The 1,093,875-nt window shown below is 45.1% G+C and overlaps 8 protein-coding genes and 11 pseudogenes across 8 annotated transcripts; 4 read left to right on the top strand and 15 right to left on the bottom strand.

The window, feature by feature from the left end:
• Window positions 1-4,241: 4,241 nt before the first annotated feature.
• LOC136620114 (zinc finger protein 721-like) lies at window positions 4,242-41,685 on the bottom strand (annotated as a pseudogene).
• Window positions 41,686-45,893: 4,208 nt separating this feature from the next.
• On the bottom strand, window positions 45,894-141,601 carry LOC136620113 (zinc finger protein 850-like; annotated as a pseudogene).
• Window positions 141,602-154,909: 13,308 nt separating this feature from the next.
• Window positions 154,910-258,724, bottom strand: LOC136620565 (zinc finger protein 271-like). The gene is made up of 12 exons (XM_066595409.1): window positions 258,537-258,724; window positions 258,258-258,425; window positions 258,051-258,174; window positions 257,848-257,945; window positions 255,188-255,245; window positions 232,164-232,306; window positions 231,885-232,052; window positions 192,547-192,670; window positions 192,336-192,433; window positions 190,396-190,453; window positions 181,448-182,486; window positions 154,910-156,023 (listed from the first exon to the last, which is right to left on the bottom strand). Exons 1-12 carry the CDS (start codon window positions 258,699-258,701, stop codon window positions 154,949-154,951), a joined length of 3,318 nt encoding a protein of 1,105 aa, XP_066451506.1. The 5' UTR covers window positions 258,702-258,724; the 3' UTR covers window positions 154,910-154,948.
• On the bottom strand, window positions 245,834-273,936 carry LOC136620556 (zinc finger protein 84-like; annotated as a pseudogene).
• A 13,706-nt stretch (window positions 273,937-287,642) lies between these two features.
• On the bottom strand, window positions 287,643-328,642 carry LOC136620566 (zinc finger protein 585A-like; annotated as a pseudogene).
• A 9,799-nt stretch (window positions 328,643-338,441) lies between these two features.
• Window positions 338,442-521,249, bottom strand: LOC136620112 (zinc finger protein 850-like; annotated as a pseudogene).
• On the bottom strand, window positions 375,921-381,368 carry LOC136620564 (gastrula zinc finger protein XlCGF8.2DB-like; annotated as a pseudogene).
• On the bottom strand, window positions 404,080-417,359 carry LOC136620559 (gastrula zinc finger protein XlCGF57.1-like; annotated as a pseudogene).
• Window positions 477,646-484,044, bottom strand: LOC136620557 (oocyte zinc finger protein XlCOF6-like; annotated as a pseudogene).
• On the bottom strand, window positions 497,865-503,690 carry LOC136620563 (gastrula zinc finger protein XlCGF66.1-like). The gene is made up of 7 exons (XM_066595408.1): window positions 503,621-503,690; window positions 502,388-502,530; window positions 502,109-502,276; window positions 501,902-502,025; window positions 501,498-501,595; window positions 500,307-500,364; window positions 497,865-498,235 (listed from the first exon to the last, which is right to left on the bottom strand). The coding sequence occupies exons 1-7, from the start codon at window positions 503,676-503,678 to the stop codon at window positions 498,228-498,230; spliced, it is 657 nt and encodes a 218-aa protein (XP_066451505.1). The 5' UTR covers window positions 503,679-503,690; the 3' UTR covers window positions 497,865-498,227.
• LOC136620558 (zinc finger protein 84-like) lies at window positions 514,690-517,126 on the bottom strand (annotated as a pseudogene).
• A 14,902-nt stretch (window positions 521,250-536,151) lies between the features above and the next one.
• On the bottom strand, window positions 536,152-1,070,618 carry LOC136620111 (uncharacterized). The gene is given in 28 exon segments (XM_066594833.1): window positions 536,152-538,219; window positions 538,221-540,424; window positions 553,082-553,139; window positions 554,329-554,426; window positions 554,540-554,663; window positions 554,747-554,914; window positions 555,026-555,168; window positions 555,959-555,990; window positions 569,161-571,249; window positions 574,005-574,062; window positions 575,620-575,717; window positions 575,831-575,954; window positions 576,035-576,202; window positions 576,314-576,456; window positions 602,361-602,407; window positions 602,648-604,097; window positions 659,504-659,564; window positions 661,951-662,048; window positions 662,160-662,283; window positions 720,251-720,418; window positions 720,543-720,685; window positions 725,981-726,032; window positions 727,206-727,303; window positions 1,064,152-1,064,275; window positions 1,064,360-1,064,527; window positions 1,064,639-1,064,781; window positions 1,065,009-1,065,124; window positions 1,070,524-1,070,618. Coding segments are annotated over 26 exon segments (8,445 nt in total). The 5' UTR covers window positions 1,064,756-1,064,781; window positions 1,065,009-1,065,124; window positions 1,070,524-1,070,618; the 3' UTR covers window positions 536,152-537,931.
• On the bottom strand, window positions 628,246-643,177 carry LOC136620533 (zinc finger protein 271-like; annotated as a pseudogene).
• On the bottom strand, window positions 682,797-704,866 carry LOC136620542 (zinc finger protein 773-like; annotated as a pseudogene).
• LOC136620537 (oocyte zinc finger protein XlCOF6-like) lies at window positions 758,397-794,923 on the bottom strand. The gene is made up of 9 exons (XM_066595388.1): window positions 794,881-794,923; window positions 781,657-781,799; window positions 781,171-781,545; window positions 768,337-768,470; window positions 768,058-768,225; window positions 767,851-767,974; window positions 766,544-766,641; window positions 762,753-762,804; window positions 758,397-759,815 (listed from the first exon to the last, which is right to left on the bottom strand). The coding sequence occupies exons 3-9, from the start codon at window positions 781,316-781,318 to the stop codon at window positions 758,437-758,439; spliced, it is 2,103 nt and encodes a 700-aa protein (XP_066451485.1). The 5' UTR covers window positions 781,319-781,545; window positions 781,657-781,799; window positions 794,881-794,923; the 3' UTR covers window positions 758,397-758,436.
• Window positions 829,126-845,693, top strand: LOC136620540 (gastrula zinc finger protein XlCGF57.1-like). Its single transcript, XM_066595389.1, has 7 exons — window positions 829,126-829,257; window positions 837,538-837,680; window positions 837,792-837,959; window positions 838,043-838,166; window positions 838,271-838,368; window positions 839,886-839,943; window positions 841,780-845,693. Exons 2-7 carry the CDS (start codon window positions 837,573-837,575, stop codon window positions 843,063-843,065), a joined length of 1,842 nt encoding a protein of 613 aa, XP_066451486.1. The 5' UTR covers window positions 829,126-829,257; window positions 837,538-837,572; the 3' UTR covers window positions 843,066-845,693.
• Window positions 853,476-883,921, top strand: LOC136619661 (zinc finger protein 721-like). The gene is made up of 13 exons (XM_066594426.1): window positions 853,476-853,539; window positions 854,638-854,780; window positions 854,892-855,059; window positions 855,143-855,266; window positions 855,380-855,477; window positions 856,113-856,170; window positions 860,725-861,886; window positions 865,314-865,320; window positions 876,857-876,973; window positions 877,085-877,252; window positions 877,336-877,668; window positions 878,541-878,598; window positions 881,177-883,921. Exons 1-13 carry the CDS (start codon window positions 853,518-853,520, stop codon window positions 882,820-882,822), a joined length of 4,104 nt encoding a protein of 1,367 aa, XP_066450523.1. The 5' UTR covers window positions 853,476-853,517; the 3' UTR covers window positions 882,823-883,921.
• On the top strand, window positions 904,794-1,032,575 carry LOC136619660 (zinc finger protein 208-like). The gene is made up of 25 exons (XM_066594425.1): window positions 904,794-904,811; window positions 922,214-922,356; window positions 922,466-922,633; window positions 922,715-922,838; window positions 922,950-923,047; window positions 924,150-924,207; window positions 929,874-930,016; window positions 930,128-930,295; window positions 980,149-980,272; window positions 980,384-980,481; window positions 988,233-988,290; window positions 990,730-990,863; window positions 990,975-991,142; window positions 991,226-991,349; window positions 996,205-997,908; window positions 1,006,576-1,006,818; window positions 1,012,057-1,012,203; window positions 1,019,328-1,019,551; window positions 1,020,355-1,020,471; window positions 1,020,583-1,020,610; window positions 1,020,700-1,020,750; window positions 1,020,834-1,020,956; window positions 1,021,061-1,021,158; window positions 1,023,097-1,023,154; window positions 1,030,617-1,032,575. Exons 2-25 carry the CDS (start codon window positions 922,249-922,251, stop codon window positions 1,031,831-1,031,833), a joined length of 5,583 nt encoding a protein of 1,860 aa, XP_066450522.1. The 5' UTR covers window positions 904,794-904,811; window positions 922,214-922,248; the 3' UTR covers window positions 1,031,834-1,032,575.
• Window positions 1,070,619-1,070,775: 157 nt separating the features above from the next.
• On the top strand, window positions 1,070,776-1,083,537 carry LOC136620541 (oocyte zinc finger protein XlCOF22-like). Its single transcript, XM_066595390.1, has 7 exons — window positions 1,070,776-1,070,853; window positions 1,073,695-1,073,837; window positions 1,073,949-1,074,116; window positions 1,074,201-1,074,324; window positions 1,074,438-1,074,535; window positions 1,076,560-1,076,617; window positions 1,081,364-1,083,537. The coding sequence occupies exons 2-7, from the start codon at window positions 1,073,760-1,073,762 to the stop codon at window positions 1,082,662-1,082,664; spliced, it is 1,827 nt and encodes a 608-aa protein (XP_066451487.1). The 5' UTR covers window positions 1,070,776-1,070,853; window positions 1,073,695-1,073,759; the 3' UTR covers window positions 1,082,665-1,083,537.
• The last annotated feature ends 10,338 nt before the right edge of the window (window positions 1,083,538-1,093,875 follow it).

Here is a 1,093,875-nt window from a genome sequence, read left to right as displayed (position 1 = left end):
CTATATCCACTCTTGGCTTCATTACTGTAACTCATTAACGATCAGTCTTCCCCTCACTAAACTGTCCCCTCTCCAATCCATCCTGAATGCAGTAGCCTGACTTATCTTTTCAGCCAGCTGATACACTGATGCCTCCACCCTGTACCAGTCACAACTCTGATGCCTCCACCCTGTACCAGTCACAACACTGATGCCTCCACCTTGTACCAGTCACAACTCTGATGCCTCCACCTTGTACCAGTCACAACACTGATGCCTCCACCTTGTACCAGTCACAACACTGATGCCTCCACCCTGTACCAGTCACAACACTGATGCCTCCACCCTCTACCAGTCACAACACTGATGCCTCCACCCTGTACCAGTCACAACACTGATGCCTCCACCCTGTACCAGTCACAACACTGATGCCTCCACCCTGTACCAGTCACAACACTGATGCCTCCACCCTGTACCAGTCACAACACTGATGCCTCCACCCTGTACCAGTCACAACACTGATGCCTCCACCCTGTACCAGTCACAACACTGATGCCTCCACCCTGTACCAGTCACAACACTGATGCCTCCACCCTGTACCAGTCACAACACTGATGCCTCCACCCTGTACCAGTCACAACACTGATGCCTCCACCCTGTACCAGTCACAACACTGATGCCTCCACCCTGTACCAGTCACAACACTGATGCCTCCACCTTGTACCAGTCACAACACTGATGCCTCCACCTTGTGCCAGTCACTGTGGCTGCCTCTCAAATACAGAATACAATTTAAACTTCTCCCTCTCATCTATAAAACTCCCCCCAGATCTGTGCCAACCCACACCTACTCCCTCATCTGTCTACCACTGTAACTGTGCTCTCAGCTCCGCTAATAACCTTGGACAAAGTTCCCATTTAATCTGAACCTTCCACTCTCGTCTCCAGTTCTCTAACCAAACAGGTTAATTCCGAGCACCCCGTGTTAAGCATGCCCTAAATACACATTAGGGAAGCCTACCATGTTCCCTAATCTAACTCTTCTCCTTTTACCCCACTTCTACACCTCCCTTGGAAACCAGACATCCTTCTTCCCACTGCATGCTCCAAGCGCCATACACCCTGATGCACTTCATACCTGTATATACACAGATACGGCTAGTGATTGGCGCATACAGCTTTATGTATATATGTATAGTATTTTAGTACCACTTTTATCTACATGTGCTTTATCGACTATATCAAGGGCTTTGACTGCGTCGACAATGACAAGCTATGGCAGACCCTACAAAAGCTGGGCGTATCGGCACATTTAGTCAAGCTAATAAAATCGCTTTATACTAATCAGGAAGCCACTATGAGAATACAGTACGGGGACACAGATTTGTTTGGGATCAGCAAAGGTGTCCGAAAGGGCTGCATCCTCTCACTCATTATGCGGATGACACAATTGTGCTTGCAGAACCAGAAGCAGGTCTGAAGCAGCTGATATGGAAGATTAAAACTGAAAATGAAAAAAAGGGCCTCTACCTGAATTTAAAAAAAGATTAAAATTATGACAACTGCAAAAAATGGCTAAATTCAAATCCAAATCAATAATGAGGTCATAGAATGCATGCGAGACTTCATCTTCCTTGGTTCAAAAATTCACCAGTCTGGAGAATCTGTGCCAGAGATAAAACGTAGGATAGTATTGGGGTGAAGAGCATGCTAAACATGGGCAAAATCTGAAAATGTAGGGATATCAGTATGCAACTAAACACAGGATAGTGCAAACCACTGTTTTCCCCATAGCCATGTATGGATGTGAAAGCTGGACTGCGAAAAAATAGATAGGAGGATTGATACATTGGAGCTGTGGTGCTGGCGAAAGCTGCTGCGTATGCCTTGGATGGAGAGAGTAACAGACAGAGAAGTCCTGAATCGTATAAGACCCGATATATTACTGGAGGGCAAGATGACCGGCTCAGACTCACGTATTTTGGCCATGTAATGCAAGCAGAGTCGCTAGAAAAATCTGTAATGCTTGGACAGCTCAGTGGCAAAAGAAGACAGACCACATTGTGTGCAGGTTGCTGCTACAAAACAGGAACAGTGCGTGTTTTTGACTAAGCAGGTAGCAGACTTAATTCGTCAGCCAACTGGTGGCACCAATCAGGCAGTGATGGATCTTTGTAGAATACTGTTGTAACCACAGGCCATTAAACTCACTGAAGGCCATAGGATGTCCAACACACAACTAAATACTTTGTTTATAATCAAATGGTCATTTGAAGTATAACATGGGGGTTTAAGTAGATATAACAGATGATGTTTGATGTTACTTGGCAATATGAAGGGAGCAAAAGTGAGCCTGGTAACTACAGGCCAGTAAGTCTCACTTCAGTAACGGGAAAAATTTTCGAGGGGATTCTGAGAGACGCCATCGATGAGTACCTCAAGGAGATTAAGGGAATAACTCCTCACCAGCATGGATTCATGAAGGGTCGCTCATGTCAGACAAATCTGATCAGTTTCTACGATGAAGTAAGCTCTAAGCTGGACCAGGGAGAATCTATTGATCTTGTATATCTGGACTTCTCTAAAGCCTTTGACACCGTGCCACATAATAGGCTAATATACAAAATGAGGCAGCTCGGACTGGGCGAAAACGTGTGTAAGTGGGTAAAAAATTGGCTCAACGATAGAAAGCAGAGGGTGGTAATAAATGGTTCGTACTCTGATTGGACCACAGTCGCTAGCGGGGTGCCACAGGGTTCAGTATTAGGCCCCACTCTGTTCAACATATTTATTAATGACCTGATAGAGGGGCTGCACAGCAAAATATCAATATTTGCAGATGACACAAAATTATACAATATAATTAATGCAACGGAGGACAATGTGCGGCTACAAACGGACCTGGATAAGCTGGGGGCTTGGGCAGAAAAATGGCAAATGAAGTTCAATGTTGAAAAATGTAAGACTATGCACATGGGCAAGAGGAACGGATGTCACAAATATTCACTTAATGGGGTACCACTAGGGAAAAGTGATATGGAAAAGGATCTGGGGGTATTAGTGGATAATAGACTAAGCTGGAGTAACCAATGCCAGTCAGCCGCTGCAAAGGCAAATAAAGTCTTGGGGTGCACCAAAAGAGGTATAGGGGCGAAGGACGAGAACATTATCCTTCCATTATATAAGGCACTTGTCAGACCTCACATGGAATACTGCGTACAATTCTGGACACCGGTGCTCAGGAAAGATGTCTCAGTGCTTGAGGGGGTTCAAAGAAGAGCGACTAAACTAATACATGGAATGACGGGACTGGAATACCCAGAGAGGCTGTCCAAATTGGGACTATTTACTCTAGAAAAAAGAAGGTTAAGAGGCGACCAAATAACCATGTATAAGTACATGAGGGGACAACACATGGATCTCTCCCGCGATCTGTTTACACCCAGGACCACGACGGTAACAAGAGGACATCCGCTACGATTAGAGGAAAGTAGGTTTCATCACCAACACAGAAAGGGGTTCTTTACTGTAAGAGCAGTTAGACTGTGGAACTCTCTACCGGAGGAAGTGGTGATGGCAAAATCCATAGAGGAGTTTAAAAGGGGACTTGATGTCTTTCTGGAGAAGGATATTACAGGATATAAATTTTAGGTTAAGTGTCAATCCTGGTATATAGGCAGGTAGGAACTATTAGGGGTTGATCCAGGGAACAGTCTGATTGCCATTAGGAAGTCGGGAAGGAATTTTTTCCCCAAAAGGGCTAATTGACTTCTGGCCTTGGGGTTTTTTGCCTTCCTCTGGATCAACACAGTAGGATAGACAGGCTGGACTAGATGGACAATGTCTTCATTCGGCCTTACATACTATGTTACTATGTTACATTGTGTGCAGGTTGCTGCTACAAAACAGGAACAGTGAGTGTTTTTGACTAAGCAGGTAGCAGACTTAATTCGTCAGCCAACTGGTGGCACCAATCAGGCAGTGATGGATCTTTGTAGAATACTGTTGTAACCACAGGCCATTAAACTCACTGAAGGCCATATGATGTCCAACACACAACTAAATACTTTGTTTATAATCAAATGGTCATTTGAAGTATAACATGGGGGTTTAAGTAGATATAACAGATGATGTTTGATGTTACTTGGCAATATGAAGGAGAATGGATTAAACAAGGAAATGATAGGAAAAGATCTGATTTTGTATAATTTTTTTTATTTTTATTTTGTTTTATAGCAATATGATTAGCAAAAAGTCAATACAAAATTATATATAAAAAAAATGCTATATATATTGAATATATATAATTTTCAGCAGTCCACAAGATAATGCACACTGGCTCCTAAAATTTGTCTAACATGATCATTTAATTTAAGATATTAAATTCATAAGTTCATCAGTTTAATTTGATGCTGAAACTTCAACTTTTACTGTTCTTCTCTCCAAATGTTTGTAGGCAACACCACATATAATTGAAGATACATTATTCCTGCTGGTTTATTCACCACATATGAGCACACAGCATACAGTGGCAGTGCTTACACAACCAGAGTGTCCTGATTGATTTGCACAGGTCCTCTTTAAAAATTCAGCCTGTAACACTGTTTTGTGGCAGAAGTCCTCCAGGGCTTAGGATATACTTCAGCTTGCATCCTTAGGCTGGGTTCACACAGAAATAAAATCACGCGGAAATCCGGGGAATGACCGCACAGACAAAAACGCAACATTTCTGTGGGAGAAACGCAGCTTCAAAACCCACGGCCTTTCTCCGCGGGTCTTGGAGTGGCTTCGCCACCTGCATTCCGCTGCGGCCATTTCTCCCCATAGAGAGGAGAGAGGCCTCTGCGGGAACGGAGAAGGAATCGGCATGCTGTGGATTTGCATTCCGCGCCACATGTCAATTTCAGTGTGGCTTGGCCGCAGTGTGTGGATGAGATTTTTCAATGTCGTCCAATTTGCTGGCTAATCCCAGGATTAAAACTGCGGGCGGAATTTCCGTGCAGAAATTACGCCCTGTGTGAACCCAGTCTTAGACAATAGGTCCTACAATAAGAGTTCACTCACATGTAACATTTACAACAATCTAAGCATTAAAATGCCTTCTCTGTTCTGTGAGTCCAGTGATGCTTATGAAGAATTTCCTGCTAAAACTTTTCCCAGATTTCGAACAAGAAAATGGCTTCTCTCCATGTCACTTCTTAAATGTTCCACAATTTATGATTTTTGTCTAAGACTTTTCCCAAACGGTTACCATAAAATTGGCTTTTCCCCTCTGCGAGTTCTCCGATTGTTTAACAAGAACCAATTTTCAATTAATGTATTTCCCACGTTATGAATATGAAAAGAGCTTCTATGCCATGTGAGTTTTCTGATGTTTGAAAAGACCCGATTTCTGTCTAAAACATTTGCCACATTTTGAACATGGAAATGGCTTCTCTCCTGTGTGACTTCTTAAATGCTCCACAAGATATGATTTCAAACTAAAACATTTCTCACATTCTGAACAAGAAAATGGCTTTTCCCCTGTGTGAGTTTTTAGATGTCCCACAAGAATTGATTTCTGAGTAAAACATTTCCCACATTTGGGACATGAAAATGGCTTCTCCCCTGTGTGAGTTCTTTTATGTTTAACAAGATTTGATTTCCTGGTAAAACATTTCCCGCATTCTGAACATGGAAATGGCTTCTCCCCTATGTGAGTTCTCCGATGCTTAACAAGATCAGATTTTTGTCGAAAACATTTTCCACATTCTGAGCATGAAAAAGGTTTCTCCCCTGTATGAGTTTTTAGATGTGCAGAAAGATTTGTTTTCTGATTAAAACATTTCCCACATTCAGGACAGGAAAATGGCTTTTCCCCTGTATGAGTTCTCTGATGCTTAGAAAGACCTGAGTTTTGGTGAAAACGTTTTCCACATTCTGAACAGGAAAATCGCTTCTCCCCTGTGTGAGTTTTTAAATGTTGCACAAGATTTGTTTTCTGATTAAAACACTTCCCGCATTCTGAACATGAAAATGGTTTCTCAGCTGTGTGAGATATCAGCTGATGTTTAACAAGACTTGGCTTTTTGATAAAACATTTGTCACACTGCGAACATGAGAATGGCTTCTCTCCTGTGTGAGTTCTTTGATGTTCCACAAGATATAATTTCCTACTAAAACATTTCCCACATTCAGGACATGAAAATGGCTTTTCCCCTGTGTGAGTTTTCAGATGTTTAAGAAGACTAGATTTCTGGATAAAACATTTACCACATTCTGAACATGAAAATTTTTTCTCCCCTGTATGAATACATAGATGTTTCACAAGATATGGTTTCTGACTAAAACATTTCCCACATTCAGGACATGAAAATGGCTTCTCCCCTGTATGAATTCTCTGATGGTTAACAAGACCTGATTTTTGTCCAAAACACTTTCCACATTCTGAACAAGGAAATTGCTTCTCCCCTTTGTGCGTTTTTAAATGTTGCACAAGATCAGTTTTCTGAATAAAACATTTCCCACATTCTGAACATGAAAATGGTTTCTCAGATGTGTGAGTTCTCAGTTTATGTTTAGCAAGACTTTCTTTCTTAATAAAACATTTCCCACATTCAGAACATGAAAACGACTTCTCCCTTGTGTGAGTTCTTAGGTGATTCACAAGAACAGATTTCCGATAAAAACATTTCTCACAGTGAGGACAAGAAAATAGCCTTTCATTGCTATGAATTCTCTCCTGAACTGAAAGTTTAGCTTTCCTTTTAAAATGCTTTTTAGATTGAAATATTTTCCCCCGTCTACGACCAGTTTTTTGTTTGTCAGTCATCGATTGGTTAGGTGAAGGGCTCTTGTTACCAGACGTATTGGAGGATAGATCGCTAGTATGAAGCACTAAGGGTACATTAGGAGTTACTGAATTAGCTTTCGTAGTGCTATCTACTTCATGATCTGGAGATACATCGAAATGTCCATGGGAGCCTCTTATCAAATCCTCACCTGGAAAAAGAATATTTTTTATTTTCCCAAACTAAAACTGTTTTTTTTAATTAAAAAATGTATCTTTATTGAGACAATTACAAGCTAACAAGAAAATTAAGTAAGGTTGACATGCAAGAAAGCACAATAATATATGATATAATATAATATATGATTTCATTAAAGCACATGTACTTGCATAAAAGTGATGAAAGGCAAAGAAATCATCATAATATTTGTGAGAACTTTATCTGCGGAGGTCCCAAAACATCTATGTAGAACAGTCAACAAACATCTCTTACATTGCATCAAACATTTCCCATCAGCCTATGAACACCATTCCTTCAATATAGCATGGTGCTTGCAACATCATGGGGGTACGTGGAAAATTTTTCAGGACTAAAAGGATGCATTAAATAGAAGGGCAATTTTGAAGGAAAACCTGCTTCAATCTGCCAGAAATGTGAGACTGGAGCGGAGGTTCACTTTCCAGCAGGACAATGACCCCAAACATATATTGTAAGGATACAATAGATCAGATCTAAGGGGAAGCATTGAAATGTGTTGTGCTGGCCAAATCAAAGCCTAAACTTCAATCCAACTGTTAAGCTGTAGCATGACTTGAAGACTGCTGGACTCCAGCAGAAGTGAAAGACATTGGAGCAGTTTTACCTGGAAAAATTGGTAAAAATCCCAGAATCCAGATGTAATGACATAACTCAAGAGACTTGCATGTGTAATTGCAGCCAAAGGTGGTTCCACAAAGTATTGAATTTCAGGAAGTGAATACTTATGCACATTAAAAGTTTACTTTTGGAATTGGGAAAGAATTTTATTTCCTTAAATGAGGAAATTTGGCTTCTACCTCATTGGGAATTTTTTTTTACTTCCTCTAGCTTAACATTGGGGGGTAATAGGCTAAACTTAATGGACATAAAACTTTCTTCAGCCTAACGTACTATATTACTACGTATTAATTACAGAATATACACAGTCAAATCGCATTACTATGACCATCCCCTACTTTCGACATCGGCAGCGCGTAGTCCATGCAGGAAGTAACATGCTGTGGTCTGGCTTTGTGGGTATATAAGGTGAACGATATTCTGTCTGCTCACTTATCACTCATTGTTATCATGGGTAAAAGGGATGACTTACCACATTTGCAAACAAATGCTTATTGGCTTTCTGGGCAAGGGTAGAAGTATTTCTCAAACAGCGTAGTTTGTGAACTGTTCGTGTGCTGCTGTGGTGAAAAGTGTATGAGTGGACAAATGGCACCATTGGGAATAACCGATGTGGAAATTGCAGAACACCACATGCCATTGATGTGAGAGATGAACGTCGGCTACGAAGGTGTGCAAGGGCAGGCCTATATTGTACAATGGAGCAGCTCACCATGAAAATGAATCAGGGGGGTGCCAGACATCTGTCTAAAACAACAGTTCAGCGAACCCTACTGCGTATGGGGCTCGAAAGCCGACAGATGATCACTGCAACTATGCTAACAAAGTTCTATCAAAAGAAAAGGCATCAATTTGCACGGCAATATCGGAATTAAACCACCGCTGATTGTCAAAGGGTTGCTTTCTCTTAAGAGTTGCATTTTCGTCTTCATCAAGTGGATTGACATTGGCGTGTCAGGCGAGAAACAACACCCTGCAACCATTGCTGGAGGAATACAAGCTGGTGGTGGCAGCATTACAGTCTTGGGAGTTTTCGTAGCGATCTTTGGGTTCATTCATCCATGGGGTTATAAATCCATCCTTACAGATTATGTACACAGTTTGCCTTCCCTGTGGCAGGTGAGATCTTCCAGCAAGACAATGCAACATGTCACATAGCTAGAAATGTCCAACCATTGTTGGACGAGCACACCCAAGACTTCCAAGTACTTTCCTGTCCCCTAATTCCACAGACGTGAACTCAATTGAACATCTGTGGGACCACCTTAAGCACTGTATTTGCTCTATGGATGCTCCCCAATGGATCATCCAGCAACTGTGAAATGCACTGCAGTCAGCATGGCTCCGAATACCTGAGATAACCTACCAGCCCATCACTAAGTCATTTCCAGCCCGTCTAGATGCTGACAAAGTGGTTACTCTTGATTTTAACTGGTGGTCATAATAATGTGACTTGACTCTGTATGTAAATTATATTTAGCTGTGTTGAATGTAGAGTAGAGGAAAATGCACATTAGAGATGGAGGGGGGGGATGACAAGTTTCAGATTCACGTGGGACGAAGGTGTCATTAGAAAGAAAACCCTTGTAGGTCCAAATATACAGTGGAGATAAGTATACACTGAAGGCTCCTCTGTGTGACTGTGTGTAGAGTGGATTATGCTTGTGAATGCTGGAGAACAAATGTCAATATCAGGAGGAGTAATAGACTAAGACAAATACTATGAATTATGCAGTGCCACATTATATGAACAGAGTCATGTAGTGATTACACTAACGCACATAACAGCTGTATTATTGTAATTTTCTTGTTCCCTGGTATTATTTCTGTACAATATCTTGCAGTGAAAGATTTCTTTGTACACAATGTTTTTTTTGTAAAGATTTAGCCAGAATTGAGAAGTCATTTGTCTTGCTTGCTCTGGTCCATGGACAATTTTATATCATTAAAACTATTTTTTTGGAGGTATTGTGGGACACAGTTTTAAGAAGTGAGTCGTCACCAATATGTTTAGTCTCTTATATATAAGGATAATGAAACTCTCTTACCATCCACTGAAATGGATATGGTTTTATCGAGTCCACTTGTCGTTCCTTCAGAACTTTCCTGCAAGAATACCACAATAAGACATGAGAAACAAGAAGACCCCTAGTTTATCTTCTATCCAGGCGAAGGTCCAAACCCCCTAGAAGGCATGAAGCAATCTGCCCTAAATAGAGAAGGATCTGCTCAAATGGCGATCAGACCGGATTTACACAACAAATATTTCAACTACTTAGTGACCCAGCCTGTTTGCGCCTTAGCGACAAAGCCAAATTTTGGAAATCTGACATATGACACTTGAACATAGAATAAAGGCCCATTTAGACGGGACGAATGTCAGGCAAACGATGCCTGACACTCGTCGCGACACATACTCGCTCTCATACTGCTGCACAGTAGCAAGTATCGCAGGCTCACAGCGGGGCGGCTAGAAGAGATTTCTCTACTCGCGCTGCCCCGCCCCTCTCCATTGACTTAACATAGTGGCCGTTCAATACTGAACGACTGCCATTTACACTGAGTGATCAGCGATTTGCTCTTCATCTATTGTTTACGCAGATCATTTAGTGTAAAGAGCTGCCGTTCAGTATTAAACGGCCACTATGTTAAGTCAATAGAGAGGAGCGGGGGGAGTGTGAGAAAAGAAATTTCCTGCAGCCTCCCCGCCCCTCTACTGGCTGCTCTGTGAGCGAGCCAGTGATATGAGTGTATACGGGGACAAGTTATCTGGTATCGTTTGCCCGACATTCATCCCGTCTAAATGGGCCTTAACTCCGTAAAAGTGTTGCATATCCAAGTGATTCTGACATTGTTTTTTTGCCACATATTGTACTTTAATTAATGGTAAAAATAGACTGATAGAATTTGTGTATATTTATTAAAAGCGCCAAAATTGGGATTTTTTTTTAAATTGACATTTTTTCACATTTTCAACTGCAATATCTCAAATATGTGCAAACAAACTACACATTTTTGAGTATATATATATTTCCATCTGTTTACTTTATTCTGGAAGCACATTGGAAAAACCTTTTTTTAACCATTTAGGAAATGAACAAATTTAACATTGATTAACAACATTTCAAGGAACACTTTGTTTTCCTACACCAAGCCAAGATTGCAAAGGCTCATAGGTGTCAGAATGATAGATACCCCCACAAATAACCCCATTTTAAAAATGACACCCCTTAATATTATCACAGATTTTTTTCTATAGTGCACATGAAAATGAGTATTTGTGCCCCAAACGGATACCCCTGCCTCATGGTCTTGACCCCGACTCTGTTTCCTGATTAGTCTCATTATAAAAGCTTGACCCTTGCACTAGTGCGTGATTATTGTGCTCCACTGCCTTTATCAAGCTGTATCTCCTAACCTGCTCCTCTCCTGTAAACTGTAACTACCTGCTGACGACTCCTGGCTCTCTTTCCGACTACGCTATCTCCCTTATCCATATGTACTGCAACTGAGACTTCCCGATAACAACTCCTGGATTTCCATCTGACTATGTTTTCCACCTCATCCATTTGTACCACAAACGTGACTACCTGCTGGCAACTTCCAGTTTCCTCCTGACTACTTTCTGACCCCGCATGGCTACTATACCCGCAGACACCTACCCGCTAAGACGTTACAGTTATGCTGAGCAACATGACAGTAATTTTGAAGGACCTTCATTAGCCGCATCAGGTTTCCAATCACATAGAATTGATTGACCTCATAAGAGACCTAAATCTTCCAAAGAAAGCATCTGAGTTGTTAACTTCTCGATTGGCAGAAAAAAAGTTTGCCGTTACCAGGAACTAAAAAAAAATCCCAGTATACCGCAACAGAAGAAGAAGAGTTTCTGTGATCCTTCACAAGAGAAAATGATTTTGTTTTCTGCAACAACGTGCAAGGGGTACTCATGAAACTGAATGTGAGCGAATACACACCAAGCGAATGGTGGTTGTTCTTACATAGCTCCAAACGCAACCTAAAATGTGTACTTTTACATAACGGAAACAGATTCATGTCACTTCCTTTTGGTTATTCAGTTAGTATGTAGGAAGATCAGGTAACAATAGCAACAGTCCTACAGAAGATAGTGTATCGTGATCATCAATGGATCATCTGTGTAGATTTGAAAATGGTGAATTTCCTTCTAGGGCAGCAGGGCGGGTACACCAAGTACCCATGTTTTCTCTGTCTGTGGGACAGAAGAGCTAAAGATCTAAACAAGGTGAGAAGACCATAGCCTTTGAGAAAACACATGGTTCCTGGGAAAATATATCACCACAGTACCTTTGGTGGACAGAGAAAATATCATATAGCCACCATTGCCCATAAAGTTGGTTTGATGAAGCAATTTGTAAAGGATTTCCAGAGTGATGGAAAGGGTTTCGACTACATATGTAGAAAATTTCCTGAGCTGAGCATGGAGGAATTAAAAGCAGGTATATTTGATGGACCGCGAATCAGGGAACTCATGAAAGACCACTGTTTTCCAGATCCTATGAACAATACTGAGGCATGTGCATGGTCATTGTTCTGTATGGCTGTAAGAATTTTCTTGGAAACAATGCTACTAACTACAGTGCACTCGTGGAGAATATGCTCACTGCATTTTGTACACTTAGTGCAACTTGTTACTCATGTTGCAACTATCTGTACAGTCATTTGGATCGATTTCCATTGTATCTAGGTAATTTCAGCAACGAACAGAGGGAACAATTTTACCCCCGAAATAAGTATCATGGAAGAATGATACCATTAACGATGGGATACACATATGATGGCAAAATACTGTTGGAACATCCATTACAAATGTCAAGGAACATTGCGTTGTAGAAAATCACTGAAACAGGGGTTCGTGTCCCAACGAAGAAACTTTTGTTTGTAGTTCATTTTCTAAGCTTCATGGAATATTCCATTACCATATCTTGTTAAATAATATATACTTACTAATAGGTAATGGTCACATAATATTGAAATAAAATAGTTTGTAGTGAAAATGAGACCTGATGGGCAAAAACTAATGCCATTTTCAGAATCTACAATCCAGAAATATCCAAAAAATGTTCTAAGATCTTAGGCACCAAAAGTTGTGTTCCCCAGTGTAATCAAGTTGGTGATTGTAGCTTCTCACCTGCTAATTGTCGCAGTTTGTCGGACAGAGCGCTCCTGTTAAACGGTCTAAATTTGCAGTCTACTCCCATGGTGTTGTCGGTAAAAGTAATTATCCTAAGGTCCTGAGATAGCTTACTCTATGAAAGGTAAAATCTGACAAAACGCATCGAAACAAATGGATCTCCAGACTCAAAAATGTGATGAAAATTTTTATCTTAGTGAACTTATAGGACGCTTTTCATTTTCACTGATGGGAGGAAATGGTGGTCAGTGCTGAATCTTCTAATATAGAGAAAGTGATCTCGGACCCTAAAGATCATTACTAGGGATGAGCGAGTATACTCGCTAAGGCACTACTCGCTCCAGTAATGTGCCTTAGCCGAGTATCTCCCGGCTCGTCCCGAAAGATTCGGGTGCCGCCGCGGGGCGGGGAGCTGCGGGGGAGAGCAGGGAGGAACGGAGGGGAGATCTCTCTCTCCCTCTCTCCCGCCCGCTCTGCCCCGCTCCCCGCCGCAACTCACCTGTCAGCTGTGGCGGCCCCCGAATCTTTAGAGACGAGCAGGGAGATACTCGGCTAAGGCACATTACTCGAGCGAGTAGTGCCTTAGCGAGTATACTCACTCATCCCTAATCATTACTTTTACTGACAACATCATGTTAGCAGGATGAATGTTTAAGCTGTTGGACAAACAGCAGCGATTAGTAGATGAGGAAATACAACTTGATTAGCAGCTTCATTCTATTGGAGCTTTGGAGACTTGTGTATGATAAACAATAGTTCAGTGAAGAGTCTTTTGACAAACTATTATAGATAACTAACTTATTAGCATTTTTTCACATAACTTTGCTGCATGAAATACCTGGAGTCTATCTTGCAGTGGACATTTTACTTATTAACAGCAGTTCTGAGGTTATTCAGCAACATCACAGCTTTTACAGCAAAATATCCTGTTATCACTGCTGAAGACTGAATCTTGTTTCCTCCTTAGAAGTCTGTTCTCAACACTAAATAAATCTCATAACCTTTAATCTTTCCTTATCAATGAGGTTCTCCAAGCCTCTTGTCACATTTCTTGCTCCTCTGTACTTTTTTCCAACCCCAGTGCCCAAAACTTGCATATCATAAATGAGGCAGTCTTAGAGTTCTGTGAAAAAGGTGGAAGTTTATGAACCCTGTAGCGTGGATCATGGTTTCTTTTATGAAACCACAAATTTGAAGCCGCTACTGACCACAGCCAACAATAACCAGATGATACAGAGCATACTGTATACTACACTGCTGCTGGAGAAGACTACGTGGATTGCAGAAATATCAGCCTTATCTACCTGATGATCCGGTGGGACATGTTCTGTTTCCTTAGGGCAATCCTGGGAATATAGAGGACTGGGACATCTCTCTGGGGGATTTCTCTGACTGGATTCATCTATAGGAAATAACCAGAGAGACTGAATACATTGTATATCTGATGATCAGATGAGGGCGAGTCAAGTCGATCTCAAAACTGTTTTGTCCTCTACAATTAAGGAAGGTCTCTTACCCAATGATGTGAGGGGCTGCTGATCCTCCATCATGACATCCTTGTACAGATTCTTTTGTCCTTCTAAATACTCCCACTCCTCCATGGAGAAATGGACAGTGACGTCCTGACACCTTATAGGAACCTGTCACACACAATATACCGTCATCCTCCAGACTCCTCCCTTGGTGGTATATAACGTCCCCCATTCCCAGCAGCGCTCACCTCTCCAGTCAGCAGCTCAGTGATCCTGTGGGTAAGTTCTAGGATCTTCTGCTCATGTATCAGTGAATGAGGTGAAGGCTCGGTGATGGGGCCCTGGGTCCTGCTCCATTCTCCTGACACATGGGGTGTCATACACTCACCAGATGACTTCTTCACTACTGTGTAATCCTGTGTATGGTGAGACACTGATTAATACATGGAGGCTAAGAATCCTTCACCTTTCACATCATTCCCCTGTTTATTACTAGAGATAAGAGTGACATCATGTGAAGCTCTCACCTCTCCAGTTATCAAGTGGATGATTTCGAGGGTGAGGTCTAATATCCTTCGAACCATGTGGTCTCTGTCCTTGTTCATCTTTGGTAAATCACTGATGGAAAGGACCATTGTCTTTAACTGTGTTAATGCAAAAATCAATAATTGCTATACAATTACCTTTTTGGGGTCCAAATTCAATGTTAGAGGTAAGCTGAGCTCAGGAGATTAACATTAAACCACACAGCATGGGATGTGATCCTAAGTAATCTGTTTATTGATTGACAGACAGCGGAGTTTATAGAGGAACATGATCTAATTACAATAATTCAAATCTATTATCATAAGCATGCAAGATAAGGAATTTAACATCGGGAAAGGGAAAGAAAGAGAGATAATTATTCCCCTCTACTTTTACTTGGTCAGACTTCATCTGCAATACTGTGTCCAGTTCTCGGCACCCCACTTTAAAAAAAGACATAGACAAACTGGAGCAAGTTCAGAGAAGAGTTACCAGGATGGTGAGCGATCTGCAAATCATGTCCTCTGAGGAACGGTTAAAGGATCTGGGAATGTTTAGCTTTCAGAAAAAAAGGCTGAGAGGAGACTTAATAGCTGTCTACAAATATCTGAAGGTTTGTCACAGTGCAGAGGGATCTATGCATTTTTTCTATCTTGTGCAGCTGGATAAAAACGACGAACTGGTTGTTAGGCTACCTGCATCAGCTGTGTAAAATGACTCAGATTAACCCCCTAGGGCCAGTTATTATATTAGTCAAACAGCACTATGTAATGCCTTTTTTCAGTCCACTACACGTGGCTGCCCAGTCATCAGATTTATCACCAATAGAACATGTATAGGACTGTCTGGGACACCAACATCCACAGCCTATGAGTTTACACGATCTAGAGCCTCAGTTACAGCAAATGTGTAGGATACACCTCAGGTTACCATAACGAACCTGTGTGCCTCCATGCCCGACCATATCACATTTTGTATCCAATCTAGAGATGGTTAAACATTGTCCTAGAGCCTCCATTACCGCCCATATCACATCTTGTATCCAAGCTAGAGGCAGTACAACAAAGTACTAGAGCCTCCATGCCCCCCAGTAACAATAGTGACCGCCACAGTGGCCCCCAGTAACAATAGTAACCCCCTCAGGGTACTGGTGTATCTTGACGCCACCAGGAAATACTGGTGGAGTCAAGATTGATAGGGAGTGACTCCCTTGTACCTGATTGGTTGCATAGTGGGATGGACTCCAGGTTCTGGCAGCCCACTAACAAAGGATTTATGCTCCTGCTCCAAGCTACTTCCACGCTGCCCGGCGTATTGGAAATACAAACCACGGCCCCTACTGCAGCCAGGCATCCCCAGCAAGACAGTGCCATGAAGTTCCTTCCCCGGACACACAACATTCACCGCAGAGGAGGGGCACCTCAGCGGGGAAACGACAGCGGAGTGAAATGCCTTCCCTGAGAGCACCGCAGCACGCAGACCACAGCACCGTGGGACAGACACTGTAAGTCGTCGGGCGCAGCATCCCGCTATAGGATGGAAAATCTGGGAGTGCGGGGGATAGTGAGTGACTGCCGGCGCAGGCGGCCGCTGAGTACTGGAACAGGACAGCTGGAGCGATCACAACACAGTGACAGCCGGCGGCGCCACAGTACCGAAGGAGGATAACAGAAGGCAGCCCATAGAGCGTGGGGGGAGAGTTACTCACTGCTGCAGGGAGGACACAGCACCGGGAGACAGTGAGTGACAGCCACCACACGCACGTACGCACTGCACTGCAAACACTGAGGCCAGGGACCAGAGTCACACGCCTGGGAAGAAATGCATCCTAGGACCTTCCAGGACTTTCCATTCTTGCACCAATTGGGAGCTAGGGGTGTGAGACGGGTGTTCCTCCATGGAATCCCTGTCAAACCTCTAGCTTCCGGTGGCATCAAGATACACCAGTACCCCCTATCAGTAGCCCCTAGTAACAATATTGACCCCCTCAGTAGCCCCTAGTAACAATAGTAACCCTTCAGTAGTCCCTAGTAACAACAGTGACTCCCTCAGTAGCACCCCCCCCCCACACGTACCCATATATTTAACTTCTCCTTGCAGTCAGGGCTGCTGCTCCTCTTCTCGGTGCTGATACCGGATGCACACTGATGTCAATGTGTGAGCCCAGCACGTTTCCTCCCTTGCTCTCTCCTGTGGATCATAGGAGGAGAGGACTCAGGGGAGGAGGATCCACATTGACGTCAAAATGTGCGCCCGAGTTCAGTGCCGCTGTGCGATTACCGGCCAGAGAGCACCCGGACCGGTAATCTGATTAGCTCAGGGTCCCAAAGGCTGGTAATCGCTTGCCTCTGGGCCCCCTCAGCGCATTAACCTGGTCGCCTCTGATGACCCCTAACGGTACTCCTGTGCACATAACTACCCCTAATAATATACCATATTTTAGAACTGTATCCACCAGTGAAGTAACTGCAACTAATATCCATTCTGAGCTGTGGTGCTGGCGAAAGCTGCTGCGTATATCCTTGACAGCAAGAGTGACAAGTCCTGACTCGTATAAGACCCAGTATGTCACTGGAGGGCAAGATGAACAGGCTCGGATTCATGTATTTTGGCGAGGAGAGGCCCTAGAAAAGTCTATAATGCATGGACAGATCAGTGGCAAAAGAAGACCTGGTCACCAAAGAACACGATGGCTGATACTTTCAAAGCTGGTACTGGCATGATACTGGTGTATCTTGTCTAAACCGAATATATTGGTGGAGACATGGGTTGGTAGGGCTTAGTGACAGTGTAGCGTCCCATAGGATGACCCCGGACACAAGACATATGTTGAGGAGATGTGAGGGTAAGATGTGCACTTGTCACTGTGGCACTTACCAGGCTCCCTCCCGGAGGAACACACATAGCCTTGGCCAGAGCAGCGCTGAGCCTCTTCCGGACACCCCTAGGAGAGGGATGGCCAATAAACATAAGACCAGGAGATAAGGTTGTCACGGGTGACGCCACCGTTCCCTTTCTACCAGTATAGGACTTTGTCGGAAGAAAGAAAAGAGACCTCACTTGGATAACTTCAAGTGACTTAGGTCTCTGGGAACGGTCAGGGCCTGGCAGAACTTTACTTGGTAATAAACTCAGTACAAGGTAAGAATACAGGTGCATAAGACGGCCGTGCAGGCAATAAACAGTAGATTGGAGGTCAGGGCGGAAAACACAGGATGAAACCTGTTCTGCAGACTACATTAACTGACAGGAGCCGCTCCTGGTCAGGGAACTGTCCAGAGGAGGATAGGGGTAGGAATATTCCAGAGACACTCTTCAGCAAAAGTACCTCTGCATGGGGGTCTCGGCTGTTGCTTCTCACGCTCACTCTCAAAACTCTCTCACTCCTTAGCGCTTACTCTCTTCCAAGATTTCTGGAATGGGGAAACCGCTCTCTTTTCCATTCTTCACCACATGGGAGTTGAAGGTACCCCCATGTGGCTGGCACTCTTACTCAGGAACCCCGAAGAAATGGAACACAACTTGAACTTTTTCTATCGCCCTTGCCAAATACTCAAAAACAATCATACTTATAGACAACATGGATTACGTGGCTAGACAAATATAGATACATTGCAAGCATCTCCCAGGCTCATGCAAACACTTAACTGCTCAGTTGCTGCAGCTGTGCAATATACATAACAGAATGACTAGATAATTTGCACAGCGCACCTACAAAAGACATGACATTATGGAGGGGGCTAGGAATGGATCTACTGGGCCACTACAACAGGTCATGCTCCCAGATGTATGGATTGGCTGTTGCACACCTCTTAGTGCCCATCCCCCTGAGAAGCTAACACATCACCGCCCACACTAGATTGTGCGCTCCCATCCCCACCTGACAGTCTCCTACACCGTGCCCCTGACAAGCTCCCACATATGACGGCCAGACTGCCATGTTTGTTCACGTCCGCCCAACCAGGCAGCCCCGAGGTCTGTCTCCTTGCTCTGCGCCGCTCCCGTCCCCCCCATTAGCTGGCCCCGCAGTAAGTCTCCTTCCTGTGGCTGTCCAACTAGGTCACTCTACACTCCTGTCCCCCAGATCAGCTGTCCCCGCTGTGAGCGTCCTGGCTGTGGTCCGCTGCTTTTGAACGCTGGCACTGCTGGTGTAGCCGCCGACAACCCCGATGACACTACGATCGCTGGTGTCCCTGCTGCTGCAGGATGGAGCCGATGGCAGTCCATGGGGGTGATTGTTAGCGCAAGAGCCGGTAGGGAAGAAGGGACAGTGACTGTGACAGTAGCCAGGAGGGGAAAGGATGATGGTAGAGCTGTGAACATAGTTGCCGCAGGTTAGCACAGCGGGAGGCAGCTTAGATCGGTGAGGGTGTGTATCCGGCAGCCAATCCGGAGCTGTGGGCATTTCCTCTAGCTCCGCCAGGCCAGCCCATGTCTCCACCCATAACTCTGGTGGAGACAAGATACACCAGTACCCTGGCATGGATATCACATAACTGAAAGAAGCAGTGCAAAACCAAAAAACATGGAGGGAGCTCGTCTTTAGGGTCACCGAGGGTTGTATATGACTAAACGGCTTACAACAACATCAGATCTGCACATGGTCTGGAATAACAATGGTGGAGCTGGATGACCAAAATATGTCCGTACTATCACAGGTAAAACATCCACGGCACTCGAGGCAAAGATCCGCAATTAATAACTCAGATTTTTTTCTATTTATCAAAGCAGTCACATCAAGGCACAGGTTTCATAACGCTTCCGTCACAGAGCAATACTCTGGATATAATATCAAAGTCATGTCCATCAGGGGGAGGACAGTATCCCCTGTCCTCCCCAACGGCCACGACCTGGATGGTATATGTAGAGAGCTATGTGAACAGTTTGCAAGGCGACCCTAGGAGAAAGCTGGCTCCCTTCACCACATAGCTGTAAGCGTAAACCGCTGTGGGTGCCCAAACGGTTTACAACTGTAGAGCCGGCCGTGACCCTGGGTACTGCCACGTATGGCGGCGAAATTCTACTGCGCATGACGTGTCATCACGCAGGAACTTTTGTTATTTATTTTCCCCGCACCGTCACTTAGTGATAACATGTTTACCCACTGCCCATACGTAATTTATTTGCATATGTTTGCATGTATATTCGTGTCCATAGAGAACAATGGGCTCTATTTCGCATACATATGTGGCAAGATAGAACATGCTGCGTTCTTTTTTGCACCCGTGTACTACGTAATTCTAACACGCCAATGTGCGCGAACTGCACAAGGCAATGTAATGGATTACCTGCGAGTTACATCATATGTGCAGAGCCCGCGTAATGCGCAGTGAGCCTACAATCGTGTGAGCCTGGACTTAGGCTATTGTCACGGCTGCGGTTTCTCCTTCACCTGTATCCTAATATTGGGCTTACCTTGCGCAACTTTTTTTCCACGGTAGTTAGTTCCTTTGTAGAACGCACGCATTCATGCAGCGCTGACTTCAAGGTGTTTGCAATCCATCTGACATGTGATTCATTCCACATATGAAAAACTCGTGTCCGAGGCGTAATTGATGTTAGCAGCCAAAGTATTGACTCGCCAACGAGAAAATGCTGACGTTGACTACCTGCTGATGTAATCAGGAGAGAACTTCATGGAACTCCTCCCACACAGGTTACTGGTCACATGGTCATGACATCATCAAAGGTCCTTTATCCCACTAGGATCTACCTGTCTCGTAATTCTGGGAGGCCCCGCCCCTTCCAGTGACATCATATCTACCAGCAACAATGTAGGCAGACCGGTAGCAAGGAGAGGAGACTGCAGGAGCTTCTACCAGGCGCAGCCTCCATTCCCCCGCAGCTAGTTTCGGCCTTGGTGTCGCGGCTTCATCTCTCAGTTCTGACCTCTGACCCTTTATGTGGTGATAATGCTGGGATGGTTTACTTGAGCGGCTTTTAGATGGAACTATTATAATAATTACAAATTCAAAAAAAACAACGTGAATGATAACCGTTCTGTCTAACCGCGAGCCGACGAGAATCTTCAGTTCTTGTGCAAACGATGTATTCTGCCTGGGCGCATCGAACAAGTTAGCGATGACGTCACTCACTCGTTCACACGATAATCGGCTCGTCTAAAAGGACCCTTATAAAGTGATTCTGACAGACTCATTGTGATACATTGTACTTTATGTTGCACACAGCGCCAAATATGCCAGCAATGTAGAGCTAAGTGCTGGGCTGCACCAGCAAGTTTAGTCCGGGAATTATCAGTAATCCATGAATACCAATGGCTGCTAGCTAGAGATGAGCGAGTATACTCGCTAACGCACATTACTCGAGTGAGTAGTGCCTTAGCCGAGTATCTCCCCGCTCGTCTCTAAATATTCGGGGGTCGGCGGGGGAGACCCTTCTCTTTCCCCTGCTCCCCGCCGCAACTCACCTGTCACCCGCGCTGGCCCCCGAATCTTTAGAGACGAGCGGGGAGATACTCGGCTAAGGCACTACTCGCTCTAGTAATGTGCCTTAGCAAGTATACTCGCTCATCTCTAAAGATTCGGTGCGGGTGACAGGTAAGTTGCGGCGGGGAGAGAGGGAGAGAGAGATCTCCCCTCCGTTCCTCCCCGCCGCTCCCCGCCCCCCGAACCTTTAGAGACGAGCGGGGAGATACTCGGCTAAGGCACTACTCGCTCGAGCAATGTGCCTTAGCGAGTATACTCGCTCATCTCTACTGCTAGCGCATGAGTAATTTTGCCCTTAGTGGTACATTTAGTTTTTTTAGCTTTTATATTTTTTTTGTGAAAAAAAAAAATCAACTTTCAGAACATTTTGAATTTTTCTACCACTAATACCAACATCACACAGGCATATGCATATTTGGGCGTGCATAAGCGCAGTGTATTTGTGGAATAACCAATGCTTTTTTGCATGTACTTTGGCGCATTTGACTGTATTTTTTCCACACTCAAGAGCAGGTACATTTATGTGTGGCAATTTTGTATTCACGCAATGTAGCATCCTACAAAACATCGCTAATGTGCAGGAACCAATTGGAAAGCACGGGCTTCACATACATGCGATTTGTAGCGCTGTCGCAATCTCGAGAAAATCGTGCGATGTTGTGGCCGGCGTGAAAGTGGCCTAATGTCCGCAGAATAAAATGCGAGATATTCAGAAAGACGTTTCTCAGAACTCATTCAGCACTTAGAAACAAAGTCCGCAAAGAAAGTGGAGGGGAAATTTTTTTGACAAGTTTTCCACAATAAACCATTTCTTTCTGTAACACATCAGGATACCAGAGAAACAAATCTCACAGTGATAGATTGCAGAGCAGCAGCCGAGGTGCAAAGCAAAGTTGAGTACTCACATCAGGTATATAGCGTGAAGTCCTTTACTCTGACACACAAATCCACTGCATAGCGACGTTTCGACTGCGTGTAGCAGTCTTTTTCAAGCATATACAAATGCACCTACATACATATAGAAACCCACCACCAATCACATTTAAAAGACACACCTCAGTCACCCCAAGGGCCAATTCATCCCGGGGTGTAGTGAGCATTTTAACCCCTAGCTATTTCCTGGAAATTAATGGGCAGATGATGGTGCAGAGTGAATATTGCCATTTTTGACCTACAGACTTCAGTGCCAAATATTTTGTGATCAGTTTGCACTAGAGATGAGCGAACATACTTGTTTCGAGTAATTACTCGATCGAGCACCGCGATTTTCGAGTACTTCAGTACTCGGGTGAAAAGATTCGGGGGGTGACGGGGGGCAGGGGGAGGCGTGGCGGCACGGGGGGTAGCAGCAGGGAACAGGGGAGAGCCCTCTCTCTCTCCCTCTCCCCCCCCACTGCAACCCCCCACTCACCCACGGCGCCCCCCGAATCTTTTCGCCCGAGTACGGAAGTACTCGAAAATCGCGGTACTCGAGCGAAAAAGGGGCGTGGCCGAGTACGCTCGCTCATCTCTAGTTTGCACCACTGTGAAGAGACCGTTCTCTAATTATTATACTGTAGTTCCTACTTTAAGAAACACCCTACAAGGGTTTCAACTCCTTAATGATGCGGCCCCTTTATTTTTTTCCATTTTCATTTTATCCTCCTCCCTTTAAAAAATCGTAACTCCTTTATTTATCCATCGATGTCGCTGTATGAGGATTTTTTTTGCAGGATGAGTTGTATTTTTCAATGGTGCTATTTAATGTACCATATAATGTACTAAAATAAACTTTTAAAAAAATTCTAAGTGGGGTAAAATGAGGAGAAAAAAACTGACATTCCACCATCTTTCGGTGCGTTTTGTTTCTCCGGCACACAAACTGAAACAAAAATGACCTGATAACTTTATTCTATGGGTCAGTACAATTACTATGATACCAAACTTGTGTACCTTTTTTTTGCTGTACTACATTTATTTTTTTTTCAAACACATTTTAAAAAAATTTTTGCCGCCATCTTCTGCGCGCAATAACTTTCTAATTTTTCCTTTGATGTAGTTGTGTGAGGGCTTATTTTTTGCAAGACATCCTGTAGTTTACATTGATACCATTTTGGAATACATACGACTTTTGTTTTAGCAAAATATTTATTAATTTTATGATGTTCCAAAATATATCAATCAAGAATTACAACATTACAGTCATGTGTGAAGTCCAGCGGCAAGTAGATTGAACAGATAAATCAGGAGTTACATTACCAGATGTAATTTCTAATAAACATGGGAAGTAAAATAAAAGTAAAGTGCTAATTTTCACTCCTTTAATTACTGCAATTCCTAATCAGATAAATCAGTATAAACATTAGAGAACCATAAATAAGAGTAACGAGCGGGGGAACACAAGAGGAACACATAAGGAAAAAAATGAAAGGGAAGAAAGGGATGAGGCTGTAATATGTTTATTATGTGGGTGAACCTGAAAAGGAAAAATAAAAATGAACTTTTTCGATTAACCTGGCTGGAACCATGCTCCTCATAAATCTGTTGGGGGAGTAGATGAAATGCTCGAAGGTAAACTAGACTGCCCTGGAAGGGTCAAAGCTATGGCTGTAGGGTTCCATAGGCGCATAGTCTGCAAATAATGGTACCAGGACTAGCTCCTTTTTATTGACCATGATCCAAGATAATTTAGTTTTCACAAAGTCAATACTAACTGAGGTTTTCCTCAAGGAGTGGGCGATTGTGATCCGTGCAGCTAGGAAGCAATAGGATATCCATTTGTGGGTGTGTTTAGGGATGTTAGGAATTCATTTACCTAGTAGAGCTTCTAATAGCGATTTTTGTAGTGACAAGTTTGTAATAGAAAATATTAAAGTATATACCTGGATCCAGAACCTATGAAGCCTAGGGCAATTCCACCAAATGTGTAGGATGGAACCTTCACCTCCACATCTTTTAAATCATAAGCCTGACATCCCAGGGAACATACTGGCCAGTCATCTCTGAACCATATACCATCACATTAAAATTTTATAGCCTGCCTCTGTTACTGCTACATTAATAGAAAGCTTTGCGGTTGAAATGGCTATTTTATGCCAGTCCAAGATAGGCAATTCCTCGCCCAGCTCTTCCTCCCATCTTCTCATATATTTGAGTTTATCCGTAGGTGTTGTAAAGTGGGAGTACAATTTGGCAATTTTCCCAGGACCCCTGGCGTTTGAGTCGCACAGGCACTCAAAAGTAGTTCGTTCGGAAAGGTTTCGTCTATTCTCCGTGAGTGCTAAAACATAGTGTTTAATTTGCTGAAGACGAAACATCTCCGAGCCTGAAATAGAGTGAACAGCCCGGAAAAACTCAAACTGTCTGAAGCCAAGTCTATCCACAAAATCAACTATTCTGGTGAGATCCCTCTCTATCCACCATCCAAACTCCTTTTGGTTTATACCCGGGGGAAAGGTGGGATTACCAAAGATACTGGATATGGGGAGGTGCCTAGATATCAGTTTATATCTTTTAGAGAGAGAGTTTATCCCAGAGAGCCAGGGAGGAAGAAAGGGTGGGATTCATGATTGCTTTTTTATGTTCCTTCCTATGCCAAAAGATTTCTTCGAGTAGTAGGGGAAAGACTGCCTGTGCCTCAATTAATACCCAAAGTGGTTTATCATGACGGGAGAAGATGGAGACTAATTAAGCTAATTGGGCTGCATGATAATATTTTATGATATTGAGGACCCCCAAGCCTTCCACGCTCCGAGGCGTGTATAGGGTAGATTGCTGAATATGTCTAGATTTGTTAGACCAAATGAAAGCCAAAAGTTTGGACTGTAAGCTTTTCAAATCTACAGCCGGGATAGGAATGGGCAAAGCACGGAAGAGATGTAGAATTTTTGGAAGCCATGACATTTTGATAGAATGGATTCTACCTAACCAGGATAAGTTGTATGATGCTACAAGTGTTTAGGTCTTGCTCTAAATTCTTAATTAAGGGGGGATAGTTTGCTGGGTATAGGGTCTCAAAAGAGTTTGTAAGATATATACCTAAATAAGGAAGGCTCTTTGTGACCCATTAAAAATTAAAATTAAGTTTCAGGAGTTTAAGCATTGGGGGAGATAAATTTAAATTAGGAGCCAACGAATTGACTCTGAGGCCTGATATTGTTCCAAATTTATCCAGAATCTGATATATGTTAGGGGGAGAAGAAACAAATAACACTACATCATCTGCATAAAGAGCACATTTATGTTTCTGTCCCCCAATGTGGATACCCCTGACATTCACATTTGCTCTTCCTCAACCGGCACCTCCCCTTCCAGAATGTTCCTATGTTCTGGTGTTAGTCTAGGTAGGACCTTGTCTAACAATTTCTTGCACATTTGCTGTGGGAAGTGTCCTTTCGTATATAAGCTATTGTAAAAAACAACCAAATTCTCTACCAATCTCTACTGGGTTTTGACTCCCATTCTGGAGACGTGGGTTAGGGAGAGCTGATAGAAAGGGTCTGGGGGCCAGACCGATTCAAAAGTCTACCCTGTCGGTCTCCTTTTGAGAAAAAATTTTATCTGAACTATATTAGTTATGTTTCCACTATCGTAGGTAGGCAAAGGTTAAGCTCAGTACGGACTTTAGTTATCTCTGACAACAGAGCTGGAGAGGGGTTATCTTTATGCCGTTCAATTAAAGAAGACTAATGGGACACTTTTTGCTGAAGCTACGTCGAGCCTTTATCTTGGAAGCTAGTTGGATTAATCTTCCTCTGACCACCACCTTGTGTGGCTCCCAGTTGGTAGCGAATGAGGTATTTGCAGAGAGGTTATGTGCAAAGAAGTCTTCAATAGTGTCAAGAACTTCCCTTTGCACCATCTCATGGTTGAGGAGGGACTCTTCAATCGTCAATATCCCGTAGTTTTATAGCTGACGAGTTCTGTAAAGGATATTAGATACATGGAATGGTCTGACCAGTAGCATGTTAGAATTTTTGCTTGGGCAATTTTGGGGATGAATCTGGTTTGTATGAAAATATGAAATATTCTGGTATATAGATTATGAGCTACAGAATAATAAGTATAATCTCTTCCCGAGGGATGTGAGTTTCGTCAAATGTTTACAAGGTCAAAGGAGTGCAGGAGCGTTGCAAAACGGTGAGCAGGAGCTGATAAGGGAATAAGTTTAGATTTTTCCGAATTCGATATATCAAGGGAAATAACCAGAGCTACATTAGAATCCCCACTTACAATGATTGGACCTTTCGAAGTGAGGGAGCCAAGTGGATAGAACATTATGCAAAAATAGAAGTTATTTAGTGTTGAGGGCATAATAGTTTAGCAGTGTAACTAGAGAGCCATTAAGAGTGCCTGAGACTATTAAGAACCTACCCTCAGGGTCTCTGTGGATCTTCCCAATACCTCTCTTCTTCTTCCGTGCGGAAGCCAAGTAGTGTGTTGATGCGGTGAAAGAATGCTGGAGTGGAAGAAGGGGCATAGTGCATCTCCTGGAGGAAAAAAACGTCTGTCCAACTCTTACAGTAGCATTCAAAAGACTTGCGTCTTTTGATAGGAGAATTTAATCTCTGTACATGGTGTGAAATAAAGGCAACAGGTTTAGTAGCCATATTTGTGCCAGATAGTACAATGCCCATAAGGATACATAGTAGAGAGCCAGAGGTCAGAAATAATTTGAAGGGATCAATCTAGGTTACCCAGCCATAAAGGAAAAAGCCTAAAGCTCTGTAAGTAGGGGAAGGGAAAGAGACAATAGGAAAGAAAACAGACAACATAGAAGGATTCTGGGCGGCAGCCGGAACATAGCAGAGCGGAGAAAACGCCGGGAGGAGGTGAGCCACGGTGGTCACTGCAGGGGTATGGCTTGCATTCCACTGCGCAAATTCTCACAGCTGGATCAGACCCGGCTGTCTGCAGGGGGCCTTCTAGTTGTGTGACATGTTGCATTATCTTGCTGAAAGACCCCATCTTCCCAGGGAAGACAAATAGTATGAATGGGTGTACGTGATCTGCAAGGATGGATCCAGAACCAAATTGGTTCAGTGTACCTTCCACATGGTTGAGCGGCCCTGAGAATGCCAGAGAAAAAAACCCAGACCATAACGCTGCCATCACTAGCTTGTGTTCTTCTAGCAATGGCTGCAGGGCGTTTGTTCTCTGATGTTTTCTGCCTGAAACAACAACGTCCATCCGTTTGATGAAGCAGAAAACTCGACTGATGGCCGTTTCCCGGTCAGCGGTGGTCCAATTCTGGATACAGCCATGCAAATTGAAGCCTTTTCTTCCACTGCACCTTTCTTATCAGAGGTGCAGTGACCATCTGTCTGCTTCGGAGCCCCGTGCGCAATAGGGTTGTCTCAGCTGTTGTTTACAAACATCTGGTAGTCCCCTGGTTCATTTTCATGGTGGGCTGCTCCATTGCAGAGTATCAGTCGGCCCTCGCACATCTTTATAGCCGATGTTTATCTCTCACATCAATGGCATGTGGTGCAATGCAGTTTCCACGTCGGTCATTCCCAACTGTGCCATTTTCGCACTTATGATACACTTTCATCACAGCAACATGCGAACAGATCACAAACTGTGCTGTTTGAGAAATACTGTCACCCTTGGCCCAAAAGCCAATAATTATTGGCTATTGATAATTATAATCATCCCTTTTTGCAGTTCTGATAAATCACTTCTTTTACCCAAGATAACAAGTGATAAGTGAGCAGACAACCTATCACACACTTTATATGCCCACCAAGCCCGTCCACCACACATCACTTCCTTCTTGGGCAACGTGCTGCCGACATCAAAAGTAGGAGGTGGTCATAATAATTTGTAACTCGACTGAGCATGTGGATGTAAATTGCTGTTTCGACACAGCATGATTCAGAAGGTAAGGAGTGCGTTTCGGCTTTTGGAGGGCACATTTTTCCAGATTTTTGTGGATATCATGTCAGTTTTGCAGAACCCCAGAAACCACGAGAAGTGACCCCTTTTAGAAAATACACCGACTCCAGTGTTGCAGATTTTCTTACCTTTAAGGGCTCATCCACATGAGTCAATTTGCACAGCTAACTTACACGCTCAAAAAAATTGTTACTATTAGTACCAATGGTTTCCTATCGAAATGTTCAGACAAAGGAATCTTAGCTATGGGGCTACTGTGGGGGCACTATTATTGCTGGGCTGGTATAGCTAATACTATGGTGCATCTGTGGGGGTCACTATTATTGCTGGCCTGGAATAGGGGAGCATTAATACTATTGGGGCTACTAAGGGGGTCACTATTATTGCTGGGTCTACTGTGGGAGGGTCAGTTTTATTGCTGGGGTTACTGTGGGGGTCACTGTTACTACTGAGCCAAATGTAGGGGTCACTATTACTGCTGGGGCTACTGTGGGGTGTCATTATTATTGCTAGGGCTACTGTGGGGGGGTCACTATTACTGCTGGGGCTGGTATAGGGGTCACTATTACTAATGAGGCCACTCTGCACGTGGCAGCATAGCTCCAGCTGACTTAGGAGATGTTTACACATGGCTGAAATGCTGTGGAATGTCAGCAGCAGAAATTTTCATAGAAAATTCCACATTAAAAAAACCTGTCAAAATCTGTACCATTGGGAAGCCTACGGAGGAGTTAAGGGGAGTGCCACATAGTATAAAATCAACTGCGGATACATGGTTTATTTCCAGTCAAAATCTGGAGCAAATGGTACGTATTTTGACTGCTTTTTTGGATGCAGAAATGCTGCAGAATTTGCTCTGTCTTTTTCTGAAACGGCCCCGTTTTTTTCATAACGATGGAGGTAAAAATCATACATCGTGATAAGCCCCGCCCCCTGACCACACCACTTTGTCGCGCTTTGTCCCTGGAAAAATCTGGTCACCTTAGTACTCCTGTAAAAGGAGTTAGCGGTTGTCTAGCCTTTAAATATCTGATTGATAGCGGTCCGCCAATAGGAATTCTCAACAATCAACAGAGTGAAGGGACCATGATGCTCCTGACAGCATCACAGCTCCATATATATATATATATATATATATATATATATATATATATATATATATATATATATATATATATATATATATATATATATATCTCAGTATGGTTTTGCTCATAGAATGCCGTATTATTTATAGTGGCCTTTGAATACTACAGGCTTGTCACATTCACTCCAATAGTAGTACTGAGAATGATAGAAATAATATGGCATTCTGAGTTAGAATGAACACGATCGTGTTCAGGTATAAACACCGTCAATCAGCTGATAGGCTAGGAGGCCAAGTGATAGACCCCCACCGATCAGATATTTTATGGCTGGATAACCCCTTGACCCCCTCAGTAACTGACATATGTTGTGTCTCAATGACTAGCCAAAATTTTTTTTCCATCACTGCGTTCCAAGAATCATAACCATATTTGTGTAGCATAGTTGGCCTTTCAAACTGATATAGCTTAGTAATTAATCAATGCAGCGCGACAGCCATTATGTTGGTGCTGTTACATTTGTAAACATTTAAGTTCCCAATCTGACCCTAAACATCATAACTGGAAATGTTGGATTATAATCTACCATAAAACATTACCCCATATAGGGTTGTCACCAGGCCAGTAACTGAGTCCGAAGGCCGGTGCTGCTATTTATTTTTTATTGGCCATATTGATGGACAGTAAAAAATAGCTGTCAGCTGCAAGCACCTTCGACTGGGCAGCAATCCGCTTGTGTAGAGTTTGTTGATCACTAGACGCCTCTATGGTGCAAAAAGGTTTTGCCTAGTTAACAGAGTTTGAGAGGGGGCACATTATTGGGATACAAGAAGCTGGAGGGTCATAGCGACAAATTGTCCTCCACCGAGACCATTCTGACCAGACAGGGGGCATACAAAAATCACAAAAACGTGGCCATATACTCACGATACGCTAATGCAAAAACAAAAAAGAAAAGAACAGGAAGTAGCACCACATTCCTCAGCATGCAGACAACCAATCATACAGATACAGACTCTATTTTATCAGGGAACTCTCTGAATATTTTCTATCACTATTTTGTTTAAATATTTGGCCATGTTTTTATGCTGGTTAATAAAATTTAACCATTTTCATGGCTGCGCACGCTCTTTATTGTGTGGCTTTTCTCTCTTTTGCATTTTGACATGATTGACGAAAAATACAAATACAATGCTGATTCTCCAGCTTAAGTGACTGAAAATACACGGATGCTTAACATGGATTAGCTACAACAGCAGATGACCAGTTTGAGAGTCATTGCAGTTTAGGGGAAAAAAAGCAAACTCCAGTGTGTGAAAGAGCTGAAAATGAGGTCACTGAGCAGTGGGAAAACATTGGTCAGATGAATCCAGACTCCTTTTGCACTATGGTGATGGGAGAGTCAGAATTTGGTGCAAGCAGAATGGAGAGATCAACCCTCTCTGTCATTTGTCAATGGTGTAAGCTAGTGGAGGTGGACTAACTGTGTCGGTGGACTAATTGTAGCACAAGTGTGTTCAGTATCCTGCAAAATGATGATTTCAACACCTATTGGAATCTATGCAATGATGAATTGATGAAGTTCTTAAGACTAGAAGGAAGTCCAACATGATATTAGAGATTTGTCTCCAAGCAAGTAGCCATTTAGTGTATAATGTGGGGTTTACATAGATGTAAAAAAAAGGTTTGAGGTTACTTGGGCTTGTGAGGGAGAGCAGCTTACACCAAGAGAGGGTATGGAGAGTAAGACATCATAACATTTTTTTATGGGCAATGTTTTTTACCTTGCTTTATGGCAATGTTTTTTTCGTTAGGCACAGTAGCAGTGGTTATGCAATCAGTGTCTTAATAGATTTGCACAGGTCCTCCTTAAAAATCCTGTCTGCAATACTGTTTTGTGGCCGCGAGGGGTTATATATAAAAAGCATCCTTAGGCAGTTGGTCTTACAATAAGAGCCCACACCTGTAACATTGTGTTCTCCATTCAGTAAGTTCTTTGATCTTTAACAAGAATCAAAATTTCCTGCTAAAACATTTTCCACATTGTGAACATGAGCATGGCTTTTCCTCTGTGTGAAATCTTAAATGTTCCACAAGAACCGATTTTTGGTTAAAGCGATTTCTATATTGTGAACAGGAGTATGGCTTCTCCTCTATGTGCCTTTTTACATGTTCCACAAGAAAGATTTCTATGTAAAACATTTCACACATTTGACAAAAGGAAAATGCTTTTTCTCTGTGTGAGTTCGCTGTTGTTTTACAAGATTTGATTTCATAATAAAACAATTGCCACATTCTCAACAGAAAAAGGTTTCTCCCCTGTGTGAGTTCGCTGGTGCTTAACAAGATATTACTTTTGGCTAAAACATTTTTCACATTCTGAGCAGGAATATTACATTTACCCTGAGTGAATACTTAGATGTTTCACAAAATATGATTTCTGTCTAAAACATTTTCCACATTCTGAACATGAAAACGGCTTCTCCCCTGTGTGGCGTCTTAGATGTTCCAAAAGATATGATTTCTGTCTGAAACCTTTTCCACATTCTGAACATGAGAAAGGCTTCTCCCCTGTATGAGTTCTCTGATGCTTAACAAGATCTGATTTTTGGCTACAACTTTTGCCACATTCTGAACATGAAAATGGCTTCTCCCCTGTGTGACTTCTCAGATGTTCCACAAGATGCGGTTTCCAACTAAAACATTTCCCACATTCAGGACATGAAAATGGCTTCTCCCCTGTGTGAGTTCTCTGATGTTTAAGAAGAATTGATTTCTGGTTGAAACATTTACCACATTCTGAACATGAAAATGGCTTCTCCTCTGTGTGAATTCTTAGATGTCCCACAAGACTTGATTTTTGTCTAAAACATTTCCCACATTCTGAACATGAAAATGGCTTTTCCCCTGTGTGAGTTCTTAAATGTTCCACAAGATATGATTTCCATCTAAAACATTTTCCACACTCAGGACATGAAAATGGCTTCTCCTCTGAGTGGACACTTAGATGTTTCACAAGTTTTGATTTCTGGCTAAAACTTTTCCCACATTCTGAACATGAAAATGGCATTTCATAAAAAAGTTTAGATTTCCTTTTAAACTGCTTCCCACCTTGAAATAGTTCCTCTTGTCCATGAACAGGTCTATGTTTGTTAATCAGTGACTGGTTAGATGAAGGTTGATTGTGACCAGGGGCATCAGAGAATAGATCGCTTGTCTGAAGCACTAAGGGTACATTAGGAGTTATTGAATTAATTTGTGTGGTGTAATCTTCTACATCCTGATATAGGGATACATCAAGATGTCCAGGGGAGCCTCTTATCCAATCTGCACCTGGAAAAGGAAGCAAAAATTTTCATATTTTCCAAAACTAAACAATTGATATTTTATTAAGCAATCAAGCTTTATTAGACAATAGTAAGCAAGCAATGAAATATAAAGGAAAGTTAGCTTGCAAGAAAGCAGGATAACATATGATTTAAGTAAAGCACATGTACTTGCAGTGATGGAAGACCAACGTACTCACAAACACATCATAGTGTTTGTAACTACCTCCTAGTAGAGGTAGTGAGAGGTTTTTCTCTATAGACCATATACTATAATTTATCACAATGTTAATAGACAATAATGTTTACATTTTTTTGGGCAAATTCCATAAAAGAGTTATGTCCCCCTATGACCACTTCACAGATAGGAATAGACTCCAGAAAAAAAGCCCCATATGACAGACTCCCTCAACACATGGAAGAAGAATCTCTGGTCATGGTGATAAATGCTACGTGTGGCGCAAATTCAACACTTTCCATCACCCACAGTGAAGCATGGTAGCAGCAACATCATGGATGGGGCATGGAAATGTGTTCCGGAGTGAAGCTAAAAATAAATAGTATTAAATACAGGATGATGCTTAGAGGGGTTGTCCCGCGCCGAAACGGGTTTTTTTTTTTTCAATAGCCCCCCCGTTCGGCGCGAGACAAACCCGATGCAGGGGTAAAAAAAACAAAAAACGTCCAGTACTTACCCGAATCCCCGCGCTCCCGCGACTTCTTACTTACCTTAGTAAGATGGCCGCCGGGATCTTCACCCACGATGCACCGCGGGTCTTCTCCCATGGTGCACCGTGGGCTCTGTGCGCTCCATTGCCGATTCCAGCCTCCTGATTGGCTGGAATCGGCACACGTGACGGAGCGGAGCTACAAGGAGCAGCTCTCCGGCACGAGCGGCCCCATTCAGAAAAGAAGAAGACCGGACTGCGCAAGCGCGTCTAATCGGGCGATTAGACGCTGAAATTAGACCGCACCATGGAGACGGGGACGCTAGCAACGGAACAGGTAAGTGAATAACTTCTGTATGGCTCATAATTAATACACGATGTACATTACAAAGTGCATTAATATGGCCATACAGAAGTATATAACCCCACTTGATTTCGCGGGACAACCCCTTTAAGGTAGACCTGCTTCAGTCTGCCAGAGAAGCGAGTCATAAAGAGCGGGTCACCTTCCAGCACAGGGGTGCACAACCCCAATCCTCAAGGCAGACCAACAGGTCATGTTTTCTGGATTTCCTCAGTATTGCACAGGTGATGTAATTGTCAGAGCCTTAGACACTGCAACAGCTGTACTTACTATAGGATATCCTGAAAACATGATCTGTTGGGAGTCCCTGGAGGACTGGAGTCGTGCAACCTTTGCCAGCAGGACAATGACCCTATAAATACTTCCAAAGCTATACTGGAGGGGTGTAAAAAGAAACATAGAAGTGTTTTGGAGTCACAGCCTAGACCTCAATCCAATTGAGGATCTGTGCCATAACTTGAAGACTACTGGACACTAATGCAACCAGCTAAGTGGAAGCAATTGGAAGACTTTTACCTGGAAAATGGGTAAAAATCCCAGTAACAAGATGTGCTGAGCTAATAGAGACAAACCTCAAGGGACTTGTATCTGTAATTGTAGCAACAGGTGGTTCCACAAAATATTTTCATATCAAGTTATACAATATACATGGATAATACAATATATGTAGAGTACATCAGTGTGCGGAGCATTACTACCACTAATGTGGAAATCCTAAAGTAGTTGCTTTGAATGTGAAATAATTCAAACATGGGTAAATGCCCATTAGAGATGGGGGAACCCCCTTCACACTGTGTAGGAGGAAGACGTCATTAGAGAGAAAACCCCTGTGAGTTCACATGTACAGTGGAGAGAAGTATACATTGAAGGCTCCTCCATGTGCCTGTGTGTGGAGTGGGTTAAACATGGAAATGCTGGAGAAACAATTGCAGTATTGGGAGGAGTAATAGACTAAGGCGCACACCCCGAAATATTCAGTACCACATTATATGCTCCAAGTCATGTAGAGATCACACCAACACACGACAGCTGTGCTATTACAGGGATCCTTGCTGAAGTGTTACTACTGAGAACGAGGAAATAAGGGAGATAGAACAATATCTCTGCAGGGTCACCTAATAGAAGGCAGCATTCCTGCAAGTCAATGTCAGACTCTTTATACAAGCCTTGTTACAATGAAGTATTACTACCGAAAACGAGGAAATAAGGGAGATAGAACAATATCTCCGCAGGGTCACCTAATAGAAGGCAGCATTCCTGCAAGTCAATGTCAGACTCTTTATACAAGCCTTGTTACAATGAAGTGTTACTACCGAGAATGAGGAAATGCATCAGGACTTACACTGAGAAAAAAAATATATGAGTAGGGAGACTTTTTGGCAAAGCCTATTTTTTAGGCATCCGAATTATGTGAATAGCCGATAGCTGTCCTTGAAGTGAATCTGTTATCTTTTTGCAACCCTTACTGAGATAAGGTGGTGTCATGCACACTGATCACAGTAATATGTCTGAGGTGCGTATCTGTGCTGCAGTTTGGGCGAAACTTGCATTTTATTATCAGCAGCCAGACATAAACCTATTCATGAGCTGCAGCTAGCCTTGCCCACCCTGCCTTCCAGCCTCTCTTAGGCAGACTGCCTCCAATCAGAGACTAGAGGGTGGTTTTACTGATGACTAGCCTGCAGCTCATGAATATCCAGGACTACTTCAAGTAGTCCTCTGTGCATGTACTGATAACAGAGCATGCAAGTTTTTCCTCCAACTACTACATGGATTGACATTGTAATAAGTGTTACTGTCATTATGTTATGCTGCCCTCAAAAAAAAGGTGCAAAAAGATGATGACAGAGTCTCTTTTAAGGGGTTTTATCATTAGAAAAAAATAAAATAAAAATCAATATTTATCTATTCCTCCCCAGGCAGTCTTCTTACCATATCGTCTCCTCACCGATATTCTCCTGGCTCCTCCAGTCCCAAAGGTCACCTCACCTGCAGTTGGCCTGATCTTGTTCTATAGCATCCATTCGCTACAGTCCACCTCCTAGTAGGGAATGCCAAATCCTGGGCAGCCTGCTTTTGTACCCAGATGCGGGCTTTTGCCGCTATTTTTCATATAGCTAAAGCAGGTTGCTGAGTATTCAGCATTCCGTGCTAGATGGTGAATGCTACGTCACTATTGACCGGGTACACTGACCTGCATAAAGCAGAATGCCGCGAATGGACACTAAATCACAGGAAATAGAAGAATTGGACAGATTGAGATGACATGACCCTGGGGAATGGAGGAGCCAGGAGAAGATCAGTAAGGAAAAGATGTGGTAAGAAGACAGCCGGGGGAGGAATAGGCAAGTATAGATTTTGTTTTTTCTAATGACAGAACCCCTTTAAAATACTGCATTTCCCTAGTGATGCTGGCCATGGCTTCCCTCAGCTGATTGTCTTAGGTGTCAAAAGCAGAACCCATGGCAATAAGCTGTTCACCTCGGGACCCTTCTTATATTCAGAGAGACAGTGTAGCGCATTACTGTATTAAGTGGGTGAGAGCTGAGACAAGCTGTCATGGAAATCTAGGCTGGATGCAGAAGAAAAGGAAAGAGAATGTTTATAGAAGAGTCATCTGTGAATCGCTCAATATGTATTCTGCCTCTGACCAGTACTGGAGTCTACTGTATGGTCTGCAGCGCTGATGTGTGATACAAGTCTAGTCTGTGAAACAACTCCCATCATACATTACCATGCTTCAGGTTAAACCGATAGCTGTAGTTTCACAAGGTAGAAACAGATTGTAGAGGTTAAACAGACTTTGCAGTTATCATTGTGACGAGATTGATACTGTTGTTCTATTTATGTACCGAGCTTGCTTCTGAGGCCGTATTTATGAACCGGGTTTGGTTCTGGCACTACATGTGTTAAAATTGGATCTGTACAATGAAGACTAAACTTTTATATTCAGCTTACCCCCTACTATATTATTTTTTCATTAGCTCCATCTATCACCAATGTGGTTAGTTGTGTTGGCCCCACCTCCTGCCAATATGGACTCACCTATAACACAAGGCCATTTTTACTTTTTTTTCCAGGCCCCCTTTAAGGAAAAATTACTGTCACAAATTGTATATCAGTTTTATTATAAATATCAATGTCCCCCCCCCCCCCAAATGATTTTGCTAAATAAACTAATGAATTAATTTAAAAATGCGGCATAGACAGATATAAATGCCATGACCTCCCACAAGAGTCAGTTCTTCACTTCTGTATTTTGCTATCCAGACATGCACTGCATCTTCCCATGATGCACCACGGCTGTATACACTGTCAGAATGCAAGGCGTCGCTTGATATAATGAGCTCCTGCATTCTGTACTTTTGGGCCTGCACATTGATTTTTAAAAAGATTTAATAAAGTATACACATTTGGTATCATAGTAATCGCACTGACCCATAGAATAAAGTTATCATGTCATTTTTGTTGCAGTTTGTGCGCCGTAGAAACAAGACACAGTGAAAGATGTTGGAATGTTGGGTTTTTTTCATTTTAACCCCACTTAGAATTTTTTAAACGTTTTTCAGTACATTATATGGTATATTAAATAGCACCATTGAAAAATACCACTAGTCCTGCAAAAAAATATAAAATGCAAAATGTGGAAGCAATAGAGGATGACTAGTAATTATTAGGAAATTATAGTACCAGTGTTTCTGGTGGTGCAATGCGCCACACAGCTTTGCTACATGCATGTCACACACACAGCTGTGACACATAGGCGTGTGACAGACACACACAACTGTGCTACATGCCATGCACCTGACAGACACAGCCCTGCTATATGACATGCGCCTCACAGACAGAGCTTTGGTACATGACATGCACCTCACAGACACGACATGCACATGGTACAAACACAGCTCTGCTACATTATATACATGTGACAGACACAGCTGTGCTACATGACATACATTAGACCAATAGCCACTAGCAGCTTTACTACATTTATGCTGACTGCACACATGACACACTATGTGAACTTCAGAATGGCTCCTCCCACAGCAGTGACATCACCACAGGTCCTTCAGCCTGCCGGATCTCTGTGGTGATGCTAGGTCAGTGTCTCCTCTCAGGACCGCTGAGTTGTGCCTGATATAATAACCACTTAGATGTATTCTTGGTGTGTTAGGACCTGCCATAACAGCGCCAAGGGGCAGGGCTATGAGACTCACTCACATACTTACATACATACAAACAGACAAGTGGTTGTTAGTAGTTTGATAATCCTCTGAGGGCAAGAGACACGGAGCCCGTTCTGTATGTTGCACATAGTGGTTATTGTTTGTGGTTTTTATTGTCTTTTTAAGTAAGGTTTTTGTTTTATTTTTGTTTCTTTTGATTTGCAGATCTGTCATCAGCAATGAATGATTTCTTTGTATACAATGCTTTTTGTAAAGATTTTGCCAGAATCAGGAAGTCCTTTGTCTTGCTCTGGTCCATAGACAATTTAAACTTTTAGATTATGAAAGTGTCCTTTTCGGAGACGAAGGTGGGGGGCATATATATATTTTAAGAAGTGAGTCATCAGCACATTGCCTTTCTATGTAAGGATGATGAAGCTCTTACCATTCACGGACACTGATATGGGATTATCGAGGCCCCTCATCGCTCCACCAGAACTTTCCTGCAAAGTAAAGAGATGACAAAGAAGTAAAAGGTCCCACATTATCTTATATCCAGACAGAGATAGAAAACCCCTCGACGACAGGAACCAATCTGCCCTAATAGGAGAAGGATCTGCTCAAGTGGGGATCAAACTGGATCAACATTCAACCAAGGATCAAATATTACAAAACATTGGCAGTACTGTGTAGTTGGATCCACAAATGGGCGGTGCCGCCTACCATGACACCAATATAAATACAGAATTAAACAGCACTGCTTGCGCTCTCTTAAATATGTCGCTGCCAATAAATTAGTTGTCCAAAATAGTTTGTCAGAAGATACAAAACTGAGCTCTAATTTACCACAAAAAGACTCTGGAGCTCCAACAGACAGAAACTGATCAAGTTGGTGATTGTAGCTCCTCACATACTAATCGCCATGGTTTGTCTGACAGCGCGGCCCGTGAAGCAGCTTACATGTTTCTGTCTGCCCCCATGGTGTTGTCAGTAACAGTAATTATCCGGACGGCTGGAAATCACTTTCTCTATGAAAACGAAAATCTGATGAAACCCATCGGAACAAAAAGACCCAATGTGTTTCTGCGGAATTTGTTCCTCTTCCTCAGGGACTCCTGATGAAGAAAACCAAATTGCTCATTAATGTGTTGGAAGTTTCTGTCCTAGTGCGCCCCCTGTAGTCTGTGACATCGCATACTACCTGTAGAACACTTTTCTTTTTCAATGGCAGAGGAGCTGATGGCCGGTGCTGAATCTCTCGATATAGAGAAGGTTATCTCGGGGCCGAAGGATCAGGACTGTTACTGACAACACTATGGAGGCAGAACATGTAAGCTGTTGAGCCGTCGGACAAACAGAGGCAGCTAATAGGTGAGGAAATACAATCACCAACATGATTATCAGCTTGAGGCTATATTTATACGGGTGAGTGAGATATCAGTGCAAAAAACTTGAACCAATTTCACACTTATGAATCTGCACTTTTTTTCTGTGCTTGCAATGTACTTTGCCAAAAAAACACATCGCTGCACATGTCATTTTCACGTGAAAATGAAATGTTGTTTCAAAGGTAAAAATTAAGAAACACATTGCACTTGGGTAGTAAAAATCTTCATTCATCTGACTGTAGAAGATTTGCAGAATTTTCAGCTTCATCTACCTGATGATCCAGTGGGACATGTTCCTTTTCCTCTGGACAATCCTGGGAATATAGAGGACTGGGACATCTCTCTGGGGGATTTCTCTGACTGGATCCATCTATAGGAAATAACCAGAGACTGAATACATTGTATATCTGATGATCAGATGGTGGCGAGACTAGCCGACCCTCAAAACTGTCCCCTACAATAAAGGAAGATCTCCTCTTACCCGGTGATGTGAGGGGCTGCTGATCCTCCATCATGACCTCCTTGTACAGATCCTTGTGTCCTTCTAAATACTCCCACTCCTCCATGGAGAAATAGACAGTGACGTCCTGACACCTTATAGGAACCTGACACACACAATATACCGTCATCCTCCAGACTCCTCCCTTGGCGGTATTATATAATGTCCCCCATTCCCAGCAGCGCTCACCTCTCCGGTCAGCAGCTCAGTGATCCTGTGGGTAAGTTCTAGGATCTTCTGCTCATGTATCAGTGAATGAGGTGAAGGCTCGGCGATGGGGCTCTGGGTCCGGCTCCGTCCTCCAGACACACGGGGGGTCAAACACTCACCAGACCACTTCTTCACTACTGTGTAATCCTGTGGATGGTGAGACACTGATCACTACATGGAGGCTAAGAATCCTTCACCTTTCCCGTCATTCCTCTGTTTATTACTAGAGATAAGAGTGACATCATGTGAAGCTCTCACCTCCCCAGTTATCCAGTAGATGATCTCCAGGGTGAGGTCTAATATCCGGGCAGCCATGTGGTCTCTGTCCTTCTCCATCTTTGGTGGGTCATTGATGGAAAGGACCATCGTCTTTATCTGTGAGAGTCCTGTACCTAAGGAACCTGAGGGAGACAAGAACATCTTCCATGAAGGGATTATAGAGGATTAGTGGCAACGTACAATGGAGATGTCTTATTTACAGATTACTGACCATAATATGACATATTAGCCCATTGTGCCCCTGTTATATAGTGAGTACAGGGTCACGCAGGATACACTGCAGTGCACCACATACAGCAGCCAGTTCTCATCTTCCAGGACACTATAAATCTCCCTCTTAGGGCTCCCACACACTTGCGTTTTTCTTGCACGTTTTTTTTCACGCGAATGTCAATGTGACTTTCTAATGTTAAAAATGTATCGCAAGTTGGTGCTTTTCAACTTCACCCTAAGGGTGCCTACCCACTAGCTTTTTTTTCCACTGCGAATTCACAGCGTTTTTTTTCTAATTGTCAATGGGACTTTCTAATGTTAAAAACGCAACACACAAAAAACATTTTTTGTACGTTGCGTTTTTAACATTAGAAAGTCCCATTGACAATTGGAAAAAAAACGCAGCAAATTCGCAGAGGAAAAAAAATTCACAGCTAAAAAAACGCTGGTGGGTAGGCACCCTTACCCTGAAGTAAAGCCCTGATTCTCCAAGACATCAGCAGGAGCCGCAGTTTCCAATATGATTTGTTCTGCAGGAAGTCCCTTTCCACCGTCTAACATTTATATCAGTCTACATTAGAAGATGGCGCTCCGGTTGTTGCTGCCGTTAAAAGGGGTTTTCCCAGCAGCGCTGTCAGTCAGAGTCGGATACAATGAGGTTGGAGCAGAAGCCGCATGCACCGATCCCTGTATAGTGGCCGGCGTATGTAACTAGGCGCAGGGCTCACTGATGTCAATGAGAGGTCTGCCTGCAGTTACGGGTGTAGGAGTATCCCGGCACTGACAGCCGGCGCCGCCTGGAAAACCCCTTTAAGTATTCACAGATATTTGGATAAAGTCCCTGCTGGCGGGCAGACAGATGTCAGAAGATACAGAACATTGCAGCTGGCTGTATACGGGGCGGTGCAGCCGTGTATACACAGTATTAGGCAGGCAGTGTACATGGGAGCCCCGACGAGGGCGGTCAGAGCACACAACACCCCTAATAATACACCGCACCCCCCTAATAATACACCGCATCCAAGAACTGTAACCACCAGTGATGGAACTGCAACTAATATCAGTGCTGCACATTGTCTGCAATAACTACGGTGCAGCTGGAGGACCAAAATACCTCCGGACCATCACAGCAAAACATCCGCAGCAAAGATTAGCCATGAAGAACCGGGATTTTATCTATTTCTCCAATATGCGATTCATTCCACATCTGACAAACTGGTATCCGAGGCGCAACTAACGGCAGGAGATAAATGCAGCCGCCGCAGTGCTGACACACGGACGGTTACCTCTAACTGACCTGGACTGACCGTCATACAGCCCAATGCACAGACTCATGCAGCGCACATACCTCTACTACCTGCTGACCTCATCAGGAGAGAACTTCAAGAAACTCCTCCCACACACGTGACTGGTCACATGATCATGACATCATCACAGGTCCTTTACCCCAGTAGGATCCAGCATCTCCTGGAGGCCCCGCCCATCCTGTGACATCACTACCAGCCCGGCTATAATAGGCAGCCCAGTAGTGAGGTGAGGGGGCTGCAGGGGCTTCTACCAGGTGCAGCCTCCATTCCCACCGCAGCTTTGGCCTTGGTGACGCGGCTTCATCTCTCAGTTCTGACCTCTGGCCCTTTATGAGATGAATGGTTTTACTTAAAGTGCTTTTAGATGGAACTATTAGGCTTGGGTTACACGGGACTGAATATCTGCAGCTGAACCACATGGGAATTCTGTGAGATTTCCCCAATGTGGTGTGGATTTTGAAGCACTTTTTCAGCCTGTATTCAGCAGGAATTCGCAGGAGAAAGGGCGCCAAAATTCATAAAAGTTCGATTACGCCATCCCCACAGATAGCACTCCTGTCTATGCTTCCTGGTTCAGTGTCTACTATCAAAAAAAGACCTGCTACAGTACTTTTTGACAGCCGCATACCCAGTTCTACCTAGTGTTATAGTAATAATATATGTATTCTATTGTATATGCATCTTGTGATATGTTTCGCACATCAGCCTAGGCAAACATGTTTATATATATATATATATTAGTATATCTACCTTATTAGTAAACATCTGGCAGCTTAGTGGTTAATGTGCTCAATATTATACACTGGTATGTGCAAGCAAGATGTTGTTATACACTCCCTGGCACCTTTCCCAAGAGAAAAGCTGTCTGAGAGCCCTGGGACCCCCTCCTTTGGATTCTTTATGCCGAGCAGGGATATTGATAAGTCTATTCTAGTTTTGTATATAAGAAATCATGAGTTTAGTGGCAACATACACCTTAAGGCATTAACATATGTTAATCATTAGAGTCATTACAAGCTAAGCAAATCATGAGTTCTAATGATTCCAGGGGGCATGTATAATGTTGCTGCGTCATTTGGGGTATATATCTACCAGGATGCTATTAATAAAGCAGAAGCGTACTGATGTGGATGAATTTTGTGTCACTGTCAGTTACTGGCATGCATGCATGCACTTCTTAATATAATCAATTTTGAGCAGACAGTTAAGTCTAGAGGAAAATCATTGATTTTTCCCATTACACTAGATATTAGAAAACACAAAAGACCATGACAATGGTGGAGTGGACATAGGAGGTTAGCGAGTTGATGTCTATGGCGGAGTTGGTGGAGGAGGAGTCCCTAGCTACACTTCCAGAAATCTCTGGAATGTAGAAGACTGATTGGAAATTCGCAGACATCATTCTAGGATTGAGCTTTCTTTTTATCTATAGTGTCAAATGAGAAATAATGACTTTGAATGGATGTAGACAAACACTTTATTATTCCATATTCCCTTATATTATGCATTCTTCTATTCCCACTGATGTGTGTATGGGTGAATATTCACCCCCCCCCCCTTTATTTTCTTTTTTGTATTCTTTATTTCTTTCTTTCCCCTTTTAGAACAAACTAATTTTGGTACTCATACTAAGACTCTCAGGAAAGCTTAGAAATAAGGTTTAGAGAAGTGAAATTTTTGGTTCATTTGATCTGAGACACTGATCGAGATCTATTAGCGTAATATGGAATTTATCATTGATGTTGCTTAACTATCTGATTGTGTTAGATTGTAATTGATAGTTGGTTTAATGAAAGGTACAAGCAATGTGAATAATTGTAAATGTTTATTTTGGGTTCTGTTAAAACTAAAATGCTTCAATAAAAAGTGATTAAGCACATTTTATTATGGGGTTTAGCCAGTAGTGAGCATTTTTAACCCACAGGTGATTCAGGAATTTATTTACCAGAAATGAAGAAGCATGCCTGGCCCAGTGCTTTAATGATGCCCAACCAAGCGCTTCAATGGACACCACGATCTAATGAGTCCTGCAGCCCACAGAGCACACCCTCTGAGGGGACCGCACCAGTTTCACCCCCTGAATCTGGCCCAACCATTGCAGACATTCTGAAAGCGATTACGGAATCCCATTCTGACCTTATGGAAAAAATTGATGCTTTGCAACCAGACTTCAGTCTGCTGAGGGCGGATATTCAAACGCTGAGTGAGCGGACAACCAAGAATGAGATCTGAGTCTCTAATTTAGCACTACATCACTCTCGGACCGGGTGTAGACCATTAGCGCCAGCTTCGCAGCGCAGCAGAAGAAAATAGATGACATGGAGAATTGGCTGCATCGGCATAACCTCAGATTCATAGGATTGCCGGAGGGAGAAGAGGGCAAAAACTCCTGCGAGTTCTTGGAATTGCCCCTCAAGCAGGCATATTAGCCAGAGTCCCTTTCACCTCTGTTTTGTGTGGAAAGATCCCATCATATTCCATCTAGAACCCCATGTCCATGTCTGCCAAATTTCCCCTGGGCAGGGGCACACAACTAGGCTGCCCCCTGCCTTGCTTGCCCTTTCTATAGAGCCCCTTGCCATCCAGGTCTGGACCTTACTGGTAATAAAGGCATTCAAGACGCACAATTATGAAGAGCGCATAGCACTATAGGCCAATGACATTGTTCTCTTTCTCCAGGACCCAGAGTCGTCACTTGACTCTTTACTCATCATTTTTGACACATTTTGCTTACAACCGGGCATTAGGGCTAACTGGGACAAAACTCACTTAACTGCAATAGACCCTGCAGCAGCTGAGCTCCCTATGCCTGCTTCACTGGGATGGGCAGCCCAGACAACTTATTTGGGTATAAGAGTGTCAGTGAAGGTCTCTACCTTCTATGACTTAAATTTAGCCCCCTCCTGGACTGGGCTGAGAAAGTGGCGATGCACTGGGCCTTTCTCCTGCTTAGTCTAGTCATCAGAGTCAATTTGTTAAAAATGAAACTGCTTCTGAAATTTTTGTATGTCCCGATAATTCCCCTGTCCTGTTTCAGATGGGGGAATCGGCATTGGCCGCAGACATGCTGAATTCCTAGCTGGTGTGTTGGTCCACCCTGGGTGTTGGGTTGGACCGACAATTTCTCTTGATGTGTCCAGGTTTGTTGCAATTGTAAGAAATAACTTGACAGTGGGCCTGCGAGTTCACAGGCTGCGCAATGTTGATGCCGGCGTTGGTGGTCTACTGGCACGCAATACCCGTTGCAATCTGTAAAAGGATCTCAGGGCCCAATAACTGCCACTCGGGTTAGTAATTGGGCTGGTATGTGTGGCTGGATCCCAGTATCAGTCCAGTATTACTTAACATGGACGTAATATTTCTCAGCAGATTCCCCGTTCTCTTGTTTGCAATCCTAGAGAGACAGGGATTGTTGCACCAACTGGGCTTGTGACCATTGAGTGAGGCGCTCTATGAAGAGTGGGCCAGAATCAAAGCTAGTGTCATCACCAGGGGTTACCAATTAGTACCAATTACTAGTTTATGCAAAATAATTGCTCAAAAGCCATCTTTTGAGTGATCATCTTTGTGTTTAAATGGGCCTTAACACCGGCCCCGGTAAACACTGTGCATATGGAACTCCTTTGGAATTTCTTGTTAATTTATCCCATTGCTGTCTTGACTCATATACTTTACCAATCATGAAAAAAGGGGACATTAAAAAAAAAAATGTATAAAATCACCGAGACACAACTGCAAAAAAAAATAAATATATAGGTATGAACACTACATTCCTCAGCATACAGACAACCAATCAGATACGGACTCTATTTTGTCAGGGAGCTCCCTGAATATTTTCCATTATCACTATTTTGTTTAAATATTTGGCTGTTTTGTGCTGGTTAATAAAATATACCCTTTTTCATGGGTGCGCACGCTCTTTATTGTGTCGCTTTTCTCTCTTTTGCATTTTGACATGATTGATGAAAAAGATTCAGCAAAAAAGGGATCCTATAGAAGTAAACTCCTTGAAAGAGTTTGAGGAGGATGTCAAGAATCATCCTGACAGGCGCAGCAGAGTCTAGAAAATTGCAGTCAAATACAATGCTGATGCTCCACCTTAAAGTGTCCGAAAACACACCTCATGGTTGCTGAACACGGATGGGCTATAACAGCAGATGACCAGTTTAAGAGTCATTGCCATTTATAAAAAAAAAAAAAAAAGGCAAAACTCCAGAGTGCAAAAGAGCTGAAAAATCAGATGACTGAGCAGTGAAATCTATTGCTCAGATGAATCCAGACTCCTTTTGCACTATGGTGATGGGAGAGTCAGAATTTGGTGCAAACAGCATGGAGAGATCAACCCTCTCTGTCATTTGTCAATGGTGTAAGCTCGTGGAGGTGGACTAATTGTAGCACACGGGGGATCGGTATCCTGCAAAATGATGATTTCAACACCTATTGGAATCTATGCAATGATGAATTGCAGACTTTCTTAAGACCAAAAGAAGTCCAAACATGCTATAAGATGTTTGTTTCTAAACAAGTAGCCATTTAGTGTATAGTGTGGGGATTTATGTAAATGTGAAAAAAAAATATTTGAGGTTACTTGCGCTTGTGAGGTAGAGGGGGTTACACCAAGAAAAGATATGGAGTGTAAGAGATCATAACACTTTGTTATGTGTAGTGTTTTTTATTTTGTTTTATGGCAATTTTTTTCATTAGGCGCAGTGGTTATGAAACAAGAGTGTCCAAATTGATTTGCACAGGTTCTCCTCAAAAATCTTGCCTGCAACACCGTTTTGTGGCCATGAGGGGTTAAGTTATACACAGAAAGCATCCGGTGAAGGTGATTTCACACAGACAAGAAAGCTGCGCTATTTTCGCATGATGCAAGCGTTAGCTAAAAAGCAGATTATGAAACCAATGACTTAGGCCGCCTGCACACGAGCGTTCCGGATTCCGCTAGCGGATTTTCACGCGCGTATGGTACCTAAATGTGCTTGCGGATAGGTGCGGATGCGTGAAAAATCACGCGCGGATATACGCGGATGTGTTGTGGAAAAAACCGCGCAGAAAAACCAGCAGACACCCCTTATTGTGCGAGCACCGTTAAATTATTCTGGCAACATGCTTTCACCCGGTGAGCAGATGTCTTTGTGGGCATGGTTGATCCATGTAACTTTTTTCAGGCGCTTCTCCAGTGTGACTTTATTTCAGTCACTGCAAAAAAATTCACAAGAGGAAGGCCGCCTGCACACGGGCGGAAATCCCGCGGCGGTATTTCCGCCGCTGAAAGTCTGCATAGGAGTGCATTACAATACGCACTCCTATGCAGACGGCCGCGGTTTGGCCGCGCGGCAAACAAACCGCGGCATGTCCTATTTTTGTGCGGGGCTCGCACTCACCCGGCCGCCGGCTACGGTCTGCGCATGCGCCGGCTGCGCGGCAGCCGGCACATGAAAGAGCCGGGGCCGCCAGGCGCGGGTGAGCACGCGCTCGTCACTGCAGGCTCTCGGGTCGGGTCCCGCAGCGAGAATTCTCGCCGACGGATTCGACCCGCTCGTCTGCAGGCGGCCGAATTCATTACTACAGATTTTGCATTCTTAGATCCTGCATTGGCAAGAAATACTACCTATCTCCCTCTACAAATTTGCCTGTGAAGCTCTGCTGTGTGTTGGGACGCCTCCTACCATGCCTACTTCCTGTAGTCATAGCAACCAGTGACCAGTGAAAAAACGCACCCATTCACTTGTATTGGAGGCTTCACGCGCAGAATCCGACCCAAATTAGAACAGGTCGCAGATTTTTTCACGCGCGTGAAAAAACGCGATACAAATCCGTCCGTCTGGGGACAACTGCGGATCCTCATAGCAGTATATTGGCTGCGGTCTGGGGCAGATAATGTGCCTAAAATAACGCGCTGGAAATTCCGTTCGTGTGCAGGCACCCTATGGTTTCCTTCCCATAGGAGTCGTTCTTGCGCGATTGTACTGCGAGTGTAAGCGGTGCAAGATTATTCTAAACAAAAAAGCATCACTAATGCTCAAAAATTGTGTGCTCAAAGCCGCGATTTTAACATGATTTTCGAAATTGCGATCACCCATGTGAAACTAACCTTAAGCAGTCGGTCCAACAATAAAAGTCTACGTCTATAACATTGTCTTCTCTATTCGGTAAGTTTTGTGATGTTTAACAAGAATCAAAATTTCCGACTTAGGCCGGCTTCACACGAGCGTGACGGGCTCCGCTGCGAAATATTCCGCAGTGAAGCCCGTCATGGCGCCCCCCAGAGACCCCATACTTACCAGCGGAAGATAGCGTGAAGACGCTTCCCCGCCCACCGCCGCCGCGTCATGTGACACGCCCACCGCGTCACATGACGCGGCCGGCCGCGTCACGTGACGCCCCGGCCGCGTCATATGACGCGTGGTGGTAGGCGGGGTAGCGTTTTTTCACGCTATCTTCCGCTGGTTGCAGCGGGAGATAGCGTGAACGGACGGCTTCCATTGACTGCAATGGAAGCCGTCAGCGCGTACACCCGCGGCAAATAGAACATGCTGCGGGTGAGGACGGGAGATTTCACGGTGCGAAATTCCACGGTGGAATTCCGCACCGTGAGCATTGTGCTATTAGGTTCAATAGAATCTAATAGCTGGGGGCAACGCAGCGGATTTTTGCCGCGAATTTACGTGGCGTAAATCCGTTCGTGGGAAGGAGGCCTAAAACATTTTCAACAATGTTTCTCCCCCGTGTGAGTTCGCTGATGTTTTACAAGATTTGATTTCATGATAAAACATTTGCCACATTCAGAACAAGAAAATGGTTTCTCGCCGGTGTGAGTTCGCTGATGCTTAACAAGATCTGATTTTTGGCTAAAACATTTGCCACATTCTGAACAGGAAAAAGGCTTCTCCCCTGTGTGAGTTCTTAGATGTTCCACAAGATATGATTTCCAACTAAAACATTTCCCACATTCAGGACATGAAAATGGCTTCTCCCCTGTGTGAGTTCTCAGATGTTTTAGAAGAATCGATTTCTGGTTAAAACTTTTCCCACAGACTAAACATGAAAATGGCTTCTCCTCTGTGTGAATTCGTAGATGTCCCACAAGACTTGATTTATCTCTAAAACATTTCCCACATTCTGAACATGAAAATGGCTTCTCCTCTGTGTGAATTCTTAGATGTCCCACAAGACATGATTTTTCTCTAAAACATTTCCCACATTCTGAACATGAAAATGGCTTCTCCCCTGTATGAGTTCTTTGATGCTTAACAAGATCTGATTTTTGTCCAAAACATTTTCCACATTCTGAACATGAAAAATGCTTCTCTCCTTTGTGAGTTCTCTGATGTTTAAGAAGAAATGATTTCTGGTTAAAACTTCCCCCACATACTGAACATGAAAAAGACATTTCATTGCTCGGATTTCTCTTCTGAAAAGAAAGTTTAGATTTCCTTTTAAAATGCTTCCCGCTTTTAAAAAGTTCCTCTTGTCCATGTCTGTTAATCAGTGATTGGTTAGATGGAGGTTGATTGTAACCAGCAGCATTGGAGAATAGAGTGCTTGTTTGGAGCACTGAGGGTACATTAGGAGTTATTGAATGTATTTGTGTGGTGTAATCCTCTACTTCCTGATATAGAGATACATCGAGATGTCCAGGGGAGCCTCTTATCCAATCTTCACCTGGAGAAGAAAGCAAAACTTTCTTATTTTCCAAAACGAAACAATTGAGTTTTTATTAAGCAATCAAGCTTCATTAAGACAATAGTAAGCAAGGAAGGAAATATAAAGGGAAGTTGGCTTGCAGGAAAGCAGGATAACATATGATTTAAGTAAAGCACATGTACTTTCAGTGATGGAAGACCAAAGTACTCACAAACACATTGTAGTGTTTGTAAGTACTTTGTTGGCAGAGTTTCCATAAACTAATTCCTAGTAGAGGTAGTGACAGGTTTTTCTCTATAGACCATATACTATAATATATCACAATGTTAATACACAACAATGTTTAAACTTTTTTGGGCAAATTTCATAAAAGAGGTATGTACCCCTAGGACCACTTCACAGAGTCGGGCTTTATGGAATAGGGTCCAGAAAAAAAGCCACATATGACAGACTCCCTCAACACATGGAAGAAGCATCTCTGGCCATGATGATAAATGCTATGTGTGGCGCAAATTCAACACTTCCCATCACCCACAGTGAAGCATGGTAGTAGCAACATCATGGATGGGGCATGGAAATTTGTTCAGGAGTGAAGGAAAAATTGATAGCATTAAATACAGTACAATGCTTAAGGTAGACCTGCTTCGGTCTGCCAGAGAGGTGAATCTAAAAGAGAGGTTCACCTTCCAGCACAGGGGTGCACAACCCCAATCCTCAAGGCAAACCAACAGGTCATGTTTTCTGGATTTCTTCAGTATTGCACAGGTGATGTAATTGTCAGAGCCTCAGATACTGCAACAGATGCATATACTATAGGATATCCTGAAAACATGACCTGTTGAGAGTCCCTCGAAGGACTGGAGTTGTGCATCCCTGTTCCAGCAGGACAATGACCCTATAAATGTTTCCAAAGCTATACTAGAGGGGTGTAAAAAGAAACATTGAAGTGTTTTGGAGTCACAGCCTACACCTTAATCCAATTGAGGATCTGTGGCATGACTTGAAGACTGCTGAACACTAATGCAACCATCTAATTGGAAGCAATTGGAAGACTTTTACCTGGAAAATGGGTAAAAATCCCTGTTTCAAGATGTGCTGAGCTAACAGAAACACACCTCAAGGGACTTGCATCTGTAATTGTAGAAAGAGGTGGTTCCACAAATTAATACAAAATAATAAGTTATACAATATACATAGATAATAGAATATATGTAAAGTACATCAGAGTGCGGAGCATTACTACCGCTAATGTGGAAATCCTAAAGTAGTTGCTTTGAATGTGGAATAGAGGAAAATGCCCATTAGAGATGGGGGGACACCCTTCACACTCTGTAGGAGGAAGACGTCATTAGAGAGAAACCCCCTGTGAGTTCACATGTACAGTGGAGAGAAGTATACATTGAAGGCTCCTCCATGTGCCTGTGTGTGGAGTGGGTTGAATATGTAAATGCTGAAAAAAAAATTGCAGTATTGGGAGGAGTAATAGACTAAGACGCACACCCCGAAATATTCAGTACCACATTATATGCTGAAAGTCCTGTAAAGATCACACCAACACACGACAGCTGTGGTATTGGTTCAGGTAGCTGACTCAAGGTTGATTCAGCCTTCCATCCTTCCGAGGTCGGTAAAATGAGTACTCAGCTTGCTGGGGGGGGGGGGGTAATAAATAAATTACCTGAAAGTGCTGCGGAATAAGTTGGCGCTATACAAATAACAAGTCCCTTCCCTTATTACAGGGATCCTTGATGAAGTGTTACTACCGAGGATGAAGAAATGCATCACAGGACTTATACTGGGAGAAAAAGAGGGGAGTAGGGGGAGCCACTTTTTCGCAAAGTGTATTTTTTAGGCACCCAAATCATGTGAATAGCAGTCCTTAAAGTGAAGCGGTCACTATCTTTTTAGCAACTCTTACGGAGAGCAAAATAACGTGGTGTCATGCACACCGATTACAGTGAAATATCTGGAATGCTTATCTGTGCACACAAAAAGGGACTTATCCCTGTAATGTAAGGAGCTGTAAGACTTTCTCACATGTACAGACCGCAGACAAGATACAAATCCCCACCACACAACGGGACTTTAAGATCCCGGGGACATTCACATGTTCCACATCTGATGTTGTATATCTGTTCCTGTGTAGTAAATGTCCTGTTGGTGGCCTTTACATTGGAAAAACAGGACGAAAACTTAAAGCACAGATGAGATCTTATCGCCACACACAATTAAATAGAGAAAGACAGAATTACCTGTGGCCAAGCATTTTTATAGTCACAGACACGACATAGAAGATACGAAAGTTATGATACTGAAAGGCAATTTCACGTCACAAAGCCATAGAAGAATTTGGGAACATACTTTTATAACAACTTTTGACACTTTCAATAGAGGGCTAAATTATTCACAGGGATTTATGCATTAGTGGGAAGTATGAGAAATCTATAGCAGAGATAACACTGCTGGCCCGGTACCCCCCCCCCCCCCCCCCCGCACCCAACACTAATTCATGGACGATAAAACCTTTTCAGTGACTTATTAAAGATGTTTCTATTTCTGTGTTTTTAAGTGCAAATTATTCACATCCATGTCTGTGCCTTATCATAAGTATGTGTGTATAAATATGCATGCTTCTTCAGATCTATTTCATTTAAGCCTGAAGAACCACCCTGTGTTGATTCGGAAGTTCGCATTAACATGATGTATTTTTGTTAGCAATTAAAAGGTATCATAACTAGAAGATCACATGGTTTCTCTTGCTGGGAACAATCACATTTTGCTCTGCTGGCTAACACAGTACCAAACTTTTTCATTACACGGATGTAAGCAATGATGGTGACGTCATCAAAGGTCCTAAACCAGCAGCCATGTGCTTACAACTCCAATTCCTTTCACTCTATTATATAAGTAAATAGCGTATTGTGCCACCAGAAACACAGGTACTAGAATTTCCTGAACTGGCTAAATATTCCCTGTATTTAGGACCTGATTACTAGGGGGTTAAAAAATCTCTCCCAGCTTTGGTAAATAAACAGACACTGGGGAGACTGCCCTCTATTGCTTTCCACTGCTCTTGCGTTTTTTCTGTATTTTCTGCTGGGGCAACTGTGAGAGTCAGTATTACTACTGGGGCAACTATCATGTGTGATACTATCTGCCAAGCTGATGTGTCTAAGCCTATCCTATTACTAACCTGTTTTTATTAAATCACTCTAGGGTCAACTATAATATGAGGAGTCTGCTATGGAAGCTGGGAGGCCTGGCGACAGAGAATGATTGGTGCAAGAAGATAATGGCAGTGACCTATCAGAAGAGAAGGTCTCTGTGAGGCAAAGGCCAAGCAACAGGCTGTGATTGGTGGAGGTTTGAGCGGGAAGAAGAGAGGAGATATCATTAAGTCAAGCTGCAGAATCCTGTCAGTTTTCCTCACAGCATCCAAGGTTGCCCCGCCCACCCGCCCAATGTTTTTTCGTGATGTGAATGCTTTGTCGCGGCAATTTAAACGGGGGATGTCGCCCGCCTCCTGCGGGTGGACAGAAAGGTTATTAAAAGGACTTTGGTGGAGTAGACTGGAGTATGCCAGACTAAGTCTACAGGTTATATTGTATTTGATTTTATTATATTTGGTAGACTTGAGGTGGACGGACTGAGTCTACGTGTTATATCGGTTATGATATTTAATATGTTTTACCCAGTTTAAATAAATGCCGCGGCCTTTTAATCCAGATTCGGACTTCGTGTATGTTATTTTTCACGGTATGATAAAAGATATTTGTAGCCTAAGATTCCATGTCCCGTATTGTAGAGTAAACTTAGAGGAGGTGGGAGCTGGACGGGGCCAGGAGAGACTGACGTTTAGTTCAATGGAGGTGGGCGGGGCCTAGAGGGGAGCTGTGCAGGGTCAGGAGAGACAGACTTTTAATTCAATGGAGGTGGGCGGGGCCAGGAGAGACAGACGTTTAATTCAATGGAGGTGGGCGGGGCCTAGACGGGAGCTGTGCAGGGTCAGGAGAGACTGCTTTTCATGTCAATATGTCCTGCTGTCATCGGGAGCGCGCACACAGAGGAGGGAGGTTCAGGGGATTGTGTGATTGCAGCACAACGGCGCCATCTTTGAAAACTGCTTTCAACATCAGTTTACAAAGTAAGAAAAAGACATTACAGGTAACTTGCCGGCTGTTTTGAACCCATGTATGCTGTGTTTGAGAATGGTTAGTGCAAGGAAAGCATTATTATTATAAAAAAGTTTCACCCTGCGTGGCCGGACAACCCCTTTAAGCAGTTATAGTAACTCCAATAGACGTGAACTGGAGTCACCTAAACAGCGCAGCAGCTATGCTATTTCTACATCTCAGAAGGTCTGGAATCAGTGCAGCACTTTTATGGGAATTACATAACTAGCATACAGCAGTACGCCCGGCTGTGTCAGTAACACCTGCCCACCTCCGTTCCAGAACTGAGGCCTACATATATCAGACACTTATGTGGATATCCTGTGGATATGTCCAACATGGGAATACTGCATTAAAGTAAGGTGATCAGAATTTCCCACGGTCAAAGCAGGACAGAGGGTTGTGCTCAAGGGGCCGGGCCTATCGCAACATATGATTTTACCTCTGTCGTTATAAAAAAGTTCATCACCAGTTCAAAAAGACAGAACAAATTCCGCAGCATTTCTGCATCCAAAAATCTGTCAAAATCTGCACCATTGGTGTGAATTTTGACTGAAAATTAGCCACATATTCACAACTGATTTTATACCATGCGGCGCTCCCCCTCACCTCCTCCGTAGGCTTCCTGCTGTCAGCACTCCCCTGCTTCCGGTTCACAGCGGCATGTACTGGCCTCACCTGACCAGCATCACCTCACCCAGTGGTACCGCACCTGACCAAATCGCTGGAAACTGAAAGCTGGGGAGCACTTACTGTGGGAAGCCTATGGAGGAGGTGAGGGGATGCGTCGCATAGTAAGAAGTCAGCTGCGGATACACGGCTGATTTTCAGTCAAACTCCACAGCAATGGTACAGATTTTGACTGTTTTTTGGATGCAGAAATGCTGCGGAATTTGCCATGGAAAGTTCTGCTGCAGACATTCCACCACATGCAAACCATAAGTCAGCTTGATTTATGCTGCCACATGCAGTTTCCTAATAGTAATAGTGTCCCGCACAGTGGTCTCGATAGTAATAGTGTCCCCCATAGTGGCCTCAGTAGTAATAGTGACCCCCCCCCCCACAGTGGCCCTCAGCACTGTGAAGGACAGCAGCCCTCAGTAGTAATAGTGTCCTCCACGGTGGCCCGCAGTAGTAATAGTGGCCCCGACAGAAACCTTCAGTACTAATAGTGACCCCCACAGTGGCCCTCAGTAGTAATAGTGACCTCCACAGTAACCTCAGTAGTAATATTGACCCCCGACAGTGGCCTTCAGTAGTAATAGTGACTCCCACAGTAGCCCTCAGTAGTAATAGTGACCCTCAGTAGTAATAGTGAACCCCCCCAGTGGCCCTCAGTAGTAATAGTGAACCCCCCCAGTGACCCTCAGTAGTAATAGTGAACCCCCCCAGTGGCCCTCAGTAGTAATAGTGAACCCCCCCAGTGGCCCTCAGTAGTAATAGTGAACCCCCCCAGTGGCCCTCAGTAGTAATAGTGAACCCCCCCAGTGGCCCTCAGTAGTAATATTAACCCCCACAGTGGCCCTCAATAGTAACAGTGTACTCCACAGTAGCCCTCAGTGATAATACTATTATTACTGGGGCTGATATAAGGGACATTATTAATAGTGTCCCTTATATCAACCACAGTGGTAACAGTGACCCCCCCACAGTAGTAGTAGAGCCCCCATGAAACCAATATACTTACCATCTGGTTTTCAGAACACCGCTACTCCTCTTCGCTGCTGCGAGAGGAAGCGTTTGTGTCCGCAGCAGTGCCTCCTCCCTTCTCCACTCCTCTTGCAGAACTAAAGAGGAAAGGTCAGGGGATGGGGGGGGAGAGATCCTGGATGCACACACTACCGTCAGTGTGTGCATCTGCTGCAGCACCGCAAAGTGATTACCGACTGGAGAGCTGCAGCGCCCCGGCTTGTAATCAATATGGTGACCAGATGTCCCAAAAGCGGGACAAAGGCAGGACAAATGGTTGTGCCGCAAGGTAAATGAACCAACTACACTTATGACCATGTGGCTGCTGTAATGCATCTCTCTAAATGGCTTTTACCAGAACAGAGCAGCATCTCAGTTATGATGGCCGCCCCCATAATTATGTACAGAAAATACATCATAAGAGAAAAAAGTATGTCAGTATGTGGTTTTCTTAAAGGGAACCTGTCATGTCCCCACAGCACCATAAACTAAGTTACAGTGCTACAGGGATGTGACAGGGAGTTGGGTGAGGTATCTTTTAGACTCATCTGCTCCCACGATCCAGCAGTGTCCCCTCTGTAGTTGGCACAGCCTTAAAATTTGACTCTTTTCAGAGTCCCGTGCTCTTCCATAGACTTGAAGAGCGCAGACAGGAGTCAGAAAGAGAGTCAGAATTTCATGTTGCACGCTAACTTCAAAGGGAAACACAGCTGGATCGCGGGAGTGGCTGAGTAAAAGTAAAATATATCACCTGTAGAGATGAGCGAACGTACTCGTCCGAGCTTGATATTCGTGCGAATATTAGGGTGTTCGGGATGCTCGTTACTCGTAACGAGCACCACGCGGTGTTCCGGTTACTTTCAGTTTCCTCTCTGAGACGTTAGCGCGCTTTTCTGGCCAATTGAAAGACAGGGAAGGCATTACAACTTCCCCCTGTGACGTTCAAGCCCTACACCACCCCCCTGCAGTGAGTGGCTGGGGAGATCTGATGTCACCCGAGTATAAAAGTCGGCCCCTCCCGCGGCTCGCCACACATGCCTTGTGACTTAGCTGAGGGAAAGTGCTGCTGCTGGTGCTGCTGTAGGGAGAGCGTTAGGAGTCAGTGTAGGCTTCAAGAACCCCAACGGCCCTTCTCAGGGCCACATCTACTAGTGTGCAGTACTGTGTTAGCACAGTATTTTTTTTTTTTTTGGATCTGCAGAGCATTGCGCCCAGCAATAGGGACAGAAGTGGGGGTTAGGCAGGGAGAGTGTTAGGAGTTAGTGTAGGCTTCAAGAACCCCAACGGTCCTTTCTAGGGCCACTTCTATCCGTGTGCAGTACTGTCCAGGCTGCTGCTAGCAGTGTTGCATATTTTTTTTTTTTCCTCAAAAACGGCTGTGCAGACCATTGCACCCGGCATTAATACTACAGGGATAGAATTGTGTAGGCAGGGCCAGAAGACATTTATTATTCCTTGAATACACGCAGTGGGGTCTTCCCTTTGCTAAAAAGGAAAAAAATTATATTTTGCCTGCCTGTGTCAGTCCTAAGGTCTCCGTGTACGTGTGTGCTGCGTGTACAACATACAAAAATCAGACGCAACCAGCTACGCTTTACTGCAGCCTAGCGCCATTGTCTTTCCTGACTGGCAAATACCTGCTCTGCTAGAGTTAATAACTCTGCTACACTATAGTTGTGTGACACTTTTTGAGGGCCACACCACAGATATTAAACTTCTTGTTCATTGAATATACGCAGTGGGGTCTTCCCTTTGCAAAAAAGCGAAAACATTATATTTGGCCTGCAGGCTTGCGCCAATTTATTTCCTGCCTGGGAAATCAAATCACTGGTAATACAGCATGCTGAGGGGTAGGGGTAAGCCTAAAGGACGTGGACGTGGACGTGGCCGAGGACGCGGAGGGCCAAGTGAGGGTGTGGGCACAGGCCGAGCTCCTGATCCAGGTGTGTCGCAGCCGACTGCTGCGCGATTAGGAGAGAGGCACGTTTCTGGCATCCCCACATTCATCGCCCAATTAATGGGTCCACGCGGGAGACCTTTATTAGAAAATGAGCAGTGTGAGCAGGTCCTGTCCTGGATGGCAGAAAGTGCTTCGAGCAAGCTATCATCCACCCACAGTTCTGCGCCGTCCAGTGCTGCAAATCCGAATCCTCTGTCTGCTGCTCCTCCTTCCTCCCAGCCTCCTCACTCCACTACAATGACACCTGCTCAGGAGCGGGAACACTCCCAGGAACTGTTCTCGGGCCCCTGCTTAGATTGGGCAGCAGTGGTTCCTCTCCCACCAGAGGAGTTTATCGTCACTGATGCCCAACCATTCGAAAGTTCCCGGGGTCCGGGGAAAGAGGCTGGGGACTTCCGCCAACTGTCTCAAGAACTTTCTGTGGGTGAGGAGGACGATGACGATGAGACACAGTTGTCTTGCAGTGAGGTAGTAGTAAGGGCAGTAAGTCCAAGGGAGCAGCGCACAGAGGATTCGGAGGAAGAGCAGCAGGACGATGAGGTGACTGACCCCACCTGGTGTGCAACGCCTACTCAGGACAGGTCTTCAGAGGGGGAGGCAAGGGCATCAGCAGGGCAGGTTGCAAGAGGCAGTGCGGTGGCCAGGGGTAGAGGCAGGGCCAGACCGAATAATCCACCAAGTGTTTCCCAAAGCACACCCTCGCGCCATGCCACCCTGCAGAGGCCGAGGTGCTCTAAGGTCTGGCAGTTTTTCACAGAGACGCCTGACGACCGACGAACAGTGGTGTGCAACCTTTGTCGCGCCAAGATCAGCCGGGGAGCCACCACCAACAGCCTCACCACCACCAGCATGCGCAGACATATGATGGCCAAGCACCCCACAAGGTGGGACAAAGGCCGTTCACCGCCTCCGGTTTGCACCGCTGCCTCTCCCCCTGTGCCCCAACCGGCCACTGAGATCCAACCTCCCTCTCAGGACACAGGCACAACCGTCTCATGGCCTGCACCCACAGCCTCACCTCCGCTGTCCTCGGCCCCATCCACCAATGTCTCGCACCGCACAGTCCAGCCGTCGCTAGCGCAACTGTTGGAGCGCAAGCGCAAGTACGCCACCACGCACCCGCACGCTCAATCGTTAACCGTCCACATAGCTAAATTTATCAGCCTTGAGATGCTGCCGTATAGGGTTGTGGAAACGGAGTCCTTCAAAGCTATGATGGCGGCGGCGGCCCCGCGCTACTCTGTTCCCAGTCGCCACTACTTTTCCCGATGTGCCGTCCCAGCCCTGCACGACCACGTCTCCCGCAACATTGTACGCGCCCTCACCAATGCGGTTAGTGGCAAGGTCCACTTAACTACGGACACGTGGACAAGCACAGGCGGGCAGGGCCACTACATCTCCCTGACGGCACATTGGGTGAATTTAGTGGAGGCTGGGACAGAGTCAGAGCCTGGGACCGCTCACGTCCTACCCACCCCCAGAATTGCGGGCCCCAGCTCGGTGGTGGTATCTGCGGCGGTGTATGCTTCTTCCACTAAAGCACCCTCCTCCTCCTCCTCCTCCTCAACCTCTGTCTCGCAATCTAGATGTGTCAGCAGCAGCAGGACGTCGCCAGCAGTCGGTGTCGCGCGGCGTGGCAGCACAGCGGTGGGCAAGCGTCAGCAGGCCGTGCTGAAACTACTCAGCTTAGGAGATAGGAGGCACACGGCCCATGAACTGCTGCAGGGTCTGACAGAGCAGACCGACCGTTGGCTTGCGCCGCTGAGCCTCCAACCGGGCATGGTCGTGTGTGACAACGGCCGTAACCTGGTGGCGGCTCTGCAGCTCGGCAGCCTCACGCACGTGCCATGCCTGGCCCACGTCTTTAATTTGGTGGTTCAGCGCTTTCTGAAAAGCTACCCACGCTTGTCAGACCTGCTCGTAAAGGTGCGCCGGCTCTGCGCACATTTCCGCAAGTCCCACACGGACGCTGCCACCCTGCGCACCCTGCAACATCGCTTTAATCTGCCAGTGCACCGACTGCTGTGCGACGTGCCCACACGGTGGAACTCTACGCTCCACATGTTGGCTAGGCTCTATGAGCAGCGTAGAGCTATAGTGGAATACCAACTCCAACATGGGCGGCGCAGTGGGAGTCAGCCTCCTCAATTCTTTTCAGAAGAGTGGGCCTGGTTGGCAGACATCTGCCAGGTCCTTCGAAACTTTGATCAGTCTACCCAGGTGGTGAGCGGCGATGCTGCAATCATTAGCGTCACCATTCCTCTGCTATGCATCTTGAGAAGTTCCCTGCAAACCATAAAGGCAGCCGCTTTGCGCTCGGAAACAGAGCCGGGGGAAGACAGTATGTCGCTGGATAGTCAGAGCACCCTCCTGTCTATATCTCAGCGCGTTCAGGAGGAGGAGGAGGAGGATGAGGAGGAGGGGGAAGAGACAGCTTGGCCCACTGCTGACGGTACCCATGCTGCTTGCCTGTCATCATTTCAGCGTGTATGGCCTGAGGAGGAGGAGGAGGAGGAGGAGGATCCTGAAAGTGATCTTCCTAGTGCGGACAGCCATGTGTTGTGTACAGGTACCCTGGCACACATGGCTGACTTCATGTTAGGATGCCTTTCTCGTGACCCTCGCATTCAACGCATTCTGGCCACTACGGATTACTGGGTGTACACACTGCTCGACCCACGCTATAAGGAGAACCTTCCCAGTCTCATTCCCGAAGAGGAAAGGGGTTCGAGAGTGTTGCTATACCACAGGACCCTGGCGGACAAGCTGATGGTAAAATTCCCATCCGACAGCGCTAGTGGCAGAAGGCGCAGTTCCGAGGGCCGTAGCAGGGGAGGTGCGTAGATCGAGCAGCATGTACAGCCCAGACAATGCAACAGTCTTTAAGGGCCTGGCCAGCTTTATGGCTCCCCAGCAAGACTGTGTCACCACTCCCCAGTCAAGGCTGAGTCGGCGGGAGCACTGTAAAAGGATGGTGAGGGAGTACGTAGCCGATCGCACGACCATCCTCGGTGACGCCTCTGCCCCCTACAACTACTGGGTGTCGAAGCTGGACACGTGGCCTGAACTAGCGCTGTATGCCCTGGAGGTGCTTGCTTGTCCTGCGGCTAGCGTCTTGTCGGAGAGGGTGTTTAGTGCGGCTGGGGGAATCATCACAGATAAGCGTACCCGCCTGTCAACCGACAGTGCCGAGAGGCTAACACTCATCAAGATGAACAAAGCCTGGATTTCGCCAGACTTCTCTTCTCCACCAGCGCACAGCAGCGATACGTAAGCAATACGTAGGCTGCACCCGCGGATGGAAGCTACGTTCTCTCTCACCATCCAAAACGGGGACATTTCTGCTTCATCAATCTGTGTCTAATATTCCTCCTCCTGCTCCTCCTCCTGAAACCTCACGTAATCACGCTGAACGGGCAATTTTTCTTAGGGCCACAAGGCTCACTCATAATTTTTCTAAACAAATTTTAGATGTTTCAATGCTCTTAAAAGCGTTGAAACTTTAACTTGAACCAATTTTTCGTTAAACTGGGCTGCCTCCAGGCCTAGTTACCACTTAAGCCACATTAACCAAAGCGATTAATGGGTTTCACCTGCCCTCTTGGTTGGCCATGGCCAATTTTTTTCAGGTACATTAGTACTGTTGATACAGCAATTTTTGTGGGCCCTCGCCTACAGTGTAATCAAATAAATTTTTAGCCCACCTGCATTAAGCACGACATTACTACCTCAGCTGTGTTGGGCAATGCAATGGGATATTTCTATGTACCGCCGGTGGGTTCCTGGCACCCACCCTTGCTGTAGGTGCACACGGAGTTTTTACTACATCTGTACACTTGAAAAGAACCCCAGTCTGACTGGGGCATGCAGTGTGGGCCGAAGCCCACCTGCATTAAGCACGACATTACTACCTCAGCTGTGTTGGGCAATGCAATGGGATATTTCTATGTCCCGCCGGTGGCTTCCTGGCACCCACCCATGCTGTGGGTCCACAGGGAATTATAAATGCATCTGTGTCCACTTGTAAAGAACCCCAGTCTGACTGGGGCATGCAGAGACACCTTGACAGAATGAATAGTGTGTGACACATAGGTTCCCCATTGCTATGCCCACGTGTGCAGCTCCTGATGGCGGTGGCACAGGATTCTATTTCTCATTGCTTCTGTACAGCATTGTGGGCTATCGCCCCGCCCCTTTTAAAGAGGGTCGCTGCCTAGCCGTGCCAACCTCTGCAGTGTGTGCCTGCGGTTCCTCCTCATGGCAGAGGCACTTCTAAATAGACATGAGGGTGGTGAGGCATGAGGGCAGCTGAAGGCTGCGCAGGGACACTTTGGTGTGTGCTGTGGGGGGGAGGGGGGGGGGCGGTTGGGCAGCATGTAACACAGGAGAAGTGGCAGTGGAGTGTCATGCAGGCAGTGATTGTGCTTTGTTGGAGGTAGTGTGGTGCTTAGCTAAGGTATGCCATGCTAATGAGGGCTTTTCAGAAGTAAAAGTTTTTGGGAGGGGGGGGGGGGGGGGGCCCACTCTTGCCGCTATTGTGGCTTAATAGTGGGACCTGTGAACTTGAGATGCAGCCCAACATGTAGCCCCTCGCCTGCCCTATCCGTTGCTGTGTCGTTCCCATCACTTTCTTGAATTGCCCAGATTTTCACACAAGGAAACCTTAGCGAGCATCGGCGAAATACAAAAATGCTCCGGTCGCCCATTGACTTCAATGGGGTTCGTTACTCGAAATGAACCCTCGAGCATCGCGATAATTTCGTCCCGAGTAACGAGCACCCGAGCATTTTGGTGCTCGCTCATCTCTAATCACCTGGCTTCCCATCACGTCCCCTAACAGCACCATAACTTACTCTATGGTGATTTGGAGATGTAACATGTTTCTTTTAATGAGAATTGTACTTGCAATAACACGCCAGGCCAGCAATGAACAATTTCTTTGCATACAATGATTTTTGTAAAGATTTTGTAAGGATAATAAACTTTTACTTACTTTTCACTGACACGGATATGGGATTATCGAGGCCACTCATCGCTCCACCAGAACTTTCCTGCAAAGTAAAGAGATGACAAAGAAGTAAAAGGCCCCACATTATCTTATATCCAGACAGAGGTGGAAAACCCCTCGACGACAGGAACCAATCTGCCCTGAAAGGAGAAGGATCTGCTGAAGTGGGGATCAGACTGGATCAACATTCATCCAAGGACCAAATATTACAAACCATTGGCAGTACTGTCTAGTTGTATCCGATAAAGTGGAGTGCCACAAATGTGCGGTGCCGCCTACCATGGAACCAATATAAATACAGAATTAAACAGCACGGCTTGCACTCTTTTAAATATGTCGCTGCCAATAAATCAGTTGTCCTAAATAGTTTGTCAGAAGATACAAAACTGAGCTCTAATTTACCACAAAAAGACTCTGGAGCTCCAACAGACAGAAACTGATGCAGTTGGTGATTGTAGCTCCTCATATAATAATCGCCATGGTTTGTCTGACAGAGCGGCCCGTGAAGCAGCTTACATGTTTCTGTCTGCCCCCATGGTGTTGTCAGTAACAGTAATTATCCCAACGGCCGGAAATCACTTTCTCTACAAGAATCTGATGAAACACATCGGAACAAAAAGACCCAATGTGTTTCTGCAGAATTTTTTCCTCTTCTTCAGGGACTCCTGATGAAGGAAACCAAACTGCTCATTAAAGGGGTTGTCCCGCGCCGAAACTGTTTTTTTAAAAATTCAATAGGCCCCCCGTTCAGCGCGAGACAAACCCAATGCATGGGTTAAAAAAAAAAAGTTTAGTACTTACCCGAATCCCCGCGCTGCGGCGACTTCTTACTTACCTTACCAAGATGGCCGCCGGGATCTTCACCCACGATGCACCGCGGGTCTTCTCCCATGGTGCACCGTGGGCTCTGTGCGGTCCATTGCTGATTCCAGCCTCCTGATTGGCTGGAATCGGCACACGTGACGGGGCAGAGCTACGAGGACCAGCTCTCCGGAACGAGCGGCCCTATTCACCAGGGAGAAGACCGGACTGCGCAAGCGCGTCTAATCGGGCGATTAGACGCTGAAATTAGACGGCACCATGGAGACGAGGACGCTAGCAACGGAACAGGTAAGTGAATAACTTCTGTATGGCTCATAATTAATGCACGATGTATATTACAAAGTGCATTAATATGGCCATACAGAAGTGCTGAACCGCACTTGCTTTCGCGGGACAACCCCTTTAACCCTTTTCTTTTTCAATGATAAGAGGAGCTGATGGCCGGTGCTGAATCTCTCGATATAGAGAAGGTTATCTCTGGATGAAGGATCAGGACTGTTACTGACAACACTATGGAAGCAGAATAACATGTGAGCTGTTGAGCCGTCGGACAAACAGAGGCAGCTAATAGGTGAGGAAATACAATCACCAACATGATTATCAGCTTGAGGCTGTATTTATACGGGTGAGTGAGATATCAGTCCCAAAAGCTCCAACCGATATCACAATTGTAAACCTGCAATTTTTTTCTTTGCTTGCCATGTGTTTTGCAAAAAAATGCACCACTGCACATGCCATTTTCACACGCATGAAAACTGAATGTTGTTTCAAAAGTAAAAATTAAAAAACGCATTGCACTTGGGTAGTAGAAATCTACATTCATCTGTCTGTAGAAGATTTGCAGAATTCTCACTTCATCTACCTGATGATCCAGTGGGACATGTTCCTCTTCCTCTGGACAATCCTGGGAATATAGAGGACTGGGACATCTCTCTGGGGGATTTCTCTGACTGGATCCATCTATAGGAAATAACCAGAGACTGAATACATTGTATATCTGATGATCAGATGATGGTGAGACTAGCCGACCCTTAAACCTGTCCTCCACAATAAAGGAAGGTCTCCTCTTACCCAGTGATGTGAGGGGCTGCTGATCCTCCATCATGATATCCTTGTACAGATCCTTGTGTCCTTCTAAATACTCCCACTCCTCCATGGAGAAATAGACAGTGACGTCCTGACACCTTATAGGAACCTGACACACACAATATACCGTCATCCTCCAGACTCCTCCCTTGACGGTATTATATAATGTCCCCCATTCCCAGCAGCGCTCACCTCTCTGGTCAGCAGCTCAGTGATCCTGCGGGTCAGTTCTAGGATCTTCTGCTCATGTATCAGTGAATGAGGTGAAGGCTCGGTGATGGGGCTCTGGGTCCGGCTCTGTCCTCCTGACACATGGGAGGTCACAGACTCACCAGACCACTTCTTCACTACTGTGTAATCCTGTGGATGGTGAGACACTGATCACTACATGGAGGCTAAGAATCCTTCACCTTTCCCATCATTCCCCTGTTTATTAATAGAGACTAGTAATTATTAAGAAATTCTAGTACCAGTGTTCCTGGTGGTGCAATGCGCCATACAGTTGTGCTCCATGGTCCATCCATCATGATTCCCACACATTATACACACAGCTCTACTACATCCGTCTTGATTCCCACACATTACACACACAGCTCTGCTACATCCATGCTGACCCCACACATCACACACACAGCACATAACACACACAGCTCTGCTACATTTTGATTCACACACACAATTCTTCTACATGGTACATCCATTATGATCCCCACACATCCCACAAACAGCTCTACTACACCCTTCCTGACCCCACACATTACACACACAGCACATGACACATATAGCTCTGCTACATTCTGATTCACACACAACACTACTATATCCATCCTGATTCACATGCATGATACACAGAGCACATGACACACACAGCTCTGCTACATTCTGATGCGCACACATCGCGCACACAGCTCTGCTACATCCACATCCATCCTGATTACAACAAATCACCAGACTCCTGGATACAGTGATACGCCCCTAGTCATCTGATTCCTGACTCCACCCACACAGGTGGTCACATGCCAGTGATCTCATCACAGGTCCTGGTAGTAGCTGCTGTCGGCTTATCCAGTATACAGTACTTTATACCAAACTGCACAATGGCTCCTCCCACAACAGTGATGTCACTGCAGGTCCTTCAGCCCACCGGATTTCTGTGGTAGCGGTAGGTCAGTGTCTTTTGTCAGGACCGCTCAGTTGTGTCTGAGATAATAGCAGCTTAGTTGTATTCTCATTTTGTTATTTTTGTTCTCCCCTTTTCAAGAGCCCTAACTTTGTTGTTCTTCTGTTGGTCAGGCTCTGTGTTTTATATATGTTATAGGACCTTCAATGACATCACCAGGGGTGGAGCAATGACATTACCAGGGGGCGGAGAATCAGAAGCACTCACATACTCACCGACAATTGGTTGTTAGTTTGATAAAAATGACATCATAAGAAACTCTCACCTCTCCAGTTATCCAGTAGATGATCTCCAGGGTGAGGTCTAATATTCGGGCAGCCATGTGGTCTCTGTCCTTCTCCATCCTTGGTGGGTCATTGATGGAAAGGACCATCGTCTTTATCTGTGAGAGTCCTGAGCCTAGGGAACCTGAAGGAAACAATAACATCATCCATGAAGGGTCTCACTACTAGGGTATTATAGAGGATTAGCGTACAATGGAGATGTCTTATTTACAGATTACTGACCATAATATGACATATTAGCCCATTGTCCCTCTGTTATATAGTGAGTACAGGGTCACACAGGATACACTGCAGTGCACCACATACAGAAGCCAGTTCTCATCTTCCAGGACACTTAACCTCTCTCCCTTACCCTGAAGTAATGCCCTGATCCTCCAAGACATCAGCAGGAGCCGCAGTTTCCAATATGATCTGTTCTGCAGGAAATCCCTTTGCATCTTCTAACATTTCTATCAGTCCACATTAGAAGATGCGCTCGGGTGTTGCTGCCCTTGAAAGGGGTTTCCAGGCAGTGCTGTCTGTCAGAGCTGAAAGCAATGGAATTGGAGCGGAAGCCACGTGTCCAATCCCTGTATAGTGGCCAGCGCTTGTAACTGCAGTGCAGGCGCAGATCTCATTGATTTCAATTTGAGGTTGGCCTGCAGCTACAGGTGTCGGTGTATCCCTGCGCTGGCAGCCGGTGCCGCCTGGAAAACCCCTATAAGCATTCACAGATATTTGGAAAGAGTTCCGGCTGGTGATGACAGAAAGAAGTCAGAACATACAGAACTTTGCAGCTGGCTGTATACGGGGCGGTGCGGCCCTCACTGACTGACCCACTAACTGATAGACAAAAATGTGTACCAGCAATACTCACTGACCGACTGACTCACTCGCCACTAATTCTCTAACCTCCAGGTGTTGTACCAACATGAAATTTGGCAAGACCATTGTTTACATGCTATATAGGAAAAGTAAAGGGGTCACAACTTGATTATTCAATGCTAAGTGCAAAAGTATTGGCACCCCTATGTAATGTACCTAATCTAATTCTCTAACTTCACAGGGTCGTACAAACATGAAATTTGGCACGACCATTCTTTAGTTTCTAAATAGGAAAAGTAAAGGGGTCACGACTCGATTATTCAATACTAATTGCAGAAGTAAGTGCACCACTATGTAATGTAACTTCCTGGTTTCGTACAAGCCTGAAATTTGGTGGAAGCATCTTTTAGGTCCTAAGAGAGGAGAGTGGGGGGGGGGGGGGGGGGAGGTGGCACATTCTGCAGAGGGACATCGGTACATGCAGCCTGAAGAGAATCTATTGTTCCTCTATGTGTATACATATTTTATTCCTCAGTTCCTCTAAAGTAACCTTGACTTAATAACATTTTCTGTGCAAATAACACATAATCACCTGTATCAAATTAACTCAGGTGAAGCCGGGTATATCAGCTAGTACACAATATTAGGCATGTAGTGTACATGGGAGCCCCGACGAGGGCGGTCAGAGCACATAACCCCCTAATAATACACCGCGTCCAAGAACTGTAACCACCAGTGATGGAACTGCAACTAATATCAGTGCTGCACATTGTCTGCAATAACTACGGTGCAGCTGGAGGACCAAAATACCTCCGGACCATCACAGCAAAACATCCGCAGCAAAGATCAGCCATGAAGAACCGGGATTTTATCTATTTCTCCAATATGCGATTCATTCCACATCTGACAAACTGGTATCCGAGGCGCAACTAACGCCAGGAGATAAATGCAGCCGCCGCAGTACTGACACACGGACGGTTACCTCTAACTGACCTGGACTGACCGTCATACAGCCCAATGCACAGACTCATGCAGCGCACACACCTCTACTACCTGCTGACCTCATCAGGAGAGAACTTCAAGAAACTCCTCCCACACACATGACTGGTCACATGGTCATGACATCATCACAGGTCCTTTACCCCAGTAGGATCCAGCATCTCCTGGAGGCCCCGCCCCTTCCTGTGACATCACTACCAGCCCAGCTATAATAGGCAGCCCAGTAGTGAGGTTAGGGGGCTGCAGGCGCTTCTACCAGGCGCAGCCTCCATTCCCCCGCAGCTAGTTTTGGCCTTGGTGACGCGGCTTCATCTCTCCGTTCTGACCTCTGGCCCTTTATGTGTTGATAACGCTGGGATGGTTTTATTTGAGGGGCTTTTAGATGGAACTATTATAATAATTATCGCATGAACGAATGTGAACAATAACCGTTCTGTCTAACCGCGAGCCGACGAGAATCTGTGCTTTTCGTTTGCTAATTTCCTGCCGGCATATAAACCACAGTTGTCTCGTTCGCCAATTGTTTGGTTAAACAGCGCTCATTCTCTCCCTCTCATTCACTTATACAGCGACTGGGAAAGAATGAACGATTCTCCTTTGAACGAGCAGCGATGTATCTGCCGGTATAAACAGGAGAGCGAACGAGATAACAAGTTCAGTCCGGTAATAATCAGTAAACCTCAAGTACCGATGGCTGCCGGCGCATGAGTAATAGCGCCCCTAGTGGTACATTTTGGTTTTCCTCTTTTGCATTTTTTTTTTTTTGTGAGAAAATTTCAACTTTCAGAAAACTTGTAAAAAGTGATTTTCAAAATTAGAATTTTTCTACCAATAAAAGCAACGTCACAGGAGCGTATTTGTAGCTGAGCAATGATTTACATGATACACTTCGGTGTATTTTACTCTACTTTTTTCCACTTGAAAGTACGTGTGCATTTGTGTGTGGCAAAAAAAAATCTAAATGCAATTGAAATAGCTAATTAGTGTAATGTGTTCCAGATTTGTTCTTTTTCTTGCATAATTAAGCGGTGTTTCATGCACCTTCTGTACATCCCCATTGACTTCTATGGGGAACTTTGCACAATAAATGGTATATATACCGGCATGTGAGAGAACCCACTGAAATCAATGGGTTCTATTCTCTACGTATTGCATGCACAAATATATGAATCTGACCTAATCATACTGTATAAAATAGCTTCTAAGTAACATTTCCCATATGTCTATTTTATGGTGTCCATTTTTTTTTCTCAGGGCTGCAAAAGCGTATAGGTTTAGGCAGAGGCGTAACTTGAAGCTCCAGGGCCCCGATGCAAAACCTGTAACAGGGCCCCCAACTATAATGCTTTATTCATAGTACTGGGCTCCCTATATGGAGAAGAGAGGCCTTATGGGCCCCCTAAGGCTCCTGGGCCCGGGTACAACCACATCCCCTGCACCCTCTATAGTTACGCCCCTGGGTTTAGCCCTCCTGCACACAGGCGGATTTGCATTGTGGATTCTGCAGTGGGTGTCCGCCTCCGGACTCCGCAGGAAATGCTGCTCGATAGCATACTATGGCAAATTGCTATTTCATCTCCCTGAGTAGAAATCGATTGCGCTACGCACAGACTGCTTCCTTTGAAGTCAATGGAAGCCATCTGTCCCACGGCACTTGTGAAGTGAGCACTGCGGCAGTATCGCCAGATCAGAATCCTCACCTAGCGCCGGCGGCTACTGCACATGCCCAACAGAGTGTTGGCCGGCACATCTGCAGCGCAGAAAGAAGCCGCCAGACAGGTACATGGGGGTCACCGGCCAGGCAGCGGGTCAAACGCCTCTCCGGTAAGCCCACATGTGGGGTCCGACGCGCCCGTGTCCAGGAGGCCTTAGCAATAATTTATTACAATTTTAAAGAAACTGTTGAGAATGTAATGATTTTTGGGAAATTTTCATCAACACTTTTCGGAAGCCGTATGAGGGCTTGTTTGTTGCGTGGCGAACTGTAGTTTTTATTGGTGCCATTTTTGGGTACATAGACTATATAGCAAAACTTTTATAAATTTTTTATGATAGCGGGGAGAGAAAGCATCCACTATGCTATTGGTCTGGTTTTTTTTTTACGGAGTTAATCATGCAGCATAAATGATACTACATTTTTTCTGGAAATGAGGACGATTGCAACAATACCAAAATAATTTTATTTAGTTTTTTCCCCTTTTCTGCAATAAAACCCTTTTCCCCCTTTTTTGGAAATTATTTTTTTTTTCTAAATCGCTGCATTTAAAGTCCTATGACCGTTTAAATTTTCCATGGATGGAGCTCTGGGAGGGCTTATTTTTCTGCGTGACAAGCTGTAGTTTTTTTTGGTACAATTTTGGGGTATATATGGCTTTTTGATCACTTTTATTGCCCTTTTTTGAGGCAAAATGAAAAAATAAGCATTTTGCATCCGTTTTTTTAGAGGTGTTTTTTTTACACTTTTTGTTGTGTAGGATAAAACGTGTGTTCAATTTGTAGTACGAGTAGTTACGGATATGACGATACCAAATATGTGGGATTTAAATTTTTTTTTGCGCACGCAAAATGAACCCTTATAAATGAACCAATGTGCTCCTATAGAAGTATTCATATGCGCAGAATTAGGGGTGCAAAATGCCACACACCTAAAATAAATAGAACATGCACTATCTTCGGTGCACGATGGGCAGGAGCTTCCATTGACTCCTATGAGAGCAGGAGTTAATGGCAACTCCTACCGACGGAATAGCTTTCTCGCTGCTTACAGGAGGATATTTAAAAGGAGCTGGCCAGAAACAACTTTTAAATGTCCTGGCCGGTGCCCTCCTAACTGTTGTCATGATGTGAGAGACATTACACTTCGACAAACGCCCTGATCAAAGGAGGAGAGTGGGCACTTACAGTTTTGCTGGTTTACATGTTGGAGCGGAGGAGTATAACCTTGGATCGGAGGAGTATAACCTTGGATCAGGGAATTGCGTTGTCTGAACGGGCGAGTCCCCACAACGATCCGCTACCTACTAGTCCCTCCTCCAGGCCATACTGCTCATCACATGATATACTGCCGGCCTGGAGGCATGAGGATGTACTAAACAGAGCAGCAGTGAGCAGGCGCTATTGTTAACTCCACCTCTGTCCCTCTCTAATCTGATCTTCTCTTATGCTGCCTGCAGCTAGGCCTGCACCCAGCAGTGAGCGACACGGCCCAGCGCAGACCAGCAGCAGCCACCCCAGCGAGACCTGGTCATCAATTTAAGGCTGGTAGTGTGTCTCAGGTGGGATCTGATTATTTGAACACACATGTAGTAAATACTGCGGATGTGATACATATATATTACACAACATGTTTTTATTTATTCTGCAGTAAAGTTTAAAGGGGTTGCACCAAATTTCCATTTGGCAGTAAAGTTGCTGAACTCATCATAACATATTACTTGCACAATAAATTTACAATCACTAATCTTCTTGGTTTGTTCCCTTCCCACTTTGATAGTCCCACTGCTTTAGCAGAGCTGGTCCTTTAACAATTCCCATGAGCACACTGTGACCTTGTGTGTGCGGGGCTCCTCCCACCAGACTCCTCTTGCTGCATGAGAACCTGTGTCCATCAGTAAAATAGTACAGAAATGTTGTGTCTGTCATTTTATTTATGCTACTGCCTCTCTTTTCATACTGGTGCTCCCATACGTGTACAGGAAGTAGATATATATTCTACATTAACAAATAATAGTAAAACGCCTAAAAATAATCCAATTTTAAAGACACTGAATTTGAATTGGCATAAGCGAAATTAACCATTTGGTGTTAATTCTCAAGAATATGTAAACCTTTATTACAACGTAGACGGACAAACACCTATATTTAAAAACCCAGTCTGCAAAGGTCAGTCCATAAACATGGCAGTATCAAGACTGCTTCTATATAATATAATAGTTTGGTAACTGAAGTCGTCTATGGAGGATGGCCAATCCTATATTCGTAGTACAGATAAACTTTCTGACTATCAGAGACTGATCTCTAAAAACTAGCTGTATAACTCCTAATAGTAAAGCTCCAACATGTTTCACTGTCTAAACAGCATCATCGGCTATAGCTAACACCTTGTCTCCCTGATGATGCTGTTTAGATAGTGAAACATGTTGGAGCTTTACTATTAGGAGTTATACAGCTAGTTTTTAGATATCAGTCTCTGCTAGTCAAAGTTTATTTCTACTACGAATATAGGATTGGCCATTCTTCATAGATGACTTCAGTTACCAAACTATTAGATTATATGGAAGCAGTCTTAATACTGTCTTGTTTATGGACTGACCTTTGCAGACTGGGTTTTTAGATATAGGTGTTTGTCCGTCTACGTTATAATAAAGGTTTATATTTTATTGGGAATACCAAAGGGTTAATATTGCTTATGCCAATTCAAATTCAGTATATTCTACATTGTGAACATGAGCATTGCTTTTCCTCTATGTAAAATCTTAAATGTTCCACAAGAACAGACTTCTGGTTAAAGCAATTTCTACATTGTTAACATGAATATGGCTTCTCCTCTGTGTGCCTTTTAATATGTTCTATGTGACTTGATTTCTATGTAAAACCTTTTTACCACATTTGAGAAAAGGCAAATGCTTCTCCACTGTGTGAGTTCTCTGATGTTTAAGAAGAATCGATTTCTGGTTAAAACGTTTCCCACATTCTGAACATGAAAATGTTTTCTCCTCTGTGTGAGTTCTTAGATGAACCACAAACTTTGTTTTCTGTTTAAAACATTTGCCACAGACTGAACATGAAAATCGCTTTTCCCCTGTGTGGCTTTTTAGATGTTCCACAAGATATGATCTCCAACTAAAACATTTCCCACATTCAGGACATGAAAACGGTTTCTCTCCTGTGTGAATTCTCCGATGCTTAAGAAGAACTGATTTCTGACTAAAACTTTTCTCACATTCTGAACATGAAAATGGCTTCTCCCCTGTGTGAGTTCCCTGATGTCTAACAAGATAAGATTTCAGGTTAAAACTTTTCCCACATTCTGAGCATGAAAATGGCTTCTCCCCTGTGTGGCTTTTTAGATGGTCCAAAAGATTTGATTTCCAACTAAAACATTTCTCACATTCGGGACATGAAAATGGCTTCTCCCCTGTGTGAACTCTCTGATGTTGAAGAAGAACTGATTTCCAACTAAAACGTTTCTCACATTCTGAACATGAAAATGGCTTCTCCCCTGTGTGAGTTCTCTGATGTCTATCAAGATAAGATTTCCGGTTAAAACTTTTCCCACAGAGTGAACATGAAAATGGCTTCTCCCCTGTGTGAATTCTTAGATGCCCCACCAGACTTGCTTTGTGTTTAAAACATTTGCCACATTCAGGACATGAAAATGGCCTTTCATTGCTAGGATTTCTGTTCTGAAAAGAAAGTTTAGATTTTCTTTTAATCTGCTTCCCGCATTGAAATAGTTCCCCTTGTCCATGAACAGGTCTATGTTTGTTAATCAGTGATTGGTTAGATGAAGGTTGATTGTGACCAGCAGCATCAGAGAATAGATCGCTACTCTGAAGCACTAAGGGTACATTAGGAGTTATTGAATTTATTTGTGTGGTGTAATCTTCTACTTCCTGATATAGAGATACATTGAGATGTCCAGGGGAGCCTCTTATCCAATCTTCAGCTGGAAAAGAAAGCAAATATTTTATATTTTCCAAAATTAAACAATTGAGTTTTTATTAAACAATGAAGCTTTAAGACAATAGAAAGCAAGCAAGGAAATATGTATAAAGGAAAGTTGGTTTTCAAGAAAGCAGGCTAACATAGGATTTAAGTAAGGCTGCCTGTCCACGGGTGATTTTTCACTGCGTTTCCCGCGGTGATAATCCAGCCGCAGGGAACGCTTTCCATTGACTACTTTGGAAAGCGCAGCCCCGCTGTCCATGAGTGGAGAATCATAGCGATCCTCCATCAGCTCTCCCGGGTGGCGGCTCGCGTGGCAGGGATCGGACGCAGGATATCGCTACGCTCATGGACAGGAGCCCTTTAGCACATGTTCAAACACATTGTAAGTACTTTGTTTGCAGAGTTTCTATAAACTAATTCCTAGTAGAGGTAGTGACAGGTTTTTCTCTAAAGACCATATACTATATATTACAATGTTAATGGACAACAACGATTTAACATTTTTTGGCAAATTCCATAAAAGAAGTATGTCCCCCTAGGACCACTTCACAGAGCGGGGCTTTATGGAATAGGGTCCAGAAAAAAAGCCACATATGACAGACTCCCTCAACACATGGAAGAAGGATCTCTGGCCATAATAATAAATGTGTGTGGTGCAAATTCAACACTTCCCATCACCCACAGTGAAGCATGGTAGTAGCAACATCATGGATGGGGCATGGAAATTTGTTCGGGAGTGAAGGAAAATTTGACAGCATTAAATACAGGACAACGCTTAAGGCAGACCTGGTTCAGTCTGCCAGAGATGTGAATCTAGAAGAGAGGTTCACCTACTAGCACAGGGGTGCACAACCCCAATCCTCAAGGCAGACCAACAGATCATGTTTTCTGGATTTCATCATTATTGCACAGGGGATGTAACTGTGCAAACATGACCTTATATATATATATATATATATATATATATATATATATATATATATATATATATATATATATATACACATACACACATACACGAATGTATTTCTGTCTTTCTGTTTGTCCTTTATGCATTACTACAGCATTCATCCGATCGCCATGAAATTGGGGAAGTTGTTGAGTACACTCCCGCGAAGGTTTCTGGCATAGTACATCTATCCTACGATAGGTGGCGTGTGTGTGGGCAAAGTTGTCCAAACATGCGAATTTATCATATGGGAGGAATACACAATGGCTCAGAAAAAAGGATTGGACACGCTTGATCGTACCCTGCAAGATTTGAGGGGAAATGGACAGCCCTTCGGTGGAGCACTCATTTTATTGTTTGGTCATTTTCGACAAACTCTGCCAGTTATGCCACGTTCAACACCCGCTGATGAACTTAATGCATGTCTCAAATCATCAGTTCTATAGCGACATGTAAAGAAATTGACTTTGAAAATGAAATATGAGTGTTCAACTCCAAAATGATGCATCCGCCGAACGTTTCGCAAAACAACTGCTGGATGTTGGGAATGGGAAGATTGCAATCGACAGATCTACACAATGTATCACATTGCCAACAAACTTTTGTAAGATGACATTAACCAAACAGAAATTGATTTAAAAGGTTTTCCCAAATATTGCGCGGAATTACAAAAATCATCAGTGGCTCCGTACACGTGCTATATTAGCAGCTACAATCAATGATGTCAATGCCATCAATTTCAGCATTCAAAACAGGAGACCAGGCGAAGCGACAATGTCTAAGTCCACCGATACTGTGATTAATCAAGACGAAGTTGTCAATTACCCAACGGAATTCTTGAATTCACTCGATTTTCCAGGTATGCCACCGCACATTTTATCATTAAAAATTGGCGCGCCTATCATTCTTCTCCGAAACATCAATCCACCACGACTTTGCAACGGTACAATGTCTACGAAGCTACAATTTTGAATGGGAAATTCAAGGGGGAAGATATACTGATGTCATTGAATTGATGTGATTGGCTAACCCAGCGCGGCCTTCAATTGGCTGACGCTGGCTAGCCAATCAGAGCATTATTTTTGCTGGAAGCGGGGAATTCAAGCCCCACTTCCAGAAAGAAATGCTCTGCCAGCACGGAGGACATCGCGGCAGCCTGCAGGAGCGAGGGAGACCCGCAAGTGCACCGGAACGCTGGTGGTGGTTGAGTATTATACCCCCTCCAGTGCGATTACCAGCAGGGAGCTGCAGCACCGGTCAAGTTTGCAAATTACCAGTCGGCTGGCAACCCTACCTACAATATCAGAGGGTGAGAGCCCACTGCGAGGCAAGGGAACAATGGTGGATTACAAAAAACTGGCAATCAAGGTGGCATAGTTATTATCCCCTGATATTCAGGAAACATTAGTGAATACAGTCGCAGGTTCATTACGTCATCTTCAAGAGGTGATGACGCAACACGGCAGCCACCTAGATGCCTTAGAGCAGGAAATTGAGGATATGTCATCAGAATATAATTCCACATCCCAGCATGTAGAGAACCTCTAGAGAGATAACCAAAAACTTTGGGACCGCATGGAAGACCTGGAAAATAGATCCAGACAAAGCACTCTACGTATTATAGGAGTTCCGGAGTCATATTTGCCAAAGGGCTTACACCAGCTATGCAATCTCATGATTCCCAATGCACTTGGTGTTTTCACACCTGCAAACCGGAGCGTGCGCACCGCTTAGGTCCGGATACCAGAGTCTCAATGGATAGCTCCTGTATAAAAATGTGACCTAGGCCAATTATAGTAAAATATTTAGACTACACTGATAAATCATTAATTCTTCAAGACTTCAAAGGCCGACGGAACGCGCTGGAGATCGGGGGACATAAAATCTTATGCAGAGATCCAACGTAAACAAAAGGACTTATCAGCAATTTGTTCGGCGTTATATAGGAAAGAACTTAAGTTTGCACTAATGTATCTGGCGGTCCTGAAAGTATACAAAAGAGATGGGACTACACTAACGTTCCATGCTCCAGAAAAGGCAGAGAATAAACTTCGCCTGACATCGCCTCAAATCTCGCCGACCCGCCAAGGAGATGAACATCATCGGTAAGTCCTGGAATCTGCGGCATGGGACAGCATCACTGGAGGGACAGGAAAAACACTGGTGTTTGGTGGAGGGGAGGTGCCTTTTATGCTCTGCCTTTTCCTGTCCCATCAGGTCAGCAGGTGAGCAACCACCAAGTGTATGCGGTCATGATGTCAGAGGGAAAATCATTTGATAACATTTCTTGGAGTTGGTTGGAGAGAGTTATGGACAAGAATGGCTTTAAAGGTCCCTTCTACTCTTATATTTGGAACCTTTACACTTTAGTGTATTAGCCCAAATATATACTCCGGGCTTTCTGTCCCCAAGGTTTCCTCTATAGAATGGTACTAGGCAAGGGTGCCCCCTTTCCCAAATCCTTTTCAACATCGCAATAGAACTACGGATACACATGCTAGAAGGAAGCGAGGAAATAGAAGGAATCAAAATCCAAAATAAGACTATAAAGCTATGTTATTTGCTCATTATATCTTGCTGGCACTTGCACAACCACATATGGACCTGGCATGGATCTTTGCTCTCCTAGAGACATTTGGGAAATAATCAGGGTTTAAGGTCAACACCACAAAGTGCGAACTACTAGATATTTCTTTCCAAAGCATCTTATACAATATTGACATTAAAAAAAACCCTGTCACCATGGTTAGGAATTCTATTAAATACCTGGGTATAAATATAGGTAAGGTACCCAAGAGCTTATATAAACTAAACTATCCCCCAGGTAATACACAAAATCATAAGTGAACTTCAGAGAATAACCTCCCACTATCATTTTTGGGGAGAGGTCTTGAAAAATGTATGATGTCTAGAAATAGAGGGGGGAGGGGGTTTAAACTTCCCAGACATACGTACATATAGCGTAGCTAGTCTAGTGAAACTCTCGTTAGATTAGTTACATGGATCTGATTATTTTTCAAATTACAAGCTTGAGACGGAACTACTACATCAATGGAAGTTAAACGTTCTCATACACTCGAGCTTTGCTAACCTCCCACCCGAGGTCAAATACTCAAATATGGCAAGAGATACTATTGCAGCCTGGAAAATCATGCGCAAAGCTTATAAACTATTGTTTAAAGTGTCAAAACATATGGATTTTGTGGGGAAACCCAAAATTTAGAGAAGGGCGGGTAAATAAAATGTTTGAAAAATGGCGTGGTAGGGTATTGAGAAGGTCCAACATCTCCATCATAAAGAGCCCAGGTATAAAACATTCAAAGAAAAGCAGGAAACCTACGACGTATTTTCTGACGTATGCACAATTACGGAGATTTTTACCCACAAAGTTAAATGATATTTCTAAAGAGGCGATAAATAACCCAACTGATCTACTTATAAGGAACCCTCCACTGAGGCACTCCATATCTGACCTTTATCATCGATTTAGGGAAGGGTGGAAACTATTAGATAACGATCAAATATTCAAAAAAAGGGCAAGACCCAGAGAGATACCCCGAAAACTTGTTCAAAGTTGGGATGCAGTAAGAAAAGCTATAACAAATGAAAGGTGGCAGGAAACCCATTTCAAAATAATTCATGGGGCGATATACGGCTTTATTACTCCACTGCACCCTGGGAACCCAGACAGAATACAAGTATGCCCTAGATGCTCGCAATCCAAACCTGACCTTCTACACGGTTTTTGGCATTGTGCTAAAATTCAATGGTTTTGGGAAGAGGTCCAAGCGCTGGTGCGAGAGATGGAGGGGTGGGGGGTGGGGGGAGGGGGTATCTATTCCCCTGACTCTACAGGCTTGTGTGTTCCATTCTTTTCCTAATTATGGTAAAACACGCTAAAATAATTCACACTATTCTTCTAATAGGCAAAAGGTGCCTCTCAGCAATCTGACTACAAGCAATCCCACCGACACTTCAAGATATAATACAGCAATTAAAGTATCAACTAAAAATGGAGAGAATGGAAATAGAAAAGTGTGCAGAGTCAAAAGCAACAAGGTTTTTTGCAAAATGACAAGCTTTTATAGAAAAATTTCTAGATGAGATTATAGCATGTATGACGCCATTTAGAAATACATCTTGGTACTGTATCCAGACAGACAGCAACCGCCTGGGGAGACTTAGATTAATATAAATCACATCCCTTTTACACTATTAATGCCATTAATACACACAACAAGCTATTCATGGGCAAATTTAGTGGTGGACAGTGAAGTCAGTGTGCACCGACAGATTACTCGAATTGTACATTAGATATATATCAGCTGGAGGTATATTTTGTTTTATTGTACCCAGAATTTGCAAGATAATAAGAATAATATTCTTTATTTGTATAGCGCCAACTTATTCCGCAGCGCTTTCAGGCATGGATAAATGCAAAACAAAACAACAATTGCAACAATTACAATGTGAGGTACATTGGGTTAGACACAAATGGGTTGAGGGTGGTACAGGAGGTGTAGGGGTTGGGGAACACAGGCAATAGGAAATTTCATGTACAGATCATTTATTAGAAGGTAAACAGGGTGGGGCACCATAGGGAGGGGCGAGGAACTAGGTCAGGAGATTAGGTATGCTTCCCTGAAGAGGTGCGTTTTTAGGCACGCCTGAAATTTCGTGCAGCGGGAATTGTCCGGATGCCTTGGGGTAGAGCATTCCAGAGGATGGGTGCTGCTCTGTTGAAGTCCTGTAGGCGAGCATGTGAGGTTCGTATTACAGGGGTGTTTAGTCTGAGTGTGTTAGCCGATCGGAGTGAGCGGGCTGGGTGGTGTACTGACAGGAGGGAGGCGATGTATGGTGGCGCAGCGCCATGCAGAGCTTTGTGAGTGAGGTAGAGGAGTTTAAATTTAGTTCTGCAGTGGATGGGCAGCCAATGCAGTGACTGTCATAATGCAGAGGCGTCTGAATAACGACTGGATAGAAAAATGAGTCTAGCTGCTGTATTTAGTATGGATTGGAGTGGAGCGAGTCTAGTGCGGGGGAGGCCGATGAGTAGCGAGTTTCAGTAGTCAAGCCGGGAGTGGATGAGGGCAACCATGAGCGTCTTTAACGTGTCCGTGGTTAGGAACGGACGTATTTTAGCAATATTTCTGAGATGCATGTGGCATGTTTGGGCCAGAGATTGGATATGGGGGGTACAGGAGAGGTCAGAGTCCAGTGTGACCCCAAGGCATCGGGCATGCCGTCTGGGGGTTATGATGGTGCTAGACACCGGAATGGAGATGTTGAGGGGAGGTCCGTTAAAAGGTGGAAAAACAAGGAGGTCAGTTTTAGAGAGATTTAGTTTGAGAAAAAGGGAGGACATAGTGTTAGAGACAGCAGACAGACAGTCGGTGATATTTTGGAGGAATGGTCCAGAGATCTCACGAGAGGAGGTGTATAGTTGGGTGTCATCAGCGTAGAGATGGTATTGGAGGCCAAATGGTTCGTCCAATTGGGGCAGTATAGATAGAGAAGAGAAGGGGACCAAGGACCGAGCCCTGGGGTACCCCAACAGCAAGAGGAAGTGGAGCAGAGATAGAACCAGCAAATGAAACACTGAAAGAGCAGTCAGAAAGGTAGGAAGAGAACCAGGAGAGAGCAGTATCCTTTAGACCAATAGAGTGGAGCATAGTGAGAAGGTCGACAATGTCAAATGCAGCAGACAGGTCAAGGAGGATTAGTAGCGAGTAGTCACCTCTTGACTTTGCAGTCATCAGGTCATTTGTTACTTTTGTAAGGGCAGTTTCGGTCGAGTGTAGAGAGCGGAAACCAGACTGCAGGGGGTCAAGGAGCGAGTTGTCAGAGAGAAAGCGAGTAAGGCGGGAGTAGACCAGGCGTTCCAGTAATTTGGAGATGAAGGGGAGGTTTGAGACGGGTCGGTAGTTGGCAGCATCAGTTGGGTCCAGGGTTGGTTTTTTAAGCAGAGGGGATATAATGGAGTGTTTGAATGAGGAGGGAAAAGTGCCAGAGGTTAGGGAGAGGTTGCAGATTGTAGTGAGGTGAGTAATGAGAGCTGGGGAAAGGGAGCAGAGGAGGTGAGAGGGGAGAGGGTCGCTAGCGCAGGTGGTGGGGCGGGCAGCGGAAAGGAGCCTGGAGACTTCTTTCTCTGTCGTTGGTTCTAGCGTAGATAGTGAGTAGGTGCTGGATGGAGTGCTGATGAAACTGGGATTGGGGCTAACCATGCAGCTTTCAGAGATTTATTTTTGAATGTTGTCGATTTTTTCTTTGAAATAGGCAGCTAGTTCTCCAGCAGTTAGGTCTGTCGCAGGGGCCTGTTCTTTGGGGCTGAGGAGGGAGTGAAAGGTCTCAAAGAGTTGTTTGGGGTTGTGGGATAGTGAGGAGACAAGGGAGGTGAAATAAACTTTTTTGGCATGGTGAAGGGCTAGGTTGTAAGTTTTAAGCATGAATTTGAAGTGGAGGAAGTCTGCCGGCAGCTTTGATTTTCTCCACAGCCGCTCGGGGCACCTAGAGCACCGCCGGATGAAGTGCGTTTGGGACGTGAGCCAGGGTTGCCGTGGTCTGCGTTTGATGGCTCGTGTCATGGGTTGTGCCGCTTCATCCAGGGCACGGCTGAGGGTGGTGTGGTAGTATTCAGCTGCCAGGTTAGGGCAGGGGAGGCGAGAGATAGGGGATAGGGAGGACTGAATAGTTTCGGCAAACTGTTTATTGCGGACAGACTGGAGGTTCCTAGAGGTGCGATAGATAGGAGGGTCAGGAGAGATGCTAGGGTGCCTGATGGAGAAAGAGAGAAGGTTGTGATCTGAGAGTGGAAGTGGGGAGTTAGTAAAGTGAGAAGCAGAGTAGAGATGGAGGAAAACTAAATCGAAAGTGTTACCATCTCTATGAGTGGGGGAGTCAGAGATTAGTGATAAGCCAAGGGAGGAGGTAGGTGTTAAAAGCCGGGAGGCAGATGAGGAGCTAGAGTCGTTAGAAAGGATGTTGAAATCACCAAGGATGAGGGTTGGGATTTCACAGGATAGGAACTGGGGGAGCCAGGCAGCAAAGTGGTCCAGGAACAGGCGGGTGGGACCTGGGGGCCGGTAAATAACTGCAACACGCAGAGGAAGTGGGCGGAAGAGTCGCAGGGTGTGGACTCCGAAGGAGTGGAAGGTAAGCGAGGGAGCTGAGGGAATGACCTGGAAGGTACAGTTTGGGGAGAGGATGATGCCTACTCCTCCGCCGTGCTTGTTGTCCGAATTGGGGGTGTGGGAGAACTGCAGGCCATCATAGGACAATGCAGCGGGGGATGTAGAATCGGACTGCTGTATCCAGGTTTTCGTGAGGGCGAGCAAGTTCAAGCGTTTACTGGTGAAAAGGTCATGAATAGTTGGGAGTTTGTTACATGCAGATTGGGAGTTCCATAGGACGCATTTGAATGGGGCGGGGGGGGGTGCATTTTGGTAGAAAACAGTACGGGGTGGGCCTGGGTTGGGGGATATGTCCCCTGCAGTTAGGAGTAGCAGGGTAGCAAGGGTGAGCGCATGGTTAGGGGATTTGTGTGGGTGGCTGAGGTGTTTCTTTGCAGTATTGGGGGTTGAAGGCGTCTTAGGAAGTTGAACAGTGCATGGGAGCCATACATAGGTGAGGAGAGGAGGGAGGGGCTGATGTGGATGGAGGGTGTTGGGCCTGGGCGTTGGAAGAAAGTGTTAAGGCTTGAAAAGAGGATAGTGAAGGAGATTAGTGCAAAGAGGTGAGTATTTTCCTCCAGGCTTTGGACAAATGTGCATGTTACCTGTCTCCTGCTCCTTCGAACTGCGCAAGATGTTGTAATGTCGTCATTTTGTGAAAAATTACGATAAAAAAAGTTTAAAAAAAGGGAAACACCGTTGAATTGCGAGGGCGGCTATGAATAAGACAAATACATCAGCCGGCTTCCTGTTATGCCCCCTAACAGCACCATAACTTAGTCTACAGTGCTGTCGTGATGCAACACGTTCCTTTCAATGAGGGTTATACCTGCAATACCGCGCCAGGCCACTGCATTGTTTATGGCACTATCAGCTTCCTGCTCCATACAGGGTGACAGCGGTCCAGCAAACAGCTGGCTGGCCAGTATCCCAGGTAGAAAAAAAATCGGCCAGTCAGCTACTAATGTCCTAACCTGTGGCTAGCTTATCAATTTTACAGAGCTAAAAAAAAGTCCTATGGAATACAAAATGTGGAAGCAAGAGAGGATGATAATCCTCCGAGGGCAAGAGACGTGGACCCCCCTCTGCATGTTGCCACTTAGGGTTTATGGTTTGTGTTTTTAATGATTTTTTAAATGTTTTTTTCTTGTTTCTTTTGACTTACAGATCTGTCATCAGTAATGAATGATTTCTTTGTATACATTTTTTTTTTGTAAAGATTTTGCCAGAATCAGGAAGTCCTTTGTCTTGCTCCGGTCCATGGACAGTTTAATCTTTTAGATCATGAAATTGTCCTTTTTGGAGGTGAAGGTGGGGGCACATATATATTTTAGGAAGCGAGTCATCAGCACATTGCCTTTCTATGTAAGGATGATGAAACTCTCTTACCTTTCACTGACACTGATATGGGATTATCGAGGCCACTCATCGCTCCACCAGAACTTGCCTGCAAAGTAAAGAGATGACAAAGAAGTAAAAGGCCCCACATTATCTTATACCCAGACAGAGGTGGAAAACCCCTCGACGACACGAACCAATCTGCCCTGAAAGGAGAAGGATCTGCTCAAGTGGGGATCAAACTGGATCAACATTCAACCAAGGATCAAATATTACAAAACATTGGCGGTACTGTCTAGTTGTATCCGATAAAGTGGAGTGTCACAAATGGGCGGTGCCGCCTACCATGGCACCAATATAAATACATAATTAAACAGCACTGCTGGCGCTCTCTTAAATATGTCGCTGCCAATAAATCAGTTGTCCTAAATAGTTTGTCAGAAGATACAAAACTGAGCTCTAATTTACCACAAAAAGACTCTGGAGCTCCAACAGACAGAAACTGATCAAGTTGGTGATTGTAGCTTCTCACATACTAATCGCCATGGTTTATCTGACAGAGCGGCCCGTGAAGCAGCTTACATGTTTCTGTCTGCCCCCATGGTGTTGTCAGTAACAGTAATTATCCCAACGGCCAGAAATCACTTTCTCTATGAAAACAAAAATCTGATGAAACACATTAGAACAAAAAGACCCAATGTGTTTCTGCGGAATTTGTTCCTCTTCTTCAAGGGACTCCTGATGAGAGAAACCAAAATGCTCATTATTGTGTTGGAAGTTTATCTCCTAGAGCGCCCCCTGTAGTCTGTGACATCCCAACTACCTGTAGGACCCTTTTCTTTTTTAATGGCAGAGGAGCTGATGGTCGGTGCTGAATCTCTTGATATATAGAAGGTTATCTCGGGACCGAAGGATCAGGACTGTTACTGACAACACTATGGAGGCAGAATAACATGTAAGTTGTTGAGCCGTCGGACAAACAGAGGCAGCTGATAGGTGAGGAATTACAATCACCAACATGATTATCAGCTTGAGGCTCTATTTATACGGGTGAGTGAGATATGAGTCCGAAAAGCTCCAACTGATATCACACTTGTAAACCTGCAATTTTTTTCTTTGTTTGCAATGTGTTTTGCAAAAAAAATGCGTCGCTGCACGTCATTATCACGTGCATAAAAACTGAATGTTGTTTCAAAAGTAAAAATGAAAAAACACATTGCACTTGGGTAGTAAAAATCTTCATTCATCTGTCTGTAGAAGATTTGCAGAATTCTCAGCTTCATCTACCTGATGATCCAGTGGGACATGTTCCTCTTTCTCTGGACAATCCTGGGAATATAGAGGACTGGGACATCTCTCTGGGGGATTTCTCTGGCTGGATCCATCTATAGGAAATAACCAGAGACTGAATACATGGTATATCTGATGATCAGATGATGGCAAGACTAGTCGACCCTCAAAACTGTCCCCTACAATGAAGGGAGGTCTCTTCTTACCCGGTGATGTGAGGGGCTGCTGATCCTTCATCATGACGTCCTTGTACAGATCCTTGTGTCCTTCTAAATACTCCCACTCCTCCATGGAGAAATAGACAGTGACGTCCTGACACCTTATAGGAACCTGACACACACAATATACCATCATCCTCCCGACTCCTCCCTTGGCGGTATTATATAATGTCCCCCATTCCCTGCAGCGCTCACCTCTCTGGTCAGCAGCTCAGTGATCCTGTGGGTAAGTTCTAGGATCTTCTGCTCATGTATCAGTGAATGAGGTGAAGGCTCAGTGATGGGGCTCTGAGTCCGGCTCCGTCCTCTTGACACACAGGGTGTCACACACTCACCAGATGACTTCTTCACTACTGTGTAATCCTGTGGATGGTGAAACACTGATCACTACATGGAGGCTAAGAATGCTTCACCTTTCCCGTAATTCCTCTGTTTATTATTAGAGACTAATAATTATTAGGAAATTATGGTACCAGTGTTTCTGGTGGTGCAATGCGCCATACAGTTGTGCTACATAGTACATCCATTATGTTACCCACACATCACACACACACAGCTCTACTACATCCATGCTGACCCCACACACAGTACATATCACACACAGCTCTGCTACATACATATCCATCATGATTTACACACAATACCAGACTCCTGGATAAAGAGATGAGTCATGTGATTCCCGACTCCACCCACACATGTGGTCACATGCCAGTGATATCCTCACAGGTCCTGGTAGTAGCTGCTGTCTTCTTATCCAGTGTACAGCACTTTCTACCAAACTGCACAATGGCTCCTCCCACAACAGTGATGTCATCACGGGTCCTTCAGCCCACCGGATTTCTGTGGTGGCGGTAGGCCAGTGTCTTCTGTCAGGACTGCTCAGCTGTGTCTGAGATAACAACAGCTTAGTTGTATTCTCATTTTGTTATTTTTGTTCTCCCCTTTTCAAGAGCCCTAACTTTGTTGTTCTTCTGTTGGTCAGACTCTGTGTTTTATATATGTTAGAGGACATTCGATGAACTCACCAGGGGTGGAGCAAAGACATCACCAGGGGGCGGAGCATCAACTCCACTCACATACTCACTGACAAGTGGTCATTAGTAGTTTAATAAGATTGATATCATATGAAGCTCTCACCTTCCCAGTTATCCAGTAGATGATCTCCAGGGTGAGGTCTAATATCCGGGCAGCCACGTGGTCTCTGTCCTTCTCCATCCTTGGTGGGTCATTGATGGAAAGGACCATCGTCTTTATCTGTGAGAGTCCTGTACCTAAGGAACCTGAGGGAGACAAGAACATCTTCCATGAAGTGTCTCACTACTAGGGGATTATAGAGAATTAGTGACAGCATACAATAGAGATGTCTTATTTACCAGTTTACTGACCATATTATAACATATTAGTCCATGGTCCCCCTGTTATATAGTGCATATAGGGTCACACTGGATACACTGCAGAGGGGATTTTCCAGGCAGCGGGATACAATGGGGTTGGAGCGAAAGCAATTGTAACTGCAGGCACAGGTCTTACTGATTTCAAATAGAGCTCCGCCTGCAGTTCTGAGTGCCAGTGTATCTTGGCACTGACAGCTGGAGCTGTCTGGAAATCCCCTATAAGTATTCACAGATATTTGGAAAAAGTTCCGACTGGTGATGACAGAAAGAATTCAGAACATACAGAACATTGTAGCTGGCTGTATATGTATACACACACACACACATATATGTGTGTATGGCAGACTCACTGACTGATAGAGACAAAGATGTGTAATGTGTACCAGCAGGACTACTGACTGACTTGCCACTAATTCTCTAACTTCCCGTTGTCGTACCAACATGATATTTGGCAAGACCATTCTTTACATACTAAATAGGAAAAGTAAAGGGGTCACAACTCGATTATTCAATGCTAAGTGCAAAAATATTGGCACCACTATTTAACGTACCTAATCTAATTATCTAACTTGCCGGTGTTGTACAAACCTGAAATTTGGCACAAGCATTCTTTAGGTCACAAATAGGAAAAGTAAAGGGGTCACAACTAGAGATGAGCGAGCACCAAAATGCTCGGGTGCTCGTTACTCGGGACGAACTTTTCGCGATGCTCGAGGGTTCGTTTCGAGTAACGAACCCCATTGAAGTCAATGGGCGACCCGAGCATTTTTGTATTTCGCCGATGCTCGCTAAGGTTTTCATGTGTGAAAATCTGGGCAATTCAAGAAAGTGATGGGAACGACACAGCAACGGATAGGGCAGGCGAGGGGCTACATGTTGGGCTGCATCTCAAGTTCACAGGTCCCACTATTAAGCCACAATAGCGGCAAGAGTGGGCCCCCCCCCCTCCCAAAAACTTTTACTTCTGAAAAGCCCTCATTAGCATGGCATACCTTTGCTAAGCACCACACTCCCTCCAACAAAGCACAATCACTGCCTGCATGACACTCCGCTGCCACTTCTCCTGGGTTACATGCTGCCCACCCCGCCCTCCCCCCCACAGCGCACACCAAAGTGTCCCTGCGCAGCCTTCAGCTGCCCTCATGCCACACCACCCTCATGTCTATTTAGAAGTGCATCTGCCATGAGGAGGAACCGCAGGCACTCACTGCAGAGGGTTGGCACGGCTAGGCAGCGACCCTCTTTAAAAGGGGCGGGGCGATAGCCCACAATGCTGTACAGAAGCAATGAGAAATATAATCCTGTGCCACCACCATCAGGAGCTGCACATGTGGGCATAGCAATGGGGAACCTATGTGCCACACACTATTCATTCTGTCAAGGTGTCTCTGCATGCCCCAGTCAGACCGCGGTTTTTAATTCATAGACACAGGCAGGTACAACTCCCTATTGTGAAGTCCCTGTCGACCGACAGCATGGGTGGCTCCCTGGAACCCACCGGCGATACACAAAAATATCTCATTGCATTGCCCAACACAGCTGAGGTAGTAATGTCGTGCTTAATGCAGGTGGGCTTCGGCCCACACTGCATGCCCCAGTCAGACTGGGGTTCTTTACAAGTGGAAACAGATGCATTTATAATTCCCTGTGGACCCACAGCATGGGTGGGTGCCAGGAAGCCACCGGCGGTACATTAAAATATCCCATTGCATTGCCCAACACAGCTGAGGTAGTAATGTTGTGCTTAATACAGGTGGGCTTCGGCCCACACTGCATGCCCCAGTCTGACTGGGGTTCTTTACAAGTGGAATCAGATGCATTTATAATTCCCTGTGGACCCACAGCATGGGTGGGCGCCAGGAAGCCACCGGCGGTACACAGAAATATCACATTGCATTGCCCAACACAGCGGATGTAACGTCAGCTGTAATGCAGGTGGGCTAAAAATTCATTTCATTACACTGTAGGCGAGGGCCCACAAAAATTGCTGTATCAACAGTACTAATGTACATCAAAAAAATTGGCCATGGCCACCCAAGAGGGCAGGTGAAACCCATTAATCGCTTTGGTTAATGTGGCTTAAGTGGTAACTAGGCCTGGAGGCAGCCCAGTTTAACGAAAAATTGGTTCAAGTTAAAGTTTCAACGCTTTTAAGAGCATTGAAACTTATAAAAATTGTTTAGAAAAATTATGAGTGAGCCTTGTGGCCCTAAGAAAAATTGCCCGTTCAGCGTGATTACGTGAGGTTTCAGGAGGAGGAGCAGGAGGAGGAGGAATATTAGACACAGATTGATGAAGCAGAAATGTCCCCGTTTTGGATGGTGAGAGAGAACGTAGCTTCCATCCGCGGGTGCAGCCTACGTATTGCTTACGTATCGCTGCTGTCCGCTGGTGGAGAAGAGAAGTCTGGGGAAATCCAGGCTTTGTTCATCTTGATGAGTGTTAGCCTGTCGGCACTGTCGGTTGACAGGCGGGTACGCTTATCTGTGATGATTCCCCCAGCCGCACTAAACACCCTCTCCGACAAGACGCTAGCCGCAGGACAAGCAAGCACCTTCAGGGCATACAGCGCTAGTTCAGGCCACGTGTCCAGCTTCGACACCCAGTAGTTGTAGGGGGCAGAGGCGTCACCGAGGATGGTCGTGCGATCGGCTACGTACTCCCTCACCATCCTTTTACAGTGCTCCCGCCGACTCAGCCTTGACTGGGGAGCGGTGACACAGTCTTGCTGGGGAGCCATAAAGCTGGCCAGGCCCTTAAAGACTGTTGCACTGCCTGGGCTGTACATGCTGCTCGATCTACGCACCTCCCCTGCTACCTGGCCCTCGGAACTGCGCCTTCTGCCACTACCGCTGTCGGATGGGAATTTTACCATCAGCTTGTCCGCCAGGGTCCTGTGGTATAGCAACACTCTCGAACCCCTTTCCTCTTCGGGAATGAGAGTGGGAAGGTTCTCCTTATAGCGTGGGTCGAGCAGTGTGTACACCCAGTAATCCGTAGTGGCCAGAATGCGTTGAATGCGAGGGTCACGAGAAAGGCATCCTAACATGAAGTCAGCCATGTGTGCCAGGGTACCTGTACGCAACACATGGCTGTCCACACTAGGAAGATCACTTTCAGGATCCTCCTCCTCCTCCTCAGGCCATACAAGCTGAAATGATGACAGGCAAGCAGCATGGGTACCGTCAGCAGTGGGCCAAGCTGTCTCTTCCCCCTCCTCCTCATCCTCCTCATGCTCCTCCTCCTCCTCCTGAACGCGCTGAGATATAGACAGGAGGGTGCTCTGACTATCCAGCGACATACTGTCTTCCCCCGGCTCGGTTTCCGAGCGCAAAGCGGCTGCCTTTATGGTTTGCAGGGAACTTCTCAAGATGCATAGCAGAGGAATGGTGACGCTAATGATTGCAGCATCGCCGCTCACCACCTGGGTAGACTGCTCAAAGTTTCGAAGGACCTGGCAGATGTCTGCCAACCAGGCCCACTCTTCTGAAAAGAATTGAGGAGGCTGACTCCCACTGCGCCGCCCATGTTGGAGTTGGTATTCCACTATAGCTCTACGCTGCTCATAGAGCCTAGCCAACATGTGGAGCGTAGAGTTCCACCGTGTGGGCACGTCGCACAGCAGTCGGTGCACTGGCAGATTAAAGCGATGTTGCAGGGTGCGCAGGGTGGCAGCGTCCGTGTGGGACTTGCGGAAATGTGCGCAGAGCCGGCGCACCTTTACGAGCAGGTCTGACAAGCATGGGTAGCTTTTCAGAAAGTGCTGAACCACCAAATTAAAGACGTGGGCCAGGCATGGCACGTGCGTGAGGCTGCCGAGCTGCAGAGCCGCCACCAGGTTACGGCCGTTGTCACACACGACCATGCCCGGTTGGAGGCTCAGCGGCGCAAGCCAACGGTCCGTCTGCTCTGTCAGACCCTGCAGCAATTCGTGGGCCGTGTGCCTCCTATCTCCTAAGCTAAGTAGTTTCAGCACGGCCTGCTGACGCTTGCCCACCGCTGTGCTGTCACGCCGCGCGACACCGACTGCTGGCGACGTCCTGCTGCTGCTGACACATCTAGATTGCGAGACAGAGGTTGAGGAGGAGGAGGAGGGCGCTTTAGTGGAAGAAGCATACACCGCCGCAGATACCACCACCGAGCTGTGGCCCGCAATTCTGGGGGTGGGTAGGACGTGAGCGGTCCCAGGCTCTGACTTTGTCCCAGCCTCCACTAAATTCACCCAATGTGCCGTCAGGGAGATGTAGTGGCCCTGCCCGCCTGTGCTTGTCCACGTGTCCGTAGTTAAGTGGACCTTGCCACTAACTGCATTGGTGAGGGCGCGTACAATGTTGCGGGAGACGTGGTCGTGCAGGGCTGGGACGGCACATCGGGAAAAGTAGTGGCGACTGGGAACTGAGTAGCGCGGGGCCGCCATCACCATCATAGCTTTGAAGGACTCCGTTTCCACAACCCTATATGGCAGCATCTCAAGGCTGATAAATTTGGCTATGTGGACGGTTAACGATTGAGCGTGCGGGTGCGTGGTGGCGTACTTGCGCTTGCGCTCCAACACTTGCGCTAGCGACGGCTGGACTGTGCGGTGCGAGACATTGCTGGATGGGGCCGAGGACAGCGGAGGTGAGGGTGTGGGTGCAGGCCATGAGACGGTTGTGCCCGTGTCCTGAGAGGGAGGTTGGATCTCAGTGGCAGGTTGGGGCACAGGGGGAGAGGCAGCGGTGCAAACCGGAGGCGGTGAACGGCCTTCGTCCCACCTTGTGGGGTGCTTGGCCATCATATGTCTGCGCATGCTGGTGGTGGTGAGGCTGTTGGTGGTGGCTCCCCGGCTGATCTTGGCGCGACAAAGGTTGCACACCACTGTTCGTCGGTTGTCAGGCGTCTCGGTGAAAAACTGCCAGACCTTAGAGCACCTCGGCCTCTGCAGGGTGGCATGGCGCGAGGGGGCGCTTTGGGAAACACTTGGTGGATTATTCGGTCTGGCCCTGCCTCTACCCCTGGCCACCGCACTGCCTCTTGCAACCTGCCCTGCTGCTGCCCGTGCCTCCCCCTCTGAAGACCTGTCCTGTGTAGGCGTTGCACACCAGGTGGGGTCAGTCACCTCATCGTCCTGCTGCTCTTCCTCCGAATCCTCTGTGCGCTGCTCCCTCGGACTTACTGCCCTTACTACTACCTCACTGCAAGACAACTGTGTCTCATCGTCATCGTCCTCCTCACCCACTGAAAGGTCTTGAGACAGTTGCCGGAAGTCCCCAGCCTCATCCCCCGGACCCCGGGAACTTTCCAATGGTTGGGCATCAGTGACGATAAACTCCTCTGGTGGTAGAGGAACCACTGCTGCCCAATCTGAGCAGGGGCCCGAGAAAAGTTCCTGGGAGTGTTCCCGCTCCTGAGCATGTGTCATTGTAGTGGAGTGAGGAGGCTGGGAGGAAGGAGGAGCAGCAGACAGAGGATTCGGATTTGCAGCAGTGGACGGCGCAGAACTGTGGCTGGACGATAGGTTGCTCGAAGCACTTTCTGCCATCCAGGACAGGACCTGCTCACACTGCTCATTTTCTAATAAAGGTCTCCCGCGTGGACCCATTAATTGGGCGATGAATGTGGGGACGCCAGAAACGTGCCTCTCTCCTAATCGCGCAGCAGTCGGCTGCGACACACCTGGATCAGGAGCTCGGCCTGTGCCCACACCCTGACTTGGCCCTCCGCGTCCTCGGCCGCGTCCACGTCCTCTAGGCCTACCCCTACCCCTCAGCATGCTGTATTACCAGTGATTTGATTTCCCAGGCAGGAAATAAATTGGCGCAAGCCTGCAGGTCAAATATAATTTTTTCGCTTTTTTGCAAAGGGAAGGCCCCACTGCGTATATTCAATGAACAATACGTTTAATAACTGTGGTGTGGCCCTGAAAAAGTGTCACACAACTTTAGTGTAGCAGAGTTATTAACTCTGGCAGAGCAGGTATTTGCCAGTCAGGAAAGACAATGGCGCAAGCCTGCAGTAAACCGTAGCTGGTTGCGTCTGATTTTTGTACGTTCTCCACGCAGCACACACGTACACGGAGACCTTAGGACTGACACAGGCAGGCCAAATATAATTTTTTCGCTTTTTTGCAAAGGGAAGGCCCCACTGCGTATAATCAATGAACAATACGTTTAATAACTGTGGTGTGGCCCTGAAAAAGTGTCACACAACTTTAGTGTAGCAGAGTTATTAACTCTGGCAGAGCAGGTATTTGCCAGTCAGGAAAGACAATGGCGCAAGCCTGCAGTAAACCGTAGCTGGTTGCGTCTGATTTTTGTACGTTCTCCACGCAGCACACACGTACACGGAGACCTTAGGACTGACACAGGCAGGCCAAATATAATTTTTTCGCTTTTTTGCAAAGGGAAGGCCCCACTGCGTATATTCAATGAACAATAACTGTGTTGTGGCCCTGCCTACACAATTCTGTCCCTGTAGTATCAATGGAGGGTGCAATGCTCTGCACAGACGATTTTTAGAAAGGAAAAAAAATGCAACACTGCTAACAGCAGCCAGCACAGTACTGCACACGGTTAAATTTGGCCCTAGAAAGGACCGTTGAGGTTCTTGAAGGCTACACTCACTCCTAACACTCTCCCTGCCTAAGCACCACTTCTGTCTCTAATGCCGGGTGCAATGCTCTGCACTGCCGATTTTGAGGAAAAAAAAAAAAAAAAAACAACTGCTAGCAGCAGCCTGCACACAGGCAGATGTGGCCCTAAGAAGGACCTTTGGGGTTCTTGAAGCCTACACTCACTACTAACACTCTCCCTACAGCAGCTCAGGCACCAGCAGCACTGTCCCTCAGCTAAGTCACAAGGCATGTGTGGCGAGCCGCGGGAGGGGCCGACTTTTATACACTCACAGCAGGGGGGTGGTATAGGGCTTGAACGTCACAGGGGGAAGTTGTAATGCCTTCCCTGTCTTTCAATTGGCCAGAAAAGCGCGCTAACGTCTCAGAGAGGAAACTGAAAGTAACCAGAACACCGCGTGGTACTCGTTACGAGTAATGAGCATCCCGAACACCGTAATATTCGCACGAATATCAAGCTCGGACGAGTACGTTCGCTCATCTCTAGTCACAACTCGATTATTCAATGCTAATTGCAAAAGTAAGTGCACCCCTATGAAGTGTACCTAGTCTAATTCTCTAACTTCCCAGCACCCCTATGTAATGTACCTAATCTAATTCTCTAACTTCCTAGTGTCGTACAAACATGAAATTTTGCTGGACCATTCTTTAGGTCCTAAATAGGAAACATAAAGGGGTCACAACTTGATTATTTAATGCTAAGTGCGAAAGTAAGTGCATCCTTATGTAATGTTCTTCCTGGTGTCGTACAAGCTTGAAATTTGGCACAAGCATTCTTTACATTCTAAATAGGAAAAATAAAGGAGTCACAATTTGATTATTCAATGCTAAGTGCAAAAGTATTGGCACCCCTGTGTAATGTACCTAACCTAATTCTCTAACTTTCCGTTGTTGTACCAACACGAAATTTGGCGAGACCATTCTTTACATCCTAAATAGGAAAAGTAAATGGATCCCAACTCGATTATTCATTGCTAAGAGCAAAAGTATTGGCAACCCTTATGTACTGTACCTAACCTAATTCTCATAACTTTCCAGTGTCCTAGAAGCATAAAATTTGGCACAACCATTCTCTAGGTCCTTAAAAGGAAAAGTGAAGGGTTCACAATTCGATTATTCAATACTAATTGCAAAAGTAAGTGCACCACTACGTAATGTAACTTCCCAGTGTCGTACAAGCGTGAAATTTGGCGCAAGCATTTTTTAGGTCCTAAGTAGAGATGAGCGAGTATACTCGCTAAGGCACATTACTCGAGCGAGTAGTGCCTTAGCCGAGTATCTCCCCGCTTGTCTGTAAAGATTCGGGGGCCGGCGGGGGAGAGTGGAGAGGAACAGAGGAGAGTTCTAGTACACAACATCGGGCAGCCAGTGTACATGGGAGCCCCGTATCACACCCAGCACTCAATAAACCAATCACAGCCATTCAGTGATGTTATTCACTGAATGGCTATGGATGATGATGCACCGGCTGTGATTGGCTGGCGCTCGATCCAATCACAGAGCTTACTTACACATTGCTAACAGCGGGGGGAATTCAAAGCCGGCAGGGAGATGACAGCGGGGAGAATTCTCAAGCAGCTTGCTGCACCGCAGGGGAGACCATCGCGCTGGGGACATAGATGCCACCTGGGAGGTGAGTATGGCCTTTTTGGTTTTTTTTACCTCACTCGAGTATAAGCCGAGGGGGGCTTTTTCAACATTAAAAAAATGTACTAAAAAACTCGGCTTATACTTGAGTATATACAGTAAACCCCCCATAATAATACACCGCATCCAAGAACTGTAACCACCAGTGATGGAACTGCAACTAATATTAGATCTGCACATTGTCTGCAATAACTACGGTGCAGCTGGAGGACCAAAATACCTCCGGACCATCACAGCAAAACATCCGCAGCAAAGATTAGCCATGAAGAACCGGGATTTTATCTATTTCTCCAATATGCGATTCATTCCACATCTGACAAACTGGTATCCGAGGCGCAACTAACGGCAGGAGATAAATGCAGCCGCCGCAGTACTGACACACGGACATTTACCTCTAACTGACCTCCGCCAATGAGAAAGAGGTTTTTTTTTCCAATTGTCAATGGGACTTTCTAATGTTAAAAACGCAACACACAAAAAACGCAAGTTGCCATTTTTGCATTTTTTGTGCGTTGCGTTTTTAACATTAGAAAGTCCCATTGACAATCGGAAAAAAAAAACGCAGCGAATTCGCAGAGGAAAAAAAATTCACAGCTAAAAAAACGCTGGTAGGTAGGCACCCTTACCCTGAAGTAATGCCCTGATCCTCCAAGACATCAGCAGGAGCCGCAGTTTCCAATATGATTTGTTCTGCAGGAAATCCCTTTCCACCGTCTAACATTTCTATCAGTCTACATTAGAAGATGGCGCTCCGGGTGTTACTGCCCTTAGGGGGGTTTTCCAGGCAGCGCTGTCAGTCAGAGGCGGAATACAATGGGGTTGGAGCAGAAGCCGCGTATGCCGATCCCTGTATAGTGGGAGGCACAGCGCTCACTGATGTCAATGAGAGGTCCGCCTGCAGTTACGGGTCTCGGAGTATCCCGGCACTGACAGCTGGCGCCGCCTGGAAAACCCCTTTAAGTATTCACAGATATTTGGATAAAGTCCCTGCTGGCGGACAGACAGATGTCAGAAGATACAGAACATTGCAGCTGGCTGTATACGGGGCGGTGCGGCCGTGTATACACAGTATTAGGCAGGCAGTGTACATGGGAGCCCCGACGAGGGCGGTCAGAGGACATAACCCCCTAATAATACACTGCACCCCCTAATAATACACCGCACCCCCTAATAATACACCGCACCCCCCCTAATAATACACCGCACCCCCCCTAATAATACACCGCACCCCCCTAATAATACACCGCACCCCCCTAATAATACACCGCACCCCCCTAATAATACACCGCATCAAGAACTGTAACCACCAGTGATGGAACTGCAACTAATATCAGTGCTGCACATTGTCTGCAATAACTACGGTGCAGCTGGAGGACCAAAATACCTCCGGACCATCACAGCAAAACATCCGCAGCAAAGATCAGCCATGAAGAACCGGGATTTTATCTATTTCTCCAATATGTGATTCATTCCACATCTGACAAACTGGTATCCGAGGCGCAACTAACGGCAGGAGATAAATGCAGCCGCCGCAATACGGACACACGGACGGTTACCTCTAACTGACCTGGACTGACCGTCATACAGCCCAATGCACAGACTCATGCAGCGCACACACCTCTACTACCTGCTGACCTCATCAGGAGAGAACTTCAAGAAACTCCTCCCACACACGTGACTGGTCACATGGTCATGACATCATCACAGGTCCTTTACCCCAGTAGGATCCAGCATCTCCTGGAGGCCCCGCCCTTTCCTGTGACATCACTACCAGCCCGGCTATAATGTAGGCAGCCCAGTAGTGAGGTGAGGGGGCTGCAGGGGCTTCTACTAGCTGCAGCCTCCATTCCCCCTGCAGCTAGTTTTGGCCTTGGTGACACGGCTTCATCTCTCAGTTCTGACCTCTGCACACAGGCGGATTTTCATTGCAGATTCTGCGGTGGCGTCTACCTTCAGACTCCGCAGGAAATGCTGCCCGATAGCATGCTATGGCAAATCACTATTTCATCTCCACGAGTGGAATTCGATTGTGCTGCGCACAGCCGGCTTCCATTGAAGTTAATGGAAGCCATCCATCCCACAGTACTTTTGTAGTACTGCGGAAGTATGGCGGGATATGCGTCATCACCTAGCGTCGGCGGCTACTGCACATGTGTTGTAGAAGCCGAAATCCAACACGATACCAGGGACATAGGAAATGAAGATTTATTCAATGTCGACATGAATGAGTCTAGGAGACATAAAGGTTCTCAAATCCGGACTGCCTTGTGACATCACAGCAGATTCTTAAATACTAGATAGGCAGTCTTATTGGAATCTAACACCTATTGGCTCATCTAATCTCTTAAACCAGTTACAAGTACAGAAAGTAAGTGGTAGTCGAAGCTAAGGGGGGCAGCAGGGGGATCCCAACATCTATTTTACACTCTGCTCTTCATACGTACAAAGTTGTGAATTCCTGTGCTTCTCCTAGTACAGCATTGCACGGTCTCCATGACTACGACTTACGTCACACAGCAAAAGTTTACATTCTTGAGAAAAGGAGATTGCATTCCCATGTTCATAGTTGGGGAACTGAAAGATTATGTGAAGTTAGTGTACAGTAGATATATTTCATTTGTTAGATACTTATAATTCCGTTTATACTTATGTGTAAAAGGACAATATATGTTTAATATGCTTCAGCCTTTGGGCTGGTAACAGAGAAACAATCGCTTATAAGACCTCATACTACACATGTGCGATGGAGTGTTGGCTGGCACATCCACAGCGCAGAAAGAAGCCGCCGGACAGGCACAGAGGGGTCACCGGCCAGGCACCGGGTCGAACTTCACTCCGGGAATCCCACATGCGGGTCCGACCCGCCCGTGTCCAGGAGGCCTTAACGATAATTTATTACAGTTTTAAAGACACCGTTGAGGACGCAATGATTTTTGGGCGATTTTCATCTACACTTTTTGAAAGCCGTATAAGGGCTTGTTTGTTGCGTGGCGAACAGTAGTTTTTATTGGTGCCATTTTTGGGTAAAAAGACTATATAGCAAAACTTTACATTTTTTTATGATAGCGGGGAGAGAAAGCATCCACCATGCCATTGTTCTGTTTTACAGAGGTAATCATGCAGCATAAATGATACAACATTTTTTTTGCGAATCAGAACGATTGCAACACTACCAAAATGATTTCATTTAGGTTTTTTCCCCTTTTCTGTAATAAAACCCCTTTTCTTGGAAAAAATTTTTTTTTCTAAATCGCTGCATTTAAAGTCCTCTGACCTTTTTAGTTTTCCATGGATGGAGCTCTAATAGGGCTTATTATTCTGCGTGACAAGCTGTAGTGTTTTTGGTATAATTTTGGGGTCTTTACGGCTTTTTGATCATTTTTATTGCGTTTTTGTGAGGCAAAATGAAAAAATAAGCATTTTGCATCCGTTTTTTTAGAGGTTTTTTTTAATACTTTTTGCTGTGTAGGATAAAACGTGTGTTCAATTTGTAGTACGAGTAGTTACGGATATGACGATACCAAATATGTGGGTTTTTAATTTTTTTTATCTTTAAATAAAAAAAGATGAGCGTGCTTTTTGCGCACGCAAAATGAACCCTTATAAATGAACCATTGGGTTCCTATAGAAGTATTCATATGCGCGGAATTAGGGGTGCAAAACGCCACGCACCTAAGAAAGATAGAACCTGCACTATCTTCGGTGCACGATGGGCAGGAGCTTCCATTGACTCATATGGGAGCAGGAGTTAATGGCAACTCCTACCGACGGAATAGCTTCCCCGCTGCTTACAGCAGGACATTTAAAAGGTGCTGGCCAGAAGCACCCTTTAAATGTCCTGCTGTCAGCAGAGGGGTATTTCAAGCATTGGGAGGCAGTAGGGGACTCCCCGCAATTCTCTCCGCAAGGCATTTCCATATTGCAGGGAGAGAGAGGGGATGGGGTTACAGGGCTTCCTCTTGAGAGCATGGGAAGAGGGGCGGGGCTAGACAAATCACCCTCTGGACACGCCCACCCCCGCACTGTTTACTATAGGGATTCTCACAGAGAATCCCTATAGCCCCATCCACTCACTCTCCACTATGGAGATATCCCTTGGGATATTCCCATATCAGGGAAATTTAGCTGAGTTATGGAGGATCTCCCCAAAGCAGAAGGAGTGGACGGACCTATGGGGGATTTCCCCATAGCAAGGGACAGAGAGCAGAGCAATGGGGGATTAACCCTTTGCCCAGTTCCATCTCTCCGTGCTATGGGGAAATCCCCCATAGTTTCGCTGACTCTCCCTGCTTTGGGGAAATCTCAAAGCCCTGCTGGTCTTCTCTCACCTCCTGGAGTAGCAGCGGTTCTCGAAGCGCAGCAGCTGCAGTGAACAGGCAATGTTTCATGCAATGCGGATATGAAACTTTGCCCGTTCAAGTGTTTTCAGCACATGCGAGTGGCGCATTTTTTTGTGCGCTTGTCTGACCGAGGCCAAATAGAGGGAAAACCACAAAAAAAGGGGTTTTTTTTAACGTATTGTTTCTTTTTTCATTTTTCCTTTTTTTCACAATTTTAAACTTCTTTTTACACTTTTTATATCCCTCTTGGGGATTTGTACCATAGCTGCTATGATAAAGTGTGGTGTACAGAATTTAGTAGTTTCTAGTTGTTTCTGAGTGATCTATGTATGTCTTGTGCCTATGTAAAGTCAGTGTCTTCTATGTGAGTGAGTTTGATGTGTATTGCATAGCTGCAGCACTGAATGGGTTACTGTCTGGGTTATGGCTGGAAAATATCTTGTTATATGTCATGGGACCTTGTTTTATGTATGTGTTTGCAAGGTGCATGAGAGGAGTTTTTACTGTCTGTAGGTGAGTCTTCTTGGAGTTGGCAAGAGAGGAGCCTGCCTGCACACAGACACCTTCAGTCTGGGTGCAGTGAAGATGGAAGAGGCTAAATGAATGCAATGTGTATGTCCTCAGCACAGTTGACTCAGGCCTCTATGCTAAAGACTTGGAGAACTGCAAGTATGTGAGAGCCCACCGTGCAGCGCTGAGTGCCTAGCTTTGAGCGTGTGTACTGGTGGAGAGTTGGAGAGAGAGAGAAGCAGAGTGTCCGGGAACAGAACTCTATAGATAACTTGGCGTGTGGATTCGTCTGTCATTCTGTGATTCCTCTGTCTGACACCAGTTGGGTTACCCTTTTAATAGCCTGTCCTCAGTTTCTTTGATGGGTCGCTGTACTACCCTCATGGTGGTAGATGGTAGAGCCCCGTGACAAGGCCCAAACTCTACCCCACTATCTCCTAGGCTGAGGGCCCACTCCTCAGGCGCTGCAAAAGCATTGCAGGACTTCTGTCCTGCAATGTCTTATCGCTTGTATTAGTGATTACAGGCAGTCCTGTTTCCATGGTAACCGGTCGGGCCCCCATGATTACATCACAGAGGTCCAATGACAGCACAGAGGGAGCATGCTCCCTTTGGAACCCTTTTGCTACGATCGTGTGGGCAAACTAAGCACGGGGCCCACACGATCGCAACCAAAAAGGACTGGGTACGCACACGGGTTTCTGGCAACTGGCCCTGGCTATAGGGAGGTTGATCTGGCCCTACCTAAGTGGGGACATTGCCCCAATAAGGGCAGCCCAGCGGTCTTCGGATCTCGGCCCTAGCTGATCCTAGGAGCCATGCACCAGAACAGGACGCATTCACATGCCACATGACAGGGACTGAACAACAGGACACACTGAGCCAGAATACACAGCGTACAGCAGCCACAATGTAAACACTAATAGCAGATGATAAGATGAATATAAATGCGAGGTGTTAGTTCGTACATTGGCCAATGAACTTAAGCTGTAAGCCCTGGCAAGGCCCCTCGTATCTTGCAGTCCCTACACTAGCAAGACACATCTACTAGAGGGCCCTAGGGGCTAACCCAGCGCAGACATAGCAAACAAACTCAGCAGACCAAACTGACACAAAATAAACATACAAACGGACATGAACTGCAAGGCACAGATCGCACAGCAAGCTGCAACAAAACACAGATAGCAGGTCACACAGCAAACTTCAACAGACAAGGATTCATGACTACTCCCCCTAAACACCAGACAGACCAGGAGCTGGGTTTATATGTGAGTACAGACCCAGGGGATTGGCTAGCAGGAAATACTACACCCAGCCAGCTCAATCAATTAACCCTGTGAGGGCTGTGCTGCTGGAAGCACAGTAGTACAACATGTCTCAGCAGCACACGTAACACCTTGACATGCTGCAATCCACATAAGATTGTGGCGTGTAAAGGGATAACAGCGGGGTTTGCTGTCACGATGCACCCCTGCTGTTGCAGCAGGAAGTTGGCTATCGGTGACAACCGGCTCCCGCTACCAGATAGCGTGGGATCTCTTCTGATCTTGCGCTATCCACAGGGCATAACTGTATATCCTTTTGTGTTAAGTAACAGGGAGCCAGGATGTACAGTTACGCCCTGTGGCATTAAGGGGTTAAAGATTTCCCCTGACCCACTTCTATTTATCACAGGATGCTGAAACTACACACGTGTAATCATATAAGTCTCTATAGGTCACGTGCCAATTTGCAACTCTGAACTGATAATGGTGCTGAAGCGGTGCGAGGCCTGATAATGGACCAGTGGAATACAGAGCAGTCATCAATTTCCTTTACTTGGAAGGCCGCACAGCAAGGGAGACGTTCGATTAGATAAGAGGTTTATGGGGAGGATTCCCCATGATATGATGTAGTCAAGAACTGTCATCGTCAATTCAAAGGTGGTCGGACTTTGATGGAAACAGCTCCAATTCCAGGGTGACCCCACTCCGCTACCGATGAACACACATCCAGCAAGTGGAGGCCACCCTTTTGGAAAATCGCTGCGCAACCATTCGGAACCAAAAAGGCAAGATTAGTGTGGGGTCCATGGAAAAAATCATCCAAGACCATCTTCATATGCATAAGGTATCCACTTCCTGTATTCCCTGGCTGCTCACACCTTTCCAGAAGCAGGAAGGAGTCAAATGCTCCCAGGCTCTTTTAACGATGTGACCAGGAGGACTTTCTCAAGGGACTGATCACACAGGATGAAAGCTGGGTCCATCACTATGATCCAAAGATTAATGTCCAATCGATGCAATGGAAGTATGCGGACTCACCGCCTCCAAAGAAGGCACGTGCCAACCCTCGGCAGGCATGGTCATGCACAGTTTTTTGGGACCAGCACGGAGCAGTCTTGATGGATTTCCTAGCAAAGGGTACCACGATTACAGGGGCATACTATGCTTCACTGTTGCGGAAATTGTGGGAGGCCATCAAAACCAAGAGACGTGGCATGCTCACCAAAGGTGTCCGCCTTCTGTAAGACAATACCCCAGTTCAGAACTCACGTGTTGCTCAGATGGAAATTCTACTGCATTCCCCTTATTCACCCGACCTCGCACCATTGGATTTCCACCTCTTTCCAACAATGAACTCATTTTTGAAGGGCAAGCAATTCCCAGATGATGAGACTCTGATTTCTAAAGTCACAGCGTGGAGCAACCTGTCGACTTCTACAAGTGAGGGGTTTACAGTTGCTTAAAAAGATGGGAGGAGTGTGTGTCCCTATGTGGCACCGATGTAGAGAAGGGCTAATAACTGCGCCAAGTTTCGTTGCTCTCAGTCCATGGGAAGTGGGTCAGGGGAAATCTTTCATGAACGCCCCTCGTATTAGAAATCCTCATAAATTAACCCATTTTAAAAACTACAAGCCTCAAAGCTTTCAAAATGGCATTTAGAGACCTTTCACACGAGCGCGGACGTTTCTGCATCACAATGTTATCCCTATGGGACTTGGCCTCTGCACCTGTTAAAATCTGCATGTCTTTACTTCAAAACCGCAAGATTAAATTCCGAAAAAGATAGCTGATTCAGCACTAAGGACGTCTTGCGGAATTGCTGTTGCGGATTTCTAACATAACGGAGATATAATTCTGCAATTAAAATCCGCAGAATGAAATGCAAGACGTTCCCGTAGAACACATTCTGCAGTTAAAAACAAAGTCCGCACTAATTGACAAAATTTGCATTTGTGATAAGTTCTGCTAACAATGCCCTTCCATCTGAAAGGTCTCTTAGGAAGTTTGTTAACCCTTTACGTGTTTCACAGAAAATGGAGGTAATTTTTTTTTGGCAGGTTTTCCATAATAAACCATTTTTTCTGTAACACATCAGGATATCAGAGAAGCAAATCTCAACATTTGTTGCCGATTTTGCAGTTTTTAAAAATATTCCACATGTGGTGCTAGTGTGGAACACGACTCCAACACGGGCCTCAGAAATGTAGGGGCACATTATGGATTTTGGGGCATTTTTATTGTGATGTTTTTCACCCATCATTTTAGGTTTGCAGAGGCCTTAAAATATAAGAAGAAACTGCCCTTCACAGAAACACCCCATTTTGGAAACTACCACCCTCCAAGATTTCATCCCGGGGTGTAGTGAGCATTTTAACCCCCCAGCTGTTTCCTGATGCAAAGTGAATATTAACATTTTGATCTAAAGAATTCAGTGCCAAATATGCTGTAATCAGCGCCACTGTGAAGAGACCGCTGTCTAATTATTATACTGCAGCTCCTAATTTTATAAACACCCTACATGGGTTTTAAAGAGCTTTTATGGGCATTTAACCCCTTGCAGTACTGATGACCTCAGAATAGGTCATCAGTAGCTCTATGGGTGGGGATCCGCCGCTCAGGACCCCTGGCGATCACTTGATCTCAGCCGCTACACTTACTGCAGCAGGCTGAAGGTTAACAGCTCCATCCGCATTGGGTTTAGAGCCAGAAATGCTATAGCAGGTATAGCTCTGATTGATTTCAGTGAGAGCAAAGTCTTCTATTACGCTTCTCGCTCTGACCCCAATGCGGATGTCCAGTCCAGCTGCAATGAGTGTGAAGACTGAGATCAGGTGATAGCTGAGGGTCCCTGAGGGCAGTGGACTTCCACCGATTAACTGCTGATGACCTGTCCTGAGGATAGGTCATCAGTACTGCAAGGGGTTAAATGCCCACCAAACCCCTTTATTTTTAGCTAGAAAAAATACGACAGGGTTCAGGGGTGAAAGAGTACCGCGTGGATTTCAGGGCTAATTTGGAGATTTACACAACACTGGCCAACAATTGCATTTGCCATCAGCTGAAATGAAAAAAAAAACCTTGAGAAGTTACTCTCTTTTGGAAACTACTAGAAATGAGCGTGCGAACTCGGCCGAGCCCCTTTTTCACCCGAGTACCGCGATTTTCGAGTACTTCCATACTCGGGCGAAAAGATTCGGGGGGTGCCATGGGTGAGTGGGGGGTTGCAGCAGGGAGTGGGGGGAGTGGGAGAGAGAGAGGGCTCCCCCCTGTTCCCCGCTGCTACCCCCCGCGCCGCCCCCCGGCACCCCTCGAATCTTTTCACCCGAGTACTGAAGTACTCGAAAATCGCAGTGTTCGATCGAGTAATTATTTGAAACGAGTATGTTCGCTCATCTCTAGAAACTACACCTCTTAAGTAGAGATGAGCGAGCACCAAAATGCTCGGGTGCTCATTACTCGAACTGAACTTTTTGTAATGCTCGAGAACTCGTTTTGAGTAGCGAACCCCTTTAAAGTCAATGGGAGGCTCAAGCATTTTTCAAGGTGACTCATGCTCTGCATAGGGGAGGGTGTGTTATTCACCGGAAAACATCAGAAAGTGATGGAAACACCACAGAAATGGATAGGGAACAGCAGGGGCAGCATGCATGGATGTATCTGAGACTCCCAGGTCGCACTATTAAGCCAAATTGTGGGCAAGAGTCTGGTGATCACCTCCCCCTACCAATTTAGTTGGGCTAGACCATAATCAGCAAGGCACACGCGCTGGCACATCTTAGCTAAGCACCACACTAGGTGGAACGAAGGCCAATCACCGCCTGCGGGTGACACCACTGCCTCTTCTCCTGTGTTACATGCTGGCATTGCTGTCCAATCCCCCCCTTCCTAGGACGCAGGCATGAGCCTGCATCCACAGTGTACTGAAATTTTTCCCAGCGCAGCATCCAGCTGTCTTCATCCCAGACGGGGTAAGGCGTACCCCTTCACCTACTCAGTAGTCCACAGCATACTGAAATTTTTCCCAGCGCAGCATTCAGCTGTCCGCATGCCACACGGTCGTTTGATAGCCACACCGCTCTCATGTCTATTTATAAGTGCGTATTGGATGAGGAGGAACAGGCGACACACACTGCAGAGGGTTGGCAGGGCCTGGCAGCGACCCTCTTTGAAATTGTGGGCGATAGCCCACAATGCTAATGAGAATTACTGATAAATAGAGATGAGCGAACACCAAAATGTTCGGGTGCTCGTTATTCGGAACGAACTTCCCGCGATGCTCGAGGGTTCGTTTCGAACAACGAACCCCATTGAAGTCAATGGGCGACCAGAGCATTTTTGTATTTCGCCGATGCTCGCTAAGGTTTTCATGTGTGAAAATCTGGGCAATTCAACAAAGTGATGGGAACGACACAGCAACGGATAGGGCAGGCGAGGGGCTACATGTTGGGCTGCATCTCAAGTTCACAGGTCCCACTATTAAGCCACAATACCGGCAAGAGTGGGCCCCCCCCCATCCCAACAACTTTTACTTCTGAAAAGCCCTCATTAGCATGGCATACCTTTGCTAAGCACCACACTACCTCCAACAAAGCACAATCACTGCCTGCATGACACTCCACTGACACTTCTCCTGGGTTACATGCTGCCCAACCGCACCCCCTCCCCCCCACAGCGCACACCAAAGTGTCCCTGGGCAGCCTTCAGCTGCCCTCATGCCACACCACGCTCATGTCTATTTAGAATTGCGTCTGCCATGACGAGGGACCGCAGGCACACACTGCAGAGGTTGGCACGGCTAGGCAGCGACCCTCTTTAAAAGTGGCGGAGCGATAGCCCACAATGCTGTACAGAAGCAATGAGAAATAGAATCCTGTGCCACCGCCATCAGGAGCTGTACACGTGGGCATAGCAATGGGGAACCTATGTGCCACACACTATTCATTCTGTCAAGGTGTCTGCATGCCCCAGTCAGACCGGGCTTTTTAATTCATAGACACAGGCAGGTACAACTCCCTATTGTGAAGTCCCTGTCGACCCACAGCATGGGTGGCTCCCTGGAACCCACCGGCGGTACACAGAAATATCCCATTGCATTGCCCAACACAGCTGAGGTAGTAATGTCGTGTTTAATGCAGGTGGGCTTCGGCCCACACTGCATGCCCCAGTCTGACTGGGGTTCTTTATAAGTGTACAGATGTAGTAAAAACTCCGTGTGCACCTACAGCATGGGTGGGTGCCAGGAAGCCACCGGCGGTACATAGAAATATCCCATTGCATTGCCCAACACAGCTGAGGTAGTAATGTTGTGCTTAACCCTTTCCAATCCAATTTGTATATGGTTTTCCTAGGGGGCTTACTCTTTTTCTGCCGTTATACAACGGCGCTATATGCTGGCTAAAGCCAGTACTGCATGAGCTGACACGTAGGATAGGCTCCGACAGCAGAGAGGCTGGCAATATACAGTAAGAGAACCCCGACGGACGTCTACCAACAACGGAGCTGTACAGCCTTAAACCCTAATGTCTTCACAGGTCACACAGTGGACTGGAAAGGGTTAATGCAGGTGGGTTTCGGCCCACACTGCATGCCCCAGTCAGACTGGGTTTCTTTATAAGTGGAAACAGATGCATTTATAATTCCCTGTGGACCCACAGCATGGGTGGGTGCCAGGAAGCCACCAGCGGTACATAGAAATATCCCATTGCATTGCCCAACACAGCTGAGGTAGTTATGTCGTGCGTAATACAGGTGGGCTTCGGCCCACACTGCATGCCCCAGTCAGACTGGGGCTCTTTAGAAGTGTACAGATGTATTAAAAACTCCGTGTGCACCTACAGCATGGGTGGCTCCCTGGAACCCACCGGCGGTACATAAAAATATCCCATTGCATTGCCCAACACAGCTGAGGTAGTAATGTCGTGCTTAATGCAGGTGGGCTTCGGCCCACACTGCATGCCCCAGTCAGACTGGGGTTCTTTACAAGTGGACACATGTAGGTTAAACTCCCTGTGGACCCACTGCCTGGGTGGGTGCCAGGAAGCCACCGGCGGTACATAGAAATATCCCATTGCATTGCCCAACACAGCTGAGGTAGTAATGTCGTGCGTAATACAGGTGGGCTTCGGCCCACACTGCATGCCCCAGTCAGACTGGGGTTCTTTAGAAGTGTACAGATGTATTAAAAACTCCGTGTGCACCTACAGCATGGGTGGCTCCCTGGAACCCACCGGCGGTACATAAAAATATCCCATTGCATTGCCCAACACAGCTGAGGTAGTAATGTCGTGCTTAATGCAGGTGGGCTTCGGCCCACACTGCATGCCCCAGTCAGACTGGGGTTCTTTACAAGTGGACACATGTAGGTTAAACTCCCTGTGGACCCACTGCCTGGGTGGGTGCCAGGAAGCCACCGGCGGTACATAGAAATATCCCATTGCATTGCCCAACACAGCTGAGGTAGTAATGTCGTGCGTAATACAGGTGGGCTTCGGCCCACACTGCATGCCCCAGTCAGACGGGTTCTTTAGAAGTGTACAGATGTATTAAAAACTCAGTGTGCACCTACAGCATGGGTGGCTCCCTGGAACCCACCGGCGGTACATAAAAATATCCCATTGCATTGCCCAACACAGCTGAGGTAACGTCAGCTGTAATGCAGGTGGGCTAAAAATTAATTTGATTACACTGTAGGCGAGGGCCCACAAAAATTGCTGTATCAACAGTACTAATGTACATCCCAAAAATTTGCCATGGCTAGCCAAGAGGGCAGGTGAAACCCATTAATCGCTTTGGTTAATGTGGCTTAAGTGGTAACTAGGCCTGGAGGCAGCCCAGTGTAACGAAAAATTGGTTCAAGTTAAAGTTCCAATGCTTTTAAGCGCATTGAAACTTATAAAAATTGTTCTGAAAAATTATATGACTGAGCCTTGTGGCCCTAAGAAAAATTGCCCGTTCAGCGTGATTACGTGAGGTTTCAGGAGGAGGAGCAGGAGGAGGAGGAGGAGGAATATTAGACACAGATTGATGAAGCAGAAATGTCCCCGTTTTGGATGGTGAGAGAGAACGTAGCTTCCATCCGCGGGTGCAGCCTACGTATTGCTTACGTATCGCTGCTGTCCGCTGGTGGAGAACAGAAGTCTGGGGAAATCCAGCCTTTGTTCATCTTGATGAGTGTTAGCCTGTCGGCACTGTCGGTTGACAAGCGGCTACGCTTATCTGTGATGATTCCCCCAGCCGCACTAAACACCCTCTCCGACAAGACGCTAGCCGCAGGACAAGCAAGCACCTCCAGGGCATACAGCGCGAGTTCAGGCCACGTGTCCAGCTTCGACACCCAGTAGTTGTAGGGGGCAGAGGCGTCACCAAGGATGGTCGTGCGATCCGCTACGTACTCCCTCACCATCCTTTTACAGTGCTCCCGCCGACTCAGCCGTGACTGGGGAGCGGTGACACAGTCTTGGTGGGGAGCCATAAAGCTGGCCAGGCCCTTAAAGACTGTTGCTCTGCCTGGGATGTACATGCTGCTCGATCTACGCACATCCCCTGCTACCTTGCCCTCGGTACTGCGCCTTCTGCCACTAGCGCTGTCGGCTGGGAATTTTACCATCAGCTTGTCTGCAAGGGTCCTGTGGTATAGCAACACTCTCGAACCCCTTTCCTCTTCGGGAATCAGAGTGGGCAGGTTCTCCTTATACCGTGGATCGAGCAGTGTGTACACCCAGTAATCCGTCGTGGCCAGAATGCGTGCAACGCGAGGGTCACGAGAAAGGCATCCTAACATGAAGTCAGCCATGTGTGCCAGGGTACCTGTACGCAACACATGGCTGTCTTCACTAGGAAGATCACTTTCAGGATCCTCCTCCTCCTCCTCCTCCTCCTCAGGCCATACACGCTGAAAGGATGACAGGCAATCAGCCGGTGTACCGTCAGCAGCGGGCCAAGCTGTCTCTTCCCCCTCCTCCTCATCCTCCTCATGCTCCTCCTCCTCCTCCTGTACGCGCTGAGAAATAGACAGGAGGGTGCCCTGACTATCCAGCGGCATACTGTCTTCCCCCGCCCCCGTTTCCGAGCGCAAAGCAGCTGCCTTTATGGTTTGCAGGGAATTTCTCAAGATGCATAGCAGAGGAATGGTGACGCTAATGATTGTAGCATCGCCGCTCACCACCTGGGTAGACTCCTCAAAATTACCAAGGACATGGCAGATGTCTGCCAACCAGGCCCACTCTTCTGAAAGGAATTGAGGAGGCTGACTCCCACTGCGCCGCCCATGTTGGAGTTGGTATTCGACTATAGCTCTACGTTGTTCATAGAGCCTGGCCAACATGTGGAGCGTAGAGTTCCACCGTGTGGGCACGTCGCACAGCAGTCGGTGCACTGGCAGCTTAAAGTGATGTTGCAGGGTGCGCAGGGTGGCAGCGTCCGTGTGGGACTTGCGGAAATGTGCGCAGAGCCAGCGCGCCTTTACGAGCAGGTCTGACAAGCGTGGGTAGCTTTTCAGAAACCGCTGAACCACCAAATTAAAGACGTGGGCCAGGCATGGCACGTGCGTGAGGCTGCCGAGCTGCAGAGCCGCCACCAGGTTACGGCCGTTGTCACACACGACCATGCCCGGTTGGAGGCTCAGCGGCGCAAGCCAGCGGTCGGTCTGCTGTGTCAGACCCTGCAGCAGTTCGTGGGCCGTGTGCCTCTTATCGCCTAAGCTGAGTAGTTTCAGCACGGCCTGCTGACGCTTGCCCACCGCTGTGCTGCCACACCGCGCGACACCGACTGCTGGCGACATGCTGCTGCTAACACATCTTGATTGCGAGACAGAGGAGGAGGAGGAGGAGGGTGCTTTAGTGGAGGAAGCATACACCTCCGCAGATACCACCACCGAGCTGGGGCCCGCAATTCTGGGGGTGGGTAGGACGTGAGCGGTCCCAGGCTCTGACTCTGTCCCAGCCTCCACTAAATTCACCCAATGTGCCGTCAGGGAGATGTAGTGGCCCTGCCCGCCTGTGCTTGTCCACGTGTCCGTAGTTAAGTGGACCGTGGCAGTAACCGCGTTGGTGAGGGCGCGTACAATGTTGCGGGAGACGTGGTCGTGCAGGGCTGGGACGGCACATCGGGAAAAGTAGTGGCGACTGGGAACTGAGTAGCGCGGGGCCGCCGCCTCCATGATACTTTTGAAGGACTCCGTTTCCACAACCCTATACGGCAGCATCTCAAGGCTGATGAATTTTGCTATGCGGACGGTTAACGTTTGAGCGTGCGGGTGCGTGGCGGCGTACTTGCGCTTGCGCTCCAACAGTTGCGCAAGCGACGGCTGGACGGTGCGCTGAACTACACTGCTGGATGGGGCCGAGGACAGCGGAGGTGAGGGTGTGGGTGCAGGCCAGGAGACGGTAGTGCCTGTGTCCTGAGAGGGGGGTTGCATCTCAGTGGCAGGTTGGGGCACAGGGGGAGAGGCAGGGGTGCAAACCGGAGGCGCTGAACGGCCTTCGTCCCACCTTGCGGGGTGCTTGGCCATCATATGTCTGCGCATGGTGGTGGTGGTGAGGCTGTTGGTGTTGGCTCCCCGGCTGAGCTTTGCGCGACAAAGGTTGCACACCACTGTTCGTCGGTCGTCAGGCGTCTCTGTGAAAAACTGCCAGACCTTAGAGCACCTCGGCCTCTGCAGGGTGGCATGGCGCGAGGGGGCGCTTTGGGAAACACTTGGTGGATTATTCGGTCTGGCCCTGCCTCTACCCCTGGCCACCGCACTGCCTCTTGCAACCTGCCCTGCTGATGCCCTTGACTCCCCCTCTGAAGACCTGTCCTCCTGAGTAAGCGTTGCACACCAGGTGGGGTCAGTCACCTCATCGTCCTGCTGCTCTTCCTCCGAATCCTCTGTGCGCTGCTCCCTCGGACTTACTGCCCTTACTACTACCTCACTGCAAGACAACTGTGTCTGATCGTCATCGTCCTCCTCACCCACAGAAAGTTGTTGAGACAGTTGGCGGAAGTCCCCAGCCTCTTCCCCCGGACCCCGGGAACTTTCGAATGGTTGGGCATCAGTGACGATAAACTCCTCTGGTGGGAGAGGAACCGCTGCTGCCCAATCTAAGCAGGGGCCCGAGAACAGTTCCTGGGAGTGTTCCCGCTCCTGAGCAGGTGTTATTGTAGTGGAGTGAGGAGGCTGGGAGGAAGGAGGAGCAGCAGACAGAGGATTCGGATTGGCAGCAGTGGACGGCGCAGAACTGCGGGTAGACGATAGGTTGCTCGAAGCACTTTCTGCCATCCAGGACAGGACCTGCTCACACTGCTCATTTTCTAATAACCGTCTCCCGCGTGGACCCATTAATTGGGCGATGAATGTGGGGACGCCAGAAACGTGCCTCTCTCCTAATCGCGCAGCAGTCGGCTGCGACACACCGGGATCAGGAGCTCGGGCTGTGCCCACACCCTGACTTGGCCCTCCGCGTCCTCAGCCGCGTCCACGTCCTCTAGGCCTACCCCTACCCCTCAGCATGCTGTATTACCAGTGATTTGATTTCACAGGCAGGAAATAAATTGGCGCAAGACTGCAGGCCAAATATAATTTTTGCCCTTTTTGGAAAACGAAAGGCCCCACTGCCTCTAGTGAATGAATTATCTAAGTTTAATAACTGTGCTGTGTCCCTGCTAATGTGTCACAGAACGTGAGGGTAGCAGAGTTATTATAACTCTGGCAGAGCAGGTATTTTTTTTCCCAATTAAGGAAAGCAAATGGCGAAGCCAGCAGTAAAGCGTAGCTGGGTGCGTCTGATTTAGCAATGTTGTTCACGCAGCTCACACGTGTCCACAGCCCTTAGGACGGACAGAGGCTGGACAAATAGATTTGTTTTCAGTTTTTTTCCACCAAAAGGCAGCACTGCGTATATTCAATGAACATGAGAAGTTTAATAACTGTGCTGTGTCCCTGCTTATGTGTCACAGAACGTGAGGGTAGCAGAGTTATTATAACTCTGGCAGAGCAGGTATTTTTTTCCCAATTAAGGAAAGCAAATGGCGAAGCCAGCAGTAAAGCGTAGCTGGGTGCGTCTGATTTAGCAATGTTGTTCACGCAGCTCACACGTGTCCACAGCCCTTAGGACGGACAGAGGCTGGACAAATAGATTTGTTTTCAGTTTTTTTCCACCAAAAGGCAGCACTGCGTATATTCAATGAACATGAGAAGTTTAATAACTGTGCTGTGTCCCTGCTTATGTGTCACAGAACGTGAGGGTAGCAGAGTTATTATAACTCTGGCAGAGCAGGTATTTTTTTCCCAATTAAGGAAAGCAAATGGCGAAGCCAGCAGTAAAGCGTAGCTGGGTGCGTCTGATTTAGCAATGTTGTTCACGCAGCTCACACGTGTCCACAGCCCTTAGGACGGACAGAGGCTGGACAAATAGATTTGTTTTCAGTTTTTTTCCACCAAAAGGCAGCACTGCGTATATTCAATGAACATGAGAAGTTTAATAACTGTGCTGTGTCCCTGCTTATGTGTCACAGAACGTGAGGGTAGCAGAGTTATTATAACTCTGGCAGAGCAGGTATTTTTTTCCCAATTAAGGAAAGCAAATGGCGAAGCCAGCAGTAAAGCATAGCTGGGTGCGTCTGATTTTTACAGGTTGCAGACGCAGCTCACACGTGTCCACCGGCGTTAGGCCGGACAGAGGCAGGACAAATTTAATTATTTTCCGTTTTTTGGCACCAAAAGGCAGCACTGCGTATATTCAATGAATAACAACTGTGTTGTCGCCCTGCCTATACAATTCTTTCCCTGCAGTATCAATGGAGGGTGCAATGGTCTGCAGAGGCGATTTTGAGAAGCAAAAAAAAATGCAGCACAGCTAACAGCAGCCTGGACAGTACTGCACACGGATAAATATGGCCCTAGAAAGGACCGTTGAGGTTCTTGAAGGCTACACTCACTCCTAACACTCTCCCTGCCTATGCAGCACTTCTGTCCCTAATGCCGAGTGCAATGCTCTGCACTGCCGATTTTGAGAAAAAAAAAATTTGCCACTGCTAACAGCAGCCAACACACAGCTATCAGTGGCCCTAATAAGGACCTTTGGGGGGTCTTGAAGCCTACACTAACTACCAATTCTTTCCCTACAGCAGCTCCGGTACAAACAGCACTGTCCCTCATCTAACTCACCAGGCATCTGAGGCGAGCCGCGGGAGGGGCCGACTTTTATGTTCGGGTGACACCTGATCTTCCCAGCCACTCACAGCAGGGGGGTGGTATAGGGCTTGAACGTCACAGGGGGAAGTTGTAATGCCTTCCCTGTCTTTCAATTGGCCAGAAAAGCGCGCAAACGTCTCAGGGAAGTAAGTGAAAGTAACCAGAACACCGCATGGTGTTCGTTACGAATAACGAACATCCCGAACACCCTAATATTCGCACGAATATCCAGCTCGGACGAACGCGTTCGCTCATCTCTACTGATAAATTAACGTATGATCATAATTCCAATCCCATGCCACCTCCGTCACAAAATTTCATGAGCCACAAATGTGTGCATAAAGGGGACTCAGATGCCAGTACTTCTACACATCTCCACAATTCAACAACCCATTCTAAAACAAAAGATTTGTTTACCAAGAGTGCTGGTGCACCCTTGAAAGATTTGTTTTCCAAGATTTTTTGAGCAGCAACTCGTACTTGCTTAATGGGATTCAGGTGGCGGTACACCGACGGGCAAGCTACCGCCTGTCCCAGCCCCTGCCTCTCCCCGAGGGGCTTGTTAACCAGTGCCCCAGGAAAAGACAGCATGAACTGTAAAAAAATTAGTGGCCAAAGATGGACACCGCACTGGGATATGTTTCCGTACACTGTGCGACCCTTTTAAAATTGTGCTTCATAGCTGACAAATCGCAGACAAATTAATGTATGATTGTAAGTGCCATCCCATGTCACCTCTGTCGCAGCATTTCATTAGCCACAAATGCTAGCATATGGGGGACTCAGAGGCCAGTACCTCTACATTTTTAATGACGAAAACAACCCATTTTAACAAGAATACATTTTTTTAACCAAGATTGCAGGTGAGAACCTGAAAGATTTTTTGAGCGAGAGTGCAGGGTATTTGTTTACCAAGAGTATAGGCGAACCCCTGAAACATTTGTTTACCAAGAGTATAGGCAAACCCCTGAAACATTTGTGTACCAAGAGTATAGGTGTACCCCTGAAAGATTTGTTTACTCAGAGTACAGGTGAACCCCTGAAATATTTTTTTTAACATAGAGCTCACACTTGCTTAATGGGATCCACGTGGCGGTCCACCGACACGCAAGCTACCGCCTGTCCCAGCCCCTGCCTCTCCCCAAGGAACTTTTTAACCAGTGCCCCAGGGAAAGACAGCATGTACTATGAAGAAATTAGAGTAGCCAAACCAGGACAATTCATTCTGTCTCCGTGTCAGATAGCTGCACACTGTGCTGTGATACATTTGTGGACTCTGTGGGCGTTTGAAGCTGGAACCAGCACGTTTGCTGAACTCTAGTGGTGAACCTCTTCAAAATTGGGGGCGAGAATCTGGAGGCGGCCATCAGAAAAAATAGTTATGACTGAGCATGGAGGCAGCCCTCCGAAAAAAATAGTTTTTACCTAGCCTTTTGGCCCTCTGAAGAATTGGCTGTTCAGCGTGCTGAGATGCTGGTTTAGGAGGAGGAGGAGGAAAATCAGAGAAGGATAGACCAAGCTACTTCTACCCTTTTTGGGGGTGATAGAGGGTGCATGGTTCTCCAGTTTCAGCTTAAAGATACTTCATGTAAAGCTGCTTTCCACCGCTGGAGAAGAGACGTCTGGGGAAATCTAGGCTTTGTTCATCCTAATAAGTGCAAGCCGGTCGGCGCTGTCAGTTGACAGGTGGGTCCGCTTATCCGTGATAAGTCCCCCAGCAGTACTAAACCCCCTCTCTGATAACATGCTAGCAGCAGGGCAGGCCAGCACCTCCAAGGCTTAGAGCGCAAGTTCGTGCCACGTGTCCATCTTTGACACCCGATAGTTGTATGGAGCAGAGGGATCATGGAGGATGTTGGTACGGTTGGCTATGTACTCCCTCACCATTTTTTTACACTGTTCCCTCCTACTCAGCCTAGAAACAGTCTGGCTGGGGAGCCATAAAACTGGCAAATGCCTTGGAGAGTGTTCCCCTGCCTGCGCTGGACATGCTACTTGTTCCCCTCATCTCCTCTGATAGTTGGCCCACTGATCTACATCCTCTACCGCTAGCATTGTCAGATGGGAAGTTTAGTATCAGCTTTTCTACCAGGGCCTTGCGGTATTTCATCAATCTCATACTCCTTTCCTCTTTGGGAATGAGAGTGAAAAGTTCTCCTTATACCATGGGTCGAGAAGGGTGAACACCCAGTAATCCGTGTTGGCAAGAATGTGTCTAACACGAGGGTCACGGGAAAGGCAGCTTAACATGAAGTCAGCCATGTGTGCCAGAGTCCCAGTATGGAACAAATCGCTGTCCTCACTAGGAGGATGACTCTCAGTCTCCTCCTCTTCAGCCCAAACACACTGAAGAGATGTGGGGGAAGTAGCACGGGTACCCTCCTCCAATACCCTCTGAGAAACAGACCTAAGGGTGTTCTGGCTATCAAGCGATGTATTGTCATCCCCCATCTCCTGTTCTATCCACAAAGCATCGGCCTTAATGCTTAGCAGCAACCTTCTCAGCAGCCAAAGCAGCGGGATGGTTATACTGATAATGGCGGCATCACCGCTCACCATTTGTGTTGGCTCCTCAAAGTCTCCTCAGACATCCATGCCCACTCCTCTGTGAAGAAGTGCAGAGGCTGACTACCACTCCGACAGGCATGTTGCAGCTGGTATTCAGCAATGGCTCTACGCTGCTCGTAAACCCTGGCCAACATGCGCAAAATTGAATTCCAGCACGTGGAATCGTCACACAACAGTCAGTGAACTGGCAGCTGCAAGCGCTGTTGCAGTGTCCTGAGGGTGGCAGCATCTGTGGTGGACTTTCTGAAATGTGCGCACATGTGATACACCTTGCTGAGCAGCTCAGATAAATTGGGGCTGTTTTTAAGAAAGTGGTGAACCACCAGATTGAACATGTGGGCCAGGGATGACACATGTGTTAGTCTGCCAAGCTGCAGAGCCGCCACCAGGTTACGCCCATTGTCACAGGCGACCATGCCTGGTTGGAGGTTCAGCAGCGAAAGCCACAGATCTGTCTGCTCCATCAAACCCTGTAAGAGCTCTTGGGTGGTGTGCCTCTTGTCACCTAAGCTCCAGAGTTTCAGCACGGCCTGTTGACGCTTCCCCATGGCAGTGCTGCAGCGCCTGGAGCTACCAACTGAAGGTGACATGCTCACAGATGGTAATTGAGAGGTGGAGGAGGAGGGGGGGGGGTTGGAGGAGGTGGCATAATAAGCTGGAGAAACCATCACTGAAGTACGACCCGCAATCCTCGGTGTGGGTAGCACGTGAGCGGACCCAGGGTCAGACTCGGTCCCAGCCTCCACCAGGTTAACTCAATGTGCCATCAAGGAGATGTAGTGTCCCTACCCGCCAGCACTTGTCCACGTGTCGGTGGTTAAATGGACCTCAGTAACCACGTTGCTGAGGGCACGGTTGATATTCCGTGTCATGTGCTGGTGTAGGGCAGGGATGGCACAGTGGGAATAATAGTGGCGACTGGGGACCGAGTGACACATGAGGTTGTGCGAAGCCTCCGTTTCTACATGGCGGCATCCAGGCTCAGCAGTTTGGAGATTTGCAAGTTTAGCGATTGTGCATGCGGATGGGTGGCTACATATTTGCGCTTGCGCTCTAATGTTTTTTTTATGGACAGCTGAACTCTGGGCTGGGACACATTGGTGGAGGCAGTGGAATACCGTGCAGGTGAAGGGCTGGGTGCAGGGCGGGAGAAGCTCTTGCCTGCGATCTGGGAGGGGAATTGCATCTCAGTGCATGCGACACAGGGGAAGTGGTGTGACCCGCAGGCAGTGAATGGCCTTCATTCCACCTCATCGGGGGCTTAGCTATCATATGCCTGCGCATACTGGTGGTGGTCAAGCTGGTAGTGGTGGCTTCCCTCATGATCTTGGGGTGGCACAGGTTGCACACCAATGTTCGTCGGTCATCCGCACTCTCATTAAAAAGCCTCCAGACCCTTGAACACCTAGCCCTCTGCACGGGAGCTTGATGTGAGGAGGTTCTGTGGGGAACAGTTGGTGGATTACTTGTTCTGGCCCTTCTTCTCCCTCTGGCCACCCCACTGCCTCTTCCAACCTGTTCTGGTGCTGCAATTGCCTCCCCCTCTGAAGTGCTGTCTTCAGTAGGCTTACCAACCCAGGTTGGGTCAGTCACCTCATTATCCACCAGCCCTTCCTCTGAATCCTTAATCCCGCAGACTTGCTGCCCTAACACCCTCACTGACAGACAACTGTGTCTCATCATCATCATCATCATCAAATACCTCTTGAGACACTACTTGCAAGTCCCCACCCTCATCACCCTGAGACTGTGAAAGGTCCAAATTTTGGGCATCAGTCACGACAAACTCCTCAGGTGGCTCATAAACCATTGTTTGCGACTCAGGGAAGGGACCTGAGAACAGTTCCTGTGAGTGTGCCTGTTCTGAATCTCTCCTTTTCCTGGAGTGACGAGGCTGGGAAGAAAGAGGATCAGCGTGAGGATTCACAGGTCCAGTCCCTTGGCTAGCGTGAGTTGACTGCGTAGAACACTGGGTGGTGGATAAATTACTGGACGCGTTACCACTATCCACGTCATCACATAATCGCACTGTTGTGGTTTTATACTGCAACTGTGAGATGAAGCTAGTTAGTGTAGATACGTGGCATTCTACTTCTCCCTCAGCAGCAGGCACTGTTTCACCCCGCCGAGGACCTCGGCCTCTGCCCACACCCTCATTCGGACGCCCACATTCACGCCCCTTACCCATAGTCTTGATCATGTTGTATAATGCACTGCGTCAAAATGCTAGGCAAACTGCGAGGTATTTTGCGTATGCTTTAAGCCAAAAATAGACTGAGAAAAATCTGTACATTCTTGTTATAGAGTGTGGATAGACAGAACACACACTGGGGTATTTTGTGTATACTATAGTAAAAAATATACTGGGAAAAATCTGTACAGTCTTGTACAAAAACAAATAAAAAAATGAAAAATGAGAGTTTTGTTAGTTCCTATATAGTCTGTGTACACCACTAGCAGTATACTGTATAGAACCGGTAACAGTATGCAGTATACAGCCGGGATGCTTGTGAATGCTTTGTGCGGACTACTGGTCCCAGGCAGCCAAAGTGCTGATGCACAAAAGTGGAGTTGCAGTTCTAAAAATGACTGTTGGGTTCTTTGAAAATGGATCCCTCTGTCCCTCTCTAATCTGATCTTCTCTTATGCTGCCTGCAGCTAGGCCTGCACCCAGCAACAAGCAGTGAGCGACACGGCCCAGCGCAGACCAGCAGCAGCCACCCCAGCGAGACCAGGTCATCCATTCAAGGCTGGTAGTGTGTCTCAGGTGGGATCTGATTACTTGAACACACATGTAGTAAACACCACAGATGTAATACATATATTTATATGTGATACAACATATTTTTATTTTACAGTAAAGTTTAAAGGGGTTGCACCAAATTTCCATTTGGCAGTAAAGTTACCGAAATCATGATAACATTTTACTTGCACAATTAATGCACATTCACTAACCTCCTCGGTTTGTTCCCTTCCCACTTTTTTTTATACCCCCACTTAGAGGCGTAACTTGAAGCTCCCGGGCCCCGATGCAAAACTTGTAACAGGGCCCCCAACTATAATGCTTTACTCATAGTACTGGATTCCCTATATGGAGATGAGAGGCCTTATGGGCCCCCTAAGGCTCCTGGGCCCGGGTGCAACCGCACCCCCTGCATCCTCTATAGTTACACCCCTGTCCCCACTGCTCTAGCATCGCTGTCCCTTTAAAAAACTTCTGTGAGTTGTCGTGGAGCAATTAGCTACTAGAAACAACTCCCATGAGCACACTGTGACCTTGTGTGTGCGGGGCTCCTCCCACCAGACTCCTCTTGCTGCATGAGCGCCTATGTCCATCAGTAAAATAATACAGAAATGTTGTGTCTGTCATTTTATTTATGCTTCTGCATCTCTTTTCATACTGGTGCTCCCATACGTGTACAGGAAGTAGATATATATTCTACATTAACAAATAATACTAAAATGCCTAAAAATAATCCAGGTTTAAAGATACTGAATTTGAATTGCCATAAGCAAAATTAACCCTTTGGTATTAATTCTCAATAAAATGTAAACCTTTATTACAATGTAGACGGACAAACACCTATATTTAAAAACCCAGCCTGCAAAGGTCAGTCCATAAACATGGCAGTATCAAGACTGCTTCCATATAATCTAATAGTTTGGTAACTGAAGTCATCTATGGAGGATGGCCAATCCTATATTCGTAGTATAGATAAACTTTCTGACCATCAGGGACTGATCTCTAAAAACTAGCTGTATAACTCCTAATAGTAAAGCTTCAACATGTTTCGCTATCTAAACAGCATCATCAGGGAGACAAGGTGTTAGCTATAGCTGATGATGCTGTTTAGACAGTGAAACATGTTGGAGCTTTACTATTAGGAGTTATACAGCTAGTTTTTAGATATCAGTCTCTGATAGTAGAGGTAAACTTTCTGACTGACTAAGAATATAGGATTGGCCATCCTCCATAGATGACTTCAGTTACCAAACTATTAGATTATATGGAAGTAGTCTTGATACTGCCATGTTTATGGACTGACCTTTGCAGACTGGGTTTTTAGATATAGGTGTTTGTCCGTCTACGTTATAATAAATGCATTACTGAAAACGGCCATTAGTTACTGAGTGAGGAGTGCATGTAGATGCATCCTCTCACCATGCAGGTAGCTGACTACCAAAAGCAGCGAATTACACCTGTGCAGGACACTGATGAGACAGCCACTCACACTGCCTCTTGATATAGAGGGGGGTGGCTGCTTGGCGTATACTCCCACACATAGTGGGAGTATACGCCAAGCAGCCACCCCCTTCTATATCAAGAGGCAGTGTGAGTGGGTGTCTCATCAGTGTCCTGCACAGGTGTAATTCGCTCCTCCATTTGGTAGTCAGCTACCTGCATGGTGAGAGGATGCATCTACATGCACTCCTCACTCAGTAAGTAATGGCTGTTTTCTGTGATTGTTTTTAATTTTTTTATATTTTCCCTTCTGTGATGCATTTATATTAGTGTAGGGACCCACTACAACGCAAGGAACCGTGAAGTGGTTAGTGGGCTCATGTATCTTGGCCAAAATCCAACCAATGCCTTGTATTTATTATCTATCATTCACGCGCAGCGTGGCTTTAAGACTCCAGGGGAAGCCCAAGGTGGCAGTACCAACGTGGTTCATTGATGGAAGTGCAGGGCAACCCGCCGAACTATTATGGCATCAATAATAGGTTGCTGGTCTGCATAGTGAACTACATATATCAGAATGGTCTGGTACTTTGTATCCACTATGTGTGGGAGTATATGCCAGTAAACCACCCCCCTCTATATTAAGAGGCAGTGTGAGTGGCTGTCGAATCGGTGTCCTGCACAGGTATAATTCGCTCCTCCATTTAGTAGTCAGCTACCTGCATGGTGAGAGGATGCATCTATATGCACTCCTCACTCAGTAAGTAATGGCCTTTTTCTGTGATTGTACGTTATAATGAAGGTTTATATTTTATTGAGAATACCAAAGGGTTAATATTGCTTATGCCAATTCAAATTCAGTATATTCTACATTGTGAACATGAGCATGGCATTTCCTCTGTGTGAAATCTTAAATGTTCCACAAGAACCGACTTCTGGTTAAAGCGTTTTCGACATTGTTAACATGAGTATGGCTTCTCCTCTGTGTGCCTTTTTATATGTTCTACAAGACTTGATTTCTATGTAAAACCTTTTTACTACATTTGAGAAAAGGCTAATGCTTCTCCACTGTGTGAGCTCTCTGATGCCTAACAAGATATGATTTTTGGCAAAAACATTTGCCACATTCTGAGCATGAAAATGGCTTCTCCCCTGTGTGAGTTCTCTGATGCCTAACAAGATCTGATTTTTGGCTAAAACATTTTCCACATTCTGAGCATGAAAATGGCTTTTCTCCTGTGTGGCTTTTTAGATGGCCCAAAAGATTTGATTGCCAACTAAAACATTTCTCACATTCGGGACATGAAAATGGCTTCTCCCCTGTGTGAACTCTCTGATGTTGAAGAAGAACTGATTTCTTACTAAAACTTTTCCCACATTCTGAACATGAAAATGGCTTCTCCTCTGTGTGAGATCTCAGATGAATAATCAAGTACGATTTTTGGCTAAAATATTTTCCACATTCTGAACATAAAAATGGCTTCTCCCCTGTGTGAGTTCTCTGATGTCTAAGAAGAGTCGATTTCTGGTTAAAACTTTTCCCACAGACTGAACATGAAAATGGCTTCTCCTCTATGTGAGTTCTCAGATGTCCCACAAGATTTGATTTTTCCCAAAAACATTTCCCACATTCTGAACATGAAAATGTCTTCTCCTCTGTGTGAGTTCTTAGATGCCCCGCAAGCGTTGCTTTCTGTTTAAAACATTTTCCACAGACTGAACATAAAAATGGCTTTTCTCCGGTGTGGCTTTTTAGATGTTCCACAAGATATGATCTGCAACTAAAACATTTCCCACATTCAGGACATGAAAACGGTTTCTCTCCTGTGTGAATACTCCGATGCTTAAGAAGAATTGATTTCTGACTAAAACGTTTCTCACATTCTGAACATGAAAATGGCTTCTCCCCTGTGTGAGTTCTTTGATGCTTAACAAGATAAGATTTCAGGTTAAAACTTTTCCCACAGACTGAACATGAAAATGGCTTCTCCCCTGTGTGAATTCTTAGATGCCCCACCAGACTTACTTTGTGTTTAAAACATTTGTCACATTGTGAACATGAAAATCGCCTTTCATTGCTAGGATTCCTGTTTTGAAAAGAAAGTTTAGATTTCCTTTTAATCTGCTTCCCGCATTGAAATAGTTCCCCTTGTCCATGAACAGGTCTATGTTTGTTAATCAGTGATTGGTTAGATGAAGGTTGATTGTGACCAGGGGCATCGGAGAATAGCTCGCTTGTCTGAAGCACTAAGGGTTCATTAGGAGTTATTGAACTTATTTGTGTGGTGTAGTCTTCTTCTTCCTGATATAGAGATACATTGAGATGTCCAGGGGAGCCTCTTATCCAATCTGCACCTGGAAAAGAAAGCAAAAACTTTATATTTTCCAAAACTAAACAATTGAGTTTTTATTAAACAATGAAGCTTTATTAAGACAATAGAAAGCAAGCAAGGAAATATGTATAAAGGAAAGTTGGTTTGCAAGAAAGCAGGCTAACATAGGATTTAAGTAAGGCTGCCTGTCCACGGGTGATTTTTCACTGTGCTTCCCGTGGTGATAATCCGGCAGCAGGGAACGCAGTGAACGCTTTCCATAGACTACTTTGGAAAGCACAGCCCCACTGTCCATGAGTGGAGAATCATAGCGATCCTCTATCAGCTCTCCCGGGTGGCGGCTCGCGCACAGGGATCGGATGCTGGATATATCTCTCTATCTCATATCTATCTTTCTCTCTCATATCTATCTCTTTCTCTCATATCTCTCGCTCTCATATCGCTCTCTCTCATATCGCTCTCTCATATCTCTCTCTCACATATCTCTCTCATATCTATTTCCCTCTCATATCTCTCTCTCTTTCTTTCTCTCTCATATCTCTCTCTCTCTCTCATATCTATCTCATATCTCTCTCATATCTATCTATCTCTCATATCTATCTCTCTCTCTCTCTCCCATATCTATCGCTCTCTCATATCTCTCTCTCATATCTATCTCTTTCTCTCATATCTATCTCTCATATCTCTCTCTCATATCTATCTCTCATATCTATCTATCTATCTATCTATCTATCTCTCTCATATCTCTCTTTCTGTCTCTCATATCTCTCTCTCTCATATTTCTATCGCTCTCTCATATCTCGCTCTCTCATATCTATCTCTCTTATATCTATCTCTCTCTTTCTCATATCTATCTCTCTCTTATATCTCTCTTATCTCTCTCTCTCTCTCATATATCTCTCTCCCTCTCATATCTATCTATCTCTCTCACTCATATCTATCTATCTCTCTCACTCATATCTCTCTCATATCTCTCTCTCTCATATCTCTCTCTCTCATATCTATTTCTCCCTCTCATATCTATCTATCTCTCTCTCCCCTATCTCTCTCTCATATCTATCTCTATCTCATATCTCTCTCTCATATCTATCTCTCCCTCATCTCTCTCTCTTATCTCTCTCTCTCATATATCTCTCTCTCTCTCATATCTCTCTCTCATATCTCTCTCTCTCTCATATGTCTTTCTCTCATATCGCTCTCTTAAATCTCTTTCTTAAATCTCTTTCTTAAATCTCTCATATCTATCTCTCACTCTCATATCTCTCTCTCTCTCTCTCATATCTATCTATCTTTCTCATATCTCTCTCTCCCATATCCGGTTTTATATATTGATGTGTTGATAAGAATAGATGAGTCACCCTTTGGGTGGCTATATTGGATCCGGTATTTGGGGATTGACTATTAGTTGTGCTATTAGCAGTGTGTTTTTTCCATGCTTAGATGCTGCTTGTTTTTCCCAGGTGCTATGATAACTCTGCGGTTTGTGTAATACATGCACTATACTACACCCCGTTAGTATCTTTAGCCCACTTTATATCATCATCTAAATTTACACAGTGGCAGATATCGCCCGATTAAGGTTTTCCAGCTCTGCTGCATCTGGTCAGCTGACCGGAACAGATGAGGCTTGATAGCTGCTGTGCAGAAGCACTGTGTTAACGCGGTGACTGACACATTCGGATGGGTGACGCCCCTATTCTGATGCGATAGGTCAGCTGATCAGGACGGCTGGGTCAGCTGATGCGTCATGTGACGCGGGTGAGTGACATCATCATGGTGCGCGGCGCTGTTTTGCCGACACTGACCTAAGGAGGTACTGATGCTGGAGGACTTTGCTATGCAGCTGAGTGGGGGAACATGCGATAGGCTCCCTTGATACACCTGTAAGTAGGTTTCAATTAACTGTGGGTGTGCACTTTTGTGGTGATTGGTTGTTGACACTATTTAATGTGACCAGGGTTGCCTGTGGTATATGCCTGAGAAAGGCCATAGACACTTTGGTCGAAACGTCGTCTTTCATGTGGACTACGATTAAAGAAATGTATTTTGTCATTTAAACGACTGGTAAGGAGATTGATTCCTACGTGCTGCCTCTCATCGTGTCTCTCCCATATCTCTCTCTCTCTCTCATATCTCTCTCTCTCTCATATCTCTCTCTCTCTCATATCTCTCTCATATCTCTCTCTCTCTCATATCTCTCTCATATCTCTCTCTCTCATATCTCTCTCTCTCTCATATCTCTCTCTCTCTCTCATATCTCTCTCTCTCTCTCATATCTCTCTCTCTCTCTCATATCTCTATCTCTCTCTCATATCTCTCTCTCTCTCTCATATCTCTCTCTCTCTCTCTCTCTCATATCTCTCTCTCTCTCATATCTCTCTCTCTCTCTCTCATATCTCTCTCTCTCTCTCTCATATCTCTCTCTCTCTCTCTCATATCTCTCTCTCTCTCTCTCATATCTCTCTCTCTCTCTCTCTCTCATATCTCTCTCTCTCTCTCTCATATCTCTCTCATATCTCTCTCTCTCATATCTCTCTCTCTCTCATATCTCTCTCTCTCTCATATCTCTCTCTCTCTCATATCTCTCTCTCTCTCATATCTCTCTCTCTCTCATATCTCTCTCTCTCTCATATCTCTCTCTCTCTCTCATATCTCTCTCTCTTATATATCTCTCTCTCTCTCATATAGCTAATACCACACTGTATGGAGATATTCATCCAAAAAATGAGCAATTTTAAAGCAAAGCAGTCAGATGAACACAAAAACAGTCCCGAAATTAAATTCAAGGACTGGCATCATGAATAAGACAACATCCTCACTCTCTATACCCCTGTCATCTCCTACAATTAGGATTGCCACCTTTGTCATGAAAAAATACCAACCATTGTAAAAAAAAGGGCATGGCATATTATTTGACCTCTGGCCACCCGGTGGCCTCTAGTGATCGCAGCCTCGCTGGCTGCTGCATCACTTGACACAGTGGCCCCAGTTGAAATAGCGATCCCCACAGTGGCCTCAGTAGAAATAGCAAATTACATGTTGGCTGGCAACCCTATCTGCAATATCAGAGGGTGAGAGCCCACTGCGCGGCGAAGGAACAATGGTGGATTAGAAAAAAACTGGCAATCAAGGTGGCAAAGTTATCATCCCCTGATATTCAGGAAACATTAGTGAATACAGTCGCAGGTTCATTACGTCATCTTCAAGAGGTGATGACGCAACACGGCAGCCACCTAGATGCCTTAGAGCAGGAAATTAAGAATATGTCATTAGAATATAATTCAACATGCCAGCATGTAGAGAACCTCAAGGGAGATAACCAAAAACTTTGGGACCGTATGGAAGACCTGGAAAATAGATCCAGACGAAACAATCTACGTATTATAGGAGTTCCTGAGACATATTTGCCAAAGGGCTTACACCAGCTATGCAATCTCATGTTTCCCAATGCACTTGGTGTTTTCACACCTGCAAACCGGAGCGTGCGCACCGCTTAGGTCCGGATACCAGAGTCTCAATGGATAACTCCTGTATAAAAATGTGACCTAGCCCAATTATAGTAAAATATTTAGACTACACCGATAAATCATTAATTCTTCAAAACTTCAAAGGCCGATGGAACGCGCTGGAGATCGGGGGATATAAAATCTTAATTTTTGCGGATTTCTCTGCAGAGATCCAACGTAAACGAAAGGCCTTTTCAGCAATTTGTTCGGCGTTATATAGGAAACAACTTAAATTTGCACTGATGTATCTGGCGGTCCTGAAAGTATACAAAAGAGATGGCATTACACTAACTTTCCATGACCCAGAAAAGGCAGAGAATGAACTTCGCCTGACATCGCCTCAAATCTCACCGACCCGCCAAGGAGATGAACATCATCGAGAGAGCACTACAGATGACAGACAGGGAGCCAATCCAAGCCCTTCGGTAGCACCAAAAGAGCAATGCCGAAAGCCTGCGGATACACCAACATCAAAGGCTTGAAGATCAGTGAGGAGAGTTTAAATATGGGGAATGGAGTTGCAAGTTTATCTTTAACAAGGACTGTAAAGAGACACTAGAAGAAGCATTTATGATTTACATGTCCTTTTTAGTTGTTTTTATCGTAAGGAATGGAGAGAGTAACGCTAATGATGATATTTGATGAGCATGGAGTTGGTATGGGATAAGGAACAAAGCGCGGGTATTACCGGTGAATATCTGGAGAGGAGTGAGTTATTAGTTTGAAGACAATATTGGAGACTCCTCTCCAACTTCTTTACCGTAAAAGTAGGAGCAAGGAAGCAATTTAATGAGACACTGCCGTAATTATAAAACATCAGGCAGAATAATTCTTATGTGACTCACGAAGTGGAATGAAGGGAAGTCAATTTATACACTCTGTTTTCGGAGATATGCTAGTCATTTTCCCTTAAAAGAGACTGCTTCTACATTTCTTTAGTATCGCCACGCCGCGTTAGATGCGGAGCGGAAGGTAATTGTTATTAGTTCTATAGAATTGCTATTCTTCTGGTTAGAGGAAGGTTTCTAAATTTGTGAAGCTGTTGGTGATTTGCCGTAGACGCATATTGCTTATATAGACTAACGCCATTATGCACATCATTTCCGGGAACATAAAAGGACTTAGATCTCCACAAAAGCACTTGCTAGTATTGCGACAACTAAAGCGACTGAAAGTTGATATTGCCCTACTCCCAGAGACACACTTAACTGAAAATGATTATTTCCGCATGTGGGTGGGTGAGATTAACGGTTCACCTGCGGTACACTCGAAGGCGGGAGTCTTACTGCTCAATAAGAAGGGGCTGGGTGTAACCGTAGTTGACCATTGGCATGATTCTAATGGTAGGATCTTACATGTTCACATAAAAAACTATTTAGAAGACATTAGTTTTTATAATGTATACGGCCCTAACAGTAACAATAAACAATTCCTTAGAGATGTGATATCCCTAAACTGATGGGAGGTGACTTTAATTCTGTGCTCAATACGGCCGAAGATCGTTGTACTCATGCTGCGGGTGGAAATACCTTAAGATACCATGATGCCACATTCTATAATTTTACTAACACGCAACAATTTAGGGATGTGTGGCGGGAAACCAATCCTGAAGGCCGAGAATTCACACATTATTCCTACGCACATGACTCCTGGTCCGGAATTGATTATATATTACTGGCCCCTAGCTTATTGCCTAGAGTTACTAATGCAAGTATTGCAGAACTTGTGATCTCGGACTATGCCCTGGTGATGTTGACACTACATGATAAAATTCCCAGGGGTTTGGCTGGCATTGTTATGGGGGTGGTGGCTGGAATGCATATCGGAGAATGAGGCACATTCTGATAATCCTCAACTGTTAAGACTGTTATTAGAGGCAAATTGATTGCATATACAATCTCGCTAAAAAGAAAGATCACACATAAAATTGGCCAATATAGCTCCCTCTTGGGGTTGGCATACACACATTTCAATCTAACCCAAACCTACAGAACAAATAGCTATGGATGGAGGCCAAAGACTCTTATGAAATGTGGCTACACAAAGAAGAGCAATTGGCATAGACATACAATGAAGCTCGTTTATTTAAATTCGGAAACAAGGCGGGCAAAGTTATGGCTAAACTAGCAAAGGGTCCACTTGCGATATCTAATATACTAGGTCTGAAAGATCAATCTGGTAAAATGCAATCTCATCCAGCATAAATAAACAATATCTTTTACAAATTTTATTCGCAACTATACACCCAAAGCCTGATCCAACCAGACGCCCCAATGACTATACACCCTGACATCTCACTGACTTCATTGAACGAAGAACAATGCGCCTTCCTGAACGCCTCAGGTAGAACTACAAGAAACCATATCAAATCAAAAAAATAACAAGGCTCAGGGACCAGATGGATATACGGGAGAGTTCTTTAAAATACTAGAAGATCACATGACACCATTATTGGAAACACCATTCAATGGCTACATGCAGGGGAACCTATTCCATCAGATATGAACACAGCCCATATTAAATTACACCCCAAACCAGGTAAAGACCCCACGGACGCGAACGCCTACCGTCCAACAACACCGATTTAAAGTTGATAGCTAAAATTATGGCAGCCCATTTAGCCATCTTACTACCACATTTGATTTCTCCCCTACAGAATGGCTTCGTAAAGGATAGACCCACCACAACAAATATGGAGGAAAATATTAACAATTCTTGATGATATTAAAATCCACCCAGTGGCTCGTCCCTTTTCGGCACTACTGACGATAGATGCTGAAAAAGCATTTGATAACGTTTTTTGGAGTTGGTTGGAGAGAGTTATGGACAAGAATGGCTTTAAAAGTCCCTTCTACTCTTATATTTGGAACCTTTACACCTTAGTGTAATATATTAGCAATATATACAGTATACTCCAGGCTTTCTGTCCCCAAGGTTTCCTCTATAGAACGGTACCAGGCAAGGGTGCCCCCTTTCCCCACTCCTTTTCAACATCGCAATAGAATCACTGATACACATGCTGGAGCGAAGCGAGGAACTAGAAGGAATCAAAATCTGAAATAAGACTATCAAATCTATGATTATATCTTGCTGGCACTTGCACAACCACATACGGACCTGTCGCGGGTCTTTGCTCTCCTAGAGACATTTGGGAAATAATCAGGGTTTAAGGTCAACAGCACAAAGTGCGAGCTACTAGATATTTCTTCCCAAAGCATCTTATACAATATTGACATTAAGAAAACCCTCTCACCATGGTTAGGAATTCTATTAAATACCTGGGTATAAATATAGGTAAGGTACCCAAGAGCTTATATAAACTAAACTATCCCCCAGGTAATACACAAAATCATAAGTGAACTTCAGAGATGGAATAAGCTCCCACTATCATTTTTGGGGAGATGTCACCAAATTAAAATGATTAGCTTCCGGAAACGTCTTTATCAGCTACAGACTATACCACTCTTATTAAAAAGACAAGATATAGGAGAGCTACATACAAACGTCCCCATATTGTCTTGAAAAAACTTCTGATGTCTAGAAATACAGGCGGAGGGGGTTTAAACTTCCCAGACATACGTACATATAGCGTAGCTAGTCTAGTGAGACTCTCGTTAGATTAGTTACATGGATCTGATTATTTTTCAAATTACAAGCTTGAGACGGAACTACTAAATCCCTAGAGGTTAAACGCTCTCATACACACGAGATTTGCTAACCTTCCACCCGAGGTCAAATACTCAAATATGGCAAGATATACTATTGCAGCCTGGAAAATCATGCGCAAAGCTTATAAACTATTGTTTAAAGTGTCAAAACATATGGGTTTTGTGGGGAAACCCAGAATTTAGAGAAGGGCAGGTAAATAAAATGTTTGAAAAATGGCGTGGTAGGGTAGTGAGAAGGCCCAACATCTCCTCCATCATAAAGAGCCAAGGTATAAAACATTCAAGGAAATGCAGGAAACATTTTCTGGCGTATGCACAATTACGGGGATTTTTACGCACAAGGTTAAATGATATTTCTAAAGAGGTGATAAATAACCCAATTGATCTACTTATAAGGAACCCTCCATTGAGGCACTCCATATCTGACCCTCCACTGAGGCACTCCATATCTGACATTTATCATCGATTTAGGGAAGGGTGGAAACTATTAGATAACGATCAAATATTCAAAAGATGAGCAAGACCCAGAGATACCCCGAAAACTTGTTCAAAGTTGGGATGCAGTAAGAAAAGCTATGACAAATGAAAGGTGGTGGGAAACCCATTTCATAATAATTCATGGGGCGATATATGGCTCTAACATTCCACCGCACCCTGGGAACCCAGACAGAACACAAGTATGCCCTAGATGCTCGCAACCCAAATCTGACCTTCTACACGGTCTTTGGCATTGTGCTAAAATGCAAAGGTTTTGGGAAGAGGTCCAAGCGCTGGTGCGAGAGATGGAGGGGTGGGGGATGGGGGGAGGGGGTATCTATTCCCCTGACTCTACAGGCTTATGTGTTCCATTCTTTTCCTAATTATGGTAAAACATACTAAAATAATTACACTATTCTTATAATAAGCAAAAGGTGTCTCTCAGCAATCTGACTACAAGCAATCCCACCGACACTTCAAGATATAATACAGCAATTAAAGTATCAACTAAAAATGGAGAGAATAGAAATAGAGAAGTGTGCAGAGTCACAAGCAACAAGGTATTTCGCAAAATGGCAAGCTTTTATAGAAAAATTTCTAGATGAGATTCTAGCATGTATGACGCCATTTAGAAATACATCTTGGTACTGTATCCAGACAGACAGCAACCGCCTGGGGAGACTTAGATTAATATAAACCAACATCCCTTTTACACTACTAACCCTTTCCAATCCATTTATTTTTTCTCACCCATTCTCCCCAGCTCCAAATAAATTGCAGCTGGGGAGAATGGGTGAGAAAAAATACATTTCCCTGCACCCTCCTGAACTGACAGAGTTCAGGAGGGTGCAGGTGCTCACTGCACTGTGGGGAATCTTGCTTACCTGTCCGGTGTTTTCCACATTCTCCTTCTGCCTCCCGGCTCGGCGATCATGTGACCGCTGGGGTCAGGTGGCATCCAGCGGTCACATGATCGCTGAGCCGGGAGACAGAAGGGAGAATGCGGAAGACACCGGACAGGTAAGCAGGTTCCCCCACGGTGCAGGCTCCCGGTTCGGCGTTCATGTGACTGCTGGGGGTCAGGTAACACCGGCGGTCACATGATCGCCGGCCGGAATCTCTATGCATTGCATAGCGCTAATTGAGCGCTATGTAATGTGTAAAGGAGAAGGCAGAAAGGGTTAAAAACCCTTTCTGCCTTCTCCTCAGGGGTCCTCGATGAGGACCAGTGCAGAAGTGTATCTGCACCTGATGTGTCTGACGATCGGGTGCAGATCCACTCCTGCACTGCAGTGTCGTGCCTGCCCCGACATCGGAGCTGTAGAGGGAAATTATGATGTCGGGGCAGGCCCGACATTGGATTGGAAAGGGTTAATGCCATTAATACACACAACAAGCTATTCATGGGTAAATTTAGTGGTAGACAGTGAAGTCACTGTACACCGACGGATTACTCGAATTGTACATTAGATATATATCAGCTGGAGGTATATTTTGTTTTATTGTACCCATAATTTCAAAGATGTTGTAATGTCATAATTTTGTGAAAAATTACAATAAAAAAGTTTAAAAAAAAGGGGAACACTGTTGACTTGCGGGAGCAGCTGAGAATAAGAAAAGTATATCCCCCAGCTTCCCGTCACGTCCCCTAACAGCACCATAACTTAGTCTACGGTGCTCTGGTGACGCAACACGTTCCTTTTAATGAGGGTTATACCTGTAATACCACGCCAGGTCACTGCATTGTGTATGGCGCTATCAGCTTCCTGCTCCATACAGGGTGACAGCGGACCAGCAAACAGTTGGTAGTAGATCTCGGCCAGTCAGCTATTGATGACCTAACCTGTGGCTAGTTTATCAATTTTACAGAGCTAAAAAAAAGTCCTATAGAATAAAAAATGTGGAAGCAATAGAGAATGATAATCCTCTGAGGGCAAGAGACGCGGACCCCCTTCTGCATGTTGCCACTTAGAGTTTATTGTTTGTGTTTTTTATGATTTTTTATTTGTTTTTTTCTTGTTTCTTTTGATTTACAGATCTGTCATCAGCAATGAACGATTTCTTTCCACACAATGTTTTTTGTAAAGATTTTGCCAGAATCAGGAAGTCCTTTGTCTTGCTCCGGTCCATGGACAATTTAAACTTTTAGATCATCAAAGTGTCCTTTTCAGAGGAGAAGGTGGGGGCACATATATATTTTAGGAAGTGAGTCATCAGCACATTGCCTTTCTATGTAAGGATGATGAAACTCTCTTACCTTTCACTGACACTGATATGGGATTATCGAGGCCACTCATCGCTCCACCAGAACTTTCCTGCAAAGTAAAGAGATGACAAAGAAGTAAAAGGCCCCACATTATCTTATATCCAGACAGAGGTGGAAAACCCCTCGACGACAGGAACCAATCTGCCCTGAAAGGACAAGGATCTGCTCAAGTGGGGATCAAACTGGATCAACATTCATCCAAGGATCAAATATTACAAAACATTGGCAGTGCTGTCTGGGTGTATCCGATAAAGTGGAGTGCCACAAATGGGCGGTGCCGCCTACAATGGCACCAATATAAATACAGAATTAAACAGCATGGCTTGCGCTCTCTTAAATATGTCGCTGCCAATAAATCAGTTGTCCTAAATAGTTTGTCAGAAGATACAAAACTGAGCTCTAATTTACCACAAAAAGACTCTGGAGCTCCAACAGACAGAAACTGATCAAGTTGGTGATTGTAGCTCCTCACATACTAATCGCCATGGTTTGTCTGACAGAGCGGCCCGTGAAGCAGCTTACATGTTTCTGTCTGCCCCCATGGTGTTGTCAGTAACAGTAATTATCCCAACGGCCAGAAATCACTTTCTCTACAAAAACCTGATGAAACACATCGGAACAAAAAGACCCAATGTGTTTCTGCAGAATTTGTTCCTCTTCTTCAGGGACTCCTGATGAAGGAAACCAAATTGCTCATTAATGTGTTGGAAGTTCTTCTCCTAGTGCGCCCCCTGTAGTCTGTGACATCCCAACTACCTGTAGAACCCTTTTCTTTTTCAATGGCAGAGGAGCTGATGGTCGGTGCTGAACCTCTCGATATAGAGAAGGTTACTTGAGGATCGAAGGATCAGGACTTTTACTGACAACACTATGGAAGCAAAATAACATTTGAGCTGTTGAGCCGTCGGACAAACAGAGGCAGCTAATAGGCGTGAAACTACAATCACCAACATGATTATCAGTTTGAGGCTCTATTTACACGGGTGAGTGCAATATCAGTCCGAAAAGCTCCAACCGATATCACACTTGTAAATCTACAAATTTTTTTCTTTGCTTGCATTGTGTTTTGCAAAAAAAATGCATCACTGCACATTTCATTATCACGTGCATTAAAACCGAATGTTGTTTCAAAAGTAAAAATGTAAAACATTGCACTTGGGTAGTAGAAAGCTCCATTACATCTGTCTGTAGAGGATGTACAGAATTCTCAGCTTTATCTACCTGATGATCCAGTGGGACATGTTCCTCTTCCTCTGGACAATCCTGGGAATATAGAGGACTGGGACATCTCTCTGGTGGATTTCTCTGACTGGATCCATCTATAGGAAATAACCAGAGACTGAATACATTATATATCTGATGATCAGGTGATAGCGAGACTAGCCGACCATCAAAACTGTCCTCAACAATAAAGGGAGGTCTCTTCCTACCCGGTGATGTGAGGGGTTGCTGATCCTCCATCATGACATCCTTGTACAGATCCTTGTGTCCTTCTAAATACTCCCACTCCTCCATGGAGAAATAGACAGTGACGTCCTGACACCTTATAGGAACCTGACACACACAATATACCGTCATCCTCCAGACTCCTCCCTTGGCGTTATTATATAATGTCCCCCATTCCCAGCAGTCCTCACCTCTCCGGTCAGCAGCTCAGTGATCCTTTGGGTCAGTTCCAGGATGTTCTGCTTATGTATGGGTGAAAGAGGTGAAAGCTCGGTGATGGGGCTCTGGGTCCGGCTCTGTCCTCCTGACACATGGGGAGTCACACACTCACCAGATGACTTCTTTACTACTGTGTAATCCTGTGTATGGTGAAACACTGATCACTACATGGAGGCTAACAATCCTTCACCTTTCCAGTCATTCCCCTGTTTATTAATAGCGACTAGTAATTATTAGGAAATTATAGTACCAGTGTTTCTGGTGGTGCAATGCGCCATACAGTTGTGCTACATGGTACATCCATTATGATCCCAACACATCACATACACACAGCTCTACTACATCCATCCTGATTCACACACTTTATACACACAGCTCTACTACATTCCACACACAGTTCTACTACATCCATCTTGATTCCCACATATTACACACACACAGCTCTACTACATCCATACTGACCCCACACATCATACACACACAGCACATAAGACACATAGCTTTGCTACATTCTGATTCACACACAACTCTTCTACATGGTACATGCATTATGATCCCCACACATTACACGCATGGCACTAGTACATGCATCTCGATTCCCACACATTACACACAGTTCTACCACATCCATCTTATTTCATATATAGCATATTACACACACACAGCTCTGCTACATGGTACATCCATTATGATCCACACACATCCCACAAACAGCTCTACTACATCCTGATTTACACACATCACCAGACTCCTGGATACAGTGATGACTCATGTGATTCCTGACTTCACCCACACAGGTGGTCACATGACAGTAATATCATCACAGGTCCTGGTAGTAGCTGCTGTCGGCTTATCAGTATAGAATGCTTTCTACCAAACTGCACAATGGCTCCTCCCACAACAGTGACGTCTCTGCAGGTCCTTCAGCCCACCGGATTTCTGTGGTGGCGATAGGTCGGTGCCTTCTGTCAGGACCGTTCAGTTGTGTTTGAGATAATAACAGCTTGGTTGTATTCTCATTTTGTTATTTTTGTTCTCCCCTTTTCAAGAGCCATAACTTTGTTGTTCTTCTGTTGGTCAGACTCTGTGTTTTATATATGTTAGAGGACATTCGATGAAATCACCAAGGGTGGAGCAATGACATCACCAGGGGGCGGAGCATCAACACCACTCACATACTCACTGACAAGTGGTCATTGGTAGTTTAATAAGATTGACATATAAAGCTCTCACCTTCCCAGTTATCCAATAGATGATCTCCAGGGTGAGGTCTAATATCCGGGCAGCCATGTGGTCTCTGTCCTTCTCCATCCTTGGTGGGTCATTGATGGAAAGGACCATTGTCTTTATCTGGAGGGGCCTGTACCTAAGGAACCTGAGGGAGACAAGAACATCTTCCATGAAGTGTCTCACTATGAGGGGATTATAAAGGATTAGTGGCAGCATACAATGGAGATGTCTTATTTACGAATTACTGACCTTAATATAACATATTAGTCCATTGTCCCCCTGGTATATAGCGAGTACAGGGACACACAGAATACACTGCAGAGGGGGTTGTCCAGACAGCACTGTCGGTCAGAGCCGGGATACAATGGGGTCGGAGTGGAAGCGCTTGTAACTGCAAGCACAGGTCTCACTAATTTCAATTAGAGCTCCGCCTGCAGTTCTGAGTGCCGGTGTATCTTGGCACTGACAGCTCGTGCTGTCTGGAAATCCCCTATAAGTATTCACAGATATTTGGAAAAAGTTCTGGCTAGAAATGACTGAAAGAAGTCAGAACATACAGAACATTGCAGCCGGCAGTATATGGGGCGGAGCAGCCGTGTAACCATAAATACATACATATATATAATATAACTAGAGATGAGCGAACGTACTCGTCCGAGCTTGATACTCGTTCGAGTATTAGCGTGTTCGAGATGCTCGTTACTCGAGACGAGTACCACGCGATGTTCGAGTTACTTTCACTTTCATCTCTGAGACGTTAGCGCGCTTTTCTGGCCAATAGAAAGACAGGGAAGGCATTACAACTTCCCCCTGCGACGTTCAAGCCCTATACCACCCCCCTGCAGTGAGTGGCTGGCGAGATCAAGTGTCACCCGAGTACCTAAATCGGCCCCTCCCGCGGCTCGCCACAGATGCATTCTGACATAGTTCAGGGACAGTGCTGCTGGTGCTGGAGCTGCTATAGGGAGAGCGTTAGGAGTTATTTTAGGCTTCAAGAACCCCAACGGTCCTTCTTAGGGCCACATCTAACCGTGTGCAGTAGTGTGGAGGCTGCTTTTTGCAGTGTTGCACTTTTTTTTTTTTTGCATATCGGCCGTGCAGAGCATTGCGTCCTGCAGTAATTTTACATTGTCCAGGGCCAGTAGTGGTGAGGCAGGGACAGAAGACATATTTAGTGTATATAGGCAGTGGGCCTTTCCAAAAACATTTGGGAAAAAAATCTATTTGGGCTGCCTGTGACCGTCCTCAGTGTACTGGGTCTCTGCTGGGGGTAGTTGTCCTAATTCATACGCAGCCAGCTAAGTGTTACAGCAGGCTTGCGCAAAATTCTTTCCTGCCTCTGTGTTGCCTCTTACATCACCGCTGTATTCCTGTCCACAAGTGTACTGGGTCTCTGCTGGGGGTAGTTGTCCTAATTCATACGCAGCCAGCTAAGTGTTACAGCAGGCTTGCGCAAAATTCTTTCCTGCCCCTGCTGTGCGTTCCGTAAGCGAAGTCAGCCTCCAACCACAGGCCAATAAGCGGCACATTTAATTACAGCGTTCTGTTTCTGCACTACTGGTAATACAGCATGCTGAGGGGTAGGGGTAGGCCTAGAGGACGTGGACGCGGGCGAGGACGCGGAGGCCCAAGTCAGGGTGTGGGCACAGGCCGAGCCAGTGCGGTGGCCAGGGGTAGATGCAGGGCCAGACCGAATAATCCACCAACTGTTTTCCAAAGCGCCCCCTCGCGCCATGCCACCATGCAGAGGCCAAGGTGCTCTAAGGTGTGGCAGTTTTTCACAGACGCCTGACGACCGACGAACAGTGGTGTGCAACCTTTGTCGCGCCAAGATCAGCTGGGGAGCCACCACCACCAGCATGCGCAGGCATATGATGGCCAAGCACCCCACAAGGTGGGACGAAGGCCGTTCACCACCTCCGGTTTGCACCACTGCCTCTCCCCCTGTGCCCCAACCTGCCACTGAGATCCAACCCCCCTCTGAGGACACAGGCTCGAGTGCCTACCGGCCTGCACCCACACCCTCACCTCCGCTGTCCTCGGCCCCATCCAGCAATGTCTCTCAGCACAGCGTCCAGACGTCGCTAGCACAACTGTTTGAGCGCAAGTACGCCGCCACGCACCCGCACGCTCAAGCGTTAAACGTGCACATAGCCAAATTGATCAGCCTGGAGATGCTGCCGTATAGGCTTGTGGAAACGGAGGCTTTCAAAAGCATGATGGCGGCGGCGGCCCCGCGCTACTCGGTTCCCAGTCGCCACTACTTTTCCCGATGTGCCGTCCCAGCCCTGCACGACCACGTCTCCCGCAACATTGTACGCGCCCTCACCAACGCGGTTACTGCCAAGGTCTACTTAACAACGGACACGTGGACAAACACAGGCGGGCAGGGCCACTATATCTCCCTGACGGCACATTGGGTGAATTTAGTGGAGGCTGGGACAGAGTCAGAGCCTGGGACTGCTCACGTCCTACCCACCCCCAGAATTGCGGGCCCCAGCTCGGTGCTGGTATCTGCGGCGGTGTATGCTTCCTCCACTAAACCACCCTCCTCCTCGTCCAACGCAACCTCTGTCTCGCAATCAAGATGTGTCAGCAGCAGCACATCGCCAGCAGTCGGTGTCGCGCGGTGTGGCAGCACAGCGGTGGGCAAGCGTCAGCAGGCCGTGCTGAAACTACTCAGCTTAGGCGATAAGAGGCACACGGCCCACGAACTGCTGCAGGGTCTGACAGAGCAGACCGACCGCTGGCTTTCGCCGCTGAGCCTCCAGCCAGGCATGGTCGTGTGTGACAACGGCCGTAACCTGGTGGCGGCTCTGCAGCTCGGCAGCCTCACGCACGTGCCATGCCTGGCCCATGTCTTTAATTTGGTGGTTCAGCGCTTTCTGAAAAGCTACCCACACTTGTCATACCTGCTCGGAAAGGTGCGCCGGCTCTGCGCACATTTCCGCAAGTCCAAGACGGACGCTGCCACCCTGCGGACCCTGCAACATCGGTTTAATCTGCCAGTGCACCGACTGCTGTGCGACGTGCCCAAATGGTGGAACTCTACGCTCCACATGTTGGCCAGACTCTATGAGCAGCGTAGAGCTATAGTGGAATACCAACTCCAACATCGGCGGCGTAGTGGGAGTGAGCCTCCTCAATTCTTTACAGAAGAGTGGGCCTGGTTGGCAGCCATCTGCCAGGTCCTTGGAAACTTTGAGGAGTCTACCCAGATGGTGAGCGGGGATGCTGCAATCATTAGCATCACCATTCCTCTGCTATGCCTCTTGAGAAGTTCCCTGCAAAGCATAAAGGCAGACGCTTTGCGCTTGGAAACGGAGGCGGGGGAAGACAGTATGTCGCTGGATAGTCAGAGCACCCTAATAACTATATCTCAGCGCGTTGAGGAGGAGGGGGAGGAGCATGAGGAGGAGGGGGAAGAGACAGCTTGGCCCACTGCTGAGGGTACCCATGCTGCTTGCCTGTCATCCTTTCAGCGTGTATGGCCGGAGGAGGAGGAGGAGGAGGATCCTGAAAGTGATCTTCCTAGTGAGGACAGCCATGTGTTGCGTACAGGTACCCTGGCACACATGGCGGACTTCAGGTTAGGATGCCTTTCTCGAGACCCTCGCGTTACACGCATTCTGGCCACTACGGATTACTGGGTGTACACACTGCTCGACCCACGGCATAAGGAGAACCTTTCCACTCTCATACCCGAAGAGGAAAGGGGTTCGAGAGTGATGCTATACCACAGGACCCTGGCGGACAAACTGATGGTAACATTCCCATCCGACAGCGCTAGTGGCAGAAGGTGCAGTTCCGAGGGCCAGGTAGCAGGAGAGGCGCAGAGATCAGGCAGCATGTACAGCACAGGCAGGGGAACATTCTCCAAGGCCTTTGCCAGCTTTATGGCTCCCCAGCAAGACTGTGTCACCGCTCCCCAGTCAAGGCTGAGTTGGCGGGAGCACTGTAAAAGGATGGTGAGGGAGTACGTAGCCGATCGCACGACCGTCCTCGGTGACGCCTCTGCCCCCTACAACTACTGGGTGTCGAGAGTGTGTTTAGTGCGGCTGGGGGAATCATCACGGTTAAGCGTACCCGCCTGTCAACCGACAGTGCCGACAGGCTTACATTCATCTAGATGAACAAAGCCTGGATTTCCCCAGACTTCTCTTCTCCACCAGCGGACAGCAGCGATACCTAAGCAATACGTAGGCTGCACCCGCGGATGGAAGCATCGTTCTCTATCACCATCAAAAACGGGGACCTTTTTGCTTCATCAATCTGTGTATTCTATTCATCCTCCCCCTCCTGCTCCTCCTCCTGAAACCTCACGTAATCACGCCAAACGGGCAATTTTTCTTAGGCCCACAAGGCTCAGTCATATAATTTTTGTAAACAATTTTTATACGTTTCAATGCTCATTAAAGCGTTGAAACTTTCACCTCAACCAATTTTTATTTTTACTGGGCTGCCTCCAGGCCTAGTTACCAATTAAGCCACATTAACCAAAGCGATTAATGGGTTTCACCTGCCCTCTTGGTTGGGCATGGGCAATTTTTCTGAGGTACATTAGTACTGTTGGTACACCAATTTTTTGGGGCCCTCGCCTACAGTGTAATCCAATTAATTTTTTGCCCACCTGCATTAAAGCTGACGTTACATCAGCTGTGATGGGCAATGCAATGGGATATATTTATGTACCGCCGGTAGCTTCCTGGCACCCACCCATGCTGTGGGTCCACAGGGAGTTGTAACTGCATGTGTCCACTTCTAAAGAACCCCAGTCTGACTGGGGCATGCAGTGTGGGCCGAAGCCCACCTGCATTTAATCGGACGTTACCTCAGCTGTGATGGGCACTGCAATGGGATATAGTTATGTACCGCCGGTGGCTTCCTGGCACCCACCTATGCTGTCGGTCCACACGGAGTTGTAACTCCATGTGTACACTTCTAAAGAACCCCAGTCTGACTGGGGCATGCAGTGTGGGCCGAAGACCACCTGCATTTAATAGGACGTTACCTCAGCTGTGATGGGCACTGCAATGAGATACATTTATGTACAGCCGGTGGGTTCCAGGGAGCCACCGATGCTGTGGGTGCACACGGAATTCCCATTGCGGAGTTGTACCTGCCTGTGACTATTTATAAAAAACCGCGGTCTGACTGGGGCATGCAGACACCTTGACAGAATGAATAGTGTGTGGCACATAGGTTTCCCATTGCTATGCCCACGTGTGCAGCTCCTGATGGCGGTGGCACAGGATTATATTTCTCATGGCTTCTGTACAGCATTGTGGGCTATCACCCCGCCTCTTTTAAAGAGGGTCGCTGCCTGGCCGTGCTAACCCTCTGCAGTGTGTGCCTGCGGTTCCTCCTCATGGCAGACGCACTTATAAATAGACATGAGGGTGGTGTGGCATGAGTGCAGCTGAAGGCTGCGCAGGGACACTTTGGTGTGCGCTGTGGACACTGGGTCGTGCGGGGGGGTTGGGCAGCATGTAACCCAGGAGAAGTGGCAGCGGAGTGTCATGCAGGCAGTGATTGTGCTTTGCTGGAGGTAGTGTGGTGCTTAGCTAAGGTATGCATTGCTAATGAGGGCTTTTCAGATGTAAAAGTTGTTGGGAGGGGGGAGGGGGCCCACTCTTGCCGCTATTGTGGCTTAATAGTGGGACCTGGGAACTTGAGATGCAGCCCAACATGTAGCCCCTCGCCTACCCTATCCGTTTCTGTGTCGTTCCCATCACTTTCTTGAATTGCCCAGATTTTCACAAATGAAAACCTTAGCGAGCATCGGCGATATACAAAAATGCTCGGGTCGCCCATTGACTTCAATGGGGTTCGTTACTCGACACGAACCCTCGAGCATCGCGATAATTTCGTCCCGAGTAACGAGCACCCGAGCATTTTGGTGCTCGCTCATCTCTAAATATAAAGTATGTCAGACTCACTGACTGATGGAGACAAAGATGTGTAATGTGTACCAGCAGGACTGACTGACTTGCCACTAATTCTCTAACTTCTCGTTGTTGTACCAACATAAAATTTGGCAAGACCATTCTTTACATACTAAATAGGAAAATTAAAGGGGTCACAACTCGATTATTCAATGCTAAGTGCAAAAATATTGGCACCCCTATGTAACGTACCTAATCTAATTCTCTAACTTCCCGGTGTTGTACAAACTTGAAATTTATCCCGAGCATTCTTTAGGTCGCAAATAGGAAAAGTAAAGGGGTCATAACTCGATTATTCAATGCTAATTGCAAAAGTAAGTGCACCCCTATGTAATGTAACTTCCGATGTCGTACAAGCGTGAAATTTGGCACGAGCATTCTTTACATCCTAAATAGTAAAAATAAAGGAGTCACAATTTGATTACTCAATGCTAAGTGCAAAAGTATTGGCACCCCTGTGTAATGTACCTAATCTAATTCTCTAACTTTCCGTTGTTGTAGCAACACGATATTTGGCGAGACCATTCTTTACGTCCTAAATTGGAAAATTAAATGGGTCCCAACTCGATTATTTAATGCTAAGTGCAAAAGTATTGGCACCCCTATGTAATGTACCTAACCAAATTCTCTTAAATTTCCAGTGTCATACAAACATGAAATTTGGCACAACCATTCTCTAGGTCCTAAATAGGAAAAGCAAAGGGGGCACAACTCGATTATTCAATACAAATTGCAAAAGTAAGTGCACCACTATGTGATGTAACTTCCCCATGTCGTACAAGCGTGAAATTTGGTGCAAGCATTTTTTAGGTCCTAAGTGAGGAGAGTGGGAAGGGTGGCACATGCAGCCGAGTAGAATCTAAAGCTTCTCTATATGTATACATATTTTATTCCTCGGTTCCTCTAAAATAACCTTGACTTCATAACATTTTCTGTGCGAACAACACGTAAACACCGGTTTCAAATTAACTCAGACTAAGCCGGGTATATCAGCCAGTACACAACATTAGACAGGCAGTGTACATGGGAGCCCCGTATCACACCCGGCACTCGATAAACCTATCACAGCCATTCAGTGATGTCATTCACTGAATGGCTATGGATAATGAAGCGCCGGCGGTGATTGGCTGGTGCTCCATCCAATCACAGACATTACTTACACATTGCTAACAGCGGGGGAATTCAAAGCCGGCAGGGAGATGACAGCGGGGAGAATTCTCAAGCAGCTTGCTCCACCGCCGGGGAGACCATCGCGCTGGGAACAGATGCCATCTGGGAGGTGAGTATTGCCTTTTTTTTTTTCTTTTTACCTCACTCTAGTATAAGTTGAGGGGGGCTTTTTCAACATAAAAAAAATGTGCTGAAGAACTCGGCTTTTATATATATATATATATATATATATATATATATATATATATATATATATATATATTAGCGTATATATATATATATGTGTGTATATATAGATATATAGAAAGATAGATATATATATATGTATATATATATATATATATATATATATATATATATATATACACATACATATACACACACATATACACACATATATATACGGTACTCTCCCCTAATAATACACCGCATCCAAGAACTGTAACCACCAGTGATGGAACTGCAACTAATATCAGTTCTGCACATTGTCTGCAATAACTACGGTGCAGCTGGAGGACCAAAATACCTCCGGACCATCACAGCAAAACATCCGCAGCAAAGATCAGCCATGAAGAACCGGGATTTTATCTATTTCTCCAATATGCGATTCATTCCACATCTGACAAACTGGTATCCGAGGCGCAACTAACGGCAGGAGATAAATGCAGCCGCCGCAGTACGGACACACGGACGGTTACCTCTAACTGACCTGGACTGACCGTCATACAGCCCAATGCACAGACTCATGCAGCGCACACGGCTCTGCTACCTGCTGACCTCATCAGGAGAGAACTTCAAGAAACTCCTCCTACACACGTGACTGGTCACATGGTCATGACATCATCACAGGTCCTTTACCCCAGTAGGATCCAGCATCTCCCGTCTACCACTAAGGCTGGAGACTATATCTGTGTCCTTGTTTGTTATTTTCATGGGGATGGGGAATTTTTCCTAGCCTTGGTGAGATTGTTCACTGGGGTTAATTTGAGTATTTTTGTAGCACTCTCATCTCTGAGGGCTTTACTTTATTTCAGCTCCTCCATACTGCTCTCCTTTTTTACAGTTGTTCTGGAGGCACACAAATGTTGCTTTTCATGTTTAGACAACCAGTGCTCCAAACATCCTCCTTTTGAGCCATCTGTAAAACTTTCCAAAGGTTTGATTTTTTTCTCATGGGTTCCTGATGAGTCGCTCTCGTGACGAAACGCGTAGAACCACAAACTGAACCGATATTTGAACATGAACTAAATTTTGTAGCCATATCTGAACCTCCAGCGAACCGACTTGCTGGTCCAACTCACTGAATCCAATATCCATGTTGAGTTGGAACCAGAATTCGATTCACCACTCAAACTTTTTCCTTATCTCCATTTGGAGTTGGCTTCTCAGACTAGGGGCTAAACGGCTTTAGGTCATGTTATATGCTGACCCCACACTTTTGTCGGTATACCCAGTCCTGAACATTCCTAAACAAAGGGGGTTATCTACCAGACCTCCAATGCCCCTATTTTAGCATTGCAACACCTCACACCTATGATGAGTCATGTAATCTCTATATATGATTGCTGAGTATTATCCTCCCACATTGCCGTTTTCTACCTGGCAGGGATTTTGTACTTTTAGAGAGGTGGAGACATATATATATTGATCACCGCCTCTTTTACGTAGGTGAAAGGGGAGCGTTCTGTAGGCTATTGTCAGCACCTTTTTTGTAGGTGCTCAGGATAGTACATAGCCTACTGCTAGCATATATGCACGTGGGTGATGCAACTTTTTTGCCTCAGCCTCACTTGATACATGTTTGTTGGTCTTTTGCTACTGGTCCCAAAAACCATATTCAAAGTTTTTAAATTGTATTTAATAATGTAGTTAGAGGGGTCCTCTCCCGTGACACTAAGAAAGATTGAACCTGCACTATCTTCGGTGCATGATGGGCAGGAGCTTCCATTGACTCCTATGGGAGCAGGAGTTAATGGCAACTCCTACCGATGGAATAGCTTCCCTGCTGCTTACAGCAGGACATTTAAAAGGTGCTGGCCAGAAGCACCCTTTAAGTGTCCTGCTGTCAGCAGAGGGGTATTCCTCCTGCCCCCTGCTGGGCAATTACCAAGCAACGGGGGGCAGTAGGGGACACCCCTCACCTCTCTCCGCAAGGGATTTCCCTATTGCAGGGAGAGAGAGGGGATGGGGTTACAGGGCTTCCCTCGAGAGCATGGGAAGAGGGGCTGGGCTAGACGAATCACCCTCTAGACACGCTCACGCCCCTACTGTTTACTATAGGGATTCTCACAGAGAATTCCTATAGCCCCATTCACTCACTCTCCACTATGGAGATATCCCTCGGGATATCCCCATATCAAGGAAACTTAGCTGAGTTATGGGGGAATCTCCCCAGAGCATAAAGAGTGAACGGACCTATGGGGGATTTCCTCATAGCAAGGGACAGAGAGCGGAGCAATGGGGGATTAACCCTTCGTCCAGTTCCATCTCTCTGTTCTATGGGGAAATCCCCCATAGTTTCGCTGACTCTCCTTGATTTGGGGAAATCCCGAAAGTCCCTCGGGTCTTGGGGGAAAAACACAAATAGGGTTTTTTAAAAAACATTTTGTTTCCTTTACATTTTATTTTCACTATTTTTCATTTCTTTTTACACTTTTTATATCCCTGTTGGGGATTTGTACCATAGCTGCTATGATAAAGTGTGGTGTACAGAATTTAGTGTGCAGTAGTTTCTAGACGTTTCTGAGTGATCTATGTATGTCTTGTGCCTATGTAAAGTCAGTGTCTTCTATGTGAGTGAGTTTGATGTGTATTGCATAGCTGCAGCACTGAATGGGTTACTGTCTGGGTTATGGCTGGAAAATGTATCTTGTTATATGTCACGGGACCTTGTTTTATATATGTGTTTGCAAGGTGCATGAGAGGAGCTTTTACTGTCTATAGGTGAGTCTTCTTGGAGTTGGCAAGAGAGGAGCCTGCCTGCACACAGACACCTTCAGTCTGGGTGCAGTGAAGATGGAAGAGGCTAAATGAATGCGATGTGTATGTCCTCGGCACACTCTACCCAGGGCTCTATGCTAAAGACTTGGAGAACTGCAAGTATGTGAGAGCCCACCGTGCAGCCCTGAGTGCCTAGCTTTGAGCGTGTGTACTGGTAGAGAGCTGGAGAGAGAGAAGGAGAGTGGCTGCAAACAGAACTCCACAGATAACTTGGCGTGTGGATTCGTCTGTCATTCTGTGATTCCTCCCTGTCACACCACTAATTCTTCCGCACTAGTGTCCTAACGGTGGATAGAAATTGTTATGGATTGTTTCCAAGTTGTTCTACAAGTAAATAGGCTTTAGCAACCCTCCCAGTTCTGCCTTAAATCGTTAATTCTGTGTGTGTGGACTCTTTATTGACATCGTCGGGATTAACAGCAGAGAACGGAACAGTGGCATCACACGTGACAAGAACTGGAGGTAAACCACAGCTGGGTTACCCTTTCAATAGCCTGTCCTCAGTTTCTTTGATGGGTCACTGTGCTACCCTTAGGGTGGTAGATGGTAGAGCCCCGTGACAAGGCCCAAACTGTACCCCACTATCCCCTAGGCTGAGGGCCCACTCCTCGGGCCCTGCAAAAGCATTGCAGGACTTCTGTCCTGCAATGCCTTATCGCCTGTATTAGCGATTATAGGCACTGGCAAAACAGGACGCCTATATCTGGCATCCTGTTTCCATGGCAACCCGTCGGGCCTCCATGATTACATCGCAGGGGTCCAAAGACAGCACAGAGGGTGCATGCTCCCTTTGTGATTCCTTTACATGCTGCAATCCAGATAAGATTGTGGCGTGTATACGGATAACAGCGGGGTTTGCTGTCCTGATGCACCCCCGCTGTTGCAGCAGGAAGTCGGCTATCAGTGACAACCGTCTCCAGCTGCCAGATAGTACGGGATCTCTTCTGAACTTGCACTATCCACTGGGCATAACTGTACATCCTTTTGTGTTAAGTACCAGGGAGCCAGGACGTACAGTTAGGCCCTGTGGCATTAAGGGGTTAAAGATTTCCCCTGACCCTATTTATCACAGGATGCTGAAACTGCACATGTGTAATGATAGAAGTCTCTATAGGTCACGTGCCAATTTGCAACTCTGAACTGATAATGGTGCTGAAGCCGTGCGAGGCCTGATAATGGACCAGTGGAATACAGAGCAGTCATCAAGTTCCTTTACTTGGAAGGCCGCACAGCAAGGGAGATGGTCGATGAGATAAAAGAGGTTTATGGGGAGGATTCCCCATGATATGACGTAGTCAAAGACTGGCATAGTCAATTCAAATGTGGTCGGACTTTGATGGAAATAGCTCCAATTCCAGGGTGACCCCACTCCACTACCGATGAACACACATCCGGCAAGTGGAGGCCACCCCTTTGGAAAATCGCTGCGCAAGCATTCGGAACCAGAAAGGCAAGATTAGTGTGGGGTCCATGGAAAAAATCATCCAAGACCATCTTCTTATGCATAAGGTATCCACTTCCTGTATTCCCTGGCTGCTCACACCTTTCCAAAAGCAGGAAGGAGTCAAATGCTCCCAGGCTCTTTTAACGATGTGACATGGAAACCAAGAGGACTTTTTCAACAGACTGATCACAAAGGATGAAAGCTGGGTCCATCACTATGATCCGGAGATTAGAGTCCAATCACAGAAAATGGCCGTTACTTACTGAGTGAGGAGTGCATATAGATGCATCCTCCTCTCACCATGCAGGTAGCTGACTACCAAAATGCATGGTGAACTACATATATCAAAATGGTCTGGCACCCTGTATCCACTATGTGTGGGAGTGTACACCAAGCATCCACCCCCCTCATTATCAAGAGGCAGTGTGACTGGTTGTTATATCGGTGTCCTGTACAGGTGTTATTGGCTCCTCCATTTGGTAGTGAGCTACCTGCATGGTGAGAGGATGCATCTATATGCACTCCTCAGTCAGTAAGTAACGGACATTTTCTGATATTGTTTTTAATTTTTAATTTCCCCTTCGGAGATTAGAGTCCAGTCGATGCAATGAAAGTATGTGGACTCACTGCCTCCAAAGAAGGCAAGATTATGCTCACAGTTTTTTGGTACCAGCACAAAGTAGTCTTGATGGATTTCCTAGCAAAGGGTACCACGATTACAGGGGCATACTATGCTTCACTGCTGCGGAAATTGTGGGAGGCCATCAGAACGAAGACACGTGACATGCTCACCAAAGGTATTCGCCTTCTGTAAGACAATACCCCAGTTCAGAACTCACGTGTTGCTTAGATGGAAATTCTACTGCATTCCCGTTATTCACCCGATCTTGCACCATTGGACTTCCACCTCTTTCCAACAATGAACTCATTTTTGAAGGGCAAGCATTTTCTAAATGATGAGACTCTGATTTCAAAAGTCACAACGTGGAGCAACCTGTCGACTTCTACAAGCGAGGTGTTTACAGTTGCTTAAAAAGGTGGGAGAAGTGTGTCTCCCTATGTGGCACCGATGTGACAAGTCCATGGGAAGTGGGTCTGGGGAAGTCTTTCATGAACGACCCTCGTATTAGAAATCCTCATAAATTAACCCATTTTAAAAACTACAAGCCTCAAAGCTTTCAAAATGGCATTTAGAGACCTTTCACACGAGTGTGGACATTTCTGCATCACAATGTTATCCCTATGGGGCTTGGCCTCCGCACCTGTTAAAATCTGCATGTTTTTACTTCAAAGCCACAAGATTAAATTCTGAAAACATTGCTGATTCGGCATTAAGGACATCTTAAGGAATTGCTGTTGCGGATTTCTAACATACTGGAGATATAATTCTGCAATTAAATTCGGCAGAATGAAATGCAAGATATTCAGCAAAACGTTCCGTAGAACACATTCTGCAGTTAAAAACAAAGTCCGCACTAATTGAAAAAAATTTGCATTTGCGATATGTTCTACGAACAATGCCCTTCCATCTGAAAGGTCTCTTAGGAAGTTTGTTAACAATTTACGTGTTTTACAGAAAGTGGAGGTAATTTTTTTTGGCAGGTTTTCCATAATAAACCATTTTTTCTGTAACACATCAGGAGCTATCAGAAAAACAAATCTCAACATTTGTTTCCAATTCTGCAGTTTTTAAAAATATATTCCACATGTGGTGCTAGTGTGGAACATGACTCCAACACAGGCCATATTTTGGGGCATTTTTTATTGTGATGTTTTTCACCCACCATTTTAGTTTTGCAGAGGACTCGAGATATAAGAAGAAACCCCACTGTCCAGTCCCGCTGCAATGAGTGTGAGGACTAAGATCAGGTGATAGCTGAGGGTCCCTGAGGACAGTGGACATCCACCGATTAGCTGCTGATGACCTGTCCTGGGGATAGGTTATCAGTACTGCAAGGGGTTAAATGCCCACCAAACCCCTTTATTTTTAGCTAGAAAAAATACAACAGGGTTCAGGGGTGAAAGAGTACCGTGTGGATTTGAGGGCTAATTTGGAGATTTACACAGCACTGGCCAACAATTGCATTGGCCATCAGCTGAAATGGAAAAAAAAAATCTTGAGAAGTTACTCTCTTTTGGAAACTACACCTCTTAAGTAGAGATGAGCGAGCACCAAGATGCTCGGGTGCTCATTACTTGAACCAAACTTTTTGTAATGCTCGAGAGCTCATTTTGAGTAAAGATCCCCTTTGAAGTCAATGGGAGACTCAAGCATTTTCCAAGGTGACCCATGCTCTGCATAGGGGAGGGTGTGTGATTCACCTGAAAACATCAGAAAGGGATGGAAACACCACAGAAATGGATAGGGAACAGCAGGGGCAGCGTGCATGGATGTATCTGAGGCTCCCAGGTCGCATTATTAAGCCAAATTGTGGGCAGGAGCCTGGTGTTCACTCCCCCTAACAATTTAGTTGGGCTAGACCATAATCAGCAAGGCACACGTGCTGGCACATCTTAGCTAAGCACCACACTAGGTGGAACGAAGGCCAATCACCGCCTGCGGGTGACACCACTGCCTCTTCTCCTGTGTTACACGCTGGTATTGCTGTCCAATCCCCCCTTCCCCAGGACGCAGGCATGAGCCTGTGTCCACAGTGTACTGAAATTTTTCCCAGCGCAGCGTCCAGCTGTCCTCATCCCAGACGGGGTAAGGCGCACCCCTTCGCCTACTCAATAGTTCACAGCATACTGAAATATTTCCCAGCGCAGCGTCCAGCTGTCCCATTCCAGATGGGGTAAGGCACACCCCTTCGCCTACTCAGTAGCCAACAGCGTACTGAAATTTTTCCCAGCGCAGCGTTCAGCTGTCCTCATGCCACACAGTCGCTTGATAGCCACACCACCCTCATGTCTATTTATAAGTGCGTATTGGATGAGGAGGAACAGGAGACACACACTGCAGAGGGTTGGCAGGGCCTGGCAGCGACCCTCTTTGAAATTGTGGGCGATAGCCCACAATGCTAATGAGAATTGCTGATAAATTAACGTATGATCATAATTCCAATCCCATGCCACCTCCGTCACAAAATTTCATGAGCCACAGATGTGGGCATAAAGGGGACTCAAATGCCAGTACTTCTACACATCTCCACAATTCAACAACCCATTCTAAAACAAAAGATTTTTTTTACCCAGAGTGCAGGTAAATCCCTGAAAGATTTGTTTAATAAGAATATAGGTGAACCTCTAAAAGGATTTCATTACCAAGAGTATAGGTGCACCCTTGAAAGATCTGTTTACCAAGATTTGTTGAGCGACAACTCGTACTTGCTTAAAGGGATTCAGGTGGCAGTACACCGACAGGCAAGCTACCACCTGTCCTAGCCCCTGCCTCTTTCCGAGGGGCTTGTTAACCAGTGCCCCAGTAAAAGACAGCATGAACTGTAAAGAAATTAGTGGCCAAAGATGGACACCGCGCTGGCATACATTTCCGTACACCGTGTCACCCTTTTAAAATTGCGCTTCATAGCTGACAAATCGCAGACAAATTAATGCATGATTGTAAGTGCCATCCCATGTCACCTCTGTCGCAGCATTTCATTAGCCACAAACGCCAGCATATGGGGGACTCAGAGACCAGTACCTCTACATTTTTAATGATGAAAACAACCCATTTTAAAAAGAAGAATTTTGTTTTACCAAGACTGCAGGTGAGAACCTGAAAGATTTTTTGAGCGAGAGTGCAGGGTATTTGTTTACCAAGAGTATAGGTGAACCCCTGAAAGATTTGTTTACCAAGAGTATAGGCGAACCCCTGAAACATTTGTTTACCAAGAGTATAGGCGAACCCCTGAAAAATTTGTGTACCAAGAGTATAGGTGTACCCATGAAAGATTTGTTTACCCAGAGTGCAGGTGAACCCCTGAAATATTTTTTTAACATAGAGCTCACTTAATGGGATCCAGGTGGCGGTCCACCAACAGGCAAGCTACCGCCTGTCACAGCCCCTGCCTCTCCCCGAGGGGCTTTTTAACCTGTGCTCCAGGGAAAGACAGCATGTACTATGAAGAAATTAGAGTGGCCAAACCAGAACAATTCATTCTGTCTCGGTGTCAGATAGCTGGACACTGCGCTGTGATACATTTATGGACTCTGTGGGCGTATGAAGCTGGAACCAGCACGTTTGCTGAACTCAAAATTGGGGGGTGAGAACCTGGAGGCGGCCATCAGAAAAAATTGTTTTGACAGAGACTAGAGGGAGCCCTGCGAAAAAAATAGTTTTTACCTAGCCTTTTGGCCCTCTGAAGAATTGGCTGTTAAGCATGCTGAGATGCTGGTTTAGGAGGAGGAGGAAAATCAGAGAAGGATAGACCAAGCTACTTCTACCCTTTTATGGGGTGATAGAGGGTGCCTGGTTCTCCAGTTTCAGCTTAAAGATACTTAATGTTAAGCTGCTTTCCACTGGTGGAGAAGAGAAGTCTGGAGAAATCCAGGGTTTGTTCATCTTAATAAGTGCAAGCAGGTCGGCGCTGTCAGTTAACAGGCGGGTATGCTTATTTGTGATAATCCCCCCCAGCAGCACTAAACACCCTCTCTGATAACATGCTAGCACAGGGCAGGCCAGCACCTCCAAGGCGTATAGCGCAAGTTTATGCCACTTGTCCAGCTTTGACACCCAATAGTTGTATGGAGCAGAGGGATCACGGAGGACATTGGTATGGTTGGCTATGTACTCCCTCACCATTTTTTTACACTGTTCCCTCCTACTGAGCCTGGACTGGGGAGTGGTGACACAGTCTGGCTGGGGAGCCATAAAACTGGCAAAGGCCTTGGAGAGTGTTCCCCTGCTGCGCTGGACATGCTTCCTGTTCCCCTCATCTCCCCTGATAGTTGGCCCACTGAACTACATCCTCTACCATTAGCATTGTCAGATGGGAAGTTTAGTATCAGCTTTTCCACCAGGGCCTTGTGGTATTTCATCACTCTTGTACTCCTTTCCTCTTCGGAAATGAGAGTGGAAAGGTTCTCCTTATACCATGGGTCGAGAAGGGTGAACACCCAGTAATCCGTGTTGGCCAGAATGCGTCTAACGCGAGGGTCATGGGAAAGGCAGCTTAACATGAAGTCAGCCATATGTGCCAGAGTCCCAGTATGCAACACATCGCTGTCCTCACTAGAAGAATGACTCTCAGTCTCCTCCTCCTCCTCTTCAGCCCATACACACTAAACAGATGTGGGGGAAGTAGCATGGGTGCCCTCTGCAGTGAGGGCAGCAGTCTCTTCCCCCTCCTCCAATACCCGCTGAGAAACAGACCTGAGGGTGTTCTGGCTATCAAGCGATGTATTGTCATCCCCCTCTCCTGTTCTATCCACACAGCATTGGCCTTAATGCTTAGCAGCCACCTTCTCAGCAGCCAAAGTAGCGGGATGGTTATCCTGATAATGGCGGCATCGCTGCTCACTATTTGTGTTGACTCCTCAAAGTCTCCTCAGACATCCATGCTCACTCCTCTGTGAAGAAGTGCAGAAGCTGACTACCACTCCGACAGGCATGTTGCAGCTGGTATTCAACAATGGCTCTACGCTGCTCGTAAACCCTGGCCAACATGCGCAAAGTTGAATTCCAGCTGGTGGAATCGTCACACAACAGTTGGAGAACAGGCGGCTGCAAGTGCTGTTGCAGTGTCCTGAGGGTGGCTGTATCTGTGGTGGACTTTCTGAAATGTGCGCACACGCGACGCACCTTGCTGAGCAGCTCAGACAAATTGGGGTTGTTTTTAAGAAAGCAGTGAACCACCAGATTAAACATGTGGGCCAGGCATGGCACATGTGTTAGTCTGCCAAACTGCAGAGCCGCCACCAGGTTACGCCCATTGTCACAGACGACCATACCTGGTTGGAGGTTCAGCAGCGAAAGCCACAGATCTGTCTGCTCCATCAAACCCTGTAACAGCTCTTGCGTGATGTGCCTCTTGTCACCTAAGCTCCGGAGTTTCAGCATGGCCTGTTGACGCTTCCCTATGGCAGTAATTGAGAGGTAGAGGTGGAGGAGGAGGAGGGGTTGGAGGAGGTGGCATAATAAGCTGGAGAAACCAACACCAAAGTAGGACCCTCAATCCTCGGTGTGGGTAGCTTGTGAGCGGACCCAGGGTCAGACTCGATCCCAGCCTCCACCAGGTTAACCCAATGTGCCATCAGTGTAATGTCCCTGCCCGCCAGCACTTGTCCACGTCTCGGTGGTTAAGTGGACCTTCTCAGTAACCACGTTGGTGAGGGCACGGTTGATATTTCATGACATGTGCTGGTGTAGGGCAGGGACGGCACATTGGGAAAAATAGTGGCGACTGGGGACCGAGTAGCGAGTGACGGCCACCACCATGAGGTTGCGGAAAGCCTCCGTTTTTACCAGCCTATATGGCAGCATCCAGGCTCAGCAGTTTGGAGATATGCACATTTAGCAATTGTGCATGCGGGTGGGTGGCTACATATTTGCACTTGTGCTCTAATGTGTGCCTTATGCGCGGGGACACATTGGTGGAGGCAGTGGAATACCATGCAGGTGAAGGGGTGGGTGCAGGGCGGGAGATGCTCGTGCCTGCGATCTCGGAGGGGAATTGCATCTCAGTGCCAGCATGTGTCACAGGGGAAGAGGCAGTGATGTGACCCGCAGGCGGTGAATGGCCTTCGTTCCACCTCATCGGGTGCTTAGCTATCATATGCCTGCGCATACTGGTGGTGGTCAAGCTGGTAGTGGTGGCTTCCCTCATGATCTTGGGTGGTACAGGTTGCACACCACTTTTCAGTCGGTCATCTGCTCTCTCATTAAAAAACCTCCTGACCCTCAAACACCTAGCCCTCTGGATGGGAGCTTGATGCAAGGAGGTGCTGTGGGGAACAGTTGGGGGATTTCTTGTTCTGGCCCTGCTTCTCCCTCTGACCACCCCACTGCCTCCTACAACCTGTTCTGGTGCTGCAATTCCCTCCCCCTCTGAAGCGCTGTCTTCAGTAGGCTTACCAACCCACGTCGGGTCAGTCACCTCATCATCCACCAGCTCTTCCTCTGAATCCTCAGTCTGCCCCGCCCTCAGACTTACTGCCCTAACAACCTCACTGACAGACAACTGTGTCTCATCATCATCATCAAATACCTCTTAAGACACTACTTGGAAGTCCCCACCCTGATACTGTGAAAGGTCCAAATTTTGGGCATCAGTCACGACAAACTCCTCAGGTGGCTCATAAACTGTTGTTTGCGACTCGGGAAAGGGACCTGAGAACAGTTCCTGTGAGTATGCCTGTTCTGAATCTCTCCTTTTCCTGGAGTGACCAGGCTGCGAAGAAAGAGGATCCACGTGAGGATTCACAGGTCCAGTCCCTTGGCTAGCGTGAGTGGACTGCGTTTTAATAATGGTGTACCACACGGACCTGCAAACTGTGAGATGAAGCTAGGGAGTGTAGATAGATGGCGTTCTACTTTTGCCTCAGCAGCAGGCACTGTTTCACCCCACCGAGGACCTCGGCCTCTGCCCACACCCTCATTCGGACACCCACATCCACTCCCTCGACCCTTACCGTAGTCTTGATCATGTTGTATAATGTACTGCGTCAAAATGCTACGCAAACTGCGAGGTATTTTGCGTATGCTTTAAGCCAAAAATAGAGTGAGAAAAATCTGTATATTCTTGTATTAAAAAAAAATGAAAAGTGAGAGGAGTTTTGTTAGTTCCTATATAGTCTTTGTACACCACTAGCAGTATACTGTATAGAACCGGTAACAGTATGCAGTATACAGCCGGAATGCTTGTGAATGCTTTGTGCGCATTACTGGACCCAGGCAGCCAAACTGCTGATGCATAAAAGTGGAGTTGTAGTCATAAAAAGGACTGTTGGGTTCTTTGAAACTGGATCCCTGCCTAAACGCTCCTTCTAACCTACACTAACGCTCTCCCTCATTCACAGCAGCTCTGTCCCTCAGCTAATCCAGCCTCCGTGTGATCACAGGTCACCTGATCCGGCCAGCCATTCACTGCTATAGTTGTGCACAAGGTTGGCACGTCAAAGCAGGAGATGCCAATGCCTCCCCTACATGTTCATTGGCTAAAAAAGCCGCTAAACATGTGGGGAGGAGAGAATGAAATTTTCTCGAACACCACGCGGTACTTGCTCGAGTAACGAGTACTTTCGAGTTTGCTAATGCTCGGACGAGCATGCTCGCTCATCTCTAGTCTTGACCTATCTTTGGTTTGCACAGCGCAGGAAAATCCATGGACCCCTATGGGAGCTGGAAAAAAAGGCAGGGGGAGGGAGTTTAGCTGTGTCCATCACTCAGACAGGTGCCAGTATTTCACACATTAGAAGTCACTAGGAGGATTTCTACTGACTGAGGAAATTATGAACAGCAGCGCAGTTTTTCTGCAACATGCCGCTGCAAATGGTGTGAATGGGTAATATATCGCTAATAAAGTTCTGGACTCAATGTAAGAAAATCGTCCATTCATGCAATTATTTGCATAGTTAGCTGCGATTTTTTTTGAACACAGAGTTTTTGCGCGAGTAGGTCCCTCGTGTGAGCGAGCCCTGGGAAAGAAGTATTTTTATTATTTTCTTTAAAGAATCTGATCACAAAGAATATATAAACTAGAAACATAATCGGCACGAATTGGCCATTTATTACATCCGGAAGATTCCTGTTTGGACATTCGCTCTGTCCTTCAGTATATACAGGGCCGGCTGCTGTCGGTGACAAGTAACTACATGCAGCCAGCCTGTGTATATAAGCGACAGCGCTAGCGGCCCAATCGGTGCCTTCCTAACTGATGTCATGATGTGAGACATTACACTTGGACAAACGCCCTGATCAAAGGAGGAGGTGGAGTCCCAGGGTGGGCACTTACAGTTTAGCGGGTTTGCTTGTTGGAGCGGATTTGAATTGCCATAAGCAAAATTAACCCTTTGGTATTAATTCTCAATAAAATGTAAAGCTTTATTGTAACATAGATGGACAAACACCTATATTTAAAAAAACCCAGCCTGCAAAGCTACCCAGTCCATAAACATGGGAGTATCAAGACTGCTTCTATATAATATAATAGTTTGGTAACTGAAGTCATCTATGGGAGGATGGCCAATCCTATATTCGTAGTACAGATAAACTTTCTGACCATCAGTGACTGATATCTAAAAACTAGCTGTATAACTCCTAATAGAAAAGCTCCAACATGTTTCGCTGTCTAAACAGCATCATCAGGGAGACAAGGTGTTAGCTATAGCTGATGATGCTGTTTGGACAGCGAAACATGTTGGAGCTTTACTATTAGGAGTTATACAGCTAGTTTTTAGATATCAGTCTCTGATAGTAGAGGTAAACTTTCTGACTGACTAAGAATATAGGATTGGCCATCCTCCATAGATGAATTCAGTTACCAAACTATTAGATTATATGGAAGTAGTCTTGATACTGCCATGTTTATGGACTAACCTTTGCAGACTGGGTTTTTAGATATTGGTGTTTGTCAGTCTGTTATATAATAAAGGTTTATATTTTAGTGAAAATTAATACCAAAGGGTTAATATTGCTTATGGCAATTCAAATTCAGTATATTCTACATTGTGAACATGAGTATGGCTTCTCCTTTGTCTGCCTTTTTATATGTTCTTCAAGACTTGATTTCTATGTAAAACCTTTTTACTACTTTTGAGAATAGGCAAATGCTTCTCCACTGTGTGAGTTCTGTGATGTTTAACAAGATCTGATTTTTGGCTAAAACATTTGCCACATTCTGAGCATGAAAATGGCTTCTCCCCTGTGTGAGTTCTCTGATGCCTAACAAGATTAGATTTTTGGCTGAAACATTTTCCACATTCTGAGCATGACAACGGCTTTTCTCCTGTGTGGCTTCTTAGATGGTCCAAAAGATTGGATTTCCAACTAAAACATTTCTCACATTCGGGACATGAAAATGGCTTTTCCCCTGTGTGAATTTTCTGATGGTGAAAAAGAACTGATTTCTGATTAAAACTTTTCCCGCATTCTGAACATGAAAATTTCTTCTCCTCTGTGTGAGATCTCAGATGACTAAGCATATATGATTTTTGGCTAAAACATTTTCCACATTCTGAACATGAAAACGGTTTCTCCCCTGTGTGAGTTCTCTGATGTTTAAGAAGAGTCGATTTCTGGTTAAAATGTTTCCCACAGACTGAACAAGAAAATGGCTTCTCCTCTGTGTGAATTCGCAGATGTCCCATAAGATTTGACTTTTCTCTAAAACCTTTCCCACATTCTGAACATGAAAAAGGCTTCTCCTCTGTGTGAGTTCTTAGATGAACCACAAGCTTTGTTTTCTGTTTAAAACATTTGCCACATTCTGAACATGAAAATGGCTTTTCTCCTGTGTGGCTTCTTAGATGTTCCATAAGATATGATCTCCAACTGAAACATTTTCCACATTCAGGACATGAAAACGGCTTCTCTCCTGTGTGAATTCTCTGATGCTTAAGAAGAATTGATTTCTGACTAAAACGTTTTCCACATTCTGAACATGAGTATGGCTTCTCCCCTGTGTGAATTCTCTGATGCTTAACAAGATACGATTTAAGGTTAAAACTTTTCTCACAGACTGAACATGAAAATGGCTTCTCCTGTGTGTGAATTCTTAGATGCCCCACAAGACTTGCTTTCTGTTTAAAACATTTGCCACATTCTGAACATGAAAATGGCCTTTCATTGCTAGGATTTCTGTTCTGAAAAGAAAGTTTAGATTTCCTTTTAAAATGCTTCTCACTTTCAAATAGTTCCCCTTGTCCATGAACAGGTCTATGTTTGTTAATCAGTGATTGGTTAGATGAAGGATGATTGAGACCAGCACCATCGAAGAATTGATTGCTAGTCTGAAGGGCTAAGGGTACATTCGGAGTTATTGAATATATTTGTGTGGTGTAATCTTCTTCTTCCTGATACAGAGATACATTGAGATGTCCATGGGAGCCTCTTATCCAATCTTCGCCTGGAAAAGAAAGCAAAAATTTCGTATTTTCAAAAATTAAACAATTGAGTTTTTATTAAACAATGAAGCTTTATTAAGGCAATAGTAAGCAAACAAGGAAATATGTATAAAGGAGAGTTGGCTTGCAAGAAAGCAGGCTAACATAGGATTTAAGTAAGGCTGCCTGTCCACGGGCGATTTTCAATGCGTTTCCCGCAGCGATAATCCAGCTGCGGGGAATGCAGTGAACGCTTTCCCTAGACTACTATGGAAAGTGCAGCCCCGCTGTCCAGGATGGGAAAACCATAGCGATTCTCCGCTCACGGGATTTAAATCGCAGCATGCTGCGATTTGCCGCGATTCATTGTGGTTAGCCTATCTGTCAGATATGCTCAGCACACGGAGCCGTCAGCTCTCCCCTGCTCCCGTATGGCGATCTGCCGCAATATATCGCTACGCCCATGGACAGGAGTCCTTCAGCACATGTACTTGCAGTGATGAAAAACTAAAGTACTCACTAACACATTGTAAGCACTTTGTTGGCAGGGTTTCCATAAACTAATTCCTAGTAGAGGTAGTGACAGGTTTTTCTCTAAAGACCACGTACTATAATATATCATAATTATCATAGACAACAATGATTTAAAATTTGGGGGCAAATTCCATAGAGGTATGTCCCCCTAGGACCACTTCACAGAGTGAGGCTTTATGGAATAGGGTCCAGAAAAAAGCCACATATGACAGACTCCCTCAACCCATGATAATAAATGCAGCACAAATTCAACACTTCCCATCACCCACAGTGAAGCATGGTAGCAGCAACATCATGGATGGGGCATGGAAATGTGTTCGGGAGTGAAAGAAAAATACAGGACTATGCTTAAGGTATAGACCCGCTTCAGTCTGCCAGAAATGAAAACCAGAGGTACACCTTCCTGCATAGGGGTGCACAACTCCAGGGCAGACCAACAGGCCATGTTTTCTGGATTTCCTCATTATTGCACAGGTGATGTAATTGTCAGAGCCTCAGACACTGCAACAGATGTACTTACTATGGGATATCCTGAAAACATAACCTGCTGGGAGTCCCTGGAGGACTGGAGTTGTGCACCCCTGTTCCTGCAGGCCAACGACCCTATAAATACTTCCAAAGATAAAACTAGAGGGTGTAAAAAGAAATATGAAAGTGTTTTAGAGTCAAAGCCTAGACCTCAATCTAAGGGCTTTTACCCACTAGCGTTTTTTTTAACACCGCGATATCACTGTGTTTTTTTTCAGTGGGACTTTCTAGTGTTAAAAATCGCACCGCACAAAAATTGCAAAAGCACAATCTTGCGATTTTTGTGCGATGTGATTTTAACATTTGAAAGTCTCATTGAAAAAAAATGCAGCGATATCGCAGTGTTAAAGAAACTCTATTGGGTAAAAGCCCCAATTGAGGATCTGTGGCATGACTTGAAGACTGCTGTCCACTAGAGATGAGCGAGCATACTCAGCCACGCCCTTTTTCGCCCGAGCGCCGCGATTTTCGAGTACTTCCGTACTTGGGCGAAAAGATTCGGGGGGCGCCATGGGTGAGTGGGGGGGAGAGGGAGAGAGAGCTCTCTCCTGTTCCCCGCTGCTACCCCCCGTTCCGCCACGCCAACCCCCACCCCCCCCGAATCTTTTCACCCGAGTACGGAAGTACTCGAAAATCGCGGTGCTCGATCGAGTAATTACTCGAAACTAGTACGTTCGCTCATCTCTACTGTCCACTAATGCAACTATCTGATTAGAAGCAATTGGAAGACTTTTACCCGGAAATCCCAGTGTCAAGATGTGCTGAGCTAATAGAGACAAACCTCAAGGGACTTATATCTGTAATTGCAGCAAAAGGAGGTTCCACAAATGATTATTTTTGTATTAAATTATACATAATAGAATATACACTATATGGACAAAAGTATTTTTCAGAAAAAGTGCTTTATCCTTCTGTTTAGTAATGTGTCGGCCGTCCTTTTGCTTGTATTACAGCGGTAACCCGTCGAGGCATGCTCTCCACAAGTTCTCAGTAAGTCTGGGCAGGAATAGCTCGCCATTCCTCGTGCCAGGCTGTGAGAAGAGATAGCTGTGAGGATGGGTGTTGGGGGCGTACCCGTCGCTCTATTTTGTCCCACAAGGGCTCGATTGGATGAATGAATAATTATTATAAAATGAGCAGCTTTTTCTGTTTACCCATGCCCTTCCCAGCATGCAGTTCGGCTAACCCAGTATTTGCTGGTTTGTTGATTGTAGAATACATAAGTGTGCTGAGTATTACTACCGCTAATATGGAAATCCTAAAGTAGATACTTTGAATGTGGAATAGAAAAAAAAGGAAATTAGAGATGGGGGAACCCCCTTCACACTGTAGGAGGAAGACGTCATTAGAGAGAAAAGCGCTGTGAGTTCACATGTACAGTGGAGAGAAGTATACATTGACGGCTCCTCCATGTGCCTGTGTGTGGAGTGGGTTAAACATGGAAATGCTGGAGAAACAATTGCAGTATTGGGAGGAGTAATAGACTAAGGCGCACACCCCGAAATATTCAGTACCACATTATATGCTGAAAGCCATGTAGAGATCACACCAACACACGACAGCTGTGCTATTACAGGGATCCTTGGTGAAGTGTTACTACTGAGAACGAGGAAATAAGGGAGATAGAACAATATCTCTGCAGGGTCACCTAATAGAAGGCAGCATTCCTGCAAATCAATGTCAGACTCTTTATACAAGCCTTGTTACAATGAAGTGTTACTACTGAGAACGAGGAATCAGGACTTATACTGAGGAAAAAATAGATGAGTAGAGAGACTCTTTTTGGCAAAGCCTATTTTTTAGGCATCCGAATCATGTGAATAGTGAAGGTGTCACTATCTTTTTGCAACCCTTACTGAGAACAAAATAGGGCAGTGTCATGCACACTGCTTACAGTGATATATGTGGGGTGCGTATCTGTGCTGTAGTTTGGGAGAAACTTGCATTTTTATTAGCAGCAGCCAGACATAGACCTAGTCCTCCATATTCATAAGCTGCAGCTAGCCTTGCCCACCCTGCCTTTTAGCTACTGATAGGCAGCATTCTCATGGATGCACAGTAATAGGCAGACAGCTGGCAATCAGTGGCTGGAGGGCGGCTTTACTGATGACTAACCTGCAGCTCATGAATATCCAGGACTACTTCAAGTAGTCCTCTGTGCATATGCTCCATGTCCTACTAAAGCAGGCTACAGAGGACTCAGCATTCCCCGTTAGGCAGTGAACTCTACATCACTATTGACTGGGTACACGGACCTGCCGGAAGCAGAATACCGCAAATCTACACTGCATCAGAGGAAATAGAAGAATCGTCCAGCTTCAGGTGACCCTGGTGACAGGAGTAGCCAGGAGAAGATTGGTAAGGAAAAGATGTGATAAGAAGACAGCCGGGGAAGGGAATAGGCAAGTATAGAATTTTTTTTTTTCCTAATGACAGAACCCCTTTAAAATACTGCATTTCCCTAGTGATGCTGGCCATGGCTTCCCTCGCTCATTGTCGGAGGTGCCAAAAACAGAACCCAGGGCAATAAGCTGTTCACCTCGGGACCCTTCTTATATTCAGAGAGACAGTGTAGCGCATTACTGTACTAAGTGGGTGAGGGCTGGGACAAGCTGTCATGGAAATCTGGGGTGGATGCAGAAGAAAAGGAAAGAGAATGTTTATAGAAGAGTCACCTGTGAATCGCTATGTATTCTGCCTCTGATCAGTGCTGGAGTCTACTGTATGGTCTGCAGCGCTGATGTGTGATACAAGTCTAGTCTGTGAGACATCTCCCATCATACATTACCATGCTTCAGGTCAAACTTATAGCTGTAGTTTCACAAGGTAGAAACAGATTGTAGAGGTTAAACAGACTTTGCAGTTATTCATTGTGCCGAGTTCAATAATGGTGTCCTATTTATGAACAAAGTTTGGTTCTGGCATGACGTGTTAAAACTTTTATATTCAGCTTACACCCTACTATTGTATTTTCGCATTAGCTCTATGTATCATCAATGTGGCTAGTTGTGGCTATTGGCCCCACCTCCTGCCAATATGGACTCACCTATAACATGTGGTCACTTTTACTTTTTACCAAGGCCCCTTTAGCCCTTGTTCACATGAGCGTTATTTTGCATGTACCTATGTGCGCACAAAATAGCGCTTCTATTAGAACCATTGGTTCGCAATGGTGTATTCACATGTCCATCTTTTGCATGTGTGCAAATTCGCGCACCTGCAAAAGATAGGACAACTGCGCGCAGGGAAGTGTTCAGTGACAAGGGGACTCCTCGCAGGGAGCAAAGAATCCCATGCCACACTTGTAACAGCTATGGAAGAGAATTGCAATGTTCTCCCATTGCTTTCAATAGGGCTGCCTCTGCTGAAAGCAATGGGATGCAGGCAACCACTGCAGTAATTTTCTGGGAAGGGCCTTAAATGTAAGCCCTTCCCTGAGAATTATCCTTATCTTGTGTAAAGAATAAAAAAATTATATACTCACCTCTCCGCCTCTAGCGCATCTTGCCGCTTGGCTCCCCGATACTGTACTGAACTGAAGCTCTTTCAGCATGCGGGGATTTAAAATCCCCACCTCCTGAAAGGGCTGTGTCTGATTGGCTGAGCGCTTAGCCATTCATTGAATGACAGCTGAGCACTGCCTGCGATTGGTCACAGCCAATCAGAGGCAGCGCTCAGCCATTCATTGAACTTACAACCCATTAACCCCTTGAGTGGCACGCCCGGAAAATTTCTGGGGACGAGCTCCACTGCTCATAGCAACACAGCCCGGAAGATTTCCAAGCTATGTATCACTATGGGAGCTGCAGAGCACAATGCCACAAGCTGTGACAGTGTGCTCTGCCTGCACAGACCCACACAGAGCAGTGCAGGACTTTGAAAAACCAGCAGAAGATATTGCCAACATGTCGGCAATGTCCTGCTTTGTTTACAAGTTGCCATAGAGACCATCGGCTTGTCAGAAGCAAGCCGATGGTCTCTGTGGCAGGGAGAGCTGGTTGTTAGCTGTCAGAGGACAGCTAGGTACTAGCTCTTACAGCAGAGATCAGAGAAAACCTCCGATCTCTGCTGTGTTAACCCTTTACATGCTGCAGTCATGTAGCATGTAAAGGGCTGTCACCATCGGACCCCCGGAATGTGATCAGGGGTCCTAATGGGTCCCTGTGGAAGTCCCCTAAAGGGACAAAAAAAAAAAAATTAAAAAAATTTTTTTTTAAAAAAGTTAAAGTTAAAAAAAAAAAAAAAAAAACACTTGTCTCCCTTTACTTTGTAAAAAAATCAAAAATACAATCACACATGTGGTATCCGTGTGCGTCGTAATGACCCAGAGAAGGAAGTTAATACATTATTTAACCCCTTAAGGACATGGCCCCTTTTTTTCTTTTTTCCCCATTTCTTTTTTTCCTCCCCCCTGTTTAAAAAATCACAACTTGTCCCGCAAAAAACAAGCCCTCATATGGCCATGTCAATGGAAAAATGAAAAAGTTATGGCTCTTGAGACGCAACTGCAAAACTAGTTGAAATTCAATGATTAGACCATTTTAAAAAACCTGCCCTGGTGGGCACGACAGGGTGGTAGGAAACCTGCCACTCAAGGGGTTAAAGGGGTGGTGCAAGTATATTTTTTGTTTCCCGTGCATTAACCCCTTAGTGACAGGGCCTGTTTTGGCCATAAGGAGGAAACAATTTTTGTAGGATTTTCATATCTTTTTCTCTTTATAATCCATAACTTTTTTATTTTTGTACAGACACGGCCATATGAGAGCTTGTTTTTTTGCATGGCAAACTGTAGTTTTTATAGTTACAATTTCAGGGTACACAATATATTGTAAAACCTTTATACATTTTTTGTTGGAGGGCATGGAGAGGAAGCATTGCGCAATTCTTTCCAGTGTTAAATCATACAGCACAAAAGGGCTAAAAATATCAAAATTAGCATACACTCACCTCTCCATGCTGTGTCCCATGCTGCTGATCCGGAGGCTGCCCTCTGAATCATGTTTACAGGCTGCCCTGGCATGGTTAAAGACATCACAGGTGCAGCAGCCAATGACAGCTCAGCACTCGATCGCCGAGCTCTGTTATTGGCTGCAGTGCCTGTGATGTGCCGTAAACCAGACAGGAATGCATTGGTTACATGGATCTGATTATTTTTCAAATTACAAGCTTGAGACGGAACTACTACATCCCTGGAGGTTAAACGCTCTCATACACACGAGCTTTGCTAACCTCCTACCTGAAGTCAAATACTCAAATATGGCAAGACACACTATTGCAGCCTGAAAAATCACGCACAAAGTTTATTAAACTATCGCTTAAAGTGTCAAAACATAGTTTTGTGGGGACACCCAGAATTAAGAGAAGGGCGGGTAAATAGATTGTTTGAAAAATGGCGTGGTAGGGGTATTGAGAAGGTCCAACATCTCCTCCATCATAAGGAGCCCAGGTATAAAACCGTCGAGGAAATGCAGGAAACCTACGACGCATTTTCTGCTGTATGCACAATTACGGGGATTTTTACGCACAATGTTAAATGATATTTCTAAAGAGGCGATAAATAACCCAATTGATCTACTTATAAGGAACCCTCCACTCAGGCACTCCATAGCTGACCCTCCACTCAGGCACTCCATAGCTGACCCTCCACTCAGGCACTCCATAGCTGACCCTCCACTCAGGCACTCCATAGCTGACCCTCCACTCAGGCACTCCATAGCTGACCCTCCACTCAGGCACTCCATAGCTGACCATCGATTTAGGGATGGGTGGAAACTATCAGATAACAATCAAATATTCAAAAGATGAGCACGGGAACTACAAGACCCAGAGATACCCCGAAAACTTGTTCAAAGTTGGGATGCAGTAAGAAAAGCTATGACAAATGAAAGGTGGTGGGAAACCCATTTCAAAATAATTCATGGGGCGATATACGGCTTTATTACTCCACCGCACCCTGGGAACCCAGACAGAATACAAGTATGCCCTAGGTGCTCGCAATCCAAATCTGACCTTCTACACGGTCTTTGGCATTGTGCTAAAATGCAAAAGTTTTGGGAACAGGTCCAAACGCTGGTGCGAGAGATGGAGGGGGGGGGGGGGGGGGGTGGGGTTGTCCAGACATTCACACGTATTGGGGGGGGGGGGGGTCACGGAATTTTTAAGCCAGCTGTTGGGAATGCCGGTTCCATTTGATCCGGCCATGTGTTTGCTGGGTATTCTAGATGAGGAGCGCTGGCAATTTCATGACAGGGTATTCCTTACAAGGTATTATTTCTGGCCCGCAAGGTGATAGCTCTACGCTGGATGGATAGGCGAACTCTGACGCACTCTAAGTGGCAGAATATTGTCAACTCTATCTTACCGTACGAGAGGATAGTTTATAAAAATAGAAAATGTCCAGATAAGTTTATTACGGTGGGGGGGGGGGGGGGGGGGGGTTCAACAGATACAACCCTCGCACAAGATCTGTTCCAAGGCCTACTGAATGGAGCCATGTCTAGGTCCGCTTCGTAACGCGGGTGCTAACTGCTGATTTCTACTGACACTGGCGACAAATGAACTAATACACCGTATCTATATGTATGTTGTGCGCAATGTATCCGTGCGTTTTTTTCTTTAATTTTGAGGAGTTGAAGATGTATGCAAAATTATCTATTTATATCCTGTATGGTATATCATTGTTCAATAAAATGAGTTTTAAAAAAAGTATCAACTAAAAATGGAGAAAATGGAAATAGAGAAGTGTGCAGAAGCACAAGCAACACTTTTTTTGCAAAATGGCAAGCTTTTATAGAAAAATTCTAGACTCATACGAGATTATAGCGTGTATGACGCCATTTAGAAATACATCTTGGTACTGTATCCAGACAGACACCAACCGCCTGGGGAGACTTAGATTAATATAAATCACATCCCTTTTACACTATTAATGCCATTAATACACACAACAAGCTATTCATGGGCAAATTTAGTGGTGGACAGTGAAGTCACCGTACACCGATAGATTACTCGAATTGTACATTAGATATACATCAGCTGGAGCTATATTTTGTTTTATTGTACCCAGAATTTCAAAGATGTTGTAATGTCATAATTTTGTGAAACATTACGATAAAAAATAGTTTAAAAAAAGGGGGGGGGGGGGGGGAACACCATTGAGTTGCAGGAGCGGCTGCAAATAAGAAAAGTACATCACCCGGTTTCCCGTCACGTCCCCTAACAGCACCACAACTAAGTTTACGGTGCTGTGGTGACACAGCATGTTCCTTTTAATGAGGGTTACACCTGCAATACCACGCCAGGCCCCTGCATTGTGTATGGCGCTATTAGCTACCTGCTCTATACAGGGTGACAGTGGTCCAGCAAACAGTTGGCTGGCCAGTATCCCAGGTAGTAGACCTCGGCCAGTCAGCTATTGATGACCTAACCTGTGGCTAGCTCATCAGTTTTACAGAGCTAAAAAAGTCCTATGAAATGCAAAATGTGGAAGCAATAGAGAATGATAATCCTCCGAGGGCAAAAGACACGGACCCCCTTTTGCATGTTGCCACTTAGAGTTTATTATTTGTGTTTTTTTATGATCTTATTTTTAATACGTTTTTTGCTTTTTTTCTTGTTTCTTTTGATTTACAGATCTGTTATCAGCAATGAACGATTTCTTTGTATACAATGTTTTTTGTAAAGATTTTGCCAGAATCAGGAAGTCATTTGTCTTGCTCCGGTCCATGGACAATTTAAACCTTTAGATCATCAAAGTGTCCTTTTCAGAGACGAAGGTGGGGGCACATATATATATTAAGAAGCGAGTCATCAGCACATTGCCTTTCTATGTAAGGATGATGAAACTCTCTTACCTTTCACTGACACTGATATGGGATTATCGAGGCCACTCATCGCTCCACCAGAACTTTCCTGCAAAGTAAAGAGATGACAAAGAAGTAAAAGGTCCCACATTATCTTATATCCAGACAGAGGTGGAAAACCCCTCGACGACAGGAACCAATCTGCCCTGAAAGGAGAAGGATCTGCTCAAGTGGGGATCAAACTGGATCAACATTCAACCAAGGATCAAATATTACAAACCATCGGCAGTACTGTCTAGTTGTATCCGATAAAGTGGAGTGCCACAAATGGGCGGTGCCGCCTACCATGGCACCAATATAAATACAGAATTAAACAGCACTGCTTGCGCTCTCTTAAATATGTCGCTGCCAATAAATCAGTTGTCCTAAATAGTTTGTCAGAAGATACAAAACTGAGCTCTAATTTACCACAAAAAGACTCTGGAGCTCCAACAGACAGAAACTGATCCAGTTGGTGATTGTAGCTCCTCACATACTAATCGCCATGGTTTGTCTGACAGAGCGGCCCGTGAAGCCGCTTACATGTTTCTGTCTGCCCCCATGGTGTTGTCAGTAACAGTAATTATCCCAACGGACGGAAATCACTTTCTCTACAAAAACCTGATGAAACACATCGGAGCAAAAAGACCCAATGTGTTTCTGCGGAATTTGTTCCTCTTCTTGAGGAACTCCTGATGTCCTGATGAAGGAAAACCAAATTGCTCACAAATGTGTTGGACGTTTCTGTCCTAGTGCGCCCCCTGTAGTCTGTGACATCGTATACTACCTGTAGAACCCTTTTCTTTTTCAATGGCAGAGCAGCTGTTGGCCGGTGCTGAATCTCTCAATATAGAGAAGGTTATCTGGGGGCCGAAGGATCAGGACTTTACTGACAACACTATGGAAGCAGAATAACATTTACCATATTTTTCACTTTATAAGACGCACTTTTTTTCCTCCCAAAGCGGGAGAAAAAAGTTGCTGCGTCTTATAAAGTGAATGTGCAGAAATTCGTAACATCGGCATTTGCTCACACGATCGCGTTTAGTAAATCGAGGCCGTGCAAAGAAACTTTGCGCTAACTAAATCGCCATTGTGCAAATGTGCGATCACTTACCAGTTTTCTCTCCTCCCCACTGCCCCCCATACATGCCGCTGATTGGTAGGGAGTCCTGGCAGGAACTACTGCTGCTTCTCAGTCTCCACTAATCGGCTTTCTCCCTTCCTCCTGCTGAAGAAGTGCTGCTGTGACATGGAGCTCATGGTGCTTCAGACCTCTACTGTTCCTTCTGCTCCATTGCCCGGCACTAACCCTGCGCTGTCCCTGGGTGAGCTCAAAATATTTTTTCTTCACTTTCCTACTCTAAAACAGGGGTGCGTCTTATCATCCGGTGTGTCTTATAAAGCGAAAAATACGGTAAGCTGTTGAGCCGTCGGACAAACAGAGGCAGTTTATAAGTGTAGAATTACAATCACCAGCATAATCGTAAGCTTGAGGCTCTATTTATACGGGTGAGTGAGATATCAGTCCGAAAAGCTCCAACCGATATCACACTTGTAAATCTACAATTCTTTTCTGTGCTTGCAATGTGTTTTGAAAAAACAAAAAAATGCATCACTGCACATGACATTATAATGCACGTGAAAATTGAATGTTGTTTCAAAGGTAAAAGGGTAATAATGCATTGCACTTCGGTAGTAGAAATCTTCATTCATCTGTCTGTAGAAAATCTGCAGGATTCTCAGCTTCATCTACCTGATGATCCGATGGGACATGTTCCTCTTCCTCTGGACAATCCTGGGAATATAGAGGACTGGGACATCTCTCTGGGGGATTTCTCTGACTGGATCCATCTATAGGAAATAACCAGAGACTGAATACATTATATATCTGATGATCAGATGATGGTGAGACTAGCCGACCCTCAAAACTGTCCCCTACAATAAATGAAGGTCTCCTCTTACCCGGTGATGTGAGGGGCTGCTGATCCTCCATCATGACGTCCTTGTACAGATCCTTGTGTCCTTCTAAATACTCCCACTCCTCCATGGAGAAATAGACAGTGACGTCCTGACACCTTACAGGAACCTGACACACACAATATACCGTCATCCTCCAGACTCCTCCCTTGGCGGTATTATATAATGTCCCCCATTCCCAGCAGCGCTCACCTCTCCAGTCAGCAGCTCAGTGATCCTGTGGGTAAGTTCTAGGATCTTCTGCTCATGTATCAGTGAATGACGTGAAGGCTCGGTGATGGGGCTCTGGGTCCGGCTCCATCCTCCTGACACACTGGGGGTCACACACTCACCAGACCACTTCTTCACTACTGTGTAATCCTGTGGATGGTGAGACACTGATCACTACATGGAGGCTAAGAATCCTTCACCTTTCCCGTCATTCCCCTGTTTATTACTAGAGATATGAGTGACATCATGTGGAGCTCTCACCTCCCCAGTTATCCAGTAGATGATCTCCAGGGTGAGGTCTAATATCCGGGCAGCCATGTGGTCTCTGTCCTTCTCCATCCTTGGTGGGTCATTGATGGAAAGGACCATCGTCTTTATCTGTGAGAGTCCTGAGCCTAAGGAACCTGAGGGAGACAAGAACATCTTCCATGAAGGGTCTCACTTAGAGGATTATAGAGGATTAGTGACAGCATACAATGGAGATGTCTTATATACCAGATTACTGACCATAATATGACATATGAGCCCATTGGCCCCCTCTTATATAGTGAATACAGGGTCACATAGGATCTCTTCTCATCTTCCAGGACACTATAAATCTCCCCCTTACCCAGAAGTAATGGCCTGTTCCTTAAAGACATCAGCAGGAGCAGCAGTTTCCAATACTGATCTGTTCTGCAGCAAATTCCTTTCCACCATCTAACATTTGTATTAGTTTATATTAGAAGATTGCGCTCCGGTTGTTGTTGCCCTTAAAAGGGGTTTCCATCAAAATAGCATCCAAAAGAGCCCTAGAAAGAAGACGAGGGCGACTTCCTATAAATAGGCTAACAAACCCGATCGTCTACTAGCAGCCAACCTCCGAAACAGGGCACAAATTAATAACTTTCAAAATAAATACTCCTTCGGGGGGGAAAAAAAAATCAACATCTAACCCCGACCTCATTTACAACACCTTCCATGAATATTACAGCACATTATATAAAGGCCAAGAGGGTAACGCACCTTCCCCAGATATAACATTCCTCAGGGTACTGAAACCTCCCACCCTATTAAATACCCAGAGAGACTTACTGAATACCAAGGTTTCTGAAGAAATCATAGACACCATTAAAAACCTTAAACTAGGTAAGCGGATTCAACGCCCTTTATTACAAAAATTCTAAAGATATACTAGTCCAACCCCTGAAAAAAATATTCCAGGACCGCATGGAAGAGGAGACTCCTCCGAATGAGTTCCTGGATTCCCAACTCACGGTGATCCCTAAAGAAGATAAAGACTATCTAGCCCCCCAAATTATAGACCTATTTCACTGCTTAATCTGGACTACAAGATCTTTACGGCCATTTTGGCTGCAATACTGAACCGTTTGCTCCCAGCCTTAGTCCATAAAGATCAGGTGGGGTTTATATCGGCAGAAATAGCCCCAGACAACATCAGTAAGGTGTTAAACATTATAGATCATGTCTCCAGGGTAAATGCCCAGATGACCCTCTTAACGTTAGTTTTAGGAAAAGCCTATAATACACTGTCCTGGAGCTATCTGGTTTGGGTCCTACAACGCATCGGAATCCAGAGGCCTTTCCTCTCCGCACTCTCGGCTATATACTCCACGCTTCCTAAACTGCCCACAACAAAAGCAACTCCACACAGGGATGCCCCCTGTTCCCGGCTCTATTTGCCTTGGCGATCGAACGCCTGGCAGCGGCCATTTGTAATAACCTGAACGTAAGGGAGGTGAAGTTAGGGGATGATGAATATAAAGTAAGCCCATTCACAGATGACCTTCTATTGACCATATCCCAACCTTTAATGATCTTACCAAAATTACTGTCTAAATTAGACACTTGGGCAGCTCTTTCAGGCCTTCGAGGAAATATAGATAAATCAGAAATATCTTACATCAATACCCCCGAAAATGTGAAAAAGTTGAATGATCGTAATTTCCAATTCCAACACAAACAATATTATATTACATACCTGGAGGTCAACATGACCACTTCAATACATTCTATACAAGTGGAACTATCCCCCACTTCTTAAGATACTTACATCAGACCTGTTAAAATGGGATAGGACCTACCTGTCATTGGTAGGTAGGATTAATGCAATTAAAATGGTCACCTTGCCATCTTTTTAGAGGTTTACCAATATCTGTCCCTCTGCCCACTCTCTGCAATTTCCAGCGCACCTTATTCAAGTTTATCTGGGCCAGAAAATGCTAACAGATCAAGCAAACTGTAGTGCATTATCATAGATGACTAGGAGTTCTATTGGTGCCACTGGCGTAACTATAGAGGGTGCAGAGGATGCGGTTGCACCCCGGCCCAGGAGCCTTAGGGGGCCCAGAAGGCCTCTCTTCTCCATATAGGGAGCCCAGTACTATGAATAAAGCATTATAGTTGGGGCCCTGTTACAGGTTTGCATTGGGGCCCAGGAGCTTCAAGTTACGCCTCTGATTGGTGCCCAAACTTACCATATAAAAGGTTAAAAATTACATTCAAACCGCCCATACAGGAATACCTACTAATCTTGTTCCACTTTCGTCATTTCCAGTCCCTGCCCCACCCCCCACTCCCCAAACTCACTCCATTTTAATATCTATGTGCTAACGACCCCTGCCAGAGAGAAACCCTCTCATATATACACAGTATGCTGAATCAACCTGTACCCGGGGAAAAAAACCTTTATGAGAAGGTGGGAGGAGGACCTGGGGATGGAGATGAGTCTAGAGAGATGGCAGCACTGCTGTCCACGATCACTAAGGGCAGCCGCCAAGTTTCCCTTATGGAACTGAGTACTGCAGATAATTCATCAGCTGTACCCATCCTTCTCGACGCTCTGTTTTAGGGGTTGCTGGGAGGTAAGGGGTATTAGTGTATCTTGACGCCACCAGGAACTCCTGGTGGAGTCAAGATTGACAAGGGAGGGAAGGGGGGGGGGGGGTGACGCACCCTGTACCTGATTGACTGCACATGTGGTAGGTCTGTAGGCCCTACAAGAATCCGAGGTGGCAGCGGTAAGCGCGGGATGGAATTGGTAGTGGTGAGCGGTAGGAGCCCCGCTGAGCGAACAGAGAGGCTGCGTGGTCGGCTGCCAAAGAGCTGACTGGTGGCTGCTGAGAGACAGGGCTCCAGCGTCGGGCGGCCGGCTCTTCCAGCCGCCGAAGCGCAAGCGCCGCCTGCGTTACTATTGCGATCGGTGACCGGACGTCAGGGATCACAGAGTTGCGTCGCCCGACACAACGTTGAGAGCCGTCTGCCTGGACACAGCGCTGAGCCGGCGGGCGGCCCAGAGTCGAGGACATCTCTTTTGGTAACAGAAATGGATGCAGCCTGTGCATTGATGTGTGGATATGAGGGAGATGGAATAAATCCTCCACAGTGCCACCTATTGAAAGGCAGCATTCCTGAAAAGATAGCGTTTCTGACCCCCGTCCCAGGCCTCTCACTAGCAAAGCCAGACTCCTACTGTACACTGATGAAGGGCAAAAACCCTGAAACAGCTGTCTGTGCATGGGGTCTGGCTTTGCTTTTAATTCCCAGTCATTGTAACAAGGCTTGTATAAAAAGTCTGACTTTGGCTTGAAGGAATGCTGCCTTTCAATAGGTGGCACTGTGCAGGATTTATTCCATCTCCCTCATTTGCATATTACCCAGAGGAGCGTGCATGGCCATTTGAGTCTCCTCACTTCGTTTATAGTTGCTCTCCCTAAGGAAAAGATAGCGTTTCGGAACTCATATCTAAATACTAGAGAATTGATATGAACCCTTGACAACCCCGTGTTTATTTGTATACCCTCTGTTAACCCTTCCCAGTACTTCATTTATGCAAAATACAAAGTTCTTATAAAATATAAAAGTACTTCAAGACATCCACAACTGGCCTCTTGAGGAAGGACTTAAAGCTGTTGTACACATCTAGAAATCTATATATATAAAATTGAATGTATGTATGTCTGTGTGTCTGTTTGTCCTTTATGCGCTACTACACCATTCATCCGATCGCCATGAAACTTTGGGAAGTTGTTGAGTCACTCCTGGGAAGATTATAGGCATAGTACAACTATCCTACGATAAATGGCGCGCGTGCGTCATCGACAGTTATGCCCCACCCCCACGTAGATCGTTCGATTTCCATCATTGCCACTAATTCTCTCACTTCGCGATGTTGTAGAAACATGAAATTTGGCATGAGCATTGATTATGTCATAAATAGGAAAAGTTAATAGGTCCCAACTTGATTATTCAATTCAATGCGCAAAAGAATTAGCGTCCAAATTTTACGTACGGAATGTAATTCTCTCACTTCCTGATATATATAAATGTATGTCTGTCTGTCTGTCTGTCCTTTATGCGCTACTACACCATTCATCCGATCGCCATGAGACTTTGGGAAGTTGCTGAGTACACTCCTGGGAAGATTACTGGCATAGTACATCTATCCTACGATAGGTGGCGCGCGGGCGAGCGTCGTCGACAGTTATGCCCCGCAGACAAAGATCGTTTGATTTCCATCTCAAGCACAAAAGCAAAAGGCATTACGAGCAACGGGATGCGTGTTCAACTACAAAATGATGCATCCGCCGAACGTTTCGCAAGACAATTGCTGGATATTGGGAATGCTGAGGTAACATGAAAACTGCGCTGTGATTGGTTGCTATTTCTTATACTGCTGAGGTAACATAAAAGCTGTGCTGTGATTGGTTGCTACTTATACTACTGAGGTTGCATGAAAGCTGTGCTGCGATTCGTTGTTATATATTATACCACTGAGGTAACATGAATGCAGCGCTGTGATTGGTTGCTATATATAATACCGCAGAGGTAAAATGAATGCAGCGCTGTGATTGGTTGCTATTTTTGATATTGCTGAGGCAGACTAAAAGTTGCACTGTGATTGGCTGTTATTTCTCTTACTGCTGAGGTAACATGAAAGCTGCGCTGTGATTGGTTGTTATATTTTATACTGCTGAGGTAACATGAAAGCTGCACTGTGATTGGTTGTTATATTTTATACTGCTGAGGCAACATGAAAGCTGCGCTGTGATTGGTTGTTATATTTTATACTGCTAAGGTAACATGAAAGCTGCGCTGTGATTGGTTGTTATATTTCATACTGCTAAGGTAACATGAAAGCTGCGCTGTGATTGGTTGGTATATATTATACTGAGGTAACATGAAAGCTGCGCTGTGATTGGGTGTTATATATTATAAAGCTGAGGTAACATGTAAGCTGCACTGCGATTGGTTGTTATATATTATACCGCTGAGGTAACATGAAAGCTGCACTGTGATTGGTTGTTATCTAGATATATAAAAACGAATGAATGTCTGTCTGTCTGTCTGTCTGTCTGTCTGTCTTCGCAGCAACGCGCGACGGGTAAGCTAGTCTTTAATAAAAATCATTGGCAGTGCCGTCAGTCAGAGCCGGATACAATGGGGTTGGAGTTGAAGCCACGTGCGCGGATCCCTGTATAGTGGCCGGCGCTTGAACCTGCAGGCACAAGTCGCACTGATGTCAATGAGAGGTCCGCCTGCAGTTACAGGTTTTGGTGTATCCCGGTATTGACAGCCGTCGCCGCCTGGAAAACCCCTGTAAGTGTTCACAGATATTTGGATAAAGTCCCTGCTGGCGACAGAAAGATGTCAGAAGATACAGAACATTGCAGCTGGCTGTATACGGGGCGGTGCGGTCGTGTATACACAGTATTAGGCAGGCAGTGTACATGGGAGCCCCGACGAGGGCGGTCAGAGGACATAACCCCCTAATAATACACCGCACCCCCCTAATAATACACCGCACCCCCCTAATAATACACCGCACCCCCCCTAATAATACACCGCACCCCCCCTAATAATACACCGCACCACCCTAATAATACACCGCACCCCCCTAATAATACACCGCACCCCCCTAATAATACACCGCGTCCAAGAACTGCAACCACCAGTGATGGAACTGCAACTAATATCAGTGCTGCACATTGTCTGCAATAACTACGGTGCAGCTGGAGGACCAAAATACCTCCGGACCATCACAGCAAAACATCCGCAGCAAAGATCAGCCATGAAGAAGCGGGATTTTATCTATTTCTCCAATATGCGATTCATTCCACATCTGACAAACTGGTATCCGAGGCGCAACTAACGCCAGGAGATAAATGCAGCCGCCGCAGTACTGACACACGGACGGTTACCTCTAACTGACCTGGACTGACCGTCATACAGCCCAATGCACAGACTCATGCAGCGCACACACCTCTACTACCTGCTGACATCATCAGGAGAGAACTTCAAGAAACTCCTCCCACACACGTGACTGGTCACATGGTCATGACATCATCACAGGTCCTTTACCCCAGTAGGATCCAGCATCTCCCATCCTGTAGGCATGATATTAACTTTTTCTTCCCCACTTCTGCCCTAATCAGCAATTCCAGCAACCTGATTGGTTGTTTAGGTTGGCTGTATGTGCAGGTGAAGCAGTGAAGCCCGTGCTGAGCTGTCAGTGGCGGTCACTGGAGCACGGTGCTTACTGGCGTAACTATAGAGGATGCGGTTGCACCCGGGCCCAGGATCTTAGGGGGCCCATAATGCCTCTCTTCTCCATGTAGAGAGCCTATTACTATGACTAAAGCATTATAGTTGGGGGCCCCGGAGCTTCAAGTTATGCCTCTGCGTTAAGGGGTTAAGAGAAGTTGGGGGACCCCAAGATAAACTTTTGCACCCGGGCCCCTGAGCCTTTAGCCTTTACCTACGTCACTGACGAAGGCTCTTTGCAGCCGATACGCGTCTGGTTAGAGATGTGTACACCTGGCAATGTGTACACCCCCTCCCCCCGCAAGTAAATTTACAATTCAGTGACCCCCACCCCCCGCAAGTAAATTGACAGTCCGCTGCCCCCCCCCCTGCAAGTAAATTGACAGTCCGCTGCCCCCCCCCCCCCCATGCAAGTAAATTGACAGTCCGCCAGGAAAACTGTAAAAAATAAAACAGAGCCATGTCTCTTATGCAAAGAGTTCTTATGGCTGAGCGAGAAAATCATCCTTCAGGGGCGCTCTTCTTCCTAGCTCATACCACCGGTTCTCTCTGTTTTCTGCATCAGCAGTAGCTACTGCAGCACCTCCTGACGGCAACGCACTGTCATCCTCCAACTCTGGAAGACTGGTTGTAGATAGGGTGGAAGCTGTTGGAGATACAGTGCTTCTCCTCCGCAGTGTCTGTGGAAGCAAACGGGCTGGATTCTGCCTTTCTCCTATAGGCTGGGTTCACACAGGGTGGATTTGCCACGGAAATTTCCTCTGGAATTTCGCCGCGGCAAATCCGCCTGCGGCCACTAGTCCTAGGCTTAGCCAGCCACTACGGGATGGCGAATCCGTAGGGGCAAAGCCGGCAGTGGGAGCGCCGTCTGCAATAGAAAAGCGTGCGGCCACGCCGCTTGAAAACCTGCAGCTACATGCCGCGGGTTTTGAAGCAGCGGTTTCCCGATGGAAATCTTGCGTTTTTTTCGCTGCGGCCAAACCGCGAGATTTCTGTCCGAAATCCGCCCAGTGTGAACCCAGCCATAAAGTAGAAACTGAAGTTGGCATCTCCGTACATTATGACAAACAGACATAAAAGTTCTGGGATGTATTCCCTGACCACTCTGTTACCCCGGTGTATTAAGATCCATACCGGGTGGGATGCCTGAGCATTGGAGCAGGTCCTGCAGAGCCCTCCAAGTCCTCTGATGCAGCAAACGTAGGCAGCTTTATAATCCGCAGGTCCTCCTCTCAGTATCCAGGAAGCCTCCAAGGAACTTGTTCAATCGCTGCTCCTGGAATTCTGCGCAGCCTATTTGTTCTTGAAGTGGGATCCATATTGTTGCTAGTCTGGCCAATAATGCTTTAAGCCCAGGAGTCTACAGCCACAGCTAACTCCTCCCACTGTGGGCACCAGCAAGTCTATGAAGCAGGGGTAGTCCCCCCCCCACTTTGCACCATGCCAGGGAGTTGTCATTTTGGCACCAAGTTACTTTGGCGGGAATTACTTGGCAGGAGTGAGTCACAGAGAAGAGCATAAAGACCTGATTGGCGCCATCTTGGGTGGCCCCACTAAAACTTGTGTGAGCGTCCATTAACTTAATTAGGCACATCAAAAAAATGGTTGTCATGTCCTGTGAGGGACACTAACTTCTGCAACACCCATGCGTGGGATACTGCAGGGAAATGGCTCTCCACTAGGGTTGCCACCTTTGTCCCGAAAAAATACCGTCCGTGATAAAAAGGGGCATTGGGGGCGTGGCTTATCACAGCATTTTTTTCTCCTTTATCTCCTGGATCCCATCCAGCAGCTGTGCGGGATCCAGGCCAGCGTATTCCCGCAAGTAGATGATGTTTAGTGTGATTCACACGCCATCTACTCGCGTGGGTGTCAAAATTACGTACCTCTGTGTGGGGATCCTGTTGGCGGATGGCCATAGTAGAAAAATAAGTGCCTGTAGTGTGAACGGGTACCTGGATTGTATGAAGTAGGATGTTGGGGGTTGTGCGCACTCTTTCTCTGTACTGGACTCACTCCTATTACATCCACTCTACATTCACTACGGGTAGTCGTTCCTCTTCTTCCATCTTCACCAACATGGAAGCTGATGGTGCTCCCATGCAGCTCTGTGTTAGCTCCGAGCAGCAGGTAAGATGAAATCCTGCTCCAACACAGATAGAATACCCTCTCCTGCCCTCAGACACTCTCTTTTATCACCTCACTTGTACCACATGACACAGCAAGATAGATACATTCAGCAACAGACAGAGCTGACAGGCAATGGTTTTAAAGGAGTTAACCCTTCAGACGCTGCAGCTTTGCTACACATATACAGAAAATAGACATGACAGATTTGGCACAGTGCATCCACATAGGACAATTATGTATGACAATTATGGAGGGAACCAGGATGTTACTTTGGGACACTACACCTCCATTCCCACCGCAGCTAGTTTTGGCCTTGGTGACGCGGCTTCATCTCGCAGTTCTGACCTCTGGCCCTTTATCTTGTGATAACTTTGGAATGTTTTTACTTGAGGTGTTTTTAGATAGAACTACTACAATAATTATCATTCATATGAACACCAACGAGAACCGTTCTGTCTTAGAGCGAGTCAACGACCAACGAGAAGCTTCACTTTTCATTCGCCGTTCTTTTTTGCAGGCATAATAACCATAGTTGGCTTATTCGCCAATTCCGTATCATGTCAGGTTTTTTCGCAAATCAGGAAAATGTGATAATCTTTTTAATGACATTCATTTATGACAACGTTTATAACATGTAAAATTCAAAAATACCCAACATTTACCACTTGGCTCCCCTTGAAATTTCCTCTTTGTGGATTTTCTTCGGAGGTCGTCCGTACTGTCTCTTTTCAACATCCAGCAACAGTCAGCCATCATAGGTGCAGTCCACTTTCCCCGATATATCTCTTTTCCATCACTTTAATATCCTGATGAAAGCGCTCGCCATGTTCTTCCGTAAAATCACCAAGATTGTCAGGAAAGTAATTTAGATGAGCATCAAGAAAGTGAACTTTGATGCTCATGTTACAACCAGCAGTTGATAGGATTCCAACATCTCGTCGACTAAACTGGTGGAATTTAGAGCTTTCGTGTTCCCCAAAAAGTTTTGTACCACATTCTGAATGCACTCCATGCTCGCATTTCGCACTCACCCGTGGTTTTCTCAAATATGTTGTCAGCCATTATTTTTCATATTTGTGGGCCTATAAAAATGCCGGGTTTGATTTTTTTCAGAAGTGAATGATGGAAACTTAACACCGAGGTACTGAAGGCATTTACTGTCACTGCCTAACCCCTTCCCGCTCCAGGACGTACTGTTACGTCCCGGGAGCCTGGTACTTCCCGCAAAAGGACGTACCGGTACGTCCTGGAGATAGCACGGGATCACATAAGATCCCGCGCTATCCCGCAGCGGGAGCCGGCTGTCAGTCACAGCCGGCGTCCCGCTCCAACAGCGGGGGGACATCGGAGATGCGCCCGCCGCTGTTAACCCCTTCCCTGCCGCGATCTAAGTAGATCGCGGCAGGGAAAGAGTTCACAGAGGGATCGCGATACCTGTGTGTCTCCGGCTGGCTCTCGCGCTGTCATCGCGAGAGCCCGGCCTGTCACCATGGCAACAGGACGCCAGACACTGGCGTCCTGTATTGCCTGTGCCTATAATCGCTGTACAAGCGATAAGGCATGGCAGAGCAGTAGCTCTGCCATGCCTTATGACAGCGATCATAGGCACAGTGATCTAAGTCCCTCAGAGGGATTCAAATAGTATAAAAAAAGAAAAGAAAAGTGTAAAAAAAAGAAAAATGTAAAAAAAAAATGTAAAAAAACCCCTTTTTTATGCTTTTTCTAATATTAGCATAAAAAAAGGGAAAAAAAACCTAAAACCCCACATATTGGATATTGACGCATCCGTAACGACGTGTACAAAAAGTTGAACACGCTTTTTATTTTGTACGACAAAAAGCGTAAAAAAAAACGCTAAAAAACAGAGGCAAAATGCTAATTTTTAGCATTTTGCCTCACAAAAAATGCAATAAAAGTGATCAAAAAAGCCGCACATTTCCCAAAATGGTACCAATAAAAACTACAGCTCGTCTCGCAAAAAATAAGCCCTCATAGAGCTCCGTACATGGAAAAATAAAAAAGTTACATGACTTTGAATGCAGCTATAGAGAAAAAAAAAAGATTTCCAAAAAAAAGGGGGTTTTATTGCAAAAAAGTGTAAAAACCTAAAAAAAATATAACAATTTTGGTATCGTTGTTACCATACCGACCCGCAGAAAAAATTTAGTGTGTCATTTATGCTGCATGATTAACGCTGTAAAAAAAAAAAAAAAAAATCTATGGCAGAATTGATGCGTTTTCTCTCCGTTATCATTAAAAAAAAAAAAAAAAAAATTTTACGATATTGTCTATATACCCAAAAGTGGCACCAATAAAAACTACAGATCGCCACGCAAAAAACAAGCCCTTATACGGCCGCGTCCACGGAAAAATAAAAAAGTTATGGCTTTTGAAAAATGGAGATGGAAAAATACCAAAAAAAATCGCTTGGTCCTCAACGCCAAAATAGGCCGTGTCATTAAGGGGTTAAAGCGGTCTCGAATTGTTTCATTAAGCTTAGTTTTATGTGTAATGGTGGCCACAGTATTTTCGAGGGATCAACCAGTGGAAATGAAGCAATGTTTTTTTCGCCAGGTGTGATGGTACTTCTGACTGGCCACTGCTTTTGAACCCAATGTTCAGTCCTTGCTCTGAAGGTCCATTCACACAAAAAGCAAGGAAATTTGGAATATTGCAATCACCTTGAAATCGCCGCACACAGACCATTCATGAAGCCTGTACTGCACACTTTCCAGCAGAAATGTAAGGTTTTCGTATGTCTCTTTCATAGTCCCAGAATGTGCTACTGGAATGGATGGATGGATGTTACTATTGTGTAATAAAACACCTTTTAAACTGCATTTGCTGGCATCTATGAACAACCTCCACTCTCCTGAATTGTGATTAACGTTGAAGTATTTTATGATTGCCGCGATGTCTCGACAATATACCAAACCGCCTTCCTCAGCAAAAAAAGGAAGCAATTCTGCTTCTCGGTGTCTGTACCAGGAGAATCTCGCATTAGGATACAGTAAATTCTTTTCATGAAGTTGTGATCCTAACAACTCTGATGCGTCTTTAGGTAAGTTCAGATTGCGAACCAAATCAGTCAGCTGATGCTGGCTAAATGGCATTGGAGTTTCATCCCCCATATTGACTGGTTAGTATATCTCATCACTTGCATCACCGTCTGAATAGCTGTCTGTTGGGGGCTTGACATTGGAGAGGGATGGCACAGGTATGGATTCACTATGGGGCACTGGTCTCATGCAGATGGCATATTGGGATAATCAATGTTACACTTACTGGTACTGGTATGGCCCACGATCCTTACTGTGCAGAAGTAGCAGTCATCACCGATGATTCAGGAATTTAGCCATTCCTATCCACATAGATGTTGTTTTTTGCCACTAAAGACACCCCATATCTTATTAGGCGATCTCTCCTGGGTATGGCAGTGTCTTATACAGAGTCAAGTCACACTATTATGACCACTAGCTAATATCTGGAGTAACCGCCGTGTGCTGTACGGACAGCTGCTAGACAGGCTGGAATTGACTCAGTGAAGTGACCCCTTTTAGAAACTACACTGTCAAGGGTGTTGCAGATTCTCTTATCTGTGAGGGCTCATTCTCATGAGGGAATTTGACTTACACGCGCAAAAAGATTGTGACTATTAGAACCAATGGCTTCCAACATTCAAACAAGGAATTGTAGATACGCAAAAAAAAAAAAAAGCACCTAAAAAGATCAGTGACTGAAATACAGCGACTGAAATTCCCTAGGTATGGAGAGGGGGTTTAGCTGCGTTCAACGCTCAGAAAATCAGACACGTGCCTGTATATTACACATTAGAAGTCATTAGCAGGATTTCTACCGACCAAGGGAATTCCGAACAGCAGCGCAGTCTTTCTGCAACACACCGCTGCAGATCGCGTGAAAAGGTAATTTTAACGCTAATGAAGCTCGTCCATTCGTGCATTTTTTTGTGGAGTTACCCGCTATTTTTTTTGAACGCAGAGTTTTTGCGTCATTAGGTCCCTTGTGTGAACAAGCCCCGAGAAAGAAGTATTTCTATTATTTTCTTTGCAGTGTATTACATTGGGAAAATTCCCAATGGGCCGAATGCTCTGTGCGCAAGCTGTTGTTCTTCATTACATACAGGGCCGGCTGCTGTCAGTGACAAGTAACTACATGAAGCCGGCCCTTTGCATACAAATGACAGCGCCAGCGGCCCGCCCGCCAGCTGATGTTACAATATGAGAGATATTACACTTGGACAAATGCTCTGATTGAAGGGAGGAGGTGGAGTCCGAGGGTGGGCACTTACAGTTTAGCTTATTGGAGCGGAGGAGTATAACCTTGGATCAGGGAATTGCGTTGTCTGAACGGGTGAGTCCCCACAATGATCCGCTACCTACTAGTCCCTCCTCCAGGCCATACTGCTCATCACATGATATACTGCCGGCCTGGAGGCATCAGGATGTACTAAACAGAGCAGCAGTGAGCAGGCGCTATTGTCAACTCCACCTCTGTCCCTCTCTAATCTGATCTTCTCTTATGCTGCCTGCAGCTAGATCTGCACCCAGCAGCAAGCAGTGAGCGGCGTGGCCTAGCGCAGACCAGCAGCAGCCACCCCAGCGAGACCTGGTCATCAATTCAAGGTTAGTAGTGTGTCTCAGGTGAGATCTGATTACTTGAACACACATGTAGTAAACACTGCTGATGTGATACATGTATATTACACATTTTTATTTATTTTGCAGTAAAGTTTAAAAGGGTTGTACCAAATTTCCATTTGGCAGTAAAGTTGCTGAAATCACCATAACATTTTACTTGCACAATAAATGTACATTCACTAACCTCCTCTGTCTGTTCCCTTTCACTTTGTTATCCCCACTGCTCTAGCAAAGCTGGCCCTTTAAAACACTTCTGTGGGCAGTTGTGGAGCTATGAAGTACTAAAAACAACAACTCCCATGAGCACACTGTGACCTTGTGTGTGCAGGGCTCCTCCCACCAGACTCATCTTGCTGCATGAGAACCTGTGTCCAGAAGCATCAGTAAAATGGTACAGAAATGTTGTGTCTGTCATATTAAATGTGATTATTCTCAGTAAGAGAAACCAAGTAATCTTGTAGATATGATACCTTTTAATGGCTAACAAAAATACATGATGTTATATCGAGCTTTTGAACCTACATAGGGTTCTTCATCAGGCTTAGATCTAAAGAAACAGCTCTTTATACATACATATGAACAGGCACAGACCTGGTGTGATTAATGGCTTTTCCCTGTGTGAATTCTCTGATGTTTAACAAGAACTGATTTTTTTCTCCTTAGTGTGAGTTCTCAGATGAATAACCATATATGATTTTTGGCTAAAACATTTCCCACATTCAGGACATGAAAATGGCTTCTCCCCTGTGTGAGTTCTTTTATGTTTAAGAAGAATCGATTTCTGGTTAAAACTTTTCCCACAGACTGAACATGAAAATGGCTTCTCCTCTGTGTGAATTCTTAGATGTCCCACAAGACTTGATTTATCTCTAAAACATTTCCCACATTCTGAACATGAAAAAGGCTTCTCCTCTGTGTGAGTTCTTAGATGCCCCGCAAGATTTCTTTTCTGTTTATAACATTTGCCACATTCTGAGCATGAAAATGGCTTTTCTCCTGTGTGGCTTCTTAGATGTTCCACAAGATATGATCTCCAGCTGAAACATTTTCCACATTCAGAACATGAAAATGGCTTCTCTCCTGTGTGAATTCTCTGATGCTTAAGAAGAATTGATTTCTGACTAAACCGCTTCCCACATTCTGAACATGAAAATTTCTTCTCTGTGTGAGTTCTCAGATGATTAACCATATATGATTTCTGGCTAAAACATTTGCCACATTCTGAACATGAAAATGGCTTCTCGCCTGTGTGACTTCTTAGATGTGCCACAAAATATGATTTCCAACTAAAACATTTTCCACATTCAGGACATGAAAACGGCTTCTCCCCTGTGTGAGTTCTCTGATGCTTAACAAGATTTGATTTCTGGTTAAAACTTTTCCCACAGACTGAACATGAAAATGGCCTCTCCTCTGTGTGAATTCTTAGATGCCCCACAAGATTTGTTTTCTGCTTAAAACATTTCCCACATTCTGAACATGGAAATGGCCTTTCATTGCTAGGATTTCTGTTCTGAAAAGAAAGTTTAGAATCCTTTTTAAAATGCTTCCCACATTGAAATAGTTCCCCTTGTCCATGAACAGATCTATGTTTGTTAATCAGTGATTGGTTAGACAAAGGTTGATTGTGACCAGCAGCATCGGAGAATAGCTCGCTAGTCTGAAGCACTTTGGGTACATTAGGAGTTATTGTATTTATTTGTGTGGTGTAATCTTCTACTTCCTGATATAGAGATACATCGAGATGTCCAGGGGAGCCTCTTATCCAATCTGCACCTGGAAAAGAAAGCAAAAATTTCTTATTTTCGAAAACTAAACAATTGACTTTTTATTAGGCAATCAAGCTTTATTAAGACAATAGGAAGCAAGGAAATATAAAGTAAAGTTGGCTTGCAAGAAAGTAGGATAACATGTGATTTAAATAAAGCACATGTATTTACAGTGATGGAAGACCAAAGTACTCACAACCATATTGTGATGTTTGTAAGTACTTTGTTGGTGGAGTTTTCATAAACTAGTTCCTAGTAGAGGTAGTGAGAGGTTTTTCTCTATAGACCATGTACTATAATTAGGGATGAGCGAGTATACTCGCTAAAGCACTACTCGTTCGAGTAATGTGCTTTAGCCGAGTATCTCTCTGCTCGTCCCTGAAAATTCGGGGGCTGGCGCGGGGAGGAACGGAGGAGGGGAGATCTCTCTCTCCCGCCCGCTCTCCCCTGCTCCCCGCCGCGACTCACCTGTCAGCTGCGGCGGCTCCCGAATCTTCAGGGACGAGCAGGGAGATACTCGGCTAAAGCACATTACTCGAGCGAGTAGTGCTTTAGCAAGTATACTCGCTCATCCCTAACTAGAATATATCACAATGTTAATAAGACAACAACGATTTAAAATTTTGGGGCAAATTTCATAAAAGTCGTATGTCCCCCTAGGACCACTTCACGGAGTGGGGCTTTAAGGAATAGAGTCCAGAAAAGAAAGCCCCATATGACAGACTCCCTTCAACACATGGAAGAAGGATCTCTGGTCATGATGATAAATGCTATGTGTGGCACAAATTCAACACTTCCCATCACCCACAGTGAAGCATGGTAGTAGCAACATCATGGATGGGGCATGGAAATGTGTTCGGGAGTGAAAGTAAAATTGATAACATTAAATGCAGGACAATGCTTAAGGTAGACCTGCTTCAGTCTGCCAGAAATGTGAGTCTAAAAGAGAGGTTCACCTTCCAGCACAGGGGTGCACAACCCCAATCCTCAAGGCAAACCAACAGGTCATATTTTCTGGATTTTCTCAGTATTGCACAGGTGATGTAATTGTCAGAGCCTCAGACTCTGCAACAGATGTACTTACTATAGGATATCCTGAAAACATGACCTGTTGGGAGTCCCTTGAGGACTGGAGTTCTGCAACCCTGTCCTAGCAGGAAAAAGACCCTATAAGGCCTAATTCCCTATTGAACATAATAGCTCAATGTACATGCTGCGGAATTCCAACACATGAAATACCCACAGCATATCTTATTTGCCGCGGGTATACTTGCCACGCCAACTGCCAGCCGCGTCATATGACGCTGCCGGCGCATCATGCGCTGTACTGCACATTCGCGCCTAAGCGTCATGCGGGACTTTGCCCAATGGATCTGGAGGAGAGTATGGGGTCTTTGGGGGGGGCGCCGTGACGGACTCTGCTGCGGTATTCCGCTTGCGGAGCCCGTCACGGCCGTGTGCATAAGGCCTAAAGGCTTCGAAAGCTATACTGGAGGGGTGTAAAAAGAAACATGGAAGGGTTTTGGAGTCATAGCCTAGACCTCAATCCAATTGAGGATCTGTGGCATGACTTGAAGACTGCTGAACACTAATGCAACCATCTAAGTGGAAGCAATTGGAAGACTTTTACCTGGAAAATGGGTAAATATCCCAGTAACAAGATGTGCTGAGCTAACAGAAACACACCTCAAGGGACTTGCATCTGTAATTGCAGCAAAAGGTGGTTCCACAAATTATTATTTTGTATTAAATTATACAATATACATAGATAATAGAATATACACTATGGACAAAAGTATATTGTTTTTCAATATTATTCTATTTAGTATCATGTCGGCCGTCCTTTTGCTTGTATTACAGCGGTAACCCGTCGAGGCATACTCTCCACAAGTTCTCAGTAGGTCTGGGCAGGAATAGCTCGCCATTTCTCATGCCAGGCTGTGAGAAGAGATAGTTGTGAGGATGGGTGTTGGTGACGTGTCGTACCCGTCGCTCCAGTTCGTCCGACAAGGGCTTGATTGGATGAATGAATAGTTATTACAAAATGAGCATTTTTATTTTTACCCATGGCCTTCCCAGCATACCGTTCGGCAAACTCAGTATTTGCTGATTTCCTGCAGTGTCCAAATACTTTTGTCCATATAGTGGATGTAAAGCACATCAGTGGCGGAGCATTACTACCACTAATATTCAAATTCTAAATGAGTGGCTTTGAATGTGGAATAGAGGAAAATGCCCATTAGAGATGGGGGAACACCCTTCAGACTCTGTAGGAGGAAGACGTCATTAGAGAGAAAACCCCTGTGAGTTCACATGTACAGTGGAGAGAAGTATACATTGATGGCTCCTCCATGTGCCTGGGTGGGGAGTGGGTTAAACATGGAAATGCTGGAGAAACAATTGCAGTATTGGGAGGAGTAATAGACTAAGGCGCACACCCCGAAATATTCAGTACCACATTATATGCTCCAAGTCATGTAGAGATCACACCAACACACGACAGCTGTGCTATTACAGGGATCCTTGCTGAAGTGTTACTACTGAGAACGAGGAAATAAGGGAGATAGAACAATATCTCTGCAGGGTCACCTAATAGAAGGCAGCATTCCTGCAAGTCAATGTCAGACTCTTTATACAAGCCTTGTTACAATGAAGTGTTACTACCGAGAACGAGGAATCAGGACTTATACTGAGGAAAAAATAGATGAGTAGAGAGACTCCTTTTGGTGAAGCCTATTTTTTAGGTATCCGAATCATGTAAATAACCTCTTTAAGGTGAATCAATCGCTATCCTTTTGCAACTTTTACTGTGAGCAAAATAAGGCAGCGTCATGCACACTGATCACAGTAATATGTCTGGGGTGCGTATCTGTGCTGCAGTTTGGGAGAAACTTGCATTTTATTATCAGCAGCCAGACCTAGTCCTCCATATTCATGAGCTGCAGCTAGCCTTGCCCTCCCTGACTTCCAGCTACTGATAGGCAGATTTCTCTCTATGCACAATAATAGGCAGACAGCTGGCAATCAGAGAATAGAGGCTGGTTTTACTGATGACTAGCCTGCAGCTCATGAATATCCAGGACTACTTCAAGTATTCCTCTGTGAATGTGCTGAAGACTGAGAACATGCCGTTTTCCCCCCAACTACTACATGGATACACATTAGTAAAAAAAAATTCTATACTTTCCTCCCCAGGCAGTCTTCTTACCACATCTTGTCCTCACCGAGCTCCTCCAGCCAGCCACTCCTCTTCATCCTTTTATATAGCGTCCATTCGCTACAGTTTGCTTCCCAGCAGGGATTGCTGCATCCTCGACATCCTGCTTTAGCGAGCAGGCACAAGCTATTGATGCTTGTCTTCATATAGCTAAAGCAGGCTGCAGAGGATTCAGCATTCCCCGTTAGGCAGTGAACGCTACATCACTAGTGACTGGGTACACTGATCTGCAGGAAGCAGAATACCGCTGCATCACAGGAAATAGAAGAATCAGATGGATTGAGGTGACGTGATCCTTCGGACGGGAGGAGCCAGGAGAAGATTGGTAAGGAAAAATGTGGAAAGAAGATGCGGGAGGGGGAGGGGGAAATGGGCAAGTATAGAATTTTTTCCTAATGACAGAACCCCTTTAAAATAATGCATTTCCCTAGTGATGCTGGCCATGGCTTTTCTCAGCTGATTGTCTGAGGTGCCAAAAACAGAACCCAAGGCAATAAGCTGTTCACCTCGGGACCCTTTTTATATTCAGAGAAACAGTGTATTAGTATTACTATATCAAGTGGGTGAGGGCTGGGACAAGCTATCATGGAAATCTGGGCTGGATGCAGAAGAAAAGGAAAGAGAATGTTTATAGAAGAGTCACCTGTGAATCGCTCACTGTGTATTCTGCCTCTGACCAGTACTGGAGTCTACTGTATGGTCTCCAGCAGTGATGTGTGATACAAGTCTAGTCTGTGAGACATCTGCCATCATACATTACCATGCTTCAGGTTAAACTGATAGCTGTAGTTTCACATGGTAGAAACATATTGTAGAGGTTAAACGGACTTTGCAGTTGATAATTTTGCCGAATTCGATACTGTTGTCCTATTTATGTACAGAGCTTGCTTCTGGGGCCGTATTCATGAACTGGGTTTGGTTCTGGCACTACATGTGTTAAAGTTGGAGCTGTACAATGAAGACTAAAAACTTTTATATTCAGCTTACCCCCTACTATAGTATTTTTGCATTAGCTCCATATATGTGGCTGGTTGTGTTGGCCCTACCTCCTGCCAATATGGGCTCACCTATAACATAAGTTCACTTTTACTTTTTCTCCAGGGCCCCTTTAGAGAGGAACTACCCCCACAAACTGAATATTTTATTAAAAAGATCAATGGCCCCCAAAAATGATTTTGCTAAATATAACTCATTAATTACAAAATGCTGCATAAGAAAGATATAAATGCCATGACCCCCCACAAGAGTCAGATCTTCACTTCTGTATTTTGCCATCAACACATGCACTGCACCTTCCCATAATGCACCACGGCTGTATACACTGTCAGAATTCAAGACTTCGCTTGTTCTAATGAGCTCCTGCATGCTTTTCTTTTGGACCCGTAGATTGAGTTAAAAATCAAAACTTTATTAAATCATTCTAAATGGCCCATTAGTGAAAGGCGGAGTCAGAAATGTATGTCCTTCCTCGGACTATTTTTATGTCACCTAGTTTTTAAGCTTTTAAATATTTAAGAAGGGGATCTAGCCAAGTCACCTTGAAGCAGCTACATACTATCATAACTTAGGACCAGACCAGTAGGGGGCAAAACGGGTCTTTACAGATGATGAAAAATAGTTAAAGCGTATCTGTAGTGTCACGCTGGAGTGCTTGTGCTCGTTTGGCCATTTTGGTCTGTTTACGGCAGCTAAGGACAGCCACATATATAGTGTTATGGACGGACGTCTGCAGCAGCTGGGAGGAGCCAAAAACATCCAATTGAGAACAAGACACTCCAGCATGAAAGTGCAGGTACTGTTTAATATGCATTGAACTTGCTATTCACCCTCTAGGACCAAGTCCTAATGGAGAAGGGGAACTAACCAAATCACTGAACTGGCTAAATCTTCCTTGTATTTAGGACCTGATTACTAGGGGGCTAAAATATCCCTGCCAGTTTTGGGAAACAGATGCTGTACAGTTAGTTATTTCTCATTCATGGTAAGAACCAGATCCTTATGTAGAAGAGGAGTTACTCACATTAAAGGGACAGTCCAAGTATATTTTTGGTTTCCTGTACAATAACCCCCTAGTGACATGGCCTGTTTTGGCCCCAATGACGCAACGATTTCTGTAGGACTTCATCTCTATTTTTCAAAATCCGTAACTTTTTTATTTTTGCGTAGACACGGCCATCTGAGGGCTTGTTTTTAGCGTGGCAAACTGTAGTTTTATTGGTACAATTTTTGAGTACATAGACTATATTGCAAAACTTTTATAAATTTTTTTGGAGGGCATGGAGAACAAATACATCAATTTTGTCATTTTTATACAGCATTAAATCATACAGCATAAAGGGTTTAAAATAACAAATCAGCATATACTCACCTTTCTCCGCTGATCCGGGGCTCCCCACTGATGTCATGTTTCAGGATGCCCCAGCCGGTTTAAAGACATCACAGGTGCGGCAGCCAATGACAGCTCAGCACTCGATCGTTGAGCTTTGTTATTGGCTGCAGTGCCTTTCATGTGCCGTAAACCAGACAAGACTGCAGCCTGTAAATAAACAGAGCAGCAGAGGGCTGAGCACCGGTAAGGAACACAGCAAGTATATGCCGATTCGTTACTTTACTGCATGGGTAACATACTTTTACTGAAAAAATATAATTCAGAGCGCCCCTTGAAAGGAGTATTCCCACCTTGGCCCCTGGCCTCATCCGCTGCAATCCACCTCCTAGGCAGGCGAGGGGGTGAGCGGTTTTACGGAAATAGCCGCGTACCCTGTGTTAAGCAGTAATAGTAACTCCAATAGACGTGAATTGGAGCTACCTAAACAGCGCAGCAGCTATGCTATTTCCACATCTCAGAAGGTCTGGAATCAGTGCAGCACTTCTATGGGAATTACATAACTAGCATACAGCAGTACGCCCGGCTGTGTCAGTAACACCTGCCACCTCCATTCCAGAACTGAGGCCTACATATATCAGACACTTATGTGGATATACTGTGGATATGTCCAACATGGGAATACTGCATTAACAATAAGTAATGGTAACAGCTCATCTGCATGGATCACAGAGCTCGCCCACAATCCTCTTCCATAGAGGTAAATGAACCAACTACACTTATGGCCATGTGGCTGCTGTAATGCATCTAACAGAGCAGCATCTCAGTTATGATGGCCGCCCCCACAATCATGTACAGAAAATACATCATAAAAGAAAAAAAACTATGTCAGTATGTGGTTTTACTTAAAGGGAACCTGTCATGTCCCCACGACACCATAAACTAAGTCACAGTGCTGTTAGGGAATGTGACAGGGAGTTGGGCGAGGTATATTTTATACTCACCTGCTCCCACGATCCAGCGGTGTCCCCTCTGCAGTTGGCACGGCATGAAAATCTGACTCTTTTCAGAGTCCCGTGGTCTTCCATAGACTTAAAGAGCGCAGACAGGAGTCAGAAAGAAAGTCAAAATTTAGTGTTGCATGCTAACTTCAAAGGGGAAACACTGCTGGATGGAAAATACATCACCCAGCTTCCCGTCATATCCCCTAACAGCACCATAACAATCTACGGTGCTGTGGAGATGTGACACGTTCCTTTTAATGAAAGTTGTACCTACAATACCACGCCAGGCCACTGCACTGTGTATGGTGCCATCTACGTCCTGCTCCATACAGGATGGAAGTGATCTAGTGAACAGCTGGCTGGCCAGTATCCCAGGTAGTAGACCTCGGCCAGTCAGCTATTGATGATCCAACCTGTGGCTAGCTCATCAGTTTTACAGAGCTAAAAAAGTCCTGTGAAATACAAAATGTGGAAGCAATAGAGAATGATAATCCTCCGAGGGCAAGAGACATGGACCCCCTTCTGCAGGTTTTTTTATGGTCTTTTTTGATTAAAGGGGTTGTCCCGCGCCGAAACGGGTTTTTTTTTTTTTTTTGCATAGGCCCCCCGTTCAGCGCAGGACAAACCCAAGGGATGTGTTGAAATTAAAAAAAAAAAATTTACTTACCCGAATCGCCTCTCTGCAACTTCTTTCTTCTTTTCCTCCAAGATGGCCGCCGGGATCTTCACCCACGATGCACCGCGGGTCTTCTCCCATGGTGCACCGTGGGCTCTGTGCGGTCCATTGCCGATTCCAGCCTCCTGATTGGCTGGAATCGGCACACGTGATGGGGTGGGGCTACGTGATGATGCGTAGAAGGGGGCGGAGTCAGAACACCACTCGTGCCCGGACCGACCAGAAGGGAGAAGACCCTTCTGCGCAAGCGCGTCTAATCGGGCGATTAGACGCTGAAATTAGACGGCACCATGGAGACGGGGACGCCAGCGCAGGGAAGGTGAGTATATAACTTCTGTATGGCACATATTTCATGCACGATGTATATTACAAAGTGCATGTATATGGCCATACAGAAGTGTTTAACTTAGCTTGTCATCGCGGGACAACCCCTTTAAGGTTTTTTGTTTTTTTTCTTGTTTCTTTTGATTTATAGATCTGTCATCAGCAATGAACGATTTCTTTGCATACAATGCTTTTTTTAAAGATTTTGCCAAAATCAGGAAGTCCTTTGTCTTGCTCCGGTCCATGGACGATTTAAACTTTTAGATCATCAAAGTGTCCTTTTCAGAGGAGAAATTGGGGGCACATATATTTTAAGAAGTGAGTCATCACACATTGCCTTTCTATGTAAGGATGATGAAACTCTCTTACCTTTCACTGACACTGATATGGGATTATCGAGGCCACTCATCGCTCCACCAGAACTTTCCTGCAAAGTAAAGAGATGACAAAGAAGTAAAAGGCCCCACATTATCTTATATCCAGACAGAGGTGGAAAACCCCTCGACGACAGGAACCAATCTGCCCTAAAAGGAGAAGGATCTGCTCAAGTGGGGATCAAACTGGATCAACATTCAACCAAGGATCAAATATTACAAACCATTGGCAGTACTGTCTAGTTGTATCCGATAAAGTGGAGTGCCACAAATGGGCGGTGCCGCCTACCATGGCACCAATATAAATACAGAATTAAACAGCACGGCTTGCGCTCTCTTAAATATGTCGCTGCCAATAAATCAGTTGTCCTAAATAGTTTGTCAGAAGATACAAAACTGAGCTCTAATTTACCACAAAAAGACTCTGGAGCTCCAACAGACAGAAACTGATCAAGTTGGTGATTGTAGCTCCTCACATACTAATCGCCATGGTTTGTCGGACAGAGCGGCCCGTGAAGCAGCTTACATGTTTCTGTCTGCCCCCATGGTGTTGTCAGTAACAGTAATTATCCCAACGGCCGGAAATCACTTTCTCTACAAAAACAAGAATCTGATGAAACACATCGGAACAAAAAGACCCAATGTGTTTCTGCTGAATTTGTTCCTCTTCTTCAGGAACTCCTGATGAAGGAAAACCAAATAGTTCATTAAAGGGGTTGTCCCGCGGCAGCAAGTGGGTCTATACACTTCTGTATGGCCATATTAATGCACTTTGTAATGTACATTGTGCATTAATTATGAGCCATACAGAAGTTATAAAAAGTTTTTCACTTACCTGTTCCGTTGCTGGCGTCCTCGTCTCCATGGTTGCCGTCTAATTTTCGCCGTCTAATGGCCACATTAGACGCGCTTGCGCAGTCCGGGTCTTCTTATCTTCTCAATGGGGCTCCGTGTAGCTCCGCCCCGTCACGTGCCGATTCCAGCCAATCAGGAGGCTGGAATCGGCAATGGACCGCACAGAAGAGCTGCGGTCCACGGAGGGAGAAGACCCCGGCGGCCATCTTCAACCGGTAAGTAAGAAGTCACCGGAGCGCGGGGATTCAGGTAAGCGCTGTGCTGTTTTTTTTTAAAGTCCCTGCATCGGGGTTGTCTCGCGCCGAACAAGGGGGGGGGGGTTGAAAAAAAAACAACCCGTTTCAGGCCGGGACAACCCCTTTAATGTGTTGGAAGTTTTTGTCCTAGTGCTCCCCCTAGTGGTCTGTGACATCGCAACTACTTGTACAACCCTTTTCTTTTTCAATGGCAAGAGGAGCTGATGGCCGGTGCTGAATCTCCCGATATAGAGAAGGTTATCTTGGGGCCAAAGGATCAGGACTGTTACTGACAACACTATGGAAGTAGAATAACATGCAAGACAAACAGAGACAGTTCATAGGTGTGAAACTACAATCACAAACATGATTATCAGCTTGAGGCTCTATTTATACGGGTTAGTTGAATATCAGTTCAAAAAACTTGAACCATTATCATACTTGTAAACCTAATTTTAAAGATAAAAATTAAAAAACACATTGCACTTGGGTAGTAAAGGTAAAGTAACCTAGTATAAGCACCAAGGTACTTACTCCTCAGGTGATGTCACATTGTGACGTTTTCTTGGCAGACTGTTTTGCTGGGTGGTTTGCCGTTGCTTTCCACAGTCATCTTTTTACCCCCAGCAAGCTGGGTAGTGATTTTACCGACCTCGGAAGGATGGAAGGCTAAGTCAGAGTTTAGCCACACAGTGATTGAACCTGCTACCTTCAGGTCGTGAGTGAGAGCTTAGTACTGCAATTCTGCTGCCTTATCAATCTGCACAACACAAGGCTCATTTGGTAGTAGAAATCTTCATTTATCTGCCTGTAGAAGATTTGATGAAATCTCAGCTTCATCTACCTGATGATCCAGTGGGACACGTTCCTCTTCCTCTGGACAATCCTGGGAATATAGAGGACTGGGACATCTCTCTGGGGGATTTCTCTGATTGGATCCATCTATAGGAAATAACCAGAGAGACTAAATACATTACATATCTGATGGTCAGATGATGACGAGACTAGCCGACCCTCAAAACTGTACCCTACAATAAAGAAATGTCTCCTCTTACCCGCTGATGTGAGGGGCTGCTGATCCGCCATCATGACATCCTTGTACAGATCCTTGTGTCCTTCTAAATACTCCCACTCCTCCATGGAGAAATAGACAGTGACGTCCTGACACCTTATAGGAACCTGACACACACAATATACCGTCATCCTCCAGACTCCTCCCTTGGCGGTATTATATAATGCCCCCCATTCCCAGCAGGGCTCACCTCTCTGGTCAGCAGCTCAGTGATCCTGTGGGTAAGTTCTAGGATCTTCTGCTCATGTATCAGTGAATGAGGTGAAGGCTCAGTGATGGAGCTCTGGGTCCGGCTCCATCCTCCTGACACACGGGGGGTCACACACTCACCAGACCACTTCTTCACTACTGTGTAATCCTGTGGATGGTGAGACACTGATCACTACATGGAGGCTAAGTGAATCCTTCACCTTTCCCGTCATTCCCCTGTTTATTACTAGAGATAAGAGTGACATCATGTGAAGCTCTCACCTCCCCAGTTATCCAGTAGATGACCTCCAGGGTGAGGTCTAATATCCGGGCAGCCATGTGGTCTCTGTCCTTCTCCATCCTTGGTGGGTCATTCATAGAAAGGACCATTGTCTTTATTTGTGAGAGTCCTGAGCCTAAGGAACTTGAGGGAGACAAGGACATCTTCCATGAAGTGTCTCACTACCAGGGGATTATAGAGGACTAGCCCAGGTACTGATACGGAACGCGTGCAATACAAAACGTGACTAGTAAGAAAAGATTATATCAGAACCTATACATAAATACGTGGAAGGACACCGATGCCGATTAATGCTATGTGAATGTATTAACTTAAAATAGACAAATTCAATGATCCTTGCATTGATTCTCGAGTCGGCCGATGCTGCAGCTACTCGAGCGGCTGCTACTTTAATTGTGGCTGTTGTCCTTCTTTTCAAACAGGTCTTTCGCTTGGCATCTTATATCTAAAACACAAAATCTGTTTGTTTGTGTCGTATATAAATCCCCAGTTCTGGTCCGATTTAAGTAAAATTTGGAATTTTTTGTTGCCAATAGCAACCAATAATATCTCAGTTTTCATTTGTTATTCTGCGGAGGTAAAACGAAAGCTGCTCTGTCATTGGTTGCTATATACTATACTGCTGAGGTCAAATAAAAGCTGTGCTGTGATTGGCTGCTATAGGCAACAGCTTTTAATCCTCTTACTGTTGAGGTAAAATGAAACCTGTGCTGTGATTGGTTGCTATGGGCAACCGTTTTTCTATCCTCAGTGCTGCGATATAATGAAAGCTTCTCTGTGATTGGTTGCTGTGGGCAACAGTATGTAATCCTCTTACTGTTGAGGTAAAACGAAAGCTGCTTTGTGATTGGTTACTATGGACACCAAAAACTGATTTTTACTGTTTGTTGATTTACTGTTAGACAGTTTTGATAAATGAGGGCCGGTGTTCATCTATTTGCTCCAGGTCTTCCTGTCTGGGGAGATATAATTTTTGCAAACTGTTATCCACAGGGACATTAACCCCTTCCCGCTGCAGGGCGTAAGTTTACGTCCTGGCAGCCTGGTACTTCCCGCAACAGGACGTAAACTTTCGTCCTGTAAGTCACAGCCGGTGTCCCGCTGCAACAGCGGGGGGGCATCGGAGATGCGCCCCCCCCCGCTGTTAACCCCTTCCCTGCCGCGATCTAAGTAGATTGCGTCAGGGAAAGAGTTCACAGAGGGAGCGGACTCCCTCTGTGTCTCCGGCTGGCTCTCGCGATAACATCGCGAGAGCCCGGCCTGTCACCATGGTAACAGGACGCCAGACACTGGCGTCCTGTATTGCCTATGCCTGAGATCGCTGTATAAGCGATAAGGCATGGCAGAGCAGTAGCTCTGCCATGCCTTATGACAGCGATCATCAGGGCAGTGGTTAAAGTCCCTCAGAGGGACACAAACAGTGTAAAAAAAACAAAGATTAAAAAAATGAATTAAAAAAAATGTAGACAAAGAGTAGAGTAAAAAAATACATTTTTTAATGCTTTTTCTCAGATTAGCATAAAAAAAGGTAAAAAAAAAATAAAACCCCACATATTTGGTATTGTCGCGTCCGTAACGATGCGTACAATAAGTTGCACATGCTTTTGACTGTGCATGGAAAAAAACGCTAAAAAACTGAGGCAAAATGCAAGTTTTTAGCATTTTGCCTCACTAAAAACGCAATAAAAGTGATCAAAAAAGCCAAATGTACCGCAAAAAGGTACCAGTAAAAACTACAGCTCGTCTTCGCAAAAAATAAGCCCTCATAGAGCTCCGTACATCGAAAAATAAAAAAGTTACAGGACTTTGAATGCAGCAATTTAGAATAGAAAAAAGATTTCCAAAAAAAAGGGTTTTTGTTGCAGAAAAGTGGGAAAACCTAAAAAAAAATGTAAGAATTTTGGTATCGTTGTAACCGTACCGGTCCGCAGAAAAAAATGGAATGTGTCATTTATGCTGCATGATTAACGCTGTAAAAAAGAAATAAAAAAATCTATGGCAGAATTGATGCGTTTTCTCTCCCTGCTATCATAAAAAAAAAGTTTTACAATATAGTCTATGTACCCAAAAGTGGCACCGATAAAAACTACAGTTCGCCACGCAAAAAACAAACCCTCATACGGCCGCGTCGACGGAAAAATAAAAAAGTTATGACTTTTGATAAACGGAGAGGAAAATCCGCCAAAAATTGTTGCGTCTTTAAGCCCAAAATAGGCCGTGTCATGAATGGGTTAAAGGCTGAATTAGGAAGGACAAACTAGGCAAATGATTGGTGGCTCCACCAGGGTTAGACTGGGGCTGAAAGCAGGCTGAAAGACAAATTTTCATGCTCAGTATGACTCTTCTAGTGGTAATTACTTGCCAGCCAATCACAACCGGTGCTCAATGAGCCAATCATAGCAATTCAGTGAATGACATCACTGAGTGGCTGTGATTGGCTCATCGAGCGAAGGCTGGGACTAGCTGGCGCTCGATCCAATCGTGCTTGCTTTGCTGGAGGCGGGGTATTCAAAGCCCTGTCACAAGAAAGAAGCTGAGATGTCAGAGCGGAGGACACTGCAGTTTGCCGCAGCACCGCCGGAGACCATCGCGAGGCATCGGGACGCCGCTGACCAGGTGAGTATTGATTTTTTTAATGCAGGTTAGCTAGGTCTTATTTTCAGGGGAGGGCTTATATTTCAAGCCTCTCACGAAAACTGAGGTAGGTCTTATTATTGGGGTAGGTCCTATTATCGGGAAAACACAGTATATGAAAGGATTGATGCCATCAGAACAAATTCCTTAACCAATTTCCTAGGTACCTGGCAACCCTGGACTGATCATCTTGGAGTTCCAGGATTATGTTATAATTATAATCTATCCTCTACCTCGTCACCCTACCAGAAACCAACCCTTCATAACTCATGTCTAAATACTAGAGAACTGATATGGATCCTTGACAACCCCGTGTTCATTTGTATACCCTCTGTTAACCCTTCCCAGCACTCCATTTATGTGAGTATAAAGTACTTCAAGTCAGCCACAACCGGCCTCCTGCGGGGACTTAAAGATGTCGTACACCAGGATTTTATGTCTAGAAATCTTTAATAAAAATCGCTGAAGTTAAAGGGGTTTTCCAGGCAGCACCGTCAGTCAGAGCCAGATACAATGGGGTTGGAGTGGAAGCCGCGTGCTCCGATCCCTGTATAGTGGTTGGCGCTTGTAACTGCAGGCCTCACGGATTTCAATAAGAGGTCCTCCTGCAGTTACAGGTGTCGGTGTATCCCGGCACTGACAGCCGGCGCCGCCTGGAAAACCCCTTCAAGTATTCACAGATATTTGGATAAAGTCCCTGCTGGCGACGACAGACAGATGTCAGAGGATACAGAACATTGCAGCTGGCTGTATACGGGGAGGTGCGGCCGTGTATACACAGTATTAGGCAGGCAGTGTACATGGGGGCCCCGACGAGGGCGGTCAGAGCACATAACCCCCTAATAATATACCGCACCCCCCTAATAATACACCACATCCTCCTAATACACCGCACCCCCCTAATAATACACCGCACCCCCCCTAATAATACACCGCACCCCCCCTAATAATACACCGCATCCAAGAACTGCAACCACCAGTGATGGAACTGCAACTAATATCAGTGCTGCACATTGTCTGCAATAACTACGGTGCAGCTGGAGGACCAAAATACCTCCGGACCATCACAGCAAAACATCCGCAGCAAAGATCAGCCATGAAGAACCGGGATTTTATCTATTTCTCCAATATGCGATTCATTCCACATCCGACAAACTGGTATCCGAGGCGCAACTAACGGCAGGAGATAAATGCAGCCGCCGCAGTACGGACACACGGACGGTTACCTCTAACTGACCTGGACTGACCGTCATACAGCCCAATGCACAGACTCATGCAGCGCACACACCTCTACTACCTGCTGACCTCATCAGGAGAGAACTTCAAGAAACTCCTCCCACACACATGACTGGTCACATGGTCATGACATCATCACAGGTCCTTTACCCCAGTAGGATCCAGCATCTCCTGGAGGCCCCGCCCCTTCCTGTGACATCACTACCAGCCCGGCTATAATGCAGGCAGCCCAGTAGGGTCCAGCATCTCCCATCCTGTAGGCATGATATTAACGGTTTCTTCCCCACTTCTGCCCTAATCAGCAATTCCATGAATGTGAAAGATGAAGAAGACAAGTGCCAGGTCCGGGGAGAAGCTGCAGTGGAGCTCCGGACGGCGCCTCTAGGGAATGTTTGCTTTTTAAAAAATATTTTTCAACAGTTAGGGTATATTTTCGGGGTAGGGCTTATATTTCAAGTCCCTTCACAGATATAGATTAAAATATAATGACATTTATTGAAAATTTCTAAAATTGTGGGCTCACATATAACACTTATAGACAATACGTATTGTCTATAAGTGTTATATGTGAGCCCACAATTTTAGAAATTTTCAATAAATGTCATTATATTTTAATCTATATCTGTGAAGGGTTTCAGTTAAATTTATATAGATCTCTATACCACTGTGATTTGGTTTATATTTCAAGTCCCCCCCGCCCGCAGGTGGTGCTACAAAATTGTGGTATTGCTGCAGGAAGACGCAACGATATCGCACTGTGCAGCGACGCAATATTGCAGAGATTTTCTCGCCTATGTGAAGGATGCCTAAACCTGACAAAGTCCTATGCCTCGTTATATGTATAAAATTACATCCCACTCCTTCGCAAATTCAGACTACTTCTTGAAAGTTGGGATCGATACCATATCTCATGGACCGGAAGAGTGAATTCTCTGAAGAGGACATTTCTCCCTACACTCCTTTACTTCTTTGGAACTCTTCCAGTACATGTACTTGGGCTTATCCTGAAGACACTACAGCAGATGACCCTCCGTTATATCTGGAATAACTCCATTCCTAGGGTGTCGCATTCCACCTGGTTTAGAATTTCCACCCTCCACTAACCGCCCTCATCCTGAAATCTCTATCTCAGTATGTGGCGCCACCATAACTCCTAGACAACACGCCCGCTGCCTTGGGGTCATATTCGACTCTGATGTCTCTTTTACCCCCTACATCCAATCTCTGGCCCGAACATGTCAGCTGCACCTCAACAACATCGTAAGAATCCGCTCTTTTCTCACTGAGGACGCACTAAAAATGCTTACTGTTGCCCTCATCCACTCCCGGCTCGATTATTGCAAATCACTGCTGATCGGCCTCCCCTGCACCAGACTCTACCCTCTCCAATCCATCCTGAATGCGGCAGCCAGGCTCATCTTCCTGTCCAGCCACTACTCAGACGCCTCTGCCCTGTGCCGGTCACTGCACTGGCTGCACATTAAATACAGAATTCAATTTAAACTCGCTACCTTCATCCACAAAGCCCTCCACAGCGCAGCGCTCCCCTATATCGCCTCTCTCATCTCAATCCATCATCCAGCCCGGGCTCTGCGCTCTGCTAATGAAACAAGACTGAGCGCCCCTTTAATTCAAACTTCTCATTCCCGCCTCCAAGACTTCTCCAGAGCAGCACCGGTCCTCTGGAACGCACTACCAAAGGCTATCCGGGCAATCCAGGACTCGCAGAACTTCAGGCGTGCTCTAAAAACGCACCTCCTCAGGGAGGCATACCGCATTCCCTAAACAAACTCCTCTGTACGCTGCCTGATAACATGCGCCCTGACCTACTGACTGCAATCCCTGCTAGCCATCATAAACCGCTCCTGTAGTCATACCGATTCTGCCATCATATGGCTAAATGTCTGACCATAGTCTATGTGTATAACATCGCTCACTCTCCACCTCGCCATACTGTGCACATCTCCAGCCCCTTTACCTTCTGTATCCCCCCCCCACTATTCGTAGTATGTAAGCTCGTTGGAGCAGGACCCTCACCCCTATTGTTTCCATCAACTGATTACTATATAACTGTGGTTCTGTAATGTTTGTCTTTCTGTATCCCCCTGTCTATGTAAGCGCTGCGGAATATGTTGGCGCTATACAAATAAAGTTTATCATTATTATTACATAGACTGCAGAGTGGATTAGGAGTCCGAAAACTATTAAAATACTACTAGGTAGCCTAGCTAGCCTCCCTCCACTCCACAATTAATGCCCCTCTGACTTGCTCTAGAAGCCATGGAGATACATCCTCTCACAGTAGATTCGATCTTATGGATTTCCCCAACACATAGGCCTGCGATTTCTGACCTCATTATAAAGCCCTCCCTTAAAGTTTAGGATGCCATGAAATACTCTGGAAAGCTGATCTCCGCTCATACCATTCTTGCATGACCCTCTTTTTCTGCAAGGCCATGACTCCCCCCTTTGCTTTAAGATTGGGACAAACAAATGTATTTCCAAAATATACCATTTACTCTCATTGAATGGCATGGTTACATTCCCCACCCTTCAGAAGAATAATGACTTACCGCCTTCCAAAATATTTTATTACCTACAACTTAAGAATTTCGTATCCTCTCTTCTCCAGAACACAACCTCCCCATTAATCATAAACCCCTTTGAAACATTTTGTTTGATGTATCCATGGGCAAAAGGCCTCATCTCACAAATCTACTGGAGACTCGTACATACCTCGTACCGCACATAACTGTCATATGTATCTAGATGGGAACGAGCTATAGGTAATACCCTAGAGGAGGATGAGTGGTCCCAGATATGGAAATAACCCAATTGTGGTGCCCATAATACTCTGTTAGAAACATTATATAAAATACTACTATGCTGGTACTTAGTTCCCACCAGAATAGCACATGCGGTTCCTGGCTACTCTAAGGAGTGTTTCCAGGGGTTGCTCCTCCCCAGGAGACATGTTCTACATATGGGGGTCTTGCCCTCGAGTCAAAAGACTCTAAATTAAGACATATTCCTAATTTATTCAGTAACCTATCATAACTTATGTAAAAAGTCATGAAAGGCCTTCCTGATTAAGCGGATCAAAAATATATCCCCATCCTCCAGAAAGCTAATCTTGTTCTTTTTGGCAGCAAGACAAACTATTGGTCACTCCCAGCGTAAGACTTCCTTGGACTTCCGAGATCAAGCGCCATATGAACTGGTACTTGAGCAATGAAAAATTAGCATTGAATAGAAGACAAGTATGATAGATTTCTGAGGATTTGCACCCCATGGATAGATTATATGAGGCCCACGAACCTCTCTATAAATACAATACCCAAAGCAGTCTTATAGCTCCCCCACCTCTGGGTCGCTACCCCGAGAAAGAAGAACCCCCTCTTCACGTCTGGAACATCCCCCCTCCATCCTTCCTCCCTCTTGACCTATATCTTGCCTGTGGCCAGACCATTGATATCAGTAAATCGCTTCTACGAGAAATATAACAAGGAAAATCAGAGAAAAATCAGGTTATACTGGAACACCATAACCTTGTTGTTACGGCAAAAACACATGGCCGTTTAGGGAAAGCTGAGTATACCTTGTGAATGACGTCACATGACCCATGCTACGGCGATAGCCTGCTGAGGGATAACAGAGTGTACCCTGCGACTGAAGTCCAGGTGGCCCGTGCAGTAGGGCTGTCCACACAAAGACTTCAGTACGTCATATGACGGAGGAATTAAATGACAGAGCCCACACAGTTATGGATTCATCAAAGAATTCCTACCTGACCTCAGTCAGGCGGCTTTTTTTTTTTTTTTTATAGCCCCCTTACATTGGGGTGTCACAACATCATCATTCAATCCAACATTTTTCATAGGTCTATTTAACCCTTCTTCATGTCCATTGGTTACATCTCATTATACCAAGAAGTATCATAGTTCTTTGGACAGTTCTCAATCCCACCTTTGATTGGTTACTTCTTAGACATTACATGGCATTCTTTGGATACATTCTGATTCTTCATTTGCAGACCTTCAAGAAACTATTAAGTCACAGTGAATAACCTCTTGACTGAGTGCCAAGAGGTCAAGTAGAAACTTCTTATCTCATCTCAGCATATGTGTCCCTGTACATAGCTAAGAACATAGTCATGTGATTTATCTAATACATTTCATGATTATCCTGTGGCGTAGGTATTAATTCAAACATCACTTGTATATACACACATACATACATATATATATATACATATCTAGTCCATGAGTACTTTATATGTTATTATTACATTAAAGGCATCAACGCTGCCTATTGACCTTCTTGATAGTCTTATCTTATCTTGACATGTCTCTCGGTATAAAAAAAAAAGGAAAAAAGATAGGACATCAGTGACTGAAATTCACAATTGCGTGAAAATATAGGTCTTGACCTATGTGTCCATATCTTGTCCATAGACTCCCATGGGAGCTGGAAAAAAGGGAGGGGAAGGGAATTTAGCTGCGTCCAATGCTTGGAAAAGTAGACAGGTGCCTGTATTTTACACAATACAAGTCATTCGAAGGATTTCTACCAATCAAGGGAATTCTGAACAGCAGGGCATATTTTCTGCAACACGCCGTTGCAGATCACGTGAATGGGCAAATTAAATGCTATTGAAGCTTGGGACTTGATGGAAGAAAATTGGCCATTCATAAGATTTTTTGCCGAGTTAGCCGCGATTTTTTTTTTTGTGCGTAAAATTTCATCATGGGATGTGATACATATATACCAGTGGCTAAGCATTTTTTTGGTCATGGACACAACATACAACACATAAGAGTTATCATACTGAAGGGCAACTTCAAGTCATAGCGTCACAGAAGAATTTCAGAGTATAAACTTATGCCCTCAACTTGATGCCCTCAAAAATGGAACGAACCACGGAGGGGGCTCTTTGCATCAGTGGAGAACAACTCCCATGAGCACACTGTGACCTTGTGTGTGCGGGGCTCCTCCCACCAGACTCATCTTACTGCATGAGACCCAGTGTCCAGAAGCATCAGTAAAATGGTACGGAAATGTTGTGTCTGTGTCATTTTATTTATGCCACTGAATCTTTTTTTTTTTTTTTTTAAACTAGTGCTCCCATATATGTATACAGGAAGCAAAGCTGCACTGTGATTGGTTGCTATGGGCGTCAAGGACATTGTTACTCTTAGAATGTATTCAAACTGGCGAGTGCGAATTCGGTCTGAGAAACTTGGACTGATATCGAACTCCTAAACATGCTTTTTTTTTTTTTTTCTCATGTGAATGAGAGGAGATTTCGCACTCGCATGAAAATCGCATCTACATGCTAGTAAGATTAAATTTTTTTTTCGCTCACATTGAAAATAATGGGCAAAAATAAAATATCTTTGGAAAAAATACTAGAATTTTCTGCAGCCATAACTTATTATTTTTTGGGGGCACGACCTCTAGTTTGCTTTTTTATCAAGCTGCATTTCCCTCTACTCTCCCTGCATCGCTGATAAAATTACTATGTAGCGGTAATGATAGAGGTCACTGTGTGGCAGTTTATTTTTTTGTGCGCAGGAGTGGTGTTCATAAAGTATGCCTTGAAACTTATGTACCTTTTCATCTAATACACTGGCATTGCTCCTTGGACGAGGTTGAGCGCAGCACTGCAGCCGTCTGCACACCACTTCCTAAACTTAATGTAGCATTGTGCTGGTAAAGTAAATATCTGGGGTCCCATTTTTTGTTTTGCCCAGGGGCCCACTTTGTCTAACCCCGGCCCTGCTAAACACTGTGTGTATGGAGCTACTTTGGAATTTCGTATTAATGTATTCCATGGCTGTCTTGACTATCAAAAAGTGGCCATATACTCACCGATACACTAATGCAAAAACAAAAATAACAGGTAGGAGCACCACATTCCTCAGCATGCAGACAACCAAATAGATGCAAACTCAATCTTGTCAGGGATCTCCCTAAATATTTTCTATTATCGCTATTTTGTTAAAATATTTGGCCATGTTTTGTGCTGGGTAATAAAATCTAACCTTTTTCATGACTGCGCACGCTCTTTATTGTGGGGCTTTTCTCTCTTTTGCATTTTGACATGATTGATGAAAATGATTCAATAAAAAAGGATCCTGTGGATGTAAAGTCCTTGAACGGGATTCACTGGAGCAGAAACAGTGTACTCTCTCTTTAAAGCCCTTCACAGTATAGATGGTTAAAATATAATCTTTATTACTAACTTGTTAAAACATACAGGGCTCAGACTGACATAGAAAAAATACAAAAAGCCACACACTGTGGGTATAACGAGATGGGAAGATACCCAATCGTGAGGAGGACAAGGGTACCAAACATACTCAACATGCAATAGGCCTAATTAGTAAATGATTAGTCAATGAAAGAAGGAATTGTCTGCCCCACTAGTAGATCTCAGGTTGAGGCTGTATTCCCACGAACGTATATCGGCTCGGTTTTCACGTCGAGCCGATCTAAGTCGTCCTCATCTGCAGGGGGGGGGGGAGAGGATGGAAGAGCCAGGAGCAGGAACAGAGCTTCCGCCTGCTCTCTGCTTTCTCTCCGCCCCTCTGCACTATTTGCAATGAAAGGAGGTGAGATGGGGGCAGGGCTGAGTTCTGAGAATTAGCCCCACCCCTGTTCTGCCTCTCCCCATTGCAAATAGTGCAGAGGGGCGGAGAGGAGGCAGAGAGGGGGCGGGGGCTCAGTTCCTGCTCCTGGCTCTTCCATCCTCCCCCCCCCCCCCGCAGATGAGGACGACGTATATCGGCTCGGCGTGGGAATGCAGCCTGAATACAGTTTTCTGATCAAACTGGATAAACCCCGATTGGGGGCTTATGGTAATTATACGAAAAGAAGAGTATAAGGAGCTCATAGCACGAGCCTCTAGTACAACGATAACGAAGGTCCCTTATGTGCAAACTCCACTACTATTACTTACGACCAAATGCTAGGACTCAATAGAACTAGTTAATGGTTTATTACACGATTCAATCTAGGATCAGTTTACCAGTTCAGAAAAATGATTTATTGAATGGTTCAATGTGAAAAATCATTTCATGGTTCAATAGAAAAGCATGATTAATTGGATAATTCAGTTAGTTCATTTGATGGTTCAGTTTAATAATTCATTTCATGGTTCAACGCATGCTCACATACTTCATCTGGAACCAATTGTTAAATTCGGAATAGAATCACGCTTAAGAAGACATATGCTAGCTACAAGCTAGGATAACACAGTGTGGATAGATACTTAAAAAGGCTAATGATCAGTTATCCTAGGTAGAGCTGATCCTGACAAAAAATGCTTGGCTACAGTAACCCGCCTAAATGATAACACAGGCAAAATGGTTAAAAATAAGCAAACCGTAGGCGTGTTAGTGGTTCGTAAATTGGCACCTGTGTGGCAAAGATAAGGGACTATCCTCAAATGTGGAAGCCCACAAGGAGGAGAAAGATAGCCTATCACCAAAGAGACAAAAGGTTTCAATAAAGACTTATGGAACACCCTGCAAACCCTCCATGTAGCTGGCAATCGGATGAGAGCACGGGGAAGTGGAAGAGGCCACCCAAACGAAGAGCATTTTTTAAGCTCACCGATTTCACAATATATGATCAGAAATAAGGGAGGGGCAGTTAACAACTCCTCAATAATGGATATTAGTGATGTGAATATAACATCTAGAAGATCAGAGTCTAAGAGAGATGGGGACCTATTGCCACCACTAGCACCCCCACAGATTACAAATGAAGAGAAACTTCAAATTATAAACATGTCATCAAGAGGGCTATCCGATGAGGAGCAGTCAGTACTCAAAAAAGGTCTATTATTTATTCCAACAAACAAATTCGACTCCTTTGGTTGGACAAGAGATATCTCCCTTTTTTTGCGAAAAATTTGCTGGAAAAAAATTTTCTCCAGTCAAAATAGAAAGAAATGTCAAGAACTAGGTTTAGATATAAGTGATATAGAAGCACTAAATACCCTGGAAGCCTTGGAACAAGAGAATGCTAGAGATCCAAGTGAGGGGCCATTTACAGATCTTAGGTCAAAAAATACCAGCTTGCCACCCTCAGGAGATTCCCCCTTTATTGATCTTTTTGAGGGAATGGTGAATGAGGAATTGACGAGACTGGGAAAAGGGAAAAGCTATAAATATCAAAATCTAACAGCAAGGGAGAAAAAGGCCCTAGTAGCATTGGAGGAAGATAGCACAATTGTTATTAAGCCCTCCGACAAGGGGGGCAACATTGTCATCATGGATTTGGAAATATATAGAAAAATGTGCCTCACTATCCTGGGGGACAAGCAAAGTTATGAAATCTTACCTGGTGGTGACCCCACAGACAAGTTTTCCAAATTATGGGATATACTATTACCAGCTAGGGAGAGCAATTTGATAGGAGAAAAGGAGTTCCAATTTCTATACTCACGAAACCCGCAAATCATGACTTTTTATAGCTTACCGAAAATACACAAGGGCTTTGCACCATTGAAAGGCAGGCCTATTGTGTCGGGCATAGAAAGTCTAACCCAAGGTCTTAGTAAGTATTTGGACACTTTACTACGACCATTCATGGAAGCGTTGCCTGCCTATGTCCAGGATACCACTGATGTCCTAAGGAAATTAGAGGGTCTCTCCGTATCAGCAGAAACTAAATTGGCGAGCTTGGATGTAGAGGCACTATATAGCTCGATCCCTCACGAGGGTGGACTAAAAGCAGTGGAATTCTATCTAAACCAGAGAGTCCATCTTAAATCCCACAACAGATTTGTGTTACAATTACTCTCGTTCTTCGGAAAAACTACTTCCTCTTTGAAGGGAAACACTTCCACCAGCTCAGGGGTAGAGCAATGGGGAGCCCATGTGCCCCCAGTTATGCCAACTTGTACCTGGGCTGGTGGGAGGAAACATCAGTGTTTAGTGAAGAGAACGAGAGTTGGACTGGAACCATAGATCTCTGGATAAGATTTATTGATGATATTCTGATCTTATGGACAGGTACGTGCGAGACATTCCATGAGTTTGTACAACACTTGAACAATAATACCTTGGGTTTGTTTTTTACGGTGGAAATAGATCCCGTGAGCATATCATTTTTGGACCTTCGGATTGAAAAAACAACAACTGGGACCTTGGAAACAACAATTTTCCAGAAGCCAACAGCGACAAAACGCTACTCCATTTTGAAAGCCACCATCCCTTGCCACTCAAGAAAGGGATAACGAAAGGCCAGATGATAAGGGCCAGAAGAAATTGTTCCAAAAATGAGGACTTTCAAGATAAGGCACAACAGATGTCACACCGCTTCAGAAAGAGAGGATACCCGGAGGAGGTCATTACAGCGGCCACCGACTTTGTGAATGAGTCAAGAAGAGAGGATTTCCTGGGTAATTGGTCGAACAAAGTAGGGGATAACAAAATTCGAATAATAGGAATGTTTGAGGATAGATCAAAAGAAATCAAGCAAATTCTTCAAAAATACTGGAGCATCTTATTGAAGGATAATGACTTGGCCGTCCATCTACATGATAAACCACGTATCACGTATAAATGTGGAAGAAATTTACGTGATCGTCTGGTGCATAGCCATCTATCTACACCTACACCTTCAAGCACATGGCTATCCAGTAATCCCCTAAAAGGTTTTTTTAAATGTCCAGGATGTAAAGCCTGTCAGTACATGCAGAGGGGGGCCTCTTTTAAAAGCTCAGTGACGGGTAAGGAATATCAAATACGCGATTTTATTAATTGCAGAACAAGCGGGGTTGTTTATCTGGCAACCTGCCCGTGCCCCCTCGATTACATCGGGAAAACCACCAAGCAGCTCCGAAGAAGGGTCCTGGCTCATATCGGTAATATTAACCGCAATGAACAAACAAGTATAGCAAACCACATCAGAGAGGTGCATAATAATGATCCGAAGGCAGTGGTATTCCAGGGCATTGAAGTTATCAGAACAAATGGCAGGAGAAGCAATCTGGATCAAAAACTCCTGCAAAAGAAGAGCAGATGGATTTACAGAATGGAATCATGTAACCCGAAGGGTTTCAATGAATGCCTATCGTTCACAGCATTCATTTGACCTTCTTGTGCCGGTGTCTTGGATTATGATAGAACTGGGACTCTCCCAAATTAGAACGTATGGTGTGAAGGTGGGATGTGAAATAGGGATTATTTGAATGCCCTACACTCCGACCTAAGCCGTTATTTCAGGTAGGGACACTATAATAGTGGCCCCCCATAATTTGGTGAGATGTGAACTCTTTATTGGATGTGTTTTCCATCGAGGATTTGAAATCATGGGTCTTGGCCACTTCGTTAGAACGGATGCGCTATTAATTTACCAAACAGTTTGGAAGGAATGATGTAAATATAGGATACGGTTCATTGGTCTCGGTATTGGATGTGCTTATCGACACTCCACTAAGGTTATGAGACCAGGTTATTATAGTAGCATGGATGTAAAGATAATCAATAAAACAGTCCTGAATTAATAGCGGAAATATAGGACATGAAACAGGGGCTTTCTAGTAATACTTAGCATTACCCGGTGAGGATACATACATATGCGTATTGTCATACGATGGACAGACACAGGATTTAAAATAGTGGTCTCCCAGGAATATTTGGTATCACCCAGTGTGGAGATATACATATGTATGGTTAAATCATGAACATCTTAAATATCATTCATGCGTAAGAGACGGTCCTATGATAGGACTTTATCCACATAGCCCTAATCACCGCAGTACATCAAGATGACATAAAGAATCTTTATGGTGAAGAAGAGTTTGGGCTGACAATAATAAGAGATCTAATCATGGACCTTTGCGACTGAATTAATGTAATCTGTGTTTTAATGATATGCATTCAGTACCATTATAAGTGGCCATACTCACCTACGTAATGTGTGATATCCCTATGTGGATTTGATGAACATGTATAAAACCAATTATAGTACCTCTTGTAAATTTAAAGTACCTCTTGTGACATTAAATTTAATTGGATTCAACATATTGGCATTGTAATATACAGACTGTGTCCCAGCCTTATGGCAATAGGACCACTGGTAAGAGGGGTGCGCACCCAAATGTGAAGTTAGGGTCAGTTAGGGATAGTTTGGGGACTATTGTTCTTTCAGTGTCTGTGCTGTGGAGGTGGACATAGTAAACGTGGAATATATTGTGAAATCCAACTTGAATTGTTCCAACTATACTGTGTATTGTGCTTGTCCTTATTCCTGTTCTTTTACCATTAACTTGCCTTTATTAACCTGTAGTAAATACATTTTTCTTAACTTGACCACCCCGTGTGCATCCTTTCTGGTTGCGGAGACCAAACCACCTGCCTTGCTCTCGGTTCACAAATTGGCGTTAGTCGGCAGGATCCGCTTTCCAGAATGGACGGCAACGCACCAGTTAGAGGGGATGGTGCCAGAGGAGGAATGCCAGCAGGAGCTATAGTGAGTCAGTTAGTTAAATTTGATGGCAATAATATGTCTGTGAGTATGTGGGTGGAGCAGATAAGAATGGTCCAGCGAATGTACCAGAGCGCACCAGAAGTACTAGTAGAGCTAGCAATATTGACGTTACAAGGTGATGCTAAGACCACAGTGATATTAAGGCCATTCGATCAAAGGCAGACATTTGACCAAGTGGTACAGATTCTAGAAACCATCTATGGAGAAACAGCATTGCTGGGATCCCTGCAGGCTCGATTCTTCCAGAGAGTGCAACAGGAGAATGAAAGTCTCCCCCAATATGCAAATGCCCTACAAGAACTGATCCGAGATATTCAAGGGAAGGAAAGAGTCTCACCGGCCTTCTGTAACCCTGATCGGACTCTCCATGACCAGTTTGTTCTGGGGATCCGCGACGGCAGTTTGACTGTTGCTATGCAGGACTTTATACGACGAGAGACTAATGCTAAATTTCATGACGTGCAGGTAGAGGCCATCTCACGTGCCAATAGTATTGTCCCAAAGCCCCAGACCGCAGTTTGAGTCACTTTGTTGCAGGGGGCTAGCTCCAGTCTAGAAACAGTAGAAAGAGTGCCAGCTAAAGAAATTCTAACAGTAATGCAGAAATTGCAAGAGCAAATGGAACGCTTCCAAACCTGTTGTGATGAAAACTCTATGAGAATTGCAGACTTCCAGAGAACTAGAGATGAAGGAGTGGGCCGTCCACACCAAGAAGGTCAGAACCACCCACAACCCCGCTGGAGGGATGAGAACAGGACCTACCGAAGGGGTCCCAATAATTTAGTATAGCGCTCAGGAGAAACTGAAGGGGCTTACCGAAGGGGCCCAAATCGATGTCCAGAACGACGGGAAATACGCTGCTGGGAGTGTGGACGGATGGGCCACGTTGCTGCCAGATGTCCAGACCAGTGACAAGCTTATGAGAGACTGCCGTTAAACTAAGGTCCCCTGCTGCTGTAGGGCACGGAGTAGGGGAGACTGAGAAGGAGATTATGTGGGGAAAATGCCCTGATGATGACCTAATTGCTGCAAGTCCTGTCATCCAAATGGAATTAGAAGGTATTCCGGTTATCGGGATGATAGACACAGGTTCTCAAGTAACGACTTTGAGTAGAGATTGTTATGAACGGTACTTCCGACAACATGTGAAATATGATCCCCATACATTCGTACGAGTGGTAGCAGCCAACCAGTTACCAGTCCCAGTAGTGGGAGTGACCTGGATGAATGTCCGGTTATGTGGTCAAGATCTAGGTAAGAAAGGCATTGTGGTGGTACAGGAGCCACATGAAGTAAAGGCCCCTGTCATTTTGGGGATGAATGTGCTTAAAGAATTGGATCAGATCCTCTTTGAAAAGGAAGGTCATGGTTATTGGAAACAAACTACCACCCATCGGCCTACTCGAGCAGCATTCCAGCGGCTGATCCGGATATGTAGCTTACAGGAAAGCTGGATGCACAGCGTCCTCTGGCACGAATTTCTGTCCCTATGCATACAAAAGTTACACTGCCACCCCGTCGGGAGATGATAGTGTCCATGCCTGTAGGCACCTGTCGGAAATTAGAAGGCATAGCTGTCTTGGTAGAACCACTGCCGGCAGCCGAAGGAGGTGTTGATCCGCTAGTAGCCCGTTCCTTGGCAATAGTTCGCAATGGGAGAGTACCACTCTGATGTGTAAACACCCGGGACCAGAGTGTAGATCTGACACCAGGAAGGATGCTGGCTAACATCTATGTAACTCCGGAAGAAGTAAAGGGGGTAACGCCAATGCATCTGAAGCCGGCTGAAAGAGATGAGTGGACCATAACCATGTCTATGGGAGAAGATGAGGGTCCCTCCTCTGAATGGAATGGCTGTGCAATTCGAGAACAGATGAAGATGGAGACTTATTTGTGTTCTCCAAAACAGGTCCAGAAGATAGATAAGCTGTTGTGGGAAAACAGAGCCACTTTCACGCGTTACGCTGAAGATTTTGGATGTACAACTGGGGTCTGCCATGAGATTCCCACAGGAGACACCCCTCCAATTAGAGAGCGCTACCGACAAATTCCTCCACGGTTGTATCAGGAAGTGAAAGAACTGTTGACTAAGATGCTGCAAGGTGGGATCATCCGAGAAAGCCAAAGTCCCTGGGCAGCTCCAGTGGTGTTAGTAAAAAAAAAAAAGATGGGTCTCTTCGGTTTTGTGTAGACTATCGGAAGTTAAATTCCTGCACCGTGAGAGATTCCTACCCCTTACCCCAGATTGAGGAGTCCCTCTCAGCGCTAGGGAGAGCTCGGTATTTCTCCTCACTAGATCTGGCTAATGGGTATTGGCAGCTGCCGATGGCTGAGAAAGACAAGGAGAAGACAGCTTTCATCTTGCCCATGGGACTATATGAATTTAACCGGATGCCCTTCGGGCTGACAAATGCACCCGGAACGTTCCAGAGATTGATGGAGAAATGTCTCGGTGACTTTAACTTTGAGTTCACTCTCATCTACTTGGATGACATTATAGTGTATTCTGCAACCTTTGAAGACCATCTCTACCAACTGGGTCAAGTATTTTGACGATTGCGAGAACATGGGCTCAAATTAAAACCCAGCAAATGTCGGTTGTTCCAATCTGAAATTGATTACTTGGGTCATCGCGTATCAGGAGAAGGGGTGAGACCGTCGAGGGACAAGATAGCGGCTATTCAGGATTGGCCAACACCAACTACCCTGCGAGAAGTGAGGGCGTTTCTTGGGGTAGCCGGTTACTATCGACGGTTTATTAAGGATTTTGCCAGGGTAGCAGCACCACTAAATGCCCTCCTACGGGGCACATCCGGTGGTCTGAAGAACCGGCCTGTGAAATGGGGAACTGAACAGGAAAAAGCCTTCCGGGAATTGAAGGATGCTCTGACAACGACCCCAATCTTGGCGTACGCTGATTACCACTTACCGTTCCAGCTATATACGGATGAGAGCCTGTATGGTCTTGGAGCAGTGCTTTCCCAGGTTCAGGATGGCCAGGAGCGGGTTATAGCATACACCAGCCGGTCTTTGCGGGATTCTGAAAGAAATCCTGAGAATTATAGTTCATTTAAGTTGGAGCTGTTGGCACTAGTATGGGCCATGACTGAGAAATTCTCTGAATACTTGACTGGGGCTGAAGTTTTAGTACTGACTGATAACAACCCATTAGCTCATCTGGAAAATGCCAAGCTTGGGGCTTTAGAGCAGAGGTGGATAGCCCGAATGTCTAAGTTCAATTATCACATTAAGTATCGGTCCAAGACAGAGACCCAGAATGCTGATGGACTTTCTAGGGTAACTACCCAGACCCCCACAGGAGATGTGGATCACGAGTTAGAGCATGTGGAGATGCCTGACTTCAGCAGATTTTCACAGGCCTTGGCCACCGCTAATCAGTGTGAAATGGAAGGGACTGAAGTGGCTCCTTTCTTTGGTCCCTCAAGACAGGAATGGGCACAGATGCAGCAGGCCCATGAGGGGCTGGCACGGATGATCAAGTTTGTTGAGGAAGGCAAGAAGCCCTGTAGAGAGGAAAGAGAACGACTGACACGGGAGATATTATCAGTTCTGAGTCAGTGGGAGAAGTTGGAGATGAAAAATGGAGTTCTATGCCGAAAGGTTTATCTACCTTATGAAATCGACGTTCGATACCAAATTGTGGTGCCTAGTGAACTGGCTCGCTCATTGGCGATGGAGGCTCATAACAAGAATGGTCACTTTGGTCACGAGAAGACCTTTAGTTGGTTACAGCGTCTGATTTACTGCCATGGTCTCCGTCAAATGGTTGAAGAAGTATGCCGCAGCTGTCGAACTTGTGAGATCCATAAGGCAATAGAACAGAGGGCTCCCCTGCAAACCATAGTGACCAAGGAACCTTTGGAAATCGTCATGATAGACTATCTAATGGTGGGCCCATCCAACAGCGGGCATCAGTATTGCCTCGTAATGGTGGACCACTTCACTAAATTTGCAGTGGTAACCACCACCAAGGACCAGACAGCTGAGTCAGCAGCTCGGGCTCTGTGTCAAGATTTCATTCGAGTGTATGGGTGTCCTCAACGCATCCACTCCGATCAGGGAGCCTGCTTTGAGGGCCATGTAATGAAGGAAGTTCAACGTATCTATGGAATAAAGAAGTCGCACACAACTCCATACCATCCGCAAGGGAACGGGACCTGTGAAAGATTCAACAGAACTCTGCTACAGATGCTGCGGACGCTGGAGGAAGACAAGAAGTTACAATGGCCTCGGTTCTTGTCTGAGATGGTCTGGGCCTATAATAATCAGGTCCATTCTACAACAGGGTACTCCCCTTATACTCTCTTCTTTGGGCGTTCTGGGTGAAGTATGGGAGAATTACAGCTGACTGATGTGGATGGGTTCCCTCCAAGGGATCCAAACTCCTGGGTACGAGCACATCGGCAGAGACTTGAGACGATCCATCGATCATTCTGATAAGACCCCAGTGCAAGAAGCACCATTGCAGCCAGGTGACCTGGTTCTGGTGCGTGTCAAGAAGCCCCAAGGGAAGTTGGAAAGCAGATGGGAGGCTGTGCCATATCGTGTTGTTTGCCGCAAGTATGCCAATGGGCCAGTGTACCAAGTCCAGAAGAAAGGAGCTGATTGTGTTTTAGTACTTCACAGAAATATGCTGCGCCTATGTCATTCTAAAGAAACAAATTGTACCAGAACTGCCACCGTCAACGAGCTCCCACAGTCCGAGACTGGTGGTGTGGAATGGGCCTATGACGATGAGGATGATTGCTGGCCGATCCTTGCTCCTGAGGATGTTCCACTGGTGACTACTGAGCCTCCAGCCTGTGCCCCCACTGGTGCGGAGTCTGCTAGTACTTCTCAGCCCATGGCTGAAGTGCCCCAGAGTATTTCACAGGTCCTCAGACGGACCACTAGGACAAATGCTGGCACCCCCCCTGTTCGGTATTTGCAGGATGAGTTTGTTTGGCCTGCCATACAACGGTACACTACCACTTTGCGCATAAAAGTACAACCCTCTGGATATTCAGTCATTGGCAGGGACTGCCAATCTTAAAGTGGGGGGTGGGGGGGGGGGGGGAATATGTAATATACAGACTGTGTCCCAGCCTTATGGCAATAGGAGTGCTGCTTCTGTGCATATACTTGTCCTAATATACAGCCCAATGATGTGTCAAGTTTCATTTGTTTATACTGTGTTTAAAATTGAGTGTATATGTGTTTCTGTGATTCTGGTCAGCAGCCCCTGCAATGGGAATGTGATGCTTGAGGGACACACCCATATGAGGTCAGCCTGCCAGTATGAGAAGGAAGCAGGATGTGACGACACACAGAGAGCAGCAGCCATCTTTGCAGAGTGAGAACCACGTGCCTGTGCTGCATTGAGAGTGTGTGGAGATCTTAGAGGACGTTCCTGTGCAGCTAACCTGTGTGTAATTCAGTCCAGAGGCAGACAGAGTATAAAGAGACAGTATGTTCAGTGGAGACATGCTGAAAGGACTGTGCCCAGTGGCTAACCAGTAATACTGACATTGTGGCTGTGGACATTGCCACCAAAGTTAAAGACTGGCAGTGCTGTTGAGTACCGGACGGTAACTGCACAACCCTGGCTTATATCACACCGCGGTGTATGGATTCTGCAGGACTGTCAGTGTGCTGAGCTACTTGCTGTTGGATCCCATTTCATCCATTTTGTTTTCCCGCCTGCTGAGAAGGATTTTATTGCCTCGGATATTGTGATAACCGTGCTGAGAGGACGCTTCGCTATACAAGAAAGGGACGACATTGGGCCCCAACGCGCGCTTCTACAAACTGTAAGCAGTCCACCCGTACCACTGGTAAGAGGGGTGCGCACCCAAATGTGAAGTTAGGGTCAGTTAGGGATAGTTTGGGGACTATTGTTCTTTCAGTGACTGTGCTGTGGAGGTGGACATAGTAAACGTGGAATATATTGAGAAATCCAACTTGAATTATTCCAACTATACTGTGTATTGTGCTTGTCCTTATTCCTGTTCTTTTACCATTAACTTGCCTTTATTAACCTGTAGTAAATACATTTTTCTTAAAGGGGTTGTCTCGCGAAAGCAAGTGGGGTTATACACTTCTGTATGGCCATATTAATGCACTTTGTAATATACATCGTGCATTAAATATGAGCCATACAGAAGTTATTCACTTACCTGCTCCGTTGCTGGCGTCCCCGTCTCCATGGCTCTGTCTAATTTCACTGGCTTCTTGCTTTTTTAGACGCGCTTGCGCTGTGCGGTCTTCTGCCTGGTGAATGGGGCCGCTCGTGCCGGAGAGCTGCTCACCGCGTCATCGTAGCTCCGCCCCGTCACGTGTGCCGATTCCAGCCAATCAGGAGGCTGGAATCGGCAATGGAACGCAAGGAAGGAGAAGAAAATCCACGATGCACCATGGGAGAAGACCCGCGGTCCACCGTGGGAGAAGACCAGCGGCGCCATCTTTAAAAGAAGAATAGAAGAAGCTGCAGAATGCTGATGCAGGTAAGTGCAATGTGCTTTTTAAAAACTAACCTGTGCTTTCTTTTCAACAGGGCAGAATGCGGGGGTAAGTGAAAAAATTTTTTTTTCGCTTTCGCCGCGAGACAACCCCTTTAACTTGACCACCCTGTGTACATCCTTTCTGGTTGCGGAGACCAAACCACCTGCCTTGCTCTCGGTTCACAGCATATTTATGCGTTTTCCAATATTATCTTGCAACTTTGCCATCTTTATATCGCTCTGGGAGGTAATATATGTCTGGGGCGTTTAGGCAACCTATTGGGAGCGTGGTTATGCCGGGGCTCTGCGCTGGGACTCAGTGTAGGTACGCCCCGACATGCTGCGGAGGGTCTCCATAGTTACGCGTCCTCTGTGCGTCATCGCGGCGTTACGTGACCGGACTGGCAGGGGGATCCCGCGCATACGCTATCTTGCCAACATCGCGAGATCTCGGGACCGTGGGAGAGTCTCGACTTATCCCGCTGATTGGAGCATAGAGGACGAGCCCCCACAGAGAGAGGCGGGGTTACAGGTAGAAAACCCCTGATCCAGAGGAGACATACCATCTCTGCTCATTTTATGTGTGACAGAAGTGAGGGCTGCTTCACATCACCTCTTATATTCCATCCTGATGATACAGCCATAGTATCTGGCTGATTGAAACGCGTTGATGGATAATATAATACAAGAACTTGGTTACTCCTAACAATTAGATTGATGGCATTGAATTGCACTAGCAACATAGTAGTATATGCCAGGCAGGGAGAAAGGTGCAGCGAACATATGGGGCTGATTGAGTAAATAATCTGAGATCATTTCACAGCTAGTAGTCGCAACTACATGGTCTTCTGTATAGTCTCACCCGCCGTGAATCCTGCATAGTGTCCCGCCATGAAGGAGTTGGACTTTATTATCCTCCCTACTTGTTGGTTGACACTTGCAGCAATGGTGGTGTAAGAATAAACACCACATTGTGAGAGTATCTGAAATATAGCCATAATTAACAGATACAGAGTTGACTCCATAAAGTCCACAATTGGGACTTATGTGGTGATTCCAGACCTAGGCACTAAACTAATCTCGCTATACATCTATCTGATACTGATGGGGATTAGAGAAATTGTATCTCTGCAAGTACTTAATGGGCAATAGGTGACTTTGATACAGAAATAGTCCGCTACTGACTGGGAGCCCCCCAAATGGTCACAGGGTCATCATCGAAACTACTGACTCAATACAACATCCTATTGGCCATTATATTGACATGCTTATTATGATAGATAGGGGACCATAGGTATCATCATATACAGCTTGATCCTGGTTTAAGGTCTATTACCCCTATTATAGATTGAATCAATAAGCCCCATAAGTTTTGTTAATGGTATTATCCAACATAGCGGGAGGAAGACAGGAGCGACATATCCTTATCTAGCAGGTGTTAGGTGAGAGGTGAAGACAGATTTATTTGCAGTTTAAAACACTGAGATAAACTAAGTGTCAATACTCACCTCATTGATCCTTTTTTATTTAGTGTGTGACTATGGTCACATTAAACATATATGCAATTTACGCCTTTTAAAATTATCCAATAAAAGTTATATTTTATTTTTAGTTGTCCCTTCAGTGATTAGCTGGCAAACCCAGTTCATAGGCGAGAGGGTTCACTACACGTGTGATGACAAAGGCCCCCACATAATGCAACGCCAGTTTCAAGGACGGGACCCTTAATTTGAGATTTTTAGAAGACAGGTATACCTTCTGTCCCACCCTGTAAGATTCAGATACTGACAGACTCCTCCCACTATGCAACTGCATACGAGCCCCCGCTGCTTCCAAGTTTTTCTGTACCTCTTTCCATACTCCCTGCAGCATATCTGTGGCAACGTCAGCTGCAGGACAGACAGATGGAGTAGGGATCGCTGTAAGGAAGCGAGGATGCTGACCGTATACACAAAAGAATGGAGATACCCCAGTGGAAGAGCAAGTGCGGTTGTTTAGCGCAAACTCTGCCCACGGCAGGAACTCTGCCCACTGATGAGCTTTTTCGCTAGCAAACAACCGTAAATATTGCACTAAATCCTGGTTCTTCCGCTCAGTCTGACCATTGGTTTGCGGGTGGAATGCTGACGAGAAGGAAAGCGATGTTCCCAGGTTTCTGCAGATGGCTCGCCAAAACTGTGCCACAAACTGAACCCCACGATCAGATACAATGTTTTGGGGAACCCCATGTAGGCAAATAATTTCTTTTACAAAAATTTTGGCAAATTCTATTGCCGAAGGTAGCTTCTTTAACACCACAAAATGTGCTATCTTTGAGAACCGGTCGACAACCACTAAGATGGTGGTGAACTACTAGGATTTCGGTAGATCAGTGATAAAATCTACCGATAACTATGACCTCGGACGGGAAGGTAACGGTAATGGTCTCAGAAGACCCTCCAGAGGACGCTGCCGACTTATTGCGTGCACAGACAGAGCATTCCTTAACAAAGTCGCGGATCTCCAGAGACATGCCTGGCCACCAGAAGTGTCTAGAACAAAGATCCAGGGTCCCCTGAAACTCTGGATGGCCTGCGAAAACCAATGAATGAGATTCTTCAATGACTCTGAGACGTAAGGTCTCCGGCACCCATGAAGGAGCATCCTGCTGACAGTTCTGTAGTTGAAAGACGAAGTTAGATTCTACAGCTGCCACCACCACCCCAGGTGCCAAGATATTCTCGGGAGTTATAGTCTCATTTTCCGGTGCCTCGAAACTCTGTGACAGGGCATCCGCCTTCACGTTCTTCTCTCCTGGGATATATGTCACATCGAAATTAAACCTGGCGAGAAACAACGCCCACCTGGCTTGATGAGCTGTGAGTCTTTTAGCATTGGCGAGATATACCAAATTCTTCTGATCGGTATACACAGTAATGGGGTGTCTAGGCCCCTCAAGATGGTGTTGCCACTCTTCTAAAGCCCGGTTACCCACGTCGAAGTTGCGTTCTGCTAAACTAAACTTCCGCAAAAAGAACGCACATGGACTATACCCTGGTATTCCACTGACTTCCTGAGACAATATAGCTCTTGCCCCCACCTCAGACGCATCTACCTCAATGAAAGAGGGTCGTCACGCATCCGGCTGTACTAGCACCGGGGTAGTGGTAAACGCTCGTTTTAGATGACTAAAAGCCTCTAGGGCCGCAGGTGACCATTTTACCAAGTCGGACCCCTTCTTAGTCAGATCGGTCAAGGGTTGAGCGATAACCGAGTAATTCTTAATAAATTTACGGTAAAAGTTGGTGAAACCCAAAAACCGCTGGAGAGCCTTAAGTTTGTCTGGTCTGACCCATTGGTAGATTGCTGCTACTTTATCAGACTCCATCCAAATCTCCGTGGGTGAAATCACATAACCCAGGAAGGATACTTATTTAGTACCAAATGTACATTTCTCCAACTTGACGTTCATAAAAACTTGGAACACAGCGGGGGCGTTACATAGTCCGAAGGGCATGACCAGACATTCAAAATGTCCTAACGGGGTGTTGAACGCGGTCTTCCATTCGTCTCCCTCTCAAATGCAAATTAAATTGTAAGCCCCCCTTAAGTCCAGTTTGGAAAACCAGTGGGCCCCTACCACCTGATTCAACAAGTCCGGAATCAGGGGCAAGGAGCACTGGTTCTTCACTGTGATTTTATTCAAAGCCCGATAAGCCACACAAGGCCTCAATGTCCCATCCCTCTCAACAAAGAAAACTTGCCCCGGTAGGGGACCTGGACGGCCTGATATGTCGCTTTGCCAGAGACTCCGAGATATAGGACTTAAGGGCTTCATGCTCTTGCACCGACAAATTGAAAATGGCTCCCTTAGGGATGGGACTGTCAGGAATCAGATCAATTTTTTGGAGAATACGCCCTCAAAAGCCAACAAATACTCCGGGACCAGTACGGTATCTGCTGAGCACACGGCTATAGTAGTTAAAGGGGTTGTCCCGCGCCGAAACGGGTTTTTTTTTTTTCAAACCCCCCCCCCCCCCCGTTCGGCGCGAGACAACCCCGATGCAGGGGTTAAAAAAGAACACCGGACAGCGCTTACCTGAATCCCCGCGCTCCGGTGACTTCTTACTTACCTGCTGAAGATGGCCGCCGGCATCTTCTCCCTCGGTGGACCGCAGGGCTTCTGTGCGGTCCATTGCCGATTCCAGCCTCCTGATTGGCTGGAATCGGCACGTGACGGGGCGGAGCTACACGGAGCCCCATTGAGAAGAGGAGAAGACCCGGAGTGCGCAAGCGCGTCTAATTTGGCCATTAGACAGCGAAAATTAGACGGCAACCATGGAGACGGGGACGCCAGCAACGGAGCAGGTAAGTGAAAAACTTTTGATAACTTCTGTATGGCTCATAATTAATGCACAATGTACATTACAAAGTGCATTAATATGGCCATACAGAAGTGTATAGACCCACTTGCTGCCGCGGGACAACCCCTTTAAGTGATTATGACAGGACGACGCCCAATGTGTCAATTCCCGGGTGAACCAATCAAGTTGGGGGTTGTGCAGTGCCAACCAGGGCATACCAAGTACCACATCAACAGACATTTTTTCCATAATCAGGAAAGACAGATTCTCAGATTGGAGAGCACCCACAGTGAACTGTAGAATAGGAGTCCTCCATTGGACTACACCTGCGGAGAGAGAGGGGGTCGAATCAATACTGATGAAGCGTATGGGGGGCTTCAGCATGGAAAATTCGGTCATAAGAGGTCTGACAAAATTTAAATTAATCAAATTGGCGGCAGCACCGAAATCAGTAAAAGCTTGACCAAACCGAGTGAAATACCGGAAGCCAATCTGACAAGGCACCAACAACTTAGGGAGTACCTGTGATCCTAGGTGATTCTCCTGACAATCGCCTAGGATCTGTAGTCCTTCCACCAGTTCAGACTGATGTCGCTGTTGCTTCTGTGGACAGGTTGCTACCCAATGTCTGGATTCCCCACAGCAGAGGCAAAGACGGTGAGTTATCCGGAACCGTCGCCGTTCCCTGGGACTTAGCTGGTCCACTTCCATAGGCTCGGCCCCAGGAGTTGCCATGGGAAAAGTGGGAGCGGGTCTGCAGAACTCCCTAGTTTTACAGGCCTAACGTTCCTTTTCTCTAGATCTCAGTCTCCTGTCAGCCTTTACTGCCAATTCCATCGCCTCATTAAGTGTTGCGGGAGCGGGATGGGAAATAATTAGATCCTTGACAGCATCAGAAAGACCCAACACATCTTTAAGGGCACCTTCGTTCCATGAGGTTTCACCGGCATACTGTCTAAACGTAGAGCCATAGTCTTCAGCACACTGCTGCCCCTGATGCAAAGCCATGAGGTGAGACACTGCTAACCTCGCCCGGTCCGGCTCATTAAAAATACCCCCTAGTTCCCGAAAAAACGAATCAACAGACTACAGGCAAGCCGAACTCTCAGGTAAAGAGTAGGTCCATGTCTAGGGGGGGGGGGACCCCGCAGTAGGGACATAATCAATCCCACCTTCTGGGACTCTGAGCAGGAGGATCCGGGCCGCTTTTGGAAATATAGTCTACATGCCTGCTAAAAAACAAAAAACTTGCTTCTCTCCCCGGAAAACACCTCAGGGAGAGGACACAGGCTTAGGGATAGACGGGGCGTCAGGAACCTGCGCCAACACCCGCTGCTTCTGGGCCACCATACGGCCGGAGAGGTCTTGGATCACGCCCTCTAGATCCTGCAACTGACTAGCAAGGACACTCAGTCCCCATAGGGGTTTACATAGATGTAAAAAAAAGTTTGAGGTTACTTGGGCTTGTGAGGAAGGGGTTACACTAAAAGAGGATAGGGAGAGTAAGATCATAACATTTTGCTATGCGTAATTTTTTTAATTTTGCTTTATGGCAATGTTTTTTTTTCATTGTTTATGCAATCAGTGGCAGTGGTTATGCAATCAGAGTATCCTAATAGATTTACACAGGTTCTTCTTAAAAATCCTGCCTACAACACTGGTTTGTGGCCACGAGGGGTTAAGTTATACACAGAAAGCATCCTTAGGGTGGCTTCACACATACGAGAAAATCGTGCGACTTTTTGCTGATGCGAGAGTCAATATAAATAGCAGATTAGGAAAGCAATGATTTAGAATGGTTTCCTTCCCATCTGCGATTTTTCATTGATACAATTTTGAGAGAACAAAAAAAAAATCACGTCATGCTCTATCTTTCTGCGATGTGAAATATTTTTTTATCTTCCAAGTTTCCCTATAAAGCCTGGGATTTAAACATTAGAAAGTCCCATTGACTTTTCTCGTGCGATTTTAATGCGGGTGGCAGGGAAGCAAGATTATTCTAAAATAAAGCGTAGCTTAGGCTTAAAAATCATGGAAACAAAGCAGCGATTTTCTCGTGGCAAAAGCGCGATCCCCCTGTGTGAGACTACCCTTTGGCAGTCGGTCCTACAATAAGAGTCCACACCTGTAACATTGTTTTCTCTATCACTAAGTTCTAAGGCCAACAATTGCAGTGGCTCTCAGTTGAATTAAAAAAAAACCTTTAGAAGATTTTAAATAAGAGCCACACGTGTAACATTGTCTTCTCTATTCGGTAAGTTCTTTGATGTTTAACAATAATCAAAATTTCCTACTTAAAACATTTTCAACATTGTGAACATGAGCATGGCTTTTCCTCTGTACGAATCGTATATGTTCCACAAGAACTGATTTTTAAAAGCGATTTTTTACATTGTGAACATAAGTATAGCTTCTGCTCTGTGTGCCTTTTTATATGTTCTACAAGATTTCTAGGTAGAACACTTCCCATTTTTGAGAAAAGGAAAATGCTTCTCCCCTGTGTGAGAAGAATGTTGATGTTTAACAAGTTTTGATTTCATGATTAAACATTTCCCACATTATGAACAATAAAAAGGCTTCTCCCGTGCGAATCCTTAGATGTTCCACAAGATGTGATTTCCAACTAAAACAATTCCCACATTCAGGACATGAAAATGGCTTCTCCCCTGTGCGAGTTCTCTAATGTTTAAGAAGATTCGACCCCTGGTTAAAACTTTTCCCACAGTCTGAATGTGAAAATGGCTTCTCTTCTGTGTGAATTCTCTGATGTGTAACAAGATCTGATTTTTGGCTAAAACATTTCCCACCTTCTGAAGATGAAAAAGGCTTCTTCCCAGCATGAGTTCTCTGATGCTTAACAAGATGTGATTTTTGGCTAAAACATTTTCCACATTCTGAACATGAAAATGGCTTCTCACCTGTGTGACTTATTAGATGTTTCACAAGATATGATTTCCAACTAAAACATTTCCCACATTCTGAACAAGAAAATGGTTTCTCCCCCGTGTGAGTTCTCTGATGTTTAAGAAGAATTGATTTCTGATTAAAACTTTTCCCACATTCTGAACATGAAAATGGCTTCTCCTCTGTGTGAATTCTTAGATGTCCCACAAGACTTGATTTTTGGCTAAAACATTTCCCACATTCTGAACATGAAAATGGCTTCTCCCCTGTGTGAGTTCTTAGATGTTCCACAAGATATAATTTCCAACTGAAACATTTCCCACATTCTGGACATGAAAACGGCTTCTCTTCTGAGTGAATACTGAGATGTTTCACAAGAATTGATTTCTGACTAAAACTTTTCCCACATTCCGAACAAGAAAATGGCCTTTCATTCCTGTGATTTCTGTTCTGAAAAGACAGTTCAGATTTCCTTCTAAAATGCTTCCCACATTGAAAAAGTTCCTCTTTTCCATGTTTGTTAATCAGTGATTCGTTAGATAAAGGTTGATTGTGACCAGCAGCATCAAAGAATAGATCGCTTGTCTGAAGCACTGAGGGAACATTAGGAGTTAGGGAATTTATTTGTGTGGTGTAATCTTCTACTTCCTGATATAGAGATACATCGAGATGTCCATAGGAGCCTCTTATCCAATCTTCACCTGGAAAAGAAAGCAAAAATTTCTTATTTTCCAAAACTAAACAATTGAGTTTTTATTAAGCAATCAAACTTTATTAAGACAATAGGAAGCAATGTGTGTCTAAGGGCTTATTCACACGAGCATATATCAGCCGGAATTTTCCCCATCTGCACGATATACGCTCCCATTTGATTTATTGAATTTCAATGCATCAGATCACACAGGCGTATTCCCACAGTGTAAAAGCACCCGGCTGGGCACTTTTACACTGGGCAAGAAGGATACTCCTGGAACTATCTTCCTGGCCGGACTACGGCCACTGCCATGGACTCCTATGGGAGCCAATGACAGTGGCCAGAGAAGGGAGATGGTAGGGAGTTTAGCAGCATGACGGCTAAACTCCCTCCCCCTTCTTTTCTGCCCTTTGCCGCTGTTTGCAATGGGAGGGGGCAGGGTGGGGACGGAGCTTAGCTTTGCCCCTCTCGTATCCCTCCAATTACTGGCTGTGGACAAGGGGTGGGAGCTTGGATCTGCCCCTGTTCCGCCCCCTCCCATTGCAAACAGCTGGAGGGGAGGGGAGAGGAGGTGTGGCGGTGAGAGGGATGCCCCAACAGCATTTATGCTGAACCTGTGCATCACATGGTAGCGTATATCGGCCGGCTGTGAAAACGGCGGCCGATATACAGTCGTGTGAATAAGCCCTGAAAGAGAGGTTTTCCTTCCAGCACAGTGGTGCACAACTCCAATCCTCAAAGCAGACCAACAGGTCATGTTTTCTGGATTTCCTCAGTATTGCACAGGTAATGTAATTGTCAGTGCCTTAGACACTTTAATAGATATACGTTTTATAGGATATCCTGTTGGGGAGTCCCTTGAGGACTGGAGTTGTGCACCCCTGTTCCAGCAGGACAATGACCCTATAAATGTTTCCAAAGCTATACTGGAGGGTTGTAAAAAGAAATATGGAAGTATTTTGGAGTCATAGCATTGACCTCAATCCAATTGATGATCTGTGGCATGACTTGAAGACTGCTGGACACTAATGCAACCATCTAAGTGGAAGCAATTGGAAGACTTACCTGGAAAATAGGTAAAAATCCCAGTATTAAGAGGTGCTGAGCTAATAAAGACATACCTCAAGGGACTTGCATCTGTAATTGCAGCAAAATGTGGTTCCACAAATTTATTATTTTGTGTTAAATGATACAATCTACATAGATAATAGAATATATGCAAAGTACATCAGTGTCTGGAGCATTACTACCGCCAATATGGAAATCCTCAAGTAGTTGCTTTGAATGTGGAATAGAGAAAAATGCACATTAGAGATGAGGGAACACCACATGAGTTCACATGTACAGTGGAGAGAAGTATACATTGAAGGCTCCTCCTTTGCCTGTGTGTGGAGTGGGTTAAATATGTAAATGTTGGAGAAAAGAATTGCTGTATTGGGAGGAGTAATTGACTAAGGTGCACACCCTGAAATATTAAGTACCACATTATATGCTCAAAGTCATATAAAGATCACACCAACACACGACAGCTGTGTTATTACAGGAATCCTTGATGAAGTGTTACTACCAAGAATGAGCAGCAGAGGTCGTGGGCTAAATTAGCGGGAACACCCATCCGGCTGGCCGCGATCGAGTTCTGGAGCTTCAGGACTCCTCAGCTTCACATCAGAGGTCTTGGTAGAGACCCCCAAGCCCTGGGGGAGAAGGTAATGGACCCACCCTTGGGGCGCTTAGTCCCTTGCCACGACACCAGTACCAGCCTCTTCATCCCAACCAAATTACTCCCCAGATGCTATACTTCTAACTAGATTTAAAGAGATGCTGTCCAGCGAGCTCTCCAAAACTACGGCGACTATTGCTAAAACCCTCGGGCAAGATGTATCAGAGATTGGGGGAAGACTGGATTCCTTGGATTCTAAAGTGGATTCCACAGTGCACAGAGTAAACAAGAACTTCAAGATAGTAGCTGACCTACAAGAACGCCTGGAAGCGGCTAACATGAAAATAGAGGATCTTGAAAACAGATCTAGAAGAAAAGTTTTTTTTAGGATTACCAGAAAGTATCATGGACATACCTAAAGCAGTCTCTGACCTCTTCCTATCCCTCATTCCAAACATTGAGTCTACTCATATGGAACTGTGTAGAGCCCAATGGGCCCTGGCAGTACAGCACAAGGAAGGTCCCTTCAAGATATCATTGTAAAACCTAACTATTTCTCCATTAAAGAGAAGGTTATGCAAGCTTCTAGAGCTAGTTGATTTATCTCCATTGCAGGCCACAAGGTTCAAATTTTCTCAAATATTTTCCCCAGAACGATTCAGAGGCGCAAAGCACTGTAACCCCAACTGCTCTTTCTGGCAAACAATACAGATTCCAATTCTTTGCTGAAGGTGAATCTCTTCTCATTCAACTTGGCCTCCTCTCTAAAGAGCCTTCCCTGCCAGCCAGCTGGACGAATGATTCAAGACCAATCTCACTGCTATGGAAGTCTACAACTAAGCAGAAAGCAGAACCTACAACCTGAACTTTAGTGGTTACGATATCTTATAAGGGATCCCCCTTGTATTGCTATACAAATGTAGAGCTAACTCCCCTTTCTTTTTCCTATTTTGTACTGAATGCCCTTCAACAATACCTTCATTAATGGATATTTGTTGGCCATGCATGCCTCATAGACATCTTAATAGTTATATTCTCGGTTAGAACTTAACAGTTGCTTTACTTGTATTTAGTTTGATGTCAATATGTATGCACTTGAAGGTGATTGGTGCTTCAGGAGCTTTTGCTCCCTACCATGATGAACTTATAGATAATTGTCATATCCACTACTCTCCATCTCACGTTGCATTTGTGACACTGATATGGGATTATTGAGGCCACTCATCACACCACCAGAACTTTCCTGCAAATTAAAGAGATGACAAAGAAGAAAAAGGCCCTACATTATCTTACATCCAGACAGAGGAGGAAAACCCCTCGACGACACAAACCAATCTGCCCTAAAAGGAGAAGAATCCGCTCAAGTGGTGATCAAACTGGATCAACATTCAACCAAGGATCAAATATTTCAAAACATTGGCAGTACTGTCTAGTTGTATCCGATAAAGTGGAGTGCCACAAATGCGCGGTGCCGCCTACCATGGCACCAATATAAATACATAAATTTAAAAAAATAACACTTTTTCTAGATCATCTTTACCACTGGTTCTCTCTTATATACCTTAAAAGGCATTTTTTAGATCTAGCCTACTAAACCTATTTCTTTTGTCTCACACAATGTCCAGGAGTTTAATTCGCCTATCAAAAGATGCAAAGCCTTTGAATACTACCATAGGATTCAGGCAGACTTTGTTTTCCTCCAGAAGACTCATTTTGCCACCGCCTCCAATTCAACATTCTTCCACCTCAGCTACCTAATGCACTACCTGGCTTCCACGTGGGAGAAAAAAAAAAAAAGAAGAAGTGTGGGGGCTCTGGATATCCAGACATACTTCTCTCGTCCTACAAAAGATTCACCGAGACCCTGAGGGTAGGTTTTTAATAGTTTCAGCTGCACTTAATGGCTCAGACGTCCCACTTGTTAAGTATTATTCCCCCAACACCAAACAACTTCCATTCTTGCAAAAACGCTTTTCCTTTTGGCTTTTCCACTTTGAAGGCCCAATTGTTGTGGGTGGATACTCCAATTTAGCTCTGGATGTTTCCCTTGATAAATCAAATGCGGATAAAACTAAATTATTTCCCCCTACTGTTCCTGCTCATCGATTTCCTAAACTACTGCATTCCTTTGACCTGGTTGATATCTGGCGGAACCTATACCCCTTGCATAAAGATTATACATATTACTCTGTAGCGCACAATTTATACACCAGAATAGACCATGTTGTCACACAAACCAGATTTATCCGCAAAATCGCCCAAGTAAAAATTCTGACTTGTCCCTGGTCAGACCCTTCTCCATACTTAATTTCAGTTACAGAATGCACCAGCTATTTAACCACGGGGTACTGGTAGATAAATGAATCTCTCATCAATAAGAAATTTGGGCAAAATGAGATTCTGGATACCATTGAGGACTTCTTTGTGCATATCCTTCCTGAAGACACCTCATATGCCACCAATTTGGAGGCCCATAAGGTGGTAATCAGAGGGAGATTCATTCAATTAGCTTCCAAAATAAAAGGCTTAATAGGCACAGGAAATACAGTAAAAAGAAGCCCATATTTATTTCCTGTTAGAAGATCATAAAAATAACCTCTCTTTGGAACTTCTATCTGAAATTTCCAAAGCGTGTGCTGAACTCAATCTATGCCTAAATACCACAGCAGAAAAACAATTAGGATTCCTAGATTGAAACCAGAACATAGGGATATTCTCAAGAGGGAGGTGACAGTGGAGGAGGCTTGGGTAGCAGTAAAATCACTTAAACCTTCCAGAGACCCTGGCCCAGATGGCTTTTCAAATATATATTATAAGTAGAGATGAGCGAGCATATACAATAAGGCAAATTACTCGAGCAAGTAGTGCCTTATTCGAGTACCTGCCCGCTCGTCTCTAAAGATTTGGCTGCCGGCAGGGGGTGGGGGAGAGCAGGGAGGAACGGAGCGGAGATCTCTCTCTCACTCTCCTCCCCCCCCCCCCCCCCGCTGCCCCCTGTTCACCGCCGCAACTCACCGCTCACCTGCGCCGGCTGAATCTTTAGAGACGAGCGGGCAGGTACTCGAATAAGGCACTACTTGCTCGAGTAGTTTGCCTTATCGAGTATGCTCGCTCATCTCTAATTATAAGTAATTTTTCACACCCCTGGGCAGTCCCATGGTTGGGTTTTTTAACTCCCTTCTACAAACCTCATTTTTATCCCCCATAGCTAACAAAGCCTTTATTCACGTAATCCCCAAATATAACAAGGATCACTCTATTTGTGAAAACTATTGCACCAATCTCCTTAATTAATAGTGACCTGAACATTTTCTCTAAAATCATTTCCATCAGACTTAGGCTGCATTCCCACGAACGTATATCGGCTCGGTTTTCACGCCGAGCCGATATACGTTGTCCTCGTGTGCAGGGGGGGGGGGGGGGGGAGGAGGATGGAAGAGCCAGGAGCAGGAACTGAGCTCCCGCCCCCTCTGCCTCAACTCCACTGCTCTGCACTATTTGCAATGCAAGGAGGTGGGACGGGGCCAAGTTCTGAGAATTAGCCCCGCCCCACCTCTCCCCATTGCAAATAGTGCAGAGGGGCGGAGAGGAGGCAGAGAGGGGGTGGGAGCTCAGTTCCTGCTCCTGGCTCTTCTATCCTCCCAACCCTGCACACGAGGACAACGTGTATCAGCTCGGCGTGAAAACCGAGCCGATATACGTTCGTGGGAATGCACCCTTAACATGTTCATTAATCAGTATATTAAAACAGACCAGGTTGGGTTCATTCCTGGTTGGCAAGCCACCGATCAAACAAGAGAGGCTATTGATATTATCTTGGCTGTGCGATCTAGCTGGGCCTCCTCCTTGACCCAGATTTACGCAAGGCCTTTGATTCAGTCTCTTGGCAATATTTATTTTTCATTCTTGAGGGCATGGGTTTTGAAATGTGACCTTCACTTACCTGCAGAAAGGAATGCGAGGAGTGCAGGCTTCATAACAACCCTGCATGCATGCAGTGAGATGAAACTGGAGGCACTGCAGAAGCTCAGCAAGGAGAAGATGTGGTGAGGAGACTGATGGTGGAGGAATAGGCAAGTATAGATTTTTTTTTTATGACAAAACCCCTTTAATCAATTGAAACTTAACTTTAATTTTCATTGGGTCACAAAAAGCCTTTCTTACCTGGGCATACGTCTCACTGAGCCTTTTGAGATATTATAGCAAGCTAACTTTCCCTTCCTAATTAAAAACTTAGAACAAGACGTAAATACATGGGCTTCCTACAATCTATCATAGTTAGGCTGCATTCAGACGAACGTATATCGGCTCGGTTTTCACGCCGAGCCGATATACGTTGTCCTCGTGTGCAGGGGGGGGGGGGGAATGGAAGAGCCAGGAGCAGGAACTGAGCTCCCGCCCCCTCTCTGCCTCCTCTCCACCCCTCTGCACTATTTGCAATGGGGAGAGGCGGGCTGGGGGCGGAGCTAAGTTTCGAGAATTAGCCCCGCCCCCGGTCCGCCTCTCCCCATTGCAAATAGTGCAGAGGGGCAGAGAGGAGGCAGAGAGGGGGCGGGAGCTCAGTTCCTGCTCCTGGCTCTTCCATCCTCCCCCCCCTGCACACGAGGGCAACATATATCGGCTCGGCGTGAAAACCGAGCCGATATAAGTTGTCCTCGTGTGCAGGGGTAGAGGGGGGGGGGGGAAGGATGGAAGAGCAGATAATCACTCAAAGGACAGTTTGAGAGACAGCTTTGAGCGATTATTTTGCTTAAAAATAATTGGTATTTAAGTAGCTACTCAGCTACTTAAATACCAATTATGTATGCAAATGAAGCCTTCACTGAACGCAGCTAATAGCCAGAGGCCATTATCTGCGCTTAGATCCTTTGTTCTCCATGGGGAAACAATGCTATCAGAACTCCCCGTGGAGAATTAATGATAAAAGTGATGGATGATTTTTAGGTGAGCTTGATTTTAACGATCAGCTAAAAGTGCCCGAAATGCGGGTGCCCCGCGCCCATTTACACGCATCGATTATCGATTAGCAAATTTTTAGCAATAATCGTCCAGCGTAAATGGGCCTTTAAAACATACTATAAAATGCAAAATGTGCAAGCAAAAGAGAATGATTATCCTCCGAGTGCAAGAGACAATGTTGCCACATAGTGTTTATTGTTCGTGTTTTTATGGTCTTTTTTGATATGGTATTTTGTTTTTTTTCTTCTTTCTTTTGATTTACAGATCTGTCATCAGGAATGAACGATTTCTTTCCATACAATGTTTTTTGTAAAGATTTTGCCAGAATCAGGAAGTCATTTGTCTTGCTCTGATCATGGGCAGTTTAAACTTTTAGATCATGAAATTGTCCTTTTCAGTGGGGGCACATATATTTTTTAGGAAGCGAGTCATCAGCACATTGCCTTTCTATGTAAGGATGATGAAACTCTCTTACCATTCACTGACACTGATATGGGATTATCGAGGCCCCTCATCGCTCCACCAGAACTTTCCTGCAAAGTAAAAAGATGACAAAGAAGTAAAAGGCCCCACATTATCTTATATCCAGACAGAGGTGGAAAACCCCTCGACGACAGGAACCAATCTGCCCTGAAAGGAGAAGGATCTGCTCAAGTGGGGATCAAACTGGATCAACATTCAACCAAGGATCAAATATTACAAAACATTGGCAGTACTGTCTAGTTGTATCCGATAAAGTGGAGTGCCACAAATGGGCGGTGCCGCCTACCATGGCACCCATATAAATACAGAATTAAACAGCACGGCTGGCGCTCTCTTAAATATGTCGCTGCCAATAAATCAGTTGTCCTAAATAGTTTGTCAGAAGATACAAAACTGAGCTCTAATTTACCACAAAAAGACTCTGGAGCTCCAACAGACAGAAACTGATCAAGTTGGTGATTGTAGCTCCTCACATACTAATCGCCATGGTTTGTCGGACAGAGCAGCCCGTGAAGCAGCTTACATGTTTCTGTCTGCCCCCATGGTGTTGTCAGTAACAGTAATTATCCCAACGGCCGGAAATCACTTTCTCCATGAAAACAAAAATCAGATGAAACACATCGGAACAAATAGACCCAATATGTTTCTGTGGAATTTGTTCCTCTTCTTCAGGGACTCCTGATGAAGGAAACCAAATTGCTCATTAATGTGTTGGAAGTTCTTCTCCTAGTGCGCCCCCTGTAGTCTGTGACATCCCAACTACCTGTAGAACCCTTTTCTTTTTCAATGGCAAGAGGAGCTGATGGTCGGTGCTGAATCTCTCGATATAGAGAGGGTTATCTCGGGACCGAAGGATCAGGACTGTTACTGACAACACTATGGAAGCGGAATAAAAAGTAAGCTGTCGAGCCGTCGGACAAACAGAGGCAGTTAACTCTTTCCAATCCAATTTGTATCCTGGTTTTCCTAGGGGGCTTACTCTTTTTCTGCAGTTATACAATGGCGCTATATGCTGGCTAAAGCCAGTACTGCATGAGGTGACACGTTGGATAGTCTGTGACAGCAGAGAGGCTGGCAATATATAGGAAGAGAACCCCGACGGATGTCTTCCAACAGTGGGGCTGTACAGCCTTAAATCATAATGTCTTCAGAGGTCAGAGAGTGGATTGGAAAGGGTTATTAGGTAGGGAATTACAATCACCAACATGATTATCAGGTTGAGGCTATATTTATACAGGTGAGTGCGATATCAGTCCGAAAAGCTCCAACCGATATCACACTTATAAACCTGCAATTCTTTTCTGTGCTTGCAATGAGCTTCCCCCCCCCCAAAAAAAAAGCATAGTTGCGAATGCCATTTGGCGTGCATGAAAATTGAATGTTGTTTCAAAGGTAAAAAAAATAAAATAAAATAAAAAAACACATTGCACTTGGGTGGTAGAAATTTCTATTCATCTGTCTGTAGAAGATTTGCAGAATTCTCAGTTTTGTCTACCTGATGATCCAGTGGGACATGTTCCTCTTCCTCTGGACAATCCTGGGAATATAGAGGACTGGGACATCTCTCTGGGGGACTTCTCTGACTGGATCCATCTATGGGAAATAACCAGAGAGACTGAATACATTATATATCTGATGATCAGATGATGGTGAGTCTAGCCGACCATCAAAACTGTCCTCTACAATCAATGAAGGCCTCCTCTTACCCGGTGATGTGAGGGGCTGCTGATCCTCCATCATGACCTCCTTGTACAGATCCTTGTGTCCTTCTAAATACTCCCACTCCTCCATTGAGAAATAGACAGTGACGTCCTGACACCTTATAGGCACCTGACACACACAATATACCGTCATCCTCCAGACTCCTCCCTTGGCGTTATTATATAATGTCCCCCATTCCCAGCAGCGCTCACCTCTCCAGTCAGCAACTCGGTGATCCTGTGGGTAAGTTCTAGGATCTTCTGCTCATGTATCAGTGAATGAGGTGAAGGCTCAGTGATGGGGCTCTGGGTCCGGCTAACTCCTCCTGACACATGGGGGGTCCCACACTCACCAGACCACTTCTTCACTACTGTGTAATCCTGTGGATGGTGAGACACTGATCACTACATGGAGGCTAAGAATCCTTCACCTTTCCCGTCATTCCCCTGTTTATTACTAGAGATAAGAGTGACATCATGTGAAGCTCTCACCTCCCCAGTTATCCAGTAGATGATCTCCAGGGTAAGGTCTAATATCCGGGCAGCCATGTGGTCTCTGTCCTTCTCCATCCTTGGTGGGTCATTGATGGAAAGGACCATCGTCTTTATCTGTGAGAGTCCTGAGCCTAAGGAACCTGAGGGAGACAACAACATCTTCCATGAAGTGTCTCACTACTAGGGGATTATAGAGGATTAGTGACAGCATACAATGGAGAGGTCTTATTTACAGACTGCTGACCCTAATATGACATCTTAGTCCATTGTCTCCCTGTTATATAGCAAGTACAGGGTCACACAGGATACGCTGTAGGGCACCACATACAGCAGCCAGTTCTCAGCTTCCAGGGCACTATAAATCTCCCCCAATGAGAGGTCCACCTGCAGTTACAGGTGTAGGAGTATCCCGGCACTGACAGCCGGAGCTGCCTGGAAAACCCCTTTAAGTATTCACAGATATTTGGATAAAGTCCCTGCTGGCGACAGAAAGATGGTTACCTCTAACTGACCTGGACTGACCGTCATACAGCCCAATGCACAGACTCATGCAGCGCACACACCTCTACTACCTGCTGACCTCATCAGGAGAGAACTTCAAGAAACTCCTCCCACACACGTGACTGGTCACATGGTCATGACATCATCACAGGTCCTTTACCCCAGTAGGATCCAGCATCTCCTGGAGGCCCCGCCCATCCTGTGACATCACTACCAGCCCGGCTATAATAGGCAGCCCAGTAGTGAGGTGAGGGGGCTGCAGGCACGTCTACCAGGCGCAGCCTCCATGCCCCTGCAGCTAGTTTTGGCCTTGGTGACGCGGCTTCATCTCTCAGTTCTGACCTCTGGCTCTTTATGTGGTGATAACGCTGGGATGGTTTTACTTGAGGGGCTTTTAGATGGAACTATTATAATAAGGCCTCCTTCCCACGAACGGATTTCCGCCGCGTAATTCGCGGCGAAAATCCGCTGCGTTGCCCGCAGCTATTAGGTTCTATTGAACCTAATAGCTCAGGGCACACGGTGCGGAATTCCACCGCGAAATTCCGCACCGTGAAATCTCCCGTCCTCACCCGCGGCATGCTCTATTTGCCGCGGGTGTACGCACTGACGGCTTCCATTGCAGTCAATGGAAGCCATCCGTTCACGCTATCTCCCGCTGTAACACATCGGAAGATAGCGTGAAAACGCTTTCCCGCCTACCGCCGCCGCGTCATGTGACGCGGCGGCGGTGGGCGGGGAAGCGTAATGCCGGAGCGAAGACGCCGGATCCGCTTGTAAGTATGGGGTCTCTGGGGGGCGCCGTGACGGGCTTCACTGCGGAATATTCCGCGGCGGAGCCCGTCACGCTCGTGTGCAGCCGTCCTAAGTCTCCTTCCAACAAAAACAGTTCTGTCTAAACAACATTGTTGGCTCATTCGCTCATTGTGCGGTTAAACAGCGCTCATTCTCTCCCTCTCATTCACTTATACAGCGACTGGGAAAGAATGAACGAGCCAGCGATGTATCTGCCGGTATAAACAGGCGTGTGAATAAGTTAAGTTCAGTCTGGCAATTATCAGTAAACCTCAAGTACCAGTGGCTGCCAGCACATGAGTTATAGCGCCCCTAGTGGTACATTTTGAATGCAATTTTCAAAATTAGATTTTTTCTACCAATACGACCGCCGTCACACGAGCGTATGTGTAGTTGCACACGCATAAGTTAAAAGTATTTGCAGAATGAACAATGATTTTTTTTTGCACACGCTTCAGCATATTTAATGCCCACCCATCTGTGAAGAACTGCGGACTACCACTCCGACGGCCATGTTGCAGCTGGTATACTACAATGGCTCTACGCTGCTCATAAACCCTGGCCAACATGTGCAACGTTGAATTCCAGCTCATGGGCACGTCGTACAACAGTCGATGGACTGGCAGCTGGAAGCAATGTTGCAGTGTCCTGAGGGTGGCAACATCTGTGGTGGACTTTCGGAAATGTGCGCACATGCGGCGCACCTTGCTGAGCAGGTCAGACAAATTGGGGTAGTTTTTAAGAAAGCGCTGAACCACCAGATTGAACACGTGGGCCAGGCATGGCACATGTGTTAGTCTGCCAAGCTGCAGAGCCGCCACCAGGTTATGCCCATTGTCACACACGACCATGCCTGGTTGGAGGTTCAGCGGCGAAAGCCACAGATCTGTCTCCTCCGTCAAACCCTATAACAGCTCTTGGGTGGTGTGCCTTTTGTCACCTAAGCTCAGGAGTTTCAGCACAGCCTGCTGACGATTCCTCATGGCAGTGTTGCAGCGCCTCCAGCTGATGGCGACGTGCTCACACATGGCAATTGAGAGGTGGAGGAGGAGGAGGGGGGTTTGGAGGAGGTGGCATAATAAGCAGGGAAACCATGACCGAGGTAGGACCCACAATCCTCGGTGTGGGTAGCACGTGAGCAGACCCAGGGTCAGACTCGGTCCCATCCTCCACCAGGTTAGCCCAAAGTGCGGTCAGGGAGATGTAGTGTCCCTGCCCGCCAGCACCTGTCCTCGTGTCGGTAGTTAAGTGGACCTTCCAAGTAACCGCGTTAGTGAGGGCACAGTTGATATTCTGTGATACGTGCTGGTGTAGGGCGGGGACGGCGCAGCGAGAAAAATAGTGGCGACTGGGGACCGAGGGATGGCCACCTCCATAAGGTTGCAGAAAGCCTCAGTTTCTACCAGCCTATATGGCAGCATCTCCAGGCTCAGCAGTTTGGAGATATGCACGTTTAGCGATTGTGCATCCGGGTGGGTGGCTGCATATTTCCACTTGTGTTCCAATGTTTGGGTTATCGACAGCTGAACGCTGCAGGGGACACATTGGTGGAGGCAGTGGAGAACCGTGGAGGTGAAGAGGTGGGTGCAGGGCGGGAGACGCTCATGCCTGCGTCCTGGGAGGGGGATTGCATCTCAGTGCCAGCAAGTGACACAGGGGAAGAGGCAGTGGTGTGACCCGCAGGCGGTAAATGGCCTTCGTTCTACCTCGTCGTGTGCTTAGCCATCATATGCCTGCGCATGCTGGTGGTGGTCAGGCTGGTACTGGTGGCTCTCCTTGCTGATCTTGGTGCAGCACAGGTTGCACACCACTGTTTGTCGGTCATCCTAGCCCTCTGCATGGAGGCTTGCCACAAGGAGGTGCTGTGGGGAACAGATAGGGGATTATTTGCTCTGGCTCTGCTTTTCGCTCTGGCCACCCCACTGCCTCTTCCAAGCTGTTCTGGTGCTGCACTTGCCTCCCCTCTGAAGCCCTGTCTTCAGTAGGCTTAGCAACCCAGGTGGGGTCAGTCACCTCATCCTCCACCAGCTCTTCCTCTGAATCCTCGGTCTGCTCCTCCCTCAGACTTACTGCCCTAACAACAACCTCACTGACAGACAACTGTGTCTCATCATCATCATCATCATCATCCACAAATAGCTCTTGAGACACTACTTGGAAGTCCCCAGCTTTTTCACCCTGAGTCTGTGAAAGGTCCACATTTTGGGCATCAGTCACGCCAAACTCCTCAGGTGGCTGATAAACTTTTTTTTTCGACTCAGGGCAGGGACGCGAGAACCGTTTCTGGGAGTATGCCTGTTCTGAATCTCTCCTTTTCCTGGAGTGACCAGGCTAGGAGGAAGGAGGAGCAGCCTGAGGATTGACCGATCCAGTCCCTTGGCTAGTGTGAGTGGACTGCATGGAAGACTGGGTGTTGGATAAATTACTGGACGCGTTACTCGCTATCCACGTGATCACCTGATTGCACTGTTGTGCTTTTAATAATGGTCTACCACGCGGACCTGCAAAATGTGAGATGAAGCTAGGGAGCGTAGATACGCGGCACTCTACTAATCCCTCAGCAGCAGGCAGTGTTTCACCCCGCCCAGGACCTCGGCCTCTGCCCACACCCTCATTTGGACGCCCTCGACCTTGACCCTTACCCCTAGTCTTCATCATGTTTTAGAATGCACTTGGTTAAAATGCTAAGCAAATTGTGAGGTATTTGGCGCACACTTATAACCCAAAATATACACAATAAACAGTGTATACTGTTAGATAGCGTAGATTGACAGCACCCACACACAGGTATATACCATACGCTTTCAGCGGGCAAAAAAATGAAAAATGATAGGAGTTTTGTTACTTCCTATTTACTCTTTGTACACCACTAGCAGTATACTGCATAAAACCGGTAAGAGTATGCAGTATACAGCCGGGATGCTTGAGAATATATTGTGCGCACTACTGCTCCCAGCCCGCCAAACTGCTGATGCACACAATGAGAGGAGTTGTAGCCCTGGAAAGGACTGTTGGGTTCTTGGAGCAAGGATCCCTGCCTAACTGCAACCTCTACCCTACACTATCGCTTTCCCTATAGCAGCAGCTCTATCGCTCAGCTCGGGCAGCCTGCGTGTGAGGCGAGCCTCAGGTGACCTGAGCTTTTATACTTGTAGGTCACCTGATCAGCCCAGCGAGTCACTGCTATAGACATGCACAGGTTGGCATGTCACAGCAGGAAGTGGTAAAGCCTTCCTGCATGTTTATTGGCTAAAAAATTTCGGTAAACATGCTGGGAGTGTTACCATGCAGCAGTGTGCGGGGTCCGGAGGCCAGGGCGCGTGTCCCCCGGCTTGTTGTCCGGCTGCCGGGGGCGCGGGTGCCTTGCTGGCGTGGGCGGCGTGGTGCTGGGGGCGTGCGCACCTGTGAGTGCAGCTGCCGTGCACGAGCTCCCTTTTATTATGATTCTTTTGAGAGTTGGCTGTCTCCCTCTCTCCGCCCCTGGGCGGAGGCTTTTGTTTGAAGGTCTTGCAGAGACTAGCAAACACTGCCAGTTATTGGTTTCCCTCAGTGTGCTAGCTAGTCTGCCTCTGTTGTTCTCCTGCCTCTGTCATCTTGTCTGCTATACTTTGCTATTATCTGCCAGGTTTTTCCATCTGCCTCTGTTCTGCTTAGTATTATTCGTGTTGGTTATTTACATCTACCTTACTGTAAATATTCTACCCCTTCCATCCAGGTACGCCAGCGTCCCTTTTTCGGTCCCTAGTTAGTGTAGGGACCGCCGCCCAGTTGCCCGCCTCTGGTAAGCCAGGAGTAGAGGCAAGCAGGCAGGGACAGGGGTTGTGGGTAAGATCTAGGGCACCCGGGCTGGCATATCAAGGGTAGTATACTGTAACATAATAACTGGCCTTTAAAATTGCTCTCCAATGGAGGTCATGAGTACCCTCGCAAGTCAGTTGTAGGATTTAGTAGTCGTGATCCAAGACCTGTCCGGTCGTATGGTGGCCCAGGAGCAGCGGGAATTAGTGCATGTTTCTACCGCCCTTTCTATTCCTGAGCCCAAGTGTCCTCTTCCTGAGGTTTTTTCATGGGAGAGGAGCAAGTTTTTCTTTTTTTTTCAGCAGGCACATAGATTGTATTTTCGGATGCGGCCCCGCTCCTCCGGCTCAGAATCCCAGAAAGTTTGATTGATTATGTCTTTACTTCTGGGTCCCCACCAGACATGGGCCTACTCCTTACCCGAGAGTTCGGCTTGGCTGCAGTTGGTTGATTTGTTTTTTTTGGGAACTTGGAGGTATTTTTGATGAGCCAGACCGTGCGGGGTTGGCGGTATCTCATCTCATGTCTCTACGTCAGGGGCAGCAGTGAGTAGAGGACTATTGCTCTAAATTTAGACTGTATGCAGGTGAAACCTCTTGGAACGATAACACTCTTAAAGATGTGTTTTTGTTGGGTCTTTCTGATGCTGTCAAGGATCTACTCATTTCTCATCCCGCTCCCGTGACACTCAATAATGCAATGGAATTGGCGGTCAAAGCTGACAGGAGGCTGAAAAGGTTAGGCCCGTAAGGCAAGGGAATCCGGCAGACCGGCTCCCCCTTCTCCCATGCCAACTTCTAGTGCCGAGCCTATGGAAGTGGATCAGCTAAGTCCCAAGGAACGGCGACGGTTCTGGATGACTCATCGCCTCTGCCTCTATTGTGGGAAAGCCAGACATCGTGTAGCGACCTGTCCTCAAAAGCGTCTACAACATCAGTCTGAACCGGCGGAAAACTTTAGATCCTAGGCGATTTTTAGGAGGATCGCCTAGGGTCACAGGTACTCCCTAAGTTGTTGGTGCCTTGTCAGATTGGCTTCCGGAATTTCACTCAGTCCGGTCAAGCTTTTATTGATTCGGGTGCTGCCGCCAATTTGATTAGTTTAGATTTTGTCAGACCTCTGATGACTGAATTCTTGGCGTTAAAGACTCTCATATGCTTCACTAGTATTGATTCTACCCCTCTGTTTGCAGGGGTTGTACAATGGAGGACTCCCATGTTACAGTTCACTGTGGGTGTTCTCCATTCTGAGAATCTGTCGTTCTTGGTAATGGAAAGGATGTCTGTTGATGTAGTGCTTGGTATGCCCTGGTTGGCACTGAACAATCCCTGATTTGATTGGTCCACTTGGGAATTGACACATTGAGGGTTGTGCTGTCATAGTCACTTAGCTACTACTTCCATGTGTTCAGCAGATGCCATACTTATTCCTGAGTATTTGTCTGAGCTTCATGATGTATTTTCCAAGAGACTGTCTGAGACTTTGCCTCCCCATAGGGAGTGGGACTGTGGTATTGATTTGATCCTCGACAGTCCCATCCCTAAGGGAGCAATTTTCAATTTGTCTGGGCGTCAGTACGAAGCCCTTAAGTCCTATACTTGAGTCTCTGGCCAAACGACATATCAGGCCATCTAGTTCCCCTGCCAGGTCTCTTCTTTATAGAGAAGAAGGATGGGACATTGAGGCCTTGCGTGGATTATCTGGCTTTGAATAAAATTACAGTGAAGAACCATTGCTCCTTTCCCCTGATTCCTGATTTATTGAATCAGGTGGTAGGGGCCCACTGGTTTTCCAAATCGGACTTTAGGGGGGCTTACAACTTAATTCGCATGCGAAAAGGGAGGTGAGTTGAAGACCATGTTCAACACCTCGTTCGGACATTTTTAATGTCTAGTCATGCCCTTCAGACTTTGTAATGCCCCCGCTGTGTTCCAGGGATTTATGAACGCGGTCTTCCACGACTTCATGGGGGTATTTTTGGTCATATATCTCGATGACATTCTGGTGTACTCACTAGACTGGGACTCACATGTGAGGCTGGTTCTGACCCGTTTGTGTGAGTACCAACATTTTGTCAAGTTGGAGAAATGCATTTTTGGTACTAAACAAGTGTCTTTTCTTGGTTATGTGATTTCACGCACGGAGATTCAAATGGAGTCTGAGAAAGTGGCGTCAATCTCCCAATGGGTCAGACCAGATAACCTGAAAGCTCTCCAGCGGTTTTTAGGGTTTTGCAAATTTTTACCATAGATTCATTAAGAATTATTCTGTTATTGCTCAACCCATGACCGATTTTACCAAGAAGGGTGCTGACTTGGTAAGAGGTTCGCCAGAGGCCCGAGAGGCTTTTAGTCATCTCAAAAGGGCATTTACTGGTGCCCCGGTGCTAGTACAGCCTGACGCACGGCGACCATTCTTTATTGAGGACGATGAGTCTGAGGTGGGGGCGGGGGCTGTATTGTCTCAGGAAGTCAGCAGGAGACCTGGGTATAGTCCATGTGCCTTCTTCTGATGTCGCTACAGATGCGCTGCAGGGGGTATAGAAAGAAGTACAGAAGAACCTGGAAGCAATGGGGGCTCGTATTCAGTTGCGTAGTGGGAGGAGTCTGTCAGTATCTGAACCTTACAGGATGGGACAGAAGGTATATTTGTTTTCTAGAAATCTCAAATTAAAGGTTCCATCTTGGTAACTGGTGCCGTGTTACGTGGGTCCCTTTGTCATCACGCGGGTAGTAAATCTGCTTGCTTATGAACTTGATTTGCCAGCTACATGGAGGGTTCACAGGGTTTTTTATAAGTCATTACTGAAACCTTTTGTCCCTTACCCACAGAAATTTACTGACACTTGCACGCAGGCACTTATACACGGAAACTTACTGACACATGCAGGCAATTACCCCGAGACACTTACTGGCACTTATGCACAGGCACTTACCCACAGACATTAACTGACACTTACACACAGGCACTTACCTACAGACACTTACTGACACAGGTAGGCACTTACCCACAGACATTACTGACACTTATGCACAGGCACTTACCCACAGACGCATACACACAAGCACTTACCCACAGACGCATACACACAGGCACTTACCCACAGACTTTTACTGACACTTACACACAGGCACTTACCCACAGGCACTTACCGACACTTACACGCAGGCACTTACTGTCACTTACACGCAGGCACTTACCCCACAGGCACTTACTGACACACACGCAGGCAGGCACTTACTGACACTTACACACAGGCACTAACTGACACTTACACACAGGCACTAACTGACACTTATACACAGGCACTAACTGACACTTATACACAGGCACTAACTGACACTTACACACAGGCACTAACTGACACTTACACACAGGCACTAACTGACACTTACACACAGGCACTTACTGACACTTACACACAGGCACTTACTGACACTTACACACAGGCACTTACTGACACTTACACACAGGCACTTACTGACACTTACACACAGGCACTTACTGACACTTACCCATAGACACTTAGTGACACACGCAGGCACTTACCCAGAGACACTTACTGACACTTACGCACAGGCACTTATTCACAGACACTTACATACAGGCAGTTACCCACAGACACTTACTTACACTTACTGGCAGGCACTTACCCACAGGCAATTACTGACACTTACCCACAGGCAATTACTGACACTTACACACAGGCAATTACTGACACTTACATAGAGGCACTTACCCACAGACCCTTACTGACACTAAGGCCTCCTTCCCACGAACGGATTTACGCCGCGTAAATCCGTGGCAAAAATCCGCTGCGTTGGCCCCTGCTATTAGGTTCTATTGAACTTAATAGCACAATGCTCACGATGCGTAATTCCACCGCGGAATTACGCACCGTGAAATCTCCCGTTCTCACCCGCAGCATGTTCTATTTGCTGCGGGTGTACGCGCTGACGGCTTCCATTGCAGTCAATGGAAGCCGTCCGTTCACGCTATCTCCCGCTGCAACCAGCGGAAGATAGCGTGAAAAAACGCTTCCCCGCCTACCGCCGCGCGTCATATGACGCGGCCGGCGTGTCACGTGACACGGCCGGCCGCGTCACGTGACGCGGTGGGTGTGTCACATGACGCGACGGCGGTGGACGGGGAAGCGTCTTCACGCTATCTTCCGCTGGTAAGTATGGGGTCTCTGGGGGGGCGCCGTGACGGGCTTCACTGCGGAATATTACGCGGCGGAGCACGTCACGCTCGTGGGAAGGAGGCCTTAGGCCTCCTTCCCACGAACGCATTTCCGCCGCGTAATTCGCGGCGAAAATCCGCTGCGTTGCCCGCAGCTATTAGGTTCTATTGAACCTAATAGCTTAGGGCACACGGTGCGGAATTCCGCACCGTGAAATCTCCCGTTTTCACCCGCGGCTTGCTCTATTTGCCGCAGGTGTACGTGCTGACGGCTTCCATTGCAGTCAATGGAAGCCGTCCATTCACGCTATCTCCCGCTGTAACGCAGCGGAAGATAGAGTGAAAACGCTTTCCCGCCTACTGCCGCCGCGTCATGTGACGCGGTGGGCGTGTCATGTGACGCGGCGGCGGTGGGCGGGGAAACGTCATGCGGGACCCAGAACGGCGGATCCGCTGGTAAGTATGGGGTCTCTGGGGGGGGCGCCGTGACGGGCTTCCCCGCGGAATATTCCGTGGCGGAGCCCGTGTGCAGCCGGCCTTACACGCAGGCACTTACTGACACACACAGGCACTTACTGACACTTACATGCAGGCACTTACTCAATGACACTTACTGACACACACAGGCACTTACCCACAAACACATACAGACAGACACTTACTGACACTTACACACAGGCACTTACCCAGAGACTTTTACTGCCACTTACATGCAGGCATCGCTGCGCTCCATTAAAGCCGCCGTAAGTGACACTAATCCGACAGGAAGGCACGTCAGGATTGAGAAGCCGAGACCAACCGGACACTCCACACATACACGGGGAGGTAACCTTTATTTGTATATATTGTGTGTTATCTGTAAGATGTTTTATACTTGATAAAGGCTTCTTAGGAGGCCGAAACGAGTTGTATAATAAACCTACAGAAACTTTGAAAACACCATCCAAATCTGATTTAGGCCGCCTCCACACGGGCGGAAATCCCACGGCGGGATTTCCAGTGGGATTTCCGCCGCTCAAAGCCTGCATAGGAGTGCATTACAATACGCACTTCTATGCAGACGGCCGCGGTTTGGCCACGCGAAATCTCGCGCGGCAAACAAACCGCGGCATGTCCTATTTTTGTGCGGGGCTCGCAGAGCCTCGCACAGAAACGTCACTCACGCAGCCGCCGGCTCCGGTCTGCGCATGCGCCGGCAGCTGGCATATGAAAGAGCCGGGGCCGCCGGGCGCGGGCGAGTACGCGCTCGTCTCTGCAGGCGCTCAGGTCGGGTCTCGCGGCGAGAATTCTCGCCGCTGGATCCGACCCACTCGTCTGCAGGCGGCCTTACTATACGCCTTCTGGGATTGAGGAGTGCTCCATACCTGGCACCCCTACGAAGTAAGTTATCCATTATATCCATACTGCTGGAGCGCCAGGAGGCCTTTTTTCATTGTTGTCTAGCACTCTTTCTTGTTCTCTGGTATCTATATACCTAAAGCTACCTCGTGACGCTCTCCCCCAGGGATGTCGATCTGACCAGCACTACCTTGTGACGCTCTCCCCGAGGGATGTCGGTCTGACCAGCACTACCTTGTGACGCTCTCCCCCAGGGATGTCGGTCTGACCAGCACTATTGGATCTCCCATTGAATTCCATAAATTGAATACAATCTTGACCACTCTCTGCTCTCCAGGATTTCTGACGTTTCGGGACACCAGGAGGGTCCCGTTACGTCTGGGTGAGTCCCTAACGTTGTTTGAGAAATTCTTTGTATCTAAATCATTCTCCTTAACCATTATAGCGCTAATATTCTGTTTCTTGTTTTGCAATTAGAAACAGGATGTGTTACCATACAGTGCGGCATGGGGTCCCGCGGTCGGCGCGCGTCGCTCCGGCGTCGGCTCCAGCAGCCTGGAGCCCTGTGTCGAGGTCATCCCAGCAGCTTGGGTTGGCCAGTGGGCGGCGGCGTGGGCGTGCCCGCCTGTAGGGTGCCGCCCGCACTCCTCTGTGCTTCTTATACAGCAGTGGGTGGAGTTGCCTCCTCCCACTCTCCGCCCCTGGGCGGAACCTTGTGGTTAAAAGACTGGCAGTGAACTGAGCTCATTGCCAGTTATTGGTTCTGCATGCACCTAGCCAGTCTGTCTGTGGTTCCCCTCAGTCAGTCCCTAGTTGTCGGTCAGCTCCCTCTGGTCCCCTATCACTCTGTCTGTTTGTGTTGGTTCTGTTTGCCTCTAACCTGGTCTGGCCCAGTCAGCACTAGTTGCTATCCTGCACCCTGCCAGTTTGCCTGTGAGCTCCATCTCCAGCCTTGTCAGTTTTGTTGGTCTGATTCATCTGCCTCCTCTGTCGGCACTCTGTCCCCCCCATTAGGTAGTTTCCTGCTTGTCAGCCGCCAGGTCCCCAGCCAGAGCAGGGACCGCCGTCCAGTTGTCCGCCTGGGGTTAGCCAGGGCCGAGGCAAGTAGGCAGGGACAGTGGGGTGCGGGAAGATCAGGGCATCCCACTTGGCACTCGGGGGGCATGGTGCCGTAACATAATAACTGGCCCTTAAAATATTGTTTTTCTTTTCATGGCGGCGATCAGCGCCCTTGCAAACCAGCTGCAAGACCTGGTGCCGGTGATCCGGGATTTGTCAGCCCGCATGGTGGCCCAGGAGCAGTGGGCATTGTCGCAGGAGCAGAACGCCTCTACCTGTCCCGAACCCAAGTGCCCTCTTCCCGAGGTGTTCTCTGGGGAGAGGAACAAGTTTTTCGTTTTCCAACAGGCGTGTCGCCTGTTTTTTCGGATGCGTCCCCGTTCTTCCGGCTCGGAGGTCCAGAGGGTCGGGCTTATAATGTCCCTACTGCGGGGCTCTGCCCAGACTTGGGCCTTTTCCATTCCCGAGGGTTCCCCCTCCCTGCAGTCGGTGGACTCCTTTTTTCAGGAACTCGGGGGTATCTTCGATGAACCGGACCGAGTGGGGTTGGCGGTTGCGCGGTTGCTGGCGCTGCATCAGGGGTCGCTTTGTGTGGAGGATTATTGCTCCAATTTCAGACGCCATGCGGGTGATACTGCATGGAACGATAGCGCCCTGAAAGACGTTTTTATGCAAGGTCTCTCAGACGCGGTCAAAGAACTGTTGATCTCCCATCCCGTTCCCGGGTCCTTAAAGGAGGCTATGGAGTTAGCAGTGAAGGCAGATAGGAGGCTCAGGGCTGGGAAGCAAGATAGACCGACCCATAGAGTCAGGGAGGTCATTTGTCCTGTTCCCTCCCCGTCCGTACCAGTCTCTGTTCCCGAACCTATGGAACTGGACCCGCTGGACCCCAAGGAGCGACGCCGGATTCGGTTATTACATAATCTCTGTCTCTACTGCGGGAAAGCTGGACATCGGGTGATAACTTGCCCCTGGAGGCCTCAGCGTCCACAGTCTGAAACGGCAGAAAGACTTCCAGTCCTAGGCGACTGCAGGGAGAGTCGCCTAGGACCTCAGGTACGTCCTAGACTTCTGATACCCTGCCAGGTTAGATTCCGGAACTTCTCCCGCCTAGGGCAGGCGTTTATTGATTCCGGAGCAGCTGCTAACCTGATAAGCATGCGTCTCGTTGAGCCCCTGAGGGCTGAATTTGTGGCGCTGAAGACGCCAATTCGTTTTGCTAGCATTGATGCTACTCCTCTTGCTTCGGGCTTGGTACGATGGAGGACCCCAGTGTTACAACTCATGGTGGGGGGTCGCCATTTGGAAGGTCTATCATTCCTGGTGATGGAGAAAATGTCGGTAGACATGGTACTAGGGAGGCCGTGGCTGGCGTTGCACAACCCCCAATTCGATTGGGCCACTGGGGAGCTAACCCAGTGGGGGCCGTCCTGCCATAGCCATCGTGCTCCCACTCCCCCCTGCTCAGTCGAACAGAAGGGGTACCGGTCCTCTGGAAATCGCAAAAGGAGGGGGTCGCACGGGGTGCCATAAGTCTTTGTCGAAACCTGTTGTCTCTTCGGTGATGAGCCCGAATTTGAGCTCGAATTCATAGACTCATTCGTATTTCTTAGATTATACCAAATCAATCTGAGTATAAACTTATGAGTCTATCTATATCTCGTTAGATCATATCAGTTGATCTATTTATGATCATATATACTACTTGCAAACACAATAAGTTGATGAGCTTTGTATCTCATTCGTACTTCTTTGATCACGTCTATTGACCATATACACCATCTGTCAAGATCACAGGGTGTTCCAGTCATTTAGTACCATCGGGACCCCGTGACTAAAAACAAAAAATAAGGAACTGTTGTGTGGAAGAGATATTGTGACATCCCTTTGTGTTTATGTTATGTGAGTCTCTATAGCCCATATATGTTTTTTTTAAAGGATCTTAATAAAAATTATAATTTTAGTCTATATCTGTGAAGGTCCTACTTGAAAACCTGCCTACAACACTGTTTTGTGGCCTCAAGGGGTTACATTTTTTTTTTTTAAAGGAACGTTTATTGGGCATGTCATACATCACAATACAAAACAAGGAAGAGTCATCAAGAATACTTCACAAAATTACAACATTACAGTTTTTTCACTCCTTTCAGGGTTTAAAATACCCCCTTTTTTCTTTTTTTTTCTTTTGAACAACTTTGGCCATTATTACAAAGGAGACCAAGACTCCCAACCTGGGGAATCGTAACAAATAGGAAGAATAACTATAAACTAAACCCACAGCTCCAGTACCAATATTGTGTATACATATTGTCCATGCAAGTCACAACAACCAATAGATAAAAGACCTTAAGTTTTCCCAGAAAGAGGAGTTAATCAGATATGTCCAGCGGAGTATTGGGGCAGTCAACCCACCGACCCCATCTCTTGGTGAACTTGGCAGGGCATCCCCTAGTATAAACCCAATTTATATAGAGGGGCAACACAGTTTAACTCACATAGCCAGGCAGTCCTAGTGTTTTTTTTAATGTTTCCAATTAAGTAATATTACCTTTTTAGCATAGAAAAAAAATAATTTGTATAGAGTGCTTGCTGCCACATCGACCGAAATGTCTTCCCCAAGGCCGAAAAGACAGACCTTAGGGTGGAGGATACGCGGTGCTCCCAGATGCGTCTCCATGAACTCAAGAACATCCTTCCAATAGGCTTGTAAAACATGACACTCCCAGAACATATGCATAGTTGTGCCTGTATCCATGAAGCACCTTGGGCAGTCTGAACTAGGAGATAAGCCCATAGTGTTTAAACGGCGAGGAGTATAATAGACTCTATGAAGATCTCTAGATTAGAGACTCGCGTCTCTCGCAGGTTGTGGAATCTACCCGTAGCGGGCCGAAGTCCAACCCCAGGGCATCAAGCTTCTCAGTATGAGCAGATCCACAGTCTGTTATGGCCCTAAGTACGTCCGCAATAGTTGGACCTGGGGTGGTGGGACCAGGGGGGGGGGGGGGACCCTTGATGTGAGCTGGACGCATGAGGTTGAGTTTCTTCCATAGCGCCAGGTTTCACAAGTTGCTGTACTCTATTGGTGAGCTTCATTTATTTTGTAGGGGGGCCATATAGGCAGAGGGTGTAATTGAAGTATAGAGAAACGTATTCAGAAGCAGGTCAGGAGCAGCCAGCAAAGTTTGTCAGGGGTGCCTGTCACTCACCCGGCTGTCTCTGCAGGAGTAGAGCAGAGGGAGCGGTGCACAGCCGCGGCGCCTCCAGGAGTCCTAGGTTAGCCCCCCTCACAGCCCGGACAGCAAGAGAGTTGTAGCTGGGCTTTCCACAGGGCGCAAGCACCCGGTAATCCAGCCCACGGATTCTCTCGCTTCTGCAGGCCGCAGCAGATCTCACAGGGTCTGTTCATAGTAAGACCGCAGAAGGTCCTAAAAGGTCTCCAATTGGTCCCCAAGGGCAGAAAAGATGGTGCAGGATCTGGTAGGCAGAGTATGGTCCTTTTTCAAGCAGGATTTTAGGGCTTTTCCCCTGGTTAGATGGAGGAACACTTTCTCATGTGTCTTGTCTCTCTGACAGCTAGGCCAGCCCCCCACCCCAGTTCTCTGATGCTTAACAAGACTCTTTTTGTGGCTAAAAAACCTCCCACATTCTGAACATGAAAATGGCTTTTCCCTGGTGTGAGTTCTTTTATGCTGAACAAGATTTTTGTCCAAAACATTTCCCACATTCTGAACATGAAAATGGCTTCTCCCCTGTGTGAGTTTTCAGATGTGCCACAAGATGCTGTTTCAAGCTAAAACATTTTCCGCATTCTGAACATGAAAATGGCTATGCCCCTGAATGAATACTTAGATGTCCCACAAGACTTAATTTTTCGCTAAAACATTTCCCACATTCTGAACATGAAAATGCCTTCTCCCCTGTGTGAGTTCTCTGATGCTTAACAAGACTTGATTTTTGTCTAAAACATTTCCTACATTCTGAACATGAAAATGGCTTCTCCCCTGTGTGAGTTCTCTGATGCCTAACAAGACTTGATTTTTGGCTAAAACATTCCCCACATTCTGAACATGAAAATGGCTTCTCCCCTGTGTGAGTTCTCTCATGCTTAACAAGATTTGATTTTTGGCTAAAACATTTTCCACATTCTGAACATGAAAATGACTTTTCCCCTATGTGACACTTTAGATGTTCCACAAGATGCGATTTCCAACTAAAACATTTCCCACATTCAGGACACGAAAACGGCTTCGCATCTAAGTGAATACTTAGATGTCCCACAAGACTTGATTTTTGGTGAAAACATTTCCCACATTCTGAACATGAAAACGACTTCTCACCTGTGTGCATTCTCTGATGCTTAACAAGATCTTATTTTTGGCTAAAGCATTTGCCACATTCTGAACATGAAAATGGCTTTCTCCCTGTGTGACTTATTAGATGCTTCTCAAGATTTGATTTCCAACTAAAACATTTGCCACATTCTGAACATGAAAATGGCTTCTCCTCTGTGTGAATTCTTAGATGTCCCACAAGACTTGGTTTTTGTCTAAAACATTTCCCACATTCTGAACATGAAAAAGGCTTCTCCCCGGTGTGAATTCTCTTATGCTTAACAAGATCTGATTTTTGGCTAAAACATTTGTCACATTCTGAACATGAAAATGGCTTCTCCTCCGTGTGAATTCTTAGATGGCCCACAAGACTTGATTTTCGTCTAAAACATTTACCACATTCTGAACATGAAAGAGGCTTCTTCCTTTTGTGAACTGTCTGATGCTTAACAAGATCAGACTTTTGGCTAAAACATTTCCCACATTTTGAACATGAGAATGGCTTTTCCCCTGTGTGACTTTTTAGATGTTCTACAAGATTTGAATCTTGTCTAAAACATTTCCCACATTCTGAACACAAAAATGGCTTCTTCCCCGTGTGAGTTTTCTGATGCTTAACAAAATAAGATTTTAGGCTAAAACATTTTCCACATTTTGAACATGAAAATGGCTTCTCCACTGTGTGAGTTCTTAAATGTTCCACAAGATTTGATTTCTGACTAAAACTTTTCCCACATTCAGGACATGAAAATGGCCTCTCCCCTGTGTGAATTTTCTGATGTTTCACAAGGATTGATTTCTGGCTAAAACTTTTTCCACATTCTGGACATGAAAATGGCCTTTCATTGCTAGGATTTCTGTTCTGAAAAGAAAGTTTAGATTTCCTTTTAGAATGCTTCCCACATTGAAATAGTTCCTCTTTTCCATGTTTGTTAATCAGTGATTGGTCAGATGAAGGTTGATTGTGACCAGCAGCATCAGAGAATAGATCGCTACTCTGAAGCACTAAGGGTACATTAGGGGTTATTGAATTTATTTGTGTGGTGTTATCTTCTCGTTCCTGATCTAGAGATACATGGGAGCCTCTTATCCAATCTTCACCTGGAAAAGAAAGCAATCAAGCTTTATTAAGACAACAGTAATAAAGCAAGGAAATATAAAGGAAAATTGGCTTGCAGGAAAGCAGAAAAACATATGACTAAGCCCTATTGCACACGGCAAGGCTAGATTCCACATGCAGTGGAATCCGACACTGTGAGCAGTGACGAACATGCATAACTGTTCCTTTGAGTTTTCATCTGTAATGTAGTTGGTCCGTGTGGCAAGCCGTCAGACATGCACAGTACAGATTTTTCATTTTCAAACTCCAACTTTTCCCGCGTCATCGTCTAGCAATGATGCGGAATCCGCTACCTTTCCGCAATGCCATTGTAGAAGAACCGCGGATTGGATGGCTTCCATTGCAGTCAAGCATGCTGCAATTTTTTCTCCCCTAGCGGAAACGGCAATTGCTTTCCACAAGTGTGGAGGAAGAATCGATTTCCCATAGCATGCTCTGGGCGCTATTTGTTGGCGGAGTTTCCATAAACTAATCCCTAGTGATGGTAGTGACAGTTATTTCTCTGTAGACCATATACTATAATATATCACAATGTTAATAGACAATAGCGTTTAAAAATTTCCATAAAAGAGGTATTTCCACATAGGACCACTTTACAGAGTGAGACTTTATGAATTAGGGTCCAGAAGAAAAGCCACACATAACAGACTTCCTCAACACATGGAAGAAGGATCTCTGGTCATGATGATAAATGCTATGGGAGCGCAAATTCAACACTTCCCATCACCCACAGTGAATTATGGTAGTAGCAAGTTATTCTGTAAAAAGAAACATTGAAGTGTTTTGGAGTCACAGCCTGGACCTCAATCTGATTGAGGATCTGTGGCATGACTTGAAGACTGCTGAACACTAATGCAACCATCTGATTGGAAGCAATTGGAAGACTTTTACCTGGAAAATGGGTAAAAATCCCAGTATTAAGATGTGCTGAGCTTATAGAGACATACCTCAAGGGATTCTTTTGTATTAAATTATACAATATACATAGATAATAGAATATATGTAGAGTACATCAGTGTGCAGAGCATTACTACCGCTAATATGGAAATCCTAAATTAGTTGATTCAAATGTGGACTAGAAGGAAAATGCCCATTAGAAATGGAGGAACACCCTTCACACTCTGTAAGGAGGAAGACCTCATTAGAGAGAAAACCCCTGTGAGTTCACATGTACAGTGGAGAGAAGTATACATTGAAGGCGCCTCCATGTGTCTGTGTGTGGAGTGGGTTAAACATGGAAATGCTGGAGAAACAATTGCAGTATTGGGAGGAGTAATAGACTAAGGCGCACACCCCGAAATATTCAGTACCACATTATATGCTCAAAGCCATGTAGAGATCACACCAACACACAACAGCTGTGTTATTACAGGGATCCTTGATGAAGTGTTACTACCGAGAACGAGGAATCAGGACTAATACTGAGAAAAAAAATAGATGAGTAGAGAGACTCTTTTTGGCAACACATATACTTTTCGTTCAAAGCCTATTTTTTCGGCATCCGAATCATGTCAATAGCCGTCCTTAAAGTGAAGCTGTCACTATCTCTTTGAAACCCTTAGGCCTCATGTCCACGGGGAAAATCAGATCCGCTGCAGATTCTCCATGTAGAATCTGCAGCGGGTCCCTCCTGCCCTGCGGACATGAGCGCCGAAAATAGCAATTTAAAAGAATTTACCTTTCCGTAGCGGGCGGCGAAGATCAGCTGTTCCTCACGGCCGGATCTTCATTTTCGGCCGGCGGATGAATTCCTGACGCCGGCGGCACATCGCCGGCACGTCGTCGACGTGCCGCGCGCATGCGCCGGGCACATCCGCCGAGCCGAAGTAAGGGAGATGCAGCCGTGAGGAAGAGCAGAGCTTCGCGGCCCGCTGCGGGTGAGTAAATGCTTTAAATTCCTATTTTAGGTCTCCCGCGGATCCGGACGGCTTCCATAGGCTTCAATAGAAGCCCGCGGGAGCCGTCCCCGCGGGAGACCCGCATGAAAATGGAGCATGGTCCAGATTTTTTCATGCTCCATTTTTTTTAAAATCACTTTTATTGACGATCCGCGGGTATTTATGTACCCGCGGGTGGTCAATGCATCCCTATGGGGTGCGGATCCGCGCGCGGGAGATCCGCTGCGGATTTTAAATGTCATTTTGCCCGTGGACATGAGCCCTTACCGAGAGCAAAATAAAGTGTCATGCACACTGATCACAGTGATATGTCTGGGGTGCGTATCTGTGCTGCAGTTTGGGAGAAACTTACATTTTAATAACACCTCCAGGCAGCCAGATCCTCCTCTTCCTGTTATATAGCATCCATTCACCACAGTTCACTTCCTAGCAGGATATGCCGAATCCTCGGCAGTGTGCTTTAGCATGCAGGCGTAGGCTGTTGCCTTTTTTCTTCATATAGCTAAAGCAGGCTGCTGAGCATCCAGCATTACCTGTTAGGCAGTGAACGCTACGTCACTAGTGACTAGGTACACTGACCTGCAGAATGGCGCAAATGTAAGCTACATCACAGAAAATAGAAGAATCTGCTGGATTGAGATGACATGACCATGGGGACTGGAGGAGCCAGGAGAAGATCGGTAAGGAAAAGATGTGGTAAGAAGACTGCTGAGAAAAGAAATAGGGAAGCTTAGAATTTTTTTTCCTAATGATAGGAAACCCCTTTAAAATACTGCATTTCCTTAGTAATGCTGGCCATGGCTTCCCTCAGCTCATTGTCTTAGATGCCAAAAGCAGAACCCAGGGCAATAAGCTGTTCACCTCGGGACCCTTTTTATATTCAGAGAAACAGTGCAGTGGCATTACTCTATTAGGTGGGTGAGGGCTGGGACAAGCTATCGTGGAAATCTGGGGTGGATGCAGAAGAAAAGAAAGAATGTTTATAGAAGAGTCACCTGTGAATCGCTCACTGTGTATTCTGCCTCTGACCAGTACTGGAGTCTACTCTATGGTCTGCAGCAGTGATGTGTGATACAAGTCTAGTTTGTGAGACATCTCCCATCATACATTACCATGCTTCAGGTTAAACTGATAGCTGTAGTTTCACAAGGTAGAAACATATTGTAGTGGCTAAATGGACTTAGCAGTTGATCATTGTGCTGAGTTCAATACTGTTGTCATATTTATGTACAGAGCTTGCTTCTGAGGCCGTAATTATGAACCGGGTTTGGTTCTGGCACTACATGTGTTACAGTTGGATCTGTACAATGAAGACCAAACTTTATATTCAGCTGACCCCCCTACTATTGTATTTTTGCATTAGCTCCATATATGTGGCTGGTTGTGTTGGCCCCACCTCCTGCCAATATGGACTCACCTACAACATTAGCCACTTTTATTTTTTTTCCAGGGGAAAAAAGAGGAACTACCGCCACAAACTGCATAGCAATTTTATTATAAAGATCAATGGCCCCCAAAATGATTTTGGTAAATGTAACTCATTAATTAAAAAATGCTGCATAAACAGATATAAATGCCATGACCTCCCACAAGAGTCAGTGCTGCACTTCTATATTTTGCTATCCAGGCATGCACTGCACCTTCCCATGATGCAACATGGCTGTATGCACTGTCAGAATGCAAGACATCGCTTGTTAACTGCACTTTCATGCTGAAGAGTTTGTGCTCCGTCGGCCATTTTCGTCTCCTTCTGGCAGCTGAAGACAGTCCCATATATAGTGTTATACGGTGATGTCTCCAGCTACTGGGAAGAGCGGAAAACGTCCAATGGAGCACGAACACTCCAGCGTGAAAGTGCAGGTAATTTTTAATATACATTAAACTTGCTATTCCCCCAATCCCCATAGGACCAAGTCCTAATGGAGAAGGGGAACTAACCAAATCACTGAACTGGCTAAATATTCCTTGTATTTAGGACCTGATTGCTAGGGGGCTAAAATATCCCTCCCAGTTTTGGGAAATAGACAGATGCTGTACAGTTGGTTATTTCTCATTTATGGCAAGAACCAGGTCCTTATGCAACGGGTAGGGTGAAGGGGCAAAAGTAATGGTGTTGTATATCTGGGACGCCAAATCCTGCAATAGCATTGAGAAATGAACAGTGAGGCTTGAGTATGCCCAGAGGCCTAGTGGTGGTGGGTCACAATTGCTCTTCTGTCTCCTCTCGGTGCATCCAAAACGCGGCCTGCTCCAGCTGCATGCAGGGGTGAAATTAGTCACTGTGCTAAGAAGGTTTATAACTTACTGTTCACGCAACGCCAGTGCCACTTCCAAGCAACAAGTCATTATAGTCGAATAAACAAGTCCACAGGCAAAGGGTAGTTTTCAAACCGGGGCTTACGTTTTTTTACTCAAGGTCTCCAACATTGATTTTTCAAAAGTAACATAATTACAGTTTTTGACATAACATCTTTGGCATTTCTTGCCTAATATACAGTCATTGCTAGTCTCAGTTATCTGATGAGAGTTCCTTTGAGGAGTAAATCCTACAGCTCACAGGAATTTGGCGCGGTCTGGGCTCAGTTGGAAGCGTCAGAGCCTCAGCCTCCTGCCTACATGGTCCTTCACCTGACTACATCTCTCCACCACCTTTCTTCTCTTCTCTCTAACCCGACTCCAGGAACTCCAAGCACCAATCATGCCACACTAAGAAGATTACGGAGAACAGACACCACGAAGTTTGATGACACCAACATCAGACATCGACCTAATATTGACCCAGACAGAGCCAATACACATAATACAACACATACCCACCACAGGAGACAGATATTAATGTGCTGGAGGGTCCCTTACTCTGGGGCCACATCACATAAACAGCGCAGCAAGCTATGCTATTTCCACATCTGCTCTTCCTTAGAGGTAAATGAACGGACTACAGTTATGTCCATGTGGCTGCTGTAATGCATCTCTCTCAATGGCTTTTACCAGAAGAGAGCAGCATCTCAGTTATGATGGCCGCCCCCATAATCATGTACAGAAAATACTTCATAAAGGAAAAAAGTATGTCAGTATGTGGTTTTACTTAAAGGGAACCTGGCATGTCCCTACAGCACCATAAATCAAGTTACAGTGTTAGGGGATGTGACAGGGAGTTTGGTGAGGTATATTTTATACTCACCTGCTCCCATGATCAAGGGGTGTCCCCTCTGTAGATGGTACGGTATGAAAATCCGACTCTTTTTAAAGTCCCTTACTCTTCCATAGACTTAAAGAGCGCACAGGACTCTGAAAAACAGTCCTGGATCATGGGAGTGGCGGAGTATAAGAAAAATACATCCCCCAGCTTCCCGTCAGGTCCCCTAACAGCACCATAACTTAGTCTACGGTGCTGTGGAGATGCAACACTTTCCCTTTAATGAATTGTGCCTGTTATACCACCCCTGCCCACTTTACTGTGTATGGTGCCATCTGCCTGCGACTCCATACTGGGTGACAGTGGTCCAGCAAATAGCTGGCTGGCCGGTATCCCAGGTAGTAGACCTTGGCCAGTCAGCTACTGATGACCGAACCTGTGGCTAGCTCATCAGTTTTACAGAGCTAAAAACGTCCTATAAAATGCTAAATATGCAAGCAATAGAGGATGATAATCCTCCGAGGGCAAGAGACATAGACCCCCTTCTGCATGTTGCCACTTAGTGTTTATTTTTTGTGTTTTTTTATGGTAATTTTTTGATTAAGGTTTTTGGTTTTTCTTGTTTCTTTTGACTTACAGATCTGTCATCAGCAATGAACAATTTCTTTGTTTATAATGTTTTTCGTAAAGATTTTGCCAGAATCAGGAAGTCCTTTGTCTTGCTCCGGTCCATGGACAATTTAAACCTTTAGATTACCTAAGTGTCCTTTTTGGAGGAGAAGGTGGGGGCACATATATATTTTAAGAAGCGAGTCATCAGCACATTGTCTTACTATGTAAGGATGATGAAACTCTCTTACCATTCACTGACACTGATATGGGATAATCGAGGCCACTCATCGCTCCACCAGAACTTTCCTGCAAAGTAAAGAGATGACAAAGAAGTAAAAGGCCCCACATTATCTTATATCCAGACAGAGGTGGAAAACCACTCGACGACATGAACCAATCTGCCCTGCTTTTTTTAAAAAACAGAGGGGATATGATGGAGTGTTTCAAAGAGGAGGGGAAAGTGTCAGAGGTTAGGGAGAGGTTGTAGATTGTTGTGAGGTGAGTAAGGAGAGCTGGGGAAAGGGACCGGAGGAGGTGAGAGGGGAGAGGGTTGCTAGCGCAGGTGGTGGGGTGGGCCTCGGAAAACAGCCTGGAGACTTCTTCCTCTGTCGTCAGTTCTAACGTAGAAAGTGAGTAAGTGCTGGATGCAGTGCTGAGGAGACTGGGATCGGAGCTAGCCGTGCAGTTTGCAGAGATTTCTTTGTGGATGTTGTCAATTTTGTCTTTGAAACAGGCAGCTAGTTCTCCAGCAGTCAGATCCGTCATGGGGGCCTGTTCTTTGGGGCTGAGGAGGGAGTGTTAGGTCTCGAAGAGTCGTTTGGGGTTGTGGGATAGTGAGGAGACAAGGGAGGTGAAATAAACTTGTTCGGCATGGTGAAGGGCGAGGTCATAAGTTTAAAGCATGAATTTGAAGTGGAGGAAGTCTGCGGGCACCTTTGATTTTTTCCACAGTCGCTTGGCACACCTAGAGTACCTCTGGATGAAGCGCGTTTGGGACGTGAGCCAAGGTTGCGATGGTCTGTGGTTGACGGCACGGCATGGTGCTGCTTCATCCAGGGCCCGGCTGAGGGTGGTGTGGTAGTGTTCGGCTGCCAGGTTAGGGCAGGGGAGCAATGAGATAGGGGACAGGGAGAACTGAATGCATCACAGAAGGGGAAATATAAAAACAATCACATAAAGCGGCCAATACTTACTGAATAAGGAATGCATATAGATGCATCCTCTCACCATGCAGGTGGCTGACTACCAAATGAGGGAGCTAAATGCACCTGTGCAGGACTCCGATGAGACAGCCACTCTCACTGCCTCTTGATATAGAGGGGGGTGGCTGCTTGGAGTATACTCCCACACAGAGTGGATACAAAGTGGCAGACCATTCTGATACATGTAGTTCACCATGCAGACCAGCAACCTATTAATGATGCTATAATAATTTGGTGGGTTGCCCTGCACTTCAGACAGTGAACCACATTGGTACTGTCTCCCTGGGCTCCTCCTGGAGTCTTAAGGCCACACTGCATGTGAATGATAGATAATAAATGCAAGGCATTAGTTGGAATTTGGCCAAGATACATCAGCCCACTAACCACTTCACGGTTCCTTGTGTTGTAGTGGGTCCCTACACTAATATAAATACATCACAGAAGGGGAAATATAAAAACATTAAAAACAATGACAGAAAGCAGCCACGTTAGGGCAGGGGAGGAATGAGATAAGGTATAGGGAGGACTGAATGGTCTCAGCAAACTGTTGGGTGCAGATGGACTGGAGGTTCCTAGACGGTCAGGGGAGATATTAGAGTGCATGATGAAGAAAGAGAGGAGGTTGTGATCTGAGAGTGAAAGGGGAGTTAGTAAAGTGGAAGGCAGAGCAGAGACGGAGGAAGATTAAATCGAGAGTGCTGCCATCTCTGTGAGTGGGGGAGTCAGAGATTAGCGATAGGCCAAGGGAGGAGGTAAGCGTTAAAAGCCGGGAGGCAGATGAGAAGCTGGGGTCGTTAGTAGGGATGATGAAATAGCCAAGGATGAGAGTTGTGATTTCACAGGATAGGAAGTGGGAGAGCCAGGCACTGAAGTGGTCTAGGAAAAGGTGGGTGGGACCTGGAGGCCGGCAAATGACTGTGACACGCTGGGGAATTGGGCAGAAGAGTCGCAGGGTGTGGACTTTGAATGACTGGAAGGTGAGCGAAGGAGCTGAGGGAATGACCTGGAAGGTACAGTTAGGCAAGAGGATGACTCCTACTCCTCCGCCGCGCCTGTTGTCCAATCTTGGGGTGTTGGAAAACTGCAGGCCATCATAGGACAATGCAGCAGGGGAGGTAGAATCAAAATGCTGTATCCAGGTGTCGGGGAGGGCGAGCAGGTTAAAGTGTTTAGTGGTGAAGAGGTCATGGATAGTTGGGAGTTTGTTGCATGTGGATTGGGAGTTCCATAGGGCGCATTTGAATGGGGCAAGGGGGCATTTTGATAGAGAGCAGTATGGGTTGGGCCTGGGTTAGGGGAAATGTCCCCTGTGGCTAAGAGTAGCAGGGTAGCGGGGGTGAGCACATGGTTAGGGGATTTATGCGGGTGGCCGAGGTGTTTCTTGGCAGTATAGGGGGGTTGGAGGCGACTGAGGAAGTTGAAAAGTGCATGGGAGCTGTGTATGGGTGAGGAAATGACAAAGGGGCTGATGGGAATGGAGTGAGTTGGGGCTGGGCGTTGGAAGAGAGTGTTAAAGCTTAAAAGAAGGATAGTGATGGTGATCAGTGCAAAGAGTAGAGTATTTTCCTCCAGACTATGGACAGTTGTGGAATTTACTTGTCTCCTGCTCTGTCGAACTGCGCTGTATAACTGCATTATTCAACAGCATAGGACACTTGTTTCTGGACACATCAGGCGAGGCAAAGAGGCTATAGCTGATGATCTACCTGATGATCCAGTAGGACATGTTCCTCTTCTTCTGGGCAATCCAGGGAATATAGAGGACTGGGACATCTCTCTGGGGAATTTCTCTGATTGGATCCATCTATAGCAAATAACCAGAGAGACTGAATACATTGTATATCTGATGATGGCGAGACTAGCCAACCCTCAAAACAGTCCTTTACAATAAATGAAGGTCTCCTCTTACCCGGTGATGTGAGGGGCTGTTGATCCTCCATCATGACGTCCTTGTACAGATCCTTGTGTCCTTCTAAATACTCCCACTCCTCCATGGAGAAATAGACAGTGATGTCCTGACACCTTATAGGAACCTGACACAAACAGTGTACCATCATCCTCCAGACTCCTAACTTGGCGGTATTATATAATGTCCCCCATTCCCAGCAGCGCTCACCTCTCTGGTCAGCAGCTCAGTGATCCTGTGGGTAAGTTCTAGAATCTTCTGCTCGTGTATCAGTGAATGAGGTGAATGCTCAGTGATGGGGCTCTGGGTCTGGCTTCGTCCTCCTGACACATGAGGGGTCACACACTCACCAGATGACTTCTTCACTACTGTGTAATCCTGTGGATGGTGAGACACTGATCACTACATGGAGGCTAAGAATCCTTCACCTTTCCCGTCATTCCCCTGTTTATTACTAGAGATAAGAGTGACATCATGTGAAGCTCTCACCTCCCCAGTTATCAAGTAGATGATCTCCAGGGTGAGTTCTAATATCTGGGCAGCCATGTGGTCTCTGTCCTTCTCCATCCTTGGTGGGTCATTGATGGAAAGGACCATCGTCTTTATCTGTGAGAGTCCTGTACTGAAGGAACCTGAGGGAGGCAAGAACATCATCCATGAAGGGTCTCACTACTAGGGGATTATAGAGGATTAGTGACAGCATACAATGGAGATGTCTTATTTACTAGATTACTGACAATAATATGACACATTAGTCTATTCTTCCCCTGTTATATAGTAAGTACAGGGTAACATAGTAACATACATAGTAACATGGTATGTTAGGTTGAAGGAAAACAATGTACATCTAGTTCAGTCTGTTTTCATCCCATTGTTGATCCAAAGGAAGGCAAAATAACATAAATGAGCTAGAAGCGAATTTAGCCTTTTTTGGGGAAAAAATTCCTTCCTGACTCCATAATGGCAGTCAGAATAATCTCGGATCAACGTTTAAAAGATCTGACTCCGAGACCCGGATCAACAACCCTGTTGGTTATTTATATCCTGCAATATCATGGCGCTCTAAAAAGATGTCTATTCCCCTCTTAAACTCCTCTACTGATTTTGTCATCACAACGTCCTCAGGCAAAGTGTTCCACAGTCTCACTGCTCTTACAATAAAGAACCCCTTTCTATGTTGGTGATGAAACCTCCTTTCCTCTAACCGTAGAGGATGCCCTCTTCTTACCGTCGCAGTCCTGGGTATAACCAAATCATGGGAGAGATCCTTGTATTGTCCTCTAATGTATTTATACATAATTATTTGGTTGCTCATTAACCATCTTTTTCCAGGGTGAATAACCTCAACTTTGATAGCCTCTCTGGGTATTCCAGTCCTCTCACTTAGTTTAATAATTTAGTTTCCTGTCTTTGAACCCCATCAAGCACTGTAACATCTTTCCTGAGCACTGGTGTCCAAAACTGTCCACAGTATTCCATGTGGGGCCTGAGAAGTGCCTTATATGGTGGAAGCATAATGTTCTTGTCCCTCGCCCCTATACCTCTTTTAATGCACTTCAAGGCTTTTTATTTCTTTTTGCAGCAGCTGACTGGCATTGATTGCTCCAGTTAAGTCTACAAACAACTAGTACCCCAAGGTCTTTTTCCATATCGCTTTTCCCTAGCAGTACCCCATTTAATGCATATATTGTTGATATCTGATTCTCCTGCCCATGTGCATAACCTTACATCACACAGGATACACTGCAGTGCACCACATATATTCTCATCTTCCAGGACACTATAACTCTCCCCCTTACCCTGAAGTAATGCCCTGATCCTCCAAGACATCATCAGGAGCCGCAGTTTCCAATACCAATCTGTTCTGTAGGTAATCCCAGTATACAATGGGGTTGGAATTAAAGCCACATGTTCCGATCTCTGTATAGTAGCCGTCGCTTGTAATTGCAGGCATAGGTCTCACTGATTTCAATGAAAGGTCCACCTGCAGTTATGAGCGCCGCTGTATCCCAGCACTAACAACTGGCGCTGCCTGGAAAACCCCTTTAACCCATTTAGGACCAAGCACAGTAAAGTTACAGCGCTTGGTCCTGGGCTTTAATCTCAGCTCACGGCGGGGATTAAGGTCTCTGCTTCTGCAATCAGTAGCAGAGGGGGTTGTTAGCTTTTAGTAACAATTGAGAACCCTCAAGGAGAAGGCTGGAGGATTTTTAAACCCTTTCTGCCTTCTACTTTCTTTAGTACACAGTGCTCAATGAAGTCTATGTACTAAAATGTGAAAGTCAAAGTGTTTCTTCTACTACGCAAGCTGGCAGTCAGAGGACCGCCAGGATCCCCTGGCACAGCAGAGCTGCAGGGTCCAAGCAGACCCTGATCAGCTCTACCAGTGACTATTGTCACTACAGGGGATGTTTTTCCCTGGAACTGGGGCTCCTATGGATGCCCTAGCTACAGTGGAAAAGTGTGTAATAAAAAAAAAATATGTGAATGTCCCCCAGAGGTCTTATATGACATCATGGGGAACATAGATAGTAAAAAATAATAATTTCATAAATAAAATTAAAAAATTACAGAATAAAATAAAAATATATACATAAAAAAGCAAATAACTAGAGCTGAGCGAACGTACTCATTAAGGGCGATTTCGCAATCGAGCATTGCTATTTTCGAGTACCTGGCTACTCGGATGAAAAGATTCGTGGGCGCCGGGGGTGAGCGGGGGGTTGCAGAGAGGAGTGGGGGGGGGGGGGGGGGGGGAGAGGAGTGGGGGGGAGAGAGAGAGATAGAGCTCCCCCCTGTTCCCCTGTACTTACATGTATGTTGTGCGCAATGTATCCGTGTCTTAGTCCTTTAATTTTTAGGAATCTATGATGTATGTAAAGTTAACTATTCATACGCTGTATGGTATATTTATTTTTCAATAAAACAAGTTTAAAGAAAAAATAAAAAAAACTGAAAAAAGTCAATGAAAAAGATATTTAAAAAAGTAACCCTTAATGTCACGGGGAAAAAAACACAGCAAAAATAATTTGCAGCCTTGTATACAAAGTATTAAGCAGGCAGAGTACATGGGAGCCCCGACGAGGGCGGTCAGAGCACATAACCCCTTAATAATACACCGTATCCAAGAACTGTAACCACCAGTGATGGAACTGCAACTAATATCAGTGCTGCACATTGTCTGCAATAACTACGGTGCAGCTGGAGGACCAAAATACCTCCGGACCATCACAGCAAAACATCCGCAGCAAAGATCAGCCATGAAGAACCGGGATTTTATCTATTTCTCCAATATGCGATTCATTCCACATCTGACAAACTGGTATCCGAGGCGCAACTAACGACAGGAGATAAATGCAGCCGCCGCAGTACTGACACACGGCCGGTTACCTCTAACTGACCTGGACTGACCGTCATACAGCCCAATGCACAGACTCATGCAGCGCACACACCTCTACTACCTGCGGACCTCATCAGGAAAGAACTTCAAGAAACTCCTCTCACACACCTGACTAGTCACATGGTCATGACATCATCACAGGTGCTTTACCCCACGCATATATTGATATTTCGCAGGATATAAGCAGCATAGACGATTCCAGTAACCTCATTGGTTGTTGGCCACCACGTAGATACACCTCGTGCACGCGGATACTGTTATACAGCTGTGCACAAGGAGCTGTGCACAAGAATCACTCGATCAGAGATGTGGCCATGTTTTACTCATGCTGAGAGGAAGGTATCTGACATAGGATGCCCGGGCAAGCTGCTGCATGTGGCCATGTATGGTCCATGTGGGCGTAAACATGACCAAACATCGCCCTCTCAGCATGAGAAAACATGGCCGCAGCCAGCAACTTACCTAGGCAGCTTATGTCTCATTGACTTCTGGCCCTTTATGTGGTGATTGGTTTTACTTGAAGGGCTTTTAGACAAGACTATTAGGCTTGGGTTACACGGGACGGAAATCTCACGGAATATCTGCACCAGGACTGCATGCAAATTTTGTGCGACTTCTGCAATTTGACGCGGGTTTTGAAGCGGCTCTTCCGCCTGTATTCCGCTGTGGAAATCTCTCCCCATAGAGACAAGAGAGTCCGCAGCAGAAACGGCGCCAACGATGACATGCTGCAGATTTGAATTCTGCGTCTCGTGTCACTTTCCGTGTGGTTTGTCCGCAGCGGACTGTCGGCAGCGTGTGATTGAGATTTTTGCAAATCGCATCCACTTTGCTTCTAAGTCTCATTTTTAAAAATGCATGCGGATGATCCGCACGGAAATGGTGCAGCTCCACCCATCTGACCCCAGCCTTATCATTCAAATGAACACTAACCGTTCTGTCTAACCGCGAGCCAACGAGAATCTACACTTTTCATTCATTGTTTATTTTATGCAGCATACAAACCACAGTTGTCTCCTTCGCTAATTGTGCGGTTAAACAGCGCTCATTCTCTCCCTCTCATTCACTTATACAGTGACTGGGAAAGAATGAATGATTCTCCTTTGAACGAGCCAGCGATGTATCTGCCGGTATAAACAGGCTGCAGGTTGAGGGAACGAGCTAGCGATGACATCACCTGTTCGTCCAAACGATAATCGTCTCATCTAAAAAAAAAAACTTGCAAACGTCCGCAGACTTCCTCCACTACAAATTCATGCTCAGAACCTACAACCTCGCCCTCCACCATGCCAAACAAGTCTATTTCACCTCTCTAGTCTCCTCACTATCCCACAACCCTAAAAGGCTCTTTGATACTTTTCACTCCCTTCTCGGCCCTAAACCACAGCCCCCGGTGACGGATCTCAGTGCCGAAGAGCTGGCTGCTTATTTCAAAAAGAAAATTGATGACATCCGTCAGGAAATAACTTCCCAACCCCAGACTAGCCCTGACCCTAGTCTTGTGAGCACTGCATCTAGCTCCTGCTCACTGTCTGTACTCAGACCAGCGACAGAGGAAGAAGTCTCCAAATTGCTCTTCTCTGCTCGCCCCACCACCTGCGCTAGCGACCCCCTCCCCTCACACCTCCTCCGTTCCTTCTCCCCAGTGGTCATCTCCCATCTCACCACTGTATTCAACCTCTCTCTGACCTCTGGCATCTTTCCCTCTTCTTTCAAACACGCCATCATATCCCCACTGCTAAAGAAGCCGACTCTGGACGCGACTGATGCTGCCAACTACCGACCCATCTCAAACCTCCCCTTCATCTCCAAACTACTAGAACGGCGGGTTTACTCCCGCATTGTAAGCTACCTATCAGAGCACTCTCTCCTAGACCCCCTACAGTCTGGCTTTCGACCTCAACACTCGACAGAAACTGCCCTTACAAGGGTATCCAATGACCTACTGACAGCCAAATCGAGGGGTGATTACTCCCTACTGATCCTCCTCGACTTCTCCGCAGCATTTGACACTGTTGACCACAAACTCCTCCTCAGTATGCTACGCTCCATTGGCCTAAAGGATACTGCCCTCTCCTGGTTCTCTTCCTACCTATCTGACCGCTCTTTCAGTGTCTCCTTTGCTGGCTCTACCTCCCCTCCTCTTCCCCTTGCTGTTGGGGTCCCCCAGGGCTCTGTCCTCGGCCCTCTTCTTTTCTCTATCTACACAGCCCCTTTTGGACAAACCATCAGGAGATTTGGCCTCCAATACCACCTCTACGCTGATGACACCCAGCTATACACCTCTTCCCGTGACATCTCTGCACCTTTACTCCAAAACATCACTAACTGTCTGTCCGCTGTCTCTAACACCATGTCCTCTCTCTACCTAAAACTAAACCTCTCTAAAACTGACCTGCTGGTATTTCCACCCTCCACTAACCGACCTCCTCCTTACATCTCCATCTCAGTGTGTGGCACCACCATAACTCCTAGACAACATGCCCGCTGCCTTGGAATCATATTTGATTCTGATCTCTCTTTTACTGTTGCCCTCATCCACTCCCGGCTCGATTATTGCAACTCGTTGCTGATCGGCCTCCCCTGCACCAGACTCTACCCTCTCCAATCCATCCTGAATGCGGCAGCCAGGCTCATCTTCCTGTCCAGCCGCTACTCGTACGCCTCTGCCCTGTGCCGGTCACTGCACTGGCTGCCCGTTAAATACAGAGTTCAATTTAAACTCGCCACCTTCATCCACAAAGCCCTCCACAGTGCAGCGCCCCCCTATATCGCCTCCCTCATCTCAATCCATCAACCAGCCCGGGCTCTCCGCTCTGCTAACGAAACCAGATTTAGCGCCCCTTTAATTCGAACTTCTCATTCCCGCCTCCAAGACTTCTCTAGAGCAGCACCGGTCCTCTGGAACGCACTACCAAAGGCTACCTGAGCAATCCAGGACTCGCAGAACTTCAGGCGTGCTCTAACAATGCACCTCTTCAGGGAGGCATATTGAATTCCCTAAACAAACCCCTCTGTACTCCGCCTGATAACATGCTCCCTGACCTACTGACTGCAATCCCTGCTAGCCATCATAAACCGCTCCTGCAGCCATACTGTTTCTGCTGTCACACGGTTAAATGTCTGACCATTGTCTATGTGTATATCACCCCCCACTCTCCACCTCGCCATACAGTGCACATCTCCAGCCCCTTTACCTTCTGTATCACCCCATTACTTGTAGTATGTAAGCTCGTTGGAGCAGGACCCGCACCCCTATTGTTTCAATCAATTGATTACTTTGTAACCGTGGTTCTGTAATGTTTGTACTTTTGTCTTTCTGTATCCCCCGTCTATGTAAGCGCTGCGGAATATGTTGGCGCTATACAAATAAAGTTTATTATTATTAGTAATTATTGGGAAATGATATAGTACCAGTGTTTCTGGTGGTGCCACACAGCTCTGCTACATGCACATCACACACACACACAGCTCTGCTACATGCACATCAGACACACACACACAGCTCTTTTACATACATTCTTTATTCAATAGGGATGAAAAGCAGCACAGCAGAGTCCTGCACACCCTGATCACCCGCTGGTCATGTGACCCTGGACTGCTCTCAAACAGGTGACCGTGATGGTTTGATCGCTTCTGCAGTATGCCATAGCATTACATCATACTGCGATCGGGCATGGCTTGATAGGCATTATACTATGACAGCACTGGGGTCTTTCAGAAGACCCAAGGCTGCCATGACACCCGCACGGCTCCCTGCGATCTCACCCCTGAAACACTGATCAGAGCTGTTGCCGCTAGGTGTAAGATGTAAGATACAGTTAGCGCCCGTGGTATATGAAGAGAGATCGCCTCGCTATCTTTCTTCATGCATAGACCACTGATACAGGCTGTCAAGAGGCGTATAAGCGGTCGTTAAGGGGCTAAACTTTAAGAATTTTTTTTTTTGTAAGTAATTTTTCATATTAGAACTTTTCTAGAGATAATGCTAATGTCACACGAGGTCATACGTATTTGCGTGCGCATAAACACAGCAAATTTGCAAAATGACCAATACTTTCTTGCGAGCGCTTTGGCGTATTATACTGAACTGTTTTTACACCTAAGGGCATGGGCATTTGCATGTGGAAAATGTAAAAAAATGCATTTAAATAGTTAATTAGTCTAATGAGTTCAGTTCTAGGTGTTCTTTTTGCTGTACAATGACGCCATGTTTCACCTCTATGGGGACTTTTGCGCAAATTACAGGAACATAAAGTATGCTGCACGACCAAAATGTGCTGGAAAAATGCAGTATGTGAAAGTAACCATTGAACTCAGTGGGTTCTACGCACTACATATTACATGTGCAAATACCCCCGTGTGAATCCGGCCCACCATACTACGGAAAATAGCTGCTAAGCACATCTCCCATCTGTCTAGTTTATGTCGGCATCAGTTTGTAAATGTCCAATTTTCTTGTTCAGGGCTGCAGAAGGCTGAAAAATTTAGCAGTCCAAAAAACTATTTTTTAAGGGACCAATTAAGTTTTGAAGTGGCTTTGAATGGAATATATTTGAGAAATCCACATAAATCAATCCATTTTAAAAACTGCAAGCCTGAAAGAGTCCAAAATGGCATTTAGAGACCTTTCACACGAGCGCGGACATTTCTGCATCACAATGTTATCCCTATGGTCTCGTGTCCACGGGCAAAATAATAATTAAAATACCCGCGGATGGTCAATAAAAGTGAATTAGAAAAAATATGGAGCATGAAAAAATCCGGACTATGCTCCATTTGGTGCGGGTCTCCCGCGGGGACGGCTCCCGCAGGCTTCTATTGCAGCCTATTGAAGCCGTCCGGATCCACGGGAAACCTAAAATCAGAATATACTCACCTGCTCCGGATCTTCCCTTCTTCGCGGCTTGATCTTCTCTCCGTCGTGGCCGGATCTTCTTTCTTCTGGCCGGCGCATGCGCGCGGCACGCAGCCGGCGTGCCGTGCACATCTGCCGGGCCAAAGAAAGAAGATCCGGCCGCGATGGAGAGAAGATCAAGCCGCGAAGAAGGGAAGATCCGGAGCGTGCGGAGAGGTAATTGCTATTTTCAGCCCTCATGTCCGCGGGGCAGGAGGGACCCGCTACGGATTCTCCATGGAGAATCCGTAGTGGGCCTGATTTTCCCCGTGGACATGAGACCTATGGGGCTTGGATTCTGAACCTGTTAAAATCTGCATGTCTTTATTCAAAACCATAAAATTAAATTCCCCCAAACTTCCTGCTGCGGCATTAAGGACTCTTGCGGAATTGTTGCTGCGGACTTCTAACATACTGGAGATGTAATTCTGCAATTAACGTCCGCAGAATAAAATGCAAGATATTCAGCGAGACGTTCCGTAGAACACATTCTGCAGTTAGAAATAAAGTCCGCACTAATTGACAAAATCCACATCAGTGATGCGTTCTGCGCACAATGCCGTCCCAAGTGAAAGTTCTCTTAGGAGGTCTGTTAACCCTTTACTCGTTTCACAGAAAGTGGAGGGGATTTTTTTTTTTTTTGCAGGTTTTCCATTAAAAAAGATTTTTTCTGTAACACATCAGGAGATATCAGAGAAACAAATCTCAATATTTGTCGATTCTGCAGTTTAAAAAAATACTCCACATGTGGCGTTAGTGTGGAACACGACTCCAACACAGGCCTCAGAAATGTAGGAGCGCATTATGGATTTGGGGGCATTTTTATGTGATGTTTTTCACCCACCATTTTAGGTTTGCAGAGGGCTCAAGATATAAAAAAAAAAACACCTTCACAAAAAGACCCTGTTTTGGAAACTACCACCCTCAAAGAATTCATCTCGGGGTGTAGTGAGCATTTTAACCCCCATCTGTTTTCTGGAATGGAATGCGCAGATGATGATGCAAAGTGAATATTGCCATTTTTGACCTACAGACTTCAGTGCAAAAAATGTTGTGATCAGTGAAGAGACCGCTCTCTAATTATTATACTGTAGTTCATAATTTTAGAAACACCAGCAGGCGGGGTGTTAACAGCTCCATCTATGTTGGGTTCAGAACTAGAAGTGCTATAGAATATACAGTTGTGATTGGTTTCAGTTGAAGCAAAAACCTCTATTATGCTTCTCGCTCTGACCCCATTGTGGATGTCCAGCCCCGCTGCAATGAGTGTGAGGACTGAGATCAGGTGATAGCTGACGGTACCCAGCAGTGGACTTCCGCCGATCAACTATTGGATGACCTGTCCTGAGGATAAGTCATCAGTACTGCAAGGGGTTAAATGCCCGGCCAATCCCTATAAATTTTAGCTAGAAATTATGACAGGGTTCAGTGGTGAAAGATCACAGTGTGGAGTTGAGGGTTAATTTGGGGTTTTACACAGCACTGGCCAACAATTGCAGTGGCTCTCAGTTGAATTAAAAAAAAACCTTTAGAAGATTTTAAATAAGAGCCACACGTGTAACATTGTCTTCTCTATTCAGTAAGTTCTTTGATGTTTAACAATAATCAAAATTTCCTACTTAAAAAATTTTCAACATTGTGAACATGAGCATGGCTTCTCCTCTGTGTGAAATCTTAAATGTTCAACAAGAACCAATTTTTGATTTAAGCGATTTCTATAGTGTTAATATGAGTATAACTTCTCCTCTTTGTGCCTTTTTATATGTTCTACAAGACTTGTTTTCTATGTAAAATATTTCCCACATTTGCGAAAAGGAAAATTAATCTCTTCTGTGTGAGTTCTCTGATGTTTAACAAGATTTGATTTCTGGCTAAAACATTTGCCACATTCTGAACATGAAAACGGCTTCTCTCTTGTGTGACATTTTAGATGTTCCACAAGATATGATTTCCAACTAAAACATTTCCCGCAGTCAGGACATGAAAACGGCTTCTCCCCTGTGTGAGTTCTCTGATGCTTAAGAAGATCTGATTTTTGGCTAAAACATTTCCCACATTCTGAACATGAAAATGGCTTCTCCCCTGTGTGAGTTCGCTGATGCCTAACAGAAGCTGATTTATGGCTAAAACATTTCCCACATTCAGAACATGAAAATGGCTTTTCCCCTGTGTGACTTTTTAGATGTTCCATAAGATATGATTTCCAATTAAAACATTTCCCACATTCAGGACATGAAAATGGCCTTCCATTGCTTTGATTTCTGTTCTGAAAAGAAAGTTTAGATTTCCTTTTAAATTGCTTCCCACATTGAAATAGTTCCTCTTGTCCACGAACAGGTCTATGTTTGTTAATCAGGGAATGATTAGATGAAGGATGATCGTGACCAGCAGCATTGGAGAATAGATCATTAGTCTGCAGTACTAAGGGTACATTAGGAGATATTGAATATATTTGTGTGGTGTAATCATCTTCTTCCTGATATAGAGATACATTGAGATGTCCAGGGGAGCCTCTTATCCAATCTGCACCTAGAAAAGAAAGCAAAACTTTCTCTAAAACTAAACAATTGAGTTTTTATTAAGCAATCAAGCTTCATTAAGACAATAGTAAGCAAGCAAGGAAATATAAAGGAAAGTTGGCCTGCAGGAAAGCAGGATAACATATGATTTAAGTAAAGCCCATGTACTTGCAGTGATGGAAGACCAAAGTACTCACAAACATATTGTGATCTTTGTAAGTACTTTGTTGGCAGAGTTTCCATAAACTAATTCCTAGTAGAGGTAGTGACAGGTTTTTCTCTAAAGACCATATACTATAATATATCACAATGTTAATCGACAACAATGTTTAAAACATTTTTGGCAAATTCCATAAAAGTAGTATGCCCCCTTAGGACCACTTCATAGAGTCTGGCTTTATGGAATAAGGTCCAGAAGAAAAAAAAAAAACACATATGATAGATTCCCTCAAGACATGCAAGAAGGATCTCTGGCCATGATGATAAATGCTATGTGTGGCATAAATTAAACACTTCCCGTCATCCACAGTGAAGCATGGTAGTAGCAACATCATGGATGGGGCATGGAAACTTGTTCGGAAGTGAAGGAAAAATTGATAGCATTAAATACAATGCTGTCTTTCCGACCTCCAAAACTGCCTACTTGCATCCCCCAGAGTGGGGACGCTGAGTTAAAGGGGCTCTACGAGCGGATATGAAGCTGCGGAGGCCTCCGGCCTACTGCGGCCTAGTTGAGCATTAGAAGCCGCAGGCTAAATTAATGGAGACACCCATGATCATGTTCCGGAGCTTCGGTTTCCTTCAGCCTCACATCAAAGGCCTTGGTAGAGACCCCCCCAGACCTCGGGGAGAAGGTGAGCGACCCACCCTAGGGGCACAGAGTCCTGAAAATCTTGGCCTGACCACCGCTTGGTGGGCCCATTCCACAACTTCCTGGGGTGGACTTGTGGCTGCATCATCATCACAAGCTTTGTAGAGCTGCATCAGAAAACCTTTGGAGGGACCAGTCAGCCTCTCAGCAGCAGGACACCATTCCCAGTACAGAGAGCAAGCAGCCGCACACCACCAGCGAATCCTTTAGTCCACGGTGCCACACTAATGCTACGCCACTTTGGTGAACCCAGACAGCCATCTACTGTGGCCATGTAGTCACAGAGCTGCGTATCTCTGCACGGTCACATTCAACTAACACCAGAATCAGTGTGAAAAGTTCACGCAATCTTAACCGTTCACTTTGCATTCCATGTTATTTTGTTTGAATTGCCAGAGGAGGCTGTAAGAAGATCAAAACACCACTAAAATAGTAGAAAACGAGCAGTAAAAGACTTTCTAGCTCTACCAGCTCCAACTACGAGCTCTAATATACATGACAAACAGTGTTCACCCATGAGACAGCAAACAGGCTTAACGCGGAGATTATCCTCAGCCTCAAACCAAATGACACCTGATACTTGTTCTCTAACTCCACATTTTCCCGACTCAGACTTTGTCACTGGAGTTGTATGGTCAAAAAGGTACTGACCTCACACCTGAAATGCAAAAGACCAGAAAACCCTTGCCGTGCCACCAGTACCAGCCTCTCCGTGCCAACCAAATTATTTGATACTGTCTAGTGAGCTCTCCAAAACTCCAGTGACTATAACTAAAACCTTCAGGCAAGAAGTCTGGATTCCTTGGATTCTAAAAGTGGAATAAACCAAAACTCCAAGATGGTAGCTGACCTACAAGAACGCCTGGAAGCTGCTAACATGGAAATAGAAGATCTTGAAAACAAATCTAGAAGATAACTGTTACGTATTTGGGTGTAAAACCCCTGTGTCATTCCTCCGACCAAGGGAAACCACCTGGCAGGACAGCTGACTCAGAGACTGGATACTCACTCCTTGGCATGTAGCTTGGTACGAGGCAGAGACTGGGACTGACCTAGCCCTGACCTGGATTGGGGTAATGAAGTCCCTGCTTAAAAGAACAGAGTAATTGTCCTGATAAGGATGGAACTGAGCTGGACCCTGGGTGCTGAACAACCCTGTCAAGGCCCTAACCAAAACAGGATGTACCAAGCAGAAACAGGAACCGAGGATGAGAGCAGGAACAGAGGGCATGTCTCATATGCATCTTTATAGTTATAATCTCAGTTAGAGGTTCACAGTTGATTTACTTGCATTTAGTTTGATGTCGTTATTTATGCACCTTGAACGTGATTGGTGCTTCAGGAGCTTATGCTCCCAACCATGATGAACTGGTGGTTAAAAGTCATATCAACCATCCCGCTATCGTACGTCACATTTGTGACACTACTTTGGGGAATATATTCCCCCACTTTTACAGTTAATTTTTTAGTATTTTCGTATTCTCGGTCTGCCCCTGTCTCATGTCTGTTTTCTTTCCTTTTGTGCACACCCCCTCTTCTTTTCAGGGCTCTAGGCATTGTCCCTTATGGCAGTGTAACCTGGATGGATTTTTTTTAGGTCATTTTGGCCCTGGTTCTCTCTCATGTATATTAAAAGGCATTTTTATATTTATTCTGAATAGGTCTACTAATCCTATTTCTTTTGTCTCACACAATATCCAGGGGTTTAATTTGCCTCAAACCAGAAGTTTAATTAAATGGCGCAAAGCCTTTGAATACTACCATAGGTTTCAGGCAGACATTGTTTCCCTCCAGGAGACGTATTTTGCCCCTGCCTCCATTCCGATATTCTTCCATCGCAGCTACCAAATACACTACCTGGCTTCCGCACAGGAGAGAAAAAAAAGAGATGTGGGGCTCTGGATATCCAGACATACTTCTTTCACCTAACAAAAGATTCACCGAGACACTGAGGGTAGGTTTTCAATAGTCTCAGGTGCACGAAACTGCTCACAAGTCACACTTGTTAACTATTACACCAAACAACTTCCATTCTTGCATAACCTCTTTTCCTATTGGCTCCCCAACTTTGAAGGCCCATTTGTTGTGGGTGGAGACTCCAATTTAGTTCTGGGTGTTTCCCTCAATTAATCAAATGCAGATGAAACTTAACTCATTCACGATACAGCTCCTGTGCACTGATTCACTAAACTCCTGCATTCCTTTGACCTGGTTAATATCTGGCATAACTTTACCCCTTGGATAGATATAATTCCTATTATACATCTATAGCGCACAATTTATACACCAGAATAGACCATGTTTTCACAGAAACTAGATTTATGCCCAAAATCACCCAAGCTAAAATTCTGACTTGTCCCTGGTCAGACGATTCTCTGTACCTAATTTCATTTACATAGTTGGCCAGCTATAAAACCATGCTATGCTGGCAGTTGAATGAATCTCGCCTCAATAACGAATTTGTGTAAAAGGAGATTCTAGATACCATTGAGGACTTCTTTGTGCAATTGGGAGGCCAATAAGGCGGTAATCAGAGGGAGATTCATTCAATTAGCTTCCAACCTTAAGGCTCAATGGGTACAGGAACTATAGCAAAAAGAGGTCCACTATTTCTTCTTTGTTAGAACACTATAAAAATAACCGCTCTTTGGAGCTTCCATCTAAAATTTCCAAAGTGCGAACTGAACTCAATCGATACCGAATTACCACAGCAGATAAACATTTAAAGGGGTTGTCCCGCGAAACAAAGTTGGGGTATACACTTCTGTATGGCCATATTAATGCACTTTGTAATGTATATTGTGCATTAATTATGAGCCATACAGAAGTTATTCACTTACCTGTTCCGTTGCTAGCGTCCTCGTCTCCATGGTGCCGTCTAATTTTCAGCGTCTAATCGCCCGATTAGACGCGCTTGCGCAGTCCGGTCTTCTCCGTGTTGAATGGGGATGCTCGTGCTGGAGAGCTGCTCCTCGTAGCTCCGCCCCGTCACGTGTGCCGATTCCAGCCAATCAGAAGGCTGGAATCGGCAATGGACCGCACAGAAGACCTGCGGTCCACCGAGGGTGAAGATCCCAGCGGCCATCTTCGCAAGGTAAGTAAGAAGTCACCGGAGCGCGGGGATTCGGGTAAGTACTATCCGTTTTTTTTTTCAACACATGCATTGGGTTTGTCTCGCGCCGAACGGGGGGGCTATTGAAAAAAAAAAAAACCGTTTCGGCGCGGGACAACCCCTTTAAGATGGTCATGAGTGAGAGCTTAGGACTGCATACTGCTGCCTTAACACTCTGCACCATACACGAGACCCCAGATACTTATTCGTCTCTCATGGAGATCGATAGGGTAGATTATTGTCTTAACACCTGACTCCCAGGCCCTTCCTGCAAGCTCTCCCCAATTTACGCCTTCCGAATAGTAACCTGAGCCAAAATCCAGTAGAGTTTGGAAGAGCATTTGGTCAATTCTACAATAGCCTTTACACTAAAGAACAGTTCCCACAGTAAATGTGCCAGAAATTGCTCGATAAGGTCTTTCCCAGATTGACACCAGAACATAGGAATATTCTTGAGAGGGAGGTGACAATGGAGAAAGCTTGGGTAGCAGTAAAATCACTTAAACCTTCCAGAGCCCCTGGCCCAGATGGCTTTTCAAATATGTATTGTAAGAAATTTTTTGCACCCCTGGCTGAGCATAAGACAAATGCATCACTCCTCTAACAGCGCCATAACTTAGTCTACGGTGCTTTGGAGATGTGACACGTTCCTTTAATGAGAGTTGTATCTGCAATACCACACCAGGGCACTGCAAAAAGTATGGAGCTATCTGCCTTATGCTCCATATAGGGATTCTTTTGATTTACACATCTATCATTAGCAATGAACGATTTATTTGTATACAATGTTTTTTGTAAAGATTTTGCCAGAATCAGGAAGTCATTTGTCTTGCTCTGGTCCATAGACAATTTAAACTTTTAGATCATCAAAGTGTCCTTTTCGGAGGAGAAGGTGGGGGGCACATATATATTTTTAAGAAGTGAGTCATCAGCACATTGCCTTTCTATGTAAGGATGATGAAACTCTCTTACCATTCACTGACACTGATATGGGATTATCGAGGCCACTCATCGCTCCACCAGAACTTTCCTGCAAAGTAAAGAGATGACAAAGAAGTAAAAGGCCCCACATTATCTTATATCCAGACAGAGGTGGGAAACCCCTCGACGACACGATCCAATCTGCCCTAAAAGGAGAAGGATCTGCTCAAGTGGGGATCAAACTGGATCAACATTCATCCAAGGATCAAATATTACAAACCATTGGCAGTACTGTCTAGTTGTATCCGATAAAGTGGAGTGCCACAAATGGGCGGTGCCGCCTACCATGGCACCCATATAAATACAGAATTAAACAGCACTGCTTGCGCTCTCTTAAATATGTCGCTGCCAATAAATCAGTTGTCCTAAATAGTTTGTCAGAAGATACAAAACTGAGCTCTAATTTACCACAAAAAGACTCTGGAGCTCCAACAGACGGAAACTGATCAAGTTGGTGATTGTAGCTCCTCACATACTAATCGCCATGGTTTGTCTGACAGAGCGGCCCATGAAGCCGCTTACATGTTTCTGTCTGCCCCCATGGTGTTGTCAGTAACAGTAATTATCCCAACGGCCAGAAATCACTTTCTCTATGAAAACAAAAATCTGATGAAACACATCGGAACAAAAAGACCCAATGTGTTTCTGCGGAATTTGTTCCTCTTCTTCAGGGACTCCTGATGAAGGAAACCGAATTGCTCATTAATGTGTTGGACGTTTTTGTCCTAGTGCGCCCCCTGTAGTCTGTGACATCGCATACTACCTGTAGAACCCTTTTCTTTTTCAATGGCAGAGGAGCTGATGGCTGGTGCTGAATCTCTCGATATAGAGAAGGTTATCTCAGGGCCGAAGGATCAGGACTGTTACTGACAACACTATGGAAGCAGAATAACATGTAAGCTGTTAAGCCGTCGGACAAACAGAGGCAGCTAATAGGTGAGGAAATACAATCACCAACATGATTATCAGCTTGAGGCTGTATTTATATCGGTGAGTGAGATATCAGTCCAAAAAGCTCAAACCGATATCACACTTGTGAACCTGCAATTTTTTTCTGTGTTTGCAATGTTTTTGCAAAAAAAAAATAATGCATCACTGCACATGACATTATCACGCGCGGGAACATTAAATGTTGTTTTAACCCCTTCCCGTGTCAGGGTATGTATGAAGAGAGGTCGCAGGGCGACCTTTCTGCATACAGCGCGGGCGTCAGCTGTTTATAGCAGGCAATAGCCGCGATCGTCTATTAACCCTTTAAATGCCACTGTTAATTCTGTGAGATCGGGGGAGGCGTGCAGGTGTCATGGCTGCCAGGGACCTTCTGAAAGGCCCCAGGGCTGCCTTCAGAGACTGCCTATCAAGCCATCCCCGTGGGGTGGCTTGATAGGCTGCCCGTCAGAATGCAGTATGACGTAATGCTATAGCATTACATCATATTGCAGGGGCGATCAAAGCATTGCATATTGTAGTCCCCCAGGGGGACTTAAAAATTAAGTTTAAAAAAAGGATCAATAAAGTTTTTTTATTTGTAGAAAAAAAAAGTAATAAAAGTTTAAATCATCCCCTTTTGCCATATCTGTAGTTAAAAATCTTAATCATTAAATAAAAATACATATTTGGTATCTCCGTGTCCATGAAAGTCCAATCTATCAAATTAGCACATTATTTTCCCCACACGGTGAACGTTGTCCGAAAAAAAATAAATAAAGAACGCCAGAAATGTACTTTTTCAGTCACCCCATCTCCCAGAAAAACGCAATAAAAAAAGCGATCAAAAAGTCGTATGTATTCCAAATTAGTACTAACAGAAAATACAGGACATCCTGCAAAAAATGAGCCCTTGCTCAATTACGTAGACGGAAAAATTAAAAAGTTATCACGCGCACAAAATGACCGCAGAAAAGAGTAGTATAGTAAAAAAAAAAAACTATACAAGTTTGGTATCTTAGTAATCGTACTGACCCATAGAATAAAGTTATCATGCCATTTTTGTTGCAGTTTGTGCGCCGCAGTGACGCAAGCAAGACGCAGTGAAAGATCACGAATGTCTTTTTTTTTCATTTTACTCCACTTAGAATTTTTTAAAAGTTTTTCAGTACATTATAGGGTACTTTTAATAGCACCATTGAAAAATACAACTCGTCCCGCAAAAAACAAGCCCTCATTTTTTTAAAGGGGAAATTCAAAAACGAAAATGGGGAAAAAAAGGGCCACGTTATGAAGGGGTTAAAGGTAAAACATTGCACTTGGGTAGTAGAAATCTTGATTCATCTCTGAGAAGATTTGCAGAAATCTCAGCTTCATCTACCTGATGATCCAGTGGGACATGTTCCTCTTCCTCTGGACGATCCTGGGAATACAGAGGACTGGGACATCTCTCTGGGGGATTTCTCTGACTGGATCCATCTATAGGAGATAACCAGAGACTGAATACATTATATATCTGATGATCAGATGATGGTGAGTCTAGCCGACCCTCAAAACTGTCCTCTACAAGCAATGAAGGCCTCCTCTTACCCGGTGATGTGAGGGGCTGCTGATCCTCCATCATGACGTCTTTGTACAGATCCTTGTGTCCTTCTAAATACTCCCACTCCTCCATGGAGAAATAGACAGTGACGTCCTGACACCTTATAGGAACCTGACACACACAATATATCGTCATCCTCCAGACTCCTCCCTTGGCGTTATTATATAACTAGCGGATATGCCCGGATTCGCCCGAGTTAATTTGATACAGGTGTTTATGTGTTGTTTGCATGGAAAATGTTATGATGTCAAGGTTACTTCACAAGAAACGAAGAATAAAATATGTATACACATAAAGGAGTGTTAGATTCTCCTCGGGCTGCATGTACTGATGTCCATCTGCAGAATGTGCCACCAACTATTCTCTTCATTTATCACCTAAGGAATCCTCGCGCCAAATTTCACGCTTGTACAACACTGGAAAGTTACATTACATAGGGGTGCACTTACTTTTGGAATTATGATTGAATAATCGAGTTGTGACCCCATTACTTTTCCTATTTAGGACTTAAAGAATGGTTGTGCCAAATTTCATACTTCTATGACACCGGGAAGAAATATTATATAGGGGTGCACGTAATTCTGCAATTAGCATTGAATAATCGAGTTGTGACCCCTTTACTGTTCCTATTTAGAACATAGAGAATGGTTGTGCCAAATTTCATGTTTTTATGACACCAGCAAGTTAGAGAATTGGATTAGGTACATTACATAGGGGTGCCAGTACTTTGACACTGGGAAAAAATATTATATAGGGGTGCACTTACTTTTGCAATTAGCATTAATTTTTGAATTGTGACCTCTTTACTTTTCCTATTTAGGACCTAAAGAATGGTTGTGCCAAATTTCACGTTTTCACCGGAAAGTTAGAGAATTAGTGGCGGGTCAGTCAGTCAGTGAGGGCTTTCACCATATATAGATGTCCCCCATTCCAAGCAGCGCTCACCTCTCCGGACAGCAGCTCAGTTATCCTGTGGGTAAGTTCTAGGACCTTCTGCTCATGTATCAGTGAATGCAGTGAAGGCTCAGTGATGGGGCTCTGGGTCTGGCTCTGTCCTCCTGACACACGGGGGGTCACACACTCACCAGATGACTTCTTCACTACCGTGTAATCCTGTGGATGGTGAGACACTGATCACTACATGGAGGCTAAGAATCCTTCACCTTTCCTGTCATTCCCCTGTTTATTACTAGAGATAAGAGTGACATCATGTGAAGCTCTCACCTCCCCAGTTATCCAGTAGATGATCTCCAGGGTGAGGTCTAATATTCGGGCAGCCATATGGTCTCTGTCCTTCTCCATCTTTGGTGGGTTATTGATGGAAGGAACTATCGTCTTTATCTGTGAGAGTCCTGAGCCTAAGGAACCAGAGGGAGATAAGAACATCTTCCATGAAGTGTCTCACTACTAGTGGATTATACAGGATTAGTGACAGCGTACAATGGAGATGTCTTATTTACAGATTACAAATTACTGACCATAATATGACATATTAGTCCATTGTCCCCGTTATATAGCGAGTACAGGATCACACAGGATTCACTGCAGTGCACCACATACAGCAGGGGTTTTCCAGGCAGAACCAGGACACAATGGGGTTGGAACAGAAGCCGTGTGCTCCGTTCCCTGTATAGTGGGCGGCACTTGTAACTGCAGTCACAGGGTTTACAGATGTCAATGAGAGGTCCACCTGCAGTTACGGGTGTCGCTGTAATAATAATAATAATAAACTTTATTTGTATAGCGCCAACATATTCCGCAGCGCTTACATAGACAGGGGAATACAGAAAGACAAAAGTACAAAAAAATTACAGAACCACGGTTACAATCGTAATCAGTTGGTGGAAACAATAGGGGTGAGGGTCCTGCTCCAACGAGCTTACATACTACAAGTAATGGGGTGATACAAAAGGTAAAATGGCTGGAGATGTGCACAGTATGGCGAGGTGGAGAGTGAGGGATTCTATACACATAGACAATAGTCAGATATTTGGCCGTGTGACGGCAGAATCGTTATGACTGCAGGGCTGGTTTATGACAGCTAGCAGGGATTGCAGTCAATAGGTCAGGGAGCATGTTATCAGGTGGCATACAGAGGAGTCGGTTTAGGGAATGCGGTATGCCTCCCTAAAGAGGTGCGTTTTTAGAGCACGCCTGAAGTTTTTCGAGTCCTGGATTGCCCGGGTATCCTTTGGTAATGCGTTCCAGAGGGCTGGTGCTGCTCTGGAGAAGTCTTGGAGGGGTGTGCAGTCTAGTTTCGTTTGCAGAGCGGAGAGCCCGGGCTGGATGATGGATTGAGATGAGGGAGGCGATATAGGGTGGCGCTGCGCTGTGGAGGGCTTTATGGATGAAGGTAGTAAGTTTAAATTGAATTCTGTGTTTAACGGGCAGCCAGTGCAGTGACTGGCACAGGGCAGAGGCGTCCGAGTAGCGGCTGGACAGGAAGATGAGCCTGGCTGCCGCATTCAGGATGGACTGGAGAGGGTAGAGCCTGGTGCAGGGGAGGCCGATCAGCAACGAGTTGCAATAATCGAGCCGTGAGTGGATGAGGGCAACAATAAGCGTTTTCAGCGTGTCTATGGTGAGAAAAGAGCGGATTCTTGCGATGTTCTTGAGGTGCAGCTGACATGTTCGGGTTAGAGATTGGATGTAGGGGGTAAATGATAGATCAGAGTCGAATATGACCCCAAGGCAGCGGGCGTGTTGTCTAGGAGTTATGGTGGCGCCACACACTGAGATGGAGATGTCAGGAGGAGGTCGGTTAGTGGAAGGAGGAAATACCAGTAAGTCCGTTTTAGAGAGGTTTAGTTTTAGGTAGAGAGAGGACATGGTGTTGGAGACAGCAGACAGTCGGTGATGTTTTGGAGGAAAGGTGCAGAGATGTCACGGGCAGAGGTGTATATAGCTGGGTGTCATCAGCATATCCTGTCACTGACAGCCGGCGCCACCGAGAAAACCCCTTTAATTATTCACAGATATTTGGATAAAGTTCCTGCTGGCGACGACAGAAAGAGGTCAGAAGATACAGAACATTGCAGCTGGCTGTATACGGGGCGGTGCGGCCGTGTATAAACAGTATTAGGCAGGCAGTGTACATGAGAGCCCCGACGAGGGTGGTCAGAGCACACAACACCCCTAATAATACACCGCACCCCCCTAATAATACACCGCATCCAAGAACTGGAACCACCAGTGATGGAACTGCAACTAATATCAGTTCTGCACATTGTCTGCAATAACTACGGTGCAGCTGGAGGACCAAAATACCTCCGGACCATCACAGCAAAACATCCGCAGCAAAGATCAGCCATGAAGAACCGGGATTTTATCTATTTCTCCAAGATGCGATTCATTCCACATCTGACAAACTGGTATCCGAGGCGCAACTAACGGCAGGAGATAAATACAGCCGCCGCAGTACTGACACACGGACGGTTACCTCTAACTGACCTGGACTGACCGTCATACAGCCCAATGCACAGACTCATGCAGCGCACACACCTCTACTACCTGCGGACCTCATCAGGAGAGAACTTCAAGAAACTCCTCCCACACACATGACTGGTCACATGGTCATGACGTCATCACAGGTCCTTTACCATCTCCCATCCTGGAGGCCCCGCCCCTTCCTGTGACATCACGACCAGCCCGGCTATAATAGGCAGCCCAGTAGTGAGGTGAGGGGGCTGCAGGGGCTTCTACTAGCTGCAGCCTCCATTCCCCTGCAGCTAGTTTTGGCCTTGGTGACGCGGCTTCATCTCTCAGTTCTGACCTCTGGCCCTTTATGTGGTGATTGGTTTTACCTAAAGTGCTTTCAGATGGAACTATTAGGCTTGGGACAGAAATCTCACAGAATATCCACAGTGGGAACACACAGAAATTCTGTGAGATTTCTGCTAATTGGCGCAGGGTTTTTAAGCTGTTTTTAGTCTGTAATCCGCAGTGGAATTCTCTCCCCATAGAGAGAAGAGAGTCCGCAGCGGAAACGGCGCTAAAATTGACATATTGGTGCCGTTTCCACAAAAAAAAATAAAAATTAAATCCCACATATTTGGTATTCACGCGTCCGTAACGTAGCGTACAATAAATTGAATATGTCTTTTATCCTGCACGGCAAAAAACGTTTAAAAAAACAGTAAAAAAATGAGGCAAAATTGCCTCCCCAAAACGCAATAAAAGTGATTAAAAAAAACGTATGTACCCCAAAATGGTACCAATAAAAACTACCGCTCATCTCGCAAAAATATAAGCCCTCACAGAGCTCCGTCCATGGAAAAATAAAAAAGTTATAGGACTTTGAATGCAGCGATTTAGAAAAAAATAAGAAATTCTTAAAAAAGGATTTTTATTGTGGAAAAGTGGAAAAACCTAAAAAAAAAAAATAGAATTTTGGTATCGTTGTAACCGTACCGACCTGCAGAAAAAAATGTATTGTGTCATTTATGCTGCATAATTAACGCTTTAAAAAAAAAATCTATGGCAGAATTGATGCGTTTTTCTCTCCCTCCGATCATAAAAAAAATAATAAAATTTTACAATATAGTCTATGTACCCAAAAATGGTACCACTAAAAACTACAGTTCGCCACGCAAAAAACAAGCCCCTAAACGGCCGCGTCCACGGAAAAATAAAAAAGTTATGACTTTTGAAAAATGGAGATGAAAAAATACCAAAAATCGGTTGGTCCTCAACGCCAAAATAGGCCATGTCATTAAGGGGTTAATAAACTTTGCACTTATAGTTTTGCTAAAAATCACATCACTGGACTCGTGTCAAGTTATTTCCACCATCTTGATAGAAGTCCAACTCAAGCGCTGGCGTCACCCGTGCCAAATACAAATTTAAAGAAGATCACCCTCTAGCCCCGGCCACCCATGATTTGCTAAAGGGATTCTCTGTGAGAATCCATATAGCTCCGCCCACTCACTCTCCACTCTGGGGATATGGCTCGGGATTTCCCCATAGCAGGGAGATTTAGCACAGCTATAAGGGATCTCCCCAGAGCAGGGAAAGTGAGAAAACCTACGGGGTATTTCCCCCAGTAAGGGACAGAGAGCGGAGCAATGGGGGATTAACTCTTCGCCCGGCTCTGTCTCTCTGTGCTATAGGGAAAGCCCCCATAGCTCCTTTAACTCTCCCTGCTTTGGGGAAATCCTGAAGCCCTACAGGGCTTCTTCGCTCTCCTCCTGAAGCAGCTGCACATATGAAACATTGACCGTTCACGTGTTTTCAGCACATGCGAGCGGCGCATATGTTTGCGCTCCTGTAGGCGTGCAAAAAACACGCTCATCTGCCCAACGCCTAAGAGTGAATGCACATAGGCGGATTTAAATTGCGGAATCCGTAGCTGATGCGCGCCTCTGGATTCTGCAGAAAATACCACCCATAGCATGCAATGAAAAAGTGAGTCTTCATGCACCGAGCGGCAACCAATTGTGGTTTCTGCTCGCAGTTGAAAAATCATGCTCCATTTTTGTGCGGGCTCCACATGGACAGCTTTCATTGAAGTCCATGGTTGCCGACCCACCCCAAGCTTATCTGGAATGTCAATTCTGGATCGGCTGCAGGTACCAGTGTCATTGCTTAGCAATGGCGCGTGAAATTCTAAACTGTACATGTGCGACAGCTGGACCATCTGCAGTACAGAAAAAGAAAGAAGACGACAGGTACGCACAGTCACCAGATGTGGTCAGGGACAGATTCCGCTGTGGGAATACGGACCTGCTGTGTGCATGCAGCCCAAGTGTCCGAAAACACACCTTATGGTTGCTTAAGACAGATGCACTATAACAGAAGAGTTGGATAGTCTTTCTGTGAAGGAAGAAAAAAAAAGTGTGCAAAAGATCTGAAAATTAGGTGACTGAGCAGTGGAAAAACATTGGTCAGATGAATCCAGACTCCTTTTGATGGGACTATCAGAATTTGGTGCAAGCAGAGTGGAGAAATCAACCCTCTCTGTCATTTGTCAATGGTGTAAGCTCAGGGAGGAGGACTAATTCTGTGGGTGGACTAATTGTAGCACACGTGGGTTCAGTATCCTTCAACATGCTATAAGAGGTTTGTCTCCAAGCAAGTAGCCATTTAGCGTATAATATGAGTTTACGTAGATGTAAAATCAAAAAAGATTGAGGTTACTTGGGCTTGTGAGGAAGAGGGGGTTACACCAAGAGAGGGTATGGAGAGTAAGAGATCATAACATTTTATTATGCACAATTTTCTTTTAAATTTTCCTTTTAAGGATTGTTTTTTTTTCTCGTTCGGCACAGTGGCAGTGGTTATACAATCAGAGTATTCCAATAGATTTCAACAGTTACTCCTTAAAAATCCTGCGTGCAACACTGTTTTGTGGCCTTGAAGGGTTAAGCTATACACAGCTAGCATCCTTAGGGTGACTACCCACTAGCGGTTTTTTTCCGCTGCATTTTTTTCCCAATTGTCAATGGGATTTTCTAATGTTAAAAACGCAACGCAACTTGCGTTTTTGGTGTGTTGCATTTTTAACATTAGAAAGTCCCATTGACAATTTGAAAAAAAAAAAAACGAATTTGCAGCGGAAAATAAACGGTAGTGGGTAGTCCCCCTAAGGCAGTCAGTCCTACAATTAGAGTCCATACCTGTAACATTGTCTTCGATAAGTTCATTGATGTTTAATAGAGATGAGCGAACATACTCGGCCACGCCCCTTTTTCGCCCAAGCACCGCGATTTTCGAGTACTTCAGTACTCGGGTGCAAAGACTCGGGAGGCCCCGTGGGTGAGTGGGGGGTTGCAGCGGGGAGAGAGAGAGAGGGCTCCCCCCTGTTCCCTGCTGCTACCCCCCGCTCCGCCACGCAACCCCCCGAATCTTTGCACCCGAGTACTGAAGTACTCGAAAATCGCGGTGCTCGATCGAGCAAGTGCTCGAAATGAGTAGATTCGCTCATCTCTAATGTTTAACAAGAATCCAAATTTCCTGCTAAAACATTTTCAACATTGTGAACATGAGCATGGCTTTTCCTCTCTGTGAAATCTTGGATGTTCTACAAGAACCGATTTTTGGTTAAAGCGATTTCTACATTGTGAAGATGAGTACGGCTTCGCCTCTGTGTGCCTTTTTAAAAAAATTCTCTCCATCATTTTCAATTTTTCAGACAACAACATTCGTGATCCAAGAATATTTGCATACGGCAATACTGTAAAATCAGAGTTATTATCCTGACGGAGAGTTTATAACAACCAGCAAAGATTAAAAGAGAAAGAACACAAAACCCCAAACCTACACCCGACATATATGAATCTTTAAGCAAGTGGTTGGCTAATCCCATTTCTCTAAGAAAACATATGAAAAATGCATGTTTAATCCACCTGATACATTTAAGAGCTGGACTAGACATTTGGTTCCGTCTTCTAGTCCCTGAGAAATAAGAGAAAATCTGTGAATAAAACCACATCACCCGATGATGGGCTAAATCTAAGACTAAGGACAAGACACAACTACATAATCCACTGCATAGTGTTAAGCCCCATTGCTATCATGGGCGCAGCGATCTGTCACCAGAGTCTCGGAATGCAGGATCTCGCCAGGTTGCGCAACCACTAATGTTTTGTATACCGATAAGGGCATATCACTGTGATGTAGGAGGAAGAAGGTCGGCGTTTTAGGAAGGAGATATTGTGTAAATTTAGAGGTAATCCGCGAGACCTCTGTCCAGAGCTCACCAGCACAGGACAGTCCCAAAAAAACATGCAAAAGAGTCCCTTGTTCAGACCTACATCTCCAACACAGAGGTGAGACCAACAGGAACATCTTGTGTAAGCGGGAGAGCACCCTATAGAAGCATGAGAGGATTCCTTAAATCCTGATTCCTGGACCATACTAGATATGGAAGAGAAATGTATGTTGTGAAGGTTTTTTCCCTTTCCTTCAGAGAAAATATGATTTCAAGATCTTCTTCCCATTTCTGTACATAGCCTGGGGGCTATGACCCAGGTTGCAAGTTAAGTATATCATAGACACATGACAGTCTGTGTCTGGAGGGTACCTCAGTACTGCAGATGGACTCGAACTGAGTTTTTGGGTGTGTGAAGGCATTGGGGTGAGGTAGAGACCTAAGAAAGTGTCTCAGTTGTATCATCTGCCAAAACAGTAACAGAGTCAGGTCCATCATCCCCGTTAATGAGTCTGCCGGTAGCCATGGGCCATCGAGCAGTTGTAAAGAGCCTGGTAGTATTCAAAGAATACTAAGCGCCGTTATAGCTGACAGGACATTGCTCCCATGCCATGCGCTAAATCTCTTCTTTCTGTCTATAGAAATGAACCCGGCATATTACATCTCTTGGGAAATTAGGGTTCCGAGCTCTTCCTCCTTGTAGACAATGGGCTCTGTCTAATTCTATCACCCTATCTTCTGGCCGGAGTACAAGCTTGTTGAAAATGGCGGTCTCATGTTCATATAGAGCATCTGGCGGAATGTCCTCGGAGAGGCATCTTAACCCCTTAACGACTGCCCCATCGGGAAACTACGTCCTGCTGTTGCAGGACGTGTATGGAGGGAGGTAGCGCCGCTATCTCCCTCCATACAGCGCGGGCATCAGTTGTTTATTACAGCTGACACCCGCGGGCAATAGCTGCGCTCGGCCGTTCGCGGCTATTAACCCTTTAAATGCCGCTGTCAATTCTGACAGCGGTATTTAAATCCCCCGAACGCTGTTCGGGGGTCCCGCACGGCCCCCCCACGGTGAGATCGGGGGAGCTGTGCAGGTGTCATGGCAGCCGGGGGTCTAATGAATGGCCCCAGGGCTGCCTTAGCAGACTGCCTATCAAGCCATCCACACAGGGTGGCTTCATAGACTGCCTGTAAAAAAGCAGTATGACGTAATGCTATAGCATTACGTCATACTGCAGGAGCGATCAAAGCATCGCATGTTAAAGTCCCCCAGGGGGACTTCAAAGTAAAGTAAAAAAAAAGATAAATAAAGTTTTTTTAATTGTTAAAAAAAAAAGTTATAAAAGTTTAAATCACCCCCTTTTGCCATATCCATTATTAAAAAATCAAAATCATAAAATAAAAATATGTATTTGATATCGCCGCGTCCGTAAAAGTCCGAACTATCAAAGTAGTGCATTATTTTTCCCGCACGGTGAACGTCGTGTGAAAAAAAAAAAAAAGAACGCCAGAAATACACTTTTTTTAGTTACCCTGTCTCCCAGAAAAAACGCAATAAAAAGTGATCAAAAAGTCATATGTATTCCAAATTGATACTATCGGAAACTTCAGGACATCCCGCAAAAAATGAGCCCTTGCTCAACTACATCGACGGAAACATAAAAAAGGTATTGCGCGCACAAAATGACCGCAGAAAATAATTGAAAAAAATGAAATATCTTTAAAAAAAAAAAAAAAGTACTACAGCAAAAACAATACTATATAAGTTTGGTATCATAGTAATCGTACTGACCCATAGAATAAAAATATCAGGTCGTTTTTGTTGCAATTTGTGTGCTGTAGAAACAGGACGCACCAAAAGATGGTGGAATGTCGTTTTTTTTCCATTTCTCTCCGCTAAGAATTTTTAAAAAGTTTTTCAGTATATTATATGGTACAATAAATAGTGCCATTATAAAATACAACTCATCCCGCAAAAAACAAGCCCTCACACAGCGACGCCGATGGATAAATAAAGGAGCTACGATTTTTTAAAAGGGAGTAAGAAAAAACAAAAATGGAAAAAAGCAAAAAAGCTCCGTCACTAAGGGGTTAATTTAAGGTTATTGCGACGGCCTCTATTTTTGATATTATCAAGATGGAAAATCAGTTTCCTGAGTTGCTTCTGCTGGTTGTTGAAAGTCCATAGATGGGGCCCCAGCGTTCTGCTCCAGGGCGATAATACGTTCTGTCAGATCATGCACAGTGGTTAACCACGGATATTGCGTATGTGTGCTTTTCTTCAAGGCACCAAAGTTGCATTTCAAGATTCACTTTGGTTGGGAGGGCGCGGAACATGACCCAAAGAGTCTGCAAGGTTTGGGAGTCATCTAATGGCTGTTCAGGTATGTTTGACAGTGCTGCTGTGTAAGGTGGTGTCAGTGTGCAGGTGCCTGGAGTGGAGGTGCTGGTACTCATGTTTCCCTCTGAGGCCTTAGTCAGACGGGCGTTTTTAGCCGCGATTTGCGCATGCGCATGCGTCCGGCGATTTTTTAAAACCATTGCTTTGCAATGGTATCGGACACATGAGCGCTTTTTATGCGCTCGTCCGATAAATTATAGAACAAAAAAAAAAAAATCGCAGATCGCACCTATCTGCGATTCCTGTTCTCTTCTGTATATGCGCTCAATGGGGCCGGCGGCAGCAGCACCGACCCCATTGAGAACATATAGAAGACAAATCATTCTTCTCTGCCACAGCTGTAACAGCTGTGGCAGAGAAGAACGATGTTTGCCCATTGAATTCAATGGAGCGGCAATACAGCCGCTCCATTGAAAGCAATGGGCTGCCGGAGTGCGCGGGGTGAATTGTCGGGAAGGGGTTAAATATATAAGCCCTTCCCGGCAATTCATCCTAAAATGTGTTAAAATAAAAAAAATTGTATACTCACCTTTCCGCTGCAGCCGGAGTCCAGCCGCGGCCACTGTCAGTTCTCCTGAACTGCTTCTCGGCACTATTCAGCCGGCGGGGGTTTAAAATCCCCGGCTGCTGAATGATCTGCCTCTGATTGGTCACAGCCCTGACCAATCAGAGGCTGAAAACACTCACACACCCATTCATGAATTCATGAATGGGTGAGTGACTGCTGCCTCTCAGCGCTGAGCCAATCAGGGGCAGGTCTGACTCACATCCATTCATGAATTCATGAATGGGTGTGAGTGAGGCATGCCTCTGATTGGCTCAGCGCTGAGCCAATCAGAGGGCAGGTCTGACTCACACCCCCTTCACACCCACTGCAGGACGGCCGCACGGAGCTCCGGCTGCAGGCAGAAGGTAAGTATACAATTTTTTTTAATTTTTACACATTTTAGGATGCATTGCAGGTAAGGGCTTATATATTTAAGCCCTTACCGACAATTCATCCCGGGCTCGCCCGCAGCGCATTGCTTTCAATGGAGACAGCAGTATTGCCGTCTCCATTGAATGCACTGCGCTGGACAGCTCCGGCCCGTTTCTAATGAAACGCAGCTAGGAGCAGATTTTCGGGCGACTTGCGCGCACCGGTCACGCGATTTGCGGATGCGCATCGGTCATGCGATCCGCAAATCGCGCGAAAAAACGCCCGTCTGACTGAGCCCTAAAGGGATTGTAGTGGGGAAGATGGGAGCAGTAGTGCCTCCACTTTCTACTCTGCCCAGGCCAGTCATGCCTTCATATGGTAGGTGCAGGGCTGCGTCTTGTCTGCAGCAGCTCCTTCTCTCCAGGGGGCTGTGATCATGTCTGGCAGGCAATTAATGATGTGTGGCTAGCCAGAGGATTCTCTGAGGGAGCTGGAAAACAAGGTGGTGTCCCCTGCTGCAAAACCCTGTCCCCCTCACTGACCATGCCCCTGTGCTGATAGTCCCAGTGTGCGAGCAGGACAGCCGCGTCCCCGCTGCAGTGGGGAGCCCACTCCATGTGGTGGTCCGGTACCATGTTGGCAGAGCGCTTAGGAGTGTAGGCGGTCCCCACTCTGGTCAGGAGGTGGCTCAGCGGAGTGCTGGTGGTGACTGCAGGCGATTCTCCCTTCCTTCTTCCTCCTCTCATCATGGATGAGGAGCGCAGTGCCTGGCTGCAGGGATGGCTGTCTGGTAGGTAGTGGCAGCGGAGCTCCGGGATTTGCGTCCTTACTCCTCCATGTTCAGCCACGCCCCCCTCAGTGTGCCTTTTATATGTTCTATAAGATTTGATTTCTATATAAAATATTTCCCACATTTGAGAAAAGGAAAAATCTTCTGTCCTGTGTGAGTTCTCTGATATTTAACAAGATTTGATTTATGGCTAAAACATTTGCCACATTCTGAACATGAAAAAAGCCTCTCCCCTGTGTGACTTTTTAGATGTTTCACAAGATGTGGTTTGCAACGAAAACATTTGCCACATTCAGGACATTAAAATGGCTTCGCCCCTGTGTGAGTTCTCTGATGGTTAACAAGATTTGATTTTTGGCTAAAACATTTGTCACATTCTGAACAGGAAAATGGCTTCTCCCCTGTGTGACTTTTTAGATGTTCCACGAGATTTGGTTTACCACTAAAACATTTCCCACATTCAGGACATGAAAACGGCTTCTCTCCTGTGTGAGTTCTCTGATGGTTAACAAGATTTGATTTTTGGCTAAAACATTTGTCACATTCTGAACAAGAAAATGGCTTTTCCCCTGTGTGACGTTTTAGATGTGTCACAAGATGCGATTTCAAACTAAAACATCTCCCACATTCAGGACATGAAAATGGCTTCTCCCCTGTGTGAGTTCTCTGATGGTTAAGAAGATTTGATTTCTGGTTAAAACATTTGCTACATTCTGAACATGAAAATGGCTTCTCCCCTGTGTGAGTTCGCTGATGCTGAAGAAGATCTGATTTTTGGCTAAAACATTTTCCACATTCTGAACATGAAAAATGCTTCTCTCCTGTGTGAGTTCTGTGATGTTTAAGAAGACTTGATTTCTGCTTAAAACATTTGCCACATTCTGCACATGAAAATGGCTTCCCCTCTTTGTGAATTTTCTGATGCTGAACAAGATCAGACTTTTGTCTAAAACATTTACCACATTCTGAACATGAAAACGGCTTCTCCTCTGTGTGAGTTTTTTGATGCTTAAGAAGATCAGATTTTTGGCTAAAACATTTTGTGCATTCTGAACACGAAAAAGGCTTCTCCCCTGTGTGAATTCGCTGATGCCTAATGAGATCTGATTTATGGCTAAAACATTTGCCACATTCAGAACATGAAAATGGCTTCTCCTCTGTGTGAGTTCTTTGATGCTTACTAAGACAAGATTTTTGACTAAAACATTTTTCACATTTTGAACATGAAAATGGCTTTTCTCCTGTGTGAGTTCTTAGATGTTCCACAAGATAGGATTTCCAACGAAAACATTTTCTACATTCAGGACATGAAAATGGCTTTTCTCTTGTGTGAATTCTCTGATGCTTTAGAAGAATTGATTTCTGGCTAAAACTTTTCCCACATTCTGAACATGAAAATGGCCTTTCATTGCTAGGATTTCTGTTCTGAAAAGAAAGTTTAGATTTCCTTTTAAAAGGCTTCCCACGTTGAAATAGTTCCCCTTGTCCATGAACAGGTCCATGTTTGTTAATCACTGATTGGTTAGATGAAGGTTGATCATGATCAGCAGCATCGAAGAATAGCTCGCTAGTCTGAAGCACTAAGGGTACATTAGGAGTTATTGAATTTATTTGTGTGGTAGCTTCTTCTTCCTGATATAGAGATACATCCAGATGTCCACGGGCGCCTCTTATCCAATCTTTACCTGAAAGATAAAGCAAAAATTTTTTATTTTCCAAAACTAAACAATTAAACTTTTATTAAGCAATCAAGCTTTATTAAAGACAATAGTAATCAAGGGAGGAAATATACAGTGAAGCTGGCCTATTCCCTACAGCCAACAAAGCCTTTATTCAATCCCTAAACATAACACGGATTACTCTGTTTGCAAAAACTATTGCCCAATCTCCTTAATGATCTAAAGATTCTCTCTCAAATTATGTCCATCAGATTTAACATATTCATTATTCAGTATATTCACCCCACCAGGTTGGATTCATGCCTGATCGGAAAACATGACAGGCTATTGATATTATCTTGGCTGTGCGATCTGACTGGGACGGGCAGGCAAACAGGCGAGGTTTAGCCTAGATTTGGTCTCTTGGCAATATTTATTTTTCATTCTTGAGGGCATTGATTTCAGAATGAAATTCAGAGCCCTAATTCAAGCTCTTTACTCATGCTCTTCATCTTCAGTCTGGATTTGTGGCTTTGCATCTGAAAAAAGTTATTAAGAAGGGTATGAGGCAGGGATGCCCTTTACTGCCTTTTCTAATTCCATTAGCAATTGAACAGTTAGCTTATATGCCTAGAGCCAGTGAGTGTGTTACTGGCCATTCACATAGGGGGACATGAACACAAGTGCACCCTATATGCAGATGATGTGTTGTTGTCCATCTCCTTAAACTGGACTGGAAAGGGTTAATGATATTAGAGACTCCAAGACTCTGGTGCTTCGAGGCACATATAGGGTAGACTGTTGGATATGCCTGGAATTGTTAGACCAGATGAACGTCAACAATTTGGAGTGAACTCAGGTCTCAGAGTTAATGATACCAAATTGCAGGCTCTAAAGCTAAACTTACCCCCCTCCCATGCTTAAGCTATTGAGTCTATTTTGAGACATTATACCGAACTAACTTTTCCCCCCGATTAAAAACCTAGAACAAGAACCTAAATACATGGACTTCCTACAATCTACCATGGTTGGGCAGAATCCATTACATTAAAATGACATGGCTTCCAAAAATCTATATCCTTTCCATGCTTTGCCCATTCCTCTCCCAGAAGCAGACTTGAAATGTTTACAATCCAAATTGTTGACGTTCATCTGGTCTAACAATTCCAGGCATATCCAACAGTCTACCCTATATGTGCCTCGAAGCACCAGAGTCTTGGAGTCTCTAATATCATTAACCCTTTCCAGTCCAATGTCGGGCCTGCCGCGACATCATAATTTCCCCCCACAGGCCCGACACTGCAGTGCAGGGGTGTATCTGCACCCGATCGTCAGACACATCGGGTGCAGATGCACTCCTGCACTGATCCTCTTCGTGGACCCCCGAGGAGAAGGCAGAAAGGGTTTTTAACCCTTTCTGCCTTCTCCTTTACACACTACATAGCGCTCAATTAGCGCTATGCAATGCATAGAGATTCCGGCCGGCGATCATGTGACCGCCGGTGTTACCTGACCCCCGGCGGTCACATGAACGACGAGCCGGGAGCCTGCACTGTGGGAGGACCTGCTTACCTGACCGGCGTCTTGCGCATTCTCCTTCTGTCTCCTGGCCCGGCGATCATGTGACCGCCAGGTGCCACCTGACCCCAGCGGTCACATGATCACCGAGTCGGGAGGCAGAAGGAGAATGCAGAAGACGCTGGACAGGTAAGCAGGTCCCTCCCTGCACCCTCCTGAACTCTGTCAGTTCAGGAGGGTGCAGAGAAAATTTATTTGGAGCTGGGGAGAATGGGTGAGAAAATATAAATGGATTGGAAAGGGTTAAATATTGCTATGCAGCTCAACTAGCACCATTAACCTCCAATTTCTCCCACCATTATAAACCCCAATCTATATCAATTGAGACACAGGCAGTTACCCCCCAAGCACTGGAAGACATGTTTTGGCACAGAACGGAATACAAAAAAAGCAATCTTGAATCCAGCCCTGTCTTCCTCCCTGGCACTCTGGGATAGATGATCAAAAAGATATAGCCTGATATCTAAACATCACCCCATGTCCTGTATATTTAGTAATCCTGTCCTCGCCCCAGGTATAAACAAAACCGACTTTGGAGATATCACCAGAATGATTGATTTTGTGGATAGACTAGGCTTCAGACAACATGAATTCTTGTGTGCTGTTCACTCCATCCCAGATTTTTTGTCTATAGCAAATTAAGCATTATGTATTGGCTCTTACCGAAAATAGACAAAATCTGGCTGAGTTAATCTTCGAAAGCCTACAAAGGTCTCCTGCCAATATGGACTCACCTACAACATGAGGGCACTTTCACTTTTTATCTAAGGCCCCTTTAAAGAGGAACTACAGCCCAAACTGCATATCAGTTTTATTATAAAGATCAATGGGCACCAAAAAGGATTTTGCTAAATATAACTCGTAAATTTAAAAATGCCACATAAAAAGATGTAAATGCCATGACCCCCCGCAAGAGTCAGTTCTGCACTTCTGTATTTTGCTATCTAGACATGCACTGCACCCTCCCATGATGCACCATGGCTGTATACACTGTCAGCTCTTGCATTCTTTTCTTTAGGACCCACAGATTGACTTTAAAAAGGATTTAATAAAGTTTTACTTTTAATGGCCTATTAGTGAAAGGCGGGGTCACTATTGGGGTTTTCTTCACATGCGGGATTTATTTCCTTCCTCAATTTATTTTAGGTCACCTAGTTTTTAAGCTTTTAAATAAGGGGATCTAGCCAAGTCACATTGGAGCAGCTACATACTATCATAATTAAGGACCAGACCAGTAGGGGGCAGAATGGGTCCTTTAACTATTTTCCATAATCTATGAGTACCTGTACTTTCATGCAGGAGCATTTGTGCTTCGTCGGAGATTTTCGGCTCCCTCTGACATCATGTTTACAGGCTGCCCCAGCTGCTGTAAAGACATCACAGATGTGGCAGCCAATGACAGCTCAGTGCTTGATCGGTGACCTCTGTTATTGGCTGCAGTGCCTGTCATGTGCCGTAAACCAGACAGGACTGTAGCCTGTAAATAATCAGAGCAGCAGAGGGCTGAGCACCAGAGAGGCACACAGCAAAAGCGGGGAATATATGCTGATTCGTTATTTCACTGCATGGGTAATATAGTTTTACTGAAAAAATATAACTCAGAACACCCCTTGAAAGAGTATTCCATCTTGGCCCCTGAACCCATCCCACTGCTATCCTCCTGCCAAACAGGCAAGGGGGTGACAGGTTTTATGGAAATAGTCATAGGCGTACCGGCCCTTGCGCTTGAGGGGGCCCAGGGGCCCCCCTCCAGCATATACTGCTTCACTTTCACTTTGCGCTGTCGGCCGCCGCTTGCTAAGTTAGTGCGGTCCGGCCAGCCGACAGCACGAGCCAGAAAGTAGAGTAGGAGAAGGGAGGGGGAGGACTTGAAGAGAAGACAGGGGAAGAGGAGGGGGTAGGGGGAAAGAGCAGAGAAGACACAGAAGCAGACTCACCGCACATAGGCACAGCACAGCAAGCCATCGAGTGGAGCAGGGATGAGGTCATCTCCCTGCTGCTTCCTCCTGCCGACACTGCGTACAGCTGCTCTCCTCAGCAGAGAGGTAGTCCGGGCACCAGGGTATGTATCTGCTTGTCTGCCTGTCTGTATGTCTTTCTATGTGTCTGTCTATCTATCTTGCCTGGTCTCATATCCATCCAGCTCCCCATCCATCTCCCATCTATCTCTCTATTATCTGTCTATCTATCTATCTCTGAATCTCTCTCATATCTATGCATCTCTCTCTCTTAGGCCTCATGGCCACTTGCACGCACGGTGCTGAATCCCGCAGTGAAATCCGTACATGCCCACGGACATGGAGAGGGAAAATACATTATACTTACCTCTCTGGATGCTGAGGGGCTCCCCTCTGTGCAGGCCTGATCTTCTTTCTTCCGGTCGGCGGGTGTGCCACGTGCATGTGCACCAATATTTTTAAAAATCTCCTGTTCTCCCGCGTTTCCACGGCACAGCACAACAACAGCTGTGGCTGTGCCGCAGATACGAACAGCTTCCATAGGCTTTAATAGAAGCCGTCCGTGTGGCAGATCCGCAGGAAAATAGAGCATGCTGCGATTTCTTCCTGTGCGTGTGACCCGCACTCTGGGAAGGAATCCCATCTGCATGCTTTTAGCTGCCCTAGCGATGCCAATGTATCCCTATGGGCAGCAAGATGCACGGATCTCCCGTGCGGGGGCCACATGTGGATTTTATAAATAAAATACGCAAGTGGACATTGGCCCTCAGGCATAGCTAAGGGGCGAGGGGGAAAAGGGCCTGAGGGGGGCCTCGAGCTGAACTTTTGCACCCAGGCCCCTGAGCCTTTAGGTACGCCCCTGAAAATAGCCATACACCCCGTGTTAAGCAGTTATAGTAACTCCAATAGACGTGAACTGGAGTCACCTAAACAGCGCAGCAGCTATGCTATTTCTACATCTCAGAATGTCTGGACACAGAGCAGCACTTCTATGGGAATTACATAACTAGCATACAGCAGTACGCCCGGCTGTGTCAGTAACACCTGCCACCTCCGTTCCAGAACTGAGGCCTACATATATCAGACATGTATGTGGATATCCTGTGGATATGTCCAACATGGGAATACTGCATTAACAATAAGAAATGGTCACAGCTCATCTGCATGGATCACAGAGCTCGCCCACAATCCTCTTCCATAGAGGTAAATGAACTGACTAGTTATAGCCATGTGGCTTCCGTAATGCATCTCTCTCAATGGCTTTTACCGAAACAGAGCAGCATCTCAGTTATGATGGCCGCCCCCATAATCATGTACAGAAAATATATCATAAAAGAAAAAAAACTATGTTAGTATCTGGTTTTACTTAAAGGGAACCTGTCATGTCCCCACAGCACCATAAACTGTGACAGGGAGTTGGGTGAGGTATATTTTATACTCACCTGCTCCCACGATCCAGCGGTGTCCCCTCTGCAGTTGACATGGCATGAAAATCTGATTTTTCTTTTAGAGTCCCGTGCTCTTCAAGTCTATGGAAGAGAACGGGACTCTGAAAAAGAGTCAAAATTTCATGTTACTACTTTCAAAGGGGAACATCACTGGATCGCAGGGGCGGCTGAGTATAAGAAAAATACATCACCCAGCTTCCCATCATATCCCCTAACAGCACCATAACTTAGTCTATGGTGCTGTGGAGATGTGACACGTTCCTTTTAATGAGAGTTGCTCCTGCTATACCACACCAGGCCACTGCACAACGTATGGAGCTATCTGCCTTGTGCTCCATACAGGGTGACAGCGGTCCAGCAAACAGTTGGCTGGCCAGTATCCCAGTAGACCTCGGCCAGTCAGCTATTGATGACCTAACCTGCGGCTAGCTCATCAATAGCAAAGAGCTAAAGAAAGTCCTGTGAAATGCAAAATATGGAAGCAATAGAGGATGATAATACTTTGGGGGCAAGAGACATGGACCCCCTTCTGCATGTTACCACATAGTGTTTATTGTTTGTGGTTTTTATGGTCTTTTTTAATTAAGGCTTTTTTTTTCTTGTTTCTTTTGATTTACAGATCTGTCATCAGCAATGAACGATTCCTTTGTATACAATGCTTTTCGTAAAGATTTTGCCAGAATCAGGAAGTCATTTGTCTTGCTCTGGTCCATGGGCAGTTTAAACCTTTAGATTATGAAAGTGTCCTTTTCAGAGGAGAAGGTGGGGGGCACATATATATTTTAAGAAGCGAGTCATCAGCAGATTGCCTTTCTATGTAAGGATGATGAAACTCTCTTACCATTCACTGACACTGATATGGGATTATGGAGGCCACTCATCGCTCCACCAGAACTTTCCTGCAAAGTAAAGAGATGACAAAGAAGTAAAAGGCCCCACATTATCTTATATCCAGACAGAGGTGGAAAACCCCTCGACGACAGGAACCAATCTGCCCTGAAAGGAGAAGGATCTGCTCAAGTGGGGATCAAACTGGATCAACATTCAACCAAGGATCCAATATTACAAACCATTGGCAGTACTGTCTAGTTGTATCCGATAAAGTGGAGTGCCACAAATGGGCGGTGCCGCCTACCATGGCACCAATATAAATACAGAATTAAACAGCACGGCTGGCGCTCCCTTAAATATGTCGCTGCCAATAAATCAGTTGTCCTAAATAGTTTGTCAGAAGATACAAAACTGAGCTCTAATTTACCACAAAAAGACTCTGGAGCTCCAACAGACAGAAACTGATCCAGTTGGCGATTGTAGCTCCTCACATACTAATCGCCATGGTTTGTCTGACAGAGCGGCCCGTGAAGCAGCTTACATGTTTTTGTCTGCCCCCATGGTGTTGTCAGTAACAGTAATTATCCCAACGGACGGAAATCACTTTCTCTACAAAAACCTGATGAAACACATCGGAACAAATAGACCCAATGTGTTTCTGCGGAATTTGTTCCTCTTCTTCAGCGACTCCTGATGAAGGAAACCAAATTACTCATTAATGTGTTGGAAGTTTTTGTCCTAGTGCGCCCCCTGTAGTCTGGGACATCCCAACTACCTGTAGAACCCTTTTCTTTTTCAATGATGAGAAGAGCTGATGGCCGATGCTGAATCTCCCGATATAGAGAAGGTTATCTCGGGGCGAAGGATCAGGACTGTTACTGACAACACTATGGAGGCAGAATAACATGTAAGCTGTTGAGCCGTCGGACAAACAGAGGCAGCTAATAGGTGAGGAAATACAATCACCAACATCATTATCAGCTTGAGGCTGTATTTATACGGGTGAGAGATATCAGTCCGAAAAGCTCCAACCGATATCACACTTGCAAACCTGGAATATTTTTCTATGTTTGCATTGTGTTTTGCAAAAAAATAAAAAGCATCACTGCGCATGCCATTTTCACATATGTGAAAAACGAAGGTAAAAATTAAAAAACACATTGCACTTGGGTAGTAGAAATCTTCATTCATCTGTCTGTAGAAGATTTGCAGAAATCTCAGCTTCATCTACCTGATGATCTGGTGGGACATGTTCCTTTTCCTCTGGACAATCCTGCGAATATAGAGGACTGGGACATCTCTCTGGGGGATTTCTCTGACTGAATCCATCTATAGGAAATAACCAGAGACTGAATACATTATGTATCTGATGATCAGATGATGGCAAGACTAGCCGACCCTCAAAACTGTCCTCTACAATCAATGAAGGCCTCCTCTTACCCGGTGATGTGAGGGGCTGCTGATCCTCCATCATGACATCCTTGTACAGATCCTTGTGTCCTTCTAAATACTCCCACTCCTCCATGGAGAAATAGACAGTGACGTCCTGACACCTTATAGGAACCTGACACACACAATATACTGTCATCCTCCAGACTCCTCCCTTGGGGGTATTATATAATGTCCCCCATTCCCAGCAGCGCTCACCTCTCCGGTCAGCAGCTCAGTGATCCTGTGGGTAAGTTCTAGGATCTTCTGCTCATGTATCAGTGAATGAGGTGAAGGCTTGGTGATGGGGCTCTGGGTCTGGCTCCGTCCTTCTGACACACAGGGTGTCACACACTCACCAGATGACTTCTTCACTACTGTGTAATCCTGTGGATGGTGAGACACTGATCACTACATGGAGGCTAAGAATCCTTCACCTTTCCCATCATTCCCCTCTTTATTACAAGAGATAAGAGTGACATCCTGTGAAGCTCTCACCTCCCCAGTTATCCAGTAGATGATCTCCAGGGTGAGGTCTAATATCTGGGCAGCCATGTGGTCTCTGTCCTTCTCCATCCTTGGTGGGTCATTGAAGGAAAGGACCATCGTCTTTATCTGTGAGAGTCCTGTGCCTAAGGAACCTGAGGGAGATAAGAACATCTTCCATGAAGCGTCTCACTACTAGCGGATTAGCCCGGGTACCTGATACAGAACACGTGCAATACAAAATGTAACGTTTTAAAGGGGTTGTCCCGCGATAGCAAGTGGGGTGCAGCACTTCTGTATGGCCATATTAATGCACTTTGTAATATACATCGTGCATTAAATATTGGCCATACAGAAGTTATACACTTACCCCCTCCGCCTCCGATGCTGGCGTCCCCGTCTCCATGGTGCCAACGAAAGCCGCCTTCTCCCTGGATTAGACGCGCTTACGCTGAAGGGGCGGCTCCGGCTTGCTCGCGCCGCGCAGGTCTTCTGCGCATGCGCAGAAGACCTCTGTGGCGCGAGTATGCCAGAGACGGCCAGAAGAGGGCAGACTGCGCAAGCACGTCTAATCCAGGAAGAAGGTGGCTTTGGTTGGCGCCATGGAGACGAGGACGCCAATACCGGAGGGGGTAAGTGTATAACTTCTGTATGGCCAATATTTAATGCACGATGTATATTACAAAGTGCATTAACCCCTTAGTGACCAAGCCTGTTTACGCCTTAATGACCAGGCCAAATTTTGCAAATCTGACACGTGTCACTTTAGCATGGAAAAAGACCAGAAAGGTTTTGCATATCCAAGCGATTCTGACATTGTTTTTTTGCCACATATTGTACTTCATTTAGGTGGAAAAAAAAGACCGATAGAATTTGTGTTTATTTATTAAAAGCGCCAAAATTGGGAAAATTTTGAAGAAATCGTAATTTTTTCACATTTCCAACTGCAATATCTCAAATATGTGCAAACATAATATAGAAATTTTTGCTAAGATTTATATTTCCATCCGTTTATTTTGGGCGCACATTGGAAAAACTTTGTTTTTTTTTTAACCATTTAGGAGACGTACAAATGTAACATTACTTTTCAGTATTTTGAGGAACACTTTGTTTTCCTACACCAATTCAAGATTGGAAAGGCTCATAGGAGTCAAAATGATAGATACCCCCACAAGTGACCCCATTTTAAAAACTACACCCTTTAACGTATTCACTGAGGGGTGTCATGAGTATTTTAACCCCACAGTTTTTTTTCAGGAGTCAATGCAATTTAGAAGAGAAAAACAAAAATTTCATATTTTTGCAAATATGTCATTTTAAAGACAGGACTTTTTTCTATAGTACACATGAAAATTAGGATTTGCACCCCAGAATGGATACCCCTGTTTGTCCCGTGCTCGGAAACATACCCATTGTGGCCCTAATCTTACGTTTGGATGCACAATGGGGCCCAAAATGAAAGGAGCAATCGGTGGCTTTCGGAACAGAAATTTTGCTTGAAGGAGATTTAGGCCCCATTGCCCACTTGTAGAGCCATTGAGTGACCAAAACGATGGAGAACCCCCACAAGTGACCCCATTTTGAAAAGTATACCCCCTAACGAATTTATCTAGGGGTACGATGACTTTTTTGACTTCACAGTTTTTGAATGAATCTAAGCCAAGCCGAAGGAAAAAAATTACAATTTTCATTTTTTTGGTAATTCTGTCATTTTAAAAGCAGTTTTTTTGTACAGCACATATATGAATGAAGACTTGCACCCCAAAATGGATACCCCTGTTTCTCCCGTGCTCAGAAACATACCCATTGTGGCCCTAATCATATGTCTGGATGCACAATGGGGCCCAAAATGAAAGAAGCAAGCGGTGGCTTTCAGAACAGAAATTTTGCTTGAAGGAGATTTAGTCCCCATAGCCCACTTGTAGAGCCCTTGAGTGACCAAAACGATGGAGAACCCCCACAAGTGACCCCATTTTGAAAAGTATACCCCCTAACGAATTTATCTAGGGGTACGATGACTTTTTTGACTTCACAGTTTTTGAATGAATCTAAGCCAAGCCGAAGGAAAAAAAATACGATTTTCATTTTTTTGGTAATTCTGTCATTTCAAAAGCAGTTTTTTTGGTACCGCACATATATGAATGAAGACTTGCACCCCAAAATGGATACCCCTGTTTGTCCTGTGCTCAGAAACATACCCATTGTGGCCCTAGTATTACGTCTATATGCACAATGGGGCCCAAAATGAAAGGAGCAACCGGTGGCTTTCGGAACAGAAATCTTGCTTGAAGGAGATTTAGGCCCTATTGCACACTTGTAGAGCCATTGAGTGACCAAAACGATGGAGAACCCCCACAAGTGACCCTATTTTGAAAAGTAGACCCCCTAACGAATTTATTTAGGGGTATGATGACTTTTTTGACTTCACAGTTTTTGAATGAATCTAAGCCAAGCAGAAGGAAAAAATTATGATTTTCATTTTTTTGGCAATTGTGTCAATTTAAAAACAGTTTTTTTTGGAAAGTGTACATAGGAATGAAGACATTCACCCCAAAATGGATACCCCTGTTTGTCCCGTTTTCAGAAACATACCCATTGTGGCCCTAATCTACTTAAAGGAAACATAGCTAGGCCTATAATGGAAGGAGCACCCGTTGGATTTCAGGGTACAACGGAATAAATTCCAGTCCCCATTGCCCACATGTAGAGCCATTGAGCGTCCAAAACGATAGAGAACCCCCACAAATGACCCCATTTTAAAAACTAGACCCCTTAACAAATTCATCTAGGGGGGTACTGCATATTTTGACCCCAAAGTATTTGAATGAATCTAAGCAAAGCAAAAGGAAAAAATTACAATTTTCATTTGTTTGGCAATTTTGTCAATTTAAAAACTGTTTTTTTTTAACAGTGTACATAGGAATGAAGACTTTCACCCCAAAATGGATACCCCTGTTTGTCCCGTGTTCAGAAACATACCCATTGTGGCCCTAATCTACTTACAGGACACATGGCTAGGCCCATAATGGAGGGAATGCCCGCTGGATTTCAGGGCAGAACTGAATAAATTCCAGGCCCCATTGCCCACTTATACGGAAAAAAATTTGACTTCCTAAAAATAATCCCCCCCCCGCCACATCCCCATTTTTTGGCATTCCCTAAATATTAGATAAAGGTAATAATATAAACTGCGTTTTATGTCCGAAGACAGGGGTAATTACGGAGGCTGGTTGGGTTGGGCACATGGGGCAAGAAAAGCGGGTATCCCCCCCCCCCTCCTCATGTATTTTGGGGGGTATTTCGTAACCTCAGTGGCGGGGATGGGGTGTAGAAAGTGGCGCTGTGAGGCTTTGTAATCTTGCTGCGGTGCAGCGGTCTCACAGAGAAGGCGCTCAACAAGCTGCTCCTGGAACTGCAGGAAGACGAACGTTCCCGGGGCTTCTTGTAAATTACGGATTACAGGTAGCGGTCTGAATAACGCCGGGCTCACGTAGCCGTAGGCGGAATCCGCTTGCCGAGGCCCGCAGCGGATCCCAGCTGTGAGCCCGGCTGTGACCCTGCGTACGGTTGCGTAATGTACTGCGCATAACTGCCTACTCACACAGGCGGTTTTTTGTTTGCATTTCCCGTGCCGTCGCTTAGAGATGACCCGGGTACCCGCAGCCCGTACACAATGTGTTTGCATATGGGATGCGAGTATATCCGCGGTCATAGAGCATAATGGGCTCTAGGTCGCAGATATTCGTGGTAAAATATAGCATGCTGTGTTCTGTTTCTGCGAGTGGATTATGTAATTCCGACCCGCTAATTGGGGGGAATTGTGTAATCCAATGCATGCGATTGATCCGTGGATTACCGCTGATCAAGCGCATGCAGAACCCGTAATTCCTCTCTGGTCATGTGTGACCGGCCTAATGTTAGATCGCTACTTTATCATGTGACCGGGGACCGCTCAGCGAGGCCGCCAGTCACTGCTCCAAGCACTCAGTGACAGTTGGTCGCTGGGAGCAAGGAGATTTAAAATTTCCTGGGCTTCCCGGCTCCTGCGAATGTGTCAGGCATTTTGCCGGCGGGCGCATGCGCAGCAGCCGGAAGGGTCCATGGAGGATAATCGCATCTGGATTCAAATGCGGAAGCCTCCGAGAAGATGTTTCATCTCCCCCAACCGATCGCATCGGTGAGGGGAAATGAAACTGCCACTTTTTAAAGAACTTTTACGTGATCACCATTATGCATTGGATAACGGCGATCATGTGACCAGTAACCGCATACTGCGGCTCCCCGTGACATCTCCAGGCTCTTGGCTACCTTTTGTAGCCAGCAGCAGGGAGATTTTATATTTCTTGGGCAATATTTCACTTTTGCGCATGCGTCCGCCATCATGCTGACGGGCGCATGCGCCGAAGCTGGGGTAAGATCCGCGGATCAACATCCCACCAGGGAACAAATCCGGTACCTTGGGTACGTAATTTCATCCCCCCTTACGGATACGATCCATAAGGGGAGATGAAACTTTAACTTTTTAAACTTTTTTTAACTTTTAAAGGGGTTGTTCCGCACCGAAACGGTTTTTTTTTTTTTTCAAACCCCCCCCCCGTTCGGCGCGAGACAACCCCGATGCAGGGGTTAAAAAAGAACACCGGAGAGTGCTTACCTGAATCCCCGCGCTCCGGTGACTTCTTACCTGCTGAAGATGGCCGCCGGGATCTTCTCCCTCGGTGGACCGCAGCTCTTCTGTGCGGTCCATTGCCGATTCCAGCCTCCTGATTGGCTGGAATCGGCACGTGACGGGGCGGAGCTACACGGAGCCGGCATCCAGCACGAGCGGCCCCATTGAGGAAAGAAGAAGACCCAGACTGCGCAAGCGCATCTAATTTGGCCATTAGAAGCCGAAAATTAGTCGGCTCCATGGAAACGAGGACGCTAGCAATGGAACAGGTAAGTGAAAAACTTCTTATAACTTCTGTATGGCTCATAATTAACGCACAATGTACATTACAAAGTGCATTAATATGGCCATACAGAAGTGTATAGACCCACTTGCTGCCGCGGGACAACCCCTTTAACTTTTTTTTTTTTTTTTTTACTTTTTAACTTTATATGATCACGGTTATCTGATGGATAACGGTGATCATATCACTGGTAACCGCATACAGCGGTCCCCAGTCATATCTCCCTGTACTCGGCTATCTGTGACAGCCGGGTGCAGGGAGATTTTGAATTTGCCGGGCTCGCCGGCCTTCTGCGCATGCGCGCCGCATCGGCACATCGCAGAAGCCAGCGGGGGGTCCCGACACCGGCCGGAGGACATCGGCGGACCTGAGGTGAGTATTTTCACCTCCCCTCCTGGATCCGATCCAAGAGGGGAGGTGAAACTTTTCTTTTTTTACACTTTTTTTCACTTTTCCGCGATCGTCGTTATCCATTGTATAACGGCGATCGCGGTACCGGGGACCGCTCACCGCAGTCAACGCTGACATCTCCTGCCTCCCGGCTACCTACAGGAGCCGGGAGCCAGGAGATTTTAAGTCTCCCACGCCGCCGGGCCTTCTGCGCATGCGGCTGACGTAATGCCGCCTGGCGCGCATGCGCAGAAGGACGGCTACGGCGCCTGGAGCATCGGGACAGCGGAGAGTCGTGCGGCGGACCTCGGTGAGTAATTTCAGCTGCTCCGATGGATCCGATCCATCAGAGCAGCTGAATCTTTAACTTTTATAGCACTTTTATTTACTTTTTTGCGATCGGCGCTATCCATTGCATAGCGCCGATCGCAATGCCGGGGGGGGGGGCTCCGAACAGCCCGGGATGACAGCTCCATGCTGTCAGCTACCTGCGGACACCGACAGCATGGAGCTGTCACGTCCACAGCCCGAGGGGCATTATTTTCTGCAGGACACATGTTTTTACGTCCTCAGAGAATAAAGCCCACTTCGGGAGGACGTAAAAACACTATGGGCTGGTCGTTAAAGGGTTAATATGGCCATACAGAAGTGCTTAACCCCACTTGCTATCGTGGGACAACCCTTTTAAGTAAGAAAAGGTGATATCAGAATGTACGTATAAATATATCGAAGGATGCCGATGCTGATTAATGCTATGTTAAAGTATTAACTTAAAATAGACAAATTCAATGATCCTTGTGTTGAATCTCGAGTCGGCTGTTAATTTGCTCCGTAGATGCAGCTACTCAAGCAGCTGCTACTTTAAGTGCAGCTGTTGTCCTTCTGCCCAAACAGGTCTTTTGCTTGATTGGCATCTTAGATCTTAAACCCCAACTCTAGTTGTAAATGTTGGCATTTTTTGTTGCCAATAGCAACCAGTAATAGCTCAGCTTTCAATTGCTATTCTGCACATAACCCCCCTGATAATACACCGCACCCCCCTAATAATACACCGCACCCCCCTAATAATACACCGCACCCCCCTAATAATACACCGCATCCAAGAACTGTAACCACCAGTGATGGAACTGCAACTAATATCAGTTCTGCACATTGTCTGCAATAACTACGGTGCAGCTGGAGGACCAAAATACCTCCGGACCATCACAGCAAAACATCCGCAGCAAAGATCAGCCATGAAGAAGCGGGATTTTATCTATTTCTCCAATATGCGATTCATTCCACATCTGACAAACTGGTATCCGAGGCGCAGCTAACGGCAGGAGATAAATGCAGCCGCCGCAGTGCTGACACACGGACGGTTACCTCTAACTGACCTGGACTGACCGTCATACAGCCCAATGCACAGACTCATGCAGCGCACACACCTCTACTACCTGCTGACCTCATCAGGAGAGAACTTCAAGAAACTCCTCCCACACATGTGACCGGTCACATGGTCATGACATCATCACAGGTCCTTTACCATCTCCCATCCTGGAGGCCCCGCCTCTTCCGGTGACATCACTACCAGCTCGGCTATAATAGGCAGCCCAGTAGTGAGGTGAGGGGGCTGCAGGGCTGTGAACAATAACCGTCCTCTGTAACTGTGAGCCGACGGCCAGCGAGCATCTACACTTTTCTTTCATTCATTTTATGCAGCATATAAACCACAGTTGTCTCGTTCGCTCATTGTGCGGTTAAACAGCGCTCATTCTCTCCCTCTCATTCACTTCTACAGCGACTGGGAAAGAATGAACGAGCCAGCGATGTATCTGCCGGTATAAACAGACGTGCGAAGGAGATAACGAGTTTAGTCCGGTAATAATCAGTAAACCTCATGCACCAATGGCTGCCAGCGCATGAGGAATAGCGCCCCTAGTGGTGCATTTTGGTTTTTAGTTTTTTGTGAAAAAAAACTTCAACTTTCAAAATATTTTGAAAAAGCAATTTTCCAAATTAGAACTTTCCTAGCAATAAGACCGACGTCACACGAGCGTATACATGAGATGTAGTTGCTGAATGAACAATCATTTTTTGCGTTCGCTTTGGGGTATTTTATTCTACATGGCTAATTATCGTAATGAGTTCCAGATTTTTTCCCTGCACCATTACGCAGTGTTTCACGCCCCTCCTAATGTATTCTGCATGCATTTGCGCATCCCTATTGACTTCTATGGGGACTTTTGCACATAAAATAGAGTATTGTCCAGAGATTAGAGTCCAGTCGCTGCAATGGAAGTATTTGGATTCACCGCCTCCAAAGAAGGCACGTGCCCAACCCTCGGCAGGCAAGGTCATGCTCACAGTCTTTTGGGACCAGCACGGAGCAGTCTTGATGGATTTCCTAGCAAAGGGTACCACGATTACAGGGGCATACTATGCTTCACTGCTGCGGAAATTGCGGGAGGCCATCAAAACCAAGAGAGGTGGCATGCTCACCAAAGGTGTCCGCCTTCTGTAAGGCATTGCCCCAGTTCACAACTCACAATGTTGCCCAGATGGAAATTCTACCACATCCCCCTTATTCACCCGACCTCGCACCATCGGACTTCCACCTCTTTCCAACAATGAACTCATTTTCGAAGGGCAAGCAATTTCCAGATGATGAGACTAATTTCCAAAGTCACAGCGTGGAGCAACCTGTCGACTTCTACAAGCAAGGGGTTTACAGTTGCTTAAAAGGATGGGAGAAGTATGTGTCCCTATGTGGCACCGATGTAGAGAAGGGCTAATAACTGTGACAAGTCCATGGGAGGTGGGCCAGGGGAAATCTTTCATAAACGCCCCTCGTATTAGAAATCCTAATAAATTAACCCTTTTTTTAAAACTACAAGCCTCAAAGCTTTCAAAATGGCATTTAGAGACCTTTCACACGAGTGCGGACATTTCTGCATCACAATGTTATCCCTATGGGACTTGGCCTCCGCATCTGTTAAAATCTGCATGTCTTTACTTCAAAACTGCAAGATTAAATTCCGAAAACTTCCTGCTGCGGCATTAAGGACTCTTGTGAAATTGCTGTTGCGGATTTCTAACAAACTGGAGATATAATTCTGCACTTAAAGTCCCCAGAATAAAATGCAAGATATTCAGGGAGACGTTCCGTAGAACACATTGTGCAGTTAAAAACAAAGTCCGCACTAATTGACAAAATCCACATCTGAGATGCGCTCTGTGGACAATTCCGTCCCATGTGAAATGTCTCTTCGGCGGTCTGTTGACCCTTTACGTGTTTCACAAAGTGGAGGTGAAGTTTTTTTTGTAAGTTTTCCAGAATAAACCCTTTTTTCTGTAACACATCAGGATATCAGAGAAAAATCTCAATATTTATTACCGATTCTGCAGTTTCAAAAAATATTCCACATGTGGCGCTAGTGTGGGACACGACTCCAACACGGGCCTCAGAAATGTAGGCGCACATTATGAAATTTGTGGCCTTTTTTATTGTGATGTTTTTCACCCACTATTTTAGGTTTGCAGAGGACTCGAGATGTAAGAAGAAGCCACGCTTCACAGAAAGACCCCATTTTGGAAGCTACCACCCTCCAAGAATTCATCCCAGTGTAATAGGCCAAATTAACTCCCTGTCCGGAATATACCCAGGGTTAAAAGGGCCTAGGCTAGATTATACCCAGAGTATATTATGGCCTAGGCCAAACTATATCCTAGGGTTTCAAATAGCCTAGGTCAGACTATACCCCTCCAGGCCAAAATATATCCCTCTAACGGGTATCGGGCAAATGATGCCCAACACTTGTCCCCGCATACACACTAGTATCGCTGGCTTGCTCACAGAGCGTCCAGCAGGGGAATGGGGCAACTAGAGGAGATTTCTCTCCTCTCGCTTCCCTGCCCCTCTCCATTAACTTAACATAGTTGCCGTACAATACTGAACAGCTGCTATTTACACTGAACAATCAGCATTCAGAATTTGATGTAGCCTAAATGATGGACGATGAATGTTCAGTGTAAACAGCAGCCGATCAGTACTGAACGGCCGCTATCTTAACCCCTTAGTGACGGGGCTATCGTAAAACTACGTCCTGCTGTTGCAGGACGTGTATGGAGGGAGGTAGCGGCGCTATCTCCCTCCATACAGTGCGGGCGTCAGCTGTTTATTACAGCTGACACCCGCCGGCAATAGCCGCCCTCGGCCTTTTGGCCGATCGTGGCTATTAACCCTTTAAATGCCGCTGTCAGTTCTGACAGCGGCATTTAAATCCTCCGACCGCACGCCCCCCCACGCGGTGAGATCGGGGGAGCCGTGCAGGTGTCATGGCAGCCGGGGGCCTACTGAAAGGCCCCAGGGCTGCCTTAGCAGACTGCCTATCAAGCCATCCCCGTGGGCTGGCTTGATAGACTGCCTGTAAAAAAGCAGTATATAGCATTACGTCATACTGCAGGAGCGATCAAAGCATCGCATGTTAAAGTCCCCCAGGGGACTTCAAAGTAAAGTTAAAAAAAAAATCAATAAAGTTTTCTTAATTGTAAAAAAAAAAAAGTTATAAAGGTTTAAATCACCCCCCTTTTGCCATATCTATTATTAAAAATTCTAAATCATAAAATAAAAATAAGTATTTTGTATTGCCACGTCTGTAAAAGTCCGATCTATCAAAGTAGCGCATTATTTTTCCCGCACGGTGAACGTCGTCCGAAAAAAAAAAATAAAGAACGCCAGAAATACACTTTTTTAGTTACTCTGTCTCCCAGAAAAAATGCAATAAAAAGTGATCAAAAAGTCGTATGTATTCCAAATTGATACTATCGGAAACTACAGGACATCCCGCAAAAAATTAGCCTTTGCTCAAATACGTCGACGAAAAAATAAGAAAGTTATTGCGCGCACAAAATGACCGCAGAAAATAATTGAAAAAAATTAAATATCTTTAAAAAAAATACAAGTACTACAGCAAAAAAAATACTATATAAGTTTGGTCTCGTAGTAATCGTACTGACCCATAGAATAAAAATATCAGGTTGTTTTTGTTGCAGTTTGTGCGCCGTAGAAACCGGATGCACCGAAAGATGGTGGAATGTTGTTTTTTTTCCCATTTCTCTCCGCTTAGAATTTTTAAAAAGTTTTTCAGTAAAATATATGGTACAATAAATAGTGCCATTGAAGAATACAACTCATCCCTCAAAAAATAAAGGCCACATACAGCGACATCGATGGATAAATAAAGGAGCTATGGTTTTTTTAAAAGGGAGTAGGAAAAACAAAAATGGAAAAAAAGCTCAGTCACTAAGGGGTTAAGTGAATGGAGAGGGGCGGGGGTGAGCCAGGAGAGAAACTCCTGCAGCCGCCCTACTGTGAGCCAGAGATATATGCTCTCCTGCAGGAGCACGAGAGCGAGTATGTGTGGGGACGAGTGTCAGGCATCGTTTGCCCAACATTCGTCACGTCTAAATGGGTCTTTCGAAGACTCCACAGGACACTGAATTCACAATCAGCGCGGCTTCAGACGGACGTATCCGCGTGCGTTTTTTGTGCGTGCAAAATATACGTGCACAATACAAGAGAATTTGCGTGCATTTTGGTTGCGAGCAAAAAAATAAGTCCTGCTCTATCTTTCTGCATATTTGCTTACTAAAAAAGTCTATGGTAGGTGGGCGAATGCTGCGCAATTTGCTGCGCAAAACTGTAGTGAAAAGAACATCATTAGACTAAGTAGCCTTTTAAATCTGGGCAGAGGAGTGTCACACACGCATATAAACAGGCCCTGCGTGCGCAAAAAAGTACACTACTATGCAGTGATACGCACACAAATGAACCTCAGTCACTGCCCAAATACGTTGTGTTTAGGCGATTGTATTTGTGCTGACGCTCGTCTGAAGCCGCACTGAGAACTAATCTAAGGGCCGAATTACACAGGCCGATAAATCATTCAAATTCCCTCTTCCAGTGTTTGTGCATGCTGAAAACTGAATGATGCATCGGCCCATGTGAACAGGCAGTCATTCTCTTATGAACCACTGCCTGTTTACTGTGGTTAGAGGCAACAGGCTGGAACGATCCCCGGCCACTCCGCCTCCATTCACTAGCGATGCTTGTCCCTGTGTAAAGGCACCGGAACAATCTGTTGGGTATCTGTGCGCAACAAGTCGTCCCATGTAAAAGGGCCTTTAAACAAATATAATAGGGCAGTAAAACCACCACATGCGTAAAATACCTAAAAAGCGTCTGGTCCTTAAGGTACAAAACAGCCCAAATGGTGCAGGTTCTGATCAGGCATCCCTACGGCGGATTTTCAGCGTCAGGTGCACATGGAAGTTCCGTTGAAAATCCGTGCCGTGTGAACCCTGCAGCGAGCCGGTCTTAGAAGTTGAAGTTTCAGGACATTAGAACTTTTGTTATATTATGAACAGTCAAATTAATTGAACATCATGTTACATTGGCATTATAATGTTGTGGGTGCTTTATGTGAATGAGGAAACACTACTAAGAAGTGCCGGAGGAATCTTTCATCTTTGTGTAAGGCCGCATGCAGACGGCCGGGTCGGAGCTGGCTGCAAGAATTCTCGCAGCGGAACCCGACCCGAGCCCCTGCAGAGACCAGCGCGGCACTCACCTGCTCCTGCGGCTCCGGCTCTACGATGTGTCGGCTGCCAGGCAGTCGACGCATGCGCAGACCGGACCGGCGGACGGGGAGTGACATTTCAGAAATAGAGCATGCCGCTGTTTGTTTTCTGCTCGTGATTTCGTGCAGACAAATCGCGGCCGTCTGCCTAGGATTGCGTTTTGTAACGCAATCCTATGGCAGCTTCCACGGGCGGAAATTCTGTGGGAAATTCCGCCCGGGCCTATATCTAATATTTTTACTGATTGAAGGTTTTCTGGTTGAAGTCATAAAAGTCTATGAGTTTACAGTTTGAAGATTTAAGTCACTTAGCTTTCTCACTTAAAGGGGTTGTCCCGCGCCGAAACGGGTTTTGTTTTTTTTCAATAGGCCCCCCGTTCGGCGCGAGACAAACCCAATGCATGTGTTAAAAAAAAAAAACGTTTAGTACTTACCTAAATCCCCGCGCTGCGGCGACTTCTTCCTTACCTTACTAAGATGGCCGCCGGGATCTTCACCCACGATGCACCGCGGGTCTTCTCCCATGGTGCACCGTGGGCTCTGTGCGGTCCATTGCCGATTCCAGCCTCCTGATTGGCTGGAATCGGCACACGTGACGGGGCGGAGCTACGAGGACCAGCTCTCCGGCACGAGCGGCCCCATTCACCAGGGAGAAGACCGGACTGCACAAGCGCGTCTAATCGGGCGATTAGACGCTGAAATTAGACGGCACCATGGCGACGGGGACGCTAGCAACGGAACAGGTAAGTGAATAACTTCTGTATGGCTCATAATTAATGCACGATGTATATTACAAAGTGCATTAATATGACCATACAGAAGTGTATAACCCCACTTGCTTTCGCGGGACAACCCCTTTAACTTTCCTGACAAAGCTGAACCCCCATTAAAACGTTAAAACATTAAGGCCGTCTGTCCACGGGTGTTGCGAAGTCCTGCGGCAGATCTCCGCTGCGGGAGCCGCTGCCCGGGAGCAGGAACCGCCACCGAATCTCCGCCGGTCAGCCCTATCCAATAGATTGGCTGGCCGCGGAGAATCGGGGCAATTCGCAGCATGCTGCGAATTGCCCGCCGCCAGCGGAGAATCGCAATGATTCTCTGCTCGTGGACAGGGGCCGGTGCTTTCCATAGCAATGCTATGGAAAGCGTTGGCCGGGGGGCCTAAGTAATTCTTGTGTTTATCACAGAGAATGCCAGGAAGAAACTCCCAGACCATAACGCTGCCGTCACTAGCTTGTGTCCTTCCAGCAATGGCTGCAGGGTGTTTGTTGTCTGATGTTTTATGCCTGAAACAACAACGTCCATCCGTTTTATGGAGGAAACATGACTGATGGCCGTTTCCCAGTCAGCGGTGGTCCAATTCTGATACTGCTGTGCAAACTGAAGCCTTTTCTACCACTGCCCCTTTCTTATCATATCTGCAGTGACCCTCCATCTGCTTCGGAACCCCGTACTCAGTAGGGTTGTCTCAACAGTTGTTTACAAACATCTGGTAGCCCCCTCGTTCATTTTCATGGTGGGCTAATCCATTGCAGAGTATCATTTGGCCCTCACGCACCTTCATAGACAATGTTTATCTCTCACATCGATTCAATGTGGTGAAATGCAGATGTCATGTCGGTTATTCCTAGTTGTGCCATTTGTCCACTCATGATACGCTTTCAACACAGCGGCACGTGGACAGTTTACAAACTGCGCTCTTTGACAAATACCACCCTTGGCCCAAAAGCCAATAATCATCCCTTTTTGCAGTTCTGATAAATCGCTCCTTTTACCCAAGACAACGAGTGATAAGTGAGCAGACGGCCTATCACACACTTTATGTGTCCACCAAGCCCGTCCACCACACATCGCTTCCTTCACAGGGAACGTGCTGCCGATGTCGAAAGTAGGAGGTGGTCATAATAATGTGACTCAACTGTGCATGTGGATGTAAATTGCTGTTTGCATACAGCGCGATTCAGAAGGTAAGGAGCGCTTTTTGGCTTTTAGAGAGCAAATTTCCCTGATTTTTGTGAATGTCATGTCAGAACCCCTAAAGTACCAGTAAAGTGGAAACCCAGAGCAAATTACGGTGCTTTATGAAGCTGCAGGCCCACGTTTTCCAACCTAATCACCACCGATGGTGGCCTGCAGCTCGATGCATATCCTCACTAGGGACTCAGCCCCTGTGATGGAGGACCTTGGGGACCTGCTCTGCACCTGCTGCTCTCCGGAGCTGGTGGTTGTGGGGTACCATGCTCTGAGCACATATCGGGATCAGCAACAGCCCACCCTCCCCCACAGGGCAGCCACATCTTAGAGGCCCAGAGGTGAGTGCTTGCAGCCTTATCCCTACCTGGGAAGTAATGGGAGAGAAGAGCAGGTACAAGGCCTGAATACAGTTCCCTGACACAGTGAGCTGCAGCACCTCTACCACCACACAACCACATACTGGGACGCAGACAGGGAGCTGAAGCTATAATTATCCTCACTGAAGCCCTCAGCCCCGCTGATTAGCGCTACATGATATTCATATAGAGGCCTGACTGGGTCTGATGGGGCTGGAAGGAAGGGGCAGTGGGTATTAGTGTATCTTGACACCACCAGGAAGTCCTGGTGGAGACAAGACTGACAGCCTGGTGATGCCCCCTGAAGCTTATTGGCTGCAGAGAAGGCTCGGCTGCAGGTTCTGCCTGGTAAGTATAATAATCTTGTCCCCTGTTAATAGTGTGTTATGCTCCTGCTTTGTCGTCCCCGGTGCTGTCATCTCCGCTTCTGGCCTCTCCTCCCGCCTCCCACTCTGTAAATAGTGCTGGCCGCGGCCGGCTTCCTTGCTCCTAATAGTGTTCCCCACGGCCGGCTACCCGCCTGCTAATACTGTTCCCAGCGCCAGCAAATGCCCTCCCGCCTCCCTGGCTGCTAAAAAAGCTGCACACTCCCGCAGTCTGGTCACCGGCCCTGTAATCCTCCCATACTACTGTAACCTGTCCGGCGCTTTTGTACCCACTGTTGCTCTGTCATCTTCATGCCTGTGCTCCGCGCTGCAGACGTTTCCGTCACCGGCCGTTCCACGCTGCTCTTTCTTCTCCCCGCTCACAGCCGACGTGAAATCTCCGGTAGCGGCTTATCTCCGCAGCTCCCCACCTCTCCCTTCAGTCGTGCACGCCGGATGAGGACTATAAAGGCTTGCTGCATCCTGTGTATTGCTTGTTGCCTGCCATGGACGGTTAGGGTTAGGGATTATGTTCCTTTTAGGCCTACATTATTCGTTGTAAATACTTATAGTTTGTAACATGGAATTATAAAAAACTAATCATGTAAGGCTAAAAGGTGCATTATCCCTAATAGAGATGAGCGAGCATACTCGCTAAGGACAATTGGTCGATCGATCATTGTCCTTAGCGAGTATCTCCCCGCTCGGAAGAAAAGGTTCGGCTGCAGGCGCGGGTGACAGGTGAGTTGCAGCCATGAGCAGGGGAGAGTGGGGGGGAAGAGAGGGAGAGAGAGATCTCCCCTCCGTTCCTCCCCGCTCTCCCCCGCTGCCAGCATCCAAATCTTTGCTCCCGAGCGGGCATGTACTCGCTAAGGGCAATGCTCTATCGAGCAATTGCCCTTAGCGAGTATGCTCGCTCATCTCTAATCCCTAACCCTAACTGTTCACAGCAGGCAACAAACAATGCATAGTGTGCTGCTAGGACCTTTGGGACGTCAGCCTATGGGGAGCTAGGGGTGTGACAGGGGCGTTTCCCTTGTCAAACCCCTAGCTTCCTGGTGGCGTCAAGATACACTAATACTGGGGCAGTGATGCACAGCCAGGAAGCCATATCTTTACTGTTATATCAATCAGATAAAAAGAGTCTGAATTTCTTTCTGTATTGCTGGAGCACTTGCAGAGTACAAGGTATTCAGCACACTCTACACCCAGGTGACCCTCTGACAGCAACATTGATATACCATGTTGCATCTGACAAGGACACCCGGAGTAAGTAGGAAGCAAACAGATTTATTTGTGTTGACACAATTTTGTCAGAGGGAACTGTGTGTTCACAAATCTCTGAGAGTGGTTATTACATCACAAACATAGCTTTATATATGGAGCAGGCAGGGTTATTAAAAGCTAACACTCATTGGTCCATCTTATCTTTAACATCAAGCAAAGAAAGACGGAAGTATATTCTACTTTCACTTATGCAAGTTTTGTACAGAGAGGGGAGGGAGATACAGGGAAAAGCTGAGAGAGAGGGGGCTAGACATTGCTATTATGACCACCGCAGCAGCACTCATCATACAAGTTATTTACACTGTCTTAAATGTTCAACTTATATGTTCCCCAAAAACTATCACTGCGGTGCTTGCCTGCAACCCATTGCTTTCAATGGGGCTGCAGCAGCGCTAGCCCCATTGAAAGCAATGGATAGCATTGCGGACCTCGGTCACAGCTGTGACAGCTATGGCAGAGGATTCCTTCATTCCTGTGGTCCCCGCGGGGATGAAGGAATCTCCTGCCATAGCTGTCACAGCTGTGACAACTGTGTCAGGGGAGCACGATGTTCTGCCTATGTGAATGGCAGAATGAAACCATTGAAAATCATTGGTGCGTTTTCACTTACTCTCACAACACAAAACAGCCTATCAATTTATATATATATTTGAAGCCAGCCTTACAAATCACAGTAAAAGGGGACATACAAAAAAAAATAAAAAATATCACAAAAAGTGGCCATGTACTTACTGATACACTAATGCAAAAAGAAAAAGAAAAGAGCAGGAAAAAGCACCACATTTCTCAGCATGCAGACAACCAACCAAATATGAACTCTATTTTTTATTTGTTTTTTATTTTGCCTTATAGCAATGTTTTTTTTTAGTTCAGCACAGTGGTATTGGTTATGTAATCAGAGTGTCCTAATAGACTTGCACAGATCCTTCTTAAAAATCATGCCTGCAATGCTGTTTTGTGGCCTCAAGGGGCTAAGTTATACATAGAAAGCATCCTTAGGCAGTTGTTCCTACAGTAAGAGCCCACACCTGTAACATTGTCTTCTATATTCAGTAAGTTCTTTGATGGTTAACAAGAATCAAAATTTCCTGCTAAAACATTTTCAACATTGTGAACATGAGCATGGCTTTTATTCTCTCTGTGAAATTTTAAAAGTTCCACAAGAACCAATTTTTCGGTAAAGTGATTTCTACATTGTGAACATGAGTATGGTTTCTCCTCTGTGTGCCTTTTTATATGCTCCACAAGACTTGATTTCTATAGAAAACATTTCCCACATTTGAAAAAAGGAAATTGCTTCTACCTTGTGTGAGTTCTCTGATGTTTTACAAGATTTGATTTTAGGATAAAACGTTTGCCACATTCTAAACAGGAAAATGGCTTCTCTCCTGTGTGAGTTTTTAAATGTTCCACAAGATGTGATTTCCAACTAAAACATTTCCCACATTCAGGACATGAAAACGGTTTCTCCCCTGTGTGAGTTCGTTGATGTTTGAAAAGAATTGATTTCTGGTTGAAACTTTTCCCACACTCTGAACATGAAAACGGCTTCTCTCCTGTGTGAGTTCTCAGATGCTTAATAAGATCAGATTTTTGTCTAAAACATTTCCCACATTCTGAACATGAAAAAGGCTTCTCCCCTGTGTGAGTTCGCTGATGCGTAACAAGCTCTGATTTTTGGGTAAAACATTTGCAACATTCTGAACATGAAAATGGCTTTTCCCCTGTGTGACTTCTAAGATGATCCACAAGATACGATTTCCGACTAAAACATTTCCCACATTCAGGACATGAAAATGGCTTCTCCCCTGTGTGAGTTCTCTGATGTTTAAGAAGAATCGATTTCTGGATAAAACTTTTCCCACATTTTGAACATGAAAATGGCTTATCTGTGTGAATTCTTAGATGTCTCACAAGATTTGATTTTTGTCTAAAACAATGCCCACATTCCGAACATGAAAAAGGCTTTTCCCCTGTGTGAGTTCTCTGATGCTTAAAAAGATCTGATTTTTGTCTAAAACATTTCCCACATTCAGGACATGAAAATGGCTTCTCCCCTGTGTGAGTTCTCTGATGCTTAAGAAGAATCGATTTTTGGTTAAAACCTATCCCACATTCTGAACATGAAAATGGCTTCTCTGTGTGAATTCTAAGATGTCCCACAAGATTTGATTTTTGTCTAAAACATTTCCCACATTCTGAACATGAAAAAGGCTTCTCCCCTGTGTGAGTTCTCTGATGCTTAAAAATATCTGATTTTTGTCTAAAACATTTTCCACATTCTGAACATGAAAACGGCTTCTCTCCTGTGTGAATTCTTTGATGATTAAGGAGAATTGATTTCTGGCTAAAACGTTTCCCACATTCTGAACATGAAAATGGTTTCTCCCCTGTGTGAGTTCTCTGATGCTTAACAAGATATGATTTGCAACTAAAACACTTCCCACATTCGGGACATGGAAATGGCTTCTCCCCTGAGTGAATACTTAGATGTTTTACAAGATTTGATTTCTTGCTAAAACTTTTCCCACATTCTGAACATGGAAATGGCCTTTCATTGTTTGGATTTCTGTTCTGAAAAGAAAGTTTAGATTTCTTTTTAAAATGCTTCCCACATTGAAATAGTTCCTCTTGTCCATGAACAGGTCTATGTTTGTTAATCAGGGAATGGTTAGATGAAGGTTGATTGTGACCAGCAGCATCAGAGAATAGATCATTAGTCTGAAGCACTAAGGGTACATCAGGAAATTTTGAATTTATTTGTGTGGTATCTTCTTCTTCCTGATATAGAGATACATTGAGATGTCCATGGGAGCCTCTTATCCAATCTTCACCTGGAAAAGAAAGCAAAAATTTCTTATTTCCCAATCTAAACAATTGAGTTTTTATTAAGCTTTAATAAGACAATAGTAAGCAAGCAAGGAAATATAAAGTAAAGTTGGCTTGCAAGCAATCAGGATAACATATGATTTAAGTAAAGCACATGTACTTGTAGTGATGGAAGACCATTGTAGTGTTTGTGAATAATTTGGCGGTGGAGTTTCCGTAAACTAATTCCTAGTAGAGGTAGCGACAGGTTTTTCTCTATATACTAGAATATATCACAATGTTAATACCACAATAGAGGTATGTGCCCCTAGGATCACTCCACAGAGTGGGGCTTTATGGAATAGGGTCCAGAAAAAAGCCACATATGACAGACTCCCTCAACACATGAAAAAAAATCTCTAGTTATGATGATAAATGCTATGTGTGGCACAAATTCAACACTTCCCATCACCCCCAGTGAAGCATGGTAGTAGCAACATCATGGATGGGGCATGGATGTTTGTTTGGGAGTAAAGGAAAAATTTATAGCATAAAATACAGGAGAAAGCTTAAAGGGGTTCTGTCATTAAAAACAAAAAATTTTATACTTACCTATTGCTCCCCAGGCAGCCTGCTTACCTCTTCTTCTTATCCCAAATCTTCTCCTGGAGCCGCTTGTCAATTCGGTCACGTGACCTCCAGCACCCGATTTTCTTCCATCCGGTCAAAAAGCGTACACTGCCTACCTTCCGCTTCCTTCAGGTCAATGTACGCATACGTCACTAGTGACGTGTGCGTACATTGTCTTGTGAGGAAGCGCGGAATGAAGGTAGCCGCGCGAGAAAACGGCACGACTGCGCACGCGCGAGACAGCGGCACACGACTGCGCATGCGCGAGTCTGCGGCGCGCTCGCGCTCGCCTGGGAGCACGTTACACGTGCACACTCTCTGCCAATAGAAATGTATCCCTGACACTGTTGTCAGGCAGAATACATTTCTATTAGCCAATGGAAATGCAAGCTTCTGCTGCCTCTCGGCCAATAGAAATGTATCCCTGACACTGTTGTCAGGCAGAATATATTTCTATTAGCCAATGGAAATGAAAGCTTCTGCATATAAGCATATATATAATTTATTTATATAAATATATATATATATATATAAATAAAAGTATATATATAAAAAAGCATATATGTGTGTGCATATATAAATATATGCATATATATATGTGTGTGTGCATATATAAATATATGCATATATATATATGTGTGTGTGCATATATATATATGCATATATATATATATATATATATGCATATGCATATGTATATGCATATATATATATGCACACACATATATGCTTTTATATATATATATATATATATATAAAAATAAAAGTATATATATATAAAAAGCATATATGCATATATATATATATATATATATATATATATATATATATATATTTATATGCATATATATGCTATCTGTATCTGTCTACCCGTCTGTGTCTATCCGTCTGTATTTATCCGTCTATCCGTCTGTATTTATCCGTCTATCCGTCTGTATTTATCCGTCTACATTTATCTCTCTATGCATCTGTATTTATCCATCTATCCGTCTGTAATTATCCGTCTGCATTTATCCGTCTGTGTCTGCCCGTCTATCCATCCGCGTCTATTCATCTATATGTTTATGTGTATATACACACATATATCTATCTAGCTTTATTTGTCTGTGTGTGTGTATATGGCGGTTTCAGGCGAATGTAATTTTCTTCCCTTATGCGGCCATGATTGTCACGGCCGTATATTGGGACAAAACTAAGCCTATGATTACTGTGGTTTCTCTCTCGTTAATACTTGACCGAGAAAATATAGGACCTCCCCTATGAATACTATGTGCGTGAAAGATCAGGCGGCCGCCGTATTCCCACCATTTATTTTGTTTCTTACAGTTGCTCCTACAGCGGTGTGTGTTTGTATATGTATGTGTGTATGTATGTGTATATATTTTACACACATACACACATCGCAATGCATTGTTCTTACAAGGCGCACTGCACTGGCAGACACACTCGCATATTTGCCATGCGAGATATTGGTTTGAGTTTCTCGGGCTGATATAGTGCTCACTTGTGTAAAATCAGCCACAGAGAATGAATTTAACATCACCAAAGACATAAAGCTATACATTGCCCTCTATTGTCAGCATGCTGTTATCCTGACCCCCAAGTGTCAATGCATAATGCATCCCAAGTGGCAGCGTGCCCACCCATATCACGTCTTGTATCCAAGCTAGAGGCGATACAACAGGGTCCTAGAACGTCCATGCCCGTCCGTTTCGCATTTTGAATCCAAGCTAGAGGTGGTACAACAGGGTACTAGAGCCTCCATGTCCACCCGTATCACATCTTGTATCCAAGCTAGAGGTGGTACAACGGGATACTAGAGCCTTCATGCCTGCCCGTATCACATCTTGTATCCAAGCTAGAGGTGGTACAACAGGGTACTAGAGCCTGCATGCCCCCTGTATCACATCTTGTATCCAAGCTAGAGGCGGTACAACAGGACATACATATATACATACAATAGGACCAGCTTTACACAGATGTAAGTGCAGTTGCGCACACTTTTGTGCACTTTTTTGTCTCTCTGAGGGCAGCCGCACATGGGTGTAAGCGTGGAACGTACATGTCCTATGCAGTGTGTAGATATATTACTATACATATTATATGTGTGTGTGTGTATGTATGTGTATATATATATATATATATATATATATATATATATATATATATATATATATATATATATACACACACACACACATACATACATACATATATCTATACACACACATCTTGATACATATACGCATAGATAAATGTATATATACATACACTCATACAATACATTGCGTGGGGAATATTCCTGTTTTTACCATGTGGAGTGACTACTGTGAGTGATTTTTATGAGTGACTGCTATGAGTGACTGCTATGAGTGACTGCTTTGAGTGACTACAGTGAGTGGCTACTGTGAGATTGCTGGGAAGATCTGGAGGCCCTTGGGAAACTCTGGGTGTTCAGAGACCCAGGGAGAAACACTAGCAGATTTTGGTAGACTGCAGGCAGGACTATTCACTGCACTGGATGGGCGGAAGTAGCTTTGTGAGGGCGGAAGTGGTCAGCACAGCAAGGGGTGCTGGGAGATGACCTCCTAGCAGGAGGGGCTGAAGATGTAAACAGAGCATGGAGGTGAAAAATGAAGCCTAGGTAAGTACTACTTCTGAAAAAAACGTTTTATATGTGTTATTTACCACAGGTTGTGCCAGCGGGGCAGATTTACTGGAGAAAAAAAATACAGATTGTAATGACAGAACCCCTTTAAGGTAGACCTGCTTCAGTCTGCTAGAGATGCGAGTCTAAATGAGAGGTTCACCTTCCAGCACAGGGGTGTACAACCCCAATCCTCAAGGCAGACCAACAGGTCATGTTTTCTGTATTTCCTCAGTATTGCACAGGTGATGTAATGGTCAGAGCCTCAGACACTGCAACAGATGCATATACTATAGGATATCCTGAAAATATGACCTGCTGGGGGTGCCTTGAGGACTGGAGTTGTTCACCCCTATTCAAGCAGCACAATGACCCTATAAATGTTTCCAAAGCTATACTGGAGGGGTGTAAAAAGAAATATGGAAGTGTTTTGGAGTCATAGCCTAGACCTCAATCCAATTGAGGATCTGTGACAAGACATGAAGACTGCTGAGCACTAATGCAACCATCTAAGTGGAAGCAATTGGAAGACTTTTACATGGAAAATGGGTAAAAAGCCCAGTAACAAGATGTGCTAATACAGACATATTTCAAGGGACTTGCATCTGAATATATGTAGAGTACATCAGTGTGCGGAGCATTACTCCTGCTAATGTGGAAATCCTAAAGTAGCTGCTTTAAATGTAGAATAGAGGAAAATTCACATTAGAAATGGCGGAACACCCTTCACACTCTGTAGGAGGAAGACGTCATTAGAGAGAAAACCCTGTGAGTTCACATGTACAGTGGAGAGAAGTGTACATTGAAGGCTCCTCCATGTGCCTGTGTGGGGAGTGGGTTAAACATGGAAATGCTGGAGGAAAAAAGTCGCAGTATTGAGAAGAGTAATAGACTATCATAGAATCCTAGAATGGTAGAGTTGGAAGGGACCTCCAGGGCCATCAGGTCCAACCCCCTGCTCAGGATTCACTAAATCATCCCAGGCAGATATTTGTCCAGCCTTTGTTTGAACACTTCTATTGAAGGAGAACTCACCACCTCCTGTGGTAACCTGTTCCACTCATTGATCACCCTCACTGTCAAAAAGTTTTTTCTAACTGTAAACATATTTTTGATGATATCCGACCATTAAAATGTAAATGCTGGTATTACGTTCTTTTGTGTACTATGCTACAATAAAAATTTATTGATATAAAAAAAGTTTTTCTAATATCTAATTTGTGTTTCCTCCCTTTCAGTTTCATCCAATTGCTTCTAGTCTTTCCTTGTGCAAAAGCTTTGTGTCGTCGGCAAATCTGATCAGTTTCCCATCAATTTCCTCCTCCAGATCATTTATAAAAATGTTGAACAACACTGGGTCCAGGACAGAGCCTTGTGGTTCCCACTTGATACATTCTTCCACTTGGATGTGCAGCCATTTATGACCCCTCTTTGAGTACAATCACTCAGCCAGTTGTGAATCCAACTAACAGTTGCCTTGTCAATCCCATATTTGGTAATTTTTTGAATAATTATAGTATGAGATACTTTGTCAACTACTTTACTAAGGTCAAGATAAACTATATCCACCGCATTTCCCTGATCAACCCAGTTGGTCATATTGTCATAGAAGCAAATTAGATTAGTCTGGCATGACTTGTTTGTTACAAACCCATGCTGGCTCTGGTTAATTACTCCATTTTCATCCAAGTACTTGCATACATGCTGTTTAATAATTTTGTTCAAAGATCTTTCCCAGTATAGAAGTCAGGCTCACAGGCCTGTAGTTTCCTGGATCCACCTTCTTCCCCTATTTGAAAATAGGGACAATATTTGCCCTTTTCCAATCTTCTGGGACTCATCCTGTTCTCCAGGAATGTTCAAACATTATGGCAAGTGGTTCAGCAATTACGTCCGCTGCTTCCTTTAGTATCCTAGGATGCAATTCCTGTGGACCTTGAGACTTGAATTCGTATAAGTTAGCTAAGTGTTCCCTCACCATCTATCTGCTTACAGATCACCTGCGTTCCTTTATTCTCCCAATGTGTGATTATTCTCAGAGCGAGAAACCAAGTAATCTTGTAGATATGATACCTTTTAATGGCTAACAAAAATGCATGATGTTACAGCAAGCAAGCTTTCGGGAATATCTCGCCCCCTTCGTCGGGCTATTTATTCTCCCAATACCACAGGGAAGATCAGTTGATATTCCATCTACTTTCTGAGAGAAAACATATACAAAATAAGGCTAAGGAGCACACACTGAAATGTTCAGTACCACATTATATGGTCACACCAACACATGACAGCTGTGTTATTACAGGGACCCTTGATGAAGTGTTACTACCAAGAACAAGGAAATGCATCAGGACTTATAGTGAGGGGAAAAACAGATGAGTAGAGAGAGCCTCTTTTTGGCACATCCTAGTTTTTAGCATTCAAATCATCTGACTAGCTGTCCTTAATGTGAAGCTGTCGCTATCTTTTTGAACCCTTACTGAAAGCAAATGTCTGGGGTGCGTATCTATGCTACAGTTTGGGAGAAACTTGCCTTCTATTATCAGCAGCCAGACATAGACCTAGTCCTCCATAGTCATGAGCTGCAGCTAGCCTTGCCCACCCTGCCTTTTAGCTACTGATAGGCAGCTCTCTCTTGATGCACAGTAATAGGCAGACTGCTGGCAATCAGAGACTAGAGGGTGGTTTTACCGATGACTAGCCTGCAGCTCATGAATATCCAGGACTACTTCAAGTAGTCCTCTGTGCATGTACTGATAACAGAGCATGCAAGTGTTTCCCCCAACTACTACATGGATTGGCATTGTAATAAGTGTTACTGTCATTATGTTATGCTGCCCTCAGAAAGGGGTGCAAAAAGATGGTGACAGTCACTTTAAAGGGGTTTTATCATTAGAAAAAAAAAACATTCCCTACTTACCCATTTCCCCCCAGTCAGTCTTCTTACCACATCTTCTCCTCACTGATCTTCTCCTGGCTCCTCCAGTCCCCCAGGTCACCTCACCTCCAGCCGGCAGGATCCTCTTTTTCCTGTTATATAGCATCCATTCGCTACAGTCTATTTTCTAGCAGTGAATGCCAAATTCCCAGCAGCCTGCTTTAGCGCGCAGGCATGGGCTATTGCCGCTAGTGTTTATATAGCTAAAGAGGGCTGCCGAGGATTTGGAATTCCGTGTTGGGCAGTGAATGCTACGTCCCTAGTGACTTTGTACACTGATCTACAGGAAGCAGAATGGCACAATTGTATGCTACATCACAAGAAATAGAAGAAATCATGTGATGTAGCATACAATCGCACCATTCTGCTTCCTGCAGGTCAGTGTACAAAGTCACTAGTCAAGTGATCCTGGAGACTGGAGGAGCCAGGAGAAGATGGTTAAGAAGACTGCTGGCGAAGGAAAAGGCAAGTAGAGAATTTTTTTTCCTAATGACAGAACCCCTTTAAAATACTGCATTTCCCTAGTGATGCTGGCCATGGCTTCCCTCGCTGATTGTCTTAGGTGTCAAAAGCAGAACCCAAGGGCAATAAGCTGTTCACCTCGGGACCCTTCTTATATTCAGAGAAACAGTGCAGTGGCATTACTATATTAAGTGGGTGAGGGCTGAGACAAGCTATCATGGAAATCTGGGGTGAATGCAGAAGAAAAGGAAACAGAATGTTTATAGAAGAGTCACCTGTGAATCGCTCACTATGTATTCTGCCTCTGACCAGTTCTGGAGTCTACTGTATGGTCTGCAGCGCTGATGTGTGATACAAGACTAGTCTGTGAAACAACTCCCATCATACATTACCATGCTTCAGGTTAAACTGATAGCTGTAGTTTCACAAGGTAGAAACATATTGTAGAGGTTAAATGGATTTTACAGTTGATTGCCGAGTTCAATACTGTTGTTTTATTTACGGTATGTACCGAGCTTGCTTCTGGGGCCGTATTTATGAACCGGGTTTGGTTCTGGCACTACATGTGTTAAAGTTGGATTTGTACAATGAAGACTAAACTTTTACATTCAGCTGACCCCCTACTATTGTATTTTTGGCATTAGCTTCATCTATCACCAATGTGGCTAGTTGTGTTGGCCCCACCTCCTGCCAATATGGACTCACCTATAACATGAGGCCACTGTTACCGTTTTCCGGGCCCCCTTTAAAGAGGAACTACAGCCACAAAGTGCATATCAATGTTATGATAAAGATCAATGACCCCCAAGAATTATTTTGCTGAATATAACTCATTAATTAAAAAACGCGGCATAAACAGATATAAATGCCATGACCCTCCGCAAGAGTCAGTTCTTCACTTCTGTGTTTTGCTATCCAGACATGCACTGCACCTTCCCATGATGCACCACGGCTGTATGCATTATCTTCTTTGGACCCACAGCATGACTAATCAAATAAAGTTTTGATTCTAATGGCCTATTAGTGAAAGGCGGCGTCACTATTGGGCTTTTCTTGACATGTGGAATTTATTTCCTTCCTCAGACTATTTTTAAGTCATCTAGTTTTTAAGATTTTAAATAACTAAGAAGGGGATCTAGCCAAGTGACCTTGAAGCAGCTACATACTATCATAATTTAGGACCCGACCAGTAGGGGGCAGAATGGGTCGTTACAGACGATGGAAAATAGTTAAAGCGTACCTGCACTTTCATGCTGGAGCATTTGTCCTCCAACGGCCATTTTTGGCTCCTTCCAGCAGCTAAAGACAGTTCCGTATATATAGTGTTATAGGGGGGGACGTCTTCAGCTACTGGGAGGAGCCAAACACATCCGTTGGAGCACAAACACTCCAGCATGAAAGTCCAGGAACTCTTTAATATACATTGAACTTGCTATTCCCACCCCCCTAGGACCAAATCCTAATGGAGAAGGGGAACTAACCAAATCACTGAGCTGGCTAAATCTTCCTTGTATTTAGGACCTGATTACTAGGGGGCTAAAATATCCCTCCCAGTTTTGGGAAACAGACAGATGCCGTACAGTTAGTTATCTCTCATTCATGGTAAGAACCAGATCCTTATGTAGAAGAGGAGTTACTCACAACCCATTAGCCCCTTCCAGCTCCAGGACGTATATTTATGTCCTGGAGCGTCAGGGTATGTATGAAGAGAGGTGGCGGGCGACCTCTCTTCATACAGCGCAGGCGTCAGCTGTTTATTACAGCTGACGCCCGCGGTCAATAGTTAATCACAACCCATTAAAGGGGCGGACTAAATATATTTTTTCAGTTTCCAGTGCATTAACCACTTAGTGACATGGCCCATTTTGGCCCTAAGGACACAACGATTTTTGTAGGATTTTTATCTCTACTTTTCAAAAAGCATAACTTTTTTTTTTTTTTGCATCAATACGGCCATATGAGCGCATTTTGTTGCGTGGCAAACTGTAATTTTTATTGGTACACTTTTTGGATAAAAATATATTGCATAAAATATATTGTAAAACTTATATACATTTTTTAGGAGGGCACTGAGAAGAAACATCAATTCTGCTATTTTTTTACAGCGTTAAATCATACAGCATATAGGGTTTAAAATAAAAAAATCAGCATATACTCACCTTTCCCCACTCTGTCCCATGCCGCTGATCCGGGGCTCCCCTCTGACGTCATGTTTACAGGCTGCCCCAGCATGTTTAAAGATATCACAGGTGCTGCAGCCAATGACTGTTCAGCACTCGATCGCCGAGCTCTGTTATTGGCTGTAGTGCCTGTGATGTCATGTAAACCAGGCAGGAAAGTAGCCTGTAAATAAACAGCGCAGCAGAGGACCGAGCACCGGTGGGGGCAAGAGACACGGAGCCCCTTCTGCATGTTGCCACATAGTGTTTATTGTTTGTGGTTTTTATGGTTTTTTAAGTTTTTTTTTTCTTGTTTCTTGGTACTAATTCTTTACAATTATTTGCAGATCTGTCATCAGCAATGAAAGATTACTTTGTACATGTTGCTAGTAAAGATTTTGCCAGAATCAGGAAGTCATTTGTCTTGCTCTGGTCCATGGACAATTTAAACTTTGAGGCCCAATGTCCACAGGCAGGCTTGATTTACGAAATCCGCAGGAGATCCGCATATCAAACCGCCCATAGGGATGCATGGGCAGACGCAAATTAATTAAAGCATGCAGAAAACAAATAGCAGCATGCTGCATTTTTGTGCGAATCCTGCATAGACGGCTTCTATTGAGGTTAATGGAAGCTGTCCGATCTGCGGCATACCCGCAGCTGACACTGCAGACGTGCTGCCAATCCACGGAAAAGCAGGAGTTTAAAAAAAATAAAAAATGTACCGCACATGGACATGGCGCACCCGCACGCATCCACAGTAAGAAGAAAGATGATCCAGACAGGTAAAAAAAATGTCCTCTGCTGCGGGCAGCAGACTGACCTGCCCGTTGACATTGGGCCTTAGATTATGAAAGTGTCCTTTTCAGACAAGAAGGTGGGGGCACATATATTTTTTAAGAAGTGAGTCATCAGCACATTGCCTTTCTATGTAAGGATGATGAAACTCTCTTACCATTCACTGACACTGATATGGGATTATCGAGGCCACTCATCGCTCCACCAGAACTTTCCTGCAAAGTAAAGAGATGACAAAGAAGTAAAAGGCCCCACATTATCTTATATCCAGACAGAGGTGGAAAACCCCTCGATGACAGGAACCAATCGGTCCTAAAAGGAGAAGGATCTGCTCAAGTGGGGATCAAACTGGATCAACATTCATCCAAGGATCAAATATTACAAAACATTGGCGGTACTGTCTAGTTGTATCCGATAAAGTGGAGTGCCACAAATGGGCGGTGCTGCCTACCATGGGACCAATATAAATACAGAATTAAACAGCACTGCTTGCGCTCCCTTAAATATGTTGCTGCCAATAAATCAGTCGTCCTAAATAGTTTGTCAGAAGATACAAAACTGAGCTCTAATTTACCACAAAAAGACTCTGGAGCTCCAACAGACAGAAACTGATCAAGTTGGTGATTGTAGCTCCTCACATACTAATCGCCATGGTTTGTCTGACAGAGTGGCCCGTGAAGCAGCTTACATGTTTCTGTCTGCCCCCATGGTGTTGTCAGTAACACTAATTATCCCAACGGCCAGAAATCACTTTCTCTATGAAAACAAAAATCTGATGAAACACATCGGAACAAATAGACCCAATGTGTTTCTGCGGAATTTGTTCCTCTTCTTCAGGGAACCTGATGAAGGAAAACCAAATTGCTCATTAATGTGTTGGAAGTTCTTCTCCTAGTGCACCCCCTGTAGTCTGTGACATCGTATACTACCTGTAGAACCCTTTTCTTTTTTAATGCCAAGAGGAGCTGATGGCCGGTGCTGAATCTCCCGATATAGAGAAGGTTATCTCGGGGCCGAAGGATCAGGACTGTTACTGACAACACTATGGAGGCAGAATAACATGTGAGCTGTTGAGCCATCGGACAAACAGAGGCAGCTAATAGGTGAGGAATTACAATCACCAACATGATTATCAGCTGGAGACTATATTTATAAGGCTGAGTGAGATATCGTGTGAAAATTGAATGTTGTTTCAAATGTAAAAATTTAAAAACCCATTGCACTTGGGTAGTAAAGGCAAAGTGCCCTGGTGCAAGCACCGAGTCATGACTGACTTCTTAGGTGATGTTTTCTTGGCAGACTGTTTTTCAGGGTGGTTTGCCATTGCCTTCCACAGTCATTTTTTTACCTCCAGCAAGCTGGGTAATGATTTTACTGACCTCGGAAGGAAGCATGGCTGAGTCAGTGTTTAGCCATATGCGGATTGAACCTGCAACCTTCAGTTGAGCAAGAGCTTAGAGCTGCATTTCTGCTGCCTTAAAACTCTGCGCCACATGAGGCTCATTGGGTAGTAGAAATCTTTATCTGTCTGTAAAAGATTTGCAGAACTCTCACTTCATCTACCTGATGATCCGGTGGGACATGTTCCTTTTCCTCTGGACAATCCTGGGAATATAGAGGACTGGGACATCTCTCTGGGGGATTTCTCTGACTGGATCCACCTATAGGAAATAACCAGAGAGTCTGAATACATTATATATCTGATCAGATGATGGCGGGACTAGCCGACCCTCAAAACTGTCCCCTACAATAAAGGAAGATCTCCTCTTACCCGGTGATGTGAGGGGCTGCTGATCCTCCATCATGACATCCTTATACAGATCCTTGTGTCCTTCTAAATACTCCCACTCCTCCATGGAGAAATAGACAGTGACGTCCTGACACCTTATAGGAACCTGACACACACAATATACCGTCATCCTCCAGACTTCTCCCTTGGGGGTATTATATAATGCCCCCCATTCCCAGCAGCGCTCACCTCTCCAGTCAGCAGCTCGGTGATCCTGTGGGTAAGTTCTAGGATCTTCTGCTCATGTATCAGTGAATGAGGTGAAGGCTCGGTGATGGGGCTCTGGGTCCGGCTCCGTCCTCCTAACACACAGGGGGTCACACACTCACCAGACCTCTTCTTCACTACTGTGTAATCCTGTGGATGGTGAGACACTGATCACTACATGGAGGCTAAGAATCCTTCACCTTTCCCATCATTCCCCTGGTAATTACTAGAGATAAGAGTGACATCATGTGAAGCTCTCACCTCCCCAGTTATCCAGTAGATGATCTCCAGGGTGAGGTCTAATATCCGGGCAGCCATGTGGTCTCTGTCCTTCTCCATCCTTGGTGGGTCATTGATGGAAAGGACCATCGTCTTTATCTGTGAGAGTCCTGTATCTAAGGAACCTGAGGAAGACAAGAACATCTTCCATGAAGGGTCTCACTACTCGGGGATTATAGCGGATTAGCCCTAGTACCTGATACCGAACACATGCAATACGAAATGTGACATTTTAAGTAATCTTGAGTTGGCTGCTAATTTGCTCCACAGCAAAGATTAGCCATGAAGAACCGGGATTTTATCTATTTCTCCAATATGCGATTCATTCCACATCTGACAAACTGGTATCCGAGGCGCAACTAACGGCAGGAGATAAATGCAGCCGCCGCAGTACTGACACACGGACGGTTACCTCTAACTGACCTGGACTGACCGTCATACAGCCCAATGCACAGACTCATGCAGCACACACACCTCTACTACCTGCTGACCTCATCAGGAGAGAACTTCAAGAAACTCCTCCCACACACGTGACTGGTCACATGGCCATGACATCATCACAGGTCCTTTACCCCAGAAGGATCCAGCATCTCCTGGAGGCCCCGCCCCTTCCTGTGACATCACTACCAGATGTAAGTTTTTTCTGAGCTTGAAAAAGACGATTATACTCGTCGAAACGCGTTGCTCGTGTTTATGTAAATAAAATTAATATATTTACATTTTTCTCAACTTTTTTCCCGACGAGCGCAAAAGCAGCTTTTTTTCTTCAGGATAGCCTGGCTATAATAGGCAGCCCAGTAGTGAGGTGAGGGGGCTGCAGGGGCTTCTCCCAGGCGCAGCCTCCATTCCCCCCGCAGCTAGTTTCGGCTTTGGTGACGCGGCTTCATCTCTCAGTTCTGACCTCTGACCCTTTATGTGGTGATAACGCTGGAATGGTTTTACTTGAGGGGCTTTTAGATGGAATTATTATAATAATTATCGTACGAACGAACGTGAACAATAACCGTTCTGTCTAACCGCGAGCCGACGAGAATCTGTGCTTTTCTTTTGCTCATTTTATGCAGCATATAAACCACAGTTGTCTCGTTCGCTCATTGTTTGGTTAAACAGCGCTCATTCTCTTCCTCTCATTCACTTATACAGCGATGGGGAAAGAATGAACGATTCTTGTTTGAGCCTACAATGTATCTGCCGGTATAAACAGGCGTGCGAACGAGAAAACAAGTTCAGTCCGGTAATAAATAGGAAACCTCAAGTACCGATGGCTGCCAGCACATGAGGAATAGCGCCCCTAGTGGTGCATTTTGGTTTTTAGTTTTTTGTGCAAAAAAACTTCAACTTTCAAAATACTTTAAAAAAGCAATTTTCCAAATTAGAACTTTCCTAGCAATAAGACCGATGTCACACGAGCGTATACATGAGATGTAGTTGTAGTTGCTGAATAAACAATAATTTTTGCGTTCGCTTTGGGGTATTTTATTCTACTTTTTTCCACACACAAGAGCAGGTGCAAAAACAAACAAAACGCAATTCTAATGGCTAATTATCGTAATGAGTTCCAGAATTTTTTTCCCTGCACCATTACGCAGTGTTTCACGCGCCTCCTAATGTATTCTGCATGCATTTGCGCATCCCTATTGACTTCTATGGGGACTTTTGCACATAAAATAGAGTATTGTCCAGAGATTAGAGTCCAGTCGCTGCAATGGAAGTATTTGGACTCATCGCCTCCAAATAAGGCATGTGCCCAACCCTCGGCAGGCAAGGTCAGGCTCACAGTCTTTTGGGACCAGCACGGAGTAGTCTTAATGGATTTCCTAGCAAAGGGTACCACGATTACTGGGGCATACTATGCTTCACTGCTGCGGAAATTGTGGGAGGCCATCAAAACCAAGACACGTGGCATGCTCACCAAAGGTGTCCGCCTTCTGTAACACAATGCCCCAGTTCAGAACTCTAAATGTTGCCCAGATGGAAATTCTACCACATCCCCCTTATTCACCCGACCTCGCACCATCGGACTTTCACCTCTTTCACCTCATTTTTGAAGGGCAAGCAATTCCCAGATGATGAGACTCTGATTTCCAAAGTCACAACATGGAGCAACCTGTCGACTTCTACAAGCAAGGTGTTTACAGTTGCTTAAAAAGATGGGAGAAGTGTGTGTCCCTATGTGGCACCGGTGTAGAGAAGGGCTACTAACTGTGACAAGTCAATGGGAAGTGGGTCAGGGGAAATCTTTCATGAACGCCCCTCGTGTTAGAAATGCTAAAAAGCTACAAGCCTCAAAGCTTTCAAAATGGCATTTAGAGACCTTTCACACGAGTGCGGACATTTCTGCATCACAATGTTATCCCTATGGGACTTGGCCTCCGCACCTGTTAAAATCTGCATGTCTTTACTTCAAAGCCGCGAGATGAAATTCAGTACTTTTTGCTGCAGCATTAAGAACGTCTTGCAGAATTGCTGTTGTGGATTTCGAACATACTGGAGATATAATTCTGCAATTAATGTCCCCAGAATAAAATACAACATATTCAGCAAGATGAATATCAGGGTATTTTTTATTGTGATGTTTTTCACCCACCATTTTAGGTTTGCAGAGGCCTCAAAATATAAGATGAAACCACCCTTCACAGAAAGACCCCATTTTGGAAGCTACCACCCTCCTAGGATTCATCCCGGGGTGTAGTGAGCCCCCCAGCTGTTTCCCAGAATTAAATGCACAGATGATGGTGCAAAGTGAATATTGCCATTTTTGACCTACAGACTTCAGTGCCAAATATTTTGTGACCAGTTTGCACCACTGTGAAGAGACCGCTCTCTAATTATTATACTGGAGCTCTTAATCTTAGAAACTCCCTACATGGGCTTTAAAGAGCTTTTATGGGCATTTAACCCCTTGCAGTACTGATGACCTCAGAATAGGTCATCAGTCGCTCTATTTGCGTTGATCCGCTGCTCAGGACCCCTGGCGATCACTTGATCTCAGCCTCCACACTTACTGCAGCAGGCTGGATGTTAACAGCTCCATTCGCATTTCAGTGGGAGCAAGGCCTCCTATTACGCTTCTTGCTCTGACCCAATGCGGATGTCCGGCCCTGCTGTAATGCATGTGAGGACTGAGATCAGGTGATAGCTGAGGGTCCCGAGCAGTGGACTCTCGACAATCAGCTACTGAAGACCTGGCCTGAGGATAGGTCATCGGTACTGCAAGAGTTAAATGCCCGGCAAACCCCTTTAATTTTTCGCTAGAAAATATGACAGGGTTACACAACACTGGCCAACAAGTGCAGCAGCCATCAGCTAAAATAAAAAACCGTGAGAAGTTACTCCCTTTTGGAAACAACAGCTCTTCAGCAATTTATAATATGGTGTAACCAGTAGTGAGCATGTTCAACCCACCAATGTTTTTGGAATTTAGCCATTTCTAACCACATATATGTTGTTTTTGCGCCCAGCTTGTACCACTAAAGATACACACACCATAAATTGTCCGACGAGTTCTCCTCGGTACAGCAGTGTCACACTATTATGACCTCCAGCTAATATCTGGAGCAACCGCCATGTGCTGTACGGACGGCGGCTAGATGGGCTGGAACTGACTCAGGGAGGTGCTGGTAAGTTGTTTCAGGTACCTGGAGCCATACTGATTGCAGTGCAACCCACAGCTGCTGGAGGGTACAGGGGGGAGAATCCATAGTGCGAACATGACCATCGAGGTGTCCACATATGCTCAATTGGGTTCAAGTCTGTGGAATTTAGGGGCAGGGAAGTACTTGGAAGGTTTAGTCGCTTTTTAAAGCATTCTTGGAAATTTCTAGTCGCGTAACATGTCGCATTATCTTGCTGAAAGACCCCAAATACGTGATCGGTAGGGATGGATCCAGAACCAAATTGGTTCAGAGCATCTTCCACATGGATAAGACCATAACGCTGCCATCACTAGCTTGTGTACTTCCAGCAATGGGTGCAGGGTGTTTGTCCTCTGATGTTTTATGCCTGAAACAACAATGTCCATCAGTTTGCTGAAGCAGAAAATCTGACTGACGACCGTTTCCCAGTCAGCGGTGGTCCAATTCTGCCAGGCAAATTAAAGCCTTTTCTTCTGATGCACCTTTCTTATCATAGGTGCAGTGACCAACTGTCTGCTTCAGCACTACATAAATGGCGTCAGGGAAGGGGTTAACAGCGGGGGGCGCATCCCTGATGCCCACCCCCCGCTGTTGCAGCGGGACGCCGGCTGTGACTGACAGCCGACTCCCACTGCGGGATAGAGCGAGGTCAGTCATGATCTCACACTATCCCGATGACGTACCGGTACGTCATTTTGCGCAAAATACTCGCCTCCCATGACGTATCGGTACGACATGGAGCGGGAAGGGGTTAAACTACATAAGCAAAATCATTGCCCTGCTGAAAGGGAATTATCTAATATTTGGTACTCATTGACCGATAACTTTTATACTATCTGTTGAAGATGTTTCAAAGTTGAACCACATTTTCTTTTTCCTACTGGGCTGAGGAGCTTTTTGGCACTGTCTTGCTCTCCTTCCCCACCTCCTTTTTTTGTTCCCTTCCTCTCTCTCTTTTCCTCCTTCTCTCAACCTTTTCACTTTATTTCTCTACTCCCCCCATAAACTGGCATCTCCTCCCTTCCATTTCTCACTTAAATCAATAGTTCCTCTTTGGCACAACCGCGGTGTGTCAATGCCGCTAGATGTTGCTGTTATGACCACCACAGCAGCACTCATCATACAAGTTATTTACACGGTCTTAAATGTAAAATCTATATGTTGGCCATCTTTTTCCCTACCTTCCCCTCTCCCTTCCTTCCGCTTGGGGCAGGAGCTCCCGGATAACCATCTTCTATAACTCACATATCCCCCCATAACTTTAAAACTTATTACGCATAATGTGCAGGGCTTTAATTCCCCAATAAAGGAACCAAAGCCTTCTATTATTATAAAAGTCTCCATGTCGACATAGTATGCCTACAGGAAGCATATTTCCCTTTTCAGACGCAGTTCTCCGGCGTGGCGCATTCAGCCAATCAGCTGGCTAGAATCGGCACCACGTGACTACACAGCGTGCACGCGGATTGCCTTCAGCAGCCGTGTGCACTACACACTACAGCTAAGCAGACGTGCACTACACACTACACTTAAGCAGCACAGGGTTAGGTTTAGGGTTAGGGTTAGTGTTGGGGTTAGGGTTAGATTTAAGGTTAGGGTTAGTGTTTAGGGTTAGGTAACCCTAAACCTAACTCTGTGCTGCTTAACTGTAGTGTGTAGTGCACACGGCTGCTGAAGGCAATCCGCGTGCACGCTGTGTAGTCACGTGGTGCCGATTCCAGCAAGCTGATTGGCTGAATGCACCGCGCCGGAGAACTGTGGCTGAAAAGGGTAATATGCCTACAGGAAACCCATATCTCCACAAATTCCTCCCCCCACTACCTCTCCTCTCATTTTCCCTTTTTCTCAGCAACAGCTCCAACTAAAATAAAAGGAGTGACAATATGTTTCAGCCAATCAGTCCCCTTTACCCACACATCATCTATTTCTGACACGGAAGGCCGCTACCTACTACACACGGGTATATTCCAAGATGTCCCGGTAACCAGTCTCGTATTATACCCCGGATTCTAGACAAATTCCTTTCCTTACAAAATTGCTTCAACTTGATCTTAAACCCAAGCCTGAACAGAAACACCATATCTCTTCCAACACCCCTCTTGCCACCCCACACTCTATCACATAACTTTAAGGTACTCCTTTCCAAACACCATCCAGTGGACTCTTGAAGGGAAATTAACCCCACTACTAAAGACTATACACATTATTTGGCTCCTCATTCCCTATATAGGAGAATAGACCACATCCTTGTACCCGTCTCCATCCTGCCGCAAATAACTCACTCAAAAGTCCTCTCTGTTCCCTGGTCAGACCACAGCTCAGTAAGGACATTCTGCAACATTTCTGCCACGTGTAAACATGCCTCAGTGGTAACAGTGACACACACACACACACCGGCGGTAACAGTGACCCCCCCACAGTGTCCCCAATAGGAATAGTGACATCCCACAGCAGCCCCAGCAGTAATAGTGGCATACCACAGAAGCTCCAGTAGTAATAGTGACATCCCACAGTGGCCCCTAGTCGTAATAGTAACCGCCAAAGGAGCCCCAGTAGTAATAGTGAACAACAAAACTGGACTGCTATGGAGTAAAACCGGGTGTTTTTAGTGAGGAATCCAGGTTTGGTACGGGTACTGATGACTGGCATGTTCGTGTCTGTAGACTTAGAACTGAGCGCTTCAATCGCCTGGTGTGATGGACTGGGAGGGCGGGGGTGAAACATCAGAGATGAGAGTCGGTCACCCCTAGTAGTGGTACGAGGGACCATGACAGCTCAGCGATATGTTGAGGACATTCTGGCATTAAAGGGGTTGCACCAAATTTCCATTCGGCAGTAAAGTTGCTGAAAACATCATAACATTTTACTGGCACAATAAATGTACAATCACTAACCTCCTCTGTCTGTTCCCTTCCCACTCTGATACCCCCACTACTCTAGCAACGCTGGCCCTTTAAAACACTTCTGTGGGAGGTCCTGGAGTTGTGAAGTACTAGAAGCAACAACTCCCATGAGCACACTGCGACCTTGTGAGTGCGGGGCTCCTCCCACCAGACTCCTCTTGCTACATGAGGACCTGTGTCCAGAAGCATCAATAAAATGGTACAGAAATGTTGTGCCTGCGTTGTTTTATTTCAGCCACTGCATTTCTTTTTTATACTAGTGCTCCCATATATGTGTACAGGAAGTAGATGTATATACAGTATGTACAGGCCTCATTTATCAGAGCTAGCAAGAAAACTGTCCTAGTTGCCTATAGCAACCAATCAGTATTCTGCTTTCATTTTGCTCTAAAATTTTCAAAAATGAAAGCTGCACTGTGATTGGTTGCTAGGGACATCAAGGACATTGTAATGTAAAGAGATGAATAAAGTGTCCTCCCAGCTGTCCAGTATCAATCAGCTGCCATTCATGACACTAGGAAAGGTGAGTTGACATCCTTCCCCTATGAATTTGCCCTTACTACATAAGGTGATAGATGGATAGATAGATACCAGAAAGGTAGACATAAACATAAGTTAGATAGATATTGTAAAGACTCAGCCTGTCAGACATTCTGTGTGTGTCTCGGCATCCATTGTTTTGTTAGGCCATGCAACATGAGGCTGCTACCGTAGGCCCATGTGGTTGAGCAAACTGCAGTGGAAGGGTTAAATGCTTTTCCCCATCCAGGAATGCTGAGTGCTGAAATACCTTTGAAGTAGACTTCAGCAAAAGCTGTAACACTCCCCGACCAGGGGTTCTCTGATGTCCTACAGCCCCTCTGAAGCCAGAGCCAAAAAATGTTTATATTAGGAGATAAGGAGAGGCTTCACACCCCAATTTGTCACCTAGCAGGGCGAGTGGAAGGCTTCTAGATTGTGGAGTGATTGGTACCCAACTTTCTGAGACACTGGATAAGCAACCATGAGCCACAGCCACAACTCTACAGAAATCCACCTGGCCCTGAACTGTAAACCAATTTGTCCTTCACTGGACCAGAGGAGAGAGGGGAAGGGATGCTTTTTTGTGTGTGTTCATTGAAAATAATGGGCAGTATCGGCCAAAAGTAGGACCCGCTCGTTTTCTGTCTCAGACTCTCGGTCCAAGTGAAAAATCATTCCTTTGAATTATCCTATTAACCCCTTTAGGTTGCGGCCCTTTTTTATTTCAGTTTCTTCTTCCTCACTGTCGAAAACACAGAACTCATTTTCTTATCCATCACCATAGCTGCCTGATGGCTTGTTTTTTGGAAGCACACGTTGTATTTTTCTATGATACTATTTAATTTACCATATAATGTACGGATAAACTTAAAAATCCTAAGGCCGCCTGCACGGTGGCAGAAATCCCGCGGCGGGATTTCTGCCACTGAAAGCCTGCATAGGAGTGCATTACAATACGCACTCCTATGCAGACGGCCGCGGTTTGGCCGCACGAAATCTCTCGCGGCAAACAAACCGCGGCATGTCCTATTTCTGTGTGGGGCTCGCAGAGCCTCGCACAGAAACGTCACTCACCCGGCCGTCACTCACCCGGTCTCGCCGCCGGATCCGACCCGCTCGTCTGCAGGCGGCCTTAGTGAAGTTGAATTAAAAAAGTGAAATTCGGCAATCTTTACTGTATTGAGTCAGTACAATTGCGATGATACAAAATTTATATACGTTTTTTTGCTTTCCGACTTTAAAAAAAATATGAACGTAAAAGAAAAATATCAGCGCTCGTGGGAATCAAGCCTGTAACGTTCGATGATAATCAATACCCACGAGCGCAGATATTTTTCTTTTACGTTCATTACTTGTGATACAAGACCCTTTGGTGGTGTAGCTCGTCATATCGTTTTGCGGCTCTCTTTGGATGAGGAATCCAGCAACTTTTATATGCCGTCCCGGATTTAAGGTGCTAGTGAGATAATCCCTGCAGGTTTTTTCTCACTTAGGCACCCGGTAAGTGTTCTTCTTCTTCACCTAAAAATCTTCTGTTTTATTCTATTTGGCGCACTCCTCATTTGTATTTCTTTAAAAAATATATATATATCTTTGGGAAAAAATATTTTCTGCATAACTTTATTTTTCATTGACATGGTTGTGATGAGGGCTCGTTTTTTGCAGCACAGCCTCTCATTTGCATTTTTGTCAAGCTGTGTTTCCCTCTCCTCTCCCTGCATCCCTTATGTTCTGATAAAGTTACTATGTGATGGTAATGGTAGAGGTCATGATGTGGCAGTTTATTTTTTTGTAGGCAGGAGTGGTTGATAAAGTATGCCTGGAATCTTATGTCCCTGCTCTTCTAATACACTAGCATTGCTCCTTGGACGAGGTTGAGCGCAGCACTGCAGCCGTCTGCACACCGCCTCCTTAACTTAATGTAACATTTGACTGGTAGAGTATTTAAGTATCTGGTGCCCCATTTTCAGTTTGCCCAGAGGCCCATTTTGTCTAACACCGGCCCCGGTAAACACTGTGTATATGTGTATAGCATACACTGTGTATAGCTCCTTTGGAATTTCTTATTAATTTATCCCAGGGCTGTCTTGACTCATATGCTTTACAAATCACAGTTAAAGGGGACATACAAACAAAGCAAAACAAAAAAAAGTAGATAGAAGCACCACACTCCTCAGCATGCCAACAACCAATCAGATATGGACTCTATTTTGTCAGGGAGCTCCCTGAATATTTTCTATAATCGACATTTTGTTTAAATACTTGGCTATGTTTTGTCACTGTTCTCTCTTTTGCATTTTGAAACGATTAAAATAAAAAGATTTTGTGGATGTCAAGAATCATTCTGACAGCAGAGTTCAGAAAATTGCAATCAAATACAATGCTGATGCTCCACCTTAAGTGTCCGAAAACACATTTCATGGTTGCTGAACAAGGATGGGAAATAACAACAAATGACCAGTTTGAGAGTCATTGCAGTTAAGGGGAAAAAAAGGCAAAACTCCAGTGGGCAAAGGAGCTGAAAATGAGGTCACTGAGCAGTGAAAACCATTGGTCAGATGAATCCAGGCTCCTTTTGCACTATGGTGATGGGAAAGTCAGAATTTGGTGCAAGCAGCATGGAGAGATCAACCCTCTCTGTCATTTGTCAATGGTGTAAGCTCGTGGAGGTGAACTAATTGTAGCACACGTGGGATCGGTAGTCTGCAAGATGATGATTTCAACACCTATTGGAATCTATGCAGTGATAAATTGCCGAAGTTCTTAAGATCGAAAGAAAGTCCAACATGATATTAGATGTTTGTCTCTAGTGATAAGCGAGCATACTCGCTAAGATCAATTGCTCGAGCGAGCATTGCCCTTAGCGAGTACCTGCCCGCTCGAGCGAAAAGGTTCGGCTGCCGGCGGCGGGCAGGGAGCTGCTGGGAGGAACGGAGTCCCCGCTCCTCCTGCTCACTGCCGCAACTCACCTGTCACCAGCGCCGGCACCCGAACCTTTTCTCTCGAGCGGGCAGGTACTCGCTAAGGGCAATGCTCACTTGAGCAATTGATCTTAGCGAGTATGCTCGCTCATCACTATTTGTCTCCAAACAAGTAGCCATTTAGGATATAATGTGGGGGCTTACGTAGATGTAAAAAAAAAAAAAAAAGTTCGAGGTTACTTGGGCTTGTGAGAAAGAGGGGATTATACCAAGAGAGGATAGGGAGAGTAAGAGATCATTACATTTTGTTTATTTTGCTTTATGGCAATGTTTCTTTTCATTTGGCACAGTGGTAGTAGTTATGCAATCATAGTATCCCAATCAGAGGTCCTCCTTAAAAATCCTGCCTGCAACACAGTTTTGTGGCCGCGAGTTATTAAGTTATACAAAGAAAGCATCCTTAGGGGGGTTTCATACGGGCGAGAATATCGTGCAATTTTCTCCTGATACCAAAGTCAGTTAAAAAGCAGTTTATGAAACCAATGACTTAGAATAGTTTCCTTCCCATCTGCGAGGTTTTCACTAATGCAATGTTGAGGAAACAAACAAACAAAAAAAATCAAACCACACTGTTTCTTTCTGCGATATGTGATTTTTTAAAATATCTCATGGTTCCCTAAGGAGCCTCCTTTTTATCACATTGCAACAAACCTGCGTTGCGACTTTAACATTAGAAAGTGCTATTGACTTCTACAGCAAAATCACGATTGCCTGTGTGTCCACACCTGTAACATTGTCTTCTCTATTTGGCAAATTCTGTGATGTTTAACAAAAATCTAAAATTTCCCGCAAAAACATTTTCAACATTGTGAACATGAGCATGGCTTTTCCTCTGTGGGTAATCTTAAATGTTGCACAAGAACTGGTTTTTGGTTAAAGCGATTTCTATATTGATTGTGAACATGAGTATGTCTTCTCCTTTGTGTGCTTTATTATATGTTCTACAAAATTGATTTCTATGTAAAACACTTCCCAAATTTGAGAAAAGGAAAATGCTTCTCCCCTGTGTGAGTTTGCTGATGTTTTACAAGATTTGATTTCCAACTATAACATTTCCCACAATCTGAACATGAAAATGGCTTCTCCCCTGTGTGAGTTCTTTGATGCGCAACAAGCTCTGATTTTTGGCTAAAAGATTTCCCACATTCTGAACATAAAAAAGGCTTCTCGCCGGTGTGAGTTCTCTGATGCCTATTAAGATCTGATTTTTGGCTAAAACATTTGCCACATTTTGAACACGAAAATGGCTTCTCTCCTGTGTGACTTCTTAGATGTTCCACAAGATATGATTTCCAACTAAAACATTTCCCACATTCAGGACATGAAAATGGCTTCTCCCCTGTGTGAATTCTTACATGTCCCACAAGACTTGATTTATCTCTAAAACATTTCCCACATTCTGAACAGGAAAAAGGCTTCTCCTCTGTGTGAGTTCTCTGATGCTTAACAAGAATTGATTTTTCGCTAAAACATTTGCCACATTCTGAACATGAAAATGGCTTCTCCCCTGTGTGACTTCTGAGATGTTGCACAAGACGTGATTTCCAATTAAAAGATTCCCCACATTCAGGACATGAAAATGGCTTCTCTTCTGAGTGAATACTCAGATGTTTTAGCAGAATCGATTTCTGGTGAAAACATTTCCCACAGACTGAACATGAGAATGGCTTCTTCTCTGTGTGAATTCCTAAATGTCCCACAAGACTTGATTTTTCTCCAAAACATTTCCCACATTCTGAACATGAAAACGGCTTCTCCCCTGTGTGAGTTCTCTGATGCTTAATAAGATATGATTTTTGTCTAAAATATTTTCCACATTCTGAACATGAAAATGGCTTCTCTCCTGTGTGACCTCTCTGATGTTCAAGAACAATCGATTTCTGTTTGAAACGTTTCCCACATTCTAAACATGAAAACGGCTTCTCCCCTGTGTGAGTTCGCTGGTGCTTAACAAGATCTGATTTTTGGCTAAAACATTTGCCACATTCTGAACATGAAAACGGTTTCTCTCCTGTGTGAATTTTCTGATGCGTAAGAAGATTTGATTTCTGGCTAAAACTTGTCCCACATTCTGAACATGAAAAGGGCCTTTCATTGTTTGGATTTCTGTTCTGAAAAGAAAGTTTAGATTTCCCTTTAAAATGCTTCCCACATTGAAATAGTTCCTCTTGTCCATGAACAGGTCTATGTTTGTTAATCAGTGATTGGTTAGAGGAAGGTTGATCGTGACCAGGGGCATCGGAGAATAGATCGCTACTCTGAAGCACTTTGGGTACATTAGGAGTTATTGTATTTATTTGTGTGGTATCTTCTTCTTCCTGATATAGAGATACATTGAGATGTCCATGGGAGCCTCTTATCCAATCTGCACCTGGCAAAGGAAGCAAAAATGTCTTATTTTCCAAAGCTAAATAATGGAGGTTTTTTTAAGCAGTCAAGCTTTATTAAGACAATAGTAAGCAAGCAAGGAAAAATAAAGGAAATTTGCCTTGCAAGAAAGCAGGAAAACATATGATTTAAGTAAAGCACATGTACTTGTATTAATGGAGGACTAAAGCACTCACAACCACATTGTAGTGTTTGTAAGTAATTTGTCGGTGGAGTTTCCATAACGTAATAGCTAGTAGAGGTAGTGACAGTTTTTCTCTGAATACAGTACTATAATTATCACAATGTTAATAGCCAGCAAGGTTTCACTTTTTTTTTTTGGCAAATTCCAAAAAGGAGGTATGTCCCCCTAAGACTACTCCACTGAGTCGGGCTTTATGGAATAGGATCGAGAAAAAAAGCTACATATGACAGACTCTCTCAACACATGGAAGAAGGATCTCTGGTCATGATGATAAATCCATTAGCATTAAATACAGGACAACGATTAAGGTAGATTTGCATAAGTCTGCCAGAAATGTGATTCAAAGGGCTCTTTCACACGAGCGTATATCACCCGCCGTTTTCACGGTCGCCTGATATGCGCTACGATCTGATGCATTGGATTCCAATGCATCAGATCACATGGCCATATTCCCGCGACGCTAAAGGGCCCAGCTGCCCAATATAGCGCTAGGTGTTTTAAAGTCAGGCCAAAAAGATAGCCCTGGAACTAACTTTTGGGCAGGAATACGTCAGCTGCTGCGTAGACTCCTATGGGAGCCAATGACAGCGGCCGGAGAAGGGAGGTGGGAAGGTGTTTAGCAGCGTGATTGCTAAAGTCCCTCCCTCTTTTCTCCTCTCCACCGGCTGATTGCAATGGAAGGGGCAGGGGCGGAGCTAAGCACTGCCCCATCCAGTTGCTGGCTGCGGACAAGGGGGATGGGGAGTGGGGGCAGAGCTAAGCTCCCACCCCTCCTTGTCCACAGCCAGCAATGGGAGGAAGCAGGACCGTGCAGCACTTAGAACTGCCCCTGTCACGCCCCTCCCATTGCAATCAACCGGAGGGGAAGAGAGAGGAGATGAGCCGGCAAGAGGGAGGGAAGGGGCAACGGCATGGCGGCCTACGTGTATATGCGCCGGGGCACATGCCATCTGAACCAGTGCACAAACATTAGATTTGTGCACCCATTTATGAGTTTTTATACCTTACATCGTAGCATATATAGGCCGGACGTGAAAACAGCGGCCAATATACGCTCGTGTGAAAGAGCCCTAAAAGAGATGTTCACCTTCCAGTACAGCGAAGCACAACTTCAATCCTTAAAGCAGACCAATAAGTTATGGTTTCTGGATTTCCTCAGTATTGCACAGGTGATGTAATTGTCAGAGCCTCAGACACTTCAATAGATGTACTTACTATAGGATATCCTGAAAACATGATCTGTTGGGGGGTCCCTCGAGGACTGGAGTTGTGCACCCCTATTCAAGCAGGACAATGACCTTATAAATGCATCCAAAACTATATTGGAGGGGTGTAAAAAGAAACATGGAAGTGTTTTGGAGTCACAGCCTAGACCTCAATCCAATTGAGGATATGTGGCATGACTTGAAGACTGCTGAACACTAATGCAACCAGCTAAGTGGAAGCAATTGGAAGACTTTTACCTGGAAAATGGGTAAAAATCCCAGTAACAAGATGTGCTGAGCTAATAGACACATACCTCAAGGGACTTGTATCTGTAATTGTAGAAAGGTGGTTCCACAAAATATTTTCATATTAAATTATACAATATACATAGATAATTGAATATATGTAGAGTACATCAGTGTGTGGAGCATTACTACCGCTAATATGGAAATCCTAAAGTAGTTGCTTTGAATGTGGAATAGAAAAAAAAGGAAATTAGAGATGGGGGAACCCCCTTCACACTCTATAGGAGGAAGACGTCATTAGAGAGAAAACCCCTGTGAGTTCACATGTACAGTGGAGAGAAGTATACATTGACGGCTCCTCCATGTGCCTGTGTGGGGAGTGGGTTAAACATGGAAGTGCTGGAAAAAAAACTTGCAGTATTGGGAGGAGTATTAGACTAAGGCGCACACCCCGAAATATTCAGTACCACATTATATGCTCCAAGTCATGTAAAGATCACACCAACACACGACAGCTGTGCTATTACAGGGACCCTTGATGAAGTCTTACTACCGAGAACGAGGAATCAGGACTTATACTGAGGAAAAAATAGATGAGTAGAGAGACTCTTTTTGGCAAAGCCTATTTTTTAGGCATCCGAATCATGTGAATAGCCGTCCTTAAAAGTGAAGGTGTCACTATCTTTTTTGCAACCCTTAGGGCTCCCATACACTTTTTTCTTGCGCGTTTTTTCCACGCGATTGTCAATGGGACTTTCTAATGTTAAAAACGCGTCGCAAGTTTGTGCTTTGCAATTTTTGTGCGACGCGTTTTTCACATTAGAAAGTCCCGTTGACAATCACGTGAAAAAAACGTGCAAGAAAAACGCAGCAATATTGCATGAAAAAAACGTGCAAGAAAAAAAAAAGTGTGCAGGACCCCTTACTGAAAGCAAAATAAAGCAGTGTCACGCACACTGATTGTAGCGATCTATCTGGGGTGCTTATCTGTGCTGTAGTTTAGAAGAAACTTGCATTTTATTAGCAGCAGCCAGACACAGACCTAGTTAAAATACTAACAACCACTTGTCCATGAGTAAATGAGTGCGTTACATGCTATGTCACATGACGGTGGCATCACTGCAGGTCCTAAAGCAAAAATCATGCAGCAACTGACAGCGTCATGTGATCAATCACCTGCTCTTAGCTCCGGCCCCTGATCACATGATTCTAAACCAGTAGAGGTCAAACAAGAATGTATGTAACAGGGCTGTGGGTGGGTGGTGTGCGTGACACACGCACAAAGCAGGGTTGTGTGTGACACGTGCACGTAGCAGGGCTGTGTAGCTTTGCTACATGCTTTTGACAAGCACACGTAGTAGAGTTGTATGCAAGGTGTGTTCCACATGCCTAAAGCAGAGCTGTGTGCGCGGTGTGTCCCACATGCCTGAAGCAGAGCTGTGTGCGCGGTGTGTCCCACATGCCTGAAGCAGAGCTGTGTGCGCGGTGTGTCCCACATGCCTGAAGCAGAGCTGTGTGCGCGGTGTGTCCCACATGCCTGAAGCAGAGCTGTGTGCGCGGTGTGTCCCACATGCCTGAAGCAGAGCTGTGTGCGCAGTGTGTCTCACATGCCTAAAGCAGAGCTGTGTGCGCGGTGTGTCCCACATGCCCGAAGCAGAGTTGTGTGCGCGGTGTGTCCCACATGCCTGCAGCAGAGCTGTGTGCGCGGTGTGTCCCACATGCCTGCAGCAGAGCTGTGTGCGCGGTGTGTCCCACATGCCTGCAGCAGAGCTGTGTGCGCGGTGTGTCCCACATGCCTGCAGCAGAGCTGTGTGCGCGGTGTGTCCCACATGCCTGCAGCAGAGCTGTGTGCGCGGTGTGTCCCACATGCCTAAAGCAGAGCTGTGTGCGCGGTGTGTCCCACATGCCTGCAGCAGAGCTGTGTGCGCGGTGTGTCCCACATGCCTGCAGCAGAGCTGTGTGCGCGGTGTGTCCCACATGCCTGCAGCAGAGCTGTGTGCGCGGTGTGTCCCACATGCCTAAAGCAGAGCTGTGTGCGCGGTGTGTCCCACATGCCCGAAGCAGAGCTGTGTGCGCGGTGTGTCCCACATGCCCAAAGCAGAGCTGTGTGTGCGGTGTGTCCCACATGCCTGAAGCAGAGCTGTGTGCGCGGTGTGTCCCACATGCCTGAAGCAGAGCTGTGTGTGCGGTGTGTCCCACATGCCTACAGCAGAGCTGTATGCGCGGTTTTCCCCACGTGCCTGAAGCAGAGCTGTGTGTGGTGGGTGTGACACGCGCATATAGCAGAGCTGTGTGTGGTACATGTAACACGCGCATGTAGCAGAGCTGTGTGTGTGTCAGGAGGGGTGTTGGGTCTCTCACGGAGAGCACCTAAAAAGTGTGTGGAGACACCGAGGGTGTGAGTGGGTCAGGGGATGGCATGGTCTCTTACCAAAGAAAGTGCCCAAAAGGGGTGTGGGGACATCTAGAAGGTGATTAAGGATGCACACATGTAGCAGACCCACAGATTGACTTAAAATGATTTGATAAGGTTTTAATTTTAATGACTATTAGTGGAAGGCGGGGTCACTATTGGGGGTTTTTTTGGACATGCAGAATTTTTTTCTTTCCTCTGACTATTTTTATGTCACCTAGTTTTTAAGCTTTTAACTAACTAAAGGAGATCTAGTGAAGTCACCTAAAAGCAGCTACATACTATCATTTTTTTTGGACCCGCCAATTTACTTTCCAAATGATTTAATAACGTTTTAATTTTAAGGGCCTATTAGTGGAAGGCGGGGTCACTATTGGGGTTCCACCAGCAGCACATTCAATAAGACACCCTTCCCAGGGGAGGCAGACTAAGGGCAAAGCCGTTTCAGGGGAAATGGACCTGGATTCCCCACCAAAGCAGCAATCCAAAGAAGTAAATTTAAACGGCAGCAGGAATCTGATGCATGAGTTTCACAAAAAACCTTTATTCTTCCATCTTCAGTTAAAAAGCAGCGACGTTTCGACCGTCAAACGGTCTTTATCAGGGTTTTCTTGACATGCAGAATTTATTTCCATGTCACCAAGTTTTTAAATAACTAAGAAAGGGATCATTTTTTATGATAGCAGGGAGAGAAAACGCATCAATTCTGCCATAGATTTTTTTCTTTTTTTTACAGTGTTAATCATGCAGCCTAAATGACACACTAAATTTTTTCTGCGGGTCGGTACGGTTACAACGATACCAAAATAATTGTTTTTTTAGGTGTTTACACTTTTTTGCAATAAAACCCCCTTTTTTGGAAATCTTTTTTTTTCTCTCTAGCTGCATTCAAAGTCCTGTAACTTTTTTATCTTTCTATGTACGGAGCTCTATGAGGGCTTGTTTTTTGCGAGACGAGCTGTAGCTTTTATTGGTACCATTTTGGGGAATGTACGGCTTTTTTGATCACTTTTATTGCATTTTTTGGGAGGCAAAATGCTAAAAATTAGCATTTTGCCTCTGTTTTTTAGCGTTTTTTTTTTACGCTTTTTTTCGTACAAAATAAAAAGCATGTTCAACATTTTGTACACGTGGTTACAGACGCGTCAATACACAATATGTGGGGTTTTAATTTTTTTCCCTTTTTTTATGCTAATATTAGAAAAAGCATTAAAAAAAGGGGTTTTTTCCCATTTTTTTTCCCATTTTTCTTTTTTTCCCCATTTTTCTTTTTTTTAAACACTATTTGAGTCCCTCTGAGGGACTTGCAGCACCATGCCTATGATCGCTGTTATAAGGCATGACAGAGCTACTTATACAGCGATTATAGGCAATGGCACTACAGGATGCCAGTGCCTGGCGTCCTGTTGCCATGGTGCCAGGCCGGGCTCTCGCGATTACATTGCGAGAGCCGGCCAGAGACGCAGAGGGAGCGCGCTCCCTCTGTGAACGCTTTCCCTGCCGCGATCTACTTAGATCGTGGCAGGAAAGGGGTTAACAGCGGGATGCCGGCTGTGACTGACAGCCGCCTCCCGCTGCGGGATAGCGCAGGATCTTATGTGATCTCGCGCTATCCCCAGGACGTACCAGTACGTCCTGTTGCGGGAAGTACCAGGCTCCCAGGACGTACCGGTACTCCCTAAGGCGGGAAGGGGTTAAAGGGGCGGTCCAAGTATATTTTTTCTGTTTCCGTGCCCTCTTAGTGACATGGCCCGCGTTGGCCCTAAGGACACAATGATTTCTGTAGGATTTTCTAACTCTACTTTTCAAAAGATATAACTTTTTTATTTTGCGTTGCCACGGCCATATGAGGGCTTGTTTTTGGCAAGGCAACACGTTTTTATTGGTACAATTTTAAGGTACATATAATATATTGTAAAACTATTATACATTTTTTGGAGGGCATGGAGAAGAAACATCAACTCTGCCATATTTTACATCGTTAAATCATACAGCATAAAGGGTTTAAAATAACAAATCACCTTATACTCCCCTTTCCCACTGTGTCCCACGCCGCTGATTCGGGGCTCCTCTCTGATGTCATGTTTCAGGATGCCCCAGATGGTTTAAAGACATCACAGGTGCGGCAGCCAATGACAGCTCAGCACTCAATCGCCAAGCTCTGTTATTGGTTGCAGTGCCTGTCATGTGCCGTAAAGCAGACAGAACTTCAGCCTGTAAATCAGAGCAGCAGAGGACCGAGCACCGGCGAGAAACACAGCGAGAGCGGCGAATATATGCAGATTCATTATTTTACTGCATGGGTAACATATTTTTTCAGTAAAGGAATCTTAGATTGTGCCTTAAAAAATCTTGCCCCCTGCCAAGCAGACAAGGGGGTGACAGGTTTTACGGGAACAGCTGCGCACCCGTGTTAGGCAGTTATAGTAACTCCAATAGACGTGAACTGGAGTCACATAAACAGCGCAGCAGCTATGCTATTTCTACATCTCAGAATGTCTGGAATCAGTGCAGCACTTTTATGGGAATTACATAACTAGCATACAGCAGTACGCCCGGCTGTGTCAGTAACACCTGCCACCTCCGTTCCAGAACTGAGGCCTACATATATCAGACACTTATGTGGATATCCTGTGGATATGTCCAAAATGGGGATACTGCAATAACTTCTCAGTTAAGATGCCACCCCCATGATCATGTACAGAAAATAGATCATAAAAGAAAAATCAGAACAAAATAAAACCTAAAAGTATGTCAGTATGTGGTTTTACTTAAAGGGAACCTGTTATGTCCCCACGGCAACATAAACTAAGTCACAGTGCTATTAGTGGGATGTAACAGGGAGTTGGGTGAAGTATAAGAAACATACATCACCCAGCTTCCCGCCACGTCCCCTAACAGCACCATAACTTAGTCTATGAGAGTTATACCTGCAATACCACGCCAGCCCACTACACAATGTATGGAGTTATCTGCCTCCTGCTCCATACAGGGTGACAGTGGTCCAGCGAACAGCTGGCTGGCCAGTATCCCAGGTAGAAGACCTCGGCCAGTCAGCTATTGATGATCCAACCTGTGGCTAGCTCATTGATTCTAAAGAGCTAAAAAAGTCCTGTGAAATACAAAATGTGGATGTAATAGAGGATGATAATCCTCCGAGGGCAAGAGACACGGACCCCTTTCTGCATGTTGCCACATGTTTGTTGTGTTTTTATGGTCTTTTTTGATTAAGGTTTTTGTTTTTTTCTTATTTCTTTTGATTTACAGATCTGTCATCAGCAAAGAACGATTTCTTTGTATACAAGGCTTTTTGTAAAGATTTTGGCAGAATCAGGAAGTCCTTTGTCTTGCTCCGGTCCATGGCCAATTTAAACCTTTAGATCATCAAAGTGTCCTTTTCAGAGGAGAAGGTGGGGGCACATATATTTTTTAAGAAGCGAGTCATCAGCACATTGCCTTTCTATATAAGGATGATGAAACTCTCTTACCATTCACTGACACTGATATGGGATTATGGAGGCCACTCATCGCTCCACCAGAACTTTCCTGCAAAGTAAAGAGATGACAAAGAAGTAAAAGGCCCCACATTATCTTATATCCAGACAGAGGTGGAAAACCCCTCGATGACACGAACCAATCTGCACTAGAAGGAGAAGGATCTGCTTAAGTGGGGATCAAACTGGATCAACATTCAACCAAGGATCAAATATTACAAAACATTGGCGGTACTGTCTAGTTGTATCCAATAAAGTGGAGTGCCACAAATGCGCGGTGCCGCCTACCATGGCACCAATATAAATACAGAATTAAACAGCACTGCCTGCGCTCTCTTAAATATGTCGCTGCCAATAAATCAGTTGTCCTAAATAGTTTGTCAGAAGATACAAAACTGAGCTCTAATTTACCACAAAGAGACTCTGGAGCTCCAACAGACAGAAACTGATCAAGTTGGGGATTGTAGCTCCTCACATACTAATCGCCATGGTTTGTCTGACAGAGCGGCCCGTGAAGCAGCCTACATGTTTCTGTCTGCCCCCATGGTGTTGTCAGTAACAGTAATTATCCCAACGGCCGGAAATCACTTTCTCTATGAAAACAAAAATCTGATGAAACACATCGGAACAAAAAGACCCAATGTGTTTCTGCGGAATTTGTTCCTCTTCTTCAGGGACTCCTGATGAAGGAAAACCAAATTGCTCAATGTGTTGGAAGTTTTTGTCCTAGTGCGCCCCCTGTAGTCTGTGACATCGTATACTACCTGTAGAACCCTTTTCTTTTTCAATGGCAGAGCAGCTGATGGCCGGTGCTGAATCTCTCTATATAGAGAAGGTTATCTCTGGAGGAAGGATCAGGACTGTTACTGACAACACTATGGAAGCAGAATAACATGTGAGCTGTTGAGCCGTCGGACAAACAAAGGCAGCTAATAGGTGAGAAAATACAATCACCAACATGACTATCAGCTTGAGGCTCTATTTATGATATCAGTCCGAAAAGCTCCAACCGATATCACACTTGTAAATCTGGAATATTTTTCTGTGCTTGTAAAAAAAAAAAAAAAAAAAGTCATTATCACGTGCGTGAGAATTGAATATTGTTTCAAAGGTAAAAATTAAAAACCACATTGCACTTGGGTAGTAGAAATCTTCATTTGTCTGTCTGTAGAAGGTTTGTAAAATTCTCAGCTCCATCTACCTGATGATCTGGTGGGACATGTTCCTCTTCCTCTGGACAATCCTGGGAATATAGAGGACAGGGACATCTCTCTGGGGGATTTCTCTGACTGGATCCATCTATAGGAAATAACCAGAGAGACTGAATACCTTATATATCTGATGATCAGATGATGGCGAGACTAGCCGACCCTCAAAACTGTCCCCTATAATCAATGAAGGTCTCCTCTTACCCGGTGATGTGAGGGGCTCCATGATGACGTCCTTGTACAGATCCTTGTGTCCTTCTAAATACTCCCACTCCTCCATGGAGAAATAGACAGTGACGTTCTGACACCTTATAGGAACCTGACACACACAACATACCGTCATCCTCCAGACTCCTCCCTTGATGTTATTATATAATGTCCCCCATTCCCAGCAGCGCTCACCTCTCCGGTCAGCAGCTCAGTGATCCTGTGGGTAAGTTCTAGGATCTTCTGCTTATGTATCAGTGAATGAGGTGAAGGCTCAGTGATGGGGCTCTGGGTCCGGCTCCGTCCTCCTGACACACGGGGGGTCACACACTCACCAGATGACTTCTTCACTACTGTGTAATCCTGTGGATGGTGAGACACTGATCACTACATGGAGGCTAAGAATCCTTCACCTTTCCTGTCATTCCCCTGTTTATTACTAGAGATAAGAGTGACATCATGTGAAGCTCTCACCTCCCCAGTTATCCAGTAGATGAGCTCCAGGGTGAGGTCTAATATCCGGGCAGCCATGTGGTCCCTGTTCTTCTCCATCCTTGGTGGGTCACTGATGGAAAGGACCATCATCTTTATCTGTGAGAGTCCTGTACCTAAGGAACCTGAGGAAGACAAGAACATCTTCCATGAAGGGTCTCACTACTAGGAGATTATAGAGGATTAGTGACAGCATACAATACCTGTATAGTGACCAGCGCTTGTAATTGCAGGCGCAGGTCTCAACGATTTCAATGAGAGGTCCGCCTGCAGGTCCGACTACTAGTGTATTCTCACACTAACAGACGGCGCTTGTTTTGCCAACTCAAGATTAACAGATTTTATTATAGCTTTAAAGAAGGATAAGTGGGTTGAGAGATATATTATATTATATATATATATATATATATATATATATATATATATATATATATATATATATATATATATATATAGCAATTTATTAATAATTGACAACAATAGATGATATTGCATAAAGGTTTTCTCTACAGGTAGGATACATACAGCAAGTGATAAAACATAAACACACTTAATACAAAGACTTTCATGGACATACTTACAACATATAAACTGCATCAGTTAGTAGGAGCCTTCCTTAACCCCTTAGTGACTGCCCCATCGGGATTCTACGTCCTCAGTAAGTGGGCTTTAATCCTAGAAGACATAGTTTTATGCGTCCTCTTAGGATTAATGCCCACTTGCCTGAGGACGTGACAGCTCCATGCTGTCGGTGCCCGCAGGTAGCCGACAGCATGGAGCTGTCATCCCAGGATGTGGGCAGTCACCCCCGGCATTGCGATCGGCGCCATCAATGGATAGCGGCAATCGCAATAAAGTAAATAAAAATGTGTAAAAAGTTAGATATTCAGCTGCCCTGATGGATCGGATCCATCAGCACAGCTGAAAATACTCACCCGGGTTTCCGCGGTGTCCCCCGGAGATCTGGTCCTCCCAGACCCGCCACCGACCTTCTGCGCATGCGCGCCAGACGATGACGTCACACGCATGCGCAGAAGCCCCTAGCAAATTTAAAATCTCCTGGCTCCCGACTCTTGAAGGTAGCCGGGAACCAGGAGGTGTTACCGGGGACCGCTGTGAGCGGTCCCCGGGCCCGCGATCGCTGCTATCCATTGTAAAAAAGTTTTAAAAAAAGTTACGTTTCACCTTCCCTCATGGATCGGATCCATGAGGGGAGGTGAAAATACTCACCTCGGTCCTCCCCGATGTCCCGGGTCCCGAAATCCCCGTCTGCACATGTGCGCCCGATGTCAATCATCGGGCGTGTGCACAGAGGGGCTCGAGCCCCGGGAAATTCAAAATTCCTCTGCTCCTGGCTGCCATGTGTAGCCAGGAGCAGAGGGATGTCACCAGGGACATGATCACTGTTATCCAATGGATAACAGTGATCATGTAGACTTAAAAAAAGGGGTAAAAAGTAAAAAAATAAAAGTGTAAAAAGTTAAAAAAAGTTTAAAAACCTTGCGTTTCATCTCCCCACACGGATCATATCCATGGGGGAGGATGAAATGACATACCTAACCTGACGTACCAATATGGCAGGCGCAGCACAAAAGCTGTGGTAATTTAACATCTCCCTGCTCCTGGCTACAAAACTTAGCCGAGAGCCTAGAGATTTCACGGGGGACCGGGGACAATGGATAATGGCGATCACGTAAAAGTTAAAAAAAGGTGAAGTTTCATCTCATCTCATCTCACCGATGCGATCGGTGAGATGAGATGAAACTTCTTACCGGAGGCCTCCGTATTTGCACCCCAACGCGATCTTCTTCCGTGAACTTTCCCGGATTCTGCGCATGCGACCGCCGGCAAAACACCGGACACATGCTCAGGAGTCGGGGAGCCCAGGAAACTTAAAATCTCCTTGCTCCCAGCGATCAACGGTCGCCGAGAGCCTGGAGCAGTGACGGGTGGCCTCGTTGAGCGGTCCCCGGTCACGTGAAAAAAAGGTAGCGATCTACCTTTGGCCGGTCTCACATGACCGGATAGGCATTATGGATTCTGCATGCGTCTGATCCGCGGTAATACGCAGATCAATCGCATTGGATTACACAATTCTGCTCACATTAGCGGGTCGGAATTGCGTAATCCACTCGCAGAAAAAAGAACGCAGCAGGTTCTATTTTACCGCGGCTATCCACAGCATAGAGCCCATTGTGCTCCATGGTCGCGGATATACCCGCAGCCCATACGCAACTACCTTGTATACGGGCTGCGGGTACCCGGGTCATCGCTAAGCGACGGTGCGGGAAATACAAACAAAAAAAAAGGTGTACTGCGCATGACCGCCTGTGTGAGTAGGCAGTTATGCGCAGTATATTACATGGCCGTACGCAGGGTCACGGCCGGCTCACAGCTGGGATCCGCTGAGAGCCTCCGCAAGTGGATTCCACCTACGGCTGCGTGAGCCCGGCGTTATTCAGACCGCTACCTGTAATACGCAATTTACAAGAAGCCCCGGGAACGCTCGCCTTTATGCAGTTCCAGGAGCACCTTGTTGAGCGTCTTCTGTGCGAGACCACCGCACCTCAGCAAGCTTACGGGGACTCACTGAACGCCACTGAGGTCACAAAATACCCCAAAAAAGCATGAGAGGAGGGGGGATACACGGTTTTATTGCCCCATGTACCCATCCCAACCAGCCTCCGTAATTACCACTGTCTTTAGAAATATTACACGTCTTCATTCCTATGTACACTGTACAAAAAAACCTGTTTTTAAATTGACAAAATTGCCAAAAAAATGAAAATCGTAATTTTTTCCTACTGCTTTGCTTAGATTTATTCAAATACTGTGGGGTAAAAATACACAATACACCCCTAGATAAATTCGTTAAGGGGTCTAGTTTTTAAAATGGGGTCATTTGTGGAGGTTCTTTATCGTTTTGGACGCTCAATGGCTCTATTAGTGGGCAATGGGGCCTGGAATTTATTCCGTTGTGCCCTGAAATCCAACGGGTGTTCTCTCCATTACAGGCCTTGCCATGTTTACTGTAAGTAGATTAGGGCTACAATGGGTATGTTTTTGAACACGGGACAAACGGGGGTATCCATTTTGGGGTGAACGTCTTCATTCCTATGTACAATGTACAAAAAAAACTTTTTAAATTGATACAACTGCCAAAAAAAATGAAAATTGTAATTTTTTCCCTACAGCTTTGCTTAGATTTATTCAAAAATTGTAGTGTAAAAATACACAGTGCACCCCTAGATAAATTCTTTGGGGGTCTAGTTTTCAAAATGGGGTCATTTATGGGGGTTCTCTGTCGTTTTGGCCGCTCAAGGGCTCTACAAGTGGGCAATGGGGCCTAAATCACCTTCATGCTAAATTTCTGTTCCGAAAGCCACCGACTACTCCTTTCATTTTGGGCCCCGTTGTGCATCCAGACAAAAGATTAGGGACACAATGGGTATGTCTCTGAACACAGGACAAACAGGGGGATCCATTTTGGGGTGCACGGCTTCATTCATGTGTGTGCTGTACAAAAAAAGCTGTTTTTAAAATGACAGAATTGCCAAAAAAAGAAAATCACATTTTTTTCCCTTTGCTTTGCTTGAATTAATTCAAAAACTGTGGGGTTAAAATACACAGTACACCCCTAGATAAATTCGTTAAGGGGTCTAGTTTTCAAAATGGGGTCACTTGTGGGGGTTCTCTTTGGTTTTGGCCGCTCAAGAGCTCTACAAAGGTGCTATGGGGCCTAAAACTCCTTTAAGGAAAATTTTGTTCTGAAAACCACCGACTACTCCTTTCATTTTGGGCCCCGTTGTGCATCCAGACATAAGATTAGGGCCACAATGGGTATGTCTCTGAACACAGGAGAAACAGGGGTATCCATTTTGGGGTGTAAATTCTCATTTTCATGGGCACTATGGGAAAAAAATATGTCTTTAAAATGACATATTTGCAAAAATATGAAATATTTTATTTTTTCTCTTCTAAATTTAATTAATTCCTGAAAAAAAAACAGTGGGGTCAAAATACTCATGACCCCCCTCAGTGAATACATTAAGGGGTGTAGTTTTTAAAATGGGGTCATTTGGGGGGGTATCTATTATTCTGACACTCATTAGCCTTTGCAAACTTGGCTTGGTGCAGGAAAACAAAGTGTTCCTCAAAATGCTGAAAAGTAATGTTAAATTTGTACATCATCTAAATGGTTAAAAAAAAAAAAAAAAAAAAAAAAAAAAAAAGCACTAAAGTTTTTCAAATGTGCATTCAGAATAAAGTAAACGGGTGGAAATATATATCTTATCAAAAATTTGTACGGTCTGTTTGCACATATTTGAGATATAAGGCTGGGTTCACACAGAGCGGTTTTGCCGCAGCAGATCCGCCCACGGCCGCTAATCTTGGGATTAGCCAGCCATGTGGAGGAGATTTCTCAGAAAGCTCGTCCACACGGGACGGCTAATCTGCTGCAGTAAGTCCAGTTGAAACCGCAGCTGCGGCCGCCGCGGTTTCAAAAGATGCAGCATGTCTATTTACTTTTTTTTGTTGTTTATTTTCGTTGCGGCCGCGCTCTCCTCTATGGAGCGCCGGCCGCAACAGAAAAGAAAGCGGCCGGGCCGCTTCAAAGCCGCCGCGGCTTAAACCGCAGCGGTTCTCCCGTCGGAAATCTCGAGGTTTTTGCTGCGGCCGAACCGCGAGATTTCCGACGGCAATCCGCCCTGTGTGAACCCAGCCTTACAGTTGAAAATGTGAAAAAAAATGACAATTGTTTCAAAATTTTCCCAATTTTGGCCCTTTTAATAAATATACACGAATTATATCGGTCTCTTTTTACAACCAAAATGAAGTACAACATGTGGCGAAAAAACAATGTCAGAATCACTTGGATATGTAAAGCCTTTACGGAGTTATGCTACGTTGAACGACGCATGTCAGATTTCCAAAATTTGGCTTTGTCACAACGGCGCAAACAGGCTTCGTCACTAAGGGGTTAAACACTTCTGCCTGGAGCTCATCTATTATTTTCACTGGAGAAGCAACAGTGAGAAGCAAACAGGTTTCATGGACCAACACAGTAAGTGATCGGCTTCTCCCTACAGGTACAAGATGCTTCTGATGCATTACAATTTGTCTCCTGTTTTATACACTATAACTCCTTAGTAGAGATGAGCGAACGTACTCGTTCGAGCTTGATACTCGTTCGAGCATTAGGGTGTTCGAGATGCTCGTTACTCGAGACGAGCACCACGCGGTCCCTGACTCAATTACATTTCCTTCGAGAAATTTGCGCCCTTTTCTGGCCAATAGAAACACAGGGAAGGCATTACAACTTCCTCCTGTGACGTTCCAGCCCTATACCACCCCCCTGCAGTGAGTGGCTGGCGAGATCAGGTGTCACCCGAGTATTTAAATCTGCCCTGCCCGCGGCTCGCCACAGACACATGCTAAGAGAGATTAGGGAAAGTGCTGTTGCTGTTATAGGGACAGTATTAACGTCTTCAAGAAGCACAACAGTCCTTCTTAGGGCCACAGCTCACCTAGTGCATTACTGTTGTGGCTGCTGTGAGCAGTTTTGCACAATTTTTTTTTTTATGTATATCGGGCGTGCAGGCTGTAGCGTTCTCAGGCTGCAGTCTGTACTTGAGTATAGGGGCAGTATTGGTCAGGCAGGGACAGTGGTAGTGTAGAATCCTGTCTACAAGAACCCCAACAGTTCTTCTTAGGGCAACCTGTGACCGTGTGCATTTAACTCCGTGGTTGCTGGGAGTTGTAGTACCTCTGTATTGCACAGCAGAGCCTGCATGCAGCCTTCATTTAAACATTTTTCTGTCCGCACTTTGCGTTGCGTCAGATCAGTCTGCCTCTAAGTGTACGCCAAGAAACCACACATTTTCTACAACGCTCTGTTATACGTGTGCTGTCTCAGAAGTGCACAGTCTGCCCGACGCCCATAGATTGAAAGTGCAATACACACGGCCTAGCCTCAGCCTGCATTGCATAGAAAAATAAGGAGATTTTAAAAAGAAATCTTTTTTACGGCTACCGGAGACCCAGTGCATTAGCCTGTGTGGCCTGTGGGACTTCACGTCCATCCAAACTGCATAGTGCACAGCAAGGCCTAAGTGCAGCCTTCATTCAAATATTTTTCTGTCCTCACTTTGCGTTGCGTCACTTCATTCTGCCTCTAAGTGTACGCCAAGAAGCACAAACTTTCTACAACGCTCTGTGTTATACGTGTGCTGTCTCACAAGTGCACGGTGTGCCCGACGCCCATAGATTGAAAGTGCAATACACACTGCATAGCCTCAGCCTGCATTGCATCCAAAAAAAGGAGATTTAAAAAAGAAATCCTTTTTACGGCTACCGGTCACCCAGTGCATTTGCCTGCGTGGCCATGTCCATCCAAACTGCATAGTGCAGAGGAAGGCCTAAGTGCAGCCTTCCTTATAATTTATCTCTGGCTTCATTTTGCATTATATTACCGCTGGCAGCCATCAACTGCGCGGCAATAATTCACAAACGCTCTGTCTCTGCTCGATTCTTAATCCACCATGCTGAGGGGTAGGGGTAGAGGACATGGATGCGGTCAAGGACGCGGAGGTCCACGTGAGGGTGTGGGCATAGGCCGAGTTCCTGGTCCAAGTGAATCGCAGCCGGCTGCTGCGGGAGTAGGAGAGAGGACAGTTTCTGGGGTCCCCAGCTTCATATCACAATTTTTGGGTCCATGCGGTAGACCTTTATTAAAAACCGAGCAGTGTGAGCAGGTCCTGTCGTGGATGGCAGAAAGTGCATCCAGCAATCTATCGACCACCCAGTCTTCTACGCCGTCCACTGCTGCAACTCTGAATCCTCTGGCTGCTGCTCCTCCTTCCTCCCAGCCTCCTCACTCCATGAAAATGACACATTCTGAGGAGCAGGCAAACTCCCAGGAACTGTTCTCGGGCCCCTGCCCAGATTGGGCAGCAATGGTTCCCCTCCCACCGGAGGAGTTTGTCGTGACCGATGCCCAACCTTTGGAAAGTTCCCGGGGTCCGGAGGATGAGGCTGGGGACTTCCGGCAACTGTCTCAAGAGCTTTCAGTGGGCGAGGAGGACGATGACGATGAGACACAGTTGTCCATCAGTGAGGTAGTAGTAAGGGCAGTAAGTCCGAGGGAGGAGCCCACAGAGGATTCGGAGGAAGAGCCACTGGACGATGAGGTGACTGACCCCACCTGGTGTGATAAGCCAACTGAGGACCGGTCTTCAGAGGGGGAGGCAATTGCAGCCGCAGGACAGGTTGGAAGAGGCAGTGGGGTGGCCAGGGGTAGAGGCAGGGCAAGAGCGAATAATCCACCAGCTGTTTCCCAGAGCACCCCCTCGAGCCAAGCCACCGTGCAGAGGCCAAGGTGCTCTAAGGTGTGGCAGTTTTTCACTGAGACGGCAGACGACCGACGAACAGTGGTATGCAACCTTTGTCGCGCCAAGATCAGCCGGGGAGCCACCACCACCAGCATGCGCAGGCATATGATGGCCAAGCACCCCACAAGGTGGGACGAAGGCCGTTCACCGCCTCCAGCTTGTGCCACTGCCTCTCCCCCTGGGCCCCAACCTGCCACTGAGATCCAACCCACCTCTCAGGACACAGGCACGATCGTCTCCTGGCCTGGACCCACACCCTCACCTCCGCTGTCCTCAGCCCCATCCAGCAAAGTCTCTCAGCGCAGCGTCCAGCTGTCGCTAAGAGAATCGTTGTAGAGAAAGCGCAAATACGCCGCCATGCACCCGCACGCTCAAGCTTTAAATGTCCACATAGCCAAATTGATCAGCCTGGAGATGCTCCCCTACAGGCTGGTGGAAACTGAAATTACTTGGATTACATTGTAGGCGAGGGCCCGAAAAATTGGTGTACCGACAGTACAAATGTACTGAGGCGTTCAAAAACATGATGGTGGCGGCAGCCATCATCTGAGGCGTTCAAAAACATGATGGTGGCGGCAGTCCCGCGCTACTCAGTCCCCACTATTTTTCACAGTGTGCCGTCCCAGCCCTGCACGACCACGTTTCACGCAACATCATACGCGCCCTCATCAACTCGCTTACTGCCAAGGTCCACTTAACAACGGACACGTGGACAAGCACAGGCGGGCAGGGCCACTATATCTCCCTGACGGCACATTGGGTGAATTTAGTGGAGGCTGGGACCGAGTCAAAGCCTGGGACCGCTCATGTACTACCCACCCCCAGAATTGCGGAACCCAGATCGGTGCTGGTATCTGCGGCGGTGTATGCCACCTCCACTAAACCTTCCTCCTTCTCCAACGCAACCTCTACCTCGCAATCAAAACTTGTCGCCAGCAGTCGATGTCGCGCGGCGCGGCAGCACAGCGGTGGGCAAGCGTCAGCAGGCCGTGCTGAAGCTACTTAGCTTAGGAGAGAAGAGGCTCACGGCCCACGAACTGTTGCACGGTCTGACAGAGCAGACCGACCGCTGGCTTTCGCCACTGAGCCTCCAACCGGGCATGGTCGTGTGACAACGGCCATAACCTGGTGGCGGCTCTGCAGCTCGGCAGCCTCACGCACGTGCCATGCCTGGCCCACGTCTTTAATTTGGTGGTTCAACGGTTTCTGAAAGGCTACTCTTGTCAGACCTCCTCGGCAAGGTGCGCCGGGTGAGCGCACATTTCTGCAAGTCCAACACGGACGCTGCCACCCTGCAACATCGGTTTAATCTGCCAGTGCACCGACTGCTTTGCGACGTGCCCACACAGTGGAACTCTACGCTTCACATGTTGTCCCGGCTGTATGAGCAGCGTAGAGCTATAGTGGAATACCAACTCCAACATGGGTGGCAAAGTGGGAGTCAGCCTCCTCAATTCTTTACAGAGGAGTGGGCCTGGATGGCAGATATCTGCCAGGTCCTTGGAAACTTTGAGGAGTCCACCCTGATGGTGAGCGGCGATGCTGCAATCATTAGCGTCACTATTCCCCTGATATGCCTCTTGAGAAATTCCCTGCAAAGCATAAAGGCTGATGCTTTGCGGGCGGAAACGGAGGCAGGGAAGACAGTATGTCGCTGGATAGTCAAAGCACCCTCATATCTATATCTCAGCGTGTGGAAGAGGAGGGGGAGGAGCCTGAGGAGGAAGACAGCTGGGCCCACTGCAGAGGGTGCCCATGCAGCTTGCCTCTCATCCACTCAGCGTGTATGGCCTGAGGAGGAGGAGGATACTCAAAGTCATCGTCCTAGTGAGGACAGCCATATGTTGCGTACAGGTACCCTGGCACACATGGCTGACTTTATGTTAGCATGCCTTTCTCGTGACCCTCGTGTTAGATGAATTCTGGCCACTACGGATTACTGGGTGTACACACTGCTTGACCCACGGTATAAGGAGAACCTTTCCACTCTCATTCCCGAAGAGGAAAGGGGTTTGAGAGTGATGCAATACCACAGGGCCCTGGTGGACAAACTGATGGTAAACTTCCCATCTGACAGCGCTAGTGGCAGAAGGCGCAGTTCCGAGGGCCACATAGAAGGGGAGGCGAGGAGATCAGGCAGCATGTTCAGCACAGGCAGGGGAACACTCTCCAAGGTCTTTGCCAGCTTTAGGGCTCCCCAGCAAGACTGTCTCACACCTCCCCAGTCCAGGCTGAGTCGGAGGGAGCACTGTAAGAAGATGGTGAGGGAGTACGCAGCCGATCGTACGATCGTCCTCCGTGACGCCTCTGCTCCGTACAACTACTGGATGTCAAAGCTGGACACGTTGCCCGAACTCGCGCTGTATGCCCTGGAGGTGTTGGCGTGCCCTGTGGCTAGCGTCTTGTCAGAGAGGGTGTTTAGTGCGGCTGGGGGAATCATCACGGATAAGCGTACCCACCTGTCAACCGACAGTGCCGACAGGCTAACACTCATCAAGATGAGCAAAGCCTGGATTTCCCCAGACTTCTCTTCTCCACCAGCGGACAGCAGCGCTACCTAAAGAACTTTGTCAATCTGTGTATGCTATTCGTCCTCCCCCTCCGGCTCCTCCTCCTGAAACCTCTCGTAATCACCGCGAATGGGCAATTTTTCTGTGGGCCAAAAGGCTCATATAACTTTTCTAAATAATATTTATCTGTTTCAATTCTCATTAAAGCATTGAAACTTCCACCTGAACCAATTGTTTTTTAAACTGGGCTGCCTCCAGGCCTAGTTAAAAATTAAGCCACAGTACGCTAAGCGATTAATGGGTTTCACCTGCCCTCTGGGTTGGGCATGGGCAATTTTTCTGGGGTACATTTGTACTGTCCGTACAACAATTTTTCGGGCCCTCGCCTACAATGTAATCCAAGTAATTTTTATGGGCTTCGCCTGCACTCATGGTACACCACTGTGTCTGGGGTTGGCCTACACTTTTGCTACAGAAATGTAACTCTGTTCTGCCTACCTATACTACTGCCACAGTAATGCTACAGGGGTCTGACTATACTTCAGCAACAGAAATGTTACTTCGGTCTGCCGATACTTCTGCTCCTGAAATGTTACCTTGGTTGGTGTATACTGTTACTACTGTAATTTTACTAATACTGGGCTCTGCCCATAATGCTTCAGCGGAAATGTTACTGGGGCAGGTCTATACTGCTATAACAGAAATGTAACTAATAGTGGGCTTTGCCCATACTGCTTCTACGTTGCTGTTGCTGGGGCCTGTCTATACTCCTACTACTGAAATCTTACCAATACTATGCTCTCCCTACACTGCTGCCAGGGAAATGTGAATCTGCTGCTTTGTCCCTACTGCTTCTACGTTACTGTTACTAGGGTCTGACTATACTGCTACTACTGAAATGTTACAAATACTTTGCTCTCCCTACACTGCTGCCAGGGAAATGTGAATCTGCTGCTTTGCCCATACTGCTTCTACGGTACCGTTACTGGGGTCTGTCTATACTGATACTACTGAAATATTACTGGGGTCTGTGTATACTGCTGCAAATGAAATGTTAGTGGGGTCTGTCCTCACTGCTGCCAATGAAATCTTACAGGGGTATGTGCATACTCTTACTGCTGAAATGTTACTAATTCTCGGCTCTGCCTATACTGCTGCTACTGCAATGTTACAGGGTTGTGGAAATGGAGGCTTCCCAAAGACATGATGGTGGCGAGGCCGCACTACTAGGTTACACAGGCGCAACAACTTTTCAGCAACACGGTCACTGGGAAGGTGCATGTAACCACGGACACGAGGACAGGACACGTACTGCCTTAAAAACTTTCCCGTCCTCCTCCTCCAACTATGAAAACATTCTTGGCCGAAGCCCACCTGCATTTAATCTGATGTTAGCTCTGCTGTCCAGGGCACTGCAATGGAATATATTTATGTACCGCCGGTGGGTTCCAGGGAGCCACCCATGCTGTCGGTCCACACGGAGTTGTAACTGCATGTGTCTACTTATAAAAAACGCCAGTCTGACTGGGGCATGCAGTGTGGGCCAAAGCCCACCTGCATTAAATCTGACGTTACCTCAGCTGTGCTGGGCACTGCAATGGGATATATTTATGTACCGCCGGTGGGTTCCAGGGAGCTACCCATGCTGTCGGTCCACACGGACTTCACATTAGGGATTTGTACCTGCCTGTGTCTATGTATTAAAAACCCGGGTCAGGTTGGGCATGCAGTGTGGGCCGAAGCCCACCTGCATTTAATCTGACGTTACCTCAGCTGTGCTGGGCAATGCAATGGGATTTATTTATGTACCGCCGGTGGCTTCCTGGGACCCTCCTATGCTGTCGGTCCACACAGACTTCACAATAGGGAGTTGTACCTGCCTGTGTCTACTTATAAAAAAACCCAGTCTGACTGGGGCATGCAGTGTGGGCCGAAGCCCACCTGCATTTAATCTGACGTTAGCTCTGCTGTCCAGGGCACTGCAATGGGATATATTAATGTACCGCTGGTGGGTTCCAGGGAGCCACCCATGCTGTGGGTGCACACGGAATTCCCATTGCGGAGTTGTACCTGCCTGTGTCTACTTATAAAGAACCCCAGTCTGACTGGGGCATGCAGTGTGGGCCGAAGCCCACCTGTATTTCATCTGACGTTAGCTCTACTATCCGGGGCACTGCATTGGGACAAACTACAGGAGCAATACAGCGCTAATGAGACGTGCACAGCTACACTAGCATTGGAGTCCGCTGTAGGCCCGCGATTGCTGAGGGTTTGTGCAGAGGCCTATGTCCTGGGTGCAGTGAAAGTCGGCTTCCTGCCTAGGATTGCTGAAGCTGTGGGTCGAGGCCTATGTCGTGGGTGCGGTGCAAGTCTGCCATGTTTGGCTGCTCAGATTTTTTGTTCATGTCTTGGGCTCCTAGGACCCACCTATGCTGTTGGTGCAAACTTAGTTCCCATCACGGTGTTTGACCTGTCTGGCACAAAGACACTGACTGACTTGGGTAGAGGGCAGAGCGCTGACGGCTTGCCCCTTGCAGTGTGGATTGAGCTATGCGACACCTTGACAGAATGAATACTGTGTGGCACATGGATTCCCCATTGCTATGCCCACGTTTGCAGCTCCAGATGGAGGTGGCACAGGATTGGATGTCTCATTGCTACTGTACAGCATTGTGGGCTATCGCCCCGCCCCTTTTAAAGAGGGTAGCTGCCTGGCCCTGCCAACCCTCTGCAGTGTGTGCCTGCGGTTCCTCCTCATGGCAGACGCACTTATAAATAGACATGAGGGTGGTGTGGCTATGAGGCCAGCGTGTGGCATAAGGGCAGCTGAAGGCTGTGCAGGGACACTTTGGTGTGCGCTGTGGACACTGGGTCGTGCGGGAGGGTTGGGCAGCATGTAACCCAGGAGAAGAGGCAGCGGTGTGTCCCACAGGCAGTGATTGTGCTTTGTTGGAGGTAGTGTGCTGCTTAGCTAAGGTATGCATTGCTAATGAGGGTTTTTCAGAAGGAAAAATTGTTGGGAGGGAAGGGGGGGGCACTCTTGTCGCTATTGTGGCTTCATAGTGGGACCTGTGAACTTGAGATGCAGCCCAACATGTAGCCCCTCGCCTGCCCTATCCGTTGCTGTGTCGTTTCCATCACTTTCTTGAATTGCCCAGATTTTCACAAATGAAAACCTTAGCGAGCATCAGCGATATACAAAGATGCTCGGGTCGCCCATTGACTTTAATGGGGTTCATTACTCGAAACGAACCCTCGAGCATCGCGAAAAGTTCGTCTCGAGTAACGAGCACCCGAGCATTTTGGTGCTCGCTCATCTCTATTCACCTTCCAGCACAGGGGCGCACAACTCCAATCCTCAAAGCAGACCAACAGATCTGAGTAGAAGAAAAATACATCACCCGGCTTCCTATCACGTCCCCTAAGAGCACCATAAATTAGGTCTCCTGTCCACGGGCGATTTATTATTGCGTTACGTGCGGCAATAATCCGCACAGGGGGAACGCAATGAACACTTTCCATAGGATAACTATAGAAAGAGCAGCCCAATATACATGAGCGGAAATCTGCTGCGATTTTCTGCTTGCATATAAAAATCGCGGCATGCTGCTATGAACTTATCATAATTGATAGGTCAATCGCGGAAAATCGAGGTGACTTTAGCGTTCTCCCATGGCTGCTTCTGCGGTGGAAATCCGCTGCGTAGAACGCTATGCCAATGGAGAGGCGACCTTAGTCAACCGTGCTGTGGAGATGTGACATGCTCCTATTAATAAGAGTTGTGCTTGCAATACCACGCCAGGCCACTGCACTGTGTATGGCGCCATCTGCCTCCTGCTCCATACAGAGTGACAGCAGTCCAGCAAACAGCTGGCTGGCCAGTATCCCAGGTAGTAAACATCGTCCAGTCAGCTATTGATGACCTAACCTGTGGCTAGCTCATCAATTTAAAGAGCTAAAAAAGTCCTAGGAAATGCAAAATGTGGAAGCAATAGAGAATAATAATCCTCCGAGGGCAAGAGACATGGACCTTCCTGTGCAAGTTGCCACATTGTTTGTGGTTTTTAGGTTTTGTTTTATAAAGGTTTTTTGTGGTTTTTTTTTTATCTACAGATTGGTCATCAGCAATGATACAATGTTTTTTGTAAAGATTTTCATCAGGAAGTCCTTTGTCTTGCTCCGGTCCATGGACAATTTAAACTTTTAGATTATCAAAGTGTCCTTTTCGAGGGAGAAGGTGGGGGCACTTTTTTTTTTTTTTTTTTAAGAAGCGAGTCATCAGCACATTGCCTTTCTATGTAAGGATGATGAAACTCTCTTACCATTCACTGACACTGATATGGGATTATCGAGGCCCCTCATCGCTCCACCAGAACTTTCCTGTAAAGATAAGAGATGACAAAGAAGTAAAAGGCCCCACATTATCTTATATCCAGACAGAGGTGGAAAACCCCTCAATGACAGGAACCAATCTGCCCTGAAAGGAGAGGGATCTGCTCAAGTGGGGATCAAACTGGATCAACATTCAACCAAGGATCAAATATTACAAACCATTGGCAGTACTGTCTAGTTGTATCCGATAAAGTGGAGTGCCACAAATGCGCGGTGCCGCCTACCATGGCACCCATATAAATACAGAATTAAACAGCACTGCTTGCGCTCTCTTAAATATGTCGCTGCCAATAAATCAGTTGTCCTAAATAGTTTGTCAGAAGATACAAAACTGAGCTCTAATTTACCACAAAAAGACTCTGGAGCTCCAACAGACAGAAACTGATGCAGTTGGTGATTGTAGCTCCTCACATACTAATCGCCATGGTTTGTCTGACAGAGCGGCCCGTGAAGCCGCTTACATGTTTCTGTCTGCCCCCATGGTGTTGTCAGTAACAGTAATTATCCCAACGGACGGAAATCACTTTCTCTACAAAAACCTGATGAAACACATCAGAACAAAAAGACCCAATGTGTTTCTGCGGAATTTGTTCCTCTTCTTCAGGAACTCCTGATTAAGGAAACCAAATTGCTCACAAATGTGTTGGAAGTTCTTCTCCTAGTGCGCCCCCTGTAGTCTGTGACATCACATACTACCTGTAGAACCCTTTTCTTTTTCAATGGCAGAGGAGCTGATGGCCGGTTCTGAATCTCTTGATATAGAGAAGGTTATCTGGGGACCGAAGGATCAGGACTGTTACTGACAACACTATGGAAGCAGAACAACATTTGAGCTGTTGAGCCGTCGGACAAACAGAGGCAGCTAATAGGTGAGGAAATACAATCACCAACATGATTATCAGCTTGAGGCTGTATTTATATGGGTGAGAGAGATCAGTCCGAAAAGCTCCAACCGATATCACACTTGTAAATCTTTTCTGTGGCTACAAAAAAACAAACAAAAAAAATCCCCACATCACTGTACTTGCCATTACCAGGTGCGTGAAAACTGAATGGTGTTTCAAAGCTAAAAATTAAGAACACATTGCACTTGGGTAGTAGAAATCTCCATTTATCTGTCTGTAGAAGATTTGCAAAATTCTCAGCTTCATCTACCTGATGATCCAGTGGGACATGTTCCTCTTCCTCTGGACAATCCTGCGAATATAGAGGACTGGGACATCTCTCTGGGGGATTTCTCTGACTGGATCCATCTACAGGAAATAACCAGAGAGACTGAATACATTATATATCTGATGATCAGATAATGGCGAAACTAGGCGTTCCTTAAAATTGTCCTCTACTGTCAATGAAGGTCTCCTCTTACCCGGTGATGTGAGGGGCTGCTGATCCTCCATCATGACGTCCTTGTACAGATCCTTGTGTCCTTCTAAATACTCCCACTCCTCCATGGAGAAATAGACAGTGACGTCCTGACACCTTATAGGAACCTGACACACACAATATACCGTCATCCTCCAGACTCCTCCCTTGGGGTTATTATATAATGTCCCCCATTCCCTGCAGCGCTCACCTCTCCAGTCAGCAGCTCACTGATCCTGCGGGTAAGTTCTAGGATCTTCTGCTCATGTATCAGTGAATGAGGTGAAGGCTCAGTGATGGGGCTCTGGGTCCGGCTAACTCCTCCTGACACATGGGGGGTCCCACACTCACCAGACCACTTCACTACCGTGTAATCCTGTGGATGGTGAGACACTGATCACTACATGGAGGCTAAGAATCCTTCACCTTTCCCATCATTCCCCTGTTTATTACTAGAGATAAGAGTGGCATCATGTGAAGCTCTCACCTCCCCAGTTATCCAGTAGATGATCTCCAGGGTGAGGTCTAATATCCGGGCAGCCATGTGGTCTCTGTCCTTCTCCATCCTTGGTGGGTCAATGATGGAAAGGACCATCGTCTTTATCTGTGAGAGTCCTGAGCCTAAGGAACCTGAGGGAGACAAAAATATCTTCCATGAAGGGTCTCACTACTAGGGGATTATTGAGGATTAGTGGCAGCGTACAATGGGGTTGGAGCGGAGGCCGCGTGTTCTGATTCCTGTATAGTGGCCGGCGCTTGTACTTGCAGGTGCAGGTCTCACTGATTTCAATGAGAGGTCCGCCGGCAGTTCCGAGTGCCGATGTATCCCCACGCTGACAGATGGCGCTTGTTTTGCCAACTCAAGATTAACAGATTTGGTTATAGTTTTAAAGAAGGACAAGTGGGTTGAGAGATATATTATATTATATTTATATATAGCAATTTATTAATAATTGACAACAATAGATGATATTGCATAAAGGTTTTCTCTACAGGAAGGATACATACAGCAAGTGATAAAACATAAACACTTAACAATACAAAGACTTACAACATACAAACTGCATCCGTTAAACAGGTCCGCCTGGAGCTCATCTATTATTTTCGCTGGAGAAGCAAACTAGGCCAGATAGATTAAAATAAAAAAAATAATATTAAAAAAAAAAAAAATCAAGAATTAATTGCTATAAAAATATTTCTATTACAGCGCTGCCTGGAAAACCCCCGTAAGTGTTCACAGATATTTGGATAAAGTCCCTGCTGGCGACGACAGACAGATGTCAGAAGATACAGAACATTGCAGCTGGCTGTATACGGGGCAGGCGGTGCAGCCGTGTATACACAGTATTAGGCAGGCAGTGTACATGGGGGCCCCGATGAGGGCGGTCAGAGCACATAACCCCCTAATAATACACCGCACCCCCCTAATAATACACCGCACCCCCCTAATAATACACCGCACCCCCCTAATAATACACCGCATCCCCCTAATAATACACCGCACCCCCCTAATAATACACCGCACCCCCCTAATAATACACCGCATCCAAGAACTGGAACCACCAGTGATGGAACTGCAACTAATATCAGTGCTGCACATTGTCTGCAATAACTACGGTGCAGCTGGAGGACCAAAATACCTCCGGACCATCACAGCAAAACATCCGCAGCAAAGATCAGCCATGAAGAACCAGGATTTTATCTATTTCTCCAATATGCGATCCATTCCACATCTGACAAACTGGTATCCGAGGCGCAACTAACGCCAGGAGATAAATGCAGCCGCCGCAGTACTGACACACGGACGGTTACCTCTAACTGACCTGGACTGACCGTCATACAGCCCAATGCACAGACTCATGCAGCGCACACACCTCTACTACCTGCTGACCTCATCAGGAGAGAACTTCAAGAAACTCCTCCCACACACGTGACTGGTCACATGGTCATGACATCATCACAGGTCCTTTACCCCAGTAGGATCCAGCATCTCCTGGAGGCCCCGCCCCTTCCTGTGACATCACTACCAGCCTGGCTATAATAGGCAGCCCAGTAGTGAGGTGAGGGGGCTGCAGGGGCTTCTACTAGCTGCAGCTTCCATTCCCCCTGCAGCTAGTTTTGGCCTTGGTGACGCGGCTTCATCTCTCAGTTCTGACCTCTGACCCTTTATGTGGTGATAATGATCATTTTGGAATGTTTTTGCTTAAAGTGCTTTTAGATGGAACTATTAGGCTTGGGTTACATTGAATGGAAATCTCACAGGATATGAGCAGTGGGACCGCACAGAAATTCTGCGAGATTTCTGTAATTTGGCGCTGGTTTTGAAGTGGCTTGTCCGCCTATATTCTGTTGTGGAAAACGCTCCCCAGAGAGAGAACAGAGTCCAAAAATGACATATCGTAGATTCGAATTCCGCGCCGCACTTCAGTTTCTCTGCAGCTTGTCCCCAGCGGACTGCCGGCAGCATCTGACCAGGATTGTTGCAAATCTCGTCCACTTTGCTGCTTGGTCTCAGTTTTAAAAATGCATGCGGAATTTTCGTGCGAAGGATCTGCATGGAAATTCTTCGGCAATTCCGCCCCGTGTGATCCCAGCCTGATCATTCAAATGAATGAACGTGAACGATAACCGTTCTGCCTAAATGAGAGCCGACGACCAATGAGAATCTGCACTCTTCATTCGCCATTCAATTTTTGCAGCAGAAAAAAGATTAACTTCAATGGAAGCCGTCCGTCCGTAGCCCGCACACACCGTAGCCCGTCCGGCCATAGCCCGCACATACCGTAGCCCGTCCGTCCGTAGCCCGCGCATACCGTAGCCCGTCCGTCCGTAGCCCGCGCATACCGTAGCCCGTCCGTCCGTAGCCCGCGCATACCGTAGCCCGTCCGTCCGTAGCCCGCGCATACCGTAGCCCGCGCATACCGTAGCCCGCCCGTCCGTAGCCTGCGCATACCGTAGCCCGCCCGTCCGTAGCCCGCACATACCGGAGCCCGCCCGTCCGTAGCCCGCGCATACCGTAGCCCGTCCGTCCGCAGCCCGCACATACCGTAGCCCGTCCGTCTGCAGCCCGCGCATACCGTAGCCCGCACCTACCATAGCCCGTCCGTCCGTAGCCCGCACCTACCGTAGCCCGTCCGTCTGCAGCCCGCACCTACCGTAGCCCGTCCGTCCGCAGCCTGCACATACCGTAGCCCGTCGGTCCGCAGCCCGCACATACCGTAGCCCGTCCGTCCGCAGCCCGCACATACCGTAGCCCGTCCGTCCGCAGCCCGCACATACCGTAGCCCGTCCGCCCGCAGCCCGCACATACCGTAGCCCGTCCGTCCGCAGCCCGCACATACCGCAGCCCGCCCGCAGCCCGCACATACCGTAGCCCGTCCGTCCGTAGCCCGCACATACCGTAGCCCGTCCGTCCGTAGCCCGCACATACCGTATCCCGTCCGTCCGCAGCCCGCACATACCGTAGCCCGTCCGTCCGCAGCCCGCACATACCGTAGCCCGTCCGTCCGCAGCCCGCACATACCGTAGCCCGTCCGTCCATAGCCCGCACATACCGTAGCCCGTCCGTCCGTAGCCCGCACATACCGTAGCCCGTCCATACCGTAGTCCGTCCGTCCGTAGCCCGCACATACCGTAGTCCGTCCGTCCGTAGCCCGCACATACCGTAGCCCGTCCGTCCGCAGCCCGCACATACCGTAGCCCGTCCGTCCGCAGCCCGCACATACCGTAGCCCGTCCGTCCGCAGCCCGCACATACCGTAGCCCGTCCGTCCGTAGCCCGCACATACCATAGCCCGTCCGTCCGTAGCCCATCCATCCGTAGCCCTCACATACCGTAGCCCATCCATCCGTAGCCCGCACATACCGTAGTCCGTCCGTCCGTAGCCCGCACATACAGTAGCCCGTCCGTCCGCAGCCCGCACATACCGTAGCCCGTCCGTCCGCAGCCCGCACATACCGTAGCCCGCACATACCGTAGCCCGTCCGTCCGTAGCCCGCACATACCGTAGTCCGTCCGTCTGTAGCCCATCCATCCGTAGCCCACACATACCGTAGCCCGTCCGTCCGTAGCCCGCACATACCATAGCCCGTCCGCCCGTAGCCCGCACATACCGTAGCCCGTCTGTCCGTAGCCCGCACATACCGTAGCCCGTCCGCCCGTAGCCCGCACATACCGTAGCCCGTCTGTCTGCAGCACGCACATACCGTAACCCGCACATACCGTAGTCCGTCCGTCCGTAGCCCATCCATCCGTAGCCCGCACATACCGTAGCCCGTCCGCCCGTAGCCCGCACATACCGTAGCCCGTCCGTCCGTAGCCCGCACATACCGTAGCCCGTCCGTCCGCAGCCCGCACATACCGTAGCCCGTCCGTCCGTAGCCTGCACATACCGTAGCCCGCACATCCGTAGCCCGCACATACCGTAGCCTGTCCGTCCGTAGCCCGCACATACCGTAGCCCGCACATACCGTAGCCCGTTCGCCCGCAGCCCGCGCATACCGTAGCCCGTCCGTCCGCAGCCCGCACATACCGTAGCCAGTCCGTCCGTAGCCCGCACATACCGTAGCCTGCACATACCGTAGCCCGTCCATCTGTAGCCCGCACATAATCACAGCATGCTGCAGTTTCTTCTATACCAGCGGAAAATCGCAATCGATTTCTGCTCATAGGCAGAAAATCACGTTTTTACATTGCATGCTATTGCCTGGATTTGCCTGCGGAGTCCGGAGGCCAAACCCTGCAGCAGACTCCGCAATGCAAATCCGTCCATGGACAGGAGCCCCAGGACTGTTCTTGTTGCCCATAGCAACCACTCAGTGCTCTGTTTTCATTTTACCAGAAAAATTTCAGAAATGAAACCTACGCTGTGATTGGTTGCTACGGGTAACAAGGACAATGTTACTATTAGGGTGTATTCTAACTGGCGGGTGCGATAACGGTCTGAGAAACTTGGACCGATATCACTTTCCTGAACATACTTTTTTTTTATGCGAATGAGAAGTGTTCGCACTCACATGAAAATCACATCTACATGCTACCGTGTTTCCCCAAAAATAAGGCAGTGTCTTATATTAATTTTTGTTCAAAAAGGTTTAACTTTTTTACATGTATAGCTGCCTGGACACTATTTAAATTGACTGTTAGCAGGGCTTAATTTTGGAGTAGGGCTTATATTTCAAGCATCCTCAAAAAACCTGAAAAATCATTTTGCATCCTCAAAAATTCTGGAAAATCATGCTATGTCTTATTTTCAGGGTATGTCTTATTTTCAGGGAAACAGGGTAGTAAGATGCTACTTTTTTTGTGCACATTGAAAATAATGGGCAATATCGCCCAAAAGTAGGACCCGCTCCACTTGTCTATCAGTGAAAAATCACTCATATAAATTAACCTATTAACCCCTTCACGTCTTGGTCATTTTTTATTTCGGTTTCTTCTTCCTCACTGTCAAAAACTCATAGCTCATTTATTTGTTTTTACGGCGCACACGCTGAAGCAAAAATAACTGTATTTTGTGGATCAGTACGATTGCGACGATATATAAATTTTGTATGTTTTTTTTTTTTTTTGCTATACTACTTTTAAAAAATAAAATATCTTTGGGGAAAAAAAATTTCTGTAGCCATAATTGTTTTTTCATCGACAGGGTTGTTGTGAGGACTCATTTTTTGCAGCATAGCCTCTAATTTGCATTTTTATCAAGCTGCGTTTCCCTCTCCCTACATCCCTTATGTTCTGATAAAAGTACTATATGGCGGTAATGGTAGAGGTCACAGTGTGGCAGTTTATTTTTTCTTGGACAGGAGTGATTCATACAGTATGCCTGGAAACTTATGTCCCTGTTCTTCTAATACACTAGCTTTGCTTCTTGATCGAGGTTGAGTGCAACACTGCAGCCGTCTGCACGCCGCTTCCTAAACCTAAATACTCTGGCCCCATTTTTAGTTTTGCCCAGGGGCCCACTTTGTCTGACCCCGGCCCCGGTAAACACTGTGTATATGGAGCTCCTTTGGAATTTCTTATTAATTTATCCCATTGCTGTCTTGACTCATACTTTGCAAATCACGGTAAAAGGGGACATACAAAGCAAAAGCAAAAAAAAAAAATCACAAAAAGTGCCCATATACTCACCGATACACTAATGCAAAAACAAAAAAGAACAAGTAGAAGCACCACACTCCTCAGCATGCAGACAACCAATCAGATACGGACTGTATTTTGTCAGGGAGCTCCCTGAATATTTTCTATTATCCCTATTTTGTTTAAATATTTGGCCATGTTTTTGAGCTGGTTAATAGAATATAACTGTTTTCATGGGTGCGCACGCTCTTTATTGTGGGGCTTTTCTCTCTTTTGCATTTTGACATGATTGATGAAAAAGATTCAGCAAAGAAGGATCCTATGGAAGTAAACTCCATGAAAGAGTCTGAGGAGGATGTCAAGAATCATCCTTACAGGTGCAGCCGAGTCTAGAAAATTGCAGTCAAATACAATGCTAATGTTCCACCTTAACCCTTTGCAATCCAATTTTGGATTCAGGGTTTTCTAGGGGGCTTTCTCTTTCTGCCATTATACAATGGCACCATCTGCTGGCTAGAGCCAGTACTGTGGTATGGGACATGTTGGAGAGGCCTTCAATCAGAATGTCTTCAGAGGTCAGACAGTGGATTGGAAAGGGTTAAGTGTCCAAAAACACATCTCATGGTTGCTGAACACGGATGGGCTGTAACAGCAGATGACCAGTTTGAGAGTCATTGCAGTTTAGGGGAAAAAAAGGGCAAAACTCAAGTGTGCAAAAGCGCTGAAAATGAAGTCACTAAAGCAGTGGGAAAACCATTGGTCAGATGAATAAAGACTCCTTTTGCACTATGGTGATGGGAAAGTCAGAATTTGGTGCAAGCAGCATGGAGAGATCAACCCTCTCTGTCATTTGTCAATGGTGTAAGCTCAGGGAGGTGGACTAATTGTGTCGGTGGACTAATTGTAGCACAAGTGTGTTCATTATCCTGCAAAATGATGATTTTGACACCTATTGGAATCTATGCAATGATGAATTGCCGAAGTTCTTAAGACCAAAAGGAAGTCCTCCATTCCCCCGCAGCTAGTTTTGGCCTTGGTGACGCGGTTTCATCTCTCAGTTCTGACCTCTGACCCTTTATGTGGTGATAACTAATGTTTTTGCTTCAAGTGCTTTTAGACAGGACTATTAAGCTTGGGTTACGCGGGATGGAAATCGCACAGAATATGAGCAGTGGGACCGCACAGAAATTCTGCAAGATTTCTGTATTTTGGCGCGGGTTTTGAAGTGGCTTGTCCGCCTGTTTTCTGCTGTGGAAAACTCTCCCTGTAGAAAGAAAAGAGTCTGTAGCGGAAACTACTCTAAAATTGACATATCGCAGATTCGAATTCCGCGCCGGATTTCAGTTTCCATGCAGCTTGTCCGCAGCGGACTGTCGGCAACATGTGAACAGGTTTTTTGCAAAAGTTTGAGATTACTTGGGCTTGCGAGGAAGAGGGAGTACACCAAGAGATGATAGGGAAATGTAAGGCCCAATATCCATGGGCTGATCTGATTTGCGGGTCACTCGCGCGGAAGACCCACAAATCACGCCGCCCATAGGGATACATGGATGTTCACAAATGAATTAGAGAATGCGGATTTAATTTGCGGACCTTTTAGTCTGGGGGGGAAAAAAAAATCACAGCATGCTCCATTTCTATGTGGATCCTGCAATGGAAGCCGTCCGATCCATGGCCAGTCAACAATTAAATTGTGTTCGTGCCGTGGATTTCGTGAGAAAGCAGAAGTTTAAAAAACGTAACTCCTCTGCCCATGTGTGATGGTGCACTGCCAGCGCTTCCATATATATCCACAATGAAACGAAAGAGGACCTGAATGGGTAAGTAGAACACCCGCAGTGTCCTCGGCAACTGGCAGGGTCGGATTCCGCGTAATTTTGTTTATTTTGCTTTATGGTAATGGGTTTTTTTCGTTCGGCACAGTGGCAATGCTTATGCAGTCAGTGTCCTATTAGACTTCCACAGGTGCCTGTAACGCTGATTTGTGGCCTCAAGGGGTTACGTTGTACACAGAAAGCATCCATAGGCAGTCGGGCCTACAGTAAGAGGCCACGGCTGTAACATTGTCTTCTCTATTCGGTAAGTTCTTTGATGTTTAACAAGAATCAACATTTCCTGCTAAAACATTTTCAATATTGGGAACATGAGAATGGCTTTTTCTCTTTATGAAATTTTAAAGGTTTTCAGAAAAAACATTTTTTCGGTAAAGTAATTTCCACATTGTGAACATGAGTATGGCTTCTCCCCTGTGTGCCTTTTTATGTTCTAAAATACTTTATTTCTATGTAAAACAATTGCCACATTTGAGAAAAGGAAAATGCTTCTCCCGTGTGAGTTGTCTAATTTTTAATGAGATTTGATTTCATGATAAACATTTGAAACATTCTGAACAGGGAAAAGGTTTCTCCTCTTGCAGTGTCCAAGCAGGGTGCACCAGGGGGGAGGGGGGGACCACGGGAAAACAAAATGGCTGTTACAGGTGCGATCTCTTCCTGCAATGGCAACAGAGGCCTGGCCCAGTCGCGCACAGTGGCAAAAGGATTATTACAGTTAGCAATTATCAACAGTGGTTTGTCACGGGATGCCTGTACCTCTTCCTTAAAAGACTCAAAGGGTTAATAGAGAAATAATTGACACAAGTTCCTCAGTAATGACAGAGGTATTGGACAACAGCATTAGTCCCAGTTTCAGTTCAGTACAACAGCAAGTTAAAACTTCTCTCTCTCTCTCTTTTCATATTGAAAGGTTACTCAGTAGAATTCCCACAGTCCTAGTCATCTGTGGGGTTGACATCTACAAGACCATTATTCAGTTGATGAAGTTAGATTAGAGATGGGCCTCTTTCACTTTCTCTGACTTTATTTTTAATAGGGGCTTGTGTAACCCACTGTTAGGAAGATAGGCTCCAAACTTTTTCCTCCACACTGTGCTTGAATTGAGAAGCTTATTGATGCTTGCTTCCTCCTCCGAACAACATAAATCCTCTCCACACTGCTGTGGACCTCCTCTCCCATCCTCCACAGACAACAACCTCTCTACCAATCAGGGATAGAATGACAAGCAGCCAATCAGTAGTCAGCTGTTGTCAAGTACTTAGCTTAAGCTTGTGAAGAAAGATAGGGTCTTTCCGACGTAAGGCACCATCTATGTCTCCTGGGAGCACATAGCTAGGTGCTACAGGACTGGTGATTGTGTGGCTACCCTGGAGAACCCCGGGCCACTACACTTCCCCCCTATTTAAAAGACACCCATCCCCGGCGTGTACTGAGATCCGAGGGACGGAGAAGTGTACCTACTGGGATGCACAACAGCACATTATTTTAGGAATTAGAGAACTTGCAAGTATTTTTAGGGAACACATTTGGCTAAGACAGAATCATAAGTCCCAGCTAGCTATAGGGTCCTTACATTATTCTTATCCCCACATTCAGACAGTTTTTTGCATAATACATATTAATGTAATAAATTACATTTGTAAAGCCTGTACTGTACAGTGTAAGGGAAGAAATTTATGGGTTTCACAATAGTCACACATCATTACTTCAAAATCTTGTTAAAGAGTCATATAATAATAATATTTATTTGTATAGCGCCAACATATTCCGCAGCGCTTACATAGACAGGGGGAATACAGCGAGACAAAAATTACAAAACCACAGTTACAATAGTAATCAGTTGATGGACACAATAGGGGTGCGGATCCTGCTCCAACAAGCTTACATACTACGAATAGTGGGGTGATACAGAAGATAAAGGGGCTGGAGATGTGCACGGTATGGCGAGGTGGAGAGTGAGGGAATTCTATACACAGACAATGGTCAGATATTTGGCCCTGTGACGGCAGAAACGGTGTGACTGCAGGAGCGGTTTATGATGGCTAGCAGGGATTGCAGTCAGTAGGTCAGGGAGCATGTTATCAGGCGCCGTACAGAGGAGTTTGTTTAGGGAATGCGGTATGCCTCCCTGAAAAGGTGCGTTTTAAGAGCATGCCTGAAGTTTTTCAAGTCCTGGGTTGCCCGGGTAGCCTTTAGTAGTGCGTTTCAGAGGACCGGTGCTGCTCTGGAGAAGTCTTGGAGGCGGGAATGAGAAGTTCGAATTAAAGGGGCTCTCAGTCTGGTTTCGTTAGCAGAGCAGAGAGCCTGGGCTGGTTGATGGATTGAGATGAGGGAGGCAATATAGGGGGGCGCTGCACTGTGGAGGGCTTTGTGGATGAAGGTAGTAAGTTTAAATTGAATTCTGTATTTAACGGGCAGCCAGTGCAGTGACCGGCACAGGGCAGAGGCATCCGAGTAGCGGCTGGACAGGAATATGAGCCTGGCTGCTGCATTTAGGATGGATTGGAGAGGGTAGAGTCTGGGGCAGGGGAGGCCGATCAGCAACGAGCTGCAATAATCGAGCCGAGAGTGGATGAGGGCAACAATAAGCGTTTTTAGCGTGTCTATGGTGAGAAAAGAGCGGATTCTTGCAATGTTCTTGAGGTGCAGCTGACAGCGAGAGATTGGATGTAGGGGGTAAATGAGAGATCGGAGTCAAATATGACCCCAAGGCAGCGGGCATGTTGTCTAGGAGTTATGATGGCGCCACACACTGAGATGGAGATGTCAGGATGACCTGAAAATGATCTGAAAAAGAAAGATGCAATATGACAGTAGTTTCAGCTTGACAAACATTTACTGGTGACCACTTTGCCATAAAGAGTAGACATAAGTCTATTTGATGCAAATGAGCATAACAACAAAGAGTCCAGGATGCACTATGTGGTACACATAGTCCATTGTCTGTGTAAACAACAGGTTAGCAATCAAAACACATACAATGACAATTAAACATTTACTACTCATCAAGAAGTCTCTTGAGGCATATGTGCTTGGACATTGCTTTAACTTTTCTCTGAGAAGTCTCTCAGGCACAAATCTTGTTAAACAAACTCATAAATTAAAGGGTATTTGTAATCCACAGGATTTAATATGTTCATGTAAGAAAGTTGGTCTTGCAAACGCAGGGGTAGTTGTCCACGAGTGCTTCTGGTCGATTTCCTCAAAACTAGTATTCTCGGAAGTCTCCTTCTGAGGATAGGTGAAATAGGCACTGCTGATGGTAGTGGTGAGGCAGATGCTGGAGTTTCATGTAACATTGATGGTGGTGGTACAGATGCTGGCTGCTGATACAACAGTCTGGAAAAAGGATTTTCGTGCCACATTATCTGATTCTTTAAATCAAAAATGTGAGGAGTGTCAGGACACTGAATTCCTATCTGTCTCAGCTTCTGACTCTGTCTCTATTTCTTCAGTTCCTGAATCTGTAGATCCTGACGATGATGGGAGGGCCAAACAAATTTTTAACCAGTTGCGATACACCAATGAAACATGTCCACTAGGCTGCGTTATATTGTACAGTCCTCTTTCAGCAGAAATTACAGTAGTAACAATATAGGGCTGTAATTCCCAACCCAAGTCTAACTTCCCTCTACGGTGCTCTTTTTTTAACCATACCCTTTCTCTTACTTGAAGATATGTGGCGAGTGCATTTCTGTTAAAGTCTCTGGACTGCTTATTCCAAATTCCTTCCAGGTGGTTATCCATAATATCTTGAGCTTCTTTGAGGTGACCCATTCTGTTTTAGGCATAGGATTTGTGTCGTCAGAAACTTGAACACCTAACTTAAAATCAGCAGGTAGTCTTCCTTGCCATCCAAACATAAGGTAGTATGGGGTATGGGTAGTAGAGCAGTGTGGAGTGTTGTTATACGTCTACACTAGTTCAGGTAACAACGCTGGCCAATAAGCTTGTTGTCTCTGAGGAATGGTTCTCAACAATTCTAGGATTGTCTGATTAGCTTTTTCACATAGTCCATTTCCCTGGGGATGATATACTGTGGTTCTCAACTTTTTACAATGGTAGACATCCCATAGCTCCTGAACTAGTTGCGCTTCGAATGCTAAAGCTCCATTAGATAGCATTTGTTGGAGCTGTTCTGATATCTTCGCCTTGTTATCAGGCTGAACCAGATTTTAGCTATGTCTCTGCCTTTCCTGGGGCTGAGGGGTGTGGTGTCTGGTGAGTGATATCATTTTTTCACCTGTTTCTAGTTGCCCTGCCCTATATAGTCTGACTTAGATTTAACTTCTGTGCTGGTCAATTCAGATTCCTCCTGGGATTGCTGAGGAGCACAGCCTGCCTCTGGAGCACCTTTTCCTTGTTGCAGACTTCTGCTACAGCTAAGTGGCACAGTTGGTTTCCTTGTACTGTTTCTTTTGTATTCAAGGTTTGCTGGTAGAGATTTATTAGCGGCTGAGGTACACGCGTAGGTCTGCACTTATCAGAGCGATCAGCCTGCAGAAGGGGTTCTCAGGGTAATAATTTCCCTTTGTTTTGTTCTGTGTTTTACATTGCAAGGTTGTGCTTTTGGTTGTGGTACACACTGTTGTGCTAGTTTTTGTGTTGGCATACACTGCACATCCTGTGAGGATGCTATAGTATTTTACCGGGGAATCCGCAATTTAGAATGAAGTGTTTCCAAACAATAGCTGCTATGGTCCTTGCAGTTAAGTCTTTTACTGGAACAGCTACAGTGAATTTAGTGTAGTGGTCAATTAGGGTGAGTGCATAACTATATCCAGAGGAACTAGTCTGTATCTTCAGATGATCGATAGCCAAAAGTTTAGGAGGCTTGTTAGCAACAATTGGATGAAGAGTGGCCTTTTTTTTAGCTCTTCTGCACGTCTCACAAACAGTACACTCGTGACACAATTTTTCAATATCATTGCGCCTTCCAATTTAATAGAATCTCTGTCTTATAGTAGCTTCAGATTTATGTACTCCAAAATAACCTGACTGATCGTGGTATGCTAACAGTACTTGACTCGCATCTCGGTGGGAAGTGAAAATCTGATGAACACGGTTACCCAATGCAGGATCAGTGGAACTCCTTAGCAAGAGATTCTTTTTTAGAAATAGTCTCTTTCTTTGTCTCCAGAGGCATTGTAGTTCTGGATCAGAAGACTTGCGAAGAATCCCTTTTGGTATAGTTCCAGATAACAAATATTCTAGTAATTCACCAAATGTTCTGCTATCCTGTTGTAATAAGAGCCATCTTTGAAAAGTATCAGTGGAATCATTGGTAGAATTAGTTATTTGTTCAGGAATAACAACGTTGTTGAGCATAAAGCTCATCCGTAAAGCTTTCCATAACAGCGCGCCGCCCTACATTGCCTCCCTTATCTCAATCAACCACCCAGCCCAGGCTCTCCGCTCTGTACACAAAATCAGACTGAGTGTTCCTTTAATTCAAAACTCTCATTCCCGCCTCCAAGACTTCTCCAGAGCAGCACCGGTCCTCTGCAATGCACTACCCCACAATATCCAGGCAATCCATGACTCACAAAACTTCAGGCATGCCCTCTTAAGGGAGGCATACCGCATCTCCTAAACCAAATCCCTCTGTACTCGCCTGATAACATGCTCCCTTTTCTAGTGATTGTAATCCCTGCTAGCCGCCATCAACTGCCCCCTACAGTCACACGGATTCAGCCACTACAGGCTTAATGTCTGACCATTGTCTATGTGTATAGCATCCCTCACTCTCCAGCTTGCCATACCTGCACATCTCCAGCCCTTTACCTTCTGTATCACCCCATTATTTGTAGTATGTAAGCTCATCGGAGCAGGACCCTCACCCACACTGTCTCCATCAACTGATTACTACATGTGACCGTGGTTTTTATACTTTTGTTTTTCTGTATCCCTGTTTTTGCAAGCGCTGCGGAATATGTTGCTGCTATATAAATAAAGATTATTATTATTATTCTTTGTCCACTCAGGGTACGGTCCTTCTTCCCGCGGGGCGCCAGTTTAAGACCTAGCACGTGTTTGCCATAAGTATGGACATGAAAAAGGTTCACAAAATGGCCGGGGTGCAGGAGAGTAACAATCGGTAGGCCGGGGCGATGCAGGCGGTAACCTGTGTTCAGGGACTTGTGGCCAGGGCAATATAAAGTCTGGCCCTCTAACGCTCTCAGCTTTTTACAAAGAGCCGCAACACTGTGGGTTAATTTCACAGTTTGCCACTGCACCTCTAGCAAGGGCTTGTCAGCAGGAACACTAGCCTGTTCGGCCTGCTGGTATACTTATTGTTTGCGGGGTCGGGACGTCTTGTCTTCCCCCAATCAACTCATACATTGTAAGTCTGCCTTCAGACATTCTATGTACATCAAAAATATTCTGTAGTCTTTCAAAAATATCTTCTACAGTCTTTTTATGTTCTCACGGCCAGGTTTTAACCTCTCTAGCTGCAGGTCCTTGCAACTGTCCCCATAAAATCTCTACTTTTTGTTCTACTGCTAACCGATACAGTCTAAAACACAGCTCCCATCTTTCCTTTAAAATCTCTTAATGTAGGTTTCTCTCCACTATACTTTGGCAGCCATAGTGCACCTAAACATTACAGCATAGTTAATGGCGCAAACCCAGACACGCTAGGGGCTATTGGAGGGGCATCTGCAAACGCTGCGACAGTGGCAAGAGCAGGATCCAGGGCAATTTCCAGAGCAGCAGCAAGCGCTTGATGATTGCCTGGTTGATTGGCCTGACTGTTGGACATGTTACCAGTCCTTTAAATAATGTTGGACGGTATTTCTTTAAATAATCAGCGTTAACGCAACCATGTACATGTGGTCACAGAGGCGGTTTATCCTGTTCATGACACCAAAACATTCATGCAGTGTCCGAGTGGGCGTGCCAAGCTGGGGGAGACCACGGGTAAATAAGATGGATGTCACTGGTGGCTCTGCAATCTCTCCCTGCAATGGGGATAGAGGCTGTGCACCTCCTCTCCCATCCTACTCTGACAACCTCCTCATACTCTAATTCCTCCTTCACTTCCTGATCTTCTCTCCCACACTTTTTCTAAACTCCTCCAAACATCCTGCTTATTTTCCTGCTCTTGGCTCTGACCCTTTTCCCTCTACTAATGAAGGATAGAATGACAAGCAGCCGGCAGTTGCCAAGAAGTCAAGTAGTTAGCTTAAGCTTGTGAAGAAAAGGGAAAGATATAGGGTATTTTCCGACATAAAGCACACTCTATCTCCTAGGAGCACATAGCTGGATGTTACAGGACTGGCGATGGTGTGGCTACCTTGGAGGACACTCTGTGCGAGTTATCCGAGCCTTAACAAGATCTTATTTTTGGCTAAAATATTTGCCACATTCTGAACATGAAAATGGCTTTGCCCCTGTGTGGTTTCTTAGATTTCCCCCAAGATATGGTTTGCAACTAAAACGGTTACCACATTTAGGACATGAATATAGCTTCTCCCCTGTGTGCGTTCTCTGATGTTTAAGAAGAATACATTTCTAGTTAAAACTTTTCTGACAGACTAACCATGAAAATGGCTTCGCTCCAATGTGAATTCTTAGATGTCCCACAAGACTTAATTTTTGTCTAAAAGATTTCCAACATTCTGAACATATCATTAAAATGGCTTCTCCCTTGCGTAAGTTCTCTGATGCTTAACAAGATCAGATTTTTGGCTAAAACATTAATCACATTTTGATCATGAAAACTGCTTTGCCCCTGAGTGAATACTTAGATGTTTCACAAGATTTGATTTCCAACTAAAACATTTGCCACATTCTGAACATGAAAATGGCTTCTCCCCTGTGTGAATTCTTAGATGTCCCACAAGACTTGATTTTTGTTTAAAACATTTCCCACATTCTGAACATGAAAAAGGCTTCTCCTCTGTGTGAGTTGTCTGATGCTTAACAAGAATTGATTTTTGGCTAAAACATTTGCCACATTCTGAGCATGAAAATGGCTTCTCCCCTGTGTGACTTCTTAGATGTTCCACAAGATGCGGTTTCAAACTAAAACATTTCCCACATTCAGGACATGAAAATGGTTTCTTCCCTGAGTGAATACTTTGATGTTTCACAAGATTAGATTTCCAACTAAAACATTTGCCACATTCTGAACATGAAAATGGCTTCTCCCCTGTGTGACTTTTTAGATGTTCCACAAGATTTGAATCCTGTCTAAAACATTTTCCACATTCTGAACACAAAAATGGCTTCTCCCCTGTGTGAGTTCTCTGATGCTTAATGAGATAAGATTTTTGGCCAAAACATTTTCCACATTCTGAACATGAAAACGGCTTTTTTCCAGTGTGACTTTTTAGATGTTGCACAAGATGCGGTTTCCAACTAAAACATTTCCCACATTCAGGACACGAAAACGGCTTCTCCACTGAGTGAATACTTAGATGTTTCACAAGATTTGATTTCTGGCTAAAATTTTTCCCACATTCTGAACATGAAAATGGCCTTTCGTTGCTAGCACTTTTGTTCTCAAGAGAAAGTTTAGATTTTCTTTTAAAATGTTTCCCATATTGAAATAGTTCTCCTTGTCCATGTTTGTTAATCAGGGATTGGTTTGATGAAGATCGATTGTGACCAGCAGCATCAGAGAATAGCTCGCTAGTCTGAAGCACTAAGGGTATATTAGGAGATATTGAATTTATTTGTGTGGTGTAATCTTCTACTTCCTGATATAATGATACATCCAGATGTCCAGGGGATCCTCTTATCCAATCTGCAGCGGGAAAAGAAAGCAAAAATATTTTATTTTCCAAAATGAAACAATTGAGTTTTTATTATTAAGCAATCAAGCTTTATTAAGACAATAGTAAGCAAGCAAGAAAATATATAAAGAAAGTTGACTTGCAGTAAAGCAGGCTAACATATGATTTTAGTAAAGCACATGCACTTGCAGTGATGAAAGACCAAAGTACTTACAACACACATCATAGTGTTTGTAACTACTTTGTCGTCGGAGTTTCCATAAACTAATACCTAGTAGAGGTAGTGACAGGTTGTTCTCTATAGACCATATACTATAATATATCACAATGTTATACACAACAACGATTAAACATTTTTTGGCAAATTCCATAGAGGTATGTCCTCCTAGAACCCCTTCACAGAGTGGGGCTTAATAGAATAGGGTCCAGAAAAAAAGCCACATATGAGAGACTCCCTCAACACATGGAAGAAGAATCTCTGGTCATGATAATAAATGCTATGTGTGACGCAAATTCAACACTTCCCATCACCCACAGTGAAGCATGGTAGTAGCAACATCATGGATGGGGCATGGAAATGTGTTCAGGAGTGAAAAAAAAAAACGATAGCATTAAATACAGGACAACGCTTAAGGTAGACCTGCTTCAGTCTGCCAGAAATGTGAGTCTTATAGAGAGGTTCAGCTTCTCGCACAGGGGTGCACAACCCCAATCCTCAAAGCAGACCAACAGATCTGAGTAGAAGAAAAATACATCACCCGGCTTCCTATCACATCCCCTAAGAGCACCATAAATTAGGTCTTTTGTCCACAGGCTATGTATTATGGCGTTACGTGCGGCAATAATCCTATGGTAACGCAATGAACACTTTCCATAGGATAACTATAAAAAGAGCAGCCCAATATACATGAGCGGAAATCTGCTGCGATTTTCCGCTTGCATATAAAAATCGCGGCATGCTGCTATGAACTTATAATTGATAGGTTAATCGCGGAAAATCGAGGTGACTTTAGCGTTCTCCCATGGCTGCTTCTGCGGTGGAAATCCGCTGCGTAGAACGCTATGCCCATGGAGAGGCGACCTTACTCAACCGTGCTGTGGAGATGTGACATGCTCCTATTAATAAGAGTTGTGCTTGCAATACCATGCCAGGCCACTGCACTGTGTATGGTGCTATCTGCCTCCTGCTCCATACAGGGTGACAGCAGTCCAGCAAACAGCTGGCTGGCCAGTATCCCAGGTAGTAAACCTCGGCCAGTCAGCTATTGATGACCAAACCTGTGGCTAGCTTATCAATTTAAAGAGCTAAAAAAGTCCTATGAAATGCAAAATGTGGAAGCAATACAGAACGATAATCGGAGAGCAAGAGACATGGACCTCCCTCTGCAAGTTGCCCCATTGTTTGCGGTTTTTAGGTTTTGTTTTATAAATGTTTTTTGTGGCTTTTTTATTTACAGATCTGTCATCAGCAATGATACAATGTTTTTTGTAAAGATTTTGCCAGAATTAGGAAGTCCTTTGTCTTGCTCCGGTCCATGGACAATTTAAACTTTTAGATTATCAAAGTGTCATTTTCGGGAGGGAAGGCGGGGCACATATTTTTTTTAAGAAGCGAGTCATCAGCACATTGCCTTTCTATGTAAGGATGATGAAACTCTCTTACCTTTCACGGACACTGATATGGGATTATGGAGGCCACTCATCGCTCCACCAGAACTTTCCTGCAAAGTAAAGAGATGACAAAGAAGTAAAAGGCCCCACATTATCTTATATCCAGACAGAGGTGGAAAACCCCTCGACGACACGAACCAATCTGCCCTAATAGGAGAAGGATCTGCTCAAGTGGGGATCAAACTGGATCAACATTCAACCAAGGATCAAATATTACAAACCATTGGCAGTACTGTCTAGTTGTATCCGATAAAGTGGAGTGCCACAAATGGGCGGTGCCGCCTACCATGGCACCAATATAAATACAGAATTAAACAGCACGGCTTGCGCTCTCTTAAATATGTCGCTGCCAATAAATCAGTTGTCCTAAATAGTTTGTCAGAAGATACAAAACTGAGCTCTAATTTACCACAAAAAGACTCTGGAGCTCCAACAGACAGAAACTGATCCAGTTGGTGATTGTAGCTCCTCACATACTAATCGCCATGGTTTGTCTGACAGAGCGGCCCGTGAAGCAGCTTACATGTTTCTGTCTGCCCCCATGGTGTTGTCAGTAACAGTAATTATCCCAACGGACGGAAATCACTTTCTCTATGAAAACAAAAATCTGATGAAACACATCGGAACAAAAAGACCCAATGTGTTTCTGCAGAATTTGTTCCTCTTCTTCAGGGACTCCTGATGATGGAAACCAAATTGCTCATTAATGTGTTGGACGTTTTTGTCCTAGTGCGCCCCCTGTAGTCTGTGACATCGCATACTACCTGTAGATCCCTTTTCTTTTTCAATAGCAAGAGCAGCTGATGGCCGGTGCTCAATCTCTCGATATAGAGAAGGTTATCTCGGGACCAAAGGATCAGGACTTTTACTGACAACTAGAGATGAGCGAGTATACTCACTAAGGGCAATTGCTCAAGCGAGCATTGCCCTTAGCGAGTACCTGCCCGCTCGGGAGCAAAGATTCGGCTGCCGGCGGCGGGCGGGAAGCTGCGGGGAGGAACGGAGGGGAGATCTCTCTCTCCCTATCTTCCCCCCGCTCCCCCTTGCTGACTGCCATAACTCACCTGTCACCGCGCGCTGGCAGCCGAACCTTCTCTGCCGAGCGGGGAGGTACTCGCTAAGGTGAATGCTCAATCGAGTAATTGTCCTTAGCGAGTATACTCGCTAATCTCTACTGACAACACTATGGAGGCAGAATAACATGTAAGCTGTTGAGCCGTCGGACAAAATGAGGCAGCTAATAGGTGGGGAAATACAATCACCAACATGATTATCAGCTTGAGGCTGTATTTATACGGGTGAGAGAGATATCAGTCCGAAAAGCTCCAACCGATATCACACTTGTAAATCTGGAATATTTTTCTGTGCTTGCAAAGAAAAAACACATCGCTGCGCATGCCATTTTCATGTGCATGAAAAGTAAGTATTGTTTTAAATGTAAATATAAAAAAAAAACATATTGCATTTGGGTAGTAGAAATCTTCATTCATCTGTCTGTAGAAGATTTGCAGAATTCTCACTTTATTTACCTGATGATCCAGTCGGACATGTTCCTCTTCCTCTGGACAATCCTGGGAATATAGAGGACTGGGACATCTCTCTGGGGGATTTCTCTGACCATCTATAGGAAATAACCAGAGACTGAATACATTATATATCTGATGATCAGATGATGGTGAGACTAGCCGACCCTCAAAACTGTCCCCTACAATAAAGGAAGGTCTCCTCTTACTCGGTGATGTGAGGGGCTGCTGATCCTCCATCATGACGTCCTTGTACAGATCCTTGTGTCCTTCTAAATACTCCCACTCCTCCATGGAGAAATAGACAGTGACGTCCTGACACCTTATAGGAACCTGACACACACAATATACTGTCATCCTCCAGACTCCTCCCTTGGCGGTATTATATAATGTCCCCCATGCCCAGCAGTGCTCACCTCTCCGGTCAGCAGCTCAGTGATCCTGTGGGTAAGTTCTAGGATCTTCTGCTCATGTATCAGTGAATGAGGTGAAGGCTCGCTTATGGGGCTCTGGGTCCGGCTCCGTCGTCCTGACACACAGGGGGTCACAGACTCACCAGACCACTTCTTCACTACTGTGTAATCCTGTGGATAGTGAGACACTGATCACTACATGGAGGCTAAGAATCCTTCACCTTTCCTGTCATTGCCCTGTTTATTACTAGAGATAAGAGTGCCATCATGTGAAGCTCTCACCTCCCCAGTTATCCAGTAGATGATCTCCATGGTGAGGTCTAATATCCGCGCAGCCATATGGTCTCTGTCCTTCTCCATCCTTGGTGGGTCATTGATGGAAAAAACCATCGTCTTTATCTGTGAGAGTCCTGTGCTGAAGGAACCCGAGGGAGACAAGAACATCTTCCATGAAGTGTCTCACTACTCGGGGATTATAGGTTACAACAAATATCAGAACCATTCTCTTAAGATCCATTTAGATGCAACGAATATTGCTCAAAAATCGCTCAAAGCCATCTTTTGAGCAATAATCGTTGTGTCTAACTTCACTGACATCGTGCAGTTTTCGTTAAGCCTTCGCTGATCACTGATCCTTCAGCATGCATCCTCCGCTTGGAGCGCTCAGTTATCAGGAATTCACAGCGGGATACAGCTGATATTATTGTTTCAGCTGTATCCCGCTCCCTAAAGACAGGCGGGGTATGAACAACACAGCTGTCCAGCTGCGTTCTTCATACCCCACTCGGAGCACTCGACTGTATAACAGCCGGGCGCTCCGTGCAGAAAACAGCTGGATGCAGAGAACAAGCGGAGCCACCCCGCTTGTCTTCAGCATCCTCCGCTTGGAGCGCTCGACTATATGACAGCTGAGCACTCCTAGCGGGGAACAGCTGGATGCAGAGAACAAGCGGAGCCACCCCGCTTGTCTTCAGCATCCTCCGCTTGGAGCGCTCGGCTATATGACAGCTGAGCACTCCCAGCAGGGAAGAGCTGGATGCAGAAGACAAGCGGGGGACCGCTTGTCTTCTGCATCCCCCGCTCGGAGCACAAGGTGATCGCTCAAAGATTGTGCGATCACCTAGCGCTGAAAAAGCACACAACGATTATTGCTCAAAAATCAGTCAAAAGATTTCGTTGTGTCTAAATTTACTTGCACATAATAAACATGTAAAACAGGTCTGTGGTCAGGTCCTTAGAATGCAGGGCCTAGTTTATGTCATATATATACACACACAGTATATGGTATTCTCGTATCTTGTCGTCGCAGCAGGTTTTCTTGTCCGGACTCCTTGAAGTGGGCTGTGGGGCTGGATAGTGAGGGATTGGCAGCGGCTGAGCGGCATCCCCACCGACATGGCTGCAGTCGGCAGCGGTGGGGGACAGTGATGGAGCGGCGGTGCCAGGGATGTTTCCCCGGTGGCCTGCCTGTACTGGGGAGTGGCACTGAACTGTGAGGGAGCGGCGGAGACACAGAGCCTTTCTCGCCAGCCTCCCTGCACTATGTATTGGCGACGGACACTGAGGGAGCGCCGGCGGCACAGCGCTTTCTCCGGCGGCCTCCGTCCACTGGACAGCGGGAGTGGCACCGGCAGACTGGCTTCCCCGCCGGACTCCCTAGACTGGTCACCGCCGGTGGACACTAAGGGACTGGGGGACCTGCAGCGGCGGCACAGCGCCGCCTGACAGTGAGTTAAGGAAGGAAGGGGATGCTGGAGCTAGAGGGGAGCTGGAAACTGCTATGTATGTCCTGGAAAAACGCTGGATGAGACTGTGCCTGGCATGGAGCGTTAGGGTCAGGGTTGGTTTCAGTGCTGGGGTTAATACTGAAACCGGCCCTAAGTGTAACTCTCCATACCAGCATGAATTCATCCCCACGCTGCTAGGACCTTCAAGGCTTCACCCTATCAGGAGCTAGGGGGGTGAGAGGCGCATTCCTCCTGTCAAACCCCTAGCATCCAGTGGCGTCAAGATACAATAATACCTATTGTAGCAGGGCAATGTCAGACTGGCCTGCAGAGGGTGCTAGATAGGCAGTCTGGTAGCTAGAGAGAGGAAAGGTAAAGGTTCACACCTGATGAGTGTAGTAGGAAGTGGCTACAAAAGAGCCTGTTCCTGCCAGAAACCAGAGAGAGACGCTGGCTGAGAGAGCCAGAGAGGCGGTGAAGGGAGCCGCATCAGGGACTTGGAGCCTGAGGTCCAGTGTGGACCAGTTGGGTCTGTCACCTGGTCTGACGGAGGAAGACGCCCTCCAGACGCCCAGGAGGAGTTAATGACAGGATCCTGTGGGTTGTGAACCCCAAGCTATGTTGGACAGTGTATGATTTGTGTTATATGCTGTGAATAAAGACTGGCAGGAGCCAGAGTATAAAGAAATCTTCTATTGCTGGAAGATATTTTTGTGCAAGGTGCACCACGTCCTGACCTTGTGGACGGCGATCCAGAGGTGAGTGAACCCCCCTTGTCACACTATATATCTCAAGAACTAATGGCTATAGAACAGCCATAAAAATATTTCTATTACAGCGCCGCCTGGAAAACCCCTTCAAGTATTCACAGATATTTGGATCAAGTCCCTGCTGGTGACAACAGAAAGATGTCAGAAGATACAGAACATTGCAGCTGGCTGTATACGGGGCGGTGCAGCCGTGTATACACAGTATTAGGCAGTGTACATGGGAGCCCCGACGAGCGCGGTCAGAGCACATAACCCCCTAATAATACACCGCACCCCCCTAATAATACACCGCACCCCCCTAATAATACACCGCACCCCCCTAATAATACACCGTATCCAAGAACTGTAACCACCAGTGATGCAACTGCAACTAATATCAGTTCTGCACATTGTCTGCAATAACTACGGTGCAGCTGGAGGACCAAAATACCTCCGGACCATCACAACAAAACATCCGCAGCAAAGATTAGCCATGAAGAAGCGGGATTTTATCTATTTCTCCAATATGCGATTCATTCCACATCTGACAAACTGGTATCCGAGGCGCAACTAACGCCAGGAGATAAATGCAGCCGCCGCAGTACTGACACACGGACGGTTACCTCTAACTGACCTGGACTGACCGTCATACAGCCCAATGCACAGACTCATGCAGCGCACACACCTCTACTACCTGCTGACCTCATCAGGAGAGAACTTCAAGAAACTCCTCCCACACACGTGACTGGTCACATGATCATGACATCATCACAGGTCCTTTACCCCAGTAGGATCCAGCATCTCCTGGAGGCCCCGCCCCATCCTGTGACATCACTACCAGCCCAGCTATAATAGGCAGCCCAGTAGTGAGGTGAGGGGGCTGCAGGGGCTTCTACCAGGCGCAGCCTCCATTCCCCCCCCCCGCAGCTAGTTTTGGCCTTGGTGACGCGGCTTCATCTCTCAGTTCTGACCTCTGGCCCTTTATGTGGTGATAATGCTGGGATGGTTTTACTTGAGGGGCTTTTAGATGGAATTATTATAATAATTATCGTTCGAACGAACGTGAACGATAACATTCCTGTCTAACTGTGAGACAATGGCCAACGAGAATCTTCACTGTTCGTTTGTTGTTTGTTTTATGCAGCATAGAAACAATCGACTCGTTCGCTCATTGTTTGGTTAAACAGCTCTCATTCTCTCCCTCTCATTCACTTATACAGCAACTGGGAATCAATGAACGATTCTCGTTTGAACGAGCCAGCGATGTATCTGCTGGTATAAACAGGCGTGCGAACGAGCTAACAGGTTCAGTCCGGTAATAATCAGTAAACCTCAAGTACCAATGGCTGCCAGCGCATGAGGAATAGCGCCCCTAGTGGTACATTTTGTATCGTTTGCATTTTTTGGGGAGAAAAAGGGAACTCAGATGCCAGTACTTCTACACTTTTCCACAATGCAGCAGCGCATACTAACACTGAAGCAGGAGGTGTCGCAAAAGTAGCCACCACAGGTATACAGTGACCCTGTGAACATCTCATTAAATCAGTTACGCTTCCTGTGAACGCTCCAATCCAGTATCTCGGATAACTGTGGTAAATTTGTAACATGAGAGATAATACATGCCGATCAGGGCTGATCCCCAGACCCCAAGGAGGAGAAGGAGGTGACATAATAAGCCCGAGAAACCTTGACTGAGGTAGGACCCGCAATACTCCGTGTGGGAAGCACGTGAGCGGGCCCAGGGTCCCTTATAGTTGCTTTTATCACTCCAAAGACTGAAGGAACCACAAAGAAGTTCCACAGGCCAAACCTGGTGCAGTCGCCCCCCCCCCCCCTTCCCCAGGACCTCGACCTCTTCCCACACCCTCAGCAAACGTGGGCATAAAGCGGACTCAGGTGCTAATACTGCTGTGAATGTCTCATAAATTCAGTTACGCTTCTTTTGATTGGTCCAAACCAGTGTCTCAGATAACTGTGGTAACACAACAGCAAATACATGTCGCCCAGCGCTTATCCCCAGACCCCAAGCAGGAAGAGGAGGTGTCATAATGAGCCCGAGAAACCATGATAGAGGTAGGACCCACAATCCTCTGTGTGGGAAGCACGTGAGGGGTCTGAGCCTCCACCTTGTGTGACGCAAGGTGCTGTGAGTTACATAGCTATGGGAAACCCATGTGTCCCCACACAATTCATTCTGTGTATGTCAGATAGCTGAACACCACAATGGGAAAGCCGTCTGCACTCTGCACTCTACCCAAGTCATTCAGTGTATTTGTGCCAGATAGCTGAGCCCCACACTGGGAAACCTTTGTGCACCCACAGCACAGGCGAGCCCCTGAAACCCAGTATTAAATATGAAGAAATCAGAGTGCCCAAACATGGCAGAGTTTCACCCATCCAAGAACCTCAGCCTCTGCCCATACTTCTGCCCAGTTCATTCTTTCAGGTGTCAGATAGCTGAACACCGCAATTGGAAAGCCTTCTGTGCCCTACCCAACTCATTCAGTGTATTTGTGCCAGACAGCTGAACACTGCGCTGGGAAACCTTTGTGCACACACAGCATAGGCGAGCCCCTGAAACCCAGGGACAGTATTAAACATGAAGAAATTACAGTGCCCAAACATGGCAGAGTTTCACCACACCCAGGACCTCGGCTTCTGCCCAATTCGTGTCAGATAGCTTAACAACGCAATGGGAAAGCCTTTGTGCACCCACAGTACAGGCAAACCCATCAAACCTTTCTGTAGCAATACTATAGGCGAACCCCTGAAACATTTCTGTAGCAAGTGTATAGGCGAATCCCTTAAAACATTTGTGTAGCAGGTGTACAGGCGGACTCCTGAAACATTTTTTGCAGCAAGCGTATAAGTGAACCACTCAAAACTTTCAGTAGCAATAGTAAAGGCGAACCCCTGAAACATTTCTGTAGCAAAAGTATAGGCGAACACCAGAAGAACATTTCTGTGGCAAGTGTATAGGCGAACTCCAGAAAACTTTTTGTAGCAAGTGTTCAGGCGGTCCCCTGAAACATTTCTGTAGCCAGAGTATAGGCGGACCCCTCAAACCTTTCTGCAGCAAGTGTATAGGCGGATGCCTGAAACGATTCTGTAGCAAGAGTATAGGCAAACCCCTCAAACCTTTCTGTAGCAAGAGTATAGGCAAACCACGGAAGAACATTTCTGAGGCAAGTGTATAGGTGGACCCCAGAAAGCTTTCTGTAGCAAGTGTATAGGTGGACCCCTGAAACATTTCTGTAGCAATAGTATAGGCGAACCCCGAAAACATTGGTGCACCAAGAGTATAGGTGGACTCCTGAAACATTGGTGTACCAAGGGTATAGGTGACCCCCTGAAACATTGGTGTACCTGAAGTATAGGCGAACACTGGAAACATTGGTGTACCAAGAGTATAGGTGAACACCCCAGAAAAACTGGTTGACCCCGAGGGCAGGTGAAACCCATAAACATTTTTTAAAGATAGAGGTTGTTGTTGCTTAATTTCTAACAGAGCCTGGGGCAGCCCTCCGAAAAAATAGATTTTAACAGAGCCTTTTGGTCCGCAGAAAATTGGCAGTTCAGCGTGATGACATGCTGTTTTAGGAGGAGGAGGAGGAGTAAGGGATAGACCAAGCTACTTCTCCCCTTTTTGGGGGTTAGAGAGAGGATGCATATTTCTCCTGTTGCAGCTAAAACAATCTTTAGGATCCGCTGCTTTCCACCCGTGTAGAAGAGAAGTCTGGGGAAATGCAGCCTTTGTTCATCTTTATGAGTGTAAGCATGTCGGCGCTGGCAGTTGACAGATAGGCATGCTTATGCGTGATGATCCCCCCAGCTAAACACCCTCTCTGACAAGACGCTAGTGGCAGGGCAGGCCAGAACCTCCAGGGCGTACAGCGCAAGTTTGTGCCACGTGTCCAGCTTTGACACCCAATAGTTGTATGGAGCAGAGGGATCACGGAGGACAGTGGTACGATTGGCTATGTACTCCCTCACCATCTTTTTACAGTGCTCCCTCCGACTTAGTCTTGACTGGGGAGTGGTGACAGTCTTGCTGGGGAGCCATAAAACTGGCAAAGGCCTTGGAGAGTGTTCCCCTGCCTGTGCTGGACATGCTGCCTGATCCCCGCACCTCCCCTGCTAGTTGGCTCTCTGAACTGTGTCTTCTACCGCTAGCGCTGTCAGATGGGAACTTTAGCATCACTTTTTCCACCAAGGCTGTGTGGTATTGCATCACTCTCGTACCCCTTTCCTTTTCGGGAATGAGAGTGAAAAGGTTCTCCTTATACCATGGGTTGAGAAGGGTATACACCCAGTAATCTGTGTTGGCCAGAATGCGTCTAACACGACGGTCACGGGAAAGGTAGCCTAACATGAAGTCAGCCATGTGTGCCAGAGTCCCAGTACGCAACACATCGCTGTCCTCACTAGGAGGATGACTTTGAGGATCCTCCTCCTCCTCTTCAACCCATACACGCTGAACAGATGAGAGGGAAGCAGCATGGGTACCCTCTGCAGTGTGCCCAGCAGTCTCTTCCCCCTCCCCCTCCTTCTCCAAAATGCGCTGAGATATAGACGTGAGGGTAGTCTGGCTATCAAGTGACATACTATCAACCCCCATCTCCTGTTCTAACTGCAAAGCATCGGCCTTTACGCTTAGCAGCGAACTTCTCAGCAGGCAAAGCAGCGGGATGGTAACGCTAACTATGGCCGCATCGCCGCTCACCATTTGGGTAGGCTCCTTAAAGTTTCTGAGGACCTGACAGATGTCTGCCATCCATGCCCACTCCTCTGTGAAGAACTGTGGAGGCTGACTACCACTCTGCCGGCCATGTTGCAGCTGGTATTCCACAATTGCTCTATGCTGCTCGTAAAGCCTGGCCAACATGTGCAGCATAGAATTCCAGCGCGTGGGCACGTCGCACAGCAGTTGCTACTCTGGCAGCTGAAACCGATGTTGCAGGGTCCTGAGGGTGGCAGCATCCGTGGTGGACTTCCCGAAATGTGCGCACACCCGGCACACCTTGCCGAGCAGGTTAGACAAGTGGGGGTAGTTTTTCAGAAACCACTGAACCACCAGATTGAAAACATGGGCCAGGCATGGCAAGTCTGTGAGACTGCCAAGCTGCAGAGCCGCCACCAGGTTACGGCCGTTGTCACACACGACCATGCCCAGTTGGAGGCTCAGCAGCGAAAGCCAGAGGTCGGTCTGCTCCGTCAGACCCTGTAACAGCTCGGGGGCCGTGTGCCTCTTGTCACCTAATCTGGTTAGTTTCAGCAAGGCTTGCTGGCGCTTCCTCACTGCTGTGCTGCCGCGCCGTGCGCTACCGACTGCTGGCAACGTGCTCACACTTCTTAACTGAGAGGTGGAGGAGGAGGGGGAGGGTTTGGAGGAGGTGGCATAAAACACCACAGATACCATCACCGAGATAGAACCCGCTATCCTTGGTGTGGGTAGCACATGAGTGGTCCCAGGCTCTGACTCAGTTTCCACAAGCCTGTACGGCAGCATCTCCAGGCTGATTAATTTGGCAATGTGCACATTTAAAACTTATGCATGTAGGTGGGTGGCGGCATATTTTCGCTTCCACTCCAACGCTTTTGTTAGCGACAGCTGAACGCTGCACTGGGAGACATTGCTAGAGGCCATGGAGGACCGTGGAGGTGAGGGTGTAGTTGCAGGCCGGGAGGTGATCGTGCCTGCGTCCTAGGAGGGGATTGGATCTGTGTGGCAGGTTGTGGCACAGGGGATGAGGCAGTGGTGTGACCTGGAGGCGGTGAATGGCCTTTGCCCCACCTTGTGGGGTGCTTGGCCATCATATGCCTGCGCATGCTGGTGGTGGTGAGGCTGGTAGTGGTGGCTCCCCGGCTGATCTTGGTGCGGCACAGGTTGCATACCACTGTTCATTGGTCGTCCGCGCACTCACTAAAAAAAAACATCCACACCTTTGAACACCTAGCCCTCTGCACTTTGGCTGGCCGCAAGGGGGTGCTGTGGGAAACAATTGGGGGATTATTGCCTCTGGGCCTGCCTTTATGCCTGGCCATCCCACTGCCTCTTCCAACCTGTCCTGCTGCTGCACTTGCCTCCCCCTCTGACGCCCTGTCTTCACAAGGCTTAGCAAACCAGGTGAGGTCAGTCACCTCATCGTCCAGCAGCTCTTCCTCTGAATCCTCTGTGCGCTCCGCCCTCAGACTTACTACCCTTACTACTACCCTTACCTCTGGAGCAGCCAGAGGATTCAGAGGTGCAGTCCCTAGGCCGGTAGTAGTGGACTGCGTGGAAGACTGGGGGTTTGATACATTGCTGCACGCATTATCCGTGACCCACGACAGGACCTGCTCGCACTTCTGTGCTTGTAATAAAGGTCTGCCACGCGGACCTGCAAATTGTGATATGAAGCTAGGGAGCAGAGAGTCAGAGCGCTCTCCTAATCCCTCTGCAGCCGGCTGTGATTCACCCCGCCCAGGACCTCTGCCTGCATCCACACCCTCACTTGGACGCCCGTGTCCACATCCTCGACCCTTACCCCTACTCCTCATCATGTCGGATAAAGGATAGAGCAGGGCCCAAATAAATTAACTTATTGTATAGCGCTAAGAACTGGGGCTGATTCACCGCACAGAGACTTGTGGATAACGGAGGCTCTATGCTGTGACAGAAAAAATTAAACCTCTGTATTGCGCTGATAGCTAGGGGTAATTTACCGCTCACAGAGACTTGTAGATAAGAGAGGCTGTATGGAGTGGCCGAGAACTATTAACCCACTAGATAGTGCAGATAACTGCGGCTACTTCACTGCACACAAGTAAAGTGTATTATGAGATGCTCTGCACAGGGGAAGAGAACTATTAACCCAGTGAATAGTGCAGATAACTGCGGCTACTTCACCGCACAAAAGGAAAGTGTATTGTGAGATGCTCTGCACAGGGGCAGAAAACCATTAACCCAGTGGATAGTGCTGATACCTCTGGCTAATTCACCACACACAGCGAATGGGAGATGTGAGATGCTCTGCACTGGTCAAGCCAAAATTACGGCACTGTTTAGTGATGGGAACTAGCTTCGGCTAATTCAGTGCACACAGCGAATGGGAGACGTGAGATGTTCTGCACTGGCCCAGCAAAAATTAAGGCACTGTTTAGCGATGGGAACTAGCTTCGGCTAATTCAGCGCACACAGCGAATGGGAGATGTGAGATACTCTGCACTAGGCCAGCAACAATTAACCCACTGTTTAGCGATGAGAATTGCGGCTAATTGACCGCACATAGCAAATGGTAGATGTGAGATGCTCTGCACTGCCCCAGAAACAATTAGAGGACTGTTTAGCAATGAGAACTCTGGCTAATTCACCGCACACAGCAATTGGGAGATGCGAGATTCTCTGCACTGCCCCCCAAATAATTAGCGGACTGTTCAGCGATGAGAACTCTGGCTAATTCACCGCACACAGAGACTTGTAGATACCGGAGGCTCTACGCTGCAAAAGAAAAAATTAAACCACTGTCTTGCGCTGATAGCTATAGATGTGAGATGCTCTGCACTGCCCCAGAAATAATTAGAGGACTGTTTAGCAATGAGAACTCTGGCTAATTCACCGCACACAGCAAATGAGAGATGCGTGATTCTCTGCACTGCCCCAAAAATAATTAGCAGACTGTTTAGCGATGAGAACTCTGGCTAATTCACCGCACACAGAGACTTGTAGATACCGGAGGCTCTACTCTGCAAAAGAAAAAATTAAACCACTGTCTTGCGCTGATAGCTATGGGTAATTTACCGCTCACAGAGACTTGTAGATAAGAGAGGCTGTATGGAGTGGCAGAGAACTATTAACCCAGTGGATAGTGCTGATAACCGCGCTACTTCACCCAACACAGAGAATGGTAGATGTGAAATGCTCTGCAGTTCCCCAGGAAAAATTAGCGTAGTGTTTAGCGATGAGAACTCTGCCTAATGCACTGCACACAGAGAATCTTAGATTTGAAATGCTCTGTACAGGCCTAGATGCTTGAAAATAAAAATCAGTGCACTACTGCTCCCAGCCAGCCACAAAAGTAATGCACATAATAAGGTATAGCCCTATGAAGGACTGTTGGGTTCTTGATGTCAGGATCGCAGCCTAACCGCACCCTACACTAGCACTCTCCCTATCTCAGCGTCAGCAGCTCTTTCCCTAACCTCTGCCAGCATGCATCTGAGGCGAGCCGTGGGCGGCACCAGTTTAAATACTCGGCCGTCACCTGATCAGCCCAGCCACTCACTGCTGTAGACGTGCACAGGGCTGGCACGTCACAGCAGGAAGTGGTAATGCCTTCCCCACATGTTTATTGGCTAAAAAATGTTGCTAAACATGCGGGGAAGGGAAATGAAAGTGACTCTAGTACCGCGTGTTGCTCGACTCGAGTACCGAGCATCTCGAGTAGCCTAATACTCGAACGAGCATCAAGCTTGGATGAGTGTGCTTGTTCATCTCTACTCAAGATATAAGAAGAAACCACCCTTCACAGAAAGACCCCGTTTTAGAAACTACCACCCTCCAAGAATTCATCCCAGGGTGCAGTGAGCATTTTAACCCCTGGCTGTTTCCCAGAATTAAATGCACAGATGATGGTGCAAAGTGAATATTGCCATTTTTGACCTACAGACTTCAGTGCCAAATATTTTGTGACCAGTTTGCGCCACTGTGAAGAGAACGCTCTCTAATTATTATACTGCAGCTCCTAATTTTAGAAACACCCTACATGGGCTTTAAAGAGCTTTTATGGGCAGTAGTAGCTCTATTGGTGGGGATTCGCCACTCAGGACCCCTGGCAATCTCTTGATCTCAGTCTCCACACTTGCTGCAGCAGGCTGGATGTTAACAGCTCTATCCGCATTGGGTGGATTTAATCTTAACCTGGATGTTGGTAGACGGGTCAATATGATTTGATCAAATTATATACAAAGAACCTTGCATTATTTAATATGGTTAGAGTATTTATTATAGGTCTGTATGCTTCTGAAGTCACCCTATTATGACCAACAGCTAATAGCAGGAGTAACTGCCATGTGTTGTACGGACATCGACTAGATGGGCTGGAAATTACTCAGGGAGGTGCTGGTAGGTTGTTTCAGGTATCTGGAGCCATGCTGATTGCAGTGCAACCCATAGTTGCTGGAGGGTACATGGGGGAAAATCCATAGCGCGAACACGACAATTGAGGAGGTCCACATATGCTCAATTAGGTTCAAGTCTGGGGAATTGGGGGGCAGCAAAGTACTTTGAAGTTTTGGTTGTGCTTTTTCAATCATTCTCGGACATTTCTAGTCATGTGACATGTCGCATTATCTTGCTGGAAGACCCAATCTGCTCAGGGAAGACAGACAGCATCTATGGTTGTACATGATCTACAAGGATGGATTCAGAACCAAATTGGTTCAGAGTGCCTTCCACATGGATGAGCGGCACAGAGAATGCCAGGAAGAAACTCCCAGACCATAACTGTGTCGACATTAGCTTTTGTACTTCCAGCAATGACTGCAGGGCGTTTGTTCTCTGAGGTTTTATGCCTGAAACAACAACACCCATCCGTTTGATGAAGCAGAAAACATGACTGATGACTGTTTGGACCCCCGCTGACTGGCAATTCTGATACAGCTGTGCAAACTGAAGCCTTTTCTTGCGATGCACCTTTATTATCATAGTTGCTTCGGAGCCCCGTACGCAGTAGGGTTGGCTGGACTGTTGCTTACAAACATCTGGTAGCTCCCTGGTTCATTTTCATGGTGGGCTGCTCCATTGCAGAGTATCAGTTGGCCCTCGTGTACCTTTATAGCCGATGTTTATCTCTCACATCAATTTCATGTTGTACAATGCAGTTTCCATGTCGGTTATTCCCAATTGAACCATTTGTTTACTCACAATACACTTTCATCACTGAAGCATGCGAACAGTTCACAATTTGTGCTCTTTGATAAATACCGCCACCCTTTGCCCAAAAGCTAATAATCATCCCTTTTTGCTGTTCTGATAAATCCCTCATTTTACCCAAGACAGCAAAAAGTAATGTGAGCAGACGACCTATGACACACTTTATATGCCCACCAAGCCAGTTCACCACACATCACTTCCTTCATGGGCCACTGCTTCCAACGTTCAAAGTAGGAGGTGGTCATAATAATATGACTCAACTGTGTATGTGGATGTAAATTGCTCTTTGCGCATGAGTCAGTTTGTGACAGCTAAAAGGACGCTGTTTTGATTTCTTGTGGAGTCGCCCCCCTCGGTGTTGGGCTGGCAGAGGAAACAATTGAAGAGATCAAAAATGGATTGTACATGGATATTTGGTTGTTGTCGGTGGATCACATTGCGATAGACAAACTGCATTTTTCAGAACGAGGAACGGATAAGGAGCTGCAATAGCCAAAATATTTGGCGCAATTTGTTGCAGGCCTTTTTGGTTCTGGTACACAGTGCATGCCAGAATCACCCACAAAAAGGCCCGGAGGTCATGGTATACCTCCATACCATTAACACGGCATTCAAATTGCACGACGGATTGGCATGGTGGCGTTACGATACGGATTTCAGGTGACGGGTATCAGGTGCTAGGTCAATGAACTGGGCGTCAAAGGCGACAGATGTCTGGATCCAATTAGTTTTGGCTCAGAGACTGCAGAAGACGCCTTTTCCAAGTGGAACCACAGGTGCTGGACAACAGTCAGCTGCTGTGGCCCCAAGGCCAAATGGCTCTTGTTGGTTGCTCAAGGAGGACCATTGTTGATTTTATGCCATATGCAAATTTAGACACAGGTGGTCTGTGTGTGGTGGAATGCACGCAGCAGTATGCGCTTCCACAAACAAGGCGCAAATGCTGCTGTTGGGGTACTGGGCACATCGGCGAATCTCGGTGAGAAGCAGCTACTTAGAACTGCAGTTTGACAGGTACCACAGAAAGCAGGATTTTCGTTATCCCATGTGTTCCGAAAACATTGTAGTTGTTAAGCCTAAATTTAAAGTCGGATTTAGGTAATATCAATTTGGAATATCAGTAGAGAAAAGTTCTTGAAAGGAGGTTGAGTTGGCACAAAAAGCCTTACATGAATTTGTGTGTTTCTCCTTTCGGATTGGTACCAAAGAAGGAATCTGGTAAATTTTGATTGATATACCACGACTGCTGAATCCGTGAACGACGGCATTTCAAAAGAGCACACAGCGGGTTCCTATATCTCTTTCTGGTTCATCAGGCGCGCGTGAGAGCCCATTTGGCGAAGGCAGATATTGAATCGGCTTTCCATTTATTGCCCATGCATGCTGACTAGAGATGAGCGAACGTGTTCTTAACGAGTACTTACGCACCCGAACACCGGCTTTTCCGAGGACTTCAGTGTTCGCGCGTAAAGATTCGGGGGGCGCCGGGGGGCGGGGAGAGGCGTGGCGGCGTGGGCGGCAGCAGCGGGGAACAGGGGGGAGCCCTCTCTCTCTCCCCCCCCCACTCCCCGCCGCACCCCCCCCCCCCCGCGCTGCCACGGCAACCCCCGAACTTTTTTCGCCCGAGCACGGAAGTCCTCGCAAAGTTCGGTGTTCGGGCGAAAAGGGGCGGGGCCAAACACGTTCGCTCATCTCTAATGCTGACTCTTTCCATCTGTTGGGCTACAGGTTCGAAGGACAGTTTTTCATAGATGTGTTTGCTGACGGGGTTCTCCATCTCGTGTTACTATTCCGAGCTCTTTAGTTCTTTTTTGGAATGAATGCATACTTACGACATGGGAATTATGTCAGTAATCCACAATTTGACCTTTTTTTTTTGTTTGTCGGGCCAAAGGATTCGCCAATCTGTGAGTTTGTCATCTTTTCAGGTTTTGATGAAAAAAGTCGGGGGTCTGTTATGGGAAGATATTATGGTCGGTCCATTGTCTTTCTTGGTCTTTTTGGGCATAGACATGGATTCAGAAAACATGGTTCTTCAGGTACCGGTCAAAAAGCAGTGGATCAAGAACATTGCACTACTGGAATTATGGGGTCCGGAGAAGGCAGACAGGTGCATCTGCTTTTGGTCAGACAATGGAGATGGTGGTTAGGGCGATTAACAAGCAGTCAGCCTCCTCACCCCTGGTCCTGGCTACGTTACAACATTTGGTGTTACGGTGCCTGCAGTAAAATGCAAAATTTCAGTCTAAGCATATTCAGGATATCAAAATGGTGCAGCTGACGCTCTCTCTCATTTTCAGATAAGGTCATTCAGGGAACTACATCCAACAGCAGATGTCAAAGGGATAAGTTGCCCTATTTTCTTATGGGAAATAGTAAAAGAGAGCTCCTGAGTTTGGTACAAGCGTTAGTAGAGGAGTCTACTTGGAGGAATTACAATGCCATTTGGTCATCCTGGCTGAATTCCGCCAGAGCCGTTTTTCTGGAAGGGGGAACAGGCACAGTCAGTGACTCATAGACTCACAGACTAGTAGAGTTGAAAGACCTCCAGGGTTATTGGGTCCAACCCCCTGCTCAGTGCAGGATTTACTAAATCATCCAAGACAGATATTTGTCCAGCCCTTGTTTAAACACTTCCATTGAAGAACTCACCACCTCCCATGGTAACCTGTTCCACTCATTGACCCTCACTGTCAAAAAGTTTATTCTAATATCTAATTAGTATCTCCTCCCTTTCATTTTTATCCCATTGCTTCTAGTCTTACTTTGCACAAATGAAAATGGGGCTGATCCCTCTGCACTGTGATAGCCCTTCAGATATTTGTAGACAGCTATTATGTCTCCTTTTAGCCTCCTTTTTTTGCAAACTAAACATTCCCAGATCCTTTAACCGTTCCTCACAGGACATGATTTGCAGACTGCTCACCATCTTCGTAACTCTTCTCTCAACTTGCTCCAGTTTGTCTGTCTTTTTGATCTCTTCAATTGTTTCCTCTGCCAGCCCATCACCAATGGGGGCAACTCCACAAGACACCAAACAGACTTGTCGCTCCGCGAGCTTGCCACTTATGGTGAACTGCTGCATGCGTGATAAAATACCTTTCCCATCAGGCGGGCCCGAGCCCCCCAGATAACTATAGGACACAGTAAGCCTTTGTTTATGCTCAAAACGATGAATCAGCACCTTTAGTGCTGCCATAAAATCACCATCACGACAATCAGCAACCGACTTCACATTTTCCCAAACATTATCGCATGTCGACCCTCCAGTTCTTCCGTCCTCTAGCACTGCCAAGGGTAGAATCCGCCTGGATGCCAATTACTGGCAATTGTCCTGATGGCATACCAAGTGTTCAGTGTTCTGATTAAAAGAAGCACCTTGGTTGCTGTCCCTCCTTCAGCGGCAGAGCCATGAACCAAAGGTCATGAATGTTCTCTCCACTACGACGAAAATTCTGACAGACTCTTGACAATTCTGATGAAAACTCTGACAGTGCCTGCTGAAACAGATGAAGAGGATCCAGAGTCCCTGTGCTGAGAGATCCTTTCCCTTAACCTGCCTCTCTCCGTCCTACCGCCAGCCCCCTTGACACTGCTACTCTCAGGATAGGGTTGGATATTTTCTTGTCTGAGCTGCAAGATGGGTTAGAGTCTGCGTTGATGCTGGCAGGTGGGGTGTGGCGGAGTAAGGCATAGGCGATATGCCGCACTCCAATACGCTGCATCCTTCATAGCGAGAAGTTTGCTTTCCAGGAGAAGGCAGTTTAAGCCCAGTTAGCTAAGGGGCTTTCTTACGCCTCGTTTATTGGACTCAAATAAAAGTTAGTCTCGTTGGGGAAGCATAGAAAGGATTGTTTTGGAAAGTTTGAATAGAATGTTAAGAACACGTTATTTAATAAAACTGTACCATACATAGTATGTAAAGCTGAATGAAGACAACGTTCATCTAGTTCAGCCTGTCTCAAACCCCCCCCCCCCCCCTTTGTTGATCCAGAGGAAGGCAAAAAAAAAAAAAAGAGGCAGAAGCTAATAAGCCCATTTGAGGGGGAAAAAAAATCCTTCCCGAATCCATAATGGCAGTCAGAATAATCCCTGGATCAACGTTTGATACCTCCTACGTGACTGCAAGGTAAGGATCAATAACCCTGCTGGTTGTTTAATGTTATCTTGTAATATCATGGCACTCTAGAAAGGCATCTAGTTCCCTCTAAAACCCCCCGGTGATGGCTTGTGCCATCACCACATCTTACAGTGAAGAACCCCCCCCCCATGTTGGTGGTGAAACCTTTCTTATTACCATCGCAGTCCTAGGTGTAAACAGATCATGGGAGAGATCCTTGTATTATCCCCTAATGTATTTATACATAGTTATTTGATCGCTCCTTAGCAATCTTTTTTTCCCAGGGTAACCAATCCCAATTTTGATAGCCTCTCTGGGTATTCCAGTCCTCTCATTCCATTTATTAAATTCAGTTGCCCTTCTTTGAACCCCCTCAAGTACAGCAGCATCTTTCCTGAGCACCGGTGTCCAGAACTGTACACAGTATTCCATGTGAGGCCTGACAAGTGCCTTATATAGCGGAAGAATAATGTTCTTGTCCCTCGCCCCTATACCTTTTTTAATGCACCCCAAGACTTTATTTGCTTTTGCAGCAGCTGATTGTCCACTAGTACCCCCAGGTCTTTTTCCATATCACTTTTCCCTAGCAGTAGCCCATTTAGTGTATATTGGTGACATCCGTTTCTCCTGCCCATGTGCATAACCTTACATTTATCAATACTGAACTTCATTTGCCACTCTTCTACCCAAGCCACCAGTCTATCTAGGTGCTTTTGTAGCCGTACATTGTCCTCTGCTGTACTAATTATCTTGTATAATTTTGTACCATCTGAAAATTTTAAAATTTTACTGTGCAGTCACTTTATGAGGTCATTGATAAATATAATGGGGCCTAATACTGAACCCTGTAGCACCCCACTAACAACGGTGGCCCAATCAGAGTTCGAACCATTTATTACCACCCTCTGCTTTCTATCTCAGAGCCAGTTCTTTTACCCAGATTTTCTTCCAGCCTAGAACTCACGTCATCGTAGAAGCTGATTAAATTGATCTGACATGATCGACCCCTCATGAACCCATGCTGATGAGGAGTTATACAGTTGTTCTCCTTGAGGTATTCCAGGATGGCGTTTCTCAGAAACTCCTCAATTATTTTTCCAATTACTAAAGTGAGACTTACCGGCCTGTAGTTACCAGGCTCTCTTTTGGACCCCTTTTTATATATTGGAACCACATTGACAATGTGCCAATCCAGTGGTACCACCCCGGTCTCTATAGTGTCCATAAATATAAGAAATAGCAGTCTAGCTATCATGTCACTTACTTCCCTTAGAACCCTTGGGTGTATTCCATCTCTGCCTGGCGATTTATTGATTTTAATCCTCTTTAACCATCTCTGCACTTCCTCCTGTGTTAGGCTTGCAGTATTCAGTGGGCGGGAGGGGGGGGGGGGTCGTTTTTTCCCCCTGCATCTTGTGTGACATTTCTTTTTCATTCGAGAATACACTTAAAAAGAAACATATTTAATAGATTTGTCTTTCTCCCAACGTCTTCTATGGTTTCTCTTGCATTTGTTAAAGAGCCAGTGCTTTCAGTGCAAAGCCTTTTACTGTTTATATAATAGAATAGTTTAGGGTTATTTTTGCTCTTAAAAATAACAGTCTGAACTCTTATTTTTAATTTCAACTGATTTTATTGAGAAAAAAAATAAGCAAATTATCACATGCAGATCAGCTAGAAACTTCCCCTCGCAGGGGGTGAAATAAAGAAATTGCACAGTAGAAACAAAAACAAACAATTAACTTTCACACAGGGTTCCGTTTATAGGAAATCAAACAGGTATTCTGTTGCTCTTTTAGTTCTTTTTTCTGAGGGGAATCTGAGGTCAAGGTTGGACATAGTAAAATTATGAAAACGGTAGGGGGAACTAGGGTCAGTACTGCGGTTTCTGGCTTACGTCCTATCCCACAGAGTCCCTCCAACTCTTCTATTTCAGACTGAGTACTCTGGGTAGTCCAGATATTGACAGGAAAACACACCCTTTTTCCTTTTATATGACCTTGAGCACAGCTTCTTACACGACTCTCTCTTTGTGAAGCAAAGGTTTTCTAACTTTTTACACATAACAGGTATTTCAGCACTACTACATCTTTCAAATATTCCAAAATATCCAATATAGTATATAGATAAAAAGGTACGGTCAACATATAGTCTGGTTTTTCTATGTCACAGTTGTCATTTAAACCACATCTTGACATCTCCTCTGACACCTTCTTTCCCTTCTTAGCCATTTCAGTAAAACTTTTGTCACTCAACCAGCCTCTATGTTCACAGATACATTTCTCCAGAGTCTCGGATTCCATTTTTGCCCTCTCTCTCTTCCCTACAATCAGTTTTGCGGTCTTTCGAATAATAACCTGGTCAGCACCATTACTTAGCATGTTCCTTTGAATTTCCTGTTCTCTTTTGTATTTCACCAGAATACTCGGAACAAGAATTTGCTGGCCAGTCTGACTACTCTATCCTGGTAGCCAAGGTGGTACTAATCTATCCTGGCAGTACACCTGGGGGAACAACACACTACTCACCAGGTAGTAGCTATCCAGATAAACCTAAAGACCCAAGACATTCAATCTAGAACCTTGGAATATTCTAATCATCAAGGTCCCTTTTAATTCTTCAATGCATTTGAGCAAATCTTGTTAAAGAAAAAGTACAAAAGATTGATACAGACTATAATCATACAAAATGGAAGGAGCATACTACAAAACCGTGAAGGGGAAAATCTGAGTGATCCACTCAAATTGCCTTACAATATCCACTTGTTACTCACAATTCAGTTCTGTCACGCAGTACCTGGAATGACTGTGGGGACGATTCATCAGCGTGGTAGCTGACCTAGATTAGAAAACACAGCAAATGCAGAGGGTCTTTGTACAAAGTATCCTCTCTGTCTATAGCTTCAGTTCTGTCCCTTTTCCTCAGAGCTCATGGCACAGTAAGTCCCTTAACAGCGTGGACTAGAACAAAAAAACAGCAAATGGCAGAGTGGGTGAGGACTTCAGGGGCTCTTTCTCATTGCTTTTCACTGAGCTGACAGGCTGCACTACTCTCTCACTCAACATTCCAAAAATTGAACTCTGACTGATTCCTCCCACATTCCTGGGGTTCGTCCTGCAAACCAAATGCATCAGTTTTTGCAAAATCAAATTGTAACTCTGCAAAATTTACTGAGGGTCTGCTTGATAAACAAAATCACATGTAATCTGTATATTTTAACCCTTATATCTCTACAAAGCCTGAGTTTAGGCAAGGTTCTGCAAGAATAAGACAGTGCCATGCAAGGTACAAACAATATATATTATTATGCATGTAAAAATATGCTTTATGCAAGCACACAACAACTTTGCACTGGGGTGCAACATGGAGTACACCATATGACTTGATTTTTGTCCAAAAAATTTTCAAGATTCTGAACATTAAAAAGGCTGCTCTGGTGTGTGAGGTCTCTGATGGGTAACAAAATCTGATTCCTGGCTAAAATATTCTATATATTCTAAGCATGGAAACTGATTTTCCCCTGAGTGAATACTTAAATGTTTTACAAGATTTGATTTCCAACTAAAACATTTCCCACATTCTGAACATGAAAAAGGCTTCTCCCCTGTGTGAGTTCTCTGATGCTTAACAACATCTGATTTTCGGCAAAAACTTTTCCCACATTCTGAACATGAAAATGGCTTCTCCCGTGTGTGAATTCTTAGATGTCCCATAAGAGTTGATTTTTGGCCAAAACATTTGCCACATTCGGAACATGTAAAAGGCCTCTCCCCTGTGTGAGTTCTCTGATGCTTAACAAGATCAGATTTTTGTCTAAAACTTTTCTCACATTCTGTACATGAAAAAGGCTTCATTCCTGTGTGAGTAGGCTGATGCTTAACAACATCTGATTTTTGGCTAAAACATTTGCCACATATTGAACATGAAAATGGCTTCTCCCCTGTGTGACTTCTTAGATGTTCTTTAAGATGCGGTTTCCACCTAAAACATCTCCCACATTCAGGACATGAATATGGCTTCTCCCCTGAGTGAACGTTCATATGTTGCACAAGATTTGATTTCCACCTAAAACATTTGCCACATTGTGAACATGAAAATGGCTTCTCCCCTGTGTGAGTTTTTAAATGTTCCACAAGATATGATTTCCAACTAAAACCTTTCCCACATTCAGGACATGAAAACGGCATCTCCCCTGTGTGCGTACTTAGATGTCTCATAAGTTTTGATTCATTACTAAAACTTTTCCCACATTCTGAACATGAAAATGGCCTTTCTTTCCTAGGATTTCTGTTATGAAAAGAAATTTTAGATTTCCTTTTAAAAGGCTTCCCACAGTGAAATAGTTCCCCTTGTCCATGAATAGGTCGATGTTCGTTAATCAGTGATTGGTTAGATGAACCTTGGTTGTGACCAGCAGCATCAGAGAATAGATCGCTAGTCTGAAGCACTAAGGGTACATTAGGAGTTATTGAATTTATTTGTGTGGTATAATCTTCTACTTTCTGATATAGAGGTACGTCCAGATATGCATGGGAGCCTCTTATCCAATCTTCACCTGGAAAAGAAAGCAAACATTTCTTATTTATGAGCAATAAACAATTGAGTTTTTATTAAGCAATCAAGCTTTATTAAGACAATAGTAAGCAAGCAAGGAAATATAAAGGAGAGCTGGCTTGCAAGATAGCAGGATAATATATGATTTAAGTAAAGCACATGTACTTGCAATGATGGAAGACCAAAATACTCACAAACAGATCATTATGTTTGTGAGTACTTTGTCAGCGGAGATTCCATAAACTAATTCCTAGTACAGGTAGTGACAGGTTTTTCTCTATAGACTATATACTATAACTAGCTGATATAGCTGGCCTCGCCCAAGTTAATTTGATACAGGTGTTTACGTGTTGTTTCCATGGAAAATTTCATGAAGAAGTCAAGGTTACTTTAGAGTAACTGAGGAATAAAATATGTATACACATAGAGGAGCGTTAAATTCTCTTCAGGCTGCAAGTACCGATGTCCCTCTACAGAATGTGCTACCCCTCCCACTCTCCTCATTTAGGAATGCTCATGCCAAATTTCACACTTGTACAACACCAAGAAGTTACATTACATAGGGGTGCCAATAATTTTGCACTAAGCATTCAATAAATAGAGTTGTAAATCCCTTCACTTTTCCTATGTAGGATCTAAAGAATGCTCCTGCCAAACGTCATGTTAGTACAACATCGGTAAGTTAGAGAATTAGTGGCGAGTCAGTCAGTCAGTGAGTGAGCCCCGCCTTCAGAAAGAAATGCTCTGTCGGCATTTCGGAGGAGGCTGCGAAACCCTGCAGCTGCACCGCAGACCATCACGAGGACCGGAATGCTGGCGGTAGGTGAGTATTAGGGTTTATTTTTTTACGGGTATTTAGTTTCCCCATTGAAATGAATTCATTTCAATGGGGAAAAGTGATTTGACATATGAGTGTTTTGGCTTAAGTGCTCCATCACGGAATGGATTAAACTCGTAAGCCAATGCACCACTGTATATGTAAAGTACATCAGTGTGCAGAGCATTACTATCGCTAATGTGGAAGTCCTAAAGTAGTTGCTTTGAATATGAAAGAGGAAAATGCGCATTAGAGATGGGAGGAACCCCCTTCACACTCTGTAGGAGGAAGACGTCATTAGAGAGAAAACCCCTGTGAGTTCACATGTACAGTGGAGAGAAGTATACATTGAAGGCTCCTCCATGTGCCTGTGTGGGGAGTGCATTAAACATGGAAATGCTGGAGAAAAAACCGGCAGTATTGGGAGGAGTAATAGACTAAGGCGCACACCCCGAAATATTCAGTACCACATTATATGCTCAAAGTCATATAAAGATCACACCAACACACGACAGCTGTGTTATTACAGGAATCCTTGATGAAGTGTTACTACCGAGAACAAGGAAATAAGGGAGATAGAACAATATCTCTGCAGGGTCACCTAATAGAAGGCAGCATTCCTGCAAGTCAATGTCAGACTCTTTATACAAGCCTTGTTACAATGAAGTATTACTACCGAAAACGAGGAAATGCATCAGGACTTACACTGAGGAAAAAAAAATAATGACTAGAGAGAGAGACTCTTTTTGGCAAAGCCTATTTTTTTAGACATCCGACTCATGTGAATAGCCGTCCTTAAGTGAAGGTGTCGCTATCTTTTTGAACCCTTACTCAGAGCAAAATAAGGCAGCGACATGCACACTGATCACAGTGATATGTCCGGGGGTGCGCATCTGTGCTGTAGTTTAGGAGAAACTTGCATTTTATTATCAGCAGCCAGACACAGACCTAGTCCTCCATATTCATGAGCTGCAGCTAGCCTTGCCCACACTGCCTTCCAGCCTCTGATAGCCGGATATCCAGGACTACTTTGAGTAGTCTGTGCATGTGCTGATAACTGAGAACATGTTAGTTTTTCCCTCAACTACTACTTGGATACAAACTGTAATAAGTGTTACTGTCATTATGTTATGCTGCCCTCAGAAAGCAGTGCAAATAGATGGTGGCAGAGTCTCTCTAAAGGGGTTTTATCATTAGAAAAAAAGATTCTATACTTACCTACTCCTCCCCAGACAGTTTTCTTACCATATCTTTTCCTTACCGATCTTCTCCTGGCTCCTCCAGTCCCCCGAGTCACCTCATCTCAAGCCAGCCAGATCCTCTTCTTCCTGTTATATAGCGTCCATTCGCTACAGTTCACTTTCTAGCAGGGAATGCGAATCCTCAGCATCCTGCTTTAGCGCGCAGGCACAGATTATTGCCGCTAGTGTTCATATAGCTAAAGCGGGCTGCCGCTGAATCAGCACTCCCTGCTAGGCAGTGAACGCTACATCACTAGTGACTGGGTACACTGACCCAGGAAGCAGAATGCAGCAAATGATCGCTACATCACAGGAAATAGAAGAATCGGACGGCTTGAGGTGATGTGAGGAGCAAGGAGATCATCAGTGTGAAAAAAAGTAGTAAGAAGACTGCCGGGGAGGAATAGTCAAGTATAGATTTTTTTTTTCTAATGACAGAATCCCTTTTTTAAATACTGCATTTCCCTAGTGATGCTGGCCATGGCTTTACTCAGCTGACTGACGTGCCAAAAGCAGAACCGAGGGCAATAAACTGTTCACTTCAGGACCCTTTCTATATTCAGAGAGACAGTTAGTGGCAATACTACATTAGGTTGATGAGGGCTGGGACAAGCTGCCATGGAAATCTGGGCTGGATGCAGAAGAAAAAGAAAGAGAATGTTTTATAGAAGAGTCACCTGTGAATCGTTCAATATGTATTCTGCCTCTGACTGTGTCTGTAGTACTGAAGTCTACTGTATGGTCTGCAGCGGTGATGTGGGATACAAGTCTAGTTTGTGATACAAAAACTCCCATCCGGGGGGTGTGGCTTTGACACCATCAGCAGCGGGCGCACAGCAGGAGAGATCCGAAAAGGCAACTGCATTTTCTGCTGCCATCAAGCCTCCTGCTGCCTTTTCCACTTCTATAAGTGCATAAATGGTCTCCCCAGAGTGGGGATGCACAGTTTAAAAGACTCCACAAGCAGATCCAAAGCTGAAGCCACGGGCTAAGTTAGTGTGGACACTCGCGTGGTCACCCGCAATCGTGTTCAGGAGCTTCGGGACTCCTTGGTCTCACATCAGAGGCCTTGGTAGAGCTTCCCAGACTTGAGGGAAAAGGTTAGGGATCCACCCTAGGGGCCCTGAGTTCTGAAAATCACGGCCTGATAACCACTGTGAATGCCCATTCCCCAATTTCCTGGGGGGGATGGAGGGGGGGGGGGGGGGTTGGTGGCTCCAGCATCACCACAAGCTCTGCACAGCTGCCTCAGAAGCCTTTGGGAGAGACCCATCAGCGTATCAGCAACATGATTCCATTCCCAATACACGGAGCAACCAGCTGCAGCACCACCAGTGAGTCCTTTAGTCCATGGTGCCACCCAAATGTCATGCCACACAACTTGGGCTTACCCACGTAGCTAAATCTACTGTGGCCATGTAGTCGTAGAACTGTAGAACTCCGCACAGTCGCATTCAGCTAACATCAGCATCAGTGTCAAAAGTTCATGTAATCTAACACTTCACTTGGCATTCCATTTTATTTTGTTTGAATGGCAAGAGGAAGCCAGAAGAAGACCAAAACACTACTTAATAGTAGAGAATGATCAGTAAAAGACTTTCTAGAAATAGCAACTATCCGCTCTAATATGCATGGCCAAGAGCGTCCACTGACGAAACAGCAAACAGCCTCAACCCAAGATTATCGTCGGCCTCAAGCCAAATGACACCTGATCCTTTCTCTCTAAGGCCTAGTGCCCACGGTCCTTGACGGGCTCGACAAGCGGAATACCGCAGCAGAGTCCGTTAAGTCGCCCCCCCAGAGACACCATACTTACCTCCAGATCCGCCGCCCGATGTCCCGCTTGACGCTCCGGAGCGCATGGCGCGCCGGCAGCGTCATATGACACGCCCACAGAGTCACATGACGCACCAGCTATGTCATATGACGCGGCTGGCCGTAGGCGAGAAGCGTTTTTTTGCACGCTACCTTCCGCCGTGCTACAGCGGAAGATAGCATGACGGGCGGCTTCCATTGACTGCAATAGAAGCTGTCTGCGCGTATGCCTGCGGGAAAATAGAACATGCCACGGGTGAGTACGTGTGATTTCACGGTGCGGAATTCCACAGTGGAATTCCGCATTGTGCTATTAGGTTCAATAGAACCTAATAGCTGCGGGGCAACGCGGCGGATTACCGCTGCGTGATACGCGGTGGAAATACGCCCGTGGGAATTAGTCCCAGCTCCACACAGTCCCGACTCAGACTCGCTGTCACAGGAGTTCTATGGCCAAGAAGATACTGACCTCTAACCCGAAATGCAAGACGACTAGGAAACCCTTACTGCAACGCCAGTACCAGCCTCTTCGTACCAACTAAATTACTTCCCAGATGCTATACTTCTTGACTTAAAGAGATGCTGTCCAGCGAGCTCTCCAAAACTACGATGACTATAACTGAAGCCCTCAGGCAACACCTATCAGAGATGAGGAGAAGACTGGATTCCTTGGATTCTAAAGTGGATTCCACAGTGTCCAGAGTAGACCAAAATTCCAAGATAGTAGCTGAGCTACAAGAATGTCTGGAAGCCGCTAACATGAAAATAAAGGTTCTTGAAAACAGATCTAGAAGAGAAGATTTTAGGATTCGGGGATTACCAGAAAGTATTACAGACGTACCTAAACCAGGCTCTAACCTGTTGACCATGCATACCTCATAGGCATCTTTATAGTTATAATCACGGTTAGAGGTGAACAGTTGATTTACTTGCATTTAGTTTGATGTCGACACTTCTGCACCTTGAATGTGATTGGTGGTTCCGGAGCTTTTGCTCACTACCATGATGAACTGGCGGTTAGTAGTCATATCCACCATCCTTCTATCCCACTTGGCATTTGTGACACTGCTTTAGGGAACATATTCCCCCACTTTTATGGTTTGTTAGTATTTTTGTGTTCTCAGTCTCTCCCTTTTTAATGTCTTTCTTCCCTTTTGTGCACAACACCCCTCCTTCCTTTCAGGACTCTAGGCATTGTCCCAGGCCATCCTGGACAGATTTTTTCTAAGTTGTCTTAGCCCTTGGTTCTCTCATGTACCCTAAAAAGCATTTTTATCTTTATTTATTGCAGCTGTGCGATCTGACTAGGACGGGGAGGAAAACAGGCAAGGACTCCTCCTTAGCCTAGATTTATGCTAGGCCATTGATTCAGTCTCTTGGCAATACTTATTTTTCATTCCTGAGGGCATGGGTTTCGGAAAGAAATTCAGAACCCCACTTCAAGCTCTCTACTCATTCCCCACCACCTTTGAATCTGACACAATAGCTATCGAGGGGGGGGGGGGGGGGTGAGGCAGGGCTGCCATTTATCGCCTCTTCTATTTACGTTAGCAATCAAACCAATGGCGTACCTAAAGGCTCAGGGGCCCGGGTGCAAAAGTTCTATATCTTCTCCGAGCCTTGCCCATTCCTATCCCAGCAGCAGACTTGGAACATTTATGATCCAAATTGCTGACCTACATCTGGTCGAACAAATCCACGCATATCCAACAGTCTACCCTATTTGCACCTTGAAATGCAGAAGAATTGTGGGTCCCTAATATTAAATATTACTACACAGCTCAACTGACCTCCATTTTATCCCGTCATGATAAAGTCCAATGGGTATCGATTGAGGCACAGGAGTTACTCCTAAATTACAGGAAGATATATTTTGGCACAGAATGGAATACAAAATCCAATATTGAACCTTCCTCCTTGGTGCTCTGGGATAGATTATCAAAAAATATAGTCTGTGTAGTAGTGCAGTACACAGAAGGGCCTGTAGAGGGCCGGAGACAGGACTTCTGGTGTGATGGTTAACCAAGGGGTGGAGCAGGAACCAGATAAAAGACAGTTCCTGCCAAAGAGAGGGAGAGAGAGGGCCAGCGCAGCATAGGGAGGTGCTGCAGGCTGGTGGCCTAAAAAGGCAAGAGTCCGACAGGGATGACGCCCCTGGACTCACCCAAGCAGAGTGGAGGCTGGTGACCTGGAAAGGCAAGAGTCCAACAGGGATGACGCCCCTGGACTCCCACCCAAGTTGGGGTGCTTATGGACATTAATGTGATTTGCTGCGCTATTTTGTGCTGTGAAATAAATGCTGGCAGGAGCCAGACAAAGACATACGCTATTCATGAGCCGTGTTTACTCGTGTGGTGCGCCATTTCTGGTATGAGAGGTCAGCGATCCCGAGGCAAGAGTACCCCCCTTGCTACATATGGTGGAGGATGTGGGCATGATCTACAGTGGTGCACAACGCGGCAGGAGCAACAGGTGGATGTCTGCTAGGAGCCGTCCTGCGGATCGCTGAGTATGTCTGGAGGCACAGTCGGTGCAGTATGAACAGGACTGTAAGAAACTGCAAATGAAAACCCAAGAGTTTGAGATGATGTGTTGCGAGTTAGAAAGAGTTTCTACAGATGCACGTAATCAAACTACAGGTTTGCAGAATCAGGTTGCAGAGTTGAAAATGCTGTTAGCAAAGAAAAATGGTGACTTTGAGTGCCAGATAAGTCAGCTTAAGGAAAAGCTAGAAGCTCAGACTGAAGAGTCTCAGAGACTGGTGCAAGAAGAGACGCAGCACTTGTTATTAGTGCACACCTGAAGATAATGCAAGATGAGAGAAATGTGTTCCTCAAGCAGTTAGAGTAAGATGTAGAAACTAAGAGGAATCTGTCAGGACAGATTGCAACACTTCAGGCACAGGTGTCAGAGATGGAAGAGAAACTGTATGAGAACCCTGCATGCTGGGTCACAGTTGAAGAGCAAGACAGCGAAATCCTAGAAGTGGAAGCGCTAAATCAGCTGTTTTGTCTTAAAACTGATGTCTATGATGAACTAGAGAAGTTTACAGTGAGTCTTCAGCAGGAAGTAGAAGACATTAGTGTGGAGCTTGGTCACCAATGCCAGATGGTGTCCAACTGGGAGAAGAAACAGGAGATGTGTGAACAGTGGCTTACTGAGGGGAAATCAGTGTTTCCTAAAGTTGCAAAAGAAAGGCTTAACAAGCGGGTGTGCACCGAAATGCAAGACTGGATTAGCGCTAAGACAGATGCTGAGAAGAGAACTCTGATACGGGAAAAGCTAAAAGGTGTGTTCCAACAATCGGTAGAAGGAATGGAGACCTTGTTGGAGAAGATTAAGAAAGAGACCGAAGTGCTAACCTTGACGCGCACCCTGAAGGTGGTGTCAGAAGAAAAAGTGGTATTGCAAAGATCCGCTAAGAAGTTAAATGCACAGGTGAAGCTCTGGGAGTCAAAGGGTCATATTGCTGAAAAGAAGGTTCAGAGACTAGAGAGGTCTAGGGCCCAGTTCAGACAAGTGGAAAAAAGAAGACCCTGTTGAATTCTAAAAAAAAAAAAAAAAATTGTGAAAGGTATTGAGAAAGTGAGAGCTGAGCTACAGATGGAAGGTGAGCAATCCTCTGAAGTTCAAGTCACCAAAGAGAAGGCAGAAGGTGAAACTGCTGAAGCAGAGAAGGCCACGAAGGTTGCAGAGACTGGGGAAAAGGCCTCAGAAACTACTCCTGTCCTGGATAAGGAAGTTGTGCAAATGAATGGAAGTATCTCTGTGGTAGAAGGCCCACAGATGGAAATAAGTGCACATGCCGCTACTGAAGGGCAGACTGAAGAAATGGCACCTGCAACAGTTGAACAGATGAGTGATGTACGATGTGAAGTATGCAACATGGAAGTTGAGCTTCAGAAAGTGCCGGTTAGGGCAAGAGACCCCAAGCCGTTCCACACTGAAATGGAGGACTTGGTTAGCTCCAAGGATGATGGTGAAAAGACAATACATGAACTAGAAAAGTCTACTAAAGCCGTGGAACAGCAAGTATAAGAATTGAAGGTTCAAGTAGAGAAACCTGACGATAAGTTACAAACCAAGAGTCAGTTCTGCACTTCTGTATTTTGTTATCCAGACATGCACTGCACCTTCCCATGATGCAACACGGCTGTATACACGGTCAGCTCTTGCATTCTTTTCTTTTGGACCCACAAATTGACCCACAAAACAAAAGTTTTGATTCTAATGGCCTATTAGTGGAAGGCGGGGTCACTATTGGGGTTTTCTTGTCATGCGGAATTTATTTCCTTCCTCTGACTATTTTTATGTCACCTCGTTGTAAGCTTTTAAATAACTAAAAAGGGGATCTAGACAAGTCACCTTGAAGCAGCATAATACCATAATTTAGGACCTGACCAGTAGGGGGCAAAACAGGTCCTTAAAGACTATGAAAAATAGAGTACCTGCACTTTCATGCTGGAGCGTTTGTGCTCCGTCGGACATTTTTGGCTCCTTCCGGCAGCTAAAGACAGCCCCGTATATAGTGTTATAGGGGGACGTCTTCTGCTGCTGGGAGGAGACCAAAATGTCAGATGGAGCACAGACACTCCAGCGTGAAAGTGCAGGTACTGTTTAGGCAACTTTCACACAGGTGATAAAATGTTTGTGCCTAAAATAAGCCCTAGCTGCATAAAAGACGACAAAACAATACATTACCTAACAGGCGTTGTCTGCTTCGCCACGCTTCTCCTCCACAGGTTCTCGGAACTTGTCTGTAGCATTCAGCCAGCACTTCTGGGTCAGGCGGTTCAAAAAAACCCCTCCCAGGAAGTGCTGTTTTTGATTAATTCTTGAGAGCCGTGGCTCACCTAATCACTGCAGTGCTCGATGAACCAATCACAGCCATAGCATTGAATGCCTATAATTGGTTCTTTGAGTGCTGCAGTGATTGGTTCTTGAGCGCCGTGGTTCAGCCAATCAGAGCCGGAGGTTCCTGGAAGTGGGCTTCTTGAATCTTCTGACCAGGAAGCGCTGGCTGAAGACTAAAGACAAGTGCCGAAGCTCCGGAGGAGATGAGCAGCGGAGCGGACAGTACCTGTTAGGTAATGTATTGTGTTTTTGCTTTTTATGCAACCAGGGCTTAATTTTTAGTGTAGAGTATGTCATATAAAGAGATGGATAAAGTGTCACCCCAGCTGTCCAGTAGCAATCAGCTGCCGTTCAGGACACTAGGAAAGTTGAGCTGACATCCTTCCCCCTTGAACACAGACCGACAGATATGAGTTAGATAGATATTGTGTAGAGACTTTAGGCTGTCAGACATTGTGCGTATCTCAGCGTCCATTGTTATGTTAGCCCAGTCAGTATGGTGAGGCTACCTTAGTTCCAAGTGGTTTTGCAACACTGATGTGTAGAAAAGCTGAATGAATTCAATGTTCTAATCGCCCCTTCCTCTCTTGTATTTGGCAAGCCTTTGATGTACAAGAGGACAGGAAACCCCTTGTCCCAGTCGCCATAAACTGCCTAATGACTGCGATATCCAAATCTTGTAACTTTCTTTCAATTTCTCTTTTTTATTTCAAGAACTGCTAAGTGTGTATTACCTGTATTTCCTTAATTTCCCATGTAACAACCTTTTTTTGTGTAGCTTTTGAATAGATTTTGTCTTGCTCCGGTCCATGGACAATTTTAACTTTTAGATTATAAAAGTGTCCTTCTCAGAGGAGAAGGTGGGGGCACATATATATTTTAAGAAGCGAGTCATCAGCACATTGCCTTTCTATGTAAGGATAATGAAACTCTCTTACCTTTCACTGACACTGATATGGGATTATCGAGGCCACTCATCGCTCCACCAGAACTTTCCTGCAAAGTAAAGAGATGACAAAGAAGTAAAAGGCCCCACATTATCTTATATCCAGACAGAGGTGGAAAACCCCTCGACGACAGGAACCAATCTGCCCTGAAAGGAGAATGATCTGCTCAAGTGGGGATCAAACTGGATCAACATTCAACCAAGGATCAAATATTACAAACCATTGGCAGTACTGTCTAGTTGTATCCGATAAAGTGGAGTGCCACAAATGTGCGGTGCCACCTACCATGGCACCAATATAAGACAGGAATTAGGTTTACCTGTTAATTCCTTTTCTTGAAGTCATCCTGACAGCATACACCTGGAGGTTGTCCGCTGGACACCTGTTGGGACAGGAAGCGGAAAACACAAAAGGCGACTCCCACCACCGACTCACCAGTGTGTACCAAATAACTACAGTGACCCGGCTTTGCTTAACCCGAGATTTTTAATACAGAAATCATAGTACAATACGTTACTTCACGTAAAAATAACTGAAGGGAAGGGAAAAGCCCATATGCTGTCAGGATGACTTCAAGAAAAGGAATTAACAGGTAGGACCTAATTCCTGTCTTCCCCTCGTCATCCTGACAGCATACACATGGAGGAATGCCAACAACCAAGGGCTTTTAGGGAGGGACCACTGCCTGCAGCACCTTCCGCCCAAAGGCCGTATCACAGCTGGTCACCAAGTCCAGGCGATAGTATTTTACAAAGGTATGAGTACTTGACCATGTGGCGGCTCTACAGATCTGGTCGGTTGTCGCCTGGGCTCTCTCCGCCCAGGAACAGGCGACCGCCCTAGTGGAATGGGCTCTAACTTCGCCCGGGAGTGGGATCCCCTGGGATCTGTACGCCTCTTCCATGGCCCTCCTGACCCAACGCGCTAGGGAATCCTTAGTAGCGGCCCCTCCTCTGCGTGGACCCTGAAATTGAATAAAGAGGTTGTTAGACTTCCTGAAGGTATGTGAGACCTCTAAATACTTCAGGACTGCCCGTCTAACATCTAGGTTATGGAACCTCTGTTCCGTGGTGTTACGGGGTTCCTGGCAGAAGGAGGGAAGTACTATTCGCTGCTCTCTGTGAAAGTCTGTGAGAACTTTCGGTTGAAAGAAAGGGTCAGGCCTGAACTCTATTTTGTCCGGGAAGATGGTCATATATGGAGTTCTAATAGAGAGGGATTGGATTTCGCTGATCCGCCTGGTGGATGTGATGGCAACTAGGAAGGCAACCTTATAGGAGAGGATCTTAACTGAGATATCTTCCAGGGGCTCAAAGGGATGTGCGCAGAGGGCCTGCAAAACAAGGTTCAGGTCCCATGGGGGCATGGTTTTCCTTATAAAGGGGTGGAGTCTGACTGCCCCTTTAAGGTATTTTTTAATTAGCCTATGGTCGCCTAAGGGGGAGTCAAAGAAGGCTCCAATGGCGGCCACCTGGACCTTAAGGGTACCAGGTTTTAGCCCCATGTCCAATCCATCCTGAAGGAACTCCAAAATCTTATTAATGTCAGGTTGTTGGAGGTCCTGAATACTATGCCCCAACCACCTAGAGAAGGTATCCCACACCCTGGTGTATATATTTCTGGTGGATTTTTTGAGGCTCTCACATAAGGTAGTGGTCACCCTCCCTGATAGGCCCCGGTTCAGGTATTTTACCCGCTCAGCTTCCAGGCCGCCAGTGCAAACTGTCGGACCTTTGGGCATATCAGGGGACCTTGTTGAAGGAGGTCGTCTCTCTGCGGTAGATGTAGAGGGTCCTGTGTCGAGAGAGCGACCAGGAGTGGGAACCAGGGTCTCTTGGGCCAGAATGGGGCCACCAGGATAACGGAGCCCGGGGACCTCTGGATCTTCCTTAGAACCAGAGGGATCAAGGGGATAGGTGGGAAGGCGTATGCAAGGTCCCAATCCCACGCCTGGGACAGTGCGTCTATTCCCAGGGAACCCCCCTCTGCTCCCCTGGAAAAAAACCCTGGACACTTGGCGTTCTCCCGAGAGGCGAACAAGTCCACCTTTGGTGTCCCCCATCTTTCTATAATTAACTGGAAAGCATCTGGATGTAGCGCCCACTCCCCGGGGTCTATCTTCCTGCGGCTGAGATGATCTGCCATGGAGTTCTCTGGGCCCCTTACGTGGAACGCTGCGACGGAAGGTGTCCGCTGCTCTATCCACCCGAGAACTTTCGCCGCCAAGTCTTGGAGTCGGGGGTTCCGCGTGGATCCCTGGTGGCGAATGAGGGACACAGTTGTTATATTATCCGAAAAGACCTTAATGTGTCTACCCCTGATCTCTGTCTCGAGGCCCCGGATGGCCTTCCAGACAGCGCAAAGCTCTTTATAATTGGAAGATTGAGTAGTTTCCTCCTGGTTCCAGCCCCCTTGGACGTAATGATGGCCTAAGTGGGCCCCCCAGCCAGTTGCGCTCGCGTCAGTAAAGATGGATACTGGGGATGCAGGGTACCAAACCGTGGCCCTGGCAAGGTTGGAGATAGACATCCACCACTCCAAGGAGGATTTTATCCTGCGGGTCAGGACGACTTTCTGATCCAGGGAAGCGGGTGATTTATTCCAGTTGCTCAGGATGAAGTCCTGGAGAGTTCTACAATGTAACTGGGCCCACGGGACTACCCCAATGCAAGCTGTCATGAGGCCGAGAACCCTCATGCCTCTCCTAAGGGAGACTTTGGTGGCTAGAGAAAGTGCCTGACACTCGTCCTGGATCGCTTTTTGCTTTTCTAGGGGAAGGGAAGAACACTGGCGGTGTGAGTCCAGAATAACTCCCAGGAACTTCTTCTTTTGTTCGGGCAGAAGACTAGATTTGCTGAAGTTGATGATCCAGCCTAACGACTCGAACAGACGGAGTGTGAGGTTGACCTGGCACCGAAGTTCGGAAGCTGATCCTGCTATGATCAGAAAATCGTCGAGATATGGGACGATCAACACCTTGTCAGTCCTTAGTGCCGCCACCATCTCTAACACCAGTTTGGAGAACAACCGAGGTGCGGAGGAAATCCCGAACGGCAGGCACGGAAACTGGAAGTGAGAGACTGACCCCTCTATCACCAGGGCAAATCGCAGAAACTGCTGGGAATCTGAGTGTATAGGGACGTGATAGTAGGCGTCCTTTAAGTCCACGGTGGCCATGACGCTATCTGGTGCAATTAAGGGAATTGCTGACCGCACCAATTCCATTTTAAATCTTTGGTATGCGATAGATTTGTTCAGGAGTTTCTCCGATGGTAGTCCCTGGCTCCTATCAGATGCCTTCTCCAGGAGTGTGTCCAAGGAAGGCCCAAAGATTCGGCGTCCTTGGAAGGGCAGGGAGCAGAGCCTATTTTTTGAGGCGTTATCCCCTGTCCAGGCCTTTACCCAGACGGCCTGCCTGGCTGTGTTCGAGAGCGCTGCTGAACGGGCCCCGAATCTCACTGACTCCATAGAGGCGTCTGCCAGAAAGCCGGAACAGGCTATCCTGAAAGGATGGCTGCTGCGGCACCTCTTCCTCCACCTGCATGGTGCGTCGGACCGCGGTTAATAGCTGACCCAGGTCCGCTGATGAAAAGAAATACTTCCTTGCCTCTTCCATAGGCGGCATGGATTCTGAGGGAGAATCTTCTAGGAGCCCTTCCTCAGAGTCCGACTCTTCCATTCGTGACCGCCTTACCCTTTTCGTGGGGGGCGGTAAGGAAAGAGATGAGAGAGAGGCTTTGATCTCCTCGCGGATCATAGATCGGATATCAGACATGCCTAAGGAGCCCTCTTCACGGACCACTTTCTCCATGCAGTCTGCGCATAAGGGCTTGGTGTGGCCCTCGTCTAGCCGCCGCAAGCAAAGCGGACATTTGCGCACTCGTTTCTTGGCCTCTCTAACCTTTTGTGCCTCTCTGTCCTAAGAGACGGAGACAGCAAAAAGGAACTTCCAGCACGTGATATTTTTCTCCTTCTCCCCCTGGGTGCGAGACCCCAGAGGTCTACTCACCAGCAGGCTGCTCTCCGCGTCCTCTCTGGCTGACATCTTCAGTAAGGTGCAGACAGGAGACATGCAGGGAAAATCCAGCTTCTTTTAAATTTTTAAATTTGGCGCCTTTTTAACGAGGCCACGCCCCCCGTGAGGCGGCCGCGCCGGACCTGGGGGATACCCTTACACATCGAGACGCCGCCGAGTAGGACACACCTTGTGGAGACGCTGCCGCGCGCGCGCACGCCGGTCGGACCCGCGCCCAAGAACTTCTCTCACCGCTGGCATACCTGTCCTGATGCGCTGGATCCCACCTGGAGGCGCCGGCGTTCGGAGGGCGGATTCTCCCAAGCCCTGCAGGTACCGGGATGTATCTTACCAGTACGACTACCCCTCTGGGCAGCGCACTGGGGAAGGATTTCCCAACAGGGGGGATAGTGCTGGGTAAATTCTGCGTGTGAGGGTCCCCACGTAGGGTCTCACCCGCGCAAGCCCTGCTAGCCCGAACAGAGAGTCGTCCCCCCACGGGCGGGCATGCTGCATGGGAGTCTTCTTTCTTCCTTGTTCACCTCCAGCATTCACCTGGAGGCCCGCTTGGACTGTCCTGTAGGGAGAGGAAGACACTGGTGAGCCGGTGGTGGGAGTCGCCTTTTGTGTTTTCCGCTTCCTGTCCCAACAGGTGTCCAGCGGACAACCTCCATGTGTATGTTGTCAGGATGATGAGGGGAAATACAGAATTAAACAGCACGGCTTGCGCTCTTTTAAATATGTCGCTGCCAATAAATCAGTTGTCCTAAATAGTTTGTCAGAAGATACAAAACTGAGCTCTAATTTACCACAAAAAGACTCTGGAGCTCCAACAGACAGAAACTGATCAAGTTGGTGATTGTAGCTCCTCACATACTAATCGCCATGGTTTGTCGGACAGAGCGGCCCGTGAAGCAGCTTACATGTTTCTGTCTGCCCCCATGGTGTTGTCAGTAACAGTAATTATCCCAACGGCCGGAAATCACTTTCTCCATGAACACAAAAATCTGTTGATACACATTGGAACAAAAAGACCCAATGTGTTTCTGCAGAATTTGTTCCTCTTCTTCAGGGACTCCTGATGAAGGAAACCAAATTGCTCATTAATGTGTTGGAAGTTTTTGTCCTAGTGCGCCCCCTGTAGTCTGTGACATCGCAACCACCTGTAGAACCCTTTTTTTTTTTTTTTCAATGATGAGAGGAGCTGATGGCCGGTGCTGAATCTCTCGATATAGAGAAGGTTATCTCTGGAGGAAGGATCAGGACTGTTACTGACAACACTATGGAAGCAGAATAACATGTAAGCTGTAGAGCCGTCGGACAAACAAAGGCAACTAATAGGTGAGGAATTACAATCACCAACATGATTATCAGCTCGAGGCTGTATTTATATCGGTGAGTGAGATATTAGTCCGAAAAGCTCAAACCGATATCACACTTGTAAACCTGGAATTCTTTTCTGTGCTTGCAACGTGTTTTTCTAAATAAAGGCATCGCTGTACATGTCATTATCACGCGCATGGAATTTCAATGTTGTTTTAAAGGTAAAAATGAAAAAATAAAAAAATACACATTGCACGTGCGTAGTAGAAATCTTCATTCATCTGTCTGTAGAAGATTTACAGAATCCCCAGCTTCATCTACCTGATGATCCAGTGGGACATGTTTCTCTTCTTCTGGACAATCCTGGGAATAAAGAGGACTGGGACATCTCTCTGGGGGATTTCTCTGACCGGATCCATCTATAGGAAATAACCAGAGAGACTGAATACCTTATATATCAGATGATGGTGAGACTAGCCGACCCTCAAAACTGTCCTCTACAATCAATGAAGGTCTCTTCCTACCCGGTAATGTGAGGGGTTGCTGATCCTTCATCATGGCGTCCTTGTACAGATCCTGATGTCCTTCTAAATACTCCAACTTCTCAATCTTGATGTCGGGACAATCCTGGGAATATAGAGGACTGGGACATCTCTCTGGGGGATTTGACTGACTGGATTTAGCTATAGGAAATAACCAGAGACTGAATACATTGTATATCCGATGATCAGATGATGGTGAGTCTAGCCGACCCTCAAAACTGTCTCCTACAATCAATGAAGTCTCCTCCTACCCGGTGATGTGAGGGGCTGCTGATCCTTTATCATGGCGTCCTTGTACAGATCCTGATGTCCTTCTAAATACTCCAACTTCTCAATCTTGATGTCGGGACAATCCTGGGAATATAGAAGACTGGGACATCTCTCTGGGGGATTTCTCCGACTGGATCCATCTATAGGAAATAACCAGAGACTGAATACATTGTATATCTGATGATCAGATGATGGTGAGTCTAGCCGGCCCTCAAAACTGTCCTCTACAATAAAGAAAGATCTCCTCTTACCCGGTGATGTGAGGGGCTGCTGGTCCTCCATCATGGAGTCCTTGTACAGATCCTGATGTCCTTCTAAATACTCCAACTTCTCAATCTTGATGTCGGGACAATACTGGGAATATAGAGGACTGGGACATCTCTCTGGGGGATTTCTCTGACTGGATCCATCTATAGGAAATAACCAGAGAGACTGAATACATTATATATCTGATGATCAGATGATGGTGAGTCTAGCTGACCCTCAAAACTGTCTCCTACAATCAATGAAGGTCTCCTCTTACCCAGTGATGTGAGGGGCTGCTGATCCTTCATCATGGCGTCCTTGTACAGATCCTGGTGTCCTTCTAAATAATCCAACTTCTCAATCTTGATGTCGGGACAATCCTGGGAATATAGAGGACTACATCTCTCTGGGGGATTTCTCCGACTGGATCCATCTATAGGAAATACCCAGAGACTGAATACATTGTATATCTGATGATTAGATGATGGTGAGTCTAGCCGGCCCTCCAAACGGTCCTCTACAATCAATGAAGATCTCCTCTTACCCGGTGATGTGAGGGGCTGCTGATCCTCCATCATGGAGTCCTTGTACAGATCCTGATGTCCTTCTAAATAATCCAACTTCTCAATCTTGATGTCGGGACAATACTGGGAATATAGAGGACTGGGACATCTCTCTGGGGGATTTCTCTGACTGGATCCATCTATAGGAAATAACCAGAGACTGAATACATTGTATATCTGATGATCAGATGATGGCGAGATTAAAAATATGTAGGTGTGGCAGCATATACGGGTGCAACTAATTATGCAATATAAAACAAAAGCTTTATTGATCCATGTAGCCAATTCAGGCAACGTTTCGGCCACACATTGGCCTTTATCAAGCCATCTGACCAGACAAGGAGTACATGCTGAAAAATGACCAATGTGTGGCCGAAACGTTTCCTGAATTGGCTACATGGATCAATAAAGCTTTTGTTTTATATTGCATAATTAGTTGCACCCGTATATGCTGCCACACCTACATATTTTGGATGACGTTGAGGTTGCTAGTTCACAACCTTTTGTGGCTATTGCATTTTTTGTACTGTAGTGGTTCCTCCCAAATGGGAGTTGTTTTTTTTTGCTATTTAGTGAGTGCTGCGGGTCTCTATTTTTTGACAAGCCATAATGGCGAGATTAGGCATCCCTCAAAAATGTCCTCTACAATCAATGAAGGTCTCCTCTTACCCAGTGATGTGAGGGGCTGCTGATCCTCCATCATGACCTCCTTGTACAGATCCTTGTGTCCTTCTAAATACTCCAACTTCTCAATCTTGATGTCGGGACAATCCTGGGAATATAGAGGACTGGGACATCTCTCTGGGGGATTTCTCTGACTGGATCCATCTGTATTAAATAACCAAAGAGACTGAATACATTGTATATCTGATGATCAGATGATGGCGAGACTAGCCGACCCTCAAAACTGTCCTCTACAATAAATGGAGGTCTCCTCTTACCCGGTGATGTGAGGGGCTGCTGGTCCTTCATCATGACGTCCTTGTACAGATCCTTGGGTCCTTCTAAATACTCCCACTCCTCCATGGAGAAATTGACAGTGACGTCCTGACACCTTATAGGAACCTGACACACACAATATACCGTCATCCTCCAGACTCCTCCCTTGGTGGTATTATATAATGTCCCCCATTCCCAGCAGCGCTCACCTCTGCGGTCAGCAGCTCAGTGATCCTGTGGGTAAGTTCTAGGATCTTCCGCTCATGTATCAGTGAATGAGGTGAAGGCTCAGTGATGGGGCTCTGGGTCCGGCTCTGTCCTCCTGACACACAGAGGGTCACACACTCACCAGACGACTTCTTCACTACTGTGTAATCCTGTGGATGGTGAGACAATGATCACTACATGGAGGCTAAGAATCCTTCACCTTTCCCATCATTCCCCTGTTTATTACTAGAGATAAGAGTGGCATCATGTGAAGCTCTCACCTCCCCAGTTATCCAGTAGATGATCTCCAGGGTGAGGTCTAATATCCGGGCAGCCATGTGGTCTCTGTCCTTCTCCATCCTTGGTGGGTCATTGATGGAAAGGGCCATCGTCTTTATCTGTGAGAGTCCTGTACCTAAGGAACCCAAGGGAAAACAAGAACATCTTCCATGAAGGGTCCCACTACTAGGGGATTATAGAGTATTAGTGACAGCGTATAATGGAGGTGACTTATTTACCAGATTACTGACCATTAGAGATGAACGAACATGCTCGGTAGGGTCAGTTACTTGAGTGAGCCTCGCTCATCTCGAGTAACTGCCTTCTCCTCTGAGTGTGCTCGGGGGGGGGGGGGGGGGGGGAGGAGGACAGGTAGCAGGAGGGAGAGAGATCTCTCTCACTCTCCCTCCTGCTGCCCTCTGCTCTCCCCCACCGCCCCCTGAGTACGCTTGGAGGAGAAGGCAGTTACTTGAGATGAGCGAGGCTCGCTCAAGTAACTGACCTTACCGAGCGTGCTTGCTCATCTCTACTGACCATAATATGACATATTAGCTCATTGTCCCCCTGTTATATAGGGAGTACAGGGTCACACAGGATACACTGCAAGTATTCACAGATATTTGGATAAAGTCCCTGCTGGCAACGACAGAAAGATGTCGGAGGATACAGAACATTGCAGCCGGCTGTATACGGGGCGGTGCAGCCGTGTATACACAGTATTAGGCAGGCAGTGTACATGGGGGGCCCCGACGAGGGCGGTCAGAGCACATAACCCCCTAATAATACACCGCACCCCCCTAATAATACACCGCACCCCCCTAATAATACACCGCATCCAAGAACTGTAACCACCAGTGATGGAACTGCAACTAATATCAGTGCTGCACATTGTCTGCAATAACTACGGTGCAGCTGGAGGACCAAAATACCTCCGGACCATCACAGCAAAACATCCGCAGCAAAGATTAGCCATGAAGAACTGGGATTTTATCTATTTCTCCAATATGCGATTCATTCCACATCTGACAAACTGGTATCCGAGGCGCAACTAACGGCAGGAGATAAATGCAGCCGCCGCAGTACGGACACACGGACGTTTACCTCTAACTGACCTGGACTGACCGTCATACAGCCCAATGCACAGACTCATGCAGCGCACACACCTCTACTAATTGCTGACATCATCAGAAGAGAACTTCAAGAAACTCCTCCCACACACGTGACTGGTCACATGATCATGACATCATCACAGGTCCTTTACCCCAGTAGGATCCAGCATCTCCCATCCTGGAGGCCCCGCCCCTTTCTGTGACATCACTACCAGCCCGGCTATTATGTAGGCAGCCCATTATTGAGGTGAGGGGGCTGCAGGGGCTTCTACCAGGCGCAGCCTCCATTGTCACCGTGTGTGTGTGGTTACCATGCGGCGGCTGCGGGTTTTTGGTTGCGCGCTCGTGGGTCCGGGTGGCGACGTGTGACCAGCACCTGCGAGTGTAGCTCTATGCACGAATCTCTGGTTATGGGATTCTGCTCGGAGGTAGTCGCCTCCCCCTCTCCGCCCCTGGGCGAAGGCTTCTGTTTTTAACCCCTTAGTGACCAAGCCTGTTTGCGCCTTAATGACCCGACCAAATTTGCATATCCAAGTGATTCTGACAATGTTTTTTTGCCACATGTTGTACTTCATTTAGGTGCTAAAAATAGACTGATAGAATTTGTGTATATTTATTAAAAGCGCCAAAATTGGGAAAATGTTTTTTTTTAATTGTCATTTTTTCACATTTTAATTGTAATATATCAAATATGTGCAAACATACTGTACAAATTTTTGATGATATATATATTTCCATCTGTTCACTTTATTCTGGATGCACATTTGAAAAGCTTTCTTTTTTTTTTTTTTATCTATTTAGGAGACGTACAAATTTAAGATTAATTATAATTATTAACATTTTGAGGAACACTTTGTTTTCCTGCACCAAACCAAGATTGCAAAGGCTCATAGGTGTCCGAATGATAGATACCCCCACAAATGACCCCATTTTAAAAGCTACAACCCCAATGTATTCACTGAGGGGGTCAGGAGTATTTTGACCTCACAGATTTTTTTTAGGCGTTAATGCAATTTAGAGGAGAAAAATAAAATTTACGATTTCTGCATATATGTCGTTTTGAAGGCAGTTTTATTTTCTATAGTGCACATGAAAATGAGGATTTGCACCCCAAAATGGATCCCCCCGTTTGTGCCATGTTCAGAAACATACCCATTGTGGCCCTAATATTACATCTGTATGCACAAAGGGGCCCAAACCGAAAGAAGCAGGCCGGTGCCTTTCAAAACAGAATTTGCCTGAAGGTGTTTCAGGCCCCATTGCCCACTTGTAGAGCCCTCGAGCGGCCAAAACGATATAGAACCCCCACAAATGACCCCATTTTGAAAACTAGACCCCTTAACGAATTCATCTAGGGGTGTACTGCGTATTTTGACCTCGCAGTTTTTGAATGAATCTAAGCAAAGCAGAAGGAAAAAATTACGATTTTCATTTTTGTGGGCAATTGTGTCATTTTAAAAACAGGTTTTTTTTTGTACAGCACACATAGGAATGAAGACTTTCATCCCAAAATGGATACCCCCGTTTGTCCCGTGTTCAGAAACATACCCATTGTGGCCCTGATCTTCTGTCCATATGCACAACGGGGCCCAAACTGAAAAGAGCAGCCGGTGGCTTTCAGAACAGACATTTTGCTTGAAGCTGATTTAGGCCCCATTGCCCACTTGTAGAGCCCTTGAGCGTCCAAAATTATGGAGAACCCCCACAATTGACCTCATTTTGAAAACTAGACCCCTTAACGAATTCATCTAGGGGTGTATTGTGTATTTTGATCCCACAGTTTTTTAATTAATCTAAGCAAAGCAGAAGGAAATAATTAAGATTTTCATTTTTGTGGGCAATTGCGTCAAATTAAAAACAGGTTTTTTTTTTGTACAGCACACATATAAATGAAGACTTTCACCCCAAAATGGATACCACTGTTTGTCCCGTGTTATGAAATATACTCGTTGTGGCGCTAATCTGTTTACAAGACACATGGCTCGGCCTGTAATAGAGGGAACACCCGTTGGATTTCAGGACATAACTGAATAAATTCCAGGCCCCATTGCCCACTTGTAGACCCCTTGAGTGACCAAACCGATGGAGAACCCCCACAAATGACCCCATTTTGAAAACTAGACCCGTTAGCAAATTCATCTAGGGGTGCACTGTGTATTTTGATCCCACGGTTTTTGAATGAATCTATGCAAAGCAAAAGGAAAATAAATACAATTTTCATTTTTTTGGCAACTGTGTCAATTTAAAGAGAGTTTTTTCCCGGCGTCATCCTGACGGCAGACATGGAGGTTGCACCTTGACCTTGTAGGGACAGGAAGCAAGAGACTTCAAAAGGCTCCTCCTGCCTCCCATTCACCAGTGCTTCCTGTCCCTACAGGGACATGCAAGAGGTGCTGCCTCCAGGGAGCCACAGGATAATACCGGAATTGAAGCTTCCCCTCTCACCTTCTTCCAGGAAGGAATCTGGCTGACAGCGGGGCTGACGGTCCACAGGGCTGCTTCCCCTCTCACCTCCCCTCGGGAGAGTCAGCGCGGTCCGGGGGCACGGCGGGCCACACGTCTGACCGCTCGGGGTTCACCACCGCAAAACGCATCGGAGCGGCGGACCAGAGGTCCCCGAGTCCCCTCCTGCTTCTTCCACGGGCTTCCGTGCAGCGTTTCAGCCGGGGAGAGCGGCGGGCCATAGGCTCAGATGCCTCTCCTCCAGGCATGCCGGCGCGGCCGCGTGCAACGTCAGGGGGCGGAGCCAATGACGCGGCGTGACGTGGTGACGTCAGACGTCGGAGATTTAAAAATGGAGACCCCCGGCAAGCTTCCATTGACAGCACACCTTCAGAGAAGGATTACTCTGTCTGCCTGATCCTGTCTATACTTCTGGCAAGTATGACTACAAAGGAATCAGAGATGGAAGCCCTGCAAACCGTAAGTGTGACTTGCTGCAGGAATGTTATGCCCAGGGATTTAGCATTGTGTAGGGGTTTTCCCTTATGTGCATGCATGTATATTCTGCAGGACAGGGAATTCACCCGGTCTAAGCAAGACCTTAGGAAAAAATACAAGAAATGCGCCCTGTGCCTTAAAAAATTAGACAAGGCATATAAAAAACCGCTATGCCAGGACTGTACCTCCAAGATCCTTACGGATGAACAGGCCGCATTCAGGGAGGATATTAGATCCCTAGTCAGGGAGGAGGTCAGGGCATCGATCTCCAGTCTCCCTCAGCCAAGCGGGAAAAAAGGGCCACTAAAAGAGCGAGCCACATACTGCTGTCGAGATCAAACTCTGAGCAATCCCTGGGCGACCTGTCAGACGGCGAACTCTTGGACCGTCCCTCTGACACCAAGGATGAGAAGAAGTAGTATTATTTTTCATCCGGGGACCTGGATGACCTGATCAGAGCCGTCAGGGATACAATGAAGCTAGAGGATGTGGTCGAGCCAAGGTCCGTACAGGACGACATGTTCGGCGGGTTCAGGCCAAGGAATCGCATTGTGCTTCCAGTTAATGATACTCTGAAAAAAGTAATCATGCATGAACGGGCTTGCGCGGACAGACATCTCTACTTGTCCCGCGAGCACAAAGAAAGACTCCGCTTAGCGGAGGAAGATGTGATCGTCTACGAAGAGGTCCCCAAGGTGGACGCACAAGTGGCCAGAATGGCCAAAAAGACAGCCCTGCCATTTGAGGACTCCTCTCATCTCAAAGACCCGATGGACAACAGGGTTGATGCGTTGATGAAACGGGCCTGGCAAACAACGGCCTATACGCTGGAGTCCAACATCGCAGCGACTTCCGTGGCGAGGTCGATGTTTCTCTGGTTAGGGGAACTCGACGACCAGATTAAACAGAAGGCCCCCAGAGAGGCGTTACTGGAATGCATGCCTCTACTAAAATCAGCAACAGGCTTCCTGGCAGACGCATCCGCAGAGTCCATGAGGCTGGCAGCCAGAAGCGCCGCATTGTCCAACATGGCCAGGCGGGCAGTCTGGCTAAAAACATGGAAGGCAGATACGGCCTCCAAAGGAAGATTGTGTTCCATCCCCTTTCATGGCCAGCACATTTTTGGCGCAGATTTGGAGGAGATCCTAAAAAGAGCTACCGACAAAACCCACAGTTTTCCGGATCAAGCAAGAACGGGATTTCCCTACAAACGCCAGCCATCCTTTAAGCCATACCGGGGCAAAGGAAAGACGGGGCGCTGGTCCTACCCCAAAGGAGGCAGGGGTAAGACAAAAACAACCCCTACCCCTATAGAAGAGTACCAGGTGGGGGCAGACTATTGAGCTTTTCCCGAGAATGGCAAGAGATTACAGATAACCCGTGGGTCCTGCAGCTCATAGCCCAGGGGTACAGAATAGAATTCTTCACCCGGCCCCCGAATTTCTTCAGAGTCACCCCCACACAATCCCCTGCCATGCAGGACATCTTTAAAGATGAAATCTCTAAGATGCTGCAAATGGGGGCGGTAGTTCGGGTCCCCACAGTAGAGCAGGGCCAGGGTTTCTACTCGCCTCTATTTCTGATTTAAAAAAAGCCAAACGGCAGTTTCCGGATTATTCGTAATCTGAAGGGCCTGAATAAATTTATTACCTACAAAAGGTTTAAAATGGAAACAGTCCGGTCAGCGGTAACCCTGATCGAAAGAGGGGACTTTATGAGTACCATCGACCTAAAAGACGCGTACTACCACGTCCCAGTCCTGCCAGAACATCATAAATACCTGAGGTTTGCCATCAGAATAGGGAGCCGGGTACGCCATTTTCAATTTCAGTGCCTACCCTTTGGCATCTCTACAGCGCCCAGAATATTCTCTAAAATAGTGGCAGAGATGGTGGCGCATCTCCATGTAGCAGGTATAAATATCATCCCGTACCTGGACGACTTCCTGGTGATCGCCTCCTCATCCAAGATCCTCAGAGACAATACTAGCAGAGTCATCTCTCTGTTTCAGAGATTGGGGTGGATAGTTAACTTCCCCAAGTCCAGTCTTCTCCCTGAGACACGGAAAACCTTCCTGGGGGTGCAGATAGACTCAGTATCACAGACCTTGTCTTTGCCTCCACCCAGACAGGAAAGTCTTAGACTGGCAGCTCAGGAGGGAGGCCAGAAGAAGCAAATGGCAATTAGGGACGCAATGAGGCTCCTGGGCCTCATGACCTCCTGCATTGGCATTATCCCTTGGGCCCAGGCGCACTCTAGAACACTACAGAGAGCCATCCTGGGTAACTGGGATGGGACATCCATCTCTCTGGATAGGAGAATGCCCATGTCATCCTCTGTCTTAAGGTCCCTCCGCTGGTGGCGGTCAACTGATACTCTAGAAGCGGAGTCCCCATGGGTGGCAGAACCCTTCATCTCTGTAGTAACAGAGCCAGTCTGGCTAGGGAGCGCAAGTGGGGCAGCGCCTGCTCCAGGGCGAGTGGGGGCCGACGCTGCGTGCCCAGACATCGAATTTCAGAGAACTTAGGGCCATCTGGGAAGCGCTTCACAGGACTCAGGATATCCTAAAGAAAAGACACATAAAAGTCTTCTCCGATAATGTGACCGCCGTTTCACTTATTCGCCACCAGGGGGGCACCAGAAACGTTCACCTGCTGAAACTAACAGCCCGGATCTTCAGATGGGCCGAGACCACGGTACAATCCCTGACAGCGGTCCACCTCAAAGGGTCCCAAAACCAGACAGCCGACTTCCTCAGTCGAAGACGCCTGGACCCCGGAGAATGGTCGCTGAATCAGGAGGAGTTTCGTCTTATTACGGAAACCTGGGGCAGTCCACAGGTGGACCTATTCGCGAGCAGCAGAAACTCAAAATGCCCCGCCTACTTTTCCCTAGATCCGAGGGACAGGGCCGAGGGGTTAGACGCTTTTTCCCCAGAGTTGGGATTTCAGTCTGGCATACGCCTTTCCCCCCATACCCCTGATCGCGAGGGTTCTTCAGAAGGTCCAGCAGAGCAACATCACGCTGATCCTAATCGCTCCACACTGGGAAAAAAGGGCATGGTTTCCGGTACTCCTAAAACTCGCCATCACGGAGCCAATCCGCCTTCCATCCAGGAAGGATCTTCTAGCACAGGGCCCAGTTCTGTGCCCCAACTTAGAGAGACTGAACCTCGCGGTCTGGATATTGAGGAACAGATGCTACTAAGACAAGGTCTGTCCTCTAGGGTCATCGCGACGTTACGCCAGTCCCGAAAACCGGTGTCCTCAGCTATCTATAATAAAATCTGGAAAAGATTCTCCTCCTGGAGGGGGCTGGAAGTCTCCAATTTCGACACTTCAGTGGCAGAGATTTTGGATTTCCTCCAGGAGGGTCTAGACAAAAACCTGAGACCGGGAACCCTGAAAGTGCAGGTATCAGCACTCTCGGCCATTCTAGATCAGCCCCTAGCGGATCATAGACTAATCCGCAGGTTTATGAAAGCGGCAGAGAGAATGAGGCCAGTTAGCCGTAGTATGGTCCCGCCATGGGACCTAAACTTAGTCCTCCAAAATCTGTGCAAAGATCCCTTTGAGCCTATCGATCAGATACCAATTAGGTTCCTCACGTTTAAAACTGTGTTCTTGGTAGCTATCACAACAGCAAGGCGCGTGAGCGAGCTCCAGGCCCTATCTTGTAAGACACCTTACTCATTAATCCAGGACGATAGGGTCATACTAAAAACAGACCCCTTCTTTCTCCCAAAGATAGCCTCAAAATTCCATAGACAGCAAGAAATTATTCTCCCATCCTTCTGTCAAAATCCCCAAAACGATAGGGAAAGAGACTACAATACCCTGGATGTAAGGAGGGCCATTTTATGCTACTTAGAGCAGACCTCATCCTTCAGGAAGGCTGACTGTCTTTTTGTCCAATTCCAGGGGCCGGGCTGAAGAAGAGCGGCTTCTAGAAGATCCATTAGCCGCTGGATAAAAGCCACCATCCAGCAGGCCTACTCTTCCGGCAACAGCACTATCCCGGAAGGACTCAAGGCCCATTCAACCAGGGCAGTATCCTGCTCCTGGGCAGAGAGGGCTATGGCGACGCCGGACCAAATTTGTAAGGCAGCCACATGGTCCAACCTGCACACCTTCGCAAAACATTACAGGCCGAATGCGGACCTCTCCTCCGATCTCTCTTTCGGGAGAAAGGTCCTGCAAGCAGTGGTCCCTCCCTAAAGAGTTAATCTGGTATACTCCATGTCTGCCGTCAGGATGATGCTGGGAAAAGGGAGTGAATTTCTTACCGAAAATTCCTTTTTTCCGAGTCATCCTGACGGCACGTATTTCCCTCCCAAAAATTCACACGATTATATCTACATCTATGCGGGCACGAACTAGTAGCCCAGAGGCTCCTATGGTGGACATTTCTGCTTATGCGGTAAATTTGTGCATATTTCCTTTGTTTAATCCGGGTAAGCTACCCTCTTATTGTTTATGTTCAAATAGAACTAACCATGTTAATTTTGTCTTGGAGCAATAAAAATCTTCCTTGGTTAACCACGACATGTCCATGTAAGTAAGTTAGAAGACACTGGTGAATGGGAGGCAGGAGGAGCCTTTTGAAGTCTCTTGCTTCCTGTCCCTACGAGGTCAAGGTGCAACCTCCATGTCTGCCGTCAGGATGACTCGGAAAAAAGGAATTTTCGGTAAGAAATTTACTCCCTTTTTGTACAGCACACATAGGAATGAAGACTTGCACCCCAAAATAGATACCCAAGTTTGTCCCGTATTCAGAAACGTACCCATTGTGGCCCTAATCTTCTTACAGGACACATGGCTAGGCCTATAATGGAGGGAATGCCCGTTGGATTTCAGGGTACAACTGAATAAATTCCATAAAAATTGACTCCCTAAAAATATCCCCCCCCCCCCCCCTCTGCGCCCTTTTCGGCGTTCCCCAAATCTTAGATAAAAGTAATAATGTGAACTGTGTGGTATTTCTGAAGACGGGTAATTACGGAGGCTGATTGAAATGGGCACATAGGGCAATAAAACCGGTATCCCCCGGTAGCGGTCTGAATAACGCCAAACTTACACGGCCGTATGTGGAATCCGCTTGTGGAGGTGCGCAGCGGATCCCAGCTGTGAGTCTGGCCGTGGCGCTGTGTATGGCCATGTAATGTACTGCGCATAACTGCATACTCACACAGGAGGTCATGCGCACTACATCATTTTTGTTTTTATTTCCCGCGCCGTCGCTTAGAGATGACTCAGGTACCCGCAGCCCGTACACAATGTGTTTGCACATGGGATGCGAGTATATCCGCTGTCATAGAGCACAATGGGCTCTAGGTCGCGGATATCCGCGGTAAAATCTAGCATGCCGTGTTCTGTTTCTGCGAGTGGATTATGTAATTCCGGCCCGCTAATTGGGGGGGATTGTGTAATCTAATGCATGTGATTGATCCGTGGATTACCGCTGATCAAGCGCATGCAGAACCCGTAATTCCTCTCTGGTCATGTGTGACCGGCCTAATGTTAGTTCGCTACTTTATCATGTGACCGGGGACCGCTCAGCGAGGCCACCGGTCACTGCTCCAAGCACTCAGCGAACGTTGGTCGTTGGGAGCAAGGAGATTTAAAATTTCCTGGGCTCCCCGGCTCCTGCGAATGTGTCCGGCATTTTGCCGGCGGGCGCATGCGCAGAAGCTGGAAGGATCCATGGAGAATAATCGCATCTGGATTCAAATGCGGAAGCCTCCGAGAAGATGTTTCATGTCCCCTCACCGAAACTCCCATTTTTTAACAAACTTTTACGTGATCGTCATTATGCATTGGATAACGGCGATCACGTGACCAGTAACCGCATACCGCGGCTCCCCGTGACATCTCCAGGATCTTGGCTACCTTTGGTAGCCAGGTTCAGGGAGATTTTACATTTCTTGGGCAATCCTTCACTTTTGCGCATGCGTCCGCCATCATGCTGATGGGCTCATGCGCCGAAGCTGGGGTAAGGTCCGCGGATCAACATCCCATGAGGGAACAAATCCGGGACCTTGGGTACGTAATTTCATCCCCCCTTACGGATACGATCCATAAGGGGAGATGAAACTTTAACTTTATAAACTTTCTTTTTTTTTTTTTTTTTACTTTTTAACTTTATATGATCACGGTTATCTGATGGATAACGGTGATCATGTGACTGGGAACCGCATACAGCGGTCCCCAGTCATATCTCCCTGCACTCGGCTTACGGTGACAGCCGGGTGCAGGGAGATTTTGAATTTGCCGGGCTCGCCGGCCTTCTGCGCATGCGCGCCACATCGGCACATCGCAGAAGCCAGCGGATGGTCCCGAGAGTGGTGGGAGGACATGGAGGAAGGAGGGTGAGTATTTTCACCTTCCCTCATGGATCCGATCCATGAGGGGAGGTGAAACTTTTCTTTTTTTCAACTTTTCTTCACTTTTCCGCGATCGCCGTTATCCAACGTTATAGCGTTTTTTAAAACAGAGTCTCTAAGCATTTCTATACTCATCGTAATTCAGATTTGTCACTTTTCAAAATTACCCCGGTGGAACAAATCCCCATCGGCGAGTTTTCTAGACTTAAAACAAAGGAAATGGTTTACTTTTTCCATTTTAACACTTTAAATCCAGACGGTCTCAATGAGACGCTTGAAAAAATAAAATTTTAATAAAAAGTATAATTTTAATATACCCGGTTTCCCTGAAAATGAGACATAGCATGATTTTCCAGAATTTTTGAGGATGCAAAATGATTTTTCAGGCTTTTTGAGGATGCTTGAAATATAAGCCCTACTCCAAAATTAAGCCGTGCTAACAGTTAATTAAAAAAGTCAATTTAAATAGTTTCCAGGCAGCTATACATGTAAAAAAGTTAAACCTTTTTGAACAAAAATTAATATAAGACACTGTCTTATTTTCAGGGAAACACAGTAGAACATTGGAAGTTTCCTACTGAATTTCTGACAAGACTGTGGATCCCATACACTGCCCCTGGGGCCCGCGGCGGCTGCGAGGCAGGGCCGCCCGCCGCCACTGGGGCCCGCGGCGGCTGCGAGGCAGGGCCGCCCGCCGCCACTGGGGCCCGCGGCGGCTGCCAGGCAGGGCCGCCCGCCGCCACTGGGGCCCGCGGCGGCTGCGAGGCAGGGCCGCCCGCCGCCCCTGGAGCCCGAGTCGGCTGCGAGGCAGGGCCGCCCGCCGCCCCTGGAGCCCGTGTCGGCTGCGAGGCAGGGCCGCCCCTGGGGCCCGCGTCAGCTGCGAGGCAGGGCCGCCCGCCGCCCCTGGGGCCCGCGGCGGCTACGAGGCAGGGCCGCCCGCCGCCCCTGGAGCCCGTGACGGCTGCGAGGCAGGGCCGCCCGCCGCCCCTGGAGCCCGTGTCGGCTGCGAGGCAGGGCCGCCCGCCGCCCCTGGAGCCCGTGTCGGCTGCGAGGCAGGGCCGCCCCTGGGGCCCGCGTCAGCTGCGAGGCAGGGCCGCCCGCCGCCCCTGGGGCCCGCGGCGGCTACGAGGCAGGGCCGCCCGCCGGCCCTGGGGCCCGCGGCGGCTACGAGGCAAGGCCGCCCGCCGCCCCTGGGGCCCGCGGCGGCTACGAGGCAGGGCCGCCCGCCGCCCCTGGGGCCCGCGGCGGCTGCGAGGCAGGGCCGCCAGCCGGCCCTGGGGCCCGCGGCGGCTACGAGGCAAGGCCGCCCGCCGGCCCTGGGGCCCGCGGCGGCTACGAGGCAGGGCCGCCCCTGGGGCCCGCGGCGGCTACGAGGCAAGGCCGCCCGCCGGCCCTGGGGCCCGCGGCGGCTACGAGGCAGGGCTGCCCACTGTCTCCTCTCCTAATTAATCTAAGCATAGATCCATTGGCAATAAAAGGTTGTTATAACCCGGACAACAAGGGAATCATACGATTGGTATGTGAGCAGATGATGTATTGGCAGTCATATCCTCTACCCGTACCGCCATCCCTGACCTGATGGTGGAGCTGTCCGGGTTCAGGTCACTTTCTGGCCTGACAATAATGCCAAGTTGAAAGCTTCTAACCTCCCCCTCCCCCACAGGATCTCTTCCTACTGCAATCCAATTTCCTGGTTACATGGATAACCGGGTCGCTGGACTATCTGGATATAAAACTCCGCACCCTCACTCTGAATGAGACTCACAGCACACTGCAGGATTAAGCCAGTACAAAGATGACTATTAAGTCCATGGGACGCCACAATAACGGGGTCAGAGCCTTCAGAGACCCCAATGTACCTGTGTTCCACTTTCTTACCAAAGGAATGGCAGCATCCAGGGCGTGGTATAATATAATAATTAGTGGTATAATATAATAATTATTATAATTATTATATTATACCACACCCTGGATGCTGCCATTATTATAATTATTATATTATACCACGCCCTGGATGCTATAACTATTATATTATACCGCGCCCTGGATGCTGCCATTATTATATTATACCGCGCCCTGGATGCTATAATTATTATATTATACCACGCCCTGGATGCTGCCATTATTATATTATACCGCGCCCTGGATGCTATAATTATTATATTATACCACGCCCTGGATGCTATAATTATTATATTATACCACGCCCTGGATGCTGCCATTATTATATTATACCGCGCCCTGGATGCTATAATTATTATATTATACCACGCCCTGGATGCTATAATTATTATATTATACCACGCCCTGGATGCTATAATTATTATATTATACCGCGCCCTGGATGCTATACTTATTATATTATACCACGTCCTGGATGCTATAATTATTATATTATACCGCGCCCTGGATGCTGCCATTATTATATTATACCACGCCCTGGATGCTGCCATTATTATAATTATTATATTATACCACGCCCTGGATGCTATAAGTATTATATTATACCACGCCCTGGATGCTGCCATTATTATATTATACCACGCCCTGGATGCTGCCATTATTATATTATACCACGCCCTGGATGCTATAATTATTATATTATACCACACCCTGGATGCTGCCATTATAATTATTATATTATACCACGCCCTGGATGCTATAATTATTATATTATACCACGCCCTGGATGCTATAATTATTATATTATACCGCGCCCTGGATGCTGCCATTATTATAATTATTATATTATACCACGCCCTGGATGCTATAAGTATTATATTATACCACGCCCTGGATGCTGCCATTATTATATTATACCACGCCCTGGATGCTATAATTATTATATTATACCACACCCTGGATGCTGCCATTATAATTATTATATTATACCACGCCCTGGATGCTATAATTATTATATTATACCGCGCCCTGGATGCTATAATTATTATATTATACCACACCCTGGATGCTGCCATTATTATAATTATTATATTATACCACGCCCTGGATGCTGCCATTATTATATTATACCGCGCCCTGGATGCTATAATTATTATATTATACCACACCCTGGATGCTGCCATTATTATAATTATTATATTATACCACGCCCTGGATGCTGCCATTATTATATTATACCACGCCCTGGATGCTGCCATTATTATAATTATTATATTATACCGCGCCCTGGATGCTATAATTATTATATTATACCACGCCCTGGATGCTGCCATTATTATAATTATTATATTATACCACGCCCTGGATGCTGCCATTAGTATATTATACCGCGCCCTGGATGCTATAATTATTATATTATACCACGCCCTCAATGCTGCCATTATTATAATTATTATATTATACCGCGCCCTGGATGCTATAATTATTATATTATACCACACCCTGGATGCTGCCATTATTATAATTATTATATTATACCACGTCCTGGATGCTGCCATTATTATATTATACCGCGCCCTGGATGCTATAATTATTATATTATACCACACCCTGGATGCTGCCATTATTATAATTATTATATTATACCACGCCCTGGATGCTGCCATTATTATAATTATTATATTATACCGCGCCCTGGATGCTATAATTATTATATTATACCACGCCCTGGATGCTGCCATTATTATAATTATTATATTATACCGCGCCCTGGATGCTATAATTATTATATTATACCACGCCCTGGATGCTGCCATTATTATAATTATTATATTATACCACGCCCTGGATGCTGCCATTATTATATTATACCGCGCCCTGGATGCTATAATTATTATATTATACCACGCCCTGGATGCTGCCATTATTATAATTATTATATTATACCGCGCCCTGGATGCTATAATTATTATATTATACCACGCCCTGGATGCTGCCATTATAATTATTATATTATACCACGCCCTGGATGCTATAATTATTATATTATACCGCGCCCTGGATGCTGCCATTATTATAATTATTATATTATACCACACCCTGGATGCTATAAGTATTATATTATACCACGCCCTGGATGCTATAATTATTATATTATACCACGCCCTGGATGCTATAATTATTATAATTATATTATACCACGCCCTGGATGCTATAATTATTATATTATACCGCGCCCTGGATGCTATAATTATTATATTATACCACGCCCTGGATGCTATAATTATTATATTATACCGCGCCCTGGATGCTATAATTATTATATTATACCGCGCCCTGGATGCTATAATTATTATATTACACCACACCCTGGATGCTGCCATTATTATAATTATTATATTATACCGCGCCCTGGATGCTATAATTATTATATTATACCACGCCCTGGATGCTGCCATTATTATAATTATTATATTATACCACGCCCTGGATGCTGCCATTATTATATTATACCGCGCCCTGGATGCTATAATTATTATATTATACCACACCCTGGATGCTGCCATTATTATAATTATTATATTATACCACACCCTGGATGCTGCCATTATTATAATTATTATATTATACCACGCCCTGGATGCTATAACTATTATATTATACCGCGCCCTGGATGCTGCCATTATTATATTATACCGCGCCCTGGATGCTATAATTATTATATTATACCACGCCCTGGATGCTGCCATTATTATATTATACCGCGCCCTGGATGCTATAATTATTATATTATACCACGCCCTGGATGCTATAATTATTATATTATACCACGCCCTGGATGCTGCCATTATTATATTATACCGCGCCCTGGATGCTATAATTATTATATTATACCACGCCCTGGATGCTATAATTATTATACTATACCACGCCCTGGATGCTATAATTATTATATTATACCGCGCCCTGGATGCTATACTTATTATATTATACCACGTCCTGGATGCTATAATTATTATATTATACCGCGCCCTGGATGCTGCCATTATTATATTATACCACGCCCTGGATGCTGCCATTATTATAATTATTATATTATACCACGCCCTGGATGCTATAAGTATTATATTATACCACGCCCTGGATGCTGCCATTATTATATTATACCACGCCCTGGATGCTGCCATTATTATATTATACCACGCCCTGGATGCTATAATTATTATATTATACCACACCCTGGATGCTGCCATTATAATTATTATATTATACCACGCCCTGGATGCTATAATTATTATATTATACCACGCCCTGGATGCTGCCATTATTATAATTATTATATTATACCACGCCCTGGATGCTATAAGTATTATATTATACCACGCCCTGGATGCTGCCATTATTATATTATACCACGCCCTGGATGCTATAATTATTATATTATACCACACCCTGGATGCTGCCATTATAATTATTATATTATACCACGCCCTGGATGCTATAATTATTATATTATACCGCGCCCTGGATGCTATAATTATTATATTATACCACACCCTGGATGCTGCCATTATTATAATTATTATATTATACCACGCCCTGGATGCTGCCATTATTATATTATACCGCGCCCTGGATGCTATAATTATTATATTATACCACACCCTGGATGCTGCCATTATTATAATTATTATATTATACCACGCCCTGGATGCTGCCATTATTATATTATACCGCGCCCTGGATGCTATAATTATTATATTATACCACGCCCTGGATGCTGCCATTATTATAATTATTATATTATACCGCGCCCTGGATGCTATAATTATTATATTATACCACGCCCTGGATGCTGCCATTATTATAATTATTATATTATACCACGCCCTGGATGCTGCCATTATTATATTATACCGCGCCCTGGATGCTATAATTATTATATTATACCACGCCCTCAATGCTGCCATTATTATAATTATTATATTATACCGCGCCCTGGATGCTATAATTATTATATTATACCACACCCTGGATGCTGCCATTATTATAATTATTATATTATACCACGTCCTGGATGCTGCCATTATTATATTATACCGCGCCCTGGATGCTATAATTATTATATTATACCACACCCAGGATGCTGCCATTATTATAATTATTATATTATACCACGCCCTGGATGCTGCCATTATTATAATTATTATATTATACCGCGCCCTGGATGCTATAATTATTATATTATACCACGCCCTGGATGCTGCCATTATTATAATTATTATATTATACCGCGCCCTGGATGCTATAATTATTATATTATACCACGCCCTGGATGCTGCCATTATTATAATTATTATATTATACCACGCCCTGGATGCTGCCATTATTATATTATACCGCGCCCTGGATGCTATAATTATTATATTATACCACGCCCTGGATGCTGCCATTATTATAATTATTATATTATACCGCGCCCTGGATGCTATAATTATTATATTATACCACGCCCTGGATGCTGCCATTATAATTATTATATTATACCACGCCCTGGATGCTATAATTATTATATTATACCGCGCCCTGGATGCTGCCATTATTATAATTATTATATTATACCACACCCTGGATGCTATAAGTATTATATTATACCACGCCCTGGATGCTATAATTATTATAATTATATTATACCACGCCCTGGATGCTATAATTATTATATTATACCGCGCCCTGGATGCTATAATTATTATATTATACCACGCCCTGGATGCTATAATTATTATATTATACCGCGCCCTGGATGCTATAATTATTATATTATACCGCGCCCTGGATGCTATAATTATTATATTACACCACACCCTGGATGCTGCCATTATTATAATTATTATATTATACCGCGCCCTGGATGCTATAATTATTATATTATACCACGCCCTGGATGCTGCCATTATTATAATTATTATATTATACCACGCCCTGGATGCTGCCATTATTATATTATACCGCGCCCTGGATGCTATAATTATTATATTATACCACACCCTGGATGCTGCCATTATTATAATTATTATATTATACCACGCCCTGGATGCTGCCATTATTATATTATACCGCGCCCTGGATGCTATAATTATTATATTATACCACGCCCTGGATGCTGCCATTATTATAATTATTATTATATTATACCGCGCCCTGGATGCTATAATTATTATATTATACCACGCCCTGGATGCTGCCATTATTATAATTATTATATTATACCACGCCCTGGATGCTGCCATTATTATATTATACCGCGCCCTGGATGCTATAATTATTATATTATACCACGCCCTGGATGCTGCCATTATTATAATTATTATATTATACCGCGCCCTGGATGCTATAATTATTATATTATACCACGCCCTGGATGCTGCCATTATTATAATTATTATATTATACCACGCCCTGGATGCTGCCATTATTATATTATACCGCGCCCTGGATGCTATAATTATTATATTATACCACGCCCTGGATGCTGCCATTATTATATTATACCGCGCCCTGGATGCTATAATTATTATATTATACCACGCCCTGGATGCTGCCATTATTATAATTATTATATTATACCACGCCCTGGATGCTATAATTATTATATTATACCGCGCCCTGGATGCTGCCATTATTATAATTATTATATTATACCACACCCTGGATGCTATAAGTATTATATTATACCGCGCCCTGGATGCTATAATTATTATATTATACCACGCCCTGGATGCTATAATTATTATAATTATATTATACCACGCCCTGGATGCTATAATTATTATATTATACCGCGCCCTGGATGCTATAATTATTATATTATACCACGCCCTGGATGCTATAATTATTATATTATACCGCGCCCTGGATGCTATAATTATTATATTATACCGCGCCCTGGATGCTATAATTATTATATTATACCGCGCCCTGGATGCTATAATTATTATATTACACCACACCCTGGATGCTGCCATTATTATAATTATTATATTATACCGCGCCCTGGATGCTATAATTATTATATTATACCACGCCCTGGATGCTATAATTATTATATTATACCGCGCCCTGGATGCTATAATTATTATATTATACCGCGCCCTGGATGCTATAATTATTATATTATACCACGCCCTGGATGCTATAATTATTATATTATACCGCGCCCTGGATGCTATAATTATTATATTATACCGCGCCCTGGATGCTGCCATTATTATAATTATTATATTATACCACGCCCTGGATGCTGCCATTATTATATTATACCGCGCCCTGGATGCTATAATTATTATATTATACCACGCCCTGGATGCTGCCATTATTATAATTATTATATTATACCGCGCCCTGGATGCTATAATTATTATATTATACCACGCCCTGGATGCTGCCATTATTATAATTATATTATACCGCGCCCTGGATGCTATAAGTATTATATTATACCGCGCCCTGGATGCTATAATTATTATATTATACCGCGCCCTGGATGCTGCCATTCCTTTGGTGAGAAAGTGGAACACAACTATCTGGATATAAACTGGACGAAATTCTACGCCTCATTATCGGGTTTCCCCAAAAATAAGACCTACCCCAATAATGACCGTCACAGTATATACTTAAAGGGGTTGTCCGGCCGCACACAGTTGGTTTTTTTCCCCCCACTAATGACCTGTTATGTAGATGTATTAAAACATACACCATTATAACACACACACAGCATTATAACACACACGCGCCATTATAACACACACGCGCCATTATAACACACACGCGCCATTATAACACACACACACCATTATAACACACACACACCATTATAACACACACACACCATTATAACACATACACCCATTATAACACATACACCATTATAACATACGCCAGTATAACACATGCCATTATAACACATACACCATTATAACATACGCCAGTATAACACATACACCATTATAACACACACTATTATAACACACACACCATTATAACATACACTATTATAACACACACACCATTATAACATACGCCCATTATAACACACTATTATAACACACACACCATTATAACATACACTATTATAACACACACACCATTATAACATACGCCCATTATAACACACTATTATAACACACACACCATTATAACACACACACCATTATAACACATACACCCATTATAACACACAGCATTATAACACACACACACCATTATAACACACACACACACCATTATAACACACACACACCATTATAACACACACACACCATTATAACACACACACACCATTATAACACACACACACCATTATAACACATACACCCATTATAACACACGCCATTATAACACATACACCATTATAACATACGCCAGTATAACACACACTATTATAACACATACACCATTATAACACATACACCATTATAACATACGCCCATTATAACACACTATTATAACACACACACCATTATAACACATACACCCATTATAACACACAGCATTATAACACACACACAGCATTATAACACACACACAGCATTATAACACACGCCATTATAACACATACACCATTATAACATACGCCAGTATAACACATACACCATTATAACATACACTATTATAACACATACACCATTATAACACATACACCATTATAACATACGCCAGTATAACACACGCCAGTATAACACATACACCATTATAACACACACTATTATAACACATACACCATTATAACACACACACAGCATTATAACACACACACACCATTATAACACATACACCCATTATAACACACGCCATTATAACACATACACCATTATAACACACACTATTATAACACATACACCATTATAACATACACTATTATAACACATACACCATTATAACACATACACCATTATAACACACACCATTATAACATACGCCCATTATAACACACTATTATAACACACACACCATTATAACACATACACCCATTATAACACACACACCATTATAACACACACACTATTATAACACACACACTATTATAACACACACACCATTATAACATACACTATTATAACATACACCCATTATAACACACGCCAGTATAACACATACACCATTATAACACACACTATTATAACACACACTATTATAACACACACTATTATAACACACACTATTATAACACACACTATTATAACACACACACCATTATAACATACGCCCATTATAACACACACACCATTATAACACACACACACCATTATAACACACACACACACCATTATAACACACACACACACCATTATAACACACACACACACCATTATAACACACACACACCATTATAACACACACCATTATAACACACACACACCATTATAACACATACACCCATTATAACACATACACCATTATAACATACGCCAGTATAACACATGCCATTATAACACATACACCATTATAACATACGCCAGTATAACACATACACCATTATAACACACACTATTATAACACACACTATTATAACACACACACCATTATAACATACACTATTATAACACACTATTATAACACACACACCATTATAACATACGCCCATTATAACACACTATTATAAACACACACACACCATTATAACACACACACCATTATAACACATACACCCATTATAACACACTATTATAACACACACACCATTATAACATACGCCCATTATAACACACTATTATAACACACACACACCATTATAACACACACACACCATTATAACACACACACACCATTATAACACACACACGCCATTATAACACATACACCATTATAACATACGCCAGTATAACACATACACCATTATAACACACACTATTATAACATACACTATTATAACACACTATTATAACACACACACCATTATAACATACGCCCATTATAACACACTATTATAACACACACACCATTATAACACATACACCCATTATAACACACAGCATTATAACACACACACACCATTATAACACACACACACCATTATAACACACACACACACCATTATAACACATACACCCATTATAACACATACACCCATTATAACACATACACCATTATAACATACGCCAGTATAACACACACTATTATAACACACACTATTATAACACATACACCATTATAACATACGCCCATTATAACACACTATTATAACACACACGCCATTATAACACACACACAGCATTATAACACATACACCCATTATAACACACGCCATTATAACACATACACCATTATAACATACGCCAGTATAACACATACACCATTATAACACACACTATTATAACACATACACCATTATAACACATACACCATTATAACACATACACCATTATAATATACGCCAGTATAACACACGCCAGTATAACACATACACCATTATAACACACACTATTATAACACATACACCATTATAACACACACTATTATAACACATACACCATTATAACACACGCCAGTATAACACATACACCATTATAACACACACTATTATAACACACACACCATTATAACACATACACCATTATAACATACGCCAGTATAACACACACTATTATAACACATACACCATTATAACACACACACACCATTATAACACATACACCCATTATAACACACACACACCATTATAACACATACACCCATTATAACACACGCCATTATAACACATACACCCATTATAACACACGCCATTATAACACATACACCATTATAACATACGCCCATTATAACACACTATTATAACACACACGCCATTATAACACACACACAGCATTATAACACATACACCCATTATAACACACGCCATTATAACACATACACCATTATAACATACGCCAGTATAACACATACACCATTATAACACACACTATTATAACACATACACCATTATAACACATACACCATTATAACACATACACCATTATAACATACGCCAGTATAACACACGCCAGTATAACACATACACCATTATAACACACACTATTATAACACACGCCAGTATAACACATACACCATTATAACACACACTATTATAACACATACACCATTATAACACATACACCATTATAACATACGCCAGTATAACACACACTATTATAACACATACACCATTATAACACACACACAGCATTATAACACACACACACCATTATAACACATACACCCATTATAACACACACACACCATTATAACACATACACCCATTATAACACACGCCATTATAACACATACACCATTATAACACACACCATTATAACACATACACCCATTATAACACACGCCATTATAACACATACACCATTATAACATACACTATTATAACACATACACCATTATAACACATACACCATTATAACACACACCATTATAACATACGCCCATTATAACACACTATTATAACACACACACACACCATTATAACACATACACCCATTATAACACACGCCAGTATAACACACACACTATTATAACACATACACTATTATAACACACACACCATTATAACATACACTATTATAACATACACCATTATAACATACACTATTATAACACACACCATTATAACATACGCCCATTAGAACACACTATTATAACACACACACCATTATAACACATACACCCATTATAACACATACACCATTATAACACACACACTATTATAACACACACACTATTATAACATACGCCCATTAGAACACACTATTATAACACATACACCATTATAACACACACCATTATAACGCACATTACTCACTTACCTTTATATTTTCTTATCTTCTTCCTGTGAAACTTACAAACGGAATAAATCCAAGATGGCCGCCGTCCTTATATTTCCCATGATGCCTTTCTGGCACGGTCTAAGGTCATGTGACCAGCGTGCTTGCTCCCGAGGGCATAGTTAGGATTTCAGCCGCAGTTCAGCAGCGCTGCTGATTCGAGGATGCTGGTCACGTGACCTTAGACCAGACAACATCTGGTATGACTGCACACTGCTAGTAAAAGCTTGTCAGCTCCTCCATACTTGTACAGCTTTGTAAGGCTGTGGAGGAGGAGGAGGGGGAGGGGGAGCCGGCTGTCATGTCCTGCACTGAAGCCAGGAGGGAGGGGGAGCCGGCTGTCATGTCCTACATGGAGGGAGGGGGGGAGCCGGCTGTCATGTCCTGCACTGAAGCCAGGAGGGAGGGGGAGCCGGCTGTCATGTCCTGCATGGAGGGAGGGGGAGCCGGCTGTCATGTCCTGCATGGAGGGAGGGGGGGGAGCCGGCTGTCATGTCCTGCACTGAAGCCAGGAGGGAGGGGGAGCCGGCTGTCATGTCCTGCATGGAGGGAGGGGGAGCCGGCTGTCATGTCCTGCATGGAGGGAGGGGGGGGAGCCGGCTGTCATGTCCTGCATGGAGGGAGGGGGGGCCGGCTGTCATGTCCTGCATGGAGGGAGGGGGAGCCGGCTGTCATGTCCTGCATGGAGGGAGGGGGGGGAGCCGGCTGTCATGTCCTGCACTGAAGCCAGGAGGGAGGGGGAGCCGGCTGTCATGTCCTGCATGGAGGGAGGGGGAGCCGGCTGTCATGTCCTGCATGGAGGGAGGGGGGGGAGCCGGCTGTCATGTCCTGCACTGAAGCCAGGAGGGAGGGGGAGCCGGCTGTCATGTCCTGCATGGAGGGAGGCGGGGCCGGCTGTCATGTCCTGCACTGAAGCCAGGAGGGAGGGGGGAGCCGGCTGTCATGTCCTGCACTGAAGGGTGTAGTGAAGCCTGTCAGCTCATACATACTTGTACAGCGATTAGGGAGAGGGAGGGGGATAGAGGGGGGGAGGGGGGTGTCACTTCCCCTGCACTGATGGAGCGAGCAGGCTACTGCAGCCAGCCAGTCAGCTCCTATATACTTGTGTACAGCGATGGGGGAGAGAGTGGAGGGATGAAGAGAGGGGGGGACACAGCGGCGGCGAAACACTCACTGACGGTCGCCGCCAGCACACTGCAGAACAGCTGGGAGCCACCAGCGGGGCGGGACACGCCATTACATTCTTCCCCCAGACTACATGACCGCAGGGACGCAACACCGCAGGGCGACTGTGATAGACAGCCGCCGAGGACACTGCGCCGGGGGACAGGCGGGTAGCTTGGGTAACTGTGGTGGTGCAGAGCGCCACGTAACACAGGGAGCGAGGCCACTGCAGCACCTTCTAGGACCTTCACCTATTGAGCCTATCGGGAGCTAGGGGTGTGAGAGGAGCGTTCCTCCTGTCAAACATCTAGCTTCCGGTGGCCTCAAGATACAATAACGGTCACTTGTCCTGCACTGATTAGTGCAGCCTGTTAGCTCCACACTTGTGCAGCGCTGTAAGGCTGGCTTCACACGGGGCGGATTTTCTGCATAAAATCTCTGTGACAAATTTCCCTGCGGCCGCTAATCCTGGGATATATATATATTTGTAACGTATTTGTGTACTAGCTTGATAAAGACACTTGTAATGTGTTGAAACGCATAGCGATAATTAAGAGTTCCTTTTATGGCGCGGGTCTATTTTATTGGAATACTTTACGATTAATGAGGTATTGGTTAATAATACGGCCAAATTATGCAACACAAACAAATAATTAAAAATAGGTTTAAAATTTTTTTTACATTTGCATAATTTAGCCATATAATATAAGCTCGCAATCCACGTCAAGGATCCTCATTAGCTCGCGAGTACCTAACTAAAAAAGACAAAAAAAACCTTATCTAAAAAAAACATGCGTCAAAATCGTTGTCCAGACAGGCTTGTGTAGTGCTCGGCGCCATCACCGATAGCATCGGGTTCTTCAAAAGTCCATCGCAAATACTGCTGATGATCACACAGAAGCGATATATATATATATATAGCTTACAGGAATTTAAAATGGTGGGGTTTTATCTGAGGAGAGAGAAAAAAAGAATTCTACATTATTGATCAAAAACACAAAAGTCCCTGCAACAAATCCCGAGCGCAATCCTGCGTTACATTTACCACATGGGTCAAAAAACAAAACGCACACAGAAAAAGGACAAACAAAAGCACATGGAGAAGAAACAAATGCACATAGAAAAAGGGACAAACGCACACGGGGAAAAAGGACAGACGCACACGGGGAAAAAGGACAGACGCACACGGGGAAAAAGGACAGACGCACACGGGGAAAAAGGACAGACGCACACGGGGGAAAAAGGACAAACGCACACGGGGAAAAAAGGACAGACGCACACGGGGGGAAAAGGACTTGCGCACACAGGGAAAAAAGGACTTGCGCACACGGGAGAAAGGACTTGCGCACACGGGAGAAAGGACTTGCGCACACGGGAGAAAGGACTTGCGCACACGGGAGAAAGGACTTGCGCACACGGAAAAAGGACTGACGCACACGGGAAAAAGGACTGACGCACACGGGAAAAAGGACAAACGCACACGGGAAAAAGGACAAACGCACACGGGAAAAAGGACAAACGCACACGGGAAAAAGGACAAACGCACACGGAGAAAAGGACTAACGCACACGGAAAAAAGGCGGCTGGCTGGCACATAATGGCGGTTTGCACGCACGTTAGGGCGGCTGGCATGTAATGGCAGTTTGCACGCATGTTAGGGCGGCTGGCTGGCACGTACTAGCGGCTTGCACGCACATTGGGGCGGCTGGTTGGCACACACCGGCGGCTTGCACGCACGTTAGGGCGGCTGGCTGGCACATACTGGCAGCTTGCACGCACGTTAAGGCGGCTGGCACACACGTACTGGCGGCTGGCACGCACGTTAGGGCGGCTGGCACGCACGTACTGGTGGCTTGCACGCACGTTTGGGCGTCTGGCTGGCACATACATTGGGGCGGCTGGCTGGCACATAATGCCGGTTTGCACGCACGTTAGGTTGGCTGGCATGTAATGGCAGTTTGCACTCATGTTAGGGCGGCTGGCTGGCAGCTTGCACGCATGTTACGGCGGCTGGCTGGCACGTACTGGCAGCTTGCACACACATTGGGGCGGCTGGCTGGCACACACTGGCGGCTTGCACACACATTGGAGTGGCTGTCTGGCACGTACTGGCGCCTTGCACGCATGTTAGGGTGGCTGGCTGGCAGCTTGCACGCATGTTACGGCGGCTGGCTGGCACGTACTGGCGGCTTGCACGCACATTGGGGCGGCTGGGTGGCACATACTGGCGGCTTGCACACATATTGGGGCGGCTGGCTGGCACGTACAGGCGGCTTGCACGCACGTTAGGGCGGCTGGCACACACATTGGGACAGCTGGCTGGCACATAATGGTGGTTTGCACGCACGTTAGGGCGGCTGGCATGTAATGGCGGCTTGCACACGTTAGGGCGGCTGGCTGACACGTACTGGTGGCTTGCACGCACATTGCGGCAGCTGGCTGGCACACACTGGCGGCTTGCACACACATTGGGGCGGCCGGCTGGCCCGTACTGGCGGTTTACACGCACATTAGGGCGGCTGGCTGGCATGTACTGGCGGCTTGCATGCACGTTAGGGCGGTTGGCTGGTACGTACTGGCGGCTTGCACACACGTTAGGGCAGCTGGCTGGCACGTACTGGCGGCTTGCACGCACATTAGGGCGGCTGGCTGGCACATACTGACAGCTTGCACACACATTAGGGCGGCTGGCACATACTGACGGCTTGCACACACATTCGGGTGGCTGGCTGGCACGTACTGGCGGCTTGCACGCACGATAGGGCAGCTGGCTGGCACATACTGGCGGCTTTCACGCATGTTAGGGCGGCTAACATAATGGCGGCTTGCTGGCTGGCACGTTAGGCAGCTGGCTAGTTGGTTATGGTGGCTGGGTTTTTCGGTCAGTCATTGGCAGTATTAGTGCTATTTCCCCTTCTCCCCTCAACTTAAAGGAGATGTCCCGAGGCAGCAAGTGGGTCTATACACTTCTGTATGGCCATATTAAAGGAGATGTCTCGAGGCAGCAGTGAAATTTTTTTTTTGCCCAGTCCCCCTTCTTCAGCATACATTACTAAGTACCAATGTAAATGGCTTTTAAAGCCGGTTCCTACTTACAGTTCTGGCGTTTCATGAACTTATAAAAAGTTTCCCAAAGATGGCCGCCGCTTCTTCTCCCTGCGCTTGCTTCAGCCCGACGTGCTCGCTCCCGAGACGCCGGTCACGCTTCGTATTAGCAGGGAGCTGTCCAGTGCTGATCCTTTCCCCCTGCACAAGTAACCCAGGCTTCAGTATAGCAGGGAGCTGTCCAGTGCTGAATTCTCAGCAGAAGGTACTGTAATGCCTCCCTGCAATTCACTTTCCACTGTTTTAGATGAAATAGTTTTTTCACCTAAATATATATGTGTGTGTATATATGCGTGTACACATTTTATATATATATCTATATATATATAGATAGATATATATAGTATACGTGTGTATGAGTATACGCATACGCGTATTCGTGAGTGTATATATACACACACATTATATATATATACCCACACGTGTTTGTATATATGTGTGTGTATATATGTGTGTGTGTGTGAATATATGTGTGTGTATGTGTGTGTGTGTATATATATATATATGTGTGTGTATGTGTGTATGTATGCATGTGTGTGTGTGTATGCATGTGTGTGTGTATGCATGTATGTGCGTGTGTATGCATGCATGTGTGTGTGTATGCATGTATGTGTGTGTGTGTATGCATGTATGTGTGTGTGTGTATGCATGTGTGTGTGTGTGTGTATGCATGTGTGTGTGTGTGTGTATGCATGTGTGTGTGTGTGTATGCATGTGTGTGTGTATGCATGTGTGTGTGTGCAGGCCCCGGCGGCAGGCTCCGGGGGCATGGCGGCGGCAGGCTCCGGGGGCATGGCGGCGGCAGGCTCGGGGGGCAGCGCGGCGGCAGGCTCGGGGGGCAGCGCGGCGGGGGCACTGCGGCAGGCTCGGGGGGCAGCGCGGCGGCAGGCTCGGGGGGCAGCGCGGCGGCAGGCTCGGGGGGCAGCGCGGCGGCAGCATCGGGCGCACGGCGGCAGGCTCGGGGGGCAGCGCGGCGGCAGGCTCGGGGGGCAGCGCGGCGGCAGGCTCGGGGGGCAGCGCGGCGGCAGGCTCGGGGGGCAGCGCGGCGGCAGCATCGGGCGCACGGCGGCAGGCTCGGGCGCACGGCGGCAGGCTCGGGGGCACGGCGGCAGGCTCGGGGGCAGGGCGGCAGGCTCGGGCGCACGGCGGCAGGCTCGGGGGGCAGCGCGGCGGCAGGCTCGGGGGGCAGCGCGGCGGCAGCATCGGGCGCACGGCGGCAGGCTCGGGCGCACGGCGGCAGGCTCGGGGGCAGGGCGGCAGGCTCGGGCGCACGGCGGCAGGCTCGGGGGGCAGCGCGGCGGCAGGCTCGGGGGGCAGCGCGGCGGCAGGCTCGGGGGGCAGCGCGGCGGCAGGCTCGGGGGGCAGCGCGGCGGCAGGCTCGGGGGGCAGCGCGGCGGCAGGCTCGGGCGCACGGCGGCAGGCTCGGGCGCACGGCGGCAGGCTCGGGGGCAGGGCGGTAGGCTACGGGGCAGGGCGGTAGGCTACGGGGCAGGGCGGTAGGCTACGGGGCAGGGCGGTAGGCTAACACATCACCCCCGACCCCTCACTTACATGGGCGGCTTCTAGGCAGGGCTTCTCGGCTGGGCGGCTGTGCTTCTCGGCTCCGCGCGGCTGGGCTTCTCGGCGCTGGGCGGCTGGGCTTCTCGGCTCCGCTCGGCTGGGCTGGGCTTCTCGGCTGGGCGGCTCTGCACCTTCCTCTAACAGAGGATGGTAGCAGAATGGCCGCTCCAGCGCGCTCCCGAGAGGTTACAGCTCTTCTGCGCATGCGCAGAAGAGCTGTAGCGGCTAACACACTGAAGCGGCTCGTGCTGAGCAGAAGACCGGACTGCGCAAGCGCGTCTAAAAAAGCAAGCCGCCAGCGATTTTAGACGGAACCATGGAGACGAGGATGCTAGCAACGGAGCAGGTAAGTGGAATAACTTCTGTATGGCTCATATTTAATGCACGATGTACATTACAAAGTGCATTAATATGGCCATACGGAAGTGTATAACCCCACTTGGTTTCGCGAGACCACCCCTTTAATGCACTTTGTAATGTACATTGTGCATTAATTATGAGCCATACAGAAGTTATAAAAAGTTTTATACTTACCTGCTCCGTTGCTGGCGTCCTCGTCTCCATGGTGCCGACTAATTTTCGCCCTCCGATGGCCAAATTAGCCGCGCTTGCGCAGTCCGGGTCTTCTTATCTTCTCAATGGGGCTCCGTGTAGCTCCGTGTAGCTCCGCCCCGTCACGTGCCGATTCCAGCCAATCAGGAGGCTGGAATCGGCAATGGACCGCACAGAAGCCCTGCGGTCCACGAAGACAGAGGATCCCGGCGGCCATCTTCAGCAGGTGAGTATGAAGACGCCGGACCGCCGGGATTCAGGTAAGCGCTGTGCGGGTGGTTTTTTTAACCCCTGCATCGGGGTTGTCTCGCGCCGAACGGGGGGGGGGGTTTAAAAAAAAAAAAAACCGTTTCGGCGCGGGACATCTCCTTTAAATACTTACTGTGGATGCTCTGGTCCTGTGTCCGTGGCTCTCGTCGCAGCAGCAGCGGCAGGCAGTCACTCACTCCACTCTGGTAGCTAAAACCAGGAAGTTAGTGTACTGCGCGTCTCCTGCAAGGAGACCTAGGCTTCTAGAAACAGCTCGGTCCGGGCAGAAGATGATCTACTGCGCATGCGCCTAGCAAAAAAGGCGCGTCCCCGTCGTCCCCCACAGGGGGACTTAAAAGTAAAGTGAAAAAAAGAGCAATAAAGTTTTTTTAATTGTAAAAAAAAAATTAATAAAAGTTTAAATCACCCCCCTTTTGCCATATCTGTAATTTAAAAGTCTAAATAATAAAATAAAAATACATATTTGGTATCGCTGCATTCATAAAAGTCCGATCTATCAAAGTAGTGCATTATTTACCCCGCACGGTGAACGTCGTCCAAAAAAAAAAATAAAGAACACCAGAAATGCACTTTTTCAGTCACCCTGTCTCCCAGAAAAAACGCAATAAAAAGGGATCAAAAAGTCGTATGTATTTCAAATTAGTACTAACAGAAACTACAGGACATCCCGCAAAAAATGAGCCTTTGTTGAACTACGTAGATGGAAAAATAAACTAGTTATCGCGCGCACAAGATGACCGCTGAAAATAATTGAAAAAAATTAAATAGCTTTGAAAAAAAAAGGAGTATAGTAAAAAAAAACAAGACAAGTTTGGTATTGTAGTAATCGCACTGACCCATAGAATAAAGTTATCATGTCGTTTTGTTGCAGTTTGTGCTCCGTAGAAACAAGACGCACTAAAAATGGCGAAATGTCGCTTTTTTTCTACTTTACTCCACTTAGAATTTTTTTAAAGTTTCTCAGTACATTATATGGTACATTAAATAGTATCATTGAAAAATACAACTCGTCCCGCAAAAAACAACAAGCCCTCATACAGTGACATTGATGATAAATAAAGATGTTATGATTTTTTAAGGGGGGGGGGGAGGAAAAAACAAAAATGGGGAAAAAAAGGGCAGCGTCATGAAGGGGTTAAATATTGCCTCACACACCAATAGACCCTTGCTGTGTTACCAAAGTTAATTTGAGAACACCTAAGAGTTTGCAGCTTTATCTCCTACATTGGCTCAAAATTTCTCCTGCTTCTGGGATTTCCTGACAGCATATTTATGCTAAATTGTTTCCTCATGAACTGCTTTTACAAGCAGGGAAATGCGTCGAACTAAAAAAATGTTGAACCCCTGCATTGACTGAGCCCCCTGCTTTTGTCCGGGTTCATGAAATTATGAATCCTAGACTTTTCTAGTGAAGTGGTGAAAGCATTGCTGTCAAAAAGTTGACCTTTGTGGCATGACTCTCGCCATCTAACCCTGTGAACATTGTGTCAGTTTTTGGGGGTTACCACTGTCCGCTATATGCGCCCCACTCCTGGCCTTCTGGACAGTGCTCTGTTAATTGAATTCCCTCCCAAATAATTATTTGTCTGTTGTTATATGATTGTCAGCCCTAAGTCTTGGTTTTAGATTTGGAATAATAATAGTGATTGGCCGAGGCCATGGTGCTGAGCCAATCACAGCAATCTCTTGCTGCAGGTGGGGTATTTAACCCACGTTACCAGGAAGACAATGCTTTTTTAATGCTAAGGACGATACGGAAGACAGCTGGAGCACCTGGAGAGCAGCAAGAGGGACTAGGAAGGTGCCTGCTAGGTAAGTGTTAAGACACCCCCTGAAAATAAGACACTGTGCCTCTTTTGTGGTAAAAATTAATATAAGACAGTGTCCTATTTTTGGGGAGACAGTATATGCACAAAACTAGATCCCACTCCTTTGCAAACTCAGATTATTTCTTGAAAGTTGGGACCAATACCATATCCCATGGACTGAATTCTCTGAAGAGGACATTTCTCCCTACACTCCTTTACTTCTTTGGAGCTCTTCCAGTTCATGTACTTGGGCATGTCCTAAAGACACTTCAGCAGATTACCTGCCGTTATATCTGGAATAATTTCATTCCTAGGGTGTCGCATTCTAACTTGTTTAGACATAGGCTGCAGGGCGGATTTGGAGTCCCAAATCTACTAAAATACTACCAGGTAGCCCAGCTAGCCTCCCTCCACTCCACAACTAATGCCCATCTATGATTTGCTGTAGAAGCCATGGAGATACATCCTCTCACAGTAGATTCTTGTATGCCCCTTTTCATTATATTCATTTACACTCTTTTTCCAGGATTTATGGATATTAAATGGTTATTTAATAAGTCTTAAGTGAATCACTAAGGCCGCCTGCACACGGGCGGAAATCCCGCCGCGGGATTTCCCGCGGGATTTCCGCCACTGAAGGTTTGCATAGGAGTGCATTACAATACGCACTCCTATGCAGACGGCCGCGGTTTGGCCGCACGAAATCTCGCGCGGCAAATAAACCGCGGCATGTCCTATTTTTGTGCGGGGCACGCACTCACCCGGCCGCCGGCTCCGGTCTGCGCATGCGCCGGCTGCGCGGCAGCTGGCACATAAAAGAGCCGGGGCCGCTCGTCCCTGCAGGCTCTCAGGTCGGGTCCCGCGGCGAGAATTCTCGCTGCCGGATCCGACCCGCTCTTGTGCAGGCGGCCTAAGGCTTTTGCTCCAGAAGATAGATTTATGGCATTTAGACTGCCCAGCGGGTCAAACTGACGGGTTCCTGGCTGTTTACATATCTTCCAAAACATTCTATGTAAACCATTTATTGTTTTTAATTATTGTGCTTTCGTATTCTGAGAAGGTAACCACCTGTGACTCTTCTGCACTTGCGCGGTTTTTGCCTTTAGTTTTAGATGTTACATTTTTTATCTTGTATATTTATATTTTGTTTATGATCTTTGACCAATGGTAACAAATGAATTATAATAGATTTTCTATAGTTACGCCCCTGTCTCCAGGAATTTTCAAAGATTATGATGAGTGGTTCAGTAATTACCTCCGCCGCCTCCTTTAATATCCTAGGATGTAGTTAATATGGACCTTGAGACTTGAATTCATTTAAGTTAGCTAAGTGTTCCTTCACCATCTCTCTGCTTATAGCTAGTCTGCATTCTTTTATTCCCCCAATAGCACAGGGAAGATCAGTTGATGTTCCATCTACTTTCTGAGAGAAAACAGATACAAAATAGGAATTTAAAAGTTCAGCCTTCTCAACATCATTCTTAACCAATTCACCATTTTCATCTTGTAAGTATCCAACAGCATCTTTGACTTTTCTTTTCTTATACCCCCAAAATCCTTTTTATTGCTTTTGGCCTCTGTTGCAAGCCTCAATTCATTATTAGCTTTAGCTTTTCTGACACTTGCCCTACAGTTTCTGCAGACCACATTATATTCTTCTTTAGATATTCTCCCCTCTTTTCATTTGATAAACATATGTTTCTTCATTTTTAACATGTGTGCAAGTTCTGGGTTCATCCATCCTGGTCTTTTCAAATGCTTTCCATTCTTCCTTCCTCCATCCAGCCATTGGATTCTTCCTACCCTCTTTCTGAGTTCATTAAAATCTGCCTTTCTGAAACCCAACCTTGAGGTCTGATTTTTTTTTTCATATCTTGGGACCGTGGGATTTATTTATTTTCAAAGAAGCAATAGTGTCTAAAATCTCTGTCAGGGAGATATTCAGACTGTGACTTGGAGAAACAAGGAAGTGTGACACTTTCCAAAAAGCCCTTGATAGTATGTGCATCAGGTTGTAGGGTGTTTTTGTCATTTTTTAAGTTATATGGCAAGCTGTAATAATGTGCAAATTCCTCCACTATTTGAATGGGATATTTTTTTTTTATTGGGGTTATAGAGCAATGAGATTGTGGTTTTGGACTCGGCGATTTTTACTCTCCTAGCCAGAAATTTAGAGGCCCTGTTTCCCTGGCTATAATTGATTAAATGATAGTGGATACATGGGAATACGGACACTTCAGATGATTTTTCTTTGCTTTTATTCTTCCATTATGCTTGTAAGATCAGGTACATAATACAAACAAGAACGCGTTTCGGCATAATGCCTTGTTCACCTCAATCTATGCTGTGTTACTTCCTGATTTATAAGTTAAAAACAATTATCTCTAATTACAAACTACCTGATCCATTAACTCCTTCATAACGTTTGGTTTGTTACTAGTTCTCTTCCCTCAGAACATGTCACTTAACCCTTACTAAATAATTGATCTATATAGATCATTATATGTTAAAGGGGTTGTCCCGCGGCCAAAACGAAAAAAATTTCACACCCCAGTCCCCCATGTTAAGCAAGTATCACAAACTACCCATGTAAATCGTTTTTTTAGAGCGTTTCTACTCACTATGAAGCTGTTTCATGAAGTTATAAAAATCTTCTTCCAAGATGGCCGCCGTCATTTCCCAAGGTGCACCACTGGTCTTCTCCCATGGTGCACTGCGGGTCTTCTCCTATGGTGCATCGTGGATGTTCTTCTCCAGTCTGAGCACCACTGCCGATTACAGCCACCTCATTGGCTGATTGGCTGACCGGCACCACGTAACGGAGGCGGAGCTACGTGATGACGCTAAGGGGAGGAGCCAGGACGCAGCTCGTGAGCCCGGACCATCCAGAAGAGGAATCTTCAGTGCGCAAGCGCGACTGTTTGTGCGACCAGAGAAGAAGTTTGGTTGTCGACATTGAGACGGGGATGCCAGCATCGGGAGGGGGTAAGTGTATAACTTCTGTATGGCCAATATTTAATGCACGATTACAAAGTGCATTAATATGGCCATACAGAAGGGTTTAACCCCACTTGCTGTCACGGGACAACCCCATTAATCATAAACCCTTGCAGCAGTTATAAATCTTCCATTAATACGTTATTATTTTGCACCAAAGAACATATATCATATGATATATCTGAAACCATCTCACAGAAAACCACTGGATTATCCATATTAAAACTTTCATGCTAGTTAATCATACATCAGTGTGACTATCACACTCACATTGTTTGATACAGTTTCCTTACAATCAACTCTTAGCCAAAAAATCCGTAAATCTTTTGGTTTTTTGGATTTTTGCTTATCGCAATATAATCGCATTACAATCGCAGAAAAAACGCATGAAGGTTGAGTATAATAGGAATCCTTAGAATTTTCTCTGGAAGAATCTCTATGTCTCAGTTTATCAGTAGACATTTGTAAGTTTCCTACTTATCGCGATACAATCGCATGAAAATTAGATATAATGAAAATTCCCGTAATCTTCTCCACGACAATCTCCATGTCTTAGTTCATCCATAAGCATTTGTTTTCTGCCAATATCATGCTCATCGCACCATAACCGCATTATAGTCGCATGTAAATCCCATAACGGTTAGATATGATGGAATTTATCCGAATCTTCTTTGGGACAATCTCTATATCTTAATCTTAACAACAAACATTATGATTAGAGATGAGCAAGTATACTCGGTAAAGGCAATTGCTCGAGCGAGCATTGCCTTTAGCGAGTACCTGCCCGCTCGAGATGAAACGTTCGGGTGCCGGCGGCGGGCAGGGAGCTGCGGGGGAGTGCGGATCGGAACGGAGGGGAGATCTCTCTCTCCCTCTCTCCCCCCCCGCTCCCTCCTGCTGACAGCCGCTACTCACTGCTCCCCCGCGCCGGCACCCGAACGTTTCATCTCGAGCGGGCAGGTACTCGCTAAAGGCAATGCTCGCTCGAGCAATTGCCTTTACTGAGTATACTCGCTCATCTCTAATTATGATCGTATGTAAATCGCATGTAGGTTACATATGATAATATTTATCAGTATTTTTAGAAACAATCTCTCCAATTCATTTTTTACTGGTTTCCTGCTTATCGCACTATACCCACCTTATAAATCGCATATCAAACGTACAAAACTATCAGTGCCCGATACATACATCCTAACCACATTAGAATCGGACAAAAAACGCATGAAGGTTAGTTACTAGAGATGAGCGAACGTACTCGTCCGAGCTTGATACTCGTTCGAGTATTAGCGTGTTCGAGATGCTCGTTACTAGAGGCGAGTACCACGTGATGTTCGAGTTACTTTCACTTTCATCTCTGAGACGTTAGCACGCTTTTCTGGCCAATTGAAAGACAGGGAAGGCATTACAACTTCCCCCTGCGACGTTCAAGCCCTATACCGCCCCCCTGCAGTGAGTGGCTGGCGAGATCAGGTGTCACCCGAGTATATAAATCGGCCCCTCCCGCGGGTCGCCACAGATGCGTTGTGACATAGCTGAGGGAAAGTGCTATCGTGTTGGAGCTGCTATAGGGAGAGTGTTAGTAGTTATTGTAGGCTTCAAGAACCCCAACGGTCCTTCTTAGGGCCACATCTGACCGTGTGCAGTACTGTGGAGGCTGCTTTTTGCAGTGTTGCACTTTTTTTTTTTTTTTGGTATATCGGCCGTGCAAAGCATTGCGCCCTGCAGTAATACTCCAGGGACAGAAGTGCTTAGGCAGGGAGAGCGTTAGGAGTATTTTAGGCTTCAAGAACCCCAGCGGTCCTTCTTAGGGCCACATCTAACCGTGTGCAGTACTGTGGAGGCTGCTTTTTGCAGTGTTGCACTTTTTTTTTTGGTATATCGGCCGTGCAGAGCATTGCGCCCTGCAGTAATACTCCAGGGACAGAAGTGTGGAGGCAAGGACAGAAGACATATTATTGATTGAATATAGGCAGTGGGCCTTTTCTAAAAAATATTGGGCAAAAAATCTATTTGGCCTGCCTGTCACTGTGCTCAGTGTTCTGGGTCTGTGTGTGCTGGGTGTAGTAGTTCTACAAAATCATACACAGCCAGCTAAGTGTTACAGCAGGCTTGCACCAAATAATTTCCTGGCTCTGTCTGGGCTCTGAAATCACCGCTGTGTTGCAGTTAACAGTGCAACACTCTGCAGTTCTGTGACATACCCTAGGGACAGAAGTGTGGAGGCAGGGACAGAAGACATATTATTGATTGAATATAGGCAGTGGGCCTTTTCTAAAAAATATTGGGCAAAAAATCTATTTGGCCTGCCTGTCACTGTGCTCAGTGTTTTGGGTCTGTCTGTGCTGGGTGTAGTAGTTCTACAAAATCATACGCAGCCAGCTAAGTGTTACAGCAGGCTTGCGCCGAATAATTTCCTGGCTCTGTCTGGGCTCTGAAATCACCGCTGTGTTGCAGTTACAGTGCAACACTCTGCAGTTCTGTGACATACCCTAGGGACAGAAGTACGTAGGCAGGGACAGAAGACATATTATTGATTGAATATAGGCAGTGGGCCTTTTCTAAAAAATATTGGGCAAAAAATCTATTTGGCCTGCCTGTCACTGTGCTCAGTGTTCTGGGTCTGTCTGTGCTAGGTGTAGTAGTTCTACAAAATCATACGCAGCCAGCTAAGTATTACAGCAGGCTTGCGCCAAATTATTTCCTGGCGTTCCGTAAGCGAAGTCAGCCTCCAACCACAGGCCAATAAGCGGCACATGTAATTACAACGTACTGTTTCTGCATTACTGGTAATACAGCATGCTGAGGGGTAGGGGTAGGCCTAGAGGACGTGGACGCGGCCGAGGACGCGGAGGCCCAAGTCAGGGTGTGGGCACAGGCCGAGCTCCTGATCCAGGTGTATCGCAGCCGACTGCTGCGGGATTAGGAGAGAGGCACGTTTCTGGCGTCCCCACATTCATTGCACAATTAATGGGTCCACGCGGTAGACCTTTATTAGAAAATGAGCAGTGTGAGCAGGTCCTGTCGTGGATGGCAGAAAGTGCTTCCAGTAATCTATCGTCCACCCACAGTTCTGCGCCGTCCACTGCTGCAACTCAGAATCCTCTGGCTGCTGCTCCTCCTTCCTCCCAGCCTCCTCACTCCATGAAAATGAGACATTCTGAGGAGCGGGCAGACTCCCAGGAACTGTTCTCAGGCCCCTGCTCAGATTGGGTTCCTCTCCCACCAGAGGAGTTTATCGTGACTGATGCCCAACCATTGGAAAGTTCCCAGGGGCCGGGGGATGAGGCTGGGGACTTCCGGCAACTGTCTCAAGACCTTTCAGTGGGTGAGGAGGCCGATGACGATGAGACACAGTTGTCTATCAGTGAGGTAGTAGTAAGGGCATTAAGTCCGAGGGAGGAGCGCACCGAGGATTCAGAGGAAGAGCAGCAGGACAATGAGGTGACTGACCCCACCTGGTTTGCTATGCCTACTGAGGACAGGTCTTCAGAGGGGGAGGCAAGGGCAGCAGCAGGGCAGGTTGCAAGAGGCAGTGCGGTGTCCAGGGGTAGAGGCAGGGCCAGACCGAATAATCCACCAACTGTTTCCCAAAGCGCCCCCTCGCGCCATGGTACCCTGCAGAGGCCGAGGTGCTCAAAGGTCTGGCAGTTTTTCACTGAGAGTGCAGACGACCGACGAACAGTGGTGTGCAACCTTTGTCGCGCCAAGATCAGCTGGGGAGCCACCACCACCAGCCTCACCACCACCAGCATGCGCAGACATATGATGGCCAAGCACCCCACAAGGTGGGACGAAGGCCGTTCACCGCCTCCGGTTTGCACCGCTGCCTCTCCCCCTGTGCCCCAACCTGCCACTGAGATCCAAGCCCGCTCTGAGGACACAGGCACTACCGTCTCCTGGCCTGCACCCACACCCTCACCTCCACTGTCCTCGGCCCCATCCAGCAATGTCTGTCAGCGCAGCGTCCAGCCGTCGCTAGCGCAAGTGTTTGAGCACAAGCACGGCGCCACGCACCCGCGCGCTCAAGCGTTAAACGTGCATGTAGCCAAATTTATCAGCCTGGAGATGCTGCCGTATAGTGTTGTGGAAACGGAGTCCTTCAAAAGTATGATGGCGGCGGCGGCCCCGCGCTACTCAGTTCCCAGTCGCCAGTATTTTTCCCGATGTGCCGTCCCAGCCCTGCACGACCACGTCTCCCGCAACATTGTATGCGCCCTCACCAACGCGGTTACTGCCAAGGTCCACTTAACAATGGACACGTGGACAAGCACAGGCGGGCAGGGCCACTATATCTCCCTGATGGCACATTGGGTGAATTTAGTGGAGGCTGGGACAGAGTCAGAGCCTGGGACCGCTCACGTCCTACCCACCCCCAGAATTGCGGGCCCCAGCTCGGTGCTGGTATCTGCGGCGGTGTATGCTTCCTCCACTAAAGCACCCTCCTCCTCCTCCTCCTCCAACGCAACCTCTGTCTTGCAATCAAGATGTGTCAGCAGCAGCAGCACGTCGCCAGCAGTCGGTGTCGCGCGGCGTGGCAGCACAGCGGTGGGCAAGCGTCAGCAGGCCGTGCTGAAACTACTCAGCTTAGGAGATAAGAGGCACACGGCCCACGAACTGCTGCAGGGTCTGACAGAGCAGACCGACCGCTGGCTTGCGCCGCTGAGCCTCCAACCGGGCATGGTCGTGTGTGACAACGGCCGTAACCTGGTGGCGGCTCTGCAGCTCGGCAGCCTCACGCATGTGCCATGCCTGGCCCACGTCTTTAATTTGGTGGTTCAGCGCTTTCTGTAAAGCTACCCACGCTTGTCAGACCTGCTCGGAAAGGTGCGCCGGCTCTGCGCACATTTCCGCAAGTCCCACACGGACGCTGCCACCCTGCGCACCCTGCAACATCGGTTTAATCTGCCAGTGCACCGACTGCTGTGCGACGTGCCCACACGGTGGAACTCTACGCTCCACATGTTGGCCAGGCTCTATGAGCAGCGTAGAGCTATAGTGGAATACCAACTCCAACATGGGCGGCGCAGTGGGAGTCAGCCTCCTCAATTCCTTTCAGAAGAGTGGGCCTGGTTGGCAGACATCTGCCAGGTCCTTGGAAAGTTTGAGGAGTCTACCCAGGTGGTGAGTGGCGATGCTGCAATCATTAGCGTCACCATTCCTCTGCTATGCCTCTTGAGAAGTTCCCTGCAAAGCATAAAGGCAGACGCTTTGCGCTCGGAAACAGAGCCGGGGGAAGACAGTATGTCGCTGGATAGTCAGAGCACCCTCCTGTCTATATCTCAGCGCGGTGAGGAGGAGGAGGAAGATGAGGAGGAGGGGGAAGAGACAGCTTGGCCCACTGCTGAGGGTACACATGCTGCTTGCCTGTCATCCTTTCAGCGTGTATGGCCTGAGGAGGAGGAGGATCCTGAAAGTGATCTTCCTAGTGAGGACAGCCATGTGTTGCGTACAGGTACCCTGGCACACATGGCTGACTTCATGTTAGGATGCCTTTCTCGTGACCCTCGTGTTACACGCATTCTGGCCACTACGGATTACTGGGTGTACACACTGCTTGACCCACGGTATAAGGAGAACCTTTCCACTCTCATACCCGAAGAGGAAAGGGGTTCAAGAGTGTTGCTATACCACAGGACCCTGGCGGACAAACTGATGGTGAAATTCCCATACGACAGCGCTAGTGGCCGAAGGCACAGTTCCGAGGGCCAGGTAGCAGGGGAGGCGCGGAGATCAGGCAGCATGTACAGCACAGGCAGGGCAACACTCTTTAAGGCCCTTGACAGCTTTATGGCTCCCCAGCAAGACTGTGTCACCGCTCCCCAGTCACGGCTGAGTCGGCGGGAGCACTGTAAAGGATGGTGAGGGAGTACGTAGCCGATCGCACGACCGTCCTCCGTGACGCCTCTGCCCCTTACAACTACTGGGTGTCGAAGCTGGACACGTGGCCTGAACTCGCGCTGTATGCCCTGGAGGTGCTTGCTTGTCCTGCGGCTAGCGTCTTGTCAGAGAGGGTGTTTAGTGCGGCTGGGGGAATCATCACAGATAAGCGTACCCACCTGTCAACCGACAGTGCCGACAGGCTAACACTCATCAAGATGAACAAAGCCTGGATTTCCCCAGACTTCTCTTCTCCACCAGCGGACAGCAGCGAAACCTAAGCAATACGTAGGCTGCACCCGCGGATGGAAGCATCGTTCTCTATCCCCATCAAAAACGGGGACCTTTTTGATTCATCAATCTGTGTATAATATTCCTCGTCCTCCTCCTGCTCCTCCTCCTGAAACCTCACATAATCACGCCGAACAGGCAATTTTTCTTAGGCCCACAAGGCTCAGTCATATAATTTTTCTAAACAATTTTTATACGTTTCAATGCTCATTAAAGCGTTGAAACTTTCACCTCAACCAATTTTTATTTTAACTGGGCTGCCTCCAGGCCTAGTTACCAATTAAGCCACATTAACCAAAGCGATTAATGGGTTTCACCTGCCCTCTCGGTTGGGCATGGGCAATTTTTCTCAGGTACATTAGTACTGTTGGTACACCAATTTTTGTGGGCCCTCGCCTACAGTGTAATCCAATTAATTTTTTGCCCACCTGCATTACAGCTGACGTAATATCAGCTGTGTTGGGCACTGCAATGGGATATATTTATGTACCGCCGGTGGGTTCCAGGGAGCCACCCATGCTGTGGGTCCACAGGGAGTTGTAAATGCATCTGTCCACTTCTAAAGAACCCCGGTCTGACTGGGGCATGCAGTGTGGGCCGAAGACCACCTGCATTAAACATGACATTCTTACCTCAGCTGTGATGGGCAATGCAATGGGATATATTAATGTACAGCCGGTGGGTTCCAGGGAGCCACCCATGCTGTGGGTGCACACGGAATTCCCATTGCGGAGTTGTACCTGCCTGTAACTATTTATAAAAAACCGCGGTCTGACTGGTGCATGCAGACACCTTGACAGAATGAATAGTGTGTGGCACATAGGTTCCCCATTGCTATGCCCACGTGTGCAGCTCCAGATGGAGGTGGCACAGGATTGCATTTCTCATTGCTTCTGTACAGCATTGTGGACTATCACCCCGCCCCTTTTAAAGAGGGTCGCTGCCTAGCCGTGCCAATCCTCTGCAGTGTGTGCCTGCTTTTCCTCTGGCAGACGCACTTATAAATAGACATGAGGGTGGCGTGGCATTAGGGCAGCTGAAGGCTGGGCAGGGACAGTTTGGTGTGCGCTGTGGACACTGGGTCGTGGGGGGGGGGGTTGGGCAGCATGTAACACAGGAGAAGTGGCAGCGGAGTGTCATGCAGGCAGTGATTGTGCTTTGTTGGAGGTAGTGTGGTGCTTAGCTAAGGTATGCATTGCTAATGAGAGCTTTTCAGATGTAAAAGTTGTTGGGGGGGGCACTCTTGCCGCTATTGTGGCTTAATAGTGGGACCTGTGAACTTGAGATGCAGCCCAACATGTAGCCCCTCGCCTGCCCTATCCGTTGCTGTGTCGTTCCCATCACTTTCTTGAATTGCCCAGATTTTCACAAATGAAAACCTTAGCGAGCATCGGCGAAATACAAAAATGCTCGGGTCGCCCATTGACTTCAATGGGGTTCGTTATTCGAAACGAACCCTCGAGCATCGCGAAAAGTTCGTCTCGAGTAACGAGCACCCGAGCATTTTGGTGCTCGCTCATCTCTATTAGTTACATTGAAATTTGTCAAAACCTTCTCTGACAAATCCAATATATCTTAGTTTATCAATAAGCATTTGTTTTTGTTAGTTCCTGAATCCTTACTTATCGCATTGTAACCATATTGCAAACGCATAGAAATCGCATCCCGGTGACATTTCTTCGGACATGCCATTTTCTATGCATTATTTATATATGTACCGTTGTTTACTCTACTTCATGCATTGTTTTTGTATTGGTTATCAGTTTTCAAAGAGCCCTAATACCAATATAGTAGATCTGTTTTTATGTTTAACCCTTCTGGTTGCCTTGTATTTAAAGTGAGTATCCAGAAACCCTCTCGTTTCAATACTGCTGAGCGATCCACTTTCTGTTTTCTCCTTCTAGTTATCCTTTCTATCCCAAACTATATCAAATCTTTGACGTTTCCACCATGGACTTCTATGAAATGTTTTGTTACTCCTGAATGGTTTTTGTTGCCCTTTTCTATATTCCTGATGTGTTCTGTCATGCGCGTTCGCAGTTTACGTATAGTACAACCCACAGGCATAAGCTTACATTCTGTACACATCACTATATAGATTATATTAAAGGAATTGCAGTTCATATACCCTTTTATCTGAAATTCTTTTTCTCCGGAGCTATCAGAGAAACTATTGCATTTGTGTGCCTGTTTACATGGGCTACATTTTGCGCTTCCACATTTCACGAATCCATTGTGTGTTAGCCAGTTTTAATTGATGCTTGCTGTTTTTGAAGAAAAAGAACTAGAAGATAGCGTATCACCTAAATTTCTACTCCTTTTAGCTACAACCTTTACACCCCTACTTAGGATGTCTCTAGTTATTCTGGTCACCGGTGCTTAGGAAAGATGTCACAGTGCTTGAGGGGATTCAAAGAAGGGCAACTAAACTAATGCATGGAATGAGGGGACTGGAATACCCAGAGAGGCACCAAAACTGGGATTATTTACTCTAGAAAAAAGACGGCTAAGGGGTGATCAAATAACCATGTATAAGTACATGAGGGGACAATACAAGGATCTCTCCCATGATCTGTTTACACCCAGGACTGCAACGGTAACAAGAGGGCATCCGCTACGATTAGAGGAAAGTAGGTTTCATCACCAACATAGAAGGGGATTCTTTACTGTAAGAGCAGTTAGACTGTGGAACTCTCTGCCAGAGGAAGTGGTGATGGCAAAATCCATAGAGGAGTTTAAAAGGGGACTTGATGTCTTTCTGGAGAGGAAGGACATTATAGGATATAAATCTTAGGTTAATTGTCAATCCGGGTATATAGGCAGGTTGAAACTATTAGGGGTTGATCCAGGGAACAGTCTGATTGCCATTAGGGAGTCGGGAAGGAATTTTTTCCCCAAAAGGGCTAATTGGCTTCTGCTCTTGGGGTTTTTTGCCTTCCTCTGGATCAACAACACAGGAGGCTAACAGGCTGGACTAGATGGACATTGTCTTCATTCAGCCTTACATACTATGTTACTATGTATTCTATCTTGGTACAGTACAGGTAGATATTTCAGAAATATTTTTTTGATATTATAAGACTCTCTACTGAACCTTGTGGAGAACACCAATTGATTGTCTTCACTCCTATTTTTGCTTTCTGAATCCTCTAAAAGCTGATTTCTATGTTTCTTTTCTATTTTACGGGATGCCTTCCTAAGGAGACTTTTTTTATACCCTCTTTCTTTTAACCTGTTAGTTATTTCAATTTCCGTTGTTTTATAATCTCTATTTAAAGAGCGAGATCTTTGGGCTCTAATCACTTCTCCCCTTGGGATTGCGTTGATCACATGCTCTGGATGTGCGCTTCGTGCATGCAGTATTGTGTTTCCTGCGGTTTCCTTTCTAAAGGGTTTAAATATAATTTTTCCATCTTCCCTAGATCCTATTAGGGTTAGATCCAAAAAGGAGGTCATATTTTCCTTCCATTCACTGGTAAATTTCAAATTGAACTATTTTTGTTAATATAGGCCCCAAACTCTTTTAAGGTCATGTTCATATCCTCCTGTGCCTTCCTTATCCAGATAATAATTATATCGTCGATGTAACGAGCATACCACACCATGCGGTCCCTAAATGGATTATCATAACAAAAAATGAATTTGGTCTCCCAGAAACTCATCGTTAAATTTGTTATAGTTGGTGAGAAACGGGAGCCCATTGGTGCTCCCGATATTTGTAAGTAATATTTGCTGTCAAACATAAAAAAAACTGTGAGTAAGTAGAAATTCAATAGATAATAAAATAAATTCCTTTAATTCTGTTGTATAAGCACTATGAAAATCTAAATGATATCTGACAGCCATCAGGGCCGCATGGTGTGGTATGCTCGAGTACAAGTCAATCACATCGCATGTAATCGAGCATGAATTAGGATCCCATTCAAATTCTTCTAATTGTTGTATGACCATTTTACTATCACGTAAAAATCCCGGCACCCTCCTGACCAGAGCCTGCAGGGATCGGTCCACCCACGAGCTAAGATGCTCACAGGGTGAGCCGATCCCTGCTACTATTGGCCGAAAAGGAGGGAGAAAATTTGCTTATGAACCTTTGGTAGTCCATAGATAACGGCCATAGCAGGATTTTCCGGGACCAAAAAATTAGTTTCCCTATCCTCCAATACGCCCATATTGAGACCTCTTGATACAAGATTTTTCAGTTCTTTTAGACATTCTTCTGTTGGATCCACTTCCATTCTCTTATAAACTCTTTCATTGGCTAAGATTTTATTCATTTGCACGGCGTAGAAAGCAGAGTCCATTATTATGGTTAGAGATGAGCGAGCGTACTCAGCCACGCCCCTTTTTCGCCCGAGCGCCGCGATTTTCGAGTACTTCCGTACTCGGACGAAAAGATTCGGGGGGGGCGCCGTGGGTGAGTGGGGGGTTGCAGCGGGAAGTGGGGAGAAGAGGGAGAGAGGGCTCCCCCCGGCGCCCCCCGAATCTTTTCACCCGAGTACGGAAGTACTCAAAAATCGCGGTGCTCAATCGAGTAATTACTCGAAACGAATACATTCGCTCATCTCTAATTATGATGTTCCCTCCTTTATCTGATTTTTTTATTATTATGTTCTCATTATCAGTTAGTGCTTTTAACTCCCTTCTTTCTTTAGATGTTAGATTATCTTCTTTATTTTTGATTTTATCTTCTTTTCTTTTTAAATTTAGAAGCTCCTGTTCCAGCACAAACTGAAAGTCGCTCATGTGATCCGATCTAGATTCAATGGGGTAGAATTCTGGGTTTGAGATCTTGAGATTCACTTTGTTCCTTTTCCGTTGTTCTTCTTCTTCTATATGTTCAGTTTCTTTTTCAAGATCTATCAGATCAATTAAAGCCATAATTTCTTTCATATTTTTTCCCACAAATTCATTTTTCACATCCAGTTCCAAGTTTGATTGCTTCTCGTCGTAATATCCTAATTCTTTTTTTTATATGGAGATGTCTCTTTACAGTGAGGGATCTTATAAAGCGATCGATGTCTAATATCGTTTCAAATACATTAAAGTTGTTCCTTGGTGCGAAGCTCAGTCCCTTTTCCAGGATTTTTAATTGGCTGCCTGTAATTATCAATGGGGATCGCACTATAACATTTCCCAGTGGCTTTTCCTCCTGTCTGGATACCTCCGGACTTGTGGATAGCCTACTTCGTTTTTTTGCTGTTGGTAGTTATTCCTGCGGTTGGGTTGCGTTATTGACTCGGGGCTGGACGCTGTACAGCTAGAGGAATCCTTCTCAGTTGCATAGTTTTCAGTATCCGTGGTAGAGAAGGTCACTTTACTGTGCTTCCTATAGCGTGATTTATTTTTCAATATAGATCGCAATCCCCTTGGGATCATGCACATATCTATATACCTTTTTAGACTGTGCATGTCCCACCACACTTTCAGTTCCCTTTTTTTATTTTTCTCTAACTTAGAGAAAAATATAAAAAAGGGAACTGAAAGTGTGGTGGGACATGCACAGTCTAAACAGTTATATACCGTATATACCGGCGTATAAGACGACTTTTGAACCCCGAAAAATCTGCTCTGAAGTCGGGGGTCGTCTTATACGCCGGTAATACAAAAAAAAGAAAGTGTCCAAAAAAAAAAAAATCATTACTCACCTCCCCCAGCGTTCTGCGGCGCTGCTGCAGGCTGTCGCTCCCTCCTGGTCCCCGGCAGAGCATTGCTTTCTGGACGCAGGGCTTGAAATCCTCGCCTCCAGAAAGCTATTACTGTGATTGGCTAACACACGCTGTCAGCCAATCACAGCCATTCAATGACATCATTGAATGACTGTGATTGGCTGAAGGCATGTGTGTTTTAGCCAATCACAGCCATTCAATGATGTCATTGAATGGCTGTGATGGGCTGACGGCCCTGTGTCCAGAAAGCAATGCTCTGCCGGGGACCAGGAGGGAGCGACAGCCTGCAGCAGCGCCGCAGAACGCCAGGGGAGGTGAGTAATGATTTTTTTTTTTGCTCCACTGTATTCCCGGCGTATAAGGTGACAGTTGGGGGGTCGTCTTATACGCCCCGTCGCCTTACACGCCGGAATATACGGTAGATATGTGCATGATCCCAAGAGGATTGCGATTGAAAAAAATGCCCACATTTCAATATTCAGAAGCATTTAAAGAGGAATGGGAGAAGATTTTGTCAGATTGCTCTTTGAAATTAATGAAATTGATAGTGCATACGGAGGAAATAAAGATAAGGGAAATTAAAAGGGACATAAAAGAAATAGAGGACAACTTGAATGCATTAATTAGTGATGAAGAATTTGAAAAAATAAATTAAAAAATGAAAGAGAATTTAAACAAAATGGAAGAAGCAATTTTAAATGTGAAAAAAAATAAATTGGAGCGGGATGAAAAGGATTACCGAGCAAAGGAAGTCTATAATTGGAAAAGAAAGTATAGAAATACCAGATCTATATTGAAAAATAAATCACGCTATAGGAAGCGCAGTAAAGTGACCTTCTCTACCACGGATACTGCGATTATAAGGTGGGTATAGTGCGATAAGCAGAAAACCAGTAAAAAATGAATTGGAGAGATTGTTTCTAAAAATACTGATAAATATCATATGTAACCTACATGCGATTTACATACGATCATAATTAGAGATGAGCGAGTATACTCGAGCGAGCATTGCCCTTAGCGAGTACCTGCCCGCTCGAGATGAAAGGTTCGGGTGCCGGCGCGGGGGAGCGGTGAGTAGCGGCTGTCAGCAGGAGGGAGCGGGGGTGGTGGAGAGAGGGAGGGAGAGATCTCCCCTCCGTTCCGCTCTCCCCCGCAGCTCCCTGCCCGCCGCCGGCACCCGAACGTTTCATCTCGAGCGGGCAGGTACTCGCTAAAGGCAATGCTCGCTCGAGTATACTCGCTCATCTCTAATCATAATGTTTGTTGTTAAGATTAAGATATAGAGATTGTCCCAAAGAAGATTCGGATAAATTCCATCATATCTAACCGTTATGGGATTTACATGCGACTATAATGCGGTTATGGTGCGATAAGCATGATATTGGCAGAGAACAAATACTTATGGATGAACTAAGACATGGAGATTGTCGTGGAGAAGATTCCGGGAATTTTCATTAGATCTAATTTTCATGCGATTTTTATGCGATTGTATCGCGATAAGTAGGAAACTGGTAAAAAACAAATGTCTACTGATAAACTGAGACATAGAGATTGTTCCAGAGAAAAGTCTAAGGATTCCTATTACACTCAACCTTCATGCGTTTTTTCTGCGATTATATTGCGATAAGCAAAAATCCAAAAAAACAAAAGATTTACGGATTTTTTGGATAACAGTTGATTGTAAGGAAACTCTATCAAACAATGTGAGTGTGATAGTCACACTGATGTATGATTAATAGAGATGAGCGAGCGTACTCGTCCGAGCTTGATGCTCGTTCGAGCATTAGGGTACTCGAGATGCTCGTTACTCGAGACGAGCACCACGCGGTGTTCGAGTCACTTCCATTTTCTTCCCAGAAAAGTTTGCGCCGTTTTCTGGCCAATAGAAACACAGGGAAGGCATTACAACTTCCTCCTGTGAAGTTCCAGCCCTATCCCACCCCCCTGCAGTGAGTGGCTGGAGAGATCAGGTGACACTGGAGTATTTAAATCTGCCCCGCCCGCGGCTCGCCACACATGCACACTGAGAGACATTAGGGAAACTGCTGTCCTGCTGTAGCTGCTATAGGGAGAGTGTTAGGCTGTTATCTTCGTCTTCAAGAACCCCAACGGTCGTTCTTAGGGCCACATCTGACCGTGTGTAGTACTGTTGAGGCTGCTTTTAGCAGTTTTGCACGTTTTTTTTTTTTGTATATCGGCCGTGCAGAGCATTGTGTCCTCAGTCTGCAGTCATTTTACTGAGTATAGGGGCATTACTGGTGAGGCAGGGACAGTGGTACAGGGAAAGAGATATACTGGCTATATAGGCAGTGGGCTTTTTCAAAAAAATTGGAAAAAAAAAATCTTTGGGCTGCCTGTGACCGTGTTCAGTTTACTGCGTGTCTGCTGGGGGTAGTAGTCACTCATTAATACCCTAGACTGCTACTACTACTGAAATGGAACTAATACTGTGCTCCCCCTATACTGCTGCTTTGGAATTGTTACTGGGGCCTGTCTTGACTGCTACTACTACTGAAATGGAACTAATACTGTGCTCCCCCTATAATGCTGCTAGTGATATGTTACTGGGGCCTGTCTTGACTGCTACTATTACTGAAATGGGCGGTTGGGCAGCATGTAACCCAGGAGAAGTGGCAGCGGAGTGTCATGCAGGCAGTGATTGTGCTTGGTTGGAGGTAGTGTGGTGCTTAGCTAAGGTATGCCTTGCTAATGAGGGTTTTTCAGAAGTAAAAATTGTTGGGGGTGGGGGGCACCCTTGCCACTATTGTGGCTTAATAGTGGGACCTGGGAACTTGAGATGCAGCCCAACATGTAGCCCCTCGCCTGCCCTATCCGTTTCTGTGTCGTTCCCATCACTTTCTTGAATTTCCCAGATTTTCACAAATGAAAACCTTAGCGGAGCATAGGTCCCATACAAAAATGCTCGGGTCGCCCATTGACTTCAATGGGGTTCGTTACTCGAAATGAACCCTCGAGCATCGCGGGAAGTTCGACTCGAGTAACGAGCACCCGAGCATTTTGGTGCTCGCTCATCTCTAGATAGGACCTATGTAAAATTTTTAGCGAGGAATCGGCAAGAGCTACTTGGTGACTACCTTTTGAGATACAGGTGCAGCAATGCTGCCAATGAGGTAAAGATAGAGAGATGCCGAGGTCTGTTTCCCAACGGTGCATAAAAGGGAGTTTGGCACCTGGTAAGGGCTTGTTCATGCTAGTATATAGTGAGGATATCATGCCTGATCGGAGTGGGGACCAAATGCAGGATCTCTCGAAGGCTGTAGGAGTGACGGTGGGGTTGGTGGTGCCTAGCAAAGAGTGAAGGAAACTGTAGATTTGCCTAATTTCAAACCATAAATGATCTGGGACTGAGTATTTGTCGGTCAACTGTTGCAAGGTAAGAAGTTTGCCATGTGGCATAAAATGGTAAAGAAGCGTAATGCGCCTATTTCGCCACCACTGATAACCTTCATCTTGTAAAATCAGGGGGAAAGCCTGGTTAGGGATAACAGGTAGCAACGGAGAAATAGATATCATGGCGTATTTAAATCTGTGTTTCCTCCAGATCAAAAACTGATGGTAGGTTAGTGGGGATAAGTGATGGGTATTTGTGGGTTTCAAATTTCTATCTCAGAAAAATGCCCCAAGGTCCATCGGGGCCAAAAGAGAGGCCTCCAGATCGACCAACAGCGGTCTCCTTGTGCCTGCGAATATAAGGGGAATTTGCGACAGTTGGGTTGCTAAATAATATTTTTTCAGGTTAGGGACTGACAGGCCCCCGACTGTTTTATGGTGGTGCATCACTTTTTGTTTAATTCTGGGTCTTTTAATTCCCCATATAAATTGGAAAATAGTTTTCTACATTTCTTGCATGTCTTTCATAGGAATATCTATAGGGAGACATCGGAATAGATATAGTAGGCCGGGCAGGATTGTCATTTTAACCGAGTTGATACGGCCTATCCACGAGAGGGTGGGCTGATTCCATTTTTTCAATTCTGCCTTTAAAGAAGCAAATAAAGGGGTGGTAGTTCCGTTTATATAGTGCGTCTAGACTGGGGGTGAATTTAATACCCAGGTAAGTAAAGTATTGAGGGCGGGCCCTGAAGCCAAAGTTTACCTCTATAAGTTTCTGCGAGTGTGGGGGGATGTTATGGAATAGGGCTTCCGTTTTGTCCATATTTACTACTAGTCCTGAGACTTCTGCAAAAGAATCCAGGGTTGTTATTAGATTTAGTAGAGAAGTGAGGTGTCTAGATAGCATGAGGAGAATGTCGTCCGCAAAAAGACTAGCTTTATGTTCTTGGTCCCCTACTGTAATACCTGAGATATTCGGGTTTTTTCTAATGGTCTGGGCAAGAGGCTCCATCGCTTGTGCGACATCCTTGTCGTGTTCCTCTTTGAACAGATATTTTGTTAACTATGGAGGAGGGGAGTTTTAGTTCTGCCGAGGGAGTTGAATAAAGGCAATGTAGCGATGTGACGAAGCTCCCTTTGGTTCCTGCTTTCTCTAAAACTGCGAAAAGGTAGTCCCATAAGAGGCTGTCTAAGGCCTTTTCAATATCCAGGGCCACTGTCAGTAGCGGAGTTCTGCGAGTTTTTGAGACGTGTATAAGATTGGGGACTTCTCTAATGTTTTCTGGGGCCTGTCGGGAGGGGATAAAGCCAACCTGATCTTTATGAATCTGAAATGGTTACAAGCAGCACTAACTCAATTATGCCCATAAAGCAGGACCACAAAAAAGACTCCAAAAAGCTCATCAGAAGAAGTAGGCAGCAGCATATGATGCAAGTGAACCAGCAGACTTTTATTCCTCTATTGTAGAGGCAGATGCAACGTTTCGATCTATGTTAGATCTTTCTCAAGCATAACTGACCTATAGCACACCACATATACATATGTGTATATATATATATATATATATATATATACACATACATACATAACACATTACAATAAAATACAAAACAGCTGATGTATCCAAATTGTCTTACCTGCACATGTAACACCTGTCAATGGCTTCTGATACCAGCAGCGTCCATTTGAATGCATTGCGCATGCGCGGGATCAGTAGTGACCGCGAGATTACAACACCGTCACTGGAGTGAGGGCGGAAACACTGTCCCCAAAGTAAGGGCAAATGACAGCGCATGCGTGGAGGCATATACTCCCACGAGAACCAGGCAAGTCGGCAAGTAATCACCCGACGAGCTACTACAAACAGCGCATGCGCTAAAGGCATGGAGCACCGCGGGAGCCCACAACAACAATGCCAAAATCAATTTTCAAGCATCATAATAGATGATCAACTTGGGGGATGATACAGCCATAAAGCTAATTTGCATACAATGCAGCATAGTGCTATAATAATTATAGAAATGAATATCACAATCCAAATGTTTTATAGCATAGCAGCATATATATGTTAAATAGGAGGGAACGGTTGTGCCGGTTGTGACTCGCTGTTTTCTAATAGTGCTCGTTTTCTGAATAGAATTTTGAGAGGATATGCTGAGGGCTCTCAGTCTTATCTTAGGGACACCGGTGATTTTTTGAGGAAGCTGAATTTATGTACGATTTCTGAATCTACTCTCTTGGTCACATTAGACGTTGTTAGCTTATATACACATCGATTACCCATACACGTGGGTTATCGGCAGTGAGGCGGTACCTCCAAAATTCCTCAATTTCTGAAGGTGGTCAGCGGTTTGCCCTATCGCTGCTTGAGTACGTCCTTGCGAACAACTATTTTGTGTTCGCGGGGGTGTACTACAGGCAGCGACAGGGTACCGCCATGGAATCGAATATAGCGCCCACCTACGCCATATTCTAGGACTAGGACAGGTGATGGTGCGGCTATTCTGGAGGATCCTCTGGGCCAATACAGTTGCAGACGTGGGTTCAGTATCCTGCAAAATGATGATTTCACCACCTATTGGATTCTATGCAATGATGAAGTTCCAAATAGGAAGATCAACATGATATTAGAGGTTTGTCCCCAAACAAGTAGCAATTTAGTGTATGATATGGGGGTTTATGTAGATGTAAAAAAAAAAAAAAAAAGATTGAGGTTACTTGAGCATGTGAGGAAGAGGGGGTTACACCAACAGTGGATAGGGAGAGTAAGAAATCACAACATTTTGTTATGCATAATTCTTTTTTATTTTGCTTTATGGCAATGTTTTTTTTCATTGGCATACAGTGGCAGTTGTTATACAATCAGAGAGTCCTAATAGATTTGCACAGGTCCTACTTAAAAATTCTGGCTGTCACAGTTTTGTGGCCATGAGTGGTCAAGTTATACACAGAAAGCATCCATAAGGCTCTTTCCTACGAGCGTAAATCAGCCGTCCGTTTTTAAGGCCGGCTTACATATGCTGTAATCTGATGCATTGGATTCCAATGTATCAGATCACATGACCGTATTCCTGAGACATAAAAGCGCCCGGCCGGCCAATATAGCACCGAGCGTTTTTATGTCGGGCCCAAAAGATAGTCCTGGAACTATCTTTTGGGCCGGAATACGTCGTCTGCTGCATGAGCTCCTATGGGAGCCCATGACAGCGGCTGGAGGTGGAAGGGAGTTTAGCAGCCTCCCGCCGTGCAGGCTCACCTCTGCTCTCCTCTTCGCTGGCTCTTTGCAATGGGAGGAGGCAGGACATGGGCGGAGATAAGCGCCAGTCTGTCCCGTCTCCTCTCATTCCTGGCTGTGGACAAGGGGCAGGGTGTGGGTGGAGCTAAGCTCCTGCCCTCTCCCCGCCCCTTGTCCAGAGCCATCAATGGGAGGACGTGGGACAGGACGGAATTAGCTCCACCCCCGCCCCTCCCATTGCAAAGAACAAGCAGGGAGGAGAGCAGAGGTGAGCTTGCAATGGGGAGGGAGGGGAAAGAGGCGATGGCATGGTAGTCTTGGCGTATATGCGTCGGGACCCATGCAGTCTGAACAGACGCACAAACTTTGATTTTGTGCGCCTGTTCACCAGCTTTATCTCTCCCAACGTAGCGTATATCGGCTGGCCATGAAAACAGCGACCAATATACGGTCGTGGGAAAGAAGCCTTAGAGTGGTTTTATGCGGGTGAGAAAAATCACGATTTTCACCTGATGCAAGAGTCAGTAAAAAAAGCAGATTATGAAACCAATGACTTAGAATGGGTTCCTTCCCATTTGCGATTTTTCACTGATGCGATGTTAAGACAGCAAAAATCACTGCATGCTCTATCTTTCCGTGATTTGTGATCTCCCATGTTTCCTTATGAAACCACCTTTTTATCGCATCACAATGCAACAAACTTGCGTTGTGATGCAACTTTAACATTAGAAAATACTACTGGCTTTCAGTTAAAAAAACAATTGATTTTCTCACGCGATTTTAATGCAGGCGGCTGCAATGCAAGGTTATTCTATAAAAAAAAAAAAATTGCATCGCTCACATTTAAAAATCATGGGAACCAAGCCTCGATTTTCTTGCGGCAAAATTGCGATCGCCCTTGTAAAACTAACCTTAGGCAGTCGGTCCTACAATAACAGTCCACACCTGTTACATTGTTTTCTCTATTTGTCTTCTCTAACATTTTCAACATTGTGAACATGAGCATGGCTTTTCCTCTGTGTGAAATCTTGAATGTTACACAAGAACCAATTTTTGGTAAAACGATTTCTACATTGTGAACATGAGTACGGCTTCTCCTCTGTGTGCCTTTTTTTATGTTCTACAAGATTTGATTTCTATGTAAACACACTTCCCACAGTTGAGAAAAGGAAAATATTTTTTCTTGTGCGAGTTCGCTGATGTTTTACAAAATTTGATTTCCAACTGTAACATTTCCCATATTCAGGACATGAAAATTGCTTTTCCCCTGTGTGAGTTCTCTGATGGTTACGAAGAGTCCATTTCTGCTTAGAACATTTCCCACAGACTGAACTTTAAATGGCTTCCCCTCTGTGTGAGTTCTCAGATGCTTAGCAAGATCAGATTTTTGTCTGAAACATTTCCCACATACTGAACATTAAAAAGGCTTCTCTGCGTGAGTTCTCTGATGCACAACAAGATCTAGTTTGTAGCTATAACATTTCCCACATTCTGAACATGAAAATGGCTTCTCACCTGTGTGACTTCTAAGATGTCGCACAAGACTTGGTTTCCAACTAAAACACTTCCCACATTCAGGGCATGAAAATGGCTTCTCTCCTGTGTGAGTTCTCTGATGTTTAAGAAGAATTGAGTCCTGGCTAAAACATTTTCCACATTCTGAACATGAAAATGGCTTCTCCCCTGTGTGAGTTCTCTGATGCTTAAGAAGAATCGATTTCTGGTTAAAACATTTCCCACATTCTGCACATAAAAAAGGCCTCTCCCCTGTGTGACTTTTTAGATGACCCAGAAAACCTGATTTCCAAGTAAAACATTTCCCACATTCAGGACATGAAAACGGCTTTTCCCCTGTGTGAGTTCTCTGATGTTTAAGGAGAATCGATTTCTGGTTAAAACATTTCCCACATTCTGAGCATGAAAAAGGCTTCTCCCCTGTGTGAGTTTTTAGATGTCCCACAAGTTTTGATTTCTGTCTAAAACATTTCCCACATTCTGAACAAGAAAAAGGCTTCTCCCCTGTGTGAGTTTTCAGATGTCCCACAAGTTTTGATTTCCGGTTAAAACATTCCTCACATTCAGGACATGAAAATGGCTTCTCCCCTGTGTGAATTCTTAGGTGTTCCACAAGACGTGATTTCTGTCTAAAACCTTTCTCACATTCTGAACATGAAAATGGCTTCTCTCCTGTGTGAATTTTTAGATGTTCCACAAGACGTGATTTATGTCTAAAACTTGTCCCACATTCTGAACATGAAAATGGCCTTTCATTGCTAGGATTTCTGTTCTGAAAAGAAAGTTGAGATTTCTTTTTAACAACCTGCCCGCATTGAAATATTTCCACTTGTCCTTGTTTGTTAATCAGTGATTGGTTAGATAAAGGTTGATTGTGACCAGAAGCATCAGAGAATAGATTGCTTGTCTGAAACACTGAGGGAACATTAGAAGTTATTGAATTTATGTGTGTGGTGTAATCTTCTTGCTGACATAGAGATACATTGAGATGTCCATGGGAGCCTCTTATCCAATCTGCACCTGGAAAAGAAAGCAAAAATGTCTTATTTTCCAAAGCTAAACAATTGAGTTTTTATTAAGCAATGAAACTTTATTAAGACAATAGCAAGCAAGCAAGAAAATATAAAAGGAAAGTTGGTGTAGTACACAGGGTCACGGGGAGATGGTGGGGTAAAATCTTATAAGGTCACGGATGGCTCTACCATCTTCTTCAAGACCCAAGGTATAGTCGGCCCAGCTGAATGCAGGATCTGGTATAAGTAACCGTCTTGAATAGCTTTATTACCCGTTTTAATTGTAACCTCTTAGTGATGAAGCCTGTTTGTGCCTTAATGACGGAAAATTTTGGAAATCTAACATGTGTCACTTTAACATAGAATAACTCCGTAAAGGTTTTGCATATCCAAATGATTTTGACATTGTTTTCTTCACCACACATTGTACTTCAAGTCCTAATGGAGAAGGGGAACTAACCAAATCACTGAGCTGGCTAAATCTTCCTTGTATTTAGGGCCTGATTACTAGGGGGCTAAAATATTCCCCCCAGTTTTGGGAAATAGACAGATGCTGTACAGTTAGCTATTTCTCATTCATGGTAAGAACCAGGTCCTTATGTAGAAAAGGAGTTAATCACAACATATTTAAGGGGGGGGCTGAAGTATATTTTTTCAGTTTCCCATGCATTAACCCCTTAGTGACATGGCTCGTTTTGGCCCCAATGACGCAACGATTTTTGTAGGATTTTCATATCTACTTTTGAAAAGCCATAACTTTATTTTTGCGTTGACACAGCCATCTGAGGGCTTGTTTTTTGCGAGGCAGACTGTAGTTATTATTGGTGCAATTTTGAATAATATATTGTAAAACTTATATACATTTTTTTTGGAGGGCAGGGAGAAGAAACATCAATTCTGCTATTTTTTTACAGCGTTAAATCATACAGCATAAAGGGTTTAAAATAACAAATCAGCATCTACTCCCCTCTCCCCGCGGTGTCCCACATCGCTGATCCGGGGCTCCCCACTGATCTCATGTTTAAAGACATCACAGGTGCTGCAGCCACTGACAGCTCAGCACTCGATCGCTGAGCTCTGTTATTGGCTGCAGTGGCTGTGATGTAAACTGACTGTAAACCAAACCGGAAAGTAGCCTGTAAATAAACAGAACAGCATAGGTTCGAGCACCAGACATTTATGTGGAGATGTCCAAAATTGGAATACTGCATTAACAATAAGTAATGGTCACAGTTCATCTGCATAGATCCCAGAGCTTACCCAAAATCCTCTTCCATAGAGGTAAATGAACCAACTACAGTTATGGCCATGTGGCTGCTGTAATGCATCTCTCTCAATGGCTTTTACCAGAATAGAGCAGCATCTCAGTTATGATGGCCGCCCCCATAATCATGTACAGAAAATACTTCATAAAGGAAAAAAGGATGTCAGTATGTGGTATGAAAATCTGACTCTTTTCAGAGTTTCATGCTCTTCCATAGACTTGAAGAGCGGACAGGAGTCTGAAAAAGAGTCAGAATTTTGTGTTGTTCTTCAAGGGGAACACGGCTGGAGTGGATGGGTATAAGAAACATACATCACCCGGCTTCCCGTCACATCCCCTAACAGCACCATAACTTAGTCTACAGTGTTGTGTTCCTTTTAATGAGTTCTACCTGCAATATCATGGCAGGCCACTGCATAATGTAAAAGTTTTTTTTCTTGTTTCTTTTGACTTACAGATCTGTCATCAGCAATGAATGACTTCTTTGTATACAACGTTTTTTGTAAAGATTTTGCCAGAATCAGAAAATCATTTGTCTTGCTCTGCTCCATGGACAATTGAAACCCTTAGGTTATCAAATTGTCCATTTTGGAGGAGAAGGTGGGGGCACATATATATTTTAAGAAGCGAGTCATCAGCACATTGCCTTTCTATGTAAGGCCTTAGTCACACGGGCGTTTTTTCACGCGATTTGCGGATCGCATGACGCAGGCGCATCCGCAAATCGTGTGACCGGTGCGCGCAAGTCGCCCGAAAATCTGCTCCTAGCCACGTTTCATTAGAAACGGGCCGGAGCTGTCCAGCGCATTGCATTCAATGGAGACGGCAATACAGCCGCTCCATTTAAAGCAATGCGCTGCGGGCGAGCCCGGGATGAATTGTCGGGAAGGGCTTAAATATATAAGCCCTTCCCTGCAAATCATCCTAAAATGTGTAAAAATAAAAAATATATATATACTCACCTTCTCCCGGCAGCCGGAGCTCCGCGCGGCCGTCCTGCAGTGGGTGTGAAGGGGGTGTGAGTCAGACCTGCCCCCTGATTGGCTCAGCGCTGAGCCAATCAGAGGCATGTCTCACTCACACTCATTCATGAATTCATGAATGGATGTGAGTCAGACCTGCCCCTGATTGGCTCAGCGCTGAGAGGCAGTCACTCACCCATTCATGAATTAATGAATGGGTGTGTGAGTGAAACCTGCCTCTGATTGGTCAGGGCTGTGACCAATCAGAGGCAGATCATTCAGCTGGCGGGGATTTTAAAGCCCCGCCGGCTGAATAGTGCCGAGAAGCAGTTCAGGAGAACTGACAGCGGCCGCGGCTGGACTCCGGCTGCAGCGGAAAGGTGAGTATACAATTTTTTTTTTATTTTAACACATTTTAGGATGAATTACAGGGAAGGGCTTATATATTTAAGCCCTTCCCGACAATTCACCCCGCGCACGCCGGCAGCCCATTGCTTTTAATGGAGCGGCTGTATTGCCGGCTCCATTGAATTCAATGGGCAAACATCGTTCTTCTCTGTCACAGCTGTTACAGCTGTGGCAGAGAAGAATGATTTGTCTTCTATATGTTCTCAATGGGGTCGGCGCTGCTGCCGCCGGCCCCATTGAGCGCATATAGAGAAGAGAACAGGAATCGCAGATCGCAGATAGGTGCGATCTGCGATTTCTGTTCTATAATTTATCGGACGAGCGCATAAAAAGCGCTCATGTGTCCGATACCATTGCAAAGCAATGGTTTTATAAAATCACCGGACGCATGCGCATGCGCAAATCGCGGCAAAAAACGCCCGTCTGACTAAGGCCTAAGGATAATGAAACTCTCTTACCATTCACTGACACTGATATGGGATTATCGAGGCCACTCATCGCTCCACCAGAACTTTCCTGCAAAGTAAAGAGATGACAAAGAAGTAAAAGGCCCCACATTATCTTATATCCAGACAGAGGTGGAAAACCCCTCGATGACAGGAACCAATCTGCCCTAATAGGAGAAGGATCTGCTCAAGTGGGGATCAAACTGGATCAACATTCAACCAAGGATCAAATATTACAAACCATTGGCAGTACTGTCTAGTTGTATCCGATAAAGTGGAGAGCCACAAATGGGCGGTGCCGCCTACCATGGCACCAATATAAATACATAATTAGGCCTCGGTCAGACGGGCGTTTTTTGCCGCGATTTGCGGATCGCATGTCGGATACGCATCCGCAAATCGCGTTACCGGGCCCGACGATTCGCCGAAAAATCTGCAGCTAGCAGCGTTTTCTGCGAATCGGGCAGACACGAGAAATCGCAGATCGCGCCTATCTGAGATTCCTTGTGTTCTCTATATGCGCTCAATGGGGCTGGCGGAAGCAGCGCCGACCCCATTGAGAACATATACTATGCAAATCATTCTCCTCTGCCACAGCTGTAACAGCTGTGGCAGAGAAGAATGATGTTTGCCCATTGAATTCAATGGAGCCGGCAATACAGCCGGCTCCATTGAAAGCAATGGGCTGCCGGCGAGCGCAGGATGAATTTTAGGGAAGGGCTTAAAAATATAAGCCCTTCCCTGAAAATCATCCAAAAATGTGTAAAAATAAAAAAATAAAATATACTCACCTTGTCCCTGCAGCCGGAGTTCAGCCGCGGCCAGCCGGCAGTTCTCCTGAACTGTTCTGAGTAGTATTCAGCAGGCGGGGATTTAAAATCCCCGCCTGCTGAATGGGCTGCCTCTGATTGGTCACAGCCCTCACCAATCAGAGGCAGCTCTCACTCACCCATTCATGAATTCATGAATGGGTGAGCGAGTGCTGCCTCTGATTGGCTCAGTGTAGAGACCAATCAGAGGCAGCTCTCAGCTGTCATTCAATAGCTGAGAGCTGCCCCTGATTGGTCCCTGCGCTGAGCCAATCAGAGGCAGCACTCACTCACCCATTCATGAATTCATGAATGGGTGAGTGAGAGCTGCCTCTGATTGGTGAGGGCTGTGACCAATCAGTGGCAGCCCATTCAGCAGGCGAGGATAGTACTGCTGAATACTACTCAGAGCAGTTCAGGAGAACTGCCGGCCGGCCGCGGCTGAACTCCGGCTGCAGGGACAAGGTGAGTATATATATTTTTTTTATTTTTACACATTTTTGGATGATTTTCAGGGAAGGCCTTATATTTTTAAGCCCTTCCTGAAAATTCATCCTGCGCTCGCCGGCAGCCCATTGCTTTCAATGGAGCCGGCTGTATTGCCGGCTCCATTGAATTCAATAGGCAAACATCATTCTTCTCTGCCACAGCTGTTACAGCTGTGGCAGAGGAGAATGATTTGTGTAGTATATGTTCTTAATGGGGTCGGCGCTGCTGCCGCCGGCCCCATTGAGCGCATATGGAAAACACAAGGAAACGCAGATAGGCGCAATCTGCGATTTCTTGTGTCCTATAATTTATCAGACAACCGCATAAAAAAGCGACCATGTGTCCGATACCATTGCTTTGCAAAGCAATGGTTCTAAAAATGCGCAGATCGCATGCGCAAATCACGGGAAAAACCGCCCGTGTGACCGAGGCCTTAAACAGCACTGCTTGCGCTCTCTTAAATATGTCACTGCCAATAAATCAGTTGTCCTAAATAGTTTGTCAGAAGATACAAAACTGAGCTCTAATTTACCACAAAAAGACTCTGGAGCTCCAACAGACAAAAACTGATCCAGTTGGTGATTGTAGCTCCTCACATACTAATCGCCATGGTTTGTCTGACAGAGCGGCCCGTGAAGCCGCTTACATTTTTCTGTCACCCCCATGGTGTTGTCGGTAAAAGTAATTATCCTGGGGGCGTGGCTAAGCGGCCATGAAGAACAGTCGCACCTAAAGGCAGCTCCGTGGAGACCCCATTAATCCTGTCACATCCTTCCTTCCCTGAGGCACTAAACTTAAGTACTGGCGCCCGGAGACTGCACTGGTGCCGGTGGTCGTGCTGGCGGGGTCCCTGGTGCAACTTCTGGGCTGTTTTGAGTGAGAGGCGGGAGGTCCGGACCTGGGCCTGCATGCTACACGTGCCGCGCGCTGGGAGACCGGCACACGTGGAACACGGCGGCAGGAGAGATAACGCTGCGGCTCCCTCCCTGCTGAGCATCCCTGAAGCAACTGGTGGGTGAGATCCACGATACGGACAAGGAGCTGAGCGTCGGGTGCAGTGCGGCACGTCCCCCACCTTTGCCTGGGAGGCTGCGGGGGAGCGCGGGGACGCTGACGGGCACTCACCAGTCCTGCAGGCAGAACACTGACGTGGAGGCTGTGAGGTGAACGGTGACGGGGCTGGGATTCTCCTCGGGAGTCCCTTACTGCTGCGGAGGCTGAGAGTGGGTGCCGAGGCTGAGGAGACGGCCCCTCCTCCATCCTGACAGGCGGCTGCTGCTTAGCTGAAGCGTGGGGGAAGAAAACTGCTACAGCACACAGCGGGAGACTGAGAATCCAGGGCCGGCTCTCTCCAGCTTCAAACAGACCAGCTCTGTGGGGGGCTTTACAGGATCCTGAGGTCACAGCACGGCTGGCAATCAAGTTACTGCACTACTACTCCCAGTGGACAGACATCAGCTGGAGGTAGGCACTGTATTGCTACTACTCCCAGTGGACACTTGTAGCTAGAGAGTCATTTTGCCACTACTGCTACTCCCAGCGGACACGTCACTGCTGGAGATAGAGCCACTCTGCCACCACTACTACTGCTCCTAGCGGACATGTCACTGCTGCAGATAGAGCCACTCTGCCACCACTACTACTGCTCCTAGCGGACACGTCACTGCTGCAGATAGAGCCACTCTGCCACCACTACTACTGCTCCTAGCGGACATGTCACTGCTGCAGATAGAGCCACTCTGCCACCACTACTACTGCTCCTAGCGGACACGTCACTGCTGCAGATAGAGCCACTCTGCCACCACTACTACTGCTCCTAGCGGACATGTCACTGCTGCAGATAGAGCCACTCTGCCACCACTACTACTGCTCCTAGCGGACACGTCACTGCTGCAGATAGAGCCACTCTGCCACCACTACTACTGCTCCTAGCGGACATGTCACTGCTGCAGATAGAGCCACTCTGCCACCACTACTACTGCTCCTAGCGGACACGTCACTGCTGCAGATAGAGCCACTCTGCCACCACTACTACTGCTCCTAGCGGACACGTCACTGCTGCAGATAGAGCCACTTTGCCACCACTACTACTGCTCCTAGCGGACACGTCACTGCTGCAGATAGAGGCACTCTGCCACCACTACTACTGCTCCTAGCGGACACGTCACTGCTGGAGATAGAGCCACTCTGCCACCACTACTACTGCTCCTAGGGGACACGTCACTGCTGCAGATAGAGCCACTCTGCCACCACTACTACTGCTCCTAGCGGACACGTCACTGCTGCAGATAGAGCCACTCTGCCACCACTACTACTGCTCCTAGCGGACACGTCACTGCTGCAGATAGAGGCACTCTGCCACCACTACTACTGCTCCTAGCGGACACGTCACTGCTGGAGATAGAGCCACTCTGCCACCACTACTACTGCTCCTAGGGGACACGTCACTGCTGCAGATAGAGCCACTCTGCCACCACTACTACTGCTCGTAGCGGACACGTCACTGCTGCAGATAGAGCCACTCTGCCACCACTACTACTGCTCCTAGCGGACACGTCACTGCTGCAGATAGAGCCACTCTGCCACCACTACTACTGCTCCTAGCGGACACGTCACTGCTGGAGATAGAGCCACTCTGCCACCACTACTACTGCTCCTAGCGGACACGTCACTGCTGCAGATAGAGCCACTCTGCCACCACTACTACTGCTCCTAGCGGACACGTCACTGCTGCAGATAGAGCCACTCTGCCACCACTACTACTGCTCCTAGCGGACACGTCACTGCTGGAGATAGAGCCACTCTGCCACCACTACTACTGCTCCTAGCGGACACGTCACTGCTGGGGACAGATATTCTGCTACTACTACTCCTAGTGGACGCATTACAGCTACAGATAGAGTGACGCTGCTGCTACTACTACTCCTAGCGGACACATTACAACTAGAAACAGGGCCATTCTACTACTAATCCTAGCGGACGCACACAGTGGAAGAGAGAGCTGTTCTGCTACTACTACTCCCCCCAACAGACACATCACGGCTGGGGAGAGGGGAGACTTCACCACTCCTAGAGGACACAACCCAGCTGGAAATAGTCACTCTACTACTCCTCCTAGCGGACGCATCGCAGCTGGAAATAGTGTCACTTCACCACTACTACCACTCCAAACGGTCATACCACAGCTGGAGATAGTGTTTCTAGTACTACCACTCCTAGTGATCACAACCCAGCTGGAGCCAGTGACACTTTCTACCTAAAAAGACCTGTGTATGCCTTTAGTGTACCCCAGTAGAGTGGGTGACATCAGACTTAGTGGTGGGTCCTGCTGACCGCAATCATATCGACACCGGTGTCCTGCCGGCGAGGGAGCCGTAGAACCTCAAAAATGAGCCGCAAATCTAATATACCAATAGCAGAGCGGCTACGTGAATTTGCTCACGAACAACCTGATGATGCTAGCCACGCACCCTCTGATCCACTGAAACGGCCACCCCCCTCGCCAGGCTCTAGCACGCTTCTACCCTCTGACTCGGAACCTACACTACGGCAAGTTACGGCCCAACTGCTAGATGCCATTAAAGGTTCTACTACCTCATTAACGAGCAAAATTGAGGAAGTTAAAATTGACGTGGGCCTCCTACGACAGGATATGCAGAATCTTAGGGAGCGAGTCGGAGAGACTGAGGCCCGCATCTCACAGGTGGAAGATACTCTAACTCCAATACCAGCTAAATTGACCGAAGTGGAGAAGATGGCCGGTCTATGGTCTCAACGAGCTGATGACCTCGAAAACAGACTAAGAAGAAACAATCTTCGAATCTTAGGCCTGCCGGAGCGTGTTGAGGGACAAAACCCGTGTGCGTTTATGGAGGGGTGGCTGAAAGACCTTCTTCCAGAGGCGGCCTTTTCTTCGGCCTTCGCCATTGAACGGGCACATAGAGTTCCATCTCGACCCCCACCTCCGGGTGCCCCACCGCGACCGATGCTGGCACGATTACTCAGTAGCAGGGACAGAGACGCCGCCCTACAAGCTGCTAGACGTAAAGGGGCACTTAAATTCAACAACACCACCGTCTCCATTTTTCCCGACTTCTCGGCCACTCTTCAAAAAACGAGGGCATCCTTTGTCAACGTCAAGCGTCGGCTGAGAGAAGCTGCTATCCAGTATTCCATGATGTATCCTGCCCGTCTGCGAGTCATTCATGGCGACCGCACTATCTTCTTCTCTACACCTGCGGAGGCTGAGACCTGGTTGGAGCGACTCCCGGGATCGCCCAGACGTTGACCTGGAGCTCCAGGAGTTCAAGAACTGGTAACCTAAGTGTTGTGACCCTGTCGGAAGTCTGCCTTCTCTACCTCGTATTTAACACCTTCAACTCCCTTTTGTTCCCCTACCCTGTGTGGACTGGGCAGTACTACGTGACAGAAACCTTTTGGGACTTCTTCTCCCACGCCTCAGGGAATTATCATTATAACGGTTATATATGTTTTTCCGGGATCCACGGACTTTATGCTTGGTGCGAAATGTGAGATTCTGCCCTATATATTGCCATCTGAAAGGTGCACTCTCTCCCCCTATATTTACTATGTTGCATGAACTAAATACCAATGTTCTCCTCATTCTAAGTAATCGGGCACACATGCAACTTCAAGTTTGGTTTATAACGTTTAGTTATGTTTTTTTTCAAGTTTTGCAAGGATTGGTGCAGCACAATGTATGGATATGTGATTGGAGGGGATTTGTAGAGCTTGGGATGCTCCTGGGCCACTACTGGGGGTCCACCTCCTTTAACTTAGGGATTATCCTACTACTACATGTAAAGTATAATATTAATGTCTAATTTCACTATGCTGTCCTGGAATGTCCGGGGGCTGGGCTCTCCCAGAAAACGCTCTATGGTTTTCTCACAGGTGAGGCGCTGTAACCCGCATATTACATGTCTCCAGGAGACCCATCTGACTCCAGAGTCTATATCATGGTTGCGTAAGCCCTGGGTCCAGTGGTCCATCCACGCTACCCACACTTCATACTCCAGGGGAGTATCCATCCTGATACACAAGCGACTTAGATGGGAGCCTGGTCGGACCCTGAGAGACCCTGAGGGGAGATATGTCTTTATACAGGCCTGGGTTCAGTCAAATCCATATGTTATCCTTGGGGTCTACCTGCCGCCACCGGCAAACCTGACTGTCCTTCATCAGGCAGCCCAGTTTGCGGCTCAGTTCCCAAACGCTGCTGTTGTCTGTATGGGTGATTTTAACATGTTGCTTGACACAACATTAGATAAATTTAGCACTACTCTGTCAATTTCTATTAACCCACACCCTACAACACTAACTACATTTTCTCAGGAGGTAGGCTGGCAGGAGGTTTGGAGAGCTAAACATCTAGCGGATCGGGAGTTCTCGTGCCACTCAGCTGGCAGCAACTTTCTGTCACGCATTGATTACATTTTCGGTAACGCCCGTGCTTGTTCAACAGTAGCGAAAGTACAATACCTTCCTAGGGGTGTGTCGGACCATTCTCCCCTTTGGGCTGAATTTGCTATAGCAAATAGTAAGACTAATAGACATGGTTGGAGAATACATCCCTTCTGGCTAAGTCTATTTGACCCACACGATCGTATTCCCGACCAGCTTGCCACCTTTCTTGAAATAAATAGCCCTGATACTGACCCGGCACTACTCTGGGAGACTCTTAAGGCCTTTCTCAGAGGCTGCCTTCGCTCCTCTATATCATTTATTAAACGCAATACTTCCCGATGTGAACAGGAGATGGCATCCGAATATTCCAAATTGGAAGCGACTTATGTCGCAGACCCCTCAGATGACAATAGAACAAGGTGGTTGAGTCAGGGAAGACAAGATCTCATATATCTGCAGGAGAAGGCCCGTAGGTCTACTTTCTTTGCTAAGCAAAAATATTATGAACAAGGTAATCAATCCAGCAGCTTGCTGGCTCTGTTAGTCCATCAGAATTCAGCGTCTCCCTCTATACTACGTATCAAATCTGATTCCGGAGAAGTCCTTATTGACGGGGATCAGATTGGGATGCGATTTCAACAGTTCTACACTGAGTTGTACAACACCAAATTCCAGCATTCTCAGGACACCCTGAACAATTTCCTAAATAAGCCTACATTCCCGACACTCACACAGGACCAACAAGCATTTATGGATGCACCCTTTACCCTGACTGAATTAACGGAAGCGCTTTCGGGAATGTTCAACGGTAGATCGCAAGGCCCTGATGGCATTCCAATTGAGGTATATGCCAAATACCAAGACATATTGCTCCCTACATTACTTGCAACATACAATGCGGCCTATGAGAACGGAGATCTCCCTCCATCCTTCTACGAAGCAACAATAGTATTAATTCTAAAACCGGATAAAGATCCCCTAGACTGTGGTTCCTACAGGCCAATTTCCCTACTTAATACTGATTACAAACTCCTAACTAAAATGCTGGCTAATCGTCTCAATACCATAATACTGGATTTAATCCACCCGGATCAAACTGGATTTATGCCCGGAAAATCCACTAGAGAGAATCTGAGGAGGGCCCAAGTGGTGACGCAGATAGGGGCGGCCAGAGAAGAGGATTGGGCCTTGGCCTCCTTAGATGCAGCAAAGGCATTCGATTCCATTGAATGGCCCTTTCTCTTCCAAGTTTTACGGAGATTTGGTTTCGGCGAGACTTTTATACGCTGGATCACTCTTCTGTATAAATCCCCCCTAGCAGCTATTTCCATTAATAGATCCTGTTCTCCCTACTTCCAACTACATAGAGGAACTAGGCAGGGGTGTCCCCTCTCCCCCATACTATTTGCCCTGGCCATTGAGCCGTTGGCAATGATTCTACGAGAAACCCAGTTATACAGGGGTGTCACAGTGGGGGATAGGGAAGATCGAGTGGCTTTATATGCCGATGATCTCTTGCTTTTCTTGGCGGACCCTGAGGCAACCCTCCCCCACGTGATAAATCTTATTAATACTTTTGGTGAATTCTCGGGCCTTCAAATCAACTGGACTAAATCAGCCCTGATGCCTGTTTCTCGTGAGAGTCGTCTGGGCAATATTGACTCACTTTGCGGCCTCCGGATCTCAAACCAGTTTAAATACTTGGGGTTACAGATAACCAATGATGTGGGAAAGTCTCTAGAGCTAAATGTATACCCCCTCATAGATTTATTCAGGTCTAAGTTTAAAATATGGGGCTCCCTACCGCTCTCGGTAGCGGGGCGAATCAATCTTATCAAACTAATAGTATTACCAAAATGCTTATACATAATGCAGCATGCGTCACTGCATATCCCGTCCCGCTTCTTTAAATCCATGCAGTCCCTGATGTCTTCCTTTATTTGGGGAAATTCCCGCCCCAAACTACGAATCTCTACGCTTCAGAGGCCGAAGCAAGACGCGGGCGCTGCCCTGCCAGATTTGTTCATTTACTATGTGGCAGGCCAGCTAATTCACTTGAGAAGCTGGCTGAGTGATGACCCTCTCCCCAACTCTGAGGCGCATCTGGCACATTATCTTAAAATCCCTAGATTGTGGCCCCTGTTGGAATCTCCTTTTACCCTAACAGGCAAAATGCTACCAATTCATAGGTTAGCCTCTCAGGTCTGGCGGCAGGCCAAGTCAATTGGCAATTTTATGGACATAATAGCTGACACTCCCCTTTGGCGTAATCATGGGCTCCCAGAATTACTCCGACTGGAGGACGCCCACATTTGGGAACAATATGGCATCCGGACCCTGGCAGACCTCTATCCACAGAACACCCTGTCCTCATTTGAGCAGCTACAAAATAAATATGATCTGCCCCGTTCCCATTTTTATAGATTTCTCCAGGTCAGACACGCTTTAGATGCGCAGTTCCCGCCACCCAGACCTGCTATTTCTCATTACCCCTTAATAGGCATCCTTCGCTCCCAAGGCCCCCAGGGCCTCATATCGGCACTATACTCCCACCTCATCTCAATACGAGCCTCTCAGGATATACCCTCTGCCCTAACAAAATGGAGGACACTGATACCGACACTAACAGACGATACGTTCCAAGAGCTCCTGGAATCTCCTCTATATGTATCCCCAGCAGCCAATAATAAAATGATCCAGCTGTATATAGTGTACCAGTGTTATCTCACTCCAGCGAGATTGTACAAAATGGGCAGAATACAGTCTACAAACTGCATTAGGTGTTCCTGCGAATATTCCGATTTTTGGCACATGATGTGGGAGTGTCCTGTTATTGAAAGTTTCTGGGGGGAGGTCACAGGTTTCCTCTCTGAACTTGTGGAAGTCCCTGTTCCACCGAGCCCAGAGATCTGCTTATTTGGAATACTAGATGAAGAAAGCTGGCAACACCATAAAAAGATTTTTCTGAGGGAATCTTTGTTCCTTGCTAGAAAAACGATTGCATTGCGGTGGATGGATCGTAAGAACCCCTCACTCTCAATGTGGAGGAAGCTGGTCAATTCGGTGGTGCCATATAATTATATAGTCTACAAGGGACGCAAGTGTCCTGAGAAATTTGATAAAGTGTGGGGTCTGTGGTGCGATTCCCCCCTCACGTTATATTTACCACAATTAATGGCTTCATCCATTCTGGAGCTCAGACGTGCCCCATAGTGGATACATGTTCTGGAGCGGGACCTGTGGCCTCGGAGATTTGGCTTCTGTGTACCTGATCAGGTTTTACAGAATTAATGTGTTATTTATGTTGTACTGCATTGACTGAACTTTTATACCAACCTAATTATACAGTGATGTGTATTATCTACGTGCTGCACCTTCCTGCGATTGTAAGTTTCTCTATGCTATTTAATTTTCAATAAAATGAGTTTAAAAAAAAAAGTAATTATCCTAGTGCGCCCCCTGTAGTCTGTGACATCCCAACTACCTGTAGAACCCTTTTCTTTTTCAATGGCAGAGGAGCTGATGGCCGGTGCTGAACCTCTCTATAGAGAAGGTTATCTCTGGACGAAGTATCAGGACTGTTACTGACAACACTATGGAAGCGGAATACAATGTAAGCTGTTGAGCCGTCGAACAAACAAAGGCAGCAAATAGGTGGGGAATTGCAATCACCAACATGATTATCAGCTTGAGGCTGTATTTATAACGGTGAGTGAGATATCAGTCCGAAAAGCTCCAACCGACATCACACTTGTAAACCTGCAATTTTTCTGTGCTTTCAATGTGTTTCGGGGAAAAAAACACATCGCTGCAAATGCTATTTTCACGCACGTGATTACTGAATATTGTTTCAAAAGGTAAACATGAAAATAAAAACATTGCACTTGGGTAGTAGAAATCTTCATTCATCTGTCTGTAGACGATGTAGAGAAATCTCAGCTTCATCTACCTGATGATCCAGTGGGACATGTTCCTTTTCCTCTGGACAATCCTGGGAATATAGAGGACTGGGACATCTCTCTGGGGGATTTCTTTGACTGGATCCATCTATAGGAAATAACCAGAGACTGAATACATTGTATATCTGATGATCAGATGATGGCGAGACTAGCCGACCCTCAAAACTGTTCCCTACAATCAATGAAGGTCTCCTCTTACCGGGTGATGTGAGGGGCTGCTGATCCTCCATCATGATGTCCTTGTACAGATCCTTGTATCCTTCTAAATACTCCCACTCCTCCATGGAGAAATAGACAGTGACGTCCTGACACCTTATAGGAACCTGACACACACAATATACAGTTATCCTCCAGACTTCTCCCTTGGTGTTATTATATAATGTCCCCCATTCCCAGCAGTGCTCACCTCTCCGGTCAGCAGCTCAGTGATCCTGTGGGTAAGTTCTAGGATCTTCTGCTCATGTATCAGTGAATGAGGTGAAGGCTCAGTGATGGGGCTCTGGGTCCGGTTCCGTCCTCCTGACACACGAGGGGTCACACACTCACCAGACCACTTCTTCACTACTGTGTAATCCTGTGGATGGTAAGACACTGATCACTACATGGAGGCTAAGAATCCTTCACCTTTCCCGTCATTCCTGTTTATTACTAGAGATAAGAGTGACATCATGTGAAGCTCTCACCTTCCCAGTTATCCAGTAGATGATCTCCAGGGTGAGGTCTAATATCCGGGCAGCCATGTGGTCTCTGTCCTTCTCCATCCTTGGTGAGTCATTGATGGAAAGGACCATCGTCTTTATCTGTAAGAGTCCTGTACCTAAGGAACCTGAGGGAGACAAGAACATCTTCCATGAAGTGTCTCACTACTAGGGGATTATAGAGGATTAGTGACAGCATATAATGGAGGTGACTTATTTACAGATTATTGACCATAATATCACATATTATCCCATTGTCCCCCTGTTATATAGTGAGTACAGGGTCACACAGGATACACTGCAGGGCACCACATACAGCAGCCAGTTCTCATCTTCCAGGACACTATAACTCTCCCCCTCACCATGAAGTAATGGCCTGATCCCTTTCCACTGTCTAACATTTACATCGGTCTATATTAGAAGATGGTGCACCGGGTTGTTCCTGCCCTTAAAGGGGTTTTCCCTCAAAATAGCATCCAAAAGAATAAGGGTAAAAAGGACAAGTCCTCATAACTCTGGGAAGAAGACATGGGCAACTTACTTTAAATATGCTAACAAATCCGATCGTCTGCTAGCAGCCAACATCCGAAACAGGGCAAAAATCTATAAAATCTTCAAAATAAATACTCCTCAGGGAAAAATCGACATCTAACCTGGACCTCAATTGCAACACCTTCCATGAATATTACAACACATTATACATAGGCCAAGATGATAACACACCTTTCGCATTCCTTGGGGTACGGAAACTTCCCACCCTATTAAATACCCACAGAGACTCAACGAATGCCAAGGTTTCTGAATAAGAAATCATAGACACCATTAAAAACCTTAAGCGAAGTAGGGCCCTGGACGAGACTTCACCGCCCTTTACTGCACAAATCTAAAGATATGCTAGTCTATCCAATCAAAAATTTAGTCTAGGACCTCATGAAAGGGGAGGCTGCACCGAATGAGTTCCTGGATTCCCAACTCACACTGATCCGTAAAGAAAATGTACCCCCCCCCCCCACACACAAAATTATATACCCATTTCACTGCTTAATCTGGACTACAAGATCTTTATGGCCATTTTGGCTGCAAGACTGAACCACCTGCTCCCAGCCTTAGTCCATAAAGATCAGGTGGGGGTTATACCGGCAAGACAAGCCCAGACAACATCCGTAAGGTGTTAAACATTATAGATCACGTCTCCAGGGTAAATGCCCAGATGACCCTCTTAAAGTCAGATTTAGAAAAGGCCTTTAATACATTGTCCTAGAGCTATCTATATTGGGTCCTACAATGCATCCGAATCCAGGGGCCTTTCCTCTCTGCACTCTCGGCTATTTACTCCATGCTTCTTAAACTGCCCACAACAAAGGCAACTCCTTTTCGAATTGATAGAAGGACTAGACAGGGATGCACCCAGTCCCCGGCCCTATTAGCCTTGGCGATGGAGCCGCTGGCAGTGGCCATTCTGAATAACCTGAACGCAAGGAAGGAGAAGTTGGGGGATGATGAATATAAAGTAAGCCTATTCGCAGATGACCTTCTACTGACCATATCCCAACCGTTAATGACCTTAACGAACCTACTGTCTATATTAGACACTTGGGCAGCTCTTGCAGGCCTTTGAGAGAAAATACATAAATAAGAAATATCTTCCATCCATACCCCTGAACATGTTAAAAAAATTGATTGATCTTAATTTCCAATTCCAACACAAACAACATTTTATTACATAGCTAGAGGTCAACATGACTACTGCAATACATTCCCTATATAAGTGGGACTATCCCCCACAAAAGACCTTTTAAAATGGAATAGGTCATAACTGTCATGTGTGCGTAGGATTAATGCAATTTGTTAGTGCAAACCAATATTTGCTACACGATATGCTATTGGGGTCCAAATTCTTGCTTAGAGGTAAACTGAGCTCAGGAGATTAGCTGTCACCACAACAAAACTTTGTGTGATCAAAGTAATCTGTTTCCTGATTGACAGTCTGCAGCTTTTATAGAGGCTCATGATCTAATTACAATAATTCAAATCTATTATTATTCATTTATTACCATTGGTCAAAGAAACAAACATGCAAGATAAGGAATTTAACATCTAAAAATCTGAAGGAAAAGCAGCGGAAATGTAGCAGAATCCTACATGATTAACTTCTCAGAGTACAAAGGTACTTTGATTATAAACAATAATTGTTGAAAGAAAGACAGGAGAACGGGGCGGAATGACCTGAGACATGACCTGAGGGCCATTGAATATTCTAATCATCGAGGTCCTTTCTTATTCTTTGATACATTTTAGCAAATCTTGTTAAAGGAAAAGTACAAAATAATTTACACAGAAGATGGCTACTTTCTCACAACATGGCTACACATAGGATAGAACATGGAGTCATATTCATTGAAGGTCAGCTTGCCAAGGATATTATATCTTTTTAGATGTTTACCACTATTAGTCTATCTGCCCACTCGCCGCTATTTCCAACTTACCCTCTTCAAGTTTATCTGGGCCAGCAAACTAGGGGAAGCGGGGGGGCACTGTTGCTGCTGGGGATGGTATCAGGGGGGCAATGTTGCTACTGGGGATACTATGGGGGGGGAACTGTTGCTGCTGGCGATGCTATTGGGGGGGGGACTGTTGCTGCTGGGGATGCTATGGGGGGGGGACTGTTGCTGCTGGGGATGCTATGGGGGGGGGACTGTTGCTGCCGGGGATGCTATTGAGGGGGGTGGAGCACTGTTGCTGCCAGCAATGCTATTGGGAGGGGCACTGTTGCTGCAGGGGATGTTATTGGGGGTCTCTTCTTTATTTGTAGTGCATGCGCAGTAGCGCTTGTCGGCTCGTGAACACTCGTCTTATTTATCCAGGCAAGTTTCTTCTTTCATTGTTGCGCATTCGAAGTAGCCCTTGTCGACTTGTGAACAGGCGTCTGATCCACCACACATGCGCAGTAGTATCACTTCCTGGTTTCGGCTTCTACACTCTCCGGCGATGTCGGGAGCACGTACGCTGAGGAGTGAAGAAACCGAAGTGCATCATGGGAACAGGACAGCTCCGCCATCTTTGAAAGATTCAGCCTCACAGAACTAAAAGAAGAAGATAAGTGGGATACAGGTAAGCGGAATACCTTTTTTTTGTTTGTCTTGCTGTATTTCATAATGCGTTTTCTTTACAGGGCATTAGTGAGAAGAAAAAAAAAAATCACTTTTGGAGGCCGGACAACTCCTGTAAGTTGTGAAGTGTCTTTGAGTAGATTGCATACAAGGGGCGTTCATTAAAGATTTCTCCGGACCCACTTCTATTTATCACAGGAGGCTGAACCTGCACATGTGTAATGATAGAAGTTTTTATAGGTTACCTGCCAATTTGCAAATCTGAACTGATAATGTTCTTTTTTTTACTGGTGCTGAAGCGGTGCGAGGCCTGATAATGGACCAGTGGAATACAGAGGAGTCATCAAGTTCCTCCACTAGGAAGGTCGCACAGCAAGGGAGATGGTCGATGAGATAAAAGAGGTTTAAAGGGAGGATTCCCCGTCATATGATCTAGTAAAGAACGAACATCGTCAATTCAAACGTGGTCGGACTTTGGTGGAAACGATTCCAATTCCAGGGCTACCCCTCTCCACTATCAATGAGCACACCATCCAGCAAGTGAAGGCTCCCAGGCTCCCGATTAATGGGGTATAGTATGCTTAACTGCTGTAGAAATTACAGTAGACCATCAAACCCAAGAGAGGTGGCATGCTCACCAAAGGTGTCCGCCTTCTGCAAGACAATGCCTAGTTCACAACTCACATGTTGCCCGGATGGAAATTCTACTGCATCCCCCTTATTCACCCAACCTCGCACCATTGGACTTTCACCTCTTTCCAACAATTAAAGGGGTTGTCCCGCGGCGAAATCCAAATTTTTTTTTTCTACTTACCCCCGCATTCTGCCCTGTTAAAATCACTTACCTGCATCCCCGTTCGCGCAGCATCTTCTTTTCTTCTTTTAAAGATGGCCGCCGGTCCTTTCCCAAAGGTACACCGCGGTTTTCTCCCATGGTGCACTGCGGGTCTTCTCCCATGGTGCACCATGGATTGTCTTCTCCTTCCTTGCGTTCCACTGCTGATACAGCCACCTCATTGGCTGATCGGCACCACGTGACGGAGGCGGAGCTACGATGACGACGCGCAGACCAGCTCTCCGGCGCGAGCGCGACGGAGCGGCCCCATTCACCAGGCAGAAGACCGCACAGCGCAAGCGCGTCTAAAGCAGCCAGAAGACACAGAAATTAGACGGCGCCATGGAGACGGGGACGCCAGCAACGGAGTGGGTAAGTGAATAACTTCTGTATGGCTCATATTTAATGCACGATGTATATTACAAAGTGCATTAATATGGCCATACAGAAGTGTATAGACCCACTTGCTGCCGCGAGACAACCCCTTTAAGTAATTTTTGAAGGGCAAGCATTTTCCATATGATGAGACTCTGATTTCGGAAGTCGCAACATGGCTTTTCGAGCAACCTGTCAACTCCTTCAAGCGAGCTGCTTAACGTTGCTTAAAGAGATTAAAGAAGTGTGTGTCCCTATGTGGCACCGATGTAGAGAAGGGCTACTAACTGCGACAAGTTTTGTTGCTCTCAGTCAATGGAAGTGGGTCAGGGGAAATCTTTCATGAATGCCCCTCGTATTAGAAATCCTAATGAATTAACCCATTTTAAAACCTCCAAGACTCAAAGCTTTCAAAATGGCATTTAGAAACACCCATGAAAAGGCACAGAAATGAGAGACTAATTTGTACTTTAAACAATATCAGACAAGATTAGCACAATGTTATCCCTATGGGGCTTGGATTCCACACCTGTTAAAATCCGCATGTCTCTTGTTTGTGTTTTTTATGGTCATTTTTGATTAATTTTATTTGTATTTTTCTTTTCATTTACAGATCTGTCATCAGCAATGAACACTTTCTTTGTATACAATGTTTTTTGTAAAGATTTTGCCAGAATCAGGAAGTCCTTTGTCTTGCTCCGGTCCATGGACAATTTAAACCTTTAGATCATCAAAGTGTCCTTTTCGGAGGTGAAGGTGGGGGCACATATATATTTTAAGAAGCGAGTCATCAGCACATTGCCTTTCTATGTAAGGATGATGAAACTCTCTTACCATTCACTGACACTGATGTGGGATTATCGAGGCCCCTCATCGCTCCACCAGAACTTTCCTGCAAAGTAAAGAGATGACAAAGAAGTAAAAGGCCCCACATTATCTTATATCCAGACAGAGGTGGAAAACCCCTCGATGACAGGAACCAATCTGCCCTAATAGGAGAAGGATCTGCTCAAGTGGTGATCAAACTGGATCAACATTCAACCAAGGATCAAATATTACAAAACATTGGCGGTACTGTCTGGGTGTATCCGATAAAGTGGAGAGCCACAAATGGGCGGTGCCGCCTACCATGGCACCAATATTTTCTATATATTTGTTTGTTAGTCTGTACAACATGTACAAACTCCATGAACGATTCACATAAAATTTTGCACATAGTTTAATCTGGACCCAGAGGAGGTTATAGGCAAAAAAAAAGAAATCAGAAATTTTGTTGTCTTGGCAACCTTGCATTTTTTTGCCTTTGCTTGAATTATAATGCAGCAACCCCCAAATCTGCTTCCACTAATGGATTCTACGGACTCACTTTATTATTTCTGGTTATTTACAACAAGTAATTCCCACTAGAAGAGTCAGACTGAGCGGTGAAAATTTGCATTTCAGGACTGCTATTTAGCCGCAGTCTAACCCTGGTGGAGCCGCCAATCATCGGCCCATTTTGTGCTTCCTAATTCACCCTTGGATGTCCGTGTGGATAATGATCCATCCCCAGACAGGAATACATGGCACAAATTTATGAACACCGGCCCGCATTTATCACAACAGTCTAACAGGAAATCAACAAACAGCAGATAACTGTTTTCGGTGCCCAAAGCAACCAATCACAGAGCAGCTTTCATTTTATCTCAGCACTAAGAGGAGTTGAGCTGTCAGACAAACAGAGGCAGCTAATAGGTGAGGAATTACAATCACCAACATGATTATCAGCTTGAGGCTGTATGTATACGGGTGAGTGAGATATCAGTCTGAAAACCTCCAACTGATATCACACTTGGAAATCTCCAATTTTTTTCTGTGCTTGCAATTTGCTTAACTAAAAAAAATGCATCGCTGCACATGTCATTATCAAGTGCATGAACATTAAATGTTTCAAAGGAAAAAATTAAAAAACACATTGCACTTGGGTAGTAGAAAACTTCATAAATCTGTCTGTAGAAGATTTACAGAATTCTCAGCTTCATCTACCTGATGATCCAGTGGGACATGTTCCTTTTCCTCTAGACAATCCTGGGAATATAGAGGACTGGGACATCTCTCTGGGGGATTTCTCTGGCTGGATCCATCTATAAGAAATAACCAGAGAGACTGAATACATTATATATCTGATGATCAGATGATGGTGAGATTAGCCAACCCTCAAAACTGTCCTCTACAACAGTGTTCCCCAACTCCAGTCCTCAGGGAACGCCAACAGGTCATGTTTTCAGGATTTCCTCAGTGTTGCACAGGTGATGTAATTATGGTCAGTGCCTCAGACATTGCCACGGGTGTTCTCACCATAGGATAGTCTGAAAACATGACCTGTTGGTGGTCCCTGAGGACTGGAGTTGGGGACCCCTGCTCTACAATCAATGAAGATCTGCTCTTACCCGGTGATGTGAGGGGCTGCTGATCCTCCATCATGACGTCCTTGTACAGATCCTTGTGTCCTTCTAAATACTCCCACTCTTCCATGGAGAAATAGACAGTGACGTCCTGACACCTTATAGGAACCTGACACACACAATATACCGTCATCATCCAGACTCCTGCCTTGGCGGTATTATATAATGTCCCCCATTCCCAGCAGCGCTCACCTCTCCGGTCAACAGCTCAGTGATCCTGTGGGTAAGTTCTAGGACCTTCTGCTCATGTGTCAGTGAATGAGGTGAATGCTCAGTGATGGGGCTCTGGGTCCGGCTCCATCCTCCTGACATACGGGAGGTCACACACTCACCAGACCACTTCTTCACTACTGTGTAATCCTGTGGATGGGGAGACACTGATCACTACATGGAGGCTAAGAATCCTTCACCTTTCCCATCATTCCCCTGTTTATTACTAGAGATAAGAGTGACATCATGTGAAGCTCTCACCTCCCCAGTTATCCAGTAGATGATCTCCAGGGTGAGGTCTAATATCCGGGCAGCCATGTGGTCTCTGTCCTTCTCCATCCTTGGTGGGTCATTGATGAAAAGGACCATCGTCTTTATCTGTGAGAGTCCTGTACCTAAGGAACCTGAGGGAGACAAGAACATCTTTCATGAAGTGTCTCACTACTAGGGGATTATAGACGATTAGTGACAGCGTACAATGGAGGTGTCTTATTTACAGATTATTGACCATAATATAAAATGAAAAAAAGGTTTGGTACCGTGTTAGCCAGTAGAGCAATGTGTGATTGTTCTAAGTGAGAGAAACCAAGTAAGCTTGTAGATATGATACCTTTTAATGGCTAACAAAATACCATCCACTAGGTGGTGCTGCATCTCCTTCCATGTGCAGGTTGAAGGAGAGATAAGACACATAAAACTTTTCTAAGTTCAGTGGACTGATTTACAATTTATGTCTCAGCTCTGTTTGTCTGTTGTTTTAAGTTTCGAGTGCAAAACAATCTCAAATCTCTGTGTGAACATTTTTTTAGATCAAGAGGAATGTGTTCCCCCTCCCCTCTGCATCTGTATGTTATAATTATGTGCCATCCATACTAGTTTCATTCATTAGCCTGACGAAGAGGGCGAGATATCCCCGAAAGCTTGCTGTAACATCGTGTATTTTTGTTAGCCATTAAAAGGTATCATATCTACAAGATTACTTGGTTTCTCTCACTGAGAACACTCACACATGACCATAATATGACATATTAGCGCATTGTCCCCCGTTATATAGTGAGTACACGGTCACACAGGATACACTGCAGGGCACCACATACAGCAGCCAGTTCTCATCTTCCAGGATACTATAACTCTCCCCCTTACCCTGAAGTAATGTCCTGATCCTCCAAGACATCAGTAGGAGCTGCAGAACAATACTGATCAGCTATCCCCCCCCCCCTCCACCCCACTCTACACTGCCCACAACATCCCTGCTCCACGCTGCCCACAGCACGCAAGAAGGGACACACCAGGCCAGTGGAGGAGGACAACTGGTGAAAAGCCCTGAGCAAGCTGTCACAGCTCCTGGAGTGGACAAGGAGGCGGGCCGACATCAGCCTGAGGCTTGTACAGGAGAAGCCAGTGGAGAACTCCTGCACGCATCAAGGAGCAGCTAAGCAGTTCAGACGGGGAGAGAGAGAGGATCCATCCTGTCCTTGCTGAAGTGACAGCTACCTGGGTGAGTTACCATAATTAGCCTGGGAGGAAGATCAGTGCAGGGCCTGCTCTCCATATCCTATGCACAGCAAGATCTAGCACATTCAATACACCGCTGCCACCTAGTGGTCAAAGAGAAAACTACGTTCGGTTCAATAGCACATAGTCTAGAGACCAGGGGCGTAACTATTGAGGATGCAGGGGATGCGGTTGCACCTGGGCCCAGGAGCCTTAGGGGGCTCCTAAGGCCTCTCTTCGCCATATAGGGAGCCCAGTACTATGAATAAAGCATTATAGTTGGGGGCCCTGTTACCGATTTTGCATTGGGGCCCGGGAGCTTCAAGTTACACCCCTGCTAGAGACACTACTGCCACCTAGTGGTTGAAGAAAAAACGATGTGCAACTCAATCTCTATATTCAATTGTTGGTGAAGAGAAGATATAATTTTCCTGATAAGTAGCTCCAACACAACGAGTTAAATATTAATCCATATGTTGACTTCTGGTTCCGACGCTGACATGTGAAACTGGATGGAAGTAAGCTTCTGATACCTTGTGGTCACGTGAACAAGACAGAACAGAGACAGCACATATTGCTCTAGTTAGACAGCGGAGGAAGTAGCGAATGGTATGTTACCTCTTGAGGAGTGGACAGAAAGTAACGGGGAAGTTCCAAGCTAGAGCATGTGCTGAATCCCAAAGCGAGATGACATCCAAACCACAAACCCCCAAAACCACCCGGCAGACAAATGAAAGGGAGGACTCCGCAAGCCCAGTACAGCCAGAGATGCAAGAGGAGGCTTCAGAGATGGAGAAGTTAGAAAGTACAGTAAACCAACTATCTGCGGACAAGCATCATCTAGAAAGTCAACTACAAGAAAGTACATAGTGTATGCAGCGCATGAAGGACAAAGTAGAAGATCTAACAAACAGGTCCAGGCACAACAACGTGAGTATAGTGGGCCTACCAGAAACAGTGAAACAAGAAGGGCTGCTGCAAATCTGCGATAAAGAATTGCCAGAGGCGCTAGGTCAAGGCTACTACTACAGATTGGAAAGAGCACACAGGATTGGACCTGAGCAACCAGAACCCAAAAGATCCTCTAGGGGAGAACAACATGCGCAATGCCCACGCCAGGTCATATCGAAGCTCCTTGACTGCAATGACAAAATCTCGCTGCTACAAGCTTTCCGGGCCAGAAACAAGCCTCTTAGATTTAAAAATCAAGAAGTGTTAATATTTGAGTATTTCGTAGCGTAAGTCGCCAAAAAAAAAAGCGTTCAGCACTGTCTGCACAGCCATATACAAAAAGAGGACCAGATTTCAACTCCACTACCCTGCGCAGGTAAAGGCATTCAATGCAGATGGAACCTTTAGGCTGGGTTCCCACAAGATGGAAATCCTGCGGTTTGTCTGCACTGAAAAGCCACAAGATTTCCAAAGGAGAGCCGCAGCTTCAAAACCCATGGCATCTCGCCATGGGTTTTGTAGCGGTTCGGCCGCCGGCATTCCGTTGCGGCTTTCTCTCCCCATAAAGAAAAGAGAGGCCGCAACAAAAAAAAAAATAATTGACATGCTGCAGCTGTCAACTCCTCGGCGCATCGCCGGTTCTGCCTCAGCTTTGCCGCAACGGATTGGCCATCCTGTGTGGATGAGATTTTTGCTAAATCTTGTCCACATGGCCGGCTAATCCCGGGATTAGGAGCAGTGGCCGGATTTGCCTCACAGAATTTCCGTGACAAATCCGTACTGTGTGAACCCAACCTTAAGATATTCAGCACGCTGGAAGCAGCAGAGCTCACCTTAAGAATCTCTTCTCCATAGCACTCACAGAATCATTCCTCTACGAAAGATGGAACAGAAGACCCAACACACCCCTGTCACTTATCGAGCTTCGCAACAGAACTCCCGCCATTATCCTAACACATCAGCATGTGAAAGAGCCATACCCCACAAAAAAGAAAGTCCGAACAGCCTGGAACTAAGTCTCCGATGATGGACAAGGAATCATGAGTATCCCCATACTGGGGTTTAAAAAAGATTCACATGAACATTTACTCTTAGAATCACAAGTGCTACCCCGACACTAAACATTACATCAGGCTCCAACTATAGCGCATTCCAGTTATGTGCAAACATCCAAGTAGACGTGCTTATAAAACCAATATTCACCAACACCTCCACGACTCGGAAGTGGAGACTCAGATCAGAGAAAGGAGGCTGATACCATCATACATACAGGGGGTAGCACACACTTCTGTTGACCAAACCTGACAACATCACAGAAACGATGGTGGGAGAAATCATCTCGAGTTCTGACTAGAGATGAGCGAGTGTACTCGCTAAAGGCAATTGCTCGAGCGAGCATTGCCTTTAGCGAGTACCTGCCCGCTCGAGACAGAAGGTTCGGGTGGCGGCGCGGGGGAGCGGTGAGTAGCGGCAGTCAGCAGGGGGGAGCGGGTGGAGAGAGGGAGAGAGAGGTCTCCCCTCCGTTCCTCCCCGCTCTCCCGCAGCTCCCTGCCCGCCGCCGGCACCTGAACCTTCAGTCTCGAGCGGGCAGGTACTCGCTAAAGGCAATGCTCGCTCGAGCAATTGCCTTTAGCGAGTATACTCGCTCATCTCTAGTTCTGACGCATAAAGGTGCAAAGCAGCCAGAGGAAGGAGGGCCTCATGTGTCAGAAAAAACAACAAACACAGTGGGGACCCTCATAGAAGCACAAGTGACGTTATAAGTTTAAGACCTCATGGCCACAGGGAAATTTGGACCCGCATGAATCCCGCAGTGGGTCCCTTCTTCTCCCGCAGACATGAGGCCAAAAAATCTGATATACTTACCTGTCCGGACGCTGCGGATCTGCCCTCTGTCCCGGCTGGATCTTTTTTCTTCGGCCCAGTGGACGTACTCGACATGCCGGCAGCGTGCTTCGCATATGCGCCGTGCACATTTTTTTTTTAACTCCTGCTTTCCTGCAGTCCAGCAGAAATACAGCTGCGGGTGTGCCGCGGGACCAGACAGCTTCCATAGGCTTCAATAGAAGCCATGGGAGATCCGCACGAAATGGAGCATGCAGCAGGTGTTTTCCTGCACGTGCCATCCGTGTGCCAGGTAAAATTACATCCGCAGATATTTAATTACCTGCGGGTGTCCAATGCATCCCTATGGGAGTGGATCACGCGTGTGGGACACCAGCACGGATTTGATCATTCTAATTTGCCCGTGGGCATTGGTCCTAAAAGTGTTTTTATAGTAATTTTACACTTTCTTGGATAGTTCTGGCTCTTTATATTTTCTAAGAACCTTTTATACCCGTTTCGGGGGTTGTCTAATAATACTTACCTAGCAGCCAGTGGTTGGGTCCCTCGCGATGGCCTGCAGCTTTCACACCAACAGAGCAGTTGTTCCTGGAAGCGGGACTTGAATACCTCGCCTCCAGCAAGCTAATGCTCTGATTGATTAATCGAGTGCCACGTCAGCCAATGACAGCTAGTGCTCGATTAACCAATCACTGACATTCAGCGAATTACATAATTGAATGGCTGTGATAGGTTAATCCAGTGCTGCGTCATCCAATGAAAGACAGCACTGGGATTAACCAATCAGATCATTAGCTTGCTGGAAACGGAGTATTTAAGCCCCACTATCACGAAGAACTGCTCTGTTGGCGTGAAGGAGGATATGGCAGCCTGGAGTAGTGCCGCAGCCCAGCGTGAGGACCCAAACTCCAGCTGGTAGGTAAGTATTGTTTTTTTTTTTTCACAAGCAGCTTAGCTAGGGCTTATTTTCAGTGGAGAGCTTATATTTCAAGCACTGCCCTCTCCCAGTCTCATTATCGGGTTGGGGGGAGACAGTATGTCCCCCATGATGTCATATAAGACCTCTGGGGGACATTCACATTTGTTTTTATTTGACACTTTTCCACTGTAGCCCCAGTTACAAGGCAAAGCATCCCTCTGCAATGACAATAGTCAGTGACAGAGGTGATCAGGGTCTGCTAGGACCCTGCAGGTCTGCTCTAACAGGGGGAGCCGGCAGTCTTGTGACCACCTCCTCGCATAATGGAAGAAACACTTCCACTTTTTAGTACATAGTGCTCATTGTACGCTACGTAGCAGAGAAAGGAGAAGGCAGAAGTGGTATAAAAATGCTTCCCCCTTCTCCTCTGGGTTCTCTGCTGTGACTACAAGCTGACAACTTGACCTTCTTCTGCTTGATTGCAGAAGAAGGGGCTTTAATCCCGCAGCATATTTTTGCTATCAGGTTAAACTAGGGGTTAAAACACTTTTACTGGCAGTTATGGAGCTGTGAGGTACTAAAAACAACAATTCCCATGATTACACTGTGACCTTGTGTGTGTGCGAGGCTCCTCCCACCAGACTCCTCTTACTTCATGAGAACCTGTGTCCAGAAGCATCAGTAAAATGGTACAGAAACGTTGTGTCTGTTATTTTATTTATGCCACTGCATCTTTTTTTTATACTGGTGCTCCCATATAGGTGTACAGGAAGTAGATGTATATACAATACTTACAGGGCCTCATTTATCAGAACTGTCTAACAGGAAGACTGTCCTTGTTCCCCATAGCAACCAATTAGTGCTCTGCTTTCATTTTACCAGAAAATTTTCAGAAATGAAAGCTGCACCGTGATTGGTTGCTAGGGGCGTCAAGAACATGGTTACTACTAGGGTGTATTCAAACTGTCGAAAAAAGCAGACCGGCATCGCACTCCTAAACATGCTTTTATGAAAATGAGATGAGTTATCGCATGAAAATCGCATCTACATGCTAGTAGGATGCATTTTTGTTTTGCTCACATTGAAGATAACGGGCAAAAGTAGGACACGCTCCAGTTTTTTATCTTAGAAAAAAAAAATCACTCATATGAATTAACCCTTTCCAATCCACTGTCTGACCTGTGAAGACATTATGATTTAATTGTTACGGCACTCTGCCCCCCGAGCGCCAAGTGGGATGCCCTGATCTTCCCGCACCCCACTGTCCCTGCCTACTTGCCTCGGCCCTGGCTAACCCCAGGCGGACAACTGGACGGCGGTCCCTGCACTGGCTAGGGACCTGGCGGCTGACAAGCAGGAAACTACCTAATGGGGGGAACAGAGTGCCGACAGAGGGGGCAGGTGTAACAGGCCAAACAAAACTGACAAGGCTGGAGATGGAACTCACAGGCAAACTGGCAGGGTGCTGGATAGCAACTAGTGCTGACTGGGACAGACTAGATTAGAGGCAAACAGAACCAACTAAAACAGACTGAGTAATAGGGGACCAGAGGGAGCTGACCGACAACTAGGGACTGACTGAGGGGATCCACAGACAGACTGGCTAGGTGCATGCAGAACCAATAACTGGCAATGAGCTCAGTTCACTGCCAGTCTTTTAACCACAAGGTTCCGCCCAGGGGCGGAGAGTGGGAGGAGGCAACTCCACCCACTGCTGTATAAGAAGCACAGAGGAGTGCGGGCGGCACGCCCACGCCGCCGCCCACTGGCCAACCCAAGCTGCTGGGATGACCTCGACACAGGGCTCCAGGCTGCTGGAGCCGACGCCGGAGCGACACGCGCCGACCGCGGGACCCCATGCCGCACTGTATGGTAACATTAAGGCTGTACAGCTCCGATGTTGGAAGACGTCCGTCGGGGTTCTCTTACTGTATATTGCCAGCCTCTCTGCTGTCGGAGCCTATCCAACGTGTCACCTCATGCAGTGCTGGCTTTAGCCAGCATATAGCGCCATTGTATAACGGCAGAAAAAGAGTAAGCTCCCTAGGAAAACCAGGATACAAATTGGATTGGAAAGGGTTAACCTATTGACCCCTTTTTTATTTCAGTTTCAAAACAAACATATCAGCCACTGTAGCTGCCTGATAGCTTGTTTTTTTGCAGGACACGTATTTTTCTATGGTACTATTTAATGTATCGTATAACGTACTAATAAGCTAAAGTAAAATTCTAAGTGAAATTAAATGAAAAAAAATAAATTTCCGCCATGGGCGGGCCTTGTTTCTACGTGATACACACTGCAGCAAAAATAAGATAACTGTATTCTGCGGGTCAGTACGATTGCGAAATTTATATAACTTCTTTTTGCTGTCTTACTTTTAAAAAATAAAATATCTTTGAAAAAAAAGATAAAATTATTTTCTGTAGCCATAACTTTTTTCATCTACATGGTTGTTATGAGGGCTCATTTTTTGCGGCATGGACCCTAGTTTGCATTTTTATCAAGCCACGTCTCCCTCTCCTCTCCCTACATCGCTTATGTTCTGATAAAGTTACTATGTGGCGGTAATGGTAGAGGTCATGGTGTGGCAGTTTATTTTTCTGGGCAGGAGTGGTTGATACAGTATGCTCTGAAACTTATGTCCCTGCTCTTCTAATACACTAGCATTGCTCCTTGATAGAGGTTGAGCACTGCAGCCGTCTGCACACCGCCTCCAAAACTTAATGTAACATTGGACTGGTAGAATATTTAGTATCTGGGTCCCATTTTCAGTTTTGCCCAGGGGCCCTCTTTGTCTAACCCTGGCCCCGGTAAACACTGTGTATATGGAGCTCCTTTGGAATTTCTTATTAATTTTGACTCATATATTTTATAAATCACAGTAAAAGGGGACATAAAAAGAAAAGTAAATTTAAAAAAAAATAAAAATAAAAAAATTAAAAAAAATAAAAAAAAAAAATAAAAAAAAAAATCGCAAAAAGTGGCCAATGTACTCACCAATACACTAATGCAAAAACAAAAAAACTATTTTGTTTAAATAATTGTTTTTGTGCTAGTTAATAAGATATAACCTTTTTCATGGCTGCGCACGCTCTTAGTGTCACTTTTCTCTCTTTTGCATTTTGACATGATTGATGAAAAAGATTCAGCAACAAGGAATGCTGTGGATGTAAACTGTTACTCGACACAGGTGCAAGGAGATTAGAACCAGGAAACTCGAGTGCATGCAACTCTCGTCAGGAGCCACAGACCATACAAGTGGAGACAAAGCTGTTAGACAGGGTTCAAGGGGGGAGGGGGTCAGCCGGGAGCAGAAAATTTTGGTAGCAGGTCACGGTAGGTAGCGGGAGGTAGAGACGCGAGGAGCAGGGAGAGAGACGGAGGGAGGGTAGGAGGGAGTTTTGGGGCTGTATAGCAAGAGTAATGTGCAGAGAAGTTGTGTAGCGGGAGGAAGGGCAAGTCAGGTGCAGGAATGCAGCAAAGGCACAGCGACGGAGGCTAGGGCAGGAAGAGAGTCAGGCTAGATGGCAACACAGTGGGGTACTGATTTACTGAGGGGGCTTCAGAGTACAGAAGATAGGGGCAGGGTAGGTGTAGGGCAGAGGTCGGGCCATACAGAGGGAAACATAGGATGGAGGGGTGCGTGTAGGCAAAAAAGGGGTAGGGCTAGCTGATGGCACATGCTAGGCAGGGGAGCGAGTCCAATTCACTTCCAATTTCCGCTTCAGATGGATGTCGGCCTCGTAAAGAACGAAAGCTTGGCATGAACAATCAGTATGCAAGGGACAGTTTTGGGTGGAACAGGCGTTATGAGCGGCCTTCTCACGCTAGGCACCACTGCTGGTCGTTGGGATCTAGCTCATTGAGGGATGAGCAGGAGAGGCAGCACAGGCACAGAAGAGGATCCATTCGGAGAACACAAGATCTTTTGAAGGGTCGTTGGCATGACGGGGGTCGTGGGGCTTCTCCCAGGTGCAGCGGGGAACAGCACTCAACAATGGAAGGCAGGATTCAGCAACGTGGTTCAGGGTGGAGTCCATCCTTGGTAATGGAGGACGGTTGAGCTCGTGAGTGTTGTCAAAAGGTCTTAACAAGTGTGTTTCCGGTGTTTGGTTTCTGGTAATGGCGAGTTTAAAGTAGTGTTAAAATCGCTTTTAAATACTTTTTCTAAGAAAAAGCTTTTAGTGTCCTGTAATTTGCCAGAGGCCCTGATTTGCCTGCCTGATGTGAAAAAGGGTCTTTTAGTGTCCTGTGGGGATCCAGGGAGCTCCGCTGTGGGGGATTCGCTGTGGAAGGTTTATGCAGATTCCATGTTGTGTGGAGTGACCCCATCCTGAGAGTTCCAGTGAGAGAAAGAAAGATTTACCGGTATATATGTTGATATATGGTGGTTGTTGGTAATGGAATATGTAGTGGTGGATAAGGAGCGCCTTTATGAAAGAGGTGCAGAAAAACAACCTTGAGTAGTAAAGACTTTTGGTAACTGGCTTCAGGCCTTTTTGGTGTTGGTGTATATAGTAGGTCAACATCAGCCCAGCAAGGGTCCGGAGTTGAGGGTCTATTTGAACACAATTTACAGCGCATACAAGCTGCACAGTGGTGTGGCTTGATGGCGTTATGACGAGGGCTTTCAGCTGGAGGGTCAGTTCATTGTGGATATGTGTTTGCCGATGGTACACCATTTTGTTCAATTGTTAAGCAGTTTAGTCCATTCTGGAATGGATATTATGTTTACGAGATAGGCGTCATATCGGCCATTCGCTATCTAGATGATTTGTGTTTGCCAGTTTCAGGGATTCGCAAAGTCTGTGATTTTTGTTGTCAGCCTTCCGGAGGTTAATGGTGTATGCACGGGTTGTGCTGTTGGAAGAGAAGACAGTGGGGCCATTAAAGCGTTAATTGGTTAATTGGTTAGTTGGTTTTCTTGGGGATCGAAATTGTTTTTGGAGGTCAATGTATTTCTGGTTAACGGGTGAGAGTTATGACAAATGGTTGATACAGTGACCAGATGTAAGAAGGCTATGTCGCTTCAGATTCACATTTTTTTTGCTGGGGTTGCTGGACTTTGCATGCAAAGTTAGACTGATGAACCTTTTCAAGGAGACTATGGTTTGGCAATGGTGGGAATTAAGGAACTGCATAACCTTGTGCGTATAACATGGGAACTGTGAGCTGATCTCCATGTTTGAAGAGTCTTTCTTCAGACTTTCATTGGTCAAGTTACATGCCAAAAGAGGATTTATCCAATAGGAAGACCAGTTATGTTCAGATGCGGCAAGAGCCATCGGTTTTTGGAGTTATTTTTGGCAACCATAAGTGCAGGTCACCCTGGCCAAGTCGGTGGAAAAAAGAAAGACAAAAAAAAAATGGAGTGGGTCCAGAACATAGTTCTTTTGAGTTTTTCCAATGGCAGTGGCACTGGTGGTATGGGTTGACAAAGAGGTGGATCGGAAATATGTTTATGGTTGGATAATGAATGGGTAGTCCAATAGGCAATCGTCATTGTCACCCCTGGTTTTGGTGTTCCTAGGATGTATGCTTTATGGTGGTTGCAATACAATGTGCCTTTTCGAGCAAAAACATGGCCCCTGGTGCCAGAAAAGGATGGCCGATGCGCTTTATTGCACACAGATGCAGAGGCTCAAGGAACTTCACTGGCTAATGGTTGTCGAAGGAGTACGTTGCCCTCTTTCCTTGTAGATGATAGCAGAGCAGAATTGTGAAGACGGAGCAGTTTTCGGTAAGCATTTGGAAGACGTATTTTATTGCGCCTTTGATTAGAAAATAGGATGTGACGAGAGATTTTGTTTTCAATTAAATCAACAAAGGATTGAAGAAGGTATGGGGGCGGGTCGATAGCCGCCACCAAATTCCCCTTTCCATTTTTTTGTAGGATTTTAGGAGCTTTGAAGGTGGATGCATCTGAGTGCTCAGGAAGGGTTTTTGTTAGAGTAGCTTTTGCAGTTTTTTTTTGTTTGTGGCACTTAGGATTAGGGAGTCGGCACCAATCAGTAATGTTATAGCTTTAGATCTATTATTAATCGTGATTACAGGATTATCTGGAGGCAGCATTGGTACTGGCAGGTGGGGTGGGGCAAAGTGCAGCAGAGGGGGTATGCTGCATCCTTGGTGGCAGTGGTTTTCTTTCTATGCCAGCATTTGGATTGGAGAAAGGTGGTTTACACGCCCGAGTACAACGGGCGCTTCTCGGCATCAAGGAAATCAAGGGTTTTAATCAAGCGTGGGAACCGTAACAGTTAAAAGCTTTAATACATTTGGATAAAGTTCATGAAAAGGTAAAATAAAGCTGTGGCCCACCCCACTTAAAAAGCCAAATTAGTGTGGAGTGTTTTTTGTTTTAGAGTTAGCAGGGAGCATGTAAGAGTAAGGGAGTAGTCCCGCCAGACTTGAAAGCGTTCGAGGAGGATGTCAAAAATTCATTTTGACAGGAACAGCAAAGTGTGGTAAATTGAAGTCAAATACAATGCTGATGCTCCACCTTAAGGGTGAATGCACACGGCAGATTTGAACTGCGGAATCCGGAGCGGGCCAAAGCCTCCGGATTCTGCAGTAAATACCGCCCATAGCATGCAATGCAAAAGTGAATCTTCATGCACATGAGAGGAAGCCAATTGCGGTTTCTGCTTGCAGATGAAAAATTGCAGCATGTTCCATTTCTTTGTGGGCTCTGCACGGATGTCTTCCATTGAAGTCAATGAAAGCCGTCCGACCCGCAGCCTATCTGTAACATTAGTTCCAGATTGGTTGCGGGTACACGCGTCATCGCCTAGCGCCAGCGCAGGACATTCTGTACTGTGCGTATATGACAACCGGACAATCCGCAGTACAGATAAAGAAAGAAGACAGGTACGTGAGATTGGTACTGTTGTATTATGTTGCCGCCAGAAGTTAGGGGGGGGGGGAGGGGCTACATAATACAGAAGTCTTCACATTTAGTTAGCTTCTGATTAGCTGGGGATGTGTTTAATCCCCCAAGTGCCGTTCTGACACAGCAGGGAGGACAGCGGCAAGACTGGGAGCGACAGAGCGGAACAGAACACTGAGTGAGTGGGACAAAGAGCTGTCATTGGCAGACAGCCATCGGCCAGGACGGAGCAGAGAGCCAGCACACCGGGTGCAAAAACGTGGCCGCACGGACCAGTGAGGGAGCGGAGGCACAGCATAGTGTGTGGCCAGGGAAGATGGAAGGAGAACAGATGCTCTGGGGACACTGGTAGCTGCAGCGCGAGTATTGATTTTGTGTCTGGGCTGGAGGGTTAGGGTTAGTTTTCCTGTTAGGCTTCCATTCATAGCTATAAAGGCTTCTGCATTTACAGCTAATAATGTAAGCCTAACAGGAAAACGAACCCTAACGCTCCAGCCCAGACACAAAATCAATACACACGCTGCTAGAACCTTCCATTATTCAGCCAATCGGGAGATAGGGAAATGATAGGGGCGTTCCTCCATGCAAGCTCTGTCAAACTCCTAGCTTCTGGTGGTGACAAGGTACGATAGTACCCGCGGGATCACTGGCCCCAGTCAGGTATCCGGACCTGCCATGTGCATGCGACCCAAGTGTCTAGAAAACACACCGCATGGTTGCTTAACACGGATGGGCTATAATAGCAGATAACTATTCATTGCTGTTTAGGTTTAAAAAAAAAAGCCAAAACTCCAGTGTGCAAAAGAGCAGTGGGCAAACATTGGTCAGATTAATCCAGACTTCTTTTGCACTATGGTGATGGGAAAGTCAGAATTTGTGTAAACAGCATGGAGAGATCAACCCTCTCTGTCATTCATCTATGGTGTAAGCTCGTGGAGGTGGACCAATTGTGTGGGTGGACTTATTGTAGCACACGTGGGTTCATTATCCTGCAAAATGATGATTTCAACACCTATTGGAATCTATGCAATGATGAATTGCTGACTTTCTTAAGTCCAAGAGGAAGTCCAACATGCTAGAAGAGCTTTGTCTCCAAACAAATAGCCATTTAGTGTATAATGTGGGGGTTTAAGTAGATGAAAAAAGGTTTCAGGTTACTTGGGCTTGTGAGGGAGAGGGGATTTGCTTTAGGGCAATGGTTTTTTTTGTTATACACAATGCCAGTGGTTATGCAATCAGAGTGTCCTAATACATTTGCACAGGTCCTCCTTAAAAATCCTGTGTGCAAGACTGTTTTGTGGCCGTGAGGGGTTAAGCTATACACAGAAAGCATCGGCCCTACAATAGAGTCCACAACTGTAACATTGTCTTCTGTAGTTGGCAAGTTCTTTGATGTTTAACAAGAAACAAAATTTCCTGCTAAAACACTTTCCACATTGTGAACATGAGCATGGCTTTTCCTTTGTGTGAAATCTTAAATGTTCCACGAGAATGGATTTTTGGTTAAAGTGATTCCTACATTGTGAACATGAGTATGGCTTCTCCGTTGTGTACCTTTTTATATGTTTTAAAAGACTCGATTTCTATGTAAAACAATTCTTTTCCCCTGTGGGAGTTCTCTGATGTTTAACAAGATTTGATTTTTGGCCAAAAAATTTGCCACATTCTGAGCATGAAAAAGGCTTCTCCCCTGTGTGACCTCTAAGATGCTCCACAAGATGCTGTTTCTGATTAAAACATTTTCCACATTCAGGACATAAAAATTGGCTTCTGCCCTGAGTGAGTTCTCTGATGTTTAAGAAGATATGATTTCTGCTTATAACATTTTCCACATTCTGAACATGAAAATGGCTTCTCGTCTGTGTGAACTACTAGATGTAGCACAAGACTTGATTTTTCTCTAAAACATTTCCCACATTCTGAACATGAAAAAGGCTTCTCTCCTGTGTGACTTCTCTGATGCTTAACAAGATAAGATTTTTGGCTAAAACATTTCCCACATTCTGAACATGAATATGGCTTTTCCGCTGTGTGACTTCTTAGATGTTCCACAAGATATGATTTCCAACTAAAACATTTCCCACATTCAGGACATGAAAACGGCTTCTCTCCTGTGTGAATTCTCTGATGTTTAAGAAGAATCGATCTCTGGCTAAAACATTTCCCACAACCTGAACACGAAAATGGCTTCTCCCCTGTGTGACTTCTTAGATGTTCCACAAGATGCGGTTTCCGACTAAAACATTTCCCACATTCAGGACATGATATTGGCTTGTGCCTTGTGTGAGTTCTCTGGTGTTTAAGAAGATATGATTTTTGGTTATAACATTTGCCACATTCTAAACACGAAAATGGCCTTTCATTGCTAGAATTTCTGTTCTGAGAGGAAAGTTTAGATTTTCTTTTAAAACGCTTCCCACATTGAAATAGTTCCTCTTGTCCATGAACAGGTCCATGTTTGTTAATCGGGGAATGGTTAGATGAATGTTGGTTGTGATCAGCAGCATCAGAGAATAGATCGCTAGTCTGAAGCACTGAGGGTACATTAGGAGATATTGAATTTATTTGTGTGGTGTAATCTTCTTCTTCCTGATATAGAGATACATTGAGATGTCCAGGGGAGCCTCTTATCCAGTCTTCACCTGGAAAAGAAAGCAAAAATTTCTTAGATTCCAAAACTAAACAATTGATTTTTTTATTGAGCAATCAAGCTTTATTAAGACATTAGGAAGCAAGGAAGGAAATATAAAGGGAAGTTGGCTTGCAAGAAAAGTAATATAACATGTGATTTAAATAAAGCACATGTACTTGCAGTGATGGAAGACCAAAGTACTCACAATCACATCGTAGTGCTTGTAAGTACTTTGTCAGCGGAGTTTCCATAGTAGAGGAAGTGACAGGTTTCTCTCTATAAAACACCATACATTATAATATCAAAATGTTAATAGACAACAATGTTTAATTTTTTTTTTGCGTCAAATTCCATAAAAGGGGTATGTCGCCCTAGGACTTATGGAATAGGGGCCAGGAAAAAAAAAAAACCCACATATGACAGACTCCCTCAACACATGGAAGAAGTGTCTCTGGCCAAAACTTGATGGCATTAAATACAGGACAGTGCTTATGGTAGATCTGCTTTAGTCTGCCAGAGATGTGAGTCTAATAGAGAGGTTCACCTTCCAGCACAGGGGTGCACAACCCCAATCCTCAAGGCAGACCAAGAGGTCATATTTTCTGGATTTCCTCAGTATTGCACAGGTGATGTAATTGTCAGAGCCTCAGACACTGCAACAGATGCATATACTATAGGATATCCTGAAAACATGACCTGTTGGGAGTCCCTCAGGGACTGGAGTTGTGCACAAAGTTATACTGGACGGGTTTAAAAAGAAACATGGAAGGGTTTTGGAGTCATAGCCTAGACCTCAATCCAATTGAGGATCTGTGGCATGACTTGAAGACTGATGAACACTAATGCAACCATCTAATTGGAAGCAACTGGAAGACTTTTACCTGGAAAATGGGTAGAAATTCCAGTATCAAGATGTGCTGAGCTAACAGAAACACACCTCAAGGGACTTGTATCTGTAATAGTAGCAAAGGTGGTTCCACAAATTATTTTGTATTAATATATATATTAATTAGATTATATCAGTGTGCGGAGCATTACTACCGCTAATATGGAAGTCCTAAATTAGTGGCTTTGAATGTGAAATAATTCAAACATGGGTAAATGCCCATTAGAGATGGGGACACCCTTCACACTCTGTAGGAGGAAGATGTCATTAGAGAGAAAACCCCTGTGAGTTCACATGTACAGTGGAGAGAAGTATACATTGACGGCTCCTCCATGTGCCTGTGTGTGGAGTGGGTTAAACATGGAAGTGCTGGAGAAACAATTGCAGTATTGGGAGGAGTAATAGACTAAGGCGCACACCCCGAAATATTCAGTATCACATTATATGCTCCAAGTCATGTAGAGATCACACCAACACACGACAGCTGTGTTATTACAGGGATCCTTGATGAAGTGTTACTACCAAGAACAAGGAAATAAGGGAGATAGAACAATATCTCTGCAGGGTCACCTAACAGAAGGCAGAATTCCTGCAAATCAATGTCAGACTCTTTATACAAGCCTTGTTACAATGAAGTGTTACTACCGAGAATGAGGCAATGCATCAGGACTTACACTGAAAAAAAACATATATGAGTAGGGAGACTTTTTGGCAAAGCCTATTTTTTAGGCATCCGAATCATGCGAGTAGCCGTCCTTAGCCTTTTAATGCCACAGGGCATACATTTACATCCTGCAACGTCGGGGTATGTATAAAGGGAGATCATGCGGCGACCTCCCTCCATACAATGCAGGCTTCAGCTGTTTCTTACAGCTGACATCCGAAGGGAACAGCTCCAACCGGTTCATCGGTGCCGTTAACCCTTTAAAGACGCCATCAATTCTGACAGCGGCATTTAAATCTCCCAGCCGATTATGGGGAGTCTTGTACAGCCCCCCGTGATAAAAACGCAGGGGTGTCATGGCAGCGGTGTCTCCTCTGTTGTTGGCACAGCATGAAAATCAGAGTCCCGTGCTCTTCCACAGACTTGAAGAGTGTGAGCACGGGACTCTGAAAAAGAGTCAGAATTTCGTGTTGCACGCCAACTTCAAAGGGGAACACCGCTGGATTGCGAGAGGAGCGGAATATAAGAAAAACACATCACACGACTTCCTGTCATGTCCCCTAACAGCACCATAACTTAGTCTATGGTGCTGTGGAGAAGTAATATGTTCATTTTAATGAAAGTTATACCTGCAATACCACGCCAGGCCACTGCTCTATATATGGCGCATTCCTTAGGCTTAAAGAGCGCGCCCAGGACTCTTAAAAAAAAAAAAAAAAAAATTAGAATTTCGGGTTGCACGCTGACCTCAAAGAGGAACACCGCTGGATCTGCTGAGTATAAGTAAAACTATATCACCCGGCTTACCGTCCCGTCCCCTAACAGCACCATAACTTAGTCTACAGTGCTGTGGAGAATTGACAACCTGTGGCTAGCTCATCGATTCTAAAGAGCTAAAAAAGTCCTATAAAATACAAAATATGGAAGCAATAGAGGATGATAATCCTCCGAGGGCAAGAGACATGGACCCCCTTCTGCATGTTACCACATACTGTTTATTGTTTGTAGTTTTTACGGTCTTTTTTGATTAAGGTTTTTTCTTTTTTTTCTTGTTTCTTTTGATTTACAGATCTGTCATCAGCAATGAATGATTTCTTTGTATACAAGGCTTTTTGTAAAGATTTTTCCAGAATCAGGAAGTTATTTGTCCGGCTCTGGTCCATGGACTCTCCTTAAAGTGTCCTTTTTAGAGGAGAAGGTGGGGGCACATATATTTTTTAAGAAGCGAGTCATCAGCACATTGCCTTTCTATATAAGGATGATGAAACTCTCTTACCATTCACTGACACTGATATGGGATTATCGAGGCCACTCATCGCTCCACCAGAACTTTCCTGCAAAGTAAAGAGATGACAAAGAAGTAAAAGGCCCCACATTATCTTATATCCAGACATAGGTGGAAAACCCCTCGACGACACGAACCAATCTGCCCTGAAAGGAGAAGGATCTGCTCAAGTGGGGATCAAACTGGATCAACATTCAACCAAGGATCAAATATTACAAACCATTGGCAGTACTGTCTAGTTGTATCCGATAAAGTGGAGTGCCACAAATGGGCGGTGCCGCCTACCATGGCACCAATATAAATACAGAATTAAACAGCACGGCTTGCGCTCTCTTAAATATGTCGCTGCCAATAAATCAGTTGTCCTAAATAGTTTGTCAGAAGATACAAAACTGAGCTCTAATTTACCACAAAAAGACTCTGGAGCTCCAACAGACAAACTGATCAAGTTGGGGATTGTAGCTCCTCACATACTAATCGCCATGGTTTGTCTGACAGAGCGGCCCGTGAAGCCGCTTACATGTTTCTATCTGCCCCCATGGTGTTGTCAGTAACAGTAATTATCCCAACGGCCGGAAATCACTTTCTCTATGAAAACAAAAATCTGATGAAACACATCGGAACAAAAAGACCCAATGTGTTTCTGCGGAATTTGTTCCTCTTCTTCAGGGACTCCTGATGAAGGAAACCAAACCGCTCATTAATGTGTTGGAAGTTTTTGTCCTAGTGCGCCCCCTGCAGTCTGGGACATCACAACTACTTGTAGAACCCTTTTCTTTTTCAATGCCAAGAGGAGCTGATGGCCGGTGCTGAATCTCTTGATATAGAGAAGGTTATCTCAGGACCGAAGGATCAGGACTGTTACTGACAACACTATGGAAGCAGAATAACATGTAAGCTGTTGAGCCGTCGGACAAACAGAGGCAGCTAATAGGTGAGGAAATACAATCACCAACATGATTATCAGCTTGAGGTTATATTTATACTGGTGAGAGAGATATCAGTCCGAAAAGCTCCAACCGATATCACACTTGTAAACCCGGAATTCTTTTCTGTGCTTACAATGTGTTTTGCAAAATAAAAACCGCGTTGCTGCACATGTCATTATCACGTGCATGAAAATTCAATGTGGTTTCAAAGGAAAAAAAATTAAAAACGTATTGCACTTGGGTAGTAGAAATCTTCATTCATCTGTCTGTAGAAGACTTGCAGAAATCTCAGCTTCATCTACCTGATGATCCGGTGGGACATGTTCCTTTTCCTCTGGACAATCCTGGGAATATAGAGGACTGGGACATCTCTCTGGGGGATTTCTCTGACCGGATCCATCTATAGGAAATAACCAGAGACTGAATACATTATATATCTGATGATCAGATGATGGTGAGACTAGACGATCCTCAAAACTGTCCTCTACTGTCAATGAAGGTCTCCTCTTACCGGGTGATGTGAGGGGCTGCTGATCCTCCATCATGACCTCCTTGTACAGATCCTTGTGTCCTTCTAAATACTCCCACTCCTCCATAGAGAAATAGACAGTGACGTCCTGACACCTTATAGGAACCTGACACACACAATATACCGTCATCCTCCAGACTCCTCCCCTGGCGGTATTATATAATGTCCCCCATTCCCAGCAGCGCTCACCTCTCCGGTCAGCAGCTCAGTGATCCTGTGGGTAAGTTCTAGGATCTTCTGCTCATGTATCAGTGAATGAGGTGAAGGCTCGGTGGTGGGGCTCTGGGTCCGGCTCCGTCCTCCTGACACACTGGGGGTCACACACTCACCAGACCTCTTCTTCACTACCGTGTAATCCTGTGGATGGTGAGACACTGATCACTACATGGAGGCTAAGAATCCTTCACCTTTCCCGTCATTCCCCTGTTTATTACTAGAGATAAGAGTGACATCATGTGAAGCTCTCACCTCCCCAGTTATCCAGTAGATGATTCCCAGGGTGAGGTCTAATATCCGGGCAGCCATGTGGTCTCTGTCCTTCTCCATCCTTGGTGGGTCATTGATGGAAAGGACCATCGTCTTCATCTATGAGAGTCCTGAGCCTAAGGAACCTGAGGGAAACAAGAACATCTTCCATGAAGGGTCTCACTACTAGGGGATTATAGAGGATTAGTGACAGCATACAATGGGGATGTCTTATTTACAGATTACTGACCATAATATGACATATTAGCGCATTGTCCCCCTGTTATATAGTGAGTATAGGGTCACACAGGATACACTGCAGTGCACCACATACAGCAGCCAGATCTCATCTTCCAGGACACTATAACTCTCCCCTTTACCCTGAAGTAAAGCCCTGATCCTCCAGGACATCAGCAGGAGCCGCAGTTTTCAATACCAATCAGTTCTGCAGGAAACCCCTGTCCACCTTCTAACATTTATATCAGTCTACATTAGAAGATGGCACTCTGGTTGTTGCTGCCCTTAGGGGGGTTTTCCAGGCAGCGCTGTCGGTCAGAGGTGGGATACAATGGGGTTGGAGCGGAAGCCGCATGCTCCGATCCATGTATAATGGCCAGTGCTTGTAACTGCAGGCACTGATGTCATTGAGGTGTCTGCCTGCAGTTACAGGTGCCGGTGTATCCTGACACTGACAGCCGGCGCCACCGAGAAAGCCCTTTTAAGTATTCACAGATATTTGGATAACGTCCCTGTTGGTGATGACAGAAAGATGTCAGAACATCCAGAACATTGCAGCTGGCTGTATACGGGGCGGTGCAGCCGTGTATACACAGTATTAGACAGGCAGTGTACATGGGAGCCCCGACGAGGGCGGTCAGAGCACATAACCCCCCTAATAATACACCGCACCCCCCTAATAATACACCGCATCCAAGAACTGTAACCACCAGTGATGGAACTGCAACTAATATCAGTGCTGCACATTGTCTGCAATAACTACGGTGCAGCTGGAGGACCAAAATACCTCCGAACCATCACAGCAAAACATCCGCAGCAAAGATCAGCCATGAAGAACCGGGATTTTATCTATTTCTCCAATATGCGATTCATTCCACATCTGACAAACTGGTATCCGAGGCGCAACTAACGGCAGGAGATAAATGCAGCCGCCGCAGTGCGGACACACGGACGGTTACCTCTAACTGACCTGGACTGACCGTCATACAGCCCAATGCACAGACTCATGCAGCGCACACACCTCTACTACCTGCTGACCTCATCAGGAGAGAACTTCAAGAAACTCCTCCCACACACATGACTGGTCACATGATCATGACATCATTACAGGTCCTTTACCATCTCCAATTCTGTAATCCTGGAGGCCCCACCCCTTCCTGTGACATCACTACCAGCCCGGCTATAATAGGCAGCCCAGTAGTGAGGTGAGGGGGCTGCAGGCGCTTCTACCAGGTGCAGCCAGTTTTGGCCTTGATGATGTGACGTCATCTCTCAGTTCTGACCACTGGCCCTTGTTTGGTTAACCCTTTCCAATCCAATTTTTTTGCCACATGCATTTTCCCCAGCTCCAAATTTATTTTGTGCGGGAAAGAGGTTGGTGGATTACTTGGAACAACAACATAGAAAAGCACACCAATACATTTACCTAATAAGCCTAATGATTTTATTAGCAATTTAAGATAAATTAAAATGTTTTTATTTATTTTGACTTATAATTTTTTAGCATGTGATACTTTTTGAAACAAATTACAGGATGCAGTCCGGCCTTCCTAGTACATGTTTCACAGTAAAAGGTGGTTTCTCTCCTTCCCCCTTTCTCATTTCTTTTGCTCACTATTATGTGAGTAAATGAGCTGGAAACAGCACTGAACAGCGCTGGATTCTTCATTTACTGAAAGCCAGATGTTCCTTCTCCTCTGCCCTGCTGCCCTGTATTCTCCGACAATACAGGAGGGGAGAAAGAACATGAGTGCAGTCAGTAAATGAAGAATGGAGCGCTGTCCAGTGCTGCTGCCTGCCCCCCACCCTGAGGGCTTACACACACACACACACACGCCATAAGCCTGAAGAAGAACCCTGCGTTGGTTCGGAAGCTCGCTATTATTACATCACACATTTTTGTTAGCCATTAAAAGGTATATCTACAAGATTACGTGGTTTCTCTTGCTGAGAACAATCACATTTTACACCACACACACGCCTTAGACTGCCTGTCCTGCGTTTTTGGATTGCGTTCCCCTCGGCGATAATCAGGCCACGGGGAACGCAGTGTATGCTTTCCATAGCGTTGCTATGGAAAGCGCTGCCCCCCTGTTCACAAGAGTCATAGCGATTCTCCGCTCGTGACTGGCAAATCGTAGCATGCTGCGAATTGCCGCGATTCTCCACGGTGAGCCTATCTGTCAGATAGGCTCACTGCGGAGATCCGTCAGCTGGCTCCCGCTCCCCGGTGGAGATCCACCGCGGGATACCGCAACACCAGTGGACAGGCAGCCTTACACAAAGAGTGCTGCCACACACACACACTGAGGGCTGCCTCACAAATACACTGAGGGCTAAACCACATACACAGACGCACATACTGAATGCTGCCTCATGCACACACTGAGTCCTGCTGCTTCCTGCCCCCTCCCCTGCCACAAACACACTGAGCACTACACCACACACGCACAGGGCGGGTATTATTGTATCTTGACGCCACCGGAAGCTAGGGGTTTCACAGGAGGAACGCCCCTCTCACACCCCTAGCTTCCAGTTGGCTCAAGAGCTGAACGTTCTTCTACTGTGAATTTTTGCCAGAAGCCGGCGGCGCTCAGCCCCAGCGCTGTGACTGCAGGTAGCCGCCAACCCCCCACCCCACTGCCCTTCGAGAGTGTGAGGCGTGAGAATACTGAGAGCAGGGCTAGGTCACAGGGGCAGCATTGCATGCTCCCTCCCTTTTCTACAGTAATTGCGCAGGTTCATGTCTTGCCGTCTCTGCTCCCCGATCGGGCGCTCGCAGTGCTCACCTCCCCTGGCTGCGCTGCAGGCTCCAGTGCTGGATTTAAAGGCTCATGTCCCCCTGTCTCTACCCCCTGCTTGGCCGCTTGCGGTGCTCACCTCCCCCCGGGTGTGCTGCAGACTCCGGCGGTGGAATTCAAGGCGTGCCTCAGCTCGCCTCTGCCTCCTCTGCCTGCTGCGCCGGTCTCTTGCGGTGGCTCAGCGCCTCTGCTCCCCACTCCTGTGCAGTGTGGCGCTGTGTCACCTACCACGCTCCACACTTGCCGCTCCACCGCTGAGTTCCGGAGTCTGATGTGGCCCCGGCTGCAGTCTCCGGCGTGGCTATGCTCCCCACCGCCGCGGCTCCCCGCTCCTCCGTCCCTGTACTGGGAGGCCTCAGAAAAGGCCTCTGCCGCACGGCAAGCAGCACCCAACGGAGCCGCGCTACCAGAGACCACTGAGCCACCGATTGGTAACACTGCTGCGGGGCAGCCAATGCGGAAGTAGGGGTGTGACAGGGCAGTCCCGCTATGTAAGCCCTGTCACACCCCTACCTTCCGGTGGTGTCAACATACAATAATACCCACTGGGCGCTGCCACACACACTGGGCGCTGACACACACACAGTATTAGTGTACCTAGAAGCTAAGGGTTTGACAGGAGGAACACCCCTCTCACACCCCCAGCTCCTGATAGGGTGAATGTACAAAGGTCCTAGGTGTACACTGCACATTGCTGAATGGCTGCCTGGCACTCTTAGCCTCACGGTTACTTCTGTTTTTAGCTGTACATTATGAACCGCAGTTACATGCCAGCATTAACATGTTACAATGTACGGCTAAGCAGCAAAGTAACCGTGAGGCTGCGGGGCAACCATAAATCAATGTGCAGTGTACAGCGATAACTCTATGCATCTCGCCTGTTCCAGGCTCCCGGGCGCATATATACACATTCTGAATAGGTTCAGTAGCGCTGCTGATTAGAGCCACCTGATTGGCTCTTCGGCACCACGTGACTACACTGCGTGCACGCGAATTGCCTTCAGCAGCCGTGCACTACACACTACACTTAAGCAGCTGTGCACAGACCCCCCTTTAGGGTTAGGGTTAGTGCTAACCCTAAACCTAAAGGTGTGTGTGTGTGTGGGGGGGAAGCGCTCAGTGTGTGTGTGGGGGGGGGAGCGCTCAGTGTGTGTGTGGGGGGGGGGGAGCGCTCAGTGTGAGTGTGGGTGGGGAGCGCTCAGTGTGAGTGTGGGTGGGGCAGCGCTCAGTGTGTGAGTGTGTGGGGGCAGAGCTTAGTGGGGGAGGGGGTTCCCTGGCTGCTCACACCTTTCCAGAAGCAGGAATGAGTCGATTGCTCCTAGGCTCTTTTGACGATGTTCCATGGAAACCAGGAGGACTTTTTCAACAGACTGATCAACAGGATGAAAGCTGGGTCTCTCAAAATGATCCAGAGATTAAAGACTAGTCGATGCAATGGAAGTATGCCTCCAAAGAAGGCACGTGCCCAACCCTCGGCAGGCAAGGTCATGCTCACAGTCTTTTGGGACCAGCACGGAGCAGTCTTGATGGGTTTCCTAGCAAAGGGTACCACGATTACAAGGGCATACTATGCTTCACTGCTGCGGAAATTGCGGGAGGCCATCAAAACCAAGACACGTGGCATGCTCACCAAAGGTGTCCGCCTTCTGTAAGACAATGCCCCAGTTCACAACTCTAAATGTTGCCCAGATGGGAATTCTACCACATCCCCCTTATTCACCCGACCTCACACCATTGGACTTCCACCTCTTTCTAACAATGAACTCATTTTTGAAGGGCAAGCAATTCCCAGATGATGAGACTAATTTCCAAAGTCACAGCGTGGAGCAACCTGTCGACTTCTACAAGCGAGGGGTTTACAGTTGCTTAAAAGGATGGGAGAAGTGTGTGTCCCTATGTGGCACCGATGTAGAGAAGGGATAATAACTACTTTGCTCTCAGTCCATGGCAGGTGGGTCAGGGAAAATCTTTCATAAACGCCCCTCGTATTAGAAATCCTAAAAGCCTCAAGGCTTTAAAAATGGCATTTAGAGACCTTTCATACGAGCGCGGACATTTCTGCATCACAATGTTATCCCTATGGGGCTTAGATTCTACACCTGTTAAAATTGTCATGCCTTTACTTCAAAACCGCAAGATTAAATTCCGAAAAACTTCCTGCTGCGGCATTAAGGACTCTTGTGAAATTGTTGTTGCGGATTTCTAACATACTGGAGATATAATTCTGCAATTAAAGTCCACAGAATAAAATGCAAGATATTCAGCGAGACGTTCCGTAGAACACATTCTGTAGTTAAAATCAAAGTCTGCCTCTGTGATGCGTTCTGTGAGCAATTCCGTCCCATGTGGAAGGACTTTAAGGAAGCCTGTTAACCCTTTATGTGTTTCACAGAAAGTGGAGGTGGAATTTCTTTTTGGCAGGTTTTCCATAATTAACCATTTTTTTATGCAACACATCAAGAGATACAAGAGAAACAAATCTCAATATCTATTACTAATTCTATAGTTTTTGAAAAAACACCATGTGGCGCTAGTGTGGAACACGACTCCAACACGGGCCTCAGAAATGTAGGGGCACATTATGGATTTGGGGGCATTTTTTTATTGTGATGTTTTTCACCCACCATTTTAGGTTTGCAGAGGCCTCAAGATATAAGAAGAAACCGCCCTTCACAGAAAGACCCCATTTTGGAAGCTACCACCCTCCAAAAATTCAGCCAGGGGTGTAGTGAGCATTTTAACCCCCCGGCTGTTTTACGGAAATCAATGCGCAGATGATGATGTGAAGTGAATATTGGCATTTTTAACCATCAGACTTCAGTGCCAAATATTTTGTGATCAGTTTACGGCATTGCTGTGAAGAGACCGCTCTCTAATCATTATATTGTAGTTCCTAATTTTACAAACACCCTACACGGGCTTTGAAGAGCTTTTATGGGCATGTAACCCCTTGCAGTACTGATGACCTCAGAATAGGTCATCAGTAGCTCTATGGGCGGGGCTCCGCCGCCCATGACCCCTGGTTATCACTTGATCCCAGCCACCACACTTACTGCAGCAGGCTGGATGTTAACAGCTCCATTCACATTGGGTTCAGAGCCAGAAATGCTATAGAAGGTATAACTCTAACTGCTTTCAGTCAGAGCAAAGCCTTCTATTACGCTTCTTGCTATGATCCTACTGTGGATGTCCGGCCCTGCTGCAATGCATGTGAGGACTGAGATCGGGTGATAGCTGAGGGTCCCCAGCACAGGACTCCCACCAATCAGCTACTGATGACCTAGCCTGAGGATAGTTCATCAGTACTGCAAGGGGTTAAATGCCCAGCAAACCCCTAAGATTTTTAGCCAGAAAATACAACAGGGTTCAGGGGTGAAAGAGCACCATGTGGAGTTGAGAGCTAATTTGGAGATTTACACCGCACTGGCCAACAATTGCAGTGGCTATCAGCTGAAATTAAAAAGAAAACCTTGAAATGTTACTACACCTCTCCAGCAATTTATAATGGGGTGTAGCCAGTAGTGAGCATGTTTAACCCATAGGTGATTCAGGAATTTAGACATTTCTATTCACGTATATGTTGTTTTGTGCCCAGCTTGTGCCACTAAAGATATGTACTCCATAAATTGTAAAGTGAGTTCTCCTGGGTACGGCAGTGTCATATACAGAGTCGAATAACACTATTATGACCACCAGCTAATATCTGGAGTAACCGCCATGTGCCGTATGGACAGAGGCTAGAAGGCTGGAACTGACTCAGTAAGGTGCTGGTAGGTTGTTTCCTGTATCTGGAGCATTGCTGATTGCAGTGCAACCCTCAGCTGCTGGAGGGTACAAGAGGGAGAATCCATAGTGCAAACAACGATCGAGGCGGTCCACAGATGCCCAATTGGGTTCAAGTCGGGTTCAAGCTTATATTTTCTAAATGTTTAATATGCAACAGGAAGTCATTTATCTCTATTATTATTTTTCTTTTCAAAAGCTGCTAATCAATGATATGAGGCATACTCCATAATTAGTTCTATTTCCAAATACGCTAACCACTTTGAAAATTCCTGTAAGATACTGTATAGATGGTATTTAACCCCTACATTATTAAACAAATTGTCTTCTCGCTTCCCCAATTGTTGCTGGAGATGCGGGGTGACGAACGGATCGCTGCTGCATCTGTGGTGGGGCTGTCCGCACGTCTCCGGTCTCTTGGGCCAGGTTTTTCAGCTTATAACAAATTTCAGCGGCATCCAGTTTGCTCCTAATCCCGCTCTGGCCCTATTAAGTTTATACGCAGATCAAATCCCTGTTATCCTGCGCAATGCAATCTTCCACATTCTGATCACATGTAGATCACATATTGCTCAATGCTGGTGCAGTAATACCATCTCCTTCATCTCTGATATAATTAAATCTACTAACAACAACTCTTGGTACGAGAGCATGCACTCTAGCGCCTTTAACAAAAAAGGAAGGTTCAGGTGCCCTTGGATGGCCTGGCTCCAAAGTTCTTTTCCTAAATTGATAGCCTAATGTTTACTTTTAAACACAAGACGGAATGTTTTCTTGACCAACTATATCTAACATCCTGATTAGAGATGAGCGAGCACCAAAATGCTCGGGTGCTCGTTGCTCGAGTCGAGCTTTTTGGAATGCTCAAGAGCTCGTTTCAAGTAATGAACCCCATTGAAGTCAATGGGAGGCTCGAGCATTTTTCAAGGTGACCCATTCTCCACATAGGGGAGGTTGTGTGAATCACCTGAAAACATAAGAAAGTCATGGAAACACCACAGAAACCGATAGGGAACAGCAGGGGAAGCATGCATGGATGCATCTGAGGCTCCCAGATCGCACTATTAAACTATATTGTGGGCAAGAGTCTGGTGGTCACCGCCCTAACAATGTAGTTGGGACAGAACATAATCAGGAAGGCACACGTGCTGGCACATCTTAGCCAAGCACCACACTAGGTGCAATGAAAACCAAACACCGCCTTCGGGTGACACCACTGCCTCTTCTGTGTTACATGCTGGAATTTCTGTCCAATCCTCCCCCCCCCCCCCAGGACGCAGGCACGAGCCTGCGTCCACAGCGTACTCAAATTTTCCACAGCACAGTGTTCAGCTGTCCTCATACCACACGGTTGCTTGATAGCCACACCACCCTCATGTTTATTTATATATGTGTATTGGATGAGGAGGAACCGGAGACACACACTGCAGAGGGTTGGCAGGGCCTAGCAGCAACCCACTTTGAAATTGTGGGCGATATCCCACTATGCTGATGAGAATTGATAATAAATTAACGTATGATCAGAAGTCAAACCCCATGCCACTTCCGTGACAATATTGTCAGGAACCACAAAAGAGGACTCAGATGCTAGTACTTCTACCCATCTCCACAATTCAGCAACGCATTCTAAAACCAAAGATTGGTTTGAAGCAGGAGGTGTCACAAAAGCAGTCACCACAGGTATACAGTGACCCTATGAAAGTCTCATTAAATCAGTTACGCTTCCTGTGAACGCTCCAATCCAGTATCTCGGATAACTGTGGTAAAACGAGAGCTAATACATGCCAACCAGCGCTGCCCCCCCTGGGATGTGTGTCACAAACGTTGCCACTACAGACATACAGTGAAACTGTCAATGTCTCATGAAATCAGTTACACTTCCTTTGATCGCTACAAGGACAGTGGGACACAAAGAAATTTGAGTGGCCAAAGCAGGACAATTCATTCTGTCTAGGTGTCAGATAGCTGGACACTGTGCTGGGATACATTTGTGCACTCTGTGGGCGTAAGATGCTGGAACCAGCACGTTTGCTGAACTGTAATGGTGAACCTCTTCAAACTTGGTGGCAAGAACCTGGAGGCAGCCCTCCGAAAAAATTGTTTTGACATAGGCTGGAGGCAGCCCTGGTAAAAAAAAACAAAACTATTTTAAAGAGCCTACGGGGCCCTCTGAAGAATTGGCTGTTCAGCAGGCTGACATGCTGGTTTAGAAGGAGGAAGATCAGAGAAGGATAAAGTCTGTGTACACCAGTAGCAGTATACCGTATAGAAGCGGTAACAGTATGCAGCATACAGCCGGGATGCTTGTGAATGCTTTGTGTGTACTAATGGCCCCAGGCAGCCAAAGGGATGATGCACACATTGAGATGAGTTGTAGTCCTAGAAAGAACTGTTGGGTTCCAATACTTCCAATCCCATGCCACTTCTGTCACAAAATTGTCAGAAGCCACAAACAATAAAGTGGAATCAGATGCCAGTACTTCTACACAATTCAACAACCCATTCTACAAACAAAGATTTTTGTACCCAGAGTACAGTTTAACCCCAGAAACATTTGTTTACCAAGAGAATAGGCAGACCCCTGAAAAATTTGTGTACCAAGAGTATAGGCAGACCCATGAAAAATTTGTGAACAAAGAGTATAGGCAAACCCCAGAAATATTTGTTTACCAAGAGAAGAGGCAGACCCCTGAAAAATTTGTGTACCAAGAGTATAGGCGAACTCCTGAACAATGTTTTTACTAAGAGTATAGGCGAAGCCTAGAAAAATTTGTTTACTAAGAGTGTAGGCGAACTTCAGAAAAATTTGTGTACCAAGAGCATAGGTGTACCCTTGAAAAATTTGTTTACCCAGAGTGCAGGTGAAACCCAGAAAATATTTTTTTTAAATACAGCTCATACTTGCTTAATTTGCTAACCGAGCCTCGAGGCAGCCCTTGGAAAAAAATAGTTTTTACAGAGCCTTTTGGCCCTCTGAAGAATTGGCTGTTCCGCGTGCTGACATGCTGGTTTAGAAGGAGGAGGAGGAAGATCAGAGAAGGATAGACCAAGCTACTTCTCTTTTGGGGGGTGATAGAGGGTGCATGGTTCTCCTGTTCCAGCTTAAAGAATTTTTATGTTACGCTGCTTTCCACAGGTGAAGAGAAGTCTGGGGAAATCCAGGCTTTGCTCATCTTAATAAGTGTAAGCCTGTCGGCACTGTCAGTTGACAGGCAGGTACGCTAATCCGTGATATTCCCTCCAGCAGCACTAAACACCCTCTCTAATAAGACGCTAGCGGCAGGGCAGGCCAGCAGCTCCAGGGCGTACAGCGCAAGTTCATGCCACGTGTCCAGCTTTGATACCCAATAGTTGTATGGAGCAGAGGGATCACGGAAGACATTGGTACGGTCAGCTATGTACTCCCTCACCATCTTTTTAGTGTTCCCGCCTACTCAGCCCAGACTGGGGAGTGATGACACAGGCAGGCTGGGAAGCCATAAAACTGGCAAAGGCCTTGGAGAGTGTTCCCCTGCCTGCGCTGGACATGCTGCCTGATCTCCGCGTCTTCCATGCTAGTTGGCCCACTGAACTACATTCTCTACTGGTAGAGTTGTCAGATGGGAACTTTGGTATCAGCTTTTCCACCAGGGCCTTGTGGTATTTCATCACTCTCGTACTCCTTTCCTCTTCGGGAATGAAAGTGGAAAGGTTCTCCTCATACCATGGGTTAAGAAGGGTGAACACCCAGTAATCCGTCTTGGCCAGAATACGTTTAAGGCGAGGGTTACAGGAAAGGCAGCTTAACATTAAGTCAGCCATGTGTTCCAGAGGCCTAGTATGTAACACATCGCTTTCCTCGCTAGGAGTATGACTCTCAGCGTCATCCTCCTCTTCAGGCCATACACGCTGAACAGATGTGAAGGAAGTAGCATGGGTACCCTCTGCAGTGTGGGCAGCAGTCTCTTTCCCTCCTCCTCCTTCAATACCCGCTGAGAAATAGATGTGATGGTGGTCTGGCTATCAAGCGACGTATTGTCATCCCCCATCTCCTGTTCTATCCGCAAAGTGTCGGCCTTAATGCTTAGCAGCAACTTTTTCAGCAGGCAAAGCAGCGGGATGGTTACGCTGATAATGGCCACATCACCACTCACCATTTGTGTAGACTCCTCAAAGTTTCCTAAGACCCGACAGATGTCAGACATCCATGCCCACTCCTCTGTGAAGAACTGCGGTGGCTGACTACCACTCCGACGGGCATGTTGCAGCTGGTATTCAACAATAGCTTGTTTTTTTGCAGGACAGGTTGTAGTTTTCTATGGTACTATTTAATGTATCGTATAATGTACTGAAAAACTTAAACAAAAATTCTAAGTGAAGTTAAATGAAAAAAAAAATGAAATCCCGTCATCCTGAGGGTGGGTGGGGCTTGTTTCTACAGTGTACACACGCTGAAGCAAAAACAACATAATTGTATTCTGTGGGTCAGTACGATTGCGATAATACAAAATTTATCGAAGTTTTTTTTTGCTGTCCTACTTTTAAAGAATAAAATATCTTTGGGGGGAAAAAAATTCTGACAGCCATAACTTTTGTATTCTTTTAAATGACAGGGTTGTTATGAGGGCTTATTTTTTGTGGCACGGTCTCTAGTTTGCATTTTTATCAAGCTGCGTTTCCCTCTTCTCTACCTGCATTCCTTATGTTCTGATAAAAGTACTATGTGGCGGTAATGGTTGAGGTCAGGGTGTGGCAGTGTTATTTTGGTCCTTATAGTGGCATTATTGGTATTTATAAAGTGTGTATTGCTCAATAATCCTGTGGTGGTAATATTTTATCGCTGTATGGTTGTAATACTTGGTCTTGGTAAAGTGGTAATTGATAACTACTGTATATTATATGTACATTAGTTTTTTTGTGGGCAGGAGTGGTGTTCATACAATACGACTTGAAACTTATGTCCCTGCTCTTCTAATACACTGGCATTGCCCCTTGGACGAGGTTGAGCGCAGCACTGCAGCCGTCTGCACACCGCTTTCTAAACTTAAAGTAACATTGTGCTGGTACTGTATTTAAGTATCTGGCGCCCCATTTTCAGTTTTGTCCAGGGGCCCACTTTGTCTAACCCCGGCCCGGGGAAAAACTGTGTATATGGAGCTCTGTTGTAATTTCTTATTAATTTCTCCCATGGCTGTCTTCACTCATACTTTGCAAATAACGGAAAAAGGGGACATACAAAAATAAATAAAAAAAAGTGATTATATACTTTCCGATACACTAATGCAAAAACAAAAAAGAACAGGAAGCAGCACCACATTCCCCAGCATCCCAACAACCAATCAGATACGGACTCTATTTTTGTAAGGGAGCTCCCTGAATATTTTCTATTATCACTATTTTGTTTAAATAATTGACCATGTTTTTGTGCTGCGCACGCTCTTTATTGTTTCACTTTTCTCTCTTTTGCATTTTGACATGATTGATTAAAAAAGATTCAGCAAAAAAAAGATCCTATGGAAGTAAACTTTTTCAAAGATTCCGAGGAGGATGTCAAGAATCATTCTGCCAGGCACAGCAGAGTCTGGAAAATTGCAGTGAAATACAATGCTGATGCTCCACCTTAAAGTGTCCGAAAACACACCTCATGGTTGCTGAACACGGATGGGCTATAACAGCAGATGACCAGTTTGAGAGTCATTGCAGTTTAGGAAAAAAAGGCAAAACTCCAGTGTGCAAAAGAGCTGAAAATGAGGTCACTGAGCAGTGGGAAAACATTGGTCAGATGAATCCAGACTCCTTTTGCACTATGGTGATGGGAAAGTCAGAATTTGGTGCAAGCAGCATGGAGAAATTAAACTTTTCTGTCATTTGTCAATGGTGTAAGCTCAGGGAGGTGGAATAACTGTGTGGGTGGACTAATTGTAGTGCAGCGTCCGAGCAGGGTGCTGTGAGGGAGACCACAGGTAGACAAGTTGGATGTTACTAGAGATGAGCGAGCATACTCGTCCGAGCTTGATACTCGTTCGAGTATTAGGGTGTTCGAGATGCTCGTTACTCGTAACGAGTACCACGTGATGTTCGAGTTACTTTCACTTTCTTCCCTGAGAAATTTGCGCGCTTTTCTGGCCAATAGAAAGACAGGGAAGGCATTACAACTTCCCCCTGCAACGTTCAAGCCCTATACCACCCCCCTGCAGTGAGTGGCTGGCGAGATTAGGTGTCACCCGAGTATTGAAATCTGCCCCTCCCGCGGCTCGCCTCAGATGCATTCTGACATTAGTTCAGGGAAAGTGCTATCGTGTTGGAGCTGCTATAGGGAGAGCGTTAGGAGTATTTTAGGTTTCAAGAACCCCAACGGTCCTTCTTAAGGCCATAAATCTTCTCTATATGCGCTCAATGGGGCCGGCGGCAGCAGCGCCGACCCCATTGAGAACATATAGAAGACAAATTCTTCTTCTCTGCCACAGCTGTAACAGCTGTGGCAGAGAAGAACGATGTTTGCCCATTGAATTCAATGGAGCCGGCAATACAGCAGGTTCCACTGAAAGCAATGGGCTGCCGGCGATTGCAGGATGAATTGTCGGGAAGGGGTTAAATATATAACCCCTTCCCTGCAATTCATCCAGAAATGTGTTACAATAAAAATATATACTGGCGTATAAGGCGACGGGACGTATAAGACGACCCCCCAACTGTCACCTTATACGCCGGCAATACAGTGGAGCAAAAAATAAAAATCATTACTTACTTCTTCTGACGTTCTGCGGCGCTCCTGCAGGCTGTCACTCCCTCCTGGTGTTCTGCGGTGCTCCTGCAGGCTGTTGCTCCCTCCTGGTTCCCGGCAGAGCATTGATTTCTCTACGGAGGGCTTTAAATCCCTGCCTCCAGAAACACACGTGCCTTCAGCCAATCACAGCCAATGACAATGATGTCATTGAATGGCTGTGATTGGCTGCGTTTCTGGAGGCGGGGATTTCAAGCCCTGCGTCCAGAAAGCAATACTCTGCCGTGGACCAGGAGGGAGCAACAGCCTGCAGGAGCGCCACAGAACACCAGGAGGGAGTGACAGCCTGCAGGAGCGCCGCAGAACGTCAGAAGAAGTAAGTAATGATTTTTATTCTTTGCTCCACTGTATTGCCGGCGTATAAGGTGACAGTTGGGGGGTCGTCTTATACGCCCCGTCGCCTTATACGCCGGTATATATTTTTATTGTAACACATTTCTGGATGAATTGCAGGGAAGGGGTTATATATTTAACCCCTTCCCGACAATTCATCCTGCAATCGCCGGCGGCCCATTGCTTTCAGTGGAACCTGCTGTATTGCTGGCTCCATTGAATTCAATGGGCAAACATCGTTCTTCTCTGCCACAGCTGTTACAGCTATGGCAGAGGAGAACGATCTTTACGCTGACAGTGCAGGGGGGGGGGGCACTCTTGCCGCTATTGTGGCTTAATAGTGGGACCTGTGAACTTGAGATGCAGCCCAACATGTAGCCCCTTGCCTGCCCTATCCGTTGCTGTGTCGTTCCCATCACTTTGTAGAATTGCCCAGATTTTCACAAACGAAAACCTTAGCGAGCATCGGCGATATACAAAAATGCTCGGGTCGCCCATTGACTTCAATGGGGTTCGTTACTCGAAACGAACCCTCGAGCATTGCGAAAATTTCGTCCCGAGTAACGAGCACCCGAGCATTTTGGTGCTCGCTCATCTCTAGATGTTACAGATGGCTCTGCGATCTCTCCTGGAAATGGCGGCAAAAGGGTGATAGCAGTCAATAATGATTAACGGTGGTTTGTCACGTGTCACCAGCACCTCTTCAGGAACTCCGGGGTTAATGACAAAATAACTGAAAGGAGTCCGGATAGCTTTGAATTGCAAACTGGAGGTACGCAGTTTACTCAGCTTTTGTAACAAATGCAGAAATAACAAGTATAATTCTTTATATTTACATTGCTCCACACTTTTAGTAAGATGCAAGACAGTTTAAACTTCAACTCTGTTTGTTAACAGGTTACTCAGATGAATTCTCACAGTCCTAGTTATCTGTTGGGTTACTCTGCAGCGGTCACTTCCCTGACCTTTTAGTTAACAAGGGCTTGTGTAACTCACTCTTGTGTTTGTGGGTCCCACACTTATCGTTCACACTGCAGCTGGTAAGTAAACTTGTAAAAGCTTGCTTTCTCCTCCTGGAACATGTTAGACCACTCCATGATGCTGAACTTCTTCTCATGTCCTCCTCCAACGACCGTCTTCTCACCAATCCTTCCAACAACCACTACCATCTCTTCCTGTCCAACTCCCGCCCCTTTTCCATACCCCTCCTCATAACCACCTGCCTCGCCCTCCTATCCTTTCCTGTTCTTGAAACTCACCCTTCCCTCTACCAATTAGGGTTTTTTGATAAGCAGCCAATCAGCAGCCAGCTGTTGCCAAGCATTTAGCTTAAGCTTGTAAAGCAAGGGGAAAGACTGGGTCTTTCTGACATTTGACACCTTCTATGTCTCCTACGAGTACATAACTAGGTGTTACAGGACAGGTGATGGTGTGGCTATTCTAGAGGACCCTCTGGGCCACAACAGTTGCACACGTGGGTTCAGTATTCTGAAAAATGGTGATTTCAACACCTATTGGAATCTATGCAATGATGAATTGCTGAAGTTTTTAAGACTAAAAAGGGAAGTCCAACATGTTATTAGAGGTTTGTCCCCAAACAAGTAGCCATTAACTGTATGGGTTTATGTAGATGTAAAAATAAAAAAAAAAGATTAAGGTTACTTGACCTTGTAAGGAAGAGGGTTTACCCCTAGAGTGGATAAGGAGAGTAAGAGATCATAACATTTTGTTATGCATAATTTTTTAACATTTTGCTTTATGGCAATGTTTCTCTTAATTTGCATACAGTGGCAGTTATACAATCTGAGAGTCCTAATAGATTTGCACAGGTCCTACTTAAAAATCCTGCCTGATACACTGTTTTGTGGGCACACGAGGTTAAGTTAAACACAAAAAGCATCCTTAGGGTGGTTTCACACGGGCGATCTTTTTAACCTCACGTTTCCGAGTGGAATTTCGTTTTTATCATATCGCCATGCAAAAAACTTCCATTGTGATGCAACTTTAACATTAGAAAGACCTATCGTCTTTTGGTTAAAAAACAAGCAATTCTCTTGTGCAGTTGTAATGTGGGTGGTATCCAAGCAAGATTATTGTATAAAAAAAGCATCACTCATACTCAAAAATCATGGGAACCAAGCAACGATTTTCTTGCAGCAAAATCGCAATTGCCCATGTGGAACTAACCTTAGGCAGTCAGTCCTACAAAGAGTCCACACCTGTTAGACTGTCTTCTCTATTCGTCTTCTCTAACATTTTCAACAATGTGAACATGTGCATGGCTTATCTTTTTTGTGAAATCTTAAATATTAGACAAGAACTGAATTTTTGGTTAAAGTGATTTCTACATTGTGAACATGAGTATGGCTTCCCCTTTTTATATGTTCAACCAGATTTGATTTCTATGTAGCACACTTCCCACAGTTGAGAAAAGGAAAATGCTTCTCCCCTGTGTGAGTTCGCTGATGTTTTACAAGAATTGATTTCCATCTATAACATTTCCCACATAGAGGACATGCAAATTGCTTTTTCACTGTGCGAGTTCTCTGATGGTTACGAAAAATCAATTTCTGCTTAAAACGTTTCCCACAGACGAAGCATAAAAATTGCTTCTCCTCTGTGTCAGCTCTCAGATGCTTAGCAAGATCAGATTTTTGTTTAAAACATTTCGCACATTCTGAACATGAAAAAAAGCTTCTCCACTGTGTGACTTTTGAGAGGTTCCACAAGTTGCGATTTCCAACTAAAACATTCCCCACATTCAGGACATTAAAATGGCTTCTCCCCTGTGTGAGTTCTCTGATGTTTAAAAAGAAACGATTGCTGTTTAAAACATTTCCCACATTCTGAACATGAAAATGGCTTCTCCCCTGTGTGACTTCTTAGATGTTTCACAAGACCTGATTTCCAACTAAAACATTTCCCACATTCAGGACATGAAAATGGCTTCTCCCCTGTGTGAGTTCTCTGATGTTTAAAAAGAAACGATTGCTGTTTAAAACATTTCCCACATTCTGAACATGAAAATGGCTTCTCCCCTGTGTGACTTCTTAGATGTTTCACAAGACCTGATTTCCAACTAAAACATTTCCCACATTCAGGACATGAAAATGGCTTCTCCCCTGTGTGAGTTCTCTGATGTTTACGAAGATTAGATTTCCAGTTAAAACATTTCCCACATTCTGAACATGAAAAAGGCTTCTCCCCTGTGTGAGTTCTCAGATGTTCAAGTAGAATCGATTTCTGGTTAAAACATTTCCCACATTCCGAACATGAAAAAGGCTTCTCCCCTGTGTGAGTTCTCTGATGTTTAAAAAGAAACGTTTTCTGTGTAAAACATTTCCCACATTCTGAACATGAAAAAGGCTTCTCCCCTGTGTGAGTTTTTAGATGTTCTACAAGACGCGATTTCCAACTAAAACATTTCCCACATTCTGAACATAAAAATGGCTTCTCCCCTGTGTGAGTTCTCTGATGTTTAAAAAGAAACGTTTTCTGTGTAAAACATTTCCCACATTCTGAACATGAAAAAGGCTTCTCCCCTGTGTGAGTTTTTAGATGTTCTACAAGACGCGATTTCCAACTAAAACATTTCCCACATTCAGGACATGAAAATGGCTTCTCTCCTGCGTGAGTTCTTAGATGTTCCACAAGACCCGATTTCCTACTAAAACATTTCTCACAATCTGTACATGAAAATGGCTTTTCCCCCGTGTGAGTTCTCTGATGGCTACGAAGAATTGATTTCTGCTTAAAACGTTTCCCACAGACTGAACATGAAAATGGCCTCTCCTCTGTGTGAATTCTTAGATGTTCCACAAGACTTGATTTTTGTCTAAAACATTTCCCACATTCTGAACATGAAAATGGTTTCTCCCCTGTGTGAGTTCTCTGATGTTGAAAAAGAAACGATTTCTGTTTAAAGCATTTCCCACATTCTGAACATGAAAATGGCTTCTCCTCTGTGTGACTTCTTAGATGTCGCACAAAACCTGATTTCCAACTAAAACATTTCCCACATTCAGAACATGAAAATGGCTTCTCCCCTGTGTGAGTTCTCTGATGTTTACGAAGATTAGATTTCTGGTTAAAACATTTCCCACATTCTGAACATGAAAAAGGCTTCTCCCCTGTGTGAGTTCTCAGATGTTCAAGAAGAATCGATTTCTGGTTAAAACATTTCCCACATTCTGAACATGAAAAAGGCTTCTCCCCTGTGTGAGTTTTGAGATGTTCCACAAGTTGTGATTTCCAACTAAAACATTTCCCACATTCAGGACATGAAAATGGCTTCTCCCCTGTGTGAGTTCTCTGATGTTTAAAAAGAAACGTTTTCTGTGTAAAACATTTCCCACATTCTGAACATGAAAAAGGCCTCTCCCCTGTGTGAGTTTTTAGATGTTCTACAAGACGCGATTTCCAACTAAAAGATTTCCCACATTCGGAACATGAAAATGGCTTCTCCCCTGCGTGAGTTCTAAGATGTTCCACAAGACCGGATTTCCTACTAAAACATTTCTCACAATCTGAACATGAAAAAGGCTTTTCCGCTGTGTGAATACTCTGATGTTTAAGAAGAGTTGATTTCCAGCTAAATCTTTTCCCACATTCTGAACATGAAAATGGCCTTTCATTGCTAGGATTTCTGTTCTGAAAAGGAAGTTTAGATTTCCTTTTAAAATTCTTTCCACATTGAATTTGTCCCGTTTGTTCATGTTTGTTAATCAGTGATTGGTTAGATGAAGGTTGATTGTGACCAGCAGTATCAGAGAATAGATTGCTTGTCTGAAGCACTGAGGGAACATTAGGAGTTATTGAATTTATTTGTGTGGTGTAATCTTCTTCTTCTTGATATAGAGATACATTGAGATGTCCATGGGAGCCTCTTATCCAATCTTCACCCGGAAAAGAAAGCAAAAATTTCTTATTTTCCAAAACTAAACATTTGACTTTTTATTAAACAATCAAGCTTTATTAAAACATTAAGAAAGCAAGGAAGGAAATATAAAAGGAAAGTTGGTGTAGGAGACATGGTCAGTTTTTTGGGTCAAGAAAGACGGTAAAATCTTATAAGGTCAAGGGTGGCTCTACGATCTTCTCCTTCAAGACCCAAGGCATAGTTGACCAGGTAAACGCAGGACCCGGTATAAGTAACCATGTTGAATACCCTTATTACCTGTTTGTGTTACAGATGGTAGGGGCCAGATGACCAGAGAGGGATCTCTACATTTAGCCCACTCCCGTATCCCTACCTACTTGTCCCCCTGGGCTAAGCCCCAGGACGACAACTGGGCGGCGGTCCCTGCTCTGACCTAGTGACAGGGATCCCAAGGGTGAGGGACAGGAGACGGATGGTCAAACAAGCCGGGTCAAAACCTACCGAGAGCAAAACAACAGAGGGTAGAGTAGTCAGGGAAAACCGAGTCAAACCGGGGAGGCACGTGCGCAATACAAAAGGAGCTAGACAGGAGAGGAGTCAAAGGCGTAAATGGGTAAAAAACACAGAGCAAACAAGAACAGTAAATGCGGGTGCTAGCAGAGCTAAGTCTAACCAAACACTGGCAACCTCTGCTAGCACTCAGCAGCCTTATATGTGTAAGTCCCAGCCCAGACAGAGTGGGGAAAGGTGACACGCCTATACGGGAGATGAGAAGACCAGCTCTCCCCGGGCCGTGTACTATACAGAGAGCCATGTAGCTGGCCGGCGGGAGCGGGCAACCACCAACATGGTGGAACCTCAACCAGAGCCACCCGCACTGACACCCGCGGCATCAGGAGGAGCACAGCGCGACCGCCGGTCGCCAGGGCCCCCAGTGGTAACCCTATGCCTAACAGTTTGTTCTCGTGACGCTAGTGCCCCTTTCACTGAAATAGGTGCATAACAAAGTTCACAGTCAAGGAAATAGTGTTAAAACTAAAAGCACACAGTTTTCTTTTACTTGTTCAGTCATTAGATTTTTCCAGTACGCGGTGTTAAACAGTCTTAGACATAATGCAAACATTGTTAAGTAATTTTGTTCCTTATTCTTTGTTTTAAGTTTGTATCCAGAAATCACCTATTTCCATTTTCAACCTCTAAACATCTGCAGTCTCAGTTATCTGACGGACAATTACTGGGGGTGCTTCTGTTACTTGTTGGGTGCGATTCCACATGAGCTTCCATTTATCTGTTACAGTCATGCTCAAACATCTGGGTACTAAGTTCCTATTTGTGCTTACTATTGCGGCAGATGAATGGAGGGATCGTACACTCACCACCATCGACTCCAAGTAAACAGGATCTGCTCATCACATTCTCCTGAGGAAAGACATCCCATAGCCATGGAAGTAAGCCCGGGACTTGGCTCGGGTAAACTTCAGATCTCCTGTCTCCTCCCACGGCCTCCTTCTCCAATCACATCTCTACGCTCTAACTTGAACAACCATCACTGCTGCTCTCCTGCATATCTATTTCTCTCTCTCAGAGAGACTACCATATACTTCCAGCTCCTCCCTCAAAGTATCTGTCACACTTCATGATAGGAAGACAGCACACACCATAAACATAGACTGAAATGACACAAGACACAGACATACACTTACAAAGACACAACTACAATACACCAGGAAAGAGACAAGCATCACACAGACAAACAATCTAACTCTGGGCCACTAATTGGCTTGCAAGAAAGTAGGATTATATATGATTTAAAGGGGTTGTCCCACGCCGAAACAGGTTTTGTTTTTTTTCAATAGGCCCCCCGTTCGGCGCGAGACAAACACAAGGGATGGGTTAAAAAAAAAACAGTTTAGTACTTACCCGAATCCCCGCTCTGCAGCGACTTCTTTCTTAGCAAGATGGCTGCCGGGATCTTCACCCACGATGCACCGCGGGTCTTCTCCCATGGTGCACCGTGGGCTCTGTGCGGTCCATTGCCGATTCCAGCCTCCTGATTGGCTGGAATCGGCACACGTGACGGGGCGGAGCTACGAGGACCAGCTCTCCGGCACGAGCGGGCCCATTCACCAGGGAGAAGACCGGACTACGCAAGCGCGTCTAATCGGGCGATTAGACGCTGAAATTAGACGGCACCATGGAGACGGGGACGCCAGCAACGGAACAGGTAAGTGAATAACTTCTGTATGGCTCATAATTAATGCACAATGTATATTACAAAGTGCATTAATATGGCCATACAGAAGTGTATAACCCCACTTTCTTTCGCGGGACAACCCCTTTAAGTAAAGCACATGTACGTGCAGTGATGGAAGACCAAAGTACTCACAATCACATCGTAGTGTTTGTAAGTACTTTGTCGGCTGAGTTTCCATAAACGAATTCCTAGTAGAGGTAGTGAGAGGTTTTTCTCTATAAACCATATACTATAATATATCACAATGTTAAAAAGACAACAACATTGAACATTTTTTTGACAAATTCTGTAGAAGAGGTAAGTCACCCTAGGGCCACTCCACAGAGTCTGGCTTTATGGAATAGGGTTCAGAAAAAAGCCACATATAACAGACTCCCTCAACACATGAAAGAAGGAGCTCTGGTCATGATGATAAATGCTACGTGTGGCACAAATCCATCATTTCCCATCATCTTTTTGTGTGCTGAAATACTGCAGAATGTCCTCAGCGGAAATTTCTGTGGAAAATTCTGCAGCATTTCAACATCGAAAAAGCAGTCAAAATCTGCACACTGTCTTTTTGAAACAGCCCTGCCTATTTCCGGCACATGTAAGCATACCCCAGCAGTAATAGTGACCCCCCCCCCAGCGATAAAAGTGACCCCCTCCAGCGGCCCAGCAGTAATAGTGACCGCCCCCTAGCAGTAATAGTAACCCCCCACAGCGGCCGCTCTATAATAGTGACACCCTACAGTGGCTGCCAGTATTATAGTGACGCCCCACAGCGGCCCCTAGTATAATAGTGACATCCCACTGCGGCCCCCAGTATAATAGTGAGACCCCACAGCGCCCCCCCCGTATAATAGTGACACCCCACAGCGGCCCCCCAATATAATAGTGACACCCCACAGCGGCCCCCCAATATAATAGTGACACCCCACAGCGGCCCCCAGTATAATAGTGATATCCCACAGCAGCCCCAGTGTAATAGTGATATCCCACAGCAGCCCCAGTGTAATAGTGATATCCCACAGCAGCCCCAGTGTAATAGTGATATCCCACAGCAGCCCCAGTGTAATAGTGATATCCCACAGCAGCCCCAGTGTAATAGTGATATCCCACAGCAGCCCCAGTGTAATAGTGATATCCCACAGCAGCCCCAGTGTAATAGTGATATCCCACAGCAGCCCCAGTGTAATAGTGATATCCCACAGCGTGTCCCCAGCCCGGTTGAGACCCACATACTTACCCTCTCCACCTCGTGGAAGCTCCACTCTTCCTCTGCTGTGACGCCAGTGTGCCGGAAGCCTCCTCCCCTGCTCTCACAGAACCAAGTAGGAGATGTCAGAGGAAGGGGGGAGAAGGATCCCGGCTACACACTGAGGTCACAGTGTGGCCAGGATCAGCGCCGCTACCTGAGCAGTGTATATTGTCAGGGGAGCCGCAGCCCCTGCCGGTATTCACTAACGTGGTGAGCGGCAGAAGGCGGCACGTGCTAGCAGGGAGGGCTTTGCGTCCCGCCTCTGGCGCGGGTGCCATAGGTTCGCCACTACTGCTATAGAATATCCTGAAAATATGACCTGTTGGGTGTACCTTGATGACTGGAGTTTTTCACCCCTGTTCCAGGAATCAATGACGCTATAAAATGCTTCCAAAGGTATGCTGGAGGGGTGTAAAAAGAAACATGGAAGTGTTTGAGTCAATCCAATGGAGGTCTGTGGTGTGACTGGAAGACTGATGAACACTAATGCAACCATCTAATTGGAAGCCTTTAACCTGGAAAAACCCAAGTATCAGGATGTGATGAGCTAACAGAGACAGACCTCAAGGGACCTGCATCAGTAATTGCAAAAAAAAAACAACTAAGAAGCGCTGCCGGCTCTGCTGCTCTTCTCCCCTGTCCGACACTGGTCTTCAGCATCTCTTCTGGCCTGGGATTGGAAAATCCCCAGCTTCAGGAAGTGCGGCCTCTGATTGGTTGAATGCTGTGATGCTTAGCCACTTAGAGCCAGCAATCGATGAACCAATCACAGCCATTCATTGGGCTTTGACAGTAGGTTTTCCTACCGTCAAAGTTGCATCGTACCGCATAAAAACAGAGTTTACCTGTGATGCAATAGAGAGGAAGGCTCCATAGGGAAACATGGGCTATAAAACCTCACAAGTCGCGTGCATATCATGAAACCCGCGCATTTTTTTACTCGCAATGTAGCATGCTACAAAACATCACGAGTGTGAAGTAACCCATAGGAAAGCCTGGGCTACACATACATGCAATTTGTAGCATTGTCACATCATGAGAAAATCGCGCGACTTTGTCGCCCATGTGAACGGAGCCTTATACTGAGGAAAAAAAAATAGATGAGTAGAGAGCCTCCTCTTGGCAAAGCTTATTTTTTAGGCATATGAATCATGTGAATAGCCATCCTTAAAGTGAATCTGCCACTATCTTTTTTGCAACCCTTAAGGCCCTTTTAGACACAATGATTTCGTTCAAAAATCGCTCAAAGCCATCTTTTGAGCGATAATCGTTGTGTAACTGCACTGACATTGTGCAGTTTTCCTTAAAGGGGTTGTCCCGCGGCAGCAAGTGGGTCTATACACTTCTGTATGGCCATAATAATGCACTTTGTAATGTACATTGTGCATTAATTATGAGCCATACAGAAGTTATAAAAAGTTTTATACTTACCTGCTCCGTTGCTGGCGTCCTCGTTCCCATGGAGCCGACTAATTTTCGCCCTCCGATGGCCAAATTAGCCGCGCTTGCGCAGTCCGGGTCTTCTTCTTTTCTGAATGGGGCTCCGTGTAGCTCCGCCCGGTCACGTGCCGATTCCAGCCAATCAGGAGGCTGGAATCGGCAATGGACCGCACAGAAGCCCTGCGGTCCATGGAGACAGAGGATCCCGGCGGCCATCTTCAGCAGGTGAGTATGAAGACGCCGGACCGCCGGGATTCAGGTAAGCGCTGTGCGGGTTGTTTTTTTAACCCCTGCATCGGGGTTGTCTCGCGCCGAACGGGGGGGGGGGGGGGGGGGGGTTAAAAAAAAAAAAAAAAACCCGTTTCGGCGCGGGACAACCCCTTTAAGCTGTCGCTGATCACTGATCTTTCAGCATAACTTCGAGCGGGAAACAGTTGGATGCAGAAGACAAGCGGCCCCGCTTGTCTTCTGCATCCCCCGCTCGGAGCGCAAGGTGATCACTCAACGTTTGAGCTGTCACCTTGCGCTTTAAAAAAGCACACAACTATTCTCACTCAAATATCGACCAAAAGATTTTTTGAGCGATAATCGTTGTGTCTAAACCAGGCTTTACTGAGAGCAAAATAAGATGATGTCAATGCACACTGATTACAGTGTTATATCTGGGGTGCTTATCTGTGCTGTAGTTTGGGAGAAACTTGCATTTCATTATCAGCAGCCAGACATAAACCTACTCAAAGTACTAACAATCACTTGTCTGTAAGTGAGTATGTTACCTGCTACGACCCTGAGCACATGACGGTGACATAATTGCAGATCCTAAAGCATAAAACATGCAGTGCCTGACAGCAGCCATGTGCTGACAGGACCTGTGATGATGTCACGCGCATGTAGCAAAGCTGTGTGCGGTGTGTGCGACGTGCGCATGTAGAAGAGCTCGGTGTGTGTGTGCACGGCGGAGTGGTGTTGTGTCTCCTTAAGAACACCAAAAAAATTTGTGGAGACATGAGGGGGTGAGTGGGTCAGAGAATGGCACAGTCTCTCCGCAAGGAGAGCACCCAAAAGGAGTGTGGGGACACTTAAAAATTGAGTGATGAAACTTAGAAGGCCTTGTAAGCTCCTCTGGGTAATTTATGCAAATAAGGAAGATAGACCTAATACCAATTGCATGGCAGCATTCCTTCAAATCAATGTGATATTTTAACAAGTCTTAATGAATGGGAATAGAAAACCAGGCCAGAAAATGTTAGACAGCTCTTTCGGGGTGCATGCCCCTCATCAGTGTGCAGTAGGTTTGTAGCTTAGCTGGTGAGAGGACTGCGATGTGGGTCAAGAGGGGTGTCATGTCTCCTCAAGGAGAGCACACAAAAGGGGGGGTGGGGACAACCAGAAGGGAATTAAGGACATGCACATGTAGCAGAACTGTGTGTGTGTGTGTGTGTGTGTGTGTGTGTGTGTGAGATATGTACATGTAGCAGAGGTGTGTGTCCCTTAACAGCACCATAACTTAGTCTACGGTGCTGTGGAAATGTGACACGTTTATAGATGAGCGAGCACCAAAATGCTCGGGTGCTCTTTACTCGAGTCGAACTTTTCGTAATGCTCGAGAGCTCATTTTGAGTAACGAACCCCACTGAAGTCAATGGGAGGCACCATTTTTCAAGGTGACCCATTATCCGCATATGGGAGGTTGAGCGAATCACCTGAAAACATCATCAGAAAGTGACGGAAACACCACAGAAACTGATAGGGAACGTCAGGGACAAACCATAATCGGCAAGGCACACATGCTGGCACATCTTAGCTAAGCACCACACTAGGTGCAACCAAGGACAATCACTGCCTGCGGGTGACACCACTGCCTCTTCTCCTGTGTTACATGCTGGCATTGCTGTCCAATCCCCCGTACGAGCCTGCATCCACAGCGTGGTCAAATTTATCCCTGCGCAGCGTTCAGCTGCCCCTATGCCACACGGTCGCTTGATAAGCACACCACCCACAGGTATATTTATCAATGCGTATTGAACGAGGAGGAACAGGAGACACACTGCAGAAGGTTGGCAGAGCCTGGCAGCGACCCTCTTTGAAAGTGTGGGCAATAGCCCACAATGCTGATGAGAATTGCTAATAAATTAATGTACGATCATAATTCCAATCCCATGCCACCTCTGTCACAAAATTGTCAGGAGCCACAAACGTGGGCATAAAGGGGACTCAGGTGCCAGCACTTCTACACATCTCCACAATGCAGCAGCGCATACTAAAACCAAAGATTGGTTTGAAGCAGGAGGTGTCGCCAAAGTAGCCACTACAGGTATACAGTGACCCTGCGAAAGTCTCATGAAATCAGTCACGCTTCCTGTGAACGCTCCAATCCAGTATCTCGGATAACTGTGGTAACCCGAGAGATAATACATGGCGACCAGCGCTGACCCCCAGGGATGCGTGCGTTTATCAGACCCAAACCAATCCGGATGTTTGCCATTCAGGGCATTATACGTCAGCGGACATCCTAAAACAGGCAGTGTACAATGAGTTGTCCTGTTATACAGCCGGGATGCATGCGAATGTCTTGTGCGCACTACTGGTCCCAGGCAGCCAAACCACTGATGCACACAATAAGAGGAGTAGTAGTCCTAGAAAGGACTGTTGGGTTACAATTATTCCAATCCTGTGCCACCTTCGTCACAAATTTGTCAGGGGCCACAAATGTGGGCATAAAGCAGATGCCAGTACTTCTAACCATCAGCACAATTCAACAACCCATTCTTAAACAAAAGATTGCCTTGAAGCAGGAGGTGTCGCAAAAGTTGCCACCACAGGTATACAGTGACCCTGTGAAAGCCTCATTGAATCAGTTAAGCTTCCTTTGATCGCTCCAAGGACAGCATAACCCATGAAGAAATTGGAGTGGCCAAGATGGTGGAGTTGCACCCCGCCCAGGACCTTGGCCTCTGCCCACACCCTCACCTAACGCGGGCATAAAGCGGACTCGGATGCTAGTATTTCCAAGCATCAGCAAAATTCAGCAACCCTTTCTAAAATGAAAGATTTCTTTTAAGCAGGAGGTGTTCCTAAAGTTTTCACCACAGCAATACAGTGACCCTGTGAAAGTCTCACTAAATTGGTCACGGTTCCTTTGATCACTCCAAAGACTGCATGAACCGTGAAGAAATTGGAGTGGGCAAAGCAGGACAATTCATTCTGTGTATGTGTCAGATAGCTGAACACCGCTCTGGGAAACCTTTCTGTACCAAGAGTATAGGCGAACCCCTGAAACCTTTCTGTACCAAGAATATAGGCGAACCCCTGAAACCTTTCTGTACCAAGAGTATAGGCGAACCCCTGAAACCTTTCAGTAGCAAGAGTATAGGCAAATCCCTGAAACCTTTCAGTAGCAAGAGCATAGGCGAACCACTCAAACATTTCTGGAGCAAGAGTATAGGCGAACCCCTCAAACCTTTCTGTAGCAAGAGAATTGGCGAACCCCTGAAACCTTTCTGTACCAAGAGTATCGACAAACCCCTGAAACATTTCTGTACCAAGAGTACAGGCGAACCCCTAAAACATTTTTGTACAAAGAGCATAGCCAACTCCAGGAAAAATTGGTGTACCAAGAGTGTAGGTGAACCCCTGAAAAATTGGTGTACTGAGAGTATAGGCGAACACCTGAAAAATTTATTTACTAAGAGTATAGGCGAATCCCGGAAAAAATGGTTTGCTATGAGTATAGGCGAAGGCATGAAAGATTTGTTTGCTATGATTTTGGACGAAGCCCGAAAAAATTGGTTTGCTCTGAGTATAGGTGAAGCGCAGAAAAATGTGTGTACCAAGAGTACAGGTGTACCCCTGAAAAATTGGTTTACCCACGGTTCAGGTGAAACTCAGAAACATTTTTTAAAGATAGAGCTCGTAGTTGCTTAATTTGCTAACAGAGCCTGGAGGCAGCCCTCCGAAAAAATTTGTTTTAACAGAGCCTTTTGACTGTTCAGCGTGATGACATGCTGGTTTAAGAGGAGGAGGAGGAGGATCAGAGAGGGATAGACCAAGCAACTTCTCCCCTTTTTGGGGGTCATAGAGGATCCATGGTTCTCCTGTTCCAGCTAAAAGCATCTTTATGTTCCACTGCTTTCCACCGGTGGAGAAGAGAAGTCTGGGGAAAACCAGCCTTTGTTCATCCTAATGAGTGTAAGCCTGTCAGCACTGTCAGTTGACCAGCGGGTACGCTTATCCGTGATGATCCCCCCAGCAGCACTAAACACCCTCTGCGATAAGATGCTAGCGGCAGGGCAGGGCAGGCCAGCAACTCCAAGGCGTACAATGCAAGTTCGTGCCACGTGTCCAGCTTTGACACCCAATAGTTGTATGGAGCAGAGGGATTACGTAAGACATTGGTACGGTCGGCAATGTACTCTCTGACCATCTTTTTACACTGTTTCCTCCGACTTAGCCTAGACTGGGGAGTTTTGACACAATCTGGCTGGGGAGCCATAAAGCTGGCAAAGGCCTTGGAGAGTGTTCCCCTGCCTGCGCTGGACATGCTGCCTGATCCCTGCACCTCCCCTGCTACTTGGCCCACTGAAGTACATCCTCTACCACTAGCGTTGTCAGATAGGAACCTTAGCATCAGCTTTTTCACTAGGGCCCTGTGGTATTGCATCACTCTCATACTCCTTTCCCCTTCGGGAAAGGTTCTACTTATACCGTGGGTCGAGAAGGGTGAACACCAAGTAACCCATGTTGGCCAGAATGCATCTAACGCGAGGGTCACAGGAAAGCAAGCTTAACATGAAGTCAGCCATGTGTGCTAGAGTCCCAGTATGCAACACAACGTTGTCCTCACTCGGAGGATGATTTTCATGATCCTCCTCCTCCTCTTCAGCCCATACATGCTGAACAGATGTGAGGGAAGTAGCATGGGTACCGTCTGCAGTGTAGGGAGCAGTCTCTTCCCCCTCTTCCTCCAATACGCACTGAGAAACAGGCATGAGGGTGGTCTGGCTATCAAGCGACATACTGTCATCTCCCATCTGCTGTTCTAACCACAAAGCATCGGCCTTTATGCTTACAATAGGCAAAGCAGCGGGATGGTTACGCTGATAATGGCGGCGTTGCGGCTTACCATTTATGTAGACTCCTCAAAGTTTCCTTGGACCTGACAGATGTCTGCCATCCATGCCCACTCCTCTGTGAAGAACTGCGGAGGCTGACTACCTCTCTGACGGCCATGTTGCAGCTGCTATTCTACAATGGCTCTATGCGGCTCGTACAGCCTGGCCAACATGTGCAAAGTTGAACTCCAGCGCGTGGGCATGTCGCACATTAGTCGGTGCACTGCAGCTGGAAGCGTTGTTGCAGTGTCCTGAGAGTGGCAGCATCTGTGGTGTACTTCCCGAAATGGGTGCACACGCAACACACCTTGCTGAGCAGGTCAGACAAATGGGGGTAGTTTTTCAGAAAGCGCTGAACCACCAGATTGAACACGTGGGCCAGGCATGGCATGTGTTTTAGTCTGCCAAGCTGCAGGGCGCCCATTATCACACACGACCATGCCTGGTTGGAGGTTCAGCGGTGAAAGCCACTGGTCAGTCTGCTCTGTCACAGCCTGCAACTGCTCTTGGGCAGTGTGCCACTTCTCTCCCAAGCTGAGTAGTTTCAGCACCGCCTGGTGACGCTTCCCACCGCAGTGCTGCAGCGTCTCGAGCTACCGACTGCCGGCGATGTGCTCACACGTGGTAATTGAGAGGGGAGGGTGTGGAGGAGGGGGGGTGTTTGGAGGAGGTGGTATAATACACCGGAGAAACCTTCACCGAGGTAGGACCTGCAATCTTCGGTGTGGGTAGCACGTGAGCGGACCCAGGGTCAGACGCGGTCCCAGCCTCCACCAAGTTCACCCAATGTGCTGTCAGGGAGCTGTAGTGTCCCTGCCTGCCAGCACTTGTCCACGTGTCTGTGGTTAAGTGGACCTTCTCAGTAACCACATTGGTGAGGACACGGTTTAAGTTGCATGAGACATGCTGGTGTAGGGCGGGGACTGCACATTGGGAAAAATTGTGGCGACTAGGGACCGAGTACTGAGGGACCGCTGCCGCCATCAGGTTGCAGAAAGTCTCCTTTTCGACTAGCCTGTATGGCAGCATCTCCAGGCTGAGTAGTTTTGCGATATGCACTTTTAAAACTTGTGCATGCGGGTGGGTGGCCGCGTATTTCCGTTTTCGTTCCAACGATTGGGTTAGCGACAGCTGATTGCTGCGCTGGGACAAATTGGTGGAGGCTGTGGAGGTGAAGGTGTGGGTGCAGGCCAGGAGGCGCTTGTTCCTGCGTCCTGGTAGGGGGATTGCATCTCTGTGCCAGGTTGTGACACTCGAGAAGAGGCAATGGTGTGACCCACAGGCGGTAAATGGCCTTCGTTCCACCTCGTGGAGTGCGTAGCCATCCTATGCCTGCGCATGCTGGTGGTGGTCAGGCTGGTAGTGGTGGCTCCCCAGCTGATCTTGGTTCGGCACAGGTTGCACACCATTGTTCGTTAGTCATCTGCGCTCTCACTAAAAAACCTCCAGACCTTCGAACACCTAGCCCTCTGCATGGAGGCTTGCCGCGAGGTGCTGTATATATATATATATATATTTTTTTTTTTTTTTAAATTTAATAACTTTATATGATGAATCTCTACGCCTATGTGATTATATTTACTACCTATATATTTACTATTTTTATAGCTTTTAACGGCCACACATTGGTGGTTGGGACCTAGGCATTGTTCTGGACCTCATCACGTACACCGCACCAAGTCATGTGACCACTCTACTCTTCCCTGTGCACCCAGCGGCATACACGTCATCACGTATGCCGCCACGGGTCATGTGATCGCTCACCCCTCCTCCTCATTGCAAGGATTCTGCACCAATGTTATGTCATCAGCACTCGGCAGCAGGTACGTCATGACGTACACTCCTTCTCCTTGTACGTTGGTACAATGGCGCCGGCCAATGCACGACACCGGGAGTTCTTTTGCAGTAATGGTATGTGTATTTGGTTTATTATTTAAGCTTGATCAGTATATGTGATGTCTTATACTTGAAAAAGGCTACATATAGCCGAAACGCATTGTATGTTTTTGGCTCCCCTGAAGGGGAACCCTTTGTACATGTAAATAAATTTACTATTGGATTGCCTTGGAGTTGATTTGATCCTGGTGGACGTGGATCTGGACTATTTTCATTTAAGGCTACCCTGGACCCTGAAAGGGGAGAATTGTTGCCCAGTTATCTGGGTGCCTACTCCCCTCTCTTAAGTGAGTACCTCCTCATTCTGTATGTTTGCAGCGCAGCTTTGTTTGCAATTCTTTTGAATTCTTTACCTCCATCACTTGTTGATGGAGGGTTTATTTTTTCCCATTGCTGCAGCTCTCCATTGATTGGATTACATATAGTTTGGATTGGGAATCCCCCTGGCACTGCCCTTATTGGACTTGGATATTTTATGTGTTTTATCCCAAGGCGTTTTCCCACCTTCTTCAGATCTGTTATCAGCAATGAACGATTTCTTTGTATACAATGTTTTTTGTAAAGATTTTGCCAGAATCAGGAAGTCCTTTGTCTTGCTCTGGTCCATGGACAATTTAAACTTTTAGATTATGAAAGTGCCCTTTTCGGAGGAGAAGGTGGGGGCACATATATATTTTAAGAAGCGAGTCATCAGCACATTGCCTTTCTATGTAAGGATGATGAAACTCTTACCTTTCACTGACACTGATGTGGGATTATCGAGGCCACTCATCGCTCCACCAGAACTTTCCTGCAAAGTAAAGAGATGACAAAGAAGTAAAAGGCCCCACATTATCTTATATCCAGACAGAGGTGGAAAACCCCTCGACGACAGGAACCAATCTGCCCTAAAAAGGAGAAGGATCTGCTCAAGTGGGGATCAAACTGGATCAACATTCAACCAAGGATCAAATATTACAAACCATTGGCAGTACTGTCTAGTTGTATCCGATAAAGTGGAGTGCCACAAATGGGCGGTGCCGCCTACCATGGCACCAATATAAATACAGAATTAAACAGCACGGCTGGCGCTCTCTTAAATATGTCGCTGCCAATAAATCAGTTGTCCTAAATAGTTTGTCAGAAGATACAAAACTGAGCTCTAATTTACCACAAAAAGACTCTGGAGCTCCAACAGACGGAAACTGATCAAGTTGGTGATTGTAGCTCCTCACATACTAATCGCCATGGTTTGTCTGACAGAGCGGCCCGTGAAGCAGCTTACATGTTTCTGTCTGCCCCCATGGTGTTGTCAGTAACAGTAATTATCCCAACGGCCGGAAATCACTTTCTCCATGAAAACAAAAATCTGATGAAACACATCGGAACAAAAAGACCCAATGTGTTTCTGCGGAATTTGTTCCTCTTCTTCAGGGACTCATGATGGAAACCAAATTGCACATTAATGAGTTGGAAGTTTCTGTCCTAGTGCGCCCCCTGTAGTCTGTGACATCACATACTACCAGTAGAACCCTTTTCTTTTTCAAAGGCAAGAGGAGCTGATGGCCGGTGCTGAATCTCTCGATATAGAGAAGGTTATCTCAGGACCGAAGGATCAGGACTGTTACTGACAACACTATGGAAGCAGAATAACATGTAAGCTGTTGAGCCGTCGGACAAACAGAGACAGCTAATAGGTGAGGAAATACAATCACCAACATGATTATCAGCTTGAGGCTGTATATATACGGGTGAGTGAGATATCAGTCCGAAAAGCTCCAACCGATCTCACACTTATAAACCTGGAATTCTTTTCTGTGCTTGCAATGTTTTGCAACAGCCCCCTACCCCAATGCATCGTACACATGTCATTATCACGTGCATTAAAAAATTAAATGTTGTTGCACAGGAAAAAAAATTAAAAGCACATTGCACTTGGGTAGTAGATATCTTCATTCATCTGTCTGTAGAAGATTTGCAGAATTCTCAGCTTCACCTACCTGATGATCCAGTGGGACATGTTTCTTTTCCTCTGGACAATCCTGCGAATATAGAGGACTGGGACATCTCTCTGGAGGATTTCTCTGACTGGATCCATCTATAGGAAATAACCAGAGAGACTGAATACATTATATATCTGATGACCAGAGGATGGCGACACTAGCCAACCCTCAAAACTGTGCCCTACAATCAATGAAGATCTCCTCTTACCCGGTGATGTGAGGGGCTGCTGATCCTCCATCATGATCTCCTTGTACAGATCCTTGTGTCCTTCTAAATACTCCCACTCCTCCATGGAGAAATAGACAGTGACATCCTGACACCTTATAGGAACCTGACACACACAATATACAGTCATCCTCCAGACTCCTCCCTTGGCGGTATTATATAATGTCCCCCATTCCCAGCAGCGCTCACCTCTCCGGTCAGCAGCTCAGTGATCCTGTGGGTAAGTTCTAGGATCTTCTGCTCATGTATCAGTGAATGAGGTGACGGCTCGGTGATGGGGCTCTGGGTCCGGCTCCGTCCTCCTGACACACGAGGGGTCACACACTCACCAGACGACTTCTTCACTACTGTGTAATCCTGTGGATGGTGAGACACTGATCACTACATGGAGGCTAAGAATCCTTCCCCTTTCCCGTCATTCCCCTGTTCATTACTAGAGATAAGAGAGACATCATGTGAAGCTCTCACCTCCCCAGTTATCCAGTAGATGATCTCCATGGTGAGGTCTAATATCCGCGCAGCCATGTGGTCTCTGCCCTTCTCCATCCTTGGTGGGTCATTGATGGAAAGGACCATCGTCTTTATCTGTGAGAGTCTTGTACCTAAGGAACCTGAGGGAGACAAGAACATCTTCCATGAAGGGTCTCACTACTAGGGGATTATAGAGAATTAGTGACAGCATACAATGGATTTAGGAGTGGAAGCTGCGTGCTACGATCCCTGTATAGTGGGCGGCACTTGTAACTGCAGTCGCAGGGCTCACTGATGTCAATGAGAGGTCCGCCTGCAGTTACGGATGTCGCTGTATCCCGGCACTGACAGCCGGCGCTGCCTGGAAAACCCCTTTCAGTATTCACAGATCTTTGGATAAAGTCCCTGCTGGCGGACAGACAGATGTCAGAAGATACAGAACATTGCAGCTGGCTGTATACGGGGCGGTGCAGCCGTGTATACACAGTATTAGGTAGGCAGTGTACATGGGAGCCCCGACGAGGGCGGTCAGAGCACATAACCCCCTAATAATACACCGCACCCCCCTAATAATACACCGCACCCCCCTAATAATACACCGCATCCAAGAACTGGAACCACCAGTGATGGAACTGCAACTAATATCAGTGCTGCATTGTCTGCAATAACTACGGTGCAGCTGGAGGACCAAAATACCTCCGGACCATCACAGCAAAACATCCGCAGCAAAGATCAGCCATGAAGAAGCAGGATTTTATCTATTTCTCCAATATGCGATTCATTCCACATCTGACAAACTGGTATCCGAGGCGCAACGAACGGCAGGAGATAAATGCAGCCGCCGCAGTACAGACACACGGCCGGTTACCTCTAACTGACCTGGACTGACCGTCATACAGCCCAATGCACAGACTCATGCAGCGCACACACCTCTACTACCTGCTGACCTCATCAGGAGAGAACTTCAAGAAACTCCTCCCACACACGTGACCGGTCACATGGTCATGACATCATCACAGGTCCTTTACCATCTCCCATCCTGGAGGCCCCGCCTCTTCCGGTGACATCACTACCAGCTCGGCTATAATAGGCAGCCCAGTAGTGAGGTGAGGGGGCTGCAGGGGCTTCTACCAGGCGCAGCCCCCCCCCCCCTCTACTTATTTACACAATAGCAGGTGCATTTGTGTGTGGCAAAGAAACAATATACAATTGAAATGGCTAATTAGACTAATGTGTTCCAGATTTGTTCTTTGTCCTGCATAATTATGCAGCGTTTCATGCGCCCCCTACTGTATTTTGCAGGCATTTGCGCACCCCCATTGACTTCTATGGGGACTTTTGCACAATAAATAGTGTGCCGAGGTTTGTTTTGCATCACCGAAATGCGCTGGTTAAATACAGACATGTGAAATCAATGGGTTGTATCCTCTGCGTATTGCGTGCGCAAATATGTGAATCCGACCTAATTGTACTAAATAACATTTCCCATTTGTATATTTTACGTTGACATTTTGTAAATGTCCTTTTTTCAGGGCTACAAAGGCGAATAAGTTTACCTATGATTTCAAAGAAAATATACAAATACCCTATTTTTCTAAGGGACCAATTAAGTTGTGAAGTGTCTTTGAGTAGACTCTATACGAGGGGCGTTCATTAAAGGGTTCCCCTGACCCACTTCTATTTATCACAGGATGCTGAACCTGCACATGTGTAATGATAGAAGTCTCTATAGGTCACCTGCCAATGTGTAACTCTGCACTGATAACGGTCTTTCTTTTACCGATGCTGAAGCGGTGCGAGGCCTGATAATGGACCAGTGGAATGCAGAGCAGTCATCAAGTTCCTCTACTTGGAAGGTCGCACACCAAGGGAGATGGTCGATGAGATGAAAGAGGTTTATGGGGAGGATTCCCCATGATATGATTTAGTCAAGAACTGGCATAGTCAATTCAAATGTGGTTGGACTTTAATGGAAAAGGCTCCAATTCCAGGGCGACCCCTACTCCACTATCAATGAACACACATCCAGCAAGTGAAGGACATCATTATGGAAAATCGCAGCATAACTATTTTCAACCTAGCCCAAAATGTCAAGATTAGTGTGGGATCTATGCAAAAAATCATCCAAGACCATCTTCATATACATTAAGGTTTCCGCTCGCTGGGTTCCCTGGCTGCTCACACCTTTCCAGAAGCAGATATGAGTTGAATGCTTCCAGGCTCTTTTGACGATGTGCCATGGAAACCAGGAGGACTTTTTCAACAGACTGATCACACAGGATGAAAGCTGGGTCCATCACTATGATCCAGAGACTAAAGTCCAGTCGCTGCAATGGAAGTATGCGGACTCACCACCTCCAACGAAGGAACGCGCCCAACCTTCAGCAGGCAAGGTCATGCACAGTTTTTTGGGACCAGCACAGAACAGTTTTGGTGGGTTTCCAAACAAAGGGTACCACGATTACAGGGGAATACTATTCTTCACTGCTGCAGAAATTGTGGGAGGCCATCAAAACCAAGAGACGTGGCATGCTCACCAAAGGTGTCCGCCTTCTGTAAGGCAATACCCCAGTACACAACTCACAATGTTGCCCAGATGGAAATTCTACCACATCCCCCTTATTCACCCGACCTCACACCATCGGACTTCCACCTCTTTCTAACAATGAAGTCATTTTTGAAGGGCAAGCAATTCCCAGATGATGAGACTAATTTCCAAAGTCACAACGTGGAGCAACCTGTCGACTTCTACAAGCGAGGTGTTTACAGTTGCTTAACATGATGGGAGAAGTGTGTGTCCCTATGTGGCACCGATGGAGAGAAGGGCTAATAACTGTGACAAGTCCATGGCAGGTGGGTCAGGGGAAATCTTTCATGAACGCCTCTCGTATTAGAAATCCTAAAAGCCTCAAAGCTTTTAAAATGGCATTTAGAGACCTTCCGCACGAGCGCGGACATTTCTGCATCACAATGTTATCCCTATGGGGCTTGGATTCTACATCTGTTAAAATTGGCATTCCTTCACTTCAAAACTACAAGATTAAATTCCGAAAAACTTCCTGCTGCGGCATTAAGGACTCTTGTGAAATTGTTGTTGCGGATTTCTAACAAACTGGAGATGTAATTCTGCAATTAAAGTCAGCGAGACGTTCTGTAGAACACATCCTGCAGTTAAAAACAAAGTCTGCCTCTGTGATGAGTTCTGTGAGCAATTCCGTCCCATGTGGAAGGTCTCTAAGGAAGTCTGTTGTTAACCCTTTATGTGTTTCACAGAAAGTGGAGGTGGAATTTTTTTGGGGCAGGTTTTCCATAATAAACCATTTTTTCAGTAACACAGCAGGAGATACAAGAGAAACAGATGTCAATATTTATTACTAATTCTACAGTTTTGTAAAATATTTTTTAGGCTGGATTCAGACGACCGTATATCGGCTCGGTTTTCAGGGAGGGGGGGTGGAAGAGTCAGGAGCTGAGCTCCTGCCCTCTCTTTGCCTCCTCTCCGCCCCTCTGCACTATTTGCAATGAAAGGAGGCGGGATGTTCCACAAATTAGCCCCACCCCCGTCCTGCCTCTCCCCATTGCAAATAGTGCAGAGGGGCAGAGAGGAGGCAGGGGGGGGGGGCGGGAGCTCAGAGCACTGCTCCTGGCTCTTCCAGCCTCCCCCCCCCCCCCCCCTGCAGCGAGAGACGACATATATCAGCTGGGCGTGAAAACCGAACTGAACTGAACCGAATCGATATACGGTGGTCTGAATGCAGCCTTATTGTGATGTTTTTCACCCACCATTTTAGGTTTGCAGAGGTCTCAAAATATAAGAAGTAACCACCCTTCACAGAAAGACCCCATTTTGGAAACTACCACCCTCCAAGAATTCATCCCGGGGTGTAGTGAGCATTTTAACCCCCGGCTGTTTCCTGGAAATTAATGCGCAGATGATGATGCAAAGTGAATATTGGCATTTTTGACCTACAGACTTCAGTGCCAAATATTTTGTGACCAGTTTGCGCCGCTGTGAAGAGACCGCTCTCTAATTATTATACTGTAGCTCCTAATTTTACAAACACCCTACATGGGCTTTGAAGAGCTTTCACGGGTATTTAGCCCCTTTCAGCACTGATGCCCTTAGAAAAAGTCATCAGTAGCTCTGTGGGCGGGGAGCCGCCGCCCAGGACCCCTGGCGATCACTTGATCTCAGCTGCTACACTTACTGCAGCAGGCTGGATGTTAACAGCTCCATCCGCATTGGGTTTAGAGCCAGAAGTGCTATAGAAGGTATAGCTCTAACTGCTTTTATTACGCTTCTCGCTCTGACCCCAATGCGGATCTCCTGCGCGCTGCACTGAGTGTGAGGACTGAGATCACGTGATAGCTGAGGGTCCCGAGCAGAGGACTCCTGCCGATCAACTACTGATGACCTGGCCTGAGGATGGGTCATCAGTACTGCAAGGGGTTAAATGCCCAGCAAACCCCTATAATTTTTATCTAGAAAATATAACAGGGTTCAGGGGTGAAAGAGCACCGTGTGGAGTTGAGGGCTAGTTTGGTGTGTTACACAGCACTGGACAACAATTGCATTGGCCATCAGCTGAAATTAAAAAGAAAACCTTGAAATGTTACTCTCTTTTGGAAATTAAAGATCCAATTTGCTCAGGAACTATATACAGCGGTGTATATAGTTATCAACCCCAAAAATATACACAGATTAGGAATATATTTAAAAAAATCTTTATTTACCAATCATATTAAAATATTCCAATTTCAAATTTACAAGTTTCACAAGAGAATGGAGCCCTCACACAAAAACAGTACATCATTAGTCAAATCTGCATTAGTATAACGGTTGATGTCCCATATATGTGTTATAATATACATCTAGCATCATATCACAACTCATTAACAGCAGTCACATGTTACAACACAAAATAAATTAACATGTTTATACCATATAAGGGTGCATTCACACGAACGTATATCAGCTCTGTTTTCACGCCGAGCCGATATACGTTGTCCTCATGTGCAGGGGGGGGGGGGGATGGAAGAGCCAGGAGCAGGAACTGAGCTCCCGCCCTCTCTCTGCCTCCTCTCCGCCCCTCTGCACTATTTGCAATGAGGAAAGGCAGGACGGGGTGGGGCTAATTCTCGAAACTTAACCACGCCCCCGCTCAGCGTCCTTTCATTGCCAATAGTGCAGAGGGGCGGAGAGGAGGCAGAGAGGGGGCGGGAGCTCAGTTCCTGCTCCTGGCTCTTCCATCCTCCCCCCCTGCACGAGGACGACGTATATCGGCTCGGCATGAAAACCGAGCCGATATATGTTCGTGTGAATGCACCCTGAAGCACAGACGTAGATGCACACCCCGACACTGTGTTGTGCCCAAAAGATGGCTTCTTCTGGGGGATAGTTTTAGGTATACCAGGTTGCTCTTTTAAAGTGTGTTAGCAATGTAATTCTCATTAGCAGGTGTTTTACCTCAGTACATTTTTGTAGCCAGCACCACACACATGAGAACCGATTAGTTGTTTGTCTCGCCCTTACAGGAAGTGGGGCAGATATTTCTAAATTGAAAGACGGAAGTGGGGATTCAGTTGTGTCCCCTACAAGCATTCCCCTACAGAAAACAAATTCATGAACAAGGGTTCCTACTCGGACATATATGTTCCTATAGGGCTGCAATATCATCTTGAGATCAGTTCTCATTTGTCTACGTCGAGAGTGAAGTAGACATTTAACGAACGGGGGTATACATAGAAATATGGACAAAACCAAAAGGTCTATTACCACACATAAGTTTCCCTCTGAAAATACATTTTTCAATATAAAAAACTATGACGTCCCTAGTGGGACTCAAACCAGGAACTCCAGCATTACATGACAACAGTGTTTACCACAGGTCCATTGTACCATAAGTCCAGATACCTAAAGCTGAATATAAACAGGATATATGCCATCCTAAACAGTGCAAAAGGTAAGAGATATATAAATCACATACAAAACTTACAAAGGTAAGTGACATACAGAGCCAAAGTAAAAAGTGCATCCCATGTGAAGTGTAGAGTGAAATAAATATAATATTCCTTATACTTCTATTCTGATATATACATACAAATCTTTCAGTGGTCATTGCCATTCTAAAGAGGAGAAAACTGGGAACATGCTAATGAGCAAACACTTATAATAGACTGTTAAAAGTAATATATAAAACATATATGCAACATATACCAGGGCCCAGTTCGAGGACATCCGCAACACACAGAGCTGTACAAGAACGATACAAAACTATTGCCTTCATCAAGGCCCAATGGTGAGATGGTATTAAGCTGGTAAATCCAGCGACATTCCTTTTGGGCCAGTAAAGGTTTCCAATTTCCTCCTCATGGACTCTGGACAACGTGATCAATTCCCCTAACCCTGAAGGCCGAACTGTCACATGCAAGGTCGATCTTAAAGTGTTTAGGAATCATTTTAAGATATTCGACACATTCCTAATCTTTTGCAGATTCTATACTTAGTACATGTTCTCTTACTCTCTTCTAAGTTCTTTAGAGGTCATACCGATGTATATCAGACCACACAGGCATGTGGCATAATATAAAACACCCACCATAGTGGAAGTTATAGAGTGAGTGATGTCATAACTACGTTTGCCTCCAGAGTCAGAGAAAGTCGTCACGCTGTTGATATTGGTACAGGCAACACAGTTCCCACATGGTCTACATCCCCATTTGGGACCCTGACCACCAAACACTTTATTAATCTAATTTCCTGGGAAGTAGCTCCGCACCAGTTTATCGCTAAGATTGTTAGATCTCCTGCAAGTTAGTGATGGATATGGTTTCAACGTTGCCGACAATGCAGGATCAACTATAAGGATTCTCCTGGGTCTTTTCAATATCCTCTGCATCTCCTTCCACCATGAGTGATATTTAGAAATGAAACTGACTACCTTTCCATCCTCATTATTGCGTTTTTTAGACAATAAATCTTTTTTCCTCGTCTTTGATGATATCCTTTATTAATCATTTTTTTATTATAGCCACGATTTTTTATTATACCCATGATTTCTTTGTTCAAAGATATTTCCCAGTATAGAAGTCAGGCTCACAGGCCTGTAGTTTCCTGGACCCACCTTCTTTTCTTTTTTGAAGATAGGCACAACATTTGCCCTTTTCCAATCTTCTGAAATTTTTCCGTAAGCGAAGTCAGCCTCCAACCACAGGCCAATAAGCGGCACATTTAATTACAGCGTTCTGTTTCTGCACTACTGGTAATACACCATGCTGAGGGGTAGGGGTAGGCCTAGAGGACGTGGACGCGGGCGAGGACGCGGAGGCCCAAGTCAGGATGTGGGCACAGGCCGAGCCAGTGTGGTGGCCAGGGGTAGAGGCAGGGCCAGACCGAATAATCCACCAACTGTTTCCCAAAGCGCGCCCTTGCGCCATGCCACCCTGCAGAGGTCAAGGTGCTCTATGGTGTGGCAGTTTTTCACAGAGACGCCTGATGACCGACGAACAGTGGTGTGCAACCTTTGTCGCGCCAAGATCAGCTGGGGAGCCACCACCACCAGCATGCGCAGGCATATGATGGCCAAGCACCCCACAAGGTGGGACGAAGGCCGTTCACCGCCTCCGGTTTGCACCGCTGCCTCTCCCCCTGTGCCCCAACCTGCCACTGAGATCCAACCCCCCTCTGAGGACACAGGCACTACCGTCTCCTGGCCTGCACCCACAGCCTCACCTCCGCTGTCCTCGGCCCCATCCAGCAATGTCTCTCAGCGCAGCGTCCAGACGTCGCTAGCGCCACTGTTTGAGCGCAAGCACAAGTACGCCGCCACGCACCCGCACGCTCAAGCGTTAAACGTGCACATTGCCAAATTGATCAGCCTGGAGATGCTGCCGTAGAGGCTTGTGGAAACGGAGGCTTTCAAAAGCATGATGGCGGCGGCGGACCCGCGCTACTCGGTTCCCAGTTGCCACTACTTTTCCTGATGTGCCGTCCCAGCCCTGCACGACCACGTCTCCCGCAACATTGTACGCGCCCTCACCAACGCGGTTACTGCCAAGGTCCACTTAACAATAGACACGTGGACAAGCACAGGCGGGCAGGGCCACTATATCTCCCTGACGGCACATTGGGTGAATTTAGTGGAGGCTGGGACAGAGTCAGAGCCTGGGACCGCTCACGTCCTACCCACCCCCAGAATTGCGGGCCCCAGCTCGGTGGTGGTATCTGCGGCGGGTTTATGCTTCGTCCACTAAACCACCCTCCTCCTCCTCCTCCTCCTACGCAACCTCTGTCTCGCAATCAAGATGTGTCAGCAGCAGCACGTCGCCAGCAGTCGGTGTCGCGCGGCGTGGCAGCACAGCAGTGGGCAAGCGTCAGCAGGCCATGCTGAAACTACTCAGCTTAGGAGAGAAGAGGCACACGGCCCACGAACTGCTGCAGGGTCTGACAGAGCAGACCGACCGCTGGCTTGCGCCGCTGAGCCTCCAACCGGGCATGGTCGTGTGTGACAACGGCCGTAACCTGGTGGAGGCTCTGCAGCTCGGCAGCCTCACGCACGTGCCATGCCAGGCCCATGTCTTTAATTTGGTGGTTCAGCGCTTTCTGAAAAGCTACCCACACTTGTCATACCTGCTCGGAAAGGTGCGCCGGGTCAGCGCACATTTCCGCAACTCCAAGACGGACGCTGCCACCCTGCGGACCCTGCAACATCGGTTTAATCTGCCAGTGCACTGATTGCTGTGCGACGTGCCCACACGGTGGAACTCTACGCTCCACATGTTGGCCAGGCTCTATGAGCAGCGTAGAGCTATTGTGGAATACCAACTCCAACATGGGCGGCGTAGTGGGAGTCAGCCTCCTCAATTCTTTACAGAAGAGTGGGCCTGGTTGGCAGACATCTGCCAGGTCCTTGGAAACTTTGAGGAGTCTACCCAGATGGTGAGCGGGGATGCTGCAATCATTAGCGTCACCATTCCTCTGCTATGCCTCTTGAGAAGTTCCCTGCAAAGCATAAAGGCAGGCGCTTTGCACTCGGAAACGGAGGCGTGGGAAGACAGTATGTCGCTGGATAGTCAGAGCACCCTCATGTCCATATCTCAGCGCGTTGAGGAGGAGGGGGAGAAGCATGAGGAGGAGGGGGAAGAGACAGCTTGGCCCACTGCTGAGGGTACCCATGCTGCTTGCCTGTCATCCTTTCAGCGTGTATGGCCAGAGGAGGAGGAGGATCCTGAAAGTGATCTTCCTAGTGAGGACAGCCATGTGTTGCGTACAGGTACCCTGGCACACATGGCTGACTTCATGTTAGGATGCCTTTCTCGTGACCCTCGCGTTACACGCATTCTGGCCACTACGGATTACTGGGTGTACACACTGCTCGACCCACGGTATAAGGAGAACTTTTCCACTCTCATTCCCGAAGAGGAAAGGGGTTCCAGAATGATGCTATACCACAGGGCGCTGGTGGACAAACTGATGGTAAACTTCCCATCCGACAGCGCTAGTGGCAGAAGGCGCAGTTCCGAGGGCCAGGTAGCAGGGGAGGCGCAGAGATCAAGCAGCATGTACAGCACAGGCAGGGGAACATTCTCCAAGGCCTTTGCCAGCTTTATGGCTCCCCAGCAAGACTGTGTCACCGCTCCCCAGTCAAGGCTGAGTCGGCGGGAGCACTGTAAAAGGATGGTGAGGGAGTACGTAGCCGATCGCACGACCGTCCTCGGTGACGCCTCTGCCCCCTACAACTACTGGGTGTCGAAGCTGGACATGTGGCCTGAACTCACGCTGTATGCCCTGGAGGTGCTTGCTTGTCCTGCGGCTAGCGTCTTGTCAGAGAGGGTGTTTAGTGCGGCTGGGGGAATCATCACGGATAAGCGTACCCGCCTGTCAACCGACAGTGCCGACAGGCTTACACTCATCAAGATGAACAAAGCCTGGATTTCCCCAGACTTCTCTTCTTCACCAGCGGACAGCAGCGATACCTAAGCAATACGTAGGCTGCACCCGCGGATGGAAGCATCGTTCTCTATCACCATCAAAAACGGGGACATTTTTGCTTCATCAATCTGTGTATAATATTCCTGCTCCTCCTCCTGCTCCTCCTCCTGAAACCTCACATAATCACGCCGAACGGGCAATTTTTCTTAGGCCCACAAGGCTCAGTCATATAATTTTTGTAAACAATTTTTATACGTTTCAATGCTCATTAAAGCGTTGAAACTTTCACCTGAACCAATTTTTATTTTAACTGGGCTGCCTCCAGGCCTAGTTACCAATTAAGCCACATTAACCAAAGCGATTAATGGGTTTCACCTACCCTCTTGGTTGGGCATGGGCAATTTTTCTGACGTACATTAGTACTGTTGGTACACAAATTTTTGGGGGCCCTCGCCTACAGTGTAATCCAATTAATTTTTAGCCCACCTGCATTACAGCTGACGTTACATCAGCTGTGTTGGGCACTGCAATGGGATATATTTATGTATCGCCGGTGGGTTCCAGGGAGTCACCCATGCCGTGGGTCCACACGGAGTTGTAACTGCATGTGTCCACTTCTAAAGAACCCCAGTCTGACTGGGGCATGCAGTGTGGGCCAAAGCCCACTTGCATTAAACATGACATTACCTCAGCTGTGATGGGCACTGCAATGGGATACATTAATGTACAGCCGGTGGGTTCCAGGGAGCCACCTATGCTGTGGGTGCACACGGAATTCCCATTGCGGAGTTGTACCTGCCTGTGACTATTTATAAAAAACCGCAGTCTGACTGGGGCATGCAGACACCTTGACAGAATGAATAGTGTGTGGCACATAAGTTCCCCATTGCTATGCCCACGTGTGCAGCTCCTGATGGCGGTGGCACAAGATTATATTTCTCATTGCTTCTGTACAGCATTGTGGGCTACCGCCCCGCCCCTTTTAAAGAGGGTCGCTGCCTATCCGTGCCAACCCTCTGATGCAGTGTGTGCCTGCGGTTCCTCCTCATGGCAGACGCACTTATAAATAGACATGAGTGTGGCGTGGCATGAGTGCAGCTGAAGGCTGCGCAGGGACAATTTGGTGTGCGCTGTGGACACTGGGTCGTGCAGGGGGGGGGGGGTGGGCAGCATGTAACCCAGGAGAAGTGGTAGCGGAGTGTCATGCAGGCAGTGATTGTGCTTTGTTGGAGGTAGTGTGGTGCTTAGCTAAGGTATGCATTGCTAATGAGGGCTTTTCAGAAGTAAAAGTTGATGGGGGGGGGGGCACTCTTGTCGCTATTGTGGCTTAATAGTGGGACCTGTGAACTTGAGATGCAGCCCAACATGTAGCCCCTCGCCTGCCCTATCCGTTGCTGTGTATTGTTCCCATCACTTTCTTGAATTGCCCCGATTTTCACAAATGGAAACCTTAGCGAGCATCGGCGATATACAGAAATGCTCGGGTCGCCCATTGACTTCAATGGGGTTCGTTACTCGAAACGAACCCTGGAGCATCACGAAAATTTCGTCCCGAGTAACGAGCACCCGAGCATTTTGGTGCTCGCTCATCTCTAAATGGGTGCGCACGCTCTTTATTGTGTTGCTTTTCTCTCTTTTGCATTTTGACATGATTGATGGAAAACATTCAGCAAAAAAGATCCTATGGAAGTAAACTCTTTCAAAGATTCCGAGGAGGATGTCAAGAATCGTCCTGACAGGCGCAGCAGAGTCTACAAAATTGTAGTGAAATACATTGCTGACACTCCACCTTAAAGTGTCCGAAAACACACCTCATGGTTGCTGATAACAGCAGATGACCAGTTTGAGAGTCATTGCAGTTTAAGAAAAAAAGGCAAAACTCCAGTGTGCAAAAGAGCTGAAAATGAGGTCACTGAGCAGTGGAAAAACATTGGTCAGATGAATCCAGACTCCTTTTGTGCTATGGTGATGGGAAAGTCAGAATTTGGTGCAAGCAGCATGGAGAGATCAACCCTCTCTGTCATTTGTCAATGGTGTAAGCTCATGGAGGTGGACTGTGTGGGTGGACTAATTGTAGTGCAGCGTCCGAGCAGGGCGCTGTGAGGGAGACCACGGGTAGAGAAGTTGGATGTCATGGACAGCTCTGCGATCTCTCCCGGAAATGGTGGCAAAAGGGTGATAACAGTCAATAATGATTAACGGTGGTCTGTCACGTGTCGCCAGCACCTCTTCAGGAACTCCGGGGTTGATGACAAAAATAACTGAAATGAGTCCTGATAGCTTTGAATTGCAAACTGGAGGTACGCTGTTTACTCAGCTTTTGTAACAAATGCAGAAATAACAAGTATAATTCTTTATATTTACATTGCTCCACACTTTTAGTAAGATGCAAGACAGTTTAAACTTCAACTCTCTCTGTTTGTTAACAGGTTACTCAGATGAATTCTCACAGTCCTAGTTATCTCTTGGGTTACTCTGGTTATTACTATGCAGCGGGTGAAGATACTTTAGTAATGGACCTCTTTCACTTCCCTGACCTTTTGGTTAACAAGGGCTTGTGTAACTCACTCTTGTATTGGTGGGTCCCACACTTATCCTTCACACTGCAGCTTGTTAGGGAACTTGTAAAAGCTTGCTTTCTCCTCCTGGAACACGGTAGACCACTCCATGTTGCTGAACCTCTTCTCACGTCCTCCTCCAATGACTGCCTTCTCACCAATCCTTCCAACAACCACTACCTTCTCTTCCTGTCCAACTCCCGCCCTTTTCCCTACCCCTCCTCATAACCTCCTGCCTCGCCCTCCTATCCTTTCCTGCTCGTGAAACTCACCCTTCCCCCTCTACCAATTAGCGTTTATTTGATAAGCAGCCAACCAGCAGTTAGCTTTAGCTTGTAAAGCAAGGGGAAAGACTGGGTCTTTCTGATATTTGACACCTTCTATGTCTCCTAGGAGTACATAAGTAGGTGTTACAGGACAGGTAATTGTGTGGCTATTCTAGAGGACCCTCTGGGCCACAACAGTTGCACACGTGGGTTCAGTATCCTGCAAAATGATGATTTTAACACCTATTGGAATCTATGCAATGATGAATTGCTGAAGTTTTTAAGACCAAAAAGGGAAGTCCAACATGTTATTAGAGGTTGGTCCCCGAACAAGTAGCCATTTAGTGTATGATGTGGGGGTTTATGTAGAAAACTAGAAAAAAAAAAAGATTGAAGTTACTTGGGCTTGTAAGGATGAGGGGGTTACACCAAGAGTGGATAGGGAGAGTAAGAGATCATAACATTTTGTTATGCATATTTTTTTTATTTTGCTTAATGGCAATGCTTCGCTTCATTGGCACACAGGGGCAGTTATTATACAATCAGAGAGTCCTAATAGATTTGCACAGGTCCTACTTAAAAAGCCAGCCTGATAACCCCTTGTGGCCACAAAACAGTGTAAGTTAAACACAGAAAGCATCCTTAAAGTGCTTTCACACAGGCGAGAAAATCATGTAATTTTTGTCTGATGCAAGAGTCAGTAAAAAATCAGATTGTGAAACCAATGACTTAGAGTGGTTTCCTTCCCATCTGCGATGTTTTTACTGATGCGACGTTGAGAGAACAGAAATTGCAGCATGTTCTGTCTTTCTGCAATGTGTGATTTTTTTTTTTAATCTCCCATGTTTCCCAGTGGAATTTCCTTTTTATCGCATTGCAATGCAAAAAACCTGCGTTGTGATGCAACTTTAACATTAGAAAGTCCTATTGACTTTCGGTTAAAAAACAAGTGATTCTCTTGTGCGATTGTAATGTGGGTGGCATCTAAGCAAGATTATTCTATAAAAATAGCATCGCTCATACTCAAAAATCATGGAAACCAAGCCACGATTTTCTTGCAGCAAAATCGTGATCGCCCATGTGAAACTAACATTAGGCAATCAGTCCTACAAAGAGTCCACACCTGTTAGACTGTCTTCTCTATTCGTATTCTCTAACATTTTCAACAATGTGAACATGTGCATGGCTTATCTTTTGTGTGAAATCTTAACTATTAGACAAGAACCGACTGTTGGTTAAAGTGATTTCTACATTGTGAACAGGAGTATGGCCTCGTCCTTTTACATGTTCTACACAATTTGATTTCTATGTAACACATTTCTCACAGTTGAGATAAGGAAAATGCTTCTCCCCTGTGTGAGTTCGCTGATGTTTTACAAGATTTGATTTCCAACTATAACATTTCCCACATTCAGGACATGCAAATTGCTTTCCCCCCCCGTGTGAGTTCTCTGATGGTTGCGAAGGATCCATTTCTGCTTAAAACTTTTCCCACAGACTGAACATGAAAATGGCTTCTCCTCTGTGTGAGTTCTCAGATGCTTAGCAAGATCAGATTTTTGTCTAAAACTTTTCCCACATTCTGAACATGAAAAAGGCTTCTCTTCTGTGTGAGTTCTCTGATGCACAACAAGATCTGAACTCTGGCTAAAACATCTCCCACATTCTGAACATGAAAAAGGCTTCTCCCCTGTGTGAATTCTTAGATGTTGCACAAGACCTGATTTCCAACTAAAACATTTCCCACATTCAGGACATGAAAATGGCTTCTCCCCTGTGTGAGTTCTCTGATGTTTAAGAAGAATCGATTTCTGGTTAAAACATTTCCCACATTCTGAACATGAAAAAGGCTTCACCCCTGTGTGAGTTTTGAGATGTTCCACAAGTTGCGATTTCCAACTAAAACATTTCTCACATTCAGAACATGAAAATGACTTCTTCCCTGTGTGAGTTCTCTGATGTTTAAGAAGAATAGATTTTTGGTTAAAACATTTTCCACATTCTGAACATAAAAAAGGCTTCTCTTCTGTGTGAGTTCTCTGATGCACAACAAGATCTGAACTCTGGCTAAAACATCTCCCACATTCTGAACATGAAAAAGGCTTCTCCCCTGTGTGAATTCTTAGATGTTGCACAATACCTGATTTCCAACTAAAACATTTCCCACATTCAGGACATGAAAATGGCTTCTCCCCTGTGTGAGTTCTCTGATGTTTAAGAAGAATCGATTTCTGGTTAAAACATTTCCCACATTCTGAACATGAAAAAGGCTTCTCTCCTGTGTGAGTTCTCTGATGTTTAAGAAGAATTGATTTCTGGTTAAAACATTTCCCACATTCTGAACATGAAAAAGGCTTCACCCCTGTGTGAGTTTTGAGATGTTCCACAAGTTGCGATTTCCAACTAAAACATTTCTCACATTCAGAACATGAAAATGGCTTCTCCCCTGTGTGAGTTCTCTGATGTTTAAGAAGAATAGGTTTTTGGTTAAAACATTTTCCACATTCTGAACATGAAAAAGGCTTTTCCCCTGTGTGAGTTCTCTGATGTTTAAAAAGAAACGATTTCTGTTTAAAACATTTCCCACATTCTGAACATGAAAATGGCTTCTCCCCGGTGTGAGTTCTTAGATGTTCTACAAGACCTGATTTCCTACTAAAACATTTCTCACATTCAGAACATGAAAATGGCTTCTCCCCTGTGTGAGTTCTCTGATGTTTAAGAATAGGTTTTTGGTTAAAACATTTTCCACATTCTGAACATGAAAAAGGCTTTTCCCCTGTGTGAGTTCTCTGATGTTTAAAAAGAAACGATTTCTGATTAAAACATTTCCCACATTCTGAACATGAAAATGGCTTCTCCCCGGTGTGAGTTCTTAGATGTTCTACAAGACCTGATTTCCTACTAAAACATTTCTCACAATCTGAACATGAAAATGGCTTTTCCCCTGTGTGAGTTCTCTGATGGTTACGAAGAATCGATTTCCGATTAAAACATTTCCCACAGACTGAACATGAAAATGGCTTCCCTTCTGTGTGAATTCTTAGATGTTCCACAAGACTTGATTTTTGTCTAAAAATTTTCCCACATTCTGAACATGAAAATGGCTTCTCTCCTGTGTGAATTCTCTGATGTTTCAGAAGAGTTGATTTCCGGCTAAAACTTTTCCCACATTCTGAACATGAAAATGGACTTTCATTGCTAGAATTTCTGTTCTGAAAAGGAAGTTTAGATTTCCTTTTAAAATGCTTCCCACATTGAAATTGTTCCGTTTGTCCATGTTTGTTAATCAGTGATTGGTTAGATAATGGTTGATTGTGACCAGCAGCATCAGAGAACAGATTGCTTGTCGGAAGCACTGAGGGAGCATTAGGAGTTATTGAATTTATTTGTGTGGTGTAATCTTCTTCTTCTTGATATAGAGATACATTGAGATGTCCATGGGAGCCTCTTATCCAATCTGCACCTGGAAAAGAAAGCAAAAATTTCTTATTTTCCAAAACTAAACATTTGACCTTTTTTTAAGTAATCAAGCTTTATTAAGACATTAAGGAAAGCAAGGAAGGAAATATAAAAGGAAAGTTGGTGTAGCAGACAGGGTCAGTTCTTTGGGTCAAAGAAGGCGGCGGTGTAAAATCTTATAAAGTCAAGGGTGGATCTACCATCCAGTGACATCCCACAGCGGCCGCAGTAGTAATAGTGACATCCCACATCAACCCCCAATATAATAGTGACACCCCACAGCAGCCCACAGTGTAATAGTGACACCCCACAGCGGCCCCCAGTGTAATAGTGACACCCCACAGCGGCCCCCAGTATAATAGTGACACCCCACAGCGGCCCCCAGTATAATAGTGATGGCCCCCAGTATAATAGTGACACCCCACAGCGGCCCCCATTATAATAGTGACACCCCACAGCAGCCCCCAGTATAATAATGACATCGCACAGCAGCCCCAGTGTAATGGTGACATCCAACAGTGTCCTCCCATCCCTCAAACCCCCCCTTTCCCGAGACCTACATACTTACCCTCTCCTCCTCATGGAAGCTCCGCTCCTCCTCTGCTCGGTGATGATCCCGATGCACACTGTGATGTCAGTGTGCTGCCAGACACCCCCTCCCCTACTCTCACAGAACCAAGTAGGAGACATCAGGGGAGGGAGAAGAAAGATCCCGGCTGCACACTGACTTCACAATGTGGCTGAGATCAGCGCCGCTAGCAGCGCAGTGAGTGAATACCAGCATGGGAGCCGTGGCCCCTGCCGGTATTCACTAGCGCGGTGAGCGGCCAAGGGTAGCGCGTGCCAGCAGGGAGCGTTCTGCGTCCTGTGTGCCATAGGTTCACCACCACTGCTATAGGATATCCTGAAAACATGACCTGTTGGGTGTACCTTGAGGGCTGGAGTTGTTCACCCCTGTGCCAGGAGGACAATGACGCTGGGGTGTAAAAGGGGCGTAGAAAGAAACATGGAAGTGTTTGAGTCACAGCCGAGACCTCAATCCAATGGACGGTCTGTGGTATGACTAGAAGACTGATGAACACTAATGCAAGCATCTAACTGGAAGCCTTTTACCTGCAAAAAATCCCAGTATCAGGATGTGATGAGCTAATAGAGACAGACCTCAAGGGACTTGCATCTGTATTTGCAAAAAATAAAAAAAGATCACCTAAGAAGTGCTGCCGACTCTGCTGCATCTTCTCCCCAGTCCCCGACATGGTCTTCAGCATCTCTTCTGGCCTGGGATTGGAAAATCTCCACCTCCAGGAAGCGCTGCCTCTGATTGGTTGAGTGCTGTGAGGGTCAGCCAATTAGAGCCAGCAATCGATACGAACCAATCACAGCCATTCATTGGGCTTTGACAGTAGGATTTCCTACCATCAAAGTTGCATCGTACCGCATAAAAACAGAGTTTTCGTGCGACTCAATAGAGAGAAAGGCTTCATAGGGAAACATGGGCTACAAAACCTTACAAGTACGTGCATATTGCAAAACCAGTGCATTTTTTGACTCGCAATGTAGCATGCTACAAAACATCGCAAGTGTGAAGAAGCCTTAGGAAAGCATGGGCTACACATACATGTGATTTGTAGCATTGTCACATCCCAAGAAAATCACGCGACTTTGTCGCCCATGTGAACGAGGCCTTACACTGCGAAAAAAAATAGATGAGTGGAGAGAGCCTCCTCTTGGCAAAGCTTATTTTTTAGGCATCTGAATCATGTGAATAGCCATCCTTAAACTGAATCTGCCACTATCTTTTTTGCAACCCTTAAGGCCTTTCTAAACACAACGATTTGCTCAAAGCCATCTTTTGCGCGATAATTGTTGTGTCTAACTTCACTGACATTGTGCAGTTTTTGTTAAGCTTCAGCATGTGGAAAGATCAGCAATCAGTTATCAGCAATTCACAGCGGGATACAGCTGATACTATTGTTTCAGCTGTATCCCACTCCCTGAAGACAGGCAGGGTAAGAACACAGCTGTCCAGCTGTGCTCTGCATCCCCCGCTTTATAACAGTCGAGCGCTCCGAGCGGAAAAAAGCTGGATGCAGAAGACAAGCGGCACTCGGAGCGCAAGGTGATCGCGCTGTAAAAAAGTATACAACAATTCTCGCTCAAAAGATTTTTTGAGCGATAATCATTGTGTCTAAACCAGGCTTTACTGAGAGCAAAATAAGGCAGTATCATGCACACTGATTACACGGATATATCTGAGGTGCTTATCTGTGCTGTAGTTTGGGAGAAACTTGCATTTCACTAGCTGCAGCCAGACACAGACCTATGTAGCAGAGCTGTGTGCATGTTTGTGAGACACACGCACATGTAGCAGAGCTATGTGTGTGACCCTAATGTCCCCTAACAGCACTATAACTTAGTCTACGGTGCTGTGGAAATGAGACACGTTCCTTTTAACAAGAGTTCTACTGCAATACCACGCCCGGCCACTGCATAATGTAAAAGGTTTTTTTCTTTTTTCTTGTTTCTTTTGATTTACAGATCTGTCATCAGCAATGAACGATTTCTTTCCATACAATGTTTTTTGTAAAGATTTTGCCAGAATCAGGAAGTCCTTTGTCTTGCTCCGGTCCATGGACAGTTTAAACCTTTAAATCATCAAAGTGTCCTTTTCAGAGGAGAAGGTGGGGGCACATATATATTTTAGGAAGTGAGTCATCAGCACATTGCCTTTCTATGTAAGGATGATGAAACTCTCTTACCATTCACGGACACTGATGTGGGATTATCGAGGCCATTCATCGCTCCACCAGAACTTTCCTGCAAAGTAAAGAGATGACAAAGAAGTAAAAGGCCCCACATTATCTTATATCCAGACAGAGGTGGAAAACCCCTCGACGACACGAACTAATCTGCCCTGAAAGGAGAAGGATCTGCTCAAGTGGGGATCAAACTGGATCAACATTCAACCAAGGATCAAATATTACAAAACATCGGAAGTACTGTTGAGATATTTGTCAATGTCTGTTTGTTTGAACAACATGCACAAACTGTATGAACGATTTACATAAAATTTTGCACATAGTTTAACCCTTTCCAGTCCACTGTCTGACCTGTGAGGACATTATGATTTAAGGCTGTGCAGCTCTGATCTTGGAAGACGTCCATCGGGGTTTTCTTACTGTATATTGCCAGCCTCTCTGCTGTCGGAGCCTATCCAACGTGTCACCTCATGCAGTACTGGCTTTAGCCAGCATATAGCGCCATTGTATAATGGCAGAAAAAGAGTAAGCTCCCCTAGGAAAACCATGATACAAATTGGATTGGAAAGGGTTCATCTCAACCCAGAGAAGGTTATAGGCCGCCTACCATGGCACCAATATAAATACAGAATTAAACAGCACGGCTTGCGCTCTCTTAAATAGGTCGCTGCCAATAAATCAGTTGTCCTAAATAGTTTGTCAGAAGATACAAAACTGAGCTCTAATTTACCACAAAAAGACTCTGGAGCTCCAACAGACAGAAACTGATCAAGTTGGTGATTGTAGCTCCTCACATACTAATCGCCATGGTTTGTCAGAACAAAAAGACCCAATGTGCTTCTGCGGAACTTGTTTCTATTCTACGGGGACTCCTAATGAAGGATGGTTTCCAGGGAAGGGCTCATATTTTAAGCCCTTCCCCAAAAATCAGTGCAGGGCTTGCTGGCAGCTCATTGCCCTTAATAAAGCCAGCTATATTGCCGGCTCCATTGAATTCAATGGGAGAACATCTGATGAAACTCTGCGGGAAGTCTTATTGTCACTAGACCCAGTGAGAATGCAGTCATAGTGTTCAGTGACAAAGTGACTCCCCACAGAGATGAAGCAATGGGACTGCCGCCAGCCTCATTGACCACAGGTGAAACCCCTGGATGTGACAGCATCCAGGGGTTTCACATCCAATGAATCCCCTGCTGCAGCTGTCACAGCCGCAGCAGGGCATAGCGAACAGCACACTTTTTGAGCGGATAAATGCTGCTAGGTGCAGTTTTTCTTCTGTGACCCCGCTTCGGTCACGCAAATTTTAGAACGCATCAGTTATACGAACAAAAATTCCCGCGTCAAAACGCCCATGTGAATGAGCCCTGAGGCTATATGGATGAGTGAGATATCAGTCCAAAAAGCTTGAACCGATATCACTCTTGTAAATCAGAATTCTTCTTTGTGCTTGCAATGTGTTTTTCTAAATAAATGCATCGCTGCACATGTCATTATCACGTGCATGAAAATTGAATGTTGCTTCAAAGGTAAAGATGAAAAAACACATTGACTTGGGTAGTAGAAATCTTCATTCATCCATCTGTAGAAGATTTGCAAAATTTTTTGCTTTATCTACCTGATGATCCAGTTGGACATGTTTTTTTTCCTCTGGACAATCCTGGGAATATAGAGGACTGGGACATCTCTCTGGGGGATTTCTCTGACTGGATCCATCTATAGGAAAGAACCAGAGAGACTGAATACATTGTATTTCTGAACATCAGAGAATGGTGAGACTAGCCGACCCTCAAAACTGTCCCCTACCATCAATGAAGGTCTCCTCTTACCTGGTGATGCGAGGGGCTGCTGATCCTCCATCATGACGTCCTTGTACAGATCCTTGTGTCCTTCTAAATACTCCCACTCCTCCATGGAGAAATAGACAGTGACGTCCTGACACCTTATAGGAACCTGACACACAAAATATACCATCATCCTCCAGACTCCTCCCTTGGTGGTATATAACGTCCCCCATTCCCAGCAGCGCTCACCTCTCCGTTCAGCAGCTCAGTCATCCTGTGGGTAAGTTCTAGGATCTTCTGCTCATGTATCAGTGAATGAGGTGAAGGCTCGATGATGGGGCTCTGGGTCCGGCTCCATCCTCCTGACACACAGGGGGTCACACACTCACCAGACCACTTCTTCACTACTGTGTAATCCTGTGGATGGTGAGACACTGATCACTACATGGAGGCTAAGAATCCTTCACCTTTCCCATCATTCCCCTGTTTATTACTAGAGATAAGAGTGACATCCTGTGAAGCTCTCACCTCCCCAGTTATCCAGTAGATGATCTCCAGGGTGAGGTCTAATATCCGGGCAGCCATGTGGTCTCTGTCCTTCTCCATCATTGGTGGGTCATTGATGGAAAGGACCATCGTCTTTATCTGTGAGAGTCCTGAGCCTAAGGAGCCTGAGGGAGACAAGAACATCTTCCATGAAGGGTCTCACTACTAGGGGATTATAGAGGATTAGTGACAGCATACAATGGAGATGTCTTATTTACAGATTACTGACCATAATATGATATATTAGTCCATTATCCCCCTGTTATATAGTGAGCACAGGGTCACACAGGATACACTGCAGTGCACCACATACAGCAGCCAGTTCTCATCTTCCAGGACACTATAACTCTCCCCCTTACCCTGAAGTAATGGCCTGATCCTTCAAGACATCAGCAGGAGATGCAGTTTCCAATATTGATCTGTTCTGCAGGAAATCCCTTTCCACCGTCCAACATTTATATCAGTCCCTATTAGAAGATGGCGCTCCGGTTGTTGTTGCCCTTAAAAGGGGTTTCCCATTTAAATAGCATCCAAAAGAAAAAGGGAAAAAGGACAAGCCCTCCTAACCCTAGAAAGAAGGCTCTTTCTCCTGCAGGCATTGCATCAGCAAAATCAATCTCTGGCTGTGGGCGAAAAAAAGATGCTAAATTACAAATTAATATACTTCTTTCACAGCAGGTAGAAAAAGTTCTTCAGTGGACAGGGGCAACTTACTATAAATATGCTAACAAATTCGATCGCCTACTAGCAGCCAACCTCCGAAACAGGGCAAAAATCAGTAACATCTTCAAAATATATAATCCTCATGGAATATCGACATTTAACCCGGATCTCATTTACAACACCTTCCATGAATATTACAACACATTATACAAAGGCCAAGAGGATAACACACCTTCCCCAGATACCACATTCCTCGGAATACTGAAACTTCTCACCATATCGAATTCCCAGAGAGATTCACTGAACGCCAAGTTTTCTGAAGAACTCATAGACACCATTAAAAACCTTAAGCTAGGTAAGCTCCTGGAGCAGACAGCTTCATCGGCCTGTATTACAGAAAATTCAAAGATATACTGGTCCATCAACTAAAAATAATATTCCACGACTTCATGGAAGGGGTGACTGCACGAATGAGTTCCTGGATTCCCAACTCAAGGTGATCCCTAAAGAAAATAAATACCATCCAGCCCCATAGAATTTAAAATTACATTCAAAGCGCTCATATAGGAATACCTACAAATCAATCAGGGGTTGGAGATGGCTCTAGAGATGGCAGCACTGCTGCTCCATCACCTGTACCCATCCTCCTCGCTGCTCTGTTTTAGGGGTTGCTGGGAGGTAGGGAATATGCTCCATACTTGGTGGTGTTGTACAAAGGTTACAAATTTGTGGTCACAAGTCCATAACCTTTTAAACCATCTGTGTGTAGGTCCAATACCTAAATCTCCCACGGTATTCCTCTGAGGTGATTGAAGACCATAGGGAACGTAGCCTAGCCGAGCACCGGAATGGTCGCATAGTCTGGAGCTCTGAGATCCCAGGCTCTCACTAGCGACTTGAGCACTTGATACTAACAGCATTTGCAGTCCCAAAGTGCCGTCCGCTATCAGATGACCCGCCACAAATCATACCGTGCTCAGCCCGGGTGCCTGGGGGAGTTCTTCTCCTCGCACAGCCAACCGTATAATAAAGCACCCAAGGCCCCAGCCTCACCAGCCTGCTTGCCGGGAGGCGAAGGGAAATCTCCAAACTTTGGCAACTCATCACTGCAGACCTTTTCGTCTCTTCAGGAAGCAAACTCTGAGGTGAGCTCAGTACACGAGTCCCCAAGGTGCTCTCCCTCCCTAACAGCAGCACCTAAAATGTTACCTAAGGGGAAAAACTCCTACAGAGAAGAATAGTACATTTCCAAAATGACAACCACATGATTGTGCCGATCAAGTAGCGCCCTAAATTAATTGATGAGCAGGTAGAAAGTCCATATATGCCTCCTGCAAATGACTCCATCTACTCCATGCCTACAACAGAACAACCAGCAACGGAAGCTTGTATAAAAGAGATGGTGGTTGCTTTAAGGGTTTCCCTCCAGACAAACTATGACTCTCTTGACATCTATTCGAAATAACAAAGTTAGAAGAGTTTCATGAAAGGCTCACTCGTACTGAAAATAAAATGGGAGAAAAAACTCATTCACGTACTGAACTTATTGACGAAAATCTGATTTTTAAATAAAACCATTAAGAAGCTGCAGAGGCACAAAATGGGTGTTACGTGTGCTGCTGGAATCTGTTTTTCTAGGCTTCCTAGCAGCACAGCTCCAGAGGAGGTGGAGGGTTAATTGATTGAGCTGGCTGGGTGTGGTACTTCCTGCTAGCCAATCTCCTGGGTCTGTGCTCACATATAAACCCAGCTCTTGGTCAGTCTGTGTCTGGAGTTCAAGGTGAGCTGGAGTGAAAGTGGTATGAATCCTTGTCTGGTGAAGTTTGCAGTGTGATCTGGTTCATGTCCGTTTGTACGTGTAAATTCTGTCAGTTTTGTGTTAGCTTGCTGTGTGTCCTGCAATCTGTGTCTTGTCCTGTTGCAGCTTGCGGTGTGAACGGTGTCTGGTTCTGCTGGACTCCTGGTTAGTGTAGGGACTAGCAGTATAACCAGGAGCCGTGAAGTGGCCTGCTAGCTTCCACATATTGTACAACATGTCAACTAATACCTGGTATTTATATTCAGCTTCTTATCTGTTACTAGTGGTTGCATTTTGTATGCTGTGTATCCTGTTGTACAGTCCCTGTTATGTGTCATGTGAATGCATCCTGTTCTGGTGCATGGCTCCTAGGATCAGCTAGGGCCCAGATCCGAAGACCGCTGGGCTGCCCTTATTGGGTCAATGTCCCCGCTTAGGTAGGGCCTATGCCATGCTCCTCTGCAGAACAGGGTCCGTTTGCTCGATACTCGTGTGCATCCTCTCCTCTTTGGGTACGATCGTGTGGGCCCCGTGTGCACTCTGCCCACACGATCGTAACAATGGGTAGACTGATTGTGTGTGGGGCTGTCAACCTTATACCGGACAGACTTATAAATTCCTCAGGCCAACTAACAAGAAATGCCCTTACTCTTGTATTTGGCTTAAAAAAGAAGCATTTTATGACACGTTTCGATGTCTAAATGCCTCAGCCAGGGAATAAACCTTCTACTCCCCATGCCACAGGACTTTATCACGAATAGATATGGTGCTCGTAGATAGATGGACTCTACCCTTCGTTACTGATGCCAAAATCAACACTGTAACCTGGTTTGACCATGCCCTGATCAATGCCACCTTTTTGTGGGGATGCTCTGGGTGAGGAACTAGGTCATGGAGAAACAACCTCTTTTTGATGAGGATCCCCCAACATTCCAAAGCTATTTCTGATGCCTTGGTGGAATACTTTGACATCAACTCTACTCCAGAGGTGTCCTTGCTAACGGTATGAACTGCGCACAAGGCTTTTATTAGAGGGGTTCTCATCAAGATGAGTGCTAGACATAAGAGGGAAAGGGCGCTCCAGATCACTGACATACTTTCACAAATTACAAACACTGAGGTGCGGCTTTGGGACTCTCCTTCAGGCGACGCTCATGAAAAGCTCTTTCGCTTAAGGCAAAAAGTACATACCCTCCTTATGGAAAACTTTGATAAGGCAATGAAATCATCTCTTGTTAATTATCATGCCTCCGTTAATAAACCCTCCCGCCTAATGGGGAACCTAGTTTAAAAGAGAATAATAAAAGCAAAAATTCCATTTATAACTAGCCTAGACAGCCCAGGTAAAACGTCTCCCATCCAAAACAAATAGCCAAGATTTTTCGCCAATTTTATCAAAAACTATACAACCTTAAAGAAGATGGCTCCACTCCTGAACCGACCCAGCAAAAAATTTCGACCTTCCTCCGAGACCTGAATCTTCCCTCTCTCTCAGAGGCCCAAAGAGCGTACCTAAATGAATCTATATCGACAGTAGAAACACTTGACACAATAAAAATATTAAAATCTCAAAAATCTCCAGGGCCAGATGGCTTTTCTAATGACTACTATAAACTATTTGCATCCACCCTTGCACCACATATGGCCCTCACTATTAATCGGGCTTTACTGCAAAGCAAACTCCCTGGAGAGATGCTTGAGTCTACAGTGGTTACTATTCATAAACCCAGGAAAGACCTTTCATCACTAGCAAACTTTCGGCCAATTTCCATATTGCATTGCAATGCAAAAATATACTCTAAAATCCAAGCCCAAAGACTCCTCAAGATCCTACCCAATATAGTCCATTCGGAGCAAGTCAGATTCACTAAAGGAAGACAGGTATCAGGAGAGTCCTGAATCTCCTAACCAAGATGGACACCTCGTGTTCTCCCCCCATTTTACTAGCCCTAGATGTGGAGAAAGCTTTTGACAGGCTTCAATGTGGCTTTGCTTTTTCAGTCCTTGAAATACTGCTTTTCAGGTAACATCAAAGCGATCAGGGCACTAATCACATCCCCTACGGCCAGAGTCCTAATTCATGATACACTATCTGAATCCTTTCATATCACAAATGGTACTCGCCAAGCGATGCCCACTTTACCCATTGATTTTTAATTTAGTGATTGAACCCTTAGCAGAACACATTAGATTGAATCCCCACATCGAAGAGATACATGTAGGCATTCAACAACATAAAATAAGTCTTTTTGCAGACGCCATACTGTTAACACTAACCAATCCTGACTTCTCTTCGAGCAGCATATGCAACTCTCTCTCAGTTTTCAGAGGTCTCCTATTACAGATTAAACGTTTCCAAATCACAGATCTTAACCCTTTCCAATCCACTGTCTGACCTCTGAAGACATTATGATTTAAGGCTGTACAGCTCCGATGTTGGAAGACGTCCGTTGGGGTTCTCTTACTGTATATTGCCAACCTCTCTGCTATCTGAGCCTATCCAATGTGTCACCTCATGCAGTACTGGCTTTAGCCAGCAGATAGCGCCGTTGTATAATGGCAGAAAAAGAGTAAGCCCCCTAGGAAAACCAGGATACAAATTGGATTGGAAAGGGTTAAGTATACATGTAAGTGAAGAACTAAAAAGAGAGCTACAACAGGAATTTCCCTTTCAATGGCAGACTAAAAGTATCCCTTATCTAAGAAAGCATCTATATCTCCCCCTTACAAATTCGATCACCGCAAACTATCTCCCCTTATTAAAAGATCTGCAAAGCGAACTTGACATTAATAAAAAAAACAACGCGCTACCGGGCTTGGCCGCATTATACTATGCAAGATGATGATCCTTCCAAAACTAATATATTACTTCTGAACTCTGCGATTACCAGTCTCTCAGTCCACAATGTTAACATTCCAAAAAGAACTGGCCAATTATGTCTGGGCTGGCAAGCCACCTAGAATATCTCGTTCAATTCTAGCCCTCCACAAGTCCCGAGGGGAAGTTGACCTTCCTAATCTTGAAGCATACCGCTGTGCCATTACTTTGAACCAATCCCTGTCATGATTCACAAAGTCCTCGTCAATCAGCTGGCCTAGTCTGGAAACAGAATTAGTCGGATTTAAAGGAGATGTCCCGCGCCGAAACGGGTTTTTTTTTTTTTTAAACCCCCCCCCCGTTCGGCGCGAGACAACCCCGATGCAGGGGTTAAAAAACCCACCCGCACAGCGCTTACCTGAATCCCGGCGGTCCGGCGTCTTCATACTCACCTGCTGAAGATGGCCGCCGGGATCCTCTGTCTTCATGGACCGCAGGGCTTCTGTGCGGTCCATTGCTGATTCCAGCCTCCTGATTGGCTGGAATCGGCACGTGACGGGGCGGAGCTACACGGAGCTACACGGAGCCCCATAGAGAAGAGGAGAAGACCCGGACTGCGCAAGCGCGGCTAATTTGGCCATCGGAGGGCGAAAATTAGTCGGCACCATGGAGACGAGGACGCCAGCAACGGAGCAGGTAAGTATAAAACTTTTTATAACTTCTGTATGGCTCATAATTAATGCACAATGTACATTACAAAGTGCATTATTATGGCCATGCAGAAGTGTATAGACCCACTTGCTGCCTCGGGACAACCCCTTTAAACCTAACTTCTATGATTTATGCAAAAAACCCTTACCGCTATTTCGCCTTCCTAAAGCCCGTTGTTATGCTTTCCCTCCCTTGCTCTACCTATGCAGGCTACTATCCAGGCTTGGGACAGGTTAGTACAAACCTCCGATAAAACAACGTCCTACAGACCAAAAAAGATTCCCATTGACACCCTAGAATATTTTATCCCAGGAATCCAATTAATCCCTTGGTCTAAGAAAGACATAAAATATATCTCAAATCTATTTATTGAAGACAATATCAAATCATTTTGGTCCCTTAGTAAATGAATTTGAGCTACCTAAAACTGAAAACTAAAACGGTTTAAATATTTTGAAATACAGTGGTGCCTCGGGTTGAGTTTAATTCGTTCTGTGACGGAGCTCTTAACCCAAAACACTCGTAAGTCAAATCAATTTTCCCCATTGAAATGAATGGAAAAGACATTAATTCGTTCTGGATCATGAAGCTCTCCTACTGATTTTAATGGGGATGGTGTTGCCCCATTAAAAGCAATAGGACACCAGCACCCCCGCAGTGATTTTCGGGGAACGTCTTTACATATTATACCTTCCCTGAAAATCATCTCTAGCTATACTAAAAAAAAAATTAAAAATAATATATAAATTATATATATATATATATATATATATATATATATATATATACACACACACACATATACATACATACATACATACACATACACATACACACACACACACACACACACACCTGTCTGCTAGGGCTCAGGCGCATCTAGCCACCACTTGTTCTTCCTGCACTGCTCTAAAGCTTTTCAGCAGGCAGGGACTAAAAATGCCTGGAGAACAAGTGGCAGCTAGACACGCCTAAGGCTTGGCAGTGCGGACAGGTGAGTATATATATTTTCATTTTTTTTACTACAGCTAGCAATGATTTTTCAGGGAAGGGCTTATATTTAAAGCCCTACCCTGAAAAATCACTACAGGGGTTGCCGGCAATCCATTGCTTTTAGTGGGGTCATCGGCAACCTGTAACCCAGGTTCTTGCTCTTAAATCAGAGCAAAAATTTGGGGGAGAGCCTGCTCTCAAGTCAAAAAGCTTGTAAAATGAGGCACTCTTAACCCAAGGTATCACTGTACGATCATTTCTCCAAGCGACCCAATAGCATAATATAAGTATTCCAGAAGCAGTGTTCGAAGACCTTGCCAAAACTCAGCAAACTAATAAATCTAAAACCCAGTTCTTCTACGACCACATTGTAGGAGACCTAAGACCCAAGAAAAAATTGCCATCTCCTAAATTGGGAAAGAGATTTAGCAGTAAACATATCAATCGAAAGATAGATAGAAATTTTTGGGTGGGAACATCGAGCCACCAGATGTGCAAGTATGGTGGAAACACATTTGAAGTTATTGACAAGATACTATTTCACACCCTCTCAACTCAAGGCCATACGCCTGGTGGCTGATGCCCTTTGCTGGTGGGGATGCGAGCAGGAGGGCTCCCTTACATATATTTTGGCCGTATCCGCTAATGGCATCCTTCTGGAGTGAAATGTTTTTTCTGCTCTTGGACAAGAATGCAGTTACTCGAGAAGAGCGAGGCTCGCTCGAGGAACTGACTTATCCGAGCGTTCTCACTCATCTCTAATTACAATGAGCATATGATAAAAACCATAACTGTAAGCAATTGTTTTCACAACCAATGAATGATGACTTTATAACTCTATATTGAATGTTCCTCTTTGTAAATTCATTATGTGATGCTAATAAAAATTGATTGACAGAAAAAAAAAAAGCTTAAAGCCCATAGACTAATACAGGTTATATGTATGGCCGCAAGGATCCATATCGCTTCCAAATAGAAAACCCCAAATCATTCTTTCCCTGAAGTGGTCAATAGATTATCCACAGTTATGATATATAAAAGATTGACGTCATCAGAACGGATTCCTTAACCACTTGGTTAAGTACCTGGCAACCCTGGACTGATCATCTTGGCCAGGATTATGTTATAATCTATCGTCTACCTCGTCCCCCTACCAGAAACCAACCCTTCATAACTCATGTCTAAATACTAGAGAACTGATATGGATCCTTGACAACCCCGTGTTTATTTGTATACCCTCTGTTAACCCTTCGTAGTACTCCATTTATGCGAGTATAAAGTACTTCAAGTCAGCCACAACCGGCCTCCTGCGGGGACTTAAAGATGTCGTACACCAGTATTTTATGTCCAGAAATCTTTAATAAAGATTGTGCACTGACAGCCGGCGCCGCCTGGAAAACCCCTGTAAGTGTTCACAGATCTTTGGATAAAGTCCCTGCTGGCGACGACAGACAGAGGTCAGAAGATACAGAACATTGCAGCTGGCTGTATACGGGGCGGTGCGGCCGTGTATACACAGTATTAGGCAGGCAGTGTACATGGGAGCCCCGATGAGGGCGGTCAGAGCACATAACCCCCCTAATAATACACCGCACCCCCCCTAATAATACACCGCACCCCCCTAATAATACACCGCATCCAAGAACTGGAACCACCAGTGATGGAACTGCAACTAATATCAGTTCTGCACATTGTCTGCAATAACTACGGTGCAGCTGGAGGACCAAAATACCTCCGGACCATCACAGCAAAACATCCGCAGCAAAGATCAGCCATGAAGAACCGGGATTTTATCTATTTCTCCAATATGCGATTCATTCCACATCTGACAAACTGGTATCCGAGGCGCAACTAACGGCAGGAGATAAATGCAGCCGCCGCAGTGCTGACACACGGACGTTTACCTCTAACTGACCTGGACTGACCGTCATACAGCCCAATGCACAGACTCATGCAGCGCACACACCTCTACTACCTGCTGACCTCATCAGGAGAGAACTTCAAGAAACTCCTTCCACACACGTGACTGATCACATGATCATGACATCATCACAGGTCCTTTACCATCTCCCATCCTGGAGGCCCCGCCCCTTCCTGTGACATCACTACCAGCCCGGCTATAATAGGCAGCCCAGTAGTGAGGTGAGGGGGCTGCAGGGGCTTCTACCAGGTGCAGCCTCCATTCCCCCGCAGCTAGTTTTGGCCTTGGTGACGCGGCTTCATCTCTCAGTTCTGACCCCTAACACTTTATGTGGTGATAACGCTGGGATGGTTTTATTTGAGGGGCTTTCAGATGGAATTATTATAATAATTATCGTACGAACGAATGTGAACAATAACAGTCCTGTCTAACCGCGAGCCGACGGCCAGAGAGAATCTGTGCTTTTTATTTGTCCATTGTATGCAGCCTATAAACCACAGTCGTCTCGTTCGCTCATTGTTTGGTTAAACAGCGCTCATTCTCTCCCTCTCATTCACTTATACAGCAACTGGGAAAGAATGAACGATTCTTGGATGAACGAGCAGCGATATATCTGCCGGTATAAACAGGTGTGCGAACGAGATAACAGGTTCAGTCCGGTAATAATCAGTAAACCTCAAGTACCAATGGCTGCCAGCACATGAGGAATAGCGCCCCTAGTGGTACATTTTGATTTTCAGTTTTTGTGAGAAAAAACTTTCAAAAAATTCTGAAAAAGCGGTTTTCAAAATAGGAATTCTTCTACCAATAAAATTATAGGTGCACATGGGTGCAACGTATGATAGAAGCAGAAACCAAAAAGTGGCAACAGCACTAAAAATAAATGTACTATCAGAGGTATACATACCTAATAAATACTCTAACCATATTAAATAATGCAAGGTTCTTGGTATATAATTTGATCAAATCATATTGGCCCATCTACCAAGGTCCAGGTGACCAAGCTCTCAGATGGGTCCTCGCACTAATACCAGGTGGTTTAATCTTAACCTGGGAAAGATAGGTACCTACCTCTAAGAGTGCTCCTCTCTTGGGACTAAGCCTACAAATAAAACCTCCTTTCTACCAATATTGTGGAGTTTTGGCTGCCCTCACCTGGTCGTGCCCGCCTGCTGCCCGTTTACATTCTGTCCCTCCTATTGGTCCCTCCTACCCCCCCTGGTTTTATTATAAGAGAATATGCATAGATTTCTGACACACTTTATTTTTATGGTTGGGGATATTGATGCGCCTCATACTATCCTTCATGGGCGCATGTAATTTCGTACAGCAGCAATAAACCTTTGTGTATATATATGACTATCTTAATTGTGTCTATGCCCACAGCTATGGCAACAGTCATACCACACAGGCATGGCGTCTAGATTAATCACACTGGTCGCTATGACACTAATGGCTCTAGTGCGCAGGCGCGAGACTGTGGTCTTTGGCACAACGCTGACGTTGTGATGTCACACACTTTGATGTTGCACGTTGTGTTCCACTTGGAACCACCTGATGCACTCAAGGAGCAACTGGGGATGGAGACTCGTTACACCATCACGCGGCGTACAACTCCATCCATGTGCCTCCCGCCTTGTCACAATTAAGTGGGAGTGTCCACACTATGACGGATCTTGCATCCAGGCCCCCTACAGGCGTGGCTTGGCAATTAGTGTGATCCGGAGCAATACTGCATGATCTCATTTTTTCAGCAAACATGCGCTATAACAACGATTGGTTGCTCAGATTGAATGAGTTGCAGATAGATCATACTTATTTAATAATCATGCAGCAGGGAATATGTGTGGTTATCTTATAAATGGATTAAACCATTGTGCCCTGCTGAATATTAATGATATGGGAGTGACCCTCTCAGCCCCAACTGTAATGATTGGATGTTAGTGTTACACACCTTGTGTGGGAGGGTCATACAAATCCCTTTAAGAGAGGCACAGGTGGAAGCAGCCCAGTGATACCAACAGCCCACCATCAGGGCCGTTGGTTTGTTCTGCTTATCATTTTACTTTTATTTATCTTTTGTTTTTGATCTTCTGATACTCCGTTAGGTTTTGAGAATCACACTAGATAGAGAGAATAAGAAACTAAATGAGAATTTAGTGAGAGATAGGGCAATTCAGCTACTTAGCAACGATAGAATACCAGAAAGAAAGACAGAGTAGCCAGAAGTGGGCTAGCCTAGCGTGGGTTAACTGCTCTGCGATAATTTAAATTCAGGAAAGGGCGGAGGCAGAACATATATGTAGGAGCAGTAACATTGAAGAGTATCAAATGAGAAATAAACAGGACTTATCGGAGTAGGAAACTGAAAACGTATCATCTGATGAACCTAATAGCAGATAGAGTTTATTATTATATAGCCACGAGGGGAATGCTTTGAAAGAGGGAATATTCCTTAGTTGAAGAAGAGGACATTAACTAAGTGCATATAAGGGTTATCCATTAGACAGGGGTAAACACTAGAGTTTAGCGAACATACTCTGCCGAACTTGATGCTCGTTCGAGTATTAGCGTACTTGATGGTGCTCGTTACTCGAATGAGCATCAAGCCGTGTTCGACACCGCCCCAGTGCCTGTTTTGGCCCCTCCCTGCCGCGACGCAGCGCGCGTCATTGGCAAATTTTTTGTCTGGCAGGCAGGGGAGAAAGAGAGAGAGAAAAAAGCTCGGCACCCGGCGTCCCACATACAAAAATGCTCTGGTCTCCTATTGTAGTTGGAGAGTCTCCCATTGGAGTCTGCATTATTCGAGTTGAATTTTACGAAAAGCTCGACTCGAATAATGCGGATTTGGGTGCTCGCTCATCTCTAGTTAACACCATTTTTTCTCTGTGTTAGTATTAACCCCGATCGTGTGAAAAACTTTCCCCTCTTGTTCCATGCATGTATAAATCTATCCAACACTTGCTCGACAGAATATAAAAAAAGAGAGAGGGAGGGGGTAACCCTCTAATCACCCATTACAGTCTCAAAAAACACTCTCTCTTCCCTTTGCTTCTTTTCTTTTTCTCTAACTCCCTTTTATTAACCCCTTAGTGACCGGGCTTTTTTGCTTTTTTCCATTTTTGTTTTTTCCTACTCCCTTTTAAAAAATCGTAGCTGCTTTATTTATCCATCGACGTCGCTGTATGAGGGCTTGTTTTTGCGGGACGAGTTGTATTTTTCAATGGCACTATTTATTGTACCATATAATGTACTGAAAAACTTTTTAAAAATTCTTAGCGTAGAGAAATGGGAAAAAAAAACGACATTCCACCATCTTTCGGTGCGTCCTGTTTCTACGACGCACAAACTGCAACAAAAACGCCCTGATATTTTTATTCTATGGGTCAGTACGATTACTACGATACCAAACTTGTATAGTATTGTTTTTGCTGTAGTACTTGTATTTTTTTTTTAAGATATTAAATTTTTTTCAATTATTTTCTGTGGTCATTTTGTGAGCGCGATAACTTTTTTATTTTTCTGTTGACGTAGTTGTGCAAGGGCTCATTTTTTGTGGGATGTCCTGTAGTTTCTGATAGTATCAATTTGGAATACATACGACTTTTTGATCGCTTTTTATTGCGTTTTTTCTGGGAGACAGGGTAACTAAAAAAAATGCATTTCTGGCGTTCTTTATTTTTTTTTTCGGACGACGTTCACCGTGCAGAAAAAATAATGCACTACTTTGATAGATTGGACTTTTACGGACGCGGCGATATCAAATACATATTTTTATTTTATGATTTAGATTTTTTAATAATAGATATGGCAAAAGGGGGGTGATTTAAACTTTTATAACTTTTTTTTTTTTTTACAATTTAAAAAAACTTTATTGATCTTTTTTTTTAACTTTACTTTGAAGACTTTAACATGCGATGCTTTGATCGCTCCTGCAGTATGACGTAATGCTATAGCATTACATCATACTGCTTTTTTACAGACAGTCTTTCAAGCCACCCTGTGTGGATGGCTTGATAGGCAGTCTGCTAAGGCAGCCCTTGGGCCATTCATTAGGCCCCCGGCTGCCATGACACCTGCACGGCTCCCCCGATCTCACCGCGGGGGGGGGGGGGGCGTGCGGGACCCCCAAACAGCGTTCGTGGGATTTAAATGCCGCCGTCAGAATTGACAGCGGCATTTAAAGGGTTAATAGCCGCGATCGGGCTATTGCCCGCGGGTGTCAGCTGTAATAAACAGCTGATGCCCGCGCTGTATGGAGGGAGATAGCGGTGCTACCTCCCTCCATACACGTCCTGCAGCTGCAGGACGTAAAAACACTATGGTCCGGTCGTTAAGGGGTTAATGTGGTAAACGAGATATCACATATGTTGATTAGAGATGAGCGAGCATGCTCGGTTAAGGAAATTACTCGAGCGAGCATCGGTCTTTTTGAGTAACTGCCTACTCAACCGAAAAGATTCGGGGGGTTACGGGGGGGAGAGAGAGAGAGAAAGATCTCCCCCCCCTCCCCCCCCCGAATCTTTTCAGACGAGTAGGCAGTTACTCGAAAAGACCGATGCTCGCTCGAGTAATTTCCTTAACTGAGCATGCTCGCTCATCTCTAATATTGATAGTTACTCGCCCCAATCAATGTGAGGAACACGATACTACATGAACTGATATTTGAACTCAATACACTGTTTGAATCAATATTGTTGCAGCTGTTCTGAAGTCTTCACCTTGCTTTCAGGCCGGACCAGGGTTTAGCAGTGCCTCTGCCATTCCTAGGGCTGAGGGGCATGGTGTCAGGTGAGTGATGTCAGTTCTCACCTGTCTCTGAGTGGCCCTGCCCTATTTAAGCTGTGCTAGTATTGACCTCAATGCTGGCCAATCTTCAGTTGCTTCCTGAATTGCTGCTGAGGAGCACAGCCGTTGTTCAGCTAAGTACCACTGCTGGTTACCGTTTGCTGTTCCCTTTTGTATCAGGGCTCCCTGGTAGGAAATTATTAGTGGCCTACGTACGAGTGTGGGTCCGCACCTGTCGGAAGCGATTGGCCCGCTGAGTAGGCAGGGCTCCCTCCCGAGTTGGGGTTTGTAGGGGAAGGTTTTCCCTTAGTTCCTTTTTGTATTTATGTTGCACGGTCGTGCTTGTTTGTTTTGTTGCATACACACTTGTGCTTTTTCTTTTGTTTATGAATACTGCAAGTCTGATAAGGACGCAACAGATATCCTGTTATACCAGTAATAGTTACTTTAGTACTAGAGAGATATTTGAGTGCCTGAACTTTGTTGAGCGAAACGCGTCGGACCAAGACCAACTAACTTTATTTTCTGGTGTAATAAAGTCTAAGAACGTGACTATAGTGAATTAGCTGAACAGGACACTTTTCCTATTGGAGGAGGATGTCCTGCACATCTGATTGCGATTGTGGAATATAAATGTGATCTCTTAATGAATGAATATACCCTGTAATTATAAGGGGAGGTGGATATATGATTAGTTGGTATTCCACGAACTGAATTCAAATACAGGATAATTCTGTGTTAAGTGTTTGTCCAGAGTATAGGTACTTTTAATGATAATAAAAAGTTAATTTTTAATAGTTTTTTTTTAGTCCAGTCAGTGACAAAGTTTAATTAATTTGGACTATCCTTGCCCCAGTGAAACCCTAACCTGGGAAAGATGGGTACCTACTAGAGATGAGCGAGCATACTTGCTAAGGACAATTGCTCGAGCCAGCATTGTCCTTAGCGAGTACCTGCCCACTCGGAAGAAAAGATTCAACTGCCAGCGTGGAGCGGCGGAGAGGAACGGAGGGGAGATCTCTCTCTCCCTCTCACCCCCCTGCTCCCCCCTGCTGACTGCCGCAACTCACCTCTCACCCACGCCGGCAGCCGAACCTTTTCTTCCGAGCAGGCAGGTACTCACTAAGGACAAAGCTCGATCGAGCAATTGTCCTTAGCGAGGATGGTTGCTCATCTCTAGTACCTACCTTTTAAGAGTGCTCTTCTCTTTGGTCTAAGCCTACAAATAAAACCTTTTTTTCTACAAGCATTGTGGAATTTTGGCTGCCTCCACCTGGTTGTGCACACCTGCTACCCATTTACCTGTCTCTCCTATTGGTCCATATAAATGGTATCCTACCTAGAGATGAGCGAGCACCAAAATGCTCGGGTGCTCGTTACTCGAGTCGAACTTTTCGCGATGCTCGAGGGTTCGTTTCGAGTAACGAACCCCATTGAAGTCAATGGGCGACCCGAGCATTTTTGTATATCGCCGATGCTCGCTAAGGTTTTCATTTGTGAAAATCTGCAAAACCCAAGAAAGTGCTGGAAACGACACAGAAACGGATAGGGCAGCCGAGGGGAAACATGCTGGGCTGCATTTCAGGTTCCCAGGTCCCACTATTAAGCCACAATAGCGGCAAGAGTGGGCCCCCCCCCACCAATTTTTACTTCGGACAAACCCTCATTAGCAAGGCATACCTTAGCTAAGCACCACACTACCTCCAACTAAGCACAAGCACTGCCTGCAGGACACACCGCTGCCTCTTCTCTTGGGTTACATGCTGCCCGAACCCCCCCCCCCCCCCCCCGCACGACCCAGTGTCCACAGCGCACACCAAAGTGTCCCTGCGCAGCCTTCAGCTGCCCTCATGCCACACGCTGGCCCCATAGCCACACCACCCTCATGTCTATTTATAAGTGCGTCTGTCATGAGGAGGAACCGGAGGCACACACTGCAGAGGGTTGGCAGGGCCAGGCAGCGACCCTCTTTAAAAAGGGCGGGGCGATAGCCCACAATGCTGTACAGAAGCAATAAGAACTCCAATCCTGCGCCACCTCCATCAGGAGCTGCAAACGTGGGCATAGCAATGGGGAATCCATGTGCCACACAGTATTCATTCTGTCAAGGTGTCGCATAGCTCAATCCACACTGCAAGGGGAAAGCCGTCAGCGCTCTGCCCTCTACCCAAGTCAGTCAGTGCCTTTGTGCCAGACATGTCAAACACCGCGATGGGAACTAAGTTTGCACCAACAGCATAGGGGGGTCCTAGGAAGCCCAAGACATGAACCAAAAATTGATCTGAGCGGCCAAACATGGCAGACTTGCACCGCGCCCACGACATAGGCCTTGGCCCACAGCTTCAGCAATCCTAGGCAGGAAGCGGACTTTCACTGCACCAAGGACATAGGCCTCTGCACAAACCCTCAGCAATCGCGTGCCTACAGCGGACTCCAATGCTAGCGTAGCTGTGCACGTCTCATTAGCGCTGTATTGCTCCTGTAGTTTGTCCCAATGCAGTGCCCCGGATAGTAGAGCTAACGTCAGATTAAACACAGGTGGGCTTCAGCCCACACTGCATGCCCCAGTCAGACCGGGGTTTTTAATACATAGACACAGGCAGGTACAACTCACTAATGTGACGTCCGTGTGGACCGACAGCATGGGTGGCTCCCTGGAACCCACCGGCGGTACATAAATATATCCCATTGCAGTGCCCAGCATAGCTGAGGTAACGTCAGGTTTAATGCAGGTGGGCTTCGGCCCACACTGCATGCCCCAGTCAGACTGGGGTTCTTTATAAGTAGACACATGCAGTTACAACTCCGTGTGGACCGACAGCATAGGTGGGTCCCAGGAAGCCACCGGCGGTACATATATATATCCCATTGCAGTGCCCAGCATAGCTGAGGTAACGTCAGGTTTAATGAGGTGGGCTTCGGCCCACACTGCATGCCCCAGTCTGACCGGGGTTTTTAATACATAGACACTGGCAGGTACAAATCCCTAATGTGAAGTCCCTGTGGACCCACAGCATGGGTGGCTCCCTGGAACCCACCGGCGGTACATAAATAAATCCCATTGCAGTGCCCTGCTCAACAGAGCTAACGTCACATACAATACAGGTGTGCTTCGGCCCACAGTGCATGCCCCAGTCAGACTGGTAATATGTACCTTAACAGTAACCGCGTTGGTGGGAATGTGGTGGCGACTGCGGACCTAGTAGCGCGGTTTTATTTAGTTGCTTTTCGGAATGTGGCCAGGATTAAGTGGGCCGTGGTGGGGGGGCTCTCTTGTTGTGTCGGTAAAGGTGAAATTCTTGGACTGCCACCAGACGGACCAATGCAAAGGTATTTGCCAAGAATGTTTTCATTGTTCGAGGAGGCGGGGGATGTTTTTGAGGCACTACGTGTTCTCTCCACGTGTCCGTGGTTATATGCACCTTAACAGTAACCGCGTTGGTGGGAAATGGCCTCGCCACCATCATGTCTTTGGGAAGCCTCCGTTTCCACACCCCAGTGACATAGTATTAGCAGCGGTATAGGCAGAGTCCAGAATTAGTAACATTTCAGCAGTAGCATTAGGGACAGGCCCCAGTAACATATCACTAGCAGTATTATAGGGGGAGCACAGTATTAGTTCCATTTCAGTAGTAGTAGCAGTCCAGACAGGCCCCAGTAACATATCACTAGCAGCAGTATAGGGGGAGCACAGTATTAGTTCCATTTCAGTAATAGTAGCAGTCAAGACAGGCCCCAGTAACAATTCCGAAGCAGCAGTATAGGGGGAGCACAGTATTAGTTTTTTATTTCAGTAGTAGTAGCAGTCAAGACAGGCCCCAGTAACATTCCCGTTGCAGCAGTTTAGGAAGATTACTGCAACTACTGAAATGTGAAAGAGACTGTTAAGACAAGGCCCCAGTTACATTTATGTAGCAAAAGTGTAGGCCAACCCCACACACCTTGCTGTAGCATGAGTGCAGGCGAAGCCCATGAAAATTACTAGGATTACACTGTAGGCGAGGGCCCAAAAAAATTGGTGTGCCAACAGTACTAATGTACCTCAGAAAAATTGCCCATGCCCAACCAAGAGGGCAGGTGAAACCCATTGATCACTTTGGTTACTGTGGCACTGTGGCTTAATTTGTAACTAGGCCTGGAGGCAGCCCAGTTAAAATAAAAATTGGTTCAGGTGCAAGTTTCAACGCTTTAATGAGAATTGAAACGTATAAACATTGTTTACAAAAGTCATATGACTGAGCCTTGTGGGCCTAAGAAAAATTGCCCGTTCGGCGTGATAACGTGAGGTTTCAGGAGGAGGAGCAGGATGAGGAGGATGAATATTATACACAGATTGATGAAGCAGAAATGTCCCCGTTTTTTATGGTGATAGAGAACGATGCTTCCATCCGCGGGTGCAGTCTACGTATTGCTTAGGTATCGCTGCTGTCCGCTGGTGGAGAAGAGAAGTCTGGGGAAATCCAGGCTTTGTTCATCTTGATGAGTGTTAGCCTGTCGGCACTGTCAGTTGACAGGCGGGTACGCTTATCCGTGATGATTCCCCCAGCCGCACTAAACACCCTCTCTGACAAGACGCTAGCCCCAGGAAAAGCAAGCACCTCCAGGGCATACAGCGCGAGTTCAGGCCACGTGTCCAGCTTCGACACCCAGTAGTTGTAGGGAGCAGAGGCGTCACGGAGGACAGTCGTGCGATCGGCTACGTACTCCCTCACCATCCTTTTACAGTGCTCCCGCCGACTCAGCCTTGACTGGGGAGCGGTGACACAGTCTTGCTGGGGAGCCATAAAGCTGGCAAAGGCCTTGGAGAGTGTTTCCCTGCCTGCACTGTACATGCTGCCTGATCTCCGCGCCTCCTCGCTACCTGGTCCTCGGAACTGCGCCTTCTGCCACTAGCGCTGTCGAATGGGAAGTTTACCATATAAGTTCTCCTTATACCGTGGGTCGAGCAGTGTGTACACCCAGTAATCCGTAGTGGCCAGAATGCGTGTAACACGAGGGTCACGAGAAAGGCATCCTAACATGAAGTCAGCCATGTGTGCCAGGGTACCTGTACGCAACACATGGCTGTCCTCACTAGGAAGATCACTTTCAGGATCCTCCTCTTCCTCCTCCTCCTCAGGCCATACACGCTGAAAGGATGACAGGCAAGCAGCATTGGTACCCTCAGCAGCGGGCCAAGCTGTCTCTTCCCCCTCCTCCTCATGCTCCTCCCCCTCCTCCTCCTCAACGCGCTGAGATGTAGACATGAGGGTGCTCTGACTATCCAGCGACATACTGTCTTCCCCGCTCCGTTTCCGAGCGCAAAGCGTCTGCCTTTATGCTTTGCAGGGAACTTCTCAAGAGGCATAGCAGAGGAATGGTGACGCTAATGATTGCAGCATCGCCGCTCACCATCTGGGTAGACTCCTCAAAGTTTCCAAGGACCTGGCAGATGTCTGCCAACCAGGCCCACTCTTCTATAAAGAATTGAGGAGGCTGACTCCCACTACGCCGCCCATGTTGGAGTTGGTATTCCACTATAGCTCTACGCTGCTCATAGAGCCTGGCCAACATGTGGAGCGTAGAGTTCCACCGTGTGGGCACGTCGCACAGCAGTCTGTGCACTGGCAGATTAAACCGATGTTGCAGGGTCCGCAGGGTGGCAGCGTCCGTGTTGGACTTGAGGAAATGTGCGCTGACCCGGCGCACCTTTCCGAGCAGGTCTGACAAGCGTGGGTAGCTTTTCAGAAACCACTGAACCACAAAATTAAAGACGTGGGCCAGGCATGGCTCGTGCGTGAGGCTGCCGAGCTGCAGAGCCGCCACCAGGTTACGGCCGTTGTCACACACGACCATGCCCGGTTGGAGGCTCAGCGGCAAAAGCCAGCGGTCGGTCTGCTCTGTCATACCCTGCAGCAGTTCGTGGGCCGTGGGCCTCTTCTCTCCTAAGCTGAGTAGTTTCAGCACGGCCTGCTGGCGCTTGCCCACCGCTGTGCTGCCACGCCGCTCGACACCGACTGGTGGCGACGTGCTGCTGCTGACACATCTTGATTGCGAGACAGAGGTTGCATAGGAGGAGGAGGTGGGTGGTTTAGTGGAGGAAGCATACACCGCTGCAGATACCACCACCGAGCTGGGGCCCGCAATTCTGGGGGTGGGTAGGACATGAGCGGTCCCAGGCTCTGACTCGGTCCCAGCCTCCACTAAATTCACCCAATGTGCCGTCAGGGAGATATAGTGGCCCTGCCCGCCTGTGCTTGTCCACGTGTCCGTTGTTAAGTGGACCTTGGCAGTAACCGCGTTGGTGAGGGCGCGTACAATGTTGCGGGAGACGTGGTCGTGCAGGGCTGGGACGGCACATCGGGAAAAGTAGTGGCGACTGGGAACCGAGTAGCGCGGGGCCGCTGCCGCCATCATGTTTTTGAAAGCCTCCGTTTCCACAAGCCTATACGGCAGCATCTCTAGGCTGATCAATTTGGCTATGTGCACGTTTAACGCTTGAGCGTGCGGGTGCGTGGCGGCGTACTTGCGCTTGCGCTCAAACAGTTGTGCTAGCGACGGCTGGATGCTGCGCTGAGAGACATTGCTGGATGGGGCCGAGGACAGCGGAGGTGAGCGTGTGGGTGCAGGCCAGGAGACGGTCATGCCTGTGTCCTAAGAGGGGGGTTGGATCTCAGTGGCAGGTTGGGGCACAGGGGGAGAGGCAGTGGTGCAAACCGGAGGCAGTGAACAGCCTTCGTCCCACCTTGTGGGGTGCTTGGCCATCATATGCCTGCGCATGCTGGTGGTGGCTCCCCGGCTGATCTTGGCGCGACAAACCTTGCACACCACAGTTCGTCGGTCGTCTGCACTCTCAGTGAAAAACTGCCACACCTTTGAGCACCTCGGCCTCTGCAGGGTGGCATGGCGCGAGGGGGCGCTTTGGGAAACAGTTGGTGGATTATTCGGTCTGGCCCTGCCTCTACCCCTGGCCACCGCATTGCCTCTTCCAACCTGCCCTGCTGCTGCACTTGCCTCCCCCTCTGAAGACCTGTCCTCAGTAGGCTTAGCAAACCAGGTGGGGTCAGTCACCTCATCTTCCAGCTGCTCTTCCTCCGAATCCTCTGTGCGCTCCTCCCTCAAACTTACTGCCCTCACTACTACCTCACTGATAGACAACTGTGTCTCATCGTCATCGTCCTGCTCACCCACTGAAAGCTCTTGAGACAGTTGCCGGAAGTCCCCAGCCTCATTCTCCGGACCCCGGGAACTTTCCAAAGGTTGGGCATCAGTCACGATAAACTCCTCTGGTGGGAGAGGAACCATTGCTGCCCAATCTTGGCAGGGGCCCGAGAACAGTTCCTGGGAGTCTGCCTGCTCCTCAGAATGTGTCATTTTCATGGAGTGAGTGAGAAGGCTGGGAGGAAGGAGGAGCAGCAGCCAGAGGATTCAGAGTTGCAGCTGTGGACGGCCTAGAAGACTGTGTGGTCGATAGATTGCTGGATGCACTTTCTGCCATCCACGACAGGACCTGCTCACACTGCTCAGTTTCTAATAAAGGTCTACCGCGTGGACCCATTAATTGTGAGATGAAGCTGGGGACCCCAGAAACTTGCCTCTCTCCTAATCCCGCAGCAGTCAGCTGCGATACACCTGGACCAGGAGCTTGGCCTGTGCCCACACCCTGACTTGGGCCTCCGCGTCCTCGCCCCCGTCCACGTCCTCTAGGCCTACCCCTACCCCTCACCATGGTGTATTACGAGATTAGCAGAAACAGAACGCTGTAATTAAATGTGCCGCTTATTGGCCTGTGGTTGGAGGCTGACTTCGCGTACGTAACGCACTGCAGAGGCAGGAAACAATTATGCGCAAGGCTGGGTATTAATTCCGCAACTACTACCCCAGCAGAGACGCAGTAAACTGAAGGCAGTGACAGGCAGGCTAAATACAGTATTGTTTTGAACTTTTTGGGAAAAAGCCCACTGCCTATATAGCCAATATACCTCTTTCCCTGCCTCACCAGTACTGCCCCTATACTCTGTAAAATGACTGCAGACTGAGGACGCTATGGTCTGCACGCCCGATATACAAAAAAAAAATTGTGCAACACTGCTAAAAGCAGCCTCAACAGTACTGCACATGGTCAGATGTGGCCCTAAGAAGTACCGTTGGGGTTCTTGAAGACTAAAATAACACCTAATGCTCTCCCTATAGCAGCAGCAGCATCAGCAGCACTTTCCCTGATCTCTGTCAGAATGCATCTGTGGCGAGCCGCGGGCGGGGCAGATTTAAATACTCGGGTGTCATCTGATCTCCCCAACCACTCACTGCAGGGGGGTGGGATAGGGCTGGAATGTCACAGGAGGAAGTTGTAATGCCTTCCATGTCTTTCTATTGGCCAGAAAAGCGTGCAAATTTCTCAGAGATGAAAGTGAAAGTAACTCGAACATCGCGTGGTACTCGTCTCGAGTAACGAGCATCTGGAACACCCTAATACTCGAACGAGTACGCTCGCTCATCTCTAATCCTACCCTCCCTGGTTTTATTTGTAGGCTTAGTCCCAAGAGAGGAGCACTCTTAGAGGTAGGTACCCAGCTTCCCAGGTTAAGATTAAACCACCTGGTATTAGCGTTAGGACCCATCTGAAAGCGTGGTTACCTGGACGCTTGTAGATGGGCCATTATAATTTGATCAAATTGTATACCAAGAGCCTTGCATTCTTTAATGTGATTAGAGGATTATAGGTATGTATACCTCTGATAGTAGATGTATTTTGCGTGATGTTGCCATTCTTTGGTTTTTGCTTCTATAGCAACGAAGTAACTAGCTACTTTGCATGACCAAAATGCGCTGGAGTATATACAGGCATGTGAAAGAACCCACTGAAATCAATGGGTTGTATCCTCTGCGTATTGCATGCACAAATATGTGAATCCAGCCTAATCATATGACATAAAATAGCTGCTAAGTAACTTTTCCCGTGCGTCTATTTTATGTTGGCATAATTTTGTAAATGTCCAATTTTTTTTCCAGGGCTACAAAGGCTTATAAGTTTAGCAACAGGTTATTACAATTTTAAAGAAACTGTCCAAAAAAGCTTTGTTTAAGGGACCAATTGCGTTCTGAAGTGGCTTTGACTGGACTATATACGAGGGGCATTCATTAACCCCTTAAGGACGTGGCCTATTTTTGCATTGAGGACGCAATGATTTTTGGTAGATTTTCATCTCCACTTTTAAAAAGCCAAAACTTTCTTATTTTTCCATGGATGGAGCTCTGTGAGGGCTTGTATTTGCATGATGAGCTGTATTTTTTAATGGTTAACATTTTGTGGTATGTGCGTTTTTTTTTAGCACTTTCATTGCGTTTTTTGTGAGGCAAAATGGAAAAAAAAGCATTTTACCTTTGTTTTTTTAAGTTTTTTTTTACCACTTTTTGTCATGCAGGAAAATCTGTTGTTCGAGCTGTTACAGATAAAACAATACCAAATATGTGTGTGTGTGTGGGGGGGGGGGGGTTGCATAATAATAGGGAAAAGCACTTTTCTTTTTTTTTACACTATCCCTGTTGGGGATTTGTACAATAGCTGCTATTAAAAAGCATTGCAGGACTTCTCTCCTTCAATGCCTTATCCTTGTATTAGCGATCATAGGCACTGGCAAAGCAGGAGTCCTGTATCTGGCATCCTGTTGTCATGGCAACCCGCCGGCCCTCTTTGATTACATCGCTGAGTTCGATGATGTCACAGAGGGAGCACGCTACCTCTGTGAACCCTTTACATGCCACAATCTACAAAGATCGCGGTGTGTAAAGGGTTAACAGCGGCAGTTGCTGTTCCGATACACCCCTGCTATTGCAACAGGAGGCTGGCTATCGGCGACAATCCGCTCCCACTGCCAGAAATCACAGGATCTCTTCTGATCTTGCGCCATCCACAGGGTGTAACTGTATGTCCTGTTGCTTTAAGTAGCTGGGAGCCAGGATGTACAGTTAAGCCCTGTGGCATTAAAGGGGTTGTCTCGCGAAAGCAAGTGGGGTTATACACTTCTGTATGGCCATATTAATGCACTTTGTAATATACATCGTGCATTAAATATGAGCCATACAGAAGTTATTCACTTACCTGCTCCGTTGCTGGCGTCCTCGTCTCCATGGCTCCGTCTAATTTCGCTGGCTTCTTGCTTTTTTAGACGCACTTGTGCTGTGCGGTCTTCTGCCTGGTGAATGGGGCCGCTCGTGCCGGAGAGCTGCTCACCGCGTTGTCATCGTAGCTCTGCCCCATCACGTGTGCCGATTCCAGCCAATCGGGAGGCTGGAATCGGCAATGGACCGCAAGGAAGGAGAAGAAAATCCACGGTGCACCATGGGAAAAGACCCGCGGTGCACCGTGGGGGAAGACCAGCGGCGCCATCTTTAAAAGAAGAATAGAAGAAGCTGCAGAATGCTGATGCAGGTAAGTGCAATGTGCTTTTTAAAAACTAACCTATGCTTTCTTTTTAACAAGGCAGAATGTGGGGGTAAGTGAAAAAAAAATTTTTCCGCTTTCGCTGCGAGACAACCCCTTTAAGGGGTGAAGAATTTCCCCTGACCCACTACTATTTCTTACAGGATGCTGAAACTGCATGTGTAATGATAGAAGTCTGTATAGCTTATGTGCCAATTTGTAACTCTGAACTGATAACGGTCTTTCTTTTACCGGTGCTGAAGCGGTGCGAGGCCTGATAATAGACCAGTGTAATACAGAGCAGTCATCAAGTTCTTCATTATATACAGGGCCGGCTGTTGTCAGTGACAAGTAACTACATGAAGCCGGCCCTGTGTATACAAATGACAGCGCCAGCAACCTGCCCGATGCCTTCCCAACTGGTGGTATGATGTGAGAGACATTACACTTGGACAAACGCCCTGATTGAAGGGAGGAGGTGGAGTCCGAGGGTGGGCACTTACAGTTTAGCTTATTGGAGCGGAGGAGTATAACCTTGGAGCAAGGAATTGCGTTGTCTGAACGGGTGAGTCCCCACAATGATCCGTTACCTACTAGTCCCTCCTCCAGGCCATGCTGCTCATCACATGATACACTGACAGCCTGGAGGCATCAGGATGTACTCAGCCGGCAGCAGTGAGCAGGCGCTATTGTCAACTCCACCTCTGTCCCTTTCTGATCTGATCTTCTCTTATGCTGCCTGCAGCTAGATCTGCATCCAGCAGCAAGCAGTGAGCGACACGGCCCAGCGCAGACCAGCAGCAGCCACCCCAGCGAGACCTGGTCATCAATTCAAGGTTAGTAGTGTTTTTCAGATGGGATTTGATTATTTGAAGACACATGCATAAAATACTGCAGCTGTGATACATATATAACACATATACACACACATTTTTTTATTAATTCTACAGTAAAGTTTAAAAGGGTTGTACCAAATTTCCATTTGGCAGCAAAGTTGCTGAAATAATCATAACATTTTACTGGCACAATAAATGTACATTCACTAACTCCTCTGCCTGTTTCCTTCCCATTTTGATACCCCCACTACTCTAGCAAAGCTGGCCCTTTAAAACATTTCTGTGGGTGGTCCTAGAGCTGTGAGATACTAAAAACAACAACTCCCATGAGCACACTGTGACCTTGGTTGTGCAGGGCTCCTCCCACCAGACTCATCTTGCTGCATGAGAACCTGTGTCCAGAAGCATCAGTAAAATGGTACAGAAATGTTATGTCTGTCATATTAAATGTGATTGTTTTCAGTAAGAGAAACCAAGTAATCTTGTAGATATGATACCTTTTAATAACTAACAAAAATACATGATGTTATAAAGATCTTTCAAACCTACACAGCGTTCTTCCTCAGGGGTATGGAGTAGATCTGAGGAAATATGCATTTATACATACATATGAACAGACACAGACCTGGTGTGATTAATTTGCACTTAAAATAATACCAGTACAAGATGGATAGGGGAGTAAATACGTAAATAGTTAATTGATAAGGGATGTGAAAGTTTTATGGTTTCTAAATTTGTGTTAGGGGGCCACCGGAGTTTCCTTTTATTTATGCCACTGCATCTTTTTTTTTATACTAGTGCTCCCATATGTGTGTACAGGAAGAAGATATTCTACATTGTGAATATAAAGATGGCTTTTCCTCTATGCGACATCTTAAATGTCCCACAAGAACCGACATTTAGTTAAAATCGATTTCTACATTGTGAACAGGAGTATGGTTTCTCCTTTGTGTGCCTTTTTATGTTCTACAAGACTTAATTTCTATGTGAAAAAGATGTGATTCCTGGCTAAAACATTTACTACATTCTGAACATGAAAACGGCTTCTCTCCTCTGTGAGTTCTTAGATGCTCAACAAGATCAGCTTTTTAGCTATTACATTTTCCACATTCTGAGCATGAAAATGGATTTTCTCCTGTGTGCCTTCTTAAATGTCAACAAGATTTGATTTCCAACAAAAACATTTCCCACATTCCGACATGAAAATGTTTTTTCCCCTATGTGAATTCTCTGATGTTTAAGAAGAATTGATTTCTGACTAAAACTTTTCCCGCATTCTGAACATGAAAATTTCTTCTCCTCCATGTGAGTTTTCAGATGATTAACCATATACAGGTTTTGTTAAAAAATCATTTTCCAAATTCTGAACTTGAAAATAGTTTCTACCGTGTGTGAGTTCTCTGATGTTTAAGAAGAGTAGATTTCTGGTTAAAACTTTTCCCACAGACTGAACATGAAAATGGCTTCTCCTCAGTGTGAATTCTTAGATGTCCCACAAGACTTGATTTTTCTCTAAAGCATTTCCCACATTCTGAACATGAAAAAGGCTTCTCCCCCGTGTGAGTTCTCTGATGCTTAGCAAGATCTGATTTTTGACTAAACCGTTTGCCACATTCTGAGCATGAAAATGGCTTTTCTCCTGTGTGGCTTCTTAGATGTTCCACAAGATATGATCTCCAACTGAAGCATTTCCCACATTCAGGACATGAAAATGGCTTCTCTCCTGTGTGAGTTCTCTGATGTTTAAAAAGAATCGATTTCTGTCTAAAACTTTTCCCACACTCTGAACATGAAAATTTCTTCTCCTCTGCATGAGTTCTCAGATGATTAACCAGATTTGATTTTTGGCTAAAGCATTTGCCACATTCTGAACATGAAAATGGCTTCTCCCCTGTGTGACTTCTTAGATGTGCCACAAAATGTGATTTCTGGCTAAAACATTTCCCACATTCTGAACATGAAAATGGCTTCTCCCCTGTGTGAGTTCTCTGATGCTGAAAAAGAATCGATTTCTGTCTAAAACTTTTCCCACAGACTGAACATGAAAATGGCTTCTCCTTTGTGTGAATTCTTAAATGTCCCACAAGACCTGATTTTTGTCTAAAACATTTCCCACATTCTGAACATGAAAAAGGCTTCTCCTCTGTGTGAGTTCGTAGATGCACTACAAGATTTGTTTTATTTTTAAAACATTTGCCACACTCTGAACATGAAAATGGCTTTTCTCCTGTGTGGCTTCTTAGATGTTCCACAAGATGCGATTTCCAACTAAAACATTTCCCACATTCAGGACATGAAAATGGCTTCTCGCCTGTGTGAGTTCTCTGATGTTTAAAAAGAATCGATTTCTGTCTAAAATGTTTCCCACAGATGGAACATGAAAATGGCTTCTCCTGTGTGTGAATTCGTAGATGTCCCACAAGATTAGATTTTTCTCTAAAACATTTCCCACATTCTGAACATGAAAAAGGCCTCTCCTCTGTGTGAGTTCTTAGATGCCCCACAAGATTTGCTTTCTGTTTAAAACATTTGCCACATTCTGAACATGAAAATGGCCTTTCATTGCTAGGATTTCTGTTATGAAAAGAAAGTTTAGATTTCCTTTTAAAAGGCTTCCCACATTGAAATAGTTCGTCTTGTGCATGAACAGGTCTAGGTTTGTTAATCAGCGATTGGTTAGATGAAGGTTGATTGTGACCAGGAGCATCTGAAAATAAATCGCTAGTCTGAAGCACTAAGGGTACATTAGAAGTTACTGAATTTATTTGTGTGGTATCTTCTTCCTGATAAAGAGATACATTGAGATGTCCATGGGAGCCTCTTATCCAATCTTCATCTGTTAAAGAAAGCAAAAATGTCTTATTTTCCAAAACTAAACAATTGACTTTTTATTAAAGGGGTTGTCCCGAGGCAGCAAGTGGGTCTATACACTTCTGCATGGCCATAATAATGCACTTTGTAATGTACATTGTGCATTAATTATGAGCCATACAGAAGTTATAAAAAGTTTTATACTTACCTGCTCCGTTGCTAGCGTCCTCGTCTCCATGGTGCCGACTAATTTTCGCCCTCCGATGGCCAAATTAGCCGCGCTTGCGCAGTCCGGGTCTTCTCCTCTTCTCTATGGGGCTCTGTGTAGCTCCGTGTAGCTCCGCCCCGTCACGTGCCGATTCCAGCCAATCAGGAGGCTGGAATCGGCAATGGACCGCACAGAAGCCCTGCGGTCCATGAAGATAGAGGATCCCGGCGGCCATCTTCAGCAGGTGAGTATGAAGACGCCGGACCGCCGGGATTCAGGTAAGCGCTGTGCGGGTGGTTTTTTTAACCCCTGCATCGGGGTTGTCTCGCGCCGAACGGGGGGGGGGGTTTAAAAAAAAAAAAAACCCGTTTCGGCGCGGGACATCTCCTTTAAGCAATCAAGATTTATTAAGACAATAGTAAGCAAGCAAGGAAATGCATTTAAAGCAAAGTTAGGGTGCAATAAAGCAGAATGGTTATGATTTAAGTAAAGCACATGTACTTGCAGTGATGGAAGACCAAAGTACTCACCAACAAATCATAGTGTTTGTAAGTACTTTGTCAGCGGACCTTTCATAAACTAATTCCTAGTAGAGGATGTGACTGTTTTTTCTCTATAGACCATATATATCACAATGTTAATAAACAAGAACGATTCAAAATTTTTGTCAAATTCCATGAAAATCGTATGTGCCCCTAGGACCCCTTCACAGAGTGGGTCTTTATGGAATAGGGTCCAGAAAAAATATCCACATATGACAGACTCCCCCAACACATGCAAGAAGCATCTCTGGCCATGATGATAAATGTTATGTGTGGCGCAAATTCAACACTTCCCATCACCCACAGTGAATCATGGTAGTAGCAACATCATGGATGGGGCATGGAAATTTGTTCAGGAGTGAAGGAAAAATTAATATCATTAAATACAGGACAATGCTTAGGGTAGACAATGTTATTTTCTGCCAGAGATGTCAGTCTAAAAAAAAAAAACGAAAAAAAGGTTTGGTATCATGTTAGTCAGAAGAGCAATGTGTGAGTGCTGTCAGTGAGAGATACCAAGTAATCTTGTAGATATGAAACCTTTTAATGGCTAACAAAAATGTGTTATATTACAGCAAGCAAGCTTTCAGGGATATCTCACCCCCTTTGTCAGGCTATTGAATGAAACTAGTTTGGATGGCACATAATTATAACATACAGATGCAGAGGGGAGGGGGAACACATTCCTGTTGATCTAAATAAATGTTCACACAGAAATTTGAGACTGTTTTGCACTTAAAACTTAAACAGACAAACAGAGTAGAGACGTACATCGTAAATCAGTCCACTGAGTTCAGGACAGTTTTATCTTTCCTTCAACTTGCACATGGAAGGAGATGCTGCACCACCTAGTGGATGGCAACATGACAAGTCAAGGTCTGGATTTTTCTGAGGTTTTAAAGCAAAAAAAATTATCATTCGGAGGAGGACATCCCTCTTGACCTCCTTCAGACCTTTCATATTTTTCACGTATGCAAGAATCCCGGGCTAAGGTTCATTCCATTCTTAAAAGTATCAAACATGACCATAAATTTGTACTCCCAAATTCTTCTGTGATGCTGCAACTTGAAATTGCTCTTCTAGCGCTGCAAATCTAAGTGTTCTACAAGGGTTATTTCAAAGCAAAGGAGAGCAGAGCACAGTTGTTGGGAGAGATTGCAGAGCAAACCGTGACAACCATCTTTCAATCCCTGTGGTCTCCCACACTTTCGCGCACTCAGCTCGGCCGTTGCATAGTGACATTACTATATAAAGTTGGTGAGGGCTGAAACAAACTGCCATGGAAATCTGGGGTGGATGCAGAAGAAAAAGTCTATAGAGTCACCTATAAATCGCTCACTATCTATTCTGCCTCTGACTGAACAGTTCTGGAGTCTACTGTATAGTCTGCAGCAGTGATGTGCGATGCAAGTCTTGTTTGTGAGACAACTCCCATGATACATTTCCATGCTTCAGGTTAAACTGGTAGCTGTAGTTTCACAAGGTAGAAACATATTTTAGAGGTTAAATAGATTTTGCAGTTGATCGTTGTGCCGAGTTTAATACTGTTATTGTTACCATGCGGCAGTTGCTAGTCCTCCCGGGGCGGCGGTGTGCGGGGTCCTGCAGATGGGGCACATACCCCCAGCTTGTTATTCGGCTGCCGGGGGCACGGGTGCCTGGCCGGCATGGTGCTGGTGGCATGCGGCACCGTGCACACGCGCATCTGTTAGTGCAGCTGCCGTGCACGAGCTCCCTTTTATTATGCTCTGTTGGGAGTTGGCTGTCTCCCTCTCCCCGCCCCTGGGCGGAGGCTTTTGTTTAAAGGTCGGGCAGAGACTTGCAATCACTGCCAGTTATTGGTTTCCCTCAGTGTGCTAGCTAGTCTGCCTCTGTTGGTCTCCTGCCTCTGTCATTTTGTCTGCTATACTTTGCTATTGTCCGCCAGGTTTTTCCATCTGCCTCAGTTCTGCTTAGTATTGTTCGTGTTAGTTAATTACATCTGCCTTTTCTGTCGGTATTATACCCTTTTCATCCAGGTACGCCAGCATCCCTTTTCGGTCCCTAGTGAGAGTAGGGACCGCCGCCCAGTTGCCCGCCTGGGGTTAGCCAGGAGTGGAGGCAAGCAGGCAGGGACAGGGGTTGTGGGTGAGATCTAGGTACCCGAGTTGGCATATCAAGGGTAGTATACCATAACATAATAACTGGCCCTTAAAATTGCTCTCCACTGGAGGCCATGAGTACCCTTGCAAGTCAGTTGCAGGATTTAGTGGTTGTGATCCAACACCTGTCCGGTCGTATAGTGGACCAGGAACAGCGGGAGTTAGTGCATGTTTCTACCGCCCCTTCTATTCCCGAGCCCTGAGGGAGAGGAGCAAGTTTTTTGTTTTTCAGCAGGAATGTAGATTGTATTTTCGGATGCGACCCCTCTCCTCCGGCTTAGAATCTCAGAAAGTTGGATTGATTATGTCCTTCGGGGTTTCCCCCAGACATGGGCCTACTCCTTGCCCAAGAATTCGGCTTGCCTGCAGTCGGTTGATTTGGTTTTTTAAGGATCTTGGAGGTATTTTTGATGAGCCGGACCTGGTGGGATTGGCGGTATCTCATCTTATGTCTCTACGTCAGGGGCAGCAGTGGGTAGAGGACTATTGCTCTAAATTTAGACTGTATGCAGGTGAAACCACTTGGAACTATAGCGCCCTTAAAGATGGGTTCTTGTTGGGTCTTTCTGACGCTGTCAAGGATCTACTGATTTCTCATCCCGCTCTCTTGACACTCATTGATGCAATGGAATTGGCGGTCAAAGCTGACAGGAGGCTGAGATCTAGAAAAGAGGAACGTCAGGCCTGTAAGGCTAGGGAATCCGGCAGACCCACTCCCCCCTTCTCCTATGCGAACGTCTGGTGCCGAGCCTATGGAAGTGGATCAGCTAAGTCCCGAGGAACGGCGATGGTTCCGGATGACTTGTCGCCTCTGCCTCTATTGTGGGAAAGCCGGACATCGTGTAGCGACCTGTCCTCAGAAGCGTCTGCAACATCAATCTGAACCGGCGGAAAACTTCAGATCCTAGGCGATCTTTGGGAGGATCGCCTAGGATCACAGGTAAGTAGGTTTCATCACCAACATAGAAGGGGATTCTTTACTGTAAGAGCAGTTAGACTGTGGAACTCTCTGCCGGAGGAAGTGGTGATGGCAAAATCCATGGAGGAGTTTAAAAGGGGACTTGATGTCTTTCTGGAGAGGAAGGACATTATAGGATATCATATAAATCTTAGTTTAATTGTCAATCCGGGTATATAGGCAGGTAGGAACTATTAGGGGTTGATCCAGGGAACAGTCTGATTGCCATTAGGGAGTCGGGAAGCAATTTTTTTCCCCAAAAGGGCTAATTGGCTTCTGCCCTTGGGGTTTTTTGCCTTCCTCTGGATCAACACAGGAGGATAGACAGGCTGGACTAGATGGACATTGTCTTCATTCAGCCTTACATACTATGTTACTATGTTAGGTACTCCCTACATTGTTGGTGCCTTGTCAGATTGGCTTCTGGAATTTCACTTGGTCTGGTCAAGCTTTTATTGATTTGGGTGCTGCCGCCAATTTGATAGTTTAAGTTTTGTCAGACCTCTGATGACTGAATTCTTGGCGTTAAAAATTTCCATACGCTTCACTAGTATTGATTCTACCCCTCTGTCTGCAGGGGTTGTACAATGGAGGACTCCCATGTTACAGTTCACTGTGGGTGTTCTCCATTCTGAGAATCTGTTGTTCTTGGTAATGGAAAGGATGTCCTTTGATGTAGTGCATGGTATGCCATAGTTGGCACTGCACAATCCCCGATTTGATTGGTCCACTCGGGAATTGACACATTGGGGGTTCTCCTGTCATAGTCACTTAGCTACTTTATCCATGTGTTCAGCAGATACCATACTTATTCCTAAGTATTTTTCTGAGTTTCATGATGTATTTTCCAAGAGACTGTCTGAGACTTTGCCTCCCCATAGGGAGTGGGACTGTGGTATTGATTTGATCCTCGACAGTCCCATCCCTAAGGGAGCCATTTTCAATTTGTCTGGGTGTGAGCACGAAGCCCTTAAGTCCTATATGTCAGAGTCTCTGGCCAAACAACATATCAGGCCGTCCAGTTCCCTTGCCAGGGCAGGTCTCTTTTTTGTAAAGAAGAAGGATGGGACATTGAGGCCTTGTGTGGATTATCGGGCTTTGAATAAAATTACAGTGAAGAACCAGTGCTCCTTGCCCCTGATTCCTGATTTAATGAATCAGGTGGTAGGGGCCCACTGGTTTTCCAAATTGGACTTAAGGGGGGCTTACAATTTAATTCGCATCTGAAAGGGAGATGAGTGGAAAACCGCGTTCAACACCTCGTTCGGGCATTTTGAATGTCTAGTCATGCCCTTCGGACTTTGTAATAGCCCCGCTGTGTTATGAACGCGTTCTTCCACGACTTCCTGGGGGTATTTTTGGTCATATATCCCGATGACATTCTGGTGTACTCCCCAGACTGGGACTCACATGTGTGGCACCTGGGGTGGTGGTGGCAGCTGTAGAATCTGATCTCATTCCTCATCTACAAAATTGTCAACAGGATGCTCCCTCGGGGGTGCCGGAGGGCAGATGGTTTGTGCCAGAGACCTTGCATCTCAGAGTCATTGAAGAGTCTCACTCATCTGTTCTCGCAGGCCATCCGGGGGCTCAGGGGACTCTGGATCTTTGTACTAGACACTACTGGTGGCCAGGCATGTCTCCAGAGATCCGCAACTTTGTTAACGGATGCTCTGTCTGTGCATGCGGTAAAAGTCGTCGTCGGCATCTGGAGGGACCTCTGAGACCGTTACCGGTGCCTTTTCATACGTGGTCGCATTTATTGGTAGATTTTATAACCGATCTACCTGAGTCTCAGAAGTTCACCACTATCCTAGTTGTTGTAAACCGTTTCTCAAAGATGGCACATTTCGTGGCGTTAAAGAAGCTACCTTCTGCGATAGAATTCTCCAAGATTTTTGTAAAAGAAATCATTTGTGTACATGGGGTTCCCGAGAACATCGTATCTGATCGCGGTGTTCAGTTTGTTGCTTAATTTTGGCGAGCCTTCTATAGAAACCTGGGAGCATCGCTTTCCTTCTCGTCAGCATTCCACCCGTAGACTAATGGTCTGACTGAGTGGAACAACCAGGATTTAGTGCAAAATTTATGGTTGTTTGCTAGTGAAAAGGCTCATCAGTGGGAAAAATTCCTACCGTTGGCAGAGTTTGCGCTAAACAACCGTACTCGTTCTTCCCCTGGGGTATCTTCATCCCTTTGCGTATATGGTCGCTTCCTTACAGCTATTTCTACTCCGTCTGCCTGTCCTGCAGCTGATGTCACAACAGATGTGCTGCAGGGGGTATGGAAGGAAGTACAGAAGAACCTGGAAGCACTGGGGGCTCGTATTCAGTTGCGTAGTGGGAGGAGTCTGTCAGTATCTGAACCTTACAGGATGGGACAGAAGGTATATTTGTCTTCTAGAAATCTCAAATTGAAGGTTCCGTCTTTGAAACTGGCGCCGTGTTATGTGGGTCCCTTTGTCATCACGCGGGTAGTAAATCTGCTTGCTTATGAACTGGATTTGCCAGCTACATGGAGAGTTCATAGGGTTTTTCATAAGTGATTATTAAAGCCTTTTGTCCCTTCTGTCATCAGCAATGAACGATTTCTTTGTATAGATTTTGCCAGAATCAGGAAGTCATTTGTCTTGCTCTGGTCCACGGACTCTCCTTAAAGTGTCCTTTTCAGAGGAGAAGGTGGGGGGGGGGGGGGGCACATATTACTATGTAAGGATGATGAAACTCTCTTACCATTCACTGACACTGATATGGGATTATCGAGGCCACTCATCGCTCCACCAGAACTTTCCTGCAAAGTAAAGAGATGACAAAGAAGTAAAAGGCCCCACATTATCTTATATCCAGACAGAGGTGGAAAACCCCTCGACGACAGGAACCAATCTGCCCATAAAGGAGAAGGATCTGCTCAAGTGGGGATCAAACTGGATCAACATTCAACCAAGGATCAAATATTACAAAACATTGGCGGTACCTTCTAGTTGTATCCAATAAAGTGGAGTGCCACAAATGGGCGGTGCCGCCTACCATGGCACCAATATAAATACAGAATTAAACAGCACTGCTTGCGCTCTCTTAAATATGTCGCTTCCAATAAATCAGTTGTCCTAAATAGTTTGTCAGAAGATACAAAACTGAGCTCTAATTTACCACAAAAAGACTCTGGAGCTCCAACAGACAGAAACTGATCAAGTTGGTGCTTGTAGCTCCTCACATACTAATCGCCATGGTTTGTCTGACAGAGCGGCCCGTGAAGCAGCTTACATGTTTCTGTCTGCCCCCATGGTGTTGTCAGTAACAGTAATTATCCCAACGGTCGGAAATCACTTTCTCCATGAAAACAAAAATCTGATGAAACACATCGGAACAAAAAGACCCAATGTGTTTCTGCGGAATTTTTTTCTCTCCTTCAGAGACTACATATGAAGGAAACCAAATTGCTCATTAATGTGTTGGATGTTTTTGTCCTAGTGCGCCCCCTGTAGTCTGTGACATCACATACTACCTGTAGAACCCTTTTCTTTTTCAATCATAAGAGGAGCTGATGGCCGGTGCTGAATCTCTCGATATAGAGAAGGTTATCTCTGGACGAAGGATCAGGACTGTTACTGACAACACTATGGAGGCAGAATAACATGTAAGCTGTTGAGCCGTCGGACAAAAAGAGGCAGCTGATAGGTGAGGAATTACAATCACCAACATGATTATCAGCTTGAGGCTGTATTTATACGGGTAAGAGATATCAGTCCGAAAAACTCCAACCGACATCACACTTGTAAAACTGCAATTTTTTTTTTGTGCTTGCAATGTGGTTTGCAAAAAAAAAAAATGCACGTGACATTATCACGCACGTGGAAATTGAATGTTGTTTTAAGGTTAAAAACTAAAAAACGCATTGCACTTGGGTGGTAGAAATCTTCATTTATCTGTCTGTAGAAGATTTGCACAAATTTCATCTTCATCTACCTGATGATTCGGTGGGACATGTTCCTCTTCCTCTTCCTTTTTCTCTGGACAATCCTGGGAATTTAGAGGACTGGGACATCCCTCTGGGGGATTTCTCTGACTGGATCCATCTATAGGAAATAAGCAGAGAGACTGAATACATTATATATCTGATGATAAGATGATGGCGAGACTAGTTGACGCTCAAAACTGTACCCTACAATAAAGAAAGGTCTCCTCTTACCCGGTGATGTAAGGGTCTGCTGATCCTCCATCATGACGTCCTTGTACAGATCCTTGTGTCCTTCTAGATACTCCCACTCCTCCATGGAGAAATAGACAGTGATGTCCTCACACCTTATAGGAACCTGACACACACAATATACCATCATCCTCCAGACTCCTTCCTTGGCGGTATTATATAATGTCCCCCATTCCCAGCAGCGCTCACCTCTCCGGTCAGCAGCTCAGTGATCCTGTGGGTAAGTTCTAGGATCTTCTGCTCATGTATCAGTGAATGAGGTGAAGGCTCGGCGATGGGGCTCTGGGTCCGGCTCCGTCCTCCTGACACATGAGGGGTCACACACTCACCAAAAGACTTCTTCACTACTGTGTAATCCTGTGGATGGTGAGACACTGATCACTACATGGAGGCTAAGAATCCTTCACCTTTCCTGTCATTCCCCTGTTTGTTACTAGAGAGAAGAGTGACATCATGTGGAGCTCTCACCTCCCCAGTTATCCAGTAGATGATCTCCATGGTGAGGTCTAATATCCGGGCAGCCATGTGGTCTCTGTCCTTCTCCATCCTTGGTGGGTCATTGATGGAAAGGACCATCGTCTTTATCTGTGAGAGTCCAGTACCTAAGGAACCTGAGGAGAACATCTTCCATGAAGTGTCTCACTACTAGGGGATTATAGAGGATTAGTGACAGCGTGCAATGGAGATGTCTTATTTACAGATTACTGACCATAATATGACATATTAGCCCATTGTCCCCGTTATATAGTGAGTACAGGGTCACACATCAAAGCCGGGATACAATGGGGCTAAAGTGGAAGCCGCGTGCTCCGATCCCTGTATAGTGGTCGGCGCTTGTGACTGCAGGCGCAGGTCTCACTGATGTCATTAAGGTGTCTGCCTGCAGTTACAGGTGTCGGTTTATCCCGGCACTGACAGCTGGCGCCACCTGGAAAACCCCTTTAAGTATTCAGATATTTAGATAAAGTCCCTGCAGAAAGATGTCAGAACATCCAGAACATTGCAGCTGGCTGCATACGGGGCGGAGCAGCCGTGTATACACAGTATTAGGCAGGCAGTGTACATGGGAGCCCCGACGAGGGCGGTCAGAGCACATAACCCCCTAATAATACACCGCACCCCCCTAATAATACACCGCATCCCCCTAATAATACACCGCATCCAAGAACTGTAACCACCAGTGATGGAACTGCAACTAATATCAGTGCTGCACATTGTCTGCAATAACTACGGTGCAGCTGGAGGACCAAAATACCTCCGGACCATCACAGCAAAACATCCGCAGCAAAGATTAGCCATGAAGAACCGGGATTTTATCTATTTCTCCAATATGCGATTCATTCCACATCCGACAAACTGGTATCCGAGGCGCAACTAACGCCAGGAGATAAATGCAGCCGCCGCAGTACTGACACACGGACGGTTACCTCTAACTGACCTGGACTGACCGTCATACAGCCCAATGCACAGACTCATGCAGCGCACACACCTCTACTACCTGCTGACCTCATCAGGAGAGAACTTCAAGAAACTCCTCCCACACATGTGACTGGTCACATGGTCATGACATCATCACAGGTCCTTTACCATCTCCCATCCTGTAGTCCCCGCCCCTTCCAGTGACATCACTACCAGCCCGGCTATAATAGGCAGCCCAGTAATGAGGTGAGGGGGCTGCAGGCACGTCTACCAGGCGCAGCCTCCATTCCCCCGCAGCTAGTTTTGGCCTTGGTGACGCGGCTTCATCTCTGAGTTCTGACCACTGGCCCTTGTTTGGTTAAACAGCGCTCATTCTCTCCCTCTCATTCACTTATACAGCGACTGGGAAAGAATGAACGATTCTCCTTTGAACGAGCAGCGATATATCTGCCGGTATAAACAGGTGTGTGAACAAGTTCAGTCCGGCAATTATCAGTACACCTCAAGTACCAATGACTGCTAGTGCATGAGTAATAGCGCCCCTAGTGGTACATTTTGTTTTCTATTTTTTGCATTTTTTTGTAAGAAAAAACTGTAACTTTCACAAAATTAGAAGTTTTCTACCAATAAGACCGCCATCACACGAGCGTATGTGTAGTTGTGCACGCATAAGTTAAATGTATGTGCAGAATGAGCAATGATATTTTGCACGCGCTTTGGCGTATTTTCTCTACCTTCTTCCATGCAAAAGAGCAGGTGTATTTCAATAAAAAGCAATGGAATGGAAATATTTAATTAGTGTGATGAGTTCCGGGTTCTTTTTCCTGAATAATTACGCAGTGTTTCTCGCACCTCTGAGTGTATTTTGTGTTCATTTGCGCAACCCCTTTTTTGCATGACCAGAATGCGCTGGAATATATACAGACGGGAAATCAATGGGTTCTGTTCTCTGCGTATTGCTTGTGTGAATCGGCCTAATACTATATAAAATAGCTGCTAAATAACATTTCCCATTTGTCTGTCTCGTGTTGGCATGATTTCATTAATGTCCTTTTGTTTTTTTCGGGGCTACAAAGGCTTATAAGTTTAGCAACAATTTATTATAATTTTAAAGAAGCTGTCCAAAAAAAATCTGTTTTGAAAGGACCAATTAAGTTATGAAGTGGCTTTGAGTAGACTATATACGAGGGGCGTTCAATAACCCCTCAAGGCCATGGCCTATTTTGGCATTGAGGACGCAACTATTTTGGGGGGATTTTCATCTCCACTCCACCAGGCGCAACCTATCACATAATGTCAGGAATAGTGTGGGGTCCATGGAAAAAAATCATCCAAAACTATCTTCACATGCATAAGGTATCGCTGGGCTCTCAGGCTGCTCACACCTTTCCAGAAGCAGGAACAAGTGAAATGCTCCCAGGCTCTTTTGACGATGTGCCATGGAAACCAGGAGGACTTTTCAACAGACTGATCACAAAGGATGAAAGCTGGGTCCATCACTATGATCCGGAGATTAGAGTCCAGTTGCTGCAATGACTCACCACCTCCAAAGAAGGCACGTGCCCAACCCTCGGCAGGCAAGGTCATGCTCACAGTCTTTTGGGACCAGCACGGAGCAGTCTTCATGGATTTCCTAGCAAAGGGTAGCACTGCAGTACGATGCCCCAGTTCACAACTCACATATTGCCTAGATGGAAATTCCACTGCATCCCCCTTATTCACCCGACCTCGCAATATCGGACTTTCACCTCTTTCCAACAATGAACTCATTTTTGAAGGGCAAGCATTTTCCAGATGATGAGACTTTGATTTCTGAAGTCACAACGTGGAGCAACCTGTCAACTGTGTGTCCCTATGTGGCACCGATGTAGAGAAGGGCTAATAACTGCGACAAGTTTCGTTGCTCTCAGTCTATGGGGAGTGGGTCAGGGGAAATCTTTCATGAACGCCCCTCGTATTAGAAATGCTAATAAATTAACCCATTTTAAAAACTACAAGCCTCAAAGCTTTCAAAATGGCATTTAGAGACCTTTCATACGAGCGCGGACATTTCTGCATCACAATGCTATCCCTATGGGGCTGTTAAAATCTGCATGTCTTTACTTTAAAGCCGCAAGATTAAATTCTAAAAAGATTGCTGCTGCAGCATTAAGGACGTCTTAAGGAATTGCTGTTGCGGATTTCTAACATAATGGAGATATAATTCTGCAATTAAAGTCCACAGAATAAAATGCAAGACGTTCCGTAGAACACACTCTGCTGTTAAAAACAAAGTCCACAGTAATTGACAAAATCTGCATCAGTGATGCGTTCTGCGAACAATGCCGTCCCATCTGAAAGGTTTCTTAGGAAGTCTGTTAACCCTTTAAGTGTTTCGTAGAAGGTGGAGGTGAATTTTTATTGGCAGGTTTTCCATAATTAACCATTTTTTTCTGTAACACATCAGAATATCAGAGAAACAAAGCTCAATAGTTATTATCGATTCTGCACTTTTAAAAAATACTCCACATGTGGCGTTAGTGTGGAACACGACTCCAACACAGGCCTCAGAAATGTAGGAGCACATTACAGATTTCGGGGCATGTTTTATTGTGATGTTTTTCACCCACCATTTTAGGTTTGCAGAGGCCTTGAGATATAAGAAGAAACCACCCTTCACAGAAAGACCTCATTTTGGAAGCTACCACCCTCCAAGAATTCAGCCAGGGGTTTAGTGAGCATTTTAACCCCCCCAGCTGTTTCCTGGAAATGAATGCGCAGATGATGATGCAAAGTGAATATTAACATTTTTGACCTACAGACTTCAGTACCAAATATTTTGTGATCAGTTTGCGCCACTGTGAAGAGACCGCTGTCTAATTATTATACTGTAGCTCCTAATTGGCAGGGATATGCCACTCAGGACCCCCGGTTATCACTTGATCCCAGCCGCCACACTTACTGCAGCAGGCTGGATATTAACAGCTCCATCCACATTGGGTTCAGAGCCAAAAGTGCTATAGAAGGTATAGTTCTGATTGATTTTTAGTTGGAGCAAGACTGGGGACACCAAAGCTGCTCACTTATCTAAACAAAAACATGTCTGAAACTTCTTGCTGTATAAATGTGGGGTAGGCCACAGCTTTATTAACTTAACATATGATAAACACATTATTAATAACTTTTAATATCAAAACCCTATCCATGCTGCACGAAGGTTAACTTTATGAGTCTGCAAACCGTCCCCGAGGACGTTCGTAAGCCCCGGTCCTCCGGCTTGCAAACCTTCCTCTCCTATCCCTATCCAGCATGGACTAAATCCGGGCCTAAGCACTAGCTGTGACAACTTCCGAAAACGACCTCCTAATACAGTCCTTTATCCTTGATATCCCGAAAACCTCCGGGTGGGTGGGCGGGCGTCTTCTCCGCTCCAGATCTCTCCTTCTTCTCCTCGTGTCTTCTTCTCTAGTCTTCTTCCGCTCCCCTCCCTCTTCACTTCCTGTCCTAGACTCCTCCCACCCTGCTGCGGTCGCTTTTTAACCCTTTCTATCCCAGTCCCCAGTCATATGCCGTTTCCTTATCTCTTCCACTGCATGCTAGACTGGGGACACCAACTTACCAAAGCTGCTCACTTATCTAAACAAAAACATGTCTGAAACTTCTTGCTGTATAAGTGTGGGGTAGGCCACAGCTTTATTAACTTAACATATGATAAACACATTATTAATAACTTTTAATATCAAAACCCTATCCATGCTGTACGAAGGTTAACTTTATGAGTCCGCAAACCGTCCCCGAGGACGTTCGTAAGCCCCGATCCTCCGGCTTGCAAACCTTCCTCTCCTATCCCTATCCAGCATGGACTAATTCCGGGCCACACGGGATGTGCCGTACCGCTGCGGCTCAGTCCGTCCCACCCCACCAACCCTAGCTAAGGCTGCCTCTACGCCATCCTGCAAGCCTGATAAAAACGTATCTAGACCTAAATCATTGAGGTGGACCCCGTCCTCTCTCAATGCCCCTTTTTCCTTGTCTTCTAACTCCAAGTGTCGAACCGCCAAACCTCCGATAGAGTGAACGAACTGTGACATTTTCATGTTGACCAACCTCCTCACTCTATCTATTGCCCCCAAATCTCTAGCTCCTCTCCAATCACGGAAACGCAAAATGTCCTGCTTCATAATAGCCAAAAGGTCCCGTGTCTTCATCTTACCCAGGTCGTTCCCCCCCGCGTGAATGACCAACACCACTCTCCAGGGGGTACGCCTGCTTATGTCTGTTACCAGCTTCAGCATGTCTGGCCATCGTAATCCCCGTACTCCATGCCAGGTTACAGATGTTCCGGTTAGGCCTAAGTTCTCTCCTAATGGCCGCACTGCTGCCCTCTTTTGTGCCCAATAAATGTAAGAATGGCCCACGATGCACACCTTCCACGGCTCCGCGGCTGAGAAAAACAAAAAGGAATACACAGGAAAAAAAACGCTCTCAAGTAACAAAAAATTTTGCGAAGATATACACAGGGAAAAACCGCTCTCAAGTAACGAAAAAATTAGCGAAATTAGGAAACTAGCGAACATCACCGACCATCAGATCCGGCCTCACATAAGATTTATATGCTTGCGAATTCCACCTGCCTAGTCTTTTTAAACCTTCTTCGTTCATGCCGCCCATGTCTGTCGAGGTGGCCGCTCCGATTCTAAACGAGTGCGTCCCAAACTCCGATGGATCAAAACCCGCCGACCGCAAGGATGACCGAAGCACTGCTGAAAATTGAAAACGGGTGAGGGGGAGACCCGAGGCGTGAACCAAAAATTGCTCGCCCTGGGCCCTGGTAGCCGCATAATGTGCTACCGTGTCAACTGGGCACCACTGCGCACCCAGTCTGCTAATTGTTACCCACTCGCCCCTGCCGTACACATCTGTCCTAGACTTTCTTATCCGCAAGCGTAATGACTGATCCACCACAATCACATCATTCCAGAGCAGACCACCTGCTTTATTCCTGCTCACTGGAACTATTTCCCCGATCCTTAACGCCGCGAAAAACGCGAGCAAAAATGCCGACCTGAACAAAAATGTTTCCGAACCGTTTATGCATATGGTTTCTAGACTGTCCAACAATTTACACAACACCGGATAGGTTATAGGACAGCGGGCATCAACCCGGCCCTTATCCTTCTTCCAACCCCGAACAATTTGGTGAAAAACAAAACCTTTGGTCACATCTTCGAAACCATGTAACTTCAATAAAAATGCCACACCTGACAGGTGTTTTTTAGCTGCATCCACCGACGCCCGCTTATTCCACATTGACGCTAACATATCCAAAGTGGCCGCGCGAGCGCTATCGCCACTCGCCATGCTACCCCCAGCAAACGTCAACCACGTCTGCCAGACCGCATTGTATTTCCTCCATGTCGCAACTGCCACCGATGTCTCCACTAGCTTCAGCAGCTCTCTTCTGCCAGACTCCATAAGGAAAGCGGGCAGCGTACCCCCTCGGCCTCCGCCTGTGGGTGCCGCTCCCTGAACCGCTCCATCTGCGAACGAGAGAGTGCGTCAGCTGCTTGATTTTTATACCCCGGCACATGCTTTGCCCTTAAATACATGTTCCCTTGCAGACATCGGAGCACCACGTGCCTTAAAAGCGCCAATACCGGCGGGGAAGCTGAAGACTGCTTATTGATGGTTTGTACCACAGACAAGTTATCGGACCAGAAGCAAATCTTCCGATCCTGGAGATCCTCTCCCCATAACTCCAGTGCCACCACCAGTGGGAAAAACTCCAACAACGTGATATTTTTGTTCCATTGCCTCTCAAACCAGGATACTGGCCAGGGTTCCCTGCACCAGTGGTTCCGGAAAATAACCCCAAAACCAATCAAACCGGCTGCATCAGCGAACAAACCGAGCTCGGAACCCAACCACTCTTCCTTAGGGCACACCACTTGCCCATTGAACGATTCCAAAAATACACTCCATATATGCAAATCAGCTCTGATTCCTTGAGTGATCCTTATAAAATGGTGTGGCACTTTAACTCCTACTGTTGCCAGTGATAACCTTCGCGAAAAAACGCGGCCCATTGGGATCACTTTGCATGTAAAGTTTAACAAACCCATCAGGACCTGAACTTGGCGCAGCGTGGCCTTCTTGCAGCGCGCTACCTCTCTAACCGTCTGTCGCAACCAAGCTATTTTGTCAACTGGTAACCTAAAAACCATTTCCTCAGTGTCGATCTCGATGCCGAGAAATGTCAACCTGGTCACTGGTCCCATCGTTTTTTCCTCCGACAACGGAACCCCGGCCTGTTGCATGAGCTCACGAAATGTGCCTAACAAGAATCCGCAAACACCTGATGCCTCCCTACCAATGAACAGGAAGTCATCAAGGTAATGGGATACCGATGAGATGCCCGTTTCATACCTTAGCATCCACTCCAGGAAGAAGCTGAAAAGCTCAAAATAGTAACATGAAATGGAGCAACCCTTCGGTAAACACATATCAAAAAAGAATTGGTTGTCCACTTTGCACCCCAGTAGATGGAAACACTCAGGGTGGACCCGCAACAACCAGAAAGCCGACTCAATATCAGCTTTTGCTAACTGAGCCCGCTTTCCCGCCTTTCTAACTAGCAACACTGCGTGATCAAAAGAAGTGTAAACCACAGAGGCTTGTTCTTTTGAAATGCCATCATTCACCGAGTCCCCCTTTGGGAAGGATAGATGATGTATCAGGCGGAACTTGCCGGCCTCCTTCTTGGGAACTAGCCCCAGTGGGGAGACCCGCAAATTAACAAATGGCGGTTCCGCAAAAGGGCCCACCATACGACCCAGCTCTACCTCTTTTAACACTTTCTCTTTCACTAATTCTAAATTGTCGGTTGCCGATTTTAAATTAGGACACACCGTAGAAGCTGGCTGAAAAGAAAAGGGGATGACAAAACCGACGGAAAAACCCTGTTTAAGAATTCTTGCTTCCTGCCTCCTGTGGTATTTGTCTAGCCACTGGAACAGGTATCTGCTTTTCACCGGTGTTCGGTGCTCCACTGGCACCGCCCCCTGTGCCGGACGCTCTCTGCTTTCTGAAGCAACGTACCGCCGTATGTTGGCCCCCGCAGACAGAGCACTCATGTCTGAACTTGCAGGTGGATAAAACCTGCAATGGCCCTCGTTGTAAAGCCAACAGGAGCCATTTGGTCTTGGCGAGGCTGCAGGGGGCTGTTGACTGCTCCCCGCGGCTCCCCCTTGAAAGGACGATCTTTGCAGACGCTGCGCTAAAATAAGCTGTATCTAAACGTCAGTAGCTTTTGACGCCCAGCTTATGTGGCTTACACCCGATACCTGGCGTCTGAAATCTTCATCATAACGCCACCAGGCGGTGCCGCCGTGTAACTTGTATGCGCTAAATATGGTATTAAGGTACACCATAAGCTCTGGACCTTTTTTAGGCTGATGCTGGCATGTAATATATGCCAACACCATGAACGCTTGCAGCCAATTGCCAAAAGTTTTTGCCACTTTTGGCTTCTTATCCGTGCCGCGCTCCGACACCCGCTCCTTATCAACCATCACGTGGTCCGCCGATAGCAAGGACCAAATATCCACATAAGCACCTTTGCGAATTTTCTCCAGTAAATCATCCGACAAACCGACCCCTAACGGGGCAACACCGCAAAACAACAAGTCGACGTATCTTAACCCCTCCAAGGGGTCCGCCTCACCACCTGCTGTTGAGCATCCAGCATCATTTTCCACAGGTGGGCCCACGCCCCCTGACGACCCACGGGACCCTGACGGCCCTTCCTTCCGCTCCACTTTGCTCAACAGCGATTTCAACACATTAACCAAATCACTGCTATCCGCCGCCTTAGCGAGATCCATCACATTTTCCCACGCATTTAAATAGTAAGACTCACCGGCTTGACCGACCTCCGGCGATGCCAAGGGCGTGGTCCCTGCCGGCCCTCCTCCTGGGCTCCTGCCGGGCGAGGGCTGCCAAACGGACACGTGCGGAGCCTCTCGAGCCCTCCTCCTTTGTTCTGTTCCAAGATGACCCAGTTCCGGCCGTTCTTGCGAAACATCCCGCCTTGTGGGGCGTATGGAATCCCTGGTTGTACAGGTTGCTGGCGATAACACTGGGTGGCGGTAGGTTTCCGGCTGGTGCCGCTGCTCCGGACCAATGTACCTGTCGCCCTCGCTCTCTCTGCTTGCCCTAACTCTCCCACTGCTGGCCTCCACCACTAGCCTACCCCGCTCGCTATCCCGCTTGCGCTAGTACCGCTCTCTCCTCGCTCTCTCCCTCTGTCTGCACTTGGCGCCCTGACCTTGCCTATTGCTGCTGGTGCGACTGACATTACTATAAGACGACTCTCCCCCCGCAGGAGAGAGGGCCCGCACAAAACGCGGATTAACGTAGCAGCGCCTATGTGAGCTTTGGACCCTGATGTCTGGCTGCTGCGAGCGGATGCTCCTGCGCACCCCCTGATTGCTGTGCCCGCTATGGGGGGATATGTAGTAAAGGGCGGGAAGGGGTTGCTGCTGATGGGCCGGACTGCCAGTACCCTGCAGGCAAAGGGGGTCACTGGCGCAAAGGACCTGGGCTCTTTCGGGGGTGCGGTCCGAAAACACGCTACCGCTATCCTCCGTTCTATACCCTCTACCCCTGTCGCTGCCGTGCATGCTAGCTGATCTACAGCCGCTGCTGCTTGCCGTGCTAGTGGCTGCGCTATACTGTCCCCCTGCTTCTAAGCTGCGGCTATGTCCTACAGGGCCCTGGCCCCCGGCCGCTAACCTCGCCAGCGCACTAATCCCCTCCACCCTACCTGTAGCCGTTGACTGGTACCGCCGCCATCTTGGGTGTGCCTGCAGCCATGCTGTATGCTTCCACTTGCTTCTCTCCTTCCTCTTTGTATATCCACAATGCTGGGAATGGCAGTCGTGCGCCCAGCCGCGCGCAGATCCGACGAGCCGGAGTATGCCCTAGCCGCTGCCGTTCCTCTTCCGCTCTCCCGCGGACCACCGGCTGGTGGTGACCGCCCCTCAGCTGTCGTGCGCCTTCCTCCTTGCCGCGGACTACCGGTTGGTAGTGACCACGCTTCGGCCGTCCTGCGCCCTACCATGCACTGCTCTGCCGGACTGGAGCATGCCCGCGCTGCTGCCGGATGTCCTCCCTCTTGTCGCGGACTCCTGGTTGGTGGTGACTGCACGTCCTCCGTTGGCGTTCTTCCCGCCGCGCGGTTTGAAATTGGCGCCATTTTCCTCCCGGCGCGCTCTGCTCCCCGCAGCCTTTCGCCTCCCCGACTGATCTTCCGGCTGCCTCTCTTTGCGGCGGGACTCGGACTGAGTCTCGCCGGGGGGTTCTTTCTTCTCCTCGGGCGGCCTCGCCCGGCATCCCTCTCTTGCACTGCTCCTCTCCCGGTTGCTGGCTCCCGTGCCGCCGGCTCCGTTGGCATCCCGGACTCCGATCCTGAGCAACAGTTAGCGAGCAGCTCCTCAAACCACCCGGTGCCGCCCTGCTGTACCGCTTGCTGGATCCTCTCCTGTAGGTCCTCCATCTTGGGGCTTCTCCTTTCCGATGGCGTGACCGCTCTTTCTCCTTCTTCCTGCTTGCCGCGCCTGACTTGCTCGCTGCACCCTTTCTGTAAGCCTCTCCTGCTCTTCGGCTCCTCTTGTTTCACAGTCTGTCTTCCTTGCTTTCTTTCGCCTTATTTGCACTGTAGGTCTTCTCCGCTCCAGATCTCTCCTTCTTCTCCTCGTGTCTTCTTCTCTAGTCTTCTTCCGCTCCTCTCCCTCTTCACTTCCTGTCCTAGACTCCTCCCACCCTGCTGCGTTCGCTTTTTAACCCTTTCTATCCCAGTCCCCAGTCATATGCCGTTTCCTTATCTCTTCCACTGCATGCTAAGCCTTCTATTACACTTCTCGCTGTGACCCCAATGCGGATATCCGGTCCCGCTGCAATGAGTGTGAGGACTGAGATCAGGCGATAACTCCCGCTGATTAGCTACTCATGACCTGGCCTGAGGATAGGTCATCAGTACTGCAAGGGGTTAAATGACTAGCAAACCCCTTTATTTTTAGCTAGAAAACACGACAGGGTTTAGGGCTGAAAGAGCACCGTGTTGATTTGAGGGCTAATTTGGAGATTTACACAGCACTGGCCAACAATTGCAGTGGCCATCAGCTGAAATTAAAAAAAACAACTTAAGTTACTCCCTTTTTGAAATTACACCTCTTAAGCATTTTATAATGGGGTGCTGCCAGTAGTGAGCATGTTTAACCCACCGATAATTCAGGAATTTAGACATTTCTATCCACATAAATGTTGTTTTTGTGCCCAGCTTGTGCCACTAAAGACACACACCATAAATTGTTAGGCGAGTTCCCCTGGGTACAGCAGTGTCACATACAGAGTCGAGGCACACTAGATTGGCCACCAGCTAATATCTGGAGTAACCACCATGTGTTGTACGGACATTGGCTAGATGGGCTGGAAATGACTCAGGAAGGTACTGGTAGGTTGTTTCAGGTATCTGGAGCCATACTGATTGCAGTGTAACTCACAGTTGCCGGAGGGTACATGGGGGAGAATCCATAGCGTGAACACGCGGATAGAGGCGGTCCACACATGCTCACTTGGGTTCAGGTTTGGGGAATTAGGGGGCCAGGAAAGTACTTGGAACTTTTGGTTGTGCTTTTTCAATCATTCTTGGACATTTCTAGTCATGTGACATGTTGCACTATCTTGCTGGAAGACCCCATTTGCCCAGGGAAGACAGACAGCATCTATGGTTGTACGTGATCTGCAAGGATGGATCCAGAACCAAGTTGGTTCAGAGTGCCTTCCACATGGATGAGCGGCCCAGAGAAAGCCAGGGAGAAAGTCCCCAGACCATAATGCTGCCATCAGTAGCTTGGGTCCTTCCAGCAATGGCTGCAGGGCGTTAGTTCTCTAATGTTTTATACCTGAAACAACAATGTCCATCCGTTCAATGAGGCAGAAAATGTGACTGATGACCACTTTCCAGTGAACGGTGATCCAGTTCTAATACTGCCATGCAAATTGCAGCCTTTTATTCCGATGCACCTTTCTTATCATATCTGCACCGACCCTCTGTCTGCTTCGGAGCCCCGTGTGCAATAGGGTTGGTCAACTGTTGTTTACAAACATCTGGTAGCCCCCTGGTTTTCATGGTGGGCTGCTCCTTGCAGAGTATCAGTCGGCCCTCGCGCACCTTTATATCCAATGTTTATCTCTCACATCAATGGCATGTGGTGCAACGCAGTTTCCACGTCGGATATTCCCAATTAAGCCATTTGTGCACTTATGATACACTCTCATCACAGCAACATGCAAACAGTTTACAATCTGTTTTCTTTGAGAAATACTGGCACCCTTGGCCCAAAAGCCAATAATCATCCATTTTTGCAGTTCTGATAAATCGCTCCTTTTACCCAAGACAACGAGTGATAAGTGAGCAGACGGCCTATAACACACTTTATATGCCCACCAAGCCCGTCCACCACACATCACTTCCTTCATGGGCAATGTGCTACCAACGTCGAATAGGCGGTGGTCATAATAATGTGACTAGACTGTGCATGTGGATGTAAATTGCTGTTTGTGCACCGCATGATTCAGAAGGTAAGGAATGTTTTTTGGCTTTTGGAGGGCAAATTTTTCAGATTTTTATGGATGTCATGCCAATTCTGCAGAACCCCTGAAGTACCAGTAAGGTGGAAACCCCGAGAAGTGTCCCCCTTTTAGAAACTACACTGTCTAGGATGTTGCAGATTCTCTTATCTGTGAGGGCTCATTCACGTGAGGGAATGTGCACAGCTAACTTACATGCTCCAAAAAATCGTGACTATTAGAACCAATGGCTTCCTATGGAAACATTCAGATAAGGGAATTTTAGCAGCACAAAAAAAGTTAAAACCGCACCTAAAAAGATAATCAGCAACTGAAGGAGGTGGAGTCCGAGGGTGGGCACTTACAGTTTAGCTTGTTGGAGCGAAGGAGTATAACCTTGAAACAAGGAATTGTGTTGTCTGAATGGGCGAGTCCCTACAATGATCCATTACCTACTAGTCCCTCCTCCAGGCCATGCTGCTCATCACATGATACACTGCCGGCCTGGAGGCATCAGGATGTACTCAGCCGGCAGCAGTGAGCAGGCGCTATTGTTAACTCCACCTCTGTCCCTCTCTAATCTGATCTTCTCTTATGCTGCCTGCAGCTAGGCCTGCACCCAGCAGCAAGCAGTGAGCGGCATGGCCCAGCACAGACCTGGGCCATTCTGACCAGACAGGAAGTGTTGGGATCAGTGGTTGTGTGAGGGTACAAATACAAAGCAACTGGGCTCTGGCCATCCTCAACAGATCTCCAGTAGAGAGGATCGTCTGATTGTCCTACAAGCACGACCAGCTCCAACTGTTTCATTGTTGGCGATCCAGAGAGAGGTGGCACTATCTTTACAGGCCCCTGTGTCTATCAAGACGCATGCGCAGAAGCCGGGCAAGGTCCACGGATAAATCTGGGGGCTTTAGGTACCAAATTTTATCTCCCCTCATGGATATGATCCATGAGGGGAGATAAAACAACCCTTTTTTTTTTTTTTTTTTTTTTTTTTTACTTTTTAAACTTTTTTTTTACCTTTTACATGATCACTGCTATCCATTGGATAGCAGCGATCATGTGACCGGGAACCGCATACAGCGGCTCCTAGTGACAGCTCCCTGCTCTTGGCTACTCATACTAGCCGGGAGAAGGGAGTTTTTAAATTTCCCGGGCCTCCCGGCTTTCTGTGCATGCGCGTGACGTAGTGCAGACGCAGGCTGCAGGGCTGGGGAGAACCCAGATGATGCCGGATGGCGCGGAGGACGGGGGATGAGTACTCTCAGCTCCCCTTACGGATCCGATCCGTAAGGGGAGCTGAAACTTTAACTTTAATTTCCTTTCCATTGACTTTAACGTGATCGCCGGTATCCGGTGGATACCGGTGATCGCATGACCGGGGGTGGGGTCCCACGGCCCTGGATAACAGCTCCATGCTCTCGGCTACCTCCAGTAACCGGCAGCATTGAGCTATCACGTCCTGAGCCTGCAGGGCTTTCATTCCTAGAGGATGTATGTTTTTACTTCCTCTAGGTATTAAGCCTAGCAGGCCAGGACGTAAAAAGGCAATGGGGCCGTAACTAAGGGGTTAAGGAGTTCGAAGAGGATGTCAAGAATCATTCTGACAGGCGCTGCAGAATCTAGAAAAATTGCAGTCAAATCCAAAGCTGATGCTCCACCTTAAGGGCTCTTTCACACTGGCAATAGATTTTCCTGCAATGCGAGGGGAGTGAAAATGCATGAATTTAAATCCAATGATTTTCAGTAGTTTCATTTTCATTTGCGATGTTTTCACTCACTGCAAGTTGTTATAAAAAAAAAATCTGCAATATGGCCCATTGTTTTCAATGGGAAAGGCAGCAGGAGTGCCGGTCCTATTGAAATCAATGAGAGATCGCAAAAGAGCTTTGGAATTCCCCATAGCAGGGAGAGGGGGATGGAGCTACAGGGGATCTTTTACATATCTCCCCATATTTGGAGACATAGGGGTGGAGCTAGAGGACTTTCCCAGGGCTTCCTCGAGAGCCCAGGGTGGCACTACCAATGTGGATCACTCATGGAAGTGCAGGGCAACCCGCCAAATTATTATGGCGTCATTAATAGGTTGCTGGTCTGCATGGTGAACTACATATATCAGAATGGTCTGGCACTTTGTATCCACTATGTGTGGGAGTATACACCAAGCAGCCACCCCCCTCTATATCAGGAGGTGGTGTGGGTTGCTTTCTTATAGGTGTCCTACACGGGTGTGGTTCGCTCCCTCATTTGGTAGTCAGCTACCTGCATGGTGAGAGGATGCATCTATATGCACTCCTCACTCAGTAAGTAATGGCCGTTTTCTGTGATTTTTTATATTTCCCTTTCTGTGATGCATTTATATTAGTGTAGGGACCCACTACAACGCAAGGATATAAAAAATTGCAGTGAGTGAAAACATCGCAAATGAGAATGAAACCATTAAAAATCATTGGTTTCAAACTCATGCCTTTTTTACTCACTCTCACATTACTGAAAAATCTTATCACTAGTGTGGAAGAGCCCTAAGTGTCCAACAGTACACCTCATGGTTGCTTAACACAGATAGGCTATAACAGCAGATGACCAGTTTGAGAGTCATTACTGTTTATGAAAAAAAAAGGGGGGGGGGGGTTTAAGTGTGCAAAAGAGCTGAACATTAGGTCACTGAGCAGTGGGAAAATATTGGTCAGATGAGTCCAGACTCCTTTTGCACTATGGTGATGGGAAAATCAGAATTTGGTGCAAGCAGCATGGAGAGATCAACCCTCTCTGTCATTTGTTAATGGTGTAAGCTCGTGGAGGTGGACTAATTGTAGCACACGGGGGATCAGTATCCTGCAAAATGATGATTTCAACACCTATTGGAATCTATGCAATGATGAATTGCTGAAGTTCTGGAGACCAAAAGTAAGTCCAACAAGCTATTAGATGTTTGTCTCCAAACAAGTAGCCATTTAGTGTATAATATAGAGGTTTAGATAGATGTAAAAAAAAATAATTGAGGTTACTTGGGCTTGTGAGAGAGGGGGTAACACCAAGAGAGGATAGGGGGAGTAAGAGAGAATAACATTTTGTTATGTATAATTTTTTTATTTTGCCTTATGGCAATGATTTTTTTCGTTCGGCACAGTGGCAGTGGTTATGCAATCAGTGTCCTAATAGATTTGCGCAGGACCTCTTTAAAAATCCTGCCTGCAACACTGTTTTGTGACACAAGTCCTAGAGGGGTTAAGTTATACACAGAAAACATCCTTAAGCAATCGGTCCTGCAATAGGAATCCACACCTGTAACATTGTCTTCTCTATACAGAAAATTCTGTTCGACAAAAATCAAAATTACCTGCTAAAACAAACATTTTCCACATTGTGAAAATGAACTTTTCCACTGTGTAAAATCTTAAATGTTCTCCAAAAACCAAGTTTTGGTTTAAGCGATTTCTACATTGTGAACATAAGAATGGCTTCTCTGTGTGCCTTTTTATGTTCTACAAGGCTTGATTTCTATGTAAAACATTTCCCACATTTGAGGAAAGCAAAATGCTTCTCCCCTGTGTGAGTTCTCTGATGTTTAACAAGATTTGATTTCATGATAAAACATTTGCCACATTCTGAACAGGAGAAGGTTTCTCCTCTGTGTGAGTTCTCAGATGTTTAAAAAGACCCGATTTCTGGCTAAAACACTTGCCACATTCCGAACATGAGAATGGCTTCTCCCCTGTGTGACTTCTTAGATGTTCCACAAGATGTGATTTCCAACTAAAACATTTCCCACATTCTGGACATGAAAATGGCTTCTCCCCTGAGTGAGTTCTCTGGTGTTTAAGAAGAATTGATTTCTGGTTAAAACTTTTCCCACATTCTGAACATGAAAATGGCTTCTCCTCAGTGTGAATTCTTAGATGTCCTACAAGACTTGATTTCTGTCTGAAACATTTCCCACATTCTGAGCATGAAAAAGGCTTTTCCCCTGTGTGAGTTCTCTGATGCTTAGCAAGATCTGATTTTTGGCTAAAACATTTTCCACATTCAGGACATGAAAACGGCTTCTCCCCTGAGTGAATACTTAGATGTTTCACAAGACCAGACTTCTGTCTAAAACATTTCCCACATTCTGAACATGAAAATGGCTTCTCTTCTGTGTGAGTTCTCAGATGCTTAACAAGATCAGATTTTTGGCTAAAACATTTTCCACATTCTGAGCATGAAAATGGCTTCTCCCCTGTGTGAATACTTAGATGTTTCACAAGATTTGATTTCTGGCTGAAACACTTGCCACATTCTGAACATGAAAATGGTTTTTCTGCTGTATGAGTTCTCAGATGATGTTTAAAAACACCAGATTTCTGACTGAAACATTTGCCACATTCTGAACATGAAAATGGCTTTTCACCTGTGTGGCTTCTTAGATGTTCCACAAGATACGATTTCCACCTAAAACATTTCCCACATTCAGGACATGAAAACGGCTTCTCCTCTGTATGAGCTCTCTGATGCTTAACAATATCTGATTCTTGGCTAAAACATTTTCCACATTCTAAACACGAAAATGGTTTTTCTCCTGCGTGACTATTTAGATGCTTCACAAGATCTGATTTCTTGCTAAAACATGTGCTACATTCTGAACAGGAAAATAGTTTTTCTTCTGTGTGAGTTCTCAGATGATGCTTAAAAAGACCAGATTTCTGGCTAAAACATTTACCGCATTCTGAACATGAAAAAGGCTTTTCTCCAGTGTGGCTTCTTAGATGGTCCACAAGATATGATTTCCAACTAAAACATTTCCCACATTCAGGACATGAAAATGGCTTCTCCCCTGTATGAATTCTCTGATGTTTAAGAAGAATTGATTTCTGGCTAAAACTTTTCCCGCATTCTGAACATGAGAATTGTTTCTCCTCTGTATGAGTTCTCTGATGCTTAACCATATATGATTTTTGGCTAAAACATTTTCGACATTCTGGACATGAAAACGGCTTCTCCTCTGTGTGAGTTCTTAGATGTCCCACAAGATTTGCTTTCTGTTTAAAACATTTGCCACATTCTGAACATGAAAATGGTTTCTCTGCTGTGTGAGTTCTCAGATGATGTTTAAAGAGACCAGATTTGTGCCCAAAACATTTACCACATTCCGAACATGAAAATGGCTTTTCTCCAGTGTGGCTTCTTAGATGTTCCACAAGATATGATTTCCAACTAAAACATTTTCCACATTCAGGACATGAAAACGGCTTCTCTCCTGTGTGAATTCTTTGATGCTTAAGAAGAATTGACTTCTGGCTAAAACTTTTCCCACATTCTGAACATGAAAATGACCTTGCATTGCTAGGATTTCTGTTCTGAAAAGAAAGTTTAGATTTTCTTTTAAACTGCTTCCCACATTGGAATAGTTCCCCTTGTCCATGAATAGGTCTATGTTTGTTAATCAGTGATTGGTTAGATAAAGGTTGATTATGACCATTGGAGAATAGATCGCTAGTCTGAAGCACTATGGGTACATTAGGAGTTATTGTATTTATTTGTGTGGTGTAATCTTCTACTTCCTGATATAGAGATACATCGAGATGTCCATGGGAGCCTCTTATCCAATCTGCACCTGGAGAAGAAAGCAAAAATTTCTTATATTCCAAAACTAAACAATTGAGCTTTTATTAAGCAATTAAGCTTTATTAAGACAGTAGTAAGCAAGGAAATTTAAAGGAAAGTTAGCTTGCAAGAAAGCCAACATATGATTTTAAGAAAAGCACACGTACTTGCAGTGATGGAAGACCAAAGTATTAACAAACACATCATAGTTTTTGTAAGTACTTTGTCAATGGAGTTTCTAAAAACTAATTCCTAGTACAGGTAGTGACAGTTTTTTCTATCTAGACCATATACTATAATATATCACAGTGTTAATTGACAAATACTATTTAACTTTTTTTTGGCAAATTCCATAAACAAGATATGTGCCCCTATAATCACTTTACAGAGTGGGGATTTATAGAATAGGGTTAAAAAAAGCCACATATGACAGACTCCCTCAACACATGGAAGAAGAATCTCTGGTCATGATTATAAATGCAATGTGTGGCACACATTCAACAATTCCCATCACCCAAAGTGAAGCATGGTAGTAGCAACATCATGGATGGGGCATGGAAATTTGTTGGGGAGTGAAGGAAAAATTGATGGCATTAAATACAGGACAATGCTTAAGGTAGACTTGCTTCAGTCTGCCAGGGATAAAAAACAGAGGTTCACCTTCCAGCACAGGGGTGCACAACTCCAATCCTCAAGGCAGACCGACCGGTCATGTTTTCTGAATTTCCTCAGTATTGCACAGGTGATGTAATTGTCAGAGCCTCAGACTCTGCAACAGATGTACTTACTATAGGATATTCTGAAAACATGACCTGTTGGGGGTGCCTTGAGGACTGGAGTTGTGCACCCCTGTTCCAGCAGGACAATGACCCTATAAATGCTTCCAAAGCTATACTGGAAGGGTGTAACAAGAAACATGGAAATGTTTTGGAGTCACAGCCTAGACCTTAATCCAATTGAGGATCTGTGGCATAACTTGAAAACTGCTGAACACTAATGCAACCATCTAATTGGAAGCAATTGGAAGACTTTTACCTGGAAAATGGGTAAAATCCCAGTAACAAGATGTGCTGAGCTAATAGAGACAAACCTCAAGGGACTTACATCTGTAATTGCAGCAAAAGGGGGTTCCACAAAATGTTTTGTATTAAATTATACAATATACAGTCAAACCTCTAGTTTCGTTGGTAATCCGTCCGAAAGCAATCGGCAAAACTTGAAACCAATGAAATTCCAGGCAATTACTTGCATAGTAATCAATGTAAATCCAATTAATTTATTCTAGACATTCCATAAAACACACAAAACCACATTTAATAGAGAATAAATGTTTAAAAACAATAATAATAAAAGAATATAAAAGTCTACTGTAAAGAATAAATGAACATGTTATTGTGTTTTATCTGTGCTGTTACATAGGACTGCAGGTCACATCTACTACATCATCTTTCCTTAGCGTTATCACTGTGTTCTCTGTGTTGTTGCATAGCACTGAAGATGGCATCATTATCTGTCCTCAGCATTATCACTGTGTGTTATCTCTGGTGTTACATAGGACTGCCAGTGACATCAATGTGTTATCTGTCCTAAGTTATCACTGTGTTATCTGGGTAAACATGGCCACTTACATTACACTACAGTACTGTTTTACTAGTGCCCACAGCGATGCTGGAGAAGGGTGGGTAGTGTTTCAGCATCAGGAGGAGGAGACGCTGAGCAGGAGATCACGTGAGCCAGCGGCCACCAATGAAACAAGAAGCAGCCAATGAAACTAGAGGCAAATTTCTGGCTTGAAAAATCAGTGAAACTGGAAACCGAATAAACTAGAAGACAATGAAACTAGAGGTTTGACTCTACATAGATGACAGAATGCACATTAGAGAGGGGGGAGACCACCCTTCACACTCTGTAGGAGGAAGACGTCATTAGAGACAAAACCCCTGTGAGTTCACATGTACAGTGGAGAGAAGTACACATTGAAGGCTCCTCCATGTGCCTGTGTGTGGAGTGGGTTAAACATGGAGAAACAATTGCAGTATTGGGAGGAGTAAAAGACTAAGGCGCACACCCCTAAATATTCAGTACCACTTTATATGCTCAAAGCCATGTAAAGATCACACCAACACACGACAACTGTGCTATTACAGGGATCCTTGATGAAGTGTTACTACCGAGAATGAGGAATCAGGACTTATACTGAGAAAAAAATAGATGAGTAGAGAAACTCTTTTTGGCAAACCCTATTTTTTAGGCATCCGAATCATGTGAATAGCCGTCCATAAAGTGAAGCTGAGAGCAAAACAAGGTGATGTCATGCGCACTGATTACAGTGATATGTCTGGGGTACATATCTGTGCTACAGTTTGGGAGAAAGTTGCATTTTATTATCAGCAGCCAGACACAGACCTAGTCCTCCATATTCATGAGCTGCAGCTAGCCTTACCCACCCTGCCTTCCAGCTATTGATGGGCAGGTCTCTTTTAATGAACTGTAATAGGCAGACAACTGGCAATCAGTGGCTGGAGGGCGGTTTTAGCTATGACTAGCCAGCAGCTCATGAATATCCAAGACTACTTCAAGTAATCCTCTGTGAATGTGCTGATAACATGCACATTTTCCCCCCTAACTACTACACAGATTCACACATATCTCTTTAAATACTGCATTTCCCCAGTGATGCTGGCCATGGCTTCTGTCAGTTGATTATCTGGGGTGCCAAAAACGGAACAAATGGCAATAAGTTGTTCACCTCGGGACATTACTATATTAAGTGGGTGAGGGCTGGGACAAGCTGTCATGGAAATCTTAGGTGCTTTCAGAAGAAAAAAAAAAGGAGATTGTTTATAGAAGAGTCACCTGTGAATCGCTCACTATGTATTCTGCCTCTGACTGTGTCTGATCAGTTCTGGAGTCTACTGTATGGTCTGCCGCGGTGATGAGTAAGACAAGTTGTTACGATTGTGGGGGCAAACTAAGCATGGGGCCCATACGATCGTGACCAAGAGACGGATACACACACGGGTTTCAGACAACTGACCCTGAACTACAGGGAGGATGACATGGCCCTACCTGAGTGAGGACATCGCCCTAATAAAGGGCGGCCCAGTGGTCTTCGGATCTGGGCCCTAGCTGCTCCTAGGAACCACGCACCAGAACAGGACCCATACACATGCCGCATGACAGGGACAGAACAGGACACACAGAGCCAGAAAACACAGCATACAGCAGCCAAAATGCAACCACTAGTAACAGGTGATAAGCTATATAAATATCAGGTATTAGTTGACATTTTGATCAAAAACGTGGAAGCTAGCAGGCCACTTTACGGCTCCTGGCTATACCGCTAGTCCCTACACTAACCAGGAGTCCAGCAGCACCGGACACAGGTCACACAGCAAGCTGCACAGGACAGAACTACTGGCACAGACTCACAGCAGACTACAACATATAGTGGAAACCACAAGGACTTTATCCAGAGCTCACATGCACACAGACGAAACTCACAGCAAGTCTACGTGTCCTCATACTGGGGTGGATAGACAGCCACTGAGCTGACATCAAGAACTGTGTCAGGGATCCACCAACTGACACACAGACCAAGACATAAGAAGTTTGGAGGCTGCACCTGTCAGGGGAAAGGAAAAGGGGAGCTGCATGTACCGCAGACTAGGACTGCAGATGTCCAAACCGCCTTTAGGGAAGCAGAGAGACAAAACAGACCTACATGCCAACACAGATCTGAGTGGGAAACAAAACAGATACATCCAAATAGTACAAGACCAGCTTCAGACTGACAGGAACTGGTTTATATGTGCTGCAGACTAAAGGGGATTGGCTGCTGGAGAATACCACACCCAGCCAGCTCAATTACTCACCACCTGAGGAGCTGTACTGCTAGGAACTTTAGTACTACAGATCCCAGCAGCACATGTAACAGTGTCTCCCCTTTGAAAAAAAGGGCCTCAGGACCCTTTAAGCATAACAACAAAAATTATGCGACTCCTCCAAACCGCGCACGTGTACAGGAGTTATCTAAAAAAGACGTGACACCAAGGCAAAGATGGTAAAATGGGAGAGAGTAAAGCAACTCCACCAAGAGACACTACGCAGCACAGGACTTATCACTACGGGCCTAGTACACTGTAAATATGTCTCAACCAGGAAAGGTGTAGCACAGGACTTATTCATACGGGCCTAGTGCAAACGCCAAAACGCCTATGAAGGGGGGAGCAAATGTAACACATACGTGTCCTCATACTGGGGGGATAGACAGTCAGCCACTGAGCTGACATCGGGAACTGTGTTAGGGATCCACCAAGTGACACACAGAGCAAGACATAAGACGTTTGGAGGCTGCACCTGTCAGGGGAAAGGAAAAGGGGAACTGCATGTGCTGCAGACTAGGACTGCAAATGTCCAAACCATCTTCAGGGAAGCAGAGAGACACAACAGACCTACATGCAAACACAGATCTGAGTGGGAACATCACAGATACATCCAAACAGTACAAGACCAGCTTCAGACTGACAGGAGCTGGGTTTATATGTGCTGCAGGCTGAAGGGGATTGGCTGCTAGAGAATACCACACCCAGCCAGCTCAATTACTCACCAACCTGTGGAAATGTGCTGCTATGAACCTTAGTACTACAGATCCCAGCAGCACACATAACACAAGTCTAGTCTGTGAAACAACTCCCATCATACATTACCATGCTTCAAGTTAAACTGATAGCTGTAGTTTCACATGGTAGAAACATATCGTAGAGGTTAAACAGACTTTGCAGTTGATCATCATGCCAAGTTTGATACTGTTGTACTATTTATGTACCGAGCTTGCTTCTGGGGCCGTATTTATGAACCAAGTTTGGTTCTGGCACTACATGTGTTAAAGTTGGAGCTGTACAATGAAGACTAAACTTTTATATTCAGCTTAACCCCTAATATTGTATTTTTGGCATTAGCTGCATCTATCACCAATGGGGCTAGTTGTGTTGGCCCCACCGCCTGACAATATGAACTCACCTACAACATGAGGCCACTTTTACTATTTTTTTTCCCCCAGAGCCACTTTAAAGAGGAACTACAGCCACAAACTGCATATCATTTTTATTAGAAAAATCAATGCCCCCCCCCCACATAAATATTTTACTAATTACAACTCATTAATTAAAAAATGAGGCATAAACAGATAGAAATGACATGACCTCCCACATTTCCTCTCAGTATATAGTAATGTGCAAAGTAATAATGAAAATGTTACTTACTGTTGATTAGTGATGACTTAGAACAACAAAAACTAAAGACTTGATGACGGGAACAAAAATCACACAAGTTTACTGAATAGAAACTCTCAACAAACTGACTTGTTGTTATGTTCAACTGCAGCAAACCTCAGATTAACAAGTCCCAACATGCATCTCTCAGTTTCAGATCCAGGAAAATATGATGAAACGTGCCCAGACATTGAATAGTGATTGTCCTATAACTAGGTCGCTGCCACCTAACCTCTTCTCTGACCATCTGGCAGAGATTACCTATTAAGAATTCCTGTTCCACCCTAATTAGATTAGCCTTTCCCAAGCCTTAGGCTGGATTCACATGAAGGTATGTCGGCTCGGTTTTCACGCCGAGCCGATATATACGTCCTCCCCATGTGCAGGGGGGGAGCCTGGAAGAGCCAGGAGCAGGAACTGAGCTCCCGCCCCCTCTCTGCCTCCTCTCCGCCCCTCTGCACTATTTGCAATGAAAGGAGGCGGGACGGGGGCAGGGCCAAGTGTCCCGAATTAGCCCCGCCCCATCCCACCTCTCCTCATTGCAAATAGTGCAGAGGGGTGGAGAGGAGGCAGAGAGGGGGCGGGAGCTCAGTTCCTGCTCCTGGCTCTTCCTGGCTCCTTCCCCCTGCAGAGAGAGCTGACGTATATCGGCTCGGCGTGAAAACCGAGCCAATATACGTTCGTGGGAATGCACCCTTAGCTATAGAGTTTCATCCAGCAGCATTTGAGAATGGAGCAATGATTCAACAATCGCCACCGCCCGCTGATTGGACTCTGAACTGGGGTCTTCATCGCTTAGCTCCCAGTGCTCCATGTGAGGACCTCTCCTCCGTGTCCGGTGGGACAGGAAGAACACTGGAGAATGGTGGTGGGAGGTGGCCTTTTGAACTCTCCTCTTCCTGTCCCAGTCAGGTCAAGCAGGCAACCTTCATGTGTGCTGTCAGGATGGATGGAATGTAAAAAATATGATTCTTGTGCACATGGGCATCTAAGTAGTAGTAAGGCAGCAGGACCAATCAAAAAAATTGCATTTTGTGGTTAAAAAAAGGGAGAAATATCCAAAACACAAAATCCGCGCTCACAGGATACGTATTAAAGGGGATCAATTAAACCTAATTTAGTAGGTCATGAAATGAATATATACAGAACAATAAGCAGTAAACTTAAAATTTACTTATTTACAGATCCGTCATCAGAAGTGGAGGAGAAGCGAGTCATCAGCACATTGCCTTTCTATGTAAGGTTAATGAAACTCTCTTACCATTCACTGACAGTGATATGGGATTATCGAGGCCACTCATCGCTCCACCAGAACTTTCCTGCAAAGTAAAGAGATGACAAAGAAGTAAAAGGCCCCACATTATCTTATACCCAGACAGAGGTGGAAAACCCCTCAACGACATGAACCAATCTGCCCTGAAAGGAGAAGGATCTGCTCAAGTGGGGATCAAACTGGATCAACATTCAACCAAGGATCAAATATTACAAAACATTGGCGGTACTGACTAGTTGTATCCGATAAAGTGAAGTGCTGAAGCGAGCCAGAGGTGCAGCAGGCGGTTGGTAAGAGTCTCTGCATAGTTTAGGTACTAAAGGATATCTGTATGTGATGCCAGTGCCTTTATATGAAAAAAAACCTTACTTATGGTAATGAAATAACGAGACCAGTCCAATTGGATGCCAGTAAACTGAAGGCATGCAGTTTACTATGTAAAGTTAGGTCATAGAGACAGTTCACTTTTGTGGATTTGGGAGCAATGATAACAACAACAGTTACATTTACATCCACATTGACAGTGTCAAATTTCTTTTATGATGACCTCTCTTTCTGACTGGCTCCGATTTCCTTACTCAGGATGGAGGAGAAACTCCACTACTCTCAGTTCTTCCTCCCTCTGGCTCTTCTGATGATACATTCGCTGTCTCACCACACTATATCTCTCTTCTGCTCTTTTCTCTGCGTCTGCCCTCTTCTGCTCCCAATCTCCAACCACCAACTGACAGCGTACGCACACTTAAAATTACCTTTTCCATGCAGGCTCTGGTGTTGCTAAGCAACCAAAGCACCAATCAGTAAGCTGTTGCTGGGATAGCTATTTCAGGAATAACAGCTTTTATCTCAGGTGGGGCACTCATAGTGAGATCCCAGGAACTTATTAACTCCCTTTAACTACTCTGCAGTTAATAGGTGTGAAATTACAATCACCAACATGATTATCAGCTTAAGGCTTGAGTGAGATATCAGTCCGAAAGCTCGAACCAATATCACACTTGTAAACCTGAAATTATTTTTTGTGCTTGTAATGTATTTTGCGCATGCCATTATCACGCGTGTGAAAATTAAATATTTTTTTTCAAGGTAAGAAATTAAAAATTGCATTGCACTTGGGTAGTAAAAATCTTCATTCATCTGTCTGTAGAAGATTTGCAGAAATCTCAGCTTCATCTACCTGATGATCCAGTGGGACATGTTCCTTTTCCTCTGGACAATCCTGGGAATATAGAGGACTGGGACATCTCTCTGAGGGATTTCTAGGACTGGATCCATCTATAGGAAATAACCAGAGAGACTGAATACATTATATATCTGATGATCAGATTATGGCGAGACTAGCCGACCCTCAAAACTGTCCTCTACAATAAAGGAAGGTCTCCTCTTACCCGGTGATGTGAGGGGCTGCTGATCCTCCATCATGACGTCCTTGTACAGAACCTTGTGTCCTTCTAAATACTCCCACTCCTCCATGGAGAAATAGACAGTGACGTCCTGACACCTTATAGGAACCTGACACACACAATATACCGTCATCCTCCAGACTCCTCCCTTGGCGGTATTATATAATGTCCCCCATTCCCAGCAGCGCTCACCTCTCCGGTCAGCAGCTCAGTAATCCTGTGGGTAAGTTCTAGGATCTTCTGCTCATGTATCAGTGAATAAGATGAAGGCTCGGTGATGGGGCTCTGGGTCCGGCTCCGTCCTCCTGACACACACTCACCAGACCACTTCTTCACTACTGTGTAATCCTGTGGATGGTGAGACACTGATCACTACATGGAGGCTACGAATCTTTCACCTTTCCCATCATTCCCCTGTTAATTACTAGAGATAAGAGTGGCATCCTGTGAAGCTCTCACCTCCCCAGTTATCCAGTAGATGATCTCCAGGGTGAGGTCTAATATCCGGGCAGCCATGTGGTCTCTGTCCTTCTCCATCCTTGGTGGGTCACTGATGGAAAGGACCATCGTCTTTATCTGTGAAAGTCCTGTACCTAAGGAACCTGAGGGCAACAAAAAACGTCTTCCATGAAGGGCCTCACTACTAGAGGATTATAAAGGACTAGTGACAGTGTAAAATAGAGGTGACTGAAAATGAGTAATAATCGTTACATGTAGACGTGCACTTTTCATTTGAACAATGATTTTAAGATGAACTTAAAATCCATAATTCATTTACTGAGAGGTAAAGCAAACGTTTATCTTTAAATAGATTGCATGCTGTTATATCCATCGGATATCCATTGAAATCTACCATCATCTGAGAGCAGAACAATGCAGCTGTATGCACAGCTGGGCGCGTGATTAATCACAGGCTGGGCTCTGCAAACAGCTCTTGGAGGCCTTTTTACATGCAAATGAAGTTGATAAAGTGTTAATGTCCATTAAGACTTTAGTTTTATCCCATTGCTTCTAGTCTTTCCTTGTACAAATGAGAATAGGGCTGATCCCTCTGCGCTGTGACGGCCCTTCAGATATTTGTAGACAGCTATTAAGTCTCCTCTCAGCCTTCTTTTTTGCAAGGTAAACATTCCCAGATCCTTTAACTGTTCCTCATAGGATATGATCTGCAGACCGCTCACCATCTTGGTAACTCTTCTCTGAACTTGCTCCAGTTTGTCTGTCTTTTTTAAAGTGGAGTGCCTAGAACAGGACACAGTATGCCAGATGAGGTCTGACTAAGGAAGAGTAGAGGGGGATAAGTACCTCACGTGATCTAGACTCTATGCTTCTATTAATACATCCAAGAATTGTGTTTGCCTTTTTTGCTGCTGCATCACATTGTTGACTCATGTTCAGTCTATGATCTATTAGTATACCCAAATCTTGTTCACATGTGCTGCTGCTTAGCCCAATTACTCCCATTCTGTATGTGCTTTATTCATGTTTCTTTCCCAGATGTAGGACTTTGCATTTCTCCTTGTTAAATACCATTCTGTTAATCGCCACCCACTGTCCAGGTTTTTCTAGATCTTTCTGAATACTCTCTCTCTCTTCCCCAGTATTAGCTATTGCTCCTACCATTGTATCATTGACAAATTAGATCAGTTTCCCATCAATTCCCTCCTCCAAATCATTTATAAAAATGTTAAACAACACTGGGCCCTAGAACAGAGCATTGTGGTATCCCACTCGATACATTCTTCCACTTGGATGGGCAGCCATTTATGACCACTCTTTGAGTACGATCACTCAGCCAGTTGTGAATCCACCTAACAGTTGCCTTGTCAATCCCATATTTGTTCATTTTTTTCAATGAGTATGGAATGAGGTACTTTGTAAAAATGCTTTACTAAAGTCAAGATATTTTATATCCACCGCATTTTCCTGATGAACCCAGTCAGTGATTCTGTCATAGAAGGAAATTAAATTCATCTGGTATGACTTGTTTGATACAAACCCATGCTGGCTCTGGTTAATTACTCCATTTTTATCCAAGAACTTGCATACATGATGTTTAATAATTTGTTCAAAGATCTTTCCCGGTATAGAAGTCAGGCTCACAGGCCTGTAGTTTCCTTAATCCACCTTCTTCTCTTTTTTGAAGATAGGGACAACATTTGCCCTTTTCCAGTCTTCTGGGACTTCTCCTGTTCTTCAGGAGTTTTCAAAGATTATGGCAAGTGGTTGAGGAATTACCTCCGCTGCTTCCTTTAGTATCCTAAGATGTAATTCATCTGGGCCTTGAGACTTGAATTCATTTAAGTTAGCTAAGTATTCCCTCACCATGTCTCTGCTTATAGATGGCCTGCATTCTTTTATTCCACCAACAGCACAGGGAAGATCAGTTGATGTTCCATCTACTTTCTGAGAGAAAACAGATACAAAATAGGATTTTAAAAGTTCAGCCTTCTCAAAATCATTCTTAACCAATTCACCATTTTCAGCTCAAAAGCATATTTGACTTTTCTTTTGACATACCCCCAAAATCCTTTTTTATTGCTTTTGGCCTCTGTTGCAAGCCTCAATTCATTATTAGCGCTAGCTTTTATGATACATGCCCTACAGTTTCTGCAAGCTGCATTATATCCTTCTTTAGATATTCCCCCCTCTTTCCATTTGATAAAACTATACTTTTTCTTCCTTTTCAACATGTATTCCTATTTAACAGATTACTGACCATAATATGACATATTAGTCCATTGTCCCCCGTTAGGCATTATGTCCACTTGCACGCACGGATACCACTGCTGAATCTCGGGGGGGGGGTATCCATGCGTGCCCGTGGCCATGGAGAGGAAAAGAATGCTTCTTACTAGAGATAAGCGAGCATACTTGGTGAGGCGATATACTCGAGAGAGCATCGCCTTTTTCGAGTACCTGCTGGCTCGAGGTAGCAAGGAGGAGAGTAAGAGAGACCCCTCTCTCTCTCCCTCCCAATCCCCTCTGCAACCCCCCCCCCCCCCCCCCCGTTCACCCCGTGACCCCCCGAATCTTCAGGGACAAGTCAGCAGGTACTCGAAAAAGGCAATGCTCTGTCGAGAATATCGCCTTACCGAGTATGCTCGCTCATCTCTACTTCTTACTTCTCCGGGTCCAGCACGGATCTCCTCGGAGGCGGCCAGATCTTCTTTCTTCAGCACGGAGGATGCGTCCGGGAACTTTGGGCCCAGCGCATGCCCAGTGCTTACATTTTTGTTTTTGAATCCCCTGCTTTCTCGCAGATCCGTGGCACCTCCACAGTGACAGCTGTGGGTGTGCCGCGGTGGGGACAGCTTCCATTGACTTCAATGGCAGCTGTCGCTGCGGGAACCGCAGGAAAATGGAGCATGCTGCGATTTCTTCCCGTGTGTGCAACCTGCACGCCGGGAAAAAATATATCTGCATGCTTTTACTTGCCGTGCGGATGCTAATGCATCCATATGGGTGGCAAGAGGCGCGGATTTTATAATTAAAATCCGCACGTGGACATGGGACCTTACATAGCCAGTACGGGGTCACACAGGATACACTGCAGGGCACCACATACAGCAGCCAGTTCTCATCTTCCAGAACACTATAACTCTCCCCCTTACCCTGAAGCAATCCCTAATCCCCCAAGACATCAGCAGGAGCTGCATTTTCCAATACCGATCTGTTCTGCAGGAAATCCCTTTCCACCGTCTAACATTTCTATCAGTCCACATTAGAAGATGGCACTCCGGTTGTTGTTGCCCTTAAGAGGGGTTTTCCAGGCAGCGCTGTCGATCAGAGCCAGGATAAAATGGGGTTGAAGTGGAAGCCACGTGTGCCGATCCATGTATAGTGGCCGGCGCTTGTAACTGCAGGCACAAGTTGCACTGATGTCAATGAGAGGTCCGCCTGCAATTACGGGTGTCGGTGTATCCCGGCACTGACAGCCGGCGCCACCAAGAAAACCCCTTTAAGTATTCACAGATATTTGGATAAAGTCCCTGCTGACGACGACAGAAAGATGTCAGAAGATACAGAACATTGCAGCTGGCTGTATACAGGGCAGTGCGGCCGTGTATACACAGTATTAGGCAGGCAGTGTACATGGGAACCCCGACGAGGGCGGTCAGAGCACATAACCCCCCTAATAATACACCGCACCCCCCTAATAATACACCGCACCCCCCTAATAATACACCGCATCCAAGAACTGTAACCACCAGTGATGGAACTGCAACTAATATCAGTGCTGCACATTGTCTGCAATAACTACGGTGCAGCTGGAGGACCAAAATACCTCCGGACCATCACAGCAAAACATCCGCAGCAAAGATTAGCCATGAAGAACCGGGATTTTATCTATTTCTCCAATATGCGATTCATTCCACATCCGACAAACTGGTATCCGAGGCGCAACTAACGGCAGGAGATAAATGCAGCCGCCGCAATACGGACACACGGACGGTTACCTCTAACTGACCTGGACTGACCGTCATACAGCCCAATGCACAGACTCATGCAGCGCACACACCTCTACTACCTGCTGACCTCATCAGGAGAGAACTTCAAGAAACTCCTCCCACACACGTGACTGGTCACATGATCATGACATCATCACAGGTCCTTTACCCCAGTAGGATCCAGCATCTCCTGGAGGCCCCGCCCCTTCCTGTGACATCACTACCAGCCCAGTTATTATGTAGGCAGCCCAGTAGTGAGGTGAGGGGGCTGCAGGGGCTTCGATCAGGCGCAGCCTCCATTATCAGTGCATATGCTTCAGGAAGACTGACAGCCAAGACGTTGCATGATGGAGGAATAAAGCAGATTTCTTTTAATGCACCCTAGGGCATGACTGCCAACTGTCCCGAATCCTGCAGGACAGTCCTGGGTGGCAGGAGACTTATCCCCCCTCGCATCCCACAAGCATTAGACTCGCTAATAGTCCTGGACTGGTCGCAGAAGGCGCCGCTGCTGTAATTAGTATGACCTCTGACCTCTGTGTTCTTGCTTGTCGGAGGTCAGAGGTCGCAGTGATTACAGCAGCAGCACTAAGTGAGTTAACTGCTTGTTAGGAGGCTGGAGGTCCACTATTATGACTAGGGCTACTATTGAGGGTCACTATTATTATTGGGGCCACTATTAAGACTGGGGTTACTATTGTCTTAATAGTGGCTCACGCCTCAAACGCGCTTCATCTGGCGGTGCTCTAGAAGTGCTGAACGGCTGTGGAGGAAGTCGCAAACGTCCGCAAACTTCCTCCCCTACAAATTCATGCTCAGAACCTACAACCTCTCCCTCCACCATGCCAAACAAGTCTATTTCACCTCTCTAGTCTCCTCACTATTGCACAACCCTAAACGGCTCTTTGATACTTTTCACTCCCTTCTCAGCCCTAAACCACAGCCCCCGGTGACGGATCTCAGTGCTGAAGAGCTGGCTGCCTACTTCAGAAAGAAAATTGATGACATCCGTCAGGAAATAACTTCCCAATCCCAGACTAGCCCTGACCCTAGTCTTGTCAGCACTGCATCTAGCTCCTGCTCACTGTCTGTACTCAGACCAGCGACAGAGGAAGAAGTCTCCAAATTGCTCTTCTCTGCTCGCCCCACCACCTGCGCTAGCGACCCCCTCCCCTCACACCTCCTCCGTTCCTTCTCCCCAGTGGTCATCTCCCATCTCACCACTATATTCAACCTCTCTCTGACCTCTGGCATCTTTCCCTCTTCTTTCAAACACGCCATCATATCCCCACTGCTAAAAAAGCCGACTCTGGACGCGACTGATGCTGCCAACTACCGACCCATCTCAAACCTCCCCTTCATCTCCAAACTACTAGAATGCCTAGTTTACTCCCACCTTGTAAGCTATCTATCAGACCACTCTCTCTTAGACCCCCTACAGTCTGGCTTCCGACCTCAACACTCGACAAAAACTGCCCTTACAAGGGTATCCAATAACCTACTGACAGCCAAATCGAGGGGTGATTGCTCCCTACTGATCCTCCTCGACCTTTCCGCAGCATTTGACACTGTTGACCACAAACTCCTCCTCAGTATGCTTCGCTCCATTGGCCTAAAGGACACTGCTCTCTCCTGGTTCTCCTCCTACCTATCTGACCGCTCTTTCAGTGTCTCCTTTGCTGGCTCTACCTCCCCTCCTCTTCCCCTTGCTGTTGGGGTCCCCCAGGGCTCGGTCCTTAGCCCCCTTCTTTTCTCTATCTACACAGCCCCTATTGGACAAACCATCAGGAGATTTGGCCTCCAATACCACCTGTACGCTGACGACACCCAGCTATACACCTCTTCCCGTGACATCTCTGCACCTTTCCTCCAAACCATCACCGACTGTCTATCCGCTGTCTCTAACACTATGTCCTCTCTCTACCTAAAACTAAACCCCTCTAAAACTGACTTACTGGTATTTCCACCCTCCACTAACCGACCTCATCCTGACATATCCATCTCAGTGTGTGGCGCCACCATAACTCCTAGACAACACGCCCGCTGCCTTGGAGTCATATTCGACTCTGATCTATCATTTACCCCCTACATCCAATCTCTGGCCCGAACATGTCAGCTGCACCTCAAGAACATCGCAAGAATCCGCTCTTTTCTCACTGTGGACATGTTAAAAACGCTTACTGTTGCCCTCATCCACTCCCGGCTCGATTATTGCAACTCTTTGCTGATCGGCCTCCCCTGCTCCAGACTCTACCCTCTCCAATCCATCCTGAATGCGGCAGCCAGGCTCATCTTCCTGTCCAGCTGCTACTCGGACGCCTCTGCCCTGTGCCGGTCACTGCACTAGCTGCCCGTTAAATACAGAATTCAATTTAAACTCGCTACCTTCATCTACAAAGCCCTCCAAAGCGCAGAACCACCCAATATTGCCTCCCTCATCTCAATCCATCAAGCAGCCTGGGCTCTCCGCTCTGCTAACAAAACCAGACTGAGCACCCCTTTAATTTGAACTTCTCATTCCCACCTCCAAGACTTCTCCAGAGCAGCAGCGGCCCTCTGGAACGCACTACCAAAGGCTACCCCGAGCAATCCAGGACTCGCAGAACTTCAGGCGTGCTCTAAAAACGCACCTCTTCAGGGAGGCATACCGCATTCCTTAAACAAACCCCTCTGTACGGCGCCTGATAACATGCTCCCTGACCTACTGACTGCAATCCCTGCTAGCCATCATAAACCGCTCCTGCAGTCATACCGATTCTGCCGTCATAGGCTAAATGTCTGACCATTGTCTATGTGTATAACATCCCTCACTCTCCACCTCGCCATACCGTGCACATCTCCAGCCCCTTTACCTTCTGTATCACCTCACTTTTTGTAGTATGTAAGCTCGTTGGAGCAGGACCCGCACCCCTATTGTTTGCATCGACTGATTACTATGTAACCGTGGTTCTGTAATTTCTGTATTTCGTTTTTCTGTATTCCCCCTGTCTATGTAAGTGCTACGGAATATGTTGGCGCTATACAAATAAAGTCTATTATTATTATTGTTGCTGCGGCCACTATAGGAGTCACTGTTACTACCGGGACTACTATAGATGTCACTATTACTACCACAGCTACTATGAGGGTCACTATTACGACTTGGGGTAATACCGGGGATTGCTATTACTACTGAGGCTACTAATGTGGGTCACTATTACTACTGGGGCCACTATGGGGGTCATTATTACTACTGAGGCCACTATGGAAGTCACTATTACTACCGGGGCTACTATGAGGGTAACTATTACTACTAGGGCTACTAACAGGGGTTGCTATTACTACTGAGGCTACTTATGGGGGTTGCTATTACTACTGGGGCCACTGTATGGGTCACTATTACTAGCAGGGCTAGCACGGGAGTCACTATTACTACTGGGGCTACTATGGAGGTCACTGTTACTACTGGGGGTATTAAAAGGGGTTGCTATTACTACTGAGGCCACTATGCGGGTCATTATTACTACCGGCGCTAGTATGGGAGTCACTATTACTACTGGGGCTACTCTGGGGGGTTACTATTACTACTGGGGCCACTAACGGGTGTCGCTATTACTACTAGGGCCACTATACGGGGGGCGCTATTTCTACTGGAGCCACTATGGGGTTCACTATTACTACCAAGGCCCCTATGGGGGTAACTATTACTACCGGAACTACTAATGGAGGTCACTATTACTACTGGGGCTATTAAGAGGGGTTGTTACTCGTGGCGCCACTATGGGGGTCACTATTACTGCTGGGGCCACTATGGGTGTCACTATTACTACTATTGATACTATCAAAGCTGATACTGGCATGGATATCACACAACTGAAAGAAGCAGTGTAAAACTGAAAAACATGTAGGGAGCTCGCCTTTTGGGTCACCGAGGGTCGTGAACAACTAAACAGCATAGAACAACAACATTACTACTGGGGCGACTATTGGTGTCACTATTACTAGTGGGGCTACCATGGGGGTCACTATTACTCCTGGGGCTACTAACACGGATTGCTATTATTACTGGGGTCACTTTGGAGGTCACTATTACTACTGGGGCTATTAAAAGTGCAGTGAATGGAGTGCAGTGCGCCTGGCCCACCAGTATTTCCCGCTCAGCCTGACCCACACACCCTCTATTCGTGACATCACCAGCTCCATGTTCTCGTGATCAGTGTGTGTACTGGCAGTGCGACCCCCACCAATCAGCTTGTTATCACGTATGCCGTTTATAGGTGATAAGTTGTTGGAACCAGAAAACTTTGAAGGATTCTTTATGTCCCTCGTTTTTAGCGTGCGTTAACCCTTTGCTATTTTGATGCAGATCTGCATTAGATTTCATCTCTTCAATTTAAATTCAATTGGAAGGATGGAATCTGCTGCAGATCCGTAGCAAGATCTGCAGCAAGCCAGTGACATGTGAACGCAACCTTAAAGGGTTTATCTGGGCACATAGTGTTGTTCCAAACGATGCTCAGCATTCAATGGTTAAATAATAGAAGACATACTCGCCCTTCCCGGCTCCCCTACCACGGCTGTCTTGACAGCTCTTCAAGCTGCACTTGTCTGCAGTATTGGCTAGAGGGAGGCAATGATGACAAACTCTGGGAAAAAGGACAATGTAAACACTGAAGCCAATCACCGAATTCAGCCGCAGAGTTTCTGCAGTGCTCACATCACCCCTTGCTGTGTCACCACCACTCCCTACCCTAAGAGATGTCCAGTTGGAAACAGAGAATCGGGAAGACAGCAACAGCGGGGGAGCTGGGAAGGGTATGTATTATGTAAGCTTTTCCCTATCATCTTCATGAAAGCACCACCTGAGATCGCCTCCTCAGGATACAACAGGAAAACACAGAGTGGCTTAAAGCTCCCTCTCCCAACTTCCGCAGTGTTTTTCCTCAGTGTATCCAGAGAGGTGCTGGGAGTTCTTTGGAGTTCCCAGTGTGAAAAGCAGAAGAAATACTCATAATGGTTCAGAGGCAACAGGGCTGCTCTCCCTTCTTGAGGATCTTCTCCTGGGATGTTGCAGCGGCAGTTCACTAAGGCCGTATTCCTCTCCACTGTGGTCCAAGGGGGCTTTACGTGGGGACCGCGATGCTTCTTTTTCCCTTCCTGCTGACGCTGATGGTCTGTGGTGCTCGTGGGCCTGCATAGGTGCGGGCGCGATACTCCGACACTGCCCTAGATGACGATGAGGGCGGATCCTACAGAACTATGCAACTGGCACGATGGCACAATTGCGTTGGGGGCAGGGCTAAAGGGCAGAGCTGTAAATTAGAAAGTTTAAAAAGGGATCTCAGAGAAGACAGAAGGTGGGCAAGTTGGTAGGGACATGGAGAGGGTTGGCATAGGGATCCCCTGTCTATCTGCCCTGGTCAGCCCTAACAAAAACACTGGCCAATATTGCTGCTGGGCACCCGTTGCGACCTGCCTGCTTAACCCCTGATATGGAGGCTGTTGCTCCGTTTGCCAATCAGGTGCAAGTCTTGACAGGTATGGTGCAAGACCTGTCCACTTGGCTCCAGCAACAGGAGCAGACCGCTACTAGTACTTTGGACACAACTGCTGCTGTCCCGGGGTCGGGCGTCAAGCCTAAGATCGCTCTACCTGATGCTTTTCTGGTGACCATAGGACGTTTTTCTCTTTCAGTGAGGCATGCAGGTTGTATTTTGATTGACGTCCCCACTCCTGAGGTTCTTAATACCAGAAGGTGGGCATTGTCATTTCACGTTTGAGGGGCGACCCTCACAACTGGACATTCTCAATACCCCCCGACTCATGGTCCTGCCAATCGGTAGATGCCTTTTTTACGACCCTTGGGCAGATTTATGATGAGCCAGATAGGGCGGGGTACGCCGTAAGTAAGTTATTGAATCTGCGATAGGGAAGACGCCCCACGGAAGAGTTCTGTTCCCAGTTTTGTCAGTTTTGTGTGAAGTCAAAATGGAATGACCGTGCTTTAAAAGATTTATTTCTAATAGGGTTGTCTGAGTCCGAGTCTGTTGTCGCACCCGGAACCCGAGACGTTAGAGCAGGCTATGACTATGGCGGTAAAGGCCAACCATCGTCTTAGGGCCCGACGCAAGACTCGGACCGAACCGCCAGTGAAGCGGTCCAAGAATCCGTCCATGACCTCAGCTACCAACGAAGTCGAGGCGATGGAAGTGGGCTCTATGTCCCCAAAGGAATGCAAGGAATTCCGGCTCAGGAATCGATTATGCCTTTATTGTGGAGTTCCAAGTCATTGGTTCGCAAACTGTCTCAAGAAACAGCCGCCGGAAAACTTCCGCTCCTAGGCAATGTCCGAGGGATCGCCTAGGAGCTCAGGAACTCCCGGAATGTTATAAATTGTTTTTGCAGTTTTCTATTTCGTATAATGCTCATCACCTCAACGATCGGGCCTTCATTAATTCGGGGGCTGCCCCAAACTTCATTAATTTTGAATTTGTCAAGTCTATGTCTGCATGTCTATTACCGTTGAAACCTCAGATCCGTGTCTCGGGTATTGATTCAACTCCGTTGTCTGCAGGGATAATCAGTACGAGAACCTCTGAACTAGTCTTTTCTGTAGGGGCGCTACATTCTGAGGTGTGTTCTTTTCTGGTTAGGGAGAACCTTTCTGTTGATTTAGTCCTTGAGTTACCCTGGCTCCCGCTTCACAAGCCCCAGATTGGACCACCTCTGAACTAGTGCAATGGGGAGAGGGTTGCAACGAGCATTGGGTCTCAGTCCAGGTGCATTCTACTGAGTGTGAGGTCAAGGGATTAACTCCGTATATTCAGGATTTTTCTGACGTGTTTTTGAAACAACTTTCTGAGACGTTACCTCCGCACCGGGAATGGGATTGCAAAATCAATCTTATTCCGGGGAGCAAGATCCCCAAGGGGGGAATATATAAGGTTACAGTCCCTGAACACGAGGCGATGAAGGAGTATATTACGTTCTTCCGAATCACCCACAGGGGCAAGGTTATTTTTCGTCAAGAAGAAGGATGGTGGTCTTCGGCCCTGTGTTGATTATAGAGCCTTGAACAGGATAACCGTCAAAAATTAGTACTCTTTGCCCTTGATTCCTGACCTCTTCAACCAGGTTATAGGAGCCTGTTGGTTCTCCAAGCTCGATCTTCGGGGAGCCTATAACCTCATTCATATCAGAGAGGGGGACAAATGGAAAATGACATTTAATACTTCTTTGGGGCATTTTGTATGTCTAGTCATGCTATTCGGGTTATGTAACACGCCAGCTATTTTTCAAGGTTTTATGAACACCATTTTCCATGACATTTTGGGTATATTCAAGGTAGTATATTTGGATGACATTCTGTTTTTCTCTTCTGATTGGGAGAGCCATGTCAAGCATTTACGGATGGTTCTTTCCTGCCTTCAAGCCTATTATGCTAAGTTGGAGAAATGCCTTTTCAGGGTACAGGAGATTGCTTTTCTTGGATATGTCATTTCTCCATCAGCCATCCGGCTGGACTCTAACAAGGTTAAGGCCATCACCGAATGGGTTCAACCCGCCAACCTAAAGGCGTTACAAGAAGGGGGCTAGGGTTGCAGGAGGCTGTTAAGGCCTTTACACTTCTCAAGAGGGCTTTCTCCCCAGCATCGGTTTTGGCTCAGCCGGTTCTAGATCGCCCATTTGTCATTGAAGTAAATACCTCGGAGCATGGGGTTGGGGGCAGTTCCCGCAGAAATCTCCCGGCGGACTTGGTCTCCAAACCTGTGCGTTCTTTTCTGGGAAGTTTAGGCAGGCAGAACGCAACTATGATATTGGCAACAGGGAATTACTGGCCATAAAATGGGCATTTGATGAATGGAGATATTTCTTAGAGTGTGCTTGTTATACTATTACGGTCCTCCCTTAGGGGAGGTTATTTGTTCTCATATTGGAGGAAGTTCATTCGTTGGTCTTAGCAGGTCATCCAGGAGTCCAAAGCACCCTGGAGCTGTGTGGCCATTTGTATTGGTGGCCACAAATGTCTCAGGACATCAGGGCATTTGTCAAGTCCTGCCCTATTTGTGCTTGAGGAAAGAGTGTACGGAGACGGCCTGAAGGTCTGCTTCTTCCTCTTCCTGTTCTGGAGAGGCCATGGACCCATCTGTTGATGGATTTTATTACCGATTTGCCCGAGTCCCAGGGGTGCTCAGTCATCTTGGTGGTCGTCAACAGATTTTCCAAGATGGCACATTTCTCTGCTCTTAAAAAGCTTCCATCCACCCCTGAGTTAGCCACCATATTTATCAAGGAGATTGTGCATCTGCATGGGGTCTCCAAGGATATTGTGTCTAACCGGGGAGTCCAATTTGTTTCCGGGTTTTGGAGGGCCTTTTGTAAGAGTATCAGTATTGGGTTGTCGTTTTCCTCTGCCTTCCACCCGGAGTCTAATGGACAGATGGAATGTATGAACCAGGAACTGGTTCAGTACCTCAGAATGTACGTTAGTGATTATCAGAGTCTCTGGGTCAATTATTTAGCGTTGGCCGAATTTGCTATTAAAAACCATACACATTTGGCATCTGGCGTTTCTCCCTTCTTCTGTAATTTTGGTTTTAATCCCAGTTTTGCTGTGTCTTTTCTCTCTTCCTCTAACAATCCTTCTGCAGGCACTCAGGTTCAGAATCTGCGGGAGGTGTAGAAGGTGCGTGGCAACTTGGAGCAGTCCAGGGGTGCAGTGCTAAGGAGGAGCAGAGGTACACGTACCATTTCTGAACCTTTTTCTGTGGGTCAATTGGTATACTTGTCTTCCAGGAATCTGAAGTTAAAAGTGCCTTCTTTGAAGCTAGCTCCCCAATTTGTGGGCCCTTTTCCAGTCACCAGAGGTATTAATCCCATGCCGTATGAGCTGGCACTGCCAGACACATGGAGAATCCATAGGGTTTTCCACAAGTCACTCCTCAAAAGGTACGTCTCTCCAGCTGAGTAACTAAAAAATACACTCATGTAGTTGGAATTGAATGAATCTTTCTATGTTTGATTGTAACATTGATATAAGTGATTACAATATCAGAGCAAAAGGAGAATTTATTGTGGAAAATTGAACACTTTCTCTAGAGGCTCTAGTACCCTGTTGGGCCCCCTCTAGCTTGGATACAAAATGTGATACAGGCAGGCATGGAGGCTCTAGTACCCTGTTGGGCCACCTTTAGCTTGGATGCAGGATGTGATAGAGGTGGGCATGGCAGCATACGGGTTCCGTGTAGTATCCTGCTGCATATCGGTCCTTATTTGCTGTAACTGAGCCTCTAGATCATGCAAACTCGAAGACTGTCGAAGTCGGTCTTCCAGATGGTCCCATACATGTTCTATTTTTGCATTGGCTCCACATACCACCAATATGGCTATTTGTGTTGGCCCCACCTACTGCCAATTTGAACCCAGCTACAACATAAGGCCAGTTTTACATTTTTCCAGGGGCCCTTTAAAGGAGGAACTACCAACACAAACTGAATATCGTTTTTATTTTAAAGATCAATAGCCCCCCCAAAAATAATGATTTTACTAAATAGGACTCATTGGTAAAAAAAAAAAAAAAAATGCTCCAAGAGTCAGGTTGTTACTTCTGGATTGTATGATCCAGATCATCCCATGATCTCATGATCCACCATGGCTGTATACACGGTTAGAAAACAAGATGTTGCTTGTTATAACGAGCTCCTGCTTTCTTTACTTTATTATTTTTTTTGGACCACAACTTCTTAGAGGCATCAGGGGTTTTTTTTGTTTTTTTTGGGGGGGGGGGTCTATATTTATATGAGGTACTATAGAAATCCTGAAAGATGTGTGAAATGTTGTCTTGGTTAGAAATACAGGCACCATTAGAACTAATGGAGTGTACCACGTTGATCCGCTCCTGCTCCCTCAAGCTTGTCACCAACAAGATATCAGGTTTATTAGCACATCTACAATAGATGGATTGAGTGTACTGTAGAGCCCTCTCAGCAGAGGCAGTGAGTGTGAGGTTAAGCTGTATCTTTACATCTTCAATGAATATGAGGACAGGTCTAATGTTGGTTAGTTGCTGGAGTTCTGAATACCAAAGGACGTCCAACGCACTACTCAATATTTGTCTGTAATAAAAGGTAATTTAGTACATAATGTGGGGACTTAAATAGATGTAGAAAATAATGCCTGAGTTTACTTGTGAATGTGAGATAGAGAGGATGGGGAGGTTAAGAGATTGTAACATTTTATGTGTTTTTTTTTTTAAATTTTGCTTCATGGCAATGTAAGTATTTTAAATGATTTGAAAAAGGTATGTTAAAAAGATTGTATATATTTTGACCAGCCCAGAAAGTAAGGCACGTTAGTAGTTAATAGCTGTACGGTTTCCTAGAATTTGTTGTTTAAGTTCCAACCTATAACTCTGTCAATTTAATAAGTTCAAACGTTTTATATGAGGCTGAAACTGTAAGGCAGTTTACTGTTATTCTCTACAAATGTATGTAGACTTCGGCAAACAACACGCATACTTCATAAAAAAAATATTTGTCCTGGTTTATTTACCACATATGAGCATGCAATGTAGTGTTCAGGTAAAGTGACTGCGTCTATGAAGTCATACCATCCTCATAGTTTTGCACTGGTCCTATTTAAAAACCCTGCCTGCAACATTGTTTTGTAGTACAAGTCCTTGCAGGGTTAAGTCATACATCAGAAGGCATCCTTATGCAGGAGATACCACAATCAGCGTCCACACCTGTAATATTTACTACAGTCTGAACATTAAAAGGTCTTCTCAGGACAGTAACTTCTTTGATAATTAAAGCATCTTCCACATTCTGAACATAAAAATGGCTTCTCCTCTGTGCGACTTCTTAAATGTGGTTTCTGACAAAATGTTTCCCACATTCTTAACATGAAAATGGTTTCTCTGCTACGCAAATTCTCAGATGATATTTAAAAGTAACTTTGCATGGGATGACTGTCCCCTCTGTGCTTTCACACAGGAGTGATAATCGTTCAATGAATGGAAGCACAGCAGGCAAGAAATATGTTCTAACTGCCCGCCTACATACACAGTGAACAGGCAGTCCTTCACAGATTGAATGTCTCCTGTTTACACTGAGTGAGAGGTTACTTGCTAGGTGCTTTATTTCAGTGAGCTGAAAAACAGAGCGACCAGCGATTAGTGAGTAATTTCTCACTCAGTGCTCTGTCACTGGCTATAAGTACATGGGACAACTACTGCCAAAAATCACTGTTTCATTCAATTTTTGTGGGTGCTAATTGCCCTATGTAAAGGTACCTTTACAAGGCCAGCTTTATGGCAAAAGCATTAGCAACATTCATACTTTTTCCCGGTATGACTTTTTAGAAGTTCCACAAGACTTGATTTCTGTCTAAAACATTTCCCACATTTGGGACATGAAAATGCTTCTCTCCTGTGTGACTTCTCTCATGCTTAACAAGATTTAACTCCTTGATAAAACATTTCCCACATTCTGAACATGAAAATAGCTTCTCTTGGTGAGTTCTCCGATGCTTAACAAAATCAGATTTTTGGCAATAACATTGTCCACATTCTGAACATGAAAATGGCTTCTCTCCTGTATGAGTTTTTAGATGTCCCACAAGATTTGTTTTCTGGGCAAAGCATTTGCCACATTCTGAACATGAAAATGGCTTCTCCCCTGTGTGACTTCTTAGATGTTCCACAAGGTAGGATTTCCAACTGAAACATTTCCCACATTCAGGACAAGAAAATGGCTTCTCCCCTGTGTGAATTCTTGAATGCTTAACAAGATCTGATTTTTGGTAAAAAGATTTTCCACATTCTGAACATGAAAATGGCCTCTTCCCTGTGTGAATACTTAGATGTTTCACAAGATACGATTTCTGGCTAAAACATTTCCCACATTCAGAACATGGAAACGGCTTTTCCCCTGTGTGAATTCTCTGGTGTTTAAGAAGACTGGATTTCTGGCTAAAAATTTTCCCACATTCTGAACATGAAAATCGCTTCTCCCTTGTATGAATACTTAGATGTTTCACAAGATATGATTTCTGGCTAAAACATTTCTCACATTTAGGACATGAAAATGGCTTCTCTCCTGTGTGAACTCTTTGATGTTTAAGAAGAACTGATTTCTGACTAAAAATTTTTCCACAGTCTGAACATGAAAATCGCTTCTCTTCTGTGTGAGTACTTATATGTTTCATAAGATATGATTTCTGGCTAAAACATTTCTCACATTTGGAACATGAAAATGGTTTCTCCCCTGTGTGAGTTCTCAGATGATGTTTAACAAGACCAGATTTGTGGCCAAAACATTTGCCACATTCTGAACATGAAAATGGCTTCTCCCCTGTGTGACTTCTAAGATGCCCCATAAGATATGATTTCCAACTAAAGCATTTCCCACATACAGGACATGAATATGGTTTCTCCCCTGTGTGAGTTCTCTGGTGCTTAATGAGATCTGATTTTTGGCCAAAACATTTGCCACATTCTGAACATGAAAATGGCTTCTTTCCTGTGTGAATACCTAGATGTTTCACAAGATATGATTTCTGACTAAAACATTTACCACATTCAGGACATGAAAATGGCTTCTCCCCTGTGTGAATTCTCTGATGTTTAAGAAGAATCGATTTCTGGCTAAAGATTTTCCCACAATCTGAACATGAAAATGGCTTCTCCATTGTGTGAATAGCCATATGTTTCACAAGATAGGATTTCTGGCTAAAACATTTCCCACATTCGGGACATGAAAATGGCTTTTCTCCTGTGTGAATTCTTCTATGTTCAACAAGATTTGATTTCTTAATAAAACATTTTTCACATTCTGAACATGAAAACGGTCTTTCATCACTATGAAGTTTCTTATGCAAAGAAAGTTTAGATTTCCTTTTAAAATGCTTCCCACATTGAAATAGTTCCTCTTTTCCATGTTTGTTAATCAGTGATTGGTCAGATGAAGGTTGATTGTGACCAGCAGCATCAGAGAATAGATTGCTAACGTGTAGCACTATGGGTACATTAGGAGTTATTGAATTTATTTGTGTGGTGTAATCTTCTACTTTCTGGTATAGAGATTTATCGAGATGTCCATGGGAGCCTCTTATCCAATCTTCATCTGTAAAAATAAATTAAAATATCTTATTTTCCAAAACTAAACAAGTGTTTTTTTTATTAATCAATCAAGCTTTATTGAGACAATTACAAGTAAACAAGAAAATATAAAGTAAAATTTGACATCAGGATAATGTATGATTTTCGTAAAGCACATTTACTGGTATACAAGTGATGAAAGGCCAAAGTACTCACAAACACATTGTAGTGTTTGTGAGTACTTTGCAGAGGTCCCAGAACTTAACCCCAAGTTGGGGTACCAACAGACTTTTCTATGTAGACCATATGCTATAATATATCACAATGTTAATCAACAGCAAAGTTAAAGAAAAAAAAATCAGCAAAGGCCACAAAAGAGCTATATCCCCACAGGACATATGTAACAGTGGTCAGAAAAATGCTACATGTGGCAGAGTCTCTGGCCACATGAAGAAGGATCTCTGCTCAGAGGAGGCCAACACTGAACGTTTTGGCCGTAATGGTAAATGCTATATGCAGTGCAAACCCAACACTCTCCTCACCTGTCCAAGAACACCATCCCCAGAGTGAAGAATGGTGGGTGGCAACATCATGAATAGAGGGTGTTGGAAATGGAAAATTGTTCAGGATTGAAGGAAAATGTGGATGGCATTAAATACAGGGTATCTCTTGAGGAAAGCCTACTTCATCCTGCCAGAGATGCAAGACTAGAACAGAGGTTCACTTTTGAGCAGGACAATGACCCTAAGTTATACTGGAGGGTTGTAAGAAGCAACATGGAAATATTTTGGAATAGCCAAGTCACAGCCGAGACCTCGATCCAATTGGGAATGTCTGGCATGTCCTGAAGACTGCTAGACACCAACACAACCATCTAACGGAGCGATTGGAACACTTTTCTGGAAAAACAGGCAAAAAAAATCGCAGTATCTAGATGTGCTGAGCTAATAGAGACATAACTGAAGAGACTTGCAGCAAAAGGTGGCTCCATGAAATGCTGATCTTCAGGGAATGAATGCCTATAAATATTAAAGTTTACTTTTGTCTTAACTACTGATTATACATTGATATAATCGAATACATATTTTATCATCTACGTGCAGGGCATTATTACCGCTAAAATGGAAATTGTAAATTAGGTGTTTTTAATATGAAATAGAGAAAACTGCATGTTATCGATGGGGGAAACTCCTTCAGACTCATGTGGGAGGAAGACTTCAGAGAAACCTGAGGATTCATAAGTACAGTGGAGAGAAGTATACACTGAAGGCTTCTCCATTTGTCTGCATGCTGAGTGGAATCTGCGCGTGAATGCTGAAGAAAATGTTTGAATATTGTAGGAGTAATATACTAAGGTACACATTGTGAATTATCTGATGTCACATTATATGCATAGGGTTGTGTAGTGCTCACACTTAGGCTGCGGTCATATGGGTCTTATTCTCGGCAGAAATCTCACGGTTTTGGCACAGCGAAAAAACGCAATATTTCCGCCGGGAAAGCGCAGCTTCAAAACCTGCAGCACTTAGCCATGGGTTTCGGAGCTGCTTCGCCGCATGCTTTTCTGTTGCAGCCGGCTCTCCCATAGAGGAAAGCGTAGCCGCAGCGGAAAAAAGAAAAAGAATGAACATGCTGCATCTCAGGAATCTGCGCCACAGCTCATCCTTCTGCCGGTTTTGCAGCGTCAGTTTCGCCGCCCCGTTCGGACGAGATTTTTGATAAATCTCGTCCACATGGCTGGCTAATCCTGGGATTAGCAGCTGCAGGCGGATTTGCCGCAGCCCAATGCACACGACAGCTGTGTTATTGAAGGGTTCCCTGATGAAGTGTTACTATTGAAAATGGGGAAATGCATCAAGAGTTATACTGAAAAAGACATATGTCAGTAGAGAGAGCATGGGAGGGGTTCTGCATATTTTATATTCAAAAAGAACGAATAGTGACATTCTTTCCGAATGGGTGGGGCTGAGCGTGGAGTTATGGGGTGGATGGAGAAAAAAAGGAAGGAAAAAAGTCTAATTCTAGAAGATGTCACCTGGTAAAAAGCTGCCTAAAAAGATGCAGATGATCTGACTCCTCCAAGGGTCTATGATGCAGACCTTCCCACGATCTATCGTGACTGTGTACACCGTTAGAATACGAGATGTTGGTGGCTATAACAAGCTCTTGCTTTCTTTACTCTATTTTCTTTTGGACACACAGATTGAATTTTAATATGATTTAGGGTACATTCTCACCCATGTTAGGCTTTCAATCAAAATTCCTTTTCTCTCTTCCGTATTTGAAATAGAAAAATAGAATTAAAACTGAAATAAACATTTTGAGCACTAGGGCACATAATCAACTGGGGGCACGCTATTATTATGAGGAGGAGGTGAGGCAGACACTGCTTTTTTTGGTCCAGTCTACCCATACAGCTATTGAATATTCACACTCCAGAACAAGCGGCGGTCAGGACAATGGTTATGGCATGTGGAAGTGATGCCAGGTAAAAAGATACAACACTGTGTTACGGGTGAGAAGGCATGTCATAGTAGCAGCATTATGTGCCAAGTAGAGTGTACACTAGACAGGAGTATGTGATGGAGAAGTACTGTTGCATTTTTTGATACACCGAGTCCACGAGGATCGTGTCATGCCAGAGAAAATTCGAAAATATAACAAGTCACAGTTACAGGCAAAGTTTGAAGTACCGTGTTGCACTGAGGTAAATATGCTTTAAGTATGTATCCGTATTTGGAGTACTGAGAAAGGTGATCAATGAGTGGAACAGGGTACTACAGGAGGTGGTGAGTTCTCCTTCAATGTAAGTGCTCAAACAAAGGCTGGACAGACATCTGTCTGGGATGATTTTGTAAATCCTGCACTGAGCAGGGGTTTGGATTCGATGACTCTGGAGGTCCCTTCCAACTCTACCATTCTAGGATTCTATGAGTGATGTTCTATGCAATGTCCAAATACAAGTGTTCTCTTATGGAGTCAATAATGTAATTCATCTTTTGTTCAGTCAAGTTATTTTTATAAAAAAATGTCACCAACGAGCCATCATATAACTCCACCTGCTTCCCACGGACAATTAAACCTTTTACATCATTAAAGTGTCCTTTTCGGGAATGGTGGGTGGCACATACGTTTTCAGAAGCAAGTCCCCTTCAATACCTCTTGTCTTTAGATGTAAAGGATAACAGTAATAATAATCAAAATGAAGACGATTTTCGAAGACGAAGTTATCCAATTAATTTAAAAAATGTACATTTACACAAGATTCATGAAAGACTCTTACCATTCACTGACACCAATATGGGTTTATCATCATGTTCAAACATTGTTCCACCAGAACTCTCCTGCAAAAATCCCCAAATAAGACATGAGAAAAAGGAAAGGCAATAGTTTGTTTCCTATCCAGGTGAAATTTAAGGGGGCATTATCTGAGATTAGTCAGGAAAAAAATCAGAAGCAATGTCAGGAAATATTGTTAACTGAAAGAGTACTAAATGCTTAGAACAAACTTCCAGCAGACATGGTTGGAAAATTAACAATTAATGAATTCAAGCTGCCTGAGATAAGCACATATCTATCCTAAGAGAGAAGTAAAAGGGAAATAATATGAAAGGTAGACTAGGTGAACCATGAAGGGTAGACTAGGTGGACCATGAAGGGTAGACTAGGTGGACCATGAAGGGTAGACTAGGTGGACCATGAAGGGTAGACTAGGTGGACCATGAAGGGTAGACTAGGTGGACCATGAAGGGTAGACTAGGTGGACCATGAAGGGTAGACTAGGTGGACCATGAAGGGTAGACTAGGTGGACCATGAAGGGTAGACTAGGTGGACCATGAAGGGTAGACTAGGTGGACCATGAAGGGTAGACTAGGTGGACCATGAAGGGTAGACTAGGTGGACCATGAAGGGTAGACTAGGTGGACCATGAAGGGTAGACTAGGTGGACCATGAAGGGTAGACTAGATGAACCAAGAAGGGTAGACTACTGGACAAGGCCCCAGAAGACATGAACTAATCTGCCCTAAAAGGAGAAGGATCTGCTCAAGTGGCAATCAGACCAGATCAACATTCATCCAAGTATCTTACACATCACTTTGCTGCATGAAATGCTCAGAGTCTATCTTGTAGTGGATGTTCTGCTCATTAACACCAGGTCTGAGGTTATTCAGCAAAGTCACGGTTTTTACAGTAGGAAGCCTTTTATCACTGCTGAAGACTGAACCTTTCTACCTCCAGTCAGAGAGCCGCTCTTGTCCTTTATAGTGTCCTTACGGTGAACAGCTACTCGCTATATTCTTACATTTATATGTTTGTACTATTTTATCATGTCCCCTTCGAAGTCTCTTCGCAAGACTATAGAAATGTCATTACTTTTAATCTTTTAGGCCTCTTATCTCTTTTCTTCCTCCTCTTTATACTTTTCTTAACTCTGCTGCCCACAACTGAGCCACGTATTATAGATACGGATGCACTAAAGTCCCATGAAGCATTAGGATCATGTATCTAACCAGCGAGTCAATGACTCTTCAATACATGACAGTATTCTGCCTTAGAAGCAGCTCACTGGCATTGTGCTGTTAGTCTATGATTTAAAAATATGCTGAAGAACTTTACATTTATCCTCATTCAATCTTCAAACAGGTGGAAGTTTATGAACCCTGCTGTGTGAATGAAATAAGGTATAATGAAACGGTTACCATGCGGCGGCTGCCGGGGCCGCGGATGGTTGGTCGACGCAGTGCGAGCGCTCATGGGTCCGGGCGGCGGCGTGCGCGCTGGCGTCTGAGTGCAGCTCTATCCACGAGTCCCTGTTATGGGATTCTGCTGGGAGGTGTCGCCTCCCTCTCTCCGCCCCTGGGCGGAGGCTTCTGTTTATAAGGCTGGCAGTGAGGTCCATTCACTGCCAGTTATTGGTTTCTGCTCAGTGTGTCTGCTTCCTGCCTCTGTCAGTCTCCTGTTTTCAGCTTGTTGCTTTATCTGCCAGGTTATCCCATCTGCCTTGGTCTGCTTGTATTTTCTGTTGGTTTATTCATCTGCCCTTCCTGTCGGTATTCTACTCTGTTCCATCTTGGTACGCCAGCGTCCCTCCTCGGTCCCTAGCGAGTGTAGGGACGGCCGCCCAGTTGCCCGCCTGGGGTTAGCCAAGTAGGCAGGGACAGGGGTTGCGGGTAAGTTCTAGGGCAACCCGGGCTGGCGTATCATCGGGTAGTATATCGTAACAGAAACAAAAGGGCTAGAAGTTCCAAAACAAAGTATATAGACTTTTTTATTTTACTTTTACTTGTATTCTTCTGGACCACTGAAAACTTTGGAAAGGGGTTTTCTAGGCCATTAAGCCCTCACTCTGCATCTGCTCACTCTCCCTATGAGTGCAGAGATTTTTTCTATTTTGTTTCATTCTGCACTTCCCCCACTTTTCCATTGGAAGTGGGGTCTGCTCCTGCTGCTCTCAGAGGTCTTGGATGCCCTGTGGGACGTAGGGATACCAAATCACAGAACCTGCCGGGACCTCGGGTGCTAGCTGGTCGACCCTCCACCAAGGGCCTCTCTGCTTGCGCTAGGTAAATCCATCATCCTCTTTCTTTTCATATCCATTTGAAGGCGGTGTCCTATGAATATATACTGATGAAAGAAGCATAGTATACTTCATTGCTTCTGGACAAGTTTACTAAATGCTTATAGACTGATGTAATGAAAGTATTAGCAGTGATCTCAGCTTCATCTACCTGATGATCCAGTTGGACATGTTCCTTTTCCTCTGGACAATCCTGGGAATATAGAGGACTGGGATATCTCTCTGGTGTATTTCTCAGACTGGATCCATCTATAGGAAATAACCAGAGACTGAATGCATTATATATCTGATGACCAGATGATGGCGAGACTAGCCGACCCTCAAAACTGTCCTCTACAATAAATGTAGGTCTCCTCTTACCCGGTAATGTGAGGGACTGCTGATCCTCCATCATGACGTCCTTGTACAGATCCTTGTGTCCTTCTAAATACTCCCACTCCTCCATGGAGAAATAGACAGTGACGTCCTGACACCTTATAGGAACCTGACACACACAATATACCGTCATCCTCCAGACTCCTCCCTTGGGGGTATTATATAATGTCCCCCATTCCCATCAGTACTCACCTCTCCGGTCAGCAGCTCAGTGATCCTCTGGGTAAGTTCTAGGATCTTCTGCTCATGTATCAGTGAATGAGGTGAAGGCTTGGTGATGGGGCTCTGGGACCGGCTCTGTTCTCCTGACACACATGGGGTCACACACTCACCAGACCACTTCTTCACTACTGTGTAATCCTGTGGATGGTGAGACAATGATCACTACATGGAGGCTAAGAATCCTTCACCTTTCCCGTCATTCCCCTGTTTATTACTAGAAATAAGAGTGACATCATGTGAAGCACTCACCTCCCCAGTTATCCAGTAGATGATCTCCAGGGTGAGGTCTAATATCCGGGCAGCCATGTGGTCTCTGTCCTTCTCCATCCTTGGTGGGTCATTGATGGAAAGGACCATTGTCTTTATCTGTGAGAGTCCTGTACCAAAGGAACGTGAGGGAAACAAGAACATCCTCCATGAAGTGTCTCACAACTAGGGTATTATGAAGGATTAGTGACAGGAGGATGGGAGCCCTTATCACTAATCCTTAACTGTACATCAGAACAATAGAGTTATTATTACCTACTATTTTAGAGAACCTGAGTCTTATTACACGGTGAGAGGGATATGCATCATTATTAGAGATGAGCGAGCACCAAAATGCTTGGGTGGTCGTTACTCAAATCAAACTTTTTGTAATGCTCGAGAGCTCGTTTTGAGTAATGAGCCCCATTGAAGTCAATGGGAGACTCGAGCATTTTTCAAGGTGAACGATGCTCTGCATAGGGGAGGGTGTGTGATTCACCTGAAAACATCAGAAAGTGATGGAAACACCACAGAAATGGATAGGGATCATCAGGGGCAGCATGCATGGATGCATCTGAGGCTCCCAGGTCGTACTATTAAGCCAAATTGTAGGCAAAAGCCTGGTGGTCACTCCCCTAGCAATTTAGTTGGTCCAGTCCATAATCAGCAAGGCACACACGCTGGCACATCTTAGCTAAGCACCACACTAGGTGGAACGAAGGCCAAACACCGGGTGACACCACTGCCTCTTCTCCTGTTACATGCCGGCATTGCTGTCCAATCCCCCCAGGACGCAGGCACGAGCCTGCGTCCACAGCGTACTGAAATTTTTCCCAGCGCAGTGTTCAGCTGTCCTCATGCCACACGGTCATGATAGCCAAACCACCCACATGTCTATTTATAAGTGCGTATTGGATGAGGAGGAACAGGCGACACACACTGCAGAGGGTTGGCAGGGCCTGTCAGCAACCCTCTCTGAAATTGTGGGCGATAGCCCATAATGCTGATGAGAATCGCTGATAAATTAACGTATAATCATAATTCCAATCCCATGCCACCTCCATCACAAAATGTCATGAGCCACAAACGTGGGCATAAAGGGGACTCAGATTCCAGTACTCCTACACATCTCTACAATTCAACAACCCATTCTAAAACAAAAGATTTTTTTACCCAGAGTGCAGGTGAACCCCTGAAAGATTTGTTTATTAAGAGTGTAGTTGAACCCCTGAAAGATTTGTTTACCAAGAGTATAGGTGAACCCCTAAAAGGATTTGTTTACCAAGAGTATAGGTGCACCCTTGAAAGATTTGTTTACCAAGAGTGCAGGTAAAAACCTAAAAGATTTTTTGAGCGACAGCTTGTACTTGCTTAATGGGATTCAAGTGGCGGTCCACCGACAGGCAAGCTACCACCTGTCCCAGCCCCTGCCTCTCCCCGAAGGGCTTGTTAACCAGTGCCCCAAGGAAAGACAGCATGAACTGTAAAGAACTTAGTGGCCAAAGATGGACACCGCGCTGGGATACGTTTCCGTACACCGTGTGACCCTTTTAAAATTGTGCTTCATAGCTGACAAATCGCAGACAAATTAATGTATGATTGTAAGTGCCATCCCATGCCACCTCCGTCGCAGCATTTCATTAGCCACAAATGCCAGCATAGGGGGGACTCAGAGGCCAGTACTTCTACATTTTTATTAAAGAAAACAACACAATTTAAAAGGAAGAATTTTTTTTTACCAAGATTGCAGGTGAGACCCTGAAAGATTTTTTGAGCGAGAGTGCACGGTATTTGTTTACCAAGAGTATAGGTGAACCCCTGAAACAATTGCTTTACCAAGAGTATAGGCGAACCCCTGAAAGATTTGTGTACCAAGAGTATAGGTGCACCCCTGAAAGATTTGTTTACCCAGAGTGCAGGTGAACCCCTGAAATATTTTTTTAACATAGAGCTTGTATTTGCTTAATGGGATCCAGGTGGCGGTCCACCGACAGACAAGCTATTGCCTGTCCCAGCCCCTGCCTCTCTTCGAGGGGCTTTTTAACCAGTGACCGAGGGAAAGACAGCATGTACTATGAAGAAATTAGAGTGGCCAAACCAAGACAATTCATGCTGTCTCGGTGTCAGATAGCTGCACACTGCGCTGGGATAGATTTATGGACTCTGTTGGCGTATGAAGCTGGAATCAGCACGTTTGCTGAACTCTAGTGGTGAACCTCTTCTAAATTGGGGGCGAGAACCTCGAGGCGGCCCTCAGAAATAATTGTTATGACTGAGCCTGGAGGCAGCCCTCTGAAAAAAATAGTTGTTACAGAGCCTTTTGGCCCTCTGAAGAATTGGCTGTTCAGCGTGATGACATGCTGATTTAGGAGGAGGAGGAGGAGGAGGATCGAGAAGGATAGACCAAGCTACTCCTACCCTTTTTTGGGGTGATAGAGGGTGCATGGTTCTCCAGTTCCAGCTTAAGGGCTCATGTCCACGGGCAAAATATGATTTAAGATCCGCAGCGGATCTCCCGCATGCGGATCCGCATCCCATAGGGATGCATTGACCACCCGCGGGTAGATAAATACCCGCGGATCGTCAATAAAAGGGATTTAAAAAAAAATGGAGCATGGAAAAATCCGGACCATGCTCCATTTTCGTGCGGGTCTCCCGCGGGGACGGCTCCCGCGGGCTTCTATTGAAGCCTATGGAAGCCGTCCGGATCCGCGGGAGACCTAAAATAGGAATTTAAAGTATTTACCATCCGGCGCGGGCGGGGAAGGTCAGCTGTTCCTCACGGCCGCATCTTCCTTGCTTCGGCTCGGCGGATGTGCCCGGCGCATGCGCGCGGCACGTCGGCGACGTGCCGGCGACGTGCCGCCGGCGTCAGGAATTCATCCGCCGGCCGAAAATGAAGATCCGGCCGTGAGGAACAGCTGATCTTCTCCGCCCGCGCCGGATGGTAAATACTTTTAAATTCTTATTTTCGGCGCTCATGTCCGCGGGGCAGGAGGGACCCGCTGCAGATTCTCCATGTAGAATCTGCAGCGGATCTGATTTTCCCCGTGGACATGAGCCCTAAAGATACTTTATGTTAAGCTGCTTTCCACCGGTGGAGAAGAGAAGTCTGGGGAAATCCAGGCTTTGTTCATCTTAATAAGTGTAAGCCTGTTGGCGCTGTCAGTTGACAGACGGGTACGCTTATCCGTGATAATCCCCCCAGCAGCACTAAACACCCTCTCTGATAACATGCTAGTGGCAGGGCAGGCCAGCACCTCCAATGCGTGCAGCGCAAATTTATGCCACGTGTCCAGCTTTGACACCCAATAGTTGTATGGAGCAGAGGGATCACGGAGGACATTGGTATGGTCAGCTATGTACTCCCTCACCATCTTTTTACACTGTTCCCTCCAACTCAGCCTAGACTAGGGAGTGCTGACACAGTCTGGCTGGGGTGCCATAAAACTGGCAAAGGCCTTGGAGAGTGTTCCCCTGCCTGCACTGGACATGCTGCCTGTTCCCCTGGTCTCCCCTGCTAGTTGGCCCACTGAACTACATCCTCTACTGCTAGCGTTGTCAGATGGGAACTTTAGTATCAGCTTTTCCACCAGGGCCTTGTGGTATTGCATCAATCTTGTACTCCTTTCCTCTTCGGGAATGAGAGTGGAAAGGTTCTTCTTATACCATGGGTCGAGAAGGGTGAACACCCAGTAATCCGTGTTGGCCAGAATGCGTCTAACGCGGGGGTCACGGGAAAGGCAGCTTAACATGAAGTCAGCCATGTGTGCCAAAGTCCCGGTAGGCAACACATCGCTGTCCTCACTAGGAGGATGACTCTCAGTCTCCTCCTCCTCCTCCTCTTCAGCCCATACACGCTGAACAGATGTGAAGGAAGTAGCATGGGTACCCTCTGCAGTGTGGGCAGCAGTCTCTTCCCCCTCTTCCTCCTCCAATACGCGCTGAGAAAGAGACCTGAGGGTGGTCTGGCTATCAAGCGACGTATTGTCATCTCCCATCTCCTGTTGTATCCGCAAAGCATTGGCCTTAATGCTTAGCAGCGACTTTCTCAGCAGGCAAAGCAGTGGGATGGTTATGCTAATAATGGCCGCATCACCGCTCACCATTTGTGTAGACTCCTCAAAGTTTCCTAACACCTGACAGATGTCAGACATCCATGCCCACTCCTCTGTGAAGAACTGCGGAGGCTGACTACCACTCCGACTGACATGTTGCAGCTGGTATTCAACAATGGCTCTACGCTGCTCGTAAACCCTGGCCAACATGTGCAAAGTTGAATTCCAGCGCGTGAGCACGTCGCACAACAGTCAGTGAACTGGCAGCTGGAAGCGATGTTGGAGTGTCCTGAGGGTGGCATCATCTGTGGTGGACTTTCTGAAATGTGCACACACGCAACGCACCTTGCCGAGCAGCTCAGACAAATTGGGGTAGTTTTTAAGAAAGCGCTGAACCACCAGATTGAACATGTGGGCCAGGCATGTGTGTTAGTCTACCAAGCTGCAGAGCCGCCACCAGGTTACGCCCACTGTCACACACGACCATGCCTGGTTGGAGGTTCAGCAGTGAAAGCCATAAATCTGTCTGCTCCGTCAAACCCTGTAACAGCTCTTGGGCGGTGTGCCTCTTGTCACCTAAGCTCAGGAGTTTCAGCACGGCGAGTTGAGGCTTCCCCACGGCAGTGCTGCAGCGCCTCGAACTACCGACTGAAGGTGATGTGCTCACAGATGGTATTGAGAGTTGGAGGAGGAGGAGGAGGAGGAGGAGGAATGGGGGGGGGGGGGGGTTAGAGGAGATGGCATAATAAGCCGGAGAAACCATGACCGGGGTAGGACCCGCAATCCTCGGTGTGGGTAGCATGTGAGCAAACCCAGGGTCAGACTCGGTACCAGCCTCCACCAGGTTAACCCAATGTGGCATCAGGGAGATGTAGTGTCCCTGCCCGCCAGCACTTGTCCACGTGTCGGTGGAACTTCCCAGTAACCGCGTTTGTGAGGGCACGGTTGATATTCCGAGACACGTGATGGTGTAGGGCGGGGTCAGCACAGTGGGAAAAATAGTGGCGACTGGGGACCCAGTAGCGAGGAACGGCTGCTGCCATGAGGTTGCAGAAAGCCTCAGTTTCTACCAGCCTATATGGCAGCACCCCTAGGCTCAGCAGTTTGGAGATAGCACTTTTAGAGATTGTGCATGCAGGTGGGTGGTTGCATATTTGCGCTCTAATGTTTGTGTTATGGACACCTGAACGCTGCACTGGGACACATTGGTGGAGGCAGTGCAGGACCGCGCAGGTGAAGGGGTGGGTGCAGGGCGGGAGACGCTAGTGCCTGCGTCCTGGGAGGGGGATTACATCTCAGTGCCAGTATGTGACACAGGGGAAGAGGCAATGGTGTGATCCACAGGCAGTGAATGGCCTTCGTTCCACCTCGTTGGGTGCTTAGCTATCACATGCCTGTCCATGGTGGTGGTGGTCAGGCTGGTAGTGGTGGCTCCCCTGCTAATCTTGGTGTGGCACAGGTTGCACACCATTGTTCGTCGGTCGTCTGCGCTCTCATTACAAAAACTTCCAGACCTTTGAACACCTAGCCCTCTGCACCGGAGCTTGCCGTGGGGAGGTGCTGTGGGGAACAGTTGGGGGATTACTTGCTCTGGCCCTGCTTCTTCCTCTGGCCACCCCACTGCCTCTTTCAACTTGTTCTGGTGCTGCACTTGCCTCTCCCTCTGAAGCACTGTCTTCAGTAGGCTTACCAACCCAGGTGAGGTCAGTCACCTCATCATCCACCAGCTCTTCCTCTGAATCCTCAGTCTGCTCCTCCCTCAGACTTACTGCCCTAACAACAACCTCACTGACAGACAACTGTGTCTCATCATCATCAACAAATACCTCTTGAGACACTACTTGGAAGTCCCCACTCTCATCACCCTAAGACTGTGAAAGGTCGAAATTTTGGGGATCGGTCACAACAAACTCCTCAGGTGGCTCATGAACCTTGTTTGCCAGTCAGGGAAGGGACCTGAGAACAGTTCCTGTGAGAATGCCTGTTCTGAATCTCTCCTTTTCCTGGAGTGACCAGGTTGGGAGGAAGGAGGATCAGCGTGAGGATTCACAGGTCCAGTCCCTTGGCTAGCGTGAGTGGACTGCATGGAAGACTGGGTGGTGGATAAATTACTGGACGCATTATCTGCTATCCACGTCATCACCTGATCACACTGTCGTGGTTTTAATAATGGTCTACCACGCGGAGCTGCAAACTGTGAGATGAAGCTAGGGAGCGTAGATATGCGGCATTCTACTTCTCCCTCAGCAGCAGGCACTGTTTCACCCCACCCAGGAACTCGGCCTCTGCCCACACCCTCATTTGGACGCCCACATCCACGTCCTCGACCCTTACCCCTAGCCTTGATCATGTTGTATAATGCACTGCATCAAAATGCTGCACAAACTGCGAGGTATTTTGTGTATGTTTTAAGCCAAAAATAGACAGTGTAAACAGCTTACAGTCTTGGTATAAAGTGTGGATCGACAGGATATACACAGGGGTATTTGGCGTAAGCTTGAAGACAAAAATAGATAGTTTAAACTGTGTACAGTCTTGTTATATAATGTGGATCGACAGGACACACACAGGGGTATTTGGCGTATCCTTTAAGCCCAAAACAAATAAAAAAAATGAAAAATGAGGAGTTTTGTTAGTTCCTATAGAACTGATAACAGTATACAGTATGCAGCCAGGATGCTTGTGAATGCTTTGTGCGCACTACTGGTCCCAGGCAGCCAGACTGCTGATGCACAAAAGTGGAGTTGAAGTCCTAAAAAGGACTGTTGGGTTCTTTGAATATGGATTCCTGCCTAAACGCTCCTTCTAACCTACACTAACGCTCTCCCTCATTCACAGCAGCCCTGTCCCTCAGCGAATGCAGCCTGCGTGTGAGGCGAGCATCAGGTGACCTGAGTTTTTATGCTCCTAGGTCACCTGATCCGGCAAGCCAGTCACTGCTATAGACGTGCACAGGGTTGGCACGTCATCACAGGAGTTGCCAAAGCCTTCCCTGCATGTTCATTGGCTAAAAAAGCCGCTATACATGTGGGGAGGAGAGGGTGAAATTTTCTCGAGCACCGCATGGTGCTCGCTTGAGTAACGAGTACCTTTGAGTATGCTAATGCTCGAACGAGCATCAAGCTCAGACGAGCATGCTCGTTCATCTCTAATCATTATCTACAGTTTCCTTTCTGAATTGTCTATTTTCTGATCAACTAGTGTTTTAGGGGTATAATAGTTAGATTTCTTAATCACTATCACTACTAGGGTCACTATTACCATGGGGGTCACTACTACTACTGGGGCCATTAAGAAAGTCACTCTTAGTGTGAGGAGGTCATTGAAGGACATTATTACTGTGAGGGGGTCACTGAAGGGCACTATTAGGGCAATATAGAGGGTGTGACTTTGTGTAAAAGGGCATGGTCTTCCATTAAAATTTGCTGTGGTGCGCTACTTTACAGTTGTCCCCGTTTTCGTTGTTAGGAGGTATGTGGACCCCACAATGTGTGAGCAGGAAGAGTAGCACTCTTCATAGCTTATGCTGCCCCTTGGTGACTGGACTGCTGTATAAGGCTATACTTACATCCGCCTTCGGAGGCTCCATCACAAATCCGTCATGTGGTTCTGGATGAAACAATCCTGCATGGAGGACCTTTTTATCCGGTAACATGCAAGACGGCGAAATAGAAACTGATTAGACCCCGTTACATCTATTTGGCCAAAGGATTTCCCTTTCCTGTTCCCAAAAATAAATAGAAACCCCAGATGCGGGTGTGTACAACTCACTGATAATCGAAGATTTTGCTACTGGGAGTAAGGCTGGTGGCACACAACCGGGTCAGATTCCGCAGCAGAATCTGGCTTTGACCGAGGCCGGCAACCCTGCGTACCTATCATTTTCTTCGGTCATGCGCAGTACAGATTTTTTTCCCCGAATGCTTGTTTTTCCCACATCGTTACTAGGCGATGATGTGAGTGCCCACGACCTATCCGCAATCTCAATTGCAGATGGATCACGGGTCGGCCAGGTTCCATTGACTTCAATGGAAGCTGTCCGGGCGGATACCACAAAAAAATAGAACATGCTGCAATTTTATTTCCACTTGTGGAAATTGCAATTGCTGCCCGCTCATGTGAGCGGATATGTGAAAGTTCTGTTCTTCGAATGGCTGCAGAATACCATGGATTGTCCATGTGGGTGACAATTGTGGATTCCGTGATTCAAACCCTGTCGTGTGCCACCGGCTTAAAACTTGTTATGTACATGAAATCCAGTGCGTTGAATCCGAATCTAAAGTCTTAATTTGCCTAGGACATCTAGATTTCAAGTTATACGCTAACTACATTTTGGTGACACTTTGGTAGATTAGCCCATGAACTGATGCATGGCAACATTATAATTGATGCCCATTACCTGCATCATGCCTTCCAGCGCCTCATCTGCAACACATCCTCCCAGCAGCGGGTTCCGGCAGCATCTGGGCACATCTGAGCATGTCGGTAAGCTGATGTCAGCAGTTGCTAGATGGGCCAAGCGCAAGCTTATAGTCGACAATACTGTTTTCTTACATAGCTATTATGTCTCACACAACCTTTGATTGGTCCATGCGATAACCCTGTGTTTTTTTGCGGTGATAATGTGATTTTGTGTCGCTACAAAGTTGCACGTGGTGCTACAAAGTCACACGACTTTGTAGCACCACGTACAAGGATTTTCGGGAGAAGGGGGGTGTCATCTCTGATGCATGTCTCTTTTTCACCTCCGACACTCCTCTTTAGTCTTCTGCCAGCCTTTCCTGGATTGGAGGATCAAAATCCCTGCCTCCAGAAAGGGCTGCCTGGGATTAGTTCTCGAGCGCCATGGCTCAGCGAATCAAAGCAGTCGTTTGGTGAACTAATCACAGCCATCCATTGAATGACTGTGATTTGTTAATCAAGTGCTGGCTCTGATTGGTTCTCGAGCACTGTGGCTCAGCCAATCACAACCAGCCCTTCCTGAGGTGGGGATTTTGATCCTCCAATTCAGGAAGAGCTGGCAGAAGACTAAAGACGAGTGTCGGAGGTGAAGAGGAGATGCACACCGGAGATAACAGCGCTTCTTAGGTGATGTATTATTATCTTTGTTTTTTTTAGATGCAGCTAGGGCTTAGTTTAGAGCTTTTACATTAGGTTTTCCTACTGTAAAAGTTGCATCACATCACAAGAAAACTGTGTTTTCGTGCGAAACAACAGAAAGTTAGGCTCCATAGGGAAACATGGACTACAATTAAAAATAAAAAAAACACAAATGGCAGCTGTATAGAACATGCCGCGATTTTGTAGTCTCACAGTGTCGCAGGCTACAAAACATCGCTTGTGTGGAAGAACCGATAGGAAAGCATGGGATCCACATGTATGCGATCTGGAGCACTGTTGCATTGCGACAAAATCGCGCTGTAAAGTCGCCCGTGTGAAAGCGGCCTAATGGAAAACTTTGTTGTGGGTACAGATCAGAATGGAAATGACTTCTAGTATCTGAAAAACAAGTTTGGAAAAACTAAAATGGAAGCCAAACTAAAAGTACGAATTTTTGTTGTTCCTGAAACCCGCCATTAAGGCCTGTTTCACATGGGCGACAATGTATCGTCGTGAGAAAATCACAGTGATATTATATATCGGTGGTCCGTGCAATATTGCTGCATTTTCTCATGGCGATACCGTGATTTTGTGGCGCTACAAAGTCGCACGTGGTGCTACAAAGCTGGGCGACTTTGTAGCACCATGTGCAAGGATTTTCGGGAGAAAAAGAGGGTGCTTGAAATATAAGCCCTACCCTGAAAATAAGCCCTAGCTGCAGAAAAAAAATTAAAAAAGAATACATCACCTAAGAAGCGGTGTGCGTCTCCGGACCGTCCTGGTCTTCAACATCTCTTGTGGCTGGGAATTGGAAAATCCCCGCCTCCAGGAAGCGCTGTTCTGATTGGCTAAACGTCGGTGCTCAGCCAATCAGAGTCAGCGTTCGATGAACCAATCACAGCCATTCATTTGCTCTGATTGATTCATCGAGCGCTGGCTCTGATTGGCTGAGCCATGGCCCTAAGCCAAGCAAAGGCAGCGCCTCCTGGAGGCAGGCCAGAAGAGATGCTGAAGACCAGTGCTGGTGATATATGCATTTTTTTTCTGCAGCTCGGGCTTAGGTTATAGCTGTGACATAGGATTTCCTACTGTCAAAGTTGCATCACATCGCATGAAAACGGCATTTCGTGCGTCATTTCTTACATTTTCATTAGAGATGAGCGAGTATACTCATTTCGAGTAATTACTGGATCGAGCACCGCGATTTTCGAGTACTTCCGTACTCGGGTGAAAAGATTCAGGGGGCACCGGGGGGAGGCGTGGCGGAGCCCTCTCTCTCTCCACCCCACTCCCTGCTGCAACCCCCCACTCACCCACGGTGCCCCCCGAATCTTTTCACCCGAGAGGCGAAAAGGGGCGTGGCCGAGTAGGCTCGCTCATCTCTAATTTTCATCTTGATTTTCGGGTGACGTGAGTGATGATCACGGGGGAAGACTCCACCAACCATGGAAAAAAGATACCAAGGGTGCCGTAACCTGAACATGATGGCGACTACAGCTGGTGTCTGCAGCGGTCAGCGACAAGCACAAATGCCTAAAGCCCTGTAGAGCAGTGTAAGTGCAGCATGTAAAGCCTCAGGTGACCTTTTTATTTACACGTTTGTTAATGTGAAGACGTTTCTGTGATCTCTCCGGTGTGAAGTCCAATGCGGTTCTGTACAGCGGCTGGAGAGCCAACACAAATCAGTTTCTGTCAGCTGTATGAATAGCCAATGACCCCGCGTACGACTGCAGACCCCGACGGCCGTAGCCAATGACACCGCGTACGACTGCAGACCCCGACGGCCGTAGCCAATGACACCGCGTACGACTGCAGACCCCGACGGCCGTAGCCAATGACACCGCGTACGACTGCAGACCCCGACGGCCGTAGCCAATGACACCGCGTACGACTGCAGACCCCGACGGCCGTAGCCAATGACACCGCGTACGACTGCAGACCCCGACGGCCGTAGCCAATGACACCGCGTACGACTGCAGACCCCGACGGCCGTAGCCAATGACACCGCGTACGACTGCAGACCCCGACGGCCGTAGCCAATGACACCGCGTACGACTGCAGACCCCGACGGCCGGGGCCAATGACACCGCGTACGACTGCAGACCCCGACGGCCGTGGCCAATGACACCGCGTACGACTGCAGACCCCGACGGCCGAGGCCAATGACACCGCGTACGACTGCAGACCCCGACGGCCGTGGCCAATGACAGCGCGTACGACTGCAGACCCCGACGGCCGTAGCCAATGACAGCGCGTACGACTGCAGACCCCGACGGCCGTAGCCAATGACAGCGCGTACGACTGCAGCCCCCGACGGCCGTAGCCAATGACAGCGCGTACGACTGCAGATCCCGACGGCCGTAGCCAATGACAGCGCGTACGACTGCAGACCCCGACGGCCGTAGCCAATGACACCGCGTACGACTGCAGACCCCGACGGCCGTAGCCAATGACACCGCGTACGACTGCAGACCCCGACGGCCGTAGCCAATGACACCGCGTACGACTGCAGACCCCGACGGCCGTAGCCAATGACACCGCGTACGACTGCAGACCCCGACGGCCGTAGCCAATGACACCGCGTACGACTGCAGACCCCGACGGCCGTGGCCAATGACACCGCGTACGACTGCAGACCCCGACGGCCGTGGCCAATGACACCGCGTACGACTGCAGACCCCGACGGCCGAGGCCAATGACACCGCGTACGACTGCAGACCCCGACGGCCGTGGCCAATGACAGCGCGTACGACTGCAGACCCCGACGGCCGTAGCCAATGACAGCGCGTACGACTGCAGACCCCGACGGCCGTAGCCAATGACAGCGCGTACGACTGCAGCCCCCGACGGCCGTAGCCAATGACAGCGCGTACGACTGCAGACCCCGACGGCCGTAGCCAATGACAGCGCGTACGACTGCAGCCCCCGACGGCCGTAGCCAATGACACCGCGTACGACTGCAGACCCCGACGGCCGTAGCCAATGACACCGCGTACGACTGCAGACCCCGACGGCCGTAGCCAATGACACCGCGTACGACTGCAGACCCTGACGGCCGTAGCCAATGACACCGCGTACGACTGCAGACCCCGACGGCCGTAGCCAATGACACCGCGTACGACTGCAGACCCCGACGGCCGTAGCCAATGACACCGCGTACGACTGCAGACCCCGACGGCCGTAGCCAATGACAGCGCGTACAACTGCAGACCCCGACGGCCGTAGCCAATGACACCGCGTACGACTGCAGACCCCGACGGCCGTAGCCAATGACACCGCGTACGACTGCAGACCCCGACGGCCGTAGCCAATGACACCGCGGATGACTGCAGACCCCGACGGCCGTAGCCAATGACACCGCGTACGACTGCAGCCCCCGACGGCCGTAGCCAATGACACCGCGTATAACTGCAGACCCCGACGGCCGTAGCCAATGACACCGCGTATGACTGCAGACCCCGACGGCCGTAGCCAACGACACCGCGTACGACTGTAGATCCCGACGGCCGTAGCCAATGACACCGCGTACGACTGCAGACCCCGACGGCCGAGGCAAAATCCAACTCCAGATCTGAACTCTACCCCCTGGGATACTGCAGGACACAGGAAATACCCCAACATGGTTTCTGTCATCCAGTATAAAAACCCCGAGCCTGAAACTCACTGAATTACATTGACACACAAAACAAGACGGGCGGACTACAAGTCACAGCAACCCCGCCCAGCACTGACCTGCAGAGGGAGCAGCCTAGTGGCTAGCGGAGCTTTGGTGGTGATTGTCTAAGCATTAGTGGCTACAGGACCTTTGGTGATGTCACAGTCATGTGACCAGTTCTATATAAGAAGCAGACAGCTCCACTGCTTTACTCCGCCCCTCACATACAGGTCACATGACATCATCAAAAGCTCTTGCAGTGCTTACAGTGGAGATAAGAAAGTAGTCAGTAAACCCGTCCTTATGGCGGCTCCGTGATGTCAGTTACCCTCCACTAGTGATAGAGTAGATGAAGGTGACCGAAGGCTTATAAAGCACACACTTCCTGTAAGCAGGAGGCTTCAGAGAACTCCCCTTTGTGCATATTAACATTTTCTGCAACACCTCTGCCCTATTTAGCAATTCCAGAAAGCTGATTGGTTGCTTGGGTTGGCTGATTCAACCTGATTGGTTGTTAGGGCAGAAGTGTTGCAGAAAATGATAATATGCTCCCCCTGCAGCTCAGCCTGACTCCTCCCATGACATCATCAAATGTCCTTTAGTCCTACTGAACACTGATGAAGGGCAAATACCCTGAAACAGTTGTCTGTACATGGAGTCTGGCTTTGCTTTTCATTCCCAGTCATTGTTACAAGGCTTGTATAAAAAGTCTGACTTTGGCTTAAAGGAATGCTGCCTTCCAATAGGTGGCACTGTGGAGGTATTATTCCATCTCCTTTATTTGCATATTACCTAGAGGAGCATGAATAGCCTTTTGAGTCTCCTCACTCACCCTCTAGGTGCTCTCCCTAAGGAGAAAAGATAGCATTTCTGACCCCCGTCCCAGGCCTCTCACTAGCAAAGCCAGACTCCTACTGTACACTGATGAAGGGCAAAAACCCTGAAACAGCTGTTGTACATGGAGTCTGGCTTTGCTCTTAAATCCCAGTCATTGTTACAAGGCTTGTATAAAGAGTCTAACTTTGGCTGGAAGAAATGCTGCCTTCCAATAGGTGGCACTGTGGAGGTATTATTCCATCTCCCTTATTAGTCTCTAGGATTCAGTATATAACTCACCCACTCACCCACGGTGCCCCCCGAATCTTTTCACCCGAGAGGCGAAAAGGGGCGTGGCCGAGTAGGCTCGCTCATCTCTAATTTTCATCTTGATTTTCGGGTGACGTGAGTGATGATCACGGGGGAAGACTCCACCAACCATGGAAAAAAGATACCAAGGGTGCCGTAACCTGAACATGATGGCGACTACAGCTGGTGTCTGCAGCGGTCAGCGACAAGCACAAATGCCTAAAGCCCTGTAGAGCAGTGTAAGTGCAGCGTGTAAAGCCTCAGGTGACCTTTTTATTTACACGTTTGTTAATGTGAAGACGTTTCTGTGATCTCTCCGGTGTGAAGTCCAATGCGGTTCTGTACAGCGGCTGGAGAGCCAACACAAATCAGTTTCTGTCAGCTGTATGAATAGCCAATGACAGCGCGTACGACTGCAGACCCCGACGGCCGTAGCCAATGACACCGCGTACGACTGCAGACCCCGACGGCCGTAGCCAATGACACCGCGTACGACTGCAGACCCCGACGGCCGTAGCCAATGACACCGCGTACGACTGCAGACCCCGACGGCCGTAGCCAATGACACCGCGTACGACTGCAGACCCCGACGGCCGTGGCCAATGACACCGCGTACGACTGCAGACCCCGACGGCCGTGGCCAATGACACCGCGTACGACTGCAGACCCCGACGGCCGTGGCCAATGACACCGCGTACGACTGCAGACCCCGACGGCCGAGGCCAATGACACCGCGTACGACTGCAGACCCCGACGGCCGTGGCCAATGACAGCGCGTACGACTGCAAACCCCGACGGCCGTAGCCAATGACAGCGCGTACGACTGCAGACCCCGACGGCCGTAGCCAATGACAGCGCGTACGACTGCAGCCCCCGACGGCCGTAGCCAATGACAGCGCGTACGACTGCAGCCCCCGACGGCCGTAGCCAATGACAGCGCGTACGACTGCAGACCCCGACGGCCGTAGCCAATGACAGCGCGTACGACTGCAGCCCCCGACGGCCGTAGCCAATGACACCGCGTACGACTGCAGACCCCGACGGCCGTGGCCAATGACACCGCGTACGACTGCAGACCCCGACGGCCGAGGCCAATGACACCGCGTACGACTGCAGACCCCGACGGCCGAGGCCAATGACACCGCGTACGACTGCAGACCCCGACGGCCGTGGCCAATGACAGCGCGTACGACTGCAGACCCCGACGGCCGTAGCCAATGACAGCGCGTACGACTGCAGACCCCGACGGCCGTAGCCAATGACAGCGCGTACGACTGCAGCCCCCGACGGCCGTAGCCAATGACAGCGCGTACGACTGCAGCCCCCGACGGCCGTAGCCAATGACAGCGCGTACGACTGCAGCCCCCGACGGCCGTAGCCAATGACAGCGCGTACGACTGCAGCCCCCGACGGCCGTAGCCAATGACACCGCATACGACTGCAGACCCCGACGGCCGTAGCCAATGACACCGCGTTCGACTGCAGACCCCGACGGCCGTAGCCAATGACACCGCGTACGACTGCAGACCCCGACGGCCGTAGCCAATGACACCGCGTACGACTGCAGACCCCGACGGCCGTAGCCAATGACACCGCGTACGACTGCAGACCCCGACGGCCGTAGCCAATGACACCGCGTACGACTGCAGACCCCGACGGCCGTAGCCAATGACAGCGCGTACGACTGCAGACCCCGACGGCCGTAGCCAATGACACCGCGTACGACTGCAGACCCCGACGGCCGTAGCCAATGACACCGCGTACGACTGCAGACCCCGACGGCCGTAGCCAATGACACCGCGGATGACTGCAGACCCCGACGGCCGTAGCCAATGACACCGCGTACGACTGCAGACCCCGACGGCCGAGGCAAAATCCAACTCCAGATCTGAACTCTACCCCCTGGGATACTGCAGGACACAGGAAATACCCCAACATGGTTTCTGTCATCCAGTATAAAAACCCCGAGCCTGAAACTCACTGAATTACATTGACACACAAAACAAGACGGGCGGACTACAAGTCACATCAACCCCGCCCAGCACTGACCTGCAGAGGGAGCAGCCTAGTGGCTAGCGGAGCTTTGGTGGTGATTGTCTAAGCATTAGTGGCTACAGGACCTTTGGTGATGTCACAGTCATGTGACCAGTTCTATATAAGAAGCAGACAGCTCCACTGCTTTACTCCGCCCCTCACATACAGGTCACATGACATCATCAAAAGCTCTTGCAGTGCTTACAGTGGAGATAAGAAAGTAGTCAGTAAACCCGTCCTTATGGCGGCTCCGTGATGTCAGTTACCCTCCACTAGTGATAGAGTAGATGAAGGTGACCGAAGGCTTATAAAGCACACACTTCCTGTAAGCAGGAGGCTTCAGAGAACTCCCCTTTGTGCATATTAACATTTTCTGCAACACCTCTGCCCTATTTAGCAATTCCAGAAAGCTGATTGGTTGCTTGGGTTGGCTGATTCAACCTGATTGGTTGTTAGGGCAGAAGTGTTGCAGAAAATGATAATATGCTCCCCCTGCAGCTCAGCCTGACTCCTCCCATGACATCATCAAATGTCCTTTAGTCCTACTGAACACTGATGAAGGGCAAATACCCTGAAACAGTTGTCTGTACATGGAGTCTGGCTTTGCTTTTCATTCCCAGTCATTGTTACAAGGCTTGTATAAAAAGTCTGACTTTGGCTTAAAGGAATGCTGCCTTCCAATAGGTGGCACTGTGGAGGTATTATTCCATCTCCTTTATTTGCATATTACCTAGAGGAGCATGAATAGCCTTTTGAGTCTCCTCACTCACCCTCTAGGTGCTCTCCCTAAGGAGAAAAGATAGCATTTCTGACCCCCGTCCCAGGCCTCTCACTAGCAAAGCCAGACTCCTACTGTACACTGATGAAGGGCAAAAACCCTGAAACAGCTGTTGTACATGGAGTCTGGCTTTGCTCTTAAATCCCAGTCATTGTTACAAGGCTTGTATAAAGAGTCTAACTTTGGCTGGAAGAAATGCTGCCTTCCAATAGGTGGCACTGTGGAGGTATTATTCCATCTCCCTTATTAGTCTCTAGGATTCAGTATATAACTTCCTGTATTCCTGAGAGGCTCCGCCCCATGCTGTGACATCATTATCAGCACCAAATATTCCCTTGACCAGTGATCCCCAACAAGTGGCTTGAGAGGCACATTTCTCATGAAATGTGTGTGGCTCTCTATAGGAGTTCAGCTTTCTTCACAGGTGAATATGCATGTTTGTGTGCACAACTTTTTTGCATACTGGCTTAAAGGGGTTGTCCCGCGGCAGCAAGTGGGGTTATACACTTCTGTATGGCCATATTAATGCACTTTGTAATGTACATTGTGCATTAATTATGAGCCATACAGAAGTTATCAAAAGTTTTTTACTTACCTGCTCCGTTGCTGGCGTCCTCGTTCCCATGGAGCCGACTAATTTTCGCCCTCCGATGGCCAAATTAGCCGCGCTTGCGCAGTCCGGGTCTTCTGCTCTCTTCAATGGAGCTGCTCGTGCAGAATGCCGACTCCGTGTAGCTCCGCCCCGTCACGTGCCGATTCCAGCCAATCAGGAGGCTGGAATCGGCAATGGACCGCACAGAAGAGCTGCGGTCCACGGAGAAAGCAGACCCCGGCGGCCATCTTCAGCAGGTAAGTATGAAGACGCCGGACCGCCGGGATTCAGGTAAGCGCTGAGCGGTTTGTTTTTTTAACCCCTGCATCGGGGTTGTCTCGCGCCGAACGGGGGGGGGGGGTTAAAAAAAAAAAAAAACATTTCGGCGCGGGACAACCCCTTTAATTATACTTACTAGAGAGAGGGAGGGGGAGGGGTAGGGGGGGAAGAGGGAAAGAGAGATCTGGAAAGAATGGCCACTTGATTTACTACCCATGACCCAAGATTAACCACACACCTGCCATACAACCATCACTATGCATGTGGATTAACCCTTAAGTATATGCACCTGCTCCTATACATACTTCATGCATTATGCATTCTTGGCCTGGAGAGGCTGCCGTTTGACTAACCCCTTTGGGACAAAGAGTTAACCGCACATTTACTGCAAGATCACCATTGCATTCTGTTACTTTCTTTATGTGATGCGTGTGAGATTTTACAGGGACTTCTATTACTGCCTTTGCAACCCAGTATGGCTCAGTTGTCTCACTTGAGGCTCAGGAGGAGTGAGGGACGGTCTCAGTCCTGTGATTGACATCCTATTGGTGAGCACTGCCGCATCCCCAAATCAGGGGGCAGGGTCTGGAGCATTTAAACACAGCAGATCTTCAGCACCCAGCATTATCCTCCAAGCCAGGTGTCAACCATCATGGCGGTCCGATGGCGGTCCGATGTATATTAGTTTGATAGTTTAGGAGGTTGAAAAACTGGCTCCTGCTCAAATGAATAGTTTAGAGTCTATGGAAACACGAGCCTGAGGCTGGATTCATACCAGCGGATATTGGCCGACGTTTTCACAACTGATCTATGCTACCATCTGATGCATTGGATTCCCGCGCCGTAAAAGCACCCAGCCGGCCAATGTAGCCGATGCTTTTACACCAGCCAGGAAAGATAGTCCTGGAACTAGCTTCCTGGCTGGAATACGGCCGCTGCCATAGACTCCTATGAGAGCCAATGGCAGCAGCCGGAGAAGGGAAGTGGCAGGGAGTTTAACAGCATGACTGCTAAACTCCCTCCCCCTTCTCATCTCCCACCCCTTGCGGATGTTTGCAATGGGAGGGGGTGAGACAAAGATGGAGCTTAGCTCTGTCCTCATCCTGCCTCCTCCCATTGCAAACAGCGGAGAGGGGTCGGGAGCTCAGCACACTAGCTCCTGCACCATCCCCTCCCCTTGCAGAGAGCCGGCAAGGGGGAGGGATGAAGACGACAACTTGGTAGAGCTAAGCTGTCTCCCCCCGCCTGGGGGCATATACACAGAGCCTGTGCCCCCTGAAGGGTTGCACAAATGTTAGATTTGTGAGCCCATTCACGCGTTTTTACGGCGCACGTAAAAACGCTTATGGCTGTGTGACTTCACACTTAGAGTATCTGACTGGGTGTTTTAATAAAGGGACAATCAGCAATTAGACCAATGAGTGTCTGGTTAGTGATAGAACATACTCCAGCAACTATCAGTGAAAGCTCGCTGGGCTTTTGGGTCACATATTGGGTCATATAGCCAGTCTTTGCCTGCTAGCCTGGTATGGGATTGTATTGAGTATGGGATCTTGGGCTGGAAATAATTGAAAGCATTCCTGCTTAACCCTATGTTAGAAAATATATATGTAATTATGTAATAAGGACAACTGGATCTTTGTACTTTTTTTTCTATATGAACAAACTTGTATTTTAGCTACACAGAGAGATTTCATATGAAGAGATTTCTAGATATGGGTGTAGTCTAGTATAACCGCTTTAGATGTTTATCTAGATGACACAGCCAGAATGTAAGGACTGTGAACGTGGAACCACCGTGTCAACGTACCAGGTAAGTGATGATCCAGTCCAGCACGGTTGACAGTCAACCCCAGCATGGGAGGTAAGATACGGGATGTACGTACCCCATATGCAGATGGAAACTAGGGAAGGTATCTTGCCCTGAACTAATAAGCAGGAGGGGAGACCCCTGCCTATAAGCGGAGCACTCGTCCCGATAAGCATGGCCCCACAGTCTTCTTCTAGGCGCTGACTGAACCTGGCAGGACAGAAAACCTATAAAATAAATGACAGAACAATACTGGGATGTACAGAAACAAAGGAGGTACAAACTGACGGATGCACAGAGAGGCAGACTCACGAGAGTGACAGACCGCTGGATACACAAACGGAGAACACAGAACACGAGCAAGTAGCAAGGAAACAAGGTAACTGCCGAAGCAGTGGCTGAACATGAAGTGAAGGGAACAGAAGTCACATCAACACTGCAGCAAGGACTGAAAGGCCCAGAGCGACTACATAGAGCGATGATTAGAAAAGGTGCATCAGCTGAGCAGAAGACCCAGAAACCATTAACCCTAGGAGTGCTGAACGAGAATAAATATAAGCTCAGGGAAAATGGAACGACGTCCATTTCTGCCAGACACTGAGGCAGAGGATTGTGTCTGAACAGTATACCGAACACAGAAGAAACACCCTTGATAAGAAACGATTGACATCATAGCATGTGCTCGAATAGCAAAAATAAGATGACAGAGAATTAATGCACGCTTGTTTTGTTTTTTTATTGGGCAGGTAGATAGGCGCAGCCTTTGATTTAGAATTATAAAGGTGTGCTGTATGATAATATAAGAAAAGATTATTCTGATCACACCAAACTGAGGGTGACGGGTCATGACTTCCAGAGCAGCTGCTATCTTTTCATAACAAATTTGATGCAAGCAAGATTTACCTGTTTTGCAGAGTTGATGCGACAACAATTTGGCGCATTCCAAGGTGGGGCCCCGGGGTGCATCCTTCGTCCAGCTGAGAACCTAGCAACCCTCCACCAAACAGGACAGATTTCTTGGAGCTCCATCAAAAAAGGAAAAAATGCATTTTTCTTACATTTTACTATCTGTCCCTCCTTGCGGCTGTGGGGGTCCCTGACCGCTGGCTAAAGGAAACGCTGCAGTTGTGTTATCTGAGGCCCAAAGAACCATCTAAAGCATCCGGACAGGTGAATAAAATGTAATTTTTGGCCTCATGGCTGTGGGAATGCATACCTGCCTGTGGACATGAGTCCTTATAAAAATCCTGCCTACAACATTGTGTTGTGGCACACGTCATTGAGATGTTAAGCTATACCTCCGAAGTTCAGTAGCCCCTACAACAATAAACCACAACTGTAACATTTACTACTGTCTGAATGTCTTCTCCATTCTGCGAGTTCTCTAATGCTTAACAAGAACTAATTTCCAGGTAAAACTTTTCCCACATTGTAAATATGCGTATGGCTTCACCCTCCCCTATGTTCTAAGACGTGCCACAAGAACCAGCTTTTGTTAAACCATTTTCCACATTCTGAAAATAGCTACTCCCTTTTGAGTTTTTAGATGTCCTACAAGATTTGTTTATCTGTTTGAAACATTTTCCACATTGAGGACATGAAAATGGCTCTCCCCGTATGAGTTCTTAAATGTCCCACAAGAATTTTTTTCTGATTGAAACATTCCCCACATTTTGAACCTAAAAATGGTTTCCTTGCTGTGAGTTCTCAGATGATGTTGAACAAGACTAGATTTTAGGCCAAAACATTTGCCACATTCTGAACATAAAAATGGCTTCTCTCCTTAGATGTTCTACAAGATAGGATTTCAACTTAAAACTTTTTCCACATTCAGGACATGAAAACGGCTTCTCTCCTGTGTGCATTCTCGTACGTTTAAGAAGAATCGATTTCTGGCTAAAATCTTTTTCACAGTCTGAACATGAGAATGGCTTCTCCCCTGTGTGGCTTCTTAGATGTTCCACAAGATATGATTTCCAACTAAAACATTTCCCACATTCAGGACATGAAAACGGCTTCTCTCCTGTGTGCATTCTCGTATGTTTAAGAAGAATCGATTTGTGTCTAAAACTTTTACCACATTCTGAACATGAAAACAGCTTCTATTCTACTTGAATATGTGAGTACGTAGATGTTTAACAAGATATGATTTCTGGCTAAAACATTTTCCACATTTTGAACATGAAAATCGCTCATCTTCCATGTGTATTCTTACATGTCTCAAAAAACTTGACTTGTGTCCAAAGCTTTTCTCACATTTGAGGCATGAAAATGGCTTCTCCCCTGTGTGAGTTCTTAGATGTTCGACAAAATTAGATTTCTTGATAAAACATTTCCCACATTCTGAACATGAAAATGGCCTTTCATCACTATGTGGTCTTTTATAAAAAGGCGGCATACTTTTCCTATTAAAATTCTTTCCATGCTGAAATAGTTCCTCTTGTCCATGAACAGGTCCATGTTTGTTAATCAGTGATTGGTTAGATGAAGGTTGATAGTGACCAGCAGCATCGGAGAATAGATTGCTAGTCTGAAGCACTGACGGTACATTAGGAGTTATTGAATTTATTTGTGTGGTGTAATCTTCTTCTTCCTGATATAGAGATACATTGAGATGTCCATGGGAGCCTCTTATCCAATCTTCACCTGGAAAAAGAAACAAAAATGTCTTAACAATTGATTTATTATTAACTAATCAAGCTTTATTGAGGCAATTACAAGTAAGCAAGGAAATATAAAGTAAAATTGACTTACAAGAAAGCAAATTAGCGTATTATTTCTGTAAAGCACATTTACTTGTATGCAAGTGATGAATGACCAAAGTACTCACAAAAACATAGTAGTGTTTCTGAGTACTTTGTCTACAGAGGTGCCAGAGCCTAATCCATAGTAGAGTAAGAGGTGTTTCTTTTTCTATCTAGACTACATACTATAAATATATCACAATGTTAACAGACCAAGTTTACAAAAAAGAAATTAACAAACCCCACAAAAGAGGTATGTTCCCATGGGAGAACTGTAAGCCGTAGACTCTAGAGTAGGGTTTTATGGAACAGTGGCCAGGAGAAAGCCACATGTAGAACACTTGGTGAACACATGGGAGAGGGGTCTCTACTCAGAGAAGGAAATAAAACCCCTGCGCTCTAGGCGAATAGATAAGCAATGAAAAAAGTAAGTTAACTTATTTCATAAAGGAGTCCAGTGTGGAACTCGTCTGAAATCCAGAATGGCCTGTAGTAAATCCAAGTTGATGGTGCAGAACTCCAGTTTTTTCTTTATTAGTCCAGGTCAGACAGAAAAAAAACAAACAAAATAGGAAATCAAACGGGACTGCGGACAGTCACAGTAAGTGGTATAGGCAACGCGTTTCGGAGGTCTTCTGAATGCCTGTCTTCTCAAGCTTTAGGGAGTATACAAAGTGGGTTCTTTTATAGCATATTTTGAAAGTAAAATGTGGATTTTCCCAGGACGTATGCTAATTTTGGGAACGCCCCCTACTTCTCAAGACATGCCCATGGAAGTTAACTTCATTTCATTGTTTAACCATTCGCAGGGATTTCATTTCCTTCGGTTTTGTTTGATACCATCGAGGTGTATCCTATATCCTGGGAATTCCCCTACGACGGTCTCCCTGGGTGTTGAGGACATCTTCAGGGATTCGGTACTTTGGATAATTAAGTGCATATAAAGCAGACAGATGGGTGGTCCACACCAGGTGAGTCCTTTTTCCAATCCACTTTTCTACTGTTGTTTGGAGCGCTATCCATATATTTACTTCTATCTATACTCAAAATAGACTTTTTGGCTGTAATGGTAAATAGTATGTGGTGCAAACTCAACATTACATATCACCCCAAGAACACCATTCCCAATGTGATGCACGGTGGTGGTCACTTGTCAAACTGTTCAGGACTGAAGGAAAGCTGGAAAGCATGAAATACAGGGCAACTTAGATGTGTTTTCCCTTGGTTCAAAGATAGTAATATGAACTTGGCTCTCAGCTTTCCTCGGATTAAAGGGCAAAAGCTTTCCTATCCATCCACAAACTGCCTATGACTTGTCGGGCAAAAGAAAAAAAACTATGAAATCATCTCCAGATGGCATCATTGCCCTGATGATCTACATAAAATATATCCTCTTGTTTCTAAGGACTGCTGGCGCTGTACCGATCTCAATGCTTCACATCTGGGGGGCATGTCCCCTGTATTCGCTCTCTATGGGATGAGATTTTTCCTTATCTTTTTCAAGATTACTGGAACTTCACTCTCCAATTTACTGCAAGTCCCCTTATTATTAATTATTTCGATCACTTAGAGACTCTGTCACTTACTTTTAGCTCTATAAATCTAAGCTTATGGGCTGAAAGTAGGTGACCTGCCTACACAGTTGTTTCCCCGGGTTTGAGCGCTTAAAGAGCGGTGCTGCTGGGTAGTCCGCCCATCTAATGTTATTATGGGAAGACTACATAGCAGTACCGCTCAATACACTGAAATGTCTTAATACTGCTTGGATGTTTATTCCTTGCATTGGCTTCCCCCCTAAATAGCCCTACTCTTATGGAATGGGTAGCAACTACCCTTCTTCCTCTCCCTCGCACCTATTTCTTATTCTTTCTCCTGCTTCTTCACCGTTTGTTTCCTTCTCCGGTTGGAAGATGTCTTATTCATATGACCAGTTTGCTATAAATTACAAGTTACAATGTTTGATCCCATGACTCCCTTTCTATATAAAAGAAGCCATAAACAGAGTATCAGATTATTGTTTTGGTGTACGTGTTTATGGCGACTTTGTCTTATTCGGTCTGTTGACTTGTACGCCTATGTGGGGCATCTTCCTTCCATTTGTTACAACAGCTTTATTCAATAGGAATTCTATATTATTTATTTTATTATTATACATATACACAGTAACTCTTGAGGGCTCCTTCACATGCTCGTGATTTCACCATGTAATACGCACCCGATGCATGGCCGCGTGATATGCGGTGAATGGAGTCAATCAAAGCACATGGCTTTTCACTATTCCATTCGCATTATCGTGTGAACATTGCGCATAGGTACGCTTGTGAAAAAGATGGCAGAAAGCTCTATTTCACTGTGTATCACGCAGGAACAACCCTATACTTTTCTATGGGTAGCATACGTAATGCTGTCCATATGCAATACATAGTGTTAGGCCAATGCTGGATACGCAATGCCGCTTTGAGACAGAGCAGGGAATTAAAAAAAGAAAAGAAAAGAGACAAGTCACTGTGCATGACCGCGTGTGTGAGATATGTTGTTATGGGCAGCGCACTAACTGCCATATGCAGCGACAGCTGGCTCATCGCCGGCTCCATAGGCTGGTGTAGAGGCCTGAAAAAAGGCACTACAGAGTGCCGTTAAGCTGTGGGGACCGGTAATATAATAACCCTTGGGGGTTTAATCTGAGTCATTTTGCACAGCAGATACAGGTAACCTAGCAACCAGTTAGTAATTTTATTCAGCTGCAGAGGTTAGAAAAAATGCCTAGAGACTCAGATGATGCAGGTAGCCTAGCAACCAGATAGGTTGTGATTGGCTGCAGACAAACTGGTCAGGTGACAGAGGCGATAAATAGCCATACAATGGTCGCAGGAGGAGAGTAATGCCAAGAAGAGAATAGCGAGAAGGAAAAGTGCCAGGGAGGAGAAGGAAAGCACCAGACAAGAGAGAGAGCAGCAGTGACAGAGAGAAGAAAAAATAGGAGCAAGAGAAAGAAAGAGACAAGAGAAGAAAGAGAAAGCAGAGGAACAAGGCGAAGCGAGAAAAATCAGAGAAACCGTGAGTAACAGAGAAGGAGAGTCAGCTTTGACAGTGACTGGAGGAACAATAAAAGAAATGTATGTATGAAAGAGAGATAGAGAAAATAGCACAGTAGTGAAAGGCGCCGTCACTATTGGCGTTTCTTGACAAACTGCATTAATTTCCTTTCGCAGACTATTTTTGTCACCTTGTATTCTCAGTTTCTAATAACTTACAAAGAGTTCTAGCCAAGCCGGCTTGAAGCAGCTAAATCTTATCAGAGTTCAGGACCAGGTCAGATGATGGAAAACAGCCAATATACAATAAGTTTACTATTCAGCCATCATCTTCAGAACCAAGTCCTAATGGCGACTGGGCACTAGCCAAATCACTGTAAAATGGCAAAATAATCCTTGTATTCAGGGCCTGACTACTAGGGGGCAAAAAGTCCCTTCTAGTGTTGGGAAATAGATGCTGTACAATTAGCTAGTTCCCATTCATGGTAAAAACCAGGCTCTTCTGTAAAAGGCCATCTTAACCTCGACCCTGTCCCTTCTGCGCTCCTTCCACCAAGCTGCAAGAGGTCACAGGATTTTACGGCATTTCAGTCAAGATGGCCACCCCTATAGTCAGGTACAGAAAATATCAGAAAAGAAAAGCAGCAAAAAAATATATAAATGATGTAGTTTTACTTACTGAGGCTATACCTGCAATACTGCAGCAGGCCACTACTCAGTGAATGGAGCTGTCTGCTTCCTGCTCCATACAGGGTTATAGCAGTCTGGCAACCAGCTGATTAGCCAGTGGTCCAAATGGCTGATGACCCATCCTGTGGATAGATCAGGCAGTAAAGAAGGCGGATTCATCAGTGCGCATTGGTCATTCTGACATTGAAATCTGTAGCCAAGTATAAAGCTTCTCTCCTCATCTCCCGCCTTGGTATCTGTTCAGCACTCCGATGAATCCCCCTTCTTCATTGCCTGATCTTCTGCACACTCACGGAGGCATCTGCTACCCTGTTTCCCTGAAAATAAGACATACCCTGAAAATAAGACATAGCATGATTTTCCAGAATTTTTGAGGATGCAAAATGATTTTTCAGGATTTTTGAGGATGCTTGAAATATAAGCCCTACTCCAAAATTAAGCCCTGTTAACAGTTAATTAAAAAAGTTAATTTAAATAGTGTCCAGGCAGCTATACATGTAAAAAAGTTAAACCTTTTTGAACAAAAATTAATATAAGACACTGTCTTATTTTTGGGGAAACACGGTAGCAATGTATTGTACACACAAAATACCTATCCAGCTATTAATATTCTATTTCTCACTACTGTTCTCTGTTATCAGCCCCTCTCCACCTTTTTCTTTTTTTTATTTTATTTCAGATTATCCTGTAACTAGGCCATTAATTTTAAAAGAGCTAAAAATCCCATTTAAAATACAAAATGTGGAAAGCAATTACAGAAGATAAAACCCAAAAAGGCAAGAGACCTGGGCCCCTCTCTGCATGCTGCCCACTGTCTTCAAAGTGGTTTTTTTAGAGTTTTATATTTATATGGTTTTCTTCTTTCTTGGTATTAATTCTGTACAATTCTTTACCGATCCGTCATCAGAAGTGACAGATTTCTTTACACAATGTGTTTGTGATGAGTTTGCCACAATTGGGAAGTCTTTTTTTCTTGCTCTAGTCCGTGGAGAATTGAAACTTCTACATCATCACCGTGTCCTTTCCAGGTTAGTGGAGGACCTTGCAGCTCTGCAAGTGACTAATGTCACCACAGGGGTTGCTTTCCCCTGTAACCAGGGCTCCTATGGACGCCCTAGCTACAGTGGGATAGTGTCAAATAAAGAAAAAAAAATGTGAATGTCCCCCAGAGGTCTTGTATGACGTCATGGGGGACATAGATAGTAAAAAAAACACAATTACATACATAAGTAAAACAAAATTACAGAATAAAACAACAATACATACAAAAGAAAGAGAATAACACAAAGCAGACGACAACAAAAACCGTCGCCGTATGCACCCTGTAAACCAAAACCATACATACTATATATCAAAACGTCCGAAACAAATAGAGGAACCCATCCCCATACTTTATTTTAGTGTAAATATAAAAATAATTTTTAAAAAATTATAAAATGTTAAAAAAAATGATTTTTCTTTAGCTTTTTACCCCCAATAAAACTAAAAAAAACGGGAAAAAAGTCAGTGAAAAAGATATAAAAAAATAGTCCGATATGTCACGGAAAAAAAAACGCAGCAAAAATAATTTTGGCAGCTAAAGGAAAAAAAATAGAGCAGTAAAACCGCCACATCGGTAAAATCCCTAAAAAGTGTCTGGTCCTTAAGGTACAAAACAGCTTGGCCCTTAAGGGGTTAAGAAGTAAGTCGCCACCAATACCCTTTGCGTTTTTTATATATATAAATATATAAAGGATAACAGTAATAATAGTTAGCAGGAGGCAGAAGTCTTTCTGAACTTCATATAAGTTATCCCATTAACCCCTTCAGTGGCAGGCTTATTATTACCATGTCAGCGGAGATTTTCCTGAGGTAATTGGAAGTTGCAAACGTGTACAGTGGCACAATAAGTGTGTGTCCTGGCCAGCATTTCAGCACTAGAGCTGTCCACGGAAATCTTCCGGGCTTCAACTGCATGGTCAGTGCAGCAAGCCCCGGAGATTTTCCGGGCATGCCTCTAGAGGGATTAATAGAGGAATTTACAATTACACAAAATTTATGAAAGGCTCTTACCATTCACTGATACCGATGTGGGTTTATCCAGTCCAGTTGATGTTCCACCAGAATCTTTCTGCAAAATTACCACAATAAGACATGAAAAAAAAGACCCTTAGTTTAAAACCCCCCAGAAGACATGTCTGCCCGAAAGGAGAATGATCTGCTCAGGTGGTGATCAGACCGGATCAACCATCAACTAAGTATCTTACACATCACTTTGCTGCATGAAATGCTTGGCGTCTATTTTGCGGTGGACGTTCTGCTCATTAACCCCCTTAAAGGGGTTGTCCCGCGACAGCAAGTGGGTCTATACACTTCTGTATGGCCATATTAATGCACTTTGTAATGTACATTGTGCATTAATTATGAGCCATACAGAAGTTATCAGGTTATTCACTTACCTGTTCCGTTGCTGGCGTCCTCGTCTCCATGGTGCCGTCTAATTTTCAGCGTCTAATCGCCGGATTAGACGCGTTTGCGCTGTCCGGTCTTCTTCTTTTCTGAATGGGGCCGCTCGTGCCGGAGAGCAGCTCCTTGTAGCTCCGCCCCGTCACGTGCCGATTCCAGCCAATCAGGAGGCTGGAATCGGCAATGGACCGCACAGAAGACCTGCGGTCCACCGAGGGAGAAGATCCCGGCGGCCATCTTCACCAGGTAAGTAAGAAGTCACCGGAGCGTGGGGATTCAGGTAAGCACTGTGCAGTTTTCTTGTTTAACCCCTGTATCGGGTTTGTCTCGCGCCGAACGGGGGGGCTATTGAAAAAATGCCCCCCCCCCCTTTTTTTTTTTTTTTTTTTTTTACATTTTCCCTCCCTCCTTTTAAAAAATTGTAACTCCTTTATTTATCTATCGGCGTCGCTGTATGAGGGCTTGTTTTTTGCGGGACGAGTTGTATTTTCATTGGTATTATTTAATCTACCGCATAATGTACTGAAAAACTGTAATTGGAGTAAAATGAAAAAAGACACGACATTCCGCCATCTTTCAGTGCGTCTTGTTCTACGGCGCACAAACTGCAACAAAAATGACCTGATAACTTTATTCTACGGGTCAGTACGATTACTACGATACCAAACTTATTTAGTTTTTTTCTTGCTGTACTACTTGTATTTTTTTCAAAAGACATTTAATTTTTTTAAATTATTTTTTGTCGCCATCTTCTGCGCACAATAACATCTTTATTTTTCCGCGGATGTAGTTGTGCGCAGGCTTATTTTTTGCGAGCCATCCTGTAGCTTACGTTGGTACCATTTCAGAATACATACGACTTTTTGATCGCTTTTTATTGCATTTTCTCTGGGAGATGGGGTGACCGAAAAAGCGCATTTCTGGCGTTCTTTATTTTATTTATTTTTTTCGGACCATGTTCACCGTGCAGGGGAAATAATGTGCTACTTTGATAGATCGGACATTTACGGACGCGGCGATACCAAATACATATTTTTATTTTATGATTTAGATTTATCTATTATGATGGTTACTCATTCAGTTGCATCCGACCCTCGGTCACTCCATGGGTCAATGTTCTCCATGCATTTCTGTCTTTCACGGTTTCTTTCAATTCCGCGATTGACATGTTCATGGTGGCCTTGATCATATCTAGCCATCTTGTTCTTTGTCGTTTTATTATAGATATGTCAAGGGGGTGATTTAAACTTTTTTTACTTTTTTTTTCTACTTGTTCTTTTAGCCCCCCCAAGGAGACCACAACTAGCGATGCTTTGATCGCTCCTGCAGTATGATGTAATGCCATTACATTACATCACATCATACTGCAATCTGACAGGCAGTCTATCAAGCCACCCCACAGAGATGGCTTGATAGGCAGTCTACTTAGGCAGCCCTGGGGCCTTTCAGAAGGCCCAGGGCTGCAATGACACCAGCACCCGTACAGGCCCCCCAAACGTAATTTGGAGGATTTAACTGCCACTGTTAGAATTGACAGTGGCATTTAAAGGATTAATAGCACTGATCAGCCGTGCAGCTGTTGCCCACAGTTGTCAGACGCCCACGCTGTATGAAGAGAGGGCGCCCTGCGATCTCTCTTCACACATACCCGTACGCTGCAGGACATAAATGTACGTCCTGGAGCATTAAGGGGTTAACAACCCAGTTCGGAGGTTATTCAGTAACATCACAGCTTTTACAGTAAGGAAGCCTTTTTTGAACGCTTCAGTCAAAGACTGTCCGCTTTTGTCTTTGATGGTGATGGTGACCTTACCATGAAAAGCTGCTCACAATATTCTTATGTTTCTACAATTTTATCTTGTCCCCTCAGTCTCTTCTCCAAACTCAAGAAATTTTATTACTGCGGTTCTCGAGAACTCTTATCTATTTTCTTACTTCTCTTTGTACTTTTTTCACCTCTGGTGCTTAAAAATTGAGCTGCATATTCTAGATGAGGCTAGGCTAATATATTCTAAGGCATTAGGTTCATGTATCTAACAAGTTACAGGAGATGTCTCGAGGAAGCAGTGAATTTTTTTTTTTGCCCAGTCCCCCTTATTAAGCATACATTACTAAGCCCCCCCTGTAAATGACTTTTCTAGCTGGTTTGTACTTACCGTTCCAGCGTTTCAGCAACTTATAAAAGTTTCCCCAAGATGGCCGCCGGCTCTTTTCCCGTCGCTTGCTGCAGCCCGACGTGCGCGCTCCCGAGACGCTACCAGCTGTGTCTCCATGGCAACCAGGCGCCCCGCAGCCGCCGACCGGACCCACCGCAGCCGCCGACCAGTCACCCACCGCCAGGCAGCAGGTAACCGGCGCTAGCCCCCGGCTCCCCAGCGCTACGCTCCCGGCTCCCCAGCGCTACGCTCCCGGCTCCCCAGTGCTAGACCCTCAGCCCAGGTGAAGGCCCCGGAGCCCAGCGCTAGGTTCCGGAGCCCAGGTGAAGGCCCCGGAGCCCAGCGCTAGGTTCCGGAGCCCAGGTGAAGGCCCCGGAGCCCAGCGCTAGGTTCCGGAGCCCAGGTGAAGGCCCCGGAGCCCAGCGCTAGGTTCCGGAGCCCAGCGCTGGGCTCCGGGGCCTTCACCTGTCAGTGAACATCACCCCCGACCCATCACTTACCTGGGCGGCTTCTCGGGACAGCTGGACACCTGGGCGGCTTCTCGGGACGGCAGCTCCAGTTTCTGCACCTTCCTCTAACAGAGGATGGTACAGAATGGCCGCTCCAGCGCGCTCCCGAGCAGTGACAGCTCGTCTGCGCATGCGCAGAAGAGCTGTAGCGGGGAGCACACTGAAGCGGCTCGGGCTGAGAGCAGAAGACCGGACTGCGCAAGCGCGTCTAAAAAAGCAAGCTGCCAGCGAATTTAGACGGAACCATGGAGACGGGGACGCTAGCAACGGAGCAGGTAAGTGGAATAACTTCTGTATGGCTCATATTTAATGCACGATGTACATTACAAAGTGCATTAATATGGCCATACGGAAGTGTATACCCCCACTTGGTTTCGCGAGACAACCCCTTTAATGACTCTTTAGTACATGATTGTGTTTTGCCTTGGAAGCAGCTGGCTGGCATTGTGCTGCAATTTGGATCTTTGCTGCAGAACTTTACATTCATCCACATTTAATCTCCAAAAAGCTGAAAGTTTATGAACCCTGTAGTGTGGATCCTGGCTTCTTTTATAACACCACAAACCATTTACAGAGGCTGCTGACCACAACCAACATTAAACAGATGACATAAAGCATATACAGTGATACCTTGGGTTGCAAGTGCATCAGCTTGTGAGCTTTTTAGCTTGCGAGCAGGCTGTCTCCTGAATTTTTGCTCTGATTTAAGAGCAAACACTCACTTGGGTTACGAGCCTTGCTCTCAATGGGGCCACCGCTTGAAAGCAATGGTGTGCTGGCAACCTCTTCCCTGAAAATCATCCCCATGAAGTGTAAAAAATAAAAAACATATACCACCTGTCCAGTGTTGCCGGGGCACAGCCACGTGTAGCCATGTCTTCTCCCTTCACTGTTCTGAAGCTTTTCAGTAGCACTTGGCCATTCACTGAATGACAGATGAGTGCTGCCTGTGATTGGCCTAGCACTGTGACCAATCACAGGCAGCACTCTGCTATTCACTGAATTCAATGAATGGCAGAGTGCTGCCTGAGATCGGCTGAGCGCTGTGACAAATCACAGGCAGCCCTCATCTGTCATTCAATGAATGGCCGAGTGCTGCCTATGATTGGCTGAGCACTCAGCCAATCAGACGCAGCCCTTTCATCAGGCGGGGATTTCAAATCCCCGTCTGCTGAAAAGCTTCAGAACAGTGCAGAGAGTAGACGCGGCTAAACGCGGCTGAGCCCCGGCAGCGGCGGACAGGCGAGTATATATTTTTTTTATTTTTTACACTTGATAGGGATGATTTTCAGGGAAGGGCTTATATTTAAAGCACTTCCCTGAAAATCACTGCAAGGGTTGCTGGCAGAGCATTGCTTTCAATGGGGCTGCCGTTATCCCCATTGAAATCAATGGGAGAGCTTGCAGTCCGGAATGGATTAATGGCTATTCCATTCATTTCAATGGGGAAGATTTATTTGATTTACGAGTGTTTTGGGTTAAGAGCTCCGTCACGGAACGGATTAAACTCTTAGGGCTCCTTTCCACTGGCGATAGCGATATCGCTGCGAGAAAATCGCAATGTTAAAATGGCAACGCTGCAAAATCGCACGCTTTTGCGTTGCGAGAATCTGTTTTGCCATTGCACTGTATGGGTGACAGAAAAATGCAAAACGCTGAAACAATCCTCCTGCTGCGATTTTTTTTAATCCTCGCATCGTAGCTTGCCCTTAAACATCGCTAGTGGAAAGGTTGTCATAGAACAACATGTGTGGGACTTTCCTGCGAGAGCTCGCACTGTCGCATCTCTCTGAAAACGTGTGATTACCTCGCCAGTGGAAAGGAGCCCTTAACCAAAAGGTACCACTGTATATAGGGTACTCCACTGCTACTAGAGAAGTTTTGTAGAAAATGTAATTAGATTAGCGTAAAGAGGGTTTGCAAAAATCCCAGCTTCATCTACCTGATGATCCAGTGGGACATGTTCCTCTTCCTCTGGACAATCCTGGGAATATAGAGGACTGGGACATCTCTCTGGGGGATTTCTCTGACTGGATCCATCTATGGGAAATAACCAGAGACTGAATACATTATATATCTGATGGTCAGATGATGGCGAGACTAGCCGACCCTCAAAACTGTCCTCTACAATAAATGAAGGTCTCCTCATACCTGGTGATGTGAGGGGCTGCTGATCCTCCATCATGACATCCTTGTACAGATCCTTGTGTCCTTCTAAATACTCCAACTTCTCAATCTTGATGTCTTGACAATCCTGGGAATATAGAGGACTGGGACATCTCTCTGGGGGATTTCTCTGACTGGATCCATCTATAGGAAATAACTAGAGAGACTGAATACATTGTATATCTGATGATCAGATGATTGTGAGACTAGGCTGACCCTCAAAACTGTCCCCTACAATCAATGAAGGTCTCCTCTTACCCGGTGATGTGAAGGGCTGCTGATCCTCCATCATGACATCCTTGTACAGATCCTTGTGCCCTTCTAAATACTCCCACTCCTCCATGGAGAAATAGACAGTGATGTCCTGACACCTTATAGGAACCTGACACACACAATATACCGTCATCCTCCAGACTTCTCCCTTGGCGGTATTATATAGTATCCCGCATTCCCAGGAGCGCTCACCTCTCTGGTCAGCAGCTCGGTGATCCTGTGGGTCAGTTCTAGGATCTTCTGCTCATGTATCAGTGAATGAGGTGAAGGCTCGGTGATGGGGCTCTGGGTCCGGCTCCGTCCTCCTGACACACAGGGGGTCACACACTCACCAGACGACTTCTTCACTACTGTGTAATCCTGTGGATGGTGAGACACTGATCACTACATGGAGGCTAAGAATCCTTCACCTTTCCTATCATTCCCCTGTTTATTACTAGAGATAAGAGTGACATCATGTGAAGCTCTCACCTCCCCAGTTATCCAGTAGATGATCTCCAGGGTGAGGTCTAATATCCGGGCAGCCATGTGGTCTCTGTCCTTCTCCATCTTTGGTGGGTCATTGATGGAAAGGACCATCATCTTTATCTGTGAGAGTCCTGTACCTAAGGAACCTGAGGGAGACAAGAACATCTTCCATGAAGTGTCTCACTACTAGGAGATTATGGAGGATTATTGACAGCATACAACGAACAGAAACGGACAAGTAGTGTGTTTTCAGATACATAGACCTCTTCAGACAGCTGGATAGAGTATATTAGTTGAAATGCTTTATACACATATGAAGTTTATATCCTTTATGTAGGCTTAACTGATTAATAATTAGTTAAAACTGCCAGTGTATACGTTTAGAAATGTGACTAATTAAGAGTTTATAGACCAATTGAACAATAACCCAGAGGAAAATTGTCCTTCAGACCAACGTCACCGCACATACTGAGTTTCAAGGGCCAACGATAGCAAATGAATTGTAATAAGCTATGCATATGCATAGACAAGGTGCATATTACGGTAGTAATGCCTTTCTAAAACCTATAAATATCACCACCTGTTCTCTAAATAACATAGTATGTTAGGCTGACTGAAGGCAATGTCCATCTAGTTCAGCCTGTTTCAACCCCCCTGTTGATCCAGAGGAAGGCAACAAACCCCAAGAGGCAGAAGCCAATTAGCCCATTTGGGGGAAAAATTCCTTCCCGACTCCATAATGGCAGTAAGAATAATCCCTGGATCAACAGTTGATAGTTCCTACCTGAATGTAAGACCCGGAACAACAACCCCACTGGTCACTTAATGTCTATATCCTGCAATATCCTTCCGCTCAAGAAAAGCATCTAGTCCCTTCTTAAACTCCTCTATGGATTTTGCCATCACCACGTCCTCAGACAGAGAGTTCCAAAGTCTCACTGCTCTTACAGTAAAGAACCCCCTCCTGTGTTGGTGATGAAACCTGCTTTCTTCTAGACGCAGCAGATGCCTTCTTGTTACCGTTGCAGTCCTGGGTATAAACAGATCATGGGAGAGGTCCTTGTATTGTCCCCTCATGTATTTATACATTGTTATTGGGTCGCCCCTTAGCCGTCTTTTTTCCAGGGTGAATAATCCTCATATTGATAGCCTCTCTGGATATTCCAGTCCTCCCATTCCATTTATTAATTTAGTTGCCCTTCTTTGTACCCCTCAAGCACTGCAACATCTTTCCTGAGCACCGGTGACCAGAACTGTACACAGTATTCCATGTGGGGCCTGACGAGTGCCTTATATAGTGGAAGAATAATGTTCTCGTCCCTCACCCCTATGGCTCTTTTAATGCACCCTAAGACTATTAGCTTTTGCAGCAGCTGACTGGCATTGGTTACTCCAGTTCAGTCTACAGTCCACTAGTACCCCCCGGTCTTTTTCCATCTCCCTTTCCCTAGCATTACCCCATTTAGTGTATATTGGTGACATCCGTTTCTCCTCCCCATGTGCATAACCTTACATTTATCAACACCGAACTTCATCTGACATTTTTCTGCCCAAGCCCCCAGCTTATCCAGGTCCTTTTGTAGCCGCACATTGTCCTCTGTTGTATTAATTGTCTTATATAATTTTGTAACATCTGCAAATATTGATATTTTGCTGTGTAGCCCCTCTATCAGGTCATTGATAAATATATTGAACAGGATGGGGTCTAATACAAAGCCCTGTGGCACCCCAACAGCAACGGTGGCCCAATTAGAGTACGAACCATTTATTACCACCCTCTGCTTTCTATCTCTGAGACAGTTCTTTACCCAGATACACACATTTTCACCCAGACTGAGCGGTCTCATTTTATATATCAGCCTATTATGCAGCACGGTGTCAAATGCTTTACAGAAGTCCAGATATACAAGATCAATAGACTCTCCCAGTTCCAGGCCAGAACTTACTTCATTGTAGAAGCTGATCAGATTGGTCTGACATGATCGACCCCTCATGAACCCATGCTGGTGAGGATTTATTTTGTTGTTCTCCTTGAGGTATTCTAGGATGGCGTCTCTCAGAAACCCCTCAAATATTTTTCCAGTTATTAAAGTGAGACTTACCGGCCTGTAGTTACCAGGCTCACTTTTGGACCCCTTTTTGTATATTGGAACCACACTGGCAATGCGCCAATCCAATGGTACAACACGGGTCTCTATAGTGTCCATAAATATTAGAAATAGCGGCCTAGCTATCACATCACTTAGTTCCCTTAGAACCCTTGGGTGTATTCCATCTGGACCCCGCGATTTATTGATTTGAATCCTCTTTAACCAACTCTGCACTCTTCTGTGTTAGGTATGCTATATGTAGTGGGCGGTTCGTTTTATTCCCCTACATCTCGTGTGACATTTCCTTTTCATTCGTGAATACACTTGAAAAGAAACCTTTTTATAGATTTGCCTTCCCCCCCATCGTCTTCTATGGTTTCTCCTGCATTATTCATTAAAGGGCCAGTGCTCTCAGTGCAAATCCGTTTGCTGTTAATATAGTTGAAGAATAGTTTAGGGTTATTTTTGCTCTCTTTGGCGATCAGTGTTTCTGCCTCCTCCTTAGCAATTTTGATCTTTCTCTTACATATTTTGCTTTTTTCCCTGTACGATTTTAGCACTTCTTCGCTGCCTTCTTGCTTTAGTAGTTTGAACGCTTTCTTTTTTTCATTTATTGTCCCTCTTACAGTCCTGTCGAACCACAATGGTTTCCTTCTACTTGTGGTTGTTTTTTTTTTTTTTTTTTTAAAGGGAATGAACTGCTCACATGAGGTGATTAGGAGGTTTTTAAACTTTTCCCATTTGTCCTCTGTACTGATATTTTTGAGGACGTTGTCCCAATTAATGTTACCGATAGTAGCTCTGAGATGATCAAATTTTGCTTTACTAAAGTTTTTAGTTTATTTGTCGCTCCCTGATAAGGCTTCTTATTGAATGACAGCTGGAAATTTATTATATTGTGGTCACTGTTCCCCAAGTGTCCCTCAACCTGCACCCCCATTATTCGTTCCGGTTTGTTAGTTAACAGAAAGTCCAGAGTGGCCCTCCCTCTATTTGGCTCCCGCACAAGTTGGGTAAGGTAGTTATCTTTAATTGTTTTCAGGAACTTATCACCCTTGTGAGATTTGCAGGTTTTGTTTTCCCATATTATATCCGGGTAATTAAAGTCCCCCATGATGATTGCTTTGTTGGGGTTTGACACCTCTTCTATCTGCCTTAGTAGTAAGGTTTCTGTTTCTTCTGTTGCTTTTGGTGACCTATAGAAAACCCCTATCAGAATTTTGTTTTTGTTTTTTCTCTCTGTATTTCTACCCACAGAGATTCCACGTGTTCATCTCCTGCCCCTATACCCTCCCATAGCCTCGGCATTAAGTAGGATTTAATGTACAGACACACCCTTCCCCTTTTCTGTTGTCTAGATCACACAAGTTCTGTATGGCCAGTCAATAATTATGTGAGCAGCTCATAACTCAATGCTTTTGGAATTTGGAACACAAGAATATACCTGTAGCGCTCCACTGCGCTAACAAACTAACTATATATTTTCATATATTATATCCAGCTGTCTGATGAAGGGGTCTGTGTACATTGAAACACATTACCTGCTGGTTCTAAATAAAGATTTCTTCCTTTGATCTAGATCATTGGCTCATAACCACGTATTGTACTAGAAGAGAAAAATGATGCAGGTGTGCTAAAGAGGACGATCAGTCAATCCAAAGATCAGCATCACTTTATTAACCCATTCCCGCTGCAGGGCATAAGTTTACGTCCTGGGAGCGGGGTACTTCCCGCAACAGGGCGTAAACTTACGTCCTGGAGATAGCGCTGGATCATATGTGATCCAGCGCTATCCCGCAGCGGGAGCCGGCTGTCAGTCACAGCCGGCGTCTCGCTGCAGCAGCGGGGGGGCATCGGAGATGCGCCCGCCACTGTTAACACCTTCCCTGCCGCGATCTAAGTAGATCGCGGCAGGGAAAGAGTTCACAGCGGGAGCGCGGCTCCCTCTGTGTCTCCGGCCGGAACTCGCGATGTCATCGCGAGAGCCCGGCCTGTCACCATGGCAACAGGACGCCAGACACTGGCGTCCTGTATTGCCTATGCCTGAGATCGCTGTATGAGCGATAAGGCATGGGAGAGCAGTAGCTCTGCCATGCCTTATGACAGCGATCATCAGGGCAGTGATTAAAGTCCCTCAGAGGGACACAAACAGTGTAAAAAAAAGAAAGATTTAAAAAATGAATTAAAAAAAAATGTAAAAAAAAAAGAGTAAAAAAACCATTTTTTATGCTTTTTCTCAGATTAGCATAAAAAAAGGTAAAAAAAAAATAAAACCCCACATATTTGGTATTGTCGCGTCCGTAACGATGCGTACAATAAGTTGCACATGCTTTTGACTGTGCACCGAAAAAAACGCTAAAAAAAAAGCTAAAAAACTGAGGCAAAATGCTCATTTTTAGCATTTTGCCTCACTAAAAACGCAATAAAAGTGATCAAAAAAGTCGTATGTACGCCAAAATGGTACCAATAAAATCTACAGCTCGTCTCGCAAAAAATAAGCCCTCATAGAGCTCTGTACATCAAAAAATAAAAAAGTTACGGGACTTTGAATGCAGCAATTTAGAATAGAAAAAAGATTTCCAAAAAAAAGGGTTTTTATTGCAGAAAAGTGGGAAAACCTAAAAAAAATGTTAGAATTTTGGTATCGTTGTAACCGTACCGGTCTGCAGAAAAAATGGAATGTCTCATTTATGCTGCATGATTAACGGTGTAAAAAAAAAAAAAAAAAAATCTATGGCAGAATTGATGCGTTTTCTCTCTCTGCTATCATTAAAAAAAAAATAATTTTACAATACAGTCTATGCACCCAAAATTGGCATCGATAAAAACTACAGTTCGCCACGCAAAAAACAAGCCCTTATACGGCCACGTCCACGGAAAAATAAAAAAGTTATGGCTTTTGAAAAATGGAGATGGAAAAATACCAAAAAATCGCTTGGTCCGCAACGCCAAAATAGGCCATGTCATGAAGGGGTTAAAGTTAGGCAATGCGTTTCTGTGTCGGACCTTCATCTGGCTGTTTACACAGTAATGTGTGAGGACAGGGAGATTTAAAACTCCTGTGGATTAAACCAGTGAGTGGAGTCAGTGAGTCACATGACATCAGAAAACCCACTGAGCACAAGGAGTAATGATAGAAACAAAAATATCAAAACAAGACAGTACAAAAATTCTAAACAACCCATTAAGGACCAAACACCGTAAATTTACTTAACCTATGGATGCCCCAGCTACAGTGGGAAAGTGTCAAATTAACAAAAAACAAATAAAATGTGACTGTCCCCCAGAGGTCTTATATGACATTATGAGGTACATTGATGGTAAAAAAAAAATTAATTACATAAATAAGTAAAACGAAATTACCGAATAAAATAAAAATATACACATATAAAAGAAAATAACCCAAAGCCGACGCCAACCAAAACCATCGCCGTATGCGTCTTGTAATCCAAAACCATACATATTATATATCAAAACGCCAGAAACAAAATGAAGAACCCATTCCTATACTTAATTTTAGCGTAAACATACTAATTTAAAAAGAACTATAAGTGTTAAAAAAAAAAATTATAGCTTTTTGCCCCCAATAATACGAAAAAAAAAATGGGGGAAAAAAGTCAGTGAAAAACATATTAAAAAAATAGCCCTACAAGTCACGAGAAGAAAAAAAAACGCAGCAAAAATAATTTTGGTAGCTGAAAAAAAAATAGGGCAGTTAAACTGCCACATGGGTAAAATCCCTAAAAAGGGTCTTGTCCTAAAGTACAAAACAGCTTGGTCCTAAAGGGGTTAACATAGGAGAGCGAAACGGTGGGTCGGTGAGCAGGAGGGCAGCTTTCATGCTCCATTAGGGAAGCGGAAAAGGGAATCTTTGTGGCTGAATAGATCCATCTCAGGACGGAACTGAACAGCGCCAAACGGACCCTATTGAATATAAAGGGGTCCGTTCGGTTTCTGCTCAGCTTGTGGATGGAATAAAAATAGAGATGAGCGAACCTACTCGGCCACGCCCCTTTTTCACTCGAGCACCGCGATTTTCGAGTACTTCTGTACTCGCGCGAAAAGATTCGGGGGGCGCCGTGGGTGAGTGGGGGGTTACAGCGAGGAGTGGGGGGGGGGGGGGGGGGGGGAGAGAGAGAGGGCTCCCCCCTGTTCCCCGCTGCTACCCCCCGCGCGCCGCCACGCCTCCCCCCAAATCTTTTCACCCGAGTACTGAAGTACTCGAAAATCGCGGTGCTCGATCGAGTAATTACTCGAAATGAGTAGATTCGCTCATCTCTAAATAAAAAGCAACGGTGCGGCACAGAAACTTTAATGAAGTGATGCTGATCTACTGATTGACCGATCGTTTTCTTCAGCGCCTCGATCATTTTTCTCTTCCGGACTCTTCTTTGTTCCGTGGTTACCGGCTGCTGCTGGAGCGTATTTGGGCTTTTATGGTGTTTTGCCGCCGCACAATCACTAGACGTACCAATCCTCTTAACCCTTTATTTATCATACTCTTTTGGGGTCCCATTACACTTGAGGAGCACCTTTCTGTCTCACTTTCACAGACATATTGTACTGTGCTATATCGTGTTACGCCACGTTATCTCGATATAGGAATGTATGTGAGTACCAGCAGGAAGTGAATTCTACATACAAGTTACTGAATTAATGAGCACTGTCCCTTTAAGGCGGTGACACTGTGCGTCGGCGGAACGAGGACAGTATAGCTGCAGGTCTGTACTATCAGATACACCGACGCTGTGTGCGGGCACCAATCACCGCCCCACCGATATCATTACCTTTACAGGGTTATTCCCATCACACAGAGTAATGGACCATCACTAGCATACGTCATCCCTGTGTGGTAGGTGGGGGGGGTCTGACTATCAGGACCCCCAATCCTGAGAATGCAGGGGCTGCAGCTGGCTTAGTGCTGTGTGATAGGAATATAACCCCAGAGAATGGTGACTCTTCCAGGGGTCCGAGAGCAGAACTCGCCTCCGGACCCCACACTGTGTGAGCAGGAGGAGCAGCACTCTCTATGGTTGGTGCTGCCCCCTGCTGGCAGGACGGCTCCCTTTACACAGAATGACAGTTTGCAACAACAGAATCGGCTTGTACAACCTGTTTATACAGGCAGATAAATCTTCGGAGTTTTTCACAAATTGTTGACAATCGCTGTACGAGTGAACGATGAAACAAGTCCGGTTCAAACACATAAAATGAGCGCCGAATGAGAAGCAACTAAATTCGTGTTCGTCATTCCATTGTTGCCCGTATTTACACTGAAGAATTTTCGTTCAAATTCGCACAATCCGTTATTTATTTTTTTAACTACAACTGTTCCGTGTAGACGGGCCCTAAGGCTATGTTGACATCTGTGCGCTGAGGCTCCATCGCACATCCTGTGCGAAATTCTGCATGCAGAACAGCCAAACAAAAGCCAAACAGATCCTAATATAGGAAACGGATCCATTCGGCCAGAAGATCCGCCTTCCCGGCTCCCATAAACACCGCTGCGGACAGAACCGAACAGCTATAATAAACCAACAGGCTTAGGCCTCATGTCCACGGGGAAAATCAGGCCCGCTAGGGATTCTCCATGCAGAATCTGCAGCGGGTCCCTCCTGCCCCGCGGACATGAGCGCTGAAAAGAAGAATAAACTCACCTGCTGCGGGCCGTGCGTTTCTTTCCTTCTTCGCTACCGGATCTTCTTTCTTCGGCCCGGCGGATGTGTTCGGCACGCTGGATGCGTGCCGCATGCATGCGTCGGGCACATCCGCCGGGCCAAAGAAAGAAGATCCGGCCGCGAAGGAAGGAAAGAAACGCACGGCCCGCAGCAGGTGAGCATATTCTGATTTTAGGTCTCCCGCGGATTCGGACGGCTTCCATAGGCTTCAATAGAAGCCTGCAGGAGACCCGCACCTAAATGGAGCATGTCCAGTTTTTTCCTGCACGTGGACCCGCGCCTGCAGGGAAAAATGACATCCGCAGGTATTTAACTACCTGCGGGTGTCTAATGCATCCCTATGGGGCGCGGATCTGCGTGCAGGAAAAACGCTGCGGATTGAAAATCTTAATTTGCCCCGTGAACATGAGGCCTAAAACACACTGAAAAAAACACCTGGAGGGCAAGGAACAAACTAAATGAGCCACAAGTCACGTGTACCCCGACCAGCACTGACCTGCAGAGGGAGCAGTCTAGTGGCTGCAGGACCTTTGGTGAGGTCGCAGTCATGTGACCAGTTACAGAGGAGAGCAGGTGTAGCTGTTAGTGGCTTCAGGACCTTTGATGAGCTCACACAAGTCACATGACAGGACAATGACTCACTTAACTCCTCCCTCACATGCAGATCACGTGACCATTACATCATCAAAGGTCCTGCAGTCACTAGCAGGATATAACAGCTACAGATAAATACCAACTCCAACATACAGGGGAGATGAGATAGCAGTAAGCGCCTCCTGGATCCCCTTGTTATCTTCCACCGGTGGTAGAGTAAATGAAGCGCACATATCTGGAGGCTTCATGGAACTCCTCCTCCAGCACATCCTGACCCCTCCCACACACGTGACTGATCACATGCTCATGACATCATCAAAGGTCCTTTAGCCCACTAGAATTTAGTATTTACCATCCTGTTCTGACAGCCCCGCCTCTTCTTGTAACATTGTATCTACCAGCACCATCTGGGTGTCCCAGCAACCTCATTGGTTCTGATTCACAATTCCAGCAAGCTGATTGGTTGTTTGGCTTGTCTGATTCAACCTTCTTAGTTGTTTGGGTTCCCTGATTCAACCTGATTGGTTGTTAGTGCCGAACGTGAGTGTAATCTATATATATAAAGCTGAAAGCCCTCACTGACTCACTGACTGACTCACTGGCCAAAAGTTCTCCAACTTCCCAATGTCGTAGAAACATGAAATTTGGCGCAAGCATAGATTATCTCCAAAATAGGAAAAGTAATTGGGTCCCAGCTCGATTATTCAATTCTAGCGCAAAAGAATTGGCGTCGAAATTTAACATACATAATCTAAATCTGTCACTTCCCAATGTCATAGAAACTTAAAACTTGGCACGAGCATTGATTATGTCATAAATAGGAAAAGTTAATAGGTCCCAACTCGATGATTCAATTCTAAGCGCCAAAGAATTAGCGTCCAAATTTTACGTACGGAATCTAATTTTCTCACATAGAAACTTAAAATTTGGCACAGGCATTGATTATGTCATAAATAGGAAAAGCTAATGGCTCCCAACTCGATTATTCAATTCTATGCGCAAAAGAATTATCGTCCAAAAATTACTTACGGAATGTAATTTTTTCACTATCCGGTGTCATAGAAACGTGAAATTTGGCACGAGCATTGATTATGTCATAAATAGGAAAAGCTAATTGGTCCTAACTCAAATATTCAATTCTAGCGCAAAAGAATTAGCGTCCAAATTTTACGTACGGAATGTAATTTTCTCACTTTCCGGTGTCATAGAAACGTGAAATTTGGCACAAGCATTGATTATATCATAAATAGGAAAAGCTAATGGGTCCCAACTTGATTATTCAATTCTAGCGCAAAAGAATTAGCGTCCATATTTTACGTATGGAATCTAATTCTCTCACTTCCTGATGTCATTTTATATAAAGGAAACGTCGCATGGTTACCTCCCGTGGTGTTTCCTGGGTAACGCAGAGAACTATGCAAAATGGTGAACATATGTTTTTCCGGTATCTCTAAAGTAACCACGACTTCATAAGATTTTCCATGTGAACACCAGATAAACACCAGGACCAAATTAACTCGGGCGAAGCCAGGTATATCAGCTAGTATAGATATAGGCATCCCCAGATTTCCTATGACTATTAATCCCTGTAGGCTACAAGCAGGTGAACTTTACTTAAAGGGGGTTTCTCATGACCATAAAAGCTCTCCAGCAGCTGCGCCGCTATAAAATGAATAGAATAGATCCCACGCGCCTCGGATCCCTGAAGCGAAGCGGAGCTGAGCGGCTCACACAGCCAGGTGGACGCATGTGACTGCTGCGTCACGTCACCAACCTCCTGGCATCATGGCGCCCATCCTCATTGTTATCATATCATTGCTGATAAATTTGGAATGTTTTTACTTAATCAAGTGATTCTGCGCGTTTTTTCATGAGCCGTTGTATTTGAAGTTAGACTGCATGCACACGGCACGTCCGGATTCCACGCACGGATTTCCGCCACAGAAGGCTTGCGATTCATCGTGGAAATGAATTTTAAATGTTTGCGGCCGATCTTGAATTTCCGTTTTTCCGCACGGCTGCACAGCGGATCATCCGCGCAGAAAAAAAGTTGCAAACCCAATGGTGCCCTCCCCCACCTCCCTGCCTGGTCTCCAAGCAACCTGGGAAGCATCCTCCTACAAATCCGCAATGTAATTGCGGATTGAACGCTCCCATAGAGATCAATGGAGCCCGTCCGCACGGAATCCGCGCTAAAATGGAGCATGCTGTCATTTATTTTCCGCTTGCAGAATCCGCTAATCAGATCTGCACTTGTACGCGGAGCTGCGAAAGCTCATGCTTTCCTATGGCGGACATTAACAGCGGACTGTCCACGCGGGTGCCGATTGCGGATTCCACAATTCAAATCCTCCTGTGTGCAGGGGACCTATGGGCGCTATTATACAGCATTGCTGATGCTTGTCATTTGGAACTAATTGCTGGTTTGCACCTGTACTTGCAGTTTCAGTCCGGCAATTATCATTTAGGCCGGCTTCACATGGGCAAAAAAAGTTGCGCAAGATTTGCGCATTGTGAGACGCACGAATAAGAACCCCATTCATGTGAATGGACCCATATACAGGAGTGATGCTTTCCCGCAGCAATGCAAGGTTACTTAGTGCAAACAATGGGGAACACTTGCCGATCCACATAAGTGATGGGGGTTGTTTTTGCCTGAAAACCGCCTTCCATTGCCATGAAAAAGCGTGATATCGGGCTTAGGTGGCCTATGGGACCTTTTACATGGCACAGAATTACGACGCAGCTGCGGAATTCTTCACAGGTATAACTGCAGATTTTGATTTGGAATCGCAGGCAGGTTGTACGCCATTTTCAATTATCCATCAAAATCCGTAAGTAATTTACTGGGCTTGTGGTGCGTCCTGCGGTATATTCCATCCAGTCTGAAAGGTCCCTATGGGCTCATTAACACGTCTGTATTCATAAAACACTGCAGCAGCCTTTTACCTTACCGTGTTTCCCCAAAAATAAGACAGTGTCTTATATTCATTTTTGTTCAAAAAGGTTTAACTTTTTTACATGTATAGCTGCCTGGACACTATTTAAATTGACTTTTTTAATTAACTGTTAGCAGGGCTTAATTTTGGAGTAGGGCTTATATTTCAAGCATCCTCAAAAAGCCTGAAAAATCATTTTGCATCCTCAAAAATTCTGGAAAATCATGTTATGTCTTATTTTCAGGGAAACAGGGTATGTGTCAGCCGGCAGAGACCGTGTATGGCGGCGAGTGCAGTATGCATAACAGCTTATCACACGCATGCAGTCATGCGCAGTGTGACTTTGACTTTTTTTTTCAATTCCCCGCTCTGTTTCATAGCAGGGTTGTGTATGAATCGCTGCCCATACGCAACATATTGCGAATGCACAGCGTTGCATATGCTGTCCATATAAAAATATAGGCCTCATGCTGCGGGGTACTCAGAGAAATAGAGCGTGCCGCGAGCTTTTTCTCAGGTGCACCCATTCGCAGTGTTTATACTCTGATGTGAACGAATCAATGAAAGTCCATTTACCTTCATTGACGCCATTCACTGCGTTTCACGCAGCCAAAATCACAGTCATGTGAATGAGCCCTAAGGCTGGGTTCACATGGGATGGATTTGCCGCAGAAATTCCGAGCGGAATTTCTGTGCGGAAAATCCGCCCATGACTCCTAATCCTGGGATTAGCAAGTGATGTGGCCGAGATTTTGCATGTTTTTTACACTTATTTTCCAGGTACGTTTCTAGGAGACCTGAAACATACATGAAAGTGACAGTGTAGACGGGTCCTTATTCCACACTCCATGAAAGCACCTTAACCCCTTGAGTGGCAGGTTTCCTACCACCCTGTCGTGCCCACCAGGGCAGCTTTTTTAAAATGGTCTAATCATTGAATTTCAACTAATTTTGCAGTTGCGTCTCAAGAGCCATAACTTTTCATTTTTCCATTGACATGGCCATATAAGGGCTTGTTTTTTACGGGACAAGTTGTGATTTTTTAAACAGGAGGGAGGAAAAACAGAAATGGGGAAAAAAGAAAAAAAGAGGCCATGTCATTAAGGGGTTAAATAATGTATTAACTTCCTTCTCTGGGTCATTACGACGCATGGATACCACATGTGTGATTGTATTTTTGATTTTTTTTACAAAGTAAAGGGAGACAAGTGTTTTTATTATCTTTTTATAATTTTTTAACTTTTTTTTTTTAAATTTTTTTTTTTGTCCTTTTAGGGGACTTCCACAGGGACCCATCAGGACCCCTAATCACATTCCGGGGGTCCGATGGTGACAGCCCTTTACATGCTGCAGTGACAGCCCTTTACATGCTGCAGTCACATAGACTGCAGCATGTAAGGGGTTAACACAGCAGAGATCGGAGGTTTTCTCTGATCTCTGCTGTAAGAGCTGGTACCTAGCTGTCCTCTGACAGACAAGCACCAAGCTCTCCCTCCCACAGAGACCATCGGCTTGCTTCTGACAAGCCGATGGTCTCTATGGCAACCTGTAAACAAAGCAGGAGATTGCCGACATAACGGCAACATCTTCTGCTGGTTTTTCAAAGCCCTTGCTTTGTTCTCTGTGGGTCTGTGCAGGCAGAGCACACTGTCACAGCTTGTGGCATTGTGCTCTGCAGCTCCCATAGTGATACATAGCCCGGAAATCTTCCGGGCTATGTTGCTATGAGCAGTGGAGCTCGTCCCGGAAATTTTCCGGGCGTGCCACTCAAGGGGTTAAACCACGAGTGCCAGAGGCTGCTAGTGCCCATAATGGTACATTTTGTTTTTATCTTTTGTGTTTTTTGGTCAAAAAAAAAATCAGCCACTTTCAGAAAATTTTGAAAAATGTGCAATTTTCAAAATTCTAATTTCTCTACCTATTTGACTTAAAAATAATTTTGTAAAAAACATTAGACTTGGTCATTTATTTATTGAGGAAAATGATCCAATATTATGTCTGTGAGTGGCAAAAATATGTGAACAAAGGCTGGCAGATGAATCACATTAATTTAATTCGTCTCTTTGATCCTCAGTAGAGATTAGTGAGTACCTGCCCACTCGAGAGAGAAGATTCGGGTGCCGGCGGCGGGCAGTGAGCTGCGGGGCGGAACGGAGGGGAGATCTCTCTCTCCCCCCAGCTCCCCCCTGCTGACAGCCGCTTCTCACCCATCCCCGCGCCGGCACCCGAACCTTCTGTCTCGAGCGGGGAGATACTCGCTAAAGGCAATGCTCGTTGAGCAATTGCCTTTAGCGAGTATACTCGCTCATCTCTAATCCTCAGGATTCTTCTGAATTTTTTTTTTTAAATAATTGAAATAAATATCAGCGTTCCCATAGAGCAGGCAGCTCCGCCACAGCAGCATTAGGGACGCTGCATCTGCACCATTTTCATAGGACAGTTCTTGACCGCTGAAGCCAATCTTTAAGAAGGAGGCCTTCATTCCTGTCGAGGTCACTTATTCTTTGAGCGATGGTACTGATTTTAGTAGCAATAATTGTAGCAAAGCAAAACATTCTGAGTGGGTTTAGTTGATGTGCAGCTCAACTCAGATCCTACTACAGCCTCACTATTGGTTGTATGTTCTTTAGACTGAATGGGTCCTATATGGACAAAAAGCTGCCTTTTGATTATCAAGTGGATTGGGCCAAGTCTTTGAAAAAGAATCGGTTTTATTAACTTGCATTAAGTTAACTGAAGGTCATCGCTGCACTTCTTTTCCCTTTCTATACCATAATCAGACTTGATCATGGCATACAAAAAGGGATAAACAGCAAGCACTAGTCTTCAGCATTACAGTAGACTGGTGGTTACAGCCGTGGCCCTGCTGCTGATCTTGTGGGCCCAGTGGTAGTGCCCACACAATCAGGGCATCATAATAGTTTGGTACGGATCTTTCAGGGCTACTTTCTGCACTGTACCATTATAACACGGGACCTCAATGGCTTAAAGGAATCTGTCACCTACTTTTAGCTCTATAAGCTAAGCTTATGGGCTGAAAGGTGACCCACTGTGTCCGTTGATGTAAGTGTTACACTTACCTTCCCTGTCTTTCTCACGATGTCACCGGGCGGACTACTAAGCAGTGCAGCTCAAAGAACTGCTGCAGCAGCAGCTTACACCGGTCACACCTGAAATGGTACATATAACACTTACATCCCCAGAGTCAACCGGTCACCTACTTTCATCCCATAAGACCAGCTTATAGAGCTAAAAGTAGGCGACAGAGTCTCTTTAAACTTATAAAACAGCAGGCCCAAGAATGAAGCTCCACACCTGTAAAATTTTCATTAACATGGCTTCTCTGTGTGCGTTTTCTGATGATGATTAACAAGAATGGATTTTTGGCTAAAACATTTCCCACATTCTGAACATGAAAATGGCTTCTCCCCTGTGTGAATTGTCTGATGTTTAACAAGAACAGATTTCCTATTAAAACTTTTCCCACATTCTGAACATGAAAATGGCTTTTCTCCTGTATGACTTCTTAGATGCTTTGCAGCACTTGATTTATGGTTAAAAGTTTTCCCACATTCTGGACATGAAAATGGTTTCTCTCCTGTGTGAATTCTTAGATGTTCCATAAGACTTAAATACTTGCTAAAATTTTTCCCACATTCTGAACATGTAAATGGTTTATTCCCTGTGTGGCTCCTTACATGTTCTATAAGACTTGTTTTGTGACGGAAATGCTTCCCACATTGAGGGCATATATATGGCATTTCCCCTGTGTGAGTTCTCTGATGTTTAACAAGAGCCGATTTCTGTTTAAAACATTTCCCACATTCTGTACATGAAAATGGCTTCTCTCCTGTGTGAGTTCTCTGATGTTTCACAAGATTTGATTTCTGGCTAAAACATTTCCCACATTCAGAACATGAAAATGGCTTCTCCCCTGTGTGTGTTCTTAGATGTTCTACTAGATATGTTTTCTGACTAAAACGCTTTCCACATTCAGAACATAAAAACGGCTCCTCTCTTGAGTGAGTTCCCTGATGTCTAACAAGACCTGATTTCTGTCTAAAACATTTGCCACATTCTGAACATAAAAATGGCTTCTCTCCTGTGTGAATTCTCAGATGTTTCAAAAAAGTTGATTTCTCTCTCAAACACTTCCCACACTGAGGGCATGAAAATGGCTTTTCTCCTGAGTGCCTTTGTTGATGTTCCTTAAGACTTGATTTCTTGCCAAAACATTTTCCACATTCTGAACATGAAAACAGCTTCTCTCCTGTGTGAATTCCTTGATGTTTCACAAGATTTGATTTCTGACTAAAACATTTCCCACAATCAGGACATGAAAATGGCTTCTCCCCTGTGTGAATTCTCTGATGTTTAACAAGAATCGATTTCTTGCCAAAGCATTTCCCACATTCTGAACATAAAAATGGCCTTTCATCTCTGTCAATTCTCTCAGGCAAAAAAAGATTAGATTTTCCACATGGAAATATCTCCCCCAATCTATGTTCAGTTATTGCTTGGTCAATTGGTAATTGGTTAGATGAAGGTTTCCTGTAATTTGTGGTATCAAAGGACATATTTCTGCTGTGAAGGACTGAGGGTACATTAATAGATATTGAATTAACTTGTGTGGTATTGCTATCTTCTACTTCATGATATAGAGATTGGAGGTGTCCATGGGAGCCTCTCATCCAGTCTTCATCTGGACAAAAAAAAGTCAAAATGTTATTTTATTTTAAAAAAATGAATATTTTTTTCTCTAAAAAATATGCCTAAAAATGCAATAAAGCTAATTTTACAAAAGCAGAAAGACAGGCATTGTAGGAGATACAGAAAAATGACAAAATTATTGTTTACCCAGCAGACAAGGTGGAGTGCGAATAATGCTATCAAGGTGCACTTACATGGGCCAACATTCGGGCAAGAATATTCAATGTAAGCTTCGTTTGCCTGATACTTGACACCTCATGAAGCTGCACCTGATCAACTGATGAACAAGCTAAGCAGAGTAAAATACTGTTTCATTTGCTCTTTTACATATTTTACTAGAGTTGAGCGAACATGCTCGTCCGAGCTTGATGTTCGTTCGAGTATTAGCATACTCGATGGTGCTCGTTACTCGAGCGAGTACCACGCCGTGTTCGACCCCTCCCTGAGAGAGAGAGAGAGAGAAGAAAAAAAAAAAGCTTGGCACCCGGCGGGTCCATTGCAAAAATGCTCAGGTCTCCCATAGACTTCAATGGGGTTCATTACTCGAATAGAGCTCTCGAATATTACGAAAAGCTTGACTCGAATAACGAGGACCCGAGCATTTTGGTGCACGCTCCTCTCTATATTTTACTTTTTTTTTTAAATCATTAATGAAATCTTTCATTTTCCTTTAATTGACTTTTCTTTAAGGCATTGATTTGCTAATTGTGATTATTAAGAGCCATTCGCTGTCATACGCTGTTACTAGAGATGAGCGAGTTCCAAAACGCTCGGGTGCTCGTTATTCTCTCTCTCTCCTGTTGACGTGTGGACGCTGGCACGTCACAGCAGGAAGTGGTAATGCGGTGAGGGGTCAAAACGGGGAGGGGTCGAACTCAGCGTGGTGCTCGCTCGAGTAACGAGCACCATCAGATATGCTAATACTCGGACAAGCATGTTTGCTCAACTCTAGCTGTTACCCTTCCAAGAGCTATAACTTTATTCTCCCATAAGCATACATGTACAGCCGTGTTTTTTTTGCAAGATGTGTTGTATTTTTATAATGTCATTTAAGGAACTGTATGATGTATTGAAAGACCTTTGAAAAACTATTTGTTGTGTGGATTTCAAGGGAAAAAAAACATGCACATTCCACTATTGCATTTTATGTTTGGTTTTTATAGCATTCATTGTGCGGTATAGATTGCGTTAAATTTATATATATTTTTTATTTTTAGGTTTTACTACTTTTTGCTAAATTAAAACACTTTAAATATATATACATTTTTTTGTTGTTGTGTTGTCACAGCTATCACATGCACCACACTGTAGAATCCAAAAGTATTTATAGAGAGGTTAGTCAATCAGACACTCCTCTCTGTAGCGAAGCTGAGCAACATAGTCCATTGATCCCCTCCAACAGGTCATAGCAACTGTCCCAACAATTAGAAAGCAGTAAGCATGATTTCAAACAAACTTTCCACTCTGCTGATTAGCGGTTTGCAAGAACTGCGGTGCACAGCTCCACATACAGTTTAGCAACCAAGAATGCTACTGCAAGGTCAGTTCCATTCAAGGGAATCTGATTGAACTTGGAATACCATGCTGTTCCACCGTAAAATTTACAGAGCTGTGCTAGTTCAGGTGCAAACAGCTGATCAGCGACACTGAGAGACAAATCCCTAATAATCTAAGGATAGATCATCATTACGAATACCCTTTACAATATTTCAAGAAATTGGGAACGGACAGTCTTCATTCCACGCACGCATCAATGAGCCTTGGATGACCATGACTCAGTCACTGGTTCACTAGTTTTCCTACATTGCACTACTTTTCACAGGTACTAGATATTGCATACCTGGAAAACTCCTCAGGACCCGTTCCCTCCCATTTCGGAGATGCTCTGAACCAGTCATCTTGACATAATTTGCTATTGTCAAAGTTCTCAGATATTATACTTGCCCGTTTTAATTGTTTCCAGCATATTGTTAAAGGGGTATTCCCATCTTGGCTTTTCATAGCCGTACCCAAGATGAGAAATTGGTGTCATGGTTTCCAGCCAAGCGACCAAAGTCTACGGAAAGAGCTGAGTGCTTAGCGCAATGTAATTACCACAGCTCATTAAAGTGAATGGGAGCTCCGGAAATAGCATAATACAGTGCTATTTCCATAACCACCTGAGGCACATGACATGAACCCCAGGGGGTCCACACACCACAGGCTGAGAACCTAGTTCTATGGTATCATACAACCTACACTGTGAATCAGAATTTCTACTCTTCTTTGTGACTGTATTAGTATCTGTCCATACTGTATCACATTGAAGTAGTGCCAAGGAGTATGATGTAATAGTACAGCATTAAATGATTATATAGTAATAATAATGATCAGGAGGAAGACATTTTTTGAACTTCCTATCAGTTATAACATTAACAGACAAGATCCAAATAAGATTTATGAATGGCTCTTACCGTTCACTGACTCCGATATGGGTTTATTGAAGCCTCTTGTTGTTCCACCAAAACTTTCCTGTAAGACATGAGGAAAAAGAAAAAGATCCCTAGTTTATCTTATATCCAGGCAAAGATCCCAAATCCATACAAGACATGAACCAATCTGCCCTAAAAGAAGAAGGATCTGCTCAAGTGGCGATCAGACCAGATTAACATTCAACCAAATATTTTACACACCACTTCGCTGCATGAAATGCTCGGAGTCTATCTTGCAGAGGACGCTCTACTCATTGAGGGGGTTCTCCCAATATCTAAAAATGCCTCACAAGCACTTTGTTCTTCCTGGTTGCAGCTGACTAGGACATGTGACTGCTGCAGCCAATCACCAGCCACAGTAGTGACCTACTACAGCCAGCAATTGGTTGCAGCAGTCACATGCCCTGGTCAGCAGCAACCAGGAAGGTCAAAGTGACTATGAGGCAATTTTAGGTGATGGTAAAACCCCTTTAACACCAGTTCTAAGGTTATTCAGCAACATCACGGCTTTTGCAGTAAGGAAGCCATTTATCAACGCTGTAGATTGAACCTTCCTTCCTCCAGTCAGAGGGACGGTCTTGACCTTTGTAGTGACCTTACTCTAAAAAGCTGCTGAACTTTTTCACATAGTTATAGAATTTTATGACGTCTCCTTAGAAGTCTCTTCTCAAGACTAAATAAATTGCAATCACTTTAAACCTTTCCTAATCACCGCTGTTCTCCGGGCCTCTTATCTCTTTCTCGCTCCTCTATGTACTTTTGTCAACTGAGTCGAATATTTTAGATGATGTTGCACTAATGTTCTAAGTAGCATTAAAGACTAGTTGGACTTTTTAAAAAACGTTTGACATGTCAAAATTTTCAATCAGTGGGAGTCCGGATGCTGAGACCCCCACTGATGTCTGAAATGAAGGGGCTCCATTGCTCACCACAAGTGCTGTGCCCATTCAGCTGTCATTGTGGCCTCTTGCAACTCTCGACAGCTGAAGACAGATGCACAAATGTCTATAGATATCTACGTGTCAGTCTTCAGCTGTTAAGAGTTGTCGATAAATAGTTATTGGGCTAGCACTGCAGCCCTTCATTTCAGAGATCAGTGGGGGTCTCAGCACCTGAAACCCCACAAATCAATATTTTTTAACTTGAAGCACTGACATGTCCAAACTTTATAAAAAGTGCAGTCTCTCTTTAAGATCATGTGCCTAACAAGTACATGTATGGATGTGAAAGCTGGACTGCGAAAAAGGCTGATAAAAAGAGGATTGATACGTTGGAGCTGCGGTGCTGGCGAAAGCTGCTGCGTATACCCTGGACGGCAAGAGTAACAAACAGAGAAGTCCTGAATTGTATAAGACCTGATATATTACTGGAGGGAAAGGTGACCAGACTCAAGACTCACGAATTTTGGCCATGTAATGCGAGCAGAGTCGCTAGAAAAATCTATAATGCTTGGACAGCTCAGTGGCAAAAGAAGACCCGGCTGCCAAAGGACACAATGGCTGATACGGTCAGAGCTGATACTGGCATGGATATCACACAACTGAAAGAAGCAATGCAAAACTGAAAAACATGGAGGGATCTTGCCTTTAGGTTGCCGAGGGTCGTAACGACTAAAAGGCTAAGAAGAACAACAACCTAATAAGTAAGTCAATGACTCTTAAATGCATGACCGTATTCTGCTTTAGAAGCAGCTGACTGGCATTGTGCTATTAGTCTATGACAGTTTTCCCAACTCCAGTCCTCAAGGCACCCCAACAAGTCATGTTTTCTGGATTTCCTCAGTGTTGCACAGGTGATGTAATTATTGTGAATGCCTCAGACATTTTTCTCTTACACCTTTTTATCAACCCATTGGATCACGTACGTCAAGTAGAACAAGAACTGGACATTCTGGAGGAAGAAGTTACATGGGCCCTAAAAAAAACGGGAAAGGAAAGCTCTGCTGGTTGATCCCATACCAGTCGAACTGCTCAAACCAGTGTCAGTCAAGATGCTAACTGACCTATTTCAAAAGATCTGGAGCTCCAAATCGGGGGCCAAAGACTGGATAAGATCTGTCTTCATCCCACTTCCAAAAAAAGGTGAACTCCAAAAATGTTCCAATTACCGCACCATTGCCCTCAAACCCTTATGCAAGCAAAATTCTTCTAAAGATCATACAAAAACGCATTGTGATAATTGTTGAAGGGCACTGCTGAAAGATTAAGCTGGCTTCCGCAAAGGACGCGGCATCAGAGACCAAATCGTGAACCTGCGCAGGATCATAGAGAAGACCCGAGAGTATCAAAAGGACTTGTACATGTATTTCATCGACTACAGCAAAGCTTTTGACTGTGTTGAACATGACAGGTTTTGGAAATGTCTGAAGCAAATGGGCGTCCCAGAACATATTGAACAGCTTATAAGGTTGCTTTACAACAACCAAGGAGCAACAGTCAGGACGGCTTATGGAAACACTGTTTGGGTTCAGAATTGAGAAAGGCGTACGGCAAGGCTGCATTCTATCACCAGTCCTTTTTAATCTGTACACAGAAACGATCATGAGGTGATGCAATCTGGACGGATCAGAAATCGGAGTCACAATCGGTAGCATAAATGTCAACAACCTTCAATATGCAGAAGACACCACCCTGCTTGCTGAAAGTGAAAGGGACCTGGAATACCTTATCCAACGAGTGCAAAAGGAAAGCGAACGCATGGGACTGTACCTCAACAGCAAGAAAATGAAAGTCATGACCGCGGTAGGAAATGGTACAGTGAACATCAAAATTAACAACAAATAAGTCAAGTTGGTCCAAGATTTCATCTTCTTTGGATCCAAAATCAATTGCAATGGGCAATCTGGACCTGAGATCAAGAGGCGGATTACACTTGGTAGGATTGCAACGCTAGGAATGGAAAAGATCTGGAAAAGGAAGGATATTAGCATTGCAACAAAAAACAGACGGGTCAATGCAATCGTCTTTCCCATAACAACGTATGCTTGCGAAAGTTGGACGCTCAAGAAAACAGACGGAAGGATAACTGATGCGTTTGAACTATGGTGCTGGAGGAAAATGCTGTGGATACCTTGGACTACCATGACAATGCACAAGGTAGTGTTAGATTGCATCAAATCGAAAATATCACTAGAGAAACAGCGGCTCTCTTTTTTTGGCCACGTGATGCGCGCTAACTCACTGGAGACAGTACTGATGCTTGGCAAGGTCAGTGGGAAGAGAAGATCAGGACGACAAAGAACAAGATGGCTAGATACAATCAAGGCCACCATGAACATGTCCATCGCGGAACTGAAAGAAGTGGTGAGAGACAAGAATGTGTGAAGAACATTGATCCATGCAGTGACCGAAGGTCAGATGCGACTGAACGGATAATCATCACAATGGTCATTTTTCAATGATTATTGTGAGGATTTTTCAGTGAATTGTCTTTTACGTCACTAGAAACCATTTGCAGCAAATTTCAACCACAGCTATTACTGAAAAAGTAGTCTAAAACGATAATTTTTATTAAATAGATATATCATAGAATCAAATCATAGAATCTAGAATTGTAGAGTTGGAAGGGACCACCGGGGTCATTGGGTCCGACCCCCTGCTCCGTGCAGGATTCACAAAATCATCCCAGACAGATATTTGTCCAGCCTTTGTTTGAACACTTCCATTGAAGGAGAACTCACCTCCTCCCATGGTAACCTGTTCCACTCATTGATCACCCTCAATGTCAGAAAGTTTTTTTTTAATATCTGATTTGTGTCTCCTCCCTTTCAGTTTCATCCCATTGTTTCTAGTCTTTTCTTGTACACATGAGAATAGGGCTGATCCCTCTGCAGTGTGACGGCTCTTCAGATATTTGGAGATAGCTATTACGTCTCCTCTCAGCCTTCTTTTTTTGCAAGCTAAACATTCCCAGATCCTATAACTGTTCCCCATAGGATCTTGGTAACTCTTCTCTGAACTTGCTCCAGTTTGTCTATGTCTTTTTTAGAGTGGGGTGCCCAGAACTGGACACAGTATTCTAGATAAGGTCAGACTATGGAAGAGTAGAGGGGGATATAATTACCTCACGTGATCTAGACTCTATGCTTCTCTTAATACATCCCAGAATTGTGTTTGCCTTTTTGGCTGATGCATCACATTGTTGACTCATGTTCAGTCTATGATTTATTAGTATACCCAAATCTAAAAATATAAACACAAAAATTCAGAAGCATGGGTAAAAAACAGCCAATTTAAATGTAATAATATAGTTACAAGGAATTTAATAATATGATTTTGATGCCCCTATCCAAGAAGAGCTAAGGCTTGATAGGGTGATCACCCCAGAAAGCAGGAATTGCAGCGCTATTCTGGAACTTATCCATAAAACGTCATTTTTTCTTTAAGATTTTTAACAAAGGCTGTAGTTTTACACTACTTTTTCAGTGATACTTGTTTGTTACACTGTGGCTAATTTATCATTGCTCATTGAAAATATCATTACATCAGTCTAAAGAAGGTTTCTAGAAATCTGAGCTTCTTCTACCTGATGATCCAGCAGAATATTTTGTTCTTCCTCTGGACAATCCTGGGAATATAGAGGACTGGGACATCTCTCTGGGGGATTTCTCTGACTGGATTCATCTATAGGAAATAACCAAAGACTCAATACATTCTATATCTGATAATCTGATGATTGAGAGTCTAGCTGACCCTCAAAACTCTCTTCTACAATAAAGAAAGGTCTCCTCTTACCTGGTGATATAAGGAGCTGGTGATCCTCAATCTTGACAATCTTGTACAGATCCTGGTGTCCTAAATATTCCCACTTCTCAGTTTTGACATCTGGACAATCCTGGGAATATAGAGGACTGGGACATCTCTCTGGGGGATTTCTCTGACTGGATCCATCTATAGGAAATAACCACAGAGACTGAATACATTATATATCTGATGATCAGATGATCATGACACTAGCCGACCCTCAAAACTGTCCTCTACAATCAATGAAGGTCTCTTCTTACCCAGTAATGTGAGGGGCTGCTGATCCTCTATCATGACCTCCTTGTACAGATCCTTGTGTCCTTCTAAATACTCCCACTCCTCCATGGAGAAATAGACAGTGACATCCTGACACCTTATAGGAACCTGACACAAACAATATATCGTCATCCTCCAGACTCCTCCCTTGGCGGTATTATATAATGTCCCCCATTCCCAGCAGCGCTCACCTCTCCGGTCAGCAGCTCAGTGATCCTGTGGGTAAGTTCTAGGATCTTCTGCTCATGTATCAGTGAATAAGGTGAATGCTCGGTGACGGGACTCTGGTTCCAGCTCCGTCCTCCTGACACACAGGGGGTCACACACTCACCAGACCACTTCTTCACTACTGTGTAATCCTGTGGATGGTGAGACACTGATCACTACATGGAGGCTAAGAATCCTTCACCTTTCCCATTATTCCTCTGTTTATTACTAGAGATACGAGTGACATATACGAGTGACATCATGTGAAGCTCTCACCTCCCCAGTTATCCAGTAGATGATCTCCAGGGTGAGGTCTAATATCCGGGCAGCCATGTGGTCTCTGTCCTTCTCCATTCTTGGTAGGTCATTGATGGAAAGGATCATCGTCTTTATCTGTGAAAGTCCTGTACCTAAGGAACCTGAGGGAGACAAGAACATCTTCCATGAAGTGTCTCACTACTAGGGGATTATAGAGGATTTGTGGCAGCATACAATGGAGGTGTCTTATTTACCAGATTACTGACCATAATATGACATATTAGTCCATTGTCCCCATGTTATATAGTGAGTACAGGGTCACAGAGGATACACTGCAGGGCACCATATACAGCAGCCAGTTCTCATCTTCCAGGACACTATAAATTTCCCTTGTACCCTGAAGTAATGCCCTGATCCTTAAATACATTTGCAGTATCCAGTACCACAGTAAAGCACTGCGGTCGTAGCATTATGTTTTGAAATGTTTCACATCAGTAGGGACTATTGCCGTTAACCTACTGCAATTCACGTTCTCCTCCAACTCCACTAAGTTTGGCCACCAGCTCAGAGACAATGCGATGTAGAGCCCGTTGACTCGCACATACACTAATGTGTTTTATAGCTAGTGAAAGGAGAACATTGTCTACAGCAATGGGGAGTCACATGGACCCTCTAGATCAACAATGACGAAACTTTTAGAGACCGAGTGCCCAAACTGCAACCCAAAACCCACTTAGTTATCGCAAAGTGGCAACAATTCAAGGGGCGGGGCTTATCACGACATATGATTTTACTTCCGTCGTTCTAAAAAGGACAGAGCTTTTACAAAATAGACGGTGCAGATTTTGACTGCTTTTGGATGCGAAAATGCTGCAGAATTTGCCACAGAAATTTCCGCCACGTGTAAACATACCCCAGCAGTAATAATGACCCACACAGCAGCCCCAGCGGTGATAGTGACATCCCACAATGGCCCCCAGTAGTAATAGTGACATCCCCTTAAGTGGCCCCTAGTAGTAACAGTGACACTCCACAGTGGCCCCTATTAGTAATAGTGACATCCCACAGAAGTAATAGTGACATCCCGCAGTGGCCCCCAGTAGTAATAGTCACATCCCACAGCGGCCCAGCGGTAATATTGACATCCCACAGTGGCCCCCAGTAGCAATAGTCACACCCCATAGCGGCCCCTAGTAGTAATAGTGACACCGCACATCTGCCACCAATAGTAATAGTGACACCCCATAGCAGCCCCATTAGTAATAGTGACACCCTACAATCGCCCCCAGTAGTAATAGTGACACCCCACAGCGGCCCCCAGTGGTAGTAGTGAAATCCCACGGTGGTCCCAGTAGTAATAGTGACATCCCACAGCGGTCCCAGTAGTAATAGTGACATCCCACAGTGGCCCCCAGCTCAGAGTCATTGAGATGTGGAGCCCGTCGACTCGCACATACACTAATGTGTTTCTTAGCTAGTGGAAGGGGGAGTCTAGATGGACCCTCTAGATCAATGATGACGAACCTTTAAGAGGCCAAGTGCCCAAACTGCAACCGAAAACCCACTTATTTATCGCAAAGTGCCATCAGTTCAAGGGGCGGGGCTTATCACGAAAATTTTTTATCTCTGTCGTTCTGAAAAGGACAGGGCTGTTTCAAAACAGGCAAGGTGCAGATTTTGACTGCTTTTTGGATGTGGAAATGCTGCAGAATTTGCCACAGAAGGTTCCGCTGAGGACATTCTGCAGCATTTCCGCCATGTGTAATCATACCCCAGCAGTAATAATGACCCCCACGGCAACCCCAGCAGTAATGGTGATCCCCCGCAGCGGCCCCAGTGGTAATAGTGACATCCCACAGTGGCCCCCAGCGGTAATAGTGACATCCCGCAGTGGCCCCCAGTAGTAATAGTGACATCCCACAGCCGCCCCAGTAGTAATAGCGACACCCCACAGTTGCCCCAGTAATAATAGTGGCACCCCACAGTGGCCCATAGTAGTAGTGGCATCCCACAACGGTCCCAGTAGTCATAGTGACACCCCACAATGGCCCTAGCAGTCATAGTGACACACCACAATGGTCCTAGTAGTAATACTGACATCCCACAGTGGCCCTCCGTAGTAATAGTGACATCCCACAATGGCCCCAGTAGTAATAGTGACGTCCCACAGCAGCCCCCAGTAGTAATAGTAACATACCACAGCAGCTCCCCATAGAAATAGGGACATTCCACAGTGGCCCTTAGTAGTAATAGTGACACCTCACAGTGGCCCCCAGTAGTCATAGTGACACCCCATAATGGCCCTAGTAGTCATAGTGACACCACACAATGGCCCTAGCAGTAATAGTGACATCCCACAGTGGCAATCCGTAGTAATAGTGACACCCCACAGTGGCCCCCAGTAGTAATAGTGACACCCCACAGTGGCCCCCAATAATAATAGTGGCCCCCCACAGTGGCCCCTAGTAGTAGTAGTGGCATCCCACAACGGTCCCAGTAGTCATAGTGACACCCCACAATGGCCCTAGCAGTAGTAGTGACACCACACAATGGCCCTAGCAGTAATAGTGACATCCCACAGCGGCCCTCCGTAGTAATAGTGACATGCCACAGCGGCCCTCCCTAGTAACAGTGACATCCCACAGTGGCCCATTGGTAAAAGTGACATCCCACAGCAGCCCCAGCGGTAATAGTGATGTCCCAAAGCAGCCCCCAGTCATACTAGTGACATTCCACAGCAGCTCCCCGTAGAAATAGGGACATTCCACAGTGGCCCCCAGTAGTAATAGTGACACCTCACAGTGGCCCCAGTAGTAATAGTGACATCCCACAGCGTCCCCCAATAGTCATAGTGACACCCCACAATGGCCCTAGTAGTCATAGTTACAGCACACAATGGCCCTAGTAGTAATAGTGACATCCCACAGCGGCCCTCCGTAGTAATAGTGACATCCCGCAGCAGCCCCAGCGGTAATAGTGACATCCCACAGCAGCCCCAGCGGTAATAGTGACATCCCACAGTGGCCCCTAGTAGTAATAGTAACATCCCACAGTGGCCCCTAGTAGTAATAGTAACATCCCACAGCGGCCCCCAGTAGAAATAGGGACATTCCACAGCGGCCCCCAGTAGTAATAGTGACACCTCGCAGTAATCCCAGTAGTAATAGTGACACCTCACAGTAGTAGTAATAGTGACACCCCACAGCGGCCCCCAGTAGTAATAGTGACATCCCACAGCAGCCCCCAGTAGTAATAGTGACATCCCACAGCGGCCCCCAGTAGTAATAGTGACATCCCACAGCAGCCCCCAGTAGTAATAGTGACATCCCACAGCGACCCCAGTAGTAATAGTACTCCCTGAGACCCATATACTTACCCCCTCCTCCTCGTTGAAGCGCCACTGCTCGTGCTGACCCCAGGTGAAGACTGTGATGTCAGTGTGCTGCCGGATGCCTCATCCCCAGGCTTTTGTGGAACCAAGTAGGAGACCTCAGGGGAGGGGGAAGAAGGAGCCCAGCTGCACTCTGAAGTCATTAAATACCGGCAGGGGAACCGTGGCCCTTGCCAGTATTCACTAACGTGGTGAGCGACACAGATACTACGGACGACAGATAATGATGTCACCTGCATGTAACAGCACAGAGAACGCAGTGATAAAACTGAGGACTGATAATGTAGTAGATGTGACCTGCAGTCACATGTAACACCACAGATAACAGAGTAACATGTTCAATAACATGTTAAATGTTCATTTATTCTTTACAGTAGTCTTTTATATTCATTTATTGTTATTATTTTTGGTATTAAAGACCTTTCAGACAGATATCAACGTTAGTAGAGGTTTTACTGTACTTTTGATTTGTAGTGCTGCTCAGTAATAAATGCACCCTTTGTGGGCTCATGTGCTTTTCCATCATCTTGATACAACAACGTTTTATAGCAATTATTTTTATTTTATTACAGCCCTGGTTTTCATATATAGCTCTGATTACTGATATGGATATTGCAGGTATATAAAGTATTTTTATTGCTTTTCTTCACTTGTGTATATTTTGCACAGCTATATTGGGCCATGTGCATATGGGTTGGTACAGTATAAAAGGTGGACACTTGCATATGGGTATGCAGGGTGAATATTGCCCAAATAATCACTTTAAACAGTGATTTCCACTGATAGTTGTACTGTGTACACAGAGCCACCAGCAGGGCACTGAGCAAGAAATCACTCATTAGTCGCTAGTCACTTTTTTCCAGCTCAGTAAATGGTTCATACTTTGATTATGCCACCGTTGCTAGTGGGGTGCCACAGTGTTAAGGCAGCAGAATGCAGTCCTAAACTCTCACTCACGAACTGAAGGTTGCAGGTTGAACCCGCATGGTTCAAGGTTGACTCAGCCTTCTATCCTTCCGAAGTTGGTAAAATGAGTACTGGGGGCTAATAAGCAAATTACTTCAAGGAGGAATAAGTTGGCGCTATACACCTAACAAGTCTTGGGGTGCATTAAAAGGTATAGCGGCGAGGGATGAGAACACACAGGGATGAAATACGGTGTACAGTACTGGACACCGGTGCTCAGGAAAGATGTTGAGTTCAAAGAAGGACAACTAACTAACTAAATAGCTATGTATAAATACATTAGGGGACAATACAAGGGGACTGATACTGCGATGGTAACGAGGGTTCTTTACTGTAACAGCAGTGAGACTGTGGAACTCTGCGTGAGGACGTGGTGATGTCAAAATCGTTAGAGGAGTTTAAAAAGGGACTAGAGGTCTTTTAATAGTGTTATGATATTACAGGATATTGACATTAAATAGTCAGTGAGGTTATTGATCCGTGCCTTGGAGTCAGGAAGAAACTATCAAACCGTTGTTCCAGTGATCATTCTGACTGTTGTCATGGAGTCGAAAAGGATTTTTTCCCCCAAATGGGCTCAATTGGCTTCTGCTTCATTGAGGTTTTTTTTTGCCTTACTCTGGATCAACAGAAACAAGCTGAATTAGATAGACATTGTCTTCCTTCAGCCTAACATACTATGTTACTACGAATAGTAAGCGACTTCTCGATTAGTGTAAACAGGAATCGTTCAATCTATGAACTACTGCCTGTTCACTGTGAATGGAGGCGGGTGGTCAGAAGAGATCTCTGGCATGCTCCATTCACACCTCTGTGAAAGCACAGGAGTGATAGTCTTTGAGGCGGCTGTAGGGCACTTATGCGCTCGTCAGTTGCCCCATGTAAAGGTGTCTTTCGATCATGTAAACTTCATTCTGAATTGGTATTAGCATTCACATCACTTTGTACTGGTGCTAAGGAACAAGATGAAATATTAAAGAACTGAATGAGTTATTAGTAATAATAACGATCCGTTGGAGGATGATTTTCGAAACTTCCTATCAGTTATCCCATTAATTGAGACATTTACAATTAAACAAGGTTTATGAAAGGCTCTTACCGTTCACCGATACGGGTTTATAGAGTCCACTTGTGGTTCCACCAGAACTTTCCTGTAAGAATCCCACATTAAGACATGAGAAGAAAAAAAAAGGCCCCTATTGGACACTTTGCTCATTATCACCAGATCTGAGGCTATTCAGCAAAATTACAGGTTTTACATTAAAGAAGCCTTTTATCACTGCTGGAGATTGAACCTACTTGCCTCTAGTCAGAGAGTGGAAACTCTTGTTTTTTGTGGTCCCCTTAACAGTAAAAAGCTGCTCACAATATTTTTTGCATTTATATAAATTGAACAATTTTTTCATGTCCCATTAGAAGTTTTTTCTTAAGGGTGACTACCCACAACAGTTTTTTTTCCCTGCGAAATTCGCAGCATTTTTTTTTCTGCAGTGGTCTATGGGACTTGTAATGTTAAAATCGCGATCGCGCAAAATCGCGATTTCGCGGTAAATTGCGATTTTGCGCGATCGCGATTTTAACATTACAAGTCCCATAGACCACTGCAGAGAAAAAAAATGCTGCGAATTTCGCAGGGAAAAAAAATGTTGTGGGTAGTCTCCCTAAGACTAAAAAGATGTCTCTACTTTTAAGCTTTCCTCATCACATTGGTTCTACAGGCCTCTTATCTGTTTTCCTGTTCCTCTTTGTAGTTTGTGCTGTTAGTCTATGGTTTACAGGGTCAGAAATGCTATCTTTTCTCCTTAGGGAGAGCACCTAGACGGTGAGTGAGAAGACTTAAAAGGCCATATGCAAATAAGGAAAATAGAACAATTCCTCCACAGTGCCACCTATTGGAAGGCAGCAATCCCTAAAGTCAATGTTAGACTCTTTATACAAGCCTTGTAACAATGACCAGGAATTGGAAGTAAAGACAGAGCCCATGCACAGAAAGCCAGGTCACGGTTTTTGCCCTTCATCAGTATGCAGTAGGATTCTGACTTTGCTAGAGAGAGGCCTGTGAAGTCTACGGTTTACATCCACGCTGCAGAATGTTTCATTTATCTACACTGAATCCTCAACAGGGGGACGTTTATAAACCTTGCAGTGTGTATGTTAGTTTTTTTTCTGAAACCAGAAACCATTTGCAGCTGCTGTTGAGCACAGCCAACAATAACCAGGTGACATAGAGCACACAGTATACTACACTGCTGCTGGAGAAGATTAGTAGAAAGCTTCATTACATCTGTCTGTAAAGGATTTACAGAACTCTCAGCTTCATCTACCTGATGATCCGGTGGGACATGTTCCTCTTCCTCTGGACAATCCTGGGAATATAGAGGACTGGGACATCTCTCTGGGGGATTTCTCTGACTGAATCCATCTATAGGAAATAACCAGAGACTGAATACATTATATATCTGATGATCAGATGATGGCGAGACTAGCCGACCCTCAAAACTGTCCTCTACAATAAATGAAGGTCTCCTCTTACCCAGTGATGTGAGGGGCTGCTGATCCTCCATCATGACCTCCTTATACAGATCCTTGTGTCCTTCTAAATACTCCCACTCCTCCATGGAGAAATAGACAGTGACGTCCTGACACCTTATAGGAACCTGACACACAATATACATCATCCTCCAGACTCCTCCCTTGGCTGTATTATATAATGTCCCCCATTCCCAGCAGCGCTCACCTCTCCGGTCAGCAGCTCAGTGATCCTGTGGGTAAGTTCTAGGATCTTCTGCTCATGTATCAGTGAATGAGGTGAAGGCTTGGTGATGGGGCTCTGGGTCCGGCTCTGTCCTCCTGACACACGGGGGGTCACACACTCACTAGACGACTTCTTCACTACTGTGTAATCCTGTGGATGGTGAGACACTGATCACTACATGGAGGCTAAGAACCTTCCCTGTTTATTAAATAGAGCGCTTGGTCATGAGCTTTAGTGCCTTGCCACTGTAAAAATACAGCACAGGTTTACAGCTCCTGCAGTCTCACAGGGGCAGGTCAGGTGCCTAACGTTTATAGACTGATGAAGACCCGGAGGAGAAGACAGAAAAGGTTTATAACCTCTTGTAATTTCTTCCACTAATCGGAATATCCCTTTAAGAGGTCAGTAGACATAACAGTGACATCATGTGAAGCTCTCACCTCTCCAGTTAAAAAGTAGATGATTCCCAAGATGATGTCTAATATCCGGGCAGCCATGTGGTCTCGGTTCTTCTCCATCCTTGGTGGGTCATTGATGTTCCCAGTACTCAGGAGGACACTAGCAAAAGACAAAAGTAGAGATGAATCTGCCAGGAAGGAGAAGGACAGAGGAATGGTCTCCATTCCCTTTTTTAAGGTTTTCTTACTGTTGCCACTTTTTCTTCAACAGAATAGAGCAATAATGCAGATATTAACATCTGCAGCACACTCTATTTGGCGCAGTAATGTTGCAAATTTTCACCACGGAATTCATTCATAGCAATGTAGTGAGTGAATACCAAGGTAAAAACCACATCAAAATCTGGTGTAAATTTTGGTAAGGAATTTTGTCGTAAAACTCTCTACGACGTGTTCTTTCACATGGGCGGAATGGAATTTCTTGTTCGTGTCATTGGGGGATACTGCTTGATCGTGGCATCTGCTGTTTGGAGACGGACACTAAGTAGAACAAAATAGTTGGCTCTTCCCGCTTGCTATATTACCCTCCGCAGCCATTAGGGAATTCGTTTTCTAGCTTAGTGTCTGTAGGAGATGGTCAAGTGAACAGTAGTTCTCCTGTACCGCTCAGGAAAAGTCAACGGAGCGGTATTACCCTTTGATCAACCCTGACCCTGACACAGGAGGACGAACGGTCAGACATTGCAGTCCGTTGGCTGCCCTACATTTAGAAGAAAAAGGTGGCACAACTGGGGTCTATTTCGTTGCCTTTCAGCCATAGGGTTCCCCTGGGGAGCCAACCCTCCCCTACCTGCAGGGCATTGGGAGCAGGTAGGGGGACTCTGCTGGAGGCAGGGAATGAAGAAGCCAGAAGAGAGGTAAGTATACCTGCTTTTCTCTCCCTAGCGCTCACTTTCCCCCCTGCACATTCCACCCCTCCCAGCCTTCTGCCGTCCATTATCTTTGCGGTGGGGCTCACCTACTGGGGTCTCCCGCCCCCTGGTTGTCTCAACAGCTAGGTGGAGTCCTTTTTTTCCCCCACTCCGTATGGGGGAAGAGGTCCGTGCCGCTCTGAGGGCTGGCGTGTGGTTATATCCACTAGGGCATGCATGCTCTGGCGGCACGTGGCACGTCGAGGGCATACGGGCTTGTTATATAAAACATCTTGGGAGAGCGCAAGCTGGTTCTAGGCACAGGACAAAGCATTGGAAGGCTTTGTACGGTGCATCGGCATCCCTGGAGAGGGCCTGGTGGCGAGTATGTGCCTCCCCCTCCCCTCTTCCTTCCCTCTCCATTCCATTTTTGGTCTATTGGCGCAGTGGCAAGCTTTTAAAAAGAGGGGTGAGAGGGTGCTCAGAGCTGGTAGCATAGTTTCTTCAATGCTCGTGTCCCACAGCCTCTGCCCTGGATTCGCAGCAGACATTTTCTGTGGTCTGTCTTCACCTGGCGTGGGAATTGCATAGCAGCTAAGCAGGTGGTCCTGCGGTAACTGGTCCGCAGTATAGTGGTAGTCTTGGCTTCTTCCTGCAGTTTTTTCCCTGCATTTGGCTGTTTGTAATACAGTGCCATAACTGACACTAGTTTCCCAGAGGCAGAGCCACCTTTTATGCGTGTGCCCAATGTGAGACCAGATTTCCTGGTGGTCAGGCTGAAAACCTATGTGGGAACTGCTCCCAGGCGTGACAGGCTCCTGGCGAGATGGCAGCAGGCTTTTTTCCGTATGGCCTTCACAGGTTAGCGAACCTGAGTGGGTGGCCCCTTTCTCTGGTGGTGGCGGACCTGTCCAGAGCCTTCGTAGTAATTCTGTATAGATTGGACTAACTGGCTGTCCCATCAGACAGACAGATGTCCAACAAGGAGGGCTCGAAGTGGTGAGGTCACTCTCAGAACAGACCACCTGAGAGATACAGACGCTCTTGTTCAAGGCAGTCTTCCGATTCCCCGGCAACATCCTCTTAATCCATATGGCGTGTGCAGCCGCAGTTATGATTCGGTGGCAGCAGTTTGGCAGATGAACACCTCTGTGGATTCACCTGTAGATCTCCTAATTCCGCATGCGGAATTCCAAGAACTCAATTAAAAGTAGTGGGATACTCCAGATAGACGTCTGTACCTCCTGAGTCAGTTTAAAACCTTGTATCCTTTCCCGGGGGATCTGGTGAAAAGATGGTCGGTGTCTACGGTAGTAGATCCCCCGTGTGACGTTTGTCAAGGCACACCATCCTTCCCATGGCGGACTTGTCAGCCTTGGCCGATCCACGGGACAGGCAGATTGAATCCCTAGCCAAGGCCTCTTTTGAAGCAGCAGGGTTGTTCTCTAGGCCCGTGTTTGCCTGTACCTGGTTGGGTAAGGCCACGACCGAATGGGCTAAGTTATTGCATTGAGGCTTTCAGTCTGGAGCTTCAGTGGAGGAATTTAGTTGTCTAGCTGACCAGATTGGTCAGGCCAGGAAATTTATCTGCAAGGCCTCCTTAGACCGTGCTAGGCACCTGTCCCACATTTCAGCAGCCTCGGTCGCTATGCGTTATACTCTCTGGGTGAAATCCTTGGAGGCTGACGATGCGTCCAAAAAGGGCCTAATTGGATTGCCGTTTTCTGGTTCCAGGCTCTTTGGCGCCAGGCTTGACGAAATTATATTGGATGCTACCAGGGGCAATAGTTCCCTTTTGCCCCAGAATAGGCCTACAAGGTCAAGAATTCCACAGCGCAGGAGATCGCATTTTCCCTCTTTGACGGACGGTCCTCGGTTTGAGGAAGGTCCCTTGGGGTTGCAGGACTGCAGGGAGGGTCCTTCGTTTAAGCCACAGCCAGCTTGGCATCTTAGGAGTCATGTTCCCAAGGCCCACCAAACCAGGGCCACTGTTTGACGGGTTTCAGATTCTTGGGTGCGGGAGGTCATTAAGTCAGGGTACGCAATCCAGTTCGTGTCCTCACCCCCCAATCGTTTTTTTGCATCAAGAGTGCCAAATGCGCCTTGCAAGGCTGAGGCCTTTTTTCAGGCTGTTCAGACCTTGCTGCAGCAAGGCGTGGTAGCTCTTGCCCTGGACCACCAGCATTTTGAGGAATTTTACTTGAACATGTTTATGGTCCCCAAGAAGGATGGTTCTGTTCGTCCGGTGTTGGAGCTCAAAAGGTCTAAATCAGTACATAAGAGTCAGGTCTTTCTGTATGAAGTCCCTCAGGGCAGTGGTTGTGTCTATGGAACGGGGGCACTTTCTGTCGTCCATAGACATCAAGGATGCTTACCTACATGTCCCCATTTGTCCAGGCCATCAGCGCTTCCTCAGGTTTGCGGTTTTCGCACAGCATTATCAGTTCGTGGCTCTCCCATTTGGCTTGACCGCAGTTCCTCAGGTCTTCACCAAGGTTCTTGCCTTGCCATACTTAGACAATATACTGATAAAAGCTCTGTCTCGTGCGGCCAATTTGGAGAGTTTATGTGTCACCCTTGACACACAGTCCGGCTTTGGGTGGATAATCAATTACCAGAAATCTTCCCTATCGCCTGCTCAGAACGTTTTCCTGGGACTCTTCGTTGACACGGACCGAGTTCATGTTTGTCTCCCACCGAAGCTGCATCTTCTTTGGAACCAGTTCTATTCTCCGATGTCAACCAGGTCCATGACTATACGTCATTGTATGAGCGTGCTCGGTGGGTGGTCGCTGCGTTCAAGGCAGTAACCTTCGGGCAGTTCCATACTTGGCCACTACAATGGTTCATCATGTCCAACTGGGACAGTACCATAGCCTCTCTGAACCAGTGGGTTCAAGTTGCCGTCCGGGTGCAAAGCTCCCTTCGGTGGTGGTTGAGTTCCCCCCAGATCCGGCTGGGTCATCCCCTCAGGACTCTTTGTCAGTTGCTGAAAATAGATGCCAGCCTTTCCAGTTAGGGAAGGGGGGCGGGGGGGGGGGGAGACTCTGCAGGATTGATCAGCTCAGGGGACATGGTCAGTGCAGAAATCCACACTTCCCATAAACATACTGGAGCTATGGGCTATTCTCCACTCTCCACTCCACCCACTAATTCGCTCCTCTATTGGAGGGGTGGCCTGTGCAGATCCAGTCAGACTGCTATGGCAGTGGCATATGTGAACCACCAGGGAGGTAACCCCAGCGCAAGGGTCATATCAGAGGTGGCTAATATTCTCTCTTGGGCTGAGGCTCACCTGTTTGCACTCTAGGCGTTCCACATTCCTGGGGTCAACAACTTGGGTGGCCGACTATATCAGTTGGCAGATAGTCGATCCAGGGGAATGGGAACTGCATGCAGAAGTATTTCAGAGCAATTTTCAGAAGTGGGGCAGCCCAGACATCTACATGATGGTATCCTAGTTCAATCGCAAAACTCCGGTCTTTGTGGCTCAGTCTCAAGATCCCCTGGCTCAGGCGGTGGATGCTCTCGTGATTTCACGGAGGGACTTTCGGTTTCCTTACATCTTCCCGCCTTTCCCTCTGATTCCACGTCTGTTGAAAAAAATCAAGCTGGAAGGTCGCCCAGTGGTCTTGGTGACTCCAGATTTGCCTTGGCGTGCCTTATACTCGGAGCTCATCGAGCTGTTAGACTACGTGCCCCTGTGCCTTCCGCCACGGTTCGACCATCTTTCGCAGGGCCCTCTGTACCATCCCAATATATATTTTCTTTATTTGGCGACATGGTGGTTGAAACCGCAGTTCTGAAAGAACAAGGTTTTTCTGAGGCCCATCCATTTGAGCCCCTAGAGTCAATATCTATGTGTCTGTTGACCGACAATGTGGCCTTGTTGGTGACGGTCACCTCCTTTCGTCGGCAGAGCCACCCTTCACGGTTTTTCACCAGGACAAGGTAGTGTTACGCCCCAACTCGTCCTTTTTGCTGAAGGTGGTCTCTGTTTTTCACTGGATTTGGTGTGGGCGCTGCAGATTTATCTGTCAAGGATGGGTGCCCGATGGCGCTCTGGGTAGCTGTTTGTGGTGCCAGGTGGACCGTGAAGTGGTCTCTCCGCATCCAAGGGGGCCATGTCTTGTTGGATACACTCTGTGGTGGTTGAAGCGTATTAGTCCAAGGGTGAGACTCCACCTTTTCACATCATGGCTCACTCCACTTGGGCTTTGGGGGCCTCGTGGGCAATGTGCTTGAATTTGTCTAGGGGCTTCTGCCAACATGATTTGTAACGCTATGACTTGGTTGTCACTGCATACTTTTTCTAAGTTTTACCAGTGCAAGCCTTTGCGTGTACGGACGCCTCCCCCATGCTGAGCAATCTTGCAGATGGCCAGGGCGCCTATTCGGAAATCTTAGGCGAGTTTTTCCCACCCTGGGGGACTGCTCTAGAACGGCCCACTCTCAAGCTATTTCCCCCAGTGATACGAACGAGAAACGTTTTTTTTTTCCTGCATAGTATTGCAATGCGGTGCCATGCAGGAAAACATCGCTAATGTGAATGAACCCATACAAAACAATGGGTTTTATATTCAGCGAGATTTGTGCGTCTCGCAACACACAAATCGCGCACAATTTTCAGGCCAGTGAATCTTAATTATTTTCAGCAATGAAAAACGCTAAAGACGTGATTTAAAAAAAAAAAAAAGTATTCTTAGGGTGGTTTTACGTCTGCTTCGGATCCTCCGATCAGACATTCCCTCAGATGCGGTTGAAAATGCCAGAGGAATATATATTTCTAATTAAAATAAGAGAATTAAATGGCAGGTCAGCATATCTTAACCCCTTAGTGACCAAGCCTGTTTGCGCATTAATGACCAGGCCAAATTTTGACATGTGTCACTTTAACATAGAATAACTCTGTCAAAGTTTTGCATATACAAGTGATTCTGAAATTGTTTTTTTGCCACATATTGTACTTAATTTAGGTGGTAGAAATAGACCAACAGAATTTGAACATATGTATTACAAAGCACCAGAATTGGGAAAATTTTGAAAAAATTGCCATTTTTTCACATTTTCAACTGCAATATGTCGAATATGCGCAAACAGACCGTACAAATTTTTGATGAGATATATATTTCCATCTGTTTACTTTATTCTGGAAGCATTTTGGAAAAACTTAAGCATTTAGGAGACGTACAAATTTAAGATTAATTATTAACATTTGGAGGAACATTTTGTTTTCCTGCACCAAACCAAGATTGCAAAGGTTCATAGGTGTCAAAATGATAGATACCCCCACAAATGACCCCATTTTAAAAAAAAACACATTTTAATGTATTCACTGAGGGTGGTCAGGAGTATTTTGACCCCACAGTTTGTTTTCAGGAGTTAATGCAATTTATAGGAGAAAAAATAAAATGTTATATTTTTGAAAATATGTCATTTTAAAAGACAGGTTTTTTTTCTGTAGCACACATGATAATGAGGATTTGCGCCCAAAAATGGATCGCCCTGTTTGTTCTGTGTTCAGAGACATACCCATTGTGGCCCTAATCTTCTGTCCGTATGCACAACAGGGCCCAAACTGAAAGGAGCAGCCGGTGGCTTTCAGAACAGACATTTTGCTTGAAGGTGTTTTAGGCCCCATTGCCCACTTGTAGACCCCTTGAGCTGCCAAAACGATGGAGAACCCCCACAGATGATTCCATTTTGAAAACTAGACCCCTTAACAAATTTGTCTAGGGGTGTACTGCGTATTCTGACCCCACAGTTTTTAAATGAATCTAAGCAAAATTACGATTTTGATGTTTGGGGATATTGTGTCATTTTAAAAACATTTTTTTTTGTACACATACATATGAATGAAAGCTTTCACCCCAAATGGATCCCCCTGTTTGTCCTGTGTTCAGAAACACCCATTGTGGCTTTAATCTTATGTCTGTATGCGCAACGGGGCTCAAACTAAAAGGAGCATTAGAATTCAACTTTTTTTTTAACCTTTACATGATCGCCATTATCCATTGGATAACGGCAATCATGTGATCGCGGACTGCTCACCGCAGCCGTTGGTCATGGCTCCAGGTTCTCGGCTACCTTTAATAGCCAGGAGCAAGATGTTAAATTTTGCAGGCCCTCCCTAGCTTCTACGCTTGCCACCTTGCTGACGGGTGCTTGAGCCGAAGCTGGGGAAAGCTCCGTGGATGACAATCCTGTTGGGGGAAATTGCCGGAGGCCTTAGGTAAGTAATTTCACCTCCCCTCACGGATCGTACTTTTACATGATGTGACCAAGAACCGTGTACCGCGGCCCCTGGTGAAATCTCCAGGTTCTCAGCTACGTTTGGTAGCCAGAAGCAGGGAGATTTTAAATTACATGGCTTTTGCACATGTGTCTGCCATGTTGCTGAAGGGCACGTGCGCATAAGCTGGGGTACAGTTTGCGGATAAATCCGGGGGCCTTAGGTACGTAATTTAATTTCCCCTCATAGATATGCTCCATGAGGGGAGATGAAACCTAAACTTTTAAAACTTTTTTTTTCTCTCTCTTTTTTTTAACTTTACATGATCGCTGTTATCCATTGGATCATGTGACCGGGAACCACATACAGCGGCCCCTGGTCACATCTCCCTGTTCTCCGCTAGTCATGCTAGCTGGGAGCAGAGCGATTTTAAATCTCCCGGGCTCTCAGGCCTTCTGTGCATGTACCCTACATTTTATGTCTGGCGTGCATGTGCAGAAGACGGCATAAGGTCCTGGAAAAACGAGAACGCGGAGATGAGCAGTATCAGCTCCCCTCATGGATCTGATCCGTGAGGGGAGCTGAAACCTTAACTTCCTTTCACTTTTTGTTTACTTTTATGCAATCGCCGCTATCCATTGGCGATCGCGTGACCGGGAGTCGCATACCGCGGCCCCCCCATGACAGCTCCAGAGTGGCTTTAAGCCCGAGGGCTGGTGTGTTTTTATGGCCCTGAGGATTGATTAAAACTAGAGATGAGCGAGCATACTCGCTAAGGGCAATTGCTCGATCGAGCATTGTCCTTAGCGAGTACCTGCCCGCTCCGAAGCAAAGATTCGGCTGCCGGCGGCGGGCGTGGGGGAGCAGAGATCTCTCTCTCCCCCGCTCCCACTGCTGACTGCCGCAACTCACCTGTCACCCGCGCCGGCACCCGAACCTTTGCTCCCGAGCAGGGAGATACTCACTAAGGACAATGCTCGATCGAGCAATTGTCCTTAGCGAGTATGCTCGCTCATGTCTAATTAAAACCCACAAAGCCAAGACGTAAAAACACTATAGGTCACTAAATGGTTAAAGGTGCTTTCACACCTGCACCCAGCCTTCTGCTTTCCTGCTCTGTACGGGGAGTAGGAAGGGGGAATCCCTGAGACTGAACAGTGCCAAATGGACGTCATTGACTATAATGGGGTCTATGCAGTTTATGCGTATGCAGGGTTTTTGCTTCCATCTAAAAGCTGGCAGCTGTGCGGAAAGCGGGCAAATCCCATTATAGTCAATGGGGTCCACCCGGCGCTGTTGAGTTCCGTCAAGAGACAGAACCATTCGGCTGTGGGAATTCCCTTTTCCTGCTCCCCAACTGGAGAAGGAAAGCAGAATCCCCAGCACGGATGTGAAACTATCCTTACATGCAAGTGAGTTTAGTGCATGTGCAGACACAGATAAAACCGCTGCCCTAGCGCCGAAGTCCATAACATCCCGTACACAGGCTGACCGAAGCGTTTAAACACAGACCGGGCGAGGAGGATGGAGCTGTGTTGTGGGAACCCTGGGGAGGTGAGCATATGTTTATTTTACGGCAAGGGGAACATATTTTTAAGAAACATCTTCTTATCTCATACAACCCCTTTAAAGGCGTTTTCCACTTACATACTATTGATGACCTATCATTAGGGTAGGTCATCAATCGCTGATTGACTGGGGCCGGTTGCCTGCAAATATACGAAGGTTGGAGCGGAAGCCTCTGCGCCGACCTCCGTGTAGTGGCCGGCGACTGTAACTGCAGGCATAGCATGAAACTCGCAGGAGGGGATTCGAACTTCACAGATACAATGCGTTTTTGCCTGAAAATGCCTCGCATTTATGGGTAAATTGCTCGCTATCACGCTCGCCCGTGTGCAGGAAGCCTTACGAGGGTTTACACTGCGGTTTTTTGTATGCGTTAAACATATACGTTTTTATGTTGTTAAAAGAATAAATATATGTCAGAAGAGCGTAAAAACCAACGCAAAAAAGTAGATGTTAGCGCATACAAATAAAACGCAGCTCCCTTAGGGACCTTTCACACGTGCCGAATATTTCTGCAAAACGCATTAAGGCTGCCTTCACACGGGTGAAAAAAATCGTGCGATTTTCGTGCGATGCGAGAGCGCAAAATTATGAAGCCCATGATTTTCAATGACTTCATTCCCATCTGCAAGGTTTCCTCTCATGCGATGTTGCAGTGATTTGGAAATCCTATCTCTCTGTCTTTGCGATTTTTTTTTTTTTTCTTCTTGCCCTTGTTGTCCTACGGATGCTCTGCGTTATCGCGTCGCTCGAACTTGTGATGTTTGTGCGATACGATACGTTTTTTAACAATAGCAACTCCTGTCTCCGTCTATTGTGTGAGAAAATCGCTAGCGGCAGCGATGCGATGCACAATGTTTTTCCAATAAAAAGGATCGCTGACGCTCAGACATCACATGAGCATACGTGCGATTTTGCCGTGATGCTCTTGCGTCAATACTGCGATCGCCAGTGTGAAGGAGCTCTAAGGCTGCATTCACACAGGGAATTTCGCCGCGGCAAATCCGCCTGCGGCCGCTAATCTCGGGGTTAGCCAGCCATGTGGACGAGATTTCTCAGAAATCTCGTCCACACGGGACGGCCAATCCTCTGCGGTAAGTCCGGCTGAAACCGCGGCTGCGGCGACCGCAGCTTCAGAATATGCAGCATGTCCTATTTTTTTTGTCTTTGCGCCGCGGCCGCGCTCTCCTCTGTGGGAGCGCCGGCCGCAGCGGAAGAGCGAGCGGCCGGGCCGCTTCAAAGCCGCCGTGGGTTTTTCCGCGGCGGTTCTCCCGGCGGAAATCTCGCGGTTTCGGCTGCGGCCAAACCTCGGGATTTCCGACGGGAATCCGCCTAGTGGGAACCCAGCCTTAAAGATACAGAAAATTCTGCACCACAATCTGCTTGTATATATTGCAGATTAACCCCTTAGTGACTGCCTATACGCCTTTTTACTAACCTCACTTAGGGCTTTTACCCACTAGCGTTTTTTTCAATGGGACTTTCTAATGCTTAAAAAAAAAAAACGCACAAAAATCACAAAAGCATCCGGCAATGTGACTGTAAGATACCAATGGGTTCCCATTGCAATCGGCAGCCTGACAAAGGCCTCCATGTCCGCCATGTAACTCAACCTATTAGACCCCGCCTTCTGCAGAGTCTAATAGGCTGTTGTCATAGGCATAGTACAATGCACTACCTAAGTAATACAGTGTGCTATCCCAATCAGCGAACTTTCACATCTTCAAGTCCCCTTGAGGAACTAAAACAAAGGGCTCATGTCCACGAGAGTTTTCACCATGTACTATGCGTGCGAATCACGGCCGAAATTAGTAGAAATAGGTCGCAGCATGCTCTATTTGTATAGACAACATCCGCAATGCTGTGTAATATATTACGTACTAGAAGGTATACCCGTGTGTTGCACGGCGATTTAATGAATAACAGTCCTGGGATATACAAAGTGAGCCCCAACCATGAGCCCCGCGCCGCACTCTTATGAAAGCTGTCCAAAATAAAAGGCTGTTGCCCATAGCAACCAATCGCAGCACAGCTTTTATTTTACCTCAGAAATATAAGAAATGGAAGCTGAGCTGTGATTGGTTGCTATTAGAGATGAGCGAGCACGCTCGGTAAAGGCAGATACTTGAGCGAGCATCGCCCTCCTCGAGTAACTGCATACTTGTCTGAGCAAATGCTGGGGAGAAGCGGGGGGGGGGGGGGAGGTGAGAGATCTCTCCCCCCGCCACCCCCCCATTTGCTCAGACGAGTATGCAGTTACTCGAGAAGAGCGATGCTCGCTCAAGTATCTGCCTTTACCGAGCGTGCTCGCTCATCTCTAGTTGCTATATATTACATTGCTGAGGTAAAATAAATCCTGCGCCGTCTTTGGTTGCTATATATTATACTGCTGAGGAAAAATGAAAGCTGCGCTGTGATTGGTTGCTATGGGCAACACTTTTCAATCCTCAGTTGCTTTATGTATTCCTTACTCGGGACATATCATTTCCTGAAATACAAGTCTGACTCTTCTAGTGGGAATTACTTGTCGGGAATAGAGATGAGCGAGTATACTCGCTAAGGCACATTACTCGAGCGAGTAGTGCCTTAGCCGAGTATCTCCCCGCTCGTCTCTAAAGATTCGGGGACCGGCGCGGGTGACACGTGAGTTGCGGCGGGAAGCGGGGGGGGGGGGGGGAGAGAGATCTCCCCTCCGTTCCTCCCTGTTCTCCCCCGCCGGCCCCCGAATCTTTAGAGACGAGCGGGGAGATACTCGGCTAAGGCACTACTCGCTCGAGTAATCTGCCTTAACGAGTATACTCGCTCATCTCTAGTCGGGAATAACCAGGAATACTAAATCGAGTCCGTAGAATCCATTGGCGAAAGCGAATTTGGGGGTCGCTGCATTAAAATTCAAGGAAAGGCAAAAATATGCAAATAAGGTTGTCAAGAGAACAACATTTCTGAATATTTTTTAGCCTATAACCTTCTCTGGGTGGAGATTATACTGAGCGCAAAATGTCCTGTCAGCCGGTCGTACAGATTGTGCATGACGGTGACGCTCCGACAGACAGACATTGGCAAATATATAGAAGATGGGCGGGGTTTTCATACGCATGAGGGCTTATTCTGAGGACCGTATATCAGCTGGATATTTACGCCCGGCCGATATATGGTGTCCCTCTGCAGGGGGAGGAGGCTGGAAGAGCCGGGAGCAGTGCTCTGAGCCCCCCCCCCCCCCTCTTCGCCCCTCACCACTATTTGCAATGAAGTATAATTTAAAGGAAAAAACTCCCTGCGTATATTTGGTTATGTATCGCACGCGGTGAACGCCAAAAATAATTGGAAAAGCGAATGGCAGAATTGCTATTTTTCTTTTGTTCGCCTCCCGAAAAACACAACAAAAAGCAATCTAAAAGTCACACGTACCTCACTGTGGTACCAAGAAAAACTTCAACCCGTAAAAAAACAAGAAAGCGGTAATACAGATTCAGTAGTTTTTTCTTTAAAAAGTGTTTTTATTGTGAAAAAGTAATAAATAATAAAAAAATCTCATCGTGCCGATCAGATCGCTGTTGCGGAAGGTCGGGCTCACACGAATGGGTCGGATTCCACATGTGGATTTCCGCAGCGGAAGACTTGCGATTAGAGATGAGCGAATATACTCGCTAAGGCACATTGCTCGAGCGAGTAGTGCCTTAGCCGAGTATCTCCCCGCTCGTCTCTAAAGGTTCGGGGGGCGGGGGAGAGCGGGGAGGAACGGAGGGGAGATCTCTCTCTCCCTCTTTCCCCCCCCCCCCTCCCCTGCTTCCTGCCGCAACTCACCTGTCACCCGCGCCGGCCCCCGAATCTTTAGAGACGAGCGGGGAGATACTCGGCTAAGGCACTACTTGCTCCAGTAATGTGCCATAGCGAGTATACTCGCTCATCTCTACTTGCGCTCCTTCGTGGAAAAGAATTGCAATAGATCACGTTTGCTCGCAGACGCGTGCAATTTTCCACGTGGACGCACAGCGCAGAAGAAAGCGCTCTCTCCCCTCCAGCGGCGATCCACATTTCTATCAATTCTCCGATCAAGTTGCGAGCGTTTCCGCCGCTCATACGCACTGTTAATTAATGTGTGAGCTGCGAATCGCTCGCACCCATGGACATCTATTGAGGCCGTCCGCGCGGAATCTGCGTTAAAATAGAGCATGCTGCCATTTTACTTCCGCTTGCGGCATATGCAATTTGTCCCGCCTGTGTGAACGAAAATTCAAAAATACGTCTTACAATACCCGCGTTATACCGCGGATCTTCCTCACGGACGGCAATCGCGGAATCCGTAATTACATCCGTTGGTGTGAGACCCCCGGGCTCACTAACACGAGTGTATTTTCGCGGCGTATTACGCGCGTTATAAACAGCTCCGACTGATTTGCATTGGAGGATTCAGACCTACGTTTTTACACGCATGAAATAAATTGCAGCATGTCCAATTTTGGTGCATAATACGCCCATTCTAGTCTGTGGGTGCGTGAAATACGAAGTGAATATGCACGTTACAAGCGTGTGCGCTGTGTATTTTACGAAGGTGCTGGCAGACTTCGGAGGGACGGTTGGGCCGGCTTGTATATTTTTTTTTTTGCACACATTAAATACGCAGTACATACGCACGCCAAAAAAACGCATACGTGGTAAATACACAACAAATACAGATGCCCACACGCAGGGTATTTGGCGCAACAAAGACGCATCCGCTTGTGGGAGTTGCTAAAACCTACTGATTTCTATTGGGCCGCTCACACCTGCGCCTTTTATAAATCGCAGCTCGCCCTATTGCGGTACGTAATACGGGGATGTAATATACGCAGCTGGTATACATGTGTATCTGCTGTGTACGGGGTATTCTGCGCAGCTTCTTCTGTCGCTGCAGCTTTCTGCACCGCCGCCAGCTCCGCTTACATGCAGAATATGGGGCAGAGTTTTGGGCATCTTTAGGTGCATCTTACAGAAATATTGCCCCCTGTGAAAGGACCCTCACACAGAAGGATAAGCCTCCTGATGGGAAAGAAAGAGAAAAGACGCGCGGACTACAAGTCACAGGAACCCTGACCAGCACTGACCTGGAATGAAGGGTAAGCAGTAGAATGTATTGGCTCTTAGGAGAGCTGATGACACAAGGTCACATGACCGGACTGAGAAGGGAGGAGCTTATTCCTAATACAGCTCAAAGAAGGTGAAACTATTGTGAATTACTAGGTACTGTGGAAGACAGTAATCAGGAGAGGAAGGAGGAAGAGGGGGGCAGGAGGAGCTGAGGAAGAGGGGGGCAGGAGGAGCTGAGGAAGAGGGGGGCAGGAGGAGCTGAGGAAGAGGGGGGCAGGAGGAGCTGAGGAAGAGGGGGCAGGAGGAGCTGAGGAAGAGGGGGCAGGAGGAGCTGAGGAAGAGGGGGGCAGGAGGAGCTGAGGAAGAGGGGGGCAGGAGGAGCTGAGGAAGAGGGGGGCAGGAGGAGCTGAGGAAGAGGGGGCAGGAGGAGCTGAGGAAGAGGGGGGCAGGAGGAGCTGAGGAAGAGGGGGCAGGAGGAGCTGAGGAAGAGGGGGGCAGGAGGAGCTGAGGAAGGGGCTGAGGAAGAGGGGACAGGAGGAGCAGAGGAAGAGGGGGCAGGAGGAGCTGAGGAAGAGGGGGGCAGGAGGAGCTGAGGAAGAGGGGGGCAGGAGGAGCTGAGGAAGAGGGGGCAGGAGGAGCTGAGGAAGAGGGGGGCAGGAGGAGCTGAGGAAGAGGGGGCAGGAGGAGCTGAGGAAGAGGGGGGCAGGAGGAGCTGAGGAAGGGGCTGAGGAAGAGGGGACAGGAGGAGCAGAGGAAGAGGGGGCAGGAGGAGCTGAGGAAGAGGGGGGCAGGAGGAGCTGAGGAAGAGGGGGGCAGGAGGAGCTGAGGAAGAGGGGGGCAGAGGAAGAGGGGGCAGGAGGAGCTGAGGAAGAGGGGGCAGGAGGGGCTGAGGAAGAGGGGGGCAGGGGGAGCTGAGGAAGAGGGGGGCAGGGGGAGCTGAGGAAGAGGGGGGCAGGGGGAGCTGAGGAAGAGGGGGCAGGAGGAGCTGAGGAAGAGGGGGGCAGGAGGAGCTGAGGAAGAGGGGGGCAGGAGGAGCTGAGGAAGAGGGGGCAGGAGGAGCTGAGGAAGAGGGGGCAGGAGGAGCTGAGGAAGAGGGGGCAGGAGGAGCTGAGGAAGAGGGGGCAGGAGGGGCTGAGGAAGAGGGGGGCAGGGGGAGCTGAGGAAGAGGGGGGCAGGGGGAGCTGAGGAAGAGGGGGGCAGGAGGAGCTGAGGAAGAGGGGGCAGGAGGAGCTGAGGAAGAGGGGGCAGGAGGAGCTGAGGAAGAGGGGGCAGGAGGAGCTGAGGAAGAGGGGGCAGGAGGGGCTGAGGAAGAGGGGGCAGGAGGGGCTGAGGAAGAGGGGGGCAGGGGGAGCTGAGGAAGAGGGGGGCAGGAGGAGCTGAGGAAGAGGGCAGGAGGAGCTGAGGAAGAGGGGGGCAGGAGGAGCTGAGGAAGAGGGGGGGCAGGAGGAGCTGAGGAAGAGGGGGGCAGGAGGAGCTGAGGAAGAGGGGGGCAGGAGGAGCTGAGGAAGAGGGGGGCAGGAGGAGCTGAGGAAGAGGGGGGCAGGAGGAGCTGAGGAAGAGGGGGGCAGGAGGAGCTGAGGAAGAGGGGAGCAGGAGGAGCTGAGGAAGAGGGGGGCAGGAGGAGCTGAGGAAGAGGGGGGCAGGAGGAGCTGAGGAAGAGGGGGGCAGGAGGAGCTGAGGAAGAGGGGGGCAGGAGGAGCTGAGGAAGAGGGGGGCAGGAGGAGCTGAGGAAGAGGGGGGCAGGAGGAGCTGAGGAAGAGGGGGCAGGGGGGGCAGGAGGAGCTGAGGAAGAGGGGGGCAGGAGGAGCTGAGGAAGAGGGGGGCAGGAGGAGCTGAGGAAGAGGGGGGCAGGAGGAGCTGAGGAAGAGGGGGGCAGGAGGAGCTGAGGAAGAGGGGGGCAGGAGGAGCTGAGGAAGAGGGGGCAGGAGGAGCTGAGGAAGAGGGGGGCAGGAGGAGCTGAGGAAGAGGGGGGCAGGAGGAGCTGAGGAAGAGGGGGGCAGGAGGAGCTGAGGAAGAGGGGGGCAGGAGGAGCTGAGGAAGAGGGGGGCAGGAGGAGCTGAGGAAGAGGGGGGTAGGAGGAGCTGAGGAAGAGGGGGGCAGGAGGAGCTGAGGAAGAGGGGGCAGGGGGGGCAGGAGGAGCTGAGGAAGAGGGGGGCAGGAGGAGCTGAGGAAGAGGGGGGCAGGAGGAGCTGAGGAAGAGGGGGCAGGAGGAGCTGAGGAAGAGGGGGCAGGAGGAGCTGAGGAAGAGGGGGGCAGGAGGAGCTGAGGAGGGGCAGAGTAAGGAGAGCTGGAGGAGCAGCTGGAGCAGAGGAAGAGGGATAGGAGGGGCAGAGGAAAGGGTGGGAAAATGAGCAGAGGAAAGGGGCAGGTGGAGCAAAGGTAGGGAAGGGATGGTAAAAGGGGCAGGAGGAGTAGAGGAAGAGGGGCAGATGAAGCTGAGGAAGGAAGAGCAGACTAAGGGGGGCAGGAAGAGTAGAGGAATGGCAGGAGAGGCAGAGGTAGGGATGGGTAAAGTGGCAGGAAGAGCAGAAGAAAGGGGCAGATACAACAAAGGTAGGGATGATATGGGAAAATTTACATGATGAGCAGCAGTAGGGACAAGAGGACCAGAGGAAGAGGTAGCAGAGGAAGGGGGCAGGAGGAGCAGAGGGTATTATTGTATCTTGTCACCACTTGAAGTAGAGGTGGAGACAAGATTGACAGGGGGTGATGCCCCCTGTACCTCATTGGCTGGAGAGCTGGTTGCCCTGCAGGTCCTGCCAAGCCACTAACTTTCCCCAACGCGGCAGCAGGAGATGCAGAGGATCCACAGACAGCGGTGGCAGTGGATGACAGCGGCAAGCATGGCAGAGGTAGCAGCCCCAGATGCTGAGGATCCACACGCAGCGGTGGCAGGGGACGACACGGCCTTTCAGACACCGGCAAGCGTTACAGCTGGCGCTGGGAGGACAAATGTTTGAGCGGTGGTGCTCGCGCTGGCAGCACTTGCAGAGGCAGGGCCGGTATGGGACGACAGACGGAATCCTGTTAGCAGTGGGGGCGCCGCCGGCAGCTGCGGCAGGAGAGCCACAAACCTCTGTAAACCAGCAACTGCAGCGTCTAGGGACGGAACACTGGCAGGACACACGGAGCAGTGCGGGACCAGAGTCCCTGACTGACAGTGGACAGATGCCTCCAGCGCCGAGAGGATCACACATTCTCAAGAGGTGGTGGCTAACACTTGAACCAGGGACAGCTGCATCGGGTACAGTAATTGCTGCAGCGTGTGTATAGACTTTTGCCCTGCCCTGGACGGTTAGGGGGTCGTGTTCATGTTAGCCTTACAGTAATAATCTAAGCCTAACATGAACACTAACCCCTGCACCCAACCATCCAGGGCAGGGCAAAAGTCTATACACACGCTGCTGCTAGGACCTTACAGAAGTTACCCAATCGGGAGCTAGAGGTGTGACAGGGGCGTTCCTGCATGCAAGCCCTTGTAACGATACAATAATACCGGAGCAGTGAAAGGAGGGCCAAGAAGAGCAAAGGAATGGGAGGGCAAGGGGAACAGAGAAAGGAGGGGGGGGGGTGCAGGAGGAGAAGAGGAAAAGGGGCAGGTAGAACAAAGGTTAGAATGGGATGGGAAATGGGACAGGATTAGCAGCGGAAGGGGGGCAAGTGGCCCATGGGAAGAGGGAGCAGAGGAAGGGGGGCAGGAGGAGAAGAATGGGAGGGCAAGAGCAATAGAGAAAGGGGGGAGAAGAAGGGGGAGCACAGAAAGGGGGAGCAGGAGGAGTAAAAGGTAGGGATGGGAAAATTGTCAGGAAGAGAAGAGGAAAGGGGCAGGAGGAGCAAAGGTATGGATGGAATGGTAGAAGGGGTAGGAGGAGCAAAGGTAGGTGAAGCAGATGAAGGGGGAGCAGATGATAGGGAGCAGAAAGAGTAGAGGAATGGGAGGGCAAGAGGAGTAGAGGTAGGGATGGGAAAATGGGCAGGAAGAGAATAGGAAAGCGGTAGGTGGAGCAAAGGTATGAATGGAATGGTAAAAGGGGCAGGGGGAGCAAAGGTAGGTGAGCAAGTGAAGCAGATGAAGTGGGGCAGGAAGAGTAGAGGAATGGGAGGGCAGGAGAAACAGAGAAAGAAAAAGCAGGAGGAGCAGAGGAAGGGGTACAGTAAGAGCAGAGTTCGATAGGGATGGAAAATGGGCAGGAGGAGCAGAGAGTTGTATAAAGTGATTTTTTTATATCCTTCATTTTGTCAGGATAAAACGAATATGAACTGTAGTTGACCTGAGCCTGTAAAACTTATTTAGGTATGCCCACTGTGTAGATCCTGTAAACAAATGGAGTGTTGTAATTATCTGACAATGAGCCATCAATTATCCTGAATGGTCTTGTGACCTTTGTCAAATATCATCTTATTAAATAAATTGTATTGGATCAACCCACTTGACTTTGTTTTAAAGCCGTATCTGAACTTGTTGCCTTTCAACAATACAGCAGAGGAGCAGAGAAAGAAGAGGATCAGAGGTAGGAATGGGAAAATAAGCAGGAAGAGCACAGGAAGAAGGGGGCAGGAGGAGCAGCGGTAGGGATGGAAAAATTGTCAGGAAGAGCAGAGGAAGGGAGACAGGTGGAGCAAAGGTATGGATTAACAAAGGAGCAGTGGTAGGTAGACAGGAGGAGCAGAGTTAGTGGGGCAAGTGGATAGGATAATGGGCAGGAAGAACAGAGGAATTGGGGCAGGTGGAGCAAAGATAGGGATGTGAAGAGCAGGAGGAGCAGAGTAAGGGGGGACAAGGGGAGCAGAGGAAGGGGAGGGCAAGAGGCGCAAAGCTAGGCATGGGAAAATAGGCAGGTGGAGCAGTGGAAGGGGGACAGGTAGAGCAAAGGTAGGGATGGGAAAAGGGGACAGGCGAATACTAAGGCCACTCTCACACGGGCAGATTTGAATTCCGAATTCTGCAATTGTATGATCCGCGGTACTATGCTGTTCAATCGAATGCATTGGATTATGCAATTCCACTCACATTAGCAGGTTAGAATTGCTTAATTCGCTTGCGGAAAATAGAATGCATCATGCCCATTGTGCTCTATGGTCGCGGATCTATCCGTAGCCCATATGCAATTACATTGCTGCAGATACCCGCGCGCTGGAAATACAAACAAAATAAAAGCTGTATTGCTCACCGCCTGTGTGAGTACGTGGTCATATGCAGTACAATATGCGCCTGTACGCAGGGTCACAGCTGGAATCCATTGTGGATTCAGCATACGGACAGGGGAGTCTGGCCTAACGGCGCAGGAGGAGTGGAGTTAGGCATGGTAAAGGGAGCAGGAGGAACACAGGTAGGGGTTGGAAAGGGAGCAGTAGAAGCAGAGAAAGGTGGGTAAGAGGAGCAGAAATAGGGGTCGGAAAGGAGCAAAGGTAAAGGGTGGGAAAAGGGTCAGGAGAAGCAGAGGTAGTGGTGGGAAAAGGGGGTAGGAGCAGAGATGGGTGGGAAAGGAGCAAAGGTAAGGGGAGTAAAGGAAGCAGGAGGAGCAGAAGTAGAAGTGGACAAGGGAGTTGGAGGAGTAGATGGTCACATCTTATACCGGAGGGATAAACAACTTCAGAAGGAATTTATGAAACATCCTATGTACCCTCCAAGAACCTGGTAAATCCAACTCATAGGCAAGAGGATTAATGACTCGCGTTATGGCAAAGGGACCGATAACACGCAGTGCAAGCTTTACTGAGGGGAGCTTCAATTTTAAATTCTTCGTGGACAGATAAACCTTCTGACCAACCTCAAGTAGCTCCGAAACAGTGGACCTTTTACAACTACATAGTTGCATATGACCACTTGCTTCCTCCAGGTTCTTGTTGTTACCGTGCGGCACCTAAGGGGCGCTTACAATCTAATTAGCATTCGAGAGGGAGATGAGTGGAAGGCCGCGTTCAACACCCCGTTAGGACATTTTGAATGTCCGGTCATGCCCTTTGGACTTTGTAATGCTCCTGCTGTGTTCCAGGGATTTATGAACACGGTCTTCCATGACTTTCTGGGGGTATTTATGGTCATATATCTGGATGACATTCTGGTGCACTCCCCGGACTGTGCAGCACCTGAGGCTGGTTCTGACCCATTTGCGTGAATACCAACTTTTTGTCAAGTTGGAAAAATGCGTATTTGGTACGAAATAAGTGTAGTTCCTGGGTTATGTGATTTCACCCATGGAGATTCAAATGGAATCTGATAAAGTGGCTGCAATCTCCCAATGGGTCAGACCAGACATTGGTTTCCCAAATTTTTACTGCAAATTCATTAAAAATTACTCAGTTATTACCCAACCCCTGACCGATCTTACCAAAAAGGGAGCCAACTTGGTAAAATGGTCACCAGAGGCCATAGAGGCTTTTAGTCATCTAAAAAGGGCGTTTTCCACTGCCCTGGTGTTAGTACAGCCGGACGTGCGGCAACCGTTTTTTATTGAAATCGATGTGTCCGAGGTGGGGGCAGGAGCGGTTTTGTATTAAAAGGTTAGCGGGAGGTCCAAGTATAGTCCATGTGCGTTCTTCTCACGGAAGTTTAATTCGGCAGAACGTAATCACGATGTGGGGAACCATGAGTTATTGGCAACCAAGTGGGCTCTAGAAGAGTGGCGAAACCATCTTGAGGGGACTAGACACCCCATTACCGTGTACACTGATCACAAGAACTTGGTATATCTCATCAATGCTAAAAGACTCACGGCCAGGTGGGTGTTATTTTTTGCCACGTTTAATTTTGTTGTGACATATATTTCGGGAGAGAAGAATGTAAAGGCGGATGCCCTGTCACAGAGTTTTGGGGCACCAGAAAGTGAGACTATGACTCCCGAGAATATCTTGGCCCCTGGGGTGGTGGTGGCAGCTGTAGAATTCAACCTCGTCCCTCAACTACAGAATGGTCAGCAGGACGCTCCCTCGGGGGTTCCAGAGGGCAGATGGTTTGTGCCAGAGAGCTTGTGTCTCAGAGTCATTAAAGAATCTCATGAGGGGTTTAGGGTACTCTGGATGTTTGTTCTAGACACTTCTGGTGGCCAGGCTTGCACACAGTAAAAGTCGTTGTCGTCCGGAGGGGCCTCTGAGACCGTTACCGGTACCTTCTCGTCCGTGGTCGCAGTTATCAGTAGATTTTATCACCAATCTACCAGAATCTCAGAAGTAAACCACTATTTTAGTGGTTGTAGACCGTTTCTCAAAAATGGCACATTTTGTGGCATTAAAAAAGCTGCCTTCGGCAATAGAATTTTCCAAGATTTTTGTGAAAGAAATCATTCGTCAACATGGGGTTCCCGAGAACATTGTATCGGATCGCAGGGTTCAGTTTGTAGCGCAGTTTTGGCGCGCCTTCTGCAAAAACCTGGGAACGTTGCTGTCCTTCTCATCAGTCTTCCACCCGCAAGCTAATGGTCAGAGTGAGCGGAAGAACCAAGATTTAGTGCAATACTTATGGTTGTTTGCCAGTGAAAAAGCAGTAATTTTTGCCGTTGGCAGAGTTTGCACTAAACAATCGCACTTGTTCTTCTACTGGGGTGTCTCCATTCTTTTGTGTATATGGGCAGCATCCTTGCTTCCTTACGGCTATTTCTACTCCATCTGCCTGTCCTGCAGCTGATGTTGCCACAGATGCGCTGCGGGGAGTATGGAAGGAAGTACAGGAAAACTTGGAAGCGACGGGGGCTCGTATGCAGTTGCGTAGCGGGAAAAGTCTGTCAGTGTCTGAACATTACAGAGTGGGACAGAAGGTATACCCATCTTCTAAAAATCTCAAATTGAAGCTTCTGTCTTTAAAACTGGTGCCACGTTATGTGGGGCCCTTTGTCATCACGCGGGTAGTGAATCCTCTGGCTTATGAAATTGATTTGCCAGCTACATGGAGGGTTCACAGGGTGTTTCATAAGTCTTTATTGAAGCCTTTTGTTCCTTCGGTGACAGAGGCAGGTCAGTGACAAAATCCATGGACACGTGCGACCATGGCCTACCAGGTACTGGCAACGGCCTTAACGGTCCCTCAGGGCTCTTACGGCGACTATTGCCACGTGCACAAGCTGAACACCGATTTATAAACTCCCAGGCCTCCCGTGCCATGCCAGGCCACCAGTAGAATCGGGAACATAGCTCAAAAGTCCCCTGGGCCCCGGATGCCCTGCAAAAATGGAGGAATGAGACTCCTCCAGAACCAACAACCGCAGAGACATCGGTAGAAATAACTTCCCTGCAGGAACCCCCTCCAGAGCTTCTAGCTGATATTCCTGAAGCTGAGCCGGAAGGTTCCGTGTCAGGGCTGCCACCATAACACCGTGAGGGAGGATGCCTTGCGGAGAAGAGCCCCCAACCTCCGGAGTCCTGAAACTGCGGGAGAGGGTGTCAGCTTTCACATTTTTACCTCCCAGCAGGGACGTGACTGTAAAATTGAATCTCGAGAAGAAAACCGCCCACCTGGCTTGCCGTGCATTGAGCTGCTTAGCATTCTCAAGATACACTACGTTCTTGTGATCAGTGAATACTGTCACCTGGTGTCGGGTCCCCTCCAGAAGATGACGCCATTCCTCAAATGCCCATTTTATTGCCAACAATTCCCTGTTCCCAACATCGTAGTTGCGCTCAGCGCTACTGAATTTATGGGAAAAGAAGGCACACAGACTAAACCCTGAGCGTCCCTCCACTTCCTGGGAGAGGACTGCACCGATCCCAACTTCAGAAGCGTCTACCTCCACAAAAAAGGGCTTCTGAGGGTCCGGCTGAGCAAGGACCGGCGCAGTGGAAAAAGCCCTATTAAGTTGCTCAAACGCCTCTAAAACTTCTGGAGACCACGACGTCACGTCCGCTCCATTTTTAGTGAGATCAGTCAGCGGTTGTGCAATCACTGAAAAATTTCTGATAAATTTTCTGTAAAAGTTGGCAAACCCAAGAAAGCGCTGAAGAGCCTTCAAATTATCTGGTTTATCCCATTGTGTGATTGCAGCAACCTTGTTTGACTCCATACACACATCAGTTGGAGTGATGATATACCTAAGGAATGACAGCGTTTGACCCCGAATGAACACTTCTCCAATTTAACATACAATTGGTACTCCTGTAGCCGCTCTAACACCAAATGGAGATGTCTGACATGTGTGTCCCAATCCGACGAGTACACAAAAATGTTGCCTAAATAGACAACCATAAAAACACCTAGGTAATCGTGGAAGACCGTGTTCATAAACCTCTGAAAAACCGCAAGGGGGTTGCACAACCCGAAGGGCATAACCAGACACTTGAAGTGCCCCAACGAGGTGTTGAATGCGGTTTTCCACTCGTCACCAGACTTAATATGTATGAGATTATAAGCCTCCCGAAGGTCAAGCTTAGAGAACCAGCGAGCTCCCACCACCTGATTCAATAGATCAGGGATCAGAGGGAGCGAGCACTGATTCTTTATGGTGATCTTGTTTAAAGCCCGATAGTCAACACAAGGCTACAAAGACCCATCTTTCTTTTCAACAAAAAATAGGCCTGCTCTAGCTAGTGACTTTGATGGTCTGATATGTTCCTTGGCTAAAGCCTCTGAAATATAGGATTTAAGAGCCTCATGCTCCCGACCCGACAGATTAAATATGGCCCCCTTAGGGATGGGGCTACCTGGGACCAGATCAAATCTCCAATCCCATTCGCGGTGAGGGGGCAATACCTCAGAAAGCTTCTTAGAGAACACATCTTGAAAATCCCGTAAATAGTTTGGAATACTAATAGTATCGGTGGAGCACAATGTAACAGACGTTAGATGATCCTGACAGAACCCTCCCCATTAAAATAGCTCCAGCGTACTACCCCAGAGGACAGAGGGGTTGCATCAATACTGGTGAAGTGGATTAGCAAACCTAATGCGGTAAAACTTGACAACAGTGGTCTTACGAACTGCAAATGGATATGGTTCACGGCCGACCCAGAATCTATAAATGCCTGTCCCACCCTGTGAAAAGCCTTGTAAGACACACTACAAGGCACCAGTAATTTAGGGAGTACCTGACCTCCCAACAGTCACCTAGGAGCTGAAGTTTTCCTGCTTCTTCCGTAGCTGCCCTTCCTGGCAGGATGTGATGCGATGACCAGCCTTGCCGCAGTAAAAGCAGAGTTGGTTAGAAACCCGGAAGCGCCTTAGCACTCCAGGACTCAATCGGTCCACTTCCATACCATCATCTCCGGAGGTTGACACTGAGTTACTGGCTGTAGAAGTCGCCAGAGACTTAATCCCACGTTCTTGCCGGACCTCTAGCTTAGCCTCCCTTCTAGACCTGAGTCTACGATCCTCTCTGACTGCCAATTCCATAGCCTGATTCAAGGTTGTGACGGATGGGACAGCAATAGATCTTTTACTGCATCAGACAGGCCTACCAAAAATAAATCTTTGAGCACACAGTTGTTCCATGCAGATTCGCCAGAATACTGCCATCCCTGGCGTAGAGCCAACAACTTACTGACTGCATAATCCGCACGATCGGGCTCATCAAAAATATTCCCGAGCTCAAGAAAAAAAGAATCTACCGACTGCAGACAAGCGGAATCAGACGGTAAAGAATAGGCCCATGACTGAGGCCCTTCTCTGAGCAACGATATAACAATCCCCACCCGTTGGGACTCAGACCCAGAGGAACGAGGCCGCAAAGGGAAAAACAACTTACAAACCTTCTGGAAAACAAAGAATTTTTTTCCGGTCCCCCAAAAACACCTCGGGTAATGTGCATTTAGGTTCTGGTACTGGATCAGCAGGCACAACCAACCGCTGCTCATGATGGCTGAGACGACCCGACAGGTCCTGAACCATCCTGGCCAGATCATGAATCTGACCAGTAATCGCATTGTAGGACTCCATTCACACAGTGAATCCTACCAAAAAAAAACGCAGGAAAATATTTTTTGGGCCAGTTATTATGTCACAATACTAGTGGGGTGCATAGGTGTGCACGGCGCGGGGCTCCCTGACTCTCACCCACACCAATGTCCCTTCCTGGAGATAGCCTCGAAGGTGGACACATCCAGGCCGCCAACTCTGACCCTACGCTGCCTAGTGGAAGGACAGGAAGGAACCGCCGTACCTATGCAGGTGACTACTCACTAGTACTGACAGGCTAGGCAGATGGAAAAAACAACAGGAAAGAAAGCTACAGAACACAGGCAGAGCTGGATCAGGACAGGGTAACTTCCACTGGAGCAGGACCGAGGTCAAACACACAGAGGACGGAACCAATAACTGGCAACTGCTATCAGCAGCTCCCAGACTATATCAGGGCGGAGACCAACCAAGCCGGCTGACCGGAGCTCCCAGACAGCCACTATAACTCACAGAGATAGAGCGCGCGCCTCTCACAGCAGGCACACGTGCGTGCACGGCCACATGCCATGCACGGCGCCGACGCGAAAGAGGGCGCAACGTCATCCGAGGACGCCTCGGCGAACCGCGCCACTGCCACCCAGGGTCCCTGACCGGCCTCATGGTAACATTACCTTTCAGTGTAATCCTGCCTGTGATGTTAGGGAGATGGCTGCTGCAAAGTTTTCTTAACAGATATCAGGATGTGACAGATTAGTATTAGGCTGTGAAGCTAATGTGAAGAATTCAACGATTTAGGATTTTTAAAAATACAGATTGTGGCTAAAAACTTAAACATATTTTAGACTTTTCTGTGATTTTTTTTTTAACAGAAAAATATAATTTATATAATACGTCATTTTCTGAGGACCGCTTCCCTTTAAGTTATGTCTAAATAATAGATTTTAACTGCTGCATCTAGATTCTGTAAACATTTTCTGATTGTCCATTGTGTACATTCGGTGGTGTTCAAGCCCTTGACGTTTGTCTATTCCATGGTAGATTGTAATTCTATAAACAAAATTCCAAATGAAGCTGAAAATTTCAAGGTCATTTAGGCCGTATTTCCATGGACACGTTTCATGCACAAGTTCTATCAGACTGCGAGATGGACAGAACTCGCACGTGAAAATAACCTATACACGAGTGATTTTTTTTTGTTCAGACCAATAGTCCATGTTAGGAAAGCGTGAAAAAAACTTATCTCACTTGCATGCCATGCAATTTTCATGCGAGTGTGATGAGTCTTTAACGTAGTTTTCTATGGGAACCACATCAAAGCATCCAGAAAGTGCAGAATAGAGAAAAACGTTTGTGAAAATCTGCCAAAAACGTTACTTTTACCGTGTGGAATCAGTCAAGTATTTGAGGACAAATTAGTTTTGTTAGGTTGCATGAATGTTTTCCTTCGGCCTCATTCACATGGTTGTATGCATAAACCGATTCCTGTATAACACAGCGCTGTGTGAGCCAATTGTGTATTGCGCATGATAGCGTATCTCACGCACACTGTCATGCACAGTGTGACTATCATATATAGTAACATAGTATGTAAGGCAGGAAAAAAACCAGATGTCCATCCAGTTCAGCCTATTACCCTCCCCCAATGTTGATACAGATGAGGGCAAAAACCATAGAGATAGAAGCCAATTTTCCTTATTTAAGAGAAAACATTTGTTCCAGAGTCCAATCTGGCACTTGGAATAATCCCCCAATCACTGACCCTTCTAAATAATCAGTGGTATAACATAATAATGCATCACCCAATAAAAGTGTCTAAGCTCCTCTTGAACTCTTTTACCGTGTTTGCCATCACCACGTCCTCAGGCAGAGGGTTCCATAGTCTCACTGGTTTTACAGTAAAGACCACCCTCCCATGTCGGTGTGGAAACCCTCTTACCTCTGGACGCAGAGGACGCCCTCTTGTTACAGTCACAATCCTGGATAAAAAAACAGATGTGGGGAGAGATCTCTGTATTGTCCCTTTAGATATTTATACATAAGTATTAGGTCAACCCTCAGCTGTCTTTTTTTTTAACTAAATAATCCCAATTTTGACAACTTCTGTGGGTATTGCAGTCCATCCATTCTGTTTATTACTGTAGTTGCCCGTCTCTGTACCCACTCAAGCTCTAAAATGTCCTTTTTGAGTACTGTTGCCCCAAACTGTATACAATATTTCATGTGTAGTCTGACCAGTGACTTGTAAAGAGGATGTTCTCATCATGCGCCCCTAGACCCCTTCTGATGCACGACATCATTGTATTTGCCCTGGCAGCACCTGCCTGACTCTGGTTGCTCCAGTTAAGCTTATGGTTAACTAAAATCCTTTCCCATGTCAGTGTTACCCTGTGGTTTCCCATTTAGTGTGTAATGGTGACATGTATTGCCCTGTCCATGTGCATAATTTTACATTTATCAGTGTTAAACCTCATTTACCACTTTTCTGCCAGAGCAAGCAACTTATCCAGATCCTCTCGCAACCGCCTTGCATCCTCTCATGTTTATTTCTTTACATAGTCTTGTATCATCTGCAAATATTGATATTTTACTGCACAATCCTTCTACCAGGTTATTAATAAATGTATTTAAAAAAATAGGGCCCAGTACTGCCCCCTGTGGTAACTCACTAGTAACAGTGACACAATCCGAGTATGTACCATTTAAAACCACCCTCTGCTGACCAGTTACTTACCCAATCACACACATTCTCACCCAGGCCAAGCATTTTCATTTTATATACCAACCTTTTATGCCGCACAGTATCAGTTTGGAAAAGTCCAGATACACAAGATCCAATAACTCTCTCTAGTCCAGTCTACAACTTACCTCCTCGTAGAAGCTGATCAGGTTGATTTGACAGGAGCGATCTCTCATCAACCCATGCTGATACATTGAGTTACTCTAGGATAGCCTCTCTTAGAAACCCTTCAAACATTTTACTCACAATGGAAGTAAGACGTCCTGTAGTTTCCAGGTTGCTTTTTGACCCCATTTGAATATCGGCAATCCAGTAGAACAGACCCTGTCACTATACAGTCCTTAAATATAAGGAACAAGGGTTTGTGCATCACATTACTTAAGTCCCTTAATACCTTGGGGTGTATGCCAATGGGACCAATAGTTTGTCTATTTTAATCTTTTTAAGCCAGCTCTGCACTTCTTTATGGGATAGACTGGTGACATTTAAAGGAGAGTTTACATTATCACTCTGCATCTCATCTGACATTTCATTTTCCTCTGTGAATACGCGGGAAAAAAAGCTATTTAATAGATTTGCTTTCTCATCACCACCTTCTACAATTTTTCCTAAATTATTTATTAAAGGGCCAACACTTTCAGTATTAATCCTTTTAATATTTATATACCGTATATACCGGCGTATAAGACGACTTTTGAACCCCGAAAAATCTGCTCTGCAGTCGGGGGTCGTCTTATGCGCCGGTAATACAAAAAAAAAAAAGTGTAAAAAAAAAAAATTTTATTACTCACCTCCCACGGCGTTCTGTCGCGCTCCGGCAGGATGTCGCTCGCTCCGGCAGGCTGTCGCTCGCTCCTCGTCCCCGCCGCAGCATAGCTTTCTGAATGCGGGGCTTGAAATCCCCGCTTCCAGAAAGCTAATACACACGCCGGCAGCCATGACAGCATTGAATGGCTGTGATTGGCTAAAGCACACGTGGCTTCAGCCAATCACACTATTCAATGACATCATTGAATGGCTGTGATTGGCTGAAGGCGCACGTGTTAGCAATCACACCCATTCAATGATGTCATTGAATAGTGTGATTGGCTGAAGCCACGTGTGCTTTAGCCAATCACAGCCATTCAATGATGTCATGGCTGCCGGCGTGTGTATTAGCTTTCTGGAAGCGGGGATTTCAAGCCCCACATTCAGAAAGCTATGCTGCGGCGGGGACGAGGAGCGGGCGACAGCCTGCCGGACCGAGCGACATCCTGCCGGAGCGCGACAGAACGCCGTGGGAGGTGAGTAATAAAATTTTTTTTTTTTTCTCCACTGAATACCGGCGTATAAGGTGACAGTTGGGGGTCGTCTTATACGCCCCGTCGCCTTATACGCCGGTATATACGGTAGTTGAAGAAAGTTTAAAGTTAGTTTTACTCTCCCTGACAATAAGTCTCTCTGTCCCCATCTTTGCTGCTTTTTACATGTTTTTTTTCCCACAGGTTTTTAGCGCTTCTTTGCTGCTTTCTTGTTTTAGTAGTTTAAACGCTTTCTTTTTGCTGTTTATTGCCCTCTTTGCATTTTTTTTTAGCCACATTGGTTTTCTCCTATTACTAACCCTTTCATTCCTTAAGGTATGAACCTCTCACAGTTAGTTTTTAAGCACTTCCCATTTATTTTATGTACAGTACTCTTATTTTTAAGGTCACTGTCCCAGTCACTATGGTTCAGGGCATCTCTCAGCTGGTCAAACTTTGCCTTCCTAAAATTTAGTATTTTTGTAGCTGCCCTATAAAACACTCTTAAAAGACAAGCTGAAATGTATTATATTAGGGTATTATTTACCTGGTGCCCCCAACCTGCACCCCTATTATTCTGTCAGGTCTGTTGGTTAATATTAAGTCCAGAATGGCCATCCCTCTAGTCAGGTCCTGTACAAGTTGGGTAAGGTCTTTTAGTAATTAACAGAAAGTTTTTACCTTTACGAGATCCGCAGGTTTCGGCTTCCCAGTTTATATCTGGATAGTTATGAAGTGCTGCTTCATCTATTTGCTTCAATTATAGATTTTCAGTAGCTTCTGTTAGAAAACCCCTATGAGGATTTTATTCTTTTTCCCTCGATGTAATTCCACTCCTAGACTACACATGTTCTTCTCCTTCCCATAATATGGGCTTTAAACAGGATTTTACATATAGACAAACTCCTCCCCCTTTCTGGTTTTTACGATCTCTTCTGAACACACTGTAACTTCACTGTCTAGTCACAGCTTTCATCCAACCAGGACTCTGTTACTATCTCATGCTTTTCTTCAGACATTATTACTTCCAGGTTGTCCACTTTATTGGTTGGACTTTTTTTAAGCTCCCCACTCTGTCTCTAAGTGGCGTTGCGTTTGAAATGCAGTATCTACACCATGTGTTGCATATGTACAGCATTTAATATGCAACTCAGCGAATAAAAGGGCTGTACGGGAGTAATACACAGTAAAATAGAACATGCTGTGTTCTTTTTTTATGTGCGTATTATACGCAATTAAAATCGCTAGTGTGAGTAGGTCAATGAAAATGAATGTACTTTCATTGATTCCATTCACCGCGTATTGCAGAGACAAGTGTGTGTGTGTGTGTATGTGGGGGGGTGTTAGGGGGTCACTCTTTTGGCCTCTCGCTAATAGAGTGTACTTCAGGAGGTTTTCCGGCTTAAAACCTAAATGAAAACACGTTAGCTGTACATGCCCCAAAGATCACAGCTTTGTTTCATTATTTCCATGTAGAACTATAAATGAGACTAAAGGTGAATGATCCATTTGTTTTCGCTTTCGATGCAGTAATCAGATTTGAGCATAGCATGCAAAGAAAGCTAAAAAGTGACCACTGATCTGCGTCATTAGAGTAGATTGGTGGTCCTTCTCCTGCTCATACAACAGTAGTGCCTACAAAGATTTGGAACAGGTCCTCCAAGGACTACTTTCTGCACTGCACTTTTAAGACACTCAACCTTAAGGGGTTAAGTTAGACATCAGAAGGCATCCTTAGACTTTACAATAAAAGTTCCACACCTGTTTCATTTATTACAATCTGAACATTAAAATAGTTTCTCCCCTATGTGAGTTCTCTGATGTTTAACAAGAATCGATTTCTGGCTAAAACATTTCCCGCATTCTAAACATGAAAAAGGCTTCTCTCCTGTGTGAGTTCTTTGATGAAGAACAACACCCGATTTCCTGCTAAAAGTTTTCCCACATTCCAAACATGAAAATGGCTTCTCTCCTGTGTGACTTCTTAGATGATTCAGAGCACTTGATTTGTGGCTAAAACATTTCCCACATTCTGAACATGAAAACGGCTTCTCCCCTCTGTGAGTTATCTGATGTGTAACAAGATTTGATCTGTGGCTAAAATATTTCCCACACTGTGAACATGAAAATGGCTTCTCCCCTGTGTGGCTTCTTAGATGTTCTATGAGACTTGATTTGTGACGTAAATGCTTCCCACATTGAGGGCAAAAAAAAGGTTTCTCCCCGCTGTGAGTTCTCCGGTGTTTAACAAGAGCCGATTTCTGTTTAAAACATTTCCCACATTCTGAACATGAAAATGGTTTCTCCTCTGTGTGAGTTGTCTGATGTGTAACAAGAGTGCATTTCTGAGTAAAACATTTCCCACATTCAGAACATGAAAATGGCTTCTGCCCTGTGTGAATCCTTAGATGCTCCATAAGGTATGATTTCAGACTAAAATGCTTCCCACATTCAGAACATAAAAAGGGATCTTCTCTTGAGTGAGTTTTCTGATGTATAACGAGACCCGATTTCTGTCTAAAACACTTTCCACATTCTGAACATGAAAACGGCTTCTCTCCTGTGTGAATTCTCATATGTTTCAAAAGATCTGATTTCTCTCTCAAACACTTGCCACATTCAGGGCATGAAAACGGCTTCTCTCCAGTGTGCCTTCTTAAATGTACCTTAAGATTGGATTTATTGGCGAAATATTTCCCACATTCTGAACATGAAAACAGCTTCTCCCCTGTGTGAATTCTCTGATGTTTCCAAAGATTTCTTTTCTGACTAAAACATTTCCCACATTCAAGGCATGAAAATGGCTTCTCTCCTGTATGAGTTCTCAGATGATTAACAAGAATTGATTTCTGGCCAAAACATTTTCCACATTCTGAACATGAAAATGGCCTTTCATCTCTGTCAATTCTCTCAGGCAAAGAAAGATTAGATATCCTGTTAAAATGTTTTCCACATGGAAATATTTTCCCCTGTTTATGTTCAGTTATTGGTTTTCCAACCAGTGACTGATTAGATGAAGGTTTCCTGTGACAGGTGAGATCTGCGGATAGATCTCTGATGTGAAGCACTACAGGTACATTAGTAGTTATTGAATTAGGTTGTGTGGTATAGCCATCTTCTACTTCATGGTATGCAGATACAAGTTGTCCTCTCATCCAATCTTTTTCTGGGGGAAAAAAAAATTGGTAAAAATTAATTTTTCTTCAAAATCATGCCCAAAAATGCAATCTGGTAAAGTTTACAAAAAGACAGGCATTATAAGATCTATGGAAAAAAAAAATGGTGGTTTACCCAAATGTTGACCTGTATGAAGTTGCACCTAAGCAGCGTTATACAGCTTCAAGCTAAACTAAGTAAAAGCTAAAAGTAAATTTCATTTGCACTACTATAACATATTTTTAAAACCTTTTGTTTGATATTCTTAAACGGCAATAAATCTTTCATTTTCTTATGACTGACTTGCCTTAGAGGCATTAGTTTGCTCATTGGGATCATTAAGAGCCCTTCGCTAGCACATGTGGTGTTAGAGACCTTTTCCAATGGACAGAATTATGCCACAGGATGCAGCCAAATCCACAGAAGCGGAATGCCACATCACACTGCGGATTTTGATGCAGAATTGTAGTCAGCCATATCCAATTCTGCATCAAAACCCGCAGGTAGCCTGTGAATTTTGGTGTGGGATTTCCTGCGACATGCAGTGCATCGTGCAGCCTATTCCATCCTGTGTGAAAGATTTCTTACAAGATTCCAAGAACCATAACTTAAATTTTCCTATCAATATAGATGTATGGGGGGGGGGGGGGGGGTTAGCCAGCGGCGGGAACGGACGCTATCTCAAGAGCTCCCAGCTGGAGGAGACTTTCTGAGGCAATCTCGCCATCCTGAGAGCACCCCTGGAGCTGAGAACCGCACCTCTGACACCACCGGAGCAGGAGCCGCAAAACGAGACCTTCCACAGGTCTCTAGCTGGAGCTGCAGAATCGGGGCCTACCCCGCCGGGCGCATCCCCGGGCTAGAGTTGGGAGCACAGCCGACCGGAAGTGGGGGCCGGCCGCGGACAACTGCAGTGAGCTCCTACCAGGAGGCAGCTGAAGAGGAGGCACAGCTGCTGGAGAGAGAGGGCCAGCTGAGGAGGTGGTGATGCCAGAGGGGAGGTGAGAGAACCCTGGATCTGCCTGCAGGCACTGGGAGAGCTAAGGCTGCCATAGACGGAGAGGGAGGCTGAAGAGGTGGGGAGCTTCATCTGGACTGGGGGTCTCCTGAAACTAGAGAGGGGGCCATCCTCTACTCTGGGACTGCCAGTTATTGTAAGCAGCAAGCCACACACATACAGGCTGCAGAGCAGAGATGCGGCAGAGCTGGGATTGTTGAAAGCCTGTGCAGCTCATCAGACATCACAGCACAACACTGGGGCTATAATCTCTGGGACAAAGAGAAAAGCACAAGCTCACGTTTGCAACCTTTTCTTCATTTTACAGCCCACAAAGTCTGCTTCACTTGCATCTATCCATTGACTCTTGATCTGCTCTCTACTGACACCTAGTGGTGGTGTGGTGCCAGTTCACTGGCATCACTGCATTATGACTATTCCTCAACAGTTATGCACTAACCACTAAACTACATGTGAACTCCCCATGCGATACTTAGCCGAGTATCTCCCCGCTCGTCTCTAAAGATTCGGGGGCCAGCGCGGGTGACAGGTGGGTGAGTTGCGGGGGGGAGAGAGGGAGAGAGAGATCTCCCCTCCGTTCCTCCCCACTCTCCCCTGCCGCTCCCCGACCCTCGCCGGCCCCCGAATCTTTAGAGACGAGCGGGGAGATACTCGGCTAAGGCACTACTCGCTCGAGTAATGTGCCTTAGCGAGTATACTCGCTCATCTCTAATCACCAGATAATTGGTGTTTTTCACTTCATCTGTCCATGTTTTAAATGTTATAGCTAATTAGCATATACTATACATGCTGTTAGCATATACTTTTACATACTGTTAAAGGTACCACAAGACTGTGTCCTACACTTCCTCTAAAAGTTCAAGTTTCGTGAACATCATGTTCACACAGAAGTCACTAGTCATTTCTCCTTTTTCAGCTGCTCACAGTCTGGATTCTACTAAAACTGCTTCCCGAATAGAATGGACAACATGAGGAGACTGCAAGTGTCCCGAACAAACATGACATGTACCCCCATGGGGTTCACATATTACAGGCCAAGATCCTAGGTCTATGATATTATATAGCTTTGTATGATTTTATCATGTCCCCTTGTATCACAGCAAAGCATCATGATAGAATATTACGATGCTAAATGGGTTACTATTCGTGCTAACAATAATGATCAGGACAAAGACGTTTCTTTGAACTTCCAATAAGTTATCCCATTAACCCCTTCCCGCTCCAGGATGTACATTTACGTCCTAGAGCGTCAGTGTATGTATAACGAGAGGTCACGGGGCGACCGCTCTTCATACAGCGCGGGCGTCAGCTGTTTATTACAGCTGACACCCGCGGGAATTAGCCGCGATCGGACGAATAGGCGATCGCGGCTACTAACCCTTTAAATGCCGCTGTCAGTACTGACTGTGAGATCGGGGGGAGCCATGCAGGTGTCATGGCTGCTAGGGGCCTTCTGAAAGGCCCCAAGGCTGCCTTGAGAGACTGCCTATCAAGCCACCCCCGTGGGGTGGCTTGATAGGCTGCCTGTCGAATTGCAGTACGACGTAATGCTGTAGCATTACGTCATACTGCAGGAGCGATCAAAGCATCGCATATTGTAGTCCCCCAGGGGGAGTTAAAAATAAAGTAAAAAAAAAAAGATCAATAAAGTTTTTTTAGTTGTAAAAAACAAAAAAAAAAGTTATAAAAGTTTAAATCACCCCCCTTTTGCTACATCTATATTTAAAAAATTGAAATAATAAAATAAAAATACATATCTGGTATCGCCGCGTCCGTAAAAGTCCGAACTATCAAAGTAGCACATTATTTATGGATAAATAAAGGAGCTACGATTTTTTTAAATGGGGGTGGAAAAAACGAAAACAAAAAAAAGGCCGCGTCATGAGGGGGTTAATTCACAATCAAACAGCATTTATGAAAGGCTCTTACCGTTCACCGATATAGCTTTATCAAGTCCACTTGTTGTTCCATCAGAACTTTCCTGTAAGAATCCCACAAGAATACATGAGAAAAATAGAAAGACCCCGTAGTTTATCTTATATCTAGAAGGCCCAAACTCCCTGGAAGACATGAACCAATCTGCCCTAAAAAGAGAAGGATCTTCACAAGTGGGGATCATTCAACCAAGTATTTTACTCATTATTTTGCGTCATGAAATGCTTGAAGTCTATCTTACAGTTGACGTTCTGCTAATTAAAGGTAACTTATCAGTTTTTTTACCATTTGTGGTGGACTGACCAGCAAGACTGATGCCTGGCGTACCTGCCTAAATACACTCCTCTCTGTACAAGTGACTTGTAGACGTTCTCGTTATCGCCAACCTTGGTGTAGATCTCTCGTAAGGGCCTTGTCCTCCGTTTGGATTTATTGAATCTGCTTGCAACAGGTGAACTGTGCATGCGCCTGTACAGTAGGTTACGGCGCATGCGTGAGATTTAGACCATGGTGGCACTGACATGAAGGAAGGATATGTCCACATTTCTGGCACAAAGAGGAGAATGTTTGTGGAGGTATGCAGGGCATCACAGTCGGTCTGGTCTGCCCACCACGGACGATGGAAATATAAAACCCTACATTTTACAGGCATGCTTGCAACACGATATTCAACAAAGTAACTTTGCGTTTGCCCATGACATCATTGTTAACCCTTTCCAATCCAATGTCGGGCCTGCCCCGACATCATAATTTCCCTCCACAGCTCCGATGTTGGGGCAGGGCCGACACTGCAGTGCAGGAGTGCATCTGCACCCGATCGTCAGACACATCGGGTGCAGATACAATCCTGCACTGGTCCTCATTGAGGACCCCTGAGGAGAAGGCAGAAAGGGTTTTTAATCCTTTCTGCCTTCTCCTTAACACATTACATAGCACTCAATTAGCACTCAATTAGCACTATGTAATGCACGGAGATTTCGGCCAGCGATCACGTGACCGCCGGTGTCACCTGACCCACAGCGGTCACATGAACGCCGATCCGGGAGCCTGCACCGTGGGGGGGCCTGCTTACCTGTCTGGCGTCTTCCGCATTCTCCCTTCTGTCTCCTGGCTCGGCGATCATGTGACCGCCGAGCCGGGAGGCAGAAGGGAGAATGCGGAAGACGCCGGACAGGTAAGCAGGCCCCCCCCACGGTGCAGTTCAGGAGGGTGCAGGGAAATGTATTTTTTCTCATCCATTCTCACCAGCTCCAATTTATTTGGAGCTGGGGAGAATGGCTGAGAAAAAATAATTGGATTGGAAAGGGTTAAAGCAGTGTAGGCGATTTACTATGTAAAAAAACTGATGACAGGTTCCCTTTAAAACCAATTCTGAGGGTATTCAACAAAGTCAAGCGGGCACTCTTGTCCTCTGTGATGACCTTACTGTGAAAAACTGCTCACAATATTCTAAGGCCACGGTCACATGGGGCGGATTCCCGACGGAAATGTCGCGGTTTGGCCGCAACGAAAAACCGCGACATTTCCGCCGGGAGAACCGCTGCTTCAAAACCCGCGGCGGTTTTGAAGCGGCCCTGCCGCTCGCTCTTCCGTCCCATAGAGGAGAGCGCGACCGCAACAGAAAAAAAAAAAAGAACATGCTGCGGTCAGCAAATCCGCGCCGCAGCGGCGGTTTCTGCCGGATTAGCCGCAACGGATTTGCCGTCCCGTGTGGACGAGATTTCTGAGAAATCTTGTCCACATGGCTGGCTAATCCCGGGATTAGCGGCCGCATGCGGATTTGCCACAGCGAAATTCCGCACGGAATTTCTGCGGCAAATCCGCCCCGTGTGAACCCAGCCTTACAGTGATAGATTTGTATGAGGTTATCATGTCCCCTTAGAAGTCTCTTCTCTTGACTAAGTACTACTTTTAATCTTTCCTCATTACTGAGGTTCTCCACGCCTCATGGCTTTTCTTGCTCCTCCCTGTACTTAGTTCAACTCTGGTGCCAAAAACTGGGCTGCATATTCTACAGTAGATGAGGCTGCACCAATGTTCGGTAAAGTACTAAAAAGTACCTTTTATAAATTTTAACATGTCAGAGCTGTGTGTCAAAAATTCTTATCAGTGGGAAGCCTGGTGCTGAGAACTCAGCTGCTCATTGAAATCAAGGGGCTTCAGTGCTCACCCAAATATTGTGCCCATTCAGATGTCATCCTTGCCTGTTAGAAACTCTCAGCAGCTGAAGACAAACCTATCAAAGTGCTAACAACCACTTGTCCATCAGTCCATATGTGCTGTGTGAGTTACATACAGAGCCTGACAGTAGCTGTGATGAGGTCACCATCATGTAATCAGTTATCGGCTCTTAGCTCCACCCCTGATCAAATGACGGTGACATCACAGGTCCTTTATCCTCCTTGAGCAGTGAATGAGGGATTATGGACAGACTACATCCCCCGCAAACCCCTGCGGCCTCAGTTGATATGGATACAGCAGTACTCAGTCTGGAAGTTTGCACCTGGCTGCGAGACCGCTGCATACCTGTGTGGAGACTTCAATAAAGGACACCTCAAAAATTTACACATACATAGATTGTGTGCTGACAGAACCAGTGATGATGTCATCATCATGTGATCAGTCACATGGTCTCTGCGCTGAATGAGGGATTATGGTCGGACTACACCCCCCACAAACACTCATGACCTCAGTTGCCATGAATACAGCAGTACTTAGTCTGGCAGTTTGTTGTGAAACAGCTGGACACCTGTGTGGAGACTCCAATAAATAACACCTCACAAATGTCCATATACATAGCTGGCGGTGCATAATGACCAACAACATTGAAGCATAGTCCTTCAGCACTATCTTTACATCTCCTGAATGTGATATCATGTCATCTCAAGTGCTAATGACCCCAACACCAGTCCAGCCTTCATCTAATCCTCAACAGTTGTCCAGTGTTGAAACAAACTGTCGCTGTCGTGCAAACATGTCACCACAGAGGGTTCAACGCCGCCGTGAAACTAATGCAGCTTACATGACACAGCGAAAAGCCACGATTTTATCTCAGCCACCAGCTGAAGTTTGTAAATCTCGTGCAGCAGATATGCGAAAGCTACAAGCTCAGCAAGATGCTGAAGTTCGTAAATCACATGCAGCTTATATGTGAAAGCAACAAGCCAACATGTCTCCTCAGCAAGCTGCTAAAGTTCGTAAATCCCGTGCAGCTCAAATGCGAAAGCAACGTAGCAGAGCTGTCTATGTGTGACGTGCATGTAGCAGAGCGGTGTGGCATATACTGGTACTATAATTTCCTAATAATTACTAGTAAACTTTTATAGACATCTAAGTGCCCGCCTGCAGCTGCTGACAAGCAACAATCGCAGCCAAAGGGCCCAGTGCTAAGATGAGTGCTACAGACCCTTAATTTCAGCGATCAGCAGCCTCTTGTGATCCATACCCCCACTGATTAAAACTTTTGACATTTCAAAGGTTTTTAAAAAGTTCAGTTAGCCTATAAGAGCATGTATCTTAAGTAGTGAGAGAATGACTCTTCAATGTATGTCAGTGTTATGCCTATTATTTAGATCTACAATGTAGAAATTAATCTCCAAACACGAGGAAGTTTATGAACCCTGCAGTGTGTATCCTGGTTTCTTTTAAGACACTAGAAACTATTTGACAAAAAAAACAAGATGCAATAGAGCACACAGTGTACTACACTATTGCCAGAGAAGCTTGATGTAATGACGCTTTCTATTAGTCTGTAGAGGATTTACAGAATTCTCAGCTTCACCTACCTGATGATCCGGTGGGACATGTTCCTCTTCCTCTGGGCAATCCTGGGAATATAGAGGACTGGGACATCTCTCTGGGGGATTTCTCTGACTGGATCCATCTATAGGAAATAACCACAAAAGTCTGAATACAGTGTCTATCTGATAATTGGATGAGCCTAAATTAACCACTTAGTGACGGAGCTTTTTTGTTTTTTTTCTGTTTTCGTCTTTTCCTCCCCCCTTTTAAAAAAGAATTGTAACTCGTTTATTTATTCATCGATCTAGATGTATGAGGGTTTGTTGTTTTTTGCGTAACGAGTTGTCTTTTTTAATGGTACTATTTATTGTACCATATAATGTACTGAAAAACTTTTAAAAAATTCTAAGTAGAAAGAAATGGAAAAAAAACAACATTCTCCCATCTTTCAGTGCATCTTGTTTCTTCTGCGCACAAACTGCAACAAAAATGACATGATAACTTTATTCAATGGGTCAGTCCGATTACTACGATACCAAAGTTATCGTTTTTTTTGCTGTACTACTTGCATTTTTTTAAAGATATTTAATTTTTTTAAATTATTTTCTGTCAAGTTTGAATACATACAACTTTTTAATCACTTTTTATAAAAAATTTTTGGAGACAAATTGACCAAAAAAGTGTATTTCTGGCGTTCTTTTTTTTTTTCTGATGACATTCATCGTGCGGGGTAAGTAATGCATTACTTTCATAGATCGGACTTTTATGGACACAGCGGTACCAAATATATATTGTTTTATTGTAAAACATTATTTTATTTTAAATATGGCAAAAGGTTTTTTTTTTTAACTTTCATTACTTTTTTTAATAATTAGTAAAACTTTATTGTTTTTAATTTTTACATTTTCTTTTAGTCCTCCTAGGGGACCACAACATGCAATGTTTTGATCACTCCTGCAGTATGATGTTATGCCACGGCGTTACATCATACTGTGATCTGACAGACAGCCTATCAAGTCACCCCACAAAGATAGCTTCCTTTCAGAAGGCCCCCGGCTGCCATGACACTCGCATGGCTCCCTGTGATCTCATCGTGGGGGGGCCATACAGGACCCCCGAACATCGTTTGGGGGATTTAAAGGGCAGTTAAAGAGTTAACAGCCCAATCAGCTGCACGGCTTGTCGGGGCTGCTGCCCGCAGTGTAGGAAACAGCTGACACTTGCGATGTATGGAGGGAGATAGTTTTTACGTCCTGAAGCTGCAGGAAGTAAAAACACTATAGGACCGTCACTAAAGGGTTAAGATGACCCTCAAAACTGTCCTCCACAATAAAGGAAAGTCTCCTCTTACCCGGTAATATCAGAGGCTGCTGATCCTCCATCTTGAAGTTCTTGTACAGATCCTTGTGTCCTTCTAAATACTCCCACTCCTCCATGGAGAAATAGACAGTGACGTCCTGACACCTTATAGGAACCTGACACACACAATATACCGTCATCCTCCAGACTCCTCCCTTGGCGGTATTATATAATGTCCCCCATTCCCAGCAGCGCTCACCTCTCCGGTCAGCAGCTCAGTGATCTTGTGGGTAAGTTCTAGGATCTTCTGCTCATGTATCAGTGAATGAGGTGAAGGCTCAGTGATGGGGCTCTGGGTCCGGCTCCATCCTCCTGACACACGAGGGGTCACACACTCACCAGACCACTTCTTCACTACTGTGTAATCCTGTGGATGGTGAGACACTGATCACTACATGGAGGCTAAGAATCCTTCACCTTTCCCGTCATTCCCCTGTTTATTACTAGAGATAAGACTGACATCATGTGAAGCTCTCACCTCCCCAGTTATCCAGTAGATGATCTCCAGGGTGAGGTCTAATATCCGGGCAGCCATGTGGTCTCTGTCCTTCTCCATCCCTGGTGGGTCATTGATGGAAAGGACCATCGTCTTTATCTGTGAGAGTCTTGTACCTAAGGAATCCGAGGGAAAACAAGAACATCTTCCATGAAATGTCTCACTACTAGGGGGTTATAGAAGATTAGTGACAGCATACAATGGAGATGTCTTATTTACAGATTACTGACCATAATATGACATATTAGCCCATTGCCCCCCTGTTATATAGTGAGTACAGGATCACACAGGATTCACTGCAGGGCACTAAATACAGCAGCCAGTTCTCAGCTTCCTCGGCTGGTGAGAAGACATCATTCTCTACAGAGATAGGGAGTCAAGATGAACCTATCGTGGATGACCTTTTGGGGTCCACGGTGTGATCAATGGGAATGTTTGAATCCTTCCAAATTAATGTTATGAGGCTGTGCGCACAGCCAGAAGCAATATGAAAACTTCCTCATTTCTCCTTTATTTGGGGGCACGTAGCCTCTTTTACAGAATTTAACATATCTGCCCTTTATGGGCAGGCCAAAGATTGCATAGATAAAACGGATGGATAGACGATTGGATAAGTTCTTTAAGGTTCTTCCTGCATCCGGTCATCTGCTGTTCTTGGCATTGCCCGTCACATCGTATCAGTCAGGAGGGGGCAAGATGGGATGAGCGAGTTGTCTTAGGTACCACGTGTGGATGGTCCGGTATGATTGGAGGTTATGACTTGAACTATTTGCATACATTTCCCGTAAACTGCTTATGTTGACTAGTGGGTTTGCTAAAAGCGGTAATGTTAAGACTGTGGTTTCGTGTGTCTGGCTTACTTCTGCTAAAGTCTGCTAGGAATTGGGAAACGGAGAGTTTCATTGTATATTCATGTATGAGGAAGTGAATATATAAAGATATAAAAAGATATATATGTGCAGGTAAACAAGGGATGGAAAAATATTGTCATAGGTATATAGAAGATAAAGAATGTATAGTATGTAAAGGATATATGAGGGAGAATGTCCACTACAGGTATATAAGAGAATATGTCCACTGTCACTGAAGTATAGATATTGGGTATAATCACAACAACCCTCCCTTTAGCAGACATGCCAGGTGCTGAGCACATATGCTAAAGGACTAGTGTGGTAGGCCAGAGTTGGGCTCTGCAAAAGGTGTATGTTGTCTTTTTAATTTGAAGTGTGAGTGTGCCTTTAAAAGAGTTTAATTCATGCTGGTAACTGACTGAAGAATCTAACGGACAACCAACTCTACCCTTATTGGTGGCCAGGTCCCTCATCCCCCTTAGGCTGAGTACGGTCCAGCAACAGGTTAGGAATTGGATGGCTAGATAGTTAAGGGTGAGAGAGCCTGTGATTGGTGGAGCAGCTCTCCGCACAGGTCAGTGAGTTTGGAGTTGAGGGCTGGAGAGTAGGGGCGAAGGGAGAGGACAGAAAACCAGAGCAGGAGAGAGAGACATACAGTGTGGTGGGAAGGAGAAGGTGTAAGTAAGTAACAGGAAAGAGTGTAATGCAAAGATATAGAAAGACAGTATAACGTTTAAATATATAGAAAGAAGAATTGTATTAAGAAAAGAGAGTTATAAAGACAAGGATTATATATACAGAAGGTTTGAAACCGAAGATTACACGCAGAAAGATAGAGAAACATAAATTGATAAATACCGTATATTCCGGCGTATAAGGCGACGAGGCGTATAAGACGACCTCCCAACCGTCACTGTATACGCCGGGAATACAGTGTAGGAAAAAAAAAAAGCAGTACTCACCTCCCCCGGCATTCTGCGGCGCTGCTGCAGGCTGTCGCTCCCTTCTGGTCCCCGACAGAGCATTGCTTTCTGGATGCGGGGCTTGAAATCCCCGCCTCCAGAAAGCTAATGCTGTGATTGGCTAACACAGTACTGTCAGCCAATCACAGCCATTCAATGACATCATTGAATGGCTGTGATTGGCTAAAACACACGTGCCTTCAGCCAATCACAGCCATTCAATGATGTCATTGAATGGCTGTGATTGGCTGACGGCGCGTGTGTTAGCCAATCACAGCATTAGCTTTCTGGACGCGGGGATTTCAAGCCCCGCATCCAGAAAGCAATGCTCTGTCGGGGACGAGGAGGGAGCGACAGCCTGCAGCAGTGCGGCAGAACACCGGGGGAGGTGAGTACTGCTTTTTTTTTTTTGACACTTTCTTTTTTTTGTATTACCGACGTATAAGACGACTCTCGTCTGCAGAACAGATTTTTCGGTGTTAAAAGGTAGTCTTATACGCCGGAATATACGGTACATAAAGAGGACAGCAGCAAAAGGAGATCTACACATTCAAAGAAAAGAAATACAGTTGTAAAGTAAAGAGGACAGATGACTTGCCAGTTCCTATCTATAGAGTGAGAGAAATACAGAAGTTGTACCTGTTAACGTGCGAAGGAATACCACAGCACTGCATAAATTAGAATTGTATGTTGACATCTCCCAGAATATAAACTATTGTTATTTGGTTTACCGTTAACCTGAATCCCGCAGTTCCCCTCCCACCAATCAACATCTGCACTGAAGTACTACACCACCGTCTACGGGAAGGGACTACATCCCCCATTTTAATTTTTTCCTCTTTATTTATTTTTGGCCAGAACAGGTTTAGGCCTGTATACTGGTTGGCGTCACAAAAAAATTAATTCCCATTTTTACCACCATACCCTGCCCTATCAATAGGTAGACCAAAACGCCAAACTTGAAATTTTATATTCTGCCGGCTGCCACGGTTTATGAGGAGAGCAGCGGAGCCACTGCCGCCGCCATCATTCATCGCCCCCAATACCTCACATTCCCAGGTTGCGCACTGCACTAGCCCTCTGAAAAATGTGCAGTGAAGTACAGAAGTATTTTTTCAGTGGTGCTGGGCATCTGCTGTGGAACCCGTCACGCTGTATGCCACCAATTGTACTGTATGTAATGTGAGCACCAATCTGCGCCAACTGTGCTTGAATACTGACAGTGATAGGGGTGAGGTGGGCCTGTTCAGTGGGATTGGGGGGGTGTTGCACTACTTATGTTTTACTCCTGGCTCTTGTGAATGTAATTGGAGGTAGGTAGTGAGAGGACTTGGTCAAGAGATTACTGTGGGAGGAAGTATCTGCAGTGGTGTGGGGGTATATTGTGCCTCTTGTTATGACTGTTACACTGTGGGGTACATAGCTGTGGGCGTTATTATTATACTGTAGGGGATTCAGCTTTGGCTGTGCGTTTGTAATAGCACAGTAAGACTTATAATATTAACCCCTTAGGCCAGTTTCACACAGGCGACAAAATTGTGAGACTCTCACGATGCGACAGCACTACAAATTGCATGTATGTGAGGCCCATGCTTTCCAATGGGTTCCCTTCAAATTAACGATGTTTTGTAGTATGCTACATTGCGAGAAAAAATTAAAAACCGCAGCTTGCTGAATATTGCCGCCATTTGCGAGGTTTTATAGCCCATGTTTCCCTATGGACCCTTCCTTTGTGGTGCGATGCAACTTTAACAGTAGGAAATCCTACTGTTTCCCCTAAAATAAGCCCTAGCTGCATGAAACAGATATTTTGGTATAACTTACCGTAAAATCTCTTTCTCGTCGCGTTCATTGGGGGCCACAGCCTAGACCATGGGATATAGCCACTGCCCTAGGAGGCGACACTAAGCAAAAAAGTGTTAGCTCCTCCCCACCTGGCTATATCCCCCCTGCAGGCACTCAGCTAATTAGTCTGTGTGCAAGCAGTAGGAAGCCAGTGGGAGTAAAATTATACATACCATGTTTTATACATACCAAAAAACAAACTTTTGGCACAATTTTCTGCCAAACCATGACCGAAGAACAGAAAGTTCCAGCAACCGCCTAGATAAACAAGGGGTGGGTGCTGTGGCCCCCAATGAACGCGACGAGAAAGAGATTTTACGGTAAGTTATACCAAAAATATCTGTTTCTCGTCCGTATCATTGGGGGCCACAGCCTAGACCATGGGACGTCCACAAGCAGTCCCGAAAACAATATATTGGGTGGGCATTCAAAGTTCGGCTGTGCGGTCAACGACCGCCGCCTGCAAGATCTTCCGGCCAAGAGCGGCGTCGGATGATGCAGCTGTGTGGACCTTATAAAATTTTGAGAACGTATGTAAGGAAGTCCAGGTGGCTGCCTCACACACCTGAAGGGCTGAGGCTCCGTGACGGACTGCCCAGGAAGCCCCTACCGCCCGTATGGAGTGGGCCGTAACCCGAAATGGCGGCGAGCGCCCTGAGGTGCGATACGTCTCTGTTATCAGGGACCTTATCCATTTCGATAGGGTGACTTTTGAGGCTGCCAAGCCCCTTCGGGTCCCCTCCGGAATAACGAAGAGGGTGTCGGTCTTACGAAACTCCTTTGTTCTTTTCACATAGATCCTCAGCGCCCTTACTACGTGCAGCATTTTTTCCTTTTTGTGTACTGGATCTGGACAAAAAGAAGGCAAGACAATTTCTTCATTAATGTGAAACTGCGATACTACCTTTGGTAGAAACTCGGGTGATGGCCTCAGCACCACTTTGTCCTGGTGGAAGGTCATATATGGCGCCTGTATAGACAAAGCCGCCAGCTCCGAGACCCTACGGATTGACGTGATAGCGACGAGGAATACCACCTTCCAGGTCAGTAGTCGCATAGAAATTTCCTTCAGCGGCTCAAACGGCTGGTCCGTCATAGTGTCCAACACGAGATTAAAGGGGTTGTCCCGCGGCAGCAAGTGTGTCTATACACTTCTGTATGGCCATATTAATGCACTTTATAATGTACATTGTGCATTAATTATGAGCCATACAGAAGTTATAAGAAGTTTTTCACTTACCTGCTCCGTTGCTAGCGTCCTCGTTTCCATGGAGCCGACTAATTTTCGGCGTCTAATGGCCAAATTAGCCGCGCTTGCGCAGTCCGGGTCTTCTTCTTTTCTCAATGGGGCCGCTCGTGCAGGATGCCGGCTCCTTGTAGCTCCGCTCCGTCACGTGCCGATTCCAGCCAATCAGGAGGCTGGAATCGGCAATGGACCGCACAGAAGCCCTGCGGTCCACCGAGGGAGAAGATACCGGCGGCCATCTTCAACCGGTAAGTAAGAAGTCACCGGAGCGCGGGGATTCAGGTAAGCGCTGTGCGGTGTTCTTTTTTAACCCCTGCATCGGGGTTGTCTCGCGCCGAACGGGGGGGGGGGGGGGGGGGTCGGGAGGGGTTGAAAAAAAAAACAACCCGTTTCGGCGCGGGACAACCCCTTTAAGGTCCCAAGTTTGGACCGGGGGTTTAAACGGGGGCGTCGTATGGGCGACTCCTTGCAGGAATGTACGTACTGCCATCCTATTTGCGATTGGCTTTTCGAACAGTACCGTTAATGCCGACACCTGTCCCCTTAACGAACCTACCCTCAATCCTACTTCGAGGCCTGATTGTAGGAATGCAAGAATTCTGGCCACTGAGAATTGCATCGGTTGTACCCGCCTCTCCTCACACCAGGTGAAGAAGCGCTTCCAGACTCTATAATAAATTGCAGATGAGGCTGGTTTTCTGGCCCGTATCATTGTGTGAATAACCTTCTCCGAATAACCTTTTCTCCTCAACACCTCGGTCTCAATGGCCAAGCCGTCAAATGTAGAGACTTGGAATTCGGGTGTAGAAAAGGCCCCTAGGATAGCAGGTCTCTTTGCTCTGGAAGATGCCACGGTGTGTCGAACAGCATTTCTATGATGGTCGCGTACCAGCTTCTTCTTGGCCAGTCTGGTGCTATTATTATCGCTGGTCGCCCTTCCTGCTTGATTTTCCCTAGGATCCTCGGTATGAGAGGGTTTGGGTGGAAATACGTATAGGAGCTTGTACTCCCCCCACGAAATGGTCAGCGCATTCGTTGCCGCTGCTTGTGGATCCAGCGCTCGGGACACAAATGGGCGTAGTTTGTAATTTAGTCGGGACGCCATGAGGTCCACGTCTGGTGTGCCCCATTTCAGGCATATCGTCCGAAAAACTTCTGGGTGCAGCCCCCATTCGCCGGGATCCACTGTTTCCCGGCTTAGGTAATCCGCCACCCAGTTTTCTATTCCGGGAATGTAGACTGCGGAAATCGAGCTCAGATGCTTTTCCGCCCACGTTAGTATGCCTGCTACCTCGCTCATTACCGACGCGCTCCGTGTTCCCCCTTGCCGGTTGACATAGGCCACCGCTGTGGTGTTGTCCGTCTGGACGCGTACATTTTTTCTCTTGAGACTGGGCCCGAAGTGTCGGAGAGTCAGGTAGATGGCCCGCAACTCTAGGATGTTTATATGCAGCCTTGTCTCTCTTTGAGACCACACTCCTTGAACAGACCGGTCCCCCAGTGTTCCGCCCCAACCTGAAAGGCTGGCGTCCGTCGTCACTACTGTCCAACGACTTGGGCCCAAAGGCCGTCCCGCCTGAAGCCTCCCAGGTTGCAGCCACCACTTCAGTGACCTTTGGACTTGAGGGGTTATCTGGATTCGCTGTTCCAGGGTCATCCGGGACCCATTCCAGCATGACAATATCAAGTATTGTAGCTTCCTCGACCGGAACTGGGTGAACGGAACCGCCTCGAATGCTGCCACCATCTGGCCCAGGATAGCCATGCAGTGTCTGAGGTTTAGCGGTTTCCCCTGTATTAGGGACCGGACCCCCTGCCGGAGCTTGTCTACCTTTGCTTGGGGTAGCAGGACCCGGTGCTGGCTGGTGTCGAATATCATGCCCAAAAACTCCAAGCGTTGTGTCGGTATTAGGCATGATTTTTCGCGGTTCACTATCCAGCCGAATTCTTCTAGAATCTTCATCGTGACGTGTAGGCTTTTGATGTTGCCGCCCCACGACGGTGCCTTTATTAGTATATCGTCCAGGTATGGAATGGCTGATATACCTTCCGCATGGAGTAGCGCCATCACTGCTGCTAGTACCTTCGTAAAAACTCTTGGAGAGGTAGACAGGCCGAATGGCAGCGCCGTAAACTGAAAATGCTTTCCCTGTGTTTCGAAACGAAGGAATTTTTGATGTGTTTCCCGAATCGGGATATGGAGATAAGCGTCCTTGATATCTATCGAGGACAGAAATTCGCTCGGTTGCATGGAGGTTACCACGGACTTGATTGACTCCATCCGGAAATGTTTTGTTCTGATGAATTGATTCAACCTCCTTAAATCCAGAACCGGCCTCACTCTGCCGTCCTTTTTGGGTACAAGAAAAAGATTCCAATAGAACCCTTGCCTCTCTTGTGCCCCCGGTACCGGTTTCACAACCCCCTGTGCCAGAAGGTTCTGCACCGCCTGCTGTAGGTTGGCTACTCCTTCCGGGGTGGTAGGCACTCTGGACCTGCAGAATGAATTCCGTGGGAGAGTCGTGAATTCGATTGCGTACCCGGATGTCACAATCTCCTGCACCCACTTGTCGCTCACGCGCCTCCCCCATGTCTCCCGAAATTGGGAGAGCCTGCCCCCCACCCTGGTGACACTGGGAGGGGGCAGCATCTCATGCCGCGCTCTTTGATCCCGCCGTTTTAGATGTTCCGGGTCGGGATCGCCATGTTTGTCTTGTTTTGAAAGAGGGGCCCCTCTTTGCGTCCGTCGGGGTTCTGTCGGGGTTCTTGTAGACTGGGACCACTGCCCTGACCCTGGACGGGATGAAAAACGCCGAAAGGATCTAAAAAACGGTTTCCTTTTTAATGGAACCTTCTCCTTTCTTGCCGGCATTTGTGGTAACGACGTGCTCTTGCCGCCTGTGGCGTCCTTTATCATGTCATCCAGTTTAGGTCCAAACAGCCTGTTTCCTTCGAATGGGAATTTTGTTAGGGCCATCTTGGATGCTGTATCTGCTGACCAGCTTTTCAGCCAGAGTGTTCTCCTTGCCGCAACCGATGCAGCGGATGCCCAGGCAACGAACTTGGCTGAGTCTAGTTCTGCTGCGCATACAAACTTGTTTGCCTGTATGACGTTGTCTGTCAGTTCGAGCAAGTCACTCGGTGGAGCGCCTGCTACAATGTCTCTCCGTAGCTGCTTGGCCCAGGCTATGGACGCCTTACTGACCCATGCGGCCGCAAAAATCGGCTGTAAGGCAGTGCCTGTGGCTTGAAACACAGTTTTTGCCAACGTATCCAGCTTCCTGTCTTGAGGATTAGCCAGCATTGCTACTTCGGCTGTTGGCAGTGCTGTGCTTCTAGACAGTCGTGACACTGGCGGGTCAACTACCGGAGGTACCGCCCAACCCTTTTTCAGACCCCCTGGGAATGGGTATGTAATTTCCCAAGTCTTCCCGGGTTGCCTAAATTTTTTGTCCGGGTTCTGCCATTCCTTGTTAAGGACCTCCGAAAAATCCGGATGGTCTGGGAAGACCTGTCGCGATCTCTTCTGCCGTCTAAAAGACACCGTGGAAGGAGCCGTCTCCACTGATTCCTCCGTTACTTGGAGGGTTTCTCTTATGGATATTACCAGGCCGTCCATTAGACTGGCTAGGCGCGACACCTGTTCCTCGTCTAGTTCCGAAACTGACGAGCCTGCAGAGTGGTCGTAGTCTTCAGACCCACTGCCCTCGCCTGCCGTTTGTGCCGTGTCCTGGGACGCCCATGAGCAAGATGCTCGAGGGGACTCATGGCGAGCCCGGGCTGGTGTGGCAGAATACCGGGACCGTGAAGAATGTCTTGACCTGTGGTAAGTATGCACGGACTCCCTGGACCCATGAGAGCCATGAGAGTCCCTGGATCATCTGGACTTGGAGGATCTAGACGACCTCCTGGTGTGGCGCGATCTATGGGTAGTGTCCTCGCTGCTACGGGACCTCCTTCTCTTGTGTGCCCTCCCTCGTGCATATTCCGAGGAGGACGCGTCTGAGCTGGGCTCTAACCGGCGTAAAATCGCCGCAGAGGATGTGGCCAAGCCAGAAACGGCAGCAGCCAGGGACCTCGCCCATTGGGGTTCGGGCCCTGGCTCCACAGGGGCGGCGGGGGGCACCGGGGTCCCTGGAGCTGCGCGCGCCGCGGCACATCTAGCGCAGCGGGGGTCGACTTGACCGCAAGCAAACTTAACGCTGCAGGTAGTGCAAGCGTAATGCTTCACCCTCCCCTTGGCCGGGCTGGAACCCTCTGATCTAGGGTCAGACATGGCAACAGAAAACAATTTCCAGGTAGCGGGTAAGCTACGTACCGTTACAGGAATGCCTGCAGGGGGGACGGGGAGGGCGAGGGGAGAACACCGCGAAGTGCTGCCTTGGGCAGGGCTTACCCGGTCTAGCAGCTGTTTCTGCGGTTCCCCCGGTCCAGCTGGAGCCTCTGGTCCTGACGCTTGGATGCTGTCGGAAGTTGACGCGGGTACACCACACGATCTCGCGGCGTTGGTGACCCGGCAGGTGCTGTGGCAGGGACTGCTGCGGAGTTGTTACAGCTGCTGGTGCCCGAGACAGGAGATGCTGCTGCTGTCCGGGTGCTTTCTCCGTAGCAGAAGGAAACTGCAGGGCTGAATGGCTGGACGGCTGCTGTGTGCTTAGAGAGCTGCGCAGTGCTGGGCTCAGAAGTGCAGACAGACGAAGTGTCCAGCTGCAGAGAGCGGACATTCCTCTGTCCGGCGGCCCCTTTTAAACTTGCCGCGGTCGGAGGGGGCGTGGCCTGCCCCGGAAGCGTCCCCGCGACCCGGAAGTGACGTTTTCCGGCCGTGACGACAGCGCTCCGCCCCCCGGAGCGCCGTGCCCGGAAGTGGCCTGCCGGCCGGCGCCCCGGCGTCCTGCACCATGCTAACTTCTATCCCTGGCCGGGAGAGCTGCCGCTGCCGTCGCCGCTGCCGTCCCGATGCTCCTTAAGGTAACCTGCGCTGTCCGTGTGGAGTCCCAGACGGAATGTTGCCGCCGCCGCTGTCCGTATGGAGTCCCAAGCGGGGTGTCTTTGTCCTGGGAGCCACAGCCTGTCCGTGCGTCGACCGCTCCAGCAGTGCTGCCCCCTACGCGTCACCGTCAGACAATGCGCTACTCCAGGGAAGGGGAGCCCTATGGCTGGCGGGTAACCAACTCAGATGCGCATTGCATGGCCGGGCCCCTTTTTCTTCTCTGGGTGAGACGCCGCAGTAGTGGTGGAGACACCCCCTGCCTGCGTCTCCCCCGGGAGGCCAGTAGAGCCAGGAAAAAGCCCCAACTCCCCGGATTCCCGTGAATCGCTCTTTCCACGTCTGCCTCCTAGCAGACACTAAGCTAAAGACTAATTAGCTGAGTGCCTGCAGGGGGGATATAGCCAGGTGGGGAGGAGCTAACACTTTTTTGCTTAGTGTCGCCTCCTAGGGCAGTGGCTATATCCCATGGTCTAGGCTGTGGCCCCCAATGATACGGACGAGAAAACAAAATCACCTTAGAGGCGCTGTCCGGCTCCGCCGCACGTCTCCTTTACATCTCCAGCACTTGTTTGAACCAATCAGAGCCAGCACTCTATGAACCAATCACAGCCAATCAATGACTGCCTATTATTGGTTCATTGAGTGCTAGCTCTGATTGGTTCTTGAGCACAGTTGATCAGCCAATCAGAGCGGGGGTTTTCACAGGTTTTTCACAGTTTTTCAAAGAAGTGCCGGAGATGCAGTGGAGACTGCAGCAGAGCCAGACAGTGCGCCTCTTAGGTGATGTAATTTATTTATTTATTATGCAGGTAGGGCTTATATTTCAAGCCCCCACCGCCTGAAAATCCCAGCAAAAAGCGCTACAAAGTTGCAGCAATATCGCCGTCGCCCATGTGAAAGTGGCTTTAAGGATATTGCTTAGTTTGGACCTAAGGACATAACGATTTTTTGGTACTTTCATCTCCACTTTTCAAAAACCATAACTTTTTTACTTTTCTGTTGACAAACAAATGAGGGCTTGTTCTCTGCATGGCGACCTGTACTTTTTATTTGCACCATTTCGGGGTACATATAACCTGTTGTAGAACTCAATTTTGTCAGGCCAAGGTGAAAAAACAAATTCAGCCACTGGTTTTTTTTTTACGATGTTCGCAATGCGGTGTAAAGTACAGGATAACTTTTTTCTGCCATTCTGTACAATTATGACGATGCCAAATCTATATTAATATTTGATTTTTCGTTATGGTTTTACACTTTTTGTTTTACAATAAGAACCTTTTTATTTGCAACTTTCTCTTTGCATCGCTGCATTCAAAGTCCTATAACTATTTTGATTTTCACATCGATAGAGCTGTGATGGCTTGTCTTTTGAGAAACATACAACATTTTGAATACTTTCATTGTCTATTTTGGAAGGTGAAATGAACAAAAGCATTTGGTCTCCATTTAACCCCTTCATGACACGGCCTATTTTGAGCTTAAGGACGCAACAATTTTTGGCGGATTTTCTTCTCCGTTTATCAAAAGTCATAACTGTTTTATTTTTCCGTCGACGCGGCCGTATGAGGGCTTGTTTTTTGCGTGGCGAACTGTAGTTTTTATCGGTGCCACTTTTCGGTACATAGACTATATTGTAAAACTTTTTTTTTTTTTTTTTAATGATAGCAGGGAGAGAAAACGCATCAATTCTGCCATAGATTTTTTTATTTTTTTTTACAGCGTTAATCATGCAGCATAAATGAGACATTCCATTTTTTCTGCGGGTCGGTACGGTTACAACGATACCAAAATTCTTACATTTTTTTAGGTTTTCCCACTTTTCTGCAATAAAAACCCTTTTTCTTGGAAATCTTTTTTTTTTCTAAATCGCTGCATTCAAACTCCTGTAACTTTTTTATTTTTTGATGTACGGCACTCTATGAGGGCTTATTTTTTGCGAGACAAGCTGTAGATTTTATTGGTACCATTTTGGGGTACATATGGCTTTTTTGATCACTTTTATTGCGTTTTTAGTGAGGCAAAATGCTAAGAATTAGCATTTTGCCTCAGTTTTTTAGTGTTTTTTTTAGCGTTTTTTTCCGTGCACAGTCAAAAGCATGTGCAACTTATTGTACGCGTCGTTACGGACGCGACAATACCAAATATGTGGGATTTTATTTTATTTTTTTACCTTTTTTTATGCTAATCTGAGAAAAAGCATAAAAAAATGTTTTTTTTACATTTTTTTTATTGATTTCTTTAATCTTTGTTTTTTTTACACTATTTGAGTCCCTCTGAGGGACTTTAATCACTGCCCTGATGATCGCTGTTATAAGGCATGGCAGAGCTACTGCTTTCCCATGCCTTATCGCTTATACAGCGATCCTAGGCATAGGCAATACAGGACGCCAGTGTCTGCCATGGTGACAGGCCGGGCTCTCGCGATGACATCGCGAGTTCCGGCCGGAGACACAGAGGGAGCCGCGCTCCCTCTGTGAACTCTTTCCCTGCCGCGATCTACTTAGATCGCGGCAGGGAAGGGGTTAACAGCGGGGGAGCAACTCCGATGCCCCCCCGCTGTAGCAGCGGGACGCCGGCTGTGACTGACAGCCGGCTCCGGGATAGCACGAGATCATATGTGATCCCGTGCTATCTCCAGGACATAAGTTTACGCCCTGTTGCGGGAAGTACCAGGCTGCCAGGACGTAAACTTACGCCCTGCAGCGGGAAGGGGTTAATATATAGAAGTTTTCCATCTTGTAAATGTATTGTCCAGGTTGTTACAGATGTAATTGTTTTCTTCATTTATTTTTTTCTCAAGCAAAGGCGAAAAAAGAGGTTTTAGAAATGTACAAAGTATTTATTTTTTGTGGTTATCTGATGATGGCAAGACTTGTCGTCCCTCAAAACTGGTCTCCACAATAAAGGAAGGTCTCTTCTTACCCGGTATTGTGAGGGGCTGCTGATCCTCTATCATGACGTCCTTGTACAGATCCTTGTGTCCTTCTAAATACTCCCACTCCTCCATAGAGAAATAGACAGTGACGTCCTGACACCTTATAGGAACCTGACACACACAATATACCGTCATCCTCCAGACTCCTCCCTTGGCGTTATTATATAATGCCCCCCATTCCCAGCAGCGCTCACCTCTCCGGTCAGCAGCTCAGTGATCCTGTGGGTAAGTTCTAGGATCTTCTGCTCATGTATCAGTGAATGAGGTGAAGGCTCGGTGATGGGGCTCTGCGTCCGGCTCTGTCCTCCTGACACACAGGGGGTCACACACTCACCAGAGCACTTCTTCACTACTGTGTAATCCTGTGGATGGTGAGACACTGATCACTACTTGGAGGCTAAGAATCCTTCCCCTTTCCCATCATTCCCCTGTTTATTACTAGAGATAAGAGTGACATCATGTGAAGCTCTCACCTCCCCAGTTATCCAGTAGATGATCTCCAGGGTGAGGTCTAATATCTGGGCAGCCATGTGGTCTCCGTCCTTCTCCATCCTTGGTGGGTCATTGATGGAAAGGACCATCGTCTTTATCTGTGAGAGTCCTGTACCTAAGGAACCTGAGGGAGATAAGAACATCTTCCATGAAGTGTCTTACTACTGGGGGATTATAGAGGATTAGTGGCAACGTACAATGGAAGTGACTTATAGCCCTTTTACACGGGCCAACAGTATTTCAAATGACCGCATGAGTCACCCCTAGGGTTGTCAGCGCTTGTGGACAGTGTTTATATAGAAAGACTTGCGGCTGGATCATGGACTTCTCGCTCAATGCCTTACATCCCATGTGAAGCGCTGAGCTGGGAACATTTACACAGAATGAGAAGCCAGTGAGCCAATGAGGTTTTCTAAGCTGACTGAAAAGTGAACTTAACAAACCACGAACGACACGTGAACAATTTTTGCGCATTTACATTGATTATTGCTCAAATTGATTCTTCTGAAGGAATTTTAAGCGATAATCATTACGTGTAAATGAGCCATTAGATATGAAGGAGTCTTATACAATATTCTGATCAGTAATCAGGTATATATTAGTCAGCCGCCCCTGTTATATACTGAGTATAGGGCCACACAGTATATACATCATCAAAGGTCCTAACTAGAGAAGAGCGAGCACCAAAATGCTCGGGTGCTCGTTGCTCGAGTTGAACTTTCCGCGATGCTCGAGGGTTCGTTTCGAGTAACGAACCCCATTGAAGTCAATGGGCGACTCGAGCATTTTTTGTATATCGCCGATGCTCTCTAAGGTTTTCATTGGTGTAAATCTGCAAAACCCAAGAAAGTGATGGAAACGACACAGAAACGGAGAGGGCAGCCGAGGGGCAACATGCTGGGCTGCATTTCAGGTTCCCAGGTCCCACTATTAAGCCACAATAGCGGCAAGAGTGGGCCCCGCCCCCCCCCCCCCCCCCCCAACAATTTTTACTTCGGACAAACCCTCATTAGTAAGCCACACCTTAGCTAAGCACCACACTACCTCCAACAAAGCACAATCACTGCCTGCGGGACACACCGCTGCCTCTTCCCCTGGGTTACATGCTGCCCAACCACCCCGCACGACCCAGTGTCCACAGCGCACACCAAAGTGTCCCTGCGCAGCCTTCAGCTGCCCTCATGCCACACGCTGGCCCCATAGCCACACCACCCTCATGTCTATTTATAAGTGCGTCTGCCATGAGGAGGAACCGGAGGCACACACTGCAGAGGGTTGGCAGGGCCAGGCAGCGACCCTCTTTAAAAGGGGCGGGGCGATAGCCCACAATGCTGTACAGAAGCAATGAGAAATCCAATCCTGTGCCACCTCAGTCAGGAGCTGCACATGTGGGCATAGCAATGGGGAATCCATGTGCCACATAGTATTCATTCTGTCAAGGTGTCGCATAGCTCAATCGACACTGCAAGGGGAAAGCCGTCAGCGCTCTGCCCCCTACCCAAGTCAGTCAGTGTCTTTGTGGCAGACAGGTCAAACACCGCGATGGGAACTAAGTTAGCACCAACAGCATAGGTGGGTACTAGGAAACCGAAGACATGAACAAAAAATTGATCTGAGCGGCCACACGACATAGGCCTCGGCCCACAGACTCAGCAATCCTAGGCAGGAAGCGGACTTTCACTGCACCCAGGACATAGGCCTCTGCACAAACCCTCAGCAATCGCGGGCCTACAGCGGACTCCAATGCTAGCGTAGCTGTGCACGTCTCATTAGCGCTGTATTGCTCCTGTAGTTTGTCCCAATGCAGTGCCCCGGATAGTAGAGCTAACGTCAGATTAAATACAGGTGGGCTTCGGCCCACACTGCATGCCCCAGTCAGACCGGGGTTTTTTTATAAGTATACACAGGTAGGTACAACTCCCTAATGTGACGTCCGTGTGGTCCCACAGCATTGGGTGCGTCCCAGGAAGCCACCGGCGGTACATAAATAAATCCCATTGCATTGCCCAGCACAGCTGAGGTAACATCAGAGTAAATGCAGGTGGGCTTCGGCCCACACTGCATGCCCCAGTTTGACCAGGGTTTTTAATACATAGACACAGGCAGGTACAAATCCCCTATGTGAAGTCCCTGTGGACCGACAGCATGGGTGGCTCCCTGGAACCCACCGGCGGTACATAAATAAATCCCATTGCATTGCCCAGCACAGCTGAGGTAACGTCAGATTAAATACAGTTGGGCTTCGGCCCACACTGCATGCCCCAGTCAGACTGGGGTTCATTATAAGTAGACATAGGCAGTTACAACTCCGTGTGGACCGACAGCATGGGTGGGTCCCAGGAAGCCACCGGCGGTACATAAATAAATCCCATTGCATTGCCCAGCACAGCTGAGGTAACGTCAGATTAAATGCAGGTGGGCTTCGGCCCACACTGCATGCCCCAGTCTGACCAGGGTTTTTAATACATAGACACAGGCAGGTACAAATGGGTGGCTCCCTGGAACCCACCGACGGTACATAAATAAATCCCATTGCAGTGCCCTGGACAGCAGAGCTAACGTCAGATTAAATACAGGTGGGCTTCGGCCAAGAATGTTTTCATTGTTGGAGGAGGAGGACGGGGATGTTTTTGAGGCAGTACGTGTCCTGTCCCCGTGTCCGTGGTTATATGCACCTTACCAGTAACCGCATTGGTGGGATAGTGGTCGCGACTGTGGACATATTAGCGCGGTTTTATTCCGTTGGTTTTCGGAATGTGGCCAGGATTAAGATGGCCGTGGTGCGCGGCTTTCTTATTGTGTCGTTTAAGGTGAAATTCTTGGACTGCCACCAGACGGACCACTGCGAAAGCATTTGCCAAGAATGTTTTCATTTTTGGAGGAGGAGGACGGGGATGTTTTTGAGGCAGTACGTGTCCTGTCCCCGTGGTTATATGCACCTTCCCAGTGACCGCGTCGCTGAAAAGTTGTCGCGCCTGGGGAACCTAGTAGCGCAGCCTCGCCACCATCATGTCTTTGGGAAGCCTCCATTTCCACTACCCTGTAACATTGCAGTAGCAGCAGTATAGCCAGAGCCGAGAATTAGTAACATTTCAGCGGTAAGAGTATGCACAAACCCCTGTAACATTTCATTGGCAGCAGTGACAACAGACCCCACTAACATTTCATTTGCAGTAGTATACACAGACCCCAGTAACATTTCAGTAGTATCTGTATAGACAGACCCCAGTAACAGTTCAGTAGTATAAGTCTAGACAGACCCCAGTAACATTTCAGTTCCAGCAGTATTGACAGACCCCAGTAACATTTCAGTAGTATCAGTTGCGACATGCCCCAGTCACATTTCAGTTCCAGCAGTGCAGACAGACCCCAGTAACAGTAACGTTGAAGCAGTATGGGCAAAGCAGCAGATAAACATTTCCCTGGCAGCAGTGTAGGGAGAGCAAAGTATTTGTAACATTTCAGTAGTAGCAGTATAGTCAGACCCCAGTAACAGTAACGTAGAATCAGTATGGGCAAAGCAGCAGATAAACATTTCCCTGGCAGCAGTGTAGGGAGAGCAAAGTATTTGTAACATTTCAGTAGTAGCAGTATAGTCAGACCCCAGTAACATTAATGTAGAAGCAGTATGGGCAGAGCCCACTATTAGTTACATTTCTGTTATAGCAGTATAGACCTGCCCCTGTAACATTTCCGTTGAAGCATTATGGGCAGAGCCCAGTATTAGTAAAATTACAGTAGTAACAGTATACACCAAGCAAGGTAACATTTCAGGAGCAGAAGTATCGGCAGACCGAAGTAACATTTCTGTTGCTGAAGTATAGTCAGACCCCTGTAGCATTACTGTGGCAGAAATATAGGTAGGCAGAACAGAGTTACATTTCTGTAGCAAAAGTGTAGGCCAACCCCAGACACAGTGGTGTACCATGAGTGCAGGCGAAGCCCATAAAAATTACTTTGATTACATTGTAGGCGAGGGCCCGAAAAATTGGTGTACCGACAGTACAAATGTACCCCAGAAAAATTGCCCATGCCCAACCCAGAGGGCAGGTGAAACCCATTAATCGCTTAGCGTACTGTGGCTTAATTTTTAACTAGGCCTGGAGGCAGCCCAGTCTAAAAAACAATTGGTTCAGGTGGAAGTTTCAATGCTTTAATGAGAATTGAAACAGATAAATATTATTTAGAAAAGTTACATGAGCCTTTTGGCCCACAGAAAAATTGCCCATTCACGGTGATTACGTGAGGTTTCAGGAGGAGGAGCCGGAGGAGGAGGACGAATATCATACACAGATTGACAAAGATCTTTAGGTAGCGCTGCTGTCCGCTGGTTGAGAACAGAAGTCTGGGGAAATCCAGGCTTTGTTCATCTTTATGAGTGTAAGCCTGTCGGTGCTGTCAGTTGACAGGCGGTTACGCTTGTCCTTTATGATTCCCCCAGCTGCACTAAACACCCTCTCTGACAAGACGCTAGCCGCAGGGCAAGCCAACACCTCCAGGGCATACAGCGCGAGTTCGGGCCACGTGTCCAGCTTTGACACCCAGTAGTTGTACGGAGCAGAGGCGTCACGGAGGACGGTGGTACGATCGGCTGCGTACTCCCTCACCATCTTCTTACAGTGCTCCCTCCGACTCAGCCTGGACTGGGGAGGTGTGAGACAGTCTTGCTGGGGAGCCATAAAGCTGGCAAAGGCCTTGGAGAGTGTTCCCTGCTGCGCTGAACATGCTGCCTGATCTCCGCGCCTCTCCTTCTTCTTGGCCCTCGGAACTGTGCCTTCTGCCACTAGCGCTGTCAGATGGGAAGTTTACCATCAGTTTGTCCACCAGGGCCCTGTGGTATTGCATCACTCTCAAACCCCTTTCCTCTTCGGGAATGAGAGTGGAAAGGTTATCCTTATACCGTGGGTCAAGCAGTGTGTACACCCAGTAATCCGTAGTGGCCAGAATGCGTCTAACGCGAGGGTCACGAGAAAGGCATGCTAACATAATGTCACCCATGTGTGCCAGGGTACCTGTACGCAACATATGGCTGTCCTCACTAGGACGATGACTTTGAGTATCCTCCTCCTCCTCAGGCCATACACGCTGAATGGATGAGAGACAAGCAGCATGGGTACCCTCTGCAGTCGGCCCAGCTGTCTCTTCCTCCTCAGGCTCCTCCCCCTCCTCCTCCTCCACGCGCTGAGATATAGACATGAGGGTGCTCAGACTATCCAGCGACATACTGTCTTCCCCCGCCTCTGTTTCCGCCCGCAAAGCATCAGCCTTTATGCTTTGCAGGGAACTTCTCAACAGGCATAGCAGGGGAATGGTGACGCTAATGATTGCAGCATCGCCGCTCACCATCAGGGTGGACTCCTCAAAGTTTCCAAGGACCTGGCAGATATCTGCCATCCAGGCCCACTCCTCTGTAAAGAATTGAGGAGACTGACTCCCACTTTGCCGCCCATGTTGGAGTTGGTATTCCACTATAGCTCTACGCTGCTCATACAGCCGGGACAACATGTAAAGCGTAGAGTTCCACCGTGTGGGCACGTCGCAAAGCAGTCGGTGCACTGGCAGATTAAACCGATGTTGCAGGGTGCGCAGGGTGGCAGCGTCCGTGTTGTACTTGCGGAAATGTGCGCTGACCCAGTGCACCTTGCCGAGGAGGTCTGACAAGTGTGGGTAGCCTTTCAGAAACCGCTGAACCACCGAATTAAAGACGTGGGCCAGGCATGGCACGTGCGTGAGGCTGCCGAGCTGCAGAGCCGCCACCAGGTTACGGCCGTTGTCACACACGACCATGCCCGGTTGGAGGCTCAGTGGCGAAAGCCAGCGGTCGGTTTGCTCTGTCAGACCCTGCAGCAGTTCGTGGGCCGTGTGCCTCTTCTCTCCTAAGCTGAGTAGTTTCAGCACGGCCTGCTGACGCTTGCCCACCGCTGTGCTGCCGCGCCGCGCGACACTGACTGCTGGCGACGTGCTGCTGGTGACAAGTCTTGATTGCGAGGTAGAGGTTGCGTTGGAGGAGGAGGAGGAAGGTTTATTGGAGGTGGCATACACCGCCGCAGATACCAGCACCGATCTGGTGCCCGCAATTCTGGGGGTGGGTGGTACATGAGCGGTCCCAGCCTCCACTAAATTCACCCAATGTGCCGTCAGGGAGATATAGTGGCCCTGCCCGCCTGTGCTTGTCCACGTGTCCGTTATAAAGTGGACCTTGGCAGTAACCGAGTTGGTGAGGGCGCGTACGATGTTGCGTGAGACGTGGTCGTGCAGGGCTGGGACGGGACACCGTGAAAAATAGTGGTGACTGGGGACCGAGTAGCGCGGTGCTGCCGCCGCCATCATGTTTTTGAACGCCTCAGTTTTCACCAGCCTGTAGGGGAGCATCTCCAGGCTGATCAATTTGGCTATGTGGACATTTAAAGCTTGAGCGGGTGCGTGGCGGCGTATTTACGCTTTCGCGCCAACGATTCTCTTAGCGACAGCTGGATGCTGTGTTGAGAGACATTGCTGGATGGGGCCGAGGACAGCGGAGGTGAGTGCCTGTGTCCTGAGAGGGGGGTTGGATCTCAGTGGCAGGTTGGGGCCCAGGGGGAGAGGCGGTGAACGGCCTTTGTCCCATCTTGTGGGGCGCTTGGCCATCATATGCCTGCGCATGCTGGTGGTGATGAGGCTGGTGGTGGTGGCTCCCCGGCTGATCTTGGCGCGACAAACGTTGCACACCACTGTTCGTCGGTCGTCCGCCGTCTCAGTGAAAAACTGCCACACCTTAGAGCACCTTGGCCTCTGCACGGTGGCTTGGCGTGAGGGGGTGCTTTGGGAAACAGCTGGTGGATTATTCGCTCTTGCCCTGCCTCTACCACTGCCTCTTCCAACCTGTCCTGCGGCTGCAATTGCCTCCCCCTCTGAAGACCTGTCCTCAGTTGGCTTATCACACCAGGTGGGGTCAGTCACCTCATCGTCCAGCGGCCCTTCCTCCGAATCCTCTGTGCGCTCCTCCCTCGGACTTACTGCCCTCACTACTACCTCACTGATAGACAACTGCGTCTCATCGTCATCGTCCTCCTCACCCACTGAAAGCTCTTGAGACAGTTGCCGGAAGTCCCCAGCCTCATCCCCTGGACCCCGGGAACTTTCCAAAGGTTGGGCATCGGTCATGGCAAACTCCTCTGGTGGGAGAGGAACCATTGCTGCCCAATCTGGGCAGGGGCCCGAGAACAGTTCCTGGGAGTCTGCCTGCTCCTCAGAATGTGTCCTTTTCATGGAGTGAGGAGGCTGGGAGGAAGGAGGAGCAGCAGCCAGAGGATTCAGAGTTGCAGCAGTGGACGGCGTAGAAGACTGGGTGGTCGATAGATTGCTGGATGCACCTTCTGGCATCCACGACAGGACCTGCTCACACTGCTCATTTTTCAATAAAGGTCTACGACGTGGACCCAAAAATTGCGATATGAAGCTGGGGACCCCAGAAACTGTCCTCTCTCCTACTCCCGCAGCAGGCGGCTGCGATTCACCTGGACCAGGAACTCGTCCTATGCCCACACCCTCACCTGGGACTCCGCGTCCTCGACCGCGTCCATGTCCTCTGCCCCTACCCCTACGCCTCAGCATGCTGGATTAAGAATCGAGCAGAGACAGAGCGGTGTAAAAATGTTTGTGAATTATTGCCGCGCAGTTGGTGGCTGCCAGCGGTAATATAACGCTAAATGAAGCCAGAGATAAATTATAAGGAAGGCTGCACGCAGGCTAGGCTGTGAACTATGCAGTTTGGATGGACGTGAAGTCCCACAGGCCACGCAGGCAAATGCACTGCGTAAGCATTAGCCGTAAAAAAGAATTTTTTTTAAAATCTCCTTATTTTACTCTGCAATGCAGGCTGAGGCTATGCAGTGTGTATTGCACTTTCAATCTATGGGCGTCGGGCAGACTGTGAACGTCTGAGACAGCACACGTATAACAGAGCGTTGTAGAAAATGTGCGGTTTCTTGGCGTACACTTAGAGGCAGACTGATCTGACGCAACGCAAAGTGCGGACAGAAAAATGTTTAAATGAAGGCTGCACGCAGGCTCTGCTGTGCAATACAGAGGTACTACAACTCCCAGCAACCACGGAGTTAAATGCACACAGTTGCAGGTTGCCCTAAGAAGAACCGTTGGGGTTCTTGTAGCCAGGATTATACACTACCACTATCCCTGCCTGACCACTACTGCCCCTATACTAAAGTACAGACTGCAGCCTGAGAACGCTACAGCCTGCACGCCCGATATACATTAAAAAAAGAAAATTGTGCAAAACTGCTCACAGCAGCCACAACAGTAATGCACTAGGTGAGCTGTGGCCCCAAGAAGGGCCGTTGTGGTTCTTGAAGACGCTAACACTGTCCCTATAACAGCAACAGCACTTTCCCTGATCTCTCTTAGTGTGTGTCTGTGGCGAGCCGCAGGCGGGGCAGATTTAAATACTCGGGGGTCACTTGATCTCGCCAGCCACTCACTGCAGGGGGGTGGGATAGGGCTGGAACGTCACAGGAGGAAGTTGTAATGCCTTCCATGTCTTTCTATTGGCCAGAAAAGGGCGCAAATTTCTCAGGGAAGGAAATGTAATGGAGTCGAGTGTCGCGTGGTGCTCGTCTCGAGTAACGAGCATCTCGAACACCCTAATGCTCGAACGAGTGCGCTCGCTCATCTCTAGTCCTAACGTCACTAGGACATAACTGTCAGGACCGGCGACTCTCGGGGTCTCCGTGCCTGCACCACCACTCCTATCACCTGGGCTCCGGGGGTGCGGCACAGGGGAATCCTGGTATTTGGGAACTCCCCTGGCCGCCAGCTCCAGGTGTGCACTCCCGTGCTTAGGGAGCAGGCGCCTAGGTAGTCGGGTTGCTGGGGACGTGGCAGTTGCCATCCCGCACCGCGTACCCATTGCCTTGACACCTGGGCGCGCTTGCTCTGCACTCGCTGCTAATGTCTGGGTCTCTGCTCTGCACTCTCTGCTTGTTGTCTGGGCCTTGCTGCTATCAGGCTCCCCGCCCCAATCAGCTGCTGGGGCAGGAGTTTTGACAGCATTTAAACATCTTAGTCTCCTTCAGACCTTTGCCAGTGTATGTTTGGTCTCCAGCTACACCCGCGTATCCTGCATTTGATTCCTTGCTGTGACTTGCTTGCTTCGGACCTGACTTTGCCTTCGCCTGACCCCTTGTACCTCGCCTTCTCCTGTTGCCGACCCAGATTGCCTGACCTGCCTTTGTGTTTGTGTGTCTTCCTGTATTTGTTTGTGAGTCTACTCCTGCCCTGCATCCCTAGTGAGCCTAGGGACTGTCGCCCAGTTGTCGCCCTAGGGCTTATCCTAGGGGGGCAAGTAGGTAGGGACAGGGGTTGCGGGTAGTTTTCAGGGACTTCCCGTTACCCGAACCCCAGTTCCCTGACAATAACATCTACGGATAAATTAATGCACCGCCTCCAACATACAGATGGAGCAAGAAAGTAGACCAATTCCCCTTTGTTGTCCGTCTCCTCATTACCTCCCATAGAGCAGATGTGGCCGAACGCTCGTGTAGAACACACATCACCACTAGGGGGCATTTACAGGGGTGATTTTCCTGAATGATGTGTGTTGTGAAATGCGCAGTAATCGCACAGGAAAATAACCCATTGTTGTGTAGACAGGATATAAACGTTAGTCAGCGCAGCGCGCTTAAAGGGGTTGTCCCGCGCCGAAACAGGGTTTTGTTTTTTTCAATAGGCGCGAGACAAACACAAGGGATGGGTTAAAAAAAAAAACAGTTTAGTACTTACCCGAATCCCCGCTCTGCGGCGACTTCTTTCTTACCTTAGCAAGATGGCCGCCGGGATCTTCACCCACGATGCACTGCGGGTCTTCTCCCATGGTGCACCGTGGGCTCTGTGCGGTCCATTGCTGATTCCAGCCTCCTGATTGGCTGGAATCGGCACACGTGACGGGGCGGAGCTACGAGGACCAGCTCTCCGGCACGAGCGGCCCCATTCACCAGGGAGAAGACCGGACTGCGCAAGCGCGTCTAATCGGGCGATTAGACGCTGAAATTAGACGGCACCATGGAGACGACGACGCTAGCAACGGAGCAGGTAAGTGAATAACTTCTGTATGGCTCATAATTAATGCACGATGTATATTACAAAGTGCATTAATATGGCCATACAGAAGTGCTGAACCCCACTTGCTTTCGCGGGACAACCCCTTTAAGAGGTCTTTACAACCTACCGGCCTCCTTTTTCACACAGATGCATGCGCAATTGTTCACATTCCAGTGCAACGTAAATGCGCTATGAAAAGGGTAGATTTGCACGCGTATTGGTGCATTTTATTGTGCTTTTTGCGCATAGAGCACTACCATACCCGGATTTAAAAGGCTATTTAGCCTAACGAAGTTCAAATGTGTTCTTTTTTTTTTCCACGGCATTGACTTCTGTACGGACTCTTGGTTCGCGAATGCGCACAAACATAGAGCACACTGTGTTTTTTTTCTGCAAAACAAGGAAAGAGTGTACCCATTAAAATTAATGGCTTCTATTCTCTGCATATTGCGTGCATAAATATGTCCGTGTGAAGCCGCCCGTACGGTATGCTCACATGACCGAATTCACAGTGTCATTTTCTGTATTTAATTCTGCTGTGGTTTTTTGGCGCGGATCCGCGTGTGGATTTTGCCTTGTCAATAGGAAAAATTCACATACGGTATTCTGACGCGTAAACAAACATTTCCCAAAGCGTGGCTTCACACGAGCGTGTTTTTGTGTGTACATAAGTGCGCACCCATGTACGTGCAAAAACACGCGTGAATGCAAGTCCGTGTATTGCCTTCAATGGAGCCGCTGCTGACGGAGGCTCCATTGAAGACAATGCTCTGCCAGCACCCCTGAATTTTTTTCAGGGAAGGGCTTTACATATAAGCTCTTCCCTGAAAAAGAAGAATTTTAGTGTAAAATAAAAATTAAAAAAATATTCTTACCTGTCCACCGCTGCCTTGCGGCAGATGTATTCTTCATCCCCGTGAGGAAAAATGATTCCCTGCTGTACCTGCCACATCTGTGACAGATGCAGCAAAGGAATTCTTCATCTCTGCAGGGAATAAAGAATTCCCTGCCACAGATGACAGCTGCGGTAGGGGATCCAGCTGCAAGCATCCTGCAATTGTTTCACGGAAGAGCTTTAAATATAAGCGACATCTGTGACAGCTGTGGTAGGGAATTATTTATTCCCGCAGGGATGCAGAATTCCTCTGCTGCATCTGTCACAGATGCATGCGGCAGATGTTTCCTTCATCCTCCCGAGGAAAAAGAATTCCTTGCTGCACCTGCCACATCTATGACAGATGCAGCAGAGGAACTCTCCATCCCTGCGGGAATAAATAATTCCCTACCACAGCTGTCACAGATGTCGCTTATATTTAAAGCTCTTCCCTGAAAAACAATTGCAGGATGCTGGCAGCAGGATCCCCTACCGCAGCTGTCATCTGTGACAGCTGTGGCAGGGAATTCTTTATTCCCCGCAGGGATTAAGAATTCCTTTGCTGCATCTGTCACAGATGTGGCAGGTACAGCAGGGAATCATTTTTTCTCGCGGGGATGAAGAATACATCTGCCACATGCGGCAGATGTGTTCTTCATCCCCGCTGGGACACGGCAGCGGCAGACAGATAAGAATTTTTTTATTTTTTATTTTTATTTTACACTAAAATTCTTGTTTTTCAGGGAAGAGCTTATATATAAAGCCCTTCCCTGAAAAACAATTCAGGGGTGCCAGCAGACCATTGCCTTCAATGGAGCCGCTGGCAGCAGCCACATTCCCTGTGGTGCACGCCTGTAAAGCACAGACATGTGCACACACCATAGGGAATGCATTGGTTCTAATGGAAGCATGTTTTCGCTCGTATGAAGCCACCCTAAGGCTTTATTCACACAAGTGTATATCAGCTGCGCTCTCACGCCCGTCCGATACCCGCTGCCCATCTGGAGTACAATGCATCAGTTTACACAGGCGTATTCCCGCATCGTAAAAGCACCTGGCCGGCCAAGATAGCGCATTTCAGCCGGGCGCTTTTATAACGGCCAGGAAAGATCGTTCAGGTTCGCGTGAATTTAAAAATAAGTAAAAAAAAAAAAAGTTTTATTAGTTATTAGAGAAAAAAAAAAGTTTAAAGAAAAAAAAACAAAAAACTTTTCCCCAAATTTATAAAGAAGACTGAAGCCTATTTTTTCTGACTGCATCTGCAAAAGTTTCATCTATCGAAGTGACGCATTATTTATCCCCCGTGGTGAAAGTCATCAGAAAAAAAAATTACGCAACGCCATTGAAATTGTGCTTTTTCTGGTCACCCCATCTCCAGGAAAAAATTTTACTAAAAAGTGATTAAAAATGGCCCCAATTTTCTACGGTCTTATTTTTTAAAAGAAATAGCAAAAAAATAAAATAAATTTGGAATCCTAGAAATCGTACGGACTCAATTTTGTCGCAGTGTTACGCCAGTTTTCCGGTACATGACATTGCACCACTGAAAAGTACAACACGTCCGGCAAAAAACGGCCCTCAAACATCGACGGCGACAGAAAAGATTTAAAGAAGCCCCAGACTTTAGGGGTTAAAATGAATGTAATGGTCGTAGTTTAAAGCCGGCTTCACACGGTCGTATTTGCAAATTTTGCGCACGCGATACACAGTGAATAGGACCCATTCAGTCACATTCGCGTATTTTTCCTGGTTGTATCGGATGGGCAAAAAACCCGCAGCTTTTAATTTTTTTCTGCACATTTCCGGAACAAAAGTCCCTATAGAGGTCAAGGGGAAAGCGCAAATTCTTGCAAAACACGATAGGAGAAGCGTGAACCATCGAGTGCGCTGAAATAGAACACGTCTGGAGCGCATTAGACTAATTAGCCATTTCAATTGGCGCATATTTTTCGCAGCACGCGAAAAAGTGCAGCAAAATACGGCCATACGCGCACAAAACGCTATGCGCATCCGCTGGTGGGAATCCGCCCTCGCAGCGCACAGAAACGCCCGCATCCAACATCCAACACTTCGAAGCTTTTGCCTTCATTACGGTTTTCCAACGAGTGGGTAAAAAAACAATAGCTCTATAAAGAACTGCCCTGCCAGAATCCACGGCCCCCCCAACCTGAAGAGCCTGCTGGGAAATATAAAGACGAGCGCACTACAAGTCCCACGTAACCCGACAAGCACTGACCTGCAATGACGAACGGCTGCTAGAATGTATTGACTCCTACGAGAGCTAATGAGGTGAAGTCACATGGTCTTTGGGTCACATGACCGCACTGAAAGGGGAGGAGCCTAGTCCTAATGAAGACTCTATGGAGAGACAAGAGCAACCTGCTCCTACAGTAGACACCGGCGTGGGGGAACAAACTGAAGAGACTGGGGAGCGTGTCTATAGAAGCTTGTATATAGTTATATAGTACAGGTGTGTATATAGTTATATAATACAGGTGTGTATATATAATGTATGTATTATCCTGTATACAGTGTATATATATATACTAGAGGATGTATATAGTTATATAATACAGGTGTGTGTATATATAATGTATGTATTATCCTGTATACAGTGTATATATGTACTAGAGGGGGTATATAGTTATATAATACAGGTGTGTATATATAATGTATGTATTATCCTGTATACAGTGTGTATATGTACTAGAGGGTGTATATAGTTATATAATACAGGTGGTGTATATATAATGTATGTATTATCCTGTATACAGTGTGTATATGTACTAGAGGTGTATATAGTTATATAATACAGGTGTGTATATATAATGTATGTATTATCCTGTATACAGTGTATATATGTACTAGAGAGTGTATATAGTTCTATAATACAGGTGTGTATATATAATGTATGTATTATCCAGTATACAGTGTATATATGTACTAGAGGGTGTATATAGTTATATAATACAGGTGTGTGTATATATAATGTATGTATTATCCTGTATACAGTGTATATATGTACTAGAGGGTGTATATAGTTATATAATACAGGTGTGTATATATAATGTATGTGTTATCCTGTATACAGTGTATATATGAACTAGAGGTGTATATAGTTATATAATACAGGTGTGTATATATAATGTATGTGTTATCCTGCATACAGTGTATATATGTACTAGAGGGGGTATATAGTTATATAATACAGGGGTGTATATATAATGTATGTATTATCCTGTATACAGTGTATATATGTACTAGAGGTGTATATAGTTATATAATACAGGTGTGTGTATATAATGTATGTATTATCCTGTATACAGTGTATATATGTACTAGAGGGTGTATATAGTTATATAATACAGGTGTGTATATATAATGTATGTATTATCCTGTATACAGTGTATATATATACCAGAGGGGGTATATAGTTATATAATACAGGTGTGTATATATAATGTATGTATTATCCTGTATACAGTGTGTATATGTACTAGAGGAGGTATATAGTTATATAATACAGGTGTGTATATAATGTATGTATTATCCTGTATACAGTGTATATATGTACTAGAGGGTGTATATAGTTATATAATACAGGTGTGTATATAATGTATGTATTATCCTGTATACAGTGTATATATGTACTAGAGGGTGTATATAGTTATATAACACAGGTGTGTGTGTATATAATGTATGTATTATCCTGTATACAGTGTATATATGTACTAGAGGGTGTATATAGTTATATAATACAGGTGTGTGTATATAATGTATGTATTATCCTGTATACAGTGTATATATGTACTAGAGGGTGTATATAGTTATATAATACAGGTGTGTATATATAATGTATGTATTATCCTGTATACAGTGTATATGTACTAGAGAGTGTATATAGTTATATAATACAGGTGTGTATATATAATGTATGTATTATCCTGTATACAGGGTGTATGTGTACTAGAGGGTGTATATAGTTATATAATACAGGTGTGTATATAATGTATGTATTATCCTATATACAGTGTATATATGTACTAGAGGGTGTATATAGTTATATAATACAGGTGTACATATAGTGTATGTATTATCCTGTATACAGTGTGTATATGTACTAGAGGGTGTATATAGTTATATAATACAGGTGTGTGTGTATATAATGTATGTATTATCCTGTATACAGTGCATATATGTACTAGAGGGTGTATATAGTTATATAATACAGGTGTGTATATATAATGTATGTATTATCCTGTATACAGTATATATATGTACTAGAGGGGGTATATAGTTATATAATACAGGTGTGTGTATATAATGTATGTATTATCCTGTATACAGTGTATATATGTACTAGAGGTGTATATAGTTATATAATACAGGTGTGTGTATATAATGTATGTATTATCCTGTATACAGTGTATATATGTACTAGAGGTGTATATAGTTATATAATACAGGTGTGTATATATAATGTATGTATTATCCTGTATACAGTGTATATATGTACTAGAGGGTGTATATAGTTATATAATACAGGTGTGTATTATCCTGTATACAGTGTATATATGTGCTGGAGGGTGTATATAGTTATCTAATACAGGTGTGTATATATAATGTATGTATTATCCTGTATACAGTGTATATATGTACTAGAGGGTGTATATAGTTATATAGTACAGGTGTGTATATAAAATGTATGTATTATCCTGTATACAGTATATATATGTACTAGAGGGTGTATATAGTTATATAATACAGGTGTGTGTATATAATGTATGTATTATCCTGTATACAGTGTGTATATGTACTAGAGGGTGTATATAGTTATATAATACAGGTGTGTGTATATATAATGTGTGTATTATCCTGTATACAGTGTATATATGTACTAGAGGGTGTATATAGTTATATAATACAGGTGTGTATATATAATGTATGTATTATCCTGTATACAGTGTATATATGTACTAGAGGGGGTATATAGTTATATAATACAGGTGTGTGTGTATAATGTATGTATTATCCTGTATACAGTGTATATATATACTAGAGGGTGTATATAGTTATATAATACAGTTGTGTATATATAATGTATGTATTATCCTGTATACAGTGTATATGTACTAGAGGGTGTATATAGTTATATAATACAGGTATGTGTGTATATAATGTATGTATTATCCTGTATACAGTATATATATGTACTAGAGGGGGTATATAGTTATATAATACAGGTGTGTGTATATATAATGTATTATCCTGTATACAGTGTATATATGTACTAGAGGGTGTATATAGTTATATAATACAGGTGTGTATATATAATGTATGTATTATCCTGTATACAGTGTATATATGTACTAGAGGGGGTATATAGTTATATAATACAGGTGTGTATATAATGTATGTATTATCCTGTATACAGTGTGTATATATACTAGAGGGGGTATATAGTTATATAATACAGGTGTGTATATATAATGTATGTATTATCCAGTATACAGTGTATATATGTACTAGAGGGTGTATATAGTTATATAATACAGGTGTATGTGTGTATATAATGTATGTATTATCCTGTATACAGTGTATATATGTACTAGAGGGTGTATATAGTTATATAATACAGGTGTGTATATAATGTATGTATTATCCTGTATACAGTATATATATGTACTAGAGGGGGTATATAGTTATATAATACAGGTGTGTGTATATAATGTATGTATTATCCTGTATACAGTGTATATATGTACTAGAGGGTGTATATAGTTATATAATACAGGTGTGTATATAATGTATGTATTATCCTGTATACAGTATATATATGTACTAGAGGGGGTATATAGTTATATAATACAGGTGTGTATATATAATGTATGTATTATCCTGTATACAGTGTATATATGTACTAGAGGGGGTATATAGTTATATAATACAGGTGTGTATATAATGTATGTATTATCCTGTATACAGTGTGTATATATACTAGAGGGTGTATATAGTTATATAATACAGGTGTGTATATATAATGTATGTATTATCCTGTATACAGTGTATATATGTACTAGAGGTGTATATAGTTATATAATACAGGTGTGTATATATAATGTATGTATTATCCTGTATACAGTGTATATATGTACTAGAGGGTGTATATAGTTATATAATACAGGTGTGCATATATAATGTATGTATTATCCTGTATACAGGGTGTATATGTACTAGAGGGTGTATATAGTTATATAATACAGGTGTGTATATATAATGTATGTATTATCCTGTATACAGGGTGTATGTGTACTAGAGGGTGTATATAGTTATATAATACAGGTGTGTATATAATGTATGTATTATCCTATATACAGTGTATATATGTACTAGAGGGTGTATATAGTTATATAATACAGGTGTACATATAGTGTATGTATTATCCTGTATACAGTGTGTATATGTACTAGAGGGTGTATATAGTTATATAATACAGGTGTGTGTATATATAATGTATGTATTATCCTGTATACAGTGTATATATGTACTAGAGGGTGTATATAGTTATATAATACAGGTGTGTATATATAATGTATGTGTTATCCTGTATACAGTGTATATATGAACTAGAGGTGTATATAGTTATATAATACAGGTGTGTATATATAATGTATGTGTTATCCTGCATACAGTGTATATATGTACTAGAGGGGGTATATAGTTATATAATACAGGGGTGTATATATAATGTATGTATTATCCTGTATACAGTGTATATATGTACTAGAGGTGTATATAGTTATATAATACAGGTGTGTGTATATAATGTATGTATTATCCTGTATACAGTGTATATATGTACTAGAGGGTGTATATAGTTATATAATACAGGTGTGTATATATAATGTATGTATTATCCTGTATACAGTGTATATATATACCAGAGGGGGTATATAGTTATATAATACAGGTGTGTATATATAATGTATGTATTATCCTGTATACAGTGTGTATATGTACTAGAGGAGGTATATAGTTATATAATACAGGTGTGTATATAATGTATGTATTATCCTGTATACAGTGTATATATGTACTAGAGGGTGTATATAGTTATATAATACAGGTGTGTATATAATGTATGTATTATCCTGTATACAGTGTATATATGTACTAGAGGGTGTATATAGTTATATAACACAGGTGTGTGTGTATATAATGTATGTATTATCCTGTATACAGTGTATATATGTACTAGAGGGTGTATATAGTTATATAATACAGGTGTGTGTATATAATGTATGTATTATCCTGTATACAGTGTATATATGTACTAGAGGGTGTATATAGTTATATAATACAGGTGTGTATATATAATGTATGTATTATCCTGTATACAGTGTATATGTACTAGAGAGTGTATATAGTTATATAATACAGGTGTGTATATATAATGTATGTATTATCCTGTATACAGGGTGTATGTGTACTAGAGGGTGTATATAGTTATATAATACAGGTGTGTATATAATGTATGTATTATCCTATATACAGTGTATATATGTACTAGAGGGTGTATATAGTTATATAATACAGGTGTACATATAGTGTATGTATTATCCTGTATACAGTGTGTATATGTACTAGAGGGTGTATATAGTTATATAATACAGGTGTGTGTGTATATAATGTATGTATTATCCTGTATACAGTGCATATATGTACTAGAGGGTGTATATAGTTATATAATACAGGTGTGTATATATAATGTATGTATTATCCTGTATACAGTATATATATGTACTAGAGGGGGTATATAGTTATATAATACAGGTGTGTGTATATAATGTATGTATTATCCTGTATACAGTGTATATATGTACTAGAGGTGTATATAGTTATATAATACAGGTGTGTGTATATAATGTATGTATTATCCTGTATACAGTGTATATATGTACTAGAGGTGTATATAGTTATATAATACAGGTGTGTATATATAATGTATGTATTATCCTGTATACAGTGTATATATGTACTAGAGGGTGTATATAGTTATATAATACAGGTGTGTATTATCCTGTATACAGTGTATATATGTGCTGGAGGGTGTATATAGTTATCTAATACAGGTGTGTATATATAATGTATGTATTATCCTGTATACAGTGTATATATGTACTAGAGGGTGTATATAGTTATATAGTACAGGTGTGTATATAAAATGTATGTATTATCCTGTATACAGTATATATATGTACTAGAGGGTGTATATAGTTATATAATACAGGTGTGTGTATATAATGTATGTATTATCCTGTATACAGTGTGTATATGTACTAGAGGGTGTATATAGTTATATAATACAGGTGTGTGTATATATAATGTGTGTATTATCCTGTATACAGTGTATATATGTACTAGAGGGTGTATATAGTTATATAATACAGGTGTGTATATATAATGTATGTATTATCCTGTATACAGTGTATATATGTACTAGAGGGGGTATATAGTTATATAATACAGGTGTGTGTGTATAATGTATGTATTATCCTGTATACAGTGTATATATATACTAGAGGGTGTATATAGTTATATAATACAGTTGTGTATATATAATGTATGTATTATCCTGTATACAGTGTATATGTACTAGAGGGTGTATATAGTTATATAATACAGGTATGTGTGTATATAATGTATGTATTATCCTGTATACAGTATATATATGTACTAGAGGGGGTATATAGTTATATAATACAGGTGTGTGTATATATAATGTATTATCCTGTATACAGTGTATATATGTACTAGAGGGTGTATATAGTTATATAATACAGGTGTGTATATATAATGTATGTATTATCCTGTATACAGTGTATATATGTACTAGAGGGGGTATATAGTTATATAATACAGGTGTGTATATAATGTATGTATTATCCTGTATACAGTGTGTATATATACTAGAGGGGGTATATAGTTATATAATACAGGTGTGTATATATAATGTATGTATTATCCAGTATACAGTGTATATATGTACTAGAGGGTGTATATAGTTATATAATACAGGTGTATGTGTGTATATAATGTATGTATTATCCTGTATACAGTGTATATATGTACTAGAGGGTGTATATAGTTATATAATACAGGTGTGTATATAATGTATGTATTATCCTGTATACAGTATATATATGTACTAGAGGGGGTATATAGTTATATAATACAGGTGTGTGTATATAATGTATGTATTATCCTGTATACAGTGTATATATGTACTAGAGGGTGTATATAGTTATATAATACAGGTGTGTATATAATGTATGTATTATCCTGTATACAGTATATATATGTACTAGAGGGGGTATATAGTTATATAATACAGGTGTGTATATATAATGTATGTATTATCCTGTATACAGTGTATATATGTACTAGAGGGGGTATATAGTTATATAATACAGGTGTGTATATAATGTATGTATTATCCTGTATACAGTGTGTATATATACTAGAGGGTGTATATAGTTATATAATACAGGTGTGTATATATAATGTATGTATTATCCTGTATACAGTGTATATATGTACTAGAGGTGTATATAGTTATATAATACAGGTGTGTATATATAATGTATGTATTATCCTGTATACAGTGTATATATGTACTAGAGGGTGTATATAGTTATATAATACAGGTGTGCATATATAATGTATGTATTATCCTGTATACAGTGTATATATGTACTAGAGGTGTATATAGTTATATAATACAGGTGTGTATATATAATGTATGCATTATCCTGTATACAGTGTATATATGTACTAGAGGGTGTATATAGTTATATAATACAGGTGTGTATATAATGTATGTATTATCCTGTATACAGTGTATATATGTACTAGAGGGTGTATATAGTTATATAATACAGGTGTATATATAATGTATGTATTATCCTGTATACAGTGTATATATGTACTAGAGGGTGTATATAGTTATATAATACAGGTGTGTATATAATGTATGTATTATCCTGTATACAGTGTATATATGTACTAGAGGGGGTATATAGTTATATAATACAGGTGTGTATATATAATGTATGTATTATCCTGTATACAGTGTATATATGTACTAGAGGTGTATATAGTTATATAATACAGGTGTGTGTATATATAATGTATGTATTATCCTGTATACAGTGTATATATGTACTAGAGGGTGTATATAGTTATATAATACAGGTGTGTATATATAATGTATGTATTATCCTGTATACAGTGTATATATGTACTAGAGGTGTATATAGTTATATAATACAGGTGTGTGTATATATAATGTATGTATTATCCTGTATACAGTGTGTATATGTACTAGAGGGTGTATATAGTTATATAATACAGGTGTGTGTATATAATGTATGTATTATCCTGTATACAGTGTATATATGTGCTGGAGGGTGTATATAGTTATATAATACAGGTGTGTGTATAATGTATGTATTATCCTGTATACAGTGTATATATGTACTAGAGGGTGTATATAGTTATATAATACAGGTGTGTGTATATATAATGTATGTATTATCCTGTATACAGTGTATATATGTACTAGAGGGGTATATAGTTATATAATACAGGTGTGTGTATATATAATGTATGTATTATCCTGTATACAGTGTATATATGTACTAGAGGGTGTATATAGTTATATAATACAGGTGTGTGTATATATAATGTATGTATTATCCTGTATACAGTGTATATATGTACTAGAGGGTGTATATAGTTATATAATACAAGTGTGTGTATATAATGTATGTATTATCCTGTATACAGTGTATATATGTACTAGAGGGTGTATATAGTTATATAATACAGGTGTGTGTATATAATGTATGTATTATCCTGTATACAGTGTATATATGTACTAGAGGGTGTATATAGTTATATAATACAGGTGTGTATATATAATGTATGTATTATCCTGTATACAGTGTATATATACACTAGAGGGTGTATATAGTAATATAATACAGGTGTGTATATATAATGTATGTATTATCCTGTATACAGTGTATATATGTACTAGAGGGTGTATATAGTTATATAATACAGGTGTATATATAATGTATGTATTATCCTGTATACAGTGTATATATGTACTAGAGGTGTATATAGTTATATAATACAGGTGTGTGTATATAATGTATGTATTATTCTGTATACAGTGTATATATGTACTAGAGGGTGTATATAGTTATATAATACAGGTGTGTATATATAATGTATGTATTATCCTGTATACAGTGTATATATGTACTAGAGGGTGTATATAGTTATATAATACAGGTGTGTATATATAATGTATGTATTATCCTGTATACAGTGTATATATGTACTAGAGGGTGTATATAGTTATATAATACAGGTGTGTGTATATAATGTATGTATTATCCTGTATACAGTGTATATATGTACTAGAGGTGTATATAGTTATATAATACAGGTGTGTATATATAATGTATGTATTATCCTGTATACAGTGTATATATGTACTAGAGGGTGTATATAGTTATATAATACAGGTGTGTATATATAATGTATGTATTATCATGTATACAGTGTATATATGTACTAGAGGGGGTATATAGTTATATAATACAGGTGTGTGTATATAATGTATGTATTATCCTGTATACAGCGTATATATGTACTAGAGGGGGTATATAGTTATATAATACAGGTGTGTGTATATAATGTATGTATTATCCTGTATACAGTGTATATATGTACTAGAGGTGTATATAGGTATATAATACAGGTGTGTGTATATAATGTATGTATTATCCTGTATACAGTGTATATATATGTACTAGAGGGGGTATATAGTTATATAATACAGGTGTGTGTGTGTATATATAATGTATGTATTATCCTGTATACAGTATATATATGTACTAGAGGGGGTATATAGTTATATAATACAGGTGTGTATATAATGTATGTATTATCCTGTATACAGTGTATATATGTACTAGAGGTGTATATAGTTATATAATACAGGTGTGTGTATAATGTATGTATTATCCTGTATACAGTGTATATATGTACTAGAGGGGGTATATAGTTATATAATACAGGTGTGTATATATGTATAATGTATGTATTATCCTGTATACAGTGTATATATGTACTAGAGGTGTATATAGTTATATAATACAAGTGTGTGTATATAATGTATGTATTATCCTGTATACAGTGTATATATGTACTACAGAGTGTATATAGTAATATAATACAGGTGTATATATATAATGTATGTATTATCCTGTATACAATGTGTATATGTACTAGAGGGGGTATATAGTTATATAATACAGGTGTGTGTATATAATGTATGTATTATCCTGTATACAGTGTGTATATATACTAGAGGGTGTATATAGTTATATAATACAGGTGTGTGTATATAATGTATGTATTATCCTGTATACAGTGTATATATGTACTAGAGGGTGTATATAGTTATATAATACAGGTGTGTATATATAATGTATGTATTATCCTGTATACAGTGTATATATGTACTAGAGGGTGTATATAGTTATATAATACAGGTGTGTGTGTGTATAATGTATGTATTATCCTGTATACAGTGTATATATGTACTAGAGGTGTATATAGTTATATAATACAGGTGTGTATATATAATGTATGTATTATCCTGTATACAGTGTATATATGTACTAGAGAGTGTATATAGTTATATAATACAGGTGTGTGTGTGTATAATGTATGTATTATCCTGTATACAGTGTATATATGTACTAGAGGGTGTATACAGTTATATAATACAGGTGTGTGTATATATAATGTATGTATTATCCTGTATACAGTGTATATATGTACTAGAGGGTGTATACAGTTATATAATACAGGTGTGTGTATATATAATGTATGTATTATCCTATATACAGTGTGTATATGTACTAGAGGGTGTATGTAGTTATATAATACAGGTGTGTGTATATAATGTATGTATTATCCTGTATACAGTGTATATATGTACTAGAGGTGTATATAGTTATATAATACAGGTGTGTATATATAATGTATGTATTATCCTGTATACAGTGTATATATGTACTAGAGGGGGTATATAGTTATATAATACAGGTGTGTATATAATGTATGTATTATCCTGTATACAGTGTATATATGTACTAGAGGGGGTATATAGTTATATAATACAGGTGTGTGTATATATAATGTATGTATTATCCTGTATACAGTGTGTATATGTACTAGAGGGTGTATATAGTTATATAATACAGGTGTGTGTATATAATGTATGTATTATCCTGTATACAGTGTATATATGTACTAGAGGGTGTATATAGTTATATAATACAGGTGTGTATATATAATGTATGTATTATCCTGTATACAATGTATATATGTGTACTAGAGGGGGTATATAGTTATATAATACAGGTATGTGTATATATAATGTATGTATTATCCTGTATGCAGTGTATATATGTACTAGAGAGTGTATATAGTTATATAATACAGTTGTGTGTGTGTATAATGTATGTATTATCCTGTATACAGTGTATATATGTACTAGAGGGTATATATAGTTATATAATATAGGTGTGTATATATAATGTATGTATGATCCTGTATACAGTGTATATATGTACTAGAGGGTGTATACAGTTATATAATACAGGTGTGTGTATATATAATGTATGTATTATCCTGTATACAGTGTATATATGTACTAGAGGGTGTATACAGTTATATAATACAGGTGTGTGTATATATAATGTATGTATTATCCTATATACAGTGTGTATATGTACTAGAGGGTGTATATAGTTATATAATACAGGTGTGTGTATATAATGTATGTATTATCCTGTATACAGTGTATATATGTACTAGAGGGGGTATATAGTTATATATTACAGGTGTGTATATATAATGTATGTATTATCCTGTATACAGTGTATATATGTACTAGAGGGTGTATATAGTTATATAATACAGGTGTATATATAATGTATGTATTATCCTGTATACAGTGTGTATATATGTACTAGAGGGTGTATATAGTTATATAATACAGGTATGTATATATAATGTATGTATTATCCAGTATACAGTGTATATATACTAGAGGGTGTATATAGATATATAATATAGGTGTGTGTGTATATAATGTATGTATTATCTTGTATACAGTGTATATATGTGCTAGAGGGGGTATATAGTTATATAATACAGGTGTGTATATATAATGTATGTATTATCCTGTATACAGTGTATATATGTACTAGAGGGGGTATATAGTTATATAATACAGGTGTGTGTATATATAATGTATGTATTATCCTGTATACAGTGTATATATGTACTAGAGGGGGTATATAGTTATATAATACAGGTGTGTATATATAATGTATGTATTATCCTGTATACAGTGTGTATATATACTAGAGGGTGTATATAGTTATATAATACAGGTGTGTATATAATGTATGTATTATCCTGTTTGCAGTGTATATATGTACTAGAGGGTGTATATAGTTATATAATACAGGTGTGTATATATAATGTGTGTATTATCCTGCATACAGTGTATATATGTACTAGAGGGTGTATCTAGTTATATAATACAGGTGTGTATATAATGTATGTATTACCCTGTATACAGTGTGTATATGTACTAGAGGGGATATATAGTTATATAATGCAGGTGTGTGTATATAATGTATGTATTATCCTGTATACAGTGTATATATGTACTAGAGGTGTATATAGTTATATAATACAAATGTGTATATAATGTATGTATTATCCTGTATACACTGTATATATGTACTAGAGGGGGTATATAGTTATATAATACAGGTGTGTGTATATAATGTATGTATTATCCTGTATACAGTGTATATATGTACTAGAGGTGTATATAGTTATATAATACAGGTGTGTATATATAATGTATGTATTATCCTGTATACAGTGTATATATGTACTAGAGGATGTATATAGTTATATAATACAGGTGTGTATATATAATGTATGTATTATCCTGTATACAGTGTGTATATATGTACTAGAGGGTGTGTATAGTTATATAATACAGGTGTGTGTATATATAATGTATGTATTATATTGTATACAGTGTATATATGTACTAGAGGGTGTATATAGTTATATAATACAGGTGTGTATATATAATGTATGTATTATCCTGTATACAGTGTATATATGTACTAGAGGGTGTATATAGTTATATAATACAGGTGTGTATATATAATGTATGTATTATCCTGTATACAGTGTATATATGTACTAGAGGGGGTATATAGTTATATAATACAGGTGTGTATATATAATGTATGTATTATCTTGTATACAGTGTATATATGTACTAGAGGGGGTATATAGTTATATAATACAGGTGTGTATATATAATGTATGTATTATCCTGTATACAGTGTATATATGTACTAGAGGGGGTATATAGTTATATAATACAGGTGTATATATAATGTATGTATTATCCTGTATACAGTGTATATATGTACTAGAGGGTGTATATAGTTATATAATACAGGTGTGTATATATAATGTATGTATTATCCTGTATACAGTGTATATATGTACTAGAGGTGTATATAGTTATATAATACAGGTGTGTATGTGTAATGTATGTATTATCCTGTATACAGTGTGTATATATATATACTAGAGGGTGTATATAGTTATATAATACAGGTGTGTATATATAATGTATGTATTATATTGTATACAGTGTATATATGTACTAGAGGGTGTATATAGTTATATAATACAGGTGTGTATATATAATGTATGTATTATCTTGTATACAGTGTATATATGTGCTAGAGGGGGTATATAGTTATATAATACAGGTGTGTGTATATAATGTATGTATTATCCTGTATACAGTGTATATATGTGCTAGAGGGGGTATATAGTTATATAATACAGGTGTGTATATAATGTATGTATTATCCTGTATACAGTGTATATATGTACTAGAGGGGGTATATAGTTATATAATACAGGTGTGTGTATATAATGTATGTATTATCCTGTATACAGTGTATATATGTACTAGAGGGTGTATATTGTTATATATTACAGGTGTGTGTATATAATGTATGTATTATCCTGTATACAGTGTATATATGTACTAGAGCTTTGCACAAGCCTGCGCCAGACTTCCTGTCGGCGCGGCTAAAAATCGAGACCCCGGCAGGCAGAGTGCGGGACAGCGCATGCCGCGGCCTCTGCTGGGCCCATAGTTGCGGCGGCGTCCTGTTCTGGCTGCCTGCGACGGCATAGGGGGTTATATAACTTTAGGCCCTGACTTGGGCCTAGGGCAGAAGGCGGAAATCACAATAGGAGGGCCATTCAAATGAACCTACCCCCCCATCTTTACCAGGCTCTGCCCTCCTCCTCCCCCTCTGGCTATTGCTGAGACCTGTGGTACCTGCCAGTATCCAGACTGCTGCTGCACAGGAGAAGCGCTGATCCAGAAGCTCCCTCCAGCTGGGATCCGTCCGTCCGCTTTAGGGTAAGCTCTGCCTGAAGCATCCTTCCCCTGCGCTGTACCTCTCCTGCAACTTGCCCTGCGTCCATACTGCCCAGTGACTGCGCGCAGTATTGTGTGGACGCCATGTCCGACCCCAGACCGGGAGGTTCCGGACAGCCAGAGCCACGCTTTACGCCTGCACTCGCTGTAACACGACATTCCCATGTGGTCATTCTCAGTCCCGCTGTGTGGACTGCCTCAAGTTCCGGCAGGTTCCTGTAGCGACCACTTCCGTTCCCCCCGGCTGCTCCTGTCGACCAGCTGGTTTAACCAGGATGGCCGCACGCCATTGCCGCGCCACTCTCAGTCCTGGCTAGCACGTCTTCAGCCTTTTTCCTCAGGAAGAGTGCGTTTTGCCAATGCGCGCCTTGTTTTTAAGCCTTGTGGCATATGTATATGCCCATCCTGTGCCTTTGGTCAATGTGTGTTGAGGCTTGGTGGCTGCACATCCTCTGGTCCGGCTGGTCTATATTTTGGCCCGTACTGCGTATTTTCGCTGTCCGCCATGCATCGTGCAGCCGCCGCGCAAGGAGACCCTGTTGGGGTCTGCAAGGCGGCCGGTGTTTCATGAACGTAGGGTTCTATGCGGCTGGAACCACTATGGGACCCTACTGGCTAAAGTGCCACAGCCCTGCGCGACCCCGTGCCCAATCCACTATGCGTGAATTTGGTTTTACTGTGATCTGTGGTACCTTCCATACTGGGAAGAGTACTAGGCCCAGGGATTCTCTGGACGCATCATCCCTCATATCCGCTCCGCACCGGGTTGAGCCTTGCCTATCGGTAGCTCCCCTGTTGCCCCCCTGCTGTTCCCCTGCAGCCAGACGTACCGCAGTGTCAGGGTTCAGGATGACATGCGGACAGGGGCTTCCAGAGCCACATACTAAGTGCGCTCTCACTACAGTACGAGATTACATCCAGCAGAGGATATCTCATTTTACGGACAACAGTGTTCAAACCTGATTGTCAGCATTATTGGGGTTTTGCTGAGACTTGTGGTACCTTCCATGTGAAAAACATTTTTGCATGGGAATTCAGCTGACATATCGCTCCTCGTCTCTGCTTCGGACCGAATTGAGCCTTCCCTAACAGCTAGCCCCCTTGCTGCCCCTCCGGCAGTTCCCTGCAGGCACCCTAGCACAGTATCTGTGTCCAGGATGACTTGTGGTCGGGGCGGCCAGAGCCACATCCCAAGTGCGCTCTCGTTACAGTACAAGATTATATCGTCTTACAGACCATACTGTCAGCATTACTCCAGGCTGGCTGAGACCTGTGGTACCTCCCATATGGGAAGAGTACTAGACACACGCTCCTCATGGATTCTTCGGGCCAGGTTGAGCCTCGCCTAACGGTAGCTCCCCTGCTGCCAGTCTACCGCAATGTCTGTGCCCAGGATAACCCGGGGGCGGCGAGAGCCACATAGCAAGTGCGCTCTCTGTGAGATTTCATCCAGCCAGAGATTCTCTTGGCTTATGAACAACATTGTTCAAAATGGTTGTCAACATTCCGCTGGGCTTGCTGAGACCGCTGGTACCTTCCATTACGGAAAGAGTACTCTTCAGAGGAATTTAGCGGACACATCGCTCCTCATCCCCGCTCTTGATTGGGTGAGCCTTACCTAAAGGCTAGCTTCCCTATGGTGGCCGCCTGCAGTTTCCTTGCAGGCAGCCTGGCATGATCTCCATTTACAGGATAGGCTGCAGATTGCCACCGTCCAGAGCCGCATATGTGCACTCTCTCCACAATATGGGGTTGATGTCCAGTTGCAGAACGTCTCGTAGTGCGGACAGTGTTTTTCAGTCTACGTATATTGGTAAGTACGGGGGTCCCCCCTCTAGCAGGGAGCCTAGGGGCTGTAGATTATCTACTGGCGCCCCTCCAGTCAGCTCTGACACACTGAACCACTATGGGTCTAATCACTTTCCACGCGGTTCTGACTCTAAAACGGCATGTACTGCTTTCTAGAATGACGGGACCGCTAGTGCTGTCCGCTGTGGCTGTAGGTCACTCATGGCATCTGTAATGCATGAATGAGATCTGTTGGGACGGGATCCTGTGCGGAATCGAATTTAGCGGCATATCGGACTACGAAATCTCCTCTATTGTGGATGGCCGACTGTTGCCATAAGGAATTCTCTGTAATTCCGAGTAGACTCCAACTATGCTCCTTCGGCGTTTTCTGCATGGATCCTTCCTGCGCAGGTCAACGTGTAGGATTATGGCCCGGCTTAAACCCTGGATGATGACTGCTTCGCTAAGCCGAAGAGTTGGGATGTCATGCATCCTGTCAGGTGGAAGACCTTGTGTCAGCAGAGAATTACGGGAGTTCCTTAGCAACTACGCGCCGATCAGGTCATTTCCATTCCTTCGCGGGACGTATCGTATATGGAAGTTAGTACCATACTTCCCATATACGGCAGTCTCTTAGCGTGGCCGTTTCTGACATCAATGGACTCTGTCTGTGGAGTTACTGTATGGAGTTACCCTCTGTGGACACTTATGCCATTTTTTTAAGTTCCTTTCGTTTGGTGCAGGCCCTCTTCAACCAGTATGGCTGGGAGCCACTGGTGGTGAGTTTTTCTGCTCATCACGAGTCTGGTTCAGTTTCGGCCTACACCTTACACTATGCAGTCCAAGAGACAAAGTATTTAAATCAGATGGACCAGAAGTATGCTGTGAACCTCTTCTGCTATATTTCTCCTGCATTGTTGCTTGCAGGAGGCCGTGGAACAGTATACACCTATACTGCCTTCAGTCATTAGTGCTAGTCTCCACAGCTGGACCAGCGAGATTCACGTACTTGTGTAATCTTGCCGTGACATCGGCTTTTCTTGTACCTGCTTAGAGTCATGCTATTGTCTCAATATTTTGTAAGCCGCCGACCGTAGTTACTACAAGGCGTCACCTTTTCCAAGGCTGGACTTCATGCAAAAGGTGGATGCTGTGGACATTGTCACGGTTTCAGTGGGCTGAATCTGAGGTATGTTTGAGCCATGTGTCTCCATCTCCCATTCTCTGGCAGCTGTTGCTCCTACGCATTTGCCTGGGAGGCTTCCTTTTCACCCTTCAACAGCGGTAAGGCCATCGAACGACTGTCTGTCTGGATGGGAAAGGCTAAAGAACTTCTTGGCACAGGTGCTTTCACCCTGCAGCTACTAAGACGACCAATGTCATGTGTAGGAGTTCTTGGAATACACGGCTTCACGGACATGCCGCGCTGCAGCTATGTGGACTTGAGTCGGACAGCGGTGCCGGGGTTCTAGTGCACCACATTCTGACGGTAGTCAGCTGCCTGTGTGACTTTCTCTGGACAGTTGACCCAGGAAGACGTGAGCCTCACTTCGTTAGCTTCCCAGCCATAGTCCTGGTGGGACTCCTACCAGACACAATGGTTAAACACAACGGATCTTTTAGTTTTTGGCAGTCTAGAATCCATCTGCTTCCTTCCTCAGGACGGGACTGTGAAGGCGGTGTTTACAGTCTGGACTTCTGTGAAGGTGGCCGTTCACTTAGATCGACAGCAAGAAAGCTTTGGGACTCTGAAGTTCAGCGCCAGTGCCGCTGGTGACACCACAGCTGTTTTCTGGATACTTTTTCATACAGAAGCAGTTACAGCTAAATTTGTTTTGCGCCCTGAGGTCACGTGCAGCTCGACTTGGCATCCAGTCTCCCTTCCGAGCAAGAGGCTCCATCAGGCGGACTAGTCCACGGTCGTTTTGTCATCAGGAGAAGGTTGTTATCTACTTGTTGCATATTCCCTCACAGCAGGTGGTCTCTGGATCCACTTCAATGAAGGCTTCGTTTGCCACCTTTATTGATGGTGGCTCGTCGCAAGGGACGTGCCGGTCACAAGTGGGTTCTGTCTGACTTCGCAAATTGCCTCTCAAGTGGCATTCTTCAGTTACCCTAGTGCTCTGCTGGCCCTCCTGACAACACAAGTCATGTCCTTGGATTTCCGAGGTGGGCTCCTCGCACTAACTCCGCTGTGCAGCAGTACAGGTTTACCAGGCCAAAGATGACATAATGTCAGGCCGTTGCTACAGCACATATTAGTCGGACAGCGGGTACCTTGTTGGAAGCTCCTCGTTAGGAGCTCTCTGCCGGTGGTGCAAGGGACCATTACTGAGGTCCTTTTATACTCCATCTTTGAGCATGTCTAGGCATCCCTGCATGCCAGTTGCAGTTTCACAGCTTATGGTGATTCTTTACACCTGCGGCTTCTTATATTTTCCCGCACCCTTGGGCACTGCTCTGGAACGTCCCAAGGTCTTGCTGTGTCCCCCGATGATACGGACGAGAAAACAGGATTTTTGGTATAACTTACCGTAAAATCACTTTCTTGTCACGTTCATTGGGGGACACAGCACTCACCCAGTGTGGTATTAGCACTGTAACATAGACTCCTTTTAGTCGAGGCATCCTCAGTGCAGTCGCACACGGTGTTAGATAATAAATAACCATACTCACGAACTGTAACTCATTCTACCACCGTGTGCGACTGCACTGAGGATGCCTCAACTAAAATGATTCTATGTTACAGTCCTAATACCACACTGGGTGGGTGCTGTGGGTGTAATTAGCTTGGTAGCGTGCGGGTTTCGCGATATGCAGAGACGGAACACCAGCGGATGCAGTCCAAAGCAGGCGTGATCTGCGTCTTATGTTGCTGATATAGAAAATAAAAAGTCCAACCTTAGCTATAGGCAAACCAATAATAGTCCAGATTCAGCTATCAGGCCGTCCCGGCCTGATCAGGTCGCACTTAGCAGATGCAGCGCACACAGGGTTTCTCTCTCCAGCCGGTCACACAGGCTGCCCGGGCTTAGCAGCCATCTAAGCCTCCCTGTGTCCGTGCACCTGCTTTTTATGTGCACACTAGCTCTGGCTCAGCCTCAGCACCTGGGCTGATTGACCTCGACCACACCCTGGAGTGGAGGAGGTGGAATGGACGGCCCCACTACCAACCTGCCATCCATTCCAAAAAAAACAGGCCCGGATATTTTTAAAGAACAGATCTCCAGCAAGTGCTTGCTGGAGACCACATTACGCCCCTGGTTTCTTACGTCTCCGAGAGCGGGACGTGACCCTCCTCCAGTCCCCTTGTGCATAGTACCAGAACCTAGGGGCGACGTAGCGACCAGCCACCACTACGCCCCTCAGTACCTCTATCTATCTAAATTGTAGTGTGTGTGTGTGTGTGCACACACTCAGCTGCTGTCAGATTCCCCGCCCCCATCAGCTGCTGGGGCGGGAGCTCTGACAACATTTAAAACTGCTTGTGTCTTCATTCCAGTGCTAGTTTGATCTTCCTGCTTCACCAGGATACTTCTTCCTGACTTTTGACTCCCTGTTTTTAGGCCTGACGTTGCCTTTGCCTGACCCTCTTGTACCGCGTACCCTCTCTTTGCCGACCCGGATAGTCTGACTCTTCTTGCTGTTGTTTGTTCCAGTGTCTATTTGTTAGTCCCGGTGTTCCCCTTCCCTAGTGAGTGTAGGGACCATCGTCCAGTTGTCGCCCTGGGGCTTAGCCCAGGGGAACAAGTAGGTAGGGACAGTGGTTGCGGGTATTTTCAGGGACCTCCTGTTTCCCGGACCCCGAATCCTGACACACACACACACACATATATGTGTGTGTATATTATTTATATATACACAGTATATATTTTATACACACAAATATGTACACATATGTAAGTGTATATATTTTTTATATATATGTGCGTGCGTATATAGAGTGTTAGTGTGTGTGTGTATTAGAGTTGTATAATAAAATGTGTGTGTGTATGCATTTTGATATATATGCATTGATACATTTATGTATACATACAATCATACAATACATTGCAAGAGGCAAAAAGACAGAGACGTGTATTTCCTGTTTTTAACCATGTGAGTGACTACTGTGAGATTGCAAAGAAGATCTTAAAGCCTTTGGGAAATGTTGGGCGTTCAGGGAGAGTAAGGGAAAAACGCTACCAGATTTTGGTGCACTTTGCTAGTAGGCAGGACTATACAGCTCTATTCTCACTGCATTGAAGTGGGCGAAAATAGCTCTATGAGGGCGGAAGTGGTCACCACAGCAAGGGGTGCTACGGTAGTAGGTGACCTTATAGCAGGAGGAGCTAAAGATGTAAACAAAGCATGGAGGTGAAAAATGGAGCATAGGTAAGTACTTCTGAAAAAAATGTTTTGTATGATTTGTTGACAACAGCCTATGCTAGGCAGGGGAGATATATGGGGGGGAAAATGATTGTATTGACAAAACCCCTTTAAGGAAACACGACACCCTTCTTGACCCATGTTGCAGGTCTCTAACCCGCTAAGCCAGAAACCTACTGCACAATAATGAGGGGCAAGCACCCTGAAACAGCTGTCTGTGTATGGTTTTCTATTCTGAATCATTGTTAAGACTTGTTAAAAAGTCACATTGATTTTAAGTATTGCTGCCATCCAATAGGTGGCATTGCAGTAGTATTAGTTCCATTTTCCTTATTTGCATAAATTACTCAGAGGAGCTTGCATGTCCTTATAAGTCTCCTCACTTACTTTTTAGGTGTCCTCACTCCCCTTTTGGGTGCTCTCCTTTGGGAAATTCTATATCCTCTCTTGACCCACTTACCCCCTTGGTGTCTTCACACACTTTTTTGGTGCTCTCCTTACGGAGACACAACACTCCTCCTGACACACACACACACAGCTCTTCTACTTACGCTTGTCATACACACATGCAGCTCTGCCACATGTGCTTGTCACACGACCACACACAGCTCTGGTACATGCACGTGTGACACACACCACACACAGCTCTGCTAGATGCACATGTCATGTAGTGGATATACGCAAAATCTATATTTCTGTGACAGTGGACATACATTTCATATGTAGTGGACAGCGGACCTGTAATAGACAGTTTTACGTATACTATCTTTATCTTCTTTATACCAATGACAGTTTTACGCATACTAGATATTTCTTACCTTCAATATAACAATAACAGTATTTTTCCATCTCTGTTTGCTTACTCGCGCATATATATATACAATTTTTTTTTTATATACCCAATATATCCACTTCCCCATATATACAATGAAACTCTCCGTTCTCTAAACTCTAACTGACTTTTACTGTAACTAACATTAAGTGGAACACTCTACTTCCCGATTCCTAGCAAACTTTAGGAGAAGCAAGTCAGACACACGTAGCCGCAGTCTTAACATACCGCTTTTAGCAAACGCACTAGTCAACATAAGCGGTTTACGGGAAATTTATGCAAATAATAGTTCAAGTCATAGCCTTCAATCATACCGGACCATCCACACGTGGTGCCCAAGACAACCCACTCATCTCGTCCTGCCCCCTCCGGACTGATACCACGTGATGGGCAATAACAGATGACCGGATGAAGGAAGTATCTCAAGACGCTTATCCAATAATCAATCAATACGTTGTATCTATGTAATCTTTGGCATGCCCAAATGGGCAGATATGTTAAACTTTATAAAAGAGGCTACGCGCCCACAAATAAAGGAGAATTGAGGAAGTTTTCATATACTGAACTTGTGTCAGTGTGATTGCTTCAGGCTGTGCGCACAGCCTCATAACATTAATTAGGAAGGATGCAAACATTCCTATCAATTATGCCGTGGACCCCCAAAGGTCATCCACGACAGTGACACACACAGCACTGCTACATGTGCTTGTCACACACAGCTCTGCTACATACATTCTTCATCGGCCTCTGCTGGTTTAGGATCTGGGATGACTTCACCGTTATGTGATTAGGGGCAGATCTAAGAGCCGGTGACTGATCACATGTCAGTGACATCACCACAGGTACTGTCACCACACGGCTGCGGTCAGGTACAGCATGTTTTATGCATTAGGACCTGCAATGACGTCACAGTCATGTGATCAGGGGCGTAGCATGTAACACACGAACAAGTGGTCGTTCATACTTTGACTAGGTCTGTGTATGGCTGCTACTAATCAAATGCAAGTTTCTCCCAAACTATAGCACGGATGAGCACCCCAGAGACATCACTGTAATCCGTGTGCAGGACACCACCTTATTTTGCTCTCAATAAGGGTTGCAAAAAAAAAGTTCACTTTAAGGACAATTCACATGATTCAGATTCCTAAAAAATAAGCTTTGCCAAAAAGAGTCTCTCTACTCATCTATTTTTTCCTCAGTAGAAGTCCTGATTCCTCGTTCTCGGTAGTAACACTTCATCAAGGATCCCTGTAATAACACAGCTGTTGTGTGTTGGTGTGATCTTTACGTGGCTTTGAGCATATAATGTGGTACTGAATATTTCGGGGTGTGCGCCTTAGTCTATTACTCCTCCCAATACTGCAAGTTTTTCCTCCAGCATTTCCATGTTTAACCCACTCCACACGCAGGCACATGGAGGAGCCTTCAATGTATACTTCTCTCCACTGTACATGTGAACTCACAGGGGTTTTGTATCTAATGACGTCTTCCTCCTGCAGAGTGTGAAGGGGGTTCCCCCATCTCTAATGGGCATTTTCCGCTATTCCACTTTCAAAGCAACTACTTTAGGATTTCAATATTAGCGGTAGTAGTGCTCCGCACGATGATGATTATCTTTATATAGCGCCAACATATTTTGAAGCGCGTACAAGACAGGGGAATAAAAACAAAACCACAGTTACATGAAGTAATCAATTGATGGAAACAGTAGGGGTTAAATTTGGTATGTCAGGGATTGCCCAGATAGTTTTGGGTAGCGCAATCCAGAGGAATGATGCTGCTCTGGAAAAGTCTTGGAGGAGGGAATGAGAGATTCAAATTAAAGGAGAACTTAGTCTGATTTCGTTAGCAGAGCGGAGGGTGCGGCTAAATGCTTAATTGAGGGAAGCAATGTAGGGCAGCACGGTGTTGTGGAGAGATCGGTGAGTTTAAATTGAATTCTGCATTTGACAGGCAGCCAGTGCAGTCACTGGCACAGGGCAGAGGTGTCCGAGTAGCAGCTGAACAGGAAGATAAGCATTCAGGATGGATTGGAGGTGGTAGAGTCTGGCGCGGGGGAGGCCAATGAGCAGCGAGTTACAGTAATCGAGCCGAGAGTGGATGAGGGTAACAGTAAGCGTTTTTAGTGTGTCCACGGTGAGAAAAGGACAGATTCTTGCGATGTTCTTGAGGTGCAGATGACATGTTCGGGCCAGAGATTGGATATAGGGGGTAAAGGAGAGATTGGAATTGAATATAACCTCTGGAGTTGTCTAGGACAGGGGTCCCCAACTCCAGTCCTCAGGGACCACCAACAGGTCATGTTTTCAGGATATCCTATGGTAATGTTAAGGACCGTTACACATGACCGGTCACATTAACCTTTCAAGCCTTGGGTTCCAAATTAGTTCATACCTGGATGCATCAGAGAGGCCAAAAACTATGATGTATAGTAATTAGCTCTCACAGATATGTCGAGATGAGCCGCGGCAAGTATATACAGCCCACTCTGCTTAAGGCGCGTACACACTGAAAAGTTTATTGACTGACTATAGTTCTAATACAGAAAATGAATACGTCATTAGTCACGGGGGTTAATCTCATTGGGTTAGAAAAAACATTGGAATCATGCACTGTTTAGTGAGAATATATTTATGTTCTCAAGCTTCAGCGTTATCTCGTCCTCCCTGGTCCTCCCTTTGTTATTCAGCTCGCTGTAGTACAGTCAGTTCCCTTGTCCAAGTTTTTCTGAAAGTGTGGGAGGACTTTTTCCTGATAAGAACTGTTGTTCAGACTTGGTTCTCATGAAAAAGAACAGAGAGAGACACATCATTACGCATTGCACCGAATCTCCTGCTGTAAAGTTATTTCTGCTTGAATAATTGTTTCACTACACACAAGCTTATTTACATCTTATAATGTTCCATTTTGTATCTAACGACCATTTTGAGACAGATTCTTCCATTTTATGAGCCTGTACTTTCTCAATTCCCCCTAGAAACTGTCTCAAAATAAACGGTACTTTATAACTTCTACTGGGCGGGGTAAGGTTTGCTTTCCCTATCTCTAGTTCTATGATCTATGCCCTACCTATCATTGTTGGTCAGCTGTCCAAGGGCTAATCCCTTCCCCGACAACTAATCCTAGCTAACTAAACGCGAAGACCTGATGGACACAGAAGGGATCTACAACATACATGCTATTCTATTCTAATGGCTGGGAGACTAGAGTGGTCACCCCTGTTTCTGCTGAGACAGATCCATAAGAGGACAAATCGCTCTGTTGTATTATAGGCATATAGCCATCGCCTGGGGTCTCTATATCTACGTATACGGGGGCGATAGGTACCATCTGATCTGTAAGCTTAGCACAAGAGCGTCTCATGCAGGGCACAATACAGACAGAAAGTAGCAGGAGTAGGATAAGAGTAACCAGAATCCCTATTCCTATCTGCATTAAGAATTGTTTCCATTGTCCGGTCCGTACAAACCACTCATCCCAGGAGTTAGTTATCCCAGAATTACGCTTCAGCTCTTCTGACAATGTGGCCAATTTCTTTATTGCGATAGTCACTTTACCTGTAGGGCCCTGTGTTATCTGGAATATATGTACAGCAAGTTTTCACCAATCATTTTACAAACACCACCTTTCTCGGCTAGCATCATATCCAGAGCCACTCGGTTCCGGAAAGCCATGGTGGCCGTGGGGCCCAACTGATCAGCAGGCCCCTAAAGTGCATCTCTTGTATAGCTCACAAACCTTTGTTAGTTGTAATATATATACAAACATTCTTATTGATGGTTACTATTCCAAACAGGGACTCAAATCCGGCTTTAACTTGATCCCTGGCTTTAAACTCATCTGGCACCCCCCCTTGGCAATCTGATTGCATCTATATATATATACACATGTGGATCAAACCTGCCACCTGGTTTCAGATTGTGACGCTCGTCTGTAGGACCTGAGAGAGAAACAGAGACCACAGAATGCGTTATTGACAATTCCTTGGAGAGACCTATGACAACATTAACAAGAGAATAATTTCCCAAACTTGGCTACTGTGGCATGTATCCTCCTGGAAAAAAGAAAAACTAATGAAAGACACTCAATTCAAAATTTACCCGTTTCCTTCATTGCCCATGGATCTACTTTCCCACTACTCCGTGGACGGTAGGGTGTGTGAAAAGCCTGGAATATACCCAAAGCAGACATGATTTGTTGCATTATTTCACCTGTGAAGTGTGTACCTTTGTTTGACTCAATCACTTCCGGTACCCTGTATCTGCGGATTACCTCATTCATGAGCTTCTGTGCAGTTACCTGCTTATTTACTTTGGTAACAGGGTAGGTCTCCAACCTGAAAAGAAATCAACAACAAGCACATATTCATGCTTCCCAACAAGTGGGAGCTGAGTGTAGCCAATTTGCAATCTCTGAAATGGGTAGAGTGGTCTAGGCAAGTGTTATGTGGCAAATTTACTTCTGCCCTGTTGCTGACGGCAAAGATCATGCAAAATTGGACAAGTGATGATGCAGCAACTACAGGAAACCCAGGAGCCACCCGTCCTTGTTCAAGCGTCGACATCATTGCTGCTTTGAACAGGGTGCTGGATGAGGCAAGCATCGCCACCATGCTGAAGGAGGTGCTAGAAGGTCTGGAGTACCTGCATAAGAACGGCCAGATCCTCAGGGATGTTAAGGCTGGAAACATCCCCCTGGGTGAAGACGGCTCCGTGCAGATCGCAGATTTCGGCGTCAGTGTGTTTCTAGCCACAGGAGGCAACATTATCAGGAATAAAGTCAGAAAGACCCTTGTGGGCACGTCATGCCGGACGGCACCGGAGGCGACGGAGCAGGCCAGAGGACACGACCTCAAGGCGGACTTCTGGACCCCCGGTAGGTGTATCTTTCCGTGCATTCGCTGGGCCATCATGGGGCACAGGGACCGTGGTGGGCAAGTTCTGTTGACTGTTCGCCATTCACCGTCCCATTTCTGCTGCTCCCCTATTTAGTCCATTTGTCTTTTTCTTCATTGCTGGCTTGTAACTGTAAAGTCTTTAGCATATCAAAGTAATTCAAAGTCCAAGTTCATATCAAAGTAATCAAAGTCCAAGGTTTATATCAAAGTCCAAAATTATTGTTAAATTCTTCTTTTCTTCTTTTCTTCTTTTCTTCCACGGCTTAAGGGCCGCTGCCTTTGCTGTGTGATCTGTGATGGCGTTGCCACTTGTTTCTCTGCTGTAGGAATTGGTGTGAGCTTTCCACTTTGTCACCGCTGCACCATTCTTAATTGGCTGTCCTGCTGAGGTAACAAGCTGTCTGGCCTTCCATGTTAGGCCGTAGTCATGAGCTATGCCAAATGCATACCGGGAGTCAGTGTAAATGTTTGCCGTCTTACCTGTGGCCACTCCACACGCCTCCGTGAGTGCTTTTAATTCCGCTTCTTGTACTGCGACATGCGGAGACATTCTGCTTTTTAGGACATCTTGTTGTGTAACCACTGTATATCCAGTGTGGAGTCGTCAATCACCCTGGGTACCATCTATAAAAAACAACTCAAAATATGCATTATTAACAAAAACTTTCAGTTAACATAAAGAAGAGACAGTGTCTGCAATTGCATCTTCCTGGACATGTGCCAGGGGGTACTGACGGACCAAAGGGGCTAAGAGCTTGTTCCTCTGCGTACGTAAGAGTGAGGACGGGTAGAGGTGTCGCTTGGTCTGCTGCCATCCGACATAGGGTCGGGTGACTTTTCAGACCCGGGGTGTATACGAGCCTCACCAGACAGGTGAAGTTTGATACAACCTCCCAAGGGTCCCATCACGCAATTCTCAATATGCTTTCAGGACCTTCCAGCATAAGGAAGCGCGTGAGGTATCGTGACCCTTTAAACATTACCTCAAGCGGTTCAGTTTCCGCCAGCTGAATTGGCACTTCTGAACCCCTTGCACCGATTACCGCTAGACAATCAGGCTGGTATTCTATTTCGAATAGATTAGAACCTTATTGTAAAAAGGAAAAAGAAAGAAAAAAAAAAAAAAAAAATTAAAAATTTAAAAATAGCTGACCTGCAACACCTAGATCACCTATATCTTCTCTCCCCCCCTTTTGAACTAGGGTACTTAACTGGGAGAGTAACCGAGTTCAAGGTAGTAGCTGGATTTGACGGGCCAGAAATAAGTGCTTGGGTTGCACTTGCGTGTATACACTCCGGATATCATGGGGAGGGGGTTAGTTCAATACCAACTCCGAAGATTTGTTAACCATTGCCTGTACTGCTGCCACCGCACAAACACACGAGGGAGCTGCTTCAGAGGTGAGAGAGAAAAGAATAATTGAAAGACAGTCATAGAGTGGTTGCATAAGTAGGGAAACCGAGTGCATTCATGGTCGGCAGTATGAAACAAGGCCCAGAAAGGTGCGGGGTTTGGCAACGCATATAGGTACAGGTATGGCCGGGACAGCAGCCTTTTGTTCCTATGTCAGATGTCCAGTTCCTTGGCCTAAACAGTGACCCAGGAGAGTTTGTCTTTAGAGGCTTTACAGACATTTTCTGCAAGAAAAATTAACAGTGAAATTGTGGCCTGTTGGCAGGCTTCCAGATTATCAGCACACAGCACCTTCATGCGGTAGGTGGCTGACTGACCCTTCAGCGTCTTTTCTGGACTGGAAAAAGAGGGGTGTTTGTTGGAGCAGTTAGTTTACAAAACTCTTCTGAACCGGCACCGTAAGATATCAGTGCCAATAATAAAGACATGAATATTCTACAAACATCTATCCACATTGAAAATTTTACAGTCTGCATATGCAGAAAGGGGGGAGAAAAACTTGTATCCCCAGTCAATATCTGCATCACACATCTTACATTTATCATAGTCTGAACACGGGTCATTAACTCTCATCCATCCATGCGGTCAAGTCTGTCTCTCTCATTCAAATGTTAGTAAGAGTTCACACAGGACGTAACGCGTATGATGCAACTGTCCTCATCTTGCAAACAAATGCATTCAATCACTACCACCTCTCCTGTCTGTAATACCAGAGAAGTATACCAGATTCCACAGCACTAATATTTCCCATAAAAGGAACACACATTTAGCAATTACGCACTCGTCCGACCAGTTACAGAACTGACATTTACACAAAGAACAGCAAAACTAATATTCACTGGATTCATTTTGAGTTCTATTCTAGTCAAGCAAACTTAATTAATTGTCCAGTGTTCTCCGCTCTAACTCTCAAGGCCTAAGACTAGATCGAAGAGAAAAACAAAGGGAAGGGGGGAGATTGGAGACCTGCTCCGGCCTAGCTGCGGCTTCTAATAGATCAAGCATTAACCCTCTATGTACTCCTATATATTTATATATCTATATATATTATCACATATTGACCCTCTCCTTCGTTCTGTAAGCTTTCCTACTGCCGTCTGCGATCCTAGCACCTATAGTGGCCTTTCTTCTCAGCAGTATCTGACTTATGAGGAATGGACAACACGTACAGCAATGACACAATGTTATGACATTAAAACATACAGGACAGACAGCACGGTGGTTAATTGCACATAATTGTCTGCAGACTCTGCATGAACTTGCTTCATGTCATAGGGGGACACAGACTAGAGGATTCCCTTTCTCCTCCATTTTTCCCCCTTGCAAAGTGGAAAAGATTTTTCCAGCAACAACTACATTCATGGGAAATTTTAAGCACAGACCTACTTGGGATGGGGGTGCTAAACACAGACTGCAGAACAGATAATCGGGAGAAGGCTGTTTGCAGGTGGGATGAGGGGACTTGAATGTTTCTATGCAAAATTCAGAAAAGGCACTCGTCATTGCAGTGCGCAGAATTGGTATGCCAGGTAAAAACATACATAGATGGGAGGTCAGAGGCCAGCTCATTTCTGCTGCGGAGCTAAGATGACGTCTGAGCGGCAGCTGAAGGTATTGTTACAACAGATGCTAAAATGGCCGCTGGGCTGTGGCTGGCACTGAAATGGCCACCGAAGGCGTGGCCTAACTGGGCGATGGTGACGGGAGGGTCCAGGAATACTACATACTAGACACGTATCAAGATATATCGACTGGTATTGGCCCCAATAACAACACGGCCATCTAGGGGCAGGACAAAGGGAGAAAAACATCGTCCATGACACGGCCGGGGCGGTGCCCTCAGATGGTGAAGAAAGGCTGCCTTTCTTTGTCTTCAACTCAAAGCATATGAATAATCGCCATCTTGAATCTGCAACTTTCTTACTTCAACTGTACGTCACTTACTGAAACATCTTTCTCTGCAAACTTGAGCAAACGTCTATTAACTACAATTCCTTCATTATCAGCTGACACACTTTTCACATAACTTCTTAACTTTTTTTTTTTTTTTTTTTGCCTGCTCTACATGACACCAAGTGGACAGAATCAAACAGACCACTGTCAGGTACCTTAATTTAAACATGTTCCGAAACTAAACTCTGAGCCGTCTCTCAACCGGGATCTGCAGTCCCTGAGAAGTTCGTCTCTCAACCGGGATCTGCAGTCCCTGAGAAGTTCGTCTCTCAACCGGGAGTCCGAAGCCGTCTGCTCAATCACGTGATCGTACTTGTCACGTCCGATGCCGTCTGCTCAATCACTCCCTGAGAAGTATGCTCAATAAACTAAACCTCGAAGCCGTCTCTCAACCGGGATCTGCAGTCCCTGAGAAGTCCGTCTCTCAACCGGGATCTGCAGTCCCTGAGAAGTATGCTCGATAATACAATTTATAACGTCCTAAAAGATTCTGTCCCCTGGTGTCATAGACCACCCAAGACCTGAGGTAAACTTCTTTACCGATGACAACTATGATGTCAAACATCAAACATCCGACTGACCTAGGAGTCTGTCAATCAACTGAGCCAAAACAGACCAACGGCAGGCATCATATGATAAATATGACACTTACCGGGCTGTGTGTGAGGTTGATCAGTCCTCTGGTTTGGCACAGCGGATATATGTTCTCCCAGTCCGATGTCGTCGTCCGATGAGTGACACAAGAGTCAATCAATCAGTAAATCCTGCCGACTACGCCAACTGTTAAGGACCGTTACACATGACCGGTCACATTAACCTTTCAAGCCTTGGGTTCCAAATTAGTTCATACCTGGATGCATCAGAGAGGCCAAAAACTATGATGTATAGTAATTAGCTCTCACAGATATGTCGAGATGAGCCGCGGCAAGTATATACAGCCCACTCTGCTTAAGGCGCGTACACACTGAAAAGTTTATTGACTGACTATAGTTCTAATACAGAAAATGAATACGTCATTAGTCACGGGGGTTAATCTCATTGGGTTAGAAAAAACATTGGAATCATGCACTGTTTAGTGAGAATATATTTATGTTCTCAAGCTTCAGCGTTATCTCGTCCTCCCTGGTCCTCCCTTTGTTATTCAGCTCGCTGTAGTACAGTCAGTTCCCTTGTCCAAGTTTTTCTGAAAGTGTGGGAGGACTTTTTCCTGATAAGAACTGTTGTTCAGACTTGGTTCTCATGAAAAAGAACAGAGAGAGACACATCATTACGCATTGCACCGAATCTCCTGCTGTAAAGTTATTTCTGCTTGAATAATTGTTTCACTACACACAAGCTTATTTACATCTTATAATGTTCCATTTTGTATCTAACGACCATTTTGAGACAGATTCTTCCATTTTATGAGCCTGTACTTTCTCAGTAAGATCACCTGTGGCAATGTCTGAGGCACTGATGATAATTACATCACCTGTGTAACAATGAGGAAATCCTGAAAACATGACCTGTTGGCGGTCCCTGAGGACTGGAGTTGGGGAACACTGGTCTAGGAGTTATGGTGGTGCCACGCACTGAGATGGAGATGTCAGGATGAGGTCGTTTAGTAGAATGCGGAAACACCAGTAGGTCAGTTTTTGAGAGGTTCAGTTTTAGGAAGAGAGAGGACAGTGTTAGAGACAGCGAACAGACAGTCTGTGGCATTTTGAATGAATGTTGCTGTGATGTTACGGAAGGATAGCTGGGTGTCGTCATCATAGAGATGGTACCGAAAGCCAAATCTGGATGGTTGCATTAGTGTTCAGCAATCTTCAAGTCATACCACAGATCTTCAATTGGTTTGAGTTCTAGGCTGTGCCTCCAACACTTCCATGTTTCTTTTTACACCCTTCCAGTATAGCTTTGGAATCATTTATAGGGTCCTTTTCCTGCTGGAACAGGGGTGCACAACTCCAGTCCTCAAGGCTCCCATCAATTTTTCCTTCACTCACAAAGAAATTTCCATGCCCCATCCATGATGTTGCTACTACCATGCTTCACTGTGGGTGATGGGAAGTGTTAAATGTGTGCCACACATAAAGCCCCACTCTGTGAAGTGGTCCTAGGGAGACATACCTCTTTTATGGAATTTGCCAAAAGAGAGTGCAAGCACCCTGGGCTTACTTCTGCAGCTATGGGATGTCTTTCCTCAGGAGAATGTGAGGAACAGATCCTGTTATCTTGGATTCAACAATTGTGAGTGATTGGTCCCTCCACTCATTTACCGCCATTGAGAACTCCGTAACCAGATTTTTGAGCATGACTGTAACAGAGAAATAGAAGTGCTTGTGGTATGTGCCCAACAAATAAGGGAAGCACCCCTAGTAATTGTCTGTAAGATAACTGAGACATTGGATGTTCAGAGGTTGAAAATGGGAAGAGTGATTTCTGGATACAAACTTGTAAAGGGAAGAATAAGAAACAAAAGTGTGATGCCTAAGACCGTTTAACGCTGTGTACTGGAAAAATCGAATCTGACTAAACAAGTAAAAGAAAACCATGTGCCGCTGGTTTAAAACTTTTTCCTTGCCTGTGGACTTTATTAACTTTGTTCACTGAAAAGGGGCACTGACGTCACGAGGACAAACAGGTAATTAAGCTATTCAACACCATTACTTACACCGGGTCCCCTGCGTGTGGCTGGGCCGCCTACGATTTGGGTCTTGAAAGAGAAGATGGTAGAGCCATCCATGACCTTATAAGATTTTACCCCAGTATCTTTCCAAAGAAATGACGCTGTCCCCTACACCAACTTTCCTTTATATTTCCTGGCTTGCTATTGTCTTAATGAAGCTTGATTGCTTAATAAAAACTCAATTGTTTAATTTTGAAATATAAGAAATTTTTTATTTCTTTTCCAGGTGAAGATTGGATAAGAGCCTCCCATGGACATCTGGATGTATCTCTATAACAGGAAAAAGATTACACCACACAAATAAATTCAATAACTCCTAATGTACCCTCAGTGCTTCAGACAAGCGATCTATCCTCCGATGCCCCTGGTCACTATCAACCTTCATCTAATCAATCTCACTTTGGATGATCAGGGGCAAAGAAAGAGTAAACAAATTACATGCGCAGACCCTGATCACATGACGGTAACTTCATCAAAGGTTCTTCATCCCAAGTGAGTAAGTTACATGCTCCGCCCCCGGTCACATGACAGTGACTCAATCAAAGGTCCTGTAATCACACCTCTGCTGTTTGGCTAGGTGCTTGTTAGAATTCTATAGCAACTGAGGCCACGGGGGTTTGTAGGGGATGGAATACTAACAAACACCTACAGCAGCTGTGTGCTTACATGACCTGTCATGATGTCACCTTTAAGTGATCGGTCACCTGTGTGAAAGCAGTCTGGGGTCACATGATCAGGGTGGGCAGGACTCTGCTGTGCTGCTTTAAACCCTTGTTGTATAAAGAATGTATGTAGCAGAGCTGTATGTGATGTACACGTAGCAGTGCTGTGTGTGACGTGCATGTAGCAGAGCTGTATGTGATGTACACGTAGCAGTGCTGTGTGTGACGTGCATGTAGCAGAACTGTGTGGCGCTTTGCGTCATCAGAAATACTGGTACTATATAATGTCCTAATAATTAGGGCTAATTCCCACAAACGGATTTCTGCTGCGGTTCCCATGGCGTAAATCCACGGAGGAATAAGGCAGCTATTAGGTTTTAATGAACAGCTCAGTCCTCACATGCGAGATTCTGCCGCAGATTTACACCGTGGGAAAAAAAATGCTGCATGTTGTATGTTACCGCGTTTTTCCACGGAGGGAGGTCTCCATTAATACAGTATTAATGGAGACCGTGGAAAAATGCGCATTTTTCCGCGCTCGCCAGCGGAGACTTATTGTTTATCCCCACATTCGTTTGTACGATAAGGCTTGGTTCTCACGGGGCGGAATTTGCGCAGAATTTCCGTGCGGATCCTCTGCATGCATTTTTAAAACTGAGACTAAGCAGCAAAGTGGATGAGATTTGCAAAAATCTCGGTCATATGCTGCTGACAGTCTGCTGCGGACAAGCCACACGGAAACTGACACGCGGTGCGGAATTCAAATCCGCAACATGTGAATGTTAGTGCCATTTCTGCTGCGGACTCTTTTCTCTCTATATGGGGGAGATTTCCACAGCAGAAAACAGGCTGTAAAGCTGCTTAAAGCCTGTGCCAAATTGTGTGGGTTTTGAAGCAGCATTTCCGTTGCAGAAGTCTCGCAGAAGTTCCGTGCTGTCCTGTTGCGAATATTCCGTAAGATTTCCGTCCCGTGTAATCCGAGCCTAACAGTCCCGTCCAAAAGCCCCTCAAATAAAACCATCCCAGCGTTATCACCACATAAAGGGCCAGAGGTCAGAACTGAGAGATGAAGCCGCGTCACCAAGGCCAAAACTAGCTGCAGGGGAATGAAGGCTGCGCCTGGTAGAAGCCCCTGCAGCCCCCTCACCTCACTACTGGGCTGCCTATTATAGCCGGGCTGGTAGTGATGTCACAGGATGGGCGGGGCCTCCAGGAGATGCTGGATCCTACTGGGGTAAAGGACCTTTGATGATGTCATGACCATGTGACCAGTCACGTGTGTGGGAGGAGTTCCATGTAGTTTTCTCCTGATTACATCAGCAGGTAGCCAACATCAGCATATTCTCATTGGCGAAGATCTATTAGACTGATACGTCGGTGAGTCAATACTTTGGCTGCTAACGCTAATTGCAACTCTGATTTGAGTTTTTCATATGGGGAAGGAGAAACCGCACCCGTGACAATCCCCTAAGGCCGGGCTCACACGGTGATATGTTTATTGTGTATTATGAAGGCGCTATAAACCAGTGTGATACGCAGTAACTCGCAGGTCATCAATTACATTGCCTTGTGCAGTTCCACTCCAATAAGGGTAGTGTCTCTCAACTCCAGTCCTCAGGAACCCCCAACAGTCATGTTTTCAGGATATCCTATGGTAAGAACACCTGTTGGAGTGTCTGAGGCACGACAATAATTACATCATCTGTGTAAGGCCTTGTCCACATGAGCGTCAAAGTTGTGCGATTTTGTAGCGTTGCTACAATGCTACAGATCGCATGTATGTGAACCCCATGCTTTCCTATGAGTTACTTCACACGTGATATTTTGAAGCATGCAACAACCCGACACAAAAACCTTGCGGGTCTGATGATATGCACATGGCTCGTGAGGTTTTGTAGCCCATGTTTCCCTGTAGAGCCTTCCTCTCTGTTGCATCGCATCGCACGAAAACCGCAGTTTTGTGCGGTTCGATGCAACTTTGACAGTAGCAAAACCTAGTGTCAAAGCTAAAATCTAAGTCCTAACTAGAAATGAGCGAGTAGTGCCTTAGCCGAGTATCCTCCCGCTCATCTCTAAAGATTCGAGGGGCGGGGAGTGACGGGGGAGGAACGGAGGGGAGATCTCTCTCTCCCTCTCTCCCCCCCTGCTCACCGCCGCAACTCACGTGTCACCCGCGCCTGTAGCCGAATGTTTACAAACGAGCGGGAGGATACTCGGCTAAGGCACTACTCGCTCGAGTAGTTAGCCTTAGCGGGTATACTCGCTCATCTCTAGTCCTAACTGCAGACAAAAATAAAAATATACACATACATCACATTACAAGCGCTCTCCGACACCACAGCAGCTTCTCCCCCTGGGTCCCGGCACTGTTTCTCTTAATCATCTTCTGGCCGGGGATTGAAACATCTCCGCCTCCTGGAAGCGCTGGCTGTGATTGGCTAATGCTTAGCCAATCACAGCCAGCACTCAATGAATGGCTGTGATTGAACCAATCAAACAGTACCGGGAGAAGCTGCTGCAGCGCTGGAGAGGTGATGTATTCTTATTTTTTTCTTCAGCTACGGCCTGTTTTCAGGGTACAGCTTATATTTCAAGCTCCCCCTGAATGGCGGAGGAAATATATTTTTTAAAAAAACAGAAGTACTGCGCATGACTCCTAGAACACAAAAAAAGAAATGGTTTGGCTCACCTCATGTAGATGTTTGAAAAATGGACCGGTGAATTTCAACAGGATTCAGGAAGAACCCTGATGTCCTAGAGTCCACAGGCATCCACTAAATTAAAACTTGAAGTTTATTGTATCCTATTAAAAACCGCAGCCTGTTTACACACAGGTACCCCAAAATTGTTAATGCGTTTCGGCAGAATGTCTGCCTTAGGCCGCCTGCACACGACCGGGTGTGGGATCCCACAGCAGAATTCAACCCTGTGTCCGATCGGTGACCCCATGTACCTGTCCGGATTCTTCATATTCTGTACTACGGGTGTGTCGGCCACCGCACATGCACAGTACAGATTATGCCGCGCCATCGCTAGGTGTTGACTTCAATGGGGCCGGCCTCCTCTATTTAGGCTATTACTGGTTACAGAGGAAATATGTTCTGCAATCGTAGTTTTAGGTTTCCTGGACGTGCACCCCACAGAGTGTAACTGACACAGACTGCAAAAAATCAGATGTACCACATAGGTAGAATAGTAGTTGATAAACGAGTGTGTCATATTTAGGATTGTTAGGTATTTGAAGTGGATCAGCTGTGTTGCCCAACCAGTAGATGGAACAGATCGACAGGGCAGACAGCTGGCTCTGGAAACCCAGATGCTCACCGCTGGAAGGCGTGACTTGGAATGCAAGGTGACCAGGGGATCAAGCACTATGCTGGAAGCAGGAGATGGAAAGTCCCTGCCTATCAACAGCAGAGAATTTGCCCTGACAAGGGTGGCCCTGCGTGGGAACCTAGGCCTGATTTACCCTGTCAGTACTGATCACCAGGAAGCCAGAAAGTTGGATAACATCACGCCGCCTGCAGAACCAAGGAGTGAGCAAGTCACCATCCAGAATATATGCAAGAGAGTCGTTTTCTAGAGTAAGGGGTGGAAAAGACCAAGGATGGATCATCCCTCAATGTGGCTCTGTTATGTGATAGATAGAAATCCCTAGATTTGTTATCCACCCTGAGGCGCACATTCTGAATGGTGTTTGCTGGGCAACCATTGGAGGAACCTGCTGGTGATGTTTTTGACTTCTTGCGTATAATCAACTTGTTGTGATCAGGTACTTTGGGCTCTAATGAAGTTGATAAATTGGAAGTTTTTGGTATGTAATATGGAGTTGCTGGAAATGGGTTTTTGAAATAACCTAGTTTCTACTCTCCCACTGATTAAATTTGCCATCAAACAAAAAAAACTAAAAACTCTGTCTCCTTCTCATGTTTCGTACGTATGAAGATCAGATTATCATTATTATCATTTAAATAATGGAAGAAATTCTGTGAAGAAGATGACCGAGAATCCTAAATTATGATCATGTCGTCTATATATCTTCCATCCCACACAACGTTGTCCAAAAAAAATTACGAGAATTGTACAAAAAATGATTTATTATTTATTATTGAAAGATTGTTTGTCCAAGTTTGCTAACTCCTTCTCCACCTGTGCTTGAAACTGGTCCATCACATTAGCTCTGGTCTGTAAAGGGTAGAAATTAGGATTGGTGATTTGGGTGAGATGGAATGTGTTGTTCCATTCCATATGCTGGTCGGCTTCCCGGTCAGTGTTCAGACTATTCAGCATACGTATGCAAAGCTATTCTTTGGCTGAAAGATCACCTGAGATATATTCCCGACCAATAGGACTGAAAAAGTGTTGTATCATTATTGGCGAAGGAGAGTCTATTGGATTGGACGTCCCTACTGTACTTCACATGACTGCCTGCGTGAGTAAGTGGTCATGCGCAGTACAATTTCACTGGCAGTACCCAGAGTCACAGCCGGCTCCAGAGCTGTAAAGCGGTGCGGGACACCCACAGCAGTTTATGCTTACCGCCATGTGAGCCTGGCCTAAGGGTGAAGAATGAATGGAGCCGGTGATTGGCTTCAGTGTTCACATTGCCGTTTCCCAGAGTTAGTCATCATTGCCTCCCTGCAGCCGATAGTACAGACAAGTGCAGCTTGGAGAGCCGTCAAGACAGCTGTGGTAGGGGAGCCAGAAAGGGTGATTATATCTTCTATTATTTAACCATTGAATGCTTTGAAACAACACTATGTGCCCAGATAAACCCTTCATGAGTGCATTCACACCTCATCGATTTGCTAGTAATAGTGACCTCTATAGTAGCTCTGGTAGTAATAGTGGCCACCATAGTGGCGCTGGTAGTAATAGTGACCCCCATAGTGCCACTGGTAGTAATAGTGACCCCCATAGCGGCCGCAGTAGTAATAGTGGCTCCAGTAATAATATTGATCCCTACAGTAGCCCCATTAGTAATAATAATTTCTCATGGTATTTAACAAGGAGAAATGCAGAGTCCTACATCTGGGCAAGAAAAATGAAAAAAGCACATACAGAATGGGAGGAATTGGGCTAAGCAGCAGCACATGTGAAAAAGACTTGGGTATACTAATAGATCATAGGCTGAACATGAGTCAACAATGTGATGCAGCAGCCAAAAAGGCAAACACAATTCTGGGATGTATTAACCCCTTAATGATATGGCCTATTTTGGCGTTGAGGACCAAGCGATTTTTGGTATTTTTCCATCTCCATTTTTCAAAAGCCATAACTTTTTTATTTTTCCGTTGACGCGGCTGTATAAGGGCTTGTTTTTTGAGTGGCGAGCTGTAGTTTTTATCGGTGCCACTTTTGGGTACATAGGCTATATCGTAAAACTTTTATTATTCTTTTTATGATAACAGGGAGAGAAAATGCAAGAATTCTGCCATAGATTTTTTTTTTTACAGCGTTAATCATGCAGCATAAATGAAGCACAAATTTTTTTCTGCGGGTCGGTACGGTTACAACGATACCAAAATTCTTATATTGTTTTTAGGTTTTTACACTTTTTTGCAATAAAAACCCTTTTTTTTTTGGAAATCTTTTTTTTTTCTCTATAGCTGCATTCAAAGTCCTGTAACCTTTTTATTTTTCTATGTACGGAGCTCTATGAGGGCTTATTTTTTGCAAGATGAGCTGTAGTTTTTGTTGGTACCATTTTGGGGAATGTACGGCTTTTTTGATCACTTTAGTTGCATTTTTTGTGAGGCAAAATGCTAAAAATTAGCATTTTGCCTCTGTTTTTTAGCTTTTTTTTTTACGCTTTTTGCCGTACAAAATAAAAAGTGTGTTAAACTTTTTGTACACGTCGTTACGGACGCGTCAATACCCAATATGTGGGGTTTTAATTTTTTTTTTACCTTTTTTTATGCTAATATTAGAAAAAGCATAAAAAGGGTTTTTTTACATTTTTTTTTAACATTTTTCTTTTTTTTACATTTTTCTTTTCTTTTTTTTTCACTATTTGAGTCCCTCTGAGGGACTTGCAGCACTGTGCCTATGATTGCTGTCATAAGGCATGGCAGAGCTACTGCCTTGCCATGCCTTATCGCTTATACAGCGATCCTAGGCATAGGCAATACAGGACGCCGGTATCTGGTGTCCTGTTGCCATGGTGACAGGCCGGGCTCTCGCGATGACATCGCGAGAGCCGGCCGGAGACACAGAGGGAGCGCGATCCCTCTGTGAACTCTTTCCCTGCCGAGATCTATTAGATCGCGGCAGGGAAGGGGTTAACAGCAGGGGGGCGCATCTCCGATGCCCCCCCCCCCTCCGCTGTTGCAGCGGGACGCCGGCTGTGACTGACAGCCGGCTCCCGCTGCGGGATACCGCGAGGTCAGTCATGATCTCGCGCTATCCCGATGACGTACCGGTACATCATTTTGCACGAAGTACCAGCCTGCCATGACATACTGGTACATCATTTTGCGCAAAGGGGTTAAGAGAAGCATAGAGTCTAGATCACGTGAGGTCATTATCCCCCTCTACTCTTCCTCAGTCAGACCTCATCTGGAATACTGTGTCCAGTTCTGGGCACCCCACTTTAAAAAAGACATAGACAAACTGAAGCAAGTTCAGAGAAGAGTTACCAAGATGGTGAGCAGTCTGCAGATCATGTCCTATGAGGAACGGTTAAAGGATCTGGGAATGTTTAGCTTGCAAAAAAGAAGGCTGAGAGGAGACTTAAAAGAGGTCTACAAATATCTGAAGGGCTGTCACAGTGCAGAGGGATCAGCCCTATTCTCATTTGCACAAGGAAAGACTAGAAGCAAAGGGATGAAACTGAAAGAGAGGAGGGTCTCCACAGTGCCACCTACTGAAAGGCAGCATTCCTTCAAAAGTCTGACTTTGGCTTGAAGGAATGCTGCCTTTCAATAGGTGGTACTGTGGATGTTTTTATTCCATCTCCCTTATTTGCATATTAGCCAGAGGAGCGTGCATGGCCATTTGAGTCTCCGCACTTAGTTTATAGTATAGTTGCTCTCCCTAAGGAGAAAAGATAGCGTTTTTGACCCCCGTCCCAGGCCTATAACTAGCAAAGCCAGACTCCTACTGTACACTGATGAAGGGCAAAAACCCTGAAACAGCTGTCTGTACATGGAGTCTGGCTTTGCTTTTAATTCCTGGTCATTGTAACAAAGCTTGTATAAAAAGTCTGACTTTGGCTCGAAGGAATGCTGCCTTTCAATAGGTGGCACTGTGGAGGTTTTTATTCCATCTCCCTTATTTGAAAGGGAGGAGACACAAATTAGATATTAGAAAAAACTTTCTGATGGTGAGGGTGATCAATGAGTGGAACAGGTTACCACAGGAGGTGGTGAGTTCTCCTTCAATGGAAGTGTTCAAACAAAGTTTGGACAAATATCTGTCTGGAATGATTTAGTGATCCTGCACTGAGCAGGGGGTTGGACCAGATGACCCTGGAGGTTCCTTCCAACTCTACCTTCCAACTCTACCATTCTATGATTCTAATAACTCCTATTATAGCCCCAGTTGTAATAGTGACCCCCAGAGTGGACCTCCAGCCTCCCAACAAGCATTTAACTCTATTGGTGCTGCTGCTGTAATCATTGCGACCTGTGACCTCCGATAACCAGGAACACAGATACTGGGGGGAGAGGTCAGAGGTCATACTAATTACAGCAGCGGCGCCTGCTGCCACTAGTTCAGGACTACAAGCGAGTCTAATGCTTATGGAGGCAAAGAGGAAAATGCTTCCTGCTGCCCAGGACCGTCCTGCAGGATTCGGGACAGTTGGCAGTCATGTCCTGGGTGCATTAAAAGAAATCTGCTTTATTCCTCCATCATGCAACGTTTTGGCTGTCAGTCTTCTCGAAGTATATGCACTGACAATGAAGGCCGGTCGGGCAGTTAAAACCCTAAAAAGTGTCTTGTCCTTAAGGTACAACACAACCTGGTCCTTAAGGGGTTAAGGGTAGGAACAACCAGGTCCTCCCCACCTGTTTTTGGATCACTTCGCCGCCTGGCTCCACCACTTCCTATCCTGTGAAATCCCAACCCTCATCTTAGGTAACTTTAACATCCCCACCAATGACCCCATCTGCCTCTCAGCTTCTATCGCTCACCTCCTTCCTTGGTCTCTCTCAACTCACAGCTTCTCCCACTCACAAGGATGGCAATAGTTGTAGTGTGTAGCTTGTTGGAGCAGGACCCTCACCCCTACTGTCTATATCAACTGATTGCTACATGTAACCGTGGTTTTTGTATTTTTGTACATTTGTCTTTCTGTATTCCCCCTGTCTTTGTAAGCACTGTGGAATATGTTGGCGCTATACAAATAAAGATTATTATTAATATGGACTGATATAAAATGTTAAATGGTGAAAAGGGATTTCCTGCAGAACAGATCGGTATTGGAAACTGCGGCTCCTGCTGATGTCTTGGAGGATCAGGGCATTACTTTAGGGTAAGGGAAAGATTTATGGGGTCCTGAAAGATGAGACCAGGGTGCTGTATGTGGTGCAGTGTATCTTGTGTGATGTTAGGTTATGCACATGGGCAGGAGAAACAGATATCAACAATATATACACTAAATGGGGTACTGCTAGAGAAAAGCGATATGGAAAAAGACCTGGGGGTACTAGTGGACTGTAGACTTAACTGGAGCAATCAATGCCAGTCAGCTGCTGCAAAAGCAAATAAAGTCTTGGGGTGCATTAAAAAGGTATAGGGGCGAAAGACGAGAACATTATTCTTCCGCTATATAAGGCACTGGTCAGGCCCCACATGGAATACTGTGTACAGTTCTAGACACCGGTGCTCAGGAAAGATGCTGCTGTACTTGAGGGGGTTCAAAGACAGGAAACTAAATTAATAAACTGAGTGAGAGGACTGGAATACCCAGAGAGGCTATCAAAATTGGGATTATTCACCCTGGAAAAAAGATGGTTAAGGGGCGACCAAATAACTATGTCTAAATACATTAGAGGACAATACAAGGATCTCTCCCATGATCTGTTTATATCCAGGACTGCGACGGTAACAAGAGGGCATCATCTACAGTTAGTGGAAAGAAGGTTTCATCACCAACATAGTAGGGGGTTCTTTATTGTAAGAGCAGTGAGACTGTGGAACTCTCTGCCTGAGGACGTGGTGATGGTAAAATTGCTAGAGGAGTTTAAAAGGGGGCTAGATGTCTTTTTATAGCGCTATGATATTACAGGACATAGACATTAAATAGCCAGTGGGGCTGCTGATCCGGGTCTTAGAGTCAGGTAGGAACTTTCAAACATTGATCCAGGGATTATTCTGATTGCTATTACGGAGTTGGGGAGGATTTTTCCCCCCAAAATAGGCTAAATTGGCTTTTGCCTCATTGAGGGTTTTTTTGCATTTTCTGGATCAACAAGGGGAATGGAAACAGGCTGAACTAGATGGACATTGTCTCCCTTCAGCCTAACATACTATATTACTATATATGTTACTATGTTACCCTGTACTCACTATATAACAGGGGGACAATGGACTAATATGTCATATTATGGTCAGTAATCTGTAAATAAGACATCTCCATTGTACGCTGTCACTAATCATCTATAATCCCCTAGTAGTGGGACACTTCATGGAAGATGTTCTTGTCTCCCTCAGGTTCCTTAGGTACAGGACTCTTACAGATAAAGACGATGGTCCTTTCCATCAATGACCCACCAAGGATGGAGAAGGACAGAGACCATATGGCTGCCCGGATATTAGACCTCACCCTGGAGATCATCTACTGGATAACTGGGGAGGTGAGAGCTTCACATGATGTCACTCTTATCTCTAGTAATAAACAGGGGAATGACGGGAAAGGTGAAGGATTCTTAGCCTCCATGTAGTGATCAGTGTCTCACCATCCACAGGATTACACAGTAGTGAAGAAGTGGTCTGGTGAGTGTGTGACCCCCCGTGTGTCAGGTAGCCAGAGCCGGACCCAGAGCTCCATCACCGAGCCTTCACCTTATTCACTGATACATGAGCAGAAGATCCTAGAACTTACCCACAGGATCACTGAGCTGCTGACCAGAGAGGTGAGCGCTGCTGGGAATGGGGGACATTACATAATACCACCAAGGGAGGAGTCTGGAGGATGACTGTATATTGTGTGTGTCAGGTTCCTATAAGGTGTCAAGACGTCACTGTTTATTTCTCCATGGAGGAGTGGGAGTATTTAGAAGGACACAAGGATCTGTATAAGGACGTCAAGATGGAGGATCAGCAACCCCTCACATCACCGGGTAAGAGGAAACTTTAATTTATTGTAGAGGACAGTTTTGAGGGTCGGCTAGTCTCGCCATCATCTGATCATCAGATATATAATGTCTCTGGTTATTTCCTATAGATGGATCCAGTCAGAGAAATCACCCAGAGAGATGTCCCAGTCCTCTATATTCCCAGGATTGTCCAGAGGAAGAGGAACATGTCCCACTGGATCATCAGGTAGATGAAGCTGAGATTTCTGTAAATCTTCTACAGACAGATGAATGAAGATTTCTACTACCCAAGTGCAATGTGTTTTTTAATTTTTATCTTTGAAACAACTATAATTTTTTACGCGCCTGATAATGTCATGTGCAGTGATGCTTTTTTTTTTTGCAAAGGACATTGCAAGCACAGGGAAAACTTCCAGATTTCCAAGTGTGATATCAGTTTGAGCTTTTCGGACTAATATCTCACTCACCCGTATAAATAGAGCCTCAAGCTGATAATCATGTTGGTGATTGTATTTCCTCACCTATTAGCTGTCTCTGTTTGTCCGACGGCTCAACAGCTTACATGTTATTCTGCTTCCATAGTGTTGTCAGTAACAGTCCTGATCCTTCGGCCCCGATAACCTTCTCTATATCGAGAGATTCAGCACCAGCCATCAGCTGCTCTGCCATTGAAAAAGAAAAGGGTTCTACAGGTAGTTGCGTTGTCACAGACTACAGGGGGCGCACTAGGACAAAAACGTCCAACACATTAATGAGCAATTTGGTTTCCTTAATCAGGATTCCCTGAAGAAGAGGAACAAAGTCCGCAGAAACACATTGGGTCTTTTTGTTCCGATGTGTTTCATCAGATTTTAGTTTTCATAGAAAAAGTGATTTCCGTCCGTTGGGATAATTACTGTTACTGACAACACCATGGGGGCAGACAGAAACATGTAAGCTGCTTCACGGGCCGCTCTGTCCGACAAACCATTGCGATTAGTATGTGAGGAGCTACAATCACCAACTTGATCAGTTTCTGTCTGTTGGAGCTCCAGAGTCTTTTTGTGGTAAATTAGAGCTCAGTTTTGTATCTTCTGACAAACTATTTAGGACAACTGATTTATTGGCAGTGATATATTTAACCCCTAATGCATTACATCATACTGCAATCTGACAGGCAGTCTATCAAGCCACCCCAACCCCCACTTTCAGAAAGCCCCTTGCTGCAGAGACACCCGTATGTCTCCCTGTAATCGCACCGCAGGAGGCAAACAGGACCCGCAAACATCATTCAGGGCATTTAAAGGGTTAATATCGGTAATCAGCCGCGCAGCTGATTGCCGCTATTACCCGTGGGTGTCCGCTGTAATAAACAGCTGACGCCCACGCTGTATGAAGAGAGGTCACCCCACGATTGTTCTTCATACATACTCCGACACTCCATGATGTAAATGTAGGTCATGGAGCAGGAAGGAGTTAAGAGAGTGCAAGCAGTGCTGTTTAATTATGAATTTATATTGGTATCATGGTAGGCGGCACCGCCCATTTGTGGCACTCCACTTTATCGGATACAACTAGAGAGTACTGCCAATGTTTTGTAATATTTGATCCCTGGTTGAATGTTGATCCAGTTTGATCCCCACTTGAGCAGATCCTTCTCCTATTAGGGCAGATTGGTTCCTGTCGTCGAGGGGTTTTCCACCTCTGTCTGGGTATAAGATAATGTGGGGCCTTTTACTTCTTTGTCATCTCTTTACTTTGCAGGAAAGTTCTGGTGGAGCGATGAGTGGCCTCGATAATCCCACATCAGTGTCAGTAAATGGTAAGAGAGTTTCATTATCCTTACATAGAAAGGCAATGTGCCGATGACTCACTTCTTAAAAAATATATGTGCCCCCACCTTCTCCTCCGAAAAAGGGCACTTTGATAATAAAGCTCAATGTCCACGGGCGGGTCGGATTCCATCCGCTGCATCCCGCAGCGGGACTCGACACTGCTCGCAGCACAGGACATTTTTTTATCTGTCTGGATCTTCTTTCTTCTTACTGTGGATGCATGCAGGTGCGCCGTACATTTTTTTTAAACTCATGCTTTTCCGCGCATTGGTGGCATGTCTGTAGTGTCCGCTGCGGACTGGACAACCTTAATTGACCTCAATGGAAGTCGTCCATGTGGGATCCACACAAAAATGGAGCATGATGTGATTAATTTTTCGCATTTGTTTTAGCTATATGAACACTAGCGACAATAGCCCATGCCCGTGCGCTAAAGCAGGCTGCTGAGAGTTTGGCATTCACTGCTAGGAAATGAACTGTAGTGAATAGCTGCTATATAACAGGAAAGAGAGGATCCTGCTGGACAGAGGTGAGGTGACCTGGGGGACTAGAGGAGCCAGGAGAAGATGTGGTAAGAAAACTGCCAGGGGGGAAATAGGTAAGTAGGGAATGTTGTTTTTTTCTTCTAATGATAAAACCCCTTTTAAGAGACTTTTTCACCATCTTTTTGCACCCCTTTCTGATGGCAGCATAACATAATGGCAGTAGCACTTATTACAGTTTGAATCTGTAGTGACCTGGACTGGCACTACAGAATAAAAGTACTTTACCTGCAACTTAAGAGCAACTGTTTTAACATACCAGTTCATTTAACAAAGTGTAGTTAGGCTGGACTTCATTTAATAAGAAGAGGGAGTCAGGAAACTAAAGAGTTAATCTTGCTTAGGCACCGTCGTAAATCAGTTAAGCTGTGACAGCTTCCCTGAGTGAGGACAAAGGTGGGGCTTCTGGTTTATTTTGTAGTGCGCACTTAGAAATTGATAACAGTGTTAGAAGATGGAAGTGAAGAGCAGTATGTAGGGAGTATGGAGTCAGACAGTGAAGAGGTCACTCGGAGAGAGAGGAGCCAGGAAGGGCACGGATGAAGCTGATGTCAAAACCCAGCTTCTTCCTTCTCCTCTATCCTGCCGGAATTAGAGACATGTGTAAAGTTTCAAGAAATCCTGTATGCAACAGCCCATAAATTACCCCAATGCTAAGAAAGAGACTGTTTTTCCAAACCTGATGGCCCTTCAACCCAGCGCTGCTTTCTTCCGGATGACAACTTTCCATTCCACATCAGTAATGTTGCTACTACCATGCTTCACTGTGGGTGATGGGAAGGGTGCAATTCGTGCCACACATGGCATTCATCATCATGAGCAGAGATTCTTCTTCCATGTGTTGAGGGAGTCTGTCCTATGTGGCTTTTTTCTGGACCCGATTCCATAGAGCTCCACTCTGTGAAGTGGTCCTAGGTTGATATACCTCTTTTATGGAATTTGCCAAGTTTTTTTTAAACGTTGTTGTCTATTAACATTGTGATATATTATTGTATATGCTCTTTAGAGAAAAACCTGTCACTACCTCTACTAGGAATTACTTTATAGAAACTCCGCCGGCAAAGTACTTACAAACACTGCAATGTGTTTGTGAGTACTTTGGTATTCCATCACTGAAAGTACATGTGCTTTACTTAAATCATATGTTATCCTGATTTCTTGCAAGCCAACTTTACTTTATATTTCCTTGCTTGCTTACTATTGTCTTAATAAAGCTTGATTGCTTAGTAAAAATTCTGTTGTTTACTTTGGGAAATAAGACCTTTTTACTTCCTTTTCCAGGTGAAGATTGGATAAGAGGCTCCCCTGGACATCTCAATGTATCTCCATATCAGGAAGAAGAAGATTACACCACACAAATACATTCAATAACTCCTAATCTACCCTTAGTGCTTCAGACTAGCGATTTATTTTCCGATTTTGCAGTTCAGAATCAAAATTCATCTAACCAATCACTGATTAACAAACCTAGACCTGTTCATGGACAAGAGGAACTATTTCAAAGTGGGAAGCATTTTAAAAGAAAATCTAAACTTTCTTTTCATAACAGAAATCCAAACAATGAAAGGCCATTTTCATGTTCAGAATGTGAGAAAAGTTTTAGCAGGAAATCAAATCTTGTGAAACATCTAAGTATTCACACAGGTGAGAAGCCATTTTCATGTCCTGAATGTGGGAAATGTTTTAGTTGCAAATCATATCTTGTTAAGCATCAGAGAACTCACACAGGGAAGAAACCATTTTCATGTTCAGAATGTGGGAAATGTTTTAGACAAAAATCAAATCTTGTGGGACATCTAAAAATTCACACAGAGAAGCCATTTTTATGTTCAAAATGTGGGATAGGTTTTAACCAGAAATCAATTCTTCTTAAACATCAGAGAACTCACACAGGGGAGAAGGCATTTTCATGTCCTGAATGTGGAAAATCATTTAGACAAAAATCAGATCTTTTTAAGCATCAGAGAACTCACACAGGGGAAAAGCCTTTTTCATGTTTAGAATGTGGGTATTGTTTTAACCAAAAATCAAATCTTGTGAGACATCTAAGTATTCACAGAGAGAGACAATTTTCATGTTCAGAATGTGGGAAAAGTTTTAACCAAAAATCAAATCTTCTTACACATCAGAGAACTCACACAGGAGAGAAGCCATTTTCATGCCCTGAATGTGGGAAATGTTTCCGTCTGAAATCATATCTTGTGGATCATCTAAGAACTCACACAAGGGAGAAGCCATTTTCATGTTCAGAATGTGGGAAATGTTTTACCCAAAAATCAAAGCTTGTTGCGCATCACAGAACTCACACAGGGGAGAAGCCTTTTTCATGCTCAGAATGTGGGAAATGTTTTAGACAAAAGTTTGATCTTATTAAGCATCTGAGAACTCACACAGGGGAGAGGCCATTTTCATGCTCACAGTGTGGGAAAAGTTTTAACCAGAGATCGATTCTTTTTAGACATCAACAAACTCACACAAAGGAGAAGCCATTTTCATGTCCTGAATGTGGGAAATGTTTTAAGTGGAAATCACATCTTGTGAAACATTTAAAAATTCACACAAGGTAGAAGCATTTTCCTTATCTCAAATGTGGGAAATGTTTTACATAGAAATCAAGTCTTGTGAAAGATTTGAAAAGGCACACAGACAGTCAATACTCATGTTCACAATGTAGAAATTGCTTTAACCCAAAATCGGTTCTTCTTGTGGAACATTTAAGATTTTACAGAAAGGAAAAGCCATGCTCATGTTCACAATGTTGAAAATGTTAGTGAAGACAAATAGAGCAGACAATGTTTCAGGTGTGGACTTTTTTTGTAGGACCAACTGTAAAAGGCTAGTTTCACACCGGTGATCAAGGTTTTTGCAACAAGAAAATCGTGGCTTGATCCCCACGATTTTTGATCGCTAACGATGTTTTTTTTTCAGAAAAATCTTGTATTGCTGCCACCTGCATTAAAATTGCGTGTTTTTTTATGCGACAGTCAATAGGATTTTCTAATGTTAAAGTCGCAACGCAAGTTTGTTGCATTGAGATGCGATAAAAAGGAGGCTCTATAGGGAAACATGAGATTTTAAAAAATCCCACATCACAGAAAGATAAAGCATGCCGTGATCTTGATTCTTGTTAAGCATCTAAGAACTTACTGAATAAAGAAGACAATGTTACAGGTGTGGACCGACTGCCTAAGGATGCTTTCTGTGCATAACTTAAAGGGGTTGTCCCGCGAAACAAAGTGGGGGTAAGCACTTCTGTATGGCCATATTAATGCACTTTGTAATGTACATTGTGCATTAATTATGAGCCATACAGAAGTTATTCACTTACCTGTTCCGTTGCTGGCGTCCTCGTCTCCATGGTGCCATCTAATCTTCAGCGTCTAATCGCCCGATTAGACGCGCTTGCGCAGTCCGGTCTTCTCCTTTGCTGAATGGGGCCACTCGTGCCGGAGAGCGGCTCCTCGTAGCTCCGCCCCGTCACGTGTGCCGATTCCAGCCAATCAGGAGGCTGGAATCGGCAATGGACCGAACAGAAGCCCTGCGGTCCACCGAGGGTGAAGATCACGGCGGCCATCTTCACAAGGTAAGTATGAAGACACCGGACAGCGGGGATTCGGGTAAGTACTATCTGTTGTTTTTTTTTTATCCCTGCATCGGGTTTGTCTCGCGCCGAACGGGGGGGCTATTGAAAAAAAAAAAAAACCCGTTTCGGCGCGGGACAACCCCTTTAACCCCTCGCAACCACAAAACAGCATTGCAGGCATGATTTTTAAGGAGGTCCTATGCAAATCTATTAGGACACTCTGCATAAACACTGCCACTGTGCCGAATAAAAAAAATGTCGCTATAAAGAAAAATAAAAAGTATTACGCATAACAAAATGTTATGATCTCTTACTCTCCCTATCATCTCTTGGTGTAACCCCCTCTCTCTCAATGACATCATTGTCATTGGCTGTGATTGGCTGAAGGCACGTGTGTTTTCTGGAGGCGGGGATTTTAAGCCCTGCGTCCAGAAAGCAATGCTCTGCCGGGGACCAGGAGGGAGCGACATCCTGCAGGAGCGCCGCAGAACACCAGGAGAAGTGAGTAATGATTTTTATTCTTTGCTGTGCTGTATTCCCGGCGTATAAGGTGACAGTTGGGGGGTCGTCTTATACGCCCCGTCGCCTTATACGCCGGTATATACAGTATATATTTTTATTGTAACATTTCTGGATGAATTGCAGGGAAGGGCTTATATATTTAAGCCCTTCCCGAAAATTCATCCCGCGATCGCTGGCAGCCCATTGCTTTCAGTGGAACCTGCTGTATTGCCGGCTCCATTGAATTCAATGGGCAAACATTGTTCTTCTCTGCCACAGCTGTTACAGCTGTGGCAGACAAGAATGATTTGTCTTCTATATGTTCTCAATGGGGTCGGCGCTGCTGCCGCCGGCCCCATTGAGCGTATATAGAGAAGAGAACAGGAATCGCAGATCGCACATAGGTGCGATCTGCGATTTCTATGGCCTAAGAAGGACCGTTGGGGTTCTTGAAGCCTAAAATAACTCCTAACGCTCTCCCTATAGCAGCTCCGGCACCAGCAGCACTGTCCCTGATCTCTGTCAGAATGCATCTGTGGCGAGCCGCGGGCGGGCAGATTTTAATACTCGGGTGACACCTGATCTCGCCAGCCACTCACTGCAGGGGGGTGGTATAGGGCTTGAACGTCGCAGGGGGAAGTTTGTAATGCCTTCCCTGTCTTTCTATTGGCCAGAAAAGCGCGCAAATTTCTCAGGGAAGAAGATGAAAGTGACTCGAACATCACGTGGTACTCGTTACGAGTAACGAGCATCTCGAACACCCTAATACTCGAACGAGTATCAAGCTCGGACGAGTATGCTCGCTCATCTCTAATCATTAGCCTTTTTAAGTATCTATCCACACTGTGTTATCCTAGCTTGTAGCTAGCATATGTCTTCTTAAGTGTGATTTTATTCGGAATTTGACAATTGGTTCCTGATGAAGTATGAGAGTAGGGAAACGTGTTGAACCATGAAATGAATTATTAAATTGAACCATCAAATAAACCATAAAATGAACTAATTTAATTATCAAATTAATCATTCTTTTCTATTAAACCATGAAATGAATAATTTTTCTGAAATGATAAACTGATCCTAGATTGAATCATGTAGTAAACCATAAACTAGCTCTATTGAGTCCTAGTGTTTTGTTACGGCAATTTTGTTGTTACTGTACATGTTGTTTGATCAGTTTGTCTTGCTTTTTTTCCATCTACACGTTTCCTCAGCTATCATTAGGCTCACTGATTCATCAGGATGGTATTTTTTGTAAAAGACATACATTCATACAGAGCAGCTACCATATTGGGCTTTTCATGTAAAGACAGACACTCATTCACACAGCCGACAGTTATGGCTCATAGCTTGCACTGACAGACCAATAGACGGACTAATAGATGACAGCAAGAGAGAGAGGAAATGGAGAAATCTGATAGTTAGTAAAGCCTGGTGTTTATGGAAAATTGACAGTGCGAGTGTTTGAGAGTAGGACAAGTATGGAATTTGGAAAATATACCCAACGAATAAAGGGCTGCCAGTGTGCCCACTCGCAGGTCCATCCCGTGTACGTGCAGGGACGTCACCGCACACGCGCCGTAGCAATTATTTAACCCCTTCCCGCTCCATGACGTACTGGTACGTCATGGAGCGGCGGGGTATGTATGAAGAAAGGTTGCGTGGCAACCTCTCTTCATACACTGCGGGCGTCAGCTGTTTATAACAGCTGACACCCGCGGGCAATAGCCGCGAACGGCCACGCGGCCGATCGCGGCTATTAACCATTCAAATGCTGCTGTCAATGCTATAGCATTACGTCATACTGCAGGAGCGATCAAAGTATCGCATGTTAAAGTCCCCCAGGGGGACTTCAAAGTAAAAAAGTTGTAAAAGTTTAAATCACCACTCTTTTGCCATATCTATTATTAAAAAATCTAAATTCTACAATAAAAATGTATATTTGGTATGGCCATGTCCGTAAAAGTCCGAACTATGAAAGTAGTGCATTATTTTTGCCGCATGGTGAACTTCGTCCGAAAAAAAATAAAGAATGCCAGAAATGCACTCTTTTAGTTACCCTGTCTCCCAGAAAAAACGCAATAAAAAGCGATCAAAAAGTCGTATGTATTCCAAATTGGGACGATCAGAAACTACAGGACATCCCACAAAAAATGAGCCGTTGCTAAACTACGTTGGCGGAAAAATAAAAAAGTTATTGCGCGCACAAAATGACCGCAGAAAATAATGGAAAAAAATTAAATGTCTTTGAAAAAAAAAGAGAAGTATAGTAAAAAAAAAAAGCTATACAAGTTTGGTATCGTAGTAATCGTACCGACCCATAGAATAAAGTTATCAGGTCGCTTTTGTTGCCGTTTGTGCGCCGTAGAAACAAGACGCACTAAAAATGGCGAAATGTCGAGGTTTTTTTCATTATACTCCACTTAGAATTTTTTTAAAGTTTTTCAGTACATTACATAGTACTTTCAATAGCACCATTGAAAAATACAACTCGTCCCGCAAAAAACAAGCCCTCATACAGCGACGTAGATGGATAAATAAAGAAGTTACGATTTTTTGGAAGTGGGGAGGAAAAAACGAAAATGGAAAAAGAAAAAGGGGCCGCGTCATTAAGGGGTTAATTGCGAGATTCACTGAGACAGCAGCGGCACTGCGATGCGTGGTGACATCACCTATCTCTGGTGGAATGCGGAAGCAGGCTCATAACCTGAGTTTTTGCTCTTAAATCAAATAAGGGACAGAGCCTGTTCGCAAGTCAAGAAGCTCCCAAGCTGAGGCACTCGCAAGCCAAGGTAAGACTGTACTACTCTTTTAGTATAATTACCATAAGGCCTCATGTCCACGGGGAAAATCAGATCCGCTGCAGATTCTCCATGGAGAATCTGCAGCGGGTCCCTCCTGCCCCGCGGACATGAGCGCCGAAAATAACAATAAATCAGAATTAACTCACCTCCCATCCGCTCCGTTTCTTCTCTTCACCGCGGCGTCATCTTCTCTGCCTCGCGGCCGGATCTTCTTTCTTCGGCTCGGCGGAAGCTCATGATGACGTCGGTGACGTGCCCCGCGCATGCGCCGGCCCGAAGCAAAATGATCCGGCCGCGACTGAGAGAAGATGGCGCCGCGGAGAAGAGAAGAAACGGAGCGGGTGAGTAAATCCCGATTTTGGTCTCCCGCGGATCCAGACGGCTTCCATAGGCTTCAATAGAAGCTCGCAGGAGCCGTCCCCGCGGGAGACCCGCATGAAAATGGAGCATGGTCCGGATTTTTTCATGCTCCATTTTTTTTAAAATCCTTTTTATTGACCATCCGCGGGTATTTATCTACCCCGCGGGTGGTCAATGCATCCCTATGGGGTGCGGATCCGCGGGCAGGAGAAGAGTTAAAATCCGCTGCGGATTTTAATTCTTATTTTGCCCGTGGACATGAGCCCTAAGCCCCGAATCAGGGTTTTTCCAGTTTGATATAATCACAAAACTGTATTTAACCTAAGAGGAACAGACCATTCTTTTTTTTGACTTGTCTTCTTTCACTGACTGATCATTTACTAATTAGGCCTATTGCATGTTGAGTACGTTTGGTACCCTTGTCCTCCTCAAGACTGGGTATCTTCCCATCTTGTTATACCGAGTGTGTGGCTTTTAGTGTTATTTGTGTATGTCTATGTCAGTCTGAGCCCCGTATGTTTTAACAAGTTAGTAATAAAGATTATATTTTAACCGTCTATACTGTGAAGGGGTTAAAGAGAGAGTACACTGTTTCTGCTCCAGTGAATCCCGTTCAAGGACTTTACATCCACAGGATCCTTTTTGGCTGAATCTTTTTAATCAATCAAAAATGCAACAAGAGAAAAGCCACACAATAAAGAGTGTGCACACCCATGAAAAAGGTTAGATTTTATTACCCAGCACAAAAACATGGCCAAATATTTAAACAAAATAGTGATAATGGAAAATATTCAGGGAGCTCCCTGACAAAATAGAGTCCGTATCTGAGTGATTGTCTGCATGCTGAGGAGTGTAGTGCTTCTACTTGTTCTTTTCTTTTTGTTTTTGCATTAGTATATTAGTGAGTACATGGCCACTTTTTTGATTTTTTTTTTGTATGTCCCCTTTTACTGTGATTTGTAAAGCATATGAGTCAAGACAGCAATGGGATAAATTAACAAGAAATTCCAAAGGAGCTCCATATACACAGTGTTTACCAGGGCCAGTGTTAGACAAAGTGTCCCCCTGGGCAAAACTGGCAATGTTTTTCACCACTAGGGGTGACGATCTGCAATGTTTCACCCTCCCCCCCCCCCCCATGTCCATCACACCAGCAGTGGGGGCAGTTGGCCGAACCACAGCAGAGGCAGTATTGAGGCACTCACCTGAGGTCTCCAGATAGGAACACGGCCATCATCAGTGCCCAAACTAAACCTACATTCGTCACTGAAGACAACCTGGTTTTACTCTATAGCAGTCCAGTTGCGTTGTTTCTGACACCAATGCAAATGGAGCAGATGGTGCGTGTCAAAGGTAGTACACGTAATGGGCACTGTGAGACCAAAATCACTTCAGCCAAAAACCTGGAAATGGTTTTGACTGACATAGGGCCTGTAAAGATAGTGCCACCTCTCTCTGGATGGCCGACAAAGAAAAAGTTGGAGCTGCTCATGCTTGTTGGACAATCAGACGATCTTCTCTACTGGTGGTCTGTTGAGGATGTCCTGAACCCGGTCACCTTGTGTTCATACCCTCATACATCCACTGGTCCCAATACTTCCTGTCTAGTCAGAACGACCCAGGTGGAGGACAATTTGTCGATATGACCCTCCAGCATTCCAATAATGCGCACCCTCAAACTCTGTTAACTGGGCGAAATCTCTTTGCATCGTAGAGGCGTCTACTGATTAATAAACTCTACACAAGCAGATTGCTGCTCAGTCGGAGGTGTTTACAGCTGACAATTATTTTTTATCAATATGGCCGGAAAAAAATAAATACTAGCACTGCGGAATTTCCTCAACAATTCCAGTAGTGGAATGTCCGCAGTGTTTACTGTATGTGTAAAGTTGGCCTTAGAGTTCAAATAAGCAAATCCCACCTGAGACACTACCAGCCTTGAATAGATGACCAGGTCTTGCTGGGGTGGCTGGTTGCTGGTCTGCGCTGGGCCATGTCACTCATTACTTGCTGCTGGGTGCAGGCCTAGCTGCAGGCAACATAAGAGAAGATCAGATTAGAGAGGGACAGAGGTGGAGTAAACAATAGTGCCTGCTTTTTTTTTCCCACTGAAGGCCCGCTGAGGAGAGGATTTGCCCGGAGGAGCTCCGGCTGCCCGTTCAAGGACCCAAGACATCCAGCCCGCCCCAGGTGTCAATGGCCCCCAGTAAGCCCTGCATGACTCTCACCTACCCACGGGGAGTAGAAAGAGGTCTTTTAAATTCGAAGGGGACAAGCGCTCCAGATTAGGCCTACCACTGCCCGAGAAGCCCAAGGCTAAAGTTCCGCCACAGCACCTGGAAGTGACCGTGGCTGCAGCCCCACCCATGACCGTCAACAAGGGCAGCCCCAGAGGACCCGGCTGGAAGACAGACCCGGCCCGCTGCTGACCCGTCATAGAGACAAGGGAAGCAGACCAAGAGAGTGCTGGCTGGCCCGGGGAGAGCCACCACTGCAACTGCACCAAAAACTCCCAACAGTACTCAGGAGTAGCAGCACTGCTTCCCCCAACCAGCAGAACAAGAGAGGGGGAACCTGGGGCGCCACCAGCAACAATAGTGCCTGTATACTGCTGCTCTGCTGGGTACATCCTGATACCTCCAGGCCGCCAGTGTATCATGTGATGAGCAGCATGGCCTACAGGAGGGACTAGTCGGTAGAGGATCATTGTAGGGGCTCACCTGTTCAGACAACACAATTCCTTGCTCCATAGTTATATTCCTCTGCTCAAACAAGGAAACAAGCTAAACTGTAAGTGCCCACCCCCGGACTCCACCTCCTCCCTTCAGTCAGGGTGTTTGTCCAACTGTAATGTCTCTCACATTATGACCCTTAGTTGGGAAGGCACCGGGCGGGCCGCTGGCACTCTCATTTGTATACACAGGGCTGGCTGCATGTAGTTACTTGTCACCAGCTCTGTATATAATGAAAAATAGCAGCTGGCCCACAGAGCGCTCGGCCCATCGGGAATTTTCCCAATGTAATAAATGGCCAATTTGTGCCGATTATGTTCCTAGTTTATATATTCCTTGTGAACAGGTTCTTTAAAGAAGATAATGAAATACTTCTCATGGCTCGTTCTCATGAGGGGCCTAATCATGCAAAAAAATCGTAGCTAACTCTCAGAGGCGTAACTTGAAGCTCCCGGCCCCCGATGCAAAATTTATAACAGAGCCCCCAATTATAATGCTTTAGTCATAGTACTGGGCTTCCTGTATGGAAAAGAGAAGCCTTATGGGGCCCCTAAGGCTCGTAGGCCCGGGCGCAACCGCATCCCCTATAGTTACGCCCCTGCTAACTCTGCAAAAGATTGTGTGAATGAAAGATTTTCCTCCATTGAGCCCCGAGCTTCATTAGCATTTAAATTGCCTATTCACACAATCTGTGGCTTGTTGCAGAAAAAAATGCCCTGCTGTTCGGAATTCCCTTGATTGGTAGAAATCCTTCTAATGACTTGTAATATGTAAAATACAGGCACCTGTCTTTCTTTCCAAGCATTGGATGCTACTAAATTCCCTCCCCCTTCCTTTTTTTCCAGCTCCCACAGGGATCTATGGACACTCATATCAAGACCTATATTTTCACGCGTTACGTAATTTCAGTCACTTATGTCCTATCTTTTTTTTCTTAACAATAGTTTTTATTGAAAGTTTTCCAATATCTAAAAGAATATAACAGTAAGAAAAGTTATACAGGCGTATTATGGATGAGTTATCAGTATATTATCTGGCTAGGCTGAAGATAACAAGGTTAGGGTGTTCCAGTATAACCAGATTCTTATTTCCCTTATCCTGTTATATTTCTCATAGAAGCGATTTACCAATATCAATGGTCTGACCACAGCCAAGATATAGGCCAAGAGGGGAGAAGGAGGGAGGGGGGATGTTCCAGAGGTGAGGGGTTCTTCTCTCTCGTGGTAGCAACCCAGAGGAAGGGGGAGCTGTAAGACTGTGTTTTGGGTATTGTATTTATACAGAGGTTGGTGAGCCTCATAATCTATCTATGGGGTCCAAACACTCAGAAATCTATCATACTTAAAATCTATTCGAGGTTTGTTTTTCATTAAGTCCAAGGAAGCCTTTCGCCAGGAGTCAGCAATAGTTTGTCTTGGTGCTAAAAAGAAGAACAAGATTAGCTTTCTGGAGGATAGGGATATATTTTTCATCTGCTTATATACAGCAGGGTTTCCCATGAGGTTACTGAATACATTAGAAATATGTCCTAATCTAGAGTCTTTTGACGAGGGCAGGACCTCTATGAAAAGCTTTGGTTCATTTATTGAAAGAATTAAAGCCCTGAACATTATTCAAAATATTTTAGAGCAATGGGGATATGTGAGGAGCTATAGAAGATGGTTATCCGGGGTCTCCCACCCCGAGAGAGAAGAAGGGAGAGGGGTGAGAGGAAGGTAGCGTGGGGAGGGTATGAAAAAGATGGCTATCATATAAATTTAACATTTAAGACAGTGTAAATAACTTGTATGATGAGTGCTGCTGTGGTGGTCATAACAGCAACATCTAGCGGGATCGACACACCGCGGTTGTGCCAAAGAGGAACTATTGATTTAAGCAAGAAATGGAGGAGAGGGGGCTCCAGTGTAAGGAGAGGGGTTGGAAGAAAAGAGAGATAAGGGAAGGAGTAGGAAGGGAACAAAAAAAGTTTTAAAAAAAGGAGGGAGAAAGAGTTAGGGAAGGAGAGCAAGACAATGCCGAAAAGTTCCTCAGCCCAGCAGAAAAAAGAAAATGTGGTTCAACTTTGAAACATCTTCAACACAATGATCGATCAATGAGTACCAAATATTAGATAATTCACTTTAACAGGGCAATGATTTTTCTTATGTAGTTTAAGGACACCCACCTACAACAGAAGCCATGCTGTTGAGCTGAATGCAACTATAATATTTGTTCCGTTAGTACCACGAGGCAATGGGATCTGACTATAAAGGTACTTGTTCACCGAAACATAGGGCTAGTGCATAGGAGTTGGGGTGGCCCAGATGAATGAGGAGATGTAGCTGGTGGATATAATAACCCTGATGGCCAACCTGTACAGGGATGTAGGGTACCATCACCAGTCAGTGTCTCGCATTATTCTAAGAAGAGTCCCTTTGGGGTTCATATGTCCAGATTAGAGGGTTCTTTCTAAAACTAAGACTTATTATTAAAGAATCTCCGGGATGAGGGGGGGAAGGGGTCTAGAGGGTCGCTATGGATGTGGAGAGCCTGGTTCTTGGAATGGTTGCTAGAATTGTAGTTCTTTAAGTAGTATCGGGCTCCCTTCAGGGATATGATGGCATATATTTTGACTATAAAGGCAACTGCCAGCCTTAATGAGAAGTTCTCCTATATTGGGTGTTGGATCGCGGTTAGACAGGACTGTTATTGTTCACGTTCGTTCGTTTGAATGATAATTATTATAATAGTTCCATCTAAAAGCCCCTCAAGTACAACCATTCCAGCGTTATCACCGCATAAAGGGTCAGAGGTCAGAACTGAGAGATGAAGCCGCGTCACCAAGGCCAAAACTAGCTGCGGGGGAATGGAGGCTGCGCCTGGTAGAAGCCCCTGCAGCCCCCTCACCTCACTACTGGGCTGCCTACATTATAGCCGGGCTGGTAGTGATGTCATAGGAAGGGGTGGGGCCTCCAGGATGGGAGATGGTAAAGGACCTATGATGATGTCATGACCATGTGACCAGTCACATGTGTGGGAGTAGTTTCTTGAAGTTCTCTCCTGATGATGTCAGCAGGTAGTAGAGGTGTGTGCGCTGCATGAGTCTGTGCATTGGGCTGTATGACGGTCAGTCCAGGTCAGTTAGAGGTAACCGTCCGTGTGTCAGTACTGCGGCGACTGCATTTATCTCCTACCGTTAGTTGCGCCTCGGATACCAGTTTGTCAGATGTGGAATGAATCGCATATTGGAGAAATAGATAACATCCCGCTTCTTCATGGCTGATCTTTGCTGCGGATGTTTTGCTGTGATGGTCCGGAGGTATTTTGGTCCTCCAGCTGCACCGTAGTTATTGCAGACAATGTGCAGAACTGATATTAGTTGCAGTTCCATCACTGGTGGTTACAGTTCTTGGATGGGGTGTATTATTAGGGGGTTATGTGCTCTGACCGCCCTCGTCGGGGCTCCCATGTACACTGCCTGCCTAATACTGTGTATACACGGCCGCCCCGCCCCGTATACAGCCAGCTGCAATGTTCTGTATCTTCTGACATCATTCTGTCGTTTCCAGCAGGCAGTTTTCCAAATATCTTTGAATACTTAAAGGGGTTTTCCAGGCGGCGCCAACTGTCAGTGTCGGGATACTCCGACACCCGTAGCTGCAGGAGGACCTCTTATTGACATCAGTGAGCCCTGCACCTGCAGTTACAAGCGCCGTCCACTATACATGGATCGGAGCACGCAGCTTCCGCTCCAACCCCATTGTATCCTGGCTCTGACCGACAGCGCTGCTGGGAAAACCTCTTTTAAGTTGAGCAACAACCGGAGCGCCATCTTCTAATCTGGACTGATAGAAATGTTAGACAGTGGAAAGGGATTTCCTGCAGAACAGATCATATTGGAAACTGCAGCTCCTGCTTATGTCTTGCAGGATCAGGGCATTACTTCAGGGTAAGGGGGAGAGTTATAGTGTCCTGGAAGATGAGAACTGGCTGCTGTATGTGGTGCCCTGCAGTGTATCCTGTGTGACCCTGTACTCACTATATAACAGGGGGATAATGGACTAATATATCATATTATGGTCAGTAATCTGTAAATAAGACATCTCCATTGTACACTGTCACTAATCATCTATAATCCCCTAGTAGTGAGACCCTTCATGGAAGATGTTCTTGTCTTCCTCAGGTTCATTAGGTACAGGACTCTCACAAATAAAGACGATGGTCCTTTCCATCACTGACCAACCAAGGATGGAGAAGGACAGAGACCACATGGCTGCCCGGATATTAGACCTCACCCTGGAGATCATCTACTGGATAACTGGGGAGGTGAGTGCTTCACATGATGTCACTCTTATCTCTAGTAATAAACAGGGGAATGACGGGAAAGGTGAAGGATTCTTAGCCTCCATGTAGTGATCATTGTCTCACCATCCACAGGATTACACAGTAGTGAAGAAGTGGTCTGGTGAGTGTGCGACCCCTCGTGTGTCAGGGGGACGGAGTCGGACCCAGAGCCCCATCACCGAGCCTTCACCTCATTCACTGATACATGAGCAGAAGATCCTAGAACTTACCCACAGGATCACTGAGCTGCTGACCGGAGAGGTGAGCGCTGCTGGGAATGGGGGGCATTATATAATACAGCCAAGGAAGGAGTCTGGAGGATGACAGTATATTGTGTGTGTCAGGTTCCTATAAGGTGTCAGGATGTCACTGTCTATTTCTCCATGGAGGAGTGGGAGTATTTAGAAGGACACAAGGATCTGTACAAGGAGGTCATGATGGAGGATCAGCAGCCCCTCACATCACCGGGTAAGAGGAGACCTTCCTTTATTGTAGAGGACAGTTTTGAGGGTCGGCTAGTCTCGCCATCATCTGATCATCAGATATATAATGTATTCGGTCTCTCTGGTTATTTCCCATAGATGGATCCTGTCAGAAAAATCTCCATGAGAGATGTCCCAGTCCTCTATATTCCCAGGATTGTCCAGAGGAAGAGGAACATGTCCCACTGGATCATCAGGTAGATGAAGCTGAGAATTCTGCAAATCTTCTACAGACTGATGAATGAAGATTTTTACTACCCAAGTCAATGTGTTTTTTAATTTTTACCTTTTACCTGAAACAACATTTAATTTTCATGCACATTAGAATGAAATGTGCAGCGATGGGGGCAGACAGAAACATGTAAGCTGCTTCACGGGCCGCTCTGTCCGACAAACCATGGCGATTAGTATGTGAGGAGCTACAATCACCAACTGGATCAGTCTCTGTCTGTTGGAGCTCCAGAGTCTTTTTGTGGTAAATTAGAGCTCAGTTTTGTATCTTCTGACAAACTATTTAGGACAACTGATTTATTGGCAGCGACATATTTGAGAGCGCAAGCAGTGCTGTTTAATTCTGTATTTATATTGGTGCTATGGTAGGCGGCACCGCCCATTTGTGGCACTCCACTTTATTGGATACACCCAGACAGTACTGCCAATGTTTTGTAATATTTGATCCTTGGTTGAATGTTGATCAAGTTTGATCCCCACTTGAGCAGATCCTTCTCCTTTCAGGGCAGATTGGTTCCTGTCGTCGAGGGGTTTTCCATCTCTGTCAGGATATAAGATAATGTGGGGCCTTTTACTTCTTTGTCATCTCTTTACTTTGCAGGAAAGTTCTGGTGGAGCGATGAGTGGCCTCCATAATCCCACATCAGTGTCAGTGAAAGGTAAGAGAGTTTCATCATCCTTACATAGAAAGGCAATGTGCTGATGACTCGCTTCTTAAAATATATATGTGCCAACCTTCTCCTTCTTAAAGGACACTTTGTTTAAATTGTCCATGGACCAGAGCAAGACAAATGACTTCCTGATTCTGGCAAAATCTTTACAAAAAACATTGTATACAAAGAAATAGTTCATTGCTGATAACAGATCTGTAAATAAAAAGAAACAAGCAAAACACTAAAAAATTTTTATGAAAAAGATCATAAAAAAACACAAACAATAAACACTATGGGACTACATGCAGAAGAGTGTCTGGAACGGAGGTGGGCAGGTGTTACTGACACAGCCGGGCGTACTGCTGTATGCTAGTTATGTAATTCCCATAGAAGTGCTGCTCTGTTTCCAGACCTTCTGAGATGTAGAAATAGCATAGCTGCTGTGCTGTTTATGTGACTCCAATTCACGTCCATTGAAGTTACAATAATCTGAAGATTCAGTCCAGCACCAGCATTCTTAAAAAAAAAGCGAAATACTCCTTTATTGAAAATACATCAAAAATTCCCATGTGCACAGGAATAAAAAAACAAGTTTATACCTTCTGGCTGTCATTAAGCTTTACTCATAGCATGGCATCACATTGCAAATCAAAGCGTTAAATAATTCATAAGGAGAAATATCCAAAACAAAAAATCCGTGCTCACATGATACATTTTAAAGGGGATCAATTAAACCAAATTTAGTAGGTGCTGAAAGGTATGTTTAATGTATACAGAACAATAAGTAGTAAACTTAAAAGTATATATAATAAAAATGCAACGCGTTTCGGCCATACTATGTTGCCTTTCTCAAGGCATACTGACATAAGCTGTGTTTAAATAGAAGTAACAGGACATTATTTAGAACACATGACACAAACCAGGGGGGGGGGATTAGGGGAGGCGGGGATATTTAACTGCCTTTTTTTTTCCATTTTCGTTTTTTTCCTCCCTCCCCCCACTTAAAAAATTGTAACTCCTTTATTTATCCATCGACGTCACTCTGAGGGCTTGTTTTTTGCAGGCCGAGTTGTATTTTTCAATGGTGCTATTCAACCCCTTGAGTGGCACGCCCGGAAATTTTCCGGGACGAGCTCCACTGCTCATAGCGACATAGCCCGGAAGATTTCCGGGCTATGTATCACTATGGGAGCTGCAGAGCACACTGCCACAAGCTGTGACAGTGTGCTCTGCCTGCACAGACCCACAGAGAGCAGTGCAAGGGCTTTGAAAAACCAGCAGAAGATATTGCCGATATGCCGGCAATCTTCTGCTTGTTTTCAGGTTGCCATAGAGACCATCGGCTTGTCAGAAGCAAGCCGATGGTCTCTGTGGCAGGGAGAGCTTGGTGCTTGGCTGTCAGAGGACAGCTAGGTGCCAGCTCTTACAGCAGAGATCAGAGAAAACCTCCGATCTCTGCTGTGTTAACCCTTTACATGCTGCAGTCTATGTGACTGCAGAATGTAAAGGGCTGTCACTGCAGCATGTAAAGGGCTGTCAACATCGGACCCCCGGAATGTGATCAGGGGTCCTGATGGGTCCCTGTGGAAGTCCCCTAAAGGGACAAAAAAAAAATTAAAAAAATTATTAAAAAAATTATAAAAACACTTGTCTCCTTTTACTTTGTAAAAAATCAAAAATACAATCACACATGTGGTATCCATGCGTCGTAATGACCCAGAGAAGGAAGTTAATACATTATTTAACCCCTTAATGACATGGCCCCTTATTTTCTTTTTTCCCAATTTCTTTTTTTCCTCCCCCCTGTTTAAAAAATCACAACTTGTCCCGCAAAAAACAAGCCCTTATATGGCCATGTCAATGGAAAAATGAAAAAGTTATGGCTCTTGAGACGCAACTGCAAAATTAGTTGAAATTCAATGATTAGACCATTTTAAAAAACCTGCCCTGGTGGGCACAACAGGGTGGTAGGAAACCCGCCACTCAAGGGGTTAATGTACCATATAATGTACTGAAAAACTTTTAAAAAATTTGAAGTGGAGTAAAAAAAAAAACAACCTCTTTCAGTGTGTCTTGTTTTTACGAAGCACAGACTGCAACAAAAATGACATAAGTTTATTCTATAGGTCAGTACGATTACTACGATAGCAAACTTACAGAGTTTTTTTTTTTTGCCGTACTACTTTTATTTTTTTTCAGAGATCTTTAATTTTTTAAAATACTTTTCTGCCGCCATCTTCTGCGCACAACTTAACTTTTAATACTTTTTTTTTCACAATTACTAAAACTTTATATTAGTTTTACGTTTTTTTTTTAGCTCCTCTAGGGGACCACAACTAGCGATGCTTCTATCGCTAATGCAGTATGATGTAATGCCATAGAATTATGTCAGACTGCCTGTCAGATTGCAGTATATTAAGCCACCCCAAGGGGACGGCTTGATAGACAGTCTGTTAAGGCAGCCCTTGGGCCTTTCAGAAGTCCCCCGGCTGCCTTGACACACACACGTTTCCCCCAAACATCATTCAGGGGATTTAAATGCTGCTGTAAGAATTAAAGGGTTAGTAGCCTCGATCGGCCACACGGCTGATTGCGAATATTGCCCGTGGGTGTCAGCTGTAATAAACAGCTGACAGCAGTGCTGTATGAAGACAGGTCGCTCCGCGATCTTTCTTCATACATACCCCAACGCTTCAGGACGTAAATTTATGCCCTGCAGCAGGAAGTGGTTAAAATACAATAAGCACCTTAATAATAAATAAAAGCCACATTTTAGAAAAGGAAACGGTAATTTAACCATCACTTAAATCTTTACCATTTACCAAAAACTGCAATTTTTGGATTGGTCCTGCTGCTCTCCTACTGCTTGGATGCCCATGTGCACAAAAATTGTATTTTTTCTGCATATCAGGGCTTTGGGGGTGACTACAGCCCCTTTTCTTTGGGTTGGTCATTCGTGCCGAGTGAGTTCTCCTATTTTATTCAACTACCTACTGGATGATTAACACGCTCTAGGCATGCCAAACCCTGACCACCTATCGAGGAGTAGAAAATAAAAATAAGCTGCAGTAATCCTGGGGCCTATATCGGATCCCAAAATACTGATTAAGTTTCTCTCTGTACTCAAATAATTAGAGAAATGAAGCTAGGTATCTGGCTGGTATATACCACAATTACAAGCCTACCTAGTCCTGACCCCAAAACTCCTAGCAAGAGGACCAAAAACAAAAAAATAAGGACAAAGCAAAACCTCCAGCCCAGTTGGTAGGCTGGAGATCAATGGAGCCGCCAGTCTTAATTTCTCCTTATATGGCTCCTGGTGGGCACACCCATTTGGGGTGTGTTACCATAGTCATATTAGCCACGAATGCTCCTCAAGCATCTCTGCTGTGTAGTGCATGAACTGACCCATTTCTCATCCGCGGCCCCATGATGCGCTGGCGTCATGACACTGTGATGTGACACGCATACGAACTCCTTATCCCCCCAAAAATATGTGGAACCACCTTTTTTACAATTACAGATGCAGGTCCCTTGAGGTTTGTTTCTATAAGCTCAGCAGATCTTGATACTCGGATTTTTACCCATTTTCCATGTAAAAGTCTTCCAATTGCTTCCAATTAGATGGTTGCATTAGTGTTCAGCAGTTTTCAAGTCATGCTGTAGATCCTTAATTTAATTGAGGTCTAGGCTGTTTCTTTTTACACCCCTCTAGTATAGCTTTGGAAGCATTTATAGGGTCTTTGTCCTACTGGGACAGGGGTGCACGACTCCAGTCCTCAAGGGACCCCCAACAGGTTATGTTTTCAGGATATCCTATAGTAAGTACATCTGTTGCAGTGTCTGAGGCTCTGACAATTACATCACCTGTGTAATACTGAGGAAATCCAGAAAACATGACCTGTTGGTCTGCCTTGAGGATTGGAGTTGTACACCCCTGTGCTGGAAGGTGAACCTCTCTTTTAGACTCGCTTCTCTGGCAGACTAAAGCAGGTCTACCTTAAGCGTTGTCTTGTATATAAAGCCATCAATTTTTCCTTCACTTACGAACAAATTTCCATGCCACATCCATGATGTTGCTACTACCATGCTTTCTGCCATACCTAGCATTTAACATCATGGCCAGAGATCCTTCTTCCATGTGTTGAGGGAGTCTGTCATATGTGGCTTTTTTCTGGACCTTATTCCATAAAGCTTAGCTCTGTGAAGTGGTCCTAGGGGACATACCTCTATGGAATTTGCCAAAAAAATGTAACCATTGTTGTCTATTAACATTGTAATATATCATAGTATATGGTCTATAGAGAAACACCTGTCACTACCTCTACTAGGAATTAGTTTATGGAAACTCATAAACCCTACAATGTGTTTATGAGTACTTTGGTCTTCCATTACTACAAGTACATGGGCTTTATATAAATCATATGTTATGCTGCTATCTTGCAAGCCAATTTTCCTTTATATTTCCTTGCTTCCTATTATCTTAATAAAGCTTGATTGCTTAATAAAAACTCAATTGTTTAGTTTTGGAAAATAAGACATTTTTGCTTTCTTCTCCAGCCGAAGATTGGATAAGAGGCTCCCCTGGACATCTCGATGTATCTCTATATCAGGAAGTAGAGGATTACACCACACAAATAAATTCAATAACTCCTAATGTACCCTTAGTGCTTCAGACTAGCAATCTATTCTGCAATGCAGCTGGTCACAATCAACCCTCATCTAACCAATCGCTGAATAACAAACATGGACCTGTTTATGGGCAAGGGGAACTAGCACAATATCTTAGCAATGAAAGGCCATTTTCATGTTTAGAAGGTGGGAATAGTTTTAGCCCGAAATCAATTCTTCTTGAACATCAGAGAAGTCACACAGGAGAGAAGCCATTTTCATGTTCAGAATGTGGGAAATGTTTTAGAGAAAAATCGCATCTTGTGGAACATCTAAGAATTCACACAGGGGAAAAGCCATTTTCATGTTTAGTCTGTGGGAAATGTTTTAGCCGGAAAGCAAGTCTTCGTACACATCAGAGAACTTACACAGTGGCGAAGCCCTTTTCATGTCCTGAATGTGGTAAATGTTTTATTTGGAAATCACAACTAGTGACGCATCTAAGAACTCACACAGGAGAGAAGCCATTTTCGTGTCCTGAATGTGAGAAATGTTTTAGTTGGAAATCACATCTTGTGGGACATCTAAGAACTCACACAGGGGAGAAATTTTCATGTTCAGAATGTGGGAAATGTTTTAATTGGAAATCAGATCTCGTTAATCATCAGAGAATGCACACAGGGGAGAAGCCATTTTCATGTTCAGAATGTGGGAAAAGTTTTAGTTGGAAATCACATCTTGTGGGACATCTAAGAACTCACACAGGAGAGGGATTTTCATGTTCAGAATGTGGGAAATGTTTTAATTGGAATTCAGATCTTGTTAATCATCAGAGAATGCACACAGGGGAGAAGCCATTTTCATGTTCAGAATGTGGGAAAAGTTGTAGCCAAAAATCTGATCTTGTTAAACATATGAAAACTCACATACAGGAGAGGCCTTTTTTATGTTCAGAATGTGGGAAATCTTTTAGACAAAAATCTGATGTTGTTAAGCATATGAGAACTCACACAAAGAAGCCATATTTATGTTCAGCCTGTGGAAAAAGTTTTAAGCAAAAATCCAATTTTTTTAACCATCAGAACGAACACAGGAGAGAAGCCATTTTCATGTCCTGAATGTGGGAAATGTTATAGTTGAAACCAAATCTTGTAAAATATCAGTGAACTCACCCAGCACTCAGGGTGCATTCACACTAACGTATATCGGCTCGGTTTTCACGCCGAGCCGATATACTTTGTCCGGGTGTGCAGGGGGGGAGGATGGAAGAGCCAGAAGCAGGAACTGAGGCTCCCGCCCCCTCTCTGCCTCCTCTCCGCCCCTCTGCACTATTTGCAATGAGAGGAGGCGGGATTGGGGGCGGGGCTAAGGTCTGGGAATTAGCCCCGTCCCTGTCCCGCCTCTCCCCATTGCAAATAGTGCAGAGGGGCGAAGAGGAGGCAGAGAGGGGGCGGGAGCACAGTTCCTGGCCCTGGCTCTTCCATCCTCCCCCCCTGCACACGAGGACAACGTATATCGGCTCGGCGTGAAAACCGAGCCGATATACGTTCGTGTGAATGCACCCTCATTCATCATTGCATAGATTTCAATTGATGTTGAAATCATCATTTTGCAGGATACTGAACCCACCCGTGCTACAATTGGTCCACCCACACAATTAGTCCACCTCCATGAGCTTACACCATTGACAAATGACAGAGAGGATTGATTTCTCCATGCTGCTTATACCAAATTCTGACTTTTCCACCACCATAGTGCAAAAGGAGTCTGGATTCATCTGACCAATGTTTTTCCTCTGCCCAGTGACCTAATTTTTAGCTCTTTTGCACACTTGAGGTTTTTTTTCTCCTAAACAACGACTCTCAAACTGGTCATCTCCTGTTCTAGCCCATCAGTGTTCAGCAACCATGAGGTGTGTTTTTGGACACTTAACATACGTCCGCACCTAGGTATGAGCAAAAACACGCATGAACTCAGCTGCGTGCTTGTTGTCAATGGAGCCGCGGCTGCTGCCGGTGGCTCCATTGAAAACAATGCTCTGCCAGCCCTCTGCATTGTTTTTCATGGAAGGGCTTTACATATAAGCCCTTCCCTGAAAAAGAAACCTTTTGTGCAAAACACCATGACCCCCGCGGGCATGAAGAACACATCTGCAACATGCAGATGTTTCCTTCACCCCCGCTAGTTTAAAGAATTCCCTGCTGCTACATCTGCCACATCTGTGGTAGATGCAGCAAAGGGAATTCTTCAATTCTCAACCGCAGCTATCACACATGACAGCTGCAGTAAAGAATCCTGCTGCCGGCATCCCGTCAATAGCTCTTCAGGCTGAAAAGCCATTTAAAAAAGTGTATTTAAAAAAAAAAATACTCGCCTCCCTTCAGCTGCCGGGGCTCAGCCGCGACTTCTCGTCCCCGGCTCCATAGTTCTGAGCTATCAGCCGGGGATTTAAAATCCCTGGCTGCTGATAGCTTGGCAGCACTACAGAGACGGGGACAGCGGCAGAAGTCGCCGCTGAGCCCCCACAGCTGTCAATGGCTTTACAGGGAAGGGCTTCATAAGCCCTTCCCTGAAAAGCCTTTTAAAATAGTGAAAAAAAAAATACTCACCTGCCGGGGCTCAGACGGCTTCTGCCGCTGTCCCCGTCTCTGTAGCTCCTAGCTATCAGCAGCCGGGGATTTACAATCCCCGCCTGCTGGTAGCTCAAATTGTGATTGGCTCAGCGCTTCAGCCAATCACAATCAGAGCTACCATCAGGCGGGGATTTTAAATCCCCGGCTGCTGATGGCTCAGCAGCGCTACAGAGCCGAGGACAGCGGCAGAAGTCACCGCTGAGCCCCGGCAATTCAGGAAAGGGCTTCATAAACCCTTCCCTGAAAAGCCCTTTAAAATAGTGTCCAAGCCAAAAAAATTATAATCACCTGCCGGGGCTCAGCAGCGGCTTCTGCAGCTGTCCCCGGCTCTGTAGCTCTCAGCCATCAGCAGCCGGGATTTAAAATCCCCGCCTGCTGGTAGCTCTGATTGTGATTGGCTGAACTGCTCAGCCAATCACAATCAGAGCTACCAGCAGTCGGTGATTTTAAATCCCCGGCTGCTGATAGCTCAGTACTACAGAGTCGGGGACAGCGGCAGAAGTCGCCGCTGAGCCCTGGCAGCCGTGAATGGATTTTCAGGGAAGGGCTTTATCCCTTTGTTTCCTTCATCCCCACTAGTTAAAAGAATTCCCTGCTGCTACATCTGCTGCATCTGCCACAGATGGAATTATTTAATTCTCTACCGCAGCTGTCACACATGTCAGCTGCGGTGGAGGATTCTGCTGCCGGCAATTGATTTCAGGGAAGGGCTTTAAATATAAGCCCTTCCCTGAAAATCATTCGGGGAGAGCTGCCTGTGATTGACTGAGCACCTCAGTCAGGGGACAGCAGGAGAAGACGCTGCTGAGCCCCGACAGCTGAAGCAAGGTGAGTATCCTTTTTTTTTTTTAAACCACTTTTACTTGATTTTCAGGAAAGGGCTTATATTTAAAGCCCTTTCCTGAAATCAATTGCTGCCAGCAGAATCCTGTCACACATGTCAGCTACGGTAGAGAATTGAAGAATTCCTTTCCTGCATCTGTCACAGATGTGGCAAATGTAGCAGCAGGGAATTCTCTTAACAAGCGGGGATGAAGGAAACATCTGCTGCATGCGGCAGATGTGTTCTTCATCCCCCCGGGGTCACGGCAGCGGCGGACAGGTAAGTATATATTTTTTTACACTCAAATTTTTATATGTAAAGCTCTTTCCTGAAAAACAATTCAGTGGTGCCAGCAGACCATTGTCTTCAATGGAGCCGCCAGTAGCAGCGGCGCAGTTGAAGAGAATGGCTGCATTTAAAATTTTTTTTTTACACAAAAAATTTTTTTTTTCAGGGAGGAGCTTATATGTAAAGCCCTTTCCTGAAAAAGAATGCAGGGAGTCGGCAGACCATTGTTTTCAATGGAGCCGCCGGCAGCAGCCGCGGCTCCATTGAAAACAATGCGTGCATTCCCTATGGTGCACGCATGTCCTATCTTTGCAGGCACGCACCTGCAAAGTACGGACATGTGCACACACCAAAGGGAATGCATTGTTGTAAATACAAGCGTGTTTTTGTGCATGCATATGTATGCACAAAAACACGCTCTTGTGAACCCACCCATAAGGTGGAGCATCAACATTGTATTTGACTGCAAATTTCTAAACTCTGCTGTCAGAATGGTTCTTGACATCCTCCTCGGACTCTTTCAAGGAGTTTACATCCACAGGATCCTTTTTTGCTGAATCTTTTCAATCATGTTGAAATGCAAAAGAGAGAAAAGCCACGCAATAAAGAGCGTGCGCAGCCATGAAAAAGGTTAGATTTTATTAACCAGCACAAAAACATAGCCAATTTACACAAAATAGTGATAATAGAAAATATTCAGGGAGTTCTCTGACAAAATAGTCTGTATCTGATTGGTTGAGTGCATGCTGAGGAATGTGGTGCTTCTAACTATTATTTTTTCTTTTTTGCATTAGTATATTGGTGAGTACATGGCCACTTTTTGTGATTTTTATATTTTTTGTATGTCCCCTTTTACTATGATTTGTAAAGTATATGAGTCAAGACAGCCCTGGGATAAATTAATAAGAAATTCCAAAGTAGCTCTATATACACAGTGGGCCGGTGTTAGACAAAGTGGGCCCCTGGGCAAAACTGAAAATGGGACCCTGACACTTAAATACTCTACCAGCACAATGTTACATTAAGTTTAGGAAGCGGTGTGCTCAACCTCGTCCAAGGGGCAATGCTAGTGTATTGGGACAAAAGAGACAACTAATGTACATGTATATATAATGTATATATAATATACAGTTGTTATCAATTATCACCATACAGCGATTAAATATTACCACCACACTATTAGTGAACAATTGACACTATATAACTACCAATAATGCCAAGACCAAAATAACACTGCCACACTGTGACTTCTACCATTACCGCCACATAGTAATTTTATCAGAACATAAGCGATGTAGGGAGAGGAGAGGGAAACGCAGCTTGATAAAAATGCAAATGAGAGGCTGTGCTGCAAAAAAATGAGCCCTCACAACAGCTATGAAAAAATGTAAAAAAGTTATGGCTGAACGAAAATATTTCTGTTTTCCAAAAGTATTTCATTTTTTAAGAGTAGAACAGCAAAAAAACTTATAATATAAGTTAAATATAAATTTTGTATCATCGCAATCGTACTGACCCACAGAATACAGTTATGTTATTTTTGCTTCAGCGTGTATGCCGTAGAAACAAGCTGCCCCTCCTACCCCCACCCCCACCCCCCAAAAAAAACATGGGTGACTTTCATTTTTTTTTCATTTAACTTCCCTTGAAATTTTTGATTAATTTTTCCAGTACATTATACTGTACATTAAATAGTATCATAGAAAAATACAACTTTTTTTTGAAAGTGGAGAGTAAAAAAACAGAAAAAAAGGGCAGCGACCTAAAGGGGTTAATGAGTTTATTCATATGAGTGATTTTTCACTTGGACGGAGAGTCTGAGATAGAAAACTGGAGCGGGTCGCACTTTTGGGCGATATTGCCCATTATTTTTTTTAAATGAACAAAAAAATAGCATCTTACTAGCATGCGAGTGCGAAAACTCATCTCACTTGCATTAAAAAAAACCAAAAAACGTTTAGGAGTGCGATATCGCACCCGACTGTTTGAATACATCCTAACAGTAACAATGTCCTTGTCACCCATACCAACCAATCACAGCAGAGCACTGATTGGTTGCTATGGCAACAGGGATAGTCTTACTGTTAGTTCTGATAAATGTGGCCCTGTATGTACTGTGTATACATCTTCTTCCTGTACACACATATTGGAGCACTAGTATAAAAAAAGAGATGCAGTGGCATAAATAAAATGACACGCTGGTGACCCCCTAACACAAATTTAGAAACCATAAAACATTCACATCCCTTATCAGTGGACTATTTATGTATTTAGCCCCTTATATATCTTGTACTAGTATTATTAACAGGCACTATGTCTGTGCCTGTTCATATGTATGTATAAATGCATGCTTCTTCAGATCTACTCCATAAGTCTGAGGAAGTACCATGCTTTGTTTGAAAGCTCACTATAACATGATGTATTTTCGTTAGCCACTAAAAGGTATCATATCTACAAGATTACTTGGTTTCTCTTGCTGAGAACAAACACATTTAAAACGACACACACAACAGTTCTGTACCATTTTACTTATGCTTCTGGACACAGGTTCTCATGCAACAAGATGGACTATTAATCAGTGGACTATTTACGTATTTACTCCTCTACTTATCTTGTACTGGTATTATTTCAAGTGTAAATCAATCACTTCATGTCTGTGCTTTTTCATCCTGTTATGACATTGATTTAAGTGCAAATTAATCACACTATGTCTGTGCCCCTTCATATGTATGTATAAATGCATGCGCTTCAGAGCTACTCCATAAGCTTGAGTAAGAATCCTGCATAAGTTTGAAAGCTCATTATAACATCATGTATTTTTGTTGGCCATTAAAAGGTATCATATCTACAAGATTACTTGGTTTCTCTTGCTGAGAACAAACAAATTTAAAACGACACACACAACATTTCTGTACTATTTTACTGATGGACACAGATTCTCATGCAGCAAGATGAGTCTGGTGGGAGGAGCCCCGCACACACAAGGTCACAGTGTGCTCATGGGAATTGTTGTTTGTAGTACCTCAAAGCTCCAGGACCACCCACAGAAGTGTTTTAAAGGGCCAGCGTTGCTAGAGCAGAAAGAGGAGGTTAGTGAATGTACATTTATTGTGCAAGTAAAATGTTATGATAATTTCAGCAACTTTACTGCCAAATGGAAATTTGGCACAACCCCTTTAAACTTTACTGCAGAATAAATAAAAACTAGTAATTATTAGGAAATTATAATACCAGTGTTCCTGGTGGCACATCATACAATCTCCAAAATTAGCCCCCCACTCCACACTATGCTTTTTCACCCCTGACCCCTTTCATATTTTCTAGCTAAAAATGATAGGGGTTTGCTGGGCATTTAACCCCTTGCAGTACTGATGAACTATCCTCAGGCCAGGTCATCAGTAGCTGATCGGCGGGCGTCCACTGTTGGGGATTCTCAGCTATCACCTGATCTCAGTCCTCACACTCATTGCAGCAGGGCCGGACATCCGCATTGGGGTCAGAGCAAGAAGCGTAATAGAAGGCTTTACTCTGACTCAAAGCAATCAGAACTATACCTTCTATAGCACTTCTGGCACTGAAGCCTATGCGGATGGAGCTGTTAACCTTCAGCCTGCTGCAGTAAGCATGGCGGCTGAGATCAAGTGATCGCCAGGGGTCCTGAGCAGCGGATCCCAGCCAATAGAGCTACTGATGACCTGTTCTGAGGTCATCAGTACTGCAATGGGTTAAATGCCCATTAAAGCTCTTTAGGGTGTTTCTAAAATTAGGAGCTACAGTATAATAATTAGAGAGTGGTTTCATCACAGTTGCGCAAACTGATCACAAAATATTTGGCACTGAAGTCTGTAGGTCAAAAATTTATTTCCAACAAACAGCTGGGGGGTTAAAATGCTCACTACACCCCGGGATGAATTCTTGGAGGGTGGTAGTTTCCAAAATGGGGTCTTTCTGTGAAGGGCGGCTTCTTCTTATATCTTGAGGCCTCTGAAAACCTAAAATGGTCGGTGAAAATATCACATAAAAAATGCCCTGAAATCCATAATGTGCTCCTACATTTCTGAGGCCGTGCTGGAGAATTCCTCATGCGCTTGAAGCCATTGGTACTTGAGGTTTACTGGTAATTGCCCGACTGAACTTGTTAGCTCGTTCGTTTATACCGGTAGATACATCGTTGCCTCGTTCAAATGAGAAACGTTCATTCTTTCATAGTCGCTGTATAAATGAATGAGGCATAAAGCAAGCGCTGTTTGACCCTTAATGACGCGGCCCTTTCTTTTTTCCATTTTCGTTTTTTCCTCCCCCCTTTTAAAAAATCGCAACTCCTTTATTTTTCCATTGACCTAGCTGTATGAGGGCTTGTTTTTGTGGGAAAAAGTTGTAGTTTTCAATGGTGCTATTTATTGTACCATATAATGTACTGAAAAGCTTTTTAAAAATTCTAAGTGGAGTAAAATGAAAAGTAAATGACATTCCGCCAGTTTTTAGTGCGTCTTGTTTCTACGGCGCATAAACTGCAACAAAAATGACATGATAGTTTTATAAGTATGGGAATAAGTGTAGCTCTTGGTTAGCGAGGGCATTGAACCCAAGGGATAGCCATTCTTACATCTTTGCACTGAACTCGACAGAAAAGGGGAAGTTCATACATGCGACAAACAGTATTCTCAAGTGTTTTAAAAAGTACTACAGTAAGCTATATAATATTAAGAGGGTTTCAGAAGGATCCGCAGGGGATAATATAGTGGGCATTGACCAATATTTAGATTTGCTCTGACGCCTATTCCCTCAGAAAGTGCTGAGCTTTTAGAATACGATTTTCTGGATCAAGAGGTATTAGATGAAATTCGGGGCCTGAAAATAGGGAAAAGCCCTGGGCCTGATGGTTTTACTCGCAGGTTTTATAAAACTTGCGGGGATCTTATTGTCTCTATTCTGGGCAAGGCCTTTAATGCGGTCCCGGGTAGCTGCCCTTTTCTGCACCAGGCATTACAAGCCATCATCACCGTTATCCCAAAGACAGGTAGAGACTAGGGATGAGCGAGTATACTCGCTAAAGCACTACTCACTCGAGTAATGTGCTTTAGACGAGTATCTCCCTGCTCGTCCCTGAAGATACGGGGGCCGGCGCGGGGCGGGGAGCTGCGGGGGAGAGCGGGGAGGAATGGAGGAGAGATCTGTCTCTCCCGCCCGCTCTCCTCTGCTTCCCGCCGCAACTCACCTGTCAGCTGCGGCGGCTCCCGAATCTTCAGGGACCAGCAGGAAGATACTCGTCTAAAGCACATTACTCGAGTGAGTAGTGCCTTAGCGAGTATACTCGCTCATCCCTAGTAGAGACCCAATGTCTTGTGGGAATTACCGGCCAATCTCCTTACTTAATGTCAACACGAAGATATATGCAAGGACAATAGCTACTCATCTACAATCTGTTGTCCCTGAGATCATCCATAGAGACCAGATGGGCTTTGTCCCGGGCCGTGAGGCCAGAGACAACGCCAGCAGGACATTTTCATTGATAGGAAGAGCACAGGAATTAAAAAGCTCCTTATGCCTTCTATCATTCAATGGCGAAAAGGTGTTTGACCGAGTTAGCTGGGCATTTCTAGACACTGAGGAAAATAGGGCTAGGCAGCAGATTTATAAGCTCTGTATGATAACCCCACAGCTCAGGTTCGAGTAAATGCGAAACTATGTAGACCAATCAACATAAGGAATGGTATGAGGCAGAGATGCCCACTCTCCCCAACCTTATATGTCTTGGTCATGGAGTCATTAGCTAATGTCTTGAGGGAAAACAAAGACATTCAAGGTTATAGAACAGCTCGAAATGAACACAAGGTGGCCTCGTTTGCTGATGATTTCCTGGTTTATATCACTAACCCCAGCCAGGCTCTGTTCGCTATATTACAAGAGTTCGACATGTATAGTCTGGCCAGTAATTTTAAAATTAATCTGCGCAAATCTGAAATCCTAAGCATTACACTTCCAACATCAGAAATTCAGCAACTCAAACCATTGTTCTCCCTAAATGATCTCATCAGATACTTAGGGGTTAACCTGTCCCCTGACCCAGGGAAATGGTTCGATCTGAACTACGAGCGCATATACTCATCCATTGTAAAGGACTTTGAGAGGTGGTGTCTGCTGACCCTCTCGTGGTTCCCTTCCTAAACTACTTTATCTTTTTCAAACACTGCCCTTACAGATTTCAAGAAATTATTTCCTTAAATTGAGAAAGGCGGTGACACATTTCAGTTACAGATTGCTGACCCAGCGGAAGTATAGGGGAGGGGCCGGACTGCCTGATCTGCTTCTTTACTATAGGTTCGCGATATATTAAGCTATTCTAGACATAGTTCATGGGGGGGGGGGTCTTCCAAACTGTGGGTGGAGTTGGAGCAAAACTCCATTCCGGGCCAGGCTCAGGGACTCTTCTGGTTTAGGTGAGGATTGGGTCGTAGGGGTATCAGGGTTTTCCCCTTCTTAGATTAGTTTCCAAAGATTTGGGATGGCTTCGCAGCCCGGGGTGACTTGTTGGCTATTCCAAGCCCGGTGACTCCTTCGATGGGGAACCCCGACTTCCCTTAGCAAAATGGGACTACCTTTGCTGAATAAACTGAGGTCTCTATTACCTAGAGTTTGGGATCTGTTCGGTGAGTGGGGACTGATATCATTGAGTGCAATTCTGGTGGAGGGGTGGCCTGTGACCAATGCATGGTACCAATATCTACAGATACGCCATTTAATTCGAGATCTGGGACCGATATTAGACTTAACCACACCACTTACCCCTTTCGAAGAGCTCTGTGTTGTCTCTAGTCATTCGGCGAGTGAGATCTCTGTGGTCTACTCTATCTTGGTAGCCGGGGGGGCGGGACTAGGAAGGTGGAAGCCAGAGGGCTTGGGAAAAGAAGCTTGAATGCTCTTTGTCAGACGATGAGTGGGCTAAGACCTTGCTCCTGGCTCACAAGATGTCTGCATTAGGTACTGACCGAGAGCTGAATTACAAACTTGTCACAAGGTCGCATTGCACCCCGGCACGTCTGGCTGAGCTTCAACCGGGTACTTCTGACTTGTCTTAGAGAGGTTTGGGAGGGAGAGTTATGTTTACACACGTGGTCATGTCCGCAAATCTGTGGACTCTGCAGGGAGACCAAGGTCCTATACAACGCCTTGAATCGGGGCTCTCTGTCCTTTTCCACCAAAATTGCTGTTATCAATCCTGCAGGGGCCCATCGGCACCAGTAAGAGGAATATTTTAAGATTTTTTCTCCTTGCCATGAGACTGGTGATACCACAGCTATGGAGATGTCAGATACCTCCATCGTCTTTGAATTGGGTGTTGACGCTGGATGAAATCGGCCGCATGGAGGAACTAAGGCTAGGGACGATGACAAATATTTGGTTTATCATTCCACTTCGGAGGCATGGCTGGAGTTCCTTGTGTTGGCAGGACATGAACAGTGGCTGGCAAATGGGGTTCTGACCACTCATTAGTATGTTTTGGGTAATTTGCTTACACTAGTGAGGCTCTTTATTTTCTTCTCTTGCTTTCTTTTCTTACTCTTTTCCCCTCCTCTTTTTTATTCTTACTTTCCTTTACTACCCTATTACTCATCTTTTCCTCCCACCTAGCTGTCTCTTCCATCCCTCCCCTCTACTGCCTCCCCACTGCCCCCGTTTTCTCTATGTACTTAAACCTTACCTCCTTGGGAGATTCCCCCCAGGGATCGCTTTTGGTGGCAAAATGGCTTACAAAGGTTTATAAGGATAGATATTCACTTGATGTATAGATACTAAAGGTACAATTGTGATTTAGATTTGAAATTGAATTCCGTTACTCTGTACCTGATTGCAGCTATTGCCCATGGGTGTCAGCTGTAATAAACAGCTGACGCCCGCGCTGTATGAAGAGAGGTCGCCCTGCAATCTCTCTTCATACATACCCCGACACTGCAGGACGTAAATGTACATCCTGGAGCAGGAAGCAGCTTAAATGCACAATTAGCGAACGAGCCAAATATGGTTTTTATGCTGCAGAAAATAAACGACAAATAAAAAGTGCAGATTCTCATTGGTCGTCGGCTCGCGGTTAGACAGAACTGTTATCGTTCATATTCGTCCGTTTGAACGATAATTATTAAAATAATTCCATTTAAAAGCCCCTCAAGTAAAAACATTCCAGCATTATCACCACATAAAGGGCCAGTGGTCAGAACTGAGAGATAAAGCTGCTTCACCAAGGCCAAAACTAGCTGCGCGGGAATGGAGGCTGCGCCTGGTAGAAGCCCCTGCAGCCCCCTCACCTCACTACTGGGCTGCCTACATTATAGCCGGGCTGGTAGTGATGTCACAGGAAGGGGCGGGGCCTCCAGGATTACAGAATGGGAGATAATAATCTTTATTTATATAGCGCCAACATATTCCGCAGCGCTTACATTGACAGGAGAAATACAGAAAGACAAAAGTACAAAAATTACAGAACCACGGTTACATAGTAATTAGTTGATGGAAACAGTAGGGGTGAGGGTCCTGCTCCAACGAGCTTACATACTACAAGTAATGGAGGGATACAGAAGGTAAATGGCTGGAGATGTGCACAGTATGGCGAGGTGGAGAGTGAGAGATGCTATACACAGACAATGGTCAGACATTAAGCCGTGTGACAGCAGAATCGGTATGACTGCAGGGGGTAGTTGATGGTGGCTGGCAGGGATTGCAGCCAATAGGTTAGGTAGCATATTATCAGGTGGAGTACAGAGGGGTTTGGTTTTGGAGATGCGGTATGCCTCCCTGAAGAGATACATTTTTAGAGCACGCCTGAAGTTCTGCGAGTCCTGGATTGCTCGGGTAGCCTTTGGTAGTGCGTTCCAGAGGGCCGGTGCTGCTCTGGAGAAGTCTTGGAGGTGGAAATGAGTGGTTTGAATTAAAGGGGCACGCAGTCTGGTTTCGTTAGCAGGGCGGAGTGCTCGGGCTGGGTGATCAATTAAGATGAGGGAGGCAATGTAGGGTGGCGCTGTGCTGTGGAGGACTTTATGGATTAAAGTAGGGAGTTTAAATTGAATTCTGTATTTAACAGGCAGCCAGTGCAGTGACCGGCACAGGGCGGAGGCGTCCGAGTAGCAGCTGGACAGGAAGATGAGCCTGGCTGCCGCATTCAGGATGGGTTGGTGCAGCTAACATGTTCGGGCAAGAAATTGGATGTAGGAGGTAAAGGAGAGGTTGGAGTCAATTATGACCCCAAGGCAGCGGGCATGCTGTCTGGGAGTTATGGTGGCGCCACACACTGAGATCGAGATGTCAGGATGAGGTCTGTTAGTAGAGGGTGAAAACACCAGTAGGTCAGATTTAGAGAGTTTTAGCTTTAGGTAGAGAGAGGACATAGTGTTAGAGACAGCGGACAGACAGTCGGTGATGTTATGGAGGAAAGCTCCAGAGATGTCACGGGCAGAGGTGTATAGCTGGGTGTCATCAGCATAGAGGTGGTATTGGAGCCAAATCTCCTGATTGTTTTTCCAATAGGAGCTGTGTAGATGGAGAAAATGAAGGGGGCCGAGGACCGAGCCCTGGGGGACCCCAACAGCAAGGGGAAGAGGAGGGGAGGTAGAGCCAGCAAAGGAGATGTTGAATGAGAGGTCAGATAGGTAGGAGAACCAGGAGAGAGCAGTGTCCTTTAGGCCAATGGAGCGAAGCATACTGAGGAGGAGTTTGTGGTCAACAGTGTCAAATGCTGCAGAGAGGTCGAGGGGATCAGTAGGGAGTAATCGCCCCTCAATTTAGCTGTCAGGAGGTCGTTTGAGACCCTTGTAAGAGCAGTTTCTAACGAGTGTTGGGGTCGGAAGCCAGACTGTAGGGGGTCGAGAAGAGAGTTCTCTGATAGATAGCTTTTAAGGTGGGGGTAAACCAGGCATTCTAGTAGATTGGAGATGAAGGGAGATTAGAGATGTGTCGGTAGTTGGCAGCATCAGTCGTGTCAGACGGCTTCTTTAGTAGTAATATGCTAAATCCTACTGGGGTAAAGGACCTGTGATGATGCCATGACCATGTGACCAGTCACGTGTGTGGGAGGAGTTTCTTGAAGTTCTCTCCTGATGAGGTCAGCAGGTAGTAGAGGTGTGTGCGCTGCATGAGTCTGTGCATTGGGCTGTATGACGGTCAGTCCAGGTCAGTTAGAGGTAAACGTCCGTGTGTCAGTACTGCGGCGGCTGCATTTATCTCCTGCCGTTAGTTGCGCCTCGGATACCAGTTTGTCAGATGTGGAATGAATCGCATATTGGAGAAATAGATAAAATCCCGGTTCTTCATGGCTAATCTTTGCTGCGGATGTTTTGCTGTGATGGTCCGGAGGTATTTTGGTCCTCCAGCTCCACCGTAGTTATTGCAGACAATGTGCAGCACTGATATTAGTTGCAGTTCCATCACTGGTGGTTACAGTTCTTGGACGCGGTGTATTATTAGGGGGGTGCGGTGTATTATTAGGGGGGTGCGGTGTATTATTAGGGGGTTATGTGCTCTGACCGCCCTCGTCGGGGCCCCCATGTACACTGCCTGCCTAATACTGTGTATACACGGCCGCACCTCCCCGTATACAGCCAGCTGCAATGTTATGTATCTTCTGACATCTTTCTGTCATCACCAGCAGGGTATTTTTCCAAATATCTGTGAACACTTAAAGGGGTTTTCCAGGCAGCGCTGGCTGTCAGTGCCGGGATACACCAAAACCCGTAACTGCAGGCGGACCTCTCATTGATAATCAGTGAGTCCTGCGCCTGCATTTACAAGCATCGGCCACTACACAGGGATCGGCGCATGCGGCTTTCACTCCAACCCCAATGTATCCAGGCTCTGACCAACAACGCTGCCTGGACAACCCCTTTTAAAGGCAGCAACAACCGGAGTGCCATCTTCTAGTGTAGACTGATATAAATTTTAGAAGGTGGAAAGGGATTTCCTGCAGGACAGATCAGTATTGGAAACTGCGGCTCCTGCTGATGTCTTGGAGGATCAGGGCATTACTTCAGGGAAAGGCGGAGAGTTATAGTTGTTACGATCGTGTGGGCAAACTAAGCACAGGGCCCACACAATCATGACCAAGGAGGGATACACACACGGGTTTCAGACAACTGGCCCTGCACTACAGGGAGGATGACCTGGCCCTACCTAAGTGGGGACATCGCCCTGATAAAGGGTGGCCCAGCGGTCTTTGGATCTGGGCCCTAACTGCTCCTAGGAACCACGCCACCAGAACAGGATACATAAACATGTCACGTGACAGGGACAGAACAACAGGACACACAAAGCCAGAAAACACAGCGTAGAGCAGCCCAAATGCAACCACTAGTAGCAGGTAATAAACTGAATATAAATACCACTTCATGGCTCCTGGCTATACCACTAGACCCTACACTAACCAGGAGTCCAGCGACACTGGACACAGTTCACACCATAAGCTGCAACAGCACAGACAACGGAACACAATTCACACCACAAGCTGCAACAGCACCTTTCTTGCAGCCACCACACATAGAACCTGTTCACACTATAAACAGAGACAGAATGAGCATTGAACAGGACTGCTCACACGGGGCTACAACACGTAGTACATACCACACGAACTCCACCCAGAGCTCACATGCACACAGATGAAACACCACAGGAAGTCTAACAGTGTCCTCATACCAGGGGGATAGAAAGTCAGCCACCGAGCTGACATAGGGAACTGTGTCAGGGATCCACCAACTGACACACAGATGAGACATAAGATGTTTGGAGGCCGCACCTGTCAGGGGAAGGGAAGAGGGGAGCTGCATGTGCTGCAGACAAGGACTACAGGTGTCCAAACCATCTTTAGGGAAGCAGAGAGACACAACAGACCTACATGCCAACACAGATCTGAGTGGGAACAAAACAGACACATCCAAACAATACAAAGACCAGCATCAACTACTGACAGGAGCTGGGTTTATATGTGCTGCAGCCTAAAGGGGTTTGGTTGCTGGAAAAATACCACACCCAGCCAGCTCAATTAACCCTTACCTGAGGAGCTGTGCTGCTAAGAACCTTAGTACTACAGATCCCAGCAGCACAATGTAACAATAGTGTCCTGGAAGATAAGATCTGGCTGCTGTATGCGGTGCACTGCAGTGTATCCTGTGTGACCGTGTACTGATTATATAATAGGGGAACAATGGACTAATATGTCATATTATGGTCAGTAATCTGTAAATAAGACATCTCCATTGTACGCTGTCACTAATCCTGTATAATCCCCTAGTAGTGAGACACTTCATGGAAGATGTTCTTGTCTCCCTCAGGTTCCTTAGGTATAGGACTTTAACAGATAAAGACGATGGTCTTCTCTATCAATGACCCACCAAGGATGGAGAAGGACAGAGACCACATGGCTGCCCGGATATTAGACCTCACCTTTGAGATCATTTACTGGATAACTGGAGAGGTGAGAGCTTCACATGATGTCACTCTTATCTCTAGTAATAAACAGGGGAATGATGGGAAAGGTGAAGGATTCTTAGCCTCCATGTAGTGATCAGTGTCTCACCATCCACAGGATTACACAATAGTGAAGAAGTGGTCTGGTGAGTGTGTGACCCCCCATGTGTCAGGAGGACGGAGCCGGACCCAGAGCCCCATCACCGAGCCTTCACCTCATTCACTGATACATGAGCAGAAGATCCTAGAACTTACCCACAGGATCACTGAGCTGCTGACCGGAGAGGTGAGCGCTGCTGGGAATGGGGAGCATTATATAATAACGCCAAGGGAGGAGTCTGGAGGATGACGGTATATTGTGTGTGTCAGGTTCCTATAAGGTGTCAGGACGTCACTGTCTATTTCTCCATGGAGGAGTGGGAGTATTTAGAAGGACACAAGGATCTGTACAAGAACATCATGATGGAGGATCAGCAGCCCCTCACATCACCGGGTAAGAAGAGACCTCCCTTTATTGTAAGGGACAGTTTTGAGGGTCGGCTAGTCTTGCCATCATCTGATCATCAGATATATAATGTATTCAGTCTCTGGTTATTTCCTGTAGATGGATCCAGTCAGAGAAATCCCCCAGAGAGATGTCCCAGTCCTCTATATTCCCAGGATTGTCCAGAGGAAAAGGAACATGTCCCACCGGATCATCAGGTAGATGAAGTTGAGAATTCTGAAAATATTCTACAGACTGATGAATGTAGATTCCTACCACCAAGGTACAATGTGTTTTTAAATTTTACCTTTGAAACAACATTCAATTCTCACGCAAGTGATAATGATATGTGAGCGTTTTTTTTTTTTGCAAAACACATTGTAACACAGGAAAAATTTGCAGGTTCACAAGTGTGATATCGGTTGAAGCTTTTCAGACTGATATCTCTCTCACCCATATAAATACAGCCTTAAGCTGATAATCATGTTGGTGATTGTAATTCCACACCTATTAGCTGCCTCTGTTTGTCCGACGGCTCAACAGCTTACATGTTATTCTGCTTCCATAGTGTTGTCAGTAACAGTCCTGACCCTTCGGTCCTGAGATAACCTTTTCTATATTGAGAGATTCAGCACCGGCCATCAGCTCCTCTTGCCATTGAAAAAGAAGGAGGAGCTACAATCGCCAACTTGATCAGTTTCTGTCTGTTGGAGCTCCAGAGTCTTTTTGTGGTAAATTAGAGCTCAGTTTTGTATTTTTTGACGAACTATTTTGGACAACTGATTTATTGGCAGCAACATATTTAAGAGAGCGCAAGCAGTGCTGTTTAATTCTGTATTTATATTGGTGCCATGGTAGGCGGCACCGCCCATTTGTGGCACTCCACTTTATCGGATACAGCTAGACAGTACTGCTAATGTTTTGTAATATTTGATCCTTGGATGAATGTTGATCCAGTTTGATCCCCACTTGAGCAGATCCTTCTCCTTTCAGGGCAGATTGGTTCCTGTCGTCGAGGGGTTTACCTCCTCTGTCTGGATATAAGATAATGTGGGGCCTTTTACTTCTTTGTCATCTCTTTAACTTGCAGGAAAGTTCTGGTGGAGCGATGAGTGGCCTCGATAATCCCATATCAGTGTCCGTGAATGGTAAGAGAGTTTTATTATCCTTACATAGAAAGGCAATGTGCTGATGACTCGCTTCTTTAAAAAAAAGTGCCCCCCCCTTCTTTTTTGAAAAGGATTCTTTGATAATCAAAGCGTTGATAATGTCCATGGACCGGAGCAAGACAAATGACTTCCTGATTCTGGCAAAATCTTTACAAAAAACATTGTATACAAGCAAAATGGTTCATTGGTGATGACAGATCTGTAAATCAAAAGAAACAATAAAAAAACTTTAATAAAAAAAGACCATAAAAAAAAAAACAACACTATGTGGCAACATGCAGAAGGGGGTACATGTCTCTTTCTCTCGGAGGATTATCATCCTCTATTGTTCCCACATTTTGCATTTTAATGGTCTGTTCTTTGCATACAGCTCCATTGTTCTGCCAGGGGGCTACTGCGGGTTCTCTGCCGAATACAATATAATCAGCAGCTCCTGTATAGAATTCAGCACCATGGACTGCAAACACAGCATGCGTTCTGTGTTATCTTCTCTCCGTCTGAAGGATGGATTTTATGCTGACTAGAGATGAGCGACTGTGCTCGGCCACGCCCCTTTTCCGCCCGAATACCGCGATTTTCGAGTACTTCCTTACTCGGGCGAAAAAATTCGGGGGGCGCCGTGGGTGAGTGGGGGGTTGCAGCTGGGAGTGGGGGGGAGAGGGAGAGAGAGAAAGCTACCTTCCGCGCCTCCACACCTCTCCCCGCCCCCCGGCACCCCCCGAATCTTTTCATCCGAGTACTGAAGTACTCGAAAATGGCGGTGCTCGATCGAGTAATTACTCGAAACGAGTACGTTCGCTCATCTCTAATGCTGACCTAAAAATCATTGTTCAGCCAAAGAGTGGAAGATGGGAGCATTTACACACAATGATTATCGCTCAAGTGATGGCTTTTGAACAACTTTTCAGTGATAATCGTTGTGTGTAAATGGGCCTTAAGACCTCAAGCTTGTTGGTTTTCCAGACCCTTGGAATAATTCCCAGTGGGATCTCCTGGTAATGAAACATATGTGAGATAATCAGATAGTATGGACACCACCTCTCTGATGTATAATGCCTTATTATTAAGTACCACAATCGACCCCTACCCCCTTTTATCAGCTTCTTTAATAATAAGATTTCGGGACAGTTCCTTAAGGGCATTCCTTTCCGCATATAATACATTCTGTTTATTATTGAAGATTGTTTGTCCAAGTTTGCTAACGCCTTCTCCACCTGTGCTTGAAACTGGTCCATCACATTAGCTCTGGTCTGTAAAGAGTAGAAATTAGGATTGGTGATTTGGGTGAGATGGAATGTGTTGTTCCATTCCATATGCTGGTCGGCTTCCAGGTCAGTGTTCAGACTATTCAGCATACTTATGCAAAGCTATTCTTTGGCTGAAAGATCACCTGCGATATATTCCCGACCAATAGGACTGAAAAAGTGTGGTATCATTATGGGCGAAGGAGAGTCTATTGGATTGGATGTCCCTACTGTACTTCACATGACTGCCTGCGTGAGTAAGTGGTCATGCACAGTACAATTTCACTGCCATACAAGGCAGTACCCAGAGTGACAGCCAGCTCCACAGCTGTAAAGCGGTGCCGGACACCCACAGTGATTTATGCTTACAGACGCGTAAGCCTGGCCAAGGGTGGAGGATGAATGATGAATGGAGCTGGTGATTGGCTTCTGTGTTCACATTGCCCTTTTCCCAGAGTTCGTCATTATTAAAATCAAGTGCAGCTTAGAGAGTCGGCAAGACTGTCGAGGAAGGGGAGCCAGGAAGGGCAAGTATATTTTCTATTATTTAACCATTGAATGGATGGAACAACACTATCTGCCGAGATAAACCATTTAAGGGTATGTTCAAACGTCGCTGATTTGCTGCGGATTTGGTGATTTTGGTGCGGATCATTAAAAGATCCCATCCGTTAAATTGAATTTAAATTGGAAGACATGATCTACTGCAGATCTGTCACAAACTGCTTCCGACTATTGGTCTCGTACTTGACATCGCAGCAGTATAATTGAAATTGTATGCAGACCACATAATTAATCTGTCCTTCAAACTCTCCTGGGGCCAACAGCAGTGACCCCCATAGTGGCCACAGTGGTAAGTGACCCGCATGCTACCATGCTTCACTGAGGGTGATGGGAAGTGTTGAATTTATGCTACACATAGTATTTATCATCATGACCAGAGATCCTTCTTTCATGTGCTGAGGGAGTCTGTCATGTGTGGCTTTTTTTCTGGTCCATATTCCATAAAGCCCCACTCTGTGAAGTGGTCCTAGGGAGCCATACCTCTTTTATGGAATTTCTCCTAAAAATTTTAACCGTTGTTGTTTATTAACATTGTGAAATATTATAGTATATGGTCTATAAAGAAAAAGCTGTCACTACCTCTACTAGGAATTAGTTTATGGAAACTCCACCGACAAAGTACTTACAAACAAATTTTCCTTTATATTTCCATCCTTGCTTGTTTACTGTTGTCTTAATGAAGCTTGATTGCTTAATAAAAACTCAACTGCTTAATTTTGGAAAATAAGAAGTTTTTGCTTCCTCTTCAGTTGAAGATTGGAGAACAGACTCCCATGGACATCTCGATGTATCTCTATATCAGGAAGAAGAAAATTACACCACACAAATAAATTCAATAACTCCTAATGTTCCCTTAGTGCTTCAGAGTAGCGATCTATTCTCTGATGCTGCTGGTCACAATCAACCTTCATCTAACCAATCACTGATTAACAAACATGGACCTGTTCATGGACAAGGGGAACTATTTCAATGTGGGAACCATTTTAAAAGAAAATCTAAACTTTCTTTCCAGAACAGAAATCCTAGCAATGAAAGGCGATTTTCATGTTCAGAATGTGGGACAAGTTTTAACCAGATATCAATTCTTCTTAAACATCAGAGAACTCACTCAGGAAAGAAGCCATTTTCATGTTCAGAGTGTGGACAATGTTTTAGCCAAAAATCAAATCTTGCTAAGCATCAGAGAACTCACACAAAGGAGAAGCCATTTTCATGTTCAGAATGTGGGAAATGTTTTAGAGAAAAATCGCAGCTTGTGGAACATCTAAGAATTCACACAGAGGAGAAGCCATTTTCATGTTTAGTCTGTGGGAAATGTTTTAAGCAGAAATCAAATCTTATAAAACATCAGAGAACTCACACAGGGAAGAAGCCATTTTCATGTCCTGAATGTGAGAAATGTTTTAATTGGAAATCAGAACTAGTGGCACATCTAAAAAGTCATACAGGGGAGAAGCCATTTTTATGTCCTGAATGTGGGAAATGTTTTAATTGTAAATCACAACTTGCGGCACATCTAAAAAGTCATACAGGGGAGAAGCCATTTTCATGTTCTGAATGTGGGAAATGTTTTATTCGGAAAGCACAACTTGTGGCACATCTAAAACATCATACAGGGGAGAAGCCATTTTCATGTCCTGAATGTGGGAAATGTTTTAGAGAAAAATCGGATGTTGTGAAACATATAAGAATTCACACAGGGGAGAAACCATTTTCATGTTTAGTCTGTGGGAAATGTTTTAAACAAAAATCAAATCTTGTAAAACATCAGGGAACTCACACAGAGGAGAAGCCATTTTCATGTCCTGAATGTGGGAAATGTTTTAATTGGAAATCACAACTTGTGGCACATCTAAAAAATCACACAGGGGAGAAGCCAATTTCATGTCCTGAATGTGGGAAATGTTTTAGTTGGAAATCACAACTTGTGGCACATTTAAGAAGTCACACAGGGGAGAAGCCATTTTCATGTCCTGAATGTGGGAAATGTTTTAGCTGGAAATCACGTCTTGTGAGACATCTAAAAAGTCATACAGGGGAGACAAAGCCATTTTCATGTTCAGAATGTGGGAAATGTTTTGATTGGAAATCAGGTCTTGTTAATCATCAGAGAATGCACACAGGTGAGAAGCCATTTTTATGTTCAGAATGTGGAAAATGTTGTAGAGAAAAATCTGATCTTGTTAAGCATATGAAAACTCACACAGGGGAGAAGCCTTTTTCATGTTCAGAATGTGGGAAATGTTTTAGACAAAAATCTGATCTTGTGCAGCATATGAGAACTCACACAAAGAAGCCATATTTATGTTCAGTCTGTGGGGAAAGTTTTAAGCAGAAATCAAATTTTTTTAACCATCAGAATGAGCACAGGGGAGAAGCCATTTTCATGTCCTGAATATGGGAAATGTTATAGTTGAAAATCAATTATTTCTGTTTTCCAAAGATATTTTAATTTTTAAGAGTAGAACAGCAAAACACATATAAATTTTGTATGATCGCAATCGTACTGACCCACAGAATACAGTAACGTTATTTTTGCTTCAGCGACTGTGTGCCATAGAAGCAACCCCCCCCCTTCTTCCCAAAAGATGATGGATTTTCATTTTTTTTCTTACATTTAACTTCACTTAAAATTTTTGATACTGTTTTTAGTACATTAAATAGTATCATAGAAAAATACAACTTGTCCTGCAAAAAACAAGCCATCAAGCAGCTATGGTAAAGGGTAAATAAGAGTTATTTAAGAAAGTAGAGCACTGATTGGTTGCTATGGCAACAAGGATAGTCTCACTGTTAGGGATAATATCCACAGCCAGATTTCTGCCAAGTTTTACGCTGCGGAATTCCACCGCGTGAAAGAAAACACGGCATGTCCTACTTGCCGCGGGAATACACGTGGCCAGTTTCCATTGTAGCACAGTGGAAGTATCACGTGAATATGCGTCCCTGCCCACCGCCGGCTGCGTCATCTGGCACTGCTGGCGCGTCATGTGGGACGCGTATGGTGAATCTGCAGTGGTAAGTTTGGGGGTTTTGGGGGGAGCCGTGGCGGACTCTGCTGTGATATTCCGCTGGCGGAGTCCGTCACGGCGAGGGGCATAAGGCCTTAGACAGTTCTGATAAATAAGGCCTGTAAATACTCTATATACATCTACTTCCTGTACACATATGGGAGTAGTAGTATAAAAAAAGAGATGCAGTGGCATAAATAAAATGACATGCTGGTGACCCCCTAACACAAATTTAGAAACCATAAAACTTTCACATCCCTTATCAGTGGACTATTTATGTATTTAGCCCCTTATATATCTTGTACTATTATTATTTTAGGTGCAAATTAATCACTCTATGTCTGTGCCTGTTCATATGTATGTATAAATGCATGCTTCTTCAGATCTACTCCATAAGCCTGAGGAAGTACCCTGCTTTGTTTGAAAGCTCACTATAACATCATGTATTTTCGTTAGCCATTAAAAGGTATCATATCTACAAGATTACTTGGTTTCTCTTGCTGAGAACAAACACATTTAAAACGACACACGCAACAGTTCTGTACCATTTTACTGATGCTTCCGGACACAGGTTCTCATGCAGCGAGATGAGTCTGGTGGGAGGAGCCCCGCACACACAAGGTCACAGTGTGCTCATGGGAATTATTGTTTGTAGTACCTCACAGCTCCAGGACCTCCCACAGAAGTGTTTTAAAGGGCCAGCGTTGCTAGAGCAGTGGGGGTATCTATGTGGGAAGGGAACAGACAGAGGAGGTTAGTGAATGTACATTTATTGGGCAAGTAAAATGTTATGATGATTTCAGCAACTTTACTGCCAAATGGCAATCTAGTACAGCCCCTTTAATATATACTGCAGAATAAATAATATGTGTGTGTAGTATATATGTATCGCATCCCGTGATCAAACGTGTGTTGAGGTTTTAGGTTTCTGACTTGTCATAGAAGCATCCAAAAGCTTCTCTTTCTGTTACTGAAAAAAGACCCTCTACAAAGACCGATATTACCCCGTAGGGGTGGATACCAGCTGTACACAGGCAAGCTGCAGACCATATAAGTGATTACACTACCGTTATACCCAGTGAGCGCAGGTGACGTCCCCTGCAACTGAAATCATTCAGTTCCCTACATGGGGCTACAGAATGTCCTCAATATATCACTGAGCTGTCATGGTCCCTCGTACCACTACTAGGGGTGACCGACTCTCATCTCCGATGTTTCACCCCCGCCCCCCCAGTCCATCACACCAGGCGATTGAAGCGCTCAGTTCTAAGTCTACAGACACGAACATGCCCGTCATCAGTGCCCGTACCAAACCTGGATTCGCTGCTGAAAACATTCCGGTTTCACTCCTTAGCAGTCCGGTTTTGTTGTTCATGACACCACTGCAAACGGAGACGGTGGTGGATGTCAAAGTACACTTAATGGGCAACGGTAGACCAAATGTCCTGACCATATGGCCGTAAAAAATAAATACCAGCACCCGCGTTTGGACTTTATTACTGGACTCGTGACGTCCCTATAAGTTATTATTATGTTTCGGGGCAGATTGGGAACTTAAATGTGTATGAATGTAAAAACGCCAACATGACGGCTGTTGCACTAAATTGATTAATTACTAAGCTATATTGGTTTGAAATGCCAACAATGTTTACTGCATGTGTGAAAGTGACCTTCGGGCTCCTGCACACTGGCGATCACAATATTGTCGCGTGAAAATTGCGGCAAAGTTGCAACTTTTTTTCCCTCAATTTTTGAGCGCCAGAGCTTTTTCTCACAAAAACAGCACTTGTCACTTGTGTTTTTTTCGTTTTTTTTTAATGTGATTTTGCTGAGTCAATAAGACTTTCTAATGTTAAAAACACATCGCATGAAAATTGCAATTTTGTGCTTTGCAATGCAATAAAAAAAGAGTCTCCATAGGGAAACATGGGAGATAAAAAAGGCAGAAAGACAGGACACGCCGCAATTTTGTTTTTCACGCAACATCATATCAGTGAAAACATCACAAACATGAAAAAATTGCAATGCATTCTTTTAAGTGGATTCATTCACATTTGCGATGTTTTTTCTACATAGCACCGCACTGCGATGCAGAGAACAAATCGCAGGATGTCCTTTCTTTTGGCGATATCGCCCATTGACTTCAGTAGGGCCAGCAGCAGCAGCGCTGGCCCCATTGAAAGCAATGTGAGAACATCACGATTCCCTGCTGCAACTGTAGCAGGGGATTCTTTCAACGATCTCCTCCCATTGATTTCAATGGGGCCGTCGCTGCTGCTGCCAGCGCTATTAAAAACAATGGGGGAACATAGTGATCTCCTGCTGCTGTGACAGTCACATCGAGGATGAAGGGAACCCCTGCATGGAGGGGAGGTTGTTTTCAAATGACAACACCTCACATCCAGGGGTTTCTACATGTTTACAATGGGGCAGGCAGCAGCAACGCACACTAGCGTTTCTCTCGCACATTTTTTTCATGCGATGTCACTGCGTTTTTAAACGCGATTGTCAATAGAACTTTATAACGTTAAAAATGCATCGCACGAGAAGCACAATGAGTTTTTAACATTAGAAAGTTCTATTGACATAAGCGTGAAAAAAATGCAGCTATATTGTAATTGCAAGTGTGACGGCACCCTAAGGGGGTCTTCACACTAGCAAGAGCTATATCACTGCATTTTTTTAATGCGAAAGTCAATAGTACTTTCTAATGTTAAAAACTTATTGCTATTTTTGTGCGATGCATCTTTAGTGGCACAAAAACAACATTTATGTTGATTGCTATGGGAATAATATCATATTCCAGAAGAGTTCACTGATCTGCTCCAAATTGGTTATAATTAGAGATGAGCGAGCACACTCATAGTAACATAGTTCGTAAGGCTGAATGAAGACAATGTCCATCTAGTCCAGCCTGTCTAGCCTCCTGTTTTGTTGATTCAGAAGGCAAAACACCCCAAGAGCAGAAGCCAGTTAGCCCTTTTGGGGAAAAAATTCCTTCCCGAATCCCTAATGGCAATCAGACTGTTCCCTGGATCAACCCCTAATAGTTCCTACCTCCCTATATACCCGGATTAACAAATAATCTTAGATTTATAGCCTATAATATCCTTCCTCTCCAGAAAGACATAAAGTCCCCTTTTAAACTCCTCTAAGGATTTTGCCATCACCACATCCTCAGGCAGAGAGTTCCACAGTCTCACTGCTCTTACAGTAAAGAATCCCTTTCTATGTTGGTGATGAAACCTGCTTTCCTCTAAACGTAGCGGATGCCCCCTTGTTACCGTTGCAGTCCTGGGTATAAACGGATCCTGGGAGAGATCCTTGTATTGTCCCCTCATGTACTTATACATGGTTATTTGGTCGCCTCTTAACCTTCTTTTTTCTAGAGTAAATAGTCCCAATTGGGTATTCCAGTCCAGTCATTCCATGTATTAGTTTAGTTGCCCTTCTTTGAACCCCCTCCAATACCATAACATCTTTCCTGAGCACCAGTGACCAGAACTGTACGCAGTATTCCATGTGAGGCCTGACAAGTGCCTTATATAATGGAAGGATAATGTTCTCGTCCTTCACCCCTATACCTCTTTCAATGCATCCCAAAACTTTATTTGCCTTTGCAGCAGCTGATTGGCATTGGTTACTCCAGTTTAGTCTACAGTCCACTGGTACCCCCAGGTCTTTTTCCATATCACTTTTCCCTAGCGGTACCCCATTAAGCGAATATTGGTTTGAGCATTAGGGTACTCAAGATGCTCGTTACTCGAGACGAGCACCACGCGGTACTCCATTTCCTTCCCTGCATGTTTAGCGCCATTTCCTAGCCAATAGACATGCAGGGAAGGCATTGCCACTTTCTCCTGTGATGTGCCAGCCCTATCCCACCCCCCTGCAGTGAGTGGCTGGCGAGATCAACTGACCGCCAAGTACTTAAAGCGGTCCCGCCCACGGCTCGCCTCAAACACACACTGGCAGAGATTAGGGAAAGTGCTGCTGCTCATTCAGGGAGAAATTTGCGCCCTTTTCTGGCCAATAGAAACACAGGGAAGGCATTACAACTTCCTCCTGTGACGTTCCAGCCCTATCCCACCCCCCTGCAGTGAGTGGCTGGCGAGATCAAGTGACCCCTGAGTTTTAAATCTGCCCCGCCCGCGGCTCGCCACAGACACACGCTAAGAGAGATCAGGGACAGTGCTGCTGATGCTGCTGCTATAGGGACAGTGTTAGTGTCTTCAAGAACCACAACGGTCCTTCTTAGGGCCACATCTCACAGTGTGCAGTACTGTTGTGGCTGCTGTGAGCAGTTTTGCACAATTTTTTTTTTTTTATGTATATCGGGCGTGAGGCTGTAGCGTTCTCAGGCTGCAGTCTGTACTTGAGTATAGGGGCAGTATTGGTCAGGCAGGGACAGTGGTAGTGTAGGATCCTGTCTTCAAGAACCCAAACGGTCCTTCTTAGGGCTACATCTGACCGTGTGCATTACTGTTGTGGCTGGCTGGGAGCAGTTTTGCACAATTTTTTTTTTCATCTCGGGCTGTGCAGCCCATTACAGCTATAGCGTTCTCAGTCTGCAGTCTATTATACAGAGTATAGGGAAAGTATTGCTGAGATAGGGAAAGTGTTAGTGTAGGATCCTGTCTTCAAGAACCCCAACAGTCCTTCTTAGGGCTACATCTCACTGTGTGCATTTTACTTGGTGGCTGCTGGGAGTAGTAGTGCTTCCATTTTTCTATTACGCAGCTAGACCCATTTGCAGCCTTCCGTAATATTTTTTTCTGGCTGGAGTGCAGCACAATACCGCTCTCACCGTGAAAGTGCACGCAAATAATTACTAGCCTGCTGCGAACATACTTATTTATACCATTCTCTGTCTGCAGTGAATTAGACGCAAAGCGTTGGGCCACAGCCACTTCTAGAGGGAAAGTGATATACACTATACAGTCTGTATCCTCTGTGCAAAAAAACTAAAGTTCCTTTGTTTGGCTACATCTCACCATGTGCATTTTACTTGGTGGCTGCTGGGAGTAGTAGTGCTTCCCTTTTTGTATTACGCAGCTAGGCCTGTTTGCAGCCTTCCATAATATTTTTTTCTGGCTGGAGTGCAGCACAATACTGCTCTCACCGTGAAAGTGCACGCAAATAATTCCTAGCCTGCTGCGAGCATACTTATTTATACCGTTCTCTGTCTGCAGTGAATTAGACAGCAGTCTCACCGCTAAACAGTACTGTAATATTACTGGGGCCACTGCAAAGTATTTCAGCTTAGCCGCTGTGCAGAGCATCTCACAATACCATTTCCGTTGGTGGGGTTGAGATTGCCGCAGTTACCAGCACTATCCACTGGCTTTAGAGTCTTCTCCTACTCCACACAGCCTCTATTATCTACAAGTCTCTACGAGCAATAAATTACCCCTAGGTATCAGGACAAGACAGTGGGGTTACTTTTTTCAAGTAACAGCATAGAGCCTCCACTATCTACAAGTCTGTGTGCGGTGAATTAAGCCACAGTTGTCAGCGCTATACAGTGGGGTAATTTATTTGGGCCCTGCTCTATTCTTAATCTGCCATAATGAGGAGTAGGGGTAAGGGTTGAGGACGTGGACGCGGACGCCCAAGCGAGGGTGTGGGCACAGGCTGAGTTCCTGGTCCAGGTGAATCACAGCTGACTGCTGCGGGATTAGGAGAGAGGAAAGCTTCTGGGGTCCCCAGCTTCATATCACAATTTATGGGTCAGCGTGGTAGACCTTTATTACAAACAGAGCAGTGTGAGCAGGTCCTGTCGTGGATGGCAGAAAATGCATCCAGCAATGTATCGACCACCCAGTCTTCTACGCAGTCCACTACTCCCGGCTTAGGGACTGCAACTCTGAATCCTCTGGCTGCTGCTCCTCCTTCCTCCCAGCCTCCTCACTCCATGAGAATGACATATTCTGATGAGCAGGCAGACCTCCAGGAACTGTTCTCGGGCCCCTGCCATGAGTGGGAAAAAAATGGTTCCTCTCTCACCTTGTTTGTCGTGACCGATGCCCAACCTTTGGAAAGTTCGGAGTCCGGGTGATGAGGCTGGGGACTTCCAGCAACTGTCTCAAGAGCTTTCAGTGGGTGAGGAGGATGATGATGATGATGAGACACAGTTGTCTATCAGTGAGGTAGTAGTAAGGGCAGTAAGTCCGAGGGAGGAGCACACAGAGGATTCGGAGGAAGAGCAGCTGGACGATGAGGTGACTGACCCCACCTGGTTTGACAAGCCTACTGAGGACAGGGCTTCAGAGGGGGAGGCAAGCGCAGCAGCAGGACAGGTTGGAAGAGGCAGTGGAGTGGCCAGGGGTAGAGGCAGGGCCAGAGCGAAGAATCCCCCAACTGTTTCCCAAAGCACTCCCTCGCGCCAAGCCTCCGTGCAGAGGCCTAGGTGTTCAAAGGTGTGGATGTTTTTCAGTGAGAGCGCGGACGACCAATGAACAGTAGTGTGCACCTTGTGTCGCACCAAAATCAACCGGGGAGCCACAACTACCAGCCTTACCACCACCAGCATGCTCAGGCATATGATGGCCAAGCACCCCACAAGGTGGGACGAAGGCCGTTCACCGCCTCCGGGTCACACCACTGCCTCTTCCCCTGTGCCCCAACCTGCCACACAGATCCAATCCCCCTCTCAGGACACAGACACGAGCGCCTCCCGACCTGCACCCACACCCTCACCTCCACTGTCCTCCACCCTATCCAGCAATGTCTCTCAGCACAGCATTCAACTGTCGCTAGCACAAGCAAATAAGCCACCACACACCTGCACGCACAAGCTTTAAACGTGCACATTGCCAAATTAATCAGCCTGGAGATGCTGCCGTACAGGCTTGTGGAAACGGAGGCTTTCAAAAACATGATGGCGACGGCGGTCCCACGCTACTCGGTCCCCAGTCGCCACAATTTTTCCCGGTGTGCCATCCCAGCCCTACACCAGCACGTCTCCCGCAACATAAATCGTGCCCTCACCAACGCGGTTACTGGGAAGGTCCACTTAACCACGGACACATGGACAAGTACTGGCGGGCAGGGCCACTATATCTCCTTGACGGCACATTGGGTGAATTTGGTGGAGGCTGGGACCGAATCAGAGCCTGGGACCACTCACGTCCTACCCAGACCCAGAATAGCGGGTCCTACCTTGGTGCTGGTATCTGCAGCGGTTTATGCCACCTCCTCTAAACCCTCCCCCTCCTCCTACGCAACCTCTACCTCTCAATTAAGAAGTGTGAGCAGCACGTCGCCAGCAGTCGGTATGGCGCGGCAGCACAGCGGTAGGCAAGCGTCAGCAGGCCGTGCTGAAACTACTCGGCTTAGGTGACAAGAGGCACACGGCCCCTGAACTGTTACAGGGTCTGATAGAGCAGACCGACCTCTGGCTTTCGCCGCTGAGCCTCCAACCGGGTATGGTCGTGTGTGACCCTGCAACATCGGTTTAATCTGCCAGAGCACTGATTGCTGTGCGACATGCCCAAATGGTGGAATTCTACGCTGCACATGTTGGCCAGGCTCTATGAGCAGCGTAGAGCAATAGTGGAATACCAAATCCCACATGGGCGGCGTAGTGGTAGTCAGCCTCCCCAATTCTTTACCGAGGAGTGGGCCTGGATGGCAGAAATCTGCCAGGTCCTCGGAAACTTTGAGGAGTCTACCCAGATGGTGAGCGGCGATGCTGCAATCATTAGCGTTACCATCCCACTGCTATGCCTGCTGAGAAGTTCGCTGCAAAGCATAAAGGCCGACGCTTTGCGGTTGGAACAGGAGACCGGGGATGAGAGTATGTCGCTTGATAGCCAGACCACCCTCATGTCTGTATCTCAGCACATTTTGGAGGAGGAGGAGGAGGAGGGGGAGGAGCAGGAGCAGGAGCAGGAGGAGGGGGAAGAGACAACTGGGCACACTGCAGAGGGTACCCATGCTGCTTGCCTCTCATCTGTTCAGCGTGTATGGGCTGTGGAGGAGGAGGAGGATCCTGAAAGTCATCTTCCTAGTGAGGACAGCCATGTCTTGTGTACTGGTACCCTGGCACACATGGCTGACTTCATGTTAGGCTGCCTTTCTTGTGACCCTCGCGTTAGATGCATTCTGGCCAACACAGATTACTGGGTGTACACCTTTCTCGACCCATGGTATAAGGAGAACCTTTCCACTCTCATTCCCGAAGAGGAAAGAGGTACGAGAGTGATGCAATACCACAGGGCCCTGGTCGAAAAAGTGATGCTAAACTTCCCATCTGACAGCGCTAGTGGCAGAAGGAGCAGTTCCCAGGGCCAAGTAGCAAGGGAGGCGCGGAGATCAGGCAGCATGTACAGCGCAGGCAGGGGAACACTCTCCAAGGCCTTTGCCAGCTTTATGGCTCCCCAGCAAGACTGTGTCACCACTCTCCAATCAAGGCTGAGTTTGACGGAGCACTCTAAAAAGATGGTGAGGGAGTACGGAGCCGATTGTACCACCGTCCTCCGTGATGCCTCTGTTCCATACAACTATTGGGTGTCAAAGTTGGATACGTGGCATGAACTTGCGCTGTACGCCCTGGAGGTGCTGGCTTGCCCTGCCGCTAGCGTCTTGTCAGAGAGGGTGTTTAGTGTAGCTGGGGGAATCATCACGGATAAGCGTACCCGCCTGTCAACTGTCAGTACCGACATGCTTACACTCATAAAGATGAACAAAGCCTGGATTTCCCCAGACTTCTCTTCTCCACTGGCGGAAAGCAGCGGTACGATTCTTTTCGCTGCAACTGGAGGAATAAGCATTCTCCATCACCGGAAAAAAGGGGAAATTAGCTTTGTCAATCACTCTCGGATATTAGTCCTCCTCCTACTCCTCCTCCAGAAACATCATGTCATCACGCTGCACTGCCAATTTTTCTGCGGCCTAAAAGGCTCTGCTTACAATTTTTTTTGCAATTTTTCAAAGTTTCAAAAGTATTGATGCTTTACCAGAAACCAATTTTTTTCACAGGGCTGCCTTCAGGCTCTGTTGCAAATTAAGCAACAGCGAGCTGTATCTTTAAAAAATATTTCTGGGTTTCCCTTGCCCTTTCGGTTGAGAAATTTTTCTGAGGTACACTTCTACTCTTGGTACACAAATTTTCCTGGCTCTCGCCTATACTGTAATCTAACTAATTTTTCCGGCCTTCGCCTACACTTATAGTACACTAATATTTCAGGGGTTCGCCTATACTCTTGCTACAAAAATGTTACTGGGGTCTGCCTATACTTCTGCTACAGAAATGTTACAGGGGTCTGCCTATACTTCTGCTACAAAAATATTACAGGGGTCTGCCTATACTTCTGCTACAGAAATGTTACAGGGGTCTGCCTATACTTTTACAACTGAAATGTTACTGGGGTCTGCCTATACTTTTGCTACAGAAATGTTACAGGGGTCTGCCTATACTTCTACTACAGAAATGTTACAGGGGTCTGCCTATACTTCTGCTACAGAAATGTTACAGGGGTCTGTCTATACTTTTACAACTGAAATGTTACTGGGGTCTGCCTATACTTTTGGTACAGAAATGTTACAGGGGTCTGTCTATACTTCTACTACAGAAATGTTACAGGGGTCTGCCTATACTTCTGCTACAGAAATGTTACAAGGGTCTGCCTATACTTCTGCTACAGAAATGTTACAGGGGTCTGCCTATACTTGTGCTACAGAAATGTTACAGGGGTCTGCCTATACTTGTGCTACAGAAATGTTACTGGGGTCTGCCTATACTTGTGATACAGAAATGTTACTGGGGTCTGTTTATACCTTTGCTACAGGAATGTTACAGGGGTCTGTCTATACGATGGGTGCACTAAGTCTTCCAATCGCTGTGTTTTACCTATCTGGCACAAATAATACAGTGACTCACTAGGGCAGAAATGTGGGCCGAGGCCAAGGTCCTTGGCAGGGTGAAACTCTCCCATGTTTGGGCACTCTGATTTCTTCCTGTGTAATACCATCTTTGTGCACTGACAGCATAGGCGAGCCCAAGGAACTCAAAGACTTCCCCTTGCAGTGTTGAGCTATGTAACTCAGGGCACCTTGGATCACACAAGGTGGAGGCTGGGACCGAGCCTGACCCTGGGCCCGCTCACGTGCTTCCCACACAGACTAGCAGGTCCTGGTCATGGTTTCTTGGCCTTGTAATGCCACCTCCTCCTCCTCCTTGGGGTCAGGGAATCAGCACTGGGCATCATGTATTTTCTTCCGTGTTACCACAGTTATCTGAGACACTGGTTTGGGCCAAAGAAGACAAGCGTTACTGCATTAATGAGACGTTTACAGCTGTACTAGCATCGGAGTCCGCTCTATGCCCACGATTGCTGAGGGTGTGTGCAGAGGCCTATGTCCTTGGCGGAGTGAAAGTCTGCCATGTTTGGGCACTGTCATTTCTTCATGTTTATTACTGTCTTTGGGTTCCTTCGGCTGGCCTATGCTGTGGGTGCACAAAGACTTCCTATAGCGGTGTTTTACCTGTCTGGCACAAAGACACTGACTGACTTGGGTAGGGTGCAGAGTGCAGATGGCTTTCCCTTTGCGGTGTCGATTGAGCTATCCGACACCTACACAGAATGAATAGTGTGTGGGCACATGGATTTTCCCATTGCTATGTAACTCGCGGCACCTTGGGTTACACAGGGTGTTTGCTGGGACGGAGCCTGAACAGGGGCCTGCTCACATACTTCACAGACAGGCTACTGCGGGTCCTGGTCATGTTTTCTTGGCCTTCTAAGGTCACCTTTTCCTCCTGCTTGGGGTCAGGGGATCAGCACTGGGCATCATGTATTTTCTCTCGTGTTACCACAGTTATCTGAGACACTGGTTTGGGCCAAAGAAGAGGAGCATTACTGCATTAATGAGACGTTCCCAGCTGTACTAGCATCGGAGTCCGCTCTATGGCCACGATTGCTGAGGGTGTGTGCAGAGACCTATGTCCTCGGCGGAGTGAAAGTCTGCCATGTTTGAGCGCTGTGATTTCTTTATGCGTAATACCATCTTTAAGTTCCTGGGGCTCGCCTATGCTGTGGGTGCACAAAGACTTCCCATAGCGGTGTTTTACCTGTCTGGCACAAAGACACTGACTGACTTGGGTAGGGTGCAGAGTGCAGATGGCTTTCCCCTTGCGGTGTCGATTGAGCTATCCCACACCTACACAGAATGAATAGTGTGTGGGCACATGGAGTTTCCCATTGCTATGTAACTCGCAGCACCTTGGGTCACACAAGGTGTTTGCTGGGATGGAGCCTGAACAGGGGCCCGCTCACATACTTCACAGACAGGCTACTGCGGGTCCTGGTCATGTTTTCTTGGCCTTCTAAGGCCACCTCTTCCTCCTGCTTGGGGTCAGGGGATCAGCACTGGGCATCATGTATTTTCTCTCGTGTTACCACAGTTATCTGAGACACTGGTTTGGGCCAAAGAAGAGGAGCATTACTGCATTAATGAGACGTTCACAGCTGTACTAGCATCGGAGTCCGCTTCATGCCCGTGATTGCTGAGGGTGTGGGTAGAGGCCTATGTCCTGGGGGAAATGCAACTGCGCCAGGTGGGGCCTGTGGAACTTGATCCTAGTTAATCCAGTCTTTGGAGCGATGAAAGCAACCACAACTAATTAAATGAGACGTTCTCTGCTGTACTAGCATTGGAGTCCGCTTTATGCGCACCATTGCTGAGGGTGTGTGCAGGTCCTCGGCGGAATGAAAGTCTGCCATGTTTGGGCACTGTAATTGCTTCATGTTTAATACTTTCCTTGGGTTCCTTTGGCTTGCCTATGCTGTGAGTGCACAAAGACTTCCCATTGCGGTGTTTTACCTGTCTGACACTAATACACTGACTGACCTGGGCAGAAAGTAGGCCGAGGCCCTTCGCAGGGTGAAACTCTGCCATGTTTGGGCACTCTGATTTCCTCATGTGTAATACCATGCTTGAGTTTCTTGGGCTCGCCTATGCTGTGAGTGCACAATGACTTCCCAATGCGTTGCTTTACCTGTCTGGCACAAATACACTGACTGACTAGGGTAGAAATGTGGGCCGAGGTCCTTGGCAGGGTGAAACTCTGCCATGTTTGGGAGCTCTGATTTCTTCTTGTGTAATACCATCTTTGTGCACCGACAGCATAGACAAGCCGAAGGAACTCAAAGACTTTCCATTGCGGTGTTGAGCTATCTAACACCTACACAGAATGAATTGTGTGGAGATACATGGATTTCCCATTGCTAAGTGACTCGCGGCACCTTGGGTCACACAAGATGGGGGCTGGGACTGAGCCTAACCCTGGCCCCGCTCACGTGCTTCCCATACAGAGTATTGCTGCATTGTGGAGATGTGTAGAAGTGCTGGGCTGGCACCTGAGTCCCCTTTATGCCCACGTTTGCGGCTCCTGACAATTTTGCGACGGAGGTGCCACGGGATTGGAATGATGATCGTACGTCAATTTATCATCGATTTTCAACAGCATTGTGGACTATAGCCCCCCTTTCAAAGAGCCTCGCTGCCTGGCCCTGCCAACCGTCTGCAGTGTGTGCCTCCGGTTCCTCCTCATCCAATATGCTCTTATAAATAGACATGAGGGTGGTGTAGCTATGAAGCGAGCATGTGGCATGAGGGCAGCTGAAGGCTGCACAGGGATACTTTTGTGTGCTCTGTGGATGCGGGATCATGCGCGGAGGGGGGGGTTGGACAGCAATGCCAGCATGTAACCCAGAAGAAGAGGCAGCGGTGTCACCCACAGGCAGTAATTGTCCTTGGTTGCAGGCAGTTTGGTGCTTAGCTAAGGTGTGCCTTGCTAATGAGGATTTGTCCGAAGTAAAAATTGTTAGGGGGGGCAGACTCTTGCCCCTATCGTACTGACCCATAGAATGCAGTTATGTTATTTTTGCTGCAGCGTTCTGCAGCGTGTATGCCCTAGAAACAAGCCCCCCCACCCCACCCCACCCCAAAGATCTCTCTTTCCCCCTCTCTCAAATAAAATTTGCCAATGGAGCGCACTGCATCGTGGCGGGGAGGGGCCAAAATTGGCACATCACAGGGGGAGGAGCCAAAAACTGGGGCGGGGTCGAACACGGCTTGATGCTGCTTCGAGTAATGAGCACCATCGAGTATGCTAATACTCGAACCAGCATCAAGCTCGGCAGAGTATGTTCGCTCAACTCTAGTAATGTCCCTTTCCTACACAATAGACAGGATTAAGAGTAGAGATGAGCGAGCATGCTCATCCGAGCTTGATGCTCATTTGAGCATTAGCATACTTGAAAGTACTCGTTACCACGCGGTGCTCTAAAAAATTTCACCCTCTCCTCCCCACATGTATAGCGGTCTTTTTAGCCAATAAACATGCAGGGAAGGCCTTGGCACCTCCTGCTATGACGTGCCAACCCTGTGCATGTCTATAGCAGTGATTGGCTGGCCGGAACAGGTGAACTGGAACCATGAAAACTTAGGTCACCTGATGCTTGCCTCACACGGAAGCTGGATTAGCTGAGAGACAGAGCTGCTGTGAATAAGGGAGAGCGTTAGTGTAGGTTAAAAGGAGCATTTAGGCAGGAATCCATCTGCAAAGAACCCAACAATCCTTTTTAGGACTACAACTCCACGTTTGTGCATCAGCAGTTTGGCTGCCTGGGACCAGTAGTGCACACAAAGCATTCACAAGCGTCCTGGCTGTATACTGCATAATGTTACTGGTTCTATACAGTATCCTGCTACTGGTGTACACAGAGTATATAGGAACTAACAAAACTCCTCTCATTTTTCTTTTTTGGCATAAAGTGAACGCAAAATAACCCTGTGTGTCCTGTCGATCCACACTATATAACAATACTATACGCAGTTTACACTGTCTATTTTTGGCTTAAAGGGGTTGTCCCGCGAAAGCAAGTGGGTCTATACACTTCTGTATGGCCATATTAATGCACTTTGTAATGTACATTGTGCATTAATTATGAGCCATACAGAAGTTTTCAGAAGTTATTCATTTACCTGTTCCGTTGCTGGCGTCCCCGTCTCCATGGTGCCGTCTAATTTTCAGCGTCTAATCGCTAGATTAGACGCGCTTGCGCAGTCCGGTCGTCTTCTTTTCTGAATGGGGCCGCTCGTGCCGGAGAGCGGCTCCATGTAGCTCCGCCCCGTCACGTGCCAATTCCAGCCAATCAGGAGGCTGGAATCGGCAATGGACCGCACAGAAGCCCTGCGGTCCACCGAGGGAGAAGATCCCGGCGGCCATCTTCAACCGGTAAGTAAGAAGTCACCGGAGCGCGGGGATTCAGGTATGCGCTGTGCGGTTTTTTTTTAAGTCCCTGCATCGGGTTTGTCTCGCGCCGAACGTGGGGGCTGTTGAAAAAAAAAACAACCCGTTTCGGCGCGGGACAACCCCTTTAAAGCGTATGCAAAATACCTCTGTGTGTGTCTAGTCAATCCACACTCTATAAAAGACTACGCAGTTAACACTGTCTATTTTTGGCTTCAAGCATATGCAAAATACCCCTGTGTGTGTCCTGCGGATCCACATTATATAACAAGACTGTACGGAGTTTACACTGTCTATGTTTGGCTTAAAGCATACACAAAATACCCCTGTGTGTGTCCTGTAGATCCACACTATATAACAAGACTACGCAGTTTACACTGTCTACTTTTTTAAAACCATACGCAAAATACCTCAACGTTGGCATAGCATTTTGACCAAGTGCATTATACAACATGATCAACACTAGGGGTAAGGGTTGAGGATGAGGACCTGGGCGGGGTGAAACAGTGCCTGCTGCTGAGGGAGAAGTAGAACGCTGCATATCTACACTCCCTAACTTCATCTCACAGTTTGCCAGTCCGTATGGTACACCATTATTAAAACCACAACAGTGCGATCAGGTGATCACGTGAATAGCGGAAAACGTGTCCAGTAATTTATCCACCACCCAGTCTTCCACACGGTCCACTCACGTAAGCCAAGGGACTGGAGCTGAGAATCCTCACGCTGATCCTTCTTCCTCCCAGCCTGCTCACTCAAGGAAAAGGAGAGATGCAGAATAGGCATACTCACAGGAACTGTTCTCAGGTCCCTTCCCTGAGTGGCAAACAATGGTTCGTGACCCACCTGAGGAGTTTGTCATGACTGATGCCCAAAATTTGGAACTTTCACAGTCTAAGGCCACCTGCAGACGGGCAGAAATTCCGCGGCGGGATTTCCGCTGCTGGAAGCCTGCATAGGATTGCGTTAACAAATCTCGCGCGGCAAACAAAACGCGGCACGCTCTATTTCTGTGCGGGGCTCACAAAGCCCTGCACAGAAATGTCACTCATCTGCTGCCGGCTCATGAAAGATCCGGAGCTGCGGGGCACGGGTGAGTATACGCTGCTCTCTGCGAGAATTCTTGCTGCCGGATCCGACCCGGCCGCCTGCAGGCGGTCTTAGGGTGATGAGGGTGCGGACTTTCAAGTAGTGTCTCAAGAGGTATTTGTTGATGATGATGAGACACAGTTGTCTGTCAGTGAGGTTGTTGTTAGGGCAGTAAGTCTGAGGGAGGAGCAGACTGAAGTTTCAGAGAAGAAGTGCTGGTGGATGATGAGGTGACTGACCCCACCTGGGTTGGTAAGCCTACTGAAGACAGGGCTTCAGAGGGGAGGCAAGTGCAGCACCAGAACAGGTTGGAAGAGGCAGTGGGGTGTCCAGAGGGAGAAGCAGGCCAGAGCAAGTAATCCCCCAACTGTTCGTCACAGCACCTCCTCGCAGCAAGCTCCTGTGCAGAGGGCTAGATCTGGAGGTTTTTAAATGAGAGCATGGACGACCGAGGAACAGTGGTGTGCAACCTGTGCAGCACCAAGATCAGCAGGGGAGCCACCACTATCAGCCTGACCACCACCTGCATGCGCAGGCATATGATAGCTAAGCACCCAATGAGGTGGAATGAAGGCCATTCACCGCCTGTGGGTCATACCACTGCCTCTTCCCCTGTGTCACATGCTGGCACTGAGATGCAATCCCCCTCCCAGTATGCAGGCACAAGCATCTCCCGCCCTGCACCCACCCCTTCACCTGCACGGTCCTCCATTGCCTCCACCAATGTGTCCCAATGCACCCTTCAGCTGTCCATAACACAAACATTAGAGCACAAGTGCAAATATGCAGCCACCCACCTGCATGCACAATCGCTAAAGGTGCATATCTCCAAACTGCTGAGCCTGGAGATGCTGCCATATAGGCTGGTAGAAACTGAGGCTTTCCACAAGCTCATGGCGGCGTCCATCCTTCGCTACTTGGTCCCCAGTCGCCACTATTTTTCCCGTTGCGCCATCCCCACCCTACACCAGCACATGTCACAGAATATCAACCATGCCCTCACCAATGTGATTACTGGGAAGGTCCACTTAACCACCAACATGTGGACAAGTGCTGGCGGGCAGGGACACTACATCTCCCTGATGACACACTGGGTTAACCTGGTGGAGGCTGGGACCGAGTCTGACCCTGAGTTCGCTCACGTGCTACCCACACTGAGGATTGCGGGTCCTAACTCGGTCATTGGTTCTCCGGCTTATTATGCCACCTCCTCCAACCCCCCCCCCCCACTCCTCCTCCTCCTCCACCTCTCAATTACCATTTGTAAGCATGTCGCCTTCAATCGGTAGCTTGAGGTGCTGCAGCACTGCCGTGGGGAAAACTCCTGAGCTTAGATGACAAGAGGTACACCACCCAAGAGCTGTTACAGGGTTTGACGGAGCAGACAGATCTGTGGCTTTCACCGCTGAACCTCCAACCAGGCATGGTCGTGTGTGACAATGGGCATAACCTGGTGGCACCTCTGCAGCTTGGCAGACTAACACATGTGACATGCCTGGCCCACGTGTTCAATCTGGTGGTTCAGCACTTTCTTTAAAACTACCCCAATTTGTCTGAGCTTCTCAGCAAGGTGCGTCGCGCGTGCTCACATTTCAGAAAGTCCACCACAGATGCTGCCACCCTCAGGAGACTGCAACAGTGCTTCCAGCTGCCAGTTCACCAACTGTTGTGCGACGTGCCCACATGCTGGAATTCAACTTTGCACATGTTAGCCAGGGTTTACGAGCAGCGTACAGCCATTGTTGAATACCAGCTCCAACATGCCCGTTGGAGTGGTAGTCAGCCTCCGCACTTCTTCACAGAGGAGTGGGCATGGATGTCTGACATCTGTCAGGTGTTAGAAAACTTTGAGAAGTCAACACAAATGGTGAGCGGCGATGTGGCCATTATCAGCATAACCATCACGCTGCTTTGCCTGCTGACAAGTTTGCTGCTGAGCATTAAGGCCTATGCTTTGCAGATAGAACAGGAGATGGGGGATGACAATACGTTGCTTGATAGCCAGACCACCCTCAGGTCTGTTTCTCAGCGCGTATTAGAGGAGGGGGAGGAAGGGGAAGAGACTGCTGCTCACACTGCAGAGGGTACCCATGCTACTTCCTTCACATCTGTTTTAGCGTGTATGGACTGAAGAGGAGGAGGAGGAGACTGAGAATCATCCTCCTAGTGAGGACAGCGATGTATTGCATACTGGGACTCTGACACACATGGCTGACTTCATGTTAAGCTGCCTTTCCCATGAGCCTCGCGTTAGACGCATTCTGGCCAACCTGGATTACTGGGTGTTCACCCTTCTCGACCTACGGAAGAGGGAAGGAGTACGAGAGGGATGCAATACCACAGGGCCCTGGTGGAAAAGCTGATACTAAACTTCCCATCTGACAACGCTAGCGGTAGAGGATGTAGTTCAGTGGACCAACTAGCAGGGGAGACCAGGGGAACAGGCAGCATGTCCAGTGCAGGCAGGGGAACACTCTCCAAGGCCTTTGCCAGTTTTATTGCACCCCAGCCAGACTGTGTCACCACATTCCAGTCTAAGCCGAGTAGGAGGAAACAGTGTAAAAAGATGGTGAGGGAGTACATAGCCGACCATACCAACGTCCTCCGTGATCCTTCTGCTTCATACAACTATTGGGTGTCAAAGCTGGACACGTGGCACGAACTTGCGCTGTACGCTTTGGAGGTGCTGGCCTGCCCTGCCACTAGCGTGTTATCAGAGAGGGTATTTAGTGCTGCTGGGGAGATTATCACGGATAAGCGTACCCACCCGTCAACTGACAGTGCCGACAGGCTTACACTCATTAAGATGAACAAAGGCTGGATTTCTCCAGACTTCTGTTTTCCACCGGTGGAAAGCAGCTTAACATAACGTATCTTTAAGCTGAAACTGGAGAACCATGCTCCCTCTATCACCCCAAAAAGGGGGAGAAGTAGCTTGGTCTACCCTTCTCTGATTTTCCTCCTCCTCCTAAACCAGCATGTCAGCACGCTGAACAGCCAATTCTTCAGTGGGCCAAAAGACTATGGAAAATCTTTTTTTTTTAGGAGGGCTGCCTCCAGGCTCTGTCAAAACAATTTTTTCTGAGGGCTGCCTCCAGGTTCTCGCCCCTTATTTTGAAGAGGTTCACCACTAGAGTTCAGCAAACATGCTGGTTCCAGCTTCATACGCCCACAGAATCCACAAATGTATCCCAGCGCAGTGTCCAGTGGCCACTCGAATTTCTTCAAAGTACATGCTGTCTTTCCCTGGTGCACTGGTTAATAAGCCCCTCGGGGAGAGGCAGGGGCTGGGACAGGCGGTAGCTTGCCTATTGGTGGACCGCCACCTGGATCCCATTAAGCAAGTACGAGCTCTATATTAAAAAAATATTTTAAGGGTTCATCTGCACTCTGGGTAAACAAATCTTTCAGGGGTACACCTATACTCTTCGCACACAAATCTTTCAGGGGTTCGTCTATACTCTTGGTACACAAATTTTTCGGGGTTCGCCTATACTCTTGGTAAACAAATCTTTCAGGGGTTCACCTATACTCTTGGTCAACAAATACCCTGCACTCTCGCTCAAAGAATCTTTCAGGTTCTCACCTGCAATCTTGGTAAAAAAAAATTCTTCTTTTTTAAATGGGTTGTTTTCTTCATTAATCTGTAGAAGTACTGGCCTCTGAGTCCCCCCCTATGCTGACGTTTGTGGCTAATGAAATGCTGCGACGGAGGTGGCATGGGATGGCACTTACAATCATACATTAATTTGTCTGCGGTTTGTCAGCTATGAAGCACAATTTTAAAAGGCTCACACGGCGTACAGAAACGTATCCCAGTACGGTGTCCTTCTTTGGCCACTAATTTCTTTTGCAGTACATGCTGTCTTTCCCTGGGGCACTGGTTAACAAGCCCATCGGGGAGAGGCAGGGGCTGGGACAGGCGGTATCTTGCCTGTCGGTGGACTGCTATCTGAATCCCATTAAGCAAGTATAAGCTGTCACTCAAAGAATCTTTCAGGGTTTCACCTATACTCTTGGTAAACAAATCTTTCAAGGGTGCACCTATGCTCTTGATAAACAAATCCTTTTAGGGGTTCACCTGCACTCCGGGTAAAAAAATTAGTCCCCTTTATGCCCACGTTTGTGGCTCATGAAATTTTGTGACAGAGGTGGCATGGGATTGGAATTATGATCATATGTTAATTTATCAGCGTTCTCATCAGCATTATGGGCTATCGCGCACAATTTCAAAGAGGGTCGCTGCCAGGCCCTGCCAACCCTCTGCAGTGTGTGTCTCCTGTTCCTCCTCATCCAATGTGCACTTATAAATAGACATGAGGGTGGTGTGGCTATCAAGCGACCGTGTGGCATGAGGACAATCGGATGCTGTGCTGGGAAAAATTTCAGTACGCTGTGGACTACTGAGTAGGCGAAGGGATGAGCCTTACCCAGATTGGGATGGGGACAGCTGGACGTTGCGCTGGGAAAAATTTCAGTACGCTGTGGATGCAGGCTCATACCTGCATCCTGGGGGGATTGGATAGCAATGCCAGCATGTAACCCAGGAGAAGAGGCAGTGGTGTCAGCCTCAAGCGGTGATTGGCCTTCGTTCCACCTACTGTGGTGCTTAGCTAAGACGTGCCTTGCTGATTATGGTCTGGCCCAACTAAATTGTTAGGGGGGTGACCACCAGGCTCCTGCCCACAATTTGGCTTAATAGTGCGACCTAGGAGTCTCAGATACATCCATGCATACTGCCCCTGCTGTTCCCTATTCATTTCTGTGGTGTTTCCATCACTTTCTGATGTTTTCAGGTGAATCACACACCCTTCCCTATGCAGAGCATCGGTCACCTTGAAAAATGCTCGAGTCTCCCATTGACTTCAATGGGGTTCTTTACTTGAAACGAGCTCTCGAGCATTACAGAAAGCTTGGCTCGAGTAACGAGCGCCTGAGCATTTTGGTGCTCGCTCATCTCTAATTAAGAGAGTATTTACACGGGTCATTTTCATGCATGATTTATGTAAGTTCCAAAATGCACAGAAATTATACATGAAAAGAAGCCAATATTGTAAATGGGTTAATTTACACAAGTGATTTTTCTTTCGGACCGAGAGTCCAAGATAGAAGGACGGCAGCGTGTCCTATATTGGGGCGATATCTCCCATGAAATCTATGGGAGGCAAATACATTGCAATGGCATTCTATGTAATGTACATGTAAATGTTCTATCTAGTGATTACTGGCTGCCAAAAGATGTCAAGGTCACATGATCTGCACATGCGGGGAGGGGGGGGGGGGGGGGACATAAACTAGTGGAGACGGCAGCTTCCAGTCATGTGATCTCATCACAGGTCCTGCAGCCACTAACATTCACACCTTCTCTCCCCTGTATGCATATTTCTGTTTTCAACCGCACTTAAGCAGTGCTGCTGATTAGAGCCGCCTGATTGGCTCTTCGGCACCACGTGACTACACAGCGTGCACGCGGATTGCCTTCTGCAGCCGTGCACTACACACTACAGTTAAGCAGAACGGGGTTAGGTTTAGGGTTAGTGTTTAGGGTTAGGATTAGGGTTAGGTTTAGGGTTAGTGTTTAGGGTTAGGTTTAGGGTTTAGGGTTAGTTTTAGGGTTAGGTATAGGGTTAGGGTTAGTGTTTAGGGTTGGGGATAGGTTTAGGTAACCCTAACCCTAAACCCTAACCCCGTGCTGCTTAAGTGTAGTGTGTAGTGCACGGCAGCTGAAGGCAATCCGCGTGCACGCTGTGTAGTCACGTGGTGCCGAACAGCCAATCAGGTGGCTCTAATCAGCAGCGCTGCTTAAGTGTGGCTGAAAACAGAAATATGCCCCCTGTATGCATATCAGATTTTTACACCCCACCTCCACACCACTCGCAACCTAATTGTTTGGATTTACTCATTCACGGTGATTGGTTGTTTAGCTTGGCTCGAGTAGAGATGGTGTTGAATAGGGATCTATGCTCCCTGCATGTGACTGATCACATGACTGTGACATCACCAAAGGTCCTGCAGCCTCTACAGGTCAGTGTTGGCTGGAAGAATAATGTTTGGTACAGCGTTAGCCAGTAGAGCAAAATACGATTCTTTCTATCATCCTGTATACAGTGTATATATGTACTAGAGGGCGTATACAGTATAATTATATAATACAGGTGTGTATATATAATTATGTATTATCCTGTATACTGTGTATATATGTACTAGAGGGTGTATATAGTTATATAATACAGGTGTGTGTATATAATGTATGTATTATCCTGTATACAGTGTATATATGTACTAGAGGGTGTATATAGTTATATAATACAGGGGTGTATATATAATTATGTATTATCCTGTATACAGTGTACATATGTACTAGAGGGTGTATATAGTTATATAATACAGGTGTGTGTATATAATGTATGTATTATCCTGTATACAGTGTATATATGTACTAGAGGGTGTATATAGTTATATAATACAGGGGTGTATATATAATTATGTATTATCCTGTATACAGTGTATATATGTACTAGAGGGTGTATATAGTTATATAATACAGGTGTGTATATATAATGTATGTATTATCCTGTATACAGTGTATATATGTACTAGAGGGTGTATATAGTTATATAATACAGGTGTGTGTATATAATGTATGTATTATCCTGTATACAGTGTATATATGTACTAGAGGGTGTATATAGTTATATAATACAGGGGTGTATATATAATTATGTATTATCCTGTATACAGTGTATATATGTACTAGAGGGTGTATATAGTTATATAATACAGGTGTGTGTATATAATGTATGTATTATCCTGTATACAGTGTATATATGTACTAGAGGGTGTATATAGTTATATAATACAGGTGTGTATATAATGTATGTATTATCCTGTATACAGTGTATATATGTACTAGAGGGTGTATATAGTTATATAATACAGGGGTGTATATATAATTATGTATTATCCTGTATACAGTGTATATATGTACTAGAGGGTGTATATAGTTATATAATACAGGTGTGTGTATATAATGTATGTATTCTGTATACAGTGTATATATGTACTAGAGGGTGTATATAGTTATATAATACAGGTGTGTGTATATATATTGTATGTATTATCCTGTATACAGTGTATATATGTACTAGAGGGGGTATATAGTTATATAATACAGGTGTGTATATAATGTATGTATTATCCTGTATACAGTGTATATATGTACTAGAGGGTGTATATAGTTATATAATACAGGTGTGTATATATAATGTATGTATTATCCTGTATACAGTGTATATATGTACTAGAGGGGGTATATAGTTATATAATACATGTGTGTGTATATATAATGTATGTATTATCCTGTATACAGTGTGTATATATACTAGAGGGTGTATATAGTTATATAATACAGGTGTGTATATAATGTATGTATTATCCTGTATACAGTGTATATATGTACTAGAGGGTGTATATAGTTATATAATACAGGTGTGTGTATATAATGTATGTATTATCCTGTATACAGTGTATATATGTACTAGAGGGGCTATATAGTTATATAATACAGGTGTGTGTATATAATGTATGTATTATCCTGTATACAGTGTATATATGTACTAGAGGGTGTATATAGTTATATAATTCAGGTGTGTATATATAATGTATGTATTATCCTGTATACAGTGTATATATGTACTAGAGATGAGCGAACGTACTTGTAATGAGTACTTACGCACCCGAGTACCGCCATTTTTGAGTACTTCAGTACGCGCGCGTAAAGATTCGGGGGGCGCCGGGGGGCAGGGAGAGGCGCGGCGGTGCGGGGGGTAGCAGCGGGGAACAGGGGGGAGTCCTCTCTCTCTCCCTCTCCCCCCCACTCCCCGCTGCAACCCCCCCGCGCCGCCACGGCGCCCCCCGCATTTTTTCGCCCGAGTACGGAAGTACTCGAAAATCGCGGTATTAGGGCGAAAAAGGGGCGGGGCCGAGCACGTTCGCTCATCTCTAATATGTACTAGAGGTGTATATAGTTATATAATACAGGGGTGTATATAATTTATGTATTATCCTGTATACAGTGTATATATGTACTAGAGGGGGTATATAGTTATATAATACAGATCTGTGTATATAATGTATATATTATCCTGTATACAGTGTATATATGTACTAGAGGTGTATATAGTTATATAATACAGGGGTGTATATATAATTTATGTATTATCCTGTATACAGTGTATATATGTACTAGAGGGTGTACATAGTTATATAATACAGGTGTGTGTATATATAATGTATGTATTATCCTGTATACAGTGTATATATGTACTAGAGGGGGTATATAGTTATATAATACAGGTGTGTATATATAATGTATGTATTATCCTGTATACAGTGTATATATGTACTAGAGGGGGTATATAGTTATATAATACAGGTGTGTATATATAATGTATGTATTATCCTGTATACAGTGTATATATGTACTAGAGGGTGTATATAGTAATATAATACAGGTGGGTATATATAATGTATGTATTATCCTGTATACAGTCTGTATATATGTACTAGAGGGTGTATATAGTTATATAATACAGGTGTGTATGTATAATGTATGTATTATCCTGTATACAGTGTATATATGTACTAGAGGGGTATATAGTTATATAATACAGGTGTGTGTATATATAATGTATGTATTATCCTGTATACAGTGCGTATATGTACTAGAGGGGGTATATAGTTATATAATACAGGTGTGTGTATATAATGTATGTATTATCCTGTATACAGTGTATATATGTACTAGAGGTGTATATAGTTATATAATACAGGTGTGTATATATCATGTATGTATTATCCTGTATACAGTGTATATATGTACTAGAGGGTGTATATAGCTATATAATACAGGTGTGTATATATAATGTATGTATTATCCTGTATACAGTGTATATATGTACTAGAGGGTGTATATAGTTATATAATACAGGGGTGTGTATATAATGTATGTATTATCCTGTATACAGTGTATATATGTACTAGAGGTGTATATAGTTATATAATACAGGTGTGTATATATAATGTATGTATTATCCTGTATACAGTGTATATATGTACTAGAGGTGTATATAGTTCTATAATACAGGTGTGTGTGTATATATAATGTATGTATTATCCTGTATACAGTGTATATATGTACTAGAGGGTGTATATAGGTATATAATACAGGTGTGTGTATATATAATGTATGTATTATCCTATATACAGTGTATATATGTACTAGAGGGGGTATATAGTTATATAATACAGGTGTGTGTATATATAATGTATGTATTATCCTGTATACAGTGTATATATGTACTAGAGGGTGTATATAGTTATATAATACAGGTGTGTATATAATGTATGTATTATCCTGTATACAGTGTATATATGTACTAGAGGTGTATATCGTTATATAATACAGGGGTGTATATATAATGTATGTATTATCCTGTATACAGTGTATATATGTACTAGAGGGGGTATATAGTTATATATTACAGGTCTGTATATAATGTATATATTATCCTGTATACAGTGTATATATGTACTAGAGGGGGTATATAGTTATATAATACAGGTCTGTATATAATGTATATATTATCCTGTATACAGTGTATATATGTACTAGAAGTGTATATAGTTATATAATACAGGTGTGTGTATATAATGTATGTATTATCCTGTATACAGTGTATATATGTACTAGAGGGGGTATATAGTTATATAATACAGGTGTCTGTATATATAATGTATGTATTATCCTGTATACAGTGTATATATGTACTAGAGGTGTATATAGTTATATAATACAGGTGTGTGTATATATAATGTATGTATTATCCTGTATACAGTGTATATATGTACTAAAGGGGGTATATAGTTATATAATACAGGTGTGTATGTGTAATGTATGTATTATCCTGTATACTGTGTACATATGTACTAGAGGGTGTATATAATTATATAATACAGGTGTGTGTATATATAATGTATGTATTAGCCTGTATACAGTGTATATATGTACTAGAGGGTGTATATAGTTATATAATACAGGTGTGTGTATATAGAGTGTATGTATTATCCTGTATACAGTGTATATATGTACTAGAGGGTGTATACAGTTATATAATACAGGTGTGTGTATATATAATGTATGTATTATCCTGTATACAGTGTACATATGTACTAGAGGGGGTATACAGTTATATAATACAGGTGTGTATATATAATGTATGTATTATCCTGTATACAGTGTATATATGTACTATAGGGTGTATATAGTTATATAATACAGGTGTGTGTATATATAATGTATGTATTATCCTGTATACAGTGTATATATGTACTAGAGGGTGTATATAGTTATATAATACAGGTGTGTATATAATGTATGTATTATCCTGTATACAGTGTACATATGTACTAGAGGGGGTATACAGTTATATAATACAGGTGTGTATACATAATGTATGTATTATCCTGTATACAGTGTATATATGTACTAGAGGGTGTATATAGTTATATAATACAGGTGTGTGTATATATAATGTATATATTATCCTGTATACAGTGTATATATGTACTAGAGGGTGTATATAGTTATATAATACAGGTGTGTATATATAATGTATGCATTATCCTGTATACAGTGTATATATGTACTAGAGGGGTATATAGTTATATAATACAGGTGTGTGTATATATAATGTATGTATTATCCTGTATACAGTGTAAATATGTACTAGAGGGTGTATATAGTTATATAATACAGGTGTGTATATATAATGTATGTATTATCCTGTATACGGTGTATATATGTACTAGAGGGCGTATATAGTTATATAATACAGGTATGTATATATAATGTATGTATTATCCTGTATACAGTGTATATATGTACTAGAGGGTGTATATAGTTATATAATACAGGTGTGTGTGTATATAATGTACGTATTATCCTGTATACAGCGTATACATGTACTAGAGGGTGTATATAGTTATTTAATACAGCTGTGTATATATAATGTATGTATTATCCTGTATACAATGTATATATGTACTAGAGGTGTATATAGTTATATAATACAGGTGGGTGTATATAATGTATGTATTATCCTGCATACAGTGTATATATGTACTAGAGGGTGTATATAGTTAGATAATACAGGTGTGTGTGTATATATAATGTATGTATTATCCTGTATACAATGTATATATTACTAGAGGGTGTATATAGTTATATAATACAGGTGTGTATATATAATGTATGTATTATCCTGTATACAGTGTATATATGTACTAGAGGGTGTATATAGTTATATAATACAGGTGTGTATATATAATGTATGTATTATCCTGTATACAGTGTATATATGTACTAGAGGGTGTATATAGTAATATAATACAGGTGTGTATATATAATGTATGTATTATCCTGTATACAATTTATATATGTACTAGAGGGTGTATATAGTTATATAATACAGGTGTGTGTGTATATATAATGTATGTATTATCCTGTATACAGTGTATATATGTACTAGAGGGTGTATATAGTTATATAATACAGGTGTGTATATATAATGTATGTATTATCCTGTATATATGTACTAGAGGGTGTATATCGTTATATAATACAGGTGTGTGTATATAATGTATGTATTATCCTGTATACAGTGTATATATGTACTAGAGGGTGTATATAGTTATATAATACAGGTGTGTGTGTATATATAATGTATGTATTATCCTGTATACAGTGTATATATGTACTAGAGGGTGTATACAGTTATATAATACAGGTGTGTATATAAAATGTATGTATTATCCTGTATACAGTTTGTGTATATAATATATATATATATATAATACTAGAGGGTATATATAGTTATATAATACAGGTGTGTGTGTGTATATATAATGTATGTATTATCCTGTATACTGTGTGTGTGTGTGTATATATATATATATATATATATATATATATATATATATATATGTGTATATATATGTGTGTATATATATATATATATATATATATATATATATATACTAGAGGGTGTATATAGTTATATAATACAGGTGTGTATATATAATGTATGTATTCTCCTGTATACAGTGTGTATATATACTAGAGGGAGTATATAGTTATATAATACAGGTGTGTATATATAATGTATGTAATATCCTGTATACAGTGTATATATGTACTAGAGGGTGTATACAGTTATAAACTAGCTGATATACCCAGCTTTGCCCAAGTTAACATGGTATAGGTGTTTACCTGTTGTTGATACAGAAAATTTTATGAAGTCGCGGTTAATTCAAAGGAACTGAGGAATAAAGTATGTATACATATAGAGGAACAATAGATTCTCCTCAGACTGCATGTACTGATGTCTCTTTGCAGAATGTGTCACCCTTCCCACTCACCTCACTTTTTACCCTTAAAGGTATCGCCCCTTTTTAATTCAAATTTACCCCCAGACTATGGCTTGTGGCCCCTTAGTCGTAAAAGTATTCTTTTGTACTTTTACAGTTTTAACATTCTCCTAAGTATATACACATAGAGGTGAGGTAGATTCTCCTCAGTAGATACACCTAGAGGTCAGGTAGATTCTCCTCAGTATATACACTTAGAGGTGAGGTAGATGCTCCTCAGTATATACACACATAGAGGTGAGGTAGATTCTCCTCAGTATATACACACAGAGGTGAGGTAGATTCTCCTCAGTAGATACACCTAGAGGTGAGGTAGATTCTCCTCAGTATATACACATAGAGATGAGGTAGATTCTCCTCAGTATATACACATAGAGATGAGATAGATGCTCCTCAGTATATACACATAAAGGTGAGGTACATTCTCCTCAGTATATACACATAGAAATGAGGTAGATTCTCCTCAGTATATACACATGAAGATAAGGTAGATTCTTTTCAGTATATATACATAGAAATGAGGTAGATTCTCCTCAGTATATACACGTAGAGATGAGATAGATGCTCCTCAGTATATACACATAAAGGTGAGGTACATTCTCCTCAGTATATACACATAGAGGTGAGGTAGATTCTCCTCAGTATATACTCATAGAGGTGAGGTAGATTCTCCTTAGTATATACAGATAGAGGAGAGAGAGATTCTCCTCAGTATAAACACATAGAGGTCAGTTAGATTCTCCTCAGTATATACACATTGAGATGAGGTAGATTCTCGTCAGTATATACACATTGAGATGAGGTAGATTCTCCTCAGTATATACACATTGAGATGAGGTAGATTCTCCTCAGTATATACACATTGAGATGAGGTAGATTCTCCTCAGTATATACACATAAAGGAGAGGTAGATTCTCCTCAGTATATACACCTAGAGGGGAGGTAGATTCTCTTCAGTATATACACCTAGAGGGGAGGTAGATTCTCCTCAGTATATACACCTAGAGGGGAGGTAGATTCTCCTCAGTATATACACCTAGAGGGGAGGTAGATTCTCCTCAGTATATACACCTAGAGGGGAGGTAGATTCTCCTCAGTATATACACCTAGAGGGGAGGTAGATTCTCTTCAGTATATACACCTAGAGGGGAGGTAGATTCTCCTCAGTATATACATCTAGAGGGGAGGTAGATTCTCCTCAGTATATACACCTAGAGGGGAGGTAGATTCTCCTCAGTATATACACCTAGAGGGGAGTTAGATTCTCCTCAGTATATACACCTAGAGGGGAGGTAGATTTTCCTCAGTATATACACCTAGAGGGGAGGTAGATTCTTCTCAGTATATACACCTAGAGGGGAGGTAGATTCTCTTCAGTATATACACCTAGAGGGGAGGTAGATTCTCCTCAGTATATACACCTAGAGGGGAGGTAGATTCTCCTCAGTATATACACCTAGAGGGGAGGTAGATTCTCTTCAGTATATACACCTAGAGGGGAGGTAGATTCTCCTCAGTATATACACCTAGAGGGGAGGTAGATTCTCCTCAGTATATACACCTAGAGGGGAGGTAGATTCTCCTCAGTATATACACCTAGAGGGGAGGTAGATTCTCCTCAGTATATACACCTAGAGGGGAGGTAGATTCTCCTCAGTATATACACCTAGAGGGGAGGTAGATTCTCCTCAGTATATACACCTAGAGGGGAGGTAGATTCTCCTCAGTATATACACCTAGAGGGGAGGTAGATTCTCCTCAGTATATACACCTAGAGGGGAGGTAGATTCTCCTCAGTATATACACCTAGAGGGGAGGTACATTCTCCTCAGTATATACACCTAGAGGGGAGGTTGATTCTCCTCAGTATATACACATAGAGGGGAGGTTGATTCTCCTCAGTATATACACATAAAGGAGAGGTAGATTGTCCTCAGTATGTACACCTAGAGGGGAGGTAGATTCTCCTCAGTATATACACATAGAGATGAGATAGATGCTCCTCAGTATATACACCTAGAGGGGAGGTAGATTCTCCTCAGTAGATACACCTAGAGGTCAGGTAGATTCTCCTCAGTATATACACATAGAAATGATGTAGATTCTCCTCAGTATATACATACATAGAGGTGAGGTAGATTCTCCTCAGTATATACACATAGAGGTGAGGTAGATTCTCCTCAGTATATACACATAGAGATTAGGTAGATTCTCCTCAGTATATACACATAGAGGTGAGGTAGATTCTCCTCAGTATATACACATAGAAATGAGGTAGATTCTCCTCAGTATATACACATGAAGATAAGGTAGATTCTTTTCAGTATATATACATAGAGATGAGGTAGATTCTCCTCAGTATATACACGTAGAGATGAGATAGATGCTCCTCAGTATATACACATAGAGGTGAGGTAGATTCTCCTCAGTATATACACATAGAGGTGAGGTAGATTCTCCTCAGTATATACTCATAGAGGTGAGGTAGATTCTCCTCAGTATTTACAGATAGAGGAGAGAGAGATTCTCCTCAGTATAAACACATAGAGGTCAGTTAGATTCTCCTCAGTATATACACATTGAGATGAGGTAGATTCTCCTCAGTATATACACATTGAGATGAGGTAGAATCTCCTCAGTATATACACATTGAGATGAGGTAGATTCTCCTCAGTATATACACCTAGAGGGGAGGCAGATTCTCTTCAGTATATACACCTAGAGGGGAGGCAGATTCTCTTCAGTATATACACCTAGAGGGGAGGTAGATTCTCTTCAGTATATACACCTAGAGGGGAGGTAGATTCTCCTCTGTATATACACCTAGAGGGGAGGTAGATTCTCCTCAGTATATACACCTAGAGGGGAGGTAGATTCTCCTCAGTATATACACCTAGAGGGGAGGTAGATTCTCCTCAGTATATACACCTAGAGGGGAGGTAGATTCTCCTCAGTATATACACCTAGAGGGGAGGTAGATTCTCTTCAGTATATACACCTAGAGGGGAGGTAGATTCTCCTCAGTATATACACCTAGAGGGGAGGTAGATTCTCTTCAGTATATACACCTAGAGGAGAGGTAGATTCTCCTCAGTTTATACACCTAGAGGGGAGGTAGATTCTCCTCAGTATATACACCTAGAGGGGAGGTAGATTCTCCTCAGTATATACACCTAGAGGGGAGGTAGATTCTCCTCAGTATATACACCTAGAGGGGAGGTAGATTCTCCTCAGTATATACACCTAGAGTGGAGGTAGATTCTCTTCAGTATATACACCTAGAGGGGAGGTAGATTCTCCTCAGTATATACATCTAAAGGGGAGGTAGATTCTCCTCAGTATATACACCTAGAGGGGAGGTAGATTCTCCTCAGTATATACAACTAGAGGGGAGGTAGATTCTCCTCAGTATATACACCTAGAGGGGAGGTAGATTCTCCTCAGTATATACACCTAAAGGGGAGGTAGATTCTCCTCAGTATATACACCTAGAGGGGAGGTAGATTCTCCTCAGTATATACACCTAGAGGGGAGGTAGATTCTCCTCAGTATATACACCTAGAGGGGAGGTAGATTCTCCTCAGTATATACACCTAGAGGGGAGGTAGATTCTCTTCAGTATATACACCTAGAGGGGAGGTAGATTCTCCTCAGTATATACACCTAGAGGGGAGGTAGATTCTCCTCAGTATATACACCTAGAGGGGAGGTAGATTCTCCTCAGTATATACACCTAGAGGGGAGGTAGATTCTCCTCAGTATATACACCTAGAGGGGAGGTAGATTCTCCTCAGTATATACACCTAGAGGGGAGGTAGATTCTCCTCAGTATATACACCTAGAGGGGAGGTAGATTCTCCTCAGTATATACACCTAGAGGGGAGGTAGATTCTCCTCAGTATATACACCTAGAGGGGAGGTAGATTCTCCTCAGTATATACACCTATAGGGGAGGTAGATTCTCCTCAGTATATACACCTAGAGGGGAGGTAGATTCTCCACAGTATATACACCTAGAGGGGAGGTACATTCTCCTCAGTATATACACCTAGAGGGGAGGTTGATTCTCCTCAGTATATACACATAGAGGGGAGGTTGATTCTCCTCAGTATATACACATAGAGGGGAGGTTGATTCTCCTCAGTATATACACATAGAGGTGAGGTTGATTCTCCTCAGTATATACACATAAAGGAGAGGTAGATTCTCCTCAGTATGTACACCTAGAGGGGAGGTAGATTCTCCTCAGTATATACATACATAGAGATGAGATAGATGCTCCTCAGTATATACACCTAGAGGGGAGGTAGATTCTCCTCAGTAGATACACCTAGAGGTCAGGTAGATTCTCCTCAGTATATACACATAGAGGTGAGGTAGATTCTCCTCAGTATATACATACATAGAGGTGAGGTAGATTCTCCTCAGTATATACACATAGAGGTGAGGTAGATTCTCCTCAGTATATACACATAGAGATTAGGTAGATTCTCCTCAGTATATACACATAGAGGTGAGGTAGATTCTCCTCAGTATATACACATAGAGGTGAGGTAGATTCTCCTCAGTATATACACATAGAAATGAGGTAGATTCTCCTCAGTATATACACATGAAGATAAGGTAGATTCTTTTCAGTATATATACATAGAGATGAGGTAGATTCTCCTCAGTATATACACGTAGAGATGAGATAGATGCTCCTCAGTATATACACATAAAGGTGAGGTAGATTCTCCTCAGTATATACACATAGAAATGAGGTACATTCTCCTCAGTATATACACATAGAGGTGAGGTAGATTCTCCTCAGTATATACACATAGAGGTGAGGTAGATTCTCCTCAGTATATACTCATAGAGGTGAGGTAGATTCTCCTCAGTATATACAGATAGAGGAGAGAGAGATTCTCCTCAGTATAAACACATAGAGGTCAGTTAGATTCTCCTCAGTATATACACATTGAGATGAGGTAGATTCTCCTCAGTATATACACATTGAGATGAGGTAGATTCTCCTCAGTATATACACCTAGAGGGGAGGTAGATTCTCCTCAGTATATACACCTAGAGGGGAGGTAGATTCTCCTCAGTATATACACCTAGAGGGGAGGTAGATTCTCCTCAGTATATACACCTAGAGGGGAGGTAGATTCTCCTCAGTATATACACCTAGAGGGGAGGTAGATTCTCCTCAGTATATACACCTAGAGGGGAGGTAGATTCTCCTCAGTATATACACCTAGAGGGGAGGTAGATTCTCCTCAGTATATACACCTAGAGGGGAGGTAGATTCTCCTCAGTATATACACCTAGAGGGGAGGTAGATTCTCCTCAGTTTATACACCTAGAGGGGAGGTAGATTCTCCTCAGTATATACACCTAGAGGGGAGGTAGATTCTCCTCAGTATATACACCTAGAGGGGAGGTAGATACTCCTCAGTATATACACCTAGAGGGGAGGTAGATTCTCCTCAGTATATACACCTAGAGGGGAGGTAGATTCTCTTCAGTATATACACCTAGAGGGGAGGTAGATTCTCCTCAGTATATACACCTGGAGGGGAGGTAGATTCTCCTCAGTATATACTCCTGGAGGGGAGGTAGATTCTCCTCAGTATATACACCTAGAGGGGAGGTAGATTCTCCTCAGTATATACACCTAGAGGGGAGGTAGATTCTCCTCAGTATATACACCTAGAGGGGAGGTACATTCTCCTCAGTATATACACCTAGAGGGGAGGTACATTCTCCTCAGTATATACACCTAGAGGGGAGGTACATTCTCCTCAGTATATACACCTAGAGGGGAGGTAGATTCTCCTCAGTATATACACCTAGAGGGGAGGTACATTCTCCTCAGTATATACACCTAGAGGGGAGGTTGATTCTACTCAGTATATACACATAGAGGGGAGGTTGATTCTCCTCAGTATATACACATAGAGGGGAGGTTGATTCTCCTCAGTATATACACATAGAGGGGAGGTTGATTCTCCTCAGTATATACACATAGAGGGGAGGTTGATTCTCCTCAGTATATACACATAGAGGTGAGGTTGATTCTCCTCAGTATATACACATAAAGGAGAGGTAGATTCTCCTCAGTATGTACACCTAGAGGGGAGGTAGATTCTCCTCAGTATATACACCTAGAGAGGAGGTAGATTCGCCTCCTTATATACTGTATTTTTCAGGCTTAGAATTAAATAATCAAGTTGTGACCCCTTTACTTTTTCTATTTAAGACCTAAAGAATGGTCGTGCCGAATTACATGTTTGTACGACTGTGAAGTTAGAGAATTAGATTAGTTGCATAACACAAGGGTGCACTTACCTTTGCAATTAGAATTGAATAATCAAGTTGCAACCCCTTTACGTTTCCTATTTAGGGCTTTATTTAGGACTTAAGCAATAGTTGTGCCAAATGTCAAGTTTGTACGACACTGGGAAGTTAAAGAATTAGTGGTGAGTCAATCACTGAGTGAGTGAGTCAGTCAATGAGGGCTTTCGCCTTTACATAGATAGATACACCCATCCTTACATACTAGAGGGTTATATAAGGCAGGTTTCCTGCGATTTACTACTTTTAAAATGCGAGTGGTGTTTTTTTTTTTTTTTTTTTCTGCATTCACTTTCTAGTTCAGTAGATATAAGTGTGCCAGGATTATCTTGGTTAGTTATTTCATTCTGTCTGAACTTCCTGTCCTGTTTTTCTCAGATAATCATATGATCTCAATTCTGGCCAGCTCAGATTTACTTTGGGGTTATGTGTTCACTCTCCAGTTAAATTCTTAAATTGTGTGATGCTATTACATAAATCCAAGGCAGAAGCTGCCTACAGGGGAACGCAGATACTCCTGTTACAGTTAGGGCGATATTGCGTTACTCGTTAATCCGCCCATCAGTAACGCAGTGCACGCTTTCCATAGACTTAACTATGGAAAGTGCAGCCACCTTTCCACGAGTGGAGAATCATAGCGATCTCTGCTCGGGGACTCAAATCGTGGCATGCTGCGATTTTCCGCGATTCTCTATTTGTTAGATAGGCTCACCGCAGAGAGCTGTCAGTTCTCTACCCTGCAGAATATCGCTCGCCTGTGGACAGGGAGCCTTACTGATGATGATCACACATCTCCTGGCACACAGTTACAACAGAGGAGATCACAGCTCATCCTCCTGACTGTATACGTATGGCCAATAGCTTATTTAGGTGAATATAGAAGGTAATGATGATTAAACTGTCCCCCAACAGGTAAAAATGGTATAACAAAGGAGAAAAGCCGCCTTCTTAAAATCACTTCTGTTAGTACAAAAAATCCATAAAATTATAAATATTGGATGCCGTGTAATACCATGTCAACGCACAGGCATGTTTTGAAAGACCCTGCTTTCTTGATCACAGCTAGCAGACTGACATGGTACTTTCCCTTAAATACAATTATGGACCAATCACACATTTAAATCATATATGCATATTTCCACAAACTTGATTGCAACACCCAGAACCAAAATGGGAGAGGAAAAAAAAATAATATTTTTTTCTGTTTTCTTTTTCTCTTCCTCTTCCTTCTCCTTCCATTCTCTTTTATAAACATACAGCAAATCTTTGAAATTTAAGCCCACTGGTAAGCGAGTTCCCAACTTCAATATCCAAAATGCCTCTCTACTGAGGACAAATTTTCTCCATTCCCCCTTCTTAAAGATTTTTTTGCAGCTTCAATACCGCAGAATTTAAATGACCCGAATGAGTCCGCATGAAGTTCCCAAAAATGTCTTGCAACTCCAGAAGCATTTTTGTTCTTTTTCTCTGTCATTAATATATGTGCTTTTCGTACTGTTGCATCTTGTCTCCAACGGAAGTAGGGGTGGAGACATACTGATGTAGAGTATCCTGGTTGTTGACGCCCCCAAACTCCTGATTGGCTGACTGGCGGCTTAGGGTTAGCCTTAGCCTGACAGGAGATCAGGGGAAAAAATGAGTTTAGCCGTCCATTGAGGGTTAGGGTTAGGCTTAGGTCTATGAGTTGTGCTCTCCCAGGAGGGTTTGGGTTAGGTGTACGTGTAGGGGTAAATGAGTACATGTTGGCCAACTGTTGGTGAAGGCACGGCAGGGGGCCAGCGCTGTTCTAGTAGCCACTCACACCATTGGACGGGAGATGACATCCCCGCTAAGCTTAAACTTTAGCGGTATTTGCTTTTATAATATTTGTTTTAGAATTTTGTTCTTTTATAGGGTGGGTTGAAGAAAAAAACAATTGCTTCACAGTTTGTAAATTCCTAATATAAACTGTTGAAAACACCAGTCCAATCTCCGCCTTGGTTTAGACCGCCTGCAGACGGCCGGGTCGGATCCAGCAGTGAGAATTCTCGCCGCGGGACGCGACCCGAGCACCTGCAGAGAGCAGCCCGTACTCACCCGCGCCCCGCAGCTCCGGATCTTTCATGTGCCGGCTGCTGGGCAGCCGGTGCATGCGCAGACCGTGGCCAGCGGCGGGTGAGTGACGTTTCTGTAATTCAGAAATAGGGCATGCCGCGGTTTGTTTGCCGTGCGAGATTTTGTGCAGCCAAACCGCGGCCGTCTGCATAGGATTGCGTTTCTTACCGCAATCCTATGCAAGCTTCCAGTGGCAGAAATCCCGCGGCCTTAGACTACTTTATTCTCCAATAAGACATTTCTATCCATGTTATGGTAAATGAAGATGGCTGTGTCGCATCTCGCAGCGGGATGCGACCCATGCCCCGGCATTGACCTCCGCAGCTCACCTCCTCCGGCGTCTTCTCTGCTCTGCTATGTTTCGGCTGCTGCCCAGCCGCACGTGCGCAGGGCAGAGCCAGCGACAGCCATAACATTTCTATGCAAGCCTCTGTGAGGCTCACACAGAAATAGGACATGCCGCAATTTAAATACCGCGTTGGTTTTCATGCTGTCAAATCGCGACTGTCTGCATAGGATTGCATTATCTAACGCAATCCTATGGTAGCGTGCATGGGCGGAAATTCTGCAGGAAATTTTAGCCGCGAAATTTCCACCCGTCTACATTTACCCTTGTTAACCCTTTTTGTAGCTCTATTTAACATCCAATCTGTGTATCCCTGATCTTTTAGTCGTTTGCATATATCAGCTTCAGCAACCATATAATCTTTTTCTTAACCCTTTGCAATCCAATTTTGGATTCAGAGTTTCCTAGAGGGGCTCTCTCTTTCTGCCATTATACAATGGCGCCACCTGCTGGCTATAGCCAGTACTGCGGTATGTAACAAGCTGGAGAGGCGCCGACAACAGAGCAGCCAGTAATCTACAGTAAGAATACCCTGCCGGACGCCTTCTGACATCGGAGCTGTACAGCCTTCAATCAGAATGTCTTCAGACGTCACAGTGGATTGGAAAGGGTTAAGGGAACATGTACACTTGGCTCTGATTAATTCTAATACGGGTATCGCTTTAACGGCTTGAGATGTGTGACAACGTTTGGCTTGTAGAATAGTATTACCTGCTTTATATTTCCTAAAAAAAGGAAGTTTCCAATTAAAAGTATTTTTAGTTACATAGAGGGTGAGATCAAGAAAGCATTCAGTAGCATCATTTGACTGGCTGGTGAACCTCACGTTATATTGATTGGTAAATGTTACCTAATAACCAGGCGAAGATAACGTGTTATGTGTTTTATAAATGGTATAGCCTCAGTTATTGCTGTGCTGATACATTATGGGATAAATGTGAAACTGAAAGTAAATAAATCTCAGCCTCATGATGGTGTCTGATAAGCATCAGACAGGGGGCTGGCCTGCAGGGAAGTGGCTGTAATACATAGAGGAGACCTCTAGAGTGTGATAGGCAATCAGGTGAGGGGGGTAGGCATGGAATAATGCGTTCTCGCGAGAGTGGCTCTTTAAATTATTTATTTGACTAAGCATTTGTATTGGTCTGAGGAAGGAGTCAGTTTGACTCGGAAACACATTGCTAATAAAGCTCATCTGTCTATTAAGTGTGTAGTCTATGGTGCTGCTGAGAAGGAAAAGGACAAAACATTTCTTCTATTAGCTGGTCATCACTACTATTCTGTACTATTCTGAGCTAGTATCTGAATGTACAGCTATTAGGCCTCATGTCCGCAGTGGATTTTAACTCTTCTCCTGCCCGCGGATCCGCATCCCATAGGGATGCATTCACCACCCGCGGGGTAGATAAATACCCGCGGAAGATCAATAAAAGTGATTTTTAAAAAAATGGAGCATGAAAAAATCTGGACCATGCTCCATTTTCGTGCGGGTCTCCCGGGGGAAGGCTACCGCAGGCTTCTATTGAAGCCTATGGAAGCCGTCCGGATCCGCGGGAGACAAAATTCAGAATTTACTCACCCGCTCCGGTTCTTCCCTTTACCGCGGCTCCATCTTCTCTCCGTCGCGGCCGGATCTTTTTTCTTCGGGACGGCGCATGCGCGGGGCACGTCACCGACGTGCCCTGCGCATCCGCCGGGCCGAAGAAAGAAGATCCGGCCGCGACGCAGAGAACATGACGCCACGGCGAAGGGAAGATCCGGAGCGGGCGAGAGGTACGTTTATTCTGTTTAGCGCTCATGTCCGCGGGGCAGGAGGGACCCGCTACGGATTCTCCATGGAGAATCCGGAGCGGGCCTGATTTTCCCCGTGGACATGAGGCCTTAGGGATGTGTGGGGTACAGTGGGAAGGAGGGGGCAGATTCTGAGAGAGAATGTAATAAGGGATAAATGGCTATAACTCAGGACTGCCATGGTGAGCCACAAAGGAAGATACCACAAAGCAGACGTAGCTCTTCAGCCAATGGTTGTGGACCACTGCTTATATAAAGAAGACCAATAATATGTATACTAGATTGCTGATCGTAATACATCGCCTTCAATATATGCTGTCATTAATTTAGACTCGCTATTAATGAGATGCTTCATGTGTTTCCTCAGGTTCCTTAGGTACAGGACTCTCACAGATAAAGACGATGGTCCTTTCCATCAATGACCCACCAATGATGGAGAAGGACAGAGACCATATGGCTGCCCAGATATTAGACCTCACCCTGGAGATCATCTACTGGATAACTGGGGAGGTGAGAGCTTCACATGAGGTCACTCTTATCTCTAGTAATAAACGGGAATGACGGGATAGGTGAAGGATTCTTAGCCTCCATGTAGTGATCAGTGTCTCACCATCCACAGGATTACACAGTAGTGAAGAAGTCATCTGGTGAGTGTGTGACCCCCTGTGTGTTAGTAGGACGGAGATGGACCCAGAGCCCCATCACTGAGCCTTCATCTTATTCACTGATACATGAGCAGAAGATCCTAGAACTTACCCACAGGATCACTGAGCTGCTGACCGGGGAGGTGAGCGCTGCTGGGAATGGGGGGACATTATATACCACCAAGGGAGGAGTCTGGAGGATGACGGTACATTGTGTGTGTCAGGTTCCTATAAGGTGTCAGGACGTCACTGTCTATTTCTCCATGGAGGAGTGGGAGTATTTAGAAGGACACAAGGATCTGTACAAGGACGTCATGATGGAGGATCAGCAGCCCCTCACATCACCGGGTAAGAGGAGACCTTCCTTTATTGTAGAGGACAGTTTTGAGGGTCGACTAGTCTCGCCATCATCTGATCATCAGATATATAATGTATTCAGTCTCTGGTTATTTCCTATAGATGGATCCAGTCAGAGAAATCCCCCAGAGAGATGTCCCAGTCCTCTATATTCCCAGGATTGTACAGGGGAAAAGCAGAAGGTCCCACTGGATCACCAGGTAGATGAAGCTGCGATTTTGACAAGTCCTCTATAGACTGATTTCCACTAATCTTCTCCGGCAGCAGTGTAGTCTACTGTGTGCTCTCTCTCATCTGGGTATTGTTGGCTGCGGTCGAAGTGGATAGAAGTTGTTTCTGATTTCATAAACGTAACCAGCATATACACTGTAGGGTTTATAAACTTCCACCTGTTTGGAGATTCAGTGTGGATAAATGTAAAGTTCTGCAGCATAGATGTAAATCATAGACTAAATGATAGCAAAATGCCAGTCAGCTAATATTGTCATATATTGAAGAATCATTGGCTCACTGGTATGTACCTGATGGTTAGACCTTTAAAGAGGCAGTCCTTTTTTTTCTATTTTTTTCTTATTTTTAATTCTTTGTTAATTCCATCACCATAGCTCTCTGATTGTATTATGGTGGAATGAGATATATTTTTCAAAGGTACTAATTAAAATACCATATACTGTACTGAAAAAACGTATAAAAAGTTCTAAGTACACACGTCACCACTACAGTTGATGTAAACGGAGATGGGTGGGTGAGGATAGCCACAGCAGTAGGAGATGAAAGTGGACAGTATTAACCATTTTACGGCAGGGCAGGTCAGGTGCCTTAGTTTGGCAATATACCAGTGTACTGGCGCACGCTGTTCTCCAGCAGTCAAAGTTAACTCTCTTCAGGGACTTTAGGTTCTTTTAATGCAACAAGGACTGAGCTTATTAAAGTTTAAAGCTTTAATACAAAAAGTTGCAGTGCTTATAAAATGTTACAAAGAGGTAACATAAAGACATACAATACAAGGCAAAAGCAGTTACAACAATAAAAGGGAATAAGAGAACTAGACCTTCACTGGTTAGATTGGTTGATTGTAGGCACAAGGACATGCTGGCTATGTCTTGTCTTTGGTAGTTTGTAGAATCGGACAAGGTCTCTTGGCTTGGACCACACTTTTGACATTTTCCAGTCACTCCCCCATAACTTCTGCCCATGTGATTCTGGGGTTGCGTACTCTCTTTAGGGCAGATTGGTTCATGTATTCTAAGAGGATCTTCACCTGGATATAAGATAAACTAGCAATCTTTTTTCTTCTTGCAGAAACATTCTGATGAAACTACAGGTGGATTGGATAAACCCACATCAGTGCCAGCGAACAGTAAGAGCCTTCCATAAATCTTGTTTGACTGAAAATGTCCGTATTAATGGGATAACTGATAGGAACCATCAAATAGCCTTCCTCCTGATCATTACTAGCACTATTAGCAGGTGCGCTGTGTAGGGAGGAAGCTCTCTGCAATGGTAATTGTATTTACTTTTTTTATTTATTCACTATACAGTTATTCTCTCAGGGGTGGTTTATGAGGTACAGGAGCAGGAGAGGAGGCATGGGGGAGAACAAAACAGTACAAAAATTACATATGGTATTTAATTATTAGGAAACAACAAGGGGGATGATAAGGAGATACAGGGTCAAAAGATATATACAATAGGCAAAGTGGAAGGTGGGAGGAGCCACAGAGAGAGGCAGGGGGCATGTTGTCGGAATTGGGGTTTGGAAGATAGAGCAGAAGATTTGGTATGCCTCCATTAAGAGGTGCATTTTTAAGGCGCATCTGAAGTTCCATGTGTCAAAGACTGTCCAAATGTTTTGCGGTAGTGCATTCCAAAGGACAGGTGCTGTTCTAGAGAGGTCCTGGAGGCGAGTATGTGAGGATCGAATTAGAGGGGCGTTTTATTTCAATGTGTTGGCTGATCGGAGTGTGCAGGCTGGGTGGTGTACAGACACAAGGGAGAGGTTAAGTTTGGGGAAAAGGGAGGACATAGTATTAGAGACAGCGGACAGACAGTCGGTGATATTTAGGAGGAATGGTTTAGAGATGTCACAGATAGAAGTGTGTAATTGGGTGTCATCAGCGTAGAGATGGTATTGGAGGCCGAATTTACGGATGTTTTGTCTGATTTGAGGCTGTGTAGATAGAGAAGAGGAGGAACCTTCTTGGTAAGCATTGGACAGTGAGCTGGCCTGCAGGGAAGTGGCTGCAATACACAGAGGAGACCTCCAAAGTGTGATAGGCAACCGGGTGGGGGATAGGCATGGAAAAATGTGTTTTTGCGGGAGTGGCTCTTCAAATTGTTTATTTGATTACGTTTTTGGATGGTCTGAGGAAGGACTCATTTTGACTTGGAAACTCATTGCTAATAAAGCTCATCTGTCAATTAAGTGTGGAGTCTATGGTGCTGCTGTGAAGGAAAAGGACCAAATGTGGTGCACACCAGGAATGTCAGATGTTTGTGGTAATGATGGTGGTGGCGATTCCGCTGCTCTCCTCACAAACAGTGGCAGCCAACACAATAAAAACGATAAAGCCTTAGTATAGCGTGTAAAGGCCTTGGCTACCCACTAATCGGGTAGGGTATGGTGGTAAAATATTGTTCGTGCGACAGCCTGTAGTCAGGCCGAAATCTGATAAAGGCAAAAATATATAAAAAGTAAAATAAAATGAGGGGTGTAGTCCCTGCCCCTGGAGAGTGGTGTAGTATGCAGTGCAGATGTTAAGTGGTGAGAAGGGAACTCCAGGAGTCAGTTGTAATGGAAAAACAAGATAACAATTTATTTTCTTGAGAGCGGTCTTCAATAAATAGCATTCATTTCATACACCAGATGCACCAAGCAGTAGACAATGTAAAGGAATTATGTTTGTGGAAAGACCTCTTATGTATTCAAAGAGATGTTCTTTCTTCAGAGGAGAGGAACCGCAATGGGGGCCAAATGTGCCCCTTCATATGCAAATTTGCTTATTAGTGCTTTCAAGTCTGAGATACAAGATTCCCATCTAGTATTTTATCTCAGATTTATTGATGATATTTTCATGATCTGGGATGGAAGTGAAAATGATCTTGCCTCTTTTACCGAAAAGGGGACTCGAATTTACAGGAACTCCAGTAAAGACAGAAACATTATCTTTTTAGATTTGAAAATATTTATCAAAAATGATTCAGTTCTGATAAGAACCTTTTTCAAGAAAGTAGATTCAAACAGTTATTTGAATTTTGAAAGCAGCCATGCGAAAGAATGCAAGATCAACATTTCATATGGACAATTCAATAGGATATGTAGAAACTGCACCAATGTTGAAGAATACAAAGAACAGTCAAAAATCCTGATTGGACCTTTTGGGGAGAATGGGGTATCCTAAAACCCTGATCAAATGTGCCTACAACAAGGATCTGATACAGCCTAGAAAAATTTGCCCAAAAGAAACTAAAGATAGAGGCCTTTTCAATTCCAGAAATCTTTTTACAACCCAATATAGCTCCCAGCAAGGATCCGTGAAAATTTTTTAAAATAAACATTGGAATATCCTTAAAGGGGACCCCTTTCTAGCAGGGGGGATTGCAAATAAACCAAAAATTGTATTCTATAAAGGCCGTAACCTCAAAAATATACTGGCCCCATGATTCGTTGGCACCACTCACTCCCCTTTCAGGGACCCCCTAGGGGGTTTAAAAGTGTGGAACTAAAAAATGTAAATGTTTTAACAATATTCAATATGGTAAAAAAAAGAAATTGATCTTGGGAAAGGAAAGACATTTCCAATCAAACAGTTTTTAAATTGCAGCTCATCCTATTTAATTGAATGCCCATGGGGGTTGAAATATATGGCTTTAAGCGATTTTTGAGCGCTAATCGTTGTGTCTAAATGGGCCTTAAGTCAGAGTCTGCAAGTGAGTGAACCCCACAGATAAGTCTGTCTGTGTGTGGAGAATAGAGGAAGCTGAACGCTTCCCTTCTCCTACCCAAGATATGCCTGTGCTACCACTGAGCACTGAGTGACAGAGAAAGAAGAACTGCTGCTTTAGAGAGAAAGTCACCAGAGGCATGAGTGTTGACCGGTAAAATGTTGGAGGGAGAAAGAGACTTTCCAGGAGCAGGATCACACAGATAACTGGGACTGTGGATTGTCCGGATTACCCCAAGAAGTCCTTTCAGTCACTCCACCTTCTGGAAGTGTAATTTATGCCAAACTACTGTTATACATTGGAACTTTGCTGAAGTTACAGTAAACGGACATTACCGACCGTTCCCGGTTTGTCCAGAATGTTTCCCTGTGTGTGGACAAAGTTATTTACTTCACTGAGATTCACCGCAGAGGATAAAATGGTGGAGTCACGGGTGACAAGAAGATTGCAGGTAACTCCCAGTTACATTTTTCCTGTGATCTCCCTCAGCAGTAACTTGGATGGGTCCCAAGCTACCCCCAGGGGAGGAGATGGTAGCACCATCGTGACAAAGCCCTTATCTACCCCGCCATCTCCTCGTCTGTGGGCCCGCTTCTCTGACACTGCAGGGCAGAGTTATGGCGTCATGAACAGGATGATTCCTTGCGCCTTCATTAAAAAGATTGAGAAGAAGTGACCCCAACATTTTCCAGAAACAGAAGTCTATCTCCGTGCCTGAGTTCATATGGACTGTTCAGTTGTGTCCGGTTCCAGCCCCCTGAAGAAGTTACAGGATCAAGGCTGAGTCACCTGCAAGAAATGCAGAGAAAAGAAGACTTCAGACTTCATTGCTATGTGTCCAGGATGTGTTATTCCCTGAAGAAAAATCATGTGGTGTTGCGAGACAAGGTAGAACTGCCTAATTTACAATCTGCTACAGAAGAGGCTGAAGCCAAGATGGAGCAACAGTGGCAAGCTGAGGACCGCCCAGAGGAAGAGTCTCCAATGCTGGTGAGTGAGCTTCTGGACTTGTCCCAACAGACTGCAGACAGCATATTTTCCTCCACCACTCTTCACTGCATCCCTGAGGGTTATCTTCCACCCCAGCCCAGGTCCTATTGGGGTGATGAGCCAGAGCTGCAGGAGCTAATGGCAACCATTTTGCCAGCATCACCACAGCAGAGGAGAGAGTCAGGGATCCGCAGGACTGTTATGATACTGCTGCGGAGAATGTTCACCCTCCTTCTACTGCTCTTCCAGCGGAGAAAAGGCCTCAGAGGTAACAGCAGTATTGAGTTCCTGGAGGCTTCGTGGAGTTGCGGTACCCTCCGTGGATTCTTATGCACCGTGATAACCAGGAGATGAGAGTGGCACTACCATCATCACTGCCCCCGTTCATCCGGGAATACAGGGATTCAAATTTTGAGTTCTGTTTTGTGTACTATCACCAGAGAGGACCCCCATCAGGACTATGACAGCCACTCTGTGGTATTCCAGTGCCACCTGTTTGTTTGGAACCGACTCCTAACCTGCAGGACTTGCCACAAGCCCGGCGGCAGTCAGAGAGTCCGTCCTTGTGCTCGTCCCTTGGAATTAGGTCATGGAGCAGCAGTGCTATGCCAACCGGAGACGGAGGAACCCACCAGGCCACCCATTGTGAAAACGGTGACATGGTGCTGAGAGACTCCAATTGTTTTGGACTCTTTTTCAGCAACTTTATTTTTTGTCCCTGTTAAGCTCCAAAAAGGACTTTAAGTTATTTATATTCCATAGTGCATAGTTTAATTGCAAAATGTTTCCAGAATGTTTCATGCAACTTTTAAAAATGTTTAAAGATGATGTGCATGAGGGTGTATGGAAAGTAAAAGTTTTCCTTGCATTTAACTGACTGCTTGTGTTTGAATGAGATGTGTGTATGAGACCGGAGGTCTAGATGCTACACCCTACTAATCTACTGAAGTACATCAGTGTCTGTCTGCTGTCCTAGCTGTCTCAGTGGACACAGCATCATTAGCATCTTTTTCTCTAGTCAGCTCGGTTGGGGGTATTGACTTTAAGCTATTGCCCTTCAAGAGATTCAGGGGAAGTGATGGTCATTCCACTTACCTCTTGTTTTTCTAATTTTACCAGTCACCCTTTTCTATTCTTTTGTTCAGCTACAGTGTTTTACTTCTTTAGTCTTTGGGGTGAAGAATTATGTATGCGCCCCATAGCAATCCTAGTGTATCCTGGATTCCATCCAGCCTAGTAGTAATTTTCCACTTGTGTACATGCTGTCATGCATTACTGCTTTACAGAGAAAGTGACGTCTTAGGTAGTCTGAGTACACCGGGATGGGTAAGCTCCGAGTAGTAACCAAACAGGTAGTTCATGTTTACAGGTTTTGCCTTGCACCCTCCATGACTGTGTAGATTGTTCTCAAGCTGTTAATGAGTAGAACACTGAGAAAACTCAATTCTGTTTTAAGAGGTGCCGGGGTCGGGTTATTCTAAGTTGGGGGAACTGTAGTGGCCCAGACTTAGTGGGGCCCCTCCATAATTTTATATGCCTGTCTTGGGACAAATTGAATTGAATCTGCTCTTGGGGATTTTACTGCTGAACTATGTTTCAATGTGTTTGCTGGTGTTTACATTAGCATCCAGGACAATAATTTCCAATAGACATCACTGTTCTCCATAACCACTCCCCTACCCATCAGTTTAATTGGTTCTCATATTCTTCAATATAAGGTTATTGTTTATATTTCTTCTGTACTTTAACACTAGGGCATATTGGACCAGTGAGTCCATATTACCATGTTATTGATGATTTGTACTACAGCATATGATTGTTATGTATGTTTCATTAATCACTTATTTCCTCTTAATAAAAAGAGATTGTTCAAAAAAAGATTGTGAGGGAGAATGTAAAAAGGGGTAAATGGTCATAATTCAGGACTGCCATGGTGAGCTACACAGCAAGTTACCTTAAGACACTGCTTCTATTGAAAGAAGACCTGTATTATGTATACTAGTTTTTTGATCATAATAAGTCACCTTCATTGTATGTTGTTATTAATAATTTAGAATCCCTATTAGTGAGATGCTTCATCTGTTCCCTCAGGTTCTGTAGGCTCTGGACTCTCACAGATAAAGACAATGGTCCTTTTCATCAGTGACCCACCAAGAATGGACAAGGACCAAGACCACATGGCTGCCCGGATATTAGACCTCACCTTGGAGATCATCTACTCGATAATTGTGGAGGTAAGAGCTTCACATGATGTCACTCTTATCTCTAGTAATTAACAGGGGAATGTTGGGAAAGGTGAAGAATTCTTAGCCTCCATGTAGTGATCAGTGTCTCACCATCCACAGGATTACACACTAGTGAAGAAGTGGTCTGGTGAGTGTGTGACCCCCTGTGTGTCAGGAGGACAGAGCCAGACCCAGAGCCCCATCACCGAGCCTTCACCTAATTCACTGATACATGAGCAGAAGATCCTAGAACTTACGCACAGGATCACTGAGCTGCTGACTGGAGAGGTGAGCGTTGCTGGGAATGGGCGACATTATATAATAACGCCAAGGGAGGAGTCTGGAGGATGACTGTATATTGTGTGTGTCAGGTTCCTGTAAGGAGCAAGGACATCACTGTCTATTTCTCCATGGAGGAGTGGGACTATTTAGAAGGACACAAGGATCTGTACAAGAATGTCATGATGAAGGATCAGCAGTCTCTCACATCACCGGGTAAGAGGCGACCTTCATTTACTGTAGAGTACAGTTTTGATGGTCGGCTAGTCTCGCCATCATGTGATCATCAAATATATAATGTATTCAGTTTCTGGTTATTTCCAATAGATGTATCCAGCCAGAGAAATCCCCCAAAGAGATTTACCAGTCCTCTATATTCCCAGGATTGTCCAGAGGAAGAGGAACATGTCCCACCGGATCATCAGGTAGATGAAGCTGAGATTTCTGTAAACCCTCTACAGACTGATGTAATTAAGCTATCTCCTAATCTTCTCCAGCAGCAGTTTAGTATACTGTGTGCTCTCTGTCATCTGAGTATTGTTGTTTGTGATCGAAGTGTCTAGAAGTGGTTTCTGATTTCATAAAAGTAACCAGCATACACACTGCAGGGTTCATAAACATCCACCTGTTTGGAGATTCAGTGAGGATAAATGTAAAGTTCTGCAGTGTAGATTTATCATAAACTAAATGACAGCACAATGCCAGTCAGCTACCTCTAAGTCAGAATATTGTCACTTATTGAACAGTCATTGGCTCACTAGTTAGGTACCTGATCTTAACGTCCTAATGAAGTAGACTCTTCAGAGGACCTCATCTTATGTGCCACCTTTTTATGGCGAAGCTTCAGAACAAAATTGCAGGGCTGTGGAATCTTGATATCCAGGCTAATGTTAATAGCTTTGGCCTTTGAAGACCAATAAATTTGAACTCCAGTGGTTCAAGGATGCAGACCTTTTTTTTTTTTTTACCACACTTTCAAAAAAATTTCGCCATCAATGTTCCTATGTGATTGTTTTTTGTAGGACGATATTTCTTTTTCAGGCTTGCTATTTAATGTATTAAATACTGCACTGAAACTTTTTTAAAAATTTCAAGTTGAGTGAAATGGAAAACAAATGCAATTCCACCATCTTTGGGGGGGATCTTATCTCTACAGCGTACACATTGCAGCTAAAATTTCATGATAACTTTATTCTAAATTTATTTTTTTGCTCATTTTTTATCTCTTTTCTTTTTTTTTTTTCTTCTTTTTAGTCTTAGACTAGAACTTGCAATCATTTTATTGCTGATTGCATTATGTAATACCATAATATTACATTATAAAGCAATCTGACAAGCAGTCTATAACGGACACATAACGGAACTAAAACACGCCCATGTGAAATGTATAATATATGTTTCGAAATTACATAAGAAAATGTTAAGGTTACCAGTTTTCTACATTTATATGGTTCTGTGAGACCTTTTTGGTATTGTTTAATTTATAATATTCGCAAAACTTTAATAAAAACTGATTAAACGTGAAATATGCCCATGTGAAGAAGCCCTTACTGTTGAGCCATTAAGTGAGTGAGTGAGTGAATCAGTGAGGGCTTTTGCATTAACATACTGAGATTCTCCTTAGTATGTACAAATAAGGGCTTTTTCACATGAACGTGTTTTAGTCCCATAATCACGGCCACATAACAGGCTGAAACGAAATTGTTGATTTCAATGGATTTTTTGTTTTCAGCTATAGTGTCACCAGTTAATAGTACACGTGAGAAAACATAGGATTTGCCATATATTTCTCGCATATAGTATTAAATACATGCAGCTAAAGATAGAACTCTAACCCTATGGTGCGAAGTATGAATAGCCTGATAAAACAAAAAAAAACCAAACCATGGTTCATGCTCTACAACGCTCCATAGCAGTGAGCGTAGTTGCACATATGCCTTTGTGTTTTTGCCCTATAGGTTAGGTAGATTCTCCTCAGTATATACATATAGAGATGAGGTAGATTCTCCTCAGTATATACACTTGGAAGTGAGGTAGATTCTCCTGAGTATATACACGTAGAGGCGAGGTAGATTCTCCTCAGTATATACACGTAGAGGTGAGGTAGATTCTCCTCAGTATATACACATAGAGGTGAGGTAGATTCTCCTCAGTATATACACATAGAGGTGAGGTAAATTCTCTTCAGTATATACACATAGAGAGGTGAGGTAGATTCTCCTCAGTATATACACCTAGAGGTGAGGTAGATTCTCCTCAGTATATACACCTAGAGGTGAGGTAGATTCTCCTCAGTATATACACCTAGAGGTGAGGTAGATTCTCCTCAGTATATACACCTAGAGGTGAGGTAGATTCTCCTCAGTATATACACCTAGAGGTGAGGTAGATTCTCCTCAGTATATACACCTAGAGGTGAGGTGGATTCTCCTCAGTATATACACCTAGAGGTGAGGTAGATTCTCCTCAGTATATACACATAGAGGTGAGGTAAATTCTCTTCAGTATATACACATAGAGAGGTGAGGTAGATTCTCCTCAGTATATACACCTAGAGGTGAGGTGGATTCTCCTCAGTATATACACCTAGAGGTGAGGTAGATTCTCCTCAGTATATACACCTAGAGGTGAGGTAGATTCTCCTCAGTATATACACCTAGAGGTGAGGTAGATTCTCCTCAGTATATACACATAGAGGTGAGGTAAATTCTCTTCAGTATATACACATAGAGAGGTGAGGTAGATTCTCCTCAGTATATACACCTAGGGGTGAGGTGGATTCTCCTCAGTATATACACCTAGAGGTGAGGTAGATTCTCCTCAGTATATACACCTAGAGGTGAGGTAGATTCTCCTCAGTATATACACCTAGAGGTGAGGTAGATTCTCCTCAGTATATACACCTAGAGGTGAGGTAGATTCTCCTCAGTATATACACCTAGAGGTGAGGTGGATTCTCCTCAGTATATACACCTAGAGGTGAGGTGGATTCTCCTCAGTATATACACCTAGAGGTGAGGTAGATTCTCCTCAGTATATACACCTAGAGGTGAGGTAGATTCTCCTCAGTATATACACCTAGAGGTGAGGTAGATTCTCCTCAGTATATACACCTAGAGGTGAGGTAGATTCTCCTCAGTATATACACCTAGAGGTGAGGTAGATTCTCCTCAGTATATACACCTAGAGGTGAGGTAGATTCTCCTCAGTATATACACCTAGAGGTGAGGTAGATTCTCCTCAGTATATACACCTAGAGGTGAGGTAGATTCTCCTCAGTATATACACCTAGAGGTGAGGTAGATTCTCCTCAGTATATACACCTAGAGGTGAGGTAGATTCTCCTCAGTATATACACCTAGAGGTGAGGTAGATTCTCCTCAGTATATACACCTAGAGGTGAGGTAGATTCTCCTCAGTATATACACCTAGAGGTGAGGTAGATTCTCCTCAGTATATACACCTAGAGGTGAGGTAGATTCTCCTCAGTATATACACCTAGAGGTGAGGTAGATTCTCCTCCGTATATACACCTAGAGGTGAGGTAGATTCTCCTCAGTATATACACCTAGAGATGAGGTAGATTCTCCTCAGTATATACACCTAGAGATGAGGTAGATTCTCCTCAGTATATACACCTAGAGATGAGGTAGATTCTCCTCAGTATATACACCTAGAGATGAGGTAGATTCTCCTCAGTATATACACCTAGAGGTGAGGTAGATTCTCCTCAGTATATACACCTAGAGGTGAGGTAGATTCTCCTCAGTATATACACCTAGAGGTGAGGTAGATTCTCCTCAGTATATACACCTAGAGGTGAGGTAGATTCTCCTCAGTATATACACCTAGAGGTGAGGTAGATTCTCCTCAGTATATACACCTAGAGGTGAGGTAGATTCTCCTCAGTATATACACCTAGAGGTGAGGTAGATTCTCCTCAGTATATGCACCTAGAGGTGAGGTAGATTCTCCTCAGCATATACACATAGAGGTGAAGTAGATTAACAAGTTGCGAGCCCTTTACTTTCTGTACTTACATACTGAATTTCCAATATTCGTGTTTCGATCGCGAGTTATCGTCGTGGGACAGTGAATTTCTCAAAAAGGCCAGCTTAGTATGCCTTCACTACCTGAAGGCAGTGTGTGTGTGCCAAAAATCTTTTCCCTCGGGTTTATGGTTTTTGAGAAAACAGCTATCTCACGTATTGTGTTTTTTGCAGATTTTCACACTTAGAATTGAATTATCAGGCTTCGATCCCTTTTACTTTTTCTATTTAGGACCAAAAAAATGATCATGCCAAATTTCTGTTACCCTGTCTATATATTTCTTGCACACATTTTTACTCCCGTGCAAGTATGGTGCAGAGCAGCCGCTGCCTCCATATCGGCAGGATGTGGGAGTGGTTGTTATCAGTAACTTGCACCTGTACTCCTCCTATAGCAGTTTGTCTGTCCTCATACTGAGGGGTATGGTGCATTTTTTGCTACCCCTATGTTACACAATAGTAAGTATGTGGCCATTTCTTGTGTTTTTTGCTTGCCTATGTCCCGTTTTGTATTCAAATTTCAACTTTGTACGACACCGGGAAGTTAGAGAATTAGTGGCGAGTCAATTGTTGAGGGCTTTTGCTTTTATGCGTTTGTGTATATATGCGTGTGTGTATATATATATATATATATATATATATATATATATTATATACTAGCTAATATACCTGGCTTTGACCGAGTTAATTTGGTACAGCTGTTTACCTGTTGTTCGCACTTCAGAGGAACCAAGCAATAAAATACACACAGAGGAGCGTTAGATTCTCCTCAGACTGCATGTACCGGTGTTCCTCTGCAGAATGTGCCACCCCTCCCACTGACCCCACTTTTTACCCTTAAAGGTAATGCCCCTTCTTAGCTTTAAAGGCATGCTCTATCTCTGCAGTCCCACAGTATGTACACAGAGGTCAGTGTTATTCTCCTCAGTATATATACAGAGGTGAGGTAGATTCTCCTCAGTATACAAATCATTTCCTTAGGCTTTATAGTTTCTGAGAAAAGAACTATCTCATGTATTGCCGATTTTCAGTTTTTCATGCTTGGAATTGAATATTGAAGTTGTAGCCACTTTACTTTTTCATATTTAGGATGTAAAAAATTTCACGTTTGTACAGTACAGATGTGTGTTATTAGTTACATTACATAGGGGGGTCACTTACTTTTACACTTAAATTAAATAATCAAGTTGTGACCCCTTTACTTTTCCTATTTACAACCTAAACAATGGTTGTGCCAAATTTCAAGTTTGTATGACATCCGGAAGTTAGAGAATTAGTAGACAGTCAGGGCTTTCACAGACAGACAGATAGATTAGATAGATGAAAAAAGACATGTCCATCCAGTTCAGCCTATTTTCCCCCAATTTTGATCCAGAGGTAGGCAAAAAAAACAAACAAACAATGAAGTAGAAACCAATTTTCCACATTTAAGAGAAAAAATTCCTTCCCGACTCCAGTCTGGCAATCAGAATAATCCTTGGATCAACATCCCTTCTGATGTAATTAGTGACTATAACATGAAATATTGTATCGCTCCAGAAAGGCGTCCAAGCCCTTCTTGAAATTGTATTAAATTTGCAGTCACTACGTAGTCAGGCAGAGAGTTCCATAGTCTCACTACTCTTATAGTACTGAACCCCCTTCTATGTCGGTGTAGATACTTTCCTCTAGATGTAGCGGATGCCTCTTTCTTACGGTCATAGTCCTAGGTATAAACAGGTCATGGTAGAGATCTCTGCATTGTCCCCCGATATATCTATACATAGTTATTAGATCACCCCTCACATTATAACTATTTTTTTGTAAAACAGTGTTTGTCTTTGGCAGTGTTTCCCAACTCCAGTCCTCAAGGCACCCCAACAGGTCATGTTTTCAGGATTTCCTTAGTATTGCACAGGTGATGTCATTATAGTCAGTGCCTCAGACATTGCCACAGGTGTTCTTACTACAGGATATCCTGAAAACATGACCTGTTGGGGTCTACGGTATATGCTGATGTGGGAACACCGTGTGATTGTCTTTACAGTTTCTGATTGGCCAAATTTGCTCTTAATGTTACTAATTTTCATTGTTAAGATGCCATGACTAAGAGCGGTAATGCTAGAAATATGTTGGCACTATATGGCAATGCCATCAAAATTGTTTTTGTAGCTTAAATAATAAAGTTATGTTTCTAAGGAGGTGCTGGAATTTTATACAATATTTTTAGAAAAAGCACCCACCTGGTATACAGCGGGCTTGGCTCCCGAATCCGTTAACTAGCCACTCATGTACATCTCAGAAGGGAAAGGGGTTAATTATTCCCTCCACCTCCCTTAAAAATCTTGAGTAAAAGCTTGCTCCGTACATGAATGTTCCCCAAAATGATGCCACTGGAAAGTACAACTTGTTCCGCAATACAAAAGTCCACTGCGAGATAGACTCTGAGCATTTTATGCAGCAAGGTGATGTAAAAAAAACTTGGTTAATTTTTGATCTGGTCTGATCGCCACTTGAGCAGATCCTTCTCTCTTTAGGGCAGATTGGTTCATGTATTCTAGGGGGGGGGGGGGGGGGTTGGACCTTTGTCTAAATATTAGATAAACTAGCTGTCTTTTTTTTCTTTTTTTTTTTCTTATTTTTTATTGTTTCATTCTTGCAGAAAAGTTCCGGTGAATCTACAAGTGGACTGGATAACCCCATATCGGTGCCAGCAAATGGTAAGAGCCTTTCATAAAACTTGTTTGACTGAAAATGTCTGCATTAATGAGAAAAGTGATAGCAACCATCAGAAATGGTCTTCCTCCTGATCATTACTAGCACTATTAGCGGGCTCGCTGTTTTGGCGAGAAGCTGTCTGCAACACAGAACGGCTTCTCCTGACACAGAGCGCTGCTGCGAACATTGGCAGGATGGGGCGGGGATTTAAAGAACACCCGTGGTGGTGGGACACATCGGGGGCACAGGAGGACTGAAAGTAAAAGAAATAAAATTGAGACCTTTAGTAATAAACTGGTACTGTGTATGGGAAGAGCTGTCTGCAGCTGGAGCAGACACAGATTTATCTGAAGAGGAGTTTTGTAAGAAAAATGTAAAGACTAGACTGATAAAACCTATTGCAAAAATGCTTAAAATCGCCTTTACTGTATAATTAAAAAAAATGTAGTTTACTCTTCCAAAGAACTGAAAAAGTGGGGGAGCTTGGAATAAAGTACTTGCATCTTCAAACAGGAGCTCCTCCATATCCCATCCGCAATCACAAAAAGTATTGGAATGGAAATGGAACGGAAATAAAGTGAAAAAAAAGGAATAGCGCCCCATAGTGTACACTGTGTGGATAATGCAAAATCACATAGATTAGAAAACCGATATACACTGCAGTACACAGGTATTGCAGTGTAAGTTCTTAGGCTTTTAGATGAGCTGAAGCTCGTTTCAATGAGCGACTGATGTCACTGCTAGCTCATTCGCATTCATTCAGCCTGTTTAGACAGGTTGGCACATCGTTGGCTCTTTCAATCAAGAATCATTCAGTCTTTCACATTCGCTGTATAAGCAAATATGAGACTGAATGAGCGCTGTTTGAACTGAACAAAATATCAACAAGCCAACAATGATTTTTATGCCTGCAGAAAGTGAATAATGAGCAAAAAGCGAACGATTCTCGTTTGTCGGTCAGTCATTGGCTTGCGTTTACACTGAACGATTATCATTCACTTTCATTCATTTGAAGATTTTTTTGAATGCTAATCGTTCTGTCTGAAAGCAACCGAAGCGATCATAGGATCAAGTTCAAGTCACCTACAGGAACATAGAGAAAGGTTAAAAATAATCCATATAGTATATGTGCACGCCTCCCCACCCCAAAAAGATTAAAAAAATGTTAAAAGGTTTGTATCGCTGCATGTAGAACAACCTATACACTAAATTGAACACACTCTTTATCCTGCACAGGAAATAGTTTCTAAATTTAAAAAAAAGAAAGAAATTAAATGCTTTTTTTTGTATCATTTTGTCTCCTAAAAAAACACAATAAAACTAATTTAAAAAGTCATATATAAAAAAGTACTCTAAATTGCTAACAATAAAAATTAAAGTTTGTCATGCAAAAAACAAGCACTTCCAAAGCTACATTCATGAAAAAAATCAAAATAAATAAGTCTCTGAATTCAGCAATGCAAAAAAAAAAAATTCTCCAGGAAAAATTGTGCAAAAGTGGAAAAACCTAAAAAATATGTAGTTTCAGTGTCGTCATAATTGTACTGGCCCACAGAAAAAAAATTGTCATGTTTATCAAGTTATTTACAAAAGGGGAGAATTGATGATATTTCATCACCCACCCTCCTACCCTCCTCCCCGCAAAAAGAGGAGTTTTCCTGGCATTTACTATTGATGATCCCAGAATCACCTTTCCTCCATTTGTCGTTAATTGTGATGTGACTAAAGCTGGGGAATATTCTTGGAAGTAGAAGGGTTTTGTCTTATCATCTACTAAGTATAGAGGAAATAGCGGGAGTGGGAATATGACCGAGTTGAAATGTATAAACTTAGTAATGATATATTATGCCAAGTGTATTATAAATTTATACATAAGAAAATGGACCTTTTTAATATATCCAACATCAAAATCTAGCAGGTCCCTCTGAGTGTTTTATGTTGGACTCATTTGTGTATGTGTTAGGCTGGGAAGGAAGTGTGTGTACTCGCACTCTGGCCGTTCGTGATACTCCAAACTTACAAACACTTTTTGGTCACATGGTCACCATAAATCCTATGAGATTAGAGGGGTTGGGTTAGTTAGAGCATTACGTCTGCCTACCAAATGCCTGTCTATCCTAAAGAAGGTTTTTTCCAATGTGGTTTTCTCTGGTTGGTGACAGCTTACTACCTGTGCAGCGTCCGAGTCTCAGGTCTTCAACTGGGGAGACAGCGGGGCACAAGATGGTAATAGGTCACGGTAGCTCTACCGTCTCTTACCCAAATGGCTGAAGAATAACTCAACCTCGTTACCAGCAGGGGTGCTCAAGTGATGTAACTGTGGTTACCTTAGAGTAGCTCCTGATTGTCTACGTGACTCCAACGTCCCTAGACAAGCAATGATCACCTATCCTGAATAAAGAGTAGTCCTCACACAAGAGTACTTTTCCAACAAAAAATGGGGACATGCAGGTTTGTCCTTTTTACTCAACAACTTTTCTTCTTCCATACAAAAAATAATTTGTACTTCGCAAATACAACATCTGTGGAATGACTTGTAGGCTTACGTCTCTCACCTCGTTTCTTACAATCGTACACTTCGGGTCCCCCAAGTCACATACCTCCTCAGTCGCAGTTATCTCATGGATCTCTTTCTTAGGTGGAACACTTTCAACTGCACGGCCTTTCCAATACATCACACTCTTCACTAACATCCGGTAGTTTCTTACTGGTCTTACTAAAAAGCAGTATTTGGCCACTTTAGACAAATTAAAGATACATTACTTGATAAAGATCATGTTGGATCTAAACGTCGTATGGTGACTGGAGGAATAAAGATTTTGTGATTGCATCGTTTCCTGCTGCCACGGCTATTTTTTCTCCCTATTAGACAAATTAAAGGATGTTGTTTTTTTCTATAATATTGAGCTTTTATTACAGGTACAACACCCATACGTCCTACTTTATGGCGATCTAACTCTAGTTTTGATGACCCACAGGAGATTTGGGTACTGATTCCATAATATGGGAATAAAAAAAGAACACAATTTATGCTCATCTAAAAGCAGCCTTAATGTAGTATACTAGGTTTAACCTGTTTAGGACCAGCCACTGTAAATTTACGGTGGCTGGTCCTGGGCTTAGAGCACCGCCGATAGTAAAATTACAGCGGTACTCTAAGTCTCCTGCCTCTGCAATCAGTCAGAGGAAGGAACGGGTTATCAGCTGTTAGTGACAGCTGATAACCCGGAGCAGAAGGCAGGAGGGGTTTTTAACCCTTCCTGCCTTCTGCTTCCCCGATATAAAGTGCTCAATGAGCACTGTATGGGGAAAGTAAAAGTAACATTTACTTTCACTACAGGAGCCTCGGGGGGTCATGTGACCTCCTGGGATTCCCTGCTACTGCAGAGCTGGAGGGTCAGACTAGACCCTGGCAGCTCTGCAAGTGACTAATGTCACCACAGGGGTTGCTTTCCCCTGTAACTAGGGCTCCTATGGACGCCCTAGCTACAGTGGGAAAGTGTCAAATAAAGAAAAAAAAAATGTGAATGTCCCCCAGAGGTCTTATATGACGTCATGGGGGACATAGATAGTAAAAAACACAATTACATAAATAAGTAAAACAAAACAACAGAATAAAACAACAATACATACAAAAGAAGGAGAATAACACAAAGCAGACGCCAACAAAAACCGTCGCCGTATGCGCCCTGTAAACCAAAACCATACATACTATATATCAAAACGGCCAAAATAAATAGAGGAATCCATTCCCATACTTTATTTTAGTGTAAATATAAAAATAATTTTAAAAAAATGATAAATGTTAAAAAAATGATTTTTTTTTTTAGCTTTTTACCCCCAGTAAAACTAAAAAAACGGGGGGAAAAAAGTCAGTGAAAAAGATATAAAAATATAGTCCTATATGTCACGGAAAAAAAAACGCAGCAAAAATAATTTTGGTGGCTAAAGGAACAAAAATAGAGCAGTAAAACCGCCACATGGGTAAAATCCCTAAAAAGTGTCTGGTCCCTAAGGTACAAAACAGCTTGGTCCTTAAGGGGTTAAAGGTGTTGTTGAAATTATTTTCTTCTTTAGCTATTGCACCTCCCTGTCCCAAAGAGCGCTGTTTAGTGCCACAATATGCGAATTGTGATGTCACTTCTAGCCAGATGATGTCCTGTAAATTTGTCCCATGGGCTTCTAATGTGGAAGACCAGGCAGGTTATAGGACATCACTGATGACATCCCATTGCAGGGCTCCTATTGGCTGCAGCTGTCAAGTGGGTAAGCAACCATGTGAAAACTGCAGGCAGTGACAGGAGAACCAGAGTGCGGGCAGAGGAGTAGCCTAGCAGAGAAGGGGTGAGTATATAATTTTTCTTTTTTCGGCCCAACAGGCCATCTCAGCAATAATTGTTTCTGTGCTTCTACACAGGAACGATCATCGCTGACTGGATTGAGACACGGTAGTGAATGGAGGCAGCCTGGCCAGAACGATCCCTGAACCCACTCTGCCTCCATTTACAGTAAGCAGGCAGTCGTGTATAAGTGAAACCAAACGATTATCATTCAGTTTAAATGCGTGCTAAAACTGAATGAAAAACAAGAAGTCAAAGACTTCTCATTCGTTGCTCAGTCGTTAAAAGTATTTGTTGAAAGAATTTTAAACTTTGGCAGCAAACCTGCCGCATAAACCCCAGGGTGAGAAGGAATTGGTAATAAGACAGGTACTCTTTGCATCAATGAAATCCAACGAGAAATTAAGAACATGTACAGATACAAAATTAAAGTGGCACAGGGGAGGGTGAACAAGGGAAAACAATACAATAGAAGTACTTTGTTGGCTTGTTGGAGAATGTCAGGGTGTTGGTATTTTTTGGTGTCAAACTTTGGATTCGATTGGCCAGTGGGGCTTTTGTGCAGAAGGAAGGCGTGACCTCTAGTGTCTTGGGGTTCTACAGGAGATGTTGTATTTTGAGAGGATTAGAGTTGGAGGTGATATTGCAGATTAGGGATATTAACAAAGGTGATCCACGGTGAACCCAAACTGATTCAAATTGGACTACCGTGTCCTGGCGTAAGGCAATCAATTTCTAATTTAGAAGTCTCCAACGTGGCTTTAGGCATAAACGTATGGTTGAGCCATACAATAGATGTGTATAAAGGTAGTCTCTTTCCATTTCCCTCTCCTCCCTCCTGTATATTAGTATAAATGTTCATACTGCATTTGATTTCACTCATGATACCTATTTTACACTTTTTTGTGGTATTTGTTGAATTTTTTTGGAATTTTGTTTTCTGTCAGCATTGAGAAATATTGTATTTTTGAGTTAGGATCAAAATACTTGTCAGTATCTCTACTAAGGGATGCTGTTCTGGGACCTCTGCAGACAAAGTATTTAAGAACACTGATGTTTTCTTTGGTCTTTAAATCACTTTTATACAAGTACATATCATTTATTCACTGAAATTTTCATATTATCCTGTTTTTCTTGTAGTCCATTTTACCTTGTTTCCTCACTTTTTGTTGTCTCAGTATGGCCGCCTGCAGATGGCCAGGTTGGATCAGCGGGACCCAACCCAAGCCCCTGCAGAGACCAGCGCGGCACTCTCCTGCTCACGCGGCTCCGGCTCTTTGATGTGCCAGCTGCCGGGCAGCCGGCGCATGCTCGGACTGGAGCCGGCGGCCGGGGAGCATGCTGCTGTTTGTTTTCTGCGCGTGATTTCGCGCAGACAAATCGCGGCCGTCTGCCTAGGATTGCCTTTTCTAATCCAATCCTATGTCAGTTTCCACAGGCGGAAGTTCTGTGAGAAATCCCGTCGCAGAATTTCCACCCGCGTGCAGGGGGCCTAAAGCTTGATTGGGTAGTGAAAAAAATCAGTTAGCTTTTTGGAATTTATGAATTTTTTTTTTTTTTTTTCAGGTGAAGAATCGTATCATGAAATACAAGATAATGCCACCACACAAGCTAATTCAAAAACTATTTATACACCTTTATCTTCTCCTCACAGCGGAGATCTATCCACTGATACCACTGGTCACAGGAAACCTTCAATTTTTCAATCACCGATTAGCAAACACAGGTCTCAAGGTAGACAGGGGAAAATATTTCCAAACGGGAATCAATTTAAAAGGAAATCTAAACCTCCTGTAGATGAAATAATTCACAGAGATGAAAGGCCATTTTCATGTTCAGAATGTGGGAAATGTTTTAGGTGGAAATCAGGTCTAGTTAAACATCAGAGAATTCATACTGGGGAAAAGCCATTTTCATGTTCAGAATGTGGGAAAAGATTTAGTCACAAATGGATTCTTGTTAAACATCAGAGAACTCACACAGGGGAGAAGCCATTTTCATGTCCTGAATGTGGGATGCATTTTATTTGCAAATCACGTCTTACAGAACATCTAAGGAGTCACACGGGGGAAAAGCCATTTTCATGTCTTGAATGTGGGATAGGTTTTCGTTTGAATGCAATGCTTACAAAACATCTACGAACTCACACAGGAGAGAAACCATTTTCATGTACCGAATGTGGTAAATGTTTTAACCAAAACTCAAATCTTTTGAAACATCTAAAAACTCACACAGGAGATAAGCCATTTTCATGTACTGAATGTGGGAAATATTTTAGCCAGAAATCAAATCTTTTGGAACATCTGAGAACACACACAAGGGAGAAGCCATTTCCATGTCCTGAATGTGGGATGCATTTTGGTCTCAAATCAAGTCTTACAGGGCATCTAAGGAGTCACACAGGAGAGAAGCCATTTTCATGTTCAGAATGTGGGAAGTGTTTTAGTCGGAAATCGATTCTTGTTAAACATCAGAGAACTCACACAGGGGACAAGCCATTTTCATGTCCTGAATGTGGGAAATGTTATGGCCAGAAATCAAATGTATTGGAACATCTGAAAACTCACACAGGGGAGAAGCCATTTTCGTGTTCAGAATGTGGGAAGTGTTTTAGTCGGAAATCTGTTCTTGTAAAACATCAGAGAACTCACACAGGGAACAAGCCATTTTCATGTCCTGAATGTAGGATGCATTTTGTTTGCAAATCACGTCTTAAAGAACATCTAAGGAGTCACACAGGGGAGAAGCCATTTTCATGTCTTGAATGTGGGATACGTTTTAGTTTGAAATCAATGCTTACAAAACATCTACGAACTCACACAGGAGAGAAACCATTTTCATGTACCGAATGTGGTAAATGTTTTAACCAAAACTCAAATCTTTTGAAACATCTAAGAACTCACACAGGAGAGAAGCCATTTTCATGTTCAGAATGTGGAAAGTGTTTTAGTTGGAATTCGATTCTTATTAGACATCTGAGAACTCACGCAGGGGACAAGCCATTTTCATGTCCTGAATGTGGGTTATGTTTTGGTCGCAAATCAAGTCTTACAGAACATCTAAGAATTCACAAAGGGTAATCGTCGCCCATTGTAAACATGTCCGACAATTCATCAACAAACAATAACTCTTTTACCTGACAGATGGACTTAGGACCCTTTTATATGTGACAACTCAGTGAAGGGAGGCGGAGTGGGCCAGAACAATCTCCAGTCCATCCGCCTACATTCACAGTAAACAGGCAGTCATTTACAGATGAATTACTGCCTCTTTACACAGGCCGATCATCGTTTGATTTTTATGCCTGCAGAAATTGAATGACGAATTATTCATTGTTGTGTTGCTGAGGGCATTTTAACTCAATGATAACACTATGTAACACACTTTTTGTCCTTGGCAAGTGAGTGTTATTTCCTGCTTTTCTTATGTCAAAAAAGTTTTGAAAATGGCCATTATACCTTCCAAAGTTTGCTTTTGTGCTAAGGACAATGAGATTTATATTTTGCATATCCCCATATACGTAAGTGGGCAACAAATTTTTATTTTTATAAACAGACAACATCTAGATCAAAAGTAATGTTAATTATACTTCAAAGCAAAGACAATATTTAGAAATGTGTGGTTTTTCTAGACTTATGGTGGTACTACACACCACTTTCCCGAATTAGTCCTCATATGTAGTCTCCCATCATGCGCTCATTATACTGTCCTTGGTATCGACGTTCAAAGGCCATAATATCTTGGTGGAAGTGTTCGCCGTGCTACTCTTAGTATTCTCCCATGTTCCGCTTGAAGTGATCCAAGTGAGCTCTCCACTTTCAGACCCAGGGTTAGAATAGAGACCTTAGGGAAAAGCTGGGGCCACCCTATGTGGGTGTAACCAGAGGACCTTGAACTGTTCCTGGGAACCTTGATTTTCCTTGTTATGCAAGGCAGCATGCTCCCTAGTGATTATCTGTAAAAATTTGGCGGATGAGAGTAGAGGTCATGTTGTTGTCAGTGTGGGGGGCTATGTAGCATGACGGAAGCAGTCACAAAAGGTGGGTCTGTTAATGAAATAAATATGACTCCAGTTTCCATATCCATTTTACAGTATGCTCCTTCCATTTTTCATGCTTCTGCGTCAGTCTATGTTTTGTACTTTTCCTTAAACAAGATTTACAGAAATGTACTGAAGAATAAAAAAGACCTTGGTGGCTAGAATATTCCAATCAAGAGATTGGGAAAGCAGACTCAATGGCTGGGTCATAGCGCCCTGTTCTTCATTTGTTCCTAAAACATTTTATTGTTTTACATTACCTGTGTTCCGAGAAGCCAATCTTATGGTTCCACTGCATCTGCGTGCGTTTATTTGGCATTTTAGATGTTCAATTCTTTATCTTGCATATTCATATTTGTGTTTGCTTTATGAACCAATGGTAATAAATGAATTGTAATAAATTAGAATTATTGTAATTGAGGCATGTGCCTCTATAAAAACTGATGCCTGTTATTTAATAAATCAGATAACTTTTGATCACATCCAGTTGTATGTGTGGTTTTACAAGTTATTTCCGAGCTTAGCCATATACTTATAACCAATTTGGAGCCCAAAAGCATACCATATAGCAAATAGATTTATTTGCACTAACAATGGGAAGGGGTATTACAAGAGGATTTCTGACTTGGACTGGTTAATTTTAAGGCCAGAGACCACACAAAAATGTTCAGGAGTTACTATTAAGTTAAGGACAGAGGTAAGAGGTTTTGGTAAGGGTTAAAAGTAGGTCATCCAACTAAGAGATGCTTTACAAACCTTAGACATTCAGAGGCCTTCATTTTTTTTTCACTCCCTGTGAGTGCTTCTAGCGCTATATCCACATTCTACGAGGACTCGTTTTCCCAGGCCGCACAGTCTAAGACTGCGCACACGAAGCTTTGGGAACTCTATCTTAAGCAACAATTCAGCTTGGGAGAGTGGAACCGGGCCCTCCCCTGGACTAAGGAAATATCGCACAGCATCACCCACTGGGAATCTTCCCTGAAGATGTTTCCACGCTGGTATCTGACCCCAGCAAGGTTTTCCAGAATGAATAAAGATGCTCCTGAGACATGCTGAAGAGGATGTGGTGCGAAGAGCACTTACTTCAACATGTGGTGGTCGTGCCCGGTTATACGTTCCTTTTGGAACACAATATTCAATTTCATTTACTCCTTGTCGCACCAAATTGTGTCCCCGGACCCGGTCCTGGCCCTTTGTTTTTTTAATACAAATAAATTGTCCCCTTTTTACGCGGTCCTTAGCTGGGACATCATTCTTACATCCCGATTGACAATCGCTAGACACTGGAGATCAAAAGAAGCTCCCTCTATCCTTGAGATGAGAAACTCAGTAAATCAAACTTTTCACCTAGAAGAAACTTATTCTCACAGATTTGTCACTAAGTCCTCACGGATGTCCTCTTGGGCAACATGGTTGGACTATTCATTGGCAAACCCTCTATGATTGAGGACCATAGAGGCCAAGGATGTGCGATGGAGGAGATATAGATATGTGGGTCGGACCGGGTCCGGGAGCAGAAATGCTTCCTTGCGCCAAATAGCCCTTACTAGGTGTATATATAGCTCTCCCCCCCCCCCCCCCCCCGAGACTACAAGAATTTCACGTTTGTCTTGCAATTAATATGTTTATGACAACTGTATATCCGGCAATGGAAATGTTCCTCCTTTTGTTAGTTTAATTATAATTTCTTTCTTAAAAAAAAAAAAAAAAGTAGGTAATCTGCAAAATGGATGGCAATAGCTAATGGCTCAATTGCAAGTGCAAATAATGCCGGTGACAGGTGGCATCCCTGTCGGATGACTCTTGAGATATATACTTGGGTTGTTTGAGTAGAAGGTATTTTAAGGTATGCTAAAGGGCTAGAATAGTGTACTGAAATAATGTTCATGAAGGGACCACTAACCCCCCCCCCCCCTGTTTTTTTTGAAAGTGTCAATAGCAAAGAAGACCATGACAGTGAGTCAAATGCTTTTTCAATGTTAAGGGTAATAACTGATAGCGGTGTCCTGGAGGTATTTGCAACATGGATGAGATTTAGGATATTTCATACATTGTCTGGTGTTTGCCTACCTTGAATGACACCTACTTGATCGCGGTGGACCAGTGAGGGCAACAGTTTATTAATTCTTGCAGCAATAATAGCTGTGAAGAGTTTGAAGTCAATATTAAGGAGAGAAATGGGCCTGTAATTAGAGGGCATGGTGTGGTCTTTTTCAGGTTTTGGTATAGTTGTGATAAGTGCTTGTAGGAAATCAGGATGTACACATCCATTATGCAAGATATAGTTAAATAGGTCGACCAAGTAGGGTTGTGAGGTTGGGGCAATTTTTTTTATGGTACAGGGCTGTGAGACCATCTGGGCTGGGGGCTTTTCCCCTTTTGCAACATTTGATTGCCCAGTCTACATGTTCTGTGCTTATATCTGAATTAAGGGTTATTAAGGCAGAACTTGATATACGAGGAAGATTAATTGGTGAGAGGAAATCAAATTCCATAGATTCAATATTCGAGTGACAAGCTTTATAAAGCTTTTCATAGTATTGTTGTAGCGTGGTATAAAATTTATCTGGATTTGAGAAGTAAGTAGTGGCTTGGTCTAATTTGAATTCTATGGATCGAGTTAAGCATTTGCCATGCTTTAAGTTTGCGAGCAAGGAGTCAGTCAGGTTTGTTTGGGGAATGGAAGTGGGTAACTTGTGTCCAGGCTAAAGCTCTCTCCGTTTTATGGGTAAGAAGAGCATCGAGCTCCAATCTAGAATCGTTGATGGTTTTACGCAAGGGAGATAAACGTTTCTCAGAACACAGCTTTATGTTCCAGCCAACGAATGTCGAATCATTACACAAAGTATTCATCTAGTTTCTGTTGAGTAGTAGCAACATGTGTGGGGTTTGTGAGATGGGATTTGTTAAGTCTCCTGGAGTATGAGATATGGATATGTGGAGAAAATAATAATTCTGAAGGAACAGTGTTGTGATCTGACCAAGCACATATCACATGACAGGAAAAAGAAAAAAGGGGGAGTGAGAGGAAGTTAGTAAGAATCCAGTCTAATCTGTAGTTATGTCTATGGGCTGAGGAGTAGTATGTGTAACCTCTCCTTCAGGGATTGGATTCTCTCCAAGTATCTTCTAATATAAGCAACTGGAAGGCATTAGTTAATTTCTTACTTTGATGTCCATTTCATAGGGGAGGAGTGAGGTAGGTAGAATCAATTTCAGGATTATGAGCAAAATTGCAATCGCCACACCAAATCAGTCTGAGGGTATGACAAATGGTAAGAAAAAATTCTATGGGTGCATTGTTGGGTGCATAAGTGTTCACAATACATAGTTTATCATAATACAGATCATCCAGCAGAATCAAGTAACGACCTTGGTCATCTGTTAAAGTTTTAATAATATGGAAGAGGAGGGAATTGTGTAAAAATATCAAAACACCCCTACTTTTGCTGACATATCATAGAGTGAAAGAAATTAGGATAGGAATTCTGTAGGAAGTGGGATTTCTGTATAGAGATAATGTACAATCTATGTTTCTCATAATGGATGAATGATTACTGCTCTCTAGATATGGTCCATACAAAACAGTCCTGAATCAGCTTGAGGAAGGAGGGCCTGGAAAATATTTAGTGCAGTTTCTCTAAGTGAGGCAAACCACTCAGGCAAACATCAGATACGGAGGTTAGCTGTCCTAGACCGTTTCTCCAGATCCTCCAGTTTGAGTTTGAGCAGTTCAATTTTAGTTTGATTGACATCAATGCAGGATTTGTCAGCATCTACAGCTACTACCATCTCATCTGTCTTAGATTCAATATCTTCCACACGTTGCGTTACTTCCTGTGGTTGTTTAGAAACTTCTGAGACTGCGAGTTGGAGCTCTTGCTTAAAAAGCTGTTTAATGTTGTCATAGAGATCCTGGACGCTTAAGCTTTGGGGAGGACACGGATTGTGTGGAGTGTGCATAGTGATATCATCCTGGTCAGAAGATGGAAATTCAGGGACCTGATCCTGATCCGCAACGGCCTGAGTCAAATAGGAATTAAATATTTTGGGAATTGTCTGGGAGGAGCTGGGGGGATAGAGCCTTCTGGAGCTTACCGTATTTAGGTATAGTAGGTTTAGTATCCCTGAGATTCAAGAAAAAGAAAACAAAGGGGGGGTGAAATATGTATTCCTTTAAGTTATTACAGAGCACCAGTGTGGCGAGAGTTAATATAGTGCCATATAACCCTCATACATGTGTCTCCCATTATAGTCTATGTAGAGATTAAAACATATCTGGCTGAGAGGGAAAGGGTTGTCAATTTGAGCCCTAAGGTGTTGCAGTAGGCACAATAATTGGTGGGAAGCTTCAGAAACCCGTAAGTCATGAGGTCTATAACCTCTCAAATATGAAGGGAGTGCAGGTAACTGAGATAGATCCTCCCAGGGGGAATCTGACAAAAACTAAAGCTCTGCTCTGGGCCAGGAGTGCAGGGAGTCTGCAGCTAACTCTAGAATTCAGTGCAGTGAGAAGAAGCGAGTTGTGAGGATATTGCAGCTGAATGCAAAATTTAATAAATTATTAAGTGTAATGGACAGGAGCTATGCATCCAGGAATCCCGACTCAATTGCCAGGAACAGGGAAGCTATAGCTCCAATAAAAAAAAAATTGAGTCACTCATCTTATTCTATTCAGCCACTATGGCAGCAGCATCTCTATACAATGTAGAGGAGGCAATGCAATGTTTCTGTAGTGATCACCACCACAGCAGGAACCAGCTTCTCTTACCATGTCGAGATGGGTAGGGGAAGGCAGCGGGGAGCTGGCAGGTTTCAAGCCACCAGAGGTTCTCCTGGATGCCACGGCAAGCGGAGATGTGCATTGGAGGCACCTACTCATGCAATCTCACTAATTGAGATCACAGCTTTGTAGACCTCACCAGGTCTCTTCTGACCCTGAGCTCCAGCAGTGGTACAATGGGCCGGAGAACCCTTCAATCTACTCCGGGAGGCAGCAGAGACTGGGTTGGTGGGTTTTAGCTTCCCACAGGACCGGATGGTGGTGGAATTTAGGGCACAACAGCGGAGCTCGTAGGAAGCACATCTTCCCTCATTGATGGCTAGGTCATGGCCCCTAGTTTGTAAATTTACAGACAGTTGTTAATATTTAACCCCATGTATGATAGTAATTTAATTTGGCAACTATGGGAGTAGAACATGAAATTATTTTGTTAATTATTCTGGGATTGTTTGTCATTGTTTTTGTCATATGGCTGATGTAGAGGGTTGTATCTGATCAAAGAAACGGTTTCCCCACTGTGCATTTCCCGTAAGGACTATAGGTCCACATGAAAGACGTATACGCATTCATTGTGATAGAAAGCCAGCTTAATAGCTGTTTGCCCACTTACAGTAGGCCAAACGGACTGTTAAAGAGATACATATCTCCGAGGACAGCACCCTATCATAAGGACAGGTTGCGGAACGCTTCACGATTGTGAGTATGGAAAGCTGGCAGGAAAATCGCGGGGGATAGATTGTTGACAAGCGTGAAGGTAGAGAGGCCATTAAAGGATGCCAAGCAATGTTAAAAAGAGTTGGTATGAATCAGAAGGTTGCTTGGACAGTTGTGCATGTGGGAATCTGCTATGTGTTTGTTTCCGAGGACAGACTCCGTTTCTACTTACAAAACCATGCTTTTCAGTCTATGTAAGAATGAATAACTGCTCGTGTAGTGAGGATTTGCAGTTTGAAAGCATATTAAGTGAAAAACAGTAGGTGGAAAGTGAAACGTTGGATAGCAGATCATGATAAAAAAAAAATAAAGTGAATTAAAGTGTCTCAGCAAGTGTTTGTGCAGAAGGTTACAAGAAACTGATTTAATGGTGGTCTGTGAATTAAAAATGTGTGATTTTTTTTTTTTTTGCTGCACAAGAGAAATAGAATGTAATATTTGTCGATTCTGACCATAAATAATGTGAATTTTTGTGTGCATGAGTGTGAAGGGCTGCTGTATGTGTTATATATGAGATGTTCAGTGCTAGACTATAGGACTTCAAGTATGAACAAGACACTAAAACAGATAGCCAAAGTAAAAGTGGTAGAACTAGATGATGTAAGAAAAGGGAGTATGTAATAGGTTTGCCCCTCCTCAATAGAGAGCAGTCTAGCAAAAATTAGGAAGAAAAAAAAAAGGGTGTGATATGCATAACAAGAATATGGTGTATTCAAAATATTTGAATATTATTAAGGTATGATGCTAAAATGAGATAATTATGCACTTGACAAACCTGATGAGTGCATTGCAAACAAAATCAAATTAATAACAAATTTGCTTAAAGGGTATCACATTTCCAATGTCAGTAGATGTATGGTGTCAGAGACCTGCCCACAATTTGATGCCGTTATAAATTAGTGAAATAGGGCAATCGCTACCACATAATGGTGGGTCTGTACCCAGCTTAGGGTTCACAATTATGTGTGCCTGTAATGCCTGTCTGCGGAAAGGGCAGCCCCCAGAGACCACATTGAATGTGTTCAGTATCATGGTCGATTAAAGGGGTTGTCCCGAGAAAGCAAGTGGGGTTCAGCACTTCTGTATGGCCATATTAATGCACTTTGTAATATACATCGTGCATTAAATATGAGCCATACAGAAGTTATTCACTTACCTGCTCCGTTGCTGGCGTCCCCGTCTCCATGGTGCCGTCTAATTCCAGCGTCTAATCTCCCGATTAGACGCGCTTGCGCAGAAGGGTCTTCTCCCTTCTCTTGGATCTCGGCACGAGCGGTGTTCTGGCTCCGCCCCTTCCACGCGTCATCGCGTAGCTCCGCCCCGTCACGTGTGCCGATTCCAGCCAATCAGGAGGCTGGAATCGGCAATGGACCGCACAGAGCCCACGGTGCACCATGGGAGAAGACCCGCGGTGCATCGTGGGTGAAGATCCCAGCGGCCATCTTGGTAAGGTAAGTAAGAAGTCGCCGCAGAGCGGGGATTCAGGTAAGTACTAAACTTTTTTTTTTTTTTTAACCCATCCCTTGTGTTTGTCTCGCGCCGAACGGGGGGCCTATTGAAAAAAAAAAAAAGCCGTTTCGGCGCGGGACAACCCCTTTAAGCTTTCTCAAAATGTTTTATAGAATCTAGGCATCAGTGCATCCAGCCCCGGGCTCTTTCCCATTTTTAATGTCCATAACTTGTTTTAATTTATCCTCTGTGAAGTCCCTATTGAGGGCCTCTGTTTCTTCTGATGGGATAGGGTTAGGGGAATTTGTTACTAAATATTCAATAATATCTTCTCTTGTATTACTCTCCATTTTTGAGGCTTGGGCCTGTACATTATAAAGTTTGCTATAGTAGGAATGGAACTCGCAGGGGAAGTGTACTATCCCAGTTGTTGGGAAATTTATGTAATATATGTGGGGAAGGGATGTGCTTGGGTGTATCATCCTTGCCAAGCATTTTCCACATTTATCACTGCATTCATAGCCCTGGGCACTCATTTTATCTCTGTGACACGTGTGTTCTGATCCAAAATTCTTCTAATCTTGTTTCTGAGGCCTGAGATCTCTGCCAACAAGATCTCAAAGGAATGGGATTTATTGAATATTTCTTTAGAGCCAAGTTCTATAAATAGTTGTGACAATTTGTGTGTTCTGTCTTTCTTTAGCCTTGGGAAATAAATATCCCTCTCATTACATATTTCAATGCTTCCCATTTCATTGGTGCTGGGGTTAGGTCAGTTTTATGATCTCCTATAAAGTTAGTGATGTGCGGCCCGACAAAACATCCATCTCTTGCTTGAATGCCATATTATAATCGGTGCTCCAATAACTTTGTATCCTTTTGCACATTTAGCCAGCTTCTGGAGAGCTCCAATCCCAAAAGGAATCTGCTCCTGACTGGGAAAGTAGAAGTTAGCAATGGTGTAAATACAGTTGGATATTTGGATCTTCAGGAATAATGAGTCTACCATTACCATCTACCTTTGACGATAGAACCAGGGGGTTGAATGAGCTATAAAAAACACGGAAACTGCCCAAGCCTTGTGGTCTAGGTGTGTGGCATTAAACCATTTATGATAGTGCTTATTCTGTCATTTGGGGATCCCGCAGGCCACAAAATGAGTTCCTTGCAACATTGCTTTTAGGATTTTTTTTTTGTGCAGTCTGTATAAGATTCATGACCATTTATCGTGCTTATTTAGACCTTTAATGTTGCATGTACAGAATGTTAACTGTCCCATTTTGTTATTTAGGATAAATCGGATGCATATATTTTTAGTCTTCGACTAAGGGCGGAGTATAGGGAAGTGAAAGGGGGAGACAGAAAGGGAAGTAAAGAGAAAAAAAGAATTAGACATATAGAAAATAAACTGAAGCGCCCAGACATTGTCTATAGCGCAAAAAGTCAACAACCGTGAAATTGCGTATGGGAGTACGCAACTTCCTGAAACTGACATTTTGACTTTTGTCATAAAAACTCTTCCTGTTGTCGGCCCTATGTGGGGAGAGAAACAACTAATAGCTCGGACAATGCTTTCTTCAACCCTTGGCTGTAAATATATCTAGCCATGGTTATATGTATAGCCCTATGTATTTTAGTTATGTGTCCTGTCCTCTGTAGCCATAGGAATAGACACAAAATCTCAGTGGAGCGGGCTGTCCCCACGGCTGGGCTGTTCATATCTGTTTACCACAGTGTCGGGGGTTAGCCTGTTCAAACAGACTGGTCAGTGATGTTGTCCGGTTCCAAATTGACCTAGGTAGGAGCGCTCCCTTTGAGAGGCAAAGCATTGAGCCATACACAGTATATGGTTGAAGCAATGAACTCTGAGTTTATTATTTGCATGTCTTGGCTTTTATAGCCAGTCGCTCTTGCAGAATACGACTTGTGGTTAAACAGGGAAAAACTTGTGACTTCACATTTGACAATAAACTTATGACTTAACATTTAACTTAGACTTGTGATATATGACTTAGACAAGCACATCTTTAAGAAATTGCTGATAACTCTCTGTGGTTAAGCCATCTCTTGCTAAACTTATGAACATCTGCTCTGGTGACCTTCCTGATTCCATTTCGGTCAGATGTAGACCTTAAGACAGGAAACCACAGGTCTGTTCCTCAGAACAGTCACCAGCTCTTTCACACATAAAATATCGCAGTATTCAGCCTTATTGATTCAAATAGATTACTAAGCAACATATATTAATTTCTTTTAGCCCCTATCATTCCCCCATTTTGGACATCAGGAAGACACACGCAGGGTCCAGTTCTATCTTGAAAAGTCATAGTCGAGGTAGGTCCTATTGGTCGACTAGTCCCTATAAGGCGTCTCTAGTATAATTTATAAACCGCTGCTAATTATAATAAACATAATTAATCCAATCAACGTTTATTTACCATAATGACCAGGAAAATGGACTCGAATCTAGTTTTAACTTGGTCTCTATTTTTTTAAAACTCGTCAGGTACCCCCCTTGGCTATCCTATGACGTCAATGTACACGTGTAGATCAAAACTACCACCAGGGGTCTCTCTTCTCGCTCTAGTATGATGTTACAATACTAGTAGCGTGCACAGGTACGCACGGCGTGGGACTCCCTTATCTTCACCCACACCAATGTCCCTCCTCGAGATAGTCCTAATGGTGAACACGTCCAGGTCGCCTCACCCTGACCCTACACTACCTAGTGACAAGACTGGAAGGAACCGCCGTATGTTCTGCGTAACTAAGTAGAGTGGGTGGTCCTTCACAGTTGCTATCCAGTCCTTCTACCTTCCTCTTTGTCTGTTGGTGAGTTGTGGGCTGCTAGGTTTTTGGTACATTAGTATACTTAATCTAGCTAGGGAGCAGGGACCTCCGGTCAGGTTAGCTGGAATATATGTGTAAGTCAGGTTACCGCAGGACAGGACCCAGCCTAATGGTAATTTGACGTGCCTAAAATGGCTGGGGCTTCGGACTGTGTGGTTACAGAGCATAGGAGTGTGTACCTTTCTACATTGCTCGACTGTGCGATTACAGAGTCTCTGGGAATCACTAGTCACCCTGGTTCTCTGCGCACAACCTCCCATATGTTCTTTATTACACGTGAAGTTATAGCATATCTCAGCCGGAGCGACATTCCTGACCCGGAAACGAGTCATATTTAACCAAAGTGTATGTTCGACCGCATCACAATGGGGACAATATTCATATACATTAAGAAAGGTATTTTCCTGGAAAACATTGCCCTCCTCCACATCACTATCGTTATGCACTATTGAATATATATCGCGAAGTGTCTTTATTGGAGTGGGGATAGACAGTAAGCAAGTCCGTAAAATATCTTCCCCACTCCGAAGGTTGGGCATGCACATGTGGGAGATATTCAGTACGTCTTTTGCAAGGTATTCCCACATGTTGGGGTGTCCTTCCGCCCAAACAGTCCATCTTCTTCTTACATCGACAGTTGGTGAGGAATTGTCCCGAAAAGAGAGTAGTCCAAGAAAACAAAGGGTAAATAATACACCTATCCAGACTATCAGTGCTGGTGTCCAGGTTGCCATCCCCCTCCCCCACCCTGGGTTGGGCTTATTCTCCACCCCCCTCGTGGTGCTGAGGCGTTGGAACTTTCTTGCAGTGTGAGGCATGAATCCAAGTGGGTTTGCCTTCTAGCTTGACCGAGGTGGGAGTGGTTAACAGTACCTGGTATGGTCCGTCAAAGCGAGGTTCCAAAGTCTTTCTGACGTGTCTCTTTACCACCACCCAATCTCCGGGATTCAGAGAGTGGGATCCTTCCAAACTATCAGGGTCTGGAATAGAAGAGAAAACTAGGTCGTGCGTTATTTTTAGCTTTTGGCATAAGTCCTGCACAAAGGAAGTAACTTTATCATGACCCAGGGATAGAGCTTGTGGGTGATACAGTCCTAACCTAGGCACGGAGCCAAAGAGAATCTCATAAGGAGACAGTCCTGTTTTCCTATTTGGCGTGGTCCGTACTGAGTAGAGGGCCAGAGGTAGGCATTCGGGCCAAGGTTTTCCTGTTTCAACCATGGCTTTCTGTATCTTAAGTTTGAGGGTGCCATTGAGTCTTTCCACTTTTCCGGAGCTCTGTGGATGATAGGGGGTGTGAAACGCCTGCTCTACTCCTAAGGCGGACATGACTTCCTTCATTACCTCACCGGTGAAGTTAGTACCACGGTCGCTCTCAATGGTCTCTGGTACCCCAAATCTGCACACTAACTCTGACACAAGTTTTTTTTTGCAGTGGCCTGGGCAGTGGCCTTCGGGACCACGTAGGCCTCAGCCCACCCGGAAAAGAGGTCAACGCATACCAGAACATACTCATACCTTCCTGACCTGGGCAGCTGGATGTAATCTATCTGTAGTCTCTGGAAGGGGTACAAAGGTCGCGGAGTGCACTTCCGAGGGGTCTTTACTACTTGACCGGGGTTGTGTAGTGCACAGATTTCACAAGCCTTGACATATGCCTTTGCCATCCTGTCAAATCCCGGAGCGTACCACATTTTCTCCACCAGGGCTACCATGGCATTACGAGAAGCGTGCACCTTTCCATGAGCCAAAAGGGCCATACTAGGATAGGCAGCCGCAGGTAAACACATACGGGAACCCATTATCCAACCTTCATTTCCTTTTACTGCCCCTGCACTTGCCCAGCGCTCCTGCTCTTGCCCTGAGGGGAGTAGGTCCACCTCCTTCTGTGTTGGGACAGAGAGGGTCTGGTCCTTGGCAGGGGGATCAGGATCCTCCTCCGCTGGGCAGGACCTGGTCTGAACTCTGCACACGGGTGCCCTCCAGTCCAGCAGGGCTGCAGCCTTAGCTGCTCCGTCTGCCTTCTCGTTGCCTCTGCTTTCCAAGGAGTCCCCTTGGGTGTGTGCTTTTACCTTTACTATGGCTACCTGCTTCGGGAGCATGATAGCTGACATTAAACTACTTACTGCCTCACCATTCTTTATCGGTCTGCCTTGAGCTGTTAGGAAGCTCCGCGCGCGCCAAATCGGCCCATAGTCATGCGCAACGCCAAACGCGTACCTGGAGTCCGTGTAGATATTAGCAGTGACTCCCCGGGCTAACTTGCAGGCCTCGGTCAGAGCGCACAGCTCCGCTTCCTGTGCTGACATATGTGGGGGCAAGGCGCGGCCTATCAGTACTTCATTCATTGATACTACAGCAAACCCTGTCACAAATCTGCCCATCTCATTCTGGTATCGTGATCCATCCACAAACATTTCAAGGTGGGGGTTCAGGAGTAGCTTGTCTGTGACATGAGCAAATCCAGCTGTCTCCTGCTCCATCAGAGCAGCACAGTCATGCTGGTGCTCGGCGTCAAAAGCTTCCTCTTCATCAGTCAGGGAATTCGCGAAAAGCTGGTCCCCTGTACTTACTCCCCCATTTGAATCAGTGTCACCTAATGGCAGTAAGGTGGCCGGATTCAAAGTTGTGCAACGTTGAAATGAGACATTGGATGAAGAGTGTATTGCAAGTTCCATTTTAATCTGTCTAGCAAGAGACAGATGTCTACGGCTCACCTATGTCAGAATTCCATGTACGTCATGGGGCGTGAGGACCACAAGAGGGTAGTCTAGGATCACCTCAGAAGCTTTCTCAAGCAGTGCTTGTACAGCCAGAACTGCTCGTACACAGGAGGGTGAACCCCTGGCTACTGCGTCAAGATGTGCACTGTAGTATGCTACAGGGCGCTTTTTGTCACCATGCTCTTGTGTGAGGACGGCAGTAGCATGTCCCGCCATCTCAGTCACGAACATCTGGAAGGGTTTATCATAGTCTGGCAGACCCAGTGCCGGAGCGCTGGTGATCTGTATTTTCAGCTGGTGAAAAGCTGACTCGGCTTCCGGAGACAAAGCAAATGGCTTAGAACTCAGGCAGTCGTACAGAGGCTGCATGGTCATGGAGGCAGAGCGAATCCATGGCCGACAGTATGACACTAGTCCCAGGAATGTCCGCAACTGAGCATGGGAGGCGGGGAGTGGCATGTCCTCCACCACCTTGGTACGTTCTGGCGTGAGGTGTTTTGTACCAGGACCTAGGCAGTGACCAAGAAACACAACATGAGATTTGCAAAACTGTAATTTGTCTTTACTGGCTTTACACCCGCTGTCTGCAAGAAAACAAAGGAGGCTGAGTGAGGCCGCAACGCAGGAAGGTCTGTCCGGTGCACAGAGTAGGAGATCATCAACATACTGAAGCAGGGCCACACCCGGTGGGACCGTCCATGCATCAAGTACAAGCATCATACATCGGGTGAATTGATTTGGGCTGTTTTGTGCCCCTTGTGGTAGGACAGTCCAGCAGTACTGTTTTCCTCGGAACGTGAAGGCAAACAGGTACTGGCAATCGGGGTGTAGGGGGACGGACATGAATGCATTGGTAAGATCGACCAGGGTGTACCAACAGGTTCCGGAGGGTATGGTGTGTAGGGGTTGGGGACCAAAGGTGTCTCTAGGATGGTCACCTTATTGATTTCTCTTAGATCGTGAACCATCCGGTAGGTATCAGGTTCGCCTTTCTTCCCTTTCTTTTTAACCGGGAAGAGTGGCGTGTTAGCGGGTGAGACGCAAGGTTTTAAAGCATTCAAGGCACATAACTCTGGAATAGTGGAGGCTATTGCGTCTTCCTGTGCCATGGCTAGGGGATACTGGCGGATCATGGGGGCTTTTTCCCCATCTTTGAGATATACCATGACTGGGGGTACGTGGAGATGGCCCAAGTCTGTCTTCCCTTTTGCCCATAGGGTCTCTGGTACTACTGAGAGAACCTGTGTATCTTCTGGGGTCAACACATATACAGTACAAGAAGGAGGCGGAGTGACCAAGTCTGCTGCCATGAGACAGAATACCTGGTGGTCGGCCGCAGAGGTACTGACATGAGCCTCACCGGAAGGATGGAGCTGAATACAGCACCCCAGGGGTCCCATCACATCGGTTCCCATGATGCAATCCCCAGCGGGTGACACCAGGAAGCGAGTGAGGACTCCTGACCCTTGAAAGGAGACTTCTATGGGTTCGGTCTCACGCATGGGTGTTGGTTCACCGGACACTCCAACGGCTATGGCTATGGAGTCTGAGAGGGGAATACTAAGGTCATTGACTTGTGAGGTACTGACACATGATTTAGTGGCCCCTGTGTCAATTAAAAAGGGCACCTCCTTCCCCTGGATTTTTAGAGGCTGAAAAATTTGTGGTCCACGTGTGTCAGTAACTATAAGGGACACGGGGGAAGGAGTGCCAGACCTTCATTGGTAATTGGTATACCCGTTGTTTCCCTGTGGGCGGGATGATGTGGTATTGGCCGTACTTCCCTGTTGCCCCCTTTCGTCTGACATGTTCTGTCTAGGGCGTTTAGGGGCCCTACAATTACGGGCCAAGTGTCCAGTCTTCCCGCAGTTATAACACTTACGGGTCTCCCGCCTGGGGTCTGTAAGTCGGGCTGTGTCCTCCTCCATGGTGTAATGTTTAACCATAACACCCTTTGCGTGGTCTTCTGTGTCCATGACAAATCCTACAGCTTTCTTATAAAGATCACGCGGTTTGGCCTGTCGCCAATCGGGGGTACATGCTTTAACGCGGTCGGACAGGCGCTTATCTATTCCTTGCATAAAGGCTTCACAAAAAGCAGCATTACGTATGGCTTTTGGACAATCATATAAACCCAGATCTCTGCCAACTTCCTCTAAACGGCCAAAGTAACATTCAATAGACTCGCCCTTGTTCTGTCTACACTGGGTTAGGGCTGTACGTCTCTCTTGGGCTTTATCCTTAAACCAGGCCTTAACCTTGTCCACATATTGAGTACCACTAAGTAATGTCTGGGGGTCATCTGGGCGATCTTCAAGACCACAAAATTGAGCAATACTATTATAAAGGCCCAGAGGACATTTTACATTCATAAGACATTCCATATCTGTCCAAGTGGCAGAGTAGTTTTTCTGTATGACTTCCAACTTTCTATGGAAAGCTGCTGGCTCTGTCTGGGGATCGGGCAGTTGCTGACACAGTGCCATCTGGTCTGTGGCGCTCCAGGGTCGCCATGTAGTGACCGTAGACCCGGGAGTTGGTCTATGTGCGTCCGTGGGTCTGTCATTAGAAGACGATGGTCTGTCGGTGTCCTCTTGTCTGACCGTGCCCAATGGTGGACTCGGTCTGTTTGGTTCTCTATAATGGGTAGTGGAGGTTGTAACGGGGAACAAGGGAACCGGTTGTCTACACTGGTCCCTGGGACGTGGAGTCCCACATACCGTACAGAGTTCTCTAAAACAGGCATTCTGTTGACCACAACGTGGACAATCCCAAGCCGGACCTCTATTTACTTCAGGGCCCGGGGATCCTGATTGAGGGCTGTAGGGAGGTGTATCCATCTGGGCAGTAGCCTGTGGATACGTAGGGGGCAGGGGCGGCAAATTGGGATACAGAGAATTAAAGGGATTATTTGGAGACATTGGTGGAGCTGCTGGGACGACAGGAGGGACCAATGGAACCGTAGGGGTTTCCATGGGAACGTCTATTGGTGGCCGGGCCATAGGACAATAAACTAAAATGCCCTCGCCTCGGGACTCGGAGTCCCAGTGTTCGTCTTCTGCTGTTTTAGAGCAGTCCAGGATGGCCTTCATGCCCTTTTCCAAACCCTTATTTCTTATTTCCTTTCTATGCTTATCCTCATATTGTGACCAAAATTCATAATTGAATGTTCCCGCCTTCTTGAGGCCTATACGTTTGTAAACTTTATAGGCTTGTCTGCAAATGTCCTCCCCTTCTCTATCATTAATTATTTCAATAGGAGTCTGATATATCTTAGATTGTTCAGACCCCATGCTTGACCACTTCCAACTATTCTTCACTAAGTATACAGGACGTATATTTCACACAGTAAACTAAGATAATCACTGAGATTATCTGGGAACACACAGTTCCCTGTCCCGGAATAGATTTACAGAACTAAAACGTGGTCAACTTCAAACACTAGGATTCAGGGGAGACCAGACTTCGCCTCTTAGGGAACTTTTAGTAATATTATAACAGATCCAGAGTAACAATATGACTGCCAGAAATGAGACTATAACAATGACAATTATTTCAATCTCCAATACAGACAACATGACTCTTTAAGTCCCAATGAGTGAGTTCTTCCGTCTAGGACAGTTAAATGAACTTATTCACTCTAAAATATGGACGGGGCAGAAAATATAGGAAACAGGCAACAACTAACCTCTAGTCCGTTAGAGACACACAGATCTAAAGAATCCAGACTGTATAATAGTAAGATAAGCTCTTACCTTTACACCGGTGTTTTCAGTCTGGGGTCTCAGGATCCAGTATCCACGTCAACGGGCCAGGAGTTTGTTTCAGTCTACTGGTTGCGATGTCCCGTAAAGATAAGCCCCGCCGCCTAGTTGGGCGCCAAAAACTGTCGGGGGTTAGCCTGTTCAAACAGACTGGTCAGTGATGTTGTCCGGTTCCAAATTGACCTAGGTAGGAGCGCTCCCTTTGAGAGGCAAAGCATTGAGCCATACACAGTATATGGTTGAAGCAATGAACTCTGAGTTTATTATTTGCATGTCTTGGCTTTTATAGCCAGTCGCTCTTGCAGAATACGACTTGTGGTTAAACAGGGAAAAACTTGTGACTTCACATTTGACAATAAACTTATGACTTAACATTTAACTTAGACTTGTGATATATGACTTAGACAAGCACATCTTTAAGAAATTGCTGATAACTCTCTGTGGTTAAGCCATCTCTTGCTAAACTTATGAACATCTGCTCTGGTGACCTTCCTGATTCCATTTCGGTCAGATGTAGACCTTAAGACAGGAAACCACAGGTCTGTTCCTCAGAACAGTCACCAGCTCTTTCACACATAAAATATCGCAGTATTCAGCCTTATTGATTCAAATAGATTACTAAGCAACATATATTAATTTCTTTTAGCCCCTATCAACAGTAAATATATACATACTCAAATATAGCAGCCTTGTTGAGGACCCCCCTTCCACGCACTTTAGAGTACCCAGCAACGCTGACCTATTGCCAAAGTTAGTAAATCTTATGGGAAATTATTAGCTATCCAGAAAAGAAAAAAAACCTAAACAGCATCAGAACATTATTGTTAAAATAACCTGAGATAATGCTTAGCCCCCTAGCAGGACGTATTGCTTTAACCCCTGTACATGTATATACGCAGAGAAATTGGAGACTATGAGAAGGTGTGAGTCCATCACATATGGTAAGCTGTTTGTTTGGGTTACCCTGAGACCCATTTATGTCCATCTTTCTCTCGGCGGTGGCAAGGGTGGAACTGAGGGTCTTAGCTACTCCAGAATGGAGACCTGAGGGAGCCCAGCGTGGCTTGAGATGGTGTCCCAGACTCTTGAAGATCGCCACTCTGCGCCTCAGCTCACCGCCAGCTGAAAGGGGTATCCCCATGTATAGGGAATGGCGTTTTCTTTTCAGATCATGAGCAAAGGGCGCAATGCCCTCTGTAGTTGAAGGGTTCTCCTAGTAAGGTCAGGTAGGACAATGCAGTCAATTCCCAAGTAATTGATGATGCTCTTATCTCGTATTTGTTTCAGAATCTCCTCCTTTTCACTGTAAAAATGGATTCCGCATATCACATCCCTTGCCAGTCTGCAATCTTTCTATTCTAGACCAAGAGAACTGTGAACTCTATTTATTTCCAATGGTTTGTCCATTGGACGTTTTAGTAGAGTCCCAAGGCATTTCTGAGCTTAGGTGAACAAGTGCGCATGATCCACCTCTTCATTTAGCCCCCTAATGTGGAGGTTATTGTGCCTATTGTGATTATCCGTGTCATCAACGTGTGTTAGTACATCTGCTATTTGGTTGGCGTGTTTGTGCAAAATAGAATGGTGGGTGTTGAGATGTTTGAAAAGCTGTTTCTGGGTCTCTTCCACCTCAGATAATCTACCCCCAATTTGTTGAATCTCCTTTTACACTGACAGTATAATCTACAGTTATCATGTTTCAAAATGTAAGAATAAATGGGTGATCTCCGTTTTGGTAGGAATGGCTTTCAAATGAACTTTCCAATCCCAGGAATCAGCCTATGGGCCTCTAGAAAAATGGTGGTATGTATGGCTCTCATTTGTGTATGTGCAAGATGGCGACCGGTTCAGAGGAAGAGGTGGGAACAGGGATCCCTGCAGAGTCTCCACATGATCAATTGCGTCTCCCATTGCAGCTTTCTGCCTCTCTCCTCTTTTCCTTTCCTTTGTGTGTGTTTGAAGGGAGATTTGTGCAGAGAGAGTATCTCTGCTTGTGCGGGGTCTGTATAGGTGTGCCTCATGATGCCTCTCCTATTTCTGCACTGGAGGATGAGGGTGAGGGTGTTTGTAGCCAGGGTCTCTCTCGATGGTCATGTGTCTCACGGTAAAATGTGAGGGAGATGGGCTCATTCAACTCACTGCTCTTCTCCCTCTGTACAGTCAGCCTCCATTCTGGGGATCTCCTCTGTTCTGCAGCCAGCATCTCCTCCTCCCTTCCTGGTGACTTCTAGTGTGGAGCCTCTGCTTTCTCCACTCCTCTACTCTCTGGAGTAGCCGGGTGAGCTCCTTCTACTGCCAACAGGTGCAATGGCAGCTCTGACGGCCCTGCCCTCTCTTCAGAGTATTTCACTGAGGAAGAAGCACTCTTAGCTGGCTCCATCCTCTCCCCACAGGCTGACGAGGAGATGTTTGAAAGTGCCGGTGGACCACGATGCCGGGCTGGAGTGCTGAAATATAGCGCTGTGCTGCCCAGTTTCTCTTCCTCCTGCACCGTGGCTGCAGAGGGTCTCCTCCTTTTTATTTCCACTATTCGGGTCAGTGGTTGTTCTCTATTATGTTTTTTGGGAAAGAGTTTTCAGGAGCTTCTCTCTCATCCCCCCATTCGCTTGGCCGCACCCCTTGTTTTTCAATATTTAAAGCCTTGTGTAAGTGAAAAAAAACTTAAAAAAATTTCATGTAAAACATTTAGATGCTGTGGTCACCAATGACTGTATTATCCATGGGGTTAAACGGTTTAGAGGAGTGATTAGATGAAGTTCTCAGCTTTTCACCTCTCCCCCCAAAATGTTATATGTGGAAATATGTTCTCTGATTGATGGGGGAGATAAAGTAGAAAAGTCTATGTCACCCCCCAGCCTGGCAGATGGGGAAAGAGAGGAGAATTACAAATCTTCACAAACCCCTCCCCTCTGAACACAGACTGAAATGACAGCCGTAAACTCAGCATTCCCGACTCAACTTTAATCGGCTGTAGCCCAGATTCTATCAGTTCAACCTGTATACTTTTGGTGTTATTTTACATTTTGTCATTCTTTATTATTTTCCTAGAATATTAGCTATAAAATGAGACCAAAAGAATGTCAGTCGCACTGATAAGGTGGTTGTTTTGTCATAAAAAAAAAAAAATCAATGCTTACCTATTTCTCTACAGGCAGTCTTCTACTAACCTATCTTCTCCTGGCTCCTCCATCCACTGGGTCACCTCACCTCCAGCGGGCTGGATCCTTTTCTTCTTCTTATGATGTGTCCATTCTTCTAGTAGGTTGGTGTAGGTTACATTACTAGACATACTACATAACATTCATTGCCTACGAAGGAATGCTGATCTATTGCTGAGACTGTGCATGCACGCTGTCTCACAGCGAGAGTTCATATATTATTACAGAGAGACAGCAGGCATGTGCAGTCTCTGCAATACATCGGCACTCCCTGCTAGGCTATGAACGCTACATCCCTATTGACATAGAGTACTGCCCTGCAGGAAGGAGACCGCCAGCAATGGATGCTTCGTCACCGCAAGAAGAAGAATCGTCTGACTTGCGGTGAGGTGATCTGGGGACTGCAGGACTCAGGAGAAGATGGGTAAGGAAAAGATGTGGTAAGAAGACTGCCAGGGAAAGGAATAGGCAAGCATAGAATTTTTGTTTTCTAATGACTATTGTTTTCTTAATTACTATTAAAATATTGGAACAACATAACATTTTTTTCCTGAGTATGAAATTCACTGCACAACGATATGTTTTTCTTGCAAATTATATCACATTCGCAGGAAAAATTAAAGGTTTACAAGTCTAATATCAGTCCAGGTTTCTGGGATTCATATCACACTCACTCGTGTAAATACACCCTTATGGCTTATTCAGACGGGTGTATATCAGCTGGGTTTTCCTGGCCGGCTGATATACGCTACCCCTCTCTGCAAGGGGAGGAGACGGGATGGGATGGGAGCTAGTGCACTGAGCTCCCGCCCCTCGCCACTGTTTGCAATGGGATGGGCGAGACGGGGGCAGAGCTAAGTTCTGTTCCATCCCCTCCTATTGCAAACAGTGGTGAGGGGTGGAGAAGGGGTGGAAGCTCAGTGCAATAGCTCCCAGGTATTAGTGTACCTTGACGCCACCGAAAGCTAGGGGTTTGACAGCAGTCACACCCCTAGCTCCCGACTGGGTCAAGGCACGAAGGTCCTAGCAGGACAGTGTTCATAAATGCTGACATGTTACGGCTGTAACATGACAGCATTAAAATGTAAAAATGTAAGCCTAACAAGTTATCTTACCCTGACCCTAAGGTCCCCCGCTCACAGCTGGCGACCTCACCACTTCTTTTCTGCCGCCGAAACAGTCTGCTCCCTGTTGCCCCGCTTACAGCTGCCGCTCTCAGCGCTTCTGCTCCTCTGGCGTGGCTCTCTGCTCCGTGGACGCCGCTCCCCGCTAACAGCTGGCGCGCTGAGCGCTTGTGCTCCACCGGTGGCACAGTGAAATCCCTGCCACCCAGTCCTCTGCTGAGAGCTTGCGCCGTCAGCGCTAGTTCTTGGCCGCCAGGAAAGCCTGCCTGGCGTGTGGGGGGAAGGCCGCCGGCATGTTCTCCTTCTTAGCACTCTGTGTTCCCACTTAGCCGGCAGCGGCCGTCGGCTGCCGGGAAAGCTGCCTGAGGTGGGGGGGGAGAGGGGGTGAAGGCCGCCGACGTGTGCTCCTGCATTACAGTCTCTGTCCCCCTGACCATGCAGCGGGCAGTATGTGAAACTGAAATTGGGTGGGTGTGCCTCTTGTGGTGCGTCACCCCCGTCAATTTTGGCTCCACCAGGACTTCCTGGTGGCATCAAGATACACTAATACCCTAGCTCCCGTCGCATCCTGCCTCCTCCCCTTGCAGAGGGGGGAAGCGTATATCGTCTGGACGTGAAAACCTGACCGATGTACGCCTGTCTGAATAACACCTTAGGCACGTCACTGTGAAGCAACTAAGACCCCATTTACACTGACAAATGAATGCTCAATAGTTTGAGTGACGGTTTTGAGCGATCATCTTTATATACTCTATAGTAGTTAAGTAGCTACTATAGAGCTATGCAGGCGCAGTAAGACACCGCCGCTATCTCTCACCGAATAATACAGCTGTTTTACATAAGCAAACAGCTGCATTGTTCTTCAGGCTTACTGCCAGGGTCCTGCTGTGAATTGACAGTTGGAGAGAGGCAGAGAGAATCTTATCAGCGCAGCCGACTGTGATAACAGCCTGCTCCGCTGATAACAGCTGATTGTTCAATTCAAGAAAACTTGAAGTGAGCGATAAACAAACTCGTGCATGAAAACTTTTGAGCGAATTTTGAGCGAATCTCGTCTAAATCAGCCTTAAACACTGTCATAGTTCACAACCTGACCACTAGGGGGCAAAAAAGTGCCTGTAGAGGATGGAAAGGGGCGGCTGCTGTAGAACTAGTCATCTTTTATCAGTATGCAGTGCGGGACGCAGCCACAATACTAACGTATCTATGTAAGGCCGCCTACAGGCGGCCGGGTCGGATCCGGCTGCGAGAATTCTCGCAGCAGGACCCGACCAGACCGTCTGCAGAGAGCAGCATGGCACTCACCTACTCCTGCGGCCCAGGTTGTCTGATGTGCCGGCTGCCAGGCAGCCGGCGCATGCGCAAACCGGAGCTGGCGGCCAGTGAGTGATGTTTCGCAGAGCCCCGCACAGAAATAGAGCGTGCCGCAGTTTGTTTGCCACGTGACATTTCGCGCGGCCAAGTCGTGGCCGTCTGCCTAGGATTGCGTTTGCTAACGCAATCCTATGGCAGCTTCCACAGGCGGAAATTCCGTGGGAAATCCCGCCGCGGAATTTCCACCCGTCTGCAGGCGGCCAAAAAGTTCTATCTAGTGATTACTGGACGTCTGATGATGTCATGGTCATGTGACATGAGGGGAAACAAAACGGTGAGACGGCCACTTCCTATCTCATGACATCACCAAAGGTCTTGCAGCCACTAATATTCACACCTTCTCGCCCCTCTATGTGACTGATCACATGACTGTGACATCACCAAAGGTCCTGCAGTCACTATTCTGCTGCCTCTACAGGGCAGGGTTGGTCGGAAGAATAAAGAATGGTACCGTGTTAGCCAGTAGAGCAAAATATTATTATATTATCCTGTATACAGTGTATATATGTACTAGAGGGTGTATATAGTTATATAGTATGTGTGTGTATATAATGTATGTATTATCCTGTATACAGTGTATATATGTACTAGAGGGGGTATATAGTCATATAATACAGGTGTGTATATATAATGTATGTATTATCCTGTATACAGTATATATATGTACTAGAGGGTGTATATAGTTATATAGTACAGGTGTGTATATAATGTATGTATTATCCTGTATACAGTGTAAATATGTACTAGAGGGTGTATATAGTTATATAATACAGGTGTGTATATATAATGTATGTATTATCCTGTATACAGCGTATATATGTACTAGCGGGTGTATATAGTTATATAATACAGGTGTATATATAATGTATGTATTATCCTGTATACAGTGTGTATATATGTTCTAGAGGTGTGTATATAGTTATATAATACAGGTGTGTGTATATATAATGTATGTATTATCCTGTATACAGTGTATATATGTACTAGAGGGTGTATATAGTTATATAATACAGGTGTGTGTATATAATGTATGTATTATCCTGTATACAGTGTATATATGTACTAGAGGGGGTATATAGTTATATAATACAGGTGTGTGTATATAATGTATGTATTATCCTGTATACAGTGTATATATGTACTAGAGGGGGTATATAGTTATATAATACAGGGGTGTATATAATGTATGTATTATCCTGTATACAGTGTGTATATGTACTAGAGGGTGTATATAGTTATATAATACATGTGTGTGTATATAATGTATGTATTATCCTGTATACAGTGTATATATGTACTAGAGGGTGTATATAGTTATATAATACAGGTGTGTGTGTATATAATGTATGTATTATCCTGTATACAGTGTATATATGTACTAGAGGGGGTATATAGTTATATAATACAGGTGTCTGTATATATAATGTATGTATTATCCTGTATAGAATGTATATATGTACTAGAGGGTGTATATAGTTATATAATACAGGTGTGTGTGTATATATAATGTATGTATTATCCTGTATACAGTGTATATATGTACTAGAGGGTGTATATAGTTATATAATACAGGTCTGTATATATAATGTATGTATTATCCTGTATACAGTGTATATATGTACTAGAGGATGTATATAGTAATATAATACAGGTGTGGATATATAATGTATGTATTATCCTGTATACAGTGTATATATGTACTAGAGGGGGTATATAGTTATATAATACAGATGTGTATATATAATGTATGTATTATCCTGTATAGAATGTATATATGTACTAGAGGGGGTATATAGCTTTATATAATACAGGTGTGTGTGTATATAATGTATGTATTATCCTGTATACAGTGTATATATGTACTAGAGGGTATATATAGTTATATAATACAGGTGTGTGTATATATAATGTATGTATTATCCTGTATACAGTGTATATATGTACTAGAGGGTGTATATAGTTATATAATACAGGTGTGTGTATATATAATGTATGTATTATCCTGTATACAGTGTATATATGTACTAGAGGGTGTATATAGTTATATAATACAGGTGTGTGTGTATATAATGTATGTATTATCCTGTATACAGTGTATATATGTACTAGAGGTGTATATAGTTATATAATGCAGGTGTGTATATATAATGTATGTATTATCCTGTATACAGTGTGTATATGTACTAGAGGGTGTATATAGTTATATAATACAGGTGTGTGTATATAATGGATGTATTATCCTGTATACAGTGTATATGTACTAGAGGGGGTATATAGTTATATAATACAGGTGGGTATATATAATGTATGTATTATCCTGTATACAGTGTATATGTACTAGAGGGTGTATATAGTTATATAATACAGGTGTGTATATATAATGTATGTATTATCCTGTATACAGTGTGTATATATGTACTAGAGGTGTGTATATAGTTATATAATACAGGTGTGTGTATATATAATGTATGTATTATCCTGTATACAGTGTATATATATGTACTAGAGGGTGTATATAGTTATATAATACAGGTGTGTATATATATAATGTATGTATTATCCTGTATACAGTATATATATGTACTAGAGGGTGTATATAGTTATATAATACAGGTGTGTATATATAATGTATGTATTATCCTGTATACAGTATATATATGTACTAGAGGGTGTATATAGTTATATAATACAGGTGTGTATATATAATGTATGTATTATCCTGTATACAGTGTATATATGTACTAGAGGGTGTATATAGTTATATAATACAGGTGTATATATATAATGTATGTATTATCCTGTATACAGTGTGTATATATGTACTAGAGGTGTGTATATAGTTATATAATACAGGTGTGTGTATATATAATGTATGTATTATCCTGTATACAGTGTATATATATGTACTAGAGGGTGTATATAGTTATATAATACAGGTGTGTAGATATAATGTATGTATTATCCTGTATACAGTGTATATATATGTACTAGAGGGTGTATATAGTTATATAATACAGGTGTGTGTATATATAATGTATGTATTATCCTGTATACAGTGTATATATATACTAGAGGGTGTATATAGTTATATAATACAGGTGTGTATATAATGTATGTATTATCCTGTATACAGTGTATATATGTACTAGAGGTGTATATAGTTATATAATACAGGTGTGTATATATAATATTCTGTATACAGTGTATATTTGTACTAGAGGTGTATATAGTTATATAATACAGGTGTGTGTATATATAATGTATGTATTATGCTGTATACAGTGTATATATGTACTAGAGGTGTATATAGTTATATAATACAGGTGTGTGTATATAATGTATGTATTATCCTGTACCCAGTGTATATATGTACTAGAGGGTGTATATAGTTATATAATACAGGTGTGTGTATATATAATGAATGTATTATCCTGTATACAGTGTATATATGTACTAGAGGGTGTATATAGTTATATAATACAGGTGTGTGTATATAATGTATGTATTATTCTGTATACAGTGTATATATGTACTAGAGGGGGTATATAGTTATATAATACAGGTGTGTATATATAATGTATGTGTTATCCTGTATACAGTGTATATATGTACTAGAGGGTGTATATAGTTATATAATACAGGTGTGTATATAATGTATGTATTATCCTGTATACAGTGTATATATGTACTAGAAGGTGTATATAGTTATATAATACAGGTGTGTATATATAATGTATGTATTATCCTGTATACAGTGTATATATGTACTAGAGGGTGTATATAGTTATATAATACAGGTGTGTATATATAATGTATGTATTATCCTGTATACAGTGTGTATATATACTAGAGGGTGTATATAGTTATATAATACAGGTGTGTGTATATATAATGTATGTATTATCCTGTATACAGTGTATATATGTACTAGAGGGAGTATATAGTTATATAATACAGGTGTGTATATAATGTATGTATTATCCTGTATACAGTGTATATATGTACTAGAGGTGCATATAGGTTATATAATACAGGTGTGTATATATAATGTATGTATTATACTGTATACAGTGTATATATGTACTAGAGGGTGTATATAGTTATATAATACAGGTGTGTATATATAATGTATGTATTATACTGTATACAGTGTATATATGTACTAGAGGGGGTATATAGTTATATAATACAGGTGTGTGTATATAATGTATGTATTATCCTGTATACAGTGTATATATGTACTAGAGGGGGTATATAGTTATATAATACAGGGGTGTATATAATGTATGTATTATCCTGTATACAGTGTATATATGTACTAGAGGGTGTATATAGTTATATAATACAGGTGTATATATAATGTATGTATTATCCTGTATACAGTGTATATATTTACTAGAGGTGTATATAGTTATATAATACAGGTGTCTATATATAATGTATGTATTATCCTGTATACAGTGTATATATGTACTAGAGGGTGTATATAGTTATATAATACAGGTGTGTGTATATAATGTATGTGTTATCCTGTATACAGTGTATATATGTACTAGAGGTGTATATAGTTATATAATACAGGTGTGTATATATAATGTATGTGTTATCCTGTATACAATGTATATATGTGCTAGAGGGTGTATATAGTTATATAATACAGGTGTGTATATATAATGTATGTATTATCCTGTATACAGTGTATATATGTACTAGAGGGTGTATATAGTTATATAATACAGGTGTGTATATATAATGAATGTATTATCCTGTATACAGTGTATATATGTACTAGAAGGTGTATATAGTTATATAATACAGGTGTGTATATAATGTATGTATTATCCTGTATACAGTGTATATATATACTAGAGGGTGTATATAGTTATATAATACAGGTGGTGTATATATAATGTATGTATTATCCTGTATACAGTGTATATATGTACTAGAGGGTGTATATAGTTATATAATACAGGTGTGTATATATAATGTATGTATTATCCTGTATACAGTGTGTATATATGTACTAGAGGGTGTATATAGTTATATAATACAGGTGTGTATATATAATGTATGTATTATCCTGTATACAGTGTGTATATATGTACTAGAGGGGGTATATAGTTATATAATACAGGTGTGTATATAATGTATGTATTATCCTGTATACAGTGTATATATGTACTAGAGGGTGTATATAGTTATATAATACAGGTGTGTATATATAATGTATGTGTTATCCTGTATACAGTGTATATATGTACTAGAGGGTGTATATAGTTATATAATACAGGTGTGTGTGTGTATAATGTATGTATTATCCTGTATACAGTGTATATATGTACTAGAGGGTGTATATAGTTATATAATACAGGTGTGTATATAATGTATGTATTATCCTGTATACAGTGTATATATGTACTAGAGGGTGTATATAGTTATATAATACAGGTGTGTATATATAATATTCTGTATACAGTGTATATTTGTACTAGAGGGGGTATATAGTTATATAATACAGGTGTGTGTATATAATGTATGTGTTATCCTGTATACAGTGTATATATGTACTAGAGGGTGTATATAGGTATATAATACAGGTGTGTATATATAATGTATGTATTATCCTGTATACAGTGTATATATGTACTAGAGGGGGTATATAGTTATATAATACAGGTGTGTTTATATAATGTATGTATTATCCTGTATACAGTGTATATATGTACTAGAGGGGGTATATAGTTATATAATACAGGTGTGTATATATAATGTATGTATTATCCTGTATACAGTGTATATATATATATATATATATATACACTAGAGGGTGTATATAGTTATATAATACAGGTGGGTATATATAATGTATGTATTATCCTGTATACAGTGTATATATGTACTAGAGGGTGTATATAGTTATATAATACAGGTGTGTATATAATGTATGTATTATCCTGTATACAGTGTATATATGTACTAGAGGGGGTATATAGTTATATAATACAGGTGTGTATATATAATGTATTATCCTGTATACAGTGTATATATGTACTAGAGGGTGTATATAGTTATATAATACAGGTGTGTATATATAATGTATGTATTATCCTGTATACAGTGTATATATGTACTAGAGGGTGTATATAGTTATATAATACAGGTGTGTATATATAATGTATGTATTATCCTGTATACAGTGTATATATGTGCTAGAGGGTGTATATAGTTATATAATACAGGTGTGTGTATATAATGTATGTATTATCCTGTATACAGTGTATATATGTACTAGAGGGGGTATATAGTTATATAATACAGGTGTGTGTATATATAATGTATGTATTATCCTGTATACAGTGTATATATGTACTAGAGGTGTATATAGTTATATAATACAGGTGTGTATATATAATGTATGTATTATCCTGTATACAGTGTATATATGTACTAGAGGGTGTATATAGTTATATAATACAGGGGTGTATATATAATGTATGTATTATCCTGTATACAGTGTATATATGTACTAGAGGGTGTATATAGTAATATAATACAGGCGTGTATAATGTATGTATTATCCTGTATACAGTGTATATATGTACTAGAGGGGGTATATAGTTATATAATACAGGTGTGTATATATAATGTATTATCCTGTATACAGTGTATATATGTACTAGAGGGTGTATATAGTTATATAATACAGGTGGTGTATATATAATGTATGTATTATCCTGTATACAGTGTATATATGTACTAGAGGGGGTATATAGTTATATAATACAGGTGTGTGTATATAATGTATGTATTATCCTGTATACAGTGTATATATGTACTAGAGGGTGTATATAGTTATATAATACAGGTGTGTATATATAATGTATGTATTATCCTGTATACAGTGTATATATGTACTAGAGGGTGTATATAGTTATATAATACAGGTGTGTGTATATATAATGTATGTATTATCCTGTATACAGTGTATATATGTACTAGAGGGTGTATATAGTTATATAATACAGGTGTGTGTATATATAGTGTATGTATTATCCTGTATACAGTGTATATATGTACTAGAGGGTGTATATAGTTATATAATACTGGTGTGTATATATAATGTATGTATTATCCTGTATACAGTGTATATATGTACTAGAGGGTGTATATAGTTATATAATACAGGTGTGTGTATATATAATGTATGTATTATCCTGTATACAGTGTATATATGTACTAGAGGGGGTATATAGTTATATAATACAGGTGTGTGTATATATAATGTATGTATTATCCTGTATACAGAGTATATATGTACTAGAGGGTGTATATAGCTGTATAATACAGGTGTGTGTGTATTATCCTGTATACAGTGTATATATGTACTAGAGGGTTATATAGTTATATAATACAGGTGTGCATATATAATGTATGTATTATCCTGTATACAGTGTATATATGTACTTGAGGGGGTATATACCAAATTCTGGAAAATCATGCTATGTCTTATTTTTAGGGTATGTCTTATTTTTAGGGTAGCTATACAGGTGTGTGTGTATATATAATATATACACTGTATACAGGATAATACATACATGTACTGCAGGGTGTATATAGTTATATAATGTATGTGTTATCTTGTGTAACGTGTGTGTATATATATATATATATATATATACACAAGAGGGTTATATATAGAATCTTAGAATGTTAAAGTTGGAAGGGACTTCCGGGGTCATCTGGTCCAAGCTCTGCTCAGTGCAGGATTCACTAAGTTATCCCAGGCATCCCAATTTATCCTGTGCAGCAAAACACAGAAAAAAAGGATGAAGAATGCTCATTTTATTTGTTTTACTTCCCAAAAAGCACAATAAAACGATTTTTAAAAAGCCATATGTAACCCAAATGTGTACACATAAAAAATACAGCTCGTGACACCAAAAACAAGCCCTCACAGAGCTGCATTCATGGAACAATAAAAAGATTATGGGACTTTGAATGCAACGATATAAAAATAATTATAATTTCCAAAAAATAGTTTCTATTGTGCAAAAGCGGAAAAACCTAGAAAAATGTTATTTTTGGTATCAGCATAATCGTCTGCAGAAAAAAATGTATTGTGTCATTTATGTTGCATGATTGACGCTGTAAAAATAATTTAAAAACAATGGCAAGATTGATGTGTTTTGCTCCCTGCTCTAGAAAAATAATAAAAGCTTTACATTACATCAATGCAAAAATCATACCAATAAAAACTAGAGTTTGCAATGCAAAAAACAATCCCTCATATGGCCGTATCTACGAAAAAATTAAAAAAGTTATGTCTTTTAAAAAGTTGAGATGAAAAGCCAAAAAAAATTATTGTGTCCTTAAAGGGGTTGTCCCGCGCCGAAACGGGTTTTTTTTTTTTCAAACCCCCCCCCCCCCCCCCCCCGTTCGGCGCGAGACAACCCCGATGCAGGGACCTAAAGAAAGCTTACCGGAGCGCTTACCTGAATCCCCGCGCTCCGGTGACTTCTATACTTACCGGTGAAGATGGCCGCCGAGATCCTCTTCCTCCGTGGACCGCAGCTCTTCTGTGCGGTCCATTGCCGATTCCAGCCTCCTGATTGGCTGGAATCGGCACGTGACGGGGCGGAGCTACACGGAGTCGGCATCCTGCACGAGAGGCTCCATTGAAGAAAGCAGAAGACCCGGACTGCGCAAGCGCGGCTAATTTGGCCATCAGAGGCCGAAAATTAGTCCGAAACCATGGAGACGAGGACGCCAGCAACGGAGCAGGTAAGTATAAAACTTTTTATAACTTCTGTATGGCTCATAATTAATGCACAATGTACATTACAAAGTGCATTAATATGGCCATACAGAAGTGTATAGACCCACTTGCTGCCGCGGGACAACCCCTTTAAGTCCAAATTAGGCCATATCTTTAAGGGGTTATTACATCTTAGAATTATGTTTGCCTTTCTTGCTGCTGCATCACATTGTTGACTCATGTTCAGTCTATGATCTATTAGTATACCCAAGTCTTTTTCACATGTGATGCTGCTTAGCCCAATTCCTCCCATTCTGTATGTGCTTTTTCCATTTTTCTTGCCCAGATGTAGGACTTTGCATTTCTCCTTGATAAATACCATTCTGTTAGTTGCCGCCCACTGTTCAAGCTTTTCCAGATCTTTTTGAATCCTCTCTCTCTCTTCCCTAGTGTTAGCTATCCCTCCTAGCTTTGTGTCGTCGGCAAATTTGATCAGTTTCCCATCAATTCCCTTCTCCAGATCATTTATAAAAATGTTGAACAACACTGGGCCTAGGACAGAGCCTTGTGGATCCCACTTGATTCATTCTTCCACTTGGATGTGCAGCCATTTATGACTACTCTTTGAGTACGGTCACTCAGCCAGTTGTGAATCACCTAACAGTTGCCTTGTTAATCCCATATTTGGTCATTTTTTCAATAAGTATGGTATGAGATACTTTGTCAAATGCTTTACTAATGTTAAGATATTCTATATCTAGTGCATTTTTCTGATCAACCCAGTCGGTGATTCTGTCATAGAAGGAAATTAGGTTAGTCTGGCATGACTTGTTTGTTAAAACCCCATGCTGGCGCTGGTTAATTATCCCATGCTTATCCAAGTGCTTGCATATATCCTCGTTCGAAGATCTTTGCGGGTATTGAAGTCAGGCTCACCGGCCTGTAGTTTCCTGGTCCAATCTTTGCCCTTTTCCAGTCTGTTTAATAATTTCTTCAATGATCTTTTCTGGAAAAGAAGTCAGGCTCACAATACAGGTGTGTTTAATGTATGCATTATCCTGTATACAGTGTATATATGTATTAGAGGGAGTATATTGTGTGGCAATTCAGGGTCACTCGCTTACAGGATCGCTATCTTTTCATCCAGAATGGGCACCACACGTACATAAAAAATTCAAAGAATTGGATTCTCTTTAATTTTGCTGCCGGCATTTATTCTATGTAAAGATTCTCCTCAGTATATACACATAGAGGTGAGGTAGATTATCCTCAGTATACCAATCATTTCCCTAGGCTTTATAGTTTCTGAGAAAATAACTGTTTCTTGTGTCATGGATTTTCACACGGTTTTTCAGGCTTAGAATTGAATATTGAAATTGCGACCCTTTTACTTTTCCTATTTAGGAACTAAACATTGGTTGCACCAAAAGTTCAAGTTTATATGGGGGATGACTTGCTTATGCACTTAGATTTAAGTAATTAAGTTGCGACCTCTTTACTTTTTCTATTTAGGACCTGAAGAATGGTCAGGCCAAATTTCAAGTTTGTAAAACACTGGGAAGTTAAAAAATTATTGGTAAGTCAATCAGTGAGAGTTATCGCCTATATATATATATATATATATATATATATGTGTGTGTATATATGTGTGTGTGTGTGTATATATATATATGTGTGTGTGTGTATGTATATATATATATATATATATATGTACACACACGCTTACATACTAGAGGGTTATATAAGGCAGGTCTCCGGCACTTTTACTGCTTTCCTGCGCTTTACTGCTTTTAATCACACTTAGACACTTAGTTCTACTGGGTAATACATTACCATACCATTTTTTTTTCCTTTTTCCAAAAAGTGAAACATTTTCGTTTTAGTCATGTGTCTTGTCAAATATAGTTAAAAAAATACTCATCCACCGAGGACAATCGTAGTTAATGAATTTGAAATACGTAAATATTTATCTATTTTACACCTTTTTTCTTGAAATTACATTATGTGAATATTTTCATAGATTTTTTTTCCTTAAATCAATTTTTTCAGATTTTTGTTATATGCCATTTTTGAGAGAACCATTGGCCATATGGGTGCCCGTTGGAGCTCAAATTAAAGCAAAATAAATGTATTGTTACGGTATACTACCCGTGATAAGCCAGCCCGGGTGCCCTAGATCTCACCCACAACCCCTGTCCCTGCCTGCTTGCCTCCACTCCTGGCTAACCCCAGGTGGGCAACTGGGCGGCGGTCCCTACTCTCACTAGGGACCGAAAAAGGGACGCTGGCGTACCTGGATGGAAAGGCTAGAATAGCGACAGAAAAGGCAAATGTAAATAACCAACATGAACAATACTAAGCAGAACTGAGGCAGATGGAAAAACCAGGGGGATAATAGCAAAGTATAGCAGACAGGCTGACAGAAGCAGGAGACCAACCGAGGCAGACTAGCTTGCACACTGACGGAAACCAATAACTGGCAGTGATTGCTAGTATCTGCCCAACCTTTAAACAAAAGCCTCCACCCAGGGGCGGAGAGAGGGAGACAGCCAACTCCCAACAGAATCAGAAAGGGAGCTTGTGCACGGCAGCTGCACTCACAGGTGCGGGCGCCACCAGCACCACGCCGGCCAGGCACCCGCGCCCCCCGGCAGCCGGACAACAAGCCGGGGGGACGCGCCCTGACCGCGGGACCCCGCACACCGCCGCCCCGGGAGGACCAGCAACCGCCGCTTGGTAACGTATTTCAAATTTATTAATTATGACTGTCCTTGTTGGATGAATATTATTGACTATATTTGACAAGATACATGACTAAAACGAAAATGCTTCACTTTTTGAATAATTGCCCAATTTTTGAAGAGCTGTATCTCAGAAATACTGGACGTATGGGACTAGGGGAGGGCTCAAATTTTAGAAAATTTAATCTATTTTTAAAAAGTATTTTCTGTTAGATGCATACTATAAGAGCCAAAAGTGAGAAAAATGTGAAAATTTTGCAGTTTTTTAAGGGTGCTATGTAGCTACAAACTTGGTTTCTTACTATTGGCTTAGGTCCTAACAACATATAAAAAAATTAGAACTGCATGACGTTTTGCAAATTCAGGTGCTATGATGGGATAGATGTGAAACTGAAAGTAAAAAATCTCAACCTCTAGATCACTACTATTCTGTACAATGGTCCGCCATCTTTTATTTAAATAGGCAGGTATACATAAAGCTGCATGAGCTAGTGTCTATGTATGTATAGATATTAGGGATGTGTGGGGTACAATGGGAAGAAGGGCAGACTCTAAGAGAGAATGTAAAAAAGGGTAAATGGTCATAACTCAGGACTGCCATGGTCATCCACACAGGAAGATACCGCAAAGTACACGTGGCTCTTCAGAGATTGGTCGTGGACCACTGCTTTATATAAAGAAGACCTGTAATATGTATACTAGATAGCTGATCATAATAAATCACCTTCATTATATGCTGCTATTAATAATTTTGAATCCCTATTAGTGAGATGCTTCATGTGTTCCCTCAGGTTCCTTAGTCACAAGACTCTCACAGATAAAGACAATGGTCCTTTCCATCAATGACCCACCAAGGATGGAGAAGGACAGAGACCACATGGCTGCCCAGATATTAGACCTCACCCTGGAGATCATCTACTGGATAACTGGGGAGGTGAGAGCTTCACATGATGTCACTCTTATCTCTAGTAATAAACAGGGGAATGACGGGAAAGGTGAAGGATTCTTAGCCTCCATGTAGTGATCAGTGTCTCACCATCCACAGGATTACACAGTAGTGAAGAAGTGGTCTGGTGAGTCTGTGACCCCCTGTGTGTCAGGAGGACGGAGCTGGACCCAGAGCCCCATCACTGAGCATTCACCTCATTCACTGATACATGAGCAGAAGATCCTAGAACTTACTCACAGGATCACTGAGCTGCTGACCGGAGAGGTGAGCGCTGCTGGGAATGGGGGACATTATATAATAATGCCAAGGGAGGAGTCTGGGGGATGACGGTATATTGTGTGTATCAGGTTCCTATAAGGTGTCAGGATGTCACTGTCTATTTCTCCATGGAGGAGTGGGAGTATTTAGAAGGACACAAGGATCTGTACAAGGAGGTCATGATGGAGGATCAGCAGCCCCTCACATCACCGGGTAAGAGGAGACCTTCCTTTATTCTGGAGACCAGTTTTGATGGTTGGCTAGTCTCACCATCATCTGATCATCAGATATACAATGTATTCAGTCTCTGGTTATTTCCTATAGATGGATCCAGACAGAGAAATCCCCCAGAGAGATGTCCCAGTCCTCTATATTCCCAGGATTGTCCAGAGGAAGAGGAACATGTCCTACTGGATCATCAGGTAGATGAAGCTGAGATTTAGGCAAATATTCTCTATAGACTGATTTATGAAGATTTCCACTGATCTTCCCCGGTAGCATTGTAGTATACTGTGTGCTCTCTGTCATCTGGGTATTGTTGGCTGTGGTTAAAGTGGTTTCTGATTTCATAAAAGTAACCACCATGAATTGAAGAGTCATTGACTCACTAGTTAGTTACCTGATTTTAACGTCTTAATGATGTAGGCTATTCGTGAGACCTCATCTGAAGTGCCACCTCTTTATGGTGAAACTTCAGAACAAAATTGCAGTGCTGTGGAATCTTGATATCCAGGCTAATGTTAATAGCTTTGGGCTGTGGAGACCAATAAAGTTGGACTCAGTGGTTTAACCCCTTCCCTCCACATGACGTAAGGGTACGTCATGGCAGCGGGGTACTTCCCGCAACTGGACGTACTTTTACGTCACGAGGATAGCTCGAGATCATAAGAGATCTTCCGCTTTCCGGCAGTGGGAGCTGTCTGTCACTGATAGCCGGCCTGCTGCTGCAACATAGCGGGGGTGCCGCGACATTATTAACCGTTTTACAGTAGGGCAGATCAGATGCCTAAGTTTGGCAATATACCAGTATACTGGCGCTCACTTCGCTTTAGCTGTCAAAGTTAACTCTCTTCAGTGACTTTAGGTTCTTTTAATGCAAAAAGGACTGAGCTTATTCAGGTTTAAAGCTTGAACACAAAAAGTTGCAGTGCTTATAAAATGTTACAAAAAGACATACAATACAAGGCATTGTAAGACATGCTGGCTATGACTTTGGTAGTTCGTAGAATCAGACAGGGTCTCTTGGCTTGGATCACATTTTGCCATTTATCAGCCACTCCCCCATAACCTTCTGCCCATGTGATGAGTGGGGGGGGGGGGAGTACATGCAGTATTACACTATTTTGGAGCCATAATTCTATATAGGTCATATTTCCCTGTAAGTTCTTAAGGAGAAACTGTGTAACCGATATGTTTCAGTACATACATTTAGCAATCTATCAATACTATACAAGAGTGTCATAGCTTATTTAGTCAAGCAGATGATGAGTTTTGGGGGTTTCCAGGGCCACCTTATTCTGCTGTTTGGATTATAGGAAGTGGCTGGATCGCCTAAGCTCAATGATGTCACTGGCGTTACCCAGAGGAAGTATTATGCCAGGGACATCTTATATCCTGATACTTATTTTGTGCCGTAACTAGCTCTGTGCAGATCTACTAGGACTAGAAACACTGTGATTGACAGGGCATGATATGGTTAAATAAATGGCAGCGCTGCGAGCCTTCACTAGGCCTAGGCCTTCCATGACAACTAATGGCAGGTGTTAGCTGTCAGAAACAGCCAGCACCCACTGGGAATGTTTAGCATAAACAATAGAAATCTACTTGCCAATTCCATAGTTCCTTAAGTTCCATTTAACCAGATATATCTTCAGATGAGCACGGAAACCCAGTGGACTGCTGGAGAAAGGTGGTTATTCCAAAAATATTAGCTTCCTAAAAACGTGACTTTATTATTTCAGCCATAAAAACACTTTTGATGGCATGCGCTACGTAGTGAATTCAGCCAATCAGGTGGTATACTCATGTAGCATATACCACAGACAAATATTGTTAGAATATTAGCATCTTGGTACAATACTCAAATTTTCCTTTTAAAGGGGTTGTCCCGCGAAACAAAGTTGGGGTATACACTTCTGTATGGCCATATTAATGCACTTTGTAATGTACATTGTGCATTAATTATGAGCCATACAGAAGTTATTCACTTACCTGTTCTGTTGCTAGCATCCTCGTCTCTATGGTGCCGTCTAATTTTCAGCGTCTAATCGCCCGATTAGACGCGCTTGCGCAGTCCGGTCTTCTCCCTTCTGAATGGGGCCGCTCGTGCCAGAGAGCTGCTCCTCGTAGCTCCGCCCCGTCACGTGTGCCGATTCCAGCCAATCAGGAGGCTGGAATCGGCAATGGACCGCACAGAAGACCTGCCATCTTCGCAAGGTAAGTAAGAAGTCACCGGAGCGCGGGGATTCGGGTAAGTATTATCCGTTTTTTTTTTTAAACCCCTGCATCGGGTTTGTGTCGCGCCGAACGGGGGGCTATTGAAAAAAAAAAAAACCCGTTTCGGCGCGGGACAACCCCTTTAACTAGTTTCACTTTCCCAAAAATTTACTGGAAATTGGGATGTGAATATGATCAATTTTCTAGACATCATCCTGACAGGTGATATTAGGGAAAGTAAAAACTGAACTTTATGGCAAAGAAGTCACTGGAAATATCCTCCTTCATGCCACTAGCAGACAAAATCTTCTTAAAATCCTCTTATTTGTATAGCGCCAACTTTTTACGCAGCGCTTTCAGGTAATTTATTTATTACCTCCCACCAAGCTGAGTACTCAGTTTACCCACCTCGAAAAGATGGAAGACTGACTCAACCTTGACTCGGCTACCTAAACCTTGCGGGGATTGAACTCACAGCTTTCGGGGCTAGAGCGAGAGCTTAGAACTTACATTTCTGCGCCCTTAACACTCTGCTCCACACGAGGCCCAAAATCATGGATTTGTAGCCAAAAAAGGTAGGACTCCCGGGGATGTGTTATCCTTGACTTTATTTACCAACAACATGTCATATAAAACGTGGCTACATTATTAATGCAATTTTAAGTGCGGATCAAATGGATTTAAAACCTGTAATTATTGTAGACATGTGCAAGGAAAAGTCCTTGAAGGAGTGTACATTTCACCCAGTACAGGTCTTCCTTCTAGATTCCAGTGGGCTCAGCTGGATGCACTGATCTAACACCTTAGTGACCAAGCTTTTTTTTTAAATTCATTTTCGTTTTTTTCTCCCCCCCCCCCCCCCCTTTAAAAAAAATCGTAACTCCTTTATCCATCGACGTCGCTGTATGAGGGCTTGTTTTTTGTGGGACGAGTTGTATTTTTCAATGATACTATTTAGTTTCAATCAGTTTTTATTAAACATTTTCAATTAAAACAGAATGGTATTTCACAGTATTGATCTGCCTGTATTATTCTGTCGCAGCATAGCTACATCACATCTCTGCGCAATATTTTTCAAACTGTGGCAGAATATGTTAAATTTCCATTTCCAACAAAAAAGGGGGAAACGAACCTAAGTGAGGGGAAGGGGGGGGGGGTGTCGAGGAAAAGATGGGAGGGGAGGAAGGGGGGGGCAAGTCTTGCTCTCTCTAGTCCGCTGGCTGCTATGGGTCGAGTCGGCCCGTGTTTAGCCAGTTCTCGAAGGCGTCTGAAGATCTCATGGCTACCCATGGTCTCCAGAGTTCATATAAGTTAGTCCTTTCGCCCTCCTCCCGTGGCCCTTCTACTTCATATCTCATGAGCATGTTGAGTTTTTCCGTCCACAAAGTTCTTGTGAGAAGGGACGTGGAGCGCCATAGACCAGGGACAGACATCCTGACCGCTAGAATCACCAATCGAAGTAGATCCGACTTGATCTTTGCCATGGACCCTGGTATCATGAGCAGGAGGGCCATCTTAGCTGTCAAGGACACCGTCGATCTGGCCATGTTGTTGTAAAGAAGTTCTACGTTTTCCCACAGCTCTCTGACTGGGGGGCATTCCCACCATATGTGGGTCATTGTCCCCGGGCTGACCAGACATCTCCAGCATACTGGGGAGATCTGTGCGTCCATCTGGTGGAGTCTCGACGGTGTCCTATACCAGCGCGGTAGGATTTTGAAGTTCTGCTCCTGGATTCTACCGAACCTGGTGCTCTTATGACACATGCTAAAGGCCTTCTTCCAATCAAGACTAGTACACTCCACCCCCAACTCGCGCTCCCACTGTCCCGTGAAGTCGGGGCGGTTGTCCTCTGTCCCGTGGGTTATCAACAGTTTGTAAATTAATGAAATCCCGTGCTCCACAGGGGATGACAACATGCACAAGGTTGGAGTCTAGTGCCCGTGTAGAATTCTCTTAAAGGCTTCACCCCTGATTGTGTGACTACTCAATGATACTATTTAATGTACCATATAATGTACTGAAAAACTTTAAAAAATTCTAAGTGCAGAAAAATGGAAAAAAATGAAATTCTGCCATCTTTTGATGTGTCTTCTTTCTACAGCACAAAAACCACCAAAAAGGACATGATAACTTTATTCTATGGGTCGGTATGATTACTACGATACCAAGGGTTTTTTGCTGTACTACTTGTGTTGTGGGACGTTTTTTATTGCTTTTTATTAAATGTTTACTTGGAGATACGGTAACCAAAAAAGTGCATTTCTGGTGTTCTTTGTTTATTTTTGTTTATGATATTCACCGTGCGGGGTAAAAAATGCGTTACCTTGATAGATCGAACTTTTACAGATGTAGTGAAATCTGTATTTTTGTTTTATTATTTAGATTCTTTAAGTATAAATATGGCAAAAGGTTTAGTTTTTCTTAACTTTCATTACTTTTCTAAAATAATTACCAAAACTTAATTAATCTTATTTTTACTTTTTTTAGTCCCCAGATGGGACAACAACTTGCAGTGCTTTGATCACTTCTGCAGTATGATGTAATGCCATAGCATTACATCCTACTGCGATCGGGCAGACAGTCTATCAAGCCACCCCACGGGAATGGCTTGATAGGCATCCTGCCGAGACAGCCTTGGGGCCTTTTAGAAATCCCCCGGTCGCATGGCAGCCGCACGGCTCTCTGCGATCTCATCGCGGGGGCCTGTACGGGACTTGCAAACATCGTTCAGGGAGTTTAAATGCTGCTGTCAAAATTGACAGCAGCACTTAAAGGGTTAACAGCTCCGATGAGCCACACGGCTTATTGGAGCTGTTGCCACCTGCTGTTGGCTGTAAGAAACAGCTGGTGCCTGCATTGTATGGAGGAAGATCGCAATCTCCCTTCATTCCTGTGCTGCAGCTGCAGGACATAAAAACACAATAAGCCGGTAACTAAGGTGTTAATCACTGGGACACGAAAGGCTGCACGATTAGGCAGTCATAGTTCAGCCTATTTTCCCCCCAATGTTGATCCAGAGAAAAGAAAAAAAAATCCCAATGGAGTAAAAGTCAAGTTTTCTGCATTTAAGGCGAACAATTCCTTCCTGACTCTATTGTGGCAATCGGGATAATCCTTGCATCAACAACCCTTCTAATGTAATTAGTGACTAAAACATGGAATATTGTATCACTCTATGGCCTTAGTCAGACGGGCGTTTTTAGCCGCGATTTGCGCATGCGCATGCGTCCGGCGATTTTATAGAACCATTGCTTTGCAATGGTATCGGACACATGAGCGCTTTTTATGCGCTCGTCCGATAAATTATAGAACAAAAAATCGCAGATCGCACCTATCTGCGATCTGCGATTCCTGTTCTCTTCTCTATATGCGCTCAATGGGGCCGGCGGCAGCAGCGCCGACCCCATTGAGAACATATAGAAGACAAATCATTCTTCTCTGCCACAGCTGTAACAGCTGTGGCAGAGAAGAACGATGTTTGCCCATTGAATTCAATGGAGCCGGCAATACAGCCGGCTCCATTGAAAGCAATGGGCTGCCGGACAGCGCTGGATGAATTGTCGGGAAGGGCTTAAATATATAAACCCTTCCCTGCAATTCATCCTAAAATGTGTTAAAATAAAAAAAAATTGTATACTCACCTTTCCGCTGCAGCCGGAGTCCAGCCGCGGCCGCTGTCAGTTCTCCTGAACTGCTTCTTGGCACTATTCAGCCGGCGGGGCTTTAAAATCCCCGCCTGCTGAATGATCTGCCTCTGATTGGTCACAGCCCTGACCAATCAGAGGCAGGTTTCACTCACACACCCATTCATGAATTCATGAATGGGTGAGTGACTGCTGCCTCTCAGCGCTGAGCCAATCAGGGGCAGGTCTGACTCACATCCATTCATGAATTCATGAATGGGTGTGAGTGAGGCATGCCTCTGATTGGCTCAGCGCTGAGCCAATCAGGGGGCAGGTCTGACTCACACCCCCTTCACACCCACTGCAGGACGGCCGCGCGGAGCTCCGGCTGCCGGCAGAAGGTGAGTATACAATTTTTTTTTATTTTAACACATTTTAGGATGCATTGCAGGTAAGGGCTTATATATTTAAGCCCTTAACGACAATTCATCCCGGGCTCGCCCGCAGCGCATTGCTTTAAATGGAGGCGGCTCTATTGCCGTCTCCATTGAATGCAATGCGCTGGACAGCTCCGGCCCGTTTCTAATGAAACGCGGCTAGGAGCAGATTTTCGGGCGATTTGCGGGCGACTTGCGCGCACCGGTCACGCGATTTGCGGATGCGCATCCGTCATGCAATCCGCAAATCGCGCGAAAAAACGCCCGTCTGACTAAGGCCTATAACTGTGTCAAAGCCCCTCTTGAGCTCTTTTATCAAATTCGCCATCACGACATCCTCAGGTAGAGAGCTCCATAGTCTCACTGCTCTTACAGTAAAGAACTCCCTTCTAGGTCAATGTAGAAACCTTGTTTTAGCTAGACGTAGAGGGCCCCCCCTTGTTACTGTCACAGTCCTGGGTATAAATAGATGATGTGAGAGATCTCTGTATTGTCCCCTAATATATTTATACAGTTATTAGGTCACCCCTTATATTCTAAATGTTTTTTAAAGAGGATTTTTCTATGGTATATGTTGCTTTGGGAATACCATGTGGTTGTTTTTACAATTTCTGACTGTCCGAATTTGCTTTTAACGTTACTTATTTTCATTGTTAAGATGCCAGGATGAAGAGCAGTAACCCTGGAAATGCATAGGTGCTATCTGGCACATACCATCAAAACTGTTGTTATTTATTAAATAACAAAATTATGTTTATAAGGAGGGGCAAAAATTTAATACAATATTTTTGGTAAAACCACTGTGGCCAGGGGGTTTACTCGCCTGCAGATCGCCGACCTCAACGTCATGAAAATGGGCACCTCACATTTAAATAGGCTTCGGGAGACGTGAAGTTCTTTAAAACTGGTGCCTGCCAGTATTTATTTCTTCATCACAGCACAGCAACATACAGCATACACAAAGTTCATATTCAACAGGGTTTACAGCCCACAGGGTCCCTGACACTCATCCTCTCCTGGGGCGTCTTGAGGGCATGGTCCTCTTTCAGACCGTGTGGCAGGTCCCACATTGGTCTGCACGGGACCTCAGGCTAGCAGCCCTTCAGCTTTGCTAAGCTTTCTCTTTCCCCGGAGTCTGGCAGGAACTGACTCTTTAGTATGCCCTCCTGCCACACCCAGGGTTTTAACACCTTCTATTATTTTTTTTGCAGGTATCAGAATGCCTGTGTAGCACCCTCTGCAGGCCCTTCTGAATACTGCACTTACTACACCACCCACCAGGTATGCAGCGGGTTCAACTCCCAAGTCCGCTTCATACCCACTCCTCTGTGACGTACATGTACGTCTCAGAAGGGGAAGGGATTAACAGTTTTTATTTCATCACTCCCTAAAAATCTTGAATGAAAGCTAATTCAATACATTATATGTTCCCAAAAATGCTGCCACTGGGAAACTTTAACTAGGTCTGCAAAACATAACTCTGCTGCACGGTAGACTCCGAGCATTTAATGCAGCAAAGTGACATGTAAAAAACGTGGTTGGATTTGGATCCGATCTGATTGCCACTTGATCCAATCCTTTTCTCTTTAGGCCAGATTGGTGCATATATTCTGAGGGGACCTTCACCTGGATATAAGATGAACTAAGGATCTTTTTGCTTTTTTTTCCTTGCAGGGAAGTTCTGGTGAAGCTACAAGTGGACTGGATAAACCCATATTGGTGCCAGTAAATGGTAAGAGCCTTTCATAAATCTTGTCAGACTGAAAATGTCTGTATTAATTGGGTAACTCATAGGAACCATCAGAAATGGTCTTCCTCCTGATCATTACTAGCACTATTAGCGGTTGCGCTGTGTAGGGGAGAAGCAGTCTGCAACAGTGATTTTATTTTTATTTTTTTATTCACTGTGTAGCTATCCCCTCAGTATTATATGTGCCAGTATTACCTTAGTTAGTCATTTCTTTTTGTCTGAAATTCCTGGCCAACTTTTTTCTCAGATAGTCATGTGATCTCAGTTCTGCGCAGCTCAGATCTGCTTGGGGTTATGTGTTCATTTTCTAGTTAAATTCTCAGTTTGTGTGATGCTAAAACATGACATAGCACATATGCAGTATGGACAGGGACATAGACACTCCTGTCACAGCTACTGATGATGATCACACAACTCCTGTCACACAGTTGCAAAAGAGGAGATCACAGTTTATCCTCTTGACTCTATACTTATGGCATGTAGCTTATTTAGGTGAACATAGAAGGTAATGATTGTTAAACTGTCCCTCCAGCAGGTAAAAATGGTACAGCCTCAGTTAATGCTGTGCTGATACATCATGGGATGACTAAGGAGGGCAGATAGCTGCATCCCCTCAGCATGCAGATAGCAAACTACCAAATGAGGGAGCTAAGTACACCTGTTAGACAGCCACTCACACAGCCTCTTAATGTAGAGGGGGGTAGCTGCTTGGTGTATACTCCCACACAGAGTAGATACAAAGTGCCAGACCTTCTGATACATGTCGTCCACCATGCAGACCAGCAACCTATTAATGACGCCATAATAGTTCGGTGGGTTCCCCTGCACCACAAAAAGTAAACCACATTGGTACTGCCACCCTGGGCTCCCCCGGCGTTTTAAAGCCGCACTGCATGTGAATAATAGATAATAAATGCAAGGCATTAGTTGGATTTTGGCCAAAATACATCATCTCACTAACCGCGTCATGGTTCCTTGCCTGTTGTGAGTCCCTATACTACTATAAACATGTCAGATAAGGAGAAATTTAAAAACAAACAATCACAGAAAATGGCCATATACTTACTGACTAAGGAGGTCAGATAGCTGCATCCCCTCTGCATGCAGGTAGCAAACTACCAAATTAGCAAACTAAGTATTCAAATCTCAGCCTCAAGATGGTGTCTGATATGCATTAGACAGGGGGCTGCCCTGCAGGAAGTGGCTGTAATACACAGAGAAGACCTCTAGAGTGCGATAGGCAATCAGGTGAGCAGGGCTGGCATGGAATAATGTGTTCTCGCGGACGTGGCGCTTTAGATTGTTTATGTAACTAAATATTTGTATCGGTCTGAAGAAGGAGTCTATTTGGCTCAGAAACACATTGCTAATAAAGCTCATCTGTCTATTAAGTGTGTAGTCTATGCTGCTGTTGAGAAGGAGAAGGACCAAACATCTCTTCTATTAGCTGGCTATCACTACTGGTCTGTACAATGGTCCGGCCATCTTTTATTTGAATAGGCTAGTATACACAAAGCTGCATGAGCTAGTATCTATGTATGTACAGATTATAGGGATGTGTAGGGTACAGTGCGAAGGAGGGGGCAGATTCTGAGGGAGAATAGTGGACTGTTGCTGGGCTCCTACTGTGAACAACCATGGTTTCTCAGAGTCGGGGAAAAGTAATTCGGCATCACTTTTGATAGAGAAGATACGAAGAGAATTTTAAATTATTCTCACGGGTTTTCCAAATGTGTCTGCATACAAGAGAACTCTTCCGAATCACTCACACAATGGTATAAAACCAAACCTTCACAAACAGACACATGCTGGAGGTGTGACTCAGAAAAGGGAAACCAGTTACGCATTTGGTGGCATTGTCCAAGTATTAAACCCTACTTGCAACGTATCATGGACCACATAAATAAAATCTGTGGAACCTCCTTTTATTGCCACCTGAAGAGGTGCTGCTCTGGAGACCTTCAAAACAGTTTAAGCCCTCTAAAAAAAACTATCATATTGATCGCCGCAACGAAATGTCTTATTCCACGTTTCTAGAAAGAAAAACAAATACTTACAATGTCCAACTGGAGAGATGAGATATATGACATTTATAAAAATTTGAAGAGATTGCTGCATGGGAATGTGGCTCGAGGTCTAACTTCCTGACAATCTGGTCACCATATATAACATACTTGAAGAAACAACCCTTATGACCTAAACCAACAGATTCTCACCATGGTGATGCTTAATAACTACCCACTGATAACTACTTACTTCGACAGCCTTATCATTGATTCTGTTGACTAGATTGCTGATCATAATACATGATCTTCATTGTATGCTGTCATTAATAATTATTTATATAGAAATTATAATTTATAATTCCCTAGTAGTGAGAAACTTCATGGAAGATGTTCTTGTCTCCCTCGGGTTCCTTAGGTACAGGACACTCACAGATAAAGACAATGGTCCTTTCCATCAATGACCCACCAAGGATGGAGAAGGACAGAGACCACATGGCTGCCCGGATATTAGACCTCACCCTGGAGATCATCTACTGGATAACTGGGGAGGTGAGAGCTTCACATTATGTCTTTCTTATCTCTATTAAGAAACAGGGGAATGACAGGAAAGGTGAAGGATTCTTAGCCTCCATGTAGTGATCAGTGTCTCACCATCAACAGGATTACACAGTAGTGAAGAAGTGGTCTGGTGAGTGTGTGACCCCCTGTGTGTCAGGAGTATGGAGCCGGACCCAGAGCCCCATCACCGAGCCTTCACCTCATTCACTGATACATGAGCAGAAGATCCTAGAACTTACCCACAGGATCACTGAGCTGCTGACGGGAGAGGTGAGCGCTGCTGGGAATGGGGGACATTATATAATACCACCAAGGGAAGAGTCTGGAGGATGACAGTATATTGTGTGTGTCAGGTTCCTATAAGGTGTCAGGACATCACTGTCTATTTCTCCATGGAGGAGTGGGAGTATTTAGAAGGACACAAGGATCTGTACAAGGAGGTCATGATGGAGGATCAGCAGCCCCTCACATCACCAGGTAAGAGGAGACCTTCCTTTATTGTGGAGACCAGTTTTGAGGGACAACTAGACTTGCCATTTTTAAAATGGTGTTATTTGTGGGGGCATCTATCATTCTGACACCTATGAGCCTTTGCAATCTTGGCTTGGTGTTAGGAAAACAAACATTGATAAGTAATGTTACATTTGTACGTCTCCTAATTGATTAAAATAAAAACTAAAGTCTTTCAAATGTACGTCCAGAATAAAGTATGGAAATATACACTACCGTTCAAAAGTTTGGGGTCACATTGAAATGTCCTTATTTTTGAAGGAAAAGCACTGTACTTTTCAATGAAGATAACTTTAAACTAGTCCTAACTTTAAACAAATGCACTCTATACATTGCTAATGTGGTAAATGACTATTCTAGCTGCAAATGTCTGTTTTTTTGTGCAATATCTACAAAGGTGTATAGAGGCCCATTTCCAGCAACTATCACTCCAGTGTTCTAATGGTACAATCTGTTTGCTCATTGGCTCAGAAGGCTAATTGATGATTAGAAAACCCTTGTGCAATCATGTTCACACATCTGAAAACAGTCTAGCTCGTTACAGAAGCTACAAAACTGACCTTCCTGTGAGCAGATTGAGTTTCTGGAGCATCACATTTGTGGGGTCAATTAAACGCTCAAAATGGCCAGAAAAAGAGAACTTTCATCTGAAACTCGACAGTCTATTCTTGTTCTTAGAAATGAAGGCTATTCCATGCGAGAAATTGCTAAGAAATTGAAGATTTCCTACAACGGTGTGTACTACTCCCTTCAGAGGACAGCACAAACAGGCTCTAACCAGAGTAGAAAAAGAAGTGGGAGGCCGCGTTGCACAACTAAGCAAGAAGATAAGCACATTAGAGTCTCTAGTTTGAGAAACAGACGCCTCACAGGTACCCAACTGGCATCTTCATTAAATAGTACCTGCAAAACACCAGAGTCAACATCTACAGTGAAGAGACGGCTGCGGGATTTTGGGCTTCAGGGCAGAGTGGCAAAGAAAAAGCCATATCTGAGACTGGCCAATAAAAGAAAAAGATTAAGATGGGCAAAAGAACACAGACATTGGACAGAGGAAGACTGGAAAAAAGTGTTGTGGACGGATGAATCCAAGTTTGAGGTGTTTGGATCACAAAGAAGAACGTTTGTGAGACGCAGAACAAATGAAAAGATGCTGGAAGAATGCCTGACGCCATCTGTTAAGCATGGTGGAGGTAATGTGATGGTCTGGGGTTGCTTTGGTGCTGGTAAGGTGGGAGATTTGTACAGGGTAAAAGGGATTCTGAATAAGGAAGGCTATCACTCCATTTTGCAACGCCATGCCATACCCAGTGGACAGCGCTTGATTGGAACCAATTTCATCCTACAACAGGACAATGACCCTAAACACACCTCCAAATTGTGCAAGAACTATTTACAGCAGAAGCAGGCAGCTGGTATTCTATCGGTAATGGAGTGGCCAGCGCAGTCACCAGATCTGAACCCCATTGAGCTGCTGTGGGAGCAGCTTGACCGTATGGTACGCCAGAAGTGCCCATCCAACCAATCCAACTTGTGGGAGATGCTTCTAGAAGCGTGGGGTGCAATTTCACAAGCTTACCTCAACAAATTAACAGCTAGAATGTCAAAGGTGTGCAATGCTGTAATTGCTGCAAAAGGAGGATTCTTTGACGAAAGCAAAGTTTGATGTAAAAACAATGTTATTTCAAATACAAATCATTATTTCTAACCTTGTCAATGTCTTGACTCTATTTTCTATTCATTTCACAACGCATGGTGGTGAATAAGTGTGACTTTTCATGGAAAACACAAAATTGTTTGGGTGACCCCAAACTTTTGAACGGTAGTGTATACCTCATCAGAAATGTGTACAGTATGTTTGCACATATTTGAGATATTGCAGTTGAAAATGTGAAAAAAATAACTTTTTTTCCAAATTTTTTACATTTTGACACTTTTAATAAATGTACACAAATTCTATTGTTCTATTTGTACCAGCAAAATGAAGTAGAATATGTGGTGAAAAAACAATGTCAGAATTACTTGGATATGCAAAACCTTTACAGAGTTATTCTATGTTGACACGTCAAATTTCCAAAATTTGTTTTTTTCATTAAGGCGCAAGCAGGCTTGGTCACTAAGGCCCCCTGTCCACGGGCATTGTGGTATCCTGCGGCGAAGCTCTGCCGCAGGAGCCGCCGCCGAATCTCTGCCGGTCAGCCCTATCTGATGTGATTCTCCGCTCGTGGACAGTGTTCCGGCGCTTTCTATAGCAGTTGCAATGGAAAGCTTCAGAGGGCATGATTCGCCGGTGGTTTACTGCCGGCGAAATCATGCCTGTGAACAGGCACCCTAAGGGGTTGAAAAGGAAAGCATTTGCATCTAAATCACATGCCATGCTAGTGTTATTGCGTTTTTGTGTTTGTTTTTTTAGCGCTATTTTGAAATAATTGGCAATTCCTGAATAAGAATCACCAAAAAATAGGACATGCAGCGATTTTTCAAACTTGGACTGTTGGTTTGAGTGTAAAAGTTGCACATGTGAATTGACCCATTCAAATGAATGGGTTCTTTCCTGTGTGAGTTCTGCCCAACTGGAAATCAGACACAACTCGCACAGAAAAATCACCCTTGTGAACGCAGCCTAACACTATGTATTTGTTTTTTCAATACTGTGCACTACAAAGTACAGTACAACTACAATTTTTAAAAAATTTACTGAATAAAGTACATTAACCCCTTAAAGGGATTTTGTCATTAGAAAAACAAAAATTAATACTTACCTATTCCTCCCCAGACAGTCTTCTTACCAAATCTTTTCCTCACCTATCTTCTCTGGCTCCTCCAGTCCCCTGGGTCACCTCACCTCAAGCCGGCTGGATCCTAACCCAGGGGCTGGGGGAGCCAGGAGAAGATCCGTGAGTTGAAGATCTGGTAGGGAGACGGCCTGCGGGGGGAAAAGAAATAATTACAGTTGTTTTTTTTTTAATGACAGAACTGAAGGACCAGACACTTTTTAGGGATTTTACCCATGTGGTGGTTTTATTGCCCTATTTTTTTTTCTTTAGCTACCAAAATTATTTTTGCTGCATTTTTTTCCTGTGATAAATAGGGATTAGAGATGAGCGAACGTACTCGGATAAGCACTACTCGTCCGAGTAATGTGCTTTATCCGAGTACCTCCCCACTCGTGCTGAAAGATTCGGGACGCGCTGCGGAGCGGGGAGCTGCAGGGGAGAGCGGGGAGGAACGGAGGGGAGATCTTTCTCTCCTTCTCTCCCGTCCGCTCTGCCCCGCTCCCTGCTGCGACTCACCTGTCAGCAGCGGAGCGCCCCGAATCTTTCAAGACGAGTACAGCGGTACTCGGATAAGGCACATTACTCGGACGAGTAGTGCTTATCCGAGTACGTTCGCTCATCTCTAATAGGGATATTTTTTAAATATCTTTTTCACAGTTTTTTCCCCAGTTTTTTAGTTTTATTGGGGGTAAAAAGCTAAAAAAAATGTACACTAATATAAAGTATGGGAATGTTTGTTTTTTTTTCATTTTGTTTCGGGCGTTTTGATATATAATATGTATGTTTTCGGATTATAAGGCGTATTTGGCAGCAGTTTTGGTTGGCTACAGCTATGGGTCATTTTCTTTATGTATATATTTTCATTTTATTCTGTTTTTTTTTTTTACTTATTTTTGTAAAAAAATTTTTTACCATCTATGTTTCCCATGATGTGATATAAGATCTCTCGTGACATTCATGTGATTTTTTTTATTTTTTATTACACCCTTTTTCAATCTTGCTGGGGCATCCATAGGAGTCCTAGTTACAGGGAAAACATCCACCTGTAGTGACAATAGTCACTAACAGCACTGAGCAGGGTCTGCTTGGACCCTGCAGCTCTGCTGTAACAGGGAAGAGTCGGTTGTCACGTGATCGCCGGGTCGCGTAGTGGTAATAACACTTCCACCTTCACTTCTTAGTACAAAGCGCTCATTGAACGCTATGTACCCGAGAGAGGAGAAGACAGAAGTGGTTGAAAACTACTGCTTCCTTCTCCTCCGGATTCTCAGCTATGACTAACAGCTGAGATCCCAATCTGATCCTGCTTCATTGCAGGAGCAGAGGCTTTAATCCTACGCTGTATTTTTTTTTACTATTGGCCGGGGTTAAAGCCCAGGACCAAGGGCCGTAAATTTACTACGCTTGGTCCTTAAGGGGGTTAAAACAACTTCTTACAGCATGTCACTTCTTGACATGAATGCAGATCTGTGCTGGAAACTCCGCATGCAGCTTTTGCCTATTCACAGAGCTAAATCTCTATGTAACTTTGGCAGAAATTCCCAGCTTGGATGCAGATTTCTGCCGCTGTTTTTAGAGGTTGAAAAATCTGTGTTGAATTTCACCGTCATTGTGGCCTTAGGCATAAACTTTTATATAGTTGGGCCATACAGTAGGCGTGTACACGGGTGGTGAATACCATCCAAAGGGGGTCTCTTGCCATTTCTTTCTACTCCTCCTGTATATTAGTATACATGTTCATGCTGCATTTGATTCCACTCAAGATATCTGCTTTAGACATTTTTGTGGTATTTGTTTAATTTTATGTTAATCTAGTTTTCTGTCAGCATCAAGAAGTATTGTACTTTTTGAGTCCGGATCGAAATACTTGTCATTATCTCTACTAGGGATTCTACTGAAATTTTTATATTCTCCTATTTTTAATGCATGTCCATTTTACTTTGTTTCCTCACTTTTTGTTGTCTCAATAAAGCTTGTTTGGGTAATGAAAAAAAATCAGTTCATTTTTGGGAAATGTAAGAAAATTTTTATTATTTTTCCATTAGGTGAAGAATGGATAAGAAGCTTCCATGGAAATCTTGTATTTCTGTATAATGAACTAAACGATAATACCACCACCCAAGTTAATTCAATAACTATTCATACACCTTTAGCAGCTCATAATGGAGATCTATCCGCTGATACTGCTAGTTACAGGAAACCTTCATCTGATCAATCACTGATTGGCAAACACATGATGCAAGGTAGACAAGGAAACCTTTTTCCATGTGGGAATAATTTTAAAACGAAATCTAAACCTCCTGTAGATGAAAGAATAAACCGAGGTGAAAGGCCGTTTTCATGTTCAGAATGTGAGAAATGTTTTAGATGGAAATCGGGTCTAGTTATACATCAGAGAACTCACACAGGGGAGAAGCCATTTTCATGTTCAGAATGTGGGAAAGGATTTGGTCAGAAATGGACACTTGTTAAACATCAGAGAACTCACACAGGGGAGAAGCCATTTTTATGTACCAAATGCGGTAAATGCTTTAACCAGAATGCGCATCTTTTGAAACATCTGGTAAGTCACACAGGTGAGAAGCCATTTTTATGTTCAGAATGTGGAAAAAATTTCAGATACAAAGCAAGTCTTGTAGAACATCTGAAAACTCACACGGGAGAGAAGTCTGTTTCATGTCTTGAATGTGGGAAATGTTTAAGTTGCAAATCAAGCCTTATGGAACATCTATTTAGTCACAGAGAGGAGAAGCCATTTTCATGTCCTGAATGTGGGATATGTTTTAGTAGGAAATCAAGGCTTACAAAACATCTACGAACTCACACAGGAGAGAAGCCATTTTCATGTCCTGAATGTGGGATATGTTTTAGTTGGAAATCAAAGCTTACAGAACATCTACGAACTCATACAGGTGAGAAGCCATTTTCATGTAACGTATGCGGGAAATGTTTTTACCATAATTCAAGTCTTTTCAAACATACGAGAACTCACACAGGGGAGAAGCCATTTTCATGTCCTGAATGTGGGAAATGTTTTGGCCAGAAATCAACTCTTTCGAGTCATCTGAGAATTCACACAGGGGAGAAGCCATTTTCATGTCCTGAATGTGGAATACATTTTATTTGGAAATCAAAGCTTACAGAACATCTACGAACTCATGAAGATGAGAAGCCATTTTCATGTAACGTATGCGGAAAATGTTTTTACCATAACTCAAGTCTTTTCAAACATATGAGAACTCACACAGGGGACAAGCCATTTTCATGTCCTGAATGTGGGAAATGTTTTGGCCAGAAATCAGATCTTTTGAATCATCTGAGAACTCACACAGGGGAGAAGCCATTTTCATGTCCTGAATGTGGGAAATATTTTGGCCAGAAAAAAAATCTTAAGAAACATCAGAAAATCCACACACGAGAGAAATCATTTTCATGTTCAGAATGTGGGAAATGTTTTAACCATAACTCAACTCTTGTTAAACATCAGAAAGTTCACACAGTGGAGAAGCCCTTTTTATGCCCTGAATGTGGGTTATGTTTTGGTCGCAAATCAAGACTCACAGAACATCTACAAACTCACACGGGGGAGAAGCCATTTTTATGCCGTCAATGCGGGATGCATTTTGTTCGCAAAGTAAATCTTACAGAACATCTAAGGAGTCACACAGGGCAGAAGCCTTTTTTATGTTCAGAATGTGGGAAATGTTTTACTCGGAAATCAGTTCTTGTTAAACATTTGAGAATTCACACATGAGAAAAGCCATTTTTATCCCCTGAATGTGGGGTATGTTTTGGTCGCAAATCAAGTCTTACAGAACATCTAAGAAGTCACCAAGGATGATTGTTCATTCTAAACATGGCTGACAACTGCTAGTATTCATTGCTCATTTTATGTAACATAGTATGCTAGTCTGAAAAAAGGTAAATATCCATCCAGTTCAGCCTGTTTCCACCACAACATGTTGATCAGGCAAAAAAACCCCAATGAGGTTCAAGCCAATTTATCCCAATTTGATGGAAAAAAATCCTTCCTGACTCCATAATGGCACTGAGAATAATCCCTGGATCAACATTCTTTAGAGAAACGTTCCTTCCTGATTCCAAGTTCGGCAATCGGAAGATCGCCAGATCAACAACCCTTTTGACTATTTAATGTCTATAATCTGTAATGTCATACTGCTCTAAAAAATACATCTAGTTCCCTTTTAAACTCCTTTATTGATTTTGCCATTACCATGTCCTCAGGCAGAGAGTTACAGTTTCATTGCTCTTACAGTAAAGAACCCCCTTTCTGTGTTGGTGATGAAACCTTCTTTCCTCCAGACATAGAGGATGCCCTCTTGTTACCGTCACAGTCCTGGGTATAAACAGATCCTGGGAGAGATCATTGTATTGTCCTCTTATGTATTTATACATGGTTATTTGGTTTCCCCTCAACCCTCTTTTTTTAAGGCAAATAATCCCAATTTTGATAGCCTCTCTGGGTTATCAAGTCTCTCAAGCACTGCAATGTATTTCCTGTGTACTGGTGACCAGAACTACACAGTATTCCATGTAAGGCCTGACCAGTGCCTTATATAGTGGAAGAATATTGTTCTTGTCCCTCGCCCCTATACCTCTTTTAATACACCCCAAAACTTTATTTTCTTTTGCAGCAGCTGACTAGCATGGATTGATGCAGGTATACAAACTTGTGGTTACTACTCTCTACTAATTCTTTTCAATCAGTGGCACCTCTTCACTATGCTCTACCCTTTTGGCCTAAGGACCCTGCTTTCCCTTGGTTTTCTTCCTACCTCTCTGACTTGCTCGTTCAGTGTATAATTTCTCAGATGTACTTTCTCTTGCTGTTGGGGCTCCTCAGGGACCAATCCTAGGACTCGCCTCGTTTCTCTCTACAAAACTTCTATATGTAGAGCTGAACAGCGTAATTTCATTTTTAACCATGTGTAATAGTCTTAGTAATGGTATAAATAAAGGCATTATGAAATAATCCGAAATACTTTCCCCGCTTATGTTGTCAAGATGTGTGTATAATTTTAATTATGTGTCAATAAAGAGTTTTTTTCTAACAGATGGACTCAGGACTAGAGAAGAGCGAGTATACTCGCTAAGGCTAACTACTCGAGCGAGTAGTGCCTTAGCCGAGTATCCTCCCGCTCATCTCTAAAGATTCGGGGGCCGGCGGCGGGCGGGGAGCAGTGGGGGAGAGCAGGGAGGAACGGAGGGGAGATCTCTCTCTCCCCCCGCTCACCGCCGCAACTCACCTGTCACTCGCGCCGGCAGCCGAATCTTTACAGACGAGCGGGAGGATACTCGGCTAAGGCACTACTCGCTCGAGTAGTTAGCCTTAGCGAGTATACTCGCTCATCTCTACTCAGGACCCTTTTATATGGGACAACTCAGTGAAGGAGCCAGAATGATCTCCAGCCCATCCAACTCCACTCACAGTAAACAGGCAGTCGTTCACAGATGAATGACTGCCTATTTACACAGGCCGATCGTAGTTTGATTTTTATGCCTGCAAAAATTGATCAACAAACTATTCATGGTTCCGTTGCTGCGGGCGTTTACACTGAAAGATTATCGCTCAGATCCCTGCAATCCAGCGAGAAGCTGAATGATGATCGGGCCGTGTAAATGGGCCCTTAGTTTCTACACCAGTGCCTGTGGTCGGTAAGCAATGAATGTGAACGATTTTATTTTCATGTCCATATGTAGAAGATTTGATTGATCAATAGAAGAGTTTTGGGTTATTGAGTTGGCTTTAGACTTAATACTACATATATTCGTTGTTGGGGGATAGAACCATCTGAAGCCATTTGTTTTGTTAGGATGAGAGACCCGGTTGCCAGGTTGATGCTGGCCAAACCACGGGGACGGGCAGCTGTAATGCAGGTGTGTCCATAGCAGTGTTTGAAGACGTGTCGGGAACAGAGATCAGTCATGGGGTGAGGCCTGCTAGCAACTTCCCAGCTTAATTGCCTAGACCAGTGTTTTCCAACTTCAGTCCTCAAGGCACCCCAACAGGTCAAGTTTTCTGGATTTCATTAGTATTACAGAGGTGATCTCATTATTATCAGTAGTTCAGACACTGCCACAGGTGTTCTTACTATAGGATATCCTGTTCTCCCGCCTTCACTGTAAGCAGCAGTATTTCAAAACTAAAGGCTGCTGTTTACACTAAACAGCTAGTTGTTCAGGTTTCTACATGCTAAAACTGAACAACTCTCACTTAGTCGTTCAGTTTCTGCATGCATTTACACGGGATGACTATCGCTCAAACTCCTAACAATAATCGTCCCATTTAAAAGGGCCTTAAATCTACTCTTTATTAATCTGTATCTCTGATAACTCTTTTCTTGACTCTGACTATCTGGTTTTCATATTCTACATTCAACAGAAGCTAACCTTACTACAGTGTCAAATGATCTGATGGCTTCTTCAGATGGTGACTACTATGTACTGATTCGTCTCCATCTGTCTGCAGTATTTGACACCATGCAGATGGGACAAATGTTAGCTAGATTGTGATAGCACGAGATGAGCGAACGTGCTCGTTTAGGACAATTACTCGATCGAGCATCGCTTTTTTCGAGTAACTGCCTACTCAGGTGAAAAGATTCGGGGGCGAGGGACGGCGGGGTGGAGCGTGGGGAACAGGGGGGAACAGGGGGGAGCTCTCTCTCTCTTCCCCCTCCACTCCCCCCTGCAACCTCCCGCTCAACCCCGGCACCCCCTGAATCTTTTCGCCTGATTAGGCAGTTACTCGAAAAAAGCGATGCTCGATCAAGTAATTGTCCTAAACGAGCACGTTCGCTCATCTCTAGATAGCAGGGCACTGAAAGTCATTGTTAACCCATTAAAAAGTTACCGTTCTCTTAACATAGCAAAACCCCATTGTAAAGTAATTCAAAGTGTAAATAAACCACTGATAGCTTGGTGCACAGTGATATCATGCTGCGTCAAGAATCATGCTAAAGAATAACAGTGAGGATAGATGCAAAACAATCCTCTGCGGTTGTACGGAACCAAGAAATCTTAAGATCGTCACCTACATAGACAAGGAGGGGGGGGGGGTTCTTAAGCATCTATCCTCACTATTTCTTTATCCATTTTTGATGTAATTACTGCATTTTTCCCCATGCTGCTCTCCATGGTTGTGGGATATAAAGACTCCAAGTGCTAGCGGGTTGGTTCCCTCTCACCCAGGGACCCTCCGCGTAGTGCTAGGTAAGTCCTTCCTCTCCTATTTAGGAGCTCTTTTGTTATTGAATATATAACCTAGGCATCCAGGCATTGTCCTACTAATGTTGTGAAGCTGAAGAGTAACCCATCTATAGATCATCGGCTCCTCCATTCTATTATACTAAGGACACTGCTCTGCCTTGGTTTTCTTCCTACCTTTCTGACCCATTGTTCAAGACATGAGTTGCCAGCTCTACTTCTACTCCTCTTTCTCTGGGTTTTGGGGATTTTCAAGGTTGGATCCTCTTTCCTCTCTACACTGTGCCTAGTCAACAAACTACCAGTGGATTTGACTTTCAACACCATCTGTACACTGATAGCCCCCAAATATACACTTCTTCCTGAGACATCACCGCTGCACTACTACAAAATCCTAGTGATTATTCAGTGTCCTCTCTTTACCTGAAACTATTGAGAACTAAATGTCTTGTGTTTCTAATATTAACTAATCTACCTACATTTATATTTCCATCTCTTTGTGATGCTGCCATAACTGCAAGTCGGCACACCCTCTGTCCTATTTGACTCCAATCTTTTCTTCACTCCCTGTATTCAGTCATCTCCAGTGTCAATTCATTGGCATACATAATAGTCTTAGTATGTACATCAGTGGCTGTGGTTGTCCGACAGTGAATATGAATGAAATTATTTCCATGTCTGATATGTAAAAGATTTGATTGATCTATGTAAGAGTTTTGAGTTATTGACTCAAGGCCCTTTTACACACAACTATTATCACTCAAAATTCGTTCAGAAGCCATCTTTTGAGCAATAATCGTTGGGGGTAAATGTGGCCATCTTTCACTTTTCTGCTGAACTATGATTTTCAGTTTGGCATGAAATCCATTGTTTGGCAGAAGAGCTGATAAGATGGACCGCACGCTGTGTTCAGCCCGGGGAGCACTGATTACATTGTCTCAGCTCTCAGCCCTGCAGCAGAACAAAGGGAATGTATTCAGAGAACAGACCATCCACTCTTCTCTGAATACAGCTCCCAAAGGCTCACACGCTACTAATTGGTACTAATAGGCATTAGTACCAATTAGTAGTTTATGCAAAATGCTTGCTTAAAAGCCATATTTTGAGTGATCATCTTTGTATGTAATAGGGCCTTTAGCTTTAGCTTACACATTATACACAGTAGTGTTCAAAAACTAGCAGTCCAACATCATCAACCTGATAAATCACATAGCAATAGTAAGTTACTAGTAAGTGTGGTAGAGTAATAGGAAAAAATGCCACTAAATGCTACTTCAATGATGTGAAGTAAAGTGAAATCCTACACGTTTGTTTTATTTATTACATGACCTTTTTGAGTTTTTATAGAAAAAATGCTGCACTGCTATTTTTTTTTTAACTATTCGGCTATGGCCGAATGCAGGCAGCGAGGATCTTGCAGTTGAAATCTGACCTGTGTCCCTGCAGTGACCTCGCATGCGCAGCGCATAGCCATCTCGCACTGAAATAGGTCATGCTGCGATCTTGTAACTGCGCAAGTTTTCCGTGATCAAAATCGCTGCTCTCTGCATAGGATTGCATAAACCAATGCAATTGTATGGCAGTGTGCAACAGCGGAAATTCCGTGCGGAATCTCGATGCGGAATCTCCGCTCGTGTGCATTCGGCCAAAAAATAGAATTTTTCTATTACTTTCTGTAAAGGATTATCACAAACTGGATGAATGTTCTGATTGTTTTGATTTGGAGCTGAATGTGAAGGATTTGCAGTGCATTTCATTTATGGAAATAAACGTTTTATTATAATGATTTTGCGCTTTCTTTGCTTTTTCAAACCTATTTTTTTTTAACACTGCTGTATATACATATTAATAATCACCTTATATAGCACACACATATTCTACAGCACTATCGCTCGATATTATGGTTTCTGTTCCCACTGGGGATCACAATTTTTAAATTCACCAATTCTCATGTTTTTAGAGTGTGGGAGAATATACGAACTCTATGTAGATGTTGTTCTTAGTCAGACTTGTCCCCAGCACTGCGAAACAGAACTAACCACTAAGGCACAATGTCCACGGGCGGATGGTAATTATAAAATCAGCACGTGTCTCCTGTGTGGGAGATCCACAGATCTAGAAGCCTATAGGGATGTATTAGCATCCGCAGAGCAATTTATTGCATGCGGATGTGATTCTTTTTTTTCCTGGCGTGCAAATGGCACGCGCGGAAAGAAATCGCAGTATGATTCATTTTTCTGCAGATCTTGCAGGGTCGGCTTCCATTTAAGTCAATGGAAGCTGTCATATCTGCGGCATAGCCACAGCTGTCACGGTGGCTGTACCTCAGATCCAAAGGACAGCAGGAGATTTAAAAAAAAAAAGAAGCATAGCGCATGCACACAGCATGCCGCCAGCATGCCAAGTGCATCCGCTGGGCAGGAGAAAGAAGATCCGGCCGCGACGGAGGAGCGCCCCGCAGCATCCGGACAGGTGAATAAATGTCATTTTTGGCCACATGGCTGCGGCATGGGTTGAAACTTGCAGGATTTCACACTTGGAAACCGTACGTGCCCACGGACATGATGCTTTAGCCTCCATGATTATTCTTTTGGGATTCAGCCATCTGATCACAAACCCAAGCTTCCTGCTATTAACCCTTTAGTGACATGGCTTATTTTCGAATTAAGGATATAAAGATTTTGGGGGGGATTTTCATCTCTATTTTTCAAAAGCCATAACTTTCCGTTAACGTGCATTATCGTTTCTCATAGCGATTACAGGCCACGTCAACCAATCAGACTTTCACTATTAGGCATTGTTCACGCGGGCGACAGGAATATCGCCTGCGATATCGTGATTTTGTGTCGCTACAAAGTTGCGTAACTATAGTGCTGTTTTGCTGGGATTTTTGAGACAGGTTGAAATATAAGCCCTACTCAGAAAATAAATCCTAGCTGAATTTAAAAAAAAAAAGCACAATACATTACCAGACGTGCTGACCGCTCTGCCGCACGTCTTCTCCGCAGCTCCGGCACACTTGTTTGTGGTTTTCAGCGAGTGCTTCCTGGTTTGGAGGTTCAAAACTCTACCTCCAAGAAGCGCTGGCTCTAATTGGCCACAACGCTAAAGAACCAATCACAGCCATCACATTGCATAGCGGTGTTTGGTTCTCGAGCGCCATGGCTCAGCCATTCACTGCAGCGCTCGATGAACCAATCAGAGCCAGCTCTTCCTGGAGGTGGGGTTTTTGAGGCCCCTGACCAGGAAGTGCAGGCTGAATACTTCAAACAACTGCTGGGTACCTGCGGAGGAGAAATGCCTCGGAGTGGACAGCGCCTATTAGGTGATGTATTTATTTATTTATTTTTTTAATGTAGCTAGGGTTTTTTTTTAAGGGGAAAGAGTAAGATTTCCTACTGTAAAAGTTGCATTGCACTATACAAAAAATGCATTTTCATGCGATGCAACACAAAAGAAGGCTGCATAGGGGAACGGGCTACAAAACATAGCAAATCATGGCAATATTCAGCATGCCGCGATTTGTTATTTTTCGCAATATAGCAGCCCACAAACATTGGAAAGTATGAGCTTCACATATATGCGATTTGTAGCGCTGTCGCATCGTGAGAAATTCGCACAATTTGTTCGCCCGTGTGAAAGCGGCCTTAGATAACAGAGGGCCAATGAAATCACAGAGTAAGTGCCCTCCCTCTGTGAACCCTTTACATGCTGTGATCAATACTGATCGTGGCTGTTGCAGCAGGAGCCAGGCTATCAGTCACAGCCGGTTCCCGCTGCGAATGGCAAAGGCTAAGCATGTGAGCCTACAACATCCATAGGACGTGAATGTATGCCCATTCATGGGAGCTGCTTCTCAGCCAGGACCTTCATTTATGTACACGGGGTATTTTAGCTTTCTCGATCAGTTATGCCAAATTCAACGGTGCCCTAGAGAATAAAGCGTGAGACAGACAAGTGGCATTTCAAGATTTGTTTCCTCCTCTGAAGCTCTTTATTGAGTAAAGCACACACCTCTATAGACAGTATATATAAACGGACTGTAGCACAAGCTGACCATGAGCAGACACCGTCCCACATCGTATGACAGATGGGTTGGTTTTTCCACACTCAGCAATCATCAATTCTAAAAGTTACAATTGACATTATCTCAAATTTACATGTGAACATATAAAACTGCTAAACGTTGAAGCTGGTAGTTCCATTATCTCAGGCTTGCTGTAAACATATACAATTGCTAAATGCTGGAATTAGCGAAAATCTTATTTGAGGCTTTCACAGTGAGCGCATATTCTACTAGAGCGTCACCCACTGAATTGCTTACTTCTGTTTTTGACTGCTTTTATTAGGCCGTTTTCACACAGCCAAGAAAATAGCATGAGATTTATGCATTATAAGACGTACAAATATCACACCAATATGACCCCTTTTTTAATGGGGTCTTCTGCCTGTTATTTAGTGTACATTCTTGGCATTCTGCTTCCTGCAGGTCAGTTTATGCTACGTCACTGCCTAGCAGCGAATGCTGAATCTTAAGCCAGGCTATTGCCGGGACTTCCAGCAATAGTATATGAACACTCACGGCGACACAGTGTACATGCGCAGTCTTGGCAGTACCCTGGCATAGGATCGTGATCAACTAATGCATTGGAATTTGATGCACCTGTTCAGATGAGCGATTTTTGGGGGACGTAAAATCAGCTGACCAGAAAAGATTCCGGTCAGACTCCTATGGGAGATGCTGGAAAAGGGAGGGGGAAGGAGTTAAGCAGCGGCTCTGCTAAACTCCCTCCCTCTCTCCACTTCTTGCCAGCTGCCAGCAAAGGGAGGGGGTGTGTGATTAGCACACTAGCTCCCACCCTGTCCCGTTGCCAGCAGCTGGGAAGGGGCGGAGAGGGGGCAGGAAGTTAACATACTAGCTCCCGTCCTGTCCCTTTGCTGGCAGCCAGCAAGGGGCGGAGAGAATTTAACAGAGCTAAACCCTCTCGCCCCGCCCAGTGGTATTCCAGCGTGTACATGCTGTAACCGGCCATCTGCACGGGTGGAAAAACGGGAGATGGAGTAGTGATTTGGTCGCAGTTGACTTCCGCTCGTGCACTTTTCAGCTGCATATTGCATCGCCTGTGTGAAGGAGCCCTTAGGGTGTATTTACATGGTGATTTTGACACATGCTTTCTGTATGTTCCAAGAAATTCTGTACTGGTGTATCTTGTCGACACCGGAAACTTGCTTCAGTGAGAGGGAACGCCCGGGTGATGCCCCCCAGCTGTGGATTGGTGGTTGTGGGTGTTGTGCCTCTCCGCTAACTGGAGATTACATCGTCCTGCAGGATCACAGCATGGATGAGAGTGCCGCCGTAGTGAACTGTGAGACCGGAGAGGAAAGTGACAGTGGACGCAGGGCAATGGGATGGAAGGAGCCATATCAGCGGAGTGAGAGGACGCAAGGGCAGATGTGTTTTAGCCAGGCTGGCCAGGTAGTTATAAGCACGGCACTGGGGGAGACTGGGGTGGGGACGCAGAGAGTCTGCTGGGGACATGTGTTACCTGAGAGTGCCATGTCCAGAGAATGTGGGAGGTGAGGGGGCATTGGGGGTGACTGGAAAGCCAGGAAAGGGGACAAGGGATAGCGATGGAGTATCAGTAGCCCCGGCGCTCTACCTTCTCCTGTCCCTACTCCAGCACAGCACTCAGCCGCTGTGACTTCCTTGGCAGCCTCGCATTATGCCGGCCTCGCATTAAGGGAGCAAGGCCTAGCGGCAAAGGAGGGGGAATGACAGGAGCCGGAAGGGGAGATGATGGCCATCCATTCTCCTGGCAAGTTAATCCAGTTGGGGGCTTCGGTTGTGGCCGTGCATCTTGTCTCCACCCATTCTTCTGGTGTGGACCAGATACACCAGTACCCAGGAATTCTATGTAAAAAGAAGCCATTATTTTAAATGGGTTAATTTACATTGGTGATTTTTCTCTCCGACTGAGAGTCCAAGATACAAAAATGGCAGCGTGTCCTATATTGGGGCGATATCTCCCATTATATCTATGGGAGGCAAAAAATTGCACTTGCATTCTATGTAATGTACATGTGAGTGAGATGCGATTTTTACTATTAGAAGTATTGAAACAACAGGCGATTTTATTTATTTATTTTTCCTGAGTATGAAACTCACAAGCACAGCAATACGATTTTCTTGCGAATTATATTCACAGAAAATATTGTAGGTTTGCAAGTCCAATATCGGTCCCGGTTTCTGGGATTCATATCACACTCGTCGGTGTAACTACACCTTTAGCCAAATCACTTTGAAGCGACTAATTGCTCACAGCTGCCCTCATCCACTCTCGGCTCGATTATTGCAACTTGTTGCTGATCGGCCTCCCCTGCACCAGACTCTACCCTCTCCAATCCATCCTGAATGCGGCAGCCAGGCTCATCTTCCTGTCCAGCTGCTACTCGGACGCCTCTGCCCTGTGCCAGTCACTGCACTGGCTGCCCGTTAAATACAGAATTCAATTTAAACTCGCTACCTTCATCCACAAAGCCCTTTACAGTGCAGCGCCACCCTATATCGCCTCCCTCATCTCAATCCATCAACCAGCCCGGGCTCTCCGCTCTGCTAACGAAACTAGACTGAGCGCCCCTTTAATTCGAACTTCTCATTCCCGCCTCCAAGACTTCTCCAGAGCAGCACCGGTCCTCTGGAACGCACTACCAAAGGCTATCCGGGCAATCCAGGACTCGCAGAACTTCAGGCGTGCTCTAAAAACGAACCTCTTCAGGGAGGCATACCGCATTCCCTAAACAAACCCCTCTGTACTCCGCCTGATAATTTTGCTCCCTGACCTACTGACTGCAATCCCTGCTAGCCATCATCAACCGCCACTGCAGTCACACCGATCCTGCAGTCACACGGCCAAATGTCTGACCATTGTCTATGTGTATAGCATCCCTCACTCACCACCTTACCATACCGCGCACATCTCCAGCCCCTTTACCTTCTGTACCACCCCATTACTTGTAGTATGTAAGCTCGTTGGAGCAGGACCCTCACCCCTATTGTTTCCATCATCCATTACCCAGCCCGCTCACTCCGATTGGCTAACACACTCAGACTAAACACCCCTGTAATACGAACCTCACATGCCCGCCTACAGGACTTCACCAGAGCAGCACCCGTCCTCTGGAACGCTCTACCCCAAGGCATCCGGACAATTCCCGATGCACGAAATTTCAGACGTGCCTTAAAAACGCACCTCTTCAGGGAGGCATACCAAATCTCCTGACCTAGTCCCCCGCCCCTCCCTATGGCATCCCACCCCGTTTGCCTTCTAATAATTGATCTGCACATGAAATTTCCTATTTCCTGTGATCTCCATGCCTTGCCCCCACCCCTTGCACCTCCTGTAAGACCCCCAACCAATTTGTGTCTAGCCCAATGTACCACACATTGTAATTGTTGTTTTGTTTTGCATTTATCCATGCCTGGAAGCGCTGCGGAATAAGCTGGCGCTATACAAATAAAGATTATTATTATTATTATCTCCTATCAGCATGCAGTGCGGGATGCAGCCACAATACTAACTTATCTACGTAAATGTTCTATCTAGTGATTACTGGACTCTGATGATGTCATGGTCATGTGATCTGCACATGAGGGGAAACAAAACGGTGAGACGGCCACTTCCTATCTCGTGACATCACCAAAGGTCTTGCAGCCACTAATATTCACACCTTCTCGCCCCTCCATGTGACTGATCACATGACTGTGACATCACCAAAGGTCCTGCAGTCACTACTCTGCTGCCTCTACAGGGCAGCATATTTGTAGTTTACGCTTAGGTTAAGCAGCGCTGCTGATTAGAGCCACCTGATTGGCTCTTCGGCACCACGTGACTACACAGCGTGCACGCGGATTGCCTGCAGCAGCCGTGTGCACTACACACTACAGTTAAGCAGACGTGCACTACATACTACACTTAAGCAGCACGGGGTTAGGGTTTAGGGTTAGGTTTAGGGTTAGAGTTGGGGTTAGGGTTAGGTAATCCTAACCCTAAACCTAACCGTAAACCTAACCCTAAACCCTAACCCCGTGCTGCTTAAGTGTAGTGTGTAGTGCACGACTGCTGAAGGCAATGCGCGTGCACGCTGTGTAGTCACGTGGTGCCGAAGAGCCAATCAGGTGGCTCTAATCAGCAGCGCTGCTTAACCTAAGCGTAAACTACAAATATGCTACAGGGCATGGTTGGTTAAAATAATAAGGTTTGGTGCCGTGTTAGCCAGTAGATCAAAATATTATTATATTATCCTGTTTACAGTGTATATATGTACTAGAGGGGGTATATAGTTATATAATACAGGTGTGTATATAATGTATGTATTATCCTGTATACAGTGTATATATGTACTAGAAGGTGTATACAGTTATATAATACAGGTGTATGCATATATAATGTATGTATTATCCTGTATACAGTGTATATATGTTCTAGAGGGTGTATATAGTTATATAATACAGGTGTGTGTATATAATGTATGTATTATCCTGTATACAGTGTATACATGTACTAGAGGGTGTATGTAGTTATATAATAGAGGTGTGTGTATATATCGTGTATGTATTTTCCTGTATACAGTATATATATGTACTAGAGGTATATATAGTTATAGAATACAGGTGCATATATAATTTATGTATTAGCCGGTATACAGTGTGTATATGTACTAGAGGGTGTATATAGTTATATAATACAGGTGTGTATATATAATGTATGTATTATCCTGTATACGGTGTATATATATGTACTAGAGGGTGTATATAGTTATATAATACAGGTGTGTATATATAATGTATGTATTATCCTGTATACGGTGTATATATGTACTAGAGGGTGTATATAGTTATATAATACAGGTGTGTATATATAATGTATGTATTATCCTGTATACAGTGTATATATGTACTAGAGGGTGTATATAGTTATAGAATACAGGTGCTAATATATAATGTATGTATTATCCTGTATACAGTGTATATATGTACTAGAGGGTGTATATAGTTATATAATACAGGTGTGTATATATAGTCTATGTTCTAGAGGGTGTATATAGTTATAGAATACAGGCGTGTATATATAATGTATGTATTCTCCTGTACACAGTGTGTATGTGTTCTAGAGGGTGTATATAGTTTTATAATACAGGTGGGTGTATATATAATGTATGTATTATCCTGTATACAGTGTGTATATGTACTAGAGGGTGTATATAGTTATATAATTCAGGTGTGTATATATAATGTATGTATTATCCTGTATACAGTGTATATATGTACTAGAAGGTGTATATAGATATATAATATAGGTGTGTGTGTATATAATGTATGTATTATCCTGTATGCAGTGTATATATGTACTAAAGGGTGTATATAATTATATAACACAGGTGGGTGTATATATAATGTATGTATTATCCTGTATACAGTGTGTATATGTACTAGAGGGTGTATATAGTTATATAATTCAGGTGTGTATATATAATGTATGTATTATCCTGTATACAGTGTATATATGTACTAGAAGGTGTATATAGATATATAATATAGGTGTGTGTGTATATAATGTATGTATTATCCTGTATACAGTGTATATATGTACTAGAGGGTGTATATAGTTATATAATATAGGTGTGTGTATATAATGTATGTATTATCCTGTATACAGTGTACATATGTAGTAGAGGGTGTATATAGTTATATAATATATGTATTATCCTGTATACAGTGTACATATGTCATAGAGGGTGTATATAGTTATATAATGTATGTATTATCTTGTATACAGTGTACATATGTACTAGAGGGTGTATATAGTTATATAATTTAGGTGTGTGTATATAATGTATGTATTATACAGTGTACATATATACTAGAGGGTGTATATAGTTATATAATACAGTTGTGTATATATAATGTATGTATTATCCTGTATACAGTGTACATATGTAGTAGAGGGTGTATATAGTTATATAATATATGTATTATCCTGTATACAGTGTACATATGTCATAGAGGGTGTATATAGTTATATAATGTATGTATTATCTTGTATACAGTGTACATATGTACTAGAGGGTGTATATAGTTATATAATTTAGGTGTGTGTATATAATGTATGTATTATACAGTGTACATATATACTAGAGGGTGTATATAGTTATATAATACAGTTGTGTATATATAATGTATGTATTATCCTGCATAGAGTGTGCATATATACTAGAGGATGTATTTGGTTATATAATACAGGCGTGTATATATAATGTAAGTATTATCCTGTATACAGTGTATATATGTACTAGCGGGTGTATATATTTACATAATACAGGTGTGTGTATATATAATGTATGTATTATCCTGTTGGGGGTCCATCAACGGAGACCAGTGCTGATGTTGCCTGAGTCCAAATTCAAAGGAAAGTTATAATGAGTACTCGGAGAAGAGAACCATAATAAGCCACTACACACACAGGAAGTGAATCAGAATGACTTCTACTTTATTGTTGAACATTGCCAGTTTTTATACAAGAGGAAAAGGAGGCGTTTCCAAATGTTGCCTGATACTAAGTTTCAAACTACTTTACATTCTAATATTGCTGACCATGTCCTCATTCCAACAGATTACAATATGGCTGTAACCCAAGGCCTTCTAAACAAAGGTATCAGCACACTCCTGTGTGAAGTGCACATCAAACAGTTGCATAGGATCATAAAGATTGACTCCACACTGTCTGAGTACAAACTTAATTACACCTCTTCCCAGACCAGTATTTCACCGTAGGGAACCACAAGAAATATAAAATATAACTTTTATTAGTTAGATAAAAAGAAAAAGAAAATATTGTGCGATATAAAATGATAGAATAGATCTATGCTGATATAATGATAAGACTAGGAGGTCTCATATGTATACTGATTGCTTTCTTAAAGTCCAGATATTCCCTTTAAGAAAGAAATCTTATATGACCCATTGGGAACTCTATGTGATACATAAACTCTCTCTCCCTTCTAAGTTGGTGGGAATTGGTTTAAATCAATTCTCCTATTATCCAGTGTATCAGATAATATAGTCGAAGGGGAGATGTGTAGATGTTGACAGGGATTACTAAGTGCCCCAATCACAGATGGAAGTGTCAACTGGGATCCTAGATCCCCAAATTCAATGGAGTATGTATTCACTTTGAGATATATAGAATCCTAGGGTCATATATCAGGCTGGAACAAATGAATAAGTCACCACAATAGATGATTTGTAAATCCTGGGTTCCTATTTTATGGTAACCCACATATACCTACAATCATCAAGGGATGGATACACATCCCAAAGTCCAATGGTGCATATTCAAAAGGATGGCTTATGAATTTATAGAGCGATGCGCGGTATGCCCTAGATGACAGGAATAGCCAAAAGGCAAAGTTCTGGCCATCCAAAGTCTATGTAACAAAGATCAAAGGTTTTTTCTTTGATTCATATAGAGAACTCCTTTCAGAGGAAAAATATATACTGATCTGAGATATAACTACAGATCATATATATTACTCAGCTAGTTTACAGGCTTCAGTCAAAGCGCACAACTCGGCCTCCTGTGCTGACATATGTGGAGGCAGTGGTTTACTTATCAGTACCTCATGCAGAGTGACCACAGCATAACTTGTGACAAAACTGCCCTTCTCATTTAGGTATCTAGATCCATCCACAAACATTTCAAGGTGGGGGTTTAGGAGGGGTTTGTCAGTGACATGTGCGAACCCACCTGTCTCCTGCTCCATGAGCGCTGCACAATCATGCTGGTGTTCTGCGTCAAAGGCCTCCTCCTCATCATCAGTCAGGGAATTTGCAAAAAGCTGGTCCCCTGTACTTACTCCCCCATTTCAATCAGTGTCACCTAATGGTAATAAGGTGGCCGGATTCAAAGTGGTGCAACGTTGAAATGAGACATTGGATGAAGAGTGTACTGCAAGTTCCATTTTGATCTGTCTAGCAAGGGACAGATGTCTACGGCTTACCTGTGTCAGAATCCCATGTACATCATGAGGGGTGAGGACCACGAGGGGGTAGTCTAAGACCACCTCAGAGGCTTTCTCAAGTAGTGCGTCAAGATGTGCACTGTGGTATGCTACAGGGCGCTTTTTGTCACCATGCTCTTGTGTGAGGACGGCAGTAGCATGTCCCGCCATCTCAGTCACGAACATTTGAAAGGGTTTATCATAGTCTGGCAGGCCCAATGCCGGAGCACTGGTGATCTGTATTTTCAGCTGATGGAAAGCTGATTTGGCTTCCGGAGTCAAAGCACATGGCTTAGAACCCAGGCAGTCGTACAGAGGCTGCATGGTCATGGAGGCAGAGCGGATCCATGGCCAACAATATGAAATTAACCCCAGAAATGTCCGCAACTGAGCATGTGAGTACCACCTTGGTACGTTCTGGCGTGAGGTGTTTTGTACCAGGACCTAGGCAGTGACCAAGAAACACAACATGAGATTTGCAAAACTAATTTGTCTTTACTGGCTTTACACCCACTATTTGCAAGAAAACAAAGGAGGCTCAGGGAAGCCTCTATGCAGATAGATCTGTCTGGTGCACAGAGCAGTAGGTCATCAACATACTGTAGGAGGGCCACTCCGGGCGGGGTGGCCCAAGCATCAAGCACTAACATCATACATCTGGTAAACTGGTTGAGGCTATTTTGCACCCCTTGAGGTAGGATGGTCCAACAATACTGTTTCCCTCGGAACGTGAATGCAAACAGATACTGGCAGTCAGGGTGCAATGGAACTGAAAAGAAGGCGTTAGCAAGATCTACTACTGTATACCAGCAAGTCCCGGAAGGTATAGTTGATAACAAAGTATGTGGGTTGGGGACCAACGGTGTTTCCAAAACAGTTACTTTGTTAATTTACCTTAAATCGTGAACCATACGGTAGGTGTCTGGTTCACCCTTCTTCCCTTTCTTAATTATCTCTATGGGTGTCAGATAAGTCTTAGACTGGTCGGACCCCATTTTGACTATTGGACTTACCTCTTGATTTATCACTATCACACAGTGTTGAGGATGCACACAGCTTCCTCTGGTAAATCTGGCGGTCACAGACCTTTTAGTCCCTTCTGCCAAGTTCGCAACTGGCAGGACACTTATTTGTCACACAGACCTTTTTTTTTTCTTTTCAACCACGAAGGTAATTTATTTCCCACTATTCATCACTAAGTATACAGGACCTTATTTCACACAGTATACTAAGGACACTTAGTCCCTGGTCCTGGAATAGTTTTACGGACTCACTACAGCAGTCACTTAGACTACTTAGGGGGGTTCAGGGGAGACCAGACCTCTCTTCTAAGGGAACTTCTGGTGATATTATAACAGATTCAGTAAAAGCAAATTATGGCTAAAATAACCCAGACTATCAATGTACAGATTTCAACAATTACTACAGGCAACATGGCATGAAAATATCCCAGTAGTGAGTTCTTCCGTCTAATACAGTTTCATGAACAAACTACACAAAGAGGCGGGGAACCTAAAAATAACACATGCAGCGACTAACCTTCTGTCAACAATAGACACAAACCAGGGGAACCCAGAGCTGGAGTGGCAAGTCAAGGGCTTACCATACACCAGTGTTTTGTAGATCTGGGGTCCCGTGATCCTGGTCCTGGGGTGTTGGCAGTTGGTGTCGTCAGGTATCGGCTGCAGGTGAAGAGGAGTCACCGCCCCACGTTGGGCGCCAAATAAACTGTTGGGGGTCCATCAACGGAGACCAGTGATGATGTTGCCTGAGTCCAAATTCAAAGGAAAGTTATAATGAGTACTCGGAGAAGAGAACCATAATAAGCCACTATACACACAGCAAGTGAATCAGAATGAGTTCTACTTTATTGTTGAACATTGCCAGTTTTTATACAAGGGGAAAAGGAGGCGTTTCCAAATGTTGCCTGATACTAAGTTTCAAACTACTTTACATTCTAATATTGCTGACCAAGTCCTCATTCCAACAGATTACAATATGGCTGTAACCCAAGGCCTTGTAAACAAAGGTATCAGCACACTCCTGTGTGAAGTGAACATCAAACAGTTGCATAGGATCATAAAGATTGATTCCACACTGTCTGAGTACAAACTTAATTACACCTCTTCCCAGACCAGGATGTAATCTTAAAAGTCCATCATGTTAAATGTAACCTTGTCTCCAAGTCAATCGGATTTGCACATCAAAGAGGGGGCATTGTTTCTGAGTTGCACATAGAACTGGTTTAGCCACATACTCAGTATATTCAGTACATTCTGGTCAAAGGTTCAGAATTGTGATCAAAATGGCTTAATGAAATCTAATTAATCATACATTTAGTATTTTAAAATCATCATCCAATTAAACGCTTGAATATACCTTTTTACATATGATTCTATATCCAAGTTCTATTAGCAACTTCCGGAATGTTTTACATATTTTTCATTTCCATAATACATAACATTATACAACCGAATAACTAATGTCACATTTATTACACTGTTTCCTTATCTTTCTTATGTTAGGTTATTTAAAAATAGGATTAACCCCTAACAATCCTGTATGCAGTGTATATATGTACTAGAGGTGTGTATAGTTATATAATACAGGCGTGTATATATAATGTATGTATTCTCCTGTATGCGGTGTGTATGTGTACTAGAGGGTGTATATAGTTATATAATACAGGCGTGTATATATAATGTACTAGCTGATATACCTCGCCAGTTAATTTGATACTGGGGATTATGTGTTATTTGCATAGAAAATTTTATGAAGTCAAGATTACTTTAGAGGAACCGAGGAATAGAATATATATACACATAGACGAGCGTTAGATTCTCCTCAGGCTGCATGTACAGATGTCCCTCTGCAGAATGTGCCACCCCTCCCACTCTCCTCATTTAGGACCTAGAGAATGCTTGCGCCAAATTTCACGCTTCTAGGACATCGAGAAGTTACATTACATACGGGTGCACTTACTTTTGCACTTAGCATTGAATAATCAAGTTGTGACCTCTTTACTTTTCCTATTTAGAATCTAAAGAATGCTCTTGCCAAATTTCATGTTTGTACAACATCGGGAAGTTAGAGAATTAGATTTGGTACATTACACAGGGGTGCCAATACTTTTGCACTTAGCATTGAATTTTCGAGTTGTGACCCCTTTACTTTTCCTATTTAGGACCTAAAGATTGCTTCTGCCAAATTTCATGTTTGTAGAATACCGGGAAGTTAGTGAATTAGTGGCCAGTCAGTCAGTTCACACACACGCATATATATTTTCTCTTGTATACAGTGTATATATGTACTAGAGGGTGTATATAGAATGTATGTATTATCCTGTATACAGTGTGTGTATATATATATATATATATATATATATATATATATATATATATATATATATATATATATATATATATATATATATATATATATACACACTAGAGGGGGTATATAGTTGGTACTATTGTACCTTGATGCCACTGGAATTGGTGAGTGTACATCAGTGTTAGGCTGCTTGACAGCCAGGTGACGCCCCCGCTGCCTGATTGGCTGAACTGACCCCTCGGGCGGAGATTGGATGCACTCACCCCTCCGACGCTGTGCCTTCTGCTGCTGTGAATTCTCCATGCCGGCTAGGCTGAATGAGACCGCCGCTGTGGCTTCTTCTTGGGTGTTCCTTCTAACTTCTCACCTGAACCCGGCAGTCATGTTCGGCCTCCCGGCCTTCCATCCTCTCTTCAGTAACGCTGTCGCTGTGCCTAGGGGGCGTGGCTTATTACGGCATAGTATTTGACTTCCAGACACGCGGTGGCCTCTAGTGATCACAGCCTCGCTGGCTGCTGCATCACTTAACGCAGTGGCCCTAGTTGAAATGGCAATCCCCACAGTGGTCCCAGTAGAAATAGCGGGCCCCACAGTAATATTAAAGGGGTTGTCCCGCGGCAGCAAGTGGGTCTATACACTTCTGTATGGCCATATTAATGCACTTTGTAATGTACATTGTGCATTAATTATGAGCCATACAGAAGTTATAAAAAGTTTTTCACTTACCTGCTCCGTTGCTGGCGTCCTCGTCTCCATGGTTGCCGTCTAATTTTCGCCGTCTAATGGCCAAATTAGCCGTGCTTGCGCAGTCCGGGTCTTCTTATCTTCTCAATGGGGCTCCGTGTAGCTCCGCCCCGTCACGTGCCGATTCCAGCCAATCAGGAGGCTGGAATCGGCAATGGACCGCACAGAAGAGCTGCGGTCCACGGAGGGAGAAGACCCCGGCGGCCATCTTCAACCGGTAAGTAAGAAGTCACCGGAGCGCGGGGATTCAGGTAAGCGCTGTGCTGTTTTTTTTTAAAGTCCCTGCATCGGGGTTGTCTCGCGCCGAACGGGGGGGGGGGGGTTGAAAAAAAAAAAAAAACCCGTTTCGGCGTGGGACAACCCCTTTAACTCCACAGTAATATCAACCCCCCCCCTTAGTAATAATATTCCCTCCCCCCAATAATAATATTAAACCCACAATAATAGTAAGCCCCCTCAACAATTTTACCACCCCCCCATCAGCAATAGTAGTCGAAAAAAATAACCCCTAACTACACTACACTGCACTACACTACACTACACCTAAAAAAATCAAACACCAATACTCACCACCAGCGTTCCGGTGCGCTTGTGGGTCCCCGTCACTCCTGCAGGCTACCGTGATGTCCTCCGTGCCTACAGAACATTTCTTTCTGAAAGCGGGGCTTGAATTCCCCGCCACCAGCAAAGATAATGCTCTGATTGGCTATCCAGCGCCGGCATCAGCCAAAAAAAGCTGGCGCTGGGTTAACCAATCACAGCAATTCAATGACGTCATTAAATGGTTGTGGGCACACCACTTTAAAAAAGACATAGACAAACTGGAGCAAAGTCAGAGAAAAGTTACCAAGATGATGAGCGGTCTGCAAATCATGTCCTATGAGGAACGGTTAAAGGATCTAGGCTTATCAGTCCTCAGCACATGGGGTGTCACTTCAGGGGCCCCTTGACTCTTTCTCCACAAGCCTGAACCCTCCCACAGCAAATGGAAGTCTCTTACCAACAGTAGGTCGGATGGTTTGTGGGTTGGTCTGAGAGGCCAGGATGTCACAGAGATAGTCCTCTGTTGCAACATATTGGTCCACAAGATCAACCAGCTGGTTGGCACCTTTGGGGTCTCCATGTCCAACCCAACGTTGTAACTCCACAGGGAGGGCGTGGATGTAGAGATCAATCACTATCCTTTCCACAATCTGGGTTGGTGTGCAGACCTCTGGTTCCAGCCATTTCTTGACCAGGTGGAAGAGATCAAACATTTTGGGGCAGGCAGGCTAGTCAACCTTGTAGCTCCAGTTATGTACCCTTTGAGCACGTATAGTAGCTGTGACTCCAAGAGTCAGTATTTCAGCCTTTAGTTTTGCATAATCTTTAACCTCTTCCCGTTATAATATGTACATTTACATCGTGCAGGTGCAGGGTATGTGTGAAGAGAGATCGCGGGGCAACCTCTCTTCAAACAGTGCGGGCATCAGCTGTTTATTACAGCTGACAGCCTCGGGCAATGGGCCACGCATGGCTACTAACCCTTTAAATGCCGCTGTCAATTCTGACAGGGGCATTTAAATCGGGTCTCGTACGCCCCCCCTTCCCCACGTGAGACTGTTTGCATAGTAGAAGCAAGTTTCACCCGAAGACATAAGCAGATATAGTCCTTTATCATCAACAGGTTGTCCTGCCTTTGCCTCTTGTAAACATACATGCCCACATCGCTTCACCGTATGTGGCAATGTCCGTGTGAGGGTTGGGGGTCAGCGGCACACTCAGTCCATGCAAAAGTCTGAATCACTTTAATTTCTTGAATATTCAGCAATAACAGAAAATCGAGTGGAAAACAATCGCCACCGGCAGCACATGCACTTGGTGCAACTAACAAAAGAAACGCCCGTCAAACAGCAGTTCTCTCAATTACTACTAACGTGCACAAAGGTCAGCAAACAGCAGAAGTCCAGCAGGGAAGATTTGCTCATTCGAGGCTCTGACACTGAGACTGCATCAGCACGGGCTACAAAACATCTCTTACACATGTCTTCAGTACAGATATGAAATCTATTAGGGATGTGTAGAATACAGTGGGAAGAAGGGGAGCAGATTGTGAGGGAGGATGTAAAAAGGGTTAAAGGTCATAACTTAGGACTGCCATGGGGAGCAGCACAGCAAGGTGCCACGCACACGTGGCTCTTGAGCCATATAAAGATGGCCTGTAATATATATACTAGTTTGCTGATCATAATACATCGACTTCATTGTATGCTGTCATTAAAGGGGTTGTCCCGCGGCAGCAAGTGGGTCTATACATTTCTGTATGGCCATATTAATGCACTTTGTAATGTACATTGTGCATTAATTATGAGCCATACAGAAGTTATAAGAAGTTTTTCACTTACCTGCTCCGTTGCTAGCGTCCTCGTTTCCATGGAGCCGACTAATTTTCGCCGTCTAATGGCCAAATTAGCCGTGCTTGCGCAGTCCGGGTCTTCTTCTTTTCTCAATGGGGCTCCGTGTAGCTCCGCCCCGTCACGTGCCGATTCCAGCCAATCAGGAGGCTGGAATCGGCAATGGACCGCACAGAAGCCCTGCGGTCCACCGAGGGAGAGGATCCCGGCGGCCATCTTCAGCAGGTAAGTAAGAAGTCACCGGAGCGCGGGGATTCAGGTAAGCACTCTCTGGTGTTCTTTTTTAACCCCTGCATCAGGGTTGTCTCGCGCCGAACGGGGGGGGTTGAAAAAAAAAAAAAACCATTTCGGCGCGGGACAACCCATTTAATAATTTAGAATCCATATTAGTGAGATGCTTCATGTGTTTCCTCAGGTTTCTTAAGTCCAGGACTATCATAGATAAAGATGATGGTCCTTTCCATCAATGACCCACCAAGGATGGAGAAGGACAGAGACCACATGGCTGCCCGGATATTAGACCTCACCCTGGAGATCATCTACTGGATAACTGGGGAGGTGAGAGCTTCACATGATGTCACTCCTATCTCTAGTAATAAACAGGGGAATGACAGGAAAGGTGAAGGATTCTTAGCCTCCATGTACTGATCAGTGTCTCACCATCCACAGGATTACACAGTAGTGAAGAAGTGGTCTGGTGAGTGTGTGACCCCCAGTGTGTCAGGAGGACGGAGCCGGAGCCAGAGCCCCATCACTGAGCCTTCACCTCATTCACTGATACATGAGCAGAAGATCCTAGAACTTACCCACAGGATCACTGCGCTGCTGACCGGAGAGGTGAGCGCTGCTGGGAATGGGGGACATTATATAATACTGCCAAGGGAGGAGTCTGGAGGATGACGGTATATTGTGTGTATCAGGTTCCTATAAGATGTCAGGACATCACTGTCTATTTCTCCATGGAGGAGTGGGAGTATTTAGAAGGACACAAGGATCTGTACAATGGAGGATGATGGAGGATGAGCAGCCCCTCACATCACCGGGTAAGAAGAGACCTTCACTGATGCAGGGGACAGTTTTGCGGGTCGGCTAGCCTCGCCATCATGTGATATACAATGTATTCAGTCTTTCTGGTTATTTCCTATAGATGGATACAGTCAGAGAAATCCCCCAGAGAGATGTCCCAGTCCTCTATATTCCCAGGATTGTCCAGAGGAAGAGGAACATGTCCCACTTGATCACCAGGTAGATGAAGCTGAGAATTCAGCAAATCTTCTCTATAGACTGATTTCCACTGATCCTCTCCGGTAGCAGTGTAGTATACTGTGTGCTCTCTGTCATCTAAGTATTGTTTGCTGTGGTTGAAGTGGTTTCTGATTTCATAAAAGTAACCAGCACACACTGCAGGCTAAATGAACTTCCATCTGTTTGGAGATTCAGTGTGGATAAATGTAAAGTTCTGCAGCATAGATGTAAATCATAGACTAACAGCACAATGCCAGTCAGCTACCTCTAAGAAAACAATACAAAGCAGTTACAACAATAAAAGGGAATAAAAGAACTAGACCTTCACTGGTTAGATTGGTTGATTGTGGGCACAAGGACCTGCTGGCTATGTTGTTGGTAGTTCGTAGAATCGGACAGGGTCTCTTGGCTTGGATCACACTTTTGACCTTTTTCCAGCCACTCCCCCATAACCTTCTGCCCATGTGATGGGGGGGGGGGGGGGGTGAGTACATTCAGGACTACACTATTTTGTAGCCATAATTCTATATAGGTCATATTTCCCTGTAAGTTAAGGAGAAACTGTGTAACCGGTATGTTTCAGTACATACATTTACCAATCTATCAAAACTAGATATGAGTGTCATAGCTTATTTAGTCAAGCAGATGACGAGTTTTGGGGGTTCCCAGGGCCACCAAATTCTGCTGTTTGGACCATAGGAAGTGGATGGATTGCCTAAACTCAATGATGTCACTGGTGTTACCCACAAAATATATTATGCCAGGGAAAGCTTGAATTCTGATATTTATTTTGTACCGTAACTAGCTCTCTGCAGATCTACTAGGACTAGAGACACTGTGATTGACAGGGCATGATATGGTTAAATAAATGGCAGCACTGCGAGCCTTCACTAGGCCTAGGCCTTCCATGACAACTAATGGCACTCCACGATCGCTTCACAAGGGAGGGAGGTGATGGTAAGTAGGAGAGTGACATAATCTTCCGGCTGGCAGTCTTACATGCCACGGACTAAGCATGTAAGCTGTCATACCCACCGGGTATATTCAGTATAAACAATAGAAAAAAGTCAGCTCACCAATTTCATACATTCTCAAGTTCCAGCCTGTCAGATATTTCTTCAGATGTGCACAGGAACCCAGTGGACTGCTGGAGAAAGGTGGCTTTTCTAAAAATATAAACTTTCAGCGCTTTCTTAAAACGTGACTTTATTATTTAATGTGTAAAAACACTTTTAATGGCGTGCGCTACGTAGCACCTTGGCGTTTCTTGCGTTGCCGCTTTTAGTTATGGCATGTTAACAATGAAAATCAGAAACATTAAAAGAAAATTCAGCCAATCAGGTGTTAGTCCCATGTCAGCGTACACCTTAGACAAACCCTCTTTAAAAACCATGTTGTTAGAATATTAGCACCATCTTGGCACAATACTGAAATATTCCTTTTAACTAGCTTCACTATCACTAAAATTTACCGGAAATTGTGATGTAAATATGATCGATTTTCTAGACATCCTGACAGTTATGTGATGTTGGCTAAAGTAAAAACTGAACCCCCAAGTCCGCTTCATGCCCACTCCTCTGTGACATACCTGTACGTTTCAGAAGGGGAAGGGTTTAACGATTTTTTTCATTCACCCTAAAAATCTTGAGCAAAAGCTAATTTAATACATTATATGTTCCCAAAAATGGCACCACTGGAAAGTAGAACTTGTTCCGCAAAACAAAAGTCCACCGCAAGATGGACTCCGAGCATTTCATGCAGCAAAGTGATGTGTAAAATACTTGATCTGATCTGATCGCTACTCAAGCAGATCCTTCTCTCTTTAGAGCAGATTGGTTCATGTATTCTGGGGGAGTTTGGACCTTCACTTGAATATAAGATAAACTAGCAGTCTTTCATGTTTTTTTTTTCTCATGTCTTATTGTTGCATTCTTGCAGGAAAGTTCTGGTGAAACTACAAGGGGATTGGATAAACCCATATCAGTGCCAGTGAACGGTAATAGCCATTCGTGTATCTTGTTTGACTGAAAATGTCTGTATTATTGGGATAACTGATAGGAATCATCAGAAATAGTCTTCCTCCTGATCATTACTAGCACTATTAGCAGGTGCGCTGTGTAGGGGAGAAGCTGTCTGCAATGCAGAACGGCTTCTCCTGACACAGAGCGCTGCTGCCAACAGTGGTAGGAGGGGGATTGGGTTCTAAAGAACACCCGTGGTGGTGGGACACATCGGGGGCACAGGAGGACTGAAAGTAAAAGAAATAACATGGAGACATTTAGTAATAAACTGGTACTGTGTATGGGAAGAGCTGTCTGCACCTGCATAGAGCTCCCTCTACTACTATACAATTAGGTAAGATGGATTTCTCACCCTCATCGCCACCTAGCTTAAGAGAGGGGTTTTGTAAGAAAAATTGTACAGTACAGGCTGATCAAACTCATTGCGAAAATACTTAAAATCGCCAATTCTGTACATTTAAAAAAAAAAAAAAAAAGTAGTTTACTCTTCAAAGGGGAAAAAAAGTGGTGTAGCTTGGAATAAAGTACTTGCTTCTTCAAACAGGAGCTCCTCCATATGCCTTGCGCAATCACAAAAAGAATTGGAGTAAAAATGTTGATTCAGAGTGAACCGCTGAAGGGAATAGAGAGGCATGGTGCCCCATAGTGTACACCGTGGGGATAATGCAAAGTCACATGGGCCAACAGTTGGTGATCTGCTCACTTTATTAGATTAGGCAGTGCAAGCGCAATATTACTGCAAACTTGGTACATAGCCTTAGTCTTAATTCCACTGCTGAACAGTTCGCAGTCTAGATCCGTATCCGAATATGTTTATATACTAGGTAATTGAGAAATTAAAATTTCACTAAGACTGTTGTAGAGCAAACGAAAGTCATTTCCATATGCTTTAACCCAGTCATGTACCATGACGTTCATGTATATCATGTGTGAGAAGAGCTTCTGTAAAAGGCCTACATTTATGGTATGTAGGTGGCATAGGCTAAGGAGTTTAACCCACGCTATCTGAAGTGGGAGCTGGCTGTGACTAACAGCCAGGGTCCCACTATAATGGTGGGTGTTGGAGGGAACACTGATCCCTGCCATTAATTCTTTTCATGCCATGATCAGCATTTATAAAGTTAACAGAGTTAGGGGGTTTTCTTTATGACATCATTGGTCATCTACTGTCTGATCTTGGAGGGCTGATGGATTGCCATCGCAACCAGAGACCTAGCAATGGGCCTCCAGATTTACAAAAAAAAGCAAGGAAATAAGATAATACACTGCAGTACAGAATTATTGCAGTGTTATTTCTTCGGTTGCTTTTAGATGAGCTGAGGGTCATCTCCATGAGCGAGTGATGTCACTGTTAGCTCGTCCACAAAATCCACTACCTGTATTCATAGAGTGCTCCGCATTTGCAGCATGGAACCGCAGAAAAACATTCATTGGGAGTGTCTTTGATAAGTTTTATAGGGTTATTCCCATCTACCTGGTTTATAAGCCAGGGTCGGGTCCTTCCTGCTGACGAGATGTGTTGGCAGGATCTCTACTAATGATTGATATTTCAGCCCAGCAGCAGTCTAACATCATTGTGCTGCTGGCCTACGTGCTCAATACACCAAAAATGGAAGAGGAAGGTGGCCAGCCAGGATGTCAATGCATACAATCCAAATATCCTTGCCTCCACAATGGTCGCAGTCACTAGCGTGCAAGTCTGTCCAATGCTGCTAAATCGCAGCGGTGGCCATAACCCCTACAATGAGCGGCCAACAATCAGGACACAATCTAACGAATGTCTGGGAAACGAGAGACTTTAGAAAAATGAAGGTAATTACAAAATGTGCTTTTATTTGTTGGCACAATGGGTAAAGACAAAGAGCTGTGATTCCACAGAGGGTAATACCCCTTTAAGTATAGGTGTGACAATAATACGAATCCTTTAAATGTCATTTCAATTTCCCCCTATAAATCAGTAGTAACACTGAGTACCCAGAACTGCAGCTGATATTACTTCACAGCCCCGTAGGATTTGCCATTTCAGATGAACCAAATTGTATGTTTTTTCCCACATACCCTAGGAACTTTTAATGGCCCCAGTGCTAAAAATTCAAAGGTGTGAGATATGACAGGTTACCATACTCCCATATGTGTGGAATGACAACAGTCAGTGACTGTAAGCAGATTGCTGGATGTGCAATTCCCTAGCCACTGGATGGGGCAAAGAAACCCGGTAGAATGGCCACCAAGGTTATCTGACCTTATAGTTATGGACCTTAAATGGCCCCAAAGATAAAAGTCCCTTGTGTGTGCAGAAAAAAGTATGCCATATGGTTCATCTGAAACCCAAATCCTATGTGCTGTGAAGAAATGTCACCTGCAGTTCTTCAGCGTGTTCACGAAGACTAGATTAAACGTTTAATCATGTGCATCATGATTGAACACCTCACATAAAGCACTTTGTGAAACCTGGCCCTAATTTAAAGCGATCCTACGAGTCTGGAGAAACAAAGATGGCCACACGTGATTGCATATATTTATATTCCACAACACTTCTGCTTAATTCAACCCAAACAACCAATCACTGTGAATCAGCCAAGCGAAACAACCAATAAATGTGAATCAGCCAAGCCAAACAACCAATAAATGTGAATCAGCCAAGCCAAACCACCAATCACTGTGAATCAGCCAAGCCAAACAACCAATCACTGTGAATCAGCCAAGCCAAACAACCAATAAATGTGAATCAGCCAAGCCAAACAACCAATAAATGTGAATCAGCCAAGCCAAACAACCAATAAATGTGAATCAGCCAAGCCAAACAACCAATAAATGTGAATCAGCCAAGCCAAACAACCAATCACTGTGAATCAGCCAAGCCAAACAACCAATCACTGTGAATCAGCCAAGCCAAACAACCAATCACTGTGAATCAGCCAAGCCAAACAACCAATCACTGTGAATCAGCCAAGCCAAACAACCGATCACTGTGAATCGGCCAAGCCAAACAACCGATCACTGTGAATCGGCCAAGCCAAACAACCGATCACTGTGAATCGGCCAAGCCAAACAACCGATCACTGTGAATCGGCCAAGCCAAACAACCCATCACTGTGAATCAGCCAAGCCAAACAACCAATCACTGTGAATCAGCCAAACAACCAATCACTGTGAATCAGCCAAGCCAAACAACCAATCACTGTGAATCGTCCAAGCCAAACAACCAATCACTGTGAATCAGCCAAGCCAAACAACCAATCAGATTGTGAATCGAGCAAAAGTGTTGTGGAATATAGATATATGCTCTCTGATTACCTGATGTACACTTTGCATTAGTAAGCATCAAGACACTACAGAGACACAGCTGAAAGTCAATGCAAAGATTGGTACAGCGTATTATGCACACAAAACCTGGGCGTGTAATACGCAGTAGCATACACTTGTGTGAGAGCCCTCAGACTACCAGTGCATGCTCTGCACAGTGTGCATCAGGTAGTCAGAGAAGCGGTTCGGCCATCTTTGTTTCTCCAGGTCAGACCTCTACAGATGGGATACTTATCCCTTATCCTGTAGCATTTTTTTCAGCCTTTAATGCCCGCATCCTCCTCCACTTGTGGAGGGAGTAGTTTGGGATTCCCTTTGCTGAGGTCAAAGAAATCGTCTCTTTCGGCAAACATGGAGTAGGCAGGCAGAAGTAGATTTTATACTGACATTTGGTAAATATAGAGTAGAACCCAGTCTACCAGCTACAAACAAACAGGTTTAGCAACCGTACTCGCAGTCTACAACACTAGCTCACACAGACCTGCTTTCTGTGTGCCCCAGGGAAAGAGTAGCTCCGTGTTCTCCTAGCTACTCTCCATTAATTTACCAGGTGGATATTTACCTAGCGGAGGTCACACTCCCTGGTATTCCACATAAAACAGACAGAAACCTGGGGGAAATATACCTCAAAAAAAGCCACAAAAAACACAAATACATGAATTTCATGTATTTGTCCGGACCGTATTTGCACTGCGGTCTCCGGAGAGAGATTTTGCCTCCGGATCCCGCAGCAAATGCTCCCCATAGGTCATGCTATGGAAACTGCTTTTCCATGCCCACGGGTGGAAATCAACTGTGATTTTTCGCTCGTGGTGAAAAAAATCGCTGCATGTCCTATTCTAGTGCGAGCCTTACACGGACTGCTTCCATTGCAGTCAATGGAAGCCGTCCGGCCCGCGCCGAGTCGCAGCGGATCCGCTTCATCGCCCGCACTTCTGTAGACAGGTACGCGGAGGTCAATGTGGAGGTCAATGCCGGGGCACAGGGTCTGATTCCGCTGAGAGATTTCGCAGTCGGAATCTGACCCAGTCGTGGGCATTCGGCCTAAAGAAGTAGTAAACTGTTGGAAGTCCAATCCTGAACTGGAATAGATCTTATAGATCCTGAGCGCTTGATTACATGAACCATGCTGAGTTCCTGAAGAACTTCTATAACTGGCCCTAACCTGTAAGGCATAGGAAAATCACCCGTGTGAATACAGCCTAACGCTATGTATTTGTTTTTTCAATACTATGCACTACAATACACAGTACAACTACAATTTAAAAAAATTACAGAATAAAGTACATTAACCCCTTAACACTTTCACGCTATAGGACGTACAGTTACATCCTGCAGTGTCGGGGTATGTATGAAGAGGGATTGTATGGCTATCTCAGTGCGAGTGCAGGCTGTATAATACAGCTGACACCCGGCGGCAGCAACTCCCCAATGCAGGCTGTACATACCTGGTGCAGGCTGTATATACAGCACGGGTAGAGGCTGCATATTACAGCTGACACCCGGCGGCAACAACTCCAATCGGCCGATCGGGAATGTTAGCCCTTTAAATACCACTGTCCATTCAGACAGAGGCATTTCAATCCCCCAAATGATGTTCGGGGGTCCCTTACAATTCCCCCACGATGAGATCGCAGGGAGCTGTGCTGGTGTCATGGCAGACTGCCTATCAAGCCTCCATGTGTGGTGGCTTTATAGACTGCCCGTCCGATCGCAATATTATGTAATGCTGTGGCATTACATCATACTGCAGGAGTGATCAAAGCATCACATGTTGTGGTCCCCTGTGGGGACTAAAAATAAAGTAAAAATAAGGCAATAAAGTTTTAGTAATCATTAGTAAAAAAAAAAAAAGTAATAAAAGTTTGAAAGAAACAAAAACCTTTTGCTATATTTACAATAAAAGAATCAAAATAATAAAACCAAAATACATATTTGGTATCGAGAAGTCTGTAAAAGTCTGATCCATCAAAGTAACACATTATTTACTGCGCACGGTGCATGTCGTCCGAAAAAAAAAATAAAGCAAGCCAGAAATGCACTTTTTTGGTTACCCTGTTGCCAAGAAAAAATGCAATAAAAAGCGATCAAATACCCGTATATATTCCAAAATGATAACAATAGAAACTGCAGCACATTCCGCAAAAATGAGCCCTTGCACAATTATGTTGACGGAAGAATAAAAAAGTTATTTCACGTAGAAGATGGTGGCAGAAAATAGTTTTTAAAAATGTAATGCCTTTGAAAAACAATACAAGTAGCGCAGCAAAAAGAAACAACTAAATAAGTTTGGTATCGTAGTAATCGTACTGACCCATAGAATAAAGATATCATGTCATTTTTGTTGCAGTTTGTGCTCCGTAGAAACAAGATGCACCAAAAGTTGTCGGAATGTTGTTTTTGTTTTTTTTATTTCACTCCACTTTTTTTTTTAAAGTTTTTCAGTACATTAAATAGTACCAATGAAAAAAATAACTCATCTCACAAAAAACAAGCCCTCATACAGCTACATTGATGGATAACTAAAGGAGTTATTATTTAAAAGGGGGAAGGGGAAAAAACAAAAATGGGGAAAAAAAGGGCTGCATCATTAAGGTGTTAAGGACCAGGCTGTTTTGTACCTAAAGGACAAGACACTTCTTCGGAATTTTACCCATGTGGTGGTTTTAGTGCCTTTTTTTATTATTACTTCTGCTACCAAAATTATTTTTCCTCCATTTTCTTCAGTTATTTAGTCTTATTGGAGGTAAAAATCTAAAAAATGTGTTTTAAATTTATAGTTTTTTTTAACATTAGTATAGTTACGCTAAAATAAAGCATGGGTATGGGTTCTTCATTTTGTTTTGGACATTTTGATGTATAATATGTATGGTTTCAGATTACAGGGCGCATATGACGACAGTTTTGGTTGGCATTGGCTTTGGGTCATTTTCTTTTTAAAGTATATATTTTTATTTTATTCTGTAATTTATTTTTACTTATTTTTGTAACAATTTTTTTTTACCATCTATGTCCCCCATGAGGTCATATGAGACCTCTGCGGGGACATTCACATGAAATTTGTTCTCATTGCACACTTTTCCACTGTAGCTAGGGCAACCATAGGAGTCCTAGTTACAGGGGAAAACATCCCCCTGTAGTGACAACAGTCACTAACAGAGCTGATCAGGGTCTGCAAGGACCCTGCAGCTCTGCTGTAACAGTGGGAACCTGGTGGTCACATGATCACCGTCTCGCGTAGTGGAAGAAACACTTCCACTTTCACTTCTTAGTACATAGCGCTCATTGAGCGCTATGTACCCAGGAAAGGAGAAGGCAGAAGCGGTTAATACAGCTGAGAACCTGATCTGTTCCTTCTTGATTGCAGGAGCAGAGGCTTTAATCCTTATTTTTTAATACGTATTTTTGCTATCGATCAGGATTAAAGCCCAGGACCAAGCGCCATATATTTACCACGCTTGGTTCCTAAGGGGTTAAAACCTCTTCTTACAGCATGTCACTTCGTGAATGCAGATCTGTGCTGCAAACTCCGCATGTAGCTTTTCTGCCACTGTTTTTAGAGGTGGAAACCTCTCTGAAAAATGTGCGTTGAATTTCACCATCTGTGTGGCCTTAGGCATAAACCTTCATATGGCTGGGCCATGCAATAGGCGTGTACACAGGAGATAAATACCATCTAAAGGGGTTCTCTTTTCCCACTGCTCCCTCCTATATATTAGTATACATATTCATGCTACATTTGATTTGACTCATGATATCTGCTTTAGACATTTTTTGTGGTATTTGTTGATTTTTTTTTTATTTTGTTTTCTGTCAGCATTGAGAAATATTGTATTTTTTGAGTCAGGATCGAAATACTTGTCAGTATCTCTACTAGGAATTCTGTTTTGGGACCTCTGCAGAGAAAGTGCGTATGAACACTGATGTTTTCTTTGATCTTAAATCACTTTTATACAAGTACACGTGATTTTTTTTTTATATTAAATTGAAATTTTTATATTATTCCGGTTTTCATGCATGTAAATTTTACTTTGTTGCCACGCATTTTGTTATCTCAATAAAACTTGATTGGTTATAAAAAAAAATCTATTAATTTTTGGAAAATTAAGAAATGTTTTATTTTTTTTTTAGGTGAAGAAAGGATAAGTTTCCATGGAAATCTTGTTGTATCTACGTATCATAGAGTAGAAGATAATGCCACCACACAAGCTAATTCAAGAACTATTCATGCACCTTTATCTCCTCATAGCGGAGATCTATCCACTTATACCGCTGGTCACAGGAAGCCTTCATCTAATCAATCACCAATCGACAAACACAGGACTCAAGATAGACAGAGGAAACTGTTTCCATGCAGGAATCAATTTAAAAGGAAATCTAAACTTACTGTAGATGAAAAAATAAACAGAGGTGAAGGCTCGTTTTCATGTTCAGGATGTGGGAAATGTTTTAGATGGAAATCAGGTCTTGTTAAACATCAGAGAATTCACACAGGAGAGAAGCCATTTTCATGTTCAGAATGTGGGAAAAATTTCAGCTACAAATCAAATCTTATAGAACATCAGAAAATTCGCACAAGAGAGAAGTCATGTGTTGAATGTGGGAAATGTTTTAGTTGCAAATCAAGTCTTGTGGAACATCTACGTAGTCACAAAAGGGAGAAGCCATTTTCATGTCCTGAATGTGGGATATGCTTTAGTTGGAAATCAAGGCTTACAAAACATCTACAAACTCACACAGGGGAGACTCGGCCATTTTCATGTTCTGAATGTGGGAAATGTTTTTTCCAGAAATCAAATCTTTTGCAACATCTGAGAACTCACACAGGAGAGAAGCCATTTTTATGTCCTGAATGTGGGAAATGTTTTGGCGGGAAATCAGATCTTAAGAAACATCAAAAAATCCACACACGAGAGAAATCATTTTCGTGTTCAGAATATATAAAAAATTTTAACAAGAACTCAACTCTTGTTAAACATCAGAAAGTTCACACAGTGAAGAAGCCATTTTCATGTTCTGAATGTGGGAAATGTTTTGTCCAGAAATCAAATCTTTTGAAGCATCTGAGCACTCACACAGGGGAGAATCCATTTTCATGTTCAGAATGTGGGAAGAATTGTGTAGTCAAATCAAGGCTTATAGAACATCTACGAACTTACACAGGGGAGAAGCCATTTTCTTGTCCTGAATGTGGGATGCATTTTGCTCGCAAATTAAGTCTTACAGAACATCTAAGGAGTCACACGGGGGAGAAGCCATTTTCATGTTCAGAATGTGGGAAATGTTATAGTCGGAAATCGGTTCTTATTAAGCATTTGAGAATTCACACAGGAGAAAAGCCATTTTAATGTCCTGAATGTGGGTTATGTTTTGGTCGCAAATCAAGTCTTATAGAACATCTAAAAAGTCACAAAAAAATTGTTGTTTATTGTAAACATGGCTGACAACTGATCAACAAGCGATAATTATTTTGCCTAGCATTCATTGCTCATTTTATGTAACATACTAACATAGTATGCTAGGCTGAAAAAAAGACAAATGTCCATTCAGTTCAGCCTGTTTCCACCGCCTCCCCATGTTAATCCAGAGGAAGGCAAAAAAAAAACCTTGAGCTTGAAGCCAATTTACCCCATTTTGGGGGGAAAAATTCCCCAGCTCCATAATGGTAGTCAGAATAATCTCTGGATCAATACTCTTCAGAGAAAAGTTCCTTTCTGACTCCAAGTCTGGCAGTCGGAAGTTCCCTGGATCAACAACCCTTCTTTTTTTTTTTAAATGAGATATTTTTTTATTGAACATTTCCAACTTTTCTTTTACATATTTCAAATATATTATCATTATCAGTCATCATTGTACATAACCGTTTCCCTCCCCAACCCCATCCTCCTTCCTTCCCTCCCTCCCTCCCTTGGTCTCTCTCTTAACAATTGGTCCAGTATATGTGAGTAGTTTAGGCTCAGTAAGTTCCATCTCGTATTCTGGTTATGTTCTAACCAAAGAGGGTTTTAAATGATAAATGCCCATTATAGTTCCAATGGTTTTCTTCTTTGTTTTCTTTTCTCTCGCCGTCCAGATACAAATGCAGATTGCTCCTGCTCGGCCTGGGGGGGGGGGGGGGGGGGTGAACAAATGCCACCATCAGTCTTTTGATCTCTCTCTCTCTCTCTATTCCACCTCACATATTTCCGTGTACCATGTGTCAACAATAATTTATTATTATTGTAACCATTGTTCTGTTTATCCGTTTCCTCTTCTTCAATAAACCATATATTTTTTTCCTCCCACATTCATCTTTTGTGATTTTTTTTTTTCATTTATTTATTTATGGTCCTTTTATTTATTTACTTCCCCTTCCCTTCCGGGTTAGATGTCATAGTTATAGATGTTGACCCACACGGCATTCCATATCTTTCTCCACCTGTGAACTTCCTATCCCAATATCTGACCTAGATTTGCTCTGGTTTGAGCCTGTATCCATCTAAGCCATATATCGTAATATTTATGTCTATTTTTGCGTTTAGCATATATGTTTTTTTTCCCATGGAAGTATTTGGGCAACTTTATTTTTAAATTCACCTATTGTGGGAGGGTCTTCAGCCAGCCAGTGCTGCGCAATCGTTTTTCTTGCCATATATAGCAGTCTGGCTACTGCTAGCTTTTAAGTTTTTGTCTAATGCTAAGTCGGGGATGTAGCCCAGAATGCACACAAACGGTGTGAGATCCAAAGTTATTCCGAATGTTCTATTAATTATTTTGCATATTTCGGTCCAATATCTATGTAGCTTTGGACATCGCCACATCATATGGATTAGGTCTGCCGTGTGGGTCTTGCATCTTATACACATTGGTGAATTTCTTATTACTATATTATGTAGAAAGGCTGGGGTCCAATATACTCTATGTATCAGGTATATTTGAGACAGCCTGTGCGACTCACTCAGAGACAAACTAGGTATCATTTGTAGGATTTCCTCCCAGTGCGACTCCTCAATGAGGGCCAAGTCCTCTTCCCATTTTGCCTTGGACCGAACGGGGTTACGTGCATTCACTGTATCCTGCACATTACAGTATAGTTGCGTGATTTTCCCAGCCGTAGTGTTTGCGGTTTCAATTATGTTAGCCACTATATTTGTTGCTACCGTTATTTCCATCCTGGCCACCTCCGACCGGAAGGCGTGTCTTAACCGCAGGTATTTATAAAATTCCTTATTTGATAGATCATAGTCTTGTCTTAATTGCTCGAAGGTTCTCATCCCCCCTCCATCTAATATTTGTTTCATTCTTATAACTCCTTTATCTTCCCATCCCTGGAAATCCTGCAATTTATAAATTTCTGGGAAACGTGGATTGTTCCATATTGGGGTGTATTGTGTGCAACTAGTTATCCCCAACATAGACCTAGTTTTCCACCATATTTTGTGAATAAGTAGTAGCGTGGGGGTATTTTGACCATTTCTACTGAACATACCTCTCTCTAGAACTTCGAATAAGTGTGACCCAACGAAACATTCCTTGAGAATCTGGAAGCAAGCATCTTGTGTTTCCTCCGATTCCCAACCCCTAAGATGTTGTAATTGGGAGGCTATGAAATATGACGGGGGTTGGGTACTGCCAATCCGCCCTTCTCTTTAGGGTTACTCAGCACTTCTAGTTTAATGCAGGGGACTTCCCCCCCCCCCCCCATATAAGTTCTCTAAACATTCTGTTGATTTTATTTAAAAAAAGCGCTGTGTTATCCAATGTGGGGAATTATGCATCAAGTATAGTAGCTACACATGAAGTTTTTGTTTCCACCTGGTAATGAGTGGTTCTAGATTTATCCTCCCATATTCACTGACCTTTCTAGTGATGTTAAAGGGGTTGTCCCGCGCCGAAACGGGTTTTTGTTTTTTTTCAACCCCCCCCCCCGTTCGGCGCGAGACAACCCCGATGCAGGGACCTAAAGAAAGCTTACCGGAGCGCTTACCTTAATCCCCGCGCTCCGGTGACTTCTATACTTACCGGTGAAGATGGCCGCCGGGATCCTCTTCCTCCGTGGACCGCAGCTCTTCTGTGCGGTCCATTGCCGATTCCAGCCTCCTGATTGGCTGGAATCGGCACGTGACGGGGCGGAGCTACACGGAGCTACACGGAGCCCCATAGAGAACAGGAGAAGACCCGGACTGCGCAAGCGCGGCTAATTTGGCCATCGGAGGGCGAAAATTAGTCGGCACCATGGAGACGAGGACGCCAGCAACGGAGCAGGTAAGTATAAAACTTTTTATAACTTCTGTATGGCTCATAATTAATGCACAATGTATATTACAAAGTGCATTATTATGGCCATACAGAAGTGTATAGACCCACTTGCTGCCGCGGGACAACCCCTTTAACTTCTAAATATTTAAATATCTCGGTGCATTTTATAGTTATTTCTTTATTGATAATTTACAGTTCGGGGACATCCACTGGCATTATTACTGATTTAGACCAATTGATCGTCAATCCTGAAAAGGATCCGAATTCTTTATTTGTCTGCATAGTTATATCCAAAGACCCCCCTGCATCCTCTAGAAATAGGAGTATATCATCCACATATAAAGCGTTTGTTTTTTTTCCTCCATATTTCCTCTCTGGAAACCCGCTATTCCCGGGTTAGCCAGTATTTTAAACGCAAGTGGTTTAATTGCCAGTGCAAACAACAGTGGTGACAGCGGGCACCCCTGCCTTGTTCCCCTGTGTAGTGGGAACATATCAGAGGACCCCCTGTTGATTAACACATCTGCCCCCACGTTTGTGTACAGCAGTCTGACCATACGGAGGAACCCTGGGCCGCACCCCATTTTTTCTAGTACTTTCCAAAGATATAACCATTCAACACTGTCAAAAGCCTTAGCGGCATCAAGGGAACATATTATTCTGCTTCCCTCATTGTCTGTTGGAATTTGTAGGTTCAAATACAGTCTGCGTATGTTCGCTGCCGTGGACCTCGCCGGTATAAACCCGTTTTGGTCCGGATGTACCAGGGTACAATGTATCGACCACCCAGTCTTCTACGCAGTCCACTACTCCCGGCTTAGGGCCTGCTACTCTGAATCCTCTGGCTGCTGCTCCTCCTTCCTCCCAGCCACCTCACTCCATGAAAATGACATCTTCTGAGCAGGCAGACTCCCAGGAACTGTTCTCGGGTCCCTGCCATGAGTGGGTAAACCTGGTTCCTCGCTCACCTGAGGAGTTTGTCGTGACCAATGCCCAACGTTTGGAAAGTTCCCGGAGTCCGGGTGATGAGGCTGGGGACTTCCGGCAACTGTCTCAAGGGCTTTCAGTGGGTGAGGAGGAGGATGATGATGAGACACAGTTGTCTGTCAGTGAGGTAGTAGTAAGGGCAGTAAGACCGAGGGAGGAGCGCCCAGAGCATTCGGAGGAAGAGCAGCTGGACGATGAAGCGACGGACCCCACCTGGTTTGCTAAGCCTACTGAGTACAGGGCTTCAGAGGGGGAGGCAAGTGCAGCAGCAGAACAGGTTGGAAGAGGCAGTGGAGTGGCCAGGGATAGAGGCAGGGCCAGAGCAAGGAATCCCCCAACTGTTTCCCAAACCACCCCGTCGCGGCAAGCCTCCATGCAGAGGGCTAGGTGTTCAAAGGTGTGGATGTTTTTGAGTGAGAGCGCAGACGACCGACGAACAGTAGTGTGCAACCTGTGTCGCACCAAGATCAGCCGGGGAGCCATCACTACCAGCCTCACCACCACCAGCATGCGCAGGCATATAATGGCCAAGCACCCCACAAGGTGGGATGAAGGCCATTCACTGCCTGCGGGTCACACCACAGCCTCTTCCCCCGTGCTACAACCTGCCACACAGATCCAACCCCCCTCTCAGGACACAGGCAGGAGCTCCTCCTGGCCTGCACCCACACCCTCACCTCCACTGTCCTCCACCCCATCCAGCAATGTCTCCCAGCGCAGCATTCAGCTATCACTAACACAAGCGTTTGAGCGAAAGCGCAAGTACACCGCCACGCACCCGCACGCACAAGCTTTAAATGTGCACATTGCCAAATTAATCAGCCTGGAGTGTCGTAGAATTCCTTTGCGGAATCACGGCTTACTCAATTTGGAATGTTTACAGCCCTCCATATTAATTCTGAATTGACAATGCGCATAAGAAGTTTTTCACACTGACACGAGGTTCAGCATGCATAGCTTCCTCAATTCTAACTTTAATGATCGGCGAGTAGCCTATTTTAAGAGTTTAACAAATCCGCCCATCTGGGCAGGTCAAAGATTACATAGATACAACGTATTGTTTAATTATTTGATAAGCATCTTGCAATTCTTCCATCCTCCGGTCATCTGTGATTGGCCATCAGGTGGTGGATGAAATGAGTGGGTTGTCTTGGAGCCACGTGGGGTTCCTTCGATATGATTGGATGTTACATCATGAACTATAAATTGCACAAACCTCCCATGTTATTTGCATACGTTTCCAGTAAAATTGCTTGGGTAATTTCTGCGGTAGCTGCGGTTGTCCATGTCTGAGTTGACTGTCCTCCAAAATTGCAAACAGATGGAAAATGTAACGTGTTTATACTATATATTATCTTGTCAGCGTTTTGAGAACAGAAGTTTCATGTTGGCTTCCCCATGTCAGCAGAGTTATGAAAAAACAGATACTTCATTGCCTAATAGTATTGTGTAATTGTAAGAATATTATATTTGTAGCAAGACAGAAAGCAAATATGTATACTGCCAAGGCCCACCGATCCAAAATATAGAAATACTGGACTTCCACCACAGACCCCCCTTTGAAACTATCTGTTTCACTAAACTCGCCCTGCTCCGTCCCACCCCAATCCCCCACCGCTGACCCTAGACTCGCATTGTGTTGTACACCGGAGCTATTGCTGTCATGGGGGTATAGGATGGTTCGACATCATCACATTCTGGATCCATGATGACGACGGTTGCGCTGACAGTGGGCTTTTTGTTGGACGTCGTAGTGGGACAGGTGGACCAGGCAGTCATCAGGGTCGGAATACACTGTATGCAACAACAAACAGAAATTAGGATGACTATAAAGGTGACAAATATAATCAGGTTAGGAGAGGTGCGACTTTCACTATTTCAGGTAAACTCTGCATAACTTGTATAGAACCCCGCCTTCTTGACGTTACCTCGATTCATCAACAAGAGTGCAAAGTCAGGACTATCTAATGACTGATCAACATGACTGAACCCCTGTCTTATTAGTAAGTGCATGATCATATATATTAGTCTGGAAGGAAAGAGCTACAAGCTGATTATTCCCACTTCCCTTTTCCAGAGGCGGCAAGGTAACAGGACCAGGGGCGTTGTAACACCGGCATGTTGCGTGGACATAAGCAGAGTGCACTGCAGATAAAATAAAGCAAAATCTTAGCGAAAACCTATCACAGTGTTCTAAATACACAATGTTTCAAAACTTATTTTTCTATATTTTTCCCTTCTCCTGTTAGGTACCTAACTGAGGAAAACAGACTAAGGTCAGCTCTTTTTAGTTAGTGCGGTCAGCTTCTTAATGGCAACTGCGTTTTTACCTGTGGGTCACGTTTTGTCTGGAATGTAGGTACAAGTCTCCCCTATCATCTTACAGACACTCCCTTTTTTGGCTAAAATCGTACCTAGTGCCATTCTATTTTGAAAAGTCGTAGTTGAGGTAGGTTCTATTGGTCGACTAGTCCCTATAAGGCGTCTCTAGTATAATTTATAAACCGCTGTTAATTATAATAAACATAATTAATCCAGTCAACATTTATTTACCCTAATGATCGGGAAAATGGACTCGAATGTAGTTTTAACTTGGTCTCTAATTTTTAAAACTTGTCAGGTACCCCCCTTGGCTATCATATGATGTCAATGTATACGTGTAGATCAAAACTATCACCAGGAGCCTCTCTTCTCACTCTAATGTGTTGTACTAGAAGTACATACTAGTAGTGTGCACAGGTACGCACAGCGTGGGACTCCCTAATCTTCACCCACACCATTGTCCCTCCTGGAGATAGTCCTAATGGTGAACACGTCCAGGTCGCCTCACCCTTGCGTCAGGGTTTTCCCACTGCCCGTAAGTCCCTACTCCTAAAAGGGGAGGGATCCCTACCTCACCTCAGAAGGAGGCCATGGATTCCCTGGGCTTATTTCCGGGCATCCATACCCTCTATCTGTACAAGTTAACACCCCACAGGGTGTGCCCTCGCCGGAACCTAAGGTCTTCTGCACTTTCCCTAGGCAAATGGGAAGTCCACTGATAGTCCATCTTATGAGACTGAGGCAGGCGCAGTACTGGTACATTTCTCCATTCTTCTGGTAACGTACCTGGTTGGCATTATCGGAACTGGCTCTTCATCTTTTTCAAACAAGGGAAACATTGGTCACATTAAAGGGAGAATACACGTACAGGGAATTACATACCCCACCTCTTTCTGCGGAAATCATATCCACGGCCACTCTATTTTGGAACGCCATGGATGCAGTGGGCCCTAACTGGTTAGCTAACCCTTGCAAAGCATCTCTGGTGTAGTTTACAAACCTCTGCTCATTGTAAGAGATATAATTCATCCAATCTACATTATTATTAACAGTGACAATAGCAAATAAGGACTCAAAACCTGCTTTAACCTGATCTCTAGGATTAAATTAATCTCGCTCCCCCCTTGGCACTCCTATTACATCTATGTGTACATGTGGATCAAAGTTACCACCTGGAGCGTCAACGTCTCTCTTAGCACGATGCGGTGTTGGATTCTCACCCTCAGTGTAGGCTTCATATTGCACATTTGATTGTATTAATTTGTTCTGAAACAGGGGGCTAGTGTACAGTAGTCAAAGGTGTGTGTTAGAGGAATTGTACCACATTATAGCATGTAAAGGATATGCAGGATCACTAGTTTTTTTCAGTGCGAAGTGTGGATCCAAGTGGGCTTTCCTTTGAGCTTGACTGCAGTTGGGGTGGTGAACAACATCTGGTAGGGACATTCAAACAGGGTTTCTCTCTTAAACTTTTCCACATAGACCCTGTCACCTGGTTTTAGATTGTGACATTCATCTGTAGGACCTGGGGAAAAGCAGAGACTGCAGAATGCATTACTAACAATTCCTTGGAGAGACCTATGACAAAATTAACAAGAGAATCATTCCCCAAATTCAGCTACTGTGGCATGTACCCTCCTGGGAAAAAGAACAACTAATGAAAGACACTCAATTCAAAATTTACCCATTTTCTCTATTGCCTTTTGTATCTACTTTCCCACTACCCCGTGGATGGTAGGGTGTGTGAAAAGCCTGAAATATACCCAAAACAGACATGATGTGTTGCATTATTACACCTGTGAAGTGTGTACCTTTGTTTGACTCAATCACTTCTGGTACCCCATATCTGCAGATTACCTCATTCATGTATTTCTGTGTGGTTATCTGCTCATTTACCTTAGTATCCGGGTGGGCCTCCAACCTGAAAAAGACTCGAGCAACAACAAGCACATATTCATACTCCCCAACAGGTGTGAGCTGAATGTGGTCAAATTGGCAATCTCTGAAATGGGTAGAGTGGTCAAGGCAAGTGTTATATGGCCACCTTACTTCTGTCCGGACTCGCATATGGCAAAGATCATGCTAACTGGACAAATGATGCAGCAGCTACAGAGAACCCAGGTGTCACCCATTCTTGTTCAGTGTCGCCGTCATCGCTGCTTTCGATTCTGTATACCAGCTGGGCCATCATGGGGAACAGGGACCTCTGTAGGCAAGTTCTGTTGATTGTTCGCCATACGCCGTCCTGTGCTGTCGCTCCCGTATTTTAGCCCATCTGCTTTCTTTCCTCGTTGACTTGTAACTGTAAAGTCCTTGACATATCAAAGTCCAAAGGTTTTATCAAAGTCCAAAGGTTTTATCAAAGTCCAAAGGTTTTATCAAAGTCCAAAGTCTTATCACTGACTCATGCTGTCAGTATCTATTCTTCTTTCTTCCACGGCTTGAGGGCCGCTGCCTTTGCTGTGTTGTCGGCGAGGGTGTCATCTCTCGCTTCTCCGTTGTAGAAATCGGTGTGGATTCTCCATTGCCAGGTAGTAGTAGTAGGGTTTCCATGAGACTCTGCACCGCTGCACCATTCTTAATTGGCTGTCCTACTGAGATAACAAGCTGTCTGGCCTTCCATATTGGGCCATAATCATGAGCTATGCCAAATGCATTCCAGGAGTCAGTGTAAAAAGTTGCCGACTTACCTTCTACCACTCCACACGCCTCAGTGAGGGCCTCCGGTTCCGCTTCTTGCCCTGAGACATGCGGAGGCAGAGCTTCTGCGTTTAGGACATCTTGTTGTGTGACCTCTGCATATCTGGTTCGGAATCATCAATCCTCACCCTGATACCATCTACAAAAGAAAACTCAAAATATGCATCACTAACAGTGTGTACATCACTACAATAATGCTATTTAAAAAATAGCTGATCTGCCATACTCAAATCACCTATGCCTCCCCTCCCCCCAGGAATACCTGATTAAAAGAAGAGTAGCCGGATTCAAGGTATTACAACATTGGGAAGCTCAGAGCAATATTTTGTGCAATATTGGGGGAGGCATGGAAAGAGCACATTGTAGTCGGATCTAATAGGCCAGAGATAAGTGCTTGGGTTGCACTTGCATGAGTATGTTCTGGGTGTCATTTGGGGTGTGGACCACTAGGGGGTAGTCCAATACCAACTTAGAAGATTTGTCAACCATTGCCTGTACTGCTGCCACCGCAAAAGCAGATGAGGGAGCTCCTCAAGTCACTGGATCCACCCTCATGGCTGTGGTTGTCCTTCGTGCTTTTGTGTCAATACTGTCATATGGCCGGCAGTATGAAACAAGGCCCAGAAAGGTGCGGAATTTGGCAACGGGTGTAAGTACAGGTATGGCCTGCAGAACTTGGTTAGTCTTTGGAGGCCTCCAGGCCTTACAGCCTTCTGCAAGAGAGATTAACAGTGAAATTGTGGCCGGTTGGCAGTTTTTTCCAAAGCATCAGCACACAGCACCTAACATGTGTGGCTGACCCTTCACCCCCCTTTTTTTTTTTTTCCAAAGCATCAGCACACAGCACCTAACATGTGTGGCTGACCCTTCACCCCCCTTTTTTTTTTTTTTTATCTAGGGGGATACTGTTTGACCCAGGGGTGTGTATCTGGGTCTCGTATATATTATCATGGTCGATACATTCAATTTCCCTATGCCTGTCTTGTGGGTGTCCCATAATTTGTCAGGAACCGTGGAAAGCTGAGTTTGAGACAGGAGGGAAAACAAAAAAAAACAAAAAAACTTTTTCTTCTGGCTATCTATGATTCTTACCCCCTCCTTGCATCATCTAGCTCCACCCCTCTGAGTGTGGCTAATCACTTACTTCCTTATTCCCTCATTCAATGTTTGGCAGTCCTTGGGTACACATCACAACTCAATAAAGATAAAGTCTTATGCACCACACCATTTACATTTTACAAATTACGGGTCAATCTGCCCCGTTCCTCCTGTGGATACCTGGCCTTATCTTTACCTGCTTGTTTCCTATTCCTTGGCTTCTCTACCGTCTCTTACTCCCTGTAGTTTATTTATTTATTTTTATATTGTCTGTGAATATACGTTACTTGTGCTGGGACTACAGGGCAAGTAACTTCCTCTTTTTAGAATCTCTCCCTCCCGTGACAGCCTAGCGAGAGGATTACAACAGTTTTTGTCCCAGACTTCCGGCGATCGGGCAGATGCAGTCTTAGATGCTGGGCATCTCCATCTGATTGGTAATGTACTGCAATTCCCTCTATTCACTAAACTGTATTGAACGCTGGTGTCTTTGGCTTGTATTAATACAGACGCCATTTTAGCCTACCTTCTCTTCCTCTTTTCTTAGGGAAATTCTAACGTCTAATGCATAAATCTTATGTTGTAACCTTACGGTCACAGCGGTGACCACCTAACATTGTATGTGGTTACAATTGAATTGGGGACTAAACACCTATTGGGGACTTGGCAAACATAGACGTATTTTCTTGTGGGCATGGTGGACTACGCAGTCTGTTACAGTTACAGTTTGTATTCTTAAGAGCCCCCTCAGGATGTGAGTGGCATATAACTTTTTACATTTGTATGACGGATGTATTTGTCTGAAGGATTAGGTTACATAACAAGCCATCCGCAGTAGTTTTAACATCCAACAGTAGTTATTTATTACAGCACAGGAATTGCTCCGCTTCTATTAAGAGTTCCACTTCCTCTTTTTAAATGTAGTTAGCAGCTTTTTTTTTCCTTTCTAAACAATTACGGGCACAGTTGAGCAGGACTGATACTAATTCTATATTGTAGACAAACAAACTATTCCTATATAACAACATGATTATAAAAGTCTCCTCAGGCGCCGGACATAATATGCCCTGCCCTAGAGTCTCTAGCATTTCTGTCGCTACACAGTTTATCAATCTACCCTCAGACGGAGGGATCTACTCGTGGACATTTAAACAATAAACAAATATTTGTGGACGCACACAAATAGACAGACAATTAGACGGAGCACCAGTACGGCTGGTTTGGTCTAAACTGCCCCTCGGGATACTGTCTGGCAGGCCCCCCTCCTAGGTCTCTTACCAGACTCTAACGGAGCAGCGTTGCCTGTCCAGACGTTTGACCGTTCCCTGACTCTAAGGCTTTAGACTCCAAACCTGACCAGAGCAGGACCACCTAGTCAAACTACCCCGACAGGCCCCCCTGACTCTAAGGTTTTAGACTCCAAACCTGACCCGAGCAGGGGGCCCCTGCGGGGACTTCCTCTCCCTTAAAGCAATTCACTGACCTTGCCAACCGACCAGTACTCTCAAAACGACAGGCATGTAAACATTCCTTTATATCTTATGACAGGTTCTTATCGAGTGATCGAGACTTAAAGAAGTACCTGTCGATCGGGTCCAAATCATTCGGCCTTGACACGGCACATAGGCGAGCTTGAACTTAGCCACACAGGTATAGATAATTAATTTATCTCACCGTGTTCTGATGATATTTTGGGCCCACCAAGTCCAAGGTCGCGTATGTCCGTGTCTTCTGTCCGAATTCTATGGAACCTGTCGATCACTCCCCGTACGGGCCACCACTGTCGTAGAATTCCTTTGCGGAATCACGGCTTACTCAATTTGGAATGTTTACAGCCCTCCATATTAATTCTGAATTGACAATGCGCATAAGAAGTTTTTCACACTGACACGAGGTTCAGCATGCATAGCTTCCTCAATTCTAACTTTAATGATCGGCGTGTAGCCTATTTTAAGAGTTTAACAAATCCGCCCATCTGGGCTGGTCAAAGATTACATAGATACAACGTATTGTTTAATTATTGGATAAGCATCTTGCAATTCTTCCATCCTCCGGTCATCTGTGATTGGCCATCAGGTGGTGGATGAAATGAGTGGGTTGTCTTGGAGCCACGTGGGGTTCCTTCGATATGATTGGATGTTACATCATGAACTATAAATTGCACAAACCTCCCATGTTATTTGCATACGTTTCCAGTAAAATTGCTTGGGTAATTTCTGCGGTAGCTGCGGTTGTCCATGTCTGAGTTAACTGTCCTCCAAAATTGCAAACAGATGGAAAATGTAACGTGTTTATACTATATATTATCTTGTCAGCGTTTTGAGAACAGAAGTTTCATGTTGGCTTCCCCATGTCAGCAGAGTTATGAAAAAACAGATACTTCATTGCCTAATAGTATTGTGTAATTGTAAGAATATTATATTTGTAGCAAGACAGAAAGCAAATATGTATACTGCCAAGGCCCACCGATCCAAAATATAGAAATACTGGACTTCCACCACAGGAGATGCTGCCGTACAGGCTTGTGGAAAAAGAGGCTTTCAAAAACATGATGGTGGTGGCGGTCCCGCCCTACTCGGTCCCCAGTCGCCACTATTTTTCCCGGTGTGCCGTCCCAGCCCTGCACCACCACGTCTCCCGCAACATTATACATGCCCTCACCAACGCGGTTACTGGGAAGGTCCACTTAACAATGGACACGTGGACAAGTACAGGCGGGCAGGGCCACTATATCTCCCTGATGGCACATTGGGTGAATTTAGTGGAGGCTGGGACCGAGTCAGAGCCTGGGACCGCTCACGTCCTACCCACCCCCAGAATAGCAGGTCCTACCTCGGTGCTGGTATCTGCGGCGGTTTATGCCACCTCCACTAAACCCTCCCCCGTCCTCCTTTTTCGCAACCTCTACCTCGCAATTAAGAAGTGTGAGCAGCACGTCGCCAGCAGTTGGTATCGCGCGGCGCGGCAGCACAGCGGTGGGCAAGCGTCAGCAGGCTGTGCTGAAACTAATCAGCTTAGGAGAAAAGAGGCACACGGCCCCTGAACTGTTGCAGGGTCTGACAGAGCAGACCGACCTCTGGCTTTCGCCACTGAGCCTCCGTAACCTGGTGGCGGCTCTGCAGCTCAGCAGCCTCACACACATGCCATGCCTGGCCCACGTCTTCAATTTGGTGGTTCAGCGGTTTCTGAAAAACTACCCACACTTGTCTGACCTCCTCGGAAAGGTGTGCCGCGTCTGCGCACATTTCTGTAAGTTCACTACGGACGCTGCCAACCTGCGGACCCTGCAATATCGGTTTAATCTGCCAGAGCACCGACTGCTGTGTGACGTGCCCACATGGTGGAATTCTACGCTGCACATGTTGGCCAGGCTGTATGAGTAGCATAGAGCAATAGTGGAATACCAACTTCAACATGGGTGGCGTAGTAGTAGTCAGCCTCCTCAATTCTTTACCGAGGAGTAAATGGCAGTTTCCGAGGATAGCAGATATCTGCCAGGTCCTCGGAAACTTTGAGGAGTCTACCCAGATGGTAAGCGGCGACACTGCAATCATAAGCGTCACCATCCCGCTGCTATGCCTGCTGAGAAGTTCGCTGAAAAGCATAAAGGCTGACACTTTGTTGTCGGAACAGGAGACGGTGGATGAGAGTATGTCGCTTAATAGTCAAACCACCCTCATGTCTATATCTCAGCGCGTTTTGGAGGAGGAGGGGGAGGAGCTAGAGAAGGAGGGGGAAGAGACAGCTGGGCCCACTGCAGAGGGTACCCATGCTGCTTGCCTCTCATCTGTTCAGTGTGTATGGGCTGTGGAGGAGGAGGAGGATCCTGAAAGTCATCTTCCTAGTGAGGACAGCCATGGCTTGCGTACTGGTACCCTGGCACACATGGCTGACTTAATGTTAGGCTGCCTTTCTCGTGACCCTCGCGTTAGACGCATTCTGGCCACTACGGATTACTGGGTGTACACCCTTCTCGACCCATGGTATAAAGAGAACCTTTACCCTCTCATTCCCAAAGAGGAAAGAGGTACGAGAGTGATGCAATACCACAGGGCCCTGGTGGACAACGTGATGCTAAACTTCCCATCTGACAGCGCTAGTGGCAGAAGGCGCAGTTCTGAGGGCCAAGTAGCAGGGGAGGCGCGGAGATCAGGCAGCATGTTCAGCACAGGCAGGGGAACACTCTCCAAGGCCTTTGCCAGCTTTATGGCTTTCCAGCAAGACTGCGTCACCACTCCCCAGTCAAGGCTGAGTCGGAGGGAGCACTGTAAAAAGATGGTGAGGGAGTACGTAGCCGGTCGTACCACCGTCCTCTGTGATGCCTCTGCTCCATACAACTATTGGGTGTCAAAGCAGGACACGTGGCACGAACTTGCGCTGTATGCCCTGGAGAGGCTGGCTTGCCCTGTGGCTAGCGTCTTGTCTTGTTTAGTGCAGCTGGGGGAATCATCACGGATAAGCGTACCCACCTGTCAACTGCCAGTGCCGACATGCTTACACTCATAAAGATGAACAAAGCCTGCATTTCCCCAGACTTCTCTTCTCCACCGGTGGAGAGCAGCGGAACCCTAAAGATTATTTTCATTGCAACCGCAAATAGAGAAGAATGCTTTTATCACCGGAAAAAAGGGGGCATTTAGCTTTGTCAATCTGTTTCTCATATTAGTCCTCCTCCTCCTGTAACATCATGTCATCACACTGAACTGCCAATTTTTCTGCAGCCGAAAAGGCTCATCTAACAATTTTTTTTTTCCAATTTTTCAAAGTTTCAAAAGTATTGATAGTTTAACATGAAACAATTTTTTTAACAGGGCTGCCTCCAGCCTCTGTTACAAATTAAGCAACAGCGAGCTATATCTTTCAAAAAATATTTATGGGTTTCACCTGCATTTTTCAGGGGTACATTTGTACTGTTTGTACACTAATTTTTCTGGCCCTCGCCTATACTCTTATCCAACTAATTTTTCCGGCCTTCGCCTACACTCATGGTACCCCAATGTTTCAGGGGTTCTCCTATACTCTTGCCACATTAATGTTACAGGGGTCTGCCTATACTTCTACTACAGAAATGGTAATGGGGTCTGCCTATAATTCTACTACAGAAATGGTACTGGGGTCTGCCTATACTGCTGCTACAGAAATGGTACTGGGGTCTGCCTATACTGCTGCTACAAAAATGTTACAGGGTTCTCCCTATACTGCTGCTACATAAATATTACAGGGGGCTGCCTATACTTCTGCTACAAAAATGTTATTGGAGTCTGCCTATACTTCTGCCACATAAATGTTACAGGGGTCTGCCTATACTTCTGCTACAGAAATGTTACTGGGGTCTGTCTATACTTCTACTACAGAAATGTTACTGGGGTATGCCTATACTTCTGCTACAGAAATGTTACTGGGGTCTGCCTATACTGTTACTACAGAAATGTTACTGGGGTCTGCCTATACTTCTGCTACAGAAATGGCACTGGGGTCTGCCTATACTGCTGCTACATAAATGTTACAGGGGTCTGCCTATACTTCTGCTACAGAAATGTTACAGGGGTCTGCCTATACTGCTGCTACAGAAATGTTACAGAGGTCTGCCTATACTTCTACTACAGAAATGATACTGGGGTATGCCTATACTGCTGCTACAGAGATGTTACAGGGGTCTGCCTATACTGCTGCTACAGAAATGTTACAGGGGTCTGCCTATACTTCTACTACAGAAATGATACAGGTGTCTGCCTATACTGCTGCTACAGAAATGTTACAGGGGTCTGCCTTACTGCTGCTACAGAAATGTTACAGGTGTCTGCCTATACTGCTGCTACAGAAATGTTACAGGGGTTTGCCTATACTTCTGCTACAGAAATGTTACAGGGGTCTGTTTATACTGTTACCACAGAAATGTTACAGAGGTCTGCTTATACTGCTGATACAGAAATGTTACAGGGGTCTGCCTATACTTCTACTACAGAAATGATACTGGGGTCTGCCTTACTGCTGCTACAGAAATGTTACAGGTGTCTGCCTATACTCCTGCTACAGAAATGTTACAGGGGTTTGCCTATACTTCTGCTACAGAAATGTTACAGGGGTCTGTTTATACTGTTACTACAGAAATGTTACTGGGGTCTGCCTATACTTCTACTGCAGAAATGTTACAGGGTATGCCTATACTTCTACTGCAGAAATGTTACAGGGTATGCCTATACTTCTGCTACAGAAATGTTACTGGCGTCTGCCTATACTTCTGCTACAGAAATGTTACTGGGGTCTGCCTATACTTCTGCTACAGAAATGTTACTGGGGTCTGCCTATACTGCTGCTACAGAAATGTTACAGGGGTCTGCCTATACTGTTGCTACAGAAAATGTTACAGGGGTCTGCCTATACTGCTGCTACAGAAAATGTTACAGGGGTCTGCCTATACTTCTGCTACAGAAATGTTACAGGGGTCTGCCTATTATTCTGCTACAGAAATGTTACAGGGGTCTGTCTATACTGTTACTACAGAAATGTTACAGGGGTCTGCCTATACTTGTGCAACAGAAATGTTACTGGGGTCTGTTTATACCTTTGCTACAGGACTGTTACAGGGGTCTGTCTATACAGTGGGTGCACTAAGTCTTCCCATCGCTGTGTTTTACCTAACTGGCACAAATAATACAGTGATTGACTAGGCCAGAATTATGGGCTGAGGCCAAGTTGCTTGGCGGGGTGAAACTCTCCCATGGTTGGGCACTCTGATTTCTTCCTGTGTAATACCATCTTTGTGCACTTACAGCATAGGCGAGCCCAAGGAACTCCAAGACTTCCCCTTGCAGTGTTGAACTATCTGTGTTGGGTCACATGGATTTCCCATTGCTATGTAACTCGTGGCACCTTGGGTCACACAAGGTGTTTGCTGGGACCGAGCCTGAGCAAGGGCCCGCTCACACACTTCCCACACAGGCTATTGCAGTTCCTGGTCATTTTTTCTTGGCCTTCTAAGGCCACCTCCTTCTCCTGCTTGGGGTCAGGGGATCAGCACTGGGCATCATGTATTTTCTCTTGTGTTACCACAGTTATCTGAGAAACTCGTTTGGGCCAAAGGAGAGGAGCGTTACTGCATTAATGAGACATTCCCAGCTGTACTAGTATCAGAGTCCGCTTCATGCCCATGATTGCTAAGGGTGTGGGCTGAGGCCTATGTCCTGGGGGAACTGCAACTGCGCCAGGTTGGGCCTGTGGAACTTCTTCCTCGTTAATGGAGTCTTTGGAGCCGTGAAAGAAAACGTAACTGATTAAATGAGACCTTCACAGCTGTACTAGCATCGGAGTCCGCTTCATGCCCACGATTGCTGAGGGTGTGGGCTAAGGCCTATGTCCTCGGCGGAGTGAAAGTCTGCCATGTTTGGGCACTGTAATTTCTTTATGTTTATTACTTTCTTTTGGTTCCTTCGGCTCGCCTATGCTGTGGGTGCACAAAGACTTCCCATTGCGGTGTTTTACCTGTCTAACACAAACCCACTGACTGCCTAGGGCAGAAATGAAGGCAGAGGCCCTTCCCAGGGTGAAACTCTGCCATCTTTGGGCACTCTGATTTCCTCATGTGTAATACCATGCTTGAGTTTCTTGGGCTCGCCTATGCTGTGAGTGCACAATGAGTTCCCATTGCGTTGCTTTACCTGTCTGGCACAAATACACTGTCTGACTAGGGTAGAAATGAGGGCCGAGGTCCTTCGCGGGGTGAAAGTCTGCCATGTTTGGGTGCTCTGATTTCTTCTTTTGTAATACCATCTTTGTGCACCGACAGCATAGGCAAGACCAAGGAACTCAAAGACTTTCCATTGTGGTGTTGAGCTATCTAACACCTACACAGAATGAATTGTGGGGGGACACATAGATTTCCCATTGCTATGCAACTTGCGGCACCTTGGGTCACACAAGATGGAGGCTGGGACCGAGCCTGACTCTGGGCCCACTCACGTGCTTCCCACACAGAATATTGCTGCACCGTGGAGATGTGTGGAAGTGCTGGCACCTAAGTCCCCTTTATGCCCACGTTTGCAGCTCCTGACTATTTTGCAATGGAGGTAGCACAGGATTGGAATGATGATTGTACGTCAATTTATCATCGATTCTCAACAGCATTGTGGGCTATCGCCCATCCCTTTCAAAGAGGGTCACTGCCTGGCCCTGCCAGCCCTCTGCAGTGTGTACCTCCGGTTCCTCCTCATTGCAGACGCACCTGGAAATAGACATGAGGGTGGTGTAGCTATGAAGCGAGCGTGTGGCATGAGGGCAGCTGAAGGCTGCGCAGGGAAACTTTTGTGTGCGATGTGGACGCAGTGTCGTGCGGGGGGTTGGGCAGCATGTAACCCAGGAGAAGAGGCAGCGGTGTGACCTGCAGGCAGTGATTGCGTTTGGTTGCAGGTAGTGTGGTGCTTAGCTAAGGTGTGCCTTGCTAATGAAGGTTTGTCCGAAGTAAAAATTGTTAGGGGGGGTGGGGTGGGCAGACTCTTGCCACTATTGTGAGTTAATAGCGGGACCTGGGAGCCTGAGATGCAGCCCTGCATGCTGCCCTGCCCTATCTGTTTCTGTGGTGTTTCCATGACTTTCGGATGTTTTCCAGAGTTTCACATGTGAAGACCTATGCGGAGCATCGGTTATATACAAAAATGCTCGAGTCGCCCATTGGGGTTCGTTACTCGAAATGAGCTCTCAAGCATCGCGGGAAGTTCGACTCGAGCAACGAGCACCCGAGCATTTTGGTGCTCGCTTATCTCTAGCTGTCACCCAAAAAGGTGGCACCCTAACCTTAGCACGGTAAGCCTCTGTCACCAGCAAACATATCCAGCAAGAGATGACTACCTTGGTGGCTGCAAGACTACGTCTTGGGCCCTCAGGAATCACGAACAAGGAGTCACAGCATCGGAACGATTCAATCTACTCCAAATAGACTTTTATGGTTCGCACGAGGTCTACACTGTGCAGAGCCCGTTCTCTTTGGTGAGCCGCGTCAGGACAGAATGATGGCAGCACAATGTCCTCATTGACATGGAAAATGGACACCATCTTGGAAATGAAGGGCGGGACTGGACATAATACAATCTCATCTTAGTGGAACACCATGAATGGTGGCTTTGCCCACAATACCACGATCTCAGAGACTCTACGGATGGAAGTAATCGTCCCCAGAAAGGTCATCTTCCAGGACAATAGCTGCACTGGCACCTCTCTTAATGGGAACTGAGACTGAGATCCATCTCCAGTCCATCCTGTAGGAAGGACAGGAGGTAGTCCAAAGAAAAATGCATAGGGTGCAACCCCTGCTGCTCGCACAAAAGGATGAATCTCTTCCATACACAATGGTACACCCTCGATGAGGATGGTTTCCTAGCCTTGATCATTGTTTGGATCACCGGGTCCGAAAAGCCCCATGCTCTCAACACAGCGGCCTCAACAACCATTTTGTTAAACGTAGCATGGATAAACTTGGGTGGTAGAGGGGCCCTTGAGAGAGAAAATCTTGCAGAGGAACATACCAAGGGTCGTCTGCTAGTAGATCGATTAGTTTTGCGTGCCACACCCACCGAGGCCAATCCGGAGCTATGAGAAGCACTGGAAGCCCTTCTCTCCTGATCCTTTTGAGCAGCCGAGGAATGAGAGACACAGGGGGAAACACGTAGTGGAAAAGGAACCCCATCCACGGAGCCATCAGCGCGTCCACTGCTTGATCCCTTGACCTGGTCACGAAGACCGGGTGCTTGTAATTGAACCGGGATGCCATCAGATCGACATCCGGCTGACCCTATCTCTGACAAACTGCCTGAAAAACCTCGGGATCTAGCTCCCTTTCTCCTTGATCTACTGATTCTCTGCTGATATGGCCCTTGGCCAAGCTCTCGGTTACATACTCCTTCATAGTCTCACGTTCCGGCACTGTTACATTGTAAATACTCCCCTTAGGGATCTTACTTCCAGGGAGGAGGTCAATCTTGCAATCCCACTCCCTGTGAGGGGGTAAGGTTTCCGAAAGCTGTTTGGAAAATACATCTGCGAATTCTTCTAAATACTTAGGCAGGCCGGCCACCTCACAACCAGAGGAATGCAACTGGACAGTTGTCAAATGCTCCTTGCATCCCGTACCCCACTGTATCAATTCGGACGCGGCCCAATCAATAATGGGGTTATGTAGTTGCAACCATGGTAACCCCAACACGACATCAGACGATAGGCCTTCCATCACCAAAAATGTACAGAACTCTGAATGTAAAGCTCCCACCGTGAACCTGAATTCCAGTGTAACCTTCTTTATCAACCCTGCCACCAGCGGAGTGGCATCAATTCCAGAGACCTGTAAATTGGGATTTAAATCTTGCAACTCGAAAGCTATAGACTTAACAAACTCGAAATTCACAAAATTAACTGTCGCCCCCAAGTCGACAAAAGCGTGACCAGAAATGAGGCAGGAACCCAACAGAATGGAAGAAGGGAGAAGCAACTTGGAAAAACCCGGAAGTACCTGATTTCCTAGGCAATCTTTCCGGAGATCGCCTAGGAGCGGAAGTTTTCCTGCTGCCGTCTCAGGTCACAGGTGGCGACGAGATGTCCAGTGTCCCCGCAGTAGAAGCACAACCTGTTTCTTTGTCGGAAGGCGCTCCTGTGCTGCCATGTATCCCAGTTCCATCTTCTCTACCTGGTTGCCGGAGGAACTGGGGAGCTGCTGTTTACAGGCCGCGGTGAGGTTCTCTGGTCTGGTGACCCTTCTAGCTCTCAGGCGCCGGTCAGCCCGTAACACTAACGTCATTGCCGTCTCTAACGTCTTAGGTTCCGATTGACCAAACAGCAAGTCTTTTACTGACCCAGAGAGTCCGGTCAAAAAGAGGTCATTTAAGGCCCGATCGTTCCACCCTGAATCTACACAAAACTGTCGTAATTGTAAACAAAACTCAATAATTTAGAAACCGCATAACCTGCACGATCAGGCTCTTCGTATATCTGACCTAAGGCAGAGAAAAAGGCATCCAGTGACTGACGAGAAGGGGAATCTGATGGTAATGAAAAAGCCCAATTCTGTGGGTCCCAGAGGAATGTGGGCGTAAACTAAAATATAGTTTACAACCAGCACGGAACGCAAAAAATGCATTACGGTCACCGGAAAAAAAGTCAGGTAAAGTCACCTTAGGTTCATAAATGGGTATGGGACCTCGTGATACCATTGCTGAAGACCCCGCCACCGTCTGTTCCTGCTGCGAGAGATGAGCCGACAAGTCTTGTACCACCTCAGACAAATTCTGGACCTGATTTATAACTGCTGCTACAGCCTCCATAATGCGCAGATAATCGGGGTTCACCTTCAGCCCCGAATCTTTGTATGGCCAGAGTTTCTGTCAGGGTCGGTTAGGAACGGAAGACTGGAAGTCCCTAACAACCAACCCTCTCCCCTGTCCCTACCTACTTGCCCCCCTGGGCTAAACCGCAGGGTGACAACTGGGCGGTGGTCCCTACTCTGCACTGATAGGGACCCCATGAAAGGACAGGAGAGACAAAGGTAACAATAGCAGGGGACTAGAGCGCCTAGAAAGCAACAACAAACAAACAAGGAACAGACTAAATCCAAGACAGAGCAAAACCGGGTCAGCAGACAGGGAGAGAAATCTGAGCAGGTGTTAGCTGGAGAACAAGCAAACACTACCAGGGACTGACAGTGTCTGTGGAGCTAAATACCAAAAGCCCCGCCTAGGTCAGGGCGGGAATTGGTGACACGCTGGTTGGTATGCATATAGACCGTCCCTCTCCCGGCCGTGCTCCCTAACAGGGGAACTCCGAGACCGGCCACAGAGGCCCTGCCCAGCAGCACCACGGACCCCATGCCTGACCCCAGACCGGACGCCAACCCCACCAGGCGTCCTATGCAGACGGCCGCGGTTTGGCCGCGCAAAATCTTGCGCGGCAAACAAACCGCGGCATGTCCTATTCACTCACCCGGCTGCCGGCTCTGGCCTGCGCATGCGCCGGCTGCCCGGCAGCCGGCACATGAAAGAGCCGGGGCCGCCAGGCGCGGGTGAGTAAGCGCTCGTCCATGCAGGCGCTCGGGTCGGGTCCCGCGGTGAGAATCCTTGCCGCCGGATCTGACCCGCTTGTCAGCAGCAACAAATGCAGCCAATTCCAAATGCAGCTATTGTAGGAGCAGAAGCCCACTTCGTACCTCCTGTGCGACTAAAGATTGATACATTAATGGTAAATAATGGGTTAAGTCCATGCATTATTTATGTACGTTGTGTGTGTTCCTGGGCTTTAAAGTAAGTACAATCCAATAGTAGCAGCACTGATGCTCGGTTGTCGGAGACAGCTTTTGTCATATCTTTTCAAGTCCACAAAGTGCTCAATGAGCACCATTGAGTAAATACAGGAAGCGGTACTGACTTTGCTCCTACTGAACCCAGAAGTACATGATTGCCAAGCGCACCTCGCAAGAGCTGCTGCAGCTTAGTTGCAGATGGCATGATAGAGGAGGGTTGGTTGTTACCTGTAACAGGTGCTTCCATGGATGCCCCAGTTATAGTGGAAAACTGCAAGATATAAGGAAAAAAAAGGAGCACCTGTGTTCGCCAGAGGTCTTTTATGATGTCATGAGGAACATATGTTAAAAAACATAGGAAATATTACAAATAAATTTAAAATATACACCAACACCAACCCAAACTTTCGCCATAGCCATCTTGCAATGCAAGACGATACAAGGTATACATCAAAATGACTAAATCTAAAGAAGTAACCCATTCTTATACTTTATTTTTAACATTTGTAAATTTACACTGAGATAATTGAATTGAAAAAAACTTTTATTTATTTATTTATTTTTTACACAATATCTTTAGTAAAATTAAAAAAGAAACCATTCTAAAAGAAAAAGTACTAAAAAAACAGATTGGTGCATCACAAAAAACACCAGCAGAACTTATTTTGGTAGCCCAAGGAAAAAAAAAGTCAGTTGACAGTTGAAGCACCTAGTGCACAAAAAAGTTAAGAATCGTCTGCTCATATAAGACCAAAACACTCTGATCATTAAGGGGTTAATCCAGATCTCATGAGTCCTATGTTTTACAAAGGGTGCCTGTACATGCAACATTTGTCCATAGCAAAATACAAGTGGAGCTCCACTGATCACCGGCCAGCACCCGTTAATTCAAACAATAGGAGGAGTCCGATACTTGCCAGCAAGCAGCAGAGCTCTGCCTGTGCTTTGTAGTGGAGAAACCCTGCATGTACGGGCACCTAAAAAGTTGCTCTTAATTATCACGTAGAATGAGCCAAATCTTTGATTTAGGTTAATGAAGCCCCTTTTCCTTCTTCTTATTGTAGAGTCCTACTCATGGGAAAAAGATGGTCGGTAGTAAAGTAAAGTCCCCAAACACTGAGTTGTGACTGACTCCTAAAGTGACGTCACATTGTGACGTTTTCTTCGCAGACTGTTTATGGGGGGTGGTTTGCCATTGTCTTCCCCAGTCATCTTTACCCCCCAGCAAGCTGGTTACTCATTTTACCGACCTCGGAAGGATGGAAGGCTGAGTCAACCTTGAGCCAGCTACTTGAACCTTGTGGAGATTGAACCCGCAACCTTCAGGGCGTGAAAGAGAGCTTAGGACTACATTCTGCTGCCATAACACTCTGCACCATGTGAGGCCCATGGTCCGTAATACTGATCATTATCAGATGACACTTTTGTTTCCTGCATAGAAGGAGACTAGTACCGGTGTTTCTGGTGGTGCAATGCACCACTTAGTAGAATACAATAGTGAAAGGGATTGGAGTTGGTCAAAATATTTCCATGCAAATAGTAAACTACTGCATTATATATGCCCATAATCCCTCATTCAGTGCACAGGGATGAAGGACCTGTGAGGACGTTGTCATCAAGTGATCAGGGGTGGAGCTTACAGCCGCGGTGACTGATCACATGACAAGACATCATCACATGTAACTCTCACAGTCACTCATCACTCACAGACAAGTGGTCATTAGTATTTTGAAAGTAAAAAAGGGAGCACCCTTTGGCCTCATTCACTCTTTAGTATGAAAGTGCTCAATCAGCTTTCGTTGTTGCATACAAGGAGTAAGGCCACCTGCAGATGAGCGGGTCGGATCCAGCAGCGAGGACTCTCACCACGGGACCCGACCCGAGCGCCTGCAGGGACGAGCGCGCACTCACCCGCGCATGGCGGCCCCGGCTCTTTCATGTGTCGGCTGCCGGGCAGCTGACGCATGCGCAGACCGGAGCCGGCAGCCGGGTGACGTTTCTGTGCGAGGCTCTGCGAGCCCCGCACAGAAATAGGACATGCCGCGGAAGATTTTGCGCGGCCAAACCGCGGCCGTCTGCATAGGATTGCGTTCGTTAATGCAATCCTATGCAGGCTTTCAGTGGCGGAAATCCCGCGGCGGGATTTCCGCCTGTGTGCAGGCGCCCTAAGGCAGTGATGAACACTGATCCCCATCATTAGAGCATTACGGTGGTTGTATTTTTCAGCCCAGCTCCAGATTTTGCGGGCACAGTGGCGGTAAGTGAATTGGCTGAGACATTTCAGCTTGCATTCCACAGGAATTACACTGTGTGTGAATTTTTATCACTGTTTGATCAGTATTTGCCTCAGTGCTGGCTGTTATTGGTTTTATTTTCTACAAGATCAACATGGATCCATATTCCTTCAATAGAAAATAATACTAATACTTTAAAATACAGAGGCAAACACAAAAAAGTAGGCTGTGTTTTTTAAACACAACTGTGAAAATATGGCCATGTGAATAGATATGTAGACTTACATTAGGTGGGGGTTATGGTGTGCAAAACCTGGACTAAATACAGAATTAAAATATGCTTATCTGAACGTGGCCTTAGGCAGCAGATCTTATAATGAGATTTCACATCCGTAAAATGTACTACATTCTGAAATTTAACCCATTTCCAATCCTGTTTCCTTGCCACCAACACACTTTCTAGCTTTTATTAATTTTAGGTGGGAATTGTGTTGTGGATCCCTTGGGTTACTCAACAGAAACACATAAAAAAAAGATGATCTGTCATGATGATTTTATTACCAATTTTTTGAAAATTGAACGCAAGTTAATATATATATATTACACTATATGTATATTATTATATATATAATAGAGCATTATTATACATGTATATTACACTGCGCAGAAGAGAGCTCTGATGATGCATCTCTCTTCTGCATAGTGTTAGACACAAGTGTCGGACTTCGCCCAACATGGAGCTATGTAGGAAAATCTCATTGGAAAGGATTAAAATGGCTTCTCTCCTGAGTGAGTTCTCTGATGTCTAACAAGATGAGGTTTCTGACTAAACTGTTTCCCACATTCTGAACATGAAAACGGCTTCTCCCCTCTGTGAGTTCTCTGATGTATAACAACACTTGGTTTCTGGCTAAAACATTTCCCACATTCTGAACATGAAAATGGCTTCTCCCCTGTGTGAGTTCTTAGATGTTTAACAAGATCTGATTTACAACTAAAAAATTTCCCACATTCAGGACATGAAAACGGTTTCTCCCCTGTATGAATTCTCTGATGTTTAACAAAATCCGATTTCTGGCTAAAACATTTCCCACATTCAGGACATGAAAATGACTTCTTCTCTGTGTGGGTTCTCTGATGTGTGACAAGACCCAATTTCTGGCCAAAACATTTCTCACATTCTGAACATGCAAAGGACTTCTCTTCTGTGTGAACTTTTAAATGATCCACAAGACTTCTTTTTTGACTAAAACATTTCCCACATTCAGAACATAAAAATGGCTTCTCCCCTGTGTGAGTTCTCAGATGTTCCATAACCTTCGACTTCTGACTGAAATACTTCCCACATTCAGGACATGAAAACGGCTTCTCCCCTCTGTGAATTCTCTGATGTATAAAAACACTCGATTTCTGGCTAAAACATTTTCCACATTCTGAACATGAAAATGGCTTCTCTCCTGTGTGAATTCTTAGATGTTTAACAAGATCTGATTTATGACTGAAAAATTTCCCACATTCAGGACATGAAAACGGCTTCTCTCCTGTGTGAATTTTCCGATGTCTAACAAGACCTGATTTCTGGCTAAAACATTTCCCACATTCTGAACATGAAAATTGCCTTTCAGCTCGGACAGTTCTCCCATTCAAGGAAAATTCAGATTTCATTTTAAAATCTGTCCCACGTGGATATATTTCCCCCCGTCTACAATCAGTTCTTTGTTTGCCGATCAGTGATTGATGGGATGAAGGTTTCCTGTGGCTAGAGCCATCAATAGATAGATCTTTGTTCTGAAGGACTATGGCTATATTAGGGGCTATTGAATCAGGTTGTGGGGAATTATCTTCTACTTTACATGAAGATACAAGATGTCCATGGTGGTCTCTACTCCACTCTTCACCTAGAGAAAAACAAAAAATGATTTCACCCCTAAAAATTGATTTTTTTTCAAAAAATGAACCAATCTAGCTTTAATGAGACACTAGCAAGAAACAAGAAAACATAGTAAAATGGAAATACAAGAAAAACAGGATAACATATGATCAGTAAATCATCAGTACACGCGTAAAGCAAAGAAAGAAAACATTGTAGTGTTTTGTTAGCACTTTGTAAGGGTCCCAGAATAGAAACCCTAGTAGAGATATGTAGAATTAAAGTTTTACATATTTCAATTTAAATCACCATGCGCTATTTCCATATTGCAAATGATATTATATCAATCCGTATCATAAAAATGTAATAAAAATGTAAATCAGAATATGTACACATTGGCTTCCAAAATATCATATGTGGACAGTTGTATTCCAGTCTTAAAATCTCTGAAATTATATGCCGATATGCAACCCTTTCCTTTTTCTGTAAGATTTCCCCAGAATGAATGAGCTTGACATGAATGTTACACAATAACTATTTAACCATGGTCTATGTCAGTGCGCTTTATGCTTGAGAAAGGCGACATAGTACCGCCAAAATGCATTGCATTCAATACCCTGTGTGTTTTTAGATATATTTTTTGTAATATATTATATATGTATCCCTTTATACAACTATGGTTGTTTTGGTTGAATCCTATCCAAATACATTTCTTGCGGAACGCAGGATTTTTTTCTATTCTTTCATTTTTGGATCTGTCCTGCGGCTCTCCTATTACCTCTGGATGCCTATGTGCACAAGACTTGTATCTTTTTGCAGACTTGGACTTCAGGGGTAGTGATAGTCTTCCAGGAGGACTGTCCACACTGGGTAAGTTACTAGAGATAAGCAAGCACCCAAATGCTTGGGTCCACATTATTTGAGTCGAGCTTTTCGTAATTTTTGTTTGTGGGACGCTGGCTCCCGAGCACTTGCTTTTTCCCTCTCCCTCTCCCTCCCTCTCCCTCCCTCTCCCTCCCTCCCTCTCTTTCCCTCTCTCCCTCTCTCTCTCCCTCTCTCCCCTTCCCCTTCCTTTTTGAATGACACGCACTGCGTCGCGGCAGGGAGGGGCCAAAAGCTGGGGCGGGGGTCGAACACGATTTGATGCTCATTCGAGTAACGAGCACCATCGAGTACGCTAATACTCGAACAAGCATCAAGCTCGGCAGAGTACGTTTGCTCAACTCTATAAGTTACCCTTATCATTTATCTAATATCAATTATTTGTTTCTACTGCCATTTATACAAGGTACTATCCCACTGTATTTCTCGTGTTGGCAGCGCAGGGGGCTGATTTCTACGCAGGTGGCATGGGGACTTTATATGTATGCTATAAGAATAACATAAAGTCCTGGTGGGAAGTACAGACTTTGGAGAGCTATATTAGAAACAGAATTGTCCCAAAAGGACTACGGATTAACATTGCACCAGATTGAGATTGACTCAACCTTTAGAAACGTGGGAGCAAGCATCAGTAACAGGCTTCCTGCACTTCATGCAGATTTCGGTGAAGAAGGAGAAGATCACCTTTGAAGGGCATACGGTTTTTAATGCTGAAGAAGAAAGATACAGAATCTGAGAGCTCGCCAGAGGACTCCTAATCTACACCCATCCTCTCAACTGCTGACTCACAGAGCCCTATAATGTGGTCCATATGTTGCTTATTCTTTCTAAAAGACGAATGAACAAAATAATATGAAAAAAAAAGGTTTGGTACCGTGTTAGCCAATAGGGTAATGTGTGATTGTTCTCAGTAAGAGAATCCAAGTAATAATAGATAAATCTTGTTATTTGTATAGCGCCAACTTATTACGCAGCGCTTTCAGGTAATTTTTTATTTATTTATTACCCCCCACCAAGCTGGGTGCTCATTTTACCAACCTTGGAAGGATGGAAGGCTGAGTCGACCTTGAGCTGACTGAACCATTCAAGGATTGAACTTGCAACCTTCAGGTCGTGAGCGAGAGCTTACACTCTGCGCCACACGAGGCTCATAAGTAATCTTGTGGATATGATACCTTTTAATGGCTAAGAAAAATACATGATGGTACAGCAAGCTTTCGGGTTCTTCTTATCGACCTTTCATCAAGCCCGATAGAGGGTCGATAAGAAGAACCCGGAAGCTTGCTGTAACATCGTATATTTTTGTTAGTCATAAAAGGGCATCATATCCACAAGATTACCTGGATTCTCTTACTGAGAACAATCACACTTAACAAAAGAATAGCACTTGTGTTTTCCTTTTAAGATCTTTTTGACACTATTCAAACAATGTGGGACAGAGCATTACACTGTTTCACTAATTCCCAGCAGATTATGTAAGAACAGCGCCTTGATATAAATCGTAAAATAGTTGCATTATATGAAAAAGTTTTTATGCTTGATAAGGGTGTTCTGTATATGCCGAAACGCGTTGCACTGCATTCATATTTGTGGCAGAATTACTCTATACTATTTTATGATGGGTTGAATTTGGACCTTTTTAAGAAAAAAATTCATTTGGAAAATAAAACAACTTTGGACTGGATCTTGGATTTTCCTCTTTTGCTGACACGAGGACCACCATACGAGTTTAATCTTGTGATTAATTCCCAGCAGCATATAGTGCTCTGTGCTACACAGTTTCTGTAACACCCATTTACTTCAATGAGAGTTATGGTAATACCCATTGAAGTGTTTGGGAAACCAGCTGCGGGTTCCTCATCTCAGCCAGGAAACGCTGAGATCACATCTATCAGATATTTATAACATATCCTGTGGATATAATATATTCATTTATAGTCCTATCCTCTTGATTCTTCCATTCTCCCAATCTTCATAAACACCACGATCACACTCCGCTCACCAACTTTCTTCTCTTCTTGTTTGAAAATCTGCAGGCTGGATTCTATAAAAACTGCCTTTCCCAATAAATTCACAGCCTGAAAACAGTGCAAGGGTTGCCTCAAACATGGTGTGTACCCATGGGGCCCATATAACATAGGTGGATGATCTAGGTTTAGGGATGAGCGAGTATACTTGCTAAGGCACTACTCGCTCGAGTAATGTGCCTTAGCCGAGTATCTCCCTGCTCGTCCCTAAAGATTCGGGGGCCGCCGCAGCTGACAGGTGAGTTGCGGCGGGGAGCGGGGCAGAGCAGGCGGGAGAGAGGGAGAGAGAGATCTCCCCTCCGTTCCTCCCTGCTCTCCCCCGCAGTTCCCCACCCCGCGGCGGCACCCGAATCTTTTAGGACGAGCGGGGAGATACTCGGCTAAGGCACATTACTCGAGCGAATAGTGCCTTAGCGAGTATACTCGCTCATCCCTATCTAGGTTTCATCATATAATCTTCAATCTGAATCGGCAATTTTTCTGTGATGATATTAGTATCTGCCCATATTGTATTACATTGTTCTGGTGCCAAGGAACATGATGGGATATTTCGGCACTAAATGAGTTGTTGGCAATAACAATGATCAGGTGGAAGACGTTTTTCTGAACTTCCTACCAGTCATCCCATTAATAGAGGAATTTACAGTCAAACAAGATTCATGAAAGGCTCTTACCGTTCACTAACACTGATATGGGTTCATCGAGTCCACTCATCGTTCCACCAGAACTTTCCTGCAAGAATCACACAATAAAAAAAAGAAAAAAAAAGGAAAAGACTCTTTAATTTAGAAAAAAAGACCCCTAGTTTATCATATGTCCATCAATATTATGCATTATCAGCGCTCACCCAGTCCGAACTGAATAACACTGTGGATCACAATCAAATTAAAAACACTTCGCCACAATGGAAACTTGAATGATATCCCCCCAGTGGTACTGAGATATGGAACTACCAGTTAAAAAAACCCAACATGAATTCTCACCTAGGACAAGGAAAAATTTCCACTCACGGAAATGGAAATGAACCTACACAGACTTGCCAAAAGTCATGAGACATAAGCGAATATTGTGTAGGGTCCCCTATAGTCTTGTTAAGTGCAGCAACTTGACATGACATAGATTCCACAAGTGGACAGAAAACATGTCAAGGAATACTGAGGCATGCCAACTAGATAGCCACCCACAGAGCCATAGGTGTAGCATCTCTGGTGTGAAAGGACCTCTCCACAACATCCCATAAATGTTTGATTTGACTCATGTCAGGTGAACATGCATAACACACCATTCATAGGAACTCTCCATAATGCTCCTTGATCCTATACAGGAAAAATTGGGCCTGATGGAAAAGTAAATTATATTACTGTAATATCCCATCATTGTGGGGTACATGAAGTCCATGAAGAGCTGTAAATGGTCACCAAGCAGCAAAACATAGTGGGCACTGGTCAATTATTTGGACCCGTGCTATACCATGAGAACACACCCTGCCCCACTTTGAAATCACCACCAGCCTGCATAGTGCCCTGTTGAGAACTAGGGTCCATGGCTTCATGGATTCTGTGCCACACATGAAACCTACCATCAGGTCAAAACAATTGGTACCATGACTCATTGGACCATGTCATATGCTGTCAGTCCCTTAGAGTCCAGTTAGCAACCTCACAAGGCCAGGTGAGGCATGGTTTCCAGTGATGTTGTGTTAACAGAGGTGCTCTGGTGGATCTTTGGCTCCCATTACCTGGAAACTAAATACCACTGCACTGACCTGTGGGATTTGCATGTTGGGCCTCCTGCATTGAATGTGAATGTGTATTCTCCCAGAGTTGCTTGTCTTAATAGGGTACAATACAGAGCATTTGGAGGATACCAAAAGTTAAGTAGAGACTAGACTATTGCTAGGAACAAAAGCTAAAATGGGGGAACTGTGGTAAAAATGGCGGAGTAATAATAAAAATCCTCAATAAAACACAATACACAGATCCTGGGAAGATACTCAAGCATGTTGTACAGAAACGCTGGGACCTCCTCCATCGAGATAGTTACAAACAAATATTTATCAAAGTACCTGAGCTTTGTGTTTTAAAAAAGCAAGAAATACAGGAAACTTAGTGGCATCCAAAGCAGAAGAAGTGAGGAGAGGAGGCAACAATTAAACCCTCCAACAACCAGGGCTCTTTCCATGCAACAAATGCAAAGTATGCAAGTGCATGAAAATTAGAGAACTGTCCAAGTATACTGAAAAAACGGATGATAGCTTTGAAGTCGTAATCAAAACAACATCACGTTGAGCAAAAAAGGGGCGCTCTACTGTATCAGATGTATCCGATATACACAGGAAGCAGGAAGCGTCCACTTTATAAAACAATGGGGAAACACGTGCATAACACAAAATATGACCGACATCCGTTATCTATATACTATACAAAAGATATCAAGGTCAATGTACAAGCTCAAATGTCTGTGGAATAGAAGTGGTTAAACCGGAGAAGGTTTTAGTAAACACGTGTTTTGCGCAGAAATATGTTGGATTTTTAACCAGAACGCTGAAGGCTTTAATAGTGAGATCGAAGGATTGGATTCTACTTGAGTGTTCTGGGAAGTATTTCTGCTGCAGAACTTTACATTTATCCACTTTGAGTCTCTAAATAGGTGGAAGTTTATGAACCCTGCAGTGTGGATCCTGGCTTCGTTTTCAACCGCTACTGACCACAGCCAACAATAACCAGATGACATAGAGCACACAGTATACTACACTGCTGCCGGAGAAGATTAGTAGAAAGCTTCATTGCATCAACCTATAGAGGATTTACAGAAATCTCAGCTTCATCTACCTGATGATCCAGTGGGACATGTTCCTCTTCCTCTGGACAATCCTGGGAATATAGAGGACTCGGACATCTCTCTGGGGGATTTCTCTGACTGGATCCATCTATGGGAAATAACCAGAGATTAAATGCATTGCATCACTAATGATGGTGAATGTAGCCAACCCTCAAAACTGTCCTCTACAATCAGTGAAGTCTCCTCTTACCCGGTGATGTGAGAGGCTGCTGATCCTCCATCATGGCGTCCTTGTACAGATCCTTGTGTCCTTCTAAATACTCCCACTCCTCCATGGAGAAATAGACAGTGACGTCCTGACACCTTATAGGAACCTGACACACACAATATACAGTCATCCTCCAGACTCCTCCCTTGGCGGTATTATATAATGTCCCCCCATTCCCAGCAGCGCTCACCTCTCCAGTCAGCAACTCAGTGATCCTGTGGGTAAGTTCTAGGATCTTCTGCTCATGTATCAGTGAATGATGTGAAGGCTCGGTGATGGGGCTCTGGGTCCGGCTCCGTCCTCCTGACACACGGGAGGTCACACACTCACCAGACCTCTTCTTCACTACTGTGTAATCCTGTGGATGGTGAGACACTGATCACTACATGGAGGCTAAGAATCCTTCACCTTTCCCGTCATTCCCCTGTTTATTACTAGAGATAAGAGTGACATCATGTGAAGCTCTCACCTCCCCAGTTATCCAGTAGATGATCTCCAGGGTGAGGTCTAATATCTGGGCAGCCATGTGGTCTCTGTCCTTCTCCATCCTTGGTGGGTCATTGATGGAAAGGACCATCGTCTTCATCTGTGAGAGTCCTGAGCCTAAGGAACCTGAGGGAGACAAGAACATCTGCCATGAAGTGTCTCACTACTAGGGGATTATAGAGGATTAGTGACAGCGTACAATGGAGATGCCTTATTTACCAGATTACTGACAATTATATGACATATTAGTCCATTTTCCCCGTTATATAGTGAGTACGGAGTCACACAGGATACACTGCAGGGCACCACATACAGCAGCCAGTTCCCATCTTCCAGGACACTATAAATCTCACCCTGAAGTAATGTCCAATTTCCAGTACTGATCTTTCTTTCCACCGTCTACCATTTATCTCCACATTAGAAGGCGATGCTGCCGTAGTTCATGTTCTTACGTATTCACAAACAGCTTCTGCTGGCAATGACAGAAAGGTGTGAGAACATACAGAACATTGTAGCTCGCTGTATACGGGGCGGTGCAGCCATATACACAATGTTAGGCAAGTTATGTGTAATTGGGAGGGGGGGAGGGGGGGGGGGGTCTCCAGACTAAAATAATGTATTGAAGAAGAAAAATGAAACTTTTAGTTGCTAAATTTAATTACATTTATAATTGATGTCATAGAAAATAAGACCATCTGTGTGTGGTACCCGGCATCTCTCTCTTCCTTCTGATTCATGTATTATAGCCCCGCTGTGTATCATGTTGGCAAGCCCGGTTGCAAAAGGTGGTGAGGTTGAAAAACCTTGTCGCAAGCTGCAAAATCTTGGTTGCAATGGCGACCATTCTGGTCACCGTCTGCAGCCCTTTAATAGACTGTATCCTTGAACTGCAACCACCAGTGAAGTAACTGGACCTAATGTCATGTATTGTACTGTGTTATATTGTGTTACGCCATGTGTTATCTGATGTCACGCTCGATATAGCAATGTATGCGAGGACCAACATGCAATATAACTGCAGGCCTTGAATTATAATTGGAAAACACAATGTTCGTTGACTTAGATCTTACACTTGTTTTTTTTACTAACTTTTGGCCTCTGCATCCAAAAATGACCCCAGTTTTTCTCCATCATATCAACTGTTGAAGATACAGGGTACCTTCCATTTTTCTCAAAAACCATATAAAATGTACATACAATGGAAAATAAAAAAAAAACAACCTGAATGTAATGTTTATTTAAAGTTATCATGTCTATACCCAGGACACATTATTTTTGCATGTCAAATTGTGTGCAAGTAGTGGCTCATGAAGAATGTTTGGATCACCACGTTTGAGGTCAGATCTCAGATGCCAATTACTTTCCCCCCAATGTTTCTCGCGAGCTCTGCTGTCCCACATGCACAGATAACAGGAATACTTGGTGTCTTCGCATTGCTGACCAAGAAGGAAGCATCCCATTTTATGGTCAACACAGATGATCCAATTGTGTTTGTGATATTGCAACAACTCAAGGACTCTATTCACAAAGAGAAACTAAATGGCCAATTGGGACGGCACCAAATAAATTGCCATTGGGAAGGAGGACATATTTTAAGCTGCGCTTTGGGGTATTGATGAACAATCACCGTTCAGTTGAGTTATAGATTGGATTTCCCTGTTACTTCATTAAACCATGTATATTATGGCAATACACAAAGCCACTGTCACTTCTAAGGTGTTGCAGAAATGCAATTTCTCTAGATCGAAAGGAGGATAGCTTCATTCCTATTTCACTCCAATTTTTCTCATGCAGTCTTGAGGCTAGGAGTGCTAAAGTCTTTTTTGATAGTCCCAAATCTCATGCAAAATCATTCAGCTCATGCTGATCAAATATCTTACGAACTAAGTCATCTTCAATTTCAAAATCTTCATCATTGCTATCACTCATTTCTTCACCATAATCATGTTCTTTAAGAGAGGGTAGTTCAATGAACACTGGCCCTGGGATTTCAGCTGAATGAGACACTGGACATATAGCTAATGTAGACTAGAACATATAGCTGATGGTAGACCAGGACTTATAGCTGATGTAGACTAGAACATATAGCTGATGGTAGACCAGCATGTATAGCTGATGTAGACTAAAAAGTATAGCTGATGGTAGACCAGGATGTATAGCTGATGTAGACTAGAACATATAGCTGAAGATAGACCAGGACTTACAGCTGATGTAGACTAGAACATATAGCTGATGATAAACCAGGACTTACAGTTGATGTAGACTAGAACATATAGCTGATGATAGAGCAGGACTTATAGCTGATGTAGACTAGAACATATAGCTGATGGTAGACCAGCATGTGTAGCTGATGTAGACTAGAAAGTATAGCTGATGGTAGACCAGGACTTACAGCTGATGTAGACTAGAACATATAGCTGATGGTAGACCAGGATGTATAGCTGATGTAGACTAGAACATATAGCTCCTGGTAGACCAGGACTTACAGCTGATGTAGACTAGAACATATAGCTGATGGTAGACCAGGACGTATAGCTGATGGTAGACCAGGACGTATAGCTGATGGTAGACCAGGACGTATAGCTGATGTAGACCAGGATGTATAGCTGATGTAGACCAGGACGTATAGCTGATGATAGACCAGGCCTTACAGCTGATGTAGACTAGAACATATAGCTGATGGTAGACCAGGACGTATAGCTGATGGTAGATCAGGACGTATAGCTGATGGTAGACCAGGACGTATAGCTGATGGTAGACCAGGACGTATAGCTGATGGTAGACCAGGACTTATAGCTGATGTAGACTAGAACATATAGCTCCTGGGAGACCAGGACTTACAGCTGATGTAGACTAGAACATATAGCTGATGGTAGACCAGGATGTATAGCTGAAGATAGACCAAGACTTACAGCTGATGTAGACTAGAATATATAACTGATGTAGACTAGAACATATAGCTGATGGTAGACCAGGACATATAGCTGATGTAGACTAGAACATACAGCTGATGGTAGACCAGGACATATAGCTGATGTAGACTAGAACATACAGCTGATGGTAGACCAGGCCTTACAGCTGATGTAGACTAGAACATATAGCTGATGGTAGACCAGGACGTATAGCTGATGGTAGACCAGGACTTATAGCTGATGTAGACTAGAACATATAGCTCCTGGGAGACCAGGACTTACAGCTGATGTAGACTAGAACATATAGCTGATGGTAGACCAGGATGTATAGCTGAAGATAGACCAAGACTTACAGCTGATGTAGACTAGAATATATAACTGATGTAGACTAGAACATATAGCTGATGGTAGACCAGGACATATAGCTGATGTAGACTAGAACATACAGCTGATGGTAGACCAGGACGTATAGCTGATGGTAGACCAGGACGTATAGCTGATGTAGACTAGAACATATAGCTGATGGTAGACCAGGACGTATAGCTGATGTAGACTAGAACATACAGCTGATGGTAGACCAGGACGTATAGCTGATGTAGACTAGAACATACAGCTGATGGTAGACCAGGACGTATACCTGATGTAGACTAGAACATACAGCTGATGGTAGACCAGGACGTATAGCTGATGTAGACTAGAACATATAGCTGATGGTAGACCAAGACGTATAGCTGATGTAGACTAGAACATATAGCTGATGGTAGACCAAGACGTATAGCTGATGTAGACTAGAACATATAGCTGATGGTAGAACAGGACGTATAGCTGATGTAGACTAGAACATATAGCTGATGTAGACTAGAACATATAGCTGATGGTAGAGCAGGACGTATAGCTGATGTAGACTAGAACATATAGCTGATGGTAGAGCAGGACGTACAGCTGATGTAGACTACAACATATAGCTGATGGTAGACCAGGACGTATAGCTGATGTAGACTAGAACATATAGCTGATGGTAGACCAAGACGTATAGCTGATGTAGACTAGAACATATAGCTGATGGTAGACCAAGACGTATAGCTGATGTAGACTAGAACGTATAGCTGATGTAGACTAGAACGTATAGCTGATGTAGACTAGAACATATAGCTGATGTAGACTAGAACATATAGCTGATGTAGACTAGAACATATAGCTGATGGTAGAGCAGGACGTACAGCTGATGTAGACTACAACATATAGCTGATGGTAGACCAGGACTTACAGCTGATGTAGACTAGAACATATAGCTGATGGTAGACCAAGACGTATAGCTGATGTAGACTAGGATACTCTAGTTTGCACTTATTTTTCTTGTTATATCCTGAAGTTAGCACTATACAAAAGTAACAGTCACTGGAATGACCTCTTGGCTCTCTCCAAACCATAAGTATAGCAAATGGAACTTATCACATGTTCCCTCCGCCCACATCCGTAAACTCTCGGTCCACTGCTTGCACACCCGATGAGAGGCCCAAGACTTATCTTCATCACCAAGTTTAACTTTGAAATATGCAAAATAGGCTTCCTTCACAAATGCAATGATGGAATAGGGAAAACTGCCACAGATATAGCAAAAGGAATCAGGGCTGTTCAGGCACTTACAATGGGAAATGGCAGATGAGGACAAGATCTGAAGGAAAGGAAATACATGCTGCTAACTCACTATACAGAGCGACACAAACTCCTCCCCGCACCGTCACATGTGTAACTGAAGAGCCTAGATGGATAACACCTGGTGGCCAAGGTCATCCTCCACCCCTCCACACTCCAGGGAGGGTCACTCTCAGCCAATAGGAGAGCACTAGTGCTCCACTCCGCTCAGGCTTGAGTACTGCAGTCGCATTAAGGTAAGTCGTAGAGGAAAAATCAGACGTGATAGAAGGAAACTAACTGCATTTTTTAAATCAGCAGCTTATTTTAGCCTAAATCACCTGAAAACTGGTCAACAAAACTTTTGTTCAAAATTGTTCCCCAGTGTTATGCATATAAACTACTGAATTACTGCGCACCGTCCCTTTAAGGCGGTAACACTGTGCATCGGCGGGCTGAGGACAGTATAGCTGCAGGTCTGTACTATCACATACACGGACGCTGTGTGCGCAATTCCTCACACGCTACTGTGCAGACATCGATCACCGATATCATCACCTTTAGGCTGGGTTCACACAGGGCAGTTTTGCCGCGGCAGATCCGCCCACGGCCGCTAATCTCGGGATTAGCCAGCCATGTGGACGAGATTTCTCAGAAATCTCGTCCACACGGGACGGCCAATCCGCGGCTGCGGCCGCCGCAGCCGTGGTTTCAGAAGATGCAGCATGTCTATTTACTTTTTTTTTTGTTTATTTTCGTCGCGGCCGCGCTCTCCTCTATGGAGCGCTGGCCGCAACGGAAAAGCGAGCGGCCGGGCCGCTTCAAAGCCGCCGCGGCTTAAACCGCGGCGGTTCTCTTGGCGGAAATCTCGCGGTTTTTGCTGCGGCGGGAATACGCCCTGTGTGAACCCAGCTTTTTAGGGTTATTCCCATCACACAGTAATGGGCCATCACTAGGATACGTCCTCCCTGTGTGGTAGGTAGGGGGGTATGACTATCGGGACCCCCGATCCTGAGAATGAAGGGACTGCAGCTGGTTTAGCGCAGTGTGATAGGAATATAACCCCAGAGAATGGTGACTCTTCCAGGGGTCAGAGAGCAAAACTCACCCCTAGACCCCCTACTGTGTGAGCAGGAGGAGCAGCACACTCTATATGGCTGGTGCTGCCCCCTGCTGGCAGGACTGATGTACAACAACTATAATCCACAGAACACCTAAAATTCACTAAACTACACTGACAGAAAAACCTCCTGGTGGGAAAGATAGAAAAAAGATGAAGACAGGTGGACTACAAGTCACAGGCACCCCCACCAACACTGACCTGCAGAGGAGCAGACTAGTGGCTGCAGGACCTTAGATGTCATATCCTAGTGACTGCAGGACCTTTGGGGATGTCATGGTCATGTGATCAGTCACATGAGGGGAAACGCATAACAGTGGAGACGCCACTTCCTATCATGTGACCTCATCAAAGGTCATACAGCCACTAACGTTCACACCTTCTCTCCCCTGCAATGTGACTGGTCACATGACTGTGACATCACCAAAGGTCCTGGAGTCACTAAGATATGACATCTAAGGTCCTGCAGCCACTAAAATTTAGACCATCACCACCGAGAGTCCGGTAGCCACTGGGCTGCTCCCTCTGCAGGTCAGTGGTGGTCGGGGTGCCTGTGACTTGTAGTCCGCCTCTCTCGTTTCTCTTTTAACCGCCTGGCGGTTTTTCTGTCGGCTTAAGGCCTTGTTCACATGGTAGTATTTGGTCAGTATTAGCAGCTAAAGCCAGGGATCTCTTCTGTATTATAGAAGATATGTATGTTATATATATTGTGGCAACTTGGGGGTATGGACCTCACGGAATCGCCATCTTTCCTCCTGCCTTAAACACAAGGGCAAAAGTCCATCAGCTTTACCCAACCAGGGTATCAGTCTAGGGGGCGCCCTTCCCTGTCAGACTCATGGCAGTAGCTTGATCTGCAACAGACCACTCTCACAGAAAGGGGGCGCTGAGCTCGGCAGGATAGAAGCTTTTCTCCTCCACATCCAAATAGTTCCCTGATTAACCCTTTGCAATCCAATTTTGGACTCAGGGTTTCCCAAGGGGCTTTCTCTTTCTGCCATTATACAATGGCGCCATCTGCTGCCTAGAGCCAGCACTGCGGTATGGGACATGCTGGAGAGGCCTCTGACAACAGAGCGGCCGGTAATATACAGTAGGAATACCCTGCCGGACTTCTTCCAACATCAGAGCTGTACAGCATTCAAATCAAATGTCTTTAGACGTCAGACAGTGGATTGGAAAGGGTTAATGGACAGGCTACACCCTTTCTTTGCCAAATCTTTCTTTGGAAAAACCTGCTCTCTATCCCCCCTAAAGGCCATCTCTGGTATTGCACTTCTACAAGGAATACATGTACTTTCATGGCGGGGCAATAACGCGGATATAAACCAATAGAGAACTTTTGGTGCAGGCTTACATACAAATAGAGTGCAGAAAAGCCTGCAGTTAACAAAGATAATCCACTTGAGAGGCTGTTAAAAGTAAGGCTAACCTCACATGGGCGAGTGCAATATGGCGCCAGGAATCATGGCCTGATATCACGAATGCCAACATGTGATTATTTTTTTTTCTTTCCGTGGATGCGAGGCATTTTTGTAACAAAACCGCCTTGCATCACTTGGGTGAAGTGGCGATCGTCCGCTGCGGCTGTCCTCTGCTGTGGAGGATCGCGGAGTTTCTCCTATTATTTTCAATGGGAGACATCGCATCGTACACATCCAGCATGGTAAACAGTGGGAGATGCGATGCACGAGCGTATACAAAGATAGGGTATGCCGCTTATGTGTAGGACCCCATTCAAAATAATAGGGTTTATATTCATATAAGGTTTGTGCGTCTCGCTACGCAGAAATCTTACGGGATTCTCTCACCCATGTGACGTCGATCTAAAGCTGATGATCCTAAAATCCATGTAAAGAATGCCAGATAGGGTGAAAGTATGATTAAGGCCTTATGTCCACGGGCAAAATAGGATTTAGGATCCGCAGCGGATCCACACCCCATAGGGATGCATTGACCACCCGCGGGTAGATAAATACCCGCGGATGGTCAATAAAAGTGATTTTTTTTAAAAAATGGAGCATGAAAAAAAATGGACCATGCCCCATTTTCGTGCGGGTCTCCAGCGGGAAACGAAAATCAGAATATACTCACCTGCTCCGGATCTTCCCTTCTTCACAGCTTCATCTCTCCGTCATGGCCGGATCTTTTTTCTTCGGGCCGGGGCATGCGCACGGCACGCAACCGACGTGCCCTGCGCATCCGCCGAGCTGAAGAAAGATGATCCAGCCGCGACGGAGAGAAGATGAAGCCGCGACGAAGGGAAGATCCGGAGCGTGCGAGAGGTGAGTTAATTCTTCTTTTCAGCGCTCATGTCCGCGGGGCAGGAGGGACCCGCTGCGGATTCTCCATGGAGAATCCGTAGCGGGCCTGATTTTCCCCGTGGACATGAGGCTTTAAAGGGGACATGCAAAGTATTAAAATATCTTTGTTGCTTGCATGCCATATTTTGGGAATTAAAAGGGCTCTAATAATATTGACTTTTACCACCTAAACACAAGGTAGGTAATGAAAGTCTGATTGGTCGGGATCTAACTGCTGAGACCCCTATCGGTCCCCAGAATAGGTGTTCTGTGTTCTCTTCCCATTACCTTGGGCTCATTGCACCCACTTACAGTAAGGCCCAAGGCACACGGGCGTATTTACATTGCAGAATCCGGAGTTGGCGTCCACCTCTGGATTCCACAGCAAATACGACCTATAAACATACTATGAAAAATCACTTTTCCATGTCCACGGGCGGAGATCAATTGCAATTTTCTGCTCGCAGAGGGAAAATCACAATATGTTCTCCTCCAGCGTGGATGGCTTCCATTGAAGCAATGGAACCCATCCAATTCGTCGCCCTTCTGCAGTCATCGTTGTGGAAAGGTCACGGATGTAATAAGTAATTGTTCTCAGCAAGAGAAACCACGTAATCTTGTAGATATGATACTTTTTAATGGTTAACAAAAATACATGATGTTATAGCGAGCTTTCAAACCTACTTAGGGTTCTTCCTCAGGAATAATGATTATTATGCCTGAGGTAGTACCCTACTTTGTTTAAAAGCTCACTATAACATCATGTATTTTTGTTAGACGTTAAAAGGTATCATATCTACAAGATTACTAGGTTTCTGTTGCTGAGAACAATCACATTTTGTTCTACTGGCTAACACCGTACCAAACTTTTTTTTTGTAAAGAGTGTCGAATAGTCATAATCCAGGACTGCTATGGTGAGCCACAAGTCACATGTATCTCCGGATCTACTGGTTGTGGACCACTACTTTATCTAAATAAATTCCATAACACATCATATATACTAGATCACTGATCATAATAAATCACGTTCATTGTATGTTGTCACTAATCCTTTATAATCCTTATCAGGTTCCTTAGGTACAGGACACTCATAGATAAAGATAATAGTCCTTTCCATCAATGACCCACCAAGGATGGAGAAGGACAGAGACCACATGGCTGCCCAGATATTAGACCTCACCATGGAGATCATCTACTGGATAACTGGGGAGGTGAGATCTTCACATGATGTCACTCTTATCTCTAGTAATTAACAGGGGAATGATGGGAAAGGTGAAGGATTCTTAGCCTCCATGTAGTGATCAGTGTCTCACCATCCACAGGATTACACAGTAGTGAAGAAGTGGTCTGGTGAGTGTGTGACCCCCAATGTGTCAGGAGGATGGAGCCGGACCCAGAGCCCCATCACCGAGCCTTCACCTCATTCACTGATACATGAGCAGAAGATCCTAGAACTTACCCACAGGATCACTGAGCTTCTGACCGGAGAGGTGAGCGCTGCTGGGAATGGAGGGACATTATATATTACCTCCAAGGGAGGAGTCTGGAGGATGACGGTATATTGTGTGTGTCAGGTTCCTATAAGGTGTCAGGATGTCACTGTCTATTTATCCATGGAGGAGTGGGAGTATTTAGAAGGACACAAGGATCTGTACAAGGATGTCATGATGGAGGATCAGCAGCCCCTCACATCACCGGGTAAGAGGAGACCTTCATTGATTATAGAGGACTGTTTTGAGGGTCGGCTAGTCTTGCCATCATCTGATCATCAGATATACAATGTATTCAGTCTCTCTGGTTATTTCCTATAGATGGAACCAGTCAGAGAAATCCCCCAGAGAGATGTCCCAGTCCTCTATATTCCCAGGATTGCCCAGAGGAAGAGGAACATGTCCCACTGGATCATCAGGTAGATGGAGCTGAGATTTGTGCAAATCCTCTATAGGTTTATGTAAAGAAGTACATGAATGAGTATACTGTGTGCTCTGTCTCATCTAGTTATTGTTGGTTGTGGTAAGTAGCGTCTACAAATGGTTTGTGGTGTCAAAAGAAACCAGAATAAACACTGCTGGGTTCATAAACTTTTACCTTTTTGGGGATTCAGTGTGGATATATTCATAATTAAAAGCACAATGCCAGTCAGCTGCTTCTAAGGTAGAATACTGTCATGTATTGAAGAGTCATTGACTCACTAGTTAGATAAATGATCTTAATGCTTCACGGAATATTAGTGTTGTCTTTTCTTTATTATGTGGCTCAGTTTTGGGTACCAGAGTTAATACAAAAAGTGATAAGAGACCCGGGGAACTGCAGTGATGAGGAAAGATTAGAAGTAATGTGATTTCTTTAGTCTTGAAAAGAAACTTCTGAGGGGACATGATACAATTGTACAAAATTTAGGAATACTCTTCTCAACATTGGAATTGCAACACTACGAAGGAAAAGTCATGTAATTATGGAAATCGCAGGATCAATGGACATGTTAATACTAATGGAAGTCTTCAAACAGAGGCTGGACAGACAACTGTCAAGGATGATTTAGCATTGAGCAGGCGGTTGGACCTGATGACCCCAGAGGTCCCTTCCAACTCTACCCTTTTATGATTCTATATGCAAATGATGAAAAATGGAAACAAAAAATTAAAAACATCTTTCTATTATCCAGTATTAAATATAAGGGCCAAGTACAGAAATGAATGCACTTACATGTCTTGCCATGCCCATCAATGAGGTTATCAGTGGTTGCCTGCCATGCAGAATGCAGTTGGGCATGCAAATCATCAAGAAGCACTGTTGGCTCTCTATGTAATTGTCGAACAATAATGTCCCAGATGTGCTCAATGGGAGGCAATCTGAAGATGCTGCAGGCAATGAAAGCACATTTAGGTCAGGCAGGCTGCTTACAGTTATACAAGCAAGATGTTGCCTCGCATTGTCATGTTAAACACCTTCTGGGACACTTCTGAGAAAGTCATACCACTGGTTCCACGACCAAATGAACATAGCGCTGAGCTGTTAATGTACCTGTAATTAAGACTGGAGGGGTCTAGATACTGTGCATTATGCCAGCAGTAGAACTGGGTGACATTTCATCGTGAAGGCCACTTCATGGCGTTGTCCACGTGGTCTCCAGACCAATCTCCAGCTATCATCGAATCCAAGACAAAAGTGGGACTCATCACTGAAGTAAATAAACTTCTACTTCTGCACCATGCTAGCCTGTGAGAGCGGTGGTGTGACATCAATGGAAAACTTGTTGCAGGACGTCTGGCTCGTAGCCCAGTGCTGTGGAAGCGCCTTCTGATGGTTTGGGTCTATGCTGTTTAATGCCCTAGGATTGAAATATGGCACCCGATTTCGCTCCTAGTACAGAATGGGTCACTGCACTTACTTTTGGTCAGGCTTTGAGACCATTGAAGTCCCTCCCACATGCCATAGATTGGAGCCAAGTGCTTAAAAATGTAAGCATTTGCATGTCTTGGTGACTCCTTCAACTTTCCCGATTTGCATAAACTTGCAACTTTTCCTTTTTAATGTAGCAATTTTAATGTTGAGAAGTTGTATAAGAATATTGTGAGCAGCTTTTCACTTTAAGGTCACAACAAAGCATAAGAGCGGCCACCTTCAGGTTCAATCTCCAAATGTGAAAAATGGCTTCGTAACTGTAAAAACTTGGCCAATCCTGAATAAGCCCAGAATTGGTGTTAATGAGCACGCCGTCCACTGCAAGATAAACTCCAAGCATTTTGGGTAGCAAATTACTGTGTAAAATACTTGATTGAATCTTGATCCGGTCTAGTCGCCACTTGAGGAGATCCTTCTACTTTTTGTGCAGATTGTTTCAGGTCTTCTAGTGTTATTGGACTTTGACATAGATAGAAGATAAATTAAGAGTCTTTTCCTTTTTTTTTTTTTATTGTGGGATTCTTGCAGGAAAGTTCTGTTGCAACAACGAGTGGACTTGATGAGGCTATATCGGTGACGGTGAACGGTAAGAGCCTTTCATAAATCCTGTTTGACTGTAAATGTCTGTATTAATGGGATGGCTAATAAGAAGATCAGAAAAACATTTTTTCCTTCTGATCGTTATTACTAATTCATTCATTGCTCTAATATTCTCTATTTCTTGGCATCGGTACAATATGATATAATATGGACACATACTAATAGCTTGAACAGTGGACGTCGACTAACACAATGGTATTTAACAAAGAAAAATGCAGAGTCCTACATCTGGGCAAGAAAAATGAAAAAGCACATACAGAATGGGAGGGATTAGGCTAAACGGCAGTTCATGTGAAAAAGACTTGGCTATACGAATAGATCATAGACTGAACATGAGTCAACAATGTGATGCAACAGCCAAAAAGGCAAACACAATTCTGTGATTTATTAGGAGAAGTAAAGAGTCTATATCATGTGAGGTAATTATACCCTACTATTCTTCTTTAGTCAGACCTCATCTGGAATACTATGTCCAATTTAAAAAAGACAAACAAATTGGACAGTTCAGAGAAGTTACCAAGATGGTGAGCGGTCTGCAAATCATGTCCTATGAGGAAGGGTTAAAGGATCCGGGAATGTTTAGCTTGTGTAGAATGGACACCACACATGCATACAGATGCTCTAGAGATAGGATTTCATTTAAATCTGGTGCCTGCCAGTTTTATTCTACAGTACAGAACTTTGTACAGCACATCACAAATGTCCAGGGCTCACAACCCATAAGGTCTCCGTCACTAACCCCGTCCAGGAAATTTAGAGGGTGTCTTCCTCTTTCAGACTCAGTGACTGGCCTGCACCTGACCTCAGGCTCCAGGTTCCTGATGCGGCTCCTCTGACCACCTATCACTCTGCCTAGCAGCCAGCTTTCTTTTCCCCCGAGTGTGGCAGGAACTGTTCTTTTTTTATCTTACTTCCTGCCACACCCCCCCAGGTGTTTCCTCTCTCTTTCAGTACCAGAAGTCCTGTCTGCAGTCTCCTACAGACCGTTCTATGTACTGCACTGCCAAAAAAGTAGGCAGAGAGGAGGCTTAATAGCTGTTTACTAATACTTGAAGGGCTGTCACTGTGCAGAGAGTTCAGCCCGATCAGGCCTTCACACACAAAAATACGAGTTGTTGGTGTTGGAAGCGCAAAGCATTTTTTTCACTACTGTAAAAAAAAAAAAAAAATTCTAGAAATTTCTTATCGTATTTCTTATATTGACTATCAGATTGAAGTTCAATGCCATTTTAACAGACAGAGAACACTGTAAACCAATATCCAGATTTTAATGGTGGGAATAGCTATATTTTCGATTCCATGGCACACATTTAAAAAAAATTTTTTTTTTTAAACTGCTCATACAAAATACAAGTCCTTATATGTCTATATTGATGGAAATTATGATTCTTAGGTGCAACAACATGTGCGACAGTGAAGGACTCTTAAGGATTCTAAAAGACAAATTGAATGTCTCAAAACCAAGTCAATTCATTGCAGTATAGGAGCATAAAATGATTTAAAAGAAAAGCGTTTATAGGGGTTGCCCACTTACCAGACAACATCCTTTTATTAGGGCTGCATGTAGTAAAATAATAAACTGATCAACACTTACATCTTCGCTGCGGCCAAGATCCAGTGCTGTAGCCCCGGCATTTCTTGTGACAGCTGATGTCACCAGAGGTCAGTTGACCACCACAGGTGATCAGAGGCTGCAGAGTCGCGTTCCAGAATTCCCGACATCATGGTGCTCGGGGTGTAAGCGTCCATGCCAGGAAAATGAGCGATGACATTGCAGCCACTGGCTGCAGCTGTCACCTTACTTCTATATAATAACGTAGTGTGCAAGGCTGGAAAAAGACAAATGTCCATCCAGTTCAGCCTGTTTCCATCCCTCAATGGTGATCTAGAGGAAGGCAACCCCCCCCCCCCCCCGATGAGGTAGAAGCCAATTTACCCCATATGGGGATGGGGGTGGTGAATACCAGACTCCATAATGGCAGTCAAATAAACGCTCTTCAGAGAAAACTTTCTTCCTGACTCCAAGTCCAGCAGTCAGAAGATCCCAAAATCAACAACCCTTCTGGCTATTTAATGTATATAAACCTGTAATGTCGTAGTCTAGTCCTCTCTTAAACTCCTCTATCAATTTTGCCATCACCACGTCCTCAGCCACAGAGTTCCACAATCTCACTGCTCTTACAGGAAAGAACCCCCTTATGTGTTGGTGATGAAACCTTCTTTCCTCTAAATATAGAGGATGCCCTCTTGCTACCATCGCAGTCCTGGTTATGAACAGATCATGGGAGAGATCCTTCTATTGTGCTCTAATATATTTATACATAGTTATCCGGTTGCCCCTTTTGTGACCTCAACAGCCGAGACCACAGCGGGGCTGCAGAACTAGAAGCCGCCGCGAAGAGTAAGTACTAGTTTATCTTACAATGGGCAGTCCGATTACAGGTATGTTGTCCAGTAACTGGATAACCCCTTTAAAGCAATGTTATAGAAGTGCTAATGAAACAATAACCTTACTCAGCTTGGCTTGACTGACAGCAGGAAAAAAAATTTACATAAACTGGGAAAGGTTAAAAAAATAAATAAATAAGCCATACGCACCTCTGTTATAGTACCCATGGTTGCTGTCACTTCAGAAAAAGCTGAGGCGGTCATATGTCACTCATCGCTCACGCAGTTACTGGCTTCAACGGTTATTTTGCTATGAATGGTGCAGCAGGATAACGCACCGAAGCCGGCGGTAGGCTGAGTGATCGGTGCACAATGAATGGCACATGACCGTGTCAGCTTCTTCTGGCTGTAGGGAGCAGTGCGTTTTGGTGGGCCGGGGGTCCACAAGAGAGGTATGATTTATTTTTCTATTTTCATCTTTTTTCCCGCCTATATAACTTTTCAATTCAGGAAAGCCCACATAATTTCTTATAGATAATCCTATGTTTCAGCAATAGGGATTCCCCAAGTAATCCCCTTTCTAATCTCTACGATTTATTCTCTGGATGACTCATGCTAGCTGCATCTAGACTAAATATTCAGGAACACATGCAGTTAAGGAAATGTGTCAAATGGCAGGTACATAAAATGGAAACAGTCATAACTAGAGATGAGCGAGTATACTCGCTAAGGCACATTACTCGAGCGAGTAGTGCCTTAGCCGAGTATCTCCCCGCTCGTCTCTAAAGATGCGGGGGGCGGGGAGCGGCGTGGGAGAGCGGGGAGATACGGGGACCGCCGCAACTCACCTATCACCCGCACCGGCCGCCGAATCTTTAGAGACGAGCGGGGAGATACTCGGCTAAGGCACTACTTGCTCGAGTAATGTGCCTAAGCGAGTATACTCGCTCATCTCTAGTCATAACCCCAGTGACAACGCCGACTTACGCCCTAGTAACCAACTTAGTTTTCTTTTTTTCTTTGTTGCATTCCTAGAGCCCTAACTTTTTAATTTTTCTGCCGACATAGCCATAGGGCGGCTTGTTTTTTGGCGGACAAGTTGTATTTGTTTAATGACATCATTATATGGTAGATATATAATGTATTGCATAACTTTTTTTATTATTTAAAAGGAAACTTTTTTTACATGCGTTCTGCGAGTCGTTGTGTCCTATAATTTTCGGCCCATCTGATTAAAAAACGGACATATGACCGCTCCCATTGCAAAGAATTGGGTCTACATAGATGCGGATCGCAAACGCATCTGCAAATCGGGCGAAAAAACGCCTGTGTGACTAAGCCCTTAGCAAAGATTTTCTTTTGGGTTTCCTCATTCCAAATGCTGTAGCATTTTTATTTTTCCATCGATGGAGCTCTACTAGGGCTTGTTTCTTGGAGGATTAACTCTAGTATTCATTTATCCAGTTTTAGGAACTTAGAACATTTAGATTACTTTTCATTCCATTTTCTACAGGCAAGATTAAAATTTATATATTTTTTTTTGTACAATTTTTTTCACACCTTTAAAAAAAATGTAATTTAAATTTTAAATCACTGCATTCAAAGACTCCTAACTATTTTTTTGCCAACGGTGCTGTGTGAGGGAGTTTTTGTGCTGAGTTGTACTTTTTTAATAGTACCATTTGTTGATTCATACGATGTTTTGATCACTTTCTATTCTATTTTTTTGTAATGTGAGATAGGCAGAGTTAGTTATTTTTGCCATGTTTTTTTTTTTTCATGGTGTGCATCGTGTAGGTTAAACAATGTACTGACTTTTGTCTCTGAATCATTATGAACGCAGCGATACCAGATTTTCTTTGTTTATGAAAAAAAATGGTAATGGGGGAAAGGCGTGATTTTGGTGTGGTTTTTTTTTACTATATATATATGTATATATATAAAAAAAAATTTTAAACTTTTTTTTACATTTTCTTCCCAGTTGGAGACTTGAGTATCACCATATTTTATCATTCTACTTCAGTATAGCTGTGTATTATAAAGCCTATGAAGCTCAACCTCACAGAAAATCATCATTGTTGGTAGAACATCTCCTATTCACAGAAGATATGCTTACAACAATGAGTTTTTGAGCCACACGAAAGATGCAATCAGCCGATGAACGAGTGTTTACTCTTTCATCAGTCGATTGGGTGCAGCTTGATACGGGTAAATAAGCTTTACTATAAACATTTTGTGCTTTTGTGCAATTTTCTAATTCTTCACTGATTATGACTATTTTTTTAGAGGGTTGAAAAGATATTTGTTTGTGGAAAATGTGAACATTTTGCTTCTTTTTGCCCAGGTGAAGACTGGATGAGAGGCACCCAAGAACATTTCATTTCATCTTCCGACTATGAAGTAGAAGATAATACCACACAAGATAATTCAATAACCCCTAATGTCCCCTTGGTATTTCAAAGCGGAGACCTATCCACTGATACCACTAGTCACAGGACGCCTTCATCTAATCAATCACTGATCGAAAAAACAATAACTGATCATAGACTGGAGAAAATATTTCCACGTGGAAAATATTTAAAAAAGAAATTTAAACTTTCTTTGCAGGAGAGAATTGACAGAAATGAAAGGCCATTTTCCTGTTCACAATGCGGGAAATGCTTTATGCGTAAAGGTTCTCTTGAAAGACATCAGAAAAATCACACTGAGGGGAAGCCATTTGTATGTCCTGAATGTGGGAAACATTTTAGTCAGAAATCTAATCTTGTGGAACATCTAAGAATTCACACAGGGGAGAAGCCATTTTCATGCTCAGAATGTGGGAAATGTTTTACCCAGAAATCAGCCTTTGGTCATCATCTGGGGTCTCACACAGGAGAGAAGCCGTTTTCATGCCCTGAATGTGGGAAATGTTTTAGTCAGAAATCTGTTCTTGTCAAACATCAGAGAATTCACAGCGGGGAGAAGCCATTTTCATGCCCTGAATGTGAGAAATGTTTTAGTCAGAAATCAAATCTTGTGAAACATCTGGGAATTCACACAGGTGAAAAGCCATTTCCATGTTCAGAATGTGGGAAATGTTTTGGCAAGAAATCAAGTCTTAAGGAACATCTAAGAAGCCACACGGGAGAGAAACCATTTTCATGTTCAGAATGTGGAAAATGTTTTAGCCAGAAATCAAATCTTGTTAAACATCTGAGGATTCACACAGGGGAGAAGCCATTTTCATGTTCCGAATGTGGGAAATGTTTTAGACAGAAATCAGCTCTTATTAAACACCAGAGAGCTCACTCAAGAGAGCAGTTTATATGCCCAGAATGTGGGAAGCATTTTAATCTGAAATCAAATCTTGTGGAACATCTAAGAAGCCACACAGGTGAAATGCCGTTTTCATGTTCGGAATGTGGGAAATGTTTTAGCAAGTATTCAAGTCTTATGGAACATTTAAGAACTCACACGGGAGAGAAACCATTTTCATGTTCACTATGTGGGAAATGTTTTTGCCACAAATCAAGTGCTGTGAAGCATCTAAGAATCCATACAGGGGAGAAACCATTTTCATGTTCTCAATGTGGGAAACGTTTTAGTCAGAAATCGGGTCTTCTTAAACATCAAAGAAATCATACAGGGGAGGAGCTGTTTTAATGGTCAGATTGTCGTAAGTGTTAAAGGTGTGTAGCTTCATTGTAGAATGAAGTACTGACTGCCAGGGAATGGTGAAACCTCAGATCCTAGCAATTTATCTCCTTACATGCCACAATTAATATCATCTGCCACATATAAACAGATGATAGGGGCAGGGGGCTCTTTCTGTAAAAAAAACTGGCACCCCATAGTACGACTGCAAGGTACCAATGGATTCCCATGGGAGCTGGAAGCCTGACAAAGGTTTCCATGTCTGCATGTAACTCAACCTAGTAGACCCGCCTCCGGCAGAGTCTAGTAGGCTGCTGTCATAGGCTTAGCAGAATTCATTACATAAGTAATAAAGTGTACTATCCTATCAATCGAATGATCGCATCGTCAGGTCCCCTTTAGGGACTAGAAAACGTGTTTCAAAAAAAGTTCAATCCGATCCAGATAAGGAGGTTAGCATGTTATTTACTGAATAGTGAACGCTGCAAAAACCAAACTCAGAGACATTGGCAGAATTTCTGGATGTTTTTTCCGACCCCACAAAAACATAAACAACAATGTAACAAAAGTTATACAACACATTATATGTACCCCAGAGTAGTACCATTAAAAACACAACTCTTCCCAAAAAATGAAGTACTCATACAGCTTTATTAATGAGTTACAGCTCTTGTAATACGACAATGAAACTCACTTGGTCCTTAAGGTAAAAATTTGGCTAGTCCGGAAGGGAATAAAGGAACCCGTCATGTTGAAAATGCAATCCAACCTGTAAAGAGCATCTTGTAGAACAGGATGAGCTGAGCACAATGATATATAGTTTTGTGGGTAGAAATTCTGCAAAACTAGTCGACTGGAAAAAGTGAATTTGGGAGATAGCTAGAGATGAGCGAGTATACTCGCTGAAGGCAATTGCTCGAGCGAGCATTGCCTTTAGCGAGTATCTCCCCGCTCGAGACAGAAGGTTCAGGTGCCAGCGCGGGGGAGCAGTGAGTAGCAGCTGTCAGCAGGAGGGAGCGGGGGGGGGGGGGGAGAGAGGGAGAGAGAGATCTCCCCTCTGTTCTGCCCCGCTCTCCCCCGCAGCTCCCTGCCCGCTGCCGGCACCCGAACCTTCAGTCTCGAGCGGGGAGATACTCGCTAAAGGCAATGCTCGCTCAAGCAATTGCCTTTAGCGAGTATACTCGCTCATCTCTAGAGATAGTCCTCCCATGTACAAGCGACCACCGACCGGAAATGGAGCAACACATTGCTTACTTGTGAGAATTGCTTGGTTTTTAGCAGAACCAAAAAACAACTGACTTCTCGGCCTGTGTAAGCAAGAGTCGCTCAATCTTTTGAGCGACTGCGTATTTACTGTGAATGGAGGCGATTGAGCCAGAACAATCCCAGCCCACTCCATCTCCTTTCACAGAACAACTATTGCTCCTGTGCAACGCATGCGAGCGATAGTCTCTGGGACCTAAACATTTAGTAGCGTGTTAGCCAGTAGAGCAAAGTGTGATTGTTCTCAGGAAGAGAAACCAAGTAATCTTGTAGATATGATACCATTTAAAGGCTAACAAAAATACATGATGTTATAGCAAGCTTTCCAACCTCTCAGGGTTCTTCCTCAGGCATAATGGAACAGCTCTTAAGATGCATTTATATAAATACATATACACAATCACATGGGAGAGCACAAACGGCACAGTCGTCCCATGTAAAGGTCCCTTTATTCATTGAACCCTAAAATGGAGAAAGTCCAGCGTTGGGTTAAAAGCTTTCAGTCTTTATTAAACAATCCAGACATGGAGGAACAGAGAGCATGTGCCATCTTACCTGTTTCAGGCAAGCACGTTGCCCTTAATCATAGACATCAAGGCACATGTGAGTAATACGTGAGTCACAAGCGACAGCCAATGAGGTGCTTGAAAAAAAAAAACCACATGACACCAGAGACCAAATACAAGAACAAGGAACAGGTTAGAAATAAATAACTTCTAGTGCAATAAAAAGTCAAGTCGGCGGTTCATAGGTTTGCAAAATATGCATCCACAATGCCACTCTATCAAGACGTTTGCGATGATCATTGAGTGATGCTGAAAGTATTTTTTTTTTATCGTGACAAAGTTTTTTTGTAGAGTGACCAATGGAGCAACCAATACATCTATTATGGCCACATTTCACACAGCCTGAATAGCAAAGCCAAGAGGATGGTTCAATTCAATAGCCGATAATCGTACTGAGGGATGATAAATGTCACAAGGTGCATGCTTTTTTAGCTACGAATCTGGCAAAATTCCTGTCGGCACGCAACAAAGGGAGAGATTTTTGCATAATCTGACAGAGGGATATTCTACACTATATGGGGTTGAAAAAATGATCATGCCCCTCCCATTATTACATGGGTGTGGTTTAACTCAACAAGTCAGTACGATTATCTTCAGCAGAAATTGTTTGGGTCCTAGACAAGTCATTTTGGGTAATTATGAGGCTGTAATCTCGCCATAACTTTTTGTTCCCGTATTTCATGTGCCATGTGTTACAAAAAAACCTCTCAGCATAGCTCAATGTATAAACGGTAATCCTACTTTTGAAAAACGGATGAACAAAAGAAAGCTGCGACCAATTTGCGGCTAAATTTTGCCTATTGCCTGTATATACGCTGCAGCCCAGAACTCTGTCGGCTGGGGAGAAATCCTTCAGCTGGCTCAATAGAGCCAGCTGTCAGAGTTTAACAGCTCTAGCGCTGCTAAACCCCCTCTCCTCCCTTTGCCGGAAGTTCTCGGCAATAGAAGCTCCCATAGAAGCCTATGGGAGCTGCTGGCAGAGGGTGGGGGAGAGAGTTTAGCAGCGCTAGCCTCTGCTAAACTTCCTCCCAGTCCCTTTGCCAGTAACTTCCATAGGCTTCTATAGGAGCTGCCGGCTGATCGTGGCCAAGAGATAGGACAAGACCTATCTTTGCCGGTCGTGTCAATATTTGGCCACCGGAATCGGCAGCGTATGTGCTATCTTTTCACCGGGACGATTTAACATGACTAAACATCGCCCATCTGAACGAATGCGTTGAAATCCAATGCTTCAGATGGCTGCGATTTTTGGCCGTTTTATCGCGACTAAACAGCCTCGATAAACCGCTTGTGTGAATAAGGCCTTAGTTATTTTTATTCTGTTTCCTCATAATTGTATTTTGCCGTTGGTGTTTTGTTTTTGTTTCAAGCACCCCATTGGCTGTCTATTGTGATATATGTGTTAATTACATGTGCCTTGATGTCTATGACTAAGGGCAACATGCTTGCCTGAAACATGTAAGACGGCACATGTTCTCTGTTCCTTCATGCCTGTCTGGATTGTTTAGTAAAGTCTAAAAGCTTTCAACTTAATGCTGAACTTTCTTCATTTTCCCATGTACCAGTTGTGGTTTCCATCCAGTCCGTATGTGCGGGTGACTGCAGAGGAGCTGGTTTCGGGTTTGAATTTCTCTTCTTATTCTGGGTTTAGGAGTCCAGTGGGCGGTCTTATCAGCGATTGTCAGCTGTATCTGCATAAATGCATCTAGAGTGATGCGTAGTTCTACAGACTCTCTTCACAGAAAAATATATATCAATCAGCCCAGGTCCTTCTGTTCTAAAACATTGGGTCTGCTGATTGAAGTGAATTTTCAAGCTAAAGGGTTCTCTTTAATGGGTTAAATAAAAAAAACAAAACACTGTCTTCTATTAATTCTAATAGAGCCGGCGCTCGATGAACCAATCAGAGCCATTCAGTGATGTCATTCACTAAATAGCTGTGAATGATCGAACTCCAGCTCTGATTGGCTGAGCAACTACGCTCAATGGCCAGTCACAGCACTCGCTTGTTGGAGGCAGGGTATTCAAAGCCCTGTCACCAGAAAGAGAGTTCTGTGTCAACGCTGATGGCACAGTAGCCTGGCGCAGTGCCGGCGACCGGTGCGAGGGACTCAGACACCGCCGGCTAGGTGAGTATTGCTGTTTTTTTTTTTCAATTTGATTAGTTAGGGCTTATTTTTGAGGAAGGGCTTATATTTCCCGAAAATAGGGGTAGGACTTATTTTTGGGGAAACATGGTAGTAGAATATCTGTAAAAAAAAACAAAGAAAAAAAACCCATCCAGTCTGTCTGTTGTTTCGCGTTAACTGTTGCTGCTCATGATGTGTCATCGAGATAACAGTCACATCATTTGGGGTCACAATAATTTGTAATAGAATCGATTTATCGGGGGCTGTTTGAAAAGTAAAGATAATACAAGATTTAGGGCCTTTTTACACAGAACAATTATCGTTCAAAAAATAGTTGGATTGTGGGAATTTGAACGTTACTAGAGATGAGAGAGCATACGCGTTAAGGCAATTTACTCAAGAGAGCATCACCTTTTTCAAGTAACTGCTGGCTCGTGTGATGCGATTTTTAACATTAGAAAGTCCCATTGAAAAAAACCCAGCGATATCACAGCGTTAAAAAAAAAAAGCTAATGGGTAAAAGCCCTTCCGAATGTTGTTTCTGCCTCTGTCATGGTTCACTTGTGCAAATGATTTATCGCTCCGTGTAAAAGCAGTCTTAGAATGGCTCCAAACTTTCAATGTTTGACAAAATTATCTCTGATCTACCGAGCTGAAGAGGAGTTAAACCCTGTTCATCTTTTAATTCAGGGTCGAAGAGGGCCGTCTCTGTCGGAGACCTTTCTTTTTTAATCGAACTTTTGGCCTCTAATTGGCTTGTGAAATCCCCCATGGCCATTCCTCAGAACCAATATATGACAGAAAGGATTTGAGTGTCTCTGATGAAGTTTTGTATCAGTTTTCCTCTGTAATGATCATCCTGTTCTCTCCATGATGTTTTATAGTACAGTAAATTAAAATTCAATATTCCCCATTATGTTCTATTATATATTGTTCCCCTCCCCCCCCCCCCCCCAACGGTGGTGAAATTGTAAGAGCAGGGGTCCCCAACTCCAGTCCTCAGGGACCACCAACAGATCATGTTTTCAGGATATCCTATGGTAAGAATACCTGTGGCAATGTCTGAGGCACTGACTATAATTACATCACCTGTGCAACACTGAGGAAATCCTGAAAACATGACCTGTTGGGGTCCCTGAGGACTGGAGTTGGGGAACCCTGTGTAAGAGGACTGAAAAAGACACATGCCAGACTGGCATATATTGCAGTAGACTAGGACAGCTGGTCACCCAGTAATGGTTTTAAGAAAGTATCCCAAGGGATGGAAAGTAATGGTAAGCTTACTGTATTGCAAGTTTTTTTTTTTCACACGTATGTATAGTGTTCTATTTTTGTTGGCAGTTATTTATATGGTTTTTCGTGTTTTTTTTAAGTAAGTTTGTTCAGGAGAAAAAAATTCAGCCACGTTCACACTAGTGTTTTTTCGATTTGTCCACCTGTGTTAAAAACAGAAATCAGAAAACGGAATTGAAATAGAAAGCATCAGTAAGCTTTCCACACTTCTACACTCTTTACGAAGACTTGAGGCGCCATCCAGACAAGTTCATTACCTTCAGTTGTTTGTCAGTGAAGCAGTTCAATAAACTACTGGAGGAGGTCCGTTCCGGTGCGTGTACTTTGTTGGCAATCTGTACCCTTTTCCATCTTGCTGCAGTTTTCTGGCCACTGGGAATTCATTTTGATTTTCTATTTTGATTTTTCTACTATATCTGAGATTGTCATGGAGACCTGTGATGTCCTTTGCCAGCATATGGTACATTTAGTGATGGCTCTGCCCTCTCACCTCGATTGGTTGGCCATCACCGAGGGATTGCTGGATGCTGTGTAATTTCAGAACTGCATCAGGACACTGGATGGCAAACATATTTGTTTGAAAAAGCTGCTGCACTCAGGCTCCAGGTATTTCAACTATAGACAGTTTTCCTTTCGGTAAGTGCTGGTGGCGGTTGCTGATAGTAACTATCGTTTTCTGGTCGTTGATATATGGGCATATGGAAATGCTGCAGATGCACACATTTTCAGGACTTCCACAATGGGTTGGTGGCTTTTGGCCAACCAGCTGTCCCTGCCAGAACCACATGTTCTTCCTCGCTCTACAGGTCCACCTGCCCCATTTGTCCGTGTGGCTGATGAGGGCCTGATTTGCCCTGTTGACACATGTTCTGCGTTCCTTTGCTCACAGGGTCATGAACACCAGGAGGCGGGTGTTTAATTACTGTCTCACACATGCCCAGCGTTTTGTAGAATGCGCCTTTGGGATTCTCACCAACAAGTAACGAGTTTTCCACAGTGCTCTTCAGTTGGAACCTGCCACTGTGTGTATGGTTATTAGAGCCTGTGTGGTTCTACATAATTTTTGCAGAGACAGCAATGCTGTTTGAAATGCAAAAGTTGCTCAACCAACAACCCTCCCTGCGGAAATTATGGATGACCCCATACTGTATGGCAACTCTGATATTTCATGGTCCAGTGGATGACAACATGCTTATTGGTCAGCTTGTTCAAGTGGCCATGCTATGTGGAAGCCCATTTTGCAGAGTAATGATATGAAGTTTAAGCCATTAACTGAAGGCCTAAATCACAACACTCAACATGTGCCCTCTAGCTGGCATTGCTCTCTGCCCAAACTGGCTGCATTTGTGTAGCACAAGCTAACCTTTCAAAATTTCTTTGGGGTACCCACTCAAAGGCAACTGGGCAAGAATGTGCGGTCCCAACAATTCAAACTGTATTTAGCTAAATTCCTTTTGAGTACTACTCACCTCCCCCAGCTTGACTACAGGTTGTCTGCATTTTGGACAGCTTGGTCGAGCAACTAGCCTTCTTTTACAATTTTGTGATGTACCATGAATGCGGGAGCAGATCCCTATAGACTGTTTGGAGGATGGTTGTATCAGTTGTATGTGCTAGACTGATTTCTAATAAAGATTAGAAAAGAAACAATGTTTGTTAAACAAATTTATAAAAAATATAAAATTGTATACTGGGACGCCAGGAAACCCAAGTGATGACTCCAGCTAATGGGCCGGCACCAAACAAAGGGGGAGTGGCTCCATCTGCACCTGACTTCCCAGAAGCCAAGGATCCTGAGGAATCTGTAAGTGATAGGTAGGAACTGGAGGGACCAGCCAAAAGTGGAGCAACCTCAAGCTTCCCATTGGAAGTGCTGCACTCCCCACTGATGGAGGGAGACAAGACACTGCACGGCTGTGACCTGCATGCTCGGAGGTTCCTGAATAAAAGCCTCCCTGTCTTCAGGGGGAATGTCTTGCCACACTGTGGCCAAAAGAAAAATTTTAAGTAACATTGGCCTTTCGAAACATCATAAAACAAATAGAAAGAAGTATTATACTATGCAGGGTGACTGCAGAGGGGGCTGCTAGGATTCTTAAAAACTGCTTTTCATCCCCTGCCCACCGAACTCCCTAAGGTTTGCCTTCTTGGGCCAGTAAGGACATGGAATCTGTCCTTCAGTTTCCTAATTCCTGTAAACCAATTTGTCCTTCCCTGGACAAGAGGAGAGAGGGGAAGGGACGATATCTATCGATTCCGCCTCTGGTCCTCAAATGCTCTGCAGTATTGCAAGCTGGCAGTCGTTAGAATACAGGCTGATTTGTATCCAGCTTTCCCAGTTTTCTGCACACATGCGAAGCGGAAGCTCAAATCACCCACCTGATCCGTTCTAACGCACTCCAGAGCTCTACAATATGCATATAGCTGCCACCACTAATTTCGTTACGGTAAATTGGAACCCGATTTATGACTTATGAATACAAACTTCGGAGAATATGGTTTCGTGGTAACACAGACGAGGCTCACTAATTAATTTAGAGTTTAATTCTCAAAGAAAAGAGCAGTGCTTATTTACAGAAAAAAATAAAAAAATGATGTTACCAGATAAATGGCAAGAGACTTACATATGATATCACAGACAGTAAAATAACAGGGATTAAAGTAAGAGTGTTACCATTCTGTGGCGTGGAGTCGCACCAGAACATCGGACCAGACCTCACATATAGTGACCTCCAAGGGGCTGACCCCGAGCACACGTCCCTGTGCGATTTTTAAACTCTCACTGGGGTAACTCCCATTTAGTTCCTTCCCTGAAATACATATTCCCTTCATAACTGTGTTGGTGTGACCCCCCCCCCCCCCTATTAAAAAAATTGACAATGATGTTTCCTGTTGTGACTTTATGTGCGTTTTGAGCCCGCGCATGAATACTTTCAGACACATCTGGTCCAAGATATGCAATTCTCCTTTTCTGGGTGTCGTGCAACTATGGGAGTCCCTGCATCTTATTTGCGGTGATGTGACATTCCACAAAATATCCTCGTCAGCGGGCTGCGATGTACAGATCTTTCATAATTGCTAAATTACATTTTTCTTTGTCTTAAGGGCACATTCTTTTGTTATCAGGTCAGTTAAGACCATTTGGACCAGTAAGGGAGGGAAAGAGCTACTGGGGTGTGAAGCCTGTTTCCTCTCCTTATCTCCTAATATAAACATTTTTTGGCTCTGGCTTCAGCGGGGCTGTTGGACATCAGAGACCCCCTGGGGGAAAGTGTAACAGCCTTTGCTGAAGTCTACTTCAAAGGTATTTCAATACTCAGCTTTCCTAGATGGTAAAAAGCATTTAACTCTTTTATCTATTGATATATGTATCAATTATTTTTATATATATATATATATATATATATATATATATATATATATACTTCTCTGTTATCTATCTACCTGTCTTTAACCTAGTAAGGGGAAAGGATGTCAACTCAGCTTTACTAGTGTCCTGAACGGCAGCTGATTGATACTAGACAGCTGGGGGGACACTTTATTCATCTCTTTATACTACTGATATCACCCATAAAGAGAACAAGGACCCTGAGCTATGCGGAAGCTAAAGGCCGACATCCCAGATTAACTTCCATATCAAGCTTTGGGCAAAGCTGCTAGATAAGAGACTTGAAGACCATGTTCCCAACTTGATAGATGGGGAACAGGCTGGGTTGTCAAGGGAAGGGAGGGTAGAGACAACTGCCATAGGCTCCTCAATGCAGCCCGCTATGCCCAGCGTCATTGCATCCCCCTAGCCTTGGTAAGTACGAACGTGGAAAAGGCATTTGATAGAGTGGAATGGAGATATATGGAGAAAGTCCTTCATCATTTTAACATTCCCACCGCTTTTGTCTCCGCCATCTTTTCTCTGTACCTAAAACCATACGCGAGGATTAAAATCAAAGATATTCTTTCCCCACCATTTGACATTAGGAATGGGACTAGAGATGAGCGAGTATACTCGGTAAAGGCAATTACTCGAGCGAGCATTGCCTTTAGCGAGTACCTGCCCGCTCGAGATGAAAGGTTCGGGTGCCGGCGGCGGGCAGGGAGCTGCGGGGGAGAGCGGAGCGGGACGGAGGGGAGATCTCTCTCTCCCTCTCTCCCCCCCGCTCCCTCCTGCTGACTGCCGCTACTCACCGATCCCCTGCGCCTGCACCCGAACATTTCATCTCGAGCGGGCAGGTACTCCATAAAGGCAATGCTCGCTCGAGCAATTGCCTTTACCGAGTATACTCGCTCATCTCTAAATGGGACCCATCAGGGATGCCCTCTCTTCCCGACCCTCTCTATTCTAGTTTTTGAGTCCCTGATCCAGAGGGTAAGACAAAAGCCGGAAATCAGTGAGTTAAAGTGCGGGAAAGACTCACTAACCGCTGCAGCCTTCGCCGACAACATAGTGTTTCTAATAACTGACCCAGAAAAAGGGATTCCCCTGTCTCATTGGGCTACTGAATGAGTTTGGGAGGGTTTCTAACTTCAAAATTAATTTGTCTAAATCCACTGTGTAAAATGTGTCCATCCCTGTAGCTAGGTGTAGAAATGTGAAGAATTCCCCTTTTATGTGGTTGGACACGTTAATTGAGTACTTGGGAATTAAACTAACCAAAAAAGCAGAACACTTATTCTGCTTGACTTCTCTCCCCTACTAGGCCAGGTTAAGAATCTTTTACAATCTTATGACTTACCATTTATATCATGGTTCGACAGGAAAAATATATTGAAATCCTACGTGCTCCCAATAATTTTGTACAAGATCCACTTGCTCCCTATCCACCTCCCGATGAGTTTTTTCAGAGCCCTTCGCTTGGCTTTCTCGGGTTTTGTATGGAGGCAGAAAAGACCGGGGCTGGTTTACAGCCTAATGATCAAGCGAGGCTCAGAAGGTGGTATTGATCTCCCTATTGTCCATGACTTCTACCAAGCTACCCAACTAGGATATTGGATGGATTTAGTCCTCCCATCCCGTGACCCTCTGCTTTACTCAATGGCTGAGGGCACCTACGGTAAAGCTTTCCTGGAAGACCTTTGGTTCCCGGCAAAAAACAAATACCGCTCAAGGGGTTTTAACCCTTTGGTTAGATGACCCTGCAAGACCTGGGATGCAATGAGGGATGTTTTAGCGCCCATACCCTCATGCCATTGCGAGCTATTCATAAACATCTTGACTTACCTAGCGATCCTTGTACTGCAATGATTTGGAGCAAATTTGACGACTTGAATATTGGTGACCTACAGGCTTTGGCTCATGAGAAGTCATCAACCATTCTACAGTTCCTTCTGCCATGCCAGAATTTTTCCTTTCTGCAACAGGCCCACGTAAACAAATTGCAGGAGGAGTTCTTCAGGTGGAACAAATGCACCAGACCTCAGACGCAATTGAAAGCACTGAGTGAGAGTAATACTAAGACCGGCTGTCCACGGGCGTGATTTCGCTGGCGGTGAACCGCCGTCGAATCACGCCCTCTGAAGCTTTCCATAGCACTGCTATGGAAAGCACCGGCACACTGTCCACTGCTTGCGACGGGCAATTCGCAGCATGCTGCGAATTGCCTGATTCTCCGCGGTCAGCCTATCTATCAGATAGGCTCCTGCTCCTGGGCGGCGGCTCGCGCTGTGGAGCTTTGCCGCGGGATACCGCAACGCCAGTGAACAGGGGGCCTAAAGCAAGAAAAATTGCAAACTTGCGTAAATGCCTTATTTCCCCACCAGTGTTAGCAAAGCCTACCTTTCGAATTTCCTGGGAGAAAGAATTGTGAATCTCTCTTTCGCTGAGGGACACAAGGCTTATTCTGAGAAAGTCATTTGGCTTATCCCCCTGCTTCCTGTCTCAGGAGAGTCACTACAAATTATTAGTGAGATGGTCCAATACTCCGCAGCGGCTTTATGCATATAAATTAGCCCCACATGGGAGATGTTAGAGTTGT

The sequence above is a fragment of the Eleutherodactylus coqui genome, chromosome 3 (genome assembly GCF_035609145.1).
Source record: "Eleutherodactylus coqui strain aEleCoq1 chromosome 3, aEleCoq1.hap1, whole genome shotgun sequence".
Lineage (NCBI taxonomy): Eukaryota > Metazoa > Chordata > Amphibia > Anura > Eleutherodactylidae > Eleutherodactylus > Eleutherodactylus coqui.
The sequence above is the reverse complement of the archived record's forward strand: the minus strand, read 5'-3'. Positions and strand labels throughout refer to the sequence as shown.

Excerpts from the sequence above, each read along its gene's own strand:
- LOC136620540 (XM_066595389.1), top strand. The coding sequence starts at position 837,573 with ATGGTCCTTTCCATCAATGACCCACCAAGGATGGAGAAGGACAGAGAC. Across the intron at positions 837,681-837,791 it reads TCTACTGGATAACTGGGGAG|GATTACACAGTAGTGAAGAA; the intron begins GTGAGAGCTTCA and ends CACCATCCACAG. Across the intron at positions 839,944-841,779 it reads CACATCAGTGTCAGTAAATG|GTGAAGATTGGATAAGAGGC; the intron begins GTAAGAGAGTTT and ends TTCCTTTTCCAG.
- LOC136619660 (XM_066594425.1), top strand. The coding sequence starts at position 922,249 with ATGGTCCTTTCCATCAATGACCCACCAATGATGGAGAAGGACAGAGAC. Across the intron at positions 922,357-922,465 it reads TCTACTGGATAACTGGGGAG|GATTACACAGTAGTGAAGAA; the intron begins GTGAGAGCTTCA and ends CACCATCCACAG. Across the intron at positions 1,023,155-1,030,616 it reads CATATCAGTGCCAGTGAACG|GTGAAGAAAGGATAAGTTTC; the intron begins GTAATAGCCATT and ends TTTTTTTTTTAG.
- LOC136619661 (XM_066594426.1), top strand. The coding sequence starts at position 853,518 with ATGATGTCAGCAGGTAGTAGAG. Across the intron at positions 877,253-877,335 it reads CTGAGCTGCTGACCGGAGAG|GTTCCTATAAGGTGTCAGGA; the intron begins GTGAGCGCTGCT and ends TGTGTGTGTCAG. Across the intron at positions 877,669-878,540 it reads ATGTCCCACCGGATCATCAG|GAAAGTTCTGGTGGAGCGAT; the intron begins GTAGATGAAGTT and ends TTTAACTTGCAG.
- LOC136620537 (XM_066595388.1), bottom strand. The coding sequence starts at position 781,318 with ATGACGGTATATTGTGTGTGTCAGGTTCCTATAAGGTGTCAGGACGTC. Across the intron at positions 766,642-767,850 it reads GCAGCCTCTGATATTACCGG|ATGGATCCAGTCAGAGAAAT; the intron begins GTAAGAGGAGAC and ends TATTTCCTATAG. Across the intron at positions 759,816-762,752 it reads TAAAGCTATATCGGTGAACG|AAAAAGATTGGATGAGAGGA; the intron begins GTAAGAGCCTTT and ends TTTTTCCCCCAG.
- LOC136620563 (XM_066595408.1), bottom strand. The coding sequence starts at position 503,678 with ATGGAGAGCAGGCCCTGCACTGATCTTCCTCCCAGGCTAATTATGGTA. Across the intron at positions 502,026-502,108 it reads CTGAGCTGTTGACCGGAGAG|GTTCCTATAAGGTGTCAGGA; the intron begins GTGAGCGCTGCT and ends TGTGTGTGTCAG. Across the intron at positions 501,596-501,901 it reads GCAGCCCCTCACATCACCGG|ATGGATCCAGCCAGAGAAAT; the intron begins GTAAGAGCAGAT and ends TATTTCTTATAG.
- LOC136620541 (XM_066595390.1), top strand. The coding sequence starts at position 1,073,760 with ATGGAGAAGGACAGAGACCACATGGCTGCCCAGATATTAGACCTCACC. Across the intron at positions 1,074,325-1,074,437 it reads GCAGCCCCTCACATCACCGG|ATGGAACCAGTCAGAGAAAT; the intron begins GTAAGAGGAGAC and ends TATTTCCTATAG. Across the intron at positions 1,076,618-1,081,363 it reads TATATCGGTGACGGTGAACG|GTGAAGACTGGATGAGAGGC; the intron begins GTAAGAGCCTTT and ends CTTTTTGCCCAG.
- LOC136620565 (XM_066595409.1), bottom strand. The coding sequence starts at position 258,701 with ATGATGTTCTTGCCTCCCTCAGGTTCCTTCAGTACAGGACTCTCACAG. Across the intron at positions 257,946-258,050 it reads ACAGCCCCTCACATCACCGG|ATGGATCCAATCAGAGAAAT; the intron begins GTAAGAGGAGAC and ends TATTTGCTATAG. Across the intron at positions 255,246-257,847 it reads ATGTCCTACTGGATCATCAG|GAAAGTTCTGGTGGAGCGAT; the intron begins GTAGATCATCAG and ends TTTACTTTGCAG.